General features: G+C 44.6%; 12 protein-coding genes and 7 long non-coding RNA genes across 38 annotated transcripts; 8 read left to right on the top strand and 11 right to left on the bottom strand.

Moving 5' to 3' along the window:
• Positions 1-57,118: 57,118 nt before the first annotated feature.
• LOC307203803 lies at positions 57,119-67,653 on the bottom strand. The gene is made up of 3 exons (XR_013833367.1): positions 67,521-67,653; positions 57,755-57,981; positions 57,119-57,223 (listed from the first exon to the last, which is right to left on the bottom strand). It is a non-coding gene; the product is annotated as an uncharacterized lncRNA (long non-coding RNA).
• A 264,959-nt stretch (positions 67,654-332,612) lies between these two features.
• CADM1 (cell adhesion molecule 1) lies at positions 332,613-861,308 on the top strand. Of its 9 annotated transcripts, XM_079954774.1 has the most exons (12): positions 332,614-332,920; positions 553,653-553,799; positions 555,581-555,733; positions 560,268-560,405; positions 562,117-562,272; positions 575,499-575,598; positions 577,321-577,493; positions 583,628-583,693; positions 595,491-595,523; positions 607,322-607,375; positions 620,128-620,259; positions 621,293-624,558. In XM_079954774.1, exons 1-12 carry the CDS (start codon positions 332,656-332,658, stop codon positions 621,409-621,411), a joined length of 1,536 nt encoding a protein of 511 aa, XP_079810900.1. In that variant the 5' UTR covers positions 332,614-332,655; the 3' UTR covers positions 621,412-624,558. The 9 variants fall into 9 exon arrangements, with proteins under 9 accessions (XP_079810904.1, XP_079810907.1, XP_079810900.1 ...); XM_079954776.1 differs by lacking the exon at positions 583,628-583,693; XM_079954775.1 differs by lacking the exon at positions 607,322-607,375.
• On the bottom strand, positions 761,813-772,388 carry LOC307204491. The gene is made up of 3 exons (XR_013833712.1): positions 772,000-772,388; positions 762,475-762,544; positions 761,813-761,999 (listed from the first exon to the last, which is right to left on the bottom strand). It is a non-coding gene; the product is annotated as an uncharacterized lncRNA (long non-coding RNA).
• Positions 861,309-892,198: 30,890 nt separating the features above from the next.
• Positions 892,199-914,224, top strand: LOC307203700 (NXPE family member 2-like). Its single transcript, XM_079954685.1, is given in 9 exon segments — positions 892,199-892,297; positions 900,607-900,717; positions 901,848-902,626; positions 904,316-904,377; positions 905,237-905,458; positions 906,216-906,629; positions 911,865-912,083; positions 913,637-914,047; positions 914,050-914,224. Coding segments are annotated over 8 exon segments (2,331 nt in total). The 5' UTR covers positions 892,199-892,297; positions 900,607-900,615; the 3' UTR covers positions 914,172-914,224.
• LOC307203787 lies at positions 908,133-909,805 on the top strand. The gene is made up of 2 exons (XR_013833346.1): positions 908,133-908,705; positions 909,294-909,805. It is a non-coding gene; the product is annotated as an uncharacterized lncRNA (long non-coding RNA).
• Positions 914,225-914,705: 481 nt separating the features above from the next.
• REXO2 (RNA exonuclease 2) lies at positions 914,706-924,339 on the bottom strand. Its single transcript, XM_079954846.1, has 7 exons — positions 924,166-924,339; positions 921,730-921,813; positions 920,152-920,229; positions 919,185-919,296; positions 917,373-917,481; positions 916,208-916,261; positions 914,706-915,132 (listed from the first exon to the last, which is right to left on the bottom strand). Exons 1-7 carry the CDS (start codon positions 924,322-924,324, stop codon positions 915,003-915,005), a joined length of 726 nt encoding a protein of 241 aa, XP_079810972.1. The 5' UTR covers positions 924,325-924,339; the 3' UTR covers positions 914,706-915,002.
• A 3,897-nt stretch (positions 924,340-928,236) lies between these two features.
• RBM7 (RNA binding motif protein 7) lies at positions 928,237-935,668 on the bottom strand. Of its 2 annotated transcripts, none has more exons than XM_079954848.1 (5): positions 935,496-935,668; positions 932,886-933,048; positions 931,629-931,737; positions 929,671-929,761; positions 928,237-929,311 (listed from the first exon to the last, which is right to left on the bottom strand). In XM_079954848.1, exons 1-5 carry the CDS (start codon positions 935,589-935,591, stop codon positions 928,934-928,936), a joined length of 837 nt encoding a protein of 278 aa, XP_079810974.1. In that variant the 5' UTR covers positions 935,592-935,668; the 3' UTR covers positions 928,237-928,933. The 2 variants fall into 2 exon arrangements, with proteins under 2 accessions (XP_079810974.1, XP_079810975.1); XM_079954849.1 differs by having other exon boundaries at positions 929,671-929,764; positions 935,496-935,654.
• Positions 935,669-940,277: 4,609 nt separating this feature from the next.
• Positions 940,278-946,173, top strand: LOC307203781. The gene is made up of 2 exons (XR_013833340.1): positions 940,278-941,224; positions 945,723-946,173. It is a non-coding gene; the product is annotated as an uncharacterized lncRNA (long non-coding RNA).
• Positions 946,174-956,779: 10,606 nt separating this feature from the next.
• LOC307204592 (uncharacterized protein) lies at positions 956,780-965,741 on the bottom strand. The gene is made up of 6 exons (XM_079956196.1): positions 965,349-965,741; positions 964,027-964,234; positions 962,037-962,460; positions 959,927-960,107; positions 958,441-958,648; positions 956,780-957,991 (listed from the first exon to the last, which is right to left on the bottom strand). The coding sequence occupies exons 1-6, from the start codon at positions 965,494-965,496 to the stop codon at positions 957,565-957,567; spliced, it is 1,596 nt and encodes a 531-aa protein (XP_079812322.1). The 5' UTR covers positions 965,497-965,741; the 3' UTR covers positions 956,780-957,564.
• A 7,623-nt stretch (positions 965,742-973,364) lies between these two features.
• LOC307203755 (indolethylamine N-methyltransferase-like) lies at positions 973,365-976,812 on the bottom strand. Its single transcript, XM_079954852.1, has 3 exons — positions 976,607-976,812; positions 975,599-975,806; positions 973,365-974,387 (listed from the first exon to the last, which is right to left on the bottom strand). The coding sequence occupies exons 1-3, from the start codon at positions 976,761-976,763 to the stop codon at positions 973,958-973,960; spliced, it is 795 nt and encodes a 264-aa protein (XP_079810978.1). The 5' UTR covers positions 976,764-976,812; the 3' UTR covers positions 973,365-973,957.
• On the top strand, positions 973,716-987,282 carry LOC307203783. The gene is made up of 2 exons (XR_013833341.1): positions 973,716-973,831; positions 986,256-987,282. It is a non-coding gene; the product is annotated as an uncharacterized lncRNA (long non-coding RNA).
• Positions 982,912-986,240, top strand: NNMT (nicotinamide N-methyltransferase). The gene is made up of 3 exons (XM_079954851.1): positions 982,912-983,112; positions 984,695-984,902; positions 985,735-986,240. Exons 1-3 carry the CDS (start codon positions 982,956-982,958, stop codon positions 986,162-986,164), a joined length of 795 nt encoding a protein of 264 aa, XP_079810977.1. The 5' UTR covers positions 982,912-982,955; the 3' UTR covers positions 986,165-986,240.
• Positions 987,283-993,467: 6,185 nt separating the features above from the next.
• On the bottom strand, positions 993,468-1,007,586 carry LOC307203723 (NXPE family member 2-like). Of its 4 annotated transcripts, none has more exons than XM_079954757.1 (7): positions 1,007,313-1,007,582; positions 1,004,612-1,004,779; positions 1,003,687-1,003,756; positions 1,000,978-1,001,674; positions 998,833-998,894; positions 996,346-996,564; positions 993,468-994,522 (listed from the first exon to the last, which is right to left on the bottom strand). In XM_079954757.1, the coding sequence occupies exons 2-7, from the start codon at positions 1,004,696-1,004,698 to the stop codon at positions 993,987-993,989; spliced, it is 1,671 nt and encodes a 556-aa protein (XP_079810883.1). In that variant the 5' UTR covers positions 1,004,699-1,004,779; positions 1,007,313-1,007,582; the 3' UTR covers positions 993,468-993,986. The 4 variants fall into 4 exon arrangements, with proteins under 4 accessions (XP_079810883.1, XP_079810885.1, XP_079810884.1 ...); XM_079954760.1 differs by having other exon boundaries at positions 994,412-994,522; positions 996,353-996,564; positions 1,007,313-1,007,586; XM_079954759.1 differs by lacking the exon at positions 1,007,313-1,007,582 and having other exon boundaries at positions 993,469-994,522; positions 1,000,978-1,001,670; positions 1,004,612-1,004,678.
• Positions 1,007,587-1,007,606: 20 nt separating this feature from the next.
• Positions 1,007,607-1,009,024, top strand: LOC307203784. The gene is made up of 2 exons (XR_013833342.1): positions 1,007,607-1,008,218; positions 1,008,619-1,009,024. It is a non-coding gene; the product is annotated as an uncharacterized lncRNA (long non-coding RNA).
• Positions 1,009,025-1,009,394: 370 nt separating this feature from the next.
• Positions 1,009,395-1,022,639, bottom strand: LOC307203722 (NXPE family member 2-like). Of its 7 annotated transcripts, none has more exons than XM_079954752.1 (8): positions 1,022,394-1,022,639; positions 1,017,391-1,017,498; positions 1,015,126-1,015,186; positions 1,013,721-1,014,417; positions 1,013,118-1,013,173; positions 1,012,557-1,012,772; positions 1,010,692-1,011,377; positions 1,009,395-1,010,310 (listed from the first exon to the last, which is right to left on the bottom strand). In XM_079954752.1, exons 2-7 carry the CDS (start codon positions 1,017,487-1,017,489, stop codon positions 1,010,842-1,010,844), a joined length of 1,665 nt encoding a protein of 554 aa, XP_079810878.1. In that variant the 5' UTR covers positions 1,017,490-1,017,498; positions 1,022,394-1,022,639; the 3' UTR covers positions 1,009,395-1,010,310; positions 1,010,692-1,010,841. The 7 variants fall into 7 exon arrangements, with proteins under 7 accessions (XP_079810878.1, XP_079810876.1, XP_079810877.1 ...); XM_079954750.1 differs by having other exon boundaries at positions 1,015,126-1,016,116; positions 1,022,468-1,022,639; XM_079954751.1 differs by having other exon boundaries at positions 1,022,468-1,022,639.
• LOC307203801 lies at positions 1,017,512-1,030,332 on the top strand. Its single transcript, XR_013833365.1, has 3 exons — positions 1,017,512-1,018,121; positions 1,020,368-1,020,607; positions 1,030,231-1,030,332. It is a non-coding gene; the product is annotated as an uncharacterized lncRNA (long non-coding RNA).
• Positions 1,029,410-1,045,587, bottom strand: LOC307203780 (NXPE family member 4-like). Its single transcript, XM_079954898.1, has 7 exons — positions 1,045,266-1,045,587; positions 1,037,570-1,037,732; positions 1,037,331-1,037,391; positions 1,036,197-1,036,917; positions 1,034,796-1,034,857; positions 1,033,746-1,033,967; positions 1,029,410-1,030,517 (listed from the first exon to the last, which is right to left on the bottom strand). The coding sequence occupies exons 2-7, from the start codon at positions 1,037,666-1,037,668 to the stop codon at positions 1,029,982-1,029,984; spliced, it is 1,701 nt and encodes a 566-aa protein (XP_079811024.1). The 5' UTR covers positions 1,037,669-1,037,732; positions 1,045,266-1,045,587; the 3' UTR covers positions 1,029,410-1,029,981.
• Positions 1,045,588-1,063,655: 18,068 nt separating this feature from the next.
• Positions 1,063,656-1,070,334, bottom strand: LOC307203725 (NXPE family member 4-like). 2 transcript variants are annotated; one of them, XM_079954763.1, is made up of 7 exons: positions 1,070,137-1,070,334; positions 1,069,770-1,069,879; positions 1,069,070-1,069,130; positions 1,068,056-1,068,734; positions 1,066,007-1,066,068; positions 1,064,718-1,064,936; positions 1,063,656-1,064,291 (listed from the first exon to the last, which is right to left on the bottom strand). In XM_079954763.1, exons 2-7 carry the CDS (start codon positions 1,069,875-1,069,877, stop codon positions 1,063,756-1,063,758), a joined length of 1,665 nt encoding a protein of 554 aa, XP_079810889.1. In that variant the 5' UTR covers positions 1,069,878-1,069,879; positions 1,070,137-1,070,334; the 3' UTR covers positions 1,063,656-1,063,755. The 2 variants fall into 2 exon arrangements, with proteins under 2 accessions (XP_079810889.1, XP_079810890.1); XM_079954764.1 differs by lacking the exon at positions 1,069,770-1,069,879.
• A 13,239-nt stretch (positions 1,070,335-1,083,573) lies between these two features.
• On the bottom strand, positions 1,083,574-1,090,392 carry LOC307204516 (uncharacterized protein; the record flags this gene model as incomplete). Its single annotated transcript, XM_079956094.1, has 2 exons — positions 1,083,574-1,084,312; positions 1,090,337-1,090,392. 2 exons carry the CDS (start codon positions 1,090,390-1,090,392, stop codon positions 1,083,574-1,083,576), a joined length of 795 nt encoding a protein of 264 aa, XP_079812220.1.
• Between the last annotated feature and the right edge of the window lie 63,041 nt (positions 1,090,393-1,153,433).

The raw sequence follows: 1,153,433 nt of genomic DNA, 5'->3' as shown, positions 1-1,153,433 counted from the left end.
TATGTGATCTTATGTAAGGGAACAACTTTGTGAAGAGAAGGAAGGAGAGAGGCCCCCACAGAACAGGATGGAGAAATGAGGTTCTGAAGATGTTTAGGGGCATTTGAAAAGGACATTTGGGAGGTACAATGTGTAAGCTGTAGATAGCCACTTCTCTCTCCCCAGTGCATAGTGGCAGAGGATGACTGCATGGCAATTGAGAACCCCAGTGTCCCTTGAGAGAGGGAGAAAAACTTTTTTTCCCTATTCACTTTATCCATTCCTGGGGCAAACATACTTGTCTTTATGCAAATCACCATGGGACCGAACCCAATGTTCACTAATGCAAGAGCTGTACAATCCATTGCACAAACATCTTTTATGTTTTTCCTTATGCAACAACATCTTGCGGGTGCAACAAATATTTCAGTACATGAATTTAACTTAGCCCTACATTGGAGACAACTTGATTGTTATCCTTTGGCTGATGAAGGGTACTCTAGTCCATGGAAACAGATGCTGTAATAAATCTGTGCAGTCTTTGAGGTGACGCAAGACTCTATGCTGCCACTGTTGGACTGATGAGAAAGATAATAGTATTATTTAAGGGTGCAACATCAGTAAGAAGCCCTTCTCTCTTTCAGCATTCTATTTCTTTCCAGTTAGCTTCTTCTGTCTTTCCTGGTTTGGTCCTAAGTCAGTGAACTGCGGTGAGAAAGCTGTGACTGAATCTTGTTTTTGCCCTGTTTACAGATGGTGAAACTGAGGTTGAGAGGTGGTAAATCCCTGGCTGAGGAGGTGTCTGATCTTGGGGCAGCAAGTCTAATACCCTCTACTCTATGAGATTATGCTGGCCCTCACTATTGTGTGAGCCCTCCATGGACCACATGTTATGGCTATATAGAGCTGCCCTATGCTAGGCTTTGTCTCTGTGTTGCTTTCCATGACCAAAAGCACCTCTTCAAGCTCTGCTAGCTTTGTCATCTAAGCTTCTTTTTTGGTGGGAGATGTTCAGGACTTGAAGACAGCACCTTGAGCATGCAATGCATGTGTTGCAGAGCTGAGCTTTGCCCTTCCTCATTTCTAACACAAATCTTCATACTAAGCTGTTTGAGAACATCCATCGAGCAGCTGGTGACTTTTCAGGATCACGATCAGCCCTGTTATTTGAGATCTTATTCTGGGGGGGGGATGAAGGGATGTTGGGAGCTGAACCTGTGACCTTCTGCATGCCACCAAACTATGGCCCTCTTCCCTCAGGACGCCATGGCATGATCAAGCTCAGACCACACGGCACTTGGGTAATAGACTTCCCTATATTATCAGTCCTTTCTTGGAAGGGGGGAGGGGTAATTCACAGATGCATTACTGGAAACTGCCACAACGCATTTATTCCAATGTCTGAGCAGAGTCTGATTTTTATGTAGTAAATAACAATGAACCAAATCAACCACCACTTTATTTTCTATTAAACTGGTACATGCTTGAAGAATTGCATGTACTGTCTAACACTGGCATTAGGCACATAACGCACTGGGGAAGTGTGAGCAGATGCTAATAAATTACTTAGAGAATTGACAGTTTGGGTTCTTTCGACTTTTAAATGAGTTAAAAATATGCCATCCTCTCTCCCTTTTCTTCTCTCCCTTTTGTCTTTCTAGCCGGAGACAGTGGCGGGGGGGGGAAGAGTTCAGTTTGACACAAGGACTCTGGCGGGAATGAAGGCAGATTTATATGCCCATCAATGGGATCCTTAAACTTTCTAAATGCTTTAAATCCACACATTATTTTAACTGGTGAAAAAATCACCGGCTTTGTCTAGAGGAAAATGTCCTATTATAAAAGAAGAAATGTGTGAGAAGGGAGAAATTCCCTAATGAAACAAAGCAAACCCAAGCAGTCATAAAAAAGAGGGGGGGGAGGAGGAGGTGTTAAATGAGGAAAGCGGGAAAATGTCAGCCTGGTGGAACACCATCTGTCTGCTTCCCTCCCACCCTCCCTGCCTGCTTGTCTGTCTGTCTGTCTCCTCCTGGCAAGAACACAGATCACCTTATGCAAGCCAGTGTAGTGTAACAGTTAGATTGCTGGACTAAGACCTGGGAGATCAGGGTTGAAATCTGCTCTTGGGCATGATGATCACTGAATGACTCTGGGCCAATCACTGCCTTCCAATCAAGCCTACCTCACTGGGTTGTTGTGAGGTTTAAATGAGCAGGCGGAGACTCATGTACAACCCCATTGAGCTCCATGGAGAAAATGGTGGGATGTAAATAAACAAATAAACAAGATAATAAATGGAGGAAGAAGAGAGAGCATGGAATTAAATGGAAATGTTTTAACTTGGTGGCAAGACATTCTGGTGGGGAGCAGCCTGTTTTGTTCATTTGGCAGCACCTAGAAGAATGTCAACAGTCTGATACATCATAACAGACACACTTAGGATACATCAATAGCATATGACAACAGGTATCATGTTCACAGAGTAGACGACAAGTCACCAGTAAGTACTCTGTGTGTGGAATTATCAGAGTGCAACTATTTCCTTTGAGCCTTCCAAATGTGTTCACACTGGGGAGGGAAAGTGTCTGCCTATGGCAGTCCTGTTCATAAATAAAATCAGCTTTTCCAGGTTTCAAAAAATATATATGAGTCTACTTGCAATTGACCTCGGGGGCACTCGTTGATATTGTGTAAGTTTCTCCAACACACTTAGAGTAAACAGTTTGCTTTACCAGTTGTCGGTTGACATACCAGATGTGCCCTTCCAGAACAACCAGCCATCACCATGAATAAAGCCAGCTCCTTAGAGAATATTGTCACACACCACCCCATAATGAGAGATGCCAAGGAATGAGGAAGTCTATAAATAGCCACAGCCAGGTTCTTTAGCTAAGTCTCTTGTGCTTTTTGGCTTGCTGTAACCTGACCATCTTCAACATTGAGATGTTCACAAATCCATTTTGTACAGGTCCTCTTGACCTGAAGGGGGCATGTTGCAGATTTTGCATCAGAGCTCTTCTTTGTCCCGCATCCTATGCTGTTGTTCATGTTCCCCGGGATAACATGGAAGGCAAAATCAAGGATGAGATTCATTTTGTAGGCGTGTTTGGTAGCTGGGTATGTTGAGGCTTTCATCCTGCCAAGTCCCTTTCCCTGAGCAATTTAAAAATAAACAAATAAATTCCGAATGGTGTTTGTGGCTGGTATGACCAGGCCCCTCAGTGACATTGGCAAGCTCTCTTGATGTCGAGCTGAATGTCCAGGGCAGCTGGCAATGGTCCCCTTTATCACGCTCCCCTTACAAAGGTCAAGATCCATGTCACACCTCATTAAATTGCTCCGACACCAAGTTGTGCCTTGAACCAGGACCCTTTCATGTCATCCTCCCCATTCTAAAGAGCGGAGCATTAGCATAGCTGTCAAACCTCCTCTACCCCCCCCCCCTTTAACCTCCAAAGCGAGCAGATGCTTCAAGGGCCTTGCTCAGCTCATTTTAAAGAAAAGTGTGTGAGAGAGAGAAAAAGAAAGAGAAAAGAGAATGATGGCGTCTTCCAACCCATTGACGAAAAGCGCAAAGCAATGCCAATTAGGAGGGTGAAAGCCATGCAGAGGTAGGAGGCATATAATCGTTCAGGTATCAGATCTACGGTGCCCATTTTCTGTTCTGGAAAAGTAATTTGGTTGATGTGCTGGAGACCTGAGAGACCAGGATTCTGCTCTCCATCATTTGCAACAAGGCAGTCTCTCCATCGACTGGAGTAGTTCCCTGGATGGTGGCAGCAGCCATGGATGAGCTGCTTGTGTGAATGAGCCATTGCAGTTATAAGGAGAGGATTTTCATGTCAACTCAGAAAGACACATTCTTCAGAGGACTCAGGCCACACATTCAGCTTCCAGTCATCTACTGTACAGTAATCAAATGTTTTGCATTTGTAAAACAGCCAAAAACCTTTCAAGTGCTTGTTTGCACTCTGTGGCCGTAATCTCACGAATTGTGATTTTTTTACTTAAGGGGGGGAAAGCTACAATGAGTTTCCACATTTCCTGGGACACGGTATGGGATTTAATCCACTGGGAGCAGTCAAATACAACATTCCTTGTTTTGCTAGAGTGGACATGCAAGGGGATATTTGGTCCAGCCCGTAAAAACTTCCTGTTCCTTATGGCCTGGAGCATCCTTCCTTGCATGTGACTAGCGGGTGGGCGTGACCTTTGCAGACCTGGTAAAAGGCCAAGGCATGCTGCCCCCCCCTCTTTTCCATCTTCTTTTTGTCCTGCGAACTTCCTGGAATGAACTGGTGGCTGCCAGCCAAGCAGTCCCCCAGGTCATCTCCCTTATGGGATAAACCTGTTAGTATAAGTTTGTAACTTTAAGCCTAAAGCCTGCCTTCAGTGATCACACTGTGCTTTGCCTGATCATGAGTAAACTTTCTTCTTATTGATTATGAATAAGACTGTGGTGTTTTTATTCTTTTAGGAGGGATTTTAAAGGGGAACATACAATTCAATCTGAGGGAGATCGAATTGCATAATAGTAAGAGGTTCTAACGAGCCTGCAACCAGATTTCTGCTGTGGATGAGAAGGGGAATGTAAACTCTGCTAAGTAAAGGAACTTGCTAGCGCAAGTTAGGAAGGATATTAATACAGTGGTTCCCCGCAAGACGAACGCCTCGCAAGACAGAAAACCCGCTAGACGAAAGGGTTTTCCGTTTTGGAGGCGCTTCGCAAAACGAATTTCCCTATGGGCTTGCTTCGCAAGACGAAAATGTCTTGCGAGTTCCTGTGGGTTTTTCCCCCCTTCCCCCCCTTTTCCTAAGCCGCTAAGCTGCTTATCAGCTGATCCGCTGATAAGCCGCTTATCAGCTGATCCGCTAAAAGCCGCTAAACCGCTAATAGCGCTAATCCGCTAAGCTGTCAATGGGCTTGCTTCGCAAGACGAAAAAAACCGCTATACGAAGAGCCTCACGGAACGGATTAATTTCGTCTTGCGAGGCACCACTGTAAACAATGTATCCTCTCCTGCCAGCCTGAACATACCTATGAGTAGGCAGAGCCTACTATGTCTGTTTATACAGACACAGCCATGGAGTTGACATGGCTGGCTTGCTTTCTGTTCTAAACTTAGGCACCTCCATGCCTGCAGGGAGCATTTCACTGAGAGAAGGTGGCACCAGAGACAAGTCAGCTGGCTCTGTCGTGGGCCCCTCCTTTGGCAGCCAGCTGGGCCCCTCCCCAAATGCCAACCAGCACTTCCCAAATTACTGAACTCTCCCCAGCATCCAGTTCTGCACTCATCCCATTCCTTTCCCCCCTCTGGCCAGCCACGCTAAGGCATCTTTTCAGGGTTCACCATGACACAAATTAATCAGGAAGTATCCTGAGGAAAGCTGAATATGGATTTTGAAGAAAAGCCCCTTGTTTCTGTAGGATTGCTATGCCATTGTGTCTTCCTGTGGCTCCTGAGCCTTTAATAATTGTGCGGCAGGAAAGCTTACTAGCCAAAATGACCTCTATTATCTGAGCTATTATGTCTCTGAATGCCAGTCGCTGGGAATCATGAGGGAGCATGCCAGTCGCTGGGAATCATGAGGGAGCATGCTGCTGTTGTGCTCAGATTCTTCTTGGGGACATCCCATAGGGGCATTTGGTTGGTCACTGTGAGGCATCTAATCATAAGCCTGCATTTTTATCAAGCTTATATTTTGATCAGGGCCTGTATCTTAAAATGAGCGTAAAGATTTTCAAATGTTCATGCCAGGCAGAAGAGCAGCTGCCTAAGAACCTTGGCAAAATGTTTTTCCTCCTAGACAAGGGGGCCCCCTGATTTATAGCAGAAAACAATTCTCAAAGTCGTAAAAAGGGAATTACAGGCTGACAGCCAAGGTTACACTGACCCTACATATTACAGAAGATAAAAAAAGAGATAAACATAATTAAGAGTGGGTAAATAGTAAAATAAAACCATGTGCCTCCCATTAAACTTGAGCCATATTTTCCTAAGGTTCAAAGGTCAAGAGCAATGGAAAAGCATCTAGCTGGCAGAAAGGAAGAGAGTATTTTGGGAAGTCTTTTTCTAAAGTTGTTTCTTTCTTAAACTGAGATCCTTTTAAGATTTCTTTTCCTTTTAAAAGGTTATTTATGTTATGTATTAAATATATTGGCTTAAATGTAATTATGCAAAGGAATTAGAAGCTAAGAAATGTTAAATCCTTATGCTAGATTCTTATTTCATATAGTTGGAAGAGATCACAGGGGCCATCAGCCACCAGCCCAGCCCCCCCTGCCAAGCAGGAAACATCATTAGAGCATTTGTCAAGCTTTTGTTTAGAGACCTCCAAAGGAAGGAGATCTTTCAATGATGATCCTTGACATCTGTTTAAGATAAAAATTTAAGATTAACCATCTGTTTTGGAGGGTAATAGGGTGAGGTGAGCTAGTAATTAAGGTTCCTTGTTGAGACACATGTAAGATATATTACTACTTATTTGTCATTTATAGATAGAAGAATATATAGCTTTTTGTTTCCCATAAAAGGACAGAAGGAAATGGGTGTATCTTTTGTGATTGGTTCTAGCAAACAGCCAATAGGAATTTCAACCAGGCTGATTGGACAGAGGCAGCCGCAGGAGGAGCAAGGGGGCTGGATTAAGGAAATATAAGTGCTGGCCAGAATGGCAAGAGGCCAGGCCAGAGCTTGGTAACCATATACCACTGTGCCTCATATTTATTTGTCTGACAAATAAATTATTATTTTAATTTCTCTATTGCTGCGTTGAATATTTCATTCCAGCTAAGCGTTAACCACAAGCAGGGTGCTACAACTGTGAGAACAGAATGCTGGATGGGTGTTAAGACTTATCTAGCTGCAGAGTTCTTCCTTTACATAGGGTTGCCATATTTTGAAGAGCAAAAAAGAGGACTCTATGACGACTCTCATTTTAAATACCCCTACTGTATGTAGGCTAGGGACGTGGGTGGCGCTGTGATCTAAACCACTGAGCCTAGTGCTTGCCGATTGGAAGGTCGGCAGTTTGAATCCCCGTGACGGGGTGAGCTCCCATTGTTCGGTCCCAGCTCCTGCCCACCTAGCAGTTTGAAAGCACATCAAGTGCAAGTAGATAAATAGGTACCACTCTGGCGGGAAGGTAAATGGTGTTTCCGTGTGCTGCTCTGGTTCACCAGAAGCGGCTTAGTCATGCTGGCCACATGACCCAGAAGCTGTCTGCGGACAAACGCCAGCTCCCTTGGCCTATAGAGCGAGATGAGCGTGCAACTCTAGAGTCGTCCGCTACTGGACCTAACGGTCAGGGGTACCTTTACCTTTACTATATGTAGGCTATAGAAGCTGTGGTATATTGCTGAAGGGGGGGGCAGGTGAAGAGAAGAGAAGAGAAGAGAAGAGAAGAGGAAAGCAAGTCATCAGCCACCAGTTATGTCTATGTCTCATCCAAAAAGTATAGCCAAAGACATTTTGGCAAATTTTAATAAATCTACCTGGACTGGGATTTCACCCCTGAAAAAGAGGGTGTGTCCTGGAAAAAGAGGACGTATGGCAACCCTAGATCTAGCACGTTTGCAGAACTGGAAATGCAGCAGTGAGTGGGATGGTACACAATTCTACCTGTTTTATGGGTGGAGAATGTTCTGGGAACACTGGTTGGGGGGAAATCTGCAGCTGCAAGGCGATGCTAAGTGCCTTGGCCTTTTTTGTGTGCAAATCTGAATGAGGTTGTTGGAAGTGAGCTACAAATAAGTCTCAGTGACCTAGTTGCTCATCAAAAGAAACCGCTGGGACTCTTCCTCCCTCTGGAGGGAGGAGGCGTGAAGAGGAAGCTTCTCTCCCACCCACTCGGTTCTTCTGTATGTGCAAACCTCAACTGCGGCTCTTTCAGGGGGCAGGCAGTTCTTTCCAAACCCAAAGAGCAGCGCAATGATTTTGCTCGGCATGAGTCAGTGGCCGGCAAAACCTTTGTCAACTGCAGAGGCTGCTTGGCCTGAAACACTCTGAAGTGCTTTTAGCAAGAGGAGTGGTGCAGTGATCAAGTCCAGTGCTCCTTTGATGCTCTGAGCCACTCCTCCACCCTGGTAAACGAAATGTGGAGTGAGATAGGAACAGCCATCTCATTTGAAACATCCTGGTCAATCAAGGACGCTGCTGGGTGCAATACAGGATCCTATGGTGGAAGGCTTGCCCTTTCAGTTTGTCAGGTTGCACTTCTGATATGGTCTCTGTAGCTTTCAGCTTATTGGTGAATCAGCAGAGGAGGCAACAGCGACCCCGCAACCCCACACACCTATTTTCCTCAAAGATCTATTGCTTGCCCCTCCCCCAACCCCCAGTTGTAAGGAGCAGGAGTCTTGTTTTGCTCCATAAAATAAAAAGGTAGCAGCACAAATTCCTGGATTCCAGTCAACCTTGCAACCTTTTGTCCAATTTAGAAGAAAATATTTTAATATTGCAAGGGTCCAATTTTGAATTTCTTTTTGCCCTGCCTTGTACGATTTCAGAATATGAATAATGTCTCTGTACCTCAGTCTGAAAACCTTATTAATGGTTAATGTAACCCAAAGCATGAAGTCCATGTCTCCAGTCTAGACCCACACAAGGAGGGGCGTGAAGTTGGTGTCCAGGTAAGCCTTTTGATTTCCCTGTCCCTAAGGGTATTTCTCATTTAGGGATCTTGTCCTGCTTTCCATGTTGAAACATGATGTTGAATCGCTCCAAATTGAATCGGGGCCCCCACAAATTCACAGAGCACTCTGCTGCTCTTCATGTAATCTTTGGTACAGAGTAGCTATCTGTTATTTGTTTATCTTTGTGTTTCTCATGGGTTTGGTAAAAGGTCTGCAGAGCACTCAAAAGCTTTGGCTTTTTGTTGTTAAGCACACACACAAACAAAAGTTTAAAGCTTCATCTAAGATTTTTTTTATTAGTAATAATAATAATAACGATGATGATGATGAATCCTACATTGCTTTGCTTTAACAACAACAACTAAAGCTCTTCAGAACCCCTCAGGCAGCATTCTGGACAGCCTCACACTGAAAGTCCTGTAAGACAAGCCAGCAGTAGTGAGTTCTACTAATGAAGTCAGGAAGGTCCAGGAGGATGCATTCCTCAATTATCCCCTCACCTTTGTGTGGCACAAGTAAATCTTAGTCCTCAGATCAGGTTCCTGATTCATAGTCCGTAAGCCTGCCAGATGTCTGGAATTTCCCAGATATTACTGGGATTTCGAAGGCAGAATTGACATCTGGGGGGGATTTGTCTAAAAGAAGCTCAACCAGGGGTACTGGTTTTTACTTTTTGAAATATGGCAACCCTACCTAAGTTGAAAATAACTTTTGCTTTTTAAAAAGCTTCTGCTTAGGGCCTGGACCCTTGAAAGGCAGTCAGTGCCTCCCTGGCTATGACATCACCCTGTAAGTAATCATTGTCAAATTGATCCTGTCCATCTATCTTTAGCAGGAAGAAAAGAGACACACACAGAGAGAAAAACATATGAAATGTTTGAATCAACTTCTCATCAATAAATTACTCGAGACTCAACAGTATGCTAGATGGGATAATTCTGGACATTTTTCAGACTTGAAGAAATACTTTAATTAGTGCCAGCTAATAAAGTCCTCGGCTAATTAAAAGAACATTTGTCCTGCCTTGTATTTTTTTTAAAGTCTTCCTTGCAACAATTAAAAGGGAAATAATTAGTCTAAGGCCTCCAAGAGTTATTGGTACTGTATTTTTTTTATGAAACCCAGCATTAAGGAAGCATGTGTGGAATTTATTAAAACTATCAAGAGGGATAAAACAAGTTTTAAAAGTTTTTTGTTTCCACTCTCTGTTGTTCAAAGGGTAGTGAATGAAACGAGAGTCTCCAGGGGGAGACTGAATAGCAAAGAGAGATCTATCTCCCTGCAGGAGCTACAAGAGGGTCCCTTTGGGATTTATCTTCTGTCTACGGGTGATGTGTCAGTGCCAAACCTGTTTGTGTGAGTATCCCCCCCCTTTTTTTTTGCACAACTGCAAAGCTGAGAAAGTGGGAGTCATGCTTCATTTCCAGCTCAGAAAGCTGTCACTCAGCCAGAAATCAGCATTTAAAATATACCCCCAGTCAAACATCCCCCCTTTGATAACTGCCCTGGGTGACAGCATTTGGAGTGCACACCACTCTCCACAACAGACATGCTCTTCCACAAACAGCGGTGAGTTTGATACAGGGTTTTGATACAAGGCCTGTCTTGCCTCCCAAGTTTCCAAGTAGGACTTGCAAAGATGGCCTTGCTTATAATGGGTGACACTTGCAAGCAACTCCGATTTGCTCGACGCTCGGAAATTCTGCCATTTAACCCGTCTTCCACAATACTGTTAGAAGTCAAAGCTTATTTGCACAGCATTTAACCAATTGCCATAAAAGCAGCACATGAGAGGAGGGAGAAATCCCAACAGCGGTAGAGAAGTAGAAGAGTCTGAAGACAGTCTTACAGACCAGGAAGCAGGGATGGCAGGTTAAGAGTCTGGTGCACCAAGCACTGAGGTAGAACTGATCATTGGGCAGGAGTTTCGACCTGGTGGTGTCTCCAGAACATGCCAGAGGTTCAGGGACCTAAACCACCCTGATGGCTAGGTTAGCAAGCAGAGATGTGAAATTCTGTTTTGGTGGGTGATACTCCAGACCCAGGAATCTTTTTCAGCAGGGGGCCGGTCCACTGTCCCTCAATCCATGTGGGGGGACTATATTTTGAAAAAAGAAGAAGAAGAAGAACGAACGAATTCCTATGCCCCACAAATAAGCCAGAGATGCTTTTTAAATAAAAGGACACATTCTACTCATGTAAAAACACCAGGCAGGCCCCACAATAACCCAGAGATGCATTTTAAATAAAAGGACACATTCTACTCATGTAAAAACATGCTGATTCCTGGACCGTCTGCGGGCCGGAATTAGAAGGCGATTGGGCTGGATCCGGCCCCCAGGCCTTAGTTTGCCTACCCATGCTCCAGGGTGACTGTTGTCATGGCAACTCTCTCTCTCTCTCTCTCTCTCTCACACACACACACACACACACACACACACACACGGGACCTATTGTGGAAACCTCACAAAATCCAGTAGTTACCACACCTTTTAAAATTGCGCAGAATAGGATAGAACAATCTAAAATACAGCAGAATTAAATTCAGTGGTTTCCATTGAAATGAGGCTGTGTTTTAATGTTTTAATGTTGTATTTTAATCTTGTTTTTAAGTTGTATTTCAATCAGTTTGTTTTTATATTGGGTGTTAACTGCCCTGAGCCCTGTCTTGGCTGGGGAGGGTGGGATATAAATAAAATTTATTAATTATTATTATTATTATTATTATTATTATTATTATTATTATTAAATTAATTTCCCCAATGAAATTAAAATTCAATGGAATTAGGCCTATGGAAAGGCCATAGCTCACACGCAATACATTCTAATGTGGGATCAGCAACATCACTTTGTGGGAAAGGCCACCCCACTCTAAACTATCAGGTCTCAGTCTGGGAGGTGAAGCCAACGGGGAGCAGAACAAAGGCAAATCCAAGACTGTGAATCTCTGATAAGAAGAGACTGACCGCTGGGTCAGACTAAAGAGGACCCACCTAGTCCAGCATCTTTTCCCCCTCATTGGCCAACTAGCTGCTTCTTCTGGAGAATCACCACCTCGCCATTGATAACCTTATCTTCCATGAATTTGTCCAATCTGTGAAACAGCACTGATTGCATAACCGCTTCTAAAGGCTTCCCCAGGTAGAGCCAGGAAAGCAGCAACTTGGACATAAAAACTCTTTTTATCATCACCCTTTCATTTTTATATACCCATCAAGCTTTCATATTTAATCTCCTACATCACAATAGCCAATCATTTTTAACATTTGACATTGATGAAGTGGCTGCCGGTATTATTCTGACATACTATAAAACATTACACTCATTTGCAATAGAAAGAAGGACGAGAATCAATACTCTGCCCCATTTTCCACCTTGGCAGTAAATCACGGTGCCTAACAAATTGTTTTAAATACAAGCACCTTCAGAACCAATACAGATCCCAACCAATCCCTGTCCATTGTCAACCCTGTCAGCTTGGCTTGCTTGGTTTTTTGTAATCCACCTTCCCTTTGATGTATGCACCTTTCCCCATCTTGCAGGTGTATATTGTTCCCTCCCTCGAGTGGAGGCCAATTTTCCCCAACTCCCCCAAGAAGAAGCGTCAAGTTGGTTTGACCCAGGGGAGGAGCTCAGGTAGGCATGTGCTGGCCAATGGACCAATCAGGAAGGGGAAGAAGCCAGAGTTTATAAATTGGCTCCTCCCCAAAGTCTCCACTCTTCTCTACAGCATCTCCCCTACCTTCCTCCCTTTGCAGTGTGAGCTTTGCTGGTTGTCTGTTTGGGGATGAGTGGGTTATTTTTTTGGTGGCGCCCCTGATTGGCTAGCGATTTCTCTCCTTCATCTGTTTCACACTGTTGGGAGTCCATTCATTGGAGTGGTGTTGCAATGTGGTTTAATCTGGCCTTCAGTCTGGGCAGGAAATAAAAAAATTAAGATCTCGTGGAGTGAATTCCTGAAACTGTAATGGGTTAAGGATACTCTTTGGTCACCCTACACCCTGGGGGTGCCCTTCAGGCTTAGCATACACATTTGGGGGGGACACTGACTTGTGGGGCCATGGCTCACTTGGTGGGTTCACATACCCAAGGCTCTTTTAGCAAGGAAGAGTAATTCCTTCCATCCTTTGCTAGGGAGCCACAGGTGGCACTGGGAAATGTACCCAGGAGATCAGAGGAAGTTGACCCCTCTCTTCTTAGGGAATCCTGTTTAATTGGTTGTATAATAATAATAATAATAATAATAATAATAATAATAATAATAATTTTTATTAATACCCTGCCCTCCCTAGCCAAGACCGGGCTCAGGGCGGCTAACACCAGATATAAAAACAAGTGATTAAAATACAACTTAAAAGCAAGATTAAAATACAACATTAAAATGCAGCCTTATTTCATTAGAAACTCAAATCAAAAACTTTTGGGGGATGAAAACGTCAAATCTTCACCAAGGTCAACTATCCAGACTGGTCCTACGTGGGCCAGAAAAAAGCCAGGGAAGTCCCTAAATAGGAGTTCCATTACAGAAGGAGAAAGGAAAAAGGAAAGACGGGGAGAGGATCAAGTTGATTCCAAGCCATATCTTCTATATCAGGCTTCCTCAAACTCAGCCCTCCAGATGTTTTGAGACTACAATTCCCATTTTCCCTGAGCACTGGTCCTGCTAGCTAGGGATCATGGGAGTTGTAGGCCAAAAACATCTAGAGGGCTGAGTTTGAGGAAGCCTGTTCTATACTGTTATATTTAAACAAATATAACCTTTGTCCACCACAGTTATGGTGTCCTGAGTTGTGTTTACGGGTGTGATGGCAAAGTACTGCAAATTCTGAGTTTTCAGGGCCACATTATTGGATACTTAGGTGGGATTCCATGATGTTGGTTTCTCTTTCTTTGATATTATGCATCGTGGTCAAGATTCGTGTGCATGAAGAACTGACGACCCCTCGCTTCCATCCGCCAAGTTCATTTGGGCTGTAGCTGTAGAGGCTTTGGCACAAATTCTCAGCTATGTGTACCTATTTTGTTAAGGAAGGAAAAAGAAAGCAGGTTATCCCAATTACAGGCATTTGCTAGCTGAACAGGAGGTCTAAAATGACAGGTCTTACTGTGGCAACTCCAGGTTGAACTGCTTGGGTGTGTCTTCTTTCTCAGCTAAAACCTAGCAGGGCTACGAAAAGTGGAGGACAGGTGTTGTCCTGGAGGCAGATTTAGCTTGCACGATGTAGGTATCAGTACTGACTTAGAATATATAGCTAAACATCAAAAAAATGAAGATCATGGCCACTGGTCCCATCACCTCCTGGCAAATAAAAGGGGAAGAAATGGAGGCAGTGAGAGATTTTACTTTCTTGGGCTCCATGATCACTGCAGATGGTGACAGCAGTCACGAAATTAAATGATGCCTGATTCTTGGGAGAAAAGCAATGACAAACCTAGACAGCATCTTAAAAAGCAGAGACATCACCTTGCCAACAAAGGTCCGTATAGTTAAAGCAATGGTTTTCCCGGTAGTGATGTATGGAAGTGAAAGCTGAACCATAAAGAAGGCTGATCGCCGAAGAATTGATGCTTTTGAATTATGGTGCTGGACGAGACTCTTGAGAGCCCCATGGACTGCAAGAAGATCAAACCTATCCATTCTGAAGGAAATCAGCCCTGGGTGCTCACTGGAAGGACAGATTGTGAAGCCGAGGCTCCAATACTTTGGCCACCTCATGAGAAGAGAAGACTCCCTGGAAAAGACCCTGGTGTTGGGAAAGATGGAGGGCACAAGGAGAAGGGGACGACAGGATGAGATGCTTGGATAGTGTCCTCGAAGCTACCAGCATGAGTTTGACCAAACTGCAGGAGGCAGTGGAAGACAGAAGTGCCTGGTGTGCTCTGGTCCATGGGGTCACGAAGAATCGGACACGACTAAACAACAACAACATATATATATATATAATCATTATTTATTACTGTTGTAGTTCAGTGATGTTGTCAGCATCCTCAAAAAGCAGGAGAAGTGAGGGAGTAAGGATTATAAACATTTTAACTGAATAAAACCCATTTCTATTTTGGCTAAATCTGCAATTCAAACAACAACCACTCACATTTTTGGTGTGTGTATAGAACTGAATAATTAGGGGAAAACACACTATGACTATTTATGTCTGCCTGAAAGTTTCCTCTGAGATGTAGAATCTTTCTCTGTGTTTCCACCCTCACACAGACCTTTCCGTTCCAAGGCGGGGACCACACCTCGCTGTGTGAATGCCTGGCAGAACCTTTGCAAAAGAAGCAGATATCTGCAATGCAAAGGAACCGAGTGTGTTGATCAACAGGCTCTATATCACAATGCCATACAGCGCATACGTTTAAAATTATGTTTTTAACTTGTCTGCTGTCAGATGGCTTCTAAATAACTGCAGTTTACCTGGAGTGATTGATTTATAGGAATCCAGCATGTAGACCCAAAGGATGACATTCTAAATCACATCTTCTTTTTATTTATAAGGAATTGAATGATTGTGTTTTGACAAGATTGATCAAACGGAGGGCGAGGCTGCTTTTCTCCATGGTTTCAATCTCAGGTTCCTTGAATGTCTTGAATCTGGTTTCATCTTGTTTAAAAAATGTATGCTTGGCGACCGTTGGCAGAAGCATGAAAACAAATAGACCGTGGGTTGCTCTTAAGATAACGGCAGTCTCTAGATGATGCTGGTGGTCTTTTTTAGAAGGAGCCTCCAGCAACAATGATGTAACAATTCCCAATACACAGAGACTATCTGTTTCGCTGTCTCAGTCCCAAACTTACCCTAAAACCCCTTGACATTTCTCAGTATTACAGGCAGTGTGTTCAAAGCCACAAGGAAAACAATCAACTCCTGTTTCCCCTTTCCAAATGCCTAATTTGCTATATTGGGTAATATCTAGTATTCACCAGCCACAAGATTTGGTTTGAACCTTGGTTTGGGATTTTGGAAAACTGCCCACTTCAGACTGGGGTAGGGATGGGAGAGAAATTTGATTCCGTTCACATTTAGAGCATTTAAATTTGAACTTTCTGAAACAATATGGCCTTTGCAACGTAGGCCACAAGGCAAAATATTTGTGCATCAAACAGTTGGTCAAGGAGGAAGTTAACATCAATGCAGGCTGATGAAACTTGTAATCATAAGGTTTTCATCATCATCATCATCATCATCATCATCATCATCATCATCATTATTATTATTTTAAAGTCCCCTTGGTATTAACACTGAGATCAGGAAAAGCAGTCCATAACTTTCCCATTGCTTGTGCATGTAAAGCTGGCTTATAGAGGACAACGGACAACATTGTCTCCATCAGCCAGCAACCATCTCAGTTTCCCACTGATTGACCTTTGGAAAAGGAAGGAAGGAAGGAAGGAAGGAAGGAAGGAAGGAAGGAAGGAAGGAAGGAAGGAAAGAAAGAAAGAAAGAAAGAAAGAAAGAAAGAAAGAAAGAAGAGTTATAAAAAGGTGAAACAACTGCGTGCTGGATGAAACAGACCTTCCATGTTGTGAACCAACAGGGTTCTTCTTTTGGGTTCCAATAATTTTCAGAGTCTCCCTCACCCCCCTCCTGAACTAGAAACCATGAGGGCTAGAAGTTCTTGCATCTAAAGTCATAGTTCTACACTTTGCAGAGTTTTGCAGCCAACCTCCCTCCCAGCCATGAAGTAACAACCACCTGCAGAGCACTTTTCCAGGTTGTTCGAGAAGCTGGCACTGAGCCTACTCAGAAAGGGACTCCGGGATTAAGTCTGCTGCTGCAGGCAACCCATAGCTGCTCTCAAATCCACACTGGGCTTCCGGCACTGGGCAAAATGCCAGTAGGAAGGGAGAAAGAGCAGGAGCAGCAGCAACACTGTGCTGCTGTCTTGGAGCCTGGAAGCAGAAATCCACTTCAGATAATGGGTCGGCCAGAGGCCAGCAAAGACTACAGATGCCATGCATATTCTTCGGTGATTTCAGTCTGCTAGAGGGGAGGACGAAAAGGAAAGAAAGAAATTGACTTGCAACTTGCTAGCGTGGCACTTGGCTGAGCTGATCAACCCAGAGGAGTTCATCTGAGATCTTCCCTGCAACAACACCGCCACTCTCTCACACACAAGGCTTTGGAACAGAGAAAGAAAGTGTGTGAGAGAGAGACCTGCTGTGGAAGCCTCACAAAGATCCAGTGGTCAGCATTCTTTTTTAAAAATTGCAAAAAAATAGGATGGAACAATCTATAATGGAGCACCTGTGAAATTATAGTCCAATGGAATTAGGCCTTTGGAAGAGCCATGTTTTGCATGCAGAAGATTCCAGCTTCAATCCTAAGCATCTTCAGCTACGGCTCCTGCTAAGAGAGCTGTCCTGAAGAGCTGATGCCAGTCAGTGTGGGTAACAGTGAGCTAGATGAACCAATGTTCTGATTTCATATAAGCAGCTTTCTAGTTCTGATACTCCTATGTTCACTTCATCCCTATCGCTGAAAAGTTTCCTTCCCCAACTGTGCCAAGGATATAAAACAATGGTGGTCTGATCCATGCATGCATGCTCAATCATCACATGATGACTGCAGCATTCAGCGATGCCCTCTTTGTGGAAATGTGCCATCTTCATGTGGTGCACTAACCACCTCATATGGCCTGCTTTTTCCGTGTCATGATCTCACACAATCTGCTCACACATTCAGCTGCCAGCGTCCAAGTGTAGTGAGACTGAGTTAGGTATGTGTGAATCAGTCCTCCATCAAGGTTCAAATGGCCAAGATGAGATGTGGTAATTGCTGTGATCATGGTCATCTGGATTAACACAATTTATTTGCTCATTTAAGACACACACACACACACACACATTCCCTTTTCTCCAAGGAGCTCCTCATTTACTACAACCTTGTGAGATAGGTTAGGCTGAGAGGCAGTGGTTAGCTCAAAGTGAACTTCATGGCTGATTTGGGATTTGAACCTTGGTCCCCCAGGTCAACGTCTGACACTCTAAGCAGTATACCACACTGATGTTCCACATTCCATGCAGACCTCACATGGCAATTTTATTACAAGAAGCACTGATTTTTTTTAAAAAAAGTTACAGTAAATCTGAAAGGTGAATGTTTGGGAGATGCTGTAACGGTGCCTTCTCCCCTTCCCTTGAAGCAAGACCATCTTTTATGTGTCCCTTAAACATCCAGGCCACCAAGAGACAACTGCAAGCCCAGGTTCTGTAGCAATCTCCAGTATGAAATGTGTTGGCTTGGCATTGATTCTGACACACAGGCTAGACTCGTTCCCTTCCACCTTACCACAGTTGGAATGGCTGTGCTCCTAAGACTGGCAGGTGCCAATCAGTTTGCCATCACCTGGAAACATAATTTGAGGGACAAGGTTTTGGCCTGACATTGTTTCAGCAAAAATGAAAACCAGTATCTTAAGCATCTCCCTTTGCAATTGCAAGATTATCAGTGTAACTTTGCAGGAGAGAGGGTGGGAGGGAAACAAAATCCTGGGTTTTGAAATGGTCCTCCCTCCCCCTTGCACACACATCAAAGGTTCACTCGCCAATCAATTTCAAGCTGTCTCTCAGCTAATCTTCCTCTCATGCATGTGGCGTTACCCCAAGAGCTCCTCCTCAGAAGCTTCTATCTGGCAATCCCAAAGATAATCTCCACAGATGGTGGATACACACCACCTTGTTTTCTCTCTGTCCCGCCTGCCTGCCTTCTCCTCTTCTCAGCAGACAGGGCCGAGCCCCATGAATCTCTCCTAAAAGCTTATCTGCAGCCAAAATGTGCCCTTCCTTCACCCCACCGTGAAGAGGTCTGCTCCTGATGCCAACAAAATTTATAGTTACCGAAAGATTTTTGCAGAGCTAGTTCGGTATCAATTTCTCTCGCATGACCTGTGCTTTACAGAATGACTAGGTCAAAACAATTCATTATATCACACAGAGGCAAGTTGCCAGCTTGGGATGGGGTGGAGAAAGAGGAGGCACTTTGGAGCTCACTAATTTCTAGCAGCCTGGGGGCCCGGGGGCCCAAACAGAAACAACATGCTCACAGAGCAGTCCATGTAAGCAGCAGCAGCAGCAGAAGCAAGTAACTGGTACTTTCCTGAGGAATGGAAAACCAACTTCCATTGGAGAAAGGGCTAGGAGGCTATGCTTACTTTGCAGTGTTTCACAAACTTGGGTCTCAAACTGCTTTTGGACTACAATTCCCATCATCCTTGACCACTGGTCTTGCTAGCTAGGGAGTTGTAGTCCAGAAACAGCTGGAGATCCAAGTTTGGGGAACACTGTTCTAAAGGAAAGAGGCTCAGTTCTGCATTGGAAAATGCCATCTTGCATCAGATACCCAGAGGGGAACTGATTGTGGCAAGCAAATGCTGAATTCCATATACACAGAAATACTGCTGAGGCTTGGAGCACACAGGGGAAGTGATAGACTTAGGTAAGGTCACATCACATAAGGTCAAGTAGAGCTGGCATGGCAGAGCAGGTTTAAATGGAGGCATACCTTATCAGGACCACGGAGAGCTCCCAGTGAGCCTCTTTGGCTGTAGCTTTCCTCCTCTTGTAAACAGCTAACAGAGGACTGTTGCCTCAGCAGAGAGCTGGAGCCTTCTGAAGGCTGGTGAGGCCCATTCTGCAGCTGGCCCTGCCTCCCTGGAAGAACTGGCTTTGTAAAGGGCTCTTTCCTGGTTCTGTAACTGCTGGCTTTGATGAGGGAGATGTTGCTGGGGACTCATCTTTGGCAGAAGGCAGAAGGGCCACATCCTCAGGCTAGGAAGGTGCAGGAGGAGGTGTTTCTGAGTGCAGCAGCCCATATCTCTTCTTTGTTTGGGGGCATTACAGAGACCGTTGGTCAGGTGCCATGACAGGAACAGCTCTATAAAAACTTATCATTTGCCGCCCCCCCCCCGTAATAAAATAGTAGTTTATGCATAGCTCTTAATATTCTGCCCAATTTAACATGATGGAAGATCTTGATAAAACAAGGGCCATGAGTATGTCATTGGTGAGGAAAGGGTACTCTGCACATGTTCAATCATCCTTGTCTTTCTCATTCCTTCATGTGGTTTAGGAAGCCTTTGCTCAAATTAATAATACAATGAGTCCTGCTTCTGCACACCAACCATCCTGCTTCTCACCATGGTCGAAGCAGGTCATGAGCGCAAGAGCTTTCCATTGTTGATGTTCCCCAGTCATTGGTAATTCTGAGATGGAAATTGCATAGTCAACTATATTTGTAGCAACTTATAGACCTCTCCGGGATGCGGGTGGCATTGTGATCTAAACCACAGAGCCTAGGACTTGCTGATCGGAAGATTGGTGGTTCGAATCCCTGTGACGGGGTGAGCTCCCGTTGCTCAGTCCCTGCTCCTGTCAACCTAGCAGTTCAAAAGCACGTCAAAAGTGCAAGTAGATAAATAGGTACCGCTCCGACTGGAAGGTAAATGGCGTTTCCGTGTGGTGCTCTGGTTCGCCAGAAGAGGCTTAGTCATGCTGGCCACATGACCCGGAAGCTGTACGCCGGCTCCCTCAGCCAATAAAATGAGATGAGTGCCGCAACCCCAGAGTCAGTTACGACTGGACCTAATGGTCAGGGGTCCCTTTACCTTTACCTTTTCATAGACCTCTCCACCATTAAATTCTCCACACAAACACAGAGACATGCATGTCTTACTTTTTCTTAGTGCATGTAAAGCATTGTGATCATTCTTGCCACAGCCTTGTAATATAGCTCAGTATGATTATTCAGGCAGTAAGAAGGCAGAGGGGACATTTGAACCCAGCTCCATTTCTTAAGCACAACATTACATTGGCTCTGTTACATCTGGCTAGAGGGGTGAATATAGATTATTGAGATGTGATATGGCATTTCTGATAGACCCTCAACACAGAATATAAAAGACCTAGCTGGGAAAAACATTACAACTTAACTGGAAATGTTAGTTACTGTAAAGATACTGGAACCAGACACTAGAAAAAACAGGAAGTGCCCTCAATTGACGGATGGAAAAAAGAAAATGTGAATATATAAACTGACACATTATAAAAACAAAACGAAGCAATTAAATGGGATGGCACTTAAGATAGCTGGAAAGTGTTTGCTTTGTACTGGAAGGAACATACCTCTTTCTTGCCAGAATCCTTGCAGCTGAGGCTGGATGGTCATATATTGAGGGTCTTCTGGTTCTCAATTTCCTGCACCAAGCAGGAGTTTGACATAGAAAGGTCCCTCTATCTCTGTGTCTCTATCAACTTTGAAAAAAGAAGCAGGGTAGTTATTACTGTCATTCAGTTTAGCTATTCAAAATACACAGATGTTGCATTTAAGAATTATCATCTGAATGCCAGATATCTCTTTTTATTGCATGCTCAGGTTTAGGGTTTGCTTCTAAATGTAAATTAATTGCAAATAATAATCATAATTTGGAATAGTTGGTCTTAACTTTGAATCGAGAAGTTGTGATCCATCCCTCATTTGCGCTCACCATTTCACTGGTCCCACAAGTGGGGATCAGGGCTGTATCACCCCCTCCGTATCTGAAGTAACACATATTGGATTGAATCTTTTGGCAGAAGTACAATCCCGGTGTCAAGAGTAATTCCTCTCTTTCCTGCCGTGATGCATTAGACACGCGGACTGGGTCGTGTGGCTCGGCAGATGCATCTCAAATCAATTAGCTACAGCTCTTTTCTCCACAAGTGACTTCCAGTACGACGCGGAAATGCATATTAATGATTTGACTTCAACGCATGAACCATTGCGGAGACAAGACGCTGCCGTCTTTTTCTTGGGCTTTCTTCTCGGCTGCTTTTGTGATTGAGTGAGTCACGGGGAAGCCCCCATTCTCAGCTTGAAAATCTGAAGTCTCCTGGAGTGCCCTATGCCTCAGGACCTGTTCTGCGATCAGGGACACTGCAGAGAAAAAGGGAAGACAGCCACACGGGGAGGTAGGGTGGGTGGCATAGCTGTCAATGTTTCCCTTTTTTAAAGGGAAATTCCCTTATTCCGAATAGGATTCCTCGCAAGAAAAGGGGAGAGTTGACAGCTAATGATGGGTGGAGATCTCATTTTTTGTGTAGAGGGAGCTGGAAGCTATTAATTGCACTTTCAAGCTACTATTTCTTCCTTTAGGGAATTACTTGGTTGCCTTTCAAAATATTAGAGGTACAGCACTTGCGAATATTGTTTTGGGAACAACATCCTTTTTAGGGGAACAACAGTCTTTATTAGTCACTTCCATCACACATTGGCTGGGCTCACTTGTAGTGAATTCTTAATGGTACTATGAACCCTCTTGTATGCCCAAGAAAATGGCCATGATCTATTGAATATATCTATATATGTCTATATATATCTATATATGTCTATAGGGACGCAGGTGGCGCTGTGGGTTAAAGCCTCAGCGCCTAGGGCTTGCCGATCGAAAGGTCGGCGGTTCGAATCCCTGCAGCGGGGTGCGCTCCCGCTGCTCGGTCCCAGCGCCTGCCAACCTAGCAGTTCGTAAGCACCCCCGGGTGCAAGTAGATAAATAGGCACCACTTACCAGCGGGAAGGTAAACGGCGTTTCCGTGTGCGGCTCTGGCTCTGGCCAGAGCAGCGATGTCACGCTGGCCACGTGACCCGGAAGTGTCTCCGGGCAGCGCTGGCCCCTGGCCTCTTAAGTGAGATGGGCGCACAACCCCAGAGTCTGTCAAGACTGGCCTATACGGGCAGGGGTACCTTTACCTTTTACCTATATATGTCTATGGATGGATACAGATATAGACATTAGAATGTGAGTTTCAAAGCACCACAATGCCAGGGGTGCTGAACTAGCCACCAGCCTAATGCAGATTGTGTTTGTTTGGTTACATTGTTTTAAAGTTTTTCTCCCCCATCTTCGGGGGATTTCTCTTCAGGAAATTCAAGGCAGCTAACAACAACACATCAATAAAACCCAAACAGAAGGAAAATATAGCAGTAGCAGCAGAAAAGTGTTAAACCAATCAGCAAAAAAAGTGGAGCATGCCCCGTTCCCCAGAATGGCCGCAGAAAAAATGCAGTGACAGTCTGCTTCCCCCAGCACCACCCTCCCCTCCGAACACCCCCCCTTGATTTAACCAGGTGACTAAGTGAATTTCAAGGTGGGGATTCTCAAGTGGGGAAGGGAGCATTCCAGAAGCAGAGCACCATGCCTGAATGAGCCCCTCAATGCTTCATCCGCTGCACTCTTGGAGGAGAGACCCAGAACAGGACTCCTGGTGTTGATTGACTTGAGTGCATGGCAGGGGGCATATTGGAGCTTGTAATCCTCAAGGTATGCAGGTCTTAAACCATCTAAGGCTTATTAAGATAAGAACTACCATCTGAAAACAAGCAGGTAGCCAACCGATGGAGATTAAATGGTATATGGGTTATACGCTCCAGCTGAAAAGCCTGGTTGCGGTATTCTGGACCAATGCGTTTTTTCCAGACACTTTTCAAGGGCAGGTCCATTTGAAGCACATTACAGTAGCCTAGTTTGGAGGTTGCTGAAACCTCCTCACTTCAGAATAACCATCACCAAGCCTGTCAGTTTATGGAATCCATAATACAGTGAGCCAACAGGAGAATGCAGAAGCCCTGGAGAAGATGCTTGTGGAACAAAGAGCTCCCAATGGCTCAAGCAAATGGGTCAAGCTGTATGTTACAGAGGAACAGGGGAAATGAAACTAACCCAGAGCAAATGAATTGTTTGTGGGAATGTTGTGGGTAGCAGGAGAGGATATATTGATTAAATATTATCCTTCCTAACTCATGCTAGTGAGTTTATTCATACAGCAGAGTAAATTCCCCCTTTTACACATCAGGAAGCTAGATGCAGATTCGTTAGAATCTCCTAAGTTCTATTATTCCTGGTAAGACCCCTTTGATTCCCTTCTAAAAGAATAAAGACACAATAGTCTTCTTTTAAAAGTAACAAGTAGTTTACTCACATTCAGTTCACATTTGGACCCCTGAAGGCAGGCTTTAGCTTAGAGTTACAGAAGAGGTTTTGAGTTCATCACATATGGGAACTCATCCCACATGCTGCTGGCTGAGAGCCAGCAGTGCAGTCCAAGAGAAGAAAAGGCATCAAAAGAGGAAGGTGGCTGCGTGACTGGACCATTTGTGTGGGGTCTGGAAGGGTGATCCCCACCTACCTGATCACATTCAAAGGAAGGATGCTCCAGACCAGGTATAACAGGAAGTTCAACTGGCTGGACCTACATTCCCCTGCATGTCCACTGTAAGCAAACAGGAAATGTTGTATTTGACTGCTTAGGTTACCTCCTACATTGTTCACCCAGGGTCCTGTTTATTCACATTCATCTGATTTCATCCTTTTGACTAGGAGAGCCCTTAAATGAAAACTGAAGGTGAGTGCCTCTTCCCTGGGTCTCTGATATATTCCTAGGCACGTGCAAAATAGGGTTCCCCTATTTTGGATGTGGTTTGCTGCGTACAGATCCATCCACTCCTCCTGCAATACAGGGGACTGTCCTTTTCTTGCTTCTGACTTTGCTTGCCGAGTCAAAGCCAGACAAATTTCTCCATCCATTTATCAAAGTGCCTCTCTATTCCCATCTCAGGGCAGGCAAAACAATAAATACACAGCAAAGAAAGTTAATCTCTATCTGGAGCATTTTAACAAATGAGAAGTTAAACAAAAATCAATACTTGCTGGGTAACTTCATCTAGCTCAGCCTTCCCTAACCTGATGCCCTTCCGATACTCTGGACAGCAGTTCTCATCAGCCCCAGCCGGCAAAGCCAGCTGGAGGGCAGCAGGCTGAGGAAGTGCTTAGATTTTGGGGAGGCCCGTGAGGGACATAGTGCAATAGGCTGGGGGCTTCATTCTCCTGACTCTGCTAGCTTGAGAATTCCAAGAAGGCTGGGATGCAGAGTCCACATGCTCAAATGCCTAAGGAGCAAATTAGACCAGGCTGGTGATGGTAAAAGGTTTTCTGGTAGGATGAGTTAGGGTAGGTTAGTTGCTGGCTAAAATGTTGGGTATGGATATGGGGACTCCAGCAATGGATAGACTTTTGCAAGTTGCTCTTGCACGGAGTTGTTACAGGGCCAAAACACCACTCCTGACTCCTTGGGGAAAGAATGGGATTTTTAAAAAGGTAATTGAGAGGTTCATTTTATTGGATTTATGTGTTGCTTTCCACAACAAAAGTCCTGAAGAGATTTGCAAGAAGAATAAAATGCAATGATGATGATGATGATGATGATGATGATATTTTATTTCTACCCCACCCATCTGGCTGGGTTTCCCCAGCCACTCTGGGTGGCTCCCAACAGAATTAAAAGCACAATAGAACATCAAACATTAAAAACTTCCCTAAAGAGGGCTGCCTTCAGATGTTTTCTAAAAGTCAGATACTTGTTTATTTCCTTGACATCTGATGGAAGGGCTGGCGCCACTACCAAGAAGGCCCTCTGTCTGGTTCCCTGTAACCTCACTTCTCGCAGTGAGGGAACTGCCAAAAGGCCTTCAGAGCTGGACCTCAGTGTCTGGGCTGAATAATGGAGGTGTAGATGCTCCTTCAGGTATACTGGGCTGAGGCCATTTAGGGCTTTAAAGGTCAGCACCAACACTTTGAATTGTGCTCAGAAACGTACTGTGAGCCAATGTAAGTCTTTCAGGACTGGTGTTATATGGTCTTGGCGGCCCCTCCCAGTCACCAGTCTAGCTGCCACATGATAAAAATAAACATATTAAAACATAGGGTTACCAAAAATAAAAAAATTAAAAACCCTAAATACTCAGGAAAACAAATGCAATGTTGCCTGGTGTTGAAATGATGAGACAGTTGGCATCAGATGGGCCACTCTGTGGAGAGTATCCCATAAATGAGGAGGGACTACTACAGAAAATGGAGGCAGTGAGAGATTTTACTTTCTTGGGCTCCATGATCACTGCAGATGGTGACAGCAGCCACGAAATTAAAAGACGCCTGCTTCTTGGGAGAAGGGCAATGACAGGCCTAGACAGCGTCTTAAAAAGCAGAGACATCACCTTGCCAACAAAGGTCCGTATAGTTAAAGCCATGGTTTTCCCAGTAGTGATGTATGGAAGTGAGAGCTGGACCATCAAGAAGGCTGATCGCCGAAGAATTGATGCTTTTGAATTATGGTGCTGGAGGAGACTCTTGAGAGTCCCATGGACTGCAAGAAGATCAAACCTCTCCATTCTGAAGGAAATCAGCCCTGAGTGCTCACTGGAAGGACAGATTGTGAAGCTGAGGCTCCAGTACTTTGGCCACCTCATGAGAAGAGAAGACTCCCTGGAGAAGACCCTGATGTTGGGAAAGATGGAGGGCACAAGGAGAAGGGGGCGACAGAGGACGAGATGGTTGGATAGTGTTTAGTCGGACACGACTAAACGACTAAACAACAACAACTACAGAAAAGAAAACTCGTGATTAATGAACAGTCACTCTGGCCTAGGTCTTGTCTTCGTATGGCCTAGTGCAGACTGACCACATACCCTGCAACACGTTGAAGGTAAAAAACCAGGAGGCCATCTTCTGGGGTGCTACCTTCCCATTTTTACTCTTGAGAGTGAGATAGCCATTTTAGGCACTGTGATCTCATATGATTTTGTCCTGTGATCCCACCCCCACCTGAAAAAGTGCTTTATGTGCCCGAAAACACATATTTTGAAATGCCATGCAAGATCGTGGCCCCCAAAAGCACATTTTTGGGGTGAAATTGCAGTGCAAAATTGCATGAGATCACGGTGCCCAAAATGGCTAATGTGGTCTCAAGAGTAAAAACAAACAGGATGTTCCATTTTTACTAGGACATTTGAGGGGCATGTGATCTCAGGCAAAGATTCAGCTGGTTCCTCCTGCTCAGTTACTGCACTAGATTATTTCCAGCTTTGACTAAGGGATCTGAGGGCTCCCCTCCTGGTCTAGCTTTTCATGGGCTTTCTTAAGGCACATTGCAAGATCCATTGAGATCCGCAAGTGTAGCTTGCTCTCCTGCAGTCCTCAGAGGTGGTGGTGATGGAACATTCATAGACATTGCCAAAGGAGGTTGCACTGCAACCTTTTCAAAGAGCAGCTCTTTCCCACGAAGCCTTGCTTCGTGCACAGGGGTTGAGAAAACACTTCAACAGCTCCCAATGTTTCTGCAGTAGGATTTCTGGCCCCGAGAAAACGCATCTTCTCATTTGAGGAGGGGGAGGGTGGTTATTGCCACCATGCTGATCCTTAGGGATGGCTGGAAAAACTTTGGACATTTTCACATGTATAGAGAAAGCCAGAGAAAACACACCTCCAAGCTGTTGTTTCACAAGCGGAAACAAAAGGCAAAGGGGGGAATCGATAGTTCTCCTCTCATCCTTGCCTGCTACAGATATTTTTGCCCCGGAAAGGGGGATCTGAGAGCTGGCTGCTCCCCGCAGAAGTGTTCACTCCTCCGCCTTGCTTCTTCCTCGCCAGAATGAAAGGCGAGGGTCCCGAAGCTCCCAGGGTTTTTGAATCCATCTTTCAAGGGCTCTTGCAGCCCACAGGTGGTACATTACATTACAAACGCCTCCCTCCAGCAGCTTGCTTCTGTGATCACGAGCTTGTTGCAAGCCACGACATTCTTGGAAAGGCCTTTTACATGGGGATCTGTTTGAAAAGCAAGAGCATTTGTCTGTTTCTCTGCCATTTGACATGCTGCTCAGTCCTTTCCTACCCCAGACATCTCATTCCCTCTGAGAGACGGGCAGTTATCTCGGAAGGATCACAGCATCCTTTTGTGTATGTTTATGTCTCCGTAGGGGGGAGTCATCTTTGCCTCTCCCCCTCCTCCTTCTGCCCTCCTCGTGTTATTAAATCACACTGTTTCTTCCTCTAATTAATCCTCCCTCTCCAGAACTTTCCTGTTGGGAATGAGATGAGACATGGGCAGACCCTTGGTCCATTTAGCTCAATATTAGCAGTTTAGAGGTTTTGGAGTTCTTTGGAGTTTCAGGCAGGAGACATTCCTGGCTTTACCCAGAAATGCTACTGCAATTGATCCTGGAACATTCTGCCTGTGATGGATACCTTAGTTGGTAGAGCAGGCATAGGCAAACTCGGTCCTCCAGATGTTTTGGGACTACAACTCCCATCATCCCTAGCTAACAGGACCAGTGGTCAGGGATGATGGGAGTTGTAGTCCCAAAACATCTGGAGGACCGAGTTTGCCTATGCCTGCAGTAGAGCATAGAATCATAGAATTGTAGAATTGGGAGGGACCTTGAGGATAATCTAGTCCAACCCCCTGCAATTCAAGAATATGCAGCTGCCCCGTATGGGGATCAAACTTGCAACCTTGGAATTATCACCACCATGCTCTAACCAACTGAGCTATCCAGTCATGAGCCTCTTAATCTGAGGTTATGGGTACAAGCCCCAGATTTGGGAGGGGGCCCCCAAAACTCCTGCACTGCAGGGAGTCAGACTAGATGTTGTTGTTGTTTAGTAGTGTCTGACTCTTCGTGACCTCATGGACCAGAACATGCCAGGCACTCCTGTCTTCCACTGCCTCCCGCAATTTGGTTAAACTCATGTTGGTAGCTTCGAGAACACTGTCCAACCATCTCATCCTCTGTCGTCCCCTTCTCCTTGTGCCCTCGGTCTTTCCCAACATCAGGGTCTTTTCCAGGGAGTCCCTTCCAACTCTACAATTCTGTGATTCTATGAAAGCATATGCTATGACAATAAGCTGAGGGAGCTAACAATCCTCAAGGTATCCAAGCCCCAACCATCTAGGGTTTTAAAGGTAAGATCTAGCATTGTGAATTTGGTCTGGATAGTTCTCTAATTAATTTCCCTCCCACCCACACATATACAATATTAGCATTGGTAATGCGAGGATTTAGGTTTTTATTTTTAAATCATGTGATAACTATTGTGGCAAGTTAACATTTCTGTTTTTGAAAGGGTCCCTCTGCATGGAATTTAAAAATAAATAAATAAAAATCAATAGGGACTTGTGAAAATTTATCAGATATGGAAATCACCCCTCACTCCCTGACTCAAGAAAGGAGAACGTGATTGTGTTGAACTATTTGGTCATGATTTTATTAAACTTCGTTTTTGGGTACATATTTCATTAGCCACACATCAGTGCACCACTTAAAATCAAGTTACGTTGTTTTAACAGACAAGCTACTTGCTAAATTGTACTTAATTTAGACATACATCATCAATATGCCAATGAATAAAGGACCCTGGTGAGAGACAAGGAAGGAGAGAGATCTCAGGGTGAGAGCTGGGAGAAGAGAGGGGTGTCCCTAGGTGACAGATGACAGGACACACCTTTCTCTGTATGGGACCAAAGTTAAGATTTATTTGCGAGAGAAGATTCTATATTCTTCTATCTCTTCTATTTTCTTTTCTTTTCATTATTCTTTGTGTAGATCAGCTTGTCTTTTAGCGTATTGCAAAAAGTGTTAATCAATGCTATTTTCCTAGAAAAAGAGGTGCCAGAACTCACCGGGAAGGCTAAAAGCCTGTTGCTGGGACTTGAGAGCCCCCTCTCCCACCCCCAAAATAAAACAAGATGTGTCTCAGATTTAACAAAAGCTGTAAAAGCCTTACCGGTAAAAGAATGTCTCTTTACATAGCAGACCTGAGCGACAGGCGGTTTGGGATTCTTCACAAGAACATAAGAAGAGCCTAAGTTAGTTCTTGGTATGAGCTTTCGTGTGCATGCACACTTCTTCAGATACTTCTTCAGATACACCATTTTTCACCTTCTCACCCCTTGATTTTTCCTGTAAGACCTATTGCAGTCGTTAAGAGTCGTCAACAGGCTCATCACAGCTATCTGCCAATCACCCAATCCCACCACCCTTCTGAGTAATACCCCTCCCCACCTTCTCACTATATAGAAGGGTCTGGTGACTTCTGTTTCAGTGTATCTGAAGAAGTGTGCATGCACACGAAAGCTCATGCCAAGAACTAACTTAGTTGGTCTTTAAGGTGCTACTGGAAGGAATTTTTTTATTTTGTTTTGACTATGGCAGACCAGCACGGCTACCTATCTGTAATAAGAAGAGCCTGTTGGACCAAGCCAATGGCCCTTCTACTCCAGCATCTTGTTCTCCCGGGGGCCACCCAGATGCCTGTGGAAAACCCACAAGCAGGATTCGAACACAAGAGCCACTCCCCCCCTCCTGTGCTTTCCAGCAACTGGCATTCAGAAGCATTGCTTCTTCCAGCTGTGGAAGCAGAGCACAGCCATCACGGCTAGTAGTCTTAAGTAAACATTTCCTCTACATTTTTTTTCTCTTTAAACAAAAATAGATCAGCAAGAGATAGGAATAATAATAAAAAGATCAAGAGTCATATATAGTAAAAGAATATGTATAAGCCTTTATTCAGAACTTGTATGGCAGAATGTAAAGGTAAAGGTAAAGGGACCCCTGACCATTAGGTCCAGTCGTGACCGACTCTGGGGTTGCGGCGCTCATCTCGCTTTAGTGGCTCAGGGAGCTAAGCTGCTTCTGCTGAACCAGAGCAGCTCACGGAAACACCCTTTACCTTTCCGCCGGAGTGGTACCTATTTATCTACTTGCACTTTGATGGGCTTTCGAAATGCTAGGTTGGCAGGAGCAGGGACTGAGCAACGGGAGCACACCCCGTTGCAGGGATTCGAACCACCGACCTTCTGATCAGGAAGCCCTAGACTCTGTGGTTTAACCCACAGCGCCACCCGTGTCCGATGGCAGAATGTAATGATAGCTAATTCCAGTTTCAGGGACCTCTTTTTATAAGTAGTCTTGCATGGTTTAATTCTATCAGTGTTTAATTGTTTTTAAATGGTTTCCCCCCCTATGTTTTTAGCTGTTTTATTTTTAATCTGTAAGCCACCTTGAGTCCCTGTCAGGGAAAAAGGTGGGGAATGAATGAATGAATGAATGAATAATAGAATAGAATAATCAGTTCCTCTAATCAAATATCCTAACTCCTACTTCAAACCAAAATCCTTATGCTCTAACTTTGCTTAGCTTCAAACTCACCAAAATAATACAAAATAATAATAATTCCCCTGGTCCCATGTTCTGTGGGATAGTATTCCTTCTGAAATACGAGAGGCAATCACTATCTACACTTTTCAGAAACAACAGAAGACCCATTCTGTTTCGGGCCTCCCCAGCTGGGTGAATGGGCCATATATTATGTTTGTTGTTTAATTAAAGGTAAAGGTAAAGGTACCCCTGCCCGTACGGGCCAGTCGTGTCCGACTCTAGGGCTGTGCACCCATCTCACTTAAGAGGCCGGGGGCCAGCGCCATCTGGAGACACTTCCGGGTCACGTGGCGAGCGTGACGAAGCTGCTGTGGCGAGCCAGCACCAGTGCAGCACACGGAAATGCCGTTTACCTTCCCGCTATAAAGCGGTACCGATTTATCTACTTGCACTTAGGGGTGCTTTCGAACTGCTGGGTGGGCAGGAGCTGGGACCGAAAGACGGGAGCTCACCCCGCCGTGGGGATTCAAACTGCCGACCATATGATCAGCAAGTCCTAGGCACTGAGGTTTTACCCACAGCACCACCCGCGTCCTGTTGTTTAATTAATTTTCTGCTAATTTTTTTGCTGTTTTAAACTGGGGTTGGTGTTTTTTAGCTGGTTATGTAAGTACCCGAGGGATGCGGGTGGCGCTGTGGGTAAAAGCCTCAGCGCCTAGGGCTTGCTGATCGAAAGGTCGGCGGTTGGAATCCCCGTGCCGGGGTGCGCTCCCGCTGCTCAGTCCCAGCGCCTGCCAACCTAGCAGTTCGAAAGCACCCCCGGGTGCAAGTAGATAAATAGGGACCACTTACTGGTGGGAAGGTAAACGGCGTTTCCGTGTGCGGCTCTGGCTCTGGCTCTGGCTCTGGCCAGAGCAGCGATGTCACGCTGGCCACGTGACCCGGAAGTGTCTCCGGACAGCGCTGGCCCCCGGCCTCTTGAGTGAGATGGGCGCACAACCCCAGAGTCTGTCAAGACTGGACCGTATGGGCAGGGGTACCTTTACCTTTACCTTATGTAAGTACCCTGGACATCGCCTAGAGATGCATGTGCAGAAGATTGTAAATTCAGTAAGAGATAAAATAAATAATAAAATGACTGGCTCGTCTTTGTGTCTCTGCAGGGTAGCTTGCAGCAGTGGACCTATCTCATTGTCTCCTTGGAGAGGAAGCTTCTTCCTCCCTTCTTTCCCAGGAGATCTGTGTCACTCTCTTCTTCTCCCAACCCAGTTTAGAATTTTCCTCCTTGTAGGAGGAGCCCAAGGCTGCCTATTATTTAACTTTTAGCAAAACAGGAGTGACTGGGGAATCTTTTCCTTTGTAGACACACAAAGGCTCTCCAGCAGAGGTCTTCTGAATAATGATGGTGTGAACATTAGCATATATTTCCTTGCGAATGGGCCTGTAGTCAGGATGGCCATGAAAGCGATTCAATGCTTTTACAGCTTTTATGAACACTCCCCACCCACCCCAGAGAATAATCCTAAAGTACTGCAGTCACAGCATGAAAGAAAGCGAAAAGAACCTTGCGAAAAACATTCAATTGAGGAGCAATTTTGTCTTTCTTGTTGTTAGAGGGTGCAGTGTTTTCTTTCCCTCCTGCTCTTTTTTGTTACATTTTTCTTCGCTTCCCTTTATTGCTTTTTTTTTAAAAAAAATTATTATGGCATACCAGTAGGTCCGGTGGAAGTTGCTGTGATGTCACAGGTGGGGTTCAGGTGTGGGGAAACAGGTAAAAAATAGAACCCTGCCAAGGAAGATCCACTTCTCTGTAAATAGCCATGGAAATGAAGCTCAAGGAGGGAGATTCTTCATGCACAGCAAACTAGCTGAATGGTCTCTAAATAGAACAGTTTTCCATGATTTCCGCAGGAGGCATGAGAAGCTTTTAAATACAATAGCCAGGGGAGTGTTGGGTCCTATTATCACATCCCAAGGATTGTGTAATCATGTCATGTGTAAAGAAGAGGGGGGTGGGGTGGGCAGGAGACTGACAGCAAGACCATCTCCTGGAATAGCTAAAGCATGCAGGTACTTGATCCACCCCACTAAATTATAGAGTTTTACAGCCTTCTGCTTACAGTGGGGTGTCACAAAGTGTAATGATCTGATATATCATTACAGGAGTAGATGGCAAACTTAGAACTCTAAATGTTTATGGAAAGAATCTCATTTTGCCGTTCTGCAGGAAATGGGATTCTGACTCTTATTACAGGCGAGAAGAATAGAGTGTATTATCTGTGAGGGGAGGGGGGAAACATCTTCAGTGGTGATGCACACCTGGCCTCCAGGTGAATGGGCATCCGAGGACTCTTCCAAGGCCCATCCAGCCCAGCTCCCTAGTTACATGCCTGCCCATTTAGCAGCCCCTCCGGATGATGGTTGTCCCCAAATACACTAGAATTATTTGGCTGCTTTCCTCAAAGACAGGCCCTGCTGTCAGGTCCTCATGCACTGAGGTGACTAAAGTGAAAATTACCAGAGAGAGTGAAATTAACAAAGCCTAAATGAAATTAACATGCTCTCTGACAAGCTGACAACCCAACAAGCTGATTACTGCATCCCAGTAGTAATTAACACATAGCTGAAGCTCAGGCAACACCTAAAAGCAGCTAAGTAACCTTGCGGGGGGGGCACCTTAAAAAGCAGCAAATGGAGCTGGGGGGGGGAGGCACAGCACATTGAGCTAGTGAGCAATTAAGTGCCTAAGCTGTAGAGAGCACACTGCAAAGTGGAGCAGGTTGGAATTAATTTAGAACCTCTTTCTGTTTTAACAGCCACTGACAGATCCATGTCACCCAAATAGCATGGCTTGGGGTGCGTATGTGGAATGCATCCTTTGTCTTCAATCTGAACGAAAATTGCAAATTGGGGTTCTTATTCAATGTCCATGTTCCACAGTGCACATGCCCACAGGTGGACGAGCTTAGAGCCTATTGAGCTTGACCCCAATATCCAAATTCTGATTCTCCAAGTTTGATCATTCAGAGTTTGGTGATTCAGATTTGCTGCAAGCCTCTCCTGTAGCAGCCACCGAGACCACATAACACCGGTCTTGAAAGACATACATTGCTCCCAGTACGTTTCCGAGGACAATTCAAAGTGTTGGTGCTGACCTTTAAAGCCCTAAACTGCCTTGGTCCAGTATATCTGAAGGAGCATCTCCACACCCATCGTTCAGCCAGGACACTGAGGTCCAGCACTGAGGGCTTTCTGGTGGTTCCCTCACTGTGAGAAGCCAAGTTACAGGGAACCAGGCAGAGGGCCTTCTCGGTAGTGGCTTTTGTTTGTTTTTGTTTGTTTTAATTTTATGTACATTGCATTTAGACAGTGGTTTAAAAAAGGCATTTAATAAATTAATTGCAAGAAGAATAATTCCTGCCTCTTACAAGAACTGAGTCTGTGGCTAGCACATGTTTAAAGGTAAAGGGACCCCTGACCATTCAGTCCAGTCATGGCTGACTCTGGGGTTGCGGCGCTCATCTCGCTTTATTGGCCGAGGGAGCTGGCGTACAGCTTCCGGGCCATGTGGCCAGCATGACTAATCCACTTCTGGCGAACCAGAGCAGCGCACAGAAACGCCGTTTACTTTCCTGCCAGAGTGGTACCTATTTATCTACTTGCACTTTGAACTGCTAGGTTGGCAGGAGCAGGGACCAAGCAACGGGAACTCACCCTGTCGATGGGATTCAAACCGCCGACCTTCTGATTGGCAAGTCCTAGGCTCTCTGGTTTAACCAACAGCGCCACCCGCGTCCCTAGCACATGTTTAGTAAGCTTTTTAAAAAGTGTGATAGCCAAATGGCCATAGGGATGATTGTATTTGAGACCTTTCAGTAAAATTGTTTTAAACTGTTTTAAATTGACACTGGAAGTAGTATATAGCAATCCCGATAGCCTTTCCATCGATGTCTTTGTCCAACCCTCTTTTTAACCTACGCATCTTAATTTTTTTAAAAAAATAATTTTTATTAAGTTTTAAATTTTACCTCTTAAAATAAACATTTTATATACTGTTAAATATCCAACGACTTCAACCCTTTACAACATATTTGCAGAAACAAAACAAAAAACCTGGACTCACTGGCAGGATTTAAATAAACATTTACAACTTTATTTACAGAGAACAAGAAATATACCAATGGGAAAACATAGTATCATATACAAATGGTAGATTGTATCATTTGATGTAACAAACCAGAAATGGAGGTTGAAGGAAGTCAACAGGGAGGGGGGAAATTGGAAAATGAATGTTTAGTAATGATGATGGATATTTGTTGCAAGAAAGAAAATCAATAAGAATTATTTTAAAATAAAATAAAATCCAACAACTTCCCTCATTTTATTTCCTTGGTTCGTTTTATTAATCTTTCATTCCTACATATTTTGCTATAACCATATTAATTTGTTCTCCACTTTTACATCACTCAAACATTAATTGCACTGTTGATTTTATCTTAATGCTGCCAGCTGTGTACAATTATTTTCCATATACTCAATAAATATTTTTCACTCTTCTTTGAATATATGTTCTTCTTGCTGTCTGCATATTCTACCATTTTAAGTTGCCAGTCCTCTTTGCCTGGGACCTCCCTCACTTTCCATTTTTTGACTAACAAAACTCGGGCCACCATTGTTGCATGCATAATTGTGGCTTTTTTGACACTTGGGAATAATCCAGACTGAAATCCCTAACAAAAAGGACTCCAGTCTTTTTGGGAAAGTTATTCTAAACATTCCCCCCCCCATCTCATTATAGATCATTTCCCAATATTATTTTACCTTTTTACATGTCCACCACATATGAAAAAATGTTCCCTTCATTTCTTTACATTTCCAACACGTGCCTGATTCTACTTTCTACATTTTAGCCAATCTACTCAGCGTTAAATACCACCTGTGAATCATTTTCATATAGGTCTCTTTCAATGAGTGACATGCAGTCAATTTCAAATCATTCTTCCAAGTTTCTCCCAGAGGTTTAAATCTATGTTGTGTCCTATATCTATTGCCCTAACCTACCCAAATTGGGGGCCATCACTTCTTGGTGATAGAAACTTCTGATTAGGTTTCTTCATTTTGGCAGCCTGAAAAGTCATTTTGATGTTGTTATTGTTTGCTACTGGGAGGCAGAATTTATTGCTGATCAGCTGCTGAAGTCCCAGAGATCTAACTGGTCTACCTACTTCCCATTTCTCCAACAGAGAGTGGATAGAGAGTTTATCTTGGCAAATTTAATCTGATTTTCATTTTCTTATGTTTAAAAGCTCCATTGCTTGTCAGCCAAGGATCAATACACGCATATTTCCTCAGCCTGAGATGTTGGTGGAGTGTGAGCATCTTTGTGTGTGTTTGAGAGGGTGAGAACAGCAACACTAATGATGTCTATCACACACGCAGACATGCCTGCAAAGGCCAGCTTGGATTTTTCTCTCTGATTCTTTTTTTCTTTTTTCTTTTAGTGAGTGCAGCCCTCTGGAATTGTGGAGTTCCAAGGGCCTATAAAAGCAGAAATTGATTCAAAGCGAGTCTCTCCCAACTCATCTCGGTTTGCTTCTTGCCCCCATGCAGAACATAATTCTGAGCCTGTCAAGTGGAATCTATGTACAGCTTACGTTTGGGCTAAGCCGTGTCTCTTGCATTTACACTGGGAATCAGCACTGATAACCTGAAGCATTAAGGGTAACTCGAGCATGCAGGCTGGGTGGGAAGTGTTTGGCAGCCCCTGCAAGACAGAGTGTCTTAGGCTTTTCATGAATGAATAATAGTGAAGCCCGGCTTTGTCGGTGCCATTGTCACTTTTTCAGTCTACTGGGTACTTTTGGGTTGTTATTTTTTACTGATATAGGCCTGCCATCTCTCTTCCTCTTTGCCTGGGAATCACACAGCCTGGGGTACTTCCCACTTTTGGATGTGATCATCCATCGCATTCCTTTGCTCTGACCACATCCACAAAGTTATCCCCTTCAATATTACTGGCAATTATGGAAATTTGCCCAAGAGAGCTGATTTTGCTGGATCAAAGCAAAGCATTTTGCAGAATAGCAAAAAAAAAAAAAAAAAAAAAAAAGCCCTTTGCAAATGAAAGAGCCTAAAGGAAACTCACTGCCTTTGACAGATCTGAGAGATTTGGCCATTGGGCCACTTATCTTTATAAGTGGGGGTGTGAAACACAGAGCAGTCAAATACAACATTCCTAGAGTGGACATAAAAAGGGGGTGTCTGGACCAGCCAGTCAGAACTTCCCATTTCCCCCTGGGCTGGGACAAACTTCCTCTACATGTGACCAGAGGTGGGCATGACCTCACCTGTGCAGGTAACAAAATAGCACAGGGGAGGCAGCCATCTCTATCTCTCTGACTCCATTCCTCAAAGAAGCAACATGTCCTTAGCCTGAGATGCTCTCTTGGCTTCCAGCCTAGAGAGGACAAAGGAACTATCTCCTCATGGGATAGATTCCATGTGTATATATTTTGTAACTTAAGTCTGCCTTCTGGGATCCTTCTGTGAACAGAATGTGAGTAAACTGTTTTATATATTTTTATACAAGACTGTGTCGTGTCTATTCTTTTAAGAGGGAATAAAGGGGAATTACCAGGAAACTGCTTCTAGAGACTTATGCAAGCCTGCCAAAAACCTATCTGCTGTGTAAGTTTAAAAGGGGGAATGTTACTCTGCTAAATTGTTGAACTTGTTAACACAAGTTGGGAAGGATATAATTAAACAATATATCCTCCCTTGCCTGGGTGGGGACTCCCTGGTCCTGAATGGGGCAACTGTGCCCCTGAAGGACCAGGTGTGCAGCCTGGGAGTCATTTTGGACTCACAGCTGTCCATGGAGGCACAGATCAGTTCTGTGTCCAGGGCAGCTGTCTACCAGCTCCATCTGGTATGCAGGCTGAGACCCTACCTGACCACAGACTGTCTGGCCAGAGTGGTGCATGTTCTGTTTATCTCCCGCTCAGACAACTGCTATGTGCTCTATGTGGGGCTACCTTTGAAGGTGACTCAGAAACTACAACTAATCCAGAATGCGGCAGGTAGACTGGGAGTGGCCGCTGGGACCATACAACACCAGTCCTAAAGGATCTTCATTGGCTCCCAGTGCATTTCCAAGTACAATTCAAAGGGTTGGTGCTGACCTTTAAAGCCTTAAACGGCCTCAGCCCAGTGTACCTGAAGGAGTGTCTTCACCCCCATCATTCAGCCTGGACACCAAGGTCTTTCTCCGAAGGTCTTCTGCTGGCTCCCACACTGCGAGAAGTGAAGTTACAGGGAACCAAGCAGAGGGCCTTCTCGGTAGTGACTTTTAGAAGACATCTGAAGGCATCCCTGTATTGGGAAGTTTTTAATGTTTGATGTTTTATTATGGTTCGATATATGCTGTAAGCCACCTAGAGTGGCTGGGGAAACCCAGCCAGATGGGTGGAGTATAGATAATAACAATAGTAATAAATAAATAAAACCAACAGGGCTGCTTGCAAAATGAAACTAGTGTGGTTCTGATGAGGTAAGAGCATAATAAAAGTCTTGCTGGATCAGGCCACAGGCCCATCTAGTCCAGCGTCCATTTCTCACAGTGGCCAACCAGATGTCCCAGTGGAAGCCTGGAAGGAGGATCTGAGCACAACAGCACTCTGCTCTTGCAGTTTCCAGCAACTGCTATTCAGATGCATTGCTGCATCGGACATTGAGATACCCTTCATGGCTAGTAACCATGGCTAGTGAATCTGGAGTGGGAGCCGTGGCCACAGCCTTTATTTACCAGCCACTGACTAGGAATCTGCAGACTCATTTAATCAGTTACTGTCCTCCCTGATTAGCCAGGGCTAATTTACTGTTGGCTAAGGTGAAAGCCGTATGGCAAAGTGATCAGGTAAACACTCTGTGTCTGGTTAGCTTTTGAGGAAACGCCAGTCCTCTTCACGGCAGCCTGAGACAGAGTGTTAATAAAAGAGCCCAGTTGTTCTGGAGGCCCCTGGAGGCCTCTCTTTTTGTTTGCTTTCCATATCCTTCATGAAAAGAATAATTCTTCCTTCCCAGGGCACTGAGTTTGTATGTGCCATTTAAAGCTCACAGCAAGAGATGGGGAAACAAAATGTTCACTGAGCCAGGGGGAAGGGGGCTTCCTATAAATTGATTCCACCCTCTCCAGCAGCTGAGGTGAGTCTCCATGATCAGCTGGCACTGCTGTCTGTGCCCATGGACAGAAGGGGATGGAGGGAGAGACAGCTAGTCAATGTTCCCATCCAAGTGGAACCAAATGGCTCTGCCAGGAGATAGGGAGATAGGCTGAAAGGTAGGTCCATTGTGCGGGTGACTCTCAAGGAGGATAGTGTGATCGATCACCAGTATTGGTTTCTTGCAGATCATTGTAGGTGATCTCCGTGCCTATAGGGAGCCTATAGATTAACCTCAGGGCTGCTAGGAAAGTGTTGCTTGAACTTCAGATATGAACCACTGAAATGGAGCCAGGTCTGGATTCACAATGTGTTAAAGAGATGAAAAGCAACTTGAGCAAAAGAACAGCTTAGCTGGATCTAGTCCAGTATTCCTGGTTCTCACAGTGGTCAGCTGATGGGAACACTGCAGTTAAGACATGAGCCATTTCCCTACACCATGCATAATTTTTATAACTTCTGTTGTAAGAATGTAAGAAGAGTCTGGCTGCTGAATCAGGCCAACAGGGGACCAGCACTCTGTTCTCATGGTGGCCAACTGGGTGCCTATGGGAAGCGCATGAGCAAGACAAGACCTGATCACAACAGCATTTCTTCCCACTTGTGATTCCCAGAAACTGATATTTAGAGAAATGGCAGGGACACAGGAGGGCGCCATGTTGGCAAAGGCTGGATTGTTGTCATCTCTAAGCTGGTCCAAGCTGGATGGCTTACCTTTAGCAAGAAGGACTTACGTGGCTCAGTGCGGTAGAGCAGAGGCATGCTTTGCATGCAGGATGCACTGGCTTCAATCCACAGTATTTCCAGTTGAAGACAGTTTCTCAGAGAGCAAGATGGGACTGAGGCCGTGGTGGGCTGCTGTTGATGCTGCTTTGAGTCAATGCAGACAATCCTGGGCTCGGTTTTGACTCCATATCAGGCCGCTCCATATGTTGAGATGAAGAAGCTTCTGCCTGAAAGATCCCTAATTATCCTTGCTTATCGCTTTTTCTCTGGTAGGAGCAGGCCTCTCTGACAGCACAGAAGAAGGCCTCCTGTGAGCGAAGCCGGCTGCTCCCACCGTGGAAAGTGATTTGAGAGTGAAGGCTTTCAAAGTTGGGTGAGTAATGGGTAAGGATGTGGCAGGCATGTTTGGCAACGATAAATCAAAAGAGAATGGGGGAGCTGGGTTGAGGGAATTTGGAGCCAGATGATCCAAATGGGAGGGCGTCCAAGCAAGTCTGCCCTTCACTTCCAAACTCCACTAGGCAGTATCCGGCATTTTCATGTCTTCTTGGTGGTTCTAATGGAGAGAAAGAAAGAAGGGAAGTAGATTTAAGGTGAAGCGCCATGTTTGTGAGTGTGTGTGTGTGTATGTTTGGGGAGAAAGAGAGGGACTATCCTTGGCAGCCTATGCCTGCCAACTATTTTGAAGCCATTTCCAGAAGAGCAGCTGGGTTCCAGAGCAACCTTAACCCACGATCTGTACTGCTGCAAGGATAAGGATAGGGACAAAGAAAGCTGCATTATACTGAGTCAGATTATTAGTCCATCTGACTTAGTATTGTCTACTAAGTACTGTAAGCCAACCAGTGTGGTTGGGGAAACCCAGCCAGATGGGCAGGGTATAAATAAGATAAAATAATAATATATAGGTAAAGGTAAAGGTACCCCTGCCCGTACGGGCCAGTCTTGACAGACTCTGGGGTTGTGCACCCATCTCACTTAAGAGGCCAGGGGCCAGCGCTGTCCGGAGACACTTCCGGGTCACGTGGCCAGCGTGACATCGCTGTTCTGGCAAGCCAGAGCCGCACACGGAAACGCCGTTTACCTTCCCGCTGGTAAGCGGTCCCTATTTATCTACTTGCACCAGGAGGTGCTTTCGAACTGCTAGGTTGGCAGGCGCTGGGACCGAGCAGCGGGAGCGCACCCCGCCACAGGGATTCAAACCGCCGATCTTTCGATCGGCAAGCCCTAGGCGCTGAGGCTTTAACCCACAGCGCCACCTGCGTCCCAAAATAATATATATATATATTTAAATAATCATTATTACTATTACATTGTCTGGCGGCAGCAGCAAGAGGAGGCTCTCCCAGCCCTACTGTACTGCTGTGGACTGAACCTGGGACCTTTTGCATGCAAAGCAAGCACTCTACCATTGAGCCCAGCCCTTCCACAGGGCTGAAGAAGCTATATGGTTCAATGGTAAAGCAGAGTTGTTCCTTAAGCAGAGGTGTTGCTCCAACTATGGGAGGGGGGAGGGCTACTAACATGGAAGCCCCCTCTGTACCCACTGAAAGTGGACAGAGCCCATGCTACTACTTGCAGTATTCCTTGGAAGGTGTGGTGCTGGGGGTGGAGCAGGGCTGGTGATAAATCCACTGAGATCCAAAGCTGGCCCATTTTTTGGATAGGGGCCACATCTGAGCCTTTCTTCTGCACCAGCCCGGAGCTGGTGCAGCAAAAAAGGAAAATATAGCCAGCTGGTACAATTGGCTGGGCTCCAGGTGCATCCGTAGATCTGCCAGTTCCTTATGCCCCACTGCTCCTGGCTGGGGCTCTTGAGTGTTGTCTAAGCCTGTTGTAGCAAAAACAACAAAGTGTCTTGTGAAACTTGAAGAACTAGCATATTAATTATGACATAAGCTTTCGTGGACTAAAGCCCGTTTCATCAGATGAATTAAAGTGCAATTTCAGGGTTGCTGGTATATCTATTTATACATGGCTGGAGGTGGGGGAATTGGAACAGTGTGGTCAGAAGAAAATGAAATGCAGACCAACAGAGAAAGATAATTAAATTATTAACACTGGCCACCCCCCAAAAAATCAGCTGACAATGCAGATATCCCAGCACTGGTGAGATAATTAACATATATAGTGTGCTTTAAAAAACAAAAATAGTCCCAGGTTAGTCCCTGAGTGATAGCATTAAACCGCCCAATGAGTTGTAATTCATCAGTCTCATGTTGCTGTATCCCTTTGAAATGGTTTGCTTTCATAGTTTCCTGAGATTGCTGTAAAAGAAAAAAGAAAACAAAGAGAAGCAGCAGCAGCAGCAGCACAGGAGCCTTGCCAGGAAAATAGTTGGCAGCCCTGTACCCATTTTTCTCTCCCATGCCCCTCAGACTCAGTTGGTGCTTCATCAGTGCATGTTGTAATCAGCAAACATGATTAAATGATGCTTCCGTGGACAAAAAGAGGAGACAAGATTTAGTAGGCACGTTGTGGTTTCATCAGGAAGCCCAAGAATAAGCGGAGAAGATGAAGGAAGCAAGAGGGACCCAATCTCTACAAGAGAGAAGTGAAGGAAGGAAGGGGAGGGGAGAGTTTATGGCTTAAATTTGCCAAGGAGATTCTTTAATAACGTTATTCATCTTTCTGTCAAATGTGTCATATTAATGTACTGAAAGGGGACCAGGAGAGGATGAATTAAGACTTAAATGTGCTAAAATGACTTAAGGAATATTTAAATACAATACAAATTATTTTTATAGATTCGCTTTCAATGCAAACGTCTCACGGATGCTTCCCAGGCAGATGAGCAATTTGCAAGGAGAGAGGAAGTGCAACGGAAATTTGCCATTTCAAACAGGGCAGTCCTAGCCTCGAGTTATGACAGCTGGGTGAAGATAGGATTGCAAGAAAAAGAGGCACAGGGAGATTCTTTGGATACAGAGTCAGACCTTCCAACCCCAGTCTGGGAAGGGGTGTACTCATGAGGTTAGCCACAATCCAGATCTATCTGGTCGCTTCTTATGAAACACTGCTTTTTAACACACCTTTCCCTGAAACCAGCTCTGATCCGAATTGAGAAAAAGAGGGACCTAGCTGTGTTTTAAGCAGGGCTGGATTTAGATGAAGAGAGGCCACTTGTGAGGCCCCTCCCCACCCCCACCCTCACAACTAGAAGAAAATGGAAGAGTGTTATAAACAAAATTGAGTGAACCTAAGGATGATGACGGGTATTTAAAATTCTACATTAAAATGTCCTTGCATGAAGTCTTGGGTTTGCAATTTTGGGAGAGGGGAGACTGCACACCGGGGAGTGGGCTGGCTGGTGAGACCCCCTAGATTTAGAGGCCCTAGGCTTCAGCCTACTTAAGGTAAAGGTAAAGGGACCCCTGACCATTAGGTCCAGTCGTGACCGACTCTGGGGTTACGGAGCTCATCTCGCTTTATTGGCCAAGGGAGCCAGTGTACAGCTTCCAGGTCATGTGGCCAGCATGACTAAGCTGCTTCTGGTGAACCAGAGCAGCGCACAGAAACACCGTTTACCTTCCTGCCAGAGCAGTACCTATTTATCTACTTGCACTTTACATGCTTTCGAACTGCTAGGTTGGCAGGAGCAGGGACCAAGCGACAGGAGCTCACTCCGTCGCGGGGATTCAAAACGCCAACCTTCTGATTGGCAAGTTCTAGGCTCTGTGGTTTAACCCACAGTGCCACCCACATCCCTCTCAGCCTACTTAGCCTATACATAAATCCGGCACTGGGTTTAAGCCACCCCCACATACACAGCGCAGGTGCCTGCCCTTTCCTCTGCACATCTTCCTTTGCAACAGGTGCGAAGGAAACTGCTGCCTAAGCAAGCGAGCAGGAAACAAAGACTAAGCAGATAAATCTCCCCCTCTATTTCTCCTTGAGAAATATCTCCCTCTTCGATCTGCAAAGCAACAGATTGAAGAAAGCAGGAGGACCACCCTTCCCCCTCCCGGCCGCAATTGCTTGGTCCCTCGTTAGCTCTACACAGAAATCTGACTGGCTGCTTCTGGCGGGGCCTGACTGAGGCCTCTTTCCCTTTGATTCCCCCCTGCCCCACGTTTTCCCTTTGGAGAGATAGCAATTTTTTGTTGCTGAAGAAAAGAGGCAAATTAAAACTCGAAAGCTAGAGAAAGAAGGAGGCGCCACTTTTGTCTGTTTGTTTATTTATTTCCCGGCCAGTGTCCAGGTCGATTTTGAGATCGTTTCTCCATCTCTTCCCCCACTCCCTCACATAAGTGCTTTGCCAGAGACAAACCAGAGAGGGAGTCATTCAGCTCCTCTGCTGAGGGAGAGAAACACATAACCGAGTCACGAAGCTCGGTCAATGCAGGGAACACTCCGACGCCAAATTGAACTTTCCTTGCCTCGCAGTGGTCTTTGAAAGCATTCAATTATCTGCCTGCACCTATAGAAAAATGTTGGAATTGCTTCCCAGGGCCTTTAAAAGGCTCGGCACATGAAAAGGCACTCGCGCACTGGCTCAGCAGCAGCAGCCCCACCAGCTAGCAAGAGAAATAACCCGCCTGTTTGCTTCGGATGGAGAAGAGGCACAATCTGGCCCATTTCTCCCTCTGCCTCCAGAGTATTTTGCTCCCCTCTGCTCCTGGAGTGGCCTTCTTGTCCGAGATGCAGAATTCTGTTTGTGGGAGACAATGCATGCAGCCAGATCAAAGGACAGGTCACAAAGCTTGGGTGTAGCCAGGATTTATGTTAAGGAGGGGCAGGTAGTCAGGATTTACCTTTGGGGGGGGGAGTGGCTGTTGAGACCACATAACACCAGTCCTGAAAGACCTACATTGGCTCCCAGTACATTTCCAAGCACAATTCAAAGTGCTGGTGCTGACCTTTAAAGCCCTAACAGCCTTGGCCCAATATATCTGAAGGAGCGTCTCCACCCCCATCATTCAGCCCAGACACTGAGATCCAGCTCTGAGGGTCTTCTTGCAGTTCCCTCCCTGCAAGAATGAGTTTACAAGGAACCAGGCAGAGGGCCTTCTCGGTAGTGGTGCCCACCCTGTGGAATGCCCTCCCATCATACGTCAAGGAAATAATCAACTATCTGACTTTTAGAAGACATCTCAAAGCAGCCCTGTTTAGGGAAGTTTTAAATGTTTGATATTTTATCATTCTTTTAATATTCTATTGGGAGCCGTCGAGAGTGGGCGGGGTATAAATAATAAATTACTATCATCATCATCATCATCATATCCTCCTCCTCCTCCTCTGTCAGGCTCTGTCTAGCTGATTCAGAATGAAATGTCTCAACAACAGTTGTTTTAAATTACTTACAGTTGTTTTAAATTACTTGCTTGCAGGTTTCTCAAAGGCATCTGGTTGGCCACTGTGAGAGCAAGATGCTGGACCAGATGGGTCCCTTTGGCCTGATCCGGCAGGCTCTTCTTGTGTACTTATTCTGGATTAGTTTATTTGTAACTGTATTCCTATACTGCTATACAGTGGTACCTTGGGTTACAGACACTTCAGGTTACAGACACTTCAGGTTACAGACTCCAGTAACCCAGAAATAGTACCTCGGGTTAAGAACTTAAGTTAAAGCCATGGTTTTCCCAGTAGTGATGTATGGAAGTGAGAGCTGGACCATAAAGAAGGCTGATCACTGAAGAATTGATGCTTTTGAATTATGGTGCTGGAGGAGACTCTTGAGAGTCCCATGGACTTCAAGAAGATCAAACCTATCCATTCTTAAGAAAATTAGCCCTGAGTGCTCACTGGAAGGACAGATCGTGAAGCTGAGACTCCAATACTTTGGCCACCTCATGAGAAGAGAAGACTCCCTGGAAAAGACCCTGATGTTGGGAAAGATTGAGGGCACAAGGAGAAGGGGACGACAGAGGATGAGATGGTTGGACAGTGTTCTCGAAGCTACAAACATGAGTTTGACCAAACTGCGGGAGGCAGTGGAAGACAGGAGTGCCTGGCGTGCTCTGGTCCATGGGGTCACGAAGAGTCAGACACGACTAAACGACTAAACAACAACAACAAGCTGGTGTTCAACGTTAAAACAGAAAGTGCCATTTGTAAACTACAGAGAAAAAGCATGGACTGGCTAATCAGTGGTGTGCGCTGAATTTTTTCATAGGGGCACAGTTAGGGTGATGTCCTGACAACATCACACCAAGCCTCTGACAGTATGCTAGAACTCTCTTGCCTCCTTCCCCAAGCCAGGTGGGCTTTGAGAAGGTGACAGGAAGGCTCTCGGACCCCTCAGAGCATCATGCCTCGCTCCCTAAGCTGGGCAGAAGCTTCCTGGGCTTTGGGAAGGAGACACCAGGGGAACATTTAGGGGACTAGCCTAGTCCCCCTAGTCCACTGACCGCACACCACTTTGGGCAATCAAAAATAAAAATCTTGCAGCTCCACAGGCCTGCCAGCATAGAAAAGTCTTCAAGAGACATCTGAAAGCCAAAACGGAGGCTACCTGCTGTGTTTCTGCTGAAAGAGTGTTCCACAGAGTGGAATCAGCAGTGATATTAAATGTCCAGCTTCTGGCTGAGGCCCAACAAGGTTCGGCAACACAGGGAACGAATAACAACCCTCTTCCAGATGATTGCCATGATCCTAGAACCAAGTTCAATGGAGGGAGGAGACAAGAATGATGCCCCATGCATGATAGACTTTAATGAAGGGCTTCTTGTCGCAGGGTGCTTCTAGCCATGTATAATCCGTCTGAAAAGGTAATTTGAAAATACTAAGAAATTATATACATCTATACGTTTAGTAAGTCGGTCTGCCTGTAGGAGAGCCAGGAGTGGCTTTGCTTCCTTGTTGAGTGAGTGCTTGGATTTCTTGCTGCTTAACATTTGAAGGGGCACCAGCAGAATGAGACCTAGAATTTATTATTATTATTTATTTAATTTCTATTCCGCCCTATACCCGAAGGACTCAGATTCCAGAAAAAGGGGCAACCAAATGGATCAAGGGAATGGAACAGCTCCCCTCAGAAGAAAGGTTCCAACATTTGAGGCTCTGAGCAAGAGGTGGTATGATAGAAGATTGTAAGATTATGCATGGCATAGAGGAAGTGGATACAGAAAGGGTTTTCTCCCTTTCTCATCAGAGGAGAACTCATATCCATCCAACGAAGCTGAATGTTGGGAGATTCGGAAGAGACAAAATGAAGAAAGGCCTCTTCAAACAGCATAGAATTAAACTATGGAACTCACTTCCACAGGAGGCAGAGATGGCTTTGAAATAGGACTGGACAAGTTCATGGAGGAGAAGCCTATCTATTAGTACCTACTAGTCATTTGTTTATTTAAAACACTCTCTACCACCTTTCATTGAAAATGCTAAGGTCGTACCCAACAGTAATTTAATAATAATCATAATCATAATCATAATCATAATAATTTATTAATACCCCACCCATCTGGCTGGCTTTCCCCAGCCACTCTGGGTGGCTCCCAACAGAATACTAAAAGCACAATAAAACATCAAACATTAAACATTTCCCTAAACAGGTCTGCCTTCAGATGTCTTCTAAAAGTCATCATTTAAAAGAATTTAAAAATCTGTAGAATGTTTTAATACCAGCTTTTGATCCTAGCAAGCCCCATCAGCCCATTTGGCTCTTCCTACAACAACTAGGCATGTAAACTAGTCATAAGCCAGTTGAGATGTCATCATGGCTTCCACTGCAGGACTCTGGAAGTTATGGCCTTAGGAGTTGCAGAGAACCCATCAGAGAAGTCGTTCAACACTTTTTGGCAGCTTTCTCTAACCTGCTGCTCCTGTCCCAAATGCTTAGGTCTACATCTCCCATCAGCCCCAGCCAGCCAGCAGGACTATTCTGACTGGGGATGGTGGGAGATGCAATCCATGATGCCTACAGGCTACACCCATTTTCAAAGGTGCCCTCAAGGCAGAAATGGCACAGAAGCAGTGGTCAGGGAAAACATGAGTTTGAATGGGATTATTTTTTTTTTTAAGGGCATATTTGTACATGTAAGTGGTGGCAATGGTAGTGGGCTGTTCTGCCACTAAAATAGGTGTTGTTTTAAGTCAAAAATTGAAACCGGAGAACATTCTGCAGAGCCTCTGCAGAGCTTAGCACGTCCCTCCTAATGGTCCAGCGACATTGTGATTCTGAATCAATGCAAGACAATGAAATGTCAAGATGGCTGCAGCCGACGTCCCAGCTCTCGGTCTGCCTGACCTTCTCACTGTCAGAAAATGCATCTCTCCAGCACGCTTCCCCCTCACAAGCTTTGCCCGTAGCCGGCTTAGCTGAGATGAGAGGCTCTGCAATTGTTCGGATAATGCTCAGAGGGCAAACTGGTTTTCCAAGAGTACAATTCTCCATCTATTAACCCACAGGTCCAGCAAACTCCAGCTTTGTCCGCTTTCCCAGAGCCGGCTATTACTGTGCACGCTCATTATTGCCCTGTACTGAAAAAGACCGAAGGGGGGAGGAAAGGGGGGGGTGGATCCCTTGGTGTTATTCTTGTCCATAATACATGTCAAAATGCAGAGGTACAAGGTGTCTCTGGGAAATGCATATGTATGAGATGGGGTCAAGGAGGTCGGCCGGCAGCCAGCTGAAAGATGGGGCACTGGCTAAATCTCCAGCGATTACCTGCCCCATCTTCAGCCCGATAGCTTGCACATACCATGCTGGCTCAAAGCTGGCACCTGCCTGTCAAATGTTTGCAAGCGGCAGCCAACATTTGCTAAGATACTTTGGAGGCAGGCAGGGGACGGAGAAACGGGACAAGAGGAGCAGAACCAGGTAGGGGGTGTGGGGTGAGGGAAAAGGCCCAGAGGCAGGAGGGACAGTAGAGAAGGTCCCAGAAGGTCTCAGGTTCATTCCTCAGCATCTCCAGTTTGAGCCAAGAGAGATCCTGGAGAGCCACTGCTAGAGAGCATAGGACGTTGGCCCTTCCCAAGGAGGAACATAGGAAACTGCCTTATAGGAAGACAGACTGTTGGTTCAGCTGGTTCAGTATTGTCTACACCAGTGTTTCCCACACTTGGGTCTCCAGCTGTTTTTGGACTACAGTTCCCATCATCCATAGCTAGCAAGACCAGTGGTCAGGGATGATGGGAACTGTAGTCCAAAAGCAGCTGAAGACGCAGTTAGGGAAACACTGGTCTACAGTGATGGGCAATAGCTCTGCAGGGTTTCAGGCAGGGGTCTCTTACTGGGATTTCAAAGGTAGAATTGACGTCTGGGGGGAATATCTGAACGGTGTCTCCTTGTCCTGGATCTTAGAATCTTCATGCAAAGCAGATGCTCTACCACTGAGCTGTGGTCCTTTCCCGTAGATGGAAAGCTGAGGAGGACTGGCCACGTCTTAATTCAGTACACCTAGCCCAGTCCTTGGCCACATACTTCTCTTCTGGCCTAGCCCCTCATATTTCTGCCCCACTGTCCCTAGAACTGTTTAAAAATGCTTTCATTATGGGTATGTTTACTGCCCTAGGCTCCTTCAGGAGGAAATGTGGGATATAAATTCAACAACCACAATAAATGACAGCTCCCTGCCCACCCCTGTGCCTGGGGGTTTACCGGCAGCAACCAGCAAAAAAAATGGGGGGTGGGGTAGGAGCTGGGGGCTTGAAAAGTCCAGTTTCAATAGGCACAGCATCTTCTGTTTAGGCACAGCATCATGCTTGATATAGAAAGGATAGGACTTATCTTTACCATCCAGTCTGGAGCTGCTTTCATTGTGGGATGAGTCACCAAAACAGAGCCTCCAATCCAAGCTGCTCTATACCAAACGAATATAACTGGTCCACCTAGTTGACTGTGGTTTTTCTATAGTATGGAAAATATGCACATTAAAAAGCTGAGCCAAGAGCAATAGATAGATGATAGATAGACAGATACAGTGCTTTTTTTCTGGGGGAATGCAGGGGTATGCATACCCCTAAACATTTTGTGAATCTAGCCTCATTGAGGGGCAGTATTTTAATATGAGTAGGAAAATGAGAGTACCCTTAAACATATTTTTTTAAAGAAAAAAGCACTGGATAGATGGATAGACAGATAGATGGATAGATGGATAGATGGATAGATGATAGATAGATAGATAGATAGATAGATAGATAGATAGATAGATAGATATAGATAGATAGATAGATAGATAGATAGATAGATAGAGATGATAGATAGATAGATTAGATAGATAGACAAATATAGATAGATATAGATAGATAGGTCCGCTCACCTTCCCTGGTGGGTGGTGTTGCGGCCAGGCATTTGGGACCTCCCAGTGACTCGGCTGGGGTGCAGAGAGATGCCGCCCGCATCATGGGGACTCCCAGCCATGTCATGCCCCTGGCTGTCCAATCGACACAGCCGAGGGCATGGCCTCTGCCTCTTTAAACTCTGGCATCCTCCTTTTGTCTCCTCGAGTTGCTATAATAGTGACCTTGCTATGGACAAATGTTGGCCACCATATTGGTGGGGCTGGGTAGGAATTTTTCCACTTGGCAAATTGGCACCAGCCATTTTGGTTTTGCCTACCTTGTAGCAATCGTCACAACATTGTACTGTTAGGTATTGGGTAAGCCTTTGTTTATGGGAGGGGAGCTTGTAGCCTCCCCCTGCCCCTCCTTGATAAGGGTACCCTGTTAAAGTGATCCGGGGGTATGGACGCTGTCTGAAGTCTAGATGTGGGCTAGGGCCATGCTATAACCCCAGTGGGCACCCCATGGGGGAGTCTTATTTGATGTATGTCATAGGGCTGCCCCTAGTAGTGGTTTACCGTTAGTGAGACTCCCTTCAGACAGGAAGGAGTCATGATATAGTCTTGGTTTCACCCAATGACTAAGCCAGACTGCTCACATCTGTAACCAATAAAGTTGTGGCCTATTTTATCCCATTAACCTAAAATATTTGTGTCTGTGTGTTTATTACCAAAGGGAACTGGGGGCCCAGGACCTTGGCACGCAAATAGATGGATGATAGAGATAGATAGGTGGGTAGATGGATAGATGATAGATAGATAGATAGATAGATAGATAGATAGATAGATAGATAGATAGATGATAGATGATAGATAGATTAGATAGATATAGATAGATAGATGATTAGATAGATAGATAGATAGATAGATAGATAGATAGATAGATGATAGATAGATAGATAGTTAGATAGATAGATGATAGATGATAGATAGATTAGATAGATATAGATAGATAGATGATTAGATAGATAGATAGATAGATAGATGATAGATAGATAAATAGATTAGATAGATATAGATAGATAGATGATAGATAGATAGATAGATAGATAGATAGATAGATAGATAGATAGATAGATAGATAGATAGATATAGATGGATGATAGAGCAAACTGATTTTGGAAATGTGAGGAAGAGCATTTGGCCCTCACTGAAGCTCTGCACTAGAGGTGCAAAGCTCCTTTAGCAGTCAGTCTAAAGCCTCTCCCTTTCTCAAATCTACTAGCGAGGAGGCAGCAAGTATTAGTGCATGCTTTGGATTGGGGCCTGCTGAGCTCCAGGATCAGGTCCACTATGGACGCCTCTGCCTGTTAGCTGCTGGAGCAGCGTCTTAGTGACCTGGCTTTGCTGATGCAGCTCCGGATCCTGCTGGGCAGCTCTTCTGCCGGTCCAGGCTGCCAACTCAGCCCCTGCTCTGACTACTGTGGCTGTGTGCCATGCTCAGCATTGGCAAAAGTGAAGAGCAGGTTGGTAAATCCGAAGTGGGGGGGGGGACCCTGGCACCGATGTCCTGCTTGTGCGCCCTCCTCTAATCTCCATTCCCAACCCATATATTGTTTTCTCGCTTTCTGAGACACCGAGGCTCCCCAGGGGGCAGAAATGAAAGGGAGCCTTGAAGATGTGAAGTTCTGGGAAGGAAGAGAGGTGAGGCTGCCAGAGGATGAACCGAACAAAGGGCTGGGATGGAAAGCAGGGAGGGTGGAGAGAGAGGAAGGAGGGCGGCGGAGGAGAACATCAAGCAGGGCAGGGCAGGATGTGGGTCATCTGAGTCAAGTCCATCATTTCTTATGCCAAGATGAAAGGTCTGTGTGTGCATGTGCGATTTTTTTAAATGAAGAGACGATCCTCCTCTTCTCTGGCTTGCTGTGACCCCTGATAAATAAATACTGTAGTGATGTTAGCCCTCTTTAGATGTCAAAACAGGGCTTTAGGAATGCAGATTGAGGGTCCATAGTTTAGTGGGGGGGGAGCGCAAGCCTTGAATGCACAGCAACATAGGAAGGTCTATCTAGCCCAGTATTGTTGACACTGATTGGCAGCAGACATCACCAAACTTGCAAGCTTTGCTAAGAAGCAGTCTTACAGTGGGTGGAGGGAGGGAGGGAATGAAAATAAGCAGAGAACGCTCCAAAACCCACCAAATGAGCATCCATGGGATTCTTTAACCTGGCTATTAAAGTGATGTAAAATGGATAATGTGCCTCCTCCCAGCTTTAAAAACATGCACAATGTTCATTTTTGAAAACTGCCATTTGTGTCAAGCATTTGCTTTCAACTTCTCGGTAGCGTGTTATTATCAATCATCCACGAACTCCTTATCATGGACTGAATGTGTCTGCCTTACACTTCATTTTCAGGACCCTGTTAGTACCACCTGAATAATGGGATGTATAATGAGGGTGAATAATGGCTGGAACTGGGAATTTCTGGTTGGACCATTAGGACGAGGTTATGCTACTCCTATTTTGTAGGCTATCCACTGTCTGTCAATACATTGCCAGATTTAAAATGTTAATACTGAAACATACGGCCCTAAACAGCTCAAGGCTCCAAGTATCAGAGGAACACCCTTCCCTGGATCAACCACCCCAAGCCTTGAGGTTGGTGGGGGCTTTTGCTCCACTGGCTCTTTATGGCCAAGTATGTGGTTAGACAAGACGAGGCCTTTTCTGTGGTGGCACCTTGCCTGCAGAACTCTGCCCACTATTAAAGCTTTTCTACTGGACTTCGGATGCAAAGTTTAATCATGCATGTTCTCCCAGGCCTTTGGTGGAAATGGTTAAGCATTCTAGAGCCTGGAAGTGGGTCTCTTGTCCTCTCCTGGATCCAGGGCCGTCTTAAACATATCCGGTGCCATTGTGCAAAGATCCCTCTGCCCCCCCCCATTTCCCAGAGTAGTTGCCGACCTTTTTTTAGGGAGCTAACACTGGCAGTGGCGGAAGAAGCCTCTTGCAACGTGCCCAGCTTTATGGGGCTGGAAGAGGTAGGCAGTGGCTGGAGGGCGGCTCCTCCGGTGAGGAAGAGGCAGAGGCTGGACGTGGCACCACCCAGCTTGGCTGGCTGCTTCGTGCCACAGTGGCCATGGGAGGCAGACGCTCTGGGTGCAGCGGTGCTTTGGCGTGACATGGTGAAGGCGGGCGAGGGTGGCGAGCAGGACAAGGGAACTGGCCCCGTGGAGATCCGCAGTACCTGATGCCTAGCTCAAAGATGAAGATGGCTAGCTGAAGGGGCGCCGTGCACTCATGCGCCTCAACCCATTGGGTGAGCGAGAACACCGAGTGAGCAGGCCTGCGCCGAGTGAGCAAGGGCGCGTGCGCCACTCCCGCCAAGTGTCAGCTCAGCTTTTTCCCTTTTAGCCTTCTGGCACCCTGCAGAATTCGGCTCCTGCAGGCTAAAAGGGAAAAAACTGAGGCGACGTTCAGCGGGAGCGGCGCACGCACCCTCGCTCACTCAGCATGCTTATTCAGTGTTCCCCGGACTCTCGCCAGAACTTGGCACCCCGGTGCCCTGCACCACTAGCATCTATGGGTAAGATGGCCCTGGCTGGATTCTGCTTATTGTTTTATTCTGTTATTTAATTGTTGACTTTATCATTTAAATTATTGTCTTATTACTGATTGTAATAATAAGTAACTAGGTTATCAAAAAGTCCCCTACCCCAAACACAGAACCAAATTTTCTCAATACCTTGCATCAATTCAAATGGAGGAAAGGAAGGGCGGAATAAATATACTGTGAAAGCAAGCATTGTGTGTCTGGGGGGAAGAGGGAGCACATTCCCCCGCCCAGCCAGGATTTTTCCTTCTGTAGTTCCATTAGAATGAACCACAGCTCTGCGAGGCTCCCCGCATCCTCTTCTGCCAGCCCTCATTCATTCTCAAGTTCCTGGTGAATTGTTTACTCTCCCTCCCCATCTCCAAGCAGGCACCAATTATGCTTTTTTTTTTAGGTTGCAAAAGTCTTCGCCAGGGGAAACATAATCCAGGCTTTGCCATTCTTGGACAGCAATCTTTCCCTCTCTCTTACTTAGTGAATCCTCTGGTCTCCATCCCATATCCAAAGGCCAATAATTTGCAAACTATAAGGTCACTTTCAGCTCTGTTCCAGATGGGAAGGATGAAAAGGGAACACACGTTGCCATTCTGTGTTTATTCTCTTCCAAGCCCAGGCTGGCATCCAGAATCGTTCTCTCTGGCTGGCACCATCCACAGTAGGCGAAGCAAGCAGCTCTCCAAAACTTGACAAGCACAAAGGAAGCAAATCAAGAACATCTAGTTATTGGTACTGCAGAGAATGCATGGAAAGTGGGGAGCACACATGCAACCCTTTTCAAATATCAACAAGCAGAGCCCCACATTAACTCATAGTGGGTGAGAAAGATGGGATGAAGCAGGGAAGAGAGACTTCATCTCTTCCTTTGCCCCTCATCATTTTGGGTATTTTTGCTCCTTCGTATGAGTACCTTCCTGGATTTTTCATTGTAAACTGGACTATTGTGCCCTTGTGGCTTAACTAAACAACAGGCGTTTAGTTGTTGTCTTTTAGTTTATTGTAGGAACTACATAATTTGGATAGAAAAGTTTCTAGTTCTAACCTAACTAGCTAATCTGGAAAAGAAAAAAACAACCATGGTCACTCCTTTGTTCTCAGAAGATAGCTCCAAGATGGATGCCCACAGAACAGGATGTCCTGTAGCTGGCGATGCAGGAAATGTGGGCTCCATTCTGGTGCCCAAGGAGTTCATCTAGGCATCTTTTGCTGTGCCCTGGGTCTGGAACAAAGAATGGACATTCTGCCGTGCTGCTGTATGGGTGTGCAACAACTTGGTCCTCAGTGTCCACATGTATTGACTCTTGTTTCTGAGTTCATGCATTGTGAATCAGGTTGTGATGCAAGATGAAAATGGAAAGGGGTGAGGGGAGCAGAGAGGTACCAGGCCCTTCCTTGGAACAGTTTAGCTTTAGCATCATCTGCGGTCCATTTGTATGGCGAGGAATTAAAAGAGAAGAAAAGACATGTGTGTATGTGTGTTCTTTTCTTGTGGTGTTTGTATGTTGTTGCAGCCATTTGCATCTCAGTGGGTGTTTGTGATGGATTTGATTTCCATCAGCTTCCTCCCCTGTTTTCTTGGTAAACATTTGCTACCAATGCTTTTGCAAATCTTCCCAACTGCAGAGAGGAAATAAGACCCATCCATTTGTGCCGGCGCTGTTAAAGATTTTCTATAAAGTGCCTGCATTTCCAGTACAGCTGAATGGATTTCATTACAAGGGAAAAAATGTTAGGACAGAAAAGTGCAGTGGAGGAAAATATTGTCTACAATAATGATTCACAAATGCACAAGACCATCCGTAGCCTTGTCTCCTCTACGCCAACTGTGAGGCCAAAAGTTGTTTGAAACAGACACTAATGTATGGATTTGTTTGAAAAGTCAGGGTGCTTTCCTACATTATTCATCAAGGAGGTGGATTAGCTCACCTTGCTGAAATGCTCTGAGGTGCTGAGGAAAGCAAGCACAGAAAACCTCACCTTCCCAAATAAGAAGGCAAATTGTTTCCTCATATTGGGGTAGATTAGCATACAGCTAGGAAGTGTCTATGACCCTTGTAGTGGTGATCACTTTTGTTACTATTTATTATATTTTTTGTTTGCTCATCTCAGTGAGGTCCCAGTGAGGTTCACAGTAATTTAACCATACAGGGCTATTTTTGGGACGCGGGTGGTGCTGTGGTCTAAACCACTGAGCCTCTTGGGCTTGCCGATCAGAAGGTCAGTGGTTCGAATTCCCACGATGGGGTGATCTCCTGTTGCTCTCTCCCAGTTCCTGCCAACTTAGCAGTTCAAAAGCATACCAGTGCAAGTAGATAACTAGGTATCTACAGTGGAAAGGTAAACGGCGTTTCTGTGCCCTCTGGTGTTCCATTGCACCAGAAGTCGTTTAGTCATGCTGGCCACATGACCTGGAAAGCTGTCTGTGGACAAATGCTGGCTCCCTCAGCCTGAAAGCGAGATGAGTGCCACAACCGAGATGAGTGAGATGAGTGCCGCAACCGAGTGCCTGGAAACGATGCCTTATGAGGAACGGCTAAGGGAGCTGGGCATGTTTAGCCTGGAGAAGAGGAGGTTAAGGGGTGATATGATAGCCATGTTCAAATATATAAAAGGATGTCACATAGAGGAGGGAGAAAGGTTGTTTTCTGCTGCTCCAGAGAAGCGGACACGGAGCAATGGTTCCAAACTACAAGAAAGAAGATTCCACCTAAACATTAGGAAGAACTTCCTGACAGTAAGAGCTGTTCGACAGTGGAATTTGCTGCCAAGGAGTGCGGTGGAGTCTCCTTCTTTGGAGGTCTTTAAGCAGAGGCTTGACAACCATATGTCAGGAGTGCTCTGATGGTGTTTCCTGCTTGGCAGGGGGTTGGACTCGATGGGCCTTGTGGTCTCTTCCAACTCTATGATTCTATGATTCTATGATTCTATAACTGCATAGTCGCCTTTGACTGGACCTAACTATCCTGGCGTCCTTTACCTTTACCCTACCTTTACAGGGCCTTTACCTTTACCCTACCTTTACCAGTTGGTTTTAACCATGGAGGCAAATGAAACCTCCTTGTTCAGAAGAAGCATGTTGAGAGTCCTCCATTGTGATTCCTGCGTTGCAGAGGGTTGGACTAGATGACTCTCAGGGTCCCTTCCAACTCTACAATTCTATGATTCTAATTGTGTGATTGTGGAGACACTTAACACCCTGCTAGAGGCATCTGGATGGTTGCTGTGGAATAAAAGATACTTGATTACATTTACTTTTATTCTGATTCACCAGAGCTCTCTTTGTGATAAAAGTTATGGTAGGTGAATCGTAGAATTGTAGAATTGGAAGGGATCATGCAGGAATCTTAACTAAAGCATCCATGGCAGATGCCATCCAGCCTCTGCTTAAAAACTTCCGAGGAAGGAGAGCCCACCACCCTCCAAGGGAGACCACCCCACTCTCAAACAGCTCTTGCCGTCAGAAAGTTCTTCCTGTTTTTTAAGGTGAGTCAGAAGCTCTTGTTCTTCAACAAGGCTTCATGACGCTCTGTTTTATCTCCTGAATGGGTAAACAAGTCAAAGGTTGGAGCAAGCCCAGGTGTGCATGTCCTGTGATAACAGAGTATGAAAAGAGTCCCTAGAAGGCTATGGGGGATAAAATTTTGCGTTCTCAGTTACATGGCATCTCAGCTTAACCTTAAATTTAATGTACGCAGCTGAAAAATAACATATGGAGCGGCTCCACCATCAAATTATCAACATAGCACAGAAGAGAAAACAACAACCTTTATTTTTGGCATATCCAGATAGCTGCAAAGACCAAGGCATCAGGTTGACGTACAGAAGAAATGCAAAGTTTTGATGATTAACAAATAGATGGAGGCTGTTTCCTGTAGAGTGGCTGTGATCTGAGCATCCTTGCAGTGAGGAATAATAGGAATTGAGCTGTTAATAAAGAGAGGCAGCAGAATTATTTATCCTCCGGCACAGAGGGAGAGAAGGTCTTTCACTGTCTGCATTAAGTCCTCCCCCACCTGCCCAAAGCAGAAGGTTTTTATGCAAAGCAGTGGCAGTTCAGAGATTCTTACAAAGTCAGTTTGGTGGGTGGAGGGGCTCCCTGAATAATTTTTCATGTTGGTGCAGCTAAAGGCACTGCTAGATAAGAACCAAAAAGACTTGTGAGGGGAGGTGGACCAGCATTCTCAGTTACCTTGGAGTTTTTAAACATATTTTCCTGATTTGTTTTATTGACAATATTCTCAGTTCATGACTGCTGTTCAGGGCATTTTTAAATAAAGGAAATTTAGGTGTAGAAACACATAGCTTTGTTGTCATGCCATCAACAACACTTGACATTCAGGCTTTCTTTCTATAATTGCTAATCAAAAGACGAATTTGAAACTTAGAATTTTGAATATGAACCACTTAGTATTTAATTGAATACCGAATACATAGTATTGAAGAAAAATGTCTCACATGCAAATCTGTGCATTTTTGTGGGGTGGGGTATCTCTACTCCAGTCTGCATTGTTGCTATGCATAAGATTACTGATCAAACCACGCCCATCTTAGCAGATTTGGATGCCACCTTTCTATCTAGGGCCATTTCAGGTTGCTGGTTTTAGATCTTCTCCGTGGAATAGGGGTGCACATCTTTCAGACTGTATTCCCACCTCCTTGCTCAGAGTACTCCAGTGCTTGACCTGGGGGTGAGAGTGGGTGGGAGTCATTCAGTGAAACTGGGCATAGTCGGCCAATTGGTGTTAAAGAAGGATAGAACATTTTTTATGTATGCCACAACAGCAGCAAGAATACTCATTGCGAAGTACTGGAAGACACAAGATCTACCCACCGTGGAAGAATGGCAGATGAAGGTGATGGACTACATGGGTTTGGCAGAGATGACGAGCAGAATCCGAGACCAGGGAAGAGAAACGGCGGAAGAGGATTGGAAAAAATTCAAAGACTATCTAAAGAAATATTCAAAGATTAGTGAATGTTAGATTGACGTTGAATGAGAAAATTGGGGGTTAATAGCGGTAATAGTTAAATTAAAAGAAAATGAGTGTTATTAAAATTAAGTTGAAAGTAAGGGAAGGATTTGCTGACCAATTAATTAGACATGAGAATACAGAAAGGGGAGGTATGAGGAAGTCGGGAAAGTAAGTTATAAGAAATCAAGAGTTGAAATATATGTGTTGTATGTATTGTATGTGTTTTTTATTGTTATGTTTTATGTTCTGTTTGTTTTGATAAAAATTTGTGGAAACTTTAATAAAAATTATTTGTTTTAAAAAAGAAACTGATCTGTAGTCTTGTCAGGACAGACAAAACAGACACACAATTAGCTTATGGAATTCATTGCCACAAGATTTGGTTCCGATGGCTCTTTTATGTCTCCCTCACCCACTCTGCAGATTTCAGAATGTGTTCTGCCTCCTGAGTTTGATCATTCCTTTAACATGGTGTTTTTAGGGGAGAGGAATTTGCAAGAAAATAGCAAAACAAAGAGTTTCACTGGTCTTGTGAACTACACTCAGTTCTGGGGCATTTAACATTAGCCCAAACATTTCCTGTTTGGCCATGTACTCTCTCCTTGCACATCTACCTGTAAACCAGGTGAAAAGTAAGTACCTTAACTGTGTGACTGCTTGTATGCTGGAACCCCTGGTTATAGGGTTGCCACCTGTCCTGTAAAATCAGTGGCATGGCTAGCTGTTCAGGTGCCCGGGCAGTGTGCATGCCCTGCGCCCAGGGGACGGGGTGAGCCACCCATGGGGGCGGGGTGAGCTGGGGCAGGCATGCTGCAAGGAACCTCACCGCCTCCTTCTCAGTTGTAGGACGGCAGCCTGAAGGGGAGGCGGCCGGCAGACACAAGCTGCACATTGCCCTTTGGGGCAGTGTGGAGCCTGCAGGCACCTGAGCCACTGTGTCACTCCCAGGACAGACCCCATGGTAAGTGCCGCCCCCCGCGGTGTGGTGCCCAGTGACCCCCGCCTTCCCTTGCCCTGTATTTCACTTAAAAATGCTACATCCTGTATTGACAACAGTTTTGTCCTGTATTCCAGGTCTTCTCTCTCTCTCTCTCTCTCTCTCTCTCTCTCTCTCTCTCTCTCCCAAGCTAGGGATCCTCTCCAAATACATATGTTTGGAAGGGTGTGTGAAAGGTCATGCGTTTAAGCCATGGGTAGGCAAACTAAGGCCCAGGGGCCAGATCTGGCCCAATCGCCTTCTAAATCCACCCCACAGACGCTCCGGGAATCAGTGTGTTTTTACATGAGTAGAATGTGTCCTTTTATTTAAAATGCATCTCTGGCTTATTTGTGGGGCATAGGAATTTGTTCTTTCCCCCCCAAAAAAAATATAGTCCGGCCCCCACAAGGTCTGAGGGATAGTGGACCAGCTGACCCCTGGTTTAAGCTTTGGGTAGCCAAGCACAGACTGATTTACAAATTTGTGCATGTGCATGTGTGACAAATTCCAGGGGGGCTATCCTGTTAGGCTGCAGTAGATTGCAATGGATTGCTTTGAAGTCACTTTGGCACAAGATGAAAAAGAAAAAGAAAAGTCCCCCAAGCGCATTTCCCTGCCCTGTTCTATATTTTGCCAGAACAAAGGTTGCAGCCCTACCCTGATACCTCCTTTCAATTTAAAATGATGGGCATGGTTGGAGTATCAAGGAAGCAGACGGGTGAACTGGCACCAGGGTTCATGGCAGAGCAAACAAATTGCTCGGATGTTTGCTGGTTGCATTTGCTCTCATGGCAGCCATTGTGCTTTCAGACTCTTCCCCACTTCCCTGTTTTGTGCTGTTCCAACATTCCATTTAGAACCTTGGCGTTGCTCTCGGGGTCGCGACCCATTCCACTTTTACTGTCTACGTCTGGTTTATGAATCATCTGTTTACAGCCTTGAGAGTGCTATCTGGGTAGCTCGCAAGCCGGCAGGAACAGAATGACATATACACGGCCATGCAGAAGCCAGCATTCTGCCCAAAGAGCATGATGCACATGCAAAATGCACCCAGCAGCATTTAGAGGAGTGAGGTAACCCCACCGAGGGCATTTGAGCCCCTCTGGCAGGATATAACATGTGAAGCCTTGCATATAAGAACATGAAGCTGCCTCACTGCGTCGGGCAAACATTTCATCTAATCCAGCATTCTTCTTTCCAGGCGTCTCTGGGTCCTCACACAAGCAAGACACAAGAATGATGTCCTTTCCCCCAACATTTGTCCCCAGCCTCTGCTGTTCAGAGGTAGTCCAGCTGCCTCTCTCTACAAGAAATTCCCACTTATCTATCACACCTACTTTGCCATCCTTCTCTGTGGCAGGTGAAAAAAAGGTTGCTTGAAATTCTCTAATTGTGTGCAGAAAAGTGAGAGGACCTTTATAAATTCCATAAGCCCCTCCTCTCTGGGCTCACCCAAATTTTTATTTAATTTTACCTTTCATTGCATTTTTAAGTAATTCTTATGCTGTCAGAGCGATTGTAAGCTGAGCTGTACATTGTTTTATTCAGTCTCCCCTAGGGAAGGTTTTATGCTGTTTTTAATTGAAAATTGTTTTAATTATTGCATTTTGTATTTTAAAAAAATATTGTATGATTATTTTTGCTTTTTTGTGAGCTGCCTAGCAAATTATATCATGGGTGGCATAATATTGTCAATTGTTTCGGGATGCCTTGTGGGAAGCAGTTCATGAATGAATGAACAAACAAATAAATAAATAAATGATGTTACCACAGTACCAAAACAATTTTTCAAATAAAAAGAATCCCCAAGCTCAACCTAATCATTAACAAACCGAAACTAAAAACGCACAGCCAAATCTGGCTCTCTGTAGCCTTCTAAAACAATAGATAAGGGTATCAGTGCAATATTTAGGGGATCCATCCTCTCTTGGCTGCCCCCACCCCACATAATTAAAGCACTAGGCATCTATTGGGATAGTCTATTAACTTAAAATTGATTATTGCTGTCAGTTTTTATTTTCTTAATTTTTTGCGGGGTGACTTTTGGATTAAACAGATAAATTGTGTATTTGTTGGTCTTTTATAGTTTGTATATAAGTTCACCTTGCAACCATTGAGAAAGGCATAGAAGACATGGAAATGGAATTGAATGAAAGGAGATGAAAGAATGCCCCCAGATATAAACCACAGAGTCTGGGAGCTCTTGATGCTGACTCTACCCCATCCCCCTACAAAAAAAGTCCCATTACCTGCCCTTTGCTGTATTGTTGCATTCTGAAATAAAGCCAGGTTAGCCTTGCAAAAGCACCACTTTAAGAATAATAGCCAAAAACCCTAGCTGCTCTGAGGCTAAAATGGTACTAATGGGCCTGGATGCAGATGTTAAGTGGCAATCGATTGCTTGGTGTGGCTTGCCTACTTTTGCTCCCTCCAGCAAGGTTACTGGAGGGGAAGTGAATTTTCAGAGGATACTTATGCAAAAACAAGGGGTGTCAATAGCAATGTCTGTGCTGCTTATCACAGCCTTGATGTTGAGGAGCACCCTCTTGTTTCCCTGGAGTATTTCTCTTTGTTTCACAAGGTAGGAAGTGGTGGATGAGCCTGAGCACCACCTTCCTACCCATCTAGTTTGGGGCTTTAAGCATCGAGTCTTTAGCAAACACCTGCAACAGGCTTCCCCTGCTTGGCACTGTCCAAATGTTATGGAGTGCAACAGCCATCACCCCCTTCCAGCATAGCTATGCTGGCCAGAGGTGATAGGAGGTGTGGTCTGCAACACCAGGATGATGCCAAGTTGGGAAGGCCTAGTCTAAAAGCACCCTTGGAGAAGGCAAGGAAGGCATCCTAAGGAGATCCTGTTTGGCCACACTGGTCCTGCAATGGACCCCTGCAAAAAATGGATCAATTCACAAGGGGATGAGTATGAGCTTAAGTTGGCTGCTGCCACCTCCTCTCCACCACCACTCCTCCAGCCTGGTGCGTACATGCTCAGAAATAGGTGCTGGTGTATCTGATGGCCAGTGAAACCATGCACCACATGAATACTTCTGGGCAGATTGGGAGCTGCTGCCAAAAACAACTTAGCCAAAGTCTGGAATGAGTCACCATTGCACAGCTCTGTCAAGGGATGGGTGGACTTTTTGGGTGTCTAGCCAGAGTATTCTTCACTTGACCAGTGCAAATGCAAACTGAGAAGGTCTGGAACCTGGTGGACTCCTTCCTGTTTGCATTTCTGAGCAGCTGCCCTTTTCCTGCACTCACTAGAAAATCTCCCTCCCTCTCCATTTTGCCTTTGCTTTCAGCTACAGTCAAAAGCAAGCACTGTTCCTATGCCCAACTATCTCATCCCTGCTCTCCTTCCATTAGTCCCTGTCCTCTCTGATTTTCTTAATTATCTGACTTTGAACCCTGGCTTTGATGATATGGAACTCTGAGAACCATCATGATCATTTGAGCCACTTAAGGCATATCTAGTCCTGGCTCTAATCCAGCCTGCTAGTAGCACCTAGCTCCTCTCTGGAGTGGACCTGGCCTCTGGTAGTATCTAAGAGGCCCGTGCTGGGGGGAGAGCAGCCCCAAGCCTCAGAGGCTTAAGCTGGCTGGAGGGTACTGCCAGGGACTGGTTGCTTTTTTGTTTGAGTTTATAACTTTATTCTAAGAAGACTGCTGCCCTGGGCCTCAGACAAGCGCCGCACCAGCCTGGCATCTAGTTCCATGTGTATGTTTCATAAGTCACCAAGGGCCCCCATTCATCTTGCTCATGATGACAAGTATCTGTATGGAATAACTTTCATCTCCTAGCTTAACACAGGGGTGGATTAGTTTAATTTACTCCATCAGTGGCAGAAAGAAGAGAGAGAATGCTAAGTCAAACAAGAGGGGAAATTGTTTCTTTGTGGGATCATGGGTTCACTTCCATATCTTGCCATATATTGTGGTATCTTCTTAATTAAGTGACACGTTTCTCCAGTTTGCTACAGGGTCACCATATCAAGTAATTTGCTTCTTTCCCTCCACCTCTCCCACTGTGTGTGATCAATGGCCGTGCCGATGGTTTGGGGGTGATGTCACCTTGATCAGCTATTCATAGGCTAGGAAGCTTTTAAATGGGCCAAGAGGGGCCACTCAAACTACAATTAAAAGCACTGCAATTTATTGTCAAAGTTTACCCAAACACTTTAGACAGCGACACTGCCAGGATGACGACAGCGTCTGAAGAGCAGGAGGCAAGAAAGAGGCCTTTGAACACTTCGTATCTCCACTCAGCCTCTGCGATCATTAACTCGGTCGACTTGAGACTCCTAAAGGTCACCACACAATACACATTGTTGCAGTCTTTAATGGATTTTCCCAAGATGTGATTATTTCTCCACTCAAGAATCTGTCGCTGATAATACAGAGGTAGGCAGAGCAAACCCCAGCCATCCTTCTAACGTGGAGCTTAGCAACTTGAGAAACCCCAGATAGCAGTCATAAGGATTCCAACAGCTTAGAAAAGTTTGTATTTTTGTACTTTGGTTAACTCTTAGCAGCGGAAGTGGCTTGGGCCTTGCCTCGCTTCCTTTGGAGAACACCTCTTGTGTTCCCAAGACCCACATGGCTGTGGGCACAGCTTTAGGAAAGCAATTAGCACTGTGATTTCTCTCCAACATGTAAGCACGTAAGAGGAGCCCAAGAGCTGTATCAGGCCAAAGTGGGTCTATCAAGTCCACCATCTTGTTATTACAGTGGCCAACCTGATGCCCCCCAATGCAAAGCCTGCAAGCACAACAGCAGCAGGTGTTTGGTTATTTGCATTGAACCAGAGAAATGTTACAATGCTGTCAAAAGTTCAAAACATACCTCAGGTGCTGTAGTGTGTGCAACAACAGATTGCCCACTACCTGATGCCTTAGGATGGACTTAGATACATGGATGTGTGCTAGCAACAATATGCATCCCTTACATCAGAGATTCCACATCTAGAGAGCTTGCAGAGTGTGATAAAGCTTGAGGAAGAACAATGTTGGCCATCCTCACTCACCTGATCAGATCTGGTCATCTCCCAATGACAAAAAGTAGGGATAAAGTAAGGACCTTGATGTAACAGGGACAAGGACCAGAAAACAGGAAATGTCCTGGGTAAACAAGGACAGTTGTGGCAGCACATGCACTGTGTGGAGAACAGCTACCCAGGAGTCTAGCCAGGCTCCTGGCACAAATGAGAGAGGTGGGAAGATCCAGTTTGTTTCTCCACCCCACCTTCCAGAACGAGACACACATCTGCTACCTGCCTGACCTGCAGGTTGAAAGGACAGCTCCTGATGTGAGGTGACATTAACAGCTGCTTAGCAACCGCAGCTGCATAGTTGGTCACTGACCAATCAGGCAACAGGGAAGGGGAAATGTCAGCAAAGTTCACGTGCATCCTTTCTGTCTGGCATTTTGAACTAGGAGATACTTTGGGAAAGAAGGGGAATGAGAGGGCTGGGGCATTTAATCCAAAGTCCCCTTTATGTAAAGGTAAAGGGACCCCTGACCATTAGGTCCAGTCGTGGCCGACTCTGGGGTTGCGGCGCTCATCTTGCTTTATTGGCCGAGGGAGCTGGTGTACAGCTTCCGGGTCATGAGGCCAGCATGACTAAGCCACTTCTGGTAAACCAGAGCAGTGCACAGAAACACCGTTTACCTTCCCGCCGGAGTGGTACCTATTTATCTACTTGCACTGCATGCTTTCGAACTGCTAGGTTGGCAGGAGCAGGGACTGAGCAATGGGAGCTTACCCCGTCGTGGGGATTCGAACTGCCAACCTTCTGATCAGCAAGTCCTAGGCTCTGTGGTTTAACCCACAGTGCCACTCGCATCCCTTTATGTACATAACTTAATAAGAGTCCTGCTGGATCAGGCCTGTCTAGTCCAGCTTCCTATCCTCACAGTGGCCACCTGGATGCTTGTGAGACACCGGCAAGCAGAACCTGAGCACAAGTGTGCTCTCCCATCCTGTAGCTTCCAGCAACTGGTATTCTGAAGCATTACTGCCTCTGACTGTGGAGGTCGAACATGGCCATCATGTGGGATACTTCCTCCCTCTCCCCCACCTCCCAAAACCCACCCATCTTCTTTTCCCATAAAGGCTTCTTTTCATTGCTCATTACCTGCTTGATCAAAACTGTTTCAAATTATGAAGGCGGCAGCAGGAAGTCCAAGCTGACCTGGAGAAGCCTTTTGGCTGCCTGCCTGCCTGCCAACCAGAGCAATGGGACTCAGCGGGGAGCTAATGGCTGTTAGTATCTTCAAAGGAAGTGCTAAGAGGCCAACAATGTAATTACCATGTATATGTTATGCTAAGTGGCCCTTGAGTTTTCCCTGCCACAGAGAGGACTGGGGGCCATTTCACCTTCTTCTTCCATTGGGTATCAACCCCCCAAAACATACGGTGGGGTGGGGAAGAGGCATTTAATGCAGGAAATGAGCATTTCTTAATTTGAAGGGTGCTCTGTAGTAGCAGTAATAATAATGCTATTAAATTAAAATGAGCTAGTGGTGGCTACACTTTTTTCCTCATATTGTGAAGCCATTAACACACGGGTAGCCAACATGGTGGGACGCAGGTGGCGCTGTGGGTTAAAGCCTCAGCGCCTAGGGCTTGCCGATCGAAAGGTCAGCGGTTCGAATCCCTGCGGCGGGGTGCGCTCCCGCTGCTCGGTCCCAGCGCCTGCCAACCTAGCAGTTCGAAAGCACCTCCGGGTGCAAGTAGATAAATAGGGACCGCTTACCAGCGGGAAGGTAAACGGCGTTTCCGTGTGCGGCTCTGGCTCTGGCTCTGGCTCTGGCTCTGGCCAGAGCAGCGATGTCACGCTGGCCACGTGACCCGGAAGTGTCTCCGGACAGCGCTGGCCCCCGGCCTCTTAAGTGAGATGGGCGCACAACCCCAGAGTCTGTCAAGACTGGCCCGTACGGGCAGGGGTACCTTTACCTTTACCTTTAGCCAACATGGTGCCCTGCAGATGGTGTGAATTATGACTCCCATCATCCCTGAACATTGAGCATGCTGGCTGAGGCTGATGGGATTTGTAGTCCAACAACACCCAGAGGGCCACCAGTTCCCTCCCTTAAAATGAGACTTTACCAGTGCGTTACCAATTGCCATTCTTGTGATACAGAAGGAGTGGCTGCTCTCTTCTCTAAGGACATGACATGCCTACTATAGCCCCATGGTTCTTCTGCCTCATTTGTCCAGCATAGGTTGCTTCTTGAGATCTGGTGGTGCAAACCTCTCTTTGCTCCACAGTGGCTGAAGCAAGCCAGTGAGATCTAGCTCTAGGTCAGAATTTGACAGAAGGTGAAGCAGGATCACGTTCAGTCTACACAATCCAGATCTTTGTAGGCAAACACATGATAATTGGGGGCTGGGGATTCAAGCCTGTCTGAATCAGTCCCAGGTGGGAACTGGCTGAGGACAGACTGATCTTGGTGGGGCAGTATCCTATTTGCCCTAATGGACCAGACTCCATTATTTATGAACAAGTGCTCATTGCCACTTGCATGCCCCAGTCACATCTGAGCCCTGAATTCATCTGAGCCACATAGAGCTGAAAGAGGAAGTGACAAACAGCACCCCTTCTCCAACTTCCTCCTTCAGCTCTATGTACTTTTCAAGGGAGAGAAAGCTATCCACTACGCCACCTCACTGAGTGAGGGGTCATTCAAAGGGTTTGTGGGCACCAGGAAAAGACCTCAAAGTTGCCAATGCACCCATAGCTCCCACACAGGTAGTCCCCTATCTGGAGAAAGCTGGTGCAGCAACCTTACGAAAGCAAAGCTGTTCTAGATCTGGTCAATGTGTGACTGGGATGCTGCCTATAAACCAAAGAGGAATACGGTGATTATGATAGTAATATGCTGCAGCATATGCATCTGATCTTTTGGTTTATTTGTGGGGGTTTTTGGGGGGAAGGGGTTCACCTGAAAGTCCCCCTCCTGCAACTGCTGGTTTTTTTTTATTATACTGTTGATATGGTTTGAATTTGGGCCTTTTGTATTGCTCATTCTTGCATTATTTTGTATTTACGTATATCTGTTTCATCATTGTGAGCCACCTTGGGAGCCTTTTGGGCTTAAAGGCGGCATATAAATGAACAGTAACATAACAACACAACACAACATACTTCTAGTCCCCAGATCACATAAATAAGAGCTGCCAGCCCATGTGTTGAATGGACCAGCTTAAATTAGGACTGTGTGAATGTGTGTGTGTGTGTGTGTGTGTGTGTGTGTGTGACGTACTTACCTATAGCTGTGCAGAACACCAGTGAAAATACATTCGTTTCTGGGTGAGGGCGATAGTATTTGTGCAGAGGCAGGGACTGGAACAAGGAGCTCATCAAGTGAGAACGTTAATAAAATGAACATCTGCGAAGTTTCTGTCACTTGTGGGATTTGTAGCCATAGAAAGAGAAAGAGAGCGGGTGTGCGAGAGAGAAATTAAGATTCATGAATACACATCTTAATCCATCAATGATCATTACACATTTATTATTTGGTTAGAATAGCGACTCTTCGATGGCAACAGAGATCAGGACTTCAGTGCTGCATGTTAAGAGTGACACAGCCAGGGGAACTGTCCTTATTCACTCACCCTCCTAGCTATTACTATTCAGTGGGGTTTCTAATAATATTAAACCTGCTAGATCCCACAAGGCTCCTGGTGGGACTATGATGACTCAGGCAGAACCACCTCAAATTCTTCTCTGTGACTCTAGAAGGCATATCCAGTAATGACTTGTGACAAAAGGCTGTGGCTCAGTGAAAGAGCATCTGATTTGCGTTCAGGTTCAACCCCCAATGATATGTCTAGGTGCAGCTTGGAGAGACCTGCCTGAAACCCTGAAGAGCCCCTGCCAGTCAGTGTAGGCAATACTGCGCTAGATGGACCAATAGTCTGACTCAAATAAGGCTGCTTCCTATGTTCCTATATGTAATTACCAATTGCAAAATGGCAGGCTCAGAGCCTGGTGAAAAGAGATCAAGAAAAGGTGGTGGTGTGTCTGCAATTTTCCTCTTATGTATTTTCAGAAACAGGAAAATAAAGTTTAAAGACTAAAAGAAAAGGTGGTGGCACCCATGCCACCAGTCCAGACAGGAAGACTTCCTGAATTTGTTCAGATCAGGTGGCAGGAAGGTTTGGAGAGGGACTTGTGGGTTCAGCTTTGATGGAATCTTTCTTGAGCTTGGCCAAAGAAAATGACAGGGTGGGGAGGAGGGAGAAAACCCTGCGTGTTCAGGCAGGAAGATTGAAAACAGAGAGTCAAATCATAGAAGTGAACCAGGCAGTTCCTGACTTTTTTTGCACATTTAATTGCACTGTTATGTATTGAAGTTCTCACCCTGGGCCAGCAGGGGGATACTGTAGATAGTTATGCAAATGAAGGATTGAAAGTGATGTTTAGTGATTGGATAGTTTTGTATGCAAATGAAGGATCGAAAAGTGACGTTCAGTGATTGGATAGTTTTAGAACGTTGCAACAGTTACAATTGTTCTGTATCTCTATAAAAGCAGGCTGGCTGAGCTCTTCAGTTCAGTTCTGTCTGACATCTGAATAAAGAAGAGCTGTTTGAAGAATTGCTGTGTCGTCTGCTATGTTCGCCCACAACTTAAAATGCACTTTCCCCCATCCTAGAATAGAAGCAGAGGAGCCCCCGCCCCCATGCAACAAAAACCTCTTCAGCACCAAGTTCTGTGTGGGCATATAAATCAGAGGAGTGAAATCAAAACATTGCTTGGTTTTTTAAAAAAAACTTCCCAATAATCAGAGTAATGCAGCAATGCTGGCTGTCCAGGGGAGCTGTGGAGCTTCCTAGCTTTGTGACCTCCAAGGCTAGGTTGGCCAAATACAGGTAGCTTTCAGAATACCTGTCTAGGATGCTGCAGGTGATAGGTACATCTGTGTGTGTGTGTGTGTGTGTGTGTGTGTGTGTGTGTGTGTGCATGCTGGATTGCCCACTGGGATCCCACCAACACTTCTAGGGTTCCATCATATTTCCACATGCACCCTGGGAAAACAATCTGCTATCAATTACCAAGTGCTTTGAAAGGGAGGTAGCTGCAGCCCCCGGTACAGGTGGAAAAGCAAAGGGCACAGATGCTTTCCTTCCTTCCTGTTAATTTTCTCTGTGTCTCTAGCCAAGACCCTTGGCCTAGAAAGGCTGTGTGCAGAAGGACATGAGGGCAGGAAGCCACACAGGTTGGCTCCGGTGCAGCATTCGGGTGGGTGAGCACCATGTGACCTCCTGCACACCTCTCCATATGATGTCAGGATGACTCGATGGCATCAAGTGCACTGGCTCAGGAGAATTGGTGCTATGCTTGATCTGGCAGGGAACGGATTATGCGTGTTCCTTCCTTCTTCCTCCTTTCCCGCCACCCCCAGCACTTTGACTGGCAGCTGGGGGTGGGGGTGGGGAGAGAGAAGAACCCAATCTAAATGTTCCCAGGGGTCCAGAGAAGAACTCATTACAGCCAGCCTGCCAGTAGCCAGCAGTTCTGCTTTGTGAGCTGTGAAACTAATGTTTATCCACCACTCAGTTAGATTCAGTGCCATTTAAGAGGCAGAGGGTATTAAAAGGGAGGGATGGAGCACTCTGTTGCCCAGGGGGTTTCTGCAACCAAGCCTGTGTTTCTCACTCTGTTGCCCAGGGGGTTTCTGCAACCAAGCCAGTGCAGTTTGCTTAAGGCAAGGAGATAGCTAGCTAGGGCAACCAGACTGAGCCAAGAGCAAAGAGTAACGGATGTGTGCAGTCACTGTGGTTCACCTTCCAGCCATTTCCTGCAATTGGCTGCTTGCAGGCATCTCCCTAGCACAGATAGAACCAAGGGGTGGGGGGTGGGAATCTGCTCTCCATGCCTGCCCATCTGATCTCGATAAATGCTCCTTTCTTGCCAGAAAGCTGGCAATTGGTTGCATTCTGAATGAGAGTAAATCAGAGCAGCAAATTGCCCTGTAGAGCAGTCCTGGTGTCCAGTCCTGGCCATTCCTGATGCCTCACAGTCAATCTAGGGCTGGTTGGGGGCTGCTGGGAGTCATAATTCAAAATATCTGGAGGGGGCAATGTTGGCAAAGGTTTCCTTACAGAAAAAGGGAGGTGGGGACGCCAGAGGATCATTTCGGAGGGGTGCGCAGACGACCAATTAATCCATTTGCTAAAGTAATAACACAGCAGTCTTCATATCAACTTCATTGTAATCCTGGCAATTTCCCCTGGCTGCCAACACACCACCCCATGGCTGAACACACCGGGGCTGCCATGTTTGCCTTCAAATTACACCTCATAATTTGATTTTTCTTTGAAGCTTTTGACACAACTCATCGGTCCTCAGGTCCACCTGAAATGAAGCTTAAATTCTGCCAGTGGCATTTGCTTGCTTGCCCCCATCCCTTCTCTCATCCTCTCCATCTCTCTTCCTTTGTTGTGTCTCCTCCACTATTAAAATCCCAAATTGAAGCTTCCTCAGGAAGGTTATGTTACTTGGGTAACCACCATGTTCTTGGCTGGTCATCTGTGAGATTAATTGTAAGTAACAAGACGCGCTTTCAACTGGATCTACTCAACATTAGACCAGCAGCACCCAGCCTTTCATCTAGCCTTTTTATTTCCCACTGTATTCCACCCTCCTTTATCAGTTCATATTCTTATTGTTAGTTCTGTTTTGATTTTGACAAGGTTTCTACCAAGGGGAATGGTAGTGGCTCAATGGCAGAGCACCTGCCTTGCAAGCAGAAGGTCCCAGGTTCAATCCCTGGTGTCTCCAAACAGGGCTGAGAAAACTCCTGGCCTGAAACCCTGGAGAGCCACTGCTGCCTGTCAGTGTAGACAATACTAAATTAGATGGGCCAATTGTCTAACTCAGTATAAGGCAGCTTCCTGTGTAGGGCCCAGCTTCCCTGCTAGGCTTTGTTTCCAGGCACCTTCCAGAGCAAATTATCTCTCTGTGGGACATTTGCCAAGTATCTAGAGAGGATCTCACCCATCCTCTTGTAATCTTGTGCGGTTGGAAGCTCTTTTGCTGTTCTGCTTCTAGTGCCCCACCCCCTTCACTTTCTCTGGCACTCTCTCTTTTTTAAAAATAATTTTTATTAAGTTTTCCATTTAACAATCCAATCATGTCACATTAATTAATCCGAATTATACCAATACATATCATAAAATCCAAATATTTTGCCGAATTTTTAAATTTTTTGTTGGGAGTACCCATGCTTTGAGCTCAGTAAGGGTCCAATCATCTCATATTTCTGCTGCTTTGATGTTCACAAGTCCCATCTTCCAATCTTGTTGTTATCGTTTTTATTCTTAATAACCTCTGAGTTGTTTCCACAAGCGAGTTGAAGCAAACATTATTATATTCCTGTGTGGATTTTCACACTGATCCAAAAGTCCTATTCGGGCGGCAGGTGCCATTTCGGCAGTCCTGATGCAATACAGTTTAAGCGTCTGCTCATTAATTTCCCCAGACCAGTTGCTCCATCAGCCTTTCCAGTGGAGTTCTTGCCAGATCAGACGTAGAATTCAAACATGATAACAGAACAGTGGCTCGCCTCTCCCTTTGACTGTAAATCTCGCAACAAAGTCTGTCTCATAATGGCGGATCCAGATTAGAACTGCATCACCCAAAAGCCTTTTGTTTCCTTTCCTTTCCAGATTTTCTGCAAAACAAAGCCTTTAGTTAATATTTTTATTTCCACACAATTCATTTTCCAGTCTCACTTGCTATCAATTATGTGGTGGTTCTTCTAGGGGAGGGGTTGTTAGGTAAATCATATTGAAGAAGAGAAAAGTCCCCTCCTTTCCGTTCCGTTTCAACATACCGACATAGCTGTGATTCTTTGATGTAGTCTTCTGTTCAGTCCATCCCGTCACTCTTGGCTTCTCAGTGGTAGATTTAATTAGCAATCAGTACACCCTTTCCTTTGCTCAAAACATGTGCATTTACTTGTCCCCAATTATTTTATCTTAAGCAATGCAACTAGGATCGCACTCAGAAGTAGTGTCCGGAAGATCCAGAAACTCACTCGAGGGCTTTCTGTCCAGTGCCCCCACCCCCTCCTTCTTTCGAACTCGGGGGTGATTTATTGGCAATCCCCTGGGAAAATTCGGGAGGCTAATTTACTCCCATCATCAGCCTCTTAATTACCTCGTGTGAACCGGGGAGATGGTATTGTCTGCCATCTTCCAAGGTGCCCCTAGCGGCCCCACTTTCTCTGGCACTCTCAGTCTGCAGCAGCTCTGTGCACCTCAACAATAGCTGAGCCATCTTTCAAGGAAAAGTGAGAAGGTAGACAATGACATTTTTCACATTCTTTCCAGTAAAGGGGGGGGGGGGAATCACTGCGGTAGGAGGAGGGGATAGTCCAAAGCATTGAGTACCTGGGAGGGAGGTCAGGCTTGAGGTGAATCATAGAACTGTAGAGTTGGAGGGGACATCAAGGGTCATCCTGACAATGCAGGAATCACAGCTAAAGAGTAGATAATAATGATAATAATTTATTATTTGTACCCCGCCCACCTGGCTGGGTCTCCCAAGCCACTCTGGGCGGCTTCCAACAAAGATTAAAAATACATTAAAATGTAACACATTAAAAACTTCCCTGAACAGGGCTGCCTTCAGATGTCTTCTAAATGTCAGGTAGTTGTTTATCTCTTTGACATCTAATGGGAGGGTATTCCACAGGGCGGGTGCCACTACCGAAGAGGCCCTCTGCCTGGTTCCCTGTAGCTTTGCTTCTCACAGTGAGGGAACCGCCAGAAGGCCCTTGGCGCTGGACCTCAGCATCCGGGCAGAACGATAGGGGTGGAGACGCTCCTTCAGATATACTGGGATAGATGGCCTCCCAACCTCTGCTGGAAAACATCCAATGAAGGAGACTTCACCACCTTCCAAGGTAATCTGTTCCACTGTTGAACAGCTCTTGCCATCAGAAAGTTATTCCTGATGTTTAGGCAGAATATACTTTTTTTTGTAATTTGAATCCATTTGTTTGGGTCCTACCCTCTGGAGCAGAAGAAAACAAGTTTGCCCCATCTTCTATGAGACAGGTATTTGAAGATGCCTACTACATCACCTCTCAGTCTCCTCCTTCCCAGGCTCAACATACCCAACTCCTTCAATCTCATAAGGCTTGGTTTCCAGATCCTTAATCATCTTGGTTGCACTCCTCTGCACATGTTCCAGCTTATGAATACCCTTCTTAAATTGTGGTGCCCAGAACTGGACACAGTACTCCAGGTGTGGTCTGACCAAGGCAGAATATATTGGGACTATTACTTCCCTTAATCTGGACACTATACTTCTGTTGATGCAGCCTAAAATAGCATTAGCTTTGCATTAGTAGGAGGAGAAACCATAATTAAGACCCCCATACGCATTTGTTTTGGGAGGGGGCAGGAAATAGCTACATCATGGAGACCTGGGTAAGAGGAGCATAATTAGGAGGGTTATGATAATTTTAGGTAAAAGGGTATACTTCCTACCACCTCACAGAAGAAAACAAGCTCATCTTATAAGAACCCAGTTTCAATAGGAAAGCTGCTGAGTGCCTGAGCTCCCCACCCACACTGTTGCTCCTCTTCAGATGTTGCATGCTATTTTCATGCACTTGACAGTGGCTGATTCAGAAGCCACAAAGTTGTTTATTCTTTGGGGGAAAGATGTGCATGTAAAAGGCTAAACCTTGCACAATGTGTTCTCAGCAGCTGCAGGGTTGGAAACGGCAAGCTGTGTGGTGCGTGGTGCTTTAGGGTTCATGCACAGGTGTTTACTTTGATGTGCACCAGAAAAAAAGGGGTATGTATTGCAAACTCACTCACTCAGAGATGTATTGATTTATTAAAACAATTATATGCCGCTCTTCATCCTATCGGATTTCAGGATATGTATCATTTAAAGCTAATACAATAATAAAAAAGGTAATAGCAGCAGATTAAGCCTAAAAGCATGGGACGCAGGTGGCGCTGTGGTATAAAGCCTCAGCGCCTAGGACTTGCCGATCGAAAGGTCGGCGGTTCGAATCCCTGCGGCGGGGTGCGCTCCCGCTGCTCGGTCCCAGCGCCTGCCAACCTAGCAGTTCGAAAGCACCTCCGGGTGCAAGTAGATAAATAGGGACCGCTTACCGGCGGGAAGGTAAACGGCGTTTCCGTGTGCGGCTCTGGCTCTGGCCAGAGCAGCGATGTCACGCTGGCCACATGACCCGGAAGTGTCTCCGGACAGCGCTGGCCCCTGGCCTCTTAAGTGAGATGGGCGCACAACCCCAGAGTCTGTCAAGACTGGCCCGTACGGGCAGGGGTACCTTTACCTTTTTTTAAGCCTAAAAGCAGACCAAGATATCCTCAAGTTAAATCAATTAAAAGAGGGATAAAGAACCTGCAAGCCGCCAGAGGTGACCATGCCATTGACTGTAGGAGTTATTCCCTAGGGAAGAGGGAGAACTGAACACACAACTAGCTTTAACTTTTAGCTCTTGTTACAAATGGCAAAAAGGCAACTTCAGGTAGTTAATGGCTTCCTTTCAGTTGTGGAGTTAATGACTTTATAACTAGAACTGATCCAAACAGTCAAAGAATCCAGTGTGTTCAATTGATTTAACTGGATTCAATTTATTTTTAATTATTTCAATTTTGTTTTGAGCCTCATGACTCCCAATGGCTCGGTTGGCGGTGGGGGTGGTGGGGGCTCTGTGTAGCCGCACTAGAAACCATCTGGATATAAATAAATGTTTGGACTTGGTAAGGAGTTTGGCCCTGGTGGCGGCTGAAGAGCAAGCAGCAGCTACTGAATTTATTAGACTGCATTCTGTCATCAGGAAAGCTTAATACCAGGGGATCTGAAACCATCAGGAAAATGCTGGGGGCAGGGGAGGGAGGGAAGACAGCAAAAGGCTTTTTGTTGCCTTATTATTTATTTAGCTTTTTTTTTTTGTCCATCGATCCGCCATGCCCCAAAATGTTTACTCTGCAAATTTAGTCAAGAAGGGAGCTTAGCAAACACCAGTGCCCAGAGGATTTGAATAACATTGCCCAGTCAGGCTGACTGCCAAGTTTGCAAAGGGACAGAAGCACTGCAGACCATGTGGAAGGGACAGAAGCAATACCCAAACAGGGAGGACTAATGGGGTGCTCCTTCGGGAAGAACCCAGGAGCCTGTCTGCCAGGGATTGGTCCACCTGGAACTCTTTTATGCATAATAATGAATGAGTGCTGAGACAGAACAAGAGCATGTTGGTCTCATGTTGTTTCAAGGTTCTAGTCCATATTTTTTAAGTCCTGGGCCCTTCTGCTCCCCTGATCCCTTGAACAGAGTGATGATGAGTGATGTTGACAAGGTGCTGCACAGATGCAAGGGGACAAGGTGTGGCAATAGCAGACCCAAGAAGAGAAGGCTCCGGTACTGCCATTTTAGCAAAAACCTCCAGAGGAGCTCGTCTATTGCTAATGTTAGTCTATTGCAGTAAAAGCTGTCTTCAGCAAAGACCTTCCTGACCTTCCACGGAACTTATTCCTCCATTCCTAATTGATGACCCCAACCCCGCAACTCCAATCTAGATCTTCTCTATCTAATACAGACTGTGAAAGCTCAACCATGCCTTACATTCATGGTGTGATGAAAAACCACCTTATGAGTTTTTGAAAATAAATAAATGCCAGACCTGGAAATGGGGGTGGGGAGAGACAGTTGTCACTGGGGGAATTTTAAAGCTGCAAGATGGGAAAAGATGCAGTATAAAATCCATGCCCCTCCCCTCCCCTGCACTGCAGCCATTGGTGCCAACGGGAGCTCCCCGCTTGCGTAATGCTAATTGCTGCTTGGTGGGTGGGTGGGATTTCTCCTGAGATCTCGGCTAGGGTGGGGACAACATAAACTCATCCCCTACCTTCATGGTGCTGTGCTCTCTCTCATACACACCATATGCACACAAATGCTGTTTAATTTTTTAAACACACACACCATGTGCTTTTTTAAAAAAGGTATCATTCATCTTACGTGCATTCAGGCCCTAAGACTACTGAACATGGAGAGAGCATCAGTTGTACATCACACTCAGGACATTAAATACCGTACTTTTCCATGTATAAGACAAGGTTTTTCACTGAGCAAACAATGTAAAAAATCTGGGCTCGTCTTATACATGGGTAGTACAGAGTGGGGATGGGGGATTTGTTGCTGGCGCGAGTATTAGAACAACAGCGGTGACTCTGCGGGTGATTGGTGGCTGCGGCAAGAGCTGCTGTCGATTGACTGCTGTTGTGGCAATTGGGCGGGCTAATGGCGGCTGCTGGCGGTGATCTGGCAGAAGATTGTTGGCTTCCACAATGCTTGGATTGGTAAGTCAGGTGAAGGTTGTCGACTCCCCCCTCCCAAAAATAGGGTGCATGTTATACATGTGGGCGTGTTATACACGAAAAATATGGTAATATTTCAAGTGTTTTTCAGTGCGATGCTTTGGATTTTAGTGGTGTTTTACACACACACACACACACACACACACTTTCCTATTCATTATATTAACGACTTCTCTGTAGGATGTGAGTCATTATTCTCATTATGCATCCTATAATATGCTCTGCCTCAAATGCTCTGTCGATAATCGTGTCTCCCAATAATTGGCTGTCTGTGGATATTTCGGGAGATGCACACAAGGCACGCACACAGGGTGCATTAAACAAAGTGCATGGAGGTGTGAAGCTGGCAAGCAGCTTGTGCGTATCCTCCGTTCTCCTGTAGGTGAAGAGAAGATGCCCTTGCCTGGGCATTTCTGTGGCCATCAGCTGAGCATTCCTTGAGCAGCAGCAGCCCCGCCTTTCTCAGAGTTCCTCAGCCCATCCCTCCAGGATGGCAGGCGATGGAAGAGCTTAATTGGCGCTCCAGCCAGAGACGCAATGAATTGTTCTGTTCTAAAGCTCCCGCAACAGCCGCAATCAAACTCCCTTTACAGCTGTGTCTCACTTGGCTGAGTAAGAGGCCAGTCTTCCCGAGGATACTTCCTCCCTTCCACTGTAAATGCTATTAAGAAGGTTGTATAAATGATTGGGGGAAAGGGGCCCACTGCAAGCCTAACCACCATGCACCGCGGCATCTGTGCCCTCGCCGTGCTGAGCAAACTATATGTCTTCATAATTTGATTGTGCCCTAATCCCAGAGGCTCCTCGTGGCGCTATTGAACACCGATGGAGTTATTTCAAAACATAAATAATATTATCAAAGAGGGTCCACTGGGTAAACAGAGCCAATGTGTAAATTGTCAGAGCGTGCTATCGATTGTTCTGTGCTGACTAATGAATTATTCTGTTTAAGAGCCCACGGAAAATGGCATTCGGTGGTTCCAAGGGAAGGGGGCCTTTGAAGGAATCCCCCAAAGCCCTCCTTATCTTTCTGTTGCTCTGGCCACCGCAGCTCCAGAGAATTCTCTCCCGGCAAACGCGCTGCTAAAAGTCAGCAAACATAACAGGTGAGCTTGTGGCTGAAGGGCCTGGGAGAGAGATTTATTAAAGATGGCAGCCTGTCACGGGGCATTTCCAGAACATTTTCCTAACCTTTGATCCTTGCGGATTTGTCATTTCCTCTTCATTTCTCATCACCAAACCCTTTGATTTCCTCTCCTTTCCCACTTTTGCGAAAGAGCTGCCTCAGCGTCATCCATGAGCGTGTGTGTGTGTGTGTGTGTGTGTATCTCAAGCAGAAGTTGTGTGGACGTTGGGCTGACTCTGAGCCTGCAAAGGGTTAATAGGATCAGCTCCCTGGCTCCTGACCAGCCAACCCCAACTGATGGGGGTCGCCTTCACCCCTCTCTGGTTCTGGAAGGCTGATTGAGGTCAGCAGGAATGGAAGCAAGCAGGCAGCTAGCCTTACCCTGCAAAAACACAACCCGGGGAACTTTTAAGTCTTGCGGAAAAGGAGGCAATAGCAATGCAGACTAACAGGTAGGATAGAATGAACGGACTATGGAGGTAACAAGAAATAGCATATTCTCTCCACCACCACATAGACCACTGCCTATTTTTTATCCTCTTGCACACCAGGTTCCCACTTCCATTAAAAAGGAAGCTTTTGACTCCTCCTTTTACTGGGGATTTTAGATTCAGGGGGAGTGTTCTGTCCCTCAGGTGGCAGCTTCCCAAATCCTCCCAAAAGCTACCAAACAAAACAAACCAACAATGGCGGAAGTTAACAAAGCCATTTTAGGAAATATCCCGTGATGCAGCTGGCATCTCCAGGTTAGACTGGGAAAGATTTCCTGCCTGAAATCCTGGCGAACTTCTGCCTGCCAGAGCAGACAATACTGAGCTTAGATGGTCAATGGTATGACTTTCCATCTTCTAACAAAATGTGCCTCCTAGGGTGTCAGGAAACTGCCATCGGAAGAACAGGTGGTGGAAGGGCTCCAGGAGTATAGAAGAGACTCAGCAGCAGAAGAGGGAACCAGTAGGGGGGGAGCAGGAGCTTCAAGGGACAGGAAGTCGGAGGGGAGGCTCTGGGACACTTCCAGTGAGAACAGTGAGGAGGTATCAAGGCCCCCTTTAGCGACCCCCACCCCTCGCCGGAAGCTGTCACGCAGGGAATCTAGGAGACGCGTTTCCGTCAAGCAGCTTTTATGCTGGAAACGTTTCCGCAAGCGCCCACTGTCGGATTCTACCAGTGACTGACGGAGCCATGTCCAGGGGCTCCGCTCAAGGCAGAGCTTTGCTATGTTAAGCAAACTCCGAGGGACTAACCCTTTTACGCACAAGTAGCTCATTGTCCCATCACAGCAATCCGACAGTCCCTGAAAGCGCTTGTGCAAGGAGAGGCATCATGAGCAACCCAACCGGAGCCAGAGAAGGGGGAGCAGCTGCAGCCGTTCCAAGCCTGGAAGAAAGGTACAGGATGTTGGAGGTTCAGTTAGCCCTGCAAACAGCTAGGCTTGAGGAGAGGAGGGCTCACGATGCAGAGAAGGGAAAAGCCACCCAAGTCTCGAGGAAGGTGCCGGGACTGGTGCAGAAATTTGGGGGTGATCCCAGGAACTATCAAGCCTTTAGGACAGAAAGGCAATATGCCCTTAATCTGCAGTTTGATGATTTTCCTGATGAGGAATCGAGGGTGGCGTTTGTGATTGGCCATCTAGAAAAAGGGGCGAGAGACTGGGTGAGACCCCTGATGGCAGCCAATAACGAGGTCCTAAAGGACACAAGGAAGTTTTTTCGCGCCATGGATCTGATGTTCTCCAGTGAGATCGAGGGGGGAGTGGCGCGCAGACAGTTAATGGCGTGTAAGCAAGGGAACTGATCTGTCCGTGAGTACTGGACTGAGTTCACCATGCTGATCCATAAATTAAATTGGGATTTGTCTGCGGAACCGATACAAATGCTGTTTGAAGAAGGATTATCTTCGGCAGTAAAAGATGAACTTTCCCAGGCGCCCAGGGCGGAGTCTATGGATCATCTGACTAAATCCGCGCTGGCCATAGGAGCACGCCAGGAGGCCAGAGCCCTGGAGAAGCGGGAAGGGAAAGAGGAGCGTTGGAGGGATTTCCGCATTCCAGAGATTCCAGAGCAGCCTTCTCAGCCAGCAGAGCCGATGGAAATCGGAACAGCGCGCGCGCGCAGTTTCAAACCCTAGCAGAGGGCGGAAGAAGGAGGGGAAAGGCGCCAAGAAATGTTTTCTCTGCCAACAGCCAGGTCACTTTGCCAGGGTTTGTCCGCAAAGAAAGGGATGGCAAGGAATGGCGGGAGCTGTTGGGGAGGAGGAGGAGGGAGCTAAGGAGTCAGTAAAAGCCAACGCCTGGCTGGAACCATCAGGGCACAGCAGCCAGGCCAAGGATCAGTGAATGTGCCCACGCCGGAACCACCAAGACCAGCGCTAGTAATAGAGGTGTTGCTAGAACTGGCAAACGGACACCCGCTAAAGGTTAAGGCGCTATTGGACTCAGGCAGCTCCTGCAACTTTATGAGTAAGGAGTTTGCAGACGCACACCAGATACAAACCATCCCTTTAAAAAATCCTCTGCAGGTGACCACGATTTATGGGAGGGCGCTGTTGGGAGGAGAAGTTAACCAGCAGACTGTCCCCATGACAATGAGGGTGGCAAGACACACGGAACTGATAGCGTTTAATATAGCCACTTTGGGAGGAGCGCCCATCATTTTGGGGATGAGCTGGCTAGCGCTGCATGATCCGCTTGTGGGATGGCATCAGAGAGTGGTTTCCTTTGGGTCAACACATTGTATGGGACACTGCACGGAAAAGGGGGGCCAAGTAGGTACCCAGGCCACGTTAGCAAAGATAGAAGCAACAGATCAAGGTAGGGTACCACGACAATATGCAGATTTGGCCAACGTCTTCAGCGAAAGGGAAGCAAATAAACTACCCCCGCACAGACCCTTTGACTGCCAAATCAACTTACTCCCAGGAGCACAATTGCCAGTGGGCAAGGTGTATGCAATGTCAGACAGGGAGATGCAGGAGTTAAGGGAGTTTATTGACAAAAACCTCAAGCGTGGGTTCATCAGAGAGTCACGAGCGGTGGGGGGTAGCCCAGTGTTCTTTGTGGACAAAAAAAATACAGATAAACCAAGATTGGTTGTGGACTTCCGGGCCCTGAACGCAGTGTCCGAACCCGTGACTTTCCCCATGCCCAGAATCGATGACATTCTGACCCGGGTGAGAGAAGGGAAAATTTTTACCAAGCTGGACCTGAGGGGGGCGTATAATCTGATACGTATGAGAAAGGGAGATGAGTGGAAAACCACTATGTTCACCCCCTTGGGGGCCTTTGAGTACTGCGTTATGCCTTTCGGCCTCCAGGGGGGGTCGGCAGTTTTTCATTCATTCATGAATCACGTCCTAGGACCACTGCTCTACAAGAACTGCGCTGCGTTCTTAGATGATGTTCTGGTGTACTCAGAGGATGAAGAGCAGCATGTGCGAGATGTACGAGAGGTACTGAGCAAACTGCAAGAAAACCAGCTGTGGGTGAAACTGGAGAAGTGTCAGTTTCACACCAGAGAGGTGGAATTCCTAGGGTACCGGTTGTCAGACAAGGGGCTGGCCATGGATCCTAGCAAGGTGCAAGCGGTACTGGAATGGAGACCACCGAAAACTAAGAAAGATGTGCAAAGGTTTTTGGGGTTCGGAAACTTCTATCGGAAGTTCATCAAGAACTTTGCCCACTTAACGGCCCCCATCACGGATTGTCTCAGCAGTAAGAAGAAATTTGTCTGGACGGAAGAAGCGCAGCGAGCATTCGAAAGTTTAAAGAGGGCGTTTGCTTCGGAAGAACAACTCTTACACGTGGATCTGCAGCAGCCGATGAGAGTGGAAACCGACGCGTCTGACAGAGCGGTGGGCGCCGTACTCCTCCAGCCGGGACAGGTTACGTCAGAATGGAGACCGTGTGCCTTCTTCTCGAGGAAGTTGAACAAATCCGAGAGGAATTATACCGTGTACGACAGGGAATTACTCGCCATCCATGAAGCGTTCAAGAGATGGCGACACCTGTTGATCGGGGCGCAACACAAGGTTCAAGTGCGGACAGACCACAAAAATCTAGAATACTGGAGGACAGCCCGAGTACTGAACCAGAGACAAGTAAGATGGGCGCAAGAGTTCTCCAAGTTCAATTTTGAAATTCGCTACGTGCCGGGGGCAGAGAATGTCAGAGCGGACGCTCTCTCCAGAAAACCTGAGTACTTAGAGGGGGAAGGAGCGGCGGAAGAAAGACATATCATCCCTGAGGACCACTGGGTTTGTGGGGCGGCATTGGTGGGGCAAAGAGAACTGGTAGAGGGTACTGAGAACGATGAATATGCCCAAGAAAAGCTTAGGGAACTCAGGGAGACAGGTGAGAACACAGGGGGTTTTGAGGAAAAGAACGGAAAACTATATTACAAAGGGGCACTCTACATACCAGATGGGGAACTAAGAGGGCGGGTGCTCAAACAGTTGCATGACAGCCCCACGGCGGGGCACTTCGGACAGCACAAGACCATGTGGTTGGTTACCAGGGAGTTTTGGTGGCCCAAGGTGAGGGAAGACGTGCGGGAGTATGTCCGGGGATGCGACAGGTGCCAAAGAGCAAAGGGAGAGAGGTTGGCACCAGCAGGGTTATTAGAACCCTTACCCACCCCAGAAAGGCCATGGGAGATGGTATCCATAGATTTCATGACCGATCTACCGAAATCCAAAGGGAAAACCGCGGTCATGGTGGTAGTAGATCTACTAACTAAGATGTGCCATTTTATAGCTTGCTCACATGCAGTCACAGCGGAAGAAACCGCAAGGTTGTTTGTAAAGCATATTTTCAGGTTGCATGGCGCCCCCTTGAGGGTTTTGAGCGACAGAGGGAAACAATTTACTTCCAGGTTCTGGAGGAAGCTAATGAGCTTGTTGCATGTGGAGGTAAGTTTTTCCACCGCCAGGCACCCAGAAACAAATGGGCAAGCAGAAAGGGCAAACGGGGTTTTGCAACAATATCTGAGGTGTTATGTAAAAGACAGAGAAACTGATTGGGTAGATAAGTTACCTCTGGCAGAATTTGCCTACAACAACGCGGAAAACGTGTCCACAGGGATGAGTCCCTTTCTGGCCAATTATGGGTGTCACCCTCGAGCATTCCCAGGAGAAGGAGGGGAGTACTGGAGTGTACCGGCAGCGGAACACTTTGTGGAAGAAATGGAAGCAATCCACCGGCAGCTCCAACTCAACTTGGAGAAAGCCAAAGAAGCATATAAGAAACAAGCAGACAGAAATAGGAGGGAAGGTGAAACCATAAGGGTGGGAAACCGGGTGTGGCTATCCACCCAAGGACTGCCGTTTAAGGGAGGGTGTAAGAAATTGAGACCCAAATGGTTGGGACCCTTTGAGGTCATACAACAGGTTAACCCAGTAGCATTCAAACTCAGATTGCCCAGTCACATGAAATTGCACCCAGTATTTCACAGATCATTACTGTCACCGTACCGAGAGGGACGGGAGTGGGGGGAACGTGAGAGGGGGGTCACCCAAACACCTGTCATTGAAGAGAGAGAACGCAACATGGAAGTGGCAGGAATCATTGATTCCAGGTGGAAGGGGAATCGGGTGGAATACTTGGTAGAATGGGAGGGGGAGGAAGAGTCAGAAAACACGTGGCTGCCGGCGGAAGAAGTCCACGACGAGGTTTTGATAGAAACGTTCCATCAGCGTTTCCCAAGAAAACCACAGCCGGTGGAGCGATTTAGGAGGGAATACTTCGGAACCACTGATGAGGAAGGGGTGTTTGAAGGGTTCCCAGAGTCAGGGAGTGAGGAGGCGGCATACTCCGACGAAGAAGAGGAAGACGGGGAAGGAAATGGAAGGCAGTGGCTAGAAGTGTTTGAATCCTCTGAGGACGAGGAGAGTTCCTTCCGAGGCTTTCCAGCCTCACCGCCTGTAGAAGAGGAGGCGGGAGGGGGAAGAGGGGGGCCTGGAGGGGAGGTGGATGTCAGGAAACTGCCATCGGAAGAACAGGTGGTGGAAGGGCTCCAGGAGTATAGAAGAGACTCAGCAGCAGAAGAGGGAACCAGTAGGGGGGGAGCAGGAGCTTCAAGGGACAGGAAGTCAGAGGGGAGGCTCTGGGACACTTCCAGTGAGAACAGTGAGGAGGTATCAAGGCCCCCTTTAGCGACCCCCACCCCTCGCCGGAAGCTGTCACGCAGGGAATCTAGGAGACGCGTTTCCGTCAAGCAGCTTTTATGCTGGAAACGTTTCCGCAAGCGCCCACTGTCGGATTCTACCAGTGACTGACGGAGCCATGTCCAAGGGCTCCGCTCAAGGCAGAGCTTTGCTATGTTAAGCAAACTCCGAGGGACTAACCCTTTTACGCACAAGTAGCTCATTGTCCCATCACATAGGGGTTTGTGGTTTGTGTGTGTGTGTTTTGTCTGATGAGCATTTCTACTGAAAACTCCTTCTTTCCCCACACCCCACACCCAGCAGCCATAATTTATATTGTGGCCGATGTCCAAACCTTTCCGCACCTGTTCCTGTGTTCATGAAACATTTTGGCCGTGTTAAATTAACCATCCTCCAAGGAAGGCTGAGAACTTAAGAGACGTTGTCCATAGCAGCACAGGATACAACCCAAGAGAGGATAGGGACCAAGATTGAAAAAGACAAGTCAGGCAGGGATGCAGTGGACCTGCCATGGTTGTCAGGAGATGGAGCAGAACCAGATTGTGACTTGGGGGAGGGCCATAGCTTAGAGGCAGAGCACCTCCTTTGCATCCAAAAGATTCCAGATCCAGTCTTTGGCACCTTCAGGTATGGCTGGGAATGTCCCCTGATCAAAGCCCTGGAGAGTCGCTCTGCCACTCAATGTAGACAATGCTGAGCTAGATGGATTCAATGGTCTAGCTTGCTTCCTTTTTGGGGTATCAACAGCCAAACTCACAGTTAGCTTTCCATTTTTCCTAAGGCTTTTGTCTCCCAAGGCCAGCACAATACATCTTGCTGCCTGAAGCTATGAGCAGGATGGTACCCTAACCATTCCTCATACAGAAGCCAACTAGACCGGCATCTGCCATTGCAACCAGGATGACCAACTGGCAAAACACCTGCTTGGTATGCAGAAGCCACCGGTTCAATCTCCAGTATCTCCAGCATCACGGACTGGCTGGATGAAGAGGTGTGGTTGGTGCCGCCCATCCAAGAAGAGGAAGAAGACTTAGACCCAGGTCAGTAGTGGTGGGGTATGGAGGACCAGTCTGTGGAAGGGACAAGCTGGGAGATGCTAGAAGCAGGAGGTTTGAGCAAATGAGGGCAGAAGAAGAAAGCCATTCCAGGACAGGGCAAAGAATCCAACATGTTGCTGAGCAAAGAATATTGCACGTTGCTGAGCAAAGGGCCAGACAGGCCCAGAGGGCAAGCCCTCTGCTTTGCCGGTATACAGTTGCTTGAGAGGAGTTGTGAGTGATGGGGCTAGAGAGAGGAGAGAGGGGCCAGATGCCAGTTCTTGCAACATCTTGCAACCAGGGGAGATGAGCCTTCTGTGAATAAAAGTCAACTGCATTTCGCTCACATCTCAAGTCCTTTTTCTTGACCTGTGGATGACCTGCATTCTCCTGACAGCCCCTTGACATCCAGGTAAGGCTGAGAAAATATCCCTGCGTGAAGGTCTGGAGAGTCCCAGCTGCCAGTCAGTGTATAACATCACTGATCTAGATAGACCAAGAATCTGACTCAGTAGAAGGCAGCTCCCCCTGCTGCTATGAAACTTCCTCCTGGCATTGGGATGGTGCACCACACCAGAGAACAGCAATTTAGGGGCCACAAGGCAGGCTGAATAGGGGTATGTCCAGCACTGCCCTCCAGCCTCTACCTGGTGCCTGCATTGTGCTCACTCAAATGAATGCTGCAATGCAGCAGTGCCAGCATGGAGGATCACAAAGCAATGTACACAAGATGCTTTCTGGAGTGTGTAGCCTAGACTGGCTTCCTCTCTGCCTGCTCTCTCAGCCAGGGGCCTTTCCCAGGGCCTGTGGCATGTGGGGAGAAGGCAACTGGTTGAGACGACTTGCCCAGTCCAGCAAACAATGCAGCTTCAGGAGGATGAGAGTGGCTAGGGCAGTGGTTTTCAACCAGGGTGCCTTAAATGGTGGTCATGGCTGCCACAGGAAACACTGGCCTCTGTCCCTCTTTCCTTCCCTCCCTCCTCTGATGCCTTCCTATGTCTCTGCCTCCCAAAGGCTTGCACAGCTGTTTGTTGCAGCAGCCCTGGCTACAAGCTCCCCAGTCAAATGGTGCCTCTGGGGCTGGCCAGGGGGTGCTGGTTGCCAGGAGGTGATGTGACCTCAAAGAAGCAAGCAAGCAGGTGAGGGAGCCCAGCCCTTGCTGTTGGGAATGAACAGACAAGTCCCAGGCCCCCGTGGGACAATGTGAGGAGGCACCTTTCTTTAGGGCGGGGGCAGCAACAGCTGCCCAGAGGACTCCCAAGGAGAGTGGAGGAGGCTGAGGAAACAGTTCACAAAGGAGGGTGTTCAAAAAAGGGTGAGAGGCTGCCAGCTCTGCAAGCCAGGGGTGCCACAACTGGGCTCCTGAGCCCCACAGGGGTGCCACAGAAAGAATGTACAGTGGTACCTCGGGTTACATACGCTTCAGGTTACATACGCTTCAGGTTACAGACTCCGCTAACCCAGAAATATTACCTCGGGTTAAGAACTTTGCTTGAGGATGAGAACAGAAATCGTGCAGCGGCGGCGCAGCGGCATCAGGAGACCCCATTAGCTAAAATGGTGCTTCAGGTTAAGAACAGTTTCAGGTTAAGAACAGATCTCCAGAATGAATTAAGTTCTTAACCCGAGGTACCACTCTACAGTGGTACCTCGGGTTACGGACACTTCAGGTTACAGACGCTTCAGGTTACAGATGCTTCAGGTTACAGACTCCACTAACCCAGAAATAGTACCTCAGGTTAAGAACTTTGCTTCAGGATGAGAACAGAAATCGCACCACGGCGGCACAGTGGCAGCAGGAGACCCCATTAGCTAAAATGGTGCTTCAGGTTAAGAACAGTTTCAGGTTAAGAACAGGCTTCCAGAATGAATTAAGTTCTTAACCTGAGGTACCACTGTAGTTGGTTAAGGGAGCCATGGACTCAAAAAGGTTGAAAACCTCTGGGCAGAGAGGATGGCATGGTTTGGGGAACTGCCCCTGCTGCCGCCCCTCATCACTTAATGCCATGCTCTCCTTGATGATACAGGTGGGCATGTTGGCGTCAGAGCTACGGTATTGAAGTCTGATGCCAGCTCCATAGAAACCAGTGGCTGACTGTCTCCAGACTGTGGATTCTGTGCTTCTTTCATACTCCAAAAACTTTTGTGTAGCTAACACTCCTTGCCTCCACCTACAGCATCTTGTAGGCTGCTGTTGCTCCCGTTCCAGCTGCTGCCGTTGTGCATTTATACCTCCAATCCAACTAATTAAGTTAACTTTGGTCACTGCTGGCATTATGCCAACTTGTGTCTTCCCGCAAAATGCCTGGATTTTAAGAATTCTTCTTCTCTCTCTCCCTACCCCCACCCCTCCCCGGAAGGCATGCAAACCACATTAACACCCCCAAGCTCTGAAATTTTAATATTGCTTTCCATTTTTTTACAAACACCTGGGTAATAAACCGTTAATTTTATGGCGTTGCAAACCCTTTGATGTAAAGTGCTCAAAATAACTTAGCAGCTAATCTTTCTCTCTCTGCGCGGAGTGGAATGCTCAAGGAGCCAGCAGAAGAATAGGATGCTGAGCCGAGATACAGTTTACAGGCGTCTTAGCGGTGGGGCAATCTGGGTGTGGAACCAATGACAGGTCGACAGAAAGTAAATCATTTGGCAGAACAGCTTGCCTCTTAAAAATAAAAATAAAAATCCTGTGCCACCGCCCCCCCTCCCTCAGCTCTTAATATGAAAGATGAGCAAGAGGGGGCTGCAACAAACTGTTTCATTGTGGAATGCACCAGCCCGTCGGCCCTACCCTTTCCCAAGATGCTCCATTTCATTCTAGCCAGCCTACCCGCTCTGCCCTCTCCTAAGACACTCCATTTCATTCCCCATTCCTCAAAAAAAGGGGGGCAGTTCCCAACAGACAGCATTCCATAGCCATTTTTCTTCTGGAAAATGTGCTCTTTACTGTGAAATTGGAACAAGTGGCAATCTGTGGAGTCTTCATAAGTGAGCTGTTTCTAGAGAAAGAACAGTGAGGGGAGAGAGACTTTGTGCTGGCCATCAGGCAATGGCTTTTTCCACCTGCCTTGTCCCCAGTCTCCAGCCCTAGGAGCATTTCCCAGACCATGGCTTTAGGAACAGCAGAAGCAGCTGGGAAGAGAGATGGGGAGTTCAGGGATATATATATATATATATATATATATATATATATATATATATATATATAATAAGTTGTGTGTCTTTGCTTCTCAGTGTGTATTGTGTTATTTTATGCACTGTGACTTGCTGTTATTTTTATTGAGTATTGTTTATAAATTATTTACTGTAATTTTTAAGAGTGAGTTTCTCTCTCATTATTATTTGCTGATCTTTAATTTTATTGTGTACTATTACCTTCTAATGGATTACTGATATAAGCTGTTGATTTTAAAGTTATGTTTTTATTATGACATTCTTGCATTGCGTCAGATTGTTATAAGGTGCACGGCCTTTGTTGTTTCTTCAGCTCGTAAACCACCTTGGGTATAGTAATATAGAAAGGCGGTGTATACAAATTAAAAGGGAAGTGAAATGAAATTTAGTCCTCATTTGGTATTTTTGGTAGTTTCACCTCCCTTAAGTTCTTTCCCTCTGAAGAGCTTCCTTAAGGCAGAATTCTGTGTTCATTGGGGTCCCTTCCAAGCCTGCTCCCCCTTGCTTTTCAGTGGCTCCATTTTGACTGCAGTACAGTTGTACATTGGATCCCAAATGCCTTGGTACTAGGACGTTTTGGACGCCGCAAATCTGGAAGTGAGTGTTCCGGTTTGTGAACATTCTTTGGAACCTGAACATCCGATGGGGCTTCCACAGCTTCTGATTGGCTGTGGGAGCTTGCTGCAGCCAAGCAGAAGCCACAATTTGGTTTTCGAAGTTGAACGGACTTCTGGAACGGATTCCATTTGACTTCCAAGATACGACTGTATCGCTGGCACTCATCTGCAGACAATTCTCACCATCAGCCCTATATGTCAGAGTCAGGCCAAAGGTCTATCTAGTTCAGCATTATGTTTCCCACTGTGGCTAACCAGATGTCTCTGGGGAATCCCACAAGTGGGAAATGAGCTCATTCATCTTCTCTCACTGTGTTGACCTTGCAGCAGTTACTATTCGGAGGCAAAGCATTTCTGAACATGGAAGGTTTCATGTCACCATCATGAGCGGCAGTCATTGAAAGGATTTTCCTTCCTGCAGGAACATGACCTCTGGCTGCTCAGACAAGACAACCTTATCCCCCATCTCTCTCCCCATCTTGACACCTCTTCACAGTAAAGTCCTCACAAAGCACCTTTGCCCTATTTATTTTTTTAAAGCACAGTTACCATAGTTCTTTGTGTATAACATGCCCCCATGTATAAGACAACCCCTATTTTTGGGGAGTCCAAATTAAGGAAATGAGGTAGGATTGCCCAGGGATGTTGAGCTTTCTTTGGGGGGAGGGAGATTGCTGCCAATCGCTCACATGCATGACTGCCAATCACACGCCTCGAAGAAACCACCAATCGTCTGCCCGCTCGCTGCCAGCAGCTGCCAGTCGCACGCCCATTTGCCTCAGAAGCAGCCAATCGCCAGCAGGCCTTGCCGCAGCCACCAATCACCCGCCCAATAGCCACTGACAATCTCCTGCTCGTGGCTGCCACCAATCGCCTGTCCTCCCTCTGCACTATCCGTGTATAAGGCAACCCCCAATTTTAAACATTTTTTATAATAAAAAAACACCATCTTATACATGGAAAAATACAGTCATTCACCTCTTTCCACCAGCCAAAGGTTTCTAATGCAGTTCTGAAAAAAAGAAGTTTTGCATTGTGACAGATTATATAAATAAATAATAAAAAACAAAAAGCAGTCCAGCAGTTAGGCAAGCAGGGAGTAGAGTGGGATGGGGAAGTGAACATAATACAAAAGCGCAGTTGAAATGCACCATCCCTTAGATAAACTGCACTTATTTTGCAAAGCCTGAATAATTTGTGAGTGCATCTGTGTGCATGCAGGAACACTATGAAAGTTTTAAGAATGGCTCCAAAAGGTGTTTTTTGTTTTTGTTTTTACAGATGTCTTACATATAATTTGCAACCTTCTGCCAAAGTCTAATTTACCTCACATATTAAACCGACACCAGAAGAACGCAAAAGGTTCAAAACTTGTCAGAAAATTAATAACAAAGTAATTCTGCCTTGGCTAAAAAGTTAAGGGATTGAGCAGCTTTTGCATAGCAAATGAAAGTGCCAAACAAAACACATTTCTCTGTTTAAAACAAACAAACAAATTATGGCTTGATCACACTGGAGACATTCTCGACGGTGCCTTTTTGTGCAGGAGAAATAATTTCCTGTCGTTAAGAAAATGCGAACTGCTGGAGTCATGTTCTCCTGCCGCCATGACCCATTCATAGCTTCCAAATGATCGTACTCCAATTAGTGACTTGCTGCTTTCTTGTTTGTTTGGGGAGAATCCCACAGAAACCAGGGAACATTCCAAGAAAGGAATCCTGGGATAAAGCCAAGTGATTAACCCAGAGTTGTGAGCTTTTTACAAGAGTTGTTTTCTTGTGCCGTACTAAAAACTTTACTGCCTCAAGGGGAACACTTACCAATAAGTAATAAGATTTTTACCATAATATCTTTTTAAATATGAAATATGCATTATCTTGCTTTTCCCATCACACTGTATTAGTTTGAGAAATAGCAGGCACGATTGCCTCCTTATAGGAGCTCGCTTGGGTCATTGTCAGCCCCTAAGGTGACTCACTTGACTGGTTGTGTTAACGCTGCTGCTTTTATTGCCTTCCGGGGGTGCCTGATCCACCAGGATAGTCTCCTGACCAAGCCCCATTCATGTCAATGAACTTCAGTGCTTTATTTGATATAAGCTGTTGATTTTAAAGTTATGTTTTTATTATGACATTCTTGCATTGCGTCAGATTGTTATAAGGTGCACGGCCTTTGTTGTTTCTTCAGCTCGTAAACCACCTTGGGTATAGTAATATAGAAAGGCGGTGTATACAAATTAAAATTCAGAAGTGAGTGTTCCGGTTTGTGAACATTCTTTGGAACCCGAATGCCTGACGGGGCTTCCACGGCTTCTGATTGGCTGCAGGAGCTTGCTGCAGCCAATCAGAAGCTGCAGTATTGTCCCGTGACTGACTCCAGGCTCATCTGCATCCAAAGATCTGCCCATTTTTATTTTTAGTATCGGTAGCATTCAGGAACAAACACAAACAGATGCCTTCTTCTGCTTGTTGCCCTTGATGGGGAGTTTCTCCACACCTAAATCCCCCAGCCACAATCCAGGAAGAGGGGGAGTCATGTTGGCACTGAGCTCCAAGCCTTCCTTTCCATTCAGTTACCAGCATCAGGGTGGCTGCAGAGAGTCACAAAGGAAAGAGGTGTTGTGTGCTGACACTAATCACCACTCCCAGAGAGAAAAATGCACCCTTCCTTCTTGAGAGGTGTGCATTCATATCTACAAGCCCATCCTCAGCAGTCCTCCCTCTGGCCAGGTGTGGTTTGCCAAATTTTACAACCACCAGAGCCAGCCTTGAGTCAGTTCCCAGCTTAGGATTCCAAACCAGGTCTCCTGGGCCCATGTAGTGGGCCCACTCTGACTTCTGGTGAAACTCTGTTTCATTGCTTGCCTTATTCTAGGACCTAACTGTCCCAATACAGTGGCATGGAAGGACTGGTCTGATTGGGATGAGAGGTGGAAGAAGAAGAAGAAGAAGAAGAAGAAGAAGAAGAAGAAGAAGAAGAAGAGTAGTTTGGATTTGATATCCCGCTTTATCACTACCGTAAGGAGTCTCAAAGCAGCTAACAAACATTCTGTGAGGTGAGTGGGTCTGAGAGACTTCAAAGAAGTGTGACTAGCCCAAAGTCACCCAGCAGCTGCATGTGGAGAGCGGAGATGCAAACCTGGTTCACCAGATTACGAGTCTACCGCTCTTAACCACTACACCACACTGGGTGGAGAGCGTCTGAGGAGGTGTCCAATGATAACTCTTGGGGAGGGACCTAGATGGTTGGGTTTGGGGCCCCAAGAGTCATCCAAGCTGTCAAGGGAAGGACCCAGTGGATTGTCACTGAGCCAACCCTTGCCAGCCTTGCCCACTCTGCCCACAGCTCTGGTACTGCCTCCCATGCCACTGGAGACTCCACCCTCACTCTGCTCACCTAAGAGGTGTCCAATGCCCATTCTGAGCCAGCGCTGTCACCTCCGCCATCACCTGGGCCATGAAGATGCCCGAGCAGCTTAGGCCCAGTCCCCAAGTCAGATTTCCCATTTGCTTGCACAAACCCAAATAGCATCTTGCTAAAGCCATGTCCACCCTGCTCCTTTATAACAGAGGCCCAGGGGACATGCCAGCTGTTGGGACACCATGTTACTTTGCCTAAGCACTTGTTGCATGAATGATCCTTGCTTTGCTTACATTCCATACTAATTCGAACATGAAGGCATATTGCGGAAAACACGTTAGAGTCTTTCATCCTGCAGGAGCCAGGACATTAACCCAGAATTTACACAAACCTCAGAAGCTGATGAATCCGTTGCTGGTTGGCCGTCACATAATGGGGGAAAGGAAGGAGAGGCACAAAGGGAATCCTATGGAGGTCCAGCATAATTCAACTGATATAATGACCCCCTTTTGCTTCCTTTGCTCGGTCCTGTTTTTCCCTCCTAGGTAGAAGTGGAGTGGTTTGTGCAACACCCGCTGTCTTTCAAGCCTTCCGAGCAGAATGCTTTTTCGGTAACCTCATCAAAGGAAGAGCTAGGATTCAGATAAGCTTTTCAAGGAGGAAGTCAGGGTTATAATTTTCAGAGACTTCTGAATGTCACCTCCAATTTTCAAGTCTTCAATTGGAATGCCAGTTCTTGGAAGCTGCACAGCCTCAGATATTGAAATTGTTGACCTTTGAACTCGGGCCTTCTCAATTCCTGGTCATCTTAAGCCTGGCGGATCCTGGAGTTGAAAGTGTCAGAGATTTCTGACTTTATAATAACACAGTTTCTCAGAAGTGCAAATTACAGTGGAATTGGTGCTAAACTCCCCATTAACTAGCGAGTCCAAGAAATCTTTAGTGTACCAAATTACCTGTCACTTTCTCTGTAATGCGACGTAATTCTGCCGCTTAAAAAAAAAAAAGGCTGTAATTTGAAATTTCAGTGAAATTTCTAATTGAATCTGCACTTAACTTTGCTGGCTCGATGCTCCCACACCCCCACCCCTTCTCCGTTATAGGCTAGATTGCAGTCAGCATTCCAATTACAGAGACTCGCTCTTGTTTAAATTCCGTGGTGCTCGCCCCCGGCTCCACCGCAGGGATGCGCAGGTAATGGTAGCCGAACCCTGCCTGCTTTTGTGCTATGTCTAGTGGCAGCTCATCAGAAGAGGTTCAAGGGGGGTCATACATCCTCAAAAAGTCACTTATAAATATTTAGATCTAGCTAGTCAGAAAACATGGCACTCTTCCCTAAACCTCTCTAAGCAACTCGATGTGAACATTTCAAAAGAAGAAGCTTCTCCTGGGAGCCTGTTCCTGGAGTGCAATGAAAACTGGTCATGTGTGATAACCTGGCAAATATTAATGTCGCTTGCAGGGAGGGGGGGGGACAATTATGACACAAAGCATCATCATTGATAAGCATTTAACAATGAGCCAGGGTATGAATGAAAGCCTCAAAGAAGAGATGATGAATGAATAAAAGGATGGCAATAATGGATAACAGAGGGTCTGACCATTCCTGAAAGTAAAGGGTTGGGGAGGGTCAGATCCCACAGAGAGCAATGTGTCTGGAGAAATCAAATCCAGAGTTGCAATTATTATTATTATTATTATTATTATTATTATTATTATTATTATTTTCATTGGGAGGCCCATTAATGTCTGAGCCACATATGATCACAGTTTTAAAACTGGAATGGAAGGAAACTGAGCCAATGAACATGAACCTCTGGCCAGAAGCAGGCCCGGCCCTATCATTAGGCAAAGAAAGTCAGCCATCTCAGGTGGCAGATGTGTATGTGGGGTGGGACAGACAGTAGTATCAACAGCTCTCTGACAGTTCCTCCTGAGTCCCCTAGTGGTGCCCCATCTGTTGAAGGCCAGAGCTTCGTGCACTACATGCCTTGTCTTGAACCCCAACAACTAACCTGCTGCCCCCAGTGTGGTGGAGCACAGCATCCGCTTACCAAGATTGAAATGAGGTCCTGCCTAGTTGGCTTATGTGTATGGAATGAAGTTGAGGGTGCCATTTTATCCTTCACCTCAGGCAACAAACTGTGTCTGTATTTTCCAGGGACAGTCCCAGATTTACAGAAGTCATCCCAGTTTCTGATTTGATCCCAGAATGTCCCACTTTTCCTTAGGATGTCTATTTTTCATCAGAGAAATGTTGGAGTGTATGGAGTTATATGACTCCCCGAGCCAAGGAGATAAGTAATTATACAACTTTTAGAATAACATCTGAAGGCAGCCCTGTATAAATTTTTTAATGTTTAATGTTTTATTATGTTTTTATATATGCTGGAAGCTGCCCAGAGTGGTTGGAGCAACCTAGTCATATGGGCAGGGTAGAAATAATAAAATTATTATTATTATGGAATAGGACGTCCCTATATTCATTGGAGAAATGTTGGAGGGTATGCCTTGGTCAGAAGCGATCTCTGCTGAATGAGTTGACAAGTCAGGTGACCATGAGGAACCAACCATGCTCCACCTCCTCTTACATCATCCTCCCAGCAGGCTTCAGGTCCTTCCCTCCCTCCCACCTCTGCTTGCTCATGGGGCTACTCTCTGTTATTCATCTCTATCATAGCCACAGCCTGCCTTTCACTTTGACTCTATGGATCCCTACCTTGGCTCTAAATAGAATTACACACTGATCAGAAACAAAATGACCCGGTATCTGGGGTGGAATTTGGGGGTAAGAGGTTGGTTGGGGGAGCGGGGAATACAGTTTCCAAAAAAGCAAAGGGGCAAGCAGTTCTGCCCCAAATATTATTATTTTAAGTAATCCTGAGTGAGGATACTGGCTTTGCATTGGGTTCTTCTAACCCAAAAGTGTTGGTTTCCACCCCCTGGGCCTGCAGACTTTGCAAGACTTTCTCCAGCCACAGCATGTGAAGTCCTGGATGCCGAATGCTCAGCAATCACAGACTATGAAGAGTGTAAATTGAAAGGCATCTAGGATGGCTGCTGGCAGTTGGTTGGACCCCCCCCCCCAGCCCTTTGTGGAAGGTGTGGTCCTTTCTAACAGCTCTCTCTTCACCCTCATCTTTGATTGGACCCAAAATGCAGCTCTTGCATGACATCAGAAAGAACTGTTACACCCCCATTGGTGCTGGTGTTCCGGTCTCCTGCCACAGCCAAAGCTGTCCCTTCTCCCCTAAGAAAGGCGCTGTGAAAAGAGCATTCCCTCCCTTCCTTAATTGTTCTTTAAATGTTATCTGTCCACACAAGCAAGGCACACATTCCAAACAAACACCAGGCTCACACTCTCCCTTTCTCTGTTGGCAGTGATTCATTTCCCCAAGAAAATCCTCTCTTGTAGCTCCTTAATCTTGGAAATATTACACACACGAAAAGGAATCTGTGCTGAAACACGGAAGCCCTGGTTTAAAGCTGAATGTCCCTGGCTCCTGAATGAATGATCTCCTGCCAAAGGTGCCAAGCTAACTTTGCTTTCTCTCATCACAAAAATGAAGTGCTGTTCTTGGTGCTGAAGTTGGGAACGTCAACTTTGCTGTAGTGTTGCACTGAATTTTCCCCCTGTTTGAATTTGGTGGGGGAACAGGGCAAGGATTTAGGAAGGAGCCTAAAAGGTTTTCTGAAAGTCTTTTCCCCCAAATGGCATCCTATATGGTACCTCAAAGGACATACTTGTAGGAAACCCCACCACCTTTTAGGGCAGTTATATCCATATAGTTAAAGCTATGGTTTTCCTAGTCGTGATGTATGGAGGTGAGCACTGGACCATAAAGAAGGCTGATCGCCGCAGATACTTACTGAGCTTATTGATGCTTTTAAATTATGGTGCTGAAGGACACTATTGAGAGTCCCATGGACTGCAAGAAGATCAAACCTATCCATTCTGAAGGAAATCAGCCCTGGGTGCTCACAAGGACAGATCCTGAAGCTGAGGCTCCAATACTTTGGCCACCTCATGAGAAGAGAAGACTCCCTGGAAAAGACCCTGATGTTGGGAAAGATCAGGGAGAAGGAGAAGGGGACGACAGAGGATGAGATGGTTGGACAGTGTTCTCGAAGCAGCCAGCATGAGTTTGACCAAACTGCGGGGGGCAGTGGAAGACAGGAGTGCCTGGTGTGCTCTGGTCCATGGGGTCGGACATGACTAAACAACTAAACAACAACAACAACAACATCTCTTCTTAGTCATCTCTTCTGCAGGCTAAACATTCCCAGCCTCTTCAACCTTTCCACACAGGACTTGGCCTCCAGGTCTGTCTCACCATCTTTGTCGCTCTCTTCTAGACATTTCCAGCTTGACAACATCCTCCTTGAACAGCAGTCCTCGGAACTGGTGGACACAGGACTCCTGGTGTGGCCTGACAAAACAGATGCTTAGCTTCGTTTGCCATTGCATCACACTGCTGGCTCATGCTTATGTTGTAGCCTGCTAAAATCCTGGAACCTGGATCTTTTTCACAGGTACTTCTGTCAAGCCAAGTTTCACCCATCCATCATCCCAGTCCCTCGCTGTTTGCAGCACGAATGCAGATGCTGCTTCAGTGCCATTTAGAGGGGAGGGGAGACAAGCCAGTAACTTTCCTGGTCTTATTTCCAAGGCTGCTTTAAACAATTGATTCACAATGTTCAGGAGATGGTCAGAGGTGACTGACCTGGCCCATGTTCGGTTGAGCATCCTTTGTATTCAATGCAATTATGATCTTACATCCTGAGAAACCTTATATTTTAAGGGTTTTCTTTAATGATGGGGCCAAAGAGTCCTTGTCAGATGCGAGATATATTGAGCCCAGATGGAATTACTCCTCTTTCTCTATTAAATGGTGTCCCCTGAACCTCTCACCTCCTTGGCTAATAAGGAAGATGGCATGCCACTTCCTGCTTGGCTCCAAATGTCTTCCTTTTGCCGCCTTAAGGGACACTTTAGTCCCAAAGCCAACTAATAAAGACGGGAAATGGTTACTAAGGGACATGCACAAGTTATATTGGAGTCTAATTAGGGTTGCGTTAAAAGGACAGTTTAACTTCATATCGGCATAAAACACAAGAAAATCAGCAAGAGCAGGGACTCTTACAGTTTTTTGCAGTGTACTGAAGCAATAATGACTCACAGACAATGAGTGGTCTCTGCTTTTTTCCTGCTTCTGTCACTTCAGACTGATACATTTCAAGAGGAAATGGTTTTCTTTTCCTTCAGAAATTGGCAAGTGTGAATCATTTCCAAATGTGAAGTTGGCATTTCAATTCACACCAGCATTTGATCCCTGAAAATGTGCGCGCGCACAAAGTGTGAATACCTTTAGCCCCAACCCTGAAGGTTAGAACATAAGAGCTCTGCAGGATCAAGCCGGTGGCCAATCCTGTTCAGCATTCTGTTCTCACAGTGGCCAACCAGATGCCTTCGCTTCCAGCTTCAAAACATAATCCAGCTGCTCAAATTCTGCAACCCAAACTTTGATTTCTATAAATCAGAACACAGATCCTGAGACCAGAGAATTCACATTGCAAAATATTCAGGATAGGAATGGCTTTGATCCCAATTCTCTCCACATTTCGAGATGGTTTGCACTGGGAAACCCAGGCTGCTGAATTATTCTGCAAGAGCTGGCTTGTTCCCTCTCTGTAGTCTTCATCTTTGATCAACATTTTCCTCTTACAAATGGCATCCCAGCTAACTCCTCTGTCTGCGAGATGTTTCAGTCTGGTGCAAGTATATAAATCCTATACATATGCACTTGAAAATTCCCTCCTGCCAAAGCAAACAGCGCTCTTCCAAGGCCTAATTGCTCTCTGTGGTGTTAACTTGTCATTGATTTCCTATTTTCCTTTGCTTCCCTTTAGTTTTCAGGTTGTTTTCCTTCTAAAGCCACAAACAGGAGCATCTGTTGAGGGCCACTACCATCCTTAGTAAGAAGTTCTTATCAATGCTCCCAGCCAGGAACCTTCATTAGTTTTGAAGAAACAACTAAATTTCACCAAGAGCATCATTAGGTTAATAGGGAGCATGTGGCCCAGGTCTGAAAAGTTGGTGAAATTCCTAATTGAATATGAACTTAACTAGACATTTCAGGCGTGTTTGAGTGTGTCTCTGTGTGTTTCTTAGAAGCATTGTCTTCACTCTCAAAACTCTATCCACACACACCAGCTGAATCAGGTTCAGTGTAGTGAAAGACAGGGTTGGGGACAGAAGAGTCTGGATTCCTAGGGCCAGGAAAGGATATGAGGGTCATTACAGCCCATCTTTAGATCTGCAGCAGCCAAAATTTCCAAGTTCAAAGGAGCTGGAAAAATTGCTCTAAGCTCCAGGTCCTAGAAGTTGCAAGTGGATCAGTAATGGGATCTGTTGGCCACATTCAAGGTAGTTTGGTGTGATCCCCAGAGGATGTCTAGGGAGTCTGAGGCCACATATCCCACCAGCTGGAATGTTCACTCCAATACAAACTCTGAATGTAAAATCCACAAATACAGTGGTACTTCAGGTTAAGAACTTAATTCGTTCCGGAGGTCTGTTCTTAACCTGAAACTGCTCTTAACCTGAAGTAGCTTTAGCTAATGGGGCCTCCCACTGCCGCCACGCTGCCAAAGAACGATTTCTGTTCTCATCCTGAAGCAAAGTTCTTAACCCAAGGTACTATTTCTGGGTTAGCTGAGTCTATAACCTGAAGCGTCTGTAACCTGGAGCGTCTGTAACCCGAGGTACCACTGAACCTACCTTCCCAAAGAGAATCCTTTCACTGGGGCAAACACAGTGTTACCCATAAGGAATATGCTTACCTTTCTCTTTTAATGATAAATAAGCAGTCTTGGGAAAGTTGTGGATTTGGCTAGAGAAGGGGGTGCGTCATCTATCCATTTCCCTGATCACACATGCCTTTCCCAAAGTATAGTTTTCTGGATTGGGGAGCAACTCGGAGAAGCAAGCAATAGCACCCTGCTCCTTGCTGAGGACTGAAGACTCCCAGGCCTGGTTTTCATTTAAAAAGAAACTCAGGAGAAGGTTGAAAGCATCTGTATGTATTATGCCAACGATTAGCCCTTTGCAGTTTTATTACATCTGCAACCAAAGTCCTCTCTGATGGCTCAAAGGGAAGGAAGTTACACTTAAAGTTGTCCATCTTGATTATTAAAATTGGCCCCATTACCCCCAGATTCTGATTTTTGATCTAGCAACTTTGGTCCTAAATATCATAATGGTCCAGTGTTCCAAATCTGAACCCGAAAGCTCCCTCACATTCTCTGGACCCTCACGGAGATGTTAACCTCAAATTGGGCATTTACAAGACTGTGCGTTTATAAGAGCAAATGCTATCAATCAAAAGCAAATCACACCTAAACCTTTCTGTCTTAAATCACCAGCTACCTCTTATAAATCAGCCACCAGAAATGCTTATCAATCATGCTAGATTGTAAATCAGCCAGTCCTTTTACAGCAGAGATGGAGGCAAAACAAGCAAAGGGTTTGTGTATGGCACGGGGGTGGGGGGGGTGGGGAGAGAGATATCTGGGGAAAGAGATGGATGTGAAGTTAAAACAAAGAGAAGAAGATGTTTGATCCTAATTTATTGGCCTTTTTATTTTTAAGAAGCATGTTTTACAGTACAGCATTTCCACCCTGCACTGTCAGCCACAAAACGGCAGAGTAAATAAAGAAATCAAGCTACCAGAAGCGTATCTTGCACAGGAGGTGTTATGGCAAGCTTGTGCACATGAGAAATTAAGAGGTTTAGCAAGGCATGAGCTGGCTTCCATCACTCAGTAGGTGCAGCGCATATTTTGCAAGCTGAAAGTCCCACACTCAGCTCCCCGGTGTGTCTAGTTAAATAGTCAAGTAGCAGGTGACAGAAAACACCTCTCTCTGCTGGAGACCCTGCAGGGTTGCTGCTGGTCAAAGTAGACAGAACTGAACTTGATAGACAAGTACAGTGGTACCTCGGTTTAAGAACAGTCCGGTTTAAGAACTATTTGGTTTACAAACTCCACAAAACCAGAAATAGTGTCTTGGTTTGAGAACTTTACCTTGGTCTAAGAATGGAATCCAAACAGTGGAAGGGCACCGGCTTATATGCCTGCTAGGATTGACAAGGCATCTGACCCTCACCTGAATCTCATAGCTCTCCTGATGAGTGCTTTGGTTTGCCCACCAGATACTAGGCACTGTACTGTTCAAATTAGGCTCCAGTGTTTTTGTTACAATCCCCTTCTCAATTAAGTAATCAGTTTTAATCTAGAATTTAAATTCTCAAAACTCTCTTATTTGTTAATTTGAGCAAGTAAACTACTGCTCTCATTTCATTACAAACAGTATTTATACCTGCAACACACTTGAGCAAACCTGCTCCTCTTCCTACAGATATATTGTTTCCATTTGCAACTGTAGCTGCCTCCTATAACTTGATATTGCTGGATAGTTCTGATGAACTGTAAAAGCATTTTTAGTTTGCTTCCTGTTCCTACCCTGGAACTTTTCTGTATCAGTGCCACTTTGTTTTGCACAATTTCTTGCAAATGAAGGGAAACAACTTTTCTGCTTGTATATGTTGATAATATAATTTTGGTTACTGAGGACAAACAAGATTGTACAAAAACAAGTGCAGGCCTGGCCAGGACATAGACGTCCTGACTGTGACAAAAGATGACCTGTGTGCTTGCTTGCTTGCTTAACAGCTGTTAGGAACTTCAAGGGCCCTGCGCTCCCTTCTTATGGTCTTTGTACTGGACCTGGAGACTCCAATAGAGAGCATTCCATGTCAAGAAGGAGGGCAAGTGGGCACCCTATCAAATGACAGGGCAGGAGCTACATGGAGCAGGGCCTTTTCACTGGTGGTGCCCATTGTATGGCTTGCTCTTCCCAGACCTGCTCTCTTTTGGTCTGTATTTTGGAGCTTTATAATTTAGGAAGACTTTGGAAGAACTGGTTGACAAGTCTTATTAGTCGCTGACGTATGAGTGGATTTTTTTTTTTTTTTTTTTTGCTGCTATTCTGGGCTTCTGGTGCACCAGGGTTTACACCAGTGTAATAGAGTTGGCCAGGATGCCAGAAGGGATACAATTTATGAACTTTCTCCACTATCTGCACAGCAGGGGGTGTTCAGTCAACAGTGCAAAGGCTGAGGTGAAGCATTCCCTGCTGGTTACCTGCTTTCAGCAATAGGGGTCGCTGTTTGGTAGTACCCAATTGGTTAGCTGTCAGATTCTAGAGCTCCCTATTGGTGACTCTTAGGTAATTCACAAAATACAGAGTCCATTCATAAAACACAGTGTTCATTCATAAAGCAGTAACATAAATCTCCATTGCAACCTATTGAGTGTATATTTCAGCGGTTGAATGTACAGGTTTATGGCCATGCTGTAGTGTAGTGCTTATGTGATTGTGAATAAAAGGTGGCTGGGCTCATTGTCTCAGGGTTTGGGGGGGAAGAGGTGACAAAACTGATTTCCAATAAGTGCCCCCCTTATTTCCTTAACAAGTCCTTGAGTCTGTATTCTGAATAGTGACACCAGGGACCTAGAAGGTGCAGGGCTTGTCAGGCCAGCCCCTGCACAGTCTCATCAGGGCTGACCTTAAGGCAATTGGAGCAATTTGGCCAAATTGGGCCCCGCATGCCACTCCTAAGGGGTCCCCACACCAGGACAATCTAGATGGATTTTATTTATATCTATAAGATTTTGCAGACTTTGGCTGTGAACTGGGGCCCTAAAGAAAACCAAGTTGCGCCCCACTGCTTCAAATTCGGCCCCACTGGCTAGCCCCGAGTCTCATAGTTGCTGGGCCTGAGTTGCCCTGCCCTTGAATGAAGTCTTGGGTTTACAATTTTGAGAAAGGGGAGACTGCGGCACTGGGGAGCGGGCAGGCTGCTGAGGTCCCCTAGATTTAGAGGCCCAAGTTGTCCTGCCCTCACATGAAGCCTTGGGTTTGCAATTTTGGGAGAGAGGAGACTGCCTGCTGGGTAACGGGCGGACTGGTAAGGCCCCTGAGATTTATAGGCCCTAGGCTACAGCCTACTTAGTCTATACATAAATCGGGCACTTAGTCAAGGCGGCGTCCGCCCCTCTGCCAGCACCATCGCTGCAGCATCAACATCCCAAACGTGTACTGTAGTATTTATTTATTTAGCCACGCCCACCCCAGCCAACCAGATTGGTCAATCCAAAGAGTGATGCAGCCAAGGAGTTCCTAATGGCACAGGGGCTAGCCGTGCCCCCTGCACAGAGGGGAGAGCTCATGATGAGCCTGCAAAAAGGAAATGGTTTTGCTGGGCAGGTGCTTGGGGGCCACAAGAGATTGCTTTTTCAAAATTGCTGGGGGGTGCGTTTGAAACCAGCCTGGGGACTGCAAGTGGTCCCGGGCCAGACTTTGGACATGCCTGACTTTAGAAACAACCTCAACCTATTCCCAAGCTTTAAATGGGTAAGAAGCCCATGGGAATGGGATGCGAGTTGCCTAGTGGGTCAGTTTTGGTAAGCAGATGTCACGCTGCAGGGTGAAGCCGATGCTGGGTGAAGGTGTCTGATTTTGATGCTCATCAGTCCCCAGAAAAGGTGTCGGTTTATGTAGACAGAGGGGGTGACGGCCATGGAATCTGGAATCCTCTAAGGAATGTGCAGCAGCTCACCAGTTGAATGAACTAGCCCTGAAAAAGGATGCCATTGGAGTGCTGAACCCATCCCTGGCCATCGCTTGCAATGCAGGCCACTAGAGCTATGCTGCAATGTGCAAGAGATCCATTTCAGTGCGGCTTGAGGGGGAGGCACTGCACCACTGACACACTGGTCATTAATGGAAGGTCACGCAAAACCTTCCTGTCCGATGCACCAAGCCCTGACAGCCAACTCTGGGCCATCCAACCTAATTCACAGGGATCCGTAGCTGCCTGCCCTTGACTCATCCAACACCCAAGTCCGGTTGATTATGCCTGATTTGGATTAGGCTTTAGGCCTCAGCCCTGCTAAAAACCTCAGTAGCCAGATGGTGCAGATCTGAAATCTGCTAAGATACTTTTCAGCATCTGAGCCATGGAAAGTATTGTGAGTTTAACAAAATTGTCGGGGTTACTGTGCAAGTCATTTGCAGAGTTTGCAGGTGTTTACAGATAAACTAGGATTATTTGGCCCCCATTTAGTCAGTTCTCCCCTGCTTTTGAGTTTACTGGGTAGTTTATCATTTATTCCTGCCTCGGTGTTCCCCAGCTGTAAAATGGGAATAAATGTCCTGTAGAATATTTATATGTAGTGATTTTGAATTTGTCACAATTGCCTATGGAACAGAACTGTGTCAATGGGTCTTATCATGACTCAATTTAATGAGGGCCAGTTTGAGGAATGGGAATGGCCTGTTTTAGAAATTGTACTAGTAATGGAAGGATTCTTCCCAGATGCTGTGTGTGTGTGTGTGTGTGTGTCTCCATTTCTCTAGGGCTCTGGAACTGGGCAGGGGTCATGGGCTGGTGGCCGTCTGCCACCAGGGAGAATATTCTTCATTTCCCCCTCCTCTCCCCTAATCCTCTAAATCATCAGAGAGTTCAGAGGGGTTGGGAGAGAGAGCACAGGGTGATTATGCTGAGTCCCTTGTTCCTCCAGCGGGATTTTGTAACACAAAAGAATACTAATGTTCACTGCCTTTTGTGAAACCACTCAAGTTCATCAGTTCTACAAAGAAGAGAAATTAAATCAAGATTTAATTGGGAGATGGATGTTTTATTCATGGTACTATCCACAGGAGAAGCCACTCCACTGAAGGTAGAGGCAAAAAGAAAAAAAAGAAAAAGAAAACCTTTTGAAAAGTTGTTTCTCTATGATTAAACACAGAGTGAGTTTCCCACTTCAAAGTCGGCACACCTTTAATGTATTTTAAATGCTCTGACGCCTTGTCCCGGTACTCTGGTGGCAAGGTCAAAGGGCAGGGCCCCTCTGCCCAGCTTGCAGCACCTCCTGAAGCCAAGCCACTTGCTCAATTGTCGGCAGGTCATCCAACAGGTTAGCAAGACCTCCAGTTGTTTTTACGCATAAGGAGGCAGACAACGCCTAGCCCTGTGCCATGTTTTAATTGAAATACATTTCTACCCGTTTCTTTCCTCCAAGGAGGTCATGCCCTCACCCCAGTTTTATTATTGTGATGTAGCTCTCTGGTCAAAAAAAGGAAAAAATGCAAACAGAAATATTTATGCTAGTGAAAATAATGTACAAAAATGCAACATAGAATATTGCAATATGCGATATGGGGGAAAGTGTTTGCCAAAAAGAGAGAGTGTGTATTAGGCAAAATCGCACGTATTATGTGAAATGCATGTGAAAATATGGATAGATATTCACAGAGATTCATTTTTTTTTTTTAATCCAGAGATGTACAAATTTAGATGGGCAGCTGTGTTTCAGTTCCCACATTGGTTTGGGAAGTACAGATCAGGTAGGTACACTTTTAAATGGTAACTGAATCAAATCTCTCCCCCACTTCTACTGTCCTTGGGCTATGGACCTTTTTCTTGACTGGCTTAAGGGCAGCAAGCTACAGGCTTGACAGGAACCCCACAGCCCAGCAATCAGACACAGAGAGAACAGACAGGCTTTCTAGTGGGCGAGGAAGCGTATTCCTCTCCAGTGGAGGAAGGCAAGGAGCCCAGGAGTAGGAGGAGCCAGAGCCAATGACCAACAGAGGCCTGTAATTCTGGCTTTGTCTATATGGGCAAGACTGAAACTAGGGGGGAAGAAGCTGACAGTTGGGGACCAGCTGATGGCAGACTGTGGCTGGTGGGACACTGTTCCATTTGCCCCAATGCACCAGTCACCAATGCCCCTCATGCCAGCAACTGAGCCACCCCACCATGGATGTAGCCAAAGGGGCAGGGGGGCAGCTGGATCAAGTACAGTGGTATCTTGGGTTAAGAATTTAATTCATTCTGGAGGTCTGTTCTTAACCTGAAACTGTTCTTAACCTAAAGCACCACTTTAGTTAATGGGGCCTCCCGCTGCGGCTGTGCTACCAAAGCACAATTTCTGTTCTCATCCTGAAGCAAAGTTCTTAACCTGAGGTACTATTTCTGGGTTAGCGGAGTCTGTAACCTGAAGCGTCTGTAACCCGAGGTACCACTGTAAAACAACAGAAATACTTAACTAACTGACCAATCACATTCATTCTGCCCCCGCTAACAAAAAGTCCTGCCCCCACACAAAAATCCTGACTACCCCCATGCACCCCACCCTATCATTCTGTCATCTCATCCCTCTCAGCTACTCTTGGCTTTGCCTCTGCTGCAGAGGCAACTAACATAAGGGTGTGTCTCAGATCCTGGTGGGCCCCAAAGGTGATCTTCTGCCAGATGGCTGGCCTTGCTGAGATATTTTTGCCAGATCGCCAACATCTCCTCTCAGGGGCTAAAGTGTAGTGGGTGTCCTCCCTTCCAAGTGACTGCCAAAATCAAGCTTTGGATTTTATTTTATTACAAGGAAGCTTCAAACTCTTTAGAAACAAGCAGAGCTGTACCTAGACTCCCTTGCACCCTTGGCAGGGAGCTGTATTGGTGCCTCCCTCTGTCCTTCGTGCTCATGGCAAGAAGATATATCAGCCTTCTCCCAGGGTGAATAAAATATTGGGGGGCTCCATGTAAACCCCACCCTGCATAATTGATCACATGATGCAGTGCATGCACACCATTTGAATAGCAATGCCCATCAACATTTTTGGGGCCTTCAAATATTTTAGGGGGGGGGGCAAAGACCCCTCAGCAACTAGGTGGAGGAGCAGCCTGGGCAGTGTGTGGATGGACAGGCTCCTAGCCAGTCTGACCCAGAAGCAGTTTTTGCACCTCCCTGGGCCTGCATTCTTGGCGGAGGCCAAACTGCCTAACCCCTAGGTATGCCCCTAGAAACGAGTTTCATTCCACCTGCATGTCGGGAAAGCCTCTGATGGTCAAGCCTTTCAACCCACTACTAGCATCATCCCAATTCAGAAGGTGAGCCCAGGGCCCAGCGAAAGCCCAACATGGTAGCTTTGAGGATCCGTGCATCTTCTTCCCCACCCCATCCAACTCCCAGAATGCAAATCAATACTTAATACATCCAAATGCTGCAGCGGCTTCTGTTGCTGGAGTCAAATCAGACCTGTGGCCCACAAGGTTCCTGCAATTCCTTGTGGGGATTTTGGCACAAAGGGTCCATTGTTCCGTCCCTCGCCTGGCATGAGAATGCAAAGGCAAGATCCCTTTTGCAGTAACTTGTGCCCTTCAGAAGCAGCCTCTCCGCTTTCTGGGTAGGTGAAGCTGCAGCTGCCTTGGGGAGCTCAGATCTTTGTTACCAAAAGGACACACAAAAAGAAACACACGTTCTACCAGAGACTCATTATTCAAACAATTCCAGTCTCCGCATACACACGGCGGTGACTTTGGAAGGCGAACAATCTTATCTCCTGGGTGAAAAGAACCATTTGTTGTTTACTGTCCAGGAGAGAAAGCTGACAATGAGAGCAGGGGAACTTGGAGAATAGCGAAGTGTAAGCTGATGGATGAGTTTAAAAAGAAATGCGTCTCCAAGGAAAGAGAGTGACTTCTGTTTGGGATCATACGGAGCTGAGCCTCGCCCCAAAGACAATCATGCCTTGGAATTGGCTGTGGCAGCTCTTAGTGTTCAGACAGCACCCAAACACTGTAAGTTGGTGGGAGCTCAAGAGTTGGCACTGCACCCCTTACAGACGTTCAGCTGAATGTGCTTAGGAGAGGGAAGGTGGATTGCAGAAGGAAAAACTTCTTCTGATCTATGCACACTCATAAGGAATTCTGAAAAGAGCCCCTCTGTGTGCAACTGTAGGAATAATACCATAATAAGAGCCTGGCTGCTGGCTCAGCCCATCTAGTCTCACAGTGCCCAGCCAGAACCTGACTACAACAGGTAGCTTCCATGGCAAAAAGTGCCTTTCACCAGCTCATGTTGGTGCATCAATGGTGCCCTTTCCTGGACAAGGATAGCTTGGTGTCAGGCATCAGAGGATCCAGTCTTGCACGGTAGGTTGCCAGGAATGGAGAAGACAAGGAAAGTTCTCGCTAAGGCCTTTTATTCAATATTCATCAAGGGAGGCTTAGAAATGCAGCCTCTTGGAGTAATGGTGTTGCTCCGAGTGAAACTCCAACCCCTCCCACTTCCTCGTGAGTCATCACTACGGGTGCTGGGATGTGCCCTCTGTCTTTGAGCTCTTTGCTTTCCTACTTTCAAGACCATCCATGTTCTGGGAGTGGGGGCATCTGGGATGCTCTCTAAAGACACTGATTCCATCAGCTGTCGTTCCCCTGGTTCTTCTTCTTCTTCTTCCTCCCCCCCCCCATTATTTGCAGCTTTTCCCCTCATCTGCCTCTGAGCTGTGACCTCCCTCAAACCCCTGTTGTAATTCTGAACTGTCTTCTTCTTCTCTGGAAGGGTCAGGCTGGGGAGGGGGTCTCCACCATACCTCCTTTGCCCAGTCCCTGACACTTGGCCATCATGACTCATGCAATGGTAACCTTGCATTTGGGCTACTGTATGTGGGGCTTCTCTTATGGCTGGTGGAGAGCCTGCAGATGGTGCAAAATGCTATGCCAGCCAGTAGTTTCCCTTATGTGGTACACAGGACACCAGAGATAAGGGATCTGCACTGGCTATTTATAAAGCCTGAAGTAACTGTGGACCAGGTGACCCAAAAGATCTCTCCCCCCCCCCCTGCATGGCCTAGCAGTCACTGAGATAATAATAATTATTATTTAATAAATTTGCATCCCTCCCTTCATCCAAAGATCCCAGGGCAGTGCACAACAGAAAAATACAAAATGGAATTAAGTTAGTTTTGCTACGGCCTGATGGTTATCAGCTCGTGGTGATACTGAGGCAGGGTTTTTCATTTGTGGTACTACTGTTGTGAAATTATCTTCCTGCCAGGGTCACATCAGTATTGGTGGTCTGCAGGTTCTTGAAGACACACCTGTTTAGGCAAGCGGTCACTTCCTTGAGCCTCCAGTTTTAATTGTTGTGAGCCAGAAACCAGGTCGAAAACCAGAACTCAGTGTGTTGGATGTAAGGTAAAGATAAAGGCACTGGTAGAGGAAGAGGAGTGCGGGGGGGAGTGCACTGCCCCCAGCAGCGCGATCCTGGTGGGGTGCCATAGCAGCTTCCCCCCACCCCCGTGCTGGGTGTCCCTTAAGCGGCGTGCCACGCTCCTGCTGGCAGCGCCCCACACCCCTGGGATGCGTGCCAGCCCCGCCCCTGTCCGGTCTCTGCCCCCTGGTGCTGGAGCATGAAGCTCTGCCACTGGATAAAGGGCCCCTGGATGGTTAAGTCAAGCCAAAGGCAACTATAGGGTTGCGGCTCTCATCTTGCTTTTCAGGCCGAGGGAGCCGGCGTTTATCCATAGGCAGCTTTCCAGGTCATGTGGTCAACATGACTAAACCACTACTGGCAAAACAGAACACCATGACGGAAACCAGAACTCATGGAAATGCCGTTTACCTTCCCGCTGCAGTGGTATCTATTTATCTACTTGTACTGGTGTGCTTTCAAACTGCTAGGTTGGCAGGAGCTGGGACAGAGCAACGGGAGCTCACCCCATTGCGGGGAATCACACCGTCGACCTTCTGATCGACAAGCCCAAGAGGCTCGGTGTTTTAGACCACAGTGCAACCCGTGTCCCTTTACCCTTTACCTGTTGGATGTAGACAGACTGTCTTCTCCCCCCCCCATTGGCCCTGTGAGATGCAGTGCCTCCACTGCATCGAAAATGTAATGTGTGAATTGCAACTCCTAAGTGCCAACAAGATTGCATTTTGCTTCAGCATCCCTTAATGCAGCAGCCTCCTTGTGTTTTCTGCAATGGCTCTTTTTGCCAATGCAAAGCAAAACACATCATACTTGTTAATTTAAGGCAATTGTTCATCTGGACTCTTCTGGGTCCCAATGGGGAGGATTCAGGCCCCCTGGAAGATGACAAATGGCCAGCCTGGCGATCATCTCCGGTGCCATTTTGATCAAAAGCGGGCTTTGCGTGTTGGTTCTACTTCATTATTTTACTCCTGAGCAGCGTCTATTAATGATAAAAGTCCCCGTGGTTTATAATTACCAGTTTGACAAGTTCACGAGTTCCCTGTTAATTATTATAATTAGCTTTCACTCAGTGCAGATGCAGGGGTATGGCAGTCGTGTTAACAATGGCAGGAGGAGGCGCACGAATCGGCGACGGAGGGCCAAGGCAAGGCCGCTTGCCAGCCACAGTTAATAATGAACCAGAAGCCTGGACTGCTTCGCCAGCCTTGCTTAACCTGGCGACTGGCTTGGAATTTGCTCAGAGGACTAGAGGCTAGAGTGAGGCTTACAGCAGCTGGGAAGCATCCAGGTATAGGCAGACGCACAATGTCATTCCAAGCTAAGTTTGCTGCCACAGCTGGGGGTGCTGCAAGGGCATTGCTCAAACCTCCCTTCCTTTGCATCTCCCCCAACCCCAACCCCAAGCAACTCACTGTGCAGGCCTGTCAGTCTAGCACAGGGACAAAGGATGCAATTGCCTCCAAATGTCATGATTTTCCAGTGAGAGTCCTGGAATTACAAAAGTCATCCCACCTTCTGATTTTATCCTGGGACGCCCCTATTCCCCCCACCAATGCTGCCACCGCTGAGCTTGGGGAGAAGAAGAAGAAGAAGAGTTTGGATTTGATATCCCGCCTTTCACTCCCCTTCAGGAGTCTCAAAGCGGCTAACATTCTCCTTTCCCTTCCTCCCCTACAACAATCACTCTGTGAGGTGAGTGGGGCTGAGAGACTTCAAAGAAGTGTGACTGGCCCAAGGTCACCCAGCAGCTGCATGTGGAGGAGCGGAGACGCGAACCTGGTTCCCCAGATTATGAGACTACCGCTCTTAACCACCACACCACACTGGGAGGACGATTGGCAAGCACTTGTTCTGAGTTATGGCTGTTGTGATGCCTGTGTCTTCAAGGGAGCATCCTGTTGCCTCTCCATAGCCTTTCCATGGTGACGCCTACTGACCGCCTCCCTTGGGCAGCTCATAGCAGCTGCTGGAGAGCAGGTGAGGGGGAGGAGAGGATGCTGTCACTGAGGCCCAGCAGCACATGATGTTCCGGTTCTGAAGGGAAGGCATTGGACAGGGCTGCCCAGGGCTGGAGGAAAGGGGGAGCGGAGTAGAGTGCAAGGGGTCTTGATTTTTTAAATATATATATAAATTGTCAAGTGTGACCAATAGGACTCTGCAGGACTGGGGCCTTCCTAAGTTTGTTCTGAAGAGGCAAGGCGTGGCCACACAGGTGAGGCTGATTGGTAACTCAGAGCACCTGGTGGCAAGAGCTGGGAAGGGATATAAGGTCAGCATTTCCCTTCGGCTCAGTAACACTTTCCCTGCCTTGCTGCGTTTGGTTCCTTGACTCCTTGCTCCTCAGAACCTTGACTTCATGACTCCTTGCTTCTTGATCCTCGCACCCCTGACTTTGTGACTCCTTGCTTCTTGATCCTCGGACCCTTGACTTTGTGACTCCTTGCTTCTTGATCCTCGCACCCCTGACTTTGTGACTCCTTGCTTCTTGATCCTCGGACCCTTGACTTTGTAACTCCTTGCTTCCTGACCCTCAGACCCTTGGCTTCTTGTCTCCCGGCTCTCTGACCCTTGGACTCTTGGCTTCCTGACTCCCAGCTTCTGGACTCCCGTTCCTGCTCCCACCCCAACATCTTGCCCCCGGTTCCAACCTCCCTAGCTGGGACTTTGATTGCCTGTAAACCAGACCATGACAAAAGTGTTTTGTGCATCTGTGTCTAACCTTGTCCCTTCCTAAATTTTATTTATTGGTGTGTGCTTTTCTTTTTGCAAATCTACCAAACAATAGAATAGAATAAAATCAGGATTAAGGAGTTTTCTCACCCTTCTTCTGACAGGAAATGAGGGGTCGAGGAGGGACTATTGCAGGGAGAGTGAGAAAGGGAGAGTTTCTGTTTTCATCTGAGGGATGTTAGAGGGTATGGGATGGTGCGTTATACTGAGGCAGCCCCTTGGTCCTCCTCCTTGAGTCGCATCTGTACTGGCTAGCTCTCCGATGTATGAATGGGGGAGCATTCTGGTCCAGGTTGTATGTAAAGACAAAGCTACCTAATTAAAAAAAAAAAAAAATGAGAACCAAAATCCAGCTATCCTTTGAAATTCGCAATTTTGCAATGCAGTTCTCAGGGTAAAAATAAAAAATGCATATACTTGGGCAAATTGTGCATGAAATGCACATATCCATAAAAATAAATTTTGAAAATGTGTTGTATTAAGGGAAACTGCTTTGCAGAAATGTGTACATATTAGAGAAAATTGCATACAAACATGAGGACTTTTTAAAAATTGCAAACAGATGCCAGCAATCAGGTTCTGAGTGCACAGCAATGCTCTCCCCTCCTGCTGTTTCCAGCAGCTGGTACTGATATTGCAGAGACAGTTTGTATGTAATGAGAAAAGGGGGGAAACGACTCTTTGTCCACTTACCCCACATAATTTATACACCTATATCCTGCCCCCCTTGTCTTTTTGCTAAACTAAAAATCCCCAAATATTGCACCCTTTCCTCACAAGGGAGTTGTTCCAGTCCCGTGGTCATATTAACAATGTGGGCAATCTATGTTTTTATAGAAAGAGAAACTGAGACTTAGATTTTGTGGTCTGTCCAAGTCTACATCATGGCAGAAGTACGGAAAGCAGTGGACTAGAAGGCAAAAGAACATAGCAAAAAATTTCATATGAAAAACAAATTCTGGGTTGTATCCAACATTAGGAATACTCAGACCTGTGCAAATCACTGGACGTGACTAACTTCATTAATTTTACTGGGTTTACTCTGAGTAAACATTTGTGGATATCAACATTGTACTAAAGTGAATGTTCAATCAATGCAAGGATTTCTTCGCTTCTCCTCTCTCTGTCTCTTCTGTCTCCTCTAAGTCTCTTCTAGGGGTCCCCCCAACCATCTGAGCAGATTTTGTGGTGTTTTGTAGGGAGATAATAGGGGGGATTCTTATAGCACAAGCAGAAGTTGTTCTACTTGTGCAATCATTCACCTCTATACTGTGCCAATATATATATTTTGTGAAACAAATAAGTCCCAACATAGATCAGAAACATCTCCTTTGCCTAACTCTTCTCTTCTTCCAGAGACCTACTGCCTGCAGCCCAACTGCACAGACTTCAAAACTACTATGAGATTCAAACAGCAAAGCTGAATTCCACAGTGGCGCCGCTCAACTTTCCTCTTAATTTCCAAGTTCAAACATGCACAAAATATTTATCTGAAATACAGCCTCACGTGCTGCACCAAGCTGTGCAAATAATTAGTTATCTTAAAGCTGTTTCACACCTGAAACGAACGGTCGTTGGCGGGTTTTCATTTAATTTATTATTATTTTAATCACATCTTTGTGGAACTGATGTAATGACTAAGCGGCTTGTGGGGGACAGTTGGGCCAGATCAATATTATCAGCAGAAAATGCCTCCTGACACCCATGTAAATCTACCGGAGATCAGAAAAACTCAAATACGAAAGAAGTGCAGCTTCAGAGAGAAGCGCTTAAGATGGAGGGAGTTGGAGGGGGGAGTCCTGGAGTTTGCCATTGATAAACACACATTATATTCCTTGTTTTGCTGCTTTGGATAGAAGCAGGAGAGATTGGCGCAGGAGACCATGCAGCAGTTGGCATTAAGGGCTATTTCAGCACCAAAACCTTCTTTATTTATTCACTGGATGTATATTGCAGGCCCCCACAATGTGTGTTCTCTGGGGGTAGTAGTCATAGCAGCAGCAGCAGCAGCAGCAGCAGCAGCAGCAGCAGCAGTAATTTATGTATATGTCACCCATCTGACTGTGTTGACCCAGCCACTCTGGGAAGCTTCCAACAAATTAAACACATCAAGCATAGCAAACGCCAAACATTAAGAACTTCTCTATACAGGGCTGCCTTCAGATGTCTTCTAAAAGCCAGATACTTGTTTATTTCCTTGACATCTGATGGGAGGGAGTTCCACAGGGCCACTACCGAGAAGGCCCTCTGCCTGGTTCCCTGTAACCTCGCTTCTTGCAGGGAAGGAACTGCCAGGAGGTCCTTGGAGCTAGACATCAGTGTCCAGGCTGGATGATGGGGGTGGAGACGCTCCTTCAGGTATACTGGGCCAAGGCCATTTAGGGTTTTAAAGGTCAGCACCAACGCTTTGAATTGTGCTCAGTTGACAAAGCAATTGCAGTATAAAACAACAGAAACCTATTCAGAACTGAAAATGGGATTAAAACAGATATTTTAACTGGGGTGGATTAGTCTATCCTTTCCCCCTGGAGGAGTGGCCATGGGTGAATGCAGCCTGCAGGCCAAAAATGGCTCACCAACCTGCTTGACTGGAAGTTTGAACCCATCTGGAACTGGTTGGCCAGCAACTCACAGGTGGATTATGCAAGCTTTATATCAATCAATCAATCAATCAATCAATCAATCAAACAGTGTTGAGATGCTTTGTTTGTAGTCAGCTAAGAGAGTTATTGGGGGACGCAGGTGGCGCTGTGGGTTAAAGCCTCAGCGCCTAGGGCTTGCCGATCGAAAGGTCGGCGGTTCGAATCCCTGCGGCGGGGTGCGCTCCCGCTGCTCGGTCCCAGCGCCTGCCAACCTAGCAGTTCGAAAGCACCTCCGGGTGCAAGTAGATAAATAGGGACCGCTTACCAGCGGGAAGGTAAACGGCGTTTCCGTGTGCGACTCTGGCTCGCCAGAGCAGCGATGTCACGCTGGCCACGTGACCCGGAAGTGTCTCCGGACAGTGCTGGCCCCTGGCCTCTTAAGTGAGATGGGCGCACAACCCCAGAGTCTGTCAAGACTGGCCAGTACGGGCAGGGGTACCTTTACCTTTACCTTTAAGAGAGTTATTAGGGTGGGTGGGCAGGAGGTACCAGTCCAAGGATTGGGAATGAAGGTGGGGTATCCTGCATGCAGGTAAAAGCCACACACTTAAAATCTCATCATGCACTCTGAAATTTTATATGTGTGTGTTTGCACATATGCAAGTAACTCTGCCCATCCCAGGGTCAGGGGTGCTGTTAAAGGTTTAGTGCCTAGAAGGAGTCTTGTAGGGAATTCTCCATTCACTTCGAACAAATGAATCAGATGGGCTAAACCGCGACGCTCCCCCACCACCACCCCCGCAAAAAAACGCCTTCTGGGAAAATCTCTTTGAACATCTGCATCTTGAGATGCACAGGCCTGGCAATTTGTTAGACATGCCTGACTTTATCATTTCTGTAAAACGGGAATCCAATCTCTACCTTCCCAATGGAACTGGGGAGGGGGGGGCAGAGGAGGGGCGAGAAAGAAGAGCAACTTGTAACTAGGGCCTAGAGAAGGGCAGCAGTGTCTAATTATTAGCACAAAAATTGAAACACCCAAGCAGAGATGTGTTCGTCTTCTGTCCTCTAAATATTTCATTCCGGACTAATGCAGAAGCCAAATAGAAAATCTCAAGAAAAATCCAACTACTTAGAATATGCTTAATTATTGATTTAGTCAAGATATAAAGATAAAGAGGCAATGCTGTTGAGCTGGTTGCTTCTCATGAGGAATTGCTAAGCACCCAGTTTAATAATAATAATAATAATGATGATGATGATGATGATGACAATAATAATAATACAGCTGTACCTCGGAAGTCAAACGGAATCCATCCCGGAAGTCCGTTTGACTTCCAAAACGTTTGGAAACCAAGGCACCGCTTTCGATTGGCTGCAGGAAGCTCTTGCAGCCAATCGGAAGCCGCAGAAGCCCCGTGGGACATTCGGGTTCCAAAGAACATTTGCAAACCGGAACACTCACTTCCAGGTTTGTGGCATTCGGGACCCAAAACGTTCGGCTCACAAGGCGTTCAGGATCCAAGGTAAGACTGTAATAATATTTGTAATGCGTCTATATCCTGACACTGCACAAAAAACTTTTTTTAAAAAAAACAGCTCTTCAGTTTACTTGCTGCCCAAATAACAGACCCTCCATTGGTCCATCTGATGTGTCCTTCTGCAACACTCAGACCACAGGCAACTGCCACCCATGGAGCTCATCCTCTGTCACCTTAGCCAACTAGGAAACAAACTAGGCTTTCCCATTAATTACTATGCAAGGAAGCAAGGGAGGGGAGAGAAAGAAAACTATAAAGTGATTTTACCTGCACTGTTGGATAATTAAAAGGTGCCTGAAGCGCAGAGGACCTTTTTTCATTACATTATAAACCCAGAAACAATTAACTGTGGCACACTATCAGATAGAAAATATATATATATGAGAGGAGGAGAAATATGGGATTTCCGGTGACTTCATTAAGCCTCTTACCTCTGGTGGCTTCTTATGCGGCTTGGTGGCTGCGCTTGCAAGCAACCCTGGAGATGACTGTAAATTGGGTAGGGGACTCGGGGACTGGCATGGACCCAGCCGTGAGCCTAAAACAAATAGGTCATATGACTTACAGCGAGGTTTTGAAGACACAAGGGCCTATGTACTGCAAATGCCAGAGATTTCTAAGGAGCCAAGGGTCTCTCTGGAGCTTGAGGGCTTCCTAGGGGGGCATCTGATTGCCCACTGCGAAAAGAGAATTCTGGACTAGACGGGATATTGGTCTGATTCCCTAGGTCTCTGCTTATGTCTTCTATGTTTATGAGCCTTTCTGTTACATCGTGTTCACAAACTTTTGCCTTAAAGTTTTATTTTGTTCAGGTTTTTTTTGCAGACAATGAGGACCAAAATGCAGCCCTCTCTTCTTCATCCCAATAGTTAATATTTCCGCAAAAGTATTAGAATGGTGTTAAAAACTCCAATTTGAATGAACTGCAGCAGAAAAGAAACTTGATTTTAAAAGTTATTTCTTGCCTTTGTAAAGGGCTTTTCAGAATGTGTATGATTGAGGTTGATAGCATCCCCTGATAACAAAGGACAGACAAGGTGTTAGAACTGAATGCATCCTGACTACACAAGGTGTCATCTCTCAGAGAGTCTTTTATATTCTGTCACCCATTAAAACTCTGTTTGTATTTATGATAAACAACAATTGATCAAATCTGCACTTTTCCCAGCTTCATCCCCAGCACAGATAAAATTAAAAAATGAGCAAGGTATTGCAATGAGAAATGGCGTTGAGGGTTTTCCCCCCCCCATTTCATTTCATTTTTTTAATTCTCCTCTCCAGACATGATAAATCATGTTGCACAGATATTTCTCAAACTAACCTTTGAATATGTGTGTAAGTGATGGTAAAACACTCTGTCGCTTGCATGGGGTTAATTAGGGAAGGCACCCCTGTGCTAAGTTACAGGGCAGGGCTCAATTAAGTTGGGAACTGAGATGGATAATTCCATTAAGATGGGCTTATTCACTGTGTCTGCAGCTGACACATGCCACACACAGTGAAACGTGCCCTTGGCAAAAGCTTGTGTGATTTGCCCGCTTCTTCCTTTTATATAGCCAACTCTGCTTCTCTGGCAGGGCAAGGACCAATTGGGACAGGAAGGTGAAGGGAGTCTGGGCAGGGGCTTGTAGTTTTGGGCAAAGTTGTTGAGCTCTTTTTTATAGTTTTGCCCACAGAGTTTTTGAGCTATTTTTAATGAAATCCACCATAATCTGCACTGTTGACATACTGTAGGTTGCCATACATCCAGATTTTCCGGGATATTACAGCGTTTACAAGGCTGAATACTGGTTATGTCCAGGAAATTTCAGCTGTATGGCAACCTTAATAAAGATAATCAGAGTTCATACTGGTCTTGCCGCTATTCCTTTCACCGTGAGGGTGAAGGATTCTCCTGGCATGGAGAAATGACCGGGATTCATCTGCTTGTCAGGAAAAAGCTTCGCCTGCTAAATTTCTGTGTCTAGATCAGGGTTCCCCAAACTTCTGAGTACACTGACCTAACTTTATAAACTTATAAAGTTGTCATCAACCTCTCCAACCCAAATTCCTGGGGATGTAAATGAAATAAAGTCAAGAAATATCAATGTATAACCAACACTGATGAACCATAATTAAAATGGAAGCCTTGTGGAGCAGCATGGAAGATTCCTAAAGAGTGTGTGTGTGTGTGTGTGTGTGTGTGTGAGAGAGAGAGAGAGAGAGAGAGAGAGAGAGAGACGGTGGACCACCCTGAGATCTGCAGAAGAAGGGTGGTATACAAATGTAGTAAATGATGATGATGATGATGATGATGATGATGATGATGATGGAGGTGTGTGAAGGCAGCTTTGATCTTCATCCTGAAGCCTTTTTTTTTACAGTTCTTAGAAGTTTTCCAAAAGACTGCTTGCTTTTATACATTGCTGTCATTGGGTGAGGGGGAAAGGGGTGTTAGAAATATGCTTTTGACAGTGTAAAAATAATTGTTTAGACTCTGCACCTGTGTACATTTATTTAAGCAATAAAGCAATATGGTCTGAGAATACGGTTGTATTGTGGACTCATCTTATTGAACAACGGGATTCCTTGCTGGCAAGGGAGGTGTGCTCTTGGGCAAAGCACTACTGAAGCTTTTGGGGGCTACTGCACTTCTAATTGAAAGCTGCCTCCTTACAGCCAGGGTTTGCCCAAGACATTTTGATGCTTGTGGCAGAGCAGCAATTCCCTTCCTCCCCACAAAAGAAAATAGTCAATGTGCATGTAGACAGTACTCAAATCTGGCCAATATATTTTGGCACCTGAGGAGGAAAAAAATCCCACAAAGTGTATTTCCCACTCCCTGGCTGCAAAAACACCACAATAAGAAATTGAATAACTACCAATTTCCATCCTTTTCATTACAATCTAAATCAGATGCCTGAAACAGATGCCTCACTTTGCTTGATGATAGGGCAGCCCAGATTACAGATTCTGAGATTATTGCTTTTTGTTCAGTACAGCAGTAGCGTTACTGAAAAAAAGAGTCTTTTAATTGCCCCTTAGACAGTTCTTGTTCCTACAGGAGAGTGCTTTAATTACGGGTTTCCATTCACTTTCCCCATTATATTTGTTGTGTAGCAAAATAACAATGTATCAGAAGCTGACTTATTAGAAGGCAATTCAACATTAATCCCCAAATCATGCTAAACAGAAAGCAATAAAACGGCAGAAGCTGAAAAGGGGAAGCTACTAATTAACATTGGATGGGGCCTTTGCTGAATGGGACTTGTGAGTAGATACTATAGAAGGTTCTTGGTTGTGGGAATTGTTTGGTATTATTATTAGTAGTAGTAGTATATCTGTTATTTTTCTTATAAAGTAATTTAAAGCGACGTACATTAAAACCAATTATAATCAACAATAAACACCTAAGAATACAACAATTAAAATAAAACAACTAAAGCACAGTTGAACAAAAAGGGCAGGACTACAGGTGGCGCTGTGGGTTAAAGCCTCAGCGCCTAGGACTTGCCGATCGAAAGGTCGGCGGTTCGAATCCCTGCGGCGGGGTGCGCTCCCGCTGCTCGGTCCCAGCGCCTGCCAACCTTGCAGTTCGAAAGCACCTCCGGGTGCAAGTAGATAAATAGGGACCGCTTACCAGCGGGAAGGTAAACGGCGTTTCCATGTGCGGCTCTGGCTCGCCAGAGCAGCGATGTCACGCTGGCCACGTGACCCGGAAGTGTCTCCGGACAGCGCTGGCCCCTGGCCTCTTAAGTGAGATGGGCGCACAACCCCAGAGTCTGTCAAGACTGGCCCGTACGGGCAGGGGTACCTTTACCTTTACCTTTACAGGTCCCGCCCCACTAAAAGAGGCTGCAAATTAAGAAATGAAAATTATTTGCCTGATGCCTAAAACGGAATAAAGATGACACCAGGCATGCCTTCCTGTGTAGTGCACAAATGGGGAGCCTCCGATGAAAAGACCCATGCTTTGGGTACCACCATCCTGTAGAGGGGCACACGCAATAGGACTTCAGGTGGTGATTAAAGTATTATAGTAAGTGCGGTGTTAATTCCTCATTTAGCACACTTAGGAAAAGCAATGCCTCAATAGCAATAAAGGCAGCAGCGGAACAAGCCGATTGGGTGCCTGGAGGCGGCGTGTGTGCCCTGTGCCCAGGGGTGGGGCCAGCCACCCACGGGGGCGGGGCCAGCCAGGAGAGGACACTCCGCAGGGCCTCCGAGGTGTCTGTGTGCTGGTCCCATGGGTTAACCAAGAGGTGAGGTCCTAGTCCAGTCCGTGGTCAAAGGAGCACAAGGAGGCAGTCCGTAGAAGCTGTAGCTGGGTGCAGGGCAGGGATTCGGGTGGAGTCAGGAGCAGGCATCCAAGCAAGGAACCGGGGCTGGTCAGGAGCTCCAGCAGGAAAGCAGGACAGGGTTCAGGCAGGAACTGGCAACCAGCAATGTTGCTCCTGCAACTTGGGACTGGGGCTGGCCGGCTTTTATCTGCCCCTTGGATGTAGGGCAGCCCTGATCCTCAGGTGACTCTCCTCTCCTGGCCTGGAGGTGGGCACTCCTCCTGCGGGAACTTAGTTCCCTCTGCCTCTCTGCCCAGAGCCTCTGCAGCTCAGGAGAGGCTGGAGGGTTACTGGACCCAGAGCTTCCTCTGATGGGGCTGAGAGTGGAGCACCTGCAGGCAATGGGTCCTCTGTCACTCTGAGGACTCTTCAGGCCCATGCCCCAGCTGGTTCTGGAGGCGGGGGATCCTGTGCAGGCTGGGATTCCTCAGGTTCAGCATCTGAATCCGAATCCCAGGCCATCACAGTCTGCCTGCCTCCTCCCACTCAGCCGCCCTACAGCTGAGGGGGAGGCGGCTGGTGGACCGTTTGGGGCAGAGTGGAGCCTGCGGGTGCCCAAGCCACTGTGTCACTCCCCAGAGAGACGTGTGGCTCAGGCACACCGCAGGCCCCGTAGTGAGTGCCACCCACCATTTTGTCATCCCCCTCAGTGGTGACACCTGGGGCGACCCCGCCCCCACCGCACCCCCCTTCCTCCACCCCTGAATAAAGGGACCTAATGTGGAAGTGACTGAGTTGTCATATAGTGGCTAACAGATTGAACTGTGACCAGGAAACCCCTGGCAGTCTTAAGCAAGTCACTCTTATAGCACTCACCTGCAACATGGGACAATAATGTAACACTGATCCACCTTGCAGACCATAGTAAGGACTGCTGAGATAAAACTTACAAATGCCCATTATTATTACAGAGTGAAGCAACTCTTGTTGTTGTTATTTTATCACTTGGAAAGTTGTTGCCTGCCTTGAACCTATGGGCATATTATGCATCTGAATGGAAAGTTTTGATTCCTAGCCAGTGATCTGATTCTGAACCCCAGTCTTGGCCATTGCATGGACCTTGGTCAAGGCCCTGGGTCCAATCCACAGGGCTGTAATGTTTGCGGGTGGAGGATCAGTCTCTGGAAAGCTTGACTAACCCACCAGGTCCTCCTTGATGTTCCAAGGTCAATGGCGCCCAAGTGAGCCAGACTGACTTGGGCCAAGGCACATTTCATCTTGGTTTCTCCTGTTTAATTCTCACCAGTTCATTAACGGCTGACCTTCTCCACTTTCTGTGGCAATTGCCGGTGTCCAGAGAGGGAGAGCATTATCTTTTAAAGGCTGTTAAAGTGTCCAATGATATTTTAGCGTCCTTTTTCATATATTTAATAGGAAAGCATCAATCACACCACAAGAAATCTTCAACAGAAGGAACGAAGCCGGGGGGGAGAGTGGCGAGATTCCATTTTCCGCGAGCTGCGAAAAGGTCAGGTGAGCGTCTGAGCAATTATCTCATTGTATTTATTGATAAATCATTGGAGGTTTCATAGCTGTCAGTGTTTGACTCGAGACAAACAGATATTTAATTAAACGCCACAAAAGGAACAAGGAGGAGGGATGTGTTAGGCAGAAATTCCGACGACGCAGACGGTCTCGGAGGCGAGCGGAGGTTTGGCTCAAACTGTCGCCAACCTCGCACTGTGCCCATCTGATTTGTAAAGAGAACTGAGCTGCAAGATGATAAGGGATGGGATGCCAGCTGGCATGGGATGCTCTCCTCCTCCTCCTGTACAAAATTAAACACATGCACACAACCACTGCACTACCAACACCAAACAACAAGCAAAGCCACCTTTTCGCATGAATGGAAACTTCAGGTTTTGCAAGAATATGTTGTCTGAGTCAGAAAAGGGATGGCACATCAATGCAGGTGGGTATTTTTTTTTTTAATAAATAATCTTATTTTGTTGGAAGAAATTGGGATATTTTGCAAGGCCTGGCAGAGCTGGCAAGAAACAGTGAGTTATTATTTATTATTTAATTATTATTTATTATTTATACCCCGCCCTTCTGGCTGGGTTTCTCCAGCCACTCTGGGCGGCTTCCAACTGAATATTAAAAACAATACAGCATCAGACATTGGGGGGATTTTGGTTCCTGCTTGTTGGTTTCCCACAGGAGTGTGACTAGTCAATAGGATGGTGGGCTAAATGAGTCATTAGCTTGATCCAACAGGTCTCTTCTTATGCTCTTCTGAAAACCTGTAAGCCACGAGCACAGCTAATCCTGAACATGCCTACTAGGGAGTAAAGTGCCCTTGGGGGGGGGGCACAGAGAGGAGTCATATTGGTTTTTTTAAAAAGGTTCTTTATTTCCAGTTCCTTCATATTCATTTTCATATTCATAAGGAGGACTCAGGATTCTAAACTTTGTAAGAGACGAGAGGGCGAGCAGGAGGAAGGGGTGGAGTTTAGATGTTTAGTGGGAAACCACAGAGTATATTTTCCCAGACTGACTGTTAGTCTCAACCCTGCCCTCTACTGTCTGGATGCATGCAAGGTTGCTTAGATCCAACATACATTTCAAGGACACATTAAAGCATTTCCCACATGGCTGCAAAATGCAATGTGCAAAGCAACATGCCAGTGTTCTGAAAACTCTGACTGCAGAAATATGGGATGGGGAGAAGAGACAATTAGGATGTGATTTGCAGAGCAAGCACGAAGTTTGTTTGTTTGTAGCATTCATACCCCACTTTTCAGCCCCAAAGAGCAGTTTGCATACAATCAAAACAAGACCGTCTGTGCAATCTAAAAAAACATGACACACAAGAGAAAAGGGACAAGGAGGGAAGAGGAAAATCAAAATCGAACTCGGGTACCAATTTTTAAACAGTTGTTAATATAATGACTGTTTGGCACAGTTTGAGGGCAGCAGGTGGCTGATGGAGCTGGGCCTCCAGCATAGCTGATGAAATGAGCTCTGCTTCTGATCTCTCCTACTGAGGCAGCCTGATGGAATGGCTGCCCCCATATGACAGCTGAGGGGAGACGAGGCCTGATGGAGCTGGTCTGTCACACCAGAGCTGAAGGAGTGAGCTCTGCTTCCCATCTCTCCCACTGCTGGAATGGTAAGCTGCTCTGTCTCCAGCAGGAAAGTTGACCTGAGGAATTGCAGGTGAAAGTCTAGCGGCAACCACTGCATCTTCCTACATGTATTGAATCAGAAAAAGAGGAAGGCCCTGATGCTTCTGATCCGTCTCAGAAGAGGAAAAAAAGAACATGAAAAGGATCCATTATAAAAAAATTGTCCAACAAGAACCTCAGAATGATTTATTCCAGGGTGCAGAATCCCTCTCCCCACACAGCAAAGTCTCCCAAAGTTGCTCCACTCATTTGCTTCAGTAATGGCCAGATCACTAACTGCCCATTAGGAATGCCGAGGTATTAGGACCAAATAAAAGGTATTGACTAAAAAATGCATCACTCAGCAGGCTGGAGAAATACAATGCTTCTTCTCTTGCAAGCTGCCAGGAACCATCTGTGAGGCTCAAAAATACAGATGAGAAAGAGCCATGAATACTCAAGTTGGCCACTGACACTACATGCAGCTAGGAGCCAGTCTTGTGTCTCCAACGGGCATGCACATGTTTCCAAACATGGTGGGATTTATTTATTTTTTACATTTGGGGAAGTGATACAGCACCTGCTTTGCGTGGGAGGAGGAGGTGTTGGAAACTGAAGAGGTATCAGAGTGGGGATGATCTGGGGCAGAGAGCAGCCCAGAATCAGAGCTAGAAACTGAAGCAGGAAAGTGGGGTGAGGGAGGCCAAGAGGTACAGATGAGTCAGACTGGTGAAGTGTCTCTCCCTCCTTCTGCAACAAGCTGTCTTTTCCCCTGGTCTCTCAGGACCAGGAGAGGCATGCAGTGGGGAGGAGCAAAGGCAGGCAAGCAGGAGCAGTCTCAGTTTGCTTGGGGAAAACCCTGGAGAGGAGGGGGACTTAGGCAACTGTGGGAAGGCAGGGACCTTCAGTCTCCGAAACAACCAACCTACCAAAAAAGAGTTGCTGTGTTCATTAGGCCTGGCACTCCTGTGCAGATCCTGTTTTTCTAGCGTTAACTTCGCTTCCTCTGTGTGGTTTACTGCCGGCTTGCTTCTACCAGGTCATGTGGATAACTGGCCGTATGAAAGCAAGGGTAGTGGTGGCAGCTGCTGCTGTGCCAAGGCAACTGGAAAATATGACTCAAGCCTCTCAAGCAGCCTTCACCAACTTGGCATTCTCCAGATGTCTGGGACTACAGCCCCCATCAACCCTAGCCAGCATGACCATATGGCGCTGGGGCTGATGGAAGCTGTCATCTACAACATCTGCAGGGCACCAAGTAGGCGAAGGCTGCTCTAAAGCAAAGAGAATCCACAGCTGGGGGGGGGGGCTGCTGTTGGCCAAGCAGTGTTTGTTTTCAAAAGCGGTACTGTTTTGATACTGTGTTGGGTCCTTGCATCCATAGAGTAAAAGCACCTTGTGGGATCAAAGCTATTTCTATTGTAAAGTTGAGGGAACTAAGGCTGGGGAGGAAATGGCTGCCTCAGTGAGTCAGTGACAAAGCAATGATTGGAAGAGAATTCTTAAGGATTGTATGAAATATATGTTTGTATGTTTGTATATTCGTAACATGTATGTATTAATGTTGAATTATTTTAATAATAAAAATTCTTTTTTTAAAAAAAGGAAGAGAATCTTCCAGATCCAAAGGTACTGCAAATCCACTGGGAAATTTTCCAGCATAGGTACATGGTTTTTGTTTATTCCAATGGGGGGTTTTCAAAGGAGAATGTCCCAGTGGATGGATGTCCAAATTCCCTGTCCATGGAACTTCCCTGAGGATTGAAGGAAGCAGACCTGAAGTGCCGAATCCAAGGATTTAACCCAGCTCACATTCTGCCCTGTTTTCTGCTTCTGTTTCTGCTTCTTCCTGTCATCATCCTTCCTCCTCCACTTTCATAACCACTATATAAATTACCCCAGCAATTTAAAGAAAAGAGAAAAAAATAATAAGTTGAATAGGATCCAATCTTCTCCAGCAGGTGCCTTTGTCTGGGGAGAAAGCTCTCGAGTCTTCAGATGAATAAAAAAATAAAACACATAAAGAAAAAAATTGGATAAAATATAAATTAAAAAAGAAGAATGGAGCTGGCTTCAATCAATAACCCTTGAATTATTGACTGTTCTTACCATTGCATTCTTATACCCATCTAATCTTCTATGGGAATTTGAGAAATGGCACTTGTGTAGGTGATAAGATGCCCATTGTCAAAAGTCAAAATTCATTCCTATCCGAAACCCAATCACCTTATCCTCCTCCTCCCTCTTGAGCGATCTGGTCTCACCATGACGACATCATTTCCATGCCATATTAAATATAATCAAAAGAGCCATCTTGAGCACTCGGCAAGTTGTCATTTCAGGCAAGGGAAACTTATCTAAGCAGTAACTTTCCCCCTCCACTTTTGTCAGCAGAAATGTACTTTAAACAACTTTCTGGCTTTCAGATTTTTACATTTTTGGGTAGGGTTAACAATAAATCTGGAGAGAGAGACAGACAGGCTGAGTGAGAGGGGAAGCTTTTAATCATTTTAAGAGGGAGTTAGACACATCCATGGAGGAGAGATCTATTCATGGCCATCAGGAACATAAGAAGCTGTCTAATACAGAGTCAGACCTTTGGTCCATCTAGCTCAGTATCATTAAAGCTGAATGGAAGCAGCTGAGTTTCATCCAGAGTTGTCTTTCCCATCCCCACCTAGAGATGCTGCAGACTGAACATGGGACTTTCTGCATCTAAAGCAGGTGATGGACCACTGAGCTATGACCCTTCCTCATGGTAGTCATGATAGGGAGGCCACCAGCTTGCCTTATGTCTCAGGCAGCTAAATGCCTGGCAATAGTAGGCTGGTATATGGCTGCTCAGATCTTCCACTAGATGCATGGCGGCGAGGAGCACTGAGAGCAGATGTGATCCTTCTCTCCACCCGGTGCCTTGTGTTTGCACACGAAGAAGAAGAAGAAGAAGAAGAAGAAGAAGAAGAAGAAGAATTTATTTATACCCCGCTGGTTTCCCCAGCCACTCTGGGCGGCTTCCAACGGAATATTAAAAACAATACAGCGTCAGACATTAAAAACTTCCCTAAACAGTTGTCTTTTAAAAGTAGAGTAGTTGTTTATTGCCTTGACACCAGTTGGGAGGGCATTCCACAGGGCAGGCGCCACTACCAAGAAGGCCCTCTCTCTGGTTCCCTGCAACCTCACTTCTCACAGCGAGGGAACCGCCAGAAGGCCCTTGGCACTGGACCTCAGTGTCCGGGCTGGATGATGGTGCAAACAGACCCTCCAGTCACCTGTAGACAAACACTGCCATGCATCTCAGAAACAGGGTTTAAGACGGGCCCAAAGAAATGAATACATGATTGGCAACGGGAGCTACATTGCATGATGCTCAACGTTTTTGAATGACTTTCTCCCTACAGCCAGAGCCGCAAGGCAAGTGGTGGCGTTTGATCTGGGCACCGAGTTGCTGTGCGTCACTTCTCTGTTGCCAGCAATGAACAGCATCTCCAGCACAAACCGGGGCAGGGAAGGGCTTTCCTGGACTCTCCCCTCTCCTTGGTACCTGCCGTAAAACTCTCCACCCCTTGGGTTCTTGAAATGAAAGGAGAATGGGAGTGGAGGGGAGTGTTAAAAGCAAGGCATCAGCTTGGCTGCTTTCTCTAGGGCACTGTGTCCAAATAGAAAAGAAAAGGTCTGGTGGTTTTTATTATGAAGATTTACAGCTAGGAGTTATTTTCCATGGCAATTCTGTCCGACGCATTTATGAGCTGCAATTACAAAGCATTTGGTACCCAGGAAAACAACAGGCTGGAGACAAAATTCCTGGAGTGTATCACTCAGAGGAGCAAACGCCATTGATAATAAATACCACTGTTCATTAAGGTAAAAAACACAGAACAGCAGCGAGGCATTGTTTGTGTGTAGAGCATTGTTTGTGGTACCCCCCCCCCACCCTGCAAACGACAGTCTTTTAAAAAATGAAAGTTTATGAGATGCTTCCCCTCTGCTTTTCCTAATGTTCAGGATCTCAGTAGCTCTGTTACCACCTTCCCAAAGAGCAAAGAAAAGGCTCCACAGATCTCGTGGTCCTTCGCTGGACCAACAAATTATTTAATCTGCTTGGAAGTGCAAGATGTTGAGTGTCACACAGCTTTCTTAGGCAGAAATAAAATGCATTTATGTATTCGTTTCAATCATTGGTATCCCATTTTCTCCAGGTTTTGCTCGCACTAACTGATTCAAATAATTCCATGCATTACCGCTCTATGTCAAATGATGCCTGCCTGCACATCCACCTTTTCACACTGGGCAAGCCGCAACCATTGAATAAATAAAGAATGGTGGCTAGTGGCCTTCCAGATACTGCTGGACTTAAGCTCCTATCATCCCTGAATGTTGAACATGCAGGCAGGAGCTGGTGGGAGTTGAAATCCAATAGCAACGGAGAACCGCAAGTTCTCCGCTATTGTTCTATGTAAATAAAAAGAAAAAATGCTCACACTGGGATTATCCTCATTAAATGTCCTTGGAACAAAATAGCAGATTCAAATGCAATGTTATAAGTTTGTGGGGTGCCTGGATACCTCTTCTAATTCTGGACCCCCACCCCCACCCCCCACTCTAATTCCAGGATGCCAGATGCTGAATTTAGCATGTTAAAACATGAGCCAGGTTAAAAAATAAGTCAGGCTGGCTTCCTGATGAAGTAATTGCCTGGAGAGATGGACAATTAAAAGAGCACAAAGAAATGGTTGATGACCCATTAAGAAGGCCATTAAAAGAGACTCTCTGGGCTGGACTGCAAATAGCGCAGAAAAGATGGAACCGGAGAGCGCTATGATGCTTCTGGGCTTCTCAGAGGTATGTGGTGGACCACTGTGAAAAACAGGAGGCTGGACTAGATGGCGCTTTGGGCCTGATCTGTCCTCCTGGCTCCTCTCTTGGATGCAATATGTCAGCTCTTGGCTCAAGGAAACCCCAAAGCTTTATTCAAGAAATCAGAGCACAGTCTTCACATCAGCTCAAACCACAGGATACAAGATTCAGAGGTGTACAATTGATCTATAAGATTCATGAGTAGCAGCAGCTGATCTGTTGTCCCCATACATTCCCCACCCTCTGCTTTTAAAGAGCAGGGCAGGACCAACCATCCATGCTGTTCTCATCCCACGTGTGAAGATGGAGCTTGTAAGTGGGTGCTCTGGCAAGTGGGCTGGGTCTTTGGCAATGAGACCCTTGGAGAGTCCGTCTGCCTCTGGTTCACCAGGCCTGCCACTTGACCAGTGTGGTGTAGTTAAGAGCGGTAGACTCGTAATCTGGTGAACCGGGTTTGTGTCACCGCTCCGCCACATGCAGCTGCTGGGTGACCTTGGGCTAGTCACACTTCTTTGAAGTCTCTCAGCCCCACTCACCTCACAGAGTGTTTGTTGTGGGGGAGGGAGGGAAAGGAGAATGTTAGCTGCTTTGAAACTCCTTCGGGTAGTGATAAAGCGGGATATCAAATCCAAACTCTTCTTCTTCTTCTTTAGCTACTGCGGAAATCACACCCTCTGGCACTGACCCACATGGTTCTCCCTCTCTGTGGCAGACCTTTCAAATGTCTGCATCGTTAAAATTTGGCACCTCTTGCACTACATTCCACATAATGTTGTGGCGCCCCCTGCAGGACAGCGCCCAGTGCGACCACACCACTTGCACTACCCTTAAACCACCTGTTCCTCTCCTTCTTTGACATCCAGCAATTATGACTACTTAGGCTCCTCCTACCTCCAGCCTCTGGCTCCTCCTTATCCTCCCCCTCTGGCAGATCCTGCCAACGCCACTCCACCCTGGTGGGTGTGATGGGACCCATCCCACAAACCACCAGGCCTGGATGGGTCTTTGGTCTGTTCCTATGTGCTTATGTTCTTAAGGCCAATTGTGTCCTCCAAGTTGCCGCATATTCTCTTTCACATACCCCGGACCCTGATTTGCAACCCCCTTGTGGTTGCACCAGTTGCTGCTGCAATGGACTTCATTTTCCCATATGGTCCTCAGCTCTCGACGGGTGAAATATAACCGCAATGTTGCTAACTTCCTTTAAAGACGGGGGGTGGAGGTGGGGAGCAGTGACTGAATTCCCATTTGGTGAAATAATGCGAGGCTATAGTTCTTTCGGCAAATCAAGATATTATTGTCGAAATGCAATATTAATGACGCGGCTGCAACCATTTGTAATCTGGTCATCACAGAAGCAGCTGTTCCCATTTACATGTTGGTCTCCCCGAGTACATTATTAAGGTAATATTTTATTGTGAATTCTACCAGCTCAGGGGCTGCTTGCCTAACGCATGCCGTGAACATTTCTCCTTTTTATAACTAATCATTCTTTTCCTGTCTTGGCATGCGCTATAACCACCAGGCGCAGGGGGCTGCAAAACATTCCAGCACAAATTTGTGTACGTGTCCATTATGAATGAAAAATAAAATGCTGGGGAGGAAAGCTCTGGAAATCCTGCCAGGCTCGGGTTCCTCTTCTCCACACTTGCATTTAAAAATCAATCCATTCGAAGCGCCGCTGTTGTCAGGCGTCGGCGCTTAAGGACTGGCTGGCTTCAACCCACACACCCAGCCCAATATTTATACATGAGAAGGCAAATGCTGGGTAGATTAAAAAAAATAACAATGAATTAGGTTGAAGTCCCACCAAGGGAGCTGGGATTTAGCAAAGGGAATGAGTGGGGAAGAGAAAGGGGGCAAGCACAGAGTGGTGCCGCTCGATGGACCTTGTTTTCTGAAGCAGAAGTTTGCAGAAATGTTTGAGAAAGAAACCAGGAAATTATTGGTTCTGGTCTCATCTATGGTTGGCAGAAGGTTGCCTCCTTCACTGGTCCAAGGCAGGCCAACTCCTTTCTATTGTTGTTCTTAACACAGGAAGCTGCCTGATGGTGAATGGTCTGCCTAGCTCAATATTTTCTACACTGACTGGCAGGGTTTCAGGCAGTGGTCTCTCCCAGCCCCACTTGGCCAGGGATTGAACCTGGGACATCATGCATGTGAAGCAGGAGTTATGCCACTGAGCTATGGCCCTTCCCCTGTGTCCAAGGGAGTGACAGACCCTCCAAGTGTCCCTATTTTCCAGGGACAGCTGTCCCAGTTTATGATTTGATCCTAGAATGTTCCTCTTCTCCTTAGGATGTCCCTGTTTTCATCAGAGAAATGTTGGAGAGTATGATATCCCTATTTTCACTGGATAAATGTTGGAGGGTCTGGAGTTATACGATCCCCGAGCCAAGGAGATTACAACCTTTAGAAGACATCTGAAGGCAGCTCTGGATAGGGAAGCTGTTTAATGTTTACTGTTTTCTTATGTTTTTATATATGTCGGAAGCTGCTCGGAGTAGCTGGGGCAACCCAGGCAGATGGCTGGGATTTAAATAATAGCATTATTATTACAGGTAGGTAGCCGTGTTGGTCTGCTGTAGTCAAAACAAAATTTAAAATTTCCTTCCAGTAGTACCTTAGAGACCAACTAAGTTTGTTATTGGTATGAGCTTTTGTGTGCATGCACACTTCTTCAGATAGCATTATTATTATTATTGACTTCCCTATTTTCATCAGAGAAATGTTGTAGGGTATGGAGAGATGGACATGGGAACATTAAAGCATGACATCCTGAAAGAAACAAGGTTTGGCCCATGACCAAGAGACACCCCCCCCCTTGCCTACAAATCACCTCCTTCAACAAGTCAGCTGTGCATCAAAGGGCCTCTCTTTGGCCAATAGAAGACTTAACCCAGCAGCCAAGTATGCAGTTCCCACCTCACCCAATATCATCTTTCCCCTCCATAGACCTCTTGTCTAGCCTCATTTCCCCTGCCCACACCTATCCATATGATGCTTCCATGGGCCAAGAATCATGTGATCTCTTGCAGGGTAGCTGATCACTAGGAAAGTCACATGGCAGGCTAGCAAGCCCCATGGTTGCATCACCCCAAGGGTTTGGGCATTGCTTCAGACTTACTAGCCAACTGTCTTCTGCAAGACTGCACTGAACAAGAGCTATGAGTGGGACTTTTGCTGGGTTTGGCTAGACCTGAATCCAGAGAATGCCAGGGTTGAACCATACAGACCCTGATGTCACCCTTTACACCTGGCTGTGCCTGGTTTTTGTGGGCACCCAGCTCACCACCCTCCCTTCTGGGCTTTCACTGATGCAGTTTGCAGCAGCGCCAAGCCTTCCCTGCCCTCTGCTAACTGGATTGATTAATCTCCCAGGATTTCTGTTCCCACCACACTTAATAGCATTTTAATACTATTAATAATAAACAAGGACAAGTTGTGACAACTTCCAGCAAGATTCTGAAATAAAAGCAGCTCATACAATGCTGGCACGAAGGCTGGAATTAATTGTGCCCATTTTCTATGGGTGGTTTGCAGTTTATCCTTTCTAAAAAAAAAAAACAAGGGTCATGTGGGGGCAGTTCCCCCACCCTTTGTTCCTTGGAACCATGAGCAACTGAAGAGGAGGAATCTGGGAGAGCTCACAAACATTCCGTTTCATTATTATTCTTTCAACAGTACCATTGTTAGTGCTGCTTTTCTTTTTAATTAATTGTCAGGTTGTATTGGAGAGGTGCCGTATTTTGTATTTATTATTTATCGTTGCGCTGCCTATAGTTCACTTGTCACCAGCCCTAAGGCAGAAAATAATCGCAGTGCTGAAGAGAGATGTTGCAAAAGAGAGAGAGAGAGAGCAGTAGAAGCACTGAGATGGTGCCAACATGAGCGCGCTCCGTGACCTGACAGGATTTATCAAGCATCTTTCTTCTGGACCAGTTGGGTGACATACAGGCCAGTATTGCAAATGCCCTTCTGCTGGGAATCTGCACCTGGGATATGAATGGCTGCCGAGGGAGCCTTCGCAGAACCGTTTTGCACAGGAACGACGCACGCACTGTGCTTTTAAAAATAATAATTACAAAGTACATTTTGCAAAAATTGAAATTCTGAGCCAGGAACAGCTGCAAGACTATGGGAATTCGGCAGATTTGCATGTTCTGCACAATTGCTTCTGCTTTTTTTTTTTTTTTTTTTTTGCCAATCTGTGTGATTAATAAATGCATTAATAAATACATTGTTCAAATCCACTGCCAGGGCAACATACAATAAAATAATTGTGAATGCAATAGAAAAATAATTAGCACATCAAAATAAGCTAAAAACAGTCGTTCTACAAAGCAGTACATGAATAGGCAGATCAATGAAGGCTAAATAGTCTGAGAAACTAAAAAAGATATCAGAGCAGACACAAGGCCAGCCTCTCTGGGGAGAGCATTGCAAAGAGAAAACCAACCCTAGTTTTACCAGTCATGGAAGAGAAAAGCAGGGTTATGTGGGGAACTGCTTAACCTCTGGGATTCTTGATTAGACATCCATCTTGCATCCAAGCTCTGATTGCTTTTATTGCTGGTGCCCTGCTGTTTTTATTGTAATTATATGTATGTTTCAAATGGATTTTATATATGTATATACTTTTAATTCTGCTAATGTTTTGTTGTTGTTGTTTAGTCGTGTCCGACTCTTCGTGACCCCATGGACCAGAGCACGCCAGGCACTCCTGTCTTTCACTGTCTCTCACAGTTTGGTCAAACTCATGTTTGTAGCTTCAAGAACACTGTCCAACCATCTCGTCCTCTGTCATCCCCTTCTCCTTGTGCCCTCAATCTGGAAATGCAGAGTTAAGCACAGCTCCAGGGCCATTTTCAGAGCAGCAGTGAACATGTCATCTGCCAGAACCAGTTGCCCCGCCGTCCTTACTCTGGCCAATGGATGAGGTGATAAGGAGACTTTCAAATTTTTCTGTGACAGATTCACATATAGAGAAACCGATAGAATGAGGAAAAACAAGAAGGTCCTCTTTCCTACTTTGTGTTAGCAGTTTTAAATGGCAACGGATCTTTTCATTTCATTTCATTTTTTTGCAAGACTGTTTGCATTCCTGATGAAAAGCTAAAGGCTGCAATTCAGCCAGCTGAAGATCTTTTGTTGAAACCCAGCGTGTTTTACAAGATGAACCTGTGCATTCAGATGTAAGCACCACTGAGTTCAAAGAAGCTTACTCCCAGGAAATTCGGCACAGGGTGACAGCCATGCTAATCCTAATAAAATGGGTATTACGCCATGTATTGCTGCTCTTTGGCGGTTGTGCGTGTGTAATATATAAAATAATGGATCAACATAGCCACCTGCAATTCTAAACTCTCCTTTGAGGTTCACTATGGGAGGCTGCCATCATGAGCTCCTGTGCTTCAGAATTTACCACTGCCTTTGTGATGTTATTATAGCAACATCAGTGCATGTAGCACTTTGCAGGGAAACATTAGCGCAAGATACAGTCCCTGCCCTGGGGAACTTAAAATGTTGTTGTCTTCTGCAGTGTCCCTAAACCGGGGGACAACTTTCCCGTTTGTATTTATTTATACAATGCATTAACTTCACATTTCTCCGGGCAGGAGTGTGCACACCCCTTTTGGAAAACAAAAGAGGTGTGGAACCAAGAGCAGCTTGGCAGCTGAAATGGGAGTTGGTACCTGTTGTTGCCTTTCTATACCTGCGATGCTCCTCAAAAGCAGGATACTGCCCGTCAATGAATGTCAGAGGATACAAAGATACGCGAACGAGGGAGTTTTCCCATTGACTGTGTTGCAAAGAGGCCCATTAAACGCTAAGCTCCAGCCACTGGAACACAGAAAATGGTATTAAAGGATTTGCTTTTCATGTCCATAATTCAGAGTTAATGTACATTTGATGTTTAATGTATGAACCACAGGTGATTTCAAACTTGCAGGGCCTTTTCTAAATAGTGTTTTAATCTAAAGATTTTTTATTTTTTTACAAGAGGTTCCGACACTCCACCTGTCAAAGACAAGGAAAGAAGAGGAGAGAGAGAGAAAGGCAGCCGAGCAACATAAGAGAAAGCAATGTGGGCACCGGCTTTTGTTCAGCCTTTTATTGAGGTTTTACCTCTAATCTCTGCCTTTTTTTGGATGCAATTTAAGATTAAGGAAATGAAAGGCAAAGGAAGCCTGGGAATGGCTTGAAAAGCAGGACAGGCAAAAGAGGGTTTGTGAAGCAGCCTGGCAAGAGGTATGCAGCTGTGTGCTCCGCTAAAAGGCCAGTCTGGAGTGCTGGAGGAACATGCAGCTCACCAAAGCAAAAGATGGAGTGAGGTTCATGGCATGTGGGACTCAGCTGAATGACCCAGGAGACAAAGGACTTATCCAAAGGCCAGGAGTTGCTTGTCCACTTTCCAAGCATTCACAGACCCTTCAAGTGTCCCTCTTTTCCAGGGACACTTCTGCATTTACAGAAGCTGTCCCGGTTTCTGATTTGATCCCAGAATGCCCCGCTTTTCCTTAGGATACCCCTATTTTCATTGGAGAAATGTTGGCGGGTATGGAGTTATGCAATCCCCGAGCCAAGGAGATAAGTCACTATACAGTGGTACCTCAGGTTAAGAACTTAATTCGTTCCAGAGGTCCATGGTTCCATGGGAAACCAAAGCAGTTTGCATTTGTGAATTTCAAACATGAAGAATCTGTTCCCTATGTCATGAATCTACTTAATGGGATCGAACTTTTTGGGAGACCTCTCAAAATTCAGTTTCGATCAGGTATCCACAAAGCCTTTAAAACAGCCTAGGTCATCTAGGCAAAATTGAAGGGGGTTCATATTCCTTTTATGCTTAAAATTCTGATGTGTAAAACTTTTTATTCTGGGTGCATTTTTTTGTGTTGAATTATATACAATGGTACCTCGGGTTAAGTACTTAATTCGTTCCAGAGGTCCATTCTTAACCTGAAACTGTTCTTAACCTGAAGCACCACTTTAGCTAATGGGGCCTCCCGTGGCCGCCAAGCCGCCAGAGCATGATTTCTGTTCTCATCCTGAAGCAAAGTTCTTAACCCGAGGTATTATTTTTGGGTTAGCGGAGTCTGTAACCTTAAGCGTATGTAAACTGATGTGTATGCAACCCGAGGTACCACTGTACAAACTTTAGAAGCCTTCTGAAGGTGGCCCTGTATAGGGAAGTTGTTTTTTTAATGTTTAATGTTTTTTATGTTTTTAAATATGTTGGAAGCTTCACAGAGTGGCTGGGGCAACCCAGTCAAGGTATAAATAAATTGTTGTTGTTATCTAGGGATATACATTCATAAAGCCCCAGATTCAGTCCTGGGCATCTCCACCTAAAAGGAGTTGGGTTCTATGGTCTCTCCCCATATTGAGGCTGAGAAAAAGCACTAGCCTATTTAGCTAGTGTTTCCATGGCTAAAAATGTATCTAAACTGGAGACTTTCTGGTTCACTAATGCACTACACACAGTTACAGATAGGTAGCCGTGTTGGTCTGCCATAGTCAAAACAAAAAAAATTCCTTCCAGTAGCACCTTAAAGACCAACTAAGTTAGTTCTTGGTATGAGCTTTCGTGTGCATGCACACTTCTTCAGATACACTGAAACAGAAGTCACCAGACCCTTCTATATAGTGAGAAGGTGGGGAGGGGTATTACTCAGAAGGGTGGTGGGATTGGGTGATTGGCAGATAGCTCATCACAGGCTCATCACAGCTATCTGCCAATCACCCATTCCCACCACCCTTCTGAGTAAAACCCCTCCCCACCTTCTCACTATATAGAAGGGTCTGGAAACTTCTGTTTCAGTGTATTTGAAGAAGTGTGCATGCACACGAAAGCTCATGCCAAGAACTAACTTAGTTGGTCTTTAAGGTGCTACTGGAAGGAATTTTTTTTGTTTTGCACTACACACAGCCACCCCAAGGCAATACCATATCCCCAGACCACAGCACATCTATATTTACACTTTGTACCAGTGGAAGCAGCCCAAGGTGAGTCCAAGGTGAGTCTATTGCCATTCTCCTGGCTCCAAAACACGGAGCAGAAGCTGAACTTCGCCATCATTTTAATGCTTGACGGCCAGTTTGGAACTTGGCTCCAGTGGCTTGCAGTGTCAAAAGGTTGCGTTAAGCAGATCTAAGACAATCAAGCTCTTCCATGCATCGCTAATGATAAAGAGGCTGCTGACAAACGGAAAGGTCATCAAAGGACCTTACCAAATAATTATTAAATAATTTTGCCATTTGTTCGGGATCAGCAGCCACCTCGTTATGTAGATCAGCAAACGATATCTTAGTGGCCTGGGCACAGGTCCAAAAAAGGAGGAAGAAATGGCTTTAATAACTAGAGTCCGTTTTTGTTGTGGATGTTGGTTTGGTGGTTTGTGCCTCCCTCCAAAAAAAGACTGATATTAGTTGCATTCTGAAATTTTATTACACACACACACACAAAGCAGTTTGTGCTAGCTGTGCAATGTTATGAACAAGGAAATCATTAAGGGTTTCGAAAAATAGCCAGAAGCCTCAAAAAGGAAATCTCAAATGCTTCCCATTTTGAAACATTAAATTCAGTCCAAAACGTAAGCCTTGGTGGGGAAAGTGATAAGGGCTTTCTGGTCGTACTGCCAAGCAAGAAATGGTAGTGTGGAACAACAGGTGTTTGCAATAACTGCTAGAGGCACCATCCTTTTTTCTTTTTTGATGGGCTGGGGAGTGATTCACACAACAAAGGAAATATGGAGGGGCAACACCTAAACTCTATACTGTGGACTTTTTGTGTGCTGCTGCTTCCGCTGCCAGATTCCCTAAACACACCTTGCTTTCTGATCCCTATATGGATGGGCATGGAAAGTTGAATCCTTTGACTTGGGTTCCTGATGCAGACATGTGCAAAAGTGACTTCTGAGCCGAAGCTAAGGAGATCTTGGCCTGGTCAGCACCTGGATTGGACTAAGGTTGGCATTCACTCATTCATTTTAGTCATATAGTGCTTTTACGCACATACACAAATCATGCTCAAAGTGGTTCACAACAAAGGAACAAGGTTGCATTTAACAACAACAACAGCAGCAACAACAACAACACTTTATTACTTATACCCCTCCCATCTGGCCGGGCCTCCCCAGCCACCCTGGGCAGATTCCAACAGGATATTAAAAACACAATAAAACATCAAACATTAAAAACTTCCCTAAACAGGGCTGCCTTCAGATGTCTTTTAAAAGTCAGATAGTTGTTTATTTGCTTGACATCTGGTGGGAGGGCATTCCACAGGGAAGGTGCCACTACCGAGAAGGCCCTCTGCCTAGTTCATTTCAAACAAACACTACAAAAACTATTTCACATCAGCATAGCAAAACAATAACACAGCAACAATTTCCTAACAGCAAAACAATATCAAGAACAATTTCATAATAATGTAGTAAAACAATAGCAAATATAACACACCCAAAAAGACCCCACATTTCAGTACTATAAATATAATAGCATTACTTAAACAACTTGCAGCATCCAATAGCAAAAATAACAAGGGAGCTTCACGCTTTCACCTTATTCCTAGAAACAACCCTCCTATGATTGCATAAAGAGTGGGGATTGTGAAGCCTGTAGCCTGGAAAGCCCCAGAGAGCCACTGCCAGTCTGTGTAGGTTATGCTGAGCTGGATAGACCAATGGTCTGACTCAGTAATAGGCAGCTCCCTAGGTTCCTGTTGTTCAGAGCTGGTGGGAAATATAAAAATTAGAGCTCAGGATAGTCCATTCTCTTTGCTAAGGGCATCTCTTTTAGCATAATCCTGTGGGTAGGGTCTGATGTTTTATTTTCAGCACAGATGCATTGTTTTTAAAATGCTTTCTAAGTAAAAAGTAAAAAATACATATTATTTTTTTAATGTATTTTTATTAAAGATTTTCTTGATTAAGAAAGGTATGTGAAAGGTCTCTCTCGTATTTTTTTTCCATGTAACATTTTTTAAAAAACAAATCGGTTTCATTTGTTGAGACATTAAGAAGAATAGGGGGAAAGAGGTGGAGGGGGGAAAGATGAGTGGGGGTAGGGTCGGGTGGTGATGTTTCTATTTTACTTAATATATGTGGGAGTTTGTGTCAGCGTTGCTTGGGCAGGTTCTCTGCTGTTCACTTGTGTTCCTTTGGTGGTGAGAGAGGTTGGGGTTGGCCTAGGGTGTGGTTGTTCATTTGTGGTTGGCTGTGGTGGTCTTTGTTTTCATGTGTGAGTGGATTGGTGGGTGTTTTGGATCAGGTTAGCCACATTGATTTGTACGCTGTTGGTGGATTTTTGTCATTGCCTTGTTGGGCTGTGTATGTGATAAAGGGGAGCCATACCAGGGTAAAGGCGTCTTCTTCTGTTTGTCCCTGTGTCAGTTTCAGTTTATTGGTTAATTTTTCTAGTAAGGCTGTTTCCCATACTATTTGGTACCATTGGTCCATGCTTACTCCTGATAGGTCTTTCCAATGTCTGGTTATGATGTTTCTGGCTGCTGAGAGTAGGTGGGTTATGAGTTCTTTGTGGTGTAAGTGGGCATTGTTGTCTTGGAAGATGTTTAGTAGGGCCAATTCTGGCGTGAAAATATATATATTATTATCATTAATATTGTTATAGGTTCAGAGGATCACTCTGGATGATTCCCATGGGTCCCTTCCAGGCCTGTGATCCTGTATCCAGTGAGGTTTAGAAACTACTAGACGAGGCTGCTGAACTGGTAAGACGAGATTCTTTTTGGGATAATGGCCTTTGTTGGCCAGTTAAGTAGCACCATTTACATGTCCAAAAAGTGAGCTTTGTTGCCATAGAGACAAATGCCTTTTCCCACTTCACCTATCTGGATAATAAGGAGAACAATAGGCCAAGTGGTGCTGCGTGTGGGTGAACTTTAGCTGATGCTGGAATCTGGAGAGAGAGAGGCATGTCTTGCTATATGCTGATCCCCAAGCTGCACCTTGGGCCTTCCCTGGAAACCCAGTGGAGAAGCAAGATCAATTGATGAGTTAATACTGCAAGCCCCTTCATCTGCTTTTCAGGTTGTATATATGTGTAAATAAAACCATATACTATAGCTTAAAGACACCACTGTCTCCATTGACATTCATTCCAAAGAAACTGAACCCAAGGTGAGGGCAGGAACCCCTAAGGTCTCTCACCACTTAGAAACTGAGGTGAGAGCAGCAATAGTACTGCTCTAATCTTCCATTGGAGCAGAGCTTGCCTCTGCTTTGCCAGTAGGAGTCTTTGGGAGGGGATGAAGGAGCTTCTTTGAGCCCTTTCAGTTGTAATGATGGGAGGGCCATTGAGGGTTTGCAGAGAGTTTCTGAGCAAGCCAAGAGAGGCCTGTGCTGGACAGAGGCATTTGCACTTACAGATCTCCTTTCCCCAGCCAACCACACATGAGGGAAACATGTTATATATATAAAAGTAAATCCAAACACTCAAGACTAGGATTTTGTTCCCGTTCTGGGTCATGCACTTGCAGAGGTACCAAATCAGAGCAGCCCAGGCTGGGAGCACACAGATGCTTTAAAGGAATGATGTGTGGAGAATAAATAATGCAGAATCGAGTTGCAAAAGCAAAGAGTTTGAATTCTCCAGAGCACCTGCCAGAGAGGCTGCCTGTGGTTCCTTCCCCCTGATTTCCCTGGATCTTTTACTTCTGTTTAGACATCCAGAATTTCTCCCAAGTTCTCCCCGTGGAATCCTGATGGCTGTATTACACCAGCCGCAGGAGATGAGCTCTGCATCAGCAGTAATGGGATCGGAGACAAGAGCCATTAGTCATATCGTTTGTCCTTCACTTTTATTGGCCTAAAAAATCTAATTGGCTCCCGATTTGGAGAAGAAATAATCTTTTTCCCTCCTCTACCTTTGCAAGTGGCTTGCCAGGTTGATTCCATCAGGGATTTCCAGTTCTGGCCATAGATTTCTGTGGGGCGTTCAAGACAGCCCTGGGTAAATTTCCAATGGGCCAGGTTATTAAGCTTTATTGCTACTAGAGCAAATGTATTATTGTATACTGTAAACACAACAGAAAATCTCCAGCTGGGCTTCTGCAACCTTTGTGACCAAGAGGAGATCAATATTTGTGCTTTGAAGGTGACTAGTTCTACTGGACAGAGATCACAAATCCATAAAAGGCTAATATAATGTTGTGGTCTTTTTCAAACAAAACAAAACCTGCTCAATGGACAGAATCAGGGGATAGTTTTGACTGGCCAGGGGATACCCCTGATGAGTTGGGTAGTGGATCCTAATGGATTATAGCACTGTCTGCCCCCCGGCTTGGTGCCTTCCAGATGTTACAGAATCCCACTGGCTCCAGTCTTCACAGTTCATGTAGGCAAAACATCTGGAGGGCATGAGGTTACGGAATGCTGGGTTATAGAATGGTGGGAAATTGGTGGGGGTGCTCACTGATCAAGCTGTGGCCTGATGGAAATATTTAAAATATATTCCTGACTCAAAATATCTTCTTTATTAAAGACAATACACCTGATACTCAGCTAGAGTCTAGGTATTAAAGATGCAGACAAAATGTATGGCAGTGTTGGCAGCTGTGATTCCATCTTGCTTCTTGCCCTGGATGCCAGACCAATGAGTCATTTTCTGGTTTTGTCTATTAAGCACAGACTTTAGATTCCATCACTCTGGGGTTGCTGCCGTCTCTTCTTTCCCCCTTTTTATGGAGAATCCGCATGGACACGATATTAGATTGCTGCATTTCCAGAGTTTTCTGTGCTGCACTCCTGTGTTATTCTCAGACCTGATTTTGCTTTTCTTGGTAGGCAATGGAATTACAGCAACAGCCTCTCCAGTGCTATGGGGGACTTCTAAGGGCCTTCAAAGTGAGAGCTTTAACTAATGAACAGACCAATCCCATGGTCTAGGAACAGGGGGAGGGGAAGTACTGCCCACCACTTCCTGTGCCCTGACGACTCAATGCAGCCACAATGGGAGGCCTGTGTTTCAACAGGGTCTTTCCTTTTCTTCCTGTTGTCTTTTAGCCCCCACCCCCTGACCACAATGACTTTGCCAGCCTGATTTGGGGCGGGGGGGGGGGGAGGCTGTCAGGAACTCGAGGAGCTTAGAACTCTGTGGAACCACAGCCACCCCTTTTGAGACATCATCACCACTGGCAGGAGAGCAATGCCATAGTTTCCACCACCACATTGGGCAGGGAGGAGGGAACATTGGCAGCTGAAATGATGCCAAGCCATCCCCTCCCTGCCCACTGCTCTGACAATGTTTCTACCACATCCTCAGACCCTCCAAGTGCTCCTATTTCCTAGGGACAGTACTGGATTTACAGAAGCCATCACAGTTTCTGATTCGATCCTAGAATATCCTGCTCATCTTTAAGATGTCCCTATTTTCACTGGAGAACTGTTGGAGGGTATGGAGTTATGTGACCCCTGAGCCAAGGAAATAAGTAACTATATAACCCATAGCTGTCAACTTTCAGATTTGAAAATAAGGGATCAGCAGCCTCACCTGTCCCGGAAACAGTCTACGGGATACCTAACAATCCAGGATAGCAGTGGGGTAGCAGTGGAATAAGGGAATTTCCCACAAAAAAAGGGGGAGGTTGACAGCTATGATACAACCTTTAGAAGACATCCGAAGGCAGCCCTGTATAGGGAAGGGTTTTTTTAAAAAAAATCTTTAATGTTTTATTATGTTTTTATATATGTTGGAAGCTGACCAGAGTGGCTGGGGCAACCATTAAGATGGGAGGTGTATAAAACAACTATTATTATTACAATTACTATTATTGAATTGGACACCCCAGTGCTTTTTTTCTTAGGGAACTCAAAGGTACACAGTACCAGCACCCTTTTTTCTAGAAGAAAAGCACTGATTAAAGATGTGGCACTTACAGTAACAACTCCATGGTGAGTCCCGGCACCATTTTCTCTAGAAGAAAAGCCCTGGACCACCGGCGGACGAAGGGGGTGCGGAGTGTCATCCTGGGGGGGGGGGGTGTGTGACATCACCACGCTGCCCCTGGGTGCACAGCATGTGCACTGCTCCAAGAGCCGGAGCAGCTAGCTCTGCCACTGCCCTGGACGTCCCTATTTTCATCAGAGAAGTGTTGAAGGGTAGGTATCCTGTAGCTGCTCAGGTCCCCTCCCATGGACCATAGGCTTGTTCCTGGGCCCACTGTTTTAGCCATGCATTCATTGTCCCGTTATTTTATTCCACCTACCGCCTTTGAGGACTTTTTTCTGCTGAAAAGCAGATACATAAATATTTTAAATAAAACAAAATAATATAATAACGTCTCGGGCCAGTTCCATATCGATCTCCCCCAAACTCCTTGGCTCTCTATAATACAGTTTCTTTGGGCTCTTTTCTGTCAATTACGTAGCACATTTTCCTCATTGGGGTTGTTTGACTTGCAGAGCTACAGGGGGAAATCTGGGTTTGTTAAACAAGCGGCTGCGCTCACAGCAGTGAAATCTCTATAGATTGATTTCCGCAGTTGGGGTGGGGGGGTGGGGGTGGAGAGAGAAAGAAACCTGCTGATGTTTTGGGTTTTCAAGTCTCTCCCACCCCCCTTCTCCCACCCCACCCCCAAAGCTGCTCAGGAGTAAGGGAGGAGAGGACCCCAATGAGCTGCACGGCTGGAGTTTTCCTTTAAATAAAGAGCAGAATCGCATTATACTCCATTGATTGCATTTTTTTTTCTCTGACTGTTGTGACATTTTCAGGAAGGCTAATTTATTCAAGCATGGAAATCTTTAAAAACTTAATTAAGTTATTTCTGAGATTTTTCATGCCTTTATTGTTTTGAGCTCACATTTAAACTCTAATTCCAGTTAATAGTCAGAAAAATAGAAGAAAGAAGATTCCCCCCTCCCAGTTCCTTACAAAAAAGGAGCAACCAACAGAAAATCCCATTTGTATCCATTCCTCTGCTTTGGCTGGCCTGCTGCGCAGGGGAAAGTCTTGGTCTGGTCAGAGTGAGGCCTTTCGATCACAGGAAAGGCGCTTGTCAGGGAACTGCCATCGGCTCAGGGGCGAGAGGGGAAAAGCCGGATGGGTTACAGAGAGCCCCCAAAGATCTTGGGAAGCAGCACCTCCTCAGCGGAGGAGAGCAACCAGGCCTCCAGTGGAGAGGAGATGCAGGGCTCGGAGGAGGCAGTGCCAGGACACCTTGCCTGAACAAAGCAGGGAGGAGAGAGGTCCTCCGTTACCCACGCCCTCCTCATGCAGTAGGCTTCCGCGCAGAGAGGGGAAGCGCAGACTGGGCGTCAAGAAACTACTCTGCTGGGGAAGGTTTAAGGACTGCCCACTCTCAGATTCTGCCAGTGAATGAGCGAACCATGGAGTAGTGGCGCTCTGCATGGTGAAGGGTTTTTTTGGCACCAATAACAAGGCTTTACAACAGACCAGGGAGGCATTTGCCTGATTGCTCTCGAGCAACCCCCTGCTACCCTTACAGCCCTTGACTTTGGTTTAAGGATGGAAGAAAGCCCTGCTGAATCAGACCAAAGATCCATTTAGCCCAGCTTTCTGCTTCCAACAATGGGAAGAGCCAGGTGCCTCTAGAAAGTTTGCAAGCAAGGCGTGATGGCAATGGTTATTTCATTGCAGATGGATCAAACCAGAGGCCTATCTGGTCCAGTATCTTCTACTAAAAGGGGCCAATCAGAAGCCTCTGAGAAACACACAAGCAAGTTAATGAGCATAAAAACTCTCCCTCCACTTGTGATTCCCAGCAATTGTTATTCAGAAACATACTGCTTCTGACAGTGAAGGTAGGAAGCACTTGGAGTGTGCAGTGACCACACATTTTGCCTTGAAGCAACCTGATCTCTGTGTCATTCTGATTCAGTCCATAATCTGGGCTTAAATCTGATCTGTTTCACCCATAGAGACTATAATGAAGAATCTGAAAATGGCCATAGTCCCCCCCCCTTTGAATAAGTGGATGAAATTTGCAGGCAAAGGAACCCCTCAGGCAGATCTATCAAGGGTGTGTTTGTGTGTATGCAGAAAACCTTTAAACTTCCTTATTGTCTGCCAGAATCTATGCAAATTCCAGGCATCATTGCACTTTTTGAGGGGACATGACTGTCAAAACGAAAGCTTCCACACTGCCATCTCTCCATCACCTCCTGCTCTGGCTGTTTCACCAATCAGCTTTGCTTTGTTTCTCCAAAAAGAGAAGTGGTGGTAGGTGGACTTTTGGGGGAAATCGAGGCCATGCAGTGACTCAGAAATTTGTGGGGTCTGTGACCCACCTGGAGATACAGTGGTACCTCGGGTTAAGCACTTAATTCATTCTGGAGGTCTGTTCTTAACCTGAAACTGTTCTTAACCTGAAGCACCACTTTAGCTAATGGGGCCTCCCGCTGTTACTGTGCTGCTGCTGTGCAATTTCTGTTCTCATCCTGAAGCAAAGTTCTTGACCCAAGGTACTATTTCTGGGTTACCAGAGTCTGTAACCTGAAGCGTCTGTAACCTGAAGCGTCTGTAACCCGAGGTACCACTGTACTTTGTTAACAGTGTTAGAAAAGTGAGAGCATGACCCTGTTTCAGCCCATTATTCAGGGTACCTAGAGAGCCAATTCACACCCCACAGTACACAGCCATCCGAGTTGGTGGTCATCACTATATCTAACAATGTACTGTGTAAAGAAATACATTCTTTTGCCTGTCCTGAATCTTCTCACATTCAGCTTCATTGGATAACTTCATTCTTCCAATTACATATTGTGTGAAAGGAAAGAAAACCTCTCTCTATTCATTTTATCCACAAAATACATCATTTCATAAACTTCTACCATGTCCTTCCTTAGCCAACTACAGAGCTGTAACCTTTCCTCATAGAAGAGTTGTTCCAGCCCTGTCCTCATTTTAGTTGCCCTTTTCTGGATCTTTTCCAGCTCTACAATACCCTCTTTGAGGTGAGGTGACCAGAACTGTACTCAGTATTCCAAATGCAGAGGTTTATATAACAACATTGCATCAGAGGTTTATATAACAACATTATGACACTGGCATTTCCAAACTCCTTTCCCAATGACCCTTGATATGGAAATTGCCCTTTTCACAGCTACTGCATCCTGGGTCAACAGTAAGCTATCCACTATGACCACAAGGTCTTGTTCCTAATTAGTAACCACCAGCTCAGACCCCATTAGCTTATATACGATGATGGGGATTTTAGGAGCTCAATGTGCATTACTCCATGCTTGCATGAATTACCGTAAATCGCATTTGCCATCGTAATGGCCACTCACCCAGTTTGGAGAGATGTTTTTGCTTCACAATCCCTTTTTATTTCATGTGTGTGTGTGTGTGTGTGTGTGTGTGTTTTATTGATTTTCCAATATCATTCCAATAGCAGCCTCATTATAACAATACCAAATTTATCCAATTAAAACAATTATTCATGCCAATTATTCAAATGTCAAATTATACAATTTATTCAAACCGGCCTCCCCACGTGCTAGATTTGATGGCGGCTTTCTTCTACATTTTTTCTGCGTTCCAAAATCTTAATAATTTCCATTACATTACATCCAGATATAATAATCCCTTATATAACAGCTACAATCCTGTGATTTCATTTGTGTTGGTATATTAGGTAATTTATAAAGTTTCAAGTGAGGAACTCTAACTGTAATAATTATTCTTTCCTGCGTGTGACAGTTTCCCCCCATGATATTTTCCCGTTCAGATATGGTACACCGGGTTAGGAGCTTAATTCGTTCCGGAGGTCTGTTCTTAACCCGAAACCGTTCTTAACCTGAGGTGCCCTTTCACTAATGGGGCCTCCCGCTGCTGCTGTGCTGCCGCAGCCCGATTTCCGTTCTCATCCTGGGGCAAAGTTCGTAACCCAAGGTACTACTTCCAGGTTAGCAGAGTTTGTAACCCGAAATGTTTGTAACCCAAGGTACCACTGTATATCCTTCATTCCTACAACTGTTGATGGTTTGCATCATGCCTCAGGGGAAGCGATTATCTCACAGTTTCCAAAAGTCACTGCGTCACTTCATCCCATGATTTGGCTTCCAGTAAACAAGCAGTCTTCGCCATTTTTCCAGCCTAGGAAGAACGGTCTGAATCCAGACTGCAAATAGTTGATCTAAAAGCTTCTATTGCTTCACCTGGTAGACTCCTTTCCTCTCTGCCACTGATTTATGGCCAATTGTGCTTATCTCAAACACATTCCTTTGTGGATAATGGCGGTTAGGGAGGATTTTGCTCTATATTTTCAAAGCATAGCATTCTCCCCTCCTTCCCTCTCAGTTCCTTTCTCTCACACGTGCAGTTCCCGTTTTGTTAAATCCCATCTTTATATTCCAATTTCTTCCTTCCTCACATGTACAGGTGTTTTGTTAGTTTTTTAAGCATGCATTCTGGGGAGGGTTGCCATATGTAGAGAAAAACTTTGGCATAAGCAAACCGTGGGCTCCCCTTCCCCCATCGTCTCTTTCACCGAATGAAATCCCTTCTCAGTCCAAACCTTTTAAATCCTTGTAGCTGGGTTCATTTTTGCAGTTTCTTATCTCATCATCTCTAGCACACACCTGTAGTTTGCTCCATTATTATTATTTTTTAACCATTTAGCAGGATAACCTGGGCTTCCAGGAAGGGGATCGGGGGTCTAGGCAGCCCAAGTGCTCCATGCACCCAGTGCCCTCGCCTGTCCTCACATTCCATGGGGAAGCGAGTGCCAGAGTGCCAGGCAAACTGCAAGTGAGAGCTAGGTTCCTCTTCGGCCGAAGAGGAATACAGAAAATGCAATCCCCCCCCCCATCATTTTCTGATTATCTCCGTCTGTCTCTCTCTGCGGTCTTGGGAGAAGCATCCACCCCCTGGTGCACAGGAAACAGGAAGCCCACAATCCCTTTTTATTTGTACCACTCTGAATAATTTGGTGTCGTCAGCAAACTTGGCCACCTCACTACTCATCCCTAACTCCAGGTCATTTATAACCATGTTGAAAAGCAGAAGAACCATTACACATCCTTACATCCCTCCAATTCAACAGCTATTCATTTGTTCCTCCTCTCAGTTTTCACTTTTTAAAACCAGTGACGGATTCACCTGTTCTGTTATCCTATGACTGCTAAATTAACTCAGGAGTCTTTTGATAAAAAGCATTCTGAAAGTCTACGTATACAATGTCTATTGGATCACCTCTCTCTTTATGCTTATTGACACTCAAGGAACTCTAAAAGGTTAGTTAGACAAGATTTACCCCAGTGGAAGTGCAAAGGAAATGGACTTTGCTTCTGTAGTCTGGACTGCATTATATATAAAAAAGTACAAATCTGGTACAGGTTTGTTTGGGGCTAACATGTCAGCCTAACCTGTCCATGGGAGGTGAATCTCATGCACATACTCTGGCTGCAGTTGGCAATTAAGATCAATAACTTCCTTTAACCTTCTTGATTGGGGGGTGGGTGACTCACATAGCCCCAGGCTATATCTGCCACTGAGTCTTGCCTTGGTGTTCAATTTCAGTTCAAGGCTGGATCTCAGAAAGATAAAGTAACATAAGATAGTTGCAATCCTGACCTGAGTTTGTAACCTTAGGAACTATATCTAGAGAGGAAAAGTGGATTTGCATTTAACCCATTGTTTCTTTGTTATTTTGCTCCAAGTGGTAGGAAAGCTGTGTATTCTGGTAACCATTCCTCATGCTGATCCCATGTCTTTTAATTGTTGCTCGCAAAGGTAAACACTGCCAACAGATGTTTTCTACAACGTGGTGTACAGGCAAGTATGTATGTAGATCATACTGAGGTTCAGGAGCAGGGACCGATTAAAAATGCAGGTTTCCTTCATCAGGTGATCGTATGCAGTGACCTCTCTAACCTGGCATCAGAAGTGCTGCTGCCCAGGGAGAGCCTGCCTGGCTATCCAATGATTCAAAATCATATTGTAGTGAAGACACAAGAAGACTGGATTAATACTGGTTGGCTCAAGATGTGAACACATGTTGAATGACCTCAGAAACTGACCGGCAGCAGATTCAGGAGACTCTAGAGAATGTACCTGACAGAATGCAACATTCGTTTATTTTTTCTTTCTCTCAGATAATAGAATTTGGGGTCACCCAATGAAATTCAGGACAGATAAAAGGAAAAACTTCTTTATCCGGAACTTTTTCATTTGCACATTGGAATCTGCAGAGAATCAACAAAGAGTGCTGTGCCACCTTAGAAACTAATAATAATAATAATAATAATAATAATAATAATAATAATAAAAATTTTATTTATATCCCGCCCTCCCCAGCCGAAGCCGGGCTCAGGGCGGCTAACAACAATAAAACAGTACAAAAGTACAGCACAAACAACATTATTATTACTATTATAGCTTTTGTGAACTAGCCCATAAAATCTTACACCATAATAACCTTTGTTAGTCTTCAGAGTGCCATGAGTCTTTTTATTACTTTTGCTGCCTGCAACAGACTCTCTGTGATCTGTGGAAGTCCCTGCCACCAGATGGGGTGATGACTTCTGGCTTAGATAGCTTTAGAAGAGGATCAGGCCAGTTCATGGAGGAGCAGAAGCCTATCAACAGCAAAAGAGGCCATATGCTTTTGAGCCTTGCTCTGGGCTCCCCAGAAGTGTCTCTCTTGGAAGCAGGATATTGGCTTAGATGACCCTTCAGCCTGACCCTGCAGGCTCTTGTGTTCTTATCTCCATGGCTCACACAACCTGGTGCCATTCAGATATTGTTAGACTCTAGCTCCCACCATCGCTGACATAAGCCATACTGGCTGGGGCTGATGGGGGTCAGAGCGCATCATCAGCTAGAGGGCACCAGCTTAGCAAGCATTGCCCAAGACCAAAACCTGCTTGAGATAATAACAGAGGAAGCCACCATGTGGAGGAAAAGGTGATTGTGTGAATCCCCATAAAGGAATGGAAAACAAGCATTGGGGTTATCTTGTTCAGCGGCGAATACCATGTGCTAAGCTGTCCCAAAGGCAGCTTCATCTGAGGGCTGTTGAAAGGACTGGAGAGGAGGGGGGACAACTTCAGTTAGCTGAGGGGGTTAGCAGAGCTGATTTCCCCTGGGCCCATTAAAAGAGACAATCTGTATTCCTGCTACATTTGTGCATATTATTTTTAAGTCATTAGTCTCTGCCTCATATTGTGAATCAAGAAGTTTAATAAGAGGAATTTATGGCCTGTCTCCTCCAATCAACACAATAATCCATGGTCATGTTGAATGCTCTGAGCTAATGGATATTGCTTTCATTTGAGCTTTCTTCCTCTCCTCTCCTCTCTCCTCTCTCTCATAGTGCTGGTTTGCCTGATCTATTAACAGATAAAACTGGCTCTTCTCCACTAGATAAGAAGAAAATAAGAAACATTGGGTACATCTGGATTGCAACAAGCTCCTGAAAAACACTTGGCAGGACACATTGACCAGAGCCAGAGAATGGCTCACATTGAAAACTATAAACAAATATCCATTGGTAAGGGGAAAACTGCTAGCCGAGTTTTGAAAGGAAGTAGCACTATAAATACTCCAAAATGAGGAGTGACTCCAGAATCTCCAGAGTCTCCTCAAGACAACCCTTCTGTATTCCAGAGAGGCCCACAGAAATATCAAACTGTTCCAAATAGCTCAGTACCATGGACAGCCATGGACAACTTTTGTTGTTTAGTCATTTAGTCGTGTCCAACTCTTCATGACCCCATGGACCAGAGCACACCAGGCACTTCTGTCTTCCACTGCCTCCCACAATTTGGTCAAACTCATGCTGGTAGCTTCAAGGACACTATCCAAGCATCTCATCCTCTGTCATCCCCTTCTCCTTGTGCCCTCCATCTTTCCCAACACCAGGGTCTTTTCCAGGCAGTCTTCCCTTCTCATGAGGTGGCCAAAGTATTGGAGCCTCAGCTTCACGATCTGTCCTTCCAGTGAGCACTCAGGGCTGATTTCCTTAAGAATGGATGGGTTTGATCTTCTTGCAGTCCATGGGACTCTCAAGAGTCTCCTCCAGCACCATAATTCAAAAGCATCAATTCTTCAGCGATCAGCCTTTTTTATGGCCCAGTGCTCACTTCCATACATCACAACTGGGAAAACCATAGCTTTAAGTATATGGACCTTTGTCGGCAAGGTGATGTCTCTGCTTTTTAAGTTGCTGTCTAGGTTTGTCATTGCTTTTCTCCCAAGAGCAGGCGTCTTTTAATTTCGTGGCTGCTGTCACCATCTGCAGTGATCATGGAGCCCAAGAAAGTAAAATCTCTCACTGCCTCCATTTCTTCCCCTTCTATCTGCCAGGAGGTGATGGGACCAGTGGTGATGGAACCAGTGGCCATGATCATAAGGGCCAACTTTAGACCTGGATAATGTCTTTTATACATCAACATTTCTTCGTCAGTGACTTACAGCACAATCCTAGCCATGTCTACTCATACACAGATCTTCTGCAGAGTCAGACCAATGGCCCATTTAGTCCAATACAGTGGTACCTCGGGTTACATATGCTTCAGGTTACAGAGATTTCAGGTTACAGACTCCGCCAACCCATAAATAGTACCGCGGATTAAGAACTTTGCTTCAGGATGAGAACAGAAATTGTGCCCTGGCAGCGTGGCAGCAGCTGGAGGCCCCATTAGCTCAAGTGGACCTCAGGTTAAGAACAGTTTCAGGTTAAGAACGGACCTCCAGAATGAATTAAGTACTTAACCTGAGGTACCACTGTATTGTCTAACTACCTGCCTGGCAGTGCCTCTCTAAGGCCTCTGGCCGAGAGAGGTCTTCCCCATCACTTCTTCCTCAGTATCCTTCAATGGGAGATGCTTCAAGGGGACTGAGCCCCAGGACCTTCCATATGCAAAACACATGAGTTGTGATGCAGTGACAATGCACAGATGGTCCCTGGCCTAAAATTAAAATGTGCAGCCATGGCCAGTGTGAGACCACCAAAGAGCCGTGAATTCTTCGCAGCTGAATGATGACCAAATCAAGCTACAAGTTGCTGGAAGCAGAGCTGGAGATTCAGCAAGGAATACATCTGCTTTCTTGCCACATTCTTGATTTCCACATCATCACACCCTCCTTCACCCCCTCCCCCACCAAATCTGTAGCTCTGCCGACATTTGTATTATTTGGTCTAGAACAGTCTGTGCATATGGAAAACATTTGCTCTGAGTATTGGCCATTAATGTTTTCATATCTGTTTAGTGTCAGGACTTTTCCATTACTGGCCTTGCAAAGCAAAGAGCTTTGCTTTCATGCCTCCTTTGCTTTCATTTCCAGATACCCGTCAGAGTAAATGATAGGATCAGAGCTCTGCCCTAAGGGAACTGAGGAGAAACTTCATTGTTAGGCGGAATTTGAATCGGCAAAATTGGTGGTTTGGACTTTGGCTAACTAGATCTAGAGCTGTGCAGGACCTAATAACAATAATTATTTTATTATTTATACCCTGCCCATTTGGGTGGGTTGCCCCAGCCACTCTAATCATGTAAATTAACTACAAAACATATTGGTGGAAAATTGGACAGCAGTTGGAATGGACAATGTTGTCAATTTTGGTTTCTCATCTCATTCTCTCTCTCTGACCCATTTTAAATTCAGCTGGCCACATTTCTAAATCAGTTTGCATCTTTCTTAAAATGATCTTCAATAACATAATGCACATTTTCCATAATATACATGTTTTTGTGTGCAATTTTGCCTAACATGCAAATGCTTGTGAGCAGTTTCCCCAATATAATGCATTTTCATGTGTGGTTCCCCTGAATATACACATGCTTGTACACATGTTTTGGTTGGAGCACTGCTTTGTAAAATTCCGAAAAGCGCCAATTTTGAAGGACACTTCAAAATTTGGATCACAAAATGCAAATTGAGGTGGCATCATATTAAACTGCTACCTGAACTTAATTTCTGCCCCATCCGTAAAAGTGCTGTTGGAAGCATCCAATGAAATTGATGAGCAGTAGTTTCAGGACAAACAAAGGAAACAACCCCCCCCCCCCAGAACACATATCTAAATTATGAAATTCAGTGCTGCAGGATGGGGTGGCAACCCTTATTTGACATGCCACTAAGCAAAACTATTTCATGCCAATACGTGAAACCCAGCTCTCTGCATTCTTTCACAACAAGAGCACCTACCTAGCATTGTCTTCTTTGAACCATAAGCCCCTGTGTGAGGCATCCCCACACTTCCCCATTCTGGACCCCCCTAGCCCCAACCACATTCTTTCTCTCTAACACCACTCTCTCCTCCTCTTCCTATACTCCTAGGCATGTAGTGACAAATTCAGAAGTGCAAGGTCCTTCCACATAGTTACAGCTACACCCACTCACATCCACACTGCCTTGCAGTCACGCCCTCTTCGAAGATTACACAATTATACCAAAGAAATCATTAGGGGTGCACTGCAGCCACAAGTGCAGATCTCCAAGTGTTGCCTTTCAGCAAGATCTATTATTTTCTATGCACATACTTGGGGAATGATTTGGAGTACTCAAATATCTTCTTTTGGACTGACTTAAGTTGGGTTCCCTTTGCAGTTCCATTGTGTGTAACAGGATTTGCACAGCATTCTCTAGAAACGGAAGCATCTTATGTTTTCAGTGTTCTGAAATGCTTACTTTTTCGAGCATACAGAACAACAGCTCCTAAGTGTTGTCCCCATGTGCTTATAGTCACTCTCCAGAGGAGCCAATCCTCAGTGGCTAACTCGCTTCCTTTCACTCTGATTGGCTCCAGTCAGCACAAAGCTGTGTGTGGGGGAGGAGCTACCTTCCCATGCTGATTGTGCAGCTCTAGGATGCTGGAGACAGGGACCCTGCTGGACCCCTGTTGCAGAATGGGTCTTTGACCCTCTGACCCCTCCACCTATTAGTGAAGCTTTGCTGGCTTCCTCCCAGAAACACCAGCAGTGATCCTCACCTTTTAATTATTGTTCCTTCTTGCTTCTGCATGCCCATTATTAACAGCAAACACAACCATGGGCTTTTTGGCAGAGCAAATCCCTCCGAGGAAGAAGCAAAGTTTGCTTGCCCTTGTGTATGTCTGCTTTGCTTCTTCTCCATGAGAAACAGACAAAAGAACTTGTCTTGTCTGCTGATAACTTAAAGGTATGCACATTTTTAATGGTCTTCTTCTGGCATGGGCTAGCTTTGGGGGGGGGTGGATCAAAAAGATCGTATCAACTGGTGAGTGGCTCTGTATACAGAAAAGTATTCTCCTTCATCCCTTAGATTACACACATCCAATTTGAAAGCAAGTTGAAAGTAGTTTTCTGGTTATTACCCAGATTCTGGAGAATTCCTGTCACTGTTTTTCTTCCCACCAGCCCCATGACAAAATTTGCTAGGTTGAGTCGCTAGGTTGAGTGTTTGCTGAGGTTTGCTTTGAGATGTGATGTATATAATAGCAGCTCAAAGAATTTCAAAAGTAAAGAGCAAACAATTTATGTTGATAGGGTTACCAGTTCAGTGTCCAAGGTGTAAATATTTGTTCCATGGTTGAAAATAATTGGATGGCACACATGTCTGCCTGAAAGGTTTTTGGAATGTTTCCTCCCCGGCAATATTCCAATAGTGCGACCTTTTGTCTAGATTCAGAACAAGAGCTAATTTTTAAAATGTCAAGGTGTCGTCGGGGGCAAAAATCCAGTTATTGGAGTTGCTAGGACCCTGAAAGTATTGAATTGCCTCCCCAAAACTGTGCCTCTGGACTGCCCTCGGCTTGGGATTCACATCTAAACTTTACTGCCTTAACTCTGTATAGCAGAATACAAATAAACGTATATTACGCTTTATAGGAACAACACCCTATCAGAGGCACAATCTGGCAGTTACAGCCAACTCTGTATGTCTGCGAGTACTGAGTTTCTGAAATATAATTAAGCCATAATGTTTGGAAGCGGGCAGAGAAGATCCAATAAGTAACTGCCAAGTGAGGTAAACACCTCGACAAAAACAAAACTGTTTACCAGAGCTGAAAGCCCTTTATTGAGTGTCTACTTCTCCCTCCCAAGGATTATTGCATTATGGCAGGACACCGTCATCAGAATATGAAGAGCAACTGATGAGGGTGGCTGGCAGCATGGCTTGGGCAGGAGCTGCTGAACGGCAGCAAACTTGCCTTCTGCAGTGGAGCTGGGAGCCGCGAGGGTGAATAATGCATCCGAGGTGGGATTTCAAAGTGAATCACAGATCAAAGGTGCTGCTTTGTGTTGTAACTGGCTGGGCAGCCTGAGGGCCAAAGGTACAATGGGGACAACGGTTTTCTGTTCGGACATGGATTGGTTCCAGGGCAACAAAGAAAAGGGTCGGGAAATAATAGTAGCCATTTACTTTTAACCTTCAGAGAATTAGAAGTTGTTGATTTGGTGGAGGGTGAACATGGCACCTGCTAAAATGTGCATCTTAGGTAACCTGTTGCTACAAAAGGTCATGAGAATAAAGTATCAAAGGAGAGCCTTCTAATTCCATGGTCAACAATATAATCATAGTGATACATTCCCCAAAGAACTTTGGTTTTCCCAAGGGACATTTAGGTAGAAAGTCTGTAGCTCAGTTTCAATTCCTGGCATCCATGCCTGAAACCCTGGAGAGTCACTGCCAGTCAGTGCAGGAAATATTGAGCCAGATGGACCAATGATTTGACTCAGGGTAAGGCAGCTTTTAAGGGACGCGGGTGGTGCTGTGGGTTAAACCACAGAGCCTAGGACTTGCCGATCAGAAGGTCAGCGGTTCAAATCCCCGCGACGGGCTGAGCTCCCGATGCTCGGTCGCTGCTCCTGCCAACCTAGCAGTTCGAAAGCACTTCAAAGTGCAAGTAGATAAATAGGTACCACTCCAGCGGGAAGGTAAATGGCGTTTCCTTGCACTGCTCTGGTTCACCAGAAGTGGCTTAGTCATGCTGGCCACATGATCCGGAAGCTGTACACCGGCTCTCTCGGCCATTAAAGCGAGATGAGAGCCGCAACCCCAGAGTCGGTCATGACTGGACCTAATGGTCAGGGGTCCCTTTACAAAGGCAGCTTTAAGCTTTTCTGTTCCTCTGTCCATAGAAGTGGCATTCAAATCCCAGCCAGACATCCTAATCCTGCTTCTTCCCCCTTCCTTCAGTACTGCTGGAATTAAACCTGGCCTCTCTTTCTCCTAGCTGCGCAATCATTCCCGTGTGGGATTGTAGTCACAATTTAAGTCGGAGTTAATAACCTTCTCTCCCAACAGAAGCCGGGCCTGTTCATTATCAAATCACCTCCAGATGCGCAGCTCCCTCTCATCTCCCAGCAGCTATAATCATCACTTTGCTGTGCCCCATGCAGGCCTGTGATATTACACGGCGCCTCCTGTTCGCATGCAGGAGGACACCCTGATGGGGAAGGAGGAAGCCGATGGGAGGAGCAGCCAACAGCAAATGCCACTGTCCAAAGCTCTGGGAGGAGACAGCCCAAACAAACGCTTCCTCTGTGAGCAGCTGGAGGGATTCCTTCTCCTTAAAGAGGTTCCAGATGAGCACAGTGCATTTGTGAGTCTCTGGCAAAGGCCCAAACTAGCCATGCTCTTGGGAGGGTAGAGTGGGGGTCACAGGGAAGTTATGCAAACAGTGGAAAGGAAACTTCAGAGAGAAGATGACCAGCTCTGGAGCACACATGCTTACTTGAGGCTGAGGGAAACCCTTGAATGAGCACTTTCTCCTCTCCATTCAAGGTTCTTGCTTCATTCAGAAGGAGGGAAGCCTCTCACTTTTGGCTTGGTACAGCAGGTAACAGGCAGAAGAGAAGCACAGACGGCATGCTAGCAGTGTCAGCCTCTTGGCCCAGAGGCACAAGAAATGTAGGAGGAATTCAATTCAGTTCACATTTAAAGACAAACCTACTTAATTTGTGCTTTCATCAGTGGTGTAGCATGGGTTGCTGGTGCCCAGGGCCAAATGGAAGGGGTGGGAGGGAGGGATACGAACAAAGTATGAATGCACATTCAACTGCTTAATCACGTCCCATGTCATCCAGGAGATCACAGCCACAGAGATAGGAAAAGAAGAGTTGTTTCATTGTCTGGGAAGGTCACTTCCTGGTTCACTTGGAGAAGCCGTTTACAATGGAGCCTAGCACAGCTGTATTGAGGCAGCAGCAGGTGTTGAAATTTTGCACGCCCTAACAATTTTGCACCCGGGGCAACCACATCTGTGTGCCCCCCACCACTATGCCACTGGCTTTCATAAGCAATACGTGAACTGAAACACAGCCATCCTTTGAAATTTGCACTTCTACGAATTTTGTGTACAAAAAAAATGCATTGTATTTGGAGGAGATCATTTTGCAAGTATCTGCATGTTAGGGAAATTTGTAAGTGAAAAATATTAGGAGAAAATCAATATAAAATGTTGATGAATTTCCATGAGGACGTTTTTTTAAAAAAAAAAAAATCTCAAACAGATGTGGAAATGTGGAGAACTGAATTTTAAGGACTGAAAAGGAGGACTGAAAAGAAGTGAGAAATGGCAAGAAACAGAAAGTGGAATTATTTGCCCACTCCTACTTGGAAAGCCCTACTCTGCTGCCATCCAGATGTTTGTGGCTACATGCCAGCTGCAATTGATGGGAGCTGCAATATTCAAAACATCTTCAGGATACCAAATTAAAGAAGGCTGCTCTATGACTTCATTAGTTTCTCCACATTGTATTTTTTGGGGGGGTGGGGGGTAAATGTTATAGCCACTAGCAGAAGAGGTTTTAAAAAAAATAGGGAAAATAAAATCTTGGTTGATGGATCTATCAGTGGCTATTTGGTCACAGTAGCTAACAACGAAATCCCCATGTTCTGAAGAAGCATGTCTCTGATTCCCAAATTCTGGCAGACAAAACATGTGCAGGCAGAGGGCTATCTGCGTCAGGATCAGACTGTGGGCATCTGAATGGGCATAGCGGAAGGTAAAGTGCTGGACTTCACATAAACTCTTTGGTCTAGCCTGGCATGCAATTTCTGAAGCTCTGTTGCGTATGTCTAATCATATAATTCTTAGTTACAGGTAGGTAGCCGTGTTGGTCTGCCATAGTCAAAACAAAATTTTAAAAAATCCTTCTTCACATATCTGAAGAAGTGTGCATGCACACGAAAGCTCATACCAATAACAAACTTGGTTGGTCTCTAAGGTGCTACTGGAAGGACTTTTTTTGTTTTTGTTTGTTTCATATAATTCTTAGTGGGTCACTCCAGGTTGTAGCAACTGCATGTGAATCCATGCATCCCCTCAGCCCACCTACCCTCCCTCGTGGCTTCCCTCTGCGCTGATGCGGCACCAGTTGCTTCAGGGAGATGCAGATGTAGAGCCGGGCCCAGAGCTGTGCAATGAATCCACAAATTGGACATTTTGGAAACAGGTCCTTTGGGGGTTGCTCTGCAGCATTCCAGATAAACACGCCAAAGCCAAACAAAGACAATTCAAAGCTCCTAATAAATAAATCAAGCCCTGTGAGCTTTGGTTGCCTTACCCAAATCAAACATGCACCTTTTAAAACTTTAGTATTTGTTTTGTTTTGTTTCAAAGGAGAGCTCACTTTGATTCTCTGAATAGCTGATGTCTTCCTGAAGCCCATCATTGGGGATGCTTCAAGGATTTTGCATTTGAAATGGAAAGAATGCCTAGTAAATTCACGAGTTAGCAGAAACACACACACCACAAACATAAACAAAACCCTCCAGCAGAATCTGAAGGTCACAAATACTAATGTTTGGGAGTGGCAGGCACCCCCACCACACCTGAAGGTCGTACCATTCATGCCAGCTGAGATAAAAAGTGTGAGGGCATTCTCCCTCCCACCCCCAAATTTCTTTGCTCTGCCAGGCTAGCACAGCCGAGAGGGTTAGATGGTCTAAATTTAAATTAACTTTCAAAACTGCCATGGATCCTTGCCTACCATGAGGAAAGGAGGTTGTCTCCCCATGCCAGGAAGAAGGAAGATGTGTTTCAGCATTTGGCTTTTCAGCTGTATTTCTCGTAATCAGTTCGTTACGGGGAGTAACGGGATCGATAAAAACAGGCTGTATTGATCAGAAATTCATGTGTTCAAATGGGGCTGCTAGGATTAGTTCATTATTCAGTCCCAGCCATACCGCCACCTCGTTGCTTTTAACAAAAACATCAGAAACAGCCAACTTACGTGGATACATGTGCACACATTCCCCACTCTGCTAACCTGCTTTCAAAGGCATCCATCCAGTGCTGGTTGCCAGCCTGTCCCTCCTAGAAGGGCAGAGGAGGATGAGATTCAAGCCATTTCCACTTGGCTTCTCACAAATGGACCGAAGGGAACGAGAGGTGTGAGAATTTACAGGCCTGGAACAATTTCACCCTCCCACCTCTGTGCCCCTCCAACCAACCATCTCTCGTGTCCAGAAAACATCATACGTGTCCCTTTCAGGCCTGGTTTCAGGAGATGGGGAGAGTCTGTTTTTTCAAATGCAACAGGGGAAGGGGGAACGCCGTTGAACCAGAGCTCCAAGGCAGCCCTTCAGAAGAAGAATGGCTTAAACTCTGCCCTCTGAAAGAAGAACTACTTGAAGCTCATCCACATTCCCTTGGCAGCCTCCCATTTTGCCCATCTGTTCAGGTGGCCTGGTGCCCACTCACAAATTGGTCAGACACTTGCCCTCTGGCATTAGGTGCCAAGCAACCCAGGGAATAAATAGACAGGCTGCCTAGCATGGCAACCATGCCATCATCAGCAAAGGAGGCTTTGGTGCATGCCAACATTAAAAGCATCTTGGCATCTTCTGCCAACCCCATGTGTCTGCTGCTGTTATACTTGAGGAGAGCTTATGCAAACCAAAGGCCTGCCAGAGCTTGTTCCATCACCTGGGTCTTGCACCATTAACATTTAAGTCCACGTGGATTTGAATATTGCACACACAATCACAGTTTGGAGTAATTCTTCTTCTCTGATTGCTGTTCCCTGACTATCCTCCAGAGGTTGATTTGCCTGTATAGAAAGCATGTTGATTCCCACAGAATAGAATTGTTTGCCTAACCTCGGCAGAGGAAAGAATGAAAAGCCCACCTTTTTGGGAGACCCAACTAGGAGGCATAAAATCAGATTCTTCAGAGACCTAATTTGAAAGGAGGATCATTGTTCATGCTATGCGCTCTACACTTGAATCAAAAGGTTGTTTTTAGAGGGAGGTAAAAGTTGTCCTGAAATTGGCACCCCAGACTCAGCTTTGTTGACACCTAATTCATGGCTGGTGCTGGAGGAGACTCTTGAGAGTCCCATGGACTGCAAGAAGATCAAACCTCTCCATTCTTAAGGAAATCAGCCCTGAGTGCTCACTGGAAGGACAGATCCTGAAGCTGAGGCTCCAATACTTTGGCCACCTCATGAGAAGAGAAGACTCCGTAGATAACACCCTGATGCTGGGAAAGTTTGAGGGCACAAGGAGAAGGGGACAACAGAGGATGAGATGGTTGGACAGTGTTCTCGAAGCTACCAGCATGAGTTTGACCAAACTGCGGGAGGCAGTGGAAGACAGGAGTGCTTGGCATGCTCTGATCCATGGAGTCACGAAGAGTCGTACACGACTAAACGACTAAACAACAACAATTCATGGCTATACCCTTCAACATGTTGGGACCCAAAACTGGGATGCACATCTTTCCAGCCATGCTCCTGCACGAGTCATGTGACCTACATGAGCTCACAGTCCAAAAGATGTGATCTTTTTCAGAGTTGTGCTCTCACACCAGAGCACACTGCCCAAAAAATGTGCACTTTGGGGTGCTGCATGAAATTGTGGCCCTGAATAAAGGACTTTTATGGGGGTGGGGTGAGATCGCGGCACACAATCATGTGAGATCATGGCACCCAAAATGGCCACTGTGCTCTCACACAAAAAGGGGGATGTCCTGGTTTTACCAGGACACTTGCAGGGTATGTAGTACATGTGAGGAGAATCAGTACAAACTGACATTTCATATTTTTCTTCGGAGGTTTCTCAGAAGGATGTCATGTGACGACATGGAGCCATGCCGGCCGGATTAGACCAAAGGCCCACTTAGTCCAGCAGCCTGTTCTCAGAATGACCAACTGGGTGTTTCTATGATTGCAGTCATGGGATTTTTGTCTATCATATGATGGTATATGTTTTGACTCCACAGAGTGGGAAGTGACGGAGACAGGATGTTTATGTTACTGTGTTCCGTGAAGTGGGACTATTGTCCTTTGTTCTTTTTCCCTTTGCTGTCTGATGCTAGAGAGAGAGGGAGCCATGTTGCAGTGCTCCGTGTGTGTTTATATGTAAATAAAGTAGATTAGCCAACATGCTGAGTTGCTGAGGTCTGTCACGCGAAATGCTGTGCAAACTCCCTAAGTGTGCTGGTGTCTGTTGGCACTGGTCGCTGTGGTGTTCGGACTGAAGAAAGCTTATGAAGCTCCCGAACGATTGACCAGGAGGGAGAGAACATGTCAGTTGGGCATGTGTCTCTGCCAGGGTCCTACTTGAATGTAGGCTGAACTCCTGACACAGGGTGCCCCAAAGGTAAGCCCACAAGCAGGCTCTGAGTGCAACGCCACTAACCCCATTTGTGATTCCCAGCGGCTGGTATTGCCTCTGATGCTAGAGGTACTTACACAGCCATTGTGTCTAGGAGCCTCTGGCAGACTTGTTCTCAATATATTGTAAGAAGAAAATGTGCTCCTACAACATGATGTGACTTGTGGGGGAAATGTCACCTGCTGAGAAGAGCTCCACAGGCTCTGTTGGAGACTCCCCACTTCAGAGGGGGCAACTGGGAATTGGGGTCTGATGGCCAGGGTGGGAGCTTGGCTCCTCATCTGCTGCAAAGGTGAATGAGTATTTGGGTGAACGATGTGCAGATTTTTATTGTGGTTGGTGGAGACCTAGATTAGATTTTGTTTAAGACTCATGGTTTTAGGCTGCTAGTGGTGTGGAACTATCTTCTTGCCTATGTAGCTAAGGGATTGTCAGGATCAGTCATTGTTAAGAGTGCACAAGTGTGTGCGCATGTAAGTGTGGGAGGAAGTGTGCAAGTTGAGGTACAGTTGTGTTATTGGGGATGGAATCTGAACAAGGGCTGTGGCTTGACCCTGCATGATTCGAATCACATTTTGTGCACTTTGATGTTACCTGTTTTGCTATTTCATATACTGTGTTTATTGTATTCCGCTTTGCTTGATTTCCTTTGTAAACCAGAAAAGCAGTATACAAATACTTGAAATAAATTATAAATACAGAATAAGTTCATCCAGCTTTCCTCCCTCTGAAAATCACCGGAATCAGCCTCCCATTTGGCCACCTGCGGTAGCATTTCAAATCAACCTTTGACTCATCAAAGGTTTGCTCTTGGATCTATTAAACTAAATTGCAAAACATGTATTTTTAGAACTTCTGTTGCTGCTGCCTTAAGGGAACTCCTGCTTATATACCTTTGCTTCCTTCTTTTCCTGTACCAATGATAGGCAAATCTCTCATTTATTTGTCTCCATTCCTCTCTCCCCCCCCCCCCAGTCTTAAGTTATGATCTCCACATGGGGAGCACATCAGTGTTGTTTTTAAGTCAACATGAAAATGCATTAGTGAATTTCTCCTACTGTACAAATTTTTGTACGCAGTTATGCAATTTTGCAGAAAATACACATTTCGGAAAACTCCTTTCCCTAATAAAATATGCCCTTAATGATATTTTCACTGGTAGATACATTTTAGGCATACTAGGGTATGCATCATCATAAGATATTTTTTAAAAAGGCAAAGGGCTGCTGGACAGTTAAGTCCAAAGAAGACTATGGGGTTGCGTCACTCAACTTGTTTTTCAGGCCAAGGGAGCTGGCATTTGTCCACAGACAGCTTCCTGGGTCATGTGGCCAGCATGACTGAACTGCTTCTGGCACAATGGAACACCATGAGAAAAGCCAGAGCACACGGAAACGCCGTTTACCTTGCCGCCGGAGTGGTGCCTATTTATCTACTTGCACTTTGACGTGCTTTCAAACTGCTAGGTTGGCAGGAGCTGGGACCGAGCAACGGGAGCTCACCCCGTCGTGGGGATTCAAACCGCCGACCTTCTGATCGGCAAGTCCTAGGCTCTGTGGTTTAACCCACAGCACCACCTGCATCCCTGTGTTATTGTTTAGGCAAAAAGCAAATCAGGTAGGTTTGCCTTTAAATGTGCACTGTATTGAATTCATCCCCCATCACTATGCCACACCCATTATTCTTAACCTTGACTCCTGCCAGTCTCTGGTCTGTGTTTCCAGACCCTAAAGTTGCCCAAATATATCTCCTTCCCTCTAGCCCATTAAGGCCACCCACATCTCAGCTTGCCCTTCCAAACCTTGCCCAAATGTAGAAAATATGAAAGGCACAGGACTGGTGAATTTCCAGGGAAATATCTTGGGAGCACAAGATAAACCCTGGGATTCCCTCCAGCAGCCTGGAAATGCTTGAGCGAGAACCAGGAAGCTTGGGGCAAGTGAAGCCTTGTGCCTGGGACCCCTTGGAGGGCAGAAAGTGGGCACAGTGCAAGATAGCAAGAGAAACCAGCCTAGGCAGATTTAGAACACATTCCCCCCTCCCCCGTCATTGAAGAGGAGCTGCAGTGGGGAGAGGGAGGAAGAAGGTGGTGGCTGGTTTATTTTTCTTTGACTAGCACACAGTGCTCTTCAGTGCTTTCCACCATCCTCTTAAATAAGTAAAAGGTCATTTCTAATGCACCACTGACCATCCCATCAATTTGAATGAGCACTGAATCCCCAGATCCCACTGGCATGTGGAACAAAGAGGATTTGTGCGTCTGATGGCCTGACCCTGTGCGTGTTTGCTCAGAGGCAAGTCCCATTGCATTCAGTGGATTTACTTCCACGTAAGTACGCACAGAGGTGCAGCCTGGATGTGTGTGCGCACGTGTTTGTGTGTGCATGTTAGGGGGAGAGAGAAAGATCATGTTACATAAACAAACTAGCCTTGGAAATGGGGAAAAAAATCAAGGTGAGTTTCATGGTCAATATACCCTTCATGCTCCTATCATCATGCTGCCACCACCCCAAAAAAAGATAACCAATATGAAAGAAACATAATTACAAGATGGATCAGTGAGCTGCATATAAAAGGTAAAGGTACCCCTGCCCGTACGGGCCAGTCTTGACAGACTCTATTTTTTTAAAAAATAATATTTATTAAAGATTTTCAAATATAACAGAAAAAGAAAAACATCCAAATTTAAAACCTAATTTTCATTGGCATCCTTCCAGGACTTCCCCTCCCCTCCCCCTCTTGTATTCCAATTCTTTCAAATAGATTCAACAAATTCTTACCCCAAATTTTAAAATTATTTATCATTGACCCAATTTAAAAAATATTTTCCCATCCCCTAAAATTGACCTGTTCCCTTCCACGAGTTCCCCTCTTTAATATGCAATACAGATTAAAATAAACAGAAAAATAGAAAAAAGAATAAAATGTAATTTAACACCCTTTGGATTCCAAATTTCCCTCCCCCCTTTCCCGGTTGCGTTCCCAATGTCCGTCAATATCTACTGTCATCCTGGAGCTCCCACATCTAAACCACAGTCCTTCACCAGTCCGCTTTGCCGTGTTTTTATTAGTCTTTGCCGTCTTTTGGTCATCTTTGATTTCACATGTCCAATCTTGGAAGGAGTCTATCTTCCAACTTTGTCCAGTTCTTGTTATTCTTGTTGTTCTTGTTGTTCTCTCTCCTCCTCTTTTTTCTTTTTCCTGCTCTCCTGCACAAATGTTCTAATTACAAAAAGCTTCTAATTCCTCTGCAGAGGCTTTGTTATTCAGGAACAAAACATTACGTCAAGTCCCTTCCATTCTTCAATAGATAAATCTATTGTCTCCTTTAGTGTGTAGACCTCTGTAGACAAAATAGTGTTCCATTTCTGCAGTTTCCCAGGAGATAAAAAGTCCTATTCAAATTCGATGCCAACAATACTTGTAGTGTCCCACAGCTCCTCTAGAGGGATTATAGTAACTCAGTTTCCTTCCCGATCACATCCAACAGTCAAAGTAACTTATTATTCCTTGTTTTAAACAATTTATATCTAATTTGTAACAAATGTGACCAGCAAAGTCCTCGTAACAAAGTTCTCTTTTTGTTCTTCCGCTTTGACAGCTCCTTTGACAGCTGTCAAAACCTCTATTTCTCCTCTCCCGGCGCTCTTACGGATCGCTCCCGGGGTTTCCGGGGGGGGGGGGGTTGCCTTTTAATTCACATTCCACTTTTCTCCTCCAGCCCAGTCTTATAATTTTCCATCGCGAAGTTAATAATTTTATCAAAAAAAGGTTGCACTCGATCTTAGTTGTCAAATCCTTTGCTTTAGCTCCTCTACAACAGGGGGGAGGCTGACTTCCTTTTTGCACCTCCCCCGCTCGCTCCGAATTTAAAAAGAATTTTTCCCCTTTTTTAATCCAAGTTCTAATTACTCACGGGTTATTCTTTTAAAGTCCAAATTTTCAATGGAAGAAGTCAGCGCTGTCCGTCGAATGGCATGCGGCTTCGCTCGGCAGGGGAAGCGGAGGACTCACAGCACCACCACCCCCCCCCGTCACCCGCTCCGCAGCCTTTAAAAAGGCTCCTTCGCGGGTCGGGGGGGACGCAAACGGTGCCCGCCGAGTCACCATGCCCATGGGTTTCAGCACCCATGGTTTTTGAGGGTCCCCGCGTCGCCGGCGCGGTAGAACCCAGCCCCTGCCGTGCAGGCTCCCTCCAGAGCTCGGAGGGAGTCCGCCATTCAGCGATGGCGCCAACCCGGAAGTCCCAGTCTTGACAGACTCTAGGGTTGTGCGCCCATCTCACTTAAGAGGCCGGGAGCCAGCGCTGTCCGCAGACACTTCCGGGTCACGTGGCCACCGTGACGAAGCTGCTCTGGCAAACCAGCACCAGAGCAGCACACGGAAACGCCGTTTACCTTCCCGCTATAAAACGGTACCTATTTATCTACTTGCACTTAAGGGTGCATTCGAACTGCTAGGTGGGCAGGAGCTGGGACCGAACGACGGGAGCTCACCCCGCCGCGGGGATTCAAACCGCCGACCATGCGATCGGCAAGTCCTAGGTGCTGAGGTTTTACCCACAGCGCCACCCGCGTCCCTTGAGCTGCATATACCACTTTCTTATTCAGAAGCATTGCCATTTCCTGGTCATCATTGTTTTTGCAAGGGAAAGCATTCCTCCAGAAGCCATACTCATAAGAATCATAGAATTGGTGGGAAGCTTGTAGGCCACCAAATCAAACTCCCTGCTGAAGGAAGGAGTCCTGGACTACAGTAGCCTCCCCAACTGATGGCAGCCCAACCTTTCCTTGGAGACCTTCAGTGTAGGGAAGCCCAGCACCCACAGGTCAAAGTGCTCCATCCAGGAGTTTCCTCAAATGTTCAACTAAAATCTGCCCTCCTGTGAATTAGCTCCAGTCCTTCCCCTTAGAGGAACAGAGAATCCCACATGGGGATGGCTGCTCAGCTAGGAGGCAGAGGCAGATTTTACTCCAACAGTACGGAGAAAGTTGGAGGATGCAGGATTAGGATGGACTTGGCTTGTCTGACTGCTGCTTGTAACAGAAGAGGAACAGACATTGGCTCCCAGTACATTTCTGAGCACAATTCAGAGTGTTGGTGCTGACCTTTAAAGCCCTAAACGGGCTCGGCCCAGTATACCTGAAGGAGCGTCTCCACCCCCATCGTTCTACCCAGACCCTGAGGTCCAGCGCCGAGGGCCTTCTGGTGGTTCCCTCATTGCGAGAAGCCAAGTTACAGGGAACCAGGCAGAGGACCTTCTCGGTAGTGGCACCCGCCCTGTGGAACGCCCTCCCACCAGATGTCAAAGAGAACAACAATGACTTTTAGAAGACATCTGAAGGCAGCCCTGTTTAGGGAAGCTTTTAATGTTTGATGCATTACTGTATTTTAATATTTTGTTGGAAGCTGCCCAGAGTGGCTGGGGAAGCCCAGCCAGATGGGTGGTGTATAAATTATTATTATTATTATTATTATTATTATTATTATTATTATTATTTCTATATATGCATCATATGTTCACAGCTGCCTCTCCTATCACCTTAGGACAATTGGCATACATGTGATTTTATTATATTTTATTTATTTCCTGAATATAGAACTTTGCAATTGGGCACCCTCATAAGGGAGAATAAGCTCACAAACCTGGCAGGTCCAATCTACATGCCTCGCCCCCCCTGGGCTGTCTTTACCCGGGGGTGCAATGGGTGCAGGGAACCCAGGCAACGCTGAAGCCGCCTAAGCTCTTAACTATCTACCTGTTATGAAATAATAAATAATTTTGATCAAGCTAGAAAAACAAAATACATATATACCTAGGCATTACCAAAATGTATACCTACTGTTTCACTAAAGGACTTTCGACTTTGTGCACTCATTTACTAAAGATGTGCCACACCAGCGGCGGCACATGTCATTCACAACAGTGGTGCTTGTCAGATGAGTCAATGATAGAGCTTGTCATTCTCAACAGCGCCGTGCACACAAAATTAACTCTTACATCAAAATATTATGTTACGTATTGTATTGAGCTGCTATGCAGCAGCAGGGTCAGTGGCACCTTTGATACGACTGATGTTTCTCCTGAGTAGGTGCCTAAACAATACTTATAAATTTAAGTGTGGTGGTGGGGTATACTTAAGCATAAGTGTATCCCTTCTTTCGTAAACAAGAGATAAGGCGTAAGCGTGGTGTCTGACATAAGCATAATAAAAGTTAATTTGGGGGCTAAACTAAATTTGGGGGCACTGGGCGGATCCTTGCACCCCGGCAGCACATATGCTAAAGATAGCACTCCAGATAAATAGAAGCAGCATTGGGTAAGATGCAAAGCTTTGGCTCTTCAAAGTCTTCCATTCCCAGCAAGCCAAAAGCTCTTTCATTGCAACTTGCAATTTCCTTATGCATCTCCTCATTGGGGGAAAGAAAGCACCCAAACACCCTAAAGAATAACTACCCCGCGGGTCACTTATGATCTAGAACAGGGTAGGCAACCTAAGGCCTGTGGGCAGGATACAGCCCAATCGCCTTCTCAATCTGGCCCACGGACGGTCCGGGAATCAGTGTGTTTTTACATGAGTAGAATGTGTGCTTTTATTTAAAATGCATCTCTGGGTTATTTGTGGGGCATAGGAATTCATTCATTTCCTCCCCCCCCAAAAAAAAAAAAATATAGTCTGGCCCACCACATGGTCTGAGGGATGGTGGACCGGCCCACAGCTGAAAAAGGTTCCTGACCCCTGATCTAGAATCAGCTGACACAATCTCTTTTAGATGCACAAGGCTGCCTCCTGCCTGGTTGCTGGGAGGAGGGTGGGGAGGGAGCGAAGAGCACGACAGACTGATTGAGACATCTCATCGATATTCCCAGTCCGTCAGTGTTCTGTTCTCCAGCTGGCCTTGCATCCTTCCCCCCCCACCCTTTTCTCCTGCCTCTGATGTGCCCCCAGGTTCCCAAGCAATAATACAAGCTCTGAAGAAGAACAAGGCCAAGCTTTTCCTCCATTCCCCCACGCAGTGACTCTGTAGCTTACAGGGGATTGTGGCCTTGCCCAGCCAGCTTCTCTGGGAAGTCAACAGGAAAACCTCAACTTCTTCTGATCTGGGGAGCAAAAGGAGCGTCTTGAATCCTACATTAGGCGACTCTGCTGCAAACAATTTGCTCTACGAGTGTCCATTATCTGGTGGGGCTGAGCGTATAAAAGTGTCAAAGGGCTGTAGCTCAGTGGAAGAGCATCTGCTTTGCATGCGGAAGGTTGCCGGTTCAGTCTCAGAGGGCATCTCCTGGTAGAGACAGGAATGTTACTTTTCTGAAGCCTTGGAGAGCTGCTGCCAGCCAGTGTAGACAATATTGAGCTAGGTGAACCGAAATGGCCTGAGACAGTATTAGGCAGATTCCTATGCCGCTATGTTCTTCCAACAGATCAAAAGATGACCAACGCAGGTTTATTATTTTTAATCACACAATGCCACCAATATCTATGCTGCCTTCAGGAGTTAAATGAGCATGGAGCATGCAATCAAAATTCTGACCGCAGGATGGTACAAAAGCCTCCAAGAAATTCATGTGCACACATGTAGTTGTGCCTATTTTGGCTTTTTTTATTTGGGGGGCAATGTGGCTTCCAGACGTCTCTGACTGGCCCGTAGGACTTTCCCTTCAGCAGCTCTGCTTTGCTTCCTTCTTGAGTGTATTTGCCTGGCTGGAATGTATTGTCAAATTCTGATAATGATTCTTGCTTGCCTGGTTGGAGGATGAAAAGATGGGAGCCTAGGGTATACAAGGGCAAATTTTACAGGAATTGCTCAGTCCAAGCGTGATGCTTATAGCTTGACAAGGAAGCACGGATGAGATGACTTTTGTCCAGTGTTCCTGCTGCCACGATTGTTCTTCCTTGCCATTCTTCTGTCTCCCTTCCTGATGAGGCCGTCGGGCTTGCTTCACTGCCAGAAAAGGGACCTGACACAAAACACAGCTAATAACAAGGCTTTATGGAACTGTCATTGCTCTGGCGCCTGCCATTCATTCATCTGATGGTAGCTGTCATCCACAACCCTGTCCTGCTGCTAAACCTCCTCAAGTGGTTACCTTGAAGCATGTTTCATAAAAGGCACCATTGGAACTGCAAGATGAGGACAAGAGCTCTGGGCTAGACAAGTGGCTTCCTGGTTGGGCTGAAGATCCTGGGAGCTACCAGGTCTGCTTTGGGATGGAGTGGATGGTTGTGGTGTCAAGTTCCAGAGCCCAGTCTTACTTCTAGCAACCAGCAGGAGGCCCTAGCAAAATTCCCAGCTCCAGAGGGATAGCGGCAATGAAAGTTGCAAGCTCCAGCCGTAGCTCTTTCTCACACCAACAGCACCCTTGGCTGAGTGGCTGCTTACGCATCGCCAAGAAAGAGCACGCTAAATTGCATAAATGTATATATGATTGCCAACATGCCTATGCATCTGAGCCTATCGTATATTTGTAATTAATTTATATGTTGTACTTTATTGATAGTTTGTTTTATGATGACTTTCTTGTGTTATAATCTTCATATATTCAAAGTGAGCAATTTTACCAGGTGGTTGTTACATTCTGAAATGGTTTAGCATTTGACTGCTATCATAACAATGTATTGATTTGCATTTTTGTTCTTCTGCTGCCGGACTCTTTGAGCAGATTTGTACAGAAAGGTGGCGTGCAAATTTAATTAATAGAAAGAAAGACATAAAATTTGCAAGTGCTAATTTATATGCATTTAGGGAATGTTGCTCTAATTCACTGAGTCATAGAATTGTAGAGTTAGACAGGCCCCTGAGGATCATTTATTCCAAACCCCCACAATGCAGGAATATGCAGCTGTCCCATATGGGGATCGAACCTGCAACCTTGGTGTTATCAGCACCACTCTCTAACCAACTGACCTATTGAAACAGAAATACAATCAATTATGGGGAAGACCGTGACCTGATGACCTGTGTGCCTACTGAATTTGCTGTCCAGGTGCTGATAATTAAACTTCAATTCCCCCCACCCAACCACCTATCTCTTCTTTGCGTTCTCTATCTTTAAAGTGGAATTCGACCAGGCAGCCCTTTGAGTTGTAGTAGTCGCCTTCCAACACCCTACAAGAGGCTTCCTCAAACTTGGCCCTCCAGATGTTTTTGGCCTACAACTCCCATGATCCCTACCTAGCAGGACCAGTGGTCAGGGATGATGGGAACTGTAGTCTCAACACATCTGGTGGGCTGAGTTTGAGGAAGCCTGCCCTACAACAACCAGGTAGCTCCAAATCCAATACATCAGGCCTTAGCTGAGGCTTGTCTGAGAGGGAGGGCAGAGGATTTGGATGGAGGCAACTTCATCCGTAGTGACTTCCTCCCCTCCCCTGAAGAACAGGGCTCTGAGATGCTGGCACAGAGGGTTTGCTTGGGATGGGAGCCACATCCTCAGAAGACTTAGGCAGTTTTCGGTTAGTGGCCAGGACTTCCTGGGGGCCCCACAAAATGGCCGCTGGTATTTTATTTTCCCAGAATGCTCCAGTCTTTGTGCTAATCTAGGGTCGTGTTTCCCAACATGGGGCCCATGCTCCACAGGGGGGTAGTTTGATTTTTAAGGGGGCAATTCGAGAATGAGTTATTAACAGCAAATGGCCTTTTAGGCTTCCTCCACATGAATAGGAGTTCACCTTTTGAATAATAAGAATTATATGTCATGGGGGGGCATCAGGATTTTAGAGATGCTTAGGTGGGGCATGGCCAAAAAAAGGGGGGGTGGGAACCACTGATCTAGGGCATCCTTTGTGGGATGGTGGCGGCAGATGATGCACATTCCAAAAGAAATGACAGTCTCTCTCCCACTGTCTGGAAATTTAAGTAAAGAAGAGGCTCAAAACAGTGGTACACCTCACCGGCGCCCTGCAAAAGAAAAGCCAGGATGGCCTTGCTTGCCTCTGGATGCAACCATTAAAAAGAAAAGAAAAAAATCAAAAAGGTTAATAAATGGTTAAGTGGTTTATTGAATTGTTTATCAATAATTTATAGATCCCCATAAAGTCCACCAACTCTTTATTACCCTCCTTTTTTTATAACCATCCATAACTATAATTCCTTTGACTCTTAGCCAGGTTGCTTTTCTTTCCCTCTCTGTATCAGGTATTAATGATCTGGAAAGTTCAAAAACTGCTCCACACACTCATTAACCCTTTAATACTTGCCTAATCTCTCTCTCTCTCTCTCTCTCTCTCTCTCTCTCTCTCTCTCTCTCTCTGTGTGTGTGTGTGTGTGTGTGTGTTTTAAAGTCATTTAGACAGTGTTACCGTTTATTTGGAGTTTTTCTACCAGTTCTACCCTACAGGAGATTTCACAGTTTAGGGAAATTAAGACAGGCAGAGGCAGGCAGGAATCGCCTGTGGGTGAGCCAACTCATGAAACTAAACCTTGCCAGTGTTTTTTGGAAAGGGAGTGAATTGCAAATAGGCGAAAGGAGTCATCAAAATATACGGGGACGTATCCCGCTTGGGATTTGTTTTTATTGCTCCGCTGCAGTTGCGAAGCTGAGCTCTATTTACTACATCATTCCTCTGTACCTTTTGATTATCGTTAAAGGAAATCCTTTATAGATTTTTGGGGTTCCAGGCATGGTGTGAGATGGCTCCATCTCTTTCAAAACTCTGCAATAAAATCAGTTTCATGCACATCCCTTGACCAGCAATCACCCAGAGAGACCCTTTGAGATGTGGGGTGGAACGACGACCATAACTCCCATCTCCACAAATTGAGGGGAGAAGGTATCAGGTAGGGGTAAAGTGGAAGGGGCTACCCCAAAGCCTATCATTTGCTTATTATAATGGTCACTACTTCTCAATGGACCATACATCTCACAATTTTTAAAAATCCTTTTGTCATTATGACATCACAGTGAGGAAGCCAAAGGTGTAGCAAAAAAACAAACAAACCCTAAAGTACATTTTTGAAAAGGCATATTTTGGGGGGGCTGGGGCGGTGTATCATGCCACACCACAGAAATGTGGGACGCATGCCACACCCCCTGAGACGAGCACTGCTCCAGGTACCAGAGCAAGTTGCTTCACCTCTGGGTACATGATCAGTCAGCTGCCTGTTGCCGATGTGCCCATCTGAGGAACAAGGACCTAGTGGCGTAGCGTGGGGGTGCAGGGGGGGCCGGCCGCACCAGGCACAACATCTGGGGGTTAGGGTTAGGGGGCGCAAATCCACGGGTTAGGGGGCGCAAATTACTTGCCTTGCCCCGGGTGCTGACAACCCACGCTACGACACTGCAAGGACCCCCCTGGAGTAAATGGATACTTGTGAGTAAGCTGCTCCTCAGGGGTAGACCAGGCTCTCGAGCAATCTGCAGCTGGGCTCTGAAAGCTAAGGCTTTAAAATAATGGGGAAATGTATTTACACCAGCTCCTTCCCAGCTCCAGCTCTATCTCTCTAGCCCAGGGGTCAGCAAACATTTTTCAGCAGGGGGCCAGTCCCTAAACAGGGCTGCCTTCAGATGTCTTTTAAAAATAAGATAGCTGCTTATTTCCTTCACATCTGAAGGGAGGGCACTCCACAGGGCGGGCGCCACTACTGAGAAGGCCCTCTGTCTGATTCCCTGTAACCTCACTTCTCACAACGAGGGAATCGCCGGAAGGCCATTGGCGCTGGATCTCAGTGTCCAGGCTGAATGATTGGGCCACATCTGTCCCACGGGCCTTAGGTTGCCTACCCCTGCTCTAGCCAGTCACTGAACGCTTACCCCAGTGCCAGACCACCCAAGAAACAGAGTGAAACAGTCAACCATGGTACTTCCTCAAAACTTTCAATGTGCCTGTTGGCCCAGACAATGGGACCATCCTTGCATCAAGCCCTAACCAGCCTGGCTCTGGGTTAAGCTCCAATATCTGAAATAGCCCAGTTGGTAGAGCAGGAGACTCTTAAATCACAGCATCATGGGTTTGAGCCCCACATTGGGCAAAAGATTGCTGAATTTCAGGGGCTGGGATTAAAAGACCGTCAGGGTCCCTCCCAATTCCCAATTCTATGATTCTATGACTTTGCCCATATGCTAAACCCCACTCATATACCCCACCTTCCAGAGGTGGGGGGCTGCTATGTTGTGGTTGCCCCCTGACACCACAAAGGCCACCTGGCTCCTCCTTTGCTGTCTTCCAATTGCCAGCCAAAAGCTGTTTTACTCCTGCGTGCATTCGATGAAATTTAATTTCAGAGCATCTTAGCTCAGTTTTTTGGGTTGTTGTTTTTTTTTTAAAAAAACTGGTTATTCTGCTGCTGCTTCTGTTAGTCGCTTTTTGTTTGTTTGTTTTAATTCATTTTAGCTTATTAATTGAAACAGTTAATTGTAGATTTATTTCATTTAATTTTGGAAGCCGCCTCAGGGGTTTCAGGCAGAAAGAGGGCAATGCTTTATTGAATAAACCATTAAGTCAATGTAAAACAGCAAACACCTATTTTGCTGGCAGTCTAATCTGTTTACGCTTTCTTGCGATCTAATAAATGAATCCTCTTTGAATTTGATTTCAGTGAAATTGAGAAACTGTCGGGAAGCTGGCACTTGTCCCCCTCCCGCAGTCCCCCCATGCTTTCAAATTATTTGGCTAGAACCTTAAGAACCAATGGCTTCCTGTCTTCCTACTGAGCAATTGCATCCAATGTCTTCCTGTAGCAAAAAGGTGAAAGGAAGCTGGAAATTCAGGACAAGAGGCTGGCATAGACCTGTGGAAGGCAGGGGGCAAGTCCCAGCTGCCTCTTCCTTGCCTGCTTACTGCCCTGGGGCAAAATCCAGCCAGGGCTGTTGCTGAGGCCACTGGTATAGTAGGGGGGCTGTTGCCCCGGGCGCACAATGGGGCCCCCCAGAGATTTCCCCGCCCAGTGCACGAGAGAGTGCCCATCAGTGGCAAGGGCTGGACAATGTGCAAAAGGTGCTCTTTGCCTTCCGCTCAACCAGCCTTCATCCCCAACGAGTGGCCAGGGAGAGAGGAGAGTCGGCAGCAGTGTTGCCACCAATCTCCTTGCCTGGGCAACACCGAGCAAGGATACTTCCAAGGGAGCATTCTCGAGCCCGGCCAGGCCAGGTGCAGTGGGCTCCCTCTGTGCCCCACATCCCGCCCCCTTCGAGGGCATGCCCCAGGCACCCACTCTAGGTGGCTGGAGCATCGGCCACTGGCTGAGGTTCCTTCCTGGGACCCTCTGAAATGAAAGGCTGCCATTGCCACCAGGTGCCCCAGCCTTGCCCGCTCTGCCCTGCCTCGCAAAGCCTTGGAAGCAGCTGCAAGGAGAGGCCTGTGTTGTGCCCCTTCCTGCTTCACTGTCACTGTGGAGAGGCAGCCCGCCTGGCTGAAGACAGACGGTTGTCTCTCCACTGTAATTTCGCTGGGCCAAACTGCAGGATGGCAGCAGCTGCAGGAGAGAAAGCAAACAACACTCAGTGCTATAATTACATATGTTAAATATATACATATCTGTATCGCTCTGTGTGTGCATCCGTGTATATATATCCCCAAGTAGTCTTTCTTCCTCTAGGTGTTACAGATGTACCTGTCACAGGACTATTTTCTTTGCTTCCTCGCTGTGGATGTGTCGCCTTGGTAATGCAGTTTCCACTCTGCTGGAAAGGGGCAGAAAAGGGCACGCAGAATGATTCGGGGGCTGGTGGAGCAGCTCAAGGAGAAGCTACAATCTTTGGGGCTTTTTAGCTTAGTAAAAAAGGGCACGGAGAACATAACGGAGGTGTCTAAGATGATACATATGGTGGAGAGGATGAATAAGGAGAATTCTGCCTTTCTCACAACACTAGAACCCAGAAGCATAGGTGCATGTTGCAAGATTCAGACCAAAGGAACACATAGAACACATGTCTTTTGATTTCTTCTGGTGTTCATTTAAATTATATGTTGCCTTTATTGATAATTTTACCTCTTGTGAACCACTTTGGGGTTTTTCTACAATCAAGGGGCACATACATTTTGTAATATACAATAAAAATAAAGGCAGGACTTCATCACACAGCTCATAGTTAAACTATGGCATTTCTTCCCACAAGTAGGGATACCTCTTAGTCATACTCCCAAAGTCCAAATACGCAGGCAGCTGTGTCAATTTAACACATATGTAAAAGCAACAGTGCATAGCATAATATCAAACTTATCAGGATTACCCTATGTAGTTTCCTGAGCTCAGTGGTGCTTCGATCTGATTGCATAGTTTTGCTTAATTTGTAGATTTGACTTGTAAACCACATTGGCCTTTAACAAAACAACTGCAGCTGGCTGAAATACAACCTTTAGCTTTTCACTAGAAACATATGCACAACCTTGCAATGAAGTGTTATCATGTAAACTGTCAGTGTGAAGGAACCCCAACAAAGAAAAGGAAAGACGTGCCCAGCCTCTGTGTGATGGGTGCATTCTCTGACTTAAAAAATTGGTGACCTCTGACATTGGTACCTGGGCTGGCAAGGGCACAGCAGGGCACACCACGGCTTGTGGCACTGCTTGATGCAGATTCCTTTTGTTCTTCTTATTTTTCAAAGCAGTTTTGGGTCAGGGAACAGCCAGCCAGGCATGCGCATGCCTGTACTCTTCCAATTTTATTATTTTTACTTTTAAAACCAATCACTCTTTTCTACAATAATAAAATGGCGCTTGGTCCCAAGGAAATGCATTTAGTACCATGGGGGCAGAAGCAAACCCCGTTTTATTCCTGTAGTCATGATGGCGCTATGATCTAAGTGAATTTTAAATGCAAAACTTCATGTCGAATTTTTTAATTTAAAAAGTCAGGCTTGGAAAACTGTTTTTGATAACCTAAACCAAAACACAGCTAGTGACCCCTCAAAATTCACACTTCTCTTAATTTTGCTGCGCAGTTCTCCAACAGAAAGAAACGGGAGGAAAAAATGAGGATGTTAGCAGAATGTGTGCATAAAAATGCATGTATTAATTAAAATAGCATACGAAAAAGCATTATTTTGGGGAGAAAGTTCTTGCAAAGATGTATATTGGGATCTGATCAGCCATGTGGTGCAGTGGTTAGAGTGTCAGACTAGGACCTGTGAGATCAGGGTTCAAATCCCTGCGCAGCCATGAAACTTGCTTGAGTGACTATGGGCCAGCAATTTCTCTCAGCCTAACTCACAAGGCTGTTGCAAGGATTAAATGTAGGGGGTAGAAACTACATACACCACCTCGAGTTCCTTGGAGGAATGGCGCAATATACTAAACGTAATAATACAGTGGTACCTCGGGTTACATACGCTTCAGGTTACATACGCTTAGGTTACAGACTCCGCTGACCCAGAAATAGTACCTTGGGTTAAGAACTTTGCTTCAGGATGAGAACAGAAATCATGCTCTGGCGGCACGGCGGCAGTGGGAGGCCCCATTAGCTAAAGTGGTGCTTCAGGTTAAGAACAGTTTCAGGTAAAGAATGGACCTCCGGAATGAATTAAGTACTTAACCCGAGGTACCACTGTAAATACACATCATTTACTCTGACTTTTAAAATGCAAATTGAAGTAAGAACTTGTCAAGCTGAGTTTAAGACCGAGAAACAGAGAGAAATACCTAAATTATTAGTCAGTACGTATCCTCAGCTAGCTCCAACACAATCCTGGAAGGTGGAGAAAAAAGTTCTCTCATCTCCATCTCTTTTGGGCTGAGCCTTGGATATGTGACCAACTGGCACCTGCACCATTTGTTTCCATAATTTGGCACCAATGTCCTAAGAGTCTGTGGAGAGACATGGTGAACTCACCCCGTCCTGGCTGTGCTGCTGGATGTGTGTGGAGAGAGGGGGGGAGAGAGAGAGGGGTTGGTGACTGCAGAACAGATCAGGCCTGGCCATGTTTTGTGGCTCTCCGATACTGCAGACTTTGTATTATCCTTCAGGTGGTAAATTGTTTTGGGTTCTTTTGTTTCGTCGTTCAAGCAAGCTGTGAATCTGACAGAAGGACAGGCAAGCCCCTTGCCAAGAACAATATCTACCAAGCAGTCCATCATTCCTGTTGGGGATCTTTAATCCTGCATTGGAACAGCACAGCAAATGCCAATCCACTCCACCCAGAGCAGAAACGGCCCAGGAAAGGTTTTAATGACTAATCTGCTGGTGCTGAGACAATATATTTATCTACTGATTCATTATTATATGGATATTTTAAAATCTCGCCCTTCTTTATGCAGGAGTCTCTGGGTGGGTTGCAATAAGGTGTGTGGGGTTTTTTGTGACGCTCCTCGCCAGTAAGGAATACCAGCATCTTTTTTTCTCCTACCTATGGCAGCCATTTTGTGCTAGCACCCCGACACTTTTATGCAGGGATGGGTAACGGCACCTCATTCCCCCCCTCCAAAGCACTGGTGACACTAGAAATAGAACTACAGTGGTACCTCGGGCTACATACGCTTCAGGTTACATACGCTCCAGGTTACAGACTCCACTAACCCAGAAATAGTACCTCGGGTTAAGAACTTTGCTTCAGGATGAGAACAGAAATCGTGCTCCGGCGGAGCGGCGGCAGCAGGAGACCCCATTAGCTAAAGTGATGCTTCAGGTTAAGAACAGTTTCAGGTTAAGAATGGACCTCCGGAATGAATTAAGTACTTGACCCGAAGTACCACTGTAACCAGAATAACCACGGCATCCAATGCCCTTTTAAAATGTGTTGGTGGGGTTACTGGGTTGTTTTAATTTTTATTATGCATTTTGTGTTTTTATATTGTGATAGTTCTAATTGCCCTGAGATCTGTAAGTATAGGGTGCTGTACAAATTTAATAAATAATAAATAATAACCACTAAACAGCAACCGAGAACATTTGCAAACATCACGTGATTAGAACCCACAGCACATAGTGCCCCCAACTAGTTTTGCAATCATAAGTCAGCCCTAAGCTCCCTTCAGCCTGACCCCTCCCTACCAAAGGCCTGGCCAAAGAGGTCACTTTTTAACTGGTGCTTAAAATAACACCAAAGCATCTGGGCCAGAGTGTGCCCAGGTCCTGTCTGTCTCTGCAGCCTCCCCTCCTCGTTTCCCCGGACAAAGGATTCTCCTGTGGTGGCACATATTCTGAAGCCATTATCTTTGTCACACACAGCTCAGCATCTCCCCAAACGGACGGGATCCCTTCCAGGACCGAGTTCAGGCCTTGCTAGTCCGACAACACGTCTCTATGCAGGCTGTGGGCTGGGAACAAAAGGGCTGGCTTCATTATTCACAGAGTGACATCAATGTCCTCTCCGCAGCTATTTATAGACTGGCTCCTCCAGGTTGGCAGGTCACCAAGCCATCGCTGTGCATTGGAGAGTGCCAATTGTCTGATCATCTGTCTTTGGAGTCGGTCACGCTGAGGCTACACAAACAAGGGTGTGGCTGCTCGCTGGGCCCCATTGCTGCAAGCCTGGTGGTCTTGGCTAGGTCACACACTTGCCTCCTAAGGGGTCCTTGTTCATCTGAGGGCTTTCTTTGCATGAAAAAGCCATGCCATGCATGACAACTCCATTTTCCCATCACGCCTTGAGGCTTCCAGAGGGACACAGGGATGCAACGGTTAGTTCCAAGTCCATTTTTAAGGGTGGGGAAATGGGGGCACAATTCCTCTGGGGCCCCCACAAGGACGTTGACAAGCAGTGCCCTAGAGAAAACTAGCACAGGAAGCACTGAGAAGGAAGGAAATTGTTGACTCTGGGCATCACAGTCTTAAAAGGAACCTGGCTAATTCATAAAATCAGAGATGCGTTGGGTAGGAGCAACTGCAGAGGCTGCACACTTTCTAACCTTAAACTTCCCAGTTAAGCCTTCTTTTGCATGTTAACCTCTTCTCCACAGGTACGTGGGCGCTGCTATGTCATGGTTGCTGTTGAAGGGCCGGAAAGGAATCTTCCTGCATTGGCAGGTTTTGCCTTTCTCATAGCAAAACATCACAACTTTGGCGGTTTCAGGCCTTGGGCGGAATCATTTAGTCTATCTTCCTCGAGGGAGGGCGTGAAGCAGTGACCCATGCCCCCCTTGCAGCGGTGATCCCAGGGTTCCCCATTAAAGGAGTCTTGAGGGGATGCATTGGCCATACGCCGAGAGGTTGTCATTGCTCCCCCCTGCGATGGCGGTAAAATGGGGAGTGGGCTCTCTGCTTGAACATGTGTTCTCCAGAGCCAGCCCAATCCCCACACATTCTGGATAACCCTGATGTCTCCCAGATCCCCGGCTGGGGACTGGGAAGGATAAACGCCCACTGCCTGAGTCAAGGTCTCCCTACATATGAAACTTAATAAAGTTGTGGCCAATTTTAATCCCATAGCACGTTGCCTTGAGTCATTATTCCACTCAGGGGTCGCCTGGGGTTGGGGGTGACTCCACCTGTCCACGCAAAAACAAAACACACATCTCACATTTCCAATGTCATCTTACAACCACCACTGACACCAGTTGTCAATTTTACAAACTTAAGCCCTGCACAGTTTGGGATATTGTTTTGTTCATTTCTCCCATTCATTATCAGTCCCCTAATGGACACAGCTTGTGTGCTTAAAAATACCTGCAGTTAGATGCAAAAACATAGGTAATGCCTCATGTACCTTGCCACTCCAACCTGGCATTGGCTGATTAATGTCAAAGCACACACACTCTCTCTCTCCAGCAAAAAGGGTACACACAGTGTCCATGAGCAACTTTAAACCAGGCATTTGATGCTGCTGTCATGAAATTCGATACGAGCATGAGGCCATTTTGGACAAGAGCAAGATGCAGACTCTATTTTTAAAACCCTTTTTTGGCAACATCAAACTGACAACCATGCCAGGCAATCAGGAGGGTGGCTGATATCAGTTGGTGGAGATTTTTGCCCCTTAAGGGAACTTTAAAAAAAAAAAAAGTGCAAATTTCAGGCTTCTAGAAACACATTCTGTGTATGTGAAGTTTTCCCTGTTCAGGGAAGTTTTTAATATGTGACATTTTAGTGTACTTTTCATCTTTGTTGGAAGCCGCCCAGAGTGGCTGGGGAAACCCAGCCAGATGGGCGGGGTACAAATAATAAATTTTTTAATTTATTTATTTATTTATTTATTTATTTATTTATTTATTTATTTATTTATTTCACCTGTATCCCATCCTACCCCTCCAAGCTGCTCAGAGGAGTTTGCCAGCTGCTCTCCCCCTACCTTTTAATTTTCACAACCAGCCCATGAAGCTGGCTAGCATGATGGTTCCTGATGGGCCCAAGATCACTTCTTGCGCTTCGTTGCTGAGTGGTTGCAGCCTAGCACTCCAACTGCTAGGCCACGCTGTCTCTCTTTGCGAGTAATACAGTGGTACCTCAGGTTACAGACGCTTCAGGTTACAGACGCTTCAGTTTACAGACTCCGCTAACCCAGAAATAGTGCTTCAAGTTAAGAACTTTGCTTCAGGATAAGAACAGAAATTGGGCTCCGGCAGCACAGCAGCAGCAGGAGGCCTCATTAGCTAAAGTGGTGCTTCAGGTTAAGAACAGTTTCAGGTTAAGAACAGACCTCCGGAACGAATTAAATACTTAACCTGAGGTACCACTGTAAATGGAATTCACTGAAATCTATTGGGGGGGCGAATGATTTATGCAGAGTTTGTGAACCTACGAAATAATGCACAACTGGTGTGCCTGAAAAGCATGGAGGCTAATCAGGTGACATTGATGTGAAAAGCTTGCAGCATTGGGACTTTTTAGTTTGGAGAATCTTAAATGGCTTTAAAAGAGGATTAGACAAATTCATGAAAGTGAGGGCTATCAGTGGCTACTAACCCTGGTGGCTGCGCTGTCTCCACAGTTGGAGGGAGCAAAGCTTCTGAGTTCCAGTTGCTGGAAACCACAAGAGGTGAGAGGGGTCTTGTGTTCGAATCCTGATTGCTGGTTTCCCACAGGCATTTGGTTGACCACTGTGAGAACAGGATGCTTCAGTAGGTGAGCCAATGGCCCGGTCCAGCAACCTCTTCTTGTGTTCTCAGAGGTTTCAGCATTGAACGAGGGATTTGGGATGTTATCTCAGAGCCCGTATAAAGATGATGGCCTTCAAATTTCCACCATTTAAAAAAAACATCCTTTCCATTTTACAGCCTTTCATAAAAATTTCATTTTGGGATTTAAATTTCAGTTCAGCTGTAGCCAGGATTAGATGTTACGTCCTGTGGTTGGAAAGAAATCTCGTGAAGAGGAGAGCATGGAATTAGTGACTGGAACAGAAAAGTCCCCTTAAACACGTTCTTCTCAATTAAAGCTAAAAGGGGGAGGCTGCCCCCCCCCCACTTCCAGTGAGCGATGAGGGCGGCCTTTTGAACAAGCCAGGCGATGCCTTCATGAAGCAGAATGCCCAATGGTGGGGTGGGGGGGCATCGTGGGGGGAGGAAGTACGGAGAAGCGAGAGGAAAGCAATTAAAGCAAAATGAATTAAGAGAGAGAGATTTTTTGACTTGCCTGAAACATTAAATGGGCTTATTTCTTCAGCTGTGATAAATATTTAATTATCTAAAGTAATTGTGTTAGGGGATTTCACAAGGCGCCTCTTTGGGTTCTTTTTATTTCATTTGAATTTTAGACAAAAGGGAGTGTGTGCGTGCGTGCATACACACACACACACACACACACACACACACACACACGATTGTTTTATCCTCGCAACTGGCAAACCTGCATAGCATCTTCTAAACTGACATCCCCTTATAATTAGGAGGAATTGTCTTTTCATACCACTAATCGGAATGGGCTAATTACTCAATGAATATTTAGTGTTTTTCATAGGCAAACATTAAGCAGGGGTGCAGGCTTTCTGGAATGCCTAATTCTGAACCTCGCCATGCCAATCTGAGGACATGGAAGCAAAAAGGCCAGATCTGAGCTAAGGTCTTCCTGGCCTTTGATCCACGCCAAATGAGGAAAGGTTCCATGGCTGCTTTGTATTATCATTGGCCTGTGTCTAACTCTCAGCCTACTCAGCATAGACCCTCTGAAGTTAATAGACATTCCTATTTTCATTGGAGACATGTTGGAGGGGACGTCACTATTTTCATTGGAGAAATGTTGGAGGGTACAGAATAGGACGTCTCTATTTTCATCGGGGGGGACGCAGGTGGCGCTGTGGGTTAAAGCCTCAGCGCCTAGGGCTTGCCGATCGAAAGGTCGGCGGTTCGAATCCCTGCGGCGGGGTGCGCTCCCGCTGCTCGGTCCCAGCGCCTGCCAACCTAGCAGTTCGAAAGCACATAAAAGTGCAAGTAGATAAATAGGAACCGCTTACTAGTGGGAAGGTAAACAGCGTTTCCGTGTGCGGCTCTGGCTTGCCAGAGCAGCGATGTCACGCTGGCCACGTGACCCGGAAGTGTCTCCGGACAGCGCTGGCCCCTGGCCTCTTAAGTGAGATGGGCGCACAACCCCAGAGTCTGTCAAGACTGGCCTGTATGGGCAGGGGTACCTTTACCTTTACCTTTACCTATTTTCATCGGAGAAATGTTAGAGGGTATGAACTTAGGCCCACTGATTTCAATGGGTTTGCTCTGCATAGACATTTGTTGGATGTGATCCTATATTATTAGTAAAATAATATTAATGTTTGCATCCTACCCTTCACCATAAGCTCCCTGAGTGGGTTACAGCTACAGAAAGATAATGCAGTCCAATAATACAAATGAAGACAGATCCAAATACGATACATAACAACAAAAGCAGAGAGTATATCGTAGGACACTCACAAGAGTAGTTCAGCTCTCAGAGGCCAGAGAGAAGAAGGGTGCCTTCCATGAATACTCAAGAGATGGTGCCTGATGCACTTCTATAGCGAGGGGAGAGATGGTCCCCAAAGTATTGAGATCCAGAGCCACCTAAGGTTTATAGGTTAAAACCAGTGCTTTGAACTAATTGGCTGCCAATGTAGTCAGGTCAGGGTCAATGTTTTATGTACCAGTATTCTGGTCCCAGTCAACAGTCTAGCTGCTGAATTCTGCACTGGCTGCTCTTTCTAAATTGCCTTCAAAGGCAGCCCAAGGTATGGTAGGTAAAGGACCCCTGGATGGTTAAGTCCAGTCAAAGGTGACTATGGGTTTGCGGCGCTCATCTTACTTTCAGGCCAAGGGAGCTGGCATTTGTCCACAGACAACTTTCCGGTTCATGTGGCCAGCATGACTAAACTGCTTCTGGCACAACGGAACACCATGTTGGAAACCAGAGTGCATGGAAACATCATTTACCTTCCTGCCACAGCAGTACTTACTTATCTACTCACACTGGTATGCTTTCGAACTGCTAGGTTGGCAGGAGCTGGGATAGAGCAACGGGAGCTCACCCCGTCACAGGGATTCGAACCGCTGACCTTCTGACTGGCAATCCCAAGAGGCTCAGTGGTCTAGACCACAGCGCCACCTGCACCCCTGAAGCAGCCAAATGTTAGACCATCCACTCCTTAAGACAATGCATTGCATCTCTGTCACTCTTCACATCAGTTTCATTGGAACATCCTACTTTTCTTCTAGGGAGCTCAAACTACCATATGTGGACCTTGGGAGATGGCAAACTCTCCTTCAGTGGGGGTGTCCAAACAGAGGTTGGATGGCTATTTGCCAGGCATTCTTTATATGTGATTTCTGCATTGCAAGAGATTGGACTAGAAGACTGTTGGGACTCAATCCCACTCTGTAATTCTGTGATTCTATGACAACTTATGGGTTTTTGGCACACGTCACATGCCTTACCATTCAGCTGTTTTCACATATCTTCTAAGACAGGTGTGATTATGGAGAAAGCTTTTGCTGTTGAGGGATGGAGTTCCAGAAAAGTGAGACTCATGTCATCCACTTGGCATGTAGAAGTTCCCAGGTTTAATAGCCATTATGCAGGTAGAGACATCACCTTGCCAACAAAGGTCCGTATAGTTAAAGCTATGGTTTTCCTAGTGGTGATGTATGGAAGTGAGAGCTGGACCATAAAGAAGGCTGATCACCGAAGAATTGATGCTTTTGAATTATGGTGCTGGAGGAGACTCTTGAGAGTCCCATGGACTGCAAGAAGATCAAACCCATCCATTCTTAAAAGACGCCTGCTCTTGGGAGAAAAGCAATGACAAACCTAGACAGCAACTTAAAAAGCAGAGACATCACCTTGCCGACAAAGGTCCATATACTTAAAGCTATGGTTTTCCCAGTTGTGATGTATGGAAGTGAGCACTGTGCCATAAAAAAGGCTGATCGCTGAAGAATTGATGCTTTTGAATTATGGTGCTGGAGGAGACTCTTGAGAGTCCCATGGACTGCAAGAAGATCAAACCCATCCATTCTTAAGGAAATCAGCCCTGAGTGCTCACTGGAAGGACAGATCGTGAAGCTGAGGCTCCAATACTTTGGCCACCTCATGAGAAGGGAAGACTGCCTGGAAAAGACCCTGGTGTTGGGAAAGATGGAGGGCACAAGGAGAAGGGGACGACAGAGGATGAGATGCTTGGATAGTGTCCTTGAAGCTACCAGCATGAGTTTGACCAAACTGCAGGAGGAAGTGGAAGACAGACGTGCCTGGCATGCTCTGGTCCATGGGGTCACGAAGAGTCGGACACGACTAAACAACTAAACAACAACAATGCAGGTAGGGCTAGGAGGATTAGAAACTTTGAAGAGTGGCTAGCAGTCAGTGTGGACAATGCTGAGCTAGATGGACCTGTAGTCGGGCTTGCTATAGAGCAGCTTTCTGTGTTCCTATTTGTTGATAAGAATAAGAGAGAGAGAGGGGGGGGGCCCTCCATTTTTAAAACATTAATGGGGGAAGGGTTCCATTTCAGACCAATGCCAAAATGAAATTATTGACTTTTCAAAGTGTCAAACGTCAGGTTATGTTGAAGTTCAGTAATTGGAATTTTCTTCGGGAAGAAGACAGGAAGGGCTGGTTTACACTGGGTCCATGATGGGAAGGGAGGGACTTAACCTTTCCTCCCAAGTTGCAGCCCCCACCCAGCCAACATTGCTGTTTGCTGCAGAACAGAGAACATATGGGCACAATTTTTCTAACAAAATTTCTGTCTTTCATAGCAACAGTCATAAAATAAACAATGTTGTTGCTACACGAGTTCCTTGGTTCCTCCAACAGTATCATAATTCGTGCTTCCCATGGGGATGTTTAGTGAAACAAATTATGTGGGTTTTCTTTTTTTTTTCTTGTTTATTTATTCCTTGCTCCTCTAGTGATGAAGTTCTGTAGTCTTTTGTTGCTGTGTTACCTGGGGGGGCGGGAGGCAGTGTTTTCTTCTGCGTTCCCTGCCTTTGTACGAGCTTTTTAACCAGCAAAAAGTACAATGCAGGAAACCTGAATCTTTCAAAACTTTGGATCCACAAATGTAATTGCTTTCAAATATTTATTTGCTCAGGTGAATCTTCACAGAATGCCTTTCATTTACTAATATTACATGTTTCTGCAACGTTATAATTAGAAATGAAATGGTAAGCATTTGCTTAAGATGATGTGACACACGTTGAAAGCTTTCGTTCATTCAAATTCCAAAGGCAGCACCTGTTCTCCGATTTATTATTTCACAATAAGTGTTGCCCTTGAGTCACAACTTGATACCAACACAGCACCTTCATTATCCCCAACCCTATACCCCTGTCCTTAAAGTGATCTCCATCCATAATTACTTGTGAAAATTCCCATTATGCCTAACAGAAACCTGTAGGACTCCGCAACCTCTCGTTTGGATGAATAGGACTTATGGGGATAGTTGCATATGAAAAGGTTCAGGTCTGACAATGGCATTTATTTCTAGTTGGATTGCTAACTACAAAGCCACCTAAATGTAAGCAAGTGAATGAACACTCATCTAAACTAGATCAGAACACAGCTAGTGTAAATAATTTGACACAACAAGTCGGCTTAAATGCACAGGCAATTGGGAAACTCTTAGAAACCACCACTGAAAATCGTAAAATTGCAGAGGAGGCTCAACGGAAAGTGGAAGCCATGGAACAGGAAATAAAACCTATGCGTAAACAGATTGGTGACCATCAGGCATATCTTTCCATGGTGGATCTGAAAAGTAAAGAAAATAATTTGAGGCTGAGGTCAGTCCCAGAACTTGAAAAAGGAGACTTGAAGGAGTATCTGACAAAAGAATTTGCAGAACTTTGGTCTTTGGAAGAAGATAAGGATTTTAAAATAACAACTGCATTCAGGCTTGGAAGAGGAGGGAGGAAAGACAAGTCTAGAGACTGTCTGATCTCCCTCAGATCGAAAGAAGAAAGAGACAAGATACTGAATGCACACTATCAAAAGACCTTAACTATCCAGGATACCAACGTGGAAATCTACAAGGACACCCCGAAATATTTATTAGATCTTAGAGCTGATTACAAAGATTTGGTGACACTATTGAAAGGAAACAGCATCATTTTTAGATGGGAGTTCCCCCAGGGACTATCTTTCACTTTTAGGGGGAAGAAGGTTAAAATCAAATCAGCTGAAGACAGGGAAAAATTCCTGAGCCACTACGGAGAAGACCTTCAGAAAGGGATTGAAGCGGAACAAGGAGCCTTAGGATCTGGACTACTAAGCTCTGTTCCCACACCTTTGGGATCTGTGGATCAGAAGTAAGTGACACCACCCAAAAGGAACAAGAAGGCTCCAGCATGGCCCTGCAACTATTAACTTGGAATATTCATGGCTGTAATTGTCCGAAGAAAAGGAAGAGGATATTTCATATACTAAAAAAGGAGCAATTAGACTTAATTTGCCTACAGGAAACACATGTGACTAGGCTTCATAGGAAAGTTTTGATTAATAAGAGATTGGGTCAAGAATTTATTTCATCTGACAGAGTGAAGAAGAGAGGAGTTGTTATATATGCAAAAGAAAGCCTGTCACCGAAATTTCTTTTTAAAGATGAACAAGGAAGGATTGTGGCAATTGAAATTCAAGTACAAGGAGAAAATTTTTTGATTTTAGGAATATATGCACCAAATGAGGGAAAGTCGGAATTTTATAAGAAGTTGCATGAGAAAATGCTGGAGCACATTGACTACAACAACATCATTTTGATGGGAGATATGAACGGAGTGGTGTCCACGAACATGGACAAAGCACAAAGTCATAATATAACAAAAGAGGGCAGACTACCTAAGACTTTCTTTGAACTAACTGACAATATGGATCTGATTGCTATTTGGAGAACTAAAAACCCCCTATGAAGAGAAGGGACTTTCTTTTCTGAAGCTAAATTGACATGGACAAGAATTGACCAAATATGGATAACTAGAGGACTGGCACCAAAGACTAGAAAAGTGGAAATCTGCCCAAAAACATGCTCCGACCACAACGCCGTCAAGATGGAAATGAGATTAACTACAACTGGTTCCTTTAGATGGAGGATGAATGACACCTTATTAAGAGATCAAGAGATTGTTAAGAAGGCCCCCAAAAAACTTGAAGGATTACTTTGAAGTTAATTTGAACACTACAGTGGAAAAAAGAATAATCTGGGACGCAAGTAAAGCAGTTATGAGGGGGTTTCTGATACAGGAGAATGCAATAAAGAGGAGAACCCAAAATGAGAAAAAAGACAAAATTTTGGAAAAAATAAAAGAAGGGGAAAAAAGGTTAAGATTGAAACCCAAGTCGCAGGAGATTTTGAGAGAAATTAAACTCTACCAAGTACAATATATGAAATTAGTAAATAAAGAAGTTGAATGGAAAATTAAACAAATGAAGCAGAAAACTTTTGAATCGGCAAATAAATGTGGAAAGTTGCTAGCATGGCAGCTGAAAAAAAGACAGAAGTTGAATACGGTAACCAACCTTGAGATAGAGGGGAGAAATATACAGAAACCTGAAGAGATTAGAAAGTGTTTCCAGAGATATTTTAAACAACTTTACACGCAGGGACCGCAAAAAGAGTTTGACATAGACCAATTTTTAAAGACTAACGGATTACAAGAGCTATCTCAAGAAAATAAGATGATATTGAATTATGAAATAACAGAACAGGAGATTGAAGGTGCTATTCGGAATATGCAATTGGGCAAATCTCCAGGGCCGGACGGGTTAACCTCCAAATATTACAAGATGTTGAAAGACTATTTAATTCAACCACTAAAGGAGGTGTGTAATGAGATAATGGAGGGGAAGAAGGCACCAGATTCGTGGAAAGAAGCTTTCATCACGCTTATACCAAAATCCGAAGCTGAAAAGACACAACTTAAAAACTACCGTCCCATATCCCTGTTAAATGTGGATTATAAAATCTTTGCAGACATTTTGGCAAATAGACTGAAAAGAGTGTTAAATGAAGTAATACATAAGGACCAAGCAGGCTTTCTCCCTGGCAGGCATCTGTCTGATAATACAAGAAACATCATTGACATATTAGAGTTATTGCAGACGAATATAAATACAAAAGCAGTGTTAATTTTTATTGATGCGGAGAAGGCCTTTGACAACATTTCTTGGAGTTTTATGAAAAAAAATCTTAAGGGAATGGGTGTGGGACGAGGGTTCGAAAATAGCATAGAAGCAATATATTCGGAACAAAAAGCAAAATTGATAGTTAACAATGTGGTGTCAGAAGAGATTAAAATTGAAAAAGGAACGCGACAGGGGTGCCCTATCTCTCCATTGCTATTTATTTCGGTCCTGGAAGTGCTCCTGAATCTGATTAGGAGGGACCAGTTGATTAAAGGGGTTCAGGTCGGAGCTAAACAATATAAACTTAAAGCCTTCGCAGATGACTTGGTCTTAACGTTACAGGAGCCAGAATCTAGTACGAAAAGAGTCTTAGAACTGATTCAGGAGTTTGGTCAGGTAGCAGGATTCAAATTAAATAAACGAAAAACTAAAGTATTGGAGAAAAATATGACTTCAATGGAAATAGAAAAGCTTCAGAAAGAGACAGATTTAAATGTGGTGAAGAAAGTGAAATACCTAGGGATAAATATGACAGCTAAAAACCTGAATTTATTTAAGGACAATTATGAAAAATGTTGGTCAGAGGTAAAGAAAGATTTAGAAACATGGTCAAACTTGAAACTCTCCTTGTTGGGCCGAATTGCCGCTATAAAGATGAATGTTTTGCCGAAAATGTTGTTTTTGTTTCAGACTTTGCAGATTGTGGACAGAATGGATTGTTTCAAGAGGTGGCAGCGAGATATTTCTAAATTTGTCTGGCAGGGCAAAAAGCCCAGAATAAAATTTAAAATATTAACCGATGCTAAAGAAAGAGGGGGGTTTGCCCTGCCAGACATGAAGCTTTACTATGAATCAGCAGCTTTCTGCTGGATTAAGGACTGGCTACTTCTTGAAAACACTGACATTCTAGACCTGGAAGGGTTTAATAATGCGTTTGGATGGCATGCATACTTGTGGTACGACAAGGTAAGAGTTCATAAAGTATTTAAGAACCATATTGTCAGGAGAGCAGTTTTTAATGTCTGGATAAAATATAAAGACTTGCTAGAAAATAAGACCCCAAGGTGGTTGTCACCTATGGAGGCTAAGGCTCTGAAAAAGCTCAATATGGAGGCCAAATGGCCGAAATATTGGGAGATATTAAAACAGGAAGGAAACACATGGAAATTGCAGAGCTTCGAGAAGCTAAAAGATAGAGTGCGAGATTGGCTACATTATTACCAAATTAGAGAGGCTTTTAACATGGACAAGAAACTAGGTTTCCAGGTGGAAAAATCGAAACTAGAAACGGAATTGTTAGAACCTAAAACTAAGACATTGTCAAGAATGTATAACTTGCTGTTAAAATGGAATACTCAGGATGAAATGGTTAAATCAGCTATGATTAAGTGGGCACAAGACATTGGCTATAATATTATGTTTGCGGACTGGGAACGGTTATGGACCACTGGTATGAAATTTACGGCATGTAATGCCTTGAAAAAAATATTATGAAAATGATTTATAGGTGGTACATGACACCAGTCAAGCTTGCAAAGATATACCATTTGCCCGATAATAAATGTTGGAAATGTAAGGAAACTGAGGGAACATTCTTTCACCTCTGGTGGACATGCCCAAGGGTAAAGGCATTCTGGGAAATGATATATAATGAGTTGAAAAAGGTATTTAGGTATACCTTCTTGAAGAAACCAGAGGCCTTCCTTCTGGGCATTGTCGATCAGAAGGTGTTAAAGAAGGATAGAACTCTTTCTATGTACGCAACAACAGCAGCAAGAATACTCATCGCAAAGTATTGGAAGACACAAGATTTGCCCACTCTGGAAGAATGGCAGATGCAATTGATGGACTATATGGACCTAGCAGAAATGACTGGCAGAATCCGAGATACAGGAGAAGAACAAATAGAAGAAGAATGGAAGAAATTCAAAGATTATCTGCAAAAACATTGTAAACTGTATGAATGTTATATGATGCAGGATATTGAGACAATGTGGCATTAGTGACAAAGCTGAAGGAATGTGCAAAGATGTTTCATTAGTAACAAATAAGAGAATCACAGTTTAGTTAACCTAAGAATGGAAGATAAAAAGATGGGATAGCAGCAGGAATGGTTAACTTTAAAAGAAATTAAGACATATTAATCTGGTTAAAATAGGGGAAAAATCTGCTGAAACTAAATTGGAAATTTGAAAACAGAAAAGGGAGATGTGAGGAAGTCCGGAAAGAAAGCTACATGAAACCAAGAATTGAACCTTTTAATTTTGTTTGATTTTTGTTTTGTATTGTTTGTTTGTATTGTTGTTGTGATGTTTTGCTTTTTGTGTTACTATAAAATTTGTTGAAACTTTAATAAAAAATTATTAAAAAAACAAAACAAAACAAAGCCACCTAAATGGTGTTCCACTACAGGACATGGGGCTTATGTATCATTATGAAAGGCGCAGCGCATCTTTGTGTAGAACGTGTGACAGTCGCTTTGTTTCATTATTAACAAGCTGTGTTCCAGGCAACAGAGACAATAGAGCCAAATTGTACGGTTGTATTGAGCTGTCTGAGTCCTGTCTCCCATTCCCCGCCAGTCATGTCCTTGAGGTGGCTGTTCTCATTTGGCTGAATCCATGGCTATACGTGCGCATACACTTAAACTTTCAGCTCTGGATTAGAGAATTCAAGAGCTTGTCCATTTGTGATTGTTCCAGCTAGCCAGGTTCTTTATCACAAAGCTTTTGCCACTGGATAGGGGTCCGAGATATGAGATGGTTTCGACAACCTATTCTTTGAGATTCCACAGGAGGTGTAGGAAACCTCCTTTAGGTAAAGGAAACCTCTTTGAAGGCAGCGTCCCTCTCAATGCCAAATGGTGAAGATAAACAGTGGTTAACCATCCCATCTTCATGGTTTGCTTGTGAGCTTCCAGAGGCACCTGTCTGTCCGCTTTAGGAAACAGCAAGCAAGATGGACCTTCTGTTTAGGAAACAGCAAGCAAGATGGACCTATCATTAAAGGTGGTTTCTATGCTCACTCGCACACTTCAGCTTTCTGCCCCAAAGCCTGTCATGAAGATATTGAACACAAGAGGTCCCAAGAATGATCTTTAAAGAGTCTCTCTTGGTTTCTCTCTAGTTGGGGGAAGTCTTTGTCTTCCCTCATTTATCCAGCATCACTTTGAGCTGTGTTTCAGGCATTAATCCTTTCCTCAGTAATCTTCAGAACGTTTTAATTCTATTTTATTTAGCAAGATTTATATGCCACTTTGAATATATCTTTTAAAAAAATCTCCAAACTGTTTACACAAAATTATGTAGAATATTCATTAAAATAGCAAGAACAACAGAGTAGGCATGATAAAAAAAGGATCAAAATATAGCTGAAATGAGCAGAATTTAAGAGTAAATGGGCCTCAAAAATTAGTTGTCTGGGTAGGTTTGACTAAACGAAAGAGCTTTTATTAGCCTTCAGAAACAGTACAACAAAGTTCTCTGCCTAAAAGCAACAGGCAGGAAGTTTCAGAAAACAGGAAGATGATTTCTTGCAAGTATGAAACATTATGTGGTATTTGTAAAAGTGCCATTACCAAAGATTGTGATGGCTCGGTGAGCATATTTGGAGTAGGGTGACCCCAAGTTTTTGAGGGGTTTAGGTGCTAACAGTCACTGTGAGGTTGGCAAGCTTCATTATCCCCAAATTACAGCTGGGTTGGGTGAGGCTTACAGGACGCGGGTAGCACTGTGGGTTAAACCACAGAGTCTAGGATTTGCCGATCAGAAGGTCAGCAGTTCAAATCCCCGCGACGGGGTGAGCTCCCGTTCCTCGGTCCCTGCTCCTGCCAACCTAGCAGTTCGAAAGCACGTCAAAAGTGCAAGTAGATAAATAGGTACCGCTCCAGTGGGAATGTAAATGGTGTTTCCGTGCACTGCTCTGGTGTGCCAGAAACAGCTTAGTCATGCTGGCCACATGACCCAGAAGCTGTACGCCGGCTCCCTCGGCCAGTAAAGCGAGATGAGCACTGCAACCCCAGAGTTGGTCACTACTGAACCTAATGGTCAGGGGTCCCTTTACCTTTACCTTTGGGTGAGGCTTAGTGGGCAAGTTAAGATCATCCAGAGGGAATGCAGTCTTAAACCAGGTAAGAAACCATTCAGGCTCCATCTAGCTCAGGATTGTCTACTGCACTGGCTTGCAGTGGCTCTCTGGGATTCCAGGCTGGGCATCCTTCCCAGCCCTACCTGGAGATGCTGCCGCCAGGGATAGAACCTGAGACCTTCTGGAAGTAGGTGGTTTACCACTGAGCCATGACCCTTTCCCATAAATGCATCAGTCACCTAGAAAACTGCCTTACAACGAGTCATTGTTCCTATCTACTCAGGGTTGTTTAATTCAACAGGTGGAGAGGCTCTGCAGGGTCTGAGGCACAGAGATTTTATTTCCCCCAACCATCTCCTCCCTTCCACACACACAATTTCTTCTGACAGGGTGAGGATTGAAGCTGGGTCCTTTTGAATACACGCTGCCCTATCTATGGTCCTTGGCCCATCTCACCATGGTTTGAGGTTTGAATGAAGGGCTCCCTGAGTCGCTCACAACTCCGTCGCTTTACAATCTGCTAGTCCTCGGTGCATTCTCTACTCAAGGCCCTGGAGCAGAACTGCTACTCCAGGTAGACTGTACTGCACTACTGGTGTTCATGATCTGGCAGCAGCTTCTTCTCCCAACCACCAGAGATGGGAAGGAATAATGAGGGGGGAAACAAGGTTGACCACCATTTCCATTGTTGTTCCACGCAGCTCTTCTTCCATGAGCCCTTTTCCTCCACTCCACCCCTCCCACTCCCCGAAGAAGCCCCCAGACAACCATCCCTTGCACGCTCCAGCTCTTGCTGCCGGAGGTTGCCGTGACCAGGGGTCTCCTCCTTGCCTCACGACTCAACGCCTCCAGAAGATAATGGGATGCTGGCTTGTGAGTGCCAGAACAGGTGCATGATAATGAGAAGATCAATTTTAATTATGATTTTAATTAAACACCCAATCCAGTAGGAAATATGACAAGCCGGCAAGAAATATCAAGTTTACAAGGGGAAGAAGAAAAGGGAGGGAGAGGGGAAGATATTTCATTTTTTGCAAAAAGAACGAGGGGAGAAAAAAACAAGTTCTTGAAAAGCAAATGGGAACGTGGGGCTTGTTGAAACAGGAAGCAATACTTCCCTCTCTGTAAAGAGTCCAGCCTTTTAGGAAGGTGGCAATGGACACGGGTGGTGCTGTGGTCTAAACCACAGAGCCTAGGGCTTGCCAATCAGAAGGTTGGCGGTTCAAATCCCCGCAACGGGGTAAGCTCCCATTGTTCGATCCCTGCTCCTGCCCACCTAGCAATTCAAAAGCACATCAAAGTGCAAGTAGATAAATAGGTACCACTCCAGCGGGAAGGTAAACGGCGTTTCCATGCGCTGCTCTGGTTCGCCAGAAGCGGCTTAGTCATGCTGGCCACATGACCCAGAAGCTGTACGCGGCCTCCCTCAGCCAATAAAGCGAGATGAGCGCCGCAACCCCAGAGTCAACCACAACTGGACCTAATGGTCAGGGGTCCCTTTACCTTTTAAGGGAGACTTGGTAGCCCCAGATGCAGCACTACCACTGGGCAGAGTGAAGCAGGTGCCTCAGGCAGAAGCTGCTGGAGTGGCAGAGAGCAACAGTGAAGTGTGGAGGGGTAGGACTGGCTGTGTAAACTGGTGGCCTATCCTTTACTTCTCAAGCCAGCCTACTGGACCTCAAGGGCAGTGGAGAAGGATGCTCCATGGATGACATTTAAGTTAGCTTCAATAGCCATTCAAGTGAGTTTCTGTACCTGTCTTTCATCCATCCATGGGCAGCCCCCCTTTGCCAGCAGGTTACACATCCTTCCAGGTCGTTGAAGGACCTGGATTGAAAGTGAAGGGAATGCCAAGGGTGAGAAGCTGGATCTCTCCTCTCTTTGATGCATGGCCCTCGCTTAGGTGTCTAATGTGGCCACAGCTGCTCAGAACAGCTTCGAGAAGCTCATCTGTTATCTGAACACGCCTCCCCCCCTTGAAGTGCCACCACCAAGCTATTGATTTAGCCATTTAGGCTCCTACCGCCCCTTTTCTCCCTAACTAATGAGGCCATTTGTGACATGGAGTGGGGGTGGACAAGCCCCTCACCTGACATCCATCATGCAGGGCCAACTGTCTGTCTAGACTGACAGCTGGGAGGGGAGCTCTCAGTGGAAATTCCACAACTGCCTCCCCCCGCCCCCCGTGTTGTTCTGAGTACAATCCTAGACTGGCACGGCTCCAGGTGGCTACAGATATCAGCTTTGTTTGGAGGAATTCTGCAGAGCAACAGAAGGCAAGGAAGCAGAGAGGAAGAGGTCACACTTGTGCAGCTTAATGCAAGCATCTATGCATGCATACTATGGGAGTGCACAGTCCCCTAGATTCACCTTGTATTTGTGTTACACACACACACACACACACACACACACACACACACACACACACACACACAAGTCCGTTCCTGAGTATCACTGTGCTCTCCCCCCTTTGAACTGTGTTCCAGATTCTTAGCTGCTCTGTATAAAATGAAGCACTATGTTTCCATTCACTATAATGAGGGGGGGGTGTCTAAAAACAGCTACAACTTTTCCCCCCTTTGTGCAAAAGTAGGTGGAATTTACAGGCAAGGAACCAGCCTGCCAAAACTGCAGGTAGATCAGTCCAGGGGCTGTTTGTGGGGGAAGTAAAAGGGATTTACATTCTTTACATTCTTCCATAATATTTCTTGCTGGGAAATAATTAAGAGGTGGACAAGGAGGCACATTCTTGCTTGTACTAAAAACTCTGCAGCTTCACACTGGCCTTTCTTAATGTTGGTAGTTTATGTCCTCTGATACGTCTCATGGGACTCCCAATAAACATTGTTGTTGTTGTTATTATTATTATTATTATTATTATTATTATTATTATTACCTCACATTTTTCTCTGGCAGGGACTCAAGGAGGTTTACAGATTATAAAAAGAATAGCTAAAAAAACCATTTAAAAAAAATCATTGCAATGTCTAGAGCTGCATAATTTAGAAAACCATGGAAGTGGAAGTGGGGTATGTTGAAGCAGAATGAAATATTTAACTGTCCTTCAACAACAACAACAACAATAATTATTCAGCACTTTCCAGGCAACATTTTAGACAGCTTTACTTCTCGCAAACCCACAGACCTAGAAAAAATATAGAGAAATATATGAAACACAGAGCAGAATGCCCCAGTAACATGTCATGAGTCTTTCTGGGAATTCCAACCTGACTCAGGAGAAGGTATTAGTATCACACTTTGACTTGGGAAGAGGAAGGACAAACACCCCAAACACCCCAATTTGCCTTGTTATTTGGCCCCAGGCAGAGTTGATGCACAACAGCTGCCTTGGGTTCTCCACCAAGGAATCCTGGGAAGTGTAGCCAAATGATTGTGGCTGAGAACTCTGAGCTCGTTTCCAGAACTCCAAGCTCCAAGTTCACCTTGCAGGGGATGGCTGTGTGCATGGCATAGCATTTCAAGCCAGAATAATTGTGTGGTGAGGACATGCCCCCGCTTGCTAAGTGTCACTGCAGTCTGCAAATTTTCCAACTTGCTGCCTTAACGCTGAATGGCAGCGGTGCAAACAAACCTCCTTTGCCTGGCTGTCAAGATTAGGCAGCTCCTTGATTTATTAAAGCCCTCCCTGCCATCTGTTTCCCATTGCAGCGCGAAAGGTGCAACAGGGCGTACGTCCATCAGATGGTGCAATAGCCAGATCGGTCTTTGCCCTGGCCCAGAGCTTCAATAGGGTCACTCCATTTAGGCACCCAGCTGCTCTCTACCCCTCCATTCGGCAATGGGGTTTGCTGCACTACCACATACATGGAGGACCAGTAATTCAAAAGCAGGGAAGATGGTTATTTTACTTGTCTGGGAGTGACGCTTAAAGCAAACGTCCAGAGCAGAGGGAGGGACAGATGCTCAGCTCTTTGAGTTTGGAGAGAGACCCTTTCGCTCACCTCTGAGGACAGGCAATTGTTACAGCTGAGAGATAACCCAGGGATGAGAGAAGCAATTTGTCTGTGCGGGAGGCTGACAAGGGCTCCTTTTCTCCCCTTGCAGATACTGCTCACTCAGAAATAAAAGGGACACCCGCTTACATGAAAGGCAGGGAAGACTGGTACTTTTTCTTGCTAAGGTCTCTCTCCCAGACTGGAGTTTGCTGGCAATTTGTACAAATGACACCGTTTCCTGCCAAAAGGAAAAGGAGAAGAATCTTCCCCATTTGCGCCCCTTCCATTTCTGCTCCATTCAAGTCCTTTTTGTCTCCCGCTTTCTGACTAATTTGCGATGCTTCGGGGTTGAGCTATGTAGCTGCAGGGCAGGACTGGTCTCCCACACTCAGACAGTCCACGTGCAAGGAAGGAAATGAGTGGAGTGCCGCCACAATATTGCATTGGGCTGGAGGCCCATTAGCAGCAGGAGGTTGCTAATTTAAGGGTCCAGCATGGTTGCTTGGTGTCTCATCAATAGGGGCTAACTAACTGTTGAAAGACCGTCTCCTTGCAGCTGGAGATCTCTTTGGGGTGTATTGAAGGAGATACACAATGGAGCAAAGAGAAAGTGACCTCCCTGGCTACAGTAACATTAAAATAAGGGGGTGGGCAGGGCGATGTGTGTATCTGAGAGAGAGTGAAAGTGAGAAAAAGAGAAAGCAATTTGAAGTTTGGAGCAGAGAGTCTGAAAACAGCTTGGCGATACAGAGTTCCTCTTGTTTTAAAAAGCTAAAGGTAAAGGTACCCCTGCCCGTACGGGCCAGTCTTGACAGACTCTGGGGTTGTGCGCCCATCTCTCTTAAGAGGCCAGGGGCCAGCGCTGTCCGGAGACACTTCCGGGTCACGTGGCCAGCATGACATCGCTGCTCTGGCCAGAGCCAGAGCCAGAGCCAGAGCCAGAGCCAGAGCCAGAGCCGCACACGGAAACGCCGTTTACCTTCCCACTGGTAAGCGGTCCCTATTTATCTACTTGCACCCGGAGGTGCTTTCGAACTGCTAGGTTGGCAGACGCTGGGACCGAGCAGCGGGAGCGCACCCCACCGCAGGGATTCGAACCGCCGACCTTTCGATCGGCAAGCCCTAGGCGCTGAGGCTTTAACCCACAGCGCCACCTGCGTCCCTCCTCTTGCTTTAGCTCCACATATATATTAGCAAATGGAGTAGATGTACACTGCAAAGGCACCACAAGTCTCCAGTGCTCCTTCCTCCAAAGGACACGAAGCCTGACAGCACTATGCTGAGAATAGTTCTCCACTTAGAGAAGAAGGACGCATACAACAACATAATCAACATTAAGACTTCAGTCTCCTGCTGCTGAAACAGGAGTGCATGTGCCGTTTTCTCCCCAGGGTCATTCCTCTGACTATAGGATAAAAATCCAAAAGGAGAATTCCAGGAGCTCCCAATGTTTTTCTTGATGGCGGCTTGGACCAAAGACAACCTCCATATGCTGTTGGCCCAGCCAGGATGCCCAATGATCTGAAATGCTTGGAACTGTTTTTCCAAACATCTAGAGCAGGCATAGGCCAACTCGGTCCTCCACATGTTTTGGAACTACAACTCCCATCATCCCTTGCTATCAGGACCAGTGATCAGGGATGATGGGAGCTGTAGTCCCAAAACATATGGAGGGCCATGTTTGCCTATGCCTGATCTAGAGGGTCTCCTGTTACCTATCCCTGCCGTAGGCAATCGGTGCTCAGGACAGCCCACCCCACGCCACCCTGATGAAAAAGATGTTATCTCTCACTAGTTTTTTGCTTTGTTTTGTTTTTAAGGTAACCTGTCATGTAGGGGCAAGCTCCCTTTTTCAGACAGAGCTTCTATAGTGGTCCTTTCTCCCATTTCACTTTCATCCATAGCCCCGCTCTCTGGGAAGTTTTTCAAAAACCAGCTACAGCAGCTGCTCCCCTGGTGTGGCTCTGAGTCCTATTTTCTGCACAAGTGATAAATGAAAGACTTTAACCTCCACTCAATCCTGCTGTTTTTTCTCCTTGGGAAAAGTCGCTCTAATAAAAAAGAAACTCACCTCCTGCATTTATTTTAAATACACCTCCTGAAAATTTGGGCTGTAATAGATGGTTTCTTCCTCATTTTTCTCCCTGGGTGCCTCTCTGCAGAAAGCGTCCTCCTAAGCCGCTTACGGAGTTCTCCATTTCGCCTGATTGAGGGATTAAGCAACGGAGATGGAGGAGGACTCTTTCTGGGATGCTCTCGTCAAAATTTCTGGGAGATAATGCTGTAGATCACAGGGTGAACAGGTGATGGGCAACAGGCTGCTAAAAGTCAAGGAGTGTTTGGAGGAAGAGGGGAACGACTGCAAAGGAACAGGACAGAGAATGGGGAAGCCTTTAAAGCAGCGGTTCTCAACCTGTGGGTCCCCAGATGATGTTGGACTACAACTCCCATCATCCCTGAGCTCTGGCCTTGCTAGCTAGGGGTGATGGGAGTTGTAGTTCAACAACATCTGGGGACTCACAGGTTGAGAAAGGCTGCTTTAAAGACAGGTGCAAAAGGGTTTTCACAGAGCCAGCTTGGGTGGAAGAAATGGAGACTCAGGTCCCATCTGCACTATCCATTTGAAGCAGCATTGTACCACTTTAAACAGCCATGACTTCCCCCAAAGCATCCTGGGAAATGTAGTTTGTTAAGAGTGCTGGGAATTGTTAGGAGACCGCCACTTACAGAACTATGATTCTCAGCACGCTTAACAAGCTACTGTTCCAGGATTCTTTGTGGGGAGTCATAGCTGTTAAAGAGGTATAAGAGTGCTTTAAATGTACGGTGTAGCCCACATCATTAAAGCAACAGCACATGCATAAAATCAATTAAAATTAAATACAGAAATGTGACTTCAGCAACAGTTGAATCTTACTTGAACTTTGGTCTCCAAGACACCTGACAGCAGGAGGTTGGTTCATATTGCAGATATTAATATTGAAATTATTTTTTATTATTATTATTATTATTATTATTATTATTGAAACAATAGGATGGATAAAAAATGACTTCTCTTAGAATGAAAATTTTCCAGACACAAAATACGGTTTCAAAGCTTTACTAACAGAACTTTCTTCAAAACATACACAAAAACAATGATACATCCAAATAATTGCATAAAATCCAAGCACAGACTCAACTTCTTACAAATATGAAATAACTCCAAACAGATCTGAAATCAAAGGTTTTTCTCTCCACACAGACTCCATTACAGCCTGGAACTGTTTCCTCTTCAGGAGAGAGATCATTAGCACGTATTTTGTGTTCTGTGACTTGTGAGAGAAAAGATTCCCTCAAAATGGTGATTTGCAACTGAATACCTTACTCATGTGATCTAAGGTTAAACACCATGTGACAGAATCAGCAGAGATGCATCAACAGTTAATCATCAACTTGGTAGCACTTAGAGAGATCCTAGTTTAGCTCTATGGAATTTCCCATGCCCCTTAGCAATACACATTCAGACCCATTTTCCATTTAAATATACAATTGAACAATTATACCTAACAGTTTAGAGGGCACAAGGGAGGCCATGTGGCAGACACAGCTCCACCCACTCACTGCTGATGCTGTCCACACCCTTTGCCTATTGTCACTATTTCAGCTCATCTACAGCTGAGCCACTGTTCCCAAAGAGGCTCTGGAACCCCAACTTGGGTACTTAGCTTCAAATGAAGGAAGGGAAAGGGGACTAAGGGAGTTAGAGGAGGAAGCACCCAGCTCTGACATATTCTGCCCTACATTATCCTAAACTGGAGCATTTGTTCTTCCCTTGGAAGGGTCTTCTCTGCTTTTGGCCACAAAACACTAATTGATTGATTTATTTTTAATAGCTCATTAAATGTCTGGGTGCTGCTTTGGCACATTTGGTCCCCCACCCCCGATAACTGCAGCATTTGTTGTGATTTGCAAGTGTGGATCACAGATGCAACACCACAGGGCAGAACTTTAGCTCTCCCAGGGACACCTCAATGCCACACTTTTCATGATAGCTACTCCACACATTCATCTGCCGTTGCTGTTATGTTATCAGGTGGTTGCCGTTGCTATACAGTATTTCTGGATGAAAGTGTTGAACATGGAGTGCTGGCTGAGTATCCAAGAGGTGGTCACATTTTGAGCAATCCATGATGAGAAACATTGGTGTGTGTGTACCACAGCTTGAGTAAACAGGCCTTCAAAAGACATGAGTTAAATGGATTTCTCCAAACGGTGGGTGTGTGGGAATGCATTACTGCACGTTGTTGCTGTCCACTGTAATAGCCAATAGAACACCTGGGAACTATAGTGCCTACCTTGGGAAAGAATAGAGAAAGGGAGCAGTCAACACAGAGATTGAAAGGAGAGAAACCTGCTGAAAGTGAATCTATCTTCTCCAATGAATGACCTGTACACTGAAAGTGTTGACCTCCTCCCTTGGCACTGAGCGGAGGTTGCTGTTTAGCTCAAGGAATGGCTTCCTGCTGTGACTGTGTGTGCGCTGTGATGTACGCCCGAGGAGAGGCAGGTGCCCCTGCTGTTACTTCCATAAACTCTATGTACTGTAAATAAGTAATGTTGTTTTGATGGGGGAAAGAAAGCAGCCCGCAGCTTTGTCAGTTTAGCCTGCACCTTCCTGTCGATGTGTTGGCCCCGGCTACAAGAAACACAGAGCCCATGAGGCTGTGGTCATGCCAACCTGCTAAGGTTAAGGATCTGGTGGGTGGTGCAGAATTATTTATCAAGGGAGAAAACAAAGTTGTTTCAGAGCCAGGTTGTTCCCTCAGTTATTGTCAGAGTCTACAGATTTGAACTGTGACAGGTAGGTAACCACTTGGTCCTCCAGAAGTTGCTAGATTCCAACTCCCATCAGTCCTAGCAAGCAGAGTCAGTGGTCAGGAATGATGGCAGTCCAACAACATCTGGGCAGGGGATCACAGGTTCCCCATCCCTGTCAGGGACTGGCTGGACACTGAGGAGTGGGTACTAGGAGAATGGGGGTGAAGACTGACTTGGAAGAAAGGATCAGTGATCTGGGGGAGCCTGTAACAGCCAGAAGACAAGAGTCAGAGGCGGGAGAAGCTGCAGGGCTGGAAAGTAAAGAACAGGGGCAGGAGGAGGGAGATAGGTCAGGCCCGTGTAAAGAGTTTCCAGACCACCTCTTCCCTCCCCAACCTCTCTTGTTCTACTGTCTCCCAGGACCAGGAGAGGATTGAAGAAGGAGAAGCAGAAGCAGGTCACATGCAAATGCATTCTTTGCCTGCTTGCGCACAGCTTGGGTGAGGAAGATACATAAGCTGAGGTAGGGGGCAGGTCCTCTCTGTTTTGCCAACTGCCTCATCGGTTGCACACCTAGGCAAAGCTGAGAGCCATAGGACTGATGGACATGCCTTGTTATAACTTGCAAGTGTAGTTTTAACAATAAAGAGTTAATCCCTCACTCTGGACATGCCTTGCTGGACAGGGAGGTGAAAATCCATGCACTATAAGTTGGGGATCATAGGAAGGAAGGAGGATGCACAGGGCCTTGGAAATGCAAAAAAAATAGATGATAGACAATCCTCGCTCACCCGCAAAGGTGTGGGATGCTTTCCTTCAGGGGGGCAACCCTAGTCTGATCTGAGAACCTGTGCATGAAGGAACTTTTTTGGGTAGAGCCAAATTTTTGGGTAGAGCCAAAAATTCTGATGGGAGTGTGAGGCGGAAAGAGCTTGCGCACTGCAGACAAAGTCAGTCACCCCCATGTTTCTAGCAGAGCCTGCATCCCACTGTGTTCCCCACAGGCGACCCCCATGGTAAATATGAAATTCTGTTTTGAAGGCACACCAGCCTGGACCTAAACTTATTTGTGTGGTTATGGCAGCAGCATATGGCGCATCAGTGTACAAGTGTGTGGGAATGTGCCCTCACCATGCTTGGTGTGCAACCTTTGGAGGACTGGCAACAAGGAGAATTGGCCCTCAGGGTCAATGGAATCCAAACTGAGCTGCATAGAAGTCCCACCTCTGCATCACCAGCTATTCCACCCCATCCATGACCTGTAGATGATACAAACATTGGCTTTGATTTGGAAACCGCTTTGTAATAATGGGGCAGAAGGAGTTTAAAGGGGCAGGCTTATTTTTTTCAGAGGATGTGTCCAAAAAGTCAGGCGCACCTGACAAAAGGGGGGTTTGAAAGGGCAGGATAATGGGCCTTGTAACATTATGGTCTCCCAGGACACAATTCAATACACTCAATTATCTCCTCATCAGGGCCATTTTGTCAGAGGATATTGCCCTGAGGAATCAATTATATTATATATGTGTAGCATTAATATTTTCACAGAGAAAAATCACTCAACAGAATGTGTTAAATATCATTTTTGTCATTCCCACCCCCCGCTGCCCCCTCCCCCCACTTTCTCCTCACGCACTAGATCCCCTGAGGGCGATTTTCCCTTTTAAACCACATCAGAGAAGTGAGGAATCCTCTCAATTTCTGTAGGGATTTTCAGGCGAACCATAGCCCAGTTCCTAGTAGCAAGCTCCAGGTTTTAGAGGACATGCTTCCTATGAAAGACACTGCAGTAAAATAATTTTAAAAGCATATAAGCAAAGCGTGTTGCAATATAGGCAGTGCTCCTGTGCAAGCTAATGGTCTCGGGCTTGGAATGGTCTGCTGCTTTGATCTAGTAAGCTGCATCTGGTGGGATAATGGCCCCCTCCCTCCCTCCCTCCCTCCCTCCTTGACAGTAGTGACCCCTTGCTTCACCTTGGGAGGGAGGGCTGGACACCCTCTTTTATTGATGCCCTCCTTCAGCCGTGCCTGGCAATGGTGATGGTAGCATCTTTTCCTCAAGGGTAGCCGGGAGGTGAGATTTTCCTTTCACATGAGCTTCCAGTGGAGCACCCAACTCCAGGGCATTGTAGGAAATTAAAATGGTGGCTCAGAGACTCTGCCACCTGGTGTTGCCAGGGGCCCAGGTGCCAGGGGCTGGTGCAAAGTTTTTTCCTTCTTTGCTTCATCTGCTGTGGGGAGAGGGGCAGAAATCCTAGGGGTTGGGTACGCAACAGCATTGCTTCACACCCTCTGACATTTCGTGACAAAAGGTCACCATCCCCATCACTCGCCCCCTCCTTGCTGCTGACCCCTTCCTCACCTGCCCACTCGCTGCTGCAGCGTGCTCACTCATCCCCTCCTTCCCTCCCCCTCTCTTAGTTTTGCTGCCTCCTGCCTCCTGCTCCTGCTCTGCAGCCTCACGTGACACGGTGTGGCCTAGAGCGGCCTCCAGGAAGGTTGCTCCAGCCTGTGCCGCATCTGGAAAATCGGGGTATCCTGGATTGGGAGGAGAAGCCAAGGAAGCTGTTGTCAATTTGGGATGCTAGAACCTTCCTAGACCTTTTTAGGGCTGGATCTAGACACGTCACAGAAGCGACTCAGTTAAACGCGTTGCCAACTCGTACAGGAAATCCAGTAGGGAAAGACGGGACTACACAGCGCCATCTGGTGTCATAGTGTTGTATCGTATATACAACACTTTTTTCTTTACCAATCTAGCTGAGTCCCAGGAATTCTTCCTGAGCCACTGTCAAAAATGGTATCGTTCTGGGCAGACTCTAAGCCATCATATATATTATTTGTGTGCGAAAGCAGAAAGTGGCCTTGTGTGCTGCTTATAGAGCCCCTCAAACCTCAAATTCCTGCCTATCTGCCAGTGTAGCAGGAGTGGGGCGCCTGATCTGGTTCTGGCATCAGCAGAGAGCCTCTCCAACAAGGGAGGGGAGGGGGTTGCCTGGCAACGACACCTGTAGAATGTTAAGCCGTGGCCTGTCAAGGAAGCAGGAGGGAGGGAGGGGGAGAGAGAGAGATAGAGAAGGGAGGGGAGAGGCAGCTGCTGCTACAAATGCTTTGGGAAGATGGACATTGACAGTTAAGAGTGAGGAGGGCAGGCAAGCAGACCTGCTGTTGGCAAGGCAGGGGTGACTTTGGAAAACTACCAGCCTGTGCCATCTCACATTTCAGGTTTCAAATGAAAATGGGTAAATGGCACAATTTTTGTACGCAATTTTGCCCTGTTTCTTTGTGTTTGCAAGCAAGCTTCCTCTGTTTCTGTGCGTTCTTCTGCATTATTTTCTGTGCATTTCTGCACACTTTTCACCGATTTATGCACTTTCCTGCACATTCTTTGGTTGCAGAACAGCATTGCAAAATGTGAGGAAAGTGTGATGTTCGGTGGAGATGTGTTTCAGTTTGCACATACGGCTCGGAAAGTGTGAATTTGGTGAGTTCGTATTAAAAAGCAAAACAAATGATTTTCCTTTCTCTATCCCTACCTACCTGTAGACCATCTCCCTAAAGTAGGGCTTAATGTGAGCCAATGTGGCCCCTCCACATATTTTCAGTATCAGGGCTGGCTAGGAACATAAGACCCTGACTGGTAGATCAAGCCAGAGGGTGCCCATCCAGACCCTCCAAATGCCCCTATTTTGCAAGTACAGTCCCAGATTTACAGAAGCCTTATTCTCCATTAACATGTCTAGGAAATGTGAGGTAACAATATAGTGCTTTGCTGAGCATGTACAGAGCGCCTTGCCCTCACCACTAAAGGTAAAGGTAAAGGGACCCCTGACCATTAGGTCCAGTTGTGGCCGACTCTGGGGTTGCAGCGCTCATCTTGCTTTATTGGCCTAGGGAGCCGGCGTACAGCTTACGGGTCATGTGGCCAGCATGACGAAGCCACTTCTGGCGAACCAGAGAAGCGCACGGAAACGCTGTTTACCTTCCCGCCAGAGCGGTCCCTATTTATCTACTTGCACTTTGATGTGCTTTCGAACTGCTAGGTTGGCAGGAGCAGGGACCGAGCAACGGGAGCTCACCCCATCGCGGGGATTTGAACCACCGACCTTCTGATCGGCAAGTCCTAGGCTCTGCGGTTTAACCCGCAGCGCCACAAGTACCCACAAATCCCCAAAGAGTCATGACAGCTCAGCTGGGCACAAAGGGCTCTATTTCAAGCAGCAGGCCAGAGTCCCTGCTCCTATCAGTAGACCTACTCATGAGCAAACACCCCGGCATGAGAAGTTCTAATTAAAACACACACTAAGTGGGAAATCCATATTTTGAAACTCCCTTGGAAATAATTTCTGATGTCACCCAAGCAATTAACGCAAACCTGTCCGGCTGAGACTTGCATTACAATCTGCAAAGGGATGCTTGCTAGTGGTGCAAGATCTGCTGCGAGGAACCCTGGCGACGTTTGCCTCCCTGCCAGCCTTCGGCTTGTTGTGAAATTTACCTTTCAACAAGAGATGCCTTCATTTTCAGGAAGACGATTGGGGAATCGCAGCCTCCAAGATCAGAACCCCTCGAGCTGCTTGCCCTGTGTGAACTCCGGTCTCTTCCCTTTACATCTCCTGTGCCGTTATTTTTTACACTCCTAGTTACATTTAACTCAAGTCATAATATTTTGGAGCACGGAGCTCTGTGGCACTTCCACCAACGGGAAGGCATTTGGCTCTTACACATTTCAGGGATTTATGGTGTTGGCCTCAAGAAACTTTGCCTCACAGGCTTTGTGGTTTTTTGGGGGTGGGGTGAAAGATGTGTGTGGAGAGTCACATGGCCAGGCAACTATTGTGACATAATTTTAACTGTTCTGTACAGTGGTACCTCGGGTTAAGTACTTAATTCATTCCGGAGGTCCATTCTTAACATGAAACTGTTCTTAACCTGAAGCACCACTTTAGCTAATGGGGCCTCCTGCTGCTGTTGCGCTGCCGGAGCCCAATTTTTGTTCTTATCCTGAAGCAAAGTTCTTAACCTGAAGCACTATTTCTGGGTTAGCGGAGTGTGTAACCTGAAGCGTATGTAACCTGAAGCGTATGTAACCCGAGGTACCACTGTACGCTCTTTCCATTTGTTGGGATTTCTTCTTAAAGTGAGTGGCATCTGCCTATTTCCTAGAGACAGAACAACTCATTGCTTGAATTATGGTACATGTTACCTTTTGAAGCACTTTTCATGTGGCTTCGCTTTTAAATATAGTCCAGGGTGGACTTTGATCCTTTTAAATCATTAACCCCCTTTGACACTTTTTTGGGGCAACATTTTTCTTGCTAACCCTGGCTTGGGCCTGGGTACCTGCATTCTGTAAAATCCTCAACCTATTATGACTCTTCCTTTCCGGAACACAAAAGTGCCATAGAATCCAAATCTTCACACGAACCTTTGAGGCCGATCAGGCTGAGAGACTTTTCTCGGGGACACCCAGAGAGCTTTTCTTCCTCCGTGGCTTTTCAGGCCAATGAACGTTAGTTAAAAGTTTGCTCGGCTTGCTTTCTAAAATAATAATAAATAATAAACCCCAGCGCAAAGAGAGCTTTGCTCTCGGTGAATGTGCTCTGCTTTCCTGCAGATTCGTCTCTAAGGAGCTAAACATTCCAGGGAGCTTTCTTTCTTCGAAATTTGATGATGCTGCTGCTGGTGGTGATTATTACAGCAAAATCAGAGGCAGAAGTGAGGAAGGATGCATGGGGGGAAGCTGCTGAACCTGCTCTCCTCCAGGTTATTTTCCAGATCAAAATCACCTGCACTTCCAACCATCTGGGGAAATATATGCAGGGTCTTTCCAGTATCTTGCCACCTATTCCCCATTGCCTCCCCATCGAAACTTGCCATACTGCAGACGGCATCCTCAAGTCGTGACCTGAGATTCTATTTTGGGGAACACATTTCAGCATGGCACAATGCAGAATTATCCCCCCACCCTAGTCTTTGCTAGACTGTAAACACAGGTGGCTGCCCAAGGTTTGAGGGTCTCTCTCACCATCAGTAGATTTGGGGGCATCCTTAAAGGACAAGACTCTCAGCTATTTAGCTAATTATATTAATACCACAGAGGGCAATTAGGGTTTGCACTCTGTTCCATCTCTGTCTCGGGACTGAAGATACACAAGGCAAAGGTTGGCAAGATTTTTTAAAAAATCATATTGTCATTCATTTCCATGATTAAAGATGGCATGCATTTTGTTATCCAGTCATACCAATTGCATTCTCCCCCCACCCCCATTCATTCATGGGACTTTTATCTATTTTGCTATTCACATTTACTGTATATTTATTGTTTTGTTCCCACCTGCCTCTCCTAGTGACCTCTATTCCCCACTCCCACCCCAGATGCCTTGGACTCTGCAGCAATCCAGGGAATTCTGTATTGGGGTTTTTTTAATGTATCTATACAAGCAATCCCAATTTTTCCTCTAATGCAAAGTTGACTCCACTGCTAGCCTTATCAGTTATACCGAGGACCTTCTGTTACAATGGGAAGGTTGAACACAGCTGTCCAGTCCAAAGTGTAACTTGCTCCCCAGTCCCACTTGTCTAACCTCGAGAATTCCTGCCTTGAAGGATGTTGTCGAATTTTCAAGGCAGCGGAGGGGAAGCCTCTCTGTGTGTTGGCTAAGGGACAGGGTCCAAATGTTTGCATATCTTTTCCAAGGGTCCTGGTGCCTCCCTGTCTCATTACTCATTTGCTGGATGCACAAAATCCTCCCAGCTTTGCATTTTGCATTCATGGGAACTGACATATGGCATAATTTTTTTTTTTTTTTAGGAAGTTCTTGCGGTTCCCTAGGCAGCTTTGACGTGGTTATTAATACTAACATAATTTCGTGATGATTAGAGAGCACAATTAAGGGCTATTAATAATGACACAAATAATGACATTTTAAGGCCTCATTTTAATTTGAGTAATATTCTGTCTGGTGGTATTTAAGCAGCTCTGTCTGGTGCAATTACCGTGGTGCCAAGGTGCAATTGCCTGATCACCCTCTCAATCACAGCCCCCTGTCCCTTGCAGAGGAGCTGACAGCTTGTCAAACTACCCAGTGGCTCTTAAAGGACTAGAGGACAATGGAGAAGCTACACTAATCAGGGTTGCAAAGGAGAAGGCATTTCCTCTTAGCCTGTTGCAAAGATAGAAGAAGGTGCACCCTGACATAATTTCCCCTGCTAATAAATCTCTTCAAAGCACAGGATTTGAACCTGCCCTAAGTATAAATACCTCATTATATCTAATTCCTCCTGTCCTGTCCACCAAATTTTTTTGGTGTTTTTTTTTTTTTTTTTTTGTCCTGGCTAGGGAGCTCTTAAGTTGGGGAAATTGAGTCTGGCAGTGCGAAGAGCAGAAACTAATTGCAGAGCATCACCCATAAAACACATGCCTCATCTTTTTAAAATAAATGCCCTCAAAATCTTTTCTGGCTTGGGAGAAAGCTGTGCAAAGTCAGGGGGTGTGTTTTCCCTCAGAAGGCAGACTCCGGAGGAGCTCGTGCTCTTGACACCTGTCTGCAAGCTCTGCTCACTTTTGCACTTGACGGAGAACTCTTTGCATGGCTGAGATTGTGTAACCCAGGTCTGGACCATCTTCCCTTCCATGGGAATCCATTGCAGCTATTCAGTGGGCCCTGCCTGGCTCCATTCTCCTGGCAGCAGAATCCACCCATATTGCAACTGATAGGGACTGGAGGAGAAACTCAATTCAAATTTGCATTTATCAGATTCGTATTTTCTGAAACGGTATGAAAACTGAAACCCAGCCATCCTTCAAAATTAAACCTTCTCTGAATTTTGCAATGCAGTTCTCCAGCCAAACAGGGCTTACCAAATTGCATCAGTTAGGGGAATGTGTGCAGAATAAAAGACTATGTAAGTGGGGGGGGGGGGACCATACAAAAATGCAGCACAATAGGAGAAATTGCTTGCAAAAATGTGTACATTAGTCAAAAGTGCACACAAAAATGTGTTTATTAGGAGAGAGTCAAACTAAAATCCTGAATAATTTAATGAGGTTTTTTTAAAAATAAAAAAATACAATTTGCTGCAGAAATGCACATAACTGAACTTAAGACTGGAAGGATGAGGATCTGAGAGAACAAAAATTGACAGATCCTTCCATCCCTAACAGCCCATGAAAACCACTTCTAGAGGTGTAGGTCATGGCAGTCCATTTTTTTGGCACCTTAAATATTAACAACAATTTTGCATTATAAAAAGCACCTCTGTTGTTCAGGTGCAACAAGGCTCTTTATTGTGGTAGCCCCACGGCCATTGGCTGTGCTGTGCTAACATATTCACCCTCTGCAGAAGAGATTCAACACTGCAAGCTCAAATGCTGGAAATGGTCTCGCTCTGATGGGGAGGCACATTGTGGCTCAGCAAAGAAAGGGTTAAAGGATGCTGCTTTTTCCCCATAGTCATCATGAGGCCTGTGCTCATCGCCCCAGAAGAGAGGAAGGCGCCAGGCTCAGCGGAAAAGGTTGTGTTACAAGCTCTCTGTCGGGACGGGAGCTGACGCTGCTCGATTGGGTCTGGTTGGGTGCTAGATTCTCTGCATTGTTGCTCATGTTTACTCTAATCCCTCAAGAAGTGTCACGAAAGCCTGTAGCACCAAATGTGGAGGGGAGTGTTGAGGCTGCCAACGTTTCAACTGGCCTCCATAGCTGTGGCTTTAACAGTGACTTAATGTGTAGACACAGTGATGAATGCATTTCTCCATGCCAGGAAAAGCATCAGTTGATTCCCGCTGTGAACAGCACAGGAGCAGGCCGGGAGGGCAAAGGGGGCATCACTTAAAGCTTGCAGTAAATAAATAAGCACAGCCTTATTTATAATTATCATGCGTTCTTTTTTTTTACCTTTGGTGTGTTTTAAAGGGGATTAGGCAAATCTCTGGAAGGGATGGGGAACTTCAAACCTGGCCCTCCAAGCCTCCTTGTTTGGCCTTTTGGTAATCTCCCCAGCAACCACTCCCTCCCCCAGCAACTTTCCTTCTCACCTTCTTGGCTCAGATAATAGAATTATAGACTTGGAAGGGACCCTGAGGATCATCTAGTCCAACCCCCTGCAATGCAGGACTATGCAGCTGTCCCTTACGGGGATCAAACTGGCAACCTTGGCGTTATCAGCACCATGCTCTAACCAACTCAGCTAGATGTGTCCTTGATATCTGTTGGTGCCTCTCGCTTGCCTGGGCAGAGGAAAGAAAAGGGACTGTGAGGGTATATAAAAAAATTGCCCACGGTGCACTGGTTCAAATTTACATCGATTGCTTGCCCACTTTTCTACCGCCCAGCATTTGCATGTGGCCCCTGGAAGGCTCCCCAGAACAGAATGTGGCCCTCATACTGAAAAACCCTTCTCAGTGGCAGAGGAGGGGGGAATGAAGTCTTTATGGAACTTCCAGAGGCAGAGGCAGCATACGCCAGAATATCATCTGCTAGGCAAAGAACAATAGTGGAAGGCTGCTGTTTCATGTTCTACTTGTGGGGAAGCATCTGGTTGGCATCCTTGCAAAGGAGGATGTCAGACTGTGAGGTCTTTTGGTCTGATCCAGCAAAGTGTGTGCATTCCACAACCTGGTGCCCTCTTGGACTCCAACTCCCTGCATCCCTGACCATCGACTGTGCTGGTTGGGGAGTTGGGATCCAAAGCATCGAGGTGAGGGGTACCCAGTTTGGGAAGAACATTATAACACCAGTCCTGAAAGACCTACATTTCCAAGCACAATTCAAAGTGCTAGTGCTGACCTTTAAAGCCCTAAACGGCCTTGGCCTAGTATACCTGAAGGAGCATCTCCACCCCCATCATTCAGCCCAGACACTGAGGTCCAGCTCCGAGGGCCTCCTGGAGGTTCCCTCATTGCGAGAAGTGAGGTCACAGGGAACCAGACAGAGGGCCTTCTCGGTAGTGATGCCTGCCCTGTGGAACGCCCTCCCTTCAGATGTGAAGGAAATAAGCAGCTATCCTATCTTTAAAAGACATCTGAAGGCAGCCCTGTTTAGGGAGGTTTTTAACATTTGATGTTTTATCGTGTTTTTAATATTCTTTTGGGAGCTGCCAAGAGTGGCTGGGGAAGTCCAGCCAGATGGGTGGGGCATAAATAATAAATTGTTGTTGTTGTTGTTGTTGTTGTTGTTGTTGTTGTTACTATATTATTCTTTTGCAAGAGAAAAGGGGGCTCATCTGTCACTGACACCCATGGCAAAGCCCTATGTGGGAATCTGGCCACAGAGCAGAGAAAGCAATTGTCGAGCAACCAGAAGCGACCCACAAAAGCGAGCCAAGCTGCATGTTACGAGGGCTGCATTGAGTTTACAACCCAGCATGTCATTTCCATTCCACAAATAGGAATTGGGAAGAGCATATTTGTCCCTGGCCACTGAAAGAATCTGGTTGGAACTGAGTCCACTGGTCCCTCTGGACCTAAACTGTTTCATATGAGGCCTTTTCTTCCTTCTTTCCCAGGTAGGGCAAGGAAATCCTGGGCTCCACATGTTCCCTGCCAGCAATGCTGCTGTGGGTGGTGTGGTGGGGGGAGGATTTTGAGCGAGAAGACAAGAGGCTCTGCGATGGCAACAGGCTCCCATCCCTGTTGCTTAGGATGCAAGCAGCATCGCCTCCAAAGCCTTGCAGCTGCGTGGAGCAATTCAGAAATTGCCTTGTTGGACGACAACGTGCCAATTTCTCAAATCTAAAGCCATTTCCAGTATTACAGGCTGTGCTGCCGAGCCAGGAGGGGCTGCTTCTTTGGGGAGCTGAAATTGAATCTGAGGTGGCTATTAACCCACATTAGCACAGCACGGTCCCTTCTAGAGTGCTTTGTGGGGACGTGCATGTTCTCTGAAGGGCTGGGCCAGATCCAGCAGGGTGGAGAGCAGGAGGGGGCGGTGGTGCCTGAGCCGGATTTCTCTTTGAGACAAAGCTGGGCTGCTGGGGAAATAGAGACCAAGCCTGGAATCCCAAAGGTTCCCTTCATGTTCCACTCCTGGCGAAGGGCCTGCCGATCTGAGATGCTCCAGTTCTGTATCCCATTCCAATGAAATGAGAATGCCCTTGGCAGTCATTGGGCATGGCAGCACCCCAGGCTACTTTATGCAGCCATCACATGTGCCAGAGTCACCTAAGGATTTGCTGTGGTGAACATGGTTCTTCATTCTTTCAAAGTTTCATTTATACCAGTGCCAGCTCTACCATCGGGCAGAATGAGGCAGCTGCCTCAGGTGGCAGATGTCAGTGGGGAGCAACAGCATCCCTGCCATTTCTGTTGAATCCCCTCAGCTAGCCTGCCCTGCAGCTTCTAAGCTAACCCAATGTCCTCAGGCATGGTGGAAGGTGTTGCTTCATTGAGAGTGTAGAATTAAGACTCACTTCCAGCCCAGTCAGGTTTTGTACGGGGTCTGGGATGAGGAGGGTGTGGTCTTGCCCTTTGCCTCGGGTCCTGAATGGCTCAAAAGTGACTTGCAATGGCATATAGAGGACTATATTGGTATCTCGTGGCAGCCACATTTGGCCCACAACATTTGATGGCGTAGTCTAGACTCAAGGGAGCAGAGAGTCTCACAGATGGGCTAAAGGGCTGATCTGCAAAAGTAGGTGCCCAACTTTTGATGTGGCACCTCTACATATCCCAAGATGTGGGATTCCTGGCCAGAGATTCCTAACCACTAATCTCTGCTGCTATTATGCATGGGTTAACATGAAAGAGCGGTGGAGCACTGACAGAGACTGCTGAGCAATAGGTTTGTATTCTTCCTTCTCCTCCCTAGAGAGCGTTTAGAGCAGGATGGGTGAAAATTTAGGTGGACCTAGCCTTTGAGGCAACAGGATTGGCCAGATGACCTCTTAAGGTCACCTTAAGTCAGGTATGCAAGGGTGCCTATCACTGGAAAAGAGGGTTAAGGTAAGGATGGACAAATGTGTCGATTTTGGTTTCTCTGAATTTCTCATTTCCCTTGTCTTCAATCCAGTTCTCCACATTTCTGAAGAAATTTGCAAATTTAAAAATTTGTCAGCATTTGAGCACAATTTTCTCTTAATATAACTTTTCTCCTGGCTTTTGGAGGGGGTCTTGGCTAGTATACATACTTTTTGCAAGCAGTTTCCCCAAATGTAATGACATTCTGCTTGCCATTTTCACTGCAGATGCGTTCAGTCAGCACAAGGATTTCCACTTGTGCAATACAACTCTCTCTCTCCTCCTCACCATCCCTGTGCTTGATCCCCTCTCCCAATCTACTCCAGAGAATTGGGAAAACCCCAGGTTTAGGGGGTGACGTGGGAGCAGATAAAGTGGCAAAGCTTTGTTGCCCAAGCACAAATCCTTGAGTTGATGAAAGTTGCCACGTAGCTCTACTTTGGACGTGATCTCTGATATGCAGTAGAACAATGGTACTCTGTGCTCTCCCCACTGTGCAAGCAGTTTAGCAGAGCGGCTGCATGCACAGCTGGGCACCACTCGCAGAACATTGTTGCAACCTCAGATCCCTACAGCCCTTCCATCAGAAGAGAGGAGGGTGCTGCCAATGGATTCCGGGTGCCCTGCTGTGCATATGCGATCCCCAGTTGGTGATTCCATAATCCAGATTACACTAATCTGCACCTACCAACACCGGTAAAAAATGACTTGGGAAACTCCATCCGGACTGCAGAGCAATTACCTGTCATTAGGAGAAAACCTATTAGTGCCGTGTTCCCTGTTCTGCAAAAGAGCTTCCCACCTGCTGTGAAGATGCTGCAGAAATGGGGAGAGGCCAGGAGAGGAGCTCTTTTAAGGACTAAGGGCCCATACCATGACAGCAGAGGCAGCATAAGGAGAACTCTCTGCACGGGCTGTTTAGGACGAGGAGCTTACATGGCTAATTGCTGACAGGGTGCTGCTGTCAGCAAAATGTTTCACTTTCGTTTGTGTGTGTGTATGTGTGTGTGTGTGTGTGTAGGCATATATGGAGAGAGGGAGAGAGAGAGAGAGAGAGAGAGAGAGAGAGAGAGAGAGAGGTATTTAAGGCATCGGTTAGTTAATGAGTGGAGTTTGATTGATGGCTCAGCAGCTTTCACAGTAGGGGAAGCCTGGCCCAAGGCTATTACCACTGCGACTTAACTTGCTTCCTGGGTTTCTTTAGAGCCCAGGGTGTGTGCATGCATGTGGGTGTGCTTGCACACGCACACACAGATACTTTGCGCATTTGAATTCATTTAATGTAGCTCCTTAATCGGCTGCAATGTTCGCCAAAAGCGAGACACCGTGGCTTAAAAGACAGGCTTGTTATCACAAGCCTTATAATGAGGGTGCAGAGACAAAGATGGACCCTGCTGTATGCTGAAGACTTCTGAGGTTACCAGCTTTTTCTGCAGCTTTTAAAGAAATCACAGTTGCAGAAGGACCATAGGGCTCAGAGCTCAGAGAGGCACCTTATACTGGCAGGGTGGGGGAAAGGAGCCATCATCCCCCTCCAATGTCTTCATCTTTAACAAGCCCTACCTTTTAGGACAGGGACGCAGGTGGCGCTGTGGGTTAAAGCCTCAGCGCCTAGGGCTTGCCAATCGAAAGGTCGGCGGTTCGAATCCCTGCGGCGGGGTGCGCTCCCGCTGCTTGGTCCCAGCGCCTGCCAACCTAGCAGTTCGAAAGCACCCCCGGGTGCAAGTAGATAAATAGGGACCGCTTACCAGCGGGAAGGTAAACGGCGTTTCCGTGTGCGGCTCTGGCTCGCCAGAGCAGCGATGTCACGCTGGCCACGTGACCCGGAAGTGTCTCTGGACAGCGCTGGCCCCTGGCCTCTTAAGTGAGATGGGCGCACAACCCCAGAGTCTGTCAAGACTGGCCCGTACGGGCAGGGGTACCTTTACCTTTACCTTTACCTTTTAGGACTGATAGTCCTGGGCACAGAGATGGTGGCCACAAGTTTAACAGCTGATCCCAGGCAACTGGAAAGGATGCTACGAGGGCATCTCTCACCCCTTGTCTTCCACCAGCCTGTTCATCCATCCCCAGCCTGCTGTTGGGCAGGTCTTTTTTCTACAACAGGTGCAGGGAAGAGATGGGCAAGCACCTTGGCCAGTTGAGTTGACAGCGTTGGGGCAGATGGTCAGTAGAGCCAAATGCTTATATGTCAGAGGTCCATATATGTTGGATTTGTGATGGGGTGGGTCTTCAGTCACATCAATGACTGGTGGACTCTTAACCTGGCCTACCTTATTGGGTTGTTGTGAGGACAAAATAGGATAACCCCATGTACAATGATCTGAACTCCTTGCAGGAAGGGTGAGAAAAGAGAGTCATATATAGACATCTAGAGCACCCTTCCCTGAATGGCTGCCATCCAGATCTGTGGGGATTTTAAAAAACAATTTTATTGAAGGTTTTTAACATATTGAGCACTAAACTAGACCCTCCAAGTGTCCCTATTTTCCAGGGACAGTCCTGGATTTACAGAAGCCATCCTGGTTTCTGATTTGATTCCAGAATGTCCCTCCTCTCCTCAGGACATCCCTATTTTCATCAGAGAAATGTTGGAGGGTATGGACCCCTAAGCCAAGGAGATAAGTAACTATTCAACCTTTAGAAGACATCTGAAGGTAGCCCTGTATAGGGAAGTTTTTTTAATGTTTCATGTTTTCTTATGTTTTTATATATGTTATATATGTTGGAAGCTACCCAATCAGATGGTTAGAGTATAAATAGTGAAATGAGGATGATTGTGGAATAGGACCTCCCTATTTTCATCATAGAACTGTTGGAGGGTATGAAAACCCAGCACATTTCTGAAAAGATATTAAAAAGAAATATATCCGAAAAGAAGAATGACAAAAAAGATGTTTTGGACCACAACTCCCATCAGGCCCAGTCAGCATTGTTGGGAAAGGCTGACCTAGATGTCCTGGGGCCAAGACTTGGAGACGTTCTGCATATCTGTGCAATACCCTGATGAGTATTTGCAAAAGAAAATAGTTCTGCTGGTTTTGCATGTAGTCTTCCTGGAACCTGGTAGAACATGCTGGTAGAACTCCCACCCCCACCCCCCAATTTAAATGTCATAAATGAATACAGTTTTACTGCAGCCTTCCAGCATTTCGCTCCCCACAAACATTAGAATGGCCTTCATTTTAAAATTCTCTATCCTCCTGCAGAGCTTATCAGGCCCAGTGGCGAGTTCCAAGCCTGATAGCATCATGCCAGACAACACGGCAACCTCTGCCAGGAACGCTGCAGTCCAGCTCCCAAACGAGACAGCCGCATCGTGTCTGCTGCCAAATAGGTGCTGCTTTTGGCAGGCTGGCTCCAGGGCATACTACCAGCACACACCAGTAAACTTTACACCTAGGCAGGCATGTACGCTGCAGGGTTCCACGCATGCAAACGCATTAGGCAAGCACATAGTTTCCAGTGTATTTGAAGAGTCACTCCACATGGGAAAAGGAATTGCATGCCGAACTTATTTTTCTTTTGCACGGTCAAGGATGGCGCACACAAAAATGGATGCTCAGAACAACCCCGCTTGAGCAGAACCAGCCACGACCCAGTTCTGCCAGAGCCACCTCTTGGAGAAGCGAGCAGAGAACCAAATGCATCTTCAGAAACGATGGGGCTTGAAAATCCGAAACCCATTTAAACCTTTAGTTGGCTCCAGTGCCCTGCCTGAACAGCATCCCAAGTCTGCTGCTCTTGGATTCATGTATCCTGATCAAGATCACTTGGGGCTTTGTGTTGTTCTGTTTCGTTGCCTTAACCCTTATTTTTTGCCTTCCTGGGATGTGAGTGGCGCTGTGGTTTAAACCACTGAACCTCTTGGGCTTGCTGATCAGAAGGTCGGCAGGTTCGAATCTCTGAGACACAGTGAGCTCCCATTGTTCTCTCTCAGCTCCTATCAACCTAGCAGTTTGAAAGCACGCCACTGCAAGTAGATAAATAGGTATCACTGCAGTGGGAAGGTAAACGGCATTTCCATGTGCTCTGGTTTCCATCACAATGTCCCATTGCACCAGAAGCCGTTTAGTCATGCTGGCCACATGACCTGGAAAGCTGTCTGTTGGCAAACTCCGGCTCCCTTGGCCTGAAGCGAGATAAGCGCCACAGCCCCATAGTCACCTTTGACTGGACTTAACTGTCCAGGGGTCCTTTACCTTTTTTCCTTATTCTGATCAAAATCACTTGGGGCTCTGTGTGGTTCTGTTTCATTGCCTTAACCTTTGCTTTTTTGCCTTCCTGGTTCCTCCCACAACTCCATCTGGAACGGAATGGTTATTGGCTAAGAGCCGTGCAGTAACTTCACCCAGAAGCAGGTGCTTCTCCTGCACTGTCCAAGCTATGACCTTGCCACAGTGTGTGCCACAGTGCCTTTGACCTTTTGGGACCCACGATTTCCCTCCTTGCACATTAACACAAATCACTGGTATCCTCCCATTTGGGTCCTTCTGTGTACAGATGCTCTACAGATGTGCTCCTGGGAGGAGAAGCTGCTTTCTCTTAAGTGCACACCTGAAGTGTCCTTTAGTGTATTGAAGCTATTAAATAACTGCAGGTGAATGGTGTGAAAACCTATGGAATTCTCTGTCTGTCTGTCTGTCTGTCTGTCTGTCTGTCTGTCTCTCTCTCTCTCTCACACACACACACACACACACACACATCCCAGAGACAAGCTTTAATATTTTTGGGGGGGAGGGGGGGATCTATTATTGCCTTCCCTCCCCTCATCTCTGTCCACCTTATTCAGACAGGCCTTTGAAAACTAATGTGCTGATAATGCTGATCACTAGGCTGCTATCGGGGCAAACTATGTATTAACTGCTGTTCCTAAATATGTTTTGACGTATTTTAATTATTGCTCGCTTGTCTGTTTTTATTCCCTTGAATTTTATAGCATTGCTTTTAAATGTGGGAAGCCGCTTTGAATCCCAGCTTGGGAGAAAAGCAGGATATAAATACTTTAATTAATTACCAGTAATCAATCAATCAATCCTCTCCCGCCACGTGGTAAGAGCAGAAGAGGAACTGCAGACATCCTGGCGTTGCCTGTTCAGTCTGATATCCTGCAGTTCTTCGCGGGAGAAAATAAAGCACTTCAAGCAGAGCAGGAGAAAAACAACAAAATCCATTCCTCACCTGATTCATATTTATTTTAATAATAATAAAGATCTGACAAATGTAATCACTTAATTGTGCAGCTGCATTAAAGCATTGTGCGGAGAGAGAAAACTTATTCTCAACCCCCAATGTTGTCTGACGAGTTACGTTAAATTATGCAAATAGCTCTTAAACAGGAGATGGTTTCTCTGGGTTTTTATTTCATTTATTTCATTTAATTTCCCCCCTTTTTCTTTTGGAAATGCATTTTTTTTTTTCAAATGCTGTTAATGTACCTATAGGAGAAAATGTCCCTGTGGTGTGTAGGGAACAGGAAAAGTCCACTTTTCAGATGCAGAGATTCCAAACTGTTTTACAAGCACATATGATTCATTTTCAGATCTTTTGAGTCCTCTTCAGATTACCTGTTTAATGAGCATTCATCCTGACTTGCTTACATGGAGGTTAGATTATAGTCAATCTTTATTGAGCATCTGCTCTGATTTGTTTGCAGGGCGGTTATACAACAAAGAGCGTTCATCCCACATTTATCATGATTCGCTTACAAAGTGTTTGTCCATCTACCCATTTGTCATTTGTGCATTCCACACCTTTCGGTGCATTACTTGAAACCCTGGAGAGCTGCCACCAGTCAGGGGACACAATACTGGACCAATGGCTTGATTCACTGTAAAGCACTATGCTCCTAGGAGCCAGCATCTTCTGAAGGTGGCCACGACATGGCTATGCCCCATTAACAGATGTGACTTTCCCCCAAGGAATCCTGGAAACTAGCTTGTAATGGATGCTGAGAATGATAGCTCTGTAAGGCGGAAGGGGTGTCTCCTAACAAGTCTTGGCACTCTTAACAAACTACATTTCCCAGGATCCTTTGGGGGAAGCCATGGCTGTTTACTTGTACAGGCAGGTTTGCCTGGGACACCACATGCATGCTTATGTGGAATGGTGCATAATCGGAACACCCGCTTGAAAATGCCTGCAAACACTCCATTCTGCCCGCCCCCCTGTTCCACCCCTTTTAGTGATGTTTTGAGTCATTTCTAGGTTGGGCAAGATGTGTGCATGCGCAGGCACGCATCTATCAGATGCCCCTAAAACAGTTGCTGCCAGGTGCGTGTGTGAGAGGGAACGAACCACATGTCTGGTGTCTCTGCTGTCTGCAGCATGACCCTGTTTCAGATTTCCATGGGGGGGGGCAGGAAACAATGCGCCTTTCTTTTCTAAGGGTTGCTTCCTACTAAGGATGGTTGACTCTTCCAGTTTTTATTTTCTCTGTTTCTTATTTTTCCAGTCTTAAATTTACTTCTCCACATTTCTACAGCAATTCGTGATATTTTTAATCCTCTCAAAGGTTTGTCAGCCTTTTAGTGCAATTTTTCACTAATATGCCCATTTTTGTATGCGGATTTGACTAATATATGCATTTTAGCATGCAATTTCCCCCTAATAAAATGCATTTTTGTGTGTTATTTTTTTGCAACGGTATGCATTTTTATTCAGCCTTTTCACCAACATGCATTTTTGTAGGCATTGTTTGGCTGGAGTACTGGGGAAAGCGCATCTTTCAGAGCCTAATAGTGCTTCAAATTTGTGCATTGGTTCAAAATCTAGTTCCTCATTAAAATGTGAACAAGTAGGTAGTCCATTTGCCTGAGTCAGAGCCCCACCAAAGCAATCCAATAATACCAGTCATGCATCAGGAGCGTGGCTCTTCTACAACCCATGTCGCTGTTCTCTGGCACCCACATGCCTCCCTTCCTTTACTTCCTTCCTCCAGGTCTAGAGACCTGCTGGTACTTCTTCGCCTCAGCCCAGAGAAGCCGCTTTCTTCCTAATCATTTATGATCTGCCAGAGGTTCGGGTTTCATTTCCACCCAGCAGGAAAAATCAATCATGTTTAAATTATTCAATTAAAAAAAAAAGGAAAAAAGACGTGTTGGCTGACAGCTTCTCTTCCTCCGCTAAGCAAGCAGGCACCTGTGAGAGGGAAGGAACATCCATCGCACGAGTGCCCATTTCATGAGGAGGCATTGTGGGGTGAAGAGGCCACATAAAGAATTGCACTCACTCCGGGCCATGCATGGGCAGGCTGGTTCCATTTGTCTGAGAGGGAAAGGGATGCGCCGAGGAGCGAAGGGAGCTGTATCCTCCATCAGATTGCAACACTACCAATGATCCTGAGGAGCCATAAGTCCTGGACATCCCTGCTTCACCAGGGGAGGCCCCCACACTACCTGTCTGGGTCCCTGACTAGCTCTCAGATACACCCCCATCTTCCACAGAAACAGAGGAGATGGTAAATCAGGCAGTGTCCTGCTAGCTGCCGGTAAGGCTTCTCAGTGTTGGATGTAATCCACTGGGAGCAGTCAAGTACAGCATTCCTTGTTTTCCTAGAGTGGACATGGAAGGGAATGTTTGATCCAACCAGTCGAAACTTCCTGCTCCTCCTGGCCTGGAGCATCCTTCCTCCTGCATGTGACTAGTAGGTGGGCATGACCTTTCCAGATCTGGTAAAAGGACAAAACAGGCTGCCACTCTCTCTCTTTTCCATCTTCCTTTCATCCTGTGAACCGCTGGGCTGCTAGCCTGCAGTCACTAGGTAAATCTCCCTTTTGGGGTAAACCTGTTTGTTTATGTTTGAAACTTTAAGCCTTAAGCCTGCCTTTAGGGATCACACTCTCCTCTGCCAGATCGTTAGTAAACTTTCTTTTTGTTGCTGATGAATAAGACTGTGGTGCCTTTATTCTTTTAGGAGGGATTCAGGGGGGTCTTACCAGGAAAATATTAGAACACATTTCAATCTGGACAAGTGAGATTGAATTGTCTTAAGAAACTCACACGTGTTTGCAACAAGTTTTCTGTGGTGTAAAGGGGAATGCACTCTGCTAAGTAAAGGAACTTGCTAGTGCAATATATCCTCTCCTGCCACCCTGAACATTCCCACACTCAGGAGGAAGGAAACGTGCATGGCATCACCTGGGTGGATCAGGGCCTGGTTGAAAGCCAGGAAGGGGTAGCTGCCCAGTCTGAGTTACAGTTTTGCTGAAGCAATGACTCTCGACCAAGTTCCAGGCTTCCTGACCTGGTTCATTGGACACCTAGCCCTAGCTCCATTCTCATCCCTTACACCAGAGGTCCTCAGACTGTGGTCCACAAGCTCCATTTAGGTGGCCAACAGGAAGAGGCTGCAGAAAGCCAGGAATATCTCTACATGGTTCTGAATATGATTCCACACCCCACTCCCTTCTGACAACAGAGATAAGGCCATTTAGACCAGGGATGGATTTATCTGACAGCCTAGCAAGGACCAGGGCCTGTGATTCGTATAACATTAATCTTCCACCATAAAATGTGCCATTCTCAATGGTCTGCCTGAGGTCCCCTTGATTTTCATAATACACCCCCAGTTTTGACAATGACGAATGGCACTGGGAGGGGTGTATTAAGCATTCTGCCAATTTCCAATAAGTCCAGGGTAGGAGGGGCTGGAGGGATTTTGAGAATCATCGCCTTACATGCCGTTCTTCCCTCTATGGGCAACTTTTTTTTGCACCCATTTCTCATAATACTTTCTTCCTTGGAATCCTTATTCTGTTTGCCTCCCCTCTGCCCCACCCAGGTCTGGGCCATGTCAGCTTCATGTTGCCTGTGTCTCTACTACCTTGTGATTTCTTTCCTACTCCATCCTTGACTAGGGATGGGAAAGAAATTTGATTCACTTCTACCTAATTCTCATTTTCCGAAACAGCAGGTTTTTTTATTTGCAATATTTGCACTTGGCCGAATTTTGCAATGCAGTACTCCAGCTGAGTAAAGCATGCATTAAAATGCATATATTAGCATATAATATATCACAACGTGTTATACTAGGGGAAATATAAATAATAGTGGAAATAAGCTTTGCTTATTAATTAATATGTGCATATTAGGCAAAACTGCATGTACAAAATGTCTATATTTGGGAAAATTTGCACTAAAATGCTGACAAATTTACATGATACCTTTTTTTGGAAAAATGCTAACTGAGCATGCTAACTTCTATACCTGCATGGAGAACTGAACTAAAGTTTGGAATAATGAGAAGCTGGGAGAAACTGAAATTGGCATATTCGCCCTTCCATCTCCCCGATACACCTTCTAAATCCCCAATCCCTTCCTGCTTCCCTGTTTCATCCTCATAAACTGACTTGAAAGCTCCTTGAGGCTGTGACTCTGCCAGCCACTCTTCTGTTCTGTTCTCAATGACGAACACGCAGTTGGCTTTGCTTAGATCTGAAGAAGTTGCAGTGGACAGAAATGACTTTTATGTCTTGCATTATGCGGAGGAGACTTGAAAGAATCTTGACTTAGGGCAGCGCTATGCAATGGAATTTGAGACCATCTAGCAGAATGTCAATTATAAATGTGTAAGACTTTCCCTTTATGCCATAATAACACAAGACTCACAAGCCAGTCACTATCCCCCCCGCTTTGGATTCTCTCTCTCTCCTCCTGTGTTTCGTTCCTCTTCCTTTCCTGCCGGCTGTGATAAATCTGTGTTGAATGCTGATGAAGTCCGAAGTGCAGTCTGATCACAGGCACTCCATTCGTCTGCTAATTTCCTCAGATCCAGAGCTGTAATTTCTCTTGCAGATTGGGCAAGGATGTAATAAATGCTTCCTGCATTTCCTTCCACAATCAGATTCTGCTTTGCAAGGGTATGTGGCAAGCAAGACAGTTGTAGATTGTCATCTTTTCAGATGCATTTAGACTTGGAAGGTGCAGAACTGGAGGTCACTCAGGGAACAGCATTGGAAGATTGCAGCCCAGGTGTGGCTGAGGCTCCCACAAGTCCTTCCGGGCTCTCATGCCAGCTGCTGATCAGCGATGTCTGCTTCTAGTACGGGCCAGTCTTGACAGACTCTGGGGTTGTGCGCCCATCTCACTTAAGAGGCCAGGGGCCAGCGCTGTCCGGAGACACTTCCGGGTCACGTGGCCAGCGTGACATTGCTGCTCTGGCCAGAGCCAGAGCCGCACACGGAAACGCCGTTTACCTTCCCGCTGGTAAGCGGTCCCTATTTATCTACTTGCACCCGGAGGTGCTTTCGAACTGCTAGGTTGGCAGGCGCTGGGACCGAGCAGCGGGAGCGCACCCCGCCGCAGGGATTCGAACCACCAACCTTTCGATCGGCAAGCCCTAGGCGCTGAGGCTTTAACCCACAGCGCCACCTGCGTCCCGTCTGCTTCTAGACCCAGCCAGAATTGCTGGGTCTAGGATGCTGGGCTGATGGGGCTATGCCTGTGCTGCGCTGACATAATCCAATAATGATGGATTACTATTATTTATTATTATTATTATTATTATTATTATTATTATTATTATTATTATGGCTCCTTACCCGCCCTTCGCTATAGGGTTGCACAGTGGGTTATGACAATTTAAAAATAGAATATTTAAAACAATTTAAAGCAAATTGCAGCTGCAGGAATAATGTGGTCTGCTCTGCAATAGCTATGCTTTGCCTCCACAGGTGGAAGCAGTAACGCTCCTGGAAACCAGTTGCTGGAAACCACAGGAGGGCAGAATGCTGCTGTTGTGCTCAGGTCCTGCTATGGGTTCCCAACAGGCATCTGGGTGACCACTGTGAGGGCAGGTTGCTTGGCTAGATGGGCCACTAGTCTGATCTAGCAGGATCTTCTCATGTTATTATGAGTGGATATTGTGGGTGGGTGGGGAGGCAAGTAATATAGTCAAAGGCCAAAGAGGTGTGTCTTCAGCATACAATGAAACTATGTAATGCAGATGTCTGACACACCTCTGTAGGGAGGGAATCTTTAGTCTGAAACATCTGGAGGGCACCAGGTTGAGGAAGGGCAGTCTATTCATGTGCAATTTTGCAAGCACTTTTTTAAAAAATTAAATTCATTTCCTTCTCATCCTTCTCATTATATGTTTGATATAACATTGTGTGGATGAGTACTTTTACTATGTAAATAACTGTCTCTTTTTAAAAAAAATATATTTCTTTGTTTCTTATCTTTGTTACTTCTTTATTTCTTTATAAATTTTCTTTTTTATATAATTTTCTGTTTTTTACCTGTTAATAGATAGTACATAATGTTTGTATAGACATGCAAGTCTTTTAATCAATAAAGAATTTATAGTTCAAAAAAAATAATTTAAAAAATTCATTTATTAGATTCGTATTAGTGCCGTGGCGTGGGTTGCTGGTGCCCGGGGCCACACTGAGGGAGGGAAACAGATGGAGAACCCATGCCTGTTCAGCTGTCTAACAGTGTCCCACTTCATCCAGGAGATCACAGCCACAGAGATAAGAAAAGAAGAGTCGTTCCGTTGTCTTGAGAGGTCACTTCCTAGTTTGCATGGAGAAGCCATTCTCAATGGGGCCCAGCCATGGAAGTGCACAGCAGTATTGAGGAAGCACTGGGTGTTGAAATTTTGCACCCCTAACCATTTTGAGCCAGGGCAACCTCTCTTGTGCCCCTGCTATGCTACTGCACCATCCTTCCTCATAAGATCTCAGGGCGGTTCACAGAATAATTTCAGCTAAACATTTCCCACCAAATTTATTCCAGCTCATTTCTGGGTCTCAATGGCTTGAGTAGAGCAAAAAGGTTGATGCCATGATAAGGAAGTTTTAACAGAAGCATGCATTTCCATCCTAGGTTATTTGCTTGGAAGCTGCAATGCCTTCCCAGCACATTGGTGAATCCTTCCAGGAGACTTTGTTCTTCTTCCCAGAGTGCAGAGTCATCTCCCACTTTGTGTTGGCCAATTGGATCTTGCTGACACAAGTCTAAGCTGACTGGGAAGGCCAGATGATCCATACGCGGCTGTCCTGCCATTCTGAGGCTCTCTGGATCTCAGCAATTATTAATGTGTGTTGGTGGGCAGACGGTTTGCTTTCTCGACCAAGCCAAACTGAACAAGCCTCGCCTCTTGCCTTTTAACAGAGAACACCAAATCAAAGACTCCTAAAAGCAGAGTGGGTTAAATGTGGGAGCAACCTATCACGTTTTTGCCTCCACCGTTCCATATCGGTTTTTAATTCCTTTAATTAATGAGTTGTTTTCTTTTTATATGCTAGTGTTTCCACAGTAACAGCCCAAACCTAGAGCTCAGCAGTTGGGTGAATAATGCCAAATTGTGTTTAATGCATTCATCTCTCTCTCTTTCTCTCTCTCTCTCTCTTTCTCTTTCCCTCTGTGTTTCATTTCAAATACATTTCTCAGTCACAGGAATATCTTGGCAGCCTTTACCTACAGCAAGACTGGCAAGCGGTGTTTCTTCATCCTTTTCCATTTGCATTGCCTTTAATTTATTTTACCTTTGGGGTGGAATAAGCCATTGCTCCTTTGTCCAAGCTCTGACCATCTTGAAACAGAGTCTGCAAGCTGACCCCATGACTACAATATTAGCCTAAATTTTGTATTCTTTTGCTTTCCTCCCTGCCCCCCCAAACCCACTGCTTTGTGTAACATCTTTCCCTATGAACAGTTCTGGAAAACTTGGATCCTTGCACACTTTTGTGACATTTTGGTTGGTTCCAGTAAAAGTAGTGCCCAGCTGTGGATTTGGCACTAATAAATAGTGAAATCCTATATGTGTTTATTTGGAAGTTAGTCCCATCATGTTTGGTGGAGTTTACTTTCTAGAGAGCATTCTTGAATTCTGTGATAAATGAATAGATGTAAAATGATGTTTTGACACACAGGATGTGAAAACAAGAATGTGTGTGTGTGTGGCTGGGGTGTCCTCACACACAAACAAAACTCACGGCAATCAACTAAACGCAGCCAACCATGCTCTGAACTGAATGCAACCAACAAAAACAAATGGACAAAGAGCCTATCCTCACAACACACACACACACACACACACACACACACAAACTCTGCACATTTGCTAAGCAAAAGAATGAAAGATCATTACTGACCTGTGGACTCTATGAACTGAAAACAGAGACACTGCATGTACCCTTGTAAACTATGAAAATCCTTTAATAAAAACAACTTTATAAAAACCTGGCAGGTATGCAGCCCTACTGTACAAAAGGTGCGTGTTTGGGTTTGTTTTGTTTTTATAAAGAAAGAAGATACAGTGGTACCTCGGGTTACATACGCTTCAGGTTACATACCCTTCAAGTTACAGACTCCGCTAACCCAGAAATATTACCTCGGGTTAAGAACTTTGCTTCAGGATGAGAACAGAAATCGTGCTCCAGCGGCACAGTGACAGCGGGAGGCCCCATTAGCTAAAGTGGTGCTTCAGGTTAAGAACAGTTTCAGGTTAAGAACAGACCTCCGGAACGAATTAAGTACTTAACCCGAGGTACCACTATACGTAGGTCAGAGTTGCCTTACCCACTTTGGCCTTTAGCCTTGCACATCCATGCCATGCAGCCTCCAGAAGGTTTCCCATGACCTTTGACCTGAAAAGGCTGCCTCATCCCTGCCTTCTGTTCCTCTTACCTCTCCAGATTTGGTTCCCATCCTGCTTTGGCTCCTCTGAACAAACCACCTCTCTGCTTTAGCCACTGGATGCCAGCTAAATGGATTGCTTAACTCCCAGCTAGACTTGATGACAAATCCCACTTTTGTTGTTACTGGGCAGCCAGACCCCAGAACACTCCTGGGGGAGCAGGCAGGAGGGAGGGAGGGATATGTGCCTGCCAGCCAAGCTCTTGACAGGTACCTCCTTAGAAATACAAACAGGCTTGATGATCATGTCAGCATCCGGCTGCTCCTGCTGGTATCATCAACTCACACTTATTACCTTCGTTAACCTCCACAAAGATCATTTTATCCCACTGCGTAGAGGAATGTGAAACTGAAAATGCCCAACTGCAGGAGGTTTTGTTTCAATGCCTTCTCGATATCTCTCTCCCCAGCCCTCTTCCTGTGGTATTGCTGAACATCTTAATCAGATGGTGTGTGTGTTTAATTATCCAAAGTATAGGTTTTATATATATTTTTTCATTCCTACGACTACTTAATCTAATGGAAACACATTAGGCCTTCCAAGGTCTGCAGTTTTTCATTTGTAATTATGACTTCTCCTAATTGATGGCGACTCAGAGGTTGTGACTGTGGGGGATGGGGTGGAAGAAAGATGGAGAGGGCAGTAGAAACATAAGGTTTTTTTCCCCCTCAGACTTTGGAGTCTGGTCCCTGGACAGCACACAGTAAAAACAAACACAAAAACGTAAAGGACCCCTGGATGGTTAAGTCCAGTCAAATTCGACTGTGGGGTGTGGCGTTCATCTCCACTTTCCAGCCAAGGGAGCCAGTGTTTGTCAACAGACAGCTTTCTGGGTCATGTGGCCGGGTCATGATTAAACAGCCTCTGGCGCAACAGGACACCATGATGGAAACCAGAGTGCACAGAAATGCCGTTTACCTTCCCGCCACAGTGGTACCTCTTTGTCTACTTGCACTGGTGTGCTTTCGAACTGCTAGGTTGGCAGGAGCTAGCATAGAGCAACAGGAGCTCACTCCTTCGCACAGACTCGAATTGCCAACCTTCCGATTGGCAAGCCCAAGAGGCTCAGTGGTTTAGACCACAGCGCCATCTGCGTCCACACACAGAGCTACAGGGGAATGTGCTTGCATATCCACAGGGGAATAGGCTTATCCATAGACACCAGGCTGGGGTCCTGCAGTTCCTTTGGACTAGGGCTCCCATCAGGGCTCCTTGTTTGCAGGCATCTGTTTGGCCAGTGTGAGAAGAGGATGCTGGGCTAGATGGGCCCCCCTTGGACCTGATCGACCTGCTGCTTCTGTATGGCTCTGCTTAGGTTCTCAAGCAGCACCTAACAATGTTTGGAACCTCACATCCCCTCCATTGGGCAGCATTGTGGGCACCTTGCCACCGGTCCATTCTAGCTCTTCTTTTCTTTTGTTGCCTCAGCTGGATTATACCTTGCAGCTGGGCGCATTCCATTCCTTACCACTGGCTTCAGGATATAAACGGCTGGGAGGAAATGACCTGATTTCTCCACAATACAGTATTTATTGCACAAATAATCGCTAAGGCCAGGAGCTTAGTCAGGTTGCAAGAGGGATTAGACTAAAGCTGAAATCGATCCAGAACCAATAAGAAGCCGGGGGGGGGGGTCAATGAATTAACAAATAATGAAGTAATTAATACTGAATTAATGGTTGCCTCACCTTTTGTTGGGAATGTGAGAAAATGAACAAGTGAATGGCTAACTCTTTACTTGCCTCATTTGTGAAGTTCTGCACCAGGTGGATTTGCCGTAGTTTATTTATTATATTATACTATTTGCCACAATTATATCCCACCTTCTTCCGCAAGGAGCTCAAGGTGGCATACATGGTCCTTCTCCCTCCGCATTTAATCACCACAATAACCCTGTGAGGTAAGTTAGGGTGAGAGGCAGTGAACTTCATGCCAAGGGAGAGATTTGAACCCTCATCTCCCAAGTCCTAGCATGACACTGTAATCATCCTGGTTCTCTAAAACTAGAAACAACACAAACCAGTTAGCAGCATCTCTAAATTAGAACATTATAATTTTAAGTGAGTATTAGAACAAAGGACTTCTGGTGCCTTTATGCAGACGCTGTAGATTCCAGAGTGGGGAACGCACTCGTTTTGCAGGAAAAGAATACTTGCAAGTTCAGTTAAAATAGCTGATGTGGTATATATTTATGTCTCAGAAGTTAGGGTCTCTCTGTGCAGAGGCTGCTGCTTTCAGTGTGCAGAAATTCCAGGCCCACTAAAGGATAAAATGACGGACTTCTTTTTTTCTATACCAGCACTGGCGGGCCGTTCCTCCTTGTCATCCCTCAAACAAGTGACTCTGCTCTGACTTTGGCCGTCAGAGGAAATATGCACAATTGCTCTGTGAGTGCTGCTGACGTCCCCTCCCGCCTGTCTGCTCCTGTTAACATGACACTGCTTAGTCCAGGCAGCAGGTTGGAAAGGTGCTCAGCATGGAGGTACGGCGCTATCTCTGAACACTGGCCTGTCTCTGGAGTTCAGGACCCACCAAGCCTCTTCCACGGCCCCAGCCATTAGTGTCTTGTGCTCCCTGCAGCTGCACTGGAGGAAGAACCGAGCAAAGGGGCATTGGCCACTACAGAAATATTTCTGCCTGATCTGCAGCAGTGTAGTGCTACCAGTGTCTGCATCCCACCTTTCGCAGGGTGACGGATCAGATAATGTGCGCTAAGCAAACGCACAAACAACATGCATCAGGGTTGGCACAGAGCAGTGAGGTGTAAAAAAGGCAATTTGAAGTGTTCTAGGGAAACGCCGGCCTCTCTGCTATGCTGATGGATTCTTAGGAAGGTGCACCTCTCTGTGCAGCAAGGAAATGTCTGCAGCTGCCCTGGGAGCAGGGTGAATGCAAGCAGCCCAGGGCTGGGTTGACCATGACGTATGGAAGCTGCGGAGTAGAGCCCAGCCACATGGAAAGGGCAGGGGGCTGTTATAATGGGCTCATCCACACTTCTGCTTAACCCATATTTTGATCATAAAGTAAAGGTAGAGGGACCCCTGACTATTAGGTCCAGTCGTGATCAACTCTGGGGTTGCAGCGCTCATCTTGCTTTTTTGGCCGAGGGAGCCAGCGTACAGCTTCCAGGTCATGTGGCCAGCATGACTAAGCTGCTTCTGGTGAACCAGAGCAGCACATGGAAATGCCGTTTACCTTCCCACTGGAGCGGTACCTATTTATCTACTTGCACTTTCACATGCTTTCAAACTGCTAGGTTGGCAGGAGCAGGGACCAAGCAACGGGAGCTCACCCTGTTGCGGGGATTCGAACCACCAAACTTCTGATCGGCAAGTCCTAGACTCTGTGGTTTAACCCACAGTGCCACCCGCATCCCATTTTGATCATAGTGTGTGCCAATTAATTCCACCGGGTCCAAGTGCTTTTCTTGTCGTTCTGCAGCTGTGCTTTGCAAAAAATCCGATCTTACCCATTGAATCAAATCTTATCAGGTGCATGGAAAATCCAAAGAGGTATTTTGCTTAACAGAGGTTCAATTCAGTGGGTAAGGTCAGATTTTCATGAGGTGCAGCTGTGGAGCAACAAAAAAAGCACTCAGACGCAGGAAAATTAATCGGTACACAATCCGATCAAAACATGGGTAAAGCAAAAGAGTGGATGAGCCCAGTGTTTGCAGCTGTGAACTTTCTTAGAAATGAAGCACTTCAGATGGGCCTTAAATTGTGTCTCCAGGAGTAATTCATCACAAGGCTGGGTGGACCATGATTTCAGCAATTTCTGTGCCAGCATTTCCCAAACATCCAATAACTGGAGTTAGAAACACCCTTCAGAGAAGCCTTTCCTCTATGATTCTGCATGAGCTGCAAATCTGAACTTGCTTCCTGAATGGAAGGAAGCAAACACACAAGAACCTATGCAGAGAGGCATCAGGCAGCCTCCTCTCAGGCAAGTGATCATGCTGTGTGTCTGTATTAGAAGCAGATGGAACAGCAAAAAAGGGGCAGAATTACATATGCATACCAATGCTGGTTGAGAGGGAGTCAGCCAGAGCGAAGCAAGCGATCCCACAGAGACACAATGGGCAACCTCTGTTGTGGACGAGCAACTACAGGAGCCTTTATTATTGGTTTCTCAGGGCCCACTGGCTGTTCTCTCTGCATCCCATTTGCAGGAACAACTGTTGTCCTGTTCCGGCATCCTGAATCTAGTGTGGGGGATGAGGGTTTTTGGAAGCCTTGGCTGCCTGAGGACTGAGCTCAGAGCAGGAGAGGAGCAGTCCAGAAGGTAGATAGACTAGGAGCAGTTTCAAGGCAAGACATCCAATCAAAAGCAACTGGAATTGGGATGCAGGCAATGGGTAGAAGCAATACTAGGGAGTATTTCGTTCCAGACTGCCATGCAAGTCAGGGGAGCTGTCCAGCAGTCGTGGTGCTAAGCAGGAGTTATCCAGAAGGGAGCTGGACTAGGAACAGATCTAGAGAGGCTGTTGTTTGAGCTGGTTTCAGGCAGCAACCAAGAGTTTAAGTTTTGATCTGCCTTGGCAGATTTGTTTTTATCTCTGTTGTCTATTTTTATTCAATTGCACTGTTTGCTAGCTTTTAGCTGTAGCTGGCTGCTGTTTCTTTTACCTATTCTTATGTTTCTATCTGTTATTTTATTGTGTTCTCATGATTGTTAGCTGGTGGGCATTGGGGATGGAGAGTCAGGATATACATTCTCATAGAGAAAGATGGAGCCAGGCTGCCCGTCATTCCTGGTGCATCAGCAGGTTCCCTGACAGCGCTTATGGTCATACTTCCTCTAAATGAGTAGGGTTATGACATGGTGGGGGTGCCCCATAGCGCCAAGAGAGCATGCATTGTTGGGACCAAGTTTTGGTTCGGGGATTGTTCAGTCTGTTCTTGAAGATCCAGTAGGAATTAGGCAGGTGGCCAGTTCAAGGTGGGATGTCCAGTGGAGCACATTAGCTCCCCTCCCACATATTGGCAGTAACCCTGGTTGGGTTATTTTTCTAGTGTCTGATGTCAGGGGCTCTCTGCAGCTATCCTGTCTCTCCCTAGCACTGGCTCAGGGTAGGCTCCCCTTCTAAAGATGAGGTATCATCCAGTTCTGGTTCTCGGAAATGGCAAATCCTGAGAGTTACACACAGATGGGTCCAAAGCATTTCTAACTCAGAGTGCTGTAGTGGTTAAGAATGATGGATTCATAATCTGGTGAACCAGGTTCGCTTCCCTGCTCCTCCACATGCAGCTGCTGGGTGACTGTGAGCTAGTCACACTTCTCTGAAGTCTTTCAGCCTCACAGAGTGTTTGTTGTGGGGGAGGAAGGGAAAGGAGATTGTTAGCCGCTTTGAAACCTCTGAAGAGGAGTGAAAGGCAGGATATCAAGTCCAAACTCCTCCTCCTCTTCCTCCTCCTCCTCTTCTTCTTCTTCTCAGCCTCAGTGCTCTTGATTCTTCCCTGGAAGGCAGTATGCAAGCTAACTGCCTTTCTGCTCCTTGGCCACCTCCCTTTTCTGTTGTAATATTTATCAGCCACAGCTAGTGGCAAGGCTGAGCCATCAAGTCAAGGCTGCTTGCGATCCAAGAACGTTATGCAATAGTGCTGGTTCACAGAGATGTATAAAGATGAAGCCGCCTGCTTCTCCCTAGAGCAGAGAGGAGTCCTCAACTATGTGCAGGCATGCACGCCAGGGCCCCCTTCCATTGGATACCAAAGTTCCTTGTTAGCCTGGCAGAACCGACATCTGTCTCTTTTATGATGTCGGTTTACATTGGGAAATTTTCCGGGGAAGCTCTTTATTGTTAAAAATAAAAACCCTGCTTATAAGAGGCTTGGGATTTCGGCAGACGAAGCTGCTTATTATTTAGAAATCACACAACTTTCAAGTTTAATAGATTGCTCGCCTGCAGCCTTCATGGATTTTTACTGACACAATCTGAATGGTTGTTGCATATACTGTGCTGTTAACAGCATAAAACGGAAAAGGGAAGACGTGGGCTGCCTTGGCCAGGCAGGCAGGCAGGCAGAAAACAGCCGCCTCATAGCCCTTCTTCCAAACTTAGGCTTCAGGGCACACAAGTTTAAACACTTTTAATTATACCAATAACCTAGTTCCTGCTGGTCAGTTTCTCAGAGCCAGCCTGCAGCATGCAAAGCCCAACTAATCTCTTCCTCTTGCCCTTGCTCTTCTCTTGCTGAACCCTAGAAGGCATCTAGCTGATGATGCCAGCACATACCAATAAAGCTGCCTTTATTCATAAGTCTCCCAGGCTGAAAACAGGAACAGGTAGAGAGAGCCCATGGTAAATGTACTAAAGCTGAAGGCACGCTTGAATAGCAAGACCAACAGCATCCCCAGGCCTTTTTGTCTGCAACATTTAAAATTAAGCATGGATGACAGTAGGCATTCCTGTTAATGTTGTCCCTAGAAATCTGAATAATTGAGTGGATGCACCCCTGGTCCTAGGAACAGATGCGGTTTTCAAGATGCAGGTTGCTGGTTGCCAACACCACATATATGGGGAATATTCAGGCTTTCTGAACAAGGAATTGAGAACATGAAGAATAAGATTTCGATGTGCAGAATGGTGGGCCTAAGTAGCCAATGATACTGCTTTTGCAGATCAGGATGCATTAAGAGTTTGACCCACATTATTACAAGGAAGGTGAGAAAATCTTCCCAAAGCCTGCTGCAGTTTAATGTGGGCACATCAGACAAATCGCTGGATATATGTTTGCAAAGCTCAACCATTTAAATCCACCTCATTTTAATTGCAACTCCATTGTTCAATTGCTGTATTTTATTCCACAGTTCCTCCAAGGAGATCAGAGTGGAGCAATGGTTCTTTCCCCCATTCCAATTTTATCCTCACAATTCTGTGGTATAGGTTAGCTGAGAAAGAGAGGTGTGTGGATACTGGCTAATGGCCACCGCATGAGCTTTTTCTTTTTTTAAAAAAAAAATATGTATTTATTAAAGTTTTAAAGGTTACAAAAAGAAAAAGAGAAAACGCCAAGTTAAACAAAAACTAAATAACACATCACAATATAGAAAAAAGAGAATAGAAAAAAGAAAAAATAATTATAAAAAACAGAAAAATAGAAACAATTAAAAAACACAACGAGCCTTCCCATAACTTATCTTTCATTTGCTTGTTTCCTTGACCTCCTTGCACCTCCCTTTTTTGTATTCTAGTTCGATTAGCTATTTCAGCAAATCCTTTCCATCTTTCCCAATTTTTATCCTATAATTTATCCTAATATAATGTAACTTTACCTTTCCTCCTTTCATCCATTAACAGCCTATTTTTACTTAGTCCTTTATAATATTTCTGCTAAAGCCACATAACTTCATTCCAGCCTCCTTCTAACATTCCTTAATTTTACAATGTTTCTGTAAATAAGCTTTAAATTTCTTCCAATCTTCTTCCACCGACTCTTCTCCCTGGTCTCGGATTCTGCCAGTCATTTCCGCCAGTTCCATGTAGTCCATCACCTTCATCTGCCATTCTTCCCGGGTGGGTAAATCTTGTGTCTTCCAGTACTTTGCAATAAGTATTCTTGTTGCTGTTGTAGCATACATAAAGAAAGTTCTATCCTTCTTTGGCACCAATTGGCCGACCATGCCCAGGAGAAAGGCCTCTGGTTTCTTCAGAAAGGTATATTTAAATACCTTTTTCATTTCATTGTAGATCATCTCCCAGAAAGTCTTAAACCTTGGGCATGTCCACCAAAGGTGAAAGAATGTACCTTCAGTCTCTTTACATTTCCAGATTCCCACTGAGCCATGAAGCTCATGGGGTGGAAATGGAAATGGCCACCCCATGAGCTTCATGGCTCAGTGGGAATCTGAAGCCAGGACTCCCAGTCCTATCCTAATGCTCTATCCATTCAACCACACTGTCTCTCACCCATTGTTTTTAGGATCGAATAATAATAATAATAATAATAATAATAATAATAATAATAATAATTTATTATTTATACCCCACCCATCTGGCTGGGTTTCCCCAGCCACTCTGGGCGGCTTCCAACCAAATATTAAAAACAATACAGCATCAGACATTAAAAACTTCCCTAAACAGGGCCACCTTCAGTTGTTTTTTAAAAGTAAAATAGTTGTTTATTGCCTTGACATCTGCTGGGAGGGTGTTTCACAGGGCAGGCACCACTACCGAGAAGGCCCTCTGCCTCGTTCCCTGTAACCTCACTTCTCGCAGCGAGGGAACCACCGGAAGGCCCTCAGCACTGGACCTCAGTGTCTGGGGTGGATGATGGGGATGGAGACGCTCCTTCAGTTATACAGGACCAAGGCTGTTTAGAGCTTTAAAGGTCAGCACCAACACTTTGAATTGTGCTCAGAAACATACTGGGAGCCAATGAAGATCTTTCAGGATCGGTGTTATGTGGTCTTGGTGGCCACTCCCAGTCACCAGTCTAGCTGCCACATTCTGGATTAATTGCAGTTTCCGAGTCACCTTCAAAGGTAGCCCCACGTAGAGCGCATTGCAGTAGTCCAAGCGGGAGATAGATAGAGCATGCACCACTCTGGCAAGACAACATTGTGCTAACAGACTTCCTGCCTGCCCTCAAAATCTCCTCCAAACAGTCCCCCAACTATCAGGAGCAGATTTTGAGGGGTCATGATGGGATACACGGAAGAGTAGAGGAAAATAAAATTCTGCTGTGTAAATGAAAGTATGTTCCAGTTGTCCATGGACAACACTGGATAAAACCCTCAATGTCACCAATATAAAGCCAGGGTGGGTGAGGAGGGATGGCATATAACCAGTGCTTTTTTTCTTTAAAAATGTTTAAGGGTACTCTCAATTTGACTCAAGAACATCACCATTTTATAGTTCAAATTGGGGGAAATAAATACAGTAACTGGACAAAAGTACAAAGACTCACAAAATGTTTAGGGGTATGCGTAGCCTTGCGTCCTCCCAGAAAAAAAAGCACTGAATATAACAAATATGATGACTAACTGGATTAAAATGTGGCAATTGGCCCTACAAATGGCATAATTATGAAGTCCAGCTCAGGCAGCTATTTGCTTAGATTTAAATTTCCATCATACTGATGTACAGTTTTAATTTTGTAGATAACTATGTGCCATAATAAAACATAGAACAATAACATCAAGATAATGGAAATGTTTTGGCTTCTGCAGTCCTATGTTTTACACAAGAAGGGAATGCAATGGGACTCAGCGGAGGCAAGATTTCACCTCCATTTTCATGCTCTGTATTTCCCATTTCCAGTGAATCGCAAACAGTTTACATTAAATTTAACTAGCTTCCAGTCCCCGTTGCCTCTGCCTGTCTTCTATCTGAGTAGGAAGGAAGGTTGCAGACCCCGCAATTAGGAGGAGTGGTGAAACTTTTGTGGGAGCAGTGAACTGAAAGGGACCATCAAGGTAAACAATAAACTCTCCTTTACCTGGCTGCTCTTTGGAGACATGGGTGAAAAGTTTACCTATCGTGTTAAATTTACATCACTGCATCCCTTGCACTGGAATCTGTTCTCGCTGAAAGTGCATCACCCCACCACCATTGACTAATTGGGAGTATCATTCATACATTCTCTTATGAAAACAACTTGCAGAAAAGGCTAATCAAATAAGAGAAGCCCTTTGAAATGAATGGAGGCTGCTTTTCTTAATATTTATTCATAAGGCAGGGATGATGGTTCCAGCTCCTCTAGCTAAGTCCCTTCGAAATAAAGGATGGGGATCTTGTGTCCCTTCAGATGTTGTTCAGATGTTGTTGGACTCCCAGGAGCCTTCATGGTCAGTTGTCAGGGATGATGATGATGGTGATGGGAGCAGGAGTTCAACAATATCTGGAGGACATTTGGCTCCCCACCCTTGTTCTAAATCAGGGGTTAGCAACCTTTTTCAGCCATGGGTCGGTCCACCGTCCCTCAGACCATGTGGTGGGCTGGACTATATTTTGAAAAAAAATATGAACGAATTCCTATGCCCCACAAATAACCCAGAGATGCATTTTAAATAAAAGGACACATTCTACTCATGTAAAAACACGCTGATTCCCAGACCATCTGCGGGCTGGATTGAGAAGGCGATTGGGCCGCATCCATCCCCCGGGCCTTAGGTTGCCTACCCCTGTTCTAAATAGTTGAACATCACCAACCTAGCTACCTTTAACTTCCTTCTCTGGGCATTAAGCAATTGCCAATATCAACCAGTTCCTTCAGTCTGCCTTCAGAGGACTTGCTTTCAAAAGTTCCACACCATTGGCCAGCTGTGATTCCAAAATGAGCATAAAAACTTACCCTAAGAACAGAGGAAGACCCCCTTCTGGATCAGACCAAAAACCTATCTAGACTAGCATCCTGTTCTCACAGTGATTACCAAGGTGTCCCTCAGGATGCCTGCTGCAACTGGGTAGAAGCCTCCAGGTTCCTTTGCTCAAGTAAACAGAACCCAGCCTCCATGAATTCATAGAGAGCTCTATCCTCCAAGAGTTTGTTTAAAAAGGTAAAGGGACCCCTGACCATTAGGTCCAGTCATGACCGACTCTGGGGTTGCGGCGCTCATCTCGCTTTATTGACCGAGGGAGCTGGCGTACAGCTTCCGGGTCATGTGGCCAGCATGACTGAGCCGCTTCTGGCAAACCAGAGCAGCACACGGAAACGCTGTTTACCTTCCCGCCGGAAGGTGCTTTTGAACTGCTAGGTTGGCAGGAGCAGGGACCAAGCAACAGGAGCTCACCCCATCCCGGGGATTCGAACCGCCGACCTTCTGATCAGCAAGTCCTAGGCTCTGTGGTTTAACCCACAGTGCCACCCATGTCCCTAAGAGTTTGTTTAGGCCCCTTTTAAAGTTATCCAAGCCAGTGGCCATTGTTATGGTACATCCCATGGTTGAGAATTCCACAATTCTGCACTGTGTGCAGAAACACACCCTCTTGTCTGCCTGAATTTTCCATTTTTCAGTTTCACTGAGTGGCCTCGAGTTCTAATATTATGGGAGAGAGAGAGTCGCTTTCCCTTATTCACTTTCTCCTCACCATGCAGAATCATGTGCACTTCTATTGTGCCCACCGTTCTCACCTTGTTGCAAAGCAAAATTATTCTTTTGCAAACAGAAAGGATATATATACTGTATATATTATTTTTCCGCAGGAGAATTATTCCATCAGATTGAGAATTTGGGTTGCCCTTTTCAGAAATGCTTCCAGCTCCAAAACATCCTTTTTTGAGGTGTGGCAGCCAGAACTATACACAGTATTTTGAGTGTGGTCACACGCCACAGATTGGTATAAAAGCATTATGATATTGGCAATTTAGTTTTCATTGCCTTTCCTAATGATCCTCAACATGCAAGAATGCTGTGATGTTTACCTGCACAGCTTTTGCAAGATGAACACAGTGACCATCCGCAGGAGTAGTAGCTGGCTGATAACACCATCCTTCAAGCTTTGCTATGCTAATTCAGCACCTGTAGCAGTACACACACACACACACACACACACACACACACACACACACACCACACACACCACTTGCTCCATGTGGACGAGCCCTAACTTAAATAAATCAGTAGGTTTCAGAGTCTCCACTTAGGACTCTCTAGGAATCAAGGTGTGTGTGTGTGTTGGGGTGTGTGTGTGTGTGCCCACTAATACATGTTGAATTAGTATAGCAAAGCTAGGAAGATTGTGTTTTATCACCAAAGATTGAACTAGTGGTAGGACAATGTCCTACTCTTGCATCCATTTCATCTTTGTAGAGCTATAGCACAGACTACTGTATAAAGGTAAAGGTAAAGGGACCCCTGACCATTAGGTCCAGTCGCAGACGACTCTGGGGTTGCGGTGCTCATCTCGCTTTATTGGCCGAGGGAGCTGGCGTACAGCTTCCGGGTCACATGGCCAGCATTACTAAGCCGCTTCTGGCGAACCACAGCAGCACACGGAAACCCTGTTTACCTTCCCACCGGAGCGGTACTTATTTATCTACTTGCACTTTGATGTACTTTCGAACTTCTAGGTTGGCAGGAGCAGGGACCGAGTACCGGGAGCTCACCCCATCACAGGGATTCGAACCACCGACCTTCTGATCGGCAAGTCCTAGGCTCTGTGGTTTAACCCACAGCGCCACCCGCGTCCCGTGCACAGACTATACTTGTTGTCTTTTATGGGCTTTTGACCTCGCCTTGACAAATATCCCCCCTCCATCCCATTGTAAAACTTGCACCAGCCTTCCTAAACCTGGTGCAAGGAGTTGCAATCCAAAACATCTGGAAGGCACAAGGTTAGGAAGGCTGCCCTATAAACATCTGCCAACCTGTCATGCACCTAATGAACTGGGTTCTCGTTTGCAAAATCTTATGCCATTATAAACCCGTTAAGCAAGTGTGGGCCTCCAAAAGTGGCTGAACTACAATTCCCATCAGCCCTAGCCTGCAAGGCTAATGGCCAAGGGCAATTGCAGTTGTAGTTCAGCAACATCTGGAGGGTCAAAGTTTCCCCACACCTGCCTTAGACTTCAGTGTATTGTGAGGGGAATGTTCTTATAGATTTCCTATGTGGTTAGACTTTGAGCACTCGGCAAGCCCTATTGCATAGAGAATGAAGCATTCCATTCAACTAAGTTCTACTCAGAGTCAGAGCAGACCTACTGCAATTAACGGACTTAAGTTAGCCATGCCCATTCCTTTCAATGGGCCTAGGATGCAACCCTAAGAATTTTACTACACTGTGTTTTGGAATTGCAAAGGTGACCTGCTTGCATTGCCTGTGGTTTCTTTTGCTGGTCCTCTGAACACATGAAGAGGTTGTAAGGGAGTGGGGAGAAAGCATTAAGACTGGAGAGTTGGAAAGAGAAGCTCCTGGATTAGCTGGCATGGAAGATACGCTTGTGTTGAATTTGTCATAGGAACACAGGAAGCTGCCTTATTCTGAGTCATACAATTGTTCCATCGGGTTCAGTATTATCTACACTGACTGGCAGAAGCTCTCCAGGGCTCTTAGTCAGGAAGTCCCTCCCAGCTGTACTTGGAGATGCCATTGGGAAATGAACCTCGAATCTTCTGCATGCCAGTCAGATGCACTTCCACAGAGCTACAAAGGCCCTTCCCTTAGTCTCATCCAGTGTTTCCCAAACTTGGGTTTCCAGCTGTTTTTGGACTACAACTCCCATCATCCCTAGCTAGCAAGACCAGTGGTCAAGGATGATGGGAACTGTAGTCCAAAAACAGCTGGAGACCCACGTTTGAGAAACACTGGCTCTTCAATCTCAACTGGGTCTTTCCTTCATTCCCCACTGCTTATTTCAGCTCCGCACAATATCTGGCGGCGAAAAGTTTTCCTGCAAGAAGTGCAGATCACTTTTTCCAGGGACAGTCACAGCTTTACAGAAGCTGTCCCGCTTTCTGATTTCATCCCAGAATGACCCACTTTTCCTTAGGACGTCCCTATTTTCATCAATGAAATGTTGAAAGGTATGGTAGGCTGACCCTATTTTCATTGGATAAATGTTGCAGGCTATGGAGTTATGCAACTTCCGAGCCAAGGAGATAAGTAACTATACATCCTTTAGAAGACATCTGTTTAATTGGAAGTCAGTTTTAAATTTCTCCTCTATAAGTTTTATAATTGTGTTCAGTATCAGGAGTATATATGATTATAATTATAATAAATCTTATTGTATCTTACAGTGTGGTGGTTTGCTTGATTTTTCTGTTATTTGTTTGTTTGATTGTATGTTCGTTTACTTGTATGTACGTCTGTTTTCTCATAAATGTATTTATTTTAAATTAATAAAGATATTTTTTTAAAAAAAACAACAACACCTGAAGGCAGCTCTGAATAGGGAAATTTTAAAATTTTTAATTATGTTTATATATGTGTTGGAAGCCACCCAGTGTGGCTAGGGCAACCCAGTCAGATGAATGGGATGATGATGATGATGATGATGATGATGATGATGATGATAGAATAGCACGTCCCTATTTTCATCGGAGAAATGTTGAAGGGTATGGAAGTGTTGGTTGTTGGTTTTCGTCGTTGCCGTTTTATACCTGTGCCAGCTTTGCCTTGTCCTCTGAAGTTTCCAAAGGCCAAAACATTCCTCCGTGTGTGTTTTTTTTGGAGCTGGCAGGTTGCTCTTCTATACGGGCTCCACCTCCTCCCGGTTTCCTTTTAATCAGACACTTCAAATGGTAGCCAGGAGATGCATCTGCAAGTACCACTTTCATGTGAGGTGAAGACAGGAGTGCTCATTTTCAGAAGAAAGCATGTTTATGCAAAACATTTTCACAAGGTAGGGGCTACCTGGACATCAAAGGCTACATTTGAAGAGGTGGCCAGCTGGCAGTTAGATATCCGCTCGCCTGACTGCAACACAAACACGAAGGGGGAAAGAGATGGGGGTCTATTGGAGGGTCTTGGAAATCAGGGAGGGGGGAGATGATGGGTTGAAAGAGGAGATTAAAGGCACAGCAGAAGAGGATGAACACGGAATATTTTTAACTAACAGAAAAAAAGTTTTTTGTGCAATTGACAGACGATGAAAGGGAGACAGTGAGGAATTATTAGGACGGAAGATAAGGAAACAGTGGAGATAGGAAATAATTATTTTGTATCTGTCTTTATAAATGAAAATGAAGGGCATTAACTTAAATAGGATTTAGATATTTTTCAGGGACAGAAGGGGATGAATTAGGGAGCATTCAGATAAGGCCGGAAAATGGTTATTAAAAGGTCGGGGGCCTTTGAAACTGACAAGGCCCCAAAGACCTGACACAGTCTTTCCAAAACGTAGAACAAGCTGCGTAGCAGGAATAAGGCTGTCTCAAGTTTCCAGGGGATGTTCTTAGGAGATTATGGCTTTGAACGATTGAAACAGGGTGATTATTACTGGAACATTCTGTGTCTGGGAGGAAGCAAGAGGGACTGACACACACCTCACACACCCTTTTCCATGAGAAGGAGAGATCAAGTTACTGAGGAGGCCAATTCCAGCTTGAAGTCTCCATTGCATGAAGGAGTTCACAAAGTTAGGAACATCCAGGTGGAAACTGATCTCCAGCCATTCATGAACATCTGGTGTAGCCTTCAACATTTTTGCTTCTCCTCTTCTTACCTCTCAGCAGCCATTCCACCTGGTGGAGGGAGAGTGGACCAAAATGTTCTCTCCTTCCCTTTGGCTGTAAGGCCATCTGACATTTGACCGCCCCCATCCTTGGGCTGGTCATTATAAGAACCACTTGGCGGTTCAGTGCATGGAGTTCTTGTTTTGTTTTCCTCTTCCCTCCTCACCCCCTTTTCCTTTTATGTCTTTCTTTTCAGATTGTAAACCTGCAGGACTATCATGCTTTTTAAAAAAAGTGTAAATCACTTAGTATATAGTAGGTGTTTTATAAATGATAGGTAGTGGCAATATTAATAATAATAATAATAATATCTAAGCAGATTTCAAAATAAAAAAAGAAATGTGAATAATAAAAATGAAGGAGAAGGCAGTGATGTATCAATGATTACCCCATAGAAGGCCATTACTAACCAGCCATGCCTGCTGTTCCTGGACTCTTCAAGGTCTTTCACTGTGACATGAAGTTGTGCTACCTGAGTCTGCAAAACAGGCAGCCAAGGGAGAACTTGGCAATGAAATTCACAGTGAGCTTTTTTAAGGCAGGGGTATATTTTAGACTCTCAGGAGCCCCAGAGGGCAGCAATCAGGGATGGTGGGAGTTGGGAGTCCAATTCCAGCCTGGAAGACCCATCCTTGTTTTGTGTGGATGGAGACCAACTTCCTGCCCCCTCCCACTCTGCATCATGGATGGGACCAAAACAATGTGTGCAAAAGACAACCGAGCAGCTTTAAGCCGTACACCAGAGGTGGGGAACCTCAGACCCAGGGGCCAAGTGTGGCCCTCCAGGTAGCCCTCAGAACTCTCCCCAAGCAGTGCTCCTTCCAGTCCTGCTTTCCAGCCTCCTTGAGCATTTCTGCCTGGTTGGAACATGTCCTGATCATTCCTTTTGCTTGCCTAGAACAGGGGAAGAGAGAGCAGCATGCCTAGAGTACAAAGAGGAAATGCACATTGATTGCTCCACCCTCTCTTGCTCTGACCCTGCCCACCACTCTCATGTGGACCCAGGAAGATTGCTCAGGAGGGAATGTGGCCCTTTGGCTGGAAAGGCTCCCCGCTCACCTTGCGCATTAAGAAAAAGTGCCCATAAAAAGTGGCAAAGGGGAGGCCTTGCAGACAGTGACATAGTGTGCGTTTTTGGCGCCTGGAGTGTGCATGTGTACACCAGGAGTGGGCAAATGTATGCATACCAGGGGCAGAGCGTGGAGGGTGAACAGAGCCTTCCAACACTGATGCCAGCAGATTCTGAGAGGGTGCGAGAAGGTGCAACCAGACGCCTCCATAGCAAGTGACCAGTGGGGAGGCAATCCGCACCAGGACAGGCCTTTGGGGCTTAGATGTTGCCTCCTTCTCCTAGAGAGGAGAATGTTCCACATTGGTTGGAAGGGCTTTCCCCTGCATGGGTGGGCAGGCAGCACTGTGTGCTCCTGCTTGGCTCCAGTGGGGTTAGCCCTGTTGACCGATGCAGAGCCGTACTCACCTCTCTCTCTAGGAGAAGAAGGTGTCATCCCAGCCATCAGAATCATGTGTCTGTGGCCACCACCTCTGCAGCCCTGGTCCCACTATGCCAGTGCTTGCCCATGCTTACCCATGCAGAGGCCTCCAGCCATTCCAGCTGATGTCTGGCATTCCAACAGCTAATCCTTCTTAGTCCATCCCCCTGCCTCTCTCATGGGGCATCTGAGCTTAGTGTCTGTCTGTCTGTCTGTCTGTCTCTCTCTCTCTCTCTCTCTCTGGTTGCCTGGGGTGGGCATGTTCTATATAAAGCTCCCCCCCCCCAACTTTCTGCTGACAGAAATAGATAATCAACTAATACCTTGAAGGAGGCTGCCTCACAATCCCTGCCTTGTTGAACAATTCAAAGCTGTTGCTGCTGCTGCTGCTGCTGCTGCTGTCCCCCATCCCGCTTTCTTCCGTCCTAAGCCAGCTTACTACCTGTTTGTGAGCCTTGCCCCTCATTAAGTGCCTGGCGCTTGTGTCCGTGCAGGGAGCTAAATGATGTCTTGGTGTAATCCTCCGCTTAAAACCAAGAAGGGCAAAGCTAGCCACACTCCATATGGCTGCTTCTTTTGAGGCAACAGGATCAGCCTCGGAGTAGGTGACTCGGATACTTTTATTTATAATCTCGCCTCACTTCCCACACTCTCTGCTGCCCTGCATTTCACAGCTACCCTCTATGCTTGCAGGCGGGGCTGCTTATAAATAAATATGCTGCAATGGCAAACGGCTCAGTTACATTCAAACACAGGTGCGTGTCATCCACAGAAAGGCCGTGGTGTATGGGGGGGGGCTATACTGGGGGCCTGGATTTGGGATCAGCCAAATGGGTTTTCTCAGGACAAACTGGGTTGCACAGACACTTCCAATTCCACATACAGAAGCTGGCCAGATTGGAAGGCGAAACTTTTTTTCAGTTAGATTTTATTGAGTTCCAACATTTTTAACATATACGTACAATGAAAGCAAGGGACGTGGGTGGCGCTGCGGGTTAAACCACAGAGCCCAGGACTTGCCGATAAGAAGGTCGGCGGTTCAAATCCCTGTGACGGGGTGAGCTCCTGTTGCTCGGTCCCTGCTCCTGCCAACGTAGCAGTTCAAAAGCACATCAAAGTGCAAGTAGATAAATAGGTACCACTCCAGCGGGAAGGTAAACGGCGTTTCCGTGCGCTGCTCTGATTCGCCAGAAGCGGCTTAGTCATGCTGGCCACATGCCCCGGAAGCTGTCTGTGGACAAACGCTGGCTCCCTTGGCCTATAGAGCGAGATGAGCGCGCAACCCCAGAGTCGGTCATGACTGGACCTAATGGTCAGGGTCCCTTTACCTTTACCTTACGATTAAAGCACAATTTCATCTTTTCTCTTATTTTCATTGACTTCCCACCCAGTTTTCCATGGAGTCGTCTTCTGCTGCACCCTATCTATTAAATCATAACCACAGTATTATAATCTAATGGCTTCCATTGCTCAAAGCTCAAATCCTGCTCACGAGTTCATCGTACTAGAATACGGAAGGTGGAACTTACTTAAACAGGACAGGCATCCTTCATCACATCTGAGAGCAGCAGGAGAGCTTAGCAGGCACAGGATAAGTCATGGCTGCCACACACAGATCTCTTGTCCAACTTTTTCCTCACCATTTCCTTCCACATCCCACCCAACCTCCCTCTGCCTAATGTTAGCGTCGGCCCCTGCCTGGGTTGTTGTCACTTCCGAAACAGGATGATGCCCCTAGCTGGAAGATGGGAGGGAAGTCAAATTAATTAATCTAGCTGTCCTTTCATTAAGATGGAAAGAGCTCTTTATTTTCCTTCCCCATTTCAAAGATAGCAATCACATGTTCATATGCTTCAGAAAAACCCTTTGAGGAAATTAGTTTGTTTATTTATGTATTGGTTTTTAGCCTGCCTTTCAGGGCACAGCCCTCCCCAGACAGCTCTCAAAATTAAAGCAACATTAAAAAATAATAATTAAGTACCATACATCAAAAACAGCTCCACCCTCAGTCTAAAAGCAGCAACGCTAGAAAACCCCAGTATGTCACATTTCAGCAGCAAGCAGACTAAAAACAAAATGTCCTCTGAGTGGAATCCAGTACAGATTGGTGCCATACATACCTCTGGAGGGAGAGAATTTCAGAGCTTGAGGGGTCACCACTAAAAAGGTCCTGTCCCTGGAAACTGCCAGAAGGATGGCCTTTGAGTGGCAGGCTGTGAAAACAGGGGCTCTGAACTGAAATAAATCATTCTGCTGAGTTGCTCTGAGATGACCCCATGGGCTATCTTTTGCTCACATTCAAAGCTAGTTCACACCCAGGCAAGCACCTCCCTTGATTCAGACTGATTCACACATGCACATGCTTGACTGCAACAAGAAGATATGAATGGCACATGCGATGGACCATCCACAACCAACAACATGCAAATGTTCACGATGTTGCTAAGCCTGCAGGTCACTGCTGAAACATATACTTTGGACCCAGAAGGTCCCAGGTTCAGTTCCCGGGATCTTCAAAGCAGCAGGTGGCATGTAAAAAGGAAGACCTTCACTCCAGATGCAGAAGAGCTGCTGGCAGTCAGTGTAGCCATTACTGGCTTAGATAGACCAATGAACTGACTCAATATACAGTGGTACCTCAGGTAACATATGCTTCAGGTTACATACGCTTCAGGTTACAGACTCTGCTAACCCAGAAATAGTGCTTCAGGTTAAGAACTTTGCTTCAGGATGAGAACAGAAATCGTGCTCTGGCAGTGCGGCAGCTGCAGGAGGCCCCATTAGCTAAAGTGGTGCTTCAGGTTAAGAACAGTTTCAGGTTAAGAACAGACCTCCAGAAGGAATTAAGTACTTAACCCAAGGTACCACTGTAAGGGCAAATATCAAGGTTGTGCATGTTGCCTCATCCTCAGCCACCACACATAGGCTCACAAGCTTGGTGTAGTGGTTAAGAGCGGTAGTCTCGTAATCTGGTGAACTGGGTTCGCGTCTCCGCTCCTCCACATGCAGCTGCTGGGTGACCTTGGGCCAGTCACACTTCTTTGAAGTCTCTCAGCCCCACTCACCTCACAGAGTGTTTGTTGTGGGGAAGGAAGGGAAAGGAGAATGTTAGCCGCTTTGAGACTCCTTAAAGGGAGTGAAAGGTGGGATATCAAATCCAAACTCTTCTTCTTCTTCTTCTTGCAAAGATGGGCTCTGTGGGTATAGCCCCCAACACCCCAGACTCTCACACACTTTCAGTTGTACCCTGTAACTGAAGAAGTGTGCATGCACACGAAAGCTTATACCCAGAACAAAACTAGTTGGTCTCTAAGGTGCTACTGGACAATTTTTTATGAGTATGTGAATTGAATGGGTGAAGGGGGGGTGGAGGACAGGCAGAAAGAAGAGCTAATTTGTCCGTGGCTTGGGGGCACAATCTGGATGGTTCTGCCAGGGGTGCAAGATCACCTAGCTACGGTTCTGGGTATAAGGCAGCTTCCTGTGTGATTTGAACCAGGAACTGTCGCATTCTTGATGCTCGCTCTTTCACAAAGAGGGAAAGAGACGAAACCACAACAGAAGGGATCTGTGAAGCACCGTTTGCAGTGTAGACATGCCCCGAGACTCAGATAAAGGATTTAAGAAGCTGGAGGCTCAGGGGACCAGAGTAAGCTACCGGTAATTGTAGAAATCCTACACCGTCTTCATCCCTTTTCCGTTAACAGGATTACTGAGTGCAAACAACATTAAGGGAGGTGCGCTGCTCAGAGAGGAATTGCCGCATTCGTCCTCGTGATGGCAAGCCGCCGTGCCAGGTACCCAGGCGTGGTCTTAATGAGGCAAAAATAATACCATCTCAGCACTGCAAAGCTCTGCTCAGACCTGCTCTGGGGAGTGTGGGCCCACGTCCCCTTGCCAGATGGCGCACCATGTCACAACGTGATTGTCTTATGTTACGCAAATGAAAGAGACGCTCTTTAAAAATGCCATCTTTGGGATATCTTGAGGAGGATTCAGGTATGGGGATGTGGTTTCTGTAAGCCAATTATCCAATACAAACAGTTGATGAAGTGGCGTTAAATGTCAGACAAGCTTAAACTGGATTTAATTTTTTAATTTTTTTAAAAATAAAAAAAGCCACTACATGAAACGTTTATTGCTTTTCGTGCATTTAACGGACTCGGTTCTCCTCCCCATCCCCCTGTTTCCCTGCATTTAGCTATTTACAACAGTTTGTAACATTAAACCATTTCCATATGCTGGAATGGCACAAAAATACCAGGGGCACAGCTCTGTATGCTGGCTGAGAGATAGCTGTCAGTTTTTTGTCCTACAAGGCATGAGATATGATGCTGTCAGAACATCCCAGGCATGTCACCGGTAGAACACTTTGCAGACAGAGCCAAAAAACCAGCCCCCAAATTGGGCAGAGTTGTGACTGGGATGTAGATTGAATGGGGGGGTATACCCTCCACCATATCCTTGAAACCCTGGCCACCCCAACACCAGGATTTTACACCAGCCCCAGACTGGGAGCAGGAAGAAGAAGAAGAAGAAGAAGAAGAAGAAGAAGAAGAAGAAGAAGAAGAAGAAGAGTAGTAGTAGTAGTAGTAGTAGTTTGGATTTGATATCCCGCCTTTCACTCCCTTTAAGGAGTCTCAAAGCGGCTAACATTCTCCTTCCCCTTCCTCCCCCACAACAAACACTCTGTGAGGTGAGTGGGGCTGAGAGACTTCAAAGAAGTGTGACTGGCCCAAGGTCAACCAGCAGCTGCATGTGGAGGAGCGGAGACGCGAACCCGGTTCCCCAGATTACGAGACTACCGCTCTTAACCACTACACCACACTGGCTCCCCCATTGCCTTCAACTTACAATTAGTCCTGCTGAGCTCAATAGGTCTTATTTCAGACCCGCCAAGTGTCCCGATTTTCCAGGGACTGTCCCAGATTTGCAGAAGCCACCCCAGTTTCCGATTTGTTCCCAGAATGTCCCACTTTTCCTTAGGACGTCCCTATTTCCATCGGAGAAATGTTGGAGGGTATGGAGTTATCTGAAGGTAGCCCTCTATAGGGAAGGGTTTTTTTTAATGTTTAATTATATTTTTATATATGTTGGGAGCCGCCCTGAGTGGCTGGGGCAACCCAGTCAAGACAAGCAGGATATAAATAGTAGCATCATCATCAACATCGTTATGGAATAGGATGTCTCTATTTTCATCAGAGAAATGTTGGAGGGTATGTTATTTCCCTGCCAGCTCCCATTTGTTTTAATGGATCTTATGCAAGAGATCCAGTTCATGCAATGGCTGGTGCCCTTCATTCCTGAAGCACATGGCTGGTTGGTGCTGACCTTTAAAGCCCTAAACAGCCTCAGTCCTGTATACCTGAAAGAGCGTCTCCACCCCCATCATTTAGCCCTGACACTGAGGTCCAGCTCCAAGGGCCTTCTGGCGGTTCCCTCCCTGCAAGAATGAGGTTACAGGGAACCAGACTTGAGGGCCTTCTTGGTAATGGTGCCTGCCCTGTGGAAAGCCCTCCCATCAGATGTCAAGGCAATAAGCAACTATCTTACTTTTAAAAGACATCTGAAGGCAGCCCTGTTTAGGGAAGTTTTTAATGTTTAATGCTGTCTTGTGTTTTTAATATTCTGTTGGGAGCTGCCCAGAGTGGGCAGGGTAGAAACAACAAATTATTATTATTATTATTATTATTGCTGACAAATGGACTGGTACTCATTCAGAATATCTCATAATGGCCACATCCTTTCCCACAGAAACCATCAGATCAGTACTCCCCAGATGAGTGAAAGAGACCAAAAAATAAAAATGAGAAGCCAGGAGAGGTTTTTTGTACCCGCAGGCCTTTGCCACCAGAGTTCAAAAGACCAATCTTTACAGAAAAATAATTCTAAAGGAGAATTTTTGATGTATATTACAGTCTCTTGTGGACGACTAGAGTAGCTGCTGGCGAAATGTGCCGTTATGCAAAGGCAGAGCCCGATTACTTAAAAGTGTCTGCAGCTCTTTGATTAAGCTGTGTGTGTTTTATTTTATTTTTTCCCCCGTATGACACAATCACAGACCAACATGGAAAATATCTCGCCATTATTGCTGGGCGATGAGAATCCCTCTTTTTCCTGGAGAGTGTAACTAGATCCTTTCAAAAACAAAGAGGGAGGCATCTCTCTTTTTTCGTGAGCCGCTGCCTGCATATTAAAAGCATAATTTAAAACGTTCTTCGTGCAATCGGGATATCGAAACAGAGATTGGGAGTTAGCAGTGTTTTTAAGAGCCAGTGTGGTGTAGTGGTTAAGAGCAGTAGATTCGTAATCTGGGGAACCGAGTTCGCGTCTCTGCTCCTCCACATGCAGCTGCTGGGTGACCTTGGGCCAGTCACACTTCTTTGAAGTCTCTCAGCCCCACTCACCTCACAGAGTGTTTGTTGTGGGGGAGGAAGGGGAAGGAGAATGTTAGCCGCTTTGAGACTCCTTCGGGTAGTCAAATCCAAACTCTTCTTCTTCTTCTTCTTGCTTCTTCTGTACTGTAGGTCCACAAGCCTTGGGATTCACCAGGATTCCAAAGTTTGGAGCCTCCAGGAGCGTGGTCTGACTTGCCTCCTCTACCCCGGACCCCATTTTTGCAGCATAATATAAAAAAATAAGAAGAGTTTGGTCGCTGGATTAGGCCACAGTGGCCAACCAGATGCCTATTATGGGAAGCCTGCAAGCAAGACCTGAGTGTGGCAGCAGCACTCTCTCATACTTGTCATTCTCAACAACTGGTCTTTAGAGGCTTACTGCCTCCAGCAGTGATGATAGAACATAGTTTTCTCCACCATGGATTTGTCCAATCCTCTACAGCCAATTCAGTTACTGGCCATCACTGCATCTTCTGCAAGCAAATTCCATAGTTTAACATGGGGCTGTGCGAAGAAGTCCTTTCCTTTGTTTGCCTTGAATCTTGCAACATTCAGCTTTGCTGAATGAAGCTGGGTTCTAGGCTTCAGGGAACTAGAACCCTATACTAGAGTTCATGGGTTCTGATCAGGGCTAGATTTAGGTTTGATGAAGCCCTAAGCTCCTGAAGGTAATGGGGCCCTTTATATGGCCAGCTGTCCTTTGTCAACAACAAATTGCCGCTGTTTTTTGTGTTGAATATATGCTGTATGGAAATTTATGGACCTAATAGGTCCATACACAACACAGAACACTGTTGCTGTATGTAGGCTTTATTTTATTTGTTTTTTATCTTATATTCTGGAAATGCACATCCAGGGTTTTTTTCCTTTAATTTTTTTCCCTTTAAATGGGCACCGTGTTGCCTGAAATGGCAGCGTGGGACTTGTGTCTGCCCACCGCCTCTGCCTCAGCCACCCCACAGCTGAGGGGGAGGCAGCAAAGAGGCTCTACACAGCGTGCCCCGACCCCATGGGCGGCTCCCTCTGCCCCCAGCTGCTGGATGTGCACGCTGCACCGGGCACCCAAGCAGCTAGCTACGCCACTGGGGCAAGTAAGGCATCTCAGTTCTTCCATTTGCAAAGAAGAAATAAATGTGGTCTCCTATCACGCCAGTGATTTGAAGGTAATAAGGAATATAAAGTGTTTTTCTCCTAAAGTAAAAGAACAATATAGTTGGAAGAGGGAAGATGAGAGTCAATTTTTACTATCGTCATCATTAATCTGTCCTTCATGCAAAGATCCCAGAGCAGGTTACAACATTAAACTCCAATATTAAAAACAGTTTAAAGCAACCTACAATAATAAAAAAAATAAGGTGGATCCTAAAAATACACATCTCAAGCGTCAAAAGCCAGGGTAAAGAGATGCGCTTTCCGCATTCGCTGGAAGCTGTGCCAGACACACTTCTGCAAGGAGGGACAACAGAGACGACTGCAGAAAATGCCCTTTCATGGGTTGCCCCTGCTTAAGCCTCTGCGGGCAGAGAAACTACCAAGAGGGCATTTTCTGCCAATCCCAGCAGCCAAGAGAGTCTGTATGGAAGGAGGCAGTCCTTACAGATAAATGTGAATTAGCCTTTAGCAGCTGAGATGTTTCATACTGTAGACTAAGACAACGCCCATCCAACAGACCTGTCAATCCATCACCAATAAATGTAAAATGTGTCCCTTCAGGCAAGACCCAGAAAATCAGCCTGGCCTTGGAGCCCAGCCTGGAGGTCAGCACATCCTGGCTCTGTTCATCACCTGCCAGTTGACTCTCCTATCTCCTGTGTGCAAGAGGCAGTGAGGACATCTTAATTGCAGTTCCTGGCTGCCTCTCTCCTTCCCTCCGCCCCTCCCTACATTGCTTCTGCCACTCAGTCCGCTATCCAACTTGGCTGAGATAGGCAAGGGACATGGCACTCCGGATAAGTGTATTAGCAATATGTAATCTAGGCTGATAAGGCTGAGCGTGCCACTCTGTGCGAAAGCTGTCAAACCATATCCCCCAGGATGGGCAAACGGCTGCAGATTATGAGAACTTCGGAAACTCAAACTTGGAGAGAGCTGAGCTTTCCTGAACAGTTCCGCTTGCTTCGAAACAGGCTTCATGGCTCTGGGCGCTTCACCCTCTCGTTGACAGATGCAGGGCTTGTTTAGATAGTAATTATCCTCCATTTGTGCTGTAACACTTTCACATATGCTCCCACTGCTCCTGTTTTCTGGTACTGATCCCTGGTAAATTATTGCCCTTATCCGCCCCCCCCCATAGGAAACAGGAGAGTATATTTTGGAGAGGCCTTGGCGTTTTTTGTTTGTTTGTTTTTTTAATTAAAGATTTTCTTGTTTTACAGAAGTATGTGTAATGTCTCTCGTATTTTTTCCATGTAACATTTTTACAAATCAGTTTCATTTGTTGAGACATTGGGGGGAAAGGGGGGGATGGGGTCGGGTGGCGATGTTTCTATTTTGCTTAATGTATGTAGGGTTTGGTGTCAGCGTTGCTCGTGTAGGTTCTCTGCTGTTCATTTGTGTTTCTTTGGTGGTGAGAGAGGTTGGGGTTGGCCTAGGGTGTGGCTGTTCATTTGTGATTGGCTGTGGTGATCTTTGTTTTTGTGTTTGAGTGGGGTGGGTGGGTGTTTTGGATCAGGTTAGCCATATTGATTTGTATGCTGTTGGTGGATTATTGTCATTGTCTTGTTGGGCTGTGTATGTAATAAAGGGGAGCCATACCGGGGTAAAGGAGTCTTCTTCTGTTTCTCCCTGTGTCAGTTTCAGTTTATTGGTTAATTTTTCTAGTAGAGCTGTTTCCCATACTATTTGGTACCATTGGTCCATGCTTACTCCTGACAGCTTGGAGGGGCCTTGTTAAGATTTTTTCCACTTGAGCTAAAAGCATTGTCAGCTTTTAGGATTGTTCAGGATTTAAGCCCATACTCGCCAAGAGGCACCACATTAGTGCACAGGTGTGCGACTCACCTTCTCACACGCTCCCACTTTTGAGCTCTATTTGGAATAGTCAATGGATTCTCCAGTCCGGTTAAGATGGCGCCAGTTCAGAAAGCTGGCTCCAGAAGCTCCGCAGATCACATCAAGTTTTAATTGGTTTGAACCAATTGTTTTATCAGCCTTTTATAACTATGATCCAGGATGGCTAGTTGAATGCTTCTGAATACCAAATACAGTGGTACCTCGGGTTAAGAACTTAATTCGTTCTGGAGGTCCGTTCTTAACCTGAAACTGTTCTTAACCTGAGGCACCACTTTAGCTAATGGGGCCTCCCGCTGCTGCCGCGCCGCCGGAGCACGATTTCTGTTCTCACCCTGAAGCAAAGTTCTTAACCCGAGGTACTATTTCTGGGTTAGAGGAGTCTGTAACCTTAAGTGTATGTAACCTGAAGCGTCTGTAACCCGAGGTACTACTATATATGCATGTGACTCACACCTGGAGTGTGATTTTGATGGCAAGCAGAATTACACTGGCTGACTCAAGCGCTATGCATTGAAGCAAAGGTGAGAATTAGGTGTCTGTGCATGTACATGTCTGGAACCTTCCATGCAGTTGAGATCCATGATTGATCAATGTTTCAGGTGGTGCCGAAGCATCTGTGCACATAAAGGCGGCAGATGTTCATGGGTCCTGCTTGTGGGCTTCCCAATAGGCCACACCATGAAAGAGTATTCTGGGCTAGCAGGGGGCCCTTTGGCCTGATCCAACTGCAGCCAGGCTCTTGTGATGTTCATTTGTTAGCCATCAATAACATATGGCAGGGCAACTGTGTTTTTCTAATATACCCTTAATCGACAGCAAAAAGGCTGTCTTGGCTTTTAAATTGGCAGAGGATGGGTTGTTGCAAAGAAAACTAATAAAGCGTAACAGCTGGAGGAGAGCCTGCAGTCAAGAGGGGGTAGTGGGTGGGCAGGAGCCTTTGGATGTTGCAAGCATTTTTTCTCTCCTCGATCTGTGAAACATTGGACTATGCTCACATCCACAACATTTGGAGCACATTTAAAGCCCATGGCTTCCTCTAAAATAAACCTGGGAATTGTAGTTTGTTAAAGGTGCTGGGAGTATAGCTCTGTGAGGGCGTAAACCACATTTCTCAGGTTACTCTGGGGGAGAGAACACTTGGGAGCTTTTCTGAAAATGATTACTAACAGATCAAGAAAGGGCAATTGAGATGCAATAGCCAGCACATATTAAGTCAGGGTGGGGATGTCTCCAACCAGGACCTCTGTCAAGCACCCCCAGGTGTATCTATGGCAAAGGGCTGCAAAAGGGCTGCTCTCTCCTGTGCTGAAGCACCACCTATGTGTGAGGTCGGCCCAGAGCTGTCCAGAGGCAGGTGCTGAAGTTCCTTGTTCAGCCATTGTCAGGTGACTCGGATGGGCCAGTAGGATTTGAACCTACATCCCCCACCCCACCCCACGCACAGGAGCAGCAGTACATAGTAATAGCACTCAATTTATTAGGATCACTTGACAGTCACAGAGCAGATGTTTATAGAATAAATTCAATTGGCAAAACGCGCTGAGCTTTAACAAAGGATTGTCAGCCAGCTGAACTGCAACCTTTAGCTTTTAATTAGAACTGCAAGAATCTTGCAAAAAAAAAAAAAAGTGTTACCATTTAAAGCGCTAGTGTGAAGGAGAAAACCCCTGTCAAAGAAAAAGAAGCCACAACCAGATTCTGCTTGGTTGTTTTCCTCGTTCTTTCACTTGCTCTAGCTTAATCCATCGCAAGCAGTAGGGAAACTTGAAAGCCTCCTTATCACCTCATACACTTGCAGGAGCAAGTCTGAATTACCCAGGCACTCTGGGCAGATGACATCATTGCTCCTGATCTGGGGGGCAGGGAGGGAATCCCAGAGCTGTTCCCTCCTGTATATCTGCTCCATTGCACCCCTGTTCTAAATGGCCCTTCTTGATAACACCAAGGCCAAATCAGTTTCAAGGGCTCCTTGCCTTGAAGAAATGACCACTTAATATATTCAAGTCCTTGCTAATCAACTGGGGCCTCCCTTCTACAACCAAGATCTCTGCCACAAAATAAAGATGACCCCCCCTCCATGCTCGCCATGTTTCAGCAAGCCCAGTCATACCAGTACGTGTTTGGGACGGGGGGCAGAGGCTTCTCACAATCCACACCATCAGCTGCCAGGCAGCCTCCTGGACTTGGCAAGGAGCCAGCCAGCTTGTTCATTATGAACGTGCGATAATACTCCAGCCTACCCTCCGACAGCTATATTGCTTTTGCAAGGCTGACAGCAGTAATAGCTTGCTCTTGCCAGTTGACTAAGCAGATCTGACTCAGGAGGCAGGGATGAGCTGAAAATCAAGGTGCCTTCCATCTCCTACCAAGCCTACTGGTGCCCAGGAGGTTTCCTCCAAATGGAGGCTTATTATTTTTATTTAAAGCTGTACATGTATGAGCCAGCTGGCTTAACAGGGATTGCTTTCCTAACACGTCTCTCTCTTCTTCTTTTTTAAGGAAAGGTGTGTTCTGTGGCACCGCACAGAAGTGGGATTGAATTGAATCAAATTGAGCCAGATTGTAGGTTTCCCTTTGCCTTGCTTGTGACTTTCTCCAGATCCTTCACGGTGCTTGCCCTGAAACAACTGTCTTTGTATGACACCTTGACACATTTGTTCCATCTGTGGGTTTTGTGAAGTTTCTCTAAGGCGCCTTAATCTTGATGAGCAATGGCCAGCCAGTTGAAGCAAAGCTTGACTCATGGAAGCCTAGTCAGCTCATGGCTGTTTCTGAATGCACCATCCCAGAAATACTCCTGATTCTGCTTCCTCCAGTAGCAAGAGCCCTATTAGTGGAAATGCAGCAGGGAAGACATTAAAGGCGAGAGTCTTTCCTTGGTATAGAGATGTAGTCAGAGTTGGGCATGGGCAGAAGGTCTGAACCAAGAACCAGGAGTTGCAGGACAAACCACAAGTTAGGGTCAAAGGAGAAACCAAGAGGTTGAGGAGACAGCTGGAAATCAAGATGCAAGAGTAGCCAAAGTTGCAGGAATGGGCCAAAGCTCTGGGAGATGGTGTTGGCAGAACAAGTCTCAACCAGGACTGAATCCAATAGCCAGCCTAGGTGGGTTGAGCTAGTCTAGGGCTGGATGAGAAGCTGCCACCTGCAGTTCAAAGGTTCCCCAGATGGAAGCACTGTACACAAATCCAGCAGATCCTTGTAGATGCTTACAGAGTTCTCCCCATCTCCATTTCTCACTTGAAAGGACGGTGGCTCAGTGAGAGAACATCTGGGTTCAGGTTCAAACCCTGGTATGGCTGAGAACTCCTTTCCGAAACCTTGGAGAGCCACTGTCTGTCAGTGTAGACAATACTTAGCTAGTAGACCAATGAACTTGCTCAGTATTCGGCAGCTTCCTATGTTCCTAGGAACTGAATTCACTGGTCTTGTTTCAGAGTATCTGCAGTCCATGAGCAAACTGCTAGTCTTCCATGCTTGATCTCCAGATCTCTGTGTACAAGTAGTTGCCATGACTTTTCACTTCTTGCTGTTCAGCTGTGTCTTCCCCCCCCCCCCATGCAGGTTGCTACTAATACAGACACAAGTATGCACTGTGTACATTGAAGGGACACAGCGCAAAAAGGAATCGTGATGCTAAGGTCGTTTTCTACATTGTGCTCCATCGGTGTGCCCCAAGAGACAAAGTGCATTGAAAACCTGATGGTTGTTCAAACGAAAGGAACAGATTGAAAGCCAAAGCAAACTGAGCAACTAATTTGAGAAAATGTGATGTGTTAAATTGGAAGGAAGGTGGCATGAGACTCAAGTCACCCCATTTGGTATCAAGCTGGCTGGTTTGGCTTTGCCATCACATTCTCACCCATCTTGCTAGTCTATGTGGCGGTTCAACTACAACCCTGGAGGCACACTCCATTGTCTCTCGAGATAGACAGTCGCCATCAACAACAACGTCAGAATGGGAACCAGCAGGGCAGAGCTTTCCAAACTTTTCATGTTGGCGACACACTTTTTAGACATGCATCATTTTGCAACACAGTAATTCAGTTTTACTAGCAAGCCGGAGGTTAAAGTAACCTCTCTCCAGCCCGGTAGGAACGCAGGGAGTGTTCACACAATGCACCTACACACTGCAGCCGGCACAGTAACGTCTCACGACACACAGTTTGGAAAGCTCTGCAGCAGAGAATGGGGACTGGCTCCAAGTGTCAAGTCTTTGCCGAAATAAATAAATAAATAAATAAATAAATAAATAAATAAATACCATTAAATGCAAATGTTCTAGAGCTTGGAAAAGTTCTGGAGTAAGTAAACCTCTGAAAGTTTCTTTCTCAGTTGGTTTATTTGCTGAAATACCACCATATTCCTAAATTCTGCATACTATGATCACAAAACCACATGCTCTGTGTACTCTTGTTTCAGGAAATTCTGTGCCCAGGCAAATCCAAATTCTGAACTGGAGATAATTTCCCATTCTGCACTGTGTACAATAATAGTAGTAATAAGACAATCAAAGGGATTATTTGGTTATCATTTCTAGCTGCTGATATCTCACCACACATTTTTCAAGCAGATTTTCTTCAGCACTGAGGAGTAGAAACTTGCTCATTGTTTTTTAAAAATTGAAAAATTACGATTCTCTAGTGGAAATGATTCTCCCTCCATACTGTGGTTGAATCATGGCACACGCAGATGATGGATTCAAGCAGATGTGGGGCATGGATGATAATTCATATTTATTTTTTGTCTTAGGGCTAGAAAGTGCATGATATTCAAGGCCAGGGGAGCAAGTGTTTTTCTTGGGCAGTGATGTGCAAAGTTTCCCACCAACATTTTAAAGCATTTTTTTTTTTTAATTTAAAAACAACAGAAGCAATTAAAACAATCTTTCTGAAGCCCCATTTGCAGTGTTTCTTCTACACTATCTGCCTCTCTCTGCCGTTTACTACTCAGAACCAACCCTTGATAGAGCAATTGATATTTGCATGCAATGACATGTTATTATTTTCCCTTCTAAATGACAGTGATCTCCAAAATTGGCGGCTGAAGACATTTTTGTTGAACTTTTTAAAATGACATGATATTTTCCATTTGCTCTAACTGGGTGCAGAACTGCAGGCAGACGAGCCGGGAGACGAGCCAGTGACATGCAGGAATGATTGATAGTTTGAAAGCAGGTAAAAATATCTCTGAGAGATTATTTTCCCCCAAAGTCTTCGAATTGTATTAATATTGTAAAACTATGAAGCAGAGTGATGGGCAAGCAGGAGAGCAGAGTGTCAGTGGCATCTTATTATGCCAGGAAAAAGCCGCCCGCTCATGTGGGTGAGACTGCGGCAGAAGCCCCTCGACTGCACCCTGGCGGAATCAGTGGGTCACCTGGGTACCCAGAGCATCTCCTGCACAAGAATGGCAAAACAGCACCAGAATTCAAACCGCTTGTGGATGTGTTCTGCCCATGCAAGAAAAGCTGCCCTCTCGGCCCATTCACAAAGGGTGCTTTCACATATTAAAGGTAAAAGGTAAAGGGACCCCTGACCATTAGGTCCAGTCGTGGCCGACTCTAGGGATGAGGAGCTCATCTTGCTTTATTGGCCAAGGGAGCCGGCGTACAGCTTCTGGGTCAAGTGGCCAGCACAATTAAGCCGCTTCTGGCAAACCAGAGCAGCACACAGAGACGCTGTTTACCTTCCCACCAGAGTGGTACCTATTTATCTACTTGCACTTTGACGTGCTTTCGAACTGCTAGGTTGGCAGGAGCAGGGACCGAGCAACGGGAGCTCACCCCGTCGTGGGGATTTGAGCCGCCGACCTTTTGATCGGCAAGTCCTAGGCTCTGTGGTTTAACCCACAGCACCACCCACGTCCCCTTTCACACGTTGTTGTTGTTTAGTTGTTTAGTCGTGTCCGACTCTTTGTGACCCCATGGACCAGAGCACCCCATGGACCAGAGCCCCAGCTAATCCTGGCTCACCAATGAAGGGACCTGTGCGATGTTGCACATGCCTCTTGCATTCGCCTACTTGTAGCGTTTTCAGGAGCACACGCAGGTGCACAAGTGAAACATAATGTGTGTGTGACAAAACCCACTCAAAGAGCCTTGAGCAGAGGGGCAGAGATGCCAGCACTCCATCCAAAGTCTACTGGAAATCAATGGAAAGCCTTCCATTGACCTCAGTAAGTGCTGGGATGATGCCAAAATACTTTAATCAGGGAAAGGGGGATGAGAACGCAGCTCCATTATTCTGTCAATAAGAATCTTTTCCTTCTGGCTTTTAAAATCTCAGGCAGGTAAATAATGAACCTTCAATACTTGACTACCTTTCATGAAATGACTCACTGCTTGGAGGGTTCTGGTATTTGTCAGCACCAGGTTGATATAGCGCCCCTACCTGAGTGACAGGTAGCTGGACCCCTGTCATGATTTGCGTCCTGGGTCCAGCCTGCCATGACCTCATCTAGCTATAAGGTAAAGGTAAAGGGACCGGACCCCTGACCATTAGGTCCACTCATGGCCAACACTGGGGTTGTGGCACTCATCTTGCTTTATTGGCTGAGGGAGCCAGCGTACACCTTCCGGGTCATGTGGCCAGCATGACTAAGCCGCTTCTGGTGAACCAGAGCAGTGCACGGAAATGCCATTTACCTTCCCACTGGAGCGGTACCTATTTATCTACTTGCACTTTGATGTGCTTTCGAACTGCTAGGTTGGCAGGAGCAGGGACCGAGCAACGGGAGTTCACCCCCATCACGGGGATTCGAACCGCCGACCTTCTGATTGGCAAGTCCTAGGCTCTGTTGTTTAACCCACAGTGCCACTAGCTATAGCCTGCTGTAAACGGTATCTAACTCAAAGCCATCTACAACCCCAGCATTACCTCGACACTTGAGTCAGGCCATTGGTTCATGTAGCCCTATAACTCCAGCAGCAAACAACATGATGCTCTCCAGAAATGGCTTGGCCATTGTCCCTGTGTGCTGGAGACCATGGGAGCTGCAGTCCAACAACATCTGAAGGGCACTGTGTTGACTACCCCCAATTAACTCCTTTTGACAGCTGCACTCCAGGAACGGACCTTCCCCAACTAATCACCAACATGGTTGCATTTCTGTTTACTTTGAGATGGCTGTGGTTGGATCTCCAGCCTTCTGCATGAAAACCATGTGCTCTGCTGCAGAATCTTCCTGCTATAAGTGGAGGAGATATTAAGGAGTGGAGGAATCCTTTACGTCCCCACTAAGCAATAACTACATTAAGTAGGGTTGCCGCCTGTCCTGTATAATACAGTGTTTTCCCGTATTATAGCATAAAATGCTATGCCTTGTATTGATACAGTTTTGTCTTGTTTTTCAGTTCTCTGTCTCTCTTTCCCTCTCCAAAGTTGGGGGTCCTCTCCAAATGCATGTGTTTAAAAGGGTGTATGAAAGGTCATGTATTTAAGCTCTGGGTAGCCAAGCAAAGACAGATTTTCAAATTCATGTGTATATGTATATGTACACATGTGTGCATGTGTGACAAATTCCAGAGGGAACATCCTGTTAGGCTGCAATAGATTGTAACGGATTGCTTTGAAGTCACATCAGCACCAGATTTTTTATTACTAAAAAAAAAAAATCACCAACCACCCCAACCACCTCGCTCTACCTTGTCCTGTATTTTGCCAGAACAAAGGTGGCAACCCTAATTAAGAGGGGAGGAGACCCAGTAAGAAGGCACCCTCCAAGCACTTACTCATCTCTGTCTTTAAACTACTGAGGTTCTTTGTTCCCACAACAGGGAAAAAAAACACACCTTTATGTCTAAGATACTGCTCATGCCAGAGGAGTCTCTAAGAGATAAGTGGAACGGCAGAGCGCCTGTAACAAAAGAAAGTCATTGCAATACCTTTAACTACTTCTGTAACCGATCCTAACCACGATAAATATCTGCTGCAATTAATAGCCAATTGGTGTTTAATTAATGAAGAGATAACATCAGAGGTACAGGACATTGTTACAGGATAATGGTCTCCAGCAGCCATTACACCCGATCTGTCCTACTAAATCAGAATTAAGTGCGACGTTATGTATATTTGGAACACTTAGGATGTAAAGCGTCACCCTCCTGGCTGCCATGTGCTAGCTGGCCTCGAGCCCACCTTATTAGTGAGGTGTTTTCAGGACAAGCTGGTTGCACGTAGGCAGCATGTACAGCAGTTTTGCTGAGAAGGTGTCGGGAGGAGAGGCTGGGCTGGGTTGAGAAGACTCATAGAACTGTCGAGTTGGACCCTGAGAGTTATCTAGTGACAGATGGCCATCCAACCTCTGCTTAAAAACCTCCAAGTAAGGAGATTCGTCGTCACTCTGCAGGTGATTATCTGGACTGGCCTGAGCCATTGTTTTGTTGGTTGGTTGGTTAGTTGGTTTGTTTACTTATTATTATTTCATTAATTTTATACACCACTTGATTGTAAAAAAAAACCAAAAAAAAACCTCAAAGTGGTTTACGAAAAGATAAAAAAAATAAAAGCAAGAACAATTTTCAGCCCTACTTTAAAACTTACACAAGTTAAAATTACAGTGGTACCTCTGGTTGCGAACGGGATCCGTTCCAGAGGCCCGTTCGCAACATGAAAAGCCTGCAACCTGAAGCACTGTATCTGCGCAGGTGCGCGGCATGATTTAGCGCTTCTGCGCACGTGCAAGCAGCAAAACCCGGAAGTAACCCTTTCTGGTACTTCCGGGTTGCTATGGGACGCAATGTGAAAAAACGTAGCATGAAATAAATGTAACAAGAGGTAGGACTGTACCCCAGATTTCTATGTATCTGGAGAGGATCATCTAAGCAAGAATGTTTTCAGCTGGTGACGAAAGGAATACAGTGAAGGAGCCTGCTTAACATCAGTCGGCAGGAAATTCAATAATAATAATAATAATAATAATAATAATAATAATAATAATACCCCACCCATCTGACTGGGTTTTCCCAGTCACCAGTCACTCTGGGCGGCTCCCAACAGAATACTAAAAAGATCAAACATTAAAAACTTCCCTAATCAGGCCTGCCTTCAGATGTCTTCTAAAAGTCAGGTAGTTGTTTCTTTCCTTAACATCTGATTGGAGGGCATTCCACAGGGCGGGCGCCACTACCAAGAAGGCCCTCGGTGTAATGAGGTCTGGTGTCTGCTGACTTTTCTTCCCGTGGTCCTTACCATCCAAGGACTGGAACTGGATCCTCTTGACATTACTGGGGAAACAGGGAACTCAGAAATTCCCACCTTGGCTTTGATGAACATGGTGTGCAGTGGGGGGACAGGGAACCTCAGTCCCAAGCTCAGTATGATTCATTGAAAAGGATCTCCGGTGGTGCCAGGACTGGGGAAGCCCCTTCCTTGCCCAAGGCTCCTGAGAGATATTGCCAGTCAGATAACGCTGCACTAGATGGACTGGTGGCCTGATTCGGTACCAGGCAGCTTCAGTTCTTTTTTTTTTTTATAGTCCCAGCATTCTTATCAGCCAGCAGCATCTAGGCCAGCCCGTGGGTGACATTTATGCTGATCCTTTATAAATCCATCTCAGGCTTTCCTCTATATATAGATTTCTGCAGCCCACCCCCTCTAAAACCCATCACATTACACAGCTTTAGCCGGACACAAATCTAATTATCCTCAGTGTAGGGGAGGGCAAGAAGCTGCCTTCACATTTCATCATCTGTACCCCTCCATGGGAATCTGGGCGGATGATTGCCACTGAGCCCCCGGAAGTGAGTGACTTCTTGGGAACCAAACTCCAGACTCCAGAGCTTTCCACACACTTTTGTTTATCTCTCTCTCTCTTTTCTCTCTCTCCTTCTCGTCTCCACCCCAAACTCCCACTTGCTGTGCTGGGGGACCTACTGTGCATCGTTTTATTACTGCTTTCAGTTCAGCTCTGCAGCAGTGCTGGAGAAATAATGTCGCCGTATCTCGGCTCCATATGCTCTGTGAAGCTGACAACCAGAACAACCTTTCCCTTTGTTTGCTCTGCTTACTTCCAGCATTATAAAGTCTCAGAAAGAGTCACAGGTGCTTATTCCCCTAATGCCGCCACCCCCATCCTTCCCATCTTGGGTTCCTCCACAGAATGTGCAGGCCTTGGCGGCAGACGATGCCGTGTGCATTTCACACAAAGGGAGGAAACACAATTCTGCACGATGCTGGAGGACAACACGAAGCGTCCTTTATTGTGGGGCGTATTTATAGAACAGGCATTTAACGCAATGGCCAGGAATCCCATTGAAAAAGCAGGTGCCTTTTGGACTCTCCGGAATATTATGGGCTGCTGCTGGTTTCATTTAGAGCCTATTCTCCCTTGTTTAGGTGGCTGCATTTGGGAGCTGGCAACAACTTCTTATTTTGCATTATTTTTACCAACTCGACTTCAGCTTAAAATAGGGGTGGAGATGCACTCAGCCTTCTTAAAACGAGGATGCACATTCCAAGTAATGTTAATGGTGGGGAAAGAAATGCCATTGATATAATAATAATAATAATAATAATAATAATAATAATAATAATAATTTATTTATACCCCGCCCATCTGGGCGGCTTCCAACAGAACACTAAAATACAATAACCTATTAAACATTAAAAGCTTCCCTAAACAGGGCTGCCTTCAAATGTCTTCTAAAAGTTTGGTACTTATTTTTCTCTTTGACATCTGGTGGGAGGGCGTTCCACAGGGCGTGTGCCACTACCGAGAAGGCCCTCTGCCTGGTTCCCTGTAACCTCACTTCTCGCAGCGAGGGAACCACCAGAAGGCCCTCAGCGCTGGACCTCAGTGTGAACGATGGGGGTGGAGGCACTCCTTCAGGTATCCTGGACCGAGGCTGTTTAGGGCTTTAAAGGTCAGCACCAACACTTTGAATTGTGCTCGGAAATGTACTGGGAGCCAGTGTAGGTCTTTCAAGACCGGTGTTATATGTATAACAGCTTCGTGGCAGGAAAAAATGCAGCAGGATTGTGGCATGCAGGTGCAGTTACAGGACAAGCTTCACCGCCTGATATGTTATGGCTCTTCAAGGCAAATGTTCCTTGAAGGAAGAAAGGCTGCAGAAACCACAATAAGGAGGATCCCCTCTCCAGTCTGCCCACCTTCTTCCCTGCTTGCTCTCCAGCTTAGGCAATTGCAGTTTTAATACCACTCACCAGCACAGGTTTCTCTCATTGTCTACCTCTTATAAATATGACCCTTTCTCCATGCCCCATTGCAATTCCCTCTCCTGCACAGCTGTTCAGAGACCAGCAAACCGGCTGCTTTCCCTTGAAACTGGTTGTTTTGTGTGTGTGTGTGTTAAACAGAAGAATACTCCATATGACTCTTGTAATCAAGCCAAGCTGCATACTGCCATTCCAAGACTCACAGAGGTTATTTGTGTGCATTGCTGTTGCTGCTGCGATTTGTTGGTTTTCCATCCTGCCTTTGTTCCTACAGCAGCCAACCGCGGCACACAAAAATCACAAGATACAGTCATTACAAAATCATGGTTGAAATAGGAATGAAAACCTCTATCAGAATTCAAGAGCGTGAAGCAGCAGACACAGCAAATACAATAATACTTGAGCCGATGGGCTTCTCACTCTGGCTATACGCCAAAAGGTCTGAATAAACTGAGGCTTAAAAGTGACCAACAATCACTGGCAGACGAAGGTGGGGGTGGAAGGCGGTCTGCCCCAGGTACCTTCTGGGGTGTGTGACATTGCAGCCACCCCACCCCCCTAGGGCGCTCGGTGCTTGCCACGCACCCCCAGGAGGTGCACCACTAGCCGTGCACCCCCTTGATGCGTGCCACACCCCCTGGGACATGCGCCAGCCATGCCCCCGGATGTACACCACTCCCGGTGCCAGAGCAGGTAGCTCTGCCAACAATAGTGATGGCCAACCTAAATGTTGATGAATATTAGAAGATTCAGGACGGGGGGGGGGAGCAATTCTTCACACAAAGCATAGTTGACCTGTGGAACTCCCTCCCACAAGAGGCTGTAATCAGCACCAACTTGGATGGCTTTAAAAGTGGATTAGACAAATTCTTTTTCAAAAAATATTTTCATTCATTTTTAACAATTATCATCACAAATAAATCGTAATCATATACACATAGGATTATCTGAATCCCCAGACCTCCCTCAGACCTCCATGGTTTTCTTTTCCAATTGCTTCTTATAATGCTCTCCATATTTTCTTAATACTCAGTTCTCACCATAGTTCTCGCTTCATTGCAAGTGGTTTTTTTAGAATCCTGCCAAACTTTTTAATTATTTACAGTGTTCTTTTAAGTAACTTATAAATTTCCCCCATTCTTTATTAAATTTATTATCTTCTTGATCTCTGATCTTCCCAGTCATTTTTGCCATTTTGGCATGGTCCATCATCTTTGTCAGCTATTCTTTTGTAGGTACTTTATCTTCCTACCATCTTTGGGCAAGTAGCATCCACGCAGCTGTCATAGCATACATAAACAGTCTCTTCTGCTCCTTTGGTATTTGTGGACCTAAATCTCCTAGTAAAAAAAGCTTCTGGTTTTTTCACGAAAGTAATTTTAAACATTTTTTTTCAACTCATTGTAAATCATTTCCCAATATGCTTTTGTCATCTTGCACGTCCACCACAGGATTAGAGAAATTCATGGAGAAGGCGGCTATCCGTGGCATGGCTACTAGCCATGATGGGGGCTATGCCCTGTCTGCGCTGTCAGAGGCGATGATGATTCTGACTACCAGTTCCAGAGAATCACAAATGAGGAGAGTGCTATTGCGTTCAGGTTCTGGTTGTGAGCTTCCTATAGACACCTGGTTGGCCACTGGACTGGATGCTGGACTTGCAGGGGAAGTGCTTGACCAATTGTTCAGTGCCGTTAGGGATATTCCTTCTACCATCTCCATCTACAGCTGCTTTGCACTTACAGTGTGGTGTAGTGGTTAAGAGCGGTAGTCTCGTAAACTGGTGAACCGGGTTCGATTCCCCGCTCCTCCACATGCAGCTGCTGGGTGACTTTGGGCTAGTCACACTTCTCTGAAGTCTCTCAGCCCCACTCACCTCACAGAGTGTTTGTTGTGGGGGAGGAAGGGAAAGGAGAATGTTAGCCGCTTTGAGACTCCTTCGGGTAGTGATAAAGCGGGATATCAAATCCAAACTCGTCCTCCTCCTCCTCCTCCTCCTCTTCTTCTTCTTCTTCTTCACAGAGTCAACGACACAGGCAGATCTTTCCTGGTTGGGGACAAATGTCTATCCAAATCTCTCCACATATAGAAAACCCACTTAAACCCTCCTCTCTCTTTTGCATGTTGTGCCAAACAGTCTTCTGGAGAGTTTGCTTGTGGCCATGAAACCAATGTTTCTTTCAAAGTGTCTTGAGATGAGAAAGAAGAAGAGGAATGGTCTGCTCGACACTGAACCAAAGTGAAAACAATTCCCCAAACTCTTGAGTTTTTGCTTGGTCACGGGTCATGAACTTGGCTAAAAAATTATTTCAGCACTGAATTCTGGAATTTCTTGAAACGTATACAAAGCATGTCGGAGGGAAGGGGGAGCATTCCACTGCGCCTGTCAGTGCCTCTCTAGACAGAGCTACGGTAACAAATGTTTCCAATTATCAGTGAGAGTTTGCATGCATGGTGTGTTATATCAGTAGATGCCGTAGGGTAGACTCAGTACTCTCCTGCTACTTTGGGTAAAGTCTGCCCTTAAACATTTACATCTGCTTAAAAACAACACACACATACACACACACACATACACTTTGGGGAGTTTGCAGACTTTTGGATTCGAAGACAAAAACCAACTGAGCAGGATCCTCTGCAAGAACCCAAGTTGCACCAGTGCAGGACGGTACTGAATTTATATATTGTATTATTGGATGTGTGTATGTAATCTGAAAGCTGCCTGGAGGAGGGGAGCATCTGGAGACCAAAAGTTGGGGCATGTGAACAAGCAAAACATCTGCAAGTATCCAGTATTAGGCCTGGCAGCCCCCCAGGACTGTGAATCCAGTCCTTTAGGAGAAGTGCAACCCTGTCTGCAATAGGTTGAGCACGGTCCATAATAGTTCTGTGTCTCAGAACACATGCTTGGCATGCAGAGGAGTCCCATGTTTGATCCCCTAGTACCTGCAAGTGCAGCTGAGAAAGACTCTCTTCTGCCTGAGATCCTGTCAGTGTAAACAATACCAAGCTAGATGACTTATTTAAGGCAGGTTCAAATCCCCACAATAGGGTGAGCTCCTGTTGCTCTGGCCCAGCTCCTGCCAACCTAGCAGTCTGAAAGCACACCAGTGTGAGTAGATAAATAGGTATCACTGTGGTGGGAAGGTAAATGGCGTTTCCTTGCGCTCTGGTTTCCATCATGGTGTTCTGTTGCACCAGAAGTGGTTTAGTCATGCTGGCCACATGACCTGGAAAGCAGTCTGTGGACAAACACCAGCTCCCTTGGCCTGAAAAGCAAGATGAGTGCTGCAACCCCAGAGTCACCTTTGACTGGACTTAACCGTCCAGAGTCCTTTACCTTTACCTGTGAGGCAGGTTCCTGTGTTCGCATTTGGGAAAGGGCATAGCTCAGTGGCAGAGCACCTGCTTCGCATGCAGAAGGTGCTGTTTTCAATCCCCAGCAACTTCAGGTAGGGCTGGAAGAGAATGGAGAGCTCACTGACCTCCTCTATCCATTCCCCATGTCTACCACCCCATCTGAATTTGCTGGAAAGGAGAGATGAGTGTCATCAATATATTGACAAATTAAGTTCTCACCTTAATCAAATGCAGTTGCGAAAGAACCATGGGGCAAATCAAGCCAAAGAAATGATGCACCACTCTAGTGCTCGCCACTTTCCCTCCCTATATCTGAGGAGCATTTCCCCTCTACTCTATGGAGCCAGCAATGGAGGAACAGGCAGACGAGCAGCCCTGGTGGTGGAGAAGATGTAACTCCAGCATGTCATGCCATAAACTCCTCTCTTGCTGGGAAGACTAGGCACTGTGGCGAGAGGAGAAGGAGACACACAGCAGGACCCAAACACGTTTGTGGCTTCAGATCCAGCAACATAAAACCACCCTGCCCCTGCCAAGGTGTGCCTGCTGCACCTTCTATCATCATTCACTTGGTTCCCATGATGCCTCACACAGGAGCCAACTCCTAGGGGTCAAGATCCCTTGCCCCCACATAAAATATTTGAGGGAGCTAGACCCTCCCAAAGTTGATGTGTGTTGCCATTCAAATGGTGTCCATGCACCATGTCATGATTGTTTGGGGTAGGGCTTACTTGGACACCCCCCCTGCAATATTTTATTCAAGTTGACACCCCTGGTGCCTCGGTTTCCCATAATGGGAAGGGCTTCTACTAGGCCTCCTATTAGATGGGTTGGACTCCATTTCTTATGATTTTCTCTCTCTCCCCCAGTCAGCCTTCGCACCTCTCGGTAACAAACAAAAAGCAACACCATCGCAACTCACACCTCTGACTCTGCCAACTTCCGATTCTTCTGCCCGCATCCTGCCTTTCTCTCCTCACTCCCAAGCCCACCCCAGTAAGTACAACCACACCTTTCTAGGGTGGCATCATTAATGTGCAATGCTGCTCTCAGAAACCACTAGCACAGTACACACACACACACACACACACACACACACGACTGCAGCTGTCTGGCATCCATAACAAGCTTATCAAAGAGTTTCTCTGCAGTGATATCCAAGCCCTGCAGGTTTTGAATCATAGCAGGTGATGGCTGGATGCGCCGAAACCAGGACTGAAATCAACGAGGTCAACAAAACACGTCAGGGAGAGCACAATAATTGGCAACTCAGCAGCATTAGCTTCACCTTCTCCCCCGCCTCTGTGTGTGTGTGTGTGTGTGTGTGTGTGTGTGTGAGAGAGAGAGAGAGAGAGAGAGAGAGAGAGAGAGAGAGAGAGAATCTTAATCTTTGCAGCCAAAGGGAAGACTTTTTGTCTTGCGCCTTGATATTGTGGTGCGTACCTTTCTGATGCACCCCGGTGTTGCTTTTTCTAAGGGAGACATGATTCTCATCTTTTTTGTTTCTGTTCTTCACAAACAGACCCTCCCTCTCAATAATATCAGGCATGAAAAGGGTTTGAACTGGGGTGGGGGAGGCACCAGAAAAGGAGAGCATCACAAGGTGGGCTGGCTTTTCTTCGGAGGAATTCCCATCTCCAGCTTGGTTCTCATGAACCACGAATATTTTGTAGGTGGTGGAAGAGGACTCTTGCAGCTGTCAAATTTTACTCCAGTATCATCTGCCCTGTGGCAATCAGCAGCTTTACCACCCGGTGGTGTTCCAATTAGAGCCTGGAGTCCCCTGAAGTTCTCCTCCACCAGACACATTTTTTTCCCCTGCCCACTCATGTCTTCCTGGACTGCATCCAAGATCACCGTGGGTGGCTCTCATCTTCCAGGAAAATGAAAACAAGCCACTGCCACCAGACTGTCTCACATCTCTGTACTGGCATCATGTCAATCTGCATCATTAGTGTGGTCCTCAAGCATCCTTCTCAGAAATGTCATGTGGCCACTGGCCTATAGTGCAGGAGGAGGATGCATCAGAAATGACGGATGGTGGTCACCAAAAGCAGGTACAAGATAAGGCAACTGTATCTTCCCCCTCTCTCCTTCCCTTCTCCTTAGCTGTGTAGGCCTGCATCTCTATCATGTGTTGAATGTCTGATGGGCTACCTATTGCCCTGGCTCCATGACCCCTATTCTGTTGAAGGACAGAAGGACAACCATTTTCAGGACCAAAGGCTTGAATGTAATCACACAGGATTAAACAGAACAAATGGTCCATGTAGTTCAGTAGTATTGACACTTACTGGAAGTGGCTCTCCAGGGTTTCAGGCAGGGAGTTGTTTTCCAGCCCTACCTAGAAACACCAAGAACTGGAACTGGAACCATCTGCTTGCAACACATGTTCTCTTCCGCTGAGCTAGTCCCGGAAGAGCCTTTAGGACTCAGGTTACTGACTCTTTCCCCACATCAGAAGAAATCAAAGTCACCGTTTCTCTGCTAGGGTCTAGCATGTGAGTCAGAAGGTGCTCCTGTGTGCACTCCTCCTCCGTGGATCCCATTCACTTCAATGGAGTTGGTCAGATGGTGCTCTACAGGAAATTCCGACCCCCCACCTGCAGTGAAATATGGGGAAGGGGATACAGTGTTCTCTATCGAGAGGCAGGGGGAGGATCTGGCGAGGGCCAGTTCCCTTCCGCGCCTCCGTATGCCAGCTGTAAACTATAATGCAGTTATGTATTATGTATGTAATAAATAATTCATGGAGAAAGGGGGTAAAAAAAAATACTTTAAAACAAAAACAGAGAAAGATTTAAAAACCGTAAAAAGCTAAAACCACAGCAATCTAATCCAATCACTTCCCAGAGGCATCAGCCCCGGCTAAAGTGATGGCTTTCACAATGTTTCTTGAAGGTCAGCTTGTCAGGAGCTTCGAGGACCAAGAGGAGGTGGAGACCCAGAGACAAACCACTAAAATTAGGGGTGCCAAACTTTTTATTTAAAGGGGCCTTTGCTACTGCACCTTTAACAGTGGCTCAGTCTGGAGGCGGTTGCAGGTGATGATGGTTGCCTCCAGGCCATTGAAAGCTCTTCTTGCTGGGTTGCTTTTTCCTTTTTTTGCAGCCAAGCACAGCTGTCAAAGACACTCAGCAGGCAAAGCCAGGATTCTTCTCTGATCCGCTGCCCCAATGTTACAGCAAAATTCAAAGTGTTGGTGCTCACCTTTAAAGCCCTAAACGGCCTTAGCCCAGTACAGTGGTACCTCGGGTTACAGACGCTTTAGGTTACAGACGCTTCAGGTTACAGACTCTGCTAACCCAGAAATAGTACCTCGGGTTAAGAACTTTGTTTCAGGATGAGAACAGAAATCTTAACCCGAGGTACCACTGTATACCTAAAGGAGCGTCTCCACCCCCATCGTTCAGCCCGGACACTGAAGTCCAGCACAGAGGAGGGCCTTCTGGTGGTTTCCTCCCTGCGAGAAGTGAGGTTATAGGGAACCAGGCAGAGGGCCTTCTCGGTAGTGGTGCCCACCCTGTAGAACACCCTCCCACCAGGTGTCAAAAAAATAAACAACTATCTGACTTTCAGAAGACATCTGAAGGCAGCCCTGTTCAGATAAGTTTTTAGTGTTTGATGTTTTATTGTGTTTTTAATATTCTGTTGGTAGCCGCGCACAGATGGGGCAACCCAGCCATATGGGTGGGGTATTTATTATTATTATTATTATTATTATTATTATTATTATTATTATTACTACTACTACTACTAATACTACTACTACTACTACAGTGAGGATGTTGGCTGGTTGGAATTCTCATGGGGATGTGTGAGGGTAGGAGAAGCAGTGGTTGGCAAAGAGGTATTTCCAAAGGATTCTTCCATCTCTGTGATATGGAAGTCCAGGTACAGATACTGGTAGCAGTTGGACAGAGGTGGAGGGAGGAGAAGGGCAGGATGAGCAAGCGCCAGTCATGGTGCCCTTAAGCACATCCTCAGCACTAGGGCCTCAGCATCTGCCTATGGGTGCCCACTGTCCGACAAGAAGAGCCTGCTGGACCAGGCTAATGGCCTGCCTAGTTCAGCATCCTGTTCTCACAGTGGCCAACCAGATACCAGAAACCCGCAAGCAGGACCCAAGTGCAGTAGTAGCAGCTGATATTTAGAAGCATGCGACCTCTGACCATAGGTGCAGAGCATAGCCATCAAGGCTGGTGGCCACTGATAGTCTTCTCCTCCATTAATTTGTCTACTCCTTTAAAACCATCATGGCTGGTGGTCATCACCACCTCTTGTGTACTAAATTCCATTATTATGGGCCCTACTCATGGACTTGTGTTATTTATCCAGTGTAGCATAATATTAGCAGCAGTAGAATGCATTAGATCTGTCCCATCTGTGATTTCAGAGGATGGCATGGAAGATGCCCATCGAGCTAAGCCAGCTGGGGAGCCACAAGGAGCTGTAACAGAGGACATGCAGATAAGGTCACTGGTCAAAACCATATTGGAGCAAACAGAATAACTTGAGCAAGGAGGATGGGAGTCCATTGACCTGGTCTATTTCTCCATAGCAAATGTTCCTAGGTGCATTGTGCACGATGGACAGCAATTTGTGCAAGCCTGGTCTAATGGCCCTCTGGTTATCTTTCTACCACACATCCTTCTCCTCAATATACCCCAGCCTATCTTTCATGGAAGACATGCATTATCACTGCCAAATACAGTTTCCACTTCACCTTGACTTCCTGGTCTCAGTATCCACTCTAATGTAGCCTTTGCTTCTAATTTAGTCCTGTCTTTCTTCTTAACTGTCCTCCATCCTGACCCTGACAATGCAAAATGAAACACCCCGTTGTTCCATTCAGATGGGGGGGAGGTCATTCTTTCTGCTCTCCTGATTCAATTTGCTCACCTCGACATTCAGCTTCCTCTCCAGCCACCAGGGCAACATTTCTGCTTTAAGACACTGGCCCAAAGCTCAACTCCTCCTGACCCCAAAATCTGATCACTGCCTCTCTGCAGCTTCTCTAAGCACTTGGATCATCCCCAACTGGACAAGGGAGCTCCGGTCTCACTCTTGTAATTTACTACAGAGGAGATTCCGCTTAGAAGGGCAACATCTGGCAGTGCATGGTGGCAGAGGAGGCATGACAACATCTGGATCATTGTTGCATCAAATATGAGCCATTCTGAGAGGACAAACACAGGGGAAGAAAATCCTGAGTCCTCTCGCTCATGAATGTACAAGAATAACAAGAGCCTGGCTGCTGAATCAGACCAAAGGGGGCACATTTAGACCAGCACCCTATATTCACAGTGGCACAGGCGCCGAGTTGCCCCCAAAATTGTAGGGCCGTCACACATCACACACATGTGACACCATGCACGTGTCACATGCAGCCTTCTGCTAGGCCGCACTGGTTCCTGCAATGTCAGGAGACGCTGCACAGGCCAGTACAACCTTGTACAGGTGTGCTGGTCCCCACGGCGTCTCCCAACACTGCAGAGACCCCAGAATATTTGAGGTGGCCCGGCAGCCTCCTTGGAAATTTTGGGGGAGCTCTAGGTAAAAGGTAAAGGATCCCTGGACGGTTAAGTCCAGTCAAAGACAACTATGGGGTTGCAGCTCTCATCTTGCTTTCAGGCCGAAGGAGCCGGCATTTGTCCACAATTCCCGGGTCATGTGGCCAGCATGACTAAACCGCTTCTGGTGCAACGGAACACTGTGACAGAAACCAGAGCGCACAGAAACGCCGTTTACCTTCCCGCCGCAGCAGTACCTATTTATCTACTTGCATGCTTTCGAACTGCTAGGTTGGCAGGAGCTGGGACAAAGCAATGGGAGGTCACTACATCACAGGGATTGGAACCACCAACCTTCCAATCAGCAAGCCCAAGAGGCTCAGTGTTTTAGACCACAGTGCCTCCCGTATCCTCTGGTGCCCTTGCACAGTGGCCAACCAAATGCCTCCTAAGGGAAGCCCAAAGCAGAACCTGAGTGCCACAGCAGTACGCTCCCCTCCTTTGTAAATCCCAGAGTGAGGCTCACTGCCTCCAAGGACAATTTAGGTATCACTTGTTTCATTCCCTGACTTTTAAAGCCGTGTCAGCTATCACCACATCGTGTGGCAGTAAATTCCATATGTGTGAACTGTTGCCTGTTCTTTTGCCTGCCCTGACCATCATCAGCCTCACCAGTTGACCCCACAATCTCATATTCTGTCTTTCTGTCCTGGTTCTCCATTTCATCAGACCTCAGCCATGGCCTCCTTTAGTTGCAAATGGAAGAGCCCCTCCAAATCAAGGTTACCAGATTTCTTTCAGTGAATCCGGGGACACTTTTCAACTTCAGTGGATTTTGTATGGGGACTGATTTGTAAATCCAGGGACTGTCCCTGGGAAATGGGGACATCTGATAACCTTACCCAAACCCTTGCAGGGTTTGAGTTCTTCCAGCCAGCCCTCTGTTCATTTCACCTGCTCTTTTCTGCTGGTGCCTTTCCTGAACCTGTAAGAAGACATATTTTTTATTTTTATTTTTATTTTATTTTTTTGCAGCTCCACACCAGCTCTGGGAAGAAGAAGCTCCTGAGTTGTGACAACTCCCTAGTTCTCTCGGCCCTCCCCACCCACTTCAGTGGAGAGCTTGTCAGGAGAAGCACGTGCGGACGCAAATCAGCGCTAAGCAAAATGTCAAGGGGCACATCCTCGTGAAATATATTGCGGTAGCAACACGCTTGTAGTGCCACTTGTGGAGCAAGTGTTATTGTAAGCCAGAGTGTGCCGCTGTGCCAGGTTGGAGCAATGCTATTCGCCAGGGATGCTCGACGCAGAACGCGGAGGGGCAAAGCGGCGCATCCCCACCCCCACACAGACCCAGTCTCATTTTGCCTTCCCATCATTGTTCTGTCACTCTGTTCTCTTCCTCTCCCCCCCCTCTTGCCCCCGCCCCGAATTCTTCCAGGATGAGTGCATTTCCCACACTGAGCCGCATCTATTGATCCCTTCAGTAATGCGGCTGGCTGTGTTGTACGACACCCGCTGTACAAAGCCAAGCCAAGCCCGCTTGCCTCTTACAATAAATAAATAAATAAATAACCAACCCTCCACCCCTTTCCCATTATAGGCCGGGAAGATCAGGCACGTCTTTGAAAGCATCTCATTGACCAGTGATAGTATGTTTAAAAATGCAGGGAGTGCAGTAAATATTGGCCAAAGGGGAGAATTCAAGAGACTTTCCCCCCACCACCACCACTTAAAATAAGTGGTTTTGTTTTTTTCTCAGCCTCCCTCCTTCCTCCATACCTGAAAGTGAGAAAAGAGGGGGGAAAGCATTTCAGCAAAGCTTGCAGCATTATTCCAGAACTCACCATTCCCTGCTTCCTTTTCCCTTAGCTAATAAGTAATTATGAGAAGGAGGTCTGTGTACTGTTTTATTATATTTGGCGTGGAAAATACATTTCCCCCTTTCCTTTCCCCCACCCTCCTTTCCCAGTAAAATGCTTCCCGAGATTTATTTGCAAGCCTGTAAATACAGAGTAAATAGCTTTAATTTAATTTACAGGGCTACTGTAGGAAACTACATCTGCAAAACGCAAATTCCATCAGCCACCACTGAACTGAAGAAGAAGAAAAAGAAAAACCCAACCAAATCTTTCTCTTGATCTCTCGATACCACAGCAGCTGAGACCTTTTCTGATGGCATTTTTCTTCCTCCTTCCCACGTAAAAAAATAAATAAATCCACCTGTTTTTCACCCTTTTGTTGCCTTCATTATCATAAATTTCAAAGCTCTAGCAGCAAAGTTTAATCTCCAAATCCTCACACAGTGCTGGTTGAAAAGCTTGCAAAAGTTGATTTCAGGATTTGCAAGGAAACCTTCTACTTTGTGCAAGACTCAAATTAGGATCCATGTCTGGGTGGTGTTCATGTGACTATCAGGTTCACATGCATCTAAGCCAACCCCACCCCTGCCTGCCCTCAAAGCTTGGGACCTCCCAAATGCACAGAGTGGACCTCTAGGGGCTCAAAGGACCTCCTCTTCTGAATGCCTGCCTGGGGCTGTAAAATGGAGGCTGACAGAGCTGCCACCAGCCATGTAGCTACGAAAAGCTAGCCTACCAGCTTGTTGGGAATAGTTGGTTTTCTAGCGGAGAGCTTCCACAAGCCATTGGAAATCAGGAAACAGAGACCTCCCCACGCCCAAGGTAGCACTGGTTTCAAAGAGCCACAAGGAGGGCTCAGAGTCATCATGTGTCGCCATGTTGGGGAACCCTGTTTGACTGTAATGACTGAGCTGGTTGGTCCGTGATTCAGCCCTCTGGAGGAGGCAGCAATAAGGCTGGCACAGGTGAACACCTGCCAAAGAAGCTGGTCAGCAGCGGGTCCATCAGTGACAGACAGATGCATGCCTTGACAAACTGCATTCTTAACTTGTTCCTCATCCTTATACATAGGGTGTGCAGGGACTTAGGCAAGATCATTTTCTAAGGATTAGCCACATTTGTGGAGGGTGATTATTTCAACGGCTCACAACCATAGTACCTAAATATAGTATCCATGTTCAAGAGTAAAGAGGTAAAGGTAAAGGACCCCTGACAGTTAAGTCCAGTCGCAGATGACTCTGGGGTTGCGGCGCTCGTCTCGCTTTACAGGCCGAGGGAGCCGGCGTTTGCCCACAGACAGTTTTTCTGGGTCATGTGGCCAGCATGACTAAGCCACTTCTGGCGCAACGGAACACCGAAACCAGAGCAGTGCACAGAAATGCCATTTACCTTCCCACCGGAGTGGTACCTGTTTATCTACTTGCACTTTTGGGGCATGCTTTCTGTTAAGTTGTGGGTGAACATATGAGACGACACAGTGATTCTTCAAACAGCTCTTGTTTATTCACAGGCCAGAACAGAACTGAACTGAAGGGTTCAGCCAGCCTGCTTATATAGAGCTCCACTACAACACAGCAGTAACCACTTTCTGTAACTATCCAATCACTGAACGTCACTTTCAATTCCTTATTTGCATATGTGGACCTGAGTGAAAACTATCTACAGTATCCCCCTGCTGGCCCAGGGTGAGAACTTCAGTACATAACACTTTCGAACTGCTAGGTTGGCAGGAAATGGGACCGAGCAACAGGAGCTCACCCCATCGTGGGGATTCGAACCGCTGACCTTCCAATCGGCAAGCCCAAGAGGCTCAGTGGTTTAGACCACAGTGCCACCTGCATCCAGTGCCACCTGTTCAAGGGTAGCATACTTCAAATTAGCATATCCTGGAAAGTGGTGGCCATTATCTTCATGTCCACCTTGTGAACTTCCCTGTTGTCATAAGCAGAAGATTGTATGCTCCTTGTATGCTGCTGCTGTCCTGACAACAACTGGATGGACCATTGATTTGACCCAGTAAGGCAGTGAAGGGATCTGAACCACACACCTTATTTATTCCTTCCTACAGAACTTGGTACTCTCTGTAGTAGGATATTTCTTGGTTGTGTTTTCAGTAAACCACATCCTTTGCAAAACAAAAAGCAAAAAGCCCAAGCCTAAACTGTGCTTCTGATGAACACCTTGTGGGAACAAACCCATAGTAGGTTGCTGCAACCCTCTCGGCACAAAAAGCAGATCATAATGAAGGGAGCCAGGAGCCCTGTAAAGAAGACATTTTCTATTTCTCATTTATCCGTTCTATGTGTGTGGCTCATTATAGCACCACCTGACCTGCTCTCTCCACACATCACACGGCTTATGTGCATAGTAGCTCAGAATTCACACATGCCATGGAACACTGCAATTATGATCTCCCAGGAGCTGGGTTTTTAAAAAAACAAATGGTGTGGGAGCAGAGGCAATGATGCTGTCAGCTATTTGCAGATTGTGACTCTTTGTGTATATGTTGCAAAGCGATGAAATCCACAACAAACACCCAAATTCACCTAGTCTGTGTAAACTGTCCTGGAAACTCTGGATTCCAACCTAAAAAAGAAAGCAAAGAATGGATATTTGCAAATATTGTAAGTGTTTATTTTCCAAATCTCATTCTTTAAACACACCCGGTTACAATAGCATAACTATAATATGAACAGCCGTATTGTAAAAAAGAAAAAGAAAAAAAGAAATTCTTCTCAATCTAGAAATAAAAATATATAAGACATAGGCACAAAGAGCAGCAATACTAAGACATCTTTAGGACGGTAAATAAATGGTGCATCCATAAAGAATGGAATGTGGAAAATAGATAATGGTCACATCTGAATATTTTGCAGGGAAACAGTGAGTGCCCCCATTTTTAGGCTCGTAGGTTCTGAAAGCCTGGCTTCCCAGGGTCTCTGGATACCAAAGATCTCAGGCTGCCCAGGTGTGCTTGACAGCTTATTTAAAACAAGAGACTGCTTGCACATAAGATTTGCAAGCAAAATAATCATCTCTTTCCCCCACCCCTCACACACACACCCCAGTAATATGTTGGAGCAGAATAGATTGCAAAACTTAGGGGGAAAATACTCTGCACACTGTGATGCTCTCTGACAAGACTGTGACAACAAACATTTTGTCCTCATTAGGGCCTCCGCATAAAAGCACCCTGGCTCTGATCCAATCCTGACTGTACGTCGCTGGAACCCAGTTTCACCACACACTACTCTGTAGCATAAGGGAACATCATCTCCGTGCTGCACATCCCCTTTCTTCCCTGCACCCCAAATTCCTCCTCCTCCTCTTCCTCTTAGCAAGAGGCCTTCACCCTGGGGGAGAAGCTGGCTTTTGCGCATCTAAACAGCTGGTGAGGTTTTGCATCTGTACCGCACAAGACCTCCCCCCATTTTTTGGCTCCTAGTAAATCTCTTTTCCTGGGAGGGCCAGAGAGACCTGAGGTTATTCTTCTTCCTCCTTTGTCAGATGTGGCTTGGGATTTATGCTGCCTGCCTTTTAATCTTGAGCCAGTCTGCTCTTCTCCAAGCCCCAGCCCATATAAATGTGGACCTTAGATGACCTCCTCGTAGTCACAGCGTGTGTGTGTGTGGCAAGGAGCTGGCGGCAGAGTCTGCAACAAAGAGACCAGGCTTGCCTTTTGCTCTTCTGCCTCTCAAACAGTGCTTAATGAATGGTTTGGAGCATGCTTAACTGCTTCCCGCATCAGCAATTAATTCCTTAAGGTGGGACATTCCAATCACCGGGGTTACACAGCCATCTACTAACCAAGTGGTTCTGGAGAAAGTCTGCCGATATGATGGCTCAAATATTTCAGACAAGAAAGGTGAGTCTACACTCTGGTGTCCAAGCAGCAGACCCAGGAAATGGTTACATTTTTAAAAATTGGAGAAATAGCCATTATTACTTCTTTGCCCCCTGATACAACCTGAAATCTGCTTTGCACCTGAAAAAGTCTGATCTAATTAAATCTGCCTAACAATACTTCCTACACTCTGTCCTAAGACTGTCAAACTGTACATCATAAAAACATAGAAACATAGAATTGCAGAGTTGGAAGGAATCCTGAGGACCATCTCGTCCAACCCCCTGCAGGAATATGCAGCTGGAGGATCAAATCTGTTGGTTATCAGCACCACGCTCTAACCAACTAAGCTACTGAACATGGTGGTGATGCTGATTAATCTCCAACATCGGGCCCAGATTTTTTTACTTTGCCCTCTTTCCCAGTCACTGTTTTGCTTAACATCCAGACTGATGAAGAGTTCTGGAGCTCAAAAGTTCACTCACAAATGTACAACATTTTATGTGGTCCTAAGATAGGTATTGGAGGGACGCGGGTGGCGCTGTGGGTTAAACCACAGAGCCTAGGACTTGCCGATCAGAAGGTCAGCAGTTTGAATCCCCGCAATGGGGTGAGCTCTCGTTGCTCAGTCCCGGCTCCTGCCAACCTAGCAGTTCAAAAGCACATCAAAGTGCAAGTAGATAAATAGGTACCACTCTGGCAGGAAGGTAAACAATGTTTCTGGTCCGCCAGAAGCGGCTTAGTCATGCTGGCCACATGACACTGGCCACAGCTGAACACCAGCTCCCTTGGCCAATGAAGCGAGATGAGCGCCGCAACCCCAGAGTCGGCCTAATGGTCAGGGGTCCCTTTACCTTTAAGATGGGTATGTGGCTTTGGGGCTTGTTTGTTTTTCTACTGGACCAATGCATTGTCTATAATTTTTGGGGACGAACCAGGATCCAGCAACCACCCTGTGTTTTGCTCTGGGGTGTTGAGCTGCTGTGCCAAATTCCTCAATAACAGAAGCTAGAGAACCTGTCTTAAATCACCCCCTTTGCCTTGAAAACTCTTGCCAGAGAGCAGTGTTAGTAAATGGCAGGAGGGTAAAGGGCATGCCCAGCTCAACAGTTGCACCCTCAATGACTCAGAATGACTCAGGTTACATCCCCTGTGCACAGTTTTCAGGCACTCTGCCCTGGTCCCAAGCAGATAGCCACACCTCTTGTATCTGTGAATCCCAAATGCTCATTGTTATTCTCCTTTATTTATTGTTATGTTTATACCCCACCTTTACATATTCCAAGGAGCTCAAGATGGTGTACACAGTGGCACTGTGGCCTAAACCAACAAGCCTTTTGGGCTTGCTGATCAGAAGGTCGGTGGTTCAAATCCCCACGATGGGTGAACTCCAGTTGCTCTGTCCCAGCTCCTGCCAATCTAGCAGTTTGAAAGCACGCCAGTGCAAGTAGATAAATAGGTACCACTGTGGCGGGAAGGTGAATGATGTTTCCGTGCACTCTGGCTTCTGTCACGGTGTTCTGTTGCACCAGAAATGGTTTAGTCATACCGGCTACTTGACCTGGAAAGCGGTCTGTGGACAAACGCCGGCTTCCTTGGCCTGAAAGCAAGATGAGCGCTACACCCCAGGGGTCCTTTACCTTTACTTTTACCTGCAGCTGAGAGACAGTGACTGGGGCAAACTCACCCAGTGAGCTTCATGGCCAAGTGGGGATCTGAACCCTGGTTTCTGAGGTCCCAGCCCAACACTCTGACCACTGTGCCACACTGTCTCCTTAGAAACCTCATAAAGAAGATGCTACTCCACTCTCACCTAACTCAACCTTCCCATGTCTCACATCCAACTCACATCAATCTTTGATACAGCACAGTCTTCACAAGAGATTTTAGCCACCAGATGACATAAATTGTCAAATGGTTATTTCATTTGAATGTTCCCTTCTGAGGTGGATGTTGGCTATTTATCACTCTTGAGGAAACCCCTGGCACTGAGGGTTTAGCTTGGCATGGAGAGAAGCAGCTCTCCCCACATGAGAGTTATGTCAAATGAAATAATCACCACTTTAAATTGACGTGGACCATTCACCTTGTGGTTGTTTTATTGTGCCAAAAGGAAACAGGACAATTGGTCTGGAGAGACATTCCTGGACAACAGCCAATCATAGCATGAAATAGGTGGTTTTTTTCAGGACAGGCAGCATGAGAGGTCCTCAATGTTCAGAATGTCCCAACTGGCCATTATAAGACAGCGTGGTGCACACAGTGGACAGGGAATTGATCTTTTGTGATGGGAAAGAGAAGACACCTCTTTCCAACTGAGGGGCTTGACATGTGTTCCAATGAAGTCAAGGCCTCCTTGTCTGATCCAGGCCAAGGCACACACAGACTCAGTTTCTCACATGTAAAAGGAAGACAATAGCAACCTGCCTCTGACCTCACAGGGTTATTTCTGCAACTAGATTGTGAATCCCTTTGCAAATCAGAGAAGTCCTGGAATGAGTGGGTCACTGTAAAAACATTCCCAGCCCCTCACTCCAGATTTTAATGCTATGCCTCTTGAGGCCTCAGCAGTTTACATTGCAAGAGAACAAATTAGGAGGTCCTGTTGCTGTTTTTGTCTTCTTCTGATGAGTCATAATACATCTGAAAGGTGCCCTGGGTTTTTTTTGGGGGGGGGAACCAGCATTTCCTATCTTTGAACTGTTTCTGTCCCCCCCCCCGCATGCAATGCACGGGGACCTTGGGAGCTGTCACTAAAGACTCATCGCGTGCTGCTGCAGAAGAGTGACAGAATCACCCTATGAAAACAAACAGTTTTCCTGTTTGGGTGCAGGAAGGCCCCCATTTTTCCTAATTAGTCCTGATGTCTTGCCCATCACAGGAATAAATATCAAATGTCCCCTAAGGGCAGCAGATGAGAAGTGCTATTTATTGCCGCTCTCAGAGGAAGTTTGACAACATGACAGGTGAAATATCAAGAATAATTAAGAAAAATAAGGCATCGTGTGTTCTTTAGCATGCCAGAGGGAGGGACTTGCTGCTAACTCTGAGCCAGAGGATTTTTTTGTGAGCCAAACGTTTCCGGATGCTAAACGCAACCTTACAATGCACAAAACCTTATCTCAAGATGGTGTCAGGCTCACAGCATCAGGTCAGTTGACAGGGATGTGGCTTGATGTAGTGGTATTTTATTCAAGAGTTAACTGAATCACATTCAGGAAAAATTTAACCTTTAAAACAGGAATAGAGAACCTTTTGCAGCCCAAAGGCTGCATTCTGCTCTGAGTGCAGTGTAGAGGCCAGAGGCATCAGCAGTACCAAGGACAGCTCCATACAGCTTCACCAAGGCAGAACTCAGATGTTGTTTCAGCACCAGCCACCCTCAGGCTGAGCCTTAAGCAGGAGTTGCAAGTCTATCACAGCTGCTAATTCCACCTTCTGTGAAAGGAGCCTTTCATTTAAAGGGTCCCAGCCTGCTTTAGCAGCCACCAACTCCAATATAACTAGAGAGCTGGTTTGAGCTTTGGAGGGAAAGTAGTATATAAATGTTTAAATACATTCAAAGAAACTTGGGGATGGAGGCTGAATTGGTAATTACTGACAATGGAAAGGATTTTGTGATTGTGAGGGAATAGCTCAGCTTGGGAGGGGGGGTCACTTAGTGTGTGGCAGCTGTGAAAAAGGAAAGGTTCCTTTAAGGGAATGTATCGGAAATACTTTGGCCACCTCATGAGAAGAGAAGACTCCCTGGAAAAGATCCTGATGTTGGGAAAGATGGAGGGCACAAGGAGAAGGGGGCGACAGAGGACGAGATGGCTGGACAGTGTTCTCGAAGCTACCAGCATGAGTTTGACCAAACTGCGGGAGGCAGTGGAAGACAGTAGTGCCTGGCGTGCTCTGGTCCATGGGGTCATGAAGAGTCGGACATGACTAAACAACAACAACAACAATCAGAAATTTATCTGTGAATATTGCAATACTCTTATACAAATCTGTGGTGAATTGAGGTATCTCAAAAGGGATAATACAGAGCTGGAAACAGTTCAGAAAAGAGTTAACAATATTACCCAGAACCTGGAAAAACTCCCCTATGAGGAAAGGTTACAACATCTGGGCCATTTTAGTTTGGAAAAAGGCGCCTGAAGGCAGGGGGGAAAGATATGATAGAGGCTTGCAAAAACATTAAGGAGGCAGAAGGCTATCAATGGCTATTAATCATGACTGTTTTATGCTACCTCTAGGAAACAGGGCAGCAGCCTGTCTCTGAATACCAGTTGCTGGAGAACAAGAATGGGAAAGGATTGATGCTGCACTCATGTTTTACTTGCGAGTTTCCCATGCAGGTATGGGAAGACCCTGTGGGATAAAAGGATGCTGGGATGCTGGATTGGGTGGGCCTTTGGTCTGATCCTGCTGCAGATTCTTCCAAGTATTTCAGCCCCCTGACATTAGTAGCAAGATCCATTCATTACACACACACAGAGAGAGAGAGAGAGAGAGAGAGAGAGAGAGAGAGATCTCCTCCAAGGAGCTCAAGGCAGCATGTGTGCCCCTTCATTTATCCTCACAACAACCCTGTAGGGTAGATTGGGCTTAGGTGAGAGAATGACTGTTGCAAAGTCACTGAATGAGCACCATGGCTGACTCATCGTTTGAACTTGACTCTTCCTGGTCCTCACCATTACACAACACTGCCTCTCAAGATCTAACCTGTGTCCATTTTGCATTGGGTAAAGTGAAAAGTGTTCAGGTTTTGTGTAACTCCAAGCCAGAGGCTGTGTTTAGGAAAGATGGATGAGAAGCATTTCATTCATCCATTTCATGTTTCAGACCATTGGTGATTATTTTTTTATGAGCTGCTATATTTCTTATTATGAGGTTTAAATTGTAACTCCAACTGATGCCCTCATAATTACTTTTTGTTTTGTTTCTTTGTAATGTAAGTTTGTCTATGTCTAAGTGAAGGCCTTTGAGCTTCCCTATGAATTTCTCACTAACTGAAATTCATTCTCCCAGTCTCCGGAACCCAACGTGACACTCTAACAGCACCAACACAAGTCATCTACTGCTAAACTAATCAATGAGTCTAGCATACTTGCAGAGGTCTGTGCAAAAGGCTCCCTTGACTGTAATCACATTGCAAATAAAACTTGACAAAACTCTTTCCACCCTCTCTCCCCATCTCTCACAAATGCATCCACAGTTCTAGTTACAGGTAGGTAGCCGTGTTGGTCTGCCGTAGTCAAAACAAAATAAATAAATTCCTTCCAGTAGCACCTTAGAGACCAACTAAGTTTGTTATTGGTATGAGCTTTCGTGTGCATGCATACTTCTTCAGATACCAATGGATCCACACTCACCCATACCCACACAAGGAATATCTACAGGGATTTGGTGAAAAAATACAAGGCACATCTGTATATCAAACTAAGTCCATTGTCTTAGTTTGACTGTCATGGCTCGTCCCAAGAAACACCTGGTATGGGTGCAAAGAAAAAATTATCTATTGGAGAAAACTAGTCTGTCCCAGGGCAAGAGTTCCCAACTGGTTTATGGCTTGTAAATGTGGGGAATTGTCCTGATTGAGTCAGATGGCCACCCAAAAGAGAAGGAGATAGTCCAGGCAAGATGGAGACTCGTAGCAACAGACTATAGGCTTAAGGGGAGACTAAGCATGGACCTGGATTAAGAATCAAGATGCTGATTCAGTACCACAGTCAGCAACCCTGCAGCTGAAGCAGAAAAAAAGTTAGTTGTCTCACACTTCCTAGAGAACTGCTTCAGCAGGGAGGGGGAACCTGTGGCCCTCTGGATGCTGTTCTGCTCCAGCTCCCATCAACCCCAACCAGTGTGGCCAATGCACAAGGCTGATGGAAGTTGCCATCCAACAACATCTGAATGGCCATAGGTTCCCCATCCTTGAGCTTCTAGTCCAGGCTAGGTTAGTTAAAATGGAAGCGCAATATACCTATTGTATCTGGCCAGTTAAAAGGTGCCTTTTTCTGCAACTATTGATTTCTTCTGGGCAGCAGGGTTTCAAGCTGTGGGGTGTTCTACAGAGAAGATCCTTAGGTCTTTCCTGATCACCCAAAGACTTCCTGGTTTAGCCACTGAAGCCTGGTGTCTGAGGTATCTTTCTGGGGTTCCTAGGACAAGATGCGGGCACCAGTGCCAGCAGATCCATATGGGAAGGACTGGGAAGTAGGTCTGCTTGGAGCTACTGTTGTAGGAGGGCTTTGCACTTGAAGATTCCTGGTGCAAGACCATGACAAGAACATGTCTGGTTGTGAGGAGGGGGAAATCAGTCAAAGCTCCCAGAGTAAGTGCAGCAATGTTCACTGTAAGAAGTGAGAAGATGACAAGTGAAAAACAGATAAGTGGTTCAATGGGTCGGTGCATCTAGTTATTAGCCCGATTGGTGGTTTGAGCCCACCCAGGGATGGCTGTGGGGAGGATACCTGCATTGCAGGGAGTTGGACTAGATGACCCTCAGGGTCCTTTCAAACTCTACAAGTCTATGTTTCCTGCTGGATATTGAAGCACACCACAGAATCATAAAATGGTAGAGTTGGAAGGGAGTCCTCGGGTCATCTAGTCCAACCCCCTGGAATGCAGGAATCTCAACTAAGGCATCCATGACAGATGGCCATCCAACCAGGAGTGCCAAAGGAAAAACTGAGGGCCTGGTGCTGGACTCAGAGCAAGTGTGTGTGTGCATTAACATGCATGTTTTAGACCTGGGGGGATCCTGCAGTGCTCAAGTACCCTGAAGAATCAGAATGCATGCCGAGTTCTCATTTTTAGGTAATTTTACTTAAACCTGCTGCTTTCATGTATATTTATTTGCTAAGAGATTACAAGAAAATGGAAAGCTTGTACATGTTTCACACCAGAACAGAGTTTTTAAATGCTCTCTCTCTCTCTCTAAATATATATATATAGGCACAAGGCTGAGTCCTGGACATCCTTCCGGGATTCTATTCTGAGAAGGTAATAGATGGCAATTCAGTGAGAACCACAGGGCACGTTTTCTCTGCAAAAAAGGCAAATGCCTGAGAGCCTTCAAGCACTGGCTTCCATTAGCATTTACTCTCATACCATGGTCAAATCCCTTATTTGGAGCAAGGGGAATAAGACTTGACCGTACAAATTATACACAATTGTTCTGTCTCTGTAAACACTACCTCCCCCTTCCATCCTGGGTGTGATGAAATGGGTAGAATTATGCAGCTATATTATGCAGGGAAATCTCAGAGATATTGGAATCCCGAAGTTGCTAGATCTCAGCATGCAGGATTTTCCTACATTCCTTGTTCTAGTTTCCTCATTATTCAAAGACCAGTATTCTCTCACCACCATCAGACGGAGAAATATGGGGATGTGCTGCTAATTAAATGTCCCTGAATTTTTAACCTCCTCCCTAAGAGGCTGAGATATCTCTTATGCACTGTGACTGAGTCCCTGCCTGGGCTGAAACAATTATGAAAGACAATTCCCTTCACTCTTCCTTTGTGGTATGTGTGAATATTTAGAAGAGATGCTTTCAAAAGGATAAAAGTTTATGAAATTCATGCATAAACTAAAACTACAGAACAAGCAAGCAGAAGAGTTATATTTCACCAGTTCAAGAGCAAAAGGTGGCAACTAACAATTGGATAAACACTCGTTTTGTCCCTATATTCATACATATAAACTTCCTGGGTATTTTAAGAAGTAGACCCAAGAGGTGCAGTTAGTTTCTTTAATGTATATCATAGATTGAGTCTGAAGATGCATATCTAGGAACCTCCATCTTCAGAGACGGATGAATATTTATTTCATCCCATGGTGCTTAAGAAGCTTGCGGATGTTATTTCAGAGCCTGTCAGTAATCTTTGAAAATTCTTAGCAAATGGATGAGGTTCTAGAAAACTGGAGGTGGGCAAATGTCGTCGCAGCTGTTGATAACAGGCAAAATTCTAAAAGAGATTACAAAGCAGTCAGTTTGTGAGCACCTGGGAAGGAATGCATTAATAACTAGGAGCCAAGATGGGTTTATCAGAAATAAGTCATGCCAGACCACCCCCCACCTCCCTTTAAATAAACAATTGAAAACATAGTTACTCATTTGATAGATCATGGAACTCACTGGACATCTTGATTTCAGCAACACATTTGTCAAATTCTACAATAATGAGACTAAGATGGTAAGTGTGGGCTGATGACAGGTGGAACTACAGATGGCTGGGCAAGTGTATCCAGTAAGTGCTCCTTCATGGCTTTGCCTCAAGTGATGTGCCACAGAGCTCTGTTCTAAGTCCTGTGCTGTTCAGCTTTTATATCACTGAACCCAAGGCAGCACACATGTGGTTCTTGGGCAAGTCCAAACCTTGACTAGACCCAGACCTGCTTGGCTTCTGTAAGGAGTGGTCAAATGCCTACAGACCATACCCAGGGACTTGGATGAAGTCACCGAGGGAATGCTCAGCAGATCTGCAAATGGCATAAGGCTGGGAGCGGTACCTAACACCATAAAAAGATGAAACCACGATTCAGAATCATCTTGACAGGCTGGAACCCTGCTCCAAAACCAGCAATATCAAATTCAACAGGGATAAATGTAAACTCTTTCATTTAGGTATAAAGATAAAGGGTAAAGGGACCCCTGACCATTAGGTCCAGTCGTGACCGACTCTGGGGTTGCGGTGCTCATCTTGCTTTATTGGCCGAGGGAGCTGGTGTTTGTCTGCAGACAGCTTCTGGGTCATGTGGCCAGCATGACGAAGCTGCTTCTGGCAAACCAGAGCAGCACATGGAAACGCCATTTACCTTCCCGCTGGAGCAGTACCTGTTTATCTACTTGCACTTTGATGTGCTTTCGAACTGCTAGGTGGGCAGGAGCTGGGACCGAGCAACGGGAGCTCACCCCATTGTGGAGATTCAAACCACCGACCTTCTGATCGGCAAGTCCTAGGCTCTGTGGTTTAACCCACAGCACATTTAGGTATAGACAGTGCTTTTTTCTTGGGGATTCTCAAGGGTACACAGTACTGGCAATTTCCCCAAAAAAATGTTTAAAGTGTGACACTTACTGTACCAACTTCATGGTGAGTACCAGAACCCTTTTTTTCTACAAAAAAAAAAAGCTCTGGGTATAGATATGGATCACAGTGGGTCAAAAGGTAAAAGCCCTCAACCACCAACATACTAAGGCCCTGTTCTGAATCAGGCCCCCTGTGAAGTCCATTTATGGAGGAGGAGCATCTTCTGTACTCCAGGGTAGAACTTTGCAGTTAAGGTGTCACCTATAGTTTGGGCCTCAGATCAGCCACACAATAACCCCATGCTGTATTCTCTGTGTTGCCATGAAGCATTTGCCCCAGAGATCCACAGTGGGGGGAGACATCCATACAAAACAACACACTGGAGTGGTCACAAGGTGTTTCACAGGGCTTCGCTTCATTCTCTCTTCCACATTCTCACTTTGGCTGACAAGCCTAATGGATCTGCTGGACACATCTTGCACTGACAGAAAATGTCTAATAAAAAGCGCTTGAAATCGTGAAGTCTGGAGTTTGCTAATGATGTCATTACTTTGCCAGACCCACATTATTTTTAGGACCACCATTTCCTCCTGCATTAAGTCTCATTAAGATTATGCTGTAGTGTTCTAATGCAAGATGAGTGGAAGGTAACCCTTACTATCTGCGGGGGTGGGGAGAGGAGAGGACAGACACACACACACACACAGAGAGAGAGAGAGAGAGAGAGAGAGAGAGAGAGAGAGAGAGGAGAGCATCTCTGTTTCCTCATTTCTAAGCCCCAGCTCATTTGTCACCCTATTTCACCATCTATTGAAAACTGCCCTTGGGACATTTTAGCAGGCTGCTGAAACTGATCTTTTGTTTGTTTGTGTGGTAAGTGAAGAAAGCAAGAGAAGAGAAACACCTGACCTAGCAGGGTTCTGCATTTGTTATGTGTTATATTTAGATCTCTTGCTGCCCCACACCTTCTTACCGTTTTCTCTCCATCCTGGCCCATCCTGCCCCCAAGAGTGTCCAGAGTGGAAGGAAAATGGCATAAAGGGAGCACCAGGTTCCCCCTAACCGGATTTCCAGCACGACAGCAGGTGAACTTACTTATAAGTAAGGAAATTATACTTTACTAAAGCCAATGAATGGTACAGACTCAGCAGCATGCAGAGACAAATACAGTCCAGGAGCTCTTCCAAGGCAAAGGGTGAGCAGAAATAAGTCTGGTCAAGGAGCGAGGGTCAAGGTGCACAAGTCCAAGGTCAATAACAAGACTGAACAGGAGCTGTGATCCAACAAGTTTCCCCACCTACCTGCCAAGCTTTCAAGCAGAGGAGTAGAAACCAAGCTACTGGCCCCTATGGGAATTTCTGGTGGGAACATCTAGAGTGACCTGCTTCCTCCTTTCTCAGACCCTCCTCCACCTCTGAATCCTCCTACTCTGTTTCATCAAACCACCCCCACCCCCACAATCTCCCCCATCCCCCAGAACCCTCCCCATTCTCCATAGTCTCTCACAGCCCATTCTCCTCCACAGGTAGAAAGCCTCTGGGATTCCTGCTTCAACAGCAGAATCAGCCATGTCTGGAGGCTGGAGAGGGGGCTGCTCCATCAATTTCACTCTGTTATATTGTCTCAGTCCCCCTCCCCTCCCACATTCATTGAACGCTTCCTCTTCCTAAATGGGAAGGCCAGAGGTAAGCAGTGGCAGGGAAGAGACTGAAAGTGGAGTGTGAAGCCCCTTGAAAAGTTTCCAGAGAAATCCAGGTGCTTTTGGGTGATGCATGATGAAGTTGCCCTGAGAGACACCGTTATCTCGTCTTACTTCAGATTAGCTGGGTTGGGCTAAAAGCAGGTGCAGAGGTTGAGCCCTGGGTGAATCCTGAGGCAAGTTGAACCCCATTGGCTCAGCCTTTGAACTGAACACAAGCTGAGCAGATTGACAGCCACTGTGGGCACCAAGGGGTATGTGAACAGTCTTTGTGGAACCTGTGCCAGAGAATGGCTCCAGACTAGGCCTTGCTCCATGGCTGCCTGACTTTGAACCACACATGGAAGACCACAGGTTTCTAACCCAGCTACTGGTGCACCGACCGGTGCGATGTTCTCCCATCCCTTGCGGTTTGCCTTTCAGCAGTGGAAGCATGGAGTCAAGCTGTGTGAAGTGTTTGCCAGTTGTGAGGTGTGTCCAGGAGTTGTGATGCATGATCAAGCCATGGAGCAGTGGAAAGTGGAGCACTTTCAATCAACCCCCTCCATGTGCAGAGCAGGGCAAGAGCATCAGCAGTGTGCACAGATGGCGTGTGTGTGTTGAGTTGAGAGGCATGAAATGCAAAGGGGGGAGGCAGGAAACATTCCCCAGCTGAGCTCCCAACTTCTTTTCGAAGATTTCTGAGTCCAGAGAGAGCTATGCAAAGTGGGAGTCAGCAGTATCTTAATTGGCCTTTTGCAGGGACGCTTTTGAAGGTTGCCTTGGAAAAGGGGCATTGGCCCCTCTCAGTGTGAAACACGATTGTCACAGGATTTGTTTAATGCTTCCTGTCCCTGCCACCATAATGGGAATTCCTTTCAAGGCACTATTGGAGCTTCCTTGACTTGTGGATCTCTATTCTTGGAAGGCAGAAACACAGCACATCTCGGAAGTTTTAACAAAACGGACCCCATTTGGTCACCACTCAGGGTTGAACCAGATCGTTCCTGGCTCTTTGCTGACTTGCGTTGCCTGACAGAGCACATTGCCACATTCTGACAACTGTGGAGCAGCCTGAAGAAATCCACACACACCCCTACGCACACCCCATTTTCCTGCAAGTCTAATGACAGCACCCATCAGAAAATAGCTGGATTAACAGCTTTGCCCTTCCTTGTCAAGAAAGTAGCATCAGCATGCAACCATACTTTACTCTTGCCTAATGGGCCTGTTTTTGCTATGATTGCTTTACAACACAATGCTATATATGTGTACTCAGAGCTTAAATCCCATTGAGTTCAATGGGGCATACTTCCAGATTAAGTAGGTACAGGATTGCAGCCTTACTAGCACACATAGCAGGTTGCTAGTCTATAAAACAGGCACTTCTCCAAATACCTCCTCCCCTGTGCAACAGAATCTGCTGGGGATGCGTTGCTGAAAACCAAACTACCCTTTCAGAATTCTAGGTACCTCGACATTCTAATATTAAAAAGTGGTGGTTTCTAGACCTCATTGATGCAAAGGAAAATGTGAAAATACAAAGCAATTCGTGACAGCCAGGTCTGAGGCTCATCAGCACCTACAGAGCCTGTCACGAATAAGACTGAGATTAAAGGAACATGATAGAAGTTGATTCTTCTGTTGCTTTGTGACCTCATCACATAAACTGAGCTGGAGACAATTCTTTATGCCTCTCCCTTCCATCTTGCTGCCAGACATTTTGAGCAAAGGTGGTGAATTAGAGCCCTGATGGTGATCACACACACACACACACACACACACCCTGCCACATACACACCACCTGGGGAGAAGCTCCATTCCTCCATTCTCTTGGTTGTGAACTCCCACCAAACTGCTTTGGGAAGCATAGAGAAGAGAATGCACAGGAAATGGCCATAGCTCAGTGGTAAAACAACTGCACTGCATGTGGGAGGTCCCAGGTTCTGTCCTAGGCATCTCCAGCTAGGGGCTGGGAAAAGCTCATCTGAAACCCTGGTGAGCCATTGCTGCCTGTCAATGTAGACAGTGCTGAGCCAGATGGACCAGCCATCATCTCACTCCGTACAAGGCAGCTCCCTCTGTCCCTCTGCATGTTTGCAACTCCTGGAAGTATCATCACACCTGGCCCCAATGCGGCCATTTCCCAGTAGTGCCTACTGTGAGATATTCCATTGCACAGGCCTGTCTGTAAGTCACATACAGTCCTGGGACCTGGCTGATGGATGGGAATAAGTGGAAGATGAAAGATAGAAGATTCCAGGCCTCAGGGAGGATGCTAGGGTTACAAACCTCCTGAGACACCAAACTGATGAACTGCATAGGGAGAATGGATTAGACCTGACCAGGCAAAGAGTTTCTCAAGTTACTGCAGGGCAGAGCAGGACAGGGCAGGGCAGGGCAGGGCAGGGCAGATAATTTTGCAACTGGAGGTACTTTGTGGGGAGAAACTGAGTTTCTTGGAGGGGGGTAGTTCTTGGCTTCCTCCCCCCCCCCCCAAGCCTTACCCCTGTACAAAAGTGGACCATTACCATGGATACTTCCAAGGCCAGGGGAGAAAACGATTTGCCCTAATGAGCTGGGCCAACTGTCAGCTATTTTGTAAGCATTAGTGTATAATAAGGAGAAATAACTGCATTAGCCCGACATCGGCATTGCAATCTGTCATAGAACAAGGGAAGTATTGGCACATTGTTATGTTTCAGACAACACTGCTAATCAATGCCCCTTTAGGAAAAAAAATCAAATGTACCCAGAGGCGGTCTGGCAGCAAAAGCTCTCGCCTGAGAAGGTTGGCGTTGTTGATGGAGCACAGAGGAAGGACAGTGGCTGGAGGAATCGATTAATGGGCACCTTCCACAGATCCAGCGACAGGGGCATAAATAGCATCCTGGTTGCTACTGTTCTGTTCATTGCACCCACTTCCCTTTGCCCAGAAGTGTCCTGCTGGGGTTCTTCACCTTGCACACCTCTCCCCAGGCCAGCCTCCTGCCCTGCCTCTGTCCTTCTTCTCCCTAAATGGCCGGCTGGTACAAGTGGGCTATATGCTACATAAGAATGCAAGTGGCGGGCAAGTGGGTGGCTGAGTGACACAGTTCCAAGCAAAGGGGGGAAAGCCTTCCTTAACGCCAGAAAGCTGAATGCTAGTGTGCTAGATTTCTATGTGCAGGAAACGAGGCTAAATGCACAACAGCCCACTTGCAGCCGGAAGTTGCACAGACCAGGAAAGACCAGTTTTGCTAGATGGCTAGTATGGACCTCCACATTTGACACCTAAAGACCTTCAGGTAGGCCAGGTAGACTCTTTTTTTTCTTGCTGCTAATTCCATGCACCTGCAAAGTCCCTCTCGACATTTGCTTCTTTGCTGGCTGCCATATAATTTACCTTTCCGCAGCGTGATGGAATCCTAGCCCACTCTCGTTCACACACTGCGACTGCAAATGACAATTAACCAAGTGCTCTTTATGACATTTCTCATAAAACTATGGAACAAGCTGCACCTTCTGCTGTGTTCGCCCAGTGCTTAGGAAATTGTGACACCCAATTAACACCTAATCAGACACTGGAGGAATGGAAATATAGGGAAAAGCTCTTCATTACATTGGCAGGTGCTAAGGACAAGGGTCTCCACTTGCATCTGGATTTGCAATAGAGGCAGGAAGTTGGAGCTCAAGAGGTCATCAAGCCCTTCTGTGGGGAGCCCCTGTCACTGTAGAATATTTTATAGAATCATAGAACCATAGGGTTGAGGGTTCCCATGGGTCATCTAGTTCAACCCCCTCCAATGCAGGAATTACAGCTAAAGAATCCCTGACAGGTGGCCATCCAATCTCTGTTTACAAACGTCCAAGGAAGGAGACTCTACCACCATTCCAAGGGAGCCTGTTCCACTGTCAAACACCTCTTAATATTAAAAAAAACCTCATTTTTTGTCATTTGAATCTATCGGTTTGGGTCCTACCCTCTGGACCAGCAGAAAACAAGCTTGCTCCATCCTCCATGCGACAGCCCTTCCGATGTTTGAAGATGGTTCTCATATCCCCTCTCGGTCTTCTCTTCTCCAGGCTAAACATACCCAAGTCCCCAAACTGCTCCTCATAAGCCTTGGTTTCCAGACCCTTTTATCAACTTGGTCACCCTCCTGTGCACTTGTTCCAGCTAGACAGACCCCTGCCCAGAACCTTCAGTATGGACGTGGGTTCAAATCCTTGATCAGCCATCAACCCCATGGAGTTTCCTCCTTTCCTCTTTCATTTTCCCTTCTGCTTGAAAGCCTGGTTTTCAGCTTCCCTCTGAAGCCCTCTGAGCCTCTGTATGTGTGAAACCCTATTAATAAAGGAGCCCCTCTCGCTCCCTAGTCAGACAAGCGCTCCTATTGTGCCCACACAGAAAAGGGGAATTGCCTTTTTTCCCAGAGTTTCATTACTGTGTTGTCAGCTGACAGGTTTGCAATATGGGATGACAAAAGTGTTCTTCACCAGGGGTTGTGATCCCTGTGCAGAAAACAAACAGAACAACACGAGGCAAGAGGCTGGAGCACAGCAGTGGCTCTTATCCCAGCGTGCTGTGATCTGAGCTTATGCCAATACAAGATCAGCAGTCATATTGAAAAGGCAGCTGCCAGCCTCAGACAACAGGTTGGGCCTGAATAGGGCAAGCAACCGTCGTAGAGTAATAACACGACTCTGGGCTGGTGGCTATTCATTCAAATTGGCCACCCCTAGGAGGCAGCTTCCCATTCAGAGGCGCTGTGGCATTCCCAAAGTCACCAAGTCTCAGCAATCACCCAAATAATAAATAAAATCAGATACGGGACAAACAAAATTTGAAAACCACCACCACCACCACAGAACAAGAGCTATCATAGAATCATAGAACTGTAGAGTTGCAAAGTACCCTGAGGGTCTTGTAGTCCAACCCCCTACTTTGCAGGAATATCAACTAGGTCATACATGACAGATGGCTATCCAACCTCTGCTGTAGAGTCCGCCACCTTCTGAGGGAGTCTGTTCCACTGTCAAACAGCTCTCACTGTCAGAAAGTTCTTCCTAATGCTTAGTCAGCTGAGTCAATAAATCTCCTTTCTTGCAAGTTTGAATGCATTGGTTTGGGTCCAACCCTCTGAAGCAGAGGGAAACAAGCTTGCTCCATCTTCTATGTGGCAGCCCTTTAGATATTTGAAGAAGAGTTTGGATTTGATATCCCGCTTTATCACTACCCTAAGGAGTCTCAAAGCGGCTAACATTCTCCTTTCCCTTCCTCCCCCACAACAAACACTATGTGAGGTGAGTGGGGCTGAGAGACTTCAGAGAAGTGTGACTAGCCCAAGGTCACCGAGCAGCTGCATGTGGAGGAGCGGGGAAGCGAACCCGGTTCCCCAGATTACGAGTCCACCGCTCTGAACCACTACACCACACTGGCTCTGTGCTGGTCCCGGGGGGGGGGGGTTATTGTTGGCGTAGTCAAAGTCCGGTCCGGGGTCAATAGCCTGAAAACAGTTCCGAAGGAGTGAGGCGAAGTCCGAAGCAGGAAGCCGGGTGGGGACAAGAGCACTGGAGAGTCGGGTCTGGGTCCGGGCAGGAACAGGTACTCAACAACGACGTTGCTCCCACAACCTGGGACCGGGCCGACTGGCCTTTATCTGTTCTGAGGCCAGGGGCAGTCCCGGTCCCCAGGAGACCCGCCTCTCTTGGCCTTAAGGCAAGCACTCCTCCTGGGAACAACCAGTTCCCTTCGCCTCTCTGCCCTGAGTCTCTGCAGTTCAGGAGAGGCTAAAGGGTTACTGGGCCCAGGGGGAGACTCACCTGCAGGCACTGAGTCCTCAACCACCTCTGGAGCCAGAGTGGGATCACCTGGTGCCTGCTCCTGAGAATCCGGCACAGGTGCAGTTGCTTCTGAATCCAGGCCCTGCCCCAGTTCAGCTGGCCCTGGAGGCGGGGACTCCGGTACAGGCTGGGATTCCTCTGGTTCAGCCTCTGAATCGGAATCCCAGGCCATCACAGGCTCCCATGAAGATGGTTGTCATAACTCCTCTCGGTCTCCTCTTATCCAGGCCAAACATCCAGCTCCCTCAGCTGTTCCTCGTCAGGCTTGGTTTCCAGAGACTTGATCATCTTGGTCATCCTCCTCCGAACGCATTAAATTAAAATTCAAAGCAATATGGTAAGAGATAGCAGCAACCAAGTCAGCAGATCTCAGTCAGCAGTATGTGAAGGTATTTTAGAGTTCTTTTTATAAAAGGTTTTAAGTGCCTGTGTAAAGAAAATGAGGAGGAAGCACTGAGGATCCCATCAGTGGGAGTAGTGGTGTATTCAGTTGCCAGCCTGGTCCATACACTGGATGGGCCAGGCAATATCTTGTAATTCCCCTCCTGCAGCAAAATGGCCCTGCAGTCTGTGCAGATTTCAAAACAAGTGACATATGAGAATATCTGTCCAAACCCAATAACAGGTAGACCAAGGCGTTCGACACAAGATGACATTTCTGAACTGTCTTCAAAGACAGCCCCAAAGACAGCCCCAAAAATAAGACAGCCCCAAAAGTAAATGACTTCTGGGTTGGTACCTCCGGCAATGGCGGAATTCCTCTGATCGGGAGGAACTTGCTCCGTGGAAATTAGGGTCTGGCCACTACAGTGAAGGCGGAGACCCACTAAAATCACAGGCGGGAGAAGCCTGTGAACGTGGGATTCGGCTGGCACCTTTTGCGCCTCCCCTACTCATGGGGAGACCCGGTTTCGGGGATCTGGAGCGACGTGGGGCGAGCGGCGTGGTGCTTCGAATTGATTGCTTTTTTCACGGAGTGAAGCCGCATTGCTGTTGCCGGAGAGCGCTGACTTTTTCCTGTGGACAATTTGATTCTAAACAACTACCCGTGAGTAGAACGGAAAATTGGATTCTTAAACGTCTTAATTTGGCACCGAAACGGGGAGGCTCTAAACAGGAAGTCCGCCTTCCCCTTTTGTAAATAGATTGAAGCAAAGAGCTTGTAAGCTAAAGTCTTGGAAAGTCCTCTGTAAAGGATTAAACTTCCATCGGCTAAAATCATTTAAACACCCTTGGAAGCAGGAGAAGAGGGGGAAAATTTTGGATCGTGTAAGCCTGCAGGAGAGAGGGAAGAAAGTCAAATTACCACCGCTCTGAACCTGGAAACGGGCTGCTAGCAAGACCGACGTTTTGGGAAAGTTCATTGTTGTTGACAGCTAGTTAAATAAGAGAAATACATTGTTTCCATTGTCTCCTTCTGCGTTTAAAAAGGAGTAAAAGTAAGTGAAAATTGAAACAAATTTTATTGCTTGAACTGTGCCTAAAAGGATTGATACAAATAGAAATTGTTTCCCTCTAGCCTTTGAAGATGTTATAGGAGTTGATCTGGGAGGATTTCCAGCTGCAAGATAAAAAATTGTGAGAACCAGGGATTGACCTTGGATTGTTTAAGAATGTCGACAGAAGAAGCCTTAGTGACTGCATTTTGTAAGATAAGTGATTCATTGGAACAGCTCCACAAGAAGATGGACATGATAACTATTAAAATTGACAATTTGGGTCAAAAAGTGACTAATTTTGGACAAAAAGTGAATATCTATACAGAAACTATTCAGGAATCAACACAGGAATCTATTTTGATATGGCAAACTGTGGAGAACGCGAAGGAGAAAGTTGTTGTTGCTGAACCTAAAGTAATACAAGTGGAGATGGAGAGAGCCCCAGTTTTACAGAGGCAATTTGATGATTATAAGTTGTTGCCTTCTATGAGTGAATTCAGAGAAAGTCAGATTTTGAGGATTGGAGCCCTGCTTGGACTGGAGAAGGAAAGTTGGATAGATCCCCTCATGCAGGGATTTACTGACCTTTGGGACCTGGACCTGGGTCAGGAGGAGATTGGAGTTGTGGGGACCTTCAGATTTGGAGGAATTTTGAAACACGTCCTGAAATATCTTTTGGATTTTAGTTTTAACTACGGAGATTTGGCTGACCTGTCGAGAAGGAATAAAAACATTGCTAGGTTGGAGCTTCCCCGAGATCTACTCTTCAGCATCAAAGGAAGGAAATTAAGAACAAGATCAGCAGAAGACAAAGTAAAGTGCATGTATAAATATGAAGAAGACATGCAGAAGGCACTTGGATGGACTATATGGAATTGACGGAAATGACTGGCAGAATCTGAGACCAGGGAGAAGAGACGGTGGAAGAAGATTGGAAAAAGTTTAAAGTTTATTTATAGAAATATTGTAAAATTAATGAGTGTTAGAAAAATGTTGGAATGAAATTATATGGGTTTAGTAGAAATGTTATAAGGAGTTAAGCATAAATAAGTATTATAGTATTAATGGAAAATAAGGTTAAAATAAGTCAAGATAATTATAAGACAGAAAATAGAGAAAGATGGAAAGGAATTGCTGAAACAATTAATAGAATTGGAATACAAAAAGGGAGGTGAGAGGAGGTCGAGGAAACAAGGGAATGAAGGATAAGACATTGAAATGGTATGATGTATGTTTTTAAACTGTTTTTGTTCTGTTTTGTTTAGTTTACTGTGTTAATGTTGCGTTGTGTATATTGTAATGTATTGTTTTTTCTTTCTTTTTCTTTTTCTTTTTTTCTTCTTTCTTTTGTAAGTTTTAAAAGTAATAAATATTATTTTTTAAAAAAAAAAACAAAGACAGCCCCAAATAGACCACAATTTAGCCTAGTTGCAGACCCTCCTATTTTCCAGGAACTGCCCTGGATTTACAGAAGCTGTCCTGTTTTGATCACAAATGTCCCTCTTTTCCTTAGGACATCCCTATTTTCTTTAGAGAAATGTTGGAGTGTATGGAGTTATGCGACACCCGAGCAAAGGAGATAAGTACCTATACAACCTTTAGAAGACATCTGTATAGGGAAGTTTTTTAATGGTCAATGTTTTATTATGTTTATATATATGTTGGAAGCCACCCAGAGTGACTGGAGTAACCCAGAATGGCAGAATTTCCAATTTAATTTGCATAGTGCATGTGATTTTACCCCCAAACATCATCAGTCTTGTTGCTTTCCCCCATTAAATTGAAATTTTCACTATATGGGAATAATCTGATAAATTCTGGGAAATTGGACACCAGGGTTGCAAATTATTTGCTTTGGTATTTTGGGTTGGGTAGATCAATCATCACTTTCTGCTATTCTCCCTCCCTTACCCACTACATCCACAATATTTCCATGTTTTTTTTCACCACCTGACCTTGTAATTATTTCAGTACACACCTGAACAAAGCATAGTCTCTCTCTCTCTCTCTCTCTCTCTCTCTCTCTCTCTCTCTCTCTCTCTATCACACACACACACAAACACACACACAATTTTCTTTTGATCGCTCAGATTTGCACAAAACCATAAAACCATGTAAGCAAACCACATTCAGAATTGTGCCCTGAGAATTTACAATTGCTGCCAGTGTGCTTTGGTGCACTTCCTAGTAGGGAATAAAATAAATAAAATAAAATAAAACACCATGTGTGCCTTGCTGCTATCTAAGCACATGCACTGTCGGTATTTAATTGGCATAACAGAATCAACTAAGTTGGGGCAAACACAAAGGGGATGCCTACCTGTATAAATGGAAAATACCAAAGTTGTTCCTCATATACAAATACTTGTGGTCTAATGTGAAGGGGAAGATGTGGGTTAACAGCTAAGTAATGTTCAAATGTGGACAAGCCCTTGTAATCTGGAGTAATGTATTGCCTTGCCTTGCCTTACCTCACCTCCAACCACCTGCTCATCTTTGACTACAGCCATTTCTTTTGTATGCCCAATTGGTGCCTGATCACCAGCCCAACATTTGACTATGACTTGCCCTGCATCTCAGCCTTTGATCCTTGTTTGCCTAATCCAGTGTATGACTCCCAAGCCTTCAGCCTCCAGTGCATTTTATGCTCATCTGCCTTTGCCAGAATCAGATCCCAGCTTCAACCTGTCAAAAATCTGGGCCCCAGACCAAGCATGTCTTAAAAACACACAGGTTGCCCATGTAGCAAGCAAAGCAGCTGGCACAGATGGAGGTAATCTCAGCACACCACCAGTCCCAAGGCAGCAACAAAGAGGATGGCAATTGCCAGTCAGCTCCCTGTACTTGGAAAAGGAATGGCAGCTTCTTTCTGTGCTTGTATTCAAATGAACTTTTAGCACTCCTGACAAACATATAAAGACAGAGGACAAGTCTCAAATTCCTCCTTCACAGAGAGGCATGTTGCTTAAGAGTAGCTGAGGGGCAATTAAACGCACCCTCAGTTCCCTTGGGAGGTGTCCAAGCCAGCACCAAACCTTCTGAGAGAGTCAGGTGTCATAATATAGCATGTTTGCAATGCATGGAGTGCTGGGGCCACAAAACACCTTTGTTAGGCAACCTTGAAATTCTGTTGCAGTGCTAATATGTGCAACTGCTCCTCTCTCTCTCTCTCTCTCTCTCTCTCTCTCACACACACACACACACACACACACACACCCCAAAAACAATATTTCTGAGTGGGTGCGCTCTATGGCAAAATTGTACAAAAAGCTGATGGACCCTCATTCCTTGACACTGAAAAGCAGCCTTGCACCAATTTGTCTTAGTGACTAAAATAAGAGGGCTGAGTGGGCTGTGACCTCCATAATCTCCCATTCCTGCTGGTGTTTTGCACCAGAGGAATTGAGCTGCTCCAAAGGTTAGGTTTTTGACAGAAATATAGAAGACCGGTCTGTGGAATCACTTAGCCACTTATGAAATAATAGGTCTGAAAGTGCCCCGCGAAGTTCATCAGATTTTGCACAACTGAGGAGAGGAATTGTGATGAAGGTCAGGAAAAGCAGGAGGTCAAATAGTATCAATCTCCCACCAGGTTTCATCCCCCGGATGACCCCATTTCTCCCTGTTTTCATCTCCTTCCCTCCCTGTCTCGTGCCTCCGTTCCTACTGACAAGCGGAAACTACAGCTCGGTTGTTAATGTGCAACGCCACAACATTGATGTATGGCCGGCAATAGATTGCGTCGTCGGGTTTCCGGAGAGGGGAGCAGACCAACGGCACAGCCTAATCCATGATGCGCAAGCACATTGATCTTCCTGACTTGGAAAATATAGTTTAATGAACCCCTGCTAACACATCATTTTTATTCCACCGCACTTTGCTAATATCTAATGATCCCACCTTCCACTGAGATATGCAGTAATTGTATGGGAGTTCCAGCTTTCGTTCTTTGATGCACAGGGAGTGTTAACTAGCTGTGTTTTGGCACTGAAGCTATTGGCATGTTGAGACGGAAGCTTAACCAAGCCTGTTATTAGGATCCAATGCAGATTTGGGGGGGGGCAGAAATAAAAAGGAAGAAAAAGGAATGCTTTTGGAACTCTGTGATGAGGGTGCCCTGCTCCCGATATGGAGCAGCTACAAACACACACATATATTCAAAACAGCTGAGCATTACAAAGATCCTTGGAAACAGGTGCCCGGCATTGGGATAGTTGGACCACATCCCATCCAATTGGTATTCGGAAAATGAACATTACTTAGCAATGTAGATTATGCTGGGGGTTTTTTTTTCCCCTGTAGCAATCCATCTGGCAATTTTTGAGACTCAATAATAATTATAGTAGGATTTTGTGTCTCCCCCCCCCCACAAAACTCATACCTCTTCTCAAGACCTTTTTACAAAAGCAAGACAGCATTCTGACAGCTTTTCAAATGAGTCTCTATGCACCCCCTGGGTCTCAAATGTAGGCAGAAGTGTCCCCAAATCTTGCCTGTGAAGCTGGAAAGTGACATATGACCCACGTTATGTAACTTATTTTTAATTGCCCTGGGCTCCCTTGAGGGAGGAAGAACAGGTGCTAAATTTGAAATTGTACAGACCGATTCTTATACCTGGACACAGAAAAGAGCTGACTATTAGTTGTAAACATGAAACAAATTGGAGTAAATTATATAGAAATAGCCCTGCTTTGTTCTCATTACATCTGTTGAAGTTTTAGTGTCAAATTTTATATATTTGCACACATGTGCTCATGTGTGATGATGAACATTATAAGAACAAGAACAATATCAAAACAAATAAATAACTTGGAATAAATAAATAAATAAATAATAAACAAATAAATAATACTTTTCAGAGCACCATATCTGCCAACTCAGTCCTTGTGATCTATAGAAGATAATCTGATTTGGTTACTTTTTGTCTTCCCTCATTTCCTGGAGAACTCTGAATTTTGTGACATCCTGGTTGTTTGCTTTTGGGCTTGGGAGTTCTTTGAAAAGGAAGAGTTTTCATCGCCGGCAGCTCTACGACGGAGCCAATCAATGAGCTCTGCCAGGAAGCCTAGGACAATCAGTGAGCAAAGCATCACCCCCACATCAGAAACTACTCGTAGGCTTGGACAACTCATTTCCTATGGGGGTGCCTACAAGTGGCCCCCTCACTTTGCCTCAGAGGCCTCAGAGACTCTGTCAGAGGTGTGTCGTCACCTGGAATAGATGGTTGGCAGCCATCACCTTTAGATTCCCAAGACTCCAGTGCTAGGACAACTCTTCCCTCTGTCCTCAGCAAGCTTTGTGACGGAGACCACATTTCTTGCTTTCGGAGCAGAGTTGAGGAGTGGTCAGGAAGAGAAATCTTTGAGAGGCAGTAAAAGATGGAGTGATGCAAGGTGGAACAGTGCCAGGAGAAGATCAGAACACATCACCAACACCAGCACATTAAAAGCTGTCTCACTTTAAAGTCTGGATGTGTTTGATTCCCCACTCTGGATTTTTTTTTGGGGGGGGGGGCAAGGGAAATTAAACTAAAATAAAATCTCTGAAGTTCAGGGGAGATATTTTTTTCCCCCTCTCCCTGGGAGGTAGCCGTGATTGAGTTAGGTTCAAAAGGAAGTCAGGCTTTTGCTTTTCTTCAAGGGTCATGGGGGTGCCGGCGCGGCAGGGCGGGGATGACAGAAGGAGGTTGGTGCTGGAATCCCATTGCTTTGGAAGGCTTCGCTTCATGGGCAGAGAGTGCCGCCGTCTCCTCTCCAACACTTATTTTGATAGCTCCCATTTCCTACCCATACTAATCTTCTTGACTTGACTTTCACTGACACTTTCCCTTCCGTACGAGTGCTAGATGCATTTAAAAAATACTTAAATGCTAATGCGGAGCCTTGAAAAGGGATGTCAGACATAAGAGAGAGACACGATGTCTCTACAGAAGGATTTGACCTCGGTAATCTAATTTGCTTTAAATTTAAAATGATATTTCATTCTCCTATTATAAGTCGCCGTGCCATTGGCTCGTAAAGATTACCATTTCTTGTCTTTCCAATTGTAATAAATCCAATTCAAGCACCCTCTTGATTTTGAATTTGTCACAACAACACGCTGAGGGCACAGCACCGCAGGCGAGTTTTATAGAGAGGGGGCAGCGGGGCTACAGGCAAAATGGGATGATGCAAGGCGATCAAGTACCCTGGCCCTCTCTCTCTCTCTCTCTCTCTCTCTCTCTCTCTCTCTCTTTCCCCCTCTCTCTCCACTTCTCCATCTGAGCAGTGAAAATAATACTATGTCTAAATTATAGCTTATTCCTCATTATCCAGCCATTTTTAAAAAAAGGTTATGCTGGCAGGGGAGCCAGGCTGACTACAGTGACGTCTTTCATCTTTGCTCTGGGGAACAGTTTGGTGCCTTCAAATCCATCTGAAAACATTTCATCTCATTCTGGCAGGACTGAGGGAAATATGACCCTTCCTGGTTATTTTTACTATCAGAGATGACTAACTGACCTGGGAGCAACACAGAGGAGGTGTGCATATTTTCGTGACTCCACAGGGCTGGATTTCTTTCCCAGCCCAGGCCCAGGAAAGATCTGAATCCAACAGGGCAGCAGAAGATTCATGTATTCAGAATCGGGATGGGTTAATCTGTCCATTTGACCATTCTCACTTGCTCAGTTTTTCACATTTCTTAACATCAGTTCATCACATTTCTGCATCAGTTTGCAATTTTTTAATTTAAAAAATGCTCGTGGAAACCCATCAGCACATTTTTGTGTGCAATTTTGCCTAATAGATACATTTTTTCCAAGCAATTTCCCCTAATAGAATGCAGTTGTGTGTGTTACTTTCACAAGATTTGCATTTGCATTTTCTGCTAATATATGCGCCATCGTACGTAACTGAGGTGCAGCTTTGGTTGCAGAACTGCATCACAGAATTCTGAGAAGAGTGAATTTAGAAGAATAGCTACATTTTGGCTCCTTGGGGAAGCTTGGGGAATTAGCAAGGTTTATATTAAAACATGAACCATACCAAACTTCCATCCTGTCATATACCCTGATTTGGTATTTAGAAAACAGCCCAATACAGAGGCTGCTCAATTTGGTTTGAGTCTAAATTGGAATTCAGAAAAGCTTAAACTTCATTCTTTGAAGCCCTAAACGGCTTTGGCTCTGTATACCTGAAGGAGCATCTCCACTCCCAGTGTTCAGCCCAGACACTGAGATCCAGCACTGAGGGCCTTCTGGCAGTTCCTTCACTGCAAGAAGTGAGATTACAGGGAACAGAATTGAATCCCACACTGAATTCAATGGCGATTCCCCCCATTGAATTCTGGCATTAAAAGTATCAGTCCATAGTAATTTTCTGCTTATGTCAAAAATCCCTTTGTCCTTGTGTGGAAAGAGCAACACTCTTTGCAAAGCACTGCCAGTTGGAGAGGAAGGAGGGAACTCAGATAATGAAGAATGGCACTGCACTGATGAGGACTAGAATCCTCCAGCCTCACTGTAGGTTGCTATCCAAATCCAAAGATTTTGTTTCATTATCATACTTGGCAATAGTATGTGGTGGGGCGAATTGTCCTGGGTTAGAAAACAGGAAATGTGGATCAAAATTGTGTTTTAAGAGGTTTTTTTTTTCCTCCTAGAAACATAAAGCTATAAATAGAAAGGCTAGGAATGTGCTTCAGTTTGATTCAATATAAAGCAGAATCCCATGTTCCTAAGACACCTTTCCTCTAGGGAGCTCAGGACAGTATACACGATTCTCCCGTCCCACGACAAGGTTAGGCTGAGAAAGGGTGACCAGCCCAAGGTTACTGTGATTTTTACCTGGGTCTCCCTAGCCCTGATCCAACATTTTATTCATATACTGTATTTTTTGCTCTATAAGACTCACTTTTTCCCTCCTAAAAAATAAGGGGAAATGTGTGTACATCTTATGGAGTGAATATAGGCTGCACAGCTATCCCAAAAGCCAGAACAGCAAGAGGGATTGCTGCTTTCACTGCGCAGTGATCCCTCTTGCTGATCTGGCTTCTGAGATTCAGAATATTTTTTTTCTTGTTTTCCTCCTCCAAAAACTAGGTGCGTCTTGTGGTCTGGTGCGTCTTATAGAGCGAAAAATACGGTATTCGTTTTCTTACATTTATATATTGCCTTTCTTCCATCAGGGAACCCACAAAGGCTCCCAGGTGGTTGCCCATCCAGGCACTGACCAATCCCAGAGCTGATTAGTTTCAGCAAGAGGTGGTGGCCTCCCTCACCTTCAGATCATCACACCAAGGGGTTGCTGTATCCACTAGGGATTATACCATGCTGAATATGGGTCCTGAGGTCTTAGTCTGCAAAATGCACTGGCTGGAAAATAACTTCCATGAACTTCAGGGAAACTATACACAAGTGTGGGTTGCAAGACATTGAACAGCCCTCTGTCTCACACCAGAGATATGGGCTGCAGGTTCCCAAGGGGCCACCATCCTCATTGTCCTTCTCCGCTTGGCCTTGTAAAAATAAGTCTCACCTTGAGCAATTTGTTTTTTGCACGAACACATAAAATGCTCCTCCCCCCCTTTTTTTGTCTGTGAGTGGGCTGCTACCTGTAGATTTGCTCCTCTCTGTGTAGACCAGAAACAGTGAGCCATTTGACTAGAGCAGGGCAGAGGAGGTTTAAAGCCTATCCAAGCACAGTGTCCTGATAAAACTAAGAGATGGGCATACCAAAAGGAGGAGCATCAATGCCATGGATGGAATCTCCCAAGCATCTCCTCCACTGGATGCAGCAACGTAGGAATCTGCTTGATACAGAGTCAGACCTTTGGTCCATCTAGCTCAGTATGGTCTGCAATGACTGGCTGGAGTTCAAACAGGAGTCTTTTCCAGCACTCCCTGAAGATGTATTGAAACTGGGACCTTTTTATGCAATGTAGATGCTCTGCTACCGAGCTATGACTCTTCCCTTGTTGCCCATCACTTGTTAAGCACTTGAGAGATGAGAGGGATAGCCTCAGTTTTCAGCTGTTCTAACTGGTGGCTACGACTGACACATTCCTAAGTCATTCCCCAGCTAAAAATAACTGGGGACATCTCCCTCTGCCACCCTTTCACCCCCAGGGGCTTACATACAGACTGTAAGTTATGGTTATTTGCCAGCAAATCTCACCAAATCTTCTCAAGCTTTTTTGGCCACATAGGTGGCCTCCTAAGACGCCTCCTGTATCTCCAGGACAGTTTCATCCTACCAGCAGCCTGCTAGTTCTCCTACAACACCCATTGCAATGAATGGAGACTGCACAGCAGTATGGCTTGATGAATTATAACACAAACTCAGTTTTCTGTATCCTTCTCAGCGATACCCATGACTAGTGCTGCCCTCTGTTTGAAAGTGCTGCAGGGATGAAAGATGCTTCCTTTGGATTCTGCAGCAGGGTTCTGCATATTTCTCTTTGCAATCACCTTATTTGGCCCATACACTATTTAAATGCAGAACAAATGAGTTATTCATCTCAGAGCCAGTCCAATAAATTATATATATTGGGATCTATGAGCTATGCAACAGTACTCTAAAATCTATAGATTTGGGAGTGGGAGGAGACTGCGTCAACTAAAAATGTTGTCGCAGCACATGGAAAAGTAGAAACATGGCTTTGTGTTTCTTTTTCTTGACTGTTGAACAGCCCAAACCTCAGTTCTCCAGTTTGGGAACAGGTGAATGGGGACATTCAAAGGCTCCACTTGAGAGTCTCGCAGAGGGGAATGGAAAAGCATCCTTGGGATTCTCCAATGTCTTTCAGAAGAAGCTGTTCAGTTTGAAATGCTTTAAATTGATTATTCTCTTCTCTGGATTCCTCTAGCAAACTCTGAAATTTTCAAAGAGATACACAGGCCCCAGACACACGCTCTTTCTAATGGGAGGTGTGTGGCTTACACATAGCAGAAGCCTTTGAAAATTCGCATGATGCATGGCTCTTGGGTTAGATGGGCAACTGTTTCATTTCATTTGGCAGAGCTGACTAAGTGCAAGCGAATGGATATTTTGATGCACAGCAGAGAGGAGGAATTCAAAATTTCCCAGCAGTTCAGCAGCAATTCAAAAATGCAGAAAAATCACATAGACGGCCTTCCTGTAAATAAAGCATTTCAGGGTTTTTTTGGTTTCATTTTTGGAGGGTGTGGGGAGGATGTCTGAGTGCTCAGACAGCTTTAAAAACAAACAAACTTTGTATGCACCAGATGATCGAATCGCTCACTGCCAGGTGCCCTTTGGCCTCTGGAGCAGTAACAAGAGACAGGTGGTACCTAGTCACTTCCCAAGGAATGTGTTTGTTCTATAGGATCGTTTTTCTCTTGCTCAGAGTGACACCAGTCTTCTGCATGACAGCAGGGGAGCTACCAACTGGGAGCGGGGTGCCTCTGTCCCTTCCACCAACCTCTCTGCTTCTTTCAACTCCTTTAGGCAGTGGTGTCAACTCCAGGCAGTGTGAGAAACTCAGATATATAAGCTAGGCAATGTTACAGTCACCAAAACAGAGTGTCTAGTTGCCATTGTGGAGCAAAACAGCTCTGAAGACTTAATTTTCAAACAATGGACTGACTGCGATCGAATCTCAGTTAAACATCTGGCTAGTTCAGATGACAACCTTCAGCTAGCTTAAGAACTATGGGAACTTAAAGAAGAAAAGTCACTTGATCCAGGGACAGTCCACATATATATTGGCCTATTCTGACCACTTTTTCTTGATGGCGACCACTCGTGCTTAGGCTGCACAGAAAAAGCATTTTGGTTCCAGAAATTCATTTTTAATTGTGTAGTTAAATATAACTGGAAAAAATTCTACAGGATGGTGCATTAGTGTATGAAAATAGTGCAGATCAAGGTATTCCCCAGACATGCAGCTACAGATGATGGAGATGTCAGGCGCCATCCTGGAGCCCAAGCATCTCCACTTGGTCGCAAGTGGTTGAAAACCAGGTGCAAAATGCACCTGGCGCCTGGCTAATTTCAAACACTGACTCCATGGGGCTGAGGTGTCTTCAGCCTCCTTGAAAACTCTGGGCAAGGGGCCAGCTCCCCTCAATGTTGAGGGGGTGGAGGAGGCTCCCAACGGGTGGCCTTCCCAACCATCGTCCTTATCCATTTATGTGTGTGATGTGCATTGTCACACATCCGCTGAAGATCCAGCACTCTGGCACAACTGTCAGGCTTCAGGGAATTGGATCCCTCCCCCAGTGGCAGTGAATAAGCAAGTCATACGAAAGGCGTGTTCTTACAAGTTAGTTTCTTTAATAATCACAGCGAGAGACAAAGGAACGCATCTCTCTCTAGAAATGGTGTTGCTCCCAGTAAAGGTTTACCCCCTCTGTCAGCATTAATCTATATCACTCCTACGTTGGGTAATCTGAGCTTGTTGCTGCTGCGCTCTCTGTTCTATCACTTTCAAAGCCCGTCCAGGATTAGGCGAAGGGGGGGGGGTCAGGAATGCTTTCCAAGGACACTGAATCTGCCAGCTGTCTCTCTCCTGGTGGTTCCTCTTCTAGCTGTTCCCCACTCAGTATTTCCCAGCTTTTCTCCTCTGGACTATGCCCCTCTGCAAACCACTGTTCTAAATCAATACTGTCCTCCTGCCCTTGGGAAGGTTCAGGAGAACGTGGGGCAGCTCCCACCATTCCTCCTCAATTCAGCGCCTGACAACAACCCTCTGGCAAGCCCAGAGCATCAGCACTAGACGGGAAAGCATGCTAGGCTCGTCAGAAGGTTGTGTCAGAGTACCAAAGGTCCAGCATGCTGGCATGACCCTCTGAGGAGCCTAGCGCACCGGTACTTCATATGTGTGATGTGTGCAAGCACGACGGCCCCTTCCCATGTTGGGCACAACTCAGAGCCTCTGGCTCCAGGTCAGCCACCTTGACCCTGAGGTAATGAACCTGTTCCCTGAGGGCCAGGAGCTTTTTGCACTGAACACACAGTCACAACGTCTACCCACCAAGCAGATAGCCATGCATGTGACACTCTGGGCCCCCACACCTCTGATGGCTTTCCACCTGCACACCTGTGGAACCTGGGTGGCAGCAGCTTCTTCTCACTGTGGAGTTTTGCAGAATTTGTAGAACAGGGATGGGGAAGGACAATATGTGGCCCTCTGGGTATTGTTGGACTGCTGGTCCCATCATCTTTGCCCCCCCCCCCCCGGGTTATGCTGACTGGGGCTGATGACATCCAATGACCTCCAGAAGATCACTGTAGCAGAATCTACACATATTTAAAGCAAATGTACTCGCTTGAGAATCCTGATGAGAGCTTGAAAACTTCAAATAAGAAAGAAAAGCGAGGCTTAATAAAAAACAAAAAACCAGCAACGATCAAATCCATGAAGCAGCCCCTCTAATGGATCTGCGCTTCACTTATTATTTCATGAGGCAACATAAGCTGACAGTGCTCTGGTCCCATGTTCCCAAACCGCTGGTGCTCTTCAGCCTGGATTTTAAACACAGCAGCTTGTTAACAGTGACAGAATCAAGAGATGTGTCAGTAGCTTCTTTCCAACCCTGGGAGAGAGTTGCGGTGGCGGCATGCTTCGGCAAAAAGACAAGGAGTCCTGTGGCACCTTAAAAATTACCTGGTTGGTTGTGGCATGAGCTCAGAGCTTGCACAGGCAACAGCCTACTTTTTGAGAGGCAGGAAGTGGGGGTAAGTAAGGAATTGCCATCCGGGGACTGGAGGGCTCTGGGGTAGGCAGAATTGCATTGTAGGATGGCAAAATACAGAAGAAGAAGAAGAAGAAGAAGAAGAAGAAGAAGAAGAAGAAGAAGGTGGTGGTTGTTGTTTCTGGGGATGGTGGAGACTAGCAGAGGGTGGTCCTGTTTCTCTAAGAAATAGTAAGGGCAACAGTGTTCATGCCACTTTGTGAAATAAGCTTCCCTTGCGTTTATGATTCAAGGCTCAATGGTTCCCCCACCCCAGTGCAAGCAGCTTTGGGTCACCTTGAAATCTCCTTGCACAGGGCTAGCAAAACAACGTTCAGCCACAGAGACCAGGATTCCTGCCTTTCTTGATGCCCTCTGGATCTCGTGTTTCCAGTGCTAACAATGACATAATGCCTTGATAGAATTCAAATTGCCAGGACTGTAGCAAAACTCTCCCTGCAGTAGCAGAGGCTTAAAAATCTATATTTCAGGGAGTGACATTATAGCCATGAAAAATGACCCCATAAAAATGGTGGGAAAACCCAGGGAGAACTGGCACGGCATTTCAATTGGGGGGAGTGGAGGATGGTGCAGGATCTGACTAAGGTAAATTAAGCAGGCGCCGGAACTGCCTCTGACTTCTCCAGTAGCCCAAGAGATCTGTTTTGCTGACCTGTTGAAAATAAAAATGGGAAGATTAAAGAGCCTTTAAAAGGTCTTTGTATACTAACAAAACTAATCACAGAACAAACATGGGGAAATGATTTATTGTCTGCATACACAAACAATATACATTATGTATTTATTCACTTAGATTTATAGGCCAACATATCCTCAGAGCTCAGGGTGAGTGAAAATGCAAACGCCCTGGTTTTGAGAATGTAACAGATGAGCACAAATCTGTTATGGGAAGCATAGCAAGAACTTGGGTGGGTGCTGCATCAATCCAAAGGGGGCTATCTAGTCTAGCATCTTGCTCCCAGAGAGACACTTCTTCTGGGGAGCTCGAAAGCAGGACCTGAGTGCAATAACAGCATTCCTCCATGCTTGTGGTTCCCAGCAACTGGTTTTCAGAGGTGTATTGTATTGCCTCTGACAATGGAGAGAGATCAATGTCATCGCGACTAGTAGGCATCAATAGCCTTGTTGTTGTTGTTTAGTCATGTCTGACTCTTTGTGACCCCATGGACCAGAGCACTCCAGGCACTTCTGTCTTCCACTGCCTCCCACAGTTTAGTCAAACTCATGCTGGTAGCTTTGAGAACACTGTCCAGCCATCTCGTCCTCTGTCGTCCCCTTCTCCTTGTGCCCTCCATCTTTCCCAACATCAGGGAAGACTTCCAGGGAGTCTTCTCTTCTCATGAGGTGGCCAAAGTATTGGACCCTCAGCTTCAGGATCTGTCCTTCCAGTGAACACTCAGGGCTGATTTCCTTAAGAATGGAGAGGTTTGATCTTCCATTAATTTGTCCCATCCTCTTCTAAAGCCATCCACGTTGGTCACCATCATGGCTTCTTGTGGGAGTGAGTTCCACAGTTTAACTGTGTTCTGTGTGGGGAAAGTGCTTTCTCTTGTCTCTCCTGAGCCTTGCAACGTGCAGCTCGGAAAAATGTTGGGAGAGGAATAATGGAAAACTATACTCTGGCAACAGCGCCATTGTGTAACCCAGGCTGCATTCACTTCACAGTCCATTCCGATTTCACAACTTTTCCCTAACTGTTAAATTCCATATAATAGTTGAGCATAAAAGCTGCTTCCAGAACTACTGTGGAACATAGCACAAGTTTAGTGCTCATTTCCATATTATTTAGAAACATTTTTTTTTCTGGAAGCAAATAACACGGAAACCAACGATAAACGTGCACCAGATCCCACTATAGTTCCGGAAGTGGTTTTAGTGTCATGTGAAAGCTCAAATAGAACTTAACAGTTAGGGAAAAGTTGTGAAAAGGGGGTAAATTGTCATGTGAACGAAGCCACAGGTTCACTGTAATTATTTCTCATACCATGTCTATTTTCTTAAACTGGGTACATCTGCGAAGAGAATTATTATAGCTCAAGCTTAAGTTCCCACAGAGCAAAGATGAAAACATGTGCCTCTCCCATATGGTAGTTTTCTTGAAGTGGCTTTTATGCCATGTGAAAGCTCAAGTACAATGCCAAAATTAACAGTTGGGGGAAAGTTGTGGAAACAGAATAAACTGCCATGTGTATGCATGGCTATACGCGAAAGCCGATGGACACATTTGCTCATTACGTGCAATGAATCCTTGCTTCACACATGCAATTTTTGCTGCTTCCTCAGTTCTCTGGATCATGCCCATTGCCTCTCTGATTAATCTTTGTGGTTACTTAAACCATGCACTTTAAGTAAAGAAGAGCTTTAGGCTGTGGCTGCATTTGCAGCAATTTGTCCACAAGCAAATGTGTCCATCGACTATAATGCAAACATCTCTGGTGACCTCCCTTCAAAAGTTTTGCTTGCATTTTCCACTGCTACTCACAAACCAATTGCGAATAATTAAAATATATTATTTTTATGGCAATGTCAGTGCAAATGCCTCGTTACAGCATAAGCAACAACAAAAAAGGAAAGGAAGGAAGAAGAGCAGGTCTCTGATTATTTGAGACATTTAGGGCTGAATTCAAGGAAGAGGACTGACAAAGAGAGTAGGGATGAGGGGAGAAAATCAATTCAGTTTTCATTTAAAGGCAAACTTAGCTTATTCAAATTTTCCAAAAATATACTTGAACCAAAACACAGCCATCCTTTGAAATTCACACTTCTCCAAATTTTGCAATGCATGCGATCGTATGCAACTATTTGGATGTATCATAACATCGTTTTATGTTCTGTTTTGCAACAAGTTCTGTTAGTAAAGCTTGGAAACCATATTTTGGGTCTGGAGCATTTTTATTCCCAGAGGAGTCAATTTTTATTCATCCTATTGCTTCAAGCTGCATAATATTGATATCTGCAATAGGGGGATTCCAGCATTACACACCAAGAAGGTCTCTTGCATCTTCCATAGGTGCAACATTCTCAGATTTTAAAGGGGCCTCAACCCTGGCTCTGCATCTCTCTCTCCTGCTTGCCACTTCCAGACCGGAAAGGATTTTTCCTCCCCACTGACATTGTGCCCTGACATCCCCCCCTGCCCCCACCTTTCAAGCTTTCAAAACCAACACTTTCCCCCCTGTTTGCTTACTTCAGGCCCACAGTCATTCTGAAACACCCATTTTCTTTGCTAGCTCTCCCCCATTTGTGTATAGCAAAGCCTCCGCTGTCTTTGTTTCTTAATGACTTATCTCCTAGGGGATTCCCAGTCTGAGAAAACCGGTTTAGCCTGTCTTTTTACCCTGCTAAATCTTAACATCCGGCAATACATCTTAATACTCAGGGCACACCACCCAGGAATTTAAGGGGGGGAATCTGGCACCCAGGAATTTAGGAGATTTAGGGCACCCCACACACCCATAACAGTATTGTAAATAAATAAATACTTTTTAAAAACGCATTCAGGTTTAAAGACATGTAACTGCATTTGCCCACATTTGTACCTTGAAACTTTGGTTCGTAACTCCCACTCCTCTCTGCCCCCCCCCCCCCCGCTCCCCGGCAGTTGTTTTCTCTATGGCCTATCTCAGACTGTAAGCTCTTTGTGGGCAGGGACCTAACACTTGCCAATCATATCCTGCAAAGTGCTATGCATGCTGACAGCACGGTGTAAAACAAACAAACAAATGGATTGAACTGAAGCATGCATCACATGCACTTAAACTTCTTTTATTCTCATTTCGCTTTTTAAAAAATTGGGTTTTTTGCAAACATTGATTATAAGTTATAAACTGCAAAAACACCATCTGGCTCTTTCAGGCAGCTACATTAAAATATAAAGATATTAGCAAATGCCTGTTTTGAGGAATGTTCACTAGTGGCATTTTGAGAAGGGGGGGAAGTGTTACTGTCAGGCAGCGCCTTGTACTCATAACTTTCTTTTTTATTAAGTAGCTATGGCAACTTGGCACGTTTCTCACATGTCGTATGCAGCGATAGGAATCTTTCTAGCCAGAGAAATGTCCTGCCTCTAATGTCTCCGCTGAAAGCTGCAGTTGCACAGAAAATGTTGCCGGGCTGCATGATTGGTGAGGTCTGCTTTGCCATGGAGCTACATCATCAGAGGAACTGGCCTTTGAGCAAAACACCCTGATCTTCAAATCCCCCCCACAGGCAATGTGGCAGCCGCCACTGCTGACTTTAGCTTGTTTTTCTACCTTAAGTTTATCATGGCGCAGTCAATGGAGGTAGCTGGATGATGAGCATATCTCATGATTCAGTCAGCTGACCTACAGGAGCATCATGTGTTTGGGGTTTAACCGTTGTTTTGGACTGGCACCCAAAACCAGATTTCTTTGACTCTAACCTCTGTAACACATTTTCAGGAGCAGGGTCTAATGTATGCATTATCAACTAAGTATCTGGCAGGTGGTCCCTTTGACCCAGAGGTGTGGCCCCCGGCTGGAGGAGTCGGTGACTACTCTGTGCAAGCTCCTAGGCCTCATTGAGAACAAAGGTTGATTTACCATTAACTCTGCTTGTAGTGAGTTCACGTGTAAACAGCAGAAGACAATACAGGACTATATGTGTTGTCAGAACATGGCGTTGTTGGTTGTTGTGTTATATATATCCCACCTTTCCCCCCATACTCAAGACAGCTTACACAAATTAAAACTCCACAGATAAAATACAAAAAGCTAAAAAACATAAAGACGGACCCACAGCTGTCAACTTTCAGATTTGAAAATAAGGGATCAGCAGCCTCACCTATCCCGGGGACAGTCTAAGGGATATCTAACAATCCGGGATAGCCGCGGGAAGCGGCGCTAGAATAAGGGAATCTCCCGCAAAAAAAAGGGAAGGTTGACAGCTATGGACAGACCCTCCAAGTGTCCCTATTTTCCAAGGAAAGTCCTGGATTTACAGAAGCCCTCCTGGTTTCTGATTTGATCCCAGAATGTCTCACTTTTCCTTAGGACAACCCTATTTTCATCAAAGAAATGTTGGAGGGTATGGAGTTATGCGACCCCCAAGCCAAGAAGGTAAGTAAATATACAACCTTTAGAAGACCTCTGGAGGCGGCCCTCTATAGGGAAGTTTTTTAAATGTTTTATGTTTTATTATGTTTTGATATTATGTTGGAAGTCGCCCAGAGTGCCTGGGGCAACCCACTGAGATAGATGGGGTATAACAACAACAACAACAACAACAACAACAACAACAACAACAACAACAACAACAGAATAGGATGTCCCTATTTTCATCTGAGAAATGTTGGAAGGTATGTAAAGATAAAATTAAAAAGTAATTAAACTATAATAGAATTTTTTAAAAATAAAAGCAAATCAATTAACGTATAGAGAGTAAAAACAGCACAGCACTATTAAAATCCATTTCCTTAAGTTGTTAAGTCAGTTCCCCAAAGCCTTTCAGAATAAAGCAGTATTCACCTGCCGAAGGGCAAAAACTCTAGGAAATGAGTATCAAAGCATGGGAGCAGCTACCAAGAAGACAATACAAGAAATGTGCCACCCGTGGATTTTGAAGCTGGAAGCATTGCAGGGAACGGGATAACATGGATTGAGTTATTGGAGCTGATATTTGCAGGACCAGAGGCAGAGGTGGTCTGCAGCTGCAAAAGCTGCTCATTTTCTAATACATACTGGGCAAAAAGGCAGGGACATCTGTAGAGCTTTGCTCTCTAGTGGCCAGCTTACAGGAGCAGAAAAGACAGACCCAAGCAGGCTCTTTGAACCTGCTGAGACCTCCTGCATGCCAAGAAAAAACACATTTATGGAGGAAGCTTGTTTACGAGAGAAACCAGGGCCCAGTAGAAGCTATTGATGAGTGGGCAACCCAGTTAAGCCTCAAAGACCGAGCTTTCACCCAACGGAGATGACATGTTAAGGGAGAGGATCCTAATGGGATCAGATTCAATAGGCATACAGGAAAAGCTGCTTGTGGAAGACAACCTCGCATTAGGAAAAAGCCTTAAAAAAGCCAGAGTGCACGAAACATCTAAAGCACAAATGGAAATGCTTAACAATAAAAACCCCCAAGGTGAATGTGATGCACCAGAGAAGCAATGGGGGGGGGGGGTGATTGCACAGGCGTTGGCTAAATAAATATACAGCAAGAAAGCAAACCTCACAGGTCTTTGAGGGATGTGCATGACAACATTTTCTTCATGCAGCGCATAGTTAAACTCCGGAAGTCGCTCCCATGAGAAACAGTGATGGCTAGCCACCTGGATGGCATTAAAAGGATTAGACAAATTCATGGAGGAGAAGGTTACACATGGATACTAGCCATGATGGCTGTTCTCTGCCTGCACATTCGGAAGCAGTAATGCTTCTGCATTCCAGGTGCAGGAAACAACAGCAGGTAGAGTGCTCTTGTGCTCAAATCCTGCTTGTGGGTTTCCCCATTGGCCATTGTAAGAACAGGATGCTAGACCAGATGGGCCATTGACATGAGCCATAAGGTGGAGCTTGGAAACATGGTCTTCTGGGTTAGAGCATTGTTGGTCTACCAGTCATTTTGCTCTTCAGTCATTGCCAGCTGGGCTGCCTGTTATCCTGTTGATGGTCGCGGTGGGTGTTCCTGGGATTGAATCACACTAAGGGCTGTGCTGCAGAGTTATGCCCTCCTCCCGACGTCACATACATACCTCTGAATGAAGGCTATGCTGAATGAAGAGGAAGGCCAATCCTTCCCGTAGGCAAATTGAGCCACTTGACTCAGACAGCAGGTTGTGGTGGGGGGCCAACCAAACACACCCAACAGTGCTCCCTTGCTTGCTACTGGGTGATGGTCACACTCCCATTCAACACTAGGCTATCATTCTGCTCTGCCACCAAGCTGGCACTGCTGCTAAACTACCATTTGCCCCAGCGCTCTCTCTCTCTCTCTCTCTCTCTCTCTGTGTGTGTGTGTGTGTGTGTGTGTTCATACTCATTTATTTATTTAGACATTTCTTGACCATTTATTAACAATGTCCTCTGGGCAATTCACACAAAAACTCCAAACAATAAAAATTATAACAATGAAAAAGTTAGAATCAGTACAACTATCCAGACTTTTAAAAAAAGAAAGAAAAAACCCTAGCAAAAAAAACCATTCTAAAACCGCATTTAAAACCCAGCTAAAAATAATTTGTTCCGAGGACTAAAATACACTAGGGCGGTGTTCTAAAAGGGTCTGGGAGAAGAAAATGGCCTTTGCTGAGCGCCAAAAAGATCTTAATGCACACACCATCATAAGATGCCTTCAAACAGCCTCCTCGTAGCAGGAAGGAGGCAAAAATAGCGTTGTGCAAGCCCAACTGTAGACTGTTAACAAAACTCTCTGTAATAGCTCAGGTCAACCTTCATGAGACCTTCCCTCCCCTTATTAGCAAAGCTGCTTGTTCCAGTTGCAGGGAGACTGGAGCCCTGGCAGATTATTCAGCAGCTTTCAATCACTGTCAGGCAGGCCCCGCTTCAATATCATAATGATGAAATGTGCAGTGGCAAACACAGAGGGGGCTTGGCTTCCCCTCTGAACAAAAGAGGGGGCCCAGCAGGCAGTGTATGAGGCATCCCTTAACTCTTCCGACAACACCAAGCCAGTGTGGTGTAGTGGTTAAGAGTGGTAGACTCGTAATCTGGTGAACCGGGTTCGCGTCCCTGCTCCTCCACATGCAGCTGCTGGGTGACCTTGGGCCAGTCACACTTCTTTGAAGTCTCTCAGCCCCACTCACCTCACAGAGTGTTGGTTGTGGGGGAGGAAGGGAAAGGCGAATGTTAGCCGCTTTGAGACTCCTTCGGGTAGTGATAAAGCGGGATATCAAATCCAAACTCTTCTTCCTCTTCTACTACTCCTCCCCATGTGAAAGGTACAGGATGCTCGGAGGCCTTTGTGGAGTGTCCTCCTGGCGTTCAGGCCTCTGCAATTTGCATTCCGTAATCTCTTGGTCATTTAGTGGCAGATAATTTGTCATGGTTTGCTTTAATGGTTGCGATATTGATATTTATTATGCAAATTGTATTCCCCTACATCTTATTGTTCTGCATCCTATGAATACTTAAATTATTATAAACCTTTATCCTTAATGTGAGTCGTCCTTCAATTTGATGCTTGAGCAGTGTTGGGTCATAACATGCGGCAACTTACGGAAAGGAATAAAGTAAGTAATTAAAACCAGGCTGGCAAGGGAGCTGGGTGTATAATCATACCAAGGTAAATGGAGTATAGGTATAGAGTCCTGAAACCCCAACTTGTTTACCTGGTCCAGGAGAGGAACATTATCCTGGACTGGAAGAATCTGGAGTGTTCTAGAGGAAGACAACGTGCCTCCTTTTCCATAAATTAGATAAATCAGTTTGAGTAGCAGTTAGGCTGCATCAAGGAAAGTCATGGTACCACTCTATTCTGGTCAGACCCCACCTGGAGTACTGTATCCAGTTCTAGGCACCAAAGCTTAAGAAAGATATTGACAAGCTGGAACATGTGCGGATGATGATTACCAAGATGATCAAGGGTCTGGAAACCAAGCCTTATAAGGAACAGTTGAGGGAGTTGAGAATATTTAGCCTGGAGAAGAGAAGACTGAGAGGTGATAGGATGTTGTTGTTGTTTAGTCGTTTAGTTGTGTCCGATTCTTCGTGACCCCATGGACCAGAGCACGCCAGGCACTCCTGACTTCCACTGCCTCCCGCAGTTTGGTCAGACTCATGTTAGCAGCTTCGAGAACATTGTCCAACCATCTCATCCTCTGTCGTCTCCTTCTCCTTGTGCCCTCCATCTTTCCCAACATCAGGGTCTTTTCCAGGGAGTCTTCTCTTCTCATGAGGTGGCCAAAGTATTGGACCCTCAGCTTCAAGATCTGTCCTTCCAGTGAGCACTCAGGGCTGATTTCCTTCAGAATGGATAGGTTTGATCTTCTTGCAGTCCATGGGACTTTCAAGCATCTCCTCCAGCACTGTAATTCAAAAGCATCTGTCAGGGGTTCAGGAGCAGAGGCACAGGGAAGAGAGGAGATGGAGAGCGAAGGGGAAGAATCCGAGGGGAGCGTAGGAGAAGAGGACAGTGGACCGAGGGATTCCATGAGCCTCTCCAGCGAATCGGAAGATTCACAGAAGGGGGCGCCAGTGGCCAGGGGTAGGGGGTTCCCAAGGGGAACGTCCCAGGAGCAAGGGGGCAGTAGGGACTCCCAGAGCAGTAGTTGGAAATCAGGACCAGCTTCCCCACCAGAGCAGAGTGGGGGGGAAGAGTCCCAAGGATCGGGGCCAGTGCATCCCCCACCAGGGAGAGAAGATAAGGCAGGGCTGACCACACCTCCATCGGAGAGTCAGACAACGGAGGGGAGGTCAGATCCGGCCAGTATCCCGGAAGAGGGAAGCAGTGACAGAAGTAGTGTAACGGTCAGGAGGAAGGTCACTGGGTTGGCGTGAGAGGCAAGTTCAAATGTACAGGAGCGCGGGACAGCAGAGAATGAGGATTGGGAACCGGGTCCTAAAGCCCGCCGGAGGGAGGGGGAGGAGCTAAGCGACTCAGCGTCGGAAGAGTCCAGAAAGGGCAATGCCCCAGCGGGCAGGAGGACCCAGAGGAGGAGAGAGCAGCGTAAAAGGTGGAGCCGGGCTAGGATCTTAAACTGGTGTCATAGGGGAGGAGACTCAGACGGTACTTCGCCGGTCTAGGCTTTAAGACGTAGAGCTGCACGCTACGGCTTTGAAATGGAAACTGAACCTCAATAAAGACTTTTGTACATAACTACAGCCTAGCGTTGGTCCTCGGTGAGCTGGGACCTAGAGGCAGCTCTGACAGCATCCATTCTTCGGTGATCAGCCTTCTTTATGGTCCAGCTCTCACTTCCATACCCATCTTCAAATATCTGAAGGGCTATCAGATGGAAGATGGAGCAAGCTTGTTTTCTGCTGGTCCAGGAGGAAGGACCCAAACCAATGGATACAAATTACAAGAAAGAAGATTATGACTAAACATTAGAAAGAACTTTCTGATATTAAGAGCTGTTTGACAGGGGAACAGGCTCCCTCGGAAGGTGGTAAAAACTCCTTCACTGGAGGTTTTTAAGCAGAGGTTGGATGACCATCTGTCAGGGATCCTTTAGCTGTGATTTCTGCATTGCAGGGGTTGGGCTAAATGACCCTTGGGTTCCCTTCCAACTCTACCATTCTATTATTTTATGAGTCATGTAGCTGTAATAGCTCTGCAAGCCTTGATTCTCTATGTGTCTTGTGGAGCAAGGCACCCCTCGTGCTGAGAACAGCATGCTCTCATTTATAAAATCTGTAGGGCAAAAATCAGGCTGCCTTTCCTGCATATATGAGAAGGGCACCGATTTGGAAGGTGAGAGCGAGAGGAGGAGAACTTTTTGCCAGAGATTTTGCAGTGGGAAGGCATGAGCTGGATTGAATGAGGATGTGAGCAACGGGATGAGAGCTGAAGGGAGCTCTATATTTGCAATGGCGCAAGCCATGCTAGGCGGAGCATACAGCAACTCTTAGCAGGAACAGAAGAGAAGGGGGAAAGAGAGAGAGAGAGATTCTCTTGTCCATGGTTGCAGCATGCTTCAACATTTGCCGCAAGCGATTTTAGCTTCAGACTCAGCCAGAGAAGACAGTAGGGTAAACCCAAAGTGACAACTTACCTGGAGTGGCACCATTTGGAACAGCCTCGTTAAAAATGCTGGAGATAGTTGGTGAATTTCTCCCCTTCCACTCCAGCACATGTCAATTTGTTCAATGTTTAAGGGATAACAAGGCAAAGACTCTGTGTGTGTGTGTGTGTGTGTGTATGTGTGCCAGAGAGAGAGAGAGAGAGAGAGAGAGAGAGAGAGAGAGAGAGAGAGAATATGAGGCTCCAGGTTTCCCATCCAGTTCTATTAATCAACAGTTAGATGTTGTGGTCAGAGTTTGCTAAGAAACATTTCTGCTGGGATGGTGCTCTGAGGAAGATCTGCTTCTGCTGCAGAAGGCTGGAGAAGAAGAAATAATCATGCCTTTGCTTTTGAATTAAAAAATGAGAACACATGGAATGAAGGGGAGGGGAGTTAGATAGAGGGAGATGTCATCCGCTCTCTTGACATACTTCCTTTCCATCAAGTTTCCTGCAAAGAAGCAGACAGGTCACCTCTTGTTTGGATGGAATGCAAAAGATTTGGAGTATTTGTGCTGGTATGTGGGTAGCCCTCCGCTCTCACAAGGGGTTGAGAGCAGCATCTTTTGGTACCAGACGGTCAGCGTCACTCCAAAATAACGGGGCTGGGTTAGAAAACAGGAAACTTGGATCAAAATTATGTTTTAAGGGGCTTTTTGTTCCTCCTGGAAGAGGAACTGCAAAGCTATAAACATAAAGCTGTAAAAATATAAAGCCTAGGAATGTGCTTCGGTTTGAGTGTTGCACTCTTAGGACCTTCCCACCCTGGAACCCTTAAGTGCTGCTGAGGCATTTCTACCATGCACTTAGCAGGATGAACAGGTAAAATTGTAGCTCCACATGGTACTTAAAATAATGCTGCATTCCCTGTAAATGCAGGGCCCGCTCCCTGGGACAAGATTCCAGTAAGGATTTCTCAGTGCGAACCTCAGTGCAGAGATCTGCAATTACCCAGGACTAGGCCCTATGGCATTTCTGTGTGCTGCGCTGGTGCTGGCTCGCCAGAGCAGCTTCGTCACGCTGGCCACGTGACCTGGAAGTGTCTTCGGACAGCGCTGGCTCCCGGCCTCTTAAGTGAGATGAGCACACAACCCTAGAGTCAGACACAACTGGCCCATACGGGCAGGGGTAACTTTACCTTTACCTTTAGGCCCTATGGAACACCTTTTATTTTTATTATTTAATTGAATTTATATACAGTGATACCTTGGGTTACATACGCTTCAGGTTACAGACTCCGCTAACCCAGAAATAGTACCTCGGGTTAAGAACTTTGCTTCAGGATGAGAACAGAAATCGTGGGGTGGCGTGGCGGCAGCAGGAGGCCCCATTAGCTAAAGTGGTACTTCAGGTTAAGAACAGTTTCAGGTTAAGAACGGACCTCTGGAACGAATTAAGTACTTAACCTGAGGTACCACTGTATTGCCCTATACCTGCAGGTCTAAGTGAGAATTCCTGTGGTGTAAGAGCATTCATTCGGAAGCAAGTTCAACAGGATATGCACCCCCTCGAAGGCATGTTTAGGATCACAGCTTTCAATTGGCAACTTTCCCCATTGGATTGTGCATACAACTCTTTTTGAAATTAGGAATGCAGCAAGCTGCTTTATACCAATCCTGACTGTTGGGTCCATTTACCTCAGTATTGCCCACACTGACCGGCAGCAGCTGTCCAGGGTTTCAGGCAGGGGACATTCCTAGACTTTCCTGGCTGGAGATGCTGAGGATCAAACATGGTCTGCTTGTAAAGCAGATGCTCTACCACTGAACAACATCCCTTCCTCAAATGGTCACTGAAATCGGACCTTTAATTAAGCCATTGTTTCCTATTCACTGCTGGGCCCTTTAATTATCACTTCCTTTTTGGAGAGAGCAATTGTTTGCTTTCTTTTTTTTTCAATTTAATGTTTTTATTAGGACAGTTTTGGTTTAGCAAGATCCCCACCACCACATTTTTAAAAAGCGACCTAGTGGTTGCTTGCCTGCCAAGAGCCAATGTGGTGTAGTGGTTAGAGTGTCAGACTAGGATGAGGGTTAAAATGTCAAGGGAAAGGAAATTATAGAATTACAGCTGTAACCAATTAAGTATGGGAATGAAATTAAAATAAGAAATTAAATTAAAAATGAAATTAATGGGAATGAAACTAAAATAAGAAAATGTTATTATTTGATTGACCTGAGGAGTTGTTGGGGAAAAAAGTTTAAAACAGGATGCAGAAAAGGGGAGGTGAGGGGAAGTCCGGGAAGCAAGGTTAATGAAAAAGAGGGTTGGAAATTATACATGCTTATATGTTTTTGTATGTTTTTCTGTGTGTGTTGTTTTGTTTATAATTTGTGTTGGAAAATCAATAAAAAATTATTTAAAAAAAAAATAGAGTGTCAGACTAGGACCTGGACGACCAGGGTTCAAATCCCCACTTGGCCATGAAGCTCACTGCCTCTCACCCTAACCTACCTCACAGGGTTGTTGTGGGCAGAACCATGTATGCCACCTTGGGCTTCTTGGAGGAAAAAGGTGGGATATACATGAAATAGATAAATAAAGAGAAACAAGTAACTGCAGTGGTGAATCTCTTTGGAATTTCCTCCCCACGTAATTAAGGCAGGTGCCAAGTATGGCTGACTTCCTTAACGGTGTGAAGGAGAATCCTTAGCTGCAGGTGCATGGCTGGGGGAAGGGCTGGCCGGAGGGAAATTAAATGCAGGAAAGTGCTAAAGTAATCATTACTTTAGTAACCACAGAAAAGTTGCTGCAAAGAACACAAGCATCCTGGGTGACCCAATGAAGACCTATAATGTGATTTGAAAAAAACCCTTTGTCTTGCTTCAGTCCACAGAGGATGGTGCTGAACCTCTTGGTGTATTGTGATTCAACGGTTTCATGTTGCTGTCTCCCTTTGAAGTTCCTTTACTCCAGGACGGACCCTCTAAGGGGTTACAGATAGTGTGTCCCGGGAGGTTGAAATGCCCCTCCGCTGGCGTTTGATGTCGCCCTTTCTGATGTCAGATTTGTGTCCATTGATTCTTTTATGCAGAGAGTGGCCTCTTTGTCCTGTGCAGAATGCTGAAGGGTATTGTTGGCAGGTGAGGGCATAGATAGCGCAGCTTGGGACCAGGATACCTAAAAGATAATCTCACCCATTATCTACTATGCAGTGTAAGGACTGGGACTTTAGTGTGGCTACACGCAACCTTGGGAACTTTCTCCAGTGACATATCCGGCAAGCACTGCCTCTAGTCTCTTTTTGGTTGCCAGTTCAAGACCTTCCTTTTAGAAGGAGACTTTGAAGCGGATATTCTTATCCCAAGCCTGCATCTTTCATTGGGTGTGTGAAACTGTTTTCCTATATCCTTTTATTGCTGGTGGCAGGGGGGCACAGCTGGCATCTTGGTCTGCCACAGGGGCTGGTCCCTGTATCTCTGGAATATGAGGTCGCTTCTCCCTGTCAGCCTGGCATATGAGGCAAAGCATTCCTGGCAGGGAGTTGAGCAATGGGCTGGACTCTCCCTGCTCAATTTCTAAGTGGCAAAAGATGCTGTCAGTGGCCCAAGACCAGTGCCAGGGGAAATGGTGGCAAACCTACGTTTGAGATTGGATGGGTTATTGTTTTCACATTATTCAGTCTGTTAAAGCCTAATGATTTCTTTATGAATCATGTGGCATTTTAAGCCTTAAAAAAGCACTCTTAGAGAGATTAAATGGAGTCTAGGACTCTCCAAGACTGCGATTACTCACAAAATCTGGCTTTTGATTAAAGAAGCTGGCAGCTTCATTGAGATCTTGGGAAAATCAGCTTTTGTTTAAAAGGAAAAGAGCAAGTCCCCCACCTGTTGCTATGAAGAAAAAGCAAGAGCAGTTGCTGTCACAGGCTCAGAAACTGGAGGGAGGTAAGTGAGTGAGGAGTGGAGGCTGCACTTTCCTCTGCGATTCAGACACACTTGGTTGGGAAATTCTCCTGCACAATCCTGATGGAGATAATGTGCCAGAGCACACTTGCTGCTAACATGGCCATAGACTGTTTGCCCTAGCTAGTGGCGTGATGCTAAGGTCCTAAACTTTGGGACTTGAATTATAGGGGCATGAGGAGAGGTTTAGGGTTCTTTTGTGCCACTATCCTTCACTGCCTTGTTTTCAGAAGGCTGTTTCAGAAGGAAGTATCTCCACCCCCATTGTTCAACCCGAACAAGGAGGTCCAGCGCCGAGGGCCTTCTGGCAGTTTCCTCATTGTGAGAAGCAAAGTTACAGGGAACCAGGCAGAGGGCCTTCTCGGTAGTGGCGCCCTCCCTGTGGAATGCCCTCCCATCAGATGTCAAAGAAATAAACAACTATCTGATGTTTAGAAGACCTCTGAAGGCAGCCCTGTTTAGGGAAGTTTTTAATGACTGATATTTTAATGTATTTTTAATCTTTTGTTGGAAGCCGCCCCAGCCAGATGGGCGGGGTATAAGTAATAAATTGTTGTTGTTGTTACAACTACTACTACTACTACTACTACTACTACTACTACTACAGTATGTGCATGTTTATGTTTGCATGTATGTGTTGATTTGAATAAAACTAGGGGACAGCAGGAGCTGGGGTTTGCAGATGCCATTAAGGCCCCCTACTGGGGCCATACTTATCAAAGGGATGGGAATATGACATGGTGAATAAACTTATTACTACAACTTTTACTTATCTGAACGCTCTTAAAAGTTGCAAAATACTTCACAATCTTTACTCTGCTCACAAGGGCCCTGCAAAGTAGGCCTGTGCAAATGCCGAACTGCATATTGATCCAGAGGCAATTGCCTCAGAGAATACAACTCAAGGATTCTCCCCAGTTTTGCAATAAGTGCCTTAAACTGAGAGAGGTACTCTGCTGATGCATTACTGAGAGGCTGCAATCCTATCTGCTGGAGTGTAAAGCGGAGCTCACCCTTTAACTTACTGGGACTTACTTTTGAGCAATCTGTCCACCAGATTGGACTTGAATGCTGGAAAACTGACTGATAAAGCCCTAGACAACTGGAGATCCCAGCACCCACTTTGTGGAATCATCTTCCCTCTGAAATAAGGCAAGCACTGGCTTTCTTATGTTTTCGCTGCATGCTGAAGAATGTTTTAATTCACCCAGGCATTTGCAGGTTATGAATGCCAGACTTTTAGTAGAACTGGCTGGTTTGAGTGTGAATTTCTGTGTTTTGTCGTGTTCTAATGTGATGTTTTTATGATAAATGTCATTGCAGTACCAATGAAAGGGAGGACAGAGATGTTTTTAAATGAATAAATGAATGAATGAATGAATGAATGAATGAATGAATGAATGAATGAATGTATACAGGATTGTGTTCTGGAACCTTCCTCTGGGATGAGGCGCTATGAAATGGCTGGATAGCTGGTGTTGTTTTTATTTATTCCCAATGTATAAAGACCTCTTTTTACTGTAGATAGGATCAGACAAATCAATGAGACATGAAAATAGATGCCTTATGGCTGCAAACTTGATCTTGTCCACTTTTCCATAGTCCTGCTAAACTCAGTGGAGAAAAGTAATCCTGCACAGAATCAGTTAGATCAGGGGTTGGCAACGTGGCGCCCGTGGGAGGCAAATGGTGCCGATGAAGGTCTTGGTAAATATCCTCAGAATTCCACAATGCACAAAAGACGTTTTCTTTTTCCTCTTCAGTCCCTGTTTGTACTGACTCTGCCTTTCCTATACCTAACACGACATCTAAAATGTGCCTATATTTCATTGTGTGCCAGGACTGTACACCCACCCTCCATTCTGCTCTGAAGAGAGGTTCAAAGAACTTCTCTTGAGTTTCATTTCCAGCCATGAAATTGCAGTCAAACATAAATATGCATGAGTGCTAGTTAATGCATGAAGGGATTAAGACCACAGAATTAGATTCCTAGACTCAGCTACGCCACACCTCTTTTTATGATGAGGGAGGAAGTGAATCCATCTCTTCCTGTTCTCTCTCTCTGTACCATGTAACTGACCAAGGAAGATGTGCTTCAGCAGGTTCCAAGCTTAGAGCATGTGTTTGAAGCTCTCTTTCTGTATTTTCACCCAGAAGTATTCTGCCTATGTTCTCCTTGCTGCTGTTTGGATAAAAGCATGAATTTGACCTCTGGAATGTTTTGTAAGTAAAGCATTTTAAATTTACTTTTGTGGTCTGTTCATTGCAAGAGGAGTAGAAAGAGAAAAGCACTGTATGCAACTAAACAGGATAAAAAGGTCTAACAACCTATATTCCGAACACTATACTGCTGTTTGACTTTAGTGAGTTTAAACTCTACTACCTGGGAGATCTCTCCAGCTGGAGGACGAGCTTAGCCCCACGTTTTGAATCAAAGCACCCAACCAATACTTTTATTATTTACCCCACATACATGGGTCACAGGGATTAATATTTTTCCTCCCATATAGACTTTAGGCCAATCTCTCTCTCTCCCTCTAGCCTACCTTGCAGATATAAGTGTGTGTGTGTGTGTGTGTGTGTGTGTGTGTGTGTGTGTGTGTGTGTAATTTGAATGCTGCTGCCCAGAGCTCCATGGTAGTAGGAAGAGATAATAATGTAATCAATTATAATAAGAATATGACCAGGACCTAGGTATATGAAGGCTTTTTAGATTTAATTATTTCATTTCAGTTGCATACCGCTCTGTATTAAAGATCACAGAGGGCTCACAGCATACTACAAGAAACAGTATACTCAGATACATTTTTCAAAACAACAACATCCCCCAAACAGCTTTATTGATTCAAAATAAAGTATTCTACCCAGGTAGTGCTGCACATGTGGAAGTGAATCTTGAACCAAAGTGATGATGTTTTGAAAATTAACAACATAGGTTCTCAATATAAAACCCAATGGGACAAATTTCCAGGTGTAGTCTCTTTGGCACACATTGCCACTTAATTAATCAAAATCAGTCACAAGCTGTCCTATGGTAGCATGCCTGTTTTCCCAGCTAGAGGTTTGTTGTGACTTGGTATTCTGCAACAGGAGTGGGGAGAGCAGCAAGAGAACAGCCCACTGATAGGCCACTGGCCAGTTTCCAGGTGAACCATCTTCTGCCTTCTGATTACTGGGTGGTTTTTTGTTTTGTTTTTCCTTTTTTGAAATCAAAGCAGAGAACTGGCTATTTTCCACTGCTTTTTCTTTGCCTCACTTAAAAGGTGGGATGTTCCCACAACAGCAGTTTTCTCTGGACTTGGCCCTATTCTTTCACCAAGGGCATTTCCAGATGATCTGTTTATTGAGCCTGCATCCTCATTTGTTTGCAGGGAGGTTAGATGATGTAGTATCAAAACATGTGTAATCCCATACTTTCCTGTGCATTTCCCTGGCACTTTCCTTAACACAAAAAGTTGGACTTTTGGGGAAGCAGCTTTGTTGCGTAAAACCTCCCAATTATGCAACCTGAATTTGTTGGTAGTTGGATCCCATTTGAAAGTTGTTGTTTAGTCGTTTAGTCATGTCCGACCCCATGGACCAGAGCACGCCAGGCACTCCTGTCTTCCACTGCCTCCCACAGTTTAGTCAAACTCATGCTGGTAGCTTCGAGAACACTGTCCAACCATCTCGTCCTCTGTCATCCCCTTCTCCTTGTGCCCTCCATCTTTCCCAACATCAGGGTCTTTTCCAGGGAGTCTTCTCTTCTCATGAGGTGGCCAAAGTATTGGAGCCTCAGCTTCACGATCTGTCCTTCCAGTGAGCACTCAGGGCTGATTTCCTTAAGAATGGAGAGGTTTGATCTTCTTGCAGTCCATGGGTCTCTCAAGAGTCTCCTCCAGCACCATAATGCAAAAGCATCAATTCTTCGGCGATCAGCCTTCTTTATGGACCAGCTCTAACTTCCGTACATGGGAAAACCATAGCTTTAACAATACGGACCTTTCTTGGCAAGGTGATGTCTCTGCATTTGAAAGTAGAAACTATGAAAGTAGATAGTCCTTTGTCTGCATTATTATTACTACTGCTGCTGCTGCTGCTGCTGCTGCTGTTGCTGTTCTACATTTGTAGATTTCAGGGCAGTTCACAACATAAAAATACAAGATAACAGTCTCAAAATACATAACAAAAACAAAACAATAAGCCCCCTCCAACAAACACATTTAAAAGGGTTATTGTATGTTAATCAGCCAAAGGCCTTGTTGAAGAGGAACATTTTTGCCTGGACCCTAAAGGTGCATAATTAAGATGCCAGCTGAACCTCCTTGAGGAGAACATTTCATAAACAGGGAGCTACTGCAGAAAAGGCCTGTTCTCGTGTTGCCACCCTCTGGACCTCTCATGGAGGAGACTCATGAAAAAGAGCCTCAGTTGATGATCTTGGGGTCCATAAAAATCATAGAATTGTAGAGTTGGAAAGGACCCTGTAGGTTATCTAGTACAATTCTCTGCAATGCAGTAATCTTGCCCATAACTGTCCCTGGGTGGGCTCAAACCACCAACCTTCTGGTTAACAGCCAGATGCACTGACCCACTGTGCCACCAACCTGGTCCTTGAGGTATTGCAGTGCTGAGACACACTGACCTGAGAGTAAGTCCCACTGAATTGAGTGAGTTTACCGCAAAGCAGACTTGCATAGGATGGCTCTACTGGGTTATTACAGAGAATCCAGGTGTGTTGCTTTAGACAAATGCAAGCTGGGAAAGTTTATCAATGGAAGTGGTTCTTCTGATCAGCAGGTACAAGGGCCAAACATCAGGCAACAGTTGTCACCATCATAGTCTCCTTGTGAGCTTCCAGTGGTGCAGTTGACAGGGAAAGCAGAAGAGTGGGTGTGATGATGTCACTGTCTAAGTGCCAGCATAAATGACAGGCTCTTCTTGCTCTGGCAACTGAATGCAGTTTGTTTGTGACAGATTAATCTAGAGGAAGTCAGAGAATCAGGAGGGATAATCCAGTAGAGCCTTTCTTTTTCTTTGGTGTGGTTTTTGCTTCACGCTAGGTGTTTAAAATATGACGCTTAGTCGCAAGACTGCACACAGCTGTCTGACTGTTTGGGTTCACCTTGGAGGCAAAGCTGTAGATTCACCTTGGAAGTGTGGTGATTGGGGTTGCCATGATGAGCTCTTGAACTTCACCCCCCCCCCATTACACCAGTGGGGGCTCTGAAAAAGCTGGAAAGTGAGGGAGGCAACAGAATACTAGACCAGAAGAGGCATTGGCTTGATGCTGCAGGAAAATTCATTGGCAGGAGTGCCTAATCAGGACCACTGCTAAGAAGCTGAGTATTCTGTGTTAATATATACTGAGCATGCAGTTCCACTGTGCAAATTTCAGGCAATGCTTGTGGCCAACAGAAATTCTATGAAGTAAAAGTGCGCCATACAAGCCCATCCTGGATTATAGAGTTTGGCAACAGAAAGGGAGAAGCTGTGTTTGCTTGGCCTTGGGGACTGCTTTACAAGCTTCTTGTTTCCTTCCCTACACATTTATTGTGTCTGCTTCACATTTCCTTTCTTACTTTAAATGCTGGTTTGATCTTCCTGCATGGTACATTATGCAATTATCTAATAACTTATGAATTCTCTATCACTTGGATCAGATAAAAGTTTTGTTGTTTGTTCTTATAACACTTCTCGTGAGATCTTTCTGAAATCTTGCAAGATCTCAGAGTGCATGAGATCTCTGAGGATTTCAGGGAGATCTTGTGGCATCTCCCAGGAACCTGCTGCCACTGTGCAACTGAGGTGAGGGATGGTTTGACAGGAGAGGCACAGGATTTCCTGTAATGCCTGCAACAGCAAAACGGGATGCACTGGCCCTGCCTGTGCTGCTGCTAATCCCACCATTGCTGTTGCATCCTTGCCTGCAGCTGCAACTACATGGCCATGACAGAGTGGTGAGGGCCCAGAACTAGTGGTGAGGTTAAGGGCACTGATGCCGTAGCAGGGCCGGCAGCAGCCAAGGGGACTGGCAGCAGTGAAGGCGTGATCTGCCACCTGAGCCAAATTGCTTCACCTTGCCGTATGCAAATGCCAGCATTGCATGCATCTGAAGTATATGATAGTCCATGAAAACTTAAGCCATAATAAATTTGTCAGCCTTTCAGGTGCTACAAGGCTCTTGGTAGTCTTTTTAAAATTATGATTGTGAGATTTTTTTCCGCTTGCGTTTCTTTTTCTTTAAGCAGCTCATAAATTGTATTATCTGCTACCAAGAAAACGGTGACTTATTGGACTTATCGGGGGGGGGGGGTCAGCGGTTCGAATCCCCATGATGGAATGAGTTCCGTTGCTTTGTCTCACCTCTTGCCAATCTAGCAGTTCAAAAGCAGGCCAGTGCAAGTAGATAAGTAGGTACCGCTGCGACAGGAAGGTACGCAGCGTTTCAGTGTGCTCTGGCTTCCATCCTGGAGTTCTGTTGCACCAGAAGTGGTTTAGTCATGCTGGCCACATGGCCTGGACAGCTGACTGTGGACAAATTCTGGTTCCCTTGGCCTGAAGCAAGACGAGTGCCACAACCCCATAGTCGCCTTTAACTGGACTTAACTGTCCAGGGATCCTTTACCATGTTGCCTATAACATAACTGGATATAGATAAAAATGAATACATTAAATAATTGAAAGGTAATTGGTTAAATTAAGAAAACAAGTGAAAATAACACTTAATAAACCTCTCTCTACAGTTGAGGTGTATATTTCTAGTGCTCACCATATTTCCGTGAATGCAAGTTGTTTCAAACTGCTTTCAATATTGTGTTTTAATTGTTGTAACCCACCGCTTAGGGTGCAGGGCGGGTGATCAACACCCTCATCCTCAACAACAGCAGCAATGCAGATGCGCCTTAACCCGCTTTGCCGCATGTGGTGCCGAGCTGGAGACCTTGCCCCGCCCCCTTGTAGCCATTGGCAGCAGAAGAGGTGTGGCTTACTCAGGAGAGGGAGGGGTCTCACCTCCATGCTCGTCTCAGAGGAGGCATCAATCAGGTACAGTAATTCCATGGTGGCTCCGCCCTGCTGCAACTTGAGAGGCACATACTGATTTCCCACACAGACGGTGGCGCTGTGAGAGAGAACAGAGGTGTGTGTATGTCTATGAGAGGGGTGGGGTTTTGGAAGGTGCCTGTGTGTGAATTTATTTTATGTGTGTAGATCAGTGTACGCTGACCAGCGTACAGTCTTTGCAGTAAGGCTCTATTCTGATGGCATGAGTACAGTGGTACCTCGGGTTAAGTACTTAATTCGTTCCGGAGGTTCGTTCTTTACCTGAAACTGTTCTTAACCTGAAGTACCACTTTAGCTAATGGGGCCTCCTGCTGCCGCCACGCCACCCCACGATTTCTGTTCTCATCCTGAAGCAAAGTTCTTAACCCGAGGTACTATTTCTGGGTTAGCGGAGTCTGTAACCTGAAGCGTATGTAACCCGAGGTACCACTGTATTACGACGACTAGTAGATTCTTATCTGCTGCAGGCTTCATCCGCCTTCACAGCCATTGTAACATGCCACTTGTTGTCTTCCGCCTGTTCTGCCGTTAAGGACTTCGTGGATCACTTTGCCGACACTCATGGTGCACAGTTTCTTTAAAGCAACAAAGACCATCTATCGGCCAATAAATCATGACATATGCCCCCTATGTTCAACAGATGATATTGCACTTCTAAAAGATAAAAAAACTATTGCACTGAACTTGAAAGAACATTACCAGCATCTCCTTAACCACAACTCACCCGTAGCTGCTGAGGTCTTCTCACAAATTCTGCAAAAACAAAAACAAAGATGAGCTTGCAGTATCTCCAAATCTGGGAGAGTTGTGTACAGCTATTAATCAAATGAAAAACAACAAAGCCAGCGGACCTGATGGGATACCTTCTGAAATCTTCAAAGTGGGCGGAATTGAACTTATACAACTTCACAAACTCATCGAAAAAAATCCGGGAGAGAGAGGAGATCCCAGCAGACTTTAGGGATGCCAAAATTATCAATCTCTTTAAAAAAGGTGATAGAACGGATTGAGGAAACTATCGAGGCATTTCTTCATTAGCTGCAGCCAGCAAAATTCTTGCAAGGATCTTTGCAAACCGTTTCTTAACAATATCCAAGGCTACCCTTCCTGAATCCCAACATGGTTTTTGACCTTCTAGGGGGACAGTGGACATGATTTTCACTGCTCGACAACTTCAAGAAAAATGTAGAGAGCAAAACCAACCCCTGAATATGGCATTTATTGACCTGACAAAGACCTTCAACACCAAATCGTAATGCCCTGTGGACTGTCCTTCTGAAAATTGGCTGCCCAGATAAATTTGTGAACATCATTCGGCTCCGCCATGATAATATGACAGCCACAATCACAGATAACAGTGGCTCCCAAAGTGAATCTTTCACAGTGGGATCAGGTGTTGTGTTATTGCCCCAACTCTATTCATTATTTTCATTGCCATGATCCTACACTTTGTTGAAGGGAAACTCCCCACTGGAGTAGAAATCATATATCAAACAGATGGAAAGCTCTTTCATCTGAGCAGGCTGAAAGCAAAGAGTATGGTTACCGTAACTTCCTTCTTAAAGCTTTAGTATGCTGATGACAATGTAGGGTGTGCACACTCAGAGGATGACCTCCAAACCATCGTAAATATCTTCGCAGAAGCTTACGAGAAGCTTGGCCTGTTGCTCAATTTCCAAAAAACCAAAGTGCTGCACTAACAACCCCTCTGCAGCGCCACAAATCCAACTCAGTGGTGTAACATTGGAAAGTGTTGATCACTTCTCCTACCTGAGCAGTTATCTTTCCACAAGGGCGGATATTGATGCCGAAATCCAGCATCGCCTGCTTTCTCCCAATTGAAGTGCAGAGTGTTTAAGGACCGGGACATTCACAGGGAAACCAAAATGCTTGTTTACTAAGCTATTGCACTACCAACTACTGTATGCTTGTGAAACATGGACCACTTATAAACACCATCTCCAACTCCTCGAAAGATTCCATTAACAGTGTCTCCGAAATTTTTTACACATCACTTGGGAAGACAGGTGAAGTAATGCCAGTGTACTGGAAGAAGCAAAGATCACCAGCGTCGAAGCAATGATCCTTCAACGTCAACTTCGTTGGACTGGTCATGTTGTGCCTGATTATCATCTTCCAAAGCAATTACTCTATTCCGAACTTAAAAATGTAAAGTGTAATGCTGATGGTCAACAAAAGAGGTTTAAAGACTCTCTCAAGGCAAATCTAAAAAAAAAAGTAGTATAGAGACCGACAATTGGGTGCTCCAATTGGAGAACAACCATTACCAAAAGTATCATGGACTTTGAAGATGCTGGAACTCAGGACGAAAGGGAGAAACGTGTTAAGAGGAAGCCACGTTTGGCAAACCCTCACCGTGATCAACTCCCCCCCGGAAACCAATGTCCCCGTCGTGGAAGGACGTGGGGATCCAGAATTGGCCTCCACAGTCACTTACTTAACTCACTGTTAAGATTGTGTGCATGGAAGACAATCTTAGCGATCGCCAAAGAAGAAGACCACGCAGGCGGCGGGGCTGCTGGCGAAAGCGAGCGAGCGCCGAGCTGGGTGCATGTCTACGAGAGGCGCGTTATTACTATGCAGGCCACGCCCCCTCTTTGCAACACTCCCCTCCTGCCCGCCTTCCCATTGGTCAGCGAGGCACGAGGCGGCCGGGAATTTCTGGGCCCGCCCCCCCGCGCCTCCGCCTCCTCCAGAGCGCCCGTTGGCTCCACCTGGCGCCCCGCCCACCCCGCGCTGACGTCGCCGCATCTCATTACGCGGCCGGCTCGCTCGCGCTGCTGTTCCGGGGGGCGCTGCCAGAGCCGAGCAGGTGCCCGAAGATGGCGAGTCGGAGCCGGAGCCGGACTCGGACTCAGGAAGAGCGGGAGAGGCGGCGGCAGCAACAGCAGCAGCAGCAGCATCATCATCACTGCTACCAGCCCGGCCTCGGCCCCTCGGCGCCCTCCTCCTCCTCCTCCTCGCCGCCCCTCGGCTCGCCTTCGCCCCCCGCCGCCTCGCCGCCCTGCGGGGCCCTCACGCCGCCCTCGCCCTCCCTCGTCCTCCTCCTCCTGGCCGCCGCCGCCGCCGCCTCGCTGCTCCCCACAGGTAGGCACGCCGGAGGGCGAGCCGGCAGACGGACGGCACCTCCTCGCTCCCGCACACTTTCGCCTCCGGGCGCTTCCCGCCCTGGCAGGGAGAGGGGCGTCCCCTCCCTCAGCCGGGTCTGTAAGGGTGGGGGCTCGTCTCTCTCTCCCCCCTCCCCCAGGAAAGAGGGGTAGGAGGGTGGTCGAGTCCTCCCCTCCCTCTTTCTTCCCCCTGCCTCAGTTTCCCTGCTGGAAAGGCTGACTCGCTTTTCTAGCCTCTTTTCACTCACACACACAGACACACAACTCCCAGTCATTGAAGGCTGTCTCCTCCACACACACACACCTCTCCGTTTCATTCGGCTCCTTCACTGTTCCCCTGCTGCAATCCAAACCTGATTGTGGCTTTTCTCTTTTATTTTTTCTCTCTCTCTCCCCCTCCTCCACTTTCCCCATGCTTCTCTCTCTTTTCTTTCCGTGTCTTCTTCGGCCATGGACTATTGTTCTTTTCTTCCTCTCTCCGTGCACTGCAATTCTCTCCACCACCACCCTCCCCCCCCCAAAAAAATTCCTTTTCGGATTTTCGGGTTTCTCCTCACTCCACCCCCCCCCCACGGTGTTTCCCTCGTCAAGCTGGTCCTGCATTTCTTCTCCCCCCCATCCTCATTGCATCCTTTTTCTCTCTGCCCCCCTTTGCTACACACACACACACACACACACACACACACGAGTGTTGACTTTGCTTGTCCCCCTCCCCCCTCTCCTCGCATGTCGGAACTGGAGCTTGAATCAGTTTTTCTCTCTGCCTCTTCTTTCTGTTCTGCTACAATATAAATCTACCCTTCACATTCTTGAGCATTGTTCGTTCATTCATCCCTTTTTTTGCTTCTGTAGCTGCAATATCAGCTGAAACGTTCCTGTCTCTTCTCTCTTACCCCCCCCATTCATTGACAGCCCTTGGAGTCTAGCCAAAAGCCTTTTCCAAGCCTGCCCCCCCCCCGAATCTGCCCATTTACCTCCCTGCCCGATGTGATTTGTGCTTTCTTTCCATCCCTTCTTTTTCTATCTCTGCTCCCCCACCCCCGATTCCTTTTCTTGTGCCAGTTTCTACTTTTTTGCTCCTTCGTTCAGACACAGCTCCTGCTACCACTTCTCTCTTCCTTTTGCGTATTCCGTCAAGGTTCCCTCACATCGATCGTCTCCCTTTCTATCAACTCAGTGGAGAATTCCTCTTTTTTGCTGTTTCCTTTGTCACTAAAGTGTCCACGAGCCCCACACCAACTCCCCATGGCCCCTTAGAGGGAGCCAACTACAGTTCTCCCTTTGCCTTTCAACCTGAAGTTGTAGTGCCCTTTCATTTTGCTTTCATGTCTGTTGTCCCTGCCTGTCTCCCTCTCTGTCTCTTTTTCCTTGGTATGAATGTGAAAACCTTTTCTCTTAACTGCCGTTCCCCACTGAGATATGAGGGAGTTACGGCAAAAAGGGGGCTGCAGCAAAGGAGGGGACTCCTCTTGAATGTGCACCCCCCTGCCTGTGTGCATGTGTGTGTGTGTGTGTGCGTAAGTGCACCCGTGCTTCGATTTGCTTTGTGTAGTGATTCGTGCGTGTTGAATCTTCAGTAGTTGATCCATGGCTGTGTTTGGATTCAGCAACTGCCCGCCTCCTGAGGTTCTCCCGCAGGCTTCTCCAAACCTCCTGCCAGTCCATATCTTGCAAAAAGGAAAGGATTTGAGGGGCTTGGCTTGAGGGTGGTGATGGTGGAGGAAAGGGTAGTGTGCGCTCACTGTCTCTGCAGTGGCTCCCGTGTGTTGTGCTTTGGCAAATGCTGAAATTAAAAAAAAGAACCCTACACAAGATCTCCCTGTTTCCCATGTCCCTATTGCAAACATTTTCTGTTCCATAGCAGAGTCAGTCTTGGCACGGTTGGAAAAGAAGAGGGCAGTATTTGCTTTCAATAACAAAGAGGAGAGAGGAATCACTTCGCTGTCAGATCGCTCTTTGCTTTGGTTCAGATAATGCTGTTTGCTGATTTCTCTTTACCTACTCCTTTCCCTTTCCTCCTGTGGAAAGAATTGTGGGGCATAGAGAGAGCAGCTTGACGTTGCAGCTTGCCTCCGGGAACTAGTGGAGTGACAAGAACAGCAACAAGTGAGGGGGGAAGTGGGGTGGGGTAGGAGAGGAGCAACCTCCCCCCTCCCAGCTTTGCAGCAAATGAGTCCTTGTCAGAGCTTGAACCTTCAGCTGGGATGTGCTCTCAAAAATGCTTTCATCTCTCAACTGATTATTGGCTTTTCTCGTTTCTCATTCCTCTCTCAATGCATTTTAATATAAATATAATGTGCAGTTGAATAAATTGTAATGGGGTGGGCTAAGCTCTTGTGATGTATAGTCAATGCTTTTGTTTTAAAAGTAAAATATATTACATGATCCAATTTGTTCTATACACTGAGGGTGGACTGAATTAATAAATGGGAATTCCCTTCAACCTCATTTTTCCTCTGCTTTGAATTGCAAAATTCTAAATTTATGAGTGAAGGTGGTAGACTGGTTTGGAAGCTCCTAATCTGTTGGTTTCTGTCTTGGATATATGCAAGTTCTGGTGATCGTAATAAAATACGTTCATGAAAGAGCACCTTTATTTTTACAGAACCTCTGCCTTGAAAATAGCAGATATGTGAGGGTCTGTTTGTGATGTATAACCAAGGTGAGAGTGGGCAAATAGTGTGGGTGGGGAAGGAAAACCAGAAGGTGGTAATGTGAATTATCTGTTTTGCAGCCAGAAAACAGGAATGCACAAGGCCACTTAACTGGTAGCAAAATAGCCTTGTTGAGGAGTCATTCTAAGTAGCAGTAGGTCTTAAGTTTTTTAAATGAACACAAGAGTTTACCTCCTTAAAAGAGGACATGTTTACTTCGCAAAGGAGGGGCTGTGTGCTCTATGGTCCATGTCAGAGCTACATGAAAATTCTGTTGCCTGTTACCATGGAAGCAGCTTCTTTCTCTTACATATCTTACAGCCTAACACTCGTTTTTTAAAGCAAGATTTTGAACTAAACAGCACTGGTTGGTGTGCTTGTGGCATCTTTTTCTTCATTTTGGAATGCACCCAGTTTTAAATGCACACCAAAGTAGCAAAAGGCTGTTTTATTGAAGCACAAGCCATGCCTACATTGTCTGAATTGATGCATCATTTTCTGCAAATTGCAGACAAGGCTTCCGTCAGAAATTCCTCTTTGAGAACCTGTTGGTTTGGGGGCAAAACTTCCTATGTTGTTTTGCTACTAATGGTTAATGGAAGCCCCTTTGATGTTAGTTGTTGGTTCTTTGTTAATACCAAATACTTCTTGCACAGTTGATCATTTTCTTTAGAATTCAGTGAAAGTTGGTTAACATGGATTTTCTTTGAATACAGTAATAGGTGAGTGAATCTGAGTGAAGAAATAGCCCTGAGGCAGAAGTACTTAGCAGTGACTTGTCTCAGTTTTCTGGGTGCTCTGCAAAGTAACTGCCTTCTCATTGTTGCATCCTTTCTCCCTCACATCCCCATTCTTGAACTGGGTGGCTGCAGGGCGGGGGGGGGGGGAGGGGTGGGGACACTTCTCTTGTGTCCGATTGCATTGATAAAATATCCCTCATTAACGCCACTTTATATTTACAGTGTGTCACTGGAGATGTACAAGGCCTCATTTACTGACTTGTGTGACAAGAGCATCTAGCATTATTTGCCCAGGACATTTTGGACTAACAACAGAGCCATTGAGTGATCCATTGAATTTAACTAATACGAGAACGGTGGGGAATAAAAGCGCAGGCAGCTCTCTGGAACAAAGAGCTGTATTCATATGTATGTTGTACATGCTTTATCAAGTTCTGCAGAATAGCCCCCTTGGAAAGGGGTCGGGGAGGGAGGAAGAGAAGAAAAACTGTTGTCACTTTCTGTTCATTATGCTGGCTCTGCAAACCTTCCATTGGAACATAGTGCCTTCCAGAGTGATGCGATCGTCCTGAATGCTGACTGCCACAAAGGTGACACTTGCTTTTTCAAAAACCGGCAGTGTTCTAGAAGGCAGTTCTGGTGCTGGAATTGTTTTGGGTAGCTGACTGAAGAGCGGAGCGTAGAGAGACATGTCCTTGGTGGTGGCTGATCTTTTGATCATAAGATGGTGAAACAGAGATGTCACTTTAGCATGATGCCTGTCAGCTTTCGGTGCCAGACATTCAATATGCTCAGACTCGGAGGCAGTTTACGTAATTATCTTTCTGTCTTCATTTTTAAAGGATTTTCTGTCCCTCCTTCCACCAGCTGGTGATTCTCGTGTTCAAGAGTGAAACTATAAAACGGCCCCTGGTTTTATGGGATTGCGCTGTTCATGTTCCCACTCTCACACCTCTTGGTTTTAGATAGCATAGCAAAACCAATTCAAGTCATTTGTTCTGGAGAACTGGACCACTAAGCAATAGCCACCTTCAAATAAAGTTGCTTTTTGTCATGTGGGCATGAATGCACAATTTCTTAATGCTTCATTCTGTCAGTAAAATAAGAACACAGGCAAAATTCACAGTGAATATAATAATATGGCAACTCTTTTAAATGGTGGGAGGTTCTAATACAGGTAACAATTTGGACGAAGTGAATTATGCTTGAAGGGGATACAAAGCAGAGTCCTTTCTGTTTTCTTTTTTAAAAAAGTTAGCATGTTTCTGTAAATTAAAGTGTTTTCTCTAATTGAACCCTCAGCAAGATGAAAACGAAGTATCTAAACAGTGCCATAGAAGAAATGTGACTTGCTCTTGCATTGGGTGTTTATTATCTGGAGAGCACCACAAAGAACAAACTGTTGCAGAACTGAAAATTTACCAGCCTCAGCCTAGAAGCCATTTGTCTAGATAAAAATTGGCAATCAGAGCTGAAAGTGACTCTGTGTTCTAGAAATGATCTCTGGCAAAGCATTTGTTGCTTGTCTTTGTCTTTGTCAAGCACTTGCCTTTTTGCCTACAGTTTCCTAGTTCTAATGCTGATTAAACATTCCGTTAACAAGACCTGTGAATGGAATTGTCTTTGAGATTCAGCTCTTGTACTCATCTTCCTGACCAGGAAGCAGCCTAACATGTTTAAGCCCTGTTTTCTCTGGCTACTGCAAGGATACTGCAGTTCAGCGGTGGGTCTTGACCTATCATTTGTGAAGGCTTCAAAGCAAGTGGCGGTTTTCAATGGAGACTTTTACAAGCTCTTTTCAGAGGCCGATAGTTTTTGTGTTCTTGATGGCTCCTAGCATAGAAGAAATTTTTCCATGCTGAATCCTAGTGGAACATACAAATCTCCTGGGTTCCCATGGTCAGATGGTTTTCATTGGCCTTCTTCCCATTTGGTTAACCTGGTCCTGAAGTCACTGCTGCATAAGTTAATTCTACAGAAGTTGTGTAAAGGAGAGAGCCTTTCCGATAAGCTCCTGAAATAGTACGATAATCAGGAGTGTGCTCTGGAGCATGTAGTAATTGCAGCACAAAAAACGATTCAAGCATGGGTAATTGTAATGGGGATAGGTAATGTTAAGACTTGGTTTAAAATAAGCTGGTAACTTTAATCTATGCATTTCTATAGCACCTTTCATCTGAAGATCGCTGTGCTTTACAGTTAATTAAACTTCACAATGCTTCTATGAGGCTGAAAAAGGAAATATTCCAAGTGGTATCGAAAAGCAGTCACTACTGGGGTGGAACACAGCTGCCGTTTAACAGTGCATGGTAATCCAACGTAGCACTTTAGGAAGAATAAAACTTTTTAGGTTGTGGTGCAGAAAGATCTTGCATACACAATTGGATTTTGGTAGTAGTTATGATGATACAAAAAATGTCCTTTACAATGTGTTGGTAGCAGTGATTGTGGCCCTGGGAGAGGATGCTTTTAGGGCTATGTATTTTGGATGGCTGGTATGCAATCAGTAACTAAACTTTTGTAGATGACATAATTAAACTCATGGTTTTTCACCTTCTTGTGGTAGCTACTTTTTTATAATTGAGAGGTGCATAATTAACATTTTTTGTATTTGCCCTTGCTGTTAAGGTCCATTGAGACCTAAAAGCACCATATTAGCACCTCATTATGTTATTGTGTTCAGGTAAGTTTTATATTTCCCAAAATCTTTGGGTGTTTGCCAAAAGCTATGGACAGCTCACTTTCCTGGCCAAGCTTGTTACCTTTGGCTAGACTTGATGAAAAAGTTATTAATTTTACGGCTTTAATTTCTGACTCACGTTCCACCTTTCTCTGAACAAGGCAGGACCACAAAAGTAACATGTTAATTGTGTTAGCGTTAGAAGATAGTTCCCCCAACCTGTTTTCATCATGGAAGCGTGGTAGGGGAGACAAAAACATACGAGTTTTGTTGTCTTTTGTCCAGTTTCTTTACCATCAGTGGGTGCAGTTTGTGTAATGTGTGGTGCAGAAATGTATTTTCATATAATTAACAGCCATCCCTAGGGACCGCTGATGTCCAGATACTCCAGATTGGCCATTTAATAGTGTACCAATTGTGATAGGATGGCACTCAGAAACTGCTTTACATTTAGTGTTAGGTTGGCCTTGGTTCATTGCTTTGAGGCTTTTGTTGTTGGCTTTGCTCTTTGCTGCTTGGTTGTGTAAACATTAAAGTGCTTTTGTTTCAAACATCTTTTTTGTTGCTTCAGTAGCGAATGGAGTCTTGCCCTTGTTCCCTCTGGGCAGGGCTGGTTCGATGATATGTTCTGCTGGGGCAGCAGTCTGTAGACATGGTCTCTGCCCTGTTACTAAATGACAGTGCTGTGTGAGAGACTGGGTCAGCCTCTAACCCAATGTGTGTGTCTGGTCAGAGTTAATAAAATGTATTTTGCCTTGGATCAGGCGTGCTGCTTCATTCCACATCAAAGACTGCTTATTTAAATGCTATTACCATCCTGTTTGTGTGCATCAGAAATGACTTACCTAGTAATTTCCTCAGTGTTATGCATATACTATGTGCACTTTGTTGATGGGGTTTGGGCTGACTCGTCTGTAGAAACACAATAATTTTACCTCTCTAAAGTGCCTTTACATTTCTTTGGCTACATCTTGCATTTTGAGCAAAATAGGTTGGAGCACTCTGGTATTCACGTCTGGAATACAGTGGAGTGTCTTACAGCACAGATCATTTTTCTTCCACTCCTTGATGCTTGGAATATGAGTGTATTCTGAAAGCTTTGTAAATCAGTGTATCTATTTCAGTTGGGTTGGTTTCGGGTACTGTATATACATTTTCATTTATTTATTTATACTATTTTTATATCACACCTTTCCTGTAAGGTGCTCAAGGCAGCATACATGGTTCTCTTCCCTCAATTTTATTCTCACAACAACCCTGTGAAGTAGGTTAGGCTGAGGGATAGTGAATAGCCAAAGATCACTCAGTGAACTTCATGGGTTTGTACTGTGATCTACCAAGTCTTCTAAGGTAAAGGTAAAGGTACCCCTGCCCGTACAGGCCAGTCGTGTCCGACTCTAGGGTTGTGCGCCCATCTCACTTAAGAGGCCGGGGGCCAGCGCTGTCCGGAGACACTTCCGGGTCACGTGGCCAGCGTGACGAAGCTGCTCTGGCGAGCCAGCACCAGCGCAGCACACGGAAACGCCGTTTACCTTCCCGCTATAAAGCGGTACCTATTTATCTACTTGCACTTAAGGGTGCTTTTGAACTGCTAGGTGGGCAGGAGCTGGGACCGAAAGACGGGAGCTCACCCTGCCGCAGGGATTCGAACTCCCGACCGTGCGATCGGCAAGCCCTAGGCACTGAGGTTTTACCCACAGCGCCACCCGCGTCCCACCAAGTCTTCTACTGACACGTAAACCACTGCATCACATTTGTGATGGCTGTTAGAGGTACATAGATTGAGTACAGTGGTACCTCGGGTTACATACGCTTCAGGTTACATACACTTCAGGTTACAGACTCCACTAACCCAGAAATAATACCTCGGGTTAAGAACTTTGCTTCAGGATGAGAACAGAAATCGTGCGGCGGCAGCACAGCGGCAGCAGGAGGCCCCATTAGCTAATGTGGTGCTTCAGGTTAAGAACAGTTTCAGGTTAAGAACGGACCTCCAGAATGAATTAAGTACTTAACCCGAGGTACCACTGTACATGAATTGTTGAATCTTTGACTAAATCTTTTTGGTGAATCCTGGCGACAGCACTTTGGTACAAAATAGCCAGCGAAACTTGCCTTTGTCTACTACCCTACAGTCTAAGAATTTGCATGTTGTATTTAGGTATGGTTCCGGTAACTTTAGCTCTGTGTTTCACAATTTGTTGGAGTCATAGTTCCTAGTTTCTTTAGAGAAGGAATAGGGAGCCTGTTCTCTGGATGTTGGATTACAGCTCCCCTTAGCTTAGCCAGCATGACCAGGGAGTTGTAGGCCTAACAACACCTGGAGGGCCACAAGTTTCCCATTCCTTCTTTGCAGAACTTGAAGGAACAATTAGTTTTAATTTGTCCTGATAGTTGCTAGTGATTATGCAGTTGGTTATAGGCCCAACTGTGGGTGGTTGTGGCGGAGGACTGGGATTGGAAATTTCCAAATGCTTCATCTGAAAAATGTAGGCATAAGTGGACTGTGCAAAGCAGTTAGAACCTCCATGGCCTGTGATGGAGTGCTAATCTCTGTGTACTTGGATTCTGGTGCAACATATCTTAAGAGACCAAGTTCCTGGTCTATTGTGTGTGTAGTTGGGACACAGCAGAGACAACTGTAGAAACTGCTGTAGCTTCTTAAAGCTTTGACACGAGTCAATGCAGAAGCTTGGGTGCTTTTTAAAAAGCAGATTACCGTATATCTTAAAATTGGCAATTTAGCTCAACAGATGATTTTTTTATTCGGTTTTAAACCTTATATTCTGCTTTATACTGTAAAACTAGTTGAGGCCCAGTCCGAGCTCATCAGCTGTGCATTTTTTATATTTGCTGCTGTCATGAGATGCAAAATCCTGCTTGTCTTTCTATGTGATAATGTTTGATGGGGTCTAAATATTTAATTTACAAGTTTCCTGGTACCTCCAGGATTTTGTACATGCTTTTGATGGTAGCAATAAGTAAGCATGTGGATGGTGGTTGTCAAGGGTGAACTTCCCTCTGCTCCCCCCTTAAACTTTTAGTTCTCTGTTAAACAGGTTGTTTGTTGGTCACTGTAAGGGCTGTTCCTTTTGTTTGTCCCAGAGTATTACTTCTGCCTTCTATCCTGTACACAGCAATTCACTCTTGTTTAGGAGTTTAATCAGGCTTCTGGAATATCGCCTTGATGATGCTTCCTAGCTGTCTATTGCACTTTCTTATTTGTATTTTTTTCCTCCTACAGCACAATAAGTAACTCATTTTCTGCTGGGTGTAAATGCCTTACCTATGCCTCTTAATGAAGTGCAATTTCCACTTTCCCCAAAGTGATGCAGTTGGGTGATTGGTCAAGCTGAGAGTTTATCTCCTCTGTCAATCATTTGTGAAGACCAACTTGCAAATGTTTTGTATAAAAGGTGCAAAGCTGGCTTCTGCTTAACTACCTGTTCACAGAACATAGTGGAATAATTAGTAGGTTATTTTTGCAGGACTTATGTTGGATAAACAGGGGAGCTTGAGGGGTTATGATTTCAGGGGGTGTATGGTATAGTAGGAAGCAGCAGGAAAATTAGTTGAACTGGCCAGTCACATTTCTTTGTGGTCAAAGATTCCACAGAGGATAGAGGAAGAACATACTTACTGAAATTCTTTATGTGAAAAATGGAGACTTCAAAGCTACCAAAAGCACTTAATTTTGCTTTAAATAGCTCAACTACATTTGTGTTATCACTTGAAAGGTTCAGGTAGTGATTAGCTTTCTTGACACTGAATTGTTCCTGCTTTGTTCCTTTCTTGTGAACATCTAACATCCCAAAGATGAGAGGGAGCTCTGAGAAAACACCCACCATTTGGCACTCATTCTAATATTGGCAGCCACTGAATAATCTCATGTAGGAGCAGGAGGAAACACCTTTTGAATATCTCTTAGTGGACACAGGCTTTATCCTACATTGGTTTCAGAGTCTGATACTTGCAGTAGACATAAAAAATCAAGTAGGTTAACATGATTTTTTGTTGGAGCCGTTCAGTTTTAATCCCCGTTTCCTGGCTTTTGGGTAGGCAGTGCAAGCTTTTGAGTTTAAGGCTACACACTTACTTGGGAGCAGGTCCCATTGAAATCAGCGGGGCTTACCTCTGAGTAAATATGCATATAATTGCATAGTAGGAATCATCAGGCAAAAAAATCAGCTAGAAGGTTAAAGGCAGCTTCATGTTAGAAATATGGAGATGTCTTTAAAAAGGGGAAGGACAGCAAAAATTAATGCACCAGTTGAGATAATTGGAGATAAACAGATATGAAGTAAATCTTTTGATACTTTAGTTTAGCACTTTAGTATGTGCATTGTTTTGGGATGTTACTGAATTTTGTGATTGTTACCATATGTTCAGAAACTTATGATGGGCACTAGAAGTCAAACAAAAGCTGCGGTAATATCCCAGCACATTAGGAAGTTTTGTGGGGTTGAGTGAAGCTTCTTCAAATATCTATAAGGAAAAATGTTGAGTTTTAAATATATATTGGCCAGTGGAGTGTATGGAACAACACAAAAAATAGCTTGTTAGCATGGGGGAGAGTACAGAAGCTTTGTTTTTTGCAGGCCCTGTCCTATTGATTCAGCAGGTTGCAAGCTGGTGTATTGGTGGTTCTGATACATGCTTCAATGTCAATATTCTGCTGATAAAGGTAAAGGTACCCCTGCCCGTACGGGCCAGTCTTGACAGACTCTGGGGTTGTGCGCCCATCTCACTTAAGAGGCCAGGGGCCAGCGCTGTCCGGAGACACTTCCGGGTCACGTGGCCAGCGTGACATCGCTGCTCTGGCGAGCCAGAGCCGCACACGGAAACGCCGTTTACCTTCCCGCTGGTAAGCGGTCCCTATTTATCTACTTGCACCCGGAGGTGCTTTCGAACTGCTAGGTTGGCAGGCGCTGGGACCGAGCAGCGGGAGCGCACCCCGCCGCAGGGATTCGAATCGCCGACCTTTCGATCGGCAAGCCCTAGGCGCTGAGGCTTTAACCCACAGCGCCACCTGCGTCCATTCTGCTGATACCAGTAAATAAAAATGTTACTTAAATTACACTGACATACAGTAGTTCAGTATACCATAGTCCAGCCTCCGCCAACCTGGTGCTCTTTAGGGTTGCCATATGTCCTCTTTTTCCAGGACGTGTCCTCTTTTTAATGGATATGTAAAATAAGAGTCATAGCAATCCATACTTAAAAGTAGAAGTTGACAAATGTGTCTCTTTTTTTGCTCTTAAAAATATGGCAATCCTATTTTCTGGACTACATCTTCTTTTAGCCCCAGTCTGTGCAGCTCTGCTGGCTAAGGCTCATGGGAATTGTAGTCCAGAGAATTGCACCAGGTTGGTGAAGATTGCCTTAGTCATTAATGGAGCTGCAAAAAACCCCTCCTCCAAAGGCCTTGAATTTGAAACATATTTCCAGTCCAGTTCTTTGAGCTGTACATTGCTTTATATTATCTTGGTTTATAGGAAGTTGTCGTTAGAGAAATGGGTCCCCTATTAGACTTGCCACCTGAAGTTAGCATAGGACACCAGAAGGGGCAAAATATCAGAAGCTGAAAACTTACTGTGCATCTTCTGCTCCTGTCATAACTCATCAGAGTTTCTTGCCATTTAGGCAGTCTGAACACCCCACCTCCCCCAGTTCATAAATCTACTCAGTGAGGTGGGGGTGGTGGAATAGCCAAGCTTACTCTTATGTCGTTGCGTGACACCTTCACCAGTATTTTCGTTTCCAAAATACTGCGAAGTTCATACACAAGCTAATTCCCTCTTAAGCCTAGTGAAGCTAATTAAGCTCAGGTGTGGGCAGACTTTAGGCTTTATACTTTATTTACACTTTATACTTTGTTTTTCTAGAACCTGAGGGCCATTAACCAGAGCCAGGTGCAAAAGTGTGACCAGGGTGAATGAAGGATCATGCAAGCTGGGAGTTTGGGGCAGGAGGACCAAATTTCTTGATGCATTTATGAGCTCTAGGATGGTCAGTGCATTAAAACAGAGATGGACATCTATTTCATTTCCATGCATGCTGCCGTAATTTTGTTCTATTTCTGGTTTAATATAAATCTTTCAAAATATATAAGTAGTTATTTACATGCATTTGAATTGCTGGGAACTCAGTTGCATCATTGAGAGAAATTGATTGCTAAGTTCTGATCTGTACATTAGTCTGAGAAATGTGGACTCGGTAACTTTGGAATTCACAAAGTCCTCACGTTTTCCTAGAATCATAGAATCATAGAGTTGGAAGAGACCACAAGGGCCATCGAGCCCAACCCCCTGCCAAGCAGGAAACACCATCAGAGCACTCCTGACATATGGTTGTCAAGCCTCTGCTTAAAGACCTCCAAAGAAGGAGACTCCACCACACTCCTTGGCAGCAAATTCCACTGTCAAACAGCTCTTACTGTCAGGAAGTTCTTCCTAATGTTTAGGTGGAATCTTCTTTCTTGTAGTTTGGAACCATTGCTCCGTGTCCGCTTCTCTGGAGCAGCAGAAAACAACCTATATACAAGCACAAAATATATATCTGAATACATACAGATCATGGATTCTTATAGCTTAATTGGGGGGGGGGGCATACTTTTGTTTCAAGTCAGAAACCTTGGCTCAATCTACCACAAATCATTTAGTGATTTAGCAGTAGATCCCAATCTGAAGTGAGCAGAAGGCAATTCCTGATCACCAAACCTATCCATCTCTCTGTCACGTGCCTACTCTCTCTAACGCTGAATTCTTTTCCCCAAGCCAGATACCTTCATCGTACCACAATACTGCCACTTTACTGTACTCTGTTGGTGTTTTGTTGTTAGTTTGTATGGTGACATGGAAGGCTGTTTCGGTAACTGAAGTGCTCTATCCGTTTGTGCCCCCATATTAATAAAGAGTTTGGCTGCAGCCCTGGTCCTTCTGGCTTGGTTAGATTCTGACAGATTTACAACAGTACATGTGAACTGTAAGTGTGGCTTTCTTCCAGGTTTGTTATCTGGCCTCACCTGGAGGAGGCATTGGAAACATTAGTCATACAGACAAGCTCTGTAATTAATTTGAAGCATTAGTGCCCCCCACAAACAACAACAACCTTCCTTATTTATGAGAGCTGTGTTTATACTACACTTTAAGGAGTGGCACTCTTGGGCTTTTGATTCCTCTCAGATAGTTTGTCATGTTGTCTGCATGTTGCAATTGCATGCGTCTTGAGAAACTGCTGTGACTTGTGACAGTGCCTTTAAAACAGAGCATGAGTTTTCTGCTAAGCAAACTGCATCTGCTAGCAGTCTGAGCTTACTTTTCATATGTCATTAGCAAGAATAAAAGGGAGATTGCTCCGCCTACTCCAGGTCACATTGTGGTAATTAAGTGGCGTCTCAATTGTAGGGTATTTCACATCTGATTCAGCTTGTTTTTGTGTTGAAATCTGCTGCAGTGACTCACACACTTAGCTTTCCTTGGGGAAGGGAATGGGTCTCTACCTGCATGGCAGATGTGTCACCCCCCCCCCCCCCCGGTCCCCTGACAATGCCTCCTTGTCTTTTCACTAATCCTCCCAAACTGGCTTGACTGCCGTACTTTCCAAATGATGTGCCATGAGAGATCTGCAAATTTTTGTGTGTCTAAAGCTTCTGTCCACAAAAAAAGCCCACTTTCTTATTTCTGCATTACTTGGTTCCCCTGGTCTTCGATTCCTACCCTTTCTAGAAGTGGGGCATTTTGCAAAAAGCCATGAGGCGCACACCTTCAAAGCTGTGGGTGGGTGTTATTTATGCTTGAAAATACTTGTTTTTTAAAGCTTGTGAGTGAATTCTGAAAAAGTGTGCCTTGGGGTATTGAAAGTTTGGAAACCACTGGTACACCTGCAGAGATAAAATGTGACACCAGGTTTGTGTGTGATGACATTGCATATTGTCAGTTTTTAATCTAAACCAGCTTTCCTCAACTGGTCAATGGCCAGGAATGATGGAGTTTGTAGTCCAACAACATGCATAGGGCACCAGCTTAGGGAAGCCTGGTCCACACAGCTAATTTCCCCACAGTATATCAATGTTTTAATCACAGACAGACAGGATGACTAATTTGTACTTAAGTCAAGGATACCCTTTGTTCTCCTTAGTAGTGGTTGGGTGAAGCATCATACACTTTCCTCCAAGGCAAAACTGTATATGTTAGCATAATGTGACAAGGGTTGTTCCTTATTTTAGATCTGTGTGTATGTTCCTAAAATACTATACTGATCTGGTTTTCAAGAGTGTACTTAGTGGTGAAGAATTTGATTTCTTTGGGATATGGGCTTTAAAAAACCTCATTCTCAAAGCATGTGCTGGCTGCCAATAATTAAGCACTTGCAGTCATAGGGAACGAGTAGAAATGTGAACATTCAGGAATAATTGTGTTTAAAGATGGTATGATTAGGAGGCTTCATTAACACCATACTTTTTGGCACCTTAGTACGTTTGGATGAAATAATGAAAAGTTCCAGTGACTAATGGTTAAGATGGGTTGAGGAGTTTTGGTTTTGGACTCTAGCTTCCATCATTCTCAAACAGCATGCCAATTGGTCATGGATGATGGAAGCTGTAGTCCTGAAACATCTAGAAGGCTACAGGTTACCCACCCATGGTTTAAGACAGGCATGTCCAAAGTCCATTTTGGTTTAATCCTGCCCCTGTGGCAGTTTATTTCCTGGGGTAAAATCCTAAAAAATCCTCAACAACTTCAAACCTAAAAAAAGCTCAACAGCCTCAATCATAAAAAATGCTCAACAACTTTCGTTGGCCCTTTGGTCGGCCCTCATGGCCCTTCACTTCATCAAATCTGGCCCTCTTCGAAAAAAGTTTGTACACCACTGGTTTAAGACTAAGACTAACCATGCCTGTTCCTTAAAAGTGATGGAATCTGATTAACATGCAATAATAGTTGTGTTCCGGGGCTAGAATTGAAAGAGAAGCGTCCTTAATTTGCTTTGGTCAATCAGTAATTTTTCTTCACTGCTGCTTAACTGCACACTTCCTGAATTCAAATCTAAGGTACAGTCTACCTGTGGCATGTGAGAGCTAAACAGCTAGGAGGGGTGTTGCTTCCAAGTGATGTTTAATACCGTCTTGGCTAGGGGCCTCTGTAAAGCTATATTTAACAGTGTTGGAAAAATTTGTGGAACGGAGCCTTGTGTTAATTATATTCTTTGCCATCATGGGTGTTGGAGTCTGCTGCCTTTGCTCGCCGTCTTTTGCCTTTTATTGAAAAATCATACACAGGGCTCCCTGGGCTTTCTGTCTGTCTAAAATTCCCTCTGGTTCATGGCTTTGTTCTGCATGTTTCTCTCTCAGTTGTCTGACTTTGCTTGGATATGCAACCATGTATTTCTTTGGGAGGGTGATTGGCAGCTTTGTAAATAAACCCCAAAAGTTACTAGCCTGCTGAAAAAACATCCTTAGCCTACTGGGGCCTGGAAGTGGAGGGACAGAGAGCTCTTTTGCTATGCTATGCTGGATGTGAAGGAGGATGCCCCTATATATAGCCTACTTGGCTTCTATCCTGTGTACAGAGCAGGGGCAGTCCATATCTCCTCTAACAGTCCTCTCCCTCTCCTGCATGCAATTTCCATTCACCTATGGCAACCAGAGTAGTGCTTAAATACAGTGCTGGTGATGCGTTGCATCAGAACTTTAATGCTCAAGGCTTGTAGGCAGGCAGAGGTTGAAGGAATTTCACTCAAGAATGTGGAAGAAGCAGGGCACTTAAACCGAGTGTGCTTTAAGCCACCAGTGACCAAAACCCCACAAGCTGTAATGGCTGACTCTGCACTGGGAATAGCTTACTTCAGTATACAGTACTTATCAAGGGAGATGAGATGCTTACGTGGGATTAAATAATAATAGTAATAATAAAGCTGTGACCTCCTTCAGTTGGTGGCCTCTAACATTATCCCATATATGGATCAGCCTGGAAGAAATTCACAGCCAATAAAACTTGGAAGTGGCTGCTTCTCCCTGTTCAAAAATAGAAATATGAGCTAGAGTCGACAGCCTCAAAAGATACATCAGAGTTATCGGATTAAGCATGAGAAAGTGCTTGTTGTTGCATTTCTGTCTTGTAAATGAGCTTGCAATGCAACCCCTCTTGCTGTGTGAGAGCGCTTTAAAATATTTGCGCTATTAATCTCTGAAGTTAGTCGCTGTTAAATGTTGCAGGGCTTTTTTTTGCTAAAAATTTGTGTGGAAAGCAAATTGTCCTCAAGCAGCCTCCTGTGAATTTTGTATATGTCTCTAAGGTGAATAAATTACTAGCTAAAACTCTTAGAATTATATATTTTTAAAACTTATTCAAGGAACATATTGTGATTTTTGCAGAGATGGATGTTGTGCTGGACGCCTTTAGTTGCTGTAATATAGCAGTCAGCCTCCAACCCACTCCAACCACTGACAAGGTTCTCCTTTCTTTACTGCATAAGCCGCGTTGTGTCACATTCTGTATAGGTGATGTTATCGGCTTGGATGCTTCTGTTTAGTAACAAGTTGGTCATATTTCTTATTGTTTGTAGCCAATGGATATTACAACATCAACTTCTCCGCTCCCAACAAAGTGAGGTGCAAATATACAGAGCAATATTTGTAAGCCTGAGGATGAGTTCTTAGGTCATGGCTTTGGCTGTAGCATTTCTCAGCTTCTTGCATCTATATTGTGAGGGGTGGTGAAATGGATCTGTTTTGGCCTTGAGCATCATGTGTTCCTAAACTAACTCTCTCCTCTCCTCTTCCCTCCCCACCTCCTTCCCCACAATGTCATAATGTAATGCTTTAACTATTTCACAGCAATTGCTGGACTTCATCTTAAATATCATATTGATTCTAAGGACATGTAAGGGTAATTTAGGGATCAGTGCATACTCACGGGGATTGTCCTTACTATTCCAGTGGAGAAATCAGATCTGATGGTGCAAAGGAATTGAGGATGTGGGTCTTGCTCCACTGGAATGAATGGAGAAGCTATTGCTGGCAAAGGAATTCTGTTTTTGTGTCAAGCTGTTATGCCCCAAATTCCGTAGCTGCCAACTGCCCACACTCAGCGGCCCGTGCCATCCTACACCCTGTGATGCCCTACAGCTCCCCGCCCGCTGCAGCCCACCCCTGCCCCTGCCCCTACCCCTGCCCCTAGCTGCACCACTGGATGTAGGTTATTTAATTTTAGTTTATAGATGAAATCTGAGAGGTCTTGATTTCCCAAAGCTGCCTGATATGGCAGAGCCCCAAGTATTTTCAATTTGAATTTCTTGGATCTAAATCTTATACATTAATTAGGAGACATAATTGGAACTACCCATTAGATAGAACTGAGGCAGAAATTGCTAATAAACAACTCTTCATTTGTGTCTGTGTTTTGCAAGGAATTGTAGTTTCTTCTTTCTTAAATGTCTTCTATTCATTTGACCTTCTCCTAATGTCTCCTGGAGGCATGCAGACTGTCAGCCTAGTTTTATTCTTAGCATTGCTCCCTCTCATCCAAGTGTCTTGTCAATGTTTCCCTTGCAGTTGTATAGCTATAATGTCTTTGGCTCCGTGACTGTATTTGCGTAAGCATTATGAACAGATTAAGTGAGCTCACCTGGTCCAGATTTTCAGAGGAACCACAAATATTTTTGTAGTTTTCCTGAAGTGTAAAGTGATGTCAGGTGCTGTTTCTTGGTAGACATTGCAGACAGGCTGGGGCCACTGTCATGTCATGTGAGCTGCATTAAACACTTGTCTGGCGGCGTTGCTTCCAGCAAGCATTTATTTGTAAAGTGCACTGCTGAAAAATTGACAACAAGCTTGATGAATCTAGTTGGTTGGAAAGCACTGTGTTAATGAGTGAGATAAATGGCTTTTCCCATTGAACTGTGTTGAAAGAGACTAGTTGGCCAATTCTGCCTCCTATTTAAGAGAACCTATACTTTTCTCTTTCACTAAGATCTGTAGGCAGCTCTGCTGTTCATATTGAGGGATGAATCATTGCTCGGTGGAAGATCACATCCTTTTATTGAAGAAAGCCACCAGGTTTAGTCCCTGAATTCTCCAGGCAGGGTGTAAAAATCCCCTGTTTAGAACTCTGCTCCCATGTTCAGTTCTTCCCATTTAATACAGAAGCTGTGCAGGATAGTTCCACAATGCTGTTGTGCATGCACAGAAGTGCCGACTCGTGACCCACGCGTGCGCAGACGTGCGGGTTGCAAATGTTGCAGGTTGCGAACGTGCCTCCCACACGGAACACGTTAGCAACTTGAGCATCCGCTGTATGTCATTGCTACTGTGGGTGTGGGCAGAGATGGACTGCAAATCTTCAACAGAAAACCTATATAGCCATAGTTGCCCTATGGAATACAGAAACTGCCATGGATATTTGGGGGCAGTTTCTGATGAGGGCTAGTCTATCTATGAACTTTTGGTTTCCTCATGTCCAATGCAGAAAAAATGGAGCAGGAAAGGTGGTAGTGTGGATCTCTATAGGCAACAGCAACATTCCCTACTCTGAGTTACTCCTGGTGGAAGGCAAGCACTGTTGTGAGTCCTTAGCATTGTAAGTGAGTGTAGGCATAACCTGCAGAAGACTGCAATCTCGGGCCCCAGGGATAAGGTTGGGGTTTCTGGAAGTTTTATTACTATTATTACTTGGTATGTTTTAATCTCTCTAGTTGGCTTTCTGTTCTCCTAGTTTGAATCCCAGCTGTTCTTCCCCATACTATGAAACATAATTCTCAACTAAAGGAAGAAAATATATCCATAAAAATTCTAGTGCATCCAAAATCGTTTGCAAAATAAGCAAATGCACGCATCTTTTACCTTCATCACATAATTTTGGTTATGGCAAGTGGGCTTTCTATCTTCAAAACCTGTTTTTTTCAAGTTCATAGCTCTCTCTCTCCCCCCCCCCCCCCCATTCAGAATGGTGTATTCTTTTAGCTTCTGAGGTGGAAAAGTAAAGTAATACAGTGAAAGCTGTTTCTGAGCGAAATGCAGGCACTCTTCCTTTTTTTGATATGTCAGCACATCTTTGAAATGTTCAGTGTTTATGCCCATGTTTTTCCCCCTGATCTTAATTAAAAGAGAAAAGACCTGGGGTGTGGTGTGGCGGGGAGAAAGGAAAGTCTTCAAAATAAATTTGTAGTGCCGTTTAATATTGATATACTGCACCAGTGTCATTCTGTATAATTATCACATTTTTGAGAACTGTCTAATTAGGATTCTTGGGGGTTACAAAGTTAAGTAGAAAGCTTATCCACAAACATCAGAGCTGTTAATGTTTGCTTGAATGTCAGCTTGTCAGGCTGCCAGCTTGCTTGGGGAACAGTTAGGTTAGAACTGCTTGTGGAGTCGGCCTGCTGGGGTGGGGAGGACACCAAGAGACCAGCTTAGAGCTCCCTGTTGTAGGAAACCCTCTTAATGGAGCCAGAAAATCTAGGTCACTTTAGCAGCAACTTCAATTCTGTAGGCAGATTAATTTTTATTTGTGCCACCCTAGTTTTAAAGCATGCTGTGCAGAGCCCAGGAAAATGGTGTATGGATCCTTAGTACATATTAGTCAGTGGGGGAGCCTAGAATTAAATTGATGGGTGGGTGGGGGAGTTTTGATTGTAGTTTAGTAGTGAAAATTCAGCTCACTGCTAATATGACCACCTGCTGGGAAAGAAGGCAGCATTGATTTTAACTCTATAGCTTCCACCAAAAAAACTCTCCACCTTCAGCTGCAATAAGCAATTAGGGGCTTGTAACAGATCTTGAACATTTGGGATGGGAGAGGAACCAGGAGACTTTAGGGAGGTTTGCTTTTGGAGCCTGGTTGGCATATTGCCATAAAGCAGACAGCAGTAAGGTGTGAAGGTTAAGGGTAACAGGACTGTCATCAAGCAGTGTCTTGCTGGTGGGCCATCTAACCCAGTGCTGCCTGCCCTAATTGGCAGCATATATCAAGCCCATCTTTATAGGGCCTCAGGCAGAGATCTTCCCAATCTGCCTTAATTGGGGATGCTAGTTAGAAAGTGCCCTGCAGTGAGCCAGGCAAACTGCATTTTGTCTCATACAAAGGCTCTACCTATCCCAGCTCTGCTGCTTGAGATCTTCAGCTGGAAATTGATTCAGTTGTGAGGGAGGAGCAAGGGAGGTTTCCTCTACAGTGCACAAAGGTGTTGGCGGTTCAATGGGAAGGTGAACCAGTCAGACTGGTAGTGACATTGTAGGGAGAGAGCAATGCCATCCAGCCTGATGGAGGATAAAGGCGGGACTTTGAGACACCTCAGGTACAGGGTCCCAGCCACTGAGAAAGGGAAACAGGAGCAGCCGACCTAATATGCAGGAAAGGAAATGGGAACAGTAGGAGCAGGAGCAGAGCGTGTGTGAAACCAGTGAGAGAAGGAGGGTGAAAGAGAGTGGCCTGCATGAATTTAAAGCGAAGAAGATAGACCGGATGGACTGGATAGGAGTACAGGAAGGGAGCATGAAAATGTGAGTGAGCTTGAAACGGAGGAGGAGCAATGAGCAGAGAGCCAGGTAGTAAACAGACAAAACACAAGCGAAGGTAAACAGTGATTGGAGCAAGATACTGATTGAAGCAGAAATAAGGGGAAAGGGCGTCACCTGTGATGAATTAAGGGAGGAAACAGATAAGAAAGGAAAGGTGATCGTAAGGTCTGGAGGCAACATACTCCAGGAATCAGGAATATAAACAAACAAACAAACATAAGAGCGTGCCAGCTGATGAGAAGAACATGAAGCCTGAAAAGCGGGGTGGGCGGGCTCTGCAGATGGTTCTGTGCATAACAGACGTGCTGGAACTCTGAAGGCACTAAGGAAGTGAAGCAGGAAGCTTCACAGTGGCCTCTTACTTTTCAAGGAAGCATTCTGTCACTGGTGCCTGTTCCCTCCTTTGCATTTTGTATTTGCCAAGGTATTCCACAACTCGCTTGCAGATCCCGTTTTCCCACCCTAGGCTAGGTTGACTGGCTGCTGCAAAAATATAGGAATACAGTGGTACCTCAGGTTGCATATGCTTCAGGTTACATACACTTCAGGTTACAGACTCTGCTAACCCAGAAATATTACCTCGGGTTAAGAACTTTGCTTCAGGATGAGAACAGAAATGCACGGTGGCGGTGCAGCGGCAGCAGGAGGCCCCATTAGCTAAAGTGGTGCTTCAGGTTAAGAACAGTTTCAGGTTAAGAACGGACCTCCAGAACGAATTAAATACTTAACCCGAGGTACCACTGTACAGTATAACAATGTCTCCTCTCTCTTGCCCCTCCCCGCCTCTTTCCCCATATGTTACCACATGGCTTTCTCCATTGGAAATATTTCAACCTAAGCTTTCACTAGTAGTTTCCTCACCTGTTCAGATAAAGCAAGAGAGTTTTGTGGCACCTCAGGTCCCTGAAGCTTGTGGCATAATAACTTCAAAAGCTTTGTTTTTGCTGCAGCAGCCTAACACGGCTATCCCTCTGGAAACTGTCCACATAAATGATTTTTTAAAAATTACTGTCCTGAACTAAGTGGTAGCTAAAGTTTTGATTGGCTCCCTGGCCGCTGAATTGGCTCATTCAGGCCCATTCCGTTCACCATTCACCTCCCCCCTCTTTTTCTTCTTGGCTCTTGAAGAGAACGAAATGTGGAAGAAACATCACTCATTTTAAGTAGTTTTGACTGCCAGGTTAATGCGACACCTAAGCTGGGCCCCATGAGCTCTGTCCATAGTAATCACTTTAGGTTGATTTAAAGTTCTTAAATATCTTGAATTGCTTCACATAATCTTTTAAAACAGAATGTACAAATTTAATGTAGCATTCTTTAAACCCTGTAGCTGCCAGATGGCATATTTTGCAGATTGTCAAGAGCAAGTGATAGAATAATGCTGACAATGGGTGGGAAGAGTTGTAGATAAATATTGGATAGGATGACATGGTTGGATATAGAAGATGCTTTGGGGCATTATATTTTGGAGTATGTTTTTAATCTGACATCTTAACAATGGATGTATGTGTGCAATTTTCACCAGTGTTTTTTTTTTTTTTTAGAAATGTGTGTATTGTGCAGTGTGTATTGTGCAGATTATGGATTCTTGTGTCTCCAAGAGGAGGCTTGGAATTGGATGTGAGGCTTCTGTGCTTGCAGTGGACTGTAGAAAAGGGAGAACTGATAGATATGACTTCTTTTCCTTAATAGTATTGGATTGGTGGGAGAAGCAGTCTCTTCTAAAATCCTCCTTCCTGCAATTGTTAATACTATTAGGAGGTTTGTACAGGATCTGATGGGAAGGCCCTGAAACACATTCATTTTCTGAGATTAGTTGATGATTTAGTTTGAATCTGTTTCAAAGCTGTTCTGGAGTTCAGGACTGCCAAAACTGTTAAAATAGTTTACAGTTATTTCACAAGTGGCTGCTGCACTGCAGTAGAACAGGATGGACCTGAGTATAGCACCAAACAGGTTAGACTTGACAAGCAAGCCTGGACTTGCCTGATGTATATGGAGACAACCCCATCAGGTGCTGCTTGTGGGCTACATGGAGGCATCTGGTTGCCACTGAGAACAGAATACAGGACTTGATCAGCCTTTGGCCTGATCCAGCAGGGCTATTCTTTTTTTACCTTTATTTTTAAAAATAAATTTGTTTCTTTTGTGACAGAAGCAAAGCAATGTATCACATCCTAAACAAGCACAGTTCTTATGTTCTTAAAGTCCTTTGTACAGCTGCCACATAGAGGTGATGCTGGACCACAGAAAGATGAATCCCTTTGACTTTGTGCAATGAGACAGTGTTGATAATTGAAAGCGGCTTCATTGCTGGGGACAGAGCTGGCAAATTCTTGCCGGCAACTCATTTACTGTTGCAGAGAAATATGGTTTGAGCATAATAAAATGGAGGACTTATTGCTGAACCAATGATGCAGCTTTTAAATCACCCCAGGAGAGTTCTGAATGCACAAATGCATAATGAATCTCCCATTCGTGTTCCTTCTTGTGTAAATGGAATCTTATTAAGTTTAAACCTGTTAATGCAATGAGAAATGTGTGTGCTACTAACAGCCTTGTAGTGGGGGCAGTTAAACAAGTTTTCTTCCCCTTGCTTACTAGGTACACAACCTTTTGCTTTAAGCTGGTGTTGCAAAAATATTCCCCCGACAGTTCTTTCCTTGGATGGAGGTCCCCAATCCCCAAAGGAAAGGAGCCAGACACACAAGGAGGATGCAATAATACAGATTTATTTTAGCGCTAAAGGTCAGGATTCTTGTAGTTCATTGCCAAAATCAGAATCTGACCAAGACCCTATCCAAACATGCAGAGTTTTATACACTTCTGGTGCCAGAACTTCCCTAAAAGTACAGGCAGCTCGTCACATACCCAACACTGGTTACAGGGAAAGGCTTGCAGGTATATCTGATCGATGGTTTGTATTTGACATGGATGGAACTTGTTCAATTCCTTCTATGTGGAGTTGATATAATCTTTTTGTGGTTATTTGAGGTTTTATTACTATATGCAAGAAAAAAAAAGTGCTGGAGCTAAAATAGAGGGAGAGATTGGGGGGGGGGGAGTTAAACCACAATTTAAGCAGACTTCTGAAGGCTTCCTGTCCCCCAGGTCTTAAAAGGGTAAAATGAATGTTATTTCTTAACTTTTAATGCAGCAATACAAAGAAGAAAGAAGTGTTCTGATGGGGTGGAATTTATTGAGGGAGATTGGCTGAAGTAAGGATACGTGTGAAAGTGTTTCTCACACCGCTGCGTTTCAGGTGTCAAATTAAGTCCATCTTTGCACTGCCCTTGCAGAGGCATATCAAGGGTGAAACAGAGATGTTAAGAAAATGGTTTGGGATTTTAGAAATGGTGCTACTTTTCCTCTTAGGCACTCGATAATTCCAAAGGAAAGGGCAGTGTCTTTGGCGCACCCAGCAGTTTTATCAGTAAGGAGTTGCAGCAGCACCTGTATTCTGTACTGCGGACTCTTTAAACTAGAGTGGCCATTGATGTCATCCTGCACCAACTGATTTTCAAAGCTTTATTTTGTAGATTACCTGTATTAACTTATTAGAATACAGCAGAGTAGTTCATGCTAACTTATATTTGAAGGTATTTGATGAAGGATGCAGTTTCATGTAGGCAAAAGTATCTGTTTTGGGAAACCAACGAAAAGAACTAACAGGTGGATAAAAATGTTTACAGCTATGATGAAAAAAAAACACTGGGGGGCTGCTACTGCTAAAATCCACTTTCTAGTCTATGGTTATTCATTGTAATAACCTGTGGCATAAGACACTCCTTTATTTGTATATCTGTTAATTGATCTTGTTCTGTACTTAAAGGATTTCCCATAGTGAAGTTATTTGTTGTCACCTTCACATGGCAGCTTTAAAAGGGGTTGGTTGCTAATACAAAAGTATTTAAATTGAACTTGAAGGCAAGGAGCCGTGGCCCTTTTATCTTCAGGGGGTAGTCATTGAGGCCTACCGAGACTTGCAAGCCAGCCCAGCACCCATGCTTGTTCAAAATCTCGCTATATTCATTAATTAACACCACAGCAGTGGCTGATGAACAATGTGGCACTTCCTTTTCACTTTGGCTTATGGAAAACTATATCCTGAGGACAAAGGTGTGGCAAACAACTCTTCAGTAGCTGTTCTTGCATGACAAGATCATCCACTTCTCCTGTTTTGCAAATGGGAACCTGAGGCTGAGGAGGGGACCTTGACCGAGGCCATCTGAATGAATCCACCCAGTTCTGTCTTTTTGCCAGCTTAATAAAATCTGAAAATGGGTTATTAGTGACACCCATCACTTCTCAAATATGTGCACTTTAAATTTACTTGAATTACAACATGGGATTTAGAAAGAGCTGGGGAAGTGACTTGCTCCTATTTTTCAGAGGGAAAATGTGTTTGTGGAAGGCAAGCTTTAAGGTACAATGCATAAATTGCTGTTTGCTCAGTTTAGCATAGTGATAAAAGTAGACCTTTCCGTATGTTTGATCTCGCAGGTCAATGCACTTTTCAAGAACTGCTTGCATCAATGTCTTTGTGCCTTCCCACACACTGATTTTAAGTATATTGAGGAATCTTTTCCATCTCATATCCTTGTGCTGTTCATGCTTTAGGCTTAGCAGTTTGTTATCTCCACTCCATCCCACCTGCATTCATGTGCTCCATTGTTTATATTAGCATGCAATGGAAACAGATTCATTGGCTGTTGAAGGACAGGATATGCATTTTGGAAATATATACAATATGGTGCTTAATGTGGAGAGCTTGTAGCTGGATGTTGTAAGTGCTTGCGCAAGGCCAGCCCAAGGCATTTGGCTGCCTGAGGCTAAGATGGTGTCGCCTCCTACTTCCATTTGCAGAAACCAGCCAGGCTGGCTGTTGAATCTTTTTTTAAACACAGGCAACAGGACAGCGTTGTCCACCCCATCTGAGGACAATAGACTAGTTTGGTGGGCAGGTAATATGTCCTTGGCATATGCACATCAGTACCACTCTCCCTTCCCCAGAATCTTCCACCTGAGGCAGCCACTTCACTCTGCATAACAGTGGAGCTGACACTGAGCTTATAGTTGGTGAAACTGATATCTCCAGAATCAGGTGCAGTATGCCTCTGAATGCTAGTTGCTCGGGACTTGCTGTTGTGCTAATGTCCTGCTGGTACGCTTCAAATAGGCACTTGGTTGGTTTGATTTAGCATGGCTCCTCTTATGTTCTTATGACAGTTCCATGGAACATGACACTGCTCAGTTTGACCCATGTTACTTACCCTCTAGACCAAGTAGCAGACTTCAGGGAGCATAAAGGTTGACAAATTTGTATTCTGCATACTGGGAACAAAACTTCGTGAAGCATCTTCAAAGCTTGCAATATTTAAATTTGTTACTCTGTAGAAATTGGGAATGGTAATCTTATAGTCAATTGCTAGCTGCACTATTGTTTTATTTAGCCACCCATTAATTTAGTCAGTTCAGATCTGGTCAAAACCCAGGGTCCTTACTTTCCACTTCCAAATGCTCTTGATACTTCTGTCAGCATTTTAACTCCACCAACCCTTCTACAACACATGCTTTACAACCGTATTATTTAGATTAACTCCATGAAACCCCCATTCTAGGGGGTTATTCAAGTGGGGATCACAAATATATGACAAACCCTTCCAAAATGTGGATATTGATAATACACAGACTGATCATTTCTGGAAACATTGATATGCTCTTTTTGAATTCATAACAAAGGGCTGTAGTTTGTTTGGCTTATAATGATTTCACTGTCTTGGAATGATGTCTAAATTTTCTCCAAAACTTTCAGTCACAACTGGAGAAAAGAAAAAAAGGAGTCTTGATACTCAAGACGTATTGGTAAATTGGGCCCTGTGAAGTAACACATCCAGATGGATTACATAAGGAACTTGACATCTTATTTAAAAACAAATCATTCATTATGCAGTGATGAATAATCAAGCATTACAGTTTCATCTCTGGAGATCCCTTTTTTGGTTGGGATTTTGATAGTTCTGTAATTAAAAGCTGAAAGCTATTACACCGTCTACATGCTGATCAATTGGTAATTAAAAAGTTGATGATAGATATGGCATTTCATGGGACTGCGTGGCTTATGAACAAATTTCCTTAGTCTCTTGAAATTTGCCATTTTAGTGTGTGTACAGTACTGGTGAGCTACTCGATTTGAATCTTATAAATACCATTGAATTATCAAAATTTGCATACTATAATTTGAGATGTTAATAGATCACATTACTTCAGTGCAATCCAATTTGAAAGGTTAGGTTTCTTTCTTCCGGATATGTAAAATACCATCTTTTTGAATAGCTTTTAATTAGATTGGTCTGTCCTATCAGGATTTAGATCTTGTGGCTTGTTTAATTAGTAGGATTTTAATTCCAGCCCAAAGAAAACAGCAAATGAATGCTACTTTCAAAGTGGGCAAGGAGGTGAATGGAATTAAGCTTTTTTCTAAGGTTCCCAGCGGAATATCTTTGACAGGGGAGAAGTGAATGTTTGTCCCCTTCTTTACTTTGTAAGGCCATTTAAGCCCTCCCCTCAAACCTTGCTTACTTTTTGCTTGCCAAAAACAAGGTCTTGAAGGGAATATGGGCAGTGGCTGGCTCAAGTGTTTTTTCCATTAAAAAATGCTGGTTTCCAGGTCTAAGCTGCTACGTATATTACTGGCAGTAGGGCAGATGGTGAAGCAAGGGGAGTTGTGCTGGTGGAAATGTGTAGCTATCCGTTTAAGAGCCGTACCAAAGAAACTTAGTAGTTGTAGTCTGCCCACAGGGTGGGATGAGCCTGTGGCTCTCTAGTAGTTGCTGGACTACAACTCCCATCTTCCCTGATACTTCCTTGGTATACACTTCCAGAAGGGCATGCTATTGAACTTCTTCTGCCTACATTGGTAGACCATGGAACTGTGATGCAGCTACCTGAGGAAGGCTGGGCAGTTCAAGCATGACACCTCATCTTGTATTCCATTTAGAGGGGTCCTATCAAATGCACTGCACATGGGTGAAAATTCAGTGTTGCGGCACCAGATCAAGTTCTCTTAACCAACCTTGACCTACTGAAATGTGATTGCATAGTCAACAGATGTGTGATCTGAAGCAAGAAGCGTATCTACTATGCTTAAAGGAATGAATTCAGTGCTGTTACGAAAAAGGTAATGAATATCTAATCCTCAAGGCTTATTGTCAAAGTGTCTTGGTGTTTTTTTCTTCCACAGACTTAAATTCTATTTCTTCTCTCATTGGAATTAAAAGTACCCAATATTAATGGTCCACTGCTCTCTAAAGCAGATGCGTATAACTTTTTGTCTTGGTTGCATGATTGTTATTTTTATAAGGGGAATTGCAATGAGGTATTTTCCTGGTTGTCTGCTTAATGTGCCACCAAGGACAGATGCTTGGAGCACACTCTGTGGCTCAGTGGGAGAATTCAGCAAACAGATGGATTTGAGGACAACAGAAGTCTTGATACCACATTCTTGAGTGGTTTGACCTGCTTTTCGCCTCTTGGCTTCTGTTTCATAAGCATTTTGAAGAATAATGAAAGGGAATAATAAAAGCATTTGTATCCCACTCTCTCCTTAAGGAGACAAGCGTGGCATATAATAAAAACAGTTAATAATAATAATAATAATAAATATAAAACAAAAACAGGTAATGCAAAGCTGCCAAAATATTTAGGAGGGCTCAAAAGCCTGATTATAAAACAAAGTTTTAAATACGCTGTTAGGCACGAGCAGTGAGGGACATCTAGAGATGGGGCTCTGCAGAAAATTAGACCAGAGTCTGGACAAAGGATGTTAATGTTATAGGGAAGTGCCGGTAGTTTGAAAAACTTTGTTGTTAAATGGGAACATGTTTGGAATTATGAAGTGCATCATCTTGGTGAATGTGCTAGGCTTCTCCTTGTCTATCATCTAGCGAGAGGTGTTAAGTTGGTTTTCATAAGAGCATGCACAGAGAATCCTCTTCTCACAGTGTCCACCCAGATGCCCATGGGAAGCCAGCAAGCAGGACTTGGGCAAAGAACACTCTGCCTTGCTGTGGTTTTCAGCATCTGGTGTTCAGAAGCATACTGCCACTGACTGTGAAGACAGAACCTAGCCTCTATCATGGCTAGCAGCCTTTGATAGCCTTCTCTCCTGCGAGGAGATGCTCTTTAGGCATCCTGGCCTCAAGAGATATGAGGCATATATGTACAGTGGTACCTCGGGATAAGTACTTAATTCATTCTGGAGGTCCATACTTAACCTGAAACTGTTCTTAACCTGAAGCACCACTTTAGCTAATGGGGCCTCCTGCTGCTGCTGCAGCGCCGCCGGAACACAATTTCTGTTCTCATCCTGAAGCAAAGTTCTTAACCTGAAGCACTATTTCTGGGTTAGCGGAGTCTGCAACCTGAAGTGTATGTAACCTGAAGCATATGTAACGCAAGGTACCACTGTATTACATTTGCATTCCACCTAAACAAATTCTGGTGTGTGTGTGTGCGCGCGTGTGAGAGAGAGAGAGAGATTTTCTTATGTATCAAATAGATGTCATTCACAGGATTCATTAATGCATATTTTATTTATTTTTTAAAAACTATTTATATGCCTCCAATACATACAGTATAACATGGAAGTGTGGAACAGTGCATACAACATAACAGTGCATACAAGTATCAAACACGATGAAAACAGTACAAAATGATCATTAAAATGATATATACCACAGACATTTTGTCTAACAGACATTTTGTGCAAGTTGTTCTGTGCAAACATAGAAATTTGTATGGAGCACATAATTTGGCTTCCTAAGAATGCCAACTTTCATCTTCAAAAAAATAAAAACCCAGCCTTTGTTGGTTACAAAGAGTATACATGAAAGTATGTGAACAATGCCTGGTAATCTCAGAAGCTGAGGAGTGACAGCAAGACACCAGTGATTATGGAGTTGCATAATGTAGTCAGGAGCTTGGGTTACCTCCTTGTAGAATTTAAGATTATTGTTTTTTTCAAGCAAAGGGTACACGCGGGCATTGCAAAGCCCAGCAAAACTCTACAACTCTATAATTCTTTATATATGAATGAGTCTGCTATTTTTATACCTGATGCATGGGTGATCAAAGGAAGGCATTGCAATTTGTTGACTGTTTCGGTTTATGAAGTGTGTTGTTGCATGATTAATGTGTATCCAAATAATTTTTGAAATGGAGAAATGTGACACTCTCATATAGTTTTTTAGCGTTAGGCTTTAGAGTTTTAAAATCTGATAAAGCAAATACAGAAGTACTCTCTGGCTGAAGCTTAATTTGGCAGCATCTGCTAAAGAATTAAACATGCTCCCACTAGTAGAGAACTGAAAATGATAAATGTATGCATTGGGGGGAAAAGACCTTCAAAACAGTCTTTCATAATCAGAAAACATTTTTTTTTTAAGGAAAAATAAATCCCTGGAATGCCTTCTGATGTAGTTTATTTATAACCAGTGCATTAAAGTGAAAAAATGCTGAAAGGGTCTTAAGTGGCAGACTGCTCTTGAAATATTGCCTTATTTAAATAGCGGGATTATTCAAATTGATTTGTGGGGAGGACAAATAATAATATTTGTAGTTGATGCACTTAAAAGCATTGAACAGAACTGGAGAGGAGAATTATACATGGAGACATGGAGGGGCTGAGTGCTCAACCAATATTTCTCTCTTCAATGCTCTCCCTACCCATAGGTGCATGTTGGGACAGTCTGCTTAACCATAAGTATGCAAGGAATGAACCTTACCAGTTCCAAAAAATGAATTGCATTGTTTGTGAATGTGCCTCTTCAGACTGCAGGTGGGAGGAGCAGCATTTTAAATGCTACTATACATCAAGAGCTCCTTGTCAAAAGGAAAACAGAACTAGAGATAAAAGGCTGGGTTATAGGCTGGTTTTCTATTTGCAGGGAATGATTTTTAAAAATATGTAAACTTGTATTCCCCCCACCTATCAACTGAAATGTTGTGGTTATTGTGCTGTATGTTTTATACCCAAACTCTGATCAGGAAGCGTTAGGATTTTCCCCACACCTTGTGGTTCCTTGGTTTCAGAGATTGCACTGTGCTTTTGACATGGGATGGTTTTGTTGTGGTCCAAGTAGAGGCAAGAGCTACATGCCTAAATACACACATTTTCCCCTCAGCTTTTGTCAAGGGCAGATAGTCAAATATTCCCAGAAATGATAGACATTGTGGGTGTTCTTTGACACTGTAGAACATATTCTTTTCTGTTGTCCATTGTACAACCAGCTATACAAACGCGTGCTGTCCCCCCTTTTGAGTAGTTTAACATCCTGGCAATATGAAAATATCAGATTCTATCTGTCTGACATTAACCCGGAAGTAACTGCAAGGGGGGCTGAGTTTTTGTCAATAGTATTTCTTAGAGTGGCGAATGGCACTATTTAACAGGAAGAAATTCCAATGAAAAACCTGGTTATTACATATTTTACATGGCTGTTTATTTGCATATATTTAATTTTTTTATATATGGAAGTTTTATGATGGCCTATATTTGTAATGCCCAATAAATGACTGGCGAAGTAAGTAGAAATAGCCTAAATACACTGTTTACAGCATACGCTGCTTTAATTCTGGAGGCAACTTGGGCGTGATCATTCCTCCTTGTGTCGCATGCTTCAGTGGTCAGGGCATTGTTATGACGGAAGGGTGGAGGTGTATAGCTTGTATGGCATACCTTACCTTAGGAAGTGACATACCTTTTCTTGGGACGTTTGGGCTAGGGTCTCATTTGGGTTCATTCCTTTGTTCTAAATTGTATGAAGTAGATTTTGGAGAGTGTTGCCTGATCAGATCATGAGACCTCAGAGCCAGGATGTACCAGGATGTACCAATAAGACATATTACTACTACTACTACTACTACATTCATACCTCCGCTTACGTATCCCTCTGGTTACATAAATGGCAAACCTGGAAGTATATTTCCGGGTTTTTGTTGTGCGCGCATGCACAGAAGCGCTCTACCGCCGTGCATGCATGCGTGCACAGAAGCGGATCCCATCCGCAACCGGAGGTACCACTGTACTAATTTTTATTATTTATACCCTAGCCCATCTGGCTGGGTTTCCCCAGAATAAAATAAAAACAGAATAATACATCAGACATTAAAAACTACCCAATACAGGGCTGCCTTCAGATGTCTTCTAAAAGTTGTATAGTTCTTTATCTCCTTGACATCTGAGTTTGTCTTAATCCCATTTTGAAACCTATCTAAGGTTGTGTCTATCACTGCAACCTATGGCACTGAATTTCATAACTCTGCATAGTACGCAGAAGTCCACACACACACACACACACACACACACACACACTTCCCAAACCTGCCTTTCCAAGGTCACCAGCATTGCAAGCCTCACATATTTGAAAAGTGTAAGAATTTAGAGGCATATATTTGTATGTTCTTATGGTTTCCTCCACCTTGACACAGACCAACCATGTTTTAAAGATAGTCTTGATAAGCATTTGGGAGTCGAGGATGAAGATTTTATTGGCTGGCTTCTCTAAAAATGCAAACTTTAAATCCTGTGGAATCTTAATAAGAATCTGTGTTGCTTGCGACATTTATACAAACCTTAAGCTTGAACAGCTTGATATGCAGAATTTGCTAGGCCCTTGTATCGTGCTTAGGTTGAACTAATGATTTAAAAATCCTTACAACTGCTCCTCATTACCTCGTACATCAATAAAGACGCGGTGGCTGGTTTGTTGCATAGAGTGAGAGCAGATAAAGCAGTCTGCACTTCAAAATATTAATCAACTCAGCCACCGTCAGGTATTGGAACATTTTCTGGAGGGAAAAAAAAGGCTTAAATAGCTCTGCACCCTTAGATGTGTTGGTGTGTGACAGCTGGTTCCAGTAATTTGGTTTTATAGGGCAGTTTGTTGTAAACGAATGACATGTTGACTATTTTACCACGATTTCAGATTATCTGAAGAATATTTTCCGGTTTACTAATTGGTAGCTAATGCTGAGTACATTGATGTTGACATGAGTAAATGGATTTAAAATGATTTTGAAGTGAGCTTCATTAGAAGATGCTCTAATTCAGAGTCAACAGGAAATGTCAGCCATTATGCCTACACTTGCTCTCACATACCAGATTGTGGCAATACTGTGATTCTTTCCACTACTATCTTGGCATACATGCAGATCATTGATATCCACAGTATATCTTGCTCAAAGGTGATGTGTATCCTTTTCCAGTACTGTAATCAAAAATAAAGTATAAGCATTAGAAAACAGGAGTTAATGTAAATGCCGGGGGAAAACATTGTATGCTAAGCATTGCAGATGATTTTCCTCAACTTGTTGGAATGTTTTCTCTTTTCTCTTTAGTTTATTGTGTGGAGTGATGGAGAAGGTCACATAAACCTTTTGCTAAGACCCCAACTTATCCATAATACTAAGGTGTAACCTTAGCTGCATGACAGTTGAGTTGGCTGTGGCCTGATCTTTCCAACATCAGGATAAACAGTGGGAATGCTGTGCTTAACTCAGTGTATACAGTATATTCTTAGGAGCCCTGAATGGATTACAGCTTCCCAAAGTGTGCATATGGAAATCTTACAAAACACATTGTATTTGCTAGAAATGAAGCTGTACCTTTGTGCAACATGTCTGTGGCATATTGAGCTGCTTGCTGTAAATGAAGATTCTGGGTTCCAGTGTGAAGTCAGCAAAAGTGATTTTGCTGTAAGGTTTGCTTAAACTTTGCTCTGTTTTGAATTGGCATAGATCTTGCACCAAAGGCTCAGGAAATAATTTTTAGAGCTCTGTGCAGGATTAAAGAGCCATCATTTCAGTGTCCAGTTTTGATGTAGCAAATAAAAAAGCTAGAAGAGTGTTTATAGGAAAGTTAAACGATAGCAAAGGTCACAGGGCACAAGTCAAGTGAAGAGACCGAAGACTGGAGTCTTCTTACTTAGGAAAGATCTGTGGCAAGATGTAGGTGTGTGGGAGAGGGCATTAAATATCTATAAGGCTAAGAAGGAATGAAGCACTCCTTTTCCCCACAGTTGATGGAAGGGCAGAATGAGATGGGTTTTAAGGTGCAAAATCATTAGTGGTAAACTGAACCTTATGAAAACCTGTAATAGTAAAAACAGAGTGAAACAGGATGCCCAGGGATAGAGAAGCTGTGAATCCAATTACTACAGACTTTTAAGAGACTTGTGTGGGTTGCTGTAGGTATTCAGTGACTCAGAGGAGGAGACCCCTGATCTTTTCCATTTCTAGGTTGCTCTGTGAGGCCATGCCCAATTATAAAGCAAAGCATTGTGTTGGCAGATTATAAGGTGAACTGTAGTTTCCAGAACTGATGACATCAAGATCTGGAATTGAGAATTGGACTAGTACACTGTAGGATAAGACCCCAACCAGACTGCAAGTCACGCTGTGGTACATTTCGTGGATCCATCTTTGTGCAGCAACTCTTTTTACTGAGATCCTCTCCATAACTTAAAAGTGTTTGGCACCAAGCAATATGCTTTCAAAGCTTGTTATAGATAGTAGTGTTGGGATGCTACTTGTTGGTATGAGAGCAGTTGTCATGGGTCAGGTTGGTAACTGCTTAGCTGGTACCTCTAGTTACAAACACCTCAGGTTACAAACGCTTCAGGTTACAAACTCCGCTAACCTGGAAGAGTCACCTTGAGTTGAGAACTTTGCCCCAGGATGAGAATGGAAATCGTGTGCTAGCGGCGCAGCGGCAGCAAGAGGTCCCATTAGCGAAAGCATGCCTCTAGTTAAGAACAGTTTCAGGTTAAGAATGGACCTCCAGAAAGAATTAAGTTCGTAACTAGAGGTACCACTATACAAGAAGAGTTGCCATACGTGCTAGACAATGAATCAGCCTTGAGAAAAAATAGCAAAGTGGCTAAATTTACTGGCTCTGAAATGGTGAAATAGTTAATGCTGGACTAGCACCTGGGAGACCAGGGTTCAAATCCCCACTGGGTGACCTTGGGCCAGTCACTGACTCCCAGCCTAATCTAACTCACAGGGTTGTTGTGAGAATAACATGGAAGAGAGAACCATGTATATCACATTGGCAGCAAGGTGGGTAAGTGTAATTAGATTGTTCTGGTGGTGGTGGTGGTGATAATTGTGTAATGAGAATGAGTGACTGTATACAAGGTAAATAACTGTAAGGGACTCTGGTTCAACATAGCATTCTCATGCCCATTTCCTGGATCTATTTGATATATTTGGTCATAGCCTTCAAAGTTTCATGCTGCTAATCAAAGTCTGCTTGGGTTGCATAATTGGGAGTGCCACCACAGGCACAAAGCATAATAACTATTCGTTTTTGATACACCATTTGAAAGCCCTAGTAAGTGTAGTGCAGGGAGAGGAAGAATTCTGCCTATTGCTACAAATATGCATTTTGGAAGAGTGAGATTATTCATGGAGGAGGTGAGCTCTGCTTGAGAAGCACTGCTGTCTTGTCATTCTCATAATAGGAGGGTAGGTGAGATCAGACTGTGTTAATAGTGTCTGCAAAACATGAACATCCTACTGTCAGAAATTGGTGTTATGCTGAGCTGGTGCCTGACTTGGCAAGCAAGAGTTCATGCTAAAGCCTTCTAACTTCAAAACGAATGCTAGAGTCTCTCTGCTCTTAGTTAAATGATGACAGGCCACATTGCTTACCATCAAGCCAATTCATATTCTCCAGAATTTGTAGCTTAAAGGGGAGGTTTTTTGTGGAGGGTCTGTCCTCAGATAGTGACCATGAGATTTGAATAATAGCTGGGGTAATGCTCTTGAACATTTCAGGTCATTGAACTGCAGGCTTGGCCTTATTAATTTGCAAGGATAGGGTGGTGGTGGTCTGCAAGTAGTATCCTTCCTTAAGCATCATCTATCTCATCTCTACCTCCAAAAGCAAGGATCTAGGGATGAACAAATATGCCTATTTCAGTTTCTCATTTTTCCAATCTCAAGTTCAGTTTGCTGCAGTTTTGTGCCAGTGTCCAGGTTTTTTTAAAAAAGTCCTCACAAAAGCTAATCTGCGTTCCAGTGCACATTCTCCTAATACACATTGTTCTGCAAGCAACTTTCAGTAATATAATGCATTGCTCTACACATTTTTTGGTGGGAGAGAACTGCATCACAAAATTTGGAGAAGTGTGAATTTTGACGGATAGCTGTGTTTCAGTTTGTGTTTTATTTCAGTAACTGTGAGTTGGGTAGAACAGAACCCTCATGTGAAATGGTCACAGTCTGTATCTTAACCATATACTGTACCTCATTTCCAGGCAAATAAAATAGTTTCTAATGCTATGTTAATACTAGCCATAAAACATTTAATTTGTTATGGAAAAATACCATCCCCACCGTGATCTGGAGAGCCCCTTCTTTTACTTTTTAGACGTATTTGGAAGATATTTCTACTTCAGCTTTCTTTTTTAATGTATGAAGTTGCTCTGATAATCGGCTGCACTACATGTTTTAAAAATCACTGCTCCTAAATCTTCTCTGTTGTCAAAAATGTTTGGATTGTTGTGTATTTAATTTTGTTGTTGGCTCTTAATACATTGTAAGACTTCTCTAATGCACAACCAAATATACCAAATTTTATAAAAAACAAATACCTTAATACATGAAAAATAGATAAATGCTTGTATTTGATATGCATATAAAAACAAGCATGTTCTGGCTGAACACTGATTGTCTTCAGTAGTATAAAAGTCAAACACAAGTTCTTGTGTTTCATACAGAAAGGGTAAAACAAGCATCTTGCCTTCATATTTGCAATCAGTGGTACTACTTGTATGTGGGCAGTATTGCCCACCTTTGACACGAGTGGATATATTTTATCATACTTGTTGTCTCCTAGAATGTTGAACGAAGAAGTGTCCCAAGCAAAATGGGATTGTACTGCTAAGGTCTCTGGCATTTCATAAGTATGGCATTTGCCCATATAGGAATCATTTTGCTGCAACTCCTGGACAGCTTTGACTAGGCAATGCCAGGACCAGTGCTTATACTGACCAGTGGTGTTGAATTGGGATGCCCTTGCCCTTGATATTGTGCTATGTTTGGTGGTAAAGTTTTCCATGTTGCAGCAGAGAAGATGCTTGCATAGGTGTGTCTGGGAATGTAATGTTAATTATAGTTTGTTAACCATTGCAGATACTGGTCGGTAAAATTATGGCCCTTAGTCACTCCAATAAGTCACGTCAGGGGCTATATTTCCTACCCTGTCTTGTAATAGCCTTGTTCCCAGTTGTTGATTGTGTGTGCTTGTGTGTGTTTGAGGGAGAAGATACAGAAGCACCTCCAGCTTCAGCCATAAAAGTAAAGGTAAAGGGACCCCTGACAATTAGGTCCAGTCGTGACCAACTCTGGGGTTGCGGCACTCATCTCGCTTTATTGGCCGAGGGAGCCGGCGTACAGCTTCTGGGTCATGTCGCCAGCATGACTAAGCCGCTTCTGGCGAACCAGAGCAGCGCACGGAAACACCGTTTACCTTCCCGCCGGAGTGGTACCTATTTATCTACTTGCACTTTGACATGCTTTCAAACTGCTAGGTTGGCAGGAGAGCTTCAGCCATACTTGGTATTAAAAGCAAGCAAGCAAGCAAACAAACACAAACAAACAAACAAACAAACAAACAAACAAACACAAACACAAACACGGAATGTGTCAGTGGGGTTCCTTAAGTGCCCTATTGTATAAGTCTGCTACATTTTAATTGAACAGCCTTTCTGAAGATTCAGAAGATTTGGAGGAGTGGCGAGAGAACACACTAAGCAGACATTTTTTCCAGCGAACTGTGACTTGCTCTTCTTTCTGCTTGTTGATATATTCATCTTAAACAAAGTGCTCATTTTGTCCCTGTTCACTCTATGTTTGCTGCACTTCTGGTCCATTTCCTGTCTTGCACTTAACACTGCCCAAGCCTGGCTGGAAGATGTTTTGTGCAGTGGAATAAGACTAATGTGTTAAATATTTAACATTGCTAATTGATTCAATAGGAAGGAAAAATGAGCAGCCAGAGCTTGCCTGGAGCTGTGGTCAGCACTCTTTTTTCTCTTAAACTGCTGAGAAAACAGTAACTATGCCTGTTGGATGTGCCAAGCCATTGTGATGGGGCTGGAGGCCAGGGTTGGGTCATTTCATGCGGAGGCTCTGGCAAATTTCTGATGCCCTTGGCGGAGATGTGGAAGCTGGGGGTTGAGGAGTAGGTGTGTTAGTCACCCAAGAATGACCTTGGGGTGCTCTTAGCTTGTGTTGTGTAGGTGAAGGAATACAGAGGAGGTCTTTCAACAATTCAGAAACACTGAAGCAGTGCCAGTGGCTCTTCTTGTGTGTATTCCCTTACATCTTAAACTCGGTTCATGCTTTGAAGACAACTGGCCTCTCTGACCTTGATTACCATATCTCCTTGACCCTGAATCACATCGTCTGTTACTGCCATAGCATTTCGATGTTGTGCTAGGTGATGAGAAGCCTCCAACTCTTCATTTCTTTGCCTCACTGACCTCAAAATGCAGAGGGAAATCCAATAGGATTCTTCTGCTGGATTAGGCTGATTTTATTTGACGTCTCCGCTTTGCATCGTTGCTGCCTTTAGCTACATCGTAACCTGCTTGGACTGCTGACAAGAGGAGTGTCCGTCAAACACCCAGCTGTTGGCTACCTCTGCCGTTGGCCTGCACAGCATTGGTCAACCTCCTTGTTTTTTCATTTGCTTCACGCCCAGGTTACGTTTCGTTGTACAGTACATCAGAAATAGGATGATGTTGTAGGCTGCCTTGAACTTGGAGGCAGGCTATAAATATTGCAATAACTTGCAGTATATCTTTGCATATAGAGAGGAATATGGCCGTGGAATTTAAAAATGTCAGGCTCTTAGAGCAAACAGACTACCTAGTTTTCCGTGGGTGCTGCAGGTAGAGGAGAGTTTGTGGCTGCCACCATTTATTTATCCATCTGTTTAATGAATTTCTATCCTGTCTTTTTTTTCCTTTTAAATGTTTTGACAACATGGATGAAAACAATGGGGTTTGATTTTGCTACATTATATTTCCTAAATAAATGAAATTCAAGACTTTTGTGACATTGGAGGTAAGTATTCACATGCAGTCTGGCTTTAGAAATGTCTAGTTGGCTAGATGCCAAGATGCTGAATTTGAAAAACTTTGGTATGAAGGTGCAACAGCTAGTACAATTTGATTTAATGGGCTCCATTCTAAAGCACTATAAAATCTTTGTTGTTGTTGTTTAGTCATTTAGTCGTGTCCGACTCTTCGTGACCCCATGGAACAGAGCACATCAGGCATTTCTGTCTTCCACTGCCTCCTGCAGTTTGGTCAAACTCACACTGGTGGCTTCAATAACACTGTCCAACCATCTTGTCCTCTGTCGTCCCCTTCTTCTTGTGCCCTCCATCTTTCCCAACATCAGGGTCTTTTCCAGGGAGTCTTCTCTTCTTGTGAGGTGACCAAAGTATTGGAGCCTCAGCTTCAGGATCTGTCCTTCCAGTGAGCACTCAGGGCTGATTTCCTTCAGAATGGATAGGTTTGATCTTCTTGTAGTCCATGGGACTCAAGAGTCTCCTCCAGCACCATAATTCAAAAGCATCAATTCTTCGGCGATCAGCCTTCTTTATGGTCCAGCTCTCACTTCCATACATCACTACTGGGAAAACCATAGCTTTAATAAAATCTTTAATGTACCTTAAACTGAGCCTGGGTTTGGGTTTGGGCGTGGCTTAACTGGTGGCTTGTGCTTTATGACTCCTGTAATTTTTGAGTATTTGCAGCCCATGAAAATATTAAATAAAAGTGATTTGTGAATGCCAGGCCATTTAGGTTAATCTTCACCACATTGTGTTTGCTGGAAGGTGGAGAACTGAGCTGGAGAGACAATGATTGCTTCAAGGTTGGTTTTGAAGCAAAGGGCTGCTATGAAGTGTGTGTGAGAGAGTAACATACACAGAGAGGTTTTTCTCAGGTCAGGAGGACATTTTCATATGCTGACAAGCTCTAGTGGGGAGTTGTATTCACCTCTTGCAGCAAAAAAAACAAACAAAATTTGTGGCACCATAAAGATAGAGCAGATTTATTGTGGCACAAACTTTCATGGGCATAAGTATTCATGGGCGAGTACCTGCTTTATCAGAAACATGAGGTTGCCACCTAGGTGGGTTTTAGGTACTGCGTCTCTACTCTGGTGTGGTCAAAGAGAAGAAACACCATGGTGCCCCTGTAGCAGGAAAACCAGATACCTTCATCTGCCCCACCTGCAATAAAACATTTCTCTCCCATATCAGTCTCTACAGCTACAGCAGGTGCTGTAACCCTTCAATGTGCACTCTTCCATTGTCTCCTGATGCAAACAGATGCCAACAATATCCTTTTGTCTCTCTATCCTGATGTCTCCATGCCTGATGTCCAAACTGCAGGTCCAGACCAATGGGGTGGCTCTCCAGTGCTGCTGGAGCAGCAGCAGCAAAGTGCAGACCCTCCCCGGAAGCTCCCCATACAAATAAATCCAGGACTAGAGCAGATGGTATCAGGGGTTGAGGTTCAGTATTGTTTCTGCCTCATGGCTCTTCTGATATATATACAGGCAACTCCCAATTTTCTCAGGGGTTACGTTCCAAGGCACCACACTTTTAAATGAAATCACATATATGTGAAGCACCATTGAGAAGTCTGCAAACATCCCTGGCCCATTCTGCCCCTTTTTGTGATGTTTTGGGGTTATTTCCAGGTTTGGTGTGATGTGCAGTCATGCACGTATCGGACACTCCTAAAATGGTTGTGGCCTGTATGAAGCTAGTTAAGGCAACTGACTACGGCACAAACAGCTAGAATTCTCATTTCCCAATGTGTTTTATTCAAATCTTCTGCCTCATCTCAGTCTCCTTTACTCAAAATTTGAGTCATGCTTAAAGTTACACCCTGGCCTCCAAACTTGTTCATGTAAATGTAATATTCCTTAGTGCAGCATTTTCTAGTATCAATGTTCTTGGGGTGCCCGGGAAAAGGCACTCATTAACTAGATCATGACCACAGTCCACATATTATCTATGTAATACTTTGTGTTGAATTATGAGATTCAAATTCTGTTGGCTATTTGCAGGAAGTTTTGTTTGGTAAGTTGGAATAGTTTGCACAGCTTTGAAAGAGGGGCATGTTAGGCATGACCAAGTAGACTACTGCAGCAGCATTCTCATTGGATTAAGCCAGTTGAAATGGGTAGCCTCCCTCCCTCCTCCCCTCAGTTTTGAGTGAGCAACAACCTCCATGCTCCCACCAGTGTGGGTGGGTTGTGTTCAAATTGTCCCTTCTTTCTTATCCTCATTGACATAGTCTTCCCTCTGTAGATGATGTGGCTGCTATAAACTCTGAAATGCATTTTTTATTCTGATCTTTTAAATTCTCATTCATGGGGAATCAATAGAGGGGTTAATAGAGGCTGGAAACTGTTCAGAAATATCCTGGCCAAACTGTGGAGGGCCATGGGAGCCTGAAATGCCATGGTAACATGCCAGGAGGTAATTTATTTTTAAAAACTTATTGGACCCAGTGAAGCATAAGTGTGAGGATAAGAGGAAGCGTATGCGCAAATGGGCAAAAGAATGAAATCCTTCAGATTTTCGGTGATTCCTGTAGCTCCACATGCAACTATCTTGAATTAACTTTTTTGTTACCCTTCCAATTTAATTTCTTCAGGTTGACCAGTTGTGAAGAAACAGCTGGTCAAAGCTCCTTTGGGCTGCCAGGGGAGGAAACGAAGGCCAGAGTTTCCTGCCTGCCAACTGAAATGGTGAATTGCTTTTGTAGAAAAAGAGAGTTACAGGACCAGCATGGAATTTTATCTGTTTCTTTGGCTTTAGCAGGGGACATAAATGTTCAAGCCACTCTGAAATTTCATTAATGCTGCAGATTAATTGAATATAGTTACAACATTGTGCTTCTGCTACAAAATGCCTTGAACAGATTTTATATATAGGCACAATTCAAGGATGCTCAACTTATTCTCCAACTCAGGTAATGTAATATTTCTTATTACCCTTTGAAAGTAATCTGCAGAAAGATCTGATACAAAGATGCACAATAGGTTAGTTGAAGGAAGACAGGAACTGAAGCATTGAACTGAATAGAAAAATTGCATTGTGGAAGCAATAATGCTCTTTGCCATTCATTATTGCAATTATAATTATGCAACCTAAAAATTTAATTGGCATAGCATATTCTTCACAGTGAATAGATCTCATTGTTTCCTCTGGGGAAAACATCCACCCTCTTCTGCATCACAAACGCCTGTGTGCTGCTCATATGCTCTCAAGAGTCCCTTTGTTTACCTGATAAGTGATTAATGGAATCATGATTTTTGTGAGTTACCGTTGGCAGCGAAGGTCAAGTGAAGAAAAAGCTTCTTCCTAGACCCCAACTTTCAAAGAGCTTAATTGTTGAAACACTACATCTGTTCCTATTTGCGTGGTTCTGCAAAACTGAGTGTTTGTGAGATAGGTTAGTGGAAGAAAAAACTTGCCATGGAAGTTACTTCTTTAAAACAGTATTCTAAACTGATACACTTTTCAGAGAGGTGGGGCAAGTGTTTGGAGGAGCAGTTTGCAGCTGCAACGCTTTTAACTGAATCACTTCTTTGATGTGTCTCGATCCAGCCTTGGTTCATGAAAACCAGCAAGGGTATGAGAGGAATGGTGAGTCCCAACATGTGTCATGTGGAACTTGCGTCATACATGGCATTATGTCAGCAGAAGCTTCACTGGGTGCTTGCATGTGTGTTGCAAGTACAAAGGTACCATGAGCAGAATATTAAATATTCCCTATTTATTTCGTTATATACTCATGGGGTAGCAAATCAAGACTTGATCATTCTAGCATGCCTGTAACAGAACAATAAGTTTTCAAACAGTTAATATTTGACTTGCGAAACCTTAGATTCCTAAGTTCTTTTGTTCCTGCCAAATTCCGGAATGCAGACTTTGTGGTTTGCATCTGAGTTACTCCCCACCCCCCGTCAACATTCCAAAATATAAAAACAGGGAACAGGAAGCAGACTATTGGTCCATCTAGCTCTATATTGCCAACATTGCTAGGCAGAAGTTCTCCAGGGTTTCAGGGAAGAAGAGTCTACAAGCCTGGAGATGTTATGGATCGAACCCGGGACATTCTGCTTGCAAAGCAGACACTCTACTACTCAACTACAACCGTTCCTTAAATGCTGCATTCTTTATTTTATTGATTCCTAGTTTCTGTACCAATTCTATTTATTAAGTGACACTAGTGATACATATAACTTTGGGAGACTTGCATTTCCACCAATGTTTATTGGAAGATACAGTGGTGCCCCGCAAGACGAATGCCTCGCAAGACGGAAAACTCGCTAGACGAAAGAGTTTTCCGTTTTGGAGGTGCTTCGCAAAACGAATTTCCTATGGGCTTGCTTCGCAAGACGAAAATGTCTTGTGGGTTCCTGTGGGTTTTTCCCCCTTTCCCCCCTTTTTCTAAGCCGCTTATCTGCTTATCCGCTAAGCTGATAAGCTGCTAAAAGCCGCTAAACCGCTAATAGCGCTAATCCGCTAAGCCGTCAATGGGCTTGCTTCGCAAGACGAAAAAACCGCTAGACGAAGAAAATCGCGGAACGGATTCTTTTCATCTTGCAAGGCACCACTGTATGCTGCTCTAAGGAAAGGGGTAGTGGGAGAAGTGGGATAGATGTCTTGTGGATTCCCTTCCATCATAAATTCTTAGAGCCTTCCTGGGTTTGCCCCAGTTTTCTGGAATCGCCTAAATGAAATATGCCTTAGTGCATATAAAACTTTTTTTAAAAAGTTAACTTTTAATTTAGTTCTAGAGGACATTATGAAGCTTATAACTTAGGTTATGTTATATTGGTGATGGTAGATTACCAATAAATAGTAGTTTCCTTCTCCTAACTTGGCAGGGTATAAATACTATCACAATCTGTGGGAAGGAAGATTGTACTTTCAGCTTCCTGAAAGGTTCATCTGAGTTCTGTCAGCCATCAGCACTTTAAAAGCGCCATTTTTCTCTTAAGAGCCTTCCTATAATTGCAGGAGCTGAGGGGGTGGACTGGAATTGACAGTCCTTGCATTATATGTAAACGCACCTTTGGGTATAGATTTGCCTGTGCGTGTTGCTGGAAAACATTTTTAGCATCAACCCTCCTAATTCTTAACTTGCTGTTGCTGATGGGTTATGAAACTTGCACAGCCCACAACACTGTCCATGTTCCAGGGTAGCTGTGAACGCATCATAAAATTAATGAAAAGACTTCAAAGTGTAGACAGAGTGTTAGAGGTTGGCTGAGCATGCTGGCTTTGAACGTACCTAGTTTCTTTGCTTAGAAGTGAGATGTGGCTGGCTGTGGTCAGTGTATTTTGAATTGGAGGCCTCCAAAAGAGAGCCTTGTTTGAAGCCTATCTAGGGCACCAGACTTTGTCAAGTCACAGTTGAAGGGTAAGCCTTTGCCTTAGCTCAGTGCACTAGATAGCTTGGCTGCTTTTGGATGCAGGAGGTTCCTGGTTCAATTTCTTGCTGGAATGAGTTCCTCACAAATATGGATAATCCTTCATTTGATGTTTACTCACTTGGATACCTCTCTGTATTCTTCACTGTCCACATCAGCCTGTGCAATTTTTTATTTATCCTTGCTGGAATGCGCTTATTCATTAGATTTTTTTTATTAGAGTTATGGTTGAGATGGCACTTTCATTCCAAGTCCCCTTTTTCAAAGCCATATAACTTTGGAAAACAATTGTGTTTTTAGGGTACAAGGAGGTGTTCATTTTGTTCCTGTTTGTTGCAGTCTTAAAAAAAAATAGTGAAGGGCATTTGAGAACCTACAGGAGAATAGGGTCAAAACAGGAAGTATCTGCACTTCAAGTTATGTGTGTGGTACTTTGATTTTGATGAGGCTGGCATTTTGTCTAAATGAGGACAGCTCTAATTGCCATGAGATTCTAAGAACACAAAAGCATGTCTGATTCATACCAAAGGCTATTCTTGTTATAGCATCCTGGCCTTTCAGTGGCCAACCAATTTCCTATAGTAAGCCCATGAGTTCATCTTGAGGGCCATATTAGTTGTGTGATGTTTTCCCCCAGCAACTGACATTCAGAGGCATTCTGTTTCTGACACTGAAGGAAGCATATACAGTGGAACTTCGGGTTGCGAACGTGATCCATGCGGGAGGCACGTTCGCAACCTGCAGTGCTGCGTCTGCTGTGATTCGGTGTTTCTGCGCATGCGCAAAGCGCAATTTTGCGCTTCTGCGCATGCGCAAGTGCCAAAACCCAGAAATAACCCATTCTGCTACTTCCAGGTTTTGGCACATCCGTAACCTGAAAACGTGTAACCTGAAGTGTCTGTAACCCAAGGTACCACTGTAATCATAATGATTAGTAGCCATTTATAATCTTACCCTCCATGAATTTGTCTGATCCCTAATGTAAAGGAACAGAGATCTCTAGCCTAGTTCATAAATTTGATGTCACCCTTTACCAAGAGGCTAGCATGGGGTATGTCTAAGACTTATGACACAAGCTTTAACAAAATCTATTTTCAACTCCACCTCTCCTACACACAGAATGAGCTTGCCTCAACTAGGAACACTGGACAAGAGCTGTCTTCTCCAGTGACTCTATCCCAAAAGCTGAACTTTTAAACTGTGTATGAGTTGCTGGTTACAATCTTTTCCAAATTCTGTGCTTGCTAGAGGTACGGTGTATTGAATGCAACAGTTTAGATGTGACCATGATATTTGTTGCAACTCGAAAACGGTCAGTTAGTCCTTTCCACCAAAACACAATTTGAATTTGTTGTCTTGAACAATGCCCTCCTTCTTACCCCTCGCCAACTTCTCAGTGCTCTTGCAAGGAAAGACAACCATGTTTTGCACAAGGTTGATTTGCTTTCTGTGTCTGATGGGAGTGCCAGATTGTGCAGCAGATTGGAGGCTTGTGTAGAAGGCCTTATCCAACTCATAAATGGCCATCATGACACCCCCCCCCCCACTGTATTTGAATACTGGTAGTTGTGTTGATATGAGGAAAATACATTGGGGAAAAAGGGAAATAAGTTTAGCAGATGACGAAGGACCTTAACAAAATTGTCGAGCAATTTAGGGACCCCATTACACAACTGCTTCTTCTTCCTTGAGTCGGTCTGTCTTAAATTTGCCCTTGTTCTTCTGGGTCAGATCAGTCAGTTGTAAGGAGATAAAAATGACTGGTGCCTGTGACCCAGGACTTCATTCTGTTTTCAAGTAGGGAAAAAGCATTTTGCAGTGAAGGAAGAATAATGCTAAGTGCTGCTTGCTGTGCTGTTTTAAAGCAATGTTCATCTAGTATGTTCTAGGAGTTCCCAGCAGCTAGTGGAAAGAATCCTGTGATTTCTAGCCTAGTTTATTCATTGGGGCTACCTTCTACCTCAGGTGGATGTTCTGTAGCAATGTCTTGTTAAATTGCCAGTTGCGCTTGGAGTTCTGTGCCTGAATAACAGCATTTGATGTTGAGCAGAGCACCAGTGGAAGAAAAGCTTTTAAAAATTCTTTGTCTCCCATTATCATGTGTACCTTGATAAAGAGAACTTTAAATCCACCCATTATAATCGCAGAACAAGCTTTGGTGCTTGCCTTGGGGAGCCAAATGAGGATATAAGGCTTGACTGTTCCTGTGGCTAGTTTTAACTCCTTCCTTTGCCTATAAGCAATACAAAAATGAAATTAAGAAACCATTCTATGAACAATTTGTGCTCTGTCAGTTGTTCAGAATTTGGAAATAAGATTAATATCTCAAAACAAATGGATGTACTTCATGCTGCGTCAACAAATGATTCACAGGGCTTTGCTGTGGAACCAAAGGTGTCCACTGTGTTCAGCATCAAGGATCTGTGGATAACAACTTAGGGCTCAAATCATTTTTTTCTGTAAATGGGCAAACCTAGCTGTAGTTATTTGTATACATAATTTCTGCTGCAAATATGTTAAAAATACAGTGCAACAGAGGTTCAATGGAGTGGACACAGTCTGTCCAGGATTGTTTCATTTTAGTTGTGCTGACCCAGAGCCTTTGTGTAGGTAAGTTACTTTCCAGTGGCAGTTTCAAACATAATGGTGGCTTTGCATTCAAAATCAGACTTCCGTATTTCTGAAACTAGTTCAGGGTTACCAATAGGGTGATAGGGTTCAAAGAAGATATTTCCAATTTTAGGAGATCAAATATTGCCTGACTGTGCCTTAGCTGCTTTTTCCTCAAAGTTACAGTGTCATCAATAAGCATATTTCTGAGGTGGGGGAGTTCCATATGTGCATCAAGGGAATAATTGGCCAAGGAGTCCTGTGCTTGAGCATCCTTGTTAATCCAGCCTTGTCTGTGATAGGCATAAGAGGCTGGGACATTGGCAGGTTTCAGACTTCCAGAATGTGGACTGGAATACATGAACACATGCTTACTGCACACTAGGGCATGGAAAGGAATTGTGTTGCTGCTTTATCAGTGTGTCATGCCTGTGCTCCCCCACCCACCTTCCTTGTGGTGACATGTTTCCAGCTCAGAGGGTTCACAACCCAGGTAAGACAGAGGACGCTTGCTGGAGAAGCACTGAATAAAGGACATAGGGAAAGTTACTGGTAGCAGAACAGGAAGAGGAGATGGGTTCTCCAGAAGAAATGTTTCAGCTTGCTAGAATTGGGTACATGTTGGTTTCTAAATCAGTAGCAAAGACTGTGGCCAAAGTTCTTATTTTATACTAAGTCTCAACAAAGAGAGTTCAGAACAGCTGTTGGGGAGGGGTTGTTTTTATCCCCCATTCCCAGTGAAAATTACAGAGAGTTTCTGGTTACTGTAGTCACACTTGCTTTGAATAAAACTCCCCAAGGATAAACCTAAAAGCAGTGAAACTTGACTAACAATCCATTTGGGAATCATTGTCGGTATGAGCCAGATGAGTCAAATGTGATATTTGCAGCTTACAAAGCAGTTTGGGAGTGGGGTGGAAAAGAGCAGGGGAGAGAAGTAAGCAACAGAAAGTAGTTCTAAAAATATGTGCCAAACTGGTTGCTCAGAATAGGGAGGAAAAAAGTCCATCCCATTTTGTGACTTCAGTCCAAAGTTAACAAGATGGTGGGTTCTATGCAACACTGCCACTTTTTCTGCCCTTTAAATGCCTTTTGACATTTAAAAGTTTAAATTCCATATGTGCAGGAAGTGAAACAATTTCAGATGTTTAGATTCTTGGGACTTAAGATCTTGGAATGGTGATGGTTCTGGGAGTGCTACTGATCGTGCAGATTCAGTGCATAGGAAGATGAATTTTCACAGAGCATTAACCCAAAATGTACAGAAACAAATGATTTATCATTTCACCATGCTAGTCATTTAAGGTGCTACAGAAAGTGTTTGTTTTTGGAAGTAACCAGAGCAACAAATTTTTAACATTGTAGTTCCTTCATTAAGATGCTCTCCACCCCTGTGACAGAAATATTCTAGTCCATAAATTTAAAAAGATTGTCACCATCCATCTAAAGGCTGTTTTTGATGCTGCTACTTATTCGTTTGTTGGTTATCTGCACCACAAAGTGTGTGTGTGGGGGGGAGAGAACTTGATACGCAGATATATTGTGTGTAACACTTGGCAGCAAGAGTTGGAATTGGATTACAAGCTGCTATTCTAGCAAGTAAGCCCAAATGGTGTTTTTATAGCTTATCTCTCTTCATCTGTGTTCTGTGGGCTTTGCTTGCCAAGTGTTAACGGAAACATTCTCTGCGGTATCAGTCCACCAGCCTCCTTGAAATCTCTGCTTCTCTTTTCCACGTACATTTTTTCTTAAACCAAAGAGGTTGTATGGTCATAAATCAAACCCCAGCACCCTGTAGATGAAATGACTTTCCACAACTGCATGAAACGTGATCATTTAATGTCTAGCAGGATTTCCCACCTGAGTCAACAAATTCAGCACTGGATAAGTGGGCTGCCTTGGCCTGGAAGTTTTACCCCTCCTTTTGGATATCATGTCCGTCTCTAGTTGTTTATTGGAGGGTGGAGAAAAATGCCTACCTTGCTGGGCTACAAAACTGTAACCCATCACCATGTCTTCTCAAAAGAGGAGCACGCCCCAAATGGCCTCTCCTGTCTAGGGCAGCCTTCTGTTCTCACAGTGTATGTACATTGCCAGCCTTGATCCTAATGTGTGCTTGTTTCTGACATTTAGTCATGTGCTGAATTTAGATGTGCATTATGAGAAGTGGCGTAGGAACTGTGTTGTTTGGCGTTACTTCAGGTACCTCAAAATCTATGAAAGTTGAGACAATAGGATCTCGTGTCAAGAAAAGCACTCCTATTTGGAGTTCCCACTTTCCTACCTGGTATGGTAACTTGCATGCTCTCAGAAGAATGATTTGGGAGTGTTAACTCAAACTTGAAATTCAGTGATGATATTCCTGTTGTTGTTTAGTCGTTTAGTCATGTCTGACTCTTCGTGACCCCATGGACCAGAGCACACCAGGCACTCCTGTCTTCCACTGCCTCCTGCAGTTTGGTCAAACTCATGCTGGTAGCTTCGACAACACTCTCCAACCATCTCGTCCTCTGTTGTTCCCTTCTCCTTGTGCCCTCAGTCTTTCCCAAAATCAGGGTCTTTTCCAGGGAATCTTCTCTTCTCATGAGGTGTCCAAAGTATTGGGCCTCAGCTTCACGATCTGTCCTTCCAGTGAGCAGTCAGGACTGATTTCCTTCAGAATGGATAGGTTTGATCTTCTTGCAGTCCATGGGACACTCAAGAGTCTCCTCCAGCACCATAATTCAAAAGCATCAATTCTTCGGCGGTCAGCCTTCTTTACCCATGCTAAAAATGCAAATGACTAACTGTAGACACTGAGCAAACATGGAATAGAACCACAGTTAGGTAATGGTAAAGGTACCCCTGCCCGTACGGGCCAGTCGTGTCCGACTCTAGGGTTGTGCACCCATCTCACTTTAAGAGGCCGGGGGCCAGCGCTGTCCGCAGACACTTCCTGGTCACGTGGCCAGCGTGATGAAGCTGCTCTGGCGAGCCAGCACCAGCGTAGCACACGGAAACGCCGTTTACCTTCCCGCTATAAAGCGGTACCTATTTATCTACTTGCACTTAGGGGTGATTTTGAACTGCTAGGTGGGCAGGAGCTGGGATTGAAAGACGGGAGCTCACCCTGCCGTGGGGATTCAAACCGCTGACCATGCGATCGGCAAGCCCTAGGCGCTGAGGTTTTACCCACAGCGCCACCCGCGTCCCATAGAACCACAGTTACTTAGTTGTTATTGAACCCTTACCACCACTAATGATTATCTGTGCTTCACAGTAATTAAAAGAAGAGTTGTGTTTATTTTGTTGTCCTTGACAAGAGGTTCATCCACACTTATGCTTGCCCCCACCACTTTTCCTCCTGGAAAACCCACTGTTTACTACTGAAGCGGAGTAAATATCAGTCGGGTTTTCTCCAGATCAATGTTTGCTCGATTCAGTGGTAAAGAGTGGGTTGTCCAAGGGATAGCAGTGGGGCAAAGGCAAAACCACTCAGACCTATGTCCAAAGAAAGCACGGAACAAGTGGAAAACCACTCAGACCAATGTTTTCTGGGCGCAGGACAAGCGGGACTATGGACGAGCTATGGGGTAAACACCAGTATAATTGCTTTCTTCTCTCTCTCCTAAGTTTTCTGTAGCCTTGATCAAATCCAGTCCTTTTTTATGGTATGGTGTGGCTAACATTATGAACTGCAAAATTCCCAATAAATGGTAATTTCATCCACATGGTCTTTAGATAAATCTTTGGTTGCATTTAAATGTACCATTTCTGTTTTCCCCTAAAACCCCTGTGGCTACGCAGTTCCTGCTTTTCTTGCTTGCTCAACACAATAGAGAGCTGTTCGGTTTGTTCCTGTTATAGGTTGCTCTTAAGTCTGATCATGCAGTCTTTGTTTGAAGCAAACTCTCCAGACCAGATTGCACACAATGGTTTGTACTGGTATACTTTATGGGTTTACCATAGGAATAGATGAATCAGTAAGTTTTTGTCTCTTTCAACTTTGCATATGTTTTGTCCATAAGTTTTGTCCCATTATCTGCATTAAGTTATGATTTTTAAAAGATATGTATGAAGATTCATATTCAAATAATGTGTTTTATCTCAATATACACATTCCTAAATATATTTTATTCTAAAATACACTTTTTCATGCATTTAGATTTTTAAAAATCAAATAAATGTACTATATCACAGAATTTGGAGAAGTGCAGTATCTATGGGTTAATTATGTTCAAATCCACACATCAGCCTGGGGAGTGCAAATTAGATGAGCTTACTTAAACATGTTTGTCAAACAAAATTCTACTTAGAAGAGTATTTAGGTAATATGTGAATTACTTTCTGTGCTGTTACGTATTTTGATACATGCCCCAAAGCAAAGCGGCACTTTTCAGATTTAATCTTTATGAACCAATTAATATATCAATACATCACATGTATATGGAACTGCTTTCAAATATTAAAAATACAAATGGAATCCACTGCTATATGGTGATTCTGCAGAAGTTTTTTCAGAATCTAATAAAAGGTAACCAAGGTAATATTTGCTTGCCCTTCTGCCATTGCTTTCTAATGACTGACATGCAGCATTGACTTTTTTTTGAAGACCTGTAACTGTTTCATGATAACAAGCACTCACATTGGAGTGTAAGTCAAGAAAAATATGGACAGTTATCTCTGATAGGATTAGGTGAAAGAAGAATTGGAGAACACATTGGATTATATGAGGCAGTACCCAATTTTGGCGTTGTGTGTTGCTTGCACATCCAGGCTTGAATTGCACATTAGACATTTAATGCAGTATATAACATTTTAAGTCCTCAGCTGTTTAAAAACACTTCCAGTAAAACAGAAGCAACATTTTTATCATCTTGCAACGTTGTTTAATGGACGTTTTGAAATCCCAATTTCATGTAAAAGGGATCAGGCCAGCCTGTCCCCTTTACACAGCATATTGCCTTCTGCGGTGACTGAAGGATTGAGTGAGTTGATCCACCATCACAGGTGTTTGCATCGCACTTGAGTTCTTGGCAGCATTTCAGCAAATGACATCTAATAATTAACCTGTCCAGATGTTGACAAGTGGCAAGCCTTGCTTGGACAGGTCCTGGTTTCCAGCTGCTTGATTAAATGGAGGAAGATGCTGAAATCAATTAGTGTGGCTGGGAACCAGGATAATGGGAAACAGGCAGCTGCTAGATAGTTTTGCCGAAAGCATGATCATTTATTTGGGCAGGAAGATACAGGGCATCTGTGATGGGGGCCTTGTCTCATGGTTTGTATATTATTTATTTAATAATTTTATAGCGTGCGCCACCGAGCACTGCCATACAAATGCTCTTTTAAAAACGACACAGTAAAGACAAAATGGCCCATTTCTTAAAATATTATTGCAGCATTGTCCATCTCAACATTTGAACAGCGAAGGTCAAAAATAAAGTCACTAAATGCATGGGAAACTCAAAATATTATTGCATCTTAGTATGGTGTCTAAATGGTGTCAGGGTTGGTAGGTGAGCTTCCTTGGAATTTCCCCCTAGAGGCAGTCAGCCACCACTGAAAGGAATCTCTCTCTCGTAGCTACCAGAAGGTGAGGGCTTCCAGAGGAAATCCTCCACGACAATTCAATAATCTGGGCTCCCAGGCACAGATTATTGCTTCCAGGCATCTATTCAGCTTTTTCCTCTGCCTCACATGAATTGGGTGTAAAGGCAGATGATGAACACAGCTAACTGGTGGAAGTCGGCATAGGCAGGCAGAACATATTCACTTATCTTGTTAAGTACAAAGCTATATTGGGGGGGGGGGGGTACTTTAAGCCGTTGAGCTTAATTCGTTTTTATTCGAACCTGCCTTGTTTCCTTTTTGGAACACCAAACTTCCACAGTTAACTTGTTAGCTTGTTTATGCAGTGCCCTTTAGTTTGTACACTGGTATTTTCCATAATAATAGTAAAAAACACACAGCTTTCTTTCCCAAGGAGCTTACAGTCTAAATTTAGACAAGTAAGGGACAGAAGGCAAGGCCGGGGCGGGATGTGTGGAGAGAAGCAAGTGTAGCAAAGGAAGAATGTGAGCAAATGCTCTCTGTGGAGGTGCAAAGTGCTAAGTTAAAACCCTCTGCGTGGCTTATTTTAGTCAGTATATATGTGTCGCAACTTGCTTGCAGCAGTTAAAACAACATACAAAATATATATTGGGCTGTAGTTGCTTGAGTTCCGTAATTCATTCTTACATGGCTTTCATTGTGAATGTTGGCAGATGGTGAGTGTGTTAGTCTCCAGTTAGTTAATATGAATCCTGAAGTGGCTTTCAGTTGCAGCTTCATGTGGCTTTGTCTCTGTGTCAGATATCTAGTCTCCGTAGTTGTTGTTCTTTTTAAATAAAAAACACATTTTTCTCTTCATATTTTGGTTTATGAATGCCACAGCACTCTTTTGCAAATCAGTAGGTTGCAAATTTATGAAATAACTCATCTTGAATAGGCCTTTGAAAAAGATTTGGTACATGGAATTAATCACGGAAGATGAAAAACAATGGACTTGTCCTTTCCTTTAATGTTGCCGTTGGATGTGGTAACAGGTTGGTTGAGGGCCAACCAACCAACTCTTTGCAGACAAGGTTGGGGTACTATGAGCTTGACTGATCGCCTACTCAGCTGAATGTTTTTCAACCTGTTCAGAAGGGATTGCATTTCCTTAAAGGATCAGGTTCACAGTTCGGCAGTGTGTCTGCATCTGGCATTGTCACTAGAGGCATTAGTGGACTCTGTTCTTAGAAGTGCTTTTTGTCACCTTAGGTTGATATAGCGACCATGTGAGACTGCCTTTAAAAATGCAGCAAAAACTTAAGTTGGCTCCAAAACGGATGGTAGGATTGCTAACAGGGACTGGGTGGTACGATAATTCTACACTCAGAGCTTTATCATCTGCATTGGCTCTCAGTCAGTTTACAGGGTTAATTCATAGAATCATAGAATCATAGAATCATAGAGTTGGAAGAGACCACAAGGGCCATCGAGTCCAACCCCCTGCCAAGCAGGAAACACCATCAGAGCACTCCTGACATATGGTTGTCAAGCCTCTGCTTAAAGACCTCCAAAGAAGGAGACTCCACCACACTCCTTGGCAGCAAATTCCACTGTCGAACAGCTCTTACTGTCAGGAAGTTCTTCCTAATGTTTAGCTGGAATCTTCTTTCTTGTAGTTTGGAACCATTGCTCCGTGTCCGCTTCTCTGGAGCAGCAGAAAACAACCTTTCTCCCTCCTCTATGTGACATCCTTTTATATATTTGAACATGGCTATCATATCACCCCTTAACCTCCTCTTCTCCAGGCTAAACATGCCCAGCTCCCTTAGCCGTTCCTCATAAGGCATCGTTTCCAGGCCTTTGACCATTTTGGTTGCCCTCCTCAATTCAAGCACCTGGTCTTAATTCTTAAAGTTTAAATGACAGGACCAGAATTCTTAAAGCAACTTTTGCCAGCCCAGTGCTCTCCAGATGTTTTAGACTGCATCCAGGTGGCAAAGGCTGACTGAAAGGATGGCCTCACAGATAAACCTTCCTGGACCTTAAGGTCTTCTGAATCCCTTCTCAAAGCCATCCCTTAATGAGGGGTGGTGTGTAGTTTCCAGGGAGAAGGTCTGGATATGGAAGGCCCTCCCAAAAGAGGCTCCCCTGGGACCTACGCTTTGATCTTTTCTGTACTGGGTGAAGATCCTTATATTTTCCCAGGATTTTAAACATCTTTTAATAATTAATTTGCTATTTTTAGAGTTTAACATTTGAAACTTTGGTGGTGGCTGGGAACTTATTGTATGTGTTTTATTTTGCTGCTGGTTTTTATTATGTGTCAACATTTTCTGGCTGTGATTTTCAGCTTTTAATGTAACTTACTTCTTATTGTAAGCCCCCCCAAACCCCCAGACATTTCCCAACTGGGCAGTTTATAGGTGTATTTGTAAATAAGCAAATAATTGTGTAGTTCCAAAAGCATGTGAACTAGAGACTTCATTTAGCTGTTGTCTTAAAACAACAGCAACAATGTTTTGAAAGGCTGCTGTTTTTTCCCCACCTTGAGAGCTGAAAAGGGATCTAATGAGCTGTTTACAATATAGCATCTCAACTTGAAACTCTTGGAAATTATTGAGCACACTAGTGGCTTCTGTGAACAGCTTCATCTTTGGAGCAGAGCCACCACCTGGAAGTATGTTAAGTTACAGAGAGAGAAGAGAGAGAGTTTTGGATTTGATATCCCGCCTTTCACTCCCTTTAAGGAGTCTCAAAGCGGCTAACATTCTTCTTTTCCCTTCCTCCCCCACAACAAACACTCTGTGAGGTGAGTGGGGCTGAGAGACTTCAGAGAAGTGTGACTAGCCCAAGGTCACACAGCAGCTGCATGTGGAGGAGCGGAGACGCGAACCCGGTTCCCCAGATTACGAGTCTACCACTCTTAACCACTACACCACACTTCCAACACGATTTGGCTCAGGAAGAAGATTTGCACCATGTGCAATTTTCTGCTGTTAGAATAATTCACTTGTGTTGTGTATTCAGGTCTAGGCTCAGGTGCCAGTTTTTTTTCTGCTTCAAAGGATCATTCTTGGAAATTTCTTAGAGGCTAGTAGTGATATCTATTTTTGCCATCATCAACAGAGTAAGTAGTAGTCAGGGACCCTCCACAGTACCTGGAGTACCAGCTCAGAACCCCTTTCTTCTCCAGCTACTACCATCACTGAGACTGCCAAAGAAAGAGAAGGTAGCAGCCATTCTATTAGGTTTAGATCCAGCTCCACGACCTATTGGATGAGTGTGCTTTTTTCCTTCTCTCTCCAATCTCCCTTTCCTTTTGTGTTGTCATTTTACATTGTAAGCCCCAGGGCAGAGTCTGATTTCTGATCTGATGTAAAAGTAGCTCTGGGAGCCTTTTTTTGATGGAATAGAGTTTTTTTTTAAAAAAATGCTTTAAATGAAATGAATTTGGTGCATAGCAATGCAGCATGACACGTCTTGAATAGGTTGGGGGGGGGTGGAGTAAAGAGGGCCGATGCTTTTTCTACAGCATAAAATACTGTTTTGATAACTGGCAAATGTATGACATTTATGCTAACGATCCATTTAATATTTTACTTTCCCCTCTGTGCATTGCTCAGCCAGAAGATGAGTGCAGTACACAGGGATTTAAGAAAAATGGTAAGCTTGGGGGCAAACTGGCACTGAGCATTGGAAAAGTAACTGCAGAAGGCTGTGCAAGCCTGGGGGATAGTGATCTTGAATGCAAAAGAACATCAAGATAAAGGAATGAAGCAGAGGCAAGGGCGTGGCAGATACTGCAGAAGAGGAAAGCATGCAGCCTAGTTGGCTGGCAAATCAGTACTTGCACACAGGGCTTGCAGTGGTGGTGGTATGGGAGACTAACCTTTTGCACTTTAGATATATTATTAACACATCACTGCTACACGCAAGATTTGCCATTGTCACAGAATTTGTAGGTAGCCTGTGTTTTAAACTCTTTGGTAAGGGTGTTCTTGAAAGATACATGTTTAGATTCAATATGTAGAGTGTCCGGTTTTGCTTCTGACTTGAGCATCACAATGCTGTGCTCCCTGCGACTTTCGGGTGTTCATCCAGGTAGTGGTTTTGTTTCATATTCTGGCCACTTGTTATTGACGGCTGGCAACCAACAGTGCTTTGCAGTTGCTCCCTATGGTGCTAAATTTCATTTTAAAAATATACTGTCTGGAAAACAAGGGGTTTTAGTGGAAATAATAGTTATGTTTAGGTGCAGTACTTATTTACCATATGAGAACTCACTTCAATACGATAAAACAAGCATTTATTTTTTTTGCATGATTTCAGTATTTTGCTATTCTCAAGGACCAACTGCCATTTGCTCATAATCCTAGACAATACTGCATGTTAGCAACATTTTAGAAAGCGGTTCCTACTATATTGCTAATAGTATTTGTAAAATAGAGGCATTACCAAAAGAAAATCTGTTTTTTGACTACATTTTCTGTACAAAGCGTAGTACAGTGGTGCCTCAGGTTAAGTACTTAATTCATTCCAGAGGTCCGTACTTAACCTGAAACTGTTCTTAACCTGAAGCACCACTTTAGCTAATGGGGCCTCCTGCTGCTGCTGCAGCGCCGCCGGAACACAATTTCTGTTCTCATCCTGAAGCAAAGTTCTTAACCTGAAGCACTATTTCTGGGTTAGCGGAGTCTGCAACCTGAAGTGTATGTAACCTGAAGCATATGTAACGCAAGGTACCACTGTATTACATTTGCATTCCACCTAAACAAATTCTGGTGTGTGTGTGCACGCGCATGTGTGTGTGTGTGAGAGAGATTTTCTTATGTATCAAATAGATGTCATTCACAGGATTCATTAATGCATATTTTATTTATTTTTTAAAAACTATTTATATGCCTCCAATACATACAGTATAACATGGAAGTGTGGAACAGTGCATACAACATAACAGTGCATACAAGTATCAAACACGATGAAAACAGTACAAAATGATCATTAAAATGATATATACCACAGACATTTTGTCTAACAGACATTTTGTGCAAGTAACCTGAAGCGTATGTAACTTGAAGAGTATTTAACCTGAAGCGTATGTAACCTGAGGTACCACTGTATTTGTTCCCTGTCACAGCCCTTTTCCAAACATGTTTAGTTTTAAGGCTCTTTCTTCACTTAAACCTGATCTGAATGAACATAAGTAAAGATGAAATGGCATCTCCACTAGTGGTTATTTAGGAAAAGCTTAAAAGATTTGAGACAATACAGTTACGGCATAAAATATTCAGTTTCATATTTAGCTGAAGGGAATGGATTCGATTGCATAAGTGCTGAGAGCATTATTGAGTTTACTACTAGGAAGACTGCAGTCTTCAGCAGCAGTCAAGTTTTGAAAATTATGATGGGAGATACAGAAAACAACAGAAAGCTCTGTTGTATTGTGGGTTTCCTTTCCTCTCCAACTGCTTAGATCCAGAATAAGAATCTGGCTGGATCAGACCACGAACTGTTCTAGTCTAGTATAATTTCCCCCACAGCGGCCAACCAGATGCCTCTTGGAACCATTAAGGGCAGGATAGGAGATCAATAACATTCTCCCACGTATGATACTGGTATTCGGATCCAAAACTATCATGTTTAGTAGGCATTGATAGAAAAAAATGTGGAAGCTAAAGTTTTAAAGTTACCCAGTTTGGTGACCATCAGTACCTCTTGTCGTAGTTAATTCCACAGTTTAAACTATGCAGTGTGCAAGCATTTCTCTTTTTCTTTACTCTCCAGTTCTGAAATTGTTATTCTTTGTCCCCACTGTAGATGATTGGATGATTTAATATGACTATCAGGGTTAATTTGGATTGCATACTTTAAATATGCACCGTGTAACTCCAGATATTATGTTGTGATATATGCTGTAAGCTGCCCAGAGTGGCTGGAGAAACCCAGCTAGATGGGTAGGGTATTATTATTATTATTATTATTATTATTATTATACAGAGAAGGTTCTGATCCTAGTATAGATCCTTGAGGGAACCAACTTTCTCACATATCTCTGTTGTGATAACCTTTCATTTATTCCTACTCTGCTTCCTTTTCTTTAACCAGTTACTGATTCATAAACCATTTTTAAACCTTTTGTATATTAGAATTATGTAGTATATTTCATTGCAAATATATATTTTGGTTGATACTGTTTTTTAATAGAGAGAGAGAGAGAGAGAGAGAGAGAGAGAGAGAGAGAGAGAGAGTATATATATATATATATATATATATATATATATATATATATTTCCTCTGTGGCTGATATGACCATGATGGTTGAAACAACAACAATAAAGTGAACATAAGAGAACCTGTCCTCTTATTGTCTGGCAGCTATATTTGCTCTGGGGCTTTTGATTGAGGGAGTTTGTCAAAAGCTTTTTGAATGTCCAAGTGCATACTGTGATTTGGGATCATCCTGTCCTTATGTTCAACATTCTCAAATAACACTAAAAGGTCAGACAAGACTTAGCCTTGCTGAAGCCATGTTGATTCTTCTTCAACAAGGCTTACCCTTCTATATTATTAATTATTTTTATATTTAATAGTGCCTTCTACCAATTTACTCAAACCAGATATTTTCCTAACTGGCCTTTTATTTCCTGCAAACAACCTCCCCTGTTCTTAAAAAATACATTGACTGCTCTTGTCACCATGAATTGCCTCAGTTCTTCAGTTTCCCTGAAAATGTCACTGTATGCTAGTTCAGGATAATCTTACACGTACTAGGATCACTTCTTGTTATTCCTTGCTTTGCAAGGAAGCAGAGGGATTAAATATATATGATTTACCTTAAGAAGACAAAGAATAATAACCCAGACTTCTACAAGGGCTTAAGAAAAAGTGTGTTGTGTTTTGTATGAAAAATTCTAATTGATAGAGCATCAGTTGATCCAAACAACTGCAAAACTGGATTAGAAGCTCATGCAGATGTTTCCAAATAATTCACATTTTTTTGGTGGTACATTACTTTTCGTAAGTCTGATTTACTAGCATCTGCAAGGTTTTGTTTGGTACTCTTTCCCCACCCCCAACTGGGGACGCTTCTCCTTCAAGTGCAAAACATTAAGACTTTTCTGCACAGAAGGAAAGCGACATTTAATATTTCAGATAGGAAAACTTCTGAAGGGACAAATTTAAGGGTATGTAGCTGACAAGCTGCCTTGCTTTTAGTTACAGAAAATCCACAGACTCTTGGATTAAGGTATCAAAATAATGAACTGCCTAACTACTTCAAATGTTTTAATAATTCATTTTATCTGATGTATGTGGATTTTTCTTGAGGCACAAGAAAATGTTTTACCTAAAGAGCATACATCATTTGGGGGGGAAAATACCTCTATTTTATACTGTGTATATTGAAATACAATCCATTTTACCGTAGTGGGAAGACTGTGACCAGATGACCTTTATGCTTGTTTAGTATGCAATATGGTTGTAAATTTTTCTTGTTTTATCTTTTTGTAAACTGCTTTGAGGTTTCTTTGTTTTTTCACTCAAGCAGTGTATTAATTTTATGAACTAACTAACTAACTAACTAACTTTAGGGCTCCTGCTGCTCCTTTTTATGGTTACATCCCATTTGGTATCTGTACATTTGTGTGTGGTGATTGTGATAGTGTTGCCATATGTAGATCTTTGCATTTCTCTGAAATCCATTTTGTTAATTTTGATGCAGTTTCCCATTCTGTCAACATAATTTTGAATTCCAGTCTTTCTTCTGCAGTGTTAATTACCCTGCCTGCAGTGTACCCAAGTGTTAACATCTTTTAACACTGTGGATTGCCTTACATAAAAATCTCTATACTATGCATTTTGAGTGAGTTAATCCTTTTTTTAAAGGCATTTCACTAGTTCCAGAATAAACTATTTCATGAGAAAATAATATTTTTCATTGTTCCCCAGAATTTCAGTTTTTCTCACCAGAAGCTGATATGTCCTGATTTTTCCACCTTCCTCCCTTCCTCCTGCTCCTGGATTCTTCATCTCTAGCACCAACTAAGAAAATGGAGCCATTTAAGGAAAAATTCTATATATGCATGTTTCCTTTTTACAGCAATAGACCTCCTGGTCAGATAATCATTCTTTTGTGATGATGATGGTGGCCTCTGGTGGGAATGAAAAAGGTTATTGGCTTCCTGTACCAAGTTCCTTTAGTTAATGGGCTTGATCAGGCAGCAACGCCTGGTGGGACACTGTTGGCAAGGAAAATAAGAATCACTTCTAATTTTTGGAGGCATTGTCCGTCTTTAGGTCAATTAAGGGAACTGCAGAATGAATTTTCTAAGCGCCGTGATGACGAAGGGAACCAATGAACATGGCTGCTAATAAGCACTTGGCACCAGGCTGGTGTGAGCTGTTGGAACAGTTGGGCGGATTTTACTGCAATCGTGCCGGCTTCCTCGTGGACACAATCTTAACATTTATTTCAAAGCCTGCCTTAAATACTTGAAAAGTCAGGTAACCACGTCTTGTTTGTTCTTAATAATGCTACTTTTTCATAGACGTGGTTGGATTCTCAGCTGCAGTACCCATCAGAAGGAATGGGAAGTATTTAAAATAGTCCTTTCAGTTCATTGGGCCTCTGCAAAAGAAGTTCATGGTTTATGTTTGGGGATTTCTGGTAGAAAGCATTTTTTAGAAAGCATTTAGAAAGCAGGAGTGAGAAACCTCAGGCACAGGGGCTGAATGCAGCCCCCCCCCCGACCTCTCTGTCTGGCCCTTGAGACTCTGCCCAAGCTATGCCCCCAACCACACCCTTCACAGACCCTGTTCTGTGGGCATCTCCAGTGATTTTACCTGGGATTTGTCCTTGAACTGTGAAAATACCCATTGCTTCCCAGGATGGAGAGTGGTATGCTTCTGGCCACACTTACAACTGGTTTGTGGCCCCTGGAAGGTTGCTAATAAGACTCAATCAATCAATCAATCAATCAAACCTTTATTGCATTAGCATACAGCCATAGCAGGATAAGACAAAAATGCTATAGACAAGCAACCAAACAAAATTCAAAGCGATATTACTGGGGTTATGACATTTAAATTACTCTAAGACAATAATGTAAAGATTTAGTTGCCGGGGCGGGGAATCTAGAATGCGGATGTATATAAAACATAATTTTGTAATGCTGAAGGTTTGTGCGCCCCACAACCAGTATATCTGTTTCCAAACCTTACAAAAGCTGGCACCTTATTATAAAATTTGAAACAAAGGGGGTTTAATTGTGGGACAGTTCAGTGCTGAGAAGGAATCAGAGTGGTGTAGATGGTTATTACCATTCACTCACGGCATTACAAGGTAGAAAAAGTTATTTGGCTATGTAAAACACTGTTCAATAAGGGTCTTTTGACTTGTTCATTGTTTTCTGGCGGCAAGTCAGAATATCAAGTCTCCAGTCCAGGGGCAAACCATGTGTCCAAAATCAGCACAGTTCCACAGAGATCCTGGAGACTCCAAGCTGAGATCCATCAACATGGGAAGTTGAGCAGACCGCTAATAAGACAATTTAGCCCTTGGATGGAAGAAGCTTCCCTAACCATGCAACAAATTTCAAGGAATTTCATTATTTCTGTATTCCTTTCCATGGCAAAATTAAATAGGCCAATATAATTTATACCTATATTGCAGATGAGGCAAAGAGCAACTTGCTCAAAGCCACCTTGGAGTGGGGCTTGCTATGTACTTCCTTTGACATTTTGGAAACTTTACTAGTTTCAAACAGCTTGTAGCATCTTGAAAGTCTGGTATTCATCCTTTTCTTAGGTAAACCTTGGGACCCCATGCACCCTCTACAGCTCTATGAAAAATATAAGTGATCAGCTTTCATGCTGACAAATGGAAACTGTCATTTCATTTTTATCCCCAATTATACAGCTCCGGGACCAATTTTTCAGGTGGAATGTTGGAGCCATTAAAAAGAAATAAGTAAACTATACTGCATTCCATCATTTTTCTGGCAGCTGCCCAATGGTCTGTACCATTATTACATGTACGCTTTTTATATAGATATTTTTCTTTTGGCTTCCTGTTTTTAACTCTCTGCTATCTTCTCCTGTGGGAAAGTGGGAACTTTATGTAAAAGCTACAGGTGACATTTTGAACAGAAAACTCAGGCTGCTTGCTTGGAAGCTGCCAGGTCTTCCAATGCACAAGACTTCATTTTTAAATTTGTATGTATAACAAAATCCCATTAAAACTTGAGTATGTAGCTGTCAGTTTAGCGTATCCGTTCCTGGACTGCTATGCTAGAGCAGGCAGTGGACTGTGTTTGAATTTGGAGTACGTTTTGCTGGATTTTTTTAGGATGTGGCTTGGTATTTTAAATGTTGAGAATACAGTGGTACCTCAGGTTAAGTACTTAATTCGTTCCAGAGGTCCATACGTAACCTGAAACTGTTCTTAACCTGAAGCACCACTTTAGCTAATGGGGCCTCCTGCTGCTGCCGTGCTGCCACAGCCCGATTTCTGTTCTCATCCTGAAGCAAAGTTCTTAACCTGAAGCACTATTTCTGGGTTAGCGGAGTCCGTAACCTGAAGCGTATTTAACCTGAGGTACCACTGTAGCTGTTTTATTGACCAAAATGTTTCAAGAACTTCAAATAAGTGAAGCAGACATTTCACCTTTCCTTCATCAAGTGAAGTTTGTACTATTTCAGGCTGGGCTTGTGCAATATCTGGGGAATGAAATCACTCTATGAACCTGGATACCTGTTCGCTTGAATTTTTCTGTTCCAGAATCACTAGGTGAAAATCTCAATTGTATATTCAAGTGGATTTTTGTGTGTGTTTTTTTGCAGGGTGGGGGGCTCCTGGAGAGCTTCTTTTGGCAGCCCAGATAAAAATCTCCCATTGATACCTTTGTCATGTAGTGTGTGAATGAAGTTTTACTGTGGTTCTGTCCTGCCTTTGTTCCTCTCTAATTTATTGGCTAGAAGCAATCACACTGGATGCCAACTTGCCTTGTAGTGGAACATGGATACTCTAAGGAGGCTTGTCAGTTGCCTGTCTGGTTTCTTCCCACCATGAAAGCCTGTTGTCAAGGTTGGTCTCGAGCAAGGTTTGGCAAGTCTACCTTGAAGTGCCTACAAAACTCTAGGCCTCGGAGGGAATTGGACAAAACTTTAGCCTGCAACAGACTGGAGAAGATGAATTTGCCTTGGCAGGAATCAAAAAGGATGGGAGTCTGACTTAGCCTGAAGAAACAGTGTTCTGCTATCATAACACAAATACTTGGACAAAAGTTAACTGTTTCAAAAGCTGCTTTTAAAAACAAACTGTCATTAAAAAACTTGGCCACTTCTTTTCAAGCACAAATACCGTTCAGACCAACATCCACCTGCCACTGTGAATGCTTCACACTTACTGGTGCAATGGTCAAAAATAATGTTCAGTTCATTACTATCTCCATTGTGTGTGTTTTTTTCCTGTTCTGTGGAGCCACATGCAGGATGTTGAATGATGTGTAATGCAAAAAGATTTTTAAAAGATTAAATACTTTTTGGATGAAGTCAGTTGCACTGAAAGATTTAGTCATTTTATTTTTCAAAGAAGTCAGAGCTTCGTACAGACATTACTCTGTTGGCTCAAACTGAAGGGCTGATTGTGATTTGCCAAAAATGATAACAGAATGTGGGCAGCTAGGAAGAAGCATCTGACTGCTGATTGACAGTGTAGCTCCAGGTGTGGCACACACGCGTGCGCACACAGACGAGAGTTTCTAGTGCGTCCCTTGAATTTTTAGAAACCAAAAGATAATTGTGAATTTTAAATGGATAGTGTAATTTGTGACTTAGATCTTGTTAAAGTCACATTTTAGTTCACCATCTTTGTTCAAAATGGTGCCTGGCTTCCAAACACTGACAAAGATCACTGCCCCACCTTGGGAACTCTTGTGCCACAATTGGTGATGATATCTCAAGAGGCATCCAAGCAGACAGACAAACCACTTTCCAAAATATATTTTCCATGTATATATTGTGTGTGTGTTACCAAAAACAAACAACATGGCATCATGATGCGCGTGTGAATTATCCCATTTTTAAATATCCAGGTAACACAGGAAGTTGCTGGGAGCACCACTCTCTTGTTTCTTAGGTTGATATAAAGAAATGCTGCTCTTGACTGAAACAGTTCCTGTTAAGGTTTTATACCCAAAATAGGCATAAGTTACTTTTGTTGTCTCTTAGGGGAGAATCTCTGGCAAATTTGGTGTCTTTTTCTAAAGAAAAGCAATGATTTCTAAGTGAAATGATTAAAAACGAGGGTGGAAAATTAGAGGTTGTGCTCAGTTTCATGTTGAGTTGTGATGAACCAGTTGGTCTCAATTGGGTATAAAAGCTTGAAGAGTGGACACCGCTTCTTTCCAGATCTTTTTTTTTTTTAAAGGTGCTGGTACTCACCATGAAGTTGTTACAGTAAGTGCCAGGCTTTTAACATTTGGGTTGAAAAGAAGAAAAGTACTGCTCCTTACTAAAATCTTCCTCCTTTCATTTCCAAAGTGGAAAAGCAGACCCTTTTGTTACTAAGGGTCCAGCTGCTCATAGTTATTGGCTAGTATGATTTGCAGAATGCCTTTCATGGGGGGTTGGCCAGTGTTTTGCTTTTAATTTACCACATATTCGCTGTGAAACATTATCCTCAAATTTAAAAAAAAGAAATGAAGACCACATGGTTAAGTTGAGCATCTTCATGTCATTAGATTTTAAAATCTCTGCCATAAGAGGGTTAAACAGTTCTCAGACTCTTGCAGAAGTTCAGACTAAATGTGTGATTTGAAACTCAAAGTGTAATGTGGTGTCAGTTATCAGGTTACTGCGTTTCTTTGATCCCCCCCCCCCCATTGTGTGATTTTTGCATTTTGCAAGCTGCCCATGAACCCATCGGAATGAGAGGTGGAATATAAATCTCTAAAGCATTTCAAAACGTTGGTCAATTTGTGCTTATCATACCCTGAAAAAATTGTTTTTGAAACTTCTAGTTCAATCCAGCACATATTACTATGAATAATTTACCTCTTTTAACTGTGCAACATCTCTTGAGGTTCCTCTTGTTCCATCTGCCCTTGCACTGCAGAACCACCCACTTTTTCATGTGAAACATAACCAATCTGAATGGCAGATCAAACAAAGAAAACTTAATTTGGCTTTTAGATGACATGGTGCAGTTTAAATCTGCATGTTTCTAACTAGCCTCTTCCAAAACATTGCAAAGTACATTGAAAGGGAAAGCAGGACTTTAGATGATATTTTAGTTTGAAAATTGCAAGCTGGGATTCACCCACACATGCCACAAATTGCTTATGGGATAGAATATGCACATCTGTTCTTGGTTTCCCTGACATTGACCTCTGAGAAAGTGTTCATAGACAAAAATGAAAATAGCTTAGTCTGACCTTAAAAACACTTCCTTTTTGCCCCAAACTCTACTTCATGTGGCCCACTGCTTTCACTTGAAAAGGGTCCCTGTTTCAACCTTGCATCAACCATGTTCTGCCAGGCAAATAGACAAGAATGCAAATGGGAGGCTGTGGAAGATGTTGCATGTTTTCTTTTTGAAGAAAAATGGCAAATGAGATTGCTTTATCACAAGTGACATGTACTTAAGCCAGTGTGCCTCAAGGAGGGTCTAGTTCTCACAGTGCTTATCGGATTAAATTTGTACTTTTCTTTCAGTTCTGCTACATTATCCTGTTTTGTAATAATAATTCTTCTGTCGCTTTTACAGAATCAGCAAAAAAATGGGAAGGATGCATCTTGTATATACTGATGCTTCTGTTTAAGATATTTTAATGCCCAAGTATAGGTTGGAAGTTCTTCAGAGCACAGGGGTGGTGTGGTTGCTGGAAAAAAGATCAGCTGCAGCAGTCAGATTGCAAGCTCTCTCAGCCCCATGAGCCTCTGTTCTCTTTTTCTGTTTCTCCAATATTTTTGCCAGGAGTTGCTGACCACCATTTTCTACTGCTTACAGTTGACAGCATGCATATTCTAGCCACCATGTTGTGTATTGTCTGCATGCAACACTGTAGGCATATCAGTTGGCCAAGGCCAGGCTGCTGGCAGGTGCTACAAGACACAGGGGGGTGGGACAGGTGATAAATCTCTAGTGGCAGATCAGCCCATCCCACAATATTGTAGGGTACCAACCGTTCTAATGCTTGATTTCTGTCATGCTAACCACAGGGTTAACAAGCATTACTTCATATCTAAATGTTGTCTAAACCCCAGTAAAGCAAACAGTTCTGTCTTGCACTATATATAAAAAAGTTATTCTCTCTGCTCCTCAGTACATTTTTATAGCAAAACCAGTGTAGACTGGTCACTGCCTACTGTCTTCCGTGGACAATTTTGGCTATCCTAAAATGAGGTCTTGTTGTTTTATTAGGGGCTCCCTGCAGATCAATAGTAATTCTGTTATGGGCCAAATGTCAAAGAATAGAAATAGGCTTTCCAATCCCTCAGACTTGCTATGACAAGTAGAATGTTGAAAGGCATTAGCTTGGCAGTCACAGACAATAATAGTGGGGTTTTCTGGTGCCCACCTGTTCAGGGGAAGGTTTTAATTACCTTTTTGGTCACAGGCCAGCATGATAATACCAGTATGCGTTTCTATCTCTCCCAGTGGCCCTCTTATTTTGACACAAAGGAGCACTGAATCGCCTCTTAACCAGAATAAATGAGGCATTTGGAAGGTTCTTCATTGTGTGTCATGATTGTATCTTGAAACCTTTTTCACAAAAAGTAGTCAAGTGGAGTTGGTGTAGAGCTGAGTTCTAAATAAAGGCCCCCAGGGTAATTTCCCCAAATTTGCCAAATGCCCTTGTTTTGACTTCCTTTTCAGGGAAATGTCCTCTTAGTTCTAGAACATCAGAGCCCAAAGAATGCACTGGAAGTCCCTAACAGATTTAGAATATAGAGCATGTATTTAATTATAGAGGAAGTCAAGTCATCAGGGGAAGTCTAGACATAGTGCAGCAATCAAACATGTGTCCCTGGAGTTTGTGGCACTTCCTTCTTTGGAACACCCCCCCCCCCGGAATTGATAGAAGGAATGCTATTGGCTTGTGGGGTAGTCAGCATGAAGGTGGGCGATGGTCAAGGTTTTAGTTTTTGGTCCTTTTAGTTCTATATAATTTATTCCCCTGCCTCCCCCCAAAGAGAAAACACATCTGAATCCAGACTTGTAAATAACAAATCAACTAGGTATAAGAATAGCTTTCAGGTGGTCAGCAGGGGAAGCTGTTGTAAACTGGCTAACATAAAGTTACTAGGCAAGTAACTCTTTGAGGCATGTGTCATATTGGAAAATGAACAGGTGTATGAAACCCTGATGCTGTAGATGAAATTGTTAGGTTTTGTAATAGAGTAGTAGACATTGGCATCTTGTTCTGCTGCAGGAACTGGTCTCTGAGTCCATTGGGTGGGTGTTGTAGTTTGAGGAAAGTTGCGAGTCCATCTAAGATGTGGTTGTATTGTAGGGCTTGACTGTAGACAGAGCATTTGGTAGTGTGTTCTGTGTGGAAGCTAGAAGAATGTAAGAACGTGTAGTGGTCCATTGGTTTCCTGTATAAGGTGGTGCTTACATGTATGTTACACAGTTTAACAGTCATGAACAGAAAGTGAATGCGTTGCATGGGCTGGTCTAGGTTTAGATCGGTGGAGTGGAAAGTCCTGGTGGAACTTCTCAGATATCTCCTGTCCATGAGTCCAGATGATAAAGATACCAATGTACCTTAGATGGAGGAGAGGCATTGTGGTACAGGAGCTGAGAAAGTGTTGTACTAAGTAGGCCATAAAGGTGTTGGCATACTGTGAAGCCATGTCAGTAAAGAGTGGTAGAGCATAGTGACTAGATGTGTTGTATACCTATTGGATATATTCCCAATAGTTTGTAGTCCATCTGTATGAGGAGTGGTGGTGTAAAGGGGCTCAAAAAACACACACAAACACCACATTGTACAGTGGTACCTCAGGTTAAGAACTTAATTCGTTCTGGAGGTCAGTTCTTAACCTGAGGTACCACTTTAGCTAATGGGGCCTCCCGCTGCCACGCAATTTCTGTTCTCATCCTGAAGCAAAGTTCTTAACCTGAGGTACTGTTTCTGGGTTAGCGGAGTCTGTAACCTGAAGCGTCTGTAACTCGAGGTACCACTGTAGTTTCCTCACAGCCATTTTATGTGGGGATTAAAAACAACAACAGCCTAAATACAGATTCTGATCAACCTGCCTCTTTGATTTTCCTTCCATTCTTGTGAAATCCTTCTAAATACTTGACTGATAACACGTATCTGGTCCAACTCACAACTAGCCTAATTCTGGCAATTTAGGACCTGGTTTCCTTCTTAGGTATAGGCAAACCATTTTTCTTTTTCCTTTTTTGTGTGGGGAGGGGGAATACAACTTGAAGTATTGTGCTTGAATGTGTGTAGGTTGACAAGAAAACAGTATATCTTGAACATGGTTTAAGAGAATATAGAATTGTAGAAGGCACAGAAACAAACATGTTTTATAATCGTTATTTTCAGCATAGATTTATGCTTTCACCTCCATTTTAAAATATGCCAATCAAAATCAAGAAAGAAATCAAATTCTTAGACTCTGCTAAAGCATTAATCTCCTGAAATCTATATGTGATACTTGGAAAAAGAATTAAGTCCTAACTCTAACACAGCCTCGAATGTAGAATAATTGGCTACTATTTTCAGGCAGACAGGCTGATTTGAGGTCTAATGTTGTATAAGTTATATGTATAAATGATCTTCCCTTAATTCTGTGTAAGCTATTCAGTATTGATTTTATACTGAGCTTTATTGATCTGTTGTACTATTTTAAATTGCATCCTGCCCCAGGAGTCTTGTATTAAAAGGTGGCATAGAAATTTTACTAAATAAATGCATTTTTTTAAAAAGCCATTACTTTGGACATTGTGGTTTAAATTACTGCTGATTTGAACAATCCAACTTTGATCTGCCAACCCTCTACACAGACACATCACTTGGCCTGACTTCTGGGGCTATGCTAAAGATCAATCTCCCCAACCCCTTTTAATTTCTTGCACTGGAAGGAAAGGTGTGAATGAAACACCAGTCAATTGGGAACAAAGACAGCCAAGCATTTGTCTCCAACCATGCTTCTGAAGGTGAGGTTCAGGTGCTGTTTTCCCCTTTGTCAAGATCTCAAATAATTCTTTGTTTTTTTTGGATTTGCAAACCTGTCTTTCCTACCAAGATCTCGGGGTGGTCATATTATCTCTCCTTTATCCTCACAACACGCTTGCAGGGTAGTTTGTGCCTGGCTGTGAGGCGTGAAGGCCACTCCATGCAAGGGACTCACCAGCTCTACTAAAGAGGCGCCTGGGGAGACCAAAAGGACATCACCTGACAGCAAACCCTAACTACAGTTGTACCTCGGGTTAAGTACTTAATTCGTTCCAGAGGTCCGTTCTTAACCTGAAACTGTTCTTAACCCATAGCTGTCAAGTGTCCCTCATTTGAAGGGACAGTCCCTTATTCCAGCGCCATGTCCCGCTGCTGTCCCTTATTGATGGATGTCCCTTAAATGTCCCTTGAATGATGTCCCTTAAATTTCAAAGGAAGCAACTCCTCTCCCTCCCTGCCAGCCAGGGAGGAGGGAGGCTACAGCTGTGTTGCTTGGCTGTGTTGCTCACCCAATAAGAAGTCTAAGAATGACTGGGGGGTGGAGCTTGCATGCCTTGTATGTGGCTAGTTAATGCAAGCTGAGGGGGCTTTGGAATGCTGGACGCCATTTTGTTGCACGTGCTGCTGCAAACTTTGCAGTGCAAAGCCAGGCCGGGGAAACATCTTAAGTTGAGGCTGCATAGGCCTTGTGGTGCATGTGATTCAGATTCTATTCAGTTGAACCTCTGGTTACAAAGTTGGTTGGACAGTGTTCTCGAAGCTACCAGCATGAGTTTGACCAGACTGCAGGAGGACAGGAAGACTGGAGTGCCTGGAACAGATGAGGCTGCAGGTCCCTTATTTTCAAATCTCTAAGTTGACAGCTATGTCTTAAACTGAAACACCACTTTAGGTAATGGGGCCTCCTGCCGCTGGAGCCCGATTTCTGTTCTCATCCTGAAGCAAAGTACTTAACCTGAAGCACTATTTCTGGGTTAGCAGAGTCTGTAACCTGAAGCGTATGTAACCTGAAGCGTATGAAACCCGAGGTACCACTGTATTGGGTTCTTTTGCCCTATCTTTTTGTGCCTGCCCAACAGCTGTGTCATGCTTATGATAATGTTTTATTCTCTTGTTTGTTATGCTGTTTTAAATGTGCATTTTATATTTGACTTCACTTAGCAATGGTTTGGGTTTTTTTTGAAATGTTTAGGATTTTTTACTTTGTAGAGTGTGTATTCTGTAGTTGACCTCCTTTGTAAAGTTTTATTTTTAAATCTTTGGGATAATATTTTAGTATTTTTCTTATTTTAGTTAATTATGTTGCTTTGACTGCGTACTCTATATTTGACTTTCTTCAGATTGTTTTATTGATGTTTTGAGATTTTTCTTAAAACTATAAAGCGGCATATTTATCAAACAAACAAACAAACAAACAAACAAGAGTAGCTTACCCAAGGTACCAAGTGAGCTTTATGATTGAGGATTTTAAATCTGGGACTGATAAATTACAATATAACCACTCTACTGGTTTATACTTGATAGGTGGCCCCAGTTGTGAGCTCCCTCTCACTGCAGTTTTTTTCAAGACAGGTGTCTTTCATAAAACCTGTTTGTTTGGCCTAGCCTTTTAGCCTCGGCTTTTCGGGAAAGGGCAGGGGAGTGTCAGTTAATGTAAATAAACGTTTTGCTTGAGGCTTTTGTTGTTGTTGCTATACATCTTAATAATGTAGGTATAGTCCCAGTAGAGATGGTTCTTTGTTTAAAGTGGTGAAATTGATTGATTTTTTTTGGGAGAGTTTGAGAATAGCACAGTCTCTCATCAAATATTTATTTATTTTTTAAAAGAAATGACCTAGAAGAGGGGAAGGAACCGTAAAGTGTGACCACATGTGTCTTGGGTCAATTCTCTTGCTCTTAAAAAAAGAGAGAAGAAAATAAAATATAATGCATGGCTAAGTTGCAGCTTCCTTTCGCTCCAACCCAAGCATATTTTAAGCTGGCCATGTACCCTTCTGGGTTTCCCATGTATAGGGCTGGGCGATACCTGTTTTTCAACATTGGGATATATCACCAGAAGAAGAAGAAGAAGAAGAGTTTGGATTTGATATCCCGCCTTTCACTCCCCTTCAGGAGTCTCAAAGCGGCTAACATTCTCCTTTCCCTTCCTCCCCCACAACAAACACTCTGTGAGGTGAGTGAGGCTGAGAGACTTCAAAGAAGTGTGACTGGCCCAAGGTCACCCAGCAGCTGCATGTGGAGGAGCGGAGACACGAACCCGGTTCCCCAGATTACGAGACTACCGCTCTTAACCACTACACCACACTGGCTCACACCAGCTAAACATTGTGATATACTCCTATGTCACAGTGTCCGTAATAAGGATGGAGCTGTGTAGAGGCACTGGCTGGCTTCACAGTTTTTCCCATGCTGTGACTTTTGCATAGCACACAAGCATCATATTTCATGATATAGTTTCAGCTCAAAAATTATGAAACTGTTATCATGATATAGACTTCAAACAAGTGTTGGACGATATATCAATATATCACCCAGCCCTACCCATGTACTTAAAGCCCAGCATGCTCCAATACTTCTCCAATACTCATTGCACTGAATAGCCATATGTTTATGCTTGCGGTGCTTCATGCAACGGTTCCCCCATATACAAAATGCACCCCGCTGATCTGTGAAGAGATGCCTTTGAAGAGCAATTGCAAAATGGCTCCCCAATGTCCTGGCCTTGAATGGTAGAATGTATTCAGATCTTTTTCAGTGCCCGCATAGTTAACACTGAATGATTAAGCAAAGAATATTATCTCTTCGGTTATGAACTTTTCATCTTTCCAACTAGCATCTGTATTTGAGTGCTTTTTTTATTAAAGGTTATTCAGTGAAAAATTGTAGGAAAGGTTAGATGTTTAAATCCCCTCCTGTAGACTTTACCAGTCATTCCACAACCTTCTGTTTGATATGTAGGGTCGTATCTAAGAACCTCTCTATGAATCTGGAGGTGGGAGAAGGAATTGACTTGCTGCCAGGCGCTTACTTAAATGTAAATATGTTTGCATTGAAATGAATGATCTCGAGTGCTAGCAGGCTAATGAATTCAGGGGACTGTTTTAAACAGTCAGTCTAAAATGTAATCCTATTAAAATAATTGAGTACTTCCAGGGTAGAGAATTCCCTCACCCGCTTGCCCAAAGTACATGGGGGAAAGACATAAAAGGCTTGCTGGCCTGTCCTCTGAGCCACCTTGGACTAGTCTGTGTACACATTCACCCTTCCAAATTGAGGGGAGGGGGCGTCAATCAGGAATTCTTTGAAGTGGCAAAATGCTGCAACAAGGGACTACTTCACAAATGACTTTATTTTGATTTTAATTGGGTTCCCCACCCCAATTGTGTGTCGGTATGTTCAGAGCACAGAGAAGAAGTGATAACCGGAACAAATGGACATGTTGTAATTATGTATGTTGTGTGCCCTAGTTTTGAGGCAGTTTGCCTAGTATTTATGGCTTCTGTGCAGTGCTAGAAGAGGCAGAGCTTCCTCCTGGCATCCCCGTTGCACAAGAAAGCCCAACTTTCTTAGGTCAAGCAGCAGCCCATTCACCACAACTTTCCATTATGTCAGAGGTAGCCAATGTGGTGACCTCCATCTGTTGTTGAACTCCAACGCCCATGTGCCCTAGTCAGCATAACCAGTGACCAGGAATGTGGGGAGTTGCAGTACACCAACAGCTGAAGGGCCATAGTGACCTCATCATTGCATTAAGCGTACATTGATTGAGCCTGTCTCAGGTTGACAGTGTCGGGGGCCATGACTTTGTTATTATGGGATAGTTCTCTTGTATTGTTTGAAATTCCCCAGGTGCCAGGCATGTTTTGCTACTGGAGATTTCTGGGTTCTAGGTTGGCGGCTGAGATCTCCATCGAGCCAGCTGATTTGACTGCAGTCCATCCATCATCACTGAGTACAGATCTATTTGACTATGCTGCAGCCTTTCCACCCAAATGGAACTCGCAGTTCAAAAACCTCTGCCTTAGTCATGCTTCCATTTCCACTGTGTGTATTTCTCCTTTTTCCATGAATTGTTGTAGAGCAAGCTACAGTCAGGGAATATAGTTGAGATCATGGAGTCATAGAATCTGAGAACTGTAGTCCAGCCTCCTGGGGAATAGAACTTTCCATTGTGGTGACCGCAACCTAGGTTTAAGATATCATTTGGTGCAGAGCTTATCTACCTGGTGGAATTTCTAACACTGTTCTCTTGTATGTTTTTAAATATTTATATTCTTCGAATGCTATAGTTTCACGTTGCTTCCCTCCCTCCCCTTACTCCATCCTATTCACTTCTATTTAAAAATAAAATAAATTGGAGCTAAACATGGTGGCTTGGGAAGTCTGTTTTTGACTTTGTTGATAAACTTTGGGTTGGAGGCTGCTGTGGGTAGTACCAGAACTAGTTTTTCATGTATGTGTAGCACATGGGTGCACGTTATGGTAAATAGTCTGGCTTTCTTGAGACTGCACAAGTAAAAATAAATGTTGGTGTTTTCTCAATTTAATTGGGGAAATATTCTTTCATTATAGGAGGAGAAGTGAAATCCCTTATTTTCTCCAATACCTAGTTGAAAAGAAGGCTTTGACAGATTGGCTTTGCCAGATTTGCTTGCTAGGTTTCTTAAGTGGGGCGTATTTTTTCAAACCCCCCCCCCCCCAAAGAATTACCAGTCTACAAACCTCTGTATGTAATGGAAGTGTTGTTGGAAAAGGAGAGACAGCTATGATTCGAAACGAGTGTGGCTCTGGCTTTTAAGGAAATAGCTGCACTGAGAATTTGTGTTAAAAGCAAGAGTTAGCAGCACCTGAGGAGATGGCTTGTACACAAAGCTTTTTCTAGCCTCCATTTTCAACTATGAGGGTTTTGTAATATTCTCTGTCTGTGAGGAATTGCTTGAAACCTGAAATGCCTGATCTTGTTTGTGTAGCTTTTTTTTTTTTTAAGCATCTCTCTCCCACACCTTTCCCCAGTTTGGATTTACCTTGGTTTATGATGTGCCATTTTCTATAAAGCGGTGAAAGTGTTGTCCATGTAATTCTGAAGGGTTTGCCCTTGGAGTGATTTAGTCATGCTGGATGATAAGCTGAGCAGCCTGATTGAGCTGGAGCTCCCTTTGGGACCAAATCCAGAAAGCTGTGCTGTTCGGCAGCACCTGCGAGACCCTTGCTTTGAACGGAGCTACTGAGAGAACGATTTTGGTTATTGGCATGTATCCTAATGCTTCTTGTGTGTCAGTACCAAAGGGAGGAATGATGTGGTTATTGTTGAAGTGTGGCTTTTCAGTGGATGAAAAAAAAAAGCCACTTCACAGCGATATGTGTCCATTGTAGAACGGTGGTAATATTTGGGTTTTTACCTGGAATGGCAGCTCGATACCACCTTGCTGTGCACATGCTTAAAAGCATCAAACTGGGAAGAGAATATGACAAATTACACTTCCTGTGTAGGCCTCTCCCAGCCATGAATTACAATTTGAAATAATACTTGCTATTTTGATTCAGCCTCCTAGCTGCTTACTATGCAGAGGTCAGAAAAAAAGCATATTACAGGTAGCTGCTAGAGTTCTTCAAACTATCTGTCAGCATCTAGGAGGTGCATCCCATTGAGTCATTAGAAAGGAGAGATGCTTGTTTGCAGCGGGACCTAGGACAAAACACAGCAGGACAGAAACAACTACCCTTGGCTTGTGGCATTTTAATTTTGTATAGGAGTTGGAAACAACAGAAAGGAGGTGGCTTTGAATTGTGTATGGCCGTGCTAAAATGCCTGCCCATCCAGGGAGCTCACAGGAGCAGACCTGTTTAGCTTTCAGGTGTGTAGGATAATGAGAAAATATTTTAAAGGTATCTAAACCACTGAGCCTCTTGGGCTTTTCCGATCAGAAGTTCGGTGGTTCGAATCCCAGCGATGGGGTGAGCTCCTGTTGCTCTGTCCCAGCCCCTGCCAACCTAGCAGTTAGAAAGCACACCAAAAAGTGCAAGTAGATAAATAGTTACTGCTCCGGCGGGAAGGTAAACAGCATTTCTGTGTGCTGCTCTGGTTTCGGTGTCCCGTTGTACCAGAAGCGGCTTAGTCATGCTGGCCACATGACCCAGAAAAACTGTCTGCAGACAAACGCCGGCTCCCTCGGCCTGTAAAGCAAAATAAGCGCTGCAACCCCAGAGTCGTCTGCGACTGGACTTAACTGTCAGGGGTCCTTTACCTTTACCTTTTTCTGCTGAGGAGAGCAAAAATAAGGCTTAGGAATGAAGACGTTTTTCTCCCCCACCCCTTTAAAATGTCTTTCTTCATGTGCCCCCTCCACCAGAGATTCGGAGTGTGGCAACACAAGAACAGACCTTTTCAGTGGTGGCTCCCCATTTGCAGAATGCGCCCCCCCCCAAGGGAGTCTCGCCTGGGGCCTTCATTACATATATTTAGGTGCCAGATAAAAACATTCTTCTTCTCCCAAATCTTTGGCTAGTTTAAAAGTATATGGCCTTTTAAACTGTGTGCGTTGGTGGGTGTCATTGTTTTGTTTGTTATTGAGTTATGCGTTTTTGTGTTTCTAAACCACCCTGTAATCCTCTGATGATGGGTGGTATATAAATTTAATAAACAATAAAATAGTAATGATTCTCCCGTGGAGCATGTGGAATTAAACAACTGAGCTGCTTATTATCCTCCAGCTTGGCTGGGGCATTTCAGTTCTAGTATGCCATTTGGTGTTACTTCTGTCCTTTTCACTCGCTTAACATTAGTTGAGTCTCACAAATGTGGCATCTGCTTTGTAGTTCTTTTAAAAAAAGCAGTTATTTACTACATGTGGTTGCTAGGCAAGCGGGGATGAAATCACTGAAGTAAGCCCAAGTGCAAAATAGCAGATCTGGCCTGGCACCTCCTGAGTTCTGTATCTTGTTTACTCAGCTTTCCTCACCTTTTATTCTTGCTTGAGATGGAGTTTCATTTCTAATCACCATAATTGTGGACCGAGAAGTTCTCATGGGCAGATTGGCAGCTAGAGATGCCAAGGGGAAAAAAGGAGAGTTAAGCCAGGAGTCCGAATTGAGCCAGAAGAGGTAGCTTAGCTATCATTACCAGTATCTTGGCCATGAAATGCGGATTTATGGAATCTCACCCGCATTCCTTTTATTAGCCTGTCTCTGTAACATGCAAATACTACTTTTAATTGTTCACCTACTCCTTCCTTTAATGTGTATGCAAGATGCTAGACTCTCCCTTAAACACAAAGTAATAGTAATTTATTTTATCTGGGGAGCATTAAATTAGCTGTCAACCATGCTACACAGGTGAATGGTGATTTTTGAGTGAAATTACCAAATTGCTGCTCCGGAGGCATTTTTCATCTCTCTTCCAAGATTAAAAGGAGGGGGGGAAATAAAAAAAAATGGAAACATTTAGATAGTGATAATATAATTCCAAAAAGTGCTTCAGTCTAGATTGTGTTTTCCTGTATTAATTACAGGGATTTGATAACCCTTCTGTTTTCATCTTGGCATGATTGGCTAGAGCTAACAGAACTATAAATCAGAGCGGCTGAGTGGTTGCTAGCAGGCATAGGGGCATTTGCGCTCTGCTTGTTGGCTTTTAACAGGCTAATTTCTTAAGTGACTGAACTTGTACCATTATTCTGGACTGCATGATAATTTATTGTATCTCCCGCACACATGGTAAATCCCCAAATAAGATCAATTATTAAATTCAATTTTTAAAATCATAAAACTAAACACATCTGAAATAGACCAGCTCAGTTGCGTAGTCTGGTGAGGTCAGGGCTGAGCATGTTATAGCATCAATACTGTGAGACACAAGCAATTAGAATGTTAGGAAGTTGTCTTTTGCATAGTCCGACCATTGGCTCTGTATTGTCTGTTGCACTCACTGGTGGTGGATCTTCAGATGAGGGTCCATCCCAGCCTGCCTGGAGATGCCAAGGACTGAACTTCTACACACAAAGCAGGTTCTCTACCATGAAGCTAATGCTGTTCTGTTGATACCAGGGATGCCATGGTGCTGATAATTGCAGGATTCATTTGAGGGACCCCTCTTCTTCCTGGCAGGGAGAAGGTGGTGATGGGTAGTAGCTCAGTGTCTCCTTGAGGCCTGCCTTGGGTCACCTATAGGGGCTGATTCCAAATTCCTCTCTGTTTAAAGCATGTGAAGTTGCTGCATGACAGAATATGGTGGCATGCATGGGTGTGTCTTTAGCTGAAGAATCTGAACTGGGCCCTGCTGGTGACTACTTTTGGTGACATGGGTCTTCTGGGGAGTGAGGGAAGGAATTAATTGGAAATTCTTCCACGGTCCTAAATCAGTGTAGTAATTATGTGGCATATTTATTTGACTTTTTTTTCAAAAAAAAGTTTTGTTTACTAAAGTTATGTCTTGTTAATTTTGCGTGCTGTATAAACACCTAAGAAACCCAAAGTCGTTAACTGAAAAAATTGATTAGCAATAGCACATGAATAAAGTGCAGTTGCAATCCCGTTACATGCATGTTTACTCAGAAAGAAATCCCACTGTGTTAAGTGAGCCATACTGTTGTAAGTGTGTTTTGGATTGTAGTCTCAGCATGGTTTAAATGTTCAACCAAATTCAGAGGTTTTTTTTTTAATGGAATACCTGTTCATATTTTGAAACATGAGAATATGTACTTCACCTTAGATATTGAGAAAATTAATGAAAACACTGAAAACTAGTAACATTCTGATTTTAATATATCAGAAGAACTATTGGGAAGAGATAGTCACTTCATAAAAGTCAGTGGCATGATTGATTTTAAATTTGATAGGTATCATACTGTTAAGTTGTGGGTGATCATATCAGACGAGACATCGATTCTTCAAACAGCTCTTGTTTATTCACAGGCCAGAACAGAACTGAACTGAAGGGTTCAGCCAGCCTGCTTATATAAAGCTCCACTAGAACGCAACAGTAACCATTTTCTGTAACTATCCAATCACTGAATGTCACTTTCGATCCCTTATTTGCATATGTGATCCTGAACTATCTACAGTATCCCCCTGCTGGCCCAGGGTGAGAACTTCAGTACATAACACATATGTATTGCAGTTGCCCAGTTTGACTTTCATTGCATCCATTTATTGTTACTGAGTCTATGAAGGACATTTTTAAGGTAAAAAACTGTGGAAAAAAATGTTTCTACCCGTTGCCACTAGCTCTGGTAATGAGGCATTTCAGTTTTTTATAATGCTTTTTTCTCCCGGAATAAAGCTGAAGGAAAGATAACAAAAACTTTATTTTGTTAAAACAGTAACAAAGATAGTATCTCGTTGCAGGTTTTATCCTGTTTTCCCCTCCTCATTTTGCCATCTGACAAAAAAGAAAAGAGTTATTACTTGTAGTTGTTCATGCACTGTTTAATTAATTAATTGACCCTGTTTTTAGTTCTGTACTTCTTCTAGCTGCTTCAGCCAAACTTTTTAGAAAGCAGGACAGTTTCAGAAATATAGAGGTGCCTTTGGTTGCAGCAGCTTGTTGTTTAATGTAAAACAGATTATTAATATTATTATTAGTTGCTTTTTGCACAAAAGTAACCCAGACCAACTTAAAATCACAATGTAAGTGTTTTATTCAAGGGCATTTATACTTTACAGTTTCAGTAATATGCCAAACTACCATTTTATGTGCCAAGTTATACATAATGCATTTCTGTTCTTAAAGTAGTAAATTAAATTGATGCTGCATATTTCAATTTTTCCTCAAATAAATTCATAATTTCTGGACACCTGACGTCTACACACAGCCTGAAAGCATATGCTTCATTGAGTGCCCTTGAATCACAAGGATTATTGTGTGGCTGGCTACCCATGCATTAGGAGTGACTTTCATAGGCCAGACAGACATGTAGCTCCTCATTATGCTCCTCCACCTCCCTCCCACTATCTGCTGAGTACAGTTTCTCTTCTCTCTCCATTATTCACCTCTCTTTCAATTCATCAGCAGAGTCTGGTTGGAATGAGAACAGCTGGGATGGGCCTGGCAGCTGGGAAATGGGTCAGGTCAGGATTAGGGTTTACAAAACACTATCATTTTTGCTGAGCCGAATGTCAGTACTGGACAGTCAAATGCCTATGCAATAATCTGCAGTTATAAACAGGGTCTCTATCCACAGAGCAGGTATCTTTGTGCAGAGGGGCTGGAAGAGCAGAAACACAAGAAATCTCTTAAGTCAGAGATTTAGCCAGAAGACCCCCCAAACTAGTCGTTTACAGTATTTGGAAAGCATTCAGACAATACGGACCAGGTTGCCATTTCGCAGTCCATGTGAAAGGGTATCACCACTCTGGACCATACAAATTCTTAGGCAGCCTAGGGCTTGTGCGCAGGAGGCCTCTGAAATTCCACATCCCTGACGCGGATGCCGAGGGAGACAAAGAGCTGGTGATGGGGATCTTTACTAAGTTGTTGGGATGGCAAGGTCTCAAACTGTCATGTTGCAAAATAGGGAATGGGCAATTTTAGTATTTGGCTTATTAAAGTTTCAACGCAACACAATACTGCTTTTGTGCATCGGGTTTTGGTGTACATAAATTAAGCGGTGAGAGGAAAATGCTTGAATTGCACTTGACATTTCAACATTCTTTTGCAAAGCAAAATTTAAGATGAAATATCTGGGTCAAGCAGCATGGGACTCTTCTCCACATGTTGCACTTGGTGTAGCTCCCTGCTGTTTGCATTTGCTTTGCGTTGGTGGTGGCAGTGCCTTAAGGGCTTCTTTTGAACTGTGGCTAATCATAAGGGTGCATAAATGTTACAAAATATAGTACATCTGCAAGTTGAAATGACACCATCATTCTGCAGGAATAGATAGCGCTCTGCAATGAGCTTACTCTTCTATAGACTCATGGAATTCCCATGGAACATAAGGCCTGTGCCAAAGCCAAGGGGCTTATCAGTTATTGATTTTAAAATGTTGCAGCGTTAAGTGCTGCAGTCCACATTTCCAAATGTTGTTGGCCTACAGCTTCCATCATTCCTGACTATTGGTCACAGTGACTGGGGCTGATGGGAGTTTTAATCCAACAACATCAGGAAGGCACCAGGTTGGGGAAGACTGCTGTGCAAGATTACTCTGGTGCTGCATAAGGAGCTTCGTTGATGGGGCCCGAAACATGACTACTGAACATGACTAGGGAGAAAGAGAGAGAGGAAAAAATAAATAAATCTGAGGGCTAAAGAGGACAGCTTGGCAATCAGACTGTGCAAGCTGACGTTTCCTCTGTCAGATCAGAGCTCACATGTATCTTTTTTTTTTTGTATTTTCAACTTGTCCTTTATTTAAACACACACTTTCTATCTTGCAGCTCCTTGCCACAGATTTCAAAGCTATTGCTGCATAGAGCAGTGTGATGGGCAGATGTGTATCTCACCCAGATACACATATCAAGCCAATCCTATGCATATTTACTTAGAAATAAGCCCTATGCAGTTCAGTAGGGCTTGTTCCTGAGTAAGTAGGCATAAGATTACTACTTTAGTTTCATTTTAGGAAATACAGCACGGGTAGAGGTCGCAAGATTCTTAGCCCAAAGCCTGCAGGATCATGAAAAGCACACTGAAGAAAATAACTGTAAATGTCAGATCTCTGTGCCTATGTGAACACAATACAAAAAGGGGAAAAAATAAGTCATAACTTCACTTGCAACAGTAAATTACACACATCATAGAATATAAAATTCATTTCTGTAAAACCACAGAACTAACAATATAGCAATGATTAGAGACATGTTTAGAATGTAGTACATAATGTCATGTTCTATTACTGCTTCATAGTTTGAAAAAAATTCACTTACATTTTGCTGGAGAAAAATACCGTACTGCCCATTTCAGATATACTGCATTTTTTACATGTCAGAGTAAGTGTCTGTGTATTCAATGTTTGCCTCTCAAAGGCCTTTGCTGACATTCGGCACTTCATTCCTTTCATTTATCATGGAGGGTAGGTTTGGCTGGTCAGACAAAACTTAATCCTTCTCTCTCCCCCCCACCCCTCATAAGAAACTATGAATTCATCAAATAGTTTCCCCATGAAAATAGTCCCTGGATTCAAACAATGCAGAACATTGCTTGTATGTATCTACCCATAGAAGAGATCTTCGTGTTTGTTCGGAGGTCAGCGTGGAGAACCCTGTTTGGCTGTCCTTGGTAAAGCTACCCACATTCTCCACTCTGGAGCTCGCCTTCAACATGGCAGGGCATGAAAGAGACATGGATTGCCTCTCTGGAAGTGCAGATTGCGCTTGGAATGTTAAGTCTGAACAAGGCACAAACAGGGTGCTCTTAACCAAACACAGCTAAGGAAGGGGGAAGGCTCTTAGTCAAAAAGCCCACAGGGACAGGGGGTTTGGACAAACAAGGAAGGCTATTAATCCCACACCTCAGTATAAGGGCTTTGAATCAAGTGGTGAAATTTGGCTTCATTTCACCTGGGTCAAAGACCCAATTTGACACACACATCCCATGCACATTTGCATACACACACACACACACAGGCTGGGAACCTCAATGGTGCCCCTCTGAAAGCATCACCTGCTTCTGCTTAATCCAGTACTGTCTAGGAATGGGGATGGCAGAGAAATATGAAATGTGGGGTGAATGGGTGGGAGGCACAGTAAAAACCTGTCCTTGCTAATGATACATACTCTCCTGCATTATTAGTTTGAAGGCTTGTTAAATTGTTAAATAGAGGGTATGCTGGAGTTTGGGGTGGGTGGGGTTATGTTCCTATTGTTGTCTGTTGCTTCTTGCTAACAGCCACAGATCCCGTGAGATAGAGTGGCCGAGCCTTTCACTCCTTTCACTCTCTGCCCACAAGCAGGCAATGGTGGCAATGGTGGCACATGGGATCCTGAGACCAAGAGGAACTACTGTTGTTGATGTTGTTGCCTTGGCTAGACTCTCTTCTCAGGGCTGCACTGACAGGTGCATACTGTCATGAGCCAGCACATGCAGGGATTTGATGGGCAGCTGGAGGGGAGGACCTGGGCCCTTCATCCTCCCACACTACCTCCGCCAACATCTTGGCACTCATCTTTCCATGTGCACCACACCATCCAAACTCTATTCCACTGTAATTTTCAACTATAGATTGAAAAACATGGACTTAAAAGTGCATGGATAGCGCACAACCCCAAGATATATTGCTATATTTCCTTATTATAGCCAGCCACTGACTTGCACAAACTGGAAACAGGAAAAGTATATCCGCAAGTGGGAGTGTCAGGATTCTCTATCACCCTGGTTTTCATTTTGGTTGAGTATTGCATAGATTGTGCAGCAGGAGTGTTGTTTGGATGGTGCTCCAACGCAGGCCAACATTGTTCCTAGGCTTTTGGATGTACTGCATCTTTGTGGGTGCTTTTGTTGCTATTTTGATTTCTTTAAGGGGCATGTTTACTTTTCAGACCTACAGTCATGAATTTGGAGCATCTGTCATCTTTTTTCTGCTTTAAATGCACTTTGCTGTGAGGAATCCATCAGAATTCACTTGGGATCCTTGCCTTGCTGTAGGCTGCCTCAAGCGTGTGTGAACTTTTCAGACCTCTTCCTGTGGGATCAATTAACTCTTGCACATCTTGTCAGAGGGCTAAGGCTTTGCTTCTCTTCACCACCACCCTCCCAACGTAGCTGAATTTTCTCTCTTTATAAACTTAGCCACTATTAAATCACAATCAGTTTTATTTAAGATATTTGTGCGCTGCTTTTCTGAAACCCAAAAGGATTCTTACATAATAGAACCACATTCAAGTTATGTAAAATGTAAAAATGCTACAAAGGGTCATTCCATTTGAACAACTTGCCCAAGTGTGAAACTGGACAAAAGGTGGCACTTGAGGTGGTGTGGCTGACTGTTAAGTGATAAAAGACAGCGTTCAGTGGTTAGGGCTGCCCTGTCATCCTGGTTCACCTGGAAGGTGGAAGGAAAATCTATGAGAACATTTGCTTGTTGCTGAATGATTAAGAAAGCCTAGATGGTCAAACATGACTTGATCTAGAATGGGATGGTTGCTTTCTGGCTATAGGTGGGAACTAGAGGTTGGTGAAATCATGATGGTGGCAGTGCTTAACTGCTTTCCCTGACGTTCAGTGGTTGGAGTGTTCCTATGCTTAGGACACAATTTGAATGTTTGATCCTGTGTACCTGTATTTTTTAGGTAGCGGTCACTTTGAAAGCCCATGTGATGGAGTTAGCTCTACCATTGTTTGTTCATAGACTCCAATGTTGCCAATCTTCTAGGAAGAAGAGTGCTGAATCAGTTTAGTATACAGTAATACTTCTAAAAATTATTATCCCCTGTCCCCTTTTTGGGCTGTTTCCAGCAACGTCTTAGAAAGTAATTTTGAATTCATCATGGCAAGTTTGGCAGGAGAAACTTACGGTAGCATTAGCTGAATGGTTGGATGCATAAGGTGGGCAGTGCTCTTTTATTTACCAAGCTAGTAAACCATCCTGACTCTGTGGTGGCTTCTGGCCAGCTGTTTGAGAGTCATTGTCCAGGTTTGAGCATTTATTGCTTGATATACTTAGCACCATAGCTTGGTTCTCCTAGCACATTGCTTTAACATCCAGATGTGAATCTATTCCATTGCACCTCGGTTTGTTTTTGAGTCTGCTTTATTTCATGTCTGTGGAAATAGTGTGCAGTGTACCAGAACTCTTGTTCAGCCCCTTCATTGCTTTTGCACCTCTCAATTATTCATTCCTTTCCCTTCATAAATAATATTTCTCTGCTACTACTTCAGTAAACCGTGGATGGCTTTCCAATTGTAAAACAGAATTCCAAGCCCATTCCTTTTTATGGTGTGTGAAGTCAGATACTTGCCCGGTTTAAGGAAATCAAAAGAGCTTGTTCTTCTAAGAATGCATGCCTAGCATCATTTGACTTTATCCCAAATACTTTAATAAAAATGACTTAGGAGATGCTTGAATCAGTGATATGTTTGCACAGGTCTACTCCCTACTTCATAGTTGTCTTGTATTAAGTGGCTTTGAGTCTGCATTTTTTCCTTCTAAATGAATAAAAAAATCCAAAACCACAGTTTTGGCAATACCTTTACTGGACTAACAGAACTGTCATAGAATTATGTCTCCAGAACTCTTAATCAGGCAAACTGTTCCTCAAAGTGGGAAATTAGGTAAACTATTATTTATTATATTTTACAAAACGTATACATGATTGTAATAAACTCTCTACACTGTTTACAAGAAATATTAAAATTTAAAAAAAAAAACCCAGTTAAGTAGTTGAAAACATTTAAAGATAATGGAAATTAAAAGTAAGAGATTGAAACATGCCTTCTCTTTTCCAGTGAAACATACCCAAATCTTTTGACTATATGCAGGACTTGATCCCATCACCAACTTAGATTATTCATTTAGAAAAATGTATAAGCCACTTCATCAAAAAATAAATCAATCAGACACTGCACATGAAATAACATAATTATCAATAAAAGACAGCTAAAATCAGCAAAATTATTAAGACAAGTTTCTCTCCTCTGGACACACTCTACTTTGTCATTGTCCTCCTTTCAAATGTGACAGCCAGAGTGGAGGTGGAACTATTCCTTCTCATTTTTTGGGACACTCTGCTCCTATTTTAAAAAGCTAATGTAATATTCAGGCTGCATTAACATCTGCATCACACTTTTTCTGACACTTCAAATCAGTGGGCAATTTTCTTTTTGAAAGGCATGTATGGAATGATTGCGTTGGGCATGGGGCAAGATGATCTGCTGTCTCTGAGAAGATAGACTCAGATCTCCAGGAGCGTCTTACCTGTTGGCAAATACAGCAAAATGACTTTACAAAATGAGGGGAGCACTTCCTGAGAACACGAAGAAATGCAAATATTGGGCTGCCCTGTTCCTTGTGAAGACAATAATTTGCTTGCTACCCAGAGTAGCTTCGTGCTTTAGGGGAGAGGCAGAATTGCTGCATAATAGCGTGAACTGCTGAAGCCACATTTGTGGTTACCTAGCAACAGGTGGGAGCATAATGAGAACGAGAGGTGCTTGTGTCTCGTTGAAGTGGGTGAAATACAACATGTTGCTTGCCTGTCTTGCTTATGCATGTTCCCCAAAAATCAAGATGAAACTGGAGTTCAGTGTGACATTGTGTTAGTATTCTCCCCACCTTTTCTTATAAGGAATCTACTGGGGAAGTGATTTGTTAGATCAGTGTTGGCAAAAATGGGAGCCCCTCCCTGCAAACTTCATGGATTTGATTTGCTGTGTTTTCCACACTGGAGAGATTTATCCAGCATTAAGTGTTTAGTACTGACACAGAGACACCACCTTTGTTTTTATGACAGAGATGATTATCACTTTCACCATAAATGAAAGATGATGCCCTTGGGCCAGTTGTGTTGGTTGGTAAAGGGCTGGTGAAGGTAAGTTATATTGCTATGCTCTTATATGAAATGCTAACCTCTCCCAGGATTTGTATGTGGTGCATTTTCCAGGTTGGAAGGTCTCAAACCTAGGACAGGTAGCAATGGCATGTCTCCTTGCTTTCAGTGCCAGTTTGAAACCTTTGTTTCTCCAGGCCTTTGGTGGGAATGGGGCAGGGTTTTTGAGTTATTTATTATTATTATCATTTATTAACATTTGTATATTGCCTTTCATCCAAAGATCTCAGGGCAGTTCACAGCATAAAAACACAAAATACATAATAAAACAGGAATAAAACAAACCAATAACCCCTCCCTTCTACAAGGACATACAAATGGGGAGCCACTGCAGAAAAGGCCCAGGAAGAATGAACTTCAATGATTATCACAGGGTCCAGGTTGGTTCATATGGGGGAGAGTTGCTGCGGAGGGAGTTGCTGTGATCTACAAAAATTCACAGTAACAGAGCCTGCAACAGAAACCCCCAAGCAATACCCCAACTCAAGAGTTTGTTCCAGCTTTTAGTAGCTGTTGTAAGTCTGAGCCTCCCCACTACCATCACCATCTTGGCCAGGTGGAGAAGGCCTTCCAAGCAGGGAGCAGGTCCTCCAGCACTCACAGCAACCTACTCTTTTCATAGGAAGCAGATAAAAAGACTCAGGTTGAGAAGCTTTTATTGACTGATTCTATTGCGTGTCTTTGTATTGTTCTTATTTGAATGTGACTGGTCCAGAGATTGCTTGAGATGAAGTGCAGGTACAATCTAAATTTCCCCCAACTTGGTACCCTCCAAAAATTTTGGACTAGAACTCCCATCAGCCCCAGCCAGCAAAGTGGCCATACAGTGGTACCTCGGGTTACAGATGCTTCGGGTTGCAAAATCCGCTAACCAGGAAGTAGTTGCTCCAGGTTAAGAACTTTGCCCCAGGATAAGAATGGAAATCGTGCTCCGGCGACGCGGTGGCAGCAGGAGGCCCCATTAGCTAAAGTGGTGCTTCAGGTTAAGAACCATTTCAGGTTAAGAATGGACCTCTGGAACAAATTAAGTTCTTAACCCAAGGTACCACTGTACAGTGATTTATCCATTTGAGTATTATTAATTCAGAGCAGTGGAATGACTGCTTACTATGGGCTGGGAACATTGTCACCAGCCTGGCCTCAAGGTCATTTGCAGGTCATTGTGTAACACCCCCTCCCTGCACCCTAAGGGGAGATTGTGGGACCTGGACCATGATATAAACTGCAAGGAACCAGGAAAAAACCAACAAATTTCCATAAACAACTTTGTGCATCCCTAATTTGTTGCAAAACTTTTTGTCCGTGTATTTGAGGGAATTGGGTATGTTTAGCCTGGAGAAGAGAACACTGAGAGGTGATAAGATAACCATCTTGAAATATTTGAAGGGCTTGTTTTTTTGCTGCCGCAGAGAGTAGAACTCAAACCAATGGATTCAAATAACAAAGGAGATTTCAACTGAACACCAGGAAGAATTTTCTGACAGTGGAAGGGACTACCTTGGAAAGTGGTGGACTCCCCTTCATTCAACAGTTGTTGAATGGCCATCTGTCAGGGATTCTTTAGTTGTGATTACTGCATTGCAGGGGGTGACCCTTGGAACACCTTCCAACTCTGTTATTTTATGATTTTGTGATTAAATGTTAGCCATTCTGGAATCTAGTTTTAGCTGAAAAACTCTATATACAGTTCACTTACTATTTCTATGGAAAACCTTTTGCAGCTCATTCTGCTCTACCTTTTTAGTTTCTTCCTGAGTTAAAGGGCTTCCGCTGTATAAATTTCTAGCACTGTGTCATCACATTTTTCATGTTCTGTTGTGTATGCAAAGCATTGTTTCACCAACCTTCTCTTGCAATCACATGTGGATAACTGACATGAATAAGCAGACACCACTGGATTGGATACTGCTGCTTTGCCCTCACACAAACATTTATTTAAAGCATTTGCATCCTAAAAAGGTAAAGGTAAAGGTACCCCTGCCCGTACGGGCCAGTCTTGACAGACTCTGGGGTTGTGCGCCCATCTCACTTAAGAGGCCAGGGGCCAGCGCTGTCTGGAGATACTTCCGGGTCACGTGGCCAGCGTGACATCGCTGCTCTGGCGAGCCAGAGCCGCACACGGAAACGCCGTTTACCTTCCCGCTGGTAAGCGGTCCCTATTTATCTACTTGCACCCGGAGGTGCTTTCGAACTGCTAGGTTGGCAGGCGCTGGGACCGAGCAGCGGGAGCGCACCCCGCCGCAGGGATTCGAACCGCCGACCTTTCGATCGGCAAGCCCTAGGCGCTGAGGCTTTAACCCACAGCGCCACCTGCGTCCATTTGCATCCTAGTTTCCATTAAAACAGCAACCACTTGGACAGAGCAGGATGACTTTATAAATTGTGTATGTTTGCTAGAGAAGTTTTGTATTAGGCAACAAATAAGTATAATCTATTGACAAAAACATTTAAAAGCACAATATGAAAACAATTCATCAAATCAGTGGCAAAGCATTAACAGCAGCAAATAATATAAATCCATATGAGAAATCATACCAGTCTAAAGGCATGCTGGAGCAAAATACTTCTATCCAACTCTAAATGATGGCAGAGAGGAAGTGAGTGCATGTCCCTGTAGCCTGGAGAATTCCAGTGTTGGCACCAACTCTGATAAAGTTCTGTTCCAGGTTGCCCCTCACCATATTTGAGACAGCATGGGGGCAAGGCATTCAATAAATATCTTAGTATGGATAAGATTGTCTGAGTTGAGGCATTCCTTCAAATATCTGGGGTGTCTATTAAAAAAACTACCAACATATCAGGGGGGGAAATGCTTTCGAAGTATATTTATGGTGTCGAAACGCATACTATTCACTCTGGCTTAGAAAGTGCTTAGAAATTGTCAATCTGCAGGGAAAAATCTTCTATGCCAAAGTTGATGGTTAGGCATTTGAATGTCTTAATGATTTGCCAGGAGCAGCATTGCAAAACAAGTCCTTGGAAGTTAGTAAGTAGCCCACACGTAGTGTGTAGCAAACTTTTGTAGTCTTTTTTGTAGTCAATTTTAAGTATATTTATGGTAGCTACCGAGAGAATTCCAAACTTGGCAGGCACAACAAACCTTTTGTTAGCCATATCCTGGTGGTGCTTCTGGGGCCCACGGATGCGTTTGTATAGCAGATGGAGCTATTAGTTAGCTGTGCTATCTTGAAGAATTGCTTTCCCAGGTAATCAGCCTTGCTCATTTAGGTTGTCGTTTCCCCACCTCGATATGTCAGCTCAGAAAGTGGGAATGATTAATCGCTGCAGCCTGGATACTGCACTAGAATAACCACATTGGGGCTGGGGGGGGATTCATTCCATTGAGGGCCAGCACCCCAGGGAGCTTAAAGTGCTCTGATGCAAAGCAAGCAAGATGGAAGGAATGAGATGGATCTTGACTGTTGGGCATCAGCATGTAGAGTTTCTGAGGCAACTGACTACTTTCAATACATGAGACGAATGGGAAGAGCCACTGTCTGCTTTTAAAATTAAAAAGAAGTTGCTTATAATTTTATTGTCCACATTCAGTGGGCACCATCAGCGCCTGGCAGTTCCCCCCTCTCCCCTCCCCAAACTGGTTTCTGTCATGCTTCGAGGAATACATCACAAGGAAGATTAATACATAGAATGAATCCTGTTAAATATGTATGCCAGTTACATTTTAAATGAGTTGAAACTTCAAAAGTTCTTTTTTTTTTTTTTTGGCAAAAATCAATATAGGTTAATGGTGTTCCCAGTCGGTGATTTTTATCTGAGAACTTCTATTTTTGTTGGGCAGCAAAGCAAGGAAAGCAGATATTCTGTCAAAGTGAACAGGATTTTCTCCTAGTGAATTAGAGGGTTAGCACAGAGTAGTAACCTGCTCATGTTCAGGCTTGCTGTTTTTCAAATGATGTTTCTGAGGGCATAAATTTGTGAAAGTTCACTCCAAAATATGGCCCTCTTGGCTTATCCACATGCAAAGGTAACTGCTACAACTCTGAATTTCAGCCCGATCTCTCTATTGGGTAGCTGAGATTTTTAATGGGTGTATTGAATTTAGGCAGTAGTAATCCTTTCCTCTGGCATTCTGCTCAGATTTATTAGTATGTAGTAAATCATAAACTGAACACACAAATTATCAGGAGGATTTCCCCGCTCTAAAGTTATAAAACAGCACGTCTAAAAGGAAGTTAATTCTTAAGTTTTACTGAAACAGAATAGCATGTCTTTTCTCCTACAAAGTTTTGACATATAAAACCCTGAAGTGTCCATTAATAAGGATCTTAAGTACTTGAGAGCATTTTTCCCTGTCTTTGAATTGCTGAGTTCACTTTTTCAGTTTGATTTATGGCCTCTGCCATAAGGGCTGGAAAAAGTAACAGTGGTTTAAAGCAAACCAAACATAGGCTTTGGGTCACCCCTATTGAAACAATAGGGTTTCAGTTTGCACAATCATGGGCTTGCAGCGAAAACTAAAGCCATCTGGTGCTAGCTGTTAAAAAAATTCCAGCAAATCAGAGCAGCAAATGGTGTGTCTGAAGGTTGCTCAGATTTGGCCATTCTTTGGCAGAAGGGAGTTCCGAAGGGAACTCGGTGCTCTGTTATAACCATCCCTCCCCATCTTTAGCCTTAAAGCCTTATTTTGCAGTAAATGGAATTGTTCTCTGAATTTTGGCATAGTTAGAACTTGCCCAGCTCTGTTGCTAATGGCATCTTATTTGGGAACAGTCAAATTCTTCACATGACAGCTCTTGGGGGGACTTCAGTATGTGTGCACCTGCAATATACACCACTTAACGGAAATATTTTCTTCAAGCGTTGACTTTTCTCTGTTTCATCATCTTGATGCATTTATCTACGGCAACAAATGTGGCAATATGTGTTGGGTTTTGGGAACGACTTGTGTGTGTGTGTGTGTGTGTGTGTGTGTGTGTGTGTTACACCATGGCACCACCACATTGTTTATTCCTGAGCACTTCTGGATACACCCCATAAATGTTGTGTGCTTTTGTTTATATGTTATCTGTATATAAATGTTTTCCATGGTAGTTCATTAAGCAATGACTTTGACTTAATGGAAATTTGGCTTCTATTCCTTTTGGCTATTTTGGTTTCCGTTCATTTGAGTGTTTCATGCAAAGGACTTTTAGCAGAAGCCTCTGTGGAAAAGGATTACTTTAGGACTGTGTGTTGAAATTAAAGAGTTCCAGTGTGTGTGTGTGTGTGTGTAAAATATATCAAAAGGTCTTTAAAATATATAACAATAATATAGCAAAATGCAATATTCCATAATGAACAGAATGGACACTTAGATGTAATAAGCAATTACACATCATATAAAGCATATGTATGCCTCCTTTCCATCAATATCGATCCACTTGGTGGTTCACTGGTAGAGAAATAGCAGAACCATTATTAAAAACAAAGCAAAATGCCTAAGAAGGAGCAGGGGATATCAAGCCCTCTTGTGAGCAGCTACAAAGCGAGGCCTCCCACAACATTTGAATGCTCCCTGCAGAACTGAAGGCACTCCTGCTGGCAGCAGAACTCATGGGGAATACAATATGTACAGTGTTCTGACTTGGGAGAGAGTGGCATGCAATTCAGCCGCTTTCTCACTAAAGACCAATTAGACCTCTTGTGTTTCCCTTCGTTTGCCCTTGTGTGGGCTAGAAGTAATGAGGACTGTTCCTGTGGCTATCCTGATTTTTCTGGAGCTGTGGCTTTTTGGTAGCATAGTTGAATGATGACCCGTGTGTTGTGTACCAGAATCTGAGGACAGGAGAGAAAAGCAGCCTGATATTGGTTCTACTGATTTAACGGCAATTAAGCATGATTAAGATTTAATCTATCACAAGGCTAGGTGACTTACCTTGAAAAAAGCATGTTTTGTGAATTTGTGTAAACGTGTCACACACCACTAAACTAGATAAGGAGATCTCCCCAACCCCTCATTTTGATATTATTTTGGAAGAAACTAATGCCTGTAGCAAGATTTTGAAGTTTAATTGCCCAGATGTAGATGGCAGGCAAGATGAAGCGTTACAAGAAGACAGCTGTAGATGAATGGATTGAGAGAACAACCTCGGGGCATCTGCCTATGAGCAGACATGTATAAATGCATTAATTCTGAACTTCTGACATCAAATATTTTGTATAGAAATGTTTAAGTGGCTTTTGATCATTTTGAATCGCAAGGCCTTTCTGCGGTTATCGGGGCTCCTGAAACGCGCCATCCTTTCAAAGATCTCTGAAGCTGTCAAGTACATTTTGAGCAAACAATGTTTGATGGAAACTTGTACCATTTGCTCAGACAATAGCACCAAGCTAGCTTTACCCCCTCCCCACAACCCCTGCTTGGTAGAAGAGAAATTTCATTTTTTTAATATATAAAAAAATCCATGTGGTTAACATTTTGATAAAGGCTAAAGTGTGCTCATGCTTGCATGTCAATGGAAATTTAATCTCAAACAATGTTCAAGTTATTCCAACTAGGTAGCAGTGCTACCTACAACTGAGCATATACTATATGATTAAAATGTGCTGCTGGAAGTGGAAATGTGCTGCCCACAAAAGTTACCAGTACTAGTCTGCACAACATTTAGTAGGCTGTGTTTCCATGCTGGCCATGGAGGAGAGAAGTCTTCTTCTATATTCCTCCTCTTGTTTAGGAACACAGGAATCTGCTTCATGCTGATACCGCTTGGCCCATCTAGCTCAGTATTATCTACATTGAATGGCAGTGGCTTTCTGGGGTTTCAGGCATGTACTTCTTAAGGAGGGATTGTTGTCAATTAATTTTGAAAGAGGTACATTGGATAGAATTGCACCATGTGGCATGCCCCTCCCAAATGCACAAGTATTAGATCTGGAAGTAATTCTAAATAACAAACTAGAAATGTCTAATTTTAAACAGTTCACGAGTGCTTGGCTGTATTAGTAAATCCTTCTCCACCATTCCTCCCATACCTGTTTTGCAAGGAGAAGTCCTATATGCAAAGTTAATTTGTAAAACTTTATGAACTCAAGGATCTGCCCTGTTAAAGTTTTAGTTCTGCTACAGGGTGCGGTTGTGTTCTCCTTTGGACTCTCTTAGGCCAAATGGGCAGTCCAAAAGTGGAGCAACAGCAGATGTGTGAAGTGAGTTGGGAGGAAAGAAATTACTATAAGTAGTATTTTTTTGCTACTCAGTCTGTAAAGTTAAAAAACGAAAACAACCCACAACTCACGGCAGATGTGATCACCTGTCTTTCTCTTCAACTGCAGTCACAGCTAGGACAACTGTCTTTGACCTACAGAGTCATTGTATAAAAGATACCAGCTTGTATTTTATGTCCTTGATGTGCCACTCTGAACTGTGGCAAATAATTCAGTGCTATGTAATATCCATATCCAAAGTTATGACGGCAATATAACCCACTTGATATGGTTGAACAGAAGGTCCACTTGGAAATATTTGTGTTATAACCCTATACCCCTATAAAGCTCCTTTCTCCTAGAAACCTGAACATCTTTTTGTAAGACCTTTTTAATGTGTGCTGCCTTTGAAACGGAGAGAAAGGAGGTGGGGGAGAGCCCGATGTTACTTTTGACACACATGCTTGATATATGCTCTACGTTGTTGACACCCACCTGATTCCTTTAAATTTAAATGCAACATTAAGAAAGAGGATTGACTACTAGAAGTGGACCTGGTAAGACTTCATGTTCCCTCTTCAATCTCTCGTTCCACCTGCATGTCATATTTGACTTCCTTTGTGCACTGTTGCTTAGCTGGTTTGACAAGTCCTGAAGTATTTATGGAAAGGAGATGGGTTGCTCTGCATTACTGATAGGAAATGCAGTGAGCAGAAACTGTTCGGCTCTATAATGCTAGAAGGGCTCCACGTGTGGGAGGGAACCCACTTTTACATTCAGCCTTTATAGGAAATGGACTAGGCTAGATGGCAAAGGGAAGCCCACATTGCTGCAGCTGGGATGGAAATGCAGCTGTGAGTTGAATCCAGTGAGAGATGTTTTGGTTCATTTACACACCCACACCCACACCCACCCACACACACCCGACAGAACTGTGTTTTTCCCCAAGCCCCCAGTTCTTGTCATTTCCTTTGTCATGCCAGCCATTGGCCTTGACAGTTTCTAGATGATCTTACCCTATAAGCTCATGAAAGCTTACAATAACATCTACCATGTGGAATTATTCTATGGTAAACTTTATACATTTTCTCCTTTTGATCCAGTACTGTATAGCAGAATCCTAACTTAAAAGCTCTGTCAATATTTCACAGGAATATCCTTCCCTGGGTGTTGAGAAGGAGAAAGATATGTGATATTCTGTGGGATCAGGATTCCTCTCTCTCTCTCTCCCTCCCCCCATTTTTAAATGGGCATATGATTGAATAGTTTTAGAGCAGATAGTGGACAGATGGGATTTAGCCTCTTACGTAATTATGAAATGCACTTTCTGAGACTAGATGGCTTCCTTGGGCTTTCACAGCTGTTCCTAAACATTGCAAGTTAGCACAGAGAGCTCAGTTGGAGGTTTTATTCAAATGACGTTTTGTTAGGCTTGTATTCCCTAGTTGCTAGTTTCTGCATGCCTTTCGTCTCAGTAAATGATTAAGAGTTTATATCTGAGTGCTTCCCTTTTGTCAAATGTTACACTGAACCCACTTCAAAGTATTCAGAATGCTAAAAAATGTAACAAAACATACATACAAACATAATTTTATTGTATAACACCTTTCCACAATTCAAACTGTGCTCCGGAAAGCTTACAACATAGAAACGACAACACATAACTGCAATATAACAAAAGTAGTCACCAACAACAAATAAAATATTTAAAAAATCACAAATTGAACAGTTTCCACATAAATCACAAGATTTAAAATAAAGATGTAAAGAAACAACAGCAACAACCCCACCCTCAACAAAACACTACAAATCCTCCAGCCCCAAAAGCATTAATGGTGATGTTTTGAGCTGCGCGAGGTACCTACCAATGGTGGCTAGGTGACAGACAAATCAGAATAGGTGCAACTAAGGCATACAGCACATGGAATATAGTACAGGCAACTAGCATATTGTACATGTTTGTGGAATGATGGCAGGGCAGGCTCATGCACACGATGACCCAGAAGGTAATGCCTGCGTAAATGGGGGTTGCCTGTACTTAAAAGTTTGTCAGCCCAAAGATTCCGGAGCTCCGGTCGGATCCCAAGGAATTCGCAACCGGAGGTACCTGTTCTGCGCATGCGCGCGGTGTGACAGAGCGCTTCTGTGCATGCGTGCGCCGCGAAACCCAGAAAAATACTTCTGGGTTTGTCGCGTTCGCATCCTGAAGGATACGCAACCAGAGGTGTGCGTATCCAGAGGTACCACTGTATTCTCAACCCTCTTTCTCCACCCGATCACAAACATTGAGTTTGAATTGGTTACAGTTTCTTCAGTTTCCTGGAATGATCACCATTGGGTAAAGCTGTTTATTGGAAATTGTATTGTTCTTTGCCAGCAACCCTATGCTTAAACTCAGCTTAAGTATGATTTTGCTTTTACCAATTTACTTTGACATTATTTATTTATTTTTGTTTCTATACTTTCTCCTGAAGGTGGCGCACAGGATAGCAAAAATACAGCCATTTGCACACAATAGTTAAAACATGGCTATTCCTGTTGGCAGGATCACAAACAAGGCCTTGCATGCCAGTGTCAGAGATCATTTTGCTAGGTATTGAAGGAAACACCTCTTTAAGCATCTGGGTTCTGAGTCATTTGGAACTCTGTATGCCAGTATCAGTACCTTGACTTGGGCTTCGTAGCTCACAGGCAAGCAGTTCAGTGCCACTTTGATTTCAGGGGTATTCTTAGATGAAGATGGGAGTGGGTGGTTTTCAGTTGTATACCACATTCTGTTGCATGTGGAAGTGCCAGGTTCAGCCTCCATCATCTCAGGACTCCTTCCCGAAGCCCTGGACATTTGCTGCCAGTCACCGTAGGCCAGTATTCACCAACCTGATGCTCTACAGGTGTTTGGGGCTACAACTTCCATCAGCATCAGCCAGCATAGCCAAAACATCTGGAGGGTACTAGATTGGCAAAGCCTTCTGTAGATAATACTGAGCTAGATTGGCCAGTGGTCTGACTCTGTATAAGACAGAATCCTGTGTCCTTAGGTTTGTGAAATTCAGGTGGTCCTAATAAAATATATAATTTATTTATTTATTTTAAATAATATTTATTAAGGTTTTAAAGGTTACAAAAAGAAAAAGAATACACACCAAGTTAAACACAAACTTGTAAAAAATAGAAAAATAGAAACAATTAAAAAAACACACAAAAAACACAACAAACCTTCCCATAACTTATCTTTCATTTGCTTGTTTCCTTGACCACCTCACACCTCCCTTCTTTGTATTCTAGTTCGGTTAGCTATTTCAACAAATCCTTTCCATCCTTCCCAATTTTTATCCTATAATTTATCTTAATATAATGTAACTTTACCTTTCCTCCTTTCATCCTTTCATCCATTAACAGTCTATTTTTACTTAGTCCTTTATAATATTTCTGCTATTTTTTCAGAAATAAAATATATAATTTAATAACCTCCTGCTGTGGATCACAAGACAGAGGCTACCATGATTCCAACTGTATACTGATACCTTGGAAACTAGGTTTCATATAGCACTTAACGTTTATTTTTATTTCCTGAGATAGCTTTGGTTATGCTAATTTTAGCAGCATAATTATCTCTCCCCCTCCCCAATATCTATATCTTTTGAAACTCTGATTCCAGAAGTCTTTTGTAGATTGACATTTTTGAGCTTATGGAGATACAGCATTTAGAGCCTTGCCTTCCAGAAAATATCACGTTTGAGCAATTCCTGTTTCTGTCTTTGTTCTAGCTAAGCCATAATCTTCCAAGCTCTATTGTCAAGGTCTCTCTTGGCTTGGATTTAAAGCACGTAATGCTCAATTGGATGCTTAACTCTAGAGTTCCTAATTAATTTTTGGGTAGCTGATAAACTTTGGCATTTGGTCTGCACAATCTTTTTGACATTAATATGTATAAATCCTGCAATGAATTGGAGATCAACTTGAAACTGGCTCAGTGCATGCAATTTACAACATGGTTTTTATAAAGTAGAGAGAGTGTTTCTAGTTAAAAGCTAATCGTGACCGCTAACTGGGGAAGCATGGAATACTGGTTTCTTTTGCCTACAGTTTCTGTTGCCCAGTTCTTCTCTTCCCCCACCCCCTTTCAGATATCGCATACTGTAGGATATTTCTAAAAATAAATCTGGCAGTAAATGGATGACCAGAAGCAAAAGACCCATGAATGAGCTGTTCTTGTTATGTGGAGTAATGTAAGCTGCTTCAGCAGGCTCTTCCCATCCTTCATGCCTTGGGGCTGTATGATCACAGGGAAGTTGCATTTTTATCTGTATATTATCAAACTGTGCTGTGGGTAGCAACGGAGCCAGACTTCACTGTCCCTTCCCTGGATTCAAAAGGAGCTGCTTCCTCAATGCATGAGCAAAATCTTAAAACAATTAAAAAATATTCAAGGCAATGTAGTAAAAAAAAAAAAAATGCTGCTGGGACATTAAGATTTGTTGCCTTTATTCTCTCCCCTCCCCTTGAAGTAGTTCCACTTGGAGTTAAAATAAATATTTATGCTGCCTAGCAGAATATTTGTTTGTTTCAGGGCGTACCAGATGAATAAATTTAGTTTACACAACAGTTAACAAACCTGTAACATTTTTTTATTTGATAGTCTGGTTTATAAAATTATACATGGTGTGGAGAAAGTAGCTAGAAAGCCGTTTTTCTCCCTTTCTAAAATTCAAGGTTATCTAATGAAATTGACTGGCGGTACATTCAGGGCAGACAAGAAAATGTACTTCACACAACACATTATTCATGCAATTTACTACAACAAGATGTCATTTGCATTGCTTTAAGATGGGATTCAGCCTTCACCTGCCTGGTGCCCTCCGGATAATTTTGGACTGCAACTCCCATCAGCCCCAGCCAGTGTGACCAATGGCCGAGGATAATGGGAGTTCTGGTCGCAAGTATCTGGGGGTACCAGGTTACTGAAGCCTGATCTAGACAATGTCATGGTTAAACTGAGCTGTGGTGAGCTCCTGAATGTTTCAGCTGCTAGGAGGCAAAACCCATAACAGCTTGTGGGATTTCTGGAGGCCTCTGGGTAGCTGCTTTGGGGATCTGGAAGTTGGACTCAATGGAGCTGTGCGAAGCTCTAATCTTCTCATATGAATTGAATTGGGGAGAAAAACAGGCATCTGGATTCCTTGAAAGAGTTGCACCCCCTAAAACTGGAATCTCCCATTTTGTAAAACAAAGCACTCAGAAAACTTGCTTCACTGAGGTTATTTCATTGAACATCGCCTTCTTTTTGCAAAACTGTTGGTGTGTTAGTAGCTAGGGAAAATAGAAGATGTGGTTTTTGTCTCCTAGGACTGAAGAGCATAGCAGGAATATCATGCAGTTTGGATTTCAGGAGGAAAAGTTACAGACCCTTAATTCCCTTTAAAAATGATGGTCATGTTTTAACCATGTAGGCATTTCATACTATCCTATAAGACTGATAATGAAATCTGATCTTCAGTCTGGAATGTTCTCCAGGCGCGGCTTGATGTGTGGAGGTTTTCTTCACTTCAAGTGGTGCTGATTGTGTTAAATGGCCTGAAAAAATCTTTCAGAAAGAAAATCACTGCTTGACGCAAAAGCGTTTGTCACAGATACGAGTTCCTATCCACATCTTATTAGCAAAATTACACTGGGTTTTATGCAAATATCTTTGCCTTCCTTGATTAGGTTTACATGAGTAAACTATGATTCATACACATTTGTGAAAAAGAGGCTTTTGATATTAATGAGTGGCAATTAAATGTGTAATTAATAAACGTAACCATAACCTTAAAAGGGGCCATTATAGTCCCTTTGTTCCTTCTTGATTTATGACCCAAGTTCTGCCCTCACAAGAAGTTGTTCTTGCTTTTTGTTCAACACTTTTGCCTCCTATAAATCTTCAACTTCTATGCAGGCACCACAAACCTTTGGTCACAAAGCTTTTAATAGCTGTGGGCGGACTATGATTTTTTCTGCATATTATATGGGCAAGAATGTAGCCAGCAGTCTCTATTGATAGACCCAGCCTGAGCATCCGTTAGTATCCCTGAGTTTAAATTGCACCTTACAACTTTGTACATGCAGGGTCCTCCATGATTGTTTGTGTGTAGTAAACTACTGTTATTACTTCTTCAAAATTTCCTTCATTTTATTAATTTTTTTTGGGGGGGATGTACACATTTCTGCCGTGACGAAACCCATTCTGTGAGTTTTACAAAATACTGTATGCAATGCAAATGAAAAGGATCTCCCCTTTCTGCTGATGTCAGGAGAGTTGGTTTGTTAAGAACTTGGAGCACTTTGAGGTGTGTGCTTTCAAAAGAGATGCAAGACTGCATGGAAATGGGGTTCTCCTACCATAAATTTACTGAATATTGTATTGGTCATGACTATATTTTGATAAAATCTGCTTTGGCATCTTGCTTCTGCCTCTTAAAGTCTCCACCTTTTCCCAGGAAGTGATGCAGATGTAGTGTTGCTTCAAGAAAGTGTATATCCATTTTTTAAAATAGCAACATAGGAAGCATCTCAAATTCACACACACACCCCAAACCTTGTTTTGGAAATCTGCTTTTCTTCCACCTCAGTTCCTAATATAGAATTTCTGTAGGGAAGTGAGAACATTCCAGAATGTATTGTTAAATTTGGGGTATCTTGGCTCATTTCAGTCCCAGGATGTTCTGAGATGGTTTGGGGCAAGCTTTCATCTGGTGCAGGAAATTTGTATGGGTAAAAGAGGAACACCTTATGCAGCCTAGGCATCCCAATCTCCTACTTCATAGGATAACAGTGAGAGTGATGAAGTCTTCACCCTAACTCCTACATAAACTAAAGCAATGAAACAATGTCAGAGATGTGGCAGTATTTACTGTTCTGATTTGTACCCTTCTTGTAATGCACCAGTTTCAACAGAACACAAAAACGGTCAGTGGTGTGGGCGTATATCTTTGCAAGTTTGCTGGGAATTTAACGAGGCCCATCCATTACTAAGAATACACCACCTGAGAATGAATCCAAAAGAATAAGAGTAACATGAACTGTGCTCAGGGACTCCATTAAAGCCTCTTAACGCTGCCTCGTTATTATCTAGAGCTCAAAATTTTCAGCCTTGTTACAAGCACTAATAGTTCTTTCTCCTGTTTTTTTTCTTCTTCCCTAGGTAAGTGAATATAATGTTTGGATGTGCCAATTGATCTTTCCTGTTCTTCAGTCTGCAGCCATGTAGCGGTGGGAAGGAATTAAGTGATAGAAAGATGCTCCATTAGTAAGTAGGAATTTTTTTTGGTGTGTGTGTGTGTGTGTCTTGCAGCGTTTCATCTTGCACATTCTCAGTTCATTTCAGATGAGTGCTTGGTGGGATTCTTATCAGATGTAAGTCTTTTAAATTTACCTGATTTTGGTGACACCTCATGTGTGTTCATGTGTGTGCACACACTCCAGGTATTGGTTTGATGAAGTCGTAGCAAATATGCAAGTTTAATGTCTGGATCACATTGAGTATGCTTTTCTGGGTAAAGCCTAATCATGGATTTTCTTTCATGTCTATTTCTTGCCTAGTTATGTCTCATCTTCACTTAAGTTGACTTACAATATACCAACAACAATAAATATAAAATGCAGGCAACCCCTGGATTTGTGCAGAGTTTGCGTTCCTGGCCCCTGAATGTGTTGGCGGAGTACAAAGAAGCCAACTCCATTCTGCCCTCCCAACCCCCCATTCTGCCCCTGTTTTGCCTTCTTCTGGGTCGAAAATAGCCCGCAGGTTGGCGTGTGCACATTAGTTGAATGTGCACAAAATGGTTGCTGCCTGTACATTAATATCAAAATGTAATATCAGACTAAGCCACAGCATAGCAAAATGCTATAACAGGGAAAGAGAAGATAAGTCAAAACCATCTCCTGGTAGCAAAAGAAGAAATAAGTCAAGTCTCTTGGGTCTGGGTGCTTCCACAGAAAAAGCTCTTTAGCATGTTCTCACCAGTTGAATCTCTACTGGGGGTGGGGTACACCAAAAGTGCTCATCCATAGTGCTCATCACTTGATAATGATGGACACCAAAGGACGATTGTCATGTGTGGAACGCCCTAAAATGCTGAAGCTCCTGTCCAAGGGAACAACACTTCCTAGGTGATTTATCCAGATGAGTTCATTGTTTTCTGTGTTAACTTGCAATAACAGTGTAATCCTGCAGGAATTCTTTTTATGATACATGAGAATGTTGGTCTGAAAAATTCTTCCATGACCACAGTTTAAATTTTAATAGAGAAATGTATTGGGAATGTAAGCCAAAAGGCTAATTTCCAGCTAGACTATATGACTAACTTGTCCCTCTGCAAGCTTTGGAATAAGAAAGACCAAATATTGAGAATATTCGTTGTTAAAAGGGCTCGTTTTCTGTTGCAATAGGCAGATGATGCAAAGAGTTGGAGCTGATTTAGTGGTGATGCATTTCTGGCTGGCAATCCAGTGCAGTGGGACTGCAAAGCAAATAGCAGTTCACTGACAGTTTGCACAAGGATTTCATGTGCACATAGGATCTGGGTTGACACTTATATAAACTTGTCTTCAGACCTCATTCATGGAAAGTACCTTTATTTTAAAAACCTTCTCTCTGTGTGAAATATTTTATATGTTCTCATACACATCCTTGTGTTCTGGGTGCTCCTTTGAATTGTGGTTGCTTTGCAGCTGGGCCCTCTAAGCACACTTAGAGATAAGCTATTTTGTAATCTCCCACCAAAGTGGTTCACTCCAGGAGAACCAGGTTGTGTTTGGAGAGAGCTGCATCACTCTAAATTCATGATTCGGTTTCCATATTGCTCCTAATTTTAGAAATAACTAGCTTATTCATAATTTCTTCGCTGCTTCGTGATAGCCATAGTACCGTGGATGCGCGGCTGCCATTCCCATGGTAACAGACTAATGTTTGAAGCAGAGGATTATTAAATAACAAGAGTGCATTAAAATAATGCTAATGTCCTGATTTTCAGCAACTTCAGCATATGGCCAGACCTCAAAGAAATTTATATAAACAGTTTTCCATTTCCAATAGTGGCCTGTGCTTCTGTAACTATTACTGAAATCAGTTCCCCAATGAAGTCTTCCTACTTTGTAGGAAAAACCCCCCTTATGCTGTGTCCGTAAGTCGTCAGTCTGTTGCTATGGAAACTTATTTATGGATGTATCATGACCTCATCCCAAGGTATGTTTGTGTGTGTGTGTCATTAATAAAAAAAGAGAAACAACAACAACCTAGTACTTTAGGAAATTACCACAAACAAGGGAGATTCCTGAGAGTAAATATATGAGATGGAGTCACTGTAAAGGGGATGATATGGAGGCATGGAAGAATCCCAAGGGCCTGGTTGCCCACAGGATGAGGCACTTGATGTTGGCATCTCAGAATTTCACACAGTTTTCCTGATGCTGCTGATTAGACCGTACACCTTGCTGCTCTTGTCAGTAACTGTACTGCTTAGTGCATGACACGGATATGTATGGGTTGTGATCTTATAGCATGTTCAGTCTGTACAACGGGGATGGGTGGGGGTCTCTGATGATGGGAGTTATAGTGTCACAGGTTAGCCTTGCCTTCTTTGCAATTGCACTTCCCTCCCAGTTTAATTATGATGTCATTTTACTACAGCTAAATTCTGTAGGGGGGCAAGTTGGTCTTCATTTGTCTATTCCAGAAGACAAAATTCCATGACAATTAACTTCAGTCTAAAATTTTAAAAATGTTTTTTTTAAAATCTTACTGTTTTGGGCATGTCTTAGTTTCACCGAACACTGTTTTCCTTCCGCAGGCCTGCTTGCAAGAGAATGGGCTGAGGAGGGAGTGTAGTATACAGAACGTTAAGCAAAGTATGCTGCTTCATGTGTGGCCTTAAGATACCTTTAAAAATGCATTAAGGCTGTTTTTAGTTTTCTTTTATGTGTGCAGATGTTCCTTTCCAAACCAGGTTTTACGCTGAAGCTCGCAGTCAATTCACTTTTGGGTAATGAGCTTTTGCACAATTCCAAGGGCGCAAGCTAGCTGTCACATCACATAGTGTGTGTGTGTGTGTGTGTGTGTGTGCATCTGTGCGTTCATAACCTTCAGAGTTGTCTTGGTGGCTACAGTTGCTGCTGCTACCAAAACATTACATAATACGCATATCCTCTGCAGCGTGTCTTCCCTGAGTTTTGTTTGCTGCTGCTGTGTGCCACTGGAAAAGATGTACCAGTGAAAAGCGCTTAACAACATTTATTGTGTTAGCCACCTAGTGCATGGACTGCATACACTACTTGGCATTTCCCCCCACTTCTGCTGTCCTGCATAGCAGCAAGCTGTGTGTGTGAGAGAGTGTGTGCTCCCTTTTGAAAAGACCGAGTTTCATAACCAAAACAGCCTTATTTGCATAACGAGAGGGAAGAAGTAGGACACGTTTGCTTTCCAGCCTTTTTGCAGAAGCTGTTAAGCCATTTCCTTATGGGTAATTTATGGTCAAGGGCTCTAGAATACTATATTTGGGTGATGGATTGAAAAGTCTATCTACTATCAGTGATTCTGCTTTATATTAGAAAAAGCAGATTTATAGGGTGAAGAATGGTGTAATTTTTAAATGCTCTTTCTCTTCACTCCCATAGCAGGTTTGTTCATAATCTGTCTCTGTTTGAACTGCTGCATTGTTGGTGTTCTGAGAGGTTAGGATTTGAAATAGTAAATTTTAACTCCTAGCTCGTCCTTAAGGGAAAATAGCCCAAAGGCATGGGATTGCTGTTAAACTCTTAGAATAAGAAATCCTTGTCTCAGAGAAGATTAACAGTGAGCACACAGTAAGCTTTTTATGATAGAAGCCAGAGAAAATGAAATGAACATGGAAGCAATGAATATTTTTATGGTGACTTTAACTTTCATTTCATTTCTTTACTTGTTCAGGGGTATGCAGAGACAATGGCTGCTTTAAAAATACTGCAGTAGCTTTTCTTTAAAGAAAAAGCCCCAAATAATTAAGTTCATATGTAGTGATCGCTAAAAGGCAACTGCTTTTTAAAAGGCCAATATAAATCAGAGTTGACTCTCTTCAGTAGCTCTAGGGGTAAAAACTGCATTTGGATGTTAGCAGTGGGAAGATGATGGTAAACCACAGGGAGGAATCTATACTGCTGTTTATTATTAATTAATTAAATTACTAATGACTGACAATTGCCCCTTTATGTAGATGGATACTTTTCTCCCCTCTGTCTAATCTCCATTGGATCTAATCCATGTCTGATCATAGCCTTGATCTATGTGTGATTTATCCTCAAATATCTTCTTCCACCCAGTGCTTCATAAGTCATTATTATTATCAATAATTTCATTTGTGAATTGCTTCCTATGAAGACTGTCAAAGCAATTGCACAATGCAATAAAAATAAGTAAATAAAAAATAAATGAACAAAAAATACCTATATAAAAACAATTTGCACAACCACATATATCCAACAACTCCTCTGTAGTGGCCATTTGTCCTCTAAAAATGTATGTGCTCGGAGGGCATATCTTTTATTCTGAAGCTAATGAGGACCACTAACATATTTGGCCTTTATTAAGATGTTTCTTTGGACTCTGACACCCTCTCCCCATTTGCCAACAGCCTGTGTAGCTCATTCAAAGTCCTGAGAACTCTGCCACAGAATTGGTTCCCTGTTATGCTGAACACAAGTAGAACCTTTAACATAAACCAAGATGCATAGACAGAGAATTTTAGAGTTTCTGATCCGGACATATTTTGACCTCAAAAGGTTGTCTTCTGTGGGAAATTATACATTGTTAAGATGGGTGCCAGTGGATGGTATTGAATGGCTTTAATCATAAGCTGTACCATGCCATGCTAAGTTATTGTTCAAGAATAGCAAAGATGGGACATGCATATAACGGTCCAAACAACTATTGCCTTTTGGCTTCAGCTAGAATGCCAGATTTTTCTTTCCGGCAACTGAGGTTGAGAATATTCATATTTCAAAAAAGAGAGCTGTGTTTCAGCATGCACAGCTTAACTCTGAGACTCCTTTGTAATCAGTTTGCTGATAAAGAATGAGTGCAATAAAGAAATTGGTGAAAAACTAGCCTGAAGTAAAAGCCCTGTCCCTTTTGAAAAAGAACATGATTAAAATGGGAAAGTTCTTTATTTTTGTTCATCCATTTTGATGAATTGTCTAAATTGTATATCTAATTGTGCTCAATTATTACAGTCTATTGCAGATAGGTTAATAGTTTCTAGGCAGTGATGTACATGGATTCTTTTTCTCAGGCTTTGAAACAATTGTCAATTCATTAATTTGAACTTCGTGTGAATGTCAATTGCACTGGGGGCATAGAATTCTAGTGTGTTCCAGCGTGGTGGTGGGTTGGCCACTGGTAAACAAGTTTGATGTCAAGGCTAAATGACTGGATGGTGTTGTCCATGTGTTGACATGCCTCACCTGAATTATTAGTAAAGAGCTTCTTTTTTTCCTTCTTTTCGGCTGGAACAATTTTAACCATTTCACTGAATGAGTAGACATATTAGTTAGAAGTTTAGCAGGCCAGTGTTAAAGCTAAGTAGGCTTCAGTAAGTTTGTGTAATTTGTGTGCGTGTGTGCGTTGGGTTCATGAGGTTAGGGCTCTGAAAGAATAGAAGGAAAAATGACTTAAACAATTGCCTTTGTTCTCAGATCTCTCTGTCTTAATGGTTAGAACATGGGCACAAGTTACTGATTATGCCTTTCCCCGGGTCTCCTGTTGACTTAACTAAAGAACCATCTGGGTTAAAGATTAATCAGCCACATTCCGGGCATGTATGCTTCCTTTCTACAAGCACATCTGTGTCCTTCTTTAGGGTCTATTGGATAGGGAGGTGTGCCATACTTGGTCATAACCCAAAACACTCAGGGAAGATAATTAGTTTTGTTCATGAAAAGTCCTAGCAGACTGGGAGAGGGAAATATTTGTGTAATGCAGGGGTAGTAAACCTGTTGCTGGACTACAACTCCTGGTAATGACACACACGACGTAACAGGCTGTATGTAACAGTATAATTTCTATTTCAAAAAACAGTTCAACATATCATGTCACAATATGTAATTCCTTAGACCAAATTATCATATGAGCGGAACATATTCTGAGAGATTTAAATCCAGCTGATTGATCAGGAGATACAGTCTATTCAGTTCTTATATTAGCAATAACCACGATGTGGAATGCTTATATTAATCTTGTAGTGTCCCACGTGTCAATGCTTTTGAGAATTCTAGAGTTCCTTGTAAGTAGGTATCAGATGAAAATCTTGAAAGTATGGCACATGCAGAAAATAAGACAAGGATTCCAGGATAATTCCTTGTTTCGCCCAAATGGACTTCATCAGCCGTGCATACTCTGGACTATATAAACGAACATAATGTATTGTATTTACATAACAAAAGGTTCAGCAGTGTTTTGTATGGACTACAACTCCTGCCATCCCTGAACATTTGCAGCGCTGGCTAGGGCTGCTGGGAACTAGAGCCCAACGACTTATAGAGGGCAACAGTTTCCTTATCCCTGATGTGATATATCTTCTCCCCTGCCCCACAAAGTTTTTACAGAATCCCCGCTATGGAATGCTGCAGTCATTTGACTATTAGCCACTTTCCAACCATCAAGAAAGGCAACAAAGACAAAATGAAAAGCACACTTATTCTTGGACCCTAATTCTCTGCCTACTTTTGTAAATGCATGCAGCAGTACAGGTAATACCTCTATCATCTGGCAAGTCTGCAGTAAATCCCGCTGAATACAATACCAGCAAACATTTGATTATAAAAGCAAATGGCTTGTGTTGCCTGAGCAGCAGGCAGAGTGGATTGCAAGTTTTGTTTGCAAATCAGTACATATTCACATGAATACGGATACTCTGTAAATCTCACCTTCCACAGGGAAAGATGGGGATTTTAAGTTTTGGTGTGATATGGGCAAGTTTACTTGCCTCATCCTGATACTTTCATATGCTTTCAGATTGGAAGGGATTTCATCTACTACTTGGTTACCTAGAAGATTGGTGGGTTTAGCTGCACAACACATTTGTAAGGCTTTAGAGCACACTTTTCCTGAAGGTATGACTGTTCAAGGTTTTATCAAGGCTTTAATTCAGGTGTCGACCACATAATTTAGGTCCATATCAGTAATGGCCAGGGCTTTTTTTTCCAGTTGGAACTCACTAGAACTTAGTTCAGGCATTTCTAAGGTGGGCACCATTGCCATTATAAGAGAACAAGTGAGGTGTCCATGGTGAATTCCAGCACCTCTTTTTTTGGAAAAATAGCACTGGTAATGGCAGCTAGATGCAAAATCCCAAAATCTGCCAGCAAGTGCTAGCTGCAAAGGTTTCCAATGTACCAGATCTCTGTAAACTTCACGCACCTCCCTTAGTAAATAAAAGAAATTGGGGTTACCCTCCCTGTTCCCCAGGCCTTGTGACTGATTCCTAAAAGGCAGGCTGCTCTTCTGGTGCCAGAGACAGACTTGATCTTGGCCCAGCTTGTTTTAGGAGCTCATAAAAAGAGGACTGCCATGTTATGGTGGTGGTGGGTCGGAGAGGGTCCAATCATTCCTTTAGACAGAAGCCTTAAAGCTGCTAAAGTAGAATACTGTCTTTCTTTTTCAAATGATTAAATTGATGCAAGTATTGAAACGTATGCAAATGTAAACGTGATCCATATAACATTAGGAATTTTGAAAGGATTTCCCTGGTTTATTTGGTCAGTATATTGGCCAGTCCATTTGTTATTTCTACAATAGATTGTAATAGTTTGTAATGTTTTTTGTTTGTATTTTATATGTTTTAAATACTATTTGAAACTGCCTTGGTACTACTATTGCAATGAAATATCATTTGTAAATATGGTAAGTAAATACACTCCTTTGCAATAGGCAGAGCATCATTCTCTGTATGGGTTTTTGACCATTCAAACTGGTCATAACCCAGTGATGAAGAAATCTGTATAAAAACAACTAGTGGGCTCTGTATTTCAGTAACAAGTTCGAATGCATTTGGAGATCTACGGAATGCAATCTGTTTGACTAATAAATCAAAGGACCACAAATTTCCTTGTTATTCTTGTTCCAGTGACACTCATAAACCAGTCTAGTGACCAGTAGTGCATTTAATATGAACTTGTGTTTCTTCGTGGCAAATAAGGTTGCAATCCTAATCCCACTTACTTAAAAGTAAGACACATTGCATTCAATATAACTTCTGAGTAAACATGACTAGGATTCTGTTGTAAATCTGGTATGAAATTTAGATCACAAACCAGAGGATCCATAGGTACATTAATATTAGTAAGGGGCTATAAGTCTGGGACAAACATTTTCAAAAATGCCTGAGCATTTACACGTGGAAGAAGTCTGCTACATTTTTGGCACGGTACCAGCAGTAACTTTCTAGATCTTATCTAATTTTGGAGGTATTAAATGCCATTGCATTGCCGGTTTTATGCAGGTCTTGTGCAACAGTAAGCTCAGAGTAAAGAGAGTTATTTTGTAGATCCCCCATTCCTCTAGTTAATATTTTGCACCTTTGGTATTAATGTGTGTTAAAGTATTTTATACACACACACACACACACACACACAGTATATATACACATACAATATATATGGGGGGAGATTGTGCCTAGACAACATAGTTTTTCAAAATCAAATTCCTAATAAATGAATGTTTTAATTGGTATAGACAGGAAGTTCCTTGTCTCAAGATTGTATAAGGGGATTTATGTGGGACTGACATTGCTGACAATGTCTTGTACAGTGGTACCTTGGTTGTCGAACAGCTGGCTCCCAAACAAATCGGCTCCCGAACACTGCAAACCTGGAAATAAGTGGTCTGGTTTGCAATTTTTTTTTGGAAGCTGAACGTCCAGTGTGGCTTCCATACCTTCCGATTGAGTACAGGAAGCTCCTGCACCCAATCGGAAGCCACGCCTTGGATTTCGAACAGTTCCAGGGGTTGAACGGACTCCCGGAACAGATTGACAACCAAGGTACCACTGTACTAAGTAATTTAGTACTATAATCTAGCCCAGTAATACTGACAATGACTGGGAGCAGCTCCCAATCCTACTCGGAGATGCTGGGGATTGAGCTACTATGCTCCCCCTGGCAAATATTTTTTTAAAAAGTCTATTCCCACCTGCTATATTTTTGCATCTTGTCTATAGAGCTGGATCTCTATGAACTGGAGTTTCATTGATCCCCAGCAGCGGTAGGCACAAGGTGGGGAAGGCACAATCTCCTATTTGCAGTTGGTGGTGTGAGGTGGAAGAGAGGAAGCCTTTGGATGTATTGCCTTCTTGTCTAAATTCGACTCCTTGCAGAGGGGGAATGTGGGGAAAAGCCTGTGCTTTCTTTGGCAGTACTCCACCTGTCCCTGCTAAGCTCACCTGTTGCAGACTCAAGGACTGGTAACTCTTCAGCTAAAGGCTTCTTGTTCCCCACCGGCCTCCTTACAGTTCAGCCCTTGGGAGTTATTGCTGGAAACCCTGACTGTGAAAACAGCAACTATATTTTGCCTTGACAGGATTGATGATTTGGTTTAAATCTGCAGTCTGTGGAAAGGCAGTGGTGTTCCACCTAGCTGCTTGTAAAAATGTTTGAATCTCTTAACATTTACAAGACTCAGGAGTAGAGTTCTCATTATTCTGAAATGTCCCGGCTTGCATGCCTGCTTATTTGGGGCGTAATGCTTTTGTTCCTCAGCTTTGAAAGAGTTGGAAAAGCCCATAACTTTGGCATGAGTGGATCTGTATTAAAATATGTTCATGCTTCCCTACGTCCACGTGGTAGCTTGATTCATTCTCCCCGCGCCACACACACTCCCCAACCCCCAATACAATTTAGTTGCCCTGCACTGTAATAAGTATGTATGGTAGCGAGGACTGTAGGGGAGGCTAAAATAAGTATGAATTCAGTTTTTTTCTGGAATGGGATCTGAGAGCCATAATAGGTTATATTTAAGCCATACTGTGGCAAGAAGGGGAGCTATCCATCACAAGCACATTCTTGAATTTGTGTCTTCTGTTTAGATTAGGGCACGTAAAGAAAGATGGATGGTGAATGTCTTTTTCCTGCATTGTCCCCCAAACACAAAATGAAATGTAAAGACTCTCAAAGAAGGCTTCAATTATGTTAGCAAATAGCTTGATCAAGAACTGGATAAAGGAGGCTTGTGGAACAGTAGAATGCCGGTTGCTGATTTATATAGTTTAAAATGAAAACATTATTTCCATTAACCCCCTCTTCTCTCCCCACAACCCCACCAGCTATTCAAGCAATTTGCTGTTAGGGTTAAGGTGGGGTGGTGGATATTGGTCGTGCTAGGAAGCCAGTTCCCTGGCATGCTGCAATATTCAGGTATGCACAAGCATATTCCCCTCTTCTGCATTGCAGGAACAGATAATCTCTTCCTTCCACAGAGCCAGTGTGGTGTAGTGGTTAAGAGCGGTAGTCTCGTAATCTGGGGAACCGGGTTCGCTTCCCCTCTCCTCCACATGCAGCTGCTGGGTGACCTTGGGCCAGTCACACTTCTTTGAAGTCTCTCAGCCTCACTCACCTCACAGAGTGTTTGTTGTGGGGGAGGAAGGAAAAGGAGAATGTTAGCCGCTTTGAGACTCCTTAAAGGGAGTGAAAGGCGGGATATCAAATCCAAACTCTTCTTCTTCTTCTTCTTCTTTGTTGCTAATATGACGGATTGTAGATATGACGTTAATGAAATGATGACGAGCCTGGAGCCTTCCAGGTGATGTTGGCCTCCAACTCTCATCGGCATCACCCCCCCCCGGGCAATCCAGCATGGCTAATGGTATCAGAGGTGCACCAAAGGTGACTAGAAGAAGGCTACATGTTTTCCTTCTCAATACAGTGGTACCTCAGGTTACAGACGCTTCAGGTTATGCATTTTCGGGTTATGCACCGCACCAAACCCAGAAGTACTGGACTGAGTTACTTCTGGGTTTCGGCACTTCCGCATGTGCAGAAGCAGTAAATCACGCTTTGCGCATGCGCAGAAGCGCCAAATTGCGACCCGCGTGTACGCAGATGTGGCGCTGCAGGTTGCAAATGCGCCTCCCGCACGGATCACGTTCACAACCTGAGGTTCCACTGTACTTACTAACTGAAATGCGATTCTTGTGTTTGTTTTCAAAACTTCAAGAAATATTTTGTTGCCCCGTGACATTATTTTTATTCATTTTAATACCTGCCCTTCACCCTAAGGCCCCAGGGCCGCCTACAACAATTTAAAATACAATGTTAAAAATGGTTCAGAACAAACAATACTCCCCATCTCAGGTGCCTGAGCACTGAAAACACATACGGGTTTGGCACCATTAACTGTCAGTGAGAATACACATTTCTAGACAATTGCCAGGGGTCAGGTAGATGCATGCCAGGAAGCCTTAGTTGGCTCATGTATACCGCAGTGTCCGGTATAGGCAAGAGCCCAAAGGGTGGGCATTTGAGGTGGAGGGGCAGGAGGATGATCCAGGGAAGGGGTCAGTGATTTGTGGGTTTCTGTGCCACCCGTGAGGCAGGGGGAAGAGGAAGAGGCTGAGCAGTCAGAGACAGGATAATAGGAGGTGGGGGAAGAGCTGCAGGGAGACACAGTGATGGAAGACACAGTTCCAGAGAGAGTTGGACTGTTAAAATTTCCTCTGTCTTTTCTCCCACTATCTCCAAAGACTAGGAGGGGCTTAAAGTGAATAAATGAGCTGGAGATGCCATGCAGCAGAATTCGCCAGTTGCTTGTGTACACATCTTCAGAAGAGACAGATTAAATGGGTTGGAGGAGGTGTGCCGCGCTGCTGCTCCACCTGCTAGGATGGAGCACAAGTCTGAAGAAGAAGGTGCCCAGCTAGCTATTTGGCAGGAGCAATGCATGTGATTTTTGCACCTTAGGAGCTGATGTGTTCAGGTGTTTTGCTGACAAAGAAGAAAATGTCCAATTGTGTGTCCCCCTTGTGGCGGCTGGGTGTTCTTGGAACACACAGGATGATAGCAGAAAATTTGTGTATGTGAGCAAAGGGGCATATAAATAATCATTATAGGGAGTAAGGCTTTAATCCATGGTATATAGCAGATAAACGATTGCTTAGTCAACACCTAAAAACACTTGGCTTGGTAAAACAGAAATTAGGATGTAGCCATTTTCAGAGAATGTGCTTGGAAATTTATCTTGGGCCCCGGTCCCATGTTGGCCATTTCTACTGGATGACAAAGGAAGTAGCTGTTTGCAACTCATGGCTAGCTATCCAGCTGAAAGTGTGAGGAGTCCTGGTCTCTGATGGCTGTTTGTCATCTAGTTGATGGGGGGGGGGTCTCTTGTCAGAAAGTCTCCTTGAATTTGAATGGCATAATTAAGCTTATTACACCTTTGTTGCATACGGAAAGTAGTAATTGTTTGAGGGAGAAAGAATCCTGTCTTGTTAAAACCTTGCTCTTTGTTTCATTACCAAATGTGCATGTTAATTAACTGCTAATGCAAGCGCTTGTGGTGTGTGCTTTGAAACAGGAGAGCTGTTTGTTCACAAGGTTCCAAAAAAATAAAATCAATCAATGATGTACCAACAGCCAGAATTAATATGACAGTGATTCAATAATACTCTGAAGCTTTCTTCTTTTGGGCTATTAGCTAATATAGGAGCCTAATTAGCCATTAAGGTGCTTTTCACTTTGCACGCTCCTAACCACAGAAACATGTTCCCTTGTATATTGGAGAATGTCATTGCACGCTACCTTTGCGCTACTTTTTTTTTTAAAAAAATGAATTACATGTTGCACTGAAGTTTACCTTTTCATAAATCCCCTCCACTGCTTTCTGAGCTGAAGAATATATTTCATGCTTTTTCCATCAGTACACTTTGCCACTCTGACATGTCTGGGGGGAAATGGGATTGTGTTAAAACTGAGGGCTAGAATTGCTAATTTAAAATGTTGTTGACCCTCTCCAGGGGTTGACTTTGAAGGCTGAACTTTGGGCCATTCCCAAAATTCTGCAGCATGACAAATGTTTTTCCAGCCAATTCTTCTGATAATATGCACCCCTGCTGCAGTAGTGGTCAACACTCAGGTGAGCCCACAAAGTTTTAAGTGGGTATAGCATCCATACAGTGTTGTTTCCACTTACCCTGCTCTTCTCTGACTCCTTGAGAAGGCTAGGGTCTTATTTCTAACATACTCCTTAACTTTGGAAGTATCTCAGATGGCTTCTGAGCTTCTGACTTAGGTAGACAATGAGCCCCTACCTTCACCTCCAGAAGTTCATGCTATTGTGCTCAACTTGAGCGCCTCTGACTTATTTTCTCATGAAATTATTTGTACACCAAACATAAAACGCCCACAATTCTCCCCTGAAGCCTAGGAAACAGAGCATTGGAGAACCTCAGCTTGTTTCTCACATAGGGCTGAGATAGGCACTCTGCAAGGGAAGGGTGTTCCCTTCCAGCAAGCACATTTGTGGACTCTTTTATCTGTCATCATTGCTGTCATTCTAGTTTTGAGGTCCAATCGTCTTAATGACTTTTGTTATCCTGAGATCATTGACTTAAACATTCAAGGAGTCAATCAGAGGTAGAAATTAACTGAGTCTCTCTAAAACCCTGGGCAGGAACAGGAGCACTGGACATGCCTCTCAGACTGGGATTGTTATATATATGGGGTAGATGCTCAACAGCTGAGAATGTGTTCTAAAAAAGCATCCTGCATATCACATCAATATTGGGTTAAATATAGTGTGTCTGACAGGCTCAAGTGGCAAGAAAAAATATTATATTCTGTATTCCAGGGTCGTATGTGCTTGATTAGTTATTTAATCAAATTAATGTCCGGCTTGGATATAAGAAGACCTCTAAGCAGTTTACAAAAATATAAATAAAACATTAAAAGGATCAATTCAAAAAGCAAAGCTAAAAACAGGAATTTAAAAATATTCAAAGGATAATTAAAACCAACAGTACCTAAAAATCAATAAAACACATATAATTTGTACATGCCTGGATAGGCTTGCACAAACAAAAGTGTTTTAAGCAAACACTGAAAAGTATAGTGGAAGTGCACATTTCTGATGTCTGGATAGCTCAGTTGGTTAGAGCATGGTGCTGACAATGCCAAGGTTGCAGGTTCGATCCCCATATGGGACAGCTGCGTATTCCTGCATTGCAAGGAGTTGGATCCTTGGTGTCTCTTCCAACTCTTTGATTTCAGATTGTAGGTGCTGCTGTACTAAAAGATTGATTCCTTACAACTGCAGAATGAGTTTTATGTGGTACCTGTAGCAGTGCCAGTTCTGCAGGTCAAAGTGGCTGAATGGGTACATATGGGGTAAGGCGATCCCACAAGTAAACTAGTCCTAAGCTGTTAAGATCTGTATATACTAATAGTAAGACATTAAACTTGGCTCAGTAGCAAATGGGCAACCAATGCAGATCTCTGACCATAGGTTTTATATCCTGAGATGATCTCACTTCTGTTAGCAGCCATGCTGCAGAACTAATTGCAGCTTCCAGATCAAGCACGAGGGAAGCCAGATCAAGCACAGAGTGCATTGCAGTAATCCAGTCCTGAAGTCACCAGTGCCTGAACTGCTGTCCCAGTGCAAAAGCAGCCATAGCGGCTGCACGAGTCACAGCTGGTAAAAGGCCTTTCTAGTCCTTGAGACTCCCTTGGTCTCCAGTGGCAAAGCTGGATCAAGAAGTGCGAGAGGCTCAGGGAGTCTCAGCAGTTAAACTGCCTCTTACTGGCTGTGTCTGGAGTAGCAGATGCTGCTGGTTAGATCAGCTATTCATCTAGATCTCATGGAATTTGGCCATCCTTGTGACACAAGTCTGGTTGTCAGGCTCTAGGCAAATCCCTGTCACACATCTGAAGTGCATGAGTTGGTGAAGTAGAGATTGGTCGTATTGATCTAATTGACACTCACTGGTTGTCTAGTAGGGAGGAGGAAAGCTGTTTTATTGCTACCTCATAAAACTAATTGGTGCCCAACATAAAAAGTAGTAAAGATACTCTATCATCTGCTGTCGCCCTTGCAACCGCATTTCCTGCACTGATAATATTTATCATAAAATACATGTTTTCCTTTTACACAAATGAAAGGAGACTTGGCAATTCTTCCTGAAGTGCTCTTTGAAACACTTTATGAATAGTCTGTTAGGGATCTGTGCACACACCTATTGAGAAAGGGCCTGCAACTGTGTATTGAAATCAAGTCATTGGGAGATGCAAAATAGCCAAGGTGAGGCCTCTTAATTCTGCCACTCAAGTTAAACAGTATTCATCATTTGGCAGAAACAATGGAAATGTGCACAGACACTGTGCAATTTTTCTAGAAAAAGAGGTGCCAGAATTCACCATGAACCCCTCCCTCATTCTGTTAGAATGGTAATGGCGCCCACCTGAGAGGTGCTGGAACTGAGTTCCAGTAAATTCTGGCTGTAAAAAAGCCCTAGTATGAGTCTTGAAAGGGACCAAGGCTGCCATCAACTTGGCCATAGGGAGATGGGTGGTTCCTATCTGATCCTAGTTCTGTGATCAGCTGGGCTCCAATCTTTAACCAAAATCCATTAAAAAGAATTTATCTATGGACTATGCTTAATGCCCAATCTTTCCTTTTGGCTGCCCTTGTGCCCTGGAGAAGTCTTGGAACGCTTTGAATTTTGTGTGAGCTCTCATCACCAGAAACCCATTTGGGTAACAGGCACCACCTTATCTGCATTTGCATCCCTTGTTCTCAGGTGTCTGCACAGCAACAAACCTTCATATTACCTGAGCTACACTATCTGTTTCTAAAGAACAATCTGTTCTTTTGAGTGTCTCTGAACTGAATGGGAAGCTAATCTTGGCTTGAGTGAAGATGAATATAGAATACTGCACTTCTATCAGGCAGATAATATTTTAATTATGCTTTGCATGCTGCTCTTTGCAAATGTGTTACATTTTGGTTTCTCATGAAAACCCACTCTTTGTCTGGCTTTGCCTTTCCTTATCTCCAAGCTCTGTAGTTTCCACAAGGCTAAATACCTGTCTTAGTTTCACAAATGTGGAGAAGGGCAAGCTGTGAATTTTTACACTGGCCTCCAATTCATTTGGGCACATTTATGTATCTTGGGAAGAGGGTTTCCTGTAACTAGACCTCCTTACACTTGCTAGTGTTGTAGCACAGCATGGGACAGTGTTGGCTCAAATCTTGCTGTGACTTCAGTTCAATCAATTTTCAACACTGCCATCACCACCAGCCCCCCATTAGTGTGACTTCACTGAGCAACTGGTGTGAGGTTAATGCTTAGTTGGCAGCATGCCACCAGAATGCGGCAGCTAGACTGGTGACTGGGAGTGGCCGCCGGGACCACATAACACCGGTTCTGAGAGATCTGCACTGGCTCCCAGTACGTTTCCGAGCACGATTCAAAGTGTTGGTGCTGACCTTTAAAGCCCTAAACGGCCTCGGTCCTGTATACCTGAAGGAGCATCTCCACCCCCATCGTTCAGCCCGGACACTGAGATCCAGCGCCGAGGGCCTTCTGGCGGTTCCCTCATTGCGAGAAGTGAGGCTACAGGGAACCAGACAGAGGGCCTTCACGGTAGTGGCGCCCGCCCTGTGGAACGCCCTCCCATCAGATGTTAAAGAGATAAAGAATTACCTGACATTCAGAAGACATCTTAAGGCAGCCATGTTCAGGGAAGTTTTTAATATGTAATGCTGTAGTGTTTTTAACACTGATTGGGAGCCGCCCAGAGTGGCTGGGGAAACTCAGCCAGATGGGCGGGGTATAAATAATAAATTATTATTATTATTATTATTATTATTATTATTATTATTATTATTATATCAGCCTCCATAGAGCAAAATCCAAGCTTTATGTGATGTATCTTCTTGCAGAAGGGCTGTGCATTAGTGCGCATTCGGAGCCCCTTCTGGTGCACTCTAAACAAATGGATGGCAGTGGGTGGGGAGGGTGGCTTCTGGGCAAGCTTAGCCTACACAGTATGTAACTACTTTACCTATTTTTCAATGTGAGCCCTCTCAGTCTCTCCTTCCTCAGAATTATGGCTTGTTGAATTTTTGGGAAATCTTGCTGGGACACAACAGTCTCTGGCATATTGGAGATTATCCTTTTATCTTTTATTCTTTCCTTCCTTTTGCATTCTCCTTCCATTTCCTTTCTTCTTATTTCTTTTTTTCTTTTTTCTCTTTTTTTCTTTGGAGTCGTGTATTCCAGGCCTTTGTTAAGGTCTTGGGATTGTGTACACATGGGAGTGGTGGTTGGTTAATGGAGGACCCTAGGTGGGAGACAGGGTAATGTTGCCGCCCCCCAGGGTGAGAGGCAAAAGGAGGGATCCCAGGTGAGATCTGTGGGAGGGACTGTTACTTTTTGTAGGTGTGTGGGGGCAGGCGGGCCGATATTTGCCTTTAGGAGAGGACTCTGTATTCTACTTGTTTTGTTTGTATTTTTTGTACAGTAGTTGTTATCTTCATGTATTGTTAAAAATGTAAAGAAAATTTTCATTTAAAGAAGAAAAAAGAGGTTATCCTGAATTTTACCATTTTAGTTTTAATATGCTAACAGACAGTGCACATGATCCACCCAAAGTTAAACAGTTTTCATTGTTTTCAGTAGGAGAAACTCTCATTGAAGTCACTGGGGCTTAAAAGTACTTAAAATTGGCTGCAAATATGCTCCTTGCTCCCTCACACCTTTCTAAAGCTTCTCACACCCTTTACTGTAATGTGTGTGATTGCATGTGATTATTGCCCACTTCTCTTGAGTTTGTGGACCTGTGGCTAAGCATTAATGACTTACCTCCCCTTTCCCTCACCTTCTTAAAAATAATAATGGTCAGTTGTTACGGTACATTCTTTTGAATTGTCCCTAGCATTGCAGGAGTTTCTCTCTCAGTTTCAAATAGAAAGTGGAGACGCTATATGTACTTTTCCTTGTTTATTTGTTTATATTGTAATGCAAGAAAATCTTCAATAAAAACTACTTTAAAAATTTTTCTTGTTCCCCATTGCTTGTCTCACCCCACTGTTATAAAAAGCATGCTCTGGTTCTTGCATCAACATCGAGTGACTTGTTTCAGAGGCTCCCTTGTCACTTTATCTATCTTTATCTGATCTCTTGGACTGATATGTGAGCAAAAGGGGAACTGTAGGTTATTTCCAATTAGAGTAATTTGAGTAATCAGTTGCTTGTTGGATTTGAATTATCCAGGTGCTTGCTGTGCAGCTGAGATGACTTATCCTATCCTTGGGTTCTAAAGAAACTGGTCCCACAATTTTAATGGGTACTCCACATTTCTTAGTGATGCCCAATGCAATACCTTGAAACAGTTCTGCTAGCCAGATGGAGACTAAAATACAGCTTAAGGATGGGAAAGTATTTTTTCAACTTTAAATTGTATTGTGTTTAAACTTATGCTCCATCTTGTTCTGGATTCAAGTCCCTGGCTACAATAGCGAATATTTAGGAAATAACATCACACTTTTACGTGTCAGTTTCATGCAGGGCTGTCCAGTAATGAATGGTGTGTATCTTCTCAGTGCCAAGAGCAGAAGGCCTCCAAGGAACCTCTGAGCAAATGTGTGAGCTTTCTAAAAAAGAAGAGTGTGGTATAAACATCATAAACAACACTATGATTGATCTTGTATGTTGATGCTCGGCTTCCTAGGATTTTTCCAGCGAGCTAAAATGAAGCCCCTCTGGTGTTAAATGCCAATCCAGGCAAAGGCGTGCACTCGTTTTTTGAGATTCTGAGGTTTCCAAATTAAGCTTATCCATGCTGAACTTAATACTGAATATAGGAAAAAGTCAACAATATCTTACAATCTCTTCTAGTGTACTAAGCATGCAAATTCCTTGAGGAGGGGACAGTCCCCATTCTGTTCAGTGCTTGGAAACTGCTTATTAATAGTGGATGGAAATGGGTGGCTTGAACCTCTACATTAATTCATAAGGGAGTGAACTGGGGAGCTCTCCTATTCTCTTCACTTGAAAGTTCAACTTGCTAATAAATCCTCTAACACTTTGTCAGCTGACATAATGAATTGCCTTCCCTTATAAATATAAAATTACTCGTTTAAGCTGTTTAAGCTTGCCACTGGCATCTCTTGCAGAACTGGACACCCTTAATACATCTTCCCCTTCATTTGTGCGCTCTCTCTCTCTCTCTCTCTCTCTCTCTCTCACACACACACACACACACACTAAAGTAGCCCTAAATAGGCCACATGAGTTCATTATTTTCCTCTTCTGTCAACCTTGGGAATGATGGACACCATGAGGTCTGCAAGTAACCACTGTCTTTGCTGTGAATATTTTTGATAGCTAGTTGCACCTTTTAAGGAACTGGAAGGATAGACTGAGCATTTCACTTCCTTAGTTTCTAAATATGAGTCCCCAGGAGGTTATTCTCTCACATGGAATCTTTCTGGGAGCAGCTGTGGTCATTTACAACAGAGAGAAACACTCTGCATGCTTCTCAAATACCAAAAGAAAAAATATATTTATTACAGCTGCTTTGAGTGATGCTGTCCAGACTTCTTGCCCCCATTCTCCAGATCAGGGGTCAGCAAACTTTTTCAGCAAGGGGCCAATCCACTGTCCCTCAGACCTTGTGCCGGACTATATTTTGGAGGAAATAAAATGAACGAATTCCTATGCCCCACAAATAACCCAGAGATGGATTTTAAATAAAAGCACACATTCTACTAATGTAAAAATACGCTGATTCCCAGACTGTCCACGGGGCGGATTTAGAAGGCGATTGGGCCGGATCTGGGCCCCGGGACTTACTTTGCCTACCCATGCTCCAGATGCTATATCTAGTAATGTAGTTGGGACTTTCCTAGCTTTTCCTTTTTCTTCCCACAGCCAGCAGGATGTTGGGGGAAACAGTGTTTTTCTGGTGATTGCTTTAGGATATGTGCAAAAGTAAAACACGGAAGCAAAAAACCTAAAACAAACAAAACATGATGTGTTTGTGTGCAGATTGGTGAGAAATTAATGTAGAAATAATTGCTCGTGATTCCTCTTGATTCTCCCCTACTCCTGTTGTGATATTTGGGAACCCAGCGCTTGCACAATTGCATACGCTTACTTCCCGCCACCCCTCAATGGTTTCTCTACTCTCCCTACTTTCTCAGGAAGCAAGTTCTTGGAGAAAACCAAATCTCTCCTACCATTTAACTGTAGAAAATGGGGTAAGCCCCCCCCCCATGGTTGCCATGTAACCACCGTTGCCATGGTACCCTCTACATTCCACACCTTTCCTGCTGGTCCTTTGTGCTACTACACAAAGTTCTGTAGGTCAACTGGCATTATGCTTGCAAAAAAGAAAAGAATTAAAATTGACTCTAAAGGACAACTCTGACACGGTCAATTAATAATTAAAACAGTTTTTTAATGAGCTCTGCAATTACCTGTGTGTCCCTGGAGATGATAGTTTATGGGACTATAGCAGCGTGCCCTTTCTTTCGTCATGGCGTGTGACATCTGTAATTTAAAGCAGGCTAGGCATTAAAGTGACAGAACTTTCATTAACCTTGTCTAAAGTTTGCTAGTGACAAATGCCTCTCAAAAGCGCTATTGTCAAAACATGCAGAGTTAAATTGAAAAGGGAGGCTTTCTACAAGATGGAGACTCATTCCTTCCCCTGACAAATGTGAATAGCTTTAATTATCAATGAGTGATACATTCTCTACACAAAACTTGGTTCAGATGTACAAGTGGCTCTTTGCACCTTGACTGTGGAGCTTGCAAAAAACTGAGCTGGCGAAGTGGTGATACCTTTCGTTTGACCAACTTGCTTTTGACACAGTAAGTTGATGGAAACAACACTATAGTTCACATACTTTGGGATTAGGCATGTGCCTTGTCACAGAGGCATTTAGGCTAATTTTCCTTGGGTCATTAGAAATGTAAATTGCCACAAGAAGTAGCTCCCAAGATCATAAAACATGGAGATCAGGTAACACCAAGACTTCCTTGCAGGTCTCTTTCTTGTAGCCCCAAATGACAGCTGGAAATAATCAATATTCTACTCAGGGTAAAAACCAAACTGCTCAGATGCATGAGAATATCCCTGCTACCCAGACTGTTGAAGTGGAATGAATGGTATGAGATGTAGCAGATGGAATATTATATTCTCCTGGACAGTGGTAGCTTGTCCATTTCCATCTATCCAGTCTTGGCCATGGACAGTCAGAGCGTTTTATCATAAATGGACCTCTGTGTTCAGGTGTGTTAGTCACTGGGTGACCTTGACCCAATCATAATCTCTCATCTTAACCTTCAACGCAATTGGTTAGGATGAAATTTGAGGAGGGTGGGAGGCTGGATAAGGATGAGATACCTGAAACAAGTAGAGCTGCAATAAATGGTTACAGGGTGGAGTGCTCTTGTTCAGAGTGCAAGCCAGCCATGCCTTTTCCCAGGATATTTGTTTTCTCTCACCTGGTGCCCTCCCAATTGTTAAAAGTTCATTTTCTGTGATCTCTAACTCTTGGTCATGCTGAGTGGGACTGGAAGAAGTTATAGTTCAAAACACCTAAAGGGGTACCAGACTAGAGAAGGCTGTTTCCATCCCATTGCTCCTGTTCATGGGTTTCCATTCCATTCCCCTCCCGCCTCTAGCAGCCAACCAGGATTTTGTACCTCTTGAGCATGTTGAACATGTTCAATGCTTACTGGGTTGTCTGCTCCTATAGGCTTTTTCTCCAAACTTCTCCAAACCTTGGAATCCAGATTTATAGCCTGCCCTTCTTCCCAAACAAGCCCAGGGCAGCAAGGATGGTGCCATTTTGGTAATAACAGACACTCAGAAAAGGAGTTAGTATTAGTTCATCTGGCACATGCTACAACAGTTTGCCCTTGAAATGATGTGTTTTATGCAAGATACCTTTAGCAATAAATGGGGTTTGGTGTGTGTGCCTGCAAGCAAGACGAAGCATCCATATTTGTGGGCAAATTGGGAGCCATTCCATTCTGTTCTTTTCTAAACTATTGGGAATTGTTTGCTGCTAGCAGCTTCCTGCTGTCACATTCTGAAAACCTGATGGAACTTAAAACTTCTCTACCTCAGTTGTGTCTGCAATTTGAGGCAATGAGAAGTTAATTTACTTTTCACTGGAGTCTGGATTAGAAAGCAAAAAAATTATCTGCAAAATCGTCAATAGGAAGGGGATGAACAATGGTAAAGTCTGTTTGGGGAGTTTCATTTGCAAGGGCACTGTTGGAAAAAAGGCTACATCTGATCTTAACATCTTAGTATTGGATGTCAGGCAGTTGGGAAATTAATAATCAGGCTAGAGCATAGGTAGGCAAACTAAGGCCCGGGGGCCAGATCCGGCCCAATCGCCTTCTAAATCCAGCCTGCAGACAGTCTGGGAATCAGCGTGTTTTTACATGAGTAGAATGTGTGCTTTTATTTAAAATGCATCTCTGGGTTATTTGTGGGGAATAGGAATTTGTTCCTCCCCCCTCCTCCCAAAAAATATAGTCTGCCCCCCCCCACAAGGTCTGAGGGACAGTAGACCGGCCCCCTGCTGAAAAAGTTTGCTGACCTCTGGGCTAGAGTCTTTTCCCCCTCTAACCTCAATTAAGGCAGTAGCAAAAGGTTCATGTGTGTTTGCTTGTAAAGTAGAATCCCAGGAGGTGAACTATGTTCAGTGTGTAATGCTACCATCTTAATTCCTGCATGTTTGCTTAGTTCCTTTTTGGAGAGTTGAACACATGGCATTAAAAAATATAGAAAATAGTACTTTTGGGGGAGCAAGCTCTTGCAAATATAGCAGCAGATTTGTATTCATGTGAATGAACCTGCATTTCTTTTGATTGCGTGAAATGCTCTTTCCCTTTTAAAAATGTACAGTGAATAAATGTGGGTGACTGAGAATCTTTAAAAAAACCCCACTCTGTTCTCTTCTATGTGTTGTTTCAAATGGGATTTTAGAAACTCACTTTTCCTCAAGAATGTACTAATCCTTTCCTTGGGGCAAGTAAGTATTCCTTATGGAGCCTTGCATGGCTTTAGTATAAGTAAACTGACTCTTCTTCTTTTAATATTCCCTTCGTTTTGCCTGAGGACTTAAAATGTAGACAGTTCAACAAAAGGTGTGTGTGGATTGATAGGGGTTATCCTCTTGTTGACTGCAGCTTTCCAGAAAGATTGTGGTATTAGCAGTAACTCTGTTCTTCTCTTATGTTGGCTACTCTGGGATTGGCTTTGGAGATTTCTCTGTAATGTTGAACTAAGCTGGACCTTTCTCAAGGTGCCATTAATATACCAGTTATAATTAAACATTGAGTTTGGAACTCTGGGGAATCTACTAGTTCTCCTGATTCCATGTGGTAGGCTTTACAGCTCATTTTGTTTTAATGGGAATGTTTGAGGCTGTAACTTCAGTACTCATTCAGATTTTAAAACGCTTGCTCTCTTATGCATACACAAATAGTTTGAATAAATTACAAGTGAGCTCTGTGTGTGTGAGAGAGAGAGAGAGACGGAGAGAGAGACTTGAACCTGGATCATTTGAAACTTTAGGCTGACGCTTTCAGCTTGTAACTAATTTAGGGATCCAGGAGACTCCTCATGCCAATGAGCTTTATTGTCTAGGCTTCATCAGTCTCCGATTATGAGCCTCTAACCCAGATCTTAGGCCATAGATGAGATAATCATCTGGCTAGTGTGTCAACATTCTGGTTCTGAATTTTTGCTGCTACTGCAGTGTCAAGATCCTTGGGGTATCTTCTTCTTCTTCTTCTTCTTCTTCTTCTTCTTCTTCTTCTTCTTCTTCTTCATAGAATCATAGAACTGTAGAGTTGGAAGGGACCTTTTTCTTTGGCACTAGCATTATCTCTTTAAATTCCACCATTGTTTTTGCCTGTGATTTACCTGACCAAGATCCCAGTCTTCAGCCTACAATTGAGCAACCTTGTTCAGCCAGCCAGCTACAATGCTGTGTTGCTGGTAGTAATCCTCCCAGGTGGTCTGAGTGTGGTTCCTTGTTTGACCTGATGGTTGTGTGTGCTGTCAAAGCCTTTTACTTTTGCTATTCTCAACGAGGGTAAAGGAGACTTGGTGCTTCCCCACCTGTCTGTGAACGTGTCCTCAAAAGAGGTTGGTACCAAGAACCGAGAAGATATCGCTGTTGGTGAAATAAGAGGGCAGATAATGCCCTTGTTCCAGTCCATTCAGGAGTAGTTTGTTAGTTGTAGCATAATGTGGTAGAGTACAGATGTCGCCCAGCTGCCCTTTGTTACTTCCATTGAGGGATACATTGGAAGGCATGTTCACATGCACTTCCCCAGCCATGTTCTGCTGCAGCTGAAGAAGCTGCCTGAAAATGGCACAGAAGCAGATATTTGCACCTGGCCACAAACAGTTGCAAAAAGATCTGAAATCACAAAAGCCTTGAAAGCCTGCTTTAAGTGTTTTGAATTTGAAAATTTAATAGAATCATAAAATTGTAGAGTTGGAAGGGACTCTGAGGATCATCTAGTCCAACCCCCTTGCAAAGCAAGAATGTGCAGCTGCCCCATAAAGGGATTAAACCTGCAACCATGCGCACCACACTCTAACCAACTGAGCTATCCAGGCTCCATTTAGTGGAGCACTGGGTGAAATGAGTGCTGTAGATGAACTTTAGTGAGCCCTGGCCTTTTAGTGATGGTAGCCCTCCAAATCTAAGAGGTCACATACACACCATATAATTTAAAGCACTTTTCTACTATTTAAAGCACTCTTCTGCCACTGGCGGCATCATGGCTTCCCCAAAGAATTTTGGGATCTGCCATTTAAGGGTGCTAACCTCACAGACCTACAGTTCCCAGAATCCTTCACAAAATGCAGTGTCCAGTATTCTCCATGACTACTATAAGAATGTTTTAAATGTACAGTGTAGCTGTGACCTAAAGTGTAATATTCCATTCCATCTTTCTTTTGTTGGTGATCTTCATTCATATTCTTGCCGCATTCAAATATAAATAGGAAGTGGAATGACATTTAGAAGTTAAATGTGCTTGTCAAACCTCAAATAACTCAGTGCACGGATACAGGAAAAAAAGTGTTGTTCCTTCAGTCTTGCCTATTTAGAACCTTGAGATCTGCACAGGGATGTGGTTTCCCAGGTCTATAAAGTACCACTAGCAATATCATTGCAGTAACTTTATTATTTTCTGCATCATCCCTAGATTCTGAACATAAAACTTTCACAATCCATGAAACTACAGTAGGAAAAGCAAATGATCTGTGCCAATAAAATACTAAGCAGTTACTCCACTCAAAACAAAAACACATCTGTTAAATTGTTTCTCTACTACAACACTCCCGTTCCTGAAATGCCCCACTGGGCGAAGTAATCCCTGGGCTTCACCCCCTGGAAATGTTTATTTAGGCTACTTGTAATATGGAAGGAGCGGGACGTGGGTGGCCCTGTGGGTTAAACCACAGAGCCTAGGAATTGCCAATCAGAAGGTCGGCAGTTTGAATCCCCGTGACGGGGTGAGCTCCCGTTGCTCGGTCCCTGCTCCTGCCAACCTAGCAGTTCGAAAGCACGTCAAAGTGCAAGTAGATAAATAGGTAGCAGTCCGGTGGGAAGGTAAACGGCGTTTCCGTGCGCTGCTCTGGTTCACCAGAAGCGGCTTAGTCATGCTGGCCACATGAGCTGCATGCCGGCTCCTTCGGCCAATAAAGCAAGATGAGCGCCGCAACCCCAGAGTCGGCCACTACTGGACCTAATGGTCAGGGGTCCCTTTAATATGAAAGGACTTACATGCGAATCTCTACCAGTAGACATTTTCAGGAAAAACATTCCAGTACAGCAGTTACTCCTGACAGGCACAATCTGCTAGGTGTTAACATTCCCACAAGTCCTTTTGAAACCAATCCAATAGTTAACCCCACTTCTTTTTTATGAGGTGGTATCTCTTAACATGTTGGTGTATAACACAACTGGTGTATTGAATATGCATGGACGGTATTGTGTTGTTGAGGATAGTAAGTCATTCTCATCCTCTGATATGGATTAGAATTCTTCATAGCCCCTTGACTTGCATTCTTTAAAAAATCCTGTTGTTCCCCCTGAACCTACTGTACTTGAAGGGGAATGATTATACACACACTTGCCTGTACGGTCACAGGAGTGAGTCAGCTGCTTTAGAGTGGCACATTCCCATTTATGCTGCTGTTTTTATTAATTAAAGATAATGAAACAGACCCTTAGCTGTGCTATTAGACAGCTTCATAGAAGATGGTGGTAAATATGTTCTGCCTCTCAGGACATACTTGGGGTAGATTCCATTAATCCTCTGTCCTTTCCCCCTTGAGTTGGTCTGCAGCAGTTGCCTCAAAGTAGAAAGATCCATCTCTCTCTCTTTTTCTCTCTCCATTTATTTCCTATCTTTTCTTCAAGGAGCTCAAGGTGGTGTACATTTTTCTCCCCCACCCCTGTGTTATTCTCCTAACTACCCTGTGAGGTGGTTTAGGCTGAGAGACTATGACTGGCCCAAGGTCACACCTAGTGAGCTTCATGGCTAAGTGAGGCTTTGAATCCTCATCTCCCAGGTCCTAACCCAACACTCTAACCACTACACCACACTGGCTGTCATTTGAAACTCCTTCATTGCATGGATTTGGTGCTGATCAACATGTTCTGAGTCAGCCTTCACCAGCAAGTTGACTTCCTGAACATCCTCTGTGCAGTATGCCTTGGCAAGAAAGGCTCTCTTAAGAGGGTGTAATTCCAAGAAAGAGGATTTGTGGGTCACTGCACTTTTTCCTTAAGTTGTTCCCAAAGTTGTTCAGTGTAACCGTGACCCACTGGCCAAGCTGCTTCCAACATTCTGCTTTGCAGGACTACCCACGCCGTAGCTCACATTGGAACATAACTCTCCTCTGACAACAACGAGACCCCGAGAAAGCTTGGTCTTAGTTCAGAGATGTAACACTGCTTGAGGAACCCTGGGATGTGTCTTAGGAGGGGCCAAGTGTGCATGCACATCATGAGACAGCAATTCCCTTCCATCCTGACTAGCTTGTCATTGCATTAGAACTGGTACTACAGGAGTCGCAATATGTCAGGATAAGCCGTGTGTGTGTGTGTGGATGGATGTGTGTGTGTGTGTGTGTGTGTACACACACACACATTTAATAAAAGGTGGATCTTGTATAGCAATTCCCACATCATATGCTAATAGAACCAATTATTGTGGCTTTAAAAGTTTGCCACCTATTTGAAAATGCGAGGAGTTTCTTTGATAATGTCAGTGTGCATCATTAATAATTGAAAATTATGCTGTAGTGTAATAAACACCCACTCAGAAAGACAGTTGTGCTGATGTTAGTGTATAGGCAATATAGATCAAGTAGGCACATTTTTCATACATAATGAACAGCTCAGTGGAATGGTTTCACTTTGAAGCCATTTGGGTGCCCCTGGCTTTGCTTGCAGGAAACACAGGCTACATACTTATGTCTACACTAGTATTTGCTTTTTGTGCATGTTTTTCCCTTTTTGGACAACGCAAGGATATTTGAAGTAATGAGTTGCGGTGTGTGTGTGTGTGTGTGTGTGTGTGAGAGAGAGAGAGAGAGAGAGAGAGAGAGAGAGAGAGAGAGAGAGTCAGTCTTTTGGTTTGCAATATAATTGCAGTGGTGTGAAAAATGACAGCCTTTACTCACTTGTATAAGTAGCATATCCAAAGCAGGTTTTTATGTCAGTTCCTATAATAAGAGCCTCTGGACATTTTCATAGAATCATAGTCTGAAGATGCCAAGTTGGCAATCTGTTCCAACCCCCACATCCTTACAGGCAGGAAAGATCTCTGTCCTGGCCACTTTTGGACTACCTTAGGAGGAAGATTCTGCTGCTTCACTTAGCCCTTTTATTTTCAGTTCCATTTTCAGAATTTCCAGAATTATTGGATGAAAGAGCAGGAAAGGAAGCCTTAACAATCTCACCCTTTTCAGTGTGTAAAGGGGAAACGCCACATATATCTTTTAAGAGCCATTTACTCAAGGGCAAATGTTTTGTGTGAGTGAGTATTCTAGTCTCAGCTAGAAGACATTGTGAGGATTTTCACGAGCTTTTAAATAAAATGGACTTGTATCTAAAGTGTGCTGGGAGTTGTTCAGCCACCAGGCTACCAGTTGTTTTGTATTTTTGCTAAAGATAAACTTTTAGGCTTGTGTCACAATCTGTGTAAAAGGCCATTTGCTACCTCCCTTTTTACTATTAGGCCATTGTTAACAACGATGTACAAAGGAACTTTCCTTTCCTTTGTGAAACATTTTAAGCTCCATCCTTGTCCATTTTGAAGGGGCAAATTATAAACTGGGAGTGTGTGTGGTGGCAGTGAGGAGACAAGCTCTCTTCAGAAATTATATTCACAATGGAGCAGTTTTATTTTTTTGTATGAATAAGACTGACAAGGACACTTCTAGCCCAATATGCAACAATTTGGTAAAATAATTAATTATTCATGTGTCTGGGGAATGAAGTCCTTAAATCTTGATTAATATAACAGCAGTGATTGTCTCTGATATAAGACCCACAATGAGAGAGGATATTTTCAGTTAGCTCAGCTGTCATGCCACTGTAGTTGTCTGTCCTTTCTCTGGCCCAAAGATTGTTGATGTTTCTGTCTTAGACATGGAAATAACTGTTGTACTTAATAAAATAAACTAGAAGAAGTAGGAGAGAAAAAATTAAAGGAATTGTAGCAGAGTGCCTAAACCATGATTTGTACAAAGCATCCTGGAATAAATGGGGAGGTGCCAACTTGCCTTTTGGCTATAAAATGCCATCCAGCTGGTACCACTCTCGAGTTGCAACTAGATATTAGTCATCTTGAACAGTTGAGCTCATATTTTAAAGGGGAATAAAATAGGAAATAATTGGCTTTTAAATAAAGACAGGCACTTGGTGCCCTGTAAAGAGAGTTGGGTATCTGATGCCTATCTAATATCTGATTATTGCAGCAGCTCAAGGTTTTTCATAACTGGAAAAATGTTAAATGCTGCACTTCCAAGACTTATTGGGGAAAATAGGAGGAGAAACAAGGTTAAATAGAATCTCACACCTTTCACTACGCAACTCATTATTCATTGCTAATAGAAGCCTGAACCATCTGTCTCAGCAAGAAGGATTTATATGCAACGTGTGTATTAGATATAGCTTCAAAAAAAAAAAATCATTCTCTTCAGTCAAATGTTTATTTATGGCTTGTTCTGCAGTTGTTGTCCTGGAGCTTCATGCGGCTCTTTGGCAATGTCATGAATGAAGCCACTTCCCTGCTGCTGAAAGCAACTCAGATAGCTGCTGTGGTAATCTGAGGTTTGTAGAAGCTGCAAATGATCAACCTGAGCCACAAAATACTTGGGCTGATGCTGGTCCAGGCCTTGTTTTTGCTAGCTGATTATCATTTGCCAGTTATGGGATGCAGCTGTTTCTGTTAAGTTGTGCTTTCAGTGGTTCTGCAGCTCATAGGCTTGCTAGACACATAGTCGTGCTCATGCTACATTGGCATGTAGTATAAGGCACAGATGCAGCTTTCAAGAGTGGTGCCTTTCCCCCCCAAAGCAGCCTAAGAATCCAAAAAAGATTGATACTTTGATACCTGATGCTTTGGATCAACAATGCTAGTTAATACTTGACAGTTTTATTTCTGCAATCGGTTCTTGATTCTCATGTCATGGTGCAGCCTGACCCAGACAAAAATATGTCTTAACAACCCTGAAATCAGGGCTTGCTAGAAGGGCATAGGCTTTTATAGAATCTACCAACATCACCACCAGAAACAGTCTGAGGAAGTTTTCTTTTGTGTCTTAGATGCTCAGAAGTGTGCCTTGGATTGCAGTAAGCTGTATGTGCAACTGATCCCCAGAAAGACCCTATGGGAGTAGACATATGCTGAATCCTTCACACCCAAGACTTGGCTATTACAAGAGTATGGTGCAACTCCGTCTCTCCTCCTCCCCCCCCCAAAAAAAAAAAAAGGAAAGAAAGCTGGCTTGGAAGAAATGGTGGGTGGCTAGGCTTTTGAAGGAGATGGTTGACAGAGGGGTCATTCCAAGCATGGATATTTTCGGTTTAGGATGTGGCTAGGCCACTAAACTAGGCTGCTTGAATGATGAATGAGAGAGCCTGCTATGGAATCCTTCTCCTCTGCTCTCCCCTCATTTCCTTTGAAGGCATTTTAGGAGAAAAGCCTTCCTAAAGGGATTGAGGTCATCACTCTTCCCTTTTTAAGACCTGGTGAATTGCCTCTCAGACACTTTATTTGATCTTATGAATGAGATGGTGTTCAGTCAAGGGGTTCTGCTGACAGCATAAACCACCCGAGTACCATTCGGTTTGTGAGCATCAGCAGAACTAGAGATTGAAATGCCGCCGTAGTGTTGATGATTTAGTCATGGAATGTACGAAATTCGCAACAAGAGGTATATGAGGTTTTGAAGGATTTTCATCGTTTACAGCCTTTTAACCTCCATGCTACCCTGATGCCAACCTCCACTCCCAGAATTTTGAAGAGGAAACACTTTGCCTCTATGGCTTTGCAGGCTTCAGAGTCCTCCTTTTACAGTTACTGGAACACTGCTTGTCAGTTACCTTCTGGCATATATTGCTCTGCTTTTTCCTACACAAGTAGCAATTACTGGCCAGAGATCTCTCTGGGTCAGAGTTGGGGAAGCAGTGGACCTTCAAATATTGTTGGACTCTACTTCTGTCAGCTCCAGTCACCATGGTCAATGGTCAGGGATAGTGGAAAGTGTAGTCTAGGAACCTCTGATAGCCCACAGGCTTGATATACCTGTTTTAGATATTTGTACCTTTGTAATATATGTATGGCACTTGCTTATAACCTGTCTCAGAGAGTCTGGGGATTGTTACAAGAATAAGAAAAACTTTTATTGCATTAGTCCTTAGACCATCACAGCCCAGAGCGAGATAACAAAATTTAAAACAGGGAACAGAATTTACACAAACTTGCATTAAAAACCACTACAGTGGTACCTTGGTTTAAGAACAGCTTAGTTTATGAACAACTTGGATTAAGAACGCTGCAAACCTGGAAGTTGGTGTTTTGGTTTGTGAACTTTGCCTTGGAATAAGAACATGTTTCACTTCCTGTTGAGTGTGTTCCATTTGTAAATTGAGTCTCCCGCTGCTATGGGAAAGAACGTCTTGGTTTAAGAACGCTTTGGTTTAAGAATAGACTTCTGGAACGAATTAAGTTCGTAAACCAAGGTACCACTGTACTCAATAATTAAAATTAATAATTAGGGTGAATTAAAATTTTCACACATTCGTGTTAAAGCATAACACATATCACAGCATATTCTTAAAATAGTACAAAACATTATAAACTTATATCTAGATGCATTTCTCACGTTTTAAAATTTCCAGGGCAATTGGCAGGGTTACAAGAATATGGCTTGGCTTCTTCCTGCTTGCCTAAGAATAGAGGCTGATAGAGAAAATGGTATTCTGGCAGTAATCTATAGTAAAGCTGAAAAGAAGAATGACAGCTACAATTAGCCCTCTAGAGCAAGGGAGTGAGGCGGCCAGCACCCCCCCCCCCAATTTTATTTCATTCATCAGCTGCTTTTTACAATAAAATGTCTCAAGGTGACTTAACAAAATTAAAATAATGGGAACTACAGTTCCCATCAGTGCCATGGTCAGGGATAGTGGGAATTGTAGTCCACAGCATCTGGAGGGCACCACATTGGTGACTGTTGTTCCAGAGAATGGCACAAGAGATGATGGTGTGGGCGGGGGCTGGGTTTGGTTACCTGGAAGCAGTGCTTTTTTCTGGGGGGACACAGGGGGACGCATACCCCTAAACATTTTGTGAATTTTTGTACTTTTGTCCATTTACTGCTTTTATTTTTCCCAATTTGAAATATAAAATGGTGATTTTCTTGATTCAAAATGAGAGTACCCCCAAACTTTTTTTTACGAAAAAAAGCACTGCCTGGAAGTGTTGGCAAAGGGGGCTTCAAAACAAACCTCAAACACACAAAGGGTTGCTTTAATACAGCAGGGAATCAGTGTTCTCTGCGCCCACTGTGGACAGGTAATGAAATTGCATAGGCAGGTTGCAAGTTTGCCTCTGGCAAGAAAATTCTCTAAGAAGTCTGATCCCTTGGGACAGGCCTATATATGCTATACTGAATATGCTTATTTTGGTATGCACCTGTCATACTTCCTGAGTTGCTTCTGTTGGCAAGCCAGCAGGAGAGTGACAAGTTGTATCTTCTGAGGCTGCAGTCCTTCCCTGCTTACCTAGAAACAAGTCCCATTAATCTAATCAGGACCTACCGTACTTTTGGGTAGAAGATTGAGCTGCAATATCTGCTGTGCGTGCAGTCCATTCTGTCCTGGTACTGAAAATGCCTTCAAAGCCAAGCAGGCTGAGTTGTGTGTCAAGGAGAGGCTTTCACTCTGTGCCAAGATTTCCTTCTCTTCTAGACAGAATTTTTAATAAACTTAACAGTAAGCAAAGCTAGGCGGGAGTGAGCCTTTGGACACCGGTTGTTTCAGAGGCACGATGACCCAGCAAGTCAACTTCTCACTAGGCAAATGTGATTAATAGTTAGGCTGTGAGAGAAGTCACATCTGCTCGAGAGAAAAAAGATACCTCTGTTTAACAAGGATATTAAAAATAGATTATTAGAACAGATGAAAAGCTAGAATAGATTTTTTCCCCTTTGCTGGATACGAAATGCCAGAATGGTTTCACTTCGCAGCGTTCATTTACAAAATATTATGGTGGCAAAGAGAAGTTTTAATAGGACAAGAAAGGAATTGCTAACCTTGCCATCTGCATCCAATCTCTGTTGGCAATACATGCCTTTGAGCTGTATATTCGACCACTCAGCTGGAAAATTGTCATCCTGACGTGGAAATTATATTTTAGTTTAGAGGAACATCTGTAGAACACTACTTTTTTCAAAGTTCTGCCATCTTTTGACGTGTAAGGCAGATGTGACTCTTTTTGCAATATGTAGAAAAACATTAGATCATAAAAAAAATATGATTGCAGTATGTGGTTGGAAGAAACAAGAAATTACCGGGTTGCCCTCACCAAACTTCTCTCAGCTTCGGTTCCCCCATCCATAAAATGAGAATAATAGTGACCCTCCTCACAGGGGTGTTGTGACAGCTGGCAGAAATAAGTACAATACAGTAAAACACATTAGAAGCACATTTGTTTCTTCTGTCTGAACTGGGGTGGGAAATTTGTCTGCTGAACTCGATGTGTCTCTTCCCTCCCTTATATCATTAGTAGTCTCTGAACTTCTGGATTGCATGACTTTTGCTCCAGAATTCTAATGTGGCGTCAAGTTACCAACATGGTCACTCTTTATTTTTTAAACTAGCTTTTCTAGTACAGTTTTTTTTCTTGTTAGCAAGTGGTTGGAAATATTCCCACTCATCATTGAAAATGCCTTTGTTTACAGAATCAGGGGTGATGTTGCCTTTGTGAAGCCATGAACAATATTTACTTCAAATTCCGTTAGCTTACTTCACAAAAGACAAGGAGTGAATTGGCTTTTGTGCCCCTGAGCTCCCTGTGCTTGCAAGTTACTGTAATTTCCTGGGTAATTCGGAGTTTTGGAACACCCTGCTGATGCAGAATGCAGTTTGCGTAGGTGTCGGCTTGGTTGCTGAGGTGATGTTCAGGTGAGCTGCTGCGGAATCCGAGTGGAACCTTGACTTGAGCTCTTGAATTCTTTTACTGCTACAAAGCTGGGGGAAGAAAAGGTTGGTTCTTATTTTCTTCTCTTTTTTTCCATCTTGGAGTACTTAGGCTTGTTTAAATAGCTTTGACTATAATTTGCCATTGTGTTAATATGCTAATGTTACATTAAGGATTTCTCAGGAGTCAGCTGTAGTACTTCATTACATCTCACAGCAAAGTTGTTAAAGCACACTGCTACGTTTTGGGGAAATTGCAGAGTCCTACCTCTACTTAAAACGATCGGCCCCTTCTAATGCAAATAGCCTCATTTATTTTATTTCTGAAATTTGTTCCCTGCTTCTGCTCCCAAAAAGCTTTCAAAGCAGCTTACTGGAGGTAGAAATGGGCACAAATGGAGTAAAATTACAAGTTGTGGACGGACAAGACTTGCATTGAGCAAAGGTGACTTCCCCCCTCTTTCCTGGAGGGGTTTTTTTCTTTAAGTTCAAATTCCTATTTAGCTGGTGACCTATACGTTAACTCAGGTCTGTTGTGTTGCTTTGAACCAGACTTTTCCAATCCAATGCCCTCTAAATGTTTTGGACTTCAATTTCCATCAGCCCTAGGCAGTGTGGGTAGTGATCAGAGACGAAGAGTCCAGTGATGGATCAAGGAGTATCCTCAAAGTATGTATCTACTTTTTCAAGGGGAGTACAACCCCACCAAGACCAGGAGATCCCTTAATTTCCACACTTAGGGAACCATACACCCATGGTGTCTCCATCTTAATAAAGATTCAGCTTCAGCTTCTTGGGTCCAGCAATTTCTTCCAACAATGTGTATCTGCATCTTCATGTGTGAGACCACATTAAGACCTTGAATACCGTATTTTTCGCTCTATAGGACGCACCCGAGCATAGGATGCACCTAGTTTTTAGAGGAGGAAAACAAGTAAAAATTTTCTGAATCAAATCATTGCAGCTGCCTTGCCTCGTGGAACCAGCGCAAAAGGAGGAAATGCCGGGAATTACCGGCACAATAAGCTGGAGGAGGGGCGGAAGGGGCAGTCCCCATCCTTCCGGCGCATTGTAAATCTAGCAAAGTAAGAGCTGCTTACATGTGTGCAAGCAGCTCTCCCTTTGCTTGAATTACAGCCCTGGCAAGCAGCCAGCCCTGGCTGAGCTTGTTGGGGCTTTATGGGGAAGCCGGGGGTTCCCCCAGGCAGCCCAGCCAGTGTCGGGGCTGAAGGGGGAAGTCCAGGGTTTCCCCATAAAGCCCCGGCATCCCCAAGCTACAACAGCGAGACGGAGCACTGTGCAGCGCTCCGTCTCGCTGTTCTGGCTTCGGGGACAGCCTTTCAAGCCTCCGCAGGGCAGCGGGGTGAAGGCACCCTGTTGCCCTGCAGACACTTGCGCAGCTAACCCCGAAGCCTTTGGAGCGCAGCGCGAGGTCCTGCTGCACTCCAAAGGCTTCAGGCGGCTATCCCTGAAGCCTGGAGAGCGAGAGGGGTCAGTGCGCACCGACCCCTCTCACTCTCCAGGCTTCAGCGAAAGCAACACGTAGCCTCCGGAGCGCGGAGGGAGTGCTCCCTCTGCGCTCTGGAGGCTTCACGTTGCTTTCGCTGAAGCCAAGGAGCCTGCATTCGCTCCATAGGACGCACAAACATTTCCCCTTCATTTTTGGAGGGGAAAAAGTGTGTCCTATAGTGCGAAAAATACGGTATATAGAACACACCCAGTAATCACATCACAAGAAGGTTAGCAATCTGAAGAAGAAGAAGAAGAAGAAGAAGAAGAAGAAGAAGAAGAAGAAGAAGAAGAAGAAGAAGAAGAAGTTAATTTTATTGGCTTATTTTCAATGCCTCCAGTGATGAACCTGATCTAGGTTTGGTGTGGGCTCTGTGAAGCCCCTCTGAGAGACAGACAATGAGCTGAAAGCAGCTGAGACCATGCCCCAAGAGCAGCTTCCTACTCCTTTTGAAGTCTCAATGGAATGAAGTCTTGGAAAAACACCTGCTTGCTCCTTCTAACAGGACGGTCTGTGGGGAAACCCCTAATCACATGTAAGCAAACCAATTGAACTCTTAATACAGGATGCTGGTTTTGAAAGCTCATGTCACTCGACTCTCAGAATAGTAAGTCTGAAAATGTAATAGAAGAAATATTAAACCAATCATCCAAGGTGGCAGTCATGATGGAATAAACTATGACTTTCATTTATTAAATCGTGGAAAAAAATTTCTTTTCTTTTTTAAAAAAAACTTCCTCTGTACTTATTTTGTTTGTTTCTTTACTTGAAACCATGTCTATCTGCCAACCTTTCTGAAATGTCATGATGTAATTATTTTAACAGGCAGCGTGTGTTCCTTTATTTGGGAGATATTAACCTTTGTAAACAAAAGGAGCGTTTTGAGCATTTGGAGACACAACTAATGGGATTTCATTTTTCTTGTTAGGCGAGAGACATGAATTCTCTTAAAAATTATTGTAAAAGAATGCGGCAAGAGAAATAATTGCCTTAAGCTAATCCATGATAGCAATTTTAAATGTGAATATCCAGATCATTTATGTGTATGGATTGGAAAGAATAATGTGATTTTCTTGTTTGTGTTTGCTTTGGCTAAACAGTGCTGAAGGATGATATAAATTCATTGAGTTCAGAACAAAGGGGATGCTAATTAATGTTCTGAAGTTGGTCCTCCTCCCTTTTCCCTGCTCCATAAAAGCCTAGCTCTAAATTCGCAAAGACTGCTATGGCCTATATAAGTTCCAGCCACTGTATCTCAGGATATTTGGTGCAGGACTTTCTTACACATTTATTTCCAATAGAATCCTCTTTTTTTTCCTTTTCCATTCCTTTAAAAAAGATATTCTTCCATACCGTATTTCCTTGGTGTTTGTTTGCCGTGTCAATTTCTTGCTTCCCTTACCTTGAGTAATTCTGTACAACAGGTTAGAGGCTGGACCCTTGCTACTAGGGTTTTCCTCAGAGCTTGTTTTATTGATCCTTTCAGGCTTCCAGAACATAGTTTTGCTTTTCCAATATTAGCTAGTGTGCATGGGAGCTGGCTTATTTTTGCAACCTGGAGGAGTGGGGCGGGGGGAGGGAAGGATCAACACGCAGAAGCCACTGCCCAGTTCACCTTCTTGAATGCTACATATCAGGGCGGTCCGACCCCTCAGACCAAGTGGTCTGTCTGCAAGAGTACTTCAATACAGAGCACAGAGGCTGCACCCACTCACTGCTGTTGGGGGCGTCTCAGCCACGAGCCGGGCTAGGAGCTGCCTGCTGGTGCTGGGGGATGAGCTTGTGCAACTAGTCCTGGGATACAGGGCTGGCTCAGGCAAGGGGGAGCATGGACACCTTGGCTTCCTCAAAGCGACTAGCCTATGGGCAGCCCCCTCTGAGCCCCTCAGCTCAGCCCAGCTGCTCCTGCTTTGTTCTGTATCCCTCGACTGTGTCAGGCTGAGCCAGCCAAGCGCAGCATGCAAGCTACTCCTTACGCTGAAAGCGGAAAAGTGGAAGCAGTCAAGCACTGAGGCAGGGATGGGAACAAGACAGACTTCCTTCCATGTGAATTTAAACTCCTAGGATTATGTCCAGTGAAATAAGGGCGCAAGGAGAATGATTTCCATTTGTTTTTAATGTTTAGTGTTTCATTATGCTTTTATATGCTGGAAGCCACTCAGGGTGGTTGGAGCAACCCAGTCAGATGAGCGTGTACAAATAATAATAATAATAATAATAATAATAATAATAATGAAAATCTCTTCCCTCTCATTGCCCACTGGAGGAAGGAAAGGGAGGGGAAGTTATACTGTGCAAGTGGAAGTGGTTTAGTTCACACAATGATATTGTTAGATTAAACTAGAGCTGGCCCAGCCATTAGGCAGGGGGAGGTTGCTGCTTCAGGCGGTAGAAGACCCCAGGTGGCACGCTTGTGGATGCTTCACCACCTCCACCAGTGATGGAGAAGTGCTGCTGCCATCATTGCCAATTTTGGGCTAGATTGTGTCCATTCGGGATAAGATTGTGTCCATTTGGGGCGAGATCTCACCCCCAAAACTGTCCTGATGATGGCACTGCTTCTCCGCCATTGGTGGATGTGGCAGGGCACATACTGGCAGCAGAACAGACGGTGGCAGCAGGAGTAGGTAGGTGGTGGCAAGGCAACACAGCTCTCCCTGTTGCACCTCAAGCTGTGAAATGGGACATGCTGCCCCTTCTTCCAGAACAGAAGACATGATTGGTGCTCTCAGGTGCCACAAGTGATGTGTAGCTGGTTGGGCATGGACTACGGGGGGCAGGGGCGGGGGGAGAGCCATTCCTCCACTGTAGACCACTGTTCTTCCTGTCTGTTGTATTTCTAAACACTGCTACTTTTATGGGTTGATGAAATTGATTATGTGTGTGAGTTTAGCCCAATGCCTTGAATGTGAAATATAATCTGAATATCCCACACTCCACAGGATCTACATTTCAATTTCTCTGTTTTCTAACTTTCTAATCACTTTGTTTTTCATGCAAACCTAATGCATCTTTCTGGACTGCTGCTGTTCCTATACCCCTGGTGAACTTAAAAAGAGAGAGTGATGTGTGCTGTTAACACATGCTTAATGGAATTTAATCCAACTCTTGATGTAGAAAAGAGGATGAGTTGAAATCTGGGTTGACTATGTGTCTGAGAGAATATTTGTGCTTGATTTATGCCCTAATTTTAGCACAGAGTTTCCCTTTGTACTGGTAAAATGTCACATTAGCATCTCCCTTTTTAATATAATAGAGTTCCAAAGAAAACAAATACTTGTGTTTAGTCTGCAGCTCAAGCCTGCTCAATCTATCGTTCTTTGACTTATTTCTGTTACAGGAAGGGATCCAAAAGCAAATCCTTTAACATTTGCCCCAGACACACGCAACTCTGCTGTCACCAGGAGGCAACAGTTTTGTTCAGACAGGCTTTCCATTCTTTTGGGTATTTTAACAAGAGTGCAGGACTAGATAAGTCTTTGGCCTGATACAGCAGACTCTTCTTATATTCTTGTGTAATATAAAACCAGATGCTGCAAGCAGTACTATTTTTCTAGAAAAAGAGGTGCTGGAACTCACAATGAATACCTCCCTTGTTCTCTTAGAATGGCAATGGCACCCACCTGAGAGGTGCCAGAACTGGGTTCCTGTGAGTTCCCCCTGGGGAAAAAAAGCCCTGGCTGCAGGCATGGCCAATTGGTCAGAAGGGGTATGCTCGAGTCATACAGATCACTGCCTCTGGATCAACAGGATCGGGCACAATTGAAGGTATGGGGGTTAGTTAACATGAATATGGGCTTAACAAAACGTTATCTGTGAAGGTGTTTGATATGTTTTGCCCATGCTTGGGACTCTGACTGATTCCCCCCCCCCCTTACATCAGACATGACAGTACATACCTTAATGGCTTATATCTTCCCCTGTTGCTCAGCCTGTTGCCTAGACCTGTTCAAATATGTGTCTGCAGTTTCCCTGGTGTTCGCAAAAGATTTCATTATAGTCATGTGTAGGTTGACTGAGTGTTCCTGCTTCATGGCACAAGGTTAGACTAGATGGCTTTACATTGCTTTTTGGGACTTCCCTGTTCTCATTCTATAAAACCAAATGTATACAGATACATTGAGGAGCCTGGATTTATGTATTTTAGACATGCTGTTTGTAGGTAAAGTGTTAATTTTGAGCTGAGGCTCTTCGTTTTAGTCTGCGGTGTAATTCAGACACATTTAAGATGTGTGTTTTCTAATCACAATTAAAAATTAATACAAGAGGTTCTCCAGGGCCATAACCCTTGATTTGCAATCCCAGCCATGGCGGAAAGTTCGTCTGATTCTTCTGCAGTACTAAAGTGTTCCTAATTTAAAACTCCACAGATCTAATCTTTAGCAGAATTGGAAGCTCAGAACTAATTATGATTTACAGAAATTGATAATTTGTCTTATGCAGCTGGAAAATAAGTATTACATTTGGAAAATAAGTATTACATTTGATTAGCAAATGACAGGTTTCAGCCCAGTCATTTACAACCTCGATTAACTTAGTTGTAAAATTTATCAATAATGGTGGAGGCCTTTTCATTTATTCAACTTTATTGACCAGTTATCTTTTGTATGAAATGGAGTGAGCAGCATTTTCTTTTCTTATGCTTCCCCCTTTAAAAATATTGCAGGCTTCTCTTTGGGAATGGGGGGTCTTGATAAAAGTGCATTTTAGTTGCATTTATTTATTTTAATATTTATAAGCCACACTTACATTGAAAGCACAATAAGGTGCTGTACAACAGGAAAACATAACGCTACAATAATAAAATCAGTAAAGGCACCAGTAACATACAGAGTGAGTGTTTTAAAAGAGGCGCCGTGGAACATGTGTACTCTGTATCCATGGGGCCTTTTTTAAAGGACTCACCCTATATAAATTAAGCTGGTCAGTTAAAAAAAATTGAGTTCCAAAGCCCTGTCTGAAAAAGACAATTTAAAAAAAATATTTACATGGCAGTAAAAAGTGGGTGTAGATGTGTCCTGGTAAAGGAATATGAGTGAGAGAAGTTTTTAAGTGGGGTTTTTCAAATGTCAAACTTGCAGAAAGGTTCTTAGCAGGTGAATTTTTATTAATGCAGCTCCATGGAATATTCTGGACATGATACAATGCTGCTGTCATTAAAAAGGAAAAATCCTCTCTCCATTCTCCCCTCCTCTTGTTATGAAACAAGTAAGAAGGTTCAGTTTGGCACAAATCAGATGTTGCACCGGTGTATCTTCTGAAGGCACGTGAGAGCACAATCTTTGAAGATGAGCAGGTATCAGTCTGATTTGTGCCAGAATGGGATAAATAATAAAATTCCATTCATAAAACAAGTATAAAATACATCACAATTCAGAAGACGAACATGGTTGAATTGCCCCTCAGGGAAAGCCTGGGTCATCAGATGAATTATAAGCAGCCACCCAAATGCCAAAACATTAGGTATCAGCCTGATGTTCATTTGAAGCACATTCCAAAGGGCAGGTGTCACCACAGTAAAATGTCTTGTAAGAAGAGCTTTCACTGCATAGCTTTCCTTGGAAAGTTTTCATATAAGACTGGGTGACCATTTGGATGAAGTGCTAGGTTTAGGCCTGTGATAAGGAACATAGTTTGTCCTGGGAGTTGCATTTCCACTTACAATGTGGCCATTGTACAGTCCTTCTCTTCCTCACCCATAATGCCTATAAACGTTTGTATTACAATTAAAATCATGTTTTTCTTTTAAATGTGAGACTACCCGGCAAATGTACTCTGCGTTCCATTGTGTGTACTCCATAACCTCTCAGTTGATCTTTCTCTACATGTACAAAACTTTTTTTCCTGAAGAAAAGAGCAAATTTTGATATACAGAATTATACTACAGTATTACAATTTTCTTTTTCAGTATCAGTAAAACTGACAAAAATGTGAATTGCGGACTGGAAATTAGAGAGGCTTGAAATAGGACTTCTAAATGTCAGCTAAGAACAGACCCCTCTGAATCATGCCAAAGACCAGTCATCCTTTCCTCACAGTGGCCATGCCTCTTAGGAGGCCCACAAGCATGTCATGAACACAATAGCAGTTTACACAATACTTTATTCTCTCTCTCTCTCTCTCTCTCTCTCACTCTTGTGTTCATCTTTTTTTTTGAGAGTGTGTTATGAATAATCCCACTTGCAGTTATTTCTACTTTGCAACAGAGTCTTGATTGTCTTCTACAATAGTCCACTATATGTTCTGGTCCACTCTGTAATTGTAGTAAATAACTTGGCCAACATGCCCAGATTGTTCATTGTTTAGCGCTTCCTTACATTGCCTCCTCCGGCTAAAAAGCCAGACTTCTTGAATCTCTCTTGCTTCTTTGAAGATTCCTAGTGAGGAGTGGGATTGTGATGTCTGGGTTTTATAGTGATACTCAATGGGAGTTATTAAACTGCAAATAATGGTTATGTTGGAAATTTATTTGGGAGGCCTGTTTAGCCATGAAGCATACTGCGTAACGGTACGCGGGTGGCGCTGTGGGTTAAACCACAGAGCCTAGGGCTTGCCGATCAGAAGGTCGGCGGTTCGAATCCCCGCGACAGGGATTATCCCGTTGCTTGATCCCTGCTCCTGTCAACCTAGCAGTTTGAAAGCATGTCAAAGTGCAAGTAGATAAATAGGTACTGCTCCAGCAGGAAGGTAAACGGGGTCCCTTTACCTTTATACTGTGTAATCCTGCCCCAGTCATTCTCTTATATCCTACCCCGTCTTAATGGGGGTTAAGGGGTTAAGGGGAACCATCCTGATCTCCTTGCAGAAAAGGAAGAATTAAAATAAAATGCAGGATGCAGGTTGAAGTGGAGGGGAGCTCAGTCAGAGTAGAAATAAATGCAATATTTTAATGCCCTGGAACCGCAGCAGGTCTTACAACTTTGCATTTGCTAATCTCCATCAAAAGGCCTTGGTCTTTCTAGTCCCTGTTGTGGAGTTGCCTTCATAGATGGGAGTATATTGGTTTTGGTTTTATCATTTCAGAGCTTAAGTCTGTAGGCAGTTCTTCCTTATGGGTGAAGCAACTCCTGGATTTTCCTACTTCAGATTCCGCTGCTTCTAACAGTCCTTTATTTGGCTCTTTTAGCTACAAGATAAAGTAGCCTTTGATCACCTTGTCACACTTAGACCCGTTCAGGATGGAATACAGATATAGCTCTTCATCTAGAGAAATTGGGACTGTTTTCAGGTTCTCTAATAACTTTCCCTCTAAGGGATCGGATTAAAGTAATCTCTTACTGTAGTGTGATAGAAGCTGCACACATAGAGATATTTTACTGTCACCATAGTTCTTAAGGTAAGTTAAAGTTATTTTGATTGTTACTTATCTTGGGAATGACAATCATGACAAATGGCTGGCATAATTCCTTTGCCTTGGCAGATCGGTATAAAAATGAAGCTCTTTCTGGAATTCATCAAATTTTAGTTTGAGGAGCATTGCATTAGATACAGGAGCATTTAACTTGACAAGCCAGAAGTAAATTGCATTCAGATCTAGTTTGTTATAGTAATACAAAATTCAATTTTGGAAATGGTGTGTTGGTAACTTTTCATTGCCATATTAGTTAAGTTGCATGGAAGTCATGACAGTTATTTGATGTCTAGTTGTGACATAAACTCCCAAGGAATGAATATTGCAGGATGTTATCTTTAACATAGCTGTATTTCCCCCCTCAAAGGCAAATCAATCCAGGCAGCTACCAGGGGACCAGATGACTGGCTTAGAGTTCCATAAATCAGCACAAATACCGGACCTCACCATAAATTGTATGTGCTGTTACCAAGCAGAAGAGGGTTCAGTTTAGCAGATTGCCCCAGTACATGAAATGCATGTTCCTACAGATTGCAGTTTAACTTCAGGCCTCATTCAGAAAGCAGTTTTGGCATTGACTGTATGACTTAGTGCTTAACCAAATGTTGATGAAACAGCACCTGCAAAGAAATTCTAGGTTGTATGGTAGTCCGTTGCATAGTGTCTTGTCAGTGTGCTATTCATCCTTATCCATGAATCGTCCCCAGATTGCTATTTGGTCTAGTAGGAATCAAGTGTTGGCTGGTGAGGTTGGGAGTATTGAATCAGTATTACATCACTCTTGAACCTTTTCTCTTGTAATAGAATGGAATGATAACTGTGAAGCAGCATAGGGTATATGGATTTCAAGAGCTGGGAAATAACAGGTCTACGTGTTCCGTTTGCTTTGCTTTGTCCTCCCCTTTGATTTGTCTGCTGTATCTAGTGTGATTAAAGTTGCAGCTGTTGTAACCCCATATTCTTATAACATGTGTAATGTTCAAATATGAACTTGTGTAACTGGCTATGCCTCCTTTGAAATATGATGTCATTCCATTTTTCCCATGCAGGTGTAAGAGCCTTTCCATGCAAAAACAGAATGCTATTGCATCATGAGATATAGTATGAATATGGAAACCAGGGACTGAAATCTATTAGAGGGCACAGAAACAATTGCTAGGAAAATCTCCGGCAACATTCTTTCAAATGCCTTGCATGAAACTTCTGTTTGGCATGTCTCACACCCTATGGAGGCAAAAGCCAGCTGGGAAGAAAAGATTAGAGGTGATAGTAATTGCCAGTTCACTGAGAAGGTGCCCACCAAACTGCTGCATGGGATATTGTTGACACCAGCTTGCTAATGAAAGCTTCAACATACAGTGAATGAAGGAAGCAAACTGTGTGTTAATTAATCTCAAGCGAGGCTAAAAAGCTTTGAGTTGCAGACGCTGGGGAGGTGAGAGAGATGGCATAGGTAGTCCTACTAGGAAGATTATTAAAACTGTGTGGCAAGGCAAACTTGAGAAATCTTAGTGGTTTCATTTTGAGAATATTAATCAAATATATGTATTTCATTGGTGAAGTCCCTGATTAGCCAATAAGATAGATGGACATCATTGCAGAGGAGCACATGGGTGTCCTGAAATATGTGCAATGTGCAGGGTGTTGTTGTTTCTTGCCAAAGACAGGCAGATTAGGTGCCTCTGCTTTCACCTAGGGAAAGTAAAGGTGCCTAGTCAAGTGGGAATTGGAAGGGATGGGGGCAGTTCCAGGACTTTTTTCAGGGCAGGGGTAATGATGAACCCACCTTGCACTGCCAACTGAATGAGGTGCTAATGAGGCTTTCGGGTTGTACTGTTGTTTGACAGATTAGCATAGAAGTGTGTGAGAAAAGAAAATAACCAAGGCTCTCTACTTACTTCCTTGAGATGGGGCTCCTATAGCATACTACCTGTTTAAATGGAGAGGGGTGACTTCATTGCAAGATCTTTTGCATTTCTAACTGAAAGCTAAAGGTTGAATTTCAGCTGGCTGAATATCTTTTGTTAAAGCGCAGTGTGTTTTACAGCTTGAATCTATGTATTCAGATGACTGCACCACTAAGTTTCATGGAGCTTACTCCCAGGAAACAATGCGTAGGGTTTAAGTCATGCCAGATGGCTAATCAGGGATGAGAACCCAGGTCTCTCTACCCAATTCCAACATGCTAACTGTTATACCACCCTTTGTCAACTTTCTATTGTAATGTTGTATACCGCTGCTGTTGAGTGTGAGAGTAAATACGTAATGGATCAATGCAGCTATATTTTGGGCTCTCATCGGGGGCATGGATCTCGTATCTTCTTTCAGGTTGAGACTAGGGGGCTTTCACGATGAGCTCCTGCACTTTTGCAACATTAACCACTGCCCCACTGCTTTTCATCAGCAAATGAAAATGTCTATCTGAAGCAACGGTTATGTCTCCATGACTGGAGAGTTATTGAGCTGCCCAGTGAGCTCCCAGCTCCTGCTCATTAGGTTTCAAGAAACCTTTTCTTAAAAGTGGTGAGGCATTTTCTCAGGCCTTGTGTTGACAGCGGCTCAGATAAAGGGAATCTGTTTGCTGCTGCTGCTATTATTATTATTATTAATTTTATTTCTATACCTCCCTATACCTGAAGGCCTCACATAAAGGAGGTTGTTCTGGAGATTGTGGCAGAGGGATGTGTGTGAAATGCAGAGCTTTTAGAGGCAAGATTCTCCCCCCCCCCCCTAGATGGAAATGATGGGATTCCAGTCAATAGTCATTTTTAAAGTTTCAGCTAAATGAAGTACATACATCTTGAAAGAACCAATCCTGTGCTGGGCTGTGAGCAGGTTAGATAACCAACCTGTAGTTCTGATATTGTAATCCGCAGTTCCCACTCCTCCAAGTTCAATAATTTGCTAACCTTTTATGTCTTGGTTGACTATTGAGGTTCTGGGTGAAAAGTTACAAAAACTGGTTTTGTCTCTAGAGGGTTACAGCTCTAACAACATCACGGGGATGGCAAACTTGTGCTTCAGTCACAATCAGCATGGCCAATAGTCAGGGAATTGTGTTCCAGCAACACCTGGAGGTCCTCCATCCCTACAATAATGTATCCCCAGACAATACTTCCTTGCAAAATATGCAGAGTCGTGGCAACTAGATGAAATATATCTCTGTCTGTCTGTCTGTCTGTCTGTCTGTCTGTCTGTCTGTCTATTAGTTTGGGCTTGAAGAATTGTATTTAAAATGAGCCTGAAGCAGGCAGACCAGCTAATCCAGGTGCTAATCAAGCTCTTTCTTACTTACTGCATTTTAAATGCTAATTTCCAACCTTAACTGGTGTGTTAGTGCATCTTCTACTGCTGCTATACAGCAGCGTAAGGCAGAGGTTTTCAATCTTTTTGACTCCACGGCTCCCTTAACCAACTACATTCTTTCTGCAGCTCCCCTATGGGCTCAGGAGCCCAGTTATGTCATCCCTTGCCTGCAGAGCAGGCAGCCCCTCACTCCTTTTTGAACACCCTCCCTTGTGGAGGGTTCCCTCAGCCTTCTCTCCTTGCGAGTCCTCCGGGCAGCTGCTGTCCCTGGTCTCTGAGGTGCCCCCACCCACCCCAAAGAGAGGTACCTCCCAGAGGCACCATTTGCCTGCAGAGCTTATAGCCAGGGCTGCTGCAATAAACAGCTGTGCAAGCCTTTGGGAGGCAGAGGCATGAGAAAGCATCAGAGAAGGGAGGGAAGGAAAGAGGGACAGAGGCCAGTGTTGCCCGCGGCACCCCTGATCATCATTCAAGGCACCCCAGGGTGCCATGGCACACTGGTTGAAAAGCACAGGTGTAAGGAGTTGGAGGCCACTGTGGTGTTCTTTAGAGGCTGTTCTTGCTCAGTGCATTTTCAGTCTCTGACAGCTTCAATGGTCAGAAAGATATAATACGTTAGGAGTCCAATGCTTGCTTTAAAAATTCATCATTCTAAAGTGCCTTTGAGTGACGTGTAGGACGAAATCTGGAGCTTTACAGGTGCCCAGCAAAACAGAGAGAGGAGGCATGCATTGCTCATTCATATGCTAGATACACACATTAAATTAGTTGAATATTTTTTCTTTTCTTTTTAAAAATTGGTTTTTAAATGCCAAGCGCATAGGAGATAGATTTGAAATTAATATTAATGAGGCTTAAAAAGATATTTAGTGAAATATTTGTGTAATTCAATTTTGTTCATAATCAAGTCTGGAACTTGTACAGAGATTGACTGCAGAGCCTAGAAGTCTGGGAAGGACTCCTCTCAATGTGACTTATTTACTCTTGCATGTTTGTTGCCTTACCTGCATGGATGAATCAGTTGATTCCTATTCTTTGCTGAATTCGGTGTTCTGAGACCTATGGCTGCTGTGTTTTGAATGAATGCCAGCAATTTTTTTGTAGTGGTGTTTAAAATGAAAAAAGGCATTCCTTCTAATTTCACCTGGCACTAAGCAGGTCACCCATCCCTATCCTCAGTTGTCAAGTATCCTGCTAGATTACATTGAGGACTGTTCAGCTCGGGGGCGGAGGGGAAGCAGGCTATACATTCAGATGAACTCTGGATGAAGAGTACAATTTTCTCCTGGCCCCCTCCCATCTGAACATAGTGTTAAGTTGTGCTTTTTAATGGTGAGTGCTTAGAATGGAGTGCCGCATCTGAATATGACATTGCATGATTCCACAGTGGGTGCCAGCGGAACTGCCTTGTGATTGTTAGTTTAAGACACAAATCATTCTCAAGGCAGAACACAACTCCAGTGATCCCCAACCACCAACACCAGCTTTCAGCACTTTTGCTCTGGAAGGGATGTCCCCCCCCCCCCCCCAAGATATTGGAAGCCATGGTTGTAACAGATCCAAGAAGTGGATGGAGTTAGGTTACCATCTTGACATGCTTCTATGGATATTTTTCACACTGTGCAAACTGCTTGGATGTGTGAGGGCAATCATTGGGCAGTAACAGCTATCTGAATGGGTTTGAGGTTCTGGATATTGGGGGTGTCAGTGCCTTGTTGTGGGAGGATGTGACCTCCACTGATTTAAAAGAGGCAGTAAGAAGACCACTATTTACGAAACCAAAGCTACTTACGAAACCAGAGCTGTGACAACTATTATCCAGCTAACTCTAGGGAAAAGTGACAGAGAAGATGGAAACTCTTCAACCTCAGGTGGATTTGGATAATATTAATTATTTGGATCTATTCTGGCTCAGTTTTCAGCCTGATTTTTGGGCAGAAACAGCCTTAGTCACCCGGGTGAATTACTTAAGATTGGAAACTAGACAATGGGTTGCAAATCCTGTTGATTCTTCTGGAACTCTCAGCAGTGTTCACAACCAAGGCATTCTTCTGGGCCACCTCACTGGGCTGAGTTTAAAGGCACAAAACTGCACTGGTCCCACTCTTTTTCAGAAGATGAGGAGGAGGAGCTTTCATTGCAGCTGATGACCTTCCATTCTGCACCCCCCCCCCATATTAAACATTGGTATGAAGCCACTGAAAAAGTCATGTGGACATTTTGAACTATGGTATCTCTAGTATATGGATGATATGCTACCTCTTTTTCACCTCTAAAGCTCAGCAAGAATGTGGAGCTCCTGAATAGGTGTTTGGTGGTGATTTGAGTATTGAAGATGAATAAGCTATGCCCCAAGGTAGTTGCAGGGTGGGAGGGATGGTTGTGTGTGTAGGTGTGTATTGTATGACCATTGAGTACCTTTAGGTGAATACATGGAGCTTTCTTGCAAATGCTATAGCTAGTTGTGCAGTAACAAATGTAGGTTGTGATAACTCACTTCTGGATATCAAATGAGCTTTTTATAGGAAGACGAGCTAAATTTCTCTTAAAATGCTAGCATGGTAACTTCATAATGGTTTTGTTGGGTGAGAATATATTTTAAAACCCCATGAAATGCACTCCTAAAACTTAATCTCCTGCTTACGTGGCTGGTAAAATGATGACATCCTTGTGGCTCTTGATTATTCATTGTCTTGGTGGGCACTTGGTTGGGTGAGAAATGCTCCAGTACGGCTTTGTCAGCACAACAAGTGATCCATAGCAGAATCCATTTAGTGCACTCTGCCAGACTGTCGGCTTACTTGCTTCAAATGTGTCTTTGCTTCAACAAGGAGTTTGCTTCCACCTACAGGAAGCAGGAGGCAAAACCGAACCATTTGCTGTTAGTCACTGCTCTGTCTTGATAAAAGGCCGGCAAGTTCCCTACCAAACCCTCGGTTGGACAGCTTAGTGGGCTTCGTCTGAATGCACCATTTTAATTTTTGCTCCAAAGGCCTGTATCTCATCAGCCTCACTCCTTTCTTTCCATCCACTTCTGCCTCACATGATGAGAAACATGCAGCATTCCAGTGAGATGGCTGCATTTACACAAATAAGCAGGACTTGTGCTGTTGTTTCTCTTGCTTTGACTAAAGCATGTTCCATTGGGAAAAAATACATAGTTTAGAAGAAGCACGGTGAACATTTTCGCAAGTAATGTGGGAAAAATGCCAAGTGGTGCATATAGTCAGGAATACTATAACCACAATAATTCATTGTGCGACTTAAATAGCAAATAAACCCTCAAACAACCCCATAACATGCTACATAAGAGAGCAGTAGTTAATTACAAACACATATTCCTTGAACTGCGCAAATGTTCTCAGCCCCACTTTAATTATGCAATGAGGCACAACAGATGGTACATTTCTGGGCCATCATTGTATGCCTTAGTTCACCTGAAGAATGTGGCAAAACGATGGGTAGACATTAGCTGGTGTGTCAGAGTTTAGTATTTGCATAAGTGCAGTGTTCATACAAACTTCTAGTTCTTATCAATATGGCAATTTATGTTTGAGAGACCTTGAGTTGACACACTTTTGTGTCAATCCCAGTTTGACAAATGCCATCATTTGCAAACCTTTTGTCTGAAACATAAGATGGCAGAGTCACACACAGATTGGTTGTCAATATCATTTTTTTAAAAATGACCAGAAACTTGAAATGTTTTTGGAAATTTCAGTTGCCAGCTGTCAGACTATTAACTGGTGCTTGCCATAGGGATCACATTTCTCCAATATAGTCATTGTTTCCAGATTCCAAGCACAGTTCAAAGTACTTGTTTTGATCATGCCATGCTGTTGAAGTCTGATGGGAGTTGTAGTTCAAAACAGCTGGAGGCCACCAGGTTGCCAAATTGCTCTTCCTGGCAAACATAATTTCCTTGAAGTTCTTTTCTGGATACCTCATCCTTTGGAAGTTAGATAGGTAGCTATGGAAAGGACAATGACAGGGGCAGGTCCGCAATAACTCACATGGCTTCAGTGAACTCTTTATTCAAATAAACAAGACAGCCCAGGCCAGGTCTAATACAGCAACTATTCCCAGTAGAACTTGTGCCTATGAGGCAGTTGCAAGGACTGAAGGTCTCACTTTCCCACAGCTACCTAAGGCTCCTCCTTCCCCGGTTCACTTCCCAAGCAATCTGTGGCTCTGTTGTCTTGTCTGTCTTTGCTCCACCCTCTTCATACCTCTTCAGGTTCTTGGAGACCAGTCAGGAGGGGAACTGGTTAGCACAGGAGGGGGAGACTCCCTGGTTTCTTCAGCAGCCTGCCTCCACTCTGCCTCTTGGACCCCCTCCTCTCCAGCCTCCTCTTCTGCCTGTGGTTCTGAACTGCTCTTTGCCACAGACTCTTCCTGCTCACTAAACCCTGTTGCCTCTTCAGCTTCTGACACCTCCTCCTCCCAGTCTTCTCCCTCTGATCACTCATCATCTTCCCATCACCAACCCCAGGCTCTGAGCCTTCTTCCCTTGCAGGTTCCCCAGCTGGTGCCTTCCACCACTCCTCTGTATCCAGCCAGTCTGTGACAGACATTTATGTGATGGCATTTGACTCTGGAATTCTATCCCCTCTGAGGTGTGTCTTGCATTGTCATTGTCATAGTCATAATTTAGGCACCAGATGAAATTCATCCTATTTACCCAAGCTTTTATTTATTAATAGTTTTTGTAAGGTGGAAAGGGGAAAATTATTTAAAATTGGCATTTATTCACACTGTTTATTCAATATCTGACTTCTTGTAATAGGTTTTCAACATATATAAGCAAATGCATCTGCATTTGGGGGCATTTTAAACCTCCATGTGAAAGAATGCTACAAAAATTTTGGGAGAGAGTGGTGCAGGAGGGGGTAGCAAAGCACCTGGCCCTTCAACTTGCCTCTTTCTCCAGTGCTCGACCCTCCAGCTCTCTTCCCCTGGCTCTGACTCTTGCCTCCTGGCAGGTACAAATTCCCACCAATCCCCACCCTTCTCTCCCAAGTCAGACTCCAGCCCCCATTTCCCTGGTGCACACTCATCAACGTCCTGCCAGTCTCTGCCCAATGATGCTGGTATCTATCTTCAAACCAGCAGTAGCCCCATTACTGCTACCTGCCTCCTTTGAACCCAGGAAGCCCCCAGTGCCCCCTGGAAATAATTAAAGCTGTGGTAAGGCAATCATATCCACCACCTTAGATGATTGTATGCAAATTGTGAGGCTATTAGTCACAATGGCTATGCTAGCTTTAGGATTAGAGGCACCATACTTATGAATATTAGTTACTGGGAAACAATGGTGGGAGCGTGCTACTGCTTGTGGTCTTCAAGGGGGCATCTGGTGGACCACTGTGGGAAGAAGGATGCTGGCCTAGATCTATGCATCATCTGATTCTGCTGCATGAGGGAAATGGGAGTTGGCAGTGTAGGGGGGAGCGGAGCAGAACTAACTGACAAGCAAAATCTCTCAGACAAAGCAATAACAACTCCTTACCCTGCATCTGCAAACATTTTCTTTTTTGATTGGTTTTAAAAGCCTTTATTCTGGTATTTTATTTTATTTTTGCAATGATAGCTGACTATTAAGGGTGTTTTTCTAAGTGTGTGAAGAGTAGTCACTAAAGAAGAAATGCTGACTTTATGGCAGGCTTGTCTTATGATGTTTGCTTTCTCAGACTGTGAAGAGCCCCGTGAGTTTTCACAATAGGCATTTTTCGAAGTACTGTATGCTTACAGCTAACATGTTTGCTCTAGAGAATGTTAAAAACAGACCCGCACAGAAATGACATAGAATTAATCACATCAGCCTTACCAATTGTCCTCACCTCTGGGAGAGCGCTGGATGATTAGCTCAAATCATTGTAGTGGCTCCTGTTGATAGTGCCAGAGGGTATTGCTTTTGTTACTTTTGAGCTTTTGGTGGGTGGGGAAATGTTCTCAAAAGCTAGCACTGAAGATGCATTTGTCCAATGTGTTGGTTCATTGATGGACCTGCCTCAATTTTTCTCATTAATGCAGCATTTGAAATCATCAAAATGAAATACTTTCACTTACTGGCTCTAATGTTGATCTATGAGTAGTTTTTAATCTAGCTGTAGTTCCTTTGCATAAAAGTACCTCATTTGTCTTGGCCTGATAGTTGGTGACTGAGTTCTGGGGGGGCGTTCAGTATTAGATCTGAACGCTGGAAGAAAATAATACTGAAACAAAAGTGCTTTAAACTTCATTTTTGGCCTTGGCCTGCAGCTCTTAAACTTTGTTTCACTGTACTAAGGAGAAAAATTGCTCACTGCCTTACGGAAATTGTCACCGTAACATTATATTTAGCTGTGGGCATCTTGCAAGGTTTAGATTGCTTGGAAAATGAATTAGTTTCTCATATTAAAATTGCTTTCTTCTTCCCTACATCACACACACACACACACACAGCCATAGCACATGCAGACCACAACAGTCCCTGACATCCTTGGTTACAATACCTGTTGGCAGGGCTTGGAAGGCCACTTCTTGAGACTTTTTGCTGCCTGAGTTCTGGAAAAAAGACCTGCTCCCTGCCGCAAGACCCATTTCCACCTGGCCTAGGAGGTGGGGCCCACACTCACCTTGAACAGCTAAAAGAGGCTCCTGGGAGGCCACTGCAACATGGTTGGAACAACTCTTGGGTTGGGGCAACCAGCTAAAAGGTTTTTAAATGTTTTAAACGGTTCTAATTTCGGTTCCTTTGTTTCATTTTTGCTGAGTTGGTGTTGATTAAATGTTTAGTTGGGGTTGGCAGTTGCATTAATTTGGGTATAACTGTAAACTGTTTATTAGTATTGTTATTATCGTTGTTGTTGTTATTGGTTTTATTGATTTATTGGTTTGTTTGTTGCTTGTATTGGATATCTTGGTTTTTTAAATGTTTGATGTTTTATTGTGTTTTATGTGTTGTAAGTCGCCCAGCCAGATGGGCTGGATATGAATTAAACATTATTATTTCTATCATCATCATCATCATCATCATCATCATCATCATCAGAGTTTCTACCAGTGAGGATGGATAAAAAAGTAAAAAGCAGATTAATAAAGAGTAGATTTTAAAATTTAGCTAGACTCTCTTGCAGTAAATTAGTGTCCCTTTGGCAGAGTACTGTTTTGTATAAATAATATAACATGGAAATTATATATTTGAGGTTAAGCATTTTAGAATATGATCCAGTAGGTCTTACAGTATTGTCCATAAAAAAAATAATATACCAATAGCTCTTTATGTGTATTTACAAGCTTCGGGTCAATTTCATTTTCTACCAGCTCAGATTCTGATCCCAAGGAAGTGCATTTGTACCGACATCTTCAACAGCAGTAGTTACATCCACTTTTAACAAAATTATGTGTTGCTGTACTATTTATGCAATACCACATGGGGTAAATTGAACTAGTGTGTCCCCCCACACTTGCCAATCAAAAACTGTATGGGAGGCCAAAACACAACAGCAGAGATCCCGCAGATGCTGCTGCAATTCGTGACAAGTGTGTCAAGTGTAGAGCAGTGACTTCCTCCACCAGGGATGTTTTGCTGTGCTGCCCCCCAAAGCCTCTCTTAACTGGGAAGCCGAAGAGACAGCACCAGTGCAGGACTGCCCAGACAATAAGACCCCACTCTTGACCTCACTGATGTGGTCCAAAGGAAAGCAGAGCAATACGCTTGGCACCAGCTTGGCTGCAAGAGTTGCTGGAAGGAGGCATACAAGATGCCATCCAACTATATTCGGGACTCCACCCTGGATTTGTGCAGAGTTTACCCCTTAGTCTTTTCTTCTCCCAGAGATATCCCACAAGGCAGCAGAGGCTTAGGATCAGAGTTTTCTGTTTCCTAGATGGGCTACCTTTCCAGTTTGATGAGCCCCATCTGCCCCTTGCTTCCCTCTACAGCATGTGCAGTAACTGCCTTATTAACAGTTGGACCCATTATTAGTTTCATCCTCTCGATGCTCCAGAGCCTGTTTTCATATGCAAGGGAAGTCCCTGACTCACCGAGGGTTTGAGACCCATCAGCTACCCTCACCTGGTTTAGTTGGCCAGTCGAAGCCATTTCCCAGAGTGTGGCTGCTGTCGCTTCTAGGAGACCTAGGTGAGAGCTGAGTGCAGCAGGGGGACCAGAGGTGAACAAACTACCCCAGAAGAAACATAGGGAGCCCCCCACCTGAGGTACTTCCCCTCCCCTCAAACCCTGAGCGCTCTCTCTCTCTCTCTCTCTCTCTCTCTCTCTCTGTGTGTGTGTGTTTTATTTAAAAAGTCTGCTAGAATAATAATAATAAAAAACCTTGGCAACTGGCAAAAATTAGTAAGGAGGGAAACCAGCCCCTTATTGCATTGGACAGTAAAGGTACAGGATACTATCATTCAGGTACAGCCACTGAGAAGGCCTTTTCTCTTGTCCCATCCAGTGTTCTTCTACCCCAGGTGGGACACAGAAGGGGGTCTCTCCTTCTGATCTTAGGGAGCAGTCAGGCAGAGAGAGTAAAATTAGATAACTGAACAAATTGCAATAACTCAGATAATTAAAAGAGCATAAAAAAATAAGAATACAAGATTACCCATTTGAACACCATGCATGATATTTTTTAAAAAAACAAACAAATGAACATCGTCGGCTTCTGGGGCTGGAAGCTGCATCCCAGTGTCTGTGGCCATTAGCTTGCGCCCCCCACCCCCGGTATTAAGCTCATTGTAGCAGTATAATATTTAAAGCCAGTCTGTGGTCAAAGATGAGCTGGCTGGGTGCCATATTCATAGACAGAATCCTACTTCAGATAGATTGGATTGGGCTGAGAAAAATAATTGCTACTATGAAATAATTTTGCAATTACCTCTGTAATTAAGGGCAGTTTGTTAATGAAAGTGCTTGGTGAATAATGACTGCAGGGCACTCCATCTTGCAGTTTCATGCAGAGCGATTGGTTTGTGTGGTGGAAGTGGTTGGGGAATAAGTGACACAGCTGTCATGGTAACAGGATGGATGTAAATACTGAGGATTGTTGATGATGGAGAGCAGTCATTAGCTTCCTGCCCTATGGGGAATGGTCAGATAAGCAAAAATAAACTTAACAGCTCCTGCTGTCATATGTTACTTATGTCTCTTTGATGCAAACATTTAACGATTCCATACAAACAGGCCCCTTGATCCGATAGCTTTAGAAAACACATTCCCATCTAAAGCATTGAAATGTGTATGGTTAGAGTTAGAATCTTGTCATTACCTGTGGACATTAAACCATGTTAAACAGTTCTATGGGGTAGGGTTGTGTTCTAAATCACAGGAAACAATGTGTAATAGGCCAGGCACTCTTGGATAGAATGAGCATTAACACACAGAGAGACAGTGTGTGTTAAATCCTGTAAGAGAGAGAGAGAGAGAGAGAGAGAGAGAGAGAGAGAGAGAGAGAAGGAGGCTTTTTTAAGGTTTGGGTTGGGGGAGAATATGGCAAGCAGGTGAAATCAGGAAAGTAGCGTGGCAGGCAAATGCAGCAGAAGAAGGACATTAACAGAGCAACTGGCATTTTACTACACAAGTAACTTGCATCTTATATGGGACGCGGGTGGTGCTGTGGGTTAAACCACAGAGCCTAGGACTTGCGGTTCAAATCCCCGCAACGGGGTGAGCTCCCGTTGCTCGGTCCCTGCTCCTGCCAACCTAGCAGTTCAAAAGCATGTCAAGTGCAAGTAGATAAAAAGGTACCGCTCCGGCGGAAATGTAAATGGCGTCTCCCTGCGCCTGCTCTGGTTCGCCAGAAGTGGCTTAGTCATGCTGGCCACATGACCCGGAAGCTGTACGCTGGCTCCCTCGGCAAATAAAGCAAGATGAGCGCCGCAACCCCAGAGTCGGTCACGAGTGGACCTAATGGTCAGGGGTCCCTTTACCTTTACCTTAACTTGCATCTTATGCTTATTATATCTAAATGATCACAGCTTTGCACATGTGTCAGAGAGATAAATAAATGGAGAGCAAAGGAAACCCACTCTCTATTTATTTATTTATTCAGCCACCCATGCACAGCAGTGATAGTGGACTTACCCAGCTTTGGGAAGGTGATACAAGGATTCTTGCAGCATCTTAGAGCCCTTGTACCTCCTTCCCAAAATCAGACAAGTGTATACCGGAATCTAGGAAGGCAGTGTTGCCTTCTTAAAGCCTGGTGAACAGCCCTCCACCTTGCAGAGGCAGGGGCAGTGGTGGTTGTTCTGGGGGTTCCTAGCTTTATGTGATTTTGTGTTTACGTGAAGACCCCCAGATCCTTGCAAAAGATGTGAGTTATCTGTATTAGAATTCTATTACTTTTATATTTATCTATTAAAGGATTTGGTGACCTCTACACGTTTGGACAACAGATGGCACAGCTGTGCAGAGTGGGGCTAATGAGAGTTGTGGTCCAAAGCTTCTGAAAGGCACCAAGGTTTTGTTTTGTGTGTTTTTTTGAATATAGGAGGTGATATGTTGTGAGAGTTGTGGAAAGGACATACATCTAAGAGGGAAGAACTATTATTAAAATTATGAGAATTCGTTGTTATAAAGTTGGCTGACTGACGGTCATGCACAGACTATCTTGACTACCCTAGTTTCCAGTTAAAAATAATTAACTAGTGAATTTCCAGTTTTTAGCTGTGTGCTTCGTTGACTTTATATAAAAAAAGTCTCATGTTTTACAACACTTTCACAATTACCACCTGCCTAACAACGTTGAAAATTTTCCTTTTAATTTGCACATTAAAAAACTGAACCTTAACACATTCTCAATTCTACCCTCAAGCTTTTTCGCCTATAGGACGATGGTAGTCACTGAGAATTCTTCCAGCTAAGGGACCATAGACTATAGTTTATGTTTGTCAGCCACCAATGAGCTATGTTAACCCATGTTCAGGTTTAGAATCAACTTAAATGGTTGGTGTCTCTAAGCATTACAATGTTTCTGTGTGCTAGTAAGAACGTTTTTGAAAATATTATTTTTATCACTGGTAAATATCGTTAACAGTTGGAGCGAAGGCTTGAAACTTATAAATGTATATGTTTTCACAAAAGTACATCATCCCAAGCATCCCTTATTGAATTATTTTGATGATATGGAAACAAGATGCTAGTAAGTAATTTTTCTTTGCTACACAGTGGGGTGATTTTTGAATGTCTTTTGATCTGGCCTGGAGGTGGGGAATCAGTTTATAAGATGCCAACCTTAATAGGCATAAACATAAAATCTTGGTTCTAGCCTTGTATTTGGGTGGAACATAAATATATCCAGTAGTCTGGGTATCAGGTTTTAAACACAATATTACTACTGAGCACATGAACTTCTTTCCCCAACAGTGATGAACAGTAATATAACTTACCTGGTGTGTCCTTAATCATTGTTTATCAGGACTTAATTAACTACTTCCTTACTAGGTCTGCCCTTGTTTAAGGCATAGCATTTGTTCTTGTATAGTTTCCAATATGCCCATGCTCAAAAGGCAACACAAATAGCCATTTCTGGATGCAGGAATAATAGTCTTTATTCCTGCCGTGTTGAAAGGAGAGCTGCCTTGGCAAATAATTGCACGTTCTCCCTAATGTGTCAATGCTGCACTTCCAGAATGGGCAGGTGCTGTGACGATCTCTTTGTGGCAGTGCGATGATATCCTAAGCCCATGCTTTACTCTTTATCCTTTGCTTTTGGCATTTGTTGATTTGTGGGTGGAGTGAGAAGATTAAACCAAAACCTGAGAAACAAATACTAACATCAAATGCTACCCATTATGCAATAAGGGAGCACAATAGAACTAATAATTTGAGGCAGTTTGTGCATGACTTCTGCATCTGTTGTGGTGGTTTCAGATAGATAGATAGATAGATAGATAGATAGATAGATAGATGGCTTCACTGTTAGCTGTCTCCGAGAAATTAAGGTTTTCAGTCTAGTGTTTATGGGCACACAGCCAAAGGCATATGTTTAAAGTGAAGAGATGTAAGAGTGGAGGTGGTGATGCTAATTTTCTAAATGAAAGGATAAATGAGACCCAAAAACCGTATAATAAAACCTGTGGTCCTTTTCCCACAAGCCCACACAGTTGATGCATGTTGTTGTTTGCTTGTTAATAGAATAGGTAAAGGTAAAGGTACCCCTGCCCGTACGGGCCAGTCTTAACAGACTCTAGGGTTGTGCGCTCATCTCACTCTAGAGGCCAGGAGCCAGCGCTGTCCGCAGACACTTCTGGGTCACGTGGCCAGCGTGATGAGGCTGCTCCAGCGAACCTGCACCAGAGCAGCACACGGAACGCCGTTTACCTTCCCGCTAGAAAGCGGTACCTATTTATCTACTTGCACTTAATTTTGCTTTCGAACTGCTAGGTGGGCAGGAGCTGGGACCGAATGACGGGAGCTCACCCCGCCGCGGGGATTCGAACCGCCAACCATGCGATCTGCAAATCCTAGGCGCTGAGGTTTTACCCAGAGCGCCACCCGTGTCCCCTTGTTAATAGAATACCTGTTCTAAATTATTGCACTGAACCTAGAACTTCATGCGAGAACAGCACAAGGTACCAGGAATGAAATACCGTATTTTTCATCCCATAGGACGCTCCGTCCCATAGGACGCACCTAGTTTTTTTTGGGGGGGAAACCAGGTCGGGGAAACCGAACCAGGTCGAGGAACAGCGGGATGGTGGCGCTGCACCTCCCTGCTGTCCCCCAAGCTTGTGGGGTTGGTCGATGCCGGGCGGCAGGCTGCTATCCGCAGTGTGGGGAGCCCTGCGGGGAACTCCCGCAGGGCTCCCCATGCTGCGGATGTCTGCCCGGCGCGAGGGGCACTCTGCTTTAGGGTGTCCTTCGCGCCGGGCGGCAGGCTGCTATGCGCAGCGTGGGGAGCCCTGCGGGGAACTCCTGCAGGGCTCCCCACGCTGCAGATGTCTGCCCGGCGCGAGGGGCGCTCTGCTTCAGGGCGCCCCTCGCGCTGGGCGGCAGGCTGCTATCCGCAGCCTAGACAGCCCTGCGAGATCTCCCGCAGGGCTGCCTAGGCTACAGATGTGTTCCCAAAGCAGGCTGCTATCCACAGCTTAGACAGCCCTGCGGGAACTCCCGCAGGGCTGCCTAGGCTGCGGATGTCTTCCTGAAGCCTGGAGAGTGAGAGGGGTCGGTGCGCACCGACCCCTCTCGCTCTCCAAGCTTCAGCGAAAGCCTGCATTCGCCCCATAGGATGCACCCAGATTTCCCCTTCATTTTTGGAGGGGAAAAAGTGCGTCCTATAGGGAGAAAAATACGGTAACACTGTGAAAGTGCCATGGGATATTTGGGGGCTCTGCATCCTTTATCTCTTTCACAGAAGGCAGCTGAGGAAAGGGAGAGGGAGAGGTTTGAGTGCAGCAAAGTGGAAGAGACAGTGAGAGGAAAATTGTGGTTTTAAACAATGGCAGAGATTTGACTAGAGCAAGCAGCTGAGGAGGAGGTACTGAGGGGGGAAAGTGGGAGTTTAAAACAAGTTTCCAGAACACCAAAAAAGAATTTGGGAAAGGCTCTGTTGTGGTAGCTTTGGGATGTTAGCTTCCTTGTTGTACACATGTCTGCTATTCCTCCTTGTTCAAATTTTGTTTAAAAACCACAGCTCCCCCTTCCCAATCTATTCAGATCTCTCCCCCTATGCATGTTGTGTTTATGTACATAAATGCGTACTTGAGTGTGCATAGATTAGTGACCTGGTATGTGGTGTGGGAAGAATTTCCCCACTTTTTTAAAAAAAAAACTTTGGTAGTTAACTAATACTGGATACATATTTTCACTTAAACGTGTAGCTTCAGTGTTTGCTCTTTAAAGATTAAGTGCACTTCATTACAGCTGTCTTCCTTAATACAGCGGATGTTTTTTGTTTTAATTGGATTGCCAAACAAATTGAACTAGTTTGATTTACTGGGTCTGCTTAAATAAGCAGAGCAGGTTGCTTTGAATTGCAGAGGTGTTCCAGTGTGGAAAATTTCTTGTACCTAGTACCGTCTTCAGTTTGTTTAGGAAAGGTCAGGAGACGAGTGACCTTTCCTGCTAGTGCCATTTTTATAGAGTGTATGGGATGTCAGGCTCTGGCTCATATAGAATTTCCAGAGTGCTTCAGAGAAGAGACAGATTGCTTCTTGGAGCTTGTCAAGGTTTATAGATGGCAGCAATGAAGATGGATTTGGGCACATCTCAATGCCGCTCATTCTATCAAGTAGCACTAATTAAAGCCATTGTTGGCTAACACCCTGCCACCTGATTTGGGAATGTAAAAAACAGCGTATTGTGCTTTGTCATAACATGCTAGATTAATGGGTGGGCCTGTGATTCCATTTCCTCCTTTTACTTTTGAGAAGTTATTAGTAAAGAGATAGTAAATTGATTTTGGTGTCACAGAGGATGTCTTGGACAAGTGTGTACTCTGAAATGATTTGAGGCACCTGTTTGTCTTGTAACTCCTCTATGTGCTGCATCTAAACTTTAATACTGTGCCAAGTTGAGATGAAGACATGATTTACATGCCAGTTGCTAGGTTGTTCTCCCCCTACCCCTTGCCCCCTTTTCGTCAATCCATGCACTTTTATTAATTTACTGAACGAAACCTGTACCTGAGCAACCATTTTCCTGGCGCCTGCCTGGGTATTCAGATCACGTTTTGATGCTATCTGTCAAAACAGGCTTGGTTTTATAGAGTGTTTGTCTATGAAATGTATCCACTCCCTCCTCCCCCTTCCACCCCAATCCCTGTAGTGCCTGGTGTTTTATAAACCTGAGACTTAATCCTGCTCCAAATGAACTTTGCAAGAGCAGTATCAGAGGTGAGCAGAATGCAAATGCAGGTTTTAACAGGCGGTTCTCTAATTCCGCATCGCTGCCACAGTGTGAAGAGGCATCCTTGCATAAGCTCCCTATTTGAATAGCAACATCTTTTTAATTCCCTTCATGAGGGTTTGGCTAGAAGTGATAGAACCATTCATGAAGGGAGAACCAGCAATATTTCCTTTCTGAGATTGTATGACCACCGGGTGAAAATAAGTGTGCATTAGTGGCAACATATTTTACTGACTGTGTAAATGGAGATCAGTTCCAGATTACTGTACAAAGAAAATGGGCCTTCGGTGGTTGGTTTTGTGGGGCAAGGAGAGGTGTCTGCTCTTCTTTCTCCTCCTGAGGACTTAGGATACATCCTTTATTCAAAAGCACAACTTTACCTATAATTGTTTTTGATGTTACCTTTTTCTTTTCAGAGTTGGGACTTCCCTACAGACAAGGACAAATACTACTCTTGAAGCCCCCAAACCTGCTATTTATACCAAATGGAGTCAGAAAACTGAATGGCAAAGCCCAATCTAGTCAATTTATGTGGTGGGCAGTAGTGGATTGAGGATAACACGATTTGGAGCCAATTAAAATGCTGGTACCAAACTGCATTAAAAGACAAAATTGTGTAGTGAACATAAATAAATCTATCATTAAAAAAACTTGATGAATAAAATCAAAGTATGTTATTATTATTTTTTAAAAAAGAAACCTTACCCAAATTAATAACATATGTGTTCTTGTGTAACTTGTCAGTTGAGCATAAAGGATTATGTTAATCAGTTGAAATATTGGAGGAAATTAATATGGATTAGTGGTCCACATAGAGTTCCAAATGAGAAAAGTTCTTTAGAAGAACCATAACGCCTCCTTTGAGCACCTCCTTTGCATGCAAAAGTGTCAAAGTTCAGTCCATGGAAGAATATCCAGGTAGCCCTGCCTGAGCTGTTGTAACACAGTCTTGACAATGCAATACATGAACTGATGGCCTCTCTTGTTATAAAGCAGTTTCCTAGGTTCAGTAGCTAGTAGCAGCAGCTCACAGTTCTTCACACAAGTGCTGGAAATTCCTTCACAGCCTTGACACTGTTGTCAACAGAAATTAGCTATCATAGAGAGAAAAACAGAAACGGTGCCATCAAATCAGTGCAGCAAACAGATTTACATCCTGGTTTTTATTATAATCATTTCTTTTTGCATTTTATAATATAGAATATTACGCAATGCATATTTTTTTTTTAAGGAGAGGGGCGATCTGAGTAAAATACGCCTTTGAAGTGAATTGACTAATGCATTATTGGTTCTGCAGCTTCATCCGATACTTAGGGCAAGTCACACACTCTGGGCTAGCAATAAAATCCCAGTGTTGCTGAAGCTACTGCTAATGAATTGATGTGTTCAGTGGTACTGCCCATCATCACCCCATCAGAACAGCTGACTGGACAGCATCTAAAAAGGGGATGAAGGAGGGTGGTGGTGTGGAAGAAGTTTTGGCAGGGCCAAATTTATACGAACCCTCATTGGTCTTTGGGTATAAGCCTGCTGGCATGAAGGCAATCCTCAAAATAGACTTACCTAGACTTTTTCAAGAATCCACCTCTAAACAGGTACAGCACTGGAAGCAATTTGACCCATCCTTTGCCTTCAGTTCCAGCTTTGGGGCTAGTGGGCCCCAAAGGACATGTCTGATACCTCCAACCCTGTAGATGCTCCCCCCCCCTTAAGGGCAAGAGGGAAAGAGAGGTGCCAAGTGGTTACATCTGAGAAGGCTCAGTCAACCAAAGGTGAACTCACCATGGCAGAATCCCTGTCCAAGAAGTGGAAGGTGATGGGATAAAAACTGAAAAGGAGAGCAGCTTCAAAGATCTCATTTTATGTCCCCTCTTTTAATAGCCCTTGCTGTTTTCATGATGTAGTGCTGGGTGTTTGGGGAGACAGGTGCCGTTCTTTGTGTGCTTGGCTGTTGTGACCTGTTCGCTTTCAGCACCTCCTGTGCTTCTAGCTTAAATGCACTAAAGTTGCAAATCAAACATTCATTGCCTATGGAGGAGCACCACAAGCCAGGATCAGATGGCATAGAGCTAAAAATGGTTGGCAGAGCGCCTGTCTGACCTTGGGCCCCTGCTCTCTAACTAGCAGCAGGCTTCCTTGTCTGCTACGTTGGCCTTTTGTGCCAAGAACAATATACTATTATGTGTTTTTCCCCATTTTTGTAATACTCAGCTTTTCTTGTGTGTTTGCTTGTGATTTTTACCCCTTCCTAGAGGGGAAAAATCTTGCCCTTGAAGCTTCTGTGAATCATGCTTGCAGCCTGGCATTCTGATGGTTTCTGAGCTTTTGTGAAGATTTTAAAATAAAATTAGATATAATAGAATTTTAACTTCTCTCATATGTGTGTGTGTCTGTGTGTGTGTTCATGGGGAAACTACAGTGGCTTTGGTCAAACTTGCTGCCACTGGGAGGGCTTCAAGAGGAAGGGGGGAACACTTATAGAGGCAAGATATTTCTTTCAGTCATAATATCACCCAGCCTGTGATCTCTTCTCTGTTTTTTGTGGAGGTGGAGGACTTCAACAAGTTTTTATGTATGGCCAAAAATACAGCATTGAAAGTGCTAAACTAGCATCAGCCTTTAGCCCTGCTTTCTAAGAAGAAAGAGTCCTAAATCTTTGTGAGGATATTGATGCTTTGCAAGGATGCATTCCTGAAAAGCAGGATAAAAACAAAAGCAAAACCCCATCAAGTAAATACATCTCTGCATGGAGGCATCGGCTGAACTTCCTTTTTTTTTTTTAATGCTGAGGCTTCCACAGTGGCTCTTCTTCCTGTGGCTAGCCTGCAAGCTTCTCCTAGTGTTCGCCATTTGCAGTGAGATTTATTTATTTATTCCTGCTTCCTGCGGTGGTTCTGGAGTTGGGAAATGCTTTCCCTGGAGAAATCTGTATGTATGTGCTGTTTTTCTTTCTTGGTCTCCTTTCATGGATAAGTGAAAACACTTTTAGGGGAGAGAGAAAAAAATTTGCCTGGCATTTGGGCATGAGCTGAGATTTCACCATTTATTTATATATTTTTATTATTTTTTATAGTAGTTGTATGGATTGGTTTGTGTAAAATGTAAACCACCTTGTGGTGTTTTGTGTTCTTTCTCATTGAAAGGTGTGTTCTCTCTTTCTCTTTATATAAATGTGCCCCGTGAAACAGCTTACCATGCAAAAAACACATATGCATTGCAGTAAAAAAAAAATCCAGCTATAAAAATAGGAAAGGAAACAAGCAAGTTGTAACTCTGCATGTTATGAACAGAGAAAGCCACCTTATATTGAGTCAGACCATTGGTCCCTCTATCTCAGCATTGTCTACCCTGGCTAGTGGTTGCTCTCTTACAGCCCTTCCTAGAAATGCTGGGATTGAACCTGGGCCTTCTGCATGCAGAAGAGATGCTGAATGGCCATTCCCTTACCTGAACATAACAGCTGCCTGGGTACAGTAATGCACCATCTAAATGTTGAAAGCCATCCTGAAAATGAAGGTCTTAACAGTCCATCTGAAAACAAGAAGTGAGTAAAAACATCTAAAGGCAGCCAGGTCTCCCTGAGTAGACAGTTCTACAAGGAGGGTGCTGCTACAGAGAAACCTCCTGATGAGGAAACCACCCTAACAGAGTCAGCCTTTACAACTGAGGAGGAGGGAACTATATGGGGCAGAGACTTTCCCCTCTTAACCAAGGCTTAGACCATTGAGAACTTTGAAATCAGCAGCTTCAAATGCCTTGGTAACCTGGTGCATTTCCTGGATAAGATGTATTCTCCGCTGTCTTGGCACCTGCACATCAGTAATCCCACCAGAGTGATTCTGGGCCAGCTACAGTTTCCAAACAACTTGAAAGGCAGCTTCCCCGTAAAGATCATTGCGGTATTTTGCTCTACAGATTGCCAAGAAGTACATCATGGTGGCTGGATCTGCTTCTTCATCTTTGATATCATAATGCTAGGATAATTAAGAAGGGAGCAGGACCAGTCATACTGCCCAAGACTAGCTTTGGGAGGCGCTACCACTGAAGACGTTTACCCTGACATCAGACGAGTTGAGCCAATCACAGGGGAGCAGTTCATCCGGTAGTGTAGCAGGTAAGGAGATGGCAGGTAAGGATGGGCATACTGTAGGATAGTGAATCTTCTGAACTGATGGACCTTTAGATAGTTGAGATACGTTCCAAAGTATTCATATATGTCGTTGCTGCTACATAGTTCTCAGTCTGAGGGTGAGCTGCCTCTTCTGCCAGAAGATCTGTCCCTTTGGTCTTGATAGGTCTAACTATTCTTTTGGCACTAACATGATCTAGCATTGGTCTATTGGATACAAATTCAGAGGGAACTACAGGTTGCCCATACCCCCATTCATTAACAATGGAGGCTTAGTATCCAGGTGCAACCAATTTTAGCATTGCTTTCCCCTCTTAAAAGGCTACTGCGGGTTTTCAAGTACTGGTGAGACATTCTGAACCACAGAGACCTACTTCATCTTTATAGATAACATTGACTTCACAGAAGCTCAGAGTAGTGGATTCAGAGACGTAATATGCCGTCAGGTTTGTCCTTCTGGTTCTTACTCAGTTTTTATGTGATATTTGGTACACCATCCCTCCCTTTGTAGCAGTCCAATAATGTGTGGATTCCTGACTGTCCAAGAGATTATTTCAATTCAAATTTTTATTTTGGAGCTGGAGATGTTTAAGATTCTGTCAAGATCCATTTCATTCAGGGTTTAGTTCCGGTTTGGGCACAGAAACTGCCTTGGTCACCCTGTATGATGAACTCAGTTAGCAGAGAGACAGGGTAAATGTGTCCTTGCTAATTCTCCTCAACCTCTCAGTGGCTTTTGATACCACTGACCATGGTTTCCTTCTAGAGCAGCTGTCCGAGTTAGGGGTTGAGTGGCACTACTTTGCAGTGGTTCTGGTCTTTCTTGGGTGGTCGTTTCCAGAGAGTGGTGCTTGGGACCCATGGAGCCTTCAGTGTGGAGTTCCTCAGGGTTCAGTTTTATCCCCTGTGCTGTTTAACACCTACATGAAACTGCTAAGTGGGGTTATCTGGAGTTTTGGAGCATGTTGTCAGCAATATGCTGATGGCACAGAGCTCTACTCCTTTACATCTGCAGGTGAGGCAGTGGATATGCTGGACTGTTGTCTTGCCTTGGTAGTGGATTGGATGAGAGCCAAGAAACTTGGTAATGGATTGGATGAGAGCCAAGAAACTCAGATAAGCCTGAGGCACTGTTATTGGGTGTTCCCTGAACTGGATGAATAGGAGATTGCTTGGCCTTGATGAGGTTACACTCCCTCTCTGAAGGTGTGGATACATAGCTTGGGGATACTTCTGGATCCTTTGCTGTCACTTGAGGCTTAGGTGGCCTTGGTGGTGCAGAGTGTCTTCCATCAGCTTTGGCTAGTGGCCCAGCTGCACCCCTGTCTGGACAGGGATACTGTTGCCTATGCTCTGGTAAACTCTAGGTTGGATTACTGCAACATGTTATATGTGGGGCTGCCTCTGAAGACAGTTCGGAAGCTTCAGCTGGTACATAATTTGACAGCCAGGTTGCTCACTGGGGCAAGACTGTTTAAGTGTATTACACCAATCCTGGCCCAATTACACTGGCTGCCAATTAGTTTCTGGGATCAATCCAAATTGCTGGTTTTGACTTACAAAACCTCAAATGGCTCAGGACTACAATACCTCAAGGACCACCTGTCCCCATATGAACTCAGCCAGACCCTGCGATCATCTCCTGAGGCCCTTCTTCACGTGCAACCACCATGAGAGATCTGGAGGGTGGCATGAGAATGGGCCTTTTCTGCAGTGGCTGCCCATTTATGGAATGCTCTCCCCAGGGAGGCTCACGTGGTGCCTTCATTATACATCTTCAGGTGCCAGACAAAAACATTTCTCTTTAACCAGGCCTTTGGCTGATTGACATTCTGTGTCCTTTTAAATGTGTTTGCCGGAGTGGGTGTTATGGGTTTGTTTTGTTCATGTACTTACTATACATTTGTGTTTTTATTGTGTATTTTTATACTGTGAACCAACCTGAAATCTTAGTATGTATGTGTGTGTGTGTGTGTGTGTGTGTGTGTGTATATATATATATATATATATATATATATATATATGAGAATAAAGAGCTCAACAGCTTCTTTAGATTGGAATGATTAGTTCTTGAATGCCAACAGTAGTTGCCTGCTATCCTGAAACTTAAATCTAGTGTCCCTGTGGTGGGAAAGTAGCCTTTCATTGGATGGAAAGGATTATGCTAAAACAATTCCTTAACTTGGACAGCAAGCAGCTGTTCAATTTTTGTGGAGGCCAAGGAAGTAAAATAATCCAGCAGTCCTTAGCAAACGGTTTGTAAAACTCACTCAATACCTTTGGATTGAAATAGTAAGGCATCAAATTCAATCCTATTCCTTACTTCCAAATACCTGCTTTGATGCTCTTCCAACGAATGTTGGCGTCTGTTATTGCACATATGTAGTTTGTCCTTCATTAATATCATTTCAGAATTAGGGTTATATGTGTGAATGATTATATTTCTGTAGTTATAATAAAATAAAAATGGGGGGGGATCAGCTGTGATCGCTCACCTGCAGATTTGTTGCCAGTACACAGGAGAAGAGCTTTTCTTTTGTGTACCAAAGTAGTTAAGACAAGGTGTCTGGGAAATGTTTTTGTGCATGCAACAAATAGGTTGGTGGTAGTAAATGAAGTTACTTTCCATCTGCATGTGCAGAAACCAGCACAAATCAATAGGAAGAGAGAATGTAGAGTGTGTTGAAATGAGTTTGATTGTCTTGCTTAATATATACTCTTTAAGTCTTTCTAATGCAACAGCATGATGCTAACTTCCTTTGACATTCTAACTGTGCATTACTCACTACATCAATCGATCATAGTTCTGCCCTGCATGGAGTATTGATGGACAACTTAAATACTTGGGGGGTTGGGGTTGGGGGAGGGGTTCTTTTTTGAAGTGAAGCATGGGTAATTAAGCAATGCACTCTGCAAGTTGGAGGCTGTGTGTCTTTCATAAAAGACCAATAATGAATAAAAAGTGCATTAACCAAATTAAACTCTTGTGTGCCTCTAGCTCTGTAACGATGGGCTCAGCTTTTATGAATTTCATTACAGGAGAGCAGAGTTCTGTTAATCAAAAGGCTATAGCAGGAAATGTTCGTGGATTTAAGAGGTTGCTGCAGTTGATGGTCTCTGTTGTTCGAGAGGATATAAATATTATGGCAGCTGATTGAGCCACTCAAGTCATGCCTGCTCTCCTATCGTCTCCTTTACCATAAATTATTCTAATATAAATACAACTGTAAGTCTACAGTTGTGCCTGCATGAGAGACCAGTGTCAAGATGCCCCGACTCACTTTTTCACAAGATGCTAGGACAGCGATCAGTTTGCCTCTCATGAATCCGGTGATTCATAATTTTATTTTATTTTACCCTTCCCTGAGTCTGATGTTACAGCACTTTTAAAACTTCCTGTCTATCTATCTATCTATCTATCTATCTATCTATCTATCTATCTATCATCTATCTATCTATTATCTATCTATCATCTATCTATCTATCATCTATCTATCATCTATCTATCATCTAATCTATCATCTATCTATCATCTATCTATCATCTAGGTTTTGCACAACCTTTTATCTGTTGAAACCCACTCCAAACTAAATCACTTACTTTCCTGCAACATGGTGATGACCCATAAAAATACCAGTAAACACATTTTACTTTATGGAACCTATTCAGATGTTCACTGGTAATCTCTTCAAGGCTAGCCTAGGGCAGCAGGATATTGAGGTCTGTGTGTTTTAAGCATAGGACAAAAACCATCTTGTTGCTTGTTCCTGGCCACCACCAAGAAAGAATGTTGTCAGTCCTGTAGGTGACATTTAGAGCCCTTTGTAACCCTATGCCATTGTAGAGAAACTAACTGCAATGATTAAACTCATTCTTGGGTGTATCAGCAAGCTGAGTCATGGAACTTCATTAGATTCAAATGAAGTCAAACCTGTTGGATGCCTGGGTCTATTAATCAGAATCGTATTAGTACTATTAGTAATTTTGGGTGTGTGCGATAGGACCCCCAAAGTACTATGTACAACAGGAGTGGCAGGCCTGTGGAATGCCACATATTGCTGGACTGCAGTTTCCATCAGCCCCAGCCAGCAAGCCCAATGGTCAGAGATGTAGGGTGTTGTAGTCCAACATTTGTATGGCCGCAAGTTAGTCTCTCCAGCTTTACAGTCCTACAGGACTGATAAACATTTTGAATTACATGGTGACCTTGGATGACTGCAAACACAGAAGAGACATCCAGTAAGCATCCTTTGACAGAAGTGCCCTTTTTGTAATACAAAATTCTTCCCTGTAGTTGAGAAGGAAAGCTATGTACTATAAAGGTGTTCAGGGCTATCCTTTTACTATGTGGAGTGTTCACAATATTTTTCCAGTGTATTTGTAGAGGGTCACCGTACTTGATCATGCCCCACCTAATGTCCAATGAATGGCTGAAACTGGCACAGTTCAGCTCTGTGTTTTGCAGAGTCCTTTTGCCAAAGCTTTACCATTGCAGACGTGGACGCAAGCCATTTATTTCCACCATAGCGAGAGCTGCTGTTGAAGAAACCCATTGCCAAATTAGTGTTTACGTTGTGTGTTTCACTCACATCATTCTGATCCTTGTTTCTGCAAGATAATCCTAAGAAGTTCTTATTCTGAGAATAGAAGACCATGATGGATTTAATTCATAAAGGGAAGCAGCCGCAAGGAATGTAAATGTAAGAGTCTGATAAGGTAGGATTTCCTAGTTGCTATGGTAACCCGTGGGTCATGAGCCTGAGAAAATAAAGTGAGTCCTGAAGCACGGAGGATGATTATAAAATTTAACTGTCATTCTTCATTTAGGGTTGATGGCAAACATTATTTACTTAAGTTTATCTCCTGGCAGGCAAAGATCCTCTTCTTTTCTTCAAATTGGGGATGTGGATCCCTGTGTTGGGCATGTTTGACATTAACTGAACCCTGTATTTATTATTCTAACCAGGCAATTTGTACATAATATCCCTGTAGATTTGGTCACTATTCTATAGAAACCAACAGTTTTATCTTGCAAATCCAACGCGAAAGCTTCCGTAATGCATCTCTGTGCTGCATAATGGTATCTCTTCCTTCCCACCCCCTCCAGTATCATAAGAGGAGCGGGGGTGGGTGGGTGGGTGGGGGGTGCGGAGAGCAGGGGAATACGCACACATTGAAAACTATTATCATTTCTTCTTGTTGGAGAATGGAGTTTTCATGAGAGTGGGGAGAAGAAATTTACTGGCCTAATTATTTGTGCAATGCACATAGAAGACGATGCTTGCTTGGCGTTTGGCTTCAGGTTCCCGAGAAGATGGTGCCGAAGGGGGGGGGGGGGCGGTCTGGCGGTGCCGGCAACGAAGCAAAGTTTTTGTGCTCTCCATAAAAATTGCTCTTAATTGAGTGGGGTTTGGTTTTGGCCTCAGCAGCAGCATGTATATTTTTTTCAAAAGTATTGATTTAAAACCCACCCTTAAAAAGATCGCAGCATACTGCTGCAGGTAAAAATGTAGTCTTGAACATGTGCCTTGATTTGATAACTGCTTGGTCTGTGTGTGTGTGTGTGTGTGTGTGTGTGTGAGAGAGAGAGAGAGAGAGAGAGAGAGAGAGAGAGAGAGAGAATGTTGCTGCATGTGAATAATAATCAAATTAGAATTTATAGTAATTTGTTTAATTCTAGCTCTGAAAGTGTTTTTCTACTAATTTACCTGGGGCAGAAGAAAGGCTGGACTGCAATTTCCTGAATTCTTTTGAAACGATATATAATTGTGAGGTAGCATTAAAAGCTGTAGGTTTTGAAAAAGGACCTGAATAGGCAGTTTTAGATAAGAGAGTAGGGTCAGTGAAAAGCCTTTTCTTAGGGAATTCAATTCTTAGGTTGGGCAAAGTGATGCAGTATTCTTTCCTTCAGCTATGTTTTTAGCTGTTCTTACTTTTATCTGTAAGCCGCCTGTCAGGAAAACAGGCAGCGTATAAATAAATATAGCAGCAACAACAACATCAACAACATTGCCTTCAGCCAATGCTGTGGGCCCCACATAATTTCATGCTGCATACTTCCAACATGCCTGAATTTTGAATATTTCCCAACAGTTTCACGCAGCAATACCAGGTGTCCAACATAATTTATCAGCATTTTGAAAGTAGCCAGGCAAAGGCTTCTAATGTCAAATTTAGTCCAAAGGTGTTCAAACCCTTTCTGCATCTTAGGAAAAGATGAACAAGACATGGCTAGAAGCAGATTTCTTTTCAAGATCCCACAGAAGAGGAATCTCAGCCAGCAGTAGTTCACTCCAGAAGTATTCACACATTATGAACAGCAAGTTATTTTTGCTCATTTAAATCATCTGGCATGTGTCTCTTTTACTATTTATAGCTTAATTTTAACTTGGATAAAATGAAAACTGTTACATTTGCCAGTAAAAATGCACTTAAACAAGCTAATCTGAAATCCCTATTTTCAATCAGGGGGAAATTATGATGGGTTTTATGGAACAGATTACTACTAAACATGACTCTCTCTTTTTGTCTGATTTTGCTTGCCTAACTGCACTACATAAGTGTTTAAATATTAAGCCAAATGTTATTTCCTTCCATGGTTGGTAAAACATTTCCAAATCTCGCAGAGAAAGGTTTTCAGCTCCTATTTCCATATGAATGAGAACCCAGACTTAAGGAAAATTGTCGGCCAGCTTCTCAGTGCTCTATCTCACCTCTATCAGGGAGACAGATTACAATGTTGATAGCGATTTTCCATGGCCATCTTGCACTGTGCTTTTGCTCAATGAGACGACATCAGGCAGTCCAACCCAAGAAGAAAATAGGTCAAACTGCAAAAGCGAGCAGGAGTGTGATACTGAATTACAAAATAATGCAGTCCTGAAGTAAGAAGCGTGGATGGGTCCATCATAATCCACTTGAGCTTTTTGTTAAACAAAATATAAGCAGTGATTACCAAGCATGACATCTCAAGTTTTTGCTTTTCATTTATTCATAATATCTTACTTTACTGAGTCCTGGCCTTGCAGTCATTTTGATAGGTTTCATGGCTCTACCTATTGGCTTAGTCCAGCTATTAATGACTGCTTTACCTGAGTGCTGGAGAATGACCCTCCAGATGTTGATGGACTTGTAACTCCCAATAGCTCCAAGTCAGCATGTCCCAAGTGGTGGGGGACAATGGGTGTTGTAGTTATAAGTTTAATAATAATAATACAAGAAATAGTCCAGCAGATCTGGAAGGTCACTAGTTTCCTAGGCCTGGCCCTATTCCCTAAGTTGCTGAAACCATTGTAAGTCCAGTTTTGAGTGTGTTTGGGTCAGGTTGACAGAAATAATTTGAGGTTGGGATAGATAGCAAATGTCCCTTGGTGAATTTTCAGCTTTGAAACTGTGACATTTCTACACTTCATCTTGGCACATTCATCCGCCTCACTCAGCACATTCATCGTGGCCTTTATATTCTACTGTTTAATTCATGGAAACCTATAGCATCTTATAATAAAACCCAACAGCAGTAATCCGACAGCAGTAAAGGAATGCACAGTAAAGCTCCAAAATGGAGAAAACAAAAGTCATTCGATATCAGTCGCTACCTGAAAATCTTCCTGAAAGAGGGCCTTATCATCCTTCTAAAAACATGGAATAATGGACCTTGGCAGGCCTCCCTGGGAAAGGAATTCTGTAAGGACGGTGCTATGAAAGAGAGCCATGTGCCTAGTAGTAGTTCATTTTGCCTCTTAAGGCAGAGTGGCATTTGGAACATGGAGTCTCCCAATGACAATGGATTATGTGGGGGGAAAGACATCTAAGTAATGCCAGGACCAAATTATGTATGGGAAGGAAGAAATCACAATATGTGCAACTTCATGTCTTTACTACTTTTATTTGAAGCAAGAAATTTGTCCAGTACGTTGCCTTTTGAGTAACAGCTTCTATATGAGCATCAAAGTCACCACCTTGGGCTGAAGATTGGGGGGACGGAGCAATAGCGTGCCTGTGATATCACACACACAGTGTTGGGAGACCGCATGTCTTTTGGAGGAGGCTACGCCCAGTGCTTCTCAGCTTCAATGGCTGTGGCTCCTTCCACTCAGAAGGAGCCTACTTCTGATGCCACGCTGATGGTTCAGCATGGTGGTTCAGCCTCCTCCGACCCCACAATAATGGAGGGGGGCTGAACCCCCTGCTGAGGAATATTGAGGGGCTGGCGATACCTCCTCCCCCTAGAGTTGGCATGCTACGCCATTAGGACTATTTATATGTTGTATCATGTAACAGGTAACTCACTTGTGCAACTGCAACTTTGCACAGCTATGTGTGGGGAATAAACAGGTATGTGTAGGAAACTCACTCTCCATTTATTCATTTCCACCCAGATTGCAGGCTTTCCAAACATAGGAAAATGAGACGCTAGGCTTTCGGAAGGTGGTAAGAGGACTCTAAGACTCTGCGGGAGCCCTCACGTCTCCTTCCAAAGCCAGGCAAGCAGTCCTCAACCTTGCGATGGGGACTGGTTCCAGGAGTTCTTGGCTTTATGCACTTTTGTGTATACCCATGGACTCCTGGAACTGAACCCTTGCATAAGATGCGAGTTACCCATATATCACTAGCTACCTTAGGCCCCTAGTGGATTGAAAGGCAGAAAAATAAACATTTTAGCTTAATAAACAGAACAGAATTTATTAAGATTCATGTAGAAGTAGCTCTGCTCTCTCCAGCACTGCCAATACAGTGGTACCTCGGGTTAAGTACTTAATTCGTTCTGGAGGTCCGTACTTAACCTGAAACTGTTCTTAACCTGAGGTACCACTTTAGCCAATGGGGCCTCCCGCTGCCGCTGCGCCACTGGAGCACAATTTCTGTTCTCATCCTGAAGCAAAGTTCTTAACCTGAAGCACTATTTCTGGGTTAGCGGAGTCTGTAACCTGAAGCATATGTCACTTGAAGCGTATGTAACCCGTGGTACCACTGTACATTGTTTATTGTGCCACATTCAGTTCTGGGTGTTCCAGTTTGAACAATAACAACAAATGAGTGAGCGGAAGGCAAAGCTTCACTGGGATTAGACAAGCTTGGATGTTGACAAGGTTGCTCAAACCTCTGGAGAAGTTCAGTAGGAAACTGGCCTCCCTTGAAAAGCTGCAGAATTCTCATGTTTGGAGGTACACCTGATGAGATTTGAAAACACTTTCTGCCTTAAAGGCAGACAATTTGGGATACATAATGCAGACCCTCCAAATGTCCCTATTTTCCAGGGACAGCCCCAGATTTACAGAAGCTGTCTCAGTTTCTGTTTTGTTCCCAGAAAGTCCTGCTTTTCCTTAGGATGTCCCTATTTTCATCAGAGAAATATTGGAGTGTATCATAATGCTTCAAGTTCATTAGAAGTCCAAGTCTCTGTGCCATCATTAGTTCTGCATTACACAGGTTCACTTAGTGTTCAGAAGAAATTGTATCATTTTTCTTAAAAGAACAAAGGGTCTTTGAGATAATTAAATTGGGGCACAGAGGAGACTTGGTTTTCTAAACAGCCATCTTTATATGTAAGCAGCATACACCATGTCTTTGCTTGCTTTTAGTAGTCTGACCTGACAAGAATCAGGACTGGGTCTGGGTTTCTCTCCTCTCCCCATCCCCTTTCAAACAAATGAAGATCAAAAGTACTGTGCAGCAGACTGCTCATGTAAATCTATTCCAGGAATAGCTGCTATCACCCAGACTGACATATACAGCCAATTCATTTCATCCATTGCTTGCAACCTGCACCTAACGTGGCTGGGAGATTTGGCAAATACCTCCTGCTGTATAGCATCAAGCTGATGGATGAATTAAAGACCAAAATGCATCTACTAAGAGGTGATAAATTTGGGATAATTTGGGTAGCTCAAAGAGCTGTGAAGCTGCTAAGTTAGAGAGCTCTTGAAAACCAAACCAAGCTTTTTGTTTGATTCAGGTTTGTTAGTGGTGCCTTTGGTAAATTGATGTGTAAAAGTATTCAATATGTTGGGCCGCCTGATCTACTTTGCTGCTGCCGCCACCGTTGCAATCAATTATTCACGAACATATGGAGCTAAATTTGTTCACAAGATGAGACGACTTGTTGACTCCAGAAGGAAAGTTTTCTGAGCAAGAGTGGTCCATCTGTCTTTGAAACGGTAATTAAGCTAGACAGTCACCTTTTGCCCAAAACACTGGGGGAAATTTTGTTGACGGGGGATGGAGATGAGGCTGGCAGTCCTGCTGCCCTTATTCAGGAACAGACAACATTAGATGAATATGTGTGTGTGTACACACACACACACACACACACACACACACACACACAACCTGTGCTATCGTATGCCCCTTAATTTTAGTTTGTCTTGCTCTCTTGATTGCAGTCTCATATTTCATGACTGCTTTGTGGGAGTTGCCCCCTTGACTCTTTCACATGCAGAGGATTTTAACAGGAAAGTAGAACCTGAAAACCTTTGTGGGAGATGTGCAGCATGCTTCGTTGTATGTTCATCTTTCTCAGGAGCAAATTCCACAGCAGCTTCAGCTTGTGAGAAGTTTTCTGTCCTGTAAGTTGTTGTTTTTTCTATAGTTATCCATTGTGAAGCACACAAAGATCAAGGGATTAAGGAAGCTCCTTATTCTTGCTTGGTGAGGACTAAGGAGAAGGAGATGTCAGCCAGCTCCTACCGTTTATGTTCCAGGGGCCTTAACTCAGAACCCAGTTTGCATTTAAGCATCATATATGCCATTTATGCCAAGCTTTCCCCTCTCTATCTAGTCTGAGGCTGCAAAATTGAGGAAAGAGTGGATATATCTCTTAGACTGCCTCTGTTGTATTTCATTTCTCATCCCAGTTTTTCATGGGGTGGGGAATGTGAGGAGAGATATGTGTTGAAATTGGCCCAAAAAATCATTGTCAAGAGCAATGGGCTTCTTGTGATGTGCACACTTGACCCAGTAACTTGTAACATGGCCCCAAATTCTTCTAGTGTGGTCTTGGATTGCACACCTACTACTACAAATACTTCAAGGAATGGCAGGGAGTGCTGCGGAAGAGAACTATGTTTGGAGAAGGAAGAAACACAAATGTATGGGAAGACAACAAGGAGTCTTGTAGCACCTCAGTGGATGACCAATTTATTGTGACAGAAGCTCCTTTCGGAGAGGTAAAGGTAAAGGGACCCCTGACCATTAGGTCCACTCGTGGCCGACTCTGGAGTTGCGGCACTCATCTCGCTTTATTGGCCGAGGGAGCTGGCTTACAGCTTCCGGATCATGTGGCCAGCATGACTAAGCCGCTTCTGGCGAACCAGAGCAGCACACGGAAACGCTGTTTACCTTCCCACTGGAAGAAGAAGAAGAGTTTGGATTTGATATCCCGCCTTTCACTCCCCTTCAGGAGTCTCAAAGCGGCTAACATTCTCCTTTCCCTTCCTCCCCCACAACAAACACTCTGTGAGGTGAGTGGGGCTGAGAGACTTCAGAGAAGTGTGACTGGCCCAAGGTCACCCAGCAGCTGCATGTGGAGGAGCAGGGAATCGAACCAGGTTCACCAGATTACGTGACTACCGCTCTTAACCACTACACCACACTATTTATTTATCTACTTGCACTTTGACGTGCTTTTGAACTGCTAGGTTGGCAGGAGCAGGGACCGAGCAACGGGAGCTCATCCCATCGCGGGGATTCGAATCCACAGTGCCACCCGCGTCCCTTTCGGAGAGGAGAGGACGACAAAAAACTTTTATTCTTTGAGAATGCTGCAAGATTTGGTTCTGTTGGCTGCTAGAAACTAACATGGCTTCCCACATCTGGAAAATGTCTAGAAGTTTGGGGTAGATAGTGCTGGGTGAGTGTGCTGTGATGGTATCACACTGCCTTTAATTTATGAAGGGGAAGGGGGGAGCAAAAGAGAGGAATCTGTTGTTCTCTTTGTAAGTGAAAGGTCACGTTACAGAGCGCTTCAGGGAGGCTTTCTGAGCAGTGAGCTCCTGTTTGCTGGGAATTAGAATGAGTATATCTGATTTTCTTTCACTTGTGACCTTTAAAGATGTCGCTTTTAGATTGATAAGCAGGTTGATGCTTTTAGTAACCCAATCCAAAATTTGTTTCATATATTAGTTTCTCTTTTTTGTATCTTTCAAACCCAACTGATATTGCTTCCACAAAAGGTTTTTTTTTCTGTGAAGACTCTGGAGGAAAGAATGCAATGATTATATCTTATCTGTTGCACAAAAGGAAAATTTGGAGTTACTTTAAGTTAAATTGGGGGGGGGGTGAAAATATGCATAAATCATAGTGTAGTATTAATATCCTTTTCAGAAGCCTTTCTCCAATAAAAGCACTCCAGGTGTTTGTTCTCCACTGTTCCTTGGTTTTTCCTTGTGCTCCTCCCCCCCCAAGTTTGCACAGCCAAATTATTACTTACCAGAGGAATTAACTAAATACATGGACCAGATACACTGCAATGCCTTACTTAGTCTGCTAAGTCAATGGCCTGGTTTGTACATAACAGTAAGCCATGGTTTATTAAACTGTGGTTTATTTGATAAGCTGAGCCTGTCTATCATCTTAATTGTAGTTTGTTGACCACAAACAAACCATGGTCCTAAGCCAAGATTTGTTGGTTTACAATCCATGCTATGGCTTAGTGTTTCTTTTGAATCTGACAAATGTCAGTAATTAATTAATGCAATGAGTGGGAGGTGTATTGGCTACATTGGTGCAGTTCATATACTGTAGTATCCTAATAACAAGGTTGATGAACTTAAGAGAGGGCGACTTGCCCAGGGTATGAGGGGAGCCAATCAAAATACCATACTATTTTAAATTATGCATTCCAATCCTAGTTACGATGTTTTTGTATGATGGCTACGCATGTGTATTGTCACATTGTGGCCAGGATTAGGAAATCAGCCATCATAATGGACAAAAGCTTCACAGCACAGATAAAAACCCTTGCAGTGGCATGTTGAGGAATGTCACTCCATAATTTGAGTAACGTTGATCTAGAAAATTACATCCTAGTTAGTGAACTGACAGAAGCCCCCCTTCAGATAACCTATCTGTTTATGGATAAGATTTCTTTAACTCTGTTAAAGTGCGCACTCACAGTCTTCGCTCTTACTGAAGCCTAGCTCATCCTGAACCTTTGGAAGTGACAGTAAATGGAGTTGTCACAAAGCAGAAAATGATGGAGAAGCTGCTATGGCTTGCTGTGTGTTTTCTTATTGATTTCGCGATTGAGATTGAGGAATGATTCAGCATTATTTGGTGTTGGCAAAAAGCTGTTCAAGTAGCTTTTCAATTAAGTGAGCTGAGCAGTACTTGAAGGCTTCTATTATTCATGAAATATAATCTTTTGTTTTTTAGTACCATTTTAATCATTTGTGTCCTGGCAGTTGGTGGTGGAGTCACCTTTAGAGCTTCTTCCTTCCTTGCTTGCCCTTGATTCTCCCATCAAGCCTGGAGACACTGAAGCTCACGCAATGATGGAAGCATGCTTGATGTTCAGGCCATTGTGCCTTGCCATTCTACGGGAGTGAACTGTACTGATTGTGTGAGATGTCTGCTCTGAGCGGGTGCAGGAAAGAGCAAGTGGCAGGATTGTGTGAGTGGCTTCTGGTCAGGTCGAACTGGTCTTGACCCTAATCCTCAAAACTTGTTTCTCGCAAAGCTTATTCAGTTAGATTGCTCCCCTGCCCCAAAGCACTGCTTTTACCTTTGTTGCCACCTGTTTCTGTTCCATAAAGAACAGTGTGTGTTGGACTGCATTAAAATCTCCACAGAGCACCAATGTGATCGTTCTGGTATGGCCAACTGCTGCCGGTCTTTTGCAGGTAAGGATTGAGGTTTCCTCGTTGTCTCTCTTGTGCTCTGGTCTTTCTGCTGTGCTCCCTCCCCCAGTTAAAAAGGTGAGGTGGTGGGCATAGATTTTCATTATTATGAAATCCTGCAAATAAGCTATCGATCCACACAGTAATAAATCAGCAATAAGAAAAGGAAATGCTTAATGGTCAGGGCTCTGCCTTGCAGCCAGCTTCAGCTACCTCACCTCGAGCTGGTGTGTGACATGGTGATGAAGCAGGGAGCATCTCTGCATGTACACACAGGCCTGCTGCCCACACATTAGCCTTGGCCCTGCAGTTTCTCCATGAGGAGGCTTTGCGAGGTTTTGTTTTTGGCGGCCAAGCTTTTGTACTTTGCTTCAGGCTCTGTGCCTAGCCTTAGGAAAATAAATTCAGCGTACCTTATCCCAAACTTGCAGCAAACTCTAGTAGAATGCCGTGCTTCTCGTCGTAAAGAAATTGGGCACAGCATCAAGCCCGGGCTGCAAAGTGGTTCAGTGCTTCTCTCATTTTTATGTAGCATCATATCCCACAGTGCCCCCCTCAACTGCCTCATCATGCAAGGGAGTGTTTCTATAACTGCATTATAGCAAAGACCAATTTGCTTTTCCTATCTCTTTATTGAAAGTGAGCCTGTTCTGATTTGTTGCTCCAGTCTGAAACTTGATTATATTAAGTGGCTCCTGGCAGTTTGCAGATGTGATGAGCGACAACTTTAATTCTGCACATTGTGTTGCAGCTCCTTCCCTTTTGCAACATCCCACCTCCATATGGATCCCTGCGTATATTACACTGAACTCATTATCCCTAGTAACCCTTTCCCTCTTGCTGTGTAGCCAACTTGCCCTGCACTGCTGCAGAATGCTTGACTCCTGTGGCTGGTTTTGTAATGAGCAGAGCATAATTCTGTTTGCATGTGAGGAAGTGTTAAGGAACATCCGACCCGTAAAACCTTATGATTCATGATTGCCTTTGTTTTAATAATGCAACCTAAAGTAAATAGTCATCCATCAAAGCTGTAAAAGCTGTTTATGGCTTTCTTAGGGTAGAGTGCCAAAGATAACTCAAACCAAACACCAAAAAGGAGGAGAAAAATCATCCTACATATTCATGATTGATCCCTTTCCAGACAAGCATCTGAAATTTGTGCTACAAGGGGGGGGGGGGAGCCTCTGCCCAATTTTAAATATGTCCATTTTGAAAACAGAAAAATTGTGTTTTGCATTGCTAATGTTCTGAATGAATTCTGGTCAGTTAGAATGTGTTCATGCACATTCTGCATATTCTCTTGTAGATACTGTGTGTGTGTGTCCGTCCAGACAGATTTGCTTTTTAACCGTTATATTTACATGCAACCCTAGGGTTCTGTGCCCTGGCAAACCTTAAGTTTCCATTGTAGACTTGAGATTCAGTTAGTCTCCCTTCCCACATCACCTTCCATCTCCCCACACACTCCCATTACCCCTTTTTATGTTTTATTAGGTGGGCTGTTCCATCTGTCTCCCTCGAGGATTTAATTCTTTACTTTTAATTCTGATCTTGCAAGAGAGTTGGAGTCCATCTATCAGGCACAATCCTTAAAATGTTCCTTTGTGTAATCAGGAGGTACATAGATGATTGGATGTTGTTTCTTTTATGCAGTGCAATCTTCTTTTATCTTTATCTTTTAATTTTGGGGGAGGTTTCACATTAAGCTCACAACTGGTAAAGGGTCATTTTTATCCCAGTGCTGGTGTGTTTTCCTTCTAGATTATTTCTCCCTATCATTTGTGTATGGGAAAAGGCATTGGGCTGTTTTCTTAACCTAATTCCTGTTGCCTTACCAATACCCCTTCCTTTATAAGGACTTATAATATTTTAAGCATACTACACACTAAATGCGTGCTCTACACATTAAATGTCAAATGGATTGATTGAAAGGGAATGTCTGCATCATTTTACAATAGCCATTCCTTAACCTGTAAGAGGGAGAATTAATAAGCAGTTTCAGATACATTATATTTTCTCTCTGTGCTTTGCTCTAAAAAAGGGTGAAAAGGAAAAGATAAAAACACATCAGGTTTGTATGTTTTCCCCCTTCTTCCTTTAAAAGCTGTGAGTCAGAGAGCTTGAAATTAAATACAGTTAATGCAGATAAGTGTCTTTCTACACTAAGTTTGTTCATGAAACTGATACCTGTCTGTGTTTTTCTACCTGTCCGGGTTGGCGGAACTTCCGGGTTGGCGCCATCGGCAGGGGCTGGGTTCTACTGCGCCGGCGACGCGGGGACCCTCAAAAACCATGGGCGCTGAAACCCATGGGCATGGTGACTCGGCGGGCACCGTTTGCGCCCCCCCGACCACGCGAAGGAGCCTTTTTAAAGGCTGTGGAGCGGGTGACGGGGGGGTGGTGGTGCTGTGAGTCCTCCGCTTCCCCTGCCGAGCGAAGCCGCATGCCATTTGGCGGAGAGCGCTGACTTCTTCCATTGAAAATCTGGACTTAAAAGAATAACCCGTGAGTAATTGGAACTTGGAATAAAAAGGGGAATAAATTTTTTCTTAAATTCGGAGCGAGCGGGGGAGGTATAAAAAGGAAGTCAACCTCCCCCCTGTTGTAGAGGAGCTAAAGCAAAAGACCTGACAACTAAGATCGAGTGCAACCTTTTTTTTTCTGATAAAGATATTAATTTCGCGATGGAAAATTATAAGCTGGGCTGGAGGAGGAGAGTGGAATGTGAATTAAAATACAACCCCCCCCCGAAGCCCCGGGAGCGATCCGTGAGAGCGCCTGGAGAGGAGAAATAGAGGTTTTGACAGCTGTCAAAGGAGCTGCCAAAACTGAAGAATAAAAAGACAACTTTGTTACGAGGACTTTGCTGGTTACATTTGTTATAAATTGGATATAAATTGTTTAAAACAAGGAATAATAAGTTACTTTGACTGGTGGGTGAGATCGGGAATGAAACTGAGTTACTATAATCCCTCTAGAGGAGCTGTGGGTTATTACAAGTATTGCTGGCATGGAACTTGAATCGGACTTTTTATCTCCTGGGAAACTGCAGAAATGGAACACTATTTTGTCTACAGAGGTCTACACACTAAAGGAGACAATAGATTCATCTATTGAAGAATGGAAGGGACTTGACGTAATGTTTTGTTCCTGAATAACAAAGCCTCTGTAGAGGAATTACAAGCTTTTTGGAATTAGAACATTTGTGCAGGAGAGCAGGGGGAAAAAAGAAAAAGAAAAAAAAGAGGAGAAGAGAGAACAACAAGAACAACAAGAAAAACAAGAACTGGACAAAGTTGGAAGATAGACCCCTTCTTAGATTGGACATTTGAAATTAAAGATGATTAAAAGATGGTAAAGACTATTAAAAAGACGGCAAAGCGAACTGGTGAAGGATTATGGCTTAGATGTGGGAGCTCCAGGAGACAGTGGATATTGATGGACATTGGGAACGCAACCGGGAAAGGGGGGAGGGAAATTTGGAATCCAAAGGGTGTTAAATTATACTTTATTCTTTTTTTAATTCTTTTATGTTAATCTGTATCTTATATTAAAGAGGGGAACTCGTGGAAGGGAACAGGTCGATTTTAGGGGATGGGAAAATATTTTTTAAATTGGGTTAATGATAATAATTTTAAAATTTGGGGTAAGAATTTGTTGAATTTATTTGAAAGAATTGGAATATAAGAGGGGGTGGGGAGGGGGAAGTCCTGGAAAGATGATATTGAAAATAAGGCCTTAAATTTGGATGTTTTTCTTTTTTTGTTATATTTGAAAATCTTTAATAAATATTAATAAAAAAATAAAAATAAAAAAAAATAAAATAGCTCTGGTGGATAAAAACAAGAAATATTGAGCTTTAGACAGAGGAGTTGCCATTATCTTCTAATGCACCATTCTTTTGTATACTGAGGCTGCCAGTCCTGTTTGTTTGAACACCTCAGATATAACCAAGAAGCACTTGGAAAGAAAACGTATTTGTTGGCATGAACTCAAGAGCCCACTTGGTTAGGTGCTAGAGACGGTCTAGAGGTGAACATGGGTACGAAAGATTTAAAAAAAATATTAAAAAGCATAAACTAATAATAATACCAATTGTATTGTGAATTAATTCAGTGGTATCATTTATGTACCTGGCACTCTGCAAACAACGACAGGACAAGTTCATGCCTCAAAAAGAGGAAGACTCAAGGGACACAGCAGGGAAAGGGGAGGAGAATTGAGTCAGGGATATACAGGAAGAATATTGGTATTATTGTAGTTGCTGTTGGCCCCAAAGGACAAGAAAACACAAGAAAGAGCAATAGATATTTTGCTTGTATTCTGAGCACAAATTGAGTACAATACCTGATTAAGAGTGTGAATAGCCCATTCCTAGTGCGTAGACCTAATGACATAGCCAGGACCATTAGCTGGGAATAGCAGTTAGGTGGCAGAACCAATAACCCAGGGAAGTGGTGCCCCATCCCTTGCTGGAGGTCTTCAAGAAAAGGCTGGAGAGCTGTCTTTTCTAGCTCTGGATTTCTTGTATTCAACTGGATTCCTTGCAAGGGCCTCTCAAACTCTGTGACTCTACACTTGCCAAAACCTGGTGCTCACCTTCTGTTGATATTGCCATACAATGGGGACAGATTAGCAATAGATAGAGATTTGTTTGTGCTGGTCGTTCTCCCTTCAGTTCCAGTTTTGTTTCTTTTACTGGTTTGTACAGTGAGGTTAAATGGACAATGTTACAACCCATCTTGTGGTGTAAAAATCATGGCTTGGCTTAATTGTGTCTGTCAGCTTTCCTTGCAGACGAGGTGACCCTAGATAGACTTTATTTTAAGAAATAAAAGACTTGGCAGCAAAAGGGTGTTGGAGTGAAACTGGGATGATAAAAGCAAAAATATATAGATTTCCACTGACACTTAACTGAACCCATTCAAAGTCCCGTAAATAGATAATTTCTGCCTGTTTTCCCCCTTTCTATTTGCAGAAGCTATAGAGAAGGACATGGCAGGTGTTAATCGGCCAGAAACATTGTTGAGGGAGATGTTAACACCAGGGCCATCATCACTGGGGCTTTTTTTTATAATTATTAAGAAGTTACACAAAGAGTCTGGGGGCAGAGGCAAGAAGTAAATAATGCCTCTCTGCACCAGCTGTTTTGTTCTTCAAGGGACAAACCTCCCTGGGTGATAACTATTGGATTGTCGGGGTTAGAAAGACAAAGCTCTGAAAAGGAGGATGTGCCACAGTAGGGAGCAGAAGCTTAAAAGCTCATGTTTTAAGTACCACTGACATAGACTTGAGTTTTAGAGCCCAAACAAGGAAAAATTGAAGCCAGATAGTTAGTAAACACACCCCTGCCTGGTCAGTGCACACTGAGTCCACTGTGAGTTTGTTTCTTCTTCTTTTTAAAAAAGCGAACAACTGAGTAACTGCAGCTCTGATTTAGGAGCAAAGTGAGGATATCAGAAAGTTTTTGTATGTCAAGTTTGTGTGCAACTTGAGAGATTCCCTCGCATCATGGAGTTTATAGATGCGGCCATCTTAGAAGTCAACAATGTTGTTGTTGTTGTTGTTGTTGTTGTTGTTTAGTCATGTCCGACTCTTCGTGACCCCATGGACCAGAGCACGCCAGGCACTCCTGTCCTCCACCGCCTCCCGCAGTTTAGTCAAACTCATGCTGGTAACTTCGAGAACACTGTCCAACCATCTCATCCTCGGCCGTCCCCTTCTCCTTGTGCCCTCCATCTTTCCCAACATCAGGGTCTTTTCCAGGGAGTCTTCTCTTCTCATGAGGTGGCCAAAGTATTGGAGTCTCAGCTTCAGGATCTGTCCTTCCAGTGAGCACTCAGTCAACAATATGTAAGGGCAATGGCTAACATACATGAATGGGAAATCCAAACTGTTGACTAAATTCCATGTTTCACTTCAAACAGCCTTCAGATGTTGACTTCCACCATTCCCCACTGCAAAGTGCACAGGTCTTGTTGCATACTACTTCCATATAACAGTGGGCATCTCCACTTCAGGATCATTCCTTCTTCACTATATTGGTTTCCCATTTGTGGAATGCCTTCCCCAAAGAAGTATGTTTGGCACCAACATTGCCATCATTTTGGCACCAGTTCAAGCTTTGAAGCTGCTCTAAGTTGGTGATCATTCAACCTGCTCTGTTGTTTAATGTGCCTCAGTTTGTCTGTGGTGGTGATATTAGGTTGATTTATTTATTGTATGCTTTTTGCTGGTTGGTTTTATGTCTTGTACCCCACTCTGGTATCTGTATAGATTAAGGGTGGGTTATAAATACGTTTACTGAATAAATGATAACTCATTTGCCTCTAGGAATGTGTTTGAAGTGGCATTTGTGTGGTCAATGTAATCTATAGAGTCACCCTCACTCTATGAATAAGCCTCTCTTGTCTTCAGAAATCTTTGTTCAAGAATATGAAGTGCTTTTCCCTATACCTTTTATTACCTGTTGCAGACAAATGTTTCTTGATACTCAAGGCACTTATCTCAAGGGGATCGTTTTGGCAAAGCACCAATGTTCAGTTCAGTTAACAAAACCCAACAACCAAAAACATTTATTTTAGTTTGCAAACTTGCATTCCACTTTTGTACTTAGGGAATTCTCCTGGTTATGTAGAAACTGCTCCCTTATTTTTGAGTGGCTAGTTTCATTTCTAAACCAGTAGGCACTCAACAACCCAAGTTTACTCTTAGAGGTAATGGTGTTATCAGTGTCTTGGGTTTGCTTACATACCCCCAAGTGTCCCGTTTTCCAAGGAGAGTCCTTGAATTACAAAAGCCATCCTGGCTTCTAATTTGATCCCAGAATGTCCTTATTTTCCCTGCCAGTGCCACCGAGCTCGTGGAGGCAGATGAGCCGGTGCAGCTGTGGCTGCAAAGGAGCATCTCATTGCCTCTCCATGGCCACTGCTGCCAGCTGCCATCCTTGGGCAGACGGCTGGGCCATCCTGGGCCAGAAGAAAGGGGAAGCAGAGCAGAGCACACAGAGTCTTGATTTTTTTTTTTTAAAGGGCTTTGTGTGTCCGCATCTAACTTTGCCTCTTTCTAAAATTTATTTATTGGTGTTTGTTTCTTTTGGTAAAAGTTCCAAAGAATAAAATCAGGATTCAGAGGTTTTGTCGGGTCCGAGGAGGGTGTGTGTGTTGTGTCCCATTGGTTTAGTGCTGGTGGCACTCGCCCTTCCTCTGGTAGGAAGTGCTCTGCATAGGGGAAGGGGGGGCAGAAAAAGTGGGGGTCAATGAAAGTTAGTTGGGAGGGGGGAAACTCCTGGGGGGCCTGGCAGCAGAAACACAAATGTTCAACATTCCTCACATGAAAATGTTTCCGAGCACAATTCAAAGTGTTGGTGCTTACCTTTAAAGCCCTAAACGGCCTCGGTCCAGTATACCTGAAGGAGCATCTCCACCCTCATCGCTCTGCCCGGACACTGAGATCTAGCGCCAAGGGCCTCCTGGCGGTTCCCTCACTGCAAGAAGCCAAGTTACAGGGAACCAGACGGAGGGCCTTCTCAGTAGTGGCACCCGACCTGTGGAACGCCCTCCCACCAGATGTCAAAGAGAAAAACAACTACCAGACTTTTAGAAGACATCTGAAGGCAGCCCTGTTTAGGGAAGCTTTTAATGTTTAATAGACTATTGTATTTTAATATTCTGTTGGACGCCACCCAGAGTGGCTGGGGAAACCCAGCCAGATGGGTGGGGTATAAATAATAAATTTATACCCCACCCATCTACTTTACCCCACCTACTTTCATCTGAGGAATGTTGGATGGTATGTGTCTGCCTCACTCATTTGGTGAAATCCAAAGTGATGTAGTGTAAAGAAATAAGAGGCATTACTTCTGTTTCCATCTTGATTGCGAAGCAGTGTAGTTAGTGATTGTCAGGACCTCAGGCAGACAGGGTCAGACAAAATTCACACTTGGTGACAAGCACACAATGGCGTGGGCCTAGGGAACCACACCCTGTGATTGCTAATTCTCGGAAACAAATTGTAGTTCATCTTGCTGATATGAACCATTTAAAGGTAAAGGTAAAGGTACCCCTGCCCGTATGGGCCAGTCTTGACAGACTCTGGGGTTGTGCGCCCATCTCACTTAAGAGGCCAGGGGCCAGCGCTGTCCGGAGACACTTCCGGGTCACGTGGCCAGCGTGACATCGCTGCTCTGGCGAGCCAGAGCCGCACACGGAAACGCCGTTTACCTTCCCGCTGGTAAGCGGTCCCTATTTATCTACTTGCACCCGGAGGTGCTTTCGAACTGCTAGGTTGGCAGGCGCTGGGACCGAGCAGCGGGAGCGCACCCCGCCGCAGGGATTCGAACCACCGACCTTTCGATCGGCAAGTCCTAGGCGCTGAGGCTTTAACCCACAGCGCCACCTGCGTCCCCTATGAACCATTTACTGTAAGTTAAAACCTGGGGTCAGGTGAAGAGATTCCAGCACCCCTTCATGTTGTATGCTGTCTTCTGCTCTTCAGGTAACAAGTCCCTTCATCTTCCCAGGGTGTCGGCAAATACTCCCTTCCCTTGCTGCAGACCTGTAAGAGGAAATTAACATTTCAGTCAAGGAGATGAGAATATGAAATGTGAAGGCTTTTTTTTTTTGCTGTGGTGTTTTGCCTTAGAGCATGCTTTCTCAAAGACAGCGATGAACGTAAGTCTCTCGCTGTAGCCGTTTCTTTTCTTTTTTTCTCGAGGCGGTGTTTTGATAAATGTTGATGAGTTTATAACTGTAAAACCAAATGACATTTCTAGCGTGGCACATGTTTTACCCATTGCATAATTATATCTAATGGTGGTGCATGCAAAAAGGCATTTACCGTTTACTTTGGTTTAAAACAGCAATTTAAACCTCCGGGCCTACACACTTCTTAGAATATGAACATAAAAGCTTAATTAAAAACTAAGCACAGTTTGGTGGTGTATCAGGTTTACAAAAGGTAACCACTGTTTTGTTTTATTATGCAGCAGAAAACCGTCAGTGTCTTATTCAAATCAGAGCACCACAGGTGATGCTGCAGTTCCAACTTTACATGGGTGATGTGGATGAGGCGTATGGTTTTGTGGCTGCTGTTCATTTGTGAATTCCATGTCCTGCTCATTATATGAGTGGAGACCAGGAGTAAGGGTGCAGGATCCTGTCCTTGGATTTGGGCCCTATTTTTTATCTCCCTTTGAGGGATAGATAAGAGAGGAAGGGAAAATAAACACCTTCCTCAGAGCACGATATACCGTATTTTTTGCTCTATAAGACTCACTTTTCCCCTCCTAAAAAGTAAGGGGAAATGTGTGTGCGTCCTATGGAGCGAATGCAGGCTGTGCATCTATCCCAGAAGCCAGAACAGCAAGAGGGATTGCTACTTTCACTGCGCAGCGATCCCTCTTGCTGTTCTGGCTTCTGAGATTCAGATTTTTTTTTCTTGTTTTCCTCCTCCAAAAATTAGGTGTGTCTTGTGGTCTGGTGCGTCTTATAGAGCGAAAAATACGGTACTTCATTCCACCCCTATGATCTACCATCTCAGGTCATGGGAGAGGAAGATCTCTGATTCTGCTGGAGAGAGAATGGAGGAGTCATTCTTTTGCCACCTTTCCTTCCTCATCTGAAGGACAGAGTGATGGATATGAGGGGCAGAGTGTGAAGCATTGTGAGGAGTAGTGTTTACTCCAGGCATCCCCAACCTTCAGCCCTCCAGATATTTTGGACTACAGTTCCCATCATCCCTGACCACTGGTCCTGTTAGCTAGGGATCATGGGAGTTGTAGGCCAAAACATCTGAAGGGCTGCAGGTTGGGGATGCCTGGTTTACTCCCTTGCTCTAAATAACTTTTGTATTTCCCTGATTATTTAATGTGTGGAATGAATACTATTGTCATAGGATTTATTTTTATTTTGGTGGAGTGTTGTTCTGGGTAATATTGGTGCATCCCTCCCAGACCTGTGATTCTGTATCTGTAGATAAACCTGCTGTACTAGTCAAAACCCAGTTTCTTTGTAAGATAATGGACTTAGCTGGCCAGTTAAGCACCCTGATCAGCATCTTACAGAGTGGCCCATGTTGCCATGGCAACAACTAAGTGATGATGCTTTCCACACCTCACCTGGCTGGATACCACAGCCCTCCTAGGAAGGAGAAAAGTAGGTGGGGGTTGCATGGCAGATCTTGGCTGGGCTAGAAGCTGACTCTTTGTTGTGCTGAATCCAAAGCTGTAGGTGGACTTCCCTCCGAACTTAATGGGAGGCAAGATCTGCAGCAGTGTTAATGTTGCAAGCCCATCCATCTTATTTTGGTTGCATGTATATATGCAGCAGTCTCCATTGACCTTTATTCCGATGGAACTGAGCCCCAGGTAAGCCCTGGAAGTCCCGGTGTCTCTTGCTGCTTGGAGACTGGTGTGCATGCAAGTCCCTTCTGCCTTCTTATCGCCACTTTGTTTGGAGTTTTGTTTATGATTAATATTATTTACAGTACTTCACTTATGAATCACTTCCCATGAGGCGTCCTGAAGTAATCCACAATATATATATCACAAATATATAAAAGGTTAAATATAAAGACAATGGAAAACAACAGCTATAAACAAACAATTTATAGTTTAAAAATTTTTTAAACAACAACAGCATATACATAAAGTCAATTCAAATCCAATACAGATTTGTTTATACCAAAGTAGCTTATTGTAGACCAAATATTACCTAGTCTAAGGGAGACATTGTGCGTTCTTGGCAAACAGGAACAGAAATGCCACCTTCATTTGAGTGTTTGTTTTGTGGAAAGCTACAATTTGACTCAAATGACACCAGCATATACTGTACAAATCCCAGGATTTTTAATGATTGACACAAGACTATTAGTAGTCTGACAGTTGGCCTCTGGCAACTGTTTTACCATGAAATTTGCTTTCTCCTATTACGTTTTCCCTATCTTACATGTAATTTTTAAAGGTTTGATCATTTGTAGCTTGAACACCTTTATGGATATCACAGAATTCAGACAATTAAAAGCCATGGGACGTTGAAAAGCATTTCAGTGGGAATGAGCAGAAAGTCTTGAAACATTCAGTTGTCCTTTGAGTGAAACTACTTGAGATATGCAGCTGCCATCCACATTTATATGTTTTGTGTAGCATTTAATATTGGGTAAGCAACATCATTGTGTTGTCATGTGTGGTTCCTTGAGAGGTATAATTGGCTGCTAGGGAAGCGCATGATATGATCATGACACTCGTGGAAGTTGTGTGTTATGGAGGGGAAAACTGGTGGAGTGTAAGTGCAAGGATGCCATTTTTTGATAGTTTCCTGCATTGTATACTATTGTTATAGCAAATTATGTATTGTGCTCTAGGACACCCTTATCTGCAATAGGGCTATCACAAATTCCTCCTTTGTTTTATTTTGAATAGCCTCAGTTCTACAATCAGAAGTCTATCTTCTGTTTGTCTGCTACAGAAATGAGTCTCAAAAAGCAGAAACTGGGGCCCTCTAGATCAGTGTTTCCCAACCTTGGGCCTCCAGCTGTTTTTGAACTACAGCTCCCATCATCCCTGACTAGCAAGACCAGTGGCAAGGGATGATGGGAATTGTAGTCCAAAAACAGCTGGAGGCCCAAGGTTGGGAAACACTGCTCTAGATGATATAGGATTCCAAATTCTTATCAGCCCCAGCTAGCCAGCCAGAGTGGCCATCTGGAGGGGGCCACAGATTAGCCACTACTGCCGTAATGAAATGGGGCCAATGAAATAGGGCCGTTGCTGCAAGTTCAGCCACCATCAAGCAAGCTAATGGTACCATTTATACATTTACACAGAGTAATCTTTTACAGTAAGATTACCTGTACTGTGGTCATTTTGTACATATATAGTATCTCATGTGAGCTGAAACTGTTCCCTTCACTTCACTGTGAAACTTGGCCGAGCTCTTTTTCGTCACCTCCTTCCTTGACTGTGACACTTCACAGCCTGGACTCTGCAGGGCCAGTGGGTGGATATTCTCCCTCTGTGGAAATTATTTCCTTTTGATGCCTTCCAAAGCACTGCAATAGTGAAGCCAGGGAAAGAATAGCAGATTGTGCAGCAAATAGATTAATATGTAAAGGCGCCTGCATCGATCTCTTACCTACATTTATAACTCCAGCAGTGGCAGATGGAGAACTAAATCAACATTTTCCCGTCCTCTCTAAAATAATAAATACAGCAAAGTAGCTTTATGTAGCCTTTATCATAGGGATAAATCAGGACAGTTTGTGTCGCAACAACCGCTTAAAACTTATGAATGCGTTGGCCTTTAGGCTGCTGTTCATCATTGCCAAGCCAGATATGGTATCCAGATGAAAGCCTTTTGTTGTTTGTTTGTACCTGTTTTATCCCTTCTTGGAAGTATAGATTGGAGGGGGTTCTGTCACTTTCATCCCGTGGGGATTGCCAAGCTGCTATTTAACACTATCTCTGAGTTAGCAAAGAATTGGGTGACTGGGAGATGGGATTACAGCTGTTTAATAGTTTGCCTCATCTGATTAGGACTGGGTTTTAGGCGGTATATGCAGCTGTATAGTTATTAATCTTACATTTGGCATTGCCCAGAATCAACTTCCCTAATTTGGTGCTCTCCAGATTGTTTGGACTGCAACCCCTATCAGCCTTTTGGAGCCTTTTGGTTGCCATGGACCCCATCCGCAGGAATTAGTGGAAGGAGGGGTGATGACTAATAACTCAGTGCCCATCTAATTATGCCCAGAAGACTGTCTCTGCCCTTCTCGTAAGGCAGGCATGGGCAAACTCGGCCCTTCAGATGTTTTAGGACTACAACTCCCATCACCCCTAGCTAACAGGACCAGTAGCCTGGGAATTGTAGCCCCCAAACAGCTGGAGGGCTGAGTTTGCCCAAGGCTGCTGTAAGGCAAGCTGTTACTTTGCTGATTCTAGAAGAGGGAAGGAAGGAAGATCCCTAAACAAAATATTTCTCCCCATGCATACGAGCCCACATGTGAAGTCTCAGTTCATGTCATTATGGTTTGTGTCGAAATAGCATCCACTGAAGCTGTATCTCCTGGTTTTTGTTCACAGCCCAGAGCAATAGGCTGCCCACTACCCCTCAAAATACAGGTTCGTGGGAAAACAGAGTTTCATTCTCTCACTGCTTCCTTATACCAACATGTTTAATTCTGAAAGCACTGTGTGGTGTTCATATTCATGGATCAATGGGAATCAAAAACAGGTGAGATGCCTTTGTTAGACTTAGGTAATCTGATGCCGATGGGAGTTCTACAGGGCATTTAGCTTCCAAAGCAAAGGTGTTGACGACACAGCCAAATGTTTGGAGCCTTGACTTTGAATCTGCATCTGTATTCTGCGAAAGGTACTTGGGATACATTGGCAACCAAGCCAGTGGAATGCTAATCAGTTTGAGTTAATCTAGTGCAAGAGGTTCTCCTGCACGCACTTAGTGTTTGGTTCATTAGAAATTAAAATTGGTAGGTTTTAATCATGGATCTGTTTGACTGGCATAATCATTCTTTTCCTTTCTACCACTGTTATGCAGTAGAGCCCCTAGCGAGGATCTGTGGAATCGTAACTAGTGCTTTATATAATTTTGAAGGAGGCGTAGCCATCAGAGAGAAAATTCATAGTGTGCCTGCTGGAGAATATGAGGCACCTAGAGTATGTGTTTGCCTGCAGGAAGGCTGCATCTTCAAATATAAAAGAACTGTAGAGGCAAACCAGAGTGCTAAAACTGGGTGCATGCATGCTTTCACTCATGAAGGAGCAGGGTAGCACTTACCTTCAGCAGACAATCTGGTTCTATGACTCTCCCTCTCCAACCCTCCAATGCAGAGAGTTTATGTAGGCAGAATGCACAAATGAAGGGGCATTCAATCAGCGCAGGGGGGAGGTCGGAGACTCTTGATCAATCCAAGGGCCTCTTCTCCCTCATGGGCAATGTCTCAGTGGTGGGTGAAGGGAAGAGTGAGTGGGGCAACAAATGCAACTCTTACCTGCTCCGCCCAAGGAAGCAAGAGGCACAACCATGGTCACCCCAAAGCACTCAAGGAGGCTGTGGAGCAAGGCTGGCGTGACCTGAGGAGGTGACATAGCCTAGATCAGGCAAAGGCAAACTCGGCCCTCCAGATGTTTTGGGACTACAACTCCCATCATCCCTTGCTAACAGGACCAGTGGTCAGGGATGATGGGAATTGTAGTCTCAAAACATCTGGAGGGCTGAGTTGGCCTATGCCTGGCCCAGAGAGTCCCGAGTGCCTCCCAAGGTTCCCCATCCCTGACTCAACACTTTATCAACATTCTGTTTTACGCTTCCTGCCACGAGGCTCCCGTAGTACTTCGCCTTACTGTATTGTGGCTTCATTTTATTTATTTTTTGTCCTGTGCTTTGGATGCTTCTGATTTAATTTAAAAAAATAAGAAAGCCATACTGTCAGAAAGGAACACTTCTATAAACAATCTCTATGTGGAGATAGTTAAAGAATAATCATCTTGTTTCTTCCTTCCCGTCTCTTTTTTTGTAACGACAGCTTGTGTTTTATCAGCATTCTATCTTGTAGCATCATTTGAAATAAAGATATTTGGGTTTTGAAAGATTAGGAAGCTGCAAAGGATGTACTGTCAGTAACATCTGTCAAACTTATGAATGTTAAAAGTGCTCAAGAAATGGGTTACATTTGTGAATGCATAAATTAGCTTGTTGCAGCCTGGAGTGGAAATGTTTTCAATTTCAGATGGTGGATAGGAGCAGGCCTTTCCAGTTCTGGAATGCAGCCCATAAGGCCTTGTTTGCTTATAGAAACAATTCACGTATAATCATAGAAGAAATCGCTAGGGAATTGAGAGGGTGAATGAAATTTGTGCCAGATACTGATTACAGTCATTTCTGAAAAATCTGTGGTTGGCACACAGAAACCTGTCTCTCTCCCTAGTAATGGAAAGCTTTTGTCCAGATTACCATAACAGTACTGGCAACTGCTTCCTTGCTTAAAGACGCTAGTCCTCATGGTTGAAAATAAAATCCTAAAAACACAACTGCAGCATGAAATATTTCCCACTCTAAATGGCTGTGGCCTTAGCCCACTTATGTAACCAAATCTTGCTCCAAGCTCAGAAGGCCGTGTTAGGGGATGCAACATTGCAGGAGAGAAAGGCATATACAGTGGTACCTCGTGTTAAGTACTTAATTCATTCCGGAGGTCCATTCTTAACCTGAAACTGTTCTTAACCTGAAGCACCACTTTAGCTAATGGGGCCTCCAGCTGCTGCTGTGCTACTGGAGTGCAATTTCTGTTCTCATCCTGAAGCAAAGTTCTTAACCTGAGGTACTATTTCTGGGTTAGCAGAGTCTGTAACCTGAAGCGTATGTAACTTGAAGCATCTGTAACCCGAGGTACCACTGTATTGTATATTTAAGTAGCAAGTTGGAAACTAGATAGAGCCAGGAAAGAGGAGATAGTTTTTTAGCCTCAATTCAAATATCTTCCTGAACTAGCATTTAGGATTCAAAACAAGGTCTGTCCGAGTGATTGCACCCCAACCCCATTATCTATTGATTTTATGATTTATTTTAGAAATTTCTACCCCACTTTTCACCAACTGGGTCCCAAAGTGGCTTACAAAATAAGCACATAACCATACTTAAACCTGCACACAAATCTTCTCTAAAGGAAGGGGGCAATAGGGGAAATAGGCTACATTCTCTTTGGGGTTGTTCAGTGTGGATATTCATTTCTATCCTTGGATGTTATAAGGACACAATTGTGCTTTTTGACTCTGGTAGCTTCCTTGACAGGGCATAGTTGGGGACTCAGAATAGCTGGCAGTGCGGTCTGCTTGACAAACCTTCTCATTAAGATCCATTTCCACAAGCGAGAAGCTGACACAGCTGCCAGACCTTTCAATTCAGGAGGAAAAATGAAGGTGATGCTGCAGAGACCTCAAACCTGCAAATACAAATCCCCTTTTCTTCTTTCCTTTTTCACCCCCTCCCTCTGGCCTCCACCTTCCCACATTGTGGGTATTTTTTTGCGGGGGGAGGCACTGCATTGTTCGCTTGCTGTGACGAATATGGAAATGAATGCAGGGCTCTGGATGTGCCATTAAACAAATTTGTTCTAATAATGTAAACACGCTGAGTGCTCTTATTGTCCATGAAAGCTGAATATTTCAGCCACGCTTCTTCTCCCCACCTGCAGGAGCCATGAAGCAACCTTCAGTTGCTAATAGAAACAAGTTGTGACTGACAAATCCAAGGTGAGCTTGTTCAGGTTTAACTCCTGCTGCAAGCTCTCCCAACATAACATCCGTGTTGAATGTCACTCCAGGGTAAAGTATAGAGAAGAGATCTGGATTAGAATGGTATTAATAACAAAATATTGATTCTAATTGAGTGTTGCAAAAAAGGGGGGGGGAGCCCATGATGTTAGAAGGCTGGTCCACTGCAGAAGATAGCTGGTGCTATCTAGATTAAGGTTACCAGATTTTTTTCAATGAATCTGGGGACACTTTTCAACTTCCTACTAAATAGATGGATTTTGTCAGGGGACTGATTTGTAAATCTGGGGAAAGTCCTCGGGAAACAGGGACGTCTGGTAACCTTAATCTAGATCCTGTTCCTTCTCTTGGGTGTCCTCCTACAGTGGGACCTCGGGTTAAGTACTTAATTTGTTCTGGAGGTCCGTTCTTAACCTGAAACTGTTCTTAACCTGAAGCACCACTTTAGCTAATGGGGCCTCCTGCTGCCGCTGCGCCGCCGGAGCATGATTTCTGTTCTCATCCTGAAGCAAAGTTCTTAACCCGAGGTACTATTTCTGGATTAGCGGAGTCTGTAACCTGAAGCGCATGTAACCTGAAGCATATGTAACCCAAGGTACCACTGTATTTATTTCCTTTGAAATCAGTTCCTTGGCAACTACCTTCCGCTTGTGTGACTAGTCTCTGGTTGATCATCCATTCATGGAAAGAATGTCAGAAAATAACTTCCAAATCATGTGAGTTATTCTTCAGGATTTGACATTTAGGCTTTGTATACGTGTGTTAGATATAGAATGGGACCTTTAACAAAACGTTGCTGTGTGAAGTGTTCCTGTTCAGGAGTCTAGCCAGCCATTCCTGCTTTCAAGGTACTTAGTTGTCCCCCTGAGGTGTTCAGATCACAGTAGTACAGTCATACCTCAGGTTACAGATGCTTCAGGTTGTGTTTTTTCGGGTTACAGACCCACCAAAACCCGGAAGTACTGGAATGGGTTACTTCTGGGTTTCGGCGGTCGCGCATGCGCAGAAGTGCCAAATCGGAACCCACACGTGTGCAGATGCTGTGGGTTGCGAACGCTGCGGGTTGCAAACGTGCATCCCGCACAGATCATATTCGCAACCCAAGCGTCCACTCTAGTTGCCCCTTTGGGGTTCAACAGGTCTTTGGTTTGTATCCATTGTAGCATTAAGTATCCTGTCAATGCAAAGTTTTTTTCAGTTTCTCCTGTGTGCACCCTAAATGTATTCTGGGGGTTCCCCAAAACTTCGAAAACAGATGTGGGAGGGCCTGGTGGGAGGTGAGGGGGAAAGTTCCTCTTGAGCAAACTGATGGGGACAAGGAAGTTGGATTCTGCCCTTTGTGCTTTTGCAGGGGTTCTGTAAACATACCGATCCCTCCCCCTTGTTTCTCAGTGACCCCCTTTCAGCTATGTCCATGTCAGCAGTCATTCTGTTAGAGGGAGCAATTTCCCCACAAGGCTCATAATGATCATAAACATTATGGAAAGATGCTAGTGAATTTTTCTTCTTCTTTCCTGAGGCCTTGAGGCAGAATAGAAGGGATGTAATCCTCTTTTCTGTGGTTGATGGTCATAACATGGAAGTAAGTGGACCGTACCCCAGCAGTGGTTACATCAACAGCCCAGGTGCAGGCTTCATTCTCTTCCTGAAAGAGGAATCCCCCGACACTCTTTCATTCAAAACAGAGCAGGACAGCTTGCTATTTATTTATATTACTAATTTGTTTGCTTCCCTCGGTTAAGGACGTCTCAAAATGACCTACAGCAGAAGTATAATACATAGTAAATACAATACATAGCAAACATGTCCATTAAAACAATACTACACAATAAAAGCGTTCATCCACAATAGTCAGTTGTAAAATATGAATATGCTTCCTCACCCAAGAACAAGATGGATGTGAAAAATAGCCCCCAAACTAGAACACTATTATTGCCCAAAGGCCTGGGAGAATTAAAAAAAACACACCATTTGCATTGAAATAATGAGTGTTGGCAACAGGCAAACTTCCACAGGTGAGGAGCTACCATTGAAAAGGCCCATTCTTTGGTTGCCACTCTCTGAACATCTTGTGGGTGGGGCACACAGAGAAGTGCTTCAGATGGCTATTTTAGGGTGCCAATAGGTTCATAAGGGAGAAAGCAGCCCTTAAGTTACTGGAGTCAAAAGCTTTATAAGGTTTTGTAGGTCAAAACCAACACTTTGAACTGCCTTGGAAACAGCTAGGACAGTTGGGCCAGAATTAGGGTTCTGTGCTCTGATCTCCTGGTCCCACTCTGGCTACCAAATACTGCACTGGCAGTTTCTGAACTGTCTTCAAAGGCAGCCCAACTTATAACACATTGCAGTAATCTAACCTAGAGGATTGTGAAATCACACACCCCACCCCCGCAAAATATGAGCATGTCTTCGGAGTTTGATATATACGTAGTGGCAAGTGCCAAAAGATGGTGTGCATGGTGCCAAGTGTGTTTTCCCGTGTAAAAATAAAAGTTGGAGTTCAGCCTACTGGCTCTTGTGCTATTGATTTGCTTTTCTAGCCGAAAAAGAAACTGCTTGCAACAGGCTCTATTTTCCATATGCCAGTGGTTTGTGAGTGATTTTCAATGCTGCTGCTGTAATTTGATATGCGCTAGCAAATCAATCCTGTATTAAATCAGGTGCCCTCTGCCTTTTTTGTTTGTTTGTTTGTTTGTTTGTTTTTTGGTGTTTTATACCTTAATGGGTTATGGGTTTGATTGGGCCTTCTTTAGCCTACTTATGCAGCTGCACTTTGATTCCCCAACCCCAGCAACCTTCCTATTGGAACAGAGAGCCAGGTCTGGCAGCAGGGGAGTCCTGGTCTACCTTTTGAGCTAAAGCCACATCCACAGATGATTCCTGTTTAAACACTAAAGACACAGTTTTTATATAGAAATCCTTACAGGTAAGACAAGAGCATCTCTTGGAACTTGGGCAGAGAATGGGAGCTGTGTGAAGACACATTTTCCTTTGTATTTTTCCTCCCTCTTTACTCAGGTAAAGTGGGCTGAAATGCGACTTTTGGAATTGGAAATGCTAAAGATGCAGATGATACTTCCCCTAACCAGCAGTAATAATTATAGCTATCCTTCTGCACCTTCTCTAACCTTGCAAGCGTTGCTACGATGGTTATGAATACTAGGATATAACCTACACTGCATATTTTGCTAATGTTTTCAAAAGACACGAGCTTGTTAGCCACTATAAAATACACTTCTCTTCTTTCAGCTAGAAAGGAAAATAAAGGGTTAACTAGTTGGTCTTGCAGAGCAGAACTGTTATGTTTGCACGAAGTTGCAATTTCCCAAATCCATGCTGAGTGCTTCTGTTTGGTCAGTCTTCCTGCATTGTGGTGTGAATCTTGTTTGCTGTGTTTTTCTTGTGGTTTGTGACAGATAAGATCCATATTGATTTTAGAATATCTACTGGCTGTAACCTTTGAAAGGGCAGACAGTGCACTGCCGTAGAATATTATCTATCAATATCAGAGGAACAGAAAGACAGGGATGACACCTAATCACAACACTGTTGATGGGTCATAAATCTGAACTTGATATGGCTTGATACTGGTAATGGACAATTGTGGCAGGTATGTGGTATGTGGATTAATGTTGATGTGGTTGGGAAATACTTATGCAGTGTGTGGGTTCCCACAATGCTAGTGGAGACTTTGAGGGAGGAGGAACATAATGATACAGACTGAGGCCCCGAGAGGCAAAAGTCCAAATGGTGCATGCACACACAGACACACACACACACACCTCTTTACCTTTTTATAAGTAACACGGGGCGAAATCAGCTGAGAATTTTACCTACGAGAGTTTGACCTGAAATAATGGGTGTTGCCCAAGCCAATTTCCTGAAGCCAATGTCAAATCTCTCTCCTCTGTCCCCTAACTAGGATCAACACTAAAAAAACAACAACCCACCTTTTTGTATCATTCAGACTGCAGTCCCTACCTTCATCTAGCTCCTCCTCATGGTGCCACCTGAAGCAGGTCATTCCATTGTGCTGTATGGCAGAGCTGCCTTTGGAGGGTGTGATGCCCAGGATGCTGGGGGCAGAGGAGAATTAATGAGGTGGTATTTGCATCTTAGGCCTTCCCTTGGTTACACCTCTTTGATCTCAGATATGCTGTAGCAGACAGAGTGGTACAGTGATAAGCACATGGAATTCGGAGTGCAGGTGGGGATACTCATGAGTGCTATCTAGAAGTTTAGTGTGCCAAAGTCGCACTTATATACATGGGATCTGGATGTTTAACTGTGTGTTTTAAGACCTGTGAATTTCAGTGACAGCTATGGCTTTTTTTATGATGCTGCTGTTGCTGTTTAATATGCTGAATTTTATGGAAATGATCTCTTATTGATTTTATGTTTTGTTAGCTCCCTTGAGGGCTCTTTAAGCCATGCTAGGATAGTATAAATCTTTACATAAATATAGTCAGACCTAACTTTTCTCTCGACTGCATGTTGTGTCTACAGCATTTTGCACAGCCATGAAAATCCCTGATCAGGTAAGACAAGAGTCAGGATCTTGGTCTGAGTGAATAGGAAACCAAGTGCTTAACAAGCACCAGCTGCAATGTACTAAAGTGGTCTAAACAGTTTAAAGAACGTTCTTGGGGAACTTGCAATTAAAGCAAATAATGCTCTTAACGTGAACTTGCTTTCAGTAGGAATTTAGCAGAGTTGAGTTACATTTGCAAGCAAAAGAATTGACAAGGAAATAAGTGCCCTTTTGTCACATTAATTTCCTTTAAAATTAGATCATTGTGGGGGAGTTAGGGATGAGTGGTACCCATTAAGTCTGAAAGTACAAATGTTAGCACAAGGTGAACTTTGAGAGTTTGATTTGATATACAGTCTTCAGTTCTTAAGGCTTGCAGAATTATAGAATGTGTTCTGGTCCTCTCCACTTCTATTTTCTTCTGGCTCTATTTAACTGTCAAAGCTTTGAGAGAAAAACTTGTACTGTAGTTCTGTAAACACCAAGTGAGTGATATGGAAGCTGATAGGTCCAGGAGAGGTTTTTGTGCATTTTCTTTCTTGATGGGGTAGCCTTTTTCACTCATGTGTTGCTAAGAAAAAGCAGTGTATATTGGGGACGGATGCTGTCCTGCAGCTTGTGCCCTCTTTGGCCACAAATTGCCCATGCAGGTGGCAGCGAAGAGTCTAATGTGGTTTGGGATTCTAAAGTGGGGTAGGCTATTTTTAAGCTTGTACTCCCTGTTGTGGGCCTGATCTGCATTGTGCAGGGGGCATATCTGCAGTTTGCCTCGGGACAAACAGTGGTGTTTTCATTCTCTTCAGTAAGAAGTTTTTTCCCTATGTAAATTGGAGGCATTGGGAACCCAATCCAGATCAGTACCCTAATGGAGAGGTTTAGGGTTAAAGTAGGGTTACCAGAGGTCTCTGTTTCCCGGGGACAGTCCCCGGATTTGCAAATCTGTCCCCGGACAAATTCCGTCCCTAGAATGTCCCCAGATTTCATTAAACGTGACACCCTACTCTACTGGAGTAATATGCAGCTGGAGGGGTGGGAATGTAGATTTTGCGCAGGCAGAGGTGGGAGGGGATCAAAGAGTGTGAAAGAAGGGCTTTGTACCTTCCCCGGCAGAGAAACCGCGCGCCTTGCGCCTCTCCTGGGCAACAGCACACCACCCGCCCATGACTCCCAAGCCTCCCCTGATCTCCTGCCCCCTTTCCCCATCGTTTTGAGAGATTGCAGGTGGGCGGCTGTTGCCCAGGAGAGGCACAAGGTGTGTGGTTTCTCTGCTGGGCAAGGTGCAAAGCTCTTCTTTCGCACCCTGTGAAACTCTCAAAACAAAGGGGGAAGGGGGAAGGGGGCAGGGGATCAAGGGAGGCTTGGAAGTGATGGGCACCTTGCCTAGCAGAGAAACCTCACACCTTGCGCCCCTCATGGGCAACGGCGCGCTACCCGCCCGTGACTCCTAAGCCTCCCCTGATTTCCTGCCCCCTTCCTCCTTTGTTTTGAGAGTTTCACAGGGTGCGAAAGAAGAGCTTTACATCTTGCCCAGCAACACCCCTTGCACCCCTTCCGGGACTCCCGAGCCTCCCCCAATCTGTCAGATGAAAGGGGGAAGGAGATTGGGGGAGGCTCGGGAGTCACGGACAGGTGGCACGCCATTGTCCAGGAGGGGCGCAAGGTGCACGGTTTCTCTGCTGGGCAAGGCACAGAGGGGTGAGATGACTTCAATCCCCTTGGCCAACTGGGGCAGCGGCGGAGCTGGCTCAGAGCCAGGCAGCTGAGCGTGAGAGAGAGCGTGAACGAGAGTGTGTCCCCGATGGCGGGGAACTGCAGAAGTCAAATTGGAGCAGGGAAACCTTATGTTCTTTTAAGTTGAGGTTGCTTGAGTTGAGGTACCTCCATTGCAGTCAGTTGGCCTAGATGCCCCTCAGAGGTCCTTTCCAAATCTGTGATTCTGTGATCATCCCACAGTCGTATTCTCAAACTCTGATTCCAACTCTACCCCCCAGGTTTGTCTCCTCCTCCAGACTTCTCAAGACAGCAAAACAGCTGATGTATAGATGTAATTAGGTATAATAAAGCATGTATATTTTTTTTAAGCTGTCCCCGGATTCATTGAAAAAATCTGGTAACCATAGGTTAAAGTCTCTCTCCCTACCATTTTAAATTCCCAATATGGGTCCCCTGTGCTGTTGATTTATGAGTGGGTAGGTGGGGGAAACAGTGCCACCAAGACCCTGCACTTATTGGCAAAAAATTGTAGCTAACTTATTGTCAGGTTTGACCCCGAGTGCCCCAGATCCAGTCTCTAGGCCAGTTCCCCATCTTTGCCCTATTAACCAAGTGGATAGTGTGCTGGGCTCTGGTTTATGAAAGCTGAGCTCAGTTCTTGTGCAGGTGCTCTTATACGGTGGCCTGAGCAGGTTGCATGCCTCTGTTTTCTCCACCTGCAGGAGCTGTAGGAGTAACAGCTGCTTTACTGAATAGATGATGAGGGCAAGCACTGTGCACATTTCAGTTTATGAAAGTCAAAGCAACAGCACCTAAACTTTATGAGCTATTTAGTGTTTATCGAAGGGGACAGAACCTCTTGCAATCTAGAGCACTGTGTGCCAAAAGCAGGGAGCTCAAAACTGGCTTGATGAACTGGGCCTTGGAAAGAGAGGTAAGTGGCAGGAAGGGGGGGCTGGTAGTGTGCAGATTAGCAGCCGCCACCTCCTCCTCAGCCATTCCTTTGAGCCTTGTGGCCTTGGGAGCTCTGCAGCCATCAATTTTATTGCCTGCGTTTAGCTAACAGTTTGAGGTCACATCTGAAAAGAAAGTTGCAAGAATTGGCCCTTCCTATTAACAGTTTCTGCATTTTTGAGTGGCAGCTGATGGAATGAGTAAGCCATCACAATAGACTTGCAGGACTGAGTCACAGAAACCTAATTTTCAGGTAAGAAATTGCCCCTTCACATAATAATCCAGACCCACTCGGCTTCTTCATGAGAAGTGTGAGTAATTTTCACCTTGCAGTATTATTCAGCATGATTATTATCATCTGTTTACAACTGTCTCATGAACGAAATGTATTCTTTTCTGCCCCCTCAGAGCGTGTTCGTTCTCTCTCTCTCATACACACAGTGTGAGTGCTTGTTGAGTATCCCTTTCCTATTTTCCTCCCCTCCCCCCACTTCTCTAGTAATGTCAATGGATGGTAACACACTCTCCAAGAGCGTATCTGATGTGTTCCAACACAGATCCTTCCTGCTCATCATGTCAGATCTAAGCTTCAATTTGGAAGGCTTTCAGCATCTCTCGTTGGCAGGAGAAATGAATTGGGAGATGCAGAGAGACTGCTCTTGCAGCCAAATTTCAGTCACGCAGGCTGTCGGTCCTAATGAATGCCCTTGAAGCAGGTACGGTAAACATCTGAGGCTGGGATTTTGCTGCTTTCAGAAGGCAAAATCATTGAGCTGAATGCAGCCCTTTCTGACTCCACTGAAAACACTGAAGACCCCACCCCTCCCCCAACGCATCTACTTTATTACCAGTGCTTATTAGGGGAATGTTGAATGCTAACGTGCAGAGAGCCTTTAGTGGTCTGCACTTGAAGTAGCTGCTGTATATTTATTATGGTTCATAAAATACATTCTGCATTGTTTAGTAGTCCCTTCCCTATATTTTACCCTTAGACGAACACTTCTGACTTCACATATTTCCAGTTTTAAAATGTTTTTTTTTCAAATATCTGCAAGGCACTGGGCAGTGGTGCAATGATTTGCAACGCTTGAGGCAGACACAAAAGCCATGTTTGACACAGTTTCCAAAACCATCTCAGGAGCTCAAATGTCACGACAAACTGTGAGTTACCAAATGTTGTTTTTATGAGTGGTTCTTGGCTCTCACTGTCTGTTTTTGTACTGCTTGGTTCTTAGGCTCAGATGAAATGAGGGTGGGAGGAACAATTGAGGTACATGTTGCACCTCTTAAATCAGGGGTCACCAACATGGTGGTCATGGGTGCAGTGGCCTACAAAGCCTTTGAGTCCTCTCGCTTCCTGCCGCATTGTTCATGAGGGTAGTGAGGGTGGTTCCTTTCCAAGGGAGAAAATTTTATACTTCTACTACACAACTCTATAGCTGTGTGGCATGTGGCCATACATGTCTCATGGGCTGAGTGGGGTTCAGTAAGATAAAGCTTAATCCTGAGAAGGTGGAGGTCTTGTGACTGGGTGGGTTCCAGGAGATGCGTAATCTATCTGTTCTCTTCTAGAAAGGGTTGCACTTCCTGCAAGGGAGCAGCTGTGTAGTCTGGGGGTACTGCTTGGGATTTCAGTGTCAGATCGGTGAAGTGGCTAGGAACACCTTTTACCAGCTATGTCTGTTCCAGAACAGAAACAGCCTTGCCAATGTGACCAGTGTATTGGTCACATCATGATCGAATTATTGTAATGCGCTCTGTGTGGGGTTGCCCTTAAGTCAGGTCCAGAAACTGCAGCTGGAGCAGAATGCAGCAGTTGGGATGTTGGAACAGGGCAGAGGCCTGCAACCTTTAAGACAAAAAGAGCCACTTGGACCCATTTCCGAAGGAAAAAAAAACTGGGAGCCGCAAAACAAGCCAAATGTAAATAACCACACATTCTTCCCCTTCCCCCATTCTCTCTCTTTTCCCTGAGTCTATTTCAGATAGCAAAGAGGGGGATGGTACCTCTCATATCCATTTTTTGCAAAGCACCATGTGCATAGAAGGCATTATACAAATTAATACAGTGGTGTCCTGCAAGACAAATGCCTCGCAAGACGAAAAACCCGCTAGACGAAAGGGTTTTCTGTTTTTCGAGGCGCTTCGCAAGACGAATTTCCCTATGGGCTTGCTTCGCAAGACGAAAACGTCTTGCGAGTCTTGCGAGTTTTTCCCCTCCCCCCCCTTTTTCTAAGCCGCTAAGCCGCTAATAGCCGCTTAGCCGCTAATAGCGCTAATCCGCTAATAGGGATGCTTCGCAAGACGAAGAAACCACTAGACGAAGAGACTCGCGGAACGGATTATTTTCGTCTTGTGAGGCACCACTGTACATAGAAACGTGTCTGTCCCTCCCTGCAGTTCAACTCCCTCTCTTTTTACTAACAGCACATATCCATTCCTTCTGCAGGTGCAACTTTCTCATCATTTCTACATAGCAGCATTTATAAACCAGTGCCAGAGAAACTGGGTGAAAGGAAGGTGAGAGGGAAGAGATATGAATATTTATGTGTGTATATGTATACATACATACACCTACACAATTACAGGTTTGAAGCCAACTTAAAATAAAAAGAGCTGGTAAGCAAAGGAATCTGTGGTGCTTTCCATGGGATCCGGGGACATGTCAGCTAATACTCTTTCCTTTCTTCTTCATTTGCTTGTCTCTGCAGCAAATCTCGAGGGGGAAGGGAGAAGGGCAGCAGTTGCATAGGCACGAGAGAACGGGGGAAATCCCGCATGCAGAATTTTGGTGCCTAACAGCCCCCCCTCCCTCTGCAATTGCTCTCGTGCTCCCCCGCCTCTCTCTGAGGCCGAGATGCTGCATCACGGCACCTGCTGGCTACCTCTGGACCCCCTCCTTGTCACTGACATAATTCACCCCTTCCTCCCTGACAGGGAGGGCGGGCCCATTTTGTGGTTCACCTCAGGTGCTCTCCCTCAACTCGGCGGCCACTCAGAAGCAAGGCACGGAAAAGGATCCCAAAGCACCACCGCCACCCCTCACACACACACACACACACACACACACCCCGCCCGGCCATTTCCCTCGAGCGTGCGCTCTCTCCCCCCCTCGCCTCAGGTGAGGCAGAACTTCCCTCCGGCGGCAGCAGCAGCAGCAGCAGCAGCAGCCCTTCTCCGGCCGCCGCCGCCGCCTCCTCCTCTATCCCAGCAGCCGCCGCCTCTCGAGCTCCGCTGCCGCCGCCTTGCTTTGCCCAGCTCGACTGCCCAGCTCCATCCCCCTCCTCTTTCTGGCGCTTCTGCTTTTCTGCTCAGGGTCCTCGAGGATCTGCGGAGCCGTGGCAAAGGTGTAAAAGAGCCGCATGCGGCTCCGGAGCTGCGGGTTGCCGACCCCTGGTACAGTGCATCCTTCTGCCCACATGCAATAATACCACTCTGCAAAGAACTGTACAGTGGTACCTCAGGTTACATATTCTTCAGTTACATACGCTTCAGGTTACAGACTCCGCTAACCCAGAAATAGTGCTTCAGGTTAAGAACTTTGCTTCAGGATGAGAACAGAAATCATGCTCCGGCAGCGCAGCAGCAGCAGTGGGAGGCCCCATTAGCTAAAGTGGTGCTTCAGGTTAAGAACAGTTTCTGGTTAAGAACAGACCTCCGGAACGAATTAAATACTTAACCTGAGGTACCATTGTACTGGTTGCCAGTATGATTCTGGGCCAGGCTGAAGGTTTTAATTTTGCACTGTAAAGCGCTAAGTGGTTTGTGACAGGGCTACGTGAAGGAGCAACTTTTCTGTTGTGGCACCCTCTCAGTGGAATCACTTCCCCTCTGAACTGCAGTAAGCGCCAGCAGTTATGTCATTCCAACACATGCTAAAATTTCCCATCCTTTATTTTCCCAAGCCTTTGTTGGAAATTATTGCCAGTTGCTTTGAATTAATGTTATTGCTCCGCTGGCTTGTGTATGCTGCTGTTTCATTTTGTGGCTACAGTTTTAACGTATTGTTTATTGTATGCTGCCTTCTGATTTCAAGGCAGCATAAAAAATATTTTCAATAAACAAGTATTTTGGACTTCCCATGCTGCACACTTTTCCTCCTGGCCCTCAATCCCCCCCCCCTTTTTAACCAGCCTTGTGCCTCCTCCTCCTTTCTGTGCTGACAAAAGTTCCATCTTGTGTAAAGGCAACCCATATAGATTATATACAGTTTGTGAGTGTATGCTGAAAATATTGGGGTTAATTGCCTTGCAGAACTTGGAAGACCAGCACAGCATTTTGATTCCAGAAACATCCTGTCTTTCTTCGTATTCTTACTGCTGCGTGTTTGAAAAGGCTGCTGCCATGTGCAAGGCGTGTTTGTTCCCCTTTTCTTAGTATATTGCAATGATTTTGGCCGGAAGAGGCTAATCGAAGCCACCCAGTGTTGATGTTTTCTTGCTGACAGCCTCATCTTAAATAGTCCCTTTTATTCTCTTGGCCATGAACAGATGTCACTAAATTAACTCCATTGAAAGTAAATGTCTTACATTGTCAGCACAATTAACATACATTGTCCATTCTTCTCAAAAGTTTTTAGCATTTTTTTTTTCTAATTGAGCATCTTTTTAAAAGAGTCTGACAATTTTCCATCCAGATGTGGAGTGTTCCAGCATCTTGTAGTGATAGTATTAAACAAAGCTCACAAGAGTAAAATGGTGCTGGCCTTATTCTGCTTTGGAAGCAATGCTTTCTTTCCCCTCACTCTTTCCTCTATCCAGTCTATTGGATCAGTCCCATTTGATCAGCTCGTGAATAAAGGCTGCAAAGGAAACACTACTTGAGTTGATTGCTGTATTTTGGCACTACAGAGACCATGGAATTACAAAGATTCAGGGGAGGTTTAAAAAGTTAGAGCCTCTAGTTTTAACATATAAACATATGCATGAATATTTGGGGAAAGAAAGTGCTGGAAACTTGAACTTGAAGTAGCTTTTCACTGGTTATGTGTGTATACTTGGAGGACTAAATAGAGCTTATAACTCAGTAGTAAAATTACTGTCATTCTGATCCCATTAGTGATCAGTACTAACTGTTGTGGACTTTCTTCCCAACCACAATAAGCAAATTGGCACATAATCATTGGCTATACTGGGTGTGTATATGAAAAGCTGTCATGCACAATGAAAGAGCACTCCTTTGAGAGACACATGCTTTTTCTTTCTTATTGCTGCCCATCTAAGGTCAAATGTGAGATCTCCAAGAAAGGGTTGTGTAGCCAGGTTTTGTTGCTTTCTTCTAACACTGACGTTCCATTTTGGGGTAAGACATTATTTTCATTGCATAGAGTCCTATTAGTGTAAGCAACAGGTCATTCAGTTTGACCCGAAGGGCTGGCTGAAATATTTAATGTAAAAATACGTCTTCATACACACAGAAATATGGATTCCTCTCTGTTACAAGGAGAAGAACTGATTGATTTATGAGCTGGGATTTGATAATTTCCAGGAGTTGTTTCCCCCTTCTTTTACCATGGGTATATCTGCATTTTGCCAGAGCATCAAAAACCTCAAAGGTGTTTCTTTGTTTTATAATTGTATTGGGAAGGAGGAACGTTTGGTTAGAAGAGGAACTGAAAGCAAGAAAGGTTACATTGCTTTCAGTAATGCTGGATGATGAGTGCCTAAGACAGTGGTTTTCGCCCAGTGTGCCATGTAACCCTGGGGTGCCTTGAACGATGGCCAGGGGTGCCGTGGGCAACACTGGCCTCTGTCCTTCTTTCCATCCTTCCCTCCTCTGATGCCTTCTCACATCTCTGTCTCCTAAGGGCTTGCACAGCTGTTTGTTGCAGCAGCCCTGGCTACAAGCTCCTCAGGTGAATGGTGCCTCTGGGTCTGGCCAGGGGGTGCTTCCCAGGCCCCTATGGAGCAGTGTGAGTAGGCATCTCTCTTTGGGGTGGAGGGGGGCAGCTCTGAGACCAAGGATGGCAGCTGCAACTGCCCAGAGACTCTCAAGGAGAGGGGATGGGAGAAGAGAGGAGGCTGAGGGAACGCTCCACAAGGGAGGGTGTTTGAATAACGTTGAGAGGCTGCCAGCTCTGCAGGCAAGGGGTGACATAACTGGGCTCCTCAGCTCCACAGGGGTGCCACTGAAAGAATGTAGTTGGTCAAGGGAATCATGGACCCAAAAAGGTTGAAAACCTCTGGCCTAAGAGATCTTCTCCTCAGTCATCCTGAGGTAGCTCCCCTCTCACAATTGCTATCACTACTCTCTTCTTAATTGTTAAGAAGCAGTCTTTAACTGCTGTAACCTCTCATAAAACTTAGAAAACAAAACTTTTGCAATTGCTTCAACACTTCCTGGCTGTATTTTATAAAAGCCTGTATCATTGACTTATATTTCAACATCAACAACATACCGCAATTGCAAATGTGTATCCTTCTTTTCCGTTTCTGCAGTATTTGGGGATGGTAGGAGAGGAAGGCAATACAAAACATTGAAACCATGCATAGAAAAAGGAGTACCAAGGTGGTTCATGTAACTCCTACTTTCCTTCTGCTCTCATTACCCTGTGGACATATTGGTGGTCCAAGATTTTCCACACCTCTAACTTTATATAGCCATGCCTATAATTCTGATTTTGAATGAACACATTATATAAAACAATATATGGATAGGTAAATGCATTTGCTACATGAAGTCTACTACAGCAGTGCATTGTCACATTACCCACTGGTAATAGCTTTGCAAGCTACCCTCAAACTTGCCATTGATTTATCCCATGATTTGAGAGCCTGCAGAGCTATTCAAGAGAAACGGGAGCCATGGAGTTTGAGGATCAGTTCAGGTGCATCAAAAGCCATTGGTCTCCCAGCAGCCAATAATGAAGAGTTGTAAATCACTTGAGGCTCTATTTTTAGTTCTGCTATATAAACAAAACCTTTAGTTTCTCCAACTATTTAAGTTCGCAACCCATCTCAGTCATAATATGCCAAGCAAGATAAGTGCACAGGCCTTTTAAAACATAGCAGCTATACTGCATTTGACAGTAATTTACATTAATTTATTTCATTTAGTGATTAGAGCTTCTGGAATATAAACTGCATCGTTTTACCAAATAGTGCTTTGGAATACATAGGGCTTCTCTTCTGAAGCTAATGGGATTAGATTAGAATGGGATTCTTGCAGCTCAAAGTACATAAAACGGATACTTCTGAAGTGTTCGATACCTCACAATTCAGCATTTGATGGACTAATTAAGCATCTAAACATGTCTTTGCCATTTTTCTTGGCTCTAAAAATATCTTCTTTTTACTGCTGAAACTGAAACGTCTCTCAGTAAAATTGCATAAAATAGACTTAAATACATGAACCATCTGCCAAATAAATTCCATCTTCCCAGGGTGTGCTGGCACGTAAGGCACAGGAGCAAAATAGACTTATTTATTTAGCATATGTGTACCCCAGTCTTTGGCTCAAGGGCACTCAGAGCAGCTAGTAGTCATTAAAACACAATAAAACAATATACTAAAACAGCAGAAGAGCATAACATGACATGAAAGGAACCACAAACCTAAAACCAGAAGATCCAAAAGAAGAGGCCAGGGCAGATAAAGAGTTGCCCAGTGCTGAAAAGACATCAGATGGGGTGTCAGTGATTCTCTCTGGGGAGGACACTTCCTGGGAGCATACGTTTCGTACACCTGATCACAGTCAGAAACCCAGCTGTATTTGGAACCAGCTGTAGTCTGCAAAGCCTTCAAAGGCAAACCCAGGTACATTGCATATCAGGGAAACTGTTTCCCTTTAAAACAGCTCCCATGGTACGGAGTTTATGCTGAACAAATAGGTATTCGAGGACCCATTGTTCTCATTTTTAAAGAAACATTGGAAAGAAGTCATGCATTTAGGCAGGGCCATGAGTGCAGCCCGCATTGCCAGCTATTGATTGATGGTAGCAATCCAAAATCTTAAGACTATCTCTCTTACCTATGTCTAAGATCCTTTGTGTCTATGCCAAGGACCGAGTCTGGCACCTTCTGTATGTAAAACAGAGGTGAATAGATAAACAGCTCTGTTCTGCTTTTGATAAGATGTCGTTCTGGTTTCTAGAATTTGATGTTGTGAATGGTCTGAAAGTTGCATATGTAGATTGCTCTCTAAAGCTAAGCATATCTAGTTGTGATTTTAATTTGTTTTAAACAGTTTTTATTGCTATCTTTTATATTGTTGCAATCCACCCTGGAACCTTCTGGTGCAGGGCAGGTAATAAATTTAACCATAATAATAGTAGTCATTGTTGTTCCTGTCTTGACCCTTCCCAAACTAATGAGGGATTGCTTGGAGCTTTCATATTCTCTGAGCTTCTTGGGCAACACATAAGCATAATAACAAAGTCCTTGATTTCCTGTCACTCTGATTATCTTAAACTGGTTTAGATTTTAATCTAAACTATGAATTTTGGGTCATGGTTGATTTGAAGCAGTCTGTATCAGTGTAAACTCTCCATACCAGTCAGATGTGCCATAACTTGCTGGGCAGACATATATAAATTATTTTTCCCATTGATGGAGCCAAATGCTTTTGAAACCCCCTTGTTGGTGCCTTAGCTAGGGTGGTTCAGCTATGGTGATGCTACCGTAAAGCGAAATTTAGAAAAAACCCATGTTAAATTTCACTTTCATTATGAGCAACTGAAGAAGCACCAAGCATCAGCATTTGCCCCTGAAATGAAAAGTTGTAGGAGGCCCTAAGAAGTGTTGAGAGGAGACTCTCTCATTGGTTCCCCCCCCCCCATCATTTTGTGTATATTATAGACAAAAATAAGGAGTGGTATTTCATCCACTCAGTGCTGAGTTCTCCAAGATTTGGCAGCTTCCTGAGTTTATTTTAACATCACTTATTTTGTATTATTTTGTCCCATTGTTTTGAGCACCATACCCAACCAAGAAGATTCCTGAGCCAATAAATTGAGACAATAGACCTTAACTGTTGTCAAGGAGATATTATTATGATCTATATGTAAGTGCCCATTTAGCCGATAGAATGCAAAGTATCCACTTGTTACAAAGCTATCATCTGAGTGTGTATTTAAACTATTGTCATGCTGCATCGTATTTACTATGTGTTCTAATGATTCCAAAGGAGCCATTATGGTCTATTATGTGGCTTACATATTTAAACTGCATAGTTAAAAAGCTTTTGGAATTTAAAACTAATCAGAAAGCCTATATAGTGGATATCTAAGCTTGCAAGATAGGATTCTAACTTAACATTAAACATCACAATAGCAGATTAATAATAAAAAAGAAGAAAGCACACAGATTATTATGTGTTCCATTTGTGGGTAATTAACTTTAATTGAGGAAAAATCTGTGCATCATGAATATCAATCAGAAACATTTCAGTTCTCTTCCCAAATTTGCTTCTCTTACAAGTTTGTTATAATTCTCTAGAGACACCAAGACATTTCATGTTCCCATTTCTTCTCTTCCTCTTTTGCCCACATTTACTCTCTAGGTCAGGTTAGATGTTGCAGGTATGGACTAAAGCCCATCTAAAAGGCTTTGGTTCAATGTTACAGCTCCTTCTTTGTATGCAAAAAGTCCCAGTGCTCTGAATCTCTGGGGAGCTGCTGGTGGTCAGTGTAGACGATATGGAGCTAGATGACCCAATGGCATCATTCAGTATAAGGCAGGCTCTTCTGTTCCTGAATCATTAGGCTGAGAGGCAAGAGTTGAGAAACCTTTAGCTGGCCATCAAAATGGTTTACCAAGCTGGATAGCAATACCTAGAAAATGCTGGTACAGAATTCTGTGTTGGTTAATTAGACTCTTTCTGACACACTGATTTTACATGTTTATTGCCAGCTCTTCCCCCTAATTGCTCCCATACCGTTGACTGAATGTGTGAAATCTTCTCCCATGAATGCTTTTGATGTGCTTAGCAAATACAGACCCTAAATACTACATCAAAGACACCACACCGGTTTGGGCAGAAGACTTTGCATGTTTCCTTATGGCACAGAAGTGTTAGTCTGCTAGTGGGAGAGGATAGAGCACTAACAAGAATCAGTAGAAGATTGGGCGTTGTGGTTTTAAGAAAGAAGCGTGGGTAAATTCATGCCAAGCAGTCTGCTGTGTGGAATTATTGTTCATAGTATGGCTAGAAATGCTATTGTGTGTCATTGTCTGAATCCACACAGTTCCAGCTATTGTACCTGAAGGCCAAGTCTGCATCTGGGAACTATGAAGTGTTGGGAATTACCTTTAGACTTCAGCTCCCTTGAGTTTCCTCTGATCCAGCAAATATTTACTTGAGAATTTATTTGCTGCAGGTAGGTAAATTCTGAAGTGCAGGAGCTCATTATGATGTCCACCTTAGCCATTCCTCTAAGGTGAGCCCCAAAATCCAAACAGCTGTGTTGATCTATATACAGCAAACATGCAACAACCCTCTTACAGAGCAGCAGTACTATGCATGAAACCCATTTTATTAGGCTCACCTGACAATAGAAGAGTAAAATATTCACAGAACAAATTCAAGTTGTAAAACAGATTGAGCTTTAACAAAAGATCTTCAGTAAGCAGATATGCAGTTTCCCCCTTTCAATTATAAAGCCCAACAATCCTGCAAAAGGAGTGTTACCATTTGAAGTAGGGCCCCCACCACCAAAGAAAAGAAGGGGAAGTATCTAGTCTTTCCTAAGCTATTTTTCTCATACTCTGGCATCCTCTCTCCTAATCTGTCATGAACAATAGGAATTCCAGAGCTCCCTCTTCCTCTTCCTTCACTGCACCACTAGCTACAGGTCCCAAAGCAAGTGGTGAAAAGGGCAGGGTTCTCGTGGCCTGTCTACTCATATCCCAGTCCCTAGCCCTCAGTGCCTGACACCTAGTCTTCAGGATATGAAACTCAATTTTCTGTTAGGTATGGTTTCTCTATATTGCAGTAAAGTGAAATGTTAACAAAGCTAAATGAAAATGTAGCCCAGTTGACAATATTATTTACCATGATTACATTGTCTGTTTAATAATGCTGATTTCTCCTTTAGCAAGTAGCACCCATAAGAGAGTGCTGTTGGCTATAATGTTAGCTGTCTGGTTCAGATCTGTCTAATACAATTTAATCATTTTTAATTCTGACAAAGTGGCTGCGGGTTTTAATTTGATGCTTAGAGTGCAGGCTGGGAACAACAGATTCTATGGAAGCAAGCAAGGCTTTTTCATTCCTATTCAGTGTCCCAGTGTACCTATGAAGGTAGAATGCTCTGCCTTTGTGGGCTAAATGAGAACACCATTAATGCACTTGAGGACCTGAAGACCTCTCCTGCATCCTGACATGTGCCATCGCATTGGTGATCCACATCTTTCATTGCGAGGGTCCTGCAGAAATCCTTTGGTTAGTTTTAACCGTACAGTATTTCATAATCAAAAGCTTCAGTGGTTTGAACCTCAGATCATTTATTTCTAAATTACTTTTCCCCATAATTCTTATTAATTCAAATAGGATTTTGATTTGATATAGAACTTCGTAAATGGGAGAATGAGCTTAATGAATTGAAAGATAGTATTGTCTTAAAGTAAATGTTAAAAAGAATATGCTGATAATTGCTGAGATGGAAATAAAATCTTAATGACTTTAATTTGTCGTGAGCGCCGTGTTTATGAAAAAAAATATGGAATATGTTTCCAGCAGACATTTTCCTTCTGCAGTAGTCAGTATTTTTAATTTGATACTGCTTGCTCTGCTCAAGAATGTGTCTATGGGTTCTGCAGCCTTATATTGAATAAATTATTTCCTCTCTGTTTTGTGAACAATAAGAGCATAAGTATTGCTGTAGTGGATCAGACCAAAGGTCAGTCTGGTTCAGCATTCTAACACTGACCAGCTAGTTCTCCACCCACCCCCAAGTTCACAAACTAGGCAGATAATAGTGATTCCCATCTTTGGCCCCTGCCATCCGGTTATCAGTTCTGTGCTGCTTCCCAAAATAAATGTGATTTTCTTTTTAGGTTCTATGCAGCCCTACATATGTGAGAGTACTATGAAACCTGGTTAGTTTTGCCACAGCCTGATAATCATTGGCTTGTGGGAACACAGAGGTGGGCTTTTTCACTGGGGACTTCAGTGCTGTGGAATGCTCCCCCTGCTGAAATAAAAGAGGTCCCATTATTGCTGGCATTCCACCAGCTCCTGAAAACACACTCATTTAGGCAAGCATTCCACAGAACCAAACTTGTAGTTTTATTAACTGTTTTAATTGTTAAACTTTTTTAATAGCTCCTTTTAATCGTGCCTTTTAATTAAGGATTGGTTTTAAAGTTGAAAAATGCTCTGATGCCATTTTGGCATATAAGCAATATATAAATGAATTATTGTTGTTGACTTGGCTACAGAGATAGGACATTTTAGAAAATTCTGGGTGATTACAAGTACTGGCTTCCATTGCATTAAGAGGCCTCCTGGGTCATATCTGTGGCCCATCTAGTCCAGCATCCTGTTCTCACAGTGACCACCCAGTTTCCCCATTGGGAAGCCCACAAGCAGGACTTTTCTCCTGTGGTTTCTAGCAACTGGCATTCAAGAGCATACTGACTCCAGTTATGCAGGTAGTATCTTAACTAATAAAGGTAAAGGTAAAGGTACCCCTGCCCGTACGGGCCAGTCTTGACAGACTCTGGGGTTGTGCGCCCATCTCACTCAAGAGGCCGGGGGCCAGCGCTGTCCGGAGACACTTCCGGGTCACGTGGCCAGCGTGACATCGCTGCTCTGGCGAGCCAGAGCCGCACACGGAAACGCCGTTTACCTTCCCGCTAGTAAGCGGTCCCTATTTATCTACTTGCACCCGGAGGTGCTTTCGAACTGCTAGGTTGGCAGGCGCTGGGACCGAGCTGCGGGAGCGCACCCCGCCGCGGGGATTCGAACCGCCGACCTTTCGATCGGCAAGCCCTAGGCGCTGAGGCTTTTACCCACAGCGCCACCCGCGTCCCGATCATCTTAACTAATAGGCTTCAGCAAACCTCCCTTCCATAAATTTGTGAAGTATTTTGTTTTGTTTAACAGTTATACTATTAAACCACACAAAATCCCATGACAGCGAATTCCATCAATTAATAGAAGCTTTGTGTGGAGTACTTCTTTTTATTAGCTCTAGATGTTTGTGGCCTGGAATATTGATGGAATGCAGATTAATATCTGCTCATAGTAGTTTGGGTGCCTTTGCAAAGTCTTTCTGTACGTTTCAGTCTCCATAGTACTTTGGCTTGGTTGATCTAAGAGAGATTAGCCTAAATCAAGTGTAGAATTAAAACTGGTGTTTTGCTTAAACGTTACGTGATGTTTATTTTTATTTTTTTAAGCCAGAGGTTTCTTACAGGTTTGTTCTGGTTGACCAAACATTTGCACTTAATGTATAAAATATGAGTCATTAAAATGTTTTCCTTGTTGACATGTAGAAGTCAACTGAAATGATACAGTCTTCTGTTTCCGAAAATGTTCTTAGCTTTTGGCGAGTCTCAAAGTGAAGGAAATCCCACAAGTGTGAAACAGGTTCCAAAAACATACCAGGCCATTCATTAGTGGGCAGGTTGAGTTCTGTCTCTTCTTGATGACTTCAGGCCATTTGGCTCAAACCAGTCCTCTACTGAGGCACAATATTTGAAGAGGGAGGGTTGTCCATTCCCCGCCCCCATATAGCTGAAGAGGATGCATACATTTTGTTCTGTTTCTTTCATCCATCAATGTTGCGTTTCCAATGCTGTCGGTGCGTAACAGTATCTTTAACTGAAAAAGTGTAGCAGGTGCTGCAAGACCAGGGGTCAGCAAAAACTTTTTAGCTGCGGACTGGTGCACTGTCCCTCAGACCTTGTGACGGGCTGGAATAGTGGCACCGGGGGGGGGGGGAGTTGGGAGAAGAGGTGAGGGGGGCAAGTATTCCTCCTCCCCAGCCCCCAGCCCCAGCTGCTGTGCTTACCTTCCCAGGGGCTGCCACCACCACCACTGCTGCTGCTGCTTCTCATGAGCAGGCAAACAGGAGCACCAGGGCGGTGGCGACAATGGCGGAGGGAAGATGAGCAGCGCGAAAGGGCTGGCTCCGGAGAGGGGCTGCTTAAAATGGCGCTCAGCCAGCTCAGCCCAGCCCCCTTCCTCCTCTAGGCAGGGCGGGGAGAAGCCAGGAGGAGGGAGGGAGGAGGTGCAGCCGCGGTGTGTATGAGGGAGAGGGGGGGGGAAATGGCGCAGAAAAAAATGGCGCAACCTAAACAAACAGAATCCCCACGCCGATCCACGGACAGTCCGCGGGCCAGATCCTGAAGGCAGTTGGGCCTGATCTCGCCCGCGGACCTTAGTTTGCCGACCCCTGTGCAAGACAAACACCAACAAGGACTCACATGCTTTCCTGTGTAATCCTAAAACAAAGCTAGACAAAGGGCGAGAGTCCATAATCATAGAGGTTCCTTGTTGTTTTAAAAGTGGCCTGGGAGTATGGGGAATAGGATTAGGGCTATGGCAGTTGGAGAGTAGGCTTTTTAACCTTTTCCTCTGCATTGTGTTCCTGATTTAAAACCACTTTTTAAAGAGCAAAGTTGCCATTTGCTTCATGGAAGGAGGGAATTAGAGGGCACCTGTGAGAAGAAATTAGTGGAGGCATAGTTTCCTCCTTTATATAGGCACAGGAATGGATGGATAGATAGATAGATAGATGGTGTTTTCAGCCAAGTGTTGCCTTACTTTGTTTGGGGGACCCTTTATCAACCTTCCATCTCTCACCTGCCCCAATATAGTCATCACTCTGCTTACCTTTATATATTTTTTTGCTTTCGTGCCATGAGCAAGTGAAAGACGATTGCACTTGGTGTCTTTGAGCTGGCTCAAAAGCTACACTGGAGCGAGAGAAGCAGAAGCAACAGTATGCAGAACATAGAATGCAGAGCTGTGCTTCTCTCCCCCCGCCCCACCCCCCATTTCTGCATTGTTTAATACTCTAACCTAGATATTGCTGCTGACACACTGGCTTCAGTTCATTAAAAGGTGTAGGAGGGGGGAATTCAGAGCTTCTGACAGTAAAATATTACCTAGCTCACTGGGTATCTGAATGGAAGAATTTATTTTGTTCTCTGCTTTTGGACTATCAAAGCATCACCTGCTGATTTAAATATAGTAAGTAGAAGTTGGGCTCTGAAAACAAGTGCAATCAGATGGAGCTACCTTTTTTACTCTGTTTAAGGCAATGTCTTGTGATAAGTTTTCCCTCAAATATTTTGCACGTACTTCCTCGTTGCCTGCCTGCTGCCAGCAAAGTATAAATTTAATCTTGGTTCCTTTGATTTGAGAATTTGCTTGGCTTTGATGTACTGGGTAGCCTGGTACCAACTACATGCCAGTCGTTGTGCTCAGTGCAATTGGTACATCGGTGGTGGTGATTCCTCTGCTGTGTACGGGAAGGGAGGCTGGAACAGGGAAGTGCCTTGGAAAATTAAGCTGTCATGTTGAATGTATCTATTGCACTTGGCCTCTAAGAGCAGGAAGCTCCCATGCCTTGCTGATCCCACCCACTCCTTCCTGATTGTATGTGCACCATAACATCTTCCCAAGTTATCTAAAAAAAGCTTTTGGGTTTTCCTTAAAAAGCTCAACAACTTTGGGGGTGTCCAGATTTTTTACTTTTTGAAATACGGCAACCCTAGAAAACTCCACCGGGGTTACGCATCTCCCCTCAACTGCCTCCAGTGTTATAATGGGGAAATGAAACTATCAAGGACTGTAGGTCTCTTCTGACGTCCTTAGCTGTTGCTTGGGATAATCATTGAAAGAAAATTAAATATGTCTGCTCTAGGGAATTCTTTGTAATCTTGGATTTTGCTGCATTGTTGCCATCAAAACTAGTAGCCATTATAGCCGTTTTCTCCATGAACTTGTCTGATCCTTTTCTAAAGCCATCCAAGTTGGTGGCCACCACTGTCTCCTATGGAGAATGAGTTCCATAGTTTTAACTATGTGCTGCTTGATGAGTACTTCCTTTTATTTGTCCTGCATCTTCCAACAATCAGCTGCATTGGATGATCACAAGTGCTAGTGTTATGAGAGGGAGAAAAACGATCAGCTTCCCCCATGCAGTTTTCAATGCATACCTGACCCCTTTTTATTTGAAAATCTTACTCAGTGACTACACAAGGCCCATCGCTAACAGGCAGGTGGTGGCTGTTGAGTTTTTTTGACTTGACAGATTCCTGCCGTGAACACGGAGTTGGGCTTCTGCAGCAAAATGTGCAGAGCTTTCAGGAAAGAAGGGAGCCGTAAACAGGGTACTTAATAGTCAGTGCAGTTTCTGCTAGGTCTAGAAGTGCATAATTGGGTCCTCGATAAACTGCTGGAATGAAAAAAATAAATAAAGGAATGTAGCCAGTGTAAAAGCACATTTACATAAAGGTCTATGTTCCATAGTAAAGGAAATGAGGCACAGACAATGAAGGCTGCGGTAACTAAAAGAGACTAACCAAAAATGCTTTCTGAGGTGCAACCTTCTGCCTTTTAGCCCATCGCTGAGACACACAGTTAAAAGCTGTGGCACCCTGGAAATGAGCTCTCTACTCTTCTGCCCCTTCCTTAGCCTTGATTTGTGTTTTGCTGCAACTTCGTTAATCAGTTTGTTTTAGATCTTTCAGTCTGTGGTGCTTGAGATATTTGTGTGTGTGTGAAGATATGTGTTCTCATATGCATAGGAGCCAAGGTCCCCTCAACCCCAGTAAAATATTTGAGGGGGCCGGGCCCCCCAAAGTTGGTGTGCATTGCCATTCAAATGGTGTGTGCATACCTGTGCCCCCTATTTTATTCAAGTTGGCACCCCTGCTCATATGCATGTCTTGTTGGGGGTTTTTGTTTTGTTTTTAAGTCTTAGAATCAAAAAGAGATCTGCTCGCCTCACACCCACCCCTTCGAGGTCTCTCCCAGGGGTTATGTTTTCACAGCCAGATGGGATTACCTTTCAGGTGCTTCCAGATATAGCCTGTCTGCAGAAGCAGCATCTCCTATTTTTAGCAAAATAATTATGGTATCTGTGTCTGTCTTTCCACTCATCCTTCTAATGAAGCTTTTCCAGCTATATCGGTGGTGTCCAATGCATTTAATAGTTCTGTCCTTGAGAATATGGTTTTTATTAGAAAGGCCCATACATGCACATCCCCAGTTTTAACATGTTCAGCTTTGATTTGCTGAGCTGCTTTTCTGCTCAAACAGAAAGTGTTGATCTGTCACAGGTGACTAGTGTGTCATCAGAGTCCCTGGCATGTGCAACATGAGGGGTCCCAATTGCCCCCATCCTCTTTAAAGCAGAACAGCTGCCTTAGGATGCTGTTGTTGCACACAAGGTACTTATCAGGTGTGTAATATATGCATCTGCGGAAAGGAAAGTACAAAATAATGAACTGAATTTGTGTTGTGTGAGCTATTTTGAACTCCATTTTTGTGTGGTTAAGTAGTGTATAAATTAAAATTTTATCTAAAATCAATAGTGAATTAGAATATGAATCTTTAATCAGCAGTCTCTTATGAAAGGGTGCTACTTGCTGATTTAAGATTTCTAACTTCCAACAGATAAAATGGCTGTAATCATTTAGCTGGGAGAAGCTTTTAATATCCAAAATGTTGAAGGTGATAATCCTTATAGTAAGACACTATGAGAATTTGTCCTTGGTGTGTTTAAGTTGTTTGGTATAATGCAAGAGATACTAAGTTTTCAATGAGTGTTGATTTACTGGCAGCCTAAAAATACCAATATGATAAAGTATTGCACAGTTCCACTACTTCCTTAGCATGTTCTTAGTCTAAGACCATTGCAGAGGGAATGGCTGCAGGGATTGGTAGTGCCAGACAGGGCTGTCTTAAGCATATGCAGCACCGGGGTGCAAAGATTTGCCCAGCGCCCCCCGGTTGCCCAGTCCCAGGCACACAGGAGGGCGGAGCCGGCTGGCTGCCTCAGCATCTCACTGGCTCGGTCACCCCCGAACGTGCGGTGCAGAGCCACCCACAGCAGAAGAGCCCACCGCAGCGCTCTGACCAACGGGTGGGCTCTTCCCCGGACTCAACTCTCGAGCCCCAGACCAGGTGCCCTGCACCCCTAGTGCCTATGGGTAAGACGGCCCTGGTGCCAGACACGAGAGGCAAGCATTCCTGCCACACATTTCCCTGAGGCAAGTTGTTGTTAACCCCATCCAGCAAAAGTGTTTGTGTGTGTGTGTGTGTGTGTGTGTGTGTGTGTGTGTGTGAATGCAACTGACAAATCATTGTTAGTCAGGGGTGCTGTGCACCAGGTCTTCACTTAACCACAGGTCTTCATGTGTCCAATTCACAACTAATTTGCTGCATTTACGGGGGGGTGAGAGGGTATTTGGCTTCCATATTGACTGAATGTGAGTTGACCTGTGCTGTCTTTTTCTTTTTCTTTAACAACTTAAGGTGATGGACAGAATTTGGTTACAGAAGATGTGACCGTCGTAGAGGGGGAAGTTGCTACCATCAGCTGCAAAGTCAGAAACAGTGATGACTCCGTGATTCAGCTCTTGAATCCCAATAGACAGACGATTTATTTCAGAGACTTCAGACGTGAGTTCTGTGTTGTTTGGCAAATCTTGATAAAGAGGTTGCTGAGGGCTCCTTTTAATTTAATGTCAGACATTTTAAAGGTTTAGTCAATTCTTCAGTAAGTAGGCAAAGGCAGGCAATCATAATCACTTGCTTTAATGGAAAGACTAGCTATAGACCTTTTTAAGAGTCAGACCATCTTGCAGTGCAAGAGGAATTGACCACAGTAATTCACTCTGAATTGCAATTAAGTGCCAAAATATTTAGTTGACACAAACAAATCGAATAGGGCAAAGCAGGATGTGCTTACCATTGGATAAGGAGAAGTGTTTGGCTTGGTGGTTGGAATGTTCAAGCCAGTCCTTCCTTAATCCAACTGAAGAATGATGTTAGAATGGTCTTGAACATGTGTTTAAAACCTTATCAATAAGAGACGCTGTTATAATTCAAATTAAGTGCTCTTGGAATCTTTGCCTACTCTCTAGGAAAATAAAACTAAGATATGCGGGGTCATTTATAGTCCAAGGTTAGTAGACACGAACCATCTTTCTCCTGGGACTGCCCTGTCTCCCATCCTTTTTAAAGTGAGATTTAAAGTTAGGAACAATATGGTCCATAATATTTTGGAGCAAATTGACATGGATATGTCAGTAGGCCACAAAACTTGGTTCTTCTGAGTGCTTCTTTTTGCAGGGACACATTTTCTCCCCAAAAATTGGAAATTATGCATTAGGTGAGGACAGGAATAATGGGACAGAGATATCCTTCTGCAAACAGCCATGTGCCCTAAGCAAGGAGGGGAAATCTGGAGAAATTTTCGTAATTTGTCTGGAGACTAACAAAAGGGCTGATAGTGAAACATGGCATCATGGAGGAGCTGGTGAGGTATATAACCTAGCCCTTGGAAGGAAGAGCTAAGAAACTAATGAATGGTGCTCATCTCCCCTACCTCTCTTTATTCTTTTGATATGTTGGGAAAGGTGGGGGAGATGTAGGTAGTAGATCTGTTGGGGTTAGTAGAAGTAAGAATGTGCCTGTGTTTGAACTGATGCATGTTCTTCTGGTCCCAGAAATTACTTGGTGTTGTATTTAAAACATCAGAAAACTTCCAACAATTTATTTGATTAATATATTTTATCTAACTTTGTAAACTTCTGGATCTCGGAAGAGGCTGCAATGCATCTCTCCAGCTTTGTGTTTCTTGATTAAATGTTTCCAATGAATTGGCAAAACCAAAGATTTTAGGAGTTCTGCTGGAAGTTGTTTGCTTAAACATTCTCCCCACATATCCTAAACCTTCTCAAGTTTACTTTGTGAAATCTCTGTTCATGGGCTTTCCGTCCATCTATTCTTTGCCAGCCTGGAACCCTCCAGATATTGCTCCCCACCCAATTTGTCATTGGTCATGCTGGTTGGGGCTGATGGACCTTGCAGTCAAAGATATCTGGAGGGCATCAGGTTGGGAATGCCTGGGATAAGGGGTCCTGTATGTTGTAGAAGCTCATTTGTTAAAGGCTTTCTGCAGTGTTGAGCAAGTAGACAGGAAGGGGGAGAGTAATTATCAGTACTTGATACGGGGCTTTTGTTTAGATTATTTGTATTGATGAGTACTAGTATTGTTTATTTCCAGATTGTAACATAATGAGCCAAAATAGCAGGATGTGAAAAAGAGGGTGGTATTGCTACTGCATGTCAACGCTGCTGCCACCTCTCCAGGCTTCTGGTTTTCACTGTTTTCTCTGGGAGGGAAGCACTGTATGTCTCATAACATTGCAGTTTCTAATTGTATCTTTGTTCCACAGCTTTGAAGGACAGCAGGTTTCAGTTAGTGAATTTCTCTAGCAGTGAGCTCAGAGTGTCACTGACGAATGTCTCCATTTCGGATGAAGGAAGATACTTCTGCCAACTCTACACGGACCCCCCACAGGAATACTTTATGACGATTACAGTGCTTGGTAAGGAGCAGTCAGCCCCAGACTCCATCTTTAGTTCACTTGGGAGTGGCAAGATGGTGGGAAGGAAAAGCAGATTCCTGGACATTTTTAAAACCTGCTTTATAGCCATCCCACCTTCCAACACAGGCACTGAAATAAATCCTCCTTACTGGGGCTGTTTCTCATGCAATGTTCTGTAGACATTGGCACACCTTTTCATGTTTTGGGATGGATGAAGATAGTGTCAGAAGGAGAAAAACCCAGAAGATTTGTTTATTAAAACCTTAGGACCCTGATCCACAGAATTGTGCGTGGGAAAGTCAGCATGTAGACACACATTAAGATTTATTGGCTTCACACCCCAAAATGTACTACTTCATCATGTGTATTGCCATACATGCATGTACATAAGGCATTCTCCAGACATGTGGAGGAGAATGGCAGGAGGGGGGGAAACCCATAAATTCTGGAGGAAGCTGTTGCAAATAACTGTTCCCCTGGCAACAGCTGTCTGGAGTGTCATTTGTGGTTTTCCAGGCAATTACATTAGCTCATATTCTTCTGTGCTCCCCCAAACCCTTACATTTGCACCCATGAATCCAAGCTTCTATCAAAACCCATTACAGAAGTTAGAAATATTTGCCAATTAGGGTGTGAGTATTTAGTCCCTTGACAAAACACTCTTGGCTGCACTCATTGCTTTATTCTAAACCTCTCTGTTTATTTTAAGAGCTCTGAGACTATCTAATAAAGGGCATGATGGGTAATGTAACAGCTTCTGTGTTACAGTCTGTGCTACAATGTGAAAAAAATCAAGCATTATATGCATGTGCAGGAAGTTACACCTCTTGGCAGGGTGATGATGCTTCTAAGGATCTCTGTGTGCTTAATTGTAGCCCACAAATGCTGGACCATATTCTCAGTGTAAAATAATGGGCAATATTTATATTGTTCTTAGTTCTGGTTTTTTCCAGCTGGGTATATAATCATATTGTTCCCATATATACCATTGCACACTTCCATCTTTTGCCGAAGTGTTAAAATTATTAGATGTAAAATGTGTTTACTCAAAGCTGTTTTTCACTAAAGGTTGTATTTCATATTCTTGCTGGATTTAACAGGAAGGAAAACTGAGGTTGCAGTCATCTTGCTTGGAAGAGAATATCACTGAACATAGGCCACTTACTTCTGAGTAAACGTGCATTGGATTGCACTGTAAATCCATATTATTACTACAGTCGTACCTTGGAAGTCGAATGGAATCCGTTCTGGAAGTCCATTTGATTTCCAAAACTTTCAAAAATCAAATTGTGGCTTCTGATTGGCTGCAGGAAGCTCCTGCAGCCAATAAGAAGCCGCGAAAGCCCTGTTGAACATTCGGGTTCCAAAAGAACGTTTGCAAACCGGAACAATCACTTCCGGGTTTGCGGCGTTTGGGAGCCAAAACGTCCAAGTTCCAGGGCATTCAGAATCCAAGGTACCGACTGTATAGTTTTTATTAGTTTCATTTATGAATTGTTTCCTATAAGGCATCTTGAAGCAATTTACAATACAATAAAAATAGCCTTAAAACAAATGTATATATAAAAATATTTTTTTTAATCCAAATTACATATGAAACAATCTCTAAAAACCAGCCATTGCAAATGTAAAATCATTTTTAAATCCAGAACTGATACCAAGTAGTATAACAATCACCACTTGTTTGTTGAAAGAGGAAAGTCTTAAGCAAATGCCTAAAAGACAATAGAGATGGAGGGCAGAAATACCTAGGTTACAACCAATCTGGTTTCCTGCAGGTGCTGTTGACCTGCAGTTTCCATAAGCTTCGGCCAGCATGGCCAGTAGTAAAGGTTGATGGGAGCTGTAGTCTAGCCACATCCAGATTTTGGAGGGTGCTTTAGCACATACCCATCTTACGTGAGGATGCCAAACTCTGATATGGATGGCAGCCCTTTTGGGTGCTCCTTGGTATGCCTGGTGCCCTAAACCCCCACCCTATTTTGTTGTGTTCCCTACTGCCCAGTTGGGGCTGGGATGGTAACAGGTTTGCCACTGAAGCTTTAAGTGTTATAAGGAGCTCAGTACAGATGTACATTTGTTTGGATGCATGGATAGAATCAAACCCCATGACTCCTCCATTACTACTCTGTGTAATTCATGGAGCAGCAAGTCTCCAGCATATGACGCAGGAGAGGGTTTTCCTCTCCAGGCTTCTGAAGATATTCAAGTGACAAAGTGGGGGATTTGAACCCAAATGCAGCCAAATTGTTGCTTCAACCCCTACTGCAAATTATATTTGAGAAACACCCTCCCCCTCCTCTCTTCTTTGTGGCATATGGTGTCTGTCAGACACCAGTCCTTAAGTTTGGGTGTGTGTGTGTGTGTGTGTGTGTGTGTGTGTGTCTCATTCCATTTCTCATAGTTCAGAAGATTACAGAACAGGCACAACTATGGGATTATCATATCCACTGATAATAGTTGCTAATACCATAACAGCCGTAGCTCCAGATTAATGCTGTCTCCTAACATTCCAGTAACGAACCTGAATTGCAACAAGCAATCACCAAGTGAGATCACACTTGCTGATTAGGTATATAGGTTCTCCGCTCTTACTCATCCCTCTCCACCCTCCACCCCCACAATTTAATGAGTTCCAGTTTGTAGTATGTTAATATGTGTTGAAAAGGTATTTAAAATTAGCCTTTAATATGAATTTCAAGTTCGGCTACCTTCACTCTTGAGAGTTGTTTCCTAACACCGCTGCATTAAGAGAGCTTTTTATTCTCATGTTTCCCAAACTAAGATAGCAAGTGTGTGCATGCTTGTACACACACACACACACACACACACACAAACACACACACTCATTTCTGCTGAGATGCTTCCAGGGATGCTTTTGTGTTACTCCTTTCCCCTGACTGCCTGAAAGACTCAGGCAGAGGAAGGAGCAACATGGCAGTGTGTATATGTGCAGTGCACACACATATGCACACTTGGGCTGACCTGTCCAGCATGCATCACATGGCTTTGAGTTTCACCTACATTCTTGGGGGTAGGAACTTATTTGCAAGTGGGGGGCAAGGAGAAGACCAGACATCACCTGCTATTCCACAGGGGACTTGCATGCCTTGTTGGCCCCTTTGTGCTTCCTCCTCCCTTCGTTTTTTGAAGACGCCATGCCATTCACTTGTTTATGGACCAGAAACAACTAATTTATTATCTGCACAATTCATTTTGTGCGTACTTCCTTACCTGCGTTTTGGTGGGTGGGGAGTGAACAGATTATTCACACCTGAATCGCGCAGCTGCTTCATTAGTACAATAACAGCAAAAACAATGAAGAAAACGGGCCCACTCATTTATAAACAATATCCATTTAAATCTTTATTTTAATGCTTGATTTAATAAACACAGTACCAGCAGGCAACTGTGTTAACATTCTCTTTACTGATTATAAAATAGAAGGGGGGGAAACGCCTATCCCATCCATTCTCACCCACCCACCCTGTTTGCAGGAAGGTGGGGAAGAGGATAACGGAAAGATCTATACATTTTGGTGAACTTTGTGATGCTGTAGTTATGCTCAGGGCCAGCCTGCCCATGAGGCAAGGGTAGGACACTGCCTCATGCGGCAGGATCCTCAGGGGCAGCAGATCCAGCCTCCAATGAATGTTTTGCTCCCTGCTGTTCCCACTGCCACAGAGGCAGCAATGGCTGTGGTGTGCTTCTTGGAGGCCAGGTCTGCCTCCTCCTCAGCACTCCCCTCATACCACCTCTACAAGGGTCTCTCGATGAATAGGAGATGCTGCTGGTCTACTCCCACCCTTCCAATGTAGATATTTATTCCCCCCTTCTTCCTGGTTTCGATCTTTACTCACCTCTTCTTCCCTGGCGGGGGTGGGGGTATCAATTTTGTGGTTCGCCTCAGGTGCCAAAATGTCTTGGGCAGGCCCTGGTTATGCTTCAGATTCTCTTCTGCTGCAGACTCTACCGGATTATATTTCATTGATCAATTCAACCCTCTGGCTTTGGATTTCACAAAAAAATAAAATAATAAAAAAAATGACTTAGCTGTGCTGAACACATGCCTGAAAGGAAGGAAAGATGCTCTCTCTGTAATAATACTCTCTGATGCAAGAATCTATTATTCGTGTTGGGTTGCATTTCATTTATTTTCTTTGGAAAACGACCCTCTTCTTTCCCTCTCGGTCTGAAAATCCTGAATCTCCCTTAGTTTGTTTTACTCTATTTTTTGTTAATTATTTTTGGAATAGGAAATGTGGAATTTACATTCAAATGGAGGGCGAAAGCAGGGTGCTACTTTAAAGATGCATTTATAATATGTTTGATCTGTTAGAATTATTGCAGATGGTGATGCATTTACAAAGTGTTCCCTTAATCAAAATTGTAAGTTGAAGAGGACCTTCTATGAGGCAGCTGATCCACCTCTAATCTGTCCAGCAACTATCCCACATGCTCAGTTTCTTGGAGGTGTCATGATAGACAACAACATGCTGAGATCTTTATATATCTGTATGCTGTTTCATTCTAGTCCCACCACGTAACTTGAGGATCGAAGCCCAGAAGGAGACCACAGTGGAAGGAGAAGAAATTGAGCTGAATTGCACATCTTTGGCCAGCAGACCACCCACAGTGATCAGATGGTTTAAAGGCAACAAGGAGCTATTTGGTAGACCCCTTCTCCCTCAATCAACTTAATGGTGTGGTTGTGGTTTTTAGAGATGGTTTTGCTGATAAGCAGGATACCCTTGTGATCACTGATCATGTGAGAGAATAACTCAAAACAGCAGAAGGGAATCTTTTTCAGCCTGAGAGCTGCATTTCATAATGGGCAACCTTCTGCGGGCTGCATGCCAGAGGTGGGTGGGACCAGAGACAGCAAGTCAGCAACAGGTGTGACTCTTACCCCCAAGTAGGTCAGATTCAAACCACGCAAAAGCCAGAGATTCCTATGTCGTCCCCCCCGTCCCCCCCGCTAACACACATACACCATCTCCATCTTCCAGGCAAGCAAGAGGCACTGCCATAGCAAAGGACACATTCCAGCCAGGCAAAATCAGTTCAGAAGGGTGCTGAGCAGTGAATGGTGTGGTCTTTTTATAATGTGGAGTAGCTTTGTCAGTTGATCTGGAGCACGAGTTGTGGTTTCGTGATAGACCCCTCCTTGACAAGTAAGCCAGGTGTCTCAAATTTTTGGGAAGCCTTTCCGCTTTAATCCCAGGCGTTTCCCTGCTCTCCCTTACCTTTCGCTGCCTGTTGAAATTGGCTTCCCTTTGGCAGGATGCCCCGCACAGGCTGCTTCTGCTTCTGTTTCAGCCCGTTGCTGCTGTATTTTGCTGGGTCTTCAACAGTACCACTGTTTAAATATTTTAATTACTACTTTTAATTATGTAAATCCATGGAGTCACTTTCCCTCTTAATTATTGATGATGGCTTTTGGCAGTGGCATTGGAGGAAGAGGGTGGAGGATTTCTGGCTCCATTGACTTAAGTGTTTGGAAGGCATCCTGGAATTCCTAATCCTCGCTGCCGAGCGCTGTAGATTTTGTGTCTAATATCATGAGCAGGAGATAGCCCCCCCCTTTAAATCTGGAAGCAAATAAGAGAATAAGAACTCGCAGGCTTCCTTTCCTTGTGATTGACTTGAAAAAGGGCCTTGCCAGCCCTACTCCATTGCAAAACTGTTTGCTTAACTTTGATACCAGCTCTCCTTTTTTCCCTCTGGATCCCTGTATATACCAGATGTGGGAAACCTCTGGCCTTTCAGATGTTTCTGGAATCCAACGCCTATCAGCCCCAGCCAGCATGGCCAATGATCTGGGATGATGGGAGTTCGCCATCTGTGGGATCATAGGTTCCCCACCCCTGCTGTATATGGCAGGTAAACAGCCACTCACCTGGTCACCTTTGCCAACTAAGAATTTCCTCCTTACCACCAGGCAGAGAAGCTGCTTGTCAACTAAAAAATGAGTTGTTTCCCTTTATTTTGTGCAGGTCATCAGTGTGCCACAAATTAATCCAATAAGTATGTAGGTAGGAAAGTAACAATGAAAGGCAGGTGTTGCCCCTACAAACACCCATAGATTATAGGAATGTGCAAATAAAAACAGAGAGAATAAGGTTGCAAGAATATGCCTGTTGGGGGGTTATGAATAGGTCAGCATATGCATAGTTTAACTATTTAAGAATTGCAGAAGTGGAGAGAAGCTCTGGAATAGATAAGCTAAACGAGGCAAGTCGCTACTAGATGAGTACAGATTGCAGAAGTGACTTCAGTTGAAAACGACAACACAAATGCAGCGATGGAGGATGGTCTTGGATGGGTCTAGTCATTTGCCATTTACCTGCTCTTTTTCCTCCCCTTTCATGTCCATTATGCAGGTAAAACAGAAGAGGAGCAGTGGTCAGACATGTTTACAGTGACCAGTCGTCTTTCGTTGAAGGTCAAGCGAGAGGATGATGGGGTTGCTGTTGTCTGTCAGGTAGACCATCCTGCCGTCAAAGACTTGCAGACCAAGTACTACCTAGATGTAATGTGTGAGTACCAGAGTCACAACCCTCCCCTCCCCCTTACCCCACACATGGAAGTGGCTTGACCAAAGCGATTGATTAGACAATTATGATTTGTTGTAGCATGCAAAAGCAGTTTATCTGATTTGATTAAATGAGAGGTTTAAAGTATTGAATTTGGGTTTAAGGCTTTCTTTCCCTGCTCTTTTTGAAGACAAACTATTTCTCATCGTCTGTTCTTGTGCTATTAGTGCAGAGCTGCCTCAAGGCATGTGAACTAAGCATTTAAATATTAACATGGAAGTGTGTCAAGGTTTATTATTATTATTACAAAAAACAAACAAACACATGTATCAATGCTGTGTACAAAGATGGAATCCTAGAACAAATTGGAGTGCCGGTAGAGTCAGTGGGTCTAACCATCAGAATAGGAGAACAAGAAGATAGAGTATATAAGGAGAATTGGAAAATGCATGTAGAGTATATGAAAAATTACAGCAAGCAGGTTAAAACGTTAGCAGGATTAGAATAAATTCAGCAGTATAAAATACGTGGAAAAGAGGAAGTATGGTGGGACTGCAGTATGCAGGAAAAAATGGAAAGCTAGAAGGAAACCATGCAAAGGTGGAAGGGAAGTCAAAGTTTAAATAATTTATAAAATAATGTTATAGTGAATTGGGGGAAAAATGTATTGATGAAAAATATGATTATTTAAAAAATGGAGTGCCAGTAGAATCTAGTGACTATGGCTCAATTCTGCACACTTCTTCATCTACTCTAGAAGCTGTGAGGCAGAAACCCCTGTGTTTAGCTCTTACCTCAGCCCTGAACTACCCAGGTGACATTTAGGTAAGCCATTCTGGTTCTGGTTATGAGCTGTTTCAAGCGTTGTGCAGCAGCAAGTACAAGTTAGCAACCAAATTATGCTGGAGTGGAACCAGCTTGTCACTCCATCTGACAAGATGAATATGTCTCCCTTTTTAGGAGCTCCACAGAACCCCACTTTTGGAAGCTTTGGGCATGTCAATCCTGCCCTATCTTACGGGGCTATCGTAGGGATTGTTGATAGCGTATGTGCCGTTATGTAAGAATTGTTACTACAGGATGCTTTAAAGTAGGTCCCACTGGCCGGATTGTTGATTTTCTTAAGCTGTGTCTTTCAGTTTCAGTAAGAGCGCCAGAGGTCTCTTACCATTCCGGGGCGCCTTGGCACCTGCATATTCCTTGTTTGTTTCTTATGCTGAAATAATGCTGAGAATTGTGGCAGAAATGGCTGGCCTCTTTCTGGGATGGGAAGGGACCCATGCAGTGTGACATCATTCATTTGAAAACAAGGAAGAGCAGCAACCTGGCATCAGTCCCCCAGTACCTCTTCATGTTCACAGAGGAGCAGAAATGAAGCAGGGCGATCAGGAGATGGTGATTCAAAACGTCTTTTGTATATGCAGCTCAACCATAACATTACACAAAGAAGCCCCTGTGTTAATTTATTTCTTCTACTTCATTATGTTGTTCCATTATGAGCATTCTGCTTACAATTTTCATATCGCCCAAAAGTATTGGGGGAGCAATGTCCCCATAATGGGAAAACAAAAACCATCAGATACTGCCTAAATTGGCAGATTGTAGCTGTCTTGCTACTGTGCTAATGTGTAATTCATTTATGCAAACTTAATGTCCATTAACATTTCTTGTAGAGCTCCATTAGCTTTAATAATACATTAGCACCTTTGTTAGGTCTGATCAAAAAAGCTTAACCACACACACAGAGACAGAGACAGACGCATGTACAGGCGCACACAGGCAAAAAAAGGGAGATGAGCAAAGTTGCTTGAACTGTTTCAAGGTTGCTTGCTTGCTTAGGAACAAGGCTGGTCAGTTTTGTGAACAAATGTTATGACAAACCAGCTGCCATAGGTGACAGCTTTTGGGTGCCACTGGGAGATATATATAGATGTGATACAAGTGACCAGAAGGGTGGGCAGAGAAGGTATGTGACTGAACCGTCTACCAACGGAGCATGTTCTGCCGGTTTCTGACACAACAAGAGAAGTTGACTCCCAATTTAGTCTGTTTAGAATCCCTGGTCTTATAGTAACTCATGATGATGTAGGTTTTGTTCATGTAAGCCTATCCAGACACATAAATGTCAGTGTATTTTTAATCTCTTTCACTGTTGAATATTTTGAATTGCTTTAGCAGTTTTATGCTGATAATTTTAACACCTCTTGTAAACCTCTTAAAGATCTCACTGCAATCAAACGGTATATAGATTTGGTTAAATAGATCTTTTAAAATAAGATTTCTATACCGCTTCTTATTTGCAGAAGGCAGTACCAAAGTGGTTCACGCAACAATAATAAAACACAACAAATCCAAACAAAATAAGCATCAAAATGAATCCTATTAAAGAAAGCCTGGATGAACAAGTATGTCTTCTGTTGGTGGTGAAACCTATGCCCAGAGGGTGGCATATGCCACTTGCATTTTCTGACTGCGGGCTTAGAATATATTTGGCACCCCTGCTACTGAGGAAAGTGTGATCTTGGAGCATAGCAATGCGTTCTCTTGTTTTCTTTTTCATAACCAACACTAAGCTGCAAGGCTTGGCTTAGATTTCCCCCTCCTTTGGTACCGCCAGTGCAATGGGGCTACAGAAGAAATTGCACAGCCCACTCATCTGCTGCCTGATGTCCAGATTGCAGCAGCCTTTTGAGTCCATGCCATGCCTTTCAGAGAAATAGCACTTGTGAAATCAGGTGTAATTGTCTTACGCTCTCAATAGCTTTTTGGACTCGCAATCAGAACAAGGTGTAGCCCTCCCAATCACCGTCTCAAGCACACCAGCTGACCATTCTGTTACGTTGCAGGCAGGCAGTGGCCTGAAGTGGTGCCAAGCAAGGGGTACCTAAGCATTGGCATCTCAGTGGTGTATCAGAGGCCACATCTCCTCCAATAAGCCTCCGTGGGGAGGATGAGGAGAGGCAGTCCTCGAGGAAGGGGGGAACGACGCTAAAGAACCGGGACGTTATCCGCCGCTTCACAGTTCACGCGTGACCTGACCCGGCCATTCCCTTTCCAGCACCTGCCTCTGTGATCAAGAGAGCCGCGCCAATGAATGCACAGTCACAGCGAACGATTTTCTCACTTTGGTGTACTTAGTATGAGATGGAATTTCAGCAGGAAGTGGCTTGTAATAAAAGAGAAGGTATTAGCAGGAAAAATTCAAATTATCTACAGAGGTATTTCAAGGCAGTGAGCTAATTATTGTTTGCTCAAAGTCCTGAATATGCAGACACGCTAACGTTTCTACAAAAGAGAGGCGGGGGAGGGGGGAAAGCTAAATCGGGAAGAGACCTTTATTATGGCAACAGAGCAAATTTGGCTCCCGTTTTTGGAGTCTCTTTCCTCTCCCCGGCTTAGAAACTATGAAGAACACTTAACAGGACCTGTAAGGAGAGTACTAAGTTAAGGTCTAGAGTCAGATGTAACAGCAGAGCATCCTTTTTTTAATGAGAAAGAGCAGAGGCCAGCCTTAGGCTCATCCCTGCTCCCCCTTCCAGTGCATTATGGGGAGGAAATCAGAAGCTCCCATTTGGAGTTTGCAACAATATGGCAGATGTTTGTTCTGACCCTACCATGGTTCTCCAACCAGGATAAATTGCATACTGGAAGTGGAAGCTTGCAGTCTTCTCCCTTGTATATGAAGGAAATGGGAGGAAGGAGCACACCAGCCCAAGTTTCATGCCTACTCATTCTCAAAACAGCTATCGAATCATCAGGATACGTTGCCTTGAGTCACAGAGAACTGGTGCCTTCCAACATGCCTTGTCGTATCTTCAAAACGCTGCACTGCCACCTGGCCTCAAAGCAGTGGCCTTTGATTCCTGCAGCTATAGAGGGCCACACAATGAACAGGGACTTGTGGTTTGATTCTTGGCATGTTCCTCTCCAACTTTGCTATAATTTCAGGAATGCCTGTTTAGTGTTGAGAGACAAATAAGCCACATATTAACTCTTCTATGCAGGGTAAATTCCAGGCATCAGAGAAAAATCTACTGTGAGGGCAATGGTCAAACAAAACAAGATAAGAAGAGGGAGGAAAGTGTAGTTATGTGCTGAATTTGGAGTGCCTTTGCAAGCCAGTCAGGATGTTTCTAACTCATACACACATTTGGGAGCAAAGTGGGGGAGGAGAAGGGAACTTTAAATTGGTACAGTAAACCTTTCCTTAGATGACTGAGCTTTGTGTCTGCCACAGCCCCTTGAATGTGGTAATCGCAGTGTTTGCAAGGAGAGATTTTGTCCGCATACCTGCCTAGCTATTGTTCTCCACCTGTCAGTAATTCCATTAGAAGCAGAGCCTCCTGCAGCACAATTTCACTTTGTTGGAAGTTAGCATGCAAGATCTCCACCTGACAAGTCTGACCTATTTAACTTAAGGTTTTATGAGCATTTCATTTAAGCTGAGCTTTTCGTGCGGCTGCTCAACCGAAATTATGGATTTGGGCTTTGTTTTGTTATTCGCATCGATGCCACTGTGAGAACTTTGAGAACTTAGCGAGTGGTTTCATTGGCTGTTTCAATGAATGGCTGCCTAGTGGAAACCAAAAGTTGACTAAACATGCCCACTCCAGGCTGGGTGGTGGGTTACTGGAACATGGTGCAAGCATGCCTGTGAAACTGAAGACAAATGTCTCTCACCTGCATATTCAGAAGCCTAGGAGCATCTGGTGCCTCTGAATTATTCTTCTTCTTATTATTATTATTAGCCTTAACTAATTATGACTAGGATGTGGGAGGCAGGACACTGGCTTGAAAACAATCCTGAATACACCTTTTCTGTATGCCCCTTAGAGGGGCGATTTTTAACAAGTGGTATAAAATGTTGTAATATATAAGCCATGCAATGCAAGGAAACCTGTGAGCTAAATGAATAGACCTGCAGTTATTTTCAATCTCCTCTTGCTTTCATGTCTGGAAGCTGTTGAAATATGCCCTTCTCAACAGCAAAGTGTCTGGATGTTTGTGGTTCTCTTCTTTTGTCACGAGTTGCTTCACATAGAAGGAGAAGTGGGATGCACATTGCTTTTTTTTGTAAAAAAAAAAAGTACCAATCTGTCCATACCCCATGAACAAGCCCCTTCAAAGTCTGAGAATTGCACAGGCTGATGGTTCCCATCCATTTCATCTGGACTTGTGCTGAAGATGTTCCTAGTTGAGTAGGCATGCCTTGTCTCCCTGGTTTTGACCTCTGATGCTCCCAGGTAGGACCTCGGTCACGCATTCCTAAACATGACTATCTTGCCATGGTTATGGACGGTACTTTCCTATGGTGGAAAAGGCCTCAGAAATCTGGCTTTCTGTGTGTGTTGAGGAAGATGCTTCCAAAGAACACCCGAGATGTGCAGGATCTTATGTGTCACCAAGCACCCTGTAATGTGAAATGGAATATCGCCTTAATACCAGGAGAACAAAGCTGAAACTGATGTGTGTCTGCTGGAAGGGCACATAGCCATAGCTGCCTCTGCACTTGGGTGGCAGTCACAAGCCAGTTAGTTATGCCATGGGATTGGACTGGTGCAGCATATTGAAGAGATGGTTTGCCCCCAATGGTGGCTGATCCAGTGTATACTCACAACTCCTTATGTTGCTTGAAAAGGAAGCTGTGGGTAAATGTAATTTTAAAAAAGGAAATGGAGCATCAAAATACATTAAGGCATCATTAAGGGCTTGAGCTAAACAAACAGGAGAAGGGGAAAGCTCAGTCTTGCATGCTGTGTGTGTGTGTGTGTGTGTGTGTGTGTGTGTGTGTAATCTCTTGCCTTTGTAGTACCTTCCTCCTTCCTTTGTTATGTAACACTAAGGGGAAGGCAGACAGGCACAGCTGAATTTTTAAGCCCCAGGAGAAGTAATGCAGAGTTAAGTCATAATTAATGGAACACAGATATTTATAATGTCTACATGCATGTTTATAAAAATATATACCCAGGGAAGCTGCTGTAACCTCTGTTTGTTGTTCATAACCAAGAGAATTCCCTGTGCTCAATTATGTTTAACAAAAAAAACAAAAAAAGGAAAGAAATAGAGGGAGGAAGGAGGCTAGCCATATGTGGGTACCTCGTGCTTTAATAATCTGTTTGCTTCTGGTGAGTGCAAATATTAATTGCAATAGTATGCAGTGAAGTGATTAACATCAATATAATTTATCATCTGGAGATTTCTGAACATAAATAAATGAGTTGTTTTGTTCAGCGAGGTGTTGACCCTTTCAGAATATGTGATTTAAAGGGGTTTTATATTATTATTACTATTATTGTAAATATGAAAGGCACTACGATCAGCCGAGTGTTCAGTTATTTGATTTTCTGGAGCATTAGCCACTCTTGTTTGTGACATTTCCCAGTTGGGTGCTCGTTTGCGAGCTCATTAATAAGGCTTTCTCTGAGGAATGTTGCTGCAAATGAAGAACAGTATAGCAGAGTCTGGCCCTGTGAGCATAACTCCCAGTCACAGCGAGTGTGCTGTTAAAGGGTTTAAAATGGGAAATAATTACACCCTGGCCTAAACCCAGAGGCCCCTGTTCTTTGCTGTGAATAAAAAGGCAAGCTTTTGTGCTTTGGAACAAAAAGAAAGAAAGAAGAAAGAAAGAAACCTAATATTTTGGTGCAATCCTTTTTCGGTACCAAAATGGATTCTTTCATGATTTGGGCCTCTCCCTTTGTTGGCTGGGCTTGGTTTCCCCCCACCCCCTTCTCTCAGCTGTGTTACACCAAACTGTAATGCAAAGTATATTTGGTAGCAAAAGGCTGTAAGATTTATAGTTCCTAACAGACTGTTTTAACAAGAACATCCAAACAAAAGGAGAGAACATGAAAATTCATTCTGTACATAGCGATTCAGGGTTTACTCTTTTTTCATCTTGAAACATGTATCCCTGTGCGAGAGAATAAGAAAACGGTGCAATTGTGTAAGAGGAATGTGGTACTTCCTAGCCTTTACGTTTCATACCTGAATAGTAATGCCAAGTTAGATTATTTTTACTTCCTTTCTCACCCACCCACCTACCCGCTGCAGCCTGTTGTTCATTCTAGGTCTGAATTGGAAGTGGCACTAGCCCAAAGCATAACTCTGCATCAAGTGGTTGCAGGGAGTAATCCCTGGCCAGCCACAGAGGCCTCGGTCCAGTATACCTGAAGGAGCGTCTCCTCCCCCATCGTTCTGCCCGGACACTGAGGTCCAGCTCCGAGGGCCTTCTGGCGGTTCCCTCACTGCGAGAGGTCAAGTTACAGGGAACCAGGCAGAGGGCCTTCTCGGTAGTGGCGCCCACCCTGTGGAATGCCCTCCCATCAGATGTCAAAGCAATAAACAACTACCTGACATTCAGAAGACATCTGAAGGCAGCCCTGTTCAGGGAAGTTTTTAATATGTGACATTTTAGTGTATTTTTCATCCTTGTTGGAAGCCGCCCAGAGTGGCTGGGGAAACCCAGCCAGATGGGCGGGGTACAAATAATAAATTATTATTATTATTATTATTATTATTATTATTATTATTATTATTATCTCATGGCTCAAGTGACTACTTGAGTTGCTTGTGTAGTCTGGCTGTCCTTCCTTGGGAGGTTCCATCCTAGGTTGGCGCAGCTTCCTTGGCCACCGAGGAAATGGTGCAACCCAGGAAAAGGACTGTAGCTCGGGGGCAGAACATCTTGCATGCGGAAGGTCTCAAGTTTAATCCCTGGCTTTCCCAAGTAGGACTGGGTCTGTCCCCGTCTGAAATCCTGGAGAGCCGCTGCTGGTTGGTTTGGGCCATCAGGTATCTGTTGCAAGCACCACATGGCACTTGAACCTCAGAATAATCAATCCAGATGCCCAGATAGGATGATAGGTCAGCCATGGTTCTATTTTCTGAGCAGCTGCAGCATTGTAGTTCTTGCTTCCAAATAAATTTGTTACCTCTCATCGCTAAGTGACTTGCTGTGAGTGTCGTGGAGCGTTGGACATAGCATCCTGGCACAAGCAAGCTGCCTCGGGGCCCCATGGATTACTCTGAGATCCCATAGGTTGCTATGGGATGCTTGGCCTGATAACATTACATAAAAATCCACAAGATCCACAGCTGAGTCTTTAGGTTCCACTGACTTCAGGGGGGCATTTGCGAGCCTGTCTTCTCTGGGTTGTTCCACTTCCCAGCGCTGAGTGCATTAGAAATTGTGCCGTTTCAGAAAAGCAGACAGGCAACTTGCTCATAACAGTGAAAGAAATGTCCTTAACAGGGTTCCGAGGGCAGCCAGAACTGCAAGACTGCCCACTGTCCGACACGCCTCCCCAGGCGTCATCAGATCCCACGCATGCCTGCTAATTGAATAGGCTGCCATATTTCCTTACGGTATTGTACAGGCCTATGCAGCTGCATGGACATTGAAAGAAAGGCTGCACTGAGGCAGAGGCAAGACAGAGACACAGAGAAAGCCGTGATGGGAGATAGAGGCTTAGAGGACTGTGGTGCATTCCTCTGGCCATCTATTGGAAGACGTGTGTCAGGGACTCAGCGGGAGCGCAGGGAGCAGAGGAGATGGAGAGCGAGGGGGAGCAATCCGAGGGCAGCGTAGGAGAGGATGACAGCAGCCCGATAGATTCCATGAGCCTCTCCAGCGAATCGGAAGATTCACAGAAGGGGGCGCCGATGGGCAGGGCAAGGGGGGACCCAAGGGGGACACCCCAGAAGCAAGGGGCCAGCGGGGACTCCCAGAGCAGCAGTTGGAAATCAGGACCAGCTTCCCCACCAGAGCGTAGTGGGGGGGAGGAGTCCCAGGTATCAGAGCCCACATATGCACCACCAGTGAGAGAAGATGAGTCAGGGTTGGCCACGCCTCCATCGGAGAGCGAGGGAACGGTCAAGAGGAAAGTTGCAGGCTGGGCGCGTGCGCCAAGTTCAAATGTACAGGCGAGCGGCACAAAAGGTAGCCCGGATAGGGAACCAGGTCCTAAAGCCCGCCGGAAGGAGGGGGAAGAATCATCAGGGTCAGCGTCAGAGGAGTCCAGAAAGGATGAAACCCTAGCGGGCAGGAGGGCCCAGAGGAGAAAGGAACTTAGGAAGAGGTGGAGCAAAGCGAGAGTGTTAAACTGGTGTGGAAGGGGCGGAGACTCAGACGGGACTTCGCCGGTCTAAGGTCGAGACGTAGAGCTGCGCGCTGTGGCTTTAAAATGGAAACTGAACCTCAATAAAGACTTTTGTACATAACCACAGCCTAGCGTTGGTCCTCTGTGAGCTGGGACCTGGAGGCAGCTCTGACAACGTGTTTCTGCAGCTTAACCCACAGCAATACATTCAGCTGCCCCCCATGGGGCAAGGACTAAAGCCAGGAAATCTTTACCTTTCTGTAAAGAAACTTTAAGGTGCAATTCGAACTCGCCTTACCTGGGAATAAGCCCCATTAATTCAAACGACTTGCTTCTTGGTAGGATTGTGTTATAATTCACTAAAACCAATTTTCTCTGCCTAAAAAGCAGTAGCGATATTCAGTTTTCCTGATGTATCCTCATAGGGAAAACATCAGAAGTTCCCTTCTATTGAGTCAGGCCGTTGGTTCACTTAGTCCAGTAATGGGGGTCTGGGAGAGGATTTTCTCTGTGGCCTCCCGTAATTGTTGAATGCCCTCCCCATAGAGCTGTGTCTAGCTAGACTCAGCTGTCTATCACTTTCATTATTCAGCTTCCATTGTATGCTGAAGATGATCCTTTTTACCCTGGCATTGGACATTTATCGTATTTTTATGGGACCAATCTCTTCTGTTCTGGTTGACCTGCACTGCGCTGCTTTTGTTTGGAATTGTTTGCCTTGGTTTTAATTGCATGAATATATTTGTTGCAATCCACTCTAGGACCTTATGTTGAAAGGTAAGAGATCTTATAAATAATCAGTATTGCCTGCACTGACTGGCAGCCACTGTCCTCTGCTTTAGACAGGATCTCTCATAACCCTACCTAGAGATGCTGGGCACTGAATCTGGGACCTTTTACAGGTGCTGTACCCCTGAGCTATGGTGTTTCTGCTTTCGATTCCATTTATCACTCTTTTCCCTTGCCTTCCCCGAGTGGTCTTGGATTTCTTAGTACTGTTCTTCCTTGGTTTCCCTCTTATTTTTTGAACTGTAGTTACCTTGTATTGGTTAATGGTTCTTTTTCCTCCCTTCTTTCCCCAATTGGGGTTCCACGAGTTTCAGCGTTGGACCCTTTGCTTCTCATTCCCATTCCTTTATGGTCTCTTATTCACTCCTTTGGTATGTTGCCATGTCTATGCTGATGATATTCAGTTATTCTTTACTATCTCTGATCTGTCGTCTTGTTTAAATCTTTGATCTTGTCTTGCTATTTCTTCACAGCTGTCTGCTTGTTCTTTAAAGCTAAATCTTTCAAGGACAAAATTTCTTATTTTGTTTTTCCTCTGGACTTTTCCCTTCCCATCTGTTTTGTCAATGATGCAACTATTTTTCTTTCCTTTCAAATCAAAGATATTGCTCCTCTTTTTTTCCCTTCTGCGATTCCATCTTTAGCCAAGCCTTTTCAAGCCTTTTTCAGTTGTCTAATATTGATAAGATCCTTCCCCCCCCCCCCGTTATTTCTGCCCATTGTTCCATCCTGTGTTCTCATTTTGCCCAGATTGGGTGATTGTAAGACTCCTTAGGTAGTCTTTCCCATTTTAAGCTTCTTGTTTCTTAATTTGATTTTTTTCTTCCACTGCCCCATCTTATTTATTTTTTTCGACATGCAAATACGATCATGCATCTCTGCTTATGATGTTGCCTTTTTTCCCTTTTCACATTCAATTTAAGATTATGTTACTTCCCTTTAGCGCCTTTCATTTCTGATTTCTCTGTAGTCTCTTTTGGGGTCTTTGTTGCTTCTTACATCACATCTCTTCCTTTGATTCATGCTTTGGTTCTTCTTTTCCTTATCTACGAAACTCTTTACCAGCTGATATGTGATTAATTTATTCTCTTCTTTTTTTAGCAAATGCCTTAGGACTCGCTTATTTTTGCATTTGGCCTGCTCCGGTTTTTTAGTACTAGTGCCTCTCTCTCTCTCTCTCTCTCTGTGTGTGTGTGTGTGTGTGTTGTTTTGGGCGCGCCAGTTGAGCACTTCACAATTAATCAATATTATTTTCTCTCCTCTTCCTTTATTTGTGGTTGGTAACTGTGCTGGAGTAAAGGGCATCAGGACCAGCATGACATTCCTGTTGAAGGGGAAAGAGGGAGGGTTTGACTTTCATTTGCTCATGAAATTCAAATACGGGTTATAAGGCTGTGAGGTACAGGGACGAAAAAAAACATTCCTCATCTAATATTCTGACATGAAACATGAAAAGTTTTATGTGGTCAAGCCAGCACAGGCTGATATTGACTGTTATCTCCCAAGAATGTGAAGAGAGCAGGCATTCTATGCCTCCGGAAATGTGTGCTGCACAGTCTTAGCCTGTACTGAAAATATGTGCAATTTTATTTTGTGCTAAAAAGAGAGAGGGAGTGTTCATCAAGCCCCTAGTGCGCTCTACCCTAACTCCCACCCACCCACCCCCCAAAAAAACCTGGTTGCTCTTTAATCTTGTGTATGTCACTCTTTCTAGACCATATGAGAAAATAAAGGTATTTTATTAAACCATGTCAGATTGTGCAGTTAACTATCTGGAGATATGGATTTGTGTTTTCTCTTAACGTGTGTGGCTGACCCAAGACTCACGGGCATCCAAGGCAGAAAATCCAGATAGCATTTGTCTATGTCAGTAACCAACGGCCCACAAGTCGTGTTGTTATTTCTTATCTGTGGGGATTGCATAATGATTGGCCCTATTGAACTCCCACTGCTTTCTAAGAAGGCAAATAATTTTTGTTTTCTGAAAGCTTCTATGAATTTTGTTTTCTGAAGGCAGCCCTGTATAGGGAAGTTTTAAATGTTTGATGTCTTACTGTGTTTTTATATTTTGTTGAAAGCCACCAAGAGTGGCTGGGGCAACCCAATCAGATGGGCAGTTTGTTGTTGTTGTTGTTGTTGTTGTTGTTGTTGTTGTTGTTGTTGTTGTTGTTATCATTATTATTTTCTAGACTGTTCCCTCCATTTTAATAATAAAATAATCAGGCAATCCTTATTGTAAAATAATTCTAAACATTATAAAATAATACTTGTTGAGTACGTCATAATTCGTGCAAACGTCTTCTTAACCTTGTTTATATCCCAGGATGAGATGCAATGGTAATATCACTACCAAAATAGATAAATTAAGAAATAATATAAAAATGTATTCTAAGCTGTTCTTTATTTCACATTTTTGAGGGGGGGGGGGTTTCCCCTCCGCTAGATGTAACTAACTTCTCTTACCTGCCACCACCTTCAGATATTACAGTCTTGCATTCAGTTCTTTCATTTAGTGCAGATTTGCTGCCAATTCCAGGAATTGGATGTGGGATTGTGTGTAAATCAAAATGGATAAAGCGGCGCTCAATTGGCTGCCTTGAGCTGATAGCGTTCTGGTTAGATTGTTTTGTTGCTCCACATGTGCCGTTGTTGAAGGCAATGGACTTTGTAACTGCGGACTTGGGCTCTTGTTCCTACAGGGTCTTTCCAAAGGATTTCTGAGCTGCCTCCCTGAGTGCAAAATGCCTTTAATCCCTCGGTGTGTTTGTGTTTGGGGATTTACGAGATTCATCGGCACGAGCAGAAGTCTCCGCTTTGTTCCAACAAAAGGCAGCGGCCTGGCATTTCTTCCCTTAAGCTTTTCCTAGCACAAATGCACCCATCGGAGCCTCGGCGTATTAATATGCCACGGCACAAAGTATTGTCAGCCCATAAAATATGATACATGATAAAATGTATCAATTCTGAGCGCCACAAATCTGCCGTTTCACCTCAGCATGAAGGCAAATGAGTTTCCTTTAGCTCGAGTGAGTTCTGAGATAAACTTCAATTTAACAAAATTTCATTTTGCAAGAACCAGTGGGGCTGCTGCCCTTGGTGTGCGGATTCCTTATCAGTGCGTTAGGCTTTGGAGGCTATTAGTCAACTTAATTTGGGGAAATGCCAGGATAATTTGCTGATTAGACGGGTGCAGTGGAGAGGGGCAGGAGGGTGAAGCTGTGTCAGTACAAAGTTTTTGTTTCACGATCTGTTTAAATGCGCGGTTGCTTGATATTATTCGTATGTTGCTTTGTACGCAGACGTATAAATTGATGTTTGTATTGTGTGTTTGATGTGCAGATAAGCCTGAAGTGCAAGTCCTGCAGAACTCCCCTGCACAGCCTCTAACGAGAGAAGGAGACCTCCTCAACCTTCTGTGCCAAGTGAAGGGCAAACCAGAGTAAGTGGAGGACTCTGAGACTCCATCAGAACGTGCCCATCCACGTTACTGGGCTGTTTGAATAGAGTGCTTGCCTAGTGGTTAAGAGCGGTGGACTCGTAATCTGGTGAACCGGGTTCGCATCTCTGCTCCTCCACATGCAGCTGCTGGGTGACCTTGGGCCAGTCACACTTCTTTGAAGTCTCTCAGCCTCACTCACCTCACAGAGTGTTTGTTGTGGGGGAGGAAGGGAAAGGAGAATGTTCGCCTCTTTGAGGCTCCTTCGGGAAGTGATAAAGCAGGATATCAAATCCAAACTCTTCTTCTTCTTCTTCTTCTCCTGGTCTTTTTCTTGAGCATGTTCAGCACCCGGTCCTGTTCTCCTGCATTGGTATGACGTTGCACGTCTAAAGCACAAGGCCACGAGAAAGCACCAGCAACCATGGTGGGGAACCTGGGGTGGTGGGAACCTGTGGCTCTCTAGGTATTGTTTGACTCTCTCCAACTCCCATCAGCCCCAGCCCATGTGTCCAGTGGTCAGTGGTGATGCGAGCTGGCATCCAGCCACACCCAGAGGGCTGCAGATTCCCCACCCTTGGTCCACTTCCACTCTTCGACTAGCAGATAAGTTTGTGTGGCTGCAGAAACTTGGAAGTGCCCAAAGGAAACATTGGCCGCAGTCAGACTGCAGATAAAATGCTAAGGAAAGTTATCTGTTTGAAAATGCTAGGGGTGAGATTCAAGAATATATAGGTCTCCCCCCACCAATACTAAATAAGAAGGGCTTTGCCCTTACATTTTCCCTCTCCTCTGATTTTGTTTTCCACGGTGAACACAGCTTAGATTTCACTCAGTGTTAAGTTGACCTTCCCCTCCAGTATTTTCCTTCTTTGCTCGTGAGCCTGCCCTTTTTTCAGTGTCTGTTTTAAAGCGTGGACCTTAACAGAGCCATCTCTGATCAATATGCTCCTGTTTTGAAATTTTTAGCTACAGAAGACTGTAGCCTCTCACCCCAGGCTCAGTCACTTTTTATCCATCATCTTTTACTATGAATTCAGATCTAGAGCTGAAATCCTAATGTCTGCTTACGTGAAAGTCACTCCCCTTGAACTTAGTAGAGCTGACTTCCAAATAAATGCATAGGATTGAACTGTGCGCTGCTTTCCCTGAGCTTTTCTTTTTTCTGTTTAACTGTTGTATCTTGCAGAGCCCTTTTATTCCTGCGTGTGGTATATTATCCTTCACTTGGTATGTGTAAAGCTTTGCATATTGTGGCTTTAAACTTGTTTTTCCAAATCCTGTGTGAGAAGAGGAAGAGAGAGGGGATGATTGCTCACTTGGAAATTATGTCTCTGGTGTTCTTTGCAATTCAGAAAGCCAAAGGAAACCGAGGACATTATGGGCTGATTTACCTTAGTTATGTCTCTCTCCAACAAATGTTTTGCATTGCTTCCAGAAGATGCTAAGACTTTGATGGAAAAGAATTTCAGAGCTGAGAAATAATACCCAAGCATCCTCCTGTGTGTGCCCCTACAAAGAAAAGGCTGAGCCTCCCTGCTTTTCCAATTGCATATTGTCTCTTTCTCTCTTTCTCCCTGCCCATTAAAGTTGGATATTTGTTACTGAACTCAACTATATCACAGGAAGAAAGAAATGCTACTTATGACATTGACTTAACATGCAAGTAAAAGGGTTAGTAATGCATTTGGGGTTATTGTTTTGTTTTGTCTTCTCCCTGCTTAGGCCTACAGATGTGTCATGGTTAAGAGTAGACGACGAGATGCCTCAACACGTTATAGTGTCAGGTTCAAACCTCCACATTAACAGCCTAAACAAAAGCGATAACGGCACATACCGCTGCAAGGCTTCCAACGAAGTGGGGATGTCCTTTTCCGATTACACACTTTATGTATACGGTACGTGAGACAACCACACCCTTCTTCCAGATGTCTTTATGCTGAATTTCTGGCAAATATTCTGGGCGGGGGTTGTGGGGAGGGGGTGGAATAAGAAAGCAGTTTGATGGAGAAAGCAGCCTCTGATAACTGTTCGAACTCGGCACGTTAAGTGAGTGGGTTGTTTAAAACACACAGAGAAAACCCAAAACCAAGCCTGTTTACTTCTGTCTTCTTTCCCCCCATCTGATTCAGACTGTGTTTTCTTCCCATGTCAAGTAAGAAACTACTGCCTGCACTGTCATTAAGTGCTGGCTTGGAGAAGGGGAGTTGCCAGATGCAATGAGGGGCAGGGCAATAAACATCTTGGAGTCATCCTGTTTCATTTCACAATCCAGGATAGCTTCAGCCATATTCCCATTTGTATTCCAGTGAAGTCTTTTCAGAAGCATCTGAAAAAATGAGCACGGGAGTTTTTAATTTTTTTTATTTTAAGCCAGGCCTTCTTTAGCAAGTTAAATAACTGAAGATGTGTGCTGATAATGTAACCCAGCACACAATCTGGAAAGGCAAGTCTCATTCTGCCTGTCTTCAGCTGCCAAAGAAGCACTAAAACATTTGCTAAGGCATTTTCTTAAAAGTGCCGTTTATGTACCTACTTTAATTCTGTTTTCCTGGGTTTCTTTTTACCATTCCTTAAAATGTTGTGGCATAAATAGCAGTAATCCTAGCCTGCGAAAAGAAAAATTAAATAATTTCCCACCCCCACTCCGGAGCTACCTTTCAGAATACGGTCCTTTCAGCCTTGGGAAGACTGGTGTGTTCTGTGTGACATGAACACATTGCTGCTCTGTAGGCTGTGGTCCAGGCAGCGTGGACAGATAAATCAAGGCGTCTAATAATGAGAGCCAGTTGTTTTCAGATCATTGTTTTCCTGAATCCCCTCGGTTCCAGAAGACTCTTTCTAGGAAAACTTTAGGGGGTGATTGTTGGTTGCAGTCCCATTCCATGAAATATCACTTCACATGTGTAGGGCATTCAATTTATATAGCACGCTCTGTCGTAAATGTTGCAGCTTCAGAATGTTTAATGGGTAAGTTGCCTTCAGTCATTCCTTTCCCATGCATCCTCTCTAACCTCCTTGCAGCCCCCCCGGCCTCCAAGTCTGCCCTCTCCAGCAGCTTAGTGTTGCTCTGCATATTGATGCTTGCGATGCAGCAGCTCAGTCTGGGCTTCTGACCCTGTGCACTGTTCCAAGTTGTTATAATCTGCCAATCGTCATGGGCCTCCATCCTTGACATTAGTTTGCAAGTGCAGAGTTGGAGCAGAGCAGTAGATTTGTTTGCTCGGGGCACAAAGCATGAAACCCACCAATTGCAATCTTCACCCAGGGAGAGGCATTGTGAGATTCCCTTCTGTACTTGTATAGGTCAGCTAACTGCATAGTTTATTCTTCCCTTGCCCATCCATCAAAATTATGTGTACATATACAGGTAGGAACCATTTAATGGTGTAGAGTAGGAGAGTGCCCTCCTGATGATGTTACCTTTGTGTGGTTGCTCCAGAGAAGGTGTTTTGACTTCCTTGTGTCATTATATAGGCCATAGCTGCCACTAAGTCTAGTGTAAGGGAAGTGAAACTTGTGTGAATGGAAGTTAATTGGGCTGGAAAGATTAGGAGGACAGGGCATATCAGATGATGTGTACAAGTCTTAGGAAATATTGGTGGAAAAAAATTCTTTTTAAAGTTAGGATTTAGAAAAGCAACATTTTCAAACAATCTAATCCTTCCTACAGAACATCTTCTCATGGGTGAGTTGAACAGATGGTTGTCCTTGCCATTGTTACACTGAAAAATGTTTAAATAGTAGGATTATCACTGAAAACAACCAAATGCTTTCAAAGAGAACAGGAGAGATAAAATTAATAATGGAATAATGCCCATAACCCTCAAATTCAAATGCACCGTTCCACATACGTGCCACCATTTCCTTGTATCTGAAAAACTTTGGACTGATACTTTCTCCCCTCAACCAAAAACCAAGGCTTTCAATCAAAACTGAAATATGTTACCGCCTGTACCCATTTTCAGTGGGAACACCTTGGGGGAAACTGACATGCCTGCCAAATCTTGCAAGTTTAGTTGATGAAAAAAGTGGTGAAGCTATGATCCCACATTGGTCACCAGATCACTCAAAACCTGTTAGGTGTTTGCTATTGCTAATCAGTTTTTCTGTTGCATGAGCCAGTTAGAGGACCATGGATCTGAAGATGTTGTACCCTGGAAATGCATCAAATCAAAGTCTCTTTCAGTACCTGCCTAATACAGTCAAATGCACTGGCAGTGGACGCTGGATATGTGTACAGTGTACTATGCATTCTTTCTCTGACCCCGGGGGGGGGGGGTGTTACCTGGAATCTCCTCTCCTGTGGAAAGTTACAGCAGAGGTCAGCTTTGCTGACATCATCTGAGGGAAGGAGCAGCCCTCATTTTCTTGATGATCTCCTGACCTGTATTATGTATCAGACTTGGCTAAGTTCTTGGTCTCAGGCTGAGGCCCATCAAACCTTCTTAAAAATTAACATGCAAAGCAACAAAGGATCTAAGAAATTATCAGCAGCGGAGCCAACCTTCAGCACCAAACTTGCAAAGCCCAGCTAACAGCTACTCCTCTGATGGCATCTAATGTTGGCATCTGGTTGCATATGGGAGAATGCCGTCTATAAACGCTCACCAGGCAAAACTGGTTTCCGGCTTCGCCTGCTTGGAATCACCCATTTCAACACAGTTTGGCAGCAGGAAAAATAGGTAGTAAACCAACCACACATTGTTCCTAGTCAAACATGACTCTGTTTGTAGAGTAGCCCCTGCCATGTACAGCTGAGTGGGAGACACAGAATCTTATGTACCAGGCACAATCGACCAATGGATTCTTCTGCATCTACCTCAGTTGAATAAGTAGGATCTGCAGGTAGCACTCATAGAATCATAGAATTGGAAGGGACCCAGGGGTCATCCAGTCCAATCCTCTGCAATGCAGGCATCTCAGCTAAAGCATCCATGACAGATGGCATCTAACCTCTGCTTAAAAACCTCCAAGTAACCCCAGCCCAAGTAAAGTTTGTGTGAAAGGGAACTGCATCCTTCATAAATGTGTTAGCAACAGGATTGTGGAGGCACCTGACATGTTGCTGTAAAGGTAAAGGTACGGGCCAGTCTTGACAGACTCTGGGGTTGTGCGCCCATCTCACTCAAGAGGCCAGGGGCCAGCGCTGTCCGGAGACACTTCCGGGTCACGTGGCCAGCGTGACATCGCTGCTCTGGCAAGCCAGAGCCGCACACGGACACGCCGTTTACCTTCCCGCTGGTAAGCGGTCCCTATTTATCTACTTGCACCCGGAGGTGCTTTCGAACTGCTAGGTTGGCAGGCGCTGGGACCGAGCAGCGGGAGCGCACCCCGCCGCAGGGATTCGAACCGCCGACCTTTCGATCGGCAAGCCCTAGGCGCTGAGGCTTTAACCCACAGCGCCACCTGCGTCCCGACATGTTGCTGTACATAAGTGTAAATTCCTTGATGACATTTTGAAGCAGATTCATGGGGGAAGGGGGAGAGAGATCTACCTCAAAATGGCACCTCTGTGACGAGAGACTGAATAGCAGGCCCTGGACACAGAGATTGGGCGTCACCTTCAGCATCTGACTTGCCCCATTTGAAGGGTGAATGCAGGATTAGATCAGTTGTTATTGGGGGCTTTTTTTAAAAAAAAAAAAGAAAAGACCCGCAAAAATAACTAGACTGCAAAAATTGTACTGGCCAGCTAGGAGGCTACGTACCTTATGTTTTTCATGCTGGCAACAGGAGAGGAAGCTTAAGCATGTGGCTTCTATTAAGCTTAGCATACTAGTTTTAAAATGCCTTTTACTGGCAGACAAGGCTTGGGGCGGACCTTTCTGCCCCTACTCTGCTGGCCTGCTGTGTTTCTGTGCTGCTTTGAAAGGAGATAGCTCAGAAACCAAGTGGTCTGGTAGAGGATCCTTCCTTTCTCTGCCAGCTAGCTCACTCTCCTGTGTGTAATCCCTGGCCACATTTGGCTTTCAAGGAAATAGTTAAATACTTGGCTGGACTAGATGAACCTCCAGTCTGATCAAGCAAGGTGATTCTTATCAAGTGTCAGATGTTGTAGGCAAAGTTCTTGTGCCAGTTCCCCTAGTTAGCTTCCAAGTCTTCCAACCTGAACATGCATTGGGGGACCCAATTCTTTTTCTGTTTTATCATGTGTGCACTGGTGGTGGTGCTACTGTTGCCGCTCATCTCAGATCAGGCTGCGACTCAGGAGCAGGTACTAACCTACCAGATGAAGACCAGTGCCATAGGGAGCACCCAGCCCTTCTGCTTCCTGATTCCTAGACCAGGGGTCAGCAAACCTTTCCAGCAGGGGGCCAGTCCACTGTCCCTCAGACCTTATGGGGAGCCGGACTATATTTTGGGGAAAAAATGAATGAATTTCTATGTGCCCCACAAATAACCCAGAGATGCATTTTAAGTAAAAGGACACATTCTACTCATGTGAAAACATGTGATTCCCAGACCGTCTGTGGGCCGGATTTAGAAGGTTATTGGGCTGGATTTGACCCCCGGGCCTTAGTTTGCCTACCCATGTCTAGACCATCAGCTCCTTTAATTTCACCACTTAAGTGAGCACTGAATTGATTGCCTGAAGGTTTTCCCAAACAGAGGCCTTGACCCCTTGGTATTGCAGTTGCTCCAGACATCTTGGTGATTGCAAACATTCTCTCACTCAGTGACACCGCACCCAAGTGATGTTTCCTATCTCCTGAGGAAGTTGTGCCAAACACAATAAAGGTGAAGCACATAATTAAAGTTTGGATGTATTAATTAGAAAATCTGAGAGCTCACTTGGAGATGAAAGAGTAGCAGATGTGTCAATGATGAGAAGTTTGACATGCTGGAGATAAAATTTAAAATCAAAAGCCTCCGAACTGTTTCATGCTCCATTATTGTGGATTCATTCCTGAGTTCAAAGTCTGGTGCTCTACTTAACACATTCAGTTTGATCATTTGGGCACAGATATGTGGTGGGTTCCCCCCCCTCTTCCCTCCACCCAGTAACTTTTTATGAAGTCGTGATGCTGTCTCTTCTGGATAAATATTTGATGCTTCTTGAGATTGTTTGCTGTTGGCTTTTGCAGGTCAAGCGTCTTCTATACATGGTGCTCCCCCACCTACCTCTTTTTTTTTTTTTTTTAATGGCAGAGGGAGAAATCCCCTTCATCTTTATCTGTTGGGACCATTAAGGGATGTGATATATTAAACAGGAGGAAAATCTGTGAGCCCAGACAGAGCATTAATATTTATAAGTCACAAAGACATTGACTTTATTTTAAAAGAAATCTCACTAAAATCTTCCATGCATCCAACTTGATATTTAGTCGTGACATTCTCGTTCCCTTTTGTATTTATTACTGGCTTAGAAGTAGTTTTATATCCTGCTGGGATGTATTGATGGAGGGAGAATAATGAAGTTAACTGCTCTGGAGAAAGGCAGAGGGAGAGACGTACTCATCTGCTGTTGATATTTAGTCTGTTAAGCGCAGCAGGGTCTCTCTCGCCTGCCCCACTCCTAGCCCCTAATTTTTAGATTATTATTTTTTTAAGACAGAATAAAGACAAAGCATTATTGTTCTTAATACATTGCAAACCGTCCTCTTAGCCATAGAAAACATGCAATTTTTTTACTTGCTTTGTGTTGTTGTTTTTCATTTGTATTGGTTTTCCCCCCACAGGCTTTTCCCATACCATGTCACTCACGTATCAATGACTAATTTTGTGTTGTGTGTTGCTTCTCCCCATCCCACTGCCACCAATTTGTCCTAATGTTTGAGGGCAGGGAAATGTGTTGCTTTGCTTCAGTCATCCTAATCCAGAGCTTCTCCACCAAATGAATGGAGTCCCATCCTCACATTTTAGCCTGCCCTCTTCTCCTGATACTTAAGACCTACTTCATAAGGGTGGGCAAGAGGGTATAACCGCCATCCTTTATTTTGCTTCTTTGTTAATTTATTGACCAGTTTTATGTTCTGCTCATATTTTTTAATTTGCTTTTTTTCTGTTTCCCTTTTTATGTTTTATCTAGATCCCCCCACAACTCTCCCTCCACCCACAACAACCACAACCACTACCATCCCTGCCACCACCACAGGTACGGTACCTTCATAAACCATGGATAAAAACCAAAATGTGTGTTACTTTCTATGAAAATCAGATGAGCAGAGGTTGGGGGAGGAGATAGAGGAGAGAAGGGGAGCTGTCACCACATTTTTTACACTTACTGTTAATTTATTTTGTTTTGTTTTGCTAGCACTGGAAAGTGGGACCTACCAATAAATGATAATGGAGGTCCTTGAAGTCTCAAACATCCTGCTCAGGGAGTCCATAAATTAGCATTGTCCAGCACCCCCCCCCCCCAGGTTCAGTTTGAGTTATTCATGCTTTAAAAGGTAAAGCACTGATTCTCACTTTGAACTTTGGCTTCGATAGTATATTTACAAGCATCTTTCTTTACACTAGGCAATTAATTTCGTTTTGATTTTCAGTTATCATAATCTGCTTCAGTATCCTGCAGCCATCAGCACAGCGTACACAAACAGAGCTTCTTCGTGACGCTTTCTAAACTAGTTCCCTCTGAATTTTAAATCCCTGCCCTGCCTTCCCACCCATCACTTTGAGCCAAGATACATCCTACACAGTCAACTGCCATCAAACATCATTTATACCACCCTCCCCTTCATGTGAGCTGCTCTCTCCCTCTTCTGATAACCGGGCATGGTTGCCTAACCCATCTTCCATTGTCATCACCACCCCCTGGATGCTTCTGTTGCAGCTTTTTTTATTTTGCTTTCGATAAGAAGAGATGCCAGACAGAGTCCTGTACGGAAGGTGAGACTGCACTACTCTCTTCACAGGCAGCCTTTGATCTTCTTACAATCTCCCCTTTGCTTAACGTGAAGTTTGCCATTCAGCTTCCAGGCAGTTGTTGTGCCTTCACTCTCTTTATGTCCCTGTCTTCCGCTTTGCTTTCCCAGAGATTCAGAATTAATGGATCTGTACAAATAACAAAAACCTTTCCTTCCAGTGTGCCTTAGCTATCATTTTCTGTTGCCTTGTCTAGCCTTTTGCCTCATTACATTTTTCTCCTTCCAGGATCTTAAGAAACCAAAGCTCCTATAGGTTTCTGTGTGTTCTCAGAGTGCCTGAGTGGTTGTTTTGTCTGCAGCATTATGGAGTGGGTCTGCCCACACACTGACCCACCATTTACCTTCTAGCACTTTGTGGTGGTGGTCCACAGGTTAACCTCAACATGTGCCTTATAAACCTGTGCAAGGAGCAGACTTGAAGACTCCAGATAAATGCAATTTGAAGGGTGGAGGGTCTCAGCAGGCTACCTGATGAAGAGAAGAGCTCATTTTCATGTGAAATGACTTCCTGAGTTTAAACCATCATGGTGTGAGGTGTCTTTCATGGGAGGCAAGTTAAGTTGTGGCAACTGTATTGCTTTTATAATCCCTAATAAATGTTCAGACTCGACTAACTTTCCCCCGCTCACTCCTTAAGACTCTGCGTTCATAGGAGGTCTTGCCATGACCTCAGGGTAGAATATCGACTTCTGGGGGTTTGTAATGAGGTCTTTTTTTCTGCATGGCTAGGGGTTTGCATCTGATGTTTCGGACCAGAAGACATTCATCCTGCTTTGTTTTGTCACCACCTAAAAGTGAAAATGTAACTTCGATGGGAGAGGACATCTTAGGGTAACTGGGTATCGAGCTAAACTCTCCTTCAGGAATAAGTGTTCAAAGCAAAATATGTGTGCATTAAAAACTGCACCCAAGTTGGTGCTGGACAGCGAAGCAGAGTGCTTTTTAAAACTCAGAGTAAAAATAATGTAAGTTGGAATGATAGAGAAGGATTCTCTTGCTCACATGGGAAAAGACAGTAATAAAGCTCTGGCCAGCAGTATTTGGATGGGTGGGGGAATTGACTGTAAATTACCTCTCTGCAGCACCATCCAACCTCTGAGGGACACAGGGAGGTAGAGGAAGATGGCTAGTCACTGACAGCTTCTTAGCCATCATTTTGTTGTTCCTTTTTGTTAGGCTCTGGCTCCTCAGTTTTTCTTTAAAACCAGCTGAAACCAATGGGATTCCAAAGTCCGTGTTTCCATATAGGTGGACCATTGCACCCACTATTCTTTTAAGGAACTGACTTATCCCTCTTCTTCACCCATCTGTTGGCTTCTGGATTGCTTTCATCTATGAATATAATAAGACTACTTCTTTATGCCATTTCCATGCCGATTCTGTGGATTTTAATTTCACGTTTCCCTCCGGGTGCTGCTAATTTTGTTTGTAATTTTTTGTTTGTATTTTTTTTTAAAGAAGAATTTCCCCCTTCTTTTTAAGCTTTATCAGTCTAATTCCACATAAACTGGTAATATGGCTCAGTTTCATTCTAGGAAATGTTGCGGACAAGATGCAATCTTCTTTGTGATTGGCCGTGTGGTGTGTCCTTCTCTTCATCCTTTTTCCACATCACTCTTTATATTACCTTCAGCCACAATCAGGAACCCAACAGACCCTTTCCCCTGTAAGAATCTTCTGATGAATTGGAATCTTCCATCTCTTCCCAGAATCCACAGGCTCCTTGTGTGTGTGTGTTAATTTGTATGTGTGTGTTTGTGTGTGAGAGAGAAATTAATTGATTACTCCTATGAGTTGTCCATTGACTAATGTTTCATAAACTCACATATGGGTGAAAACTATATTTATGAAGCAAAAATCTCTTTCTTCCTAGATAACAAGTGTGTGTGTCACAGCACGCATTTCCTCCTGTATGTCCAAGAGAATGGACATTGCCTCTTTTCAGGTGGTGTAATTGCCCTCTGCAGTTTTTATAAGCACTTACATTAAATATATTTGGTTCTTCTTTTTTTTTTTAGCTGATGGCATTTTGGGCAATTAAAGGTGTTAAATACCGATTAACAAAAATGTTGCAATCCTTCTATACAAATGAGTTGGAGGGCTTCGGATCATTTGCGCACTTCAAACTAGATATAATGCTGCTACCTCAGGGCCTGTCAGCATAATGGGTCCCAAAACTCAGGTAAGTAGTAGACATCTTGGTTGAAATGTGGGTTTTGGTATCTTATGCTTTGCTCTTTCAGCAGAAGATTAAAACAGTGAATGGGACCAATTGGGGCTCCTGATTGTGGCCACAGGTAATTCCTGGCTTTTAGTTGGATTTAAGCAACTGTTTTCCCCCACCCCCACCCCCTCTTCTTTAAGCCAACGTCAGGCCTCCTCAGAGGGTAATTCTGGACCCTTTGCTCAAGGCGTTTCATCAACGCACCAGCCATCTTATATCTTCTGCATACAGTTTCTCAAGAGCTACATCTTCCCTAGGCACAAAGTGCCCTTGTGGTGGTAACAAATGATCTGGCACTGAGGCATAGTTAAGCTGAGATTGCCACTAGGACAACTTTGTCAAATCCCTTCTTTCATTCTTTTCCCCCCCTTTTCCGTGATGGATGGGATCTTGCAGAGTTGCTGTGTCTTAGCAGACAAGCTGCGTAGGTATTTATCTTATCCTGAAGGCTTGATATCTTCCTGCATGGAATTTAACTTGGGCTCTCTCTCTTCAAACAGATGAAAGGTTAGAGAACCGAATGCCCCCCTCCTTCTCCTTTTCCGCAAGAGAGTAGGCTGCCTGCTTAAATTTGCCTTGTATATTATTGCCTGACAAATGGGTACAGAAATGAATTTCCGTTCTCTCGCTGCATTCTGTAGTACTTTAGAGCCACCCATTAGCCTTAAAAGCTTCAGCAGCCAAACACCAATGATTAAATGTCGGTATAAAACTCCAGGAATGTATTTTCTTCCTTCCGTGCTAAAGGTTTGTGTAACCGAAAACCATTCTCCAAATGAAATTAGCATAATTACCAACATTTTATGCAGTAGTCACAGGGAAAAATGCTTTCCTAAAAGCCTCAAGGGGCAACAGATCATTTCTGCTGTTGCTCTTACCCCTTCCCACATCGCCACCTGCTTAAAACCTATATATACAAACACATAGAGGCTTGCAAAGTCCAGTGGGTGTAAATTACCTCCGATTCAAGTTTGGGTGCTATGGGTGACCTTCATAAAGCCCCAAGCTCTTCAAATTAAAATGGGCAGGTGATAATGATCCCACTGTTCTTGGCAGCCCCTTGTCATAGTCCCTGGAGTGGGGGCAATTTAACAGTATAGTTGCAATGTCATTTGTTTTATGCCAGAAGCCTGCAGTTATCAGTCCCAAATGCCTTCTTTCAAGCCTGACCCCAGTTAGTTGTGCCTGCAAAGGAACTCCAGCACTGCTGATGAAGCACAGTAAATTATTTTATTTCTTGCCCACATTGTAATTAAGAATGATTTTTCCATTGGCCTTTGATGGCTTCATGCTCTCCCCACCAAGTTTCCCCTAACTAGAGATCCGTTTCCCAGCATGTCATGTGATAATTTGACTGGGTAACCCTTTGTCTATCACAGGTTCCATTCGTTTTGTTTTTGGCCCTCTCCCTGGCAAGCAGCACCGCTTCCCCCCTACCCCATAAAAAACCCACCACCCTTTTATATCACTTCAAAAATGTCCTTGTGGCTTTATTCATTAAGACATACAATATGATATGGCAGAACAAGCTGCATAATTTAAATTGCCCCTGGAGTCTTCCCTTGAAATGTTCCATTTGGACAGCTGTTATTTTCTGCGAGATAATTAAAAAGTTCTTAATATTTGTTTAAAAATAAACCCTTCTTTTCTTTGGGGCAAAGCACATTGTTTGTGTGTGTGTGTGTGTGTGTGTGTGTGTGTGTTTAGTTTATCTTTCCTCCTCCTCTTCTGATAGACCAATTGTTCTTCCACCCAAGTACATTGGTGCTTGTGCATGTGTTGCAACTGCAGGCATGGGCTTGCAGCCTCCCCTGTTTGTCTCTTGGTTTCCGTGCTAATAGAACAAAAGACATCTTCAGCATCTTCCCATGGAGTCCCTAGTGCTGGAACTGGCATGTTGGATCATGCCTAGGATGGAGATTCCATTATGTCTTCAGCAGGGGCACCAGCACAATCACAAGCAACTTTGTGATTCCTCCAAAACTCACTCTCACTCACAGCCTGAACATGTTATCTGTTTTCCTTCCTGTAAAACAACATTATGGCTTTAAAAAAACAAAAACCAGACTGAGATGGCGTGGTGTTAAGACAGCAAGAAGGTTACAAAAATGTTCATGTACTAGTCTTCCTCCCCCCCACTTTAAACAACAGATGCAGTGGAATTAATGGGCAATAGATTCAGACAATGCATCATTAATTTGTGGAATCTGCTGTTGCAAGATGAGCTTTAAAGGGAGAATTAGACAAATTCCTGGAGGACAATTGGTCTGTCATTGGGTATTGGGCATGGTGGCAGAGGAGCACCAGTGGCAGAGAGTTATTGCTTTCATGAACTTCTTGCAGGCTTTTGGGGAACTTCAGGTCTTCCACTGTGGGTAGCTGCCAGATGCTGGAATAGATGGGCCCACCTGGGTTTCATCTTGCAGGCTTTTCCTATGTTTTTTTTAGAGATGTACTTCAGCAAAGGACTTGAGGTATTTCACCCTTAGGATCTAAAATAAGTATTTGAATGTCTTGTAAATCAAATTAGTGACAGACTGTCTAAAATGGTATATTTGACTCAGCACAACCCCGCATTTGACTCATTGGAGGCCCAAACCTGCTCACTTCACCTTTTAATTTGGTGCTTACTGTCACAGTATACAAGGGAAGAATCACATTAGCATTATCAAAACCTTGCTTCAGACATTTGACTCAAGCTTCTTCTTTTTGGTTGTGAGACGTGGATAAGTTTGTTTGAGAGCTTTTTGTGCATATTTGCACTAGAAATATTTAATGGACGTAAATGTTTGGAATGACTCCTTCCCATTTTTCAGAAATTCAGAAGAAGCAACCACTGTTCTTCTACCAGACTGAATTTTGCGGTGTGGCACATGTTTCCTTCTCCACAGCAGGTTGGCCAAGCTGGTTTCCTCCAGATGGTTTGGTTTGTGTCTGCCATCAGCCCCGAGGTCATCTTACACCCCTGCTGGCTGGGACTGATGGCTGTTGTAGTCCAAATCATCTGGAGGGCACCAGCTTGGTGAAGGCCTCAAAGGTGGCCTTTGTACATCCCCCGAGACAGGCGTTTGGTTCCCAGGAGCATTTCACAGACTGTCATAACCTTCCGTTCCCGCAAATTATTTATTGTATCATCTTGGCTTTCTGTGGAGGCTTCCTTGTGTCTCTGGTAAAATGTCAAGTTAATTTAGAGTTGATGTTGCGATCTCCTGACATTTTCATCCACTGTGTGACCACATTAAAAGGGAAGAGAGGAGGAGGTAGAGCCCCCTACACCTGGGAAGAAATAAGTAGAAGCGGTTTCTGCTGCCAGTGCATAGCCAAGAACCAGCAAGAGCATCCCCCCCCCCTTTAAGGAATCAAACCCTTTCTCTGAGGAAACCAGTTTCACTTATGCATTGAAAGAAAACTTCTTGAATTGAAGGGGGAAAGGCAGCTTAAATAATATTAAGCTTCCATGTATTCTGATGGCTTCTCATTTCATTCCTAGCATACCTGGAAGCTCCTAGAGTTGTAAAAGAAATGTACAGCTTACCTTGGCTTCTGCTACCCCACTTCTGGCCAGTTAGCTGTGTCGACAGGATTGGTCCCACCTGTCCTCTTGGATCAGCTGCTGAGGACAGCAAATGTTGGGTACGCTGAACTGGCTTCCTTGAACCCCTCTCCCCTGCAAAAAAAAAAGGGGGGGAGGACAATTCTTCTAGGTTCATTGTGCAACTCCTATTTGCTGCGTTGGGACTTGCACAGGAGACATTCCAGCTGGGATTGGGTGACCTTTGATTAAAATTGCTTTTTGTTTCCCCCAATGCCAGCGCTAAGGTGCTTTTGCATGTTCACTCAAGGATGCTTCATTTCACTAGGCTGGAGGCCTGGATGGAGAGCTGTGTGGAATGAAGCGTTAAATCTCTGCCCAATATGCAGTTCCATGCTTCAAAAAATAATTTTCTATGCTACACAAAACTACTAAACGGATCCTGATTATTTTTGTGAAACATCTGGTCCGCAAATGAAGCTATCTCGTGGGTGTAGTACAAGCAGGACGCTGTACAAAACGCCGATTCCGACACTCTCACTTGGAAGTGCTGTTTTGCATAGTGTGCTCTTGTTCCTGCAGCAGCGTGAGACAGAGTATTTCCTGCCCCTTTCAGGGTGGTTCCACTCGCTCTGTCTAGGCCTGTTACATCCCTGCTTCTGTGTTCTTTCTGCCCTGCAAATCCTGCAGTTGTCTAGTTTAACTGAAACATAATACAGATCGAAGGAGCTGAGACAGGTGGGAATAAATGGAAGATTTTGACTATGTCCTGCTTTGTTTACAGCCACCTATAGATCTGTTTCCATCATGCATTCTTCTAAGCATCCCTGGGGCAAATGACTGTCCAGCCATAGGGTGCTTGAGCTCGATAATCTTGACCCAGAATGGCAGCTCTTTCAGCTCTGTGGGCAAATTCTATGTCAAATTACCCTCTTTTTCTTCTTTTTAAAAAACAAATAAATGCAAGATTATGTCTTAATAGCATGCTTTGATTGCAGCATGGCATCTCAGGTAGGTGATAATTATACAAACAGTTACTACTCTGGGGAAAGCATAGTTTCTCAAGGCAGGAGCAGTTAAATTGCCTGGATTCTATAGGCTGGCAACAGATTTAGGACTTTAAAAAAAAAAATCTGTCCTTGGATTTTAATTTACGGAACCCATTCTGTTAGAGACTGTGGACTAATTTTATGGATTAGTTTTTAAACCCCCCAGTCTGTCACACTCAGTGAACAATTTTAAGTTGTAGAGAAGCCATCTGAATGGATTAGAATGTGCCACCGAGGAGTTTGAATGCCACTGTTTCAACTTAATATTGCCCAGCTGTCTCAGAGGCTGGCTTGTTGGGGGGGGGGGGTAGTTCTTTTACATTGACCATGTTAAATGACTGATATCCAAAGGGATAGACAATGCCACCTTCCACCCCCCCACACACTTTGGAAGATAACATCATCCATGACAAAATATTTAATGTCTTTGGTATCTGGTTATGTTTATTTTTATTATCAAGAGTTTCTAACACTTGAGATAAAAAGCAACTTGATACTTAGAATGCAGTTTTCCTGCAGCTGGGCCACTCTTTCCCCAGTTACAATGTTTGGATTATATTTGAAAAGCAAACACATAGTTTGTACACACATAGATGGGGTGGTGGGAGGGAAAGAAGGGAGATGCTGAGAAATGGGGGACATGCTTCTATTACTCCACATCCTCAGTAAATTTTAAGTTAGTCACTGCTCTTTAAGACTGGACAGATAATTGATTCACTCTTGTGTTGTTGTTTTACATGAACTAGTGGCTTTGTGAACGGGATATGTTAGCAAATAGACTCCTTTTGTCCCCTCTGTCACTTGTGGGACCTACAGAATTTCTGGCAGATTATTTTTGATCTGTTCCTTAGTGTTTTTACCCCAAAGAGACAAAGCAGGTGGTAATTCCTCCTCCTTTCAAAATGGGGTGGGGTGGAGTGGGGGAACCATTGTTCTTCTATGTGTTGCTTTCTGCTTTTGAAAATGAAGCCATTTGTTCCTGGACATCACTGTAAAGTGCCTTAAGAAAGTAATACACACACATATATATATCAGCATGAATGCCATTGCTAAACCAGGAGCTCATTTGGGAAGATGGCCTAGACTGAGTTGGACTTCGAGGCAGTGCACCTTTTAATCATTAACTGCTTTATTTCCCGCTGTGATCACCCAGCCCATCTGCTAATCATAACTTTGCCATTCCAGCTGCAGCCAACATGATGTTGTTTGACTTTGAATATTTGTTCGCCTTTTAACTGCTTGAGAACTTTGTGTTTCATTTTTGTTTGTTTGTTACCTGCTGATCTCTGTCCCTGGATGGGAAAAGCGAGCTGCACTGTCCACACGGAACACTGTTCCTTGACTAATAATCTTTTTCCAGCATATGAGCAGAAGTTCTGATTTCAGCACGGTTTAATTTTGAACCGGAAGTTCACATAATTTCCCACATACATAAACAGACACACAGAGGAAACAGGTTAGTCAATTATTCTGGGGAAGAGCATGAAATTTCAGGCGTTAACACACAGCTCATCCAATTTAATCCTAGCATCCCCTCTGACCTTTCCTTTACACCTTTGAATCCCCCACCAGTTAAAATGAGACATTGTAGGCTATGCAATTGAGGATGAAAGGGGCAGGCCTCAAACTTCTGTTTCATTAACTGTCAAGCATTTTTGATGCTTTAATTTTGCCAAAGCTCCCAATGTGAGATCAGGAGCTTGGTGGTCCTGAACTGTGTGTTAGATTGGATTGCAAAGTGAAAAACTATCTGTGTTAGAATGGAGAATAAGATGTGCCATAGGTGAATTGCTGTCATATAAAACTTGATAAAACACCTATTTCAATTGTGCAAGGGGGTGTTGCTTTTCCTTCAATATTTTAAAATGTGCCAGCCTGTAAGTATCATGTATTCCCCCCTCCCCATGTGGATTATGTAGATTATGTACCTGTATTATTATTATTATTATTATTATTGTCTAACCTTTGCTCTGGAAAGTTAAGTATGCATTGTCCTCTGTTTGATTGCAAAGGGAAAGTGGCCCCTGCATTCTATTAAGTGGAAAGTCTGGCCGTCTCTGGATTCTGAGGGTGGCATGTCAACTGTGGAGAAACACCTCCATGGGCTTGTCTTCTGTAATAATAAAAAAGCTCAAGTTCTAGGGTAGTTTATGAGCTCAATTACATGTTGTGGAGCCTTGCAGAAAGCTATTCTTTTGTTCATTTAAACATTGCCTGTGCTGAACTAAAGAGGAACCTCCCAAACATTCTTTTGAGGTAAATGGCCTTGTTTGTGCTGCGCTGCAGAAACTCTGAACACTTAGCACTTTTCGAGCTGCTCCCAGAACAGCCGCCTCACCAATCCTATGGCCCCAACCCACATGTGTGGAGCTAAAGGTTGCTGAAATGGAAAGGGGAACAGGACCCTTTTGGTCCAACTCCTCCAGCACAGATGGCAAAGCGCTAGCTCACAAGCTGGATCTGGCCCACAAGTCTTTCCTCCACAGCCCCCTGCCCACTCTTCTGACCTTTAGGGAAGGGGCTGCATGGAAGCCAAGCAAGCTGCCTGGAGAGGGACTGAGCGATCTGTCCATTCTCAGGCAGCCCACTTTGTTTCAGTGCTAGCTGTTTGCATAGCCATATTTTCTGCACAGTGATGAAAGTTAGGAGAGTAGAAAAGAAGTTGAACGCCTTTGCCTGAAACGACTTCAAGCATTTTTTCTTCCAGTGAATTAACTTTCCTTCCAGGGTCTTTCTCTGTTGAAGGCAAGCCCCAGCCCCCTAGAGAGAGAATAGGGGGTGGGTCCACTCATGGGTGCTAGTTTACCCATGGAGGAAGGCAACCTATTACCCCCCCCCCCAAAAAAGTTCTCTACTCCCGCCCTCCTTAGGATTCTAATGTTGCTGAACAAGTGAAGACTTAGCTGATTTATGTTGTAATTTTTGTTGTCATGGCTGAACCGTGGGCAAAACTAGGCAAAAGCAATATGTCTAACGTATGTTTTGACATATACAAATAGTCTTTGAATAAGAATTTTTTACACCCTTTGGGGATGCTTCAGAAGGTCCAGAAACCCAAGACTTGGAAAGGTAGGGAAGACCTTTTCCAGCAAGGTACATGGAGAACACATAGCATCCTCTACACCCAAAGAGACACCTGATACCGGGACTGGGCTCCCTCAGTAAAGCTTCAGAGGGCAAGGCTGCCAGAGGACGTCCCATCTAGGAATGTTCCTCTCTTTGGTGCATTCACAGCCCTAAGGTAGGAGTACGTTTGACAACCCACTTAGTTCCACAAGCACTGGAGTCTGCCATGCTTGTAGCCTACATGCTGTTAAAATGAACTGAGAACGGCACATTCTGCTAGAACTGGGGTGCCCTTTCATTTCTCTAGTTACATCCCAAGCAACAGGAAACTTGTGGAAACGTTCACAGTTCTTCTCAGTATCTGGTCCACAGAGCACTCTCTAGAGATTGAGATCTTTGCAGAAAGCTTTTCTTCAGTTTGCAAAGATGGAATCTGTTCTGTCGTCTTTATATATGTATCTCTTTATCTAAACTATGCATGACTTGCTAGAGGCAAGGCTACCTCCTCAATGATGACCTGTTTTGCAGTGTGAATGCAATGGCGTTGTATGCATTCATTCTTGGGAGACTTCCTATCATTGGTATTCCCCGGGGATCAGGTGGATGCAGAATGTTGCATAGCATCCACAGGTATTATGTGCATGACAAAAGGGAAAGGAGACCCCGGCAGCCAGGTAATGCACTGACTCCTCTGGCATTCTCACATAGAGGGGAATGTCTTTTGCAAAGGCAATGTTTGAATGTATGAAAGCTTCTTCAAGACTTGCCTCTGCTTGCCCTGGAGCCCTTTGATGTCCCTGTGCTCACTTCCCCACGGAGCAGGTGGCTCTGGTGTTTCTCCCCACTTTGCATGTCTCCCTAACTCTTGACCACCAGAAAGCATCCCTGCTGGCAAATCTCCAGAACCAAAGCAAACAAGGGTTCCCCCCACCCCCCCTCAGGCTCACAGCTTTTAAGCTCAAGGCATGTCTCTTTAAAACAGTGCAACTCACTTCAAATGCTTTTTGCCTTTCATTTTATTATTGCTTGTCACGCAATGTTCTTTGAAAGCTTGCTCATATATTATCTGTTCCATTTTTTCCATTTCCCTTTTTTTGCATGCTGTTCCTCCTGTTTCTTCCCTTCCTCCAAACCTCTGTTCCCGTGTGTAGACACAACGGCGACGACAGAACCGGCAGTTCACGGTTGGTATTGCATTCCTGTTTATCTTTTCTCTCAGCAGCGCTGTGCTGAGTGGCAAGGCAAGCCTGGGAGGAAAGGCAGGGGGCGGAGGGGGCGGGCAGAGAAATGAGGGAGCCAGAGATAAAGGTTTTTTTTTTTAAGGGGTTGGAGGACTAATGCTTCAAGTGGACTGATCTCATAAATATGCCATGATTTTTAAGACTCGAAGGGATGTCTAGCCTTGTCATTTCTGCTGCAAATTTAGCATTCAATTGTTGCAGGCCTGGGCATCCAGCTATTCCCCAAACCCAGCAAAAACAGCAGGCATATCAGAGCAGAACAAGAGGAACGGCTGCATTTCAGCAACCAGTATTTCCGACAGTCAGAACGAAACATTCCAGAGGAATCTGGCTTTGGAAATTGTGGCCCAAATGTTGTTTTAATTGTAATGCCTGCCATTCCCAGGGAATCTCTCAGGTATGCAAGAGAGGCATAAGACATTTAGTATGCTGAGGCAGTTCCACGGAGTAATCTGTCGTGTCATAGGTCACCAGGAAGCCTTTCATTAGCAAGCTTCCAAACACATGCTTCACTGCAACGGGCTCTCCCTGGCCATGGTCAGAACAGACGAGCAAGCTCACCCCACTCACCTGTTTTGCGTCTCTTCCTTCAAACAGCCTGACAGCTTTCACGTCCCCCAGGTTTTAAAGTAGGATCCAGTATCACAGACTAGTAACTGAGTTGATAAAATAACTTTAATATACAAATTCCATTTACCTGACTAAATTTTAACCCATAACCTTATTGCTAAAAGTGCACCCTGTCTTTTCTTAAGAAGCACAAGACGGTGAAACTTATTGGAATGATTGCCCTGAGTGAAAGAGCCGACATGGTGTCCTCTAGATGTTGTTGGACTACAGCTCCCATCAACCCTGGCCATTTGCTTGGCTGGTGGGTGCTGACGGGAGTGGTAGTTCAGTAACTTACAGAAGGCCATACATTGGCTTTGCTTGGTCTACAACTGTGAGCAGCTCTGAGTTTGAGACTGGGGTCTTCCCCAGCCTTTGTCACCCAATATTCTTTCAAAGTTCACTCACTCCCAATCTATTTTATCAGCCTTGAGGGAGACTTCTGTACCAAACATCACATTATGGTTATTGTGCAGTTCGTAATCGCCTATCCATACATAATCCAAAGGTTCACAAGGGGTCTACTAGGTCAAATTATTCATGACACTATAACATTGGAATGCCCTCCCCAAGGAGGCTCACCTAGCACCTTTGTTACATTTCTTTAGGTGCCAGGAGAAAGCATTCCTCTTCTCCCAGGCCTTTGGCTAATTCAACAATCTTTGGCCTTTGGGGAGGGTAATTGTTTTTGCTTGTTATTACGGTATTTATCATTGTGTTTTTATATTGTGAACTGCCCTGTGATCTTTGGATGAAGGGTGGTATAGAAATCTAATAAATAACAATATTAGTTTAATGCGGGATGCTGGTGGCGCTGTGGGTTAAGCCACAGAGCCTAGGACTTGCCAATCAGAAGGTCGGCAGTTCAAATCCCCACGACGGGGTGAGCTCCCGTTACTCAGTCCCTGCTCCTGCCAACCTAGCAGTTCAAAAGCACGTCGAAGTGCAAGTAGATACATAGGTACCGCTCCGGCGGGAAGGTAAACGGCGTTTCCGTGCACTGCCAGAAGCGGCTTAGTCATGCTGGCCACATGACCCGGAAGCTGTACGCCAGCTCCCTCGGCCAATAAAGCGAGATGAGCGCCGCAACCCCAGAGCTGGCCACGACTGGACCTAATGGTCAGGGGTCCCTTTACCTTAGTTTAATGTAAAACAGATTTCCTTGTTGCGTAGGGTGCCAGGTCTTCCTTTGCAGTTGCCATTTGGGAATTACTTGAGCACGCCCAGTGTCTTCACTCTGCATGCTTCTAATAGAGATGGACATAATTTATTGAGGGCCTGTTATTGCAGAGACATGGAACTGGTATCTGCCTGCCTGAACATTTTTCAGGATAGCAGCCACTGTTATCAGACATGGCTGCCACCGTGTTGGAAGTCCCCAGTCATGTGCAGTTGGGGCACAGTGCATGCACCAAAGGAGTTAGAAGCATGGACGTGAAACATTCCTGCACACGGTCCTGCTGTCCTATTTCTCTGTATTCTACACGTGTGAGAAGGAAGTCTTTAAAATTCCAAAGTCAGCCTTCTCAAATCCTCAGTTTTCGGCAAATGCTGAAGGAAGAGATGACAAAGCATATTAGACAAATACACATCTTGGATGTCTGTTTGGCCTAAGAGAGTCTGCATGTTGTATTTTCATATTCAGCAGTTGAGTTGCAGACTGGAGAGCCCACTATAAATTGATAAAATCCCACTGGAATTAACTTGATTCTGTTTGCCTCTACATTTCTAATTATCATACTATTAGGAATTTTGGCTCAACGAGTAGACATTTTAACTGAAACCTTTTGACTATCACTGAAGTGTTAAAGCTCTGTATGTCTGCCGCTTCAGGCCCATAGTAGCAGCTAAAGCTACCTTCTGCTAATAAACAATTATTAGTGATGGGTTTATAATTGAGCATTAGTCCTGACTCACTTGCTACTGAAATAAATGATGAAGTCTGGAGAATTGGCTAATCCGCCCCCATCCCATTGTCCACTCTTATGTCAGCAACATTTCAGTCACAGAAGCCACAAGCTAGATTGGATTTGAGGGTGGAGAGTAACAGCCTAAATGAACCAAGGGTCTCAGTTGTACTCAAGACTCATTAGGATTGACAGCACCAGCATAGATGAACCATTATGAAGCACCTTGTATCCACTAGCACTGTGTAAACAAAAATATATTTAAGACTTACCGAGGTCCTATTGGTTGTGTGGTTCCATTGAGACCACCATTAATGACAGAAGCATCTGAAAACTTGTAAAGAAAGCATTATAGTAATGGGCAAAGAATTCCAGAACAAGAGTTTTACAAAAGTAAAAGCTGGGTCAAAACAAAACAAAACAAAACAAAACAAAACAAAACAATGAATTAGATGTTCACTTGTTGCTGCCCAAAGAGGAAAATGTAGCTTTTGTTTTAAGGAAACAGAGGCATGAATGTTGCATGGGTATCCCTAACCTTTAAAATAAATAAAACTAATATTTTGAGGTCATTGCACTTGAAGTCACCTCAGGTTGCATAAGTTAATTTCACTAAATAATTTCAGTGAAATTACTAATATGTGCACTTGAACACCATTCGGCCCATTAGATAGCTGATACTCATTAGAAAGATAGTTGGAAAATATTTTGGAAAGTGGACTATTAATGATGCAAGAACACACACATACATGCACACATTTTAGAGGTATACAAGACCCACAAATCACGTCAACGTTAGCCTTAATATAGCCCAAAGTAAACTGGGGAACAGATCAGATATTTAGCCAGAAATGCCTTGTGCATTGAAAATGATCAGCATATTGACTGCAAGCACCCCATAACTTCGAAGTTGGAGATGAGAAAGTTGTTGAACAAATAAATTACTAGGCATGTCAGGCAAATTGACCTATGATATGCTTTCTGCCTTAAAGTAATAATAAAAGATCCTGGTTCGTTTGGCGTCCCTTCTTTGTCAAGGTTGCCCTTCCCCCATTGAAGCTTCTTTGTGGTTTCCTTCCAAGCTTGCATTGCCAGCGTGTGTATGAAGTTGACCAGATATTTCTTGTGTGTTGGCCATTTTGTTCTGAACAATGTCCAAATGAAAGTGAGCATGTCTGTGGATGGTGAGAAATGCATGATGGGCATGATGGGTAACCTGTCAAACCAGATGGATTGCCTCCAAAAATAAAAATAAAAATTTCAAATTAAAACACTAGTGGAAGGCCAAATACCCAAAGTCTCATTTGAGGACACAGGCTGTTTTTCAACATGAGGGAGGTGCTTGATCACTCCATGAATTTTTTGGAGTGTATCCGAAAGGACTGGAGGTGGGGGAAGGAGTTTGTCTGCATGCAAAACTATAGCAACCTCCGGCCATCTCTCTTCTCATAATGCAGGACTTAACAGCAGCTATGCATGGGCAAGTTTAAAGCACGAGCATTTAACTCTTCCAACTGCATATAAAGCTGAGATCTTTAACTTGCGGGTTTCCAGGTGTGCTTCCCCCTCCCCCCACTCTTCTGCATTCATTGTCAGAATTCTAATAACAGCATGCTGTTCATGGCTGATGCTGGGGCTCTGGCTTTGGCTGCACTTCAGTGCCTTTTTTCAGGAATCCTATTTCCCTTTTAACTTTCACCTTGCAGTGCAGATGCCTTTTGGAAAGTTTCTGTTCTCTAAATCAGTAGAACAAAGCAGGACAGCTGCACGTGCTGGAGAGGTGGACCAAATGATTCCTACAAGCCAACCCCTTGCTATTTTTGGAGATTTGATTTTTTTTATCCTTTCTATCCTAAAAAAAAGTCATTCCAAGAATTTGTCCTACAAAGCTTGACTTGAGAGTACACCTACCCTATTTTGGCTAATGATGCTAACAATGCCCTTTATTCCCCAGTGAACCACTTACCAGAGAAAGGAAGAGCAGAAGAGTGTCGTTTTTAAATCAGATATGCATTTCAATAATGCAGTTCAGACAGAGTTAGGATGTTAAATGCTGCTCTCAAATATTTCCAAGTGTGATGCTAATTCCCCAGGACAAGTGTTTCTGAACAACTTCACAATAAGTTCTCTAGTGGGTTGTACCCCCTCCCCCAGTTATGGTGAAAATACAGTGCCATATTACACTTCCTCCTTTTTTTTTTATGAAGTGAATGTGTATTTACTACCAACATAGTGCCCTGCAGAAGTTGGACCCCAGCTTCCTTCAGCCCCAGCCAGCATAGCCAGTGGTCAGGGGTGATACAAGCTGTATTCCAACAGTACCTGGAGTGCGCCACTGGCTATGTTGACCCCAATGCTAACATCTCCAGCAGAACACTTTGAACCCTCAGTTTCCTCCTCCTTCCTGGTTCATCTGAAACAGAAACCATATGGCAGTTGTTAAATGTATGCATTGCATTGAAGTTCAGACATTGTGCAGCTTTGCAATGCACACACATGTGCTGTTACAAAAAAGAGAGAGAGAGAGAGAATTATAGTGGCCTTCAGGTTATAGATGCAGTTGACCAGCTGTAGGGACATCTCAAATGGAGCATCTTTTCAACAGCAATTCAGTCTGGAGATTGGGTTTCAGCAGTCATATCATTTAAACTGGGAGCAACATATCCCAAGGGAGATATGGGCAACCCATGTCATTTTCAAAGTTGATAAAGCAGACCTATGAGCACAGGACATGAGTGGGATGCAGGATCCACGTGGTGAGTTAGACTGTACACCCACACAAACACAACCTAAAGTAGCACTCTGTGGCTCCTCTGAAGTAAGCATGCTACCCAACCATTCAAATGGAACAGAAAGCTATGTAGAACAGCCTGCCCACATCTGAAGAAATGCTAAAATATATATAACTGTTATCATTGAAATAGAAGAGAGAGAAAAACCACAGCAGTATCAAAGGGGAACAGCATCGGCGGTCACTAAAGAGCCTGAAAACTATTATTTTTTGGAAGCAGCAATTATTCCTTTGTCTTAGCCCAGAAGTCTGTGCTGCCTTTGCCCTCTTCTCACGAGGTCCAGGATTGGCTCAAAAAGAAAATATTCACCAAGCAAAAATCTTGGTTTGAAATCACAAGTGTGACAGCAGTAGAATAAGAAATAAATAACTGGCAGTTTAAGATGGCAGGATGATGGGTGTAATTTTTCTGCAGCATTTTTTTATATATAAAAAATTAAACATCTGTATGCTACTTTTCAGCCTGCAGTATGACTCACAACAACAAATGACAAATGACAAAAATGACAAATGATAAAACAAAAAAATACTACTGAAAGAGTCAGCAGATTAAAGAGAGGCAGCAGCAGCAAAACATTAAGCAGCAATATCATGTGAACAAATTCTGGGGCTGAACCAGCTTTTGGCCCCCTGGTGGATGACCTATATCAAGAGTGGGACAGGCAGAGTACGACTGCTTCTGCTTCTTGATCTCAGCAAATTTTGATACCATTGACTATGGTATTCTCAGGGACCGACTCGGGCTCTGTGGGATGGGTCTTATGGGCACTGTTATATAGTGGTTCAGTTCCTACCTCCAGGGTCATGTGCAGAGATTAGGACTGGGAGATTGTTTTTGCCCCATAGTCTTTGTGTTGTGATGTACAGCTGGGTACAATTTTGTCCTCAGTGCTGTATTTTAACTTCTGTATGAAGACACTGGATGCAGACGTTCAGGGATGGAGGGCAAGTTGTCGTGAGTACGCTCAGTGCTTTTTTTCTGACTGTACTCACACAGTACTGGCACCTCCCCCCCCCAAAAAAACTTGGCTTCTAAAGTGCACGTGTGAACACGGCACAGGGTCTTATTTTGCAAGTCTTAAAGATTGTGTAGATTCATCTGGGGGAGCAATCACTCATCCTCGGAGAGACACAAAACCCCTGCAAATTTTACTAGAAATACCCTTGCATACAAAAATTAGCAGTAAAAAACCATATTTCAAGCACAATAATAAAAGAGAGGGGTGTGAAATTAAACAACCTAGTGCCTCCAAGCAATACCTTCCATTGCCACAGACCAAGACAAACCGGCTTCTAAATGACATAGTATGGTTCAATATACATTGCAAAACAGAGGGGAAATGAATTTGTTTATTGTTATTTCTCCAGTTTGTAGACAGCCCTTCATCATGTCAATGTGATCTCAAGGCAGTTTCCAACAATGCACAAAATATAATACATAAAAGAAAACAGTTGTTAAAAACAACCCAATTAATAAAAAGAAGCAGGGGAGCAACAGCCTGGTGACAATGTAATCAAAGAGAGGTTACTAATTTACTCCCAATTCCTTGGAGAATAGGATTGTTTTAAGGCAAATGCTCTTAAAAAATAAAGTTGTAAAATGATTTTATATTTGCATCTTACTTACATTACTCCTTTTTTTGGTTAGGCACTGAGTAGGGGTGGCACTGTGGATTAAACCACAGAGCCTAAGACTTGCCGATCAGAAGGTCGGCGGTTCAAAACCCCATGACGGGGTGAGCTCCCGTTGCTCGGTCCCTGATCCTGCCAACCTAGCAGTTCGAAAACATCAAAGTGCAAGTAGATAAATAAGTACCGCTCCGGCGGGAAGGTAAACGGTGTTTCCACGCGCTGCTCTGGTTCGCCAGAAGAGGCTTAGTCATGCTGGCCACATGATTCGGAAGCTGTATGCCGGCTCCCTCGGCCAATAAAGCGAGATGAGCGCTGCAACCCCAGAGTCAGTCACGACTGGACCTAATGGTCAGGGGTCCCTTTACCTTTACCTTTAGGGGATCTTATCAGCCATAATGTAGATTGAACTCGCTATATAATTTGGGGAAATACTGTGCAGGACTCCTCTAACCAGCATCTGACAGGGTGGAGGGTATCTGAGTGAAACTTGCTATGATTAAGGTGCCCAAGCTGTAATTATACATATATTGGAATATAAATTAAAACAGTTTTACTCGTGAGCTTAGACTATATAACCATGCATCTTATTTGAGCCCCTCGGTTATAAAATGTGGCAGTAGAATATCCATCTGCTTTCAGAGAAAATGTGTCCACTGTCCTACCCTGTAATCCTTCTGGAACTATCTTGAGTAACGCAAGAAATGTGTTGTGAAAGACCTGACTAATCAAGGTTTCTCTGTACAAGGGAACAGAATTTGTCTTCAGTAAATGCCCTCCTCTCCTTAATATTCATATTGTAAATAAAGTAGGGGTATTGCTACTCACAGCATTTATAGCAAATTTTAATGGACATAAACAACTGTGCATCAGTGTCTGATTATTGTTTACAATTCCATTTGGTCAACACTTAGATAATAGCAAGGATTTCCAAAATGCCCCTCTGTCAATTTCATTTTATTCAGATTTATATCCTGCCTTTTGACAGTATTCTTCCAAATGACACTGTTATCCAGACATGATTCAGCACCTTAGACTCCCCTCTGGACTAAGTTTGTTCTCCAGACCTATCCATGAGACGACCTTTTGAGTAGTATTTCTAAGCTTATTTTATTCATTTATTTTAAAAAATGTGTTTGCTGCTCTGGAAATCAATTTAGGAAGCAGTGTGCAGTTGTGTTGTGCAAATACAAGTCTAGGAAAGGAAAGCAGAGTGCCCGTTAGACACAAGTACGTATTTAGACAGTTGCTGTACTTATGCAACAGATTCCAGCTTCTTTAATTCCAAGTGACTGAACAATTGCATGCAGTCGGAAAGTTAACTCTCATTTTTCAGACACACACGCACAAGCACACACACACACACAGAGAGAGAGAGAGAATTTGCAGGAAAATGGGAATGCTTCCTAATCAAAAATGAAGAATAAAATATTTTAAAAGCCAAATGGGAAGTATAATGAGAAGAAACCAAGACATAATTGTTCTCATGTTTCTTGACTACTAAGAATGCCATTCGGTGACATTTTTAAGTCTACCGGGATTCTGATATAAATGGACTAGTTGAACTGATCAGTTTCCTTTGTGGAGTGGGCGGGGGAAATAAAAGACCATTTGCTTCATAAAAAATTCAGCATTGCCCTTTTTACTTTTCAGAAAACAAGGTTTTCTTTAAGTGAAAGAGAAGAAAATCCTCTGAAAAGAAACAGATTGGAGGAGATAAAAATAGCTTTCTAAATGATGCTTTTGAGGAGTCAGCTTGCATTCTTGTACTACAAGTGTGACCTTAGGGCCCAGAGATGCAGTCTTCTGAATTCCAGTAGTGGCTTCAAAGGCATGTTTGTTGTCACTAATCAGTAATATTTCTTCCTTCAGCATATAATTTTATCAGTAGTGTCCACTTGACTTGGTGATTATCAGCCAGCTGCAGTCTCTACACACAAATGCACAATCTAGTTACTATCCAGACCCAATTATGTGGTTGGGTGTGGGGCGGGTTAGAAGCACCTAATTCACATCAGATTGCTGCCGACACACTGCATTAGTGCAAATATTTTCTCGAGCCAAACTCCCCCCAACCTGGACAAAAACAGTGGCAACCTGTGAACACTGACACACCTCGACTCCACAATGGGCGCAATTCACTGCGTCAGCTTGATTGGAAAGAGGTGTTGCAAACATGCATTCAATGGCACACTTGTGTTGTTAGCAAAATCGCATTTCTTTCACTGAGCTTGCACCCGAGACATTTCCAGTGGACCATGTCCGTTGACCTTTATATTTGGATATTTAAAATTGACTCCCTATGCATCTCTAATGTGGGACTTTCCAGGGTTATGGCTGCCTTCGTGAATACATCTCAACATAATTCTATTCCAGTCAAGCTAAAGCAAACGTTTATGCAAATATACTAACCAAATACACCAATATACCAATTCTGGGTCCCCTTTATCTTTGTGCAGTGAGCTAAGCCTCCTTAGGGAAGTTCACAGCCTCGAGCTGCAATGTCTCCCTAAGAGATAGCAGTTATTCATTCCCACCTAAAAACTGCAAAGAGATGAAGTTGCAAAGGTATCCCCACAAGCCCCAGAGCTGCAGTGTGTGACAGTTTCATTAATGTGGCCGGCAGAAGGCATAGCTTAGTCAGGGCCACTCGTAGCTCAGGCATACAGGTAAATGTGTGCCTGAACACTTTTCACCTTACAGCTAGACAAGGAAAACCTACCGTGATTTACAATAAATATACCTCCCGGAATTTTGCATCCTGGGTGGGGAGGGGGCGGGACCAAAACAAAACTTACTCAGAGAAGGCAGTTTAGTACACGCCTTTCTTTTACTTGCAAATGACATTCTCCATCAAAGTTTGCAAAGCCAGCAGCTCTTCCTTTGCTATGAGAGTGTGCACAGTTTAGCTATTAACAGAAGCACCTGCAAGCTATTGTTTACAAGCTAAAGCAGCTGACACAATTGATAGTGGCCCCTTCACAGTAATATGTCAGTGTGTTTTCTCCAGCATCACAGAAGCTGCTTTCCCAACTACCCACAGAGCCTTAACTATTTCAGATTAGCATTCAAACTCCTGTTCAATCTTAGCAGGGCAATTCAGCAACTGCAGCCCAGATATTTTTTATTTTGGGGGGGGGGTGAGGTACCAGCTCAAATCTGGGCAAGTAGTAGCTTGGCACTCTGCATCTTAAAAATTAATTTTTTGACTATGCTGTGTTGTACAATGTGGTTTTGGAAGCCGGTTTTACATTGGCAATCAGTCATTGGGCAGCAAGTATTCTTTAGAACAGCCTTTGCCAAACTGGTACCTTCCAATCGTTTTGGACTATGACACTCGTGCTGACTGGGGCTGATGGAAGTTGTAGTTCGAAACACCTAGAGGGCACTAGGTTGGCAAAAGCTGTTTTAGAGCCAAGCTAGACATTACACAGAGGAAAAAGTGTTTTCCTTCACATTTTTTTTAAAAAACCACAATTATCTTTTGCAGCCTGTCAGCCTGAGCAGTGTAAGGAGAGCATGCATCTACTACCCTCTGGCCATTTCCCAGTTCAAAAACAGCCTCTCTAAATCTATGTTTCATACACTCCTTCCTCATGGTAGGAAAGAAATCGGGGGGCTGCCGTTGGAAGGAGCCAGCAAGTAGGAATAGGGTCAAGCAGTCTCTTTCCAAATTGTTGTTGTTGTTTTTGCTGCTGCTGCTTCTCTTCTCTCTCCAGTGCAGTTTTTTGGTATAAAAAGCACACCATCAGTAGCAAAAGACAATGGAAGACAATGGGACTTCATGTGACACCCAGCTTTTCTCTTAATTAAACAGGCTTCCATCAACTGCCATCTCCTTGCAGCCTTTGGCTGAGAAGCACCCAAACTTTCTCGCAAATGAATCATTAAAAAAAAATAAAATTGAAAAGTGGCAGCTGTAAAAACCAAACGTCATGTTTTGCCAACAGATTTTGCCAAGAAGAAAGATCCAGGCAGGGGTTTCTGCCTCACTGCATTGTCAACTTTGAGATGGCTTTCCATAAAACAGATCACGCCAGAATATTTTAAAATGAAAATGCAACAACTCTCAATCTCCATGTGCTGCTGCTGTAGTTTTGAAAAGAGCACTTCAAGATAGTCCTGAATCTGACTCCCCAACCTGGTGCCCTTCAGATTTTGAATTTTAATTTTGGACTGCAACTCCCAATGGCTCTAGCCAGTATGACTGTTTAGGTGATAATGGGATTGATGGGAGCACAGCCATGCTGGTTGAGCCTGATGAGAGCTGTCATCTAAAATATTTGGAAGGCACCAGTTTGGGGCAGGCTGCTGTACATTGACAATAGACTGTCTTAGCCAGCATTGCCAAAATGTGCACCGAAAGCTGGAAAAATGTTTGCATTTTAAGTGTGTGTATAATCAAAGCAAGAATTGTAAACTAAAGTGATACAGAAAATTTAACAATTAATGTTTGGTGGGGGAGGGACTTGTTTTTGCATGCAGTTATGAATGAGTGGTTTCTGAATGTTTTGTACATGTTTCATGTGTTTTCAGTGGTGCAGACCTAGACATCTTTCTGACAGTCTATTGGTTGTTTGGTTTAAAAGAGGCAAAAAAACAAAAAACAACCACCCCAAAATATATTAACTGATTGGAGAGCCTCGTTTGCAAGCTAATCTGAGCAAAAAGCTTTTGTCAGATGCTGAGGGATTGACTTCTTTCGTTATTCTTTTCCCTGAGAAATTCATCCTCTGTTCTTAAGTGTTTTGTTTTCTCATCCCTTGAGGAACACAAAGAAAAATGAGTTTGTTTTTACTTGTAAGGCTTTACTCAGTTGCCAAATTCCGCCGAAGAGCTGGACTATGGGGATCTCTCAGGTAAGGGCTAGTTCTTAGGTTAAGCCAATGTGGTTGTTCAGTCTGTGGGTTTGTTTGCTTTCCACCTTGTTTGCATCCTGGCTGCTTTAAAACAAAACGAAACAAAAATCCATTGTGCAATTGCTGCGCGGCAGAATCACAGCTAATCAGATGCAGAGGCCCATTATTCAGAATGGCTGCTCCTCTCCTCTCCCCTCTTGCCGTTGGGCTTTTCCTCCTCCCAATCGCTTGATAAGGACAAGAATTTACCAACGTGTATAGCAGCACTCGAGAGGGGGTGAGGTGATGGGAGCATAGAGCGCCGCGAGTTATATTACAGGTTGTCTAGTAGCTGCTGTGAGCTCAGTTGCTGGAAATAATTTTTTTTGAATCCTAATTAGAGAACGGTTCGGTTGAAATTTTGTTGCATTTGTAAAACACTTAAGGATGCCAGGTTTGTGTGGGGAAAGGGGTGAGGGGTGTGTGTCTCCAATACAACCTTGCTTGGAGTCTGGGTTGCCTGTTCTGTCATGTGCTGCTGTTAAATGGATGTGGCAGGATTCTCCTAAGTGCAGAGAGAAGAGGGAAATTATTTCATTGCATACCAGACTCTAAATGAATTATATGCCAACCTTACTTACTATTTTCACAGCAGATTGAATATCTTTGCCAGGAAAAGATGTAGTCCTTCCTATTTTACTATCCTATGTTGTATCCTGTCCCTCCCCACGCCCTATTAGACTCAAGGCAGTATACATGGGGGTTATCCTATTCTTACCTTCTCAACAGCCCTTTGAGTTTGACTGGTGCTTTGTCCAAGAGCCCACAGCTGAGTGGAGATTTGCTCTCCACATTCCCACAGTGGAGATCTAATGGAGATTTAACTAATCCAAGTTAAGACTCGGCCCTTTTTTCCAATTGAGGAGTTAGGGTTCAGGCAACTGTAGTGTTTGTTTGGATATGCCATCTTCTACAGGGAGTATACAGGGCTGGTGTTTATATGGCCTATATTTTATAATGGATAAAATGTGTTTCCATTTTGACATAAGAGATGTATACTGTACTAAGACGGAAATTACACTGTTGACTGGAGACATGGAGAGGAGTTTGTGCTATTAAAAAAAAATCCATAGCTGTGTATTCCACTGATACTCACAGCATGAAATGAATCCTGTGTTGGCAGATCTCCTTTTTGTTTTTTAAGATAATCTTTAAAAATACCTATAGAACCAAAAGGGGGAGGGAGGGATTGACCGAACTGATATTCTAATAAAAACACATAAGTGGCAGAAATAAAAAAAGATCAACAGTTACAACATAAATTATAAAGGTGAATAATATAAGAAATGTTAGATTTTACCTGTGTAGGAACCAATTATTAGATGTTTTGATTGTTTTATCACACGTGTGTTTTCCATCCTGGTCTCCTTTGGGAGAATGGGCAGGATATAAATGTAATAGCAATGGTAGTGGTAGTAGTAGTAATAATAATAGTAGTAGTTGAAAGAAGCATGTAGTTGGCTGTACAAAATGAGAAGAGAACCAATAATTGCATTCGAACAAAAATACAAAACTGTATTTTACCTTGACATTTTTTGTTCAAATTTTATCAACAGAGACCATTTTTTTATCAAATCTTGCAGCAGCAAATAAATTAAATAAGAGTTCTAAAGCAGCAGTTTCAAGCCATCCTCTTAAATATCCCTAAAGAATTATCTTTGGATTTAGCAAGGTGCTATAAACTGCATTTTATTTCATTCTGTCTAGAACTGTGCTCTGAAATTTTAGTTGGTACAGGCAGAAACAAAACATATGCATAAAATCTGCCTTAACAGAGCTCTCAACAATTGTTAACACTGGACAGGTTTTAAATAACCTCTGTGGTTTCTCTGATAAGGTATCTTGAAATAATTTTCTTTCATGTCGCCTCTTACCAATCTGATGACACTGTCCCAAAAGGTTCAATCTTTCCCCCATTATTTATTGTTGTTTTTATTGTTGCTGTCTTTTGTATACAACTTTTGTGGGGGGGGGGATACCACAGCTGTTCACATATTACAACCCTCAAATACAGCAATAACAGCAGATAGAATGAAACCCACTCAAAGCTGAAATAGGCTTGCCATACGTCCGGAAAATTACTGACATGTCCTGGTTTTTGAGTGTAAAAATGGCATCGGGAGAATTTTGCTGAACTGGCTGTACAGTATGTCAATGTGATAGGAAAAGCAATGGAAACAGTTCAAAAAGTTTAAAATCAGTATTTTTGGGTTAGGTTTCCCCAAGAAGCTCAACAATCTGGGTTTGTTCCCCCCAAAAAGAGCTTAATTTTGGAGTCGGGATTTTGCTTTTTGAAATATGGCAACCCTAGTTGAAATATATGTTGAGAGTGGGGTCTGTTTTGGCTGCATAAAATTGCAGATTGGGTCACGTACAATGCCAAACATGAGGGACCTTCCTGTTCATTGTTTGACACCAGGCTACAAATCCAGATTGGCTTGGCTTGATGGTTTGCTCATGAAATTCTTTCATGGCCCATCAAAGCACTTTATAAGACTCATGAACTGATTTCTCCTCTCCCCCAAGCAGTCAGAGGCCCAGAGTTCTTCCAAATTGAGGCCTCCTGTCGCTTGTTTTAACCCCTCTTTCTACAACACTGAACTGCTCTAACCAAGTGGGATGGGAGGGGTGCAATCCAAGGCTTCATTCTGCGTCCATGAAACAGATTGTGATTGTGTAAAAGCATGATGGCATTCTAGCATAATTCCCATTCCAAGGTTCCTCTTGGATTCTGACCAGTATTTCTACTGCTAAGTCTGTTTTGAACTCCTCTTTATAGCATCACGTTGAATGAGGAGGAAGAGAATTAAAACTACATCCCATCTCTTGCTCCTTGGCTACATTTATTTGGTAATGTGACAAACCCATACATTTGTGCACAAGTGAAGCAATCTCTTTGCATTTATTCACTATGTTCCAGCCAATCACATCCCATTTTTAAGATTGTGCTCTTCCTAACATGTGTTGCAGAACACGGCACAATCAAAAAGGACCTGTGTAGCCCTTCCATGTAGTTTGATTAACTAATCAAAAACTGATTAGCACCTTTGTTCATGGGGGATGCTGATTAATCAATTACTATTGATTGTAAGCATGGCTTTGTTCTCTGGCAAAGGGATGCCTAGAGAAGCAGCCAATAAAAATTGAGCACCTGTCATAGTGATTAAATTTATTAAAACAAAATACATTATTTTTTATGAAGCTATCTTGAAATGGGTCACTGAAGGGGAACATATTGATTGAGGAAGGATGAACTTCTTGAATTTCGCTCACTTAAATTAGAGACCAAATTCAATTATAATGCAAGACAAACAGGTTAACACCAGCTTTAAATAGCCCATCAATAAATTAGAATAGGTGCAGTACACTTAACGCTAAACTAGGGCAATGAATAATATTGTCTGTCCCTGGCTCTTCCAGGCCTTGGTTTTAACCTTTCTGGTTTATTATGGGCATAAACATGGCCTGCAATTCGCAGACAGAGACACCAGCCCTTCTGCCACTTTGCGTGGCATGTCCTTACACAGTGAATCCGATTCACTTGACTGGACCTGGGTGCCGTTTGAAGCTCTCACATGCCTGCTCAATATCACAGCCTCCTATGTCAGTGTAAGGCAGCCTTTCTCTGTGTGTCCCCAGATGTTGTTGAACTACAACTCCCATCACCCCTAGCTAGCAAGACCAGAGCTCAGGGATGATTGGAGTTGTAGTCCAACAACTACCCACAGGTTGAGAACTGCAGGAGGCCTTCTCCAAATTTAATGGATTGGGCTGTGATTTAATGTGCATGTTTCCATAACTGTTAGTGCTGGAGGAACAAAAGCTTACTCCACATGCCCTTTCTCTTTGTGGCTTGTGCTGATCTCCACCCAAAACCCAGCTCCTTGTTGTGCACCTCCCATTCCTTTCAAAGGCGATTTGTGTTCTTGCAAAAAGCAAGTTGTGTTGCTCTGCTTGCAAATTAGCCAGAGATAGCTTTGCTGTATGGCTATTTACGCTGAATAATGAGGTTGAATAGCTAAATGCTGTGCCCTTTAGATATTGGGGGGGGGGGTAATTATCTAGGGATTTTGGTAGGGTGGGCTCAGGATTATCATAGAATTACAGAGTTGGAAGGAGCCCCAAGGATCATCTAGTCCAACTCCCTACAATGCAAGAATATGCAGCATTCCCATATGGGGATTGAACTTCCAACCTTGGAGTTACTAATTTATGATGTCCAAAGTGGGATTTCCAAGAGGAGTTCCCAGGGGAGACAAGTCCTCATAGGACATCTGGTCCAGCGTATCAGCCCTTATGGTCTGTGGTTTCACAGGTAAATTCAGTTCCAATATAGGCCAAAGCTGATGCCAAGGTCCTTGAACCAAAGCTTGATTTCCATGGCTTCCCTTACAAATTTTGAAATAAAACACCTTCTCCACGGTGATGTCTAAAGATAAATCACCTGGCAGCATTAAGCAAAGCATTTATAGATGCACACGGGTACGGGTACGTATGTGGTGGAATCATCATAGTATTAAAAATTCATTCCCCTTTAGAAATGGTGGAGCTGTTAAAACTTATGTAGGAGGGAGCCTTAAATCGAAATGTGCTGAAATTAACAGTCATGCTGAGCCCACACAGAAGAGATCTATCAGCCCTTTGGTTTTATAGCGAAAATGTGCACGGCAGAAAATTCAGGCTTGCTAGTATAGCATTGCCCCCCCCCCTTTGCAAATAGAGTGTTTTATTACCTTTGTCTACATAACTTAGTCACACACACACAAAAGTTAAACAAGGAGCAAGAAAACAAGACCCCGTGGAGCAAATGTGTTAAATCATAGCAATAAAGCATCCTATGTCTGGAGTTCCTTAAGTACTTTTCTTATATTGTGCCCCAGGTATTAAAAAAACAGAAGCTTCAATGTATTGAGTACCCTGCTGCCAGAGCTATAGCAGCCCACAAAGAAGGAAGTTGAAAATGATTGAAAAGTTAAGAGTTCAGAGGAAGGCTTTGACCCGGCTGCTGAGCTCAACAGCTGCCTGCCCATCTAGCCTGTGCTTTCTAACTTGTGCATGGATGATCTAGACTTGGGGTGAGCAGGGGGGTAGCCAGGTTTTACTGGTGATTGTTCAGGGGGGCAAAAACAAAAAGGGATTTTGAGGAGATCCAAAAGGATCTCTCCGAAGCAGGTCAATGGGCAGTAAAATAGCAATTGCTCTTCAGTTCAAGTAAGTCTAAAGTGAGGCAAAAAATACCCTAATTTCACACATATGCTCACGGGCTCTGAATTGGCCCTGACTGACTAGGAATGAGACATTGGGGTCATAGTTGATAGCTGTTGGCTGCTGTGAAAAGGGTGACTTCCATGTTAGGGATCATTAGGAAAGGAATTGAAAATAAAACTGCTGGTATCATAATGCTATTCTACAAATCTGTGGTGCACCCATGCTTGGAATACTATGTACAGTTCTGGTTGCCACTCCTGAGAAAGGATATTGAAGAGCTGGAAGAGGCTCAGGAAAGGACAGCAAAAATGATAACTGGAATGAAGCAACTCCCCTTTGAGGAAAGCTTACAACATTTGTGGCTTTTTAGTGTAGAGAAAAGGCAAGTAAGAGGTGTGTATGATGATGCAGGGCATGGCAAAATTGGATTTCATGATACTTTATCTAATGAAACTGGATGGTGGAAGATTCTGGACAGATATTAGAAACTACTTATTTAGACAGCACATCGTTAAAATGTAGAATTAGCTTCAACCAGATATAGTGGCAGCTTTAAAAGAAGACATTGAGGATAGAACTATCAATGGCTATTAGCCACAGTGGCTAAGTTCTCTGTCCAGTGTTGGCCATAATGGTCTTCTGAATACCACTTGGTGAGAATCACAGATGAGACGAGTGATGCTGCACTCAGGTCCTGCTTTGTGGGCTTCCCACAAACATGTGGTTGGCTGTTGTGAGAATAGGATGCTGCACTAGATAGATGCGGTCCAACAGGGCTCTTGTATGCTTATCCCACCACAATAAATACCCATTTCAGAAAGTGCTGGCTCTCTGAGGCCCATGTTCGATCTGCATGCCTTTGACTCCAGAGGGAACAAGAGCATTGAAATTTCATGTTGCATGACCCCCGCCAAGCCTGAAGCTTCCTTGGGAAGCACTTTGCGTAATGGCTGCTCTAGTCCTGTTCCCAAGGAAGATGCAAGTGTGAGGTTGTTCTCCATAATAGGCCATTAAAGCCCGCCCCAAAGCTTCATTCGCTCTCTATTTTTTTGTATGTTATGTAATATTTTTATTTAGGTCAAGTCCCAGTCAGGCAGATTTGATGCGTATCTTAACAAAGTTGACATATAATCTGTTAGGATGTCTGCATCATTTGGAGGGTGCATAGGTAACTTCAAAACAGTTTGTTCTAAGCATCAAGTGTCTCTTTTACACAGGGTAATTGCCAGAATTTTATTTGCTAAAATATTGGGAAACCAAGTAAAATTGCATGGCTAAATAAGATTAGGAACAGCTAATTTTCATTTAACTGCTTTTCAAATATCAACACTTACATCAGACCTGGAGATCTGATTTTACACATCACACATGAATAAACTGTCAATGTCCCATGTCAAATCAATACGCTATGAATTTATGGTGAATGTTGCTTCCTTCTGTAGATATTTGGGAAAGTGGATATATGAATTATCTTGTTTAATTGAAGTGCCATTTAGTTTTAATGTCCCCCCCCCTCTCTCTCTCTCTGAAAGCCTAAAATCCTGTCAATCCACATTTTTTGAGAATGCCAGGCTTGTGTTGGGCTCTCATTGGCAGGAGATGAATTCGCTTATTTGAAGCATTTCTAGGGCAAATATAAAAGCAGCAGATAGGGTGCAAGTGTTTAAGGCAGGAATTTGCAAACTTCATTGCAGTGAGTCAAACTCAAAGCACTCCTCTCATAGCAGCCAGTCAGGTCCACAAGCAGGACATGAGCACAGCAACACTCTCCCCACTTGTGATTTCCAGGAACTGGTTTTCAGAGGTGCATTGCTCCAACAGTGCAGGTAGCACGCCTGCAGTTGTGCTATTGCAATGGGGGGGGGATTCTCTTTTGAAGAGCAGCAGCTCTGAGTCTTGTTGCCAACACTGTACAGGCACTTCTGCTGGTATCATGACCACTTGCAGTACAGCGGTACCTCGGGTTACATACGCTTCAGGTTACAGACTCCGTTAATCCAGAAATATTGCTCCAGGTTAAGAACTTTGCTTCAGGATGAGAACAGAAATTGTGCTCCGGCGGTGCAGCGGCAGCAGGAGACCCCATTAGCTAAAGTGGTGCTTCAGGTTAAGAACAGTTTCAGGTTAAGTACGGACCTCCGGAACGAATTAAGTACTTAACCCGAGGTACCACTGTACTGGCCAGTGTTCAGACTACAGCAGCAAAGGTAGGGGGTCTCAGTGAAATCTACATTCCCCCCACCCACCCAACGCCCATTCATTCTAGCCAAATCATTCCCAGCCTAGTAGATCTTTTTAAAAAAACAAAACAGTGCAGTTACAGGATCTTCAGAACAGTTATGGGGCGAGTGAGCCTGCTCTGCCCCCTGTAATTTCAGCACCTGTACTACTTGATCCTATGCATTTGGGAGCCAGCCTGCTTCCGCAGTTCCATTTCTCCTTCGCCCACCTTTCCGGAGGCTCCTTGGAGGAAAGGCCAGCGTGCCCCAATGTATATTAACATCTTAATGGAAAAGCTGTACATGTATATACGTTTACTGCTCTCACTGACAAGAGGGAATTACATGTCAGAAGGATTTGTAGCATCTGTAATTGAATTGCTGCTGAGAAAAGCAAATCTTAAGGAAGAATAACACATTAGGATTAGCAAATAATGTGGCGTTTTGTCAGAGCCTGCCATCTAGCTTGTCCCTCTTCAGTACTGTACCGGTGACTCCCCCCACCCCCACCCCGCTTCACTCTTTAACTAAAGAGACAATGTTAACTGGGGCAACCATTTCAGCTGACACATACTTTTAAGGTCAATATTTGTTTGCAAAGCAAATCCGTCACACACCCCACCCCCACCACTGGTTCTGGCACAGGTCGATAGTCAATGACACACACACACACACACACACACACACACACACACACATATATATTGCATACGCACACACAAACACATGATGGGCTGAGTTGGTGCATGCTTTAACATCTAATGGTCACTGTGAGTTTGTTTTTACAATTAGCTGTTAACTTTGCATGCAGAATTTCTACAAAGCAAAAAGATTATCTCAGCCAGCAGAGAACTCTGCACTATGCCGTCCTTTGCGTGTCTCTTAATTTCATGTCCTGCTTCACACGTGTCATTTCTGCAGGGCTGCTGTACGTCTGGGTTTGTAGATTGTAACTTTTTAAATTGCCAGCTTGATAAGCAGATAAATCTCTATTTCAGCTGGGGATACTTTTTTTTTTTTGCACTTGGAAGACTTCAAAGGAAAAGTGTTACATAAAGAAGTGAAAACGCCTGATCTAATATCTTGTGACACTTTGAAATAAAAAAAAATTGATTTGCTTCCAGAAGCATCTAAAAATAGCAAGGCTCATTCCAGTATTGCACCCCAGCCAGCAGAGACCACCAGCTGGTAGCACAGTGTTGTTGTTTTTGTGGTTTTTTTTTTTTTAACTTTTCAGAAATCACTCGGGTATACGAAGTCAAATCTAATCTTTGCATTTTCCTTCTTTCTTTCTTTTTTAAAAAAATCTAAATCGCAAGCATAAAATGTCCCTGAGGCTTTTGCTTTTCTCCTAAAAATGGATAACCAACCAAAATGCGCTTAGAGACTGCAGGGAAGTAGAAGTCTAAGAAGAGATGCAAGGTGGGTGCTTTTCTGCAGATGTGGCATCTCTTCTCCAGCTTCCAGGGCCCAAGAGAGGTGGTTTGCGGAAGAGGATGTGGGAGCACCACTAAAGAATCAGACAACTGGACAACTTCTGTTTGCAACAAAGTTTTTCTGCAGTATGAATCTCCCACCATTAAGGTCAACAAGCCATAGACCACCACCTCTGCTATATACGTAGATTGAGTTTTCCTGCTCTCCTTTAATTACAGGAGATCTAAGAGTGCCTTTGAACAGTCTGAAAAAAGCAAGCAAATGACAGAGTGGCCTGTGGATGAGACCAGAGTTGGAATTGGTATCATACCCTTGTGCCCTTCAAAGAGTGAAGAAGTCTTCTGTCTTCAGGGCAGAGACTGTTGTAAAGGCACAAGTAAGGGGTCGATGTCCAGGGATCCTTCTCTAGGATGCAGTGCAGAAGTGGGGGCATTCAGACTGAAATGAAACTGAAATATTGATCAATGTTAGCAAGCCTTCCGTAGAATAACACCTGCAAACTGACTTGAAAAGGAATGGCTCCCCTCGTTTGATGATCTAATAGAGGAAGCATGGGCTTGTTATCCTTTAAGGTGAGGAAGGCACTCTTGATTGTCTTCCACAGGTGCAATGCTCATTGGCTTGCAAGCACCGAGCATCCTCTACACACTGTAGTTAATTTTTAATTAATATGTACCCTCAAAGACGGGATACTTAGCCATGCACAAAATAAAATAAACTCGGAGCGTGCACTCTGCAAAGCTTCTGTTTTTGTAGAAATAATTAAGAAAAATGTGAGTGCAGATCCCAGCGGAAGGAATCGCATTTAATAAACTCGGCTGGCCAAAAGCATGTGGTAAGCGGCACACAGGCTTCTTTGGGGAAGAACAGGCTAGATGAGGAGCTACTGCTGTTGACTTAATTGCAAATTGAACAGCAGCCACCAGAGCTTGGCAAGTGAGTGACATTGACACAATATTTCAGTTGGTCTGTTGCGGGACAGATGCTCAACTGGTGTAAATCAACTGAATGCCAGAAACTGTCACTTCAGCTGCGCTGGGTGTATATCAGCTGCGGTGCCTGTAGTTTTGTTGGTCCCCCCCCCCCATGTGTGTCCCATCTGCAGTGGACAACCTTGGCAGAAAAGGATGTGTTCTCTCCAGGCACTGTGCAAAGAGCCTTGTATTGTTTCCCCTAACATCACTCAAGATCATCCTAATGTCAGAAGGGTCTCTAAACAATGTTTCTATGTATTCTGTAGAGGGCTTTAGAATTGGTGGGAGCAACCACAGAAATAAAAGCCCTTTAAGGTTGGGGACATAGACCCATTGAGAGACCTGCAACTTCCCAGCTGGCAGGTCAGGGGTTGAATTTTTGCCTATGTGCGCCTCCCTCTGCCCTGCTTGTACCATTTCCCAGGAAATTTTGGTGACTCCACCTGAAAAGCCATGGGGACAGGACAGGCGGAACCAGATCTTACCAGAATGTGATAGCATCTTTAATTTCACATGGATTTAGATCTTCCCATGGTAGCTCAGTAGCATATAACAGTTATGACAAGATGCTGCCAACTGAGTCAAGCTGTGATCACAGAGACACTGGGAATATGATTGTTGATCAAGCAACACAATAAGCCTGTTAATTGTGGGAAGTATTAAAATATCTTTCTCATTTAAATATTCATGCGCAAATTTTTAAAATAAATGTTTCCTCACTCTGGATCCTGGTATTATGGAAGAACTGCATTTTCCCTTGTGATCTGAAGCTATTTGGCCATTTGGGATTTGTTCATTCTCCTCCTTGAGAAACTTGTTCTTAAGAGCTGTCCTACTGAGGCAAATTTTTACTGCTCTGCTTCTGGGCCACATTTCAACCCTGCATAAACATTGCTCCTCCGGAAACGAGAGATAATCTGGAGCATCCTCTTCTTACCGTATATTAAGAGATGCCTTATGCAGCGTATCTGCCATTTGCAGGAGATGGTCATGCAAACTAGTTTGCATCCTCTCCATGATTCGCCTTTTGGGCTTCCCTGGGGAATGGAGTCTTGGGACCTTAGTTAAACGTCCGGCAGGCAAGTAACGCAAGAGCTGTCCCCAAAGCATGTCTGCTTAGCTGTGGGAGAAACTCGTAATGCAGAGCTGAACTCATAGGGTGCATTGCCAAAGAGCACTTTTACCTTGCTCCCAGCAGAGCAGTGGTTGTGGTCCTGTTTTGTCGGACTTGCAAGCTTGCCAGATGCTCATCCTCCGTCGACAGTGCGCAGGGCCCTTGAGTTGCACAGTAACCGTGTGTGGTGGACTGCTGCTGACCTTAGCCCACTTCTCGATGCCCCAACGTGAACCTCGGTTTTTCCTCTTTGCGGTTTGAAAGGTGGCGGCAGCAGCGAGGAACGCTCTGAAGGACCCTTCTCCTAATTGAAACTGTTTTTAATTAAAGCGTTTTACAGCGCTCTCAGTCACGAGTTATTTACCTACATCCTTTGGTGCTTAATCTTGGAGCAGAATTGGAAATATCAATGGGAAGCATAAATTCCCAGCCCCTGCTGCAAGCATTGTATCAGGTCTCGCCTCCAAAGAGCGCCATTACCTTTAGCTGTCACGGATCTGTACACTTGATCGATAAACTTCAAATATTATTAGAGGTGGAGGCTTCAGAGATTGACTCTGTTCTTTGGAGAGAGGCTGAGATAAATCTTTCTTAAAAAATTGACTGGAATTTGCACACTCGCTCTTCCTGGTGAAAGGCATTTCTCTTAGGTGCCTGGGCAGCTGCAGGGGGTGGAGGGGCAGATTTATGGGCTGTATGCTTCTTGTAGTGAAAGATTTAAATGGTAAATCCTTCACATATGACTTCACAAATCATGTAAAGTTAAAAGAATTTTACCGTTTCTGTTGCTGCTGCTGTGCTTAAATTGTAAGGGATGGCCAGTAAATCATTTTAATGGAGGTGTCACAGTTGAACTCAATAAAAAAGGGGGGGCGGCGACAATGGTTTTAGCTTCCATTCCAAAATGTTAATGTATTAATCAACGAGAGAATAATTGTTTTTTACTACATTATAAATCTCGGTTGCCATTGGAATTGCAGCAAGGGCTGTTGTAGCTGCATTCTTAAATTAAAATTGTTTACATTGCTATACATTAATTTTACACAGCCATTGCTCATTCCGGGTTCGTTGTGGGATTTCTCCCCAGCCGCCCAAGTCCTTCCTCCCCTCCAGGTGGAGGGAGCAGCTTATAAAAACAAATTAATTGTGTGACAAGTTGTTAAATAAATAAAATAAAGAAGCATGTCATGATTGCTTGCTATCTTCATTTCAGAGAAATCTTGCGGCGGGGATCAACATCCACAGAATTTGAAATTATCAAGCTAGGTTTCGGAAGTGTTTTCTCCTTGAGTCAGCCAGCAATTTGAGAACAGGGTCCCTTTTTTTTCTTTCTGTCCTTTTTTTTTTTTTTGCATGCACAGTTTGGCTGTGTAAATGGTTATTTGAGATGACATCATCTGGGTTAAGTGCTGGGGACATCAGCGTGGAAGTTTTTGCAACAACAACAAAAACGATTCAGGGCTCCATGTGCTTCCTTCCTCTCCCCTTGCCCCAGCTTTGCCCATCTTGACTTACCCACTGCATTTGGAAATGTCTCTTATTGCTGCTCTTGGTGAGCCGACTAGGCTGGGTTGCTTGTTTTTCTGCCTGAGCTGACTTGCCTGGGTACTCCTATTTCCCCCCTTGTTAAAAAACAAAAAACAAAAACAAAAAGCCACACACACTCACATAAAACCTCACATAAAGTGGAGGAGGGTTGTCCTGATTTGCAAGTGGCAATTATTACAGATATTAATACTTACTGTTTTCTAATTGTGGCAGATTCTCGAGCAGGTGAGGAAAGTGCCATCACCGCTGTGGACCATGCCGTGATTGGTGGAGTCGTGGCCGTGGTGGTCTTTGCGATGCTCTGTCTCCTTATCATTCTGGGACGATACTTTGCAAGACACAAAGGTAAATCGGCAAGGGTAGGGCTTAACTGAACTCCCCACCCCCACCACCCCCACCCCCACCCCCACCACCCTACAAAAATGGAGAGGAGGAGTCTATATGCATCTCACAGCCATCACCTGTTTAGAGTTTTGCATGCGAGAGAATGAGCTGCTTGGTGCCTGTTTGCAGCTCCTGCTTTCCCTAATCTGTCACTTGGCTGCCGTTTTTTAAAAGGTGGCTCTTCCTGAGAAAGTCCAGCCATACAGGTATCGCACAAGTTCAAATCAGAGTGAGGAACCAGGAATCAGTGCTCTCATTCTCTGTATGGGATTGTCAGGAAGCCCAGGCAAATGACTTCACAAAGTTCAGAAGAAGGAGGCAGTGCCCTCACTCTGATTTGAACATGTTGTGCATTTGTTCCTTAGGAGTTCCTATGAATGTTCATGGGTGTTCGTTTCATGTGGACTAATTTTTTTTTTTTTTTTTGCAAGATGTACCCTTGTTTTAGCTCGACAGGGGCTGTCTGCAACAGGAGTGGGACCCAGGTTCCAATTCTGATCCATGTCATTCTTTTTTAAATGCAAGAAATACACAGAGTTACCAAACTGGACATCCAAGTGTTACTTCTCTAGCAAAATGAAAATTTGAGAGCATTTGGAGGGCTATTGGATATGGAGAGGAGAGGACAACCCTCCGCCTATGGCAACCATGCACCTTTCAAAGGCACAAAGGACCCTTTGCAATTGATGGGATTTGCAAGTATCCAATTCCATAACCTGTTTTGCTTTGATGCTTATTGCAGTTATCCCAGTTTGCCATCCTTCAGCGGCAGGGTGCATGGATACAGAGGGCTCTTAAAACAGTGGCAGGGCACATGCTCTGCATGCAAGAGATTCTGGATTCAATGCTCAGCATTTAAAGGGAACAGGCAGCAGTTTGGGGAACAGACCTCTGCCTGCTGCTCTGCTGCCTACAAGTATATGCAATGCAGATAGTTGGTGGCACTACCATGGAACCCCTGTCTCAGCCCCTGCGGTTGCTCCTCTCTTTGCAGGTACATACTTCACTCACGAAGCCAAAGGAGCTGACGATGCGGCCGACGCAGACACAGCTATAATCAATGCAGAGGGAGGACAGAACAACTCTGAAGAGAAGAAAGAGTACTTCATCTAGATCCGTCTTGATTTCCATGAGGTGTCCAACTGCGGACAGTTACTGGCCCTGTGTAGAAGATACAGACTGTGATGTTGGAAGTTGCTACCAGCTTATGGTTTTGGGTTTTTTTAAACTTTGTCTCTTTTCTGTCTTTTTCTTTCTTTTCCCTTCCAGTGCTGTTTATTTTTATTTCTTTTTTTTATTATTGAATGGTTGGCAAAGTGTGTGGGGAGCATCGAGGATTCCCTGTGTAATAGAGTTCTTTGTAAAGTACATTCTGCTGTTTGGCACCTCAGTTCCTTTGGGTTTTTAATTCTCGGGCCGAGTCCAACTTGGATTTAGTTTAGTTCCATCATTTGCAGAAAATTCTGTGCCTTGTTTTATTTCTTGTTTCGTTGGGAGGGGAGGGGTGGAGAGCAGATGGTTTCATATTCTTTTTTTCTTCCTAGCTTCTCTTGGAATTGCCTGCTGGGATCCCTTGAAAGTAGACTTGGTTTCTTTCTTTTCTTTTAAGTGTTTTACCTTCATTTTTTTAAACTCCTGGGTTGTTTTTGGTTGTTGTTGTTGTTGTTTGAAACTGTGTCATCAAAGGAGAACCGGCACACCTTAGATTCCATCGTTTGAAATTCAGTGTATTCATCATCCACCCTACTCCCTTGTCATGAGAGCTTGGAAGAACACACTTTTTAGGAGAATGGTTTGCAGCTGCCCAGGTTTCCAACGCAGCAAAGACTAGCCGAAATAGGCTGAAACGTCCGGAATATGCTCTGCTTTTCATTGAGACCCAGAACCATGCTGAGTTACCTGCAAGCAAAGTGGACCCTGGGAGAGCGCGGAGTCTGTTCTTTATTCTAGGTCTATAGACTGACTCCTCTTTGCTGGACATGCCCGTATTGTCTGTACAGGAACAGGGTATTGAGTGCATTTCCCCGGTTCTCACCCTAAACAGCCGTGACAGATGAGGGCTGCTCCTTTCGTGCAAGTAGGCAAATTTGAGTTGTCGCAGAAGGGAAAGCGGGGAGGGAAGAAATGTGAAGTTCTGCTCTAATTATTTTCTGTTGCAAATGATCCCCACGCTGGCTCCCAATTGGCCTCGCATCGCTGTAATTTACAGGAAACAGGAAAAAGAAAAAACTTTGTGATGTGAAAGGAATACGAATCGGCCGACTTCTTTTTCTTTTTCTTCATTATTATGTTATCTGTCTTGGTTTGCCCCCTTCTTCTTCCTCTCTTCTTCTCTTTTGTATCTTGCTAAAGAGGGCACAGAGGGTGAGGCGCTATGATTGTGGCCTGCAGGTACTGTACATTACAGGTATTGGTCATGCTGAGGTATCCGTCCACAGACTGTGTGGAACTTTTCATTCCTTCAGATTTGACTTCATAAAAGGCAGGAGGGGAGAGAAGAAAAGACGCCTTGTTTTCATGCTGGACTGCCCTGCATCTCTGTTCCAGAAAGGTCAGAGCAGAGGTGGAGAAATCAGCATGTCAGCATGGAAGGTTTTTTTCCCCCTTCCAGTTACTCAATCCAAACTCTTAAACGCTGAGTTTGTATGAGGAAAGCAAGAATATATATATATATATATATATATATATATATATATATATATATATATTCTTTATTTCCTTTTCCCTGACTCTGTACCTTCCAAACGCAGCCCCTGGCCTCCTTCCTCAGCCTTAAGAGCCATCTGCCAATAAATTACTGATCCTTGCATGATGGTAGTCATGGTGAAGAGATAACTAAAAATAAGTTTACCTTGTGAGTGTTGGAGATCTGAAGCCTCGGGAGGAAGAGAGCCAAGTCTGTGTGTCTGCCACTTCCTTTCCTTTCCTGGGGAGGGGGAAACATGGTACCCCACCCCCCTTGGGGATAATATGCTGCTTCTAAACCCCTTTACCAAAAGGAGAAAGCGACGTGTGATGTGAATCAGGATTTTTATTTTTTTTAATGAGGCACCAGATAAAGGGTTGGCATTAAGCAGAGGCTAGCTCATGAGGGAACCCCTCAGTTCATTACGGAATTAAGGAATTTGAAGGATTAATTTTAGCAACAGTCATGTTACGTACATGCCAAGTTTTATTAGGGGGGAATATCATCTCTAGATGTATTTTAAAAGGCTTTAAAAAATAGTTATATTTGTGGGTTTTAGGTTTGTTTAATTGTTGGCAGAGCCATTCAGATGCTACCTTTCAACACAAAATAAAACCCCTTTCCCCACTTCTTTTTCGTACAGTATTTTCCTTCCCCGCCCCCGCTCTCCTTTAGAACCATGAAAACGCAATTGACCTCTTGCAAAGTTTTGTAACGTGCCCTTCTTGTTTCTCTGCCTTCTGTACTGCTTGAGACAACAGGTCAACCCCATGGAAGGGCAAAGACAGTGATTGAAAAATTGTGGGGGTGGGTTTTGGGGAGGGGGCTTTTTTCTACCCATTGATCACAGAACTGGCATACCGTTCCCTGAGCAGCTCATCTTTGTTTTGAAAAGTGTACAGTCGTGCAAGTGTTCCCAATGTAACTTTGACTTAATAATGTTGACATGTCTCAGGTTCATGTGTTTTGATTGGTGTTTTCCGTCTCAGGTAGATCGCGAAAAGTTTTTGGCCCCACACGTTGGAAGAGAACACAACGAGCAACCACAACAGGAACTGATGGGTTTTAGTTGTATATCAAGTTTTAAAGGGTTTTTACTTTTCTTTCCCCCGCCCCCCTGCAAGTATACAGTGCACTGTTTGAAATGTATTGTTAAGTATTGATTTGTACAGGGTTAGATTACAAGGATTTTGTTAAGAGTGGAGAAAGAACAAACTTGTTTCCCGGGGGTTTGCAGCTTGGAGATTTTTCTTGGGCTTTGTGGTTGGGGAGTTTATTTTTTATAACATCAGCAACAGCAAAATAGGAATGATGCCAAGAAAAATATGGGATGCATAACTGATGCCAAATAAGCTTGTTCTTTACTCACCGCCAGTGACATTTTGTTACTTCTGCCCCCTTAGGCCGATTCTGTTTTAAGGTGTCCATGGACAATGTTGCAGTGTAAGAAAACGCATATTCATATCTTCCCATTCACATTTTGTATTGGTTCATGTATACCATTTTTACAAAGAAAAAGAAGTACTATAAAGTATCTGTCTTCTTAATAAAAACAAATTAATGTTACAAAACTACTTTTCTGTCTCGTTTTGCACTCTTTTGCAGCAGCATCCACAAGGGATGTTCCTAAGTAGGAGGCAGGCTGCCAAGTCCTCAGCCCTGTTTTGGGAGCCCCACCAGACGCCATGTTTGTGTGCTCACCAGTCCTCCATCCCAAAACACACAACTTGGCATCTCAGCTTTTCTTAAACTATCTGTGCCAGTCGCAAGTGCTTCTCTGAGGTCTGCCGTGGCTCCCATTCGTAAGGTGCTTACTGTGTGATGGAATGTGGCACCCTTCAAATTTAGACTACAACTCCCATCAGCCACAGCCAGCATAACCAATGGAAGATGGGAGTTGTAGTCCACCAACAGCTGCAGGGCCCCAGGTTGGCTAACCTTGGTGTGGGTTCACAAGCCCATCCCAAACACCACAGGCAGCTGGCCTTTCACAAATTAAACATACCTGTGCCCGTCTCTTGGTGAGACTGTGGGTTGTGTTCTTAATTTCTGGCCTCCCCAAAATCCAAGCACTGCTTACCTTCTTTTTCACCTTTCCTAATTGTAACAATCGCTTGAGGGCTAACTATGCAGCTTCTTGCCAGAAAGGAAGCACTTATCCCTCCACCTGCCTAGTGGCTGTCACATTCTTGAGCACACCCTGGCAGGTAGGGAAATGTCTCTGTATTCTAGGCTGGCAGAATGGTGTTTGCTTTTTCTTGCTCGGCCTCGTAGTATTTTTAGAGTTTCCTCTCCCGCGAAATTATTTGTGCAGAAATGCCCTCTGATGTAGCTGTTAGGGGAGGCTTTCCCCTGAAGCCCCAGTGGTTTCCTTCCCTTATTTGGAAAGAAAATAAAGGAAATCTGTTTCCTGAAGGGCAGGCGATGGAGTTATTAGTTTTTCCACTATTGTTGTTGGCATCTCCCGGTACATTGGCGGGTGGCCCTAAGGTGGTGTGTGGGCTCTAATTGGTGCCATCGTTCACCATCCTGCACAAGCAAGGAAAGGGAAACCTTGCTCAATAGAAGAGGCTGTTTTCCTTGGAGAAATATTGTGCTTATGCTTTCTTCTGGAACACTAAAAACACAGCACCGTTGCTCTTCTCAACACCTTTTATTTTATTTTTTAAAATTCTTGCTCTTCAGGCTGAAGAGGAGAGGAGCTGGCCATGGACTTGCCTAGCTCTCAGGAATTGGTCCTCTGCTCTTCCAACCTTGACTGAGACACAGCTGATGCTTTTTGGGTCTCTCTTTCCTTCTTGATTCCAGCCTCCCAGCCACTTCTGGAAAAGACAACAGGAAGAGGTTGCTAGCAGCCTGCTGAGCAGTGCTTATTTTACCCAGGGTGGCCTGACAAGCCTGCTTTTTGACCCAAATTTCTACTACCCCCTTTTCCTCAGCAAGCCATTATCCTGAGCCTTACTGTTGTGGCTGTGTGTGTGTGTGTGTGTGTGTTGGGTTATATCCTGTCTTGCTTTTGACCCGCATCTGATTACACCCTAGAACAGATTTTACTCCATCTTACCTTTCCAACCCACATTTAAAAATGTTGCTTATGTTCTGGCTAACCCTACTGCTGCAGCAGTAATAGCTTCATTTGACAATGGGGAGAGGCACAGAAACAGACTTCCAGGGTCCCTCCAACCCTGCTAATGGCCAGTTCAATGAAATAGTCACATGGTTTCCAATTGGTGGTTTGCAGACTCTAGGGGGTCTGTGGCACCATTCATATAACAAAAACTAACCCAGAGATATCAACATTTTCAAAAGTAAGAGGTCCATATCTTGGCTTTTGGAAAACAAGGTTTACGGTGTTTAGCTAACTGGGAACCACTGGTATAGTCTATTGTAACCCATTGCCTCCAAGGTTTGAGGGAGGCGCTTTTAAGGATGATAAACTTCCGTAGCTCAGCAGTAGAGTATCTGGTTTGCATGCAGTGGGTCTGAGGTTCAATGACTGGGATCTTCAAGTAGGACTGGGAAAAACTCCTACATGAAACCCTGGAGAGCCAGTGCCATTCAGAATAGGCAGTACCAAGGAAGATGAACCAATGGTCTGACTCTGTATAAAACAGCTTCCTATATTTGGAGTGGAACCCCAGAGAGAGAATGCTAAATAATTTTCTTGGCGATCAGACAGCAATGTATTTCCACTGGCAATTAAAAACACTTTTGTTCACCCAGGCATTCGTGAATTGCTCTTGCTAGCTTGTTTGCTCCATTTATCGTGTGATTTTAGTCTTTAGATTTTTATTTGTTTGGATGAAAGTTGTGGTATGATTCTGTGGTGTTGTCTGGATTTTGCTGTACGCTGCTTTTGATCTAGAAATTGCCAGTGAAAGAAAAAAGACAGGGAATGTTTGCATAGATTGAGGTAGCCCTTTGTCTCTGGTTTGTGTCCAAACCGATAACCCTAGAATCATAGAATTATAGAGTTGGAAAGACCCCCAAAGCAATGCAGAATCCTCTGCAATCCAGGAATCACAGCTGAAAAATCCCTGGCAGATGGCCATCCAAACCTCTGTTTAAAAACTTCCAGTGAAGGGGAGGCCACCATCTTCTGTGGTATACCCCGCTCCATTGTTGTCAGAGAGTTCTTCCTAATGTTAAGTTGGAATCTCCTTCCTTGTAATTTGTATCCATTGGTTTGGGTCCTACCCTCTGGAGCAGCAGAAAGGCTTGCTCCATCTTCCATGTGACATCCCTTTAGATATTTGAAGGTGGCTATAATATCACCATATGGATGTGGGTGGCGCTGTGGTCTAAACCACTGAGCCTCTTGGGCTTGCCAATCAGAAGGTCGGCAGTTCGAATCCCTGCGACGGGGTGAGCTCCTGTTGCTCTGTCCTAGCTCCTGCCCACCTAGCAGTTCAAAAGCACGTCAAAGTGCAAGTAGATAAAATTTTTACACATCACTTGGGAAGTGTACTGGAAGAAGCAAAGATCACCAGTGCTGAAGCAATGATTCTTCAGCATCAACTTTGCTGGACTGGTCATGTTGTGTGGATGCCTGATGATCGTCTTCCAAAGCAACTACTCTATTCCGAACTTAAAAATGGAAAGCATAATGCTGGGGGTCAACATAAGAGGTTTAAAAACTGTCTCAAGGCAAATCTAAAAAAATGTATAAACACTGACAACTTGGAAACACTGGCCTGTGAGCGCTCCAGTTGAAGAACAGCAGTTACCAAAGGTGTCATGGGCTTTGAAGACACTTGAACTCAGGACGCAAGGGAGAAACGTGCTAAGAGGAAGGCACACTTGGCAAAACCACACCGTGATCAACTCCTGCCCGGAAACCAATGTCCCCTCTGTGGAAGGACATGTGGATCCAGAATTGGCCTCCATAATCACTTACAGACTCATTGTTAAAACTGTGTTTATGGAAGACAGTCTTACTCGGCTACGAGGGATCGCCAAAGAAGAAGATAAAGCAGCTTAGTCATGCTGGCCACATGACCCAGAAAAACTGTGCGGACTAAACACCGGCTCCCTTGGCCTGTAAAGCAAGATAAGCGCCGCAACCCCAGAGTTGCCTGCGACTGGACTTAACTGTCAGGGGTCCTTTACCTTTACCTTTTTATCATATCTCCTCTCAGTCTTCTCCAGGCTATGTGCAAAGTGTGTATAGGCTCCCTGGTTACTACTCCATAGAACCTGAAGGTGAGCCTCTCATTTCCGTGCGTTTTGGCTAAGCAGAATTTAGGATGTTTCAAAAGAACGCCCCCAGTTTCCATACAATAGCAGCTGAACAATGAAAGTAAGCCAGAGGTCAAGAATGTCAGTCAGTCTGAGGAGCCGTGATGATTTCCCTGAGAAGAGCTGTATTATGTTTCCATCTCTCTGAAAGCAACCAGAGGTGAGTGGTGGGTTGCTCATCCTTTTCGCTACCTGTTGGCTCCACAATCTGTTTGTCAATGAGCAGAACAGCATGTTTTGGTATTGACCAAGAAGGAGAAAAACAATGGAACATGGGAGTCTGTTGCATAGTGCATCCTTGCCTGCTCTTGGGCAGCTCCCGAGAGGATATCTAGCCGTCATTATTCCCACATGGACTGCAAATTCCTGTTGGTATTCTCAATTTTTACTGCATTTATATACCACTTTCCAGATAATTCGCCAACCCAAACCGGTTTGCAACAAGAATTAATATGTTGAATATACTGCAAAACATGGTGCCCAGTTACCATCACAGTTGGGATTAATTCCTGGCCAGAGTTGAGCGCGTGCAAGAAAAACATTTGTTGATCAAGCTTTGGGCCCTCCCTGTGGGAAGCGCCCTCCCTGTGGAACGCCCTCCCATCACATTTCCAGGAGATGAAGAACTACACAGCTTTTAGAAGACATCTGAAGGCAGCCCTGTATCAGGAAACCTAGCCAGATGGGCATGATATAAATAATAAAAAATACTATTATACTATTATTATTATTATTGTAATTATATATAATTATAAATATATAAATATATATAATTATATATATATAGAGAGAGTATATATATATAGAGAGAGAGTGTGTGTGTATATATATATATATATATATATATATATATATATATATATATATATATAGTATATATAGAGAGAGAGAGAGAGAGTAGTATTAAAATTGGTCAACCCCCATTTAGAATATATGTATCTGTTTTAGTAGCCTAAATCCACGTCACCTAAAGGTTCCTTGGCCAAGCTGAAGACTGGAAACAGGTGTGGGGAGATGAAATGACTGAAGTCCTAGCAAACGGAAGACCCCACAACTCATTTCAGTCAAAAAGTGGTCTGCATCAAATGGTGTCATGGTGTGGAAGCTTTTGAGGTTCCCACAACGATTCTAATCATGGACCAGAATTACTTTGGTGGCCTGTGGTTTTACAGTGGCTTAGCTATAAAAAGAGAATTCGCCCAGTTTCTGAACCTAATCCTTAAAGCCATGTCGAATCGGTGCTGGGGAAAACAAGAACCTTAACCGTGGGGGGCGGGAAGGGAATCAAAGCTTGCTGCTCCTTTCTAGAACTCGCCTGCCTCCTCCTTAACATGCACGGCGCCTCGTTGCCTCATATTCCCAACCTGATAGCCTTAAATCTTCCTTAAGTGATATCTTCTCAGGTTAATTAATCTCCAGGCTTAAACTTGCTGTGAGCAGCAGGCAGTCTGTCCTGAAGTCAGCAATGTTACGATTGCATCTCCTAATACTGTTTATCCTGCATTAGTGTTTACTTAAGGAGAAAATTGATCTGTAATTGATATTTCAATCTTCCAGAGCTGATGTTGGGAGAGACTTAAAAGCAGCCTTTTAGCAGCAGACAAAATATTCAAATCTAGGAATTTGGCAGGGAATCGTTGCATGTGTCTCCTTCATCCACCTCACTTGCCCATCAAGGAATCACTAATGGTCTGGGGGCCTGGGGGTGCACGCACACTTTTACACGGCTTCAAAAAGGGATGCAACAAACTCAGAGAGGGAGAGAGGTTTGTCAGTGGCTGCTGGTCATGACGATGATGTCAGTTCTCCATGTTCAGGGACTGGGATTCCACTAGCATGCTGGTTGCTTAGGAGAAGGCTGCTGTGCTCACTCTCTGTTTGGAGGCCCCTACTCTGACTCCTCTGGGAAACTAGGTGGATCCCCTTTGGTCTGATCCAGCACTGTGTGCTTTCCTCGCTTGCCACTGCCAATGCCTCTTTTCTCATTTTGAGCCTGCAACGGAGCAAAGCGGAATCCTAATTCAGAATTGCTTGCTTGGTTCAGCAAGTGCTTCTCTGCCCAGGAAGCTTTTCCACACTCACAAACTCTCCCATTTAGTCGGATGTGATCCCCCCCCCCCTTCAAACCTATTTCTTCAGAGCCTGCCTCTCTGGAAATCAAGCTCTGGGGAAGCTTGAGGAAAAGGAAGGCAAAAGCCGTTTTGTGCCTACAGAGATAAATGTTGGGAAAGGGCTGCCGCGCTTCTGAGATAGCCATTTAGAAATGGAATCAACAAGAACAACAAATGTTGGCAAAAACAGATGGGGGAAGAGACTGTGGATTGCCAGACTTCACAGGGCACCAGAACACACTGGACTGCTGGGGCCCATGAGCACGAAAGTTCACGAGAGCCAGTGTGGTGTAGTGGTTAAGAGCGATAGACTCGTAATCTGGGGAACTGGGTTCGTGTCTCCGCTCCTCCACATGCAGCTGCTGGGTGACCTTGGGCCAGTCACACTTCTTTGAAGTCTCTCAGCCTCACTCACCTCACAGAGTGTTTGTTGTGGGGGAAGAAGGGAAAGGAGAATGTTAGCCGCTTTGAGACTCCTTCAGGTAGTGATAAAGCGGGATATCAAATCCAAACTACTACTACTACTACTACTACTCTTCTTCTTCTTCTTCTTCTTCTTCTTCTTCTTCTTCTTCTTCTTCTTCTTCTTCACTTCAAGGCTGGGACAAGGAAACGGCAGTGGAGGGATGCACTTGCAATCTTAGTGTTAGGCAGCAAGGAGCAGACAGCTGGAGCCTGTAAGCGCAGGTGGCAAGTCCTGATCTGTTAAATCAGGGCAGGGCAAAAGGAGGCCTGGCTCATTCATTCTTGCACCACACCTGTACAATAATGAGGCTTCATCCGGTCTGCTAATCACATCGGCTGAAGTTGCCTGTCCCTTTTCTCTTGTGCTTCTCACCACACGCAGCTCCAGGCAGCTTGCTAGGCTGAGTTCCATTCTTGGCCCATGAGATTCCAAATGCAAGCCTTTTGCGTCTCTCAACACCTCAGCCCAGTTGATGCAGAAGTGCCCACGGAGCGATCATGCGCCTCTGTGCTTCCCTCTTTTGTATGATCTCATGTCTTAATTGGCATTCTAGGATGATAGCTTGGCATTCCACAATTTAGACACGAGGTGTTGTTGCATCGTGTAATCCTGCAATATAAAAGGTGGATTCAAATATCAGGGGACGGACAGCGGAACGGCGCAGAGCTGTTTCTGGGATAAAACAGACAAGAACTCCCAAATCCTCGTATAATGCACCAAATATGCAACAGTAAAGCAGGTTGAGAAAATTAGCTGGATCAGAATTGCCTCTCATCTGGAAGTTTTTCAGAGCTTGGCACAGCAGCCACATGGAGAAGTGTCAACTCCCTAAAACCACAAGAGCCAAGTGTATTATGATGATGCTATTCAAAGGGGGCCTGTGTTCTTTGGCAAAGCTACATGGTGCTTCTGCTCTGAGCCCAGATTCTTAGAAATACCTGAAGCTTATGTGGCTGCCAGACCTGAACTGAAAAAAACCTCTCTGTAATCTAATATGTCTGCAATATATCTTCTTTGGATGACCTCCACCAGGGCTGTATAATTCCATTAAAGCATCCCTACAGATTGCAAAATCAGGAACAACAAAATAAAAATTACTCCCTATAATGTCTCAGACTCTTGGATTTAGAAAGGTACTGCCCAAGAAGATTAAATCAGTGGTTTTCTGCTTGTTGGGAACCCTGGCAATCCTTGGTAACATGTTGACGGTTAACTAAAGGGCTGTCCCGCTGGTGACCTTCGCCTGCAATGTATGGCCACAGGTGGGACTACTTGGATGTCTCCCATAATGTGCAGTCAGTTTGTGTGGCTCTGTCCTGTACTCCATGTAAGCTGCACCCATGCTAATCTCCTGGTTCTTCTACAAAAGGGACCAGTAGACCAAGAGTAATATGGAAAGGTTCTTCAAATACAGAGCATTAGAAAGCCACTGGACCAAATGACAACGATAGCATGGGTGTGTATTTTTCTCAAGAGTCCCTGTGAAAAACAGCTTTGGCCAAAGAGGTGTGGTTTTAAAACTCTTTCAGGGTGCTCAGTTTTTGCCCCATCCAAGGACAAAGTAAGGTAAAGGTAAAGGACTCCTGGACGGTTAAGTCCACTCAAAGACAACTATGAGGTGTGGTGCTCATCTCACTTTTAAGGCTGAGGGAGCGGTGTTTGTCCACAAACAGCTTTCCGAGTCATGTGGCCAGCATGACTAAACTGCTTCTGGTGCAACGGGACACTGTGATGGAAGCCAGAGTGCACAGAAACACCATGTACCTTCCCGCCACAGCAGTACCTATTTATCTACTTGCACTGGCATGCTTTCAAACTGCTAGGTTGGCAGGAACTGGGACCAAGCAACGGGAGCTCACCCCGTCGCAGGGATTCGAACCACTGACCTTCTGATCGACATGCCCAAGAGGCTCAGTGGTTTAGACCACAGCATCACCTGTGTTCCCTAAGGACAAAGTGCAGCCATAAAAGGTGATGTCTTCGCTGAACTGAGCCACCCAAGGGACTCCACAGCATCAGTACATCATCTAAGAAGTCTTCTGTAGGGCGGGTTCCAGGTTTGAGGGGCTTTGGGCAAAGTGGTGGGTGGTCTCCAATGTCAGTGGGGTCCCTGGTGAGCTCACCTGGGAGCAGCACTCCAATCAGTGCTGGGCAGCAAGCTGCTGTTTGGCTTCCCTACCATGCTCCAGAAGGTCATGGGAGTAGTGGACCCTGCCACAGTCATAAGGCCCTGGCAACTCCCTGAGGATGCCACCTGCTGATGTCAGACTTGGCTTCCTAGTAAGCTTTTCAACAGGACATGTTGTTGCCCTCTGGAGCAACTCTGGTTTCTGAGGCATCCCGTGACATTTTGTACAGGGCCTGTCTCTGTGTGTGCATGCATGTGTGTCCGTGTGTGCGCACAAAAGAGTGCACATCTGTTCACAACTCACATCTGTTTTAAGGCAAAATGTGCCAGGTCTGTATCGGATGCAATGCAGGTCAAATCAGAATGGAAAATGCATCATAGATAATAGAAAATAGAATTGTAGAGTTGGAAGTGACCACCAGGGTCATCTACTCCAACCCCCTGCAATGCAGGATTTTTTTGCCCAGTGTGGGGCTCAAACCCACCACCCTGAGATTAAGAGTTTCATGCTCTACCAACTGAGCCATGGGTGTAACTGCAGTGTTGGCACAATGAGGAGTATCTGTCATAAGAGCAAAGTTGGCTGGGAGCAGTTGCATGCAGTGCCATTCCTGCCATGTAAAGTATTGTTTTTAAAATACATATTTCTGTTACGAAAAAGGAGCAATGCAGCAGCGAGCTGCAGCTGGCTGGAAAGCCAAACAGGATGTTGATGTTTGTGACTGTACCGTGGGAGCAAAGAGACAGTCTATTCACTGTACTGAGCACCGGATGTTAGCTTAGTGTGTCATCTGACCTGTACTGGAAGTACAGGGGTGGAGTTTTTTCTCTCTGCTGTTGGTGTTTGAAGAGTGCAGACATGTTTCTCTGTACTGCTGCATAGACAGAAATAAAGGCATGTAAATACATTTCTGTCTGTCTCTCTCTCCTTCCTGGGGAAGGCAAGGAAGGAGGGAAGAGTGGTGTGTTCTTCTCACGTTTGAGGAGAATCGCCGATAGAGATCTCGCCTGCATCCTGCCGGGAGTCGCAGGCAGGGAGGTCAACAAGGAATCCAAGCCGGGTGCCTGGAGAGTGGCACATTCCTCTGACAAGGCTAAAGATTCCAACAATTTCTTCTCATTATGGCTGATGAACAAACTGCAGTTCGGCCTTCCACAACTTCCTCTAAATGCTTTGGACTCCAGCTCCCATCAGCCCCTGCATCAAACAGCCATGTTGGCCGGGACTGGTGGGAATTGTGACCCAGAACATGTGGAGGGAAGCGGGTTGACGAAGGCTGCTGTAGCCTGTGAAGACACAAATCCGCCCTGAGGGACTTCTGCCCATCTATCTTGGCCAGTGCTGTGCACGTCCTTTATTCTGATCAAGCAAGCAACAGTTTGAAACTGGCCTGGCTCCATCCACCGCAGTCTAGCAATGAACACTTTTTGAGTTTGCGGCTCGCTCTTTTGTATCCTCCTTTGTGTCTTGCACAATGCTTCCAGGGTTTGTGTGCTTTACCGCGGAGGCTGCTGCTCTTGTGTTTTCCACTCCTGAAACACACACACACAACCCCTCAAGGTGTGCTTGCTTGCCCTACAAGGCTCTGGATCAATCTGCCGGAACTGGGAGCTATGATTAGCACGGCAGCCTTTCTTCCACACAATTGTCCTGCTGCTTTTAAGCCGCAGATATTTTCATAATTTGGAGCTCAAAGAGGCCGGCGAATTCAATGCCTTACCAAAATAAAAATAAAGAACGAGCGGGAGGGCCGTCTAATAGGGGATGCAAACACATAACAACCTTCTGCTCTTAAAAGCCACTGTTTGCTTCCATAGCTTCACTGCTCAAAGTTGGATTTGGAGTGTTAACTGCCCCATTAAGAATCCGGTACTTAGCAGGAAGCAGTCTGCCAAGCCTGGCTTTTGTGGGGGGAAATAGGAAGCATGATAGAGGATTTAGGATCTATTTATGGACTTGTGTTGTTCGTCCCACCCACCATAGGGCTCTTTTGCCAACAATTCTGGCTAAGGACGGCTTGCGCAGTATGTGTGTTCTTGGGCTGGCTCACCTTTCTGGAACTGTGGAGCCCCGGTCCCTGCCAGCATATCAGGGCTTGCTTCCCAAGTGCACAGATACTCCCTTTACTCCTGGCGGTTGCATCCTGCATGCGCCATCTGTTTTGTGTTGTTTGGAGGGGAAAACAAATGTCCTTGCAACAATGATGATGATTGCATGGGCCCTTTTTGGCTCAAAGGACGCTGCACAAAAGCCTTTGATGAAACATCCACCAGAATCATTGCTGAAATAACCAGCACTGTTCAGAATTACTTGCTCGCGGGGTTGCACATCCAACAATATGAAGCCCAACTACTGGATAGCGGCATTGGAGCCATGTCATTAAGAAGATGTGCGCTAGCTGGGGTGTGCGCACATGCTGTGCTGTGCTTTGCAATGTGAGATGATCCGCACACATGTTCACAACATCTTTATTTGTGCATGATAACATTTTGGGGAAATACATTCATAGCATCATAGAATTGTAGAGTTGGAAGAGGTCCCAAGAGTCACCTTGTTCAAGGTAGGAATCACAACCAAAGAATTCTGGACAGGTGGCCAGCGAACCTATCTTTAAAAACCTCCGATGAAGGAGATGCCACCGCTTTCTGAGGTGGCTCATCCCACTGTCTAACAACTCTTGCCTTCAGAAAGTTCTTCCTAATGTTTATTCAGAATCTTGTTTCTTCTCATATGAGTACATTGGTTTGGGTCCTACCCTCTGGAGCAGCAGAAGACAAGCTTGCTCCATCTTCCATGTGACATCCCTTCGGATAGTTGAAGATGGCTACCACATCACCTCTTGGTCTTCTTTTCTCCAGGCTAAATACAGTGGTACCTCGGGTTACAGACGCTTCAGGTTACAGACTCCGCTAACCCAGAAATAGTACCTAGGGTTAAGAACTTTGCTTCAGGATGAGATCAGAAATCGTGCGGCGGCAGCGGTGCAGCAGTGGGAGGCCCCATTAGCTAAAGTGGTGCTTCAGGTTAAGAACAGTTTCAGGTTACCTCCAGAACAAATTAAGTTCTTAACCCAAAGTACCACTGTATACCCAACTCCCTCAACAGTTCCTCATAAGAGCAGAGTAAAAAGGTAAAGGGAACCCTTACCATTAGGTCTAGTCATGACCGACTGGGGTTGTGGCACTCATCTCGCTTTATTGGCCGGCGTACAGCTTCCGGGTCATGTGGCCAGCATGACTAAGCTGCTTCTAGCGAACCAGAACAGCACACAGAAACGCCATTTACCTTCCCACCGGAGCGGTACCTATTTATCTACTTGTACTTTGATGTGCTTTTGAACTGCTAGGTTGGCAGGAGCAGGGACTGAGCAACGGGAGCTCACCCCATCGCGGGGATTCGAACCACCAACCTTCTGATCGGCAAGTCCTAGGCTCTGTGGTTTAACCCACAGCACCACACATGCCTCTCAAGAGCAGAGTATTGAAGTGCTTTTCTGATGTCATTATTACTGAGCAATGGGGCTTCAGTTAACTAGTAGCTTTAAAAGGTAAAGGGACCTCTGACCATTAGGTCCAGTCGTGGCCGACTCTGGGGTTGTGGCGCTCATCTCACTTTATTGGCCAAGGGAGCCGGCGTACAGCCTCCAGGTCATGTGGCCGACGTGCAGCCTCCGGGTCATGACTAAGCCACTTCTGACGAACCAGAGCAGCGCACGAAAATGCTGTTTACCTTCCCGCTGGAGTGGTATCTATTTATCTACTTGCCCTTTGACATGCTTTCGAACTGCTAGGTTGGCAGGAGCAGGGACTGAGCAATGGGAGCTCACCCCGTTGTGGAGATTCAAACCGCTGACCTTCTGATCAGCAAGTCCTAGGGAGAGGTTGAAGATTGCCAGATAGGGCTGTTAAGTTCCAGATGCTGATGGGCTCCCAGCTTCCTTCGTTCCTGACCGCTGGCCATTCTGGCTGGGGCTGATGAGAGCTGGAGTCAAACAACATCTGGAGAACCACGGATTAGCCAGCATTGACCTAAAGGAACAAATCCACCTTTGGAAAGCTTGCATCTTTATCGTACAGATTGTGCAAAATGGTGTGTTTTATTATGCAAATTTGGCTGCCCAAAAAGAACATGTTACAAAGCATTGCTATACTGGCTTTGGGAGTGGGGAAGGGGCATGAAAGCATCTGATAACGAAAATGCAGATATGACCCTGAAAGAGAAATGCCCAGCAATAGCCTTCACTAGTTGACCTCTGAGCACTTTTCTGATTATCTCCCGGTCTACCATATGGCAAGACACCGCTAGGTCTCATTAACTGGAAGCATATGATCTTTGATTTAAAATACATTGTTTGCAGTAAGTTGAGCACTTCTAAAAGAATAAGTAATTTGCTCCTAATTGTGCAATTATTTTATTATGCTAGTAATGGAATCCATGGAATCTTAACCGCGTCTGGTGAGGAATTACTTTAATTTACTAAATGATTTTGCCTCGCATAATTACTGCCTTGACTTTTCTGCAAACTTGATATTGCTAAAAGTCAAGGCTTCCATCTCTGGTGCCATGTGAAGTAATTGTGCAATTAGTGATAAATGTTGCTTTGACTTGTGGCATGTTAAAAAGAAAAAAGAAGGGGCCGTAATTTTTAATGCGCATGTCAAATGTGTCAGTGAAAGGAATCAGGAACAAACGCCACCTCTGATGCACTGATCTGAGACAACTCATCAGTTATCAAGAGGAGAGCCTGACGGTGGATTAATAGCTTTCTCAGATGCTCCAGTCACAATTCCCAACTATTGGTTTGAGCTGCTCCTCGGGAGAAATCATAACCCTCATACCATATTGAACTGACTCTGATCTGGGATTTTCCTCACTTCTCTGCTGCGCCTTCTAGCTTTCTGGTAGGATTAGATCCAGCAGGAAAATAGGCTGGACCCTGTGTAGAACCCAAATGAGCAAATGTCCCCAAAGGCCTGTAATCGCCATCTTGGTAGTCAATATAACTCAAGGACTAATTGGTGTGAGCTGTAAAATGAGATCATTTATGCTTATCTACTTGGTTTGAAGCATTCATTTGGGTTCAGCTAGTTGGCAGAGGGGAGACATCTCAAGCTGCCTGATTGTCACAAACCCTCCAAGTGTCCCTATTTTCCAGGGACTGTCCCAGATTTACAGAAGCTGTTTCTGATTTGATCCTGGAATGTCCCACTTTTCCTTAGGATGTTGGAGGGGGTGGAGTTATGCAATCCCTGAGCCAAGGAGATAAGTGACTATGCAACCTTTAGAAGACATCTAAAGGCAGTCCTGAATAGGGAATTGATTTTTTTTAATGTTTAATGTTTTATTATGTTTTTTATGTATGTTGGAAGCTGCCTACAGTAGCTGGGGCAACCCAGTCAGATGGGAGGGGCATAATTATTATCATTATTATTATCAGTAGTAGTAAAAGGTAAAGGTAAAGGACCCCTGGACGGTTTAGTCCAGTCAAAGGGACTATGGGGTGCAGCGCTCATCTCATCTGGGACATCAGTCATTCCTTTGCCCCAGACTGTATTTTTAACTGTGAGTCAGAACAGACCCTGAAAGCTGTTTTGCTGTGTTGGCAGCTAGTATTCCTTCTCAGTCTAGCCTAGCATTAATGTCTCTTACAGTGACTGCCTGCCTCTTTCCTTTAGGTCCCTCAATAAGTATAAAGAAAGCCTCCCTTTAGAGTTTGTGTCTTCAAAACCCAACCGCTAACTGGATTCAATTATACTTGAAATTATAGGCTGCCTTTCCACAAAACAAATTGCCTTCATGATAGCTCACAATATACAAGGTAAATGATTACAGCAACACTGGACTAGTCTAGAGCATTTCTCTGCCTGACTCTGAGGACCCCATCGCCCTCACCGTTCCACAAAGAGAAGTCGACCCGGGTAGCAGTTACCTCCTGTTCCAAAACTGGTGATAGGACAGCATCCCCCAGAGCAGCTCTGTCCTCCAACACTTTATCAGTGCATCTGCTGCTTAGGGTGGGTTTTCCACTCCGCCTAGTGGTAGGGCCGGCCTATATATAAGAATAATCACCAACAAGCATTTACATAACAATGAATTTCTAACATAATGTCAGCTTTTCAATAATCTCAGCATTTTAATAATCTCTCAATAACAATGATTAAAAACAGTTCAGAAAGAAATCAAACTAAAATCTCTGCATAGATAATAAAATCTATTCATACAAAGGCTCCACCAACCCATCGCTCCACTTACATTAGGAAATGTTTTCAAGCAGTTGATCAGCTGCAAAGTATGGAAACGCTTGCTTGCTTTCCCTGTGTACAGAAGCAATCTGTTAAAATACATGTAAACTAACTAAAACGGGTTGTCCCCTGAGACACTTGTTTCTCCCCTTCCCCCTTGATGCTGCAAATTTCAGTAAGATTTGTTTAGCTACCATATGACATGCCAGGGAGAGAATGTATGCATTTCTGAGAACCAACTGCACAGAGAGCACCCAGGAGAATATTTGGGTGCTGGGTGCTCTCTGTGCAGTTGGTTCTCAGAAATGCATCATCCATTCTCTCCTTGGCATGTCCCTAGCACTTAACATTACTTTGTTTGGGATGTGAAATCGGGCTTTTGCTAATGAAACATTATGGCAGGGCGTTGAGGAAGTTGGATCCCAAAGGGGCTGGGATTGGCAATGGTACGGTGGATTTGCAATCTTTTTTGGCATGTAAGATACACTTTGTCCCAAGACTGCTCCATAATGCTATCTTCTCTGCCCCACAACCATTCTCAAGGGTGGCACGTAGGGGTGGGGATGGGGGAATTTCCCCCGTCTTGACATTCAGCTCACCACATTTCTGCATCTGTCTGAATGATTTTTTAAAATAAAATCCCCACCAAAATACACCATCGCTTCAGTGCACGTTTCTCTTAATGAGCACGTATTTGCAAACTATTTCCCTAATCTCCCACACACCCCGTATAATGCATTTTTTGGTATGGTTTCATTGCTGTGTGAATTTTAATGCATGGAGAACTGTGTCACAACATTCAGAGAAGTGCAAGTTTCAAACGATGGCTGCGTTGGTTTGTGCATTTTTTTTGGAAAGCACAAGTTAGGTAGATCCACATTAAAATGTGAAGCGAAATGAATTCCTCTCTCTCCCTACTTAATGCCCCAAATCAGGCATGAATCCTGCTGGTGTCCCTGATGTCTCCCTGATCTGCTCTGCTCCTTCCTCTTCAATAAGTATGTTGCCAGTCTCTTTCATTTGCACTGCTGCTTGTGAAAGAGCCTTGCTCTTCCAGTTTGTCTGCCGTACCTCCAGTTGTCCTAAAAACTGGAAGATGGTTGTGTTTGCTTTCCTTTTCTCCCTCCCCCTGACCTTTTCAGCTCCGGATCCCCCCACTGTTGCACAGGAAAGATGCATCTCTGCAGCAGGAAAGTAGAGGTGTCCCATCACCGTTGGAGCAGATGGTGGCGAATGGATCCAGCATGCAATATTTATGGAACGGCAGCTCCGAGTGAGTTGCGTTTTTAACTTCAGGACTGAGCTAAGCAATTCAATGCAGTGCATCGAACATGATTGTAAGTGTGCCATTTCCAATTTACTAACAGCTGGCAAAAGAATTACTTCTCTTGCACATGTTATCCTCTTCTAATCTGCTTCTAATGAAACTTTCTCTTTCTGGCATCTGAATCTGCAAGTAGTAGCAGAGAAACTATTCCAATCTTTGAAGGATTTATTTAATGTTTTAATATCTGACAAACCTCAGAACTGGCAAGGGTTTGACTCTGCAAAAAGGGGTTAAGGTATGTACACTTACCTGTGCATAAGCCCCACTGAACACACTTTATATGTGGGATTGCACTGCTTGAAAAGGTATTCCGGGTCAAAATAGTCTTGTTTCTATTTTGAATCAAACGAACTTGAAACAGATGTCAGGCGCCCACTTGATTTTCTCTGAAGTGCAACATCTTTTCAAGTCTTTCCCCCCTTTTTTGTTATTTTATGCATTTGACAATTCTATAGCCTGCTTTTAAGCTATTGTTCTCAAAGTGAGTTGCAATTAAGCTTAGGGTTTCTTTTCTCCAACTGCAGTAATGATTTTGGCTGCAATTTTTTCACCTTTCGAAAGGAAGGTGAAGGTACTCCAAAAGGAGGAGGGTATTGAAGACACCTGAGGTGTACTGATGGTGACTTCTTGGCCCAGCACATGTTTCCTTTCAAAATGAAATAGCTTTGAAAAGCATCAAGCTATTATCATGAGAAAGATATATTGTAATACATTATGAAATACTGGTAGTGTTTAACTAAGTTTTAACCAGAGCAGACCTATTGAAATTAATGGACATAACTTGGTCATGTTCATTAATTTAAGTGGGTTTGCTTTGAGTAAAACGTAGCTGGATACCACCTCTGGTCATTATGTGAAATACAATTTACTCATGTGAGCTCCATTTGTGGACCTTAGCAAGGTAGAGGTCCCGTTTCACTTCCAGCTGCCTGGATAATGTAGGAGGGAGGGCAAAAACATGGGTCCTCCAAATGCCTTTGGACTCCAACTTTGGAGCAGCCAGTATGGCTAGTGATCAGGGATGATGAGGGCTGAAGTCCATTTGGAGGGCCACAGGTTTCCCCAACCTTGGTCTAGAAGGAGGTGACCAAAATCAGAGTCAACTGAGGTCCAGCTCTGAGGGTCTCCTGGCAGTTCCCTCGCTGCGAGAAGTGAGGTTACAGGGAACCAGGCAGAGGGCCTTCTTGGTAGTGGTGCCCGCCCTGGAGAACGCCCTCCCACCAGATGTCAAGGAGATAAACAACTATCTGACTTTTAGAAGATATCTGAAGGCAGACCTGTTTAGGGAAGTTTTTGATATTTGATGTTTTATCACATTTTTAATATTCTGTTGGGAGCCACCCAGAGTGGCTCGAGAAACCCAACCAGATGGGTGGGGTACAAATGAATAATTATTATTATTATTATTATTATTATTATTATTATTATTATTGGCATGTTTTACATGGAGATTTCCTCCCAAATGGACCAATCCTACCCCCCCCCCATTCATTTTGAAAGAAATACGAGGACTCCAACTTTATTCTGTTTTTTGTGAAACTGAACTTCAGTCATTCTAGATAGCTCCAGTATCAATGATCACTTGTCCCTATAAACATTAATCCTTGTAAAAGTCCTAAATGTGCGGTGTGGATATTACTGCTTGATAAATGGCAGAGTTATTCCTGGGGTTGAGTCTCTGAGTCTTTATTCCCAGATGGTGGCTGTTCAGCTTCTGTTAAGCGTAATTACCACACCATCAACTTCAGAGATGGACAATTACCCAAGAAGGCCCTGGACTCTTTATGGGTTCATCTCTCTAGCACTCTTTTGAGAGGAGCAGCCTGGGTTGGAGGAAAGCTGAGCAAAGTCCAACAAATCGGCTGCCATATCATGCTGAAGAGATTGCTTTGGGGCTGATCTCTAGATCAATGGCTCAGCCTTCCTAGAAAGCTTAGAGTGGTCTTAAGGTATCCAGCAATTAAGTTGTTTAGGTATTTGTACACTAATATAAGAACCTTGAACCTGGCCTAGTATGCAGCCCAGGCACCCTGGAATTTTTGCCAGCACCAGTTTTCGAAGCTAGGTTTCACCCTTGGGAAATGTGATGTAGAAAGTGTGAGACCATCCTTCCTCCTTCTCAAGCTTGGGCAGAGAACTTCTGTTTTCAACGTGATTGATTTAATCAGTTCATTACATTTATGTCTTGCCGTCCATTCATGATGGAACTCAGGACAATCTTCATGTGTTTTCCAGGTGGGCATGTTGAAGTGAGGGTAGCAAAATCACAGCTAAGAAGCTCAAATCATATAAATGACTGGCACCCCTCTTTGGAAATTAAGCCAATATCCAGCTTTTAACATTCAAAAACTTTACTTGCAGAAACTTATAGTTATAGATGAATTAAAGCATAATATTTACAGTCACATGCTTATCCGAGCATGGGCTTACAGTCTCTTCTTCTAACTTCTAAACAACTGTATTTTCCTCTATTTCCAGAGCTCATCACTTTCAGCCTTCTGTATCTCAATTAGGCCTTGCCTTGCAGCTCCTATGAGAGATTTCCACTTTTACCTTCTCCTGGGGCTTTGCTCCGTTTCTTCCGAGCAGAGAAGAAGCGCTCCGACAGTCTATTCAACTTAGCAGTGTTCACAGTGGATTCTAAAACACAGCCATCTTGCTTCACATAAAAGGTGAAGCCTCTCCTTCACTAGATGCCTCCCATGTGACTAACGTTAGCCAATCACATGAGAACTACTAGAAAAATTGTATTCAGTTACCAACCAATCAAATTCAAGCACATGGTAATGCATACAAGCATTTACAATTTCAGTGAATTAAATTACTACACTTAACAAGGCACTGATCCAGACCCAGCTTCAGCTTCAAGCCATTGGCCAGCCTAGTCCAGCTTCCTGCTCTCACCAACCAGATGCTAGGGGGGGCGACCCACAAGGAGGACTGGAGCACAAGGGCACCTTCGCCTCCCGTGGCTTCCAGCAGCTGCTATTCAGAAGCATTACTGCCTTAAGCCATGGATAGCCATCATGGCTAGTAGCCTTCTCCTCCATTAATTTGTGTGATCCTCTTTTAGAGCCATCCCAGGCCCTCACTACCTCCTGTGGGGGCGAGTTTCACAGTTCTGTTATTCACTGAGTGGAGAATTACCATATTTTTCACTCTATAAGACGCACCAGACCACAAGACGCACCTAGTTTTTGGAGGAGGAAAACAAGAAAAAAAATATTCTGAATCTCAGAAGCCAGAACAGCAAGAGGGATCGCTGGGCAGTGAAAGCAGCAATCCCTCTTGCTGTTCTGGCTTCTGTGATAGCTGCGCAGCCTGCATTCACTCCATAAGACACGCACACATTTCCCCTTACTTTTTAGGAGGGAAAAAGTGAGTCTTATAGAGCAAAAAATACGGTACTCTCTTCTGCCTGTCCTGAATCTTCCAACATTCAGCTTCACCGAATATCCCTGAGTTCTAGTGTTATGAGAGAAAAAGAAAACCTTTCCTCTATCCACTTTTTCCATGCCATGCCTAATTTTATAAGCTTCTATCAAGTTGCTTCTTACTTGCCCTTTCTTTAAGCTGAAGAATTCCCAAGAAATGCAAGGTGCTGGCAGAATGCGCCCAGGTCCCTGAACAACCAGAGGTAGCCAAACCTTTTGCTTTTCATCTCAGAGAGAGTGCAAATACAGCCGTCCACGCAACTGATACCAGTAGCAACGATAAACGTCTCTGTAGCCCCGAGCAGGACTCTGTGAAGGGCTCCCACAAAGGCCTCTGTGCTTTCCAGCTCCATTAATGTAGGGAAATAACAAGTGCCCAGGCCTCAGCTGTTCCCATTTGCCTCGCTGAGCCCCCCACACCAATCTGTCCCTCTAAGCTGGTCTCCCTTTGCTATTATTATGAGATGGCATAGCTGCTGCTGCTGCTGTTCCCCAATTCCTCAGAGCCCTGGCTAATTCTGCCCAAGCTGGCACTGGAGTGGACTGGACTCGGGGAGACTTGAAACAAGCGGAGGGGAAAGCTGAAAGCTGCTGGCATTCAAAGGAATATTTGATCACAAGCTCTCCCTCCACTCCTCTCTGTGCTCTGCACTCCAGAGTCCCCTGGGGGCCGCCACCTTCCCAGATGCAAGGGCCGCCACGCTCCTCTCATCTGTGCTCTGACAACTGCCTTGGCAGGCACCGCTCAAAATGGTGGCCGACAAGAATAGCAATCAGCCCAAGATGGCCACCTAACAACGACTCGCCTCCCCATCGGTTTGCAGCTCCCCTCTTCCCCTCTTCTTTCTGCCTCTGCCTCCTGCTTCCTTCCCTCTTCTGCCTGGGGCTACTTCTGCCTCTCCACTTCCACTTGCAGCTTTGCTGGCTGATTAAAAAGCCTAAATTTTCCTGGCAAAGGGGCATCATGCAAGGCTGTGACAGCAGCTGATGCAGAACCCTTTGGTTTTCCACTGTAGCATGGGGTTGCCAGCGCTTGGGACGCATTTAAGGGGGTGCGTCAGAGGGAAATGAATGGTGTACACATGTGCATTCAACTGCCTAATGCATGGGTAGGCAAACTAAGGCCGGGGGGCTGGATCTGGCCCAATCACCTTCTAAATCCAGTAGAATGCATCCTTTTATTCAAAATGCATCTCTGGGTTATTTGTGGGGCATGGGAATTTGTTCATTCCCCCCCCCCAAAAAAAAAATAATCTGGCCCCCCACAAGGTCTGAGGGACAGTGCACCAGCCCCCTGCTGCAAAAGTTTGCTGTCCCCAGGTGGCATCCACATCACCCAGGAGATTGCAGCTGCAGAGATAAGAATAGTTGTTCTGTTGTCTGGAGAGGTCACTTCTCGGTTCGCATGGAGAAACCGTTTTCAACAGAGCCCAGCGATGGAAGCACATGCAGCTGTATTGAGACAGCACCGGGTATTGAAATTTTGCACCCCTAACAATTTTGCTCCCAGGGCAACTGCGCCTGTGCTCCCCCATGCTACACCACTGGTCTTCTTCCCATTGGGAGTGACAGCTTGCATCTTCCAATTTTTGTGGACTTCTGTGCATTCCCATTGGAGGGAAGCACTGCTTTAAGCCCAGCACACCTTATTATACCCTGTTTCCATGCCTCTTCTTCCACCTGCCTTTCAAATATCACTGGTGAGTGGTCTGTGCAGTAGCACTTGGGCACCACAGCTAAACAAAAGCCTGAGGAGGCTCCTTCTACCAAGTCAGACCTCCTGATCTCATAACTCTAGAACTTGTAGAGATGAAGGTTGGAAGATTCAAGCCCGACAAAAGGAAGGACCTCTTCACGCAATGTAGAGTTGAACTGAGGAACTTGCTCCCACGGGGGGGGGGGGGGCAGTGAGGGCCACTAACCTAAATGGCTTTAAAAAGCATCAGACAAAATTCCTGGTAGAGAGGAACTTTGGAAGGCTACTAGCCATGATACAATACTTCTGGAACAAAAGTTGCTGGGAACCGCAGGAGGGGAGAGCTGCTCCTGTGCTCAGTGCCTGCTTGTAGGTTTCCCACAGGCATTTGGTTGGCGACTGTGAGAACAGGAAGCTGAACCAGGTGGGTCATTGGCCGGATCCAGCAGGCTCCTCTTATGTTCAGCACACTCAGTATTGCCTACAGTGACTGGCAATAGCTCTCCAGGATTCCAGGCAATGCAACTTCCCAGCCTTACCTGGAAACACTGGGGATTAAATTTGTGGCTTCTGCATGCACTGAGCTATGGCTCCTTGTTCAGCCACTGCTCCCGCCACCTCCCAACTGCTGTGAGGGATATTCCTCCCCTGGAGATCTGCCAAAGCCTGTTGGGAGCTTTTATTTTCATTTAGGGGGCTGCATTAAGCTGGTTGAGTTCTGTGTTTACCAGGATCTAAACTAAATAATAGTAATTATTATTATTTATTATTTGTACCCTGCCCATCTGGCTGGGTTTCCCTAGCCACTCTGGGCAGCTTCCAACAAAGATTAAAAATACATTAAAATATCACACATTAAAAACTTCCCTGAACTGCCTTCAGATGTCTTCTGAATGTCAGGTAGTTGTTTATCTCTTTGACATCTGATGGGAGGGCGTCACTACCAAGAAGGCCCTCTGCCTCATTCCCTGTAGCTTTGCTTCTTGCAATGAGGGAACTGCCAGAAGGCCCTCGATGCTGGACCTCAGCGTCCGGGCAGAACAAGGGGGTGGAGACGCTCCTTCAGGTATTTATATACTTAGTTTTGTTTGCTCTAGCACTCCATCCTGCTTCCAGGGTAGGTAGGTTATTAACAATGGGCAAAGGGTCATGAACCCACACCCAATTAATGATGGCCCATGAGTGATTGATGCCTTAAGCATTTTATGTGCCACCATAGAAGAACCTGTATCCCACCACCCTCAGTCCCAGGGAATCCTTGCCCAACTGGAGAGTGGGATTGAGAAGTGCTATGTCCCTCTTTATCCCTGCTTTGAGAATGCCATGCTTTACCAGAGAAAACCAGTTGGAGTTGTGTGATTTAAAGCCCACCCACCCCCTTCACTTGATTGCAGGATTTTTCCAGCCTTCTTAAACTGACAACCCATTTTGCAGGGGAGCAGAAGGGGCCTAAGCTAAACACGTTCAGGTGGGGGAAATAAAAATTAAATCCTAGCACTCGTCTGACAAGTACAGATTCCAGCCTCTGGGGTGCCTTAGCAAACAGTTACACAATAATAGGGAGTGAAATGAAGAGCTGGTCGGGAGAATCACTACGGACACTCAATTCTTTACTTATTCAACGGACCTGTTTTACGTTTTCATTACCAAGGTCGGCTGGTCTCCCTCCCGGGGCTGCCTTGGCTTGGAAAGTTACTTGCTCAAACTGTGTCAATCAGCAGTCCATGAGGTTTGAAGGGCTTGTTGTTAGCTTGCAGTGCAGAAGTAAATACATCTCATTCCAGTCTATTCTGGTCATTTCACTGGGCTTCAGGATTAGGATTGTCACTGAGGCTATGCAGGCTTCCTTTGTTTTCCAGGCTACATCAGCAGTTGAAATGGCTGCTGATTTTGGCCACCTTAGAGGTGCAATTGGCTCCTGTCTGCTACTTGGACACTCTCACGAGCCAGTGGGCACCTCTTGGGAAAAGGGGCGTTCTGGCAACCAGTCATGGACACCACAAGCCCTTAGTTGCATCTTACAGCTCTGAACTGAAATAGCTCCTAGGGATGAGAAGTCTCAAAGCAAAATTTGCTCCCACATCGTCAAATGATGACCACCAGCTTAGGTATCCTTAGAAGAGGTTTAGCTACTTCATGGAAGTTAAAACTATTGAACAACCATTGATCGTGATGGCTATGTTCTCCTTCCACCGTCAGAGTCAGGATGCTTCTGAATACCAGTTTCTGAAACTACAGGAAGGGTGAATGTTGTTGTTCTCATGTCCTGCTTGTGGACTGCCCACTGGGGCATCTGGTTGGTCACTGTGAGAACAGAATACTGTACTAGATGGTTCCCCCTTTGGGCTGATCTACCTCTTGAACTCTTCTAATGACTCTTCTTGACCTTCTGCAATAAGGTCTGCCTGAAGTTTCCTTTGGGCTTGGGAAGCTTGGACTAGTTTACACATGAATATAGATTGGTTGAGGATGGCAGCAACCCACGTGGAAACAGAAGTGAAATGGAAAGCCACAGATCAATAGCTATTTGGGCAAATTTGCTGGTCTAACTGAAAGGAGGTCTGTGCAGAGCAATGGCATTATCAGTGGTGGGTGGACTGAATGGAACACACCATATTGCAAAGATCAGGACTAAATATGGACCTCGGGTGGCTTGCTTCATGCTGGCGGCTCGCCAGCATGTTGTGAAGCTAAGTAAGTGCAGAGACAGTGTGTAATCTGAAAAGAAGACAACTAGCAAAACCATGGATTATATTGGTGGTGGGAACTGGGCATGGCATAACATGCCACTGGCAACACAATTCTCCCTCTTCTTGAATTGCATGAGGTTGTCCTATGAAGGAAGGACTGTAGATGAGTGGTGAAACATCTGCTTAGCAGACAGAAGGTCCCAGGTTCAATCCCCAGTGTCTCCAGGTAGGGCTGGGACAGAACTCATGGAGAGCCACTGCCAGTCAGTGTAGACAGTGCTAAGCTGCGTGAACCAGTTGGGCTGACTTGGTCTAAGGCAGCTTCCTATTGCTTCACCTCTGTCCTATATTATGGGCTGCTGCAAGGCAGGGCAACCCAAAGCACCACAATGCACACAATGTATCACAGTGCCAAGAGTGTATACAAGAACTGGATTCAGAATGCTGATTTTTGTAGAAAAGCTGCACTTGCCACCTCATCAAGTTTATTTTATTAAATGTATATCCCACCCTTTCTCTCAATGGAACCCTAGCATTAATGCTTCTCTCTAGCTAATGAATCTTCTGCTTACCTAGATTTCTTCTGCTTTGTCTTGTGTTGAGCAGCTGAGGCTAGTTAGCTCCTGAGCCAACCATATTTCCTAACATCAAAGGCCAACTCCCCAATTTCTCATCCATCTGTTTCATTAACTTGTGCTTCTGTTCCCTAGTCTGGAAGTCTGAGGCTCTTTCCTTCTGCTAAATCTTTATTCATTGAAATGATTCCTGCAATACTTAACCCGTATCGGCAACTTGTAAGACTGGTATTTATTTTATGGGTCAGTCATTTGTCCTTCCTCCCCTTTCCTCTTGATGCATTTAGCTCGGGTTGGCAAAATGGGAGGGGAGGGGGGGAACTTCTTGCTTCTGCCCATCAACATTTGTCCAAATGACAGCCAAACAAATCAGCACTCTGAAGGCTAATAGCAGGAAGATAAATCTGGCAGGGACTAAATGGTTGCATGAAAGGGACATCAGCAAATTTTCATCCTGTATCCAAGGAGGACAAGAAGATTGCAATCCATTGTTGTGGGGTCAGGGTAGAGTGCTTATCCATTTACATAATTTTGCCTGTCACCAAGAAACGAGAGGAAGATTCTGAGAGTGGAAGGCTTGAATCCTTAAGCCAAGGAGAGGCAAGGAAAGGCAAAGCAGGAAGGGGGTTATCCAGAGCTCTTTGCTCACACCAGTCCATGGAAGGTGTTGAGCATAGCTTTGGGGCAATGTATAAGAAATGGCAGGATGCAGGCATCAAGCAGCCACCTGAGAGAATCAGGCCCTGCAGGACCTAGGACAGCTCCTGAAGAACACAGACATTACTCTGTTAAACAGTTGGCAGAACACAACTGAGTTTCTTAGGTATGGAGTAGATGAAGTCTCTTTCTAAGCCTTGCTCACCAGCTGTGATCTGAAAGGGCTCACAACAGTCTCAAAGTATTATTGCCCTGGCTTCAGTAGCTGACTCTCAAGTTGCTGGCCAAGGCAGACCCAGATTTGTGGCAGTGTTCTTGTTTGTTGTTTTAATTTATTACCTGCCCCTTACTCTAAGGTCCCCAGGGTGAGTTACAGCAAAGCTTCTGACCATACCCCAATAAATTATGTATATGTGTGTGTGTGTGTGAGTGAGTGAGTGAATGAATGGGAGAGACATACACACACTGATCTGCCTATATAGTTCACACATCCAATCCAAAGTCTCCCAATAGCGACCTCCTTTCAGGCTGCTTTAATCTTACTGTCCCACAAGTCAACCCCATAAGAACTCAAGTAGAGCCTTGCTGGATCAGGCCATGGCACATCTAGTCGAGCATCATGCTCTCACAGTGGCCAACCAGATTGCCTGTAGGAAACATGCAAGCAGGATCTGAGCACAAGAGCACTCTTTCTTCTAATGGTTTCCAGAAACTGGTATTCATAAGCATTACTGCTTCCGACAGTAGGCAGAACATAGCCATCATGGCTAGCAGCCCCAATAGTTTTCTCCTCTGTGAATTTGCCCAGTCCTCTTTTAAAGCCACCCAAGTTGGTCTCCATCATTGCCTCCTGCTGTAGGGAGTTCCATAGTTTAATGTGTGCTGCCCCAGAATGTCCCAAAGACCACAATCCCCTCTTTCTTCTAAGGTTTGTGATCTTGCTGCATTGCCCTGCGCATTTCTGCACCATCAGCTTCATTTCACAATAATATAAAAGAGAGAAAATGTGATGTCAACAATATGCAATAGCTCATGCTATTTGCAAAGACACATTTGTAAATCTGTGTGCTTTTTAAAGTAATCTTCCCTCCCCCTCCAAAAAACCCCCCTTTTCCTAAGCTTTGCCCCTCTGGGAATGTGGCTAAGGTGGATTTCTAGGAGGCTGCACTTCTGAAAGAGAGAGAATGTAATGAATATTTCATACCTTTCAATGTAATCGCATCCTTGGAAGAGCTAGGGAGTTTCTCTGTGTGTCTTTCCAGAGTCGGGAAAATCAGTCAAAACATTTATCAGAAATCTGTATAAATGGGCTAAGCGCTGCTGAGAGCTAATCTGTGCAGAGCTAATAAGACTGAACAAAGTCACCGTGGACTTGCCATCGGCGGTTTTGATAAGGATTTGTCATAGGAATTGCAGGTGAGATCTGAGCCGCCTGCGAGAAGCTGGATGCAAATGTGTTGGTTTAAACACCCTCGGACCTTGAGGAGACCTGCTGCTGATGGGCTGAATAGCCAGAGCAAGGAGACCCAACCCCTGGCTGTGTGTTCAGGTGAGGCCATGAGGAAAGGTCAGCTTCTGGGTCATGCCTGAGCAGCAGCAGCACTGCTCCAGCTGCCACCACCCCACTTGGAGTGTATATGCATTGAAGGAGAGGAGAAGTGTGGCGAAAAAGATGCAGAACAACAAGGAGGAAAAGAATCAGAGGCAAGCGATTGTGAAGGTATTGCTAGGCACCAAAGTCCAAGATTGGGAGGCAGAGCACCTACTTGGCATGCTGAAAGTCCCAGGATTGATTCATGTCACGTCATGTAGAAGGGCTGAGAGAAATCTTGGTCTACCTGAGCCCTTGGAAGTCCACTGCCAGTCCGAGGGGATTAAACAAGATGGGTCTACTCTGAGCAGAGCTAGTATTGGATACAACCTTGGACTCTGACACACAATGGCCGTGCTGCCTGGGGTTGATGGGAGTCAGTGGTCTGAGAGATTGAACAAGCCTTGGACATTCTGTTAGAAATCATAGAATGGAAGAGGGGAAAGGGACCCCCTAGATCAGCCTTTCTCAACCTGTGGGTCCCCAGATGTTGTTGGACTATAACTCCCATCACCCATAGCTAGCAAGGCCAGAGCTCAGGGATGATGGGAGTTGTAGTCCAACAACATCTGGGGACCCACAGGTTGAGAACCGCTGCTCTAGATCATAGAATCATAGAATCATAGAGTTGGAAGAGACCACAAGGGCCATTGAGTCCAACCCCCTGCCAAGCAGGAAACACCATCAGAGCACTCCTGACATATGGTTGTCAAGCCTCTGCTTAAAGACCTCCAAAGAAGGAGACTCCACCACACTCCTTGGCAGCAAATTCCACTGTCGAACAGCTCTTACTGTCAGGAAGTTCTTCCTAATGTTTAGGTGGAATCTTCTTTCTTGTAGTTTGGAACCATTGCTCCGTGTCTGCTTCTCTGGAGCAGCAGAAAACAACCTTTCTCCCTCCTCTATGTGACATCCTTTTATATATTTGAACATGGCTATCATATCACCCCTTAACCTCTTCTCCAGGCTAAACATGCCCAGCTCCCTTAGCTGTTCCTCATAAGGCATCGTTTCCAGGCCTTTGACCATTTTGGTTGCCCTCCTCTGGACACATTCCAGTTTGTCAGTGTCCTTCTTGAACTGTGGTGCCCAGAACTGGACACAGTACTCCAGGTGAGGTCTGACCAGAGCAGAATACAGTGGCACTATTACTTCCCTTGATCTAGATGCTATACTCCTATTGATGCAGCCCAGAATTGCATTGGCTTTTTTAGCTGCCGCGTCACACTGTTGGCTCATGTCAAGTTTGTGGTCAACCAAGACTCCTAGATCCTTTTCACATGTACTGCTCTCAAGCCAGGTGTCACCCATCTTGTATTTGTGCCTCTCATTTTTTTTGCCCAAGTGCAATACTTTACATTTCTCCCTGTTAAAATTCATTTTGTTTGTTTTGGCCCAGTTCTCTAATCTGTCAAGGTTGTTTTGAAGTGTGATCCTGTCCTCTGGGGTGTTAGCCACCCCTCCCAGTTTGGTGTCATCTGCAAATTTGATCAGGATGCCCTTGAGTCCATCATCCAAGTCGTTGATAAAGATGTTGAATAAGACCGGGCCCAAGACAGAACCCTGTGGCACCCCACTAGTCACTCTTCTCCAGGATGAAGAGGAACCATTGATGAGCACCCTTTGGGTTCGGTCAGTCAGCCAGTTACAAATCCACTGAGTGGTAGCATAGTCAAGTCCACATTTTACCAGCTTCTTTACAAGAATATCATGGGGCACCTTGTCAAATGCCTTGCTGAAATCAAGGTAGGCTACATCCACTGCGTTCCCTTCATCTACCAGGCTTGTAATTCTGTCAAAAAACAAGATCAGGTTAGTCTGACATGACTTATTTTTCAGAAATCCATGCTGACTATTGGTGATCACAGACCATCTAGTCCAACCCTCTGCAGTGCAGGGATGATTCATGTGGCGTTCCTTACTTAGCAAAGAGTTTGGCTAATCAGTGCATTTTTAAATTTCATTATATCTGAGTTTTATTGCTTGCGATTTTACATCAAGGCTGAGGGCAAGTGGCTTCTCGGGGTGCATGAGATTCTACAGAAGTCTGGAACTGTGGCTGCCTCCTGTGAAGAAGGCCGTGAATCTGAGGCTAGTCCTCCTGACCCCCCCCCCCAATAGCTCCGAAGCCAGCTGACAGACACTCAGCTCCAGGCTGAATGAAGCCTAGGTACCTTGGCCCTTGAGCAGTTCCGACAATTTTGCCTTTACACCATGCTGCAGAGGCAGAAACTGGACTGAGTGGTGTGGAGCGAGGCAGGGATAGGTCGTTGTTCTTGGTAGTTATTCTGGCTTCACAGTAAATGAAACATAAGCTCCCTAGCCTGTGCCTTTATGGTGAGGTTTATTGTAAGCCTGATGTATTTTTTATGGTGTCTCTTAAATGCAGCCACATTTCCATCCCTCTCCTGGAAATGCCTCGCATCTAATTCCCTACTTACCAAGGTTAGGTAAGCAGAGTAGAAGGGAAGCTGGAGATGCAGCTGGGTCAGAGCTGGTGGGCCATGAATCTCCTTCCAGCTCAGTGGTGGAAGCATTGCTAAATGCAGCAGAGTCTTTTCTGCTGCCTCTGGCTGAGTCATACCGTTGCTCCATCTAGTCTGGTGGCATCAGCTGTGGCCAGTGTCTCTTCTTCAAGGTCTTTCTGAGCGAGGCTGTCATCCTTGTCTAAGAAGAGCTTGCGACCTTCTGCAGTTCAACCTTGCAGGCTACCACTTACCTTGTTTCACATAAGAACATGAGAAGAGTCTGCTGCATCAGGCTAATAGCCCACCTAGTCCAGCATCCATCCAACCAAATGCCTATGGGGAAACCCACAAGCAGGACACAGGCATGAGAGCACTCTCCTCTCCTGAAGTTTCCAACAAGTGTTATTGCCTCTGACCATGGAAGGGAGAGCACAGACACCTTAGCTAATAGCCATTGATAGCCTTCTTCTCCATGAATTCATCTAAAGCCACCCACATTCTGCTGGGGATTGCAGCCAGCAGAGGAAGCACTAATCGTTATCAGGGCCACATTCAGTGTACAGGAAGGGAGATCTGGACAGCTCCCTGTGGCTGAGTTAGGAAGGATGTTCCATCAACCAGGGACCAGAATCACTGGGAAGTTTAAGAAGGCTGGCAAGGCTTGACCTTCCAATGGCTCCACCTCTTTGATAGAGCAGGCGGCCATATTTAAAGGGCCCTCATTGCCTATGATTCAGTCATTGGCTAATGCATATTTGTGGAGCAGGAAAGGCTGCAGGGGAGTCCTCTTCAGAAGCTGATTTTGAAAGTAATGTCCTCAGGCAGGTTAGAAGGGGGTGCTGTGGGCTGCCCCTCAAGTGGGGTGGCTGGTGCATTATCTGAATCTGAGTCCCTGTCAGGAACCCTGACACAGGGGAGGCGACCCCACCCAGCTCTAATAACCTTGCCCTCTTAGGGGGTACCTCAATATTCAGATGAAGCTTGAAGCTGCTCCACCTTATTGCAGGGGTAGTCACTGTGGTGCCTTCTAGATGTTGTTGGATTCCAGCTCTGGCAAGCTCCCATTATAAAAGGTCAAGGGTCACTAGCAAGCCGGCCTCCATCTAGAATTGAGAATGTAGACCTGGGGTTATTTTGTGTGTCTGCCACCTCCTTCACTTAGCTTCCCCATTGTAGGCATTATTACCCCCAGGTAATAATGGGAGCTTTGCATCCAGTGTCCTAGGAATACTGCCTTGCCCTTTCCTTGCAAGCAAGATTACCCTCAATCATACACCTTGGGGGAATCTCCTTCAGGCTTCATATTCTAACTCAAAATGTAAATAGCCTAATTGGCATCCTATTAGTACTTGCTAAAAGGCCCATTGTTCTGGAGGAGAAATCTCCTGATCCCCTATCAATTAATCTTATGCTACAGGAGTCTGACGTGTGCAAGCATAGCGGTGGGGCGATTGGTAGATCTGAGAGTGCATGAAAGAATGAAGCTGGTGGCTTGGAGGAAGCTCCATCTGATTAGCCTGGAGGAATCTGGTGGTATTCTGTGGTGGTCCTGTATCCCAACACCTCCCCGCAACCCTTTCCTCTGTCATGGGGGTTATGACACAATTTTTGTTATTGCAAACATGTCCTTGTAGAAAAGTATATGCAACATGCCTATGGGTTGCATATACCTCCCCCTACTTTATCCTGCATTTAATAATAATAATAATAATAATAATAATAATAATAATAATAATATCATCACATTTTTGCACTCAAGCGCCTCCAAGTAACATACACCACAAAAAATAAAATAGCAAAGACATGAAAATCAGATTAAAAATAAAAATACTCATAGAATCATAGAGTTGGAAGGGACCCTGAGGACCATATTGTCCAATGCCTCGAAATGCAGGAATATGCAGCTGTCCCATACAGGGATCAAACCTGCAACCTTGGCATTATCAGCACCATACTCTAGCCAACTGAGCTATCTGAATATATATTGAAAAGGAACAAGTACTAACTACTCAGCTCTTGGCCATTGTTTTATTTAAAGCACATCTTGAAGGTCTTCCTATGGGTTGGGGGCCAGATCAGGCATGGACCTGGGAGGAGAAGGGCCATAGCTCAGTGCTCTAGTGTCTGCCTTGCAAGCAGAAGGTCCCTGGTTTAATCCCCAGCATCTCTGGGTTAGGCTGGGAAAGTCCCCTGTCTGAAACCTGGTAAAGCCACTGCCAGTGTTGAAAACAGTGTAGATGGACCCAATGGTCTAGCTCAATATAAGACAGCTTCCTATGCTTATCTGGGCGCCCTGTGACTTGTCACTTGTATTCCGCCCAGGTAGCAACATCATGGAGTCAGAAGCAGTTCAGATAGAGTGCATGTGAAAATCAATCCAACCTTTAGAAACTTTAACTTTGGAAAAGAAAACTGTAGGATTTCCTGGTATGACATTTCCTTTGTCCCAGGACCACAGCCAGTTCAGACCCCATCAGTGCATAAGTGAAATGAAGGGTTTTTTGTGGTGGTGCTGGTAGGGTTGTCCCAATGTGCAAAAAATGAGAAAGTATGTGTATGTACATCCACTTTTTGTTGCCTTTGAAGTACCCTGTTTTGAGAGATCTTTCTGGAGTTCCTCACACCCTACTTTGAATTTCTCCATCTGGAATATTTTGGTAGGCACCTCACTACTCATCCTTGATTCTACAGCATTTTAAGAGTGTTAAATAACACTAGTTCCAATACAGGTCTTTTCGAACTCATAGTGTTTTCTTTCTATTTGTTTCTATCCCCTGCTTTCAGATAAATAAAGGGGCTTCTACTCTTATCCTGTTTTTTACTTAGACCCCTTGAATGACTTTCTCAAGAGGCCTTTGAAAGTCTCAGGAATCAGTGAACATACCAGTTCACCTCTCTCCATTATTGAATATTCTCAAATCATTTTAAATGGCTGGTGAGGCAGAACTTATCTTTGTAGAAGCCATGCTGATTCTTCTTAAGCATGGCTTGTTCCTCTATTTTCTTAGGAATTTGTTTTTTTTTTTAAAAAAAACAATTTGTTCCATTTCTAGGACATATATTAGGCTAATGGGCTTATAAAAATAGGTTCCCTCATGAATCCCTTTGAAAGGAAAGGAAAATAAACTTGTTCCATTGGATACTTTTTAGTTGTTCTCTAGTAAAGAGGGTGATATTGTTGGCAAACTGTGTATACAGACAATTTGAAAACCAAGTGATTTCATATTTGAGTTATTTAAGAACTCCTGGATGTGTGGCATTTGGGCCCCATTTGTAATTTGTCAATTAGCTCTATAAGCATCATCTTTTGTGGCCTGTTGTTTGACATATCTTCTCAGAAACAATGGTTCATATGTGGGTATCTCTCTAAAATCTTCTGCAGTGAAGGCCTATGCAAAGGATTCATTCAGCCTCCAGATTCCTCCTCCTTCCCTGCTTACCAGGAGCCAAGGCTGAGGCTAGCAGAGTGCGTTTCATTTTCTGACTAAATGAATCTCGCTCGTACAGTACCTGCTAGAGTGTTGTCTGGAGATACGACGTGGAGACAACATTTAAAACCTCATTTAAGCTAACACAAAGAGAGGACTCTAGGGTGGATGGAGAATTAATTAATCTCACTCCGATGCAGATACTTTTAATTAAATGTAAGTGTATGTTCTTTTTAAAAGTATCTAAAATAACCCAGGACCTCTATCTTTTGTGTTACTTTGTTGGATAGTAAGACACAGATTTAGGCGAATTATTTGGTGGATGGGTGGGGGGAAGATAAATTAGAATCCATTAAGGCAAGAGGAGAGATATTTGAAAACAGCTCAAATAGATTTTGCTTTTATGGATATGAGTGCTTTATAAGAAGAAGAAGAAAGCCTGACTGGGGCTTGATTCCAAGAGGATGGAGGCTCTGTTGGTAGATGGTTTGTTTGGCCAGAGCGATGGTGTTTCACATCTTCTGGGTGGTTCACATTGATGCTTAAGACTGTTTTTAAAGGGGTTTAGGCCCTTTTTTAAAAGAAAAATAAAAGGTACCAGTACTCACCAGGTTCATGGCGCCCTTTTCACAGAGGGTGCATTGCAGGACACCCCCCCCATTGTCAACCACCCAAGGAGCCAGCCAGCCCTGTTCTCCCCGTCCTCTCACAGTGGCTGGGCTGACCTGTGCCTATGCTGCTGCCCACAAATGCATCTTAAATAGTTCTGCTCCCTATGTTATCCTCACAACACCCTCATGAGGTAGGTTGGGCTGAGCGGCAGTAACCGGCCCAAAGTCACCCAGAGAACTTCATGGCTGTGTGGGGACTTGAACCCTGAGTCTCCCAGGTCCTAGTCCTACACTCTAACCACTACCCCACCCTGGATCTCCTTTATGTCATGGATCGTGATGAGGAGGGCTGCACTGAGGAGGAATGGTGGGAGCCACCCCCTCCTCCTGATCCTGAATCTTCCCAGGAGCAGGAGATTTGGAACAGCATAGATCTGGAACAGTGGTTTGCAGAGGGACATAGTTCAGAAGGCAGAAGCTGGGAAATACTGGATGGGGAACAGCTAGCAGAAGAAACACTAGAAGAGAAAGAGTTAGCAGATTCACAGTCTCCGGAAAGCATTCACCTACTTCCCCCAAAATCCTGGAGAGCTCAGAAAGTGGCAGAACAGAAAACACAGCAGCTCCAAACTCAGATTAAAAAGTCAAGGTTTGAGGACAGAAATCTGGCTGAGTCTGGAATAACCTCATGAAGTGAAAGGATAAGAAAGAGGGATTTATATTTAGATGTTAGGTTAGAGATGATAAGGAAAATAGGAAGATACAATGAGAGATAAAGGAGGTGCTGTGGGATTGGTGGAAGTCAATGTTTGATTTTCTTTTTAGTGTTTATATTATTAACTTGTAAGATATGGATATTTTTTTTTGAATGTTGGTTTTTGTGTTTTGTGTATTGTTATCTTTCTATATCTTTCAGGTTGTTGTTGTGTGGAAAATACTAATAAAATTTATATATTAAAAAAAGAAAAGAAAACACAGCGGCTCCAAACTCAGATTACAAAAATGTAGGAGTGACGTAGATTAATAGGGACGGGGGGGGTGAACTTAATTGGGAGCACCGCCATTTCTAGGAGATGGCTTCTTTGTTCTCTCACTGTGATTATTAAAGTTTATAACTGGTAAGAAGACTCTCTTTCCTTTGTTCTGCTTATCTACTGCCGGGGTGGGGGGTGGGGGGTGGGGGGGAGCCAATTCCCTGAAGACTGACACTTTAGGAGCCACATCCATTGCCCCACCCATTTCTCCTTCTGACCCCATCTACTGCTGATATACAACCCCTGAACCAGTGTCCTTCAGGCAATATGGACCTTGGGCTGAAAGAAAGGTTCTCCACCCAGGTTTCCTTGGATCAGAACTTGGGTATATATCACAATCCTGCTTCCTATAAGAGAAGCGGCTGTTTTGATGCGCAGCTTTCCTTCTTCTCCCTCCTTGTGTCTGCAGGCAAGGCTGTCTTGGAAGTGAGTACAAAGCTGTATTATGGGGGGGGGGGAGAACAGGCCCCATCCCTGCCCAAGCCAGTCAGCTCCACACCCTCCCCTGGAGGTCTCACACGTTCCGCATCGATTCTTCCGTGTTGCTGTCTTTGCTTCCTTGTTGAGGAAGCGGCTCCTATAATTTGAGCTGTGAAAATGCACTCGGCAGATCGAAGAGGCTGCTGGTGCTTGATTCCTCCCTCCCCACTCTCCACAGCCGGCAGCCCTTTTCTGATATTAAGTGGGTTTTGCAAACTAGTTTGGGCAAGCAAGAACGGCAGGACACCAAATGGAAATGGGAGCAGTGGGCAGGAGGGGGAGGGAGGGAGGGAGGGAGAGAGAGAGGGGGGGGGAGGGAGAGAGGGAGATTAGGAGGACCAGGCCTCCATCCCAGCATCTTACACCTCTTGCAGGAAGTGGAGAATGTACATTTCCCAGCCGCTACTAAATCTGCAGAGGGTCTAGCCTCCAGTCTAACCCTTGTCCACACTTCCAGCAGGAATTTCTGCAGTCATGTCTTCTCCCCTTGGGGTGTGTGATGATGGGAAATTGCCAGTCTCAGCACCATAGCATCTAGACCAAGGACACAGGAGATCTGGGGATGACCCCCCCCCCATTTGGCTTTTTTATTTTCTACTTTTCTGTTCATTCTCTCTCTTTCTCTCTCTCCCGCCCTATTCCCTGAGTGGTCAGATGTTCCATGGGTAAAGCTACTTAGGTTAAGTTCTTGGTTTAACAAGATTGATGGAACAGAAGTGGAGACAAATGGCAAGCACTCCTGCAAGGCAGCAGGTCCGGTTCCTTATGTCTGACCTCTAGAGAGAGAATGAGAGAGATCCAGATTACAGGAAGTACAGTGGTACCTCTGGTTACATACTTAATTCGTTCTGGAGGTCTGTTCTTAACCTGAAACTGTTCTTAACCTGAAGCACCACTTTAGCTAATGGGGCCTCCTGCTGCTGCCGTGCCACCACCGTGCACCCTGAAGCAAAGTTCTTAACCTGAGGTACTACTTCTGGGTTAGCAGAGTCTGTAACCTGAAGCGTATGTAACCTGAAACGTATGTGACCCGAGGTACCACTGTACCGTATTTTTTCGTTTATAAGACTGGGCTTTCCCCCTAAAAAATAATGTCCAAAATTTGGGGGCGTCTTATACACGGGGCCCATCTCCTCCCATTTTCTTAAATTGGAGTCCCCCAAAACAGGGGGTGTCTTATACATGGGAGCGTCTTATAGACGGGAAAATACGAAAATTGATTTTTAATGTGTTGAATGTTTTATGTATATGTTTGTGTGAGAGAGATTATAGCAGTGAATATGAATGTGTGTGAATATAGGCAAACTTTAAACAAGAAACAAAAAAACCCTTACAACTCCCAAATGTTAATAAAAAATCGGATAGAGGAAGGAAAGAATGCCACTAGTGTGCTGTGCTGCCTGGGATTTATGGGAACTGTAATACAAAACCTCCTGAGAGCATCCAGTTGGGGAATGCTGATAGTGTATACAATAATAGTACCTCTGGAAGTAATGCTTATATAATACCTGGGGAAGTCAGGAGATGCTATTTGTTTTCTTCCACCTGCCTGCCCTGCTATGCTGCTGGAATGGGGGCCTCTCTACCTCGAACTGCCTGGACAAACTACATGTATATCCATAAATGCTGGGCTGGGGACCTCTGGCCCTCCAGAGGTTGCAGCTGGACTGCAACTCATCAAAATAATAATGTCATGCCCTTGACCCCCAGAGGTGCTCAGGCAGCAAACACAGAGACAATGAAGCATTAGACGAAGGTTGGGAAAGATCTCTCCTTAAAGAGGCTTGTTGTACTATGCTGAGTTGAGGGCTTTATGTAGCTTTGGCCCAGTCCTTTGGCTCGGGGGTGTGGGGGTGTGTGTGATGGTAATACTTCTCAAAGAAGAATCTAACCCTTCCTTGACAGACTGTTGACACCAAAGAAAGTTCAGATGTGGAATTGAAACACTAAAAGGTTCACTCTCATCAATATTCCCACTTCTCTGTTTCACACATTAATATTCCCACTTCTCTGTTTCACACATTAACTGGACTTTGACTTTTGGGTATAAGCAACTTCTGCATTAGGCAGAAGGCAGGGTGGAAAATAACAGATAGCCAGGAGGGGAAAAAACATACTTTGTGGTTTCCTCTCAACCTCCCCATCTTCCCCTTCATCCCACCCCACTCTCTCTCCTGCATGAGGCAACAGTGATAAACTAGCTCCTACCATGTAAGTTTAGAATGCAAAGGCACACTTGTAAATATTAAGAAACTATAATAGAGATCCCTTTGTTCTTTTTACCAGTGAGATTTCTGTTGTGTTGTTGTTTATACTTACAAGCAATGCTTGTGTGTGAATGAGACAGAAGGGGTTGGGATGGGACTGGGTAGCTGCGACACCCACGCTGCTAACTGCTGTATAAACCAATTTAAAACCCAAGACTGGCAGCTATTTTGCATAACAACCAGTTGTTAATATAGACCAGTCTTTCCCAACTTTGGTGTCCTCCAGATGTTGTTGACTGCAGCCCCCATCAGCTGCAGGCAGCTCAAAAACATCTGGAAAACACCAAGTTGGAAAAGATTGATGTAGGCTCACAAGTTAACTTGCTCTGAATGTGAGGCTGCCTTTTGTATATTCACCAGCATAGCTTGCTATTTTGTAAAATAATTGTTCTACATATATTAATTAAAGTCTCCCTCCATCTCTCTCTGTCTCTAAACCAGCACAGATGCTGTTTCCTTTCATCATTTCAGTCCTAGAAGTGAGTAACTGTGATATTTGAAGCCATTTCTTCTGGGTGACCCCAAAAGGAATCGACTGAATTACAAATGGAGGCACATCTCAAACTCTCCCCTGTTCACGAAGCAACCACAGTGACTCAATAGTGTAAGCTGAATGTCTAAAAATGCATCTCATCCTCTATTTCTGTTGCTTTCCTGAACATCTCAGAGCACTTAGAAGCTACTAAAAAAAGAAAGAAAGAAAAGGGAAAAAAATTTAATTCCACCAGATATGTCGGGGATGGGGAGGTCACAAGATTATTTGGGGTGGGGAAGCGATCCCATGCAATGAGACTGAGATATGTGGCTGGTATGGCATTATAATGTTGGGCAACTGGGCAGCAGAGGCACAAGGAAGAGACCCCTGAGATATGTGGCCGGTGTGGCATTATAATGTTGGGCAACTGGGCAGCAGAGGCATAAGGTAGGGACCCCAAACAGCCTCTCTTGCCTTGCATGCCCACACATCCATTCCTTTAGCCCATGTTTCAACCTGATTTCAAGGTCCTGTGATTCCAATGATCACAACCCCATTCCCCATGTTTAAAGGCATTAGTTGTGGAAAGCCCCATTTCACTGCCCCAGTCAGCTCTGTGTAGCGTGCCAGAGCATATTTGCAGCCTACTAGGCATAGCTGTCAACTTTCAGATTTGAAAATAAGGGATCAGCAGCCTCACCTGTCCCGGGGACAGTCTACGGGATATCTGACAATCCAGGATAGCAGTGGGAAGCAGCGGGAAACGGCGCTGGAATAAGGGAATTTCCCGCAAAAAGAGGGACGGTTGACAGTTATGCTACTAGGCTGAGAAGAGTTTGGCTCTCTTATGTGACTGCATCATCATGACTGTTGTATGTGATGCAAGGGTGCAGGGAGCAGAGCTACCTCCATCTACAAGAGGCTGCCCCCCGCCCCAGTCTCACTCTATTTTCCTTCAGGCCACACCTGCCCTCCCTCCCTGACTCTCAGTGTGATTTCTGGCATCTTCAGGGCCAAGTAGGAATTTCTAGCCCACCCACTGATTGGCCTAGAATAGGTTGGTTTATCCATCTACTCCACAATGAATAGCCAGCAGGAGGAGACAGTGGTCTATCATATCTAAATAGGTTCATTTGGTCACCTTTTTTGTTTAGGTACAGGAAGCAGATGGAAGTGGGTGGCGCTGTGGGTTAAACCACAGAGCCTAGGACTTGCCGATCAGAAGGTCGGTGGTTTGACTCCCCACAACGGGGTGAGCTCCTGTTGCTCGGTCTCTGCTCCTGCAAACCTAGCAGTTCAAAAGCACACCAAAAGTGCAAGTAGATAAATAGGTACCACTCCAGCGGGAAAGTAAATGGTGTTTCCGTGCACTGCTCTGGTTCACCAGAAGCGCCTTAGTCATGCTGGCCACATGACCCAGAAGTTGTCTGCGGACAAATGCCGGCTCCCTCGGCCAATAAAGCGAGATGAGCGCCGCAACCCCAGAGTCAGCCACGACTGGACCTAATGGTCAGGGGTCCCTTTACCTTTTTACAGGAAGCGGGGCAGGAGGTTTCAGCTAGATGACTGCACCTTAGACACATTTCAGGGTGAGAGGTGGGCTCTTTGGACTGTGGGATCCTGGAGTTGGCTAGGTACTGCCTCCATGGCCAACCTGCCACATTCACCTGGAGCTGGTGGTATGGGAAAAGCCACCTACTCACCTTCAAGGTGTGGCTAGGAAGAGGGGTGGGCAGTACTCATGTTTTTCCAAGGCAGGGGTTTTGTCACCCCATTTGTCTGGCATTCAAAATTAATTCCCACACTTAAAGAGGTTTTACCTCTGCACAGGCATTTTTTGGCTTGGTTTGTTCAAAAACAGTAAAGTGGGACTATTTCAGCCCAGCCCAATGCAGCTGACTCTTTATTTGGCTATCAGGTTTCCAAGGAGAGAAGGATGCCAGAGTTTGTCGGTCCTGTTGCCTCTGCACCAGCCAGACACCCAACTGTGCTGAGTGCCCTGTTGCAAGCAGATGCTTCTCTTTTAAAGTGTAAAATGTGATTTGTGCTTTTTAAAAAAGTGAATTTAATTTAATCACCCCAATCAGAACTCTTTGGTCTCTGGACAGATGGGGCCTAACTGCCCAGTGTTATTGCTGCAGTAGGGAGAAACACTTGATCAGTTTTGAGCCTTATTTTAATTCTATTACTCTCGGAGTGCGAATGACGCTAGAATTGTGACCTTCAGAAGCACGGGGCAAATACAGCAATAAAAGAGAGTGAGTAATCTCTTGTCACTGCAACCTTTTACAATATATATAATATGTGAGTATGTATGCATATGCGTGATATATGAATAATAATCTGCACTTCCAAACTCTCTGATGTTAATTGCTTGTACAGGGGCCTCTTATCTTCTTTTTCTTCTAGTCTGTCTTCAGTTTATTATCTGGAAAACATGCTGTTGGCATCATGTGAACTACCGATTCGTAATATAGCTCCAATTTGAAAGCAAGAACTTGGCTTGCAGTATTAAAGAACACTTCGTATCCAGTTTTAGTTTAATTGATTTGGCTTGATTCGAGATAAGTGAACTTCAATCAGAATATGTTGGTTTACTGCTGCTCTCCCTAACGTAGCACACTGTTTAAAATAATTCATCAGGAATCCGGTGGATTTTTGTAGTTGACTTTTTGACAGAGGCTCACAGGATATGAGGCCTGCGAAACTGGTGTTCTAGGCCCAAACTGGAAGAGGACTGAATGAAGATAACAGCTAGCATCAATATGGCAGCAGAACACAGGAAGAGACCCTGAAATCATCATCTGAGGCCCTTCTTTGTGTCTTTCCTCCATGAGAGGCCCAGAGGGTGGCAACAAGAGAACAGGCCTTCTCTGCAGTGGCTCCCCACTTGTGGAATGGGTCACCTGGCACCATCATTATATATATTTAGGATCCAGGCATAAACTTTCCTCTATAACTATCTGGTGTCTTTTAGAAGTGGATGGGATGTTTTAAATGTATTTCTTTTTCTTACTGGTTTTAATGTATCTATGTGGGGTTTTTTGTTTGTTTGTTTGGTTGGTTGTAAGTTGGCATGGACAAGATAAAGCGACTAACAAATTCCAGAAATAATTATAATTAATAGTCTACCTAGCTGAGTGTTGAAAACAGGTGAAAGAGGAGCATTGGAGCACTAATTACTCTGAAAGAATGCAAGGCTTCAGGCCCGATGGAAGTGTCCTAGGATACTAAAGGGATTTGCATATGCAATCTCAGAGCATCTGTCTATAATTTTTAAAGAGTTTTTGGAGAGCCAGTGAACTTTTGGGAGACTGGAAGCAGGAAAATGTTGTCTCCATCTTCAAAAAGGAGGGAAAACGGTTCTAGACAACTACTGACTGATCAGCATTACCTGAATACCTGGAAAGGTTCTAGAATAGATTATTAAGCAGCTGATATCTGGGCATTTATAAAAGAACACTGTGATTGCCAAGAGCCAGTATGGATTTCTCAAGAACAAGTCATCCTAGGCTAACTTTAAATCTTTTGTGAATAAGAGAGAGAGAATTGCTATATTGCTAGATTGGAGAATCCTATAGTATACTTTGATTTCAACAAGGCTTTTGACATTAAATTCTTATCAGAAATCTGGTAAGAGGTGGAGCAGATGATTGCGTTGTTGTCATATAGAGCTGTCAAATTCATCTTGTGTTGCTCCAGATGGTAGAGCCCAACCAATGAAAATAGACTTCGACTTAATTTTAGAAGAAACCTCCCTATGGAAACTGCTGTTTGACAGGGAAGAAACTATCTCTGAAGGTGGCAGATCCTTCTTTGACAGTGGTTTTTAATCACAGTCTGGAATGTCTGCCACTTGGCGGTCCTTCCAACACTAAAATCCTGTGGCTGCCAGCTGCCAGCTAGGGTTTCAGACAGGAGTCTTTTTCTAGCCTACCTGAAGATGCCAGGGTCGAAACCCTTTGCAAGCAGGGCAGGTATTCTAATGCTGAGCTACAACCTTTCCCCAGCGTGAAAGTGGGACTGCATAGTTACATGCTAAACTCCCCAGCGATTCTCCCACTGCACAAATAATTATTTATGACTTAATTCAGAACGATCTGACATTTGGGTTGAAGAAACTATCTAAGCCAGTAGTGATGGACAGGGTGGTAGCTTTCACCTGCCTTCCTGTTGCCCATGTCACTGCTGTTTACTGGAAGATTGGCATGCACTGAGATTGGCATGATGTTCATGCACCAGCAGAGCCCATCCAGTGCTCCTGCCATGTGCTTGCACCTCTCAGGAAGCAACAGCAAAGCAGGCTGCTGCATACCCTCCAACATTTCTCTGATGAAAATAGGGACGCCCATTCCATAATTTTACTATTTATACCCCACACATCTTACTGGGTTGCCCCAGCCACTTTTGGCAGCTTCCAACATATATAAAAACATAATAAAACATTGAACATTTTTTTAAAAAAACTTGCGTATACAGGATTGCCTTCAGATGACTCAGGGGTCGGATAACTCCATAGCCTCCAACTTTTCTCCTATGAAAGTAGGGACATCCTAAGGAAAAGTGAGACATTCCAGGATCAAATCAGAAACCAGGACGGCTTCTCTAAATCAGGTATATCCTTGGAAAATAGGGACACTTGGAGGGTCTGTGGCTGCCCCACCCTATCAGCTGATCTAGGCACTCCACTGTCCCTGATGTTTCTTAGGTCAGGGTAAATGAGTGTAAGCAAGTGCCCAGCAATCATACAAATGGGTCTACTTGGTCTCTTTTCCTCCTTCCTGTTGGGACAGGTTGCATAGCATCCAGGAGGCAACGGCTGGCATGGGCTGGTGTGTCAGCTACCCTTGACTATATCAATAAGCCTTCATTGACAATGACTATCCAGGAAAGGTTCCACAGGTCATATGGCATGGAGGCTGATCCTTGGATCTCCTTGGCCTGCTTCTCTCCTCACTGGGGAGAACCACTGGGCCTGGTACGTACAAAGCCCCAGGGAAGCAGGTATAAAATTATCTCAAGCATGTATTGTTGCCACCCAGCTCAGGCAAATGTCCTTAATATATTGACATCTTCAGCTGGCTTGACAGCCACTTTCCTGGTGTCGTCAGTTTGGTTTGAAAGTAGAAAAAGTTCCCAAAGTAGCTGGATGCTGAGAGCTGCCAGGACCTGTCCATCTGTCACCTTTCAGGATGTGTTGAATTAGATGGAACTTTGTCCAGGCGCCCACGCAGGTTTGCACTGGGAGTCTTCACCACAATTACTTGTTCATCATCTGTACGAATAACTGAGTTTTGCAGTGAAGGGAGAAGCTGTCAAGGCCATTAACTAGGATAGTGGAGGAGTTTGGAAGACAGAAGAGTTATAAAAAGCTGGATCTTTTCCCAGGAGGACTTCTCTACTTTTCACATTGTCTGGGTACGTCTACATATCTAGTCTAGGCTGGATTTGTATTAACCTTCCATTCCAGAAAATTGCACATAACTCTGGGGATGGACAAACCAAATTGAGGCATTCCATCAACATTTCCATTTTCTCAGCCTCACACAAGGGCTTCCTTCTGGAAAGTCCACTGACTGAGCCTGCATTTGCTGGATTCCCTCAGAGCTCCCCTTGCCCTGGACTTCAATACCAGACAAAGAACTTGAACTCCTGTTTCAGGTTCTGCAAAAGCCTCTAATGCATACATCGGATTGGTGCATAGGCAAGGCACAGGTTACAAGGTGCAGCAGGTACATAAGAGGGGTCCGTGCATGGCTAAGCACAAGCTAAGACATTGATCCAACAAGCAACACACACCCTGCACCGCCCCTTTGAAGAGCAGGGTAGGCATAGCTTTTTCCACAGCAAGTGGCCAGGGTCCCAGGACTGGGCAAGCAAACGGGCATTCCTTTGAGTGAGCTGGGTCTGCATAATTAAGGTTTGTTTGCATCCTCACTGACAGGAGGAGGCATCTGACTAGGCTTGTCTGATGCCAGAGGGCAGCAACACTCCTTTGCCAGCCCATTCCCTTTCCTGGATCCAGCTCTCAATTCTCTAGACTACTGGCCTCCTCTCCAGTTCTCCTGGGCAAATTGGTATGTTATGAATGCAGATTGACTAATCTGTTGCTGTCAGGTGCCATGGAAGACACTGTCCCATTGCCAGTTCTGAAGTAACGTTCAGCTGCCAGTCTAGTCATCATTTGTATGTGGAATGGGGTTTGTGTGTTTGTGGTTGTGCTCTTTGCCTCAGGCAGCAGAATGTCTTGGGCCAGCCCTGGATGCGGTTAAACTGAGGGTGCCGTTTGGCCGAAGGTGGATTGCAGCGAATGGTCATGCCTAGCACTAAGGAGTGCAAAGAATTCAATTGTTTCAACTGCTAATTACTGCCCAGCAGGACAAGGGCAAAGAATAACCACCTGCCAACTTAAAAATGCTACCTGAGTTGCCATAGCAACCATCCCTTTTGCAAAGGAGCCGAGCAGAGGCCTGCTGAGGTTTACGCTGCGTGGCTTAGCCTGCTGCTTCCCAAGTGCCTTTTGTTAGCGATTTATTAGCCATTTGTTGACCTTTCTCCACTTCTGGGATCTCATCCTCCCCCCTCCCCTGCCCCCACTTCTGCTTGTCGCTGGAAGAATTTGGAATTTAACTATTTTTATGCTTTGGTTTAAAACGCTCAAGAGCTGCTGCAAGGGGTGGTTCGTGCGCTGTGAATTTCTCCTGCAAAACTCACACGAGCCTGCGTCAAGATTGGCACTGCAAAGGCCTATACAATAGTTGCAAAAGGACCAGAGTGCGGGGTTCAACTGAGTGATGGGAATGACAAGTCCCTCCAACAAGATTCTTTAGCAGGAGCAACAAACTCTTTTCTCCTCTGCTCCATTTTAAATGGGATCTCATTATCTTGCAGAATGTCTTTTCCTGTACTATCCTACCTGGGTCATCAGTTCATCTTGGGAGGAGGGCCTTCTCTGAGTCCCCCCCTCCAAGAGAGAGTGTCTCCATGAATAAAAGGGCCTTCTCTGCTGTGGCTCCCCATCTTTGGAATGCTCTTTTCAGGGAGATGTGCTTGGCCCCAAGTCTTAACATTTTTTTCTGCCCCAGAATAAGACTTAAAAAAAATAAAATACCTTTTATGAGAATTATAAGGTCTAAGATATAAAACAAATGTTCATAAATGTACCAGGCACGTACATAAATATATAAACCACATGTACAGGAAAACAGTCCTAAAGCCATCTTGACTTTCAGTGACCTCAAATATTCCTCTACAGTTTGGATGGAAATGGGAAAAGCCTCCCCATTGTCTCTGTCCTCAAAAATCCTGCCTTAAGGGCACATTTGTGTATTAATAGGGTGAGCCTGTGACCTGGACTCAGGAATTAAGTATTTATCATCACACAAGAATGGCCAGGCTGTCCAGGTAAACCCATTAACAGGTTTCCTGCCAGACAGGATTCTGCTGTAAACCGCCCCTTCTGTGACGTATGTATGATGTATTGGGGGGTGGTCTTGAGCTACAGGGTGGCAGTTTCAGAAGTCTAGATAAGGGCCTGCACACCATTGTTCTGGGTTGCTCCTCCCTCCTGCGTGGGTGTGTGAATACCCCCAATCATTTGGATATTGATATTTGTCTCTTGAGTGCTCAGTGTATGGTTTTGAGCTACTCCCTGTTGTACAGCGATCATTTGTGATAATGTTATGGTGGGAAGTGTGCAAACTTGGGATGATCAGCACTATTGTTGCATGTTAAACTATTTGTTTGCTATGTAAGTTGCCTTGAGACCTTTGAGTGTATGGCGATGAATCAAACTGAAACAACAACAACTTGGGGCTGCTAACGCAGCGGTTTAGCTTCACCCCCCGGAGGCCAACAACAAAATTTATTAGGGAAGATGGAGAAAAGCTTGGTCTCTGCTGCTCTAGAGTGCAGGACCCCAACCAATGGCTTCAAATGGCAAGCAAGGAGATTCCAACAAAATATTAGGAATAATTTTCTGGTGGTGAGAGCTGTTCAACAGTGGAATGGATGAGACAAATGCAACGGCTGACCACATGCAGAGGACCAGTAACAGGAGAGGGCTGTTCCCTCTATGCTCTGCTTGTAAGTGTCCCTGGAGCATCTTGCTTGGAGAGAGGATGTTGGGTCAAGGAGACGTTTTGGTCAAAACCAGTAGGGGCTATTCTGACATTTCCCTGTACTGGCCTACCTTATAAGGATGGTGTGGATGTTGTTGAGATAATGTGTGAGAAGCACTTTCACCACCCCCTGCATATCTTCTTAAACTTCAACTCCCACCTTCACTAATAGTTGGCTGTGCCAGTGGGACTGATCAGAGCTGTGGCCTGCCAGCATATGGTGGGCCCACCTGTTCCCCACTTCTGATTTAAGGGGGAAAAACAACATTGTGGCTTGCCAGGATTACCTGCTGTGCTGAAGCTGCGTGTCACCAGGTTTTCAGACTGCCTTGTACTCAGCAACCCCCTCTCCCCTTAGTCTGATTCAGAGCTGCCATCCTGCCAATCATTGAGCTGTAGTAGTAGTGTGTGTGTGTGTGTGTGTGTGTGTGTGTGTGTATCTCCATCCCTTTGTGCAGTGTAAAAATTGAAAGCCTGCCCTGGAATAGATCTCGGGGGCCCTGCTGTGATTTCCCCACTGCCACGGTGACCACACACACACACACACACACACACACACACACCATCTCTAGCACAGTGTGTTCCCCAGCTGTGATCTGGCAGCCCGTTAAAAATAAACTCTCCTTTAATTTGTTAAAGAAGACAGCTCATGTGTAAGATTTGAGGCACTCTGGTCTCCGACACTTCCATGTTATATAACAGCTTCGAATTCTCACCCTGGACTCTGGAGGAGGGACTTTTAACGAGTCTCTCACTTTCTAAGGAGTTCTTATTAGACAGCTGGGTAAAAAAGAGTCGAACCTGTTATACTGAAACCACTCTGGAAAGGGGACCGCTGGCTTGTGCAGCCTGTTTTTTCTTCTTTTCATATGCCAGGGCTGCTTTCTCCTTTCTCCTTTTTCTTTTCCCTTTCTCCCTCTGCCACCTCCTTTCCCCCCCCCCATTCTTCTGCAGCAGGGAAAGGGTGGGGAGAGAAACAAATTTGTTGTACATGACATTGAACAAAGGAGGCAGAAGTTGCAGGAAAACAGCCACAGGATGACTTTGATTCCTTTCCAAAAATGGTTTCTGTGTGTTTTTACCTGCTTTCTGCTTTATTATTATTATTGTTTTAAATTCAGTCTAATCAAATGTGGATTTGCTACAATCACATCTCCTGCTAACCTTCACCTGGAGACGATTAATATGCATGGTGTTCATTAGGGGCTTGTTTAATTCTTATTTATGGAAACGAGAATCTGATATAACCGGCGCTGAGAAGGAGGCACTTAAAAGGCAACCTGAAGGAAGATGGCAGTTTCCCAATGTGGAAGAAACACAAGTCTTCACGCTGTGGTTAAAGGTCTGTCCAAGACTTGGTTTATCAAGATGAGGCCATGTCATTGAAGAAGACCCCACCAGCCAGAATATCTTCCAAACTGATCAATAGGATGTTCTGCCTACATACAGAGCTAGCAGCTTTTTACAGGGATGACAAAACTGTCACATCCTAGTTAATAACAAACCACGAGAAACCAGCTTTGCAGGATAAACAGCACTGCAAAAGTCAAAGCCACCAACATTCCTTACTTCATTCTTCCACCTTCTCTCCCACCTTCATGGCCTTAAGAGAAAAGCAGGTCCAGGCCTATTACAGGCCCATTACAGACCCATACATTTTGCTTCCACTCCAAAAAGATGTTATGAGAGGGAAAAACCTGCTCCTTTTCCCTTATGGGGTACCCAAGAGCCCATATAGAGTCCTCTTTTTAGGTTCTCTATCGGTAGGAGGAAATAACAGAGACCAACAAGAGAATATTGAGAAGCAAAGCAGCTAGTAAACCTGATATTTATTAAAGCTGTTGCAACAGGGTGCTCCCCCCCCACACACACAGGAGGGAGGGAGGGTACCCGAGCAATGCTTGCAAGCCCTTATATAGACATTTTAAATTGCCCACCCTGGAGTCCAAGACCACCCCCAAAAACTTCATACATACATCACAGAAGGGGTGTGGCCCAAGACACCCCCTTAATATAGCAGAAAAGGGGTGGAAATCCGGGTGTGTTGTTTCTTCCTGCCTGCCAGTTACCTGATTGGATTACCTGGGTATCCTGGCCACTCTTTTGTTATGAAAACTACTCAGTTCCTGAATTCAGGTCACAGGTCACAGGCTCACACCCTATTCATATCTTAAATGTGCCCTTAAGACAGGATTTGTGAAAGAGGCAATGGGGAGATTTCCCATTTCCTTCGACCTTGCAGAGAAATATTTGAGGTCATTTTGGGAGAGAGAAAATGGTTTCAGGTCTTTTCTGTGGGTTTCAGACATGTGGTTTACATATTTGTATGTTTTGCTTGGTATATTTATGAACATCTATTGTATATATATAAGACCTTTATAAAACTCTTATAACAACCTAATCCACAAATTTGCTCATCTGGACCATTTTAGGAAACATCTGAAGGTAGCCCTGTATAGGGAAGCTTTCTAAGGTTTAATGTTTTACTTTGTTTTTATATATGCTAGAAGCTGCCCAGAGTGGCTGGGCCAACCCAGCCATATGGGTGGGGTACAAACACCCAGCCAACCCAGCCATATGGGTGGGTACAAAACGAAGATCATGGCCACTGGGCCCATCACCTCCTGGCAAATAAAAGGGGAAGAAATGGAGGCAGTGAGAGATTTTACTTTCTTGGGCTCCATGATCACTGCAGATGGTGACAGTACTCACGAAATTAAAAGACACCTGCTCCTTGGGAGAAAGGCGATGGCAAATCTAGACAACATCTTAAAAAGCAGAGACATCACCTTGCCAACAAAGGTTTGTATAGTAAAAGCCATGGTTTTCCCAGTAGTGATGTATGGAAGCAAGAGCTGGACCATAAAGAAGGCTGATCGCCGAAGAATTGATGCTTTTGAATTATGGTGCTGGAGGAGACTCTTGAGAGTCCCATGGACTGCAAGAAGATCAAACGTATCCATTCTTAAGGAAATCAGCCCTGAGTGCTCACTGGAAGGGCAGATCATGAAGCTGAGGCTCCAATACTTTGGCACCTCATGAGAAGAGAAGACTCCCTGGAAAAGACCCTGATGTTGGGAAAGATTGACTGCACAAGAAGAAGGGGGTGACAGAGGATGAGATGGTTAGACAGTGTTCTCGAGGCTACGAACATGAGTCTGACCAAACTGCGGGAGGCAGTGGAGGACAAAAGTGCCTGGTGTGCTCTGGTCCATGGGGTCACGAAGAGTCATAGAATCATAGAATCATAGAGTTGGAAGAGACCACAAGGGCCATCAAGTCCAACCCCCTGCCAAGCAGGAAACACCATCAGAGCACTCCTGACATATGGTTGTCAAGCCTCTGCTTAAAGACCTCCAAAGAAGGAGACTCCACCACACACCTTGGCAGCAAATTCCACTGTCGACACGAGTCGGACACGACTAAACAACTAAACAACAACAACAAACATCATCATTATTATTATTATTATTATTATTATTATTATTATTATTATTATTATATTCTAGAGCCCAGTTGATGTCCAAATCCACCCCCTCCCTCCCAGATGAATCTGGTTAGCTCACAGCTACTGATAGCTACCACCACCAAGGGATTCCTCTACAGCTGCTGGGTAAGTAAGGGGACGTGGGTGGCACTGTGGTCTAAACCACTGAGCCTAGAGCTTGCTGATTGGAAGGTCAGTGGTTCAAATCCCTGCAACGGGGTGAGCTCCCATTGCTCGGTCCCAGCTCCTGCCAACCTAGCAGTTCAAAAGCACATCAAAGTGCAAGTAGATAAATAGGTTCTGCTCCCACAGGAAGGTAAACAGCGTTTCCATGTGCTGCTCTATTTTCACCAGAAGCGGCTTAGTCATGCTGGCCACATGATCCGGAAAAACTGTCTGCGGACAAATGTCAGCTCCCTTGGCCAGTAAAGCAAGATGAGCGCCACAACCCAAGAGTCGTCTGAGACTAAACTTAACTGTCGGGGTCCTTTACCTTTACTTTAAGTAAGTAAGACCTAAGATAGATGCTTTGCGGGTATGAGCAGAATGGAATGTCACCAAGTGTCGTTAGAGCAGATAAACAACACAATTCTAGGCCATTTCTGGAACCACCACAATGTGAAAATTCTCAAGAGGAGTCCCTGCCTCCTTGGTCCTTAGTCCAAGTCTCAGGCAGTCTACCTGCAACTCCCATGTCTGGACACCCCAACGGAGAAAGGCACAGGGAGATGCTCGAGCGGCAAACCGAGGCCGTTCTCTCTGACAAGCCCCTTGAGATCCTTCGGGATGAGAGGTGCTGATGGGAATGGGAAATGTTATAAAAATATCATGCATTCCCCAGCGGTTGTGCTGGTATTTGAAAGCGGAGCGCTGAATTAAGCAGCCTCCCTCTCTCCACACCCAAAAGACTTTCCCTCCACATTTTTCCAAAGGTCAGCTGCACCAGTCACCTCCCCTTCTGTATTCACCGCTTGCCTCTATCGTCCCATCACTCCTCTACCTCATTATCTTCCTTTCTCTCTTATCTTTCCATCGAGCTTCCTTCCTGTTTGAAAGAAAGGAGAGAATAGAAAAAGAAAGGGTACTCAATTAGTGATGCAGTTTGAGCTGACTTTGGATCTCTTCTCCTCCTCTCTTAAATATTAAGCAGTGCTTGGAGTATCCATGGAGAGCTATAGACAACAGCCTTCTCAGAAAGGTTGCTTGGAGTTGCGTGTTGTTGTATTTATTTTTTTTGCAGAAGGAGCCAAGCGGTCAATCAAAAGTACAAATAGTTGTGTTGTGTTTTCATTCTGGGCGACAATGAAAGGGCTGGCGAAACCCCATCTAGGAAGAGATGCCTGTTTGGATGATGGCCTGCACATCTCAGCATCAGCTCTTCAGACACCTTCTCTGCCTCCTTGAGTGATTGGGTCAGGAGGTCCTCCTTTCAGGTGACCCATCCCGGCGAGCTTGTGGCAAAGGATGACTGGAAGGTGACAGCCTCTGCTTTGTGCCGCTTTCCCGGCAGCCTCAGATATTGCTCGGAGAGCGGCAGTAAACTCTGGGTAACAGATGAGGTGTTTTGCATCCTCAGTGGGCCACTGTGGCAGGAATGGCCACGGGGGCTGTTCAGATCATCATCTGCAGATGCCGTGTTTACATTGTGCTGCCGCGTGGAGGTCCCGCAGGAATACAGACTAGGCATAGTTTGGCTTTGCAGCTTCAAAATAGCTTTTGTGAGAACAGAGAGAATAAATATCCTTGGTGGAGGCAAGAGGCCCAAGCCGCCGCCGCTGAAACAGAAAGGAGCAGTCTGATACCACCCTGAGACCTGTGGATATAGGGCAGTACAGTGGTACCTCGGGTTAAGTACTTAATTCGTTCCGGAGGTCTGTTCTTAACCTGAAACCGTTCTTAACCTGAAGCACCACTTTAGCTAATGGGGCCTCCTGCTGCAGCACGATTTCTGTTCTCATCCTGAAGCAAAGTTCTTAACCTGAAGCACTATTTCTGGGTTAGCGGAGTCTGTAACCTGAAGCGTATGTAACCTGAAGCGTATGTAACCTGAGGTACCACTGTATATACTGTATTTTTCACTCTATAAGACGCACCAGACCACAAGACGCACCTAGTTTTTGGAGGAGGAAAACAAGAGAAAAAATATTCTGAATCTCAGAAGCCAGAACAGCAAGAGGGATTGCTGCGCAGTGAAAGCAGCAATCCCTCTTGCTGTTCTGGCTTCTGTGATAGCTGCGCAGCCTGCATTCACTCCATAAGACGCACACACATTTCCCCTTACTTTTTAGGAGGGAAAAAGTGAGTCTTATAGAGCAAAAAATACGGTAAATTCAACAACACAGGCCCTTCCAGGATGGGTAGTAGGGTCCATGAGAAGAAGCCTCCTTCAGCACAAAAAATCTGCAAAGCAGAAGACCTTCTCCAGTCTGAAAACAAGGCACAATTGATTACAACTCATCTCCCCAACCCCAATTCTGAATGTGATTTCAATTCTGGGAATAGGATGAATAAGCGAACACTGGCAATTTCTGCTCCCGTTTCCACTTCTCCAACATCCCTATGCCTTGACCTGAGGTTTTTTTTAAAAAATAAAAATAAAAAAGGTCATTGCAGGACAAAGATGGCCTATGAAATCTGATATAAGACTTTTCCCTGCATTGCGGTACCACCTCTGTTGTCTTTGCTGCATATTAAAATGAATGTTCCCACATAATTTTGCAAAAAGAGGAATTGAACTTGAAATCTGCAGTTGTGGGTTTTTGTAGTTTTTTTAAAAAAATTAAATTAAAAGGCATAATACGGTTATGAAACAGCTGGTGGACATAACTGAAATTTGCCATTTAACGGGAATGTGCCAACTGTTGATTCTGCCTCCACATTCACCCATCCATCCAGAAAACGTTCGCTCTGTTTTCCCATGCCATGACGATGACTATTCTGTAGCATCGCAGTATCTTCTTTATACTCCACGATAGGTGTATTTTGTGCCGAGCTGATTCCTGCAGTCTCACTGAATTGTGTGATAGCTCTTCAGACTCGTTCAGTGTATGTTTGTTGATTTGCCCTCTCCAGCACAGCAGTAGAGCAAAACACCACTACATAACCCATGGTGCAGTGTGCGCATGAAAATAAATGAAAGGCAGGACATATTGAAATGGCTGCCATTAGAATGGGCAGCTGGACTTTTGTCCTCTGGAAACCTATTTGCCAAGGGATGGAAAAGCGAATTCAAAATGAAATTCCTCCTTCAAGCTTTGCACACTCTAGGAATAAAAAAAGGGACATTTCCTGCATATTTCACGTTTTCAACTCTACTTTTCCGTAAGATCCTTCCCTCTCTCTGTTGCCACTCTGAAAAGAGCCCCCCACTCTCCATGGCAGCAGACACAATGTTACGGCTCCTTAAGTGAGCTGGGGGAACATCTTCGATAGATTAAAAGGACGGCATACAAGGTGTGGATCATTAAACACTAATCCAAGGCCAGAAGTCAGCCATTTCTCTTTAACAACCTCCTCTGGTTGCAGGCTCCTTTTGCTTGCCTGCCTGGCAAAGAGATCCTGGTGGCTGCCACTTTTCGAGGGTGGTGGCTTTAAAAAAATATAAAATAAATAAATAAATGTGTTTCTTCTTCCTCTGGCAGCTGCCTTTCATTATTAAGATGAGATTTCTGCATTGCTGCCACCCCCCTTCCCACCGTACTAGCAATGTCCCTCAACCGGTACACTTGATGTCACAACAATACATTAAACCATTGTAAATGCTGTCCAATTAAAACTGAGGCGGCTCAAGCATAACCCTGCCATTTCTGTCAGAAGCTAGCAAGAATTAAGAAGGGTCTTTGCAATACTTCTGAAATATGATCCAGTTAGGATTTTGGAGAGCAGGAGAGCAGGTTCACCAGGGGTCACCAAGGTGGGGCCCATGGGCACAGTGGTGCCCTTCAGGTCCTCCCTGGGAGCCATGAAGCGTCTCTCTGTGTGTGTTGCCGCCCCCATTCACTGCCCACTTAGTGAGGGTAGTTACCCTTTTCTCCCTGGAAAATACTTATGAGCGGAAGGAGGAAGTTGGAAGAGTGACGCTCTTTCCCACTTCCTGTTTCAGCTCTATGTACTTTTCAAGGCTCAGATTAATTCTACTGGATTTGTTTTTTATCCCGATTCTTTGGGAAAGTGATGTGTGTGTTTGTGTGTGTGTATGTGTGAAGGGGTTCCTCTTTGCAAATGGATGTTGCAGGTTGCTAAAGGATACAACAGAACCATAACAGCTTCTCTTGTCTTCCAGACCTTCAAAAGTCCTGCTTATGGAATCTGACTGGGATGTATCTCGAATGGCTTCTCCATGGCAAAGTGGGGGAAGGCCAGTTACTTCTCCACTCATCAGCCACTGCACTCTTTGTCCCAGAGTGCTTTGCTGTGTCCTCGACTATCCCTCATTTAGAGAGATCCCATCCCCTTGTTATTGTTTTAAGACTGAACAGGGACAGTACTTTGCAGTAGGCACTGTCTGTCTTGTGCTCCTTGGAAGAAGTAGACTTGGCCGATAGGCTTCCCTCTGGCTGGAGGTGAAAGCTAGGGTGAAGCCCAAGTCATGGGACAGTTACTCTTTCTCTGCTGCTCCTGTGTGATCTGAATAGCCATGGAAACAGTGTGCAAATTAATCACCCATAATCCATACAAAGAAACACACAAGGAGGTGTGGGAGATGCTGTGCAGTGAGCCCCCAGCACTTGTGTTCTGGGGAGATACTTCCATCAATGCATTCTGTGTTTTTTAAGGGCTTATGCAACTTAGCAACCTGGCTCTCATCAGAATGGAGGCTGGAGGCTGGAGCTGCTATGTGCATGTCTTTTATTACATGGTTGCCTTCCACCCCACTAGATGCGCACAGGAATCCATGTGTCAGCTTTTGCCCAAAGAATTGAAAGTTTCTGTGCGTTTCCCTCTGTGTGGCTAGGAGAGACAGGAGGAGGCTCTCTCTGTGTGCCTCTGTCTCACTCACTCACTCACTCACTCACTCACTCACTCACTCACTCAATACATGCCCCTCTCCTGACATTTTATTTGCTTTCAGGCCTAAGGTCTGTCTAGACCAGCAAAAAGACCTCTGCTGCCCCTGATCCTGGATGTAGCATATAACTATAATGGCCGGTAGTAACTGATAGCCTGATCCCATCCCATGAATTTGCTTAACCCTTTTGTAACAAACACAGGGTCCAATCGCCCTGTTCATCTTCAGAGTCTCCTCCCCAAAGATGTCCTCCGTTCATAGTCCTCAGTGCAACCCCTCCTGTGCCCACTGTGTGTGGAAAAGAAGCAGCTCCTAATCTTTACACTTTGTAGAGTTTCTTGCATGAATTCAACAACGTGCTGGGCATTTTCCTCCAGAGGTACATATATGTGAATCCTGAGACAGGCAGAATCTTAAATTCTTGAATCCTTGGCACTCTGTGGTGGGGAGGAAGCATTCATTCATGAAGCAGTTTGTTTCAGTCTTCAGTAACTCAGGGAAATTTTGCCTTCCTCTTCCACCAGGAGAACCCAAGCTTAGCCTACGAGAAGGCTCTACCACATTGAGTGACGCAGCTATTGTAGGATTTTAGTTAAGCAAGTGTTAACCACCTGATAGTGCCTTTATTTTTCTTTCAAAAGCAACATCACATTTCTTCTCTCACTATCTTAACACTTTAATAAGAATACCCTAATTGGAAGTACCTGGTGCATTATAACTCAGAAGCTGTCTTAACCATTACTCATCCACACTTTGAAACTGGAAAGGAGCGGTGCTGGAGAAACCACCACTTAAGCTCTGACTGCTTATAAATAAGTGAGACTTTAGTAGGAGTGTCTTCCCTCCTGCTTGGATTTTACCAACAGTGCAAGGTTTGGATGACCTGTTTGCCTAGGTGGCTTCCTGATGAAGTAGGGAAGGGCTGTAGCCCAGTGACTGAGGATCTGCTTTGTATGCAAAAGGTCCCAGGGTCCCCCAACAGCATCTCCAGGTAGGCTGAAACCCTAGTTGCCACTTGGTGTATACAGTAGTGAGCTAGACGGAGCAAGGGTCTGAATTAGGATAAAGCAGCTCCCTATGAAGTAGTGGCAGCAGGAATATAAGTGCACAAAAGGTTCTCTCTCTTTCAGAATGCTAGAACCAAATGGGGTCATCCAGTGAAATGGAGCGTTGAGAGATTCAAGACAGATAAAAGGGAGGACTTCTTTTTACGCAGAAAGCCAAGGATATAAATCAGGGATGGGGAACTGGTGGATTTCCAGATGTTGAGGGATTACAATTCCCATAATCGCTGGCAATTTGATGTGTTGGGTGCTGGGGCTGGTAAGTTTGGGAAGGGGTTGCAGTGGTGTTGGTGACCCATCAGCCCTGCCTGCCTGTGCCTGTGGATATGCTTCCTTCCACATCTCTTCTAACTGTACTGGAGAATTTGCTCCTCTGGAGGCAGAGTACCTATCTTGCATGCAATTTAATGATTTAGCATGCTGGTGGGATCAACACTTGCTTGTTGTTGTTGTTGTTGTTTAATCATGTGTGACTGCTACAAGGAAGACCATTCTGGAACCAAGTTTTAATACACAAGTCCATTTGTCAAAGTCATTGGAATTCACAAACAATCAAGTTGGAAACACAATTGGTGTGGGTCGCATGCTGGCTAAGTGATTGCAAGCATCAGAAAAATGGTCCCCTATAAGCCCATCTGCCTGGTTATATTAATTAGTGGGGCTTTTGTAGAGGGGATACTGCCTCCAGCCCATTAATTACATCCCAGACATACATTATTTAGGGTAGACTCAAGGCTTCCACCTCCCAGGAAGAGACTTCCATGTTTGAAGGAAATAATTGACTGAACTGAAATGGACCAGAACTCATTGGGTGTTGGTCATGGGCCTACACATGCCCCTTTGAGCCTATCGACCATTCATTTGTTTACCTTATTAAAAGCTATCATTCATATATATATATATATATATATATATATATATATATATATATATATATAAAATGCTAACCTGGATGCTCTGCCAAAGCCAATCCTAAATGGTACAATTGATTATATAGTCAATATTTGCCGCACATTTCCTTATTGTTATTTATTTAAGAAATCTCCTCCAAGAAACTGGTATGTGGCATTAACTTCTAATGCTATTGTGTCCCCTCACCAATACTAAGTAAACTTTATCCTCACATAATAGTGGCTTTTGTGAGTGGACGCAGTATCTGCCTCTCTCACTCCAAATCTTCCAAGCTGTCTCCTAGATACCCATAACAGATTCATAACCCCAGTATTTATGTAAAGAAAAGGGAGAGAAAAGCTCTTTTCTTTGGAGGGAAAGGGGGGCACGAGGGGAAGAGAAAGAGGGCAGTGGAGAGATGCATTTGCGAGAGGGAAGGGAGAAGATCCGTGGTGATTAAAGACGGCTCTCTTCATATGAGCAGCATTAAATACAACTGGCATAATGACGACTCTGTGATCTGATAGAATATAGAGGGATGGAAATAAAAGGGCTTGTATTTTTCCCTGATGCCTCATAATGGTCACATTTTTCTTGCACAATGGTTTTTCTGAGATAAAGAACAAATTAAACTGATTTTGATTGCTACTTAGAAATACTTAAAATTGAAAAAGGCAGCAGGTGGGCCTAGCTGGGAGCAATGGTTACTTTAGCATAACAGATGCTTGCATAAAACATCAGAGACCTTTTTTTCTTTCTTCATCCCTCTTCTTCCAAAGGGCCTAAACCTCTTGGGCTCCAGATGAGTCGAGGGCAGAAAATGCTCAATGCGCTGCGCCCAGGAATGATCAGGGGGTTTGTGGGGAGATGGGATGCCCCTCGCTTGCCAAATATTCTTCACAGCTTCTCCTTTCCATGGTGGCAGCCTACATACAGCAGGAAGAGCGGCTGTGTTTAATGTACACTGAGGTGTTAATTGCCTCTCTTTCTCTGTGTGCGTCTGCCATGCTTCAGCTGGGAGGATGGAGCATCTCTCATAACAAAATGCAAAGAATCTTGTCATGGAAAGGCAGGCGGATTCACGACACCACCTTTATCTGGGGACTCTGCAATGAAACTGATGTTGAGCTGGTGGCTGTCCATGGAGGAGCCGGCTGGAGAGGGGAATTGAGGTGATAGAATCAACAGAGCACTTAAACTGCCTTGCCCCTCTGTCTACCGACCATCTCTAAAGTGTGTGTGAGGAATTGAGATGTTGGGTAGCTGTGCTGTCCCTGCTATGGTTCTTAAGTAGTGTGGAGCTGCATCAAGGTTGTTGTTGTTTAGTCATTTAGTCGTGTCCATCTCTATGGACCAGAGCACGCCAGGCACTCCTGTCTTCCACTGCCTCCCGCAGTTTGGTCAAACTCATGCTGGTAGCTTCGAGAACAGTGTCCAACCATCTTGTCCTCTGTCGTCCCCTTCTCCTAGTGCCCTCAATCTTTCCCAACGTCAGGGCCTTTCCAGGGAGTCTTCTCTTCTCATGAGGTGGCCAAAGTATTGGAGCCTCAGCTTCACGATCTGTCCTTCCAGTGAGCACTCAGGGCTGATTTCCTTAAGAATGGATATGTTTGATCTTCTTGCAGTCCATGGGACTCTCAAGAGTCTCCTCCAGCACCATAATTCAAAAGCATCAATTCTTTGGCGATCAGCCTTCTTTATGGTCCAACTCTCACTTCCATACATCACTACTGGGAAAACCATGGCTTTTACTATACGAACCTTTGTTGGCAAGGTGATGTCTCTGCTTTTTAAGATGCTGTCTAGGTTTGTCATTGCTTTTCTCCCAAGAAGCAGGCATCAAGGTAGTCATCCCATTTCATCCTGTCACACTCTACACTCTCCAACATTTCAGTGGTGGAAATAAAAGGTAAAGGTACACCCTGACCGTTAGGTCCAGTTGCAGACGACTCTGGGGTTGCGAGCTCATCTTGCTCTATAGACTGAGGGAGCCAGTGTTTGTCCACAGACAGCTTCTGGGTCATGTGGCCAGCATGACTAAGCTGCTTCTGGCGAACCAGAGCAGCGTACGGAAACGTCGTTTACCTTCCCACCAGAGCGATACCTATTTATCTACTTGCACTTTGACATGCTTTCGAACTGCTAGGTGGGCAGGAGCAGGGACCAAACAATGGGCGCTCACCCCGTTGCGGGCATTCGAACCGCCGACCTTCTGATCAGCAAGCCCTAGGTTCAGTGGTTTAGACCACAGCACCACCCGCATCCCTTTTTCTGGTGGAAATAGGGACGTCCTATTCAATAATAACAACAAAAAATTTATGTCCTGCCCATCTGACTGGGTTGCCCCAGCCACTCTGGGTGACTTCCAACATATATTAAAACATAATAAAACATTTAACATTAAAAAACCCTCCCTATATAGGGCTGCCTTCAGGTGTCTTCGAAAGGTTGTATCTCCTTGGCTTGGGGGTCACATAACTCCATACCCTCCAACATTTCTCTGATGAAAAAAGCAAGACATTTCTCCAGAAACCAGGATCGCTTCTATAAATCCAGGACTATCCCTGGAAAACAGGGACACTTCGAGGGTCTGAGACTACAGTGCAGCTTTCAGGATTCATCCACCCAGCTGCTTATTCATTTAAACCTCAAGGCTGGCCTTGCCTTGCCATGGAGTGCCTTGGCACGGTCTGTGTCAGAGTGCTTGCCACTTTCTTGCTTCAGTCAGCAGTCTCACATAGTATGTGAGCATCAACTGAAAATGGGCAGCTGCCATTTTAATTTTTTACTCCAGGCACAACAAACAGCCAGGCCCTGCACAGCATTAAGTGACTTGGTTGGGGAATGGGCACTTGTGCGAGTCTGGAATGCTGGATTTGTCTTCTGAATGCTCCTGTGACTAAATGCTCCAGATGGTGTCTTTCCTATCTATGAGGGCTGTGGTTGATGAAGACTTTGTGGTTGTCAGAGCTGAGCCATGGACACCAGTCTGAAGTCAGCCAGGAGTCTCCACTGAAGAACAGTCAGGCTCATAAGGCAAATCTGGAGTCAAAACCAAAGAAGCATCAGAGAAGCAACCAGGAAGGAGGATTGGAGAACAAGACAGGAGTCAGAAACACGAAGGCATGCCAGAGCTCAGGTAGACCGTGTTCCTCAAGCAACAGGCAGGAAGCCCTCTCCTGGCACAAGAGAAGCCAATGACCCACAAGAGTTGGATGGACGGTTCTTCACTTGGGAGCTGCAGTTATGCAGTTCACCTCACAGGGCAGTGGCCAGCAGATCCTTTCTTCCACCTGAATGCCCATATTCACCTTCTTGTGTATAAGCCTGCTTTAGAACTCAGTTTCTGAGACCCTTCCTCATGTTCTCCCCACTCCAGACCAAAGTTCAGACTTGGCAGGGATGAGAGGAAGGACTCATTCTTACATGGCCTGCAGATTATGGAATGCTTTTCCCAGAGAGGTTCAGCCAGCATCTTCCTTGCTGGTTTTTAAGCCAGCACTGCGAACTCTATTATCTCCCCAGGTATCTTTTGATAATTCCCCCTCCAATGTTTCTTTGCTGTGCTTTTTTAATGGTGGCATTTATTTCGTTTATGAATCACTTCCCATGTGGCGTCCTGAAGTGATTTGCACTACAATCATATATAAAACAAGTTACATATGCAGCCATCTGTGAGGGTTCTTTAGCTGAGATTCCTGCATTGGAATTGGGGGTTGGGCTAGATGACCCTAGGGCTCCCTTCCAACTCTACCATTTTATGATTCCCAGCCTAACCTACCTCACAGGGTTTTGTGGGGATTGAATGAGGGGAGGGGAGAGCCATGCATGGCACCTTGAACTCCTTGGAGAAAAAGGCAGGATGTAAAATGCAGATAATAAAAAATAATGTTAAATAAAATAAATTCCAAGGCATATACCAGCTTAGATGAAGGTTTTAGATGGTTTGTTGAAAGACTAGCATGAAAAAGATAATAGAGCGGGCACCATTATTGTGCAATTATGCTCGGGTTACAGACCTCGGGTTATACCTCGGGTTACAGACGCTTCAGGTAACAGACTCCGCTAACCCAGAAATAGTGCTTCAGGTTAAGAACTTTGCTTCAGGATGAGAACAGAAATTGCTTGCCGATGGCGCAGACGCAGCGGGAGGCCCCATTAGCTAAAGTGGTTGTCAGAGCTGCCTCCAGGTCCCAGCTCACAGAGGACCAACGCTAGGCTGTAGTTATGTACAAAAGTCTTTATTGAGATTCAGTTTCCATTTTAAAGCCGCAGCGTGCAGCTCTACGTCTCGACCTTAGACCGGCGAAGTCCCGTCTGAGTCTCCTCCCCTTCCACACCAGTTTAAGACCCTCGCCTTGCTCCACCTCTTCCTAAGTTCCTTTCTCCTCTGGGCCCTCCTGCCCGCTAGGGTCTCATCTTTCCTGGACTCCTCTGACGCTGACCCTGACGATTCTTGCCCCTCCTTCCGGCGGGCTTTAGGACCTGGTTCCCTATCCGGGCTACCTTCTGTGCCGCTCGCCTGTACCTTTGAACTTGGCGCGCGCGCCCAGCCTGCAACTTTCCTCTTGACCGTTAACTCGCTCTCCGATGGAGGCGTGGCCAACCCTGACTCATCTTCTCTCGCTGGTGGTGCATATGTGGGCTCTGACACCTGGAACTCCTCCCCCCCACTGCGCTCTGGTGGGGAAGCTGTTCCTGATTTCCAACTGCTGCTCTGGGAGTCCCCGCTGGCCCCTTGCTTCTGGGGTGTCCCCCTTGGCTCGCCCCTTGCCCTGCCCATCGGCTCCCCCTTCTGTGAATCTTCCGATTCGCTGGAGAGGCTCATGGAATCTCTTGAACTGCTGTCATATTCTCCTACGCTGCCCTCGGATTGCTCCCCCTCGCTCTCCATCTCTTCTCCTCCCTGAGCTCCCGCTGAGTCCCTGACAGTGGTGCTTTAGGTTAAGAACAGTTTCAGCTTAGGAACGGACCTCTGGAACAAATTAAGTTCTTAACCAGAGGTACCACTGTACTTCCTAATGCCTTGTGCCACTATTATCGTCACAGTGTCCCATTGCGCCAGAAGAGGTTTAGTCCTGCTGGCCACATGACCCAGAAAGCTGTCTGTGGACAAATGCTGGCTCCCTCTGCCTGAAAGTGAGATGAGCGCCGCAAAACCAAAGTTGCCTTTGACCGGACTTAACCATCCAGGTGTCCTTATTTCTTAAGATATTGCATGCTGTCTTAAGAAAGCATTTCCACAATGAAACTGGGACATAAATTTTAATATAAACAAACAAAAATCAATTTGTTTGAGCTAGCCCTCCCCAGGTAGACAAGGGCACAGGAGTCTGAACGCCGCAGCCATATCTGCCTGTCTCCGATGAGCTTGGTGGTAGCGAATCTCTCTGTGGCATTCCATCAGGCAGTGACTTCTTGGCAGGATCCAAGTTGATTTCCAGGCAAGAAATAATTCCACCTATAAATCATAACTTATCTCTGCATCCGAAGCAGGGAGAGTGCTCTCGCTCGCTCGCTCTCTGACGTTTGTCAAAGAGCTGGGCACTTACAAAAAACAACAACAGCAAGAACTCTGCTTTGAGCAAAAAAAATAAAAAATGAATTCTGTAGGAACAGAATTTCGTTAGCCCTTTGCACACACTGAAAATTTATGTGAACTGAAATAGATGGAGGGGGAGAGAGAGATTGCACATTCTGCCCTGCCCTGTCTTCCCATGCATTTATCATGGGAGAGCCTGCCCTGCTGGATCAGGCCCATCTAGACCAGCATCCTCTTCTCACAGTGGCGGACTAGATGTCTGTGGGGAAACCGCAAACAGGACCTGAGCATAAGACCAACTCTCCCCCATTGCAACTGATATCCAGAAACATTGATGTCTCTGATCACGAAGGTAGAGCATGATCACTATGGTTAGTAGCCTCTAATATCCCTGTCCTCCCTTAATTTGTCTAGTTCCCTTTTTCTCTCTTTCTCTACAAGCTTGGCGCATCAGGGAAATGTTAGGGAATGGCTTCAAGCTACAAGAAAGGAGATTCTGACAAAACATCAGGAAGAACTTTCTGATGGCAAGAGCTGTTCAACCATGGAATGGACTCCCTTGGAAGTTGGTGGACTCTCCTTGCTTGGAAGTTTTCCGGTAGAGGTTGGATGGCCTTATATCATGGATGCTTCAGTTGAGATTCCTGCACTTCAGAGAGTTGGACTTTTTTTTTAATATAAATTTTTATTAGTTTTTTAACATATCATTTTCAACACTAATTAAACATACTTTAGATCTTATTCAATTTTTTTGACTTCCATCAGTCCTGTCCGAAAATTTTCCAATCTAATCTCTTAGTATGCCTTTCTTATTTTCCCTATTACATTTCAAACTCATAACCAATATCTCTATCTTTTTCTACTTTGTAACACTTCGTATAGTTCTCCTTACAAAATTTCTTGTAGTCCTACTAGTGTAATTTGTTGATTACAGTTGCTCTTCAGATACTTCATATACTTCTTCCAATCTTCTGTAAATCTCTGGTCCTGCAGGTTTCGAATCCTTCCTGTCATTTTGTCCAATTCTGCATAGTCCATTAATTTTGTCTGCCATTCTTCTTTCGTCGAAAATTCTTCTTAATTCCATTTCTGGGCTAACAATACTCTTTCTGCTGTTGTTGCATATAAGAACAGTTTGACATCTTGTCTATTAATGTCTTGGCCTATAATACCAAGTAAAAATGCTTCTGGTTTTTTTAAGAATGTATATTTTAGGGAGTTGGACTAGATGAGCCTTGGGGTCCCTTCCAACTTTACAATTCTATGATTCTCTCTTTCTTCTTTATTACTAGGTGGATTCTCCCCTCCCTTCCTTCAAGTCACCCTTTAAGACACACTGTTTTAACACAGTCATCGGTTCCACCCACTCGGCTGAATCATTCGGTTGAATCATCAGAACCCATCTCCTCCACTGGCATCTTCCCATGGTTGACTCATCTTTTGCTTGTGGCACCTCTGGGGTGACCTGATGGGTTGGAGGTCAGCGGATGTTCCCAGCCTGCTACAAAGGGGATGGCTGGATGAGAAAGGAAGAGTCATTTGGCCCGTTCCCAAAGAGTGCATATAATCGCTGTGATGTGCCATATAATCACTGGGAGGGGTGGCTAACACCCCAGAGGACAGGATCACACTTCAAAACGACCTTGACAGATTAGAGAACTGGGCCAAAACAAACAAGATGAATTTTAACAGGGAGAAATGTAAAGTATTGCACTTGGGCAAAAAAATGAGAGGCACAAATACAAGATGGGTGACACCTGGCTTGAGAGCAGTACATGTGAAAAGGATCTAGGAGTCTTGGTTGACCACAAACTTGACATGAGCCAACAGTGTGACGCGGCAGCTAAAAAAGCCAATGCAATTCTGGGCTGCATCAATAGGAGTATAGCATCTAGATCAAGGGAAGTAATAGTGCCACTGTATTCTGCTCTGGTCAGACCTCACCTGGAGTACTGTGTCCAGTTCTGGGCACCACAGTTCAAGAAGGACACTGTTCAAGTGTCCTTCAAGTGAAGAACACTCACAAACTGGAACATGTCCAGAGGAGGGCAAACAAAATGGTCGAAGGCCTGGGAACGATGCCTTATGAGGAACGGCTAAGGGAGCTGGGCATGTTTAGCCTGGAGAAGAGGAGGTTAAGGGGTGATATGATAGCCCTGTTCAAATATATAAAAGGATGTCACATAGAGGAGGGAGAAAGGTTGTTTTCTGCTGCTCCAGAGAAGCGGACACGGAGCAATGGATCCAAACAACAAGAAAGAAGATTCCACCTAAACATTAGGAAGAACTTCCTGACAGTAAGAGCTGTTCAACAGTGGAATTTGCTGCCAAAATTCTTCTCATGAGGTGGAATTTGCTGTGTGGTGGAGTCTCCTTCTTTGGAGGTCTTTAAGCAGAGGCTTGACAACCATATGTCAGGAGTGCTCTGATGGTGTTTCCTGCTTGGCAGGGGGTTGGACTCGATGGCCCCTGTGGTCTCTTCCAACTCTATGCTTCTATGATTCTATAATTCTATGATTCTATGTGCCGGGCTCAAATGCTCCCTATGAAAGCAGCCCACATTAATCTGATTTATTGGCCTCTTCTCGATACCTTCCCTTTATTTTTAAGCCTTTTATTTCTGGGGAGTGGTGGAGAGCAGCGTGTTGAGCTCCCCAGGAGGAGAAGGAGGCGAGAGAGCTGGATAAAGTGTGGTGATTAATTTTCCCCATGCCTCGGTAGCTCACGGTAAGCCGCCCAGGTAAATCACTCCTCCTCCCAAGATGCAGAAGGGCGCTGCTCATCCCCCACAGGAGGAGTAAACTTAAACAAGATCTATGACTGAAGCCAAGGAAGTGGCACGCTGGCGGCTGCGGGGAGAGCAGGACTTTGCAGGCCTGGCTGTTGCTGGAGTCTAGGCAATTTGCTGCATCTTCTACCTCTTTGCTCTCTGTGTGGTCATCGTCTTTGTTTGCAGGAACAAGAAAGATCAAGGAACTTATATAGGCTCTTTGTCGATGTAATCATCTGGCTTTTTAATCAATTAATTGATTGGGTTTTAAATACATTTGTGCAACACTGGCTTTGAGCTTTCCCTTTTGTGTGTGTGTATGTGTCCTTTGGAAATGTAATAAGCATGACAATTCCTCCAAGAAAGAAAAGTGGGAGGTGTCTAAAGAAACCAGTGTGGCTGCATAAGGAGCTTACAGTTGAGCTGAGATTTAAGAAGGGCATGTATAGAAAAGGGAAGAAAGGGGGAATCATGAAGAAAGAGTAGCCAAGAGTAGCCAACAATTGCAGGGGAAAGGTCAGGCAGGCCAAAGCTCAGAATGAGCTCAGGCTTGCAAGAGAGGTTAAGAATAAATTTAAAAGGTATCTTCAGCTATGTTCAAAGCAAGAGGAAGAACAGTCAAGTAGAAGAAGAAGAAGAAGAGTTTGGATTTGATATCCCGCCTTTCACTCCCCTTCAGGAGTCTCAAAGCGGCTAACATTCTCCTTTCCCTTCCTCCCCCACAACAAACACTCTGCGAGGTGAGTGGGGCTGAGAGACTTCAGAGAAGTGTGACTGGCCCAAGGTCACCCAGCAGTTGCATGTGGAGGAGTGGAGACGCGAACCCGGTTCCCCAGATTATGAGACTACCGCTCTTAACCACTACACCACACTGGCTCTCATTTCCTCTGCAAGGAGAAGACAGAGAAATGCTATTGGGTGACAGACAGAAGGCAGAACTGCTCAACACCTACTTTGGCTTTGTCTTCACCCAAAAGGAAAGCAGTGTCCAACCTGGTGATGACAGCATAAATGATGCAAGGAGAGAGCTGCAGCCTACTATAGGAAAAGAGGTGGTAAGGGAACACCTAGCTACTTTAAGTGAATTCAAATCTCCAGGGCCTGATGAGCTGCACCCAAAATAGCTTGTGGATATAATCTCAGAGCCTCTGTCTATGTTCATCAAGAATTCTTGGAGAACAGGTGAGGTCCCTGCAGACTTGAGACAGGCAAATGTTGTCCCCATCTTCAAAAAAAGAGGGGGGAAAAGAAGAGCCAGGTAACTACCAACCAGACAACTTGACATCAATACCAGGAAAGGTCCCAGAACAGATAATTAAATGGTCAGTCTGTGAACACTTAGAAAAGGATGCTGTTCTGCCTTGGTCAGACCACACCTGGAGTACTGTGTCCAGTTCTGGGTGCCACAATTTAAGAAAGATATTGAGAAGCTAGAATTTGCGCAAAGGAGAGGGACCAAGATGACCAAGGGTCTGGTTGACCAAGCCTTATGAGGAATGGTTGAGGGAGCTGGTTATGTTTAGCTTGGAGGAGAGGAGACTGAGAGGAGATATGATGGCCATCTTCAAATATCTGAAGGGCAGGCGCATGGAGGATGGAGCAAGCTTGTTTTCTTCCACTCCGGAGAGTAGGACCTGAAGCACGTTGCAATAAATGAGAATCTGACTAAGCCTCAGGAAGAACTTTCTGATAGTAAGAGCTGTTTGAAAGTGGAACAGACTCCCTCAGGGGGTAGGGGCTGGACTCTCCTTCTTTGGAGTTTTTGAAGCAGAGGTTGGATGGCCACCTGTCATGGATGCTTCAGTTGAGATTCCTGCATTGCAGGGGGTTGAACTTGATGATCCTCAGAATCTGTTTCAACTCCACAATTCCATGGTTCTATATGAGCTACCACTCATAGCTGAGAGCCGCACTACTTTTAATGTACACTTTTCATCAAAATGGAGAACAGGGTGCCTTCCTTATTACAGGAGCTTATACCAGTCAAACTAGATTTAGGGGTGTGTGTGAAATTAATCAACTGCAAGGCCCTCCAGGATTGTGAAAACTCTGGGTTAAAAGACGATATTGGCATGGATTTTTTCCTGAGCAAGTGAACTTCAGCTGCCTGCAGGACTAGCAAAGGCAGTGTGGTGGTTTCAGCCTGAAATTCAAACTATTCTGAAAATGTGATCTGCGGTTCAATTGAGACCTCGCTCATCTCGGTTTCTCACTTCCTCTCTCTCTCTCTGACCATAGAATGTTTCTTATAAAATAATATTCAACTACGATCTTATTTTGCATACTTCTGATGAGCTCTCACCATTCTGCCACATATTATTTAGTTTATTTATATACTTACTTGTTAGATTTATATCCTGCTCTTCCTACCAAAAGGTCCTAGGAATCCTGCGAATGCTAGCATTCCTAATAAACAAGTCATGACCCTAAATCACTCTGTTCATCAGCGACAGGTGGCATAGTTAGCTCTAGGTATTCCCCTTTTCTCCCCCCCCCCCAGGTGAACAGATGGTAGTCACTGTGGTGTATAAGAAATTTACCTTGAAGGGGGAAGATGTTCACACACGTGCACACACAAAAAATACCCCTCCCCATACACCACCACCATGTATCAAAATGGATGACCTTTCAGAAGTGGTGATATTACTGCTATTTAATTGATACTGGCACTACTCGGTTCATTGTGTATTTGTACCCCATTTTGTGTTCATGGAGGATACAAAGCAAAGAAACCTGTTTAATAACATGACCATAAATGCACTTGAAACTTGCCTCCTCCTCTTCCGATTTCTGACCTTATCCTTTTGACGTAGGAGAGCAAATTCGTTGCTGCTATGCAGTCACATGCAGGCTCAGCTGAAATGTGATCCAGTTCGCAGGCTGTGAAATTGGGAGTTGGGGCATTGTAGACATTTTCAGGAGTGGGTGTGCACAAGAGCACTGACACTTCTCCTGGGTGCTGGCTACCATTTTTTTTCTTCTCCCAGAATGCCCTGTGACAATTACATATCGTGATGTAGCATCATCATTCCAGGGAAACTTCTGAAAACTGTCACGGCTAAAAACTGGCTGCTGTTTCTTTAATGCTAAAAGAACTAAGTCAGCATGAGTCAGTGGCCTACAATGACTCATGCAACCTTTCACCAAATTGTACCTGTATATATAGAGTGGTCAATGTTAGTGTTGGGTATGGGTTGGTTGGATGGTAGAAAGCTGGTTGCATTTGGTGTGTATAAAAGCTGTCGGTCGTGGTTGGAGAAGAAGACATTTTAAGAATAAAAGCAGCAATACTCTGCAAGAGTACTCTTTCTCAAAGACTCTTTTGTGCCAACTAAGGTCTGAAGACTAGGCAAAGGAGTAAAAAGGAGGTCAGAACCTTTTCTTTTTCAAACACTGACAAAAACTGCCCAACTCGTCCTGAACATGCAAAAGAGGCAAGGTAGCTCACTCCCTCTTTCACCCACCAACTCTCTTCAAAATATCTTGGGGAAGATTCTTTGACCCAGCCCTACCTTGGGACTGGGATGGGTTCCCGCCCATCTGATGCTGGAGAATGACCACCTGGCATCCAGGTATCTGAAAGGCTGAACCAACTTATGAGTTGTGTGGCACTTATACATCACTCAAAAGAAAGAGAGGGTGAAATATGGTACAGATTTTCATAAAAAATGTGCATGTGCTGATTGATATGGAAAGCTGCAAATTTAGGAATCATTGCTGTAATTTACATACAAATGGGGTCCCCTGGAGGAAGCTGTGTCCATGAGACCCATGTGCCTGTTGTGCAGATGTTAACAACTGATCAGCAATTGTCTTGCTACTCTCCCTTAAGAGCATAAGAAGGACCAGGCCACTGGCCCATCAAGTCCAGCATCCTGTTCTCACAGAGGTCACCAGATGCCACAAGCAGGAGCCAAACACAAGAGCACTCTTCTCTTCTGTGGTTGTCAGCAACTGATATTCAAGAGCATTACTACCTCCAACCATGGAGGAAGGGAATAATCACCATGGTTAGTAGCCGGGGTGCCAGTTTGTAGGGGCTGAGGTGACTTCAGCCCCCCACGCCATGTAGTTGATAGGGCTGAGCTCCTCCCCCCCAAAGTTGATGGGCAGTTGCTGCCACTGCTGGCACAAGGCATACCAGGCTGTCCCCACTGTTAAGCCACTGCCGTGAGGCCTGCCAGACCAGCGCTGGCACCACAAGGATTGCCAGACTGCCGGCAGGCCTGCTAGGCCGCCAACGCCGATGTACTTCTGGAAGTGGCTCGTGGTGGTTTCACAAGCCAGGAATGCAGAGGCTGCTCCTCCTTTTCCTTTTCTGGCCATGGAGGGGAAAAGCTCTCAGCCCACGGCCATGGCAGGAGGAGAAGGAGGTGGAGGAGCTGCTGGCCATGGAAGCTGAGCTGATGTAACATCATGATATTGTGTGTGATGCAAGGATGCGCATCGTGGCTTTGTATTGTTGTGTGTGACGTCAGCCACCCCATCTCCTACCTGAGTTGGCGCACCTAGTTAGGAGCTATTGATAGCCTCCATTAATTTGCCTGATCCTCTTTTAAAGGCAACTTGGTGGCCATTACTTCCTCTTGTGGGAATGAGTCCCATACACACTATATGGAGGAATACTTTCTGTTGTCTGTCCTGGATATTTGTGAGTTCCAGTGTTATGGGCAAGGGAGAAGAACTTTTCTCTATCCATTTTCAGTATGCATAAGCTCTTCTTCCTCTTTGGTGATCACTTGTAGCCAAGTAAGATTGTCTTCCATAAACACAGTTTTAACAGTGAGTCTGTAAGTGACTGTGGAGGTCAATTCTGGATCCACATGTCCTTCCGCAGTGGGGACGTAGGTTTCCGGGTCGGAGTTGATCACGGTGAGGGTTTACCAAGCGTGCCTTCCTCTTAGCACGTTTATTCCTTACATCCTGAGTTGGAGCGTTTTCAAAGCCCATGACACTTTTGGTAAAGAAGGGTTCTCCAATTGGAGTGCTCGCAGGCCAATGTTTCCCAGTTGTCGGTTATACAGTGGTACCTTCTGTTACATACGCTTCAGGTTACATATGCTTCAGGTTACAGACTCCGCTAACCCAGAAATAGTGCTTCAGGTTAAGAACTTTGCTTCAGCTTGAGAACAGAAATCGTGCTTCGGCGGCAGCAGGAGGCCTCATTAGCTAAAGTAATGCTTCAGGTTAAGAACAGTTTCAGGTTAAGTACAGACCTCTGGAACGAATTAAGTACTTAACCCGAGGTACCACTGTACTACATTTTTTAAGATTTGCCTTGAGAGAGTCTTTAAACCTCTTTTGTTGACCACCAGCATTACACTTTCCATTTTTAGGTTCGGAATAGATAATTGGAAGACGATAATCAGGCATCCGCACTACATGGCCAGTCCAACAAAGTTGTTGTTGAAGAATCATTGCTTCGACACTGGTGATCTTTGCATAAGTATATACATCTCTGTCATGCTTCCTCTTACTTGCCCTTTCTCTAAACCAAAAATCCCCAGATGCTGCAGCCTTTCCTCACTGGGGGGGGGGGTGCTCCACCCCCTCGATCATTTGTTTGACCCCTTTCCCCTTCTTTATCTGTAAACTCAGCTTGGGCCATTCAGGTGTTCAGAGGACTGCCTTTTGCAAAACACGGCACATGGCCACCCTACCAGCTCATAACATTTTTTTTGCCTGCATTGCCTACATGAAAGAGCACATTAGTGTGCTGTCCTGGGCCAGGGCTCGCATGCCTCCACAAAGCAGGTGGGAGATCAGAGGTCTCTAAGACGGTGCCCTTTGAGACCTAACATTTTGGGGGCCATTGAGACGGCATGTTTTACAGCTTCTCAAGGCAAGATTGGCGCTTGGCTTTGAGGTGACAAAACCCTCCGACATGTGCGAGGGAGCTAATTTTAGCTCTTTGTTCTCGCTTTTCGCTTTTTCAAAAACCTGGCCTATCCGGCTGCATTCACCGGGGCCTTCGATGAAAGTGTGGATTTGTCTGGCATTTTGTGTTTAATCCCAAATCTGTCAAGGCTTGTTAAATTTGATGGGGCCTGAAAGGTCTGGTGTTAAGCAAATACACAGTGACCAGAGCCTTTGATGAGAATCAAACTGAACTGTAATCCTGTGGTAATGGCTTTTGCCGTAAGCCTGCAAGGCCTCAGGATAAATAGGCGGAGGGGAGGGGGGAGGCTGGGAACCTGAACGACTCTTGCCTGTTGGGCAAAAGTGTGGACATCACAGCTTCATCTCTGGCTCCCCGTCCCCATGGTTTTTAAAAGTGACAGAATTCGCACTCCCCCCTGCCCCCCTGGCCCCTGAGAAAGACTGACACACTCCTGTTCTGACCCTTCTAGTGACACCTGCCACTTCTGACTTTCTATCTTTGGAAAGCAGGGGAGCGGAGCCCTTTCTGTGGCTGGAGGAGAACCTGAGTGATCACCCTGGGATAGCCGAGGGCATGGAATGAATTAAGGAACCAAAATGCACCATTCTGTCTTAGCTGAGGTTCACCCCTTTAGCTGGAAAGGAAGAGAGAGAGAGAGAGAGAGAGAGAGAGAGAGAGAGACTCCATGAGAGTCAGGTCATGCTTCTAAACAACTGAAACTGACTGCCAGGTAAGGAACTTGAGGCATAAATAAATATTTCCAGCCACTGTAAGATCATACCCTCCAACATTTCTCTGTTGAAAATTGGGACGTCGTCGTCATCATCATCATCATCATCATTCTATTTATTCCCTGCCCATCTGACTGGGTTGCCCAAGCCACTCTGGGCAGTTTCTAGAATATATAAAAACATTATAAAACATTTTTTAAAACTTCCCTATAGAGGGCTGCCTTCAGATGGCTTCGGGGGTCAGATAACTCCATACCCTCCAACATTTCTCCAATGAAAATAGGAACATCTTAAGGAAAAGTGGGACATTCCGGGATCAAATCAGAAGCAAGGACGGCTTCTGTAAATAGGGACACGTGGAGGGTGTGTAAGATCTAGTGGATAGAAGTTTGGCTTGATAGCAGCAGTATTGCCATTTATAACTGCATAAAAGGAACCCCCAAGCTTGCAATGAAATGGCATAAACAACTGTAAAACTGAAATCTCCAAACCATGGGGGGAAATGCAGTTAAAAATGAAAACATGGACAGCAGTAGGTAATCTATGGGTCCTGGATGTCCTCTGACATATCAGGGCCTTCATGAGTGGTGAGAATTATTTCCTCTGCAGTGACTGACCTATTGCCAGGCAGCTTTAAGGAGATGGTGCATGAATGAGGAGTGAGGTGCTTTCTGGGTGGAAACTTCCAGTGCCTTTTGAGCAGGGATGGGGAAGCTCCTCACATGCTGTTGGATTCCATCTCCCAGCAGTCTCAGCAGTCAGCAAGTTGTAGTTCAACAACATCTGGAGGGTTTCCACAGGTTCTTCATCCCAGCTTTTGATGGAATACGTTGGGTTAAGACACTACTTTGAACAAAGTTTTTCAGAGAAGGGCTGAGCATTAATTGTGTTGTTTACATTGGGGTGGGGGAAAATGGCTGGGGGTGGGGAGAAAATTGTTCAGTTTGTATTCTAGAGTGAACAGGACTCATTTGAGCTTTCCAGACCAAACCACATTTCTCCAAACTTTGAGATGGACTTAAAAAAAATTATTCTCAAACTGATATGCATTACGGAACAAACACTAACTTAAGATTGGAGAAATGTGAAACCGAGAGAGGCTGAAACTGACCATTAATTCCTATATCTGGCAAGGGAAGAGGAAGCACAGCTGGAAAGGAGATCAGGAGGCTCTGAAGCCTGGCTGTGACAAGTTGGGGTTTTTTTTAGGTATAAGAAAAAGAATAATGTTAACCATAATATCAAATGGAAGGCAAATCAACTCTCCTTATGAAATTCATCCTACGCCTGTTTTCAAGGCTGTTTTGTTTTTGGTCCCCTTACCCCTTGGAAAGTGTCAAAAACAGCTTGGCCATATCGTAAAAAATTGCAGAAGAGAATTATCGGGAGTAGCATACATTTAAAACAGTATCATACCATTTTAAAATACTTGGGGCTTCCCCAAAAGCACCATGGGGACTGTAGTTTGTTAAGGGCACTGAGACTTGCTAAGAGACCCCATTCCCCTCGGAGTGGTACAATTCCCCAAGTGCTCTAACTATTGATCACTCTTCCCAGGGGAATCGCATATCTGTGGAGGGAAATAAGAGTCTCTTAATAACTTTCAGCATCCTTAGCAAACTACAGCTCCCAGGAGCCTTTGGGGGAAGCTATGACTGTTTAAAGCAATAGAATCCTAGAATTGTAGAGTTGGAATTCTATTGGGTCATCTCATGCAATGCCTTGCAATGAAGGAATCTCAACTAGATCACACATGACAGATGACTATTCAATTTCTGCTTAAAAACCTCCAAGGAGGGAGAGTCCACTATCTCTTGTGAGAGTCCATTCCACTGCTGAACAGCTCTTACTGTCAGAAAGTTCTTCTTGATGTTTAATCAGAATCCCCTTTCTTGTAACTTGAAGCCACTGGTTTGGCTCTAGGATAGTGCTTGAAATAGATGGCGCAGATATAGCCTTAGTTGCCCTTTGATTCTAGTCTGAAATGCCCACCTTGGTCTGCCATATGAGATGGAGAAAGGTCGTTAAGCCTCACAAAGGCTGAATCTTTGCAGGCCATGGTATTTGGCCACAGAATATAAATGATCTCTTCTCTCTTGATGAATTTTTCCAAATAAAAGAAGAGGGGAGTTCTTCGTTTCCACATCTGCCTGTTTCCCAAGAGTGTGAGCTGCTTTGCTATCTGATGAAACATTCATGGAAAAGATATAGGCCAGAAAGTGTCAAAGAAGGACAGAAATTTCTTTATGTATGCGACAACAGCAGCAAGAATACTTATTGTAAAGTATTGGAAGACACAAGACTTGCCCACACTGGAAGAGTGGCAAACGCAATTGATGGATTATATGGAATTGGCTGAAATGACTGGCAGAATCCGAGACTTGGGAGAAGAAACAACGGAAGAGGACTGGAAGAAGTTTAAGGACTATTTACAAAAACAATATAAGTTGTATGAATGTTAAGTATCTGCACGATTTAGAAAATCTCAGTTCCAGCAAATAGATTTTGTAAAATAGAAAATTAAGTTATAAGTAAGAAAAGGTCGAAATTTAAGGCAACAATATGTTTAAATTTAAGGTATGAGTAAATGATAAAAATTATCTTAAATTTAGAAGTATAATATTTGGAAAGTACAAAATAAGGTATGAAACAAGGTAATAATTTGCTGATATTTTTAATATAAATAATGCAGGGTAAAGGAGATGTGAGGAAGTCCAGTTAGTTATATATATAAAAAAATTGTATTGAATGGTTGGTTTTTTTTCTTTTTCTTTTTTCTTTTTTATTTCTTTTTTTCTATATGGTTTTTTGGTGTATTTGTTTTGGCTTTTTTGTGTACTATTTTTTGGTGAAGGGATCTTGTATGAAAATTTAATAAAATATTTTTTTTTTTAAAAAAAAAAAAAAACATTCATGGAAAAGATATAAACACTTTGCAAAGAGATGCTTAAGCAATCAAACGCTCCAGGGGGCTGGGGGCTGGGCTCCTGCCTGATAACCAGAGAGAGGGGGTGGCACTGGCAGACATGAAAGGCTGCATTGTGCCTACCAGGTCCCTTTGCTGTGTTTACATATTCAAGCTCCTTTCCCCCAGCGGCCTTTTGCCACCAGAAGGCAGCACAAAATAGGCTCATTTGTTCAACCCCCCTCAACCTTTTGCTTTGTATTTTGTTACTGGTTTAAAGTTTAACTTAATGGAAGGAAGAGAAAAGACATCACACATACCTGCCAGTTTCTATGAAGAAAGAGAGTTAGGTTTGACTCTCCTGCCTTCATTTGATGCTTCCACTTGTTCCTTTTGCAAGACAGTTTGGGGTGTAATTTGATTGATTTGATTTAATATATTTCTATGCTGCTTTTCATTCCAATGGACCCCCAAAGTGGCTTACAAACAAGAAATAAGAATAACATGATAGAACATAATAGAACATCACAAATACAGCATAAAGTATTATGCCTATAGGGACGCGGGTGGCGCTGTGGTCTAAACCACAGAGCCTAGGGCTTGCTGATCAGAAGGTTGGCGGTTTGAATCCCCACGACGGGGTGAGCTCCCATTGCTCGGTCCCTGCTCCTGCCAACCTAGCAGTTCGAAAGCATTTCAAGGTGCAAGTAGATAAATAGGTAATGCTCCGGCAGGAAGGTAAACGGCATTTCCATGCACTGCTCTGGTTCACCAGAAGCGGCTTAGTCATGCTGGCCAAATGACCCGGAAGCTGTACGCCGGCTCCCTCAGCCAGTAAAGCAAGATGAGCATTGCAACCCCAGAGTTGTCCGTGACTGGATCTAATGGTCAGGGGTCCCTTTACTTTTTATTATGCCTATAGGATAACTAACAATTCATCAGTTATAATCTATAAAACACAGTTAAAGAACACATACACACATACATGCACACACATCAATACGGCGTTTATAATCTGTAAAACAATATTAACAACATTAACAAAATAGCAACCCAAATGGACGGGGTATAAATAATAAATTAGGATTAGGATTATATAAAAAGAAACTAAGTTCTGTTAAGTTCATTCACACACGCTCCCCACCCCCATGACTCATAATCTTTTACTCTGTTCAGCTCATTAAAATATGGATATACATAATGCCCATGGCAGCAACTCCCTTTTGAAGGTTCCTTGGGCACAGGTGAAACCAACCACCCCCTGATGGCAAACCGAGTCTAGAATCAGCTCCTAGGGCTGGAGGGTGAGACAAGGCAGATGGAAGAAGCTATTGCCTGCAGAGTCTCTCTCCCCTCACAACCTGAGTTGCAAGATCAGAGCAGAGTCCACACATTAGCCCCTTTACAAGCGAGCTGATTATACACTTCAGTGAGCCTAAGCTGCTAGATAACATTAAGGTCCTTCACACAGATCTCACCCATGTCTAACTCAGGCTTACAAAGTGGATAACAAATCTATTTGCAAGGCAGCTTTGAATTACAGTGGTACCTCGGGTTACAGAAGCTTCAGGTTACAGACTCTGCTAACCCAGAAATAGTACTTCGGGTTAAGAACTTTGCTTCAGGATGAGAACAGAAATCGTGCGGCAGCAGCAGGAGGCCCCATTAGCTAAAGTGGTGCCTCAGGTTAAGAACAGTTTCAGGTTAAGAACGGACCTCCGGATCGAATTAAGTTCTTAACCAGAGGTACCACTCTACTTGCTCAGGTTCAACAATGCTTGCTTTAACCAGCTTACAAGGAACTGTCTTGTAAAGTGCTTTGCTTTTATCTAGGAAGCTCAGCTCGTGCAAAGCTTAGTTTAGTTGCCTATAAAGGTAAAGGGACCCTTGACCATTAGATCCAGTCGTGACCGACTCTGGGGTTGCGGCGCTCATCTTGCTTTATTGGCCGAGGGAGCCGGGCATACAGCTTCTGGGTCATGTGGACAGCATGGCTAAGCCGCTTCTGACGAACCAGAGCAGCGCACGGAAACGCCGTTTACCTTCCCGCCAGAGCGGTACCTATTTATCTACTTGCATTTTGACGTGCTTTCGAAATGCTAGGTGGGCAGGAGCAGGGACCGAGCAAGGGGAGCTCACCCTTCGTGGGGATTCAAACTGCCGACCTTCCGATCGGCAAGCCCAAGGCTCAGTGGTTTAGACCACAGCGCCACCCATGCCTTTCCTAATCATATTTCCTTTTTCTACTCATATTGAAATACTGCCTTTCAATGAGGCCAAACTTAGGTTCACCAAATGTTTAGGGGTACCCTTGCATCCCCCCAGAAAAAAGCACTGCGAATAACCATTTTAAAACATGCTATATTGTTTCACCTGTGTGTTTTATCTTGCTTTTTTGTGTAAACTAAGTGGTATCATTTTTATTGATGGTCCTTGTTTTAATGAATTTATGGAAACAACTTTGTCTGCCTGGAACATAGTTTATAAATATCTTAAATGCGTATGTTTTTTACCTTTAAGTAACTTCCTAGATAAATATGTGACTCTTGGGAAGCCATGATCCTGGTGGCTGAAGCCGGTGGTTTGACTATCTTTCTCCTCTATGTTGCCTTATTTTAAAGCCTCAGCTTGCTTGTTTGGTTCAGTGAATGGATGGTGTCCCTACAGTTGCTTTTGCAAAGCCCATTATGCTCTGCATGTCAGAGGTGTGTGTGTGTGTGTGTGTGTGTGTGTGTGTGAGAGAGAGAGAGAGAGAGAGAGAGAGAGAGAGAGAGAGAGAGAGACTGGGAGCAGAGACTGTGCAGCTGTTGACAAAGGAGACCAATTTGCAAAACCGAGTGAAAATGAAGATCTATCTTCCTCCCAACCTTTGCTAAAATAGTTTTTGTTGCAAATTAAAGTAATTCATTGTACTGTACATCTTGAGAAAAAAGTTATGTGCCTTTTGTTTTCTTGTTAATATGTCTTCTGCTTTTAATCGGCTCCCCACCCCCCACTAACCTGTCAGTGAAAGAATGATCTACTCTTTTCATCCAATACAAGTATGGAGATGAGTAAAGGGAGGGATGTTTTGAGATTCTCAGGGGACTCGCTCAGACCCGCCAAGTGTCCTTATTTTCCAGGGACAGCCCCAGATTTACAGAAGTCATCTGGGTTGCTGAGTTGATCCTGGAATGTCCCACTTTTCCTTAGGTAAAGGTAAAGGGACCCCTCACCATGAGGTCTAGTTGTGGCCGACTCTGGGGCTGTAGCGCTCATCTCGCTTTACTGGCCAAGGGAGCCAGCGTACAGCTCCCGGGTCATGTGGCCAGCATGACTAAGCCGCTTCTGGCAAAACCAGAGCAGCACATGGAAACACCGTTTACCTTCCCCCTGGAGCGGTACCTATTTATCTACTTGCACTTTGACATGCTTTTGAACTGCTAGGTTGGCAGGAGCAGGGACTGAGCAACGGGAGCTCACCCCGTCGCAGACATTCGAACCACTGACCTCCTGGTCGGCAAGTCCTAGGCTCTGTGGTTTAACCCACAGCGCCACCCGCGTCCCTCCACTTTTCCTTAGGACACCCATATTTTCATCAGAGAAATGTTGGAAGGTATGGAGTTATGTGACTGCCAAGCTAAGGAGTTAAGTAACTATTTAACCATCAGAAGACATTTGAAGGCAGCCCTGTATATTTTCTATTTTTATTTTTAGTGTTTTATTGTGTTTTTATATATGTGGGAAGCCACCCAGAGTGGCTGGGGCAACCTAGCCACATGGGTAAGGTATGATTATTACATTGGTACCTCTGGATGCAAACGGGATCCACTCTGGAGCCCTGTTTGCATCCTGAAGCGAACGCAATGCGCGTCTGCACCTCTGTGTGTGCGCAGGTCGCAATTCACTGCTTCTGTGCATGCGCGTGACATCATTATGAGCATCTGCACATGCGCGAGCAGCAAAACCCGGAAGTAACACGCTCCGTTACTTCTGGGTCACTGCGGAGCATAACCTGAAAACGCTCAACCTGAAGCACATTTAACCCGAGGTATGACTGTATTATTATTATTATTATTATTATTATTATTATTATTATTATTATTTGAATAGGATACTCCTATTTTCATCGGGGAAATGTTGGCGGGTATGAGAATATGGGAGGGGGACAGGGAGAGGGATAAAATTTGCTGTGTGCATTTAATTTTACACGATCCAATGTGGCACAGCGGGACACCCGGGCCTATCTCCTCCACTCATCACCATGATGAATGGGATTCATATCACATCCCCATTTAATATTTTCCCTGCTCCTCCTCACATCTACAGAATTCTGTTATTCAGAGTGTTGCAGCAGCAGCTAGGTTTAACACTTTCTGTGCTGATCCTGTTCCTAAATTTCATGGGGATGGGTGGGGGAGAATGAATCAATTGGAGCTGAATTCAGAGAGGGATTTGGATTAGACCATGGCTGAGAACAGGGGTCAGCAAGCTTTTTCAGCTGTGGGCCAGTCCACCGTACTGCATACCATGTGGTGGGCTGGACTATATTTTGGGGAAAAGAATGAACAAATTCCTATGCCCCAAAAATAACCCAGAGATGCATTTTAAATAAAAGGACACATTCTACTCATGTAAAAACATGCTGATTTCTGGACCATCCACGGGCCGGATCCGACCCCCAGGCCTACCCCTGGCTGAGAATGAACACCAACTATCAAATACTTTTGCTAGTTTATTTGGCTTTGTCTTGAGCCTGGGCTAAGAGAGTGTTGTTTCTGTGGCTAGTATATTATAATCCAGGGGGTTGTTAGCTGCAGGCACACAGCAGACAGAGTGGCTTCCAGGAACTAGGCTGGAGAATTGAGTGCTATTGGATTCATCCTGGCTCTGGAAGTTTTTATTTATTTATGTTTTTTTTCTGTTTCACTTTTTTCCAAAACAGTGTTGTCAAATGGCACAATCATGTCTTCTGCAATCATGTCCCTCGTACTGCTGAAAACCTTCAAACCCTGAGGGTAGGCAGAAACAAGAGGGAGCCCAGGCAGAGAACACAGAGACCATCATCTCCCAGTTGCCATGCAAGGACTCTGTTAGTCTTCATTTTATAGATCCAGTAACTAAATAACACACACTATCCATTTAAAGCATATGACATCCCCCAAAGTGGTTGCTAAGTGCACTGAGCATAGCAATTCCATGAGAAGTAAATTACATCATTATTATTTCTTCAATTTGCACAGCACCCTATACCCGTAGGTCTCAGGGTGGTTCACAACATGAAATAACAACATAAAAAAGCAGAAAATACATAATAAAAAACAAATACAACCCAATAATCCACAACACATTTTCAAAGGGCAACAGATGTCAATCAGCCAAAGGCTTGGTTAAAGAGGAACGTTTTTCGTCTGGCGCTTTAAGGTGTAAAATGAAGCCAGTGTGGTGTAGTAGTTAAGTGCGGTGGACTCGTAATCTGGGGAACCGGGTTCGCGTCTCCGCTCCTCCACATGCAGCTGCTGGGTGACCTTGGGCTAGTCACACTTCTCTGAAGTCTCTCAGCCCCACTCACCTCACAGAGTGTTTGTTGTGGGGGAGGAAGGGAAAGGAGAATGTTAGCTGCTTTGAGACTCCTTCGGGTAGTGATAAAGCGGGATATCAAATCCAAACTCTTCTACTCCAACCAAACCTCCTTGAGGAGAGCATTCCGCAGACAGGGAGCCACTGCAGAACAGGCCCATTCGTGTGTCGCTACCCTTTGGACCTCTCATGGAGTAGGCACACAAAGAAGAGCCTCAGATCTCAGGGTCTGAGTAGGTTCCTGTGCAGAGAGGTGGTCCTTGAGGTATTGGGGTCCTGAGCCATTTAAGACTTTGTACATCACTTGCAAACAGGGTAGATGACCCATTCAGCTTCCTCCAAGGGTCTCTTTAAAGAAGTCTTTGCCAGGGACCAGAAGGCATACAGTGATGGTGGGCAGGTCTGGTGTCAGAATCCTGTATTCATGGGCAAATGCTGGGAACCGTATGCCCTAGTGGCGCTCACTGCTGACGTCTGCCCTGCAACCATGTTTACACACCGCCACCCTCCCCATCACTCTGCTTCGAGCAGCATCAAGCTGGTGATGGATGTAGCTGCCACTGAAATTTCCCATAATGACAATGTGTCGTTCCGAGGGCATTGCGGGAAATGAAAATGTCAGTGGGACCCAGGGTTCATGCAGAGCGTACTCCCCAAAAAGGCAGTGATGGTCACCAACATGAATGGTTTTAAAAGAGATTAGACAAATTCACGTTGGGTAAGGCTATAAGTAGCTACTAACCACATGTCAGGGACCATGCTGAGGAGGGCTGCACTGAGGAGGAATGGTGGAAGCCACCCCCCCCCATCCTGAATATTCCCAGGAACAGGAGGACAGCTTGGATTTGGAACAGTGGTTTGCAGAGGGGCATAGTTCAGAAGGCAGAAGCTGGGAAATACTGGATGGGGAACAGCTGGAAGAAGAAACACTGGGAGAGAGAGGGTTAACAGATTCACAGTCACTGGACAGCATTCCTGCCCCATCCACAACGACAAGGAGAGCTCAGAGAGTGTTAGAACAGAAAGCACAGATGGTACAAGCTCAGAATACATGACGTCGGAAGGATGTAGATTAATAGGGACGGAGCGGAGAGTGAACCTTAATAGGGAGCACTGCCATTTCTAAGGAGACATGTTCTTTGTCTCTCACTGTGATTATTAAAGAAGCTAACCAGTAAGACTTTCCTTTCATTTGATCTGCTTATTTACTGCCACTGGGGAGGAAGCTGATTCCCCGAAACGTGACACCATGATGGCTATGTTCCACCTCCACGGAAGAAGGCAGTAATGCATCTGAGTATCAGCTGCTGGAAACCACAGTGAGCAAAAGTGCTCTTGTACTCAGGTCCTTCGGTTGGACTTCCAATTGGGGCATCTGGGGGGCCACTCTGAGAAGAGGGTGGTGGACTTGAGGGGCCATTGTCGTGACCCGGTAAACTCTTCTTATGTCCCTAAGGGTGGAGTCTTAACTCTAACCCATAAGCATCAGATACAGTGTTTAACTCTGCCATTACCTGTTACTACAGATCCCACTTTTGGCCTTCTATTCTTACGACCTGGGGATAAGGGGTGGCTGTGATTATTCGGTGGTGTGGAGGAGAGTGTGCCCCATAGCCTGTCTGAGCACAAAACAAAGAACGCACGCACGTCCCCGCAATAGCTCTGAGATTCCCCCGCTGTACCCGCTCCTGCCTCGGATTCCTCTGATGGATCCATTACATATAAATGCTCTGCACTCAGCTCCTAGGCCTATTTGCTTTTGGAAACAGCTTAGAACCTCATCGCAAGAGACGCAGCTTCCGCTGTGTGTGTGTGTGTTTTTGTAGAATAATGTAATTCTTCATATTTTATTAACCATAATAACCACAAATCTCACCGGCCCTAGTAAATCCATATTGAGATTATTATTTTTTCACCCCCTCTTTTTCAGCTTTTGGAACAGAACTCTCAGAAAACGCATTTGAGCTCAGTTAGGCTGTTTGGAGCACAACGGAGACTCTCGCAGCACATTAAACATCAGCAGTGATGCCATAAAGAATGTGCAAGCCAGGCTCCAAATGGCTGGTATCCTCCCATGAAAGACTATGAGCTTGGCAACATGCTTCTGCCACCTCCCCTATATATACACACACTTTTTTATTTTTTTGCTTTTTTATTAACTCCAAGTATTTTGTTTTATCACAAGTTCCCACAGCCCAATAAATCCACTCCCCCATCCCAACTGTGGTCATGTTGGAGAATGCTAGAAAAATTCCAAGTGATTTACCCTCCATTTTTAAAAGAACTGTTATGTCAAGTTGCTGCGTTCTGTTCTCTTGTCATTTCTTTTAACGGGTGATAAAATTGATGGACTCGCACAGCTCCCAGCATCTTTACAGAATATTAGGTGGGGTGGCGATTGACTGTGGAGGGCCCTTTTTCCCTTCCTCTCCTCCCTTTTTCTACTGAGGACACCCCTGACGGCATTAAGTTATGAACTTGCGTGTTAAATTATGAAGCTTTTAGCTTTGCATTAGAAAAAGGATCTGCGCTCTGGCTTGCTACTCCGAACCACATTAGTTGTGTTATGTTATTTTCCTAAAAACACATTTCAGAGGAATAACTCCAATCTGTGTTGCATTTTATAGAGCAAAATAATTGAATGGCGGCTGTTTGTAATTTTAGCAATCTCTTAACCTTAATCATATTTAATGGCTTTTCACTTCAGGCTAACAGGAGGGGGAAAATATTCCTGCACCATTCTGCGCAGGCACTTCAGCCGTGCGCTCCCCGTTCTCTGGCAGGCACCGTAAATTCCTACTATCTGAATTGTTGGTTCAGGACAATCATTCAGGAGGGAATTACTTTCTCATCTATGAAATAAATGAGATGTTAAACTAGTTTTCTGCTTCCTGTGGTACAAATGTGGCAACGCGCAGCCCCATGGAAGGAGCAAACAAACGCCAAGTTCACATTATGTCGAGAGAGGGGAGTTGAAAGGCACCCGGGGTGAGTCAATCAATGGCAGCTAGGGGGAGAGGAATCGTAATGAAACCCAAATAGATCTGGACCTGGGACAGGAGGAAATTGGAGTTGTGGGGACCTGCAGATTTGGAGGGACTTTGAAACACGTCCTGAAATATCTTTTGGATTTTAGTTTTAACCATGGATGACATGTCGAGAAGGAATAAAAACATTGTTAGGTTGGAGCTCCCTCAAGACCTACTCTTCAGCATCAAAGAAAGGAAATTAAGAACTAGATCAGCAGAAGATAAAGTAAAGTGTATGTATAAATGCAAAGAAGACTTGCAGAAGGGACCTGGAAAAGAGTTAAGAGCCTCAGACAGAAGATCACCAGGTTGATGGACTATATGGAATTGACGGAAATGACTGGCAGAATCCGAGACCAGGGAGAAGAGACAGTGGAAGAAGATTGGAAAAAGTTTAAAGTTTATTTATAGAAATATGGTAAAATTAATGAGTGTTAGAAAAATGTTGGAATGAAATCATATGGCCTTAGTAGAAGTGTTAGAAGGAGTTAAGCATAAATACGTATTATAGTATTAATGGAAAATAAGGTTAAAATAAGTTAAGATATTTATATGACAGAAAATAGTGAAAGATGGAAAGGATTTGCTGAAACAATTAATAGAAGTGGAATACAAAAAGGGAGGTGAGAGGAAGTCGATGAAACAAGGGAATGAAAGATAGGGCATTGAAATGGTATGATGTATGTTTTTAAATTGTTTTTGTTCTGTTTTGTTTAGTTTAATGCGTTAATGTTGTGTGATATATTGTCTATATATTGTATTGTATTTTTTTCCTTTTGTTTTTTTCTTCTTTCCCCCCCTCTTTTTCTTTTTCTTCTTGTTTGTAAGGTTTAAAAGTAATAAATATTATTTTTTAAAAAAACAAACATGAAATGAAACCCAAATAGATGAAATGGTCAGGCAAGCCTGGGAGGAAGGAAGCCTTCTGACTCTTTGCAGGTGGAAGTTGCGGTAGGGCTGCCCTTGGATTAAACAGATCTTAGTCCATTAATCAAATGGATTTTAATTGCTATATCAAATGTACATAATATGGCACTTTACTCAAAGCAAAAGAGGTGAGAAGCATGTTCACTTTCTTTCTACACGGCGCTTGAATATGTGGCACAACAGACCTTGTCTTAGAGCAGGAGCGGAGAACCTGGGTGGCTCTCAAGAAGGTTGCTTGACTCCAACTTCCATAATTCCTAACTATTGGGCATGCTTGCCGCTGGGAATTGGAGTCCAGCAACCTTCTGGTGAGCCACAGGTCACGGTTCCCCCTGCCTATCTCTAGCTTAGAAGTGGCATTTCTTTCAGTGGGATGAGAGTGGAAGAGGAGGAAGAATTGGCTCCTCTAAGTTGGTGCCAGGCACATGCACCTTTGATAAACACATTGAAAATAATATAATTAAAAGTGTTGCCCAATTAATTGGCAATGCCTTTTTAAGCCAGGGGAAAAGCCACCCACCCCCCCGCTACGGAGAATCACTGGAGCTGAAATTCAGCAACATGGATTTTCCATTTCCCCAGTGTTGAAAGATTTCCCATGGCAGGGAGGTTGGCACAGTGGAATCACAGCAGCAGAAGTGCTGGGTTGGCTCACCTGGTGTGTTTCAGTGGCACCTACCTGCCTGACACATGGTCCCTTCCCCAACTTCCTCCCAATAAAATACAGTGCCCACCCCCCACCCCCGCTAGGAAATTAGAGAAGCAGCTATTCCCCTCCTGGTAAGCTGCCTCCGCTCTCCAGAAATATTCCCTTTTATCCTCCAGCTGCAAGGTGAAAATTACTGGATTTACTCAACCACACACTCTTGCCACTGTTTGTGTGACCTGCATTCTGCGGTGTACAGTGGTACCTCGGGTTAAGAACTTAATTCATTCTGGAGGTCTCTTCTTAACCTGAAACCGTTCTTAACCTGAGGTACCACTTTAGCTAATGGGGCCTCCTGCTGCTGCCACGCAATTTCTGTTCTCATCCTGAAGCAAAGTTCTTAACCCGAGGTACTATTTCTGGGTTAGTGGAGTCTGTAACCTGAAGCGTCTGTAACCCAAGATACCACTGTATTATTGTACTGCATTGACCCATGACAGGGCTTTTTCAGTGGTGGTTCCCTGGTTGTGCAGCTGCCTCCATCTCTCAGGAGGAATGGGAAGGCCTTCCTGTTTACCCAGGCATTTTGTGACTGAAGAATATTGTTCCCTGATGTCCTCTAGGATCATTGGATGGAAGAATGGTTTTAAATAGAATTTAGGACTTTTACATTGTAAATTATTTCTAGAATTTTTGGCTTTGTTTTTGTTCTTAATCTGTGTATCCGCTTGCCACCCTGAACTCCTTGGGGAGGAAGGATGGGTTATAAATTCTGATAATAAAAATACTTATAATAATTACAGGGCTTGAAATAGGCAGAAAATGAAATCTATTATGTAACTTGTGCATTTTGATAAATACCTGGTTGATCGAGATGATGGTGCTGCTGCAAATGGCCAGAATACAGTGCTCTGCTTACAGGGATACAGATTCTTTGGCTAGATTCAAGCATTTTTGTCCCCTACACACACACACACACACACCCCTCCACCAGCAGGCATTCAATCAGAAATTAGTCTTAAGTGTTTAATGGGATCCTTTTTCTTAATGGGAAAAGTTTTTCTAGGGATGGACTCAGATGCCAGCAAAATGCCAGGATGCTACAATTGCTATTTATTGGGTCATTCCATGTGGATTTATTTCTGCAATTTACAAAGTAATTTTTCCCTGCAGAAATATTTACTTCCACAGTATGTGGAGCAGATATGAGGAAGGTGATTGCTGTTGAAACGGTTCCAGACGCTTTGGCTGAAATCCCTTGTGGCCGTAATGTGTCATTCCTAACTATTAGAGGCATGTAATTTTAGAATAGCTCCCTGCCATCAGAGCAGTTGCAGGAGCAAAGATCCTTGTTGGATGTGAAGCAGAGCGGAATATGAAGATTACAAACGGTGATTTATTATTATCTAGATGCTTCGGTCAATCTGTTGTACTCGAAAGGGGATTCACACAACCCTCAAGCTTCCTGAGCAGAGATGTGTTAAGGCTGTGCCATGTGAAATTGGCCCCAGATCTCTTCCTCAATCAGACAATCCCAGAAGAAAGGGTTTGGCAGGAGCTACTGAAGATGTTAGGGATGCGGGTGGCACTGTGGGTTAAACCACAGAGCCTAGGGCTTGCTGATCAGAAGGTGAGCTCCCGTTGCTCAGTTCGTGCTCCTGCCAACCTAGCAGTTCAAAAGCATGTCAAAGTGCAAGTAGATAAATAGGTACCACTCCGGCGGGAAGGTAAACGGCATTTCTGTGCGCTGCTCTGGTTCGCCAGAAGCGTCTTAGTCATGCTGGCCACATGTCCTGGAAGCTGTACACCGGCTCCCTCAGCCAATAAAGCGAGATGAGCGCTGCAACCCCAGAGTCGGTCATGACTGGACCTAATGGTCAGGGGTCCCTTTACCCTTTACCTTACTGAAGATGTTTGTGGTCAGCCTATGGCCACAGCAGAACCGACAAGGAGGAGATCCATGTATAAGTGGAAGCCTTCAAGTATGGTACAATGTCCCATTGACAAGACTCCCCAAGAGGAAATCTTGAAGAGGAATGGCATCCTATAGAAGCATGTGAACCATGTGTCTTCTAGAGCTTGGCTGACACCCTGTACCCTGAGCTGCTACATCTCCAATAGAACCCATGAGGCATTTCTCCTGTTTTGGCTCTAATAGTTTTACTGGCTCTTGGCTCTACCCTTCTTTCTTGTGATTGGTCACTTCTCTTTCCTGCCCCTCTATAAACCTCTGTCTGGGCTCCAAGATCCTGTCACTTTCCCCTTGTTCTTCAGCTTTACCAACATGGCTCTTTGTCCCTACCTTCCCGGAATGCTGCTCTAGAACTGACTTCATTTTGCAGTTACAGTCTGTTCCTGTGCCTCCATCAGATTCCTTGGTCCGGCCATTTTGCAGAGGGGAAAAAAGGGAACCTGAGAATATCCAGGTCCTCGTCTCCATGCAGGATTTTCCAGCTTGAGACCAGCAACAGACCACATTCAGTGCCTGACTGCATCTCCTGCTGTCTGTCTGCCTGAGGCAGCACTTGCACCGCTGCCCTGTCATTGTTAGCCTACACTTTGATCTCGTAGGAGTCTGGAACTAAAGGAGTGCAGGTGGGCAGCATGGCTGGAGTGATATAATAGTGCCCACAGGATTGAAACATATATTATGAGCATGCTAAGAGTGTGCATGGGCCCCAAGTATCACCTTGCATCTGTGTGTTTTCAAGAATCCCAGTCCATTTCTGAGTTACTCTGTGTTCTCTGCAACTTTGGCCTATAATGCAGGTTTACTACTCTGCATAAAACAGAGCCCCCCATTTTCCATTCATTGTAATGGGGAATGTGGTTGTAACTTTTCCTCTGTTGGCCAAAATAGATTAAATTTGCAGGCACAAAAGCCCCTTCAAAGTAGAGTAAGCCTGCCAAATGACAGACAGAGAGCTTGTGTGTATGCGTGTAGGGATTCACTTTCTTCCACAATCCCTTATTGGGAGGGGAAGAATGGGCTGTGTGTCTTCTGCTCTTTCTTAATATAGAACAATTAAGAGGTGGTCAAATGGTGTGTATTCCTGCCTGCACTCCAGTCTTACTTTTCCTATGTCCTCTGATAGGCCTAACAATGTGAGGCTGTCTAGAATGCTGCCTGCAGAGTTCTGCTGAGCTCTGGTTTCATTTTGTTTTCATTAAAGCTGAACAAGGCAGGATATTATTTTTTTTTAAAAAAAGAAACCACAAATGCAATTTTTAACTTAAAAGCAAAACAGTTGAGATATACAAAAGTTCAAAAGGGAATGCACTACCAATGAGCTACAGCATTCCCAAATTCAGGCTGCTTCACCAAATCCCTCAGGGGGAGGAGAAATTATCCCAGCAGTTGTTGTTTTTTTTGGGGGGGGACAGGAGGCAGGTGAGGGTCACCATTTGGGGTGGCAGTCATATATCTTCAGTTTTCTTTTTGCTGATGCTGCAAGGAGTCACGACAGCAACTGTGTGGTCAGTCCAGACATCACTTAGCACTTTCCCCAGTGCAGAAGACCTGGTATTGCCCAGTGGGATTTTTTTGGTGTGTGTGTGTGTGTGTGTGTGTGTGTGTGTGTGTGGTGGAGAACAGGAGCTGCCACAAAAAAAAAAAATAGTGGGGAATATTCCTAATAGAGTAGTTGTTGGGGAAGGTGGGGAGAACAACCTCACAACTCTTCTCTGGGAAGAACAGCAGAGAAAATTCAGCTTGGTTCTGCTTTCCCTACTCAACCTCATTTTGGCTCCAATACTAGAAGTAACCCGGTTTTGGTGGGTGGAGGGACAACTTCCTGTAGTGACAGTGTGTGGGGGGGGGGAGGGAGTTGGAGGATTCAGCTCCCCCTTGTATGCCTCCTTCGGTGTAAAAAAAGGATGCCCCACCCACTATGTCATAAGTGAATGGGCGTTGGATCCCTGAACAGACGTGCCTGCCTGCCACCATTGTCTCAAATACCTCCCTCTGTTCACTGTGTTTTATTCAGGATCCGGTTGAAATAATTGTGTGTTGTTACCAGTATACATGAAAATACATCGAGTGTTTCAGAGGTGGCACCGCTCTGAAGGAAGGGGAGAAGGGGAGCGGTTCCTCTTTCTGAATTCCCTGCCGCTTTTCAGTTTAAGCCAGAATATTAATGCTGTTTTAAAACACTCTTTTATATTCCATTTCTATAGCAATTCTTTAAAGGGAAAAGTATGGTGCCATTAAAAGGAGAAATAATGTCCCTCATTTCCCCTGCCTTTAGCCTCTCCCGTCTCCCATCATCAGAGGCCTGCTAAAGGGCCCTTTGATATATATATAATACCCACTAACAGCTCCTGAATCAATCTGCAGCAGAGAGGAGTCAATAAGCTGAGAAGTCATCGTGCTTCTCATCTGGCTGCTGGGCAAAGCTGTGTTGAGGAGCAGCGAAGAGGCAAAGGTGCAGCAGGGATCCCATGGCCAGGAGATGGTTCTCGAAAGCAAAATCACAGCCCCACTGTTCCGCCCCACCTCACACGTGTTACATTTCCAGCTGCTGTTTACTTAGAGGCCTGAAGGGTTTAAAGTTATTCCAAGTCATAGAACTGAAAGGGACCACAAGGGTCATTTTAGTCCAACCCCCTTGCAATGCAGGGACCTTTTGCCCAATGCGGGGCTCAAACCCACAACCCTGAGAGTCTCATACTCTACCGACTGAGCTGATCCCTTGCAGTCATGGAAGTCATGACATTGGGTTGCAACCAGTGCTAGCCATAGTAGTCTCATTCATCTGGGCTACTCTTGTCCTCTGTGCCTGGCCTTTCCTAGTCCTGTTAAATGGAGATCAGATATGTTATCATTTGCATTCAAAGCTATACCATTCAGCTGCCTTCGACCAAGACTATGGAACCTGCCATTGTGTCTACACTGATGGTTAGCAGTAATCCAGCACCTTGGAGAGAGGCACTTCCCATAGCTCATTGACAGGAAGGACCATAACTTAGAGGCAGAGCACCTGGTTTGCATGAAGGTTCAACCTCCAGCAAGGACTGGGACCATTTCCTTTCTGACATCCTGGAGAGCCAGTGCCAGTCAATGTAGGCAGGATTGAGCTAAGTGGATTGATAGTTTAACAGGCAGCTTTCTATGCTCTTATCACTCACTATATGAAGAGTTTGGATTTGATATCCCGCTTTATCACTACCCTGAGGAGTCTCAAAGCGGCTAACATTCTCCTTTCTCTTCCTCTCTGTGAGGTGAGTGGGGCTGAGAGACTTCAAAGAAGTGTGACTGGCCCAAGGTCACCCAGCAGCTGCATGTGGAGGAGCGGAGACGCGAACCCTGTTCACCAGATTACGAGACTACCGCTCTTTACCACTACACCACACTGGCTCTGATCCTTTTAACAAGGATGCCAGGAGTAGAACCTGGGACCTTTGACATATAAGGTATGTCTACCTCTTCCTCCTCCTCCTCCTCCTCCTCCTCCTCCTCCTCCTCTTCTTCTTCCACAGCTACTGCTGCTGAGTTATGGCCCCGTCCCTGATGACTGGTAGGCTCTGGGTTCTTAACTTTCCCAGCTCATTCCCTCACCTTTGGCCGAGCATTGTGCCCCCACCTTGCAAAATATGAGTAAATTGACTTGCTTCATCAGTGAAAGCAGAAATGCCTTTTGAGAAACAATTCCCCCCTGCAAAATCTCCTTAGCGGAACTTGTTTGCAGAAGGTTGCATTCATATGTAGCTTGAAGCTTATTTTGTATCATATATTTCCCCCCTATTTGCCTTCCCAAAAGCGGATGATGTTGGTTCTGGGGGGCCTCGGGTAGGGAGATCCCAGAGAGTCACAGCCTGAGTTTTGCAAGCCAATCTGTGTTAAAGGGCCAGGCTGAGATCCCTCGTGAATGTAAGAGCCTCTGCCAAGGCACCTGCAACAAAGCAGGTTTCATCTCGACACCTCTGGAGCTCCTTTCCCATGAATTATTGAGTCCTCCTCTGACAGAAACCCACAAACCCTCGAAAGCAGACGGTGTGGCCAATGACAACTGTGTGCTTAATGCCTCCCCTGTCCAGCCTCCGCTCTCTTCTCTTCCTGCTGATTCTTTAACGGGCAGCGGCATCTGACGCTGTGCTGAAGGAAAGCAGTAATTGCCTTTTATTCATTTTGATAGCATCATGAAACATTAAAATTGGATTTGATGGGTCACATGGGAGCATCCTTCATCAGTGACTCGGCGTACGTGCCACGTGCAGGATTGCGTGGCGAGAAGGGCTGGCGCCCCCACCCCTCTCACTGCTGGCAGAAAGCATTATTAAAAGAAACTAATCATTTTCCCAAAAAAGTACAAATAACCTAGTTATCTGGTAAGCCTAATGGCCTTATTTTTCCATTCTGCGGCATAATGAGTGCCGTCGGAGCTGCTTGAATCTGTCTCTCCGAGAGCCTAATTGTTTTTAAATGTCTTTCCTAACCACTTCACATCGAGACCATAAATCTGGTTTTCGGGTAACTGAGAGCCACGGTTTGGAGCTCTGTTTTTATGATGACACATTTTTGTGTTAATTAAAAAACACACTTAGGAAGATGCAATCCCTCAGCCTTTAAAGGCAAGACTCCTTGCCATGCCATGGAAGGGTCGCGGTCTTTCCTCTTTGCCACGCTGAGGATCTCTGCCTGCCTGCAGGGCTTCTAACAGGGAGCGTTGCTCACCCTGCCGCTACCTTCTCAATGCCGCCATCCCTGACACTCACTCCTTGCTCCGATCTATCTGGTTTATTATTTCAAAGGAGTCTGTGGAGGTTTGGCTGCCACAGTTGCTGTCTGTGCCCCTGCAATTGCTTGCTGTTCTCGGCCACTCTGTCATTATGATGATGACGGAGAAGGCAACTTTACTTAATGGTGCCCTGTGGCACGACTCCAAAGTCCCTTGAACTCCTCTATTAGTTCCAGAAGTGCCTTCTGTTTCTAAATAGGGCCTCCTTTCCAAGCAAAAGGGATCTCGTTGAACTGCTTAGCTCACTGTAGAGACAGCTCCTCCCAGCCCTACAGGTCTAGAGAGACATGCAGAGAGGTTGACTTCACATGGCCAATGGGTTATGGGGATGCCAAGGTCTCCCCCAAAGTCCTTCGCTTTTGTACAAACAGAGCAGCTTACCCGATTCCTTTCAAATTTTTTTTTTAAATAATTTTTTTATTAACAATTTCAACATAACGAATTATCAAAACAAATTATCTTCATTATTTTCCCCCCTTTCCCCCCTCCCACCCCCCCAACAAACCCTCCCTCCCCCTCAAGACTTCCCTCAGCTCCTCTCTCTGATTTCTCAACTCATGTTGTTTTCTGCATATTGTAAAATTGTATACATCCTTGTATTATCTATCTACTATATTAACCTTCAATAATTTTTTGTATGTTTATTCAAAACCTGCCAAGGAGTCCAGTTCATTTTGTTGTCTTTTTAAATAATTTGTAAAAAATTCCCATTCTTCTTTAAAGTCACAGTTGTCCTTATCTCGCAATTTGCTTGTCAGTTTCACCAGTTCTGCATAGTTCATCAATTTCTCTTGCCACTGTTCTTTTGTCAGGGTTTCCTCATTCTTCCATCCTTGTGCTATCAAGACTCTTGCTGCTGTTGTAGCATACATAAATAAGTTCTTTATTTTCCTTGGCAGGTCTTGTCCTACAACCCCTTACCCGATTCCTTTCTAGGCCCACAGAGAGATTAAATGCATGAGAATTACCCTCCCCTATCAAAACCCATCTCCACAATTATCTTTCCCTGTTGTTGTTTAGTCGTTTAGTCATGTCCGACTCTTCATGACCCCATGGACCAGAGCACGCCAGGCACTCCTGTCTTCCACTGCCTCCCGCAGTTTGGTCAAACTCATGCTGGTAGCTTCGAGAACACTATCCAACCATCTCGTCCTCTGTCGTCCCCTTCTCCTTGTGCCCTCAGTCTTTCCCAACATCAGGGTCTTTTCCAGGGAGTCTTCTCTTCTCATGAGGTAGCCAAAGTATTGAAGCCTCAGCTTCAGAATCTGTCCTTCCAGTGAGTACTCAGGGCTGATTTCCTTCAGAATGGATAGGTTTGATCTTCTTGCAGTCCATGGGACTCTCAAGAGTCTCCTCCAGCACCATAATTCAAAAGCATCAATTCTTCGGCGATCACCCGAGCTCAAAAGAGCAGAAGAAGAGGCCTGCTGGATCAGGCCAAGGTCCTATCTAGTTCCACATCCTGTTCTTGCAGTGGCCAACAAGGTGCCTCTGGGAAGCTCACAAGCAGCCCTGATTTCAACACCACTCTTTCCACTTGTAATTCTCAGCAAATAGTATTTAGAGGCATATTACTTTGCCTGATTCTAGAAGCCCTGACTTTTACAATGTGGAAGGAATGTGGATGTTATTGAAGGTTTATCCTCAGAGTCTGAGGAAGGCAGGAGAACTACATTCACCTGCCTAATAATAATAATAATAATAATAATAATAATAATGCCACCCATCTGACTGGGTTGCCCCATCCACTGTGGGTGGCTCCCAACAGAATATTAAAAACATGCTAAAACATCAATCATTGAAAACTCCCCTAAACAGGGCTGCCTTCAGATGTCTTCTAAAAGTCAAATAGTTGTTTATTTTCTTGAGATCCGATGTGAGGGCATTCCACAGGGCAGGAGCATCTACCAAGAAGCCCTCTGCTTGGTTCCCTGCAACCTCACCTCTCACAATGAGGGAACCCTCAGAAGGTCCTCAGAGCTGGACCTCAGTGTCCAGGCTGAACAACAGGGGTAGAGATGCTCCTTCAGGTATATAGGGCCGAGGCTTTTTAGGGCATTAAAGGTCAGCACCAACACTTTTAATTGTGCTCAGAAATGTAGGCGGGTCTATGGTGTGTGCTTCAAGTCCCCCACCCACCCAGCCTATCTTTCTTCCAAATCACAGTTCCTCAGGGACCAGGTTTAGGAGCCATGGCAGTTCTGAGCATTTTCAAAAACCACAGCAACGTCTTTTAATTAAATGGATCCTGTCTTTTCCCCTGTGAATGAGCTTGGACCTTGGGTAAGGTTGGATCTCAACCAGCATGAAAACACCACATTTTCCCCATTATTGCTGCAGTTGTTGTTGTTGTTGTTGTTAAAAACATAGCAAGGAAAACCAGAAATTTTATTAGCTGCTTGCATGTTTTTGTTCACTCTGGATCCCTTGGCACCCTGTAGTGAAATTCTCTGGTGAATCTAATACAGAGGGATGTAAGTCAGATTCAGCTTTATTGCTGACAGCCCATTAGACGTTGATCTCTGAGACAATAATGTGTGTCTTCAAAGTGATCCCGTTTTTCCCCTTCTCAGGAAAAAGTCAAATTAACATAAATTTATGGGAAAGAACAATAGGGGAGAAAGAAAAGAACAGTTAGTCATTGTTGAATGAATAGGTAAGTTTCATTAGAGTGATCTACTAAATATTAATGCAATAGGGTTTTTGACATTTCAGAACTCAATTATTGGTTGATTAATCAGTATTTTACAGCACATTATGTTTGCTATGGAAAAGGAGGTGCCAATAAGCCCTGGAGGAGAAAGCTATTCAGACAGATTTTGAAGATGGAGTGCAAAGAAAACCACAGGAAGTTTTGTAGAATGCTGATGATTTGGTGATCATAGTAATAATGGCCCAAATATGACTTTAGCCTACTGTGCAAGGAAATTTTCCATCTGTTTCCCCAGTTTGCTTAGTTCCACATTCGGTATTTTTTAATTTTGGAGGTGGGGCGGATGGGTGTTCTCTCTTTCTCCCCATATCTCTTGGAACATGGTGAAGGAGGCACAACTTTCGACTCACAGATGAAATTCTCAACAACTATAACTTTCCAGATCCATCTGCATATACCATCTTTCTGAATGAACTGAGAGCTGTAGGGCTGAAGCTAATTCAGTGCTGTTCTCTTCATGTCTACTCATGTCTTGGTTGTCTTTTATATTCTCTTGGAAGCCGCCCAGAGTGGCTGGAGCAACCCAGTCATATGGGCAGGGTACAAATAACAACAACAACAACAACAACAATTACTCAAGAGGAAGCCTCATTGTGCTCAGTGAGACTTACATCTGAGTAAGAATGCTTTGGGTTTTGTTTGCATTATTTCTACCCCACCTTCCAGGAATCTCAAGACAGCACACATGTTTCTCTCTGAATCTTAGCCTCACAACAACCCCAGATCAGACTGATGAAGAGTGACTACTTCAAGGTTGTTTGGTGGTCTTTATGGCCAAGGGGATTTGAGCCTGGTTTTTCCAATCCCAGGCTGACCCTCTAACCACTATACTAGGATGGCAGCAGGACTGTAGCCTACATCTTGTTTTCCCCAAATACCTGGTCGCTCAACATTGGACGGTCAATGTACCCCTAGCTGCCACCTATGGTCAATGTGATGGATGACAGACTTGGTCTTCTTTTGCCTGGACAAAGCAGTATCTGTTTGCCCCTCTCTCAATTCTTGGGGAGCCGAGGTGAGTGACAGGCAAAGCCAAGGGGTTCCTGGCCTGCACTAGCATCCTTTCTCATGCCTCTTAGTTACCTGCATGCTTTTCAGCCTTGAAATGCTAATCTTTCTTCCCCTTGGGCTTCTCCTGTTAAATTGCAAGGAAATAATTGGGAGTGTCCTATTCTGCTGATGCTCAGTTTCTCTGAGGCTGCCGAACCCACAACTTAAGAGCAGCATTTAAACTGGCTGCCAGCTTTAATAAGTGAATGTGATGAAGCCTCGCTGTAAATGGGAAAAAGAGGCACCCATGTTGACAACCCTACTCATCTTTCTTCCCAAACACTTTGTCCCCATTCTGCAATGAGCCTTTCCTGCTAGGAGCCTTAATTGACTCTCTTTTCTGCAGCCCTGGGCTTAATCACAAGACCACCCGCTGGGTTTATTTCCCTTTTCCCAGAGACAATTGTGCACCATGGTCTGCAGTTTCCATGAACATGCAAGAAACATTAACTTCCACCCACCCGTTTTCTCCCTACTGGGCAAGCAAATGGTATGAAAGAGATCTGGAGTTGGCAGGAGAATGCCAGGGGCCCCAAGCCTAAGCTTATTGACTCATGAGTAAGCATCACTGAAATCAATGACATTTGCTCAGAGGAGTGTGTTTAAAAGATTGCAGTCCTATTAAGGATATTTCCAGCAGTAGCAAACAGAAAATGTAGAAGCCCTCAGGCTCCATTTTTAAAAAAATCTTACCATTCTCTATGACTGCAATGAATGTTCACCCATTTCAGTTTATGGGCCAAAATGCACATATTCAGAGAAGCAGGAATAATTCCCTTCAAATACTTAAATGTAAGAATAGTACCTTTTCTGAAGCCATCTCCAGCTATTGTTTCTCCTGCCTGCTGCTGGTTCTGTGTCATTTTTCTCCCCTTGGCTATGCCGTCTTTCTTCTTCTTCCTTGATGGAACCTTGCCAGTCAGGAGTCCTGTGCTGAATGTGATGACATCCCAACATAATGTACCTGATGAGGTTCAGCTTTGTTCTGACATCAATGAAGACAAACAAAGCTGATCTAAAACAAGAACAGTGCTGGGTCACAGAGGTAATTCTAGCCAATCAGGGATCACACAGTGAATGAAATATCTTCACTAAGAGTAAACAAAGCCTTATCGGAGAACACTTTCATTCCCATTGAAGCCCTTAAAAAACATATCAACAGGTGACAATTTTTTTTGGAAGGAATTACATTCATACATTGTATTAGTGCATGGTGATGGTTTTATTGCTTTCAGTACATATTCCTCCAAACCATTTCTGTTTGCTAATATTCTGCTGACACATTTTTGCAGAGCAGGTAGAATTGTCGGCATGCAGAGGGCCGGGAGCCCAGCTGGCTAGCCCTGGCTGGGCCGTTTCCTTCCAGCCATCCCACTACGAAGACCATCACCTCTGCTCCGACATAAATTAGCGACCCAGGCTTCACAGCCAGGGTGCACTATTAGCAAATCGAACTGCGCACACCGAATAGGCGTGAGGTTTGTGGAAGCATACTACAACTACAGATTTATTAATCATAAATCAGGACAAAGAAGCATGTCGTGTCTCTCTCTCTCGCCTTCTCAGAGAGAACTGGGAAAAACGAAAGCTATACACAACGGAAGTTCCCAGCAAGCTGTGCGGGAATGTAAACAGACATGTGACACGCAACAGTTCCACACGTCTGCTCCTTAAGGTGGAATGGAAATGTCAACAAGAATGTAAGCATCTTGTGTCAGCCCAAACGCTCAGTCAATGTCTCAAAGGGGCTTGAAAACGTGTGGCATCCTGTATCTCTTCCAACCTGTGTGAGCCTGATGCCCTCCAGACAGTTTGGACTACAACTCCCATGAGTCCGAGCCAGCTGAGGGGTGTTGTTCTGCTATTATTATTATTATTATTATTATTATTATTATTATTATTGAAATTTCCCTTAATCCAAAGATCACAGGACAGTTTACAATATAAAACCACAAAAATACATGCCGAAATAGCAAACAAAAACAATAACTTTTCACCCCTGCACACACGATACGATACAATACGATACGATACGATATCTTTATTGTCATTGTCCCTTGCGGAACAATGAAATTGAAAACTACATAAAACTACATTAAAACTACATAAAACTACATAAAAACTACATAAAACTACATAAAACTACATAAAACATTCAAAAACCCCTAAAAACTCTAAAACCCCATTTTAAAATACACTATACTACAGAGACCCTTTATGCTGCGTTTAGAACCAGAATTGCATTAGCATAGAAACTGTTTTTCAGGCGGCTAGTCCTGGCCTTTATAACCCTATACCTTCTTCCAGAAGGCAGAAGCTGAAAGAGATAATTTCCGGGGTGCGTACTATCATGTGCTATCTCTGCTGCTTTCTTATGGCACCTGGCAGCATAGATTTGATCTAAGGTGGGAAGAGTGCACCCAATAATTCTCTCTGCAGTCTTTACAACCCTGGATAGCATTGTTTTTTCCCTGGCCGTGCAGCTCCCAAACCACACACACAGACCATAAGTTAGTACGCTCTCCACAGTGCAATGGTAGAATGCCATCAACAGGTCCTTTGAGAGATTGTTTTTCCGGAGGATTCTCAGAAAATATAACCTCTGCTGTGCTCTCTTCACCAGGTCTTTGCTGTTCTTTCCCCAGGTTAGGTCGTCTCTCAACTCCATTCCCAGAAATCAAAACACTGAGACCTGTTCCACGCACTCCCCCTCAATAATAAGTGGCTGAATATTCAATTTACATTTCCTAAAGTCCACAATGATCTCTTTTGTTTTCTTTAAGTTAAGCAGTAAGTTGTTTTTCCTGCACCATTCCCCCAACTGCTCAACTTCCTTCCTATAGGCCGTCTCCCCCTCTCCAGCCGTAATTAAACCAACCACCGTTGTATCATCTGCAAACTTAATGATCTTATTACTGGGGTATTTGGGGGCACAGTCAGCTGTATAGAGTATGTATAAAAGCGGGCTCAACACGCACCCCTGCGGCATCCCCATATTCGTGATGAGATCCGCAGAGACGTGGGAACCCAACCTGACCCTTTGGGAACGGTTTGATAGAAAGTCTAATATCCACCTGCACAAACATGGTGGAAGTCCCAGGTCTAATAATTTGGGCATCAATCTATGCGGAAGAATAGTATTAAATGCAGAACTAAAGTCTACAAATAACAATCTTGCGTAGTTCCCTTGCTTCTCCAAATGAGTCAGGACAGCATGTAAAGCCATTGCCACAGCATCCTCTGTGGATCTCTTTGCCTTGTACGCAAACTGGTAAGGGTCAAGTCCCACTGGCAGACAAGATAAGATGCGCTTCCTCACATAATTTAAAAGGCCATAGATTGTTTAATTAGTCATAGGCCTGGGAGAAGAGGAATGTTTTTGTCTGGCGCCTAAGGTTATGTAACAAAGGCCAGGGGAGCCACTGCAGAAAAGGCCCTTTCCTGTGTTGTCGCCCTCTGAACCTCTCATGGAAGAGGCAGGCAAAGAAGGGCCTCAGATGGTGATCGCAGTGACTGGTTGGTTCATATGGGGAGAGGCGGTCCTTGAGGTACTGCAGTCCTGAGCTGCTTAAGGCTTTATAGGTCAGCACTTTGAATTGGGTCCAGAAACTACCGTATTTTTCGCACTATAAGACGCACCAGACCACAAGACGCACCTAGTTTTTGGAGGAGGAAAACAAGAAAAAAAATATTCTGAATCTCAGAAGCCAGAACAGCAAGAGGGATCGCTGCGCAGCGAAAGCAGCAATCCCTCTTGCTGTTCTGGCTTCTGGGATAGCTGCGCAGCCTGCATTCGCTCCATAAGGTGCGCACACATTTCCCCTTACTTTTTAGGAGGGAAAAAGTGAGTCTTATAGAGCAAAAGATACGGTATTTGGCAGCCAGTGCAGTCAGGTCAGGAATGACACTATATGCTCAAACCATCTTGCCCCTGTGAGCAACCTCCTGAACCTTGGGAGGATACCAGTCTGACAAAGTCTGATCCACCCTGCAAGATTGCTTAAAGGTCTTGTCCAACTACAAGGGATTGGATCCAGAACAAATTAATCAAATTTTGGTCATAATTCAGTTCAGTTCAATGGAAAACCAATGGGAAATCAATGGGGTTCAAAGTCAACTTTCCCCCCTCCTCCCTCAATAAAGTTATGTAAAGGAAAGGGACAGGCTATAAAGAACCTTCTTTCCTGCTTTAGCATAACCTTCTTGGCTGAAAGCATTAAAAAGCAAAATCCAATACATTATTTTACCATCTTGCAAAGTGACAGATATTAATAACCCCATTAAGATGATCATATTCTGTTCTGTGTAAGTAAGGTGCTGCCTGAATAGTCTCTGGGAATCAAAACTGCTACCCCTGACTTACAAAGTTAACAAGATGTTGGTTTTGCTAAGTCCTATTTTCCTTCTGTCCTTGGAGGTTTTTTTGGGTTTTTTTAACTGAAGGGACAGCATAGAAATAGATCAGTCAATCTGAAGATTCAAAGGCTCTATGTCTCTGAATACTAGTTGCTGGGAATCACAAGTAGGTAGAGTACTGATGCACTCAGGTTCTGCCTATAATCTTCCCATAGGCATCTGGCTGGCAACTGTGAGAACAGGATCCTGAATCGGATGTACCTTTGGTCTGATCCAGCAGCAAGGCTCTTCTTAGGTCCTTATGCGATTGCAGGAGTGTTGATAAACTGTAGGGCTGATAATGAACTAAAACCAGGATAGTAGATTTAGTTCCCCCATGTCAAACAATCTTCAAGGAGCTCAGACTTTTTAGAAACTAGCCTCCCAGCTAACCTGCGCACAACAGATACAGAAATCAGTCCTGCTACTCTATGGCTGTGTTGATAATATGACTCATTTGATTGGCATACTTAGATGACAGCAGATCAGGGTTCTGCAAGTGAATGCAAACTTGTTGAAATGCTGTGCCCAATCCTGACTGTCTGATGAGTGGACCCGTGTGATTAAGGTGGTTCTAAACACAAGATGTACTGCATCTACACATTACATTGTTCAGGTGAACATTTTAAAAACATAACGTGCAGAGAGTCCATTTGAATGGCAGACTCTCCAAGTTTCCCTGTTTTCCAGGGACTGTCCTGGATTTAGAGAAACCGTCCCAGTTTCTGATTTGATCCTGGAATGTCCTGCTTTTCCTTGGGTTGCCCCTATTTTCATGGGAGAAATGTTGGTGGGTATGCGACCCCTGAGCCAAGGAGATAAATAACTATACAACCTTTAGGAAACAGCTGAAGGCAGCCATGTATAGGGAAGCATTTAAAAATGTTTAATGTTTTCTTATTATTTTTATTATGTGTTGGAAGCCACCCGGAGTGGCTGGGGCAACCCAGTCAGATCGGCGGGGTATAAATAATAGAATAAATTATTATTATTATTATTATTATTATTATTATTATTATTATTATCATTGAATAGGATGTCCCTATGGAATGTATCTCCAAGGAGCTCAAAGTGGCATACATGGTTCTCTTCCTCTCCATTTTATCCTCACAACAAGCCTGTGAGGTAGGTTAGGATGAGAGATTGTGACTGACTCAAGGTCACCCAGTGAGGTTCTTGGTCAGTTCTCTAAACACTACACCACACTGTTACAAATACAGTGTATCCTTTGCTCAGTTACAAGATGGTGTGATAAGGAAAGTGGAAAGAACTGAAGACTCTCCTGTGGGCTGGAGACTGACCGGGAGAGGACACAGGTTAGAAAAACTTGGGATGGTCTGAGTTCACACATGGATGTCCTTAATAGAAGAAGAAGAAGAAGAAGAAGAAGAAGAAGAAGAAGAAGAAGAAGAAGAAGAAGAAGAAGAAGAAGAAGAATAGTAGTAATAGTAGTAGTAGTAGTAGCAGCAGTTTGGATTTGATATCCCGCTTTATCACTACCCTAAGGAGTCTCAAATTGGCTAATATTCTCATTTCCCTTCCTCCCCCACAACAAACACTCTGTGAGGTGAGTGGGGCTGAGAGACTTCAGAGAAGTGTGACTGGCCCAAGGTCACCCAGCAGCTGCATGTGGAGGAGCAGGGATGTGAACCCGGTTCCCCAGATTACGAGTCTACCGTTCTTAACCACTACACCACACTGGCTCTCAGTGTGTTCCACCTAAGTCACATGGTGCATGCAATGACATCTCTTTTGCAATTTCCTGTTGGGGAGGAACGGCAAAGGGGTGTGTGTATCATAATAGAAGAAGAAGAAGAGTTTGGATTTGATATCCCGCCTTTCACTCCCCTTCAGGAGTCTCAAAGCGGCTTTCCCTTCCTCCCCCACAACAAACACTCTGTGAGGTGAGTGGGGCTGAGAGACTTCAGAGAAGAGTGACTAGCCCAAGGTCACCCAGCAGCTGCATGTGGAGAAGCGGAGACGCGAACCCGGTTCCCCAGATTACGAGACTACCGCTTTTAACCACTACACCACACTGGCAGAACTGCAGATTTGGAAGGGACCTCAAGGGTCATCTAGCCCAACCCCCTGCAATGCAGGAATCTTTTGCCCAATACGGGGCTCAAACCCATAACCCTGAGAGTCTCATGCTCTACTGACTGAGCGATGCCAGTAGTCCAGGTTTTGGCAACATCTCAAATGCTTCCCTGCCTATGTGCCTCTTTTCTCTTTATCACCAATGAGAAATGCCTTCCATCTTCTCCTTTGCGGGGAGTGAAACAAGCACCTTTCCCCCTTGCAAATATATTTATTGTGCAGGAAGGAATCAAAGCACTCTTTATATGAGAAGATTAAACTCCCGTGCTATCAGGAGACCCTCATTTTGGGGCGTTTATTTTCTTTACACACACCATTCTCTCCTGATAGAAACAGCCGCCTGTTTTTCTTCTTGGAAGCCAGACCCCTTGACAGACATCCTAGTGCCATTTCGTTGTCACATTTTACCACTCGGATGAACGGGAGGCATTTAGCAAAATAGTGTCCTCAGGAGCAGGAATTGCTATTGTTAGCAAAACAGAAGCGGCGACATAATTTCCTCCCAATTCCTGCCTCATTTCTCACACCAGCCAGGGAAAAAAGAGGGACAATTTATTATTTGAAGGTAGGAATGCAGGGTTCCGCATCGGACCCTGAGACAGATTTCTCTGGGTAGCAAAATGTCTTGGAGGTGGGGCAAAGGGCTCCAGAATAAAGAGCCAAAATGACCCCCTTTGTAATGTTTTATTTTGAAAACTTTATGATAATAATTTAGTTTCCTGTTAATTTTGTTGCTTTGAATGTATACTTTATATTCGACTTTCTTCAGTAATGTTTTATACTCGATTGCCTTATTTGATGTTTTAATGTACCGTATTTTCCGGCGTATAAGACGACTGGGCGTATAAGATGACCCCCCAACTTTTCCAGTTAAAATATAGAGTTTGGGATATACCCGCCATATAAGACTACCCCTCTTCCAACACACACCAAATAAAAATTAAACAAAACCAGTTTGAAGTCCGGCTTGGAAATCCGCTCCACTTCCCAGTGGCCGGGGGCTTCTGGGGCCAATTTTTAAGCGTATTTCTGCTTCATCTAGAGAGCTTGGTGTCCTCTGATTTAATTTGCTGTCGTTCTATCCTTTGGTGGGGAGCTGCTGTAGGAGCTGCTGCTGTAGCCGGCGTATAAGACAACCCCTGACTTTTGAGAAGATTTTCCTGCGTTAAAAAGTAGTCTTATACGCCAGAAAATACAGTAGGTTGCAAACTGCTTTGAGATCCCCCCCCTAAAAATATAGAACAGTACAGAAATGAAAGGACAACAACAGCAACACTTTCTAATGCAATTGGCTTTGCATGCAGAAGATCCCAGCACCTTCAGTTAGAAATATCAGGTTACACAAGACAGGCAATATATCTGCCAGACTCTAGAGAGTCACCACTGGTCCATGCTGGGGCCTAGATGCTGGCCACATGACCCGGAAAGCTGTCTGTGGACAAACGCCAGCTCCCTAGGCCTGAAAGCGAGATGAGCACCACAACCCCATAGTCACCTTTGACTGGACTTAATGGTCCAGGAGTCCTTTACCTTTTAATTTTACCTTTAGTAATGGGTTGGATAGTTTTTTATTATGCAAATGTAAAAGTAACTAAGTATCTTCAGGGAAGGCCTTTTCTGTTACAGTGGTACCTCAGGTTACATACGCTTCAGGTTACATACGCTTCAGGTTACAGACTCCACTAACCCAGAAATAGTGCTTCAGGTTAAGAACTTTGCTTCAGGATGAGAACAGAAATCGTGCTCCAGCGGCACGGCGGCAGCAGGAGGCCCCATTAGCTAAAGTGGTGCTTCAGGTTAAGAACAGTTTCAGGTTAAGTACGGACCTCCGGAACAAATTAAGTACTTAACCTGAGGTACCACTGTATGCTACTTGCACTCCTCCTCATGACCCAAGACTGTGGCTGAAGCCACAAACACACACACAGAAACTTTCCTGATAGAAGCATCACTGTTCGTTAACATTCTGCTGTTGACAGCTTGCCGTAGCATCCCCTGTGATCTTACAAGGATTTCTGCTTCCAGATTATGCGTCGTTTTACTGGCACCTCAAACATATCGGTGCCCCCAAACTGTCCTGACAGCGCAGGACTTTAATCTTCCAATATAAAGATAGCTCCGGTTCCTTCCTGCACAATAAACATGTTTGCAAAGGAGTCTCTTTCCTTTGCTGCAAAACAGGGGGATGGAGTGCACCTCTCGTACGCAATAAAGAGAGAAATAGGTAATTGTCAGAGGAAGGGAAAGCTTTGGAGGTATTGCAGTTCTTTCCATCATTCCAGCATTCTGGGGTGGAGGGGGTGGAATCGCTTGTATTGTTGGGTCAACTTTCCATCACCTCAAGATGCCTTGAAAGTTTGCTTATATTTCTGTTACCATAAGGCCTCCCTCCCACATGCGCCCACCACATACGGAGATAAATTTGTGTGGCTTTTCTGAATATGGAAAATGTCTACCCTTGCTATAATACCAGCATCTCTTAAGAACCTGTGATATAATACACTGCATCTTCTAAGAGACTAGGAGTGAAGTTGTAAATGCAAATGTTGCCTCGTTTTTTCAGGAACACGGAGGTGTCAAAACTCAGCGCTGCCATCCAGGAAACTACAGCTCTCAGAAATGAGAAAGGAAGTGTTAACCTTCCCCAACTTGGTGCCTTCCAGATGTTTTAGACTACAACTCCCATCAGCTCTGGCCAGCAGAGACCGATGGGTGTTGTAGTTCAAAACATCTGGGTTGGGAAGTTATTGTCCTGACAACTGAAGGTGTTTTGTTTTGTTTTGTTTTGAACAGCAAACAGTGGAGTGTTTCTTTTGAAACTATGTATGTGTTTCCCCCGAAAGGAATCTTGGATAAAAATTCACAGGCTTATGTAAAATGGAAGAAAATTGCCTACTTATGTTGTAACATAAGGGATTGAAAATTGGGGATAGGATGGCAGATGAAGGTGATGGACTACATGGAACTGGCGGAAATGACTGGCAGAATCCGAGACCAAGGAGAAGAGTTGGTGGAAGAAGATTGGAAGAAATTTAAAGTTTATTTACAGAAACATTGTAAAATTAAGGAAGGAATGTTAGAAGGATGTTGGAATGAAGTTATGTGGTTTTAGCAGAAATGATATTAAGTAAAAATGGATTGTTAATTGGTGAAAGAAGAGAATGTAAAATTACAGTATGTTAAGATAAATTATTAGGATAAAAACAAAGATGGAAAGGATTTGCTGAAATATCTAATTGAACTAGAATATAAAAAAGGGAGGTGTGAGGAGGTCAAGGAAACAGGCAGATGAAAAATAAGTTATGGGAAGGTTTGACTTGTTTTTTTTTCCTTTTTCTTAATTGTTGGCATTTTTCTGTGTTTTTTTCTTCTTTTTTTGTCTGTATGTATCAAATGTGATGTATTGTTTTGTTTTTTCTTGTTTAATTTAGTGTTTTCTTTTTGTAACCTTTAAAACTGGAATAAATATTATTTAAAAAAGAAAAAGAAAATTGGGGATAGGAAAACATTGAGGCATAGGAATGCTTACCCCCAAGGGCACACTCTACTGGGGGGGAGAACTTCCCAACCAAAAATGATAATTTTAGACTCTTGGATTCAGTAGAAGCGATTGGAATCCAATGGCCACACTGAGCAGAGCTGGGCAGCACTTTCAATCTCATTGACCCAAAGAAGTTGGGATATCTCTATAATGATCTTTTACAGCTAATGAACTCCATCCTAAGGTTTGAAACTGGTTAAGACTTGCATTGATTTCAGCTGCTAGACCCCCACTGCCACCCTTCCAAAGATGTCTGCTTTTCCATAATCAGCATGCTGCAACTGAGCAGGTGTTTTTGTTTTGTTTAGTATGGACTGATGAATGTGGATTTTGGAATTTTATTTTATATTCCTATATTTTTTAAAAAAAATATTCTTCCATTTATTGTCTTTTCTGTTAGGCAGGGTGTGAAATTTGGTCATTGTAAGCTGACTTGATGGTTATATCGTGGAAATGCAGGAGTTATACATACGTTATGTAGTGGTGCCAGCCATGGGGACTGAAGGTGGATGAATCACCTTATCCTGATGGTCTCACATTGGTAGCACAAAAAAGCACTCTCATCATTTTGTGACTTTTTAAAAACAAGAATGCCACTATTTTAAAAACACCAATTGGGATCAATGGGAGAGAAATCAGAGTTCGTAAAACCTGGCTTGTGGGCGGCCCCACTCTGTCCACATCCTGGTTCCAGTTCAAAATGTGGGAGCAGCTGACATTACCTTCAGTAGGGTGGCAAGAGCAATACTAGGAAGTGATGGGTTAGGAATGGGTTCCATTGCTAGGTCCATTTCTTCCAGGAATGGGGGTGGCTCTGTGGTCTAAACCACTGAGCCTCTTGGGTTTGCCAATGAGAAGGTTAGTGGTTCAAATCTCCATGACGGGGTGAGCTCCCATTTCTCCGTCCCTGCTCCTGCCAACCTAGCAGTTTGAAAGCACACCAGTGCAAGTAGATAAATAGGTACTGCTGTGACGGGAAGGTAAACGGCCTTTCCATGCACTCTGGCTTCCATCACAGAGTCCTATTGTGCCAGAAGCAGTTTAGTCATGCTGGCCACATGACCTGGAAAGTTGTCTGTGGACAAACGCCGGCTCCCTTGGCCTGAACGCAAGATGAGCGCCGCACCCCACCCATGGTCACCTTTGGCTGGACTTAACTGTCCAGGGGTCCTTTAACTTTACCTATTTCTTCCCCCTCAACATCCCCCTTGATCAAAACCTGCTTGAAATAAACTTTGCACCCAGCTATCAATCCTGGGTGGCATCAGGAATAATCCCCTTGGCACGCACTATAGTTGAGATGCTCTGCAAGACCCCTGCTACCAGCTGTAAAAATATGCTGCCCTCTCGATCGCTGCTGCATTTCCCCCGTCATTCCATTTCCGCAGAGCTCTAGGGAGCAATCATTTGAACATGTGCAGAGTGCCTTTTCTCACTGCCATACAACCGCAGCTTCCCCTGGAGCAGAGATTCTAGAGCAGATGACATGGCAGTTGTATGGGCTTCTTGCCTCAGTCCATCTCTTGTTTATAACGTAAGCAGCTGAGAGAATGTTCCTACTTCCGCCTGCTGGAGCTCAAAGCCCACCCAGCTAAGGAGCAAAGCGTGCCTAGCATCTGAGATCCTTCCCTACCTACACAAGCATCTCTGGGGGGTCTCTCTGGCAGCTTCCTCTGATGGTCCAACCACTTGAGCGCATCTTCAGTCATCATTAACAATTGTAATGTCGCCTGGACTTGGGTACCTCTTTCCTTCTTTCTTTCTCTCTCTCTCTCTCTCTCTCTAAGTGTAAGCTCCCTGATTTTAATTTTATTCATAGAGCCACTATTACTCCATCCAGATCATGTGGGATGAATACTAATGGCTCTCTGGATTGTTTTAAGTGCAGATCTGAACAAGATACTTCCTTTCATTTTGTCAGGAGCTGTCATTTCCTACAGAGGTTTTTTGGAGTATTCGTTCTAATAGATTCAGTTCTGCCTCGGCGCAGAGGCCTGTTGTGCATTTGTCAGGGGCATGTGAGCGCTGTACAACCAGGCAAAAAGGAAAAAAAAAGAAAGAAAGAAGGAGGGAAAGTCTTCTGTAAGGTTTATTCGGCTTGGGAGAAGAGTGTAACTTGTAAAGGACAAAGGAAGGATCCTTGTGGAAAGGCAACAGTGCTGGGTTGTGAAGATGGTAACGTCTGCACCCTGCCAGTGTCTAGGGAAGAGAAATTTGACGTGGCTCACTTTTAAAGATTAACTTGCAAAATTTGCACTTTTCAAAACAATCTGCAGGCTGAGACAAATCCATCCTTTGGAATTGGCACTTTTGAGAATTTTGAAAAAGAAAAAATGCAAACAATGTGTGTGGGGAGGGAAAGTGTATGTTGAGGGAAAGTGTTCATATCAATGCATATATTATGATTTATTCCTGATCTTAGCCCAAAGGCCGAGAAGAGTGGAGGTTCTTTTCAGAGGGAAAAAAACAAAACTATAGTCAAATGAAATCGTGAGCAGGATTTGAATAATAGGCAAGGAAATGAGAATAAATAATGGCTGCAATGTAAGTTATAATACAACAGAAAATAAATGGCAGTTATGGCAGCAGATAAAGGAATACAACAGGAATATCATGGATGTAAGGATGAGATGTCAAAATGAAAAAAATTATGATACTGAATGTGAATTGAATATTTTTTTAAAATATATATATTTATGATTTTCATTTTTATACATTTCAATAATTTTACAATCATTTTAAAATTTTGAAACTCGACTTCCTTCCCCCTCTTTCTGTAGTTCCTTAAATTTATTTTTTATATTTTCTGCATATTTCAAATTAACTTAATAATTTTTTCATCTACTTTAAATGTATACTGTTATAAAACTGCAGGTTATTACAATAATCCTGCCAATATTCTTATCTGCTTACAGTTTGTAAATATTCAATAAACCATTTCCATTCTTTTAAAAAAAGTTTGTTATCTTGATTTCTTATCTTTCCAGCAGGTTTCGCCATTTCTGCATTTTCCATAAGTTTTTGTATCCATTCTTCTTTCGTCGCGACTTCTTCTTTCCATTTTTGGGCAAATAACATTCTTGCCGGTGTAGTTTCATACGTAAATAAATTTCTATACAGTTTGGGTAGTTCTGTCCCTATAATTCCCAAAAGGAAAGCTTCTGGGTTTGTTTGTTTTTTACAAATGCTATTTTAAACATCTTTTTCAATTCATTATATATCATTTCCCAGTAAGCTTTAACCTTACTACAAGACCACCACATATAATAAAAAGAACCTTCTTTCTCTTTACATTTTCAATGTATTTCAACGTACGTATTTGATTTTGATTTATACATTTTTGCCAATTTACTCGGTGTTAGATACCATCAATATAACATTTTCATATAAATTTCTCTTAAACCATATCATGCTGTGAATTTTATATCCATATTCCACAATAGTTCCCATGCTTCCATATCTATATTATAGCTATTATCTATTGCCCAATGTATCACTTGCTCATCCTTTGTCTCCCATTCCAATAGTATCCTATACATTGTGTGGGTGTGAGGGTCTGAACTCTGAGTCTGCTGAAGAGTTGGCAGAATGGTGCTTTCCCCCTGATGTGTTCTGGGCCACTCCAGGTGGTTTACAATTCAGGTAGAGAGCAATAAAACAGCTGCAACGATTTAAGACAACCAATAAAGAATTTGTCCCTAGCAAATCCAAAATTGCTTGCTTTCCCCTATAAGAGAAAACGGACCGAAGAGGGCAAATTATTTTTCATCAGGTTATTGAGAGGAACAAAAAAAGTGTGAATTTGGCAGGTTACACGAAACAGGCTTTGTCTAGAAAGGTCACAAAACACACAATGAGAGCTGCACTAAACAAAGTGATAGTTAACAAAACCATTTTTAGAAGCATTTTAACAATAAGAGCAGTGCACTTGTGGAATGACAACAGTTGTATGAGTGGAACAAAAGCCTTTGCTGGGCTCCAAGGCAGAGTGAGATCATTGATGAAGGGTTTTGTGTGAGGTGATTGCTTTTAAGAACAGCAGGTCTGCTGGACTAGACCTTCCTAAGTACCAACAGGGAACCCACAAATGGTACATGAGCACAATGGCACTCTTCTGGTCTTTAAACTCTGTCACTTTTATTAATTTTGCATTTCTTGACCGCAGCATAAAACCATCAAAACAGGGTACACAGTGAAAAGAGACCAAAACCCAGAGGTGCAAGATCTAAACAGAATAAATTTAATTCCACAAACTCTGAAACAAAAACACACAGAAGACATCCATAGAAGCCTCTAAAAACAACGAAGCAGTTTCATCAGATATAAAATGGATTAAAGAACTGGGTTCCAGCTCAGGGAAAGTGGGAAGTGGGGAACCTTAGGCCTGGGGGCCAAATGTGGACTCCAACTCTCTGTTTGGCCCTTCAGACTCTCCCAAAGGCATGGCTCACATCAGTTGTCTTCTGGGTCCTCCTGGAGTGCTTTTGCATGAGCTGTGATCATGACTCTTACTTCCCTGAATGGATGAAGAAGAGATTGTATGTGTAGAAACCTTTGACTTTTGAATGGCCAGCATGTACCCTAGTGTACAATGTAAGGATTACATCTATTGCTCCGCCCACTTTTGCCTTTAGTCCCGCCCACCACTGCCATGTGGTCCCCGGAAAGTTGCGAACAAGGGAATGTGGCTCTCGGTACGAAGACCCCCCCCATCACAAGCCATGTAAGTAGTTGCAATAGGGTCTTGAGGAAAGCAGAGGACGTGTGGCCTTAAATCTGCAATCAGTTGCCGCTTTGGTCTTAAATCATGCTTTTGAGTCTGGCCAGGCATCATCTCAACCCAGGCAGGGGCAGCCTATTTTTCCCCCTTCCATGGATTTAAGCAAGCACAATGAGAAAGAAGGAGGGTTATTTATGGCTATGTCATATATATGGGATTGAAGCTCCAGAAGACTGCAGGAGCAACCCAATTGGAAGTGGGAGGTTCACAGGAGAGTGCATGCTTGAATAAATAGCCTTTTTTTGTTATGAGACATTAATCTTATTTGCTTAAATGAATTAATTCCCATCTTGTAGCCATTCATTGAGCATCAGAGCACCCTCAGTGTGTGCATCTTCCACTCATTTCATTAGGCTCTGCACAAGAGAATTGTCTGCTGGATGGTGCCCATGGCCTTCTGTAGTTTCCATCTCCACCTTTCGCTCATTTTATTTGCCTAACCTGCATTATCTTACTTCAAAGGTTGTTGTTGTTGTTTTTAATAAAAAAATTAATTATCCACAGCAATATTTCAAAAATATACCCAACAGCCTCCTGGGCATGTCTCCATCATAATTCAAATGAAACCCAGAGTAGGTCATTACTACTAGCACAAAAAAGGGTAAATGATAAAATATTAAATTTACAGGGAGTTAAACCACAGAGATCCACCCGCTGCTACACACTGCCATCATTTGCAAATACAAATTATTTTATCTGAATTATTTGGATGCAAGCCGTAGATGTGAGGTGTTTGCCGGGTGATGCCTCTAGGAATAGTGTTTGCCATCCTTATTTTATTATCTCCATTTTATATATAATTCAACAAAATGGTTTTAATGTGCTTTTAACATTTTGCAGATTTCTTGCTGGTCAGAAATTAAGAAAGATTTAGAGATCTGGTCAAGATTGAAACTTTCCTTGTTGGGTTGAATTGCAGCTATAAAGATGAATGTATTGCCGAAGATGTTATTTTTGTTTCAGACCCTACAGATCGTGGACAGAGTGGAGTGTTTTGGGAAGTGGCAGAAAGATATTTCTAGGTTTGTCTGGCAGGGCAAAAAGCCCCGAATAAAATTTAAAATATTAATGGATGCAAAAGAGAGAGGGGGGTTTGCCCTGCCAGATTTAAGGTTATATTATGAAGCTGCGGCTTTCTGCTGGATGAAAGATTGGTTACTCCTTGAGAACACTGACGTCCTAGATCTGGAAGGGTATAATAATGTTTTTGGATGGCATGCATATTTGTGGTACGATAAGGTAAAGGTTCATAAAATGTTTAAAAACCATATTGTCAGGAAAGCTATATTTATGGTCTGGACAAAATACAAAGACTTATTGGAAGGTAAGACCCCGAGGTGGTTATCACCAGCGGAGGCCAAGGTTCGAAAAAAACCCAATATGGAGGCCGGATGGCCGAAATACTGGGAAATAATAGAAAAAATTGGAGATAATTGGAGGCTGCAGAGCTTTGAAAAATTAAAGAATAGGGTGCAAGACTGGTTTCATTATGCTCAAATTCAAGAGGTTTTTAAGTCAGACAAAAAAATAGGATTCCAGGTGGAAAAATCGAAATTAGAGACAGAACTGTTAGAACCTAAGACCAAGGCGCTTTCGAGAATGTATAACTTGCTGCTTAAATGGAACACCCAGGATGAGATAGTCAAATCAGCCATGATAAAATGGGCTCAGGATATTGGGTACAACATTATGTTAGAAGACTGGGAAAGGTTATGGACCACTGGAATGAAATTCACGGCATGTAATGCCCTGAAGGAAAATATTATGAAAATGATATATAGGTGGTACATGACCCCAGTCAAACTTGCAAAAATATATCATCGGTCTGATAATAAATGTTGGAAATGTAAGGAGGCTGAAGGGACATTCTTTCATCTTTGGTGGACTTGTCCAAAAGTGAAGGCCTTCTGGGAAATGATCTATAATGAGTTAAAAAAGGTGTTTAGATACACCTTCCCTAAGAAACCAGAGGCCTTCCTCCTGGGCATTGTGGACCAAAAGGTGTTAAAGAAGGATAGAACTTTTTTTATGTATGCAACTACAGCAGCAAAAATACTCATTGCAAAATATTGGAAGATACAAGACCTTCCCACGCTGGAAGAGTGGCAGACGCAGTTGATGGACTATATGGAACTGGCTGAAATGACTGGCAGAATCCGAGATATGGGAGAAGAGACAATGGAAGAGGACTGGAAGAAATTTAAGGACTATCTACAAAAACATTATAAGTTGTATGAATGTTAAAAATCTGCATGACTTGGAAATTTTAGCTCCTGCAATTAGATTAGGAAAATAGAAAGTTAAGTTATAAGTAAGAAAAAGTTGAAATTTAAAGTTATTTTATGTATTATCTTAAGGTATAAATATTTGACAAAAGGTACTTTAAATTTAGAAGTAAAACACTCTGAAAGATATAAATAAGATACGAAACAAGGTAATAATTTGTTGATATGTTTATTGTAAAGAACGCAGGGTGAGGGAGATGTGGGGAAGTCCAGTTAGTAACCTAAAAATGTATTTTGAAAGTTGGATTGTTTTTCTTTCTTTCTTTTTTCTGGTTTGTTCTTCTTTTTCTTTTCTGTAAACTGAAAATGTAATAAAATTTTTTTTTGCAGATTTCTCACCCTTCTTGGTGTCTCTCCCCCCCCCCATCATTTCCCTGTCTTTGCTCTCTGTATCTCCAGTGCCTTTGACTTGGTGACCTTTGTAGACCTTTGTATGTTATAGGCAACTCCTTGACCCGGCATCGCTCTGCTTGCACAATGACATGTTCTCATGTTCCTTTGGTAATTACGCCGAGTAGATGGATGCCTCTGAGCTTGCTCCAAGGCCACTCCAATGCTCACGAACAGATACGAGGTGGGAATTATTCCATTTAGCAAAGAGGATTAATGTTTCATAACAAAAGGTAATTTATTCAATTGTATGCAAAGAGAGGTCTTGCGTTAATAGCGTGTACAAAGCTTGCTTATTTCCGTCTATTGTATGATAAGTTTAATGCCTGTGAAAACACTAGCAGCTCTATTGTGTATCTTTGGGGAGGACTTGACCAGTCCCAGAATGAATTGGACTCTGTTAATTAAAGACACTTCAAAGGAAACAGGCAAGGTGTCTGGCAGGAGTGCAGACAGACGAGGATTCAGAATTCCTTTGGGAATTTTAATGAAGAGGGTCAGTTGTAATAGTGTCCAAAGTGATGATGAGCCTCGCTCATCCTATTAGTGTCAGGGCTTCATTTAGCTCAAATGAGACCCACATTTTACAGTTATAGCAGAAACGATGGGCAGAACTTTGGAGCCCTTATATTAGCCTAATTCATGAAGGGCAAGGCTATCAATGGCTATCAGCCACAATGCTATGTTCTACCTCCAGTTTCAGAGGCATCATGTCTGAATGCCAGTGGCTGGGAATTGCATGAACCTGTGCCTGGAAAGTGAGGAGGAAAAGTGAGTGTGGATTAGCCCTAAGTGATTTACAATGGCATAAATATTTAGGTGCTCGGGTTTGTGAGGGAGAGACCATGCGTCATCATGCTGTAGACCCTTAACCAATCATGGCAGGGAGGAGAAATGGCCAATCAGGAGAGAGTGAGCATGGTAAAGACAGAATTTGGCAGGTCAATGGGGAGACAGAGCCTGGCTCCAGACGTAGCTAGGTGTGCTATGGGGTTTGTCAGGCAGGATAAACCAGTTTGATTTCTTTATGTGGGGGGAAAGGACCCAGAAAGGGTTGAGGCATGCTTTTACAGGATAGTCATTCTACGGGGAGACTGTTTTAATAGAAACAGTTCTGCCATGGAGAATTCAAAAGTTCTTGTTTAAACCTGAAACAGAATTTCAGACAGAGAATAAGTGCCACTTCTTTAATATTGAAACCATCAGGCTTTATTATTTTTTTTTTAATAAAATTTTTATTAATTTCCAATTTTTTAACATAAACAAAAACAACATAAAAACAAACACAAAAACTCATGTTTTCTTAACCTTATTTCCATAACCCTCTTTTCCCGGACTTCCCCATACCTTTCCCTTTTTGCATCCTTAATTTTAAGCCATTATTCAGCAACCCTTCTTAACCAATTAAATGTAAATTCATTCTCTTTTTCAATTCCACCCTATAATTAAACACAATTTTCCGCTGCAATTCTACGTCTTCTTTTCCCTCAGCATTTTAGCACTCCTCAATTTTATAATAATTCTTAAGATACATCTTAAATTTCTTCCAGTCTTCTTCCACAGTCTCTTTCTCTTGGTCGCGGATTCTGCCGGTCATTTCTGCCAGTCCCATAAAGTCAATCACTTTCGCCTGCCATTCCTCCAGCGTGGGTAGCTCTTGTGTCTTCCAATACTTTGCTAGAAGAATCCTTGCTGCCGTAGTAGCGTACAAAAAGAAATTCTTATCCTTCTTCGGCACCAACTGGCCGACCATACCCAAGAGAAATGCCTCTGGTTTCTTGTTAAAGGTGCACTTAAGCACTTTCTTAATTTCATTATAAATCATTTCCCAGAAGGCCTTAATCTTTGGGCAGGTCCACCAAAGGTGGAAAAAGGTACCTTCAGTCTCTTTACATTTCCAACATTTGTTATTGGGCAAATGATAAATCTTCGCAAGCTTGACTGGGGTCATGTACCACCTGTAAATCATTTTCATAATGTTTTCTCGTAAGGCATTACATGCCGTAAATTTAATACCTGTGGTCCATAACTGCTCCCAGTCAGCAAACATAATGTCATGACCTATGTCCTGTGCCCATTTAACCATAGCGGACTTCACTGTCTCATCTAATGTATTCCACTTCAACAGCAAGTTATACATTCTTGATAAATTCTTAGTATTGGGTTCTAACAGTTCTGTTTCTAGTTTCGATTTCTCCACCTGGAAACCAATTTTCCTGTCTTGTTTGTAGGCCTCCATTATTTGAAAATAATGGAGCCAATCTCGTACCTTGGACTTTATTTTCTCATAACTTTGTAATTTAAATTCACCACCTTCTTGTTCTAAAATTTCAGAATATTTCGGCCAATTAGTTCTCATATTAAGTTTCTTTACCTCCTTGGCCTCCATAGGTGAAAGCCACCTGGGAGTTTTATTTTCCAGTAAATCTTTATACCGTATCCAAACATTATATAGTGCTTTCCTGACAATGTGATTTTTAAAACCCTTATACACCTTAACCTTGTCATACCAAATATATGCATGCCAACCAAAGTTGTTATCAAATCCTTCCAAATCTAGAATGTCTGCATTTTCAAGAAGTAGCCAATCTTTTAACCAGCAGAAAGCTGCCGATTCATAGTAGAGTCTTAAGTCCGGCAGGGCAAACCCCCCTCTTTCTTTAGAATCGGTAAGTATCTTAAAGTTAATTCTGGGCTTTTTGCCCTGCCAGACAAATTTAGATATATCTTTCTGCCACTTCTTGAAACAGTCCAGTTTATCAACAATTTGTAATGTCTGAAACAAAAATAACATTCTAGGCAATACATTCATTTTGATTACTGCGATTCGACCTAACAAGGAAAGCTTCAGGTTTGACCATGTTTCTAAATCTTTCTTTATCTCAGTCCAGCACTTATCATAGTTATCCTTAAATAAGTTTACATTCTTAGATGTCATGTTAATCCCCAGGTATTTTACACTCTTTGCCACCACTAACCCAGTTTCCTCTTGGAATCTATCTCTTTCAACATTTGTTAAGTTTTTTTCCAGTACCTTGGTTTTTTGTTTGTTCAACTTAAATCCTGCGACCTGGCCAAATACTTGAATTAGTTCTAGAGCTCTTTTGGTACTAGTGTCTGGCTCTTGCAGGGTCAATACTAAGTCATCTGCAAAGGCCTTTAATTTGTAATGTCTGCCTCCGACCTGAATCCCTTTTACCAGCTGGTCCCCCCTAATCATATTTAGCAAAACCTCCAGGACCGATATAAAAAGTAATGGGGATATTGGGCACCCCTGACGTGTCCCTTTTTCTATAGGTAATTCATCCATAACCACATTATTTACAATTAGCTTTGCCTTTTGCTCAGAATAAATTGCACTTATACCATTTTCAAACCTTTAGCCTACCCCCATCCCGTGGAGATTCTTTTTCATAAATTTCCAAGATATATTGTCAAAGGCTTTCTCCGCGTCCACAAAAATTAAAACTGCCTTTGTATTAATGTTCACTGTCAACATTTCTATAATGTCAATTATATTCCTTACATTGGTAGATATATGCCTACCCGGGAGAAAGCCTGCCTGATCTTTATGGATCTCCTCCATCAGCACCTTCTTTAATCTTTTTGCCAAAATGTCTGCAAAAATTTTGTAATCCACATTGAGTAGTGATATAGGGCGGTAGTTCTTGATCTGTTTTTTATCAACCTCAGTCTTTGGTATAAGTGTGATGAAGGCTTCTTTCCACGTCTCAGGTGCCCTTTTCCCCTCTAATATCTCGTTACAAACCTCCTTAAGCGGCTGTATTATCCGGTCTTTCAAAACTTTGTAGTATCTGGAGGTTAATCCATCTGGCCCTGGAGATTTCCCCAGTTGCATATTTTGAATGGCACCCTCAGTTTCTTGTTCAGTTATTTTCTCATTTAAAAGCAACATACTTTGTTGCGAAATTTTTTTGTAATCCATGTTTCTTAAGAAATTCTTCCATTTCTCTTTCGTTTTCCGGCCCTTGTGCGTACAGTCTTCTGAAATAACTCTGAAAGCAATTGCTGATCTCATTTGGTTTAGAAATGTTCTTTCCGTCTACCTCCAAACTTGTGACTGTGTTCAATTTCTGTCTCTTCTTCAATTGCCATGATAGGAGTTTTCCACATTTATCTGCCGATTCAAATGTCTTTTGTCTCATTCGTTTAATTTTCCATTCAATCTCCTGATTCATCAATTCCATATATTGCTTCTGGTACAGTTTAATTTCTCTCAAGATCTCATGTGACTTTGGGTTGGATCTCAATTTCTTTTCACTGTCTTTTATCTTTTCCAAAATTTTATCTTTCTTCTCCTGCTGTTTCCTCCTTTTCAAGGAATTCTGCTGTATCAGGAAACCCCTCATCACGGCCTTGCTTGCGTCCCAGATCACTCGTTTCTCCACTTCTGTCCTCAGATTTATCTCAAAGTAGTCTTTCAAAGTCTTTTGGGCCTTTTGGTACACCTCTGGATCTCTGAATAGGGTGTCGTTCATTCTCCATCTGAAGGAGCCAGCTGTTGTTATTTTCATTTCCATCTTTACCGCATTATGGTCGGAGCAAGTCTTTGGGCAGATTTCCACTTTCTTTATCTTTGGAGCCATTCCACTAGTAATCCATATTTGATCTATTCTTGTCCAGGTCATCTGTGATTCTGAAAAGAATGTTCCCTCCCTCTCGAGAGGATTTCTTGTTCTCCAAATGTCAATCAAATCCAAGTTATCAGTCATTTCAAAGAAAGTCTTAGGTAATCTCCCGTCCTTGGAGATCACCTGTCTCTGTGCTTTGTCCATATTTGTAGAGACGACACCATTCATATCGCCTAAAAGGATCACCTTATAATCCAGATAGTCCATTAATGTCTCGTGTAATTTCTTGTAAAATTCTGCCTTCCCTTCATTCGGTGCATAAATTCCAAATATCAGAATTTTTTCTCCTTGAATCTGTATCTCAATTGCCAAAATTCTACCCTGTTCATCTTTGAAAATCTGTCTTGGAGCCAATTTCTCTTTTGCATAAATCACCACTCCTCTTTTCTTGACTTTATCTGATGAAATAAATTCTTGTCCCAATCTTTTATTTGTAAGTAGTCTTCTTTGTGCCCTTGTCACATGAGTTTCTTGTAAACAAATCAGATCCAATTGTTCTCTTTTCAAAATATGGAAAACCTCGCGCCTTTTTCTGGGAAGGTTCAGTCCATTACAATTCCAAGTTAAAAAACTCAGAGACATTGTTGGTTAGTTGCCTCCAACTGCACCCTGCAGCTGTTCTTCGTCCGTTGGTGATTTGAGTCCAAATGTCAAGTTCCCCAAATCTGTATCTGCGGTTGAGTTCAAAACCCCTTTCACCAGGTCCTCTCCGTACTTGTGTAGAAATTGTTCTTTATCATGCACTGTTCTTATCTTGACTTTCTTTCCTCTGAAATTAAAAGACAAACCCTGTGGAAATTCCCACCTGAAAGGTATGTTGTTCTTCTTCAGCAGGTCCACCAAAGTCTTGAACTGCGTTCTCACCTCCAAAATGTATTTTGGGATATCCCTGTAGATTTGCACAGAGACGTTTTGGATCTGAAGTGTTTTCTGGTAATGCAAACTTAGTATCTTGTCTCTTTCCTCTTTAGATCTCAGTGTTATCAGGCAGTCCCTTGGAATCTTCCTGCCTTGCCTTCTGCCCAATCTGAAGGCAGTTGTTATCTCAAATTCTGTTCCCTCTAGGTTTTCCTGCCAAAAGTCTGAAATTTCTTTTGTGAGAAAGTCCACTAGGTTGTCCCCTTCACTTTCTGGAACCAACCTGAGTCTTAAATTCTTCTCCTTACGCTGCATGTCCCATAAAGACAGGGTCGCCTCATGTTGGTCAAGCCTCCTGCAAACAGGAACTAAATTTTCCTGTGTAGATTCCGCAGTGGATTTAGCTTCTTCTGCAATCTTCCTTATTGTGGCGTTCTCCTCGACCAATTTGTGTATAATCTGTGTGTTAGACGTTACGCTCTTGGTATTTAAGTCCAATTTTGCCGTTAAATCTGCCAATTGCTTAGTATTTTCTGTGCTCTGTTTGTTCAATTTTTCTAAAGATTCATTTATCTTCAATAATGCCTGCGTCACTGACTCCATGAATGCACTTATTCCCTTTTCCTGTCCACCTGGACCTGTTGGCAATAGTCCTGATAAAGAGCCCCTTTTCTTTTGTGCTGCCTTAGACTTGGATCTTGTTGCTATCTCATCTACAGGGCCGCTCATGTCCCAAGGTCGTTCTCACAGGAACAGGTCTTAAATGGAAAAATCCAGTGACTTTGTTGTTAACAATCGTGTTGCAACTGTTACTTTCAGCCCTCTAGAGGGAGCTAAGATATTCAATATAGCAGAGAAACAATGAATCCAAAAACCCTCAGAGGGAAAAGTTACTAAAAACTTCTCTCAGTCTTTTTAGTTGCAACCGTATAATTTTTACAAAGTCTCAATAGATTGTGTCAAATAAAGTCCCCACTTTGCAACACATCTGACAGCTCCCTGTCAAAGTGCTTCACCCAGGCAGTCCGTTCCCAGAGTCAGAGTCTGCGGTAAATTGTCCCTTTAAAAGTTTTCCTGCAGGTTTCCTTACTTTTTCACCCCCCCCCCCGTTCCTGCTCCCTGGGGGGGGACTTGGGTCAATGCTAGGGTTAGTCCTTTTTTAAAAAATTTATCCTTAAAATATATCAATTGCAGCTTGCCAGATCCGTTGCTTTAGCAGTCATGCAATCTGGGGAAGGCAGACTTCCTTTGTTTACCGTCCCCACTTTCGGCCAAATTTTTAAAAATTTAATTTAAAGTCCCGAAAAGGTTGCCAATCCTACTCACGGGAGTCTCTTTCAGTCCAAATTTCAGGAAGAAGTCGGCGCTCTCCGCTAATGGCGATGCGGCTTCACTCCACGAGCTGGGTAACGACTCTCAGCTCTGCGCACCCCCGATGCTCCTCCGGAGCCTTTAAAAAGGCTCTTTTGCAGTAAAAGGGGGCGCAAACGATGCCCACTGAGTCTCCTTGTTCACAGGCTTCCGCGCCTGTGATTTTAGGGGTCCCCGCTTCGCCGTAGCGGTCAGACCCGAACTCGCGGAGCAGCTCCCTCTCCGGAGAACGGAGAGCGAGCCGCCATTAGCGCTGGCGCCAACCAGAAGTCTCCGAAACCATCAGGCTTTATCCCGCTTTGAGTGTTTGTCAATAAAAATAGAGTTTAGGTTTCCATCATAAGTCAGCTTTAATTTGTACCTACTGTACTTCAGGGAGTAAGCTTTCACAAGAACCCCAAAATCAAGAGTCCTTGCTGAAGGTTTATATTATATGCTATGAGATACTGAGAACCCCCAATTTCTTGGTTGTTTATTGACAGGGAGTTGCTGAGGTTAAATCACCCCAGACTTAGTCATGTTACTCCACTCCCAACTTTGCTTAAGGTGTATGTGTCACAGGGTTCACTCATTTGGGGCAGACTCCCACACTATCCCTTCTTTCCACCTCTGGGAAACCACTGCCTGGATTTCCCAAAGTATCAAATCTGAGGCTGCATCCCTGGGGCAGCCTTCACCAATCTGGTGTCCTCCAGATGTTTTGGACTACAACTCCCATCAGCCCTAGCCAGCACAGCCATCTGTACTGAACAACTGTTGGGCATCAAGTTGGTGGAGGCTACCCTCTAGTTTATCTCTTAGTGGCTTCCCTGATCTGCTTTTTGCTTTCATTACTAATGCAATTAAATTGCCTCTGTTTAAGAACCCAGTGAATTTTTCACATCTGTCTCTCCCTCTCCCCTCTCTCTTATTGTAGCCATAAATTTTGCACCAGATGTGAACACAGCTAAGATGAGCCATTTACCATCAACACAGTCCTCATTCCTGATGATGATGACAACATTAAAGAGGCAAAAGGTGACAGCTTGCTTGGTTGTTAGAATGGCAATTCAGACAATCCCTTTTTTGATTAAGGCAGAAAGAAAGAGTGTGTGTACACTCTCTCTCTCTCTCTCTCTCTCTCTCTCTCTCTCTAACACACACACACACTGCTTGGTTGGCAAAGATAAGTCACACTATCTGTCATATTTATGGTCATCTGGCTGGTTATAACCAGAAGAGCTGGGAGGATGTCTCCTTGGTGAATAATATGTTCTGTTACTGTACCTTAAGGACCCATTCACACACAAGCATCTACCCTTTGCTTGTGTGTGTGTTACTCGATTGGCCCACACTTGACTTCAGCAGCACTCTACCTTGTAGCAACATCTGGAATACAGGCACAAGTGTACCCAGCATTCTTTGTCCACTAGTGCAAAGGCTCTTGACCTTGCAAACAGGTAAGTTTTAATGTTGTGCAACAGAGGAACCCTACGCAACAGTTGCAATAGCCAAAGCTCATGTGCAACAGATTGTGCAATCCATTATGCAACAAAGTTATCAGTAGACTGCTTATGCATTTTCTTGGGCTATAGTATTCTGTTGGTACAAGACATGTCACCAGCAAAACATGTGTACCATTAAGTGATTGTAACTTAGTACTACATTGGATGCAATCCAGTATACTGGGGTGACTTAGGTCAGGGGTGTCGAACCTCCGGATCTAATTTCCATCACCCCCAGCAAGCCAACAGGGCTAATGGTCAGGTGTGATGAGAGTTGTGATCCCGCAACAATTAGCCACCCCAACTTAAGGCCACAATCTTATTAACTTTGGTTGTCCCTCCAGCTGCCTGCATTTGTCCTGATTGGCTTTCACAAAGTACGCTCAGTGGTTAGACAATGGCTGGTCTTTATTGAGCATTCCTTCTGATTTCTTTACAGGAAAGTTATGCAACAATGAGCATTTGCCCTGCATTCATCCTGATTTGCTTGTGGGGTGTTCATAAGCCTTCCTGTTGGCCATTCATCTCACACTTTTCAATTAATTTCCCTGTCATTTTCCAAACCACAAAAAGGTTCAGATGGGACAGGCATTTTATTAAGACCCTCACCAGTTCTATGAGTGAGAACCTTATCTGGCTCTAACCCTGGAAACACAGCACTGCCTGCCTCCATTCCCTCTGGCCACATCATTGGGTAGGGGGTGGCTCCCTGCATCATAACTGTCAAAATATTGAGTGTGTGGCTCTGTCAAGCCCCAGAGGTTTGTTTCTGCACTCTGCTGGCTGGGGCTAATGGGAGCTGTAGTCTAAAACATCTGAAAGGCACCAGGTTGTTGAAGGCTGTCTTATGTGGTTGATGTCAGGATACAATAGCGAAGATCCATGCATGCCCTCCTGAATTCTTTGGTGGAATCAAAATGCAATATTACTGTATGGGACTGTGACACTGTCACAGCTGTCTTTGGACAGTGGATTGCCCACCAGCCCATTGCTGACTGTAATACACATGCAGCCTCTGTTTGCCTCTGCAGAGAGTTGAGCAAAACTCTTGCCAGCTTGCACAAGGCACGTTTTCCTTGGAGTGGCAACGCTTCCATCCTTCCACCAAGAATAACCTTTGACATCTGTGTCATTAGCAAGGGGAGCATCTTATGTATGCCGTGATTCATGCTGCTTTGCCACTGTAGCACAAGGATACCCAAAGAGGTATAAAGTCATCCATCTGCCAAGGAGGCCATGCATAATACGCCCCAGCTCAGTGGCAGGCAGTTGTGAATGAACTTATCTTTGGATAAGTAACAACATGTTTGCAGAGGAGACTGGGGGGGGGGGGCAGGGATAGGGGGTCCAGGTCAAAGAGGGATGCATCTAGTCTAGCCTGGGATACCATCTGCTGACAGTTCACCAGGTGTATAGCTTCCAATAGCTAGTTCACTGGAAGGTCTGCCTTGTTACTATTTTGAGAAGTGATCTACACTAGTAACCTTTTCATGAGAGATATGCACATAACACTAAGTCATGCTTTTGTTTGAAAAACCCATATGTTGGCCAACAAATAATAAAGGAAACCACGGCTTGCTTCTCCAAAGTTTGTGTCATTTTTGAGCTGCTCTGGTCTCGTGTTTCTGTAGCTTAATAAGCATATGTGGTGGGGTGGCCAAACAAAACTATGGTTAGGGTGTGTGTGCTAGGATCATGCATAATGGCAAACCATAGTTAAGGCAAACCAACATTTCTAAGCCAGCAACAATTCATGGTTTCTGATAATGGTTTGTTGGCATAAACAAATAATGGTTAAGCTGCTGGGGAGGGTTCACACATAACACTAAGCCATCCTTTAATATATCATAGTTTTTATTGTTTTACTAGAGGCTGCACCCTTCCTCACAACAGTTCCCCATTTATTAATCCTCTAGAGATCCCCTTCCCACTCCATGCAACTACTAAGCTTCCTTTTCACCTTCCTGTACCCATTTCTAAAGCCATTTCTCTCTTCTGCTCTGCTTTGCACCCATTTTCACCTTCACACCCCTGTCCTTCCTTTTCTTTTGTGCATCTGGTGTGGCATGGTGAAAAATGGGAACTTTGTATACAGCTTCACATGCAGTAGTTGGAGTTCATGAAGAGATTTATACTAGCCACTGCAATGAGGCTGTAAGACAGTCTTCACTAAACTAGTGTTTTGAATTACAACTCCCTCCCACCCCAGCTAGCATGGCAATGTTCCCATCAACAGCAGCATCATATGGCCATACATCTGGAGGGAACCAACTTTGGGATGCTGAACATAGCATTTAAACTGGTCCTGGAGGTAAGGAGCAATTCAAATACACTCCTGATCCATGGGTGGTGCTTTTATTGGGTACAATGGAGAGTCGCTGTAGTGCACTCCTTGGAGGAAATTGCATTTATGTGTGCAGGTTAATCACTCTTTTACTCAGACCTTGATGCTGACAGCTGAATGTGTGAACAGACTCTGCTGAAGACATTACATTGTCAGCAACAGGGAAATTCTTCACCATACTTTGAATGGTGGTGATTTACAGTTCCTGTGTGTACATCATCCCTTGAGGCAGCAGCCATCAAGGGATAGATGCATGTGAACCAAAGGAAACCCAAATGGGTTTCAGAATATTGCTCCTGCAATCACTGGAACCACAGACTTCACATTTCCCAGGTTTGTGGTATCTGAGCAAGCTACTGCAACTCATTTTCTCTCACATTCACACTCACAATAAACATTACAGACTGGAAACTCTTGGGAAATGACTATCATGTGCAAGAGTCACAGATGAGTCCAGTCCAAGCCTTCAGCAAGCCTTGTAGTCTGTGAATTATTGCCCCAGGTGCAGAAAGACTCTTAGTCATTGTCTCCTTGAGCAGCAACTGAACTAGTAGCCTAAAGGCTAAAGACCCTATTATCTGCCACATTATTAAAATTACCATAGGCACAGTGGATAAGATGGAGCAGAACAGCTGCAGAGGAGGGCGATACCTTTAGAATCTGGGTAAAATTCAACCCCAGCTAGAGTCAAATTCTTGGGTGCCATTAATTTTTCTCCCAGGTGCAATGTTGGCATCAAATACTGCATTGTTTAGCCCTGCCTCTCCTGCTATAATCTTTAAATAGTTCAAATGCTTAGATTAAAAACCTTTTCGTGTATGTATTTGGTCAAACGGCTGTTACCCATCCTAAATAATTAGGGGAAGGCTTGATTTTCACTGGCTTTCTAGCTTCAGAGGGAAGGGGAAGCTTCTTGTTAGACACAGAATTATAGCGAGGGAGTGATGTCTTCTACCTGACTGACCCAGGTCTTGGGCCAAGTTCTTGAACATGTGTCGCCTGTGATGTTAGACTCTCCCTCTTCCCAAAATGGCAGTGCCCCCAATTAAACTTCCAGTGTGGTGCTTGCAAAATACACTGAGGGGATTAGTTATCACTGTGCGAGATTCATGGTGCTGCTGCTCCCCCAGATAAAGTAATAATTCCAGAGCAACTTCCCGAATTGCAATTTATTCCCGTAGTAAAACATCGAGAAGGTAAATCACAGAGGGCATAATCACTTCTTTTCTTTCTTGTAAATCACGCCGTGTTTGAAAAACTAATGCCCTTTCTGCATGCAGCGCTGGAGTCTGCGTTTTGTAAATTTTTGGTGAGGTGCAAGGGAAGGGAAGGGAGGTGGGGAGGCATTTTTGCGGGCATAAATGAAAGTGAACAGTGGTATCTAAAGCCAGTCTATGTCAGGACCATGGATGGGAGGGAATGCCCATGGAGAGTTAGCCAGCTTCCCTTCCTCTTGCTTCAATTCTTGACACCAGAGGATACCAAACAATAATCTGTATCACAGACCAGCAACTATTTTTGCTGCAGTACTAACAGCACTTAAGCAATTCACACTTTGCTGAATTTTGAGATGCAGCAGGCATCTGACCAAAAAAAGTGCGTAAAAATACATCCATTGGGGAAAATTGTGCATGAAAATGCATATATCTGTGAAAATGCCCGCTGAAAACTTTCTATTCCACCAGGCCTATGCAGGCAATTAAAAATACATCCTTTAGCAGCAGCAGTAGCAGTAGCAGTAGCAGTAGCAGCAGCAACAACAACATTGATACACCACCCATCCAGCTGTGTTTCCCCAGCCGCTCTGGGTGGCTCCCAACAGATTAAAAACAGAATGAAACACCAAACATTAAAAACTTCCCTAAACAGGGCTGCCTTCAGATGTCTTCTAAAAGTCAGATAGTTGTTTATTTCCTTGACATCTGATGGGAGGGAGTTCCACAGGGTGGGCGCCACTACCAAGAAGACCCTCTGCCTAGTTCCCTGTAACCTCACTTCACTTCTTGCAGGGAGGGAACTGCCAGAAGGCCCTCAGTGCTGGACCTCAGTGTCCAGGCTAAATGATGGGGGTGGAGACGCTCCTTCAGGTATACTGGGCCGAGGCTGTTTAGGGCTTTAAAGGTCAGCACCAACACTTTGAATTGTGCTTGGAAATGTACTGGGAGCCAGTGTAGGTCTTTCAGGACCAGCTGATTTGTTTGTTTTTAACTTTTTATGGTCTTTATTTTATGGTTTTATGTTTCTATTTCTGTAAATCACTTTGATGCATTTTTATGACACAGCAATATACAAATATTGTCATATATAAACAAACAAACAAATAAGAACAACAACAGGCTTGCTGAGATGTGTTAACTACAAGAATGGCACACTTAAATAGTAATTAATTTTTGTGAGGACTTCCTTTTTCTTTTTAAAAATGCAAACTTATGTGGAAATGTGGCAATTTGAACCTAAGTCTGCAAAAATGAGAAATCGAGAGAAACCAAAATGGGCAGATCTGCCCATCCCAGAGAAGAGCAAAAGGGGCTTTCCCTTTAATATTGAAAATAGGGAAATGTTTGTAATGCTCCAGTTTTAAAACCAAAGATCATTGTTTAAATTCCGGGATCAAATCAGAAGCTGGATTGGCTTTTGTAATTCCAGGACTGTCCCTGGACTGTCGGGAGACTTGGAGGGTATACTTTCAGTGGGTCTGTTCTGACTATCATTGGTGGCAATACAATGTCCAGATTTTCCTTGGTCACTGGTGAAATCCGATGTGAGGTGTTTTTTTATTTCTAATTTCAATGAAAAACAAGCCCATGTCTCGAAACTTAAGACAAACAAGGGCCATAATGAGTCTGACAACTCAGCCACGACTGTGCCATCGTCAAGCATGAGGCTGTAATGAATGGTAATTCTTCAAACCGAGACGTTTGCTATTCTCTCCCCCCCTTGCTTAACAACTGAACTGATTAGAATGAAACTTTGACTTGATTAGCGATTATTGTCTCTGCATGGTGGTTGCATGGAGCCCTCTCATTTTCTTGGTTTGTTTTTTAAGAAACATTGCCAAGGCGTCTCGTCCCCTGATTTACTGCTTAGATTCTCTGTTCCATATTCATTTGTTTTGTCCCCCTCTCCTATTCTTTTCTCAAAAGCAAAAGCTCAAATCACTACTTGCATTCCTCTCTTCCACCCTCCTTACATCTTAGAGATTTCATAAAACTTCATGCAGCCCTGGCCCAAGATGTTTTGCAGGCTCGGCAGAAGGAGAAGACCACTCCCTCCACTGTCAGAGGCAGGGTGCTCTGTATCCTGCCAGAGGGCTTCACATGGACACCTGCATGGCCTTGGTGATAACAGGATGATCCAGCAGCCAGAGTCTTCTTTGGTTCTTAAAGGTAAAGGGACCCCTGACCGTTAGATCCAGTCGTGACCGACTCTGGGGTTGCAGCGCTCATTTCGCTTTATTGGCTGAGGGAGCCGGCGTACAGCTTCCGAGTCATGTGACCAGCATGACTAAGCCACTTCTGGCGAACCAGAGCAGCGCACGGAAATGCTGTTTACCTTCCTGCTGGAGCGGTACCTATTTATCTACTTGCACTTTGACATGCTTTCGAACTGCTAGGTTGGCAGAAGCAGGGACTGAGCAACAGGAGCTCACCCCGTCGCTGGGATTTGAGCCGCCGACCTTCTGATCTGCAAGTCCTAGGCTCTGTGGTTTAACCCACAGCGTCCCTGTGTCCCTTTGGTTCTTATTCCACATAAAAAAGCAGGGTGGACTGACAGTTGAATCTGACTTCAACCCTGGTTGGCTGGGGTAGCGTCCTTCATAGTCACTAGGGTAGCTTGCTACTTTAAGCAGCAAGGGCAGGATTTGTAGGAAACACTGTGAAGTGTAGGTGGGTTCTCACGAGGCAAGACACAGTGATAACAGCAAGAACCTTTATTGAACTATCAGAACTGGGCAACAGGGCAGTGGTGTAGCGTGGGGGTGCGGGGGGGGGTGCGGCGGCACCGGGCGCAACATGGGGGGGGTGCTCGCACTCGAGTGCTAAAATCCACGGGTTAGGGGGCGCAAATTACTTGCCTTGCCCCAGGTGCTGACAACCCACGCTACGCCACTGCAACAGGGGCAAAGCAACTTCATATATATATATATACATTTCTGAAGGTCTTGGCCACTCCCAACGTGATTGGCTGTCTAAACTTCCAAGCTGTGAATCATAACTCAGAGTTTAAGGGCCAATGGCAGAGGCTCAAATCCTGAAACGTTCTGTGATTGGACATCATTTATTGTATCAGAATACAGGAACTCAGAATCCTTAGTCCAGGCTCAAGCTCAGGCAAACAAAGACCACTGAATACATAACACTCCTCAGAACTTCCCAGCAGCATCTGCCGCCTGAGGAGGTCACTTCCTTTTTCCTAAGGTTAGGGCCAATCCTGACTTCATGGGCCCTTGGGACCAGGCTTTACCTTGCTTGAGGGGTGTGTTGCTCCTGCGTTTAGTTTCCAAAAATGCATCTTTGCCTCCACAATTGGATTTTGGATGGCTTGCCCAACTTCCCTGGGTTATCATTAGATGAAATCAGCTTCAAAGCAACCCTTGCTGTTCCCTGGTGCAGAACTCACTGCGAAATTACTCAACTGTGTTGGTCCATCAAGCTCAGTACTGTCTGCACTGACTGGAAGCAGCTCTCTAGGTTTTCAGGCAACGCTACCTGAAGATGCTGAGGGTTGAACCTGTGGCCTTCTGCATGCAAAGCAGCTGTTCTACCGCTGAGCTGTGGTCCTTACCCCATTACAAAAACTGTAGAATAATAGATACAGTTCCCAGGCTACGTACTTTGAAGTTTATTGTCCTTTTTTCCAGGACACATCCTCTTTTTCAAAGGTATGCAAAACAAAAGTTATCATAGAGACCTATAGTTTAAAGCAGAAGTCGGCAATTGTGTCCTCTTTTTTGCTCTCCAAAATATGGCAACCCTAATTTGAAAACAAAAGCATGGGGTAAGAGCAGAGAGGGGGTAAATTCAGAATTTGACTTTGAAACCCAAATATCCCACCCCCTTAAGGAAGCACTTTTTAAAATGTGCAGCTTTTTCTGTGTCAAATTGGATTCCATCACGTTCCAGATGAAGTCTCCAGGAATGAAATGGGGCCCCAGTTCAGGGAATTCCCCCAACGAGCCTCCTTCCAGCTATTTGCCTATTTACTTGGTTTATTAATATTTTATTGGGTTTACATCCTGTCCTTCCTCTCCAAGGAGCCCAGGGTGGCAAACAGATATATAATTTTAAAACAAAACAAATACAATTCTGAGACAGATAAAAAGCTCGAACACAGTTACAGCTGAAAACATTCTAAAATCAATTGCCATTGAAAACATGCTTCCATCCAATGATTTTGAGGTTGCCATGAACTGTATTCTTCAGCTAACTAATGCCTGAATGGACAGGGATGTTTTCAAATTCCTCCTGAAAGTTAATATTGATGGAGATAGGTGCACCTCACTAGTGAGGGCATTGCACAACATGGTAGCCACCACCAAAAAGGCCCTGTCACTGGTCACCACCAACGAGGCAGCTCCCAGTGGTGGCAGCACCAACAAGGCCTCACCAGCTAATTGTAGAGTCTGAGGGCTGGCTGTTGTAGCATAGCGGGGGGTTATAGAGGATAGCTGGAGTGCTGGCTTGCAGATGCTGCATTTTTTAAGGCACCCTCCTTCCTTCTATTTCCCTACCAATTGTAAAGGTAAAGGTACCCCTGCCTATACGCGCCAGTCGTGCCCGACTCTAGGGTTGTGTGCTCATCTCACTTAAGAGGCCGGGGGCCAGCGCTGTCCGAAGACACTTCCGGGTCACGTGGCCAGCGTGACGAAGCTGCTCTGGCGAGCCAGCACCAGTGCAACACACGGAAATGCCGTTTACCTTCCCGCTGTAAAGCAGTACCTATTTATTTACTTGCACTTAAAGGTGCTTTCGAACTGCTAGGTGGGCAGGAGCTGGGACCGAACGACAGGAGCTCACCCCGCTGCGGGGATTCGAACCGCCGACCATACAATCGGCAAGTCCTAGGCACTGAGGTTTTACCCACAGCGCCACCCGCATCCTCCCTACCAATGGAGCAGCAATAAATTGCGCAGGAGGCTTAAGTGCTTCAATGACTTGAGGTAAAATCTGAGCCAGAGAAAAAAACGGGGGACGTTAATTAACACTTACCTCATACCTGAGGCAAACATTGCAAGCAGCCAAGATTGCGATTTCCAAGCCAGGAAAAACGAAATTTGGTCACGTCATTACGCTGAGGCTATAATAGTCAGATTAATAAGGGTGATCTCTATTCCCAGCTGACCTTGTTCTTTTCCTCTCCTGCCATAATGAGAAGAGATGCACACCAGTGATGCTTAGGCAGCTCTGTGGGGACTTGCTTGCCATCAGCCAGCCTGCAAAATATTTAGTCAAGGCCTGCTCCTCTCCCCACCCGTTCCTGGAAACGTGGCCTAAACGGGGAACATTTCAATCACCGCCTCTTTATTAAATAATAAGTGATATTTACTTAGTGTCTCTTTATCCTCCAAGCTCCTAAAACTTGGCAAACTTTAATTAATAGTTGTCTTAATAGTTAAATAACCTTCAGAATGGCTTTTCATTTACTCCAGGCCCCTCTGAAATGAAGTCATAATGATCTGAGTCAAGTGATAAAAACACAACATATGGTGGAATGTTTGCAGGTTATTAATGAGACGAGTCAACCAGCAGTGGCAGAATATATTTTATTTTTCACATCCCTCTGCTGGGAGAAATAATATATTCACATACAGAAAAATGAGTACCATTTGCCGACAACCATTTCTGTCCATCCTCTCTGCCTGGATCTCTGTTTACCTGGCATTTCTAAGCCCACTTCTGATTCTCCCATTTAGCACTGATGCAGGGAAGGCCTCCTTCACACTGTTGACCTGTTGCTTTCCCATAGTTAATGTATCCTCTTAAATATACCCCAGCAGTAGTGAGGCCTTAGATTCCCAACCCCTCCTGGAGAAATTCACCTTTCTGTTACTCTCCAGGATGTGGGCCATCATAGTCTTGCTACTAAAGGATGCTTTCAGGACCAAGAAATGGATAACTTACTTAAAAACAGAATTATTATTTCTTATTGTCGAGAATGATATTAGATTGTAAGCCTGCAGGCAGGGGGCCGCTATCCGAGTTTAATTTCTCTACAGTGCCTTGTTCTTGTGGCACTTTATAAATAATAAATATTTATTATTTATTATTATTTCTGAGAGGCTTCGGTACAGACTTCCAAAGGACTTGGCTAAGAACCAAACTACACATTACACTGGAGTTTTCTTTTTTTGGAAAGCTGCCCCTGGATGTGCTATTTGGAGTGGCATCAAGGCATGTGGGGGGGGGCACAGTCAAACTCTCCGCTTCCCCTGCCCCACAGCCCCGATCCAAACCACCTTTCTAGAGTGGTTATAAACTGTGGAGAGGGGAAATGGTGGTCACATCTCCTTCTGTTGCTATCAACGGCTTATGGGGGCAACAAAGGGTTAAACCAGGGGTCGACAAAAATTTTTTAGCCGCAAGCTGGTCCGCTGTCCCTCAGACCTTGTGGCAGGGCAGAAAAGTGGCGCTGGGGGGGGGGAGCTGGAAGAAGAGGCAAGGAGGGCAAGTACTCCTCCCCACCTGTCAGCCCCAGCTGCTGTGCTTACCTTCCCAGGGGCTGCCACCGCCGCTGCTGCCGCCGCTGCTGCCGCTGCTTCTTCTTATGGGTAGGCAGAGCGAGCTTGTCTGCTCCGCTCTCTGGCCCACAGGAGGGAAGATGAGCGGCGCGAAAGGGCTGGCTCCGGAGAGGCATTACCTAAAATGACGCTGAGCCAGCTCAGCCCAGCCCCCTTCCTCCTCTAGGCAGGGCGGGGAGAAGCCAGGAGGAGGGAGGCACCACCGCGGTGTGTATGGGGGGGAATAGAATGGCACAGGGAAAAAATGGTATAGCCCAAACAAACAGAATTCCCATGCCGATCCATGGACAGTCCGCGGGCCGGATCCCAAAAGCAATTGGGCCTGATCCAACTAGGTTAAACTGCCTCCCCCCCGCCCACTGCACCAGGAACCCAGTTGATATTTCCTCCTTTTTAAGGAAGGGAAGTATGTTGGATGTCACAGAACACCAACATAATGTGTAGTTTCTCAGCAGATCACTTTTATACAGAATCTCAGAATTGTAGAGTTGGAAGGGACCATAGGATCATCTAGCCCAACCCCTTGCAATGTGGAAATGTGTACATATGTTGTCACATGTAGACTCTGAAGCTATGTCCACAAGACTACTTGCTTTAGCGCAGCAAATTCTCAGCACGCTTCAAATTCAGGGGCTGTTTGAGAAGGGGGAAAGAAAGGCTTTAGCATTTCCAGTTTACACAACAGCTCGTACCTCTGACGGCTCATGGCAGCTTTCTTTCCCCTTCCATCATAGAGAAAGAAATTACTTTGATGTTGGGAACCAGAGTAAAGGAGAAATCCATGCTCCTCTCATACCTTTTTTTTTTTTTTTAAAAAAATCATGTTTAATGAGTGATGTTCAGTGAGGGTTAAAAGAAGAGGAATGTGCTTGTGTATGCAAAGTGAGTGTGAGCAGAAGAGATTTGATATGCATCTTTCAGGAACCTCTACAGGAGTATAATTTGGTGTGTACTGGAACATGCAGCCAGGAAAAAAAGCACTGAACCTTCACAATTTGCACCAAATCCTTCGAAATTTGCACTTTTCTGAAATTTGCAACACACTTCTCCTGACAAGTAATGGGTAGAAAGAAATGTGTGTACTAGGGGAGAGTGTGCATATAAATACATTAGTGAAAATAACATTATACATTATGTATACATTATACATTAGTGAAAATAACAGGAAAACGCATTCCATGAGATAAAATGCCTCTGCAAAAATGTGTACAATATGCAGAGGTGTGTATAAAATATCTGTATATTAGGAGAAATTCGCTGGTGAATTTTCAGGGTACTTAAATAAACAACAACCCACAAACATTGAGAACTAAACTTAAGAATGGGGAAAAAATGAAGAACTGAGAAAAATCGAAATTGCCCAGGCAGCCGCATTCTGTGGCCCTGCGAGAGTGGCAAAATAACTGACCTGGGACACCAGGTGTTGGGTGAAAGTCAAACCAAATCTTTATTGACCACCAGAGGCAAGAGGGGTTGGCATGGCAGCAGAGCAAAGATCAATTTCCATTTGGCACTTGCTGATGGGATAAACCTTGAACCAGGCTTGGCAGAAGAGGGCAGTCAGTACAGATGGTTTTACGAACGGTGTCACATGTTCTTGGCCTTATGCCCCATCGGCAGCATTCTGCACCAGATAGAGCTTCCAAACCATGCCCAAGGGCAGTCCTATCTTGAGCGCATTGCAGTAACCCAGCCTCAATGTTACCAATGCATAGACTATGGTGGTCCTTCATCTCAGGCAGCAATATGTATTGTCCTCCAGTCCATCTCAGGTGTAGGTTATCCTAGCCAGGCATCTGTCTCTAGATCTTTCCTTGGTCCCACCATCTCCTTCAAAGCACATTGGGCCAATAAAATCTTCATTGTTTTCACACCCTAAGGAGCCTGTCTCTCCCCTTTCCCACCCATGCCACCTACTCCTCTACCCTTCTACCAGCTCAAATGTGTTTTTGTCTCAACTTGGGATTCTCAGACTGTGGACACACAGACCAAGTGGCAGGAGTGCCATTGATTTATCACTCGACGCCGTCTTTGCCATCTGTTTTTATATTGCTTTCAGCACAAGATAAGTGGTTCCCAGATAGTGCCGAGCTTGAGAGATTGCAAAGTTCATGAGTTTGCAGAATTTATGATAAGGCAGAAAATTGTCTTAGTGCATCATTCATAGAAGCAACGTCCAGAACAAATGGTGCCACCTCCAGATGTTTCCTTCAGTTCAGAAAGTTTTGAAAGCTGCTAACCTACTGGCTGGCCAGCCAGTGATTTAAGACTCTGGTGCCTATTAACTTGGTTCACAATTTGTCTTGTGGAGTTCAAAAAGCTTTCCCTGTCCCTTCCTACTAAATACACCCATTATGATGAAAAATGCCATGACAATGCAAAAGCCAAGTTCTCTTGGTCAAGGTCTTTCTGTGTTGCACAATGGGCATCTTATGAAACAGATAAAAGGTGGTCTGCTGGCCCATCTTCCCTGCCAGGAAGTGTTTTCAAGATGGTTTAAAGCAGCCTCCCCCAACCTTGTACCTTCCATATGTTTTAGACTCCATCTCTCATCATCCCTAGGACCTGGAAACCTTAAGGAATATCATTTTCCTCCTGTTCTTTCCTACATACTCCAGTCCACATATTCCCACAATTCTTGATTATTGAGTGGTAAAGTGGATGGCTTCTAGGACCATGTCCATTTGGGTAGTGGAACCCACTTGGGGAACCCACTTGAGATCCATCAGGATCTGAGCAGCTAATGCTGTCCATTTTCAGTCTCAATGGCATTCAGCACTAGATCTGTTCCATCCTGTTTTCTTCCAATGCACACATTTGCATACACATTTTGAATGTGTTTTGTGGAGCACTTTATATGATGTAAAATGCAACGCTCTCAATGCTTCCTAGCACATTCACCAGTAAAATATGCAATATATATGTATCTTTTGCATAAAACACAGGAGAAGTGTGTGAATTGAGTAGGAGTTGTATTCCAATTTGCAAGCAAGGTTGGGAGCATTGTGTCAGTTCAGAGGAGAAATGACTGCTGGGAGGAGCACAGAGAGAAGAAATGCCATGGTACATCTGCAGCAGTGTAACCGGACGCCTTCATCTGCCCCAACTGCAATGCAACTTGTCTCTCCCGTATCAATCTCTACAGCCACAGCAAGCGCTGCAACCTTCCAACAGTTTGACTTCACCCCCAAAGGCTCACTCCTCCATTGTCTCCCAAGACAGACAGATGCCAAAAACAACATTGTAGGCCACACTGAATCCATTGGGTGGGGTAGGGGAGGAATGGGATATAAGCTTTTTAAACAAGTACATTTTAATAAAAGTTTTTAAATGACTGCACCTCAAGTGCATTCAAGCAGAGAAGCAATGTATTAATGCTTCGTTAACCATGCACACCTCAGAGAAAGTTTGATTAGCCCTTACCAGGATTTGATGTACTCAGAACTGAGCAAAGGGGAACAAATGGTCTTCTCTAGCTTCATGCTTTTAAGTTTCACCATTTTATCGCCTCCCCCTCTAGAACCTCTCCCTCCTTCTGTCTGCTGGCTAATGTTGCTTAACATGATGCTCTGGTTCCCAACGCAGCTTTGGCACAATAAAATTAGCTTTGTTGGGTATACTATGACACTCTTCCTCCTGCCAGCTTCCCCTATTAACTGTGCATGGAAAAATATTCCAGAAATCCACTTGCGCCCTTGAGCTATAATCGTGTTTATTTCCATAACTCTTTGATAAAATATTTGTCTTTGCCTTGAATAATCTGCCAAAAGGCGGGGTGGGGGAGAGAGAAGGGGGAAAGAAGAAGAAGAAGAAGAAGAAGACACAGTCAGAGGAATCCAATTTCTTCACATCTGCTTTTCTTTCAGCATCCCATATGGGAAAGCATATTCTTCTCTCCAGAATTCATTAGAGCTTTCATGAAATGTGCCACCACATATATCTTTCGTTTCTTGTGCATATGTGCGTGTGTGTTTAAGTCTAGTGATGTTTATATTTAAAACAGGCACAAACAGACCAATTTGTGGAGTGCTTAGAACACAGAGGATGGGAGCGTTCTTTGAAGGCCGAGTGATGATGGGGTCCCAAGTTGTTCACTGCGGAATGCATCTATAAGGCAAAAACAGGGCTGGAGGGCTGATTCATATCAGAGGCACCAGCTTCTCCAGAGGATCTGGGGTGTGTGTGTGTGTGTGTGTGACATAGCACAATGTCCTGACATCGCACACATGATGTTGTGCAATGTTCTCTGCATATTGAAAGGGCCTGATCCCCCCCAAAAATATTTGGGGGTCTCAAACTGCCATGGCCCCAAGGAGTCAGCACCTGTGATTCATATCCAACCCCAGCAAACATTTGGCAGAGAGAAACGTAATCGTAAATCTGCAAGAATAAAGATCATCCATGTCATTTCCAGGAATGCATAGGAACATCAGTCCATTTAGCTAGATACTGTATATTCTCTGTGTGTGTGTGTGTGTGTGTGTGTGTGTGTGTGTGTGTGTGTGGCTAACCTGCAGTCTGGGTCTTATCTAAGCCAACTCACAAGGTCAGTATAAAATGGGGAAAGAGTTATGTATGCTGCCCTCTGAGCACCCTAGAGGAAAGGTTGGGATCAAAATCTAATTGACAAGCAAGCATGGTTTTAAACTGGTAGGGAGGAAACATTTTCACTCAGAGAGCCACATGCCAGGGGCCATTTGCCAGGGGTGGGCATGGCCAGAGGCAGAAGTGGGTGGACTACTGATTGTAAATATTACCTTTGTACAGTAAGTATCAGGTCAGAGTGGGAAGGAAGAGAGGAACCTTTGGATGCTGAGGAGGCAACAGGCTCCCGTGAGCAAGGGGAGCCAAGGGCGGAAAGCAGTTCAGACTAAGCTGATGAAGATTGCTGCTCCTACTGTGCTAAGTTCCCATCCCCCGCTGTCTCCAAGGACAAGGAGGGCTATGCGTGTAGCAGAGCAATAGGCACAGATTCCTTCCCGCTCCCCACATTGTTGGAGGCTGCTTGGAAAACATCTGGCTGGGGAGGAGACTTAGGGGGAAGTAGGAGGCGAAGACCTTCAGACCTGGCAACTGTTTCATTGGGGCTAGTTCTGTTTGTAGGCATTGCTGCCTGACATGCTGTTTTCTTGACCAAAGAGCTGACTTTTCTGCTTGTCTCTTCAACCCAATGGCCAGAGAAAGAGGCTTGGAAGGTCATGTCTGCCCATCCCAAACCTCTGTTCAAACAAACAAACAAACAAACAAACAAACCCTTGAAATAAATATGAGCACCGTGGTGCTTTTTGCACCCACTACAACAATGTTGTAATGCTGTTGTATAGACTGTTTATGTATTATTTATTTATTACATTTATATGTAATATAAATGAGCTCAAGGTGGCGTACCTAGTTCACCCCTCATTTAGTCTCCACAACAACCCTGTGAGGTAGGTTAGGCTGAAAGGCAGTGACTGGCCCCAGGACACCCAGTGAACTACATGGCCAATGGGGATTTGAAGGCTGATCTCGCAGGTCTTAGTCTGAGACTCTAACCACTGCACCACCGTTGGTTCTTTAATGTGCCATGAAATATCCTTCCTTCCTCTCTCATCTCTCAGCTGAGCTACATGTTGGTCACTATGGTTTCTCAGGACTGAAGAGTTGCACATGTATGCTAACTCAAACACTTTTCTCTGTTCAAAGCTGGTCCTAAAAAGGAGTGGGTGAGACTCACATCACATCTCCCCGTCAAATGTCGTATTTCTAATTCGCCTGAATTCTATTTTGCTGCATATTGAAGAAGAAGAAAAATATTCTCTCCCCTGTCTCTGTGTTTCATTAAATGAACAAATTCAGTATCTAAACAAGAATGGATTCAGAGGTTTTACAAGTGAAAGGTAAAATTAGACGCTGAAAAGAGCTAATCCAATTCGATTAGTTGCTTTCAGACTTCAGTGCCTTTCATTTGGTCTACTTGATCTGGATCTTTATTAGATAAGCTTGAATTGGCAGCATCATGGGTGGTGGTGGTGGGCTGGAGGAAGGCTGCAGCCGTGACTGCCATCAGAAGAAGTGAGAGAGAGGACTCCCTCATCCCCTCAAAGTAGCTCGCAGCTCCAGCTCGCTGGCCTGCCTGGAGATAATTTCATTTAATCTTGGCAATCTTCCGCAGTAGACTTAAGTAAACAAAGATCAAGCTACTCACAGCCTTAATTAGGCTACATATAAATAATGGATTGCTGGATTAGCTGGGAGTACATGTGATGTTTCAGAACTGAGAAGCCCTTAACTAGGACGCTCCTTCTCTGTGTACCTATGCACAGTACACAACTGTTTCGTAGGGCTGCAACGTGCAGTCAATTAACTGGCTATATGAATCCATTTTAAAAGCTTGTAATTGGCCAAACAGTTAATTGGGCTGCAAAACAATGACACAGAGTTGTTAAAGTCTCAAAGCAACATGTTTGGACTTTCTCCTTCTTCTGCTTCTCTCTCCTTCAGCTGTTAATATATCCATTTTGCTGGTTACTCTGATGAATATGTGAGCAGAGTGTCTAACTGTATCCTCCTGAGATTCAGAAGCACCACACCCCCACACCCGCATGGAGTTCCTCGTTTTAAGAGTGTACCTGCTAGGATACACAGCAGCGTGATCGAAAAGAAAGTGCTTTGGAGCTACTGTTTTTAGAGAGCTCGTGCACCTCTTATCAACTGCAGCCAGAATGGAAACTGTGTGTTATTGGAAAGTGTCTAAAGGTTTAACTGTGAGGGATGGATTGAACAGACTTGGCAGATAGCCCTGGCCGAAAAGCTATGCACAAAATCTGATTGCTTGAGCAGTTGGAGAAGCAGGATTTGTCACGACCTGACACCAGTTTACTGTACACGCAAATAAGGAATCAGCAGCTCATGAACCACACTCTTCCCAGGTGAAATTTTGGAATGGTGCATTATTATTTTTTTGACATGGATGATATGTCTTGAGGTTTTGTCTTCTGTACTTGGTAATTATGCTACTTTAGTTGGAGTGTGAAAGAATTGCCCCCGTTTTTAGGACCTTATGGCATGGTTCTGTTCAGGTGCTGATTTTTGTTTGTTTGTTTTCTTTGATCATTACACCTGAAAATGAAATTTAAAACTTAAATGTTTTTTTAAACCCATATTGTTTCCACCCCTAAGCAAATTTGTGAAAATGTAGCCGACTAAATCTCAAACAAATTAATCCACTAACGTTTCTTAAATTAGGTCACAGTCCTGCCACTCACACAGTTGGTTTGGGAAGAGGTTCACTCACAGTATTAGCCACAATCCATATCTACCCTGTCATTTCTTATGAAATACTGCAGGCTGGTGCCATTTTCCCCAAGCCAGTTTCGATCCAAACTGAGAAAAAGAACATGCATTTTAAGCTGGTAATGGGCGCACAGACCCAGTATCACTGCTGCTACTACGGATATTGTCAGCAATATCAAATGCAACACGATGGCCAGGAACAATAACAATGTGAAAAACTTTATGGAATAATTCAAAACATCAAAACTAACAAACTGAAGTCTCTGAAAGTCCTTAAATAAATCACGGTGCCAGACTTTACCTGGCGGAGAGCAAGCTGTGAAGCTTTGTATAATCAGCAAATGTCCAATTCTGATGTCCAACTCTAAACTCTGCAACACAGGGGTTTGTTTGTTTACTATGGATATTGTGGCAGAGCTCACTTAATGTGTCCAAGCATAGCAAAGGTACCTACCGACAGCATTTGCATTTCTTTTTATTTGTATCCTACCAGAGCTGGGCTCAGAGCGGCTAACATCATATAAAGCACAATATACATAAAAACAAAAACAAAAAAATCGATTATAATGCACCCCAAAATTAATTCAAATAAATTAAAATTAATATTAGACGGGACAAATGGCCATCCTGACAAATGACAAATTGAAAGCGGTTAATACTCGTCAGGACCAACTATTTCCACTGATATTATAAGGACCTGTGAGCGGGCTGGGAAAACTCCTTCGTACTTGTTCATACAAAGAGAAAATGAGTCAGACTGAACCCTGGCCAAAGGCCTGGTGGAACAGTTCTGTCTTGCAGGCCCTGTGAAAAGATGTCAAATCTCACAGGGCCCTGGTCTCTTGTGAGAGAGCATTCCACCAGGCCGGGGCCATGACCGAAAAGGCCCTGGCTCTGGTTGAGGCGAATCTAATCTCCCTGGGGCTCGGGATCTGCAGGGTGTTGTTATATGTAGACAATATGGTCCTCCGTGGGGCATACCAGGAGAGGCGGTCCTTGGGAGCAGGGGTGGTAAAAGGGTAAAAGCCACAGTACTAGCAGAAAGAGCACAGCTGACAAAGCTATACCCTAATCCCTTTACACTTCATTTTCCTAGGAAAACTTAGAAATGTACCATGTCCTCTGTTGAATTGGCTGAGGATAACCTAGACAACTTTTTGTATCTTATTTCTCACCCCCTTGATTTCCAAATATACCGTACTTGCTAATTCATGTTATGGTTTGCATTGATTTACATGTAATAAGGTACTGCTGACCGCAGCTCTATAGCCAGATGCAAACAGGATAATTCTGCATATACTCCCTGCCCATGAAGTTATTCAGGTGATCTCCTTGAATGTGGAGATGACACAGTGAGATCAGGTTTCATTCTAATGGAGGACGGGGCATAATTCGATAGGAGGTAGGAGACTGCCATGACAATTTATTTTCCTGCTCGGAATATGCAGGAGCAACTGGCTGCTGCAGTATCGACAAGCGGCAGAAGTGATTGTTCACCAAGACCCCTTAGTCACCGGCATCCTCTGCCTTTGAAAGCTAAAGGAACTTGACGAAGTTGCAACTAACTCTCTCTGTGTGCGTGTCTGATAGTTCATCTTGGACTGCCAGCCCATGTGGTCTCCGTCTATCAACGCGTGTTCTACACCAGAGGTGCAGCAGCTCTGCCAAGTTGAGCTATTTACACAAGGTCACTTTATTAGCAAGGAAGTCGCTCCTTATGACAGATGAGCGCTTGGGGTGGGATCCGTTCTGCTACCTTTGCTCTCCAGCACTTGACAAAATTAAATTTATTCCCAGATAAAGCTAGCAGGTGACACGGATGGCAAAAAAGGGGAAAAGCCAGGTTGTTTGATTTTTAAAAAAGTGGTCCCTCAAGGGAACATAGTGTATGGCTGATGTTTGAATGCATTAAATTTTTTTTATTTTTTTTTGGGGGGCTAACCAAGTGAATATTTTTGATATATTGCTTCAGTATGAAGCCCAACCTTCATCAATTCACAGTTCCATGGCAGATTACAGCATAAAATGTACACAGCAGAGCACACATGCAACCGTTGCAATAAAGGTTTCAAATAAAAATTAACACCTCAAATAAAACTACAGATAATCCATCAGTTAGTTGCATTGCATTGCATTAAGGTCTGAGCAAAGAGGTCTAGGGGGGCATTCCATAGATGGGGTGCCAACACGGAGAGGGTCCTGTTCCACCTCACTGCACAGCATAATTTGCCCAGAAATGGGACAATGAGAAGACCCCCATCCTGTGCATTGTAAAATGCAGGTAGAATGAAATAGGGAGGGGTATTTCTACAAGTGTTTATGTTGGGTTGTATTCCAACCAAGTTCTCCTCAGAGTTAGACCCACTGAAATTCATGAACATACGTTAGTCATGTCCATGAACTTCAATGGGTCTACTCTGAGCAGGACAAGCATTGGAAACAACCCATTGTGGTTATTGTATTTATTAATTAAATTTATATCCCACCCTTCATCATCACTGCTGTAACTCCTGAGCAGGGAGGGGCTGTTTAAAATGCTGTAATAAACCACTTCCAGTAAAACATAGTACAAAACAACCCACATCAGTTGTTAGAACTCGAGCCCCCAGCACACACAAAACACAGCAGCAAAAAGCAACGTTTTCCTCCAACAACAGCACAGCAGGAAGTACCTCCAATAAAACATCACCCCTAAAAGCCTGGGACAATAACAAGGGTTTTAACTTGTGTCAAAAGATTCTTGCCATATTTCGGGACGGAGTTCCATCATGAGAGTGCTATTGTGGAAAAAGGAATTTTTTGAAAATGGCTGGGATAGGGAAAAGGAACAGAGCTTTTGCAGATCCCACTGCAGCTATGGGAGCCAGCCACCCCGCCCCCTTTATTTATTGCTAATGAATGTTGACCTTTACATGAAGCTCAGAGAAATTGCTGCTTTTAGCTTCGCTTCCTTTGCTGAACCCCTGTCCTTTCCCAAAGCTCTTCCCCTTTTGCTCAGTCTACAGGTGATGCCGTTCATGGAGGATATTACTGTGACAGTAGCCAAGGGGGATGGGGAAGCAGAAAGCTGGAGCTACCAGTGATATATGGTAACCTGGGCCCATTACCGAAAGGCATAACATAATACAAAAAGTTATTTTTCAGCCAATGTGCTGACGCAGCTCCATTTTTGTTTCTTATCTGAAAATGATGCATGAATTATCTTCAGCCAAAGCCTGAAATTCATATTATGGACTGCCTCTTTCTGTGTTTTATTTGGGCTGTAAAGTGGCACCTTATTATTCCTTCCTCCTGGGCTACTTTTAATGAATCTAAGATTTGAAAGTGAAAGATTTATTACATTTTGAGAGAGGGTATCCACATCTGAACGCTGGTGGTGGGGAGGAGGAGGCAGGAGAAGACTGCTGGAGGGGGAGAAAAGTTGATCTGTTCACAAAGGAAAATGCCACCTAGTTTTGTTGCTCAGACGAAGCAGTTTGAAACAACTCCAGAGATCACCTAGACTTACAGCCAGGAGAAACATACCTTCACAGAAGCAAAGGACATTGAGAAGGGAACTGTGAACATTGCCAGGTCAGGTTAATAAAATTAGCAATGAGGCACTCAGTTGCTATGATCCGGTTCCAGCCTTGTATCTATCTCCATCAGAAGCAAATAATAATATAGAATTAAAACTGAAGTGAGATGGTACTTGTTCCTCCACCATATCAAGCCACATCTTCCACCAATATTAATTCACGATACTGGTATTAATAAACCACTCTGACCTTTGGAAAAGGGCAAAATGAAAGGCAGGTTTATAAATTATTTTAGCCTACATGGCACTTTAGAGTGTTAGTTTCCCATCACTGCAGCCCTGTGAGCTACAGGTGGAACCAGAGTCAATGGCCTTCTCCTGCCTAACGCAACGCTGAAGTTAAGGAAGAGGACGCTGGCAGCTTGTGCTGCCACCTGGACTGGTTGTAAATAAGGAGATAGGCATGGTGTGTGTGTGCGCGCGTGCTGAGGACAGATTGAGATTGGTGGGGCAGTGCCACATTTACCTACTGGACCAGACTCCCCTGGAGCCTGCAGAGCAAGAGAGTACAGGGTCAGGTTTAAGGTGCTGGTTTTGACCTTTAAAGCCCTATGCAGCCTAAGACCCACATACCTATGGGACCGCCTCTCCTGGTATGCCCTGCAGAGGACCTTAAGGTTCATAAATAGCAACACTCTAGAGGTCCCGGGCCCTAAGGAATTCAGATTAGCCTCAACCAGGGCCAGGGCCTTTTCAACACTGGCTCCAGCCCGGTAGAACACTCTGTCTCATGAGACCAGGGCCCTGCGGGATCTGATTTCTTTCCGCAGGGCCTGCAAGACAGAGCTGTTCTGCCTGGCCTTTGGTTTGGACTCAGTCTGACCCTTATGTTTCCCTTCCTTTATGTGATCTATGGGCTACTTTTAAAATGAGGCTGCAGTTTAAATTGCATTTTAACCTGTATTTTAAATTGGGTCTTTTTTCCTATTATGGTTTTACTGGTGTTAGCTGCCATGAGCCTGGCTCTGGCCAGGGAGGGTGGGCTATAAATAAAATTTATTATTATTATTAGCATATTGCTGCATTGCGGGGGGTTGGACCAGATGACCTCCGACGTCCCTTCCAACTCTACAGTTCTATGATTTACTGCACTGGATTGTTCAGTGTTCAATTTGAAGGCTCCTTTCTACCCATGAACATAAGAATATAAGAGTAGCCTGCTGGATCAGGCCAATGGCCAATCTAGTTCAGCATCCAGTTCTCGCAGTGGCCACTCAGATGCCAAGTGGGAAACCTACAAACAGGATTTGAGCACAAGAGCACTCTTCCTTCCTGGGGTGCCCTGCAACTACTACTCAGAAGCAACCATGGACGCAGAGCATAGCCATGATGGTCTTTTAAAGCCATCGGCATTGGTGGCCATCACTCCCTCCTGTGGGAGCAAGCTCCAGAGTTTAACTATGTGTCGTGTGAAAAAGCGCTTTCTTTTATTTGTCTTGAATCTTACAACACTGATCTTCATAGGATGTCCATGAGTTTCTGTGTTATGAGAGAGGTAAAAAGAAGAAGAAGCATTTTTCTACCCACTTTCCCCATGCTGTGCATTATATTATATACCGTATTTTTCGCTCTATAAGACGCACCAGACCACAAGACGCACCTAGTTTTTGGAGGAGGAAAACAAGAAAAAAAATATTCTGAATCTCAGAAGCCAGAACAGCAAGAGGGATCGCTGCGCAGTGAAAGCCACAATTCCCCTTGCTGTTCTGGCTTCTGGGATAGCTGCGCAGCCTGCATTCACTCCATAAGAAGCACACACATTTCCCCTTACTTTTTAGGAGGGAAAAAGCGAGTCTTATAGAGCAAAAAATACGGTACTTCTATTATGTAACCTCTTACTCAACTTTTTGCTAAACTAAAAAGTCCAAAACTCTGTAACCTTCCTTCATAGGTGAGTTACTGCATCCCCTTGATAATTTTGGTTGCCCTTTCCTGAACCTTTCCCACCTTTACAATATACTTTTTGCAACGAGGCAGCCAGAACTGTACTCAGTGTTCCAGTTGCGGTCACACCATAGATTTGGACGGATTTGAAAAGTGTCCTGCGAAATCTGCAAGTTTCATATGAAAACCACAGCCCACAATGCAGGTGCTCCTGAAATAGAAAAGTCCCAGGTGTTCTTCTCACAATGCATTTCCCTGCAAGGAAAGCGCCAGCCCAGCAGCCAAAGGAGAACATAACCATGAGGCTGTCTTTGCAGTTATAAACATTTTCTTTTCTTTTCTTTTTCTTTTTACAAGCAATATCTCTGTGGTACATTTCACAGCTCTACCTCAAAGCATGCTATTTTCACCTGGGTCTCCTCACTGATGGCCTCCTCATCCCAGTATGTAGCAAGACAGTCTCGATCAGGACCACGGACAGCAACACTGCCTCCTGCCTCCTCTTGATGGCCAGATGTGGGAATCAAGAAAAATATTGAGTCTCCAGAGACAAGGAGTCCCCACTGAGTGGCATTTTCTCTGCTTGATTTATTGCTTTGCACCTGTTGCCGAGTAATGAGGTGTGAGGCTGCCAGACTGTTTGCGGAGCAGAGCTGGCATGGAGGGAGGGAGAACTTGCATTGTTCATCATCAGGGAGGGGCAGAGGGATCAAGAATTAAGACCCAGGGCTAGCAGAGGTGGAGCCGAGGCATTTGCCAGAGTTTCCATAGCTTACTTCTGTATCCCTCAAACTTTTCCATATTTTCTGCCCAACGTGTGCTCACATTTACAGTATTTCACTGTTTGCTTCTTTAGAAGGAAAGACACCATAGTTTAGAAAATTAATGGAAGCCATAGTTTCTGTAACTGTGTTGGAACCAGCAGAAAGAGGGCAGAACACAAATGTCTGACACATTTGTCTAATACTCCCAAATGGAGCAGAAGAACATGCTCAATTTATGTGTTTCCTGCTCAGTTTGAAGTTCCTGTTACAATCTGCCGGATTTGAAATGGAAGAAAGCAGCAAACAAACAAACAACAACAACAATAGAGGTCATGACTCACAAGTCTTCAGAGGATCATCCTTTGCTAGAAAGCTGTCTACTACTACTACTACTAATAATAATACAAGGGTCTGAGATGCAAAGAATACTCACTACCTGACACCTGCCATTCTCTATTTCCCTCTCCCTCTCCAGAGGCCAGGAAGTCTCTTCAAACAAGAATGGAAATGCTTTTAAATATTAAAGGATTAGGCTAAAATCAACATACCTGGGGAAGTTTTGTGTAAGGCAGGATTAAGATCTGATCCTCCCTGCCTTTGAACATTTATTCAGGGTGCTCCTGTAAAGATGCGTCATGTGCCCCTTGTATATTCAGAGGTATGTAGTGCATGTCCCTGTTTCTCAGTACTGAGCTGTGTTGGAAGCTGGGGGGGGGGGCGCACAACTCTACACCTAGAGGGAAAGGATACCTCTTCTTCACTTCCTTTTGCAAGGTGTCCTCATATGCTCTCATGTTTTGTGAGTACAGGAAATCCTCAAAAGAAATGTGGAGGCCCCAGAAAGGTCTCAAATATGGCAAGGTGGATCAGGGACCCCCATGGCCTTTAATCCGTACAAAACCAATTGGGTCTCCACACACACAAAGTGGTCGTAGGGTTGATGTGTAGAGACTGAAGTCCAAAGTGGACATGGCATTAACTGGTTGTGAGAGAAGCATTGGGGCCAGGCCTTATGTATCTCACAGGTTTGTTGTGGGGATTAAATGAGGAGGGAGAGAACCATATATGCTACCTTAAGCTCCTTGGAGAAAAAAGGTGGGATATAAATTTAAATCAATAAATAAGTGGGGAGGGAGAGTTTAACCCTTTACTCCATGGGGAGTCATTTTGGACTCACAGCTGTCCATGGAGGTGCAGGTCAATTCTGTGTCCAGGGCAGCTGTCTACCAGTTCCATCTGGTACGCAGGCTGAGACCCTACCTGCCCACAGACTGCCTCGCCAGAGTGGTGCATGTTCTGGTTATCCTCCGCTTGAACTACTGCAATGTGCTCTGTGTTGGGCTATCTTTAAAGGTGACCCAGAAACTGCAACTAATCCAGAATGCGGCAGCTAGACTTGTGACTAGGAGTAGCTGCCAAGACCATAAAACACTGGTCCTGAAAGAACTACTTTGGCTCCCAGTAAGTTTCCAAGCACAATTCAAAGTGTTGGTGCTGACCTTTAAAGCCCTAAACGGCCTTGGTCTGTATACCTGAAGGAGTGTCTCCACCCCATTGTTCAGGCCGGACACTGAGGTCCAGCTCCGAGAGCCTTCTGGTGGTTCCCTTCCCCTGCAGGGAACCAGGCAGAAGGCCTTCTCGGTAATGGCATCCACCCTGTGGAACGCCCTCCCATCAGATGTCAAGAAAATATTTTGACAACTATTTGACTTTTAGAAGACATCTGAAGGCAGCCCTGTTTAGGGAAGTTTTTAATATTTGATGAATCATTGTATTTTAATATTCTGTCTGGAGGCCACCCAGAGTGGTTGGAGAAACCCAGCCAGATGAAGGGGGGGTATAAATAAGTTGTTGTTGTTGTGGTGGTGGTTGTTAGAGAACCTCTGGTGTGGAGGCTGAATGTGGCTGTCTAGGTCTCTCTACCTGGCACTGCCTCTCATTGCCCATGCAAACAAAAGTGACTTTGTTTGCTGATCAGCACATGCTAGCCGTTCTCCCTGGGCTGTTCACAGACACCAAACTTATTTCTGTGTTGGTAGTGATTGCTGTACTTTCTCCATAACAACTTGAAGGCCCCCCAAATGAGGCTGAATTTCCTCTGTCCCTCTGTCCCATCTCATGAGATGACATACACATCTATAAGGAAACATTACCTCCTGCATTTAGTTGTGATAAATCATTCTGTGTTGGGCGTGATGTTTCAGCATATAGCGATTCTAACCCCTCGCCCCTTTTGCTGCAAATTTATTTCCTCTGGAAACGTTCAGGGGGTTTGCAGGCACCAGCACATATTGGAACGGCGCATTTCTGTAATCAACACAGTCCGCACTTTCGTGCTCGTAGCTTGTCTCAATGACAGATGAGAAATTGATAGCCAGTTTGGAAGTTGGCAGCGGTTCAGAGCGGTGGCCTGTTGCGTCCTGGACTTGTGGCAGCTGCATCATTCCTGCTCTTGTGCTGATTCCCTCGTGGTACTTTACTTTTATTTTTATTTTTTTGTTCTTTAATTTGAAGCTGGTTGTTTCTCAAGAGGAATTACTCAGAACGCAACCATACCAAATGCTCACTAATTAGAAGATGAAGAAGAGATGTTTATGTGGGGGGGGGGCTCACGGGGGAGGGAGAGAGAGAGAGAGAGAGAGCGCAAACATTAGCCAGACTTGTAATCTCTTGTGAGTAGTGGTGGTGGCAGCTGCTGTCATCACAACTCCTTCAGGATACTGTTAGATCCAGAACGCCTCCTTTCCCCCCAGGGACCCCTTATTCTACCTTCTCACAATTCCTGTATTGTCTCCTTCACACACAGAGAGAGATGGACAAACACACAGTTTTCTGTCTTTTGCTCTACTCCAAGTCCTTCAACATGTGTGAACAGCAGTACTACAATTAACTATAGTCTGTTAATTCCCCTCCCTTCCCGCCTCTCTCTCTCGCACGCAGTCTTGGAGGCAAAATGACTAAAGTGGAGCCAGCCCCTGACAGATGCTTCTCCAAACTGTTGTTTGGAAACTCCCCACCGTGTGGCCTCCACTGCCTCCCTTGGCAGGCCAACTGCACAGGCCACCTGCCCTTCCAGTTGGAGCCCCTCCCTCCAAGCCCCTCCCTCAGCTCCATAAGAGCCCTTCTGCTCTGCTTCCCTCATTGCAGATGCTGAAGCAGTTGGTCCTTCTTGCACAGAGGATGCTCTGTGCAGACAACTCTGGATGGGAGAGGCAGCTTCGTCCCCCTGAAATGGAAGCCCGCAGTGTGCTTTCTGATTTTCTCAGTACATCTCATGGGTTGTGGTCTCCATAAAAGGTTGAGGGGTCACATTATCTCCCCACATGCACACACTTCCAAAGCTGTGGCAAATTTATCCCTTCTGTCTATGACAGTGTGGGAGGATCTCATCTCCCCCTCCATCCATCTCAAGGGCAGCTCTGGCAGCCAGTCCTCAACATCCACCTCTTCCTCTAGACTTAGCTCCCCATTGGATGAAAAGAGTTGGAAGGGCAAGAGGAAGCCATTTGGAAGTGAACAGGGCTGCACTAGACTGAGGTGGACGGTGGAGAAGACTGGGCAGTTCTCCAGTGAGCCAGCCTTCAATAAGAGGTTCACTCACCAGTCATGCCCATGGAGATGCATATTAGGCACACAACTTCCCAGTCCATATATCATTCCGATCCCCAGCCTGGCAACACCTCCTCTTGCACCTGTTTGTCCTCATTCTTCTCTTCTCCTTTCCCTCCCTTTTGCACATTTGTCCGTGGTCAGTGATGGATTACCCCGAGCAGTTGCTTCAGCAGGAATTTTTCAGCCAGAGACAAGCTACAAGCTCTCCAGTTTTGCTTTCCCCTTTTTACTTTCGGACGGTTCATGCAGCTCTGTCCTTTTCTTCTTAAAAAAGCTTAGTATGGCTGCTCAGATGTACCTCCAGGATCAGAGGAAGTAGGCTTCTGAACACCAGTTGGTGATTGCTGTCATGTCCGGATTGGGACTGTGCACTGGTCCGGATTGGGACTGTGCACTGGTCTGGATTGAGGAACCTGTGACCCTGCAGATGTTGCTGGACTCCAACTCCCAACAGTGCCAGCAATGACCAACATCTAGACAGCAATAGATCCTCCACTCCTGTTGTATACCAGATGCTGTGGGGAACAGTGTGGTTCCAGGCAAGAAGGTTCTAGGCAGTTGGGATGCAGCAGGGTTTTGTTTTGTTTTGTTTTTTGTTATTTTATTTTATTTTATTTTATTTTATTTTATTTTATTTTATTATCACTTTGTCTTCCAAGGAGTTCAAGGTGGCCTACATGGTTCTTCTCCTCCTCCCCATTTTATCCTTACAACAACTCTGTGGCACAGTTTAGGCCAGGGGTCAGCAAACTTTTTCAGCAGGGGGCTGGTCCACTGTCCCTCAGACTTTGGGGGGGGGTGGACTATATTTTTTGGGGGGGAGTGAATGAATTCCTATGCCCCACAAATAACCCAGAGATGCATTTTAAATAAAAGGACACATTCAACTCATGTAAAAACATGCTGATTCCTGGACCATCTGTGGGGCGGATTTAGAAGGCGATTGGGTCAGATCTGGCGCCTGGGCCTTAGTTTGCCTACCCATGGTTTAGGCTGAGAGGCAGTGACTGACCCAAGGTCATCCACTGAGCTTCATGGCTGAGTGGGGATTTGAACCTTGGTCTCCCGGGTCATTGTCCAGTGCTCTAACCATTACACAACACTGGCTCTCTGATGGCAGATAGAACTGTGTCTCTAAACTGCTAGGTCCCTTTCTCATTTTGCTTTCTTACCTCTTTTGAAGAGTGGTGGGTTTACCCTTGTGATGGCATTTAGGAAAGGGGTTGCCAGCTCCATTACTACAAACTGCATGTGATTACTCTAGTCCTTCAAGTTGAAAGTTGTATCCAAGGCTTCTGTTGACTAAGTGGGACATGTACAATGGAGAAGAACAGTAGCTCAGTTGTAGATCACTTGCTTTCAATGCAAAAGTCTCCTGGTTCAATTCCCAACAACTCCATGTAGGGCTGGGGGAGATTCCCTGCCTTAAACCCCAGAGAGCTACTGCCAGTCAGTGTGTACAATACTGAGCTAGATAGACCAAGGGTCTGACTCTGTATAAGGCAGCTTCTGGTGTCCTATGACTTTTCCCCACCCCGACTCCTGTACAACCTTCAAAATCTTCTCCAAATGGTTTTGGGGGCAATATGGAGCACATTTTGTGGGTGGAGGGGCTGAAGGGGCAAAGAGAGGAAGGGGAAGCCCTGATGTCATGAACTGGTTGTACACAGAGGAAAGGTGGGAGGAACCAGTTGGGGAACCACCAAGGGAAGAAGGCAAAGAACCCGGGGATTGATGGTGGGACAATGCTGAGTCATCACAGGGAGAAGACCAGGAAGAGAAAGTGTCAGAAGCTGAAGGATAACAGGGCTTTGTCAGCTGGGAGAGTCTGTGGCAGGGAGGAGTCCAGAATCAGAGACACAAGGGAGGCCAAGAGGCAGAGATGGTGAAGAGTGGTCCCTTCCGATTCTACAATTCTATGACTTCTATGACTTCAATTATTTTCTCCCTGCATGGCTCAAGATTCCAGCACCACCACCACCACCCAGCTTGCAATGAGTCCCTAGCCACCCATTGGTCTCTCCCTCCCTCTTTGCATGCTCTCTCTGAGACCATCCGTGTGAATTGGAAACCTTGGTGGCTGCATCCGTCAGGTGGTTAACAAGCAGCATTAAAGCTCCTTAGCGGAAGAACAGAGACATCAAGGTCTGAAGAGTGCCAAGGGGCAATTGGCTTGAGGGAGAATACATTTTTAATAAATGATATTTGACTTCAGTGACGAACAAGTGATTAAGCAGGTTGACAGCCAATGGCACAAGGAAAGAGGAACATCCCTTGAAGGTAGACAGTCCCTGGCAGATAAGGAAAGGAAAGCGGGTGTGGGGAGAATGCACCAGAGGGCCAGAGGGGATGGAAGTCAAAGTGCAAATAAAGATATGAGACTTTGACTTTCATGCACACAGAAGAAAGGGGAGGGGGAAAGAATCAAAGTGATTTTAATAAGACTGTGCTGCATGTTTGTCTGTCTTTTGAGATGAAAGTGGTGCTTCCAGGGAGACCCAAAATGTTTCATGGGGGCAGCAGGGAAACTCTACCCTACACAGCAGTTACCCTTCACTTGGCAAATGTTTCTTTCATAGAGCAATCCCAACCAATAAGGGATCATGTAATGGACACGATGACTACATAGACATTGCTGAGTGTTCAGTCCTTCAACCCTGGGACTCTGCTGGGTGCAGAGGTGGTTTTAGGTGGCGTGACCAGAGATCAAACTGTGTGCTGTGCTGATGGGGGCACCAAAACAATGCTGCAGAATGGAGCACGAGAGGTGTAGGGACGGATGCCAAATTTTAGTGTTGCACAGGGCACCACTGAAATTTTTGAGAGCCCAAAGTCCACCACTGCTGTGTGTGGCAGAGAACCGTGGTTAGGATAAGACTCTTGAGTGCTTCCTTGATGGGTCAACTGTCAGTAAAGAACTCCTGGAAGATAACACCCTGCCACCAACATTAGACTCGGAGGATGACTCCCCTACAAGATCTCCATCTCCCCAGCCTCACAGAAGTCAAAGACGGATGAGAACAACTCAGTCGGCTCCTCTAGAGAAGTAGACTCATGCCCTTTGCTTTTGGTAGATCTCAGACAGTCCATACAGGTCAAGAGAGGGGCAGTAACTCAGGGGTAGAGCACCTGCTACACATGCAGAATGCCCAGTTCAAAGCATCTCCAGGCAGGGTTAGGAATGTTCCCTGTATGAGACTCTGGGGTCAGTACTGGTCAGTGTGGGCAATACAGAGCTAGATGAACCAGTTGTCCAACTTAGTACAGTGGTACCTCTGGTTAAGAACTTAATTCGTTCCGGAGGTCTGTTCTTAACCTGAAACTGTTCTTAACCTGAGGTACCACTTTAGCTAATGGGGCCTCCCGCTGCTGCCGCACCGCCGCCATGTGATTTCTGTTCTCATCCTAAAGCAAAGTTCTTAACCCAAGGTACTATTTCTGGGTTAGCGGAGTCTGTAACCTGAAGCGTCTGTAACCAGAGGTACCACTGTATAAACTTATATTCATTGGGTGAACAGGGTAGAAGTCAGTTTGAGTGAGCTCCCATGTGGTCAGCTGGAATCCTTAGCTGCCTTCCCTTCTGCCTTCTGCAAGTGCCCTGGAGTCAGCTTTGTGTATTCATACCAAGGCCTTTGTAACAAACACAATCAAGAGCCAGGGAGCTGGAAGTCAGTCACACAAATGCACATTGCTTGTGATAGAGACTGAGGCTGAGATGCAAATCAGAGATGGCAACTCCTGAGCATGGGAATCTCTCTCTCTCTCTCTCTCTCTCTCTCTCTCTCTCTGCGCGCTCTCTCTCTCTCCATCCCCAAGGAGCTTTACAAACATCAAGTTAGATCAAGCCTTGGGAAAAAAATGTTTTGTTTTGTTTTTTAAATAATATTTATTAAAGTTTCAAAAAAGCTACAAGAATAAAAAAAGAAAAGAAAAAGAAACAAAAAATACAAAATACAAAAAAGTAAAGACAATTAAAAACAAATCAACTTTCCATATCTTGACTTTCATTTACTTGTTTCCCTGACCTCCTCACACCTCCCTTTTTTGTATTCTAGTTCAATTAGTTATTTCAGCAAATCCTTTCCATTTTTGCTTTTATCTTAATAATTTATCTTAATATATTATAACTTTACATTCTCACCTGTTAATAATCCATCTTTAAATACTCCTTTATAACATTACTGCTAAAACCACATAGCTTCATTCCAACATCCTTCTAACATACCTTAAACTTAAAACTTAATGCTTATTTATACATAACTCCTTATATCATTTCTACTAAAGCCAGACAGTTTCATTCCAACATTTTCCCTAATATTCATTAATTTTACACTAGATCCCAAAATAAAAGTTTTTCTTTATAGACTCTTCCAATTTTCATCCAACGTCCCTTCTTCCTGGTCTCGGGTTATGTCAGTCCTTACTGTCCATTCCATCTGGTCCATCAACCTGGTAGTCTTATGTCTGAGGCTCTTAAATCTCTTCCATACTCCTTCTGCAGATCTTCTTCTTGTTGTTCATACTTGCACTTTTCCTTATCTTTTGTTGATCTCTTTCTTGATTTCTTTCCTTTCTCATTGAGGAGTAGGTCTCTGGAGGATTTCAGCCCATAATTATCTCCATCTCCCCTCATCAGACCAGCCCATTCCCCACAGTCCCACTCCCCACAGTCATCAATATAATTCAAAAAATATTTAACAGCATATTTCAAAGTCCCTCCAAAGTTAAGAGCCTCCTCAGCTCCAGACTCCCTCTGGCCCATTCCAAATTCAATCTTCCAAAACAACGGCTTATGCTCCTGCAGGGCCTCAGATCTCTCCATTTGTATTGCTTGAGGTACAACCGCAACCTCCTCCATTATCATCTGCCCTTGCATTTGCCCAGTCGAGCCAGTTTCCTGAGTTGGTCCCTGTATGATTTCTGTGTCAGTATTCCCTGTTTGTCCACATTCACCGACTACAACAGTCATCAAATCCAACTTCTCATTCATCAAATCCATCTTCTCATGCAACTGCTCCAGCAAAGCGCTCGTCTTGCAAAAAGCAAGCACCAAGACTTCTTCCAAACACATTTTTATTCAAGGTCGCAGTCTGTTTCCACGATCTTAATCTCGCAGCTGTGAAGTCCCCAAGTAAACTGCAGCAACAATTTAACAAGCTCCCTCTAGAGGAGACACATTCTATTTATGTCCATCTTTTTAAAGCATGTCCAACAAAAGAAAGTTACTTTCATTTTTCAAATATTTTGTTTCTTTAGAATGCAAAAGGCAACATTGGAATCAGTTTGTTTCTCTCTCTTTTTTTTTAGCTATCTGTCAAAATGTTCCATTCACAGTCAATGGACGTCTCCAACAATTTCTGTCTCTGACCCCCGTTCCCAGGTTTGAGATGGTGGAAACTTCTTTTTCTTTACTCCCTCTCCTGCAGGCTTAAACAGTCAAATTTCCCCCCCTTTTCTCCTGCTTCCCAGGGGGTTTTAGTGGTTATAAATGAAGGAAATTTCGCCCTTTACAAAACAACTTTCCAGGCTATTAGCTTACAAGGTTTTTGCTTCAGTCTGTTTACAAAAAGCGGAAGGCGGACTTCCTGTTTTGAACCTTCCCGCTTTGGTGCCAAATTAGGATGTTTCTTGATCCAATTTTCCGTTTCTACTCACGGGTACTTGTTTAGAGTCCAATTGTCGACAGGAAAAAGTCAGCGCTCTCCGGCAATGGCTATGCGGCTTCCCTCCGTGAAAATAGCAATCAGTTCGCAGCACCGCGCCGCTCACCCTACTTCGCTCTGGAGCCCCAAAATGGGGTTCCCCGCGAGTAGGGAAGGCGCTCCTGGTGCTCTGCCGAACCCCACATTCCCAGGCTTCCTCCACCTGGGATTTCTAGCAGGTCCCCATCCTCGCCGCGGCGGGAAGACCCAGTTTCCACGGAGCCAGCTCCTCCGGTTGGAGGAACTCCGCCATTCGCCGATGGCGTTAACCCGGAAGTCCACGGGGGAAAAAAATGTTTTGGAGGTTTGCTGCAAAGCTTGCAAGAGAAGTGATTTAGGTTTTTTTTTTTTTTAAAGTCGCATTCTAATAATTGAAATAATAATTTCAATTATTATTGAAATGAGTTTGTAAGTGGTGTTCCTTTGCTCTGACTGGGCAGGGTCCTCTGTGTACCCCAAAAGTCAAACAGTGCTTCCCCACCTGCAAAACATTTCCTCTCCAAGTGAGTGGAAGAGGTGGGCTTTGCTTCCTTGTGCCATTGCATGCAGATCCAGTCCTTCTTATTGTTAGACTTGAATTCACATTGAGGAGAAGGCTAGCACTGCTACCAGCCATGATGACGATGTTCTGTCTTTATTTGTTGAAGGCAGTATGCCTCTGAACACCAGTTGCCGGGAATCTCAGGTGGAGGCAGTGCTGTTGCATGCAAGTCCTGCTTAAAGGTAAAGGTAAAGGTCCCCCTGCCCGTACGGGCCAGTCTTGACAGACTCTGGGGTTGTGCGCCCATCTCACTCAAGAGGCCGGGGGCCAGCGCTGTCCGGAGACACTTCCGGGTCACGTGGCCAGCGTGACAAAGCTGCATCTGGCGAGCCAGAGCCGCACACGGAAACGCCATTTACCTTCCCGCTGGTAAGCGGTCCCTATTTATCTACTTGCACCCGGAGGTGCTTTCGAACTGCTAGGTTGGCAGGCGCTGGGACCGAGCAGCGGGAGCGCACCCCGCCGCAGGGATTCAAACCGCCGACCTTTCGATCGGCAAGCCCTAGGCGCTGAGGCTTTAACCCACAGCGCCACCTGCGTCCCTTGGTACTGCTTACAGGCTTTTAATCAAGGCATCTGGTTGGCCACTGTAAGAACAGTATGCTGGACTAGATGGGCCTGATCCAGCAGGACTCCTCCTGAGGAATATAAGGGACCTTTTAAAATTGCAATTGCCCCCTAAACCTGATGTTTTCTTGTCTGGCATTCTTGCTCCAAATGTTAAAATTAACCAAAAACCTGATCTTTGGAAGCAGAATACATTATGATGCGGAGGTAAACTTCCTATGTATTATGAGATGGAGAAGGCTTCATCCTTTCTCCCTCTCGGACAGCATCAGAATCAAGGTCCTCCCTTCCCCTTCCACACTTGCGCACAAGACATTCCTTTCCTCTATTTATCTCAATGTCATTTTCTTCGAGATGTGAGCTGGAACAAATGTCGAGCAGCTGCTGGCTTCTAAGTGCCCTTTAGGGACCCCCTCAGCAGACACTTTGCAGAATATAATGATGACATTCTAACGAGCATTAATGCACATGTTGTCATTTTTTCCTATATTTACACTTCCCGCAGGAGGCATCGTTCTGAAAAGGGAAGAAAGAGAGGGAGAGAGAAAGTTTTGTTGTGTAAACTTCAGTGTCTGAGCTTCACTGGGCAGCCATAGCCTCCGTTTGGAGTTAGTTGTGATAGCATGACATTGCATTTATTTATTTTGATGTGAGATTGGATTTTTTTTTTTTTTGTGGTTGTTTATTCGTTTAACATTCAGATCCCCCTCTTTTATCCAAGGAGCTCAAGGTGGTATACACATTTTATCCTCACAACAACGCCTTCAGGCAGGTTAGGCTGAGAGGCAGGGACTGGCCCGAGGTCACCCATTGAGCTTCAGGGCCAAATGGGGATTTGTTTTTTCTTATATAGAATATTTATTAAAGTTTTCAAGAAATAATACAATGTAAAAGAAAAAAAGAAAAAATAATGAAAATACAAAAATACAAAAATAATTTTTAAAAACCACATAAAATTTCCATTACTTATTTTCTTTTAACTTATTTTCCAGACCTCCTCATACCTCCCTTTCTTGTATTCCAATTCAAATTGTTAGTTCAGCAAATCCTCACCATTAGTTTTTACTTATTTCTAAACCTTATTTTTCATATCTCTTAAGCATTACAGCTGGAAACCACTTAATTTCTGTCCAACATCGTTCTAACATTCATTAATTTTACAATATTTCTGTAAATAGTCTTTAAATTTCTTCCAGTCTTCTTCCGCTGACTCTTTTCCCTGGTCTCGGATTCTGCCGGTCATTTCTGCCATATAGTCCATCATCAAAAATATGGAACGCTTCACGAATTTGCGTGTCATCCTAATCTTCTCTGTATCATTCCAATTTTAGTATATGTGCTGCCGAAGCGAGCACCAAATGGGGATTTGAACCTTGGTCTCCCAGATCCTAGCCAAACACACTAACCACCGTGCCATACAGCTGAGAGATTATTTTGGCCAGCTCTTCAAAGCAGCAGTGACTGGAAGAGGCCACTCCAGGGTGGATTGCTAACCTCCACTGCCATCTCTATACAACCTCCATGGCCATTACTGCTGCCACCCCAGCTGAGTGGGTGATGTGCAGCTGGAGCAAGAAGATCCCTGCTGAAGCAAGTAAGAGATCCAGAATCTAGTTTCTCATCATGTGCCACCCCAGGGAATCCTGCTGTCAGGGACTGGTTTGAAGAGGAGGGATGGTGCAGCCCACTCTCTCCTCCTGCACTTCCCACAGAAGAGGGAGACCACAGTATAGATTAGGGCTCCCCCAAACTAAGGCCAGTGGACAGGATAAGGCCCGAGGGATACGTTTATCTGGCCCATGGCGACCCCTGCTGCCGCCACCCACTCTTACCAGTGCTGTGCTGCGCCTGCCCACTTCTGGGTCAGAGGGGCACCGGAAATAGCTTGTGCGCATGCACAAGCATTATTTGCACATGCACAAGCATTATTTCCGATGCACATCCGGGTTGGAGGAGGCCCGTGCACATGCGCACAAGCTATTTCCAGTGCTCCTCTGACCCGGAAGTGTGCCGGAAATAGCGTGTGTGCATGCGTATGGGCACACGCTCCCCCGCCCTCTGGCCTGCCAGGTGATTGGCACTGGAGACACTGACCTGAAGCGCGGTAAGTTTGCTGACCCCTGGTATAGATTTAGAACAGTGGATTGCAGAAGGGCATAGTTCAGAGGCTGAAAGGGGAGAAGCTGAGAAATATTGGGAGGGGAGCAGGAGCAGGAAGAAAAAGCACCAAGGGAGAGACAGCTAACAGACTCAGTGTCTTTTGAAAGTATTGCTGACACACACACCCCAGAACCAGGCATGCCTTGAGGGTAGTAGAACAGAAAAACAGAAAGCTCAAAGACAGAAAGCACAGATCAGCCGGCGCAGTAGAATAAGAGGGGCTGAGGGGGGTGGGACTTTACTTGGAGCAACGCCATTGTTTTTGGGAGACCGTGTTCTTTCGTCTCTCTCTGTGAATATTGAATAAATTACTTGGTAAGAACTTCTTTTGTTTCTCTGCTTCTTGGCTGCCATCGTGGGAGGGATAGGATTCCGTGAAGCCTGACACCTGCAAGGACTCTTGAAGCAAAGAGCCCTCTCTTACTTTTGCTGCCAAGCAGCAAGGTGAACAGTAGACTGCTTCTGAGCATGGAGACTTCATATAGTCTTAGCACTCCTTGATAGATGCATCTCCATCAATTTCTCTAAGCCCCCTTTAAAGCCACCAACCGACACATTATTAGTCCACCTAGTCTAGCGTCATCTGTTTTTACTGCCAGGAGCTCTCCCATCATTTTTTTAAAGGAAAAGGATGCATAATCAGAAATTCTGGGGATTGAACTTGAGACCTTCTGCATGCAGAGCAGGTGCTCTGCCACTGAGCTATGGCCTCAGACCCCACCACCTTGGGGTGTTAGCAAGGTTTAGTTCACATCAGAGTGGGTCACCTGACCCCAGAGTCCCAGGTATGTGCTTCATCATTCAGACACCATGGGTGCTCTAGTGCATGGGTAGGCAAACTAAGGCCCAGGGGCCGGATCCGGCCCAATCGCCTTCTAAATCCAGCCCGCGGATGGTCCTGGAATCAGTGTGTTTTTACATGAGTAGAATGTGTGCTTTTATTTAAAATGCATCTCTGAGTTATTCTGGGGCATAGGAATTTGTTTTTTTTCTTTCTTTTCAAAATATAGTCTGCCCCCCCACAAGGTCTGAGGGACAGTGGTCCGGCCCCCTGCTGAAAATGTTTGCTGACCCCTGCTCTGGTGCATGGATATAGTTGCTTGGAATCACAGGCTCTTCCTCCTCTTAACTTGCACTTGTGTAAGGGTGAGCTGAGCAGGGGACCCACTGCATACCCCCTCCACATATATGCTCTGCTACCAAACAAGCAAATAAAATTAAAATGGAGGGAGAAAGTCGATGCACGGTATATTTCACATTATGCAGCTGAAATGGATAAGGTCGTTGCTTTGTCCTCTGCTTACTGATTTTATCAGGGGGAAGATTGTATCAAATAAATAATGCATCAAAAGATTTTTCTTTCCTCTCCCCCCTCCCACCCTCGGCTACATTATCCCGATCGGGAACGTGAATCCAACCGCTATGATAAACAGTAATAAATGGTCGTGCTTGTCTCTGAAATTTTTTTGCCAGCAAATTTCTGAACCAGATTAAAAAGTAAATTAGATTTCTTCTGGAGAGGGGTTTTTTTTTGGGGGGGGAGGATGTTGTCTGTTGGTGTTCTTGTGCAAGATTGCAGCTTGGGGGTAGTGGATAAGTAGAGTGTGGAGGAATCTATGCGGTAATGATCTCTCCTATAGGAAGCATCTTATCAGGAAAGTCTCAAACTTGCTTAAAATATAATGTGCAATGCAGAATTTATTTACAAGGGGCCTTGCCCACTCAGATAAAATTGTTTCCAAAGCTTAGGTGATTGCAGGAGACAAGTTGTGAAATGCAGCAGATAGGAACAAATCAGGTATTAATAACAGCAGAATGAAGTAAAGAAATGCATTTTCTTTATCCCTTTTGGAGCAAAACTGTCCTGGTTTTTTTAACCTCCAATTCCTTACGAAAATAACTGAGCAGACTAAAGGGATTCCAGGTACCTAGGACTGCCAGGTCATTTTCTGAGAGGTGCAAGGAGGCAGGTTATGGGGCAGTTAAGTCGCTCCACGTCCTAGCTCTTGGTGCTTCTGGGCATGAATACTTTCTTGTTAACACAAGAGTGCCATAGAGGTGCTCTGCGGCTGCTTGTTGCTTGCTGGAGCTGTCAGTCCAGGGAAGGAAGTGACAGCCACTTACTGTAGCAACAGCCACTTCTGTGATCTCCAGTGTCTGCTTGCTCCACCCCATCATGCCTTAGCCAAAATGCTGCTGCCAGCATCTCTGCTGTGGCAGCCAAGGGAAGGGGCAGGCACAGAGAGCCAAACCCCACCCATCCCTTGGTCATACTGAGTTGTGACCAAGACACGTAGGCATAGCAGAGACAGACAGCCACCATGCAAGGCAAACACCTGTGTGTGTAAGAGTGTGGAAATGAACATCACCTGTGCATTCTGTATTATCATGCACCTATAATTTTTGGACCTGTGCACAATTTTTCAAAAGCAAATAAAGCCCCTGAAGGGTGTTTTTTTCTGCAAAATGCAGGCACAGCCCCCCCTCCAATTGCCCACCCTACTTGCTTTCCCACCGAGACTCTGTGCCTTTCCCCTCCCCCACCAACCTCTTTGCATGCAGTGCCCTTTCCTGTCCGTGTATTTGGACAGCCAAATTCCCAGGGACTGAACAGCTGCCTGGCTGATCTGAACAGTGCTCCAAGCCCCACATGGCCTGACTTCTATAATTGGGGTCAATCATAGAAAGCTTCCTGAGCCTGAGACGTTGGAGAGCAGGCCAGCTTGAACATTGGGAGCTGCTGCTGCAGCAGCAGCAGACAGGGCTCTGGGGATGGCAGAGAAAGCCTCTGGGCTGCCCTTTCTTGCCCTTGCCCTCTGCTCACTCCCCTGTTCTTGCCTGCTGCCTGTTTTTCTGTTCACGTAGGCTATCTCTTTGTCACTCACAGTTTCTCTGCAGTCTCTGTGGGTGCGTGCGCATGCATGTGCTTCTCACATGTCTGGTGCTGGCCTCCAGGCCTGCTGTTGAGTAAAGGCTCCTTTGCCAGTCACAGGAATGACCGGGGCCTTTTGGGTGCCCTCTGTGCCCTTGACGTTCTATCTCTGCCATCCCAGCTCAGTTTCATCTCTTCTGTAGCCCAGAACAGGGATTCTTCTGAAATTCTCCTTATTCTGATTTCTCCCCTAGATTTTAGGTTTCCAAACTGCTTTATTCCTGAAGTGGAACTGATGCATTAGGAATGAATTTGGCACTCATCTATTTTTCTTTATGTTCCAAATGTTCTGCAGTCAAAATTTTGTGGAGGCGGAAAATAGAATTCCTGTGACCCACGTGTGTGGGGTAAATAACAAAAGAATTGATGGGTAACTGAATTCAAAATGCAAGGCTAAAGCCCTCGGTATTTAAACACACAAAATTCAAGCAACAGTATCGTGTTAGGAATATAGGTTGTTCTATGACATTTAGTTACATAAAGCACTCCCTTCTTTCTACCTCTCTTGCAATGAACAAACCACACACTGTTAAGTAAGCTTAAAACAATTTACTTACAAAACATTCCAAAGGTCAGATTCATGCATTTATCCAAGCAGCAGCAAAGAGAACTCAATCAGAAAGATAGCTTCAAACATGTGCTCTAAGCTTGAAGCTTGCTTAGCCACATCTTTCTCGGTCAGTTACATGACATGGAGAGAGAAGGAACAGGAAGAGGAGGCTTCACTTCCTCCATCATCAGAGTAGAAGGGGCATGACCTAGCTGAGTCTAGGGATCTAACTCTGTGATCTTAACCCCTTCATGCACTAACCAGCACTCATGCACAATTATGTTTGACTGCAATTTCACACAGATTTTACCATGGCTGTTAGTTCTTCAACTTTCTCCATGCCTTTCTCCATTTCTCTCTCCCTCTGTGTTTTTTTTTTTAAAAGTTGGGGCTTCACTCATCAACCCCCTTCCACTCACCCCATATTAACCCTCTAGATGCTAGAGCTTCCCCTTCCCACTCCACTAACCTCATTTTTCACCATCTCAACCCCATTTCTGAAGATACTTCCTTCTTCCATTCTGCAGACCCACTTTGTGCCCATTTTATACCCCATGCCTCTGCCTCCTTCCCTCCTCTTGTGCAGCATGCAAATCCAGGATTGTTATGTGGCACAAAAAATCCTCCAACAGAGGCTGAGCAATGACTGCCTTACTTTTTTATGTATATAGGAATTGTACATATGTGCTCTTGTAAGACACCACACACACACACACACAGAGCCAACTCAGTGAAATTGCCCTCTGTGATTGTTAGCCACATACTAGAGCTCACATGAGCCACAGTAATAATAATAATAATAATAATAATAATAATAATAATAATAATAATAATTTATTATTTGTACCCCGCCCATCTGGCTGGGTTTCCCCAGCCACTCTGGGCGGCTTCCATAGAAACCAAAAATACACTAAAATATCACAGATTAAAAACTTCCCTGAACAGGGCTGCCTTAAGATGTCTTCTGAATGTCAGGTAGTTATTTATCGCTTTGACATCTGACGGGAGGGCTTTCCACAGGGCGGGCGCCACTACCAAGAAGGCCCTCTGCCTGGTTCCCTGTAGATTTGCTTCTCGCAATGAGGGAACCGCCAGAAGGCCCTCGGCACTGGACCTCAGCGTCCAGGCAGAACACCGGTCTTCTAAAAGTAAAGCACCTTCAGGCCCCAAGGCCATTTTGGGTCAGAACCAGTCCTTTAAACTGAGCCCAGAAACAAACAGAAAACCAGTGCAGAGTAAACTACACCAGAAGGATGTGCCCTCCTCAATCAGTTCCTGCCAGTAACCTGTTGGCAACATTTCCCACTTGTTGAAGTTTCTGGGTGATATTTATCTGAAGGCAGCCCCAAGCCAGTCAAGCATTCATGACTGTGGCCAGGTCTGTTTCTAAGCTTGGATCTAAACATACTTCATGTCCATCTCAGACCCTCCAAGTATCCTTATTTTCCAGGGATTTCCCTGATGGAGAGAAGCCATTCTGCTCTGGTCAGACCTCACCTGGAGTACTGTGTCCAGTTCTGGGCACCACAGTTCAAGAAGGACACTGACAAACTGGAACGTGTCCAGAGGAGGGCAAACAAAATGGTCGAAGGCCTGGAAACGATGCCTTATGAGGAACGGCTAAGGGACCTGGGCATGTTTAGTCTGGAGAAGAGGAGGTTAAGGGGTGATATGATAGCCATGTTCAAATATATAAAAGGATGTCACATAGAGGAGGGAGAAAGGTTGTTTTCTGCTGCTCCAGAGAAGCGGACACAGAGCAATGGTTCCAAACTACAAGAAAGAAGATTCCACCTAAACATTAGGAAGAACTTCCTGACAGCAAGAGCTGTTCGACAGTGGAATTTGCTGCCAAGGAGTGTGGTGGAGTCTCCTTCTTTGGAGGTCTTTAAGCAGAGGCTTGACAACCATATGTCAGGAGTGCTCTGATGGTGTTTCCTGCTTGGCAGGGGGTTGGACTCGATGGCCCTTGTGGTCTCTGCCAACTCTATGATTCTATGATTCTATGATTCTATGATTCTATCTCAGTTTCTGATTTGATCCCAGAATGTCCCGCTTTTCCTTGGAACGTCCCTATTTTCATTGGATAAATGTTGGAGGGTATGGAGTGATCCAACCCCCAAGCCATCTGAAGGCAATACTGTATAGAAAAGGTTTTTTAAAAAATGTTTAATGTTTTCTTATGTTTTTATATATGTTGGTGGCCGCCCAGAGTGACTGGGCAACCCAGTAAGATGTGTGGGGTATAAATAGTAAAATTATCATTATGGAATTGGGGTGTCCCTATTTTCATTGGAGAATTGTTGGAGGGTATGCCTTCTACCTTGAGATCTTTGAGGAGGGGCAGTGGGGGAGCAGAAGAAAAGAAAGAGCTAGGAAGCTGGACTCAGTTTTGTGCTTGCACAACAATGTTGGTTTGCCCCTCCTGTTGGCAAAATCTGTCTGGATGAACTCATAAAGGCTGAAATCAGGAAGATGCTTCCCCAACAGTAGAGGCCGGTGTTGGTGTCTCACTGTCTGCTAGGAAGGATAAACAAACACCTAGATCATCCCTGGCCCTTTCTGCTCACCTCAGCAGTTCATGGCAAAGGAGCAGCAGCCTTTCTCATTGAGATAAATATAGTGTAGGAGGGTCATTAGAGTGAGCGATTTCTCAGCTGCTCATGGTACGCCTGCTTTGGCTGATATCTTTGCATTTAAACTCAGGAATAACAGGCATAAAGGCTTACAGCTGAAAGTTTGCAAGCGGCACCAAAGCATAGAGCTATGTAGAAGATAAAACACTCCTCTCCCCCCCCCCCATTTTTTTTTAAAAAAAGACTTCCTCTGCACAGTTGCACCATAGAGTCAGAGTCCTAGCTGAGGGGGCTTACCTTTTCCTGTTTGAGCATATCAACATGCTCCTAAGACTGTCAAGTGAGACTGTACTTTGGAATCTGTCTATATCGTAATAATAATTTATTATTTGTACCCCACCCATCTGGCTGGGTTTCCCCAGCCACTCTGGGTGGCTTCCAACAAAGACAAAAAATACACTAAAATGTCACACATTAAAAACTTCCCTGAACATGGCTGCCTTCAGATGTCTTCTAAAAGTCAGATAGTTGTTTATCTCTTTGACATCTGATGGGAGGGCGTTCCACAGGGCGGGCGCCACTACTGAGAAGGCCCTCTGCCTGGTTCCCTGTAGCTTTGCTGCTCACAATGAAGGAACTGCAAGAAGGCCCTCAGCGCTGGACCTCAGCATCCGGGCAAAACAATGGGGGTGGAGATGCTCCTTCAGGTATATTGGGCCAAGGCCGTTTAGGGCTTTAAAGGTCAATACCAACACTTTGAATTATGCTCGGAAACGTCTAGGCTGAAGACTGCAAAAGCGAGGCTTTTTGGGGGTGGTGGTACCTCCCATTCAGAGGTGAAGAAGAAGAAGAAGAAGAAGAGTTTGGATTTGATATCCCGCCTTTCACTCCCTTTAAGGAGTCTCAAAGCAGCTAACATTCTCCTTTCCCTTCCTCCCCCACAACAAACACTCTGTGAGGTGAGTGGGGCTGAGAGACTTCAAAGAAGTGTGACTAGCCCAAGGTCACCCAGCAGATGCATGTGGAGGAGTTCTATTGACACTCAAGAGCCGTCAATTCCTCCATTGTGCTTAGATCGCTTGCACTACATTGCTGGGTTCAAGAGCACAGGAGAGCAGGAGAGGTGACAAGTTGAAGGTGCCTAGCAGGAGACTTGGAATTTGGCTGGCAGCCCCCTCCTCCAATGTAGCTAAGCCCAAGTTGATGGGATTCCTGCAACCACGGACCTAGGCGGCAAGTGGGTAGATACAATAGTACTCTCATTGTCAGTGCTATTTAGTGGGTACTGGGATAGTGTCACATCTATCTCCCCATAGGGGAGCAGGTGGCACTGTGATCTGAACCAATGAGCCTCATGGGCTTGCCAATCGGAAGGTCAGCAGTTTGAATCCCCGCAACAGGGTGAGCTCCTGTTGTTTTGTCCCAGCTCCTGTCAACCTAGCAGTTCGAAAGCACACCAGTGCAAATAGATAAATAAGCACAGCTGCAGCAGGAAAGTAAACGGTGTTTCTGGGTGCTCTGGTTTCCATCATGGTGTCCCATTGCACCAGAAGTGATTTAGTCATGCTGGCCACAATCCAGAAAGCTGTTTGTGGACAAACACCAGCTGCCTCGGCTTGAAGCGGGATGAGTGCTGCACTCCATAGTCGCCTTTGACTGGACTTAACCATCCGGGGGTCCTTTACCTTTTTTCCTTTACACTTCTTCCTAGTGGAGTTATTTTCCTAAAATGGCTCATCATGCCATTTCTACATGCCATTTCAACTGGGACAAGGTCACCCAGTGGGCTTCATGGCCAAGTAGGAGGAGGTCTCCCAAGTCCTAGTCCAACACTCTAACCACTATACCACCACCATCTCCGTAATGGCCTATTGGCTGCTGTATTATTTTGTTTTGTGTATATGCACACACACACACACACACACACTCATCCTCACAAGGCATTGTAATGGAAGCTTTAATGTTGTTTGCATGAATCCATAATATGAAAATAGAGAAAATAAATAATAAATAAAGCAAATATTTGACCGACAGTCTCGATGCTTATGCAGGAGGGTAGACTGAGAGCAAAGAGATAATAAATATTTCTAATTGAATCTGTTACAAAACTCCCAGCAGGCCGTGCGTCTGTACACTGTCTTGCCCTTCGTTATTCTAATGCATGATGAACAGTGACCATTTTCCAATAAAACTTTTAGTCTCTTTCTGACTTTCTCTATTTTTGGTAATATCAGTCAACTTCAGCTTCTCCCAGATTCTGTTTAACCATTCTCTTTTGTGATGGAAATTTTCTCTGTTTCCACTTTGGGGTTATTATATACTGCAATTTTAATGTGTTTTGCACCGTATGGGGCCTTGTGATTTCAAATGAATGGTGGTATATTTGCAGGCTGTAAGCAGTCTATAAATGGAAGCTTAATAAATAATAATAATAATAGTAATAATAATACGTGTGGGCATCCGAGTGGGCATCTGGTTGTCTACTGTGGGAACAGAATTGGGATATTTCTTTATTTACAGCATTTGTGTTCCACTCTTCAGCTAAAATGTCTCCCCGAGCAGCTTGCATACAGTCATTTGGAACAAGGCACTCCCTGCCTGCAGGAGCACAATCAAAACAACAGGACACACAAGGGGAAAGGAATAGGGATGCGAAAGGGTGGGATTCAAATTCAGGCAGCGGTTGTTAAGGACATGTTCTTATAATGACCAGCTTGCATAGCTGAGGGGGCAGGAGGTGCCTGATGGAGCAGGGCTTTTTCAGCAAAGGTGATGGGATGAGCCTTCTGCTTCCCATCTCTTGCACTGAGACCGTCTGGTGGAATGAGTCCTTCCAGGTGATAGTATACTCTCCAACAGTTCTCCAATGAAAAGAGGGACATCCTATATCCTCCAACATTTCTCCAGTGAAAACAGGGACGTCCTAAGGAAAAGCAGGACATTCCAGGATTAATTCAGAAACAGAGACAGTTTCTGTAAATCCAGGACCGTCCCTGGAAAATAGGGACCCTTGGAGGGTCAGTGAGGAAGAAGAGATTTGACGGAGATGACCTGTCACACCAGAGATGAAGGAGTGAGCATGACCAAGTCCACTACAGTCCACCTTCCTTTAAAACCTATGCTATTTGTTTTTCCATCCACTGCAGCCAAAACTAACGATGCATTTCAATGGGCCTCAAAAACAATGCAGACAATAAAGCAATTATTTCCATAAAAATTGTGACTAAAAAAACCAAGCCCACTAATCACTAATGTGATTTCCCTTTCTGACTGCTGGCAGACATGTGGTTTGTGGCAATTTCCATTTCTGCTTCTGGTGGAATTTTCCAAAATCCCTGGCCAGATGAGGAGTGGGGGTTGGGTGAGGACCCAAGCAGGCTTTGTATCCTGGAACTCAGCTACATTAATAAAAAAGTGTTTTGAATGCGTTATAAACATGCAACACCAGATGGCGCTGGAGAGCAAAAAAAAAGTTTCTATGTGATTTTCCATAGCAGTTTTTTTCTTTTGTTATAATGATTTAATTTCTGATTTATTTATAGAATTTTCCCCCTGTGTGTAGATCCATCCCTGAACTTCAGCCAGCAACATGGCAGCATCAAGCTCATCTGGCTCACCCTCTGACTTGGGGGCAGAATAAAATGTGCAAAGCAAGTTCTTCTGCATGAGTGAAATTTTATGAAATTCACATTTGAATTACACAGCAGAGGAGTTGAACTTTGCAGCAAATGTTTCCTTGTCTTCTTTTGTGGTTGAGAAGTTCTACATTTTTTATTTCCACATTTTGGAATTCACATTCCGTTATTTCAATATTAATGCAACAGGGTTTTGCATTCTGGCTCTGAAGTACATCTCCTGCTCAGATGGAAGACTTCAGAATGATTGCCTTAGAATAGGCAACAGAGAATCCAAAACAGTCTCGTGACCCTCATTTTACTCTCTATACTGCATAGTTAGTACATAGATTTCTCTGTGTCAACTGTCCTGATCTAGGTAGAAGTACAAGGGGGTTGGTGGGCATGTTTCTCTCCTGGAAAGCATGGTCTGCTCCATTCACTTCAGTTGCAGGGGATTATTCCATACACTCATTGTGAATTGTGGCCATCAGGAGTAATATAGAGCTTTTAATGCATCAACTGATTTCTAGCATATGGATAATACCATGACAACATTTATAAGTTTCAAAACTAGATCTTCTTCATTTTCTAGTCAATTAATTGCAGCAAATCCTTCTCATTATTGCTGAGACATACATTCAAGTCATCCAGTAGAATAATGCATAATTTGGACTATGTATTTCAAGTTAGGGGAGCGCTGACATGGGGAGATGCACTCCTTAGGCAGCTGGATAAAATCTACCTTTTGCATGTTTATGTAATGCTCTAAATTATTATGGAGAATCATGGTGTAGTTATTAGTGTGTTGCATCAAATGTTAGTCATAGCTGCATTGAAATTAATGGACATGATTAACGTAGGTCCATTGATTTCATTTGGTCTGCCCTGAATAAAACTTAGTCAAACAGAGCCCTAAATGAGCAAAAAATAAATCCTTGCTGATATTTAGAGACGGTCAGCCAGCTTGATTCCATTAGGAAAACAGGCAATTTCACGATGTCTTAGAAAAGATGGGGAGCTGCTTTGAATTCCCCTCTCAAGTAAACATTTTGGAGCAGCTTTGCTAATTTGTTTTCTGATTAACAAGGCACAGATGGGCACCAGATGAAATCAGGATCAAATCTGGATTCAAAGCCTAATCTTGTTTTGTGCCGCCTCAGATGTCTCTTTTGCCAGCAAACTGAATCAGTGGTATGAACAAATAAATCAAGCCCCAAATCTGCCCTGAGATAATAGTGGACTTTAATGCCATGCATTGCAGGGCTGGCTTTCTCTGCAACAGCTCCAAAGAGTGAAGGTGACTGTGTGCTGGCTGCTCAGCCTGGTGTGAGTCCTGTGCTTTGCCGAGTTACGGGCTGAGCAAACCTCTGACATGTGCTTCAAGCATGTGCAATTCTCTCCTCCCTCACCTCTTTATTTTAATCCTTTCCTGGTGTCTCTAAGTGGCTCCATTAAGGGTACCCCCACTGCTTATCATAAGTGAAAATACGTCTCACCTTGTTTATGAACAATAAATGGTTTACATAGCACATGTTAATCATGGCTCTGCACCTTTAATCTGAAGTGTTATCCCTGGCTTCAACAGGCACTCATTTAGATTTCCAGTTTGTAGCAATAATTCCTTTTTAATATGCTAATTGAGCAAGCCAATGAACCTGCCGCTCACTTATGAGGTTTTTTAAATGGCCCTTCCTTGCCGGCTGAAGGTCATTCTTTCAGCAGATTTATGAAGAACCCTTAGGCCCCTGGTATCATGTGGGGGGAGGTCAGCGCTGTGGTTGTCTTAGCATATTAACAAGCAGCAACTTGAAGCAGCAATGACACGTTCTAGGTGGGAGATGCTGAAAGGCTGGTGATTCACATCTGCAGACTTTTCCTTTAAACTTTGCTGCTGCAGATATTAAGGGATTAATTTGTTTACTCTAATCCCTACTATGCTGCAAATAAGCAGGGTTTCCTTACTTAGGCCATTCAGTTCTGACCCCCTCCTGCAGTTTGCGCAATGTTGCCCTGCAAAAATAAATGTGAAACGTATTCCTTGATGCCCCCCAGATGGCACCATCGCCACCAGTTTGTTTCCCACTGTAAACCATTCCCAATAAATAGGAAGTTGCCTTTTCCCAAGTCAGACCACAGGAGACCATCCGGCCCAGTATTGTCAGCAGCGACTGGGAGTGACTCTGCAGGATTCTGAAGGCAGTTGCAGGATGGATGTTGGTTAATGGATTGAGGTTGAATCCTGACAAATCAGAAGTACTGCTTCTGAGGGACAGGGGGTGAGCAGGGGTGGGGGACTCCCTGGTCCAGAACGGGATAACTGTGCACAGCCTGGGAGTTGTTTTGCACTCACAGCTGTTCATGGAAGCATAGGTTAATTTTGTGTGGAGGGCAGCTGTTTACCAGCTCCATCTGGTATGACAGCTGAGATCCTGCCTGTCTGTGCTCTGCCTCACCAGAGTGGTGCATGCTCTGCTTATCTCTTGCTTGGACTACTGCAATGTGTTCTCTGTCGAGCTACCTTTCAAACTACAACTAATCTAGGATGTGGCGGCTAGACCGGTGACCAGAAGTGGCCACCAGGACCATATAGCACTGGTCCTAAAGGATCTACACTAGCTCCCAGTACATTTCAAAGCACAATTCAAAGTGTTGGTGCTGACCTTTAAAGCCCTAAACAGCCGCGGCCCAGTATACCTGAGGGAGCGTCTCCACCTGAGGTCCAGCTCCAAGGGCCTCACTGTGAGATGTGAAGTTGGAGGGAACCAGGCAGAGGACCTTCTCAGTAGTGGCACCCCCCCCCATGAGGAACCCTCCCATCCTATGTCAAACAGTGTATGACTTTTAGAAGACATATGAAGGCAACTCTGTACAGGGAAGTTTTTAATGGTTGATGTTTTATTGTGTTTTAAATATTTTATTGGGTGCCGCTGAGATGGCAATGCAGTCAGATGGGCAGCATTAAAATGAAATATAATAATAATAATAATAATAATAATAATAATAATAATAATAATAATAATAATTCTTCCTTGCAGGAGTCTTTCCTAGCACTAACTGGAGATGCTGGGGATTGAACCTGGGACTTTTTTCATGCAGAGAAAGTGCTCTTCCATTGGACTATGACCCTTCCTTTAACATCAGATTAGGATGATAACAGTGGCACAAACTGCTGGCACTAAAGAGTCCTTCCACATGACCCTTATACATGGCTCATGGGGATCACTCCCTGTTTTCCTCTGCTAAGCTGATTTGGGAGACAGGGACCTATGGGCACCTGCCCTTGGGGACCCATGATCATGGCAATGGCCTAAGGAGGTGGTCCTTCAGAGATGCTAAGCCTAAGCCATCCAGTGTTTCATAGGCCAATCCCAGCTTTTAGGATCAGAGCTAGAAGCCAACTGGAAGCCAATGCTAATTTGTATTATCAAAAGTAGCACCATATGTTCCTTGCAGCCCACTCCACTCAACAGCCTGGTGACTGCATTATCTTTCAGCTGTAGCATTCTGGCAATTTTTCAAATGCAGCCCCGCATGGGGCACATTACTATAATTGTCTCGAGTGAGTATCTCCAGCTTCCCCCTGCCCAGATGCCAAAACCCAAAACAGAGGCTTTCCCTGCAGCTCTCAGTATTTACACATTCTCTTTGTCCAGTTCTGAAACAGGAGCACAGATCCTCCCCTTTGCTCCATAGTGCTCTAGGTCTTGAAAGAAAGAAAGAAAGAAAGAAAGAAAGAAAGAAAGAAAGAAAGAAAGAGAAAAAGTTGTAGAAACATCAAAGTCCAGCTTTCCAATATATCTGGAGCGGGGCTTTATTTAGCATAAATGATGCCTTGCCCTCAGTGTTCATCAAGTGCCTTTCCTGCTTCTTCTTCCATACAATCCCTCAGCAACTTGCCACTGCCAAGGTCCACCCAGATCTCAGCCTTTGATAAGGAATCCCTTTGCTTCTCCTGGGTGACAGAGCTGTCTCTGCTGATGCTCTCGCCCATTCCTCTTCCTGCTCTTCTTAGAAGCCAACATTCGGGTGATCTATGAGGTGTTTGGAGAAGGAGCAAATGCTGCTTATGCATTATATACATGTCTTGTCTGTTCCACTTGATAATGTCATTCTTTAATATGCACAGCAGTAGCTTTTTTTAGCCGTTTCTGGTTTTTTCCCCCTTCCGAGTCTGCCAGAAGCGTATGGTGAGGTCTTTTGTCTCTCTTCCCTCCCTATAATTTCAGGGACGTCATTGTTTCACAAACTTTGTTTTACAAACAGTGGAATAAAAAGGCACACCACCAACAATAAGCTGTCACATATAGCACTAGAGGACCTTCAAAGTGATTTGTGTACATTGTTTCAGCAATCTTTACAGCAGCTCTGTAAGGTGGGCCACAATTCTCGACCCCATTCTGCTGATGGGAGCAGGAAGAGTAATCAATGTTCCTTAAATGAACTTCTAAGCAATATAGCTCTGATATTGTTGGTAATATAGTTTTTATATTGTTACATGCTTAGGTGTGTCTACCTCAGGTATCAGAGCATCCCTTCAGTCTTCCTCCAAGGGAAACCATATTGCCTGTTCCCACATACACTTGGGAACTGCAAGGAATTTGACGTCCAAATTCTAGCTTAGATTTGTTTGCTAAATTCCTAAAGTTTTGATTTTAGGTAGTTTCTTTTGTATATATTCCACAGATAGAGTCTTCTTCTTTGGCAATCATTTGTAGCCAAGTAAGATTGTCTTCCATGAACACAGTCTTAACAGTGAGTCTGTAAGTGACTGTGGAGGCCAATTCTGGATCCACACGTCCTTCCACAGTGGGGACATAGGTTTCCGGGCAGGAGTTGATCATGGTGGGGGTTTGCCAAATGTGCCTTCCTCTTAGCTTGTTTCTCCCTTTTGGCCTGAGTTTGAGCGTCTTCAAAGTCCATGACACCTTTGATAAAGGCTGTTCTCTAATTGGAGTGCTTGCAGGCCAGTGTTTCCCAATTGTCGGTGTTTATACTACTTTTTTTTAGATTTGCCTTGAGAGAGTCTTTAAACCTCTTTTGTTGACCACCAGCATTACACTTACCATTTTTAAGTTCAGAATAGAGTAGTTGCTGTGGAAGATGATAATCAGGCATCCGCTCAACATGATCAGTCCAACAAAGTTGATGTTGAAGAATCATTGCTTTGACACTGGTGATCTTTGCTTCTTCCAGTACATTGGTATTAGTTTTCCTGTCTTCTCAAGAGATGTGTAAAAAATTTTGGTGACACCTTTCATGGAATCTTTCAAGAAGTTGGAGATGGTGTTTATAAGTGGTCCATGTTTCACAAGCATGGTAGTACAATAGTTTTGTAAACAAGAATTTTGGTTTCCCTGTAAATGTCCCGGTCCTCAATCACTCTGCACTTCAATTGGGAGAAAGCTGCATTTGCAGAGAATAATAAGAAGAAGAAGAGTTTGGATTTGATATCCCGCTTTATCACTACCCGAAGGAGTCTCAAAGCGGCTAACATTCTCCTTTCCCTTCCTCCCCCACAACAAACACTCTGTGAGGTGAGTGGGGCTGAGAGACTTCAAAGAAGTGTGACTAGCCCAAGGTCACCCAGCAGCTGCATGTGGAGGAGCGGAGACGTGAACCCGGTTCCCCAGATTACGAGTCTACCACTCTTAACCACTACACCACACTGGCTCTCAGGCAATGGTCAGGCAATGCTTGATTTTGGCATCAATGTTGGCCCTTGTGGAAAGATAACTGCTCAGGTAGGAGAAGTGATCAACACTTTCCAATGTTACACCATTGAGTTGGATTTGTGGTGCTGCAGAGGGGTTGTTTTGTGCTTGTTGGTGCAGCACTTTGGTTTTTTGGATGTTGAACGATAGGACACGCTTTTCATAAGCTTCTGAGAACAATGGGCAGGCTTCTGTCATATATGTGTGTCCTGTATAATACACTAAAGACAGAAATGAATTATTTGCACTTGCTTTCCTGATCAGTACCTGTATTGGTCTGCTGCTTTTTTTAAAAAAAAATGCACAACAACCGATTAGCTCCAACAGAATACAGCTGTCAACAAAACCAACAAAAAATTCCAGACCCCTGTTAGAGAATTTAGGGGCTTCTCCAGGGTGAAAAAGAAAGTGGGAGAAAAGCAAGACATTAAGTTCTGTATTCAGCTTAGCCTATTTATTGTAGTTCATCAAGATTTAAACAAAAAACAACCAACATGTTCTTAATACAATTTTCAGTGGTGCAAATTTCAACCTATTTTTGGATTGGTGCAACACTTTTCATATTGCTTCCCCTTCCAGCCACCAAAGGGCAAATGCAGAGTGTGGGGCTGTCTGTCCCATCTTCAGCCTGGGACTGGCTGGCTGGGGAATTGGGTTGGGTCCAGCTTCCTTTTCACTCTGCAAGAACAGCAGACAGGGGAGCAGAACTCCCTCAGGGTCTCTTTTACAACCTCCAGTCCACCCTAGCTTATGCCAGGGAACTACTGACTTCTTTACAGTCTCCACTGCTTAGACTGCACTTGTATTTTCCATCAGAACTGGGTAACTGCCAGGAGGCACATGGGGTGATTGCTAAAAGTTCAGGGACGCAGAGGCTTCCTATGATTGGCAGAGATGCAGTGCACTTAAACAAACCCGCAGGAAAGGAGATGGAGGAGAGCGGCAGCCTGTCTGATTCATAACAACAGCTGCAAGCCCATTGTAGCTACTGCCTCTATTCAGTATCCACAGGGACCTTGCCCTCAACACTGAACTTCAGTATTTCATTCTCCTCTCCTCTCTCAAAATCCACTGAATCAAGCACTTGATGTGCAGTACTTACCACTCTGTGCCTCAGCTAGTCTTACCCCTGCTGGCCTGTTCTTATGCAAACACCTGTGCTCACCTCCTCTGGGGTGTACAACTGGATAGCTCAGTCGGTAGAGCATAGGACTCTAAATCTCAGGGTTATGGGTTCTGGCCTCACTTTGGGTGAAAAGTTCATGCCTTGCAGGCGGTTGGACAAAAAGACCCTCCGGGTGTGGGATATTTACAATGCAGTCAGACCAATAATGAATGTTTGCTAGATAGGCACTTGATAGGAGCTGAAGCTCAAAGAGTTTTCCTGCAAGTTTGCTAGAGAGAACTCAGAGCCCCTCCCACTGGACCCTGACGGGGGGGGGGGGGCAAAGTCACATATAATCTTCTCACCTGGCTGGGCAGTTCTTCTTTGTCCTTTGCTCTTTTTCTTCTTTTCATCTCATCACTAAGCCAGAAATGTGAGAATATCTGCTTGCGTGTTTGCCACCCTGGGCTCCTTTGAGAGTAAGGGCCAGGTGTACATTTAAAACACTGATATTGATAGTAATACTGACAATAATAGTGTCAGACCTCCACCTGCAGTGTCCTCTGAAGACCAGATTCTGGAGAAAAACAGCTACAGGGAACTGCTGAAACTACATCTGGATTGTAAGTTTTCATGGGAAGCTGCCTTCCCCTGAGTCAAACCATTGGTCCAGCTAGCTCAGTATTCTCTACTCTGACTTGCAGCAGCTCTGCAGCATCTCAGGCAGGAGTTTTCCCCAAACCTACCCAGAGATCCTCTTAGGGATTGAATCTGGGAACTTTGACATGCTTGATCACTGACCTGGACCTCCTTCCTTCTGGTCGGCCACTGTGGGGAGCTGGACCTTTGACTAGATGAGGCTTTTTTTTTTAGTTCTTTGTTTTGAAAACAGTTAAGATATGCAGTGACTTGCGATCTCAATCACAGGCAGTCTGTAGTCCACTGGCAGTAGGGGTACAATATGGGCATGCCTTTAAGTTAACATCTTACATTAAAAACCTGACAATACCAAACTATCTAAGGCTTTTCACCAAAGCCAGACTAAACGTCTTTCCTTCTGCAGTGTTGGATGGCAGGTTGAGAGGAGTTCCCTACCAGAACAGACTTTGCTCGTGTGCTCAAGACATTGATTCCACAAAACATATTTTGTTGTACTGTGTGAAATATGAGCAAGCCAGGGCTGAACTGATACTACCCTTGCTGGTACCTTTCCCAGGAAAATCAGAGGCTCACTATGTCAGGTTCCTATTGGAAGACAGGACAAATGCTAGAACATTAGCAGTGGCAAAGTTTTTATCAGTGGTTGCAAGAACCAGTGATCCCTATATTCTAAACAAAATGCTTGTTTAACCCAGAGGTAGGCTGTATGAATTGTGTATTGCTTTGTAACAATTTGTTGGGTCTCTGGACCATAATAAAGATTGTTGTTGTTGTTAAGATGTGCAAAAGGTCAGAAGGTCTCTCTCTTCCTCCAGATGGTGCTGTGGGGCTGGAGATCCAGCCAGGGAGCCTCCCACTTCTGTCCTTGGCAGATATGATATATAAAGTGTGTGGGAGAAGCAGCAAAATGATGGAGGCACAAAGCTTCATGTGTAATGAGCCAGTGGTGGCAAAGAAGAGGCTCTGCTGTCACCTGTGGACAGGTGGTCTGAGCTGGAAGCACCCCCCCCCCCCTTGCCTGATGAAATGTTCCCTTGGGGAAGATGCTTGAACTTCACGCTAGAAAAGAGTGGGGACCCACCAGTTATTATCTTTCCAGCTCAGGAGCTCAAAGGAGCATCTCTGCAAGAGATGGGTGCTGAGACGATGTGGTGCAGAGGCTGCAATCCCTTTGCTCACGCACACCTCCCGCCCGCTATCCTTTTAAAGTTAGCAGTTGGCAAAGAGTTATCTGCTGCCTTATTCTGAAGGAATAAGGAAGGCATCCGAGCTCCCAGTAAATAGATGGCTCCATAAATAAGTGATGGAGGAGCGCAAAGGGATCCCTTGAAACAGCGGCGGAAAGAACAGCACATGAAGCAATTGGTGCGTTCCCTGCTTTTGGCTGCAGTCTCAGTGGGACACTGAGCTGCAGGAGTGGCGAAAACGACACAAAGAGGGAAAACTTAGCCCCCTCCCCAGTCCCCACACGCGGAGAGATATGAAAGCCCGCGGGGAGAGGGAGGGGGAGTCGCCGAGGGACGAGCCCCATGGCTGCTCTAAACAGCGGTATAATTTCAGCCCGACTGAGGATCCAGCTTTTCCGGCAGAGCGCTCTGGATCCGGAGGGCCTCTCTCCGGCTGTGCATAAAGGATCACAAGGCAGAAAGCGGAGGAGCTCTGAACCAGCCGGTTAGCAAAAGAACTGAGAAATCATGTTCTGCCTCAGAGCGCTTTTCAGCACCGCGGACAGCTCTGTCCTCTCGTCTCGCCGCAGGCAAGAGGAAGGAAAGGGGGAACGGCTGCGGGGAGAGAAGAAGAGCCCAATCTTTTTCGGGGAGGGAAACAGAGGAAAGCCCGTGTATGGCCACATTAGAGTTTCCCCGCGCCTCCCTTTGTCAGAGAGGGCAGAGCCCAGGTAGCCGGGGTCAGCTCATTTAACCAGCTTCTCCTTGTTCCATGTCTAATTCAACAAACTCCATAGCAACGCATGAACCACTCTGCTTACCTGACCTTGCCCGACCTCACTGTTAACATCTTTTTCCTACTAAGTTGCTTCTAAAACAAGCCTGAAATGCCGCTAAAGCTCCTTTGACTCGGAATTGATGCTGGAGCCAGATGAAACGCAGGCCTCTGGCAAGAGCAGCGAGGAAGCTGGGGCGGAGAGAGAGCAGGTGGATAAATTCCTGACTGTAGCCGCCCCACCCCCACCCCAGTCCCGCCGCTGTCCTTGCCTGAGCATAAAGGCATTTCCAAATGCTGGGAAGTACTGGGAAGTTTCTTGCTAGGGAGGAACCCCCCCGCCCCAATGAAAGAGTCTTCCGTTCTTCTGCCTCACTGGAATTTCTTGAGAATTTTGTCTCGTAGCCCAGAAGCTTGATCTATCCACCCACTCCAGCACCCATTGTGTCTCATTCACACGTCACCAGCGTTGCTTAAAAAGAGTAAATAAACACGTGAGCCCAAAGGTATTACTGAGCCTACATGATGGGGTACCAACCTGGGGGAAAAATTGGGGGGAGACAGGTAAGCCCCACCCTGTATAACCAATCACATGATGAGGCACACCCACACCATTTGAATGGAGGTGCCCATCAATTTTGGGGAGGCCCAGCCCCCTCAAATATATTATTGGGGGGGGGCTGAAGGGACCTCGGCCCCTAGGACTTTGCTCCTATGATGTAGCTAGTTTCTCATGGCTGCTTCATGCAGGAGGGAGAGAGAGAAAGCGCACACAAGAGGAAGGGGTGGAGCCTGGAGGTTTCATGAGAAACCATGAAGTATATTTTCTCCAACTCTCTGTTAGTCTCAACCCTGTCCTCTGCTAGCTGGAGACAAGCAAGGTTACTTATACCCAAAATTTTGGTGGGCAGCACGATTTAATTTACTTTATCATTGTAAGGTAGCCAAGGGTGTTGCATGTATTTCCAACATTTCTCCAGTGTCCCCACAGCCTCCCCAGCTGCCTGCACTTCCTGGTCTGAAAAACCCCAATGGGAGGAGTCATTGCATGACATTTTCCCCTGGGTGTTAATTGGTGGATCTTGTTCTTAGAAGGGAATTTCTTTCCTTGGAAACTATCCAGCTAATCTTCATACTCTCATATTTTTCCACTTAGGAATTGATTTTTACATTTGCACTCTACCTTTCAGTCCTTTTTAAACTGCTGTCATCATTGCCACTCAATCTTACATATATTTGATTTAAATCATCATCACCTGCTCTGAGAATCTGGCATCAGTTAAACTAGGAATTTAAAGCAGAGGGGCAGAAAATACGTCCAAGGATTTGCCTTCTCCTTGAAATCACCAACCAAGAAGCTCAAGAGGAATGAATCACAGCACGAACAATGTCTGTATATTTACTCAGAAATAAGTCCTGTGTTCATGTACTGTAGACTTTGCCTACTTTCTTAAGCAGGTCACAGAAGGGACCAGTTACTACCATTGCAATGGGAGATCATTTATTTTGACACCATTTTGTGAAAGGGGTGGATGCCAAGGTGTGATGAGAGAGAATGAATACATCCCCATTGCCAGGGAACTTGGATGGAGCTCCTTTATCTGAGTTAGGGCATGTGCAATAGACTATCTGAGAACATTTGGTCACACTTGCTGGAATCTGCATGAGAGGAAAGTGCTCTTGTGCTCAGGTTCTGCTTACATGTTTCCAACAGGCATCTGGTTGGCCACTGTGAGAATAAGATGGGCCATTGGCCTGATACAGCAGGCTCTCCTTGTGTTCTTATGCCTTATCTTCAGTGGATTTGTCTAAACCCCCTTAAAACCATCCAGATCAATGACCATTACTTGTGTTATCAAATTCCATAGTTTTAGCGATGCACTGCATGAAGAAGTCCTTCCTTTTGTCTGTCCTGAATCTTCCAATGTTCAGCTTCATTTGTCCCTGGTGGCATTCTCCCACAACCTGGCAACTGGCAACATGGTGCCCTGTCATTGGCCTGTATGCTATGTGATTCCTGTTTGGCTGGGATCGTGCGGTGAAGAAGCCCTTCAATTAGCGCCTTCAGAAACAGCATTGAGTGTCAGCAGCAGGTCAGGGGAACAATGGCTATGCACAGGTAGGAAAACATTGCATGAAAAGAGTGGAAAGGGAGACTTTTGGAGGACCCTTTTTAGACCTGCTTTACAAAACAACTTCTGCATCAAACAGCAAACCCATAAAAATTCAGCACATTAATATATCACACTGGAAAATGGTTGGGATGTTATGAGAAAAACACATACTGTGACTTTTTAAGAAAAAGGTATCCTAAGGGCCCTCCTTTCCTACCGTTGGGGGAATCTTGATCTTATTTTATTATTTACCAGCAAGCTGTTTCTAGGCAGCCTCAGGAGTGACTTCTGCAGTTCTCCAAACAGCTGTGGAAAGCTTTCAGCTGCTCGCTTGCTCTCCTCCACAGCATCCCCTGTGGAGACAACCTGGGGCGTCTTCCTCCCACACCCACCAGTGGCTGAGGGAGGGCAGTCAGTGTGGGTGGATTCAGCAGCTGCTGCTGCCATTCAAGGCTCACACCAAGTCTTTTGCACATCATCAGGGATGGAGAGAGGGGATGAGGGGGGAAATTCAGATAAAGCCAACTACGCTTCCTTTGTCTTCAAACACCCACACCCACACAACCTGACACAAATATTCAGTGGAGACCAAAGGCATCTCCATGGGTATATTATTTCTAAAGAAGAAGACAGTCAGGCTCAACATACACAGAGACACCTAAGCTGTGGTTTCTTAGTGGTGATGGAAACACATGTATGGTATAAGAACATAAGGAGAGTCTGCTGGCTCAGGCCAATGGCCCATCTTGTCCAGCATCCTGTCCTCACAGTGGCCAGCTAGATTCCTGCTGAAAACTCGCAAGTGGGGCTTGAGCACAGGAGCACTCTGCTCCACCGCAATTTCCTGCAACTTGTATTCAGAATTATACTTCCTCCAGCAGCGGAGGTAGAACACAGCCATCGTGGAAAGTAGCCTTCGATAGCCATATCCTCCATGCATTTGTCTAATCCTCTAGAAAAACAATGAAAGAGAGGTGCAGGACACAATTTCTTAGCTCAATGCATTTCAATGTCTCCCTCTCCAAGGTCTGTAGCCCTGCCATGGAAAACAGGTGCTTGGGCTAGGGCCAGCGAAATACACGAAACTCCCCAAGCAATTCCCCCCCCCCATGGTTTGTCACTGTTTATCATGCCACTGCACAGTTTAGGTTCATTTGAGAGCTTTCTCTTGACAAAGCCATCACATTGGCTGGTCCCATTTTGCAAGGGTGCCAAGATCTCTGTATCATCATATACCTGATTGAGATAACTGGTCCAGGCTAAGAAGCACACAGAGAGAGCTTTGCTGCTTGGAAAAAAGCTTCCCTCCTCTGTTTGGATGAGTCTTCTGCAGTGGCGGGTTGGGGTACTATTGTGCCCTGTGTGAAGGGAAAAATCGGCAGCCACTCCCAGCCCCCTTCAGTGCTTGTGCTGTCTTCCCAGTGGTTGGTAAGGAGATGCCTGGCTTTGGGAAGGAGGCATGAGGGCTCTGGCTGGGTCCTAGAGCCCTCCCACCTCTCTCCCAAAGCTGGAAAAGCATGAACCAGGCTTTGGGAAGGAGGAAGGAGGAATCTAGGACCCTGTCAAAGCCACACACCTCCTTTCCAAAGCCCAGTGCATGTCCAACAGAAATACATGGGTATCCATATATGCAAAGGTTTTGTTGGACAGAAATGGATCTGCAAGTCTTGGGTGAGGAACACATGCCTTTCCTAAGGATGGAAACAGAGCTGCAGTAGGTAACAACTAGGTAAAAAAAAGTTTTACCAGGTTTTTGTGGTTTTAGATATTTCTTGTTGTTGTTGTTTAGTTGTTTAGTCGTGTCCGACTCTTCGTGACCCCATGGACCAGAGAACGCCAGGCACTCCTGTCCTCCACTGCCCCCCGCAGCTTGGTCAGACTCATGCTGGTAACCTCGAAAACACTATCCAACCATCTCGTCCTCTGTCGCCCCCTTCTCCTTGTGCCCTCCATCTTTCCCAACATCAGGGTCTTCTCCAGGGAGTCTTCTCTTCTCATGAGGTGGCCAAAGTACTGGAGCCTCAGCTTCACAATCTGTCCTTCCAGTGAGCACTCAGGGCTGATTTCCTTCAGAATGGAGAGGTTTGATCTTCTTGCAATCCATGGGACTCTCAAGAGGCTCCTCCAGCACCATAATTCAAAAGCATCAATTCTTCGGCGATCAGCCTTCTTTATGGTCCAGCTCTCACTTCCATACATCACTACTGGGAAAACCATAGCTTTAACTATACGGACCTTTGTTGGCAAGGTGATGTCTCTACTTCTCAAGATGCTGTCTAGGCCTGTCATTGCCCTTCTCCCAAGAAGCAGGCGTCTTTTAATTTCGTGGCTGCTGTCACCATCTGCAGTGATCATGGAGCCCAAGAAAGTAAAATCTCTCACTGCCTCCATTTCTTCCCCTTCTATTTGCCAGGAGGTGATGGGACCAGTAGCCATGATCTTCGTTTTTTTGATGTTGAGCTTCAGACCATATTTTGCACTCTCCTCTTTCACCCTCAATAAAAGGTTCTTTAATTCCTCTTCACTTTCTGCCATCAAGGTTGTGTCATCTGCATATCTGAGGTTGTTGATATTTCTTCCGGCAATCTTAATTCCGGCTAGGGATTCATCCAGCCCAGCCTTTCGCATGATGAATTCTGCATATAAGTTAAATAAGCAGGGAGACAAAATGCAGCCTTGTCGTACTCCTTTCCCAATTTTGAACCAGTCAGTTGTTCCATATCCAGTTCTAACTGTAGCTTCTTGTCCCACATAGAGATTTCTCAGGAGACAGATGAGGTGATCAGGCACTCCCATTTCTTTAAGAACTTGCCATAGTTTGCCATGGTCGACACAGTCAAAGGCTTTTGCATAGTCAATGAAGCAGAAGTAAATGTCTTTCTGGAACTCTCTAGCTTTCTCCATAATCCAGCGCATGTTTGCAATTTGGTCTCTGGTTCCTCTGCCTCTTCTAAATCCAGCTTGCACTTCTGGGAGTTCTCGGTCCACATACTGCTTGAGCCTTCCTTGTAGAATTTTAAGCATAACCTTGCTAGCGTGAGAAATTAGTGCAATTGTGCGATAGTTGGAGCATTCTTTGGCACTGCCCTTCTTTGGGATTGGGATGTAGACTGATCTTCTCCAATCTTCTGGCCACTGCTGAGTTTTCCAAACTTGCTGGCATATTGAGTGTAGCACCTTAACAGCATCATCTTTTAAAATTTTAAATAGTTCAGCTGGAATACCATCACTTCCACTGGCCTTGTTATTTGCAGTGCTTTCTAAGGCCCATTTGACTTCACTCTCCAGGATGTCTGGCTCAAGGTCAGCAACCACACTACTTGGGGTATATGAGACATCCGTTTCTTTCTGGTATAATTCCTCTGTGTATTCTTGCCACCTCTTCTTGATGTCTTCTGCTTCTGTTAGGTCCTTTCCACTTTTGTCCTTTATTATGGAAATCTTTGTATGAAATGTTCCTTTCATATCTCCAATTTTCTTGAACAGATCTCTGGTTCTTCCCATTCTATTGCTTTCCTCTATTTCTTTGCATTGCTTGTTTAAGAAGGTCTTCTTGTCTCTCCTTGCTATTCTTTGGAAATCTGCATTCAATTTCCTGTATGTTTCACGATCTCCCTTGCATTTTGCTTGCCTTCTCTCCCCCGCTATTTGTAAGGCCTCATTGGACAGCCACTTTGCTTTCTTGCATTTCCTTTTCATTGGGATGGTTTTCGTTGCTGCCTCCTGTATAATGTTACGAGCCTCCATCCATAGTTCTTCAGGCACTCTGTCCACCAAATCTAAATCCTTAAACCTGTTCCTCACTTCCACTGTGTATTCATAAGGGATTTGACTTAGATTGTATCTTACCGGCCCAGTGGTTTTTCCTACTTTCTTCAGTTTAAGCTTGAATTTTGCTCTAAGAAGCTGATGATCTGAGCCACAGTCAGCTCCAGGTCTTGTTTTTGCTGACTGTATAGAGCTTCTCCATCTTTGGCTGCAGAGAATATAATCAATCTGATTTCGATGCTGCCCATCTGGTGATGTCCATGTGTAGAGTCGTCTCTTGTGTTGTTGGAAAAGCGTGTTTGTGATGACCAGCTTGTTCTCTTGACAGAACTCTATTAGCCTTTGCCCTGCTTCGTTTTGATCTCCAAGGCCAAACTTGCCAGTTGTTCCTTTTATCTCTTGACTCCCTACTTTAGCATTCGAATCCCCTATAATGAGAAGAACATCCTTCTTTGGTGTCACTTCTATAAGGTGTTGTAAGTCTTCATAGAATTGGTCAATTTCAGTTTCTTCAGCACCAGTAGTTGGTGCATAAACTTGGATTACTGTGATGTTAAAAGGTCTGCCTTGGATTCGTATCGAGATCATTCTATCATTTTTGAGATTGCATCCCAGTACAGCTTTTGCCACTCTTTTGTTGACTATGAGGGCCACTCCATTTCTTTTACGGGTTTCTTGCCCACAGTAGTAGATATGATGGTCATCCGAACTGAATTCACCCATTCCCGTCCATTTTAGTTCACTGATGCCCAGGATGTCAATATTTATTCTTGCCATCTCATTTTTGACCACCTCCAACTTACCCATGTTCATGGTTCTTACATTCCAGGTTCCTATGCAATATTTTTCTTTACAGCATTGGACTTTCCTTTCGCTTCCAGGCATATCCGCAACTGAGCGTCCTTTCGGCTTTGGCCCAGCCGCTTCATCAGCTCTGGATCTACTTGTACCTGCCCTCCGCTCTTCCCCAGTAGCATGTTGGACGCCTTCCGACCTGAGGGGCTCATCTTCCAGCGTCATAACTTTTATATGCCTGTTGTCTTTGTCCATGGAGTTTTCTTGGCAGGGATACTGGAGTGGCTTGCCGGTTCCTCCTCCAGGTGGATCACGTTTGGTCAAAACTCTCCACTATGACCTGTTCATCTTGGGTGCCCTGCTCGGCATAGTTCATAGCTTCTCTGAGTTCTTCAAGCCCCTTCGCCACGGCAAGGCAGTGATCCATGAAGGGGTTAGATATTTCTAATGGTTTTTAAATATGTTTTTAAAATATATGTTTTTATTTTTTATTGTATTGTTTCACCACTTTGATGTCTGATGCCATGGGCTGTTTTGGGAGGAGAGGAGACATAGAAAAAATAATAATCACTAGCTGGCTTTTATATTTTAAGACATGAGTGATCAGCCATCATGTGTTTCTTTTTCCCCAGGAGGCCTTGATACAAACTCAAACCTGCATCGTAGCACCTAAAAGGACCTTATGATCCTGTCAGCTGCCTCCGCCTACTTTCTGTCTTGGTTCTAGATGCAAACATGTGACTCTACCCCCCCTTTTGTTATTTCTCCCCTCCCAACTTGCTTTGTTTACCATCTTGCATAACGAAGAGTTCTGCAGAACTCAAAAGTTTGCAAACTATTTGGCGACATTTTGCCTGACCTGATAAAGATATTGCTGCAATATGCATCCTTTCCAAGACCACCTAAGAGAGTTTTTGCAGCCTTAGGTCTCCTGGGGGGGGGGGCAACCTCCGAGGCCCACAAAAGTAATAAAGTCTGTTCCACCAAATCTTTTTGTAGCAGGAGGTGGTGTTTATTCCATTGTGGTTACTTCTTCCCTGTGTTTTTGCTTTGAGCTTCCAGGCAGACTTATAGACTCTGGCTACCTTTGCCACCCAGGGAGACAAACCTGTCAGTTTTCTCTTCCTTTAAATAATAATTTGGATTCGAATTAAAATACCTTAAAGGCCTCATTAAAGCTAAATTAAATGTGTAGCCAAGCATCCTTTATACATTTTAATCAGATCTTTGCCCATTTCAAGCAAACATTACTCTTGACTGTTTATACTCGAGGTGTAGCAAAGCCGCTCCTGACAGCTCATTTCCCTTGTGATCAGATCTGGCTTGTGGGCTCCCCAGAGGCATTTATTTGGTAGGCTAATAGGAGACCAGGATGCTGGGCTGGACAGGCCATTGCCAGCTGGGAGCTCAAGTTCCTTTCCCAATATGGACGGTTCTGTTCATACCATCCATTGGCTAGCTGGGGCTATGAATGTCTTGATGATATCTATACCAGCTTTACCCAACCTGGTGCCCTCCTGATGATGATGAACAACAACTTCCGCATCCCTTGCCATTGGCTATGCTCTCTGGGGCCAATGGAAGTTGCAATGCAAAACATCCAGAGGCCATCAGATAGACAGTGTATTTTCTCCACTGGCCAATTCATTGTCTGTTTAGACTGGGAATCCTGTGACCCTCCAGGTGTTTCTGGATTCCAACTCCAGCCAGCATCCCTGCAGCTGGCTTTGCTGCTCAGGGCTGAGGACTGTTGGACTCCAGCCCCAAATGTAGAAATTAACTTCATATGTTCAATATGTATGTATTGTCACAATGCAGAGCTTCTGAATCAGCATAGGCCTTTGTGGACTGGCATTCACTTATTTTATTTATCTTGCAACATTTAAAGGTAAAGGTAAAGGGACCCCAGACCATTAGGTCCAGTCGTGACTGACTCTGGGGTTGCGGCACTCATCTCGCTTTATTAGCCAAGGGAGCTGGCATACAGCTTCCGGGTCATGTGGCCAGCATGACAAAGCCACTTCTGGTGAACCAGAGCAGCGCACGGAAATGCCGTTTACCTTCCCACCGGAGCGGTACCTATTGATCTACTTGCACTTTGACGTGCTTTCGAACTGCTAGGTTGGCAGGAGCAGGGACCGAGCAACGAGAGCTCACCCCGTCACAGGGATTTGAACTGCCGACCCTCTGATCAGCAAGTCCTAGGCTCTGTGGTTTAACCCACAGTGCCACCCGCGTCGCAACATTTATTTACCGCTTAATCATAATAAAACTTCCGTGGGTTTTCAAAAGTAGATTACTTCATTAGATGCATAAAATGAAATTTTTGGTTGCAGGTATATATGCTGAACAGTGAAGGAATAATATGTAGTGAGGTCAGGAGGGAGTGAAATGCATAAAGTATAGATACAGTAATGGCAATTCAAGTAGAACTGGAACATGTAAAAAAGTAAGCACCATTACCCTAACCCTTTACAATAGTGATAGTTGATCTGCCAAACAACTTGACAGCACAGAAGGGGGAAATGGCTGTCCTTGCCCAAAGGAGTAAAGCTGAACTTCTTGATGAATTGTGATTCCACCTTTTCACATTGCAGCTTTTTACCCAAGCTGATGCAATCTGAAATTCAAATGTGTTTAAGTATGGCCAGCTGAAGATCAGGGGCAGAGGGTGGTATCCAATGCCTTTGTTCCATTAGCACAAGGATTTACAGTTGTGCAACAAAACACCCTCTTTCCTTCCCCATGTGCTCTCCATACCCTCCCCAAATCTGCTCCAGGGGTTAGGGGGAATCCCCAGAACAGATTTAGGGAGTGCTTGGAGGGGGAAAGGGAGCAGTGAAAGTTTCATTGTGCAAGGGTAAATTCATGAGCTGATGGAACAAGACTTAGCACTACTTTGGAAACAAGCCAAAGATTCCTGATAAAATGACATGCCCCTCTTCTGGGGTGTGTGGGTGTGGGTATGTGTGTGTGAGAGGGGGGGGGAGAGAAATAGTGCCATTTCTGATTTCAGATTTCTGATCCTTCTGCAGAGGGACTGGCCTGTTTCTCCTGTGTAGGATTCAGAAGGCTATTTATGGCAGACCATGGCATATATCAAATTAGAAGAGGATCAGGTGGACAAGCCCCTATTGTTGTGGATGACATTATCAGGTTGTGTGATGGTGTTATCCATAGCTCCCCCCCCCAAAAAAAAAATGTTTAGGGGGTACTCTCATTTTGACTCAAGAAATTCACCATTTTGTAGTTCAAATCGGGGAAAATAAATACAGTAAATGGACAAAAGGCCGCCATTGGGGGTAGCAACGGAACTGATGATTCACCATGCTAGAGCATAAACCATTAAAAAAAAACAGTTTCTTCTCCCGTTACATTCACAAAATGTTTAGGGGTATGTGTACCCCTGCACGCTCCCCCAAGAAAAAAAAAGCACTGGTGTTATCAGAAAATATTGTGGAGGCAGAGTTGGCCAGTGAGTTTTGTTGCAGGGTCTGATTCCTGTGCCTAACTAATGTGGTTCCCTGTTCAGATCATGACTCAAGCTACCTTCTGTGTGTAGTGTGTCAAGGCAGTATATGTGCATGTGTGTGTGTGTGTGTGTGTATATATATATATATATATATATATACACACACACACACACATCAGGCTAGGGCATCAGCCTGGGGCACACTAACTTGCCTCATTGAGGGCTCCTTTGTGTGCACTCATTGGATTTCTGTTCCTGCTGTCCTTTCGTTCTGATGGAGGCTCTCTAATTTGTAAACATTAATAGCCATTATTATTATTAAAAAGGGACGAAAGTGAGTGGCCCTGTGACTAATTATTTTAAGTGTTTTCAACGAGCCTCGGCTCAGCTCTTTCATAAAAAAATATCCCCCTGCTGCGAAGACCAGATTGTTATGATGATCAGATCTTTCCTTAGCCCTATTAATTTTACCCAGAATAACAGCAGAGCAGATGTGGGAAAGAAGGCTAGCCTGATTAACATAATTCTTTTCAAAGACCATTTCCTTCCCTAAAGGCCACCGTAGCCACACTCCTATCTGCTTTCTGATCTAATTACATCCAGGAGAATTCAGACACTGACGGGCCTCTGCAGCAGATGCCACTTCTCAGATAGGAAGGCCCCCTTCAGGTTATGGAAGCAGATCAGAGAATCAATTGAAATTAACAGCCCTATTGTCACATCTCCCCCACCTCCCATCCACCTCTCTCAATCCTTGGAATAAAGTTGCTTTGCAAATAAGTGAGTGAACACACCTCTTCTTAACAGGTGTGGACACACAGCCACTCAGCAGTGCTTCATCACTGAATGCCTGTCCAATCAGAGGGCTGTTTCACCAATGACAATGATGCATCCTGAGGCAGCCCACTAACCAATCCAGAACTAGCAACCAAGCAACTGACCATAGGCCCAACTCTTGTGCAAATTAGCCCTAGACAAGAAAATTTTGCTTCAATCAAAGCTTTACCCCCTCCATTTCAACTGGGCTTGTGCAGCTTTCCCTTTAAGAGTTTCTCTATAAGAGCAGCTCGGGTCAGGAACTACATTTTATCATCCGTCACAAGCCTTCCTTTGCTGTATGATGAAGGCCCAGTAGAAGGTGCATTGCTTAAAAGAATCATTTCCAGTCTTACCTGTGTCTTGACCATCTACAGCATGGGTGGGGGACCTAATGCTCTCCAGATCTTTATCTGCATCACCACTTTTCTCCAAACAAGTTCAAGGTGGCACACATGGTCCTCCGTCTTCCCATGTTAACCTCACCACAACCTGTGAGGTAGATTAGGCTGAGAGAGAGTGACTGACCCAAAGTCACCCAGTGAGCTTCATAGCTGAGTCTCCCATGTCCTGGTCCAACACCCCATCAGTTCCAGCCAGCATGCCCAGTGGTCAGGGTGATGGGCGTTGGAATCCAGACACATCTGGGGGGCCACAGCTATCTCACCCCACGCTCCACCTCCTGTGGGGTGAGGAAGCTGTGACCCTCCAGATGTTTCTGGATTCCAGCTCACATCACCTCTTCTTTCTGTGGTTTCCAGCAGCTGTTATTCAGAAACATAAGTACCTCCACCTGTGGAGGTAGGGCAAAGCCATCATGGACAGCAGCCATCAATAACCCTCTCCTCTAAGAACTTGTCTCATCCTCTTTTAAAGCTATCTAGGTTGGTGGCCATCATGGATGATGGCCAGTGAGTTCCATAGTTTAACTACTACTACTACTACTACTACTACTACTACTACTATTATTATTATTTATTATTTATACCCCGCCCATCTGGCTGGGTTTCCCCAGCCACTCTGGGTGGCTTCCAAGAAAACACTAAAATACAATGACCTATTAAACATTAAAAGCTTCCCTAAACAGGGCTGCCTTCAGATGTCTTCTAAAAGTTTGGTAGTTATTTTTCTCTTTGACATCTGGTGGGAGGGAGTTCCACAGGAAGGGTGCCACTACTGAGAAGGCCCTCTGCCTGGTTCCCTGTAACTTGGCTTCTCGCAGCGAGGGAACCACCAGAAGGCCCTCGGAGCTGGACCTCAGTGTCTGGGCAGAACGATGGAGGTGGAGACGCTCCTTCAGGTATACTGGACCGAGGCCGTTCTACTATGCGTTGCACGTAGAAATACTTTCTTTTCTTTGTCCTGAATCTACCAACATCTGGCTTTTTTGTGTAATATATTGATCTGCCAATCTCAACAATATATGTATCAGCCTCAGACATAACTGTAAATTGGTTAAGATGTCAGGCACAGACCTTCACACATGTCAGTGACTGCAGAGGAGGAAAGCATGGAAAAGCGAGGCTTAGCGAGATATGTCCAGTATCATGAATTGTATAATTGGAGTGTGGGTGTGTGTATTTCATTGTAAAAATGTCAATTAGCTTTCAAGAAAGAATAACACCACCACCAAAAGTAGGCAGTTCCCACTTAGGGAAATAGCTCTTGCACCTTCCATGAACACACAATCCTGTCTTTCTGAGTCTACTGTGCACTGTCCAAAGCTCCTCTCCCCCCTTGCACATCACAATGCAATAGTGTGGTTGGGGTGATAGGCCAACCAACCACCCATTTACTGTTGCATTAAATCCCTGTCTCAGTGGAGGCGGCAACTTTAGGGTCCATTTGCTGGCTGGCTGGCAGTTCCATTTTTTTTTATTATTAAAAAAACCCCAACATCTCAAACATTTGTTTGCTGAATGTAATGTTGTTATTACATTAACTTTCCCTCACAGGAGCACCGAGCCTTCATTACTGCTGATGCTAGGATCGCCAGCGTGTGGAGGTCTCCGAACAGCGGGTAATTTTTTTTCTGCCATATGTGCTGGGCTTAGCAGGCACAGCAGAACCAGCGAAAGATGGCACGGCAACACATTTGCAGTCGCCCGGATCCTGAAAGAGGAAGCGGTGTTTCCTGTGGCTTTGGGAAGAAAGCATCCTGAGACATCCCTGTAAAAAAGAAAAAAAAAAAGGAGGCAGTGTTGCACAGTGGTTAGTGCGTTGGGCTAGGAGCTGGGAGAACAAGGATCAAATCTCCATTTGGCCATGAAGTTCACTGGGTGACCTTGGGCCAGTCTTTGCCTCTTGGGGTTGTTGTGGGGTTTAAATGGGGAGGGGGAGAGCCCTTGGAAGAGAAGATGGCATATGTAAATGCAAGGAATAAATGAAGGTGTAGGAAGGCTAATGAACATTCCTCTGATATTTCATGACATAGGGGTATAGAAACACTATACACTCTCTCTTTCACACACACACACATATATGGGGTTTAGGCAGCAGTCTCTCCCAGCCCAACCTGCATATACCACCTGAAACCTTCTGCATGCAACGCAAGTGCTCTACAACTGAGCTATAGATTAAATCCTTCTGGGCAGCTTGAGATGGATGAGTGATAGGGACACTGTTTGGCAGTAGAGATGTGAAGGTCTGGGGGGGGGGGTGGAAGTATTGCAGAGGAAATTTCCCCCTTTTTTCTATTCCCCCCTATTATGTTTGGAAAATTGGGAGGCAAAACCAGGAAAAAAAGTGTGGAAGGGGGACATTTTCTAATTTTTGCAGGCCTTCATATCTCTCTGTGGTCGTGGTTCTGTTCCTACCCAATGGGTCAGTGCTAGAGGCTGATGCTCTACCCTTTGAGTTATGACCTGTGGAGTACTGCAAGATTTGTCCTGGGTGTTTTATGAATTTCTATGTGAAACTGCTGTCAGGGTAACTAGGGTGGTAGCTCAGTGCTGGAACATCTGCTTTGTATGCAGAAGGCCCCAGGACCAATCCCCAATAGCATCTTTGGGTTGGGCTGGAAGAGTGTCTCTGCCTGAAATCCTGGAAGGTTATTGCCAATTGGTGTAGACCAGTACTGAGCCAACAGATGGACCCAAGGTCTGATTCAAAGTAAGGCAGCTTTTTTTTGTTCTGTGCTGGTAGAGATCAACTAGCCACTGCAGATTGTCTGGTGCTGGATATGCTGGTGCCTGGATGTGGGTGGCGCTGTGGTCTAAACCACTGAGCCTCTTGTGCTTGCTGATCAGAAGGTCAGTGGTTCAAATCCCTGCAACGGGGTGAGCTCCCGTTGCTCTGTCCCAGCTCCTGCCAACCTAGCAGTTCCAAAGAATGCCAGTGCAAGTAAATAAATAGGTACCTCTGCAGCAGGAAGGTAAACTATGTTTCCTTCTGGTTTCCGTCATGGTGTCCCGTTGTGCCAGAAGCAGTTTAGTCATGCTGGCCACATGACCCGGAAAGCTGTCTGCCGACAAACGCTGGTTCCCTCGGCCTGAAAGCAAGATGAGCACCACAACCCCATAGTCGCCTTTGACTGGACCTAACCATCCAGGGGTCCTTTATGCTTACCTTTTTTATGCTGGTGCCACCTAACAGGACTGGCATTGAGATAGCATCTTCAGGCCCTTCTTTGGCCCCAGTGCCCCAGGATGATGTACCACTGGTCCCTCCCTCTTTCTCAGGCTATGGTAGCAGTGAGATAGGGCCCACCCCAGGACGATTGGACCCCCTCCCCTCCTCAGCAACTCCACCTCATCTTCACTCCCCCCTGCCAGTCAGAAGCAAACATTGCTCGCCACCAGCCTAGTGCTTTCCACTATCTAAAGCAGCATATAAATCCCAAGGATAACAAACGATCAGCCACCTGTTAATTCAAACATCTCAACATCTCCTGGCGATAAGCCTGCAATATATCTGAAAGAGGCAGTTGCTTTGCAGCTCTGGAATTCTGAAGATGGAGGAAATTTCCTGAGCTTTCTGCTGCGCGCTCTCATATGTCTGTGCTTTATATTATTTTTCCCTCCAGGTCTTAAACCCACAAGGATAAAGTCAGAATGCACAGTGTGAATAATATAGAGCAAAAGACGCTCTCACACATACAGGGCAGAATGTTGGGCTGTCCCTTTCAGCGCAGAAAAGCATTTGTTGTGTCTTTCATGTCAAAGCGAAGCATTCAGCTCAAAGTAAGCAATATATACATTCCCCCCCTCTGCAAGAAAGAGAGGGTGGGGAGAGAGAATCCCTGGAAAAACACAAGCCTGCGGTGCAAGAGGGGGGAAAGGGAGAGAGGGAGAGAGCTCTAGTTTAAATGTTATGAGTATCTTTAAGTCACTAATGCCTCCCTTTCCAAATGGGTATGTTTCTGTTGCTGAAATTGGCAGCAATCAGATTTACAAGTGCTGAGAAAAAGATTTCTTTGGACAGATGAAAGAGAAGCATTTCCTTCTAAATACTGGTGCCTTGAGCCAAAAAATACGGCTCTCTGTAGCTTTGCATAAGGGTGCCTGCATTCAAAGAGCTTGTTTTCACATAAAATATAGCTATTGCGAAAGGAAATTTGAGGCTGGCTTCGGTGGGTTGGGTTTTTTTTTAAAAAAAGAAGGCTGTTGTCAGAGTTGTGTGTTTTGTAAAAAGGTGTGTTTAAAAAGGAACTAGTGAGAGAGATAATGAAGGAAGGCAAGGGAGGAGGAGGACGGCTAAATCAGTGGTGGAGGCAGCATTGGGACTGAACTGTGGAAGGAAATAACTGCCTTTGACAGTGCCTGTGTCCCCTGTGTGTTTCCAAAGTCCTCTCATGTTCCTCATGAAGATGTAAGCTGAAAGAGGGAGACAGTTCTGGCAGGCCAGTGTCACAAGGAATATCAGAGCCCCAGAGGGAGAGGGGGGCAGTTAACCATTAAGAGTGCAACCTCAACACTCCCCATCATGTCTTCGTTGCTTAGCATCACCGCTTGCGCTGTGCAAGGAAAGAGGACGTGGGAGATGGAGGACCCACCTGGATGGAATGAAAGGGCAAGTATGGCAGGTGGGAGAGGATGGTGCTCCCTACCCTTTGGCTTAAGGACTCTTGCTGTTGGCAGAAAGAATAGATCAATGCTCAGTTGGTGGGGCACGTGCTTTGGATGCAGAATATGCCACGGTCAATTCCTGACATTTCCCATTAAAATACCCATCACTGGAATACAAGTTGCTGGGGACCAGAGAAGGGGAGAGGGCTCGTGTGCTCAAATCCTGCTTGCAGATTTCCCAGAGGCAATTGGTTAACCAATGTGAGAACAAAGATGCTGGACTAGATGGGCCACTGGCCCAATCCAGCAAGCTTGTGCCAGATACCTTGGAGAGCTCCTGCCAGACAGAGTCAATGATATTGGGCTACACAAGGACAGCCAACAGATTAAGGCCCCATCTATACTATACTTTTCTTGTTGGCGGCATTGAGGCCAGGCATCCGGGACTCAATAGTTATTGAGTGCAGGGGTGGAGAGTTGACACCCCCCATGTGTTGTCCCAGCCATATCACCAGCACTGGGGAGGGTCATGCCCAGTGTGGTCCCACTGGCCAATCAGCATTGGTAGTGGGCATGGGCATGGCTGATTTAACCGTGGTGCAGCTGGTGGGGCCTTCCTCTCTTGCCCTTTTCATGCTTTGCTCTGATATGACCTTGCTATGGACAAATGTCAGCTGCCATATTGTTGGGGCTTAGTAGGAATTTTTCCCACTTGGCAATTTGGCACCAGCCATTTGGTTTTTGCCTACCTGGTAGCAATCGTCACAACTTTGTGAGGTTAGGCATTGGGTAAGCCTTTCTTTGGATGGAAGGGAGGTTGTAGCCTCTGCCTGCCCCTCCTCATTAAGGGTATCCTGTTAAAGGGATCCAGAGGTGTGGATTCTGTCTGATGTGGGCTAGGACCATGCCACGACCCCAACAGGGACTCATCGGGGTGCCACTATTTGATGCAAGTCATAGGGCTCGCCCTATTGGTGATTTACCCTTAGCTGGACTCCCTGCAGATGAGCGAGAGTCAAGATATAGCCTGGCTTCACTGAATGTCTAAGCCAAACAGCTCACATCTGTAACCAATAAAGTGTTGGGAAATTCTATTCCACCTTTAGTTGCAGACATGGAACTGCTGCATGTCACATGTCTATTTACATACCAGCACAGTCTGCTGGGAACTTCCATTGTGCTTATAGCTTTTGCTTTTCACTATCTCTCTGAGAAGAAGAAATGGAGACAACATGTTTTCTTTGTCCTGATTTATGCTTAATAAATCTTTAGCTGTTAGTATGTTTCCACAAGCCTCACGCCTGTTCTGTTTGAGCAGTATGCTCTGCTAATATAGCGTACTCAGGCTTTTGAAGTCTGAGTCGCTGATTTACATCGCACCAGAGATCAGGGATCATCATGGCTGGAAGGGCATGATCCAGCTGGGGGCTAGTCAGCTGGCATCTCGACTCCTGAAGGATGCTGACATAAAATTGTGGCCTATTTGAACCCATAAACCAAAATATTTGTGTCTCTGTGTTTATTATCTACTAGGGAACTGTGGGCCTTGGCACACACATATCATCTTCATGACAGTCATGGCTTCTCCCAAAGAATCCTAGGAAAATGAGGCTTGTTACAGGTGTTGGGAGTTGTTAGGTGACCTCATTCTCCTCAAAGAGCAACAATTTCCTGAGTAGTTTATTGACCACTCCCTCTACTCAGGGAACTCTGGGAATTGCAGCTCTGGGAGAGGATTAGAGCAACCTTAACAATCTAAAGTTTTCAGGGTGCTGGAAATGTAACAAACTAAAAGTTTCCAGGAAGAGCTGTTCAACAGTGGAATGGACTCCCACGGTAGATTGTGGACTCTCCTTCCTTGGAGGTTTTTAAGCAGTGGTTGGATGGCCAGCTGTCATGGATGCTTTAGCTGAGCTTCCTGCACTGCAGGGGGTTGGACTAGATGACCCTCGGGGTCCCTTCCAACTCCACAACTCCATTATTCTATGAGGGAAGTCATGACTGTTTAAAGTGGTATTGTATTGCTTGAAATGGTGTGACACTGGACTAACTTAGTGTGAGGCATGTTCCTATGGAGAGAGAGGAGTGACATGTCCAATTAAAGCATCAAAATTTTTAGTTAGGCCAAAAGGAGGGTCACAGGCACTTGTGAAATGGACAGAAACTTTGGGTAATCACTAGTTCCATGCTTAGGTTCCCATTGCAACATGGAAGGTGCTGTTAAAGTGGTCCCTTGCCAAGGCTGCAGATCCACTAATGGCTCCAAACGTTTGCAAAGGATTGCCGCTCGGAGTTTCTCAGAGTTTGCTGTCTGCTGCGAGAAGCCACTTTCCTCCAGCTAATTGTATGTTTGCTCCCCAGGAAAGGACACCAACTCCTTGCAAACAGATTGTATTTTGATGCCCACAACATCCCCTCCCCTTTCAGCCTTGTTGGTGTTTTGATCAGGGAATGATGAAAGACTGAAATCAGATTTCTTTGTGGGCAGCTCTTGTTTATCACGATGGTTTTGATCAACAAAACAGCATTCTGGATCTCTCTCTCTCTCCACCCCCACCCCCCACATCTCTTCTCCTAATAAAAAAATTATAACTTAGAAGTGGGAGAGTGAAACCCTGCAAGGAGCTGGCTGACTGGGCTCCATAAAAGTAAGGGGAAATAATAATAATTATCTCTCCCCAAAAGGGAGCTGCTTCTGTCCGCACCATCAAAGTTAGGCTGCATCCTCCAGATGAAAGCTTTCCCTTTCATTTGCTTCCTTTTAACACCTCATTTGTTTCAAATAAGCGTGTGTACCTAAATCACCAAGAGCAGCATGAAAACAGAACCCTTCCATGTGGCCTGTGCCTAGCACCCAGGGGGGGTTTTCTGAGCCCCCATGGAGGAGAATAAAGGTGGTTCAAGACTAAGGGGTAGAAGCATCTTTACACTTATTAATCAGCTTAATGAGGACAGAAGTTGCCAGACAGACCTGCCCTGAACTACATACAACCGGACCCCTCCTCACCAGCATAGTTCTTAGTGTTGTGACCATTTGTTTCAATTGGGCCTACATAGGAGAATTTCCAGCTGGGTTGTGCCATGTGGCGGTCTAAAACACTCCTCCAAAACAAGGCAAGTGAATGTCTTTATTTATTTTATGCAGATCATTTCTATGACATTCACCATCACCATCACCATCACCATCACCATTACATTTATTGCCTGCCCTTCACCAGAGGGTGCCAGGGTGGATTACAACAATTAGGTAAAGGTAAAGGACCCCTGACATGGGTGGTGCTGTGGTCTAAACCACAGAGCCTAGGGCTTAACGATCAGAAGGTCAGCGGTTCGAATCCCCGCGATGGGGTGAGCTCCTGTTGTTCGGTCCCAGCTCCTGCCAACCTAGCAGTTCCAAAGCATGGCAGTGCAAGTAGATAAATAGGTACTGCTCTGGCGGGAAGGTAAATGGAGTTTCTGTGTGCTGCTTTGGTTCGCCAGAAGCAGCTTAGTTATGCTGGCCACATGACCCAGAAAGCTGTCTGCAGATAAACGCCAGCTCCCTTGGCCAGTAAAGCGAGATGAGCGCCTCAACTCCAGAGTCGTCTGCAACTGGACCTAACGGTCAGGGGTCCCTTTACCTTTAATGGACCCCTGGATAGTTCAGTCCAGTCAAAGGCGACTATAGGGTTGCGGCACTCATCTCACTTTCAGGCTGAGGGAGCCAGTGTTTGTTCACAGACAGCTTTCTGGGTCATGTGGCCAGTATGACTAAACTGCTTCTGGTAAATGGAAGACCGTGACGGAAACCAGAATGCATGGAAACACCGTTCACCTTCCCGCTGCAGTGGTACCTATTTATCTACTTGCACTTTAACATGCTTTTGAACTGCTAGGTTGGCAGGAGCTGGGACAGAGCAATGGGAGCTCACCTTGTCATGGGGATTTGAACCATCAACCTTCTGATCGGCAAGCCCAAGAGACTCAGTGGTTTAGACCACAGCACCACCTGCATCCCTATGATTACAGCAATTAAAAACGCTTAAACAGATTACAATCACAGGAATAGAGTGGGCCCTGAATACACCCATCTCAGGTGTTGAAGGGCTGGGTAAAAAGGTGTGTTTAATATATAAAAGAATTCAAACTGTGTGCATTAAAAAATCAAAAGTGTCAGGGACCGGGCAGAGGAGAAATGGTGGAGACCGCCTCCCCATCCTGACCCTCTCAGAGAGGAAGAAGAGGAAGACAGTATAGATTTAAAACAGTGGTTTGAGGAAGGTCACAGCTCAGAGGCAGATGAGGGGGAAAGTTGGGAAATAATAGGAGAAGAGGAACAGGCAGAACCAGAGCAGTTGGTTGACATGGTGTCTTTAAAAAGCATTCCAGACCCTCCATCTCTCAGAACCCAGCGAGCCTTAAAAGTAGGAGAGCAAACAGCTCAAAGACAGAGGGCACTTAGCGGCACCCATAGAGGAGGTGATGATGATGATGAATGAAGAAGTGGGAGAGAAGGGGGGTGGAGATGCACTCGGGACAGCACCATTATCCAAGAGGCTGGGCAGCGGCTGAGCAAGCTGATTGGGCGTCTGGGGTGGCGCGTGTGCCCTGAGCCCAGGAGTGGGGCAAGCCAGGGCAGGACACTCCGCAAGGCCTCTGAGGAGTCTGCCTGCCTCCTCCCACTCAGCTGCCCTATAGCTGAGGGGGAGGCGATGGAAGGACCATTTAGGGCAGTGCGGTGCCTGGGGCCACCCAAGCCACTGCGTCACTCCCAGGAGAGATGCATGGCTTGGGCTTGCTGCAGGCCCCGTGGTGAGTGCCGCCTGGCATTTTGTCACCCCCCCTCAGTGGTGACACCCGCCGCACCCCCTTCGTCCGCCCCTGAGGCTGGGTTCTATAGTATCTCTCTGTAAAGTTTGAAATAAAAAAGGACAATAAGAAACTTTTCCTTGTCTTTATACTTTCCTGGGCAACTAGCCGGGAGCCACTGACAGCACCCTGATAAAAAGGCACAATTACAAAAATGTACAATAAAAGGATCAATAGAATGACATACATTCTACATACATACATACATACATACATACATACATACTAGTTAATATATCCTTCTATCAGTACTTATTCTTTCAACATACACAGGTCACCCCCAAAATCTCACACAACAATGGGAGTCCCCTAAGATGCTGACCTCACCCTGGTCAGTGTGGTGTAGTGGTTAAGAGCGGTAGTCTCGCAATCTGGGGAACCGGGTTCGCGTCTCTGCTCCTCCACATGCAGCTGCTGGGTGACCTTGGGCCAGCCACACTTCTCTGAAGTCTCTCAGCCCCACTCACCTCACAGAGTGTTTGTTGTGGGGGAGGAAGGGAAAGGAGAATCTTAGCCGCTTTGAGACTCCTGAAGGGGAGTGAAAGGCGGGATATCAAATCCAAACTCTTCTTCTTCCACTCTTTGGTTATGGGTGAGTATTAAGGTTTGATGGAGCTTCCTCAGGCTGCCCACAGCTGTGGTCAGCAGTCACCCAGGCATTGCAGTCACCCAGCTCCAAGCCACATCGGGCTAAATGATGGAAAAAAGGACACTCTTCCACTCATAGTTCTCCCTTTTGCCTCTGTACACCTCTGTTCTTCCAGCGGCCCCACCCAAATGGCTCAAATTGCTGATTTGTGTTGCATGCTGTCTAGTTTGGAGGGAGCTTGAGGCTTTCAGGAGAAGCAGGCAGACCTGTTCCCTGCCTTGCTGGCCCTTTCCCACCTAGCCTGGGAGGGTAGGGCCCTGATTGACTCCAGCTACAGAGCTGAGACTGCTGCAGATGCCAGAGACCATCCTGGCTCTCTCCTAGTGCAGACCCAGGTCACTGAGTCTGCAATCCCGCTTTTGTGGCCTGCCATGAACCATCGCTGGTAGGATTGGCAGCAACAGCAGCAGACGTGTTCTATGCTTTAAACAATATTTCATTCTCTTTCAGATTGTGCTGTGCATTTTATATTTGACTTCCTTTAGCAATGTTTTCTTTTGAAATGTTAAGATTTTTTTGTTAACTTTGCTGTGTTAAATGTACATTCTGTTGGAAATATGATATTTTAGTTTTCTGTTAATTATATGTGTACTTTATATTTGACTTCATAATGTTTTACTCTGGATTGTTTTATCTGATGTTTTAATGTAAGTTGTAAACCACTTTGAGACCCCCCCCCCTTTAGAAATATAAAGCAGCATAGAAACGATATAAATCATCATCATAATCATCATCCACCTGCCACTGTTGAATATTAACTTAAAATAAATTTGTGGTTTAATGGCTGATGTCACCAGATTCACTGCCTTTCTGAACAAACCTTAGGTAGAAGTACTAAGGAAAAGATCAAATACAAAACACTTATCAGAAGGACTCAGCTACTAACTCTGAAGACAAAGTGTACGTTTTAAGAACCAGCGCCGAGTGAATTGTAATTGGTTCTGGAACAGTTTTGCTTAATTGTCAGAGAAGGTTCCTTCATTTTGATGCCAACAAGCAGCTTCCTGAATTTGCCCAAACTGCTTCTTTAAAATGTGTTAAAGTGAAACAAATGTGGGATGCTAAGGATTGTACAAGGTGGTCCAAATATGCTGAAAGAGTCCATCCTGTGGCCCTTCCATTTGCTGGCTGGCTCCGAGTTGGTTGCAAAGCTCCAGCCATTCCAACAACCACCAGAAGGTGCTAATCTCACCACATCTGACAATTCTAAAATAGAAAGAATAAAGCAAATGGTAGCAAATAACAGATGTTCTGAAAAGTAATTAACAGCTAAACAGTTCTGGATTCCCACCACCATCCCCTCCCTCCATTAAAGACTTAAAATAGTTGGAAGGTTCTGTGAGGCATTTATACAATATGTACAGCACTGAGGGAAAGTGAAGCCTGGGAAGGCATCAAGAGAAGAAGAAACATGCAGGTGATTCAGAAGCACTTCATATGTTCTCAGCAAGGAGGATTAAGAGATGAGGAGCAGATGGTTTTGCTTTCTGCTCCCTTGCTTATTTAGAACATCCAAAACCGAGCCAACATAGCTCCCTGCAAAAGGAGGTGTGTGTGTGTGTGTGTGTGTGTGTGTGTGTGTGTGTGTGTGTGTGTTCTAGATGTGAAGAAATGGCTTTGTGTAGCAACAGATCAGATCCCCAGAGCCACTCTCAGTAGTGCACGTTGTGAGATGGCAAATGTCATCAACTTGCAGTGTGTGTGTGTGTGTTTGTGTGTGTGTGTGTGTGTGTGTGTGTGTGTGTGTTTGTGTGTGTGTGTGTGTGAACAGGCTAATCTGTCACGGCAACAGCAACCAAAAAAAGCAAAGAGACTTGCAGCACTTCAAAGCCTAGAAGATTTATAGCAGCGCATCCTTTTGCAGACTAGGGTCGACTTCATCAGATTACAGAATGCAATGCTCAACTGGAAGATCTGTGGGCATGGAAGGGGAGGGAGGATGTGGCCATACAGTCGGAAAAATAATAATAACACCCCACAATATTTTTTCATAAAGTTTAAGATAAGCCAAGCGGCCATTCACTACAGCAATAATTGGTATGCAATCATCTTGCCATTGCTAAGTTAATAAGCACATGTGCTGAAATGGGAGTCCATTGTCTCAATCAAGTTTAAATTGCTAAGATCCAACTCTGAAGCCAGCCGTCTGTGCAACATTTTGCTTTCCATGGCCATTCGACCTCACTGATTAGATATCCCCCACTTTATACTCAGGTGTCTGTGTTTATGTACATGGGTAACCACACACCTGCCAATGGAGACTAACTTCCTGCACCTGTAGTCCACAAAAGCTTATGCCATAATAAATTCCTTTGTTTTTAAGGTGCCACAAGATTCTCTCTCTCTCTTTTTTTTTATTAATTTTTTAAGAAAATTTTTCTTTTACAAATTTAAATAACACATTCGTATCCACTATAATACAAAATTCTTTTGGACTTCCCCCCGCTCCCTCCACAATCCTCATAATTTTAAATTTAGTTCACATTTCCTTTGTAATTGTATTGCCAGTTAATAAATCTTTACAGCTCTTTTCCCTCTTACAATATCCTTTCTCCTCACAAAGCCTCTTTAAATCCAACTAGCGTTGTCTGTTCATCACAAATATTTTCCAGATAAATCATAAACTTTCTCCAGTCCTGTGTGAACTTGTGATCTTTTTGGTATCTAATTTTTCCTGTCAGTTTATCTAATTCAGCAAAGTCCATCAGTTTCCGTCTCCATTCTTCCAATGTTGGTAATTCTTCTTGTTTCCATTTTTGAGCCATTAAAATTCTTGCCGCAGTCACTGCATATTGAAAAAGTTTATAATCACTTCTATTAATTTCTCTTCCTGTAATTCCTAACAAAAAGGCTTCTGGTTTCTTCACAAACGTATATTTAAACATCTTTTTCAACTCATTATATATCATTTCCCAGAAGCCTTTTACTTTCTTACACTCCCACCACATATGATAAAATGACCCTTCCCTTTCCTTACATTTCCAACATTTGTTACATGTCTTATACATTTTTGCTAATTTAACGGGAGTGATATACCATCTATATACCATTTTCATAATGTTTTCCTTTATCATCATGCATGCAGTGAATTTCATATTTTCCTTCCATACCTTCTCCCAATCTGCTAACTGTATATTATAACCAAAGTCCCTGGCCCAATGTATCATAACCGATTTAACTTCTTCGTCCTTTGTTTGCCATTCCAATAGCATTTTGTACATTTTTGACAATACCTTATAATCATTATTTATTATCTCTTTCTGAAATCTAGACTCTCCTCCAATATATTTCCTCTCTTTGCAATCCTTTTTAAACATTTCATTTGTTTGGAAGTAGTGCAACCAATCATATACATATTTTTTGACTTGCTCATATGGCTTCAATTTCCATTTTCCCCCTTCTTTAATTACAATGTCTCCATAAGTCATCCAATCCTCTCTCATGTTTGTCTTTTTGACACTCATGACCTCCAGTGGGGATAACCAATGAGGTACATTTGGTTCCAAAATATTTGGTACCTATCCCATATTTCTATTAGGGCACCTCTGAAAATATGATTGGCAAAACTTTTATGAGCTTTCTTCTTTCCCGACCATAAGTAGGCGTGCCAGCCAAACCTGTTGTCAAACCCTTCCAGATCCAATAACTTATTGTCTTTTAGTGTTATCCAATCCTTTATCCAACAGAGACAAGATGCTTCATAATAAAGTTTCAGGTCTGGCAGGGCAAAGCCACCTCTTTCTTTCACATCAGTTAGTAACTTAAATTGTATTCGTGGCTTTTTGCCCTGCCAGATATATTTTGAAATCATTCTTTGCCACTCTCTGAAGATCTTTGTCCCCTTAATTATTGGAATCATTTGAAATAAGAACAACATCTTTGGAAGCACGCTCATCTTGATTGAAGAGATTCTGCCCCAAAAAGATAGTTTCATCCTACTCCACGCTTCGAGGTCTCTCTTAATAGTGTTCCAAGTTGTCACATAATTATTTTGAAATAAGTCAATTTTTTTTGGGTTAACCATATTCCTAAATATTTTACCTTCTTTGCCACTTCCATCTCTGTTTCTCTTTGCACTTCTTCTATCAAACTTTGGTCCAAATTCTTCACCATAAGTTTAGTTTTCCTCTTATTTAATACAAATCTGGCCACTCTTCCAAATTGATCAATTTCTTTTATAACTTCTTTTAGACTACTTGTCGGATCTTCCACCGTAATTACCAGATCATCGGCAAAGGCTTTAACTTTATATTGGTTTTGACCTACTGTTACCCCCTACTGCCACAAGATTCTCTGTTTGCTTCTAACCAGTTTTATGTCAGTTGTAGGAAGGCTGTTTTGCTATTTTCCTTTGAGCTCCGTGATGGAGGAAACATGGAATAGGGATATAATTATAAATAAATTATTAACCAATTAAAAAAATATAATTATAATTGTAAATAAAGTTACATCTTCCCCATAACTAACATGGATCTTTCAGTGGGGTTTTTTATGATTATTATTGATTTTAATTGCTTCTCCCTCCCCACTTTATTTTTCCAATAGGGACCTGAGAATTATGAATAAATTCTTTAAAGAATGAGTAGTATCTGAAGGGATTCATCCCTCTGCTTCTGCTTTTGCTTAAAAGATGCATCACATCAATATCATTTGTTTGTTGAGAGCTTTTGTATGCTCCTTTCCATCACAGGTGACATCCAAGTAGTTTACATAGAATACTTTATCATTATCAATGCAAATCATAAAATACTATTAAAACATCAAGCAGGAACAATGATAACCAATTCAGCAATGCAAAAAGAGACTTCGGGCTGAAAATGATCTAAGCATGGCCTTCAAACGATTTAGAAAACAGATGTATCTTGCAACAAAATTGAACAATGGCATCCTATGAAGCTGATTTATACTGAAATGGACCATTAGTCCATATGATCCAGTGCTATCAGCTTTGATTGGCAGGGGCTCTCAGGCAAGGAGAGGACTTTTCCATCACCTGCAGCCTAAACTTTTAGCTGCCCCTGAGACATCCAGCATGCAAATTATGTGTTTTGCTACTAAGCTGTAGTACATAGGAAGCTGCCATATACTGAGATCACTTGACCATCTAGTTCAGTGTTACGCCATACTGACTGGCAGAGATTCTCCAGGATTTCATATAGGGCATGTTCCCAGCTTGGGAAATGAACCAGAGACCTTCTGCATGTAAAGAAGATGCTCCAACACTGAGCTATGGTCCTTCCCTGGGGCGCTGTCAGGCACTGAGCTCATGACTCCAGGTACTGAAGCAGGAATAAAGAAACAGGCATTGGCTGCATATGGAAAGGAGACCAGGGCAGGGGAAATGGGGCAGAAGCAGTTGGTACCTGTTTTCAGATGCAATGGAGTCAGATTGATGGTGGCAGCAGCAACCTGTAAGTCATGGGACAGGTGGCAGCTCCCGTGGCAGCTGATGGTGGCTAGCTGATCCCACAATCTGTATGAACCCATCCCAGAAAACCTCCAGTAAGTCGAAACACACGTGTTAGTTTCATGGTGTGCTCTGGCCACCCCAAAAGGCAATGTGGCAACTAACGGCAGCGGCCAAATCAGCTCCCTTCCCTGAGAAGGATCTTTCGTGGGTCTCCTTGCCGCAGATCACACCGACATGCTGTGCATATTGCCAGCATGTTGAAACAAATGCTCCTGGTTAGCAGCAGCTCCCGCTTTGATCTTAATCCCTGACGAGCACGTTGGGGAGGTGGGGAGGGGGAGGCCCAGAGGCGACCTTCTCTCCCAAATCAATACTTATCTTCTATCTGTGCTTCTCTCTCAACATGAGCTTTGTCGCACATCAGAGAAGAGTGAGGCAAAGAAAATTTCAGGGCCCAAGAAAATTGTTTCTCTCCATCTCTCTCTCTCTCGCTATGAAGCTCAGCAGAGTGAAATAGGAGGTCTCTTTATGAAATTGAAATGAAAATGTTTGATCCTTTAGACAAAGCTTGCTATGTATCTCCATCCTGCAAAGACCAGGGTGCTCGCTGACGCCACTCTTGCACGTCACCAGAATTCGCTGCATCGGTCCCTAGGGGTACGGCTAGGTAATTAAACAACTCAGGGCACAGACCCTCCGATACAAATTTGTGTGACATTTGCACATGCTGATTTATATGAGCAGGTGTACATTTAGGTTCCTGCGCAAAGATTCAGGGAGGCTGGAAGCTCACTGCCATTTTGCAGCATGACCTGCAACCCCCTAAGCAAAGCAAAACAAAGCCAGTAGCTATGCAGAGTGGATGGAATAGGGCAGGTGATCTGGGGGAGTAGAGATGGATGGATGGCAATCCATTCTGATTTCCCAGTTTCCCATCCCCACCCCCCAGTCCTATGCTTGGCTCACAACATTTCCATGTTGTTTTGTTATTTAAAAAATGTCATTATGGAATTTTGTCTGCATCCTAGTGAACTTTCTCCTAATATATGCATTTGTGTACAGGCAAACCCCTGAACTGTGCAGGGGTTGCATTCCAGGTCATCGTGTGCTTTCGGGAAATCACATGTAATTGAAAAATCCTGCAGAAGCTTGGAAACAGCCCCCCCCCCCCGCCCCGTCCCCCCCGCCCCTGCCTTGCTCCTGCCCAATCTCTGTTCCACCCTTTTAATGACATCTTTTATGACATTTGCAGGTCACTTCTGGGTTCGATGCAATGAGCATATACACAGTCGTGTGCATATGGAACACGTGTAAATGGGGGGGGGGTTTGCCAGCATATAATATTGCCCAATTTATTTATCTGTCAAATTTATCTATTAATTACTGCACACATTGTTGCAAGTTCCCTTAACATAATGCATTTTGCATGCTATTTGCACTCCTCTATGCATTGTTAGGCACATTTCCCCCTACAGACATATTTTGCATGCCTATTTGGGATGGAGGGCTGCATCTCAACATTTAGAGAAGTGCAAATCTCAAAGGACTGGTGCATTTTGGTTTCCATATCATTTCAGGGAGTGCTAAGGAGGTAAGTTTGCATTAAACTGTGAACCAAACCAACTTTCTCTCTCCCCTTCCCTTTATTATCTGAAACCCAGTTTGGAGGAAACAGTAAACTATTTGGACCTCCAGCTGCCTCTGTACAGTTGTACCTTGGTTCTCGAATGCCTTGGTACTCGTACGTTTTGGCTCCTGAATGCCAAAAACTCAAAAGTAAGTGTTCCAGTTTTCGAATGTTTTTCAGAAGCCCAATGTCCAACACGACTTCCGCTTGAGTGCAGGAAGCTCCTGCAGCCAATCGGAAGCCACGCCTTGGTTTTCGAACAGTTTCAGGAGTTGAATGGACTCCCAGAATGGATTAAGTTTGAGAAGCAAGATAACCTCTGTATGGTGATAGGAACCCCGTTTGGGGGTGCCTCACTTCAGCTCCCCAACACCCAGTCCAGAAAGACTTGAGATTTGCAGGGCCCAAGGCCACCCCCTAAACAATACCTCAATCAGACCTTCCTAGTGCAAAGAAAACCTCTGTCCCCAATTCATGAACAGGAAAATGTCACCACATGCTCTGCCCACCTCCCTGTGGACTGAGAGGTCCTGGCATATGCAGTGACAGCGATGCTACAGGGCTTAGTTTCCTTTGCATGAGAGAGCACTGGAGGCTTACTGCATCTGAAATATTTGCTTTATTTATAAAATGATACAAATAGAACATCAATGGAGGCAAGCGAGTACTCCTCCTTACAACTACCCAAGAGAGTGGCAGAAGGACATCAAGCTTTGGAGGAGCAATCTGTTTTGTCGAAATGCGCTTATTTCTATTCCATTTTTTAAACAACAGCCCTCACTTGTTTTATTCTGCTTCTTGTTTTATTCTGCTTCTTATTCTTCTTTGGCAATCACTCATAGCTGTAAACAAGATTTTAACAGTGGGTCTGTAAGTGACTGTGGAGGCCAATTCTGGATCTACACGTCCTTCAACAGTGGGGACATAGGTTTCCGGGTGGGAGTTGATCACGGTGAGGGTTTGCCAAACGTGCCTTCCTCTTAGCACACTTCTCCCTTTCATCCTGAGTTTGAGAGTCTTCAAAGCCCATGACACCTTTGATAAAGGCTGTTCTCCAGTTGGAGCTCTCACAGGCCAGTGTTTCCCAGTTGTTGGTGTTTGTACTACATTTTTTTCAGATTAGCCTTGAGAGAGTCCTTAAACCTCTTATGTTGACCCCCAGCACTACACTTTCCGTTTTTAAATTTGGAATGGAGTAGTTGCTTTGGAAGACGATAATCAGGCATCCACACAACACTGACCAGTCCAATGAAGTTGATGTTGAAGAATCATCACTTCGACACTGGTGATCTTTGCTTCTTCCAGTACACTGGCATTAGTTCGCCGGTCTTCCCAAGTGATGTGTAAAACTCATTGCAACTGTGCTGTCCACTGTGAGAAACAGCTATACCTCCGTACTCATACTTGGAGCAGTCTTCACTTCTCAGGTCCAGGCACAGGCTACCTGCCACCATTTTCCTACCTGCCTGACACCTGCATTTCAGCATCAGGGATACCAAAAGAACACAGGGCACACCAGCCACAGTATGTCAGCTCCTTGCTCTTAGACTTCAAGATGCCTTTCTAGTCAAGGCATATAGCACAGCAGGACCTCTTGGACTGTCAAGGCTGATCAGCTGCTGAAAAGCAAATTATTTTCCCAGTTAACATCAGATGAGGCAGAAGTGAGGAAAGAACCCCTGATCAATCAGGGGCTCTTTGCCACCTTTTGCTCTCCTTCAGATTCCATTCCCGCTCCATCTTGATTATGTAAATGAATGCAAAACCAAAGTTGTTTGTTTTTTAACCCTAAACAAGGCCACACAGAACCACAATGTCCCATTATTCTCATCAAGAAGAACCTTGAAGGGCTTTTAACTTTGATACAGCTTCCTCCCCTCTCCCTTCAGTTTCCCTCCTTCTCCCAAGACTGCACAGAAAGACACCAATTAAAGGAGAAATGGCAGTTCATCTTCCCAGTTCACGTCTTTGGGTCTGACACATCTCTGGTATTTGACAGCAATTCTAGTTTGCAAGCTCTTGTCTGTTGTTCAGGAACACACACACACGTCTGCAGATAAATCCCACAAGATCTGTCTGTCTTGCCACCGTCCACAATGGTTTATTTTTTTTTTAATGAGGACATGCAAGAAAAAACTTCACCATTTAAATAGTGCCCCCCCATTTTTTATTGTGCAGTTCAGAGCAATCACTAGAGGCTTTTTCTCCTCTTGCATCTCTCCTCCCCCTGCCCCCCCGCCTGTCCTTGCAAGAGTCTTTCAAGTTTTGTTTCGATTAAGATCTTCAAGCCAAGGGATCCTCCTCAGATCAGAGCAAAAGTTGATGGAGGCACTCCCTCCCCACCCCCCTTTCCTTTTTGATATTCAAAAATGTCATGTTTTGTAGTTCCACATATCCAACACTGTTCAGTAATGATTACATTTTGTGAACATTACACCAGGAAGATCTGAACCAAGCTCAGCCTTTCTTGCTTTCTTTCGAGAACACTCTCTTTCTCAAAATGTACAGCAAACAGGAGATGGGGAATGGTTAGAAGACAGCTTGAAAACCTGAGCTGTTAGAATTAAGCATCCTTGTTTGCATTCCAGTTTGCAGTAATGCTTGGTATAAGACAGAAGTGAGGTACTTTACCTCTGAAGTGAATGCGAAATGGCAACTACTGCTGTTTGAAAAGTTGGGGGTGAATAGGGTGAATGACTGCAAAAGGGGAGTGGGTTTAATAGAATTGAATATCCATGCGGAAGAGAGGATTTCAGCAGCTGCTATCCTTCTGCTTCTTGCATGACTAGCAGTCTCAGCTGAATATTCTCAGCTCCACCCAACCCTGAGGGCAGAACTGGATGTGATGCCAAATCTTGAGCAACCACATCATCGTGATTTAAAAACAAAACAACAACAACAAGCATTTGGGGGCTTGATTTTCCCTTGGGATTGTGGCATACAGTGAAGGGGGCTTGAAGCATTTCTTCCTTCCCTTCAGTCCCAGGATAGCTCAGTCAGCAGAGCATAAGACTCTTAATCTCAGGGTTGTGGGTTTGAGTCCCACATTGGGTGAAAGACTCCTACATTGCAGGGGGATGGACCAGATGACCCCCATGGTCCCTCCTAAGTATACAAATGTGTGAAAATAGGTCTGTTCTTATGCTCAGAAGGGAAGCCCTTAAGTTTGGTTGGTCACTTATTTGCACATGCACACGCACACACAAAATGCTGATGCAAGGAGCCGAAGATGCCCTAACAGTTAATTAGGCTTATCCCTGCAAATGACTATAGCCTAGCAGCAAAGAATTAATCATATAGAAATAATAGATTCAGCCAGCTCATAAACTCCATCAGCACAACAGCCCCGTGAACTCCAGTTTCCCTTACTGAAGAGGAAATCCGTCCAGGCCTCACTTGTAACCCAGGCCATCAAACCCCCTCCCCACCTCACCTCTGTAAGCACAAACAGGCAGCTTTTACCATGGAAGCAGGGGGGTTTGGGGGGCAAGAACTCAGGGGAGCTGAGTTCCCTTACCTTTTACAAATTAATTACTGTTGCTGTTGTTGTTGTTGTTGTTGTTGTTGTTGTTGTTGTTGTTGTTGTTGTTGTTCCGGGGTGGGTGGAACAACTGTAACAACACAGTAGAGTCCTCTGGTTTGTTTTAATCCAGCTGAGATGTTGCTGAAACTGGCCACTAGCTCTGCACTTCCCTCTCTAGCCTCTGCTTCAAGGGGGTGGGCTCCTCCTCTGGGCCTGTCTGGCCCATTGCACAGCAGCATGCAGGACTCTCCTTGAGTGGTTTATCAGAGCGGGGTGTAGATCCAGCTGGACTGGGACTGTCTTGCTGCAAGAGCAACCTCTGACTCCACTCTGTCTGAATCTGCAGTCACACTGTAACTCTCAGCCTCTAACCCTGTCCTGGAAGAGCCTCCTTCTCCTGACCCCCCCTTGATCTCCCAAACCACCTGCTTCTAGCACCTCCCAGCTCATCCCTTCCCTAGACTGCTCTTCATTGTCCCACCACTAGGATCCAGGATCCAAGTTGTCTTCTTCTGTGTCCTCCCTGAGGGGCTTTTGGGTGGGCAGCTCCCACCGCTCTTCCTCATCTAGCTAGTCCCTGACACTTTGCAACCTGCATAAAATTTCTGGAGAGGGCTGCTGGTTGTGCGCAGCCTTATTTTAAACAAACAAACACTGATTCCCTTCATGACACGGCACAGAAAACACATTGCACCTTGAGATCACCCCAGCAGGCTCTCACCACTGGTAGCTTTGGGGGGGGGGAGAGAAACTGAAGAACATTTTTAATTCAGGAAAGCCTTTGAGGAGTCTCATGGGGTGGTGGAACGTCTCCTGAGAAAAGAGAAAACACCTTGATCATTCTAGCCTGCTCCCCTCCCCTCTGCTGCTCTCTAGAGGCATTGCAAATGTGAGGCCCTGCGCTTAGAACGAGGATGAAACTTTATGAGGCCAGTTCATCCATGAGGCTGGAAAGAGGCCTATGAGACTATCAGGTCACTGGCATTATTGGTGTGCCGTGCTTTCCTCCAAATCCTGCTTTAGGGGTCTCCAGAGAGAGAGAGTGAAAGAGAGAGAAAGCGCTCTGAGCTCTGCTTAGCTGGGAGTTTCTCTGAAGCATAAAGAGAGCATAAAAGCATCGTGCGGTGCTTGGAGCTGTGTAAATCATGCATGTTTACTGCTTTGAAATCCTCATCTTCCAGCCACGCCTGCCCATTTTCTCCAGGCCCTTAGTAGTAGGCAGGCGAGCTTGAACAGCACGGCTGATTTACAGGCAAGAACCTCCAAGCTACAGCACCTAATCTCAGCTCAGAAGGAGCACCTTGCCAGAATCACCGCAAGGCTGGTGGGTGTCGCTGGCAGATAAGAGATGAAAACAGTGATTACACCTCTCAGAGGCTGGTGCAGATGATCCTGGAGGTTTGTGCTGGCCTCTGGCTTGGGATTTTCTTCCTGATGAGGGCAGCAATTACCGCAATGCAAAGGGAATGGAGGAAGGGTCATAGGACAATCCTAACGCCCACATCCCTTCCTTAATGGCTATTGGAAGATGGAGAGCTTTCCAGTTAGCAACAGGGCGGAGATGCCTTCGTGCCTCACACACCGCTATTTATAGCTTCCACGTTGATTTTTCGATGATTACCTTTCAAAATTTTAAATGTGAGATCTGCTTTGTAGAAATAACATGGTGCAAACTAATTACAGGCTTCGCGGTTTTCGATGAAGGGAAAGCGCCCTCCTCCTCTCAACCTGATCATTTGGTAGAGAGACACTTCCAGGGATTGCAAGGGGGGAAAGAGATGTTTATGGTCACAGAGACCCAAACACTTAAAGGGGTGGAAAACTGGGTGCCTATTCCAAGCATTCGGAAATGACTTAATTGGCCTCTCTCAAGCAGGGACGTGTTTCTCCTAAATGGCAGGTATGCGGAAGATGGATGGAGTGGCATTGACCGAAAAACAAGCCTTTGCATTGGGGAAAATGCTGGGAATGCCAGCAAGTTCACACATCAGTATGCCTCATACGATAGCCTGATGGTTGGCAGGTGAATGTGAGAACTGACTCCATTTGGTAAGCATTTATGCTTTGAGCTGCTGAAACTTGGCCGTCTGTGGCATCAGATCTGCCTTGGCTCATTCATACCTGCAAATTACTGCTTGATGCTGAGAGGAAGGAGTGCAGGAAAAGGGCCTGCAGCTCAGAGTAGAGCAATTGCTTTCCGTGTAGAAGATTGCATGCAGTGGTGTGTGGCCAGTGGACCCGGGGAACTAGGCTAGTACCCTAAATGTTCCCCTGGCACCTCCTTCCCAACATCCGGGAACCTTCTGTCTGGATTAGGGAGGGAGGTGTGATACTCTGGCAGGGTCCAAGAGCCCCACCACTACCTTCCCAAAGCACGGGAAGCTTCTGCCTGGATTAGGGAGGGGGCTGCAATGCTCTGATAGGTCCAAGAGCCCCACCACTATCTTCCCAAAGACCAGGAAGCTTCTACCTGGCTTAGGGAGGGAGGCTTGGTGCTCACCATTGTGACATCATGCACATGACATCCTTCCCAAGTTGCCCTCACAAACTGGTGCCTCTGACTCTAACTGTTCCCCTATTAAAAATTTCACTGCATGCCACTGGTTGCATGTTCAGTCCCTGCACCCTCTCCAGATAGGGACAGGAAAGACTCCATTCTGGAACTCTGCTAAGCTGCTGCCAGTCACTGAAAACAATATATAATGGCTATGTTCTACTTCTGCTGTAGGAGACATTGGGACTTCTGGTTGGCCCCTGCAAGAACAGAGTGTGGGATTTAGATGTGCCTTTGGCCTGATCCAACAGCCAAGCTCTTCTTACACTCTTAGATGGATCGGTGATCTGACTCACTGAAAGGAAGGTTCCTATGTGCATGCATTTGCGAACCAGCCTGTAGTTGGGAAGGATAAATCAGTCATGTGGTCAGCCCCCATGAGTTATTTTGCAGCACAGCTCAATCCATGTTCTAGGTGCAATTTTACATTAGAAGCCATCATGAGAGCCTTCCTAAAAAGCAGAAGATAACAAAGGAATAATCCCAAAGCATTGTTGGCAGATGCTTATTCAAACTTGCAATCTAATGTTGCTTTGTTTCCTGATTCGAGCTCCTTTCATGAATGAGAAATCTACCAATCACTACTAGCCATGATGAATATATGCTACCTCCAGGATCAGAGGCAGTATGGGATTAAATACTACCTGCTGGAGATCATGAATGGAAGAGAGCTATAGTGCTAACGTCCTGCTTTCATGTTTCTCATTGGGTCATCTGGCTGGTCTGTGTGGAAGCAGGATGCTGCAGTAGAAGTACCTTTTTTCTGATCCAGCTGCAGGGCCCTTCTTATCTTTTTCTCTAGTTTCTGACTAGAGAGGTATTTACAACCTGAGTCCACCAGTAAGCTCAGTCCAGTTGTAACCCAGTGAGTACAGTCCCTGCTGTAAACCTCCATGATAGAAGAACACTGGACTTGATCAAGTTAACATTAGCTTGAACTGCAAGGGATATCATTATTTGTTCAGCTGTTTATTTATTCACTGTGGACTTGAACGCCCATGGGCAAGGAATTGACTGGTTATCTCAAATCAATATGTGAAACTCAGCTACCCCACCCCAGAGTTTCTTGGCCCTCTTGGCCCTCTTAGGATTGATAAGCTGCAATACTGAAGCCATTTCAGAAACCACATGTACCAGAATTGTCCTTGTTGCACAAGGCCTAAAGCTTAAGGAGACCTTTCAGAGAGAAACCTGGCAATGGTGTACCACATTGGCTTCCTAGCTTGCAGTCCCCAAGTCCCCCCCCCACCTCTTTCACTGACACCTGCTCTTCCTTCAGCTTCAAAAGTCCCACTTCATGCTCAGTCCTTTGATGGATGAGAACCAGATATGGTTCCTAGCTTGGAAGAAAGGCAATGCAGTTGCAAAGGAAAGCATCCAGCAGCAGCAGCAGCAGCAGCAGCAACAACAACAACAACAACAACAACAATTTATTATTTATACTCCGCCCATCTGGCTGGGTTTCCCCAGCCACTCTGGGCAGCTTCCAACAGAACACTAAAATACAATAACCTATTAAATATTAAAAGCTTTCCTAAACAGGGCTGCCTTCAGATGTCTTCTAAAAGTTTGGTAGTTGTTTTTCTCTTTGACATCTGATGGGAGGGCGTTCCACAGGGCGGGTGCCACTACTGAGAAGGCCCTCTGCCTGGTTCCCTGTAACTTGACTTCTCACAGCGAGGGAACCGGCAGAAGGTCCTTGGCGCTGGACCTCAGTGTCCGGGCAGAATGATGGAGGTGGAGATGCTCCTTCAGGTATACAGCAAATAATAAACAATTCATTTCTTCATTCATTCATATTGCACTTCAAAGCATTCCAAGTGCTTCACAGCCATTCCTTTGTAAGTCTTCCAAGGAGGTGAGTGTTGCTATCCACATATTAAAGATAACAGGGGAGGTGGGGGTGAGGCCAAGAGAGTGTTTTGCTCCAAAGCCACCTCTCCTGTCTATCATGTTGTGTTACATCTCCAGTTGCTCCAGCCTCTTGGATCAATGTAAGAGCCTCCTGTCTCAGTTCAGGGATTTACTGTAGGCAAGGAGGTTTCAGTGTGTGCAGAGTCTCCCTCCCAAGCTTGCAAGAGCTGCTCCATCTGTGTCAATAGGGCATGCTATATTGCTGTCCCTTTGAGAGCTGAACATGCCTTTGATGAGAAATAGGCAGCCAGTGTGGAAAGGACCTTTGTCAGTGTGCAAGAGAACTCACACACAGAGCACTAGATCAAGATATGCATATGTGAGAGGGGACGCCAAAGTCCACAGCTGGGCATTGCTTTTATTGGGGCCAACCAAAATGTCACAAAGGAGACTCCCATATCAATCTCTGCAACCACAGCGGGTGCTGTAAACTTCCAACAGTTTGCCTTCAGCCCAAAGATGCACCCCTGTCTCTCAAGACAAACAGATGCCAGCCAACCAATGGCTATTAGTCATGACAGCGAAATGAAGCTCCATGTGTAGAGAGACAGTATACTTCTGAGTACAAAATTTTTGGGGACCAACAACAGAGTGATTACCTTTTTCTAGCACAGTTTTGCAAACTTTCTAGAAGCCCCTTACTGGCTTTGACAGGCAACTGCATTGCATGGGTCTTTGGTTTGATCTGGCAGGGCTGCTCTTCTGCTCTTAAGGTCAGTGCCAGCACACTCACACATACGCATGAGCTGCACAGCAAGAAAACTTCAGCCTGGTGTAGCCACCAATAATGGTTGTGTGTATAACTGGGGTGGTGGTGGATGTGTTGCCCTGAGTGCCCAGAACCAGAAGTATAAAGGGGAGGGACCTAAGAGCATTTACACAAAGGGTTTAAGCCATTTATTGTTCTGCCTACCCACTCTTGGGACGCAGGTGGCGCTGTGGGTTAAAGCCTCAGCGCCTAGGGCTTGCCGATCGAAAGGTCGGCGGTTCGAATCCCTTCGGCGGGGTGCGCTCCCGCTGCTCGGTCCCAGCGCCTGCCAACCTAGCAGTTCGAAAGCACCTCCGGGTGCAAGTAGATAAATAGGGACCGCTTACCAGCGGGAAGGTAAACGGCGTTTCCGTGTGCGGCTCTGGCTCTGGCTCTGGCTCTGGCCAGAGCAGTGATGTCACGCTGGCCACGTGACCCGGAAGTGTCTCCGGACAGCGCTGGCCCCTGGCCTCTTAAGTGAGATGGGCGCACAACCCCAGAGTCTGTAAAGACTGGCCCGTACGGGCAGGGGTACCTTTACCTTTACCTTTACCTACCCACTCTGCAATATGAATGGAAAACATGGATTACTCAGAATGCTAATCTGCATTTATACACCCTTCGCTCATCTCCTCCTCCTCCACATCATGCCCAGAGTTAAAAAAAAATAGTGCAGGAGAGGACTAGAGTCAAAGTAAGCCTCATGTGTGCTAAATGCCCAAAAGCCCTAGTAAAACAAGGCCGTTCTTTCCCTTGGTGCTTGTGTGTCTTGTATGAAAACCCACTTTATGAAATCACATACCTTTTGTGTTTGCTTTGACATTCTACTTTCTGCCTCAAATGCTATTACAAAGCAATCTCGCTCTCATTTTAGTTTTATCTGCAAGATATACATTTAATAGTTGCCTTTGGACTGCACTATCCATATTGTCATAACACAAGGAAGCTGGAAATGAATTTGGAGGCACTTCAATTAGCAGCGCTTTTTCCTATTGTTGTTTGTGTTCTGTTATTTGGGGGGAGGTGGGGCTTACACCGCCCCCCTTTACTGCCACACTTGTGTTTGTTTCATAAGAGAATGGCATATCCTTTAACTGTGTACAATAAACAGAAAGGGGGCAGAGTTATTAGTGAGCAAATCTAGCTGTGACAGACGGATCAGAGATTAGATATTGAATTGCCATTACCTTGCAAACAAATGAATGAATGAATCAAAGGCTACTTCTTTTTTATTTCTTATTGGGTGGAAACAGACAGCTGGCAATAATATAGTAACCACTTAAAAGCTTAAAGCTTGGTTGCTGGAACCGTCTATGTGTGTGTGTGCACATGCATTTGTGTAGACACCTGTGGCTTTTGGCAACATAGTTGGCTATATGCACCCTACTTGCTTATTTTCAGAGTCATTGTCATTGGTAATAGCAATAACACAGAGGGCTATTAGAGCTGGCTCAAGGCTCTTTGTTTCCACCCACAATTTTGGGAGGCAAGTGGAAAGTTTCTGAATTTTCCATCATTAGCTTAGCCACTGCAGGGATGGACTACTGGAGATCAGAAGAACCCTGCTTGCTCATATGCAAGGTCTACGAGTTCCTGGATCCTATTTCCACAGTAGCCAACCAAATACCTCCAGGAAACCTCCACTGTGTTCCACAAGCAATGGCCTTCACTTGCTAATACCCCTCAGTAACTGGTTTTTGGAGACACATTGCTTCCAATCATGATAGATGGCTGGACTAGGAATCCTCAGATGCAGATTCCTCTGACAACAGTTGCCCTGAGGAGGAGATGGATGCACTTGCAAGCCCTTCCCATGTGGATTCACTGGCACTGGAGCCCACAACCTAACTCCTGAACCCTGAGGTGCGCCTGTGCTGTCAAGGCTCCAGTGACCAGACCATGGGCTCCTCAAAGGGTCAGGAGAGCCCTGAGAAACACCCTCCCCTCAAAGAAGATTGAAAACCCCTGCCTAGAAAAAGCCAGCCACTGCAGGAAAAGGGTGCAGCCCTTTAAGAAGCCACATGCAGCATTCAATGGGGTGGGACTTCCATCTTGACTATCTAGCTCAGACTAGAAAGCTGTTGATCCAGGAAAGAGCTGAGACAAGTGGCTTTTTCTGCATCAACAGCAGGGTTGCTAACCATGGTGCTGAACCTATTGAACCTTGTCCAGGGTCCTGATTTTGTCTTTTTCTCCAGCCCCGGGGCCTATTGGTCTTCATCTTCTTTGTGCTAGCTACTCTCTCAGTTGTGAGCATCACAATTGATCAGGATAACAGGTTTATAATTATATGTAGCCCTTTTCAGGAATCATATTTGATTAACAATCACGTGTGTGTGTGTGTGTGTGTGTGTGTGTGTGTGTGTTTCAGGACTGCCCTAATAGGCAGGGAATTCCAAAGTGTGTAGGTGCTGCCCAAGATTCTTCTTCTTCTTCTGTTGGAGACAGGACAGGATATGCTTAAATGGTGTTTTAAATGTATGCTGTGTATGCAATCATAGAGACGAGGGAGGGAGGGAGAGCTGAAGAGGAGTGGGGATCAGGGACATTGCTCTTGCATTTTGTGTCTCTGAGCACCATAAGTGGGCATCAGGCAGAAATAAACTGCAGCAACAGTCAAATGATGGACAGCAGAGCAGGGACAAAAGTGCTCTGCTCCAGGGATCTAGTGCTGGGCCTTTCTGATTCAGCTGCTACTGCTCCAGTGCCTGAGAGTGGAAAATGTCATTGATTACAGGCCTATCAAATTAAATCCTCTCCTAAGCAGTCAATTATTAGCAAGCACGAAAATGCTGGAAATTGGTTATTGGCTGGCAGGTTTTTGTTTCCTCTGACAGTTTCCTGTTGGACTCATTTACAACAATGTGCATCACGTAGAGGTACAGACAGCAGTGTGTGTATGCTATTAGTTCTTCTTTCAAAAGCACATTGGAGGTATTCTGAGCATGCTTGCTTTGTTGTCTGGAGCTGTTTGGGAACTGGAGCTCAGGTTCTCCTCTTGAACCATCTCTGAAACTGGGACTTAAATGCCTTGGGAAAACATACAGAGCATACAGGAGTGTGGGGGGTGTGGCTTTCTCACTGCTTACCCTTGAGATGCTCCCAGGGTCTTTAGGAGTCATTCAATGTTCAAAACATATTTGGGGCCAAACCAGATGTTTGATCTTTCTGCCCCTCACTGTCTCTGCAGGGGAAATTCTGTAAATTGTGGAGTGACTCAGTCTAGCCAAGAAGGCTGAGCAGGATTTCAAGAGACTGGGGGTGGGGGAGCAAAACTAGACTGCCACCCCCTTTGTTTTACATTTTAATACTTGTCATCTTGTGCCAAATCATCTTGATTCACCTTACAATAAATGTTAGAAATATTAAAAGATAGGATGATAAAACAAAAACAAAATAAAAACACAAATGATTAAAACAACACATGCAGGATTTTGCAGCAGCAAACTATAACTGCTGACACAGCAGCTCATTTGACAGACACACAAAGCTCCCGGAAATGCCCTCTGAAGCAAAGGCAGCTTAACCTGCTGTGGGAAAACCAGCAACAAGGGGGCAGATGTTTGAAAATGTTTATGTTTCAAAACGCTGATGATTCAGAATTGGGCATTGCATGTTCTCTACCACCCACTACAGTCCACAGTCTGGCACATTCGTTTTCTACCCACTGCAGTTTTTGAGAACTCTTCAAAGGTAGCTCCATGTAGAATGTATTAGTCTGTGTATCTGGATGTGACTAAGACTATAATAATGTCTCGGTCGCTTTGTTGCCTTTTCCAACTTTGGGTCAAAGAATCATAAAATTGTATGGTTAGAAGGGGCCCAAAGGATCACATAGTCTGACTCACTTCAATGCAGGAATCGCTGCGAACTTGTAGTGCGATCTGAGCAAATCTATGCCAATTGGCTAGGTTTCCACATTTCAACTGGGATTCACACACACACCATTTCTTGGTGCATGCACACACGCACACAGGTACACACGCTTGACCATATTAAAGCAAAAAACATGCACAGTGGTGTTTTAAAAACTGTTGCCTCCTAATTTCCTATGGCACCCAGGAAGAAGCAGCTGCCTTGCCTACACTCAAATATGCAATACCATTGCAAGTTCCTGAAAAACACACACACACACACACACACACACACACAGTACAGACATGGTGACTTTGTGGTGCCTCTTTCATGGAGCCACTGTTATTACATGACTACAGAGGGGAGAAGGCACCTCGTGATGTGCGCCCCCCAACCCCAGCTCCAGTCTGGTTGTGTGAAGACATCTTCTGATCCCTGCATCCAAGAATGCTCTGTGCTAGATGTTCCTCTAAGCAAGCTGACTTCCCCACATGAGTGGGAAACCATTGGAGCAAAGGAGAGCATCTGCAGCAGTTCTACACCCTGGTTTTCTTTGAAGAAGAAAAGCTGTCATTTAGCATCCAGGTAGCTTTGCCCTCCAGTCCACTGCCTTCTTCATGCTGGATATCCCCTCCTACCACCAGCAGGGCTTTTGCAAAAGGGAGAGAGAGAATGTTCCTAGTCATTCTAAGAACCTCCACTTCTTGTTGTACAAAGACTCAGGTCAAGAACAAACTCGACAGAAATGAAAGAGCAGGAGGAGGAGAAAAAGAGAGGGGGAAGAAAAGAAAGGTGTTCCCAAGGTTAGGGATCTTTATTTTTATTTTAACTCTCTGATATTAAGTTTGTACTATATAGGTTGGTGGATTTTTTCTGGAGTATCATCCCTGACTACAGAGGAGGAAGGGCTGCTGGTGAAATGTGCTGTGTGCACGCTGCAGATAGGGGAAGCTGGAAGAGAGATCTGGGCACGGCAGGGTGGGGGGAGAAGGAGGTCTTTGAAATCTGTTTGGATTCTGTATTTCTAGCTAGCCGTGACACAAGGATGCATGAAAGAGAGACAGAAGAAGGAAGGATACGCAAGCCCCATCCCTGGTGCATCAACGAAAGATCAAGCAACAACAGGAGCTTCCCTGTGTGGGGCTTATTTGTTGATTTAGTGGGGGGAAGGTGTGGGGAGGAGATGTAGGCGGACAAAATTATGTGCAGTGTGGAGAAAGTAATACTAGAACCCAGTAGCACCATCCAGTGAGAGTGAACGTCGGAGAGGGTGAGTCAAGACAGGCAAAAGGAAGGACTTCTTCAAGGAGCACAGAGTTAAACTACAGAATTTGCTCTCATAATATGTAGTGGTGGCTCCCAACGTGGATGATTCAAAAATGAGGATTAGACAAATTTAGGACAGACATAGCTATCAGTGGTTACCAGTTATGGTGGCTCTATATTTTGCCTCCAGTATCCAGGGTGCTTCTAGACTAGGTTTTAATATTTCAAATGGTTGTTCAGGGATCTCAAATGGGTCATTGGTTGGCGTGGAAGGTTCCCTCTTCCTTGGAAAGAGTGAATCCAGGTTTAAGGAGGGGTGCGTGGACACAAACTGGCATTTTGATGCTGACAATGCATGTGTGAGAAGCACTCATCCCACAATAAATGCCCACCTGGAAGAACCTCAGAGGTGGAAGGGCCACAGCTCAGTGGTAGAGCATCTGCTTTGCATGCTGAAAGTCCTGGGTTCAACCCTTGGCATCTGCAGGTAGGACTGGGAGATAGGTCTTTCTCAAACACTGGACAGATGCTGCCGGCCAGTGTAGACCATACTGGGCCACATGGAGCAAGGGTATGACTTGGTTTAAAGCAGGTTCCTGTGTTCCTATGATTTCTGGGGAGTATAAGTTCCTATCTTTGCTGGGAAGTACTATATTGCTGGTGCTGCAACCTTCACAAATGCCAACTTGTTTCTCTATATTCTATAAATCTGGGCTCTTGCTCTGGGGCTGCAGGAGGTCACTGTTGCCATGGACTGAAGAGGAAAAGAAGATCTAGCCCCTGAGAATTCTCCTTGCAAGATGACACCTTCCTTCTGGAACGAAATGAGATGAGAATCCCCTCTCAGATCCAGCCTGCACTGCCACGGACTGCAATTCAATCCAACACCTGCAAATTGAAAAGTCTTTTAAAAGGATGTACAACCAAAGCCTTTGTTTTCTTAGCAGAATGTGGCTGCTATTAATAAAAGTTGAATTAGAAACGGTCCTCTGCCTCTCCCTCTTTTTTTAAAAAGGAAATTGTTCCTTTATCTCTGCAAACGAACATTCGTCATATTTGACTGAAGACGTAATGTGACAAGACAAGCCCTAGCTGTCAGTCAAATCGCTTCGCTATAACACGAGGCATATGCGCGACCTAAGAACGCCTGGCTGTGCCATCTCTTGTTTGTTTGAAACTGTCACCCATACAGCTTCAATCCCCGACCAAGAAGGGAAGAGACTATTCCACTTTTGAAGGGCATATCTGAGAGATTGCAGGGAGACATTTCGTTATGTAGAAATAAAATATGAATTTTAATGTGAGGCATTAACATGAACTCTTTTAGGAATAACTACAGGACTTTATGATGAACGTATTAGAGCACTGTTCTGCCATCACCGCCTGCCACTCTTCATAAATCAGCTCCAACAAGTTAATTCTTCATAAAAGAGGATGAATTTGATTCTCAAGGATGGATGGAGGAATGAGAAGGAAGAATTATACCGTCACCCCGAGAGCTGGGCAGCCATTAAAGAAACACAATGCAGTGAACATACAGATTGAGTTTGTTGGTCCAATGGGAATCTAGAAAAGCCCATTCTCCAGTTCACTGGGGGATTTTGAACTGGGAAAGAACATCAGACAATCTTGCCAACACTAAAAAAAATACAATCTTCTCCAGTTAAATTTTATGTATGTGTGGATGTTACATGGCGCTTAAAGGACTGAGCTACAGAGGAAAAGAAGCATTATAGCAATGCTTCTATCAGGTCAGACTCTTTCTCCATCTAGCTCATTATTGTCTACACTAACTGGCAGTGGCTCTCCAGGGTTTCAGACAGGGAGTCTCTCCCAGCCCTATCTGAAGATGTCAGGGACTGAACCTAGGAACTTCCCTAACCAAAAAATGTACTCTGTGATCAAACAGTATTCCTCCCCATCAAATCTGGAACCTCTGCCAAGAACTTACAAAGGAGCCAAGCCACAGTATCTCATTGTCTGTCTCCCTTCTGCAAAACAGGTGATACTAACCCACCTTACAGGGTTGATAAGGGACACAAAAAGATAATGCGTAAGAGTTTGAGGTTCTATTAATTTGCAAATGAGTGCAAATTAAACCATGTTCTGTTCTGCTTGTGGAATACCAGGCTCCCTGCAGCAAAATGTGGATTATGTGTGTGCATGTATTCTTTTACTCTCTCTCTCTCACACACACCCATTGAATACGAATAGCCCGTACCAAAACTCTCTATTTTGCAATATGCCTTGAGTGTTTCAAACTTCAAACTCTTTTGCTTGAGTATATCTGGGGTTCTTTTCTCTGTGGATACTTCTTTGCCATGCATCTCTTCTCTGTCTGTGGATAGCTGTTGATGGGATGTCACAGCTTCACCAGCAGAGTCTTTGATCTGGGGGTGGCAAATGTGCATATGACGGCATTGCCTTTGGGCACTGGCAGCAACCAGTAGCTTCAAACCTGCGTTGGGAGCAGAGAGTGGGAGAGCCAAGGCAATGTCAGTGTCAGAAGCAGGACCATGGACAGCTCCCAAGGCAGCAAACGACTCAATAGTATGGGAGCTCAGCAGAGCCCTAGCATCCTGCTGCAGGCCTTCATGGGGGCCGAATCACCAGACCTACCACCCACTCTGTTGCTCAATAATCTTAAATCCAGGCCTGCCACTGAGTCCTCTTCCTTTCTCTTCCTTCCATAGGCTCTTCGCCCACACACTGGGTTTCAAGTAAGCCTAGGATTTGGGGGATCCTGGATCAGTATCAGTGTAGGCTGCAGAGTCACTGTTTAGTCCAGGAGTCATTGACAAGGATATTGTGTTCAGCGGCATTAGACCCTTGCAAAGGCATGACCAGTCTCCATCCAGTAAGGTTCAGCAGCCCAATGTGCAAGGCTGCCTGTCGATCCATGCAGGAGAGAGACAAGTATGTGGCCCACAACAGGAGGGGCTCAAGCTTCAGAGCAGTGAACAAGGAACCACAGGGCGGGGCAGGGTCAAAACTAAGCAGCAGCCATGATCTAAGGTAGTAATTAGGAAAAGGAATCAGGAACCCATGACAGACTCAGCAGGACTGAGGTGCAAGATCCGAGGCCTGGTCAGCCATGGGCCTGGTGGTCAAGGAGTGACCCTTGAGGTGGGCTGTCTAAGTTCTTAAGCAGGCTGGTGATTCAGCCTGGTCCACCCCACCCCCCGCCATCCCCAAAGACCAGCAGATGCAGCAGAATCAGGTCAGAATTAAGCAGGAGACACCTAAGAGTACATAATGGACTATACCACTTCAAGTTGTGAGTTAGAGGAGAGAGAGCGCAGATTTTTAAATGCTCCTGAATACTCATGGTTTTCTCCCTGTTGCACTAGTTCCACATCTCTGTTAACTTGCAGAGGTTATTTTCCACAGAGGAAGACTCATAAATAGTGCCTGCCTTCCAGTTTGAAGTGGCCTGGCCCATTCTATCCTATTGGGAGTCAGCCATCTCACTTTGCTGCCAGGCCTTCCACCTGTCAAGCTTGCAGGGGTGAACTGGGAAGGAAATCATTGGGGCACAACCACTGGGACCCCCAGTTCAAGACACACTCATGGACCCTCTGCTGCCTCCCTGCCCCTTCCTGTTATTGAGCAAGCCCTGGCTGAGTAGCAAAATCCTTTGCTTTTCCCACTACTGTACAGTTTCAGATCATTACCCCCCCTCCTGCTCCACCTCCTCTCTCTCTCTCTCTCTCTCCCTCCCCCTCCCCCTCCCTCCCTCCCTCCCTCCCTCTGTGTCTGGCTCTCATCCAGCCTCTCATTTGTCATTCCTATGTGCAAATATTTCACAAGGCAGTGAGATGAGTGACTCCTGACGCTCTTCAGTTGCACACATGTCTGGTCAGATAAGTTTCAGACGGGATTTTGATCAAGTACTCGGATGGAGGACAGCAGAGTGAGGGAGCTGCGGCTGTAATGATGTGCTTGTCAGCCCTGACAGAGGTGCTGGCGATATCAGCAGCTTTGATCACTTGCGCTTGCCACGCAGACACTCCCGAAGCAGCGAGGATGCCTTTCAGAGGGGTCCTGTGCTTTCCGCCTCTCAAATAGGTGTTGTCTTGCAGAGATAACTGGATTCTGCTCAGATGGGCCCCTATAGGAAAGGTCCAAGAGCGAAGTACATTAGGCAGAGCTGGAGTGCTTGACATTTGAGCCAACAGAAGAGGATCCAGCCCTCCTGCAAGCAGAAAACAGCATTCAAAGTCAGAGGTGCCCACAGCAATCTTGTATGTTTCTCCTGAGCAGAATTTTTTTTCGACCCCCTTTCCTGAACGAAGATGCCTACAAACAGAGTGTATAACATGCACCCTCTCCACACACAAACATCCAGTCCCATCTTCATCCTTGGCCTTCTTTGGTGCTATTAAGAGAAGTTCAGCCTCTGTCCAAGGGGCAATGCACACATCCAGCAGGATCAATTTATTTTGCTTAGGTGGTACCACATCAGCCTTCAGGTGTACTGGTGTTGATGTAGGCATTTCTAAATATGTCCCCCTCTCAGGGGCACCATCTAGGGGGGCAACAGAGGGCCAAGGCACCCCAATATTTTCAAGAAGGGGACCAGCCCTCCCAAATTCCACAGCGATCCTCAAAAGGACACGCCAGGGTGTAAACACTTTTGAGGATTGCCAGGGAGGTGGCAGGGCAAAGCATCTCCCCCCTGCACGTCCCATTGACAATCGCCAGAGGGCCTTCCTGGAAGGTGCCCTGGCAGTCTCCACCAGGGATGCAACAGGGAGAAGCATCTTTGTCCTGCCATGTCCTTTCACAAGAGTAGGGGGGCTGGCAGTGGGTGGGTGGATGGGAGATGTTGGGTCAAGTTGGTCTGGCTGTGTTGGAGGGGTGTCATGTGTGTGACATCATACACGCATGGTGGCTCTCTCCCCCCTCCAATGTTGGGTGCAACTTGGTGCACCTGCCCCCTCCAGAATCAGAGGAAGGGAGCCCCTCCCGATTACCAGTTGTTGGGAAGCACAAATGGGGAGAGTGCTGTTGTGCCCTGATTGCTGTTGGCTTCCCAGCCAGGGGCATCTGGTTGGCCATGACAAGAAAAGGCAGCTGAACTAGATGGGTGTGATGGCCTGGGATTTGGACTCAGAGGCTGAACCTGAGGAATCCCAGCCTGCACAGGAGTCCCTGCCTCCAGAACCAGCTGAGCCAGGGCTCGGGCCTGAGCCTGAAGGGTCCTCACCTGTGCTGGATCCTCAGGTGCAGGCACCAGCTGAGTCTGCTCTGGCTCCTGAGGTGACAGAGGACCCATTGCCTGCAGGTGCTCCACTCTCAGTCCCATCAGAGGAAGCTGAGGTTGCCTCTGGGTCCGGTAACCCTCCAGTCTCTCCTGAGCTGCAGAGGCTCAGGGCAGAGAGGCGGAGGGAACTAAGTTCCTGCAGGAGGAGTGCTCGCCTCCAGGCCAGGAGAGGTGAGTCACCTGTGGACCGGTGCCGCCCTATGCCTCGGGGCAGATAAAAGCCAGTCAGCCCCAGTCCCAGGTTGAGGGAGAAACATTGTTGGTAGCCTGTTCCTGCCAGCACCCTGTCCTGCTCCTCTGCCAGAGTTCTTTACCTCACCTGACTCCCTGCCTTGGACCCCGCCTCAACTTTGACGGACAGCCTCTATACTGCACCCTCAACCTCAGACTGAACTCGGACCTCACTGCACGGTTAGCCCTCGGGACCAGCACAGTGGTCCTTTGGTGGCCTGATCCAGCTGCAGGACTCTTCCTATGTTCTTTAAAACACTATGCAAAACTAGAAGTTTGGAATTGGCTTTCTCCATCCCCCCCACCCTGTTATCATCTAAACGCCCACTAAAAGTGTAGCGTTCCCAGCACTTTGATGGACTGCTGCTGCCGTTGATGTGGCCTGGAGCCAGAGCACCACATCAGCCCCTGTGGTCACAAGAAGGACGGCTCTCTCCGCTAATGTTATTTATTTTCCGTGGCTTCCTTTCTTCTGGCTCCAGCTGGCCTTTGTCCTGGCGGCTTCCCGGGATGAGGCCTTTGTGCGCTAAGCATGTTGCAGAGGCAGCTTAAAATGTTCCCTTTCGGCTGTAGCCGGGAGCCAAGCTGTGCAGCTTTTACCAGTGTTGATTTTATTGATGGCATTGACTTTTTCACAGTGGCACTTTGGGACGGTTGCGTCGTGGCGTGCCTGTCCGCGTGCCTTCAGAAACGGCTTTGTGTTGTCAAGTGCTGGGCTCCCACGCCCAGCTTTGAGGGGAATATATTTTATGAAGGATTTTTTTTTTTTTTTTGGTCGTTTCTTTTTTTTGCTCCGAGGATAAAAATATATCACACGCAACAGCTCACCGCAGCCCCTTCTGAACTGTTGCATTTTTCTCTTGGCGGAGCCTCTTGAGCAGGGAGGAAATAAATGTATATCTTTATGTTCCTTTCTGCCTTCAATATGACAGTCAGTAAAGCAGAAGTGTTTGGGGCAATGCCGCCGAGACCAGATGCTCATATCTTTCGGTCATCCCTGTGGCATAGGAGGCGGTGCGGGGAGAAAACATGTCTTTCTCCAAACACAGTCCCTCTCACTCAATCTGGATTCAGAGCCTGTCATCTCAGGGCTGCTCCCTTTTTTTCACAGATCAATTTTTTATACTGGAAATCCAGCACAAACGTAACCTGGGAGCTGCAGGTAGCAGTGAGGAAAAGGCCTTGCTTGGATCATTTGTGAAGGGGAAAGGGCTGAGTGTCCTGTTCAAAGAGGCAGGGTGTCAGGGGCTGGACTGAGGAACTCCGCCCCCCTCCTCTAGAACCTTCTCGAGAACAGGAGGACAGTATAGATTTAGAACACTGGTTTGCAGAAGGGCATAGTTCAGAGGCTGCAGAGGGGAGAAGCTGGGAAATACTGGAAGAGGAACAGCAGGAAGAAGGAGAAGCACTAGGGGAGAGACAGCTGACAGACTCAGTGTCTTTGGAAAGCATGCCAGACCGCCCCCTCTCCCAGGACCAGGCGTGCATTGAGAGTAGCAAAACAGAAAGCACAGAGGCAGAAAGCTCAGCTTAGCCGAAGCAGGGGTGACGGAGAATAGGAGAGACGGAGGGGGTGGGACTTTACTTGGAGCAATGCCATTATCCTAGTTAGACTGCATTCCTTTGTGTCTCTCTGTGCATAGTGAATAAATTACTTGGTAAGAACTGCTTTTTTTTGTTTCTCTGCTTCTTGGCTGCCACCGTGGAAGGGGTCGGATTCCCTGAAGCCTGACACAGGGAAGGAGAATGGAGAGTGGCTGGGGCAACCCAGGCAGTTGCCCCAGCCGGGTAGGGTATAATAATAATTAATAATAATAATAATAATAATAATAATAATAATAATAATATATTGTGGGATCAGACCAAGAGCCATTTCTTGTTCAGTACTTCCCCCCTCCCATGCACAGAGTGGCCAGCCAAATGTCTCTGGGAAGGTCACCGGCAGGCCATGGTGGTTATGGACTCCTGACACACACACCCATTCTGTGCATCCCCAGCTAACCATCATGGCTAACAGCAGGCGATGGCCATCCCATTTCCAGTGTATTCAGAGCCCTAGACTCTCACGGCTGAGATGATGATGCTGATTATATTTACACCCCATCTTTCCTCCAAGGAGCTTAAGGAGCCTACATGGTTCTCCTCCTCTCCCTTTTATCATCACGACAACCCTGTAAGGTAGGCTATACTGAGAGACAGTGTCTGGTCCAAGGTCACCTTGGCTGAGTGGATTTGAACAGTAGTCTCCTATGTCCTAGTCGGACACTTTAACTTCTACACAAAACTGGGTTTTTATTTGTTTATTTGTTTTATTTGTAATTTTATTTGTAATTTTAGTTTTAAAGCCCTAGGCCTTGCTTTTCCTCTCCTCCAAAGGAGTTGCTCCAAGCAGCTTACAAACATAAAAAAAAAAGATCCAACCATTGAAACACACACGATCAAACAAAGAAGCACAGCACTCACACCTAATTCCCCAGGCAGAAACCTAGTCAAAAGCTGGTTTGAAACAAGATGGTTTCATTTGCTGGCGGAGCACAAGGAGCAAAGAAGTTGGCTTATTTTCTTGGGGAAGGGACTTCCATAGGTGGGGTGCCACTGCAAAGAAAGTCCACCAATCTTTGCCTCAGGTATCAACGACACACTCAACAGGGGCAGAACAGACAATATTAAAGGATATTAAAGGCTGTTATAAGCAACAGCCAACCCCTTGAATGACCCATGGAAAAAGACAGGGGTGGCCGTGCAGGCAACATGACAAAACATCAGTTTCCCCAGGCCAGAAAGGCTGGAGCAGTTGAAACACAGTTACTGGCTCAGCAAAGCAGCAGCTCGACATGGGAGCTTATATTTGAGCTGGAGGCTCCACCCTTTCCTGTCTCTCAGCGAATCACAGAAGGTGCTTCCGTGCACTTCCCCATCCTCCCAAGTAATTTCACATGGAATTAGCCAGGCACTTAGGTGGTAGCCAAAATTTTGGCAGCAGCATTCAGCACCAATTGCAGCTTTACAGGGCTCCAGTTGAGATGTAACTTATGTACGAGGCACAGTGGCCAGTTCTGATTGTATTAGAAGTGGGTACAGCTGGTGCGAGGGATGCGGGTGGCGCTGTGGGTTAAACCACAGAGCCTAGGACTTGCCGATCACAAGGTCAGCGGTTCGAATCCCCGTGACGGGATGTGCTCCTGTTGCTCGGTCCCTGCTCCTGCCAACCTAGCAGTTCGAAAGCACGTCAAAGTGCAAGTAGATAAATAGGTACTGCTCCGGCGGGAAGGTAAATGGCGTTTCCGTGTGCTGCTCTGGTTTGCCAGAAGCGGCTTAGTCATGCTGGCCACATGACCCGGAAGCTGTACGCCGGCTCCCTCGGCCAGTAAAGCGAGATGAGCGCTGCAACCCCAGAGTTGGTCACGACTGGACCTAATGGTCAGGGGTCCCTTTACCTTTACCTTTACAGCTGGTGCACCAGCCAAAAGTAGGCAAAAGCAGACAAGGTCACAGAGAAGTCACCCAGGACTGTTTACTCCCTCCTGCACCCCTGACCACAAAAGAATCAACCCATCAGCCTATTTTTATTTTTGTAAATTTCATTGTTCCTACTTTTCCCAGGCATGTTTCTATGTATTTTAAAGGGGAGGATAGTGGTTTATACCTGTGTTTTTCACCCACTGGCTTACACACCTGTTTTCCACTCATCTGCCTGTTCCAGGGCTGCCCCTTGGACAGCAATGTTTGGGTGCTGAGTTGGATCACAACGTTCTTAAAGATGGCCTGTGGTCTGCCTTGTGTCTGGTTGGCGTTATCTGCTCAGTCGCTGCCTCGCAGAACAATATTCTCTGTTCCAGCCTTCGCCAGCCCCCTCAGACCTTGGAAATCTATGGTTAGGGCAAGCTTGCATGGATGGTGAAAAATGAGGATGTTTATCTTTGCGCCCATGACCTTAGGAGCGTTGGTAGTTGTCCTTGAGCTTCACAGCACCTCGATCGTATTCTGGAGGACTCCCAGACACACACAACCCCTTCCGATTTCTTCTTCAGTTTGGTTGACACTGTCATTCTTCAATTTGATAAATGCTTCAGAGGGAAAGGAACAAATTGAGGAGGTGCCACACAGGGAAGAAAACAGCTTCTGAATGAGCACGGGCAATGGCAAGGGGGGGGGGGACACCTCAAATCTTTGCAGGGGCACAAAGAGAGAGGGAGCAAGGTCCTCACAGGAGGCTGGAAGCCCAGGTAAGTGGAGAGAATTCTGTCGCACAATGGTAAGTTCCAGCAAGCAATACCTCAAGGGGAATTATCTAGAGCTCAGTGCAGATTTCCAAACATCTGCATTCTGCCTCCCTTTCTGACCCCATGACTTCTCTAGGAAGGGCTGTACCTCAGTGGCAGAACACCTGTTCTGCATGCAAAAGTTCCTCAGCATCTCCAGGTAGGGCTAGGAGAGACCCCAGCCTGAAATCTACTACCAGCCAGTGTAAAGAATATTAGGCTAGTGGACCAACAGTCTGATTTGGCATCAGGCAGATTTCCATGTTCCTAATTCTTTGTGTGGATTACCAGAGTATCCATGTGGCATTCCAACCCTTTTGTAGCTCTGGCAGGTTGGCCAGCTGTGGTCACTGTCCTCCATGCTGTGGCAAATTCCAGACTGCATTATTGCAATGCATCCTATGTGGAAGGTGACTCAAAAACTTCAACTGGTCCGCAGCCAGGTTGCTGGCTAGGGTTCCATTTAAAACTCATATAACCTCTGTGTTAAAACAGCTGCATTGGTTGACAGTTTGTTTCTGGACCCAATTCAAGGTTCTCACATTAGTGTTTAAAGCCATAAATGCCATAGGCCCCAAACATCTGAAAGAGCCCCTACAGACCCTCCTGGATATTAAGATCAGCAGAGAAGGCCCTCTTGGTAGTTCCACCACTCTCAGAAGTCCAGCGGGTGGTAACCCAGGAGAGGGCCTTCTCTGTGGCAGCCCCTATGTTGTGAAACTCACTCCCCACAGAGGTGCATCTGGTATCTTCATTATCTGGTTTCTGTTGTATGTTGAAAATCCAGCTCCTTACCCTGACCTTTGGCACCAGAGATATATATTTTTTCAGACACATCTGAGTCTTTGTAATACATTTTAAACTTTTTGTTAAATGAATGAATGAATATATATTTAAATTGCTATTACCTTTGCTTTATGGTGAAGGGTGGGCAAGAAATCAAACTCATCACCATCGGTGCTTTTTTCAGCTCTACCTCTCTTTCAAATCAGAACCAGTGAAGGCGGTGAAGGTCCTGTGTGAGTGCCTGGAGGCGGTTGGAGGATGGATGGCGGCTAATGGATTGAGGTTGAATCCTGACAAGACAGAAGTACTGTTTTTGGGGGACAGGGGGCGGGCAGGTGTGGAGGACTCCCTGGTCCTGAATAGGGTAACTGTGCCCCTGAAGGACCAGGTGCGCAGCCTGGGAGTCATTTTGGACTCACAGCTGTCCATGGAAGCGCAGGTCAATTCTGTATCCAGGGCAGCTGTCTACCAACTGAGACCCTACCTGCCTGCGGACTGTCTCGCCAGAGTGGTGCATGCTCTAGTTATCTCCCGCTTGGACTACTGCAATGCGCTCTACGTGGGGCTACCTTTGAAGGTGACTCGGAAACTACAACTAATCCAGAATGCGGCAGCTAGACTGGTGACTGGGGGCAGCCGCCGAGACCACATAACACCGGTCTTGAAAGACCTACATTGGCTCCCAGTACGTTTCCGAGCACAATTCAAAGTGCTGGTGTTGACCTTTAAAGCCCTAAACGGCCTCGGCCCAGTATACCTGAAGGAGCGTCTCCACCCCCATCGTTCTGCCCGGACGCTGAGGTCCAGCGCCGAGGGCCTTCTGGCGGTTCCTTCATTGCGAGAAGCAAAGCTACAGGGAACCAGGCAGAGGGCCTTCTCGGTAGTGGCGCCCGCCCTGTGGAACGCCCTTCCAGCAGATGTCAAAGCAATAAATAACTACCTGACATTCAGAAGACATCTTAAGGCAGCCCTGTTCAGGGAAGTTTTTAATCTGTGATATTTTAGTGTATTTTTGGTTTTTATGGAAGCCGCCCAGAGTGGCTGGGGAGACCCAGCCAGATGGGCGGGGTACAAATAATAAATTATTATTATTATTATTCTAGAAAAATAGGTGCCGGTATGCATCATGAAGTTATTACAGTAAGTGCCACACTTTTTAACAACAACAAAAAGAGGTGCCAGTACTGCACACCCTTGTGTAATCCCTGAAAAAAAAAAGCACTAATAATAATAATAATAATAATAATAATAATAATAATACTGAATGCAGAGACTGTATAGAGAGAGATGCATGCACCTAGCATGCATATGGCAGAGAGAGTTCTGGTGATGGGTGTCAGGATAAGAAAAGATTCCCCGCTCCAGGTCTGGTGTACAGTGGTACCTCGTGTTACAGATGCTTCAGGTTACAGACGCTTCAGGTTACAGACTCCGCTAACCCAGAAATATTACCTTGGGTTAAGAACTTTGCTTCAGGATAAGAACAGAAATCGTGCTCTGGCGGCGCGGCAGTGGTGGGAGGCCCCACTAGCTAAAGTGGTGCTTTAGGTTAAGCACAGTTTCAGGTTAAGAACAGACCTCTGGAACGAATTAAGTTCTTAACCCGAGTTACCACTGTATACTGTAATTGACCAATCCAGAATTCCTTGGCAGAGCCCTTATCAAAGATAAAGACGGAGAACCTGTGCCCTTCCAGATCTTGATGGACTATAACTCCCAGCATCTCTGACTATTGTTCGAGCTTCCTGGGGCTGATGGGATTTGAAGTCCATTAACACCTGGAGGGTGGGATGCGGGTAGTGCTGTGGGTTAAACTACAGAGCCTAGGGCTTGCCGATCAGAAGGTCGGCAGTTTGAATCCCCGCAATGGGGTGAGCTCCCGTTGCTTGGTCCCTGCTCCTGCCAACCTAGGAGTTCAAAAGCACGTCAAAGTGCAAGTAGACAAATAGGTACCGCTCTGGCGGGAAGGTAAATGCCACTTCCGTGCGCTGCTCTGGTTCGCCAGAAGCAGCTTAGTCATGCTGGCCACATGACCCGGAAGCTGTACGCTGGCTCCCTCAGCCAATAAAGCGAGATGAGCGTCGCAACCCCAGTGTCGGCCAGGACTGGGCCTAATGGTCAGGGGTCCCTTTACCCTTTAACAACTGGAGGGCTCTCCCAACCCCCTTATAAGGGCTCCCCCCCCCCACCATAAGGGTTGACATTTCTTGTGGCCAGGAAGCTGCAGTGCCTCACAGGAGTTAAACGATGCCCAAATACTTTTGTTACGGACACAGAAGGGCAACTTTATTTTATCCTGAGAGCTTGCGGGCTTTTTGCCTACATATACAGCACCTTCCTAGGACCATTTAAATTGAGGGTATCACAAGAGATCTGACTTGGGGTTGGGGGCAAAAGGGGGTGAGCATTTGCTTTGTCACTTTAGGGCTGTTGGACCCCATGAGGTGGGGAGCATTTGGGATCTGAGCCGTCACCTGGAATGTCGCCGCTTTCCCTTTTTTCTTGTGACAGGCCGAGATGAACCATTTTCTGAGCGTGGCTTTCCAATTTTGCTACACTTACCGTTTCAGCAATAAATCAAGAATAAGTCTGTTTGCAAAAGCCGATCCCCCTCTGGGTGTCATTTGAGCCCTGGGAGGCGTCAGGCAGCCTGGGAAGAGCATCGCTGTGTCTGTGTTATCCTGAAAATGCCACATCAAACGTACACAGAATCCTTAGGCTTGGAAATATGACCACCACTAAAGTGTCTATTATATTCAGGAGACTGGCAGAAACCTTTGCTCTGTGTGATTATCCAAGGTGGTTGTCATGCCATTCTCTGCACTAATGCTATGTAATTATGTATTAAGACACGCCGCAGGTAGGGCATCTGAGGGCAATTAGAGCACACCTCACACGGTGCGATAAAGACACAAGGCCAAGGGACTTTTGTGTACCCAGGAAAGAAATAATTGCCTCCCAAATACAGTGTCTGGATTATATCTGTCTACGACAAGAATGGAGTTCCCAATGATAAAAAGAACAAAAAAAATATCGTTCTGGCAGTATGTCTTGTTTCCAGAGAGGATGTGCTTAGATCAGGCCAAGGATACAGGAGAGATCTATTGTTCTTTCAGCTGCATGAGAAAAGACCTACTGGATCAGGCCAAAGGGGACCCACCTAGTCCAGCATCCTGTTCTCACAGCAGCCAATCAGATGTGCCATTAGGAAGCCCACAAGCAGGACATGGAGTGCAACAGCAACTCTCCCCACTCAGTGGCGGAAAATTCTGAGAGGGGTGCAACCAGGCACCCCCATGACAGGCTGAGCTCCTGTCACCTTCTGGAGCCATGGGGAAGCAAGCAGTGCCTGGGCCAGGCCTTCTGTGTCCAGGGCAGCTGTCTACCAGCTCCATCTGGTACGCAGACTGAGACCCTACCTGCCCTCAGACTGTCTCACCAGAGTGGTGCATGCTCTAGTTATCTCTCACTTGGACTACTACAATGCGCTCTACGTGGGGCTACCTTTGAAGGTGACCCGGAAACTACAACTAATCCAGAATGCGGTAGCTAGACTGGTGACTGATGAGTGGCTGCCGAGACCATATAACACCAGTCTTGAAAGACCTACACTGGCTCCCAGTACGTTTCCAAGCACAATTCAAAGTGTTGGTGCTGACCTTTAAAGCCCTAAACAGCCTCGGCCCAGTATACCTGAAGGAGCATCTCCACCTCCATCGTTCTGCCCGGACACTGAGGTCCAGTGCCGAGGGCCTTCTGGCGGTTCCCTCGCTGCGAGAAGCCAAGTTTCAAGGAACCAGGCAGAGGGCCTTCTCGGTAGTGGCGCCCGCCCTGTGGAACGCCCTTCCACCAGATGTCAAAGAGAAAAATAACTACCAAACTTTTAGAAGACATCTGAAGGCAGCCCTGTTTAGGGAAGCTTTTAATGTTTAATAGGTTATTGTATTTTAGTGTTTTGTTGGAAGCCGCCCAGAGTGGCTGGGGAAACCTAGCCAGACGGGCAGGGTATAAATAATAAATTATTATTATTATTATTATTACACCCCACCCTGGACTGGCCGAGCCAGAAGGTGACACTGGCAGCCATGTGCCTCATAGGCTTTGTGTGTTCCCCTGGGGCACACCTCTACCCTAGATGCCCAGTCCACCAGGGAGGTTCAGCACTTGCCCTGCCCCTGGAAACTCTGGCTCTGGAAACTGCCCCTGGAAACTACGGCTCTGGAAACCCATGCTATGCCACTATCTCCACTTGTAACTCCCACCAACTGGTATTCAGAGGTATTGTGCCTCCAATAGTGGAGGTGGAACATAGTCTTCCTGGCTAGTAGCCATTGATACTCCTCTTCTCCATTTTTGTGGCCATCACTCCTTCCTGTGGGACTGAATTACCAACTTAATATTGACAATCTATTCTATACTGTAATAAGAGCTGTTCAACAATGGAATGGACTGCCTTGGAAGGTGGCGGACTCTACTTCATTGGAGGTTTGTTTAACATGAGGTTGGATGGCCATCTGTCAGTAATATTTTAGCTGTGATTCCTCCATTGGTAGGGGTTGGAATAGATGACCCTTAGGATCCCTTCCCACTCTGCAATTCAATAGTTCTATCATTATAAATATATCTTATGTACCAGCATCTGTTTAAGTCTCAGAGTAGTCTAGAGAAACATTTTAAACTAAAGGGGACCAAAGTATTCAAACCCATCTTGAGATGGGATAAAGCTTTTTCCTGAAGGTCAGTTCAATCTCTAAGGGGGCAGGTGACTTTTCTTACCTTAAATAAATTCAAGATAAGAGCTTTATTTTTCCCTTTACTTAAGTAAAACAACAACAACCTTGCCACTCCTTCAAGCAGTGGACTACCTTCTGCAGCAGCTCAGCGGCATTTCACCCTGACTGTAGCACCCCTTGGGAATGCACAGCATGACTTTTGTGGTTGACCAAAATGGCCCCACAACCCTGCTATTCATTGGACCATTTGGTGATTGCAGGGAAGATGCCTCGCAGCTGACTGGGGAGTGAAATTGTTGTTGTTGTTGCTATTATATGCTATTATATTATTAATTTCATTTATGAATCACTTCCTACACGGCATCTCAAAACCATTTCACTGTATGATAAAATCCACTTGCAAAATATTTGCATGTATAAAACAGCAAGAACAACTGTATATATGAAACAATAAAATACACATCTATAAAATGTAAGCAATTACATATATAAAAGCAATTTCAAATAAATTCAGATACCGACTAGGTAAAAAAAAATCTCCACTTAGAAGGTTGGTTGATACATGAGTATCTTTTTTTAAGCATTAGATGTGCTCTCAATTGTTATCTAGTCTCGGGGATGACTATAATGTTTCTCCCAATTCTCAGAAGATGGGGAAGTGCTCTTTTTACAGTCTTGTTATGTTACCTGGATGAAGACAGGAGACCAGACTGTGAATTTACAGAGATCAAACAGCTAACAAGAAGGACATCATTTAATTATTATGACCTTCTTTTCGGCCAGACAATTCTGTACCACCCACTGAGAGGCTGAATCTGCCTTCCTGAATGTGAAGGTTTTAAATCTTTTACTATCATTCCTCTGCCTTTGATGATGACGATGATGATTAGATAAAGGAATATAGTAGCAATCTATATTTTGAAAATCTGGATTTTCAGAACCTCCACCTCCAATATTTATTAATTTATTTCACGAGATTTAGACACTGCGGTAAAACCTCAACGTAGTTTTCAAAAAGAAAGAAAGAACTATCAGTATTTTTTTTTAAAAAAAAAACCCACTTAAAAGCTATATTTTTTATACTCCTGTTGCCTTTGTCCATGGAGTTTTCTTGGCAGGGATACTGGAGTGGCTTGCTGGTTCCTGCTCCAGGTGGATCACATTTGGTCAAAACTCTCCACTATGACCTGCCCATCTTGGGTGGCCCTGCACGGCGTAGTTCATAGCTTCTCTGAGTTATTCAAGCCCCTTCGCCACGGCAAGGCAGTGATCCATGAAGGGGAAGACAGGAGTGCCTGGCGTGCTCTGGTCCATGGGGTCACAAAGAGTCGGACACGACTAAACGACTAAGCAACAGCAACAAAAAAGCAACTATTTAAAACTATTCAAAAAATAACCTGCAATATACTAAAAAAACACACACATTAAAACACATGTCAACATTTTACATGTCCGGGCAGGCTACCCAAATGTTTTAGCAGGCGCCAGAAAGAGTACAGTGAAGATGCCTGTCTAAGTGTCAATAAGCAGGGAGTTCCAAAGTCAATTTCTTAGAAGTGCAGAGAGAGTATTACGTAGCACCTATAATAGTGCCAGTTCCCAGTGGTTAGAATTGGGTGAATGAGAATTTGCTTCCTGGTCCCTCCATCACATCCCCATTGCCTGGCCTCACACATTGGAGCCCCAGTGTCTGGAGGAGGGAGCCAGCTCTGCTGGGGCACAGTTGGGGTTCCGAATTCACACAGCGAGCTTTGAAAATACAGCATGCTGCAGACATTCCTCCTCCAATCCATGGGGTGGGGGGTGGGACAGGGTGATTAGACTGTGATAGCATGGGGCAGGGCAAGTGAGCCCACCCCTGTTCTCTTTCATGTGATTGGCCAAATAAAGCTTTGGCAGATATACTTATGGCAAGGGGATAGCATCACATTAGGTTAGATCCCCATCTAATTCTAAGGCCCCGTGGAACCCCAAAGGAGATTTTTGATTACCTGAAGTTTACTGCATTGTGATGTGTGTGTTGGGTGTGTGTATGATCTTTGGTGATCTCTGGGCTTTATGAAGGATAAGGTCAGATCACCTCAAAGGGTAGGTCGCTCCCATCATTGTGTGCCGTGCAATCATTTTGTGACCTCTCGGAAGGGAGAAGTAAAAGTCTCCTTAGGCAGCTTGAGTACAGCACCGGAGAGCAGAGATGGAAGTCAGAGATGATGTATTCATCTCGGAAAGGTGGAAAGATAAATTGTGGGGAGCTGAGAGGTGCAGCTCCTTAAATGGATGGCCCCTGCTCAGCTGTTTCTCTTGCTGAGTAGCTGCCGGTTTGTCACCTCAGCCAAAAGCAGACAGCAGAGAGGAGAGTGAGCGAGCGAGCGAGGGACATTCTAATAGCCCAGGGGCAAAGTCAGTGCTGCTGGTTTCACTCTCTGCAACACTTAGGTGCTTAGCCTGTTGCAAAAAGCCATTGTCATGCTGGAGATCAGTGATATCCAAACTGATTCACATCTGCATAGGACCTTGGCTGCTTTTGTAACAGGGAGCTGGGGAAATGACCCCAAAGAGCCTTTCCCCTGAAATCTGATTACCTGAGTCCAATGAAGCCACCTCTTCCATCCAAATTAACTTCATAGAATCAGAATCATAGAATTCTGGAGTTGGAAGGGACTCTGAGGATCATCTAGTCCAACCCTTTTTACTGGTGATTGACCAAAGTCATATACAGTGGTACCTTGGTTTGCATACGTCTTGGTTTGCATAGGTCTTGGATTACAAACACGTCAAACCCAAAAGTGTGTGTCCCAGTTTGCAACCTTTTTTTTTTTTTTTTTGATTACAACCCATTTTTTTGGGATTACGAACAAATTTTTTTTAGAGGCCCCATTGGTGAAAGCGCACCTTGGGTTACAACCTGTTTTGGTTTACAAACAGACCTCCGGAACAGATTATGGTTGTAAACCGAGGTACCACTGAATATAGCTCAAACCCCTGCAATGCAAGAATATGCAGCTGTTTCATACAAGAATCAAACCTGCAGTCTTGGTGTTATCACTACCACACTCTAACCAACTGAGCTACCCAGGCTCATACTGTACACCCAGGATGATGTTTAGGTCTACGGCTTAGGTTCTCATGGGGGCTTGTGGTCCATTTAGTTGCTGCTCAGTTCAGAGAATCCAGAATCTGCATCATTCCTAACATGTCCAGCCTGTGCTTGACAACCTCCAGCAAAACAGAGCCCATCCACCCCCAGCAGGCCACTGGTTCCACTGCCCAACCTGTCTTACCTTTAACAAGTCTCTCCTGATGGTTAACTGAAATCTACCTTTCTACCTTGGCCCATTATACCTGAAGGAGCATCTCCACCCCCATCGTTCAGCCCGGACACTGAGGTCCAGCACCGAGGGCCTTCCAGCAGTTCCCTTGCTATGAGAAGTGAGGTTACAGGGAACCAGGCAGAGGGCCTTCTCGGTAGTGGTGCTTGCCCTGTGGAATGTCCTCCCAGCAGATGTCAAGGAAATAAATATCTGACTTTTAGAAGACATCTGAAGGCAGCCCTGTTTAGGGAAGTTTTTAATGTATGATTATTTATTGTGTTTTTAATATTCTGTTGGGAGCCACCCAGAGTGGCTGGAGAAACCCAGCCAGATGGGCAGGGTATAAATAATAAAGTATTATTATTATTAAGCCCATCCCATCTAGTCCTGACCTCTGGGACAACAGCAGAGAACATATGTTTGTCAGCTGCTTGAGCAGCACTCCAGATAGCGGAACAGTGCTACCATGTCGTCATCATCGTCCACCCCCCCTGCAAAAAAACTCCCCTCCTTCAGGCTAAATTTAATTTGCTATTACATTGGTGTAGCAATTTTTCCTCCCGCTGGTGGTGTACATGGTGGTACTCACTTCTCTATTTTATTCCCACAAGAACCCTGTGAGGTGGGTCAGGCTGAGAGACAGTGACTGGCCCAAGGTCACCCAGTGAGCTTCATGGCTGAGCCAGGATTCAAACCCAGACCCTAGTCCTACACTCCAACCACTAAATCACACTAGTATCATATCTGCTTCCTTTGCCCTTTCCTTCGATCGTTTTTTTTTGGGGGGGGGTCAATTGTTTTGATTGTTTATGAATTGGTTGTGTTATTTTTAAAGAGATGAATACATCTTCTTAAACCCTTTGAATCCAGCTTGAATGCTGGCCTGACCCCCCTCATCCTGCCAGCAGAACCCTGAAGCATTACAGTAGCCTTTGACAACTGAATCAGCAGGAGTAAAAAAAATATAAATAAAATGACACTTTCTAGAGTTCAAGTTAGCCATGCAGGCTCTGAGCTTGCTCACTAACCTTCCATCACAGAAAGTCAGGGACAAGGAACTTAGACAAGCCTCTTGTCTTCTTTCTATCCTTTCAAGAAGAGAGTGTGAGGAAAGGAAGGAGGAGAAGGGAAAACAGCCTCGGTCCTGTATACCTGAAGGAGCATCTCCACCCCCATCATTCAGCAATGAGGTCCAGCGCCGAGGGCCTTCTGGTGGTTCCCTCACTGCAAGAAGTGAGGTTACAGGGAACCAGTCAAAGGGCCTTCTCAGTAGTGGCGCCCACCCTGTGGAATGCCCTCCCATCAGATTTCAAGGAAATAAACAACTATCTGACTTTTAGAAGACATCTGAAGGCAGTCCTGTTTAGGGGAGTTTTCAAAGTTTGATGTTTTAGTGTGTTTTTAATATTCTGTTGGGAGCCGCCCAGAGTGGCTGGGGAAACCCAGCCAGATGGGCAGGGTATAAATAAACAAATTATTATTATTATTATTATTATTATTATTATTATTATTATGACAGATGAGGAGGCGATGAAGCATTGAAAGCCGAGACAAAGGTGAGGGGGTGGGCTCAGTTCCTAATGACCCAAATTGGAGACGTTTGTTTCGAAATCACACACACATGTCCAACATGCTTTTCCACCTCTCCTCGTTCTTTGCGTACAGAAGCATCTCCCAATGCTTCCACAGATGGCCGGGGTGGATTGTTCGGCAAGCTGGCTATCAGTAGGGAAATGTAAGTAGGAGCTAAGAACAGGTCCTGGGAGGTGCTCTATTATATCTACAGTGAGAAACTTTTCTTTGTAAACATGTTTCCCATCCATTATTAAGCACCTAGGTCTCATGAAATATTGAAGGCTTGTGCATATGAGTGAAATAAAGGAAGGTGGGCAGGTGGGGTGGGGGTGGGGGGCCCGATCTATTCCATCCCCGGCTCCTGTAGCAGATTCTTTGCAGGCAAACCAAGCCATCATACGACTCTTAAGGATGGCTTTGCTGGACTGGCCAGAGAACCTGCTTGATTTCTGTTTATGTCAGAAGCTGCTAAGTTGGAACTGGAAGTCTCTTGCTCCACATGCAGGAGAAGAAGAAGAAGAGTTTGGATTTGATATCCCACTTTATCACTACTCTAAGGAGTCTCAAAGTGGCTAACAATCTCCTTTCCCTTCCTCCCCCACAACAAACACTCTGTGAGGTGAGTGGGGCTGAGAGACTTCAAAGAAGTGTGACTGGCCCAAGGTCACCCAGCAGATGCATGTGGAGGAGCGGGGATGCGAACCCGGTTCACCAGATTACGAGACTACCACTCTTAACCACTACACCACACTGGCTCCTGTCTGCTTGGTATGGCCCTCCACTCCAACTCTCATTTTGTATCTCCTGGCTGACCTCTGACCAGAGGTGTCAGCTTCTCAAGACAACTGAGGGGGCGCGATGCAACGTCATGGTGACAGGTGCATGACATTATGTGACCACCTGACATCGCACATGAGAAGCCGGGGGCGGAGCCAAATGTCTTCTGAACACTGAAGGGGCCTGGGCCCTAAAAGTAACATGAGAGGGGACATAGGCCTTGCCCGCCCCCCGAACTGGTGCCTGTGCCTCTGGCAGTTTCCAATACCAGTCGTCAGACTACTCACCCTCCACTCCCAATGCTTCTGGGAAGCTCAAAACCTCAGAGCCTTGACTTCAGGGTGGCTATGCACAGGCTCCAGTGTGGAAGGCAGTTGCAAGGTGGCATCTGGTAATGGCTAAGAAATTGACGTTTGGGTTGCACTTCAGTTATGCCTATCTTACAGGGTTGTTGTGAGGATAGGATGAGGGGGCACACGCACACACACACACATATGCAGCAGCACCCTAAATTTTTTGGAGCAACAGGGGTATGAAATGCAATAGACACAAGATAAAATAAACTGCAACGTCAAGCATTCGATTGACGTTGGAGAGAGATTGAGTTGAGAAATAAGACCAAAGGTACATATTGATATAGGAATGTATTAGATAAAATGTAAAGAAAAATACAATAATAAGAGTACATTTATTTGTAAAACATGAATATACAACGGGAGAGACAGGAAGTCCAAAGTGTTGGTATATATATGATTTTGGAATAGATTTTTGCCCTTGTTTTTTTTTCTTTTCTTTTCTTTTAGTATATAAACTTTGTATACATGTTGAAAATTATAGTATAATAAGCCTCGTGATGTAATATGATAATGTTTACCGATGTAACATAAGAACTTTAATAAATAAATAAAATTCAAATAAAAAAATAAACTGACCTACCTTACAGAGCTGTTGCAAGGATTATAGGGTAACCTGCATGGTGTTTTCTTTTCTTAAAACAAAAACAAAACACACCTCAAGAATGTGATATAAAGGGAAAGCATTTGGGTTACTAAGTTACTCCAGATAATGTTGTTTTTTCCTCTCTTTTTTGGGGGGGGAGAGGGTGGGATTCTCATGAAGGCTCCCCTAATTTGAATTTATCTTTTTATTTATTCAGAGAGGTTATGAACCACCCTCCAGCATCCACTCCCACAGCGCCGTACGGTTAAAGGAATAAAACAACACTGTAAAAATGCGACCGTAAGACAATATAAAACACAAAAACAGCAGCGTCACATGACAGCAAACCAGCAGGACTGTAAAGCAACAATTAAAGCCAGCTGCTCAACATGCTAGAAATTTGCTTTCAAAAATTTTTCATTTAAAGGAAGGAAGGAACCATAGCTTGACCAACTGCAGCTAGGACCAGCTAGAAACTAGGCGGAGTCGTAGATCTAAAAAAAGGTAAGATTTGCACATGCTGGCCAGCTTCTGTTTTGACTTGAAATGTTCATTTTGGGCTTCTCAGAAGTACGTAAAGGCAAGAAGTGGTCAAGGGGAGCATCAGCCCACAATGGTGTCCCGCGGAGAGGTCCTGGAATTGCACTCTGGCATCTTCTGGCTGAAGAAAAAAGCACTACCTTCTTCATCAAATTTTATTTTGGAGGCCCTGGCCCTAAAAAGCTGCCCAGCTGGCCTCACCAGTGGATTGTTGTTGTCAGAAAAAGGACCCCCCCCCAAAATGAGCAGGCCACGCTGGAAACTGACAAATCTGTACAAACACATGGTAAAATGGTAAAGGACCCCTGGATGGTTAAGTCCAGTCAAAGGCAACTATGGGGTTGCGGTGCTCATCTCGCTTTCAGGCCGAGAGAGCCAGTGTTTGTCCACAGACAGCTTTCCAGGTCATGTAGCCAGCATGACTAAACCACTTCTGGTGCAACAGAACACAGTGACGGAAACCAGAGCGCACGGAATCGCTGTTTACCTTCCCACCACAGTGGTACCTGTTTATCTACTTGCACTGGTGTGCTTTCAAACTGCTAGGTTGGCAGGAGCTGGGACAGAGCAACAGGAGCTCACCCCACTGCTGGGGTTTGAACCACCAACCTTCTGATTGGCAAACCTAAGAGGCTCAGTGGTTTAGACCAGAGCGCCACCCGCTTCCCTACACAAGCACATTGAGTTCCAATGCAGCACACATGCGCACCCCATCTCTCTCTCGCTCTCTTTGGCAGGCATGAAGCATAAACAAAAATTTCCTTTTTTTTCTTTCTTTTTTTGTAAAGCAACCTCATTCTATTTCAAAAGGGGGATTATACCTGTAACGATAATGTGTGCCTTTAACACCTCCATTTGTGCCCAGGAGTTCCTGCATTTTTTAAATCCTCCACCAACCCGAAACCTGCGGAATACAAAATTGGGTTTGCCCACCCTTGTTTTGGTTTCCACGGAGGAAAGCATCACTTTCTCTTCCCCCTCCCATGCCGCCACCACCTCTCCTGCCATTCATTAGCATTCTGTGTTATTTGTGCCAAAGAGACACTTGAAGACCAACTGCTGCAATAGCAGGCTGGCTCCTCTCTCAGCTTCGGGCTGAGCTCACGAGGGAGTAGGGAGGGAGAGAGAGCAATCCAGCTGAGTGAGTCTGTGCTTGTTGTTGCTTTAAGGTTCAGGTTGTGTGGGTGGCAGCAACAGCACTGCACAGCAGAGGACTGTTTAAAGCGGCAGAACCTGTGGATCCCAGCACTTCTTTGCAAATGGAATCGCAAGCTCACGACCAGTAGACTTCAAAACAATCCCTGCCTGGCCCTTCCACATATGTCAGCTTGTTCAAATCACCTGTGTACCACATGCCCATGCATTACACAGTTTCTTACTGGCTCAGGCATGGACGCGGGTGGCGTTGTGGGCCTCTGGGGCTTGCCGATCGGAAGGTCAGCGGTTTGAATCCCAGCGACAAGGTGAGCTCCGATTGTTCTCTCCCAGCTGCTGCCAACCTAGCAATTCGAAAGCACGCAAGTGCAAGTAGATAAATAGGTACCTCTGCGACGGGAAGGTAAACGGTGTTTCCATGCACTCTGGTTTCTGTCACGGTGTTCCGTTGCACCAGAAGTGATTTAGCCATACTGGCCACATGATCTGGAAAGCTGTCTGTGGACAAATGCCGGCTCCTTCGGTCTGAAAGCAAGATGAGTGCCACAACCCCATAGTCGCCTTTGACTGGACTTAACTCTCCAGGGGTCCTTTACCTTTTACATTTACCTTACTGGCTCAGACACATGCACTGTTAAAAGGGTTGATACTTTTGCACACGACTGACTGTGCCTGTTATCCATGCACTATGGTTCCCCTAACTATGTGGCATAGCTGAAGAGCCACCCCCCCTTACCCTTCAGCTCCATTTAAGCCAGCATTGCACAAAGTAGGTATAGAATCACAGAACTGTAGAGTTGGAAGGGACCACAAGGGCCATCTGATGCAACTCCCTGCAGTGCAGGAATACTTCATGTGGACCACGAACCCACAACCCTGAGATTAAGAGTCTCATGCTCTATATTGACTGAGCCATCTCAGCTTGTATATTTTCTTTCCTTCTTTAAAAGGGATTCCTTCTTGTTTTACCCTCCCCTCCTGCTCTGCTAGGCAAAAGGTGCTGCAAGCAACTAACACAGAATTTGCAAACAGGAATAATATCTAAAAACTGACTGTGATTAAACAAAGCAAAACAGAGCAACTTTGTGAACCAGCTTTATAAACAGTGCTTTAAAAGACAGCAGCTAAAGTGGGGGGAGCCCTGGCTGAATTAGGAGGTCTCTGCTTGGCCCCAGAAAGGCATGAGGCTTGGGCCATGAAAATAGGCACATGGAGTAGAGTTCCAATGTCAGGGTGCCATCACTGAAAAGGCTCTATCAAGGGTCCCTGCCTGCCTATTGTCTGAAGGGGTAGGTGGGCTTAAGAAAGACCTTTGAATAAATTTTGACTCCTCAAGCTGGTAAGGAGCCTGCTGTAAGGAGCCACCATTTAAAGACACCCACTTCATACATTTTTAGCATAAGAACATGAGAAGAACCTGCTGAATGAGGCAAGGAGCCCATCTAGTCCTTCCTCCTATTCTTGCAGTGACCAACCAGGGGCTTGTTCTAGGAAGCCAGCAAACAGGACATGAGCACAACAGCACTCTGCCCACCTGTGATTCCCAGCATCTGGTATTCAGAAACATAATTGCTGAAATTTGCCTTTTTTTAGAGATTACACCAAAGTGGACTGCAGACAAAAAGGGGTCAAGATCTCTTCTGAGTTCTTCTGGAGGTTGATTACATGTGCCTGAAAAGTGAAAATCTGGGATTCTGGGATTTTAAAAGATTTTTTTAAATCCTACTTGCAATACTTCTGGGTTTCCCCAGACATTTTGCTGATTCACCATTTTCAAGCCCATTTCCTGGCTGTATCCGGGAAAATCTTGACTTATGGCAGCCCTAGTATCACTGCAGGTGGGAGCAGACATGGAATACTCCTCTCTCTCTCTCTCTCTCTCTCTCTCTCTCTCTCTCTCTCTCTGTGTGTGTGTGTGTGTGTGTGTGTGAGAGAGAGAGAGAGAGAGAGAGAGAGAGAGAGATATCTTTGCACAAGGAAAACTATCATGTCCTAGCTTAGAAATGTCACAAACATCCTGGTGGTTTTTTTTTTTGTGTGTGCACATGGATCTATCACTAAGACTATATTATGACGCAGAAAAGGGAGCTGACAGATTCATGGAGGATTGGTCCTTTTCAGTGTCATCACAAAGCTACACGGTGCATCACGGTACCAGTTACTCCATGAGGCAGGGGGAAACAACAGCAGTGAAGGACTTTTGCCCTCGTGCCATGCTGGTAGCTTTCTTAGAGTTTACTGGTTGGCTAGTGGAGGAGACCGGATGTTGGACTGGGTGGGTTGATCCAACATAATTCTTCTCAGTGACAATTAGACCTGAGAGTCTTGGGGACACAGCCTGGGGTCTTGTCCAGAGAAAACATCTCACAGACCCACCAAACGCAGTCTCACCATAGTCCTATGGGAGAGGTCTTGCTTAGAAGCTGGTGCAATCAGCACACCCAAGAGATTCTCTGCATCTCGAAAAGACCTGCATTTGTATGACAAGGCAAGTATCGAATCAGTGGCCACCCATTCCATCGTGGGCTGTGCTTTCTTTTTGGTCCATTTTCTTTTCATTGATTTTTTTTCATCATTTTATTTTGTTTTTGTTTTTTTGTTCTCTGGCCACCATATGATGGCATGCCAAGCTGTGGCACTTACTGTAATTTCATACAGTTCTCCAGACAGATATTGAAAAGGCATCTGGAAAAATTGATAGCGTATCAAGCCTGAGATTTCATAGAAGTCATTTTCAGAATACCCAGCCGTAGGTGCAGTGATGGTCTGCTCCTGTTGTTCGAGGAGGCGAGAGCAGAGGCAGCAAGGGGGTCTTGTGATCTTAGAGCTCCACCTGCAGAACTGCAGTGAGCAGTGCAGACTGGCAAAGAAACAGTTCCCCACCGAGAAAGGACATTGTGCAGTGACTTTTGTGCCTTTGCAAAACAACAACAATTCTTTACTTAGTCCTACAGATGGGCCATTTGAGGTGTTAGGGGAGGGGTAGTACCTCTGGTGGGGGACACATTGTGTTCCTTCTGGGCTTGTCCACCTTTGGTCCCCACCTGGCACTCAGCCTCACCTGTGGCTCCCAAAATTTGTCAGCAGTCACACCCTGGGAATGGCTTCAACTGGCTGGCTAAACCAGGTGAGGGTAGCTGATGGACCCATCAAACCCTCAGTGAATTTGGGACTGCATGCAAAAACAAGCTCCAGCAGATTGAGTGGACAAGCAAATAGTGGAGTCCCTAAGACAGTTGCATGGTGCCTTGTACTCCTTCGTCCGTCAACTCCTGCAGCCAAGCTGGTGCCAAACGTACTGCTCTGCTTTCCTTTGGACCACATCAGAGAGGCCAAGAGGGGGTTTTGTCATCTGGGCAGCCCAAGACATCCATTTATATTGCCCAGGCTTGCACCCTAGATGCAGTCTGGCTCCGTTGTCTCTCAGGACATATGCCAACAACAAGAAGTTGTACAGAAGAGGGAATTTCAGCGAGTATAGGTTGTCATGCAAGCTACACCTGCTGAAATCCTCCACAATTATTAAAGGTGCAGGAATCCTGGCTTCTCCTTCTCTGTTCAATTTACCACTCTAACCCATGGCTTCTCCTACCCATCCTTCCCCTGGTCTCTTGGTCCACCAACACTTCATTTCCTATGTAGCTCACCTGGAGCTCGGATCAATTACAGCAGGGCTTTCTTGGGGGAGGAAGGCACAACAGGTAACCCTTTGTTGTTGCTGTTTAGTCGTTTAGTCGTGTCCGACTCTTCGTGACCCCATGGACCAGAGCACGCCAGGCACTCCTGTCTTCCACTGCCTCCCACAGTTTGGTCAAACTCATGCTGGGAGCTTCGAGAACACTGTCCAACCATCTCGTCCTCTGTCGTCCCCTTCTCCTTGTGCCCTCAATCTTTTCCAACATCAGGGTCTTTTCCAGAGAGTCTTCTCTTCTCATGAGGTGGCCAAAGTATTGGAGTCTCAGCTTCAGGATCTGTCCTTCCAGTGAGCACTCAGGGCTGATCTCCTTAAGAATGGATAGGTTTGATCTTCTTGCAGTCCACGGGACTCTCAAGAGTCTCCTCCAGCACCATAATTCAAAAGCATCAATTCTTCGGCGATCAGCCTTCTTTATGGTCCAGCTCTCACTTCCCTACATCACTACAGGTAACCCTACCTGCCAACAATGTCCCTCATCTCCTGTTCTTCTGCTTTATAGGGTCCCCCCCCCCTACTCCATCACCTTTCTAACTTTTCCCTCCTTTTCTCAACTTCCTTTGCTTCCTTGGACCTTGCTGTCTCCTCCACTTCATATCCCCTTCAGGGCTGAATTCTGATTCAGGTCAGATGAGGGTGGAACGAGGGGAGAACAGGCTTATGCAAGACCACTGAACACAACCCCATGTAAACAATTGCCCATATAACAAAGGAGATTTGTTCTCTGCCAAAGAATAAATGGGTGGCCCCTTTCCTTACCTGGCTGGTGGTGAGGAGAACAATTGCCAGAGTGGTGTGGTATGCGGCACTGCTAGAAGCAGGCAGACGCCAGAGAGGGAGAGCCATGCTTGATGTCTGCTTGAATCCAAGACTTTGATGATGAGGGAAGCAAGACCTTCTGGGATGTTAATGCTGAGAGCCCCTCCATGGTAAGCTACAAGAAAGGAGATTCCGACTAAATATCAGGGGGAAAACTTTCTGACAGTAAGAGCTGTTTGTCAGTGGAACAGTCTCCCTCGGAAGGTTGTGGACTCGCCTTCCTTGGAGGTTCCTTAAGCAGAGGTTGGGTGGCCATCTGCCATGGATGCTTTAGCTGAGATTCCTGCATTGCAAGGGGTTGGGCTAGATGTCCCTTGGGGTCCCTTCCAAGGCCACAATTCTAAGATTCCAGGTTGTATAGATGTGAAAACAAGCCATATATCATAAAGACACCACAGTCTCTGCTGTCCCTCAGTCCCAGGTAACCGAACCTGGGGTAAGCACCTGGAATCTCGCACTGCTCAGAGATTGGGGTGGAACGCAACAGTGTTCTCTAGAATACGCACAGATTAGAGGGTGTGGGGACTGGGTGCTGAGGTGCACAGACATTCACAGGACCTGATCCATGGCCTACAAGCAATGCTTTCTCCTTCAAGAAAGTACAGAAGCACCTTCCACGAGGCATTAGAACATGCAGCCACACACAGAGGCTCCCTCGCTCTTATCCTGCACTCCTCTTGCAATCTTCTTGTGACGTGGATAGTTTTTCTGCTCTTCATGCTTGGCCAGGCTATCAGTTTCCTCGACTTGCCACTGGGCATCCGGCAGCTCACAGTGCCCGTCTTGTGATAAGGAGACAGCAATCATGCTGACTAAGTTGCAGAACATCCAAGTAAAACCTTGGAATTTAGAAAACGGGCCTTTTTATTCAGGAAGCAACCAAAAAAACCTTCAAAGATCAGGCAATTGTAGCAAGTTCAGGGGGGCAGGCTTCTAGATCAAGAAGTGATTTGCATGTGTGAATGAATGGCCTATTGCACATAGAATACCTAAGGAACATTAGGGCACCACCTAACCATGCTTCAGCAAAAATGCAATGCTCTGCAGAGGACTCAGTCTGTACAGTCTGTACAACAAGGGCATGTTCACACATGCATGTCCATGATGAGATTTCTGTAGATGTGTTAACCTGTGTAGACATTCAGTGTCACTTCTGTACACGTGACATTGTGGACACAGCAATACAGCTGCAAATAAAACTTTTAAATGTGTTGTAAAGTGCAATATACAAATGTGACACTAGATGGCAACAGGGAGCTATGCCAAATTCAATGTATTTTTCAAAACTTTTTTTAAAAAGCATTTTTCACAGTGTTTTTTTATATGTGTGTAGATTCCACCCTGTGAAAAAATTAGCCATTGCCTCATATTGGCTTTCTACACCTGCAGGAGGAAATCTTCAGAGTGACCCATGCATAGAGACACGATTCACATGTACTCATGGACCTCGGGCATGGAAAGGGGGGGGGGAACCTCTCACCACTATGCTCCTTTTCCTTAAGAGAGAATGGTGTAACTAAATGCCTGCATGGGGCTTCTTTCAACGTGCAAACCAGCTGCCAAAAAAAGCATTGTGCTTGGCATGACAGATGTGTTGGTGGCGTTACCACCAACATCCCATCACTGCTTGATTGTGATCGCCAAATGATGACTGTGTACATGTGTACAACTGTTAGTGTACAGTGATCAAGTTGGTGCACATGGACTTTATATGATAGCTGGCCCAGAATCATTTTGAAACGCCATTCCAAAAATGGCATCTGGCTGGACTATGGGACTTGTGTATCAACTCAACAGCTTGTCCGACAAGCACCCTCTAGCTGCTCTGCCTTCCTTATGCTGATTCCTTTGCTTCCCATCCGTGGCCCTGGCCTCTTCCTTCCTCCAGGTCCCGACTGCATCTCCATTTGTTGCTAATCCTCGCTGCTGCTCCCGCCCCAGTGTTACTTGACACTTGATTGTCATTTGGCACTGCTCACTCCAGACAAAACTCATACATACACCGAAAGCTCCTTCAGAGCCACAGATAAAACACCGCTCTGACACCTGGCAATTTATCCACATCTCCTTCTCATCTGTCACTCAAAAACCGGCATGGAGATGTAAGGTTGTCAAGGGTGAGTGATCCCTGATGCTTTGAGGAGGCTGGATACGGCCTTTCCCCACTCGTACGGGTTGGGAACCTTGCAAACAGGCAAATGAAAGCATTTACCAGCCTGCTCCCAAACTACCAGAGGTCCCCATGCTTACCAGGGACCGGTGCCTTCTATGAAATGTCCTTGGAAATTACAGCTGCCCTGGAAATGTCACCTTCTTTATCTGTTTCAGCCTAGATGGGCTCCCAAAGCAGCTTACTCTCAAAATGCATACAAGTATAAAAGATATACAAGTAAACACAACTCTAAAGGGATCCATGGAGGGATGTGCACACAAGCAAAGCCTCCTGGTCCTTGCAGTTGGTGAAGATGACAGTCCAGGTTTCAGGATCTTCCCCACTGCCAATGGGATCAGAAGGTGAGCTTGGACTGGCATGAAGGAAAAGATGTCGACCCACAGAAATTGCTACCCTTCTGTCCGTCTGCACTGCAGAATCAAGAGAAATGCAAAATTGATGTGGAGGTCCCTCCTCAGAAAGAAGCCCAACGAGTCTTCATATGAGGGAGATTTTGCAGAGGAGCTTTGTTCATTCCTAAATGCTCACTGAACAGCCCTTTGAGCATCTGGGTGGAGGATTTCCCCAGCCTGGCTATAACTGTATCTGCATCTTGAGTGCATTGGGAATACTGCCTCAGTTTTCCTCATTATAATGCTAGTGCCTCTGTCCTGTTTCCTAATGTTCTTTCCACACTGTCGTGTTATGGATCTGTAGCTTTTTGACCAATACAAAGGCATCCCATGCTAAATTTCATTCACAGCAGTGAGAGTGGTGGGACAAAACAACTAACGTCATTAGACATCGCCACTCCCTCACCCTTTCTGCACATGCTTCTGTTCCCCCATGATTCCTCCAAGAAAACAGCAGGGGGAGGGAATTGTATGCTGTGATATCGCCCCAAATTTTGTCACTTTACTCCCAGTAAGTGGGCTGCAAACAGGTGTTGTTGTTGTTGTTTTTGGAACCAAATAACACATAAATGAGTGCTAAGCATGCACTCTATTCCATTAGTTTTCTTGAAGTGGTGTTTACATTGTGCAAAAGCTCAAATATCATGCAGAAATTTTGGAGAACTGGAATAAACTGCTGTGCAAATGCAGCCCTACCTCTTCAGTCTTCCTTTATGCTCCCCACTTCCTAGATTCTCTTGTGTTGCTTTTTATCTACCTCCCCAATTCTAACCACTCCAAATAACCAATGCTTCTTAATAGAAAAAGGTGCCAGTACTCCTCATGAAGTTACAGGAAGTGTCACACTTTTAACATATATTTTTTAAAAAGTCGGTACTGAGTACCCCCAGAAAAAAGCACTGCAGATAACCATTTGCCTCCCACCACTTCACTACCTGAGGATCATTTTGCCAGCAGCACATCCAGTCTTCCTGCAGGGCATCCATACGGACACCACAACATTGGTAACAACTGTTGTACCTTCCTTAATGTTTCCAAGTCTTCCAGGCCTTCCAAGTGATTCACCCAACAAAATCGAGGTGCTGCAAGTTCAGGACCTACAAAGAGAGCATGTCTCCATTCAATGCACGTTATTTAGCAGAACAGAGCATGTCCCTGTAAGATGTTATCAACAGAATTTCATTGGACCCACCATGACCATGATCTCTGAGCTTGTCACAAATTTCACAAAAATGAGCGGCTGAAGCTGTTCAGGAACGAGATACATAGAGCTATATAGATCCCAAAATGCTTTGTGTTTCGCAAATCAAGAGTATCTTGGATTTCCCTGCTTAACCAAAGCATCTCCTGGGAGCCATAATTAGTGGTTGCTATGATATTGTTATTTTGAGGGGGTTCAGAAGAAGCTCCACCTTCCACAATACGCCTTGTATTTCTTGTGACAGATAGCGACAATCCCCCCTCGGGAATTTGCTGAGAGAATTCAAAAGGATTTTCTATCCTTTTTTTTTTTTTGGCCAGGAAATTCAACTTTAGGCCAAGAAATTATTCCTTTATTCCTTTATTACCTTCCTTCCTTCTCTGGAGCCTTTTGCACACACCCATTCCCCTCCCTCCACAATTAACCATGGCAAGGACAAAGCATTCAGGGCATTTTTTAATCTCTTCCATTTTAATTGGTGAGGGGGAAAAAAGCAATACTCACTCATCAGGCCTCCAAGTCTTAGGAATTTAATTAGATCTAATGACCAGATAAATTGAGGATTTTGAATAAGGACCTTCAGGGAATCTGTTGTGTGAGCAAGATCAGTCTGTTCCATTTCCTTCCCGGGCCTCTCTAAATCACTTCTGGAAATGCATTTTAAGTGGAGGGGCTGGGATGATGGAGGAGGAGGAGAGATCCTCTTGGTGATGCCCAGGGAGGGGAGTGTGCACAAGGGACCCCCAGATTTTGAAAAGTCACCTCAGAGTTTTCCTGCAAAGAATGGCAGGAGAGGAGGCAGGGAGGGAGGGAGGGAGGTGATGCCGTTTTCCAAAGAGCCATTGCAGGTGATTACTTGACAGACCTGACAACCACTTTTGAGGAAGGTATTGTAATGATAGCCCCACTGAGTGGGTGGGAAACTTGCCCATCAGCAGAAGGAACCTCAGTTCCCCAGCGACATCAGCGCTTTTGACAAGCCTGTTGTGTGGAGCGTGTGCAGGATAATTTTTCACGTCCTTGTATTGTCATTTGGGGCACTTAAAGTGTCACCAAGATTTCACTACCCTAAAAGCTTATCTGTCAGTGTTGGTGAGTTATTCCAGCAAAAGGGTATCATCAACACCAACAATGGAAAACAAAAGGCGCCCGAGGTTTCAGATTCTATCGTGGCGAGTTCTTTATTTTCCAGGCTGCATCCGCTGTCTTCCAAAGGACAGCCACTCCACAAAGGGATGCTTCTCCAGGCTGGCTGGCTGGGAGAGGGTGGGATCCATGCTAAAACTCTCACATTAAACCTGGAATTAATTTAGTTTTCCCAACTGGAAAGACCTCTTGATTTTTCAGCCTCTCTTAGCTTGGGTGGTGTAATTCAATAGGTTCACAAACTGCAGAAGAACAATCCATTTCCTTTTGTGAAATTGCAGATGAAACAGCTGGGAAAGTCAGGGAAAGAAAATGCCCAAATATTTACTTTGTTTGTGTGGTGGTGAGGAGAATGCTGAAGCCAAATCCTCAAAAACACCCTGTGCCCTCCAGATTTTAATTTAGTTTTCTTAGTTTTATTATTTCAACCATTTATATATCTCTTAATGCCGCAGTGGCTAGGCAGCATGTAGTGAAGATGCAAAAGGCACAATGACTATAAAATCAGTTAAAATTAAGCATAATATTGGGGAAACTGACTTAAAATGCCTGCTGAAAGAAAACAGTCTTCACCAAGTGCCAGAAGTTCAGCATGGAGGGAAGCCTGTTTTGGACTCCAACTTCCATCATCCCATAGCCATTGGCTGTGCCAGGTGGGGTTGATGGGAATGGGAGTTCAACAACAACTGGCAGGTGGTCTGGTCTATGAATCCTCTTGCTGCAGCTGTAGATTTATAGTTTTATAAATTGGAACTTCAAAGAACAAACTGGCACACAAACACACATTTTTTTATGCAAAGGATCCTGGACTATGTCTTTGTCACGCATATCTAGAAGGATCGAGGTCCATTTAACTGACACAATGGTGTGTTGAAGTGATAAGAGGTTTTCTTGATGAGTAATCTCAAGCATTTTGAAACAGAGCGGGGATGGGATCCCTTCCTTTAATGGTATAATACCTTCAAAAGTATTGTTATCAATTGGGGGGGCAGTCTAAATGATATCTGTGGGCCCCATCCAGGCCAGTGATTCAGCATCAAGGAGGCTTAGAATCTAGTAGAAATGGCTACTGAACTGCTCAAACCATTTCTTCAGAAGACAATGGCCTTAGTTGGCCAGTTAAGTACCACCATTTCCATGTCCAAAAATGAGCCCTGTTGCCATAGAGACAAATGAACAGGCTTTTCCCACCACACCTGGCTGGATGCCATGTCATCCTAGGATGGAGTACAATAAGCCAAGGGGGACAGTATGTGCATGAGTTTTGGATGATGCTGTAAGCTTGTTTTGCTCTGTGCTGGCCTATGCCTTCGGGATCTCCTTGGGAACCTAATGGAAATACAAGATCTGCTGAGGTATTAGTGCTGTGAACCCCTCTGTCCAGGACTGTCTTAAGCATATGCGGCGCCAGGGTGCAAAGATCCACCCCCCCCCAGTTGCCCAGTCCCAGGTGTACAGGACTGTGGAGCCGGCCAGCTGCCTCAGCGTCTCACTGGCTTGGTTGCCCCCGAACTCGTGGTGCAGAGCCACCCGCAGCAGAAGAGCCCACCACAGTGCTCCAACCAACAGACGGGCTCTTCCCCAGACTCAACTCTCGGGCCCTGGACTCTCAGCCTGGCACCCCTGAGAGTCTGATGCCCGGGTGCCCCGCACCCCTAGCGCCTATGGGTAAGATGGCCCTGCCTCCGTCTTGTGCTCAGGTTGCATATATGTGTAAATAAAACTATATATTGTGAGGGCACCGCAGCCTCCACTGGCCTTCATTCCAAGGAAACTGAACTCTGGATAGATGCAAGCATTCCTGAAGTCTCTTGCCACTCAGCGATTGGGGTGTACACAACACTATAACCCCCTTTTCTCCCTGCCCCACCAGCCTCCCAGAGTAGCTCAGCCAATCTGCACCCAACCACCTTGCAAGCCAAGGCTCTCCTCTGCAGCTTTGTGCCATGCTTTCTAAGGTGCCAGGAGAAGAATACCAAAGGAAGAAGCCTGCCTTTGTGAGCTAAACAGACCCTAACATTCTGTTAACGATATTTATATGACACTCTGTCCAAGGAGACGGATTTACATATGTATTAAATGCATGTCAGCCCACTACAAGACTGCCATGTCGTATTTCATTTACACTGGGAATCTAGTGCCAGCACAGGTCATAAACAAACAACAACAACAAATTGTATAAGCATGCATAAAATATTTGTTGCAAATGCAGAAGTGAATAAAACAGGGCCTGGATGGATAGGGAGCCCAGGGGGCATATCAAGCCGGGCCGAGTCAGAGGGGAATCACTCAAGTGCCATTTGCAACTCATAATCAATCGAAAAATATTTTATTTCCTTACAACGTACACAGCAGCCGCCTGCACCTCCCACCAGACTGAGTGTGTAGTCCCTCTGTGTAAATTGATTCCTGTCTTTTTGATTCAGCTTTAGCTGATGCTGGAAGCCATGGGGAAGTCTTTCAGAGTTTCTTCCAGTCAGGGAAGGGCTATCCTAACAGCATTAGCTGAGACTCTAACTGGGGAGCTCTTGTTTTGGGGTCTGGGACTCTTTGGGAAGGGTGGGGGGAGAGGAAGCCACACAAGGCTGCATAGCAGAGTCTAGGGATATAGGAGATACTCATTCTGTTTGCATAGTAAGGCAAACTTACCAAATTGGCCCTTGGCAAATGGAAACAGAGCTACTCTTCAAAATGTGCCCTTCTCCAAGGTTGGTGACATTGTTTTCCAACCGAAAAAGAAGTGTGCACACAAAATAACGTTTATTTTAGTGGAAAATAGTGTACAAAAATGCATTATATTGAAGAAAATTGCTTGCAAAAATGCATTTATTAGACCGAATTGCACACAAAATGTGTATAGATTATCTCTCTCTCTCACACACACACAAATATATATATATTCATGATCTAATGTGGAAATGGGGATTAGAGAAAAAATGAGAAACCTAAAGGAACCAAAACTGACAGGTCCCTCCCTCCCTAACATAGACAACACAGTCCTCCCAAGAAGCAGGCACACATTTCATTTCAGTTAATGCAAAATGAAATCATAGCATTAGCTCATTCTGCCTGGGTGGAAGAGGATTTGAAGGGGTGAGGTGGCCCATGGTTTCCTTAATAACATGTACCCAACATCCTCTACCCCAGGCATGTCCAAATTCCGTTTCGGGGGCCTAATCCGGCCCACCGGTCGATTTAATCTGCCTCCCATGGCAGTATATGTCCTGGGGTAAAATCCTAAAAAAACCTCAGCAACAGCATGTTCACTTCATGAAATCTGGCCCTCTTTGAAGCGTTCTGACGAAGCAGGAAAGGCCATTTCACTGAACAGTGTCCTAAAGGGGTGGGAAGGTCCTAGGCGCTGTCCAAGGTCCAGAAAACTTGCTTCTTGACCTGGTTTCTGTTGGCATACTCATGATCCTCAAGCTCCCACAGAACTGGAGGTAGAGTTTGCAGACTATTGGCAGTGGGGCCCCACTACTAGATTCTCTGGTCTGAAGCTTTGGGGGCCATTCCACCTCTCTTGGGTGGCCCGTTACAACCTTTCCCAAAGCCTGACACAGAATGGCCACACCCCCAGGCCTTGGCTTTGAATTGCAGAGGAGTTATGGGGAAGGGTCAAGACCTCACACTTTGTGAGCAATGCTGGGCCTCCTCTCCCTCCACTTTTTCAAATACCTCTGCACCTTCCAGATGAGTCAAGAAGGAGGAAAGAGCCCTAACAGTGTGAGGAGTGCCTGGGGCTTCACAGGCAGACGGCATGAGAAGTGAGGATGGTGGTGCAGTCCATTCAGTGGATTTCTGGCCCCTGGAATGTGCCCAATCTGGGTGATCTCTGGCATAGGACACAGGCAAATGGACAAATGTAGAGTGGAGGGGCAACCCTTCGTTACACTTTTCGATACACTTGTGGGAGGGGTTGTTTGCTTGCCTGCACCGAAAGCTCACAAAGAGAAATTTCTGGAGGTTCTCATCCCAGGTGACACCTGCAGGCAATGCAGACATTCTTGTCAGAATTTTAGGGAAGGATGTGAATGGGCCGGTGACCTAGAAAGGAATCCCTACCTCTCCCAGGGTGTCAAAACACTTTAGCAGAGTGACAGAGGCTTTGCATGCCCACGTGTGCTCTAAGCCCTTTGGACAGATGAAGCAACCTCGTACTCCTCACGCTCCCGTCCCTTGTTATCTGCCACCGGCAACTCCTTGACTCCTGCCAATCTGAATCTTCTCATCATCTAGCAACATCCCTATGCAATCTGACAACGGAATCCCTTGCTAAAGCACACGGCCTGTTTGTTTTGCTTTGTGTTTCAGTGGAAGCAAAGGCCATTGCATTCTGGCCCCAAAAGCATGAATCACCCGGTGACAAGCAGGGAACATCCCGGTCCAGTGAGAGCAATGTGTGGGTGGTAGGTGGCTTTTCTCCGTATATCCAGTTGTGGGAGACAGGGTGCAGTCCCACTGAACTGTCTGTCGACATATGTGGATTTGGATATGGAGGAGCATCTGCAGCTAATAGAGTCATACGGTTGCCCAATGGTGGCTTTGCACTAGAGGGCTGTGTTTACCCAGACACAAAATGGGTTCTTTCCTATCCTCCCTACCTACTGCAAGGGGTTGCCCTTATGTCCAATCCTCCTCATCACCAGAGATGCCCCCAAACCCCAGGAGCACCATTTATGGGGTTGCAGGAGCCATAGTGAGTTGAGTCGATGGGTGAAAATCGGACGCTGTGACTTGCACTGCCTCCGTTGCTGGCTGGCAAGACCAGCAAGCCTTATCCTTCTGCCCTCTCTCCTGCTCTGGAACCATTTGTGGGAGCGGCAAGAAGAGACATCTTTATTGCTAATTCATTAAAAACACATAAAGAAAAATCTAACAGCAGATTAGCTTATGAGGGCAGTTTTTACAAGTGCACTGCAATTAGTGTATATAGAAAACAATTATTTCCTAGTAAAACTCTCCACTTAATCTCCCTCCTTATTTGCCCTCTATTGGATCTTCAATCACTCTCTTGCCTTTTAACACACACAGGAACACAAACCCCTCCGCCAGTATTCTCACCTGCTTACCCCAAAGCTCTCAGGTTTCACTGCCCATCTTACACTTCTGTTACTGCAGGGAACATGGACCCTTGCCAAAATGGCAATAAACGAGGAGCCATCATTCAGTTTGGTTTGCATAACGTTTCCGGTTCAAACACTTGCCTTCCTCATTTCACAGGAGGACTCAGCAAGTAGCAGGTTTGGGGTACATCTCTCTCAACCCAAGATTCTGCTGCCATCAGTGCAGACTAGGGATAGCTAGTGTGCTGTCCACCACATGGTGCTAAACTACAAGCCCCACCATCCCTGACCATTGGCTATGCTGGCTGGGCATGATGGGAGATGGAGTCCAGTAACCTTGAAAGGTGGCAGGTTGGCTAGACCTGGTACAGATAATTGATGGCCAATGGTCTCACACTGGGTGGGGGCAATTTCGCATCTTCCTTTTTCATTTCTAAACATTGCTGCCAGGCCTTTAAAAAAAGGCACTCTGGACATGCTCAGAGCAGTCTCGCTTTTTCACATTTCCCTTGAAGTCAAGAAAACTGTGCAGTTGAACAATCAATTGGCCTCGCCCAGTTCTCTGCTTGATGTCTGTCTTCTTCCAGTAGCTCAACAATGGCAACAAGAACCCTGACAAGAAGCAAACACATAATTGCGGTGATGCGTAATTCACTGACAAGACAATGGAGATTGTCTCAAACCACTCCCAGGGATGGAAGCTTGGGAGCAGAGACAACAGAAATGTTATTAATCTGTGGAGGGAAGGAAAACAAACAAATTAACAAGCTGCTCAACCCTTTCTTGTAAGTATCTTAGCAGAGAGAGAGGGGGGGGACAAATAGCCCTCTGGTTGCCCATCTGTCTATATTGCTGGCCAAGAATGGCTTATTGAACACACACACACCTTCTGCAGCAAGTGAACAATCCATGGCTCACAGACAGGGGTCTGTAATCTTCATTCATGCCCCCACCCTAAGCTCTGCTAATGTTGATTCCCCCACTTCTTATGCAAAGAACTGCTTGCTTACATTTCAGTAGCTAGGAATTTAACCATTACTAGAGGGGAGAGATTGTGGCAGCAGCAACAATGAAGAGTCTTGTGGCTCCTTAAAGGGTAACACACCCTGACTCCCTACCTAGAATTCCACAGTACTGATCTGGCCCTGCCCTCTTCATCTGGATAACCCCACCCCAAATTAGATCAGATGACAAAGTGTGGTGGCACATGGTAATTGATCTTTGGCAATGATATGGACCCCATTCTAAAAAACCTTGCATACAGCAAGCACATAGCTCCCCACAAAGATTTTCAACCCCATGCCTCTTTCTCCAACATATGCAGTTGGTGTTGATCAAGGGTGGAGAAGCTCAGGACCTGGGAATGAATGTGGCCCTCTAGACATCTTTATCAGGCCCTTAGGCTAGAACCAGCTTGAATGGCTTTGTCTCTGTTGGAAGCCGCCCAGAGTGGCTGGGGAAACAATACAAATAATAAATTATTATTATTACAAATCTCTGTGGACATACTTAAGTAACTTATTGCTCCAGATCTTCCTTGAACTTCCCAGCTCAATTGTTACCTAGAGCATGACCTTTTCGTTAGAGGGTTATTATTACACAGCTTTCGAAAACAAAGGAGGGCAGGTTAAAGCCCATACTGTTTAATTAGGCCAAACCTAATAATTAAGGCATAATTAAAGTTGGTATCAAGTAAAGATTCTTCTTAAGATTTTGGTTTTAGAGGCAGATTTTGTTCAATAATTCAGTTTGTTCTATCTTCAAAGATCCAAGACATGATAAAAGGAGATCTTATATCACTTATAGAAGCTATTTGGGCCTGACTTTTTTCATCCAATGGAAGAAGATAGTTGCATAAGCACCAAGTTCAGCCACCAAGAATGGTTCTTTAAAGCAGGTATGGGAAGACTTCTCTAGATGCTGCTGGACCACAACACTCATATTTCCTGGTCACTGACCAAGGTGGCTGGAGCTGATGGGAGATAGAGTCCAGTGCCATCTGGAGGACTGTAGATGTTTCACCAGCCCTACCCTACATGGGACCACCCTTCAAATCTGCCCCATGAAACCAAGACTATGACCTGCTCTAGGCTTCTCAGGAAGACCAGCGTAAAACACAGGGACAGTGTCAGATTGCTGTCAGCGGCTCCCGGCTGGTTGCCCAGGAAAGTATAAAGACAAAGGAAGTTTCTTACAGTCCTTTTTATTTCAAATTTTACAGAGAGAGGCTATAGAACCCAGTCAGTTGGATAATAATAAATTTAATAATAATAAATTTTATTTATATCCCGCCCTCCCCAGCCGAAGCCGGGCTCAGGGCAGCTAACAACAATAACAGTACAACAGTACAACACAACACAACACAACACTCTAAAATCATTCATTATAAAACTGATTCAATGGTGTTGTCCCAAGTGAATCTCCACCTCCTCCTCCTCATCTCCTCTATGGGTGCTGCTAAGTGTCCTCTGTCTTCGAGCTGTTGGCTCTCCTACATTTAAGGCTCACCTGGGTCTGGGAGATGGTGGGTCTGGAATGCTTTCCAGTGACACCATGTCAGCCAGCTGCTGTTCCAGCTCTGCCTGCTCCTCCTCTCCCATTATTTCCCCACTTTCCCCCTCATCTACCTCTGAGCTGTGACCTCCCGCAAACCACTGTTGTAAATCTATACTGTCTTCCTCTTCCTCCTCCTCCCTGGAAGGGTCAGGATGGGGAGGTGGTCTCCACCACTCCTCCTCCTCCTCTGCCCAGCCCCTGACATACAGAGGTCATTGTGAAGGCCCATAAAAGCCAACTATATTTGAGCCATCATAGGGTTAAGCATAGGGTTGCAGGTGGCACTGTGGGTTAAACCACAGAGCCTAGGGCTTGCCAATCAGAAGGTCGGCAGTTCGAATCCCCACAACGGGGTGAGCTCCCATTGCTTGGTCCCTGCTCCTGCCAACCTAGCAGTTCGAAAGCACATCAAAGTGCAAGTAGATAAATAGGTACTGCTCCGGCGTGAAAGTAAACGGCATTTCCATGCGCTGCTCTGGTTTGCCAGAAGCAGCTTAGTCATGCTGGCCACATGACCCAGAAGCTGTATGCTGCTCCCTTGGCCAGTAAAGCGAGATGAGCGCCACAACCCCAGAGTCATCCGCAACTGGACCTAATGGTCAGGGGTCCCTTTACCTTTACCTTTACCTTAAGGGTTAAGCACATCAAATTGAATTGTGCCTGCAATGTTAAAGGAAGCAAGAAATGCTGCAGCAATGGCACAATACATTCCCCTCCCCACAGGAAAGCAAGTTAGCACATTCTGTAGCAGCAGAAGCCATTGAACCGTCTTCAAGGACAGAAGAACATAATGAAGACTCGAATCCTGAATGATGGTTGCCGAATCAAAACCTGGAATAAAAGACAGATGCATACCTGAAGCATAACTATCCAAACATTGTATTAAAGGCCTTCAGTGATGGATACTATCTATTGATACAAAACCCTCTTGCAGATACCACCAGCTTTTTAACTCCTGCTCTTGCCATTGAAGGAGCTTCAGCTATGTGAGTTTTATGATGAATCTGGGGTGTCATTATGAGAACATTCATAAGAAGTGACAGCACTTTGGCTCAAAGATGCAACAATAACATACCTGAACAGGCCTCTTGATGGAGGATTTTGGCAGGGGTGCAGGCAATTTTGCAACCCCACCTGCGTCCCAGAGCAAGCGATCCATATTGCCGGCTTCCCGAAAAGCACACGGAAGCAATCACCACCTTTTGACAGCAGACAATTAACTCCTCTGGAAAATGTGTGGCCAGATAAATCCCATAATGCATGGCTGCTGGACAATTCAACTGATGGATGGCATGAGACAGAGTCTTTTGACTTCTGAGGACCCTGGCATCAAGCCAGTCTGCAGCAGCAACGATGGAAGGATGAATGCCACCAACCTGCCGCCAGTCTAACGGCTGCTCAGTGACCTCTGTGATGTGACTAATTTCCCACTGGACAGATGACAGGGCTGGGGGGGGGGGGGAAATGCCTGGGTCCCAGTCACTAATTGCCATTTCATTTGGAGAAGAGTTTTGGCTGCAACAAAGCCTGGGAGGCTAATTTGCTTCTAGGTCACATTTGAGTAACGCTGTTGATACAGTCCTTCCTTTTGCCTGTTCTGAAGCTCCTGGCCTTCAGTTTCATTGGACGACCCTCACTGGGTTCTCAAATGATGATGAGGGAGGGAGAGAGAAAAACAAGAACTCTCTGTCCGCTTCCTCTACGCTATGAAATTGTGTACCAGTTTGGAAACCCAGCAGACCTTCAAGATGCAAATCCAGATTTTGAATATTCAAATGTCAAATGTAATCAATGCTCACTTATGAGGGACTAAGGCTGGGCCCCTGCTCTGAAGCTGGTTCTGCAGCTGCCCGAAGAGACCACAGCTTAAAATTGGGTAAATTCATTCATAGCGGAGAGAAAGTTCTGTGATGCAGCAGGATATTGTATAATAATGGCAACAAGGGAGGTCTGGGAGTTCCCCATTTGTTTACATATTAGAAGGTGTTCCAAGTCAGGAATTTTGTGTCTTTCATTCAAGTTCCAGGAGGAAAACCATGGACTGATATAGAACTGGAAGATCAGAAGTTTAGGGTATGGCCTTTTCTTACTATTATCTAGAATTAATTTGCAAGGTGAAAAGCCCTTAATTTGACAGGTTTAAGCAACATGGTTGTGAGTTATGTTGTTTTATGTGTGATGTGACAAATGAAAATTAATAAAAACTTTTTTTTATTTAAAAAAGGAGGGGAAGGGGGAAGAGACTGGCTTCCACAGTGTTCCATAGCAGGTAGAAATCCATTAAGCAAAACCACTAGGAGGTTTCATTACAACCAAATGCTGTGAAATAAATGAAATAATTTTTTGTTGATATGAAAGAAGGTTTATCAAAGGCAGTTTGATAGGGCTTGTCATGGCTGCTGTTTAAAAGAAAACACCCACTGGGAATGCCTTAAGCATTTTAGATCCCATTCCAAGTGTTAAATCTAGTGGTTAAATTTTAAGTCAGCAATATGAATGCACATAATACAGGGTTGTGCTTTTTTAAAAGAAAAGAAAAGAAAAGAAAAAAGTTTAGATCAGACAGAATACATTGTTTGGAGTGGTGTAAACATTCAAATTAGGATAACCTCAACCTGTATGTAATGACATACATTTCCTTGGCTGCCTACCTTGACTGCCCACTTCTACCCTGCCCACCTGTTTCCAGGTGTCCCTGTGTGGCTTCTTCCTCATCTCTGAGGAAAGGCTTTTCCATTCCTTTCTTTGCAAACTCTAGAACTTCTTAAGGACACAATAATTTGCAAAAAAACACCTGTTTGGGGGCTTTGCTGGCTCCAAAGATATAGGAAATGGAAAGGGTGCCATCTGCTGACAGCCAATAATATTTCACTTGCATTGCCAACCAGTTTAGTGCATTTCAATGGTGAAAGGGTGCAGCTCCTTTGTGCATTAATAAAGTCTTGCAGGACCACTAGCCCTTCGAAAGGGTGGTTGTGATTGATTGCAGATGAGCCACCGGTCCTTCACTTACTGTTTGTACACAGGCTGCCTTCAAGCGCTCTCTCTCCCATTTTTGATGTGCACAAGAAATGCAGTTTTACATATGCTTCTAGCAGGTTTTTAAGTTGCTTGGTAGCCATATAAGGAAATCTGTTTGGAATGAAAGAAAAAAAGTAAATTGTTCATTTTGATGAATTCACGGGGTGAGCTGTTGTCTTTCAGTCCCTGAACACTCTAATGAGCATAATAACATTGACCCTGGTGCCACAGGGCACCAAAAAGCTATGTTGTTTATATGCTAACTGGCAATTCCTCTGGTGCCCAGAGGTTATAGCATCTTTAGGCATTTCAGTTCCTTGTGACATTTCTCAAATGATTAAATTGAATCTAAATAGATCGGTGACAAATCTCTCTCTTGATTTGGAAAGATGGGTTTTACTTGGGCATAGTGTTTGGGGTAAGGCTAATATAATTTAAGAGGAACGTTTTATCACGGATAATTTATGTGTTTCATGGTATTCCTTTCTATATCCCCCAAGTGTATTTTCAAAGGCATTTCAGTTTACATGGGGAGGGGGGTTCCTGCTCACCTTGTTTTTCACTTTAAAAGACTCCGCTGCCATTTTAAAAGGGAGGTTCAGTTTTCCAGATCTTATTTTATATTGTACCGCTTAGTCCGTACAAATGGTTGGAGAGTTTCTCTTTCTGCAAATGAGTAATCTTGGAGATGGCCTATTTTGCACCTCTCTTTGGATGAATGGCATTCGGGTTTGCATACACATTTCCACCTGCAATGACATCAGACAGGAAGCCATGGGGTTTAATGCTTCATCAGTTACATTCTCACCCACCCCCTAAAGATCCCACTGCCCTTTCTATTTCAGAATGCGTGCTCGTCAGTTTCATACACTGCAATAGTTGGTTTCATTTAGATACACATTTAGACTTTTGGAATGCCTATATTGATGCACATGTTTAAAACTGATGGAATCTTGTTATTGCCAGTGTTGTGGATTTTGTGATTGTTGTGAATAAACACAACAATTTTGCCAAAGGCAAAAGAAAAGCACACACCAATAAATAAATTTCAGAAAGGGGCAAGATTGGACGTAGATGCACAAAGCATCCTCCCCTCTCCAAAGCAAGACTTCTTTGTGCTCCACTTCCCTCCACCTTTCTTCCCACCCAGGACCACCCTTTCCTCTGCCTGCCCCTCAGAGCCAGTGCATCACACAGGACTGTGGACCTCAGCAGCCACAGCCTCTCCTCCTCCTCCTCCTCACCCACTCTCCAGAAGCTGCTACGAGCTGCCCAAGGGAGGAGGTTCACAGCAGAAGCCATGGAGAGGCAACAAGATGTTCCCTCACAGCTGGCTCACCCTCCTTTCTGAGCCTGGCAGCGGCAGCACTGGCGAGGGGAAAAGGGACATACAGTGGTACTTTGGGTTACAGACACTTCAGGTTACAGACTCCGCTAACCCGGAAGTAGTACCTCAGGTTAAGAACTTTGCTTCAAGATGAGAACAGAAATTGTGCAGCGGCAGTGGGAGGCCCCATTAGCTAAAGTGGTACCTCAGGTTAAGAACAGTTTCAGGTTAAGAACGGACCTCCAGAATGAATTAAGTTCTTAACCCGAGGTACCACTGTACTGGGATCAAATCAGCAGCCAGGATGGCTTTCATAATTCTAGGACTGTTCCTGGAAAATCGGGACAGTTGGAGGGTATGCCCTTATGTTTTCATATTCTCTCTCTCTCTCTCTCTCTCTCTCTCTCTCTCTCTCCCTTTTAAACCACATACATATCCTAAGACCCAGCCCCCATCATCTTAATTTGTCCAAAGGCAAATTTGCGTCATGGGCCTGTGCCCCCGAGTCCTTTAAGTACCCCAGGAATCAGCTTCAATCGCTCTTCAGGGAGGGAAAACCCATGCATGAGATGTCATTGCGCCGCTCAGCTTCAGCCCCTGATGGAAGATGACAAGGAATCGGATGTTTCTGGGAGAGAAAATGCAATGATGAATCATATTAGGCTATTTCATTTCATTTCGTAAGCAGAGGATGCTTGGAGTCATATGTCTTGCCCAATGGGTGTTGTCTTTCGAGCTTTCCAGATTTTCTTGATCGGCTTCAAGTAACTGTCATGTGAAATTGTAATGGATGTAGGAACTTGCAATTTGCCTGGCTCCGTGCCAGACTCCAGACCCTGGGATAGATGACCCAGCCTTCGATTTCAATAGGAAAATGCATTATAGATGCAAAGGATTCCACCATTCATGAACAAAACAGGGGATGTGGCATGCCCTTCTTTCAGATGAAATTAAGAGTTTTGAGAGGCATCTGTCTTACAGGCACCAAATAAGGTTACCTTAGGATTGTACCACTTTAGGATTGTACCACTGAAAAGCCTGTTCTGTTCCCCTTCTTTTCTTTGAAGGTAGATTGTACCTGAAGCAATCTCCAAGCGCAGAACATAGTACACGAGTGTACTGTAAATTGTCGAAAAGCTACTTTGCTTTAAAGTTTGTCTAAAATATCTCTTCCCTCCAATCAAATGCATTTGCTTATCCATAACATAGAAGAAACAACAACAACAACAACAGTTTTATTATTTGTACTCTGCCCATCTGACTGGGTTGCCCCAGCCACTCTGGCAGGCTACCAACATATATAAAAGCATAATAAAATATCAAACATTTATAACTTCCCTATATATAGATATATTCTAAAGGTTGTATAGTTACTTATTTCTTTGACATCTGATGGGAGGGTGTTCCACAGAGTGGGCACCACTGCTGAGAAGACCCTCTGCCTGGTTAATAATAATAATAATAATAATAATAATAATAATTTGTTATTTATACCCCACCCATCTAGCTGGGTTTCCCCAGCCACTCTGGGCAGCTCCCAACAGAATATTGAAAATAGAATCAAACATTAAAAACCTCCCTAAACAGGGCTACCTTCAGGTGTCTTCTAAAAGTCAGATAGTTGTTTATTTCCTTGACATCTGATGGGAGGGCATTCCACAGGGTGGGCGCCACTACCAAGAAGGCCCTCTGCCTGGTTGCCTGTAACCTCACTTCTTGCAGTGAGGGAACTGCCAGAAAGCCCTCGGAGCTGGACCTCAGTGTCCGGGCTGAACGATGGGGATGGAGACGGTCCTTTAGGTATACTAGGTATACAGCTGTCACATATGGGGATCGAACCTGTGACTTTGGTATTATCAGCACCACGCTGTAACCAACTAAGCTATTGCATCCACTGAACTAATTATGATTAAACAGAAGCTGGCTCCATCAGCGAGAGGGCGGTGTCCAAAGTTGTCTAGCATAATCCTGGCTTCCTTTAAAAGTCTAACTAGACAAGATGATGGATATCCATGATTCCATCTCCAGTCTCCTCAAATTGTAAAGATTAGCATTTACATGAAGCATGTCAGTTTCTTATAATGGCTGTTATAAAGCACAGCCTGTCCACCAATTCAGCAGAGCAGGCCTGACTTATAGGCAGGCGAGGATCTTTTCCCTTTTGGTATTTGCTTTCCTTCACTCAAGCACAGAGCCAAAGGAACTGTTGCGAACTTTACTCAAAGAGTAAAGCTTTACTCAAGCATAGAGCTGAAGAGATAAATGCCAGGGGAACAGCTGCGTTCGGTGTCGTCGCCGTTCCTTTGAGGTTTTCAGCATGCTCAAACAGCTACTCCCAACAGGGCACTGCATGAATTAATGCGTTTGTGGGGAAAATATTATTGCTCGTGTGTATTTTTAAAGCAGCACCAGTGTGCCTGCCTCTTCACAATGAAATGTAAGTAAACAAAGGACAGGTTCTAGGTCTTGTGCATTTACAGTCTAGCTTCCAAGAATGTTTGAGGCAGCAAAAGAAGGGGAACGGAGGGAGAGGAGGAAAAGGAGAGACCAGTTGGAACAAGTGCAGTGACGTGTCCTGAGGGCTTGCTTCCACTATGTGAGGGCAACCAGATTTAGCCAAAGGAAAACATGGGTTCTAAGTAGGTGTGGGGAACCTTTCACCCTCCAGATAATAATAATAATTTACTATTTCTACCCTGTCCGTCCGGCTGGGTTTCCCCAGCCACTCTGGGCAGCTCCCAACAGAATATTAAAAATAGAATCAAACATTAAAAACTTCCCTAAACAGGGCTGCCTTCAGATGTTTTCTAAAAGTCAGATAGTTGTTTATTTCCTTGAGATCAGGTGGGAGGGTGTTCCACAGGGTGGGTGCCACTACCAAGAAGGCCCTCTGCCTGGTTCCCTGTAACCTCACTTCTCGCAGTGAGAGAACTGTCAGAAGGACCTCAGCGTCTGGGCTGAATGATGGGGGTAGAGACGCTCCTTCAGGTATACTGGGCGGAGGGCATTTACAGCTTTGGAGATCAGTACCAACACTTTGAATTGTGCTCAAAAACATACTGGGAGCCAATGTAGGTCTTTCAGGATCGGTGTTATATGGTCCTGGTGGCCACTCCCAGTCTAGCTGCCACATTCTGGATTAGTTGTAGTTTCCGGGTCACCTTCAAAGGTAGCTCCATGTAGAGCGCATTGCAGTACTCCAAGCCAGATGTTACTGAACTACAATTCCTATCAGCTCCAGTGAGCATAGCCAATGCCCAGGGATGATGATGGGAGTTATAGCACAGCAACTCTGGAAGCCAAAGATTTCCCACACCTGGTTTTCAAGATGGTTTGGAGAGAAAAGAAGGGAAGGTGGTATCAGGCAGATATTGTGGGAATCAGCTCCAGGAATAAAGAGCAGCCAAGGAGCAAGGACCTTTTGGGTGGCTGAAGGAGGTAGAGTAGAAACAATAGGGTCATGGACAGAGAGTGTATGAGAAATAAAGGCATAAATTTGGGGGGAGTAAGGATGTGAAAGGAGATGGGGAGTTAGTTCAAGGAGTTGGGCAAATAAGCCAAACCACAGCCATGAGATTACTGCTGCCTTGACCAGAGGAAGGTCCTGACCCCAAAGAAAATAATGAAGGAGTTTCTATATCTTGCACTTCATTCAAGTGCAGGATGCACCTAATTCCGCAGAGGAGTTACAAGAAGATGAAAGATTGCAAGTTTCGAAGCTCAACAAGCACACACACACTCAGCACTTCAAGCCGGGGAGTCTGATTTTTTGTTTCCCTCACTTTGCTTTTTGCCAAGATGCATAACAAATTGGTAATAAATCAAGAGCCTAAATGATTTGGGAGGCAGGGGAGAAAATCTGCTTTGCAAATGACCATAAACAAATTTCATGACAGGAGACTCAGTAGATGTTTTGGAGTAGTGAGCTTAGCATCCCTGCACTTAGGATATATGATAACTGTATGTCACCGGCTAATGAGTCAAACGTTGCAGAGATGCAGGAAGTGGACACCATCCTTTGCCAATACAGAAAAGAAACAAGCTGACAACAGATTTCTTTTGCTAGAACTATTCCACTTGTACCAAGAACTTTAGAACCATACAGTGCAAGTTTAGAGCTCATTTCTGTGTTCTTTGCTTCCAGGAAAAGAAAAATCAGTTTGCAAATAATATGGAAACGAGTGCTAAACCTGCACTGTATTCAATTATAGTTCCAGGCGTGACTTTTACATTGTGCGAAAGCTCAAATATAGGTGGAAATTAACAGTTTGGGGAATGTTGTGGAAATGGAATAGACCGCCATGTGAATGCAGCTCACACACAGAGGGGTTCCTGTACATAGGTCCTCCTTCTACATCTTAGTTTACTAGTTAAAAAACAGATCTGTACTTGCATATGAAAGAAAATGCAATGATGTGCCTATAAAAAGCCTTCTACATCCCAACGGTTGCTAGCACTGTTTGTCAGTCTAAGGCTGGTCCTCCGAGAAAACAGCATCTCTCAGAAACCTGCTGAGGTTGCCCAGGTCCTCCAGAAGCAGATCAAAGCTGAACGTGCTGCTTATATCCCCCAGACAATGCTTTTCCCCTCCCAATATTGGCTTCTGTTTTAGGAGAGGAGCTAGACAGAAATGCCCCAAGGAGAGATGTGTTTCCTGGAGACCTGCTTTGAATCTGTTGCTTTGGTAACACCCCCCCCCCACACACACACACACCTCCCCAAAGAAGAAGCTGTGGAAGGGACCTTCCAGCACATTGTATAGCACACTGACAAAAGTTGGGAGGCTGCGTGCAATTGCTTTGGACTGGCCTTCATTCTCTACTCAGGTCTCGGTCTCAAGGAATCAAACTACCCCTGACTATGGCTTAGCATTCTTCTGGGACTGCACAGGTGAGTTCTTCCCAAGGTGTGCCAAAAGTTGTGCTAGCCATGGTGGAGAGAGAGAGAAGAGAGAGAGAGAGAGAGAGAGAGAGAGAGAGAGAGAGAGAGAGAGAGAGAGATCAAAAATTTGAGTTATACCTTTGGTTAGGCACCGTGCCTTTTTACATAACCCACTTTTCGATTAAGCAGTGTATGTTAAATGAGATAAACAAATCAGTTTGGACCAATTCAGCTGCCACACAGTAGCGAGCTAGTTTAGGGGTTCCTCCAAATGCTTCCCCATGATAGAGCAGCAAGGAATGACGAGACACAGGGCAGGAAGCCTACATTTGCATTGAAACCATTTTTTTATATGAGAGCCAGTTTGGAGTGGCTGTTAGAGTGCTGGACTAGGACCTGGGAGACCAGGGTTCAAATCTCGCCCAGCCATGAAGCTCACTGGGCGACCCTGGGTCAATGTACCCCACTGCGGGTTCCTTTAAGGAAAGGGAGGGGTGTTGATGTAATAAGGAAAAGTGCTGTTTTTCTAGAAAAAGAGGTGCTGAAACTGTTAGAATTTCTATTAACCTGTTGGAGGATATTCCAAAACCCCAAAACTTTGGGTCCAGTACGCTTCCAAGAACCAGGCCCCTTAATCAACAGACCATCACGTGGCTTCCAGGTCAGGCACAGAGTGTAGAAATAAATCATAGGATACATTCAAGTACAGACAGAAATATTTTACTATTGTTCTTAAGCATAACTGACTGAGCTCCAGAGTGATTTGCGTGTTTTGAGCAATAAACCTGAGTTAACTACTGCTGGAGTTGTCTTGCCTCTGTTGGAGAGACCCCACCATTACATGTGACTTGCCTTGGGACCTTGCCATGGAGGGCAGTCAAGAATTCTAATTGTTTGTTTGTTTGTTTGTTTGAGCGGGAAGAATCTAAGCCTGTACTTTAAAATAGTCTGTAACTTGCCATGCCAATCTCTGAGTGGTGACAGACTCCAAGGAGGCAGGGAAAGCACAAGAGACTTATTTGGATATGCTAGAACATGGTATTTAACTAGCCAACCGTTACTTCACCAAAGGAACTGGTTTGGCAGGCTACCTCTCACACATTCTACACTCATGTAGAGTCGTGCATGCTCTAGTTATCTCCCGCTTGGACTACTGCAATGCACTCTACGTGGGGCTACCTTTGAAGGCGACTAGGAAACTGCAATTAATCCAGAATGCGGCAGCTAGACTGGTGCCTGGGAGCGGCCACCGGGACCATATAACACTGGTCCTGAGGGACCTGCATTGGCTCCCAGTACATTTCCAAACACAATTCAAAGTGTTGGTGCCGACCTTTAAAGCCCTAAACGGCCTCGGCCCAGTATACCCGAAGGAGCGTCTCCACCCCCATCGTTCAGCCCGGACACTGAGATCCAGTGACAAGGGCCTTCTGCTGGTTCACTCACTGTGGGAAGTGAGGTTGCAGGGAACCAGCCTTCTTGGTAGCAGCGCCTGCCCTGTGGAAATAAACAAGTATCCTACTTTTAAAAGACATCTGAAGGCAGCTCTGTTTAGGGAATCTTTTAATGTTTAATGCTGTATTGTGTTTTTAATATTCGATTGGGAGCCACCTAGAGTGGCTGGGGAAGCCCAGACAGATGGGGGGGGTATAAATAAATTATTATTATTATTATTATTATTATTATTATTATTATTATTATTACTCAAAGATGCAGGGTCACAGGTTCATTCAGACTGACACACACACCCCAAACTCATAAAAGTCTTAAGCTGAGGCACAAGAGCTATTATGCAGGCTGAAACATTAATACCTCCAAGCCTCTTGGGCTCACCGATCAGAAGGTTGGCAGTTCGAATCTGTGTGACGGGGTGAGCGCCCGTTGCTCTGTCCAAGCTCCTGCCAACCTAGCATTTCGAAAGCATACCAATGTGAGTAGATAAATAGCTACCACTGTGGCAGGAAGGTAAATGGCGTTTCTGTGCACTCTGGCACTCATCAAAGTGACCTGTCGCACCAGAAGTGGTTTAGTCATGCTGGCCACATGATCTGGAAAGCTGTCTGTGGACAAAGGCTGGCTCCCTCGACCTGAAGTGAGATGAATGCCGCAACCCCATAGTTGCCTTTGACTGGACTTAAGCATCCAGGGATCCTTTACCTTAACTTTGCCATGCAAATAAGATTTCAAGTTGCACCAGAGAAACAGCATGGCTGTTCCTCCCCTCCCCTTTTTTAAAAAATCTAGGAGCTAGCAGTTATTTGCATCTTTCCCCCCAGTGCTAAGTGGCCCATCGAGGGATGCTTTGCTAGGCACAAAGCAGAGGAAAGAAAAGCAGACTGGGCCGCCATTTAGCAAGGTTGGCAGGTCATTTCAGGTGGTTGTTGCAGAGATTAACTGCCCATTTTTTACATCAAAGAGAACAAAGGTGAGCAAATATTTCCACCTGCCTGCTACCCACAATGCTTTGACTTCATCAATAACCATTCCAAAGGGGTCATGTTGCCAGAAACATTCATCTTTTAAGGCGCTACACACTCCTTGGGCTTCTCCACACAACCTGTTTTATTCATTCTGATTTGCTCTCACAAGCCCTACACAATGGTTAGCTCTTTACTGTCAGGTGTTTATTGAGGATTTGTTATCATTTGTTTACAGGGTGGTTATATGTCAATGAGCATTCATCCTGATTGGCTTGTGGGTTGTTTACACATCTTTCTGCTTGTTTATTCATTCATTCATCCCACACTTTTAAATCACTTTCCTAGCTGCAAAAAGCCCAGAATTTGTTACAACAGAATGCTTTAATTTACTTCAGATGTTGCAACCCTAAAGTTTTGTTACGCATTTGAATTCCTCCAGCAAAATATTGGCTATCTGGAGGCACTCAGTGTTAGTTTTGTTGCAGAAGGTGAAGTCTACCCTTCCAGAATTCCAGGAGGGGAAAGTCCTGTTAATCCTTAGGATGCCACATTTTTCTTTGTTGCCTTTGGTGCCACAATTGAACAGATTTATTGTGACATCATGGACTGCAGGCCATATCAGATGGCACACAGACTGTTATCCTAGGGTTGCAATATTTCAAAAAGTAAAAACCAAGACACCCCAAAAGTTGTTGAGCTACACACAAACGCTCCCAAAAAAGTGATTTTCCTATTGACTTCTCAAAGATCCAGGGCAAAGTGCCGCCTTTCAGAAATTCTCCCCGGACATCAATTCCACCTTTGAAAACCCACTAATGTCCGGGAAAATCCAGACGTATGGCAGCCCTATGTTATCCTCAACAGGCAGAAGGAGACAGTGGAATGAAAATCATCAGACCAAAATGGCACGTAATGCAAGAGGTGCATGGACGTCTGCGATATTTATATGCAAAGCATATATGTATACAAGATAAACACAGCGAGGATTCTCAACATCAGTGGTTTGGCGATAACACAATCATCTTAGCTTTGCTATGATAATTCAACATCGGTAGCAGGGGATAAATCCATGGTTTTGATTGGAATCTTAATGGATTCAAGATTCTTGTTCAACAATTTCATACTGAGTGCCCTCTTTTGAAGGTTTTTGTGTGCTTGCTTTAGGGTGGTAATTTCAGGGTCAGCTGCAGAGATTCAACAACAAGAGCACTTTGCAGGGTTTTAGAAATGAAGAAAGCATTTGGGCTTCAGTCCTGTGCCCACTTACCTGGGAGTAAGTCCCATGAACTCAATGGGTCGCCATGCATAGATTGCACTGCGAGTGTATAAAAAAATGTCCTCTTATGATGATTCGTTTAATAATAATAATAATAATAATAATAATAATAATAATACCCTGCCCATTTGGCTGGGTTTCTCCAGCTACTCTGGGCAGCTTCCAGCACATATAAAAACACTGTAAAACATTTCAAATGGGTAACTGGTATCTTTGATGCATATTTTTTTTAAAAAAAGGTTGCTTGAGTTATTGTTCCCATATTTTGAAGAGCAAAAAAAAGGGCACATTTGCTGACTTCTACTTTTAACCAAGGATCGATATGATGACTCTACCCATGAAAAAGAGGATGTGTTCTGGAAAAAGAGGACATATGGCAACCCCAATTGTGAAATTTGTCAGGTGGACATTTCATATCCTATCACTCCCGTCATGGATATTAAAGGTAAAAAAATAGATTGTTATTGCAGAAGTCATTGGCCCAGGACTCAAAGCACATTCACACATGCAATATGTGCAATATGGGTTAACCCCTCCCCTAGTCGCTCTAAGCTGAATGAGTGCAGTAAATCCACTGAAAAGGACTAGAGTTGAGGTGATGTGTGTGATATGGAAGTCCTATCAATGGCATTTCATCTGTGATTACCCCTTGTGAACTCACCCTGACATAGCTGCCAAAGTTACCAACTATTCAAGAAAGCCCACCCAAACTGGCGTGCTCCAGAGTTACCAAGCTTAACAGCTGCTCTTCTGGAATCTACATCATGATGTCTCTTTGGAAGAAGATGTGGTCAAGGTCTATGGCTCCCTGATCCCTGAGCCTTGTGGTGAGGCTGAGCTATTAACCTAGCGTCACATTTTAATTTCATCTGCTGCTGCTGCTTCAAGTCCAATCAGAGTTCAAAGAGTTCAAAGCCAGGACATGTTTGCTGCATCTGCTCAGGAGCCCGGGAAAGATTTATGAGAGGTGTGCATTGTTATGGCACCTGGCTGACAACCCTTTTGTTAGGTGAATTGCGGTTAATAGCTGGGGACAATTGGGTTAATGCTTCACCTGGGAGAATTGCATTAAGAGGTCGACTCCTATCAGCTGGGCATCTCTCAGTAGTGTCTTGAAGAAGACAGGCAAAGGAGCAAGGAGAAAGTGACAGTTCAAAGGAGAGACTGGGAGACAAGAATAGGTAAGATTTTGACTGGAGCCAATGCTGGGGTCGAGCAATGGAGCCAGTTGTCTGTGAATCTGAAACAGAACTGATAACCACTGACCACACTCTCTGCTTTGAAGAGTCTCCTTGCCCCATGTGTGCATAGCTACAATGTATTTATCACAAAGGCAAGGCACCATCACTTTCTAGAGCAGTGTTTCCCAACCTTGTGCCTCCAGCTGTTTTTGAACTACAACTCCCATCATCCCTGACTAGCAAGACCAGTGGCAAGGGATGATGGGAATTGTAGTCCAAAAACAGCTGGAGGCACAAGGTTGGGAAACACTATTCTAGAGTGCTTCAACCACAGGCAAGACCTTAGAGAGCACGGTCCCTGCCCCTCAGAAGTGGTCAGTGTGTGACAATCTGGGAATGAAATGCACCATTCGCATCCACCATGAAGGGGCTCTCTGGAGAACTTTAGAGCTTGATTTAACTGCTGGCCAAGTTTGCTCATCTGCCAGGAGAGAAGTGAGCAGATGTTTACGGGGTAGGTGAGGACAGGAGTGGAAGCGAGCAGGGCAATGTGCTCCTTTGTTAAAGTTTGTTAAAGTCTCCGCTCCTCCACATGCAGCTGCCGGGTGACCTTGGGCTAGTCACACTTCTCTGAAGTCTCTCAGCCCCACTCACCTCACAGAGTGTTTGTTGTGGGGGAGGAAGGGAAAGGAGAATGTTAGCCGCTTTGAGACTCCTTAAAGGGAGTGAAAGGCGGGATATCAAATCCAAACTCTTCTTTTTCTTCTTCTTCTGAAAATATTTATAACCCACTGTTCAGAGCAGTTTACAACAGTTATACATACACTATAAAGTGTGTGTGTGTGTGTGTGTGTGCACACGCTTTAATCCAGACTCCAGCCCTAGCCAGCTCCACTCCCATGACCACAAGAGAGACAGCAGCAGGAAGGCTTCCTTCCCCTAGAACAGGCATAGGCAAACTCGGCCCACCAGATGTTTTGGGACTACAGTTCCCACCATCCCTGACCACTGCCCCTGTTAGCTAGGGATCATGGGAGCTGTAGTCCCAAAACATCTGGTGGGCCGAGTTTGCCTATGCCTACTCTAGAAGCAGCCAGGCTGCCTGCAGCTGCACCCATGTCCTTGTAAGGAGCAATATCTGCAAAGCATAATAAAGCAAAGCACAAAAAGCTCCAATAACAGTCCACCACCTTCAGAGGGGGTCCGTTCCATTGCTCCAATAACAGTCCACCACCTTCAGAGGGAGTCTGTTCCATTGCTCCAATAAAAGTCCACCACCTTCAGAGGGAATCTGTTTCATTGCTCCAATAAAAGTCCACCACCTTCAGAGGGGGTCCGTTCCATTGCTCTTAGCATCAGAAAAGTCTTCCTCATGTTGAGTCACAGTCTCTTTTCTTGCAATTTGAATCCAATTGGTTCTGGTCCTATCCTCTGGAACAGAAGAGAACAAGCTTGCTCCATCTTCCATTTGACAACCCTTCAGGTCATTGAAGATAGCCATCATATCACGTCTTGGTCTTCTCCAGGCTAAGCAGACCTAGTCTCCTCAACCATCTCTCGTATGGCATTGTTTCCAGAACTTTTGTCATCTTGGTTTCCCTCTTCTGCATCAGTTTGTCAATACATCATTGCCTCCTGTTGTGAATGGGATCTGTTCTGGAGGTCCAGCCACATCCCAAGGAATTTGCAACCAGAGGACCACTTCTGCGCATTCTTTTTGTTTAATAAGACTTCTCCTGTTTGTTTGATCGACTCCTGTCTGAGGCACTAAGTTTTCCCTCACGCAGGTCCCCCACATGAAAGCTTGTGGTAAATTGTAAAATTCTGCAATGGGCATACAGTGAGTTGTGTGTGCTATATTTAATGGGGGGGGGGGCAGTTAGCGGGATGAGTCCACCACACTATTAATTGGTGGTAAGCGGTGGATACACTACAGATACTTTTAATAAAAGATTAATTAAAGCCATTTTTAAAATCCATACTAATTTAAAAAGCATTAGGAACATTATAGACACATGTAAAACAGCCACGTACCCTCTCAGTTAATAGTTTTCAGGGATGTCAGGGACAGTATATTTCTGTCATCAAGTTCCTTAGTGAATAGGAACATTTCTAAGTCAATCCAGAAAGTTACCGTAATTACGAGGGAGACAGACACATCTAACTAAGGAGGGCACCCCACAAAAACAATTAAATACAATAAGTACCTTTAGAACAAAGCTAAAACCATTCTGAATCGACACTCATGATAAAGACCCATTTTTCCAGCTAGGGAAGCCTGTCAGAACAAAAACGTACAGTACAATTGTTTCAGAAAGTGCAGATAGTGTGCTCCTGTCATAGCTCAACAGGAAGGCTATTCCACAGAACAGGGACAGGTTACTGCAGAAGAGGCTTCTGAGATCGATGGAACTTGCAGGAGACACTCTCCCACAGACGTAACTTCCCAACAAATTTTGTGAAAACGAATAAGCACCGTTGCTCAATATACACTCCAGCTGGATGTGATCTTAGTTTCTGAGAATCTGAGTTAGCTGAGTCATGTTTCCAGGAGCACAGCTGACTCCAGGAGCACGGCTTGAAAGTATTAAATTAGCCGAACATTGCAAGCACACCAAAAGTCTCCAGTGTTCTCTCACCCAAAGCTGGGTGTAGCGGGATAGAGAAGGATAGATCACAAAATTGCAGAGTTGGAAGGTACCAAGGGGCCATCTAGTCTCTCCCCTCCATCAGGCAAAGCCTCCTTCCACCTGCCTTGCTCTACCCTCTAGTCTCTGCTTCTCAATGTGCATTGTATTATTTTAGGTACTGTGGCTTGCCGTTGTTTTATTGATTATAGTTTAGATATTATTTATTGTAACTGTTGAGTGGATTTCTGTTTAACTTTTATATGTTGATATTGTTATTTTATACTATTCTAACAATTGCTGAATGTTACTTTTTTGATGTAGGTTGCCTATTTTAAAGTTATGTTTTATTATCACATTTTTGTATTGCATTAGATTGTTATAAGATGTACATTTTTTGTTTCTTCAGCTTGTAAACCACCTTGAGTATTGTAAGATAGAAAGACGGTATACAAATTAAAAATGATGATGATGATCTAGTCTAACCCTTGCAAAGCAGGAAATCACAGATAAGTGATTAGCTGTTCCTTTTCCAACAGTTACTATTCCCTGCTGGGGGTCGTCCAAAGGTCTGGGTTATGCTGCCACCAGTCCCAAGGAAGCCCCCAAAACTTGAGGTTTCCTTCTCCTTGCTGTCTCTTGCCAGCTGGATTTGGGCTCCTGACCAAGTGACCTGTTGCTTTGCTGCCAGACACTAACTCAGCAACCACCCCTTTGCTCCCACAACTATATGCAAAGAGGATTTCATGAGATCTGAGGCACTTTAGTGAGTGTGTTCTCCACTTTAGTGAGTGTGTTCTCCATTTCCCTGCAGCCAATCGTCATGACGTTCTTCATCACTATCAACAGGAAAGGATTCCTTCTGACATTGGGCTTGGCAGGCTTCCTCATCCTGAGCTATACTCTGTACAGGAGGGTGTTCAAGGTAAGAGGGGTGGGGCATAAGTTGCAGACAAAGCATTTTCTGTGTGTGAAAGAAATCCTATGTTCATAATAATAATAACAAAAAAACAACAACTTTATTATTTGTACCCCACCCATTTGACTGGGTTGCCCCAGCCACTCTGGGCAGCTTCCAACATATATAAGAACATAACAAAACATTAAAAACTTCCCTATAGGGGGCTGCCTTCAAATGCCTTGTAAAGGTTGTATAGTTATCTCCTTGACATCTGATGGGAGGGTATTCCACAGGGAGAGCACCACTGCTGAGAAGGCCATCTTCCTGGTTCCCTGTAACTTCACTTCTCACAGTGAGGAAACTGCCAGAAGGCCCTCAGAGCTGGACCTCAGTGTCCAGGCAGAACGATGGGGGTGGAGACGCTCCTTCAGGTATACTAGGCCGAGGCCATTTAGGGCTTTAAAGGTCAGCACCAACACTTTGAATTATGCTTGGAAATGTACTGGGAGTCTTTCAGGACCGGTGTTTTTTGGTCTCAGCAGCTACTACCAATCACCAGTCTAGCTGCAGATTTGTTGCAGTTTCTGAGTCGCCTTCAAAGGTAGCCCCACATAGAGCGCATTGCAGTAGTCCAAGAGGGAGATAACCATAATATGCACCACTCTGGTGAGACAGTCCACGGGAAGGTAGGTTCTCAGCCTGCGTATCAGGTGGAGCTGGTAGACAGCTGCCCTGGACACAGAACTGACGTGCACCTCCATGGACAGCTGTGAGTCCAAAATGGCTCCCAGCCTGCACCTGGTCATTCAGGGGCACAATTACCCCATTCAGGACCAGGGAGTCACCTGTTCAGCCCCCAATCTCACAAGCCACAGAGCTGGAAAGAGCTTCTCCTTGCTGCTGGTCAGAAGGAAGGGGAGATGGACCAGGGGTCTTATTTGGAATCTGACATCTTTCTATGAAGGACACTTTGTTCCTAGATACCCCAGCTCATATATGCCCTGTTGATATTACAGAAGATTCAGTGTCTGTGAAGTTCTCAAGAACTGTGTGTGTGTCTGTGTGTGTGTGTGAGAGAGAGAGAGAGAGAGAGAGAGAGCGCAAATCTGAATTCTATTTCCTTATCATTTGCCTTCTCTTGTTTCTCTTTAAAGATCACTCTCTTTGGAGATCACATGAAGGAACCAGTGGATTTTCTAGGTGCTTTGGAAACAAATGAAGACTTTTGCCTTAGATTCACGGGGAATAAGATTTGTCAGACAGAGAATGCAGCCCAGTGCAGGACTAGGGTGCAACAGTGGAAAAAAGAACAGGAGGTGAAGGAAATCATTACAAAACTGGACCAGATAATGCCCAGCATCACTTTCACAGATATAATGACCACCACAAGTGCCAAGAACAGCAAGGCCACCATATTAAACCAAAAGGGTTCTTATTGTGTTGGAGATCCCTTGATAGTTCGACTGGATTTGTACAACCACTTGGGGAAGAGAAAGGAATACGGAGGAGACTTCTTACGAGCGAGGATCTACTCTTCGAGTCTTAGGGCTGGAGCTTCTGGGCACATCACAGACTATAAGAATGGGACATACCTGGTCAATTTCACTTTATTTTGGGAGGGCGATGTCAGAGTGTCCATCTTGCTCATCCACCCCAGTGAAGGAGTTTCTGCACTGTGGGCTGCGAGGAAGAAAGGCTACGACAAAATAGCTTTTACAGGCACATTTTTAAATGGAACATCACACGTCTGCACCAAATGTGGTTTTGTCATAGAGACAAATGCAGAACTGTGCGAGTATCTGGATGAACGAGACCAAGAAGCCTTCTACTGCGTAAAACCAAAGAATGTGCCCTGTGAAGCATTTGTTCTCCTGACGACTGACAACAAGCCCATCACCTACCTCACATCCTTGGAGCAGAGCCTTTTTAAGAGGTGTTTGCAATTCCATATCAGACCTATAGCTTAGACAGCAATGCACTGGTTGTGAGTGTGGGAAGATTTATTAGAACTTATTTGGTAGCTGAATATAAATATTGGTGGGAAAGGGACAGTTGGGTCCCTTATGTGAGGACCTTGGAGCAGTCTGGGGATCACAGAGGTAGAAGTCCAAACAAAACTGGGAGAGAAACCTTGAAGCTTTATCACAGCTCAGTACATGAGTCATCTGCACCATTAACGTCTCTCTCTTTGGGTTAAAGCAGAGGGAACTCTGTAGCCCTCCAGATGTTATTGGACTCCAACTCCCATCAGTCCCAGCTACCATGACCAATGGGATGATGGGAATTGGAGGCCACCAACATCTGGAGAGCTACAGTTTCTCTTCTCCACACCTGGGTTAAAAGGTAAAGGTAAAGGACCCCTGACAGTTAAGTCCATTCGCAGACGACTTTGGGGTTGCGGCACTCATCTCGCTTTACTGGCCGAGTGAGCCAGCATTTGTCCACAGACAGTTTTTCTGGGTCATGTGGCCAGCATGACTAAGCCACTTCTGATGCAACCACAGCAATGCATGGAAACACCATTTACTTTCCCGCTGGAGTGGTACCTATTTATCTACTTGCACTTTTCTTTTTCTTTTTTTGCATGCTTTCAAACTGCTAGATTGGCGGGAACTGGGACCGAGCAATGGGAGCTCACCCCGTCGCAGGTATTTGAACCGCTGACCTTCTGATCAGCAAGCCCAAGAGGCTCAGTGGTTCAGACCACAGCGCCCCCGCGTCCCTTCACGCCTGAGTTAGAGACCCTCAAATATAGTGTGGAACAGAACCATTTCCAGAAAAGAAGCTACACAGTATTTGGGATCTGCCAGGCCCAATCTGGCTTTCAACGATTGCAAAATGCTACAAGTTTGCCAAGGAGTCCTTTGGCTGTTTCAAACCCCCTTCCCCATAAATTTGCTTGCAATTATTTCATTCTTATGCAAGTGCCCTTGCCAGATTTCCTGCAGCAGTCTTCTCCGGAAGATGGTCTTGTTTCTCATACCTAGCAATAGGTACCCAGTGCTGACCCAAGATGCTTTGCTGTCTGATGTATAAGACAAGGCACCCCTCTCCCTCCATAACCTGCAGAAGCCAACTGGACTCGCCCTTGAATGGTGACAATGGGACAGAGTCCTCCATCATACCCAAGGACATTTTTTGCCAGCATGATCCCAACACATGCGGGACGCATGTGTAAGGTAAAGGTAAAGGGACCCCTGAACATTAGGTCCAGTCGTGACCAACTCTGGGGTTGTTGCGCTCATCTCGCTTTATTGGCTGAGGGAGCCGGCGTACAGCTTCTGGGTCATGTGGCCAGCATAACTAAGCTGCTTCTGGCGAACCAGAGCAGCACACGGAAACGCCATTTACCTTCCCGCCGGAGCGGTACCAATTTATCTACTTGCACTTTGACGCGCTTTCGAACTGCTAGGTTGGCAGGAGCAGGGACCGAGCAACGGGAGCTCACCCCATCGTGGGGATTCGAACTGCCAACCTTCTGATCGGCAAGTCCTAGGCTCTGTGGTTTAACCCACAGCGCCACCCGCGTCCCTGTGACGCACGTGTAGAGAAGGTCAAATAGAGGCAAAGAAGCATTCTTATTTCCTATGCACTCATTTGCCATTCTCTTCTGTCTTTGAAGGGACAACATTGGAATCGAGATACCACAGAGTTTTGGGGAGATTCGTGTCCTATCCTGTAACAGTAAGTTGTCTTTTTAACCAACACGGGTTTCTTTGATGAATCGTGCATGGCTTAGCACCAGCTGTAGTGACACTTTGCCACCAGATCTGATGTAAACTCTCCCCATTCCTCAGAACTATTTCTTTCAAGCATGCTAAACACTTTTGGAGAGATTGCCGCTCAGTGGCAGAACATCAGCTTTGCATGCAGAAGATACAAGGTTCAATTTGTGCTTCATGTCCAGATAGAACAAGGGAAAACTCCAGTATGAAATTCTGCAACACTGCTACCAGCTGGTGTAGGCAATAAGGACGTAGATGGACCAATAGTCTGACTCGGAAGACTCTGGGCTGTATTTAGTGCTAGTATTACTCAGAGTAGACCCATTGAAGTCCTATCTGCTGTGCATCTAAAAAGAACAAGGCTTTGGAGGAAGAGGGAAATCCACAGGAGTCCCTAATCTAAGCAGTATCTCAGAACTCAGTCTCTCACATAATTCTTCAATGATATTGAAGGGTCCTGTCCTTTTGAACTCAAAGTGCCAGGGGCACACCATATTCCAAAGATGCTTAAATCCCACACAAGGAAACTGAAGCTCCAGAAACCCAGCTCTTTCCATGTTCACCATGTCACTAAGACGCATATCCCCCAAAATCTGAGGGATTTGAATTGCGGTTGACATAGTGGGAGCTTATTGTGTATAGTTTACTTAATTGAAGTAAAATTGGTTTTATAGGGGTGTTTTAACTTGGAACTGTTTAAATTGTATTGTTTATGGATAAATTTTGATGTATTGTTTTTAGATATGGGCCAATGGCCGTAATAAACCAATCAATCAATCCATGTTCACCACCAAATATCCCTCATCTGTTTCTGTTAGGAAGTACGACGATGATGGCAAGAGACAAATGCACGATCGGGATGAACTTGCCCGTTCCCAGCGGCTATGCCTTGCAGGAGGTTTGGCACCCGCAGTTTTGCTCCGTATCTGATTTTAGCACTCTGGATCGAATCCAGGAATGCCTGAAGAAGAAGAAGATTTATCTCATGGGGGATTCAACATTAAGGCAATGGATCTATTACCTTACTGAAAAGGTGGCAAGTACGTTCTCCTGGTATGCGGGTTGCCTTCAGATTTGCTCTGAGCACCCTTCGCTTTTGGCTTCAGCTTCGCATCCCATTCCCATTCGTATACACATTGGTTGCAGTTGATGATTTACTGCATGTAATTAATGGACAGCACAGTTAATTAGCACATGATAATGCCACGGTTGCAGGTTTATCCCTGTATGGGACAACTGCATTTTCCTGCATTGCAGAGGGTTGAACTAGAATTCAGGCATGGCCAAACTTGGCCCTCCAGCTGTTTTGGGACTACAATTCCCATCATCCCTGACCACTAGGTCCTGTTAGCTAGGGATGATGGGAGTTGTAGTCCCAAAACAGCCGGAGGGTCAAGTTTGGCCATGTCTGGCCTAGATGATCCTCAGGGTCCCTTCCAACTCTACGATTCTATGAAGTTGTGGCCAACTTTTAAACCCAGCTATCTGCCTCTTCCTTGCTAGCCACAAGGGTAGGGTAGACTCCCTCCCCATGGACTTGATCTGCAGAGTCCAGAGCCCACATGCTCTTTCTCTGATACACATTAAACACAAACTTAGCTACAATGAAAGAAGAAGACTAAAAGTGCTCTCCGCACTGAGGACCCAAAACTGCCATTAAAAGTTAGGTCCACATCAATGCTACCAAGTAACACCACTTTTCAAATATTAGGATGCCTGGTTCCCTTTTTTAGGTGCAAGAGCTGGTTGACCCCCTTTCCCCCTTTCAAACTCTCTCTTCCTTTTATTGTTTGCTAGCATTGAAGCTCTTTGATGGCCACAGTGCTGGACCATTCAAAACGCACGTAGCTTTGGATCTGGAGAGGAGGACTTTCATTCAGTGGAAAAGACACGGGAACCCTTTTGTCTCTAGGAAACTTTTATCCATAAAGGACGGCAATTACATCACCAATGAAATTGACAGGCTGGCTGGGGACAAAGACACGGTCATTGCCATCACTCTGGGCCAGCACTTCCGCCCTTTTCCTATGGATCTTTTTGTCAGGAGGCTGCTTAACATCCGCCGAGCCATCCACCACCTACTTCTGAGAAGCCCAGAAACAAGAGTCATCATCAGGACAGAGAACACTCGGGAGATGGACACAGACATGGAGCGGTTGAGTGATGTCAATGGCTACCCCCAAAACCTTGCCGTAATGGACATCTTCCAAGGTCTCAATGTTGGTTTCATAGATGCCTGGGACATGAACATTGCTTACGCCATTTATGACGTCCATCCACCTGACCATGTGATCTGGAACCAAATCATTATGTTTTTAACATACATCTGTTAGTTTAGGGAAGAGAAGGTTGGAGACAGAGACAGTACAAAGTTCCAGTCTATCAGGAAACTTAATGAAGATGGGGGAGGGCGGTCACACTGATTTATATCCCTAAGTCCTCTTGACATTTGATCACCTGGAGAGCAAATATCAGTTCAGGTCTGGGTGTGGAGAAGTCAGTCAAACTTACTAAGCACTTAGGTCCAAGGATGGGTTGGTACCCCAAACATCCTCTGTCTACCCCCCACCCACAACAACAAAAAATCCCACAATGTTCACAGATTCATCCCATGTCTGGAACAGAAATCAATCCAGTGAATGCAGCTGCTATTTGCTGTTGCTTCCAGTCCACAAATGATACAAAATTTGCTGAGAAAGTAAAGCTGGTTTTGTCTGCTTCTGAGCAACTGACCATTGGCCTTGCTGGATGAGACTAATGGAAGTTGCAGTGCAGCAACATCTCCTAAGGCACTAGGTTTGAGGAAAGCTGCCTGGAGCAGGGGTGCCAACTCACCCTCAGGATTGTGGGTGCCCGCCAATGCAACGCAGTCGTGTCACATCACACACACGGCTATACACTGTGCATGTGACATCACACGCACCATGTGCAGGTGTGCCTGTGTGTGTGATGTTGCATGTCTGCATTTCAGTGGCAGCAGCTTCTCTTCCTCCTCCTCCTCTCTGCAGCCAGCAAGGCACCCTTTTCCACAGGGAGGGCCTCTGACGTCCAGGCCCGCACCCTCAGCAAAAGGTGCTTCACTGGTTGGCTGCAGAGGATGGAGCTGAACTACTTCTTTTTCAGAGGCAGCCCAGCTGCCCCCTGCCAGCTTTTCTCACTGACTTTGTGGGTACCCAGCACCCACAATTATATTTTTGTGGGTGCCCAAACACCCATGGCCCCCTGGAGTTGTCTCTTATGGCCTGGAGTCAAAGAGAAGTGTTTAATTTGCAGCAGGTGCATAACTCACTGAGAAAGCATCTGTTAACACATAACATGCTTAGCCCCACAGAACAATTGCCCTATACATATTTTTCCAAAGTGCTGTGAACTTGCCTTGCTATTATATTATTATTATTATTATTATTATTATTATTATTATTATTATTATTATTTGTACCCCACACATCAGGCTAGGTTTCCCCAGCCACTCTTCCAACAAAGATTAAAAATACATTAAAATGTCACACATTAAAAACTTCCCTAAACAGGGCTGCCTTCAGATGTCTTCTAAATGTCAGGTAGTTATTTATCTCTTTGACATCTGATGGGAGGGCGTTCCACAGGGCAGGCACCACTACAGAGAAGGCCCTCTGCCTGGTTCCCTGTAGTTTTGCTTCTTGCAGTGAGGGAACCACCAGAAGGCCCTTGGAGCTGGACCTCAGTGTCTGGGGTGGAGATGCTCCTTCAGGTATACTGCACTGAGGCCACTTAGGGCTTTAAAGGTCAGCACCAACACTTTGAATTGTGCTTGGAAACATACTGGGAGCCAATGTAGGTCTTTCAGGACCGGTGTTACATGGTCTTGTATGTTATACAAACATAGCCTTGTCACAGCATTGCATCTCTCAGATTTGACACCCTCCATTTCAACTGTGCAAGAGATCCTCTCCCTCCCCACCCCACACAGTTGGGCAAGCATTGCCCCTTACAAAATCTGGATAGTGGGCAATTGCTGCAAGAAGGAGCACCATTTCATGTTTATCAAAGGAGCACCTTTCACTTTCAGTGTTCTTTCTCTGTGGTTCGTCTCCACCTCCTTCACTTTCACTAGCATTTCACCAATTAGTTGTGGCATCACATGTGATCACACAAATACTGCTGTTGGACCCCTGAAAACAAAATTTGATGGGATTCTGCAGCCAATCACATAAGGCAGGATTAGAGAGGAAGAAGGAGGGGAAATGAAGTCAGTGAAAAAAGGTGCTAGCAAAGGATGCTAATCATCTTGTGCAGCTGCACTATAAGGTGCCAATTTCTTTTTTTCTTTTAATCATATTTTTTAAGTTTTAACAAAAAGAAAAAGGGTTACAAAACAGTACACAGTAAATAAAAGAACACACAAAGATAATACAAAAACCAAAATTTAACATAGAAAGAAAAATAAAAATCCCTCATTCTAATATCTTATCATTCATTTGCTTATTTTCATGACTTCCTCACGCCTCTCTTTTTTGTATTCCAGTTAATAGTTAGTTCAGCAAATCCATACCCTCTTTATTTACTCTTAGTTCTTTGTCTTCACCTATTATAACTTCAAATTTTCGTCTAATATCAATCCAATTTTACATACTCCTGTTTTACCTTATTGCTAAAACCACTTCATTTCATTCCAGCATCATTAACATTCAAAAAATTTATAGTGTTTCTGTAAAGAATCTTTAAATTTCTTCCAATCTTCTTCCACCAGCTCTTCTCCCTGGTCTCAGATTCTGCCAGTCATTTCCGCCAATTCCATATAGTCCATTACTTTCATCTGCCATTCTTCCAGGGTGGGTAGATCTTGTGTCTTCCAATACTTTGCGATGAGTATTCTTGCTGCTGCTGTAGTATAAGGTGCCATTTTCTAGGCAGATACCAAAATGTGAGATTCCCTGGCATTGCCCAACCTGGTAGCAGAGGTGAATTCACTTCTAAAGTTAGATGTTCTAGAGCTGAAGGGTCCTTGGAATTCCAAAGATGGGGATGGTGGTGGAAAATATGCAGAGGTCTTCATTTTGGAATTTACTTTCACAGTCTGCATCTGTACTAGAATTGTTTTTGGATGTTTTAACTGTTAAGTCACTTGGGCTCCTTTGGGAGGAAAAATGGGATATAAATTTAAAAGAATTATAATACTGCAGAGCTGAGCCCTGCCTTTGGAAAGCAAGAGTGCTCCTGAGTCAAATGTCAGATCTTTAAATAAAAAAACAACCCAATGGTTGAATGTTAGAATTGTGAAATGTTTTGGAATTGTATTACGAGACAAGGTTGTGCTGAGTATAGACAGCTGTTGGAATTAAATAGGGCGAGTAAAACTGCAAAGAAATTTCTGTTGCTCAAGGAAATAAAAACAAGGGATAAGTGAACTGAAGTCTTTTTCTTTTTTCCTTTAGTACCAAATAAGTGATGCTTTCACACAGGCTTACCTGGTTCCTATAAACATCCATAGAGGGAAATGTTCAGCTGGATCTACACAGACCTGTTTAGCATTATTATAACAATATTAGATACGTTGTTCTAAAACATCACAGGGCATACTTGTAAATAAAGTGGTTTTTTACCTTTTTTGTTCAAAATGCTATCTCACTACTGCTGGTTGCTCTGTAGCACCCTTTGTGTCTCATTTTAATATTGCATTGTGAACATTAAAAGTCCTGTGTCCATATGCGTTATCAAAACCATTCCTTAACCCTTCCTTAAAGTTAAAAACCATGTGTAGATCTGCCCTCAGAAACATGTGTTGAAGGAAAAGAAACAAGGGTTGATAAGAAGAAGCTGAGCACTCTGCCCTTCTACACCTCTGCAGGAAGCCTAGGTCTGCAGGGCTTAGACACCCACACCCACCCACAAGCTTCTCTTGCACAGGTAGTTTTACAAGTTATGAGCTGCAGAAAGGCCCAGGCCGATTCCCGGCATTTCCAGGTAGAGCTGAGAGATACTCCTTGCCTGAAACTCAGGAGAGCTGCTGCCAGTCAGTGTATACAATACTGAGCTAGAATGACCAAGGCCTGACTCAGTAGAAGACATCTTCCTATGTTGCAGCAGGCTCCCCCTGTTGATTGGCTTTAGAAATAACAATTTGGGGAAGTTTTCTTTTTCCATAGATTGTGTTACAGTGGTACCTTGGGTTACATACGCTTCATGTTACATACGCTTCAGGTTACAGACTCCGCTAACCCAGAAATAGTGCTTCAGGTTAAGAACTTTGCTTCAGGGTGAGAACAGAAATCGTGCTCCGGCAGTGCAGCAGCAGCAGGAGGCCCCATTAGCTAAAGTGGTGCTTCAGGTTAAGAACAGTTTCAGGTTAAGAATGGACCTCCGGAACGAATTAAGTACTTAACCTGAGGTACCACTTTATGTGGTTTTGATCAAAGCCAGGAAGAGCAGCCGGTTGATGCTGTTTGCATATAGAATTTGCATGCAACAGCAGAAGCTAGCTTTCGTTAAATGAATACTTGCTTGAAGCACACCTTTAGCTGAAAGGTATTCAGACTTGGCTGAGCACAAGAAAGCTTATGTTTATCAAGGGAAGTACATTCTGGATAGGAAAGAGTTCTCTAGTCCTAGCTAACTAATGAGTTGGAGAAACAAAGGAGCCACGCTTGCCCCTTTGTTCTCAGAAGGTAGATCCAAGATTACCTCTCGTCTCAAGGTCCAGAGCAAGTGTGAGCAGAGAGGAGGAGGGAATTGAGAACAGGATGCCACCTGAGATGTATCGGCCTGAACTTCAAAGGATGGAGAGAAGTCAGCATAGAGATAAAAGTACAGGGATGCTCTGGGAGTCTGGAGGTCTCTTTCTCTATCCATCTAAATGAGATTTCACCCCTCCCATATCCAAGAATCTCCCGACGAGTCTGCTGATTCTCCAGAGAGGAGGAACAGTGTTTTGCTTTCTACTTATTCAGCTCCAGCACCAAGTCAGTCAGTCAGTCAGTGTGTCAGAGAGAGAGAGAGACTGAGTGTTAGAGATCGTGTGTAGATATAAGGCTGCTGCTAAGAGCAGCTGCAGACACTCAGTGTAGCATTCATTTATGCTTAGACCTATTTAGCTCTGTATAGTTTTGTATTATAGCTGTAGTTATAGAACAAAAGAAGATATTCTACAGAGCTGCTCTCAGAGTTGTTTATACACTGCCAGACTCTGCTATACTCTGCTGTGCGACGACTGTATTGTGGAAGTGAATCCGGTGCTCACAACTCTAAGCTGTGAGTCCACAGCACTTTGACCAGGTGGTCTCTGGAAGTGCTACCCAGCTCGCCTAGCCCAGTCGGGGTTGAAGTGCATGAGTCCAGTTGGTGACACTGGCTCAAGGGTGATGCTGACACTAAACCCCGTGGAAACCCCCCTCAGCAAGTTGAGTGCACCAAAACCTACCAACAGATGCAACCGTCCACTTAGCTGTTTTTGTTCTCATTGTTTACCAGGGAGCAAGATGGAGCCAAGCCAGAAGTGCATGGTCGGGATGAGCTCCGCATTCCCCATTGGCTTTGTGTGGAAGGACCAGTGGCACCCCGTCTTTTGCAGAACGTCCAGCATGGGGACTGCGGATGAGATTAACACTTGCTTGGGGAAAAAGCGGGTTTATTTCATGGGAGACTCAACAGTGCAGCAATGGCTAGAACATCTGGAAAACACTGTGGACAGTAGGTACCCTGAAAATCTGGCAGAGCACCCACCACCATTTGCTCAGACACAGACTCGATGTTGCCGCCTCCTGTTACTCCTGATCCTTCCCAGGAACAGCTCCTGCCAGCAGGCAGATGCTATCTCTCACAAATATTGGTTTTCCGTTCTCCATTTTTATTTATTGCACTTATATCCCATCTTTTTCCTCCAAGGGGCTTGAGGCATGCAGAGTTCTTCCCCTCCTCATTTAATCCCCCACAACAACCCTGTGAGGTAGTGAATGGCCTAACCTCACCTAGGGAGCTTCATGGCCAAATGGGAGGATTTGAACCCTGGTCTCCCAGGTCCTAGTCCGACACTCTAACCCAGGCTTCCTCAACCTCGGCCCTCCAGATGTTTTTGGGACTACAATTCCCATCATCCCTGACCACTGGTCCTGCCAGCTAGGGATCATGGGAGTTGTAGGCCAAAAACATCAGGAGGGCTGAGGTTGGAAAGCCTGCACCAGTACACTACCACTGGCTCTTTGAGGAAAGTGGTTCTACAGATTTTGGGCTGCTGCTTTGTGATTTCTTGTCACATAGTTGGTTCATGCCTGGAAAGAACAATGCCCAGGCTTGGAGTCAATGGGACCTAGGCAGGTGAGAGTTCTCCAGCTAATGAGAAATCCAGGCTGGAAGCAAATATAGGCTTAGATAATCCTTATAACCTTACAGTGGGGACAAATTAACACTTAACAGATTTTCCAAGGCGGTTCAAGCCTCTGTGGAATTGAATGGTAGTTCTCGAAGGCCCAGTACCCCCATTTTTGGAATACTGAGGGTAATGATGCAAGGGTGCCCTGGAATCACCCATCATGCAAGAGCCGAGTGAGTCATTTGGGGACAAGACTAGTGACAACACATTTTGGAATTATGCTCAATTTAAGGACTTCAGGTGAGATTTAACATGTGCTCAAAAGGAAAGAAATTATGTCTTATGGAAAATCTCACACAGATGGCGAGTAGTTCGTTCCTCACTAGGCGAAAAGGCAGCGAAAATTTGTGGGGAACCTTAGCCCCTTTAGATGTTGCTGAACTGTTATTCCCATCACCCCCAGAAGACTTAGTCAATAGCCAGGAATGATGGAAGTTGTAGTTCAAAAACTTCTGGAGGATTGAATGTTTCTCACACCCAACTTAACAAGGCAGACTAGGCAGTTAGTGGGCTTTGTGGTAGTCAAGATACTTTCCATGAGGCCTTCAGCTCACTAACCACAGCCATCTACCTCAAGCATCCACCTGCTGTTAATCTGGGGGTGGCTACTCTGTGGCCTTCCAGATGTTAGACTACAATTCCCATCATCCTTGGCTACTGCCCATACTGAATAGGGCTTCTGGGAGTTGAAAGTCCAGCATTAATACTTACAGATCACGGCTGCTATTTTTTCATTATCAAAAGTGTCTTGGCACATGAGAACAGGTCTCCATGACAAAATGGCACCCACTCACCTGCGGTAATCGGTTGTGCATACAGCTTTATCTCCCTAGCATCAACTTGCACTGATCCTATGTCTTTATTTTGTTGCTAGCCCTAAAACCTTTTGACACCTATGGGACTGGGAAGCTCCGGAATCTGCTTTCTATAGACACGGCCAGGAACATCCAAGTCCAATGGAAAAAACATGGCCACCCCATCATTACAGTCCACGAATATACCACAAAAGACCACAGCTATGTCGCTCGAGAGATTGACAACGTGGCAGGTGACGGAGACATGGTGGTTGTCATCTCCTTGGGCCAGCACTTCCGTCCCTTCCCCATCAAGCTCTTCATTCAAAGGATGATCAACATCCAGGGAGCAATCCTGCACCTTCTCCTGAGGAGCCCAGATACAAAAGTCATCATCAAAGCAGAGAACACCCGGGAGATAGACATTGACCAGGAGAGATTTGGTGACTTCCATGGCTATGCCCAATACCTTGCACTAAGGGACATTTTTCGGGTCTAAAAGTGGGTTTTGTCGATGCCTGGGACATGACGGTTGCCTACGGCACAAGCAGTGTCCACCCGGCAGATCATGTGGTTGTGAATCAAATTAATATGCTTTTAACTTACATCTGTTAAAAGTTACATCTGTAAAACATCAACAATTAAAAACTTCCCTTCTAAAAATCAAATAGATGCTTATCTGTTTGACTTCTGATGGGTGGGTGCCACTACAAAGAAGGTGTATAGATGCATCATATTGAAGTCTTGGGCATGGCTAAAAATTGTCTCCTTGGATTCTGACCTAAGTGCCTATACCAGATGCCTACACCAAGGTGCCTGCAAACTTTTAAGCCTGAAATCATCAAGCTGGAAAGACAAGCGATATGCCACATGCCGAGGGGGAGACACAGTAAACAGCACCTTGCCTTGGACTGCTTAGGTGACCTTGAACTAGCCGCGATCTTTCGGCTTCTGCTTCTGAGCTCCAAAATGGGGCAAGTGCCGCAGCCAGATTCCAAGGGGCTGTTAGAATAAAGGCACGACTCCAGTGCCACTCAGGCCAAATCCTGCTAGCAGCCCCCAAACGCGCGCACACACACACACACACACACACACAAAAATAGGAAAAGCAAAGCAGAAATGCTTAAGTCTAGAAAAGAGGCAAGCATCTTTCAGCAAGGCTGGCTTTATTGCATAATAAAAGAGGGTGCCTAGAACCAAACAGGGGTTCTTTAACTACAAAAGGTACTCCATACGCATGAACCAAATGGCTTCAGTTAGTTCAAGGCACTGGCCTGCAATTCAGATGTCAACAACCCGTCACATGTGGTAGTCAGTAACTGTTAACAATCTTGAGGAAGCAAAGTAACGGAAAGCAGCCCCTTCCTTAACCAACAGTGAACTGAAAACGGCAGGCAGAGACACTTCTGGTGCCTTGTGCTTTTGCTAAAGAACCAGGCTGCAAGATCAACTGGCCAGCTTTTCATTGTCACCATTTTCCACTAGTTTTCTTTTCTTCTCGTCTGTTTTCCTCTTGAAGATGCTATTTCTGTAGAACTGAAGCTCTTTGATACTCTCCCTGATGTCATCCAGGGCTCTAAAGGGAATTCAGGAAATGTTAGCATTCCTTTAAAAGAAGGCTGCACCATACACACTCACCTCCAAACGCAAGGGCAGGCTAATTTTAAAAGAAGCTGGAAAAGGTATGACTTTACAGTGTTCCCCAAAATGCTGCAAACAGGTTGTGCACTTCTATGTACTATGGAACCCTATGGAAGGGGAACTGAAGGAGAGATTCAAAGCTGGTTGGAGGCAGGAGAGCAAAAACGCCCTTACACACATGCCTTCTCCCCTGCTGGAATGAGACCAACAGAATTTTGGATTTGGCAACTTATTCCCTCTTGGTTCTCCCTCCCTGCCACTTCTGAACTGCTCTGTAACACACACTTTCTCCTAGGGAAATAATGTCAATAAAGGAGGAAATGTTGTTCTAATACAAAACATGCTACCCATCTTGGCAATAAACTTACGGGCTGAATTGCTATGATCAAGCACAATGAAAGAGAGTAGATAATAACAGCACGTTCATCTTGCTGAATAATGACCAAAAGGCAAGTTCTGAGATGGACGGGGAGAGGTTCTTAACAGCACAGTTAACAGATGAGAAAAGGAAATGGCACACTTATACTTGAGTCAAGCCTGATGGGCCATCAAGGTTGGAGTAAGCAACTTCTTGCCCACCCAGTATAGCTGGACTACAACTCCCATCATCCCTGACCATTAGTCATGCTAATGGTCTGGGATGATGGGAGAGGAATCCAGCAACTTCTAGAAGGCAATATATTGGCTATCCCTGGTCTACACTGGCTGGCAGCAGCACTCTGAGGTGTCACATTCAAGTCCCTCCATGCACAATGTGGAAATGACCGTGACTGAGCCTGGTACCTTCTGCATGTACAGCACCTGTTCTGCCCTTGAGCTCCAACCCTTCTCCATTTGGATTCGGAGCAAATGTCCCTTTCCAGATTAGTATCTGCAGACTTGAAATAACTTTTATCAATGGCACCTCCCCCACTGCGCTGTCCTTACCACACTGCATAACCTCATTGTTGATGCCTGGTGATACAATCTGAGACACACAAAACAATCACTCTTCAAAGCCAAACAATTACCTATGAGACGCAGCCTTCTTTGGAGCAAACTCGTAGTCTTCTGGGTACCAGCGTCTGCACACACAAAACAAGTCCCCATGATCCGAAATCTAAATTATCTACCAAATGTGGTGGATGCCATAGGCAAGAGCACCCACAAACGCAGGACTCCGGAGCCGCAGACGCACCAAATTTGAAATGATCTCATGCAAAAATCAGAACTGCTAAAATTCCAGCTTTAATTTTCTAAAACTCACGGAAACTAGTTATTACATTGCAGAATAATATTTTCCACTTCCAAAAGTTCCATGTTACTCAATAATTTTACTATACATTGGTACCTTGGGTTAAGAACTTAATTTGTTCTGCAGGTCTGTTCTTAACCTGAAACTGTTCTTAACCTGAGGTACCACTTTAGCTAATGGGGCCTCCCATTGCTGCTGCTGCACGATTTCTGTTCTCATCCTGAAGCAAAGTTCTTAACCCAAGGTACTATTTCTGGGTTAGCGGAGTCTGTAAACTGAAGTGTTTGTAACCTGAAGTGTCTGTAACCTCATGTTACAGTTCAAAACCTCATGTTCGTAGAATCATAGAATTGCAGACTCAGAAAGTACCCTGAGGGTTTTCTAGTCCATGGGTAGGCAAACTAAGGCCCGGGGGCCGGATCCGGCTCAATCGCCTTCAAAATCCAGCCAGCGGACGGTCTGGGAATCAGAATGTGTGCTTTTATTTAAAATGCATCTCTGGGTTATTTGTGGGGCATAGGAATTCGTTCCTTTTTTTTTTTTTCTTTTTTCCAAAATATAGCCTGGCCCCCCACAAGGTCTGGGGGACAGTGGACCGGCTCCCTGCTGAAAACGTTTGCTGACCCTGTTCTAGTCTAACCCCCTGCAATGCAGAAATCGTCTGCCCAACCTGGAGCTTGAACCCACAACCCTGAAATTAAGTGTCTCATGCTCTACCGACTGAGCTATCAAATAAATAAAAAATAAATGCAAATATATTTTGCGGCTGTAGAATCTGAACCTTTCAGAAAGCTGCATCTACTGTTGACTGTAGGCATCTTGGTGGTCACATATTACATGTAAGACCTGCAAGATTTCCTCGAAGTCTGTGGCATGCCATTCGCTGCCCGAGGAGCCACCCACACACCCAAGCTCTGGCAAATGATGTAGTGGGTACGGACCTGCACAGTTCTTTGATGGTGCTCACATCAATGATCCTGTAGTGAAGGTGTTTCATGAACTGGGGCATGTACTTGTCGAGGAATTTCTTGTCCGCATGAACCGAGTTTCCTGAAAAGGGTGGAAAGGCACAGATTCTGTTCATGCGCTCAACGTGGAATTCTCAGGTGGGTGGGCGAAGACACCCCCAAATCCCACCCACCCCCCAAATCTCAATCTCAAATCTTTGTTACAGTCTTAGACCAGCATACGTAGCAGGGGATACAGCCATTTAAAATCTATAAAACGTTTTGGAAAGCTAAACAGTATTAAAACAGAAGGTACCGTATATATAATAGAAGCTAAATAATCTAAAATACAAATATAAAAGAAGCTAAAATAATATAAAAGAAGGGTTAGGAGCATTAAACGGATGTAGTATATAAAAGACTATGGCTAGCACAACTTCTCTATAGCACAACTTTTCTATGGTGCTCAGCTGAGCCCCTTCTCTGACTTTGAACCACTAGAACTTATACAGTCTAAATTTTTAAGATCAGCCCTTCAAGTCTGAAAATGTCTCTCTAATGCCACTCTGAGACTAGAGACAGGCTTCACAAAAATGGAGGCTAGAGTGTGGGTGACCATACTCAACTACTAGCCCAATTATTTTATTTTTATATGACCACATGAATCTGCCTGTGACAGAATCAGGATACCCTCCCAACACCACTAGATTTTACCTGCAGCACTGCTACAGCCTGAACAAAGAAGAAGAAAAAGAAGAGTTTGGATTTGATATCCCGCCTTTCACTCCCTTTAAGGAGTCTCAAAGCGGCTAACATTCTCCTTTCCCTTCCTCCCCCACAACAAACACTCTGTGAGGTGAGTGGGGCTGAGAGACTTCAAAGAAGTGTGACTGGCCCAAGGTCACCCAGCAGCTGCATGTGGAGGAGCGGAGACTCGAACCCGGTTCCCCAGATTACGAGACTACCGCTCTTAACCACTACACCACACTGGCTCTCACCCACACTGGTGAGAAAGCGCTTGGCCAAATGTCCAGGTAGGTGATGTAAAATGGGGCAATTGGGCACTAAATTTGCCCTGCTTTCAGTGGCGTAGCGTGGGTTGTCAGCACCCGGGGCAAGGCAAGTAATTTGCACCCCCTAACCTGTGGATTTGCGCCCCCTAACCCGTGGATTTGCGCCCCCTAACCATAACCCCCAGATGTTGCGCCCGGTGCGGCCGGCCCCCCCTGCACCCCCCACGCTACGCCACTGCCTGCTTTCCTCTCACACTAATTGCAACTAATCTGAAGCTGCTGCATTTTTCCACCTGAACCTTCCCAGGCTCTACAATCAACATCATAAGATGCGCTGTCCCCACATATATTTTCAGAAGAAAGACGGAGGGGAGTCAGGGATTAAACCATCTGAATCTCAGTCTCCAGAACTCCCTTCCCATAAAGGCACAGAGGTCACCTTCCCTTCTCTCAGTTGAACTTTTTATACCAAATGATGTTTTGGAGAAATGAACGTCTATTAAGGGATGGTCTATTGCTGATTCTCAAACTGGCTTTGATTAACCACATAGGGTTGCACTCAATGTTACACATACTCAGAGCAGACACACTAAAATTAATAGACCTAGATGACTGGGGCCCATTAATTTGAATAGCTGAAGTTAGTCGCATACAACAAATTATGATTTGTTGATGTTAAGAGTTATTCTTAATGGTTTTTTATACATATACTGTTTGCATTTTCTGTTTGAGTGCAAGGGATGGTACAAATCAATAAAAATGACTATCTTTTGTAAATGTTAAAACCTCCTACCGGCAAGTGGGCAGAGTCCTGGAGGTGTCTGTTGACGGACAAAAGACAGAAATTCATACTCTGCTTGACGCAGCGAGATTTTGCTCTCCTGCACTGCCTTTGTAAGGCCAGACTGGAAGAAAGAGAGAAGCCAAAATTACATCATGTTGCCTGTGCCTTAAAAAGAGCCAGGCAGTTAAGATGTCATGCAAGAATCAATACTATTATTAGTTTTTATTAAACCTGTGGTCACTTCTTACTCAAAGGCCTCCAAGCCAATTACAACACATTTAGAGCATAAGTATCAATATATTATACCATAAAAACAGAAAGAAAACAACCCCCTTAACAGCCACAGGAAGGTTTGGCAGCACACTACTGAGAAAACAACAACATCTTAATGGATAGTGGAAGATTTGCACTACTAGACCAGACCAAAATAACCATTTAATCCAGCCCTCTGTTTTCTACAGACATCGGCCCAGATGCCCCAGGGAAGGCCAAAAAACAGGGCATGGTGCAATGGCACTCCACTACTAATATTCAGAGGGAGGCTGAAACTGTTTCTGGAAGACTCATACAGCCATCAAGACTAGTAGCCATTGATGAATGTGGCTGAGACAGGTCACTGATCTCATTCCCTCGCAGGAACTGCTGGTAAACAAGGAAGCAGTCTCCCCACTCCCAAACCCCAGCCAAAGGATGCAGCAATTTTAGCACAACAAAGAAGGTTTAATGTCAAAAAGTCTTCATAATGGACATGGGAAACGCTAAGGACACACTGTGAAGTCGGGTGATGGGTCAGCAAAAAGCTGGCCCATTTTGCACGGATGAGATAAACCTCCAGCCATCCTTTTCAAAGAAGTGCTTAATGCAGACGGCAGGGAACATGGCACGGTCAAGATAAGGTTCTGTTGCATGTGGAACTGTAAAAAGACAAAGGAGTTCTTCTCAAGGGAGTGCGAGTGATGAAGGAGCAGGCCTCTACCTTGCCGTGATGCTCTTTGCACCATTCTGACATGCTGTCCAGCAGCTCATCCGGCTGGTTTATTATCAGGTTGGGACCCTGTCAGCAAAATAAGAGAAAACAATGGGGAATCAGATCAGACTGTTACATCACTGATGCTCATTTGTTGTTGTTGCAATTATTAATATAGTAATACTAGCATTTTATCCTGGTTCTCAGACAATAAGGGTTCCCAGGATTTCTCTCACATATATCAGTGATGTGATAAGCCACTACCCATAGGCTGACAATCTAACCCAGGCATAGGCCCTCCAGATCTTTTGAGACTACAATTCCCATCATCCCTGACCACTGGTCCTGCTAGCTAGGGATGATGGGAGTTGTAGTCCCAAAACATCTGGAAGGCCAAGTTTGCCTATGCCTGATCTAACCAGACATGACACAGAAGGAAGTGGAATTGAGAGGGAAGAGGAAAAAGCAAACTCAGGCACTTCTTCTTAAGTTACAGGATTCTTATAATGACCTGCTAGAGGAGTCAAACGTGGTTGGCTTTTTTAAGAGTCAATGAAATGGCCCTGAAGCTCCACCTCTCTCTTCAAAACAGTCCAAAACAAGAGCTGCTAAAGGACAACAGATCAGGGAGGAAGGGATGGTGTGTGTGTGGTAGCAATATAAGTGGAGCTGTTCAAACAGCAGTATGTATTATGAATAGAAATAATCACCTTTGTTTGAACACAAAGGGTTATAAACTTGTAGCGCAATCAGATTCATTTTTACTCTCAAGTGTAATGGTGACAGTTTGCACTAGGTAACAAAAATAATCAACTAAAAAAAACCTGATGAACTTTTAGACTTGATGGCAACAGGAAGCAGCCATAATCTGGTCACCTTTCGAGTTCGCAATATCCGGTTGGCATTCACTTCCCTCACTAAAAACATTTGGAAATTGCATGCATAAATAGGGCTTTTCATCAGCCAGCTATGTGGCAAAGAAGTCAGTGGAAATGGTGAGTGACTAGTTAGCCACTCACAGCAGTTAGCTAACTAGCTGACACTTAAAAAATATATACTGAGAAGAAAAAAAGAATTACAAATTTAAAATCCTCCCTTCCCCCCTTTCCTCCATCCCAAAGGCATAGTTCATATGTAAACAAAAAGAGTACAGTTAACACAAGCACTAATATGGAGAAAAACAGAAAGTTAATAATGTCAGTATGAAGGAGAATATTAACACAAACAGATATTATGGAATGCGATAGTACAGTTTGTGCTGTAAAGTATTTGTTCAAATACTGGATCAATGGCCACCAGACTGCCAAAGAAGTTTTTCAGAAATGGCTGTCCCAAATTACATTATACCATTTTTGCACATTTAAACCCTTTGTTTCCTTCTATTTTCTAGCTATCAATATTCTTCTTACCAGTAATAAGTAACCAATTACATGTTCATATAATAACCCTTGGTAGTCTGAACTGAATATACCCAACAATGCTATTTCAGGAGGGTGGTTTTTTTAACGGGTTTCTCCAGTATTTTTGTTATTTCTCTGCTAGCTGGCATTGAGCAGGTACCAGCCCAAAAAACAGCAACCAACATACCTCAGCCAAGATGTTCAAGTCCGAATCTGTTATGAGACAGGCCATCTCAATGATCTGGTCTTTTTCAATGTCCAGCCCAGTCATCTATATCAAAGTCAAAAAGTTAACAAGTGTAAGATGTCAGGAAGAGCTTTCTGTTCCACTTTGTGCTAGCAAAAGTGCATTTTAACAAACCCTAATCCTTTCCCTGGACTATATCTTAAATATCCTGATGCTGGTAGGTTAAAAAAGCATTCACAGCAGCCAGAAAATGGGTGGTGGGGGAAGACCCACTGAAGGTTTGAACAAATGTGTCTGCTTCACAAAGAGCTAGGAAATCAACTCGGAAAATTATCCTGGAGCGCAGTTTATTTCTTTATTTCTTTAATGTCAGGCCATAGCAGTAATGTACTTCCTGCTCACTTAAGCCAAGTGTTTAGTTAGGGTTGGTGGTTATTTTAAATTGGGTATAACTGTAAACTGTTTATAATTGCTATTGTTGTTGTTGTTGTTGTTGGTTTCTATTGATTTATTGGTTGGTTTGTTGCTCGCAGAGGATATTTTGTTTTTTTAAATGTTTGATACTTTGTTGTGTTTTTATAAATGTTGTAAGCCACCCAGAGTGGCTGGGGAAACCCAGCAAGATGGGCAGGATATAAATTTTTAAAAATATTATTATTAAGTGTCAATTGTTTTAGGACCTCAAGCATCCACAAGCTGATAAAATCTAGGATTGTGAATTGCTTTGCTGCAAGAGGGCCAGGGGAGGTGGTCAATCTTTTTAAAGTGTGGGGGAATTCGTTATAAATAGGCTTCTCGATGACTATTAAGAGCGATAAATGGCCTCCATATTCAGTGGCTTCTGGAAGCCAACAATAAGAAATGACATTTTGTCTGCCACTGCTGGAAGCACAGAACTGATCCTCAGTCTGGTCACACATGGAGCCAACATATCCCCTTCAAATAAAATTGTGAATTATAAACCTCATTTCCTCATAGCACAAGGATCCTAGGACAAGCTTCGTCAGCCTGGTGCCCTATAGATGGTTTGGATTGCAACTCCCATCAGGTTCCAGTGGGCCTACTTGAGGGCACCCTGTTGGTGAAGGCTGCCCTAGATCCCATGCTAATTCCTGCACCGCCAATGCAGATATATGTTAGAACACTCCTTTCCAACCTACCAAGGGTCCCAGCTGCCCTAGGGTGACCATATTTGATTTTCTGCTCCCAAGATCTCATTTCCTGTGAAATTAGGCTTCTTCTTCCCCCACAAACCAAGCTTTCTACATTTCCTAGAAAAAAAACATTTAAAGAGCGAATGGTCCTCTCACACACATCCACCTACAGTGCCCGTGTATTCTGGGATGGGCACCAATCTCCTGCACATGTCCTGTAGTACATGAGTTGGGGGTGGGGGGCATTATGAGATGTGACCCCCCCCCGTAGGATACACATCTCCTCAAAGGATATTCTAAGAGAGCCCAATCTTGCTTGTATACAGGCACACACTTACATTGCACCTGCCTCTTTTAGGGAAGGAGGATGAATCCCACACCTACACTGCACCAGTATCTCTTGCGGGAATATTATTATGGGCTGCAGCTCCTTTGCAAATAACCCAACAGGCACATCTCTTGAGAATGTTGCCTTACGTGGTAGAGGTATTTCTACAGATACTAGACAATGGATACTATGGGATTGCGATCCTCAAGTATTCCGCACACCCCCGCTGTCTCAAGTGGTAGGGGAATTTTGCAGGATGCAGCCCCGCCCTCTCCTTACACACTGATACTGAACCAATTATATATATATATATATATATATATATATATATGATACTGAACCAAATCTCTCATTCATACACACACACACAGTTTTTCTAATTAAAGTTTTGCAATCACATATTCAGCATACATCATAAAAAAAAAAATCTCATGGACTTCACTCCCTCCCCTTTGTGGATCCTACTGTTAGTCATTTCCTCCTGCATCTTTTATAATAATCTAAACCTTTTACATCTCCATTATATCCAAAATTCACCATTAAACTCCAAGTGTTATTATTCCGATCCTACTAACGATTTTAATTGTTTACAATGATTTTTAAAGATAAATTACAACTTTTCTGAACCAAATCTCATGCGGGCATATTATGGGATAGAAGCTATTTGCATAGCTGTTTCATACTTCTCCGAGGGCAATGTTCTGGGGCAGCGGGGAATTACGGGATGGAGCCTCCTCAAAAGGAGCTAAACCGCACCTGTCTCGGGAGCATATTATGGAATGGAGCGCCCTTTTTTATACCCCCCCCACCGCACCCAATTCCAGGGAGCAGGATACTACGGGATGGAGCCCTCGCATTGCACTCCACATGGTGCAAGCGTCTCGGGGGACGAAAACGATAGGATATTATGGGATGCCCCTTCGCAGAGGCCTCGTTACGGGCTGGGCGCCTCACCTCCAGGTCCACCCAGACCATTCTCTGCCCCATGCCGGGCTCCGCCGCCCCTCCGGCTCCTGCCATGGCTCGCAACCCGCTCAGGCAGCGCCCCGACAGCCACCGCCTCCCTGCCGGCGCGCCGAAAAGCCGCCAAGCCCTTCCGCCAGCGCGCATCATCTGGAGAAGCCGGAGAAGCCGCAGACTACAAAGCCCAGCAGGCCCCGCGCCAGCCCCGCCCGCTAGGCCATAAGGGACTGCCGCGCAGCCTCCTGGGATTTGTAGTTTTGCGTGGCAACAGCGGGAATGAGAGCGTCGCTGCGCGCTTAGTGCCTCGCTTGGCATGCTGGGAGTTGTAGTTTGAGGGCCGAGGCTCCCGCGGCGGAGGTGCTCGGTTCCCCCACTGTAAAATGCGGAATCGTGCCCCAATCCTCCAAAACGAGAGGCTGGTCCAGTAAAAGGCTCAGCTGGGCTTGCGTTTCCCCACCTTCCCCAATACTAAGCTGCATTTTCTTGCCATATTAAGAAAGCAAATACTAGCCCTTTTTAGTGAAAGCACTGACCCGAAAGTTAACACGTATTATTCTAAAAACACGCAATATGTGGTCTGTGCAACAAAGGAAAACCCAAGGCCCCTTCCTGAGACTCATATTTTTTTTCTTTCTTAAAAAAAACAAATATGCAGGGTGCAAGATTCCCCCCTCCCCAAGCTTGGAAGTAACAGAGTAAAGGGATGAAAAAAAATAGACCACCACAATTAACTCGGGAATAGACAGGAAATAAAGTTAAAATAATGCCGGGCGCGGGGCGAGGGGGGGGGGGGAGACCCATCAGTGTTATCAATACTCACAGTCAGGTTTCAGGTGGGAGGCATTCCCAGCCCTAACTGGAAAAAATGCCAGAGATTTTTGGGTTCAGTCCTTCTGCATGCAAAGCATGTATCATAGAAAGGTGCCCCCTCCAACTGAGACAAAACCGGGAGTTTTAAAGGGAGACAAAGCAGTGTCCAGTGCATTAGGTTAGTTCAAAGCCACACCAAAAAACAACACTGGCACATGATCAATTTTGTGTCTGACATAGTGGTACTTAGAACAAAAAGAAAATTCCTTCTCATTGGCTCCTGCGTCACTTTCAGTATTTCAGGGATTCTTTTAAAGTGTGAACTTTGTGAAGAACTTACCTAGACCCAGGAAGGATTAAGATGGAAGCCCTCATCTGACCACACGACCTAAATCCACTGTACTTGAGCATTATTATGGCTGTCCACAGAAGCAGCATGCAGGTATGAGAAATTACATTCTATATTTGAAGATGGCAATGCTATTTAAGGAAACGTCATTACATGACAACTTTGCGCCCCAAAGCTTCTTTACACATTGCATTTGCATCCTGCACATGCTAAATGCCTTACACATTAGGAGTGCTACAGTATGCAATGTGTTTACACCAACCCAAACACACGTTAGGTTCACAGAATACAAAGCCAGAACTGGAACATGCAGACATGGTGATGGAACATGCATTTATCATTGCAATATAAGAAACAACCCTCTGCAGCTTGTGTCCTCTTGAAAACCAGAGCAAGTCTAGATTCCCTTTTGTTTTTAAGTCCTAGTTGGCCTCATAATATGTTCCACTCCCCACCAAAAGAGAGACAAAGCACTTTTTAAAAATGCATTTTTTAAAATTTATAGGCTTGGGCTGCAATCTGTAACCTGGTGCTGGCCGAGACTAATGGGAGTTGCAGTCCAAAGTATCTGGATGGTACCAGGTTGCAAAAGGCTGGGTTAGGGAATAACAAGGAACGGGGCGGGGGGGGGGGGGGATCAAGGTTTCCTTCTGGTTTTTAAAACCCTGAGGCTGCCATCCTAACTCCACTTACTTGCGAGGAGACCCGATTCAATTCAATAGAACTTACTTCTGCATTTACATGGTTAGGATTGCAATCTTTGAGGTTTTGCCTGCTTGTGAATGAAAGAAAACCCCACTTACTGCAGACAAGTCACTGGCATCAAACCCTCTGCTTTAATGGAATAGTCCTGCCAAGAAACATGTGTACAATCTGTCTAAAAAATACAGTGTACAGCATGTGTACAATCTGTCTAAAAAATACAGTGTGAAGACTGATGGCTAGGCATCTGGTGTAACAGCTTAAGAAATGTGCCCTATTTAAGATGCAGGCTGAGCACGTCAATGCAAAAGCTTGCTAGGCATTTTCACACATTCAGTCACTCTGAAGGCATCAAAGGCCACTCTCCCTAATACAAACTTTCCAATGAGAAGATTTAAAAAAAAAAATCACTTTTGGATGCAAATATAACAACTATTTGTAAAGAGAAAACACCAGCTGTAAAATTTAGTTCTTAGGAAAATTTGCTTGCACACAATATTTTGAAAGAACGAGAATTTATTTTAGAGAAAATAAAAATATAGCTAACCAAGTGAGTTTTTTAAAAATACTATTAACAGTATTGCTTGAGGGAATTTTGAATTATGTAAACCTTTTTTTTTAAAGACGGGTGCTTGTTTTTGCAACAATGCCATAAATATGTAAGCCAAAAGGTAACAATGAATCCTTTTATATTAGTGTATGTTTGACGAAAATATTATATTTTTAAAAAGATGTCCCATTTAGGCATGCAGATAGAGGGTCACAAGTATCTCCCTCCTCTAGCCCCCCCCCCCAAGATATAAACCCAAACAGCATGGAAGAACAACTGGGGTTCAAGAAACCACGGTTGATTTGGATTAGAGTAAAAGAAAGAGAAAGAAAGAGTGTGTGTATTTCAAGAGAAGTGACAGAAAAATTAAGGTAAGCCACATTTTACTGCTGCTGCAATTGCCCCCTTGTCAATTTTGTTGTAGCTGAAAATGATGAGGGTCTGAATACTTTTCAAAATAAAATACTTTGCTTTGCAGAGCAGACAAGGTTTTTTTCCCCCAAAGAAACAATTTGACACTATCCAGACAATGCATTTATACATTGCAACTTACATGGGTGTTATGTTCCAGAGATTGTTCCTAAAGCCAAAATTGTGTAGTCAAAAGACATTGGGTACAAAGGCAGGTGCGATTACCAAAGTCTTTTTTTCTGGACGCCTGCCCCCCGCCGCTTTTTTATTATTTCTTTTGAAAAGCACGTAAACCTGAATGTGCACGAGTAAAATGTGCACAAGTTGCAGGATTACTGCACTCCAGTTGCTACAGAGATTACTAATGTTCAAACGGAAGCACTGTGAACATAAACAGAAGCTACCAGAAACAATTTAGCTGCAGGATCTTTTTAAAAATGGCACCAAAAGTTCCCATCTCAAAAGTCCCACCATGTTTCAGTATAGGGGGAATCATAGTTAAAGACATTGATGGCATTTCAAATGCACAACTTCAGAAGGATGGATGTCACAAAAATCCACCCTATTGAAAAAGCTCATCTCAGATTTCTGATTAGTTAAAAGCTATTCCAAATTTAGCTGTACTTGCAAGGGGAGGCTAGCAGCTGCACTTCTGGGCAAGACCAGCCAAACACTGTAGGCCAATGGCCCCTCCCCGAAAACATTGACTTTATTTAATTTAATTTTAAAGATGAACCAATGCTGCAGGCTGGATGAAATACAGCACTTGGCCAGATGACGCCCATGGACAAGAAGTTCATAGATACAGTGGTGCCTCACAAGACGAAAATAATCCGTTCCGCGATTCTCTTCATCTAGCGGTTTTTTCGTCTTGCGAAGCAAGCCCATTGACGGCTTAGCGGATTAGCGGCTTATCGACTTAGCGGATCAGCTGATAAGCGGCTTAGCGGCTTAGAAAAAGGGGGGGAAGGGAAAAAAAACCGCAGGAACTCGCAAGACATTTTCGTCTTGCGAAGCAAGCCCATAGGGAAATTCGTTTTGCAAAGCGCCTCCAAAACGGAAAACCCTTTCGTCTAGCGGGTTTTCCGTCTTGCAAGGCATTCGTCTTGCGGGGCACCACTGTACTTACCTTCGTTTCTCCTTTGTATTAAATATCAGTTGTAATGTCTAAACTTTTCTATTCAATGAGGTTTTAAAAAATTATGTCAACTATAGAAAGGGAATGGACAGAGGCATGCAATGATTTCCTGAGAGGTTTTAATCGCTTAAGTTGTTGGGAAAGTCTTTTTACGATACTGTGGGCTCTCTTGCTCGTAATATAAAAATCAAAGGAGTCTCAATGAAAGCAGCTGGAAAAATTAACACATCATTCAATACAAATCATCAAGTCATCCAGCAAAATTGTTTCACTCTTAATATCTGAACAGGCTGCATGTTTGCTTAATACAAGTATTTAAAAGCAACATTTATTCCAGTAGAAAAACACTGTTACCAATATTTCCATGTGCCATTGAGCCTTCTACTCTGTGGCACTCATTTTTTCCATGGGATTACTTACTACCATAACCACCTCAGGGGCTCTCTTCCTTTCTCAATAACACTCTACAAAAATACCAATGTTCATTTTAAAATACAACCAAAGCGGCACCTTTTTTTCCCCCCTTACAAAATTAACTACATTGATTTCTCTTTTGTTTGTTTAAAAGTGTGGCACCTTCTCTTTTTTTCCCTAAACCCTGAGAGAAAGTTAATACAATTGAAACGAAGCCACTTCTCACGAAATACATACTGCAGGTGATTTTTATAAAATGATTTTTAAAAAGCAACTCGTGCAGTTACTCGTTGCAAGCTCTCTGTAAAAAAAACGATTTCTTAAAAAGGAAAGAGCCACTCCATTTCGCCAAAGAAAGGTATGCAAAATCTGCTCTGAATACTTGCTAGTGGCGGGAGGGGCGCCATTTGCCATCTCGGTAGTTCTCCCTCCGGTTATCGTAATCGTGACTCCAGCCTCCATAGTGCCTGTCATCGTGACCATATTCCTCCCGAATGCCCCTGAAATGATGCTCCGAGCCATAGTCGCTGGGGCGCTGAGGTTCCCGGCTGCTATAATGCCTGCTTTCAGTAGGATACGGATGGGAGCTCACTCTGTTCTTGCGCTGGGCAGCACTTGTCTCTGAGCGCCACTGCATGGATGAAGCTGACGACTGGGTGTACGAGTAACTCGGGTGGTGCCCTGGCGAAGCAAATCCGGATGGCTCCGGGTGCAAGGAGTTGTGCCTGCCACTGTACTGTGACTGCTGCCACATATTATTCATCTGGAAACAGAAAGTGCTTCTGTTAAGAAGAGGCATGGCCAATAGTTAGGGGTGATGATGATGATTTGTTCAATTCCTTACTTGCCCTTCACCATAAGGTCCCAGAGTGGCAGTGTAAAAATACAAATCAGTTAAAACTGTTTACATTAGAAAGAATAAGGCTGGTTCTAAGAACATCTCTCAGGTTGAGAGGTGTAGTCCAGCAACATCTAGACAGCCACAGAGTGCGGCTGCCAGACTGGTGAATGAGAGCAGCCGCCGGGACTATATAAGCCCAGATCTACATTGGCTTCCAGTACTTTTCTGAACAAACCCTTTCCTGCCTATTTCCTGTTAACAGCCAAACAAAGAACTCTCACCACTGCTTGTCTCTGGAGGTTATCTGGGGATGAGAAGGACCTCTGCACAGCTGGCGACTCTGTTGAGATGTTATCCACATTCCTCTCATACCTGCTAAGCGAAAACCAGAAGTCAATTGCCCAGAAGTCATCTCAGATCATGGAATTCTGCACCAACAGTAATCACATTCAACAGTATTCAATTGAAGAAAGTTATACTGATGATCAAGGGTCTGGAAACCAAGCCTTATGGAGGGCTTTGGGTATGTTTAGCCTGAAAAGAGGAAACAGCGAAGAGATAGGATAGCCATCTTCAAATATCTGAAGGGCTGTCACATGGAAGATGGAGCACACTTGTTTTCTCCTGCTCTGGAGAGTAGGAGCCAAACCAGAATCACAATTCTGTGATTCTGTGTGACTAAACATCTGGAATAACTTTCTGATGGTTGGAGCTCTTCAACAGTGAAAAGGACTCCCTCAGAAGGTGGTAGGCTCTTCTTCATTGGAGGTTTTTAAGAAGAGGTTGGATGGTCATCTGCCATGGATGTTTTACATGAGATTCCTACATTGCAGGGGGTTGGACTAGATGACCCTCAGGGTCCCGTCCAATTCTATGATTCTACTACAGTGGTGCCTCACAAGACGAAAAGAATCTGTTCCGCGAGTCTCTTCGTCTAGCAGTTTTTTAGTCTTGCAAAGCAAGCCCATTGACAGATTAGCGGATTAGCGCTATTAGCGGCTTATCGGCTAAGCAGATAAGCGGCTTAGCGGCTTAGAAAAAGGGGGGGGGGGAAACCCCGCAGGAACTCGCAAGACATTTTCGTCTTGCGAAGCAAGCCCATAGGAAATTTGTTTTGCGAAGCGCCTCCAAAACGGAAAACCCTTTCATCTAGCGGGTTTTTCGTCTTGAGAGGCATTCGTCTTGCGGGGCACCACTGTATAGGTATTTGCGCATGGTTTTCCCAGGGGTGGGGGAAAATAGGTATCATGAAAATAACCAGGAAGCAAAGCACCAGGTAAACACTGGCATTAGCAGCTTTATGATTATAGCTATATTTCTATCCTACTCATTCTCATAGACATAGACGGTTATTTGTTATCCTAGCCTCAGAACAAGGTTGTGAAATAAGCTAGGCTGAATGACAAGAGATTGTGATTAGCTCAAGGTCACCTAGTTTGTGACTGAGTGGGAGATTTGAACCTGGGTCTCCCTGGTTGCAGCAGAACACTTCTAATCTAACCACTACATCATACAGTTTTCCTTTGATCCATCATCGTAAACTGTTATTGAATATATATTTTTCTAAGCAGAGTATAACTGAGCAATCTGTTTTCAGTTCATCTTCATTTTTATAACTGACACACTTGTCAAAGCAATACAGAAACACAGATCGCAAGCCTCAGGAGGTTTCTAGTAACAGCTTCTTTAATCTACTCTGCATCTCAATTTAGAAAATTCTGAAAAGACTCACAGCTTTCCCTAATGGAAACTAATTTGCTTGTCCATCTGTTGCTTTAGAAACAAAATTCCTGATGTGCCACATCAAAGTTCTCAATGCCATTTGATTTTTGTAGCTGCTCTAGAAAGAAAAGCTAATAATAGTAATATCTTCTCTCAGCGCTAGAATTCAGTTCATATTATTCTTTCCCACTTAAAGACAAATAATAAACATAAAGGTAGAAAGGGAAGCTCAGACATAGGCTATTGTATTATGCCCACTTTGGAAAACAGTCACAGAATTTACCATATGGTAATGAATGCTAAGAACACAATCCTACTCACAATTAGTCAGAAGCAGGTCCCACCAAGTTCAACGGGGTTCACTCCCTAATAAGCTGCAATTCTAAATGTACTTAAATGATTTACCACAGGCTTCCTAAAACTGGTGCCCTTGAGATCTTTCAGACTCAGGGTTGTAGTCCAAAATATGTGGAGGACACCAGGTTGGGGGAAGTCTGGTTTAACATTAAGAACTTACCTGCTACTGGCAGTTGTTGTTGGAAGTTGTTGTATACTGGAGGGGCTTCCATTAGCATATCCAGGTTGAGAATAAGGTGAATTGTTATCTTGAGATGCATGACTGCTCCCTAAAGGTAAAAGGACGTGTTTGAAGTGTAACTAAAACAAGTCATTTACACTGAGAAAGGTTAAGCCGACGCAAGATGCTAACAGATTGAAAACATGGCACATTACTTAATGGGCTCTGGAGTATCACACTAGAGAACCATTAAGACATACAAACAGATTTCCAAAACAAGTGTTGCAACCTACTGGAATACCCAGTGGTGAAGATGCAATCGAGGTGCAATGCTAAGGACACTAAACTTAATTGCAGATGAAACTCAGCTTTCCTAAAGTGAAAAACTTTGGACACTACTTCAAACAGTCCAGATAAGACCAAATAGTGTTTTCAATTCCTTTATTTAAAAATAAATTTTAGCAATTCCAAGGCTCCACTCTAGAACCAGCTTGAGTGCCGGGGCTCATTTCAGAAATAATCTGAATTGATAAAATAATGCTTCTAGACAAGTGCAAAGTGCATTCCTCTGTGATCATAGGAGCTCAGAATACACACAGATCTGTTCTCAACTGAAAAGGGTACAGCAGATGTGTAGAATGTGTGGCCCTCCAGATATTGTTAAACTACAATTCCCATCAGCCCCAGCTAGCATAGCCAATTGTCAGTGAGGATGGGATTTGCAGTTCAGCAACATATGGAAGGCTAAAGATTATCCAAAGCTAGAGTAGGACAGTGTTTCCCAACCTTGGGCCTCCAGCTGTTTTTGGACTACAACTCCCATCATCCCTAGCTAGCAAGACCAGTGGTCAGGGATGATGGGAATTGTAGTTCAAAAACAGCTGGAGGCCCAAGGTTGGGAAACACTGGAGTAGGACATCCCTTCTAAAAACAGATGGTTTGTCCCTAAACAACTGAAACTCTTTTGAGAAGTGCATTTCAACATCTTTTAAAGTTCCTTTTAAAAAAGATTCTAACCGTCCAAAAACTGACAGAAAGCCCCCTTCAAATGAGTTAGCTCCTCAAGATAGCAGCAACACTAAGCAACAAAAGCGGTTTTACAGGCTCAGTGAAATTTTAATCTGATATATAATTCAACACAAAAAATGCACCCAGAATAAAAAGTTTTACACATCAGAATTTTAAGCATAAAAGGAATATGAACCCCCTTCAATTTTGCCTAGATGACCTAGGCTGTTTTAAAGGCTTTGTGGATACCTGATCGAAACTGAATTTTGAGAGGTCTCCCAAAAAGTTTGATCCCATTAAGTAGATTCATGCCATAGGGGACAGATTCTTCATGTTTGAAATTCACAAATGCAAACTGCTTTGGTTTCCCATCCCTGTCCTTCGGAATCTTTACTTTAATGACTGGACCTGCCTGCAAACCAAAAAACAAAACAAAACATTAAAATAAAAAAGGAGCAACTTTCCCTTGAAGGTTATTTAGTTGCATGCACCTGCATTCTAAGGTAAACCTGTATTTGCATTCAAGTACAGTGTAGGATGTTACCAATTAAATGAAAGATATGCATTGTCAGGCAGGTTCTAAAACAACTTTCTTAATAGTTGGCATTTTACAATTTTACTCTCCAAAGGACTGGAGAATAGGACATAGTCCTAGATTCACCAGGCAGGTGAAGGTGGTTCAAACTAGGTAATGGTCAGTTTACTGCTGGTCTCTAGGCATCACTTCAGGTAGGTGCTATGAAGGTAGAAAAGTACATGCCCCCATGTGAATCCAGAGCCATCAGGTCTGGGTGGGTGTACAAGATGGTCACAGGGACACCAACTTGGGTTCCATGATGGAAGAATTGCAGAAGAGAAATGTAAATAAAACAAAAATAAACGACTTTGGTTGGTACTCAATATTCTCCAGGGAAGAAACCCACAGCAATGGATTCAGCCACATGCCAGCATGGAACAGAAAGTTAACATGCACTGTGAACCTCCTTCCACTCACAAGCATGCACCCCCAAAAGCAGAGGAAAACTCATTCACCTTTCAACCATGCTGATTTTACGTAAGCAAGGAGCATTGAAGCATTCCTTTCAAGTCAGCCTCACAATGTCTTTCTACGGATCCATTATTAACTTTCTGTGAGAACATTACAATGGTTCAAATCACCCTCACCCAATAGAAATGGACATAGATATTGAGAAGAGGAGGAGGGCAGTTTTTCAGGAAGCCTACAAGCAGTGCATGAAGGCAACAACCCTCCCCATATTTACTCCCTCAAAGTTTGGCATCAAGGAGTATCCTGAGCTCCAACTCAGTTATTGGAACTAACGGACCAGTTCTCAAGGACTTTATCTAATCTCCTCTGAATGTCACTGAGTGTCTACACTTTTGTGTGTGTTCTAAACTTACAGCCAATCTACTTAATCATAAGACCCCAGGTTCCAGCACTATGAAAGTGGTTGGAACTGTTCCCTAGGTGCTTTTGCCACTCCATGCCTACATCTATAAATGTCTATTGTAGCCTTTTGTTGTATACAGAGAAGTCCAGGCACTTGAGCCTTGTAGGAAAGGTGTATGAACAGCCAACCATGTCCTTGTCAGACCTTTTCCAGCTCTACAATTTCTTCTTCTTCTAGATGGGAGCAGCCAGGGAACAGTACACACCACATTCCGAATGCAACTGCACCATAAAAGACATGACAATTCTGGCTGTCTTACTTTCACAGCAAATGTGAATATAAACAAATGCGATGGCACAGGACGATGTGGCAACTTTTTGCTTACACGTATACAGAGCCTGACATCAATAGCCCTTGCATCTTGAAACAAGGGTTCCGCTACATCTTAGAATTAGGTCTAGGATAGCTTCCCCTCAAGTCAGCTCTATGACTAACTGTTTCAAGGCAGAGTTGCTCACAATCTACACATTTTGCCTCCTGGTTGTAACCTGAAGTACCCTTAGACAGCCTAGACAAACATGACAGAGGCAACCCATTATTACAACACATTCCCCATTTCTTTCTCCCCCTCAAGACCACCCTTGGCATTTTGCTCAGGGGATGAGACTACATCCCCAAAACTAAATTAGTTTTCAGGACTGGTACATCCAAGGTGGTGCTATAGGACGAATTTCCAGTTCATGAAACATTATGCTTCCCTTGATATATAGAGCTAAACCATCCCCAGCCTACCTTTCCTGTTTATGCACCTCCTGGGTTACCACTGAAGTTGCCCTTTTCTGACAAGGCGCCCAGATCAAAAACGCATTTCTGTTCATTTTGCTTTTGTTGTCAATTCTGCAAGCTGCTTGTTGTTGTTTGAATGTTCTGGTACTTATTTTTAAATCCTGCCGATCTCACCCATCCACCCCGAAGTTCCCATTTTTCGGGCAGAAAAACAGCTAACGATCAAACCTGTTTGCCGCCGGCGTTTTACCTTTAGAAGAATTCGCACCTTGCCTTGTTTTAAGAGGGAAACGGAGGGAAGGAGAGCATCCCGAGGGGCCTTTTCGCCTTGCAAGGGCTTCTGAACGAAGCCAAGCGAAACGGAAACCCGTTCAAAGGTAAAGGGAAGCGAGGCAGGCGAGACCCAAACAAAGCCAATGCCTCCCCGTCTCCCTTCCCGGATCCGTTTTCGCTCGCAGCGACACCAAGGAGATGCCAGTCTGCTTTCAGGGCAGCCCCCGCTCCTCTATAGCTCCTGGGCATGTGCAGAGGGCCCGCGCATTAAAACGCAGGCAAAAGGAAACGCCCCCCTCCCCGCACATACAGCAAGGCCGGCGCCCCCTGCGAGGTAGGCCGCTCTGAGCCCCGGCCCCTCTCCGCGGCCGAGTCAAGCCAGGAGGTGAGGCCCTGCCCGCCCCGTTACCTGGTGGAAGAGCTCGAAGAGCAGCTCCTCGGTGACTTTGGGGTCGAGGTTCCCCACGAAGAGGGTCCGGTCCGCCTCGGCCGCCGCCGCTCCCATCTCCTCAGCTCGCAGCCGGCTGCTGAACTGCGCAGGCGCGCGCGCGTCCGGCCCAGCCGAAGGGAGGAGAGCCGCCCCCGCGGTCGCTGCAATTCAGGCCCGCGGGCCTCTCGAGTGCGCAGGCGCCGATCCGGGCCTTGGGCGTGGCGGAGTGTTAGTCTCACTCCGCATGCGCTTCTCTGTTCCTTCCTCGGTGCCCAGAATTGGGCCCTCGACGGCTCAACTGCGCAAGCGCAATACTCTCGGGACTGTGATTGGGTATTCCTTAATTATTGCTAATATATAACGTTCAGCCTTAAATGCGAACCTGCTTCTGCAGCGTATCAAACCCACTAAAAGCCTAATACTCGCGCCGAAGGGAAAGCACAAGTCGTTTCTAAGATACTTAAAAGCCGACGGCAAGCGAGAAGGGACAGATCGAGAGATTGACCGATCTTCTTTCCCCTTTTCGCTGCGAGACAATGTGCCGCCCCCTTATTTACATAAGCAGTTCCAAGGCTGCAAACTTCAACCACGGTGTGCATTGTCCCGGTCCGTTTCAAAACGTGAAAATTCGGAAACAAAAGTTGTTCAGCTATTTTTGGTGGGGTGGATAGGGAAGCAAAGTTGAGCTTTTTTCTTTTTTTCCTTTTGCCAAAGTTGTACTTTTTGCGCTATTTTTTAAGGAAATTTGTCCAAAAATGCAACACTTCCTTCATACGCCTGGGTTTTCCTGGACATTTTACCTGTTTTTTTTGGAAATTCAACCTGGACGCTATTTTTCACCGGTGAATCCCGTATGTGTCTGGGAAATTCCGGACATACGGCAGCCCTAACTGGACGTGCATGAGAATTGGGTTTGATTTTGAATCCTCCAGAGGAAGGGCCAGATAGAGCAAGACAGATCCTTCGACCCTGTTGCAGACTCCCCAAAGAGATCCTCGATGCCACCCCTAGGTGTCTGCCTTGTGTTGTCTTTATTTATGGCCTCTGTCCACGGTGCTGCATAGCATGAGAGACAGGAGAAAACAGACAAGACACAAGATGTAGAGGAAAACAGCCTACCCTGGTGCCTTATGCTAAGAATTTATAGCATCTTTTGTTACTATTATGTTCCATGACCTGGTCTCTGATGAGAGGTGGGCCCTGCCCTCCAGGAACCCTGGGAAGAGAAATTCATGGTGACAATTTCCATTTTCTCCTGGAAGTTCCTATAAAGGCAATCCTTGTGTGGAATGTAGCAGAGCTGTAGTATAGATGGGCAGGAGGGAGCTGGATCATAGACTAAGTACCCACTGAAGTACTTTTCTCCCAAAGGCTGAGTTGCCTGAGGCACATGAATTTATCATATAGTGTTCACCAGACACAAAGGTATTTGTAGAGGCCCACATGACTGCTTTGCAAATGTCTGTGATGGGAAGACTTCCTTTATATGTGGCTGATGGGGCTGCTCCCTGAGGGAGTGAGCCGGCAGTCCCCTTGGAAGGGACTTCCCCAAGGCCTAATAGGTCTAGGCCAGACATGGTCAAACTTGGCCGTCCAGATGTTTTAGGACTACAACTCCCATGATCCCTAGCTGGCAGGACCAGTGGTCAGGGATGATGGGAATTGTAGTCCCAAAACTTCTGGAGGGCCAAGTTGGACCATGTCTGGCCTAGGCAATAGTCTCCTTAAGCCACTTGTAAACAGCAGAGGTAGATACTTTCCATCCCAGTGTGACACCCCCAAACCAAACAAGCAGAGCTTCTGATTTCCTGAATACCGCTGTTCTGTCTAGGTAGAAGCAGAGAGCCCTGAGGACATCCAAGGTGTGCCTGGCCTTAGCCAAGCTGCTAGGAGGCAGTAAAAGGAGCAGAACCTGGAAGGAAGAAGCTTTTAATTAAAGACACACTATCCCCAAGAAGCTTCAGCACCTGTACTGCACACACTTGAGAGGCTGGTGCTGCAATTGCGTTTCATTGCCAGCTGGTGGTGATGGAGAACAAGCAATAAATCATCTTTCGAAAAGGCCCAAGGAGACAGAAAGAAAACAGGTGGCTCCATCTGCCTCCCCTGACATTCCTCTCCCAGCAGAAAACAAATTAAATCACTAGTGAGCCAGGGCAGAGGAAGCTGGATGGCAGCAGCTGTCAAGCAATAAAAAGCCGAGTCTCTACCTAAAAGGCAAGATGCAGGAGTGTTGGGAGAGAGGCCCTAGGAAACTTGCGAGTAGAAGGGAATAGATGTTGGAAGAAGAACACGACAGGGAAGCTAGGAAGAAGACAGGTCTGGGTCTGATCAGCCAGAGAAGAATGTGCTTAATTCCGGGGGTAACCCCCAGCGAGGAGCGACTAAGGAAATACAGTGGTATCTCGGGTTACATACTCTTCAGGTTACAGACTCCGCTAACCCAGAAATATTACCTCGGGTTAAGAACTTTGCTTCAGGATGAGAACAGAAATCGTGCAGTGGCGGTGCAGCAGCAGCAGGAGGCCCCATTAAGCTAAAGTGGTGCTTCAGGTTAAGAACAGTTTCAGGTTAAGAACAGACCTCCAGAACAAATTAAGTACTTAACCCGAGGAGGTACCACTGTATGCCGTGTGGGAAGGTGAAGGGAGACAATGGGGTCTAGAGAATTAGACAGGAGTATAGGAAGGAAGTCCCATGGACTGCAAGAAGATCAAACCTAGCCATTCTTAAGGAAATCACCCTTAGTGCTCACTGGAAAGACAAATTGTGAAGCTGAGGCTCCAAGACTTTGGCCACCTCATGAGAAGAGAAGACTCTCTGGAAAAGACCCTGATGCTGGGAAAGATTGAGGGCACAAGGAGAAGGGGACGACAGAGGACGAGATAGTTGGACAGTGTTCTCGAAGCTACCAGAATGAGTTTGACCAAACTGCGGGAGGCAGTGGAAGACAGGAGTGCCTGGCATGCTCTGGTCCATGGGGTCACGAAAGGTCGGACACAACTAAACAACTAAACAACAACTACATAGGAAGGAAAGCCCCACACGTTGGAAATAAAAATAGAAAAGGGTTCCTGCAAAGAAAAGGGGATTTCCAATCCCCATTGGTAAGCGACCCACTTGGCAGTCTCAGAGGCCTCTGGCCAATGGGGTAAAAGAATCTCTCCTGTTCCAGAGAAAAGGGGAAGCATTATCTTGCATGAGCAGCTGTGATGCGGCAGTGTAAAAGACCACAGCAGTGTTTGGTTGTGACCGGAAGACGGGCCTCTTAAAGACACCGGAAGTCATAATGCTGACACTGAAGATCAGAAGTACCGTACATTACAGGTCCCCCAAATCAGGAATGCAACCATGCACTAGAAGGGCAGGAGTGGAACAAATGTGGGTCGCAGCTAGCCTGCGGGAGGTTTTCATCCACATCCCAGTGCCAGCTCTTCGAACAAGACCCTCTCCCACAGCAAGTCCTACTCCACAGTGCTTGTTCACACATTGCACTGAAGATTGGTACAAGCTGTCTCTACACATGTGCAACTGTTTCTTTGAGTGTGCACTTGTTGATTTGCATAGCTCAACTATTGTGGACACTCAGGTTGTGAATGTGATCCGTGCGGGAGGCACGTTCACAACCCACAGCACAGCATCTGCGCATGCGCAGGTTGTGATTTGGTGCTTCTGCGCATGCGCAAAGCGCGATTTAGTGTTTCTGTGCGTGTGCAAGCACCGAAAACTGAAAGTAACCCGTTCCGGTACTTCCGGGTTTTGGCGCGTCCGTAACCCGAAAACACGCAACATGAAGCATCTGTAACCCAAGGAATGACTGTATTATGTACCAGACTGTACACTCATTGAACCTTACGTGTGAATAACTGGACAAGTGTACAGTCCAACTGTTGTGTACACAGATTGTGGGTAAAGGCCCCCGGAGAAGATCACAATGAAAGCCAAATGAGACAAGCGACTGCTCTCACAGCCAGTAGACCTGACATACAACAAAATGAAACAGATGGGCGGTAGATCTGTTGAAGCCTAGTAGATCTGTGGAAGCCGGTACAAGAAGGGAGATCCCCTTGGCCGCACAGCTGTTTAAAACGGATAATCCATGCCCCCTGGTCGACCGGATTGGCCGGCTGGGGGCCATGATGTGGGGTTTTGCCAGCCCCCGCTGTGTGTGGAGACCACATGGCCTGACCGCAACACTGCCCCACCAGGAAGTGGCACAGCTTTCCCATTCCAACAACAGTTTGTACATTTTTTAAACAATAGTTTCTGATTATTTTCCAACAAATCCTTTTCAAACCTTGACAGTTCTTTACTGAAACACAATCCTTTGACCATCCTAAATCATTTAGTAGGTGGTATTGTAACCAATCTGTTAATAAATGTCTTATATCCTCAATTTTTTTCACCTTCAATTGGTTTCCTACTTCGGTTAATAGCTCTTTGTAAGTTGCCCATTCACCTTCCTTTTTTTTTTTTAAACTGATATTGCTTCTAATGGTGATAACCACCATGGAGTTCTACCTTCTAAAAGATTTTTAATTTTTTCCCATATAGCATAAATTGATTTTCTTACCACATGGTTCAGGAATCCCTTATGTACTTTGGTTTTTTCCATACCAAAGATATGCATGCCATCCAAACCACCTTCTTACTGCCCAGTTGAGAAAACAAGGTCCAGAGTGTGGCCTGCCACATATGTTGGGCCGGTGACACGTTGGGACAGCCCCATGGTCGTCATGGCATCCATGAAGTGCTGAGCCACCCCAGAGACAGTCGCCTCGGTATGGATGTTGAAGTCCCCCAAACCAGCAGCTTGGGTGTCCTCAACACTGCCTCTGAAACCATCTCTGTCAGTTCAGGCAGGGAGACTGCTGGGCAGTGAGGTGGGCACTAAACCAGAGGAATCTCTCATTGTTCTGATTGCCCAGTGCCAGGAATACACACTCTAGATTCCCCCCACAACTGGAAAGAGATCCTGGAGAGAGAGCTGGAATCTCTGTAGACTACAGCAACTCCCATCCCCGATTCTCCAGTCTGCCCTGATGCTGCCCTGAGTACCCAGGTGGGCACAGATGGGGGTGAGATCATGGATTTTGGAGGTCTTATTCAGAGCTGACCTGGCATTCAGCAACAGCAGCCACAGACCTCAAAGCTGGCTGGTAGGACAACCACAATTCCCCAGCTTGGAGGAATTGTCGACCAAGTACTCAGAAGGATAAATTCCCCAGGATTTGGGGGGAACCTGATGTAAATTAAACCAAGCGAAACTCTCTGGGATGCCAATTCAGAAGGGTTCTGCTTTCCCAGCCCATGGGTTGGCCTCAGTGTATTGCCAGCACCCTCCCAGTCACCCCTCTCTGCTCTCTTCCTCCCCAGATATAACTGCGTTCATTGTGCAATTTTGATTTCCTTGCTTTTTAAAGAGCTCTTTCTAAGTCCTGCACTGGTCTCTGAGCTTGGGAGCATCAGACGGGTGTTCATTCCCAGTGGCTACTCCCCCAGCGTGGGATAAGACTGAAGTCAAGCTTTTGCTGGCGTCAGTGTTTTTGGTCAAAGCCCAGCAGCAGAGAGAGCAATTCAAGACAAGATCACCTCTGAAGATGGAAGCATCCCAGAGAAATGTTAATTCGTACCTTGCCCTTTCTATCTTCAACCTGCTGTGTTGCTGTCTGCCACTTGGAATCGCAGCTCTCGTCTTCTCTCTCCAGGTGAGTCTACTTTGGGGTTCTTTGCCTCACTCTGCAGAAGAGAATGCTGAACATCCAGCTCTTAAAAACATCCATTGGGCAGAGGAGGGATGTTTGCATTTATATGTGCACATGTGTGAATGTTTAGTATGCTTGTGCGTACTTTAAGCACAGTGTCTTCCTCCACTAAAAATCCCAACAATTTCCTCAACATGAAACGTTTGATCACAGATTTCTAACTGCCCTGGAGAATGGATTTGTAAAAGGGCTTTGCGTTTTTGAGTGTGGGGTGGTTTGTGTCTGGATGTTGTGGAGGGCTTTTGGTGTTGGCAGGCATGAAAATATTTGTTAAAGACGCAAGCCAGCGTAGTAGATTGCTTTGCAAATTAAGGACATTCATGAATTTTGGAATTGCTAGTAGATTTTATCTGTCCTCCCCCCCCCCCTTTTTTTAAATTCTCTGCAAAAGTTTCGTGCAGGGATGGAAGATGCCGATATTGGCTGTTGGGAACAACACACATTTCTATTAGCAGCTTTCAGTACCATCAGCCATGGTATCCTTCTGGACCACGCTGGTGGGATGGGACTTGGAGGCATTCTTCTACGGTGGTTCTGTTCCTTCCTGGAGCAGTGAACCCAGAAAGGGGGGGGGCTCCTGTTTGACACCTTGGGCATTGGCTGTGGGGTCCCTCAGGGTTCTGTTCTGTTCCCTATGCTATTTATCAACTACATGTAACTACTGGGAGAGGTTGTACAGAGCTTCAGGGTTGGGTGTCATCAATATGCTGATGACACCCAGCTCTATTTCTCCTCCCCACCTGAATCCACAGAAGCTGCCTTGGTTCTAAACTGGTGTTTGTCATCACTGATGGACTAGATGTGAGTGAGCAAATGGAAACTTAATCCATACAAGACAGAGCTGCTCTTGGTCAGTCAGAATGCAGAACAGGGAAGAGGGATTCAGCCTGTGCTGGTTGGGGTAACACTCCCCCTGACACCGAGAAGAGATATGTTAGTCATCTTCAGGCATCTAGAGGGCTGTCACATGGAAGAGGGAACAAGCTTGTTTTCTCCTGCTCTGGAGGGTAGGACTCGAACTCATGGCTTCACATTACAAGAATGGAGATTCTAACTAAACATCAGGAATAACTTTCTGATGGCAAGAGCTGTTTGGCAGTGGAACAGACTCCCACGAGAGGTGGTGAACTCTCCTTTCTTGGATGTTTTTAAGCAGAGGTTGGGTCGCCAGCTGCCATGGATACTTTAGTTGAGATTCCTGCATTGCAGGGGGCCAGACTAGATGACTTCCAGGGTCCCTTCCAACACTAGAGTTCTAGCATTCTATGATTCTAAGACACAGCTTTGCAGTTTAAAAAAAGATGGATCGATCTATAACCAAATTGTAAATGTTTAATGCTTTGCCCTAAGCCACCGGCCAGGGGTGGGGTGTGGGGTGTTTCTTAAACCCCACAGATGCATGGGCCATGAGAGCATCTGGAGAAAAGATTGACTCTGGCAGGGTTTGAAAAACAAAAGTACTCTCCCTGCCCGCATGCCAAACACACACACACTGTTCTTGGCTTACGGAGCTGTCTGGTGTGTCTGCTGCAAATGAGAGAATCGGAACCAGGAGAAAGAGTTTACAAAATGCCACTTGGGAATCCATTTTGCAACTTTTTGGAGACTAGAGGGCTGGAAGCGATTTCACAATACAATTAAAAGATGCACAAAACAATTGCATGCCTAAAAACAGTTGAAACAACTGCACCCATCAGGAACAGTTTCAAATTCAATACAGATGCTATTTTATTAGGAAGGGGGGTGGGAAATCACTCCAGCTTAACAGATGCTCGCCTTTTGCAGTCCTGGTGGCTTAGAAAAGAGAACCTCTGCATATCCCTAGGACTAGCCTCTCCCGAAGGCTGTGGGCAGCCTGTGATCTGTCAGGTAGTGTTGGGCTTTGCCACCTGGCCTCACTGGGAAGGGCTGCAACTCACTGGTAGAGCAATGGCATTGCTTGCCATGGATCCCAGGAGCATCTCTGGGAAGGGCTGGGGAAGATTCCTGTTGAAACCATGGAGCACTGTTAGCTAGTCAGTCTCAACCAGCCTTGGTGCCCTCCTGGTGTTTTGGACTACAACTCCATCGGTCCAGTGCCCAAGAGAGTCTGGAGGGCACCAGGCTGGTGAAGACTGCTGTGTAGTTGGTGATACTGAGTTGGATGGCTCAATCGACTCTATGCAAGGCAGCTTTGCAAGTTCCGCTTCTGCTTTCTATTAACAACGGTCAAATGTGGTCATAAATAGAGAGCCAGTGTGGTGTAGCCGTTAAGGAGTGTCAGACTAGGACTGGGAGACCTGGGTTCGAATCCCCACTCTGCCATGAAGTTCCCTGGGTGACTGTGAGCAAGTCACTCACTCTCAGCCTAACCTACCTCACCGGGTTGCTGTGGGGATTAATTGAGGAGTGGGCAAACTATGTACACCAGCTTACTAATAAGAATAATAAATATAAAAGCTTTTCACACAGCTCCAAAATGGCTTAACAGCGTATGGTTCTTTTAAACAAAGTGGATGGATGAGGGAGAGCGTCGGAAAAGGAGACAACTGTGCTTTTCCAAAAATTTAGGCGAGGTTTTTCTCCCACACGAACTGTGTGCTCCCAAGGCAGATCCAACAGCCCCAACATTCTTGGTTGAGGAGCTCTGCCAAATACTCCCTTCGCTGCAAATGACCCCAGGGAGGAGGACAAACAACTTAAAGCTGTAAGGAACATTGCTAGATCCACCCATACAATCGAATCAGGACAGATAAAGTAAATCAGCGGCAAAACATTGCATACCCTCCCACATTCAACAGATGAAAACAGAGCTGTTCCAGTCCACATCAGTATCACTGCTAATTAGCTGTATTTACTGATAAGGGTTCCCTTTCCCCCTCAGGCTTCCTGTTTATATTCCCACCACAGCGGTACCTATTTATCTACTTGCATTTTGACGTGCTTTTGAATTGCTAGGTTGGCAGAAGCTGCGACAAAGCAACGGGAGATCACCCCATTACGGAGATTCGAACCGCCGACCTTCTGATCGGCAAGCCCTAGGCTCTGTGGTTTAACCCACAGCACCACCCGCATCCCATTCACTTTTCTTAGGGTTACCCTATTTCAAAAAATGGAAAATCTGGACATGGGAACTTCTGATGTGGGCCGCCATACCCCTGGGTTTTCCCAGACATTTTTTTACCAATTTTCAGAAATTCCTTCCGGACGCTATTTCCAATGGACAAATCCCAGATATGTCTGGGAAATCCCAGACCTAACTTGTTCCTTAGAAGTATACCTTTTCTTTACGCTGCACTTCTGCACTGTTGGGTGAGCTAGAGTTAAGGTGAGAAGTGTAGACTCCCACAATACACCAAATAAAAATAAGCCTCTTTGTTTAGTTGGGATATTTCCTAGCAAGGGTGCCAGCCCTTTTGACCCCCCGCCTATATTTTTGGGTTAAGGCCCAGGCCCCCCAGGACAGAAGGCACGGAGGCAAAACATGGAGACAACTGTGGCAGGGCTTCAGTGGTCACTTCCTTCCCCTCCTCCTCCTGCCAAGAAGGAGGGGGTCGAAGCAGCCTCTCGCTAGTGGCACTGCCAACAGAAGGAAAAGGAGGAGCTGCCGGCCACTGAAGCCGTGTAGCTACCATGTTTGCCTTCACCCCCAGCTCCTCCTGACACCCTGACATCATGTGTACGACATTGCAGAGGGCCTTCTTGATAGTGGCACCCACCCTGTGTAACGCCCTCCCATCAGATGGCAAAGAAATAAACAACTCTTTGACTTTTAGAAGACATCTGAAGGCATCCCTGTTTAGGGAAGTTTTTAATGTTTGATGTTTTATTACTTTATTATCATTATTATTAATATTCTGTTGGGAGCTGCCCAGAGTGGCTGGGAAAACCCAGCCAGATGGGTGGGGTATTAATAATAATAATTCCTCCCCGAATCGCCCTCGCAAGCTAGCACCTCTGCTTCCTAGAGCTGATAACCGGATGTTATTACAGAGGTGGATTTAGGGGAGCATGACCAGTGGCAAGAATCTTCATCATCACCATCATCATTTTATTTGTATGCTGTCTTTCCACAGTTAAAGCAATGCTCAAGGCAGCTTACAATATGAAAAGATTTACATAGTTACAAACATAGCAAAGTAGTCATAAAAATAAATAAAACACATCAACAACTACATAACCAAACTGAACAATTTCCACATAAAAAAGAGCCCCACCCTGCATAATCAATCACATGATGCAGTGCGCACATACCATTTGAATGAGAATGCCCATCGACTTTGTGGGGGCCCAGCTCCCTCAAATATTTTATTGTGGGGGCTGAAGGTGGCTCCTATGGCAGGTGCTGATCTTCAAATGCATGACAACAGACCAGTTAGACGTACTTTCCCCCTGGGTTGTGGAGCTGGAAGGTGTTCTAGCTTAAGCCACTCTGAGCCCTGATTTCTCTCTCCTTCCCCAGGCGAGAAATGCCAGCAACGAAGGAAACATCAATCAAGCCGCAAGCTCTTCCCGCACGGCCCGCATCCTGAATATCATTGGGATTGTCACTGGAGCAATTATGTTTGTGATTATTATAGTGATTGTTGCTGTCGGTTCAAAATATAAACACTAAGAGGAGATGTCCCTCACGCTTGCTCTCAGAGAGTGCTCCTGTGATGGCCCTTGGGAGTGGATGCAGCGTATTCTTACAAGGGCGTTCCGATCCAAGTAGTCACGATCCACCAGCAAAATTGTCAGTTCAAAGAGACAATGCTACAAAGCCGCAGTTTTTCTGAAGGGGGAGGGCTCTTTTGTACTATCTCTGATTAATTGCTTTGCTTTCTTTTTGAGGGGGGGAAAACCCACCCTACTCAATCATGCTTTGCATGCTTCGAGAGCATGGTGACATGTAACCCAATAAAACAAATGAACAGATGAATCTTGCTGCGTGTTATCCTTTCCTTCCCTAGCAACTAGAGAACCAGAGGAAAGTTGGTTTGTTCGGTTTATTTAGGTGGTGATGTTCGTCAGTGTGCTTCAGTTTCACATCAGTCAAACGATCCAGGCGGTAGCTGCATCAACGCAGCGAGCGCATCAATATTATTATTCATTTCTTGTTTATACCACATTGTATTTTTAAGGGGGAAAAAAATCTCAAAGCAGTTTACAACACATTAAAACACCAAAGGCTACATAATTAACAGGAAACTAAAATATTATCTTAAAGGTAAAATGTTGCAAAGGAGGTCAACTACAGAATGCACATTTAACATAGCAAAGTTAACAAACAAAATTCAAAAGAAAACATTACCAAAGGATGTCAAGTATACAATGTGCATTTAAAACAGCATAGTTAGCAAGAGATTAAAATACAGTGTTACCTTGGGTTACATATGCTTCAGGTTACATACACTTCAGGTTACAGACTTTGCTAACCCAGAAATAGTACCTCGGGCTAAGAACTTTGCTTCAGGATGATAACAGAAATCGTGCAGCGGCAGCGGGAGGCCCCATAAACTAAAGTGGTGCTTCAGGTTAAGAACAGTTTCAGGTTAAGAACAGACCTCCAGAACTAATTAAGTACTTAACCTGAGGTACCACTGTATTCTCCGTCAGTAGGGAGTTCTAGAGTGTAGGTGGTGCCACACTAAATTATCCAGTTCTTACAAATGTGGAACAGGCATCATGTGGCTTCAACCAATCAAAGTGGCCAAATTGTCACATGTGGGGCAAGGCGATCCTGCCAGCAAGCTGGTATACTAATAGTATAGAGCTTAGTATACTAATAGTAACTCCTTGTACTTGACTGGGCAACAAATCCGCAATCAGTAGGAAATCACAATTAAATTGAAGCTGCAGCAAAACAGTAGGATAAATATTTAGCAGGGTGGCTTAACCCTGGTTGTTGTTTTTTGTTGTTTTTTTTAACTGCAAATTGCTGCAGAAATGTTCACACAAAATTTCACACAAATTTCACACAAAAAATTAGAAACTGAGAGAAAACAAAATTTGACAGAATTGTCCGTGCTAAGGATTTCCGTTAGTTAGTGTGCTGTAAACAAACAAATTATTTGCTGTTTCTTATGACAATCACAACTTTACCTTTCTTTTACCAAGATCAGTGTTATTTGGTTTTTTGGTTTGGTTTGTTTTTTTTTAAAAAAAATAGATTAGCTTAAAAAAATAGAAATATTCATGGAAGGTGTACCTTTCGATTAGTATTAACCAATATAAATACAGTGGTACCTCGGGTTACATACGCTTCAGGTTACATACGCTTCAGGTTACAGACTCCGCTAACCCAGAAATAGTACCTTGGGTTAAGAACTTTGCTTCAGGATGAGAACAGAAATCGTGCGGCAGCGGCGCGGCAGCAGCAGGAGGCCCCATTAGCTAAAGTGGTGCTTCAGGTTAAGAACAGTTTCAGGTTAAGAACGGACCTCAGGAACAAATTAAGTACTTAACCCGAGGTACCACTGTAAATGGAACACCCATGCCCAGAGGCCGTTTATCACAGAGTACCAGATACCTGGAGGAATGGCAGAGCGGTTTGGCCAAAGTGTTTTGCTCAGGTGTTATTCTCAGAAGCATCTCAATGGACACTGTTTGGAAGTTGAATACCAGACTAGACAGACCTGCTCCAGCATAGCTCTGGATCAAACATTATTCACAAATGACCGCTGGATGGGAGCACCAGAAAATGCTCAACTGTTCATGTGTCCATTTGCACATGACAAAAACATGAATCTGTGACCACACATGTTCAGTAGGCAAGCAAGTGGAAGGGGCAATGAGAGAGATAACTCAAGCTGGTTCTCAGTCACAGTCTCACTTGCTGAGCACACAGACAGATCATTGTCTTGAGGATGAGGGACTCTAGTTCTAAACAATGGTTTCCTGTTTCAGATAGTATCTTGCGGATTTCAGCTAAATGCCTTCCAGATGTTGTCAGGCTCTATCTCCCAATGGCCAGTTGTCAGAGGTGATGTGAGCTGTGATCCAACAATATCTGGGGGTCATGCCACTTCCACAGCCCTGGGAATGGGGGTTGGGGAATCTGTTGAACTCAGATTCCAAAGTGGGCTCATTTGATGCAGTCTGGTCAGATCAAGCCCCTGGATTGGATCCTGAGTTTACTTCAGAATCCACAGTCTGGTGGATTCCTTGACAGAGTGGCTCAAGGACTGCATCGCTGCAGGAAGTTGCATTCTTGCCCTTGCAAACCCAGTAACGGAAGTTGCAGCTTTGGTGTCTGTGAAAGAAACGAAAGAGGAGACTGCAGTGTCAAGGAAACCAAGCAAGACAGAACCCCAAGTCCTGCTTTGATGACTTGAAGAGGAGAACAGAGGGCAGAGTTTGTTAAGTTGTGGGTTGACATAGCAGACGACACAGCGATTTCTCCAAGTAGCTCTTTATTTTGTAAGCTGGAATAGAACTGACTGCAAACAGCTCAGCCGGCCTGCTTTTATAGGCAGCCGGCTGTCAACATTGTAGCAACAAGAGCCCAGAGTTCCCGCCTAAAATAACTGACGTGGACCTGAGTGAAAACTATCTACAGACCTGAGTGAAAACTATATACAGTATCCCCCTGCTGGCCCAGGGTGAAACTTCACTACATAACACCCCTCCCCACCGAGATAAGGCGTTAGTTACAATCGTAATGGTTTCCTTATATACAGCACTACGCGTAATGGTTCAATTAGGCACAAAAGCATATCGGTTACATTTCCCATACTTAGACCAACAGTGATACATGTCCAACAACATAGTCCTTTAAATAAGTTGGGCGCTTGGGAACTCTGCCAGACCGCCGGGGACTGGCAGCCAAGTCCGGAGGGCCACACAGTTCTTGCTGAGGCTATGGTGCGACCCTAGGTGGCGTTGGAACCAGCTCCGCTGCTGTGGGTGGAGCCTCCGCAAGTGGAGTGGTCTGAGTCTGTGGTAAGTCTGGCAGACCCTCTGAAGCGGCTTGGTTCGGCTCCACGCTGGCAGTTTGCGAGGGAGGTGTAGGTGGGGCCTCGCCATCTGTACGTGTCTCTTCTGGAGCCGCAAGCGCAGTTGGGGGCACCTCGGTAGTGTCCAAGTCCCCAACCCTGTGCCTAAGCTGGTCTATGTGCCGTCGCCACAAGCGTCCGTCTTCGAGTGCCACCTGGTACGAGCGAGGTCCAGTGACTCCCACTACTGTGGCTGGCACCCAAGGAATGTCCCCCACATAGTTCCGGGCAAAGACCTGGTTTCCTGGGACAAATGACCGTGGTGCGTTGGCACAGCCTGGGGGTTCAGCCACGGCAAAGTCCGGGTGTAGCCGGTCGAGTGGTGACCTGAGGCGGCGGCCCATAAGCAGTTCAGCAGGACTCCTCCCTGTGGCCGCATGAGGGGTGATGTGTTGCACAAACAAGTATTCGGTGACCCGCTCATGCCAGTCTCCCCGGTCCAGGCGCGCCAGTGCCTCTTTTGCCGAGCGCACCATTCTTTCCGCTTGCCCGTTGCTGGATGGATGGAAGGGTGCCGTTAGGGTATGGCGGATGCCCAGTCCCAAAAGATACCGCTCAAACGTGCCTGACGTGAACTGCGGTCCGTTGTCAGAGACAAGGACATCAGGACACCCATGCGTTGCAAACAGGCCTCGCAGCACCCGGATGACGGCTTCGGTAGTGGTGGAGGGCATCAGGGCGACCTCCAGCCATTTGGAATAGGCGTCCACCACTACCATAAAGGTCCGGCCGTGAAAGGGGCCAGCCAGATCGATGTGCACCCTTGACCAGGGTGTCTTTGGCGTCTCCCAGGTGTGTCCCTTAGCTGCCGGTGGTGCAGGCCTCGACTCTTGGCACGCTTGACAGGCGGACACCCAGGCAGTGATGGCACCGTCCATATTAGGCCACCAGACATAACACCAAGCCAACGCCTTCATTTTGACAATTCCCGGGTGGCCAACGTGCAGAGCCTCCAGGACGCGCTGACGGAGTCCCTGGGGAATCACGACGCGGTCTCCCCACAGCAGACAGCCGCGATGAGCTGAGAGTTCATGTTGTCTGGTTGCGAAGGGCTGGAACTCCGATGCAAAAGGCCCTTGTGGCCACCCCCTCCACACCCAGTTGAGCACCCGGCTGATGGTGCGATCCTGGGCAGACGTGGAGGCCACAGTGGCAGCCGATACAGGCGCTGCCGGAAGATCCTCAATCAGAAGGAGCGATGAAGCTGGAGCCGGGTCTTCCACAAATGCTGGAAGAGGGCAACGGCTGAGGGCGTTGGCATGGCCCATCGATTTCCCCGGGCGATGGATGAGCCGGTAGTGGTAGGCAGCCAGGAAAACAGTCCATCGCAGCATGCGTGGCGAGAGGACCGGTGGAGTTGGACGATCACCGGCGAGGAGGCCCAGGAGTGGCTTGTGGTCAGTGATGAGGTCAAAAGTCCTGCCATAGAGGTATTCATGGAACCTCTTCACTCCAGCCACAAGTGCCAGTGCCTCCTTGTCGAGCTGGCTGTAATTCCGTTCCGTCGGAGATAGCGTCCTGGAAAAGTAGGCGAGCGGTGCTTCTCTTCCGTCTGGAAAACGGTGACTAAGGACAGCAACGATGCCAAAAGGTGAGGCGTCGCAGGCAAGGACCAGCGGCCTGGATTCACTGTACTGTACCAGCACACTGTCTGATGAAAGGAGAGCCTTGACCGCGTTGAAGGCCGCCGTCTCCCGATGACCCCAGGCCCAAGGCGTCTTAGTGCTAAGGAGTCGGTGAAGAGGCTCAGCCACTGTGGCTTTGTGGGGCAGGAACATGTTATAAAAGTTCAGCAGCCTCAGCAATGCCTGCAACTCCGTCTTGTTCTTTGGGGTGGGGGCCTGCTGGATAGCGTGGATCTTGGATGTGGTCGGGTGAAGGCCGGAGGCATCAATAAGATAGCCCAGGAACTCTACCTGTGGAACGGCGATCTGGCACTTTTCCCTCTTTACCTTGAGCCCGGCCTCTTGGAACCTGGTCAGCACGGCACGGAGGCGCTCGAACAGCTGCTGGTGTGAGTCTGCAGACACCAAGACGTCATCAAAATATGGTACCACGCCCGGAAGCCCTTGCAGGAGACGCTCCATAAGGCTTTGGAAGATGCCAGGAGCCACACTCACCCCGAACTGCAACCGGCGGCAATGGAATGCCCCCCGGTGGGTGACGATCGTCTGGGCTTCAGCAGTGGCATCATCGACTGGCAGTTGTTGATAGGCTTGGGCAAGGTCCAGCTTAGCGAAGACCTTACCCTCACCCAGGGAATGCAGCAGGTGTTGGACAACAGGAACCAGATAAGCATGCTGCTGAAGTGCCTTGTTGATCGTGCACTTGTAGTCAGCGCAGATTCTCACCGACCCATCTGGCTTGACAGGCGTGACGATGGGGGTTTCCCACTTGGCGTGGTCAACCGGCTCCAAAACTCCTTGGGCGATCAGTTTGTCCAGTTGTTCGTCCATCTTAGCCTTGAGAGCAAAGGGAACCCAGCGTGGCTTTAGCTTGATGGGGGCGACTTGTGGATCAAGGCTAAAGGAGATGGGTGTACCTGTATATTGCCCCAAGGTGCCGTCAAAAACCTCGGCAAAGTCTTTGACCAGACCCTCAGTCTCTGCGTTAGAGATGCAGTTGATGCCGGTGACTTCCAGGCCGAGGGCATCAAACCAGTCTAGCCCTAGGAGGCTTGGCCGCTGACCTTCGACCACCACCAACCGGAGCAGGCCCGAAAAATCCTTGAAGGCGATCCGGAACCGGCCAACGCCTACCACGGGAATGTTGTTTCCCTGGTAGTCTCTCAGGTGTACGTGGTGAGAGTCGAGTTGCCTTTTGGACATTCTGGGTACCAGTCTTTTGATGGTGCTCCATGACACGATGGACAGGGCAGACCCGGTGTCGATCTCCATGTCACATGGAGCTCCTTCAATGAGCACCGTGACGTTCAGCTTGCGTCGCGTAGGCGAGTCGGTTTGGCCAATCGTGGTTCCAGACGGGCAGCGGAAGTTGGTGAGAGCGAAACAACTTTCCTTGGCAGACTGGAGTGAAGACTTGGACTTGCGAGTCGATGAAGGGGGGGTGTCAGACGGAGCCGATCGGCAGACCTTAGCGATGTGGCCCCTTCTGGAACACTTCCTACAGATGGTGTCTCTGAATCGACACTTGGCACGGGAATGGTTGCCTCCGCAGCCGGCACATTCCGGTTGGCCCTTGGACTTCTGTTGGAACTTCCTGCGCTCCCGCTTTGTCTGGTGCACGTCATCGTCTTCACTGGAGGATGCCTCATCACTGCTGGCCTCTTCATGATGCACCGGAACTGGCTCCCTAGCAAGACGCGGGCTGCTGGACTTGCGGATCTCCTGGGCGGAGCGTTCAGCAGCTTCTGAGGCCACAGCCTCCTCAATGGCTTTCTGTAGCGTGAGGTCTGGCTTGGCGAGGAGACGCTGTTGCAGATGGATGTCCCTGACCCCGCAGACGATTCGATCCATCAGGGCATCGTCTAAGTCTCGGAACTCACAGTGCATTACAGCCTGTCGCAGGGCGGTGGTGTAGTTGTTGACTGACTCCCCCTCTGCCTCTGCCGGTGGTAGAACGCATGGCGGGCAGCAATCTTGGACGGCTTTGGTGCGTAGTGGTTGCGGAGCTTCTCTTGGATCGTGTCCCATGGTGTTGCCTGGACTGCTTCAGGCGCAACCAATGCTCGGGCCGTCTCAAACACCTCAGGCCCACAGAGGCTGAGGAATAGGCCCCGCTTCCGATCCTTTGATACTGCTGTCAGCTCGTTGGCTTGGAGGTAGCAGTCGAACCGAGCGAGGTAGGAGTCCCATGATTCAGAGGCTGGCGCAAACGGCGGTAGAGGCACAAGTGAAGCCATGATTCCAATGCCGGCGTGAAGGGCGATGGATGGAACACAGTGCTCTTAGCCAGAACAGTCAGCTCTGAATTGGTTCTGTCCAGTGATTTCGCTCAGTGATTTCGCTCTGTGATTCAGCTCAGTGATTCAGCTCAGTTCAGAGGCTGGCCGCATCTGGCTGTGCTCTGATGTCCATCGATCCCATCCTCGTCGCCAGTGTTAAGTTGTGGGTTGACATAGCAGACGACACAGCGATTTCTCCAAGTAGCTCTTTATTTTGTAAGCTGGAATAGAACTGACTGCAAACAGCTCAGCCGGCCTGCTTTTATAGGCAGCCGGCTGTCAACATTGTAGCAACAAGAGCCCAGAGTTCCCGCCTAAAATAACTGACATGGACCTGAGTGAAAACTATCTACAGACCTGAGTGAAAACTATATACAGTATCCCCCTGCTGGCCCAGGGTGAAACTTCACTACATAACAGAGTTCCTGATTGTATAGGCATTACTAAGCACACACACACCCCTATGGAAATTGCTGAATGCACAAAGAAGTATACATTTCTTACAAAACGTTTGATTCCTGAGGATGCTAAAGCTATCCAATATCCAATACCTAGGGGCTGGTGAAACCAGTCTCGCCAGGGGTGCAAAGTGTATGCAAAAATCACCCAGAAAGCTGTCTCCAGTTATTTGTGCAAGGCCATGAGTTTACACAAGAGTTGGGAGCTGAGCAGTAGAAGAAATGTCAAGGTGGTATGAAGGCAGACTGCTGGAGACTATGGAGTCTATGACATATATATGTGTGGATCTGCACCACAAAGAGATCAAACGTCCCATCCTTCTTGCACCATGGCACAAAGGCATGCAGGTTTTTTTCGCCCTTCCTCCTTGCCCTCACTCTGGAGGCTTTGAAGCAGTTGGGTCTCACAAAATGTAGTACAGTGGTACCTCGAGTTACATACGCTTCAGGTTACAGACTCCGCTAACCCAGAAATAGTGCTTCAGGTTAAGAACTTTGCTTCAGGATGAGAACAGAAATCGTGCTTTGGCGGTGTGGGGGCAGCAGGAGGTCCCATTAGCTAAAGTGGTGCTTCAGGTTAAGAAAAGTTTTAGGTTAAGTATGGACCTCCGGAACGAATTAAGTCCTTAACCCGAGGTACCACTGTAATTTCTAAAGTGGCTATTGCTGTAAAGTGATTTTTTTTTCAGCGTGATGTCTATACAGCTCCTTGCCAAGGGCGCAAGGACTCTAAGGTGCGTTCAACTGAACATGGCCAGAGTCCCCCTGAAATATACTCGGAGTCAAGTGTGGATTTCATGCTCCTTATTCAGCTCATAGTAGTGAGGAATGGAAGTTCCCCCGAAATGTCTGCTTTATATACATTATTTACACAATGGGCCGTACATGATTGGCTAATTCTGGGATTCTCCTGTAGGCCAATCAGGTTGCGGATTCACTTCCACCTGGAGTTGGATTGGGTGGCTCCTGCGGACCAATCAGACTGCTGCATTCTAGATCCTATTGTTCTAGGACCAATCAGACTGCAGCATTCTGAATCCTATTTTCATTCGAGAAATGTTGGAGGGTACGGAGTTATGTGACCCCCCGAGCCAAGGAAATAAGTAATTTTATACGACCTTTAGGTGACATCTGAAGGCAGCCCTGTATAGGAATATTTTTTAATGTTTAATGGGTGGTATATAAATAATATAATAATTATTATTACTACTGCTGCTGCTACTACTACTACTATGGAATAGGACGTCCCTATTTTCATTGGAGAAATGTTGGAAGTATGGGCACAACAATGTACTGTAATTTATTCTGACCATAGAGCGTCCCCATCCCTCAGTATTATTGCACGACAAAACTACATGCAAATGCCGCTTCTGGGTTTTGATTTCTGTTGATGCTTTAAGAGCTTCTTGCCTGATGGATGAATGCTCCCTAGGAAGCAGTAAGCCTGAAAATCAAAACCAGGCTTAGCAAAGCACTACTCCCACGCAGGAGCAGATATTAAAGAAAAACAAATTGCGGAAGCCATAGTTTCAGATCCACGTCTGTGTTCAGTCTAGAAGGGGTACCATAAACATTTTTATTGTGCAAGCACAAATTGCGCTTCCAGGAACTCATCAGGACAGGGGGCCTCAGCCCAGGGGACGCTGGCCTCTGGATGCTTCGCAAAGAAAAATATTATGCTATGAATCTGGCAGCTCAACACCCCTCCAGATCCAATTCAGCTCCACCTAGCGCTGCAGATGAAAACCACATGGCAACCACTGTCCCCGTTGCTTAGCTCAGCTCTTCTCCACCAAGGAGGAGCCACCACTTCTGTCCTCCCGGGTGCAAAGATGGGCAAAGTGAGGACATCATCTCCTGACAACAGCCAGGCAGGGCTTTCCCTGTGTGACACGTCCTCGTTGCAGCTCAGCTCCTTGATCTGTCTTCAGCGTCAGCCTTGAGCCCTGATGCACAGAGGTCAAGGAAGAAGACAGTACCTCTGTGGATGTGCAGAGTGCCTTTCACTCCCTGCCAGGGGCATTGCAGGGCATTTAAATGACACACCTTTCCCTGTGCTAATTTTTTAAGTGTAGATACTGTTATATACTGACGTTCTGACCCTGGGCCAGCAGGGGGATACTGTAGATAGTTTTCACTCAGGTCCACATATGCAAATAAGGAATTGAAAGTGACGTTCAGTGGTTGAATAGTTACAGAAAGTTGTTACTGTTGCTTTGTAGTTGAGCTCTATATAAGCAGGCTGGCTGAACCCTTCAGCTCAGTTCTGTTCTGGCCTGTGAATAAACAAGAGCTGTTTGAAGAATCGCTGTGTCGTCTGATATGTTCACCCACAACTTAACAGATACAGGTTTAGGTCTCTGAATGAGTGAAGGTCAGTGGGTAGGAGTCCCAACAACAGACACAAAGTTTTGCAGCAGGCCCAGCTATTGGTAAGCCAAGTTTGGCTTAAAAAAACAAAACAAAAAAACTTTTTCAAGTTTGGGGCCCGGTGCAAAAGATGCTGTGTGGACACCCTGGGTACTTATGAACATTGATTTCATTGATTTGACCACTTTAGGTCAGGGAACCCTGGGGTTCTCTAAACCCTGGGTCACCAACCCAGCACCCATGGGTGCCATGGCATCTGTAAAGGCTTTCATTGGTACCCCAGGAAAGGTGACCCAACTTCTGAGCTTTCTTTTCTTGAAAGAAAGTTATGGGGCTAAATGTGCAGGTACCTTCTAGGGAATTTCTGTGAAATGAGTTTGATGTGGCCAGCATGTATATTTTTCCTGGTACTGTTATTGTTGGACAGCAATGACATCAATGTGTGGGTGAGGAGGGAGAGAGAGGGAGATAATTGTTGTGTGATCTCCACAATCAGGACTGGCACAACATAGCTAACTTCCCACTGTAAGCATAAAGTTGTCGGCTCTAAATTTTTTGCTATGCCACACTCCCACATGGTAGCCATTTTGTGACTAGTATCCCCAGCACTCCCATTGATATGTGCCCATTGGTTCCAAAATTTTGGCTACCGCTGCTCTAGATGGTGCTGAACTACAACTCCCACAAGCCCTGACCTTTGGTCATGCTTAATGGGCCTGATGGGAACTGTAGTCCAACAAAATCTGAAAGGGGAGCCACAGGATCTCCACCCCTGCTTTGGCTTGTAAGCCTGAGGTAGGACATATGTGGCTTCTAATTCCTGTGCTGGGCCTGGTGGCTTTCTTTTCCTTCTTTTAACATACAATTCTTTTATTAATTTTTTCAAACATTTTTACAATAACCTTCAAATCAAATAATTACATTATTTCATAAGCTGACTTCCCTCTCTCAGCTCCTCAGTGTTTTTACTCAAACCTTTTCTATTGCATTATATCTTTATCTATCACAAAAGGTTTCTCTATTACAATTATTTGTCATTTTTATTCTGCTGATTTTATCTTGAATCCTGCCCACGATTTCATTAGACTGTAATTTTTTCCCCCTAAATAATCCATGAAAGGCTTCCATTCTTCTATAAAAAGTTCATCATTTTGATCTCTTAATTTCCCTTTCGGCATTGCCAATCCTGCTAGGGTTGCCATATTTCCAAAAAAATTTGGCCATTTCTGAGCTATTTTTAAGGGAAATCAGCAAAAAGCGCACTGCCGACATGAGCAGCCATACGTCCTGATTTTCCCAGACATTTCTCCAATTTCTTCCCAGGCACTATTTCTGACTGCAGTATTCCAGATATGTCTGGGAAATTCTGGATGTATGGCAAATCTAATTTCTGCATAGCCCATTAATTTTAGAAGTCACTCCTCCTTCAGTGGAACCTTCTCTTCTTTCCATTTCTGTGCCTGTAATATTCTAGATGCTGTTATCACATACATAGACTTTCTACAGAAATAACTAATCTCCAGAACAAAATATACCCCCCCCCCAAAAAAAAAACACCTCCTGCTTCACCCTGTTATTCTTTCAGTGGTCTTCCCTTCAGCTCTGGCGTTTTTGGGCCACCAGAATGCCGAATGCCTCTGCGTCTAGCTCAGATAGTGGCAAATCAATCTTGGTCTCCTTGAACAACTTGACAGCAAAGCCTGCCTCCTTGAGGGCTTCCTTCACAGATGCCCACTCCAAATAGAGGCAGGAGAAGGGCTGCTGGCCCACCTTGTAGTAGGTTTCTTTTAGGACAGAGCCTAAGATGAGGTGCCCCCCTGGTTTGACAAGGGAGCTGATGTTCTTCAGAGCAGAGTGGTAGGTGGGCAGGTCTTTGCAGGCCGCTTCCAGGCATAAGGAGGACAGCAAGCAGTCCGCTGGAGGCAGAGCCACAGGGCCCAATGGGCTGGCCTGGGTTACGTCGCATTTCAGTACCTGCTTAATGGCTCTTCGGACCTTTTCTTCCTTTTCTTCCCACTTTTCCCTGGGGAAGAATGAAAGGTGAACATGACAAGATCCTTGCACCCCACAATGCCCAACCCCTGTCCTCAGATGTTCCTAATTCCAGCCAGGCACATCTCAGGATCACTCCACATCCTCAGCTGAATGTGTGAATAATTCCTGGTTGCCATGGATCTCAAAGGGTGAGCCAGTGTCCTACAAGTTACAAGCGAGGTGCACTTTACTCTATATGTGCTTTTCAGCTTTGCAGATGTTATTTTCCTATTAGACGTTGGATCAGTAAAGGTGCTGTGCTGCTGTGCTCACGTAAACCAACTGGGGAAACTAAACTACAGTGCCTGATTGCTGCTTGTTTCATTTGCGGTCTACAAGAACCTGTGAACCTGTGAACCTTCCTTCCAGAGGGTATCTGAGTGCCGAGGAGTCTTAAAATTCCACCTTCAATGTCCCATGCCAGAAAATTCTCCATACCTGTTACCCTCCAGCTCGCACACATATTTCACCACCGGGCTCCAGTCGAAAGCTCCTGGCTCCTTCCTCAGCCATCGTTGCATCTCCTCCCTGTTCTGATCGCAATAATCTGTGGCGACAATTTCTCGGAAGGACTCACAAGCCGAGAGGAACTGGTAGATGGTCGGTCCACTTCCAATATCAATCAGGGTGTCCCCTTTTATGTCATCTGCATGGAATTAACCCATTAACCCATTTGTTCAGATTTCAGCCATGATTCTTGGACAACAACAGCCTCGCTTGGTCATTTCACATTTAGTCAACAACTTTATATGTGAATGTTGGGGACGCAGGTGGCGCTGTGGGTTAAAGCCTCAGCGCCTAGGGCTTGCCGATCGAAAGGTCGGCGGTTCGAATCCCTGCGGCGGGGTGCGCTCCCGCTGCTCGGTCCCAGCGCCTGCCAACCTAGCAGTTCGAAAGCACCTCCGAGTGCAAGTAGATAAATAGGGACCGCTTACCAGCGGGAAGGTAAATGGCATTTCCGTGTGCGGCTCTGGCTCTGGCTCTGGCTCTGGCCAGAGCAGCGATGTCACGCTGGCCACGTGACCCGGAAGTGTCTCCGGACAGCGCTGGCCCCTGGCCTCTTAAGTGAGATGGGCGCACAACCCCAGAGTCTGTCAAGACTGGCCCGTACGGGCAGGGGTACCTTTACCTTTACCTTATATGTGAATATTAGAAGGGAAAGCTTTCACAGTGTTTCAAAACTGCTGCTGAATCACTATAGATCAAGGGTGGCTAACCTGTGCTAATGGGGGAAGACAGAAAATCAATTCTATTTGCATTGGTAGGCAAACCTGCCTAACCTCTTTTCAAAACAATATATGAAGTGATGCACAGGTAGCTTTCAAAAGTCACACATCTCTGAATTTTGCAGTGTTGATCTACAATCAAGACATGGGTACAAAAATAGACATAGCAGGGTAAAGTGTGCGTAAAAGTTCATGTCTTTATGAAACAATATTTGAAAGGTATCAGAGAAAACTGCTTTGCAAAAATCCGTGTATTATACAAAAATTGCAGACAGAATTCTGTCTGTTAGGAGACGTTTGCACTAAAATGCTAATGCATTTTCATAAGAACTTAATTATTCCCCCTGCAAATTGGAATGTGGAAATGTGGGGAATGGAACTTAAGGCTGGACGAATGAGAAACAACAAATGACAGGTTTGCTCATTTTGACTTGCAGCACTCTAAATGTTGCTGAACCACAACTCCTATCATTCCCCTGAGCAATGACGCGTGCTGGCTGGGGCTAATGGGAGCTGGAAAGCTACCACTGCTATAGATCCAACTGGTATTAAAGGTCTTCTCCCACCACAGGCCACCTTAGAGGCTGGCAACTGTGGACATAATCAAATTGATCATTCATATCCCTTTCAGGGAATCTTTTTCCAGGCAACACAGTTTTGTGACAGCTCTGGAGCCCATGAAATACACCAGCACTTACCTAAAGTGAATGTCTGGTGGAGATTTTTCAGAAAGAAAAAGAAAAAGGGATTCTTGTTTTCTTTTCCAGAGCTGAAGTTGTAAAAGGTGTCCAAATATTCTTTTGGATTGAAATGTGCAGCATAGAAGTCTTTGTCGGTGAAAGCCATTTGCACGATCCTTGGAAACCTGCTCGGTTTTTGGAGTGTTTATAGGGAGTTTTGTTTACTGGCTCCTCCTTTGCATTCCTATTATGCTATCTAGGGTCATTAGGGGTTTTTTCTTCTTCTTCTTTTTTTAATGAAGTCACCAGAATTCCAGCCTATCAGGTCTTTCCTGCCCCTCTAAAAACCAAGCAAACAAGCAAATACCATTTAATTATCTTCTAGGTTTACGTCTGGGACATCTTTCGTAAGCTAACCTTTTCTCCCCTATGTCTGAGAAATTATCTTTTGCAAACAATTATTATCTTGGAAATGAAGAGAGAAAATCCCAAGGTCCCTTTGAGTAAAAACACTTAAACTTTGGGATCACAATACCTGGAAATAATTAACTTATTTGCCTAATGTTATATTGGCCCTGCTTCTTTGAGCTGTGTGGCAATTCCAGGGTGCAGCATTTATGTAGGTCTGTTTTCCTTCGGAAGCAGCTCACAGCAGGTATAGTTCTAGATATAGCTTAACTTGTGATGGATTTCTTCAATAAACACACCATTGTGATATTTGATGTGACTTTACTTGGTGAAACAGAACAGCAGCTGCTGCTGGGGAACCCACAAAATCAGACCCTCCAACTATCCCTATTTTCCAGAGACGTCCCTGATTTAGAGAATTTGTCCTAGTTTCTGATTTCATCCCGGAATGTCCCACTTTTCCTTAGGATGTCCCTATTTTCGTTGGAGAAATGTTGGAGAATATGGAGTTATCTGACCACTCAGCCATCTGAAGGCAATTCTGTACAGTCATACCTTCATTTACGTAACCCTCTGGTGGTTACGTAAACTTTGGGATGTGTGTGTGGCAAACCCAGAAGTATTTTACCGGGTTTTGCTGTGTGCACATGCGCAGAAGCGATCCTCAGGTTGCAGAAACCTCGGGATCTGACCGGAGCTCTGGAACGGATCCCATCCACAACCGGCAGTACCACTGTATCGGGAAGTTTTAAAAAAATGTTTAATGTTTTATTATGTTTCTATAGATGTTGGTAGTTGCCCAGAGCGGCTGGGTGAACCCAGTAATATGTATGGGGTATAAAAAGTAAAATTCTCAATATGCAATTGGACATCCCTATTTTCATCGGAGAAATGTTGGAGGGCATGCAAAATGGAGTTTACAGGCGTATAAATTACACAGGGCTTGTCCACATTTCCACTTATTCTGTGGTTTTCTAAGCATGTGCTCTAAGAGGTTTTCCACTTGCCTTGCCACTTTCCTTGCTGTTTACTACTGAATCAGAACAAACTCCAATCTGCAGGAGAAGCAATGCTCTAATTCAGCAGTAAACAGCAAATTTTCCTGGGGGGGGGGGGAGGCAGGAAAAGTGGAAGTGTGGATGAACCCTAATTCACGTTCTCGGAGGGAAAAAATGTCTGCATGATCAGAATTAGATGCCTGATTTAGCAGGAAGAATAGGGTGCCTACTGGCTGCCAGGCAAACTCAAAGCTGAGTTCTTTCTGTGCAAACATTCTTGACACTTACAATCTGAGTAAACGGATTCTCCCAACAAGGTCTTTTCACACTCTGATTTAACTTTTTTACAACTCTTGACATGTAGGCTCCCTATCAAAGCATATACTATCATATCTTTAATCTCCAATCCTGCCCGCAATTTCATTTGAGTGTAATCTTTTTCTAAATAGTCCATGAAAGGCTTCCATTCTCCTATAAAAAGTTCATCATTTTGATCTCTTAATTTTGCTGTCAGCATTGCCATTTCTGCATAGTCCATTAAATCTAAAAGCCACTCCTCCTTCGGTGGAACCTTCTCTTCTTTCCATTTCTGTGCATATAATATTTTAGCTGCTGTTGTGGCATACATAAAAGTTCTAAAGAAATAACTAATACTTTTTACAAATTCTATCACAAAATATTTCCTGCTTCGCCCTGCTTTTCTTTCAGTGCTCTATCCTTCAATTCTGGCATTTCTGGGCCACTGCAACGCAGACCGCCTTCGCGTCTGTCACAGAGAGCGGCAAGTTGATCTTGGTCTCCTTGAGCCACTTGATAGCAAAGCCTGCCCCCTTGAGGGCTTCCTCCACAGATGCCCGCTTCAGGTAGAGGCAGGAGAAGGGTCGCTGGCCCACCTTGTAGTAGGTTTCTTCTAGGATGGAGCATAAGACGAGGTGCCCCCCTGGTTTGACAAGGGAACTGATGTTCTTGAGAGCAGAGCGGAAGGTGGGCAGGTCTTTGCAGGCCCCTTCCAGGCACAAGGAGGACAGCAAGCAGTCTGCGGGAGACAGAGACACAGGGCCCAATGGGCTTGGCTGGGTCACATCACATTTCAGTACCTGCTTAATGGCTCTTCGGACCTTCTCTTCCTTCTCTTCCCACTTTTCCCTAAGGGAGAATGCAAGATGAATGTGAAAAGATTCCCGTGCCCCACAATGCCGGACCCCCCATGTGTCCCTAATTTCCAGGGACAGTCCCAGATTTAGAGAAGCCATCCCAGTTTTAGATTTGATCCCAGATTGTCCCACTTTTCCTTAGTTAGTTAGTTAGTTTGATTTATTACGGCCATTGGCCCATATCGAAAACAATACATCAAAATTTATCCATAAACAATACAATTTAAACAGTTCCAAGTTAAAACACCCATATAAAACCAATTTTACTTCAATTAAGTAAACACTATACACAATAAGCTCCCTCTATGTAAACCGCAATTCAAATCCCTCAGATTTTGGGGGATATGCGTCTTAGTTCTGGCACTTATTGATGGTTCTTAAGTTTAGCTAAGCTGTCAGAGTCATACAGTGATCCATTTCTCCTCTTTTGAAATAAGACATTAATCAGGTATCTAGCGACTGCAAGGGATCTACTTGTGTCTTCGTCGTTTAATAAGTATATTATTTGGGCTTCCTGAGGTCTGTCAGCAATTCTTGATAAATATGGGGCCAGAAACTTGGACCGTGAAGCCGAATGTAATGGACAACAGAAGATTATATGATATAATGATTCTATAGGTCCACTTTTACAGTCACAGAGGAGTAAGATCTGTCCGTTGGAGAGTCTGTTACCCAACACATTTGATGGGAAAACATTGAATCTAGCCTTTATAAAGGCATACCCGTGTATCACCACAGATAAGGTAGTTAAATAAGATGGAGGTTTCGTTGGTGGTGTTAAGCCAAGGTTTATCGGCGAACAGGTGCCACCACCTGTCGCAATATTAAATTGTAAATCCAACTCCTCTAATTTGTGAGTTATAATTCTCTTGGCAGAAATTAAATCCAATTTTCACTTTTCCTTAGGATGTTCCTATTTTTTTTGGAGAAATGTTGGAGGGTATGGAGTTATGCAACCCCTGAGCCAAGGAGATACCGTATTTTTCGCCCTATAGGACACACTTTTCCCCCTCCAAAAATGAAGGGGAAATGTGTGTGGGTCCTATGGGGTGAATGCAGGCTTTCGCTGAAGCCTGGAGAGCAAGAGGGGTCGGTGCGCACCAACCCCTCTCGCTCTCCAGGCTTCAGGAAGCTATCCGCAAGCCTTGGGAGCTCCGCAGGAGTTCCTGCCGGGCTCCCCAGGCTTGCGGATAGCAGCCTGCATCCCGAAGCCTGGGGCATGCTGCACAGCACGCCCCGGGCTTTGTGCAGATATCAGGCAGCCCCACAAGCTCGGGGGACAGTGGGGAGGCGGAGCGCCGCCATCCCGCTATTCCCCGACCTGGTTTGTAAGCTGGCGGTGGGGAGAAGCAAGGAAATTTTTTTCCCTTGATTTCCCCCCAAAAAACTAGTTGCGCCCTATGGGCCAGTGTGCCTTATGGGGCGAAAAATACGGTAAGTAACTGTATAACCTTTAGAAGACTTCTGAAGGCAGTCTTGTATTGGGAAGTTTTTGAAATGTTTAATGTTTTATTATGTTTTTATCTATGTTGGAAGCAACCCAGCAAATTCTCCATACCTGTTACCCTCCAGCTCGCAGACATATTTCACCACCGGGCTCCAGTCGAAAGCTCCTGGCTCCTTCCTCAGCCATCGTTGCATCTCCTCCCAGTTCTGTTCACAATAATCTGTGGCAACAATTTCTCGGAAGGACTCACAAGCCGAGAGGAACTGGTAGATGGTCGGTCCACTTCCAATATCAATCAGGGTGTCCCCTTTTATGTCATCTGTATGGCATCAACCCAATAACACATATGTTCCAATGTCAGCCATGATGCTTAGACAACAACAGCCTGGCCTGGTCAACAATGTTAGATGTGAATATCAGCAGGGAAAGTTTTTCACGGTGTTTCAAAATTGCTGCTGAATCACTATAGATCAAGGATGGCTAACCTGTGCTAATGGGGGAAGGGAGAAATTCAATTCTATTTGCATTGGTAGGCAAACCTGCCTAATCTGCTCTTTTCGAAACAATACAGTGGTACCTTGGGTTACATACGCTTCAGGTTACATACGCTTCAGGTTACACACTCTGCTAACCCAGAAATAGTGCTTCAGGTTAAGAACTTTGCAGGTTAAGAACAGAAATTGTGCTCCGGTGGCGCGGCAGCAGCAGGAGCCCCATTAGCTAAAATGGTGCTTCAGGTTAAGAACAGTTTCAGGTTAAGAACAGATCTCCAGAACGAATTAAGTACTTAACCCGAGGTACCACTGTATATGAATTGACGCACAGCTAGCTTTCAAAATTCACACATCTCTGTATTTTGCAGTGTAGTTCTAGAAATGGGCTCAGAAGTACATATAGCAGGGTAAAATGTGCATAAAAGTTTATATCTTAGCTAAAACAATATTTTTTTGAAATGCATTGTATTAGGGAAGACTGCTTTGCAAAAAATCTGTGTATTATGCAAAAATTGCACACAGAATTATGCAGTTAAATCAGTACTAAAATGCTGATGCATTTCTGTGCGGATGTAATTATTCCCCCTACAGACTGGAAAATGGAAATGTGGGGAACTGGACTTAAGTCTGGAAGAATCAGGAACAACAGATGACAGGCTTGCCCATTCCAACCTGCAGCCATCTAAATGTTGCTGAACCACAACTCCTATACATTCACCTGAGCATTGACACATGCTAGCCGGGGCTAACGGGAGCTGGAAAGCTACCACTGCTATAGATCCAACTGCTATTAAAGGTCTTCTCCCACCACAGGCCACCTTAGAGGCTGGCAACTGTGGACATAATCAAATGGATCATTCATACCCCTTTCAGGGATCTCTTTCCAGGCAACCCAGTGTGGCGACAGCTCTGGAGCCCATGAAATACACCAGCACTTACCTAAAATGAATGCCTGGTGGAGATTTTTCAGATAGAAAATCAAAAAGCCATTCTCGTGTTCTTTTGCAGAGCTGAAGGTGTAATAGGTGTCCAAGTAGTCTTTTGGACTGAAATGTCCGGCATAGAAGTCTTTCTCGGTGAAAGCCATTTGCACGATCCTTGGAAATGCTCTGCTGGGAGGTTTTTGGAGTTTCTTTTTGGAGTTTGTTCTGGCTCCACCTCTGCATTCCTGTTACGTAACCAAGGGTTGTTGTGATGTTTCCATTCTTAAAAAATGAAGCCTTGCTGATTCCAATATTGTTGTGATATCCTTATTAGCTTCTCTTCCCACCCGTCTAAAAAGCAAGCAAACAAGCAAAACAACCACCTTGCAAAGTTCTTCTAGGTTTACCTCTCTGGCACTCTTCCATATATTTTCGAAATTATCTGTTGAAAACAATTAGTATCTTATAAAGAGAGAGCGAGAAAATCCCATAATCCATTTATGTAATAAAGGTTAAGCTTTGGTATCACAATACCAGGAAATAACCTCTTGGGAGAATGTAAAGCTACCACTCACAATGCTTCTTTGAGCAGTGTGGACGTTCCTGGGTGCAGCATTTATGTAACTTATGGATAGATCAATCAAATCAATAGATAGTATTTACAAATATATAGTTCCACTTTTGGTGGATTACTTCAATAAGCACACTATTGTGATGTTTGATGAGACTTTACTTGCTGAAACAGAACTGAAGTGGCTGCTGGGAAACCCACACAAATATAGTCCACAGGCCTATGAAGTACACAGGCCTGTACAGACGCATTCCTCACCTTGGCTTTACAAATGCACAGAAATTCAGAACTTGTCCACATTTCTAGTCATGTGTCCAAGGGGCTTTCTGCCTACCTTGCCGGTTTCCTAGCTGTTTACCACTAAATTGGAACAAATGTCAACCTGCCAATTCCTTCAATTATTTCAATTGATACTCTCCTCCTTCTTGTTTTAATAAATTGTCTACCCTTCTATCATATTATTTTTCTTTACCGCCATAGCTTCCAACAGTGAGAGCCTAAGTGGTGTTTTTACCTCTAATAGATTTTGGTATTTATCCCATACTCTATACAATTTTTTCCAATTTATATGATTTTTAAATCTTTATGTACTTTCACCTTTTTATATCATAAATGAGCGTGCCAACCAAAAATATTACCATGACCTTCTAAGTCAAGGATATGTGAATTCTCCAATGTCATCCATTCCTTCGGCCAACAAAGACCAGATGCTTCATAGTATAATCTCATATCTGGCAGGGAGAAACCTCCTCTCTCTTTTGCATCTATCAATATTTTATATTTTATTCTTGGTTTTTTCCCTTGCCAAATATATTTTTGCCATACGTTGAAACAATCTGTCTTGCCAATCACCGGAATTGTTTGAAACAAAAATAGCATTCTAGGTAATACATTCATTTTTATAGTTGACACTCTGCCTAATAGTGAAAGATTCATTATGTTCCATATTTGCAAATTTATTTTAATATCTTCCCAAGTTGACGAATGTGCCAATTCAGCAGTAAACAGCAAGTTTTCTATGGGGAAAGTAGGCTGGATGCTGAGACCCTCTTAATCCCTGGATCCATCAAGTGCTAGCATCTAAGCAAGGATTCAAATTCCTGGTGAGGTAATAGCCTAAGTATGGGTTGTTAGAAAACAGGAGTGCCTGGCGTGCTCTGGTCCATGGGGTCACGAAGAGTCAGACACGACTAAACAACAACATGGGTTGTTAAGGCAACAAAGGAAGTGACTCTTTGTCAGTACTTAGAAAGACAAAGGCCAGAGTTGAGAGTAGATCTAGAGACTGTGATCTAGAGTATGATCTAGAGACTTGCATTTGGAAGCTAGAAGGAGGCAGAAGCCAGAGAGTCAGAGACATGCCTGATTTCTGCTGGAATTCAAGGCTATGGCCATGAGAGAAACAAGACCTTCTTGGGGTGTTAATGGTGTGAACCCCTCCATCGTAGGCTTGGGTTGTATATCTGTGTAAATAAACCATATATCCTAAAGGCACCACAGTCTCCACTGTCCCTCATTCTGAGGAAACATGCCCCTGGGCCCCCTGGAATTTTGCACTGCTTGGAGATTGTGGTGGCATGCAACAATATGTTGTATTTAATCAGAATGTTGTATAGTGCTATGGGGATCTTCTACATTTTAAAATGTTACGAACATCAGCAATAACAACTGTCATTCAGTAATAGAACCAGATGCAAATTCATAGTTTTGTTGAGTTGTAAGGGACCACAAGAATCATCTAGTCCAACTTCCTGCAGTGCAACAACATGGGGCTTGAACCCTGAGATTCAAGACTCTCGTGCTCTACCAACTGAGCTATTGCCTCTGATGCCTTGCAAATTTTGCATATTAGAACCAACTCATTCGGGATCTCTAAAACACCATTTCCTCTGCAGCGTACTGTAAGTTTTATCATCTCACAACTTTGGCACTCTCTTGGGCAGTCCTTGCTCAACTTCTGGGAAGGAATGCTGTGGCTTCTCAGTTTGTTTGGCAACACATTTTTATTGTTGCCCAGATGTAAGTTTTAAGGCTGATGATGGGAAACAAGATTTCAAGTGCACCTCTGTATGTGAAGTGTCATTTCTTCCCAAGCCATGCACTGCCACGTGCCTATAAAGTTAATCTCCTACACTTGATTTGGTCGCATTGATTGTATTCTTCACCTGCTGGTCAGTATTACAACACACACACGAGTTGCCATTTTGTGCACATAGCTGGGGAGGTCTAGCTGCAGAGACCAAAATACTGTTATAGGTGTGGTCAGACCAGCTTCTTTGTAAGACAATGGCTTTAGCTGGCCAGTTAAGTACTTCCATTCACATGCCCAAAGAGTACCCTGTTGCCATGGAGACAAAGGAATAAGCCTTTCCCCCATCTTTTTTTTTTAATAATATTTATTACTTTTCCAACAATTTAAACACTACAAAAAAAGAAAAAACAATACAATACAATACACAAACACTACATAACGCTAACACATTAAACTGACAAAACAAAACAAAAACAAAGAAGTGTGACTAGACCAAGGTCACCCAGCAGCTGCATGTGGAGGAGCGGAGACACGAACCCGGTTCACCAGATTACGAGTCTACCACTCTTAATCACTACACCAAACTGGGGTAGGAGAGGGGAGGTGAGAGGAGACTGAGGGAACACTACACAAGGAAGGGTGTTTTAACAACAACAATAACAACAACAACAACAACAACAACAACAACAATTTATCTATACCCCGCCCTCGAGGTCAGGGAGGCTAACACCAAATATATGATACAGTGGTACCTTGGGTTACATACGCTTCAGCTTACAGACTCCACTAACCCAGAAATATTACCTCGGGTTAAGAACTTTGCTTCAGGATGAGGACAGAAATTGTGCTCCGGCGGCACGGCAGCAGCTGGAGGCCCCATTAGCTAAAGTAGTGCTTCAGGTTAAGAACAGTTTCAGGTTAAGAACGGACCTCTGGAACGAATTAAGTACTTAAACCGAGGTACCACTGTACATTAAAAACACAAAATCTAACAACTGATTAAAGCATAGCTCAAAATCACAGTAAAATCAAAATATAATTAAGTGGCCAACCCATGAATCACAGCCATGAAAGTAGGAATATTAAATAGTTGCCAGGCCCAGTCACCCATGCTGGTCCCATGTGGGCCGATAGAAAGGGCCAAGGGGGCCACTTACATACAGGGTTTCATGGAAAGAAGGGGGTCAGAATGGGCCCAGAACTCCGTCTTGCAGGCCCTGCGGAAAGATGTCAAATCCCGCAAAGGTGAGAGGCTGCCAGATCTGCAGGCAAGGGGTGACATAACTGGGCTCCTGAGCCCCACAGGGGAGTTGCAGAAAGAATGTAGTTGGTTAAAAGACTCAAAAGGACTCAAAAGGTTGAAAACCTCTGTGCTAGAGTGTTAGGGCTGTGAGCCCTTCAATCCTAGGCTCAGGTTGTATATATGCATAACTAAAACCATACATCCTAAAGACACCAGTCTGCACTGCCCTTCATTCCAAGGAAACAAAACCCTTGGGCAGCCCTGGAAGTCCTTGAATCTCATCGCTTGGAGACTGAGGTGTGCACAACAATACTTTAAATCATCTCCTTTTGGTGTAGACATGGCTGAATAGGGCCCAACACTGGAGGGATTACATGTGACTACTGCTGCAGCTGGTGGGTAGGTAGCAGAGAGAGAGAGAGAGAGTGCAGAGATCTAGCACCGGCCTTTGTTTGCTTTGAGAGGGGCACACCGGTCCACTCTATGCATGCAGTTGTTGCTGCAGTTGGCACAAGTATGCTAACAAAGTTGGAATGGCTCTTTGAGCGCAAGTCACATCAGTTTAGTGGAACCACAAGAGTAGGGCAAAATCCATATCCTGGCAAAAGCTCTTTGCAGTAATTAATCAAAACGGGTTTCCCCCTTCCGGGATGGGAGAGCAGATGATTTAAAAGGTAGATGATTAAAAAGGAAGGCTGGGATTGTAAATTAATTAGTCTGATCGATATATCTGCTAAACTTTATGCCTGGTTCCATCTGGGAATACAAGAACCTGCTAAGCAGATGAAAACTCTGTTACAGTTGAAAAACAATCTGGTTCTGGAAAAAGTGACTTAACAATTGGCTACGTTTTGCTTTCTATAATCTGAACCAGAGAGGGGAAGAAACAAACACATTTCTTGCCAGTTTTACTTACGGGCAGAAGGGATGGTGGTTCAACAGCTCAGTTCAGCATGGATCACAGAGGACTTTGGTTCGCTCAGGGTTTACCTCTGCAGAACCTTCAGGCCCAAGGGCAGAATGTGAACCATATATTTCTAGCTGGCCCTCAGGAGCCTGCTCAGGGCACACAACACGCTTTCTGGCCTTTCTCCACACACACCCTTGAATGCTTGAGCCTGGCTCGAATATGCCCTTGAGTTTTGATAATGCTTTTTCAGTTGCCTGGATAGAGATGGGGCATGTGTTTACAGGAGAGGACCTCGGTATTTCAAATTTCAGCGGCACCCTGTGCACCCCCTTACCTTTTGTTCTGCTCAATGCTCTACGGCTACGTCTTAGTTGTGATGCCCTGCGGCACCCCCTAGGCTTGGCGCCCAGCGTGGTGGAACCATTCACCTTGGCCTAAAACTGCCTTTGGTGTGTAGAAACCTCAGACTTGGAACATAGCCCATGGTACAAATTCAGAAGTCACAGCTGTAGTCCAGCCTACTTTTTCGCCACTGGCCATGCCTGTGATAAGTTTCATGGAGATGTTGTGGAGTGTACGAGGCACTGGGTGACAGTGAGGAGTGGGATCAGAGAGCTGGGGAAAGGTCCTGTCAGGCTGTGGAGCTGGGAGTCTGTGATCCCAAGAGCAATCTGTTCCAGTGGAGAGCCCCTGGAACTTGGGAGATGGAGATCTGGATACCCAGTAAGGGCCGAGTGGGTTGTCAGGAGAATGGCCCACACTTGTGCCACCAGATACTCCAAGTGTAATATCTCCACCCACAGCTCCGTCTCAGCTGCTTCCCTCCCCACACCAGCAAAGAGCTAATCACTTCCAGGGAGGCATCTGGAGATAAGTCCAATGGTGAGCCAACTCCATCTTCAAGGACGTGGAAGCAATAGTGCAGGCAAAAACAAACCTTGCGCTCCCAACCTCTGTGGAGATTTTCTGCTTGGCTGCTTGCCCATTCCCAAGCTTTTGAACATCAATCTATGTGAAGGGCTGCAACATCTTAGCTAATGGCCAAATCTCTGCCATGCCTTACAAATTTTGTAACCTTCTGTCAAGTACAGGAGTTCCCCTCTCCCTTCTGGTAGCTCACTAATAAGAATTAACAAGCATTTGGTAGATTTAGAGTCCTTTCATTACTGTGATGGCCTGGGACTTGGGCCCGGACTTGGAACCAGAGGAGTCTGTCTGCACCGGATCCTTTGCCTCAGGTAGCATCTGAACCTAGTCTGGGGCCTGACTCTGAAGAGTCCCAGTCTGCACAGGTTCCCCTGCAACAAGGACCAGCTGGGCCGAGGCAGGGGCCTGAGCCTGCCCTGGCTCCAGATGTGGGGATTACCTCATTGCCCTTTGCTGGGCAACCATTTGCAGCTGCTCCACTACCAGCTGGGTCAGGAGAGGCTGAGGCGACCTCTGGGTCTAGTAACCCACCGACATCTCCCAATGCCAGAGACTAAGGTCTGAGAGGAGAGAGAGGAGAGACCAGAGTACTCGCCTTCGGGCGAGACAGGGAGATGAGTCACTGGGGGATCAGGACCGGCTGTTACCCCGACAAAGATAAAAGGCTGTTGGACCCACCCCAGGTTGTTTGCTAGAACCTGCCTGAGACCCGGTGCCTGACCTTGCCTGGTTTCCTGCCTCGTGTCCTGCCTTGGCCCTGTTGGACTGACTCTTCGTGGAACCCTTGGATTCGGGACTGGACCTGGACCGCGTTTCTTGGGTTATCCCCAGGCCCAGCACAATTACAGCATTATGTTACAAGCACAAACAGGCAACCCTCCACAAGGATATCAGTTGGTTACTCTGACTCCTCCCCACTTCCGCAGCAAGAAGCATGCCACTGGGAAGTCCCTACCCCCCGAGTTTCCTTTGTTCTCTGACACGCTCAGACCTCCAAGTTCAGGAGGAGGGAGGGGGTTCTCCCCCACTCTCGATTGATGTATCACCCAGCTGCTCCCTTTCTTGCAGTTGCTTAGCTACTATCTAATAGCTGGGTAGCTCCTCTCTCAACTGTGCAGCTTCTGTGTCTGGAAGCGGAAGCGGGAAGGGGCAAATATTTCCCCTCCTCTTCTGTTAGGAACTAATCTCCCTGTGATTGCATTCCCCAATCTTCTGATCCAGACCAGCCCGACACCTGCAGTCCCATGTTGAATTGTCATGCTGACTTCTTAAAGAAAACTTGAAAAACTCCAGCTGTGACAAAAGTTTGAGTTCCAAGTTGGATCGAGGGGGTGGAGGAGCCAGCTCAAAGCTCATTTCCCCCCTACCTGCTACTGGATTGTAGCCTCTGAAAGATTGTGTATGAGGGGATCAGGTGCTTAGAATGAAAATGTCCCCCTCCAGATAAACACCTGAAGGGTTTGTTCAACATTAAAAACCAACTGAAGATACACCTCTTCACCCCGGCTACTGACACCTAAGATATTTTTACAACATACCTCATTTCTGTAAGTTGTTTTTAATATTGTGTTTTAATTGTTGAAACCTGCCCTGGGAGCTGAGGGGGAAAGGTGGGTTTATCATCACGCTCATCATCTGACTAATCGTGTCCTTGTTGTCAGCAATGTTTGACAACTGAATTCTCATGGTCTTGAAATTATTATTTTTTGTTTTAAAAAATACAGCTTGCCTAAATGGTAAACATAACCATCGTAGGAAAATGCTCTCTTGTCTGGGCTTTGATTTTTTTTATTCATATATTTGGTCATATTACATATGATTGACAACGTTCAGAATTACAGAAAACATACTGTATACATTTGACAAAAGAAAAGAAGTGATTATATAGCATTCCTTACATGCCAGAATGAACCAATTCCATGTATTGTTTTTAATATTCTATTGGGAGCTGCCCAGAGTGGCTGAGGAAACTCAGCTAGATGGGCGGGGTATTATTATTATTAATAATAATAAATATTCCAGATAGTAATTCTGCAAGTACTGCAGTAGCTCATTATTATGCATATTGCTGCAGGTTATCAAAATAATGCCTACTGCCAAGAATTTCACATTAGAATTTGCAAAGCTGTGAACATAATGAAGAAGATCCACTCCCAACCAGCGTAGGATACTCAGCTGCTGCTTGAGGGTTTCATCCAGGGATCAGGGGGGCCACAGTGAGAACTGGATGCTGGACTAGATGGGCCACTGACCTGATCCTGCAGGGCTCTTCTTAAGTTCTTCAGCTGTAGTTTGGATGACAGTGTGATGAGAGGTAGGCCTATGTGGTAGCGGAATTCCCAAGGTTGTTTGTTTGTTTGTTTGTTTGTGTGTGTGTGTGTGTGTGTGTGTGTGAGAGAGAGAGAGAGAGAGAGAGAGAGAGAGAGACTCCGTATGCCTATTTTTCAGGGACATTCCTGGATTTACAGAAGCCGCCCTAGTTTCTGATTTGATACTGGAAAGTACAGCAGTATCTTGGTTTTCAAACATAATCCATTCCAGAAGAGCATTAGACTTCTGAAAAATTCGAAAACAAAGGTGCAAAGGGGGGGGGGGTCAGCAAATTCAGTGGAGAAAATTGAAAAAAAACCGCAGCGGAAGCTTCTGGGGCACATTTGAAAATGGAAGCATTTATATCCAGGTTTTCAGCGTTCAAAAACTGAAACGTTTGGCTTCCAAGATGTTCAAAAACCGAGGTACCACTGCACCACTTTTCCTTAGAACATCCTTATTTCCACTGGAAAAATGTTGGAGTGTGTATGTCTGTGTCTCTCTGTGTGTGTATATCTATATCTATATCTAATCTATATAGCTGCCCTCACTCACACTGACCTGCATGTGTGGGCTACGTCTAGACATTGATTAATACTTTCCTTTGGCCTCCTGTCATTTCCCAGAAGCACCTACACCTTGATACATTTCTGGGCAACTAGGAAATAGACAGATTTACAATCACTATGTATTGGTGAATAGCTATTTTTGGCCTCTTCAGACCATAAGATATCAAAGCCTGCCTCTGTCACTGCTCTGTCTACAGTTTCCTTCTCAAGGTAAAGGCAGAAAAATGGGTGCTGGCCAACCATGTAGAAGCTTGCTCCGAGAGCTACCAGGAACACAAGGTGCCCCCCGGGCTTTACAAGGGAGCCAATGTTCTTCAAGGCGGCACGGTAGGCAGTCACATCTTTGCAGGCACAGTCCAGGCAAAATGTGGAAGTCACACAGCTAGCTTGGGCCACCACCAGCGGAGCCAAAGGGTTGACTTGGGTCACATCACATTTCAGCACTCGCCGGATGGTGCTTCGAACCTTCTCTCCCTTTTCTACCCATTTCTCCCTGGGGAAGAGCAAAGGTGGGAAAGAGCAGGAAACAGTCAGCATGCAAACCTCCTTTTCTGGCAAGCCAGCAACCTCGTCCCCCTGCAGGAGCATGTGAAATAAAGCAATTTCTTTATTAAAATATTCAGCTACCGCTTCCCCAGTTGCAGTAAGTGGATTACAGAGCTGGAAGGGGTGTGAAAAGTGCTTTGCTTCTGGTGGCGGAGGGCACATGCCTTAATTTTTTTGCACTGGTCAAATTGGCTTGGCAGGCTTTTGCAGAAGTATGAAACCTGCCAGCCTTGTTTAGAGGTGAAATGAGGATGGGTGTGTCCAGGCCAGCTGCCACATTCTGGTCCCATCCTAGGTCGTGGCCATATTTCTGTTATAAGGAATATGCATTCTAAAAACAGCGGCAGAAGGTTCTTGCAGCACCTTTAACACAATCCTAATCAGGCCTACTCTGAAATAAATCCTATTGAATTTAGCAGCGCTTACTGCTAGGTTGGGGACGCAGGTGGCGCTGTGGGTTAAAGCCTCAGCGCCTAGGACTTGCCGATCGAAAGGTCGGCGGTTCGAATCCCTGTGGCGGGGTGCGCTCCCGCTGCTCGGTCCCAGCGCCTGCCAACCTAGCAGTTCGAAAGCACCTCCGGGTGCAAGTAGATAAATAGGGACCGCTTACCAGCGGGAAGGTAAACGGCGTTTCCGTGTGTGGCTCTGGCTCGCCAGAGCAGCGATGTCACGCTGGCCACGTGACCCGGAAGTGTCTCCGGACAGCGCTGGCCCCTGGCCTCTTAAGTGAGATGGGCGCACAACCTCAGAGTCTGTCAAGACTGGCCCGTACGGGCAGGGGTACCTTTACCTTTACTGCTAGGTTATTGTTGCCACCTAAGAAAGTAAGTCCAGTTCATCAGATGCATGGAGATTAAGTGTTTGTTAGGACAAGCTATTTAAAGCAATTCACAAATACCTCCCTTTCTGTAGTATTCCCAAGTGTAGGTCCCTGAATGGTCACTCTGATCAGAAACCAGAATGTTGTGTTGTGCCCCTCTATAAATGTTGTTACTGGGTATAAATTTGTGGGGAAAGGATGGCTGCAATATCCAAATCTATCAAGGATGCTGCAAAAGAGAGTTCCCAGCATTGGCAAGAGGTTGCACTAGATTGAAGTACTTTCAAACTGTAGGGTTCCATGAGTTTATTAATGAATGGAAGTTAAAAGCCCAGTACCTGTCTCCCTCCAGCTCACACACATATTTCAGAGCGTGGCTCCAATCAAAAGCCTCTGGGTCCTTCTTCAACCACCTCTTAATCTCCTCCCTGTTCTGGTCAGTGTAATCTGTGGCAATGATCTCTCGGAAGGACCCGCAGGAAGAGAGAAATTGGTGGATAGTGGGTCCGCTTCCAATATCAATCAGAGTGTCTCCTTTAACGCCATCTGCATTTGAAAATGATAATGAGGTTGCTACTACTTACACACACACACACACACACACACACAAAACAATTCCTCATCTTGGCCACATTTTGTCTGCCCTCATTGGGATGATGATGGCATCTTTTGCACAAGGTGACAAATTGAAGTGGCGGTAGACTTATTTGCTCATGGGTCTGAATCATAAGACGCATGCTCTTTAATGATGCAAAGTTCCTGGATAATAATAAAAAAAGCTTGGTATGCCTATATGTCCAACTGCATGCACTCAAATACCCTCTTCCTCCTCATTAACAATATTAATTAATTTATATAGCACCACCACTGTGCATGGGGCATGATAGAATGCAACAGGGAGCTTACAGGGTCAAGAGAGACAATGTATACCATTCCCATCAAGGCAGCTGACTGACTCAGAGGCACTAGCGGAGAAAGAGGAGTGCGGGGGGAGCGCACCGCCCCCGGCAGCGCGATCCCAGTGGGATGACCTCGCCGGCTGCCCCCCGCGCCAGTGCTGGGTGCCCCGCCCCCGGGACTTGCACTAGCCCTACCTGCTCTCTGCCCAACCCAGTTCTGGAGCATGAAACTCTGCCACTGCTCAGAGGCCATTGCCCTTCAAAGATATGCAGGGTTCAACAGGTACTTATCCCACCCAACAGTTATGCTGCTCTGATTCCAGTTTGCTTGCTGTACACTTATTCATACAAAACATGAATTTGGAAGCATTCTTTCCATCATGAACAACAAATTGACAAAGTTCAGCCAGCCCACCAGTGCCAGAAAGCAGTCTATGGGGTACTCACCCACGGTGAAAGTTTTGTGGAATTTTTGCAGATAAAATGTTAGGGCATCATTTTCTTGGGTGCCATCTTCCTTGCCGAAGGAATAGTACCTTTTTAAATAATCTTTTGGAGCAAAATGCTTCCCGTAAACATCTTTCCCAGTGAAGTCCCCCTTCATCCTTCCTCCAAGTCTGCAATACACACAAATGACCTCTGTTCCTTTCCATTCTCATTGATCCAACCTCCCACCCCACCCCAAAACATATCCCTGCCTATTCCTGGAATGAAATCTCTGTCTAGTTGTGGACGTCATCTGGGGAACATTTGGAATTATTAACTAGTGCTGCTACTAGTCAATACTAGTGCTGCTACTAGTCGATAATGAGCGCGATGCCTGCTGTCCGCTGCACCTGCTGGCAAGCCATGGTGGTGAGATGTAAAACCAGTACGTACCTAATGAGGCCATAGGTGTGCCTGAGGACCACCGAGGAATGACCGCCGCCATGCAGCCAGATCCAGGATGGCCGCCGCCATGTGGCCACCAGCGCAATGGCTGCCGCCATGCGGTCGCCATTGAATGGCTGCAGACATGGGGCCACCCCCAAGCAAGCCCTGCACGCCCCCAACAGGGACCAGTCCTACAGTGGCTTGGCAGGGCCCCGTGATGCGGCGCCACCCCCCCACCCCCCGCTACACAGTTTAAGGGGGTGTAAGCAGGGGCCCACACTGTCCCCTGGGGGCGACTCAGGGGGGGGTATGCCCGCCGGCTGCAGAGGTCCCCCCCCCCCGCTGCCCAGGGGAGGCTCCGGGGCCGCCCAAGGCCCAATTAGGCCGCGGAGCCTCCCAAGGCCCAGCCAGGCCTCGCTGAGGCCTAGCTAAGCCTCTGGAGCCGGGGGGAGGCCACACGGCGCGGCCCGCGGCCCCCCCGGCGATCGCGGGGGGCGGCAGCGAGGCCCCCCCGCCGCCCAGAGGAGGCCCCGGGGCCGCCCAAGGCCCAATTAGGCCGCGGAGCCTCCCAAGGCCCAGCCAGGCCTCGCTGAGGCCTAGCTAAGCCTCTGGAGCCGGGGGGAGGCCACACGGCGCGGCCCGCGGCCCCCCCGGCGATCGCGGGGGCGGCAGCGAGGCCCCCCCGCCGCCCAGAGGAGGCCCCGGGGCCGCCCAAGGCCCAATTAGGCCGCGGAGCCTCCCAAGGCCCAGCCAGGCCTCGCTGAGGCCTAGCTAAGCCTCTGGAGCCGGGGGGAGGCCACACGGCGCGGCCCGCGGCCCCCCCGGCGATCGCGGGGGCGGCAGCGAGGCCCCCCCGCCGCCCAGAGGAGGCCCCGGGGCCGCCCAAGGCCCAATTAGGCCGCGGAGCCTCCCGAGGCCCAGCTAGGCCTCCCTGAGGCCTAGCTAGGCCTCCGGAGCCGGGGGAGGCCGCACGGCGCGGCCCGCGGCCCCCCCGGCGATCGCGGGGGCGGCAGGGAGGCCCCCGCCGCCCAGGGGAGGCTCCAGGGCCGCAGGAGGCCCGATTAGGCCGGCGGAGGCCCCCCCCCAGGCCTAGTAAGGCCTCCCAACGCGGCGGGCCTCCCTGCGGCCTAAAAAAGGCCGCCTGGAGGCCACCAAGGCCCTGGGGGGTGACTGGGGACCCCCTCCGCCACCACCCACCGCACCCCAGGGGCGCCAGGCCTGGCGAGGAAAGGGGAAGGGGCCGTGTGGCGTTGCCTCCCCCCCCCCGCGGCCCACACGCCCCCGCAGGCATGGGGGGGGGCAGCCAGAGCACCCAGCACCCCGGAGCATCAGGGCCCGCCTAGGGAAAAGGATCCCCTTTTAAAAAGGGTATCCTGAAATCCATTCCCCCCCCCCCTAGCCTTGGGAACCCTATCGCGGGGGGGGGGGGGGGGGAAAGGCCCCAGGCTTACCTTTTGGAGCGAGGAAGTCCAGCAACGTCCTTCCTGGAGAAGCTCTGGAGCCAAGTGAGAATTACCAGGTAAGATCCACCCTCTATTGTGTGGGCAAGTAATCCTTCCCTCTACCTGGCCTGGTTTCCCTGGCAACGCTTCCCCCAGGTGGGATTAGACAACTCACTGGGGTAGGCGGGGACCTCCAGGTATCCCACCTGAGGGAAGGCAAAGCCTATGCTGATGGGGCCACTCCAGATCCAGGGCTGCAGGCGTCCACTCAAAGGGCGCCCCCCGTTTTAAGCGGGGAGCGGTCATTATTAACTAGTGCTGCTACTGCTAGGATAAACCTTTTGCAGGATGGGTAGGTTTGGTTTGTCCAATATTATCTCAATAGATAATGCTTAGGAAATCTCTTTTAAATCAGAACCAGTGAAGGCGGTGAAGTGTCTGGAGGCGGTTGGAGGATGGATGGCGGCTAACAGATTGAGGTTGAATCCTGACAAGACAGAAGTACTGTTTTGGGGGGACAGGAGGTGGGCAGGTGTGGAGGGTTCCCTGGTCCTGAATAGGGTAACTGTGCCCCTGAAGGACCAGGTGCGCAGCCTGGGAGTCATTTTGGACTCACAGCTGTCCATGGAGGCACAGGTCAAATCTGTATCCAGGGGAGCTGTTTACCAGCTCCATCTGGTACGTAGGCTGAGACCCTATCTGCCTGCGGACTGTCTCGCCAGAGTGGTGCATGCTCTGGTTATCTCTCGCTTGGACTACTGCAATGCGCTCTACGTGGGGCTACCTTTGAAGGTGACCCGGAAACTACAACTAATCCAGAATGCGGCAGCTAGACTGGTGACTGGGGGCGGCCGCCGAGACCATATAACACCGGTCTTGAAAGACCTACATTGGCTCCCAGTACGTTTCCGAGCACAATTCAAAGTGTTGGTGCTGACCTTTAAAGCCCTAAATGGCCTCGGTCCAGTATATCTGAAGGAGTGTCTCCTCCCCCATCGTTCTGCCCGGACACTGAGGTTCAGTGCCGAGGGCCTTCTGGCGGTTCCCTCACTGCGAGAGGCCAAGTTACAGGGAACCAGGCAGAGGGCCTTCTCGGTAGTGGCGCCCGCCCTGTGGAATGCCCTTCCAGCAGATGTCAAAGCGATAAACAACTACCTGACATTCAAAAGACATCTGAAGGCAGCCCTGTTCAGGGAAGTTTTTAATATGTGACATTTTAGTGTATTTTTCATCTTTGTTGGAAGCCACCCAGAGTGGCTGGGGAAACCCAGCCAGATGGACGGGGTACAAATAATAAATTATTATTATTATTATTATTATTATTATTATTATTATAATTTGCAAAAGTTGTTTACTTCTAAAGGAGAAACCTCACTTTCTTACAACTTAACTCTTATTTATTTATCCCCTATAAAAACAGATCATTTGTATTCAAATAATAAATTAATCAATTCATCAGTATATTATTATCAGTTCAGCAATTCATTAATTCATCAATTATTCTGGCCTTCATCAGTTGTATCTATCAGTTCATCCATAAAATAGATAGTATCAAATAGGAAATACTGCAGGGATAAGCCGTTTGCAGGATGCGTAGGTTTGGTTTGTCAAATATTATCTCAATAGCTAATGCTTAAGGAACTGGGTGCCTCTCAAATATCCACATAATGTAGTTGCCAACTTTTCAGCTGCCTCTACTCCCCTCTCTTTAACAGCAGCCCAGCCCAAAGATGTCAATGAAAAAGGAACTGCCTCTAGTGATATTCCAGCTGCTGAAGAAGCTTAGCTATTTCGTTTCTGTTTAGGGGAATGCTCTTAAACAGGGGTCAGCAAACTTTTTCAGCAGGGGGCCGGTCCACTGTCCCTCAGACCTTGTGGGGGGCAGGACTATATTTTGAAGAAGAAGAAAAAATAACGAATTCCTATGCCCCACAAATAACCCAGAGATGCATTTTAAATAAAAGCACACATTCTACTCCTGTAAAAACACCAGGCAGGCCCCACAAATATCCCAGAGATGCATTTTAAATAAAAGGACACATTCTACTCATGTAAAAACACGCTGATTCCCAGACTGTCTGTGGGCCGGATTGAGAAGGCGATTGGGTCAGATTCAGCCCCCTCGCCTTAGGTTGCCTACGCATGCTCTTAAAGGTACAGAAGCAACACAAGAGTTTGGGGAGGTGCCTCCTCTGTCAGAATATGGCAGTTCCATTCTTCTCGCCTCCTCTTTTTAAAAAATAGGATATAGGGGTGGGGAAGTGTTTTGTATAATAGAAAAGTCTTGGGCCTCTGCATCTGCCAAGTTTTCTCAAACAGTTACACAACCAAGAACTGGGGAGGAACAGAGAGAAGCAGGGAGACAGAGTCCATTTCCACCTGGGAACTAACATTATATCTCTGTTGAACATGCAGGCTGACATTCAGTTTGCTGGTATGCACACCTGCTGTCCATCAGTTGTGAAAGTGGACTCAGGGTACCTCCTGCAAGGGCCAAATTAAATGTGATGCTGAAACACCAGTCTTTGTATTTATTATGCAAATCTTTACAAAAAACGCAAATAGCATCAGCTGGGAGACGTGATATTTATTGGGATTGTGGCAGGCATGGGGGGGGGGGGATTGACCCATTCCTCCTGTACTATCACCCTCAGGAAAATCCCATCCATTTTGCAAAAGAGGGGTATCTCCCATTGGCACCAATGTGGTATATTCCTCAAAAGAAATGCAAGCTCCAGTAAAAAAGGGGGGGTGCCTCAAAACCACCCCCTTGCATTAGTGCTGTCAAATTCCCAGTTCTGAATGTTTTCTTCCACTCTGTAAGGGACCCCTGACCATTAGGTCCAGTCGTGACCGACTCTGGGGTTGCAGCGCTCATCTCGCTTTATTGGCCGAGGGAGCCGACGTTTGTCCTCAGACAGCTTCCGGGTCATGTGGCCAGCATGACTAAGTCTCTTCTGGCGAACCAGAGCAGCGCACGGAAATGCCGTTTACCTTCCCGTCGGAGTGGTACCTATTTATCTACTTGCACTTTGACGTGCTTTTGAACTGCTAGGTTGGCAGGAGCAGGGACCGAGCAACGGGAGCTCACCCGGTTGCGGGGATTCGAACCACCGACCTTCTGATCAGCAAGTCCTAGGCTCTGTGGTTTAACCCACAGCGCCATGCAATGTGACTCGTCTAAGCATGTATGCACACACAAGGAAAATGCATGGGTGTGCCGTAGTGCTTTGTGCGCAAATTATAATCACATACCACTGGGCAGTTCTGTGTTTTCCCCTTTACAAGTCCTGGCATGGTTCATGGAAGCTTTGCGAAATCTCTGCCCAGAAGGAGCCTCTCGTAAGGGCTCATAGCCAAAAAATGAAGGGAAGCTCTTGCACAATCGAACATTTAACTTTAGCCTTCGGACTAGGTCTTGAACTTCTGTTCCGAAATTCCTGTGTGATTTGAACTGTGGATTCAGGCATGCAGATGTGCCAGACAATTTGAAATTGAACAAAGCTGGCATTCAAAAGCACACCAAAGCTCTTGGAAACTAGAGTGGGAAACGAAGATGTCAAAAGGGCATAGATACATGTTTAGGGTTCCCAGATCTCTAACTGGAGACTGGAGATGCACCCTTCCTAACAACAGCTACATATGAAGAGGCTTCTAGGTGGTGTCACGTATCTCTAGGGTTAGTATTTTTTATTTCCTGTATTTTAATGCCAGAGAAATCTCCACATGGTTTACAAAAATATAACATTTAAAAAATATTCCAAACAATAAAGCTTGAAAAAACCGCTATGATGCTGTGAATTTCAAAGCATGAACACGGGTGCAGCAAAGAATAGGGTGTTGCCAGAATGCCTTGGGCTAATGTACCAAAGCATTCTCTCGGTAAAAGTCAACAGGAGAACCTCAGCGAGAGTCTTGGCTCAATTCCAGGTGGGCAGGACACTGGCTGACTTCCCCCTTCCCTCCTGATGGAAGGGCCTGGCTGGGAGAAGCTACACCAGGACCCTTTGAAGGCTCAGAGGAATGGCAGGGCCTTGGAGGAGAAAGGGCACATGGCTCCACAGGAAACCTGCTGCTCTTCCTCTTCCACAGCCCCCTCCATGGGCTCACTCTCATCAGCATGGAGCCCCAGGGAAGGTTGCCAAGGCAAATGGCTTGGTTTTGTCTCTGCTGACTGACTGGCAGCTGCTCCCCCTGAGATTCAGGGAGTTTCCAGTCCTACCTGGAGTTGCCATTGGGGATCGAACCCACGGCCTTCTGCATGCACAGAAGTCTGCTGTTTCAACATCACATTTAATTTGGCCCTTGCAGGAGGTATCTTGTTAATAATTCCAAATGTTCCCCAGATGAAGTCCACAACTGGACAGAGATTTCATTCCAGGAATAGGCAGGGATATGTTTTGGGGTGGGGTGGGAGGTTGGATCAATGAGAATGGAAAGGAACAAAGGTCATTTGTGTGTATTGCAGACTTGGAGGAAGGATGGAGGGGGACTTCACTGGGAAAGATGCTTACGGGAAGCATTTTGCTCCAAAAGATTATTTAAAAATGTACTATTCCTTCAGCAAGGAAGACGGCTCTCAAGAAGATGCTCTCCTAAATTTTTATCTGCAAAAATTCCACAAAACTTTCACCGTGGGTGAGTACCCCATAGACTGCTTTCTGGCACTGGTGGGCTGGCTGAGCTTTGTCAATTTGTCATTCATGATGGAGAGAATGCTTCCAAATTAATATTCTTTTTTTTACAAGCGTGTCCACCTTTTGCAAAATTTGCAGAGGTCATCCCTTTCCCACAAGAATCATGGTGGGAGGCAGAAGTGGGATCAACCACCCTTTATCCCTGGAGCATTTGTTGTTGGGGCCAAGGACAGTGAGCCAGTGGGTCACTTCTCAGACCAATTAGTTATTTCAGTGGGCAAGTGGCCAAGAGGACTCACTGCCCCTTTGCTAGGTCCCCAAGCCGCTATTCAGCCGGGTCAAGAATTTTGTTTTGATCCAAACAATCACTTCCTTAATCAAATTTTCCACAGCCAGCTGGAATAGTTCAGTTCATAGAGTGGCTGCATGTCCAGCTTTGCAAAGGACAGCCCTCACATGATGGAGTGCCAGAGGAACGATCCTCTCTCTGGACATCCTCTGTCCCGTTCAGTTTTTCCTTAAAGATGCAAAACCCTAAGAAAAGCAAGCAGGAGGATTGCCTTGAAATTGCCCTCCAGTGCTGAGCTTCTAGACAGCAGACTGAGCTAGTCATCTGGCCACAGCAGTCCCACTGCGGTGAAATGGACTGCGATTCTGTTCAAATTATAGTATAATGATTTCAAAAAATAAGAGATGAGGAAGAAAAGCATGTAGCATTTTTTTTAAAAAAAACCAGCTTAATCTAAGCATGCATAAAAATCCATGTGTTGGTAAAGATGCATTCTATTTGGGGAAATTGCTTGGAAAACATGCATGAAATAGATGCACCTTGCTCAACCTTCTGCATGAGAAGCTGCTCTAAAAAATCCCAATTGTTCTTTTGCGTCTGATCACTGTTGGCCATTGCTGGGCAACCTGTAACCTCCATGGTTGTGCACCCCTCTCAGCCAGCATGGCCAATAGGCAGGGGCGATGGAAATTGCCAGCCAGTAACATCTGGAAGGCAAAGGTTTCTCCTTCCAGGGAAAACTGTATTGGCCACTGACCCTAAAAGGTGTGACATTAGATGTTTTGCATGAATAAGTGTATGGCAAAAAAGGTCATATCAGAGCAGTCATTCCAGCTTGCAGTAGGATATTCCGTAGCACTGGAAAAACTACAATTGTCTTCCTGCCCACAGCATAACTGTTGGGTGGGAGGAGTACCCTTTTGGAGTATACATTGTCTCCTTTGAGCCTGTAATCTCCCTGTTGCATTCTATAATGCCCCATGCACAGTGGTGGTTAAATATATTAATTAATATTGTTAATGAGGAGGAAGAGGATATTTTAGTGCATACAGTTGGACATATAGGCATACCAAGCTTGTGTTATTATCTAGGAACTTTGCATCATAGAAGAGCATGCATCTTATGATTCAGACCCCATGAGCAAATAAGTCTACTGACACTTCAATTTGTCACCCTGTGCAAAAGATGCCATCATCATCCCAGTGAGGGCAGACAAAATGTGGCCAAGATGAGGAACCGTGCGGGTGTGTGGGTGTGTGTGTAACCGTAACCTCATTATCATTTTCAAATGCAGATGGCGTTAAAGGAGACACTCTGATTGATATTGGAAGCGGACCCACTATCTACCAATTTCTCTCTTCCTGCGGGTCCTTCCGAGAGATCATTGCCACAGATTACACTGACCAGAACAGGGAGGAGATTAAGAGGTGGTTGAAGAAGGACCCAGAGGCTTTTGATTGGAGCCACGCTCTGAAATATGTGTGTGAGCTGGAGGGAGACAGGTACTGGGCTTTTAACTTCCATTCATTAATAAACTCATGGAACCCTAAGTACTTCAATCTAGTGCAACCTCTTGCCAATGCTGGGAACTCTCTTTTGCAGCATCCTTGATAGATTTGGACATTTAAGCTATAGTTTCTCCACAAGTTTATACTAAGTAATGACATTTATAGAGGGGCACAACACAACATTCTGGTTTCTGATCAGAGTGACCATTCAGGGACCTACACTTGGGAATACTACAGACAGGGAGGTATTTGTGAATTGCTTTAAATAGCTTGTCCTAACAAACACATAATCTCCATGCATCTGATGAACTGGACTTACTTTCTTAGGTGGCAACAATAACCTAGCAGTAAGCGCTGCTAAATTCAATAGGATTTACTTCAGAGTAGGCCTAATTAGGATTGTGTTAAAGGTGCTGCAAGAACCTTCTGCCACTGTTTTTAGAATGCATATTCCTTATAACAGAAATATGGCCACGACCTAGGATGGGACCAGAATGTGGCAGCTGGCCTGGACACACCCATCCCCACTTCACCTCTAAACAAGGCTGGCAGGTTTCATACTTCTGCAAAAGCCTGCCAGGCCAATTTGACCAGTGCAACAAAATTAAGGCACATGCTGTCCACCACCAGCAGCAAAGCACTTTTCACACCCCTTCCAGCTCTGTAATCCACTTTCAGCAACTGGGGAAGCGGTAGCTGAATATTTTAATAAACAGGTTGCTTTATTTCACATGCTCCTGCAGGGGGACGAGGTTGCTGGCTTGCCAGAAAAGGAGGTTTGCATGCTCACTGTTTCCTGCTCTTTCCCACCTTTGCTCTTCCCCAGGGAGAAATGGGTAGAAAAGGGAGAGAAGGTACGAAGCACCATCCGGCGAGTGCTGAAATGTGACGTGACCCAAGTCAACCCTTTGGCTCCACTGGTGGTGGCCCAAGCTAGCTGTGTGACTTCTGCACTTTGCCTGGAGGCTGCGTGCAAAGACCTCACTGCCTACCGTGCCGCCTTGAGGAACATTGGCTCCCTTGTAAAGCCCAGGGGGCACCTTGTGCTCCTGGTAGCTCTCAGAGGAAACTTCTACATGGCTGGCGAGCAAATGTTCTTCTGCCTTTACCTTGAGAAGGAAACTGTAGACAGTGCAGTGACAGAGGCAGGCTTTGATATCTTATGGTCTGAAGAGGCCAAAAATAGCTATTCACCAACATTTAGTGATTGTAAGAATGTCTATTTCCTAGTTGCCCAGAAACGTATCAAGGTGTAGGTGCTTCTGGGAAATGACAGGAGGCCAAAGGAAAGTATTAATCAATGTCCAGACGTAGCCAACACATGCAGGTCAGTGTGAGTGAGGGCAGCTCTATATCTGTATCTATATCTATATCTATATCTATATCTATATCTATATCTATATCTATATCTATATCTATACACACAAACACGTGTCAAACCCTTCAATATTTTTCCAGTGAAAATAAGGATGTTCTAAGGAAAAGCAGTACAGTGGTACCTTGGTTTTCGAACATCTTGGAAGCCGAATGTTTTGGTTTTCGAATGTCAAAAATCTGGAAGTAAATGCTTCCATTTTTGAATGCACCTCAGAAGTCAAACGGCTTCCATTGAGTTTTTTCCCCCTTCATTTTTCTCTATTGAATTTGCAGACCTCCCTTTGCGCCTCGGTTTTCAAATGTTCAGAAGTCAAAAGGTCTTCCGGAATGGATTACGTTCGAAAACCAAGGTATCGCTGTACTTTGCAAGATCAAATCAGAAACTAGGGCGGCTTCCCTAAATCCAGGACTGTCCCTGGGAAATAGGGTTACCAACTCTCTCTCTCTCTCTCTCTCTCTCTCTCTCTCTCTCTCTCTCTCACACACACACACACACACACATAACCTTGGGAATTCTACTACCTGATCACCACATAGGCCTGCATCGCATGATACAGTCATCCAAACTACAGCTGAAGAACATAAGAAGAGCCCTGCAGGATCAGGCCAATGGCCCATCTAGTCCAGCATCCTCTTCTCACTGTCCCCCCCCCCCCCCGATCCCTGGGGGAAACCCTCAAGCAGCAGCTGAGTATCCTATGCTGGTTGGGAGTGGATCTTCTTCATTATGTTCACAGCTTTGCAATTTCTAATGTGAAATTCTTGGCAGTAGGCATAAGTTTGATATCCTGCAGCAATACACATAATAATGAGTCAGTGCATTACCTGCAGAATTATAATCTGGAATATACATGGCATTGGTTCATTCTGCCATGTAACGCTATAATCACTTCTTTCCTTTTGGCTAATGTATACAGTACGTTTTCTGTAATTCTGAACATTGTCAACCATATGCAATGTGACCCAATATATGAATAAAAAATCTGAAACCAGACAAGAGAGCATTTTCAGATGATGGCAGTGTTTACCATTTAGGCAAGCTGTTTGCATTTTTTAAAACAAAAAATAATTTAAAGACCATGAGAATTCAGTTGTCAAGCATTGCTGACAACAAGGACATGATTAGTCAGATGATAAGGGTAAGGATGAACCCACCTTTCCCCCTCAGCTCCCAGGGCAGTTACAACAATTAAAACACAATATTAAAAACAACTTACAGAAATGAGGTGGGTCATAAAAAATATCTCAGGTGTTAGATGCCAAAGTTTTTAGGGAAAATAGAGAGGCATAAGCCACAAAGCCACTATGTTCCTAGTACTCCAGGAGGGAAATATGACCAAAATTGCTCAAATCTGCTTTTCACACCATTGGCATATTAGAACACCATCCCTGAAATCAATAGAGGTTAATGAGAATAATGCCAGATGAAAGGATTCTGCTTAAACCTTGTCTATTCTATTTGTGTTACATGCAACAAGCAAAAGGTAACAGCTGAAAATTGCCTGTTGAGTAATCTGCAACAGAACCTTTGCAGGGAGTCACTGCTGATGTGTATAAAAACCACCAGGTCTAGTTTACGACAGCTTCTGCCATTGCAGAGAAGCTTTGCCTTATTTTGACATTGCTAGAAATATTATTTCCAGGCCACTCTTGACATCACCTTATTTGACCCAAACAGACACACACACACACACACACACACACACAGAGAGAGAGAGAGAGAGAGAGAGAGAGAGAGCGCCAGCGAGAGAGAGCTAAGAGTTCAATCTGGGACAATATAAAACTGCCTTCCATTCAATATCAATTAACACCTCATTTATTCCAGTGGTTTCTGCAAGAAGAAGAAGAAAAATTCTCCAATGCACATTTAGAGGGGGAGAAATTGTCTAGCAAGTTCTCATCTAAATTGTAGAAAGGTTGACTGACCACATACCCAATCGTGAATATGGTTGCTTTGGAGAATTTCCTATTCGCTTCAAACAAGGAGTATCTGATTTTAATACTAGGTTTTTACACTGTTGTAACCTGCATTGGGACTTGTGGTGAAGGATAGGCAGGAAAACTAATCATTATTATTTATTCATCATCATTATTATTGGTAGGCTGTCTCTCCCATTCACAAGCACAGAGGTGAATTTCAGGACTCCTTCACTTGTCTCACTGCTCCCTCCTGGGAAAACTCACTGTTTACCTCTCAGTTGGTTTTTCTGCAGATTGATGTTTGTTCCCATTCAGCGGTAAACAGCGGGTTTCCCCGGGGAAAGCAGCGGGGCAAATGAAAAAGCAGGAAAGCACACGGCAAGTGGCAAACCTCTTGGACCTGAGCTTTCTGGGCACGAGACAAGCAGAAGTGTGGCTGAGCCTGTAATGTTGCACAAACACTATGGCAATAGAGGAATTCAGTGCAATAGCTGCGCTTATAGGAATTCGTTGTGAAAGAGATTGCACATTTATTCTGCAACGAAGTTACCAGCAACCTGCTTTTGCATTCTCTTCTGCAACAATATTCTGTTGCATGCTCAGGCTCTGCACTCTCTCTGCCCCCCACCTTGACTTGGGGTCAAGTTTATTGACAATAAATGTAAGAGGTTTGGCACAGGCAATTGGGCAACCATTTACTTCTGGCCTGCCTGCCGGAAGTGACACCAAGGCTCAACCCAGCAGTGGGGGTTCCTATGACTGACAACAAATAAGGGGGACCCCTGCGGGCGTCACTGCCAGTGCCGGATTTACATATAAGCTAAACAATCTATAGCTTAGGACCCCACTCTCTTGGGGGCCCCCAAAAAATTTAAAGGAAAAGAAACTGGATGTACATTTCCAAAATACAAGATAAAAAACAAATAAAATAAAACCTACGTACAGCAACAGTGTTGTGTGTTGTGTAGGCTCCTATTAGGTCCATAAATTGCCATACAGTGGTGCCTCGCAAGACGAAAAGAATCCGTTCCGCGAGTCTCTTCGTCTTGCGGTTTTTTCGTCTTGCGAAGCAAGCCCATTAGCGGATTAGCGCTATTAGCGGCTTAGCGGCTTAGCTGATCAGCTGATAAGCGGCTTAGCAGCTTAGCAGATCAGATGATAAGCGGCTTAGCGGATCAGCTGTTAAGCGGCTTAGCGGCTTAGCGGATCAGCTGATAAGCGGCTTAGCGGCTTAGATGATAAGCGGCTTACCGCTTAGAAAAAGGGGGGGGGGAGGAAAAAAACCCCGCAGGAACTCGCAAGACATTTTCGTCTTGCGAAGCAAGCCCATAGGAAATTCGTTTTGCGAAGCGCCTCCAAAACGGAAAACCCTTTCGTCTAGCGGGTTTTCCGTCTTGCGAGGCATTTGTCTTGCGGGGCACCACTGTATTTATAGCATATTTTCAACACAAAAAACAGCAACAATTTGTTGTTGACAAAGGACAGTTGGACATAGAAAGGGCCACATTACCTTCAGTAGCTTAAAAAGGTAAAGGGACCATTAGGTCCAGTTGTGACCGACTCTGGGGTTGCGGTGCCCATCTAGCTTTATTGGCCGAGGGAGCCGGCGTACAGCTTCCGGGTCATGTGGCCAGCATGACTAAGCCACTTCTGGCAAACCAGAGCAGCGCACGGAAACGCCGTTTACCTTCCCACCAGAGCGGTACTTATTTATCTACTTGCACTTTGACGTGCTTTCGAACTGCTAGGTTGGCATGAGCAGGGACCGAGCAACGGGAGCTCACCCCGTCGCGGGGATTTGAACCACCGACCTTTTGATCGGCATGTCCTAGGCTCTGTGGTTTAACCCACAGCGCCACCCACGTCCAGTAGTTTAGGGCCTCATCAAATCTAAATCCAGCCCTGGACACTGCTTTGAGGAGTGCTGAGGTCCAAGCTCCTGCCTGGGCGTACAGACACAGAAGCAACTCCTCCTGGACCCCTTTAACAAGATACCCTAGATTTTGGGAGGCGCAGGCAGAGATTACAATCTTCTCACTCCCCAAACAAGACTAAGGTTTACCCAATGCCTAAACCACCGAATTGGTGATGTTTCCTATTTAGAATTACTTTATTATTTCAAAAAGTAAAAATCCAAACATGAGAGTTGTTGGGCTTTTGGGGGGTGGAGCAAAGTTGTTGTTGAGCTCTCTTTTTTTGCTTTTTAGTTGAGCTTTCTAAAAAAAAGTTTTTGAGCTATTTTTTTATAAAATTTGCCAAAAACTACACTTCCGACATGGGTTGCCATACGTCCAGATTTTCCTGGACATTTCTGCGATTTCCGCACTGTTTCCGACTGCCGTATTCTGCCTACGTCCGGGAAATTCTGTATGTATGGCAACCCTAAAATAGAGGACAATTCCCCCTTCAAAGGAGGGTACATGACCACTCCAGCAGAAGTGCATCTTCTTACCACCTCCTGCCCCACCTCCAGGCACAGCGGGCAGGGAGAAAAAAAAACTGTGACAGAGCCAGTGCCTACAGACAAAGGCAGAACTCCTTTAGGGCCAGCGGACTACGCAGGCTTTCTGTTGGCTCCACACTGTTGCTGGAGCAATGATTTGTGCATTTAATTTGCCACTCTTTTAAACCAAGTTGTCATTAAGGATTTATGGAAGGATGACTGTACTTTCAAGCCACATCCTATGCATGGATTTAGAGTTATAACCTAGTCTGAAAAGCTTGGAATCGGGAAGAAGCAGCAGTGGATTCAAATGCGATTGGACCTGGTCTCTTGTTACTATGAGCTAGGCCCATGCAGAGCTTGTCTGAGGCCTAGGTGGGAGTCCTGTTCTTGGCACGACAGCCGAAGTCCGGCAGGCCCCTAGTGGGACCCCCTGGCCAGCTGAGCCCTCCGAAGCCTGGGGCAACTGCATACCCTCCAAGTGTCCCAATTTTCCAGGGACAGTCCCAGAATTACGAAAGCCATCCCGGTTTCTGATCTGATTCCGGAATGTCCCCATTTCTTCCACCAGCACTGCCACCACTGAGCTCAGAGAAGAGAATCCAGCCCTTGTCCCAAGCGATGACAATGGGGTTGGTGGCTGCTGTGAAGGAGCACACTGTTGCCTCTCTGTAGTCACCGCTCCCAGTCTCCTCCCTTGGGCGGCTCATAGCGGCTGCTGAAGAACAGGCAAGGAGGAAGAGAGGTTGCCACTGCTGAGGCCTAGCCCTGTGTGATATGCTGGCTCTGAGGTGCAGGAAACGGAGCACATGGAGCCTTGATTTTTTTTTTTTTTAATGCATTGTGCATCTGCGTCTAATCTTTCTCCCTTTCTAAAATGTGTCTTTCTTTTTTCTAAATCTACCAAAGAATAAAATTCAGTGAGCCCAATAAAAGACATTGCATTATGAAGGAAAGTATTTGTTTCTGCACATGTTTCTGCACAAACCGCTCTAAGCTGAAATATTCCTAGGATGTTCAGTTCACAGTTAGTTCACATAAACATGGCATTCTGACCTGTTCTTAATGCATAGTTGATCACATCTATGGAACGTGATTGATATGTCCTTTTAAGTCTTACATTATCAATCATTAAGTAATTGTTTTAGCTTTTGTTCAATTAATCACAAGTTATAATTTAATTAGGAGGTTTTCATGCCTGTCTAGTTCTGTGCTCCCTTTCTCAGCCTTTAATCTAGCAGTGATTAATACCTATATGTAACCTTTGCTTTGTACTTGTTTTGTACTTGTGTTAACCAATCAGCAACAAGCACATATGTGGCAAAGTTGTAATATTCAATAAAAGGGACTCCCCGAGACATGCTCAAGAGGATGCCTCCCATATGACACCTGCTACTCGTCTGTCGTTTATTCCAACCCAACAGCATTAAACATTGGGAATAAGCACTAAATCATTAACCAGTAAGAGAATGTTGCAATGATGACCCTAGGCCCTAAAATCTCTGTTCTCCTTGGTTTGTGATAATGGAACAAATAAAGGATTTGGCTTCAATCCTGAGATTGGCTAACTCAGCGCAGAAAGCAAATTGCCCCACTCTAAGATTTGATTTACATTCTCCACTGTGTAATGTCTGTTAAGCATCAGTGGGTCCTCATGAGGACTTTGGGCTTGCGTTTCTTTTCATTTGATTCTGCATGGATTTGCACTCTGCTCATCGCCCAACACACTCATTGTTATCTCTACATTGGCTCCCCCATTTGGCCTCAGTCTGTAGGGAAAAATACTCGTTTCGTTTCTTAATCAGATGGCATCGGGACCACAAAAAGATGTCACTTGGCTCATCTTCAAAATGCTGCAGAATTATCTGTTGATTTTTTTTTTTTTTTTGCTAGGGCAATACACCAGCTTGGGCTACACCCTCTAGAATGCTAATAAACTCTAATGGCTTGCTCCTTTGGGAGCAAAGGCAGGATACAAATTAAACAAACATAGGAATTAAATAATTATTTTAGGACATCTACCAGAGCTTTCCTCTCAATTCCCAGTGACTTTTGGTTTTACCACATGAAAGGTGGATTGATGGACTTTTCATTCAAAACCTGGACCCAGAGATCACAGCGAGTTGTCTGTACCGTTGGGCAAGGAGACAGTTTCAGTGTGTTGTCCCTGGAATATTGACCATTAGTTCTGGCTCTACATGGGTGCTGCTAGATTTAAGAAACGGGGTCAGCTGTTAAACACATTTCAGAAAAAGGGGAAGTAGGGAATCAGGTATACGTGGTTAGTCCATTGTATATGGATATAAAACGTATCCCCTTTGCAAATGGGGTAAGGGGCATCATGTGGGTGACATTTCTGCTATCACTGGCATAAGGGCAGATCACAATCTTTGTATATTTTAAAGTACTGTACAGTTGGAACCTTTTCTTTATTTTCTTGTAAACTGCTTTGAGTTCTGGATTGTTTTTTTTAAATCAAGTGGTGTAGAAATTTTATGAAATAAGTAAATAAGATTTGCAAAATTTCATGAAATAAGTAAATGAGATTTGCATTCTTTGACCTTAAGATGGGCTATTAAACCCCAGGTAATTCCACGTAATGTTAGACTACAGTTCCCATTACCTCCTGGTGCTTGGCTGCGCTGGCAGGAGCTTATGGGAGAAACGAAGGACATCTGGAAAGCCACAGGTTAGCTGCTCCTAGACAAAATATTGCAGCGCTACTGTTTTCTTTTCCTGTCCTTTGGTGTGTCATCTGGATGAAGTAGGACACCAAAATAATTTTTGGAGCTTAGGAGGTGATGATGTATTCATAGAATCCTAGGACTGTAGAGTTGGAAAGGACCATGAGGGTCATCTAGTCCAAACCCCTACAATGCAAGAAACTTTCACAAATTGTTGCTGTATCATGATAGCGTAGCAACAGCAGTTCATTCTCTGGTGCTCCCCTTGGTACAGAATGCAATGACCAGTTTACTAAGTGCTACAGCATGTTGTGATCATATTACATCAGGGGTTGTTTTGTTTGTTTGTTTTTGAGTAGGAACTCAGGGGAACAGAGTTTTCCCCCTTTTTTGAATTTCTTTTTGTTGTTGTTGCCGCTGGGGTGGGGCTGGAATTTTTCATGAGGCTTGGATGAAGTTTACGAGCAAGTTTAGGTGATACTAGATTGACCCTCAGCAAGGCTCTTCTGGGATTCTTATGGAAACCCAATGGGACAAAATCATGCACATGCAACATTTGACAAAGGGTCTCGTGCATTAAACAGACATACTTGCTGATCCAAAATATGCTGCTCTGTTTAATTAAAGTTTGCACACTAGCTGTGCTTTAGTGTATTAACAAATATGAGTTAGAAACATAACAATTTGATTCCAGACTACGTCTTCTGGTGGGTGACCTTGGTGAGCTTTGTAGGCAATTGCCATGTCCCAGGCATCAATGAAACCAACATTAAAATGCCGAAAAATATCCTTTGTTGCAAGGTATTGGGCATAGCCATGGAAGTTGCTATATAGCTCCTGGTCATCATCCATTTCCCGGGTGTTCTCTGCTTTGATGATGACCTTTGTATCTGGGCTCCTCAGGAGAAGGCGCTGGATGGCTCCCCGGATGTTAACCATCCTTCGAACGAAGAGCTCAATGGGGAAGGGGCGGAAGTGCTGGCCCAGGGAGATGACAACCACCGTGTCTCTGTTGCCTTCCACCATGTCAATCACTCGAGCAATGTAAGTGTGAGATTTCATTGAGTGCACAAAGAAAGATAAAAAGGGATGCCCATGCCTTCTCCAATGGATTGTAATGTTTTTGGTCATGTCCACAATGACAGAACTCTGGATTATGCTCTGTCCTTGGGTATCAAAGTACGAAAGCGCTAATATGGGAACAGATGCAAAATAAAGACAAGTTACATATATATATGTAAAATCCTCTGAGAAATCACTGGACTATTTCAAGTGGGGCAAAACAGAAATGGAAAAGGAACAGGACAAGCCAGTTAATTACCGTATTTTTCGCTCTATAAGATGCACCAGACCACAAGACACACCTAGTTTTTGGAGGAGGAAAACAAGAAAAAAAAAATATTCTGAATCTCAGAAGCCAGAACAGCAAGAGGGATCGCTGTGCAGTGAAAGCAGCAATCCCTCTTGCTTTCTGGCTTCTGTGATAGCTGCGCAGCCTGCATTCACTCCATAAGACGCACACACATTTCCCCTTACTTTTTAGGAGGGAAAAAGTGAGTCTTATAGAGCAAAAAATACGGTACCTTGTACAAAGTTCTGAATAAAACACTAAAAGATAATCAGGAGACCAGGAATTGAAAAACCAAAACTGATATCAAGTGAAAATAATTTGCAAATATATTAGTCAGAAGCTATAAAACACAGACTTCTTTGTAAATGCTCACTATGTAGCCCTGCAAGGTCTCATATTCCATTTGCATAGACCTACGTCTAAATAAAGGTCCTCTTGACAAAAACAGATGGATCTGTTGTTGTTGTTTTAAAAAAGTTGCTCCACTTTTACAATGAGAAATATATTGAACCTAATAAAACCACCTTTGCAGACTTGGGGATCCCCCCACTCCTACTTTTTGCGAGGAAAACTTACTGAGCAAAGATGTTGCTTGTTTAATAGAGAAACAGCCCAAAACGTCCACCTGCAGCAAGCCTAGCTCTCTTTCTTAGGCACAACTTACTGCTCTCCCATACACAAGTCCCCCAGAAAAGTTCCTTGCTCTTTGCATAACCTAAATGAGTGAATACAGAACAAGCACATCTGTGTCTACTGTATATCTCTATTTCTCTATCTAGCTATCTATCTATCTGGGGATGTGGGTGGCGCTTTGGTCTAAACCACTGAATCTCTTGGGCTTGCTGATTGGAAGGTTGGCGGTTCGAATCCCCACAATGGGGTGAGCTCCCGTTGCTCTGTCCCAACTCCTGCCAGCCTAGCAGTTCAAAAGCATACCAGCACAAGCAGATAAACAGGTACCACTGTGATGGGAAGGTAAATGGAGTTTCTGTGCACTCCAGTACTCGTCATGGTGTTCTCTTGTGCCTAGCAGTTTTTGTCATGCTGGCTACACGAGCTGGAAAAGTTATCTGTGGACAAACGCCACTTCTCTCAGCCTGAAAGCGGAGATGAGCGCTGCACCCCATAGTTGAATTCGACTGGACTTAACAATCCAGGGGTCCTTTACCTTTTACCTTTTACCTTTACTATCGATTGATCAATCTATCAGCCTATCTATCTATCTATCTATCTATCTATCTATCTATCATCTATCTATCTATCTATCTATCTATCTATCTATCTATCTATCTATGCTGGATTCTTTCTAACCATACCACTTCAGCCACCAAATAGAATGATCTCTCACAACATTCCCTTCATTTCACAAAGGTCTCCAACTTTCACTAAACCCTCCTGCCATCCAAGGAAAGTGTCTCTAATCAGGCTTTCACTGCAACCAGATCAGTTCATGTGGCTCTTTATAGCCAACACCAAGCTGTACAGAAGTCTTCCTACATTATTATTATTATTATTATTATTATTATTATTATTATTATTATTATTATCATCATCATCATCATTATCATTAAATAATAAAAGTTTCTGGGTAAAGTACATAGAAGTTGATACTGTTAATAGGTCAAATACTACATTGTAGTTTCTCTTGGTGGGAAAACGTACTGCTCACTCTTTTGGAGAGATACTCGATCCATTGCCACACAGTTGAGTCTCCCAGGAGGAAAACCTGCTTTCCCTGTAAGCAAGAGTAAACATTATCCAAGGTGCTGCCATTGAGCATTTTGCAGAAAGCAGGATGCCATTGGTTCTGCCAAACAAAGCCACTGGGAGACGGGGAAGTCATCCCAACTCTGCAGTTCATGTTAGCCATTGTCTTCTTCCCTACCAAAAGGAAAAGAAGAAATGAGAAGATGAAAATAGTATGGAGGATTCTGTTTGAGCTTTAGAAACCCCATCAGTCAACTTGACCCACTCTGTATTTGGGGGGTTTAACAACTCATGGGAAAGGGGTCCTTGGGGTGGGGGATGTTGTTCTCTTTCAATATCAAGACCCACCTCTCCCCATATGAATAAACCTGGACTCTGTGATCATCCTCTGTAACCCAGAGGATGGCAACAAGAGAACGGGCCTATTTTTGTGGGGGCTCCCCACTTGTGGAATGCTCTCCCCAGGGAGGCTCGCTTGGAGCCTTTGAAGGAAAAAGAGAGGCCCTCTTGGCGTATGGGTCCATAATGTCGGCTTCTCCCCAGTTAGAATATGATTACAAATGGCATGACCTACTAACCATAACCCATTTAGCTGTCCACAAGGTGCTTTCAAGAAGCAAAAGTCAAACTGTCCACTTGCAAGGGACCTTGTGGTTGCACATTTCCTGAAAATGCTGGTGCAGATCTTGTGTTTAGAAATTTCCTGGTAGTGTGTGTACTTTTAGGGGGAAGGTATAAATTGTTCAGACTTGTGGATGGAGATTTCTTGGCATTTTCAGTAAAGCAATGACCAGGAGGGAAGGAACAAAATAAAATAAAATAATTCCTTCCAGTAGCACCTTAGAGACCAACTAAGTTTGTTATTGGTATCTGAAGAAGTGTGCATGCACACGAAAGCTCATACCAATAACAAACTTAGTTGGTCTCTAAGGTGCTACTGGAGGGAATGTTTTTTGTTTTGTTTTGTTTCGACTATGGCAGACCAGCATGGCTACCTACCTGTAACTAGGAGGGAAGGGACAGTGGCCAAAAGATTCTGGGAATTGAGCCCCATGCATTGAGCCCCAAGGTTTTCAGTTGAGACCTATGCCTCTGCTTTATGCCACATGTATGTAACCCATTGTAATCAGGATTAAACGTTTCTCACATGTAACAATGTATTGGAACAGTCTAAGTATTCACCGTGTGCTCATCAGAGGTGCCCAGATTCTTTGGGTGCTAACCCACTCTGTGCCTTCTGCTATAACCGAATAAACTGCTTTTTGTTTTCCACTCCCGGTGTGATCATTGGCTAAGTTAACCCTGTTTGAATTGGATACTTGTCCACAACACTTTCATCAATTCAATTTACATACTGCCCTTTATCAAAAGATCCCAGGGCTGAGTACAACAATAAAAACACATTAGAGAACATCAATGATAAAAACATAATAAAAAGCATACTGACAGACAGCCTATTAATAAAAGAGTCATCATTGTAACAGTCATCTCCTCCGCTTTCACAGACCATAATTTAATAGCTATAGGCCTGGGTAAAGAGGAATGACCTTTGAGTGTAGACAACTGTAAAAAGGGAAGAGTTGTGTTCATTGCTCCATGCTGTTTCAGAGGCGGATTTAGTGGAGCATGACTTGCATTGGTAAAAAGGTAAAAGTAAAGGACCCCTGGACAGTTAAATCCAGTCAAAGGCAACTATGGGGTTGCGGCGCTCATCTGGCTTTCAGGCCGAGAGAGCCGGCATTTGTCCAAAGTTAACTGTCCTGGTCATGTGGCCAGCATGACTAAACTGCTTCTGGTGCAACAGAACACCGTGACTGAAACCAGAGCGCACGGAAATGCTGTTTACCTACCCACTGCAGAGGTACCTATTTAACTACTTGCATTGGCATGCTTTTGAACTGCTAGGTGGGCAGGAGCTGGGACAGAGCAACGGGAGCTCACCCCATCGCGGGGATTTGAACCACCGACTATCTGATCGGCAAGCCGAAGAGGCTCAGTGGTTTAGACCACAGTACCACCTGCATCCACTGGGCACCAAGCTGAGAGGGCGCTGCAGGGGTCACTGCAAAAATGACTTGGAACAGAGGGCGAGAGGCAGGGGGTGGGATTTTGGTGTCACACAGGGTGCCTCTGAAATGTGAAAGCCCAAAGTCTGTCACTGCGTGTTTCTGCTCTGATCACACCCACCACTGGAATACAACCCTGGAAGGTTATACAAGAGGTAAGGTGGCCCTCACATTGAAAGGATTGCCCATTTATATGTAATATATGGCAGCCATTGTGGTGGTGTAAGCCTCTTCCTGGCAAGTTGGGAGTATAGGATGGTTCTGCCCATCTCAAGGTATTTGAAGGCTGTGATGTGCTAAAAATGTATCCCAAATTCCTACATTCATTATATGTGCCAACAAAACGTTGCTTTGAGAACTGGAAGGTCTAACTCACTTCCACAGGATACAACATGGATGCCCACAAATGGATGCAGGATCTCAGCTCCAACTTTGTTCCTTCAAGGGGGAAAAAAGGAAGTCAGCATATTTGGAATATTTCCATCATCAATGTTTCCCACTAAATTCTCACATCTAACATGTTGCTGCCGTAAATGGAAGGTGAATCTTAATCTGATTTTGCAAAGCCTTTTGTACATTGTCAGGTTTTTATTGGGTCAAGTAGAAAATGACATTAAAATGGACCTGATAAAAAGAAAGAAATTTGGTTCAATTCACTCCTTGTGCAATGAATGCTTAAGGGAAATATTTGTTCTATTACTTGCATTTCCCCTGTAAAGTATTCCGCATTACAGTGGTACCTCGGGTTAAGTACTTAATTCGTTCCGGAGGTCTGTACTTAACCTGAAACTGTTCTTAACCTGAAGCACCACTTTAGCTAATGGGGCCTCCTGCTGCTGCTGCGCCGCCAGAACACGATTTCTGTTCTCATCCTGAAGCAAAGTTCTTAACCTGAAGCACTATTTCTGGGTTAGCAGAGTCTGTAACCTGAAGCATATGTAACCTGAAGCGTATGTAACCCGAGATACCACTGTATAATGTACTGTTTTTCTGTCTTTTTATTGGAAGCCTTTCTGAATGCTGCACACCAATATTTTAAATAAATGTAAGTTCTGATTGTGACAAGTATGACTTCTATATTGTTGTAATGTAATTTTTTTAATTTATTTTTTGCTCTGGAGCTTCCCCCACAAAAACCCATGCATTAACGCTGAATTGGAGCAAATGGCAAACCACAAAAACCCAAAATTGCTGATTTTTTGTGCGTCAGCTTTAAGGAGCGATTTTTGTGGGTGAAACTCTGGGACAAAGAGAAGAGCACTCAGACATAAAGCACAGATCAGTGCCTAGGAAGTGTAGGAAGAAAGGTGAGTGTGGATAAGCCCGATATTGGTGCTCTGAGGATTGTCTGGGTCTGGATCTTAGAGATTAACTAAGATACAAGTTAACAGAGAACACAGGGTAAAGATGTGCCCACACAACCAACACCACTCCACCCACTGTTCACTTCTATTGCAGAACTTGTCCAATCTTCAGCTGGAAATTAAGCAATTGTTTGCCCCACATAACTGTTGAAAGCCAATATTTTGCAACACAAATGTGTATTTAACTGGTGATGTAACAAACTGCCTTTGTGATGCATGCTGAAGCCTTGGATTCAACAGATGAAACCTTCTTCCCATCTTCTTCCTCAATACTGCAAACAGATTCCAATAATCTTGAGGAATTTGCCTCATCATTGTATTGAGCAACCAAGCCGGGAAGAGGATCTATCTTGGGAGAGGAACTGCTTACCCATTTGTAATCATTTCAGCCTGTACAACCCCAGAAGGGGCACGTACACACACATGGGAACAAAAGAAGAAAAAGAAGAAGAGGAGGAGGAGTTTGGATTTGATGTCCCGCTTTATCACTACCCGAAGGAGTCTCAAAGTGGCTAACAATCTCCTTTCCCTTCCTCCCACACAACAAACATTCTGTGAGGTGAGTGGGGCTGAGAGACTTCAGAGAAGTGTGACTGGCCCAAGGTCACCCAGCAGCTGCATGTGGAGGAGCGGGGAAGCGAACCCAGTTCACCAGATTACAAGTCTACCACTCTTAACCACTACACCACACTGGCTGGATCAGGCCAATGGCCCATCTAGCTCAGCATCTGACCAAAAACCTGCAAGCAGGACATGAGCATAAGAACTCCCTCTCCTCCTGTGGTATCCAGCAACAGATATTCAGCATTGCTGACTCTAGCTGTGGAGGCAGAGCATCGCCACCATGGCTAGTAGCCACCAGTAGCCCTCTCCTGCATGAATTTGTCAAATCCCCCTTTAAAGCCATATCCCTAACTCCTGTTTTTAGATACTTCTAAAAGACACCGCATTGTACCCGCTTATTCATCATCGACCTTGGGGATTCTGTATGGCTTTCTGACTGCCGCCGAGCTCCAGAGAGCAAACACACAGACCCAAACTGTCTCAAAATGAAACAGAATGAACAGCAGAATTCTTAAAATACCCGGCTGCAAGTTATGAAATGCATTGAGAGCTGGCCTTAGTTTGCATTAAGAATAGACAGGGGAGCGAAATACCTCTTAAAAAGTCTTCGTTCCAAGTCTGTGAGGTAGGATTTGTGTGTTAGTTCAGACTGAAGTTTCACAAGAGCTTCACACGGCACCCTCTTTGGTTTCACACAGTAGAAGGCTTCCTGGTCTCGTTCATCAAGATACTCACATAGATCCGCGGTTGTGCTTTTGACAAAACCACACTTAGTGGAGACGTGTGAGGCCCCATTCAGAAATTTGCCCCTGAAATCTATTTTGTCGTAGCCTCTCTTCCTCGCAGCCCACAGTGCAGAAACTCCTTCACTGGGGTGGATGAGCAAGATGGAAACTTGGACATCGCCCTCCCAAAATAAAGTGAAATTGACCAGGTATGTCCCATTCTTATAGTCTGTGATGTGCCCAGAAGCTCCAGCCCCAAGACTTGAAGAGTAGATCCTTACTCGTAAGAAGTCTCCTCCATACTTCTTTCTCTCCCCCAAGTAGTTGTACAAATCTAGCCGAACCATCAAGGGGTCTCCAACACAATAAGAACCCTTTTGGTTTAATATGGTGGCCTTGCTGTTCCTGGCACTTGTGGTGGTAATTATATCTGTGAAAGTGACACTGGGCATCAACTGGTTCAGCTTTCTCAGAATGTCCTTTACTTCTTTGTCGTTCTTTTCCCACTCTATCCTCATATTCATCAGGATGTCTCCTTTCATGGGCAAAATTCTGTTCCTGCTGTCTTTGATGGAAGAATTTTTGTTTAAAGAATCAAAATACTTTCAAATTAATCAAAAAAGTGATTACAAGTAAACCTGAATGCTAGGAAAATATGGGATTCGTTCATAAAAGTCTAGGAAGCATGGGAAGAAAATCAGTCACATTTTTAAAAAAACAATAATATGCTTTGTTTTAATCAAACCCCTACTGGCAAATCTGCCGGGAAAATCTGAAGCATCGCATATTAAATATCTTTTGGATGACAGGGCTAATGATATTACACTGGCTGTGGCAAAGTTTCTCTCGGAAGTTAAAAGAATCAAGGATCATCATGCTTGAGACAAAACAAAATGACCGCCTCGGTTCCTCTCTCTTTTGTGGTTGGCTGTCTTAACTGTATTTTGTTCTGAAATTGTTCGAAGCGTCTTTGGACCGCAATCAAGATTTTATTTATTTATGCTTTGTTTTAAAATGTATTTTATAATTTCCCCTAATCAATTACTTTAAGTAATGGCTGGTGTGGATATTAATATTGGCATTTTTTACATTACTTTTCAGTTAAATAAAGGGGGGAAAGAGGCTCCTATAAAGGCTTACAAATATCAGTTTAAAATACAGGTATTTATGCAGCATCCTTCATGTTCTAGATTCTCTTCCCCCTCTGCCTCCATGCTGTCAATATACGATTGCTCTCAGAATAGCAAAAGTTCATAATTTTGGAGGTTTGTCCACACTCTAGTTCTGCTCCTTTCCTCCTTTTGGAGGTTTGTCCACACTCTAGTCCTGCTCCTTTCCTCAGGTCAAATCTGCTCTTTAGTGCTCAATCAGATCAAACAGCAATTTGGGTTTCCTCCAGATCAGCGTTTGCTCCGACTGAACACGAAATAGCAGGTTTTCCTGGGAAAGGAGAGCAGTAAGTTGAAAACTGCTCAGACCCATACCTAAAAAGCATGGATCAAGCAGAGAACAACAGCCCCATGCTTTCTAGGCTGTGGTGTAACGTGGGTTGCCAGGACCATGTGGAGGGGTGGGAAAAAGAGAAACCAAAGGAGTACACATGCACATTCAACAGCTTAACATCGTCCATGTCACACAGGAGATCGCAGCCGCAGAGATAAGAAAAGAAGAGTTGTTCCATACTCCGCAGAGGTCACTTCCTGGTTCACATAGAGAAGCTGTTTTCAATGGAGCTGAGTGATGGAAGCACACACAGCTGTATTGCAGCAGCTCCAGGTGTTGAAATTTGTCGCCCCTAACAATTTTGCACCTGGGGCAACCGCCCCTGTGCCCCCCATGCTACGCCACTGTTTCCAGGCATGGAACAAGCAGAAGGGTGGACGAGCCCAGGGCTTCACAAGCCCATTTGCTCCACTACTTTCATCCGGGAAAACCCGTGATTTAGCATTGCATCAGGACAATTGGGAATCGAGTTTTTCTGAGAATTGCTGTTTGTTCTGATTTAGCGCTAAAGAACTGGTTTTCCAGGAAGAAAGGCAAAACTACTTGATTTTAGCTGGAAAGAATGGGACAAATGGAAAACTTTCCAGACCCCTGTGCTTTCTAGGCACGAACAAGCGGGAGTGTGGGGGAGCTCTTAGGCCCCTAGTATACTTCCCTGCTATGCTATGCATCTACCTGTACTATTCCCCCAATACCTGTTCCTGTAAGGATTTTGCTTTCCTGACTCAGTACTGGGTTATAACCTAGGAAGATTTCCCTGCTGGTTCCACCTGCATCTTCCAGGTTGAGATAATGCTTTGCTTTTGAAGCACCCTTCTCTTTCAAGTATAGATGCTGCTGCTGCTGCTCTCGCATCCTTCACTTCTCCCTCACTTTCATTCTAGTATGTGAGGAGGAAGAGAGCATTCCACCCCATAGAGTTGTGAAGCTCTGTGAAGACCAGGCTCAGCTTCGCCTTTGACAAGCACCAGCAGCGGCCAGCCTCTGACGACATAAGGCAAAAGGGAATGGGAGGAGGAGGGAGCAGGGAAAGAGCTGGTAGGGAATAGATATGAGAATTGAAAAAGGCCTCACCAATGTCACCAGCAAAGTGATTGATCTGATTTGATACATGGCTCATTGTGATACCTCTGAAGATGAGAATCTGGAGCATGCAATGAGAAAGAAAGAATTACAAGCGTTCACAAGGAGAAAATAGAGCAGTAGTAAGGCACAATTCCCAAGCAAAACCTCCAAGTGGAAGCATATCTGAATAGCAGGTGCCAGGGTCAAAATAATTAGGGAAGGGCAACTGCCTTGAGCCTCCAACCACACATTTGCGACCTCCACAATCATCCAGTTGGCTGCAGTTGGTTGATAGTGGACACAGGTTTAAAAAACAATGTTCTTCCACAGGGGGGGAAGGCTGCAATAAAAGGTTTTCTGAAAAACATTTACTCAAGGTGAATATTGCATTTAAAATTCCATTCTGCGAAAGTGTCACACCGCAAGAGCCAAACTATTTACTTCTATTTTTAAATGGTCACCAGAGTCCAATCCATGTTGTATTCCAGGTGCTAATTAACTAAATGTCTTAACAACAACAACAACAACAACTTTTTATTTATACCCCACCCATCTGTCTGGGTTACCCCAGCCACTCTAGGTGGCTAACAACAGAATATTAAAAATACAATAAAACATCAAACATTAAAAGCTTCCCTGAACAGGGCTGCCTTCAGATGTCTTCTGAATGTCAGGTAGTTGTTTATCTCTTTGACATCTGATGGGAGGGCGTTCCACAGGGCGGGCGCCACTACCGAGAAGGCCCTCTGCCTGGTTCCCTGTAACTTGGCTTCTCACAGTGAGGGAACTGCCAGAAGGCCCTCAGCGCTGGACCTCAGCATCCGGGCAGAGCAATGGGGGTGGAGACACTCCTTCAGGTTTATGTACATACACCATTTTTTAAAAAAATCTTTATGAATTAGTTTGTGCTATTGAATAAGGTAAGACACTCTACCTGGGTATCAGTTTTGTAGATGTGGACAGTGTAGATGATGAAGAAACTGACTCCAAGCACGAGAGCCAGGAAGGCTGTTGAGGTCATGGTACAAACCAAAGATATTCCTGGCACAGAGTCAAAAGGCACAGAGAAATTCCTTTTCACCGCCTTTGGTTTCAAACCTGTTGCAACCAAAGGCAAGGGGAGAGTAGTAATACTTTCCAACAGACTATTCTAGAATGTATGTTTTTAAAAACTCACTGAAAATTCATTTAACCCAGTAGCCTGTAAGATTTGACATCAAAAAATCATTAGTAGAGTAGTAGGAGCTCTCTCTCTCTCTCTCTCTCCTACACTGTTACACTCTTACTGATCTTATTATTAGGATATGCATTTCTATAATGCAAATAAACCTTTTAATAACTGAAAATACTGCTGATTTTCAGATATGAAGACCTCCACCTGGTTGTAGTTCCTGAGTCTTGAAGGATGAATATGCACTCCCTACTTCTCTGAGTTGTAAGAATTCCCAGGTTATATATTGAAAATAAGTAAGTAAAATAATAATCATGTTGAGAATAATACTTCCAGGGTAGAGATTACCAGCAGATGGCTTCCTTTGGAGAGTACTCGAGCCTTAAAAGCAAGCAAGCAAACAAACAAACCTTGCTTGTTTACAAATATATGAATAACACAGGTGGAGACCACTTTCAAACTCCTAGCTAGCCCTCTTTCTGGGTCTATCATTTCCTTGTTCAAAGCTGCTTCTGTTGCTTTGGATTCGGTACAAGGATTTGTTGGAAAATAAAACTCCTAGGTGGTTATCACCTATGGAGGCTAAGGAGGTGAAGAAACTTAATATGGAATCCAAATGGCCAAAATACTCTGAAATTTTAGAACAAGAAAGCGGTGAATTTAAACTACAGAGTTTTGAGCAATTAAAGCCCAAGTGCGAGATTGGCTTCATTATTATCAAATAATGGAAACTTTTAAACAAGACAGGAAAATTGGCTTCCAGGTGGAGAAATCGAAATTGGAAACAGAATTGCTAGAACCCAATACTAAGAATGTATCAAGAATGTACAATTTGTTGCTGAAGTGGAATACAATAGATGAGACAGTTAAATCAGCCATGATTAAATGGGCACAGGACGTTGGACATGACATTATGTTTGCTGACTGGGAACAGTTATGGACCACCGGTATTAAATTTACGGCATGTAATGCCCTAAGAGAAAATATTATGAAAATGATTTACAGGTGGTACATGGCCCCAGTTAAGCTAGCGAAGATTTATCATCTGCCCAATAATAAATGTTGGAAATGTAATGAGACTGAAGGTACCTTCTTTCACCTTTGGTGGACCTGCCCAAAGATTAAAGCCTTTTGGGAAATGATTTATAATGAAATTAAGAAGGTACTTAAATGTACTTTTCACAAGAAACCAGAGGCATTCCTCTTGGGCATGGTCGGCCAATTGGTGTTAAGGAAGGATAGGACTTTTTTTATGTACGCCACTACAGCAGCAAGGATTCTTCTAGCAAAGTATTGGAAGACACAAGAACTCCCCACACTGGAAGAATGGCAGACGAAAGTGATTGACTTTATGGGACTGGCAGAAATGACCGGCAGAATCTGTGACCAAGAGGAATGCCTCTGGTTTCTTGTGAAAAGTACATTTAAGTACCTTCTTAATTTCATTATAAATCATTTCCCAAAAGGCTTTAATCTTTGGTGGAGGAAGACTGGAAGAAGTTCAAAGCTTACCTTAAGAACTGTCACAATATTGATGAGTGTTAAAATGTCAAGGGGAAGGAAGATGCAGAATTGCAGCTGAAAATGTTTGAGGATTTAAGTTGAAATTGAGAAAGATAATAAACTTAAATTTAATTGGCTAAAAGGGTTGCTGAAAAATTGTAAAATAAGGATGCAAAAAGGGTGAGGTATGGGGAAGTCCGAGAAAGGAGGCTTATGAAAATGAGGTTAAGAATTTATATTTGTGTGTTTGTCTGTATTGATTGATGTTTTTATGTTGTTGTGGTTGTTTTGTTTTAAAATTGGAAAACTAATAAAAATTATTATAAAAAAACAAAACAAAGCTGCTTCTGTTGCTGTCTCTCTTTCTCTCATAGTGGGTGCAGGGTTCCCTCTTTTTCATCAAAACTGCTGCCAACCACCTGACCTCCCCTCTAACCTCTGGTGTTTGATCTCAAGGATGGAAGAAGGCATGATGCTCAGGCAGGCCCTTTAAAACACAGACACTCTTACTATAGGAATCAAAGTACAGTGCTGCACTGGGCTCAAGAACTGGTGAGGGAGCATAATATCCCAGAAGACTACAGAAAGAAATAAGGTGGGAGGGGCATAGGAGCCAATGCCTAGAGACTGAGGTCCCTCCCCCCCCCCATTTTTTTTATGGGGACAGGCCCTACCAAAGTTGATGGCCATTGCCATTCAAATAGTGTGAATGTACCAATATAATGAAATGATTTTAGAATGTTGTATTATTTTACTGTTGTTAGCCGCTCTGAGCCCAGCTTCGGCTGGGGAGGGCGGGATATAAATAAATTTTTATTATTAGTTTATTTATATCATGTGATTGATTATGCAGGGTAGGGCTTACCTGCCCCCCCCTCAATATTTTATTCTTCCATCTGGGGATGGAAGAATCTTAGCAAATTTGAGACACAGTGTGGAAAAATGCTATGTGTATATCTGTACATTCTTTGCCCTTTGTAAAAAAAAAAAAAAAAAAAGGTTTCTGCGGCCTCCGTTGATGTAGAGCAACACCCTCAAAGGTCAAAGCCTTGAACTCTTACTATGTTGCAGCCTGTTTGGCAGTAGCAGCTTGGCAACAGATTCTGCAAGAGGGAGAGCGCTGCTTCGAGTATTTATAGGGGCCTGGATCAGAGAACTCCATTTTGATTGGTCAAGGGAACGGCAGGCTCTGATTAGCTGGAAGTTCTGGTTGGTGGATAAAGGGTAGTTAATTGTCAGTTGCGGAAAAAAAGTCGGTTGGGAAAGTCAGTTGATGGGCGGAGTGTGAGGCAAAGATTTGAGAAGACTGAGGGGTTAGGGTCAAAAGTGGAGAGCTGAGGTCTGAATATTAAGCTACTCACCCCAGGTGTGTTAGCAATACTTGGCTGGTGAAGAACTGAGGAAGGAAGCCAGTGTTTGGGTTAGGCTAAGATGGTTGCCCTGACTAAAGGTCTCGCCAGAAGACGCAGGCCTTGAGAAATCAGCTAAACTGTCAAAGTTAGCCGGAAACACAAATGGGTCAGTTCTGGGGTCTGAGGCTCATTGTGCCCTTTAGCAACACCAGGTTGTGGGTGAATTTGGCTGGTGTGGAGATTTAGTGAAATTGGCCTGAGGAAAAGGCATCAAAAGGTTGGCATTACAGCAACAGCGTCTCTTGAGTCTTTGGAAACTATCAACAAGCATATGAAAGAACCCACAGTCAATATCAATATTCCCTTAAGTACATAAGGAAATTTAATGTGGACAGCTTTAGTCCATAGTTCATGCTGTCTCCATGCCCAAGCCTATTAAACCAAGTTACAAGGCGGCTTTATTCACTCTTCTAATTCCTTTTGATGCTTTCTGCGTATCAACTTTGAACATAATGGTGCGTGGGGAACGAAGACCCCCTGGGGATATGCAGGATTACCTCTCTGCACAATAACCACCACATACATACCTTCCGTTAGGTGATAATAATAATAATTTATTATTTGTACCCCGCCCATCTGGCTGGGTTTCCCCAACTACTCTGGGTGGCTTCCAATACAGATTAAAAATATATTAAAATGTCACACATTAAAAACTTCCCTAAATGCCTTCCTAGCTCAGAAGGCGTTACCTGCAAATGGGTGGAACCCTGGGATCACTTACTTTAGTCGTTAATGGGGCTATCCCATGTCACAGCTAAATTCCTAGGATCTCGGCACTGGTAGATCTGGTACCAGGATCAGGCTGGCATAACCTATCTGCCAAAACATCACATTATTTTTGTGCTTACTTTGTAGGAGCCAGCTACTCAACAAATCTATTCAATAAGCTACAACAGAATGCTTTAAAACAAGAACTCCAAACTTCAGCAGGTGGAGAAGACCTTGTGGGTACCAAGGAAGGAGTATATGGGTGACACACTGGCAACCCCTGCCTTAGTTTGAGGTACCTCTTAGAGACATGTGTAAAAAAAGGAAGGTGATGATTTCTCCTGGAGGAGGTTTAGCAAAGGTTATTCCACATCCCTTCTGTTCCACGGAGATCTTTTTCCAGCACATTCTGCACACACTCATCCAGTTTTGCAGAGAGTCTGTAATACATATTATCAAACAGCTGGTTGGATAATAGAGAGCTTCAAGGTCCAGACCATTGATTTTATTTTTATTTATTTAATAAAATTTGTAAGTCGCTTCCTTGACAGAAGGCAACTGAGTGACGATCTAAAACTTTCTTTATATATGCAGATAAAAACAAACATGAAAAACAAGTTAGGACAATTTGTAAAAATATAAATAAAACAGTTGCTACACATATATGAAAATTACATGTCTTGGTAGGCTTGTGGAAACAAAAATAATTGCTGAAACCAATACAGAAAAGAACCCGACAAAGATCAATGGTAAGGGAGTTCCAAAGAGTAGTGCACATATTAGTAAAAATAACATACAAAACACATTATATTCAGGAAAGTTGCTTGCAAGAATGTGTATATTGGTCAAAACTGCATACAGAAACATGTTTAATAGGAGAAATCTGCACTAATATGCTGATGTGATTCGTGAGGATACCTTAAAAAAAATAAAAATCTAATTGTAGAGGAAATGCAGGTAATTGAATTTAAGAAACTTGGAAACTTGGAAAGCCAAAGCTGACAGATTTCTCTATCCTGAAATCCAAGCCATATTTCTGACTAGGTAGCTTCTGGACACACAGACAAGGGTCAGGCACCAAGTTTAATTGAATAGCCTAATGGCCCTCCAGAGGTATGATGAAGCATTCCTTTTGCAAACGAAAAGCATTCCACACAAACACAAAGGCACATTTTGGTAAACAGAATGGTGGCAAGCTCCGCTGCACAACTAGAAATCAATGCAGAGTTCTATTTTAGTGTATGTTCTCGGTGCCTTTAGCTCCCTCTTCTGGTTTCTACTCTGTCATGTGCAGTACTTTTGCCTATGAATAAAAAGCTGAACTGCTGCTCATCTAGTGCAGCCTGAGCAACAGTTGTTGTAACCTGGCTCAGCGGAAGCCACCCTGGGATTAGGCTATTAGCAAATGCATACCAGGATGTTACACACAAGCTCAGTTTCCCAAGATACTTCCCGTGATAGATCATGTTTCTCACTGAGATTTAACCTAGAGGCTTCCTGCTGGTTACTTACACAGAAGCAGCTGCCCCCAGTCTGATTATTCTCTATTTGAGAGTGATTCCATAGCTAATAATTTAAGGTTTCTAGGAATGGCATCTTTTAGCCAGGGTGAAGAGGAATATTTTAAAGTTTTTCCAGAATGTTAGTGAGGGAGGCAGACACATCTCACCAGGGAGGGCATTCCATAAATGGCAAACTGCCAACAAGAAGACCCCTGTCCCAGATCAGTGCCAACTAGGCAGCATTTGGTGGTGGACTCCCTGCTAATTGTAGGGCTCAAGATGGTTGAGGGAGGCGCTTTTCAGTACTTGGATCCCAAGCTGTTTGCAGGTTTGCATGCTAGTAAAAAGGTAAAGGTACCCCTGCCCGTACGGGCCAGTCTTGACAGACTCTGGGGTTGTGCGCCCATCTCACTTAAGAGGCCAGGGGCCAGCGCTGCCCGGAGACACTTCTGGGTCACGTGGCCAGCGTGACATCGCTGCTCTGGCAAGCCAGAGCCGCACACGGAAACGCCGTTTACCTTCCCGCTGGTAAGCGGTCCCTATTTATCTACTTGCACCCGGAGGTGCTTTCGAACTGCTAGGTTGGCAGGCGCTGGGACCGAGCAGCGGGAGCGCACCCCGCTGCAGGGATTCGAACCGCCGACCTTTCGATCGGCAAGCCCTAGGCGCTGAGGCTTTAACCCACAGCGCCACCTGCGTCCCTCTTGCATGCTAGTACTAACACCTTAAATTGGGCCAGCAACCACTGCAGTGCCTTCAAGAGTGGAGACACATGGTCCCATCAGGCTGCTCCAGTCACCAGCCTAGCAGCCACAAATGGAACAGGCAAGACAGTTCTCTCTGTTGGTCATAAGGGCCAAGGTCATTCTTAACAGAGGTATGTTAGAAACATCATGATTTGGCTCCAAACCACTTCTTCTGGTGGATGAACTGTGTTTGAATTATAGGCGATAGTCATGTCCCAGGCATCAATTACGCCAACCCTGAGACCTCGAAAAATGTATTTCATGGCAAGGTATTGGGCATAGCCATGGAAGTCACCAAATCGCTCTGTGTCTGCATTCATTTCTCGGATATTCTCTGCTTTGACAATGACTTTCGTGTCAGGGCTTCTCAGGAGAAGGCGCTCAATGGCGCGGCGAATGTTTACAACCCTTCGCACAAAGAGTTCCATGGGGAATGGTCTGAAGTGCTGGCCTATAGCGATGACGATGGCTGTGTCGCTGTCCCCTGCTACTTGGTCGATTTCCCGAGCAATGTAATTCAGATCTTTCACTGAATAGAAGGACTTTGTCACGAGGGGGTACCCGTGTTTTTTCCACTGGATGAATGTGTTCCTCTCCAGGTCCAAAGCCACACGTGTCTTGAAGACTGGAACACTTTGGTGATCAAAGTACTTCAGCGCTAACAAAGAAGAGGTTGGAAAGAGGAAATGAAATACTTTAATAGGAATGTCTTGAAAACTAATAGCAAGGAAGTTCTGATGGTTCCAAGGGACAGCTTTTCTTTTTTTATAATATTTTTATTAGTTTTCAATTACAATATTCCAATTATAGCCTCATTATAACAATGCCCTATTATAATACAATTACTAATACCAACCATTCAGATGCCAAATTATATAATTTAGGTGCCCCCCTGTGTGCTAGAATTGATGGTTTGATGATTTACTTTATTTCTGCATTCCAAAATCTTATTAATTTCAATTACACTCCAGTCAAAATAGCAATCCCTTATACAACAACTGCAATATTAATGCCTTCCATTTGTATCAACACATTAAATGATTTATAAATCAACAGGTGAATCATTCAAACTATATCCTTTTTCTTCCTGTGTGTAGCAGTTATTCTGTCCATGGTTTTTCTTCCTGTCCTTGTAAAATGTTATGTCTATCTTTTCCTGGTTGTTGCTGTTCTCCATCATGCCTTGGGCAGAGCTATTATCCCATTGTTGTTTCAGATGGGATAACTTTTCTGCCCTACATGTCTTGATCTTCCAAGGGTCCAACAACATTCCCTCCCCAAAAATTATTCAGAGCACTTGAGCTCATTCACAATACTGGGTAGTCAGGTCCAAGAGTCCATAACTTAGTGGTAGAGCACTCGTTAGCAAGCAGATGGTTCCAGATACTTTAACTGGAAATGTCAAGGATTGTATCTCATGTAAGAAGGCACGGAAACTCCTCTCTACTGAAGACCCTAATGCCGCAGAATTATGCAGCTATCTTTGTGTACCTACAGAGGGCTGCATTCCTTAAAGCCAGTGTTCTTCAATTTGGGTCATTGACTAAGTTGGCTGGGTATGATGGGAGTTGTAGTTCGACAACATCTGAGGACCTGAGGCTGAAAACCACTGCCTTAAACTACAGTCCCACCTCCCACATTCTGCAAAGCAAGCTGCTTTGGAAACTTAAGAAACTGCCCATTGCAATAACAGGTTTTGGGGATCTGCTGTTCAAAGGAGGGTGTAGTCCAAAATTTCTAAGCTGAGAAGGAAGGAAGGAAGGAAGGAAGGAAGGAAGGAAAACAATATTTTGGATCTCAGAAGAGTGAGAAAATCCAAAACCCAGCCAGGACGTACTTGTCACTCTCTTGGTAAGGTAATAAATCCATTGAAATGATGTTGAATCCCCCATGAGATAAATCATTTTGCTCTTCAAACTCGCACGGATCTTATCCAAAGTGCTGAAATCATGGATGGAGCAAAATTCTGGGTGCCAGGTGTTGCGCAAAACGTAGCCGCTGGGGACAGGAGAAGCCATCCCAATTCTGCACTTGTCTCTCGTCACCTTACTCGCTGAAGAAATATAACAAATGTGAGGATGAAGAAGGAAGTAGTCGCTGATACCACCTCTGACCACACAAGACCTCTCCAGGAAGTGATTGGCTATTCAGATTCTCATCTTTGTAGGAAATCAAGTCATCCTAAGCAATAACTGAATTTTCTCCCTTGCGTTATTCTTCCCATGACCTCTCTCTCTTGTCCCTTTCAAACTCTTCCTCCCATCATCTTTTTTCAAATAGTCCTGTTCTTGCCACATTGCACCTCAGTCTTACAATACCAATTAAAAATACAGGCCCTCCCTCAATTTTGTCATTTGTTGCATTCAAGTTGTGACCAGAACCAGATAGTCTAGCTTACTTTTGCAGGGCACGACACGAATGTTCCCGAAATTCTGAGGTATCTGAATTCCAACACTGGACGTTCAAGAAAGAGAAAATACTCATTAGAGAAAAGCAGACGAGGACAAATTAGGTTTTTACACACCTTAATGGCTACTGCTGGAAACTCAACACTTGAGCCAAGCTTCCATTGGAAGGGGAGTGGGAACACCTGTTTGTAACTGTTTTGATAACCAAACTTTGGAAAAGAGATGGAAGCACAACTTCTCCCTGTTTTCAAAAGCCACTTTCAGATCCTCTAAGTATCCCTTTTTTCCAGGGACAGTACTGGATTTACAGAAGCTGTCCAGGTTTCTGATTTGATCCCAGATTGTCCCACTTTTCCTTAGGACATCCCTATTTTCATGGGAGAAATGTTGGAGGTGTGCACTTAATGGTCTGTGAAGAAACCTTCCCTGGTTCTGCAAATGGATGGAACAAGGGAGATTTTCTTCCCAGCATGGCCAGCAGAGATGATAAGATATCATCACTCAGATTTTGTTTTCAAAGAACCTTTTAGAGGATCCCATAGGAGTTTTCAGTACTTCCCTAAGATAAAGCATTTGAACAGCAAAGAATTTACCTGTTTAAAAGTCTCTTTTCTATGGCTGTTAAGTATGAGATGGGTCTGTTGTTGGACAAAAGCTGGATGAAAGCTTCACATGGCACATATTTTGGTTTCACACAGTAGAAGGCCTCCTGGTCTCGCTCATCTAGATACTCGCACAGTTCTGCATTTGTGGTCTTGTTAAATCCACATTCAGTGAAGACATCTAACGTTTTGTTTAAAAATTTGCCTTTGAAAACTATTTTGTCGTAGCCTTTTTTCCTTGCAGCCCACAGTGCTGAAACTCCTTCGCTGGGGTGGATGAGCAAGATGGACACTCTGACATCGCCCTCCCAAAATAAAGTGAAATTGACCAGGTACGTCCCATTCCTATAGTCTGTGATGTGCCCAGAAGCTCCAGCCCTAAGACTTGAAGAGGAGATCCTCGCTCGTAAGAAGTCTCCTCCGTATTCCTTCCTCTTGCCCAAGTAGTTGTATAAATCCAGTCGAACCATCAAATACTCGCCAACACAATAAGAGCTTTTGTAGTTTAAGATGGTGGCCTTGCTGTTCTTAGCACTTGTGGTGGTATTGATATCCATGAAAGTGATGCTGGGCATCAAGTCGTCTAGTTTTCTAAGGACAGCTTTAATTTCTTTGTCCTTTTCTGCCCATTCCATTCTAGCATGACTCGGGGTTCCATCTTTCATTGCCCAAAGTTCACTCCTGCTGTCTGTGATTGAAGCATTTAATAGTATTAAAAAGGAAGCCACCTTATATTAGACACTTAGTGCATGTAGCCCAGTATTATGGACTGTCTGTATATTGGTGCAGATTCCGCAGGGCCTCAAGCAGATGGTTTTTCACATTAGCTGCTACGTTGTCCTTTTAATGGGAAATGTTGGGCAGTCATTTTAAGTCAAGGGTCAACAAACTTTTTCAGCAGGGGGCTGGTCCACTGTCCCTCAGACCTTGTGGGGGGGGCGGACTATATTTTTTTTGGGGGGGGGGGAGGGGAATGAACGAATTCCTATGCCCCACAAATAACCCAGAGATGCATTTTAAATAAAAGCACACATTCTGCTTATGTCAAAACACCAGGCAAGCCCAACAAATAACCCAGAGATGCATTTTAAATAAAAGGACACATTCTACTCATGTAAAAACACACTGATTCCGGGACTGGATTTAGAAGGCAATTGGGCCTAATATGGCCCCCGGGCCTTAGTTTGCCTACCTGTGTCCTAGGTCTTACTGTTCTACCACCAAGTTGCAATCCCTCCATCATCTTAAAAATGTTTTAATTTGCGAGAATCTGGGAAACAGAGGTAGGGAATAAGCTGCACCACATATTTTCTTTATTGAAAATGAACATTGTTCACAATGCGTTGTGTTGATATAATGCCTGGTGTGGTTACAAAATTAACAAGAAAATGCTTACCAATACCTGCAGGAACATCATTTTCTTTAAACTGCTTCCCAAGGCCTCCAAAGATGGTAAACTTGAGTGTGGAATTAAAAATAAATAATTTCAAGGGTGAGCACAGACACTGCCTCAGCTCCAATGGGTTCATTTGCAGCAAATCGGAAATGATGAAACCAAAATGTGGGTTCTTCCCTAGCTCCCCAAAATAATTTCTCATCCTGAATCACCAAACTGAGGGGTGGGGGGAGTTTATTCTCAGGCCACTGATTTCTGGAGGCAGAATCAAGCCAATACCCTCACAATTCAATGGCAATATATTTGCGGAAACAGGCACTGAATGATAGATTCCCACTTTCCTCTTATAACTTGCTGAATAAATACGTTTATACATCTTCAGGCTGGATTTGGCTAAAGTGTGAAAGCATAGGAGGGGTTGTTTCAAAGAGGTGAACTGGCACAATATAACAAGAGATGTTTAATATGGTGATAGGCAAAAATGCCAACTTTGTTTTTTTAAGAGGAGCTGTCAGCTTCATGCAGTTCTGGTGTAAGTAATGATCTGTGATACTCCATATACAAAAGCAGTATACCCCTAAATATCAGGTGGCAGGGACAAAAGGACTGGGGAAGGGGGTCACGTTCACACACAAACACGCACAGTTCCATGCATCCCAGAGGTCTCTGATTGGCCTCAACCGAAAGCTAAATATTGGATTACATGGCAGTTGGTCTGATTTAACAAGGCAATTTATGAACGGACGGCTTACAGGTGCAGGCACTGTGTGGATAAATACAAGAACACTTGGAATGAGTTTATACAAAATGTAGTAGGCTATTAATATTTTCATAAGCAGTAGGACAACAACACTATAGCAATTTATACATGAATGTATGGGAATATTGCATACTGTTTCTTCTTTTTTTGGTATATTTTCTCATTTATATGTATCCTTGTTGTTTTTCTCCCTCTCCCTCTTCCTTCTTTCCCCCACTTTATTTCTTTTAACTGAAACCACCTTAATAAAATATAAATATTAGAAAACAAACAAACAAGGCAACGTAACATTCAGTGCATTTTTCCCAAACATAGGGTGCTGGAACACACTTCCCTCAGAAAACTCACTTCAAGCTTGTTGAGGCTGCTCAGCTGAGGTGAGGGGAGCCTTCTGCACCTTATCTGAGCAGCTGAATGAATCCCTACCTTGCATCTCTGGCTCATGTGAGCCAGAATGGCGTGGGGGGCTTGCTCAGCTGAGCCAGGAGGCTGAAGAGCCTCAACTAAGCCTTGCTGTGCCTCCAACTTGCAAGGAGACCCTTTCCAGAGCTCGTAGTGGATGTCCCCTTTGGCCTCCTGGGAGGGTCCCCTCATGAATAAGAGGCACAGCGGGGCTTTGCTGAGGCTGGTCAGGTCTCTCCCTCCACTTCCTTGGCCCAACTGAGAGGTCCTGGTACACCGTTCTGGTATGTTCCAGCTGAAAAAAAAAGACCTGGTAAAATTGCTACATTTGTAGCATACATTTAATCTCTTATTATAATGACTGTAGTTTTTGCATCACATTGCCATTCAACAGTGTGTGTGTGTGTGTGTGTGTGTGTGTGTGTGTGTGTATACACAGTGGTACCTCAGGTTAAGTACTTAATTCGTTCCAGAGGTCCGTACTTAACCTGAAACTGTTCTTAACCTGAAGCACCACTTTAGCTAATGGGGCCTCCCGCTGCTGCCACACCGCCAGAGCATAATTTCTGTTCTCATCCTGAAGGAAAGTTCTTAACCTGAAGCAATATTTCTGGGTTAACGGAGTCTGTATCCTGAAGCGTATGTAACCCGAGGTACCACTGTATATATAATCCTACCTACAAAGATTTCACTTCATGCATCTGATGAAATGGGCTTAAATCCACAGAAGTCCATGCCACAATGCATTTGCTAGATTCTTAAGGTGCTGATTTGTTTTGTTATTTGCAGCTCCAGATTAACATGGTCATACCTCTGGGAACTCTAAATTAATATTGTGGTGAAAACTCCCCTCTCTCTCTCTCTCTCTCTCTCTCTCTCTCTCTCTCTCTCTCTCTTTTATTTATTTATTTAAGTTCCAGTTGAGATGCTCACTTTATGTTTAAGGGTCACCAGGCACTAAACACATATTGGATGTAACATCAGGGAGTGACCCTCTTTTTAAAAAGGAAAAAAGAACCTCTTTAAGGCACTTTATATTCCACTCTTTCGCTTTGCCAACATTTTATTTTCATAGAAGAAACTGGGTGAGGAATGATTCCTACCTTGGTCTCCATTCTGTGGAAGGTGTAGCTGAGGACAAGGACTGTTCCCAGGACAAGGGCCAATAAAGTTGGCGGCCTCAGGATCTGCACTAAAAGCATTCTGATCAGCTGTGTGAGAGGAGAGAGTTACTCTTGATTTCAACTCCTATCAGTGCAGCATATCTGAATGTTGCTTTAAGACTGAAGGGGAATTCAAGCAGTGAATAGCAATTCATGGTAAAAACCAATTTCATTTTTACATGCTTGAGTTCCCCCTGGTGAGGACACATTACTACCCTCTGCAGAACCTTTCTCCCAAAGAGGCATCAGAAGAAAACACAGAAATAGTGCTTCGTAAATGTGTGAGGAGAAAGATGTCCAGGTAATAGCTTTATAGCTGTCTATGAGAGGACACCTGTTCTTAAAAGCTGCTGAGGTTGCTGCCCCCTTTAATGAACATGGGATCGCCCCATACCCTCCAACATATCATGTAGCAATAAATTAATCAAGCAGAGTCTTCTTCATGAACAGAATAAAGGTTTACTGAAGAAAATAAACTTGTTCATAAACAGCGTAGTCAAAGAGCATACACAGAGTGCTCATAGCAGCTATCTTAGTCTTCACAGAGGCACAGATCTTGGTTACTGATTAACTGGAGTCCTGGAGCCACTCTGTCTGCAACAACACAACATACTGGCTGACACACACACAGACGACACTGAGGCCCACAGAGATGGCTGGTTACATTTACAGTCATACCTCGGGTGAAAGACGCTTCAGGTTGCATTTTTTCGGGTTACGGACCCACCGAAACCAGGAAGTACCGGGTGGTACATGACCCCAGTCAAGCTTGCAAAAATTTATCACCTGCCTGATAACAAGTGTTGGAAATGTAAAGAAACTGAGGGTACATTTTTTCATCTTTGGTGGACATGCCCGAAGATTAAGGCTTTCTGGGAGATGATATATAATGAACTGAAAAAGGTATTTAAATATACCTTCCCTAAGAAACCAGAGGCCTTTCTTTTGGGCATAGTCGGCCAATTGGTGTTAAAGAAAGATAGAATGTTTTTTTATGTATGCGACAACAGCAGCAAGAATACTCATTGCAAAGTACTGGAAGACACAAGATTTGCCCACCTTGGAAGAATGGCAGATGCAAGTAATAGACTATATGGAATTGGCAGAAATGACTGGCAGAATCCGAGACCTGGGAGAAGAAGCGGTGGAAGAGGACTGGAAGAAGTTCAAGAATTATCTGCAGAAACATTGTAAAGTGTATGAATGCTAAAATGATGTTGGATATGAAATAATATGGCATTAGTGGTACAGTGTTAAAAAATATGCAAAAGATGTAATAGAAAAAGGGTGAAAAAATAAGGTTATATTATGTCAAAGTAAATAATATGTTAAAGGTGTTTAATTATAAGGAGGAAAGATTGGAGACATAATAGAAGTGATTATAATAATTAGAAATGAGTTTTGAAGAAGGGTAAGGATTTGCTGTATCTTATTGGACAAAGAGGAACACAAAAAAGGGAGGCGTGAGGAGGTCAAGAAAGAAGGTTCTGTAAAAATGTGTCTGAAAACTGGATTTTTTGTTTTTATTCAGTGTACTGTTTTTGGTGTTGAGGCATCTAATCATAAGCCTGCATTTTTATCAAAGCTTATATTTTTTGATCAGGGCCTGTATCTTAAAAAGCTTAAAGATTTTCAAATGTTTTATGCCAGGCAGAAGACCAGCTGCCTAAGAACCTTGGCAAAATGTTTTTACTCCTAGACAAGGGCCCCCCCTGATTTATAGCAGAAAACAATTCTCAAAGTCGTAAAAAGGGAATTACAGGCTGACAGCCAAGGTTACACTGACCCTACAAATTAAGGGTTGATAAATAGTAAAATGAGCCATATCTTCTTCCTAAGGTTAAAAAGGTCAAGAGCAGTGAAAAAGACAACTGGCTTGGCTGGCAGAAAGAGAACATTTTTGGGAAGTCTTTTCTAAAGCTGTTTCTTTCTTAAACTAAGATCCTTTTAAGATTTCTTTTCCTTTTAAAAGGTTATTTATGTATTAAATATATTAGCTTAAATATAATTATGCAAAGGATTTAAGAAATGCTAGATTCTTATTTCATATAGTTGTAAGAGTTGTAACTATCCTGAAATTAAGTCAGCCATCAGCCACTAGCCTCCTGCCAGACAGGAGACGCCATCAAGCACTCCTGATATATGGTTGTCAGGCCTTTTGTTTAGAAACCTTCAAATGAAGGAGATCTCTCAATGTTGATGTGAACTCAAAATCCTTGACATATGTTTAAGATAAAAATTCAAGATTAACCATCTGTTTTGGAAGGCAATAGGGCAAGGAGGGCAAGAGGTGAGCTGGTAATTAAGATTCCTTGTTGAGACACATGTAAGATATATTACTACTTATTTGTCATTTATAGATAGAAGAATATATAGCTTTTTGATTTCCATAAAAGGGCAAAAGGAAATGGGTGTATCTTTTGTGATTGGTTCTAGCAAACAGCCAATAGGAATTTCAACCAGGCTGATTGGACAGAGGCAGCCACAGGAGGAGCAAGGGGGCTGGATTAAGGAAATATAAGTGCTGGCCAGAATGGCAGGAGGCCAGGCCAGAGCTTGGTAACCATATACCACTGTGCCTCATATTTATTTGTCTGACAAATAAATTATTATTTTAATTTCTCTATTGCTGCGTTGAATATTTCATTCCAGCTAAGTGTTAACCACAAGCAGGGTGCTACAGTGTATGTCTTTTTTTGTATTTGGAAAAACAAATAAATATTATTATTTTTTTAAAGAAACCAGGAAGTACCGGAACGGGTTACTTCCGGGTTTCAGCGGTCGCGTATGCACAGAAGCACTAAATCGCGCATTGCGCATGCGCAGAAGCGCCACTGCGGGTTGTGAACACTGCGTGTTGCGAACGTGCATCTCACACAGTTCACGTTTGCAACCCCAGCGTCCACTGTACAGGGAGCCCAAGATGAGGCATGAGTCACAGTGACACAGCATTTTACTGCTAACAGTTAGCTTTGAAAGATTTGTGTAGGCCTCGTAGGCCACACTGCCTAGGCCTTGCCTGCTTCTGATCTCAAGAACCTTTGTCTCATGACACAACACTCCTCAGATGAAAACAGGAACATTTCTCACTCGCCCCATCTGACCCTCCTAACCCCCCCCCCCAATTTTTTGTACCCCCATTTCCTATCAGAAGAAGGTGAGTGCCACCACCACTTGACCGATGGGATACAGCACACCCTCACCCCGGGGGCGGTTCTGCCCTCTGCCTGCCCTTCAGAGCTGGTGCGTCACATGGAGTTGGAACTCAGAGGTTGCAGAAGTTGGAAGTTGGCTAAAGGGATTTGGATGTTTGGTTTTTCTTTTATTTATGCAGCAGTTTCTACCATGCCCCTCTAACGCAGAAGACAGCGATAGCCATCACAGTGCCCTCCAAATGGTGTTGGACTGGAACTCCCATCACCAGCCTGTATTCGATTATGTGGGGCAGGGCTTACCTGCCCACCTCCCAATATTTTATTCAAGTTGGCACCCCTACCAGTGGGCATGCTGGCTGGGGCCAGTGGGAACTGGAGTCTCCAAATCTGGAGGCCACCATGTTGGCTACCCCGGCATAAACAATACTGCAACAGTTACTGTATAAAAACAGGTAACAGAACAATATAAATTACAACAGAGGTAGGCACAAGCAGATAAAATAGCACATTTTAACACCACCAGCTACCTACCTGTCCAGGCAGAAGCCTAGGATGCAATAAGAATGTCTTCACTCACCGGAAGAAGAGCATCAGAGAAGGGAAGTCACCCAAGCCTTGTGGGACAGCCACTGCATAGGTTCTGTTTCTGAACAGCCCTACAGTCTGTGATTCTGTGCTTGAGGTAAGACACAGATAAGGGCTTCCGCCCCATACCCACCCAGATCTTAAGCATTGGGCTGGCTGGTAAATAAAGAGGCCCCTGAGTCACCCTGAACCCAAGCCATTTAGGGCTTTAGCAGAAATTAATCACCAATATTTGGAATTGTGCCCAAAAGCAAATTGGAAAGGAGTGCAGGCATTGCTGAATCCATGTAACTTAGGCTGTGTTGACGTGGCAGTTTATTCCCTTTTCACGACTTTCCCCTGTTAATTTCCATATGACTGTATATTTAACAACAACAACAACAACAATTAGCCGGAAAAGGTGAGGGCCATTGCCATTCAAATGCATACCTTTCAACATTTCTCTGATGAACACAGGGACATCCTATTCTGTAATAGTAGTGGTAATAGTAATAATCAAATTTATTATTTATACCCCACCCATCTGACTGGGTTGTCCCAGCTACTCTGGGTGGCTTCCAACACATATCAAAGCATAATAAAATATCAAACATTAAAAACATTTTTGATACAAGGCTGCCTTCAGATGTCTTCAGTTGTATAGTTAACTATCTCCTTGACATCTGATGGGAGGGCGTTTCACAGGGAAGGTGCCATTGCTGGGAAAGCCCTCTGCCTGGTTCCGTGTAACTTCATTTCTTGCGTTTGACTTTTCACATGATGCAAAAACCAGTTTCAGAAGTATGGGGGCATTATAGTGCAAGTTGAGCCCAGAAAGCATAGGGCTAAATGGGTTTCCCACTTCTCATGTGCTTCCTAGACATGGGTCTGAGCGGTTTTCTGCTTGTCCCACTGCTTTCTCCAGGAAAAAATGGCTCTTTAGCCCTAAATCAGAACAAATGTGGACAGCCCAATTGCTGTTTGCTCCGATTCAGCACTGAAGAGTGGGTTTTCCCAGGGGAAAGTGGTGGGAGAAGCAGAAGTCTGGATGAGCCCATGGTCTCATTGGTATGCACCCAGTAAACCCCAATTGAGTCTAAGCCGTGGTAGTCCCAGAGGCAATTTGGAAAACCCATTGCCACCCTTCCAGTTGCTAGCATTGCTTTTTATAAAATGTAACCCTTGCTTACAGAGATCTAGCAAAAATGGGTTAGCGATTCTTACCTAGCTGTTCCACAAGAGATGGGGAAGGGCTTTGGACCCAGATCCTGTCCTGAGCCACTTAATCCCTTACTCACCAATCTCATTCCCATCTGGATTCCTCCACATCCTCATCTCTAGCTCTGTTCCTTCTTTCTCTCATTCTTGCTTGCATTCTCCCCTCACTGATGTCGGCAACAAAAGGTGAGAAAAACTGTGCTAGTCAGACGGTATATTTCTCTTTTCCTTGCTTGGCAGTGAAGTGCCTCTCTCTTTACCCTGGGGTGCAGGGTGGAGGGGAGAGAGTGTGTCGCAAATAAAGTCAACTTAAATGTGAACATTGGAATTAAGCCCACGATAGCAGAGTCAAACTGGATTGCCACCCACTATTCATTTTTCATCCACTTTTTTTTTATTAGCATATGTGTTTGTGTATCTCAAAACAAGAGGAAGAGAAATGAATACTGGTCTGTCTAGCACAATTTTCGCCCTGCTACTCTCATCTATGGGGACGTGGGTGGCACTGTGCGTTAAACCACAGAGCCTAGGGCTTGCCGATCAGAAGGTCGGCGGTTCAAATCCCCACAATGGGGTGAGCTCCTGTTGCTCGGTCCCTGCTCCTGCCAACCTAGCAGTTCGAAAGCTTGTTGAAGTGCAAGTAGTTAAATAGGTACTGCTCCGGCGGGAAGGTAAACGGCATTTCCGTGCACTGCTCTGGTTCACCAGAAGCGGCTAAGTCATGCTGGCTCCCTCGGCCAATAAAGCGGGATGAGCGCCGCAACCCCAGTGTCAGCCACAACTGGACCTAATGGTAAGGGGTCCCTTTACCTTTACTCTCATCTATACAGTCGTTTCTTGGTTGTCGAATGTTACCCATTCTGGGACTCCTGAAACGGTTTGAAAACCAAGGTGGGGCTTCCAATTGACTGCAGGAGCTTCCTTCACTCAATCAGAAGCCATGGAAGGAGCGTTGGACCTTCGGCTTCTGAAAAACATTCGCAAACCAGAACACTTACTTCCGGGTTTGCAGCCTTCGGGAGCCAAAACGTCCAAGTACCAAGGCATAACTGTATATATTTGCATTCATACCCCACCTTTCCTCCCAATATCTGAAGGTGGTGTAAATAGTTCTTCTCCCCATTTTACCCTCACAATAACCCTGTGAGGTAGGTTAGTCTGAGAGCAAGTGACTGGCCCAAAGCCTCCCAGAGAGCTTATTTGGTGAGTGGGGTTTAAACCTAGTCCGACATTCTGCCCACTATGCCACACTTGCAGTGAGGAATTTGTCTCAGGGATAGATAGGTTGGGCCATGGAAAAAAGAAAGGGGAGGGCCAGAGGAGACAAACAGAGAATGCAGTTCATAAGCATTCGTTGCAAGCCTCTGAGCATGTGCTGAACACTTTTCATTCACTAAGAAAAGCAAGATAGCAGTCTCAAGATTCCCCCAAATTTGGAATCAGGGCAGAATTAATGAAGTAGTTGCAATGGACAGGCAGGCTTAGACTTCTACACCTCTCGCTACAGAGAGAGGTCTTGCACTTTGCAGGGCTAAAAGACTGGGGCAGGGGTGTGGAGCGCTTTTGGGAGGAGGTATCTTCAACATTTTTGAACCAAAGTTAGGCTGCATTTTCAATGCCAAGGCTGGATGCAGGTGAGTATTCCTGGTCATGCCTTTACCCCTGCGCCGATCTACTTGGTGTTAGGGAAGGAGCTGAAGGATCATAGATTCATAGCTGGCCGGTTAGCTCAGTTGGTTAGAGCGTGGTGCTAATAACGCCAAGGTCGCGGGTTCGTTCCCCGTACGGGCCACAACATTGTATTAGGGACGCAGGTGGCGCTGTGGGTTAAAGCCTCAGCGCCTAGGGCTTGCCGATCGAAAGGTCGGCGGTTCGAATCCCTGCGGCGGGGTGCGCGCCCGCTGCTCGGTCCCAGCGCCTGCCAACCTAGCAGCTCGAAAGCACCTCTGGGTGCAAGTAGATAAATGGGGACCGCTTACCAGCGGGAAGGTAAACGGCGTTTCCGTGTGCGGCTCTGGCTCTGGCCAGAGCAGCGATGTCACGCTGGCCACGTGACCCGGAAGTGTCTCCGGACAGCGCTGGCCCCTGGCCTCTTAAGTGAGATGGGCGCACAACCCCAGAGTCTGTCAAGACTGGCCCGTACGGGCAGGGGTACCTTTACCTTTACCTTTATCTTCAACATTTTTGAACCAAAGTTAGGCTGCATTTTCAATGCCAAGGCTGGATGCAGGTGAGTATTCCTGGTCATGCCTTTACCCCTGCGCCGATCTACTTGGTGTTAGGGAAGGAGCTGAAGGATCATAGATTCCTCATACGTGGTTTATATTTTGTCTTGAAATCCCAGAAAGCTACTACCTGTCTTTCTCAGTCCTACCTGGAGATAATGGCCAGGATTGAACCTGGAACCTTCTGCATACATGCCATGTCCCCTCTCCACATTAACTTTTTCACCCCCTCCCCAATTTTGTCTCTGTAATTTTGTGTATTATCATCTGTATTTTTATTACATAAAGAACCCAAAGGTTTCCAGGTACTCCACAAAAGTTTAAGAACCACAAAGTCACTGCTCAAAATCTTAAAAGCCAAATACAATTGGATCCAGAAGAAAAGGGAGACTGAGAGGGAACAGGAAATCAGGCTTAAGGAGGCTGTAATAAATCCATAGCAGCAGCAGTGGTAACAGTAAAGGTAAAGGGACCCCGGACCATTAGGCCCAGTCGTGGCCGACTCTGGGGTTGCGGCACTCATCTCGCTTTATTGGCTGAGGGAGCCGGCATACAGCTTCCGGGTCATGTGGCCAGCATGACTAAGCTGCTTCTGGCGAACCAGAGCAGTGCACGGAAACACCGTTTACCTTCCCACCAGAGTGGTACCTATTTATCTACTTGCACTTTGGAATGCTTTCAAACTGCTAGGTTGGCAGGAGCAGGGACCAAGCGATGGGAGCTCGCCCCATTGTGGGGATTCGAACCGCCGACCTTCTGATCGGCAAGTCCTAGGCTCTGTGGTTTAACCCACAGTGCCACCTGCGTCCCTAATAATATTGAAATATTATTAATAATAAATAGCAGTAATGATTCCTCTGATTTAAGGTTGGGGCAGGGTGATGATGTGAGTTTTGGAGCATCTTGCTTCCGGCAGCTTGTGTAAAGAGTTGCTGTTCAGTTCCTTGCAGGGCCAAAATACAACCTCGAGAAGAGACACTGTTGTCAGTTTGTTGCAAGAAAAGCAATACAGGGTCTTGTGGCACTCTAAAGGCTAAACAGATGTATTTCACCACAAGCTTTCATCAACTTCTACTTCATCGGATGCCTGGTATGCTATCCTCTGCAGGCAGGGCGTAGAGAGAGAAACAAAATTATTAGGCAGCAAAGAACAATGGGCTCCTTCCAAGTTCTTTAGTAAAGAAATAAAGCTAATCTACTGAGTCATTGTTTTCTGCCTTCTAATTGGTGAGGTTCCTTGCACTTGGTTGCCCTCTGACTTCACTGCTTTCATTTATTTCTGTCTCTACGCCCTGCCTGCAGCGGATAGCATACCAGGCATCCGATGAAGCAGAAGTTCATGAACAGATGGTTCCCCGCTTTTCAATAACTGCAATACATATGATCTCCATATTTTTCTAGGGAAAATAATGCTAAGAGTTGACTCTAAAATAACAGGAATGGAGTTAGCACACTCACTGCTTTATTTTAACCCAAACATTCGCAGAAATGGAGTGAAATGTACATATTTAACATGAAGTCTCACCAGGGCTCTTTTTATGCAAATTGTATGCTTTTAAATAACACTATGTGCTTGCATAAAACTAGAATGACATGGATTTTAGAAGGTAGCGGTTGAATTGTATTCTCTTCAGCTGCCACATATGCAAAACAGTTGAAAACTTTTTTTTGTTTTTTGCCTGTAAAGAAGTGTAGCTGAGCTAAGTATCTATTAGGCATAATTCTTTGGATCATAGTCCTAGTCTTTAACTCGATGTGAGCACTGCCTCTTACTTTCTGTCTGATGTTTTGTGCTGCTCTCCCTTTTCCTCTACAAAAAATGACCCAGGTCTATCCTTGGGCATGGTGGGCAGGACACAAAGGTGTTCTGCTCTCTGTACTGGGGCTTTTCGACCCCTGCTTCCTGTGCTGGCCACCATATGTGTCCAGGGCTGGATTTAGGTTTGATGAGGCCCTAAGCTACTGAAGGTAACGGGGCCCTTTATATGCCCAGCTTTCCTTTGTCAACAACAAATTGTCACTGTATCTTGTGTTGAATATATGCTATAAGGTATCTAAAGCCATTTGCACATAACAAAATATGTATTTTATCAAAGTAATTGCTGAACTGAAATACAATTAGGAAGAAGTATATTAATAATGAAATACAATTAAGAAGAAGTATATTAATAGTGAAATACAGTTAAAGAGAAGTATATTAACAGTGAAATAATTATTGAGCCCCCCATCCAAACAATAACTATTGTCAGTGCGGGTAAGCAAAAAAGTTTACTTTTTATTTTGATCCTCTACAATACTGTTTTATTTATTTTATAGTGCTGTACATTGATTATTGCTTTCATTTTATGGATCAATGGTCTTATTAGATCGTACAGTTCATGTTAAATTGCTGTTTTAGGGGTTGTTTTTAAAAGTCTGGAACGGATTAATCCGTTTTGCATTACTTTCTATGGGAAAGCATGCCTTGGTTTTGGAACGCTTTGGTTTTGGAGCAGACTTCCAGAATGGATTAAGTTTGAGAACCAAGATACCACTGTACTACCTCCTTGCAAGGAGGGGAAGGAAATCTGTTGCAACAGAAAAATAACAGAAATGCCTTGCTTTCCCCTGGATCCTGCCTCCATCCATTCTTCTCTGACCAATCATGGACTTAAGGGACTCAGAGTCCCATGGGGAGTTGGCCCCAAGCCCACCTCAAATTAATGTCCCAGAGACATAGTAATTAAATCTCATCATTTCCAAATGAAACATAGCATTATGAGAATGACTCACAATGCACCTAATTGAACCTGGGGAGGAGTAGAAATTTGGATCTTTCAGGATCTCAGTAGTGAAAAGCTGTGAACAAGGCAGGAACTTTGGAAATTAGCCTAGAGCAACAAATCTAGAGGGGGGTTGCCCTTTAAATTAATAGCATTGCAGCATGGCACTCTCTTAACTGCTACCAATAACAGAGAAGCAAAGGAGTTGTTTGCTGCCATAAAATTGAACAATAAGACAAGGAAGAAGAAGGAAAAACATAGATGGCAATGCCTGAATACATTCCTTTTTGGCCTTTTTCAATTACTGGAAACTGCTCTTATATTTTACCTTCTCTATTAATATGTCTGAAAATCAAAATTTAACTTGCTTAACTGTTCAGTGCCTTCAAGAGGAAAACAAAGAGGACAGCTATGACAAGCACATTTAAGAAATTTTTTAAGGGAGCCAGCAAACATCTTAATGCTGGGCAGCGTCATACAGGAAAGAATATGATGTCTAATGTTGTAAAATGGCGAAGACACAGACATCCCAAGCCTTCACCTTCTCAAACTTCAGGAGGTGTTTTATGAAGAATCCTTCTCATCCTCTCACGATGTTAGGGTTGCTTCTGTAATCTAAACTTGTTCAAGCTCATTCATTTTCCCCTGTAATGGGAACATGATGCTGTGCAGCAAGTTGCGTAGGTAAGAAGAAAGGGAAAAGGACGTTGTGATGTATCCTGGGCTTCTTCAGAGTGTCTTTACCCCTCTCTTTACCCCAGCCCCCTGCTGGGTGGGCAAGGGGGTGTCACAAAGAAAGTCAGCTTAAAGGTGACCATTGGAATTAAGGCCACAATAGAATAGCTGAATTGCATTTCCAAGCCCTACTGAAAGTGTGCAGGTTTCTCTTCCTACATGACCCACAAGGGATGGAAAAGGGTTTTGGACTCGGAATCTGCCCTGAGCCCAGTTAACCTCTTACTCACCAACCTCCTCCTCCAGCCTCCTCCATGCCCTCCATTCTGTCACTCACCTCCTCCCTTCTTGCTTGCACGCTGTCCTCCCTAGTATCAGCTGCAACAGGTGAGATCAGCAGGATAGGCAAGCTGGTATTTGTTTCTCTTCCCCCTGCTTTGCAGTGAGGAATTTGCACTGGGTAGGTTGGGCCATGGGAGAAGGGGAGGGCCAGAGGAGAGAAATGGAGATCCTCTGAGCATGTGCCACTAAGCTCACTAAGAAAAGCAAGCTAGCAATCTCAAGGTTTCCCCAAACATGGAATTAGGGCAGAACAAAGGAGAGTGCTGAAATAGACAGGCAGACTTAAACCTCTCACTTGGGAGAGCGAGAGCAAGAGAGATTTCACTTTGCAGATAGGCTTATCCCTCAGCTCTGGGAAAAGGCATCTAAACATATTTGAACCAAGGATAGACATTTTTCCCAGCACAAAAGTTAGCCATCTTTAAGAGTGTGATTCTGGGCACAATGTTAGCCATCTTTAAGAGTGTGATTCTGGGCACAATGAACACACCTGCCTCTGGTTTTAGATGTGAGCGTGACTTGCATACAGTGTTTTTAAGGCCACAGAAATCTCCCTTATACTGGGTCAGGCTATTGGTCCATCACTGGCGTTTCAGGCGAAGAGATTTCTTTACCAGCCCTAAAGGTAAAGGTAAAGGTACCCCTGCCCATACGGGCCAGTCTTGACAGACTCTGGGGTTGTGCGCCCATCTCACTTAAGAGGCCAGGGGCCAGCGCTGTCCGGAGACACTTCCGGGTCACGTGGCCAGCGTGACATCGCTGCTCTGGCGAGCCAGAGCCGCACACGGAAACGCCGTTTACCTTCCCGCTAGTAAGTGGTCCCTATTTATCTACTTGCACCCGGAGGTGCTTTCGAACTGCTAGGTTGGCAGGCGCTGGGACCGAGCAGCGGGAGCGCACCCCGCCGCAGGGATTCGAACCGCCGACCTTTCGATCGGCAAGTCCTAGGCGCTGAGGCTTTAACCCACAGCGCCACCTGCATCCCATACCAGCCCTACCTGTCTGTAAATGCATGTGGCAAGAGGTAGGAGGGTGAGGGCCTCAGACATGGAGAGTAACTCACTGATACAGAGGGAAGGCATGGATACAGGGGTGCTGGTAATCAAAGAAAAGGCTTAACAAACAACGGATCCATCTGGGGTGTATGGCAGGAGGGCACCAGTTGGGGGAGTCAAAGCCAATGACAGGCACCTTCTGTTTCAACTTTTAAACGCCTGAAAACATTTCTATTCTGTCAGGCTTATGCGGGCAATACCATTTTCCAACATTGTTAGCTGATTCCTGTTTTATTTTAGATAGATGCTAGCTAGCTAGCTAGAATGGTTTTATAGGTAATTGTTGTAAACCACTCTGATATATATATGCAGCCCTCGCCGCAGCCACCAAGTGTGTCCCATATCCTTAATTGCTACATCTTCTGATCCAAAATTTTCTGCTTCATCTGTTATTTGTTTTGGTGCTTTATTACACCCTTAAGTGTCTAAACGCAACTGATAAAAATGTCCCACATGTTTAGCTGACTGTCTTGCCCCATTCAAAATCCTTTCCTTTGCAGAATTAAAGCTTTCACTCTGGGTTTATTTTACTGCCTTAACATATGTAAGACAAAAACATATCAATCTGACTTCCGACCACGTGATCTGGTGGGTGAACCAGGTTTGTGCCATAGGCAACTGTCATGTCCCAGGCATCAATGAAGCCCACCTTCAGATCTCGAAAAATGTCCTTTAGCGCAAGGTATTGGGCATAACCATGGAAGTCCCCAAATCGCTCCTGGTCTATTGACATCTCCCGGGTGTTCTCTGCTTTGATGATGACTTTTGTGTCTGGGCTCCTCAGGAGAAGACGTTGGATGGCTGCCCGTATGTTAATCATTCTTCGAATGAAGAGCTCGATGGGGAAGGGGCGGAAGTGCTGGCCCAGAGAGATGACAACTGCTGTGTCTCTGTCACCTGCCACAAGGTCGATGTCCCAAGCGACATAGCTGTGGTCTTTCACTGTGTACTCAGAAGAACCTACAAAGGGGTGAGCATGTTTTTTCCAATTGATTTGAATGTTTCTAGCCATGTCCACTGCGACCAGTCGGTCGGGTTTCCCGATTGCATAGCGCTTGAGATATTTCAGTGCTAATGTGGGAATAGAGAAAAAAAATTAGTACAAGTTTTTTGGTCATTGCCCTTAGAAAAATAAGGGGACTACTTCTTGTGGGGAAAACTCTGCATGGCTGGTGTACTCTTGGATCTGATGGTGCTATTTTGTTTCAGGACAACTACAGAGACATTTATATCAGCCTGATTTCCCCACTACTTCATAAGTACCCAGGCCTAACGGAGCAATTCTATACCTCCCTGCTGCTCTCAGATTCCAATCCTGCTCCAACATATAATGTTGCTATATTCTGCTACAAAGCAGATTTAATAAACATATCAGAGTGCTCTGTAAATTGGAAAAGTCTTTTATATATCCATCTTTTATGCTCTTCCACACCTGCCCAATGCTCCTATCCCTTCTTTTATATTCTTTTAGCTCCTTTTAAATTCTCATAGACTTTTATATACCCTTTAATTTTCCGAAATGCTTTTCAGATTTTAAATTACTGTATCCCATCCTTTTATGCTGGTCTATGACTGTAATAAATATTTGTACTGTATTGTTTCAGGGCAAAGATTTTATCTCTGTCCTATTTGACAGGCTGGGCCAACACTGCAAAGAACTCCCACAGAGCAGAGGACAAACATCTTCTAGATGTCCTTTCTCCAAACAGGAACTGAGCAGAAAGAGCAAACTGTCTCTCACATACAGTTCTGAGGCATCTAATCATAGCCTGCATTTTTATTAAGGCTTGATCAGGGCCTGTATCTTAAAATGAGCTTAAAGATCTTCAAATGTTTCATGCCAGGCAGAAGAGCAGCTGCCTAAGAACCTTGGCAAGATGTTTTTCCTCCTAGACAAGGGGGCCCCCTGATTTATAGCAGAAAACAATTCTCAAAGTCAAAGGGAATTACAGGCTGACAGCCAAGGTTACACTGACCCTACATATTACAGAAGATAAAAAAAGAGATAAACATAATTAAGAGTGGGTAAATAGTAAAAGGGACGCAGGTGGCGCTGTGGGTTAAAGCCTCAGCGCCTAGGGCTTGCCGATCGAAAGGTCAGCGGTTTGAATCCCTGCGGCGGGGTGCGCTCCCGCTGCTCGGTCCCAGCGCCTGCCAACCTAGCAGTTCGAAAGCACCTCCGGGTGCAAGTAGATAAATAGGGACCGCTTACCAGCAGGAAGGTAAACGGCGTTTCCGTGTGCGGCTCTGGCTCGCCAGAGCAGCGATGTCACGCTGGCCACGTGACCCGGAAGTGTCTCCGGACAGCGCTGGCCCCTGGCCTCTTAAGTGAGATGGGCGCACAACCCCAGAGTCTGTCAAGACTGGCCCGTACGGGCAGGGGTACCTTTACCTTTACCTTTAAATAGTAAAATAAAACCATGTGCCTCCCATTAAACTTGAGCCATATTTTCCTAAGGTTGAAAGGTCAAGAGCAGTGAAAAAGGCAACTGGCTTGGCTGGAGAAGAGAGTATTTTGGGAAGTCTTTTTCTAAAGTGTTTGAGATCCTTTTAAGATTTCTTTTCCTTTTAAAAGGTTATCTATGTTATGTATTAAATATATATTTGCTTAAATGTAATTATGCAAAGGAATTAGAAGCTAAGAAATGTTAAATCCTTATGCTAGATTCTTATTTCATATAGTTGGAAGAGATCACAGGGGCCATCAGCCACCAGCCCCCCTTGCCAAGCAGGAAACATCATTAGAGCATTTGTCAAGTTTTTGTTTAGAGACCTCCAAAGGAAGGAGATCTTTCAATGATGATCCTTGACATCTGTTTAAGATAAAAATTTAAGATTAAACCATTTGTTTTGGAGGGCAATAGGGCGAGGTGAGCTGGTAATTAAGGTTCCTTGTTGAGACACATGTAAGATATATTACTACTTATTTGTCATTTATAGATAGAAGAATATATAGCTTTTTGATTCCCATAAAAGGACAGAAGGAAATGGGTGTATCTTTTGTGATTGGTTCTAGCAAACAGCCAATATGAATTCCAACCAGGCTGATTGGACAGAGGCAGCCACAGGAGGAGCAAGGGGGCTGGATTAAGGAAATATAAGTGCTGGCCAGAATGGCAAGAGGCCAGGCCAGAGCTTGGTAACCATATACCACTGTGCCTCATATTTATTTGTCTGACAAATAAATTATTATTTTAATTTCTCTATTGCTGCGTTGAATATTTCATTCCAGCTAAGCGTTAACCACAAGCAGGGTGCTACAGTTCTACCTTGGTTTGCAACTGTTTGGATTAGAACCAAGTGAAACCAGGAAGTGCATGTCCCTTTTTTCAGATTACAACCAATTTTTTATTTTTTTATTTTTTGAGGCCCCATTGGCGAAAGCGCGCCTTGGGTTGCAACGTGTTTTGGTTTACAACCAGGCCTCCGGAACTGATTATGGTTGTAAACCAAGGTACCACTGTATATGTGGATTTATGGGGGGGGGGGAGATCTTTACAGACACCTTTTGTAGGCACTGTAGGGGGTGCTGGTTGTTACATTGCCACCCCAAGGTGCCATGCTGGTGGTTGTGGGTCGTGCATGCCAGCAGCAGAGCATGCTGTCCTGGTGCTCGGTGCATGGAGAGGGATCTGGGCTTGGAGGGTGAACGGAGCCTGCCATGTGCCAGCCCAGCCCTCACTGCTGAAGTGACACTTGAGCTGCTTTGGGGCTGGCTTGGGGAGGGCGGCATGAGCATCGCCCCCCCCCCACGCACCCAGGCCAATTGCCCCGGCAGCCCCCCACTGCTGCTACTCCCTTGGTGCATGCATAGGCAAAGACTAGAAAAGGATCAATCAGGGATCAGAGTGGCCCGTGTATTGTCATAACTAGGTGAGGATCAAGAGCCAAGGCAGCAGTGAATAACTGGAAATAAGCCCTATAGTTGAGCAGACTGAGGAGGAAACTCTGAGCCTTAGCTGGGTGGTTGTTCTCCAAGTACAGAACAGATGCCTGTTGCGTGTGTCGGGCAGGGGGTGGCGAGTGTACAGGTGACAAAGGAGGTAAAGTTCTGGGGTGTGACTGCTGGGGACCTGTTTGGGACACTCTTTCCTTTCCTTCTTATACCTTGCTACTCAGTATTTTATATAATGAATGTCGTAGCCAAGAAAAAACAACAATATGGTTCTTACAGCCCTAGACTTAAACTAGGAGATGGCTCTTTTGTGGGTAGAAAGGACTGTGAGATATCAGAAGCAGGCACTGTGTGTTACTGGAAGCTTTGCTACGTTGAGATTATATCTAGGTGGGAGAACGTACTATTGACTCTCTTTGTGAGATACTCCATCCATTGCCGCACAGTTGAGTCTCCCAGGAGGTAAATGATCTTTTGTTTCAAGCAAGCATTAATCCTATCCAAGGTATGGAAAGCTGACATGCTGCAGAACACAGGATGCCACTGGTTCTGCCAGACGAAGCCCCTGGGAGATGGGGACCTCATGCCAACCTTGCACTTCTCGCTCGCAGTGGTCATCGCCATGCCTATCAAAAGGAAATGAGAGACAAGCAGGTGCCAGTGAGCTCTGTGACTACAGCACTGTAAGGGGGGGGGGGGGCAGGGTTGAAAGTGTGACTGGGCCCACTGCCTCCTGGGCAATCATTGGGGATCCCAAAGCTATAGGAAGAAGGACAGTAGCCAGCAGGGAAAACCCTTTATTGCAGCCCCTCAATTCCGCACCTGGCAAACTGTGTGCAAGCCCTGAAGATGGCATCATTTTCAAGGATGGGAAAGAACCAGAATAGCAATGGAGTTATTTGTAGTAATTATTTGGCCTCCTGCTTCTACGCCAAGAGGTTTCGGAGGGTCTGAGGACAAGAGCAGCAATAAAGGATAAAATTAAAAACTGTGGAAGGCAGGAGAGCAGCCCAAAAATCTTAGCTTAAAATAGAGGAGAAGACACCAAGATCCAAAAGGTCTGGCTGAATGAAAAGCGTCTTTCTTGGGAATCTCCTAAAGCACACAAGAGGTTGGGGTGCAGGAGGAGGTTGGGGGCCAGAGTCACTAGGTTGGGTTGAGCCCAGAAAAAATATGCTTGGGGATGGCGAGCCTAGGCTTTCTTGCACCCTTGGCAAAGAGCTGTATCTGCACCGCCTGTCCCTTGTGGCCCACCTGTCCAGAGCAGAGGAGGAGAAGCCCAGGGAGTGTGTGGACAGGTGGGCTAGGCTACTAGCCACTTCAAGTCAGAATGGACAGGCATGGTTTTTATGTCATCCCACCCCCATTGGCAGGGGCCAGCCTCACCAACCCCTAGGTATGCCCCTGGATAGACCACACAAAAGTTGTGACAATAATCAGAATGTCCAGCTCACTTTCACAGGCAACAACACGAATGTCCCCAAATGTCTGAGGGATCTCAGCTCCAGTGTTGGACCTTTATGAGAAAAAAAATGGCCATTAAAAATCAAGTTGGAATATAAGTCCATTACCCAGAGTGCTGTGGGCTTTATCCCACCCCGTTCTCACACCTCAGTGGCCTCTATCGGAAATGGAAGCCTTGGCTAGATGGTTCTTGGTGTGTTCCGGCAAGATGATTATTGTATTGTCATGTTCTCATTAAGTGCAAATGGAAAGTTATATTGGAGTTTCTTTAAGACAGACCCCAGAGTGCTCCAGCTGTGGAGGATGTGTGTGAAATCAAGGAAGCTACCTGTCAAAGCATTGCTCCATCAAGTTCAATATTGTCTACACCGACAGGCAGCAGCTCCCCTACAGGGAGATGCTGGGTATCAAATTTAGAACATTCAGCTTGCAAAACAGATGCTCTACCATGGAGCCACAACCACATTCCCATATTACATTGAAATGTCTCAAGACTGACCCCAGAGAGCTCTTGATTTGGAGGAACCAAAATTAATAGTGTTAATAGTCCTACCCTCCAGAGCAGGAGAAAACAAGCTTGCTCCATCTTCCATATGACATCCCTTGAGATATTTGAAGATTTGAAGATGAACGCGGGTGGCACTGTGGGTTAAACCACAAAGCCTAGGACTTGCCGATCAGAAGGTTGGCGGTTCCAATCCCCACGATGGGATGAGCTCCCGTTGCTCAGTCCCTGCTCCTGCCAACCTAACAGTTCGAAAGCATGTCAAAGTGCAAGTAGATAAATAGGGACAGCTCCAGTGGGAAGGTAAACGCCATTTCCGTGTGCTGCTCTGGTTCACCAGAAGCGGCTTAGTCATGCTGGCCTCATGACCCAGAAGCTGTACGCCAGCTCCCTTGGCCAATAAAGCGAGATGAGCGGCGCAACCCCAGAGTCGGCCACGACTGGAGCTAATAGTCAGGGGTCCCTTTACTTTACCTTTTTTACCACTGTATTACATTGAAATGTCTCAAGACTGACCCCAGAGTGCCCCTGATTTCGAGGAACAAAAATTAATAGTGTTAATAGCCCTACCCTCCAGAGCAGGAGAAAACAAGCTTGCTCCATCTTCCATATGACAGCCCTTGAGATATTTAAAGATGGCTATCATATCTGGAGCACATAACTTCCTCCAAAGAATTCTAGGGAAGTGTAATTTTCTAGAGCTACAATCCCCAGCACCCTTAACAAACTACAGTTCCCAGGATTCTTTTTGGGAAGCCATGTGCTTTAAATACATGGTACTCATGTAGACTGTGTAATATCCCCCCCCCCCCCGGGTCAGAAAACAATGGTAACAATTGGCTGGTGAGACCCCAGGTGTTTTAAAGCCTGAAGCGAAGAACAATACCTGCTAAAAAGGCTGTGTTCCAAGGCAGTGAGGTAGGAGATGGGCTTGTTGTTGGACTTCAGGCTAACAAAAGCATCGCAAGGTACATTATTTGGTTTCTCACAATAGAAGGCCTCTCGGTCTCGTACATCTAGATACTCACACAGTTCTGTGTCTGTGGTCTTGTTAAAACCACATTCAATGTGGACACTTGATGTCCCATTTAAAAATTTGCCCGTGAAAACTATTTTGTCGTAGCCTTTTTTCCTTGCAGCCCACAGTGCAGAAACTCCTTCACTGGGGTGGATGAGCAAGATGGACACTCTGACATCGCCCTCCCAAAATAAGGTGAAATTGACCAGGTACGTCCCATTCCTATAGTCTGTGATGTGCCCAGAAGCTCCAGCCCTAAGACTTGAAGAGAAGATCCTCGCTCGTAAGAAGTCTCCTCCGTATTCCTTCCTCTTGCCCAAGTAGTTGTATAAATCCAGTCGAACCATCAAATGCTCGCCAACACAATAAGAGTTTTTGTAGTTTAATATGGTGGCCTTGCTGTTCTTGGCACTTGAGGTGGTATTTATATCCATGAAAGTGATGCTGGGCATCAGGTCATCTAGTTTTCTAAGGACAGCTTTAATTTCTTTGTCCTTTTCTGCCCATTCCATTCTAGTATGTCTCGGGGTTCCATCTTTCATTGGCCAAATTTTGCTCCTGCTGCCTGCGATTTCAATGCTAGAAATGTCTGAAAACATGGGGTTCATTTATCATTTGTGGGGAAGGTGACATTTGAATTGTTTTTTCTTTATTACATCAACAGAAGTGTGCTCCCCCCCCCCACCGGTATATTGCTTTTCACTTTCCACACAAACTAAGACTTTTAGCATAATTGCCTAATATTTTGGACACCCCCTTTGCATTGACATTAGAGAAACACCCACAATTTTACCATCTGCTGGAAACATTTCTGCTTTGCTAAGCATTTTTGTAGAATTAATTTGATTTGACGTCGGCCGCTTCTTCTATATTTTATAATTTAATGATATTTTAGTGATTTTATTGCACATCAGTTTTTTTTAATGAGTTGGTTGTTTAGGAATACTCTTATGAATAAAATAAATAAATGTTTTATGGATGTTTGAAAGCAAAAGCCCTTACCAATATCCATAGCCATTTCGTTTGCTGCTGACTGCTTCTTCAGCTCTCCACAAATGAAATTCTTGAAAATTGCAACAAGAAATAACGGTGAGAGTTTGCACACTACCTTCGCAGTCTCCACTCTTCATTTCCACCAGATGAATGTTCACAGTGCATTTACACACACAAAACTTCAGAATTATTTATTTCACCGGACAGACATGAGCTTTAATGGAGGGGGAAAGTCTGAGGATTCCTACCTTTGTGTCAGTTCTGTGGAAGATGTAGCTGAGGATGATGATTGCTCCCAGCACCAGGGCCAAGAAAGCTGTCGGTCTCCAGGTATGTGCCAAATACATTCTGGTCTCTTCTGAGAAAGAAGGAGGGGGGTTTCCTCAAGGGTTGCCACCTTTGATTTCAAGCCTGCCACATACAACATGAACAGGGCAAGTTGGGGGGTAGGCGATGACATAACTACACAAGATGATAGTTCAGGCCATCTGCTCACACCACCAAATAATATCATTTTGTGACACTGATTAGCCCTCATCATGCTATTTCAAATTTTGAACGAGAAAGGAGATTCTCCGGAACTTTAGCAGGGCAAAGAAAAAGTACTAACAACTTTTTTCGCAGGGTGAACAGCTAATCCAGAGCTTCCCAAACTGTGTATTGCGACACATTAGTGTGTCGGCTGCAGTGTGTAGGTGTCTGTCGCACAAATGCTCCCCACTGTCCTCCTAGGGCTGAAAAGGGTTAGTTTAACCTCTGGTTTGCTAGTAAAACTGAATGGTTGTGTCGCGAAATGATGCATGTCCAAAAAGTGTGTCACCAACCTGAAAAATTTGGAAAGCTCTGAGCTAATGTAAAGATTTCAGACCTAGCAGTGGATGAAGAAGAGAGGCTTTTAATGCCACAAAAATCAAACCAGACCTCTAAGGAGGATCTAGATCTTGTTGTGGAGCTCTCCCAGAAGGACCTCAAATATTTCTCTGCAGTAGGAGGGTGGGGAAAACTTTCCCATTGTCTTTCACTTGCAAATCCCATTCATAAAATTGCCTGAGAGGTAATTGCCTGCAAAACCAGTCTGGCAAGTTTTTGTTAACAGTTACAGATAGGTAGCCGTGTTGGTCTGCCATAGTCAAAACAAAATAAAAAAAATCCTTCCAGTAGCACCTTAAAGACCAACTAAGTTAGTTCTTGGTATGAGAGAAATAACAAGAACAAGAAGAAGAAGTGTGCATGCACACGAAAGCTCATACCAAGAACTAACTTAGTTGGTCTTTAAGGTGCTACTGGAAGGAATTTTTTTTAAGTTTTTGTTAAGTTGTCAATAGGTGTTATTTCTTGGGAGAAAAGCAATGACAAACCTAGAGAGCATCTTAAAAAGTAGAGACATCACCTTGCCAACAAAGGTCCGTATAGTCAAAGCTATGGTTTTCCCTTGTTGTGATGTATGGAAATGAAAGCTGGACCATAAAGAAGGCTGATCGCCGAAGAATTGATGCTTTTGAATTATGGTGCTGGAGGAGACTCTTGAGAGTCCCATGGACTGCAAGAAGATCAAATGTAGCCATTCTGAAGGAAATCAGCCCTGAGTGCTCACTGGAAGGACAGATCGTGAAGCTGAGGCTCCAATATTTTGGCCACCTCATGATAAGAGAAGACTCCCTGGAAAAGACCCTTATGTTGGGAAAGATTGAGGGCGCAAGGAGAAGGGGATGACAGAGGACGAGTTGGTTGGACAGTGTTCTCAAAGCTACCAGCATGAGTTTGACCAAACTGCAGGAGGCAGTGGAAGACAGGAGTGCCTGGCGTGCTCTGATCCATGGGGTCACGAAGAGCCGGACACGACTAAACGACTAAACAACAACAAGGTGTTAGTTTGTAAAAAAAAGAAAAAAAAAAGAAACTAAAATATTTACCATCTGAAAGGAATGACCTGGCTATCCTGGAAATGCATTATCAGATATCCTGGCAGACAGGAGAGAAGCTTCATGCTCAAATTTCTGTGGGAGATGACCTCCTGTGATGTATGTATGATTTATTGGGGTGGTATTGGTTTAAGGGGTGGACAATTTCAAAAGCCTTTATAGGGACTTGAGCACCTTTGTTCGAAGTCTCTCCTACTTTCTTGCAAGGAGAGAACTCTGTTGCAACAGAAAAATAACAGAAATGCCTTGCTTTCCCCTGGATCCTGCCTCCATCCATTCTTCTCTGACCAATCATGGACTTAAGGGACTCAGAGTCCCATGGGGAGTTGGCCCCAAGCCCACCTCAAATTAATGTCCCAGAGACATAGTAATTAAATCTCATCATTTCCAAATGAAACATAGCATTATGAGAATGACTCACAATGCACCTAATTGAACCTGGGGAGGAGTAGAAATTTGGATCTTTCAGGATCTCAGTAGTGAAAAGCTGTGAACAAGGCAGGAACTTTGGAAATTAGCCTAGAGCAACAAATCTAGAGGGGGGTTGCCCTTTAAATTAATAGCATTGCAGCATGGCACTCTATTAACTGCTACCAATAACAGAGAAGCAAAGCAGTTGTTTGCTGCCATAAAATTGAACAATAAGACAGTTGGGAGAAGAGGAAGATAATATTCAAAGTGTCCATGGCAGTGAAAGACAAGGAAGAAGAAGGAAAAACATAGATGGTAATGCCTGAATACATTCTTTTTTTGCCTTTTTCAATTACTGGAAACTGCTCTTATATTTGACCTTCTCTATTAATCTGTTTGAAAATCAAAGTTGAACTCGCTTAACTGTTCGGTGCCTTGAAATGAGATCAAGAGGAAAACAAAGACGACAGCTATGAAAAGTACATTTAAGGAAATTTCTAAGGGAGCCAGCAAACATCTTAATGCTGGGCAGCGTCATACAGGAAAGAATATGAAGTCTAATATTGTAAAATGACAAAGACACTGACATCCCAAGCCTTCGCCTTCTCAAACTTCAGGGGGCGCTTTTTTAAGAATCCTGCTCATCCTCTCATGATATTAGGGTTGCTTCTGTAATCTAAACTTGTTCAAGCTCATTCTGATTCGTGGTCAAGTCGCTTGAATGCTATCACTGGCAAAATTCTATTAGGGTTGTTATGCCACCCTAAATGTAGGGTTGGTGTCGCAGGGTGAGGCACCCCCACCCCCACAGCATAAGACATGCCACACCTGTCTAGCCGCCATGCTCCCTCCTTGACCTTTTGTCTCCTCAGCAGCGTTCTGTTTCCTGACCTTTACCTCCTTTGCAAAGGTATTGCTCATTTCCCCCTGTAATGGGAACATGATGTGGTGGAGCAATTTGCGTAGATAAGTAGGCAACACCCAGGGGATTGCATACAGGGGTGGGGTTGAGGCTGGTCAAGCGTGGTTTACAACAGTTGTGCAACGCAGTCCACTATTCTGTTGAATGAGAGGGGAGAGACCTAGCCTTCCCCCCAAAAAAATATTGGGCAAGGCGATCCGTCTAAGGAAAAAAAACTTACATAATTGTAGTTTCTCTTTAAATCACAATGATTATTTCTCTCTCTTTGTCCCAGTTTCACAGTTTCATTATTTCTCAGTTTGCATCTATACATATAAATCAACGCAAGTACATGTTATGCAAATCTGTCTGCTCTTTGGTCCTCTTTTGGGTGACCTTTCAGTGGCCACTCCCACTCAACAACTCTGTATTGCGATTTGTCACTTGTGCCGTCCTCTAATACTGAACTTATGTGACCCTGTCAGTTTTGAAATGAAATGTTCCCACCCAGAAGAAAGAAAGCTGGTTCCCACACAATAATGTTAGCTTAGAAATTAAAACCAGTCCCTCTCTGCCAGCCAGATGTAGTCCTTTGGATTTTTCCAGGGAATTAGGGTCAGGCAGGTGAATACTGTACCATGAATGTAAGAAATCATGAACATTTCCTTCCCTATACTATATGGAGAGGTTCCAGGTGAGAAGAAAGGGAAAAGGACATTGTGATGTAACCCGGGCTCCTTCAGAGTGTCTTTACCCCTCTCTTTTCCCCAGCCCCATGCTGGGTGGGCAAGGGGGTGTTACAAATAATAATAATAATAATAATAATAATAATAATAATAATAATAATAATTTATTATTTGTACCCCGCCCATCTGGCTGGGTCTCCCCAGCCACTCTGGGCGGCTTCCATAAAAACCAAAAATACACTAAAATATCACAGATTAAAAACTTCCCTGAACAGGGCTGCCTTAAGATGTCTTCTGAATGTCAGGTAGTTATTTATTGCTTTGACATCTGCTGGAAGGGCATTCCACAGGGCGGGCGCCACTACCGAGAAGGCCCTCTGCCTGGTTCCCTGTAGCTTTGCTTCTCGCAATGAAGGAACCGCCAGAAGGCCCTCGGCGCTGGACCTCAGCGTCCGGGCAGAACGATGGGGGTGGAGACGCTCCTTCAGGTATACTGGGCCAAGGCCGTTTAGGGCTTTAAAGGTCAACACCAGCACTTTGAATTGTGCTCGGAAACGTACTGGGAGCCAATGTAGGTCTTTCAAGACCGGTGTTATGTGGTCTCGGCGGCCGCCCCCAGTCACCAGTCTAGCTGCCGCATTCTGCATTAGTTGTAGTTTCCGAGTCACCTTCAAAGGTAGCCCCACATAGAGCGCATTGCAGTAGTCCAAGCGGGAGATAACCAGAGCATGCACCACTCTGGCGAGACAGTCCGCAGGCAGGTAGGGTCTCAGCCTGCATACCAGGTGGAGTTGGTAGACAGCTGCCCTGGATACAGAATTGACCTACGCCTCCATGGACAGCTGTGAGTCCAAAATGACTCCCAGGCTGCGCACCTGGTCCTTCAGGGGCACAGTTACCCTATTCAGGACCAGGGAGTCCTCCACACCTGCCCGCCCCCTGTCCCCCAAAAACAGTACTTCTGTCTTGTCAGGATTCAACCTCAATCCATTAGCCGCCATCCATCCTCCAACCGCCTCCAGGCACTCACACAGGACCTTCACCGCCTTCACTGGTTCTGATTTGAAGGAGAGGTAGAGCTGGGTATCATCTGCATATTGATGGACACCCAGTCCAAACCCCCTGATGATCTCTCCCAGCGGCTTCATATAGATGTTAAAAAGCATGGGGGAGAGGACGGAACCCTGAGGCACCCCACAAGTGAGGGCCCAGGGGTCTGAACACTCATCCCCCCCCACCACTTTCTGAACACGGCCCAGGAGGAAGGAGCGAAACCAGTGTATAACAGTGCCCCCAGCTCCCAGCCCCTCTAGACGGTCCAGAAGGATGTTATGGTCGATTGTATCAAAGGCCGCTGAGAGATCCAGCAGAACTAGGAAACAACTCTCACCTTTGTCCCTAGCTCGCCGGAGATCATCAACCAGCGTGACCAAGGCAGTTTCAGTCCCATGATGAGGCCTGAATCCCGATTGGAAGGGATCCAAATGGTCCGCATCCTCCAGGCGTGCCTGGAGTTGTTCAGCAACCACGCACTCAATCACCTTGCCCAAGAAAGGAAGATTTGAGACTGGGCGATAGTTGGCCATACTGGCCGGGTCTAAAGATGGTTTTTTAAGAAGCGGTTTAATGACTGCCTCTTTCAGCGGATCTGGGAATGTTCCCTCACAGAGGGAAGCATTCACCACCCCGCAGAGCCCATCGCCCAGCCCTTCCCGGCTTGCTTTTATTAGCCAGGATGGGCAAGGATCCAGGAGACAGGTGGTTGGTTTCACGCGTCCAAGCAGCCTGTCCACATCCTCGGGGGTAACGGATTGAAATTGATTCCATGCAACTTGACCAGACAGAGCTCTAGCACTCTCCCGCCCCGGCACTGCTCCCACGGTGGTGTCTAGCTCCTTCCGAATATGAGTGATTTTATCTGCAAAAAACTTTGCAAAATCGTTGCAGGAGATCTTGGGGTCTTTACAAGGCCCCGGTGGTAAAGGTGGTTCCGTTAAATTACAAACCACCTGAAAGAGTCTCCTGCTACTATTTTCTGCAGATGCAATAGAGGCGGTGAAGAAAGTCTTCTTCGCCGTCGCTCTCGCCACTTGGTAGGCTCGACGTTGAGCTCTAACCTGTGTCCAGTCAGATTCGGAGTGAGTTTTTTGCCACCGACGCTCTAGCCGTCTCAAAGATTGTTTCATCGCCTTCAGCTCCGAAGAAAACCACGGAGCTGTCCGGGCTCCAGGCAATCGGAGAGGGCGCTTCGGAGCCAGACAGTCGATAGCCCTGGTTAACTCCGCATTCCAGCGGGCCACCAGGGAATCAACTGAAAGGCCATCAACATGGGATAAAGCATCCCCTACCACTCTCTGGAAACCATTTGGATCCATTAAGTGGCGGGGGCGGACCATCCGAATTGGTCCCACCTCCCTGCAGAGGGGAAGGGTCGCAGAGAAGTCCAGTTGCACCAGGAAGTGATCTGACCATGGCACTTCTTTTGTTTCACTTTTACTTAGTGTCAGATCACCCACGTCACTAGAGGTGAACACCAGGTCTAAGGCATGTCCATGACTATGAGTTGGGCCAAACTTATTCAGGGACAGCCCCATGGAGGCCATGCTTTCCACGAAGTCCCGAGCAGCCCCTTGTAAGGTCGTGTCGGCATGGATGTTAAAATCTCCTAGGACAACCAAACTAGGTGTCTCCAGGAGAAAATCCGCCACGACCTGAAGCAGCTCAGACAGGGAATCCTTGGTGCAGCGGGGAGGTCGGTACACCAAAAGGAATCCTGTACTGCCCCTATTGCCCAACTTCCAGAACATGCACTCAGAAAACTGGATCTTCCCAGTAGGACACCTGGTGCAAGCTAGTGACTTTCTAAAAATCACTGCAACCCCCCCCTCCCCGCCCATATAACCTGGGTTGCTGTGCGTAAGAGAAACCTGGTGGGCAAGCAGCGGCAAGGACAGGCCCATCTGCTTCCTCCAACCAGGTCTCTGTCACACATGCCAGGTCAAATCCTCCATCCACAATCAGGTCGTGGATGGCAGTGGTTTTATTCATCATTGACCTGGCATTACACAGCAACACCTTCAGGTCATGTAGGTTTCCCCTGTTGATTCCAGTATCCATCTGGTCAAGGCCAGACCCGGAGGCAGGGATAGTCTTCAAACAACGACTAAACCTGCCTCCTCGGTAATGACATGGTCTGGTCTTAGCGTAACTCCGCCTCCTGCCCATGATCACCGAGATCGGATGTCCCAGTGCTTCACCCCCTGTGGAACTTGTCCCAGCCATCGTGTTGGCTGGGGCCCCACTCCCAGGCAGCCGTGATCCCGCCCCTTAAAAACAAAACACAAACTATACAGAACCAATAAAACAACAACAACAAAAAGAAACAGAACAATTATACTAAAATTAATCCCCAACTAAATATCCATCCATCCCACCCACCCACAACAATGGAAAAAAGGAAAATAAAAATAAAAATTTAAATTTAAATTTAAATTGCCACCGACTGCTTGAGGACATTTTAAAGCACATTAACCACCTGGAACAGGGAAGAATGGCAGAACACTTCCCACCCTTCCCAAAAAGTTTGTTCCAAATAAATGTCTGGGCCACGCCCCCTGGGCCTGCTGGAAAAGGCCCTGGAAGGGAGCAGGCCCTGCAGTCCTCACCCAGCCGATGGTCCGAGGCCTCACTGCAGCAGGAGTCCCTTTGTAGCTGGGAGAGAGGTCCTGGGCCACGCCCCCTGGGCCAGTTGGAAAAGGCCCTGGAAGGGAGCGGGCCCTGCAGTCCTCACCCAGCCGATGTACAAAGAAAGTCAGTTTAAAGGTGACCATTGGAATTAAGGCCACAATAGAATAGCTGAATTGCATTTCCAAGCCCTACTGAAAGTGTGCAGGTTTCTCTTCCTACATGACCCACAAGGGATGGAGAAGGGTTTTGGACTCAGATCCTGCCCTGAGCCCAGTTAACCTCTTACTCACCAACCTCCTCCTCCAGCCTCCTCCATGCCCTCCACTCTGTCTCTCACCTCCTCCCTTCTTGCTTGCACGCTGTCCTCCCTGATGTCAGCTGCAACAGGTGAGATCAACAGGATAGGCAGGCTAGTACAGTATTTGATTCTCTTCCCCTTGCTTTGCAGTTAGGAATTTGCCCTGGGTAGGTTGGGCCATGGGAGAAGGGGAGGGCCAGAGGAGAGAAACGGAGAGCCTCTGAGCATGTGCCACTAAGCTCACTAAGAAAAGCAAGCTAGCAATCTCAAGGTTTCCCCAAACATGGAATTAGGGCAGAACAAAGGAGAGTGCTGAAATAGACAGGCAGACTTAAACCTCTCACTTGGGAGAGCGAGAGCAAGAGAGATTTCACTTTACAGAGCTAAAAGACTAAGTGGGTGGTAGTCCATCTTCCCAGCTGGGATATGGTTCAGACAGGCTTATCGCTCAGCTCTGGGAAAAGGCATCTAAACATATTTGAACCAAGGATAGACATTTTTCCCAACACAAAAGCTAGCCATACTTAAGAGTGTGATGTTAGGCCTGCCTCTGGGCACAATGAACACAAATGCCTCTAGTTTTAGTTGTGAGCATGACATGCATACACTGTATTTAAGGCCACAGAAATCTCCCTTATTCCAGGTCAGGCTATTGGTCCATCACTGACCGGCAGTGCCCACAACCCAACAAGTGTTTCAGACGAGGAAATTTCTTTCCCAGCCCTACCTGTCTATAAGTGCATGTGGCAAGAGGTAGGAGGGTTAGGGCCTCAGACATGGAGAGTAACTCACTGATACAGAGGGAAGGCATGGATAGAGGGGTGTTGGTAATCAAAGAAAAGGATTAACAAACAACTGATCCATCTGGGGTGTATGGCAGGAGGGCACCAGTAGGGGGAGTCAAAGTGAATAGGGGGAGTCAAATCTTCTGTTTCAACTTTTAAACGCCTGAAAACATTTCTATTCTGTCAGGCTTAGGCGGGCAATACCATTTTCCACCACTGTTAGCTGATTCCTGTTTTACTTTAGATAAATGCTAGCTAGCTAGCTAGAATGGTTTTATAGGTAATTGTTGTAAACTATTCTGTTATATATATGCAGGCCTTGTCGCAGCCACCAATCACCCGTCCAATCGCCACAGAAAATCTCCTGCTCATGGCAGCAACCAGTCCCCTGCCCCACCTCTGCACTTTCTGCGTATAAGAAGACACCCTATTTGTGACATAAGAAAACAAACATCATCTTATACAAGGGAAAATATGGTATATTTTTTATTAACATGCATTTGAACATATAGTCATGGCGTTTATGAGGGCATTGTTTGAATTGTGTTTTCTCCTTGCCCCCTACCAAAACACTTCTGCAAATCCCTCTGCAGAAGAGGCGGCTGGCACGTGAAGTCTTCTGCTCCACTCTCCATAACAACTTACCTGCACCTCCAAATCACCCTACCCCACCTTAGTCTGAAGTGGCACCTCATGAGATATTAGTGGCACAGGGAAAAGCTTCTCAGAAGGATCTGCACAGGCACTGCTGGAAAATGATTCCAGGCGGACCCTTGGGAAGGATCTGGCAGTTCCGTATATATAACTGACAGTTTTGCCAATCCAAAATCCTTTGCTTTGGGTAATTGAACCTTTCACATTTGATATCCCTTAGCGCTTTAACATATGTAAGTTAAAAACATATCAATCTGATTTCCAACCACATAATCTGGTGGATGAAGTATGTTCACACCGTAAGCAACTGTCATGTCCCAGGCATCAACAAAACCCACCAGAAAATATCCTTTTGTGCAAGGTATTGGGTATAGCCATGGAAGTCCACACATTGCTCTTGGTCTACTGACATCTCCCTGGTGTTCTCTGCTTTGATGATGACTTTTGTATCTGGGCTCCTCAGGAGAAGGCGCTGGATGGCTCCCCAGATGTTGATCATTCTTCGAATGAAGAGCTCGATGGGGAAGGGGCAGAAGTGCTGGCCCAGGGAGATGACAACCACCGTGTCCCTGTCACCTGCCATGTCGTCAATCTCCCGAGCGATGAAAGGAGACTGGTTAACTTACAGAGACCTAGTGATAGAAGAAAGTAATATTCTTAAAATTAGGCTTTATGAGGACCTCAAAACAAAATTAACAGGATGGTTGGAATACCACCAGTTCAATAATATATTTTTAAAGGACAGACAACAACAACAATGGCTTCAAACATGTTAGATCAAGGATAGAAATGGATGTAATACAAGGAGGTACAAAAACATTCTCTAGAATTTATGAGTTTCTCCTGGAGTGGCATACAAAGGATGAAGAAGTTAAAGAGGTCATGACAAAGTGGACAATTGACATAGGTTATAATATTGAATATGATAAATGGTTAAAGCTATGGAACATAGGATTAAAATTTACTGCTTGTGTGACCCAGAAGGAAAATATATTAAAAATGATGTATAGGTGGTATCTTACCGCAGCCAGGTGAGCAAAGATGTATAGAATGAGAAATAAGAACTGTTGGAAATGTGAATTAAAGGAAGGAAACTTTTCCCACATGTGGTGGTTATATGCAAAAGTTAAAACCTTCTGGGAAAATATTTATAATGAGTTTTTAAAAGTTTTTTAGATACACTTTCCAAAAAAATCACACAGAGGCATTTTTGCTAGGTATGGTTGGAGATGATATAATAAAGAGTGACCAGAAACTGTTCCTTTATGCTACTACCGTGGCAAGAATACTACTTGTACAGAAATGGAAGCAACATGAAATACCCACAGTTGAAGAATGGCAGTGGAAACTCATGGAGTACACAGAAATAGCAAAATTGACTGGAAAAATCAGAGAACAGGGTGACGAAGCATTCCAAAGAGACTGGATGAAATATACAACATACATAGAAAAGAACTATACACAAATTTGCGGAACTGAAATAGACCTCATAATGTTTATTAAAAATCATTCATTTTGGATTTAAGAACATTGAAGAACAACTGAAGGATATATATTTAATGATGGAGGGTAGGGGGAAATAATTCCAGAGAACTGATGTCACAGCGCTAAAAGCACCACATAAAGGCATCCCTGTGACTGGCTTTGCTAAAAAATAGAAATAAAAAATTGCTTCGAGGTGAGAAGAATTGAACGGGATCTCCATGGCACATCTCCTTCCTCGCAAATGCCCCAGTAGCATTCTGTGGTGCTAAAACCTGCTTGATAAGGCTATGAATGGCTGCTAGCTATGATGGCTGTGATCTGCCTCCATGCTTCTGAATATCACTTGCTGTGAACTGCAGGAGACAACAGCGCTCTTGTGATTGGGTCTTGATTAAAGGTTTCCCCAAGGCATCTGGGTTGCCACTGTGAGAACAGAATGTGGACTAGATGGGCCATGGGCCTGATCCAGCTGGCTCTTCTTATGTTCTTACGTCCTGCTCCTACGGTGACCAGCCAGAACCTTCCCACAGGTGTGTTGCTGGGCACTGTGAGGAACAGGATGCTGAAGGGGATGAATGCCTTTGATCTACTCCAGCAGACCTAGTGCTAAGGATGCATCAGCTGAACTGCATCCCGCCATTCCATTATAACAAAAATGAGGTAGTAGTAGTTGGTAGATTCTAGAAGTTTTGGTTCAAAAATGGCTCAGTGAATTTGAAACTTGGTAGTGTGGGGACGTGGGTGGTGCTGTGGGTTAAACTGCAGAGCCTAGGACTTGCCGATCAGAAGGTCGGCGGTTCGAATCCCCGCGACGGGGTGAGCTCCTATTGCTCGGTCCCTGTTTGCTGGGATGGTTTTTCAGAAAATAATTCTTCATTTGTATTGCATGCATTTGGAAATGGTTTTGTTGTTTTAGGCCAAGGGAAATGTCTAGAATGAACTGGGTAACACATTTGTGCCTTTTATTATTAAAAAGGCACTTCCCCAATGTTAAGTTGTGGGTGAACATATCAGACGACACAGCGATTCTTCAAACAGCTCTTGTTTATTCACAGGCCAGAACAGAACTGAACTGAAGGGTTCAGCCAGCCTGCATATATAGAACTACACTACAATGCAACTGTAACACTTTCCGTAGCTATCCAATCACTGAATGTCACTTTCAATCCTTTATTTGCATATGTGGACCTGAGTGAAAACTATCTACAGTATCCCCTTGCTGGCCCAGGGTGAGAACTTCAGTACATAACACCCAAGGAATCCTTACCAACATTTGTAGCAACTCGAATCCTTTCCTCCTGTTCCAGGAGACATCTGAGTATGGTAATCTGGAACATTTGATGAGAAAGAAACAATTACAAGAGTTCAAAAGGAGAAAATGCAGCTCGTTGGTGTGTTTTTCTCAAGCAGAAAGTCAAAGTCCCATCCTGACATAGCCCTCTTTAAAAAGGACCACATAGTAACTGTGAGAAGGGAAAGACAATGAATGAAGGGCTCACCCACACTTATGTTTGCTCTGCCACTTCCCCCCGGGAAAATCTGTGGTCTGGTGCTGAATCAGAGCAAATGGCCATCACATTTTCTGTGGATTGCCATTAGTTCTGATTTATCACTGAAGAGAAGGTTTTCTGGGGGAAAGCCATGGAGCAAAAGCAAAACTGTTCAAACCTGTGATTAGAAAGCGTGGGACAAGAGGGAAACCGCTCAAATCTGTGCTTTCTAGACATGGGACTTGCAGGTGTGGACAATCCCTGAGATCCCAGAGAAGTGCTGTCTGTCTGAGTTGGCAGTATTAAGTTAGATGGACCAATAATCTGACTTAGTATGAGGCAGCTTTCCATTTACTCTGTGGGAATGTAGAAGATTGCTAATCAGGTAATTCAAACCAAAGGTTTCTTCATTCATCTCTGGTCCATTGAGCTGTTTTTATCCTCTAGATATTAAAGGGCACTTAAAACACTAGTTAAGAAGGTTTAAACAAAACTTTATTGGTGAATTGCACACACACAGCTTTACACAGACAGTAAAAGAGAAAAGTACACTCGCTCAAGCATACATAAAAAAATACAAATGCATGAGTAGGTGCCAACCTGGCTCAGCCAACACACGTCAAAGAACTAAACCTTATGCCCAGCATCGCACCCTTTTTATGAAGTTCTTATATTTTTATTTATTGTTGGATTGATTTATATCCCACCTATTATTCAAGGAGCTAAAGGTGACATACATGGTTCTCTCTCTCATTCAGTTCCCCCAACAACCCTGGGAGGTTAGGCTGATAGAGAGTGAATGGCCCAAGGTCACCCAGTGAACGCCATGGCAGAGTGAGGATTTGAACCCTGGTCTCCCAGGTCTTAGTTTGAATGCTACACCACACTTTATTTAACTCCACACTTTCCCTTTTCCCTCAGTGATGACTTTTGGACACAGGTCTTTTGCATGTACACACCTCCTTCACAACCTAATATACGTAAAACCCTCTCTTACTCCAACATCCTAGCAAGTCCCTTGGTGTTTACTTCCAATTTCTGTAGGTGCATGTTCCACATAGGACACATAGCCCTTCTTCTTTCTTATCTCTAGCTTGCTCCCCTATTGTGCCTTTCGCTCCTAACCACATTTCCTGTCACATCTAGGTATCTGTATGGTTGAGATGGGAGAGGGAGAATTCCAAACACTGAGCTTCTCGTTTTTCTACCATTCCAGAATATTCCTGAATGATACCTTTTTAAAAAAATGATATTTATTGCTTTTAAACCTTACAAAAAAGAAGAAAAAGAAAAAAAGAACAAGAAGAACAATACAATATAGACAATACAAAACACAACCTTAACACCTAAACAGAATAAACAAAACAAAACCAAACAAAAACAATTTAAAAACACACATCATACCTTTACCATAATCTATCTTTCATTCCCTTATTTCATTGACCTCCTCTCACCTCCCTTTTTGTATTCCACTTCTATAAGTTATCTCAGCAATTGATCAATTGACTTTTGGGATATGGCCTTGGGTCAGGAGTAGATCGGAGCTTTGGGGGCCTTTGGATTTGGAGGAACCCTGAAACAAGATTTGAAATACTTTATGGATTCTAGTTTTAACTGTGGAAATTGGGCTGACCTGTCGAGAAGGAATAAAAGTATTGTTGGGTCGGAGCTTCCCCGAGATCTGCTCTCTAGAATTAAAGAATATGAAGAAGACTGGCAGAAGGGATGTGGAGAAGAGTTAAGAGCCTCGGACATAAGATCTCCAGGTTGATGGACTGTATGGGGTTGACGGAAGTGACTGGCAGAGGCCGAGACCAGGAAGAGGAGACAGAGGAAGAAGATTGGAAAATTTAAAAGTTTAAAGTTTATATAGGGAAATTTCGTAAAATTTAATGAGGGATAGAAAAATATTGGAATGAAATTTTATGGCCTTAGTTGAAAAGTTTTAAGAGGTTAAGTTTAAATAGGTATATTAGTTTTAATGGGAAAAAAGATTAAAAATATTTTAAGATAAAGGAATTGCTGAATGATACCTTTTTCAGTACAGCTGTGATCCCCTTTGAATTAAAAAATATTACATTAAAAAATAATCATGCCAGACCACCTTGCTGGTTCAGGTCAAAGGCTCATGAAACCAAGCTTCCTGTTTTCATGGTAGCCACATGTAGATGGTCCAATGGGAAAGAAGAAGAGAAGAAGGAATTCCTCTTGTCTTCACACCATTCATAATTTTATACCTCTCTATCATGCCACCTCATTCACCCCTTTTCTAAACCATAAAGTCCCAGATAGAGTAACCTTTCCTTGTCAAAGACCATCTCCACTCCCTTGACCATTTTGGCTGCCCTTTTCTACTTACCCACCACATTTTCCATGTCCCTGTATGGGTCACCAGGCACAATTAACATCAGATGCAATCATTTCACCAAATCTATTAGCCAATTAAATGCCTTTCTGTAAACCACATTTTCGCTTGGCCAACAAGTTTTATTTTTAATATAGAACATAAGGTGAGGATTCCTGCCTGGGTCCCAGTTCTGTGGAAGGTGTAGCTGAGGGCTATGATTGCTCCCAGCACAAGAGCCAAGAAACCAGCTGGCCTCATTCTGGTCTCTGTTGCAAAAGAAAGGTTTCTGCTACCTTTGATTTCAGGCCTCCTACTTGGCAACTCTAAGCTGTTGAAAACTCAGTCAACCCTTAGCTCAGTACCATAAACCAAGCTGCATTTTCATTGTTCCAGGATGTTTCAGAGAATGGCTCTTAAATTGCACCCAGCCTTGTGAAACCAGAATGATAGATCATGCAGGAAGTGGGTGCTAGAGAATACTGCAATGACCTGGGAATCCAAAGTCTTTTGCACACATCATATTTTGTTTGAAATAACACGGAACTTGACGTCAATCCAAAGTAAAATGGTGAGATTAATATGAACACCACTGTTGAAAAAAGAGTAATTTGGGACGCAAGTAAAGCAGTTATGAGAGGATTTTTGATACAACAGAATGCAATTAAGAAGAGAGCTCAGAATGGAAAAAAAGATAAGATTTTGGAGAAAATAAAGGAAGGAGAAAAGAAACTGAGAGTGAAACCAAAGTCGCAGGAGATCCTGAAAGAGATTAAGTTATATCAAGTACAATATATGAAAATGATGAATCAGGAAATAGAATGGAAAATTAAACAGACGGGACAAAAGACATTTGAATCGGCAAATAAATGTGGGAAACTGCTGGCTTGGCAAATGAAAAAAAGACAAAAACTCAACACCATTATGAATTTGGAAGTGGAGGGAAAGAATATACAGAATCCAGTGGAGATCAGGAAGAGCTTTCAGAGGTATTTTAAACAACTATATACACAGGAGATGCAGAAAGAAATGGACATAGATCGATTTTTGAAAATAAATGGATTACAAAAAATCTCTCAAGAAAATAAGCTAATGTTGAACTATAAAATAACGGAGCAGGAGGTAGAAGGGGCCATTCAGAACATGCAACTAGGCAAATCTCCAGGGCCGGATGGTTTGACTTCAAGATATTATAGATCCTTGAAAGAATGGTTAATACAACCATTGAAGGAAGTGTGTAATGAAATATTGGAAGGGAAAAAGGTGCCAGAGTTGTGGAAGGAAGCTTACATTACACTTATACCGAAAACAGAGATTGAAAAGACACAACTTAAGAACTACCGTCCCATATCATTGCTTAATGTGGATTACAAATTTTTTGCAGATATTTTGGCTAAGAGATTAAAAAAGGTGCTTGTAGAAGAAATCCACAAAGATCAAGCGGGCTTTCTCCCGGGCAGACATTTGTCTGACAATACGAGGAATATAATTAATATTTTAGAAAAAATTACGAGTGAATATTAATACCAAAGCAGTTTTGATATTTGTGGACGCGGAGAAAGCCTTTGATAATATTTCTTGGAGTTTTATGAAGAAGAACTTACAGGGAATGGGGGTAGGTCAAGGTTTTGAGAATGGTATAGGTGCAATTTACTCAGAACAAAAGGCAAAATTAATTGTGAACAATGTAGTGACAGAAGAATTTAAAATTGAGAAAGGAACACGACAAGGTTGCCCAATTTCTCCATTACTTTTTATATCGGTCCTGGAGGTTTTGCTAAATATGATTAGAAAGGACCAATTGGTTAAAGGTATACAAGTGGGGGCTAAACAGTACAAAATGAAGGCTTTTGCAGATGACTTGGTATTGACTTTACAGAAACCAGAATCTAGTACTAAAAGGGTATTGGAATTGATTCAAGAATTTGGTCAGATAGCGGGATTTAAGTTGAATAAGATGAAAACCAAGGTTTTAGAGAAAAATCTCACAGTGATTGAGAGAGAGAGGTTTCAGAAGGAGACAAGATTAACACTGGTTAAGAAAGTGAAATACCTAGGGGTTAACATGACTGCCAAGAATATGAATCTATTTAAAGACAATTATGAAAAATGCTGGACGGAAGTGAAAAAGGATTTAGAAATATGGTCAAATTTGAAGTTATCATTGCTAGGCCGAATTGCTGTGATAAAAATGAATGTATTGCCAAGAATGCTGTTTCTGTTTCAAACATTGCAAATTTTGGACAAAATGGATTGCTTCAAGAAGTGGCAGAGAGATATTTCGAGATTTGTCTGGCAGGGCAAGAAGCCCTGAATAAAATTTAAGATATTAACCGATGCCAAAGAAAGAGGTGGATTTGCCCTGCCAGACCTTAAGCTTTGTTATGAATCAGCCGCATTTTGTTGGCTGAGAGAATGGCTGCTTCTTGAAAACACTGACATTTTGGACTTAGAAGGTTTTAATAATGTATTTGGATGGCATGCTTACTTGTGGTATGATAAGGTCAAAGCACATAAAGCGTTTAAAAACCATATTGTCAGGAAAGCACTGTTTAATGTCTGGATAAGATACAAGGACTTGCTTGAAAACAAAACTCCAAGGTGGCTGTCACCAATGGAAGCGAAGGCTCTGAAAAAGCTCAATATGGAGGCCAAATGGCCGAAATATTGGGAAATTTTGGAACAAGAGGGAGATAGATTAAAACTGCAGAGTTTTGAAAAACTAAAAAACAAAGTGCAAGACTGGCTTCATTATTATCAAATAATGGAGGTTTACAAATTGGACAAGAAAATTGGCTTCCAGGTGGAAAAATCAAAATTGGAAACAGAACTGTTAGATCCTAAAACTAAGCATTTGTCAAGAATGTATAACTTGCTGTTGAAATGGAACACTCAGGAGGAAACGGTGAAATCAGCTATGATTAAATGGGCACAAGATGTTGGACATAATACCATGATGGCTGACTGGGAACAGTTATGGACCACAGGTATGAGGTTCACGGCATGTAATGCCTTAAGAGAGAATATAATGAAAATGGTATACAGGTGGTACATGACACCAGTCAAGCTCGCAAAAAATCATCATTTGCCCGATAATAAATGCTGGAAATGTAAAGAGACTTTGGTGGACATGCCCAAGGATTAAGGCTTTCTGGGAGATGATCTATAATGAAATGAAAAAGGTATTTAAATATACCTTTCTGAAGAAACCAGAGGCCTTTCTCCTGGGCATGGTTGGCCAATTGGTGTCAAAGAAGGATAGAACTTTCTTTATGTATGCTACAACAGCAGCAAGAATACTTATTGCAAAGTACTGGAAGAACAAGATTTACCCACCCGGGAAGAATGGCAGATGAAGGTGATGGATTACATGGAACTGGCGGAAATGACTGGCAGAATCCGAGACCAGGTAGAAGAGTTGGGGGAAGAAGATTGGAAGAAATTTAAAGTTTACTTACAGAAACATTGTAAAATTAAGGAGTGTTAGAAGGATGTTGGAATGAAGTTATGGGGTTTTAGCAGAAATGTTATAAAGGATTAAGTAAAAATGGATTGTTAATTGGTGAAAGAAGAAAATGTAAAATTATAGTATACTAAGATAAATTATTAGGGTAAAAACAAAGATGGAAAGGATTTGCTGAAATATCTAACTGAACTAGAATACAAAAAGGGAGGTGTGAGGAGGTCAAGGAAACAAGTAAATGAAAGATAAGTAATGGAAAGGTTTGATTTGTTTTTTAATTGTCTGTATTTTTAATGGTTTGTATTTTTCTGTTTTGTTTTTTGCTTGTTTGTTTGTATTTATTCTGATGTATTATTTATGGTTATTTTTTGTTTTTTTCGTTTGTAACCTTTTAAACTATAATAAACATTATATATAAAAAAACAAAAAACAAAAGTAAAATGGTGATTGTTCTTGACAAGAGGGGGGAAACTGAATCTGGACAGCAGAAACTTCATGCCCTATTACCCTCCCAATTCCTGTGATTGTACTCGGTTTCTACGGTTTTTAATTCTGAATGTTAAATTGGTGTAACTCACCCTGGGACCTGTTGGTGAAAGGGTGGGTAATAAATTCAATCCTCCTTCTCCAAACAAAAATAGCAATAATAATTCCTAGTACTATTTTTCTAGAAAAAGAGGTGATGGAACTCTCCATTAACACCACCCTTATTCTCTTATAATGGCAATGGTGCCTACCTGAGACATGCAGGAACTGAGTTCCAGCGTGTTCCGGCTTGGGGAAAAACAAGCACCTGATAATACTTAAGAAAATCTAGTGGGTTTCTCCCTCCCTCCCCCCCTCTATATATAATATAAAAAATATATAAATATAAAAGTGAAAAGGCGCTGCACAGAGAGGGAAAGCTGCGTAGCACCCCTTCAGTGAAGCGGGAGGAGAAACAAAGTGCCCTTCAACGACAGTCTCCTCCTAAACCAACCTAATCCAACCAAGTCTCCAGCCTAGACCAACATCCCTTTGCTGCCTCCTGATTAATTTGTCAGTTATGAACCCTCCTGGTTATACATTATAAAGGTGGGGTGCTTTCCCCTCTGTCGTCATCTTTTTTGTACATGGGTATTGGCCCATGCCAGTGGTGCCAGCTTTGGCCCAAGATTGGGGGTCCCAGTGTTGGGTCACACATGCGCCATCACACTCGCGATATGTGTCACATGTCAGTGACATCACACATGCACATGATGTGTGCCTGTGACTTCATGCGCACAATGCATACACATCATCAGGAGGAAGCTGAGTGCCTAGCCTGATGCCATGCAGCTGGGCTAGGCAATCATGCTGTGCAGCGTTTGGCTCAGTGCTTGGCTTCCTCTGCCCCCTCATCACTGGGGGGGGGGGCGGGGCTGAGTGCCCTGATAAACAATATTGAGCAGGCAGAAGACATCTCAGCCCTAAGGAGTGGGCACATATGGCCCATGCTATCAGCCATGTGAGTTGGCAGGTTATGCAGCTTGGGCTACTTGGAAGCCAATTGTGTTTCTTCTAAGCTACGTTGTATGTACAGTACAGTGGTACCTCGGGTTACAGATGCTTCAGGTTACAGTCGCTTCAGGTTACACTCTGCTAACCCAGAAATAGTACCTCAGGTTAATAACTTTGCTTCAGGATGAGAACAGAAATTGCGCAGCAGCAGTGCGGTGGCAGCGGGAGGCCCCATTAGCTATAATAATAATAATATTAATAATATTAATAAATTATAATTTATTATTTATACCCCGCCCATCTGACTGAATTTCCACAGCCACTCTGGGCAGCTTCCAATCGAGTGGAGCTAAAGTGGTGCTTCAGGCTAAGAACAGTTTCAGGTTAAGAACGGACCTCCAGAATGAATTAAGTTCTTAACCTGAGGTACCACTGTATTCCTTTCTGAAGGAAAGGCCATGGCAAGCACATTGCATGCAAAAAGTTCCAGGTTCAATCCCTGGTAGCATCTCCAGGTAGGACTTTAAGATCCTCCTGACAGAAGCTCTGGAGACCTGCTTTCTGCCATTGCGGATCATGGACTGACTGAATGTAAAGTGGCTTCCTGTGTTTCTATAATGATCTCTTGCGACTAGCCAGCTTCCTGGCAGTAAACTGACTCTTATCAGTTCAAGATAGTTTTTATTACAGAAACAAACCTCCTGAGTGGAGCTTCGCACTCCTCTCAGCAGCAATAGATGCCCTAATCTTTCCCGCCCCTACTTCTGGGAGATGATATATAATGAGATGAAAAAAATGTTGAAGTATACATTTGTTAAAAAACCAGAAGCCCTACTTTTAGGCATTACAGGAAAGGAAATAAGAAGGAAGGATTACAAACTTTTTCAATATGCAGTTACAGCAGCAAGAATTCTACTGGCTCAGAAGTGGAAACAAGAGGAAATACCGACGAAAGAGGAATGGAGGATGAAACTAACAGACTATGCAGAACTGGACAAGTTAACAGGGAAAGTTAGATATTTTCGAGACCAAAAGTTCATTGAGGACTGGGAGAAATTTGTGGAATATCTGAAAAACACATGTGAAGTACAAACAACGCTAGTGTACTGTAAGGACCGTAAAAACTGAGGTATATTGTTAAATGAAAAATGGATGATTGGAGGGGGGACTAATGGCAATAGAGAACAGAAGAAATGCGTAAGCAAGAGTTAAATATGGATGATTGTCAGAGAAGTTGAAGGAAGTCCAAAAGTATGGAATTTGTGAAAAATTGGATTAAAATTGTATATTTATGTTAAAAAATCAATAAAAAACATTATAAAAATAATCTTTCCCGCCCTGACCTGGCCACAGTGATCCATGCAACGGTCACCTCCAGGCTTGACTACTGTAATTCGCTCTACGCGGGGCTGCCCTTGAAGCTGTCCCAGAAACTCCAGCAGGTGCAGAATGCTGCAGCGAGGCTCCTCATGGGGTCTCTGCCATGGGAGCATATTCACCCAGTGCTTTTCCAGCTACACTGGCTCCCAGTGGAGTACAGGGTCAGATTTAAGGTGCTGGTTTTGACCTTTAAAGCCCTTCACGGCCTAGGACCCACGTACCTATGGGACCGCCTCTCCTGGTATGCCCCATGGAGGACCTTAAGGTCCATAAATAGCAACACCCTAGTGGTCCCAGGCCCTAAGGAAGTCAGATTAGCCTCAACCAGAGCCAGGGCCTTTTCAACTCTGGCTCTGGCCTGGTGGAACGCTCTGCCTCATGAGACCAGGGCCCTGCAGGATCTGATTTCTTTCCGCAGGGCCTGTAAGACAGAGTTGTTCCGCCTGGCCTTTGGCTTGGAGCCCATTTGATTCCCTCCCTCCCTCTCTTTCTTTTTTCTTTTCCTTTCTCCTCCTGCGATGAGGCTACATTTTAATATTTTAATGTTACAGTATTTTAATGTTGTATTTTAATTTTGTTTTTAAGTTGTAATCATTCAACTTGTTTTATTATTGCTTGTTAGCCCCCCTGAGCCCGGCCTTGGCTGGGGAGGGCGGGGTATAAATAAAAATTATTATTATTATTATTATTATTATTATTAATCTGAATCCGAGTTCCGCCTCCAACAGGATCTGAGGCATCTAATCATAGCCTGCATTTTTATTGAGGCTTGATCAGGGCCTGTATTTTAAAATGAGCTTAAAGATTTTCAAATATTCATGCCAGGCAGAAGACCAGCTGCCTAAGAACCTTGGCAAGATGTTTATTCTCCTGGACAAGGGGGCCCCCTGATTTATAGCAGAAAACAATTCTCAAAGTCAAAGGGAATTACAGGCTGACAGCCAAGGTTACACTGACCCTACATATTACAGAAGATAAAAAAAGAGATAAACATAATTAAGAGTGGGTAAATAGTAAAATAAAACCATGTGCCTCCCATTAAACTTGAGCCATATTTTCCTAAGGTTGAAAGGTCAAGAGCAGTGAAAAAGGCAACTGGCTTGGCTGGAGAAGAGGTTTTCTTTCTATCTTATTTTGAGGCTGTAAAATGTTCCTTCCTTTTTTACTTTGAAAAGGTTTATTCTTCTAAAAAGCTATCTATGTTATGTATTAAATATATTGGCTTAAATGTAATTATGCAAAGGAATTAGAAGCTAAGAAATGTTAAATCCTTATGCTAGATTCTTATTTCATATAGTTGGAAGAGATCACAGGGGCCATCAGCCATCAGCCCAGCCCCCCTGCCAAGCAGGAAACATCATTAGAGCACACATATGGTTGTCAGGCCTTTGTTTAAAAGACCTTCAAGAAAAGGAGATCTTTCAATGATGATGTGAATTCAAGATCCTTGACATCTGTTTAAGATAAAAATTTAAGATTAAACCATTTGTTTTGGAGGGCAATAGGGCGAGGTGAGCTGGTAATTAAGGTTCCTTGTTGAGACACATGTAAGATATATTACTACTTATTTGTCATTTATAGATAGAAGAATATATATCTTTTTGTTTCCCATAAAAGGGCATGAGGAAATTGGTGTATCTTTTGTGATTGGTTCTAGCAAACAGCCAATAGGAATTTCAACCAGGCTGATTGGACAGAGGCAGCCACAGGAGGAGCAAGGGGGCTGGATTAAGGAAATATAAGTGCTGGCCAGAATGGCAGGAGGCCAGGCCAGAGCTTGGTAACCATATACCACTGTGCCTCTCATTTATTTGTCTGACAAATAAATTATTATTTTAATTTCTCTATTGCTGCGTTGAATATTTCATTCCAGCTAAGCGTTAACCACAAGCAGGGTGCTACAGATCTACGCCAGAACCTCGTATGTCTGCCCCTCCCCTTAAAGCTCTCTTTCTGTGGCCCTTCAGATGTTCCTTAACTACAATTCCCATCATCCCTGACCATGGACCTAATGGGATAAGCATACCTAGGTGCTGGAATCACATTACAGGTTTTGGAGAAATATGGAGAGGATATGCTATTGTAGTGTTGCTTCATTTTATTACTACAAAATTGTTTTTGCAGAGTTTGACTTTGAAATGCATTTCTGTTTTCTTTCTTGTAAACTGCTTTGAGCATGTTTTTTTATGGGAAAGCAACATGAAAATAAAATTATGAATGAATACATAACAAGGTGTTTATGAAATCAATCTCAATAAAGATTCAATAATCTACTCTTAAGATAATATTTAGGTGCCACTATACACCGGTGAATTTAACACACACTAACTGTCCCCAGAAATTTTGGCAGTATTGGGGATATGAAATGGACCAAATGAATATGGTTTGGATAAAGAATTGATTCTATATTTATAAATAACTGCCAAGATGTTTATTGCAAAAAAGGGGGTAATATTTAGAAGAATTAAATAATGATTTATGGTTAAGTCAACTCTAGTTCATAGCTATTGCTGAAAAATCAACTCAAAAATCAATGTGTACTAGAGCACACACACAAAAAGAAAACGGTGCATTTTCAATTATGTGGCAAAAATTTATTACAGCAATGTTCAAAGAGCTGCTAAATATGCTACTATTTGCAATTCATTCATTCATTCAGATTTATATAACCCCCTTCATCGTAAGATTTCAGAGTGGTTCACAGAATAAAGTACAAGATATGAACAAGTAAGTAATTAAAAACAAAACAGCAAAACTACAATCCCTGCTTACTGAACTAGATGGGCCTTTGGCCTGATCTAGCAGACAGGGTCTGCTCATGTTCCCTGTCCACTTTCCTCACACCACAAACACTTACACAGTTTTACCAAATGCTGTCTTATTCCCCTTGATTCTTAAGTAAATTGTCCCAAACGTCATCACGCCTTGTTTGGGAGCTGCCCTGGATCCCCTCAACCTTCTTGCTGCCCCATTCTCCCCCCTTTTTCTGCTGTTCAAGATTGCACTGTCCTCCTGCGGAACTTAAAGTTCCTTCTGTGGAACTTGAAGGCGATTAACTTTGATTGGAATGTACCCAAAACATCCACACAACAAAAATTATTCGACAGTTTTAGATTTTAACACAACAGCATCAGCCTTGAATGTATGTGGTAAAGTTTGTGAACTGCCTAAAAATAGGTAGTTTCTGAACTGCCTAAAAATATATGTTCTCTCCAGTTTGCAATAATGCAATAATGGAAGAAATAAAGGACTTGGTTTCAAGAAATTCTGGCAGTTGTCAGCTTCCTACAGATAATTAATAATAATAATAATAATAATAATAATAATAATAATAATAATAATAATAATTATTTGTACCCTAATGTGGCGATCACACAGGGTCCCCAGACGTTTGATGGTCTATTGATCCCTGTGCCACCACTGTGATTGCTTTCCCGCTGCCACCAACCCATTTCTCTCGGGTACACACAGAGTCCAGACAGTTGTCAACATTAAATCAAATAAGCAAGTTTATTTTATAGCAAGTTTATTTTATAAGCCTTAACAAGTTTATGGTTTCAGATAATTTTTCTTGTCAGTTTCTATATCGGCCTATATCTTTCCTAATAACTGCTAACTGATTATCCCAACTGTCTATCTGACTCCTCCTATCAGTTTCTCTCACTCTCTCACAACACAACTCAATCAACCAACCCACAAACATATCCTCCCTCTTCCTTCTCCAACTCCCAACTGACTTCCCAACAACTCCAACTCTAACTCTAACTCCTCCCCTTGGGTTCCCACTAGCTAATCACTTCACACTCATTTAACCCTTTCCTTATGACCCACCTAGGAGGCAAACGCCACACCCACCCATCTGACTGGGTTGCCCCAGCTACTCCGGGTGGCTTCCAGCATATACAAAAACATGGTAAAACATTAAACCTTACATAGCTTCCCTATACAGGGTTGCCTTCAGATGTCTCCTGAAAGATATATAATTTCTCATCTCCTTGACATTCCACAGAGTGGGTGCCACTACTCAGAAGGCCCTCTGCCCTCAGAGAGCTAATTGCCCCACTCTAGGGGTGGAAAAAACTTCTATAAAAAGTCAGAAATTAAAAGGAAAAAAACCACTATGGAAAATCATTTAGATTTTTATTTTTTGCTCTCCAGTGCCATCCTGAGCCCAGTTTTCTGAACCGGGAAGGGCGGGGTATAAACAAATTATTATTATTATTATTATTATTATTATTATTATTATTATTATCTGGTGTTGCATGTTTATAACTCATTCAAACTTGACTAATGTAGCTGAGTTCCAAGTGTCCCTTCAATTTGCAATGCTCGTTAAGCACTAGTGGACCCTCCTCAATCAAGACCAAGCTAATGGTGATTCAGTATCCAACTTTGGCTGCCCTCCAAAAGCTTAACCACTTTGCCAACTTTTTCATCTTTTTGAACTATGGCAGGACCATGGTGAATAGCTTGATGAATTCTGACTCAGTGTGCGTCAGTTGTGAAAAAGGGGAATGCCATGTTAGGTATCTTCATCTCTTATTGGAAAGCAAGAGAGACCAGTATCATAATGCCATTATCTTGCGAACCACCCTTAGATCTTCAGATGAAGGGCGGTACAGTGGTACCTTGGGTTACAAGCACCTCAGGTTACAAACACTTTGGGTTACAGACTCCGCTAACCAGGAAGCAGTACCTTGGGTTAAGAACTTTACCTCAGGATGAGAACAGAAATCATGCAGCAGTGGTGTGGCGGCAGTGGGAGGCCCCTTTAGCTAAAGTGGTACCCCAGGTTAAGAACGGTTTCAGGTTAAGAACGGAACAAATTAAGTTCATAAACAGAAGTACCACTGTATATAAATTTAATAAATAAATAGCAAAATATTTATACAAACCATTGCATCTGACCACACTTGGAGTATTGGTCACCTCACCTCAAAAAATTGTATTGTGGAGTTGAAAAAGTTTCAGAAAAGGGCAAACAAATTGATCAAGTTGAAGAAAGGTTACAACATCTGGGGCTACTTTGAAAAAATGGGGGGAAGGGATCAAATAGAGAAGTAAAACATTCTTACAAGTGTGGAGAAGTGTATCTTCTTACTCTTTCACCATAGTAGGATGTGTTATGTACCCCAAAGCCATCCCTGAGCCAAAACCAGGGTGACGGCCTATGAGATATAAGAGTCTGCTCCTACCTGACAGAAATATTTATTCTCCCTATCCCAGGCAGCTTTCCTACCTGACAGAAATATTTATTCTCCCTATCCCAGGCAGCTTTCCAGAAGCATCTCAACAGGCACTATTTGAAAATGATACAAGGCTAGAAAGGTATTTAGGGAAATGCAATGGAGCAAAATATCCAAGTGCACTATTTAAATAAAGTGCTCCATATCTTTCACTGATACGTTTTCTGACCCGTAGTTCTCTGCTTCCTCTTTGCTTTAGCGCTTTAACATATATAAGTTAAAAACATATCAATCTGATTTCCAACCACGTGATCTGGTGGGTGAAGTATGTTCATGCCGTAAGCAAATGTCATATCCCAGGCATCAACGAAGCCCACCTTCAGATCCCGAAAAATGTCCTTTAGTGCAAGGTGCTGGGCATAGCCATGGAAGTCTGCAAATATTTCTTGTGCTATGGACACCTCCCTGGTGTTCTCTGCTTTGATGATGACTTTAGTATCTGGGCTCCTCAGGAGAAGGCGCTGGATGGCTCCCCGGGCATTGATTGCCCTTCGGATGAAGAGCTCGATGGGGAAGGGGCGGAAGTGCTGGCCCAGACCGATGACAACCACTGTGTCTTTGTCACCTGCCACCAGGTCAATCTCCCGAGCGACGTAGTTATGATCTCTTACCATATACTCAGAAGCAGTGACTAAAGGGTGGTTGTGTTTTTTCCACTGGATTTGGATGTTTCTCTCCATGTCCACAGCGATCAAATTCCGGTGCTTCCCAGCTCCATGGCTGTCAAGATATTTAAGGGCTAATGTGGGAACAGACATAGAATTAATCCAACTTTCTTTGTTCATTGACCTCTCAGAAGATGCTGAGCTATTTATTTCTGAATTACTAGTCTACTCTCTTGCATCTGACGGCAAGGAAGAAGTAGGACTTGCCCATTCACGAGGATAGGTGAGGCAGTCATTTCAGGTGGCAGAACTGGTTTCCTAAACAGAATTAATGCAATAATGTCTGGAAGATGGATGTTGCAGGGTTGTTGTTACTATGTTATGTAATTTTAGGTTTTCATATTGTAAACTGCCCTCTGATCCTCGGATGAAGAGCGGAGTAGAAGTGAATTAAATAAAGAATGTTCAGGGCACAGAAAAGGATTCTGGCTTACTCAGAAATAGGAATGAAGCTGGCAGCAAAAGCTGCGCTGTGGTTTTATCTAGGTGAGAGAACTTACTATTGACTCTCTTCGTGAGATACTCGATCCATTGCCTCACAGTTGAGTCTCCCAGGAGGTAAATTAGCTTTCGTTCCAAGCAAGTGTTAATCCGCTCTGAAGTGTTGAATGTGGACACACTGCAGAACACAGGATGCCACTGGTTCTGCCAGACAAAGCCACTGGGAGATGGGGAGTTCATCCCAACCTCGCACTTCTCACTTGCCATAGTCTTCTTGCCTGAGAAATGGAAATGAGAGATAAGCAGTTTCCACTGAACTCTGTGACTGAAGCACAGTTGTGGGGGAACCAGCATTCTATAGTCTGTGGGGAAAGTCAAGGTTCCAAGGCGGAGGAGGAAGGAAATAAGAAAATACCTGGCAGAGGCAGCATTTTATTGTTGCCTATTAAGTCTGCTCCCGGCAAACAATATGCCAGTTCTGAAGCCAGAGTCATTTTCCAGGACTCTGAACAGCACAGAACAACAATTTATTTCTTTATCCTAATTATTTGGCCAACTTCTTTTATCACAAGAATTTTCAGAGGGCCTGAAAACAGCAATAAAGAATAAAACCAAAGAGAATTCAAAGCCAACAAGTCTCAGCTTTAAAAAAACAACGGAGCAAATATCTTTAAAAAACAAAAACAAACAAAACAAAACTCAAAGATAAACCAAGATTTATCTACAGCCTTACCAAGGCACACAAAAAATTGGGCGGGGAAGAGATATGTAGGCCTGGGTCAGCAGCCTGGATGAGACTCAGGAAATAAGATTCTTAGGGATGGATGGCACCAAAGTTGTGACAACTTAAACTAGGAAGGGGACAAGCAAAGGAGGATGCCCTCACCCCAGTGCGGATCCCCTTTATAACATATACAGTACAACAAGATAATGACCCACTCCCCACAACAGTATCAATATGGCTAATATGACCCAACAAGTCCTACCCCAAACACACAAACAAACCACAATGCAACCAACTGAACGCAACCAACCAAGCTCTAATCTTTTGAAATGGCCATAAAAATAAATTTATAACTAAGAGTCCTACCCTTATGATGCTGACACAAAAACCATACAAAAACACTGTGCAATAAAATGAAATAACATTATCCTTTCCCTCAACCGCATGATGACTATTGCAACAGTTTCTCATACTGAAAGCAAATGAACTGTGAAAAAGACTCTACGAATCAAAAGTGGAGATGCTATGCATACTTCTCCCTGTTTATTTGTTTGTTTTGCAACACACACACACACACACACACAAACTTTTAATAAAAAATAATTGAAAGGAAGTCCAACTCACTTCCACAAGCTGCAACGCTAATGTCCCCAAATGCCTGCGGGATCTCAGCTCCAGTGTTGGACCTTCAAAAGAGAGAAAACATCCATTACGAAATCCAAGTCAGACTAGGTGTCCTCCTAAGAGGACTAATGGCTTCATCCCATCTCCTCCTGCACACACCTAAATGGCCTCTATGGGAAATGGAAGCCTTGCATAGGTGGATCATTGTCCGGGGCTGGGCAGATGAGGAGGAGTGGTGGAAACTGCCTCCCCATCCCGACCCTTCCAGGGAGGAGGAAGAGGAAGACAGTATAGATTTACAACAGTGGTTTGCGGAAGGTCACAGCTCAGAGGCAGATGAGGGAGAAAGTGGAGAAATAATGGGAGAGGAGGAGCAGGCAGAACCGGAGCAGCAGCTGGCTGACACATTATCACTAGAAAGCCTTCCAGACCCTCCATCTCCCAGAACACGGCGAGCCTTAAAAGTAGGAGAGCAAAGAGCTCAAAGACAGAGGGCACTTAGAGGAGGTGATGATAATGACAAATGAGGAAGTGGGAGAGAAAGGGGTGGAGATTCACTCAGGACGACGCCATTATCCAAGAAGCTGGGTTCTATAGCCTCTCTCTGTAAAGTTTGAAATAAAAAGGGACTAAGAAACTTTCCCTTGTCTTTATACTTTTCCAGGCAAAGAGCCGGGAGCCACTGACGGCATCCTGGACGATTGTGATCTAACAAGACAATTATTGTAGTGCCATGTTCTTATTAGATGCAAATGGGAAATTATATTGAAATGTCTCAAGGGCAGACCCCAGAGTGTCTTCACGCCATGGAGAAAGTTGAGGTTAAAGTGTTACCTTGGTGTAATAAAAACCAATTAAAATGGAGTCCGAATCCAACTCATCACGGAGCAGCTGCTGTAACTATTTGCCTGCTTATTCAGACATATAACTTTTCCTGTGTGGTAGATTCAGAGTATGTTACTTCAGTAAAAAAACTGTTGTGATGGATCTTTGTCTCTAGTGGTGTTGAAAAGTAAAATTAGTGACTGGGGTGTAAGAAAATAAGGGAACACACACACTGGAGAGCCAGTGTGGTGTAGTGGTTAGGAGCGGTAGACTCGTAATTTGGGGAACCGGGTTCGCGTCTCCGCTCCTCCACATGCAGCTGCTGGGTGACCTTGGGCTAGTCACACTTCTCTGAAGTCTCTCAGCCTCACTCGCCTCACAGAGTGTTTGTTGTGGGGGAGGAAGGGAAAGGAGAATGTTAGCCGCTTTGAGACTCCTTAGGGTAGTGATAAAGCAGGATATCAAATCCAAACTCTTCTTCTTCTTCTTCTTTCTTTTAAATTCAGATTTAGTTGTTCTGTTTTCAATTTTCCCTTTCATTCTTCTAGTTCGCCTTTTGGATCATCTCAACCCCCAGCTCTACCCCCACACATGGTAGCCAAGTTGAGCATGTGCATTTCCCACCCCCCATTGGTAGACTCCGACTACCGTGTCCATCTGTGCCCAAACAAAACAGCAGCAACTGGGTGGGGTGGGGTGATGCATTTCCTTTTTTGCACTAAAATTCATTTTGCTGGTCAGCAGCAGCCAATGAGTTTTAATGACACATAAGATCTGATTCTGTGATTTACATAGGATTTTAACCAAAAGAAACAATGGAGAAGGGAGGGCAGGGGAAGCTTTCAGACCCATGATAAGAAATTGATATAGAAAATATGGATCAAATGGAAGTGTTGATGAGCCCATAGACAATCAACTTGCCCTGTTTGTATATACTACCAGCACCTCACACAAACACATTGCTGAACTGAAGAAAAAGAATTAAAGAAAGAAAGAAATCCCTGGGTCTCAGTGCAAGTGAAATAAGGGAAATGTTTACCCAGTTATGGCAAGCACAGGTGAAAAAGCACCTCTGTGCAAACTTTGTTCTCAGCCAATTTTGTTCTCAATACTCATCCATCTCAGGCATATTTCTGATGCCTTCTGAATGCCCAGGAGCACAAATGCACAGTTCAGAACTGTCCTCAGGTAAAGTATTTGAAGATAGAACAGAAAGGAACATACCTGTCAAAAAGTCTCTTTTCCAGGGCTGTGAGATATGAGATGGGCTTGTTGTAGGACTTCAGCGAAACAAGAGCTTCACAAGACACATTCTTTGGTTTCACGCAGTAGAAGGACTCCTTGTCTCTCCTGTCCAGATACTCACACAGTTCTTCTTTTGTTGCTATATTAAAACCACAGTCGCTGAAGACATCCAATGTTCCTTTTAAAAACCTGCCCCTGAAACCTATTTTGTTGTAGCCTCTCTTCCTCGCAGCCCACAATGCAGAAACGCCTTCACTGGGATTGATAAGCCGGAGAGATGCTCTGACTTTGCCCTCCCAAAATAAAGTGAAATTGACCAGGTACGTCCCATTCTTATGGTCCTCAATATGCCCAGATGCTCCGGCCTTAAGGCTTGAAGAATAGATCCTCGCTTGTAAGAAGTCTCCTCCATACTCCTTTCTGTTCCCCAAGTGGTTGTACAAATCCAGTCGAACTATCAAGGGATCTCCAATGCAATAAGAATCCTTGGGGTTTAATATTGTGGCTTTGCTGTTCTTGGCACTTGTGGTGGTCATTATATCCTTGAAAGTTACATTGGGCATCAGCTGGTCTAGTTTTTTGAGAACACCTCTTACATCTTTTTCTTCCCATTCCATCCCACTGTGGCTTGGGAGTGGCGAAGTCCTCCTTCGGTTATCTTTGATTGAATAAGTTTTTTGTTAAAAGAACCCAAATACCTTAAACACACTTGTGATACTAAATAATACAATGACATTGTATTGTACATTATTCGTTATATTGTACCACAAAATTCCATACCTGCTGTTTACATTTCTCAAAGCCTAAAAGGTCTCTATCCAGTTATCGACTAGAGTTGTCTGTTACCACTTTACTGGGGTGGGGTGGGAAATGTGCCTTCTTTATTAAAATAATACATATGCTTTGCAACATGGTTTCAAATGCTCTCTGATATATTCCTTGAAATAATGCCTTATGTGGTTATGATTTTTTTTAATAAAATAAAATCCTTACCATCTTCTGTAGCAGTATGAATCCTTTCTGCTTGCCCCATGAGACCTCCAAAGATGGCAATCTGGAGCAATCAGTGAGAAAGAAATTATTACAAGCATTCACAAGGAGAGAATGTAGCTCAGTAGTATGTATTTTCATGCAGAAGCGTCTGGTCCCATTCTGGACTTTCCAATCTCAAAAAAGGATCATATAGCAGCCGTGTGAAGGGAAAGACTTTAGATTGAGATCCTGGAGAGCCACTGCCTCTCAGAATTGGTGATATTGACCTAGAATAGATGGACCAATAGTCTGACCTACCTAGCATGAGAAAGTTTCCTACAAATACTCTGCAGGTATTTAAGAGATTTTAAACCTTGAACCAAAGGTTTCTACTGATTCTTCCTTTATCTCTGCTCAGTTTTGGTGTGTTTTTACCCACTAGGCAGTAAATGGGCAGCTAAAGCCCTAGTTAAAAGGGTTTAAGAAAACTTTGTTGATAAAACAAGACAAGCAGCTTCACGATAGTACCAATCGCTCAATCTCTCTTTCTCCATCCTAAAAACATTTTCAAGTCCTTACTAACACAATATTTGTTGTAATCATTTCTCCAGAGAAACATAAAACTATTAATCAATTATAGACCTTTTTATGTACCACTTTCTTGGTTGGCCAACCATTTTTTATATATACTGGATACAGAAAACGGGGTGAGGATTCCAACCTTAGTTTCAGTTCTGTAAAAAGTGTAGCTGATGATGATAATTGCTCCCAGTGCAAAGACCAAGAATGCTGCTGGTTTCATGGTAGAAATGAAATGTGCTCTGGTCATCTCTGTGAAAGAAGCAGAGGGGTTTCCCATCAGTCACCACCACTTTTTATTTCTAGTTTTCCACAGAACTTTGCACCAGAAGCATATTCAACCGGATCTTGTTGGAAACCCGGTGAGAAACTCTTAGAACACTAGCATATAAATATTACTGTGACAACAGGAATGCAATGAATAGAATAGCGGCTTTTCTTTGTTGTATTCTTGCAGACTTAGGGTACAATCTTTGTATTTTCTGCAAATCAAAAAAGGAAAGACTTACTTTGGGGGTTCACATAGAGAGACTTTATCTTCTTCGGAGTGGAAACAACATCACATCCCCAGGTGAAAAGAAGTCCCCTGCCACCTTCACAATATCTGAACCTGCCAGGCAGTTGGTGCTGAAAATGGCATCAGTCAAGAGGGTGACTCAGGAACCAGTACCTTACCTGAAATGATCTGTATAATTATCACCGTGAATGGAAACAATGCAGGGAGTGCAGGATCCAAATGGAACTGGATTTTGAGCAAAACCAATGACATAGGCTTTGTTGACCTAACTCTTCGCAGCAGCCACAAATAATAAGGAACGCCTCTGGAGCTGAATCTCCTTTGGCCACTTAACCCCTTGTTCACCAAGATTGTTCTCCTATAGCATTTTCTGTAAGCTTCCCATCTCTTCCAGCCTGAAAGCCTGCCTACCTGCCACATAGCACGGTCTGCTCACACATAGGGCTTCCCCCCACCCCAGTCCTTGAGCCCAGGAACTGGTTCCATTCCTGAGAACAGAAAGGAAAGACGGAGCTATTTTCAGAGCATGGCTCACAAATTGCACCCAGCCTTTGGAAACCGTAATGACAGTTCACTTTAGAAGTGGGTGCTAGAGAACATTGTAATGACCCCAAAGTCTAAAGTCTCTTTTGCATATGGCAGGGTGGCCTAATTTGCCTAGCCAACAGGAACTTGATGCTAAACAAGACCACATACACACCATACATTTAAAGTGTCATTATACACCTTAACAGTCATGGTCCTCACACTGAGAATCCAGGGAGCTGTTAATGGGGTGCTGAATAGTAATAGTAATAGTAATAGTAATAGTAATAGTAATAGTAATAGTAATAGTAATAGTAATAGTGGTAGTAGTAATAATTGTTGTTGTTGTTGTTGTTGTTGTTGTTGTTGTTGTTGTTATTTACTGAATTTATATACTGCACTATATCCAGAGGTCTCAGGGTGGTTCACAGAAAAGATGAAGATGTGTGATTGTTCAGAGTTCCGAATGTGTCGTTCAGAGACCACTATCCCCCCCTACAGAGCTACAATTCCCCAAGTGAAGTAATAATCAGTTCCTCCTTCCAGCGAACTTTGGGAATTGTCACTCTGATGGGAACTAGGGTTACTCCCAGTTTATTGTGCATTCATCTTGATCTGTTTGCAAGAGGATAGATAAGGTTGACTGTTTATGGACATATACAGGATATAAGCATAATTGTTACCCATGTAAATCCCTCTCATCTAATCCCCCTCCCGCCTCCCCTTGACTATAAATCAATAAAATGGTTCAGAGGTGGCAAACACTCCCAGCTGTAAGCTCTTTATCCAACCTTTTGAAACTGTACAGCAATATCACTTACTAAGTGGATGCTAGTGAACATTGCTATGACCCAGGAGTCTTAAAGTCTCAAGTGCACACATTATCATTGTTTGTGATAATAAGGTAGTCGATCTCATTAAATCTTGGGTGTCACTAGCTCACAATAGCATCTGTTCCTTTTCTTTTTCTTTTTTTTATAAATATTTATTAAGTTTCAGAAAGGACAACAAACATAAAAAAAGAAAAACAAGAACAAATACACAAAAATACAAAATACATAAGTAGAAAATACAAAGTACATAAGTAAAAAGAAAAAAAAATAGTTTCAAAAAAGAAAAGAAAAAACACATTTTAAGAAAAAAGAAGAAAAAACACAAAAATCCCTCTTTTACTTCTCATCTTTGATTCACTTATTTTCTTGACTTCCTCACATCTCCCTTTTTTGTATCCCTGTTGGAAATTAATTCAGCAAATTCATATCCAGTTGTATAGAACGGGCGATAAACTGTGTTGGAAATGTAAGAGCAAGGAGGGCGAATTCATTCATATGTGGTGGACGTGCGAGATTCTTAAAAATTTTTGGGAATCCATCTATAATGAATTAAAAAAAATTCTTAAATATACGTTTGTTAAAAAACCCGAAGCCTTCCTACTGGGGATAATTGGTAAGGATATCAAAGAAGAAGATAGAACCTTTTTTCAATATGCAGCGGTGGCCGCCAGAACCCTCATAGAACAGTACTGGAAAACACCAAAAATCCCAACACTAAAGGAGTGGCAACTTAAATTATCCGATTATTTGGAGCTGGCTAAATTGACACAGAAAATAAGAAATCAAAGAAGTGTAAAATTTAAAAATGAATGGGATAAATTTAGGATATATATGGAAATAGAGACAAGGGGAAAATCAAAATGTTGATCAGAAACACATATGTACTTACAGAAATCACAGTAGGCATGAGATAACGCTTACTACGTAAAAGTTTTATTAAGGAATAGACACAGCAGATAGATAAACAAGATAATAATTTCCGAAATCGAGATAAAGGGAAGTCGATCAATGTCATTAAAGTTGTATGTATTTCATGTTTTGTTTTGTTTTTTCTCTTTTTCTGTTTTTTCTTTTTTCATTTTGTCTTTTGTATGTTTGTGAAATATATTTATGTCAAAATTTAATAAAAAAAACAAACAAAAAAATTCATATCTGTCAGAGCTGCCTCTAGGTCCCAGCGCACAGAGGACCAACACTAGGCTGTCGTTATGTACAAAAGTCTTTATTGAGGTTCAGTTTCCATTTCAAAGCCGCAGCGCGCAGCTCTACGTCTTAAAGCCTAGACCGGCTAAGTACCGTCTGAGTCTCCTCCCCTATGACACCAGTTTAAGATCCTAGCCCTGCTCCACCTCTTACGCTGCTCTCTCCTCCTCTGGGTCCTCCTGCCCGCTGGGGCATTGCCCTTTCTGGACTCTTCCAACGCTGAGTCGCTTAGCTCCTCCCCCTCCCTCCGGCGGGCTTTAGGACCCGGCTCCCAATCCTCATTCTCTGCTGTCCCGCGCTCCTGTACATTTGAACTTGCCTCTCGCGCCAACCCAGTGACCTTCCTCCTGACCGTTACACTACTTCTGTCACTGCTTCCCTCTTCCGGGATACTGGCCGGATCTGACCTCCCCTCCGTTGTCTGACTCTCCGATGGAGGTGTGGTCAGCCCTGCCTTATCTTCTCTCCCTGGTGGAGAATGCACTGGCCCCGATCCTTGGGACTCTTCCCCCCCCCCACTCTGCTCTGGTGGGGAAGCTGGTCCTGATTTCCAACTACTGCTCTGGGAGTCCCTGCTGTCCCCTTGCTTCTGGGGCATTCCCCTTGGGAACTCCCTACCCCTGGCCACTGGCGCCCCCTTCTGTGAATCTTCCGATTCGCTGGAGAGGCTCATGGAATCCCTCGGTCCACTGTCCTCTTCTCCTACGCTCCCCTCAGATTCTTCCCCTTCGCTCTCCATCTCTCTTCCCTGTGCCTCTGCTCCTGAACCCCTGACAATATCCAATTTATTTGTCTAATTATCCATCCAATCTTATTTTTAACCTCTTTGCTAGTACCCCTTCAGTTCATTTCAAAGCCATTAACTTTCAAAAAATTTTAAATATTTCTGTAAATAAATTTTAAATATCTTCCAATCTTCTTCCACCGACTCTTCTCCCTGGTCTCGGATTCTGCCAGTCATTTCCGCCATCTCCATATATTCTATTACTTGCATCTGCCATTCTTCTAGGGTGGGTAGGTCTTGTGTCTTCCAATGCTTTGCGATAAGTATTCTTGCTGCTGCTGTTGCGTACATAAAAAAAGTTCTATCCTTCTTTAACACCAATTGGCCGACTATGCCCAGGAGAAAGGCCTCTGGTTTCTTAGGAAAAGTGTACTTAAGTACCTTTTTTAGTTCATTATATATCGTCTCCCAAAAGGCCTTAATCCTAGGGCACGTCCACCAGAGGTGAAAGAATGTACCTTCTGTTTCCTTGCACTTCCAACATTTGTTATCGGGCAAATGATATATTTTTGCAAGCTTGACTGGGGTCATGTACCACCTATACATCATTTTCATAATATTTTCTCTTAAGGCATTACATGCCGTAAATTTAATCCTGGTGGTCCACAACTTCTCCCAGTCAGCAAACATAATGTTATATCCTATATCTTGTCCCACTTTATCATAGCAGATTTTACCGTTTCTTCCTCAGTGTTCCATTTCAACAGCAAATTATACATTCTTGATAATATCTTAGCATTGGGTTCTAACAATTCTGTCTCTAACTTAGATTTTTCCACCTGGAAACCCACTTTTTTATCCTGGTTATAGGTCTCTCTTATTTGAAAATAATGTAACCAGTCTCGCACCTTGTCTTTAAGCTTCTCATAACTCTGCAATTTCAATTTGTCCCCTTCCTGTTCCAAAATTTCCCAATATTTTGGCCATTTAGTCTCCATATTAAGTTTTTTCAAAGCTTTTGCTTCCATAGGTGAGAGCCACCTTGGGGTTTTACTTTCCAGAAAATCTTTATATCTCGACCATACATTAAACAATGCCTTCCTGACAAGGCATTGTGTACTTTAACCTTGCGTACTTTAAAGGCCTTGTGTACTTTAACCTTGCCATACCACAGATGTGCATGCCACCCGAATACATTATTATAACCTTCAAGATCTAAGATGTCTGTGTTCTCAAGAAGTAGCCATTCCTTCAACCAGCAAAAAGCTGCTGATTCATAATAAAGTTTCAAATCTGGCAGGGCAAACCCCCCTCTATCCTTAGCATCCGTAAGTATCTTAAATTTTATTCTGGGCTTTTTGCCCTGCCAGACAAATCTAGAAATATTTCTTTGCCACCTCTTGAAACAATCCATCTTGTCAATAATTTGCAAAGATTGAAACAAAAACAGCATTCTCGGCAATACATTCATCTTAATAACAGCAATTCGACCTAGCAAGGAAAGCTTCAAGTTTGTCCAAATTTCCAAATCTTTTTTCACTTCTGACCAGCATTTTTCATAATTGTCTTTAAACAAGTTAACATTCTTAGAAGTCATGTTCACCCCCAGGTATTTTATCTTCTTTACCAATGTCAAATCTGTCTCCTTCTGAAACCTTTCTCTCTCAGTCGGAGACAATTTTTTTCCCCAAAACCTTGGTTTTTGTCTTGTTTAACTTAAATCTTGCCACTTGACCGAAATCCTGGATTAACTCTAGTGCCCTCTTAGTGCTAGCTATTGGCTCCTGTAATGTCAAAACAAGGTCATCTGCAAATACTTTAAGTTTGTAATGATTAACTCCGACCTGAATACCCTGTATCAAGTGGTCCCTTCTTATCATGTTTAGCAAAACTTCCAGGGCTGAAATAAAAGTAATGGGGAAATTGGGCAGCCTTGTCGCGTCCCTTTCTCAATCCTAAACTCTTCTGTCACCACATTATTAACTATCAGTTTAGCCCGCTCCAAGATGGCGGCTGTAACAGCTTCTCCTCCGTGAACCCTCTGGATTACAAACCTTTTACAGCCTTTTATAGCCGTTTTTATAGCTGTTTTTATTAGACTTTTAATTATTTTACCTCTGTTAGAAGTTTTAACCATTTTATCTCTCTACTGTTGGCCAGTCGTGGCCAATATACGTATTAACAAGGATATTCAAACCTTCTGCTGAGAAAGCCTGCTGCTGATTAGAAACACCGCCTTGAAGACTGGGTTATGTTGAGCAGTAGAGGAGGAGTAGCAGAGGAGTTGTGTTGTAGCAGGAACCCCCCCCCCCTCAATCATTCTGTTTGTATAAACTTCACACACACACACACACACACACACACACACTCACACACTACATACGCCACATTTCTGTTATAAATTCATAGAAAATCAACCATACATCGGATTTGCACTGTTCCATTTTATTTTTACTCCATATGACAAGAACTAACAAAGGGGGGTAGCTTAGTCCTGGTCAGCCATAATCCCTTCACTGTCTCAGCACATCCACAGGAGCTCTGCCCATACCAACCCTGATGATCCCAGACAGAAGACAATCAAGATCACAAAGAACTTGCATATGGGAGTGGATTCAGCATGGACTGAAACAAAGGACAATGATCAGATCTTTCCTCTGGGGGCAGGAAACTGCAAACTCCCCTTTGTCTCCTGAAGTGAATCATGGGGAGGGGGGAAGGGAGGAACCAGCCAGGTGACAAGACACTCAGGTTACCACTAACTCCTCCCTCAACCCCTCCTTTCTGTAATGTATGCATGATGTTACCACCACAACTCCTCCCTCAACCCCTCCATTCTGTAATGTATGTATGATGTTTCTGGGGGTGGGCTTGATCTAGAGGAGGGGAATTTCAAAAGTTTTTATAAGACCTTGCACACTATTCTTCTTGGTCTTTCCTCTCTCCTGCAAGTGAGGGGAATACCCTGTTGCAACAGTTCAATAAAGACCAAGCCTACAGGCTGCTGTTTTGCTCCAAGTTATCCTGGTTGGTGTCTTTGTTTTGTCCAAGGGAGCCCTCGGATTTTTCCTGTAACAGTGTCCACAAAAGTTAAGTTCTCTTTTTAACTCCGTTTATCTCTACTTTTAACCTCCGTAGTCAGTGAGACAGTGACAAATGGGTCATGGCAAGCGACCAAGATCTGCTGAGAAAGGTTGTTCACCTCCAAGAGTAAAGCAGTCAAAGCTTGAATCTCCCTCACCGCCTACTAACAATAACAGCCAAACAGAGCAAGTAATTGTTTCTGCGGTCGAAACATACAACTGCTTTTGGCCTCTGTATGGTCAAGGGGAGCTGGAAAAGCCAGTTGATCCAGGGGGGGTTGGAAGCCATAGGGAAGCCCTCCTCCCTGACACCTTAATTACACCTTCGCCATCACTAAAACAGGACGCATCAGGGCAAACTGCCCATGAATCAGTACTTGATCAAATACTACTAGTAATCAGGACTTTAAGCTTCATTTTCAAGGAATTGAAAGGGATTTCTTTATCCTTGACTCATCCATCTTCCTCAACCGAGCTATCTAATTTGCATCAATCTCCTGTGCAGCTTGTAAGTGCCTTAAAGAGACAACATGACCAGAAATCTCACCTTAAGGGTTCTAGAAGCAGGCTGCCACTGCCCCAAAGGAACAAGCAATCCTTGATTTTTCAACCTAATAAAATATGTCTATCCATTTTTTCCCGTGACGCCCCCAGACTTAGGTGGAATAACCTGAGGATGGCTAAAGGGTACCTACGTGATTTGCTAAGTATCCCTTTTTTCCAGATAGATCTTATATCTGTAGTACCCCTAAATGTCACGCCCTGGCCAAGGAAATTTATGCTCTCCTTCCAGTCTGCAAGGATCCCACATCTTCTAGCAAGACAAAAAGACCGGCTGGCAGCCTGGGAGATTGTAACAACAAGAGTCTTTAAGGACACGAGTGTCAAACCTCTTTTTGCCAACATCTTAACCGGCAATGAATGCTCATTACCTCCTTCTGTTCCTATAATAAAGGAAGAAACACCTAGCCGGGTACCCCCTGTTCCACCTGCGATCCCAAGTGTCCATCTAGTTACGCTGAGGAATGATCCAATTGCAAGCGGAGATTGGAATATCCCTGAAGAGAGAAATCTTATCTCCTCTTATGGAAAACTCCCTTCAGAAGAACAGCAAGCTATTCTCGACAGATTAGATGTACTCAAACAAAGACTCCTATCGCAAGGGGACCCCTCTATGCCGACGAGAGAGGAGAGCAGGCGCTCCACGCCCCACAAGGCGTCTCCATCAAATGCCTTGATAAGCTTTCAACCCGCTACTTTGTTACCCCCTACTGATTTGAACCAGCAGTCACCTGTTGACCAACAGCACCATTCTACCGTGGAGGAAGTCGATAAACTCAACACTCCCGTTTCAGACCTTATGCCCAATCAAAATATGGAAGTTGATGAATCCTTTGCTTCAATGCCAGAGCTAGAATCTACCCTGTCTGAAGATCACCAGGAAATGATTATGCATGCACCATCCCCACGTTCACGTCCTTCTATACATCTGCACGATAATTCTTCTCCATCTGCGCAGCAACTACAAGTGATGGCTGGAACACCTCTTAGCGCTACCCTGGTTAAGTCTGACAACTCTGACAGATCTACTAGTATAGCCCATCAAAGACCTACTACTACTCACCTCAATGTACAGCATCTGACCTCACCAACTTTGCCTAATTCCCCCTCCCCGGCAAAGCCCTCCTTGCCTGTTAATGTTACTAAATCATGGATTCGATCAACACAGAAGAAGACCTTACCCGCACAAACTAAAATTACTGATTTCTTTATGGGTCCTCCTTCTACCTCCAAGAACCTATTAAACAACTCAAAGTGACAATTACCGGGACAGCACAAGGATCTGACATTATCAATACTTAGCTGGAACATTGCTGGTTGGAGAACCAAAAAATCAGACCCCGAATTCAGGAAGTACATAAATTCATTTAATATCATTCTATTCCAAGAAACATGGGATGAGGAAGAGATTACCATAGACGGCTTCGATCTTCTAACACTTCCGGCCTCCCCTTCCTTGAAAGGTGGTCGCCCCAAAGGGGGTCTTTTGATTGGGATCTCACTCCAACTTCACGCCAAATTCACTCTGGTACGGGCTTCCCCGCCTTTTGCTCTATCTGGACTGATCGCAGAAGGGAAGTCCTCATTACTAATTACTAATGTCTATCTCCCCCCTGAAGGCTCTGCACCTGATTTTGATTGGAGATGGGAATTATTTGAAAATCACCTATTGTCATGTCATACCAAATGCCCTAACTCGTACTCCTTAATTGGGGGAGACATTAATGCTCATATTGCCACAAATTGGGACGTACTAACCAAGTCCAAATGGTGGACTCCCCCATGCTTGGACAACTTTGACTTGGAATATGCCAGAATTAGAACTTCAAAGGACAACAGAGTAAACAAAGTAGGAGTGACCCTTTACCAAATGGCCATTCGCTTGAATCTAGTCTTCTTGAACGGCACCTTCCCCCCCGACATACCGGGGGAGTTCACTCACCTGGGACTAGCATCTTACAGTGTTATCGATTACTTCTTGATCTCTGCAAATTTGGCCGTTAATGTACTTTCCTTCCAAGTTGAAAACCAACATTTCAGTGATCACCTTCCAATAGTGACCACTTTGTCATTGTTCCGGTGCCAGAAGGACTATAAACACTCAGTCCTTGTGGAAACCTCATCATCGACCAAAATAAGAGGGATCAAATGGTCGGAGGCTGTGGCCCAAAAATACCAGGAATTTTTTTATCTGCCTATCTACCTCAAATAACTACTGATTTACAAGATTTCAATTCGGTTTTGAAACTTTTTAACCTTATAACAAACCTTACCACTTTTTTTACATCATCTCCTCAAAAGGCGAAAGTGGCGCATTGCAGTACTGGGGCCCCTTGGTTTAACACCTCTTGCAAACAAGCAAGATCCCTTCTTCATTCTATCTATAATGAATACAAAAACTCTAACGCCCAGGCTCTACCACCCTCCTATTTACAAGCCAAAAGAGCATACAAACAGACTTTAAAGCTGGCCAAACGCGAGTGGTACCAAAAGCGTTGGCGAGCCTTGATTGCGGCCTCTAGATCCCGCAGACCACAGGAATTTTGGGCTCTGATAAACAAAAGAGGAAGGAAGTACCCACTGGCGATTATCCCTGCGCCCACATGGGAACAATTCTTGAGTAAATATTTCTCTTTGGCAGAGGAATCCAACTCACCCACGGAATTCCGAGCCGACCATCTACCTTTGTGGCCCTCTACCGACCCAGAACTGATAATGGACTTGATACTAGATCTGAAAACGAGCAAAGCCCCTGGGCCGGATCTAGTCCCTGCTGAGGCTATTGTTGCGCAACCGAGGTGGTGGGCTGAAATTCTGGCCAAAGTCTTTGATGCAATTAATTCTACGGGGCTTATCCCTAGGTCATGGAAGGAGGCCGTGATCGTACCAGTCCATAAAAAGGGTCCCCCTGCTGACCCAGAGAACTATCGGAACATCAGCCTTTTGTCTATCATCGGGAAAATCTATGCAAAATTTTTGCTGTCTAAGCTGTCCCATTGGGCATACGACTCAAATTTGATTGGCCACGAGCAATCAGTATTTACTGAACAAAGGGAAAACAATACTTTACACTCTACTCCAATTTTTCGCGGTCGACGGAGCCTCCCACATCCCTTCTGCATTGAAGGTGTACCATGCAAAAGTGGTTTCCACCCTCTGTTATGCTGCCCCGCTCTGGGCCCCAGGGTCCAATTTAACATCGTTGGGGATATTGCAGAATCAGTTTCTCCGTCGCCTCCTGAAACTCCCCATGTGTGTGAACAATGCAGCCATACATCTGGAGTTAAGGATTGCATCATTGGAGACTGTCATCTGGAAGCGAGTCTTTGGCTATTGGCTGTCCAGCTGGCATAGGCTTCCCGACCATTACCTCTTTCAGTGCCTCTGGCGGGATGACTTTGTTAACCCGTGGGTAGGAAAAATCCATGCCAAACTTCTGAGCATCAGAATTTCCCCAGCGGACTCCTTAAAGATGAACCTACGCTCAGCCAAAAGCCTTATCGAGCAAAGATTAGCAGACATTGAAAATCAACACAACCTCTCCAGGGGTGGGGGTGTCTGCTCCCCCAGGTATCACGGAATAACCCCACCACTTGGCCTTCCATCATACATGTCATCTCTTTCATCTGTACCACACCAACTTGCATTTATTCGTGCAAGGTTCAATGTTTTCCCGTCGAACCTGCTGAGCCACAGATTTTCCAAGGGTTTGGTGTCTCCGCTATGCGAGTGTGACGGGAAAACAGTTGAATCTCTTCCACATATAATGTTCAACTGTCCCTTACATAGCATAGCCAGGACTAAATTCCTGGGTCCTGCTTTACTGCACTTGGTTGGCAGGCCTGTTGAGTCACATGCCGCACTGCTTTTGCAGGACACAGATCCTTCTGTAACTCTGCAGGTGGCGAGATTCCTGAATGCGGTTATTTCACACACAAAAACCACCAAAAAACAACAACAACAAAAACTAAGCGGACAGTTATGATGAGAGTGCATGACGGATCTCGTCTCCAGTTTTCCTTTCTGTGAACCGTCCTTTCTGTGAACCGTCCCTTGGATCTTTCCGGGCCCCAAGCTGTTATTTGTCACTGCTCAATGACCCACCCTTGCATCGTGGTGTTCCCCTTCTGTTGTTAGATGTATTGGTTTTTATGCTTCTGTGCTCTTATGTTTGTACATATTTTATGGGATAATAGCCGTAATAATAATAATAATAATAATAATAATAATAATAATAATAAAGTTTAGCCTTTTGCTCAGAATAAATCGCACCTATACCATTTTCAAAGTTTTGTCCTACCCCTATCCCCTGAAGATTTTTCTTCATAAAGCTCCAAGAAATATTGTCAAAGGCTTTCTCCGCATCTACAAATATCAAGACTGCTTCTGTATTGATGTTCACTTGTAACTTTTCCAAAATATTAATTATATTCCTCATATTATCGGATAAGTATCTACCAGGGAGAAAGCCGGCCTGGTCTTCATGTATCATTTCAGCTAATACTTTTTTCAATCTTTTAGCCAAAATGTCTGCAAAAATTTTGTAATTCACATTTAAAAGGGATATGGGACGGTAGTTCTTAAGTTGTGTCTTCTCAGTCTCATTTTTCGGTATAAGCGTGATATATGCTTCTTGCACGACTCTGGCACTCCCCCCCCCTCCATAATTTCATTACAAACCTCCCTTAGTGGTTGAATTAAATAGTCTTTCAAAGTTCTATAATATTTGGAGGTTAGTCCATCAGGCCCTGGGGATTTGCCCAGTTGCATATTCTGAATGGCACCTTCCACCTCTTGTTCTGTTATTTTATAGTTCAAAAACAATTTATTTTCTTGAGAATTTTTTTGTAATCCATTAATTTTCAAAAATTGGTCAATTTCAATCTCATTCTGTGGCCCTTGTGTGTAGAGTTGTTTAAAGTATCTCTGGAAACAACTTCTTATCTCCTATGGATTCTGTATGTTCTTTCCATCAACTTCAAGGTTAGTTACCGTGTTCAATTTTTGTCTCTTCTTCAGCTGCCATGCTAGCAGCTTCCCACATTTATTCGCTGAATCAAAAGTCTTTTGTCTCATCTGTTTAATTTTCCATTCTATCTCTTGATTTATGATTTTCATATATTGTACTTGATGTAGCTTAATTTCTCTTAAGATCTCTTGTGACTTTGGTTTGGATCTAAGTTTCTTCTCTCCTTCTCTTATTTTTCCCAAGATCTTTTCTTTTTTCTCCTCTTGAATTCTCTTTTTTATTGCATTTTGTTGAATCAGAAATCCTCTCATTACAGCTTTGCTAGCGTCCCAAATTACTCTTTTTTCCACAGAGGTCTTCAAATTTATCTCAAAATAGTCTCTCATAATTTTTTGGGCCTTCTTAATAATTTCCTGATCTCTAAACAAGGTGTCATTCATCCTCCATCTGAAGGGGCCAATCGATGTTACTTTCATTTCCATTTTCACAGGGTTATGGTCGGAGCAAGTTTTTGGGCAGATTTCCACCTTTCGAATCTTGGGAGCCAGTCCTCTGGTAATCCAGATTTGGTCAATTCTTGTCCAGGTCTTTTGGGCTTCAGAAAAGAAAGTTCTCTCTCTGCCTAGGGGGTTCTTAGTTCTCCAAGTGTCAATCAAGTCCATATTGTCAGTCATTTCAAAAAAAGTTTTCGGTAGTCTTCCATCTTTAGTTACCACTTGTCTTTCTGATTTATCAATATTTGTCGAAACCACTCCATTCATATCTCCGACCATGATGATTTTGTAATCCATAAAGTCCAACAGTGTCTCATGCAGTTTCTTTAAAAATTCTGATTTCCGCTCATTTGGTGCATATATCCCCACAATCAAAAAGTTCTCTCCTTGAAATTGTATCTCAATTGCCACAAATCTTCCTTGATCATCTTTAAAGACAAATTTGGGTAGTAGGCTTTGTTTTGCATAGATCACGACTCCTCTCTTTTTAACTTTGTCTGATGAAATAAATTCTTGACCTAATCTTTTGTTAATTAAAACTTTTCTGTGTGTTCTGGTCACGTGAGTTTCTTGCAAACAAATCAAGTCCAATTTCTCCTTTTTCAGCAAATGAAAAATTTTCTTCCTCTTATCAGGGGAATTCAGTCCTCTAATGTTCCAACTTAATACCTGCAGAGACATTGTGTAGTTATTCTGTTCCTCCAGCTGCTCCCAGTAGTTGTTCTTGGTCTGTTGGTGGTCTCGCTTTCTCTAGTTTGTCCGGTCCCAGTGGTAACTTTGCTGTGTCCAAAGTTCCTGGCTTTGGTATCTTCGGTTCTCCTTCCTCTGACTCTTTCCGTAAATGTTCCTCATGGTCTTTCAAAAATCTCTCTTTATCTTCCTCTGATCTTATTCTCACTTTTTTCCCTTTATAGGTAAAGGACAAACCCTGAGGGAACTCCCACCTGAAAATGATGCTATTTCTTCTTAACAAATACACCAAGTCTCCGTATTTGGCCCTGAGGTCCAAAAGATGTTTTGGGATATCTTTATAAATCTCAATCCTGGAGTCCTCTTATCTCCAGTGATTTCTTGTAGTGCAGGCTCAATATTTTGTCTCTCTCTTCCTTGGATCTCAGTGTAATCAAACAATCTCTTGCTCTATTCTTTTTTCCTTTACCACCTTTGCCAAATCTAAAGGCCGTCACTATCTTAAAGTCTTTATCCTGGTCCAGGCCCCAGAATTCTTCAAATTCCTGTGTCAAATATTCACTCAAATTCTCTTCTTCCAATTCTGGGACCGCTCTAATCCTCAAGTTGGCCTGTTTATCTCTAAGTTCAAATAAAGACAATTGCGTCTTGTGGTCTTCTAGTTGTCTATTGATTGGCTGAATCTTTCCTTCTACTTCCAATACCTTTTCTTTGGTGTCCTCTGCAATCCTTCTTGTCAGTTTAGATTCCTGCAGCAGCCTATCGATGGCCTGTGTGTTAGAACTGATAGTTGTAGTATTTAAGTCAATTTTAGCTGACAATTTTTCCAACGCTCCAAAGATTTTATCTAATGATGCATTAAGTGTCTCATCAGCGCCCCCACCTTTTGCCCCAGATTGGCCAGTTTCTTCCTTTTCTATAGTTGGAGGGGCTACAATTGATTGTCTTCGCTGCTGCAGCCTAGTTTTTACTCTTGGAGGTTTTTCCTGGGGATTTTCCTGAGGTTGAAGTTGATCCATTACTTTATCTCCCTCAAGGTCACTCTCACAGTCAGATTCTTTGTTATGGGAGAAGTTTCCTAGCCAGCTGCAATGGAAAACCCCCAGTTATGACACAGACCTCCTCTAGGGGAGCTTGGCAACAATGTTCACTTTAAAATGGATTGCTTCTATATACAATAGTATCCTTCAGTCAAAGGCAACAATTACAAAGAGAGTCTCTCAAAATTTCCAATTCAAAAACAGAGTAACCATATAATGTAACAATAAATGGTGCAGGGCTTTCCTTGCTGTTTCTGGCAGCCCAATAGCAGGGATTGAGCGGTGGTCTTAATTTCCTCCCTTTTTTCCTTTTTGTAATAGGATTAGGGGTTGCTTGTGTGTAAGTGCCAAACCGCTCCAAGTTGAGTAGTTGGCTAAAACCTTCCCTAGCCGGACAGCCCTTACTTCGTGGCTGTCTTAATCACTGGCAGAATCCGTCAGTGGGCGTTTCCTGAACTTTTTCCAACATAAGAGCTCCTTGACAGAAAGTCTCCGCCTGGATTCCCTGCGCGTCAGCTTTCTGCACAGAGTGGGCATCCCCAGGGGAGGTCCTGAGCTCTCTCCACTGGTCTCGCTGGAAGCGTCCCTGAACCTTCCCTCCGACTCCTCCTCCTTCCCTTCTTCCTCAGCGGAAGCTCTCCCTCTTTCCCTGCTGGTTCCCTCCCCAGCATCCGAGAGCCTCTCCACCCCCCTGAGATCCGATGGCAGTTCCCTGACATCCACCTCCCCTCCAGGAACCCCCTCACCCCCGGTCCGTCCCCTTTCTTTGGCCGGTGATGCTGGGAACCCCCGGAAGGAATCTTCCCCATCTTCTGATGACTCAAACACTGCTCTCCACCTACTACTACCTCTTCCCACGGGAGCATATTCCCAATCCGATTCCACCCCTTCAGACACTTCTCCTCCCTCCTGCCCAGAGGCTGGAAAACCCACAAAATCCTCTTCATCATCTGTGGTGCCAAATTGCTCCTCCCAGAATCTCGCTAAGGGTCTGGGCCTCCTTGGGAACCTGAGGTGAAACTCTTCCAGGAGAAACTCATCCTTGATGGTTTCTGCTGGCACCCATGCATTTTCCGACTCAGGCTCCCCCTCCCAAGCCACTAGATACTCCACCTGTCTCCCCTTCCACCTTGAATCTAGTATCTCCACTATGTGACTGCTGCACTCCCTCTCCTCTACCTGTGGGTGTACGGGAACCTCTCCTTCTCGTCCCTGAAATTCCCTCCCTTCCCAGTATGGTGAAAGTAATGACCTATGGAATACCGGGTGTAGTTTCATGTTGTCAGGCAGTTTGAGCCTAAAGGCCACCGGGTTCACCTGCTGTGTTACCTCGAAGGGTCCCAGTCGCTTAGGCCTTAATTTCTTGCAACCTCCCTTGAACGGTAACCCTTGGGTTGACAACCACACCCGGTCCCCCACCCTTATGGTCTCTCCTTCCCTCCTGCTCCTATCTGCCTGCCTTTTGCACACTTCCTTAGCCCTCTCCAAGTTCATCTTAAGCTGTTGGTGCAGGGCTTCCATCTCTTCCACAAACTGTTCAGCTGCGGGCACACTCCATCTCTCCTCCCCTTTCCCCGGGAAAGCCCTGGGGTGACACCCATAATTGGCCATGAACGGGCTCATCCCCGTGGACACATGCTCCGCGTTATTGTAGGCAAATTCGGCCAAGGCCAATTTCTCTACCCAGTCATTCTCCCTCTCGCTGACGTAGCACCGTAAGTATTGTTGGAGTATACTGTTCGCTCTTTCCGCCTGCCCATTGGTCTCCGGGTGCCTGGCCGTCGAGAAATTGACCTCTACGTGTAGTAGGCTCATGAGCTTCCTCCAGAATCTGGAAGTGAATTGTTTCCCTCAGTCTGATACAACCCTCAAGGGGGCGCCATGCAGCCTGAAAACGTGTTCCACAAACAGCTTGGCGGTTTCCTCCGCCGTCACCGCATGCGAGCAAGCGATGAAATGGCACATCTTAGTTAACAAGTCGACTACTACCATGACGGCCGTTTTGCCCCTTGACTTGGGCAAATTGGTCATAAAATCTATGGACACTGCCTCCCATGGTCTTTCTGGTGTGGGTAATGGTTCCAGTAACCCCGCGGGTGCCGCCCTCTCCCCTTTGGCTCTCTGGCAGCGGTCGCACCCCCTTATATATTCTCGTACATCTTCCCTCACCTTTGGCCACCAGAACTGCCTGGTGACTAACAACATGGTTTTGTGTTGCCCAAAATGTCCTGCCGTGGGGCTGTCATGCAGTTGTTTGAGTACTCTACTCCTCAAGTCCCCCTCTGGTATATACAATGCCCCCCTGTAATTCAGTGCCCCATCCTTTTCCTCAAACCCCCCCGGGTTTCCTCCTGCCCCCCTGAGTTCCCTGATCTTGCTTTGGGCGTACTCGTCGTCTGCTGTCCCCTCTGCAAGCTCCCGTCGCCCTACCAACACTCCCCCACACACCCATCGGTCCTCGGGTATCACATGTCGTTCTTCCGGCGCTCCCTCTCCTTCCAGGTACTCTGGCTTCCGGGAGAGGGCGTCTGCTCTGACGTTTTCCTCCCCCGGTACGTAACGAATCTCAAAATGGAATTTGGAAAACTCCTGAGCCCACCGCACCTGTCTCTGATTGAGTACCCTCGCCGTTCTCCAGTATTCCAGGTTCTTATGGTCCGTGCACACCTGGATCTTGTGCTGCGCCCCTATCAGCAAATGTCTCCAGCGTCGAAACGCTTCGTAGATAGCCAGCAGCTCCCAGTCATACACCGTGTAGTTCTGCTCCGACTTGTTCAACTTCCTGGAGAAAAAGGCACACGGTCTCCAGTCGGACTGGTTTTCCCCCCAGCTGAAGCAGTACGGCCCCCACCGCTCTGTCCGATGCATCGGTCTCCAGCCTCATTGGCTTCTGCAGATCCACGTGCAAGAGCTGATCTTCCGAAGCGAACACCTTCTTTAGCCTTTCAAAAGATTGCTGCGCATCCTCCGTCCAGCCGAACTTCTTCTTGCTACTGAGGCAATCTGTGATGGGTGCCGTTAAGTGGGCAAAGTTTTTGATGAACTTCCGATAGAAGTTTCCAAACCCCAGGAACCTCTGCACGTCCTTCGTGGTCTTGGGTGTCTTCCATTCCACTACCGCTTGTACCTTGCCCGGATCCATAGCTAGGCCCTTGTCTGACAACCGGTACCCCAGGAACTCGACCTCTCAGGTGTGGAACTGGCACTTCTCCAGTTTGACCCACAGCTGGTGCGCCTGTAACCTCTTAAGCACTTCCCGGACATCTCTGACATGTTGCTCCTCGTCCTCCGAATAGATCAACATGTCATCTAAAAAGGCCACACAGTTCTTGTACAGCAAGGGTCCCAGAACGTGATGCATGAAAGATTGGAAACCCGCTGAACCCGCTTGTAGTCTGAAGGGCATAACGAGATACTCGAAGGCTCCCAGAGGGGTGAACATGGTGGTTTTCCATTCATCTCCCTCCCTCATCCTGATCAGATTGTACGCCCCTCTTAGGTCCAGCTTGGTGAAAATCTTTCCCTTCCTCACCCTGGTCAAAATGTCATCAATCCTGGGCATGGGGAAGGTCACGGGTTCCGACACCGAATTCACAGCCCGGAAGTCCACTACCAGCCTGGGTTTATTAGTGTCCTTCTTGTCCACAAAGAACACGGGACTGCCCCCCACCGCCCTTGATTCCCTTATGAACCCTCTTTTTAGGTTCTTGTCTATAAATTCCCTCAACTCCTGCATCTCCCTGTCTGACATGGCGTACAGTTTGCCCACTGGCAGCTGAGCTCCTGGGAGTAGGTTGATTTGGCAGTCAAAGGGCCTATGAGGAGGCAGTCTACCCACTTCTTTCTCACTGAAGACATCTTGCAAGTCAGCGTACTGCGGTGGTACCTGCCCCTTCTCTCCCACCGCCATCCCTGCCACTCTGGCTATTGCCATCCTCAGGGTTCCCCCCCCATGGCAGTGTTCCAAGCAGTGAGCTGACCCGAATGAGACCGTCCGCTGGTGCCATCCCACTAACGGATCATGTAGCGCCAGCCAGCTCATTTCCAGTATAATTGGCGGTCCTGCCAGGGTGGCTACGTGAAAGGCAATAATTTCAGTGTGCCTTGCAATCCTCATTCTCATGGGGGGTGTCTGGTGTGTTACCTCCCCTCCCAGGAGTTCCCTCCCATTGATCGCCGTGACTTGTAAGGGACTCCCTAGTGGCAGAGTCTGCAGCTGGTGCTCTAACGCAAACCCTTTGCTAAGGAAATTGCAAGAACTGCCTGAGTCCAACAGCGCCTTTATCTTGAGTGGGTGGCGGTTGGGGAGCTCTAGCATCACTTCTATGGTGATGGCTGCTCGGGGGGGCTCTGGCTTGGGCACATTTACTGGTTGTTTGCCTGGCTGCTGGGCCCTATCGGCAGCCAAGCGTTGGCTTTTCCCTGCTCCTTAAGCCCATCCTCCTCACTCCCGGCCACCCCCACCATTCCTTGCCATGCTTTCCTTTTGGGGCAGACCCTGGCAAAATGCCCTGGCTGTTGGCAGAGGAAACACTTCTTGGTCATTTCCCCCTCCTTCTTTCAAACTTCGCCAGAGTTTGAACCCCCCCCCGCGCGCGCCTCCGATCTCCATTGGCTCCGCCAGCGGGGAAGGTTGCTCTGGTATTGCAGGAATGCGGAAGTCATTCCAACGCTCTCCTCTGCCTTCCCGCTTCTCCAGAGCCCGTGCTTCCTGCCGCGCTCCAATGGCAAGCACAGCCTTGGTCAGCTGATCCATCGACTGCGGGCGGGGCGCGCGGGAAAGTTCGTCTTTTACTGCGGGGGCTAGGCCTTCCTCAAATAATATCTGAATCGGATCTGAAGTCAACTCCCAACCAAGTCGGTGTATGAGCATGGCAAATCGCGACCAGTACTCTCTGACTGATTGGTTCCCTTGTTTGCACACCATCAACTGCCTGCATACAACACTCTGCTCAATCTGGCTGGAAAACATCAGATCCATGGCTGCAAAGAACTTCCTCAAGTCTTTTAGGGCATCATTATCTGATGCCATCAGTGGTCTAACCCACTCTCTGGCTGCCGCCTCCAGGTGTCCGACCACGAAGGCAACTCTCGCCCCCTCGTCCACAAAGTCATCATATTGTAGATCCAGTGCATACTGCACCTCTGTCTTAAAAGCCTGGTAGTCCCTCGGATCGCCCTCAAACTTATGCACCAGTCCCGGTACCTTCCTTGAGATGGGAGTGGGTTTCCCCTGCGCATCCTGAGCCCGCCTCTCATCAAGCCACGCCTCTAGGAGAGCCAGATGTTGTTCCAAATCTCTGTTTCTCTCCTCCAGAGTTGGTCCTCCCCTGGCTCCCCCTCCGCCTCCGCCTCCTTCGTGTTGCTCATAATGCCCCCTTCGCACAAACAACGTCGTAGACTGACGGATTGCTTTAATGGGATTAGGGGTTGCTTGTGCGTAAGCGCCAAACCGCTCCAAGTTGAGTAGTTGGCTAAAACCTTCCCTAGCCGGACAGCCCTTACTTCGTGGCTGTCTTAATCACTGGCAGAATCCGTCAGTGGGTGTTTCCTGAACTTTTTCCAACATAAGAGCTCCTTGACAGAAAGTCTCCGCCTGGATTCCCTGCGTGTCAGCTTTCTGCGCAGAGTGGGCGTCCCGAGGGGAGGTCCTGAGCTCTCTCCACTGGTCTCACTGGAAGCGTCCCTGAGCCTTCCCTCCGACTCCTCCTCCTTCCCTTCTTCCTCAGCGGAAGCTCTCCCTCTTTCCCTGCTGGTTCCCTCCCCAGCATCCGAGAGCCTCTCCACCCCTCTGAGATCCAATGGCAGTTCCCTGACACTTTTAAATAGCAAATTTCTTCTTTCCCCCAACTTTAAGGGGGGTTCTTTCAACAGGCGTTGGAATTAAGCCCCTTATATCTCCACTTTTCCTGGTTCTTAGCTTCCAAAGTCTTTGCTTTGATCCTATTTACAAAATCGGAAGACGGACTTCCCTTTTGCGCCTTCCCGCTTCAGAGCCAAATTCAAGTTATTGTGCCAATCAAAGGAAGCAAGTCCCTTGATCCCCGGTTTTTATCAAGTTCTTACTCACGGGTTGTAGTTTAAAGCCGAATTTTCAGAAGAAGAAAGGTCAGCGCTCTCCGGCATCAGCTGTGCAGCTTCACTCCGCAGAAGCAGCGATTAACTCTCAGCACCGCGTCACACACCCCGTCCTGTTCCGGGGCTTTTTTCCAAGCCCCTTCTCAAAGCGGGGGGAGCGCAAAGGTGCCCGCCGAGTCCCACGGTCACAGGCTTCACCCGCCTGCGGTTTTTGGAAGGGTCCCCGCTTCGCTGTAGCGGGTAGACCCGATTTCTGCGGAGCTTCCCCTTCTTACTCAGAAGGAGTCCGCCATTGCCGATGGCGCCGCCACCGGAAGTCAGCATCTGTTCCTTTTCAGGTGTTTGCTCTTTTTTTTTTTGAAAATAATATTTATTAAAAATTTTAAAGGTTACAAAAAGAAAAAAAGAAAAGATCAAATTAAGCAAAAACTAAACAACACTAAACAACACATCACAATAAGGAAAGAAAAAAGAATTTTTTTATAAAAAACAGAAAAACAGAAAAATAAAAACAATTAAAAAAAACACAACGAACCTTCCCATAACTTATCTTTCATTTGCTTGTTTCCTTGACCTCCTCACACCTCCCTTTTTTGTATTCTAGTTCAGTTAGCTATTTCAGCAAATCCTTTCCATCTTTCCCAATTTTTATCCTACAATTTATCTTAATATAATGTACCTTTACCTTCCTTTCATCCATTAACAGTCTGTTTTTACTTAGTCCTTTATAACATTTCTGCTAAAGCCACATAACTTCATCCCAGCCTCCTTCTAACATTCCTTAATTTTACAATATTTCTGTAAATAAACTTTAAATTTCTTCCAATCTTCTTCCACGACTCTTCTCCCTGGTCTCGGATTCTGCCAGTCATTCCCACCAGTTCCATGTAGTCCATCACCTTCATCTGCCATTCTTCCCGAGTGGGTAGATCTTGTGTCTTCCAGTACTTTGCAATAAGTATTCTTGCTGCTGTTGTAGCATACATAAAGAAAATTCTATCCTTCTTTGGCACCAATTGGCCGACTATGCCCAGGAGAAAGGCCTCTGGTTTCTTCAGAAAGGTATATTTAAATACCTTTTTCATTTCATTATAGATCATCTCCCAGAAAGTCTTAATCCTTGGGCATGTCCACCAAATGTGAAAGAATGTACCTTCAGTCTCTTTACATTTCCAACATTTATTTTTGGGCAAATGATGAATTTTTGCGAGCTTGACTGGTGTCATATACCACCTGTATATCATTTTCATTATATTCTCTCTTAAGGCATTGCATGCCGTAAACTTCATACCTGTGGTCCATAACTGTTCCCAGTCAGCCATCATAATATTATGTCCAACATCTTGTGCCCATTTAATCATAGCAGATTTCACCATTTCCTCCTGAGTGTTCCATTTCAACAGCAAGTTATACATTCTTGACAAATGCTTAGTTTTTGGATCTAACAGTTCTATTTCCAATTTTGATTTTTCCACCTGGAAGCCAAGTTTTTTATCCATATTATATGCCTCCATTACTTGGTAGTAATGGAGCCAGTCTCACACTCTATTTTTTAATTTTTCAAAACTCTGCAATTTTATTCTGTCTCCATCTTGTTCCAAAATTTCCCAATATTACGGCGATTTGGCCTCCATATTGAGTTTTTTCAATGCCTTCGCTTCCATTGGTGACAACCATCTTGGGGTTTTATTTTCTAACAAATCCTTGTATCTCATCCAAACATTAAACTGCTTTTCTAACAATATGGTTTTTAAATGCTTTATGTGCTTTGACCTTATCATAGCACAAATATGCATGCCACCCAAATACGTTGTTAAAACCTTCTAGATCCAGCACATCAGTGTTTTCAAGAAGCAGCCATTCTCTCAGCCAGCAAAAAGCGGCTGATTCATAATAAAGTTTAAAGTCTGGCAGGGCAAATCCACCTCTTTCTTTAGCATCAGTTAATATCTTAAATTTTATTCGAGGTTTCTTGCCCTGCCAGACAAATCTAGAAATATCTCTCTGCCACTTCTTGAAACAATCCATTTTATCCAAAATTTGCAATGTTTGAAACAAAAACAGCATCCTAGGCAGTACATTCATTTTTATCACAGCAATTTGGCCTAGCAATGATAGCTTCAGATTTGACCATATTTCTAAATCCTTTTTCACTTCCATCCAACATTTTTCATAGTTATCCTTAAATAAATTCACATTCTTGGCAGTCATATTAACCCCTAGGTATTTCACTTTCTTAACCAATGTTAATCCTGACTCCTTCTGAAACCTCTCTCAATCACTGTTAGATTTTTCTCTAAAACCTTAGTTTTCATCTTTTTTTATAATAGATTTTTATTAAGGTTTTAAAGGTTACAGAAAGAAAAATAGAAAAAGTTAAACAAACCAAACACAAAAAAACAAAAAATGACAAAAAAGTACAAACAATTAAAAACAAATCAAACCTTTACATAACTTTCTTTCCTTTGCTTATTCGCTTGACCTCCTCACACCTCACTTTTTTGTATTCTAGTTCAATTAGATATTTCAGCAAATCCTTTCAATCTTTGTTTTTATCCTAAAAATTTATCTTGATATACTATAATTTTACATTCTCCTCTTTCGCTAATTAACAATCCATTTTTACTTAATCCTTTATAACATTTCTGCTAAAACCACATAGCTTCATTCCAACATCCTTCTAACATTCCTTAATTTTACAATGTTTCTGTAAATAAACTTTAAATTTCTTCCAATCTTCTTCCACCGACTCTTCTCACTGGTCTCGGATTCTGCCAGTCATTTCCGCCAGTTCCATGTAGTCCATCACCTTCATCTGCAATTCTTCTCTCTCAATCACTGTTAGATTTTTCTCTAAAGCCTTAGTTTTCATCTTATTCAGCTTAAATCCCGCTACCTGACCAAATTCTTGAATCAATTCCAATACTCTTTTAGTACTAGATTCTGGCTCCTGTAATGTCAATATCAGATCATCAGCAAATGCTTTCAATTTGTACTGTTTAGCTCCAACCTTTAACCAACCTTCAACCAATTGGTCCTTTCTAATCATATTTAGCAAAACCTCCAGGACCGATATAAAAAGCAATGGAGAGATTGGGCAACCTTGTCGTGTTCCTTTCTCAATCTTAAACTCTTCTGTAACTACATTGTTCACAATTAATTTTGCTTTTTGTTCTGAATAAATTGTACCTATACCATTTTCAAAACCTTGGCCTACCCCCATGCCCTGTAAATTTTTCTTCATGAAACTCCAGGAAATATTGTCAAAGGCTTTCTCCGCGTCCACAAATATCAAAACTGCTTTGGTGTTAATATTCACTTGTAATTTTTCTAAAATGTTGATTATATTCCTCGTGTTGTCAGACAAGTGCCTACCCGGGAGAAAGCCCGCTTGATCTTTATGTATTACTTCTACTAAAACCTTTTTTAGTCTTTTAGCCATGATATCAGCAAAAATTTTGTAGTCCACATTGAGCAAAGATATGGGGCAGTAGTTCTTAAGCTGTGTCTTCTCAGACTCTATTTTTGGTATAAGTGTAATATAAGCTTCCTTCCACGACTCTGGTGCCTTTTCCCCTTCCAATATTTCATTACAAACTTCCTTTAAAGGCTGTACTAACCATTCTTTCAAGGATCTATAATATCTTGAAGTCAAACCATCCGGCCCTGGGGATTTGCCTAATTGCATGTTCTGAATGACTCCTTCTACCTCCTGGTCTGTTATTTTAAAGTTCAACATTAGCTTGTTTTCTTGAGAGATTTTTTGTAATCCATTTATTTTCAAAAATCGATCAATGTCCATTTTTTTCTGCGTCTCCTGTGTATATAGTTGTTTAAAGTATCTCTGAAAGCACTTCCTAATCTCCACTGGATTCTGTATATTCTTTCCCTCCACTTCCAAATTCGTAAGAGTATTAAGTTTTTGTCTTTTTTTCATTTGCCAAGCCAGCAGTTTCCCGCATTTATTTGCCGATTCAAATGTCTTTTGTCTCATCTGTTTGATTTTCCATTCTATTTCCTGGTTCATCATTTTCATATATTGTACTTGATATAACTTTATCTCTTTCAGAATCTCCTGAGACTTTGGTTTCACTCTCAATTTCTTCTCTCCTTCCTTTATTTTCTCCAAAATCTTATCTTTTTTTTCCATTTTGAGCTCTCTTCTTAATTGCATTCTGTTGTATCATAAATCCTCTCATAACTGCTTTAATTGTGTCCCAAATTGCTCTTTTTTCAACAGTGGTGTTCATATTTATCTCAAAGTAGTCTCTCAAGGTTTTTTGGGCCTTCTTAGTCACTTCTTCGTTCCTGAACAAAGTGTCCTTCATCCTCCATCTAAAGGAACCAATTGGTGTTAGTTTCATTTCCATCTTCACAGCATTATGGTCAGAACAAGTTTTAGGACAGATTTCCACTTTTCTAATCTTCGGAGCCAAAACCTTAGTTTTCATCTTATTCAACTTAAAACCCGCTACCTGACCAAATTCTTGAATTAGTTCCAATACTCTTTTAGTACTAGATTCTGGCTCCTGTAGTGTCAATACCAAATCATTGGCAAATGCTTTCAATTTGTACTGTTTAGATCTGACTTGTATACCTTTAACCATTTGGTCCCTTCTAATCATATTTAAAAGGACCTCCAGGACCGATATAAAAAGCAATGGAGAGATAGGGCAACCTTGTCGTGTTCCTTTCTCTATCTTAAATTCTTCCATCACTACATTATTCACAATTAATTTAGCCTTTTGTTCTGAGTAAATTGCACCTATACCATTTCCAAACCCTTGACCATCCCCCATACCTTGTAAATTCTTCTTCATAAAACTCCAAGAAATGTTGTCAAAGGCTTTCTCCGCGTCCACAAATATCAAAACTGCTTTAGTGTTAATATTCACTTGTAGTTTTTCTAGAATGTTAATTATGTTCCTCGTATTGTCAGACAAGTGTCTAACCGGGAGAAAGCCTGCTTGATCTTTATGAATTTCTTCTACTAGCACTTTTTTGAGTATTTTAGCCAAAATATCTGCAAAAATTTTATAATCCACATTAAGCAAAGATATGGGGCGGTAGTTTTTAAGCTGTGTCTTCTCAGACTCTATTTTTGGTATAAGTGTAATATAAGCTTCCTTCCACGACTTTTCCCTTCCAATATTTCATTACAGACTTCCTTTAAAGGTTGTACTAACCATTCTTTCAGGGATCTATAATATCTTGGAGTCAAACCATCCGGTCCTGGAGATTTACCTAATTGCATGTTCTGAATGGCCTCTTCTACCTACTGCTCCGTTATTTTGTAATTCAGCATTAGCTTATTTTCTTGAGAGATTTTTTGTAGTCCATTTGTTTTCAAAAAATGGTCAATGTCCATTTCTTTCTGCGTCTCCTGCGTATATAATTGTTTAAAGTACCTCTGGAAGCACTTTCTAATCTCCACTGGATTCTGTATATTCTTTCCTTCCACTTCCAAATTCATAATGGTGTTGAGTTTTTGTCTTTTTTTCATTTGCCAAGCCAGCAGTTTTCCGCATTTATTTGCCGATTCAAATGTCTTTTGTCTCATCTGATTAATTTTCCATTCTATTTCCTGGTTCATCATTTTCATATATTGTACTTGATATAACTTTATCTCTTTCAGGATCTCCTGAGACTTTGGTTTCACTCTCAATTTCTTCTCTCCTTCCTTTATTTTCTCCAGAATTTTATCTTTTTTCTCATTTTGAGCTCTCTTCTTAATTGCATTCTGTTGTATCATAAATCCTCTCATAACCGCTTTACTTGCGTCCCAGATTACTCTTTTTTCAACAGGGGTGTTCATATTTATCTCAAAATAATCTCTCAAGGTTTTTTGGGCCTTCTTAGTCACTTCTTCATTCCTGAACAAAGTGTCCTTCATCCTCCATCTAAAGGAACCAATTGGTGTTAGTTTCATTTCCATCTTCACAGCATTATGGTCGGAGCAAGTTTTAGGGCAAATTTCCACCTTTCTGATCTTCGGAGCCAGCCCTCTAGTTACCCTAATTTGGTCAATTCTTGTCCATGTCATTTTGGCCTCAGAGAAGAAAGTTCCCTCTCTTCCCAGAGGGTTCTTCATTCTCCAGATGTCAACTAAATCCATATTGTCAGTCATATCGAAAAAAGTTTTTGGTAGTCTACCATCTTTGGTAACTACCTGTCTCTGTGCCTTGTCCATATTTGTAGACACCACTCCATTCATGTCCCCCATCAAAATCATATTGTAATCCATATAGTCCATCAGAGTCTCATGTAACTTCTTAAAAAAATCTGATTTTTCCCTCATTTGGTGCATAGATGCCTACTATCAAAAATTTCTCTCCTTGTGATTGGATTTCAATTGCAACAAATCTTCCTTGATCATCTTTAAATATAAATTTCGGTGATAGGCTCTCCTTTGTGTAAAGTACTACTCCTCTTTTTTTAACTTTGTCTGATGAAATAAATTCATGGCCCAGTCTTTTATTACTCAGTATCTTCCTGTGTAGCCTTATCACATGTGTTTCTTGTAGACAAATCAAGTCCAATTGTTCCTTTTTCAATAAATGAAAGACTCTGCATCTTTTTTCGGGGGAGTTCAGTCCATTAACATTTCAACTTAATATTTGCAATGCCATGATGTGATTACTCTGATTTTCTACCAACTGCCCCCAATGCTTGCTCTTCTTCTGTTGGTGGTGTTGGTGTCACATTCACTGAGTTGTCCAGTCCAAAGTGTAGTTTTGCTATGTCCAGTATTCCTCTTTTTGGTGCTCTTCTGTCCAATGCTTTTTGTTCTAGTCCTCTGTCTGGTGATCTTCTGTCCGATGCTCTTGGCTCTTTTCCGAGCTGCTTCTGCAGGTCTTCTTCGTAGTTGTTCAAAAATTTAACTTTATCTTCTACTGATCTTATTTTTATTTTCCTTCCTTTGAAACTGAAGGATAGACCTTGGGGAAATTCCCACCTAAAGTTAATTTTGTTCTTTCTCAGCAAGGCAACCATGTCACTGTAATTGGACCTAAGATCCAAAAGGTATTTTGGGATGTCTTTAAAAATTTCCACTCTTGACTGTAGTACTTCCAAAGGCTTCAGGTAATGCCAACCCAAAATTTTATCTCTCTCTTCTTTAGTTTGGAGGGTAATCAAACAGTCTCTTATTCTATTCTTCTTTTTCTTCCCTCCTCTTCCAAGTCTAAAGGCACTTACAATTTTAAATTCCTCCTGTACCAAATCCAAATCCCAAAAATCTGCAAATTCCTGCATGACAAAATCTATCAAGAAGAAGAAGAAGAGTAGTTTGGATTTGATATCCCGCCTTTCACTCCCTTTAAGGAGTCTCAAAGCGGCTAACATTCTCCTTTCCCTTCCTCCCCCACAACAAACACTCTGTGAGGTGAGTGGGGCTGAGAGACTTCACAGAAGTGTGACTGGCCCAAGGTCACCCAGCAGCTGCATGTGGAGGAGCGGAGACTCGAACCCGGTTCCCTAGATTACAAGACTTAACCACTACACCACCCTGGCTCTCTATCAAACTGTCCTTCTCCACTTCAGATACAGCTCTGATCCTCAAATTCGTCTGTTTTTCCTTAAGCTCAATCATAGAAAGTGTCGACTTGTGGTCTTCAAGTTGCCTCTGCAGGTCTGGGACTCTCTTTGTTTCCAGTTGTGTTACCTTAACTTCCACGACAGCAACTTTTTCCCTGGCTTCCTCTGCGGTCTGTCGTATCGTAGTAGATTCCTGTATCAGTTTCTCAATGGTTTCTGTATTTGTATTCACCTTTTGTCCCAAATTGTTTAAGCTTTCTGTGTTTAGCTTAATTGTAGTAGTTGCATCATCGACTTTCTTATTAAGTTGTTCCAGTGAGTCACTTATCTTACTTAATGCAAGCACTAAAGCTTCTTCTGATGACATTCCTCTTGGTTTAGATTGTGTTGGCACAGCCGCAGATGAGGCAGAAGGGCCGTATGCTGACGCTCTTCGCTGCCAAGACTTCCCAGACCTTGTTGTTTTGTCTTGGAGTGACGAATCTACTTTTTCTTTCCCATCTGCCATAACACTTTAAAATTCCAAGGTCAATCCCACAGTCATACAATTTTATCTTACAAGTGGAAAATTCCCCTGATCCAACTCTTGTAACAATTTCAGAAACTTCCTCTAGGGGGAACTAGTTGCTATCTGTACTTGTGTTAATCCAAAATAACGCCTTTTGAAGTGCAGCTCAAGGAAGAAAGTTAGTTTCAATTTTCAGTTACTTTTCCCTCCTTTTTAAGATCAGAAGGGGGCAGCTAAAAACAATGTATCTCTCTATTCACAGTCAAAGCGCATTCCAAAGCGCGGCAGTCTTATTGTCCTATTGGCAGCCCGTTCCCAGGTTCTGAGCGGTGGAATTTTAACTTCCTCCCCTGTCTCTTGCAGGTATATATAGTCCAAACTCCCCCCCCTCTTCTCCTGCTTCCAAGGGGGGGGGGAGGTTCACTATTTTTAAATGCTGGAAAAATTAGTCCTTTCCGATCGGCTTTCCAAAACTTTAGCTTACAGCCTCTCTGCTTTGATCTATTTACAAAAGCGGAAGGCGGACTTCCTGTTTGCGCCTCCCCGCTTCAATACCAAATTAGGTCTTTTCTCTTTGAAAGCTTCCAATTTATTCTACTCACGGGTAGTTGCTTTTAGAATCAAATTGTCCACAGGAAAAAGTCAGCGCTCTCCAGCAACGGCTGTGCAGCTTCGCTCCGTGGAAAAAGCAGTCGATTCACAGCACTGCACTGCTCACCCCACTTTGCTCCGGAGCCCCGAAATCGGGTTTCCCTGTGAGTAGGGGAGGCGCGAAAGGTGCCCGCCGAATCCCACATTCACAGGCTTCACCCGCCTGTGATTTTTGAGGGGTCTCCGCCTTCGCCGTGGTGGCCAGAGCCTGTTCCCACAGAGCAAATTCCTCCTAGTCAGAAGAATTCCACCATTACTGATGGCGCTAACCTGGAAGTCCTCAGGTGTTTGCTCTTGACAAAAGTGGAGGGAACTAGATCTGGGAAGCACAAACTTCGTGCTCTGACGCCCATCCAATTCCTGTGATTGTCATATGCTTCAACTGTTTGATTTCTGAATGTTAGAATGTTATAATCTACCCTGGGACCTGCTGGTGAACAGGCAAAATGCTGTGCTCATTTTTCAAACTGAAGAGATTTAGCATAAGAAAATCTGGTTGGTTTCACACTCAGTGTTGGCAAAGCTGTCTCTATCATATGAGATCCATGGTTGTTTTTTTCCTGCCTACAGCCCAGCACAGACTTAGGTTTCAGTTAGTTGAACACATTTGGGGCATAGCTCTGGGACTGGCAGAAGATGTTTCTGTGACTTTTGGTTGCTTCCTCCTTTTACAGTGTTGCTGTTGTTGGGCAATTTGTGCACATCGGCAAACATTAGCATCCGTTCTTTTCTGGCAAGGATTGGTTCCACCCCAGAGGCTAAGTGAGAGGCCTGTGATGCAATAGATCTGCAATGCAAACTCCCTGCTTTGTTGCAGGTTAGAGACACAGGCAGTTGGTGACCGAACTATATGGCCAGCCCCTCCTCCAACCTGGGGTATTGTGGTTGCCCTATCAGCCAGCCCTCAGGTCTGCAGCTGCTGTTGCTGAATGCCGCCAGGTTGGCTTGGAGTAAAACCTCACTCACCCATTATCTGATTGTGGATGAGGAGGCTGTATCTGGTCTGTAACACTGAGACCTGGGTAGGTGAGCAGGGCCGAGTTGGTCTCAACCAGTTGTGCCTACTTGGGTACTCAGTGCAGCATCAGGGCAAACTTGAGAATTGGGGAGTTGCTGTGGTCTATGGAGATTTTCACTCTCTCTCTCTCCAGGCTCTCTGTCCAGCTGGGGGGCATCTAGAGTGTGTGTTCCTGGCATTGGCCAATCAGGACAGATTAGGGATTCTGTTGGTTTCTTGTCTGCCTCTCTGCCCAGCAGTCTCCTTGCCTGAGATGACAGAGCCGGTCTTGGAGGCGGTGTTGGGTACAGCGGCGGAGCATATGCTTGTGCTGCCCAGGGCTGGTGCCCTCCCAGTTGCAGGATAGCCGTTCAGGTGCCCAAAGTGGTGCACACACCCTGCAGCTGGGGGCAGACTGAGCCGCCCAAAACGGACATTTGGCGTGCTGCCCACCCAAGACTCCCAAAGGACTGGAGAAAATTTATATTTTATTTGAAAGAAAACTGTAAACATCTGAAAACGTGTGTAGGTTTGACTTGAAATGTTTGGTGATGTGAAAATAAGGAGCTGATTTACATATAAGAGGGTGAATGTTAAAAGAAGACACAAGGTAAAGAAGTGGTTATAGAAATGTGATAAATTTGTTAAGGGACGCGGGTGGTGCTGTGGGTTAACGTCCCCTCTCAAAAATGCACCTGGGTCTGTGACAGGTGTGCTGACATCAGATGCATGCATGTGCGACGGGCGCATCAGCACTTTTTCCTCTCACGCCGGTGGGCCCGCCCTCACTCAGGTAAATTGCCTCCACCTTACTGAACAACCCTTTACCCGAAGGTTTATTTTCCTTTCCTCTTAAAATTTCAGCCCAGAGTATCCTGTGGGACGCTGGTGGTGCTGTGGGTTAAACCACTGAGCCTAGGACTTGCTGATCAGAAGGTCGGTGGTTCGAATCCCTGCGATGGGGTGAGCTCCCATTGCTTGGTCCCTGCTCCTGCCAACCTAGCAGTTCGAAAGCACGTCAAAGTGCAAGTAGATAAACAGGTACCACTCCGGTGGGAAGGTAAATGGCGTTTCTGCGCGCTGCTCTGGTTCGCCAAGCTGTACGCCGGCTCCCTCGGCCAATAAAGTGAGATGAGCGCCGCAACCTCAGAGTCGGCCATGACTGGACCTAATGGTCAGGGGTCCCTTTACCTTTACCTTTACCTTAAATTTGTTAAAGATATGTGGAAGTCAGAAAGAGGGAGGGAAGGAGGTCGATGTGTTGGAATTCTGCCTTGGTCAGAGGGATGTGCCAGTCTTCCAGGCACTGGCAGATATTCCTCGGTGACCTCCCGGCTGCTACTCCGCTGATAAGCAGGCGAGGTCTCGGCGATTTTTCTCAGGCTGTGAGAAAAACACACCGTTCCTTCTCTCTCCCCTTTGGTGTCCCCCAGGGAGGGGAAAGAAGCAGACAGAAATCTATTTACATCTTTTATTTCTGTCTTTCACTTCAGTACAGAGAAAACATGTCTGCACACAACAGCAGTAAGAATAAACTCCACCCATGTACTTCCAGTACAGGTCATATGGCACACACACTGAGCTAACATCCGGTGCTCAGTACAGAATGGACTGCCCCTTTGTTTCCATGGCAACAGTCACCCACATCCTGTTTGGCTTTCCAGCCACAAGCAGCTGACTGAGCTGCTAGAGCCTTTGCTTGCTGCTGCATTGCTGCTTTAGAATAACATACTCCCCCTAAAGTATCAATGCGTGCAGCGAGCAAAGCGTCATCCAGAGAAGAAAACAAACAGTTGTTATATGTATAACACTCCCCTGTTGTTTCAGTTCCACCCTTGGAACTACCCGCCACTGGTTTTACCAATGTACCTCTCTAGTTGTGTGACTTCCAAGGAATGAGTGCATCTGCATTACCTTGGTTAGCAACTCTCTGTTGTGCCTTTGTCTCTGACTCAGACACAGCTTCAATTTGACCTTGGTCGTTTACAACAGCAACACATGCAATAGCTAGGTTTGCAAACTCCTTTGAATACCTCTTGGGTGGTACACCCTTCGTTGCTCTTTCAGACCTACGTAAGAGGTGCTGCTCTTCTCTGCTTTCTGGTTCAGCCTCTGAGCTCTCTGGAGAACCAGTACTAAGCTTAATCAGTGGTTCATCCTCCTCTTCTGAGGGTCTAGTCATTATGTGAGATTTCCTCTCAATGACTGTGACAACTGAGCTGTCTGAGCTATCGCTGTCATCATCAGTACTACTGAACTCAATAAGATCAAACTCATCATCATCATCATCAGAATCATCATCATCTCCTGTGGGAAATGTGTGAACAATCACTCTCTCCTGTTCAGGAGCACTCTCTAGAAACTTTGTGAGACTCACCTGACCAGATTCAGACAAAATTACTCTGTAGAGACCCTTTTCATAACCCACAAAAATGCCTCTGGCATTCTTTACTCCACCCGGAGCTTCTGTTCTCACATGAGACCCGAAAACCTTGAAATGGGCAACAGAAGGTTTTCTGTGGAACAGTTTCTCAAAAGGAGAACTTCCCAATTCTTTTGAAAACTTTCTCAACCACGTATAACAAAATGACATCAGCGACTCAGCCCAGTACTCACGTGGCAGATGTGAACTAAGCAATTGGGCTTCCATTCCCTTTTGCAATTCTTTGTTCACCCTAACACAGACACATCTATTCCAAGCTTCTTCGGAACTAGCAATTTTGTGTCTTCTCCCTTTCTTCTTCAGGAACCTCTGGAAATCCTGTAAGAGAAAAATTGGCTTCTCATCTGTGCAAAGACAATCTATGTCAGCATCATGCATATTTTTAACTTTGTCACAAAACTCTTTAAACCTTTCTAAGGCGTCTTTTGGTCTCTCCAAAAGATTAATCCAGACAAAACCTGTAAAAGAATCAACACATATTAGATAATACTTTGCATTGCCTCTAGAAGGTGCTAGAGGACCAATCACATCAGCATACACCCGCTGAAATGCCCTGTTGATCCTCGAGGTCACCTGCTTGGCGCTCTTCTCAGCTACACCTGCAAAAGAGATCATGTTAGAATTACAATTCATGTAATCACTTTGATCAAAAGTCAACAAATACAGTCCATCTTTCTCTTCGGCAGAAAGATACAGCTCTCCATCTTTGTAGATCTCGCAGTTCTCATCATCATAGGACAGTTTTAGTCCCTTCTTGGCGATCTGCGAAACGCTGAGCAGATTGTACTTCAACTCTGGAACCAAATAAACATTGTTTATAGTCAAGTTCAGACTTTTAAGATACACAGTCCCAATTCTGGTGGCTTCCAGCTCTTGACCGTTGGCTTGTTGTACAGCGAAGCTTTGCTTCTTAAACGACGAAAATAGCTGTCTGTTTGGGGACATATGAAATGTCGCTCCCGTGTCTATGACAAAAGCGTTTTCCACTTCTGGCTTGGTTCCTTTCGACATCAAAGCCTTTGCAGGCTTCGCCTGTGACTTGCTTTGACTTCTGTCTGATGCCTCAGACTTCGTGGAGCTTCCCTTGGCTCCTTTGTTCTGATGCGGCTTCTTACAGTTCCGCTGAAGATGCCCAGTTTGTCCACAACTGTAACATCGGACAACGTTCAAAGCTACAGCATTTTCTCCAGTAGCAACAGCAGTGGGGGTGTCAGAACTCCGTTCTTGTCTCCCCCTGTCCTTGACCTCCAGGGCGGCAAGTCTGTCATGTTCACAAAGAACCACGGCAAAGACCCTCTCCGAAGTGAGATCATTCGCTGGGAGGGACCCCAGCTGACTGGCAACCGTTTTGTAAGTTCGATTCAGGCTGTTTATCACCATGAAGCAAAACACTTCCTCCTGCAAACGGAAATTACGTTCCACCATCTGTTGACGCAGATATTTCATATCCGTCAGGTGCGCTTGAACATCTCCATCAGGCGCAAGCCTCAGGTTGGTCAGCTTTTCAAAATACAGCAGCGCTGAAGAACCTGCATCTCTCTGATGTGTCCTTCTCAGCGTGTCCCAAACATCTTTCGCGTGCTCTAAACTCTGTATATGAATAAGCTGCGAATCTGACACACACAGAATTATAGCCGTCCTGGCCTTCACATCCTGTGACTCCCAAGCACGCGTTGGTGCTGCAGGGATGGGGTTCTCAATCACCCCAAACAGTCTCTGATTCTGCAGCAGGGCCTTCATCTTAATAGACCAAGATGCATAATTCTCATTGGTCAGAAGGGGCGGAGAAGGCAGACCTCCCCCCTTCTTGGCATCCATTTTAAGTCCTTGCCTTTAACTCTCAAACACAAGCCTCTAAAATCCAAAAGCTGGCTTGTTTACACTCTTGGCCACCTGGCAGCTATAACACTGGCTGCTTGGAAAGTTCCAAGAGCTCTTCAGACTCTGTAGTCAAAACATTCCATTTTAACTTTCACTTCTCCTCTCTGAGGCACGGCCTTGACTGAAGGGCATCGCTTAGCAACAGTGCATTCCTTCCCTTGGCCAAGAAACCACAAGAATGTCTGGAATGCGGGCCTCTTCTAACTGGAGCTGTTTTCCCATACACTGCTCCCCGTGAAGCAGAGAATAACTCAATCTGCATTCACTCTTTTAAGCCCGAAATCTCATACCTTTGGGCTCCGTGGCTGTCAGCTTTGTCTGGTCAGCTTCTAGCTGCAGAGAAACAGCCTCTTGCTTCAGGCTTCCATGGAGCGATGAAAATAGCAGCTCTGCTACTACCTTTGCAGACTCCCATGGATCATAGCAACCAGCAGCTCTGCTACCACTGTTGGAATTCTGCCTCGGTCAGAGGGATGTGCCAGTCTTCCAGGCACTGGCAGATATTCCTCGGTGACCTCCCGGCTGCTACTCCGCTGATAAGCAGGCGAGGTCTCGGCGATTTTTCTCAGGCTGTGAGAAAAACACACCGTTCCTTCTCTCTCCCCTTTGGTGTCCCCCAGGGAGGGGAAAGAAGCAGACAGAAATCTATTTACATCTTTTATTTCTGTCTTTCACTTCAGTACAGAGAAAACATGTCTGCACACAACAGCAGTAAGAATAAACTCCACCCATGTACTTCCAGTACAGGTCATATGGCACACACACTGAGCTAACATCCGGTGCTCAATACAGAATGGACTGCCCCTTTGTTTCCATGGCAACAGTCACCCACATCCTGTTTGGCTTTCCAGCCACAAGCAGCTGACTGAGCTGCTAGAGCCTTTGCTTGTTGCTGCATTGCTGCTTTAGAATAACACGATGCTCTTTTTGAGCAATACTTTAAGTTATGGATTTGTGTAATGAAAATGAAATGAAATATGGAAAACACAATAAAAATTATATTTTAAAAAAGACTTCCAAGCCTCCCCCAAGCTGTCAAAACAAAGGGGTAAGGGGTGAATGCCACCAGCAATGCGGCACAGCTCCCCAATGGTTCGGGGTAGGCTTGGGAATCGCGGGCGGGTGGCATGCCAAATGTCATCCCCCTCAATGAGGGTACCCGGGGCGGTCCCATGCCCCCTCCCATGCCCCCCTTCCTGCGTCCCTGGTTGAGGACTCCCAGACTGCTGGTTTTGGGTGACTTCAACATCCATGTGGAGGCAAGTGGTTCTGGGGTGGCTCAGGACTTCATGGCTTAACGTAACACACTTAGAATTTTAGTTCCGGGCCCCAAAGGAGTCTGCTACTGTCAGAGAAGATGGGTGATGTCCAACCAAGCAGCTTTTTCAAAGCAAATATCCTTTATTCAGTTGCAACCTATGAAAAGTTGACAAAAGGTATGAGGAACCCAACCCAAAGGCATAAGTCTAGAATTTTATCTAGTCGTAATTGTGGGTGGTCTGATTCATCACAGGTTTGTCAATTTACACAGTAACGATGCCTAACAGTGAAAGTAAATAAAGGCAGGCCGGACTGCGTTTGTGCAGCTGCCAAAGCCAGTGGCTCATGCACGGAAGAAGCCTTGATTTATAGCCATCTGATAAGCACAGTAAAAGGTTGTTCTAGCTTGCACTGTGGAATGGACCTTCCAGGAGGGGTAAAAAGAATCCCAGGTCCCTAAGTTATATAGAGGGAGTGCCTGAAGCAGCAGGTCTTTGCCAAGAAAGTAGCCTTTGTTGATTTTAGCAGTGTCCCGTGCACAGCGGAATGATGAGGAATACATGCACATACTCTAAGTTGCTTTATTTACATTTCAAAGCTGGTAGATTACACAAAAACATCTTGCCTCTGCCGGAGCAGAAAATGCATCCTCTCTCCTCTGAAGCACGGAGAGAATCACACTGTGTGAACAGTGAAAAACAGGAAACCAGTGTACGTCACATCCAGTCTCCCTTTCCCATGGGAAAACCCAACAGTACTCTGACTGGAATGTAAACATTGTCTTGTGACAAGCCTTTCGCTGCACAGTGAAGAGAGCAGAAACCAACATCCTCCCCCTTTCTGTGAACACCACTGGGCAGCGTGTTCGTACAATATCAGTACAAACCCAACTTCTGCACATAGGTACAGTGTTGATCCCTTGATACAATCTTGGACAATACATCAGCAGGAATTTCATTACCTGGCATATAGGACACCATTACGAGTCCCTTCTGAATACGTTCCCTAGCATGTTGCAACTTCAATTGCAAGTGCTTCGTGCTTTGCTTACAACCTTCAGAATTCAGCAAAGCCAAACATGCTTTGTTGTCCTGGTAAACCTGGATTGGACATTTGACAGGAATTTTCATGTCTTTGCACAATTGTAACAACCATTCACAATCTTTGAGTGAATAAGACAGTGCATTCAGCTCAGCTTCACAAGTACTTAAGCTAACTGTTGTTTGCTTCTTGCATGACCAATCAAATAGACCCTGATTGTACATATAGCAAACTCCAGACGTACTTTTCCTGTCTGTAGTGTCACTTCCAAAACTTGCATCCGCAAATATCTCAAGACCACCAGACTTCTGATTGTTAAATCTCAGTCTGTAATGCATAGTGCCTTTCAAATACGTTTCAGAGCTTTCCAATCCTTAACAGTAGGATTGTTGACTTGTCTGCTTAGCAAATTACAGCTAACAGCAATGTCTGGTCTTGAACATCTGGCAATGAAGTTTAGCTTGCCTAGCACACTTCTGTACAGTGTAGTGTCAGAAAATGCTTCTTCAGTGTCATCTACCTGATAACCTGTTGTCATCGGTGTGTCTACAGGGTTAGCATCCATCAGGTTTAGTTTGCTTAACACATCAGCAATTTTCTGTGACTGGTGTACTAGAATGTTACCATCTTGATCTCTTTCTATTTCCAGAGATAGGTAGTTGTTTACCTCACCAAGATCTTTCATGTCAAAGTGTTCTTTCAGTTGAGCTAGGGCGTTATTGTACATTGTGACATCTTTCCAAAAGAATAATAAATCATCAACATAAAACAAACAATACAGTTTCTTTTGCCCCTCCTCCTTGACAAATACACATGGATCAGCTTTCCCTTGCTTAAAACCTAGAGAAAACAATACCTCAGTGAGTTTTGTGTGCCAACACCGTCCACTTTGTTTGAGACCATAAAGGGACTTTTTCAGAGCACAAACAAATCCCTGTTTTACCTGTACGCCATCAGGTGGAAGCATATAAAGTGATTCATTTAGAGATCCGTACAGAAAAGCTGTATTCACATCGTGGTGACTAATGTGTAGTTTTTTCTCTGCAGCTAGCTTGAGCATAAGCCTAATGCTCTCATACCTCACTGTGGGTGAGTAGGTCTCGTGATAGTCCTCACCTGGTACCTGTGCAAAACCTCTGGCTACCAATCTGGCTTTGTGTCTGACTACCTTGCCATTTTGATCAGTCTTCGCTTTGAAGACCCATTTGCTTCCAAGCAGTTTCATTCCTGGAACTACTGGAACAAGTTCCCATGTTTTGTTCCTTTCCAAGGAATCAAGCTCAGCCTTCATGGCATTTAACCATGGCTCAGCTTCCTTTGAATCCAAATCCTGGATTTCTTGGAAACTTGAAGGTTCAAATACCTTCTTGGAGCTTTTAACAGCTGTTACTGCTATCTTAGCAAACTCATCAGCAAATCTCTTTGGAGGTCTGCCTTTTGTGGCTCTCTGTGACCTGCGAATTAGCCTTAGGTCTTCAACACTCTCCTCTTCCTTCTTAGGAGAAAAGTGACCTATTGTGAACAATGGTTCCTCCAATTCTTGATCAGAACTTTCAGAGGGTCGCATAGAGGCTTTCGCACTCTTGAAATCCTCTGAATCACCTGATTCAGTTTCAGACTCAGAATCAGAACTTTCATCAGTGGGTGTGGGTTGTTGTGGTTGCTTTTGACTATCCTCAGTCTCATCACTGTCATCAGGGTAACATTGGAAAATTCCCACATTCTCCCCCCACTTGGCATTGTACTCAACACTTCTTGTGAGCTTAATAGTCTTAGAGTCAGTCATCCTTATTCTGTAAGAACCTTTCTCATAACCTAGAAAGATACCATGCAAACCACGCTTGTCTAACTTGGAGTTTTGTGGTGAGTGAACCCACATGTCAGAACCAAAAATTCTCATGTGTTTGATGTATGGTTTCTTGCCAAACATCTTCTCATAGGGGGTACAACCAATCGCTGAAGATAACCTGCGATTATAACTGTAAACAAAACATGAGAGAGCTTCGGCCCAATAACTCTCTGGAAGATTTGCATCATGTAGCAAGGTTTTTAACCCTTGAAGCAATGTCTGATTTGCTCGTTCCGCAAGTCCATTCTGCCATGGCGAGCGAGGACTAGACAAATCGTGTTGAATTCCTTTCTCAGACAGAAAAGCTTCAAACTGCTGAGAAGTGAATTCCCCCCCACGATCACTGAAAAGAGTCTTTACCTTCTTACCATGCACATTTTCCAACCAAGCACAGAATTCCTTGAACCTAGGAAAAGCCTCTGATTTCTGCTTGAGATTGTACACGTGAATACACCTGGAAAATGCATCAATGAGAACCATGAAGTACCTATTTCCACCCAAAGAGGGCGCTAGTGGTCCAACCAAATCAGCATGAACAATTTGGTATGGTTCTGTAGCTTGCCTACTAGACACCTTACCTTTCGCAGCCATTTTCACCTTGTTTGCTGCGCATGCCTTGCACTTCATGTGGTACCTGCAGGGTTTAATAGTCATACCTTCAACCAAGGCAGGCATTTTAGATACTGCCTCAAAATGCAAATGACCAAATTTTTGATGAAAATCATGAATACATTCTGCATGCAAACTTTTGTTAGAACCTGCAATGCAACAAGTGTCATCCTGCACAACATCATCATAATACAAAACATATAAACGATCAACATATTCAGCATACAATACATAATCATTTTTCTTTGTGATGATGCACCTTTTGTTCTTAAAGGAAACGTCAATGTTCCGCTCATTCATCTGTCCAACGCTGAGCAGATTATGTTTGGCATCTGGCACATAAAGTACATTCTGTATCGATAAGTCCAAACTGTGAAGAACAACAGTTCCGTAGCCTTTACTGGGGATTGTGTGGTCATCCGCCTGGTGAATCGCACCTTCCTGCGGTGTAAAAGACACGAACAGTCACTTATCGTTGCACATGTGATGGGTTGCCGCTGAATCAACAACGAAGAAAGATCTAGACGTCTTCTGGACCTCTGCAACTTTTGGAGTGAAGCGTGAGACCATTGCCTTGTGCTGCGTTGTCCTGGACACCGGACCTTTGCCTTTGCTCTGGCCTTTTCCACGCGATGAGCTTCCGCTGCGCTGCTCTGTCTTGGCCTTGGGATATTTGCATTCCCTCTTCATATGGCCTAAACGTCCACAGGAGTAGCATTTCACTGCCTTCAAAGCTTTGGCGCCATCTGGTGGTTCCACTGCACTCTGGGATGACGTCTGTAAAGACTCCCCCTTTCCCATGCAGCTATCACCCTGGCAATCTGCTTCATTCTGAATCATGGCAGTATCACAAGCTACTCTGAGTTGAGCATGTGGCTGATTGGCATCAGATTCCCCATTTGCATCAGCCAGCCTTCTGCAGCTAGCCATCATGACTCTGGCATTAGCCTTCTGCATCATCTCTGCTGCTTTAAACAAGCTGCTTTATACAAGCTGTGTCTCTGCTGCTTCAAGCCTCATTCGAAAGGCAAGTTCAAAAGTGCTTTGTCTCTGCTGCCTTAAATAGTGCTGCATCACTATTCTCTGCAGCTGCTTCAGCCCAAAAGCACATTTTAAAAGTTACTTTCGATTTCCCCAGCATAGTAAATCCGATCCTTTTATCCGTTGCCTGTGTCCGGCAAACGGCTTTAAAAGTTCAAAGTCCAGCCATAAAGCCATTAATTAGATGCTGGCAGGCTGCCCGGAGCAGTAGCACATACCTCATCAATCATCTTGACGCGCAGATATACCGTCCGATCCGTCCCTTTGCATTCTGATCCTTTTGCCGGCATCAGATGACTGCATCTTTCTGGGCCCGATAACCAAAAATGTTGATTTTAGCAGTGTCCCGTGCACAGCGGAATGATGAGGAATACGTGCACATACTCTAAGTTGCTTTATTTACATTTCAAAGCTCGTAGATTACAGAAAAACATCTTGCCTCTGCCGGAGCAGAAAATGCATCCTCTCTCCTCTGAAGCACGGAGAGAATCACACTGTGTGAACAGTGAAAAACAGGAAACCAGTGTACGTCACATCCAGTCTCCCTTTCCCGTGACTGGAATGTAAACATTGTCTTGTGACAAGCCTTTCGCTGCAGTGAAGAGAGCAGAAACCAACAGCCTTGATTTATGTGCTACAAAAGGGAGAACGTACCCCGATGCTTATGAAGCTGGATTTGACCAGCGGCAAGCCATCATCCCTGACCATTGGTCCTGTTAGCTAGGGATGATGGGAGTTGTAATCCCAAAACATCTGGAAGGCTGAGTTTGGGGATGCCTGCCCTCGATCAATCACCAGCAAAGTGATCCAGGAACCCTGTCTCTTATTTGCAATAGGGGAGCAAAGGAGGAACTTGGCTACAGCAACCACTAGATTTTTAAAAATTCAAATAATTCAACATGGCAAAAACCAGCCCTAGACTCCAAATGGTGTCCTCTTGCTATTTTATCAGGAATTAATGCTAACATCCTTTCAAAACCCTTGGCAATTTTTTCTTTAAGTTACATCTAGGGTAGAAGGAGCTCATGTAAGAAAGATTTGTTCCTAGCGGCTTCAGAAAAAAACCCACATTGTCTTAAGGTTTGGAAGGGAACAGCTAAACTAATGGATTTTTCTGCCACTTGGACGACAGTTGTGGCAAACATGAAAAAAACAGTGTACAAAGCCACCGTGACTTTACAGTATTTGAAGTATGACTTTATTTGCCATCACCTGTGACATTTGGCTTTGTTTAACAGGTTGGTCTGAATCATATCCGCCTCTGACCCTGTATGAGAATGTTCCTCCTTTTTGTTTGTTACCTCATACCTCCCTCTCTGCTTTGCACTTACCTCTGTTTCCCACAAAGCCATTCCAGCAATCTTTTGTTTTGTTTTTTGTTTTGCATGTTTAGTGTTCTGGTTTTATAATTTACTAGTGCCGTTCTCCTTCTTAATACTTCTCCTTAATACTTTGTTGTTGTTGTTTAGTCGTTTAGTTGTGTCCAACTCTTCATGACCCCATGGATCAGAGCACGCCAGGCATGCCTGTCTTCCACTGCCTCCCGCAGTTTGGTCAAACTCATGCCGGTAGCCTCGAGAACACTGTCCAACCATCTCGTCCTCTGTTGTCTCCTTCTCCTTGTGCCCTCCATCTTTCCCAACATCAGGGTCTTTTCCAGGGAGTCTTCTTTTCTCATGAGGTGGCCGAAGTATTGGAGCCTCAGCTTCACGACCTGTCCTTCCAGTGAGCACTCATGGCTGATTTCCTTCAGAATGGATAGGTTTGATCTTCTTGCAGTCGACTGGACTCTCAAGAGTCTCCTCCAGCACCATAATTCAAAAGCATCAATTCTTTGGCGATCAGCCTTCTTTATGGTCCAACTCTCACTTCCGTACATCACTACTGGGAAAATCATAGCTTTAACTATACGGAGGACCTTTGTCGGCAAGGTGATGTCTCTACTTTTTAAGATGCTGTCTAGGTTTGTCATTGCTTTTCTCCCAAGAAGCAGGCATCTTTTAATTTTGTGGCTGCTGTCACCATCTGCAGTGATCATGGAGCCCAAGAAAGTAAAATCTCTCTCTGCCTCCATTTCTTCCCCTTCTATTTGCCAGGAGGTGATGGGCCCAGTGACCATGATCTTCGTTTTTTTGATGTTGAGCTTCAGACCATATTTTGCACTCTCCTCTTTCACCCTCACTAAAAGGTTCTTTAATTCCTCCTCACTTTCTGCCATCAAGGTTGTGTCATCTGCATATTTGAGGTTGTTGATACAGGTACTTCTTTCGGCAATAGTATTTCTTCCCTAGTATTCCCTTAATACTAGGGTTGCCATATTTCAAAAAGTGCTAATCCAGATGCAAAGGTTGGGCAAAGTTGTTGAGCATTTCTTCTTTGCAAAATCTGAAAAAAAGGGTTTTTCTTTTTAGCTTTTTAAAAAGGAAATTTGCCTAAATGTACACTTCCGACATGGGTTGCCATGCATCTGGATTTCTGGATTACAGCGATTTCTGCTCGGATACTATTTTCAACAGACAAATCCTGGCTACGTCTCAGAAATTCTGGACGTATGGAAACTCCACTTAATGCTAAAAGGTGATTTTAAAAAAATATGACAAATATCCCTTAAGGACAGGGGTAACTTTTGCTTCGTTGAGGCTGGAAATATTGTACAGAAAAATGTGGATTAGCAGCCAGCAACCCAAATAAAAAGTTACATTTGCCTAGTTGGGGGGCAACTGGTGCCTAGCAACAGATGGAAGGCTTCACATTGGCTACACCTGTGTGTAATGCGTATTTATTTATACAATCTATATCCACTTAATGCTAAGCATTTTACAAAGAAACAATGCACACACACAGAGAGAGAAATCAGTTAAAACTATAAAATCAAGCTTCAATTAAAATGTCTGAAGAAATGGTCTTCAGCAGACCAAAAAGTGCTTTACCTTTTAGCAAGTCCATCTTGCGGAGAAAATTAATAGTGCTGTTCCCACCTGCTCTCACTAGATGGTGGTAAAGTATAAGATATGATAGGAGGGACAGGGTAATGTATGATCATCCAGTGCAGACTTTTGAGCAGGGGTCAGCAAACTTTTTCAGCAGGGGGCCGGTCCACAGTCTCTCAGACCTTGTGGGGGGGTCGGACTATATTTTGGGGGGGAAAAGGAGAGAAAAAAGAGGGAATTCCTATGGCCCTCAAATTACCCAGAGATGCTTTTTAAATAAAAGCACACATTCTACTCATGTAAAAATGCCAGGCAGGCCCCACAAATTACCCAGAGATGCATTTTAAATAAAAGGACACATTCCACTCATGTAAAAACACACTGATTCCCGGACCATCCGCGGGCTGCATTTAGAAGGCGATTGGGCCGGATCTGGTCCCCGAGCCTTAGTTTGCCTACCCATGCTTTTGAGTGTTGGATTGATTTATGTGCTGGCCATAGTCTGTCCCCATCAGCTGTCCAGTCACAGCCTTTTGCACAGGCTGGAGCCTCCATAGCTGGTCCAAGAGTTGCCCCACATAGCCTTGCTGGATTTTTCCATTCAATACTGCAATGTTCTTAATTCTTCATTTAAAATTGCTGTAACCTGCCTTGGGACCCTCCCAAGCTTGGGGAAGGAGGTGTGGGGCCCTGGCAGGATCCTGGAGCCCTGCCGTCTTCTTTTTTGAGCATGTGCAGAGTGCCTTCCCTTATGGTTGCTTGCCTGTTCCTCCTCTGGCCATTTCTGGGCAGTGAGTACTGGCACCTATTTTCCTAAGGGGGTGGGGGGAAGCGCTGTTCATTGCTGCATTCAGGCCAAAAGGTGCTTTTAAAGGTAAAGGTACCCCCTGACCATTAGGTCCAGTCGTGGACGACTCTGGAGTTGTGGCGCTCATCTTGCTCTATAGGCCGAGGGAGCCAGCTTTTGTCTGCAGACAGCTTCCAGGTCATGTGGCTGGCATGACTAAGCCACTTCTGGCAAAACCAGAGCAGCGCACGGAAACGCCGTTTACCTTCCCGCCAGATTAATCTACTTGCACTTTGACGTGCTTTCGAACAGGGAGCAGGGACCAAGCAACGGGAGCTCACCCCGTCGCAGGGATTTGAACCGCTGACCTTCTGATCTGCAAGCCCTAGGCTCCGTGGTTTAGACCACAGCGCCACCCATGTCCCTCTAAAGGCGCTTTTATCTTTGCACAAATTGAACTTGCCAAGTGAATAGTGCTATTCCCAACTGCTCTCACTAGATGACGGTAAAGTGTAAGACATGAATGGAGGGACACAGTAAAATCTCTACTGTGCTGGAATAGTGGAGAACAGCTGATCCACAAGTGAGGAAGGGTTGGAGTTTAGCCAGGTTCCGGTGGCAGGTGAGCTCACACCCCAATGACTGCCAAGGAGCCATATGCATTTCTCAAGTACACCCTGCTTCCATTTGGCCTTAGCTCTTCTCCAGCCATAAGCCGCACAAGGAGGCTTATTCGGGAACCCAGAAAGTATCAGCAAGCAAGGCAGGTAAAAGCAACTTCTCCTATGTCCTCTGGAAGGAACTGGCAACCAACAGCTGCCACAATCTTTCCCGAGCAATGACAATGATTGGATAGCAATGTGACCAAGTCTGCAGTCCTCTCTGCCCTTATTTGTTTTAAGGCCAGAGAAGTTGACCGGCATGCAGTGCCAGACTATTTCACACCTTAAGCAAGACTGTTTGCAAAAAAAATACCCTGCCCCCCCCAAGAAAGCGCTAACTTCAATTTTCAAAAACAGATGTCTTGTAGAAAAGAAAATGAAAGCACAAAATTTGAAACTGCTAATTTTATTTTAAACCGCAAAAATAAGTAGATGCAAAAATACAAATGTTTTACCATACAAATCTTTATTTAATTTTTTTATACTTTCCAGATATATACATTTCACTGATTTTACAATTATTTTGACATTTTAAAACTTGACTTCCTTCCCCCTCTTTCTATGGTTCCTTAAATTTAGTTTTAATATCTTCTGCATATCCAAGTTAACTTAACTTACTCATTTATTTATATGCTCTTATGTAGCTGCAGGTTATTACAATAATCCTTCCAGTGCTTTTATCTGTTTACAATTTATCTGTAAATATTCAATAAACCATTTCCATTTGTTTATAAAAAGTTTGTTACCTTCTTATTCTTCCGGTAAGTTCCTCCATTTCTGCATATTCCATAAGTTTTTGTCTCCATTCTTCCTTTGCTGGGACTTCTTCTTCTTTCCATTTTTGGGCAAATAACATTCTTGCCGCTGTAGTTGCATACATAAATAAATTGCTATACAATTTAGGTAGTTCTATCCCTATATATCCCAAGAGAAAGGCTTCTGGGTTTTTATTTGTGTGTGTGTGTGTGTGTGTGTTTTACAAACATTATTTTAAACATCCTTTTCATTTCATTTTACATCATTTCCCAGTAAGCCATAACCTTTCGACAAGGCCACCACATATGATAAAAGGAACCTTCTTTCTCTTTACATCTCCATCACTTACTTGATTTTGATTTATACATTTTTGCCAGTTTACTCAGTGTTGGCCATTACTGGGCAGCCTGTAGCCTACAAATCATTTTGGATGAATTGTGATGTTAAAATTTAAATTAAATTCAAAGTTTCAGCCCCCATGACGTTCCCAGGGCACCCACAATTTATTTGCACCAGGGCCACACATGCCACAGGGGTGTGTGCACTCGATGTCAGCATGCCCAGTGGCTGAGTGTACATTCCTGCCACCTAGCCCAGGTTCACAGGGCGCACCCAGAGGGTGGTGGGGCACAGAGGCAGCCCCCTATGCCCAGTCTGGCCGGGCACGCTGCCCAGCAGAGAAAGGGCAGCAACGCTGCTGCAACTCTCCTTCTTCTCTCCGCTACCTGGGCCACACCCTGACCCAGGAGCAGAGCTGAAGCTGTACACTGAAGCCAAGCTCTAATGAGGGAGCCGTGGGGAGTGCCCAGTCACGTCCCCTCTCAAAAACGCACCTGGGTCCGTGACAGGTGTGCTGACATCAGATGCATGCATGTGCAACGGGCGCATCAGCACTTTTTCCTCTCACGCCGGTGGGCCCGCCCTCACTCAGGTAAATTGCCTCCACCTTACTGAACAACCCTTTACCCGAAGGTTTATTTTCCTTTCCTCTTAAAATTTCAGCCCAGAGTATCCTGTGGGACGCTGGTGGTGCTGTGGGTTAAACCACTGAGCCTAGGACTTGCTGATCAGAAGGTCGGTGGTTCGAATCCCTGCGACGGGGTGAGCTCCCGTTGCTTGGTCCCTGCTCCTGCCAACCTAGCAGTTCGAAAGCACCTCAAAGTGCAAGTGCTCTGGCAGGAAGGTAAACGGCGTTTCCGTGCGCTGCTCTGGTTCACCAGAAGCGACTTAGTCATGCTGGCCACATGACCCGGAAGCTGTACACCAGCTCCCTCGGCCAATAAAGCGAGATGAGCGCAGCAACCCCAGAGTCGGTCACGACTGGACTTAATGGTCGGCGTCCCTTTACCTTTACCTTTTTATCCTGTGAGGGGACCTTTGTGAGGGGATAACTAGTAAGTTGGAGTCCCAGGCAGGTTTTCTTTAAATAAACAATAAAGATTTATTTAAGGCAAGATAGTATATAGCACACATGGATTAAACTTAGGTTACTTCAAGAATACAGTGCAATTTCACTTTAATTTGTCCTCAGTTGGTTTTGATTGTAGGTTTGGTTCCTTTATATGGTGATACTTTCTTTCATTTATCCATCCCCTTTAACACTCCTGCTCCTGAGGTACTTTAAGAAATAGACCAAAGGGCTCTCCACACCCCCTCCCTTTACTCCCCTCCAGACTAGGTTTGAATCCCAAGTAGGCTGTTTCTTTCCAGCTCCTACTTCTACTGGTTCAACTTCTGCCTCCCAGTAAAATTCCAGTCTATCCCTCCTACAGGACCATAGCTGTCAATGTTTCCCTATTTTTAAGGGAAATTCCCTTATTCTGAATAGGATTCCTCGCAAGAAAGGGGAAAAGTTGACAGCTATGTACAGGACACCACACTCTGTCCTTCACAATACGCTCAGAGTGGAAGTTTTTTCTCTCTCTTCCAGAACCAACTCTTTCTCCCATTCACGCTTTATACCTCATCCTGTCTCCTAACCTCCAAAACTCCCTCAACTCCTTAAGCAACCCCCTAACTCCTAACTAACTGTCTCTCCCCGAATCCTCTCCTTTTAAACTCTCCCTCCTGGAACCACGGCCAGTCAGAGGCTGCCGTTCATTAACCATTTGCTGGCAGGGAAAGAAAGAAAGAAAGAATACGAAAGAAATACTTGTTTATTCATCCTGTTCAGCAAAACCAACTTTTTCGACACAGCGTGCAAGCAGCCCTGGGCCTCCATGTTCCTGGGGCCAAGCCTGTGGGCCTGGTTTTCCCCCTCCCTACCCATCAGAATAGGGAAAAGACACCAAAGGAGCCAACCCCTAGGGGCCGAGGGGACTTTGCCCCCCCATAAAATATCTGGGGAACCCCCCCCCCACGTTGATGGGCATTGCCATTCAAATGATGTGCATGCACTGTGTCATGTGATCCGATTAAGGGATGGGGCCTACTTGCCCCGCATAATTACCCAATACAGTGGTACCTCAGGTTACATAGGCTTCAGGTTACAGACTCCACTAACCCAGAAATAGTGCTTCAGGTTAAGAACTTTGCTTCAGGATGAGAACAGAAATACCTCTCCTTTAAATCAGAACCAGTGAAGGCGGTGGAGGTCCTGTGTGAGTGTCTGGAGGCGGTTGGAGGATGGATGGCGGCTAACAGATTGAGGTTGAATCCTGACAAGACAGAAGTGCTATTTTTGGGGGACAGGAGGCGGGCAGGTGTGGAGAATTCCCTGGTCCTGAATGGGGTAACTGTGCCCCTGAAGGACCAGGTGCGCAGCCTGGGAGTCATTTTGGACTCACAGCTGTCCATGGAGGCACAGATCAAATCTGTGTCCAGGGCAGCTGTTTACCAGCTCCATCTGGTACGTAGGCTGAGACCCTATCTGCCTGTGGACTGTCTCGCCAGAGTGGTGCATGCTCTGGTTATCTCCCGCTTGGACTACTGCAATGCACTCTACGTGGGGCTACCTTTGAAGGTGACTCGGAAACTACAACTAATCCAGAATGCGGCAGCTAGACTGGTGACTGGGAGCGGCCGCCGAGACCATATAACACCGGTCTTGAAAGACCTACATTGGCTCCCAGTACGTTTCCGAGCACAATTCAAAGTGTTGGTGCTGACCTTTAAAGCCCTAAACGGCCTCGGTCCAGTATACCTGAAGGAGCGTCTCCACCCCCATCATTCTGCCCGGACGCTGAGGTCTAGCGCCGAGGGCCTTCTGGCGGTTCCCTCACTGCGAGAAGTAAAGCTACAGGGAACCAGGCAGAGGGCCTTCTCGGTAGTGGCGCCCGCCCTGTGGAACGCCCTTCCAGCAGATGTCAAAGCGATTAACAACTACCTGACATTCAGAAGACATCTTAAGGCAGCCCTGTTCAGGGAAGTTTTTAACGTGTGATATTTTATTGTATTTTTGCTTTCTATGGAAGCCGCCCAGAGTGGCTGGGGAGGCCCAGCCAGATGGGCGGGGTATAAATAATAAATAATTATTATTATTATTATTATTATACGGCTCCGGCGGCGTGGCAGCAGCAGGAGGCCCCATTAGCTAAAGTGGTGCTTCAGGTTAAGAACAATTTCAGGTTAAGTACGGACCTCCGGAACGAATTAAGTACTTAACCTGAGGTACCATGGTATTTTATTCAAGTTGGCAACCAATAGAAGAGAAATTGCAAAGTGAAAACTGCAATGATGTTGCCTGCCTGCCTGTTTATTTAAATTATATACCGCTTCACATTGCCACAGGAATCGTTGAGAGGTTCACATATCCCAACAACAGTACCATCAGTATAACATACAATACAGAGTCCACCTCCTCTTATTGCTGCTACTCCACATTTTGAATAACAAAGTGATGTTACCTCCAAGCAGAAGTAAATTAAATGTGGAGGAGTAAATTGAAAAAGTACCGCAAAATCAAATCATATATGCAATATAAAGATGCATAGAAGTACAACGTTGAAAAATCTCATAAATACTACCAAAAACACCCTATGTATGGTAGGAACACAATCACCAAAATAATTCACATTTACACTACACGAAACCAATCTATGCACACCCACTTAGCCAACCACTCAGCCAACACATTCTGTTTCCACCCACAACATCACTCCATCCACTCAAATCTCCCTTTAATAAAACACTCAAGACACTCAACTAACCAATAATCATGTACAGAAAAATAGGTCCGCTGAATAAAAATGTGGGCAGAAGATACTTTCAGCTTTACAAGTGTAGCAAAATGGAATGTGGTCTGGAGTTCTTAGTACTCAAAACTGCTGCTAAAAGATCCTTAAAAGCCTGCATTTCCATTAATGCTACCTTTGGGAAAGAAGAAGAGTAACCGTTCTTGAAGTGAGAACTTATACTTGTAAAATTAAAATGAAACCACGGAGCTTTTAAGGTCTAAAATCCAATTTATTTCTTCAAGTTCCGCTCTAGAACTTTTCCCCTGGGGTTTGGCAAAAGCTTGTGGGTGCTTGTGAGTATCTAAGGATAGGAGCTGAGGAAAAGCCACTATCAGCGGGATGCCAAAAGGCTCGTGTGCAGAGGACCAACCCCATCGCACAAACAAGCCAAGGAATTGCTTGAGCAGCAATATTGAACTGTACCAATGAAGCAACATGCAACTTAAGGTGTGTGGCCAGGCTAGCGAGCCAAAAGGACCATGCACGGGCTAGTCCACATTTCCACTTGTGGTGCTGTTTCCCCCCAGGGAAATCTGCTCTTTAATACTGAATCAGAGCAAGCGTCAGTAGCACTTTCTGCGGATTGATGCTTGCGCCAACAGTAATGAGCGAGTTTTTCCTGGGAAAGCTAAAACCACTTGGACCATGCCTAGAAGTCACCAAACAAGCAGAAAACTGAGATCTGGGCTTTCTAGGCATAGGACAAGTAGAAGTGTAGACAAACCCTAAGTCCTGGACTGAAATTTCAAATATGGAATTGGATTCTTAAATCAGATTTCCCTTCCACTTCTAAATTTGAGCTCTTAATTCCTTTGATTTATGGAATAGTTGGGAAAGGGGCCGCAGCTCAGCTGAGGGTCTGCTTTGCATGGAATCTAGTAATCGGCATATCAAATACTATGGCATGTCAGTTATCAAATACTTCACACCACTGCATGTCACAAATGAAATATGTAAATATGAAGTGCCATTGCATGTCGGCTATACAGAGTCAAGTGCTAAATGACCACTGCATGCCAAACTGCTGCCAGCTCTGCTTTTGTGCTGTTCCTCCTCTTCCTCACATCCCCCTGAAGCGATTGTGAAGGACTTTTCATGGTTGCTGTGCCTGTTGTTTGAAATCATCTCTGCTCTAACAAGAAGCCAGCAATTAAATCTTATAAGATGGTTTTACAGTTGTGCGGAAGGCCCATTTTAGGCACTTTATTCTATTTTTTTTATTCCTAGTTTTCAGGAATATAAAACTTTACTACATTTGCTGCAAACCTTCATACTTTGGCCATTTACAGCTCCCTCTGCAGATATATCTTACACATAAATAAGGCTTTCATCTCTGCAGCACTTGTCTAAGAACCCACAGCGGCTCAGAGCAGTTTCATTAATGGATCTTTGCCTATAAATTCTTCTGTCATTCATATGTGTATTGGCATGCCTCTGCATCATCTATCTGTTTCCCAGTGGAAGCATTTGGGTTCTTGGGTTCGTGTAGCATAATCTTGGTGGGGGTGGGGGTCACAGCTGGGATGATCAGAACCCAAACAGGCGGTAGGTGTGTCTCCCCACCCCCCAGTCACCCCCCCCAAAATACATAAAGAGGGGAAGAAAATGTGGGCCGAGGCTGAAAAGAATGGCTCTGCTTCGGGGAGAAACCAAAGTATCAACAGTAAGGGAGAAGTTTTTACATTGTTATAACATGAAATTAAAAGACGCCTGCTTCTTGGAGAAAAGCAATGACAAACCTAGACAGCATCTTAAAAAGCTGAGACATCACCTTGCCAACAAAGGTCCGTATGGTTTTCCCAGTAGTGATGTATGGAAGTGAGAGCTGGACCATAAAGAAGGCTGATCGCTGAAGATTTGATGCTTTTGAATTACGGTGCTAGAAGAGACTCTTGAGAGTCCCATGGACTGCAAGAAGATCAAACCTATCCATTCTGAAGGAAATCAGCCCTGAGTGCTTACTGGAAGGACAGATCCTGAAGCTGAGGCTCTAATACTTTGGCCACCTCATGAGAAGAGAAGACTCCCTGGAAAAGACCCTGATGTTGGCAAAGACTGAGGGAAGGGGACGACCGAGGATGAGATGGTTGGACAGTGTTCTCGAAGCTACCAGCATGAGTTTGACTAAACTGCGGGAGGCAGTGGAAGACCGAAGTGCCTGGCGTGCTCTGGTCCATGGGGTCATGAAGAGTCGGACACGACTAAACGACTAAACAACAACAACAACAAAACAGAGACAGAGACATTCTTGACCCTGGGCACCAGCGATGGTGCAGTATCATTCAAAGCAGGTCATTCCAAAAAAGGGGACACACCCCTTGGATTGGACGCTACAGGCACTTCATAACTACTGGGTATATATACAGGACTTCTGAGTCTTCAGACCATTTCATGGGCATCTCCTTGGTGCAATCTGCACAACAACCCAACAGAGTAGGCCTTCGCAACTGCAAAATGGCAGGTGGTGGAATGAGGCCAAAAGGAGGCTTCCCAAGGCTACCTAGTGAGTTTGTGGCAGAGGTGAGAGTCAAGTGAGGGGTTTCCTGATCTGCAGGTTGGGTTCCTACAAGATCTGATTCTAGCTCTTCATTTTATTCCTCATAGCGGTCATAGTGGTGATCAGCATGGTCCCCAGGCTTTACCTGTGGAACAACAAACACACATAGGATTGTCGCCTTGCAGCAGAATCCTATCCCTGTTTGCTCCAGGGTAAGTCCCATTGTCTTGGTGGGGCTTACTCCCAGGTAAATGGGAACAGAATTGCAGCTGGCCACCTCTCCCTGCCCGCCTGTCCCCACACTAAAGTAAAATGTCTCAAATGACACAGCTTTTACTCATAAGAAATGTGATTTCTGACTCTCCTAAAAAAATTCGATTGTGTTTCTTCTTGCACCTTTCCCAGCTGTTTTAACAACCCTTTTAAGCTTTTGGATGTGTAAAGGTAAATAAAGGTAAAGGAGCCCTGGGCGGTTAAGTCCAGTCAAAAGCAACTATGGGGTTGCAGCACTCATCTCGGTTTCAGGCTGAGGAAGCCGGTGTTTGTCCACAGACAGCTTTCCGGATCATGTGGCCAGCATGACTAAACCACTTCTGGCACAACGGAACACCATGACAGAAACCACACAGAAACACTGTTTACCTTCCCGCCACAGCGGTACCTTTTTATCTACTTGCACTGGTGTGCTTTTAAAATGCTAGGTTGGCGGGAGTTGGGACAGAGCAACGGGAGCTCACCCTGTCATGGGGATTTGAACCACTGACCTTCTGATTGGCAGGCCCAAGAGGCTCAGTGGTTTAGACCAGGGGTCAGCAACTTAAGGCTCATGGAACGGAAGCGGCTCGCAGAGGTTGTTTGACCGGCCCATGAGCCACCCCCGAACCGAGTTGACCGCTCTTGCACTGCGCTAAAGTGGTGCAGCGCGATGTGGGGACTCGCTTCTGTGGCTCCGGAAATCTTGTCTGTGCAGACGCCAATGCCGAAAATTGTGGGCATGCATGCGATCCAGCACACGGAGGGCTCTCTGCGGGACCGATCTGGCCCAGCCAAGATAAACCTTGCTGACCCCTGGTTTAGACCCCAGCACCACCCGTGCTACGGTGTGCGTCCAGGTCTCTGCAAAGTATTTCAGATGTGGCTATGGCACATATATTTATATATTTCAGAAATTATAAACTGTGGTTTTTTTGCGTTCAAGGAATATTCAGAGAGCAGTGTAAAGAAATTAAAGCATAATGCCAATCATAAAACAGTAAAACCAACAAGGAAAATAAATTACAGAGATAACATAGGTTGATTTGGAAAGCGGTGAAAAGAAATCTCTTACACAAGCTTTGAAAGTGTAACAATGGCTGTGTACACACACTCTGTTTTACTCTCACCATTGGTTTGGGAAATGGTGTAAACACAGTGTTAGCCACAGTCCACATCTATTCTGCACTTATACTGTGTTTTCCTATCAAACTCTGCATTTGATGCATTTTTACACCAACCAGCCTGTATCTGAATTGAGAAAAAGAACGGCCTAGATGCTTTTTAAGTTGCCCATGTGTGCACAATGTTGGGTCTTTCTTCACTTCTAAAACAAGAGAAATGCAGAGAACTGGTGTCACACTGCTAAAAGCATCATATAAAGACATCCTGGTGCCTGGAATTTTTATTTAACTAAAAGAAAAAAATGGCTTAGGCGCGAGAAGAATTGAATAGGATCATTATGGTCCATCTCCTTTCTTTCAAATGCTCCAGTAGCATCCTGCCATTCAGCTGCGGTGCTAGAACCTGTTTGATAAGGCTTGCAATGGTTATTAGCCATACTCAGGGCTATGCTCTGCCCAAATGCTCAGAGGCAATAATGCTTCTGAATACCAACTACTGGAAGCTGCATCTGGGTAGACCGCTTTTGTGCTCAGGTCCTGTTTGCAGGTTAATTCTATGTCCAGGGCAGCTGTCTACCAGCTCCATCTGGTACACAGGCTGAGACCCTACCTGCCTGCAGACTGTCTCTCCAGAGTGGTGCGTGTTCTGGTTATCCTCCACTTGGACTACTGCAATGTGCTCTACGTGGGGCTACCTTTGAAGATGACCCGGAACTGATCCAGAATGCGGCAGAGAGACTGGTGACTGGGAACGGTCGACGAGACCATATAATACTGGTCCTGAAAGACCTACATTAGCTCCCAGTATGTTTCCAAGCACAATTCAAAGTGTTGGTGCTGATCTTTAAAGCCCTAAAAGGCCTCAGCCCAGTATACCTGAAGGAGCGTCTCCACCCCTATTGTTCTGCCCAGACACTGAAGTCCAGCTCTGAAGGCCTTCTGGTAGTTCCTTTGCTGCAAGAAGTGAGGTTTCAGGGAACCAGGCAGAGGGCCTTCTCAGTGGTGGCGCTCACCCTGTGGAATGCCCTCCCATCAGATTTCAAGGAAATAAACAACTATCTGACTTTAGGAAGACATCTGAAGGCAGCCCTGTTTGGGAAGTTTTTTATGTTTGATGTTTTATCATGGTTTTAATATTCTGCTGGGACCCACCCGGAGTGGCTGGGGAAACCCAGCTAGATGGGAGGGGTAATAATAATAATAATAATAATAATAATAATAATAATTGCAAACTTTCTCATTGGGGCATCTGGTAGGCCAGTGTGAGAAGAGGATTCTGGACCAGATGGTCCATTGGCCTAATCCAGCAGGACTCTTAGAATCCTGGAACTGTAAGCATTGAAAGGGATCCTGAGAACCATCTAGTTCAACTGCCTGCCATGCAGCTGTCTTATATGGGGGATCAAACCTGCAACCCTGGCATTATCAGCACCACTCTGTAACCAATAGAGTTATTCTCGAGTTCTTATGCTCATCTCTCCCTGTTGATGCAACAAGGGTGCCTTGAGTTATACAAATGTGTTGATCTGAACATGTGAGGAGTTAGAACAGGTTGCATGCCTGCCTTTTTACATATGGCCTCAGGATGATGACACCGCCTTGCGGAAGGAGTCCCAACATGCTTTCAGCTTTGTTTACTGAGAGAGCTAGACACCCCTTCTCTCTTGTTTGGCACAAGAAGCCTAGAGGAATCCTACCTACTGATCCTTAAACTCCGTGCTATGGAATTCCAATGCTAAGGAAACACATTACAAATGTGGGGGCTTCAATTATGTCTCAACTGAGACCTGAAAGCAGCAGCAGCAGCAAATACCAATTGTATTCATTGTCCTGATTTCTGTTCCAGACATGGGACAAATATTTCCGCTCACATTTCTGTTGGAATTTTCCAACTTCCATAGCTGCACAGCAGGCTGTGCTTTCCCAATGGCCTTCAATTACAGTTGGGTGTTGGAAAATGCAGCATTCAGGGCACAGGCCCCAAGGGGATGACTGGGATTTGCTCAAGAGCTTGGCTTGCATCAAGGTCTGACCGACTGCCCTATTTGTGGCAAGAAGAGCGTAGGATGTTGCCATAAATGAAACCAGACCAATGACCCACCTAGATTGGAACATAAACTGTAGAGCTTGTTCCCATGGGAAGCAGTGATGGCCATCATCTTGCATGGCTTTGAAAGAAGATTGGACAAATTTGTGGAGGCAAAAGCTATGTATTTACAGCTGGAACCCATGATGGCAATGCTGTCTTTCCACAGTAGGAAACAGTAATGTTTTCGAGTGCTAGAAAAAGAGAGATAATACGTAACAGAAAAGAAACATTAAATCATTATACAATATCCAAAAAAGAAAAAGAAAAAACATAAACAAAATAAAATAAACCCACCACCCTGTTTAACTTCCCTCCACCGCTACTCGTCCTCTCTACAATCAATTTTACCCTAATCGTTGCATTCTGATTGTTTTTATTTTCTCTATATACATGCATATGTCATTGTTAATTTATTATTTTGATGCATTTACATTCTTAATCTAAGCATATTAGCATGTCTTTTTTAGAGCAGTATTTTGCCATATGAACATCAAAGCATTGCCATTCATTTTTTAGTTTTTGATTTGGCTGCTGTCGTACGGATGCTGTTAATTTAGCCAATTTTAAATATTCATTTAATTTGAGAATCCATTCCTCCTTGGTAGGTAGTTCTTTAGCTTTCCATTTAGATGTGATTACTATCCTAGCTGCGGTGGTCGCATATAAGATTTTTTAAAAATATTTCGGTATTTTTTTTCCTAAGAGGCCCAGTAGGTAAGCCTCTGGCTTTTTCATTGATGGGATTTTAAGCATTTTTTTCAACTCCTTATGAATTTCTTCCCAGAAGTACTTAATCGGGGTGCAACTCCACCACATATGCATTATTGTACCAGCTTCCTTGTTGCATTTCCAACAGAGGTTGGATTTCAGTTTATAGAGTTTGGCTAATTTGACTGGTGTTAAATACCACCTGTAGAACATTCTGATGAAATTTTATTTTATTGTACTACAGGCGGTAAATCTTACATCTTCCTGCCAAAGTTTCTCCCATTGCTCTAAATATATTGTGTGGCCGAAGTCTCACACCCTAAATGGGCCACTAGCTTAACCCAGCAGGCTCTTTTTGTATTGCTACGCCCACCTTGATCAGCAGCACCTCTCCAGAATTTCAGACAGGGGACACTCCCAGCCCCACCTGGAGAAGCCAGGGATTGAACCTGGGACCACCAACATGAAGAGTAGATACATTACCACTGAGCTACAGCCCTCCCGGGATGCAGGTGGCGCTGTGGGTTAAACCCCAGAGCCTAGAACTTGCCGATCAGAAGGTTGGCAGTTCGAATCCCCACGAAGGGGTGAACTCCCGTTGCTTGGTCCCTGCTCCTGCCAACCTAGCAGTTCGAAAGCACGTCAAAGTGCAAGTAGATAAATAGGTACCGCTTTGGCGGGAAGGTAAACGGTGTTTCCGTGCACTGCTCTGGTTTGCCAGAAGTGGCTTAGTCATGCTGGCCACATGACCCAGAAGCTGTACGCCGGCTCCCTCGGCCAATAAAGCGAGATGTGCGCCACAACCCCAGAGTTCTCCGCAGCTGGACCTAATGGTCAGGGGTCCCTTTACCCTTTACCTTTACAGCCCTCCCAACATTTTGCTCAGCTCAAAAATGGCTGATGATGTTGCGCACTAGATTAGAAAGGAGATGGTGGCGGTTCTTCTGAACTGTGTTGTTCAGCTTTTTCACTTGCCTGCAAAGAGGTTTGTTATCAGTCTTGAGTTAAGCAAGAACTTTCCCTTCACGATTGCAGCCTGCTGTTGTGGAACTCCAGGCCAAAGAATTGTCAGTGACTCTGCAATCCCAGGGCTGAAGCTGCAGATGCAGCTTTGCAGACTGCCGAATTTCAAAGAAGAACCGAGCCGCCAAACCGGGTGCATGAAATAAAACTTTCTCAGTCAGCCCAGGATGCCGCCACTAGGCCAAATGATCCTGCGCAGATGGTGGAGAGATAAATGATGCCATCTTTTTACTGTAGCGCTTGAGCCATAATTTGTGTTAGACATTTATTAGATGCGGTCTTCTCTCTCTCCCCCCTTTTTTTTGTGGGGCTGTGTAGCTCCAGACAACTGCAGCGGGCGAGGTAGGAAGCGGAATCCGACGTTAATAATCTGGCCGGCACTTCAACCTCTCTCCATTTCTCTCCTCCAATTTTCTCCTGTGACAATTTATAGGTTAGTTTGATGCTTGAATAGCTGTGTCTCTCCAGTAATATGTATTCTCTGTAAGTATTCCCTGCTGTGGCGTATCCTAAGAGAACTCCATCAAATAATTATCTTTCCTCTTTCTTTTTTTATTCACAGGCTTTTCACTCGATCTGCATCACTATAAAATATTCCAATAGTTTTTCTCTCCGCACACAGGCTTTCTGTGACTGTAAAGTGTATTTATGTACAATATTAAATCCTCCCAATGCAGTCCTCTGTCTTGGCACTCTTCCTTTTCTGACGCTCCAGCCACCATCAGACCCTCTCGCCTGTCTCCTGTCTTCGTGGCAATGTGTGGCACAATTAGAGCAGCCATAAAAACTGTCCTGGCTAAACAAAAATTTGAGATCACCAATCTTTTTCCGAGATCGTACTTTCTGTGGTTTTTGACAAACACCTCTCTCAAGCCTGGTCCTGTGGCATGCCAGAAAGAGATTTTGCAAAGTCATCCTGCGTGGCACGTAGTGCTCAGCCTAAGAATTCGACCCATCGTTTTTCATTCTTTTGGGGAGAGGTAGGGGTGCCAAAAGGGCAGCCAAATACAGGCTTCGTTGGGGGGGGGTGAGGTGAGGGTGAATTATAAACATAAGATTTGGAGCATAAGAACTTTAGAAGGTCCCTGCTGGGTCAGACCAAAGGCTTTTCTGGTCAGATTCTCCTATTGGCCAACCAGGTAGTAATGGCCACTCCCCACATCAAATGGGGGGCGCCTTTTCGTGGGCACACGCAACCCCCCGGATCCCAGTGTGGCTCCCGGTAGTATGGACTGGTTTCGCCCTCCCCAGGCTGGATACCTGGAGGTCTCTGCCTACCTCAGCCAATCGCCCAATCCTGCCTGGGGAGGCATTGCTAAGGTGATCAGGCCAGGTAGAGGGAGGGAGTACCTGCCCACACAATAGGAGGAGGATCTTACTTGGGAGTCGTCAGTTGGCTCCAGAGCTTCTCCCACCCTTCCCTCCCTCAGTTAAGCCTTCTTTTGCAGGTTAACCTCTTCTCTACAGGTACGCGGGCGCTGCTACGTCAAGGTCTCTGTTGAAGGGCCGGAAAGGAATTTTCCTTCATTGGCAGGTTTGGCCTTTCTCGCAGCAAAATGTCACAACTTCGGCGGTTTCAGGCCTTGGGCGAAATCCTTTAGTCTATCTTCCTAAATGTGTGTGTGTGTGTGTAAAGCGGTGACCCACGCCCCCCTTGCGGCGTTGATCTCAGGGTTCTCCGTTAAAGGGGTCTTGAGGGGAGGCATTGGCCATACGCCGAGAGGTTGTCATTGCTCTCCCCTGCGACGGTGGTGAAACGGGGGTCGGGCTCTCTGCTTGAACATATGTTCTCCAGAGCCAGCCCAATCCCCACACATTCTGGATAACCCTGATGTCTCCCACATCCCTGGCTGGGGACAGGGAAGGATAAACGCCCAGTGCCTGAGCCAAGGCCTCCCTACACCTGAAATTTAATAAAGTTGTGGCCAATTTTAATCCCATAGCATGTTGTCTTGAGTCATTATTCCGCTCGGGGGTCGCCTGGGGTTGGGGGGACTCCACCTGTCCATGAAATAATAACCAGTGTTTTTTTCTGGGGGGATGCAGGGGTATACATATCCTTAAACATTTTGTGAATCTTTGTACTTTTGTCCATTTACTGTATTTATTTCTCCCAATTTGAACTATAAAATGGTGATTTTCTTGAGTCAAAATGAGAGTACTCCTAAACATTTTTTTAGAAAAAAAAGCACTGATAGTAATAATAATAATTCTGCAGCTCCCAGCAGAATATTGAAAACACGATAAAACATCAAACATTAAAAACTTCCCTAAACAGGGCTGCCTTCATATGTCCTTTAAAAGTCAGATAGTTGTTTAATTCCTTGACATCTGATGGGAGGGTGTTCCACAGGGCAGACGCCACCACTAAGAAGGCCCTCTGCCTGGTTCCCTATAACCTCACTTCTCACGGTGAGGGAACCATGAGAAGGCCCTCGGAGCTGGACCTCAGTGTCTGGGCTGAATGATGGAGTGGAGACACTCAATGGAAAGCCGGAAGCTGGACACAGCAGCAGTGCTTTCTCTGCTTGTGATCTCTAACATCTGGTATTCAGAGACATACTGCTCTGTCAGCAGAAGTAATATAGCCATCATGACAAACATCCATTGATAGCGTTATCCTCCAGGAACTCATCAATATGGCTAACCTGGCCCAACAACCTAACCCTCCCCCCAAGCAAGCCACACTGCAAATGCAACCAACCAACCAACCAATCTAGGGACCCCCTAATCTCTAGCAATAGTAACAAAAATAAATGTATAAATAGAGGACCTATCCAGGTGATGTTGACACAAACCCTTACAGTAACAGTAGGCAACAGAATGAAAGGATAATACCCCCATATCTCTCTCCCCTTCTCTTTCACCCACCAACCACAAGATGTCTATGACAAAAGTGTATCTCGCTGAGTATAAGCGAACTGTGAAAAAGACTTTATGAACTGAAAGTGGAGGCGATAGATGTACCTTCCCCTGCTTATATGATTTGTAACACCAAAAAGCCCTTAAAAACTGATGTTAAAAAAGCACTCCCTCATTCATGATCCCTGTCAACTAACATTCAGAGAGGCATCCTGACTCTCGTACCGACAGTAATATTATAAATCTATTGTTGTTGTTTAGGCTGGTTAGTCTCTTGGTACCCAAAGGTCTCCAAGTGACTTATCACGCCTTAAAAATGTAAACATAAATATATAATACCATAAAAATGGAACAAACAGCCCCCAAAGCAGCCACAGGAAGCTAGGCAGCGCGCTCTCAATAGCTCTCATGGCTAGTGGTCTACTTGACTTTGTTGGCAAATTTCATAGTTTAACTATAGGCATTGTGAAGAAGTAATTCATTTCATCTCCTGAATTTTTCAACATTCAGTTTTTTGGATGACCTACGTTCTACCATCATGATGGCAGCAGACAAGCTTCTGTCTGCCTCCCCCGCCCCCCACATGGCATGCATCATTTTATATGTTGCTACCTTGGGTGGCGCTGTGGGTTAAACCACAGAGCCTAGGACTTGCCAATCAGAAGGTTGGTGGTTCGAATCCCCGCGACGGGGTGAGCTCCTGTTGCTCGGTCCCTGCTCCTGCCAACCTAGCAGTTCGAAAGCATATCAAAGTGCAAGTAGATATATAGGTACCACTCCAGTGGAAAGGTAAACAGCGTTTCCGTGCGCTGCTCTGGTTCACCAGAAGTGGCTTAGTCATGCTGGCCACATGACCCGGAAGCTGTACGCCGGCTCCCTCGGCCAGTAAAGCGAGATGAGCGCCACAACCCCCTGAGTCGGCCACGACTGGACCTAATGGTCAGGGGTCCCTTTACCTTTACCTTACCTTTCTTTCAGATGCATTATTCATTGTGTATTCTGCACTGCCATTTTGGTCCCCAAAACATACACACAAATAGACGTATTTATACAAGAGTGTATACAAAATGTGTACCATTGACATCTGGATTGTGTGTGTGTGTGTGTGTGTGTGTGTGTGTGTGTGTGTCTTCTTTTGAAAATTGTACAAAAAGGGGGGGCTGATGGAAGAGGTCTGTGATCGAGTGCTGGCGAATCTGACATGGAACAGATGTAGGCTGGTATGTCCATCACTGTTCTAACATACAATGAGGAAAATTGGAAAGAAGAAGGGTTCCAAAATCTGCCCCCCCCAAAAAAAATAGTCTTTTTGGAACAGAACCAAGTGACTACACCCTTCTCTGTGCAGTTTCTTCCTTAATTTCTGTCTACCTGTTGCTTTCTCCTTTTCCTTTTAGCCAGGAAATTCAAACTTAGGTACAGGAAACACATGAAGATTAGCACAGGTCAGGCAGACAGTGATGGATAGGAAACACAGGGAGCTAGCTGCCTTTGGGTCCTTCTGCATGCAGTACATGTGCTCTACCACTAAGCTACATCCCCATACAGATAAAAGTCCCCCTCTATGAAACCTGATGGCAGTCTGCTCTGGATGCACCCCAAAAGGACTGAGACAGAGCCCTTGAAACTCAACATGTAATGCAAGCCGCCAGCAGAAACAAGAGCAAGGGCAGTGGGAGGATGCTGCGAAGCAAGCAACCTTGTTGTAAACACCTTGAAGTTTCTGCTTGTCACCTGCGATCTGCCTTTGTGGATCTGCCTTTTGTTCCTGCCCAATTGGTTTCTCACGCCTTAATTGCTCTTATGACTGCCTGGGCAGGTCTTATTGATAAGGCTTAGGAGAAACTGCCTGCTAGTACAGGAGAGTCTTCTTCAATAATAATTCCTAAGAAGCCACTCCCGGATTTGGCAGATTGAGATCAAATGACAATGTGCCCATCCACAACAGCAACCCATCTATGGAATGCTCTTTGCAGGGAGGCACTTTGAAGGGATGTCTTTTCCTCTGAATAGGTTTTTAGCTAGGTCTGTGCAGTGTTTTCGAGGTTACCAGCATGAGTCTGACCAAGCTGCGGGGGGCAGTGGAGGACAGGAGTGCCTGGCGTTCTCTGGTCCATGGGGTCACGAAGAGTCGGACACGACTAAACGACTAAACAACAACAACAAAGTGCAGCTTCATTACTGTATCTTTTTGCTCTTGTCATAGATCACTTCTCTTGATGCGAGATTTAAGAAACTATTCCTCAAACTATGCAAACATTCCCTGTTATATGCTCAGAAAGAGGTGACAGGCTTTGCTGTGAAATGGCTCTTGAGACGTCTCTGGGTTCCTCAAAAGCTTTTGACCAACTTAAGAACTATCCTCCTAAATCAGGGGTGGTTAACCCTTAGCGGGGTGGTGGTGGTGGTTTTGGTCCCGTGCAAATTTTTCTGGTTCACCAGTTTGGATGGTGGTGCCGGAAAAAGAAATGTTGTTGTTGTTGTTTAGTCATTTAGTCGTGTCCGACTCTTTGTGACCCCATGGACCAGAGCACACCAGGCACCCCTGTCCTCCACCGCCTCCCACAGCTTGGTTAAACTCATTCTGATAGCCTCGAGAACACCGTCCAACCATCTCATCCTCTGTTGTCCCCTTCTCCTTGTGCCCTCTATCTTTCCCAACATCAGGGTCTCTTCCAGGGAGTCTTCTCTTCTCATGAGGTGGCCAAAGTATTGGAGCCTCAGCTTCACGATCTGTCCTTCCAGTGAGCACTCAGAAATGTAATACTGAGAAAGAAATGTAGTACTGAGCTAAACCCCGTTCATCATGGTGGGACTTCTGTGCCCTCTGCATGCAAAGAGGCATGCATGTGAGAACAGAGGCCAGCTACTCCTATTACGGGCATGTTGGCCTCTGGAATGCAACCTTCAGGCCAGAAACATTCAGTCCTCTAAATTTGCAGTTGGGCAACTGAAACTAAGAACACCACAAACCCCAACAACCCTTTGCTACTCCCACAGCAGTCAGGTTTTGAATCTTAGCCTTCAGCACTCAGGAGGACAAGGATGCAAACATACACGGATGGCTCCATTGCAAAGTGTGAAACGAGGCACAAGCAAGTTTTAGCATGGACTCATGCTAAAAGATCTGCTGCCACCATCCTACCAGAAAGAGAGCAACCAAAGGCAGCTTTCCTTGACCTGGTACTCTCAAGCTGTGGTTGGACTCCAACTCCCATCAGTCCCAGCAACCAGCATGGCCATTAGTCAGGGATGATGGGAGTTGTAGCCTAGCAACATCTGATGGGGCTCCCCACCTGTGGCTGAAATAGCATTTGTCAGGATTATAGGTAAAGGTAAAGGATCCCTGGATGGTTAAGTCCAGTCAAAGGCGACTATGGGGATGTGGCGCTCATCTCGTTTTCAGGCCGAGGGAGCTGACATTTGTCCACAAACAGCTTTCTGGGTCATGTGGCCAGAATGACTTAAACTGCTTCTGGTGCAACTGAACACTGTGATGGAAGCCAGAGTGCATGGAAACACCATTTACTTTCCCACCACAGCGGTACCTATTTATCTACTTGCACCTGTGTGCTTTCAAACTGCTAGGATGGCAGGAGCTTTGACAGAGCAACAGGAGCTCACCCTGTCGTGGGGATTTGAACCACCGACCTTCTGATTGGCAAGCCCAAGAGGCCCAGTGATTTAGACCACAACACCACCCGTGTCAGGCTTATAAGGTCTGTTCTTATAGAGAGAGAGGGAGCACTGCTAATATGCATGGCGCTAGACATAGTGCAGGTCCCTGTCCCCATGAGTCTGCAATCTGAAATTTGATATGGGAAACAGCAGAGAAAGGGAAATGGAGGCAAGGCCGAGCAGGGGAAGAATGTGTGGTAACTACAGTTGCATGTACTTAGGCTTCATTCATTCAGCCTTCCTCAAGCCAGTGCCCTCCAGATGGTTTGAAGTGCAACTCCCATTGGGCCCTGCCATCAGAGCTCTGCTCCTATCAGCCCCAGCCTCATGCAATCACTCTAGCAGGGCATGATCGGAGTTGTAGTCCAAAACAGATGGCAGGCACCAGATTCAGGGAGATGTTCCTAGGGGGAAATGCCCTAGGAACTTAAAGCTGGAACACTTTATGGCAGGGATGACTAACATCGGGCCCTGCAAATGTTGTTGGACTTCAACTCCCACCAGCCTGAGACAGCATGGCTGCTGCTCAAGGTCTATAGAAGTGGGAGTCCAACAAAATCTAGAAATCTGGAGGGCCAGAAGTTCCCCAGTGCTGGTTTAACATCAACAGATTGGAGGACATAGCTGGATTGAGGCAACCTATTTGTTGCTTAGCTGTATAGGGAAGCTTGTTGGTTTTTATTTAGGATGTTGCCTTGGCAAGGTACCCATCAGATTGTCTCATAATTTCTTCCCAGGGATGCAGCCTGTTCCTTTGGGAGAATAAATACATACCAAACCTCTCACCTGCTTTTGAGAACACTCTTGACACATTGTTCTCTTCTTTCCCATTACAGGGCTGGGCTCGCACCTGAGGGCCTATTCCTGTAAGCATGTACAGTGAGAGTCACACCTTTTCCACCACTGGAGCATGCTTCTAATGCCATTACCTAAGGGAGGTGTTGTCTGTGTACAGCTCGCTTGAGAGGCCAGAGAACATTCCTGCTGCCTCCTGCCCATTCACTCCTGGCCTGTATTCAAAGCCTGCCCTGATGCTCCACATCTGTTCACATGGCAGATGAAGGGATTCCTAGGCTGTACGTTGATGCTGCCTGCCCCCCCTCCCGGTGGGGGGAGAGAAGGGACACTGGTGAGAGAAACCTCGTTCCTTTCTTTGGGTGATCTACTTAGCACGCTTGCTCAATTTGCAACCAGGGCCACCAGAAGCCACCAGGTGCAAATGTCCCGATTAACAAGGTCACATTTTGCCCAAAGGCAAAACTTGTACTTCACAATTCTAGCCACTGATCATCCCTCCCTGTTATTGTGTACATCATAGGTAGGCAAACTAAGGCCCGGGGGCTGGATCTGGCCCAATCGCTTCTAAATCCGGCCCGCAGACAGTCCAGGAATCGGAGTCTTTTTACATGAGTAGAATGTGTCCTTTTATTTAAAATGCATCTCTGGGTTATTTGTGGGGCCTGCCTGGTGTTTTTACATGAGTACAATGTGTGCTTTTATTTAAAATGCATCTCTGGGTTATTTGTGGGGCATAGGAATTCATTCTTTTTTCTTCTTCTTCAAAATATAGTCCGGCCCCCCACAACGTCTTAGGAACAGTGGACCGGCCCCCTGCTGAAAAAGTTTGCTGACCCCTGGTCTACATAGTGACTGCTTCTAATTATGCCCATGTGCAGTGCTTTTTTCTGAGGGGATACAGGGGTACACATACCCCTAAACATTTTGTGAATCTAAGTTTGGCCTCATTGAGGGACTGTATTTTAATATAAGTAGGAAACTGAGAGTCCCCCTAAACATTTTTTTAAGGAAAAAAAGCACTGCCCATGTTCATGCACAGCAATGGGGATAATTTCACCACCAGCAGCCAATGGAGGTACTTATCCCTTCCTCAGATCCACAGCTATCAGAGCTTCAGGGAGCACGCTACTTGCCTGTGGGACACACATCTAGTTGACAGTTCAGCATTTGTATCACAGCCCATCTCTCTCAGTGAGTTTAGCCGGGAGTTCAGAGAACTGAGGAGCACCACCTTTTGTTGTTGCAAGGCCTCTGAAGTTTTGCCTTTTTACCTCAGTACTATGCTGAACATTTTTTCTGTGTTGTTGTTTTTTTAAAAAATCTATATCAATTAATGAGAAAAGAAATTGCATTCAAAAATTATCAAAGGGGAGAGGGAAAGAAATAGTGAAATTCTCCTGGGCGGTGTGTAGGTTTTTGTTTTGTTTTGTTTGCACTTACCTTACTTTCAAGGGACGTGGGTGGTGCTGTGGGTTAAACCACAGAGCCTAGGACTTGCCGATCAGAAGGTCAGCAGTTCGAACCCCCACGATGGGGTGAGCTCCCGTTGTTCTGTCCCAGCTCCTGCCAAGCTAGCAGTTCGAAAGCACATCAAAGTGCAAGTAGATAAATAGGTACCACTCCAGCGGGAAGGTAAACGGCGTTTCCGTGCACTGCTCTGGTTCACCAGAAGCAACTTAGTCATGCTGGCCACATGACCCGGAAGTTGTATGCCTGCTCCCTCAGCCAATAAAGCAAGATGAGCGCCGCAACCCCAGAGTCGGCCACGACTGAACGTAATGGTGCCCAAGGGGTGTCTGCAAACCATCTCTTCCGTGGTTTGCATTCTGCAGCCTTCCTGGGTGCCCACCCTTCATGAAAATATCAAGATATCCTTAGTTGAGCTTTTCTGTAAGCTGAGAACACCAGGGATGCTGTCTACTGTGATCCTGGCAGCTTCTTCTTATTTATCTTCTCTTTCTTTTACTTTAAAAGAATTCAGTGCAGAAAGATTTTATTTTATTTTTAAAAGGTAATAGGAAGGACATCTGTTAAAAACACTATCAGTGAATGCACTAATCTCAAGTACCTGGTGGCCAGCCTCCCTGGCTTCAATGAAATCCTAGAGGTAGATGTGATGAGGTTGTTTTTCCCCCAGGTCAGGAAGTGCAGGCAGGTGGGGAGGCTGCACAGCCCTGGAGAACCACCCTAAGGTCCCAGAGTGGGCTACTACAATTAAAATATGTTAAAAACAGTTTAAAACAACTTGCAATTGCAGAAATAAGGTCACCCAAAATATACCTCTCAGGTTTCAAAAGCCAGGGTAAAGAGGTATGTCTTCAGCATTTGCAGGTGGCGCTGTGGGTTATACCACTGAGCCTAGGACTTGCTGATCAGAAGGTCAGCTGTTCGAATCCCTGCGACGGGGTGAGCTCCCGTTGCTCGGTCCCTGCTCCTGCCAACCTAGCAGTTCGAAAGCACGTCAAAGTGCAAGTAGATAAATAGGTACCGCTCCAGTGGGAAGGTAAACAGCGTTTCCGTGTGCTGCTCTGGTTTGCCAGAAGCGGCTTAGTCATGCTGGCCACATGACCCGGAAGCTGTACGCCGGCTCCCTCGGCCAATAAAGCGAGATGAGCACAGCAACCCTAGAGTCAGTCATGACTGGACCTAATGGTCAGGGGTCCCTTTACCATTTTTATATAATGAAGACTCCAGATGCGCCTCTATGGGGAGGGAGTTCTGCAATTCAGGGGCTGCCACAAAGAATGCCCTTTCCCAAGAGTCCAAGGGTGGTGGAACCACTGAGAGGGCTTCCTCTCCTGATCTTACCACCCATGGACTCCTAGAGGGAAGGAAGTTATCTTTCAGGTATTTGGGGGCCTAAGCCATTAGCCAGCTCACAACCATAGAGTAATCTCAACCCCATACCCTGAAAAAGCATAAGGAAAGTGTCTAAAGTGTCCTCTGGAAGAGCGTAGAAGAAGAGAAGCCTCTTTCGCAAGAAATTAAAAGGAACTAGAGTGGAGGTTTTGGCACAGTGCTTCTCTGGCTAGGCCAGGGTTTTGCTTGAAAGGGGAAGTCATGGCATTGGGGGCAATGCTCAAAAATGGAGAATCGTGAATGGGATGGTGCCTGGGGTTTATTTACATATCTGTCCCCAAGCTGTGATTTAAGTGGTTGAAAATCAAATCACCTCTAGGAGACAGCCCTAGCAAGGGTTAACCGTGTGTATAAAATGGATTGCGATTTTTAGTAATTCAGTATAATCACAGTCTAGCAGCAGGTTGCTTTTGCAGCAGGAGGGTTTGGAATTATTTTCTGGGGTTTGCAATATAGAACTTAAATTAAGCCTCAGAAGTCAGGGGAGCTCCATCGCATCCCTAATGCGGTGCTAAATTCTCAGCGGCGCAGGCTTTGTATTAAAGCCTTTGCTAGCAATTAGGTTCATTAACTATCACAATACCTTATTTATTACTTGGAGTGCCATATGGTTTCCCAGAGAAAGAATGGCACCCACTCCGGCGCAGACCATTTGGCATCATAAAAATGTTAACAAATAACATTATGGCTCTCGGGGGCAAAAGGGCTCCCTGGGACGGCAGGTCAGGAGCGGCGGGAGGGAATATGGAAACATTTTTCTTCCATGGAGGAGATAAAGAATTCCTCCAGACAGGCAGGGATTCCAAGCTAGCTCAATGCAAGTGCAGGCCCATAATGGGCTTGTCCATATTTGCAGTAGGTGTGGGTGTCATTCAATGGGTGGCCACCACACCCCGAACCAGCCATACACCATGTGGCCTGGTTGATTGCAGGCCATTTAAAATGAGCAAAGCAAGAATTGAAATAGATGTTGTGGTGATCACACAGGGTCCCCATACGTTTCACCATCGATCGATCCCTGTGCCACCACTTTATTTCTCGCTGCCACCACCCAGGCCCTTCCTGGGACAATACTGAGTCCAGTCAGCGTTAAATTGAAACATAAACTTTTGTTTATTTATTGCAGTTTAACAAGCGTGTGGTTTCATAAACAGTATCAGTCAATTACATTCATGGGGTGCCTATCCAGACCTACAACTTTCACTACCTGCTCTCACTCACTAAACCACCTCTCAGATATTTACTTGTCTGCCTAGCCCCTAACTGTTCTGGACTCAGCCTATTTCCCTACACTAACTCAACCTACCCACAAACTCTATCCCAATTCACTCCCACTCCAACCAACCACCCAACTCCCAACAAACTCCTCCCTTTGCCCCTCCCAGAGCTGGTTTTAAAGTCCCTCTGACTCCACCCCCCCGGGTTCTGATAGGGTAACCTGTTTAACTATTTCACCTCCAGCACTCTCATATGGTAACGTCACAGATGTCCGTCCAGCAGAATTGAAAATCTTCCTGCTTGGTGGATGGGGAATCACAGGGCCAGCTGCGCAGAAATTCTTTTGCCTGCAGTAGGTCCCAGCTTCTATTGGAGAGGTGGGATGCTGGAGGGCTGCGTCTATGGTGAGAGGATGAATGGATAGCATGCATTGCCGAAAGTCATATCCAGTGTAATTATGGGTGATTTTGCTGTTTTATATTGTTCCGTTTGACTTCCTGCATTTATTGTACTTTAATTGTAGCTTTCTTTTATATTCACAGGCTGTTCATCACTCTGGGGGGCTTAAGGCAGAAAAAAATGACATAGAATTAGCTGCAGAAAATCATAGAACTCTTGGAAGGGACCATAAGGATGGTCTAGTCCAGGCACCCCCAACATTTGGGCCTCCAGATGTTTTGGACTACAATTCCCATCATCCCTGACCAGTGGTCCTGTTAGCTAGGGATCATGGGAGTTGTAGGCCAAAACATCTGGAGGGCCACAGGTTGGGGATCCCTGGTATAGTCCAACCCCCTGCAGTGCAGTAATATTTTGCCCAAGATGGGACTCGAAACCACAACCCTGAGATTAAGAGTCTCATGCTCTACCAACTGAGCTATCCCAGGGCTTGAGTTCCAGTCTGAGGAAAAAGGCAGGATATAAATTTAATAATAGTGAAATAAAAAACAACAACAAAAAACCACTCTCCCTTCCATGTGATCACCTCAATGACTCTTCTACTATATATTTTATTTATCAAGGTACATTTACAACATGCATCCCCACCTCCAAAAATAAATGAATTTACATAAGGGAACCAATAAAAATGAAAAAAGGATATTGATTAAAAAAAAAGAAAATACAACTAAATCTATATCTTCTGGAAGGCTGGCGGTAGTATTCTGTTGCTGCAAAGTCCATAAAGCATCTAGTAGCAGCTTAAAGACTAACACATCTGTTATAAAGGCATAAGCTATAACCAAATCCATAACAAACAAACAGGCGAAATTACAGAACCACCAAGTAACAAAGTAGAACATTTCCCTTGGCATCCAACCAGGAGCAGAGGGAGGTGCCACGCGGTGTGGGACCTTTGGATAAGGCGAGAGCCTGGCATGTCAACCTCACTCTTCCATTTCCCCGAGGAACCACTAGAGGTCAGCAGTGGCCACTGCGAGGGCAGTCAAAGCCCAGGGACCCAACTCCTCCTGGCACCAGCACCTCTCGCCTTTCAGATTATCCTCTTTGTTCTGGGCTCGACTTGGCATTTGGTATCTGCCAGTTTGTTGGCTCGGAAAGGGATGCATGTGCAGCAAGAAGCCCGGGCAGGAGTCCAAAGGAAAACGAGGGAAATTAGCTTCGTCTTCTTTTATAAAGTGGGTTTAAAAATAAATAGCCCATCCTTTGCTCCCCCTTAGCTTGAAATAAGCAGGCTCTGGAGCCATGGCTGCTTAGTTGCACTGGGGGAAGGTGGGCACAGGGCCTCCAGACATCATTTGACACCCACCAAAGTCAATTGAGATCACAGTGATTTACACTTGCTAAGGGCCCAGGTTATCCTTCAGAATATGCCCAGCTGCTGGATGATTTCCTCCTATTTGTCTCCTGGGCTCTCTCCCTGCCAGCTTCAACTGGTGGAAAGAGAGTTCCTGAGATGGAATTGTCTGGTATATCTACAAAGCATTTCCAGAGAAGTAGGCAGGTAGACGAGACGTGGTTAGATGGAGAACATCAGTGCCTGCTGCTTTTCACAGGAATGAGCTGAAGGGAGGGGCAGTGGCCACAAAGACACCCTTTAAAGGCACCTCCCACTTTGGGCAACTACAAAAGAGCTTACCTGTTCAGGAGATACTCAATGGGACTTAATTCTAAGTACACTTGCAGCATGACCTCAGAAGAAAGTCCCACTATGTTTAGTAGGTTGAAGATTGCAGCTTCAGGGTTACACTGACAGATTCCTAGTCTTCTTTACTCCTCGGACTCAGCTACATTAGTCAAAAAAACAGTGTTTGGAATATGTTATAAACATGCAACACCAGGTAGCACAGGACAGCAAAAAAATAATAATAATAATAAAATGTTTGCAATTTTACATAGCGTTTTTTCCCTTTTGTTATTTATGACTTATTTATAGTGTGTTTTTTCCTGTGTGTAGATCCACTCCTAGTCCTTATAGTCAAGATGAGCCTATTTACGACCAGGAATTATTTTCTGCATTGCAACTTATATTGTATGTCGAGAAGGTTTGGGGCTTGTTTTTTTAATGCAAAGGATTGTAACCAATGCTGCTCCTTCTCAGAGTAGACTCATTGACATTAATGCACATGACTAACGTAGTAGGTCTGCTTTGGGTGGAACTTAGTTGAATACAACCCTTAGATTTCAACTGAAGGTAGAGAAATACTTTGGTAAACAAAGATGCTCCCACCTAGCTTTTGTCTATCCAGCCAAATGGGAGAGATATAAATAGTAAAGTTGTTGTTGTTGTTGTTGTTGTTTGGAACAGGAACTATGGGCATCATCTGATGCAATGTGTGCATCTTTTCAAGATCCACAATAGATACACACGAGAACAGGATGACAGCACCCTCTGTGCCCATTGCATTGCTTTCAAAAGGTGGCTTGCAGAACTGACTATGTACCTGGACTCATATTTCCAACCAGTCACATTCTATAAGTTCCATTTTTGTGTGGCTGAAGTTAGATAGGGGCCAAGGGCATTTGCAATCCTGCTGTCAGGCGGCAGAGGAACCAACCGCCACAGCAGTTTGCCAGCAATGGATAAGACAAGGAAAAGTCCTTACCATCTGCTTTTTATTCAATATTTACAGAGAGAGGCTTGGGAATGCAGCCTTTTGGAATAATGGCATTGTCCCAAGTAAATCTCCACCTCCCTTTTCTCCCACTTCCTCATTCATCAACAGCACCACCCCCTCTATGGTTGCCACTTAAGGCCATCTGTCTTTGAGCTCTTTGCTCTCCTACTTTTAAGGCTTGCCAGGTTCTGGGAGATGGAGAGTCTGGAATGCTTTCTAGTGATAATGTGTCAGCCAGCTGCTCCGACTCTGCCTCCTCCTCCCCCATTATTTCCCCACTTTCCCCCTCATCTGCCTCTGAGCTGTGACCTCCCTCAAACCCCCGTTGTAAGTCTGAACTGTCTTCTTCTTCTCTAGAAGGGTCAGGCTGGGGAGGAGGTCTCCTCCGTTCCTCCTCTGTCCAGTCCCTGACACCTGCATGGTGCTGGTTGACCAAGAGGAACTGAGACCTGCAGCTGAATGTCTGGCAGTCTAAAGGGGCTTCACACTGTACTCTGGACTGGGGTGGTGAGGAGTCAGTTACAAATTTTCTAGGGGGAGCACATTCCAGAGCCAAGGTGTGAAAGGCCTGTCCATACTTCACTACCAAGTGTCCAATTCTCATCATGAAAGAGTGGGATGTGAGCACAACAAATAAATAACCCAGATTTCCACTGGGATGACAAAGACTGCTTCATCTGAACTGGATGAAGTATCTCTAATGCTCTGGATTTTTTGAAGTCTGGGAAATTTGCCAACGGTCCTGCTGTACAAATATCATCAGAAGTCGCAGCAACCTGTTTCCAGTTTCCAGACAGATAAGATAGCAAGAACTTGTTGCACCTCCTGCAAATATTCAAGAAATAAAATTGGTTAATAAATAGCTTGGCAGCCAGCCTGCAACAGCGAGGTGTGGCTCCATAATTAGACTTGCAACATCTCCTCAGTTCTTCTTTGTTCAGTTTGTACTTCACAGGGTGGGGATTTGAGGGCCAGTTTCCTGTCAGGACACGATGGCTCCTGAATTTTAGTCACCTAGGTCAGCATGGAACAGGATCAGATGTCTGAACAAGGTGTGCATTTTTACTGGGAGCCAATGCAAGTCGAGTAATTTGTTACTTGAGGCTTGCAGAGCTAAGGGTCTTCAAGTGAAGCAGGAGCAAAGGCTTCTGGTGATGCAGTTTTTTTGTAGATATTTGTAGAAGGGGAGGGAAAGAACCATTTGAGTCTACTCATAGGCTGGATCTACACTGATCTGAAAAACGCTATTTAAAAATTTCTCATTGGCGACAGATTGCTGCTCTACAGAGCCCTCTGATGTCACATTTTTATAACACATTTTTAACTTTATAACTCACCAGTGTAGATAACACCATAAACACACATGACACCTTAAGATGAAGAATGTCAGGGACAGATAGGAGTCTGAAGGGTGGACAGAGGAGGAAGGAGGAGGGGGCAGATATTTGTGGGGTTCTGTGCCTTCCCTGAGGCAGAAGAAAGGGGCTGGGCAGTCAGAGACGGGAGAATGGGAAGCGGGGAATCCTCATCCAAGCCCCCAAGGTGGATTCTCAGCAACAGCTGGAATGAGTGGCTTGCGGTGGTCATGAGCAAAGCAGGGCAAGGCTTTCATGTTGTCACTTCCATTTCCTTGCAGCTTTGGTACTTAGCAAGGGCCACCCAAAAAGGCATTGAGGGCCACATGCAGGCTGCAGGCTTTGTGTTGGACCACCCTGTGCTAGATCTTTAGAAAGAGATTTCTGTGAAATCTTGGCTTAGTCAATGTTGTCAGATAATGCAGCTACCAGGAGCAAGCCAGCAGTAAATCACACCATGCAAGTTGGTGTTCACTCTTTATTAGCAAAAATGTGTTCTGCACAGGAGTGCCACACCTAATAAGCACAGAAATTCATCTCCGGTAGGTCTGGCTCCCATAAAGCAGTTGCTGAGACTGAAGGTCCCTGCCTCGCCCTAGCTGCCTAAGTCCCCTCCTCTTTGGGGTCTATCCCAATCAGAGACTGAGCCTATGTGTCACCAATCTCTCCTTCGCCCTTTCTATGCCTCTTCTGGTTCTGGGAGCAATCAGGGAGGGGAGGTTGTTGCAGCAGGAGGGGGACACACTTGTGACCCTTCACTAAATGACTCATCTCTGCCTCTTGGCCTCTCTCCTCTTCCTCTTCCACTTCAGCTTCTGTCTCCGATTCTGTACTTCTCTCTGCAACAAACTCTCCCAGCTCACTAAGCCCTGTTTCCTCCTTAGCTCCTGACACCTTCTCTTCCCAATCTTCTTCCTCCCCTCCTATGACCACTCATCGTTATCCCACCACCACTCCCCGTGCTCTGAATCTTCTTCCCTTGGTAGTTCCTCAGCTGGTTCCTCCCACCATTCATCTGAGTCCAACCAGTCCATGACAGCAGGTAAGACCGGTGGGCTATTGATCCGCCCCCAAATAACAGCAAGCTCTCACATCCACTTCTTGTGAACTGCATCAGTGAGCTATTTAACTTTTAGTGTGTGTAATAATGGCATCGGGGTCTCAGTGAGGACTAGTGTGATGTCATGGTTAGAATATCAGACTAAGATGGTGAAGGCCCAGGTTCAAATGCTCACTTATCTATGGAGATCCCTGTGTGATCTTAGGTGACCAGTATCTCTCAACCTTTTATTGAGGGTGAAAGAGGAGAGTGCAAAATATGGTCTGAAGCTCAACATCAAAAAAACGAAGATCATGGCTACTGGTCCCATCACCTCCTGGCAAATAGAAGGGGAAGAAATGGAGGCAGTGAGAGATTTTACTTTCTTGGGCTCCATGATCACTGCAGATGGTGACAGCAGCCACGAAATTAAAAGACGCCTGCTTCTTGGGAGAAGGGCAATGACAGGCCTAGACAGCATCTTGAGAAGTAGAGACATCACCTTGCCAACAAAGGTCCGTATAGTTAAAGCTATGGTTTTCCCAGTAGTGATGTATGGAAGTGAGAGCTGGACCATAAAGAAGGCTGATCGCCGAAGAATTGATGCTTTTGAATTATGGTGCTGGAGGAGACTGGTGAGAGTCCCATGGACTGCAAGAAGATCAAACCTCTCCATTCTGAAGGAAATCAGCCCTGAGTGCTCACTGGAAGGACAGATTGTGAAGCTGAGGCTCCAGTACTTTGGCCACCTCATGAGAAGAGAAGACTCCCTGGAGAAGACCCTGATGTTGGGAAAGATGGAGGGCACAAGGAGAAGGGGGCGACAGAAGACGAGATGGTTGGATAGTGTTTTCGAGGTTACCAGCATGAGTCTGACCAAGCTGCGGGGGGCAGTGGAGGACAGGAGTGCCTGGCGTTCTCTGGTCCATGGGGTCACGAAGAGTCGGACACGACTAAACGACTAAACAACAACAACAACATCTCTCAGCCTGACCTACCTCAGATCCTTATTGTTAGGATAAAGGGGTGGGGAAATCTTGAACTCTTTGGAAGAAAGGTGTATGTTACTATAATAATAAATGGCCATGCTGATAAAGACTGAGTGGACAATGCAAGTACCAGTTTAAGTGCCCGATTTCCTTCCTTTCTCCTTAGTGGGCATCTTTCACCATGCAAATTACCAGATTACTCTTCCCCCAAAACACACCCCAAAATGTTATCTTCCAAAATGATTTCATCAATGATGTTTCTGACGACTCATTTAGGAGTGAGCACATCCCCTCTCCATTTATCTTGCTCTTTCTGCCTCTGAGCTATTTTTAATTAAAATAATTTATTCTTACATTTTTAATTGATTCCACTTCTTTCTTGCTGACTTCCCATCGGGTTGGACTTCTCCATTTACAAGGGAGGCACACACACAGACACAATTCATGCGGTGCCACAGCAGCCCCTTGATACTACGCAAAATTTATCCATGATTTGGTAAAATGTCAAACCTTTTAGGCTAAAGAGATGAGAAGGGAAATGGAAGGTGGCAGTGGGGTGGGGAGACAAAATAAATAATTATGCAGCAAATTGAGCAAAAAACACCCTCCAAACAAACCCGGCGCTTATTAAGACATCAAGAGCAGTGCTTGTTACTTCTGGCTTCAGTTCTCCTGAGTACAAAGGACGGCTTCTAAATATAGGCGTTGAAGAGATGATTAGGTCATAGGCTGCTAGAGAAGACATTTTAATGCAATTACAAACCAAACCATGCATTGTCACAGGGAAAGAGAAAGGAAAACATGACAGCAGAGAGTCCGGGTGCCCATTTCTCAGCACTATAAAAGTCTGCCTTCCATAGCTGAGTCACCGTTGGTAATATTTTCTTCTTCTGAGCTCTTGGAGTGGGGCAAGGAGCAGGGATAAAGTCTTGGAATGTGGGCCGGCTGGCCTTGGCTGTCAAAGTGATCCTGAGTCACAGCTTACAAAGGACCTCCAAGTGTTTGCAAGCTTAGGGCTGTAAGCTACAAATGACCTTATTGTTGTCACCCACACTTTTCCTGATATATTCTCCAGCATTTCACAGGCAGCTCCCATCATCCCTGACTGCAGGCTGGCTGTGCTGGTTTGCAGGTGTGTGATGAGGATTGCAGTCCGGTTGTAGTCTAGAGGGCATCAGCTCAGGAAAGGCTGCCTTAAACATTAGAACCTCACCAGGTCCTCTCCTGCTACGTAGCCTTCACCCACCTAGCTCAATACTGCCTGCACTGACTGGCAGAAGAGTTTTAGGCAGAGTACATTCCCAGCCCTACCTGGAGAAGTGGGAGATTGAAATTGAGGTCTTCTGCATGGAAGGGACCTGCTGTTTCTCTTCCCTTGTTGTGATGTATGGAAGTGAGAGCTGGAGCATAAAGAAGGCTGATTGCCAAAGAATTGATGCTTTTGAATTATGGTGCTGGAGGAGACTCTTGAGAGTCCCATGGACTGCAAGAAGATCAAACCTATCCATTCTTAAGGAAATCAGCCCTGAGTGCTCACTGGAAGGACAGATCACGAAGCTGAGGCTCCAATACTTTGGCCACCTCATGAGAAGAGAAGACTCCCTGGAAAAGACCCTGATGCTGGAAAAGATGGAGGGCACAAGGTGAAGGGGACGACAGAGGACGAGATGGTTGGACAGTGTTCCCGAAGCTACCAGCATGAGTTTGACCAAACTGCGGGAGGCAGTGGAAGACAGGAGTGCCTGGCGTGCTCTGGTCCATGGGGTCACAAAGAGTCAGACACGACTAAATGACTAAACAACAACATGCAGCTGTTAAAAGAAAAAGGAGCCCACAGTGGGGAGAAGGCAGCCAGAGATGCTTCAAGACAAGTATAGGAATCTCAAGTGCAATCCTAAATATAGTTACTTGAGAGTAAGCCCCACTGAACTCAATGGGGCTCCTTTCTAAGTATGTGTGCTTGGACCTTGGTTGTAAATTGATAGATTAGGGGGCACGACACCAGGGTCCGCCTGCCTATGAGGAGGACAAGAGCAGCTGCCTCAGGTGGCAGAATCCAATGGTGTGGTCCCCCACAGGCAACTTGCCCACCGCTGCCACCGGGGTAATGCAGTGGCAGCTTCTGGCAAGATCTCACGAGATCTTGCAGAACTCTCACGTGAGCTCGCTGAACTCCCAGTAAGGGCATCCCTGGTTTGGTGGGTGGGGTGCTAAAGGCAAAACCTTCCCATTTAGCCTCAGGTGGCAAAATGAGTCAGGCAGCTCCTGCAGGTGAGACTATCCCACCAATAGGAGACAGAATTACATTCTTGCTATCCTAAAAAGGCAGAGATTCAGTCAGAGGAAGAGTCATCGGGTATGAACTCCTTTGTACGTTATAGGTTTGGAGGCTGTTATCCAGAGTTAACTCCCAGTCTAGATGAAAGAGGGATTTCAAGGAGTCTAATTACACCCACTAGAGGAGGGGTGGGAACCCTCAGGCCTTGGGGGCCAAATATAACCTTCCACACTTCTCTATCCGGCCCCAGACCACACCCCTCACTGGACTTTCTTCACTCCTTCCTCGAATGTCTTCACCTGGCTGGGATGTGTCCTCAAATTCTGATAATGGTTCTTGCTTGCCTGGATGAAGGGCAGTGTTTGTGTGCAGAAACCCCAACCTACTGTGCAAAACGGAAAATGACATTTGCTTCCATGCCTCTGGCACCGCCCATCAATATGTGGCCCTCAGAAGACTGCCTGGAGGGGAACATGGCCCTTGGGATAACTACAGGGATTCTAGACATCTGTTTGGCTTATTGCAAGTGGTGTGGGGTTCTCTTCCCCCTGAGAGTGTTTTGCACAGCCTAGGGGTTGATGTGAGGTCCCCACTTCTGCCTTGGAGGCTGTGGGGGTCAGGTGCCTGCCCTCCCAGCAGAGAAGGCTGAGCTCCAATAGGCAAAAGCAGGGGACCATCCTTTCCCCCCCGACACTGTCTGGCCTGTTGGAAGATTGATGTGGAAGTGTTTGCATTCAGGCTGGCTGCCTCTGGAAATCACTGACTGTGTGAAACAAACATACAATCAAACAAAAACCACTTTTGTACGTTCACATTGTACATATACACAAACAAAGGTTAAATGCACCAGTGAGTTAACTTTCAGCAGGGACTTAGCTATGGGGTTTCCATTACTGCTAATGGGACTCATGCAGCTTAATTTTATGCGTGCAGCAGTAAAAATGGCCCCCTTAGCTACAAAATTTCAGCTCTGAGTTCCAGCCTTTTGAAAGTTAGTAGGTAAGCAAAACTCCTCAACTGTCATGCTATTTGCCTTGTGCTTGGGCTGTAGTCCTCTTCATCAGGCCCTCTTTTCAACATCTAATAAATGGGGAGGGGCTTCTCCCATGCATGTTTACTTGCAAGTAATTCCCATTGAGTTCAACAGTGTGTTTAGTAGGAAAAAGGCTGGCTGTTTCCTGTTTTGCCTACCACTTCCAAACCTGTCCTAGTCATTGGGTAAGATGCAGTGACATCACAGAATGCTCACTAATGTTCTAATGTTAAGGAGAAAGATGTGACCCGAGGGAGGGGAGCAAGAAGTGAGGAGAGGGGTGTGTCACCCATGGCAGCTGCTCAAAAAACCCAAATGTGCCCATGGGACTTAAAAGTTGGGAATCAGCAAGCTTCACCACGTCTCTGCACACCCCTAACTCCATGTCATTTATAAGCAACTTTACAGGTAGTGGACAGCCTAGTACTGATCCTTGGGGAACCTCATTTCTTGCACCTCTCCATTTGGAGAACTGTCAGTTGGTTTCTGATCTGTTCTTTGCTTCTTCTTCTTTAATCAGTCACTGAACCATAAGAGGACCTCTTCTATTCCTCAAAAATAAAATAAAAATCACCTCTGATGACGTTGGCACTTACATCAGGGCTTTTTCCCCAGCAAGAACTCACCAGAACTCAGTTCTGGCACCTCTCAGGTGTGCACCATTGCCATGATTAGACAACAAGGGAGGTCTTCATGGTGAATTCCAGCATCTCTTTTGCTAGAAAAATAGCACAGGTTCTCACCATCTCCAGAGCTTAAAACCCAGGGAAGAATATACTTCAAAACCTCAGGTACCCAGATCCAATAAGGTTCACCAATATTTTGAATTTAGCCCAGGCCACAACACAGGTGCACATATGTTCTGTGTGGCTAGCCCCTGTCTCAATTCCTTATCTGCAAAATGTGCAGCTCAGCATTTCGATATGGATCTAATAACCTCCGTGCCTCCACCTTTTGTGAGGGTTTTGATATCAGGCCGTCCATGCAAAATGAGTGCCAACCTCATCTGTCCCCAGCATACATTAAACCCCATTATAATTATAAACACACTTTCCTTCTGCAGATTACATTCACCCCGGTGACGAGCCTCGGGGCATCTCCATTCTTAAATGTGTTTCTTATTTTCCTATCTTAACTGGCTGTAATATCAGTTCACATCCTATTTGTACCATGTAAGGGCGGGGGGAGAGTGGAAGTGAGTGATTTCTTATGAAGAGAGAGATCTCTTACTCTAATTGGGAAACCTTTTTTTTCTAGCATGCTTGTGCACACTTCAAAGAGTAGACCCAAGGCAGGGTGTCCATCCCTTCTCTCCCCACTTTGATTCATCTGTACATATAAGGAAACTTGTGGGATTTGTTAGTTTGGTTGAATGAATGGTGTAAATATTATCAAAATGTAAACTCAGGGGGCATAAGCCAGGGGTACAAGTCATAGGTGCTGAAAATAACCAGCCACCAGATGTACTCTAGAAGGGGATTCCAAGCTGGAATGCAATTCAGCCTGAAGCAGGGGAACACCCCCACCTGAGGCCCTGGAGAGGTGCTGCCAGCCAGTGTAGGGAGTACTGAGCTAAATGGACCAATGGTCTGACTTTCTGCTCATCACAGCCTCCATCGCAGCCTCTCTCTATTCTGAGAAGCAGGTTTGTTCACCCACCAGACACTGTTTTCCCCTTTCTCTCCCCCCCCCGCCCTGCTGCTGCCCCCCATTTCATCGTAATCTTGCAATTTCCCATCCTTGTCCTCTCTATAAAGGCCAGCAGTAAATCTTTGCTCTCAGCCTTTCATGGTCATTCTGTGACACCAGAAAATGCCCTGCCAGCCCTATATAAGTCCTGCTTGTTTGTTGAGCTGGGACTTTAGAAATAAATAATAAAACCTTATCAGAAGAGGGGTTTTGTATGTGTATGTACAAGCAGCTCCAATTCCTGTCTAATCAGAGCTTCCTCCAGCCAACCCTGAGGGCCTTTCTCTATCCTGCCTCTTACAGGATTGGTCATAGGAACCAAGGAAGCTTAAAACAGAAACACTTCAAGGCCCTGAGCCTGATATTCCATGGGCCAAAGAGAGTCAAGGAAGCTTCCTTAAATCAAACCAGATGGTTGGTGCATCTAGTTCAGCATTGTTTACACTGACTTGCAGCTCCTCTGCAGGGTTTCAGGCAGATCTCACCCCAGCCCTCCCTGAAGATGCTATCTGGGCCTGAACCTGGAACCTTCCTCATGCATAACAGGTACTCTGCCTCTGAACGATGGCCTCCTTTTGAGCTCCTCAGGGCAAGACTTCAGGGAAGAAGGTCACAGCCCCACTCAGCAGCAGGCCGATGGACAAGAGCTGTGTTAGAAACTGTGATATGGCAGCGAGGAGCTAAATGGTATCTTGTTGTTGTTGTCTAGTCGTGTCCGACTCTTCGTGACCCCATGGACCAGAGCACGCCAGGCACTCCTGTCTTCCACTGCCTCCCGCAGTTTGGTCAAACTCATGCTGGTAGCTTTGAGAACACTCTCCAACCATCTCGTCCTCTGTCATCCCCTTCTCCTTGCGCCCTCCATCTTTCCCAACATCAGGGTCTTTCCCAGGGAGTCTTCTCTTCTCATGAGGTGGCCAAAGTACTGGCACCTCAGCTTCAGGATCTGTCCTTCCAGTGAGCACTCAGGGCTGATTTCCTTAAGAATGGATAGGTTTGATCTTCTTGCAGTCCATGGGACTCTCAAGAGTCTCCTCCAGCACCATAATTCAAAAGCATCAATTCTTCGGCAATCAGCCTTCTTTATGGTCCAGCTCTCGCTTCCATACATCACTACTGGGAGAACCATGGCTTTAACTATATGGAGTTTATGGGCGCAACAACAGAATGTCTAGGCGCAACTTTTTTGTAACAAGAATACAAGTCCTTCCCCTGCCCATAATATTCTTAAGAGGGTCTCTTCTCCAGTCTTCAAAAAGTAGCTGGAAGTGGGGAGGCAGGAAAAGGTCTTCCTTTCCTTCCACTCTGCAGTTTTAATCTAAAATCTTAGGGCACAGTACTGTGCCCAGAGCTCAGAATCTGCTTGCACTAATGAAATTCCCTGTCACAAACTGCACCTAGAACAATGGGCATTTCGAACACTGTAGTAGGGATGAATTGCCACATTCTGAAGTAAGTGACCTAATATATAATATCATCTACAGGGTGGCGGCATAAAACAAATGGTTCATACTTGGCCTGGATAGCTCAGTTGGTTAGAGCTTGGGGCTGATTGTTCCCAGGTTGCAGGTTTGATCCCCAAATGGAACAGCTGCATAATCCTGCCTTGCAGGGGGGTTTGGACCAGGTGATCCTCAGGGTCTCTTTCAACTCTACAGTTCGACGATTCTATTACAGTGGTACCTCTGGTTACAGACGCTTCAGGTTACAGACTCCGCTAACCCAGAAATAGTACCTCGGGTTAAGAACTTTGCTTCAGGATGAGAACAGAAATTGTGCCGCGGTGGTGCGGCAACAGAGGGAGGCCCCGTTAGCTAAAGTGGTACCTCAGGTTAAGAACAGTTTCAGGTTAAGAATGGACCTCCAGAATGAATTAAGTTCTTAACCTGAGGTACCACTATATATTAAAACTCAGACTGTATTCTGTATGCAAACAAGCATGATTACCTTTGTTTGTCAGCATGAGGCACTTGAATACTCCTGTCTAAACTTACCTAACTTTGCTAATTGTCCATTTTAACAGCAAACAGGACATGGGGCTGTGCAATGACTGTGAACCGCGCACCCCCCCTGACATTACCCCGAGTTCCTCCCTGTTCCCATCTTTATAAGAAGAGCTTCTGGATCAGGCCAATGGACCAGTTCTCACACCCAGATACAAGGGGATAAGTGGCAAGCAGGTTCTGAGTGCAAAAGCACTCTTCCCGCCAATTCTTTCTCAGGAACATTACTGCCTCTGGCAGTGGGAGCAGGGCCCAGCCTCCGTCATGCCTAGAAGCCACCAGTAGCCTTATCCCCCATGAATTTCTCCAACCGTCTCTCAAAGCCATCCAAGTTGACCATTGCTGCTTCCAGTGGGAGTGAGTTCTTTAGTTCAGCTGCTACAGGCTGTATGAAGAAGTACTTAAAAAAAAAATCTGTCCTGAATCTTCCTACATTCAGCTTCGTGTCCACAAGTTCGAGTGTCGGTTACTTTCATGCTGTTGAAGAGGATTCTTGCATCCCAAACATATTTGAAAACTGTCATATTAGCATTCAAAAGTCAGGTGCCAGGGCTGGCCCAGTTCCAAGCTTCCAATCAGTATGCCCACACTGATACCCCTCTCCACCTTCCCTCTGTCTAACCAATTGATTAACTGAAGCTTAAGATGTAGAGAGTTAACTGTGCATTTTCCCTGTTTTGGCAAAATTGCTCCTACAACAGCCAAGAGAAAGAAGCAAACTGGAGGAGCAGCTTTCTTGGAAGGAACTTGAAAATTGTTCTTTTTTCCATTTCTCGCTTGCTCAGTCTGTGATGGGGACTAAGCCGTTGGCCCTCCCTTCTCAATTGCATTTTTCAGACTTCTGAGAAGTGGGGGACAACAGCAGCACTGTAAATTGAAAGTAGAGGTTCCCCTGTGCTCTTTACTCCTGCTTTTACAGTGTGTAGGAGTCAGGAAGAGCAGGACCCAGAGGGAGTCTACCTGCTGCTTCTCTGTATGAGTCTCTGGCCAGGACAGAGCATGCAGAGACACTCACAGTGAGTGAGCCTCCCATTTTAGGGGGTATGTTGGGGTTACAGGGACATTTCCAGGGCACTCCTGTGCATGTTTACTCAGCAAACCCCAAAGTAAGCATGCATAGCAGGAGAGCAGCTTCAGTGGTATCAGCAGCTGTGTATATTTGCAACCTGTTACCTGTGTATATTTGTATACCTGTGTATATTTGTATACCTGTGTATATTTGCAACCTGTTACCTGTGGGTAAAAGCCTCAGCGCCTAGGGCTTGCCGATTGAAAGGTCCGTGGTTCGAATCCCCGCGGCGGGGTGCGCTCCCGCTGCTCGGTCCCAGCGCCTGCCAACCTAGCAGTTCGAAAGCACCCCCGGGTGCAAGTAGATAAATAGGGACCGCTTGC

This window comes from Podarcis cretensis (assembly GCF_951804945.1).
Source record: "Podarcis cretensis genome assembly, chromosome: 15".
NCBI classification, from domain to species: domain Eukaryota; kingdom Metazoa; phylum Chordata; class Lepidosauria; order Squamata; family Lacertidae; genus Podarcis; species Podarcis cretensis.
This window is presented reverse-complemented; position numbering and strand designations above follow the sequence as displayed.

Coding starts and splice junctions, on each gene's coding strand:
- CADM1 (XM_079954774.1), top strand. CDS start 332,656: ATGGCGAGTCGGAGCCGGAGCCGGACTCGGACTCAGGAAGAGCGGGAG. Junction 553,800..555,580: donor TTATTTCAGAGACTTCAGAC/GTGAGTTCTGTG, acceptor TTTGTTCCACAG/CTTTGAAGGACAGCAGGTTT. Junction 555,734..560,267: donor TATGACGATTACAGTGCTTG/GTAAGGAGCAGT, acceptor GTTTCATTCTAG/TCCCACCACGTAACTTGAGG.
- REXO2 (XM_079954846.1), bottom strand. CDS start 924,324: ATGATGCGCGCTGGCGGAAGGGCTTGGCGGCTTTTCGGCGCGCCGGCA. Junction 916,262..917,372: donor ACCATCAAAGAACTGTGCAG/GTCCGTACCCAC, acceptor TTGTGTGTGCAG/ACGCTGGTACCCAGAAGACT. Junction 915,133..916,207: donor AAGAAGGCTGCGTCTCATAG/GTAATTGTTTGG, acceptor AATTCCCTTTAG/AGCCCTGGATGACATCAGGG.
- RBM7 (XM_079954849.1), bottom strand. CDS start 935,591: ATGGGAGCGGCGGCGGCCGAGGCGGACCGGACCCTCTTCGTGGGGAAC. Junction 931,738..932,885: donor CAAAATTCAGTTTCGATCAG/GTATCCACAAAG, acceptor TTTTACCTTTAG/GGAGCAGTCATGCATCTCAA. Junction 929,765..931,628: donor ACAACAACTGCCAGTAGCAG/GTAAGTTCTTAA, acceptor GTTTTCGCTTAG/CAGGTATGAGAGGAATGTGG.
- LOC307204592 (XM_079956196.1), bottom strand. CDS start 965,496: ATGGCTTTCACCGAGAAAGACTTCTATGCCGGACATTTCAGTCCAAAA. Junction 964,235..965,348: donor CCACCAGGCATTCATTTTAG/GTAAGTGCTGGT, acceptor GATGCCATACAG/ATGACATAAAAGGGGACACC. Junction 958,649..959,926: donor CCACCAGACATTCACTTTAG/GTAAGTGCTGGT, acceptor AATTCCATGCAG/ATGACATAAAAGGGGACACC.
- LOC307203755 (XM_079954852.1), bottom strand. CDS start 976,763: ATGAAGGGGGACTTCACTGGGAAAGATGTTTACGGGAAGCATTTTGCT. Junction 975,807..976,606: donor CCACAAAACTTTCACCGTGG/GTGAGTACCCCA, acceptor TTTCAAATGCAG/ATGGCGTTAAAGGAGACACT. Junction 974,388..975,598: donor TGTGAGCTGGAGGGAGACAG/GTACTGGGCTTT, acceptor GCTCTTCCCCAG/GGAGAAATGGGTAGAAAAGG.
- NNMT (XM_079954851.1), top strand. CDS start 982,956: ATGGAGGGGGACTTCACTGGGAAAGATGCTTACGGGAAGCATTTTGCT. Junction 983,113..984,694: donor CCACAAAACTTTCACCGTGG/GTGAGTACCCCA, acceptor TTTCAAATGCAG/ATGGCGTTAAAGGAGACACT. Junction 984,903..985,734: donor TGTGAGCTGGAGGGAGACAG/GTACTGGGCTTT, acceptor GCTCTTCCCCAG/GGAGAAATGGGTAGAAAAGG.
- LOC307203723 (XM_079954757.1), bottom strand. CDS start 1,004,698: ATGACCTCAACAGCCTTCCTGGCTCTCGTGCTTGGAGTCAGTTTCTTC. Junction 1,003,757..1,004,611: donor TCTACAAAACTGATACCCAG/GTAGAGTGTCTT, acceptor TGCATGCTCCAG/ATTCTCATCTTCAGAGGTAT. Junction 996,565..998,832: donor CCATGTTGTATCCTGTGGAA/GTGAGTTAGACC, acceptor TCCTTTTGGTAG/GGAAGAAGACAATGGCTAAC.
- LOC307203722 (XM_079954750.1), bottom strand. CDS start 1,015,327: ATGAGAAATTATTTTGGGGAGCTAGGGAAGAACCCACATTTTGGTTTC. Junction 1,013,174..1,013,720: donor GAAAAGAGACTTTTAAACAG/GTAAATTCTTTG, acceptor TTGAACGTCCAG/TGTTGGAATTCAGATACCTC. Junction 1,012,773..1,013,117: donor TCGTGTCGTGCCCTGCAAAA/GTAAGCTAGACT, acceptor ATATTTCTTCAG/CGAGTAAGGTGACGAGAGAC.
- LOC307203780 (XM_079954898.1), bottom strand. CDS start 1,037,668: ATGTATTTGGCACATACCTGGAGACCGACAGCTTTCTTGGCCCTGGTG. Junction 1,036,918..1,037,330: donor CGAAATGGCTATGGATATTG/GTAAGGGCTTTT, acceptor CCATGTTTTCAG/ACATTTCTAGCATTGAAATC. Junction 1,030,518..1,033,745: donor TCTCACAAAGAGAGTCAATA/GTACGTTCTCCC, acceptor TTCCCACATTAG/CACTGAAATATCTCAAGCGC.
- LOC307203725 (XM_079954763.1), bottom strand. CDS start 1,069,877: ATGACCAGAGCACATTTCATTTCTACCATGAAACCAGCAGCATTCTTG. Junction 1,068,735..1,069,069: donor TCATACTGCTACAGAAGATG/GTAAGGATTTTA, acceptor ATTCAATCAAAG/ATAACCGAAGGAGGACTTCG. Junction 1,066,069..1,068,055: donor GAAAAGAGACTTTTTGACAG/GTATGTTCCTTT, acceptor TCTCTTTTGAAG/GTCCAACACTGGAGCTGAGA.